Genomic DNA, 1153433 nt, shown 5'->3' on the forward strand with positions numbered 1-1153433 from the left:
AAATTCAAAAGCATGAAAACAACTTTAACAGAAAAGAAATTGGACTGAAACTAGACAAGTTGTGGGTCTTGGTGCTAAGTGAAGCAAACAACACCAACTCTTCCCCACTCAAAGCTCCATAACACATGCTGGTGAAACTCTGCCGACTTAAGTGAGTGGTATAATGGCTTCATAACCTGACCGTTGCACAGAAACCTGCTTAGTCCTATGTCTAGGAGGCAAATGCTAAAGAGTAGGGTATACTTTTTGTTGCCAGTTCAAATGTACAGCAATTGATGGTACCCCATAGGGAAATGGCAGCAAGGAACAGGAAGGAACACCAGGTTCACTCACAAGGGAATGGTCCAATAATACATGTTAAAACCTACCTTGAAATTTTTTACACTGAAAGAAATAGGACTAACAGATTTTTGAGCACATACAGGGAAAGCCAGCATGAGTGGTTACAGATTTATTTGACCTGTGGGAGTGTCACAGATGTGCTGAAGAGACAGAACTGGCAGACTCTTGAAGATTGTCGTACACTATCCCAAGAAAGCTTACTTGCAAAGTTTCAAGAACTTGCTTTAAATGATGACTCTTAGAAGTATACTAGAACCCTCTGCTTATCAGTCATATTACATTGATACACGGAGGTACTGAAACAATCAGTCTTCCCGTGCTCAATATGTGAAAGGAATGGGAAGTAACCCTAACAACTGGTATAATGGGATGTCCCTCAGCCATGCACTTCACAGTGGTTTTCAGAGTATAGATGTAGACGTGGAAAGAGTTCAGCTTGCTGGGCTTGTTTATCTTTGAAACTACTGAGTCTTTATAGCATCTGATGAAGTCTCCAGCATTAGAAGACAAAACATTAGGAATAAAATATGCCTTGAATCATGGCCTAATACCCATAAAATAAAATTCACCGAGGACTGTATTTACATCTACATCTACGTAGACACTCCACAAGCCAGCATGGTGGAGGTGACCCTGTACCACTACTAGTCATTTCCTTTCTTGTTCCACTCGCAAATAGAGCGATGGAAAAATGACTGTCCATATGCTTCCGTATGAGCCTTAATTTCTCATATCTTATTTTCATGATCCTTAAGCGCAATGTATGTTGGTGGCAGTAGACTCATTCAGCAGTCAGCTTCAAATGCTGGTTATCAAAATTATCTCAATAGCGTGTCTCAAAAAGTATGTTGCCTTCCCTCCAGGGATTCCCATTTGAGTTCCCAAAGCATCTCCGTAACACTTAGTTGTTGTTTGAACCTACTGGTAACTAATATATCAGCCCACCTCTGAATTGCTTCGTCTCCTTGCAATCCGACCTGGTATGGATCCCAAACACTCAAGCAGTACTCAAGAATAGGTCACACCAGTGTGCTATATGCAGTCTCCTTTAAAGGTGAACCACTCTTTCCTAAAATTCTTCCAATAAAGTGAAGTTGACCATTCACCTTCCCTAACACAGTTCTCACATGCTCATTCCATCCAATATCACTTTGCAACATTGCACCCAGATATTTAAATGACTTGACTGTGTCAAGCAGGACACTACTAATGCTGTATCTGAAAATTAAAGATTTGATCTTCCTTCTCATCCACTTAACTTAATTTTTCCACATTTAGGGCTAGCTGCCATTCATTACACCAACTGGAAATTTCGTCTTGTCTCTTCCTATAGTCACTCAACTGTGAAACATTAACATACACCACAACATCATCAGCAAACAACCGAGATTGCTGCTCACCCTGTCTCCTGGTGATACCCTTGTCCCTGATGAAAACTCAGTGTTGAGAACAATGTACTGGGTTCTGTTATATAAGAAGTCTTTGAGCCACACAAACATCTGTGAACTTATTCCATATGCTCGTGCCTTTATTAGCAGCCTGCAATGGGGCACCACATCAAATGCTTTCTGGAAATCTAGGAATATCCAATCTGCCTATTGCCCTTCATCCACAGTTCGCAGTGTATCACATGAAGAAAGGGCAAGCTGAGTTTAACAAGAGTGTTGCTTTCTAAAACTATGCTGACTCTTGGACATAAGCTTCTCAGTCTCAAGAAAGTTTATTATGTTCGTACTGAGAATATTTTCAAGGATTCAGCAGCAAACAGAAGTTAGAGATTTTGGTCTGTAATTTTGTGCACCTGTTCTTTTACCCTTCTTATATACCAAGGTCACCTGTGCCTTTTTCCAGTCACTTGGGACTTTGTGCTGGGCGAGAGATTCATGATAAATGCAGGCGAGGTTAGGAGCCAATGCCATAGAGTATTCTTTGTAAAATCAAACTGGGACTCCATCCAGACCTGGTGATTTATTTTCTTTAAAATCTCTCAGTTGTTTCTCTATGCCAAACCCTGGCTTATCACTACATCATCCGATGGTCAAATGATGGTATGTTTGTATGATTTTCCTGCATGAATGGTTTCTCAAACGTGAAATTTAAAGCTTCAGCTTTTGTTTTACTGCCACACCACACTGGTAAACAAGTGACTGAATGGAAGTATTAGACCTGCTTAGTGATTTTTCATAAGACCGGAATTTCCTCAGGTTCTGTGCCAGCTCTTTTGCTAAAGTGTGATGGTGCTAGTTGTTGTTTGGTTCTTGCATACTGCTTTTCATAGACGCCCAAATCTCTACTAACCTTTGCTTATGCATTCCCTTTTGAACCAAGAATGCGACAGCCTCTGCTTCCTCAGTATCCTCTGAATTTTGTTACTAAACCATGGTGAGTCTTTTCCATCCATCATCCATTTACTAGGCTCATAACTATCCAGATCACAATTTACAGTCTTCTTAAACTTTGCCCGTAATTCCTCTACGTCTATTTCACTGAACTAAGTGATCCCAATTCACTGTCTAAAAGAGATGCTAATAACTGCTTATCTGCTCTGTCTAGCAGAAACACTCTCCTAGCCTTCTTGTCTGGTTTATTGACATTTAGTCATATTTCCAATACTGACAACATGATCACTAATCCCCGTTTCTACACTGACATTGTTGATAAATTCTGGCCTAAATGTAGCTACAAATTCTAAGATATTTCCATTGCTTGTGGGCTGCTGAGCTGGCTGCTCAAAACAGTTTTCATAAAATGTGTGAAGAAGTATTTCACATGACTGCTGTCTGTACGCTCCACACTGAACCCGTAGACATCCCAGTCTATAATTGGTGGGTTAAAGTTGCCTCCAACTAGTATTGCATGGTCTTGGTATTTAAGTGCTGTTGACCGTGAACTTTCTTTGAATGACTCTAGAACTGTCACAGCAGAATCGGGTGGGTGGGAAAATCGTCCAACAATTAACTGGTTTCACCTGCACCTGTTACATGCGGACAGATAACTTCATTGTCACACTCAACTTCAACCTCACTACAGAAAATATTTTTGTCAACTGCAATGAACACTGCCCTTCCTATGGCCTATAATATGTGTTTCCAATAAATGTTCCATGACTTGCTAAATGTCTGAGTTTTCCACTTCAAGTTTAAACCAGCTCTTGGCCCCAAGAATAATTTGAGTGCAAGAACTTTAGTGGAGGGCAGCAAATTCTGGAACTTCATTACGAATACTTTGACAGTTTACTGATAAAATTATCACTGTTGAAGTGTCTTCTGAATGCCATTTGACTTCCCTTGCTGCTTATTGACCGAAGAGTGTTCATCAAAGCACCTGAAACTACCACCTCGCCTAAAAACCCACGTGTGCACTCCACAAGTACTCTGCTACCCGAGTAACTGCTTGCTTTGTGTAGTGCAACCCTGACCTATCAAGAGGAGTCCTACAAATCCCCACAAGATAACGAAGGTCTAGAAATCTGCAATCAAGACCGTCATAATTGACTAAGCCTTTGGGTGAGACACTCAAGTTGGCTCCTAACCAAAGGACGCCAACAACTCCAGGAACAATTCTGCAAATTGTGAGCTCTGCTTGCAGCCTGCACACGAGACTAGCAGTCTTCACCACCTCTGCCAGCCACCTGTACGAACTGAAGATTGCCTCAGAACCCATGCAACAGCCATAATTTGTGCCAACATGAACCACAACATGCAGACGACTGCACCCCGCATGCTCGATAGCCGCAGGCCAGGCCACTTCCACATCTTGGATGAGGTCCCCCGGCAGACACACTGAGCGCGCTTCGCTTTCTTTCCAGCCCTGAACACTATGTGCCCAATAACACACCTAACATTGGAGCTTCCAATAACTCTTTAGAAAAGCGTTTTCTATAATGAACAAACTGAAATAATAAAATACTTAGAGACTAAAGCACACACTTTTTATACTGAATATTTCACTTCAAGAAAACCTCTTTCATACTAGAATTTACTTTCAAAAGCTATTATTCTTTGTACTAACTCTGTACAGTCATTTAACAGATTCTAGTAACTGGGCTTCACTCGGATGAATTTTATGAAAGCAAACTTTTACTATCACACTTTGCAATAGTTAAGAAAATTTTATCTTTGTTAAAAAAAAATTAAATGGTGCCTTTTTATATTAACTTGGCACTTCATAAGTCTGTAAAACAGGATACTCAGATTAATCAGACAGGAAGGAACCCTATATAGGTGTATGATTAGGATGAAATAACAGGGTGAACCAACTTCTTTAAAGTTCAAGAATGATTATTAAAACACAATTTAAATTAATGGTTCACATTGTACAAAATTAAAAAATCTTATCTGGTGGCTGTAGGCTTGGGTGTTGTGAACAATTATGATGGCTACACTACCCACAGTATGGCCTGCAAGTAACTTGCTGTATGAGCTTCTCTTCTTGGCCACATTCAGTTTTACATACAGTAGCCCAACAACTCGCAGGAATGCCGTAAGGCATTTGCAGTCTTCATCAGAGGCATTTTTGTGCAAATTTGCAGGCAAAGCTTCACCTGCTCAACAAAGGTGTTGCCTCAACCACTACCCAGTGCCACTTTTATTTCAAATAAAAGCACACTGGCTTTTACATAATACCCATTTCTTACATTGTTCCTAAGTTTGTCCGTTTCTTAAACTGTCAAATTTACATCATTATGAACAAATTACACACAAAAATATTTTTAAATATAAAATGTCATCAGAAAATTATTTAATGTAATAAATGATTTACATAGTATTTTGCATACATTACTCACATAAAATGTAAAAAACTTCAAACTCAAGTATAGCACACTTTACTTTACATCTACATAAAATATAGTACCAGTGTATGAAAATTTAAAAAGCAAAAAAATTTTAAAAATTTAAATGAACCCTAAACAAATAATGTTATGTTAGTATACTAAATTTTTTGTTTCGTGAAATGCAAAATTTTACATTTCTGTACGTTTGGAGAAAGTTTCCAATCTCTGCACAACATTGAAATCTCATAAAGATCTGATTGAATATTTGCGCAGCTTCTCTCATAGTACTTCATTATAGATAACTGCATCATCTGCAGAGAGCCTGATTTTACTATTATTATTGTCTGCAAAGTCATTAATATACAACATGAACAGCCAGGTTCCCAACACACGTCCCTGGCGTTCATCCGAGGTTATTTCTACATCTGACAATGACTCTCCATCAAAGATAACATGCTGTGTATTTCTATCAAAAAGTCTTCAATTTAGTCACAAATTTCACTTGATGGCCCATATGATTGTGCTTTCGACAATAAGCATAGGTATGGTACTCAGTCAAATGCTTTTCGGAAATCAAGAAACTACATCCGCCTGTTTTCCTTGATCCAAAACTTTCAGTATCTTGGACAACTGAACCCACACTGCGAGCAGCAGCACCAGTGCATGATGGGAGTGACAACTGTGTGGGGTAAGTAGAAGGCAGGGGCGGGGAGGGGGAGGGATAGTATGGTGGGGGTGGCGGACAGTGAAGTACTGCATTTTAGACAGAGGACAGGAGAGAAGGTGGGGGGCGGGGGGGGGGGGGGGCTAAGTAGCGGAAAGGAGAGAAAAATAAAATAAATGAAAAGACTGGGTGTGGCAGTGAAATGATGGCTGTGTAGTGATGGAATGGGAACAGGGAGGTTTCTGGATGGGTGAGGACAGTGACTAACAAAGGTTGAGGCCAGGAGGGTTACGGGAACGTAGGATGTATTGCATGGAAAGTTCCCACCTGCGCAATTCAGAAAATCTGGTGTTGGTGGGAAGGATCCATATGGCACAGGCTGTGAAGCAGTCATTGAGATGAGGGGTATCATGTTTGGCAGTGCGTTCAGCTACAGGGTGGTCCACTTGTTTTTTGGCCACAGTTTGTCGGTGGCCGTTCCTGCGAACAGACAGCTTGTTGGTTGTCATGCCTACATAGAATGCAGCACAGTGGATGCGGCTTAACTTGCAGACTGGTTTCACAGGTAGCCCTGCCTTTGAAGGGATAAGTGATGTTAGTGACCGGACTGGAGTAGGTGGTGGAAGGAGGATGTATGGGACAGGTCTTGCATCCAGGTCTATTACAGGGGTATGAGCCATGAGGTAAGGGATTCAGAGCAGGGGTTGTATAAGGATGGACGAGTATATTGTGTAGGTTTGGTGGACAGCAGAATACCACGGTAGGAGGGGTGGGAAGGATAGTGGGCAGGACATTTCTCATTTCAGGGCACGACGAGAGGTAATCGAAACCCTGGCAGAGAATGTAATTCAGTTGCTCCAGTCCTGGATGGTACTGAGTTACGAGGGGAATGCTCCTCTGTGGCAGCACTGTGGGGCTTTGGGAGGTGATGGGTGACTGGAAAGATAAGGCACGGGAGATTTGTTTTTGTACAAGGATGGGAGGATAATTACGGTCAGTGAAAGCTTCAGTGAGACGCTCGGTATATTTAGAGAGGAACTGCTTGCCACTGCAGATGCAACGACCACGGGTAGCTAGGCTGTACCAAAGGGACTTCTTGGTATGAAACAAGTGGCAGCTGTCAAAGTGGAGGTATTGCTGGTGGTTATTAGGTTTGATATGGACGGAGGTACTGATGTAGCCATCTCTGGGGTGAAGGTCAACATCTAGGAAGGTGGCTTGTTGGGTTGAGTAGGACCAGTTGAAGCAAAACGGGGAGAAGCTGTTGACGTTCTGGAGGAATGTGAATAAGGTGTCCTCACCTTCAATCCAGATAGCAAAGATGTCATCAATGAATCTGAACCATGTGAGGGGTTTAGGATTCTGGGTTTTTAGGAAGGATTCCTCTAGATGGCCCATGAATAGGTTAGCATAGGATGGTGCCATGCGGGTGCCCATAGCCTTACTGCGGATTTGTTTGTAGGTAATGCCTTCAAAGGAGAAGTAATTGTGGGTGAGGATATAGTTGGTCATGGAGACTAGGAAGGAGGTTGTTGGTTTGGAATCCATAGGGCATCTGGAAAGATAGTGTTCAATAGCAGTAAGGCTGTGGGCATTAGGAATGTTAGTGTACAGGTAGGTGGCATCAATAGTGACGAGCAGGGCACCGTGTGGTAAAGGGAAGGAACTGTGGAGAGTCAGTCGAGGAAATTGTTGGTATCTTTTATGTAGGAGTATAGGTTCCGGGTAATAGGTTGAAGGTGTTGGTTTATAAGTGCAAAGATTCTCTCAGTGGGAGCACAGTAACTGGCCACAATGGGGCGGCCTGGGTGGTTGGGTTTATGGACTTTAGGAAGCATGTAGAAGGTGGGAGTGCAGGGTGTGGTTGGAGTAAGTAGGACTCTGGGGAGAGGTTCTGGGATGGGCCCAAGAATTTGAGTAGTGACTGGAGATCCTGCTAGATTGCTGGAATGGGATCACTGTGGCATGGTTTGTAGGTGGAAGTATCTGACAGCAGACAGAGTCCTTCTGCTGCGTAATCCTTGTGGTTCAAAACTATGGTGGTGGAGCCTTTTTGTCTGCAGGTAGGATTATAAGATCGGGATCAGTTTTTAGATGGTGGACTGCGGTTCTTTCTGCTGACGTAGGGTTAGTATGCATGTTGAGGGATTTGGAGAATGATGGTGAGTCAAGGTTCGAGGATAAGAAAGTCTGGAAAGTTAACAGGGGGTGGTTTGGAGGCAGTGGGGGTGAATCACGGTTGGATGGAGGAGTGAACTGAGTTAGGCAAGGTTCAATATTGGTCACTCCTCCATCCAACCGTGATCCACCCCCACTGCCTCCAAAGTTTCAAGTTCCTCATTGAGATATGACACTACTGATTTTTTTATCTAGTTTACTGAACATATATACCTTTCTGTATGTTTTAGTTGTCCTTTGTACTTTGGTAATCATTGTTGCCACAACCACATCACAGTCACTGATACCAGTTTCAATGCGGACATACTCAGAGAGGCCAGATCTATTTGTTGCCATTATATCCAATATATCTCAATCATTAGTGGGGTTCCTAACTTTGTTTTCTAGGTAGTTTCCAGGGAAAGTATTTAGTAAAGTTTCACGGAATGTATTACCACGCCCACCACTAACAAAACTGTAATTTTCCACTTAACTGTTGGATGATTAAAGTTTTCATTAATGATTACGGTATGACTGGGGAACTTATTTCTCTCCAAAGCAGACCATAAAGGCTCAATAATATTGAGATTTAGTGACTATTGTGGAAGGGGAGATACAATATTTCATCCTTGTGTTCACAAAATCAGTCCTGAATGATGAGAACTGTGTGAATAGGTGCCCTGTCGTCTTGGAATACAGCATCACCATTAGAGAACAAATATTGTACAATGGGATGAACTTCATCAACCAAAATGGTTACATAATGTGGCCTTGAAAATTAACCATTGGGCACATGGAATACCACGTTATAGCTGGCCAAATAACTGCTGAACCACCACCATGGTGGGACATAAACTTGGCCAGAAGTTGAAAACAGCATGAAATAAGACTCATCCAACAAATTGACTTTCCTCCATTGCTCCATAGTCCCAGTTGCATGACTTTAGAGCCACATCTTGGAAATCTAGCACATCCTGCAATTCCGTGCTTATGGATCTCCCTTCATGTTGTTTCGATGATGGCGGGATCTGTGTGTGACATTCAGTTCTGCAGTGACTTTTACAGCTCTGATCCTCCTGTCTTTCATCACAGTCCATTTCAGTGACTGTCTCTCATGATCACTCTACACACATGATCACTTATGTTATGACTTACCAGGTGATATTTTTCCACTGTCCCTGTGGGCAGTATAAATCTGTGATTTGGTGCTCTTGAAACAACAATGGGAGCACCCACAATACGAACACCAACAATTTGTCTCCATTCGAATTCAGCTTTGCTCCAGCTTAATGCACTTATAACTATAACTGTTCGACCATGACTGACACTTGCAACATTTTGAGGACACTGCCCAGGTGCCATTCGTGGTTTAAATACAACAGTCCATGTCAGGCTTCAATTGCCTCTACATGTTCAAGCATGAATTTCTCGTGATGTTTCCATATTTTTGTCCAGGCCGTGAAGACAAGCTTGTCTTTAGCAAATAGTTCAATTAAATCAAAATCTGAATCATTGGGCAAATACAAATGACCAGAAACCATGAACTTTCATTTCACAACATCTATACATGTGTTGTCTTGTTCTAGTTTCTTTAAAGATAAGGCAACTTTTATTTTCTTATTTTGACCTGCACATGTACCACTGTTTATTACAATGTTCTTCTCAATAATTACACACAATGTAATAAGCTTTTCAGTGCAAGAAGAAATTTCCTGAGAACCTCTTGATGCCATACATTCATCTCAATTACTTGTAATAGCTTAGTCTGTGCCAAGGTTGTCCACACCCAAATTGTAGCAGTATGTGTTACAATGATAGCAAGGACCCGAAACAGGACGTTTCGGAAATAGGAGTGCTTTCTGATGATCAGTATTAATTGCTAAACTCCGATCTTCATTATTCTCTGCTCATTCTGAATTAGCACCCTTGCTTCTTCAGCTTTGGCTTAAGTGAATATTGTGTGCAGTTCCTAATTCTGCATTTTGTTGTACTTTACTTTCCAACAGTGTCTGCTCTTGTTGCAAATTGTGCAGGTGTTTTTTTTTGGCTGACATCTAAATGAAGACTGAACTCTGTATTAAAGATGTGCCTGTAGTAATGTTCTTTTTCAGGTATGATGCATAATGTTGAACAAATCTCATTGTAAAGTTCACACATTTTCCTGATGTTTAAATCTGGGCTGAAGTATTTTCTATGAGCATTGTCATTATGTGTGAAATGTCTTTGAAATGCTGTATAAACAAAGATGTGACTTACCAAATGAAAGTGCTGGCAGGTCGACAGACACACAAACGAACACAAACATACACACAAAATTCAGGCTTTCGCAACAAACTGTTGCCTCATCAGGAAAGAGGGAAGGAGAGGGAAAGACGAAAGGATGTGGGTTTTAAGGGAGAGGGTAAGGAGTCATTCCAATCCCGGGAGCGGAAAGACTTACCTTAGGGGGAAAAAAGGACGGTTATACACTCGCACACACACACATATCCATCCACACATATACAGACACAAGCAGACATCTCACAAGCAGACATATTTAAAGACACGCGTGGAATGTTTCCCTCTATTATAACCATGTGTGTGTGTATATATATATATATATATATATATATATATATATATATATATATATATAAGTGATAATAATCTGCTTACTTTGGTCAGAGATTTTTCTTGTGGAGGGTATTTTCCCCTTCGATCTACCTCTGATAACTGATCACCAGCGCTTGATTTGTAAATAAGGGGTTCAGGTGTCATTACCTTCCAAGGGGTGTTTTTGAAATTTGTTCTTAAAACATTATGTTAACACTTTTCTGAGCATTTTAAAAGTGTGAATGAAACATTTGCTTTACCTCACTTCAATTGTAGTAAACATTCTGTCGTACTACAACTAAAAATCTGCAGTTCTGACTTTTTATTGTCAGAGGTACTGGTACAGCATACCAGTGTGTGCCATCAAGCACTGTTGACCACTGTTCATTTTCTGTAATAGTCTACAAAGTCCACCATTTGCTATAACATGTGTGTTCAGGAAATACTGTTTACATACATATCCTGTTTTCCCAGCCAATTGTAAATGGTATTTGTCTGAGGTTTATTTTTCTCTTCTACAACTGTCATGAGGCCCTCTTACCGAAAAATGAGCCTGATGAATTAAGTCATTCAAGTAAGGACTTTGTTTGCTGAAATCTGGCATATTATAACAGTTATTAAATAAGGATTGCCTTTTATCTCCTGACAGATTATGAAAATGCTTCAGTTTACACTAGCACTCCTTATTTACAAACTTACCTTCTTCTAGAATGAGATTTTCACTCTGCAGCGGAGTGTGCGCTGATATGAAACTTCCTGGCAGATTAAAACTGTGTGCCCGACCGAGACTCGAACTCGGGACCTTTGCCTTTCGCGGGCAAGTGCTCTACCATCTGAGCTACTGAAGCACGACTCACGCCCGGTCTCACAGCTTTACTTCTGCCTTCTTCTGTTTCTCCATTCTGTGATAGGTCTCACCTGAACTCCTTAAACGTTTTGCACAAGCATATTTTGTAGTGTCAAGTCATCTTAATCTCTTTCAAGTTGTTGTTGCTTCTATTTGCCATTTTTGGGGCACATCAATGATAGCCTCTTAGGTGTATGGCCTTATAGCATCAGCAGTCTGTGGAGTATCAACTGGCCTCCTATTGTCATGATGTTCTGCAGATTCAGAATGTCATATTTATTGAATAAACCTTCAACTATGATAGTAACAGAAAATAACAACTTGGCCTCGTGGTTCATAAAAAGTTCAAACTACTACACATTATTGAGTTCAGACATACTTCAGTGACCTACCAGGCGAAGGGTCTACCTGACGGGAGGTCCTTGTCACACGACCTAACAGTAATGTGTTCTCTATTTGAGTGTGTGCAGGCCTTGGGTGAACAGCTGAGCTGTCATTTGTAATTTTGATATTTTTCTGTAGCATAAAAGAGGTCATCATAAAAATCTGTAAAAATATTACAAAACAATGCTAATGGCAAAAAACTAGATGACTAACTGCTTTAAGAAGTTTTTGGTAACAGCACAAAATGCATATGTCAAGTGCAGTAAGACACGACATCATTAGCATAGGTACAGATTCTAAAACAGATTAAATAATCTTCAGACAAGAATAAAGTAATTTCTTTACACACAGTAATATAACCAAAAAATTTATTGCAGTGTAAACTCATTTAGGTACCTATTCCTTAAATTAACTTATCTACTGAGTTGCTTTATCTAGGATGATTCTCTTGGTACTTGTCACTGTCACAGCACTCTTCTTCACTGATGATGTTGTCTAAACATACTTCTTTGTGCGGTAATTCATCTCCAGATGCATGTCTTTCTCTAGACATGATTGTTGAGACTTGATTTCCACAATAAAGCTTAGTAACAAAGTGGTCTGACTTAGATCACTTTAACATCAACAGTTGAACTGAACTGGAACTACAATTTAGATCACTTGTGCTAACTGAAAATGTGATCATGTATTCATATATGGTTGTGAGGACTCAACTAATAACATCACTGCTGCAAGGGAAAAGTATCTCTCTGGTTCCCAGTAGCAGTGTATTGTGTGGAGTTTTTTTGGAATAACAGTCTGTTTTCTGACTTGGAATATTTTGGACAAATTTATGTAAGCTCCTATATGCAGTAATAAACTACCATTTATACTAGCTTTATATGTGTGGTTTATGTTCCATTACTATCACCATAACAAGGAACTACATTGGTGACCCATTATGACTGCATCTTCTCACCATACAGCTGTACTGAGAAATACACAGCAATTTTCAGACTCCAGAGTTCCGCATTTACTGTAAAAAGATTATGATACCATGCAACTGAATGCATCTCATCAGATTGTGCCTAAAATTGAGCATGTGATGCAATAGTGCCTTGCACCAACTGTGAACAATGGCGAACTTTGACTTGAAAAACAGTTTAAAACATACACTTCGTCAGGTATGCATGGTGTATCCACTTACCCATGAAGTTTTTTGCTTTTCCCACATTTCAGACTGTGCAGCATTTCGGTCCATTCCCCCCCCCCACTCCGAAAATGTTGCGTCTGCCACATCGTGTGTGTCTACACTTCCACCAGAGACAGGCATTTTGTGCATGGTTTACCTTTCGCACCCATGACTTTTCCCGTGTTTTCCATGCAACAGGCAGTGCAACACCCAGAACTGTTTTCCTCGCCTGTGTACATTGCGCCCACCATGTTGTCCGTGTCCACAGTTTCACCACTTGCATTGCAATAACTGATACAGCCATGTGAGCTATCAACTAATGATACTGCTGATGTACCTACCACACTGGGTTTTAATACACCAGTTCCACTCACACATGAGCCTGCACTGTATCTACAACCTTGGGACTACTCATCTACTTTCCATTCAACATTCAGGCTTCCACCGTTCCGTGCCGATCATCCAGCAATGTGGTTCACCACCAGTGAGTACATCATTACCAAACAACAAATAATTGATGACAGTGCTAAATTCCTCATGCTCCTAAGCCACCTTGGTGAGCAGGTTGATTTGATTAGTGACTTATTTTTCAAGCCATCTACAGTGAACAAGTTCGATATGGCCAAGTCATTGCTGCTCCAGCATTTGTCATAGACACCGGAACAACAGCTCATAAATAACTTATGAGGAAGCTGCTGGCAACTGCAATTGTTCACAGCTAGAATGATGCCTCAAAACTCTGGTAGATAAAAACCTAATGCCTGACCGAACTCAGAGAACTTTGTGGATCATTAAACTGCCATTACAGGTGCAACTCATGATGATTTCTCATGAACAGGAACCCCCTGAGGTGAATTATGGCTCACGGATAGAATACACACCACCAGCCAGCACCAACAAAGCATTGATTATCCAGAGCTAACAATGCACAGATCGCACACACATGGCCACCTCCTCACTTGACCCTCCACCCCGACACTGCCAAGGCCGACAGAGTTCACCTTCCACCTTCGATGTGTTGACACACAGCCCCATCCACAAGGCAACACAGCTTTGCCTGTCACCCCTCCCTCCACACTACTGCTGGTTTCAGGGATGCAGCTTGTAACTGTCAGCCACCACGTGTGTTCCCAAACGCAAACAGTAACCCACGATAGGCACACTGGGTCAGTCTCAACAGTCAAGAACGTGTATGATATATGAACATCACTATCACAACTTTTGGCTCTCATCTCTACATGTTTACCTACTTGGTGATAAAGGTGCCAATGTCAGCACCATGCTCCCGACTGGCATGCCCCTCTTGCTGTCATGTCACACCTATTGCCATGGACCTTCTTCATCACTGAAGTTATGGAACCTATCTTCAGTGCAGACTTCTTATGACACTACCGGCTCCTACTAGACTTGGCTCACGGTGTTTTACTTCATCAGAATGACAGTATACCTGTTATCGGCGTCATCACAAACTCTCCTCACCCTGCCAAGGGTCTGTGTTGATCTCTGCTAGCTCTCTCGTCATCAAGCCTCATGAATACCTCTCTCAGTGCCTCACCATTGTCAATGATATTTAATCACTTCAGACTCAATATTTTAATATACGCCTCTCCAACGCTCATATGCGGGAATAAAATGATGACCTTGTGAAGCTCACGTGCTTTATTTTTTCATTGATAGCCCTCAGTGTCGACTTTCTGCATTGTTATACCAACTGAAAAATGAGCGGTGGAAGTTCAACACTGACTACTGTAAATGACGTAGCTGACAGCTGCACAGTTGTGTTTCACAGTTCTTTACTTTCACTGTTAACAACCTCCCAATATTACACAGTTATATGGCCAGTTCACTGTTGGTAAATGTTAAGCCTCATTAATAGGTTGCAGGTAAATAGCATACTGCTACAATACTTTGCTGTTGAACATCTATGAGTAGTAAAAACCTCACCATGCAGTTCAGTTCTTGCAGAATAATAAGGTATGTGTGACACTATTTCTCAAGTAAATTGAACAGACACTGTCATTGTTTTAACCCATGGCCTATTTGTGTAACACTAATTCCACTGTTAAGTTGATGCATTGTTACTACTTGAAACAGTACATAATTTCACTCTGAAAATTGGCTGTGGACTGACTGTCTTGGGACCAAAAATTGGGCCTTTATATATCCTCACAATAATAGGCACTGAAACTATACATTGTTCAGTGTTTAAGTTACAGAAATTAAAACTTAACTCATTCAGTTAACTGAATGCATCCCGGCTGGGTCGAAGGTTTTCTCCGCTCAGGGACTGGGTGTTGTGTTGTCCTAATCATCATCATTTCATCCCCATCGACGCGCAAGTCGCCGAAGTGGCGTCAAATCGAAAGACTTGCACCCGGCGAGCAGTCTACCCGACGGGAGGCCCTCGTCACACGCCATTATTATTATAACTGAATACACAGAAAAATTCCTTCTTTTTAACAGTTTCTTCTACCACAAAGGTTAGGGCAGATTATTTGTTTAAATAATGAAATTAACAGATATAGTTATACAAACAATACTTTTTACAAACCTAGTAATTATTTTGGAATTAATTAACAATTGGTTTTGCTAATATGTTTTTGAATAGAGCTAAATAAATACTTTAAGAATACTAGTAGTTCTTCTTCCAAATGTTTATAATTATTACAGAATTTGTTTGTTTATAAGTCAACAATAGAATCTAAGTCACAAAACAATTACTGATTTCACCCTATAAGAAAGGTATTAACTAGGAACGGTCAAAATAAATTAGGAAATTAATTACACACAAAACTAAGCACAAAATTAGACCTGGTGCTATATTCCCTAAGACTGAGGGCCAACCTTTCTCTTTTATGGAAATGGAGATTACACTCACATATGTTAATGGTAATTTGGCAAAAATGAAAATAAAATGAATTCATGGAGGCAGATGGCAAAACAAGAGAGGAAAGTAAAGAGACCCCAGCTTGCTTTGTCACACTGCTTCCACTGACATATTGCTTCAGCCTCCCCCCCCCCCCCCCCCCCCTCTCTCTCTCTCTCTCTCTCTCTCTCTCACACACACACACACACACACACACACACACACACACACCATGTCAAAATCAACCTACAAGGCATCAATGCCACTCTCTCTCCTGACAGAGCCCCGGTGTACCTTGCAGACTGACTAAATCAGCCCACTGGATACCCAAGGTTGGTGAAGTGTCAATATCAGATTGCATGAACTGCCGGCTCAACTGACACATTATCCTCACAAACCCCATCTGTCCTTTGTGCTCAGTGCTATCTGTAATGGAACTGTAGACTAAATCATCACCACCCCAGGTCCACCTGTTCGACTCTGACTGTGCCACCTTTCCCGACACACTATGTGCAGTGAAGACTGCTCCAGGTGAACTATTAATAGCAGGAGGGATCATCTGATACTGCTTGTGCATTGCCTATTACTTGCCTTAAAGCAAGATGGTACTTGGTGTCCGCATGGTGATTACAGAGCTTTAAACTCGTGCATCGGTTATCTGTTTCCCAACTCACAAGAGTTTACACATTTTCTCATAGGTGCGTCACTCTTCAATGCGGTAGACTGCAAGAAAACATACTTAAAATTCCTGTGAGTGATGAGTACGTTTCAAAGACCACTATCATTATGCCATTTTGCCTTTTCGAATTTCTCTTCATGGCATATGGACTTAAAAATGTAGTACAAATTTGTAAGCACTTCATCAGCGGCATTGTGTCCAAACTGCGCTTCTTATATTGATGATATAACCATTCTCTCCCTCACACCAAAAGAGCTGCTATCAGAACAGTTGCTACCTTTACTACATCTGTTATCTGGATTGCACCAAGATCTTTCCGTTACTGCATTAAATGGTTGTATAAAATATACCCAGTACAAAATATGAAAATATGAGCTTTAAATAACCCAGAACATTGTCAGATGTACCATCTTGTATGTTTCCCAGTCTAATAGTGAAGCACAGCACTAGGAGACTGCTCAGTGCTGTAATCATTTACATCTGCAGCCTGGGACTTTAGTTCAGTTTTTGTGTGTATAAAAAGTCCTCATTTTCTTACCTCTTCTTCTTTTTCTTTAGTGTTTGTCACACATGGTGGCAAGGTCTACTGAGCGGCTTCATTGTCTCCATTTTGTTCGATCATGAGCCATGTCTGGATGAAGATTCACAGCCTTCAGGTCCATTGCTGTCTAGGTCGTCCTTTGGGTCTCCTTCACACGACTTCGACTGTGTGTACTGCCTTTGCAATAGTATCATCCTCTGCACACAGCACATGTGCAAACCATTGCAGATGGCTTTTTTGCATTTCCTTCTGAAGCAGTGTGACCCCAAAAAGTTTTCTGATGGTGTCCATTTGAGACATGATTGAGGTGAGTGATGCCATGTGCTCATCTAAGCATCTTAGTGTCCATGACCCCCAATCGTCGTCCTACCTCTTTTCTAGCTGGCCAACACTTGGAGCCGTAGAGAGCAACAGGATGGATGACAGTCTGGTAGATCTTTGACTTCAGATGACCCTTAATCCGACGATTGCAGGTGATGCCTTTAGTTGTTCACCATTTCATCCAGGTTGCCTGCGTCATTGTGTTGACCGTGTCTGTAAGATGGCCATCACTATAGATTGTAGAACCGAGATGTTTACATTTTTTTACTCGTGCTAGATCTTCTCCATCAATGCTGATGGTCTCGACTTCCTGCAGATCTGGTGTCATGTACTCAGTTTTCTTTTTGTTAAGCCACAGGCCATATTGCATGAGTCAGTCATTCCACTCTTGTCTGGTACAAGACATAAAACTTGTTCTCTGCAACCAACATGACATCATCAGCATAGAGAAACACAGTGGCTTGTGCAGGTCTGATGTGACAGTGTCCATCACAAGAATAAGCAGCAGTGGTGATAAGGCTGAGCCTAGGCAGACTCCTACATTGATGCGAAAGTCATTTGACACTCCTGCTGCTTGGATATGGCTCCTCAGTTCTACATGCAGAAACTGTATCTAGTTGACAAGGGACTCCAGAATGCTGTGGTCTTGAAGTCTTGAAGTGCTAACCAGTGCCCAATCGAAAGCCTTTTCAAAGTCTAGAAAAGCGAGGTGCAATGGCTTGTTCTTTTCGTGGTGTCTTTCTACTAGCAACCGCACAGCTTGGATTGTGTCAGTTTCGCCACAATTTTCCACAAATCTGGCTTGGTTCCTAGTGATTTGAGCTATTTTGCATATCCTTTTGTCAAGAATACATTCGAGGACGTTCATCACATGGCTCAGTAGTCTGATCAGGTGGTAATTACAACACAGCAGGACTGCCTTTCTTTTTAAGAATTGGTACGGTTATGCCAGTCTGTTGGTATTCTACCTTCTTTGATAATCTAGTTGTAAAGATCCGTTAGCCAACCTGCCACATTCCACTGTTGTCTAGACTGCTGGGAGGTCATTGGGGTCGGTGGCTGTCCCTCTCTTCATCTCCTTCAGAGTAGTCTCAGCTTCAGCAAGTGCTGCGCAGTGTATTGTGATTCGCAGAGACTAGATTAAGGTGTACACGTGTGAAAATGAAAGAACATGAAATACTGATTTTTCTGAATTAATGGGCCATATTTCAACACAAACAAGAATGAGGAAAAGCTCATTTAAGTAAGACAAGAATTTCGGCCACTATGCCCATGCTATTCATTAGCAGTCTACATTCCTACTTGGATATTCACACTTATGTGCTCTTTTCAAATAATCTGTTCCTGTTCTATCTTGAAATACGCTATTAGATATTTTTTAACTTTTTGTGACATTGTTCAGTACTGTAGTTAATTAACTGTTAATTCTGACCGTGAGAATATTATCTGACCAGGTAAATACAGGTTGACAAACTGCCTATTCGCTTCTGTCTCGGGTTCTTCAGCCGACGTTCATCTAATGATTTTTCTGACGTTTCGCCAGCACGAGTGGCTGGCATTGTCAAAGCTTCACCCTCCATTGCCGGTGGTGAACTGGAGCAATGGAGGGTGAAGCTTTGACAATGCCAGCCACTCGTGCTGGCGAAACGTCAGAAAAATCATTAGATGAACGTCGGCCGAAGAACCCGAGACAGAAGCCAATAGGCAGTTTGTCAACAAGTGGCCACGAAAGCCTTAACAATTTTGTAAATACAGGTTCTCACAAGAAATTGCGTGATTTTGCACATAACTAAAATATTCCTTGTGTTGTGTGCAGTATTTGTTGTGTGATGTAGGGACGAATAGCTGTTTCATGTAAGAAAATGAAGGAAAATTTTTAAGATTATAGTCGTATTTCACTTGGATGTGCCGTCAACTTGTAACAGTTTTGAAGTCTACGATGTTGGCTGAGCTAAAGAAAACAGAATTTGACCAATGTTTTATGGCTGTGAGACATAGACATTAGATGAATTCATTTTAGAAAACTAATAGGTAACCACAGAGGAATTGAAAAATCACTATTGGGCTACACAAAGAAAGACAAAAAGAAAGCAGTTGATATCGGGCAGATAACAAAGGTCAGTGGCATAATGGAAAGAGTGAATACCTTAAAACTGCAGTGGGATGGTCATATGGCTCAAAGAAAAGATGGCAGGTCGTTAAAACAAGCACTAGGTGGAGCCCAATTTACCGAAAATGACCAAGGGGAAGAGCTCTAGACAGATGCGACAGAGACTTAAGAAAGACAGCTGGACTGAATTGGCAACAAGAAGCTCAAGACAGGCAGAAATGGAAGAACCTGGAGGGAGCTTTTGCTCCACACTGACTTAAAGAGGCTGCATCACCAAGTTATCAAACTGGCTGATGATGATGATGACGATGATATTTCACTTTAGCAAAATATTAAATAGAGTGTATCTTTTCAAAGTTTTTATTATTTTTTTTCACTACTTTTTGACTAACATGTGAGAAGAATGGCCAGGGTAGGTGTAATGTAATTTGGGGGAGGGAGGGGGGAGGATGAGGGTGTTGCTTTGAGAAATTATGTGTGGACGAGTTTTTGTTCAAATCGGAATGGGATGGTTGGAGTGGTCTCTACTTTAGGTTCTGGTCCTGGAGTCTCCACGACTGTAATGACGTCCCTGGGTGAAAGGATGTCAATGATAAGATTCGTCAATAACATTGATACCTTCCGTGAAAGTAATGGAAAACTGCATGACTTGTTAGATTAGATTAGATTAGATTTACTTTCATTACAATTGATCCATAGTGAGGCGGTCCTCCAGGATGTGGAACATGTCAGAAAAACAACAATACATGACAAATATTTACAACTAAAACAAATAAGCTAATGTACCATTCCACAGGTCCCAAGTGGAATGATCGTCATTTTTTAATGAACACTATATGAAAGTAATTTTTAAATACTAATATATATATATATATATATATATATATATATATATATATATATATATATATATATAACAAAGATGATCAAAGATGATGTGTTTGTTTGTGTTAGTTTGTGTGTCTATCGACCTGCCAGCGCTTCGTTTGGTAAGTCACATCATCTTTGTTTTTAGATATATTTTTCCCACGTGGAATGTTTCCCTCTATTTTATATATATATATATATATATATATATATATATATACAAAGATGATGTGACTTACCAAACGAAAGCGCTGGCAGGTCGATAGACACACAAACATACACACAAAATTCTATGTGGGTTTTAAGGGAGAGGGTAAGGAGTCATTCCAATCTCGGGAGCGGAAAGACTTACCTTAGGGGGAAAAAAGGACGGGTATACACTCGCACACACACACATATCCATCCACAGATATACAGACACAAGCAGACATATTCAAAGACAAAGAGTTTGGGCAGAGATGTCAGTCGAGGCGGAAGTGCAGAGGCAAAGATGTTGTTGAATGACAGGTGAGGTATGAGTGGCGGCAACTTGAAATTAGCGAAGATTGAGGACTGGTGGGTAACGGGAAGAGAGGATATATTGAAGAGCAAGTTCCCATCTCTGGAGTTCAGATTGGTTAGTGTTAGTGGGAAGTATCCAGATAACCCGGACGGTGTAACACTGTGCCAAGATGTGCTGGCCGGCACCAAGACATGTTTAGCCACAGGGTGATCCTATTTACCAACAAACACTGTCTGCCTGTGTCCATTCATGCGAATGGACAGTTTGTTGCTGGTCATTCCCACATAGAATGCGTCACAGTGTAGGCAGGTCAGTTAGTAAATCACGTGGGTGCTTTCACACGTGGCTCTGACTTTGATCGTGTACACCTTCCGGGTTACAGGACTGGAGTTGGTGGTGGTGGGAGGGTGCATGGGACAGGTTTTACGCCGGGGGCAGTTACAAGGGTAGTAGCCAGAGGGTAGGGAAGGTGGTTTGGGGATTTCATAGGGATGAACTAAGATGTTACGAAGGTTAGGTGGACGGTGGAAAGACACTCTTGGTGGAGTGGGGAGGATTTCATGAAGGATGGATCTCATTTCGGGGCAGGATTTGAGGAAGTCGTATCCCTGCTGGAGAGCCACGGTCAGAGTCTGATCCAGTCCCGGAAAGTATCCTGTCACAAGTGGGGCACTTTTGTGGTTCTTATGTGGGAGGTTCTGGGTTTGAGGGGATGAGGAAGTGGCTCTGGTTATTTGCTTCGCTACCAGGTCGGGAGGGTAGTTGCGGGATGCGAAAGCTGTTGTCAGGTTGTTGGTGTAATGGTTCAGGGACTCCGGACTGGAGCAGATTCGTTTGCCACGAAGACCTAGGCTGTAGGGAAGGGACCGTTTGATGTGGAATGGGTGGCAGCTGTCATAATGAAGGTAGTGTTGCTTGTTGGTGGGTTTGATGTGGACGGACGTGTGAAGCTGGCCATTGGACAGATGGAGGTCAACGTCAAGGAAAGTGGCATGGGATCTGGAGTAGGACCAGGTGAATCTGATGGAACCAAAGGAGTTGAGGTTGGAGAGGAAATTCTGGAGTTCTTCTTCACTGTGAGTCCAGATCATGAAGATGTCATCAATAAATCTGTACCAAACTTTGTGTTGGCAGGCCTGGGTAACCAAGAAGGCTTCCTCTAAGCGACCCATGAATAGGTTGGCGTACGAGGGGGCCATCCTGGTACCCATGGCTGTTCCCTTTAATTGTTGGTATGTCTGGCCTTCAAAACTGAAGAAGTTGTGGGTCAGGATGAAGCTGGCTAAGGTGATGAGGAAAGAGTTTTTAGGTAGGGTGGCAGGTGATCGGCGTGAAAGGAAGTGCTCCATCGCAGCGAGGCCCCGGACGTGCGGAAGATTTGTGTATAAGGAAGTGGCATCAATGGTTACAAGGATGGTTTCTGGGGGTAACAGGTTGGGTAAGGATTCCAGGCGTTCGAAAAAGTGGTTGGTGTCTTTGATGAAGAATGGGAGACTGCATGTAATGGGTTGAAGGTGTTGATCTACGTAGGCAGAGATACGTTCTGTGGGGGCTTGGTAACCAGCAACAACGGGGCGGCCGGGATGACTGGGTTTGTGAATTTTAGGAAGAAGGTAGAAGATAGGGGTTCGGGGTGTCGGTGGGGTCAGGTGGTTGATGGAGTCAGGTGAAAAGTTTTGCAGGGGGCCTAAGATTCTGAGGATTCCTTGAAGCTCCGCCTGGACATCAGGAATGGGATTACCTTGGCAAACTTTGTATATGGTGTTGTCTGAAAGCTGACGCAGTCCCTCAGCCACATACTCCCGACGATGAAGTACCACGGTCGTCGAACCCTTGTCTGCCGGAAGAATGACGATGCATGGGCCAGCCTTCAGATCACGGATAGCCTGGGCTTCAGCAGTGGTGATGTTGGGAGTAGGATTAAGGTTTTTTAAGAAGGATTGAGAGGCAAGGCTGGAAGTCAGAAATTCCTGGTAGGTTAGGAGAGGGTGATTTTGAGGAAGAGGAGGTGGGTCCCGCTGTGACGGAGGATGGAACTGTTCCAGGCAGGGTTCAATTTGGATAGTGTCTTGGGGAGTTGGATCATTAGGAGTGGGATCAGGATTATTTTTCTTCGTGGGAAAGTGATATTTCCAGCAGAGACTACGAGTGTAGGACAGTAAATCATTGACAAGGGCAGTTTGGTTGAATCTGGGAGTGGGGCTGACGGTGAGGCCTTTGGATAAGACAGAGGTTTCGGACTGGGAGAGAGGTTAGGAGGAAAGGTTAACTACTGAATTGGGGTGCTGTGGTTCCAGATTGTGTTGACTAGAATTTTGAGGTGTTGGGGGGAGTGGAGCTGGAAGTGGGAGATTGAGTAGATGGGAGAGACTGGGTTTGTGTGCAATGAGAGGAGGTTGAGGTTTGTTGGAAAGGTTGTGGAGGGTGAGTGAGTTGCCTTTCCGGAGGTGGGAAACCAGGAGATTGGATAGTTTTTTGAGGTGGAGGGTGGCATGCTGTTCTAATTTGCGGCTGGCCTGTAGGAGGATGCTCTGAACAGCCGGTGTGGATGTGGGAGAGGAAAGATTGAGGACTTTGATTAGGGATAGGAGTTGACGGGTGTGTTCACTGGCTGAGTCGATGTGTAGGTGAAGGATTAGGCGGGTGAGGGCTATGGATTGTGCAGTTTGGAACTGGTATAGGGACTGATGGAAAGAAGGGTTGCAGCCAGAGATGGGAACTTTAAGTGTGAGGCCTTTGGGGGTAATGCCAAATGTCAGACAAGCCTGAGTAAATAAAATATGGGAGCGTAATCTGGCTAGGGTGAAGGCATGTTTGCAGAGGGAATGTAAATAAAATTTAATGGGGTCGTTGTAGGGATGTTGTGAGGGTGAAATGGTATTAGAAGGTGGAAAGGGTAACATGAGGCTAAAGTGAAAATAAAAATATATAGGGAGAGATAAAGATGTGAAAAAAGGCGAAAAAGTGTTGGTTTGAGATGAGCTATGTTGATCCTGTGCTGAACTAAGGTTGGTGAACAACGATGGGTACAAAGGTTAGGTAGTTGTGTTGCCTCCAAAACACGTTAAAGGGTGGAGAAATTCTGGAAAATTTCGAAAAAACTGCGTGTAAATGTATTCAAAGGACTGGTTATGTACTGGCAGATTATGAAAATGAGGCTAACAATTGTCTGACGAAGAAATAATAACGTTTAAACCTGTGGGAAGCTGTTAAAAAATGTTCGGTTATGTGGGAAAAAAACGGGAATGGAAATAAAACGGAAGTTGTTGGAAATAGCTGAAATGGTTGTTTAATGGGTGAAAGGAACTGAAGCTGTGTGTTCTGTACCAGGTCGGGAGGGTAGTTGCAGGATGCGAAAGCTGTTTTCAGGTTGGTACAGAAGAAAATAACCAGAGCCACTTCCTCATCCCCTCAAACCCAGAACCTCTCACAGAAGAACCACAAAAGTGCCCCACTTATGACAGGATACTTCCCGGGGCTGGACCAGACTCTGAATGTGGCTCTCCAGCAGGGATACGACTTCCTCAAATCCTGCCCCGAAATGAGATCCATCCTTCATGAAATCCTCCCCACTCCAACAAGAGTGTCTTTCCGCCGTCCACCTAACCTTCGTAATCTCTTGGTTCATCCCTATGAAATCCCCAAACCACCCTCCCTACCCTCTGGCTCCTACCCTTGTAACCGCCCCCAGTGTAAAACCTGTCCCATGCACCCTCTCACCACTACCTACTCCAGTCCTGTAACCCGGAAGGTGTACACGATCAAAGGCAGAGCCACGTGTGAAAGCACCCACGTGATTTACCAACTGACATGCCTACACTGTGATGCTTTCTATGTGGGAATGACCAGCAACAAACTGTCCATTCGCATGAATGAACACAGGCAGCCAGTGTCTGTTGGTAATGAGGATCACCCTGTGGCTAAACATGCCTTGGTGCACGGCCAGCACATCTTGGCACAGTGTTACACCATCCGGGTTATCTGGATACTTCCCACTAACACCAACCTATCCGAACTCCGGAGATGGGAACTTGCCCTTCAGTATATCCTCTCTTCCCGTTATCCACCAGGCCTCAACCTCCGCTAATTTCAAGTTGCCGCCACTCATACCTCACCTGTCATTCCACATCTTTGCCTCTGCACTTCCGCCTCAACTGACATCTCTGCCCAAACTCTTTGCCTTTTAATATGTCTGCTTGTGTCTGTATATGTGTGGATGGATATGTGTGTGTGTGCGCAAGTGTATACCTGTCCTTTTTTCCCCCTAAGGTAAGTCTTTCCGCTCCCGGGAATGGAATGACTCATTACCCTCTCCCTTAAAACCCACATCTTTTCGTCTTTCCCACTCCTTCCCTCTTTCCTGACGAAGCAACCGTTGATTGCGAAAGCTTGAAATTCTTTGTGTGTGTTTGTATGTTTTTTATTGTGTCTGTCTACCAGCGCTTTCCCGTTTGGTAAGTCATGGAATCTTTGTTTTTAATATATTTTTCCCATGTGGAATGTTTCTATATATATATATATATATATATATATATATATATATATATATATACAAATCGGTTGGTTTTACTGAGAAATTCATCAATGGAGTATATATATATATATATATATATATATATATATATATATATATATATATATATATATCAGTTGGTTTTACTGAGAAATTCATCAATGGAGTAGAAGGAGTTAGCCACCAACAAATCCTTTAGGCTTCTCTTAAACTGAATTTCATTGGTTGTTAAGCTTTCTATGGCTGCTGGCAAGTTATGGAAAATGTGTGTTCCTGAATAATGCACACCTTTTTGTACAAGACTAAGTGACTTTAAATCCTTGTGAATATTATTCTTATTTCTAGTATTGATTCCCATGAATTGAGCTGTTGGTTTGAAAAAGTGATACATTTTTAATGACAAATTTCATTAAGGAATAAATATATTGGGAAGCAGTAGTTAGTATCCCTAGTTCCCTAAAGAGGCTTCTGCAGGATGTTCTTGAGTTCACACCACATATAACTCTTACTGCACGTTTTTGTGCCCAGAAAACTTTAGCTTGGCTTGATGAATTACCCCAAAAAATAATCCCATATGACATTATGGAGTGAAAGTAAGCATAGTATGTCAGCTTTTTCATTTTTATATCCCCTATGTCTGACAAAATTCGCATTGCAAACAGAGATTTGTTAAGACGCTTCAGCAGTTCTGTGGTGTGCTCCTCCCAGTTGAATTTATTATCTAGTTGTAATCCCAAGAATTTAACACTGTCCACTTCTTCTATCTTCTTGTCATCGTATGTTAGACATATACTCATGGGACACCCCTTACAAGTTCTGAACTGCATGTAGTGTGTCTTTTCAAAGTTTAGTGACAAAGAGTTGGCTAGGAACCAGTGATTAATGTCCACAAATATTTTATTAGCTGATCTTTCTAAGACTACGCTTGATTTGCTATTTATTGCAATGTTTGTATCATTGGAAAACAAAATGAACTTGTCATCTGGTAGTGTTACTGATGAAAGGTCGTTGATATACACAAGAAAAAGTAAGGGCCCCAAAATGGAACCTTGTGGGACCCCACATGTAATTAGTTCCCAGTTGGATGACGCCTGATAGCTTGATACATGTCTCTTTCCTAATAACACCCTTTGTTTCCTGTCAGAGATATAAGATTTGAACCGTTTTGCAGCATTTCCTGTTACACTGTAATACTCTAATTTACTTAAAAGGATATTGTGATTTACACAGTCCAATGCCTTTGACAGATCACAAAATATACTAGTTGCCTGCAATTTTTTGTCTAATGAATTAAGCACATTTTCACTGTAAGTGTAGATAGCCTAGTCAATATCAGAACCTTTTAGAAATCCAAACTGTGACTTTGACAGTATGTTATTTGAGATAAGATGGTTATAAAGCCGACTGTACATTACTTTTTCGAAAATTTTTGAGAATGCTGGCAACAGTGAAATTGGACGGAAATTTTATGCTATTTCTTTATCTCCCTTCTTAAACAGTGGCTTAACTTCAGCATATTTCAGCCATTCAGGAAATATTCCACTGATAAATGACTGGTTACACAGATAGCTTAATATGTTACTTAGCTCAGAATCACATTCTTTAATTAACTTTGTTGATATTTCATCATACCCACTAGATGTTTTTGATTTTAAAGATTTTATGATGGACATTATTTCTGTTGGGGTAGTGGGGTCAAATCATATTATGGAAGTTGCTTGAAATTTCTGGTCTGAGGTATTCCATAGCAGCATCTACCGAACCTGACAACCCCATCTTTTCGGCGACAGTTATAAAATGTTTATTAAAAAGTTCTGGAACACTATACACATCTGTCACCAATGTATCATTTGCTCTTAATGCTATTTGTTCCTCTTCATGTCTGGTTCTACCGGTCTCCTCCTTCACTATATCCCATATTGAAAGGAATGAACTGTGCGCCGAACACGGACTGAGAGTAGAACAAATTAAACACGAAAATATTGAGGAGCAGCAGAAACGAAAATATCATTACACTTTACATAGCAGTTGTGGGCTGTGTAGAAGAAAAAGTGAAGGAACTCGGCTGCGTTGGATGCAAAATAATGTGTGACACATGAAGCAATGAAGACCTGAGAACCAGGCATGTACAGGTAAGGATAGTTTATTAATATCAAATACAGACCTTAATTTGAGGAAGAAATTCCTAAGAATACATGTATGGAGCAGAACACTGATGGAAGTGGCTCAAGAACTGTGGGAATAGCGGATAAGAAGTGAATCGAAGTATTTGAGATGCGAAGTTACAGAAGAATGTCGAAAATTAAGTGGGCCAATATAACACTAACTACACGATCCAATCACATTAATGTGACCACCATCTACATTCGACGCCAGTGTGCAATAATCATCTACAGACTGCAGGAGGCAGCACTAGAAGTAAAGGGTATATAAACCGAGTGGGGGAACGCGGGAAACAGGACTGCCGTTGCCGTGATACGGAAATGGAGCGATTCATTTGACGTCCAAAAGGGCGTGTTAGTTAGTTACGTGTTCCATTGATCAGTACCACGGAAAAACCGTTATGATGTGGAGCGTGTCAAATGCACAAGAAATGCGCACAGGAAACAAGTTTTCTTGTTTTGTTTACATTATAGTGTTATACCTAAATATTTCTGTTATCTGTTCCATTCCCTTAAATGGCACAAAATGCATATATTATATCTCCAGATTTATTTACTCATATTCAAGAATTCATCGATGGTATAGAAGGAGTTGTCAAGGAGGTATGATTTCATTTTGTTTTTGAAACTATTATTGCTGTCTGTCAGACATTTTATTTCATCTGGTAATTTATCAAAAAGTTTTATAGCAGCATATTTTACCCCTTTCTGTGCCAAAGATAGGTTAAGTAAAGGACAGTGTAGGTCTTTCTTTTGTCTGGTATTGTAATCATGAATGTCGCTGTTCATTTTAAACTGGTCCATGTTGTTGATAAAAAAAATCATTACTGAGTAAATGAACTGTGAACCAGTTGTAAGAATTCCTGACCTTTTAAACAGATGCCTACAAGATGTGCGACTATGAACCCCACACATTATTCTAATTACTTTCTTTTGAGCAGTGAATACATTTTGCCTAAGTGTCGAGTTGCTCCAGAATATTATTCCGTATGACATCAGAGAGTGGAAGTATGCAAAGTATGTTAGCTTACTAACTTCTACATCCTCAAAATTGTCAATCATTCTGACTGCAAAATTTGCTGAACCTAGTCGCTTTAGGAGATCCAAAATATGAATTTTCCAATTAAGATTCTCATCTATATGTACACCCAAAAACTTAGTATGCTGTACCCTGGATACTGACTTCTTTTGACGTGTTATGTTTATTGAAGGAATTATACTTTTTGCAGCAGAAAATTGGATGTACTGTGTTTTTTCAAAGTTCAGAGCAAGCCCATTCGCAGAAAACCAATTAATAACTTTTCCAAAGACCTTATTTGTATCATTTTCTATCGGACTTTCTTTTACTGGATTAATAATTATGCTTGTATCATCAGCAAACAGTGTCAGTTCAGAATCTTGGTGGCCGAGTGGTTCTAGACGGTGCAGTCTGGAACCGCACGACGGCTACGGTCGCAGGTTCGAATCCTGCCTCTCGGGCATGGATGTGTGTGATGTCCTTAGGTTAGTTAGGGGTTTAGGCCGAAGAAGGAAGTGTTATGGTCTGGGGAATGGTTTCGTGGCATTCCCTGGGTGATCTCTTCATTCTGGAAGACACAATGGGTCAATGCAAGTATGCGCCTATCTTTGGGGACTATGTCTACAGCTATATGCAGTCTGTTTTTCCTCAGTGCGATGCCATCTATCAGCAGGACAATGCAATGTGACACACCTCGCAGTGTACACGCGTGGCTCGCAAGAGCACTGGTATGAGTTTATTGTACTTCCCTGCCACCAAACTCGCCAGATTTAAACCCAATCGAGTATCTGTGGGTTCATCTCGCGCCATGGATCCTCATCTGAGAAACGTAGCGCAGCCGGCGACGGCACTGGAGTCGGCATGGCTCCACATCCCTGTCGGTAGCTTCCAGAACCTCACTGAGACTCTCCCTTGACGTCTCGCACCTGCAGAAGGTGCTTAGTCAAGCTTTGGATAAACCCTGACGTCCTTCTGGAAGGACGTCACTCACTGCTGAAATTATTTATTTTTGCGAATAACGCATTGTTGCAACGGACTGTGGCGCATTGTTATATGAAGTAGGCAAAGTCAGTTGCGCGCTGCGACAGTAAGTTTGACGCTGTCGTTCATAGTGAGTGAGAAACTGTGTCTTGAAAATAGGGCCGATTTTACCATGGACGAACTGACTGACCTTGTCATCGATGGGTATGTATATTTTCTTTCATATTGCGTCAATAATTCTGAAACTTGTCATATAATATCTTAAAGAATTAAACTATATTATTTATGGGGTCACATTACGATTGAAGGTTTTCATCAGTTGTAATTCAATAATGTTTTCTACCGTCCTTCCAGAAGGACGTCAGGGTAATATGTTGTCATTTTGTATTCCCAGAAAACGATGTACAATGATGGAACTTTTGGGCATGTTAGAATCAAAAGATGAGGAAATACCTAATTCTAACATTACACCCTCCTCTAAATTCAACTCATGACGTAACAGATGAAGATTCTGGTGCTGAACAAAATCCAAGTGTAGATAAATTACCAGCAAGTCAGCTCAATGCTACTGCGCTTTGTGATTTGGCCATTTCTACGAATGGTAATGCTGTGAATGCAACAAGGAAACAATCGTTTACCTCTGATGTTGTTCCAGGACCCTCCAGCAGTACAAAAACATCAACAATAACAACAACCACAAACAAACCAGCAAGGCTATCGAAGAATAAAGTTCAAGAAATATAACTGGAAAAGTGGTGAAATAGTTAATCCAACACCTGTATGGTCTCTAATGTTCACAGTTACAATGAAGAAAGAGCGAACACCGCTTGAATATTTCCAACAGTTTTTTGATAACGAAGTGCTTCAAATGATGGTCAATTACACAAATCAGTACGCAGCCAAGAGAAATAGACTAGCTGGTTGTTCAGAAGATGAGATGTTGGTGTTTATTGCAATACTTCTGCTAAGTGGATATGTAACAGTGTCACACAGGAAGATGTACTGGCAATCAGATAAAGACAGTCACGACGACCTCGTAACAAATGCCATGTCCAGAGATCGATTTGACTTTATCTTTTCCAATTCGCATGTATGCAACAATGACAATTTAGATAAATCAGACCGTTTTGGGAAAATTCGCCCGTTACTATGTATGCTGAATGATAGATTCAAACAATTTGCGCCTCACCTACGGCATCATTCTGTCGATGAATTGATGGTCCCATACTTCAGAAGTCACGGGTGCAAAAAATTCATAAAAGGGAAACCAGTCCGATGCGGATTCAAATTTTGGTGTGGAGGCACAAGTGGTGGATATATTATTTGGCTCGAACCCTACCAAACAGCTGGCACGTGTAGTAAGGATCATGAAACGAAAGGTATGGGGTAATGACTTATGTTGACCAGTTACTTCCACATGTTCCATATCGAATATACTTTGATAACCTCTTTACCAGGGTTGAACTACTACATGACCTAAAAGAGAGGGGCGTGGAAGCAACAGGAACAATAAGAGGAAACAGAGTTAAGAATTGTACTCCATCATCTGTAGATAAAATTATAAATGAAAATAGAGGATTATATGAAGTTTGTTCTGACTCAGCATCCGGGATTTCCATTGTACGTTGGAATGACAACAATGTTGTTACTGTAGCCACCAACTCTGACAGAGTGCAACCACTACGCTCTGTAGCAAGACTTTCCAGGGAACAAAAGAAAAGGATTAGCGTGCCTCAACCTAACTTATTACACTCCTACAATAATCATATGGGAGGCACAGATCGAGCTCACCAAAATGTATCCCTATATAGATGCTCTATAAGAGGGAAAAAGTGGTATTTCCCGATCATTGCACATTTTATAGACATTGCAGAGCAAAATGCCTGGGATCTTTATAAGCACAACGAAGAACTCATAGATCATCTGACATTTCGTCGTCGAATTGTCACTGCAATTCTTGAAAATAACAAAATAGTCACTACCAGCAGAGGACATCCTAGTAAAAGGGCAAAACTAGATTCTAGATTTGATGGAAGAGAACATTATGCTGCTGAATTACCAACGGACGAGATAACAAAAAAGAAGAAGCAGCTGAAATGTCGAAGTTGCCACAAAAAAACTACTACTATGTGTGTAAAATGTGACGAACCACTTCATGTTTGTTGCTTTTTGTCCTATCATGCTAGTGCATAAACTATGTGTATAGGTTATTTTCTTTGTTTTTGTATATATTAGCTGTTTTAGCCCATAATTCAAATTTATTTATGTTTATTTGAAAGTAAAAAACCTAAAAAAGTTAATTGTGCAATGTCATATACTTTAAACAACATGTTCCCTTATTGACCTGACGTCCTTCGGGAAGGACGCCCATTTTTGGAAATACTAAATAACAATAAATACTCAAAATTGTTTTTACTTTCTTCCTTACAACTTTGTGAATGAATGTAGATAAGATATAAATCAATTTTGAAAAACAAATAATACAGGACTATCTGGGTTAATGTGACTGGATGATGTAGACGAAGTGACTGGATGATGGGGAGTATGTTAAGGCACTGGAGAATGATGTATACGGTATTAGAAGAAGCCATAGAGCGCAAACATTGTACGGGATGACGGATATTGGAATACATACAACAAATAATTGAAGACGTTAGATGTAGGTGATGCCCAAAAGATCCTGAAGGTGTGTTCGCGACCCTGATGCGAAGGTTAACGGAGACTAGAGGAGCAGTAGCGCGGTAGATTTAAGTGCCGTATATTTCAGATTGCAATATCTGTGTTACATTTAACAGCATTCAAAGAAAAATAAACAATAAATCCTCAAGGCGCCGAAAGTTATGGTGTTCACGTGCTCATGTGCTGTTACACAGCAGCCGTACTACTGACAACATACTTCCCCAAAATCACACCTCTATTCTCAGATGTTCAATGCGGCACAAGACCAAGCAGCATACCGCCATCCGATGACTTTGCTGTCAGCAGCTGCAGGCCCTCACTTCAGCTGAAGTCTGCATGCGGTCACCTCAGTGCGTCCATTCTGCTGGGTCACCTACTACACTACTGGCCATTAAAATTGCTACACCACGAAGATGACGTGCTACAGACGAGAAATTTTACTGACAGGAAGAATATGCTGTGATACGTAAATGATTAGCTTTTCAGAGCATTCACACAAGGTTGGCGGCGGTGGCGACACCTACAACTTACTGACATTAAAGTTTCCAACTGATTTCTCATACACAAACAGCAGTTGACCGGCGTTGCCTGGTGAAACGTTGTTGTCATGCCTCGTGTAAGGAGGAGAAATGCGTACCATCACGTTTCCGACTTTGATAAAGGTCGGATTGTAGCCTATCGCGATTGCTGTTTATCGTATCGCGACTTTGCTGATCGCGTAGGTCGAGATCCAATGACTGTTAGCAAAATATGGAATCGATGGATTCAGGAGGGTAATACGGAACGCCGTGCTGGATCCCAACGGCCTGGTATCACTAGCAGTCGCGATGACAGGCATCTTATCCGCATGGCTGTAACGGATCGTGCAGCCGCGTCTCGATCCGTGACTCTACAGACGGGGACGTTTGCAAGACAACAACCATCTGCACGAACAGTTCGACGACATTTGCAGCAGCATGGACTATCAGCTCGGAGACCGTGGCTGCAGTTACCCTTGACGCTGCATCACAGACAGGAGCGCCTACCATGGTGTACTCAACGACGAACCCGGGTGCACGAATGGCAAAACGTCATCGGATGAATCTAGGTTCTGTTTACAGCATCATGATGGTCGCATCCGCGGTTGGCGACATCGCGGTGAACGCACATTGGAAGCGTGTATTCGTCATCGCCATACTGGCGTATCACCCGGCGTGATGGTATTGGGTGCCATTGGTTACACGTCTCGGTCACCTCTTGTTCGCATTGACGGCACTCTGAACAGTGGACGTTACATTTCAGATGTGTTACGACCCATGGCTCTACCCTTCATTCGATCCCTGCGAAACCCTACATTTCAGCAGGATAATGCAAGACCGCATGTTGCAGGTCCTGTACGGGCCTTTCTGCATACAGAAAATGTTCGACTGCTGCCCTGGCGAGGACATTCTGCAGATCTCTCACCAATTGAAAACGTCTGGTCAATGGTGGCCGAGCAACTGGCTCGTCACAATACGCCAGTGACTACTCTTGATGAACTGTGTTATCGTGTTGAAGCTGCATGGGCAGCTGTATCTGTACACGCCATCCAAGCTCTTTCTGACTCAATGCCCAGGCGTATCAAGACTGTTGTTACGGCCAGATGTTGTTGTTCTGGGTGCTGATTTCTCAGGATCTATGCACCCAAATTGCGTGAAAATGTAATCACATGTCAGTTCTAGCATAATATATTTGTCCAATGAATATCCGTTTATCATCTGCATTCGTTTTTGGAGTAGCAGTTTTAATGGCCAGTAGTGTAGGTTACTATTTACTGTGGTCCGCTACCTCCTTGGTGGGTCGTGAGATCACGCCTGAGCTGGATAGTTGCCCAGCTCCACTGTCGAAGTCACCCGGCCTCTGTGGGTCTATATTGTTGCTGTCACCTGGCGTGGGGGCGTGCCATCATTATCATTCATTTTAAACACCTTCTATCCTGGTGTCCAAGCACAGTGACGCTAGCAGCTGCAGCTTTGTGCACACGTTGCCTGCCATGCAGAGGGAACGCTGACGCTGGTACACGGTGGACCCGTGGTCACCTTTGTCAGTGAAGCCAACAGCTAAGGCTCCATCCTTGTAATTGAGATGAATAAACAACTATTATAACCAGGGATTTATTACTGACGGCTCGCCTTACTATTCCAGTCACCACCAACTTTTGTACTAAGGATGGGGCCCCTCCACGCCCACACCAACGTGGTGACCAACACAAAAGTTCTACTGTCACCTCCGTAAACATGTTAGTTTTTGAATCAGGCGTCACAGGATGCAGGCTGTGATGTTATCCATGCGTCTGGGTAGGATTACTCATTAACATGGTCCATCAGGAGATAGAAGTGGTCGAAAACGATTGAAGGGTAGCGGTTGTAAGGGCAGAGGAAAAAAAGTGCCAAGGCCAGCGCCAAGGGAAAAAAACCTCTGCGACAGTAGGACGGGTAGTAAGGGCAGTAGCGGCTTGCTAGCTGCGACAGAGCATGCAAGGTGAGGGGTGGTTAGCGTGAGGTATCGTGCGACGTTACCTATGTACTGCGTGGTCGTTAGCTGGGTCAGTCCGGTGCTGCGGCTGGGCTCGCTTGTAGTCTCCTGGGCCGGCCGCAGTGGCTTCCTCCCTGTAACATAAAAGTTCGGCGCGGCAACGCATGTGCTGCTGTTAGGCCCTCTGCTGCGCCTTGTCGTCAGTGACTTGGTGCAGCTTCATCAGGCTGGCGCAGAGCGACGGCGATCGGCTACCGTACAGCGTCCTCCTCCACTGCACGGCGCAGCCCTTCTGCATTGCAGCTGTGAGCTGCTCCGCTTGTCCAGTGATCTGCGCCGCTTCAGCGTCGGAGAGATGCACGCCGTTCGCTCGCGCTTGCGCGATGACGGCTGCCTTTCTGTCTTCTCGGTCCCTTGGGGGGGGGGGGGGGGCGCTCCCGCAGCGGGCGGCGTCGCCACCGGCTCCTCTGGGGCGGCGGTTGTCTTCTTTGCGCCTCTCACCTGCGGTGGTGCTGGAACAAAAGCTGGGATAGGCGCGCGAACGTCCTTCTGCGAGGTCGCGGGAGTGTTCACAGGTACGACTGCGCTGAGGCCTTGGGCGAAGACTGCTCGCAGTTGCCTCAAGGCCTCTTCCTTCTCTGCAGCCACGGCGGCTGCGAAGGCAGCCCTCTCCGCCGCCATGGCGGCTTTGAGGGCTGCTGTGGCCTCCTTCACGGCGGTGCCGAGTTCGAGGTCACATCTCTTCACGGGAGGGCGAGCTGCGTCCTGGCTGCCCGTTTCCGAGCGGTCGTCCCCGCCCCTGGCAGGTGGATCTGCTGCTGCGCCGTCCCTCAGCTGCACCGGGCTGTTCTGCGCCCTACGCCGTTTCCGACGTCGTCTTCTCTTCTGCTGCTGCGTCGGTGCGGCCGCGGCCGCTTCGCCGCACCCGGCACGGTTGCGGCTTGAGAAAGCTGCACAACCGCGCCAACTAGCGACGTGCGGGCCGCCACACCGGACACGAGTCGGCAGAACGTTGCTGCCGCGGTCGCAGGCGCGGCTGTCGTGCTCACCTGAGCACTTGACGCACCGCGCCGCGTTGCGGCAATACTTCGCAACATGGCCCTCGCCCTGGCACCTGAAGCACTGGGGCTGAGGATCCATGGCGGTCGGGAGAGCCTCCGTCGTAACCGGGAAGCCCAGCAGCTTCCGCAAGTCGAAGATGTCGCTCCCGCCGTCGACCGTTTGCACGGTCACGGCATAGAGCGGCGCCCTCTTCCTGTTGGTCCGGTTGTGCAACCTTGCGGCTGCATTACCAAACCCGGCTCGCAGCAGCCCTTCCCGGACCGCTGCCTCATCACAGCACCAAGGTAACCCCCTGAGGAGTGCCTTAGTCGTCTTCATCCTTCCTACGGAAGGTGCCTTCTCACGCGCTGGCGGCGCGTCGACGATGTGGTCGGCCACTGCGACCTCGATCGCCCTGTGGTCGGCCACGTTTGCGGCTCGAACGCAGATCAGCGAGTCTGTATCGACAGACTCGTAGACCACCTCGTTCCGAGCGCAATTCGTCATGGTGTCGAACAGCGCTGTCCACCCGCCTTTGCACTTGACGTACAAAGGGGGGACAGGGCGCGACTCGTCTTCTCGGGAGTTCCTTGCACGGTCGGCAGACTCGGAGAGTCGCACAACCGAAGGACCCTTCGTAGCGGCAGGTTTCCTCTGCGCACCCTTCTTTCCCATGCTGCGAGGCGCGGAACACGACAATTTGCACGCGTTGTAAAAACAGCGCACGACAATTTGCTCTCCGCGGCGCCCACAGCACAGAAAACCTCTTCACGAGCTCTCAACGGCCGAGTAAGCGAAGCGCGCAACGGCAGCGATGCGCTCGCCTCGCCAGCTCAGGCCGCTCTGGTCCACCAACTGAGCAGTCAACGTTCATATGTGGAGAAGGTGCTCCATCAAGATTACCCGCCACCTTATGTCTCACGTCCTGACCCTAACGCCAGGATGGCAGGTCTTTCTAAGCGCAAGTTGCGAATAAACTTATTAAGGTCCTGGCTGGAAGTTCAACCTTACATAAACGATATAAGCGAGATCAGGAAATGGCCAATAAAAGTGCCTACATTCTGCTCCTCCTCCTAACTGGCTGGAGGACTTAAATGTTCAGTAATTTTGTGGAGTGTTTTGGAGCTCGAGAAATAAAAGGGAGTTGACCGGTAGTCCTCATGCGGGTTGGGGTTGTTTGGGGGAGGAGACCAGACAGTGAGGTCATGGGTCTCATCGGATTAGGGAAGGATGGAGAAGGAAGTCGGTAGTGCCCTTTCAAAGGAACCATCCCAGCATTTGCCTGGAGCGATTTAGGGAAATCACGGAAAACCTAAATCAGGATGGCCGGACACGGGATTGAACCGTCGTCCTCCTGAATGAGAGTCCAATGTGCTAACCACTGCGCCACCTCGCTTGGTATTGTCCTCATGGAGTTGAGGCAGCAACTCGTAGACTCTCTCTGGTAGACTTAGAATTTTATAGTGATAACCATTTCAGAAGCCTGGTGTAAGTGATTCTTCGCGATCAACGAGGTTACTTTTCCAGTGAGGAGAGCCTACAGTGCATTCGAAGTAGTCTGTTCCTGTACGAGAACGTGGATTTCTGCTAAGACTCTTTCCAGTTTTCTCGGCGATTATTGCGAATTTGTGAACGTGGACTTCTTCGGTAGAAAGAGGACGCAGAGTAAAGTGTGGAGTCCTTACCTAGGTGAACGTGCTGTTGGATAAAAATGGCGGAGTTGGCTAGGGTCAATTCATAACAATAAATTTCATTTGTTTCTCTGCAAATTTGAGTATTGTTATACGTTTTTTTCCTTACTGAACTTAGGCTGTATACTTGTTTTGTTGACGTGGAGATTGTCGGTGGAAGCTCCTAGGATCCAGATCGATAAGATGTAATAGAACTGTTAGTGGTGAGTTGGGTTGTTTTGGGGGAAGAGAACAAACAGCGAGGTCATCGGTCTCATCAGATTAGGGAAGGATGGGGAAGGAAGTCGGCCATGCCCTTTCAAAGGAACCATCCCGGCATTTGCCTGGAGCGATTTAGGGAAATCACGGAAAACCTAAATCAGGATGGCCGGACGCGGGATTGAACCGTCGTCCTCCCGAATGCGAGTCCAGTGTCTAACCACTGCGCCACCTCGCTCGGTTGTTAGTGGTGAGAATTTTCCAACCAAGTGGTCGGATTTCAGAATCTTTTTGGCAGTGTTTTGAATGCCACAGAGTTTAATTATCGTCTTTGGAGTGGTGAGCAATTGAAGCCTGTCTCACAGGTCAAAGCGAGACCGGTAGTCCCTGAACAGACGTATTTTATGCGTGTAGTAGTGGAGGGAATTTATCCGGATTCGCTAATAAACGTTTCCGATGAAACCTGTGGACAAGTTGTGTACTTTGTCTCTCAAGCCACACATAGGTAAGAGTGCGGGATCTGGTGATTGTGTATTGTTTTGGTGTGAAGATCGTCCAAACACATCAAAAAGCCTTGACACAGATGTTTCTATTTGTACTGCCCTTTGTTTAGACAGCAAATGTGGCACCAAAAAAAGTTAATCAATATAATTCGTGGCATGCACACCTATTAGTGCGCATCACTCCCATTTCTCCCCAAGAGGCGAAACCAGAGAAAATAGTTTTTGGACGCTGGGGTTTGGAACGAACTCGGCATTCTAACTCATCTCAAAGGTGTTTCGTTGGGTTGAGGTGGCGGTTCTGGGCAGGTCAGTACATTTCAGGAAAGCTATTGTCAGAAAGCCATTGTTTCACAGATGCTGCTTTTTTGTGCATTGTCACGCTGCATGTCCGAACAGTTCCTCTGGAGTACACAGTGCACAATTCTGTGAAATGCATCCATAACCTTCCGCATTTAGCGCAATAAGGGGACCACACCCTAACCACCCCAATATCATACATAACACAACTTACTCCGTTCACTGTTGGCACTGCAGATGACAGGCAACGTTCTGCAGGCGTTAGCCAAACCTAAACCCTTCCATCGGATTGTCTCAGAGTATAGTGTCATTCATCATTCCAAATCACTCGTTTTCATCCACTGTGCAGAGGCGTCGCTCTTTGCATTATCTCAAAGGTCGCTTTGCATTGATTGTAGAAATGAGTGGCTTATGCAGAGCCGCTCGTCCTTTGTGCACCAATTTTGTTTAATTCCTACAGAAAGTCATTGTGCTAACTGCTCTTCTCGCATGCAGTTTTTGTACAACCGCCCTCCGAATGCTCGACAGTCCCTGTCTCTCAGTATACGAGGTGCTATCCAAAATTTCCGGGACTGGTGCTGCCATCTGTTGAAAACCTTACCTTTGGACTAATGGTCACCATCACCCTCGAAGTAGTTCCCATCTGCACGTACACACCGGTCCCAGCACTTCTGCCACTGGTCAAACGTGTTCTGGAAGTCCTGTTCTTTGAGGGTGTTTATCACCGCCAGCGATACTTCTTGAATCCTCTATAGAGTGTCGAACTAACGGTCTTTCAACTTCAGTTTCACTTTTGGGAATAGTGCAAAGCCGCAAGGTGCCAAATCTGGCGAGTACGGTAGGTGGGGTACAACCGCCATGTTGTTTTTTGCCGCTACAGTCGCAGGTTCGAATCCTGCCTCGGGCATGGATGTGTGTGATGTCCTTAGGTTAGTTAGGTTTAATTAGCTCTAAGTTCTAGGCGACTGATGACCTCAGAAGTTAAGTCGCATAGTGCTCAGAGCCATTTGAACCATTTTTTTGTTTTTTGCCAATGAGGTCCTGGTGAGCAAGGACGTGTGACAGAGTGCATTGTCATGATGCAGCAGCCAATTCCCTTGAAGCCAAAGTTCGAGCCATCTTCGCCACAGATTTTCACGGAGCCATTGCAAAACGTCACAGTAGTATGCAGAATTCACTGTTTGGTTGGGTGGGACGAATTCTTTGCGCACAATTCCCTTGGTATCAAATAAAACGATGATCATGCTCTTCACTTTGTTCTTCACCTGCCTCGCTTTTTTGGGTCTTGGAGAGCCCGCGCTCTTTCACTGGGACGATTGTTGCTTTGTTTATGGATCATAACCGAAAATCCAGCTCTCTTCGCCGGTGATAACCCGTGACAAGAAGTTTGGATCATTATATGCGGTCTGACACTTCAACACGCTTTGCCTTCTGGTCGGAAGTCAATATCCTTGGCACAAATTTTGCGGAGACACGATGGATGCCCAATTCATCAGTCAACATTCGTTGACATGTCCCATAACAAATACCCACTTCGACGTCAATCAGCACGAACCAATTGTTGAAGTTTGACAACAGTGTCAGGCTTTGTGAGGCTAACGGGCTTTCCAGTGTGAGCATCACCTTCGATGTCTGTACGGCCGGCCCTGAACCGAGCATGCCACTCAAACACACGCCTGCGGCTCATGCTCTGTCCCCCAAACACTTGTTGAATCATTACAACGGTCTCGGTAGCACTTTTCCCGAGATTCGCACACAATTTGATACACACACGCTGTTCTGTTCGCGGATCAATCGTAAAATCGCCACACACCAAACAGAGTATTACAGAAATCACTGTGGACACACAACACGTCCTCCCAGCTGAATGCCACTCCGCACACTGATTCATCAGATATGCAGCTCTCGCCACCTAGCGGTGCAAAGATCTACTAATGCTACTTTCCAGGTGGCAGCACCAGTCCTGAAAATTTTGGATTCCACCTCGTATGAAGTGTGACTTGTCTTGGTTTAGCTGCGGTTGTTCTTTCACGCTTCCAGTACAGAATAACATCACCAACAGTCACCTTGAGCAGTTTTAGAAGGGCTGAAATGTCCCTGATGGATTTGTTACTCAAGTTGCATTCAGTGACTTGTCACGTTCGAAGTCACTGAGCTCTCCTGACCGACTCATTCTGCTGTTAACTTTATCTCTACTGACAGTACAAGACTCCCTGCGTCCGATTCTCATGACAACTAGTGGTGACTTCTGCGTTACGTAGCGGTGTGCAGTTATTTACGGTCATTTAATTTGTGTGAGTTATTAGCTGGATTCCGAGACAAGATCGAGACGGCGACTTAATAGAAGATGAATAGATAACACTAGAAAATATGTAGGAGCTATACAAATGTGAATAATCGAAGTAGTAATTCATGAAAATGTCTAAGGAACTGTATCTAGCAGTGGATGAGAATGGCCGATATCGGCGATGATGTAAAACATGAATGGCAAGTCGTTCGACAGGGGAAAGTTAAAAGTGCCCATTAAAAGTTAGTAGAGCAGTCCGTTCACTTCTTTTCGTCACTTTTTGAACTGGACCCGTATTCGGGAGGAATATGTTTAAGATCAGGTCAGGTCATACGAATTTAGGTTTACATAAATTTGGAAGGTTCCTTTGAATAAGACATGGCCGATTTCCTTCTACAGCTTTGTTTTGTCGGAAATGTAGGAGAGATTGTTGTACCTTGAGGATAGCGCACCTAGGACACGACTCTTTTTGGTCAGGCCCTCACTCTAGCACCCAACAGTCTTGACGCAATGGTAACACCGGTTCCCATTAGATCATTGGAGTTAAGCGCTGTTGGGCGTGGGTAGCACTTCAGTGGGCGACCGACCAGACTGCCAAGAGCTGTTGGCAAGAGGGGTATCTCAGCCCTCGTGAGGTCAGTTGAGGACCTACCTGACTGAGAAGTAGCGGCTCCAGTCACAAAAACTGACAAGTGCCGGGAGAGCTATGTGCTGCCCATATGCTCCTCCATATCCGCATCCAGCGACTCCTATCGGCCGAGGGTGACACGGTGGTCGGTAAGTACCGATGGGTCTTCTGAGGCCTGTGCGGACAAAGTTCAGTTTGGAAGTCACTCTAGCGACCGAATTTAGAATGAAGGAATGCGCGCAAAAGATCGCTATGAGCAGTTTTCGCCACTTTTGTTGTTGTTAGAGATGAGGTTGAATTTCGTGCAACATTTGTAAATATTTAGAGGTCTTCTCATGTAAGTGTTGTGTAATATAGTAAAAATATTTTGCAATATGGTGTAGTACTAATTCTTCAGTTACCGATTATTATGGAAAATAAAATTCTATACACGGTGAAGCGAAATTCGCGCACTCGGACTTCGCAGCGCGATCCCTCACATGCCAGTGACAAAAATATGTCTCTCACAAAATTTCATCCGTCGAGTGCATCTGGCAGAAAAAGGAAATTAAAGAGTGGCAATTTGGCAACACTGTAACAACATGTACGGTAACTACCTCTGTCAGCATACATTAGTTGTGCTGTACAGGCGGGGCAGTGGACAGCCTTTTTTGGGTTAGCATGCAGGAGGTCGGGGGTTCGATCCTCGGTTGAGGCAGATGTTTTTTATTTGGTAAATGTAGTCCAGGTGATACGGTATCTGGCATCTTAATCGTCAACACCGATTGCAGCGGGTACTCTAGAAAACATTTGCACTTATATACTACAATCGTAGAAATGGAAGATTGGCAATCTTGGAAAGAAGCCCTGTCCACGTCGTGGGCGTGAATTTATTCGTACCAGTTCATCTACTAGATGCGAGACCAGTTTTCTTTGTACCCTCATCCAGTGGTTCCATAGATTAGTACCAACTATTGTTCTTGCCTTGTTCAGGGCCGGCTCGAGTGCCCGAGTGGTTCTAGGGGCTACAGTCTGGAACCGCGCGACCGCTACGGTCGCAGATTCGAATCCTGCCTCGGGCATGGATGTGTGTGATCTCCTTAGCTTAGTTAGGTTTAAGTAGTTCTAAGTTCTAGGGGACTGATGACCTCAGAAGTTAAGTCCCACAAGGCTCAGACCCATTTGAACCTCGTTCAGGTTCATTACATTTCTTTAGAGCCTTATGTTACTAGCAGGACTATCAACGAGCTTTGCGAATAATGTCCAAACTCGTTTACTCTTTGTATATGTTATCACCTTGGTCCCACTAAGTATGCCTTTCAACAGTGAGTCTGGTAACCGCAAGCTGTTTAGTATGCATCTCAACCCATTATTATTATTATTATTATTATTATTATTTTCGATTTTTCCCATTTAAAGAGAGCGGTTGAACTTGAATTCCTTTATGATGATTATTTATGTTTTTTCTGAGCCCAAATTTTCTTCATGTGTTCATTGTATTGTTTCTTTCGCTCCGCTGTCCATTTGCATCCTGGTCTCTTCTGTGTTGTGGTGTCAAATTTATGTTTTTTGATGATGTTCCTGGATTCAGTGCTATATTCTGCATCGTTTTAATGTTATGTGTGCTTTTCTGAGGTCCTCTTCAACTTCTGTTATCCATTTTGTTTTTCCCCTGCCTGAGTTGATGACTTTAAGAATTCGCTTTGAAATTCTGTTTTTATTCATGCTGTGGATATGTCCGTAGAACTGCAGTCTTCTTTTCCTTATTGTATCCGTAATCTTGTCTGTGTATTTATATAATTCTGATGTTGGTCTCATCTTCCAGATTCCTTGCTCTTGTATCGGGCCAAAAATTTTCCTGAGAATTTTCCTTTCTTGTTTCTCTATTTCTTTCATTTTAGTTTGCCCACCTATTTGTGTTGTTTCAGATGCATACAGTGCCTCCGGAAGTACGGCAGTAGTGTAGTGCCTCAATTATTATTATTCTATCGATGGGATTGTGGAAACATTACATCTATTACCGTTAGGGAAACAGTGTAATCCGAAACAGAACATTTCACAATTAACGGTGTCGGGATGAATCATACAGAACAATATCTGTCAGAGGGGTAACGCGCATTAGATGGAACAGCGCATAGGACTGATGTGTTTATGCTGTATGCACTGTCTACCAGACAGCAACCAGTTGTGAAGGGAGTAACGCGCCTGTGACAGACTCCAATGTACTGTAAATGTGTACACATATCGAATTTTCTTATTGTAAACCTCTACCAGTGTGGTAGATGTATGGCATACACAAACGATGAATGCTTCTGGTCCTTTGTGCATCTGATAACCGGGCTGGTGTTACCACTCGTGAATATGCTGCTGGATATCCTCGCCGGCCGAAGTGGCCGTGCGGTTAAAGGCGCTGCAGTCTGGAACCGCAAGACCGCTGCGGTCGCAGGTTCGAATCCTGCCTCGGGCATGGATGTTTGTGATGTCCTTAGATTAGTTAGGCTTAACTAGTTCTAAGTTCTAGGGGACTAAGGACCTCAGCAGTTGAGTCCCATAGTGCTCAGAGCCATTTGAACCATTTGGATATCCTCGTTGACGCCATCCAGATAAAAATGTGTTCCATCATCTGGAGCTGTGCCTTCAAGACTCAGGTTCTCTTCTTCCACCATCCAATGACAGAGGTTGTCCACGGACTTGCTGTACTACAGCTACTGAGGAAGCTGTTCTGGAGGTCATACACCAAGACCCTCAGTAAAGTACACGAAGCGTAGCAAGGAAGGTGTGTGTCACGCAACGCACGATTGTTAATGTGCTACACGAGCATTGGCAGAACCCCTATCATCATGCTTTCATGCAACACCTGAATCCGGCAGATCGTCATCAGCAGATGCAATTCTGTGAATGGTTCCAGCAACAACAGGAAGCCAACAGTGACTTCGTGAACACCGTAATATGGTCGGATGAAGCAGCATTCACTCGTGAGGGTGTCTTCAATATGCAGAATGCCCACCATTGGGTGCACATCATTCGCGACTGTGGATATCAAGTTTGTTTTGGTATCGACATCTGGGCTGGAATATTGGGCAACAGGTGTTTATGCCCCCTACATATTGCCTGACCGGTTGACTACATGAAGGTATTATGCATTCCTTTCAAACTATCTGTCTGATACGCTGGAAGATGTTCCACTTCATATTCGGCAGAGGATATGGTTCCAATATGATGGTGCACCTCCACACTCTGGAATTAATGTATGACAGTATTTGGACAGAACATTTCCAGGGAAATGGCCAGGATGTCGAGGTTCAGTTGTATGCCCACTGCGTTCACCTGACCTAAATCCACTGGATCTCTTCCTGTGGGGACAACTGGAGGAGCATGTGTACTCTACTCCGGATACGAATGTGGCAGAATTGGTAGTGCGTGTTCATCCTGCTCTTGTTACTATGGACGCAGCTTTGCTGCGAAGGGTCCAGAACTGTATGATCCGGCGGGTTGCGCAATGTTTGGATGTGCAGGGAGTTCGCGTTGAGTATCTGTTGTTCTGAGGACAACGTATTCTGTCATGAAGGTCATGCAGTCATTAATATGGACATTGTTATTGTCACTGGTTACTAATGTGCGACATCTGAGAGCTCATATTACACGTAGTGTAAATGACAAGTAGTTGTTGTGTTGTTGTACTGTGCTATCATCTTTAGCATCTCGAAATTGATATTGTTTTTGTAGTTATTCTGTCCTATGACAGGTCATTTGTTTCAATTATCTGTTTCTTATTAGTCTAACCATGTATTCTTTTTTATTTTCGGCGTTACGTAATGTTGTAAATTTAGGATACATGTGATCTAAGAAACGGTGTATATTACAGTATGAAACGTCAGAATGAAATTAGGAAATAAAAAAATGCGCCCCAATCTATGATCGAACCCTTGACCTCCTGCTTACTAATCCAAATCTTCAGCCACTGCACCAACTCCACAGCGCAACTGATACATGCTTACGGAGGTAGTGACAGTATATGTGGTTACAGTGTTGCCAGATTGCCACTTTGTAACGTCCATTTCTGCCTGATGTACTCGCCGGACATTTTGTGAGAGACATCTTTTTTATCGCTGGAGTGTGAGGAGTCGCATTGCGAAGCCCGAGTCCGCGAATGTCGCTTCACCCTGTATACTTTTTAAACTAGTTATACAAGGTAAACATTAATAAAAACGAAAACTACATGGACGGATTCCTAATGGAAATGAAGGAACAAAGATCCAATGAAGAAGTATCCGGAAATGGATGGTGCAGAACACAGTACAGAGCTGCATCACATCCACGACACAACAGACGTTCAAAGTGGCCTCCATGGGATGCGATACAGATTGATGATGACAAAGCTTGTAAAGGTTGCTTCGTCGGTAAAGAGGATTGGTGACAGAAATCCCATAACTGTGGTGGACTGGCGCAGAAACCATCGACGAAATCCTTCCTGTAGAGGGAAATCCGTTGGCATTCGTTGCAGGTGTTAGGGATAGTAGCGGTTGTCATGCAGAATACACATAATCGTGCTTTAGCTTACATCACATTGGCGGGTCACTTGCCTGGAGCTTGTACTAGGGTTCGTCTCAAAATCCTGTAGAGCATGGTCCTCCAAATCTGGTGTACGCGCAGCCCACCGCCTTCCTGCGTGTTTGCCTGTCTGAAAGGACCCATGATCACACAAATGCTCAAAAAGGACTTGAAATGTTGTGTGATGTGGTTGGTGTCTGTGAGGGTATTTGTTTTGGTACAGTCGTGCTGCTTCTCGAACGATTCCATCTTCTTGGCCGTGAAGCAACACATCTCGGCATGTTCCCGACATGACTACTGTACCATTCTGCTGCTTACGTTACGCTGCGTTAATCACACAGCCCGCAACACTCAGCGAACACACTGCCTGTGATCAGAGGAACCTTAATTCGTCGGCTCCGTCCACAGTATAACGATGCGTTTCCGGACACATATTCGTAGGACGTTTTTCCCTCCATTTCCGTCAGAATCCAGCCCTGCAGTTTGCTGTTTTTCTTTTAATGTTCACACCAAATAACGTGTGAACTTTAAAGCCATAATTCGTCGGTCGTGAACCATCTTGTACCTTCAAACATGGAATATGCAATGATCGCAAGTTAACTGAGTTTCTTTAATGTCCTAACAATTTCATCTGTGTTGAAAATAAAAACCTGTCTCAGTTTCCAGTAGTTTCTATTTAAAAATGTATTTATCTTGTAACTGGTTTTTGATAATACTTCTGCTTGATTTGACTTCACTTACTGGTCATTGGTGTATAGTAGAATAATAATGTAACAGACAGACTATTAAATACAGTATTAACAAGGTTTTCTCGATTGCAACGCTTTTAAAATTCAGTAGAATATTTGTTCCTAAATACTTGATAATGCCGTACCTTGGAACATGTTTTCCCATTTTGAGAAACCTGAGTTTTCCGAAGTAAGTTTTGTAATTTGAGAAAAAGTCAGCAGCACATAAAAGTGAATTCCAGAACAGAAATATACGAAACTTCTATTACAGGACTCGCTAGGGGCGAACGCCTGAAAAGTAACTCTGTCAGTGTTCAATACTCTCTCCTACTTCTCCGATGTGAATGTCAGCCAAACAAATCAGAAGAGCCTACACACAGGTACTTGTGCAGTGGTCCTATGGGTTATACTTTGCCCTAAGTATCGATCTATTGAAGGAAAGGAGAACGTCTGTCGCCACCGTCTGCTTCACTGATTGGGGTCAATGACTGCAAGGACGAGGGCAGCCGCGGCCAGCCTTGAGCCTTGCGGTCGCACCCGGCGCTGCGATCCCGAGCCGTCCTCGTTGTCCGCTCCTGTGGTACACGTCACAATGAACGACTCCACTCGTCGCGTCCTTCGTTCTGTTACTTCTGATTAGACAGACACCTGCGGGAAGATTTGGCGAATCGCCATTGGACCGTCCCTACAATCCTCTGCTGTTCCTTATACGGTCTGCCAGTCAGCGTGGCTCATTTGGAATAGTTGTCAACACGGGCATGGGAGAAGCGACACGAGTCGTTTCCAGTCTCAGATCTGCGATGGTCATAGTTGTCTCACGTATTACAAGTTTCTTTTGTGACATCAGTCTTGTGGCTGATCTGACGTGGCAAGCTGCAAGTTCCTCCCCTCTTACTATTTATTTCCGAGTGAATGCGCCACTCGCATGACGTAATAGCCTTACGGGCCAAATACACTACTGGCCATTAAATTTGCTACACCACGAAGATGACGTGCTACAGACGCGAAATTTAACCGACAGGAAGAAGATGCTGTGATATGCAAATGATTAGCTTTTCAGAGCCTTCACACAAGGTTGGCGCCGGTGGCGACAACTACAACGTGCTGACATGAGCAAAGTTTCCAACCGATTTCTCATACACGAACAGCAGTTGACCGGCGTTGCCTGGTGAAACGTTGTGATGCTTCGTGTAAGGAGGAGAAATGCGTACCATCATGTTTCCGACTTTGATAAAGGTCGGATTGTAGCCTATCGCGATTGCGGTTTATCGTATCGCGACATTGCTGCTCGCGTTGGTCGAGATCCATTGACTGTTAGCAGAATATGGAATCGGAGCGTTCAGGAGGGTAATACGGAACGCCGTGCTGGATCCCAACGGCCTCGTATCACTAGCAGCCGAGATGACAGGCATCTTATCCGCATAGCACTAATGGATCGTGCAGTCACGTCTCGATCCCTGAGTCAACAGATGGGGACGTTTGCAAGACAACAACCATCTGCACGAACAGTTCGACGACATTTGCCTTCAGCACGGACTATCAGCTCGGAGACAGTGGCTGCGGTTACTCTTGACGCTGCATCACAGACAGGAGCGCCTGCGATGGTGTACTCAACGACGAACCTGGGTGCAAGAATGGCAAAACGTCATTTTTTCGGATGAATCCTGGTTCTGTTTACAGCATCATGATGGTCGCACCCGTGTTTGGCGACATCGCGGTGAACGCACATTGGAAGCGTGTATTTGTCATCGCCATACTGGCGCATCACCCGGCGTGATGGTATGGGGTGCCATTGGTTACACGTCTCGGTCACCTCTTGTTCGCATTGACGGCACTTTGAACAGTGGACGTTACATTTCAGATGTGTTACGACCCATGGCTCTACCCTTCATTCGATCCCTGCGGAACCCTACATTTCAGCAGGATAATGCACGACCGCATGTTGCAGGTCCTGTACGGGCCTTTCTGGGTACAGAAAATGTTCGACTGCTGCCCTGGCCAGCACATTCTCCAGATCTTTCACCAACTGAAAACGTCTGGTCAATGGTGGCCGAGCAGTTGGCTCGTCACAATACGCCAGTAACTACTCTTGATGAACTGTGGTATCGTGTTGAAGCTGCATGGGCAGCTGTACCTGTACACGCCATCCAAGCTCTGTTTGACTCAATGCCCAGGCGTATCAAGGCCGTATTTACGGCCAGAGGTGGTTGTTCTGGGTACTGATTTCTCAGGATCTATGCAGCCAAATTGCGTGAAAATGGTTCAAATGGCTCTGAGCACTATGGGACTCAACTGCTGAGGTCATTAGTCCCCTAGAACTTAGAACTAGTTAAACCTAACTAACCTAAGGACATCACAAACATCCATGCCCGAGGCAGGATTCGAACCTGCGACTGCGTGAAAATGTAATCACATGTTAGTTCTAGTATAATATATTTGTCCAATGAATACCCGTTTATCGTCTGCATTTCTTCTTGGTGTAGCAATTTTAATAGCCAGTAGTGTACATACGGATTTGCTAAACTACGTGCACGGTTGACTATGTGCGCAGCTGGTCCTTGCCACTGAACAAGAATTTTACCTCAGTAACACCAGGTGGGCAGACTTTTACCCCCGGTCGCTCGGCATAAATCCTGATGTATGATAACACACTCCGTAGAAATGCTAGTTCACACACTGTTACTGCACTAAAATTAGATCGGACGTCAGTATGTGTTAAAGTTGTACTGGCAGTAAACTTATTTTGTGGGTTTCTGAAAGAACTATATAGTATATTAAGTTATGAATCTTATCATACAGTAATCCATTTGAGGCGCTGACAAGGGAAACTCCTTTTCACGCCTTCCTCAGATTTAACGGTAATACGGTCCAGTGGATAGCCTGTCAAAAACTGAACACAGATCAAGAATGAAAACATGAAGAAAGTGTACTGAACTGTGAAAAAAAGGCAAATTAGAAACAGCAAACGGTCCAAGCTTAAGAAATACAACGTCGAGCGCAATTGAACAGCCGTGGCGTAGTGGTTAAATGGATTGCCGGCGCGGTAGCTCAGCGTGTTCGGCCAGAGGGCCGATGGTTCTCTATAATAAAAAACTGAGTTAATGGATCGACAATCAACTTGAACGGATGTCATGTGACGTCCGCCCAGACCACTCGAACCTAACAATACCGAAATATACATTTTTTTTTAAAAATGGTCACGCTGCTGGACTGTCAATCGGATGAGCGGAGTTCAAAGCTCTGTTATGAATTTTTTTTCACAAAATTATCAACAAATTTCCAAGATTCTTCACTTGAAGAGTAACTGACATAATGGTCACACCAGTGTTCTGTCTAAGACATTTTTGATACACTCATGGTCTATATAAGATGGTGCTGTGATCTTGATCATTTGCGAACTAGGGCGATTGTTCTTCCGCTGAGCCGTAAGTAGACGAGCCGTTGCGGTGGCGAAGAGAACTTCTGGGTCCTTGGGATACACCGCTGGCCTTTCTCATTTGTCGGTGCAGCATGCAGTGGCTATACTCTCCTGTGTTTTCATTGAGGGGTGCCTACTTTGCTTTGCCATTCTGCTCTCCGGACGACACCACAAAGCACATGCAGGCTGATAGGAGTATAAGTGCAGATATTTCTATTGACAACTGAGGACAGTGAGATATTACAAGTAGTAACTTGTTTCATGTGTTTTGGGAAGACTGCTAGATGCAGATAAAGAAGAACCAACAAGCTGAAGTGGGTAGGGCAGCTGGGGGTTAGAGTACCCATTTTTTGTTTTACTAAATAAATTTCTGAAGAAGAGAAATTTGTTAACATCGAGTATTGATTTAAGTGTCAGGAAGTCGTTTCTGAAAGTATTTGTGTGGAGTATAGCCATGTATGGAAGTGAAACATGGACGATAAATAGTTTGGACAAGAAGAGATTAGAATCTTTCGAAATGTGGTGCTACAGAAGAATGCAGAAGATTAGATGGGTAGACAACATAACTAATGAGGAGGTATTGAATAGAATTGGGGAGAAGAGAAATTTGTGGCACAACTTGACTAGAAGAAGGGATCGGTTGGTAGGACATTAGGGATCACCAATTTAGTACTGGAGGGCAGCGCGGAGGGTAAAAATCGTAGAGGGAGACCAAGAGATGAATACACTAAACAGATTCAGCAGGATGTAGGCTGCAGTAGGTACTGGGAGATGATGAAGCTTGCACAGGATAGAGTAGCATGGAGAGCTGCATCAAACCAGTCTCAGGACAAGACACAACAACAACAAATATTTAAACAAAACCTACAGCAATGTTATATCGATTATGCATGCAACACCTAGTTTGACATCTTGGTAACATTGTGTAAAAGTTTCATTGCCATCCAGTTATCATTAGAGGAATAATAAAAGTTGTCCTAAAAGAAGCGACCTCTACGGTCGCAGGTTCGAATCCTGTCTCGGGTATGGATGTATGTGATGTCCTTAGGTTAGTTGGTTTAATTAGTTCTAAGTTCTAGGCGACCGATGGCCTCAGAAGTTAAGTCGCATAGTGCTCAGAGCCATTTGAACCATTTGTCCTAAAAGGTAATTTTGGATACTCTTATCCCATGCTGTGGGAGTAGTAGGGTACTGGCAGTATCAGTGCAATTTTGATATCAAATTGATACACAAATTAAATAAACGGATCAATTAATTGCCCCTCTCCCCACGCTCAGATGATATTATGTGCTTTTCTCATCCTGCATGTGGGTCGCCTCCCCTTCCCCTCCCTGCCCCTCCCCATATCGCCCCCTCCATCGTCCTTCCACACTCCTCCCCTCCATCTCCACCATCTACCCTATAGGCGCGAATTTCGAATTTTTATGGGAAATCTTCCGCTTCCCACCCCACCCCATCCACCCCCATCCCCACTTCTCCCCTCACTCTCCCCCACCTTCGCTATTGGCGGGCATTTCGAATTTTGGCGGCAATTCCGAATTTTCGCTGTACGATTCAATTGTCAATTCAAAGACATAATACACTACTGGCCATTAAAACTGCTATACCAAGAAGAAATGCAGATGATAAACGGGTATTCATTGGACAAATATATTATACTAGAACTGACATGTGATTACATTTTCACGCGATTCGGGTGCATAGATCCTGAGAAATCAGTACCCAGAGCAACGAATGCCGGACATTTGCCACGCCGGACATTTGCCACACTTGCCCCTTCGCCAGGTAGCTTGAGTAGCGATCCCTCAGGTAAGGGACGCTCTTCCCCACACTACCTCTGTCCGCTTTCAAACCGCCGTCTCCACATTTTACTCGATACAACCAGTACGTAAGGGAACGTCTTCTTCGACATCTTGGCCACATACAGAGCTTCTTTTCCGAAATCGAAATATTTATAACTTTTTGGAAACGAAAGCAATACCGACGATTATGTTAGTATGTAATTAGTTCTGCCAAGTTTTAATATAGATTCCTCTGTCTGTACGGTAGCTTCCTTTCACGCTTACTGATTGCGATAGAAACAGTCCATCGGCATGGGAGCAACAAGAAAGGAACGATGAAACGAGAATGCAAGTGTACGCTAGTCATTTCTTTTTTATCACTGCATTTGTGCCTACTTTACAACTGCATACCCACAAGACAATAGGGAAAGAATAAATGGCTTTGTGAATGTTTGAAAAGAAGAACGACATACTCCATATTAATTTACTCTCTAAAAACATTAGTTAGTAAAGTGTAGCGGGACAATGTTCAAAACATAACTGAAAACACGTTCACTAAATAGAGCTAAGAACATCTATGATTGACATGTCATCTAAAGTCGATTTACAATTTTAAAATGTTAGAAATAAGGAAATGAAGTAATACAGAATGCTACGCTTGTAACGTACGTCGTTGTTCTACATTGTTTAGCTCTGGTATTTACAGGGTCACAGAGAAAGCATCTTAGGTTCTGGAGGGAAAAGCCGTAATTGTAATTATCTGCACTACAACAGAAACAAGAAGGACAACTTAAGGAAAAATAATGTAAGCTCACAATCAACTTTGAAGCAGATAGTTCCTGTGACTTAGCGTGGGGAGAGTTTATATTCGACAACCGGAATAAAGTAATAACTGGCTCCTTTTACCGACCCCTTGTCTCAGATGAAACAGTAGCTGAACAGTTCAAAGAAAACTTGAGTCTTATCACAAATAGGTACCCTACTCATACAATTATAGTTGGCACTTACTTCAATCTACCTTTCGCATGTTGACAAAAATACATTTTCATACCCTATTGTAAATAGAAAACAACTTCCGTGATTGTTCTAAATGCTTTTTTAAAAATTATTCTTAACAGTTAGTTGACGAGGCCATTCAAATTGTAAATGGTTACGAAAACACACTTGACCTCTTAGCAGCAAATAATCCTGAGCATCGACGGCTACAGGGATTAGTGAACACGTAGTCGTAGCGAGAATCACTTCCGTAACAAAGAAATTCAACAAAACTAAACGAGAAATATATCTATTTATAAAAACAGCTAAATATTCGTGTGACGTCTTTCTAAGAGATTGTCTCCAATCCTTCCAAACTATGTAAATGAAGACCATATGTGGCTTAAGTTCAAAGAAATAGTATCAACAGCACTCGAGATATTCATACCAAATAAATTAATAAGAGACGGAACTGATCCCCCATGGTACACAAAACACGACAGAAAGCTGTTGCAGGAGCACCGCAAAAGGCACGTATAACTTAGACGAACGCAAAATCTCCAAGATTGATGAAGTTTTACTGAGGCTCGAAATTTGGTGCGGATTTCAATGCGAGATGCATTTAATAGTTTCCACAACGAAACTCTCTCTAGAAATGTGGCGGAAAATCCAAAGAGATACTGGTCCCATGTTAAGTAAACCAGCGGAAAGGCTCAGTAAGTACTTTTACTGCGCGACAGCGACTGTAATGCTACTGGTGACAGTGCCACTAAAGTGGAGTTAGTAAATGCATTTTTGAAATTCCTTCACCAAAGAAGACGAAGTAAATATTCCAGAATTCGAAATGAGAACAGCTGCAAACATAATTTAGAAGTAGATATCCCTGGTGTTGCAAAGCAACTAAAATTACAGTGTCAGTGACAGAGGAAATGATCAAATATATTTTCAAAAAGTCTCTAATGTATAAGAAAATTAAGTCTAATAAATTTGTTTCTGATGCTCTTTAGTAACAATTAACTTTCAGTAGTAAGCTCCTTGCTTTTACTGACCTGTTTAAAGGCAATCAACAATTTAGTAAGAAATTTTAATTTTTAAAGGACTATATCTAAATGTACTTAAATAGATTTACATATGCTATAAATGTTTGCAGCTAAACTTAAATAAAAAATATTTGAGGTGCCAAAATTGTCAACCTTAGGATCAGATCAGTTTTGGGATGTCAATTATAGGTGCAATTCAAAGGTTCAGTTCTCATTTTCTTTTACAAAAGCGTATACTATCAGTTTAACAAACCATGATATTTTAGGTGATAGTTGCGATTCTGAAGCTTCAGAAAAATATTTTAAAACTCACAATTATTTAATAGTATGGCCATAATATTGGAAGGTAGAAAAAAGTTATCTTAACGTGACACCAATAGGGATACTTTTGTGAGGCTTGAAACACTTTTTAATTTTTACATTAAAGGCTGGTTCGCATCACACTTTGCACAGGCTTTGGACCGTGAAAATGATAAATGACCATCTACCATTGTGGCGTGTGTAAAATCAGCCTAAACACGCTGAACTAATGGACACTCTATTTACAAATACAACTTAATATTAGCTCCGATAATGCTGCTTCAGTGTTTTAATAATTTTATCTCAGTAATCTGTGAGGACTCAGTGGCCTTCATAGTTTTTTAATACATTATTTTTAACGTATTTTAGTCCCGTTTCTGAATATGGGCAATGGCTTTCAAGCAAGGCCTAATGTTGCCAGTCTCTTCATAATTCTTTACGATTCTCTCTATCCTGTCGTCCAGCTTCAGGTACTTCTTCTTCCTCTTCTTACCTTCAAGATTCATTTCCAATTTCATGTACATGCAGTTTGTAAGCTCTGCTTCCTTTTTCAAGCGCTCCACCAAATAGTTGATTCTAGGGTGAGGGTTTCCAATAATACTGTTTATTTCATTGTGGCACCCTTCAACAGCATTCGTCGTTCGGTGCATTTTCCGTAACAGTCCCACATTTCTATTACGATATCCGCATTCTCTAGCCAGTTATCCACAAAGTAGTCAAAAAATTGAGAGAACCTTCCGTTATCAGGAGCTTCTGCATGAATCTCAATCCATCCATTGCTTACGTCCTCCGGTTTTACAACTGCCAGCGCTGCACACATGCTGACGTGAAGTCTTAAATCCTCGTTCTAGCGGTACTCCTCTGTTAGACCGAGAACTCGAATTCTTCTCCATAAACTCTTCTTCATATGGAAATAGAATCCAATTATTTCAGTTGTGGGAAAAACTTGATGAATGGCCGATATCGCAGCTGCCTCAAAGTCCACTTTCACTTGTTTAGGACACCACTGAGAGACTGCCTGTTTTATCAGACGAAACAGACGAACATATGTGTCTTTCTTCTTATTAGGGAGCAATGCAAATACAGTAGCAAGAATGTTTGTTTCTTTAATCGGGCCTCCTAAGTCTACGTGTATGGTGTAAATCTGTGCAAACTACTTGCTGCATCTCTTAAATGTTCCATCCTTAAAAAAATGGGAACATGTTTTCAAACTTTCTTTTCCTTTGCTTCCACTACAAATCATTATTCTCACCTCTAATACATCGTCTTCCAGAAGAAAACTACTGCCATCTCCCATTTTTAATATTCATGAAGATCAATTTCATAAGAGTTCTTTGTAATGAGTAGGAGGCCTGTCCTTGTTCGTTGTAATAACTTCCATACTGATGGTCACGTTAGGAACTTCGAAAGCAAATTGGGCTGGCGGGTGAGGAGGAGGAGGAGGAGGAGGGGGAGGAGGGGGGGGGGAGACAAGGGAACCAGCCCTTCGGAGCAGGTAAAATCATGGCAAATGTCGGGCGTGGCAAATGTCCGGACACCCCGTGCCACACGCCTTCCTAACTCTCAGGTGGCCTTAGATGTTCACAACCTGCGCTACGTGCGCCCCTTGATTCGGTGTCTGGCGGCCCCCTTGCCTTCCACGCCACAGGGGAGCAGCAGACAGTTGTTGGGAATCAGCAGACGATTGTAATGTACAATGCTGTTCTGAAGGGGCATCTACCACGAACAATAGGTTTGTTTTAGAAAGTTAGCGTCTTCTTCCCACAGCTCTGTTCTAACGAAAACAAGAACATATGTGTGCAAAGTAAATGCAGTTATCCCCAGTTGTCCATTTCTCAGACTAAGCTGGTGTCCAAAATTAAAGCAACAAACCGTTATTTCCCCGTCCTGTGTTTAATTCACGACGTAATCGTACACACTGTCAACAGATGTCCGTGCGATTGTGTTCTGTGCGGAAGATGGCATTCCGGTCAACAGGCAACCACGCCAACGATGGCGTCAGGACACCTCTCAGACGAGGTAGTGTTTGCCGGGTGCTCCCACATGCACAACCGCTGAGTACACAGTCACAGACGGTGCAGTATGGCACAGAGAAGACGCCTACCAGACTCCCTACGGTGGGGGGGGGGGGGGGGGACAGGAAGAATGGGAGCAGGACAGTCGCAAACTGACGTGGCCCGATGACTTAATGTGAATCGATCTGTTGTTTCGCGGACGTGGCGACAGTTTATCGAGACGACGTGTGACAGCAGAGACAGAGGACCGTTTTTGGTTGCAAGGGCACGACTGTACCGCCTTGGTATTGCACGGCAACTGGCATTCGACCTCGCAGCATCCACTGGAAGTTTGCATCGGGGCAAACGGTGTACGGAAGGCTTCGGCAGAGTGGCCTTTACTGTCGGAGACTTGCTGTATGTGTACCTATCACGCGTCTTCACAGAAGGGGAACGTCTAGAGCAGAGTCGTCAACATACCACCTGGGCGATCGAACGGTGGGCCAATGTTCTTTTCACAGGTGAGTCACGATTTGATATGGAGACTGATTCTCGACGAGTTCGCATCTGGAGTGAATGATTTCGCGATCCAAACATTGTGGTACCAGAACGATATCATGGAGGATACCTAACAGTGTTGGCAGGGATTATGTTGACCAGTCGAACACTTCTCCATGAAATTGAATGCTGAGTCAGCAAGGCTTAACTGATGTCCTGTATCGTGACGAGATCTTGGAACCTCATGTGCGGTTGTTGCGAGAACCTGTGGGCCCAGACTTCGTAGCGATGGACAATAATGCTCGACCTCATAGCCCACAGGCAGTTGATACTTCCTTGGAAACAGATGATACTGCACGCGCGGTGTGGCGTGCTAGCTCTCCCGAGGCGAATCCCAAAGAGCATGTCTGGGATGCACTATGGAGACGGGTTTCATCACCTTAGCATCCACCAACCGCTCTCCAACATTTGCGAACACCTGTGCAGGAAGAGCCTCAACATAAGACTGATGACGTAATTTACAGCATGCTGCGTTGTTGTCAGGCCTATATTATTGACAGAGTTGGTCGCACCCCATACGGAGCGTGCATGTAAATTCGAAAATTTGGAAGAAACGGATTTCCTTCAAACTTTGTACGCCTTTAGTAGGCCATTAAACCAACGTAATGTGCAAGTAGTAAGGTGCACAACTCTGGCAATTCCGAAAAATCGCAAGAGAAGTTCTCCTCGTCTATTATGTAAGTCTTGTATTTGTGCATAGGTGCAGCACGTTTGAGTTCATGGTGGTCAAGTAAAGCCGGCACGGGAGCTCAGCGTGTGCGGTCAGAGTGTTAGCTACCCCCTGTAATTAAAAGAAAAAAAAACTGAGTGAACGGATCAACGAAGAACCTGACCGGGTGTCATCGGAGGTCCGCCCTGAACAAATTCAATCAACAATATAGAACAAAATAAGATTTAAAAAAAGCGGGTTAGCTGCCCTCTGTAATAAAATAACTGAGTGAATGGATCAGCGATAAACATGAACAAAACTCATGAGACGTCCGTCCCAAACAAATACAACAACCAATAACGAACACAATGAGTTCAATAGAAAAAAATGTGGTTAGCGTTGAGCTCCATAGGAAGAACGTATAAGAGACGACAGTTCGCCTCCCGCTCAGCCCTTAATTTTTGTAGTCCAAGCGTAAATTCTGTGATATTCAAAAAAATTGCACCTACTTAATCGTCCTTGCTACATTAGCAATGTCTGCCCGCTACGTAGGTTAACTGCCAAAAGGGGTTGCCTCTTTTCAAATGGCTCTAAGCACTATGGGAGTTAACATCTGAGGTCATCAGTCCGCTAAAACTAAGAACTACTTACACCTAACCAACCTAAGGACATCACACACATCCATGCCGGAGGCAGGATTCGAACCTGAAACCGTAGCAGCAGCGCGGTTCTGTAATAAAGCGCCTAGAACCGCTCGGTCAGAACGGCCGGCGGTTGCCTCTGTATCTGCAGCTCGAAGCGTGGAGGTGCAAACTAGTACCGGGTACCTTACCAGATTGCATGTATAAGGGATTTCGCAAATCACGACAGGCATACATTTTCAGGAAAACTCTACGTTTTCCTCATTTACTCGTCGATAGCTATAAATATGTTTGTTCTAATAAATAAATTTAATTAAACACAGTAAGTAGTCAAATAACATGAAATTCAATAAAACTTCGTGCAAATACACGCGTCTTTTAAATTATATTACCTCTCAAATGTCATATAAATTAAATATTATGACCAGTGATGAAAATAATATACATTAAAATTTAACTTTGAACCGTCGCCTCAGAGACGTTAGTCTTACGAAGTTTGAACGCTAACTACTTGACCGCTATAAACTCTAACATTCAGCACTTACGCAGAGATAAATCCGTTACATAACAGACGCCTAGAACTTCTCGTGCGATTTTCTCGGAATTGCCAGAGTAGGGCGCCTTACTGCTTCCACATTTTGTTGTTTTAATTGCCTGTGTTAATCTGTGAGCCCAACGTCGTGGCCTTCCCTTGTAATATTTGCCAAGAATAATGTTATTGTGCTTAATTCGTAATTCTTGACTGACAGTCGCCAATCTAGATGTAAGATATGCACCCATTTCCAAAAGTTCTACAATTCCTTAGTTTTGAGCGAGTCTAATGATGTTGCAGCGAAGCAGGGGCAAGTATGTCCGTTCTAGCACATATCGGCGCCATAAAGGAGTGGACTTTCGCACGTTTTCCACTATCAGCGATCACGAAATTCCTTTCTATTGTTACTTAAAAGTTGTAATGAGTTTTTCATCACTTAATAGCTAAACTACTGGCAAAAAAAGTACGTAAAAACCCAGTAACTTCGGCTACCACTCCTGTAACACACGTATAGCTTCATCTCACTCCTAGTCTGTGACGCCACCAGAGCATCAGCCAATAACAGCGTTTTCGATCACATGACCATATCTTTATATTCAGTAGTTTTTAAACTTAAATTACATAAAAATAACAAATTTTGTGAGAATATTTACTGTAAATACGAGTTGAATATTATAATGAGTCAGAATAACAACATTATTTTTAACATATGAATACAGTCTATTTTGTTTTAGCGATAAATATGTATCACCATTCGTTAATTTCAAATGTTCAAATGTGTGTGAAAATCTTACGAGACTTAACTGCTAAGGTCATCAGTCCCTAAGCTTACACACTACTTAACCTAAACTATCCTAAGGACAAAAATACACACCTCCGCCGGGACCAGCCGCACTGTGTACGACTGCAGCGCCCCAGACCGCTCGGCTAATCCCGCGCGGCCGTTAATTTCCATTGAATTTATTTAATATATTCTGTAACGTGGACCATCCTTGCATACACTGTACATAGCACTGAATTTATCTTGAGGATCACATTTTACCCAGTAATGATTTTTTCCATTCCCACGCCACTGAGCCTTTCAGCAGTCTGATCCAGACGCTATTAAGAAACCGTGTATTCATTAACATGGACGGAACTGAACTAAAAGTTACTCATTGGCAATCAATAAAAAGCAAATATCGGAACGGCAGTAAGGGTAGCGATAGGCGATAACAGAGTACAGTCAACAATAATGATCTAACAATAGCTAAACGAACGGAAGTTTCCATCCAGAACTGAATGCGTCGTACTTCTCGTGCTGTATCGACTAGTTTCATTCGGTTGCTTCCATAGACTGGTTTTATTCGAAATAATGAATGAACAGCCCAATCGATAAGTATCGCTACAACAGACTGAATCGGTTGTTTTTGGGCGGTTTGGTTTCTCTCAAAGGAACGAATGAATAATTCAACCGATACGTAAAACTACAATCACAGTCTAAAACCCCTTTTGCACCATCGCTTTTCTTTTCTTAGTTCACTACTCGATAGAAGCAGACTAGTGAGTCCACTGCAGCGCCCATGGTATTTTATTCCTGTACTCACAATTAGTCTCATCTGTTACGAGTGGCCGTTTTCGTTTTATGTCAGCCCCAAAAGGCGTGTGTTGTGAGAACTGTCTGCTGTTCAAATGGTTCAAACGGCTCTAAGCACTACCGGCCTTAACATCTGAGGTCATCAGTCCCCTAGAACGAAGAATTACTTAAACCTAATTAACCTAAGGACATCACACACTTCCATGCCCGAGGCAGGATTCGAACCTGCGACCGTAGCAGCAGCACGGTGTCGGACTGAAGCACCTAGAACCGCTCGGCCACAACGGCCTGCGGTGAAAGTGAGGTTATGAGAGATTGACCCTTTTACCAAAACATCTAAATACAGTAACAAAATTTAGGAAAAAGCAAATATAATAGTTTACTGGTGACCAAAGCAGAATTCATAGAGGAAGTTCTTGTCAACGACTCTTTGGTAAATTCTTTTCACTCCTGTGAACTGAAACAATACCAAAACTGTCATCCAAACATTTCAAAATATACACATTTATTTGCTCGAGAAAATATATACATGCAAACACATGACACACTATCTACAACGCAGTTAACTACCGATAGTACATTTATGCTTTATCCTTTGTATCTCGTTTTCTTGTTATTTGCCAAATAACAATTAAAATTATTTTTCTCGTCAAATAATTCTTTTTCACTGTTGGAATGATTTTATTAAAACACGTTTCGTTTAGGACCGCGCGGTGTGGCCACCCGGTCTCTGGCGTCCTGTCGCGGTCCGCGCGGCTCCCCCGTCAGAGGTTCGAGTCGTCCCTCGTGTATGTGTGTGTGTGTGTCTGTCGTCCTTAGCGTAAGTTAGATTAAGTAGTGTGTAAGCTTAGGGACCGATGACCTCAGCAGTTTGGTCCCATAAGACCTTACCACAAAAATCTATTTAGGTTGTTATTTATGCTTAGCATAGGCTTTTTGTCTGTAAAAAATAAACACCTTTTCGATTTGAATTATTTCGTTTTTCTTGTACGAGAACACTAGCACGAGAAAATATCAGGAGCTTGTCAAACTTTACAATGTGTCACGAAAACGAAGTAAATAACACAATAAAGATTAAGCAGACGTAAAATCAATTTCTATAATACGAGTAAGCTCGGCCAGAATAGCTTTACTTCCAATGTTATCAAACATTGCCATAGTCCTATATTTCTGCGCATGCGCATTGCGCAGAATACTCGGGATTTTAGGCAAACCCCATACTCGGCACTATCTCCAACAGGTCAGAGGTTCAAATGGTTCAAATGGCTCTGAGCACTAAGGGACTTAACTTCTGAGTTCATCAGTCCCCTAGAACTTAGAACTATTTAAATCTAACTAACCTAAGGACATCACACACATCCATGCCCGAGGCAGGATTCGAACCTGCGACCGTAGCGGTCGCGCGTTTCCAGGCTGAAGCGCCTACAACCGCTCGGCCACCCCGACCGGCGCAACAGGTCAGTGACATTGCAGACACTCAGATCGTGGTTGATTGCTGATTTACATGCAGGCGCACGCAATTCGAGTAGTCGATTTTGACCAAAAGTCGTTCATGTAAAACGGGTTTAACACATAGAGTCACGACACTCCCGTTCATTTTTGTTATACACTGCGGTACGACAGCAGCATTTCAAGCGGTCAGAAAGGTACACTTCTGAATCCGATATCGGATCAGTGCGAATAATATTGTTTATATTGATTTTCAGTATAGTTTTTACAATGGTGATCGTATGTAGTGCCATTAAAATCAGCAATAGCTAATAAAAAACACGACATTTGTTTTTCCTTACTTCCCTAAGCACCGTGGCAGGTATGAAACCGTACATTATGTGACAGTTTATTTACAATTCTCTTTAAACCTACAGATATTTACCGAAAAAAGTTGTTTCCTTATAAGAACAAAAATTGGTAAATGAACAGAAAGGACTTCAAATGGTTCAAATGGCTCTGAGCACTATGGGACTTAACATCTGTGGTCATCAGTCCCATAGAACTTAGAACTACTTAAAACTAACCAACATAAGGACATCACACACATCCATGCCCGAGGCAGGATTCGAACCTGCGACCGTAGCAGTCGCGCGGTTCCGGACTGAGTGCCTAGAACCGCATGACCACCACGGTCGGCAGAAAGGACTTGATCTTTGCAGAAAGACGTCGTGAATGTCCTCAATAATGAAAAGTTTTGTTCACTACACTTCCAGTCGAATCAGTGAATATGGAAAGTTAGAAGCTTGTGGCGAATGCAGTGGTTTCACGATTTAAGATACCAAATAAGCCACCTCAACTGTAGCTTAAGGGAAAACAACACAGACGTGTTAGTAAAACTTCAAAATCAATAACAGTCCTTCGAAACACAGGAGGAACCAGGTCCACAATTATTGTTGCTACATATGAGCATCAAATGCAAAAGCAAAAGTAATTACATCTACAGAAATACTAGTGTATTAGAAAGTAAAGTGAAGTGTACGGATGTGCGAATCATTGTACTCTAGACAATATTTTTTACCAGTCAAGGAAAGTACCATATACGATACAAGCAAACAACAACAGCTAATTGTGACTCTCATGCTTTTTTTCTTTCGTTATTGTTATTTCACTCCCCATAATGGGGCGGGCTGGCAGCGGCACAATACGCCGATCTTCAGCCAAGAGAGTTATAAAAACCACAAGCACATGAGAAAAGAATACATAAACGAGAATTGTAAAAATGGGCGAATAAATAAAAACAAAAAGAGATGAGTATAAGAGATAGATTAAAAAACATAGATGAGAGCCACACACACATGCAGAGAATGAGCACTGTAGACCGAAGCGAAAACAAAGAAGCACCACAGTAGGAACACAAATGACACTGGCGACACCGTTGGTGGCGATGAAACGTAGCACTGCACACGACACTGGAGAAACACTGACGACACAACAAAAACGTTAAAAATCACTGCACCCAAGGGGGGGACCCACCACCAGGTGAAGGGTATGGGGGAGGGGGGGGGAAGAGAAGAAAGGGGAGGGGGGAGAGATGGTAGGGGGAAACCAGGAGGGATAAGGCAGGGCAGTGGAGGGGAGGGGGAAGCAGGAAAGTAGCCGGAAGCCTGGGGGATGGGGTGGGGGGAGTGGAAAGGAGAAAGAAGGTGGGAGCAGGGGAAAAGGAGATAGAATGGAAGGGGGGAGAGGGAGGGAGAGAGGGATCCCTGAGGAGGGAGAGGAAGAAGGGGGATTAGATCTTTTAGGAAGGGTAGATGCAAGGTGGGAGGACATCATCCAGGAGGGGGAGTTGGCAGATGGAATGGAGCGTGTGGAGATGGAGACCAGGCGGGACACTGTGGTACAGGCGTGGCAGCGTGCTAGGCTGGGAGAGGATGGGGGAAACCAAAGGATTTGCAGTTTGCGGGAGGTGTATAGGATTCGTATTCCTTCGAGGAACAGGAGGAGGTGGGGGAAAGGGACCAAATCACAGGGGATCCCCGTGGGGGATGGGAGACGGATGCGATGAGCGAGGCGGAGTACATGGCACAAATCTCATGCATGAAATATGTGCTTATATTTTCTTGCATTCAGCAGAGTAAGCTGCAGTTACACACATAGTTCGAAAGTATTTCTTCAAGAACAAGTTGCAACGCATGTGAGATTCGGCTGTTTTTACATTTATTTGACGATCATTCGCGTCTCTTGGTAATTTACTAATGCCTGGAACGCAAAAATATAATAACTATTTCGTAATTAAAATTCAAACATTAATATTACAGCTAGGCCGGCCGTTGTGACCGTGCGGTTCTAGGCGCTTCAGTCTGGAACCGCACTGCTGCTCCAGTCACACGTTTGAATCCAGCCTCAGGCATGGATGTGTGTCATGTCCTCAGGTTAGTTAGGTTTAAGTAGTTCTAAGTCTAGTGGACTGATGACCTCAGATGTTAAGTCCCATAGTACTTAGAGCCATTTGAACCATTTGAACTACAGCTAGATTTCTCGCCTGTAGGGGCATTAGTGTTGTCCCAACTTTCAGAAGGTGACCGTTTCTTCACCTGTGAGTGTCGCGACTGTACATTTTATACTGTGCTACAACCGAATGAGTCACTTGTTTCCCGACGGTCTAATGAACCGATTGTTTTCATTCGGTTGATCTTACTGCTACCTTTAGCTTATCCTTGTAACGTAGCTTAATAGGGAGAGTGGAGAATCGCCTTCTCGCTCTTCAGTTTACCGCTGGACTTAACAAGTGCGCGCCTCGCTCGGTGTGTGTGTGTTCGCGAGGCTCGGGACACGGCTACAGCGGACGGCGTAGAGTCCTATGAGCATGTGGGCACTGCCTCTGTCTCGCCTTGGTAGGCAGCGTGGCGTGTGCAAGTTACGGCCCCTCTGGCCTGCCTGTTGTTCCAGACGTGTCAAACGCGTTTCCGCGGCATTTCCGTGCCAGTGGGAAGGCGACGCTGCTCGCTATGCCCAAAAATTGGCTCTGAGCACTATGGGACTTAACTTCTGAGGTCATCAGTCCCCTAGAACTTAGAACTACTTAAACCTATTTAACCTAAGGACATCACACACATCCATGCCCAAGGCAGGATTCGAACCTGCGACCGAAGCGGTCGCGCTGTTCCAGACTGTAGCGCCTAGAACCGCTCGACCACTTCGGCCGGCTCGCTATGCCCATTGACCAGCACTGACGCAGCCTCCACCACATCTTGGAAGCCCGTTTTACACGAGAAACTTTCTGTTCAAAATCGTCTCCTCGCAGTGGTGCGAGTGTAAATTAGCTGCCAACTACAGCGCAAAAGGGCCGGTGACATCAAGGATCAGTAGATTGTTCCAAATGTGATGTTTTAAAATCTGCGGTATCATGCAGATTGCGCGTGGCCACAAACAGGGGACTGTGGTGTCTGCTAACATTGTAAGTTAACAACTCTCGTCGAACTCACTGCTGTTATGCAAGGCTCAATCAAATGAAAATGAGACAAACTAAAAATGTTAGTATGATGTTTATTATTTCAAAATAATCGCTGTAACTGTTAATACAATTATCCCACTGTAAGACGAGTGTGTCAATTCCTTCACGAAGAAATGTTCGCAACCATGATTTTACCCAGGCATGCACCTCTTTGTATGAAGCCAATCGACGACCGCGAATTTCTTTCTCCAGGATTCCAAAATTATGGAAATCGCGTGGGAAAAGATGGAGACTGTAGTATGGAGGACGTATAAGGGCTTCCCAGTGAAACTTCTGCAGCGTAGTCTAAACAAAAGTCATGCAAGGTCCGGGAAAGTCATGATGACATTTTTCTCTGACTGCAAGATCCCACTGCTCATTGCCTTTCTGGAACGCAGCGCCCCAATAAACGCACAGCGGTACGTGGACACTGCAAAAACCAAAACGCGCCATCACGTGCAAACGGCCGGGGATGTCTAGGACGGCATCTCCTTGTTACAGCATCATGCGCGCCACACGCTGATGTTGCCAAGGCTGTTTCGACTACACTGCGCTGGGAAGTCCTTGCACAATATCCATACAATGCCGAACTTTTCCCATGAGATTTCAATTAGGGTAGCCTGTAAATTGCGCTGTCCTGCAAGCGACGGACTGTGGTAGTATGTTCTCGTTATTGCATGGGCAGTACCAGTTTCAAAGGAGAAACTGCGGAAGGATGCTGTGGTGAAGGTTCTAGCATTGTCTGTAACTAATGCCCTGCATGGCGCAAACGTGCCGAATATTGATTGGAGACATTTTATTGTAATCTGGGATGTAGTGCCTCGTGTCGGAAGCAACGATCAAAAATGCGTTCACACAAACAAACGTGCACCGATTGCCGCATCACGAGTGCGTACACAGCGTCATATAATCAATGTACATCCTTTCGATGGGCTGATTAGCAACATCCATTGCAAGAATCACTGCCGGGTATTTAGTGCTGTCTTGCTAATGCCACATGTCTTACACCCTGGTGCAAGATCGCTAATCAGCATACCTATAGCCTTCTCTTAAAGATTCGTAAACGACCGCCCACTGAAGTTTCATGAAAGTACAGGTATTTAAAAATAGCAGTACAGGACAGTATGATAGAACATCTGTTAAGGCATGACGGAATAACTTCCGTGTTTCTAGAGCGAACTGTAGAGGGTGAAACTCTAGAGGAAGACAGAGACTGGAATACATCCAGCAAATAATTGAGGACGTAGCTTGCAAGTGCTACTCTGAGTTGAAGAGGCTGGCAAAGGAGAGCAATTCATGTTGAGCTGCATCAAATCAGTCAGAAGACTACGAAAAAAAAAAATTGAAAAGAAGAGGGAATAAACCATTAGGTAGAGCTACGAGGATAATCCCAAAAGTAAGGTCTCCTATTTTTTTATAAGTACATAGACCTGTTTATTTCTACAATTCTGAATCGCTTTCCGGCCAAATATTCTTTTAACCTAGGGAACAGGGCGCCAAGTCAGGACTATAGGGTGGGTGGGTGATTATGTTCCACTGAAACTGTTGCAGGAGAGCAACGGTTTGCCGGGCGATGTGTGGGCGAGTGTTGTCATGGAGAATGTGTACGCCCTTGTTCAACATTCCTCTTCTCTGCTTCTGAATTGCCCGTTTGAATTTTTTCAGAATCTCACAGTACCTGTCAGCGTTAATTGTGGTCCCAGCGATTCAACTCCGACGACGACGCTAAAGAAGAGGTTCATAACTTTCTGAACAGCATGGCGGCGAGGTGGTATGACATGGGCATACAAAAACTGCCACAGCATCTACAAAAATGCATCGACAGAAATGGTGATTATGTCGAAAAATAGCTAAATGTTCAAGCTGTAAACTGATGTAAACCATCTTATAAAAAAGTAGGAGACCTACTTCTGGGATTACTCTCGTATCCTATGAGCATGGCTTTCCCGAGCAGAGCAACACAGAATATTCCCCTCCATGAAGTACAGCCTAACAACTTCCCTTTTCTCAGTTCTCTCCTACAGTTTGCTCTGCTCTGGGTCCGGATCCTGCTCTTCCCCAATGTTTTTAAAAAAGAGAAGTCACCTAGTTAATGTAGGCAGATGTGAAGAACTGAGGCAACCGTTTGGTTAGATTCACCCTCTTCTTCGTCCGGAAGTGGATCTCATTCGTCCCCGAAAATCCTGCTTAGGCCATAGGTGATAATATTCTCGGTACCGCGGATGTGCTTAACCTGGAACTGGAAAGCAGAAATCCTCAATTCACACCTCGCAATACGTCTTCTTTATCTTGGCCTAGCTAAGCTGAGAGACTGGCTAGCTGTTTCTAGCAAGAACGGACAGTTTTCTAGATACACTACTGGCCATTAAAATTGCTACACTACAAAGATGACGTGCTACAAACGCGAAATTTAACCGACAGGAAGAAGATGCTGTGATATACAAATAATTAGCTTTTCAGAACATACACACAAGAAGTAAAGCTGTGAGTACCGGTCGTCAGTCGTGCTTCGGTAGCTCAGTTGGTAGAGCACTTGCCCGCGAAAGGCATAAGGTCCCGAGTTCGAGTCTCGGTCGGGCACACAGTTTTAATCTGCCAGGAAGTTTCATACACACAAGGTTGGCACCGGTGGCGATACCTACAACGTGCTGATATGAGGAAAGTTTCCCACCGATTTCTCATACACAAACAGCAGTTGACCGGCGTTGCCTGGTGAAACGTTGTTGTCATGCCTCGTGGAAGGAGGAGAAATGCGTACAATCACGTTTCCGAAATTGATGAAGGTCGGATTGTAGCCTATCGCGATTGCGGTTTATCGTATCGCGACATTGCTGCTCGCGTTGGTCGAGATCCATTGACTGTTAGCAGAATATGGAATCGGAGCGTTCAGGAGGGTAGTACGGAACGCCGTGCTGGATCCCAGCGGCCTCGTATCACTAGCAGTCGAGATGGCAGGCATCTTATCTGCATTGCTGTAACGGATCATGCAGCCACGTCTCGATCCCTGAGTCAAGACATGGGGACGTTTGCAAGACAACAACCATCTGCACGAACAGTTCGACGACGTTTGCAGCAGCATGGACTATCAGCTCGGAGACCACGACTGCGGTTACCCTTGACGCTGCATGACAGACAGGAGCGCCTGCGATGGTGTACTCAACGACGAACCTGGGTGCACGAATTGCAAAACGTCATTTTTTCGTATGAATCCAGGTTCTGTTTACAGCATCATGATGGTCACATCCGTTTTTGGCGACATCGCGGTGAACGCACATTGTAGCGTGTATTCGTCATCGCCATACTGGCGTATCACCCGACGTGATGGTATGGGGTGCCTTTGGTTACACGTCTCGGTCACCCCTTGTTCGCATTGACGGCACTTTGAACAGTGGACGTTACATTTCAGATGTGTTACGACCCGTGGCTGCACCCTTCATTCGATCCCTGCGAAACCCTTCATTTCAGCAGGATAATTCACGACCGCATGTTGCAAGTCCCGTACGGGCCTTTCTGGATTCAGAAAATGTTCGACTGCTGCCCTGGCCAGCACATTCTCCAGTTCTCTCACCAATTGAAACGCCTGGTCAATGGTGGCCGAGCAACTGGCTCGTCACAATACGCCAGTCACTACTCTTGATGAACTGTGGTATCGTGTTGAAGCTGCATGGGCAGCTGTACCTGTACACGCCATCCAAGATCTGTTTGACTCAATGCCCAGGCTTATCAAGGCCGTTATTACGGCCAGATGTGGTTGTTCTGGGTACTGATTTCTCAGGATCTATGCACCAAAATTGCGTGAAAATGTATCACACGTCAGTTCTAGTATAATATATTTGTCCAATGAATACCCGTTTATCGTCTGCATTTCTTCTTGGTGTAGCAATTTTAATGGCCAGTAATGTAGATTTTGAGCTTCTCAGCCGCGAACAAAAAGACCAGGGCCTCTACATAAAACATTTGGCTTCAAGCGAGGAGAGGGCACCCGAAGCGTACGCGACTGGCCGTCCCCCACCAACATCCTCCTGTAAAGGGACTTCCTCAACACCTGTCATCGATACGTTGAACAGTGAAGTCCCTACTAAAGTCGGGCGTTGTTAACATTGGGGCACTCATCGAGGCTACCTTCAGGACTTGCTGAGAAGGGATCTATTCAAATATCCGCCTCTTTCTCGTAAGTTCATTAAGGGGTGCCGCGAACTGAGCAAAGTTGGGAATGGTTACTCGTATTCGTTGGAGGCCGGCGTGACGGCTTCAGGGTGGCTCTGGAGCAGAGTCCTGAATCTCACATTTAATGGCTTGCCTGTGAAACCGGCATTACAAAGACGCGGAAGGACGTCCCTAACACGCTTAAGGTGTTCCTCTAAATTTTGACTAAAAATTACCAGATCATGAAGAAAATTGTAAATGCACCGAAACTTCAGTACCGCAAAACTTTGTCCAAAATTCTAGAAAGGGCCGTGGCCTTGTAGACTCTCCAAACGGAACCTTTTTGTACTTATAAAGATTCCAGTCCACGGCAAAAGCCGTGATAGTCTTTGATTATTTGGCTAATGGAATCTGGGAATATGCCTGATTAAGTTCAAGAGTAGTAAAAACTTTCACATTCTGAAACCAGCCAAAACACCTGCGCAGGTCAGGCATTGGTACTGACTGAAGAACAACCTCTTTATGCAAAGCTCAATAATCCAAAATGGAACGCACCCCGTCCTGCCCATTAGGTACAACAAAGATGAGGGAAGAGCAGGGCTACTTAGGTAACCTAATAACTTTCTCCTTCAACATGTCATCTATGGCTTACTGTATGCTCCCTAATCTGAGGTGCAGGCAATAGATGTGTGTCTTACAGGAATAATGTCTGTAAATTCCATTTCATATTTTACCCCTACAATTCACCCAGGCGACCTGGTAAGACATCGCTAAATTGACCCTACAGCTTGCGGAGCCGATGACTCTGTTCAGGAGATAAAAGTCACATTACAATTATCTCCCTTAGAAGCTTCCGTGATGACTACTGTCATTTGAGTCTTGGCCCCTCTTCCCGTCAAGTGCTTACAAAAAGCATAAGATGATGCGAACAGGTGAAGACTGTAATGCATGAAATTATCTAGGAGCAGTCATCATCCAGCAGCGTATATCAAATGATGATACCACTGAAGAGCCAAAGAAACTGGTACACCTGCCTAATATCGTGTAAGACCCCCGCGAGCCGCAACAAGACGTGACATGGACTCGACTAATGTCCGAAGTAGTGCTGGAGGGAAATGACGCCATGAATCCTGCAGGGTTGTCCATAAATCCTTAAGAGTATGAGGGGGTGGAGATCTCTTCTGAACAGCACGTTGCAAGGCATCCCAGATATGCTCAATAATGTTCATGTCTGGGGAGTTTGGTGGCCAGCGGAAGTGTTTCAACTCAGAAGAATGTTCCTGGAGACACTAAGTAGCAAATCTGGACGTGTCTCTTTGTCCTGCTGGAATTGCCCAAGTCCGCCGGAATGCACAATGGACATGAATGGATACAGGTGATCAGACAGGATGCTTACGTACGTGTCACCTGTCAGAGTCGTATCTAGACGTATCAGGGATCCCATATCACTCCAGCAGCACACGCTCCACACCATTACGGAGTCTGTAGCAGCTTGAACGGTGCCCTGCTGACATGCAGGGTCGATGGATTCATGAGGTTGTCTCCATACCTGTAAACGTACAACCGCTTACTACAATTTGAAACGAGACTCGTCCGACCAGGCAACCTGTTTCCAGTCGTCAACAGTCCAATGTCGGTGCCGACGGGCCCAAGCGAGGCGTAAAGCTTTGTGTCGTGCAGTCATCAAGGGTACACGAGTGCGCCTTCGGCTCCGTAAGCCCATATTGATGATGTTTCTTTGGATGGTTCGCACGCTGACACTTGTTGATTCCCCAGTATTGAAATCTGCACTTGTCTTATATCGGCGTTGCCGATCGCAGCGACGTATTCTGTCTGTTGACATATATCTGTATGTGAATACGCATGCGTACATCAGTTTCTTTGGTACTTCAAGTGTAATAACGAAGATGATCTGCAAGTGATAGATACCGGAACTCATTGCACAGAGCGAACAATATTTAAAAACTTTGCAATCCAAACATAACATTTGATAATGTACTCGAAGTGGTCGCAGAACTTCAGAAAGACTTTATATCACGAGTGAACATATATTTTATCGTAGTTTCGGTGCAGGAACACAGTGAAATTTGGTCACTGCCACTCGATTTTCTTTTTTACTTTTTTGTAGCATTATATCAAAGAGATTGGTAAGTTTATATTTAGGTGATACATGACGGCTTGTCTCATTTCCTAACAGTTTTCGAACAGTCTATTAGAAACTGTATTTGAAACCTGGCAGTAATAGGAAGAAAAGTATCGATTCTGACGATATCGAGATATTGGCTGCTAAAATCTTTTTAAGCTATATTGAAGACAACTTGGACTACAAGATGAAATATGGAAGTATGTTATGTTCATGAACCAGCTCGTGCGCAGAATCAATATGCGAACCGATTTACATTGTAGAGAATACATGTTTTTTAGTATTGATGTATGTTGTTGTAGGCTGTACTGAAACGTCCCCTTAAAAAAAATTATCAAAGACTATCCTGGTCAACTTCTTATGTTATTTGATTTACAAATAGCTGAGCAAAACTGAACGTACTCAGACATTTCTCTCTTTACTTATTCTGATCATCACTAAACTGACACACAATATTTTTAGCGCAACGCAATCTGACTTTCAATAATCCCTACAAAAGAATGTCAATGACTAACAAAAACCTATACCTTTCATGAATCACTTACCCCACAAAACTCTTCATTACACAGCGAGCGCCAATACTGCCAGCTAAATAAAAGATTCTAACTACTGAAGGCACTAAATACTGATAGGCATAGTTAGCAAATGAAAGATTTTGATAGAGAACAAACAATGTGTTTACCTTAACAACGTTCAAAAGTCATCATGGCTTCCATCTTTACAGATTTCCTTTTTCTGGCGGACACACGTCCAGGACATCCGCTTATAGTAACCTCTCAAAACTCAAGCATCTCTGTCTCCACATCCACCACTGCTGGCGGCTCACCTCCAACTGCCCAACGCTACGCGCTGTTCACATCCAACTGCCCAACACTACACAAGCGAATATTCCAACAATGAGTCCAACTAGCCACACAGACTGCACACAGCACAGTCAGTGATTTTCATACAGAGCGCTACGTGGCGTTACCAACATAAAAAACTAAACAGCCTACTTACAGTACGTAGTGTGTAATTTTCACCACTGCACTTGTTTCCTATATACTGGCCGGCCGGAGTGGCCGTGCGGTTCTAGGCGCTACAGTCTGGAGCCGAGTGACCGCTACGGTCGCAGGTTCGAATCCTGCCTCGGGCATGGATGTGTGTGATGTCCTTAGGTTAGTTAGGTTTAATTAGTTCTAAGTTCTAGGCGACTGATAACCTCAGAAGTTAGGTCGCATAGCGCTCAGAGCCATTTGAACCAACCTATATACTGCCTACATTTTAATTTTCATCAAACTATTAGTGCCAAGTTTTTGTTTCCCTTAACATCATTCAAAATTTCCGATACCGATTCTCCGATTTCATACGATACTGTGAAGTTTTTGATACTCGGTACCGATGTCACGGGTATCCCAACAAAAGTGTCGTTGCTCATACACAGGTGTATTTGCAACAACGGAACACAGCTGAGCCAATGACAAATGGGGAGTCACAGCGGCGGTGAACTTGAGAACCGAGACGCTAACCAGGCAGGAAGAGGTCGCATCAGAGCCTCTAACTGGCGTGGTTGGCACCCAGTTAGTTCCGCACAGCGACATCAACTCAGTATCAAGCCGATCTCTTCTTTGTTCAGCCACGACCACCAGCTCCATAGGTGAGTTTGCATTCCGTCAAATGACCAGTCAGTGCCTTACTTAGTTTATACTTCGTTCACGTGTTATTCAAGTTACCTTGACGGTCAGGACCTAGAAGTCTATGTGGTTTTATTTCTGTGATTACAAAATGAAGTTAAATGAATAACGAAAATAGTTCCTTGCCAGAAGCATGGTGCATCCTCTTGGTCCTCGATGCAGGCGATGATTTGTTTGTGAAGGGTGTCATACAGACATTCCATCCTGTCCTGATGAGCGTTGGTCCACAAGTTATGTAAGAGGCTCTTTATATATCAGATATATTATTATCGGATACATTATTATCGTATGCATCAATTACAGTAATACACATTTAGCAAAACAAAGAAATATATATAAAAATGAACATGTGAAATGATATACAGTACACAAGTTTTAAAACGGCTCACACTACACTCGGATGTTGATGGACTCGATCCAGCGGGGTGCCTCGTGGGTTGCTTGGTGGAGCTTCTCAATGCCACCAGGGAAGCGTCTGATTGGACATTCATTCACATTGTGGCTCACTGTTTGGGTGTTACCAGAGTCACACACACTGTCACTTGAAAAGTCCCACTTGTGCATGTTGTATTTGCACCTACCCTCTTCGGTCCGATATCTGTTTAACTGCACCCACACCTCCCTTGATTGGTGGAAGCCTGGAACTGGAACTGTTGGATCGTCTAAAAGTTCGTGATTTCGGCTACTTGTAGCTTGCCACTCACGTTTCCACTCTGCGTCCTGGTCGAATCCTGTGGATAACATTTGGACTCCCATTTAATACGCTGGCCTTCTAGATTTGAGGCGTTTCCTGGGCAGTGATAGCAAATCCTCATGAAGAGGGCTCGAGTTGTTTTCAGGAACTTGCTGACAGAGGTTGTAAAGAGCAGCCTTTCGACGAAGGTCTGGTGGACAGATGTTTGAAAGCACTGGTAGCCAGCAAGTAGGTGTAGACCAGGCTGTACCACTAATTACTCTCATAACTGAGTTGAGTTGGACGTCTACTTTCACTACGTGGGCGCTTCGGAGCCAGACTGGTGAACAGGATTCTGCTGCAAAGTATACCAGTGCAAGGGATGCTCCTCGGAAGACTGATGTGGTTTGCTGCTCATGTACTGCCTGCCAGCTTTCTCACAAGGTTCACTCGTGTTTGTATCTGCTTGGCCAAGTTGGAAAGGTGTTTTTTGTATGTTAAAGTTCTGTCCAGAGTGACTCCCAGATATTTTGTGCTTTCGTTGTATCTGACTGTGCCAAGAGGGCCGAACTGTGGACTGATCTTTGGTGCGATTAGAGAGGTGGAACAGGTTTACCTCGGTTTTAGAAACATTTGGTCTCAATCACCATGTCTCAGAATACTCATAAAGTTTAGTAAGGCTGTTCGTTGGGTGTTCTTCACCCTCAAAAAGGTCTTCACTCTGATACGAAATTGCCAGATAATCTGCATATTGAAATTTTCGGCAGGTCAGCTGTGCAGAGGTTGAATAACACTGGAGCTAGAACAGAGCCCTGAGGTAATCCGTTATTGAGTACATGCCATCTGCTTTTCTCTTCTCCTTGGTGTACTTTAAACCGCCTATTGCTTAACATGTTACTTAAGAGGTTGCCTAGACTTTTGCAAGGTATTGCTCTCAAAAATTTCAATAATATGCCCTTGTGCCACACCGTCTCATAAGCTGCTGACAGGTCAATGAACACTACTCCAGTTTTAAGTTTCTTTTGGTATCCAGATTTTATGTGAGTAGTAAAGGCGAGCACTTGTTCACAGCAGCTTCTATAAGGCTGCACCTGCAGCTTTTCTACATTTCATGTTTAAGGGCTGTCTCCAGTTCAGTGATTGTAAATGGAGAAGAGAATTCCGGGTTATGTTGCAGAGATTTGCCGGCCGAGGTGGCCGAGCGGTTCTAGGCGCTACAGTCTGGAACCGCGCGACCGCTACGGTCGCAGGTTCGAATCCTGCCTCGGGCATGGATGTGTGTGATGTCCTTAGGTTAGTTAGGTTTAAGTAGTTCTAAGTTCTAGGGGACTGATGACCTCAGAAGTTAAGTCCCGTAGTGCTCAGAGACATTTGAGCCATTTTGCAGAGATTTCTTCACTTCCGTAAACTCTCTCTTTACTTGCCGAAGATTTGCTTTATCTGCTGGAACCTTGGAAACACTCACTAAGCGACTGGTGATTGAGTTGCATGAGACCGTTGAGTTTTCTTTGTTGTGAGAAGGGTCTTCTTCAAGTTTGTTAATCAGCGTCCATGCTATTCTACTGGAGTGTGTGAAATCGAGGTCCCTTGTTTCTTTACGCCATTATTCTCTGTTCATTCAAGGAATTCATAGGGTTCATAGCTGTTTCTTTGTCTCCACTTTCCTTGAATTGGTTAAACAGCTGGTTGATCTCTTCATTCCAGCCATGAATGTATTCTTACCGGCATCCTTTGGGTATGCTCTTTTTGGCAGTAGATATTACGATCTTTAAAAACTTTGAGTATGATTTTGGAAGTGCAGGGACCTGTGTTATTGACTCGTCCAGCAATTTAGAAAATTTATCCCAATCTGCTTTTTGAAATTTCCAGCGGGATACAGGAACACATCGCACTGGGGGAATGTGTAGCCCGTAGGAGATGAGAATGGGGCGATGTTGGCTTCTGGGAAAGTCATGCTGGACCTTTCTGATAATAGTTCCGCTACTACTCTCCGAAGGGTCCATAGTTGATAGGCAGAGGTCAGGTGTGCTCTCTGTACCCCATCTTCCAGACCTGAATGTGCCTTTTCCCTTTGCATCATAATGGAGCTTTAAGTTGTTTGCTTGCATGCATTCTGTCAGACTTCTACCATTTTCATCCTCTTCGGCATATCCCCACTCATAACAATGACTGTTAAAATCGCCTACATATGTTGCAGGATGTTCTATCACTGGGAGTTGTTTGCGCCAAGTGCTATTCGGTGGTTTGTAGATATTTGCTATTTTTATATTTCCGATTTGAGTCACCGATACCATCACGTTTTCTTTGTCTGATTTCTCCTCGAGAATAACTGAGACATCCTTTAAGTTCTTGCGGACAAAGCTGGCAACTCCATATTGAGGGTAGTTAATTCGGGACAGTAATTTATAGCCTGAGATGCGCCCTCGCTTCCACAGAGCGTTGTCATCTTCAGTATGAGTCTCTTGCAGGGCTAAGACGTCCGCCCTATTCTCTCTCAAAATTTTAGATAGTATTTCGCCCTTATTTCTGGACCGTCCCTCAACATTCAGTCAACATATTCTGAGCACGTTTCCAGGTTGGCTCTGAACAGTAGCGTTTGTATAGGGTTTCATATTGTTGTTAATTTCGTAATTGCTGTTGGAATTTATCTTTAAATCGCCTTCTGCGAGAGCTAGCGTAATTGGAAAGGATGTCTGTCCGAGTTTCCCGAATCACTACCTGATGTGATCTGAAGGCATACCCAGTGGTTCCCCTCACGCTCACCATGACGCTAAGGATAAACATGGAGTGTCTGTCACGGAATGTATTCTCTCCCCTCAGCGTCGCCATACTCACAATGATGACTTGTATGATGGGTGGGGGGGTTCCATTCCCGGCAGGGGACTGGCTATTGTGTGTCATTCATCATCATTTTCATCATCGTTGACACGCAAGTCGCCGAAGAGGCGTCAGATAAAAGACTTGCCATACGGCGGCCGAACCCCAAAGGGGATATGCCGGCCAATAAATGCCATGCCATCATCATCCGAAAACGTTGAAGTTGTGCATCATGCAATTCAGCAGATCTCTGACCCATCTGCCAGACGACTTGTACAGTCTCTTGAGATACCAAATTCCTCCGTTCGACGCATTTTACCCCATGTAAATTTTCATCCCAACAAAACTGCTGTTAGAAGGAAGGTCAGCGTTGGCCGCAATATTGAGGGTTTATTGATAGCAAAATCGATTTTTAACCACATAGTGATCATCTTCAGTGCTGTGGTGTACAAATTAAACTCATAGGCACTGGTATCAAGTTATTATCAGTAACCAAAGCTAAGAAACGATCACAATAACTGTGAAGTTATTCAATATAACTGTGAACAGTTATTGTGATTGTTTCTTGGCTTTGGTTACTGATAATAACTTGATACCAGTGCCTACGAGTTTAATTTGTACACCATAGCACTGAAAATGATCACTATGTGGTTAAAAATCGATTTTGATATCAATAAACGATCAATAGTACGGCCAACGCTGACCTTCCTTCTAAATTCACACATATTGTCGCTGTGCACACAGCACTCCATGGAGTCGCCAATCAATAAAACTGCTGTTGCTCAGGAGTTGGTCACAAGATTTTATGAGTAGGAGACGTTTATTGGGGTAATGAAAGATGTTGGAGGAAGAACTTGGAATTGTGATTTTAGTGTCAGATCAGGCTCATTTCTGGTTAAACGGCAGTACTAACAAACAAAACAATCGTTATTGGTCTCTAAACAACCTTCAACAACTGCACCAACGCCCATTGCATTGTGATAGGGTTACAGTGTGGGCTGGCTTAGGAAATTTTGGAGTCATAGTCTATCTATCTATCTATCTTCTATCTATCTTCTCAGCGATCACAGGCCCTGTAGACCACGCGCTGCATCAACGAGCTGCTTCCACCGCCTTCTATCTCTCGCAGCCTCTCTCCACCCTGCGGAAATTCCTAATGCTGCGATGTCCTTCTCTATGTCATCTTTCCACCTTGTACGAGGTCGGCCCAATGGTCTTGTTGCCTGGAAAGTTCCTTCATGGAGTCATAATGCCGACGATAAATAGCTTAGACAAGAAGAGAATAGAACCTTTCGAGATGTGGTGCTACAGAAGAATGCTGAAGATAAGACGGGTAGATCACGTAACTACTGAGGAGGTACTGAACAAAAGTGCGGAGAAGAATTTGTGGCAAAACTTTACTAGAAGCAGGGATCGGTTGGTAGGAAACGTTCTGAGGCATCAATTTAGTATAGGAGGGAAGCGTGGAGGGTAGAAATCGTTGAGGGACACCAAGAGAAGAATACACTAAGCAGATTCAGAAGGATTTAGGTTGCAGTATTTTCATGGAGATGAAGAAGCTTGCACAGGATAGAGCAGCATGGAGAGCTGCATCAAAACAGTCTCACAACTGAAGACCACAAAAAAAAGTGCCTCATTTCTTCGAAGAAAATGGGGGCGCCGTCACTGTGAACGCCGAGCATTATGTGACAATGCTGTATGGATTTCTCATCGCAGAACTTCGTCGCCGTGGCATAAATCGGCGAAATGTTTGATTTCAGCAAGATGGTGCAACAGCTTACACTCCCAATGTTTGTAAGTCTTAAGTAAGAAAGTTGTTTCTGGGGAAAGTGATATCCAACAGGAGAAATGTTAAAACTTCCTTGCTGATTAAAACTGTGTGCCGGACCGAGACTCGAACTCGGGACCTTTGCCTTTCATGGGCAAGTGCTCTCAGATGGTAGAGCACTTGCCCGCGAAAGGCAAATGTCCCGAGTTCGAGTCTCGGTCCGGCACGCAGTTTTAATCTGCCGGAAACTTTCATATCAGCGGACACTCCATTGCAATGTGAAAATCTCATTCCAGTGTGAAATATGGCTTCCTACAGCTCTTACAAAATCTATAAAAATCACAGTCAAATAATAGAGAAAATCCGAGTACAACGACGATATTTGATAAATGAGGTGCATTCAATGAAATAATAATATTTTCAATATAAACTTCTAATATAACTTCTAAACACTTTACGTGATTTCAAGAAACGGTATCTCAGATGATATGATTGCGCACTAGCTATCATAACTGAAAGCTACATACACACTATATGATCAAAAGTATCCGGACACTTGGCTGAAAATGACTTACAGGTTCGTGGTGCGCTCCATCAGTAATGCTGGAATTCAGTATGGTGTTGGCCCACTCTTAGTAGCCGGCCGAAGTGGCCATGCGGTTAAAGGCGCTGCAATCTGGAACCGCAAGACCGCTACGGTCGCAGGTTCGAATCCTGCCTCGGGCATGGATGTGTGTGATGTCCTTAGGTTAGTTAGGTTTAACTAGTTCTAAGTTCTAGGGGACTAATGACCTCAGCAGTTGAGTCCCATAGTGCTCAGAGCCATTTGAACCATTTGAACCCACTCTTAGCCTTGATGACAGCTTCCACTCTCCAGGCATACGTTCAATCACGTACTGGAAGGTTTGTTGAGGAATGACAGCCCATTCTTCGCAGAGTGCTGCACTGAGGAGAGGTGTCGATGTCGGTCTGGGAGGCCTGGCACGAAGTCGGCGTTCCAAAACATCCCAAAGGTGTTCTGTAGGGTTCAGGTCAGGGCTCTGTGCAGGCCAGTCCATTGCAGGGATGTTATTGTCGTGTAAACACTCCGCCACAGGACGTGCATTATGAACAGGTGCTCGATCATGTTGAAAGATGCAATCGCCATCCAAAAATTGCTCTACAACTGCGGGAAGGAAGAAGGTGCTTAAAACATCAATGTAGGCCTATGATGTGATAGTGCCACGCAAAACAACAAGTGGAGCAAGCCCCCTCCATGAAAAACACGACCACACCATAACAGCGCCGCCTCCGAAATTTACCACACACGTTGGCAGATGACGTTCACCGGGAATTCGCCATAACCACACCCTGCCATCGGCTCGCCACATTGTGTACCGTGATTCGTCACTCCACACAACGTTTTTCCACTGTTCAATCGTCCAATGTTTACGCTCCTTACACCAAGCGAGGCGTCGTTTGGCATTTACTGGCGTGATGTGTGGCTTATGAGCAGCCACTAGACCATGAAATCCAAGTTTTCTCACCTTCCGTCTGACTGTCCTACTAGTTGCAGTAGATCCGGATGCAGTTTGGAATTCCTGTGTGATGGTCTGGATAAATGTCTGCCTATTACACATTACGACCGTCTTCAACCGTCGGCGATCGCTGTCAGTCAACAGACGATGTCGCCCTGTACGCTTTTGTGCTGTACGTTTCCCTTCACGGTTCCACTTCAATATCACACCGGAAACGGTGCGACTAGGGATGTTTATGAGTGTGGAAATCTCGCGTACAGACGTATGACACAAGCGACACCCAATCACCTGACCACGTTCGAAGTCCGTGAGTCCCGTGGAGCGCCCCATTCTGCTCTCTCACGATGTCTAATGACTACTGAGGTCGCTGATAGGAGTACCTGGCAGTAGGTGGCAGCACAATGCACCTAATATGAAAAACGTATGTTTTTAGGGTGTCCGGATACTTTTGATCACATACTGTGGATAACGCTCGACCGCATACGGCGAGAGTTTCTACTGCTTGTCTTCGTGCTTGCCAGTCCTACTGTCGCCAGTACGGTCGCCGGATCTGTCCCCAATTGAGAAAGTATGGAGCGTTATGGGAAGGGCCCTCCAACATCTTGGGATTTTTGCAATCCAATGCGCCAATTGGACAGAATATGGCACGATACCCCCGGGAGGACATTCGGGAACTGTACCAGTCAGTGCCAAGCCACGTAAATGTTTGCGTTAGGGCAAGAAGCGGGCCAACGCGCCGTTGAGTTTCTCAATTTGTGAAGCTGTTTCTGTTGAACAAATCAACAATCTTTTCTGGAATTGTAATCATTTGTTTGTCAGCACATGTACATCACCCGGCGTGATGGTATGGGGTGCCATTGCTTACACGTCTTGGTCACCTCTTGTTCGCATTGACGGCACTTTGAACAGTGGACGGTACATTTCATATGTGTTACGACCCGTGGCTCTGCCCTTCATTCGATCCCTGTGAAACCCTACATTTAAGCAGGATAATTCACGACCGCATGTTACAGGTTCTGTACGGGCCTTTCTGGATACAGAAAATGTTCGACTGTTGCCCTGGCCAGCACATTCACCAGATCTCTCACCAAATGAAAACGCCTGGTCAATGGTGGCCGAGCAACTGGCTCGTCACAATACACCAGTCACTACTCTCGATGAACTGTGTTATCGTATTGAAGCTGCATGGGCAGCTGTACCTGTACACGCCGTCCAAGCTCTGTCTGACTCAATGCCCAGGCGTGTCAAGGCCGTTATTACGGCCAGAGGTGGTTGTTATGGTTACTGATTTCTCAGGATCTATGCATCCAAATTGCTTGAAAATGTAATCAAATGTCAGTTCTAGTATAATATACTTGTCGAATGAATACCCGTTTTTGCCGGCCGTTGTGGCCGTGCGGTTCTACTCGCTTCAGTCTGGAACCGCGTGACCGCTACGGTCGCAGGTTCGAATCCTGCCTCGGGCATGGATGTTTTTGATGTCCTTAGGTTAGTTAGGTTTAATAAGTTCTAAGTTCTAGGCGACTGATGACCTCAGAAGTTAAGTCGCATAGTGCTCAGAGCCATTTGAATACCCGTTTATCATCTGCATTTCTTCTTGGTGTAGCAATTTTAATGGCCAATAGCGTGTGTTACGCTCGTTCGATCTAGAAAGAAAATATTGGACACAGACACAACAATAACATTGGTTGGTATGTCTATATAACCTTGTGGTATATCTCCTTGTACTTCTTCCACGCTCTTAGGCCATTAGCTTGAGGGGGCTATAGTTGTGAGTTCTCCGCTTTATCGCTAAAAACCCTAACAAAATTCGGACAGGCCAGACTGGTATATATTTGACTAGATACGGCCGTAAAAATGTCCGGCTAAAGTCGTTCGCCTGGCAACGCCACTTGCGTTGCCATACTGAGCTCCTGGCCTACCACACAGTCGAGACCAAACGCACCTTTTTTTTTCTTTATACCCTGTCCTTGTCGGTCAGTCACTTCTGAGAAACGAGACGGAAGGGAGCACATGCCAGAGTGGGTGTGCGGCGTCCAGACGAGTGGAACGGCCGCCTGCCCCCACCCCGCCGCCCCAGACGGTCACGTGACGGGCATTCCGGCTGGGCCAGCCGCCTCGCTCGCGCGCAGCCACTGGGCGCCCATTCTGCCAGCGGACAGCCAGCAGCACGCACCAGCGAGCCACCGGGCTTGGGACTAATCGGAGCGGTTTCAAGTCCTCGACAGTCGCGACCGTGAGGAATGTAGTCGCCGGTACCACGACAGCGCAGCGCCTGTACACTACGACCTCGATGACAAGGTGAGCCTAGGCTGCTGGCCGCCCCATCCACTCTGATCTTGTCTGCTCTGCTCCCAAACTCTTTGCTCTGCCCGTTTCCGGCCCTCGTAGTACAAGCACGGGAAAAAGGTACCCGACCAGGCATCCCAAGACTATACGCTGTGAACCGTGTTGCAGAGGGTACTTCATTAATTACTATGTGAGGATTCAAGTATGGAGGACGGCAAAAAGACTGCACTTATTACTGTGTGCCTTCTGTATACCTAACTGTTTGATCTCATAGGGGGCTGAAGAATTTTTGTGGTTCCTGCCTCTGAAGGGTTTCTTGAAGATTTCCAAGCGGGTCATCACGCGATATTCTACGTCTCTCCTTGAGAGTTAGATTTGTCGACATTTCTATTGCACTCTCTCGCCAGTCAAGCGAGCATTTGGTCATTTAGAGCTCCGTTCTTTGCATACTGTCCGTGTTACCTGTAAAGTCTGCTTGATATGGGTCCCATGGGATGGACAAGAGTTTTGTATGCAACCTCAATTGTAGAATACAAATTGCTGCTTAAAAGTGCTCTACCAATGAAAATTAACCGACCATTTGGTTTACCTACGTAGAAATGAGATTGCATGGCTCCAAGCACTATGGGACTTAACATCTGAGGTCATCAGTCCCCTAGACTTAGAACTACTTAAACCTAAGTAACCTAAGGACCTCACACACATCCATACCCGAGGCAGGATTCGAAACGGCGACCGTAGCAGCAGCGCGGTTCCGGACTGAAGCGCGTAGAACCGCTCGGTCACATCGCCCGGCTGAGATTGTATGGTAACTCCATTTCATGCCTCCACAAACTGTTGCTCCCAAATATTTGCATGGCACGCCCGATTCTACTTGTGACTCAATCTTGTACTTCAAGGACACCATGTTTTTACGTTTCGTGAAGTACGTAACGTACTTTCCTGCATTGAGAACAAGTTTCTGGCCTTGACATCAGGGTGATAGTTTGTCGAGATGCAACTGGATATTACTCCAGTTCTTACTGGATAGAATTTCATCACTTATATCTGCATCATCTGGGACAACCTGATATTACAGCTAATAATAAACGATAAGTTATTTGCGTACAGCATCAACAGTGAAGGTACTGTCTCATTCGCCTGGGGCACAACAGTCACTACTTAGCTGTCTGTAGACGTTTCTGCTTTCTTGTCAGGCGACCACTAAAGGAGATTAGATTCCTCCGAGTTCCTTTTCACACCGTTGAACCATAATACTTACCAGAAAGCTTGGTAGTAACTTCCCCAAACTGAGATTATATAAAGCTCAAAATTACTTTTATTCACCCATACCCTTGAAATCATTGTTAAGCGCATGACTAGAGTAAATGTTGTGCATTGTATTGTTGTAACATCTCATAAAATACCAGTTACGAATGACGTAATTTCGCTAGAAGCACTCTTCATGCAGTCTACGGCTCACAAACTTCACACTATGGATATGTACGGAGTTATAAGCTACTGTAAGGTTTTCCTGTAGAAATCGGTAATTGAACATTGCTGAGAAGCGTCTGTCTGGTCAACACGTATCATTCTTAGTGCCCATCAGCAGACTTCTTAGTTTCATTTTTTTTATTTGACGCTGCACCGAATGGGAAATATGTCGCATTCGCGCTATCTCTTTTTTTAAATTCTGGATTTATCCACTACTGCGTCAACTAGATATGAATTCTGCATATTCTGAATAAGGAAAGACTGGGACGGGACGCTCCATCGAAAACATAGTCAATGGAGAGCGACTACAACCGTGGAATGGGCAAGGACTCAAGGGGATCGGTTGTGTACTTTTTAGAGGCATCTGCCCTACATTTTCCTTAAGCGGTTTAGGAAAACCACAGATGAATCTTAGCTGGGATGGCAGGACGTGGGTTCGATTCTGACGGTGGCCGAAATCTTCATCACGTCGCTCACTCAGTACACTCGAACAGTGGCTGCTGTAGGGCGTTTTGTGGGCTTCAGATGTGCATGTCAACCTCTTCCAGATTCTTTAGCATTCACAAAAAAGCTGACTGCAGCGTTTCTTATGATTTCGTAATATGTGCTAACTATGCAGTGCTGACACGTCAACATAATACTGCTGAGGCTATGATAACATTTTCTTTTTTTTTCATACCAGTGTCTAGGTTTTGAAGACAGGTACTTGTCCGGACATACTGAGCCAGATGCGGAAGGAAATACATAGCTAAAGTCTGCCTAGCGTTATCAGTTGTTTCCCAGACCACGTGATGTCCCCTATGCAAAATACAACGAAACACGTTTGCTGTACCGATATGTGTACTTATCTGGAACAGTGGAAGGTCAGTAACTTACGGTGAAGCATTGTTCGCCAAGTGCGAATATATTATTCTTTTTTTTCTGTCTTCCGACTGCTTTAGTGCGTTCGCCACACTTTTCTTTTCTGTGCGCATCGCTTCATCTCAGAGCAGCACTTTCAGCGTCTACAATTATTTCTTCTACATGTTAAAATCTCTGTCTTCCCATACAATTTTTGCCCACTACGACGGCCTCTATTACAATGGTTTTTCGCCGTCCTATCATTTTGTCCGTTCCTCTCGTTAGTGCCCCCCACAAAATCCTTTCGTCACCGGTACTGCAGAGAATGTCATTTATAATCTTATCAATTCGCTTAATTTTTATGAGTACCACAACAAACATTCTCAGAAGCTTCTATTCCATTATTTTTCGTTTTGCCACTTTCATTCCCATACAATGCTACGCTCTAAACGTTCATTATCATAAATATTTTCCCCCGATTAAGCACTGTGTTTGATACTACCTCACTTCTTTTGACAATGGATGAACTCTTTGTCCGTGCTAGTCTGCTTCTGATGTACTCCTTGTTTCACCCTTCACCCGTTATTTTGCTTCCAAGGTAACAGAATTCGTTCACTTTGGCTACGGTGTAATCCCAAATATTAATATTAAGTTTGTTCAAAATCACTTTTTGTTGCTACTTGACACTTTAATGTTTGTTTGCCTTCTATTCAGCTGATCCCCTAATGCTCAATTTCACTGCGAATAGTAATGTTATCAGAAAATCTTGATAGAATGAGGAACACCTAAAGCTTTCCGTTCGAGCTCTGATTTCTCTTATTTTATTATGATGATCATTTTTCCCTACGTAGATGGGTGTCAACAAAATATTTTCGCATTCGGACGGGAAAGTTGGTGATTGAAATTTCGTAAATAGATCTCGCCGCAAAGAAAACCGCCTTTGTTTCAGTGACTGCCACCCCCACTGGCGTATCATATCAGTGACATTCTCACCCCTATTGCGCGATAACACGAAACGAGCTGCCCTTCTTTGCACTTTTTCGGTGTCCTCCGTCCTGGTAATGTAGGCTGTCTCTTTAGTGGGTTTGGCAACGGCCTTGCCACAGTGGATACACCGGTTCCCATCAGATCACCGAAGTTAAGCGCTGTCGGGTGTGGCCGGTACTTGGATGGGTGACCATCCGGGGCGCCATGCGCTGTTGCCGTTTTTCGGGGTGCACTCAGCCTCGTGATGCCAATTGAGGAGCTACTCGACCGAATAGTAGTGGCTCCGGTCAAAGAAAACCACCGTAACGACCTGGAGAGCGGTGTGCTGGCCACACGACCCTCCTATTCGCATCCTCATCTGAGGATGACACGGTGGTCGGTTGGTCCCGATGGGCCACTTGTGACCTGATGACGGAGTGCTTTTTTCTTTAGTGGGTTTTTTGCGTCTTCTAAGTGTTCTGCCAACAAAGCGCAGTCTTTGTTTCGCCTTCCCCACAATATTATCTATGTGGTCTTCCCAATTTAAGTTGCTCGTAATTGTAATTGCTAGGTATTTAGTCGAATTGACAGCCCTTAGATTTGTGCGATTTATCGTATACCCAAAATTTATCGGATTTCTTTTAGTGCCCATGTGGATGACCTCGCACTTTTCTTTGTTTAGTGCTAATTGCTACTTTTCACACCATACAGAAATTCTCTCTAGATCATTTTGTAATTGTAATTGATCGTCTGATGATTTTACTAGACTTTAAATTACAGCGTCGTCTGCAAACAACTTAAGGGGGCTGCTCAGATTATCACCAGATCATTTATGTCATTCAGGAACAGCAGAGGGCTTATGACACTACCTGGCGGAACGCCATATATCACTTCTGTTCTACTCGATGATTTACCGTCTATCACTACGAAATGTGACTTCTCTCAGAGGATATCACGAATTCAATCACACAACTGAGACGATACTCCATATGCACGCAATTTGATTAATAGTCGCTTGTGAGGAACGGTATCAAAAGCCTTCTGGAAATTTAGGATTATGGAATCGATCTGAGATCCCATGTCGACAGCACTCATTACTTCATGGGAATAAAGAGCTAGCTGTGTTGCACAAGAACGATATTTTCTGAATCCGTGTTGATTATGTATCGATAAGTCATTTTCTTCAAGGTGATTCATAATGTTCGAGTACAGTATATGCTCCAAAATCCTACTGCAAATTGAGGTCAGTGATATGGGTCTGTAATTCAGTGGGTTACTCCTATTTCCTTTCTTGAATATTGGTGTGACATGTGCTACTTTCCAATCTGTAGGAACAGACCTTTCGTCAAGTGAGCGGTTGTATATGATTTCTGAGAAAGGCGCTATTGTGTCCTGGTTTAAAAAGTCTTCCTAGCGATGATTATACAATTAAAACACAACTTTCTCGCAGAATCTACATTTCCCATTGCCCGATTATATGGAACCTAGCATGGAATGCATGCTCACAGAAGACCAGTTTGGCTTTAGAAGAGGGAGAGGTACGCGAGAAGCCATTATGGCCCTAAGGCTCATAATAGAAAAAAGAATGGAAAAAGGAAAGGACACCTACATAGCATTTGTTGACCTCGAAAAGGCCTTTGATAAGGTTGAATGGAAAAAACTATTCCAGATATTGACGGAAACTGGAGCTAAGTACAAGGACAGGAGAACGATATGGAACATATACAAAGAAGAGGTGGCAATAGTGAGATGTGGGGAACATCAACAACAAGCAAAAATTAAACAGGGTGTGAGACAGGGATGTGCACTCTCCCCTGTCCTCTTTAATATGTACATACAGAAAGCAATGGACGAGGTCAGAGAAAAGTTAGGACAAGCTAATGGAATCAGGATCCAGGGAAAAATAGTTGATATGCTGCGTTTTGCGGATGACATTGCTGTCCTAGCGGAAAATGAGGAAGAATTACAAGTAGTGTTGGAGGAAATGGAAAACACTCTTGCTACACGGTACAACATGAAAATTAATAAGTCAAAAACAAAAATCTTAGTTGCAAGCAAACAAAATAATCAAGCAATTACGAATATAAGGCTGAATGGAGAGAAGCTGAAAGAAATACAAGACTTTGTCTACTTGGGAAGCAGAATAACATCAGATGGTCGTAGTAGGAAAGATGTAATAAGTAGAATAAATCAGGCAAAGACTGCATTCTATAAAAGGAAAGGACTCCTCACATCAAATATGATAAGTCTGTCGTTAAGGAAGCGGTTAATAAAGACCTTTGTTGGGAGTGTGCTTCTCTACGGCAGCGAAACCTGGACACTTGGAGAGGACGAAAGAAGGATTGAAGGATTCGAAATGTGGTGTCTGCGAAGGATGTTAAAAATTCCATGGACGGCCAGGATGACAAATGAGGAAGTCCTGCAGAGAGCGGAGGAAGTTCCAGTTCTTTGGAAGACGGTCAAGAAGAGGAGAGATATATGGATGGGACACATTCTGAGACATGAAAGTCTTCTCCACACTATAACGGAAGGCCTTGTGGAGGGCAAAAGGGCAAGAGGCAGACCTAGAAGAAAGTACATAAGCCAGATAATGCAGGACCTAGGATGCGGAAGTTTCACGGAATTGAAGAGGCTGGCCGACAATCGCACTGAATGGAGAGCTGCTGCAAATCAATCTTAGGATTGGCAACTTAAGAAGAAGAAGCCAGCTTCTTGTAACGGTGTACAGAAATTCATAAACTCTGTTGGAACTGACAGATGACATCGAAAAAGTACAAAGAAGGGCAGCTCGTTTTGTATTATCGCGAAATAGGGGAGATAGTGTCACAGACATGATACGTGAACTGGAGTGGCAATCATTAAAACAAAGGCGTTTTCGTTGCGACGGGATCTTCAAATGAAATTTCAATCACCAGTTTTCTCCTCCAATTGCGAAAACATTCTGTTGGCATCCACCTACATAGGTAGAAATGATCGTCACGATAAAATAAGAGAAATCAGGGCTCGCACCGAAAAATTTAAGTGCTCTTTTTTCCCGCGTGCCGTTCGAGAGTGGAACGGTAGAGAGACAGCGTGAAGGTGGTTCATTGAACCCTCTGCCAGGCACTTTATTGTGAATTACAGAGTAATCACGTAGATGTAGATGTTTGTCGTCCACAGTACAGTGGGGCGCTTTGTAGCCTATAGCGTTGAATTGCTTTTGTGTTCGATTTGTCGCACCTTTCTTCTCGCGACACTCATATGATATCGATGTCTTCTTCGTCTCGGCGTGTATAAAGACCAGCGTCAGTAAGTTTCAGTAGATGTAGAAATTTCTTTAAACCGATCCTAATTAAATGTTACATGTGCTACGGTTGTGTACAAAGTTCACTTCATACCGTTGGCTTGGTATACCAATGAGTTATCTGTATCAAAGGCTGTATTTCTGTATAGCGGTTCCTGTACTACTAATTATTGTTCGTTCTTCGCCAATTCATCCACATAGGATTATTTTTATTTGCCTCCTTTAAGTTTAAGGGGGGTAGGACGTCCAATGGGCCGACTTGAAGATGGAGAGGCACCACAGGACATTTTAATTTACACTGTCTATACTTTTACAAATAAATTCATAAAACTTTGTCAGCATGACCAGGAAGGATTCAGGATTCACGCTCATTGCAATGGAAGATCGAAAACAAAATAAAACAATCTTTTTTTACGTGTGAAATTTCATCATTATTTCACTTACTAATGGCTGCATTTGTTGCTATAGGTACACTTTTCTTCATAAGTTAGAGAGATTCTTCGATGAATTTTGCACAGCATACAAACCTATTCTTACAGGTGTATGAAACTCTAGAATTTATTTAATTTATGAAAAAACGAATGAGCTGTTATATTTTAAACTTCATGTTTAGAAAAAACACAAATTTTCTAGTTAATTACCTCAATTTTTACCACAGTTTTTAATAGATTTGTAAAATTCTAGAGTTTCGTACACCTTCGAGTACAGCCGGCCGAAGTGGCCGTGCGGTTAAAGGCGCTGCAGTCTGGAACCGCAAGACCGCTACGGTCGCAGGTTCGAATCCTGCCTCGGGCATGGATGTTTGTGCTGTCCTTAGGTTAGTTAGGTTTAACTAGTTCTAAGTTCTAGGGGACTAATGACCTCAGCAGTTGAGTCCCATAGTGCTCAGAGCCATTTGAACCATTTTTGAACCTTCGAGTATGGTTTGTAGGCTGTGCAAAATTCATCGAAGAATCTCTCTTACTTATGAAGAAAAGAGTACCTATAACAACAAATGCTGCCATTAGTAAGTAAATTTCACACGTAAAAAAAAATTATTTTGTTATGTTTTCGAACTTCCACTGCTGTGAGTGTAAATTCTGAATCCTTCCTGGTCATGCTGACAAAGTTTTATGAATTTATTTGTAAAAGTATAGACAGTGGAAATTAAAATGTCCCGTGATGCCTCTCCTGCTCCAAGTCGGCCCGTTTGACGTCCTACCCTCCTTAAGCAGGAACGTTTGTAAACAGACCACACACGTTTTGAATGTATAAACTGGATCCTTATGACGCACATTCCAAAGCATAAAAAGAAGCCGGCGCTGGCGTTTTGCGTTTGTTCCAATTGTGTGGGACGCAGATTCGAGCCAGTTATTGCGCGAAGCGTGTGTGGCATTGCGCGCGCCGGCCGCGATAGCAGCGTTTATGCGGGTTCCACGTGAGGCAATTTCCGGGGCCCTGGCTCTGGTGCACGTGCCCGCCTTTTGGCTGCCTGCAGGCGCTCAGCTGTGGCGCAAAGCGCACGCACGCGGCGCGTGTTCACGCAGCTCGCGGAGCCTGGCACAGAACGCGTTGCCAAGGCAACAGCTGCAGGTTGCGGCGCGCCACCTGTTGCATGCGTGGGGGCGGTCAGCAAACCCGAGCTACCTGTGAGCGAAGGAAACCGATTGCGTTGCCCCGTGTAGCGCACGCGGAGTCCCTGCCCTAGCTCTCTTCTGTATTGAACTACGGCAGACAGAGCACACTGTTACTCATACTCCCATTCTGTCAGTTCTCCACGTCGACATATCTGATTCCGAACAAGCGACATTTTACAACTGTGCTGCTGGTCCCGGCGGAGGTTCGAGTCATCCCTCGGGCATGGGTGTGTGTGTGTGCGTTTGTCCTGAATTCTGAATTAGGTTAAGTAGTGTGTAAGCTTAGGGACTGACGACCTTAGCAGTTAAGTCCCATAACATTTCACACAAATTTCAAAATTTTTTGACGGTTTACACGAGCGGCAATTTGGTCGAAATAACGGTGTTCCATTCATCGATAACAGCAAGCACTGTGTAGTAGTTGGCGACCATCGAGCCCTCCGTTGCTTGGTGAATCAGATGCCGTGTCGCCCGTCTGGTACCGCAGTACTAAATTTAAAATACATCGAAATAAATTTTGTACTCACCCATGTCATGCAAGGAGATGCTGGAACTGCCAGCCAGTGTTTTCCACGCGTTCCTGACATCTACTGAAGAAATTATTCATCACGCGATATAATTATCTTTGAGAAATTGAATTAATATCTCTGTCATCGTTAACTGCGTGCATAGAAACGTTGGCTGCATGAGTCCTTGGCGAATCCTGTTGAAAAAACGAAGCATCATTCTTTTTCAATTGATTCATTAAAAAACGTTTGCAAAATGTTTTGCATATGTCTGTGACTTAACTGTGTCATTAAAAATATGTACACCACTGGCCATTAAAATTGCTACACCACGAAGATGACGTGCTTCAGACGCGAAATTTAACAGGAAGAAGATGCTGTGATATGCAAGTGATTAGCTTTTCAGAGCATACACACAAGGTTGGCGCCAGTGGCGACACCTACAAAGTGCTGACATGAGGAAAGTTTCCAACCGATTTATCATACACAAACAGCAGTTGATCGGCGTTGCCTGGTGAAACGTTGTTGTCATGCCTCGTGGAAGGAGGAGAAATGCGTACCATCACGTTTCCGACTTTGATAAATGTCGGATTGTAGCCTATCGCGATTGCGGTTTATCGTATCGCGACATTGCTTATCGCGTTCGTCGAGATTCAATGACTGTTAGCAAAATATGGAATCGGTGGGTTCAGGAGGGTAATACGGAACGCCGTGCTAGATCCCAACGGCCTCGTATCACTAGCAGTCGAGATGAAAGGCATCTTATCCGCATGGCTGTAACGGGTCGTGCAGCCACGTCTCGATCCCTGAGTCAACAGATGGGGACGTTTGCAAGACAACAACAGTTCGACGGCGTTTGTAGCAACAGGGACTATCAGCTCGGAGACCATGGCTGCGGTTACTCTTGACGCTGCATCACAGACAGGAGTGCCTACGATTGTGTACTCATCGACGAACCTGGATGCACGAATGGCAAAACGTCAATTTTTCGGATGAATCCAGGTTCTGTTTACAGCACCATGATGGTCGCATCCGTGTTTGGCGACATCACGGTGAACGCACATTGGAAGCGTGTATTCGTTATCGCCATACTGGCGTTATCACCCGGCGTGATGGTATGGGGTGCCGTTGGTTACACGTCTCGGTCACTTTGAACAGTGGACGCTACATTTCAGATGTGTTACGACCCGTGGCTCTACCCTTCATTCGATCCCTGCGAAACCCTACATTTCAGCAGGATTATGCACGACCGCATGTTGTAGGTCCTCTAGGGGCCTCTCTGGATACAGAAAATGTTCGACTGCTTCTCTGGCCAGCACATTCTCCAGATCTCTCACCAATTGAAAACATGTGGTCAATGGTGGCCGAGCAGCTGGATCGTCACAATAGGCCAGTCACTACTCTTGATCAACTGTGGTATCGTGTTGAAGCTGCATGGGCAGCTGTACCTGTACACGCCATCCAAGCTCTGTTTGACTCAATGCCCAAGCGTATCAAGGCCGTTATTACGGCCAGATGTGGTTGTTGTGGGTACTGATTTCTCAGGATCTAAGAACCCAAATGGTATGAAAATGTAATCACATGTCAGTTCTAGTATAATATATTTGTCCGATGAATACCCGTTTATCATCTGCATTTCTTCTTGGTGTAGCAATTTTAATGGTCAGTAGTGTATATTGGGCCTATAATTCGGTCACTACTAACTGCGCAACACCCCCCCCCCTCCCCCCATTTTCTGATCGTGAAGCGGTTCCTCATGAAGCAGAATAGGTCTATCGGCGTCCCATATCTAGTATTTTGGTAATTAGTGGTTCAAATGGCTCTAAGCACTATGGGACTTAACATATGACATCATCAGTCCCTCTAGACTTGGAACTACTTAAACCTAACTAACCTAAGGTCATCACACACATCCATGCCCGAGGCAGGATTCGAACCTGCTACTGTAGCAGTAGCGCGGTTCCGGACTGAAGCGCCGAGAACCGCTCGGTCATTGGGAATTAATGTACCTGTGTAAATAGAACCCATTCGCGAAACCTAACCCTGACGGGAGACCTCCATGTTTAAGTTCGTGCACTACTGTTATTTTACGGGGCCGCAGCAACTCTTTGTACAGACGTATAAAAAGTTTGCGATAGCTGCAAAAGGTGTGACTTTTTAGGGGTATTTTCCAGACGGTATGCAGTGTCATAGAGATGAGCTTCTGTGAGCACTGTACGTCGTCACTTAACGTCTCTTGTCGTGACCTTTCCCGTTTCAAGAAATTTGTTCATTAATTCGTGAAGTGCATCACGACTCGGATTTCGATCTCTTGGAAACGTCGGTTCAAAAATCTCCGGGCAGTATTAGCGTACTCTATAAGCACATACGAATCGTAAATAAATGTGTTGTGGAATGGAATAACTCGGTCTTGCCATTGTTGCGTTGCAGACTTAACTTTCACACTCGCGATGTTTGTTTCACTGTTATGGTGACGCTGAAAAGGCGCGTAGTGCGGCGTTAACAGAAAGACGCAGGACCCATTCGATGGGCCTGAACTGCTCCGGTGACCGGCAAACACAACAACGCCAGTGGAGGATACAGAAAAACCCATAGGAGGGGGCGCTAAAGGCATCTTCAGCTACCTTTACTTTCACCGTAATGGAAAATAATCAAGTCATTACTAATTAGTAAAAATATTGTTACGAGACTCGTAACAATATTTTTACTAAGAAATTACCATGAATTACTGCTATTAATACTTCACAATCAACTGATCACTGTCACTCTTGAGTAATCTTCACATTTGCACTTGCTACAACTAAGACTTTTTACTTATTTATTATGCAGTCTTAATATTACTGCTTCTGGATATAAAATAGCTTCGTATTCGGGGAATAGTCCGTATTTATAACGCTACGTATCGAAGTTTGTGCAAGAAAAAAGTAGAATATTCGCGACTTTTCTCGAAAAAATGCCTGACAGAATAACATATCTAGCCCAGACAGTATCCCCGTTTAAGATTTTATGTTGACTATGCTACAAATATAGCATTATTCCTATCCACATTTATCAGAGATCCTTGGAACAGTGGAAAGTTCCACGGGACTCGAAGAAGGCCCAGTTCATAGCAGTCTATAAAAATGGTAGAAAATCGGATGCACATAATTACCGGCCAATTTCACTGACATCGATTTGTTGTAGAATCGTGGAACATATTTTGTATTCAGACATAATGACCTTTCTAGACTCTGAGAAGCTCATCTGCAGAAACCAGCACGGTTTTAGGAAACAGCGGTCTTGCGAGACACAGCTGGCCCTCTTTGTGCATGATATACAACAGGCTCTAGATACCGGCTCCCAGGTTAATACCATATTCATCGGCTTTCGAAAGGCATTCGACTCAGTTCCGCACTGTCGCTTGCTTCGAAAAGTGCGCGCTTACGGTCTATCCGATGACATATGCGGTTGGATAGAAAGTTTTCTAACAGACAGGGACCAGTATGTCGTCCTGAACGGGGTGACTTCAACAGAAACAAACTTAACTTCAGGTGTGCCCCAGGGCAGCGTAATACGTCCGCTGCTTTTTACGATTTACATAAACAATCTGGTTGATGGTACTGACAGCGGCCTTAGACTGTTTGTCGATGATTCTGTAGTCTACAGGAAAGTAGTATCACACGGAAGTTGTGAACAAATCAGTGAGGATTTGCAGAAAATAAATGCGTGGTGTAATGACTGGCAGTTATCTCTCAATATTAGTAAGTGTAACCTACTGCGTATAACAGGGCGAAAATCCCCCTTAATGTACGAGTACAAAATAAATGCCCAGTCTTTGGAAGCGGTAACATCCGTCAAGTATCTGGGCGCAACTGTTCGAAATGATCTCAAATGGAATGATCAGATTACACAAGTAACGGGTAAGGCGAACCCTAGATTGCGGTTCATTGGTAGAATCCTGAAGTGATGCAGTCATTCAACTAAGGAAATAGCTGACAATACGTTAGTTCATCCACTCTTAGAGTATTGTTCGTCTGTATGGGACCCTTACCAGTTGGGTCTGATTCAAGAGATTCAGAAGGTCCAAAGAGGAGCGGCGAGAATCGTGACTATACATGTAGCCATCGCGAGAGCGTTACAAATCTCATAGAAAGTTTGAAGTGTGACACCCTTGCAGATAGAGTACTCGTTAAACGGAAGGGGCTGCTCACTAAATACCAAAATACGATCTTTGCCGAGGATGTAGAGCAAATATTACTACCACCAACTTTCAAATCGCGCAATGATCATCATTCAAAGATAAGGGAAATAAGAGCTTGTACTGAGGCGTTCAGACGGTCGTTTTTCCCTCGCGCGATCCGTGAGTGGAGGGGGGGGGGGGGGCGAGGGGGAATATGACTTTTGGCGCGAATAGTGCCCTCCGCCACACTCCGCTTGGTGGCTAGAGGAGTATATATGTAGATATGTAGATGTAGGTATCGAGTTCACTAGACTGGCCGCGATTTCTGTCATAGGGATGTGTTAGCTATATATGTGCCAGACGGAAACGTATAAAATACGATGATGCGGACGCGGCCGGCCGCGGTGGTCTAGCGGTTCTAGGCGCTCAGTCCGGAACCGCACGGCTGCTACGGTCGCAGGTTCGAATCCTGCCTCGGGCATGGATGTGTGTGATGTCCTTAGGTTAGTTAGGTTTAAGTAGTTCTAAGTTCTAGGGGACTGATGACCACAGATGTTAAGTCCCATAGTGCTCAGAGCCATTTGAACCATTATTTTGATGCGGACGCGCGTGCTACATAGGAAAGTACAACCACTCGATAACTCGATCCAGTAGGGTCGGGTGGCAATGGGTCGGCCCCGCAAGTAGACGGGGGGGGGGGGGGGGGGGCGAGGGCGCGACGACCATATGTATCCGCCACTGAGCAACACACATGCGGTCAACAGGTAAATGGAGTCACATACATGCATATAAATCAGCAATCAACCACGCCATGATTGGGATAGTGACATCAGTGATCAGTTGATTGTGCCGAGTGTGGAGTTCTAAAATAACGAGTATCCTGCAGAATGCTTAGGCTCAGAAATAGGCGACTATGGCGCCGTCTGCGAACAACCTATTCTCGTTGGGCTCGCGCCTGGTGCAGTATTGGATTTAGTGCTTTTGTGTCTTCTTTGTCTGTATAGATTAGATTAGATTAGATTAATACTAGTTCCATGGATCATGAATACGATATTTCGTAATGATGTGGAACGAGTCGAATTTTCCAATACATGACATAATTAGGTTAATTTAACAACATACTTAAGTTAATACAACAACTTTATTTTTTTGTGTTTTTTGTTTTTCTTTATTTTTTATTTTTATTTTTTTAATATTTTTTTCTTAATTTATATCTAAAAATTCCTCTATGGAGTAGAAGGAGTTGTCATTCAGAAATTCTTTTAATTTCTTCTTAAATACTTGTTGGTTATCTGTCAGACTTTTGATACTATTTGGTAAGTGACCAAAGACTTTAGTGCCAGTATAATTCACCCCTTTCTGTGCCAAAGTTAGATTTAATCTTGAATAGTGAAGATCATCCTTTCTCCTAGTATTGTAGTTATGCACACTGCTATTACTTTTGAATTGGGTTTGGTTGTTAATAACAAATTTCATAAGAGAGTATATATACTGAGAAGCTACTGTGAATATCCCTAGATCCTTAAATAAATGTCTGCAGGATGATCTTGGGTGGACTCCAGCTATTATTCTGATTACACGCTTTTGTGCAATAAATACTTTATTCCTCAGTGATGAATTACCCCAAAATATGATGCCATATGAAAGCAATGAGTGAAAATAGGCGTAGTAAGCTAATTTACTAAGATGTTTATCACCAAAATTTGCAATGACCCTTATTGCATAAGTAGCTGAACTCAAACGTTTCAGCAGATCATCAATGTGTTTCTTCCAATTTAATCTCTCATCAATGGACACACCTAAAAATTTGGAATATTCTACCTTAGCTATATGCTTCTGATTAAGGTCTATATTTATTAATGGCGTCATACCATTCACTGTACGGAACTGTATGTACTGTGTCTTATCAAAATTCAGTGAGAGTCCGTTTACAAGGAACCACTTAGTAATTTTCTGAAAGACAGTATTGACAATTTCATCAGTTAATTCTTGTTTGTCAGGTGTGATTACTATACTTGTATCATCAGCAAAGAGAACTAACTTTGCCTCTTCATGAATATAGAATGGCAAGTCATTAATATATAATAAGAACAACAAAGGACCCAAGACTGACCCTTGTGGAACCCCATTCTTGATAGTTCCCCAGTTTGAGGAATGTGCTGATCTTTGCATGTTACGAGAACTACTTATTTCAACTTTCTGCACTCTTCCAGTTAGGTACGAATTAAACCATTTGTGCACTGTCCCACTCATGCCACAATACTTGAGCTTGTCTAGCAGAATTTCATGATTTACACAATCAAAAGCCTTTGAGAGATCACAAAAAATCCCAATGGGTGGTGTTCGGTTATTCAGATCATTCAAAATTTTACTGGTGAAAGCATATATGGCATTTTCTGTTGAAAAACCTTTCTGAAAACCAAACTGACATTTTGTTAGTACTTCATTTTTACAGATATGTGAAGCTACTCTTGAATACATTACTTTCTCAAAAATTTTGGATAAAGCTGTTAGAAGGGAGATTGGACGGTAATTGTTGACATCAGATCTATCCCCCTTTTTATGCAAAGGTATAACAATAGCATATTTCAGTCTTTCAGGGAAAATGCCCTGTTCCAGAGAGCTATTACACAGGTGGCTGAGAATCTTACTTATCTGTTGAGAACAAGCTTTTAGTATTTTGCTGGAAATGCCATCAATTCCATGTGAGTTTTTGCTTTTAAGCAAGTTTATTATTTTCCTAATTTCAAAGGGAGAAGTGGGTGAGATTTCAATTGTATCAAATTGCATAGGTATGGCCTCTTCCATTAACAGCCTAGCATCTTCTAATGAACACCTGGATCCTACTATATCCACAACATTTAGAAAATGATTATTAAAAATATTGTATTTTGTTGTTTGCTTTGTTTTCGTGACGAGCTGTAAAGGTTGTACGAGCAAATCAAAAAGGTATTTACCTTTTACGATACCTGGACAAAGAAAAAGCCTACACTTTTCATAAATAAGATGATAAACAGATAAACATTTTAATGAAAATTTTTTCGACAGTGAAGAAGTCAGATCTATTTAACAACGAAAATAATTTTCACTGTTCGAAAGAAAACAAGAAACAAAGGATAAATTAACAAGGCGCTAATTGCTGCCTTCCGAATATTGTTAGAAGTGTTTGTAAGTATGTCTTTTTTGGAGCAGATAAGTGTCGATGTCCTGAACTGTTTGGTTGACATGATTCCTATTTTTTTCAGCTCACAGCAATGTGGAGAATGTACCCTATGACCTTTCTGAAATATCCACTATGAATTTTGGTCGTGTGCTTCCGAAATTTTTATTTGAAAGCTCTTACAGTTATTTAAATATAACAAACGTGTTAACATTCTACATCTTTCTTCTTCATATCTATATATTTGAGCCCTCTGCCGCTAGGGGTCTCTGAGTAAGCTACTTTCCTATGTTAAAAACATTGTTCGTATTGTTATTTTTTGAGCGATTCTAAATGAAAATATTATTTTCGGTCACTACTCTCAAAAATACCTGCTTTTTGGTCATTAAAGCGTAAAACATTAAATTGCAAGATTTGAATACTTGATCGAAAACACTTGTTTCTGTTTTTTTCCTCTCGGGGGCTGCGTGTAGTGTTGTCCTTACCTTCGTATCTTCATAATACATTAAGTAACAGTGGAAAGGAATCTTGTGAAGGTTGATAGTGGAAATCTTCCGAAGGTTGATGCGTTTGTGGTCTCTTCGTCCTTCAAAAACAGATTTTTGTGTTCCGTAAAGAAGAAATGTGAAAACTGTGATGTAGGTAAAATATACCTACATTTTAAAACTAATTATTGCTAGAAATATTTTTATACAATTGAGAAAATAGTACTTGTTTGTGTCAACAGACTGACTCTAATGTCATGACAAACTACTACACAGCACAAACGTGTTTAAATAAGGACTTGTACGTGAGTTTAGTAGTCGTTTTGCTACTAGCTGCGTTTTGCTTTTAAATGAACAGCATCAGCAGCAGTCACAGTAAAAACTATATAGTACGTGCGCGCCTATCCAGTTATGGTTCCGATTCAGATTTATTCGTTTCTATGCGTAAATTCATCTTGCGCTCTTGTCGCTTTTCACAAATCATTATCCACAACATTTTTCATGCTGCTCGGTAACAAAGAAACTTGTCAGGTTAAATTTTCTTCGTGGTACTCTTGATTTCTGTACTTAGTGTGTTGAGTGTTTTGAAATTAGACTGTTCGGTTTCCTTCCATAGGCTGGGCATTCGTTCCGTGGACAAGAACGTTCGCAAAGCATGCATTAAAGCACGGTGTTTCGGGAATGATTTCATTTTTACGTACTCGGTAATTGTTAGCAAGCTGTAACAAAACAAAAACGGTGAAATACGATGAAGTGCCCTTTTTCAGTACCTGTCCTTTTCCCACACTATATGTTTCCTTTTTGTTGTAAAGAGCGTCAAGAGAATACTATAGAGATCATGCTGTGGGCTACGAACAACTGCAACGTGACAATCGTCTCTGCACTGACAAATACAAGATATCACCTTGAACACAAAGTGAAAGGCAGTTCGTATTCTGCAACTAAACAACCGTGTTTTAAACATTTTGGCCATCGGGTGCATGTTATGAGCTTGGACGAATTTCAGCAGCTGCATTCAATAGACGCTGTAGAAAAGGCGTCTTTTGACACACGAATCATAGATGTATCATATAGGGAAGTACTGAATCACTGATGTGAATATTAAAACTGACAACTGGGGACACTTAGTGCTTCCCGTACGAATCAGGGGTGCGTAGGTAATTTAAGACAAACCTGAAGCACTTTCTATTAAAAACTTAACACATATGACCATTTCTCTCTTCAAACAGTGCTGTTGCTGTTGCCTCTCTTTTCGTTTCCCAGTCAGTCGCGTCCCTCTCTTCATTAATTGTCACATTCCTCTTTCTCCCTCCGTGTCCTACCCCTTCCCCACGTCCATTGCTGCAGCTGCTTACAGCTGAAATCCACCAGCTTGTAATTTATCTTTATTATTCTGCTTTTCACAAACTTATAGTAACTGTATTTCTTTTGTCGAATGTGCTGTTACTGTTTCCAGCATTTGTATCATATCTAGCCATGTTTGCAAACCTTAAATTCCATATTAGATATAAGAATTCTTTTATCGTGTTTCTTTAAAGTCAGTGCCGCCATTAGACTGTTGTTTATTTGCAGTGTTACATTTACACTTACACAATTATGATTTCGGCTTCAAAGTGCCATTATCAAGTGTTTTAAGTGTTATACAGTGTCTAAGTATATTGTATAACACTTAAAACACTTGATAATGGCACCTTGAAGCCGAAATCATAATTGTGTAAGTGTAAATGTAACACTGCAGATAAACAACTGTCTAATAGAGGTACTGACTTTAAAGAAATATATAATGACTGTGGCCCCGCATTATGAAAAAATTAAAAAACTTTTAACATGTGTATCGCAGTGAATGTAACGTAAAGTATAAAAAATGCCTCGTTAGATGTAAGAGAGGACCTAAAGGTCTTAATTTTACTATGGTAAAGAACTCAATAAGGTTTTGGGCATATCGGTACTTGTAAAGAACGAAGAAATGGTGCACGAGATACATACTGTGTATACTGGCTGTCTCCTCGACTAAAAACAAATAATTCAAGCTAGATAGACGCCTGTGATAAATGTCAGAAGAGAAGAAGTTTACGGGCGAATGGGGAGGGGGAGGTGTTGTCATTAGCACGCGTAATTTTCTGGATGATGCTTTCTCATGAGCTAACGATGTTTGTAGGGATGAGATTATGTTAGAAGGCAAAAGGCAAACAGAATTTCTTCTTTATAGTCACATCGAATATGAACTACGTCACAACGCGTGAGGTTTTTTTTCCTTTGTTGTATTTCGATTCCCTCCCAGAGGGGTGGGGGGGTGGGGGTCTGGCAGGGCAGCAGCGTAATACAGTTAAAAAACATAATGAGGAGATATAACAATAAAAACAGATGATAAAACGGTGACTGCTTAAAACGAACATGGTGAAAAGTTGGAAGAAAATATAAAAAACAAAGGGTGGTCGATGCTGATTAAAACACATAGCAATGTTTTGGGCGTATCAGTACTTGTAAAGAACGAAGAAATTAAAAAAGAAAAAAAAACACGGCGACAGTCTGTACGCATGCGATGGTTTTGCATTTGATATATTTTGTTATGTAAACACGTAATGATGAGCAAAACATGCTTGAAACGTGTTTGAGCTTGTTAAACACAAACGAAATAAATGTGACTGGCAGCAGAAAAATGCAGATAATTATTCTACACAGTCATGATTTGCAAAATTCGCCAACTTGGCCACAGTTAATAATGATTAAAAGTAATTGGAGACCAGTATGTAATGCAGAACTGACCACTAGATGTCACGTGAGGAGGGCCCACCAGTATATAAGGATGCGGGGGGGTATTATGTAGAGCAGCAATAACAGCGGGAGAGCTCTGTGACTTCGAATGCGGACTAGTCAGTGGATGTCACCTGAGTAACAAATACACCAGGGACGTTCCAAGCCTTCTAAAGCTCCCCCAAGTCGATTATTGGCTATGTGACTATGAAGTGGAAACGTGAAGGAACAACAGCAACTACACAAAGAGCAGGCACACCTCATGTACCGACGGGGAGGTACCGTGGAGCATTGCGGGATACTGGTTGTAAAAACCGCATGAAATGAGAGGAAGAAATCCCCTCATCTGTCCAGGTGCCCCCCCCCTCACCCCTCCATCTGCCCTTGCAGTGTTTTAGTGCAGTGTTTCAAGTGACTGTTAAGTGTTGTGCGTCTTTCCCGAAGTGTTGTGAACGGAAATCATACTGTCGCTGGGTGTGATTTTTATATCTCTTGCGAACAGAAACCAGACTGTCGCCGTGTTTTTTTAATTGTCTGTCTACTATTTTACGTGTCTGCTGTGCATTTTACGTCTCTGCTGTGTATTTTATTAGCGTCGCTAACCCTTTGTTTTATGTTTTAACTTCCACAATTTTCCGCCATTTTACAGTTAAAGTAACTGTTTTTATCGGCTGTTTCTATTCTTTGTTATCTTCATCCTTTTAAAAAAAAAGTCTGTAGGCTGTAGAGCAATGTACTAAGCTGCTGCCAGCCCGCCCCCTTCGGGGGGAATCGAAACTCAATAAAGAAAAAAAAAAAAAAACGGAGCGGAAGAAATCGCTCATGACTTTTTAAAGTGCTACTAGCAATTACTTTGCGCAGGGATATAAAAAGAAGGGTCAGAGTGCTAGAGCAGGTCCTCATAACACACACATTTCTGTAGTCAATGCTAAACGTCACTGGACAGTTGATGACTGGAAACGAGTGGAGTAATGAGTCACGCTATACCCTGTCGTAATCCGATGGATTGCTAGGCATGACACAAATAGTGGAAATAATAACAGTATAATGGAGAAAAGAAATACAGCTACTACTCGTTTGTGAAAAGTAGAATAATAGAGCAATGAACATGAGGGAAGGGGTAGGAGAGGGAAGGAGTGACGTATTGTCATATATAGTGTCAACAGTGAAGCACTGAGGAGGTGGTGTAGCGGTATGATGGTTAAAGTGTGGCCTCCTTATTGTGCTTAACAAAATGGTAAATGTGGAAGCATATCTACAGCATTTTTCTGCGTACAGTAGAGGAACGTTTAGGAGACAATGATTGTACGAGCATGACAGTGTACCCAGTCAGAAAGCAGCGTCAGCAGGCAACGGTTTGGGGATAATAACATTCATCAAATGGTTCAAATGGCTCTGAGCATTATGGGACTTAACATCTGAGGTCATCAGTCCCCTAGAATTTAGAACTACTTAAACCTAACTAACCTTGGGACAACACACACATCTATGCCCGAAGCAGGATTCGAACCTGCGGCCGTAGCAGCAGCGCGGTTCCGGACTGAAGCGCCTAGAACCGCTCGGCCACCGCGGCCGGCTAACATTCCTCAAATGGAGTGGCCTGTCCAGAGTCTCAATCTGAATCCAGCGGAAAACCTCTGGGATGGGTTCGACTTCGCTCTGGCTTCGGCTCTTGAGTGAGAATGGGCTACCATTCCTCCACACACATTCAGACACCTCACTGAAAATCTCTCCAGCAGAACTGAAGCTGTTACAAAGGGGAAGGATGGACACACCGCTTATTAATGTCCTCAATAGGTGTCCGGGTACTTCTGATCAGGTAATTTATTCTCACGAACATAATATAACGTTTCGTACAACGGAATTAATATCGTTCTGTGATAGGTAGGCTAAACTGACGAAACTAGTGCAGGCGTGCAGGATCTCAGATCCAAGTTAGTAAACTGTATCTTCCTGTCATAGCGCCATGCGTCATTTTGAGGTGGTCACTGGCATTCCTGACAAGCTGTAGCTCTCTCAGCCGTACATCCCCAAAATGTCTCAGTCTTGCTGCTGTGACGTCACTCCACACGCTTGCCGCATCAGCTTATCGTAGCCCGATAAGCGTGGTTCTTACTTCCTCAACAGGCAGCTGCTGCTGTGTGTGCCTGTGGGAGCTTCAGTGCAAAGTGATTGTGCAATTCTGCTCTGTTGACGGCCGTGACTGTCGCTTTATAAGGTGGAGAAAGGAGTGCCTTCCTCGCTGCCTCCAGCAGTGTAGTGGCAGAAACAGCGAGAATGCCCTGCGGGTAGACTGCGCACAGAATACCTGGCCCGTAGATGCACAGTCGGCTGTGCGCTTGTGGGGAGAGCAGCGGGTGGTGGTGGGAGTGGCAGGCAGGCACTGTAGGGGAAATGCCGAGTGCTGGAGGGGAAAGGTCGATCCAAAATGAAGTCTGCAGTCATATTATTTGTAAGTATTAAGCAGAGCCGCTCCACGTTCACGCTTCCGTGGTGACCTGTCAAAAAAATGTGACACCTCTGCTTTGATTAGTATACAAAAAGAATTGCACCGAAAGTGCAACAAAAGTGGCGACTTCTTGTCACCTGGCTTGTTAACCATTTGTAGCTTTCAGAGAAGTGTCATGAGTAGGGAATTTTAGTGAAACCTACACACTTCTGCTGTTGCCATGTTAAAACACAGTGGATTTTACAAATTGTCACCTCACTAACACGCCGGCCGGTGTGGCCGAGTGGTTCTAGGCGCTCCAGTCTGGAACCGCGCGACCGCTACGGTCGCAGTTCGAATCCTGCCTCGTGCATGGATGTGTGTGATGTCCTTAGGTTAGTTAGGTTTAAGTAGTTCTAAGTTCTAGGAGACTGATGACCTCAGATGTTAAGTCCCATAGTTCTCAGAGCCATTTGAACCTCACTAACATGTTGTGCCGACATGAATTGCGAAAGAATTGTGAAAGAGTGGTTTGTGAAAGTTAATTACATGAGGAACAGAGGAAAAGTGAGGTCAATAGCTTATGAAAAAAACATGTCCGTAGCACAAGGATTTAAGTGTAATGTCTTCACTTATGTTGTTCCGAAACGCATAGCCTTTCTCGTTTCACTAGCTATCTATCGCCCTTAAAATTTCATTCCCTTATCGAAGAAGTCTGTAGTTAGTGGAATAACACGGTAGATAATGAAATTTTGCATAATAACCATACGGCACTCTTTGCGTGCTATTATTTGCCAAAATTTCATTTCGATATCTCAAACCGTTTATGGAATATAAGGAATGTTGTGTATATTTCATTCTACTGGCGCACGCGATCGCAAATGAGTGTGCTACATCAGATCAATTTTCTAGAGATTGATGACGGACAGAGACCTCCATCCAAGTCTGAAGAAAAATTAAATATGTTAGCTACATTTCATATGGATTAACATATTAAGTAATATGTACCAAACGCGCTGGCCGTTGTGGCCGAGCGGTTCTAGACGCTTCAGGCCGGAACCGCGATGCTGCTGTGGTCGCAGGTTCGTATCCTGCCTCGGGCATGGTTGTGCGTGTTGTCCTTGGGTTAGTTAAGTTTAAGTAGTTCTAAATTCTAGGGGGCTGATGACCTCAGATGTTGAGTCCCATAGTGCTTAGAGCCATTTGAACCATTTGAGCACCAAACGCAAAATCATTGCGACGCCTAATTTTCATTGCAAAATTTTTTCGAGTTTCGTGCAGCGTCTTAAATGGTTCATATGGCCCTGAGCACTATGGGACTTAACAGTCCCGTAGAACTTAGAACTACTTAAACCTAACTAACCTAAGGACGTCACACACATCCATGCCCGAGGCAGGACTCGAACCTGCGACCGTAGCGGTCGCGCGGTTCCAGACTCAAGCGCCTAGAACCGCTCGGCCACAACGGACGGCTGCAGCGTCTTACCTCCATGCACAGTAACTATTACCACTATCGAAACGGTGGGCACATCGTCATGAAGCTGATATATTGAAGCTATGAGGAACGCGGAAATGATTTTTTTCACGGAATAGTTTCTGTAAAATCGTTTGAGAAAGACTGCAGGGCGTGCCCCTCGATTTTTTCGTCGCCGACCGGCCGGAAGGGAGTAAAGAATGTCGAGCTCCCCTTCCGAACAAACGAGGCGCTTCGGGCGTTAACCGGTCCCGCATCCTGCGCGGATTCTACAGTGGGCTGCCAGTCGGTAAAGACGAGCCGAGCGCCCTTGAGCGCGGATCGTCGCGAGTTCCCGGAAAAGCAGAGCGCGCGCGCGCACATGCCCGGCGCCTGCCTGCCGCCGTGTTTTCGCGGGTTGCACAGTCGGGCGCCGCGTGACGTAACTCCTGCGCGACAACAGCGCTACGCGTATAGCACGGGGCTGCGGCACGCTTCCGTAGAGCTGCGCTCCCTGTTCAACATCCACTAGTCCACCAGCGTTTGTAACACCACGGAGGTACCAACCGCTCTGGCCGAAATAGTGTTCCAACATCTATACCTCTAGTTCAAATTCTCTTTGTGTGCAGTATCACAGACAGATTTCGTTTTCTAGATTTCGAAATGGCGTTCGACACTGTGCCATATCGCCGACTTACCAAGCTCGATCATATTGAGCGTATTTACAGATACCTTACGCGATCGTCTCGATGTTTGTTGACCAACATAAACCAGTACATTGTACTGAACGGCAAGTGCTGAACAGAAATGAAAGCAACGTTGGGTGTGCCCAAGAGGAGCCTAGTATGACTTCTACTGTTCTCTATATACTTAAACGAAGTAATCCCCTCCAGAACTCAGGAATCTATAAAATCAGTTGTGCCACATGTAAAGCCTATTACATAGGCCAAACAGGTCGTGCTTTCTCTGCTAGATACAAGGAGCATCTTTTAGGGAAAAATCGTTCAAACATTCCAGAATGAGATTTTCACTCTGCAGCGGAGTGTGAACTGATATGAAACTTCCTGGCAGATTAAAACTGTGTGCCGGACCGAGACTCGAACTCGGGACCTTTGCCTTTCGCGAGCAAGTGCTCTACCATCTGAGCTACCCAAGCACGACTCACGCCCCGTCCTCACAGCTTTACATCTGCCAGTACCTCGTCTCCTACCTTCCAGACTTTACAGAAGCTCTCCTACGAACCCAGTTCTCCAAGGTTCGCAGGAGAGCACTTGCCCGCGAAAGGCAAAGGTCCCGAGTTCGAGTCTCGGTCCGGCAAACAGTGTTAATCTGCCAGGAAGTTTCATATCAGCGCACACTCCGCTGCAGAGTGAAAATCTCATTCTGGAAACATCCCCCAGGCTGTGGCTAAGCCATGTCTCCGCAATATCCTTTCTTTCAGGAGCTCTGCAAGGTTCGCAGGAGAGCTTCTGTAAAGTTTGGAAGGTAGGAGGCGAGGTGCTGGCAGATGTAAAGCTCTGAGGACGGGGCGTGAGTCGTGCTTGGATAGCTCAGATGGTAGAGCACTTCCCCGCGAAAGGCAAAGGTCCCGCGTTCGAATCTCGATCCGGTACACAGTTTTAATCTGCCAGGAAGTTTCGGTTCTAACATTCATAACTCAACCTTTGTCGACCACCTGTTGATCTCAGGCCACAAACCTATGGAAATTCATGACATCGGAATTTTGCACTGTGAATGAAAAGGTTTTAGACTAAAAATTTTGGAAGACTTAGAGATCTTCAAACATCTTTGTCTGAATGATGGCCTCTTATTAAATGAACAACTGCATTCGCGTAATAAAAGTTTTTTCAATGGCTTAAAGCCATTACTTAAAGATGTCTGATAGCTGAAGTTGGTTATCCGCTTCCGTGTTAGGCCCTTCAATACTGTTTTCCTCTCCCTCGCTTTTATGATTTACATGCTGTTATTTGTGAGTCACTATTATATTAATTTCCTATAGATGTTGTTAAACCTTTGTAAATTCTGCTGCTAGATGTCGCGAGCTGTATCATGTGCTCGTCTTTTGCTACTGCCCGCTCGCGCAGTCGCTGTTACTCACTCGTGTCCTATACCACTGTAGTGCCCTTAGTGGCATATGTATATCTTGTTTTAAAATTTTGACCATACCTGTTATGTATTCAGACGGAAAATGTTTTAATTGTGGTTTCAATGTTTTCACTAGAACGATGTCGCTCAAATTTCAGTTTAATCACATGTGGGTATTTTTATCCAATTTAATTTGCAAAAATTAAGTGTTTGTTTTAATGCCTACCTGCTATTAATGCACCTTCCTGTGATATTGTTAGGTAAGGTAACAGTTTCTTCTGAAGAAGGCTCCCCTAGTTGGCCGTGAAAACTAGTTAAACAATTTTAAATTCTATTTGCAGCCGGTTGGCTGGAAATTTGCGACATTGTAATTAATTACGGTTGCTGATCACAGACATGTTCCAAACGTTAATCGAAGTACCTCATCAGATGTAAAAGAGTGTTCGTTGACGGTGTTATGTACATCGTTCTGTCGAAGAACGATCCCAAGGAAATGTAGGAAGAGATGGACAGCATTTCCATTTCGTGTAATGAATGACACAATCCGTCAAATGCAAGATAAGGCCTAAAACAGGAGAAGCAACCCGACAATATCTGATTGTAAGATTAATGGTGAATTCTTGGTTGTATCACAACGTGTATTTAGGGATAATACTAGGAAGCTGTATCAACTGGGTTGACCACTCGAAATCAGTTCTAGAGAAGACTAATGGAGGACGCACCCTTGTAGATTGTGTTCTGGGAAAGTTCAGAGCATATGTAAAAGATACCGCGTGAAAGACGCTAGTACTGTAGGGCTCGTGCATTCCCGGACGTGAAACGCCTACTGTTTTGTCAGAATGAAGGACGAGGAACATGTGTGCCGTCGCTAGACGCCATAAACAGAATTAAATATTACTTCATTTATTTCTCAGCATACAACTCGTTGCCGTGTCTTCAGCGGCAGCTCATGGCTCAGCAAGACGGCGAAGAATCTGCTGAATCCAATCGCTGGCTCAAGCTGCTGTAGTTTGCTGCATCAATCCTATGGCCAGGGTGGTGATTTGTCTCTACAGTAGTCTCGTAGCAAGGCAGACGTTAATTAACATCAGGTGACACTCCGTCCTGTCTACCGTATTGGGTACCTGGACAAACGAGCAGCTCTTGTGGCTTTTCTCTTTCCCTCAGCAGATGAGGACGCGTTATACATCTGAATTGTAATCCTCGTAGAACGGAAGCGGTATGTTTCCGGACATGGCTTCCCATTCAAAATATTGTATACTCATTCTCCTCTACAACTCCTAGGTGTTTGTAACGGGAAGTTTCGAACGCCCTGTATATCGGACATGTTGTATGCAATAGCAAAGTTTCGAATAACATATTTACATGTTCACAAAATATGATCTTGCATGTCCCATGATGCACACTGACAATAGGCCCAGGAATCAGAGCTGTCATCTGTAGCAAATAGGCGTACTTTGGACTGATTCTTTTTTGGTACACTTCCTAAAGAGGAAAGATTGCGTGAAATTAGTTGTAAGGAAAGCAGCTGCCAGACCGACATTTATTGGAAGAAACACGAGAGACTGGAATTCACGCACGAGTTAAACAAGTACTTTTGCTGTTGTTTGTGGAACTAAAGACTTTCTTTTGTGGCAGCGGAAAGAGCCTCCGGATAGAACTTCAACGACGTAACGTGTGCTGAACTTGATCAAATAGAGATAACGACGCCGCAAACCAGTGTCCCGGCGTCACGAGAAGCGGTAGCACAAATGTAAACACACAAATAACTCACGTACGATTCGTGTGTTTACCTTTTAGCTTAAAGCTCATCAGTCCGTGCTCTATTGTTGCGGCGATCAGACAACGTGCTCACGAAACAGTTCAGATTTTCACAACGTATCCGATAGTCGAAAAAAACGAGTGTTTTTCGTTTATGGCGAAAGTCGCCAAACCGTTAGAACAGCAGTGCGGCTGTTTGCTGAAAAGTATCCTTATCTGGCCAAGTCCTCATCATTTGTCTTTGAACATATTATAAAAAAAATCAATAAACTCGAATTGTGAAGAATTAAAGTACCTAACGAAAAAGAGTAGCAACTGATGATGGAAATGAAGCTAACACTTTAGACCAGTAACACATAATCCACAGATCACTTCGAGGCAGCTGGAATGTGCGAGGGTGGTCATCCTAAGATATGTTCTACGAACACTGTATTCCAACATATTTAATCCTTCATATTGATCCATTAGCAGCATCATGCAAATGACTTTACAAATCGTTACAGTTTTGCGTATGGTGTCTACGAAAATTGCTAACAAGGAAGCCCTTGAGTACGAGGTCGCAAGTTCACTCTTCAATATGAAAATGTTGTGTAAATAATTATTATAGGAAAAATATGAGCTGCTAATGACAAAAAAAAATGTTCAAATGTGTGTTAAATCTTGTGGGACTTAACTGCTAAGGTCATCAGTCCCTAAGCTTATACACTACTTAACCTAAATTATCCTACGGACAAAAACACACACCCATGCCCGAAGGAGGAATCGAACCTCCACCGGGACCAGCCGCACAGCCCATGACTGCAGCGCCCTAGACCGCGCGGCTAATCCCGCGCGACAATGACTGACAATATGAATCAAGAGGGCGACAGAAAAGGAGTGTCCGGGACGTGCAGAGATCAACCTTCTATACTCTATGGGGCGTATGTATCACACTTCACAAAACTGACATCGTCAGCATTCAAGAAATGTTCAAAACAAACCATTAACTTGCGCCATGGACACGGAGTGAAAAGTGACTTCGTCAAGAAACCGTGGCCTAATTAATCTTCACAATATGCTCTACTTCACAACTGAAAATTCACTCTGTGTGAGAATACATAAACAACGTCCTTGGCTTGCCAACGTGTCTTGAGGGCTTTTCACAAATCGCTTCATCGGTTCCTATTATACTGATGCAACTCTAAACAGCCACAACCATCCACAATTCCTGACAAATATGCTATAACAGTTATTGGGAGACGTCCCACTGGATAGGTGATTCGGGAAACACAAAATGGACAGCACGCTCACCAGACTTCACCCTTCTGGACTTTTAACAACGGAGAAAATTAGTACGAGAAGTCTGCAAGCAAACCCCGACGACTCCCGAAGACATGAAATAGCGCACAACACGGGCCTGTGCTGTGATGCTTCTGAGTGAAATTCAACGTGAAATACTGTCTGCCTGGAACCACATCACAGCAGGTATCCGTGCTGAAGGCCAACATTTTGAGCATTTCATACGAAATAGCTACACCCAAGTTACGTGTTTGCTTACGTTCGGTACAGCTTGGAGATATTGGTGGAGCCTCTTGCTCTGACAACAGAACGGCGGTTTGCGGCGCTGACATCTTGTTACTGTCTGATCAAGTCCATACATGTTATGTCGTTGAAGTCCTATTCGAACGCCACAGAAGAAGCATACTGTTAGATTTAAAAAAAAAAAAAAATACAACTTTGGTTGATGTCATAAATCGGCTGCTATGAACGTTAGAAGCTGCCTCAATCAGAAAATTCCCATCGTGTACAACGTAACTTAGCAAAAATCTCTGGACTGGTCACGGTGTTCGACTGTTATACACTATGTGATCAAAAGTATCCGGACACCAGACTGAAAATGACTTACAAGTTCGTGGCGCCGTCCGTCGGTAATGCTGGAATTCAATATAGTGTTGCCCATCCCTTGCCCTCAATGACAGCTTCCACTCTCGCAGGCATACGTTCATCAGGTGCTGGAAGGTTTGTTGAGGAATGGCAGCCCATTCTTCACGGAGTGCTGCACAGAGGAGAGGTATCGATGTCGGTCGGTGAGGCCTGGCTCGAAGTCGGCATTTCAAAACATCCCAACGGTGTTCTATAGGGTTCAGGTCAGGGCTCTGTGCAGGCCAGTCCACTACAGGGATGTTCTTGTCGTGTAACCAGTCCGCCACAGACCGTGCATTATGAACGGGTGCTCGATGGTGTTGAAAGATGCAATCGCCATCCCCGAATTGCTCTTCAAGCAGTGGGAAGGAAGAAGGTGCTTAAAACATCAATGTAGGCCTCTACTGTGATAGTGCCACGCAAAACAAAGAGGGGTGCATGCCCCCTCCATGAAAAACACGACCACACCGTAACACCACCGCCTCCGAATTTTACTGTTGGCACTTCACACGCTGGCAGATGACGTTCACCGGGCGTTCGCCATAACCACACTCTGCCATCGGATCGCCACATTGGCGATTCGTCACCACACACAACGTTTTTCCACTGTTCAATCGTCCAATGTTTACGCTCTTTACACCAAGCGAGGCGTAGTTTGGCATTCACCGGCGTGATGTGTGGCTTATGAGCAGCCGCTGGACCACGAAATCCAAGTTTTCTCACCTCGCGCATGACTCTCATAGTACTTGCAGTAGATCCGGATGCAGCTTGGAATTCCTGTTGGATGGTGTGGATAGATGTCTGCCTATTACACATTACGACCGTCTTCAACCGTCGACGGTCTCTGTCACTCAACAGACGAGGTCGGCCTGTACGCTTTTGTGCTGTACGCGTCCCTTCACGTTTCCACTTCTCTGTCACGTCGGAAACTGTGGATGTTTAGGAGTGTGGAATTCTCCCGTGCAGACGTATGACATACATGACACTCAATCACCTGACCACGTTCGAAGTCCGTGAGTTCCGCGGAGCGCGCCTTTCTGCTCTCTCACGATGTCTAATGACTACTGAGGTCGCTGATACGGAGTACCTGGCAGTAGGTGGCAGCACAACACACCTAATATGAAAAACGTATGTTCTGGGCGGTGTCCGTATACTTTGATCACACAGTGTAGCTATCGAAAGGGGCGACAAAATGACAATTGTGGTGTCACTGCCAGACACCACACTTGCTAGGTGGTAGCTTAAATCGGCCGCGGTCCATTAGTACATGTCGGACCCGCGTGTCGCCACTGTGTGATCGCAGACCGAGCGCCACCACACGGCAGGTCTCGAGAGACGTACGAGAACTCGCCCCAGTTGTACGGCGACGTTGCTAGCGACTATACTGACGAAGCCTTTGCTCTCATTTGCCGAGAGACAGTTAGAATAGCCTTCAGCTAAGTTAATGGCTACGACTTAGCAAGGCGCCAATTGTCACAGTGCATGTATCTTACGAGTGTCATTTGTATAGTCAAGAGAGATGTATCACAAGGAAGCATTAAAAGTTAAGTATATTCCAAAGATACGTATTTTCTTTATAGTATTCAATACGTATCCTGTTCCAGACTTGACGCCAGTCGGCGTGTGTGTACGCGTGCCTTTCGGCTTCCTCCTCAGTGTGGCGTGACTAGCTTGTTACGCTACAACAACAATGAAGCAGGCAAATAATCCCAATAAACATAGGTGCGGAAAGCAATTTCCCGACACGAGTGAGTATATGAGCACAGAGCCCCCAAGGATTCAGACTGCAGAATATACGCCGCGCAGGATTAGCTGAGCGGTCTAAGGCGCTGCAGTCATGGATTGTGCGGCTGGTCCTGGCGGAGGTTCGAATCCTTCCTCGGGCATGGGTGTCTGTGTGTGCGTTTGTCCTCAGGATAATTTAGGATAAGTAGTGTGTAAGCTTAGGGACTGATGACCTTGGCAGTTAAGTCCCATAAGTTTTCACACACATTTGAACATTTGCAGAATATACACTTGAGGACAAAAACATTGCAACTGTTCCATAAGGCCGCTTGAGCAGGTCGGGGATATGTAGAGCACGAACCTTCCACAGCAAGTTTATCTGGCGTGACTCGCCAGCGTCATGGCCTCCCAGTTTCCCCGACTTGATCCCGTTGGATTTTCTTGTGTGGGGATATTTGAAAGCTTTAGTGTATTCCAGTCCTGTTGATAGTGCTGAAGAAATCCGGGAACGCACTGTGGATGGCTGTCAATGCAATCAGAACACGCCTGGGGTTTCTGAACCGGGTGCGATCATCGATGGGGGAATGTGTTGAAGTCTGCTTCGCATGAACGGTGACCATGTCGATCACTTGCAGTAATATAATTGTTCTCAATGGAATATCTGCAGTCTAGATCTTCGAGGATTCTGTTATAAGGTGTTCACTACTCAGTCGTAAAACGTTATACAGGGCAAACCACTGTTTTCAGGGCCTAAGTTTGTTAGAATTATTTACTCGTCTCATTTTTCTCAACTAGCCCCTTTCATTTGTATAAGGGGCGATCAAGAATATTCTGTTTGAAGGTCGTAGAGTCCAGAATCGATATGCAAGCCAGGCAAAATCACCGTGAGCATAGTTACTCCACCGATGAAACAGGCTGAAGACGCTCGTTTGGTAAAACAGAGTGTCCTGGTGTGTGAAGAAGTTCGTAAGTACCAGTTGCACACCCTCGTCCGACAGGAATCGTCGAGCGTTCCAGGCGTTTTTTAAGTGACCGAAGGCGTGACATTCGCATTGGGAGATACCAGGACTATAGGGCGAGTGCTCGAGCGTTTCCCACTTGAGTCTCCCAGTTAAGGCTGGCCTCCCAGATCGAGCGGCGTCTTGTGTCGAATCGCGACTAGGACGGAGCTCGGTGCACCATTCCACTACCGTGTTTTTCGACATATATGCTAGCACGCATACAGTCTTCGTTCTGCGGTAGATGTCTACCGGTGTTTGTCCCTCAGCAGCCAAGAAAAGGTTAACAGCACGTTGGTCCTGTTTGGACACATTAGGTAATATCGTTGTCACAGTTTACATTTCCGCATTTACCGCAGGCACCTCGGAAAGACACGAATGCCACACTGATCCCTTGCCTTCATGTCGGTCCTTATACACTACTGGCCATTGAAATTGCTACACAACGAAGATGACGTGCTACAGACGCGAAATTTAACCGACAGGACGAAGGTGCTGTGATACGCAAATGATTAGCTTTTCAGAGCATTCACACAAGGTAGGCGCCGGTGGCGACACCTACAACGTGCTGACACGAGGAAAGTTTCCAACCGATTTCTCATACACAAACAGCAGTTGACCGGCGTTGCCTGGTGAAACGTTGTTGTCATACCTCGTGTAAGGAGGAGAAATGCGTACCATCACGTTTCCGACTTTGATAAAGGTCGGATTGTAGCCTATCGCGATTGCGGTTTATCGTATCACGACATTGCTGCACGCGTTGGTCGAAATCCAATGACTGTTAGCAGAATATGGAATCGGCGGGTTCAGGAGGGTAATACGGAACGCCGTGCTGGATCCCAACGGCCTCGTATCACTAGCAGTCGAGATGACAGGCATCTTATCCGCATGGCAGTAACGGATCGTGCAGCCACGTCTCGATCCCTGAGTCAACAGATGGGGACGTTTACAAGACAACAACCATCTGCACGAACAGTTCGACGACGTTTGCAGCAACATGGACTATCAGCTCGGAGACCACGGCTGCGGCTACCCTTGATAGGAGCGCCTGCGATGGTGTACTCAACGACGAACCTGGGTGCAAGAATGGCAAAACGTCATTTTTTCGGATGAATCCAGGTTCTGTTTACAGCATCATGATGGTCGCATCCGGTTTGGCGACATCGCGGTGAACGCTCATTGGAAGCGCGTATTCGTCATCGCCATACTGGCGTATCACCCGGCGTGATGGTATGGTGCGCCATTGGGTACACGTCTCGGTCACTTCTTGTTCGCATTGACGGCACTTTGAACAGTGGACGTTACATTTCAGATGTATTACGACCCGTGGCTCTATCCTTCATTCGATCCCTGCGAAACCCTAGATTTCAGCAGGATATTGCAGGACAGCATGTTGCAGGTCCCGTACGGGCCTTTCTGGATGCAGAAAATGTTCGACTGCTGCCTGGCCAGCACATTCTCCAGATCTCTCACCAATTGAAAATGTCTGGTCAATGGTGGCCGAGCAACTGGCTCGTCACAATATGCCAGTCACTACTCTTGATGAACTGTGGTATCGTGTTGAAGCTGCATGGGCAGCTGTACCTGTACACAACATCCAAGCTCTGTTTGACTCAATGCCCAGGCGTATCAAGGCCGTTATTACGGCCAGAGGTGGTTGTTCTGTGTAGTGATTTCTCAGGATCTATGCACTCAAATTGCGTGTAAATATAATCACATGTCAGTTCTACTATAATATATTTGTCCAATAAATACCCGTTTATCATCTGCATTTCTTCTTGGTGTAGCAATTTTAATGGACAGTAGCGTATATCCGCATCGGAGTCGCGCTACGTTGCATACACGCTGCAGCAACACCCTCAATCCGAACGTTTTGATCGCCCCTTATTCATATAACAGTCGACACCTTGCATTTACTAGTCCATGACGTGGCCTGTTGACAGAAATAGGTTATGATCTCACAGAAAATTGCTCCCACCGGCCAGAACGACTGTGAGGATCCGGTCAGCTGATGTGGGCCGGAAAAAGGCCACGGCTGGCCGCCTCCGCTGAGGCCTTGTCCAGCAGCTGGAGGCGGTTTCCGTGACGCTGCGCCGGCTCTGTGGAAGGACGCTTAGAACGGCTTCTGACAATATCTCAAACACAGGCGAGTGCACTCCTATACTCTCGAGAAGTATGATTCCTCTATGAAGCAAGATTAATTCTCATATTATTTTATTGGTTTCGAGCAAAGATCATCTCATCAGCCACGATTACCTCACATGTAAGTAGGCTGTTTAGGTTTTTATGTTGGTAACGCCACGTAGTGTTCTGTATGAAAATCGCTGATTGCGCTGTGTGTAGTCTGTGGCTGGTTGGACTCATTGTTGGAATATTCGGTAGTGTAGTGTTGGGCAGTTGGATGTGAACAGCGCGTAGCTTTGGGCAGTTGGAGGTGAGCCGCCTTCAGTGGTGGATGTCGGGAGAGAGATGCGAGAGTTTTGAGGCGTTACTAAGAGCGGACGATCTGGACGTGTGTCTGTCAGTAAAAGGAAATTTGTAAGACTGGATGTCATGAACTGATATATATATTATGACTTTTGAACACTATTAAGGTGAATACATTGTTTGTTCTCCATCAAAATCTTTCATTTGCTAACTATGCCTATCGGTAGTTAGTGCCTTCAGTAGTTAGAATCTTTTACGTAGCTGGCATTATTGGCGCTCGCTGTATTGCAGTTGTTCGAGTAACAAAGATTTTTGTTAGGTAAGTGATTCATGAAAGGTATAGGTTATTATTAGTCAGGGCCATTCTTTTTTATGGATCATTGAAAGTCAGATTTCGTTGTGCTAAAAGTATTGTGTGTCAGTTTAGTGATGTTCAGAATAAGTAGAGAGAGAACTGTCTGAGTACGTTAAGTTTTGCTCAGCTGTTTGAAAATCAAATAACGTAAGAGTTTCTTCCAGCACTGTCATTCTTTACATAGAAAGGGGAAGTTTCACACATAATTATACAAACAAAACATTGGTATGTCTTGTTTCTTGTTCTTGTGCCTTTGTCCCACATTGGCACAGGCTCTGAGCACTATGGGACTTAACTTCCGAGGTCATTAGTCCCCTAGAACTTAGAACTACTTAAACCTAACTAACCTAAGGACATCACACACATCCATGCCCGAGGCAGGATACGAACCTGCGACCGTAGCGGTCGCGCGCTTCCAGACTGTAGTGCCTAGAACCGTTCAGCCACACGGGCCGGGCATTGGCACAGGATCGGAATTGTTATTTACGGATTTCATTACAAAATATAAAACGTAATTGCGTGAGATAATCAATCTAAAAGCCCATTCATAAGTCTGACTGCAACATCAGAAGAAAAACAATACAATTTTAACTTACAATCCAATACGTAATGAAACATAAGGAAAGATCCTCAGATCTTAAACTTCCCTTTTACAAAGAAGGATGAAATGTATTTAGCAAAGGAACTATTCATGGCACTAAGAGCTACTCTAAGAGAAAATAATACTCAATTTTTAAAATATTGTACAGTGTAATAGTTCTGGGATTGTCAATAAGGCAGGTATCTTAGCCTGCAAAAGGAATTAATTTTAACAGACGTTTCGTTTTATTAATATTAAAGTCACCTGCTCTTTGTCTGTTAACAGTAAATTATTTCTTTTCTTGTGAGCGCTAAGGTGAGGAATCTGTTGCTGAATCGCCCAATACCATGCGGCTTCAATGTTACGGTCAATGTCCACTAAGTTTTCCATTCACTTTTTGCTTGGTTGGCGAGTCTTTTATGAAAGTCACTGTATGGTAGCGTTATGTGGGAAGTAAATGCTGTACCATTTCCACCAGTTGGTCTGCACGTTCGTTGCCCCTAATACCGACTTGTGCCATGGCATTTACAATTTTTCCTTCGGTTACTCTTGTAACAGACTACGGCACTCGTCCAGTCACATGTCAGGACTTCGTCGACTTGTAAGTCGACTGTGTAAGGAACAAGTTGATGAACGATGTGCAACTCTGCGGTTAATATCGATGTTTCCGTTGCCAACAAGAACTGTTCCCACCTTGTTTGGCCATGAAAAAATGCGGCTGCTGCAGAGATATTTCAAAATATTCCGTGTACAATTTACGTCAGCCATACTAGTTACGATCCAATTTAGCCGCTGTAGTGGCTCTTAGATCACTCGGGTTTACGGATCTTTTAGCTCTATGACCATCATACACAGCACAGTGAATTTCTGACGAGAGATCGTTTGACTGACACCACATGTTCCCTGCGAAACTGATGCTAACATTATGCTGTTTAGTATTCCAATGAAACGTTCGTCATTGGCCTACCACCTTCATTGTGACAGTGTCTAGAAATGCACTGCGTTGTAAAAAACCACCATTTCGAGTCGGTGAAAGCTTTAGCTACAAGGAATGGCATAGCCACCCTTACCTATGTTCACCTTTCGGAAATCATAGATGCAGACTATGATGAAAGGAGCAAAGAGGACATAAAACGCAGACTAGGACAGGCAAAAGTGGCATAACTGGCCAAGAGAAGTTTACCAATACCAAACATAGGCGTTAATTTGAGGATGTACGTTTGTAGCATTGTATGGCAGTGAAACATGGACTGCAGGAAAACCGAAACGTAAGAGAATCGAAGCGTTTGAGATGTGGTGCCACAGAAGAATGTTGAAAATCAGGTGGACTGATAAGAAGGAAGAGGAGGTTCTTCGCAGAATCGGCGAAGAGAGGAATATGTGGAAAACAGTTACAAGAAGGGACAGGATGATAGAATATCTACTAAGATATCAGGGACTGACTTCCATGGCACTAGAGGGAGCTGTAGAGGGAAAAAACTATAGAGGAAGACCGAGATTGGAGTACACACAGGAAATAATCGAGGATGTAGATTGCAAGTGCTACTCTGGGATGAACTGGTTGACACTTGGCACAGGAGAGGAATGCGTGGCGGGTCACATAAAATAAATCGTTGACAATGAAGGTTTGAGTCAGGACTGGAGATGTGTTCAGATAGCTTTATTTATCTTGGCTCAGTAATAACATCAGAAAACAAAGTGGAGGCAGATATAACTAACCGAATTAAGGCTGCCGACAGGTCATATAGAGCACTATATACGGTAGCGAGGCATGGGTACTGGCGGAGGCTTTGGAGAAGAAACTAAATATATGGGAAAAGAAAATGCTGAGGAAGATTTTTGGTCCTGTAAAAGAAGGTGAGACATGGATAATTAGGACTAATGAAGAAATAAGGGCTCTGTATAAAGAACCTGATTTGGTAATCTCAATCAAAATGGGAAGGCTAAGATGGTTAGGATATGTCCAGCGTATGACAGAAGAAAATCTTCCGAAGAATACGATGATGGGACATCCTGGTGGTAGAAGAATGAGAGGACGACCGCGTGTGAGATGGCTGGAAGATGTGGAAGCCGACCTGAGAGCAGTGGGAGTGAGGAGGTGGCGCAGGCGTGCTGGAGACCGAGACGACTGGAAGTCTGTGATTGAGGAGGCCAAGGTCCTCAGAGGACCGTAGTGCCATGGAATCAATCAGTCAACGGTAGCCGCGATGCTTGCCCTGGGCGCTTCTTCGTGAGACCACAGTTTTGCAATAGGTGAAACAAATCGGGAAGGACAAAACGAAATTAGGAGAAGGGGTGGTTGACCTAGTAGTAGGAGTGTAGGTGAAGGAAGAGGAGGAAAGAGAAGAAAAAAAAGAAGGAAAGGATTGGAAATCACAAAATGAGAAGGCGGTGGAGATGTGTGGATGGAGAAAGGAGACTCCTGCTGGACCGTGTTGACTAACACTGTCATAAGATCTGCGAGGCAGCCCCACGCCTTATGCCAAGTGTACCAACGCAACGGAAAGGTAAAGAGTATTTTTGCGTCTGTTCTTTTTGTTTGTTACGGCTTTGTTTTGGTCGGAAATGAAGCAATTAAAAAGGAATTGCGTTGTTGTTCTATCCATGCAATTTGGACTGTGTGCTGTTTTCGTGTTTTGAATAGAATAGCGTGTAATGTATTGATCTCAGTAAACGAATGAACAGGCTAAGCAGCAATTAGAATTACACAAAATTCAGGAAATGTCAACCTGAGGGAAGAAGGGGAGGGGTTGGGGGGGGGGCGCATTTATGTCATTGTCCCAACGGTTAAGGTAAATCTTTGCGAAAAACATGGTACCCGATTTCGAATCTGGCTTGGTACAACTTTTCATTTGTTACTAAGTATCCATTAGGTTTACCTTAATTCCATTTAAGTCACTTTAAACGAATGCCAGGATCGTCGTTTCAACCAGGCGACGTCCGATTTCCTCCCCCATACTTGTTCATCTGAGTGTTTCGTCCATCACCAGTGATCTAGATATCGACGGGGCCTTACACCTTCCTTCATTACATCAGAAAACCACTTCGCAGGCCAGTGTTCACAGATTCATTGGGCCATCTGCGATACATAAATCTCGCCCTTGCTAAAGGAGCGCACTTATCTCTTTGAAGCACTACAAATGGTGTAGAACTGGTTTTCGGCGGTTATGTAACGCTCAGCTAGTGAAGTACGTCATGGCAGTGAAGTGGTGTGTTTGTGCGAGTCGGTTGTAACGCAGTGAGATGGATCAACGCGGATTTGTGACAGAATGGTAGAAATGAGCTACGATATCGTATTTGGACGTACTCATGACCACATCGTGAATGTCGTTGCCAAGTTCGATGATATATCAACATGGACTGTCCAACATGTCTGCAAGAATGGTGTACGACTCAGTGAAGCAAAACGGCGACAGAACAGTGGTCGTAAAAAGGCCCTAATCGTCAGGGAGCGGAGAAGAGTGTGTCTTGTCAGTGACAAAAGGTATCCAACCGGATAAAAACGGCTCCTGTTAGTGAATGCTGGTCCATCTCAACCAATTTTTGGACGAACGTTTCGAAGGGGATACCTGGCGTCATGTACCTCGCAAAAGGCGATGTACCAGCACGTAAAGCTACACGTCTTTTGTGGACAAAACAACACAGAAAGTGGACATCAGCTGACTGGAGGCGTGTTGTGTGGTCCGGCGAGTTAGGAGTTTGCGTCTTCTCAAGTGACGTAAGGCGGTGACTTCTCGGATGGCCCCTATAAGGCTTTGTGTGGAGGATGTAGCTAAGGCCAGAGGTGGTTCTGTGATGTTTCAGGAACGTTTTTCGTGTCACGACTTGATCCAGTTATTTAGGTTACTGAGAATTAGAACTTGAACCATGATATTTATCTTGATATTCTCGGTGATCTTTATGAAGTGTTTGCTATAGAGTGTAGACACCCCTTTCTCCCAAATTAATCTGAGCCGTTTTTAAAAAGCGCGCGCATAAATTCCTGATGTAATCAAGAAACAGGTGCCCTATCGCACCTTGACTGATGCGATCTTAATCCCACCAACTCCTGTGACTGTCTGCAGCAGCGGTTGAAATGTGACACTAAACAGGACCACAGTTTGGTAGTCTTACAGGATCTAACGATCATAGAGTGACTCCTGATGGAGGTGTCATAACTGATGAAACTTGTTTATTTTATTCGCCACCAAACTGAAGCCAGTATACAGGGAGTCCCAGGAGGAGAGCTCAGTATTCAGGGACATGACACGAAACATCATTTGAGGCCAACTTGACATTGGCATATGCTCTGTTCTGAATGATTTCCGATATAAAACAAATTGAATGTACATTCATATTTATAACACATTTAATGTGCATTATTATTTAGTGTACATTGTACATTTCTGTATCATTCAATACATACCAGTGACAAAATTCAAGTCGTGTGGCATAGCCGTCAGTATGAAGGTTGAGGACACCCTATGTACGAAATGGGCTCAAGCTTTCCGCATGTAACGTTCGCCATAAGGCGGGTACACACTAGACCAACGAAGGCTACCGAACAACAGTCAGCCGCTTCGTTAGCTGAAATGTGCTTAGTGTGTACGGTCGGCAAATCGGATCCAAGGAAGCAGTTGGCCTTGGTTGCGGTTTGGACTGCTGGCGGTAACATCAAAGCGTTGCATTGGGTTGCGCTTGGGAGCCCTCCCCTAGTCTGGACGTCTTCTCGAATGTCCGTTGGCTCAGCACCGATTTGTTGTGTCTGTTGAATGTGTACCGTATGTGTTTACTGTGTCCAAAAATATCGGGTTATTGAGTGGAGTACGGAGACACCATTAAAGCTGGAAGTTTTATTGTTCATGGGAATGGTTATGTGACTCTACAAACTGCGATTGTAAAAGCAGGTTGAAAAAGATTACGCGCTTGGAGGGAAATAAGTGAGCTGTTAGAAAATAAGGTGCATGTATGAAAAAGAAGCCTTTATTGGCATCTTTTTACTGCGGTTACAGCTCCCCTAAAAGAGGTGTAATCTTTGGAAGTTTTAAGGCTTACGTAGTACAGTACCAATCCGACGTCTGTAGCTCTCATTCGCAAAAAAAAAAAAAAAGTGAAATAGCCCGTATTATAAATCAGCTTTAAGATCCGACATAAATTTTGTGTCAACACACTGCTCCCCACGTTTTAAAAGAGAGTCGTCCACCAGTGCCATTTCTCCTTCTACTTCTTCTCCTAATGATCAGCTTCTTGCAGTAAAATAAATGCTGCACATGCAACGACTGCTAAATCCTGCCCTTCCATTATAAATGGACCAGTGAAACTGTTATTAAAACGCTACGGTAAAACAATAACAAAATGTGAGCAACCTCGATGCGTTATCAGAGTGACTCCTTGGCCGAATTCCTTGGTCCCAACCCCCTTGGTTTGGTGAGGACTACAGGCTGAATGCCAATGCGTTCGTGACCAACGTTCGGCCGAATCCATTGGTTGTCGTTCGTTTGTCTTCGTTGGGCCCATACATCACTGTTAAAATTCTCTATCTTTGCAGAAATATTGAAAGCTTCGAGAGGCGTAAAATATACAAAAGAAGAGCTTTTTATTTATTTTAATTTTCTCATATTTTTGTTGGGTGTAATTCCTGTTGTGTCTAAGGTGCATGCTTCAGGCTGTAATTTTTATAACGTTGCGGGTTCCTGAAGACGAAATAACTGATGAAGATTTGCCTGTTGCAATGATTTTATTTTATCCCATTCTTCTAAATCACACTGACTTTACAATTCTCATTTGTATCACACCACAAATTACATTATTGATGACGCAATCAAGAACACGTCTGACTCCATCAGAGGCATACCCACTACTACTTAACATTCTGCGGCACTCACCATATTCCAAAGAGTTTACAAAGCAAAAGAGTTTACAAACTTTCTTGACACAAGAAGAATCTTCGCAAAATTATATCATTATTTTATAAATGTGTCCAGACATAAATTCAATAATTAGCTTTAGATTGTGAAGTTAATAACATGAATTTTAAATATGCCAAATATTTTCGTAATTTCAAATATCTTTAAGAGAAGAGCAATTTTGATTGTTAGTACATATCGAGTGTAACACATTTTTTATACATTTTAGCCTGAAATATAATACATTGTATACAAAATCATATGAAGTTCATTTAGTTAAACAGCCGAGAATGTTCACCTATACAAGAATCGAGAGTATACATGGTATCGGTTATTTCTATAGAAAAAAGGTAATTTCAGAGGAGGGTGACCGTTATGGTGGGACATTGGTACGTGCAAATAGCAGCCATGTGCTAGTAATAGGACTAAACTGCACCATTCCAACAATATGTTGCTATTCCTGCACAGATTGTTGAACTGTACTTTCTGAAGAGAAATGGTAAATTCGAATAACACTTGTGTCACGCAGTGTGCTGGAAGCTCTGGTGATCGCTGCGATCAGGAATTCGACTTGTCGGGAAGGGGCGACAGTATTCTTCGACATCAGCAGGAGCACTATCATCGCAGAAGCCGTTAACATACACCATATATGCAAGTTCTTCGTTAATGCCGCTGTGTGGAATTTTAGCCAGAGCGTGTACAAACCGAAGTTTCTCTCTCTGATACACTCCCAGTCCCTCGCACTACTTCAATCACAACACACCATGACGACTGCACGTTCAGCTGGCTAGTTTAATGACAGAAAGACATCCAGAGCAAAGAGACTGAAAGTAACAAGGTAGCTTGGGCTAGAATAAAACGTCAAAGAGGTTGGGTGGGTAAGACAAATACATGCGCGCTACTCAAAACCAAATGTACATGAAACATATTCTGTATCGGAAACAATTCTGTATAGTGCATCGTACGTCCGTATGAAGTTTTTTACTTCAAATGAACTTTCCTTTAATATCCCTGAATTTTGACCATTCCTCTTCGGACACGCTAATAGGAAGAGTCGCTATTATACGGTATTAGCGTGACGTCTCCGGTGTGACTAACTTTTGGCCCTGTATGCTTGGCATGCTAGTGTTCGCTGATTCACCTGGTCTCCTGCGATAGTGCGATTCATATCATCGGCATTCTTGTGGCAGCCATGAACTCAGCGGTAGTCCGGAAGTAGTCTTGATGCACGTGTCTTCCATGTAGCGCTCGTGGGCAGCGTACCGTGGGTGTGAGTCACCTGTTGCAGGAAACGGTCAAATACTCGGTCGCGCGCTGGTATGTGGCAAATCGGCGTCCTGTGCGCACGGACTGCGGAATTACGTTCGTGGCTGCTGTACTTATTTATCGCGTTTGTTTAAGTGCGTGATACGAAGTTGTGTCACTCACAATCGGAGATACGCACCCGAGCAAAAGGGGACCGAGATATCGGGCCATATCGTCGCAGTGACGTTGCCTGCCTATTGCGTCACGCGTGCTGACGTTAACATCGTTCGTAAGTGGATTTCATGACTCACTCATCGTCAAAATTTCTGCCAAGCTGCAGATGAAACTACAGAATGCTGCAGTACACAGTGTGTCCTGGAGGAATTATCACTAATCAGGGCTGTGACAGGAACGATCATTAGAGGCAAAAAAGAGACTAGTCAATATGTGCTCTACAATGAGCTATGAGGACTTCATCTTCGATACGGTGAAACAAATCTCTTCTACTTGCTTTCAATTTTTTGAAAGATAGTAAGATGGACCAAAACAAGAAGCCCAGTGAGCATGGGTAAAACGCATACCTTAAGCGTCATGAACACTTGTTCATCTTCGCTACTACGAAACACATTTCTTCTACTGAGCAAGTGCTTACAGCTCTTATCGTATGCATTTTAGAGCCCATGTTTACTACACAATTTTTTCATGTTCAAAAATGTTCAAATGTGTGTGAAGTCTTATGGGACTTAACAGCTAAGGTCATCAGTCCCTTAGCTTACACACTACATAATATAAATTATCCTAAGGAGAAACACACACACCCATGCCCGAGGGACGACTCGAACCTCGCCGGGACCAGCCGCATAGCCCATGACTGCAGCGCCTCAGACCGCTTGGCTAATCCCGCGCGGCAATTTTTTCATGTTTTGGTCCGTACTACCTTTTCCAAAAAATATGGAAATCGAAGAGTCTTCAGTAGAAGACACTAGGGGAGATTTGTTTCATCATGTCGAAGATGAAAAAGTGCTCATAGCTTTCAGAACACATGTTTACTAGAAAATTTTTTTCTACCCTTGATACGTACTACCTCTTTCCAAAATACGGCGACCTAAAGAGGAATAACGACATGAATTTAGTTGAAATGGGGGAGGGGGAAGCTGGTCCCATGCTGAGATTCACTGGAAGGATCCTAAGGGAATGTAATTTGTCGACGACGAGAAGTGTCTTACAAAACACCCGTTCCACTGATTCTTGAGTATTGTTCGTCGTTAGCAGTCCGCCCTTAGCAGTACGATTCATAGTAGGCATTGAAAAGACCCAACGAAGAGCTGCAGGTTTCGCCACGGTGCAAAATCCTGTCGCTGTACTAAACAGATATAGAAGTTTCTAAGTTTAGTCACGATTCCATAGAAAATGGTAGAAATGTAAAGCACAACAGGTCATGCCTTCCCACCCAGAACTGCACTAATTAAGCTAACCCTTTCGTGGATTATATTAATGCTACGGCGCGTAGGATTGCCTCGTACCTGTTTTCTGTGAATCTCTCGGAGATGATGTCCCTGGAAGCAGTTCTTGTATCGCATTGGATTCTTCAGCAGATGCAAGCAGGCTACATATATTTATAAGTGGACATGGTGGATACATGATTTACTTGAAGGAAGTCACGGAATGCCGTTACAATGCGTTTATGGCAAATACCGTAAAAGAGAAACAATGTAATAGTCAGAAATGATTCATCTCAAAAAGTTAAATTTCGAGAGCACGGTAAAGCCGATTATCACATAAGAATAGGCTCCGATTACATGTTATCGCCGACTGGCGAGATTCGCACATACCTTCCTTACACAGTAAAACTTCGTACCTCTTCATACTTCTGGTAATTTAACAATGTTCTTTGTGTACTGAATTAACTAGTTTACTGCATAGCGATATTATGATATTAAAGCCGTGATCAACCGTAGACTCCTTCCGGTAAATGCTATGTCAAAACTGGACTTTCATAACTAACATTTTCGTGGTTCCCCTACGCATTAGCTGCCAAGGAGGATTCGCTCTCAAGGCTAGCGTACTTCTTCCTACTCGCATGATTTCGCTCGTGACCACTACTCATATGGGAACCAGCCTCCTTTTCACTGCCATCGTATTCTGCAGCGCAGCTTAAGGCAGCGAATTACTTCTGCTAAATGCCGAGTTCTAGCAATCGAAAAATTCAGAAAACAGAATAAATTCCAGAACAGGAGGAACAACACAACATGTTTGCTTAATAAGTACGCGAGCATTTTGCATTTGCTCATCAAAACTTAGAACAACTTTCACTGAAAGATATCAACAGTATACGCAAAGTTTGCCTCGTAGCTTCTAAGTCGCAGAAAATCATGTTACGAGTACATTTAAGAACAGTGCCGTCAGTAAGTGTAGGCGCGCGAGGACGATAACAACCGCCAAGGTTGTCAAGAGCGATATAATAATTTTGTCACAACCGCCAAATTAACTCTTATCCACAGGATTACTTTATGTAGTCCAGGGCTTGACAAATCTAAAATCTAATGCGATTGTAAGGGCTGTGAAACAGATGAAAAACGACCAGTAGTGGGAAGTCCGAATCTCCGAGTGTTGTGAAGACCATCCAGCATTTGTATATGCTCGATTAAGCTGTTGAGAATCTCCAGGGCGATCTTGTTCTGTTGAGGATACAGGCTGAGAACGCTATTATTCTACTGGGCGTTGATGAGACGTCTCTTTTGCGGATCGTGTTTCAAGCTGTCACTAGCCACATTACTTGTAGGCTGCAAGTATCCTGCTAGCTGAACTCGTGGCCAAGGGGACTCGTGGCCAAGATGACTCCACTTTGCTGGGCCATTCCCAGGCTTGCAATTTGCAGAACCAACTCTAAGCGGAATTAAGGAGCTCACTTTTGTGTTTGCCGCATAATGTCCCAGCACAAGATAGTCGATTGGCACCATGGCTGAAATGGGTGCTTAATATTACATGACGCAATGAAAACTCTAAATCAGTGGAGTGGTTTCCAATCTCTCTGAGAGCATTACCCCTGAGTGCAATCAGCTATGAATTATCACTCCCTCCCGTTCTTCCCACCTCCTTCGCCTAACCCCCCCCCCCCCCTCCACCACCCATCACCAACATATCACTAATATTAGCGCCCCTAACTAAACTTTAGAATGAAAATGAATTTTCATTGAAGGTTTTTGTTTTTAAACGACTAAGGATAAATATTTACTGTTTGGAGGTGTTTCACTCTGAGGTGACAAGAGTCATGGGATAGCGATATGCACACATACAGATGGCCGTAGTATCAAGTACACAAGGTATAGAAGGGCAGTGCATAGGCGGAGCATTCATTTGTACTCGGGTGATTATGTGTAAAGGTTTCCGACGTGATATGGTTGCACGATGGGAATTAACAGACTTTGTACACAAAATTGTAGCTGGAACTAGACGCATGGAACATTCCACTTCGGAAATCGAAAGCGAATTCAATATTCCGAAATCCTCTGTGTCAAGAGCGTGCCGAGAAAACGAAATTTCAGGCATTACGTCTCGCCGCGGACAGGCAAGACCTAACAGCCGAAAGCAGCAGTGTTTGCGTAGAGTTGTCAGTGCTAACAGACAAGCAAGACTACATGGAATAAGCCCAGAAATCTGTGTGGGACATACGACAAACGTATTCTTTAGGACAACGCGGCAAAATTTGGCAGACGACAGACGCGAGTGCCTTTGGTAGCAGCACTACATCGCCTATCATGAGCTCATGACCATGTCGGTTGGACCCTAGACCACTGGAAAATCGTGGCCTGGTCATATGAGTCCCGATTTCAGCGGGTAAGAGGTGACGGTAGGCTTTGGCGCAGACCCCACGAAGCCATGGGCCCTAGTTATCAAATTGTTCTCAATTACACATTCAAATAACCAGTCATCGCTAATCAAATATTGACTGACACCTACCGCGGCAGACAACATGTCAGTCGTCCGAGACTGTCGAACCAGCTCTGATTTGCCAGCCGAACCACGTCGCCCGCCATCCAAGTCAGGCGCAATCCGAAGATCCCCGAAGTGCTTTGTTTGCCTTTTCGTTTAGCAACTGTTTACTATTCTGCTGCTAATGAGCACTTTTGAAAAAATGTAATGATAGCCTGCTATTGACAGATGCTTTAGTTTGAAATGTAGGTTCATTCACTTTTCAGTTTATGAAACATCCCCCTGGAAAAATTAATGAATTACTGTGCTGATAAACCTCTTACGTTATTTGATCTTCAAACAGCTGAGCAGAACTGAACGTACTCAGACATTTCTCTCTTTACTTATTCCGCTCAACACTAAACTGACACACAATATTTTTAGCGCAACGCAATCTGACTTTCAATAATCCCTACAAAAGAATGTCAATGACTAACAATAACCTATACCTTTCATGAATCACTTACCCCACAAAAATCTTCATTACTCGAACTACTGCAATACAGCGAGCGCCAATACTTCCAGCTAAATAAAAGGCACTACTGAAGGCACTAACTACAGATAGGCATAGTTAGCAAATGAAAGATTTTGATAGAGAACAAACGATGTATTTACCTTAATAATATTCAAAAGTCATTATATATATATATATATATATATATATATATACTGCTCAACGGTACGCGCTGTTCTCGTCCAACTGCCCAACACTACAATAGCAAAAATTCCAACAGTGCAAACCAGCCACAGCACAGTCAGTGATTTTCATACAGAGCGCTACGTGGCGTTACCAACATAAAAACCTAAACAGCCTACTTACAAGTTTTTCTAATATTAGTTACAGAAGTTTATCACTTTGGGGCGCTACTTCCGAATCCAGCAGCCAATCGTGGAGGAGGATCACAATTTAGGTAGTCTTTCTCACAATACCCATACCGAAAAAACCATAAATCGTTGGTACCTCAGACCACATTACATCATCTTCCCACTGCTACCTTCTCAACTCCTCTAAGAAGAGCTTCTTGTAGCCGAATATGATGACTGTAAAGCCAGAAATATTACAGTTTGTTTCACAGTATCGAATATGAAGAGGTGCTCATAACTCTCAGGGTATGCATTTTAGAGCACATGTTTACTAGACTTATTTATGCGAGGAATCAATTTTTGAATTCCTGCCGTCGAGTTTCGATACACCATGTATAGTTCCTTTTGGGTTGCGCTGTCAATTAGTTCGCCTATTTGTTTCAGAGTGAGCAATGAAGCAATTTGTGGCCCACTGCAAACATTCAACTGGAAGAAGAAATTTTCATGAGATATTTATCATCTGTTAAGAGCGTCACTTTTATTTTCATACATGCACGGTGCAAAGCGCTTGTATCCATAGGGCGGATATGTGAAGAAGATAGTGTTGATACATTCATTTCACTAGCTGTACTCTTGACCCTATCGTGTCACGCATTAAAGATAGTATTTAAAAAAAAGTAATTATCGATCTTTTGTAATCAGTATTAGTCTTAACAATATTTATGATAATAATAACGTTTTTTGAAAAAATACTTAGTGAGACACAATAGAGTCGTTTTGATTTCTGCCCTACAAAAAAAGTTCATTTTACCCCTCAGGTAGTAATTACCCCCACTGCTCTAAGTAATAGAAATTCAATAACCACTGCATGTGAGGCATGTATTTGTAGATAGTTTAAGTTTCATGACAAACAACAGCTTAGGAATCGACGTTGACAGCGCTGTCTTGGAAAAAATACATGTTCCTCCTACGTGTCCAGAGTACAGTGCGACTGTACCACATTTTGCAGTTCAAGGCTGGTTGCTTCGGTGGAGCGCTGTTCGTTACAAGAACTTAGACATTCATTTACTGTATGGTGCAGCAGAACCTAGTGTCCGGAAGCCGAGTGAATGTACAGACAAAAGTTTTGCTACAGGCGTCTTCTTAATTGGCAGAAATTTATCGACGTGGAGGGGTACGTACGAGAAACTGTGTTGTTCAAACAACAGAGAGGAGGCTAAGCTTCTTGACAAACAACTTCGCACAGTAGAACTGGAGGAGGTTGTGGGAGAAAATTCGTCAATGTTCGCTGTGCAGATTCGCCAGTACACAGTTCCTGTGGTATGTAGATCATTCTACACCACCATTCAGCTGGGTGTGCTTTGTTTCTTGATAAGAAGGCAGCTACTGGTTAATCGACACTTGATTCTTCTTCTTAGCGCAGCGTTGAGACGAATGCGGTACATGTTTAAAAACCGGTGTAGCGCCTAACCTACTGAAATTATTAAATAGAGCTTTTGTTTTTATTCAAATGGCTCTGAGCACTATGGGACTTAACAGTTGTGGTCATCAGTCCCCTAGAACTTAGAACTACTTAAACCTAACTAACCTAAGGACATCACACACATCCATGCCCGAGGCAGGAGTCGAACCTGCGACCGTAGCAGTCGCGCGGTTCCGGACTGCGCGCCTAGAACCGCGAGACCACCGCGGCCGGCTTTTGTTTTTATTATTGACCTCTGAGTACGCTAGTACTAGAAGCTTGAAATGTTTCCTGCGTGATCAGCCAGTGACCTTTTCTTAACTTTTTTTTGAACTGCACTTTCTTTTGAACTGCATGTTGTGAGACAATGTCTGTATGGAATTTGCAGGTTCTGTGTTGTTGTCGGTGCTTGACTTGCACCTGACTGTGTAAATGAATGTGTGACGCTGGGCGGGAGAATATTAGATTTTATCTAATATCTTATTGTAGCAATGTTTGCATGTACGTTATTTTAACCACATTCGTCACAGAACGTGATCGCGAGGGCGTTAGGAACCGTGTTAACTGAGTGCGTAAAACGCAGCTGCTAGAGACAAGTTGAACAAAGATGGTTAAGTAGCATGTGATACACGTACGTAACGATTTAGTTTCAAGACTCATTCCTTCTCATTGATAATAGTCACATGTTTGAGGATTACAATAGCTTCTTTAGCATTTTTGACTGGAACACATTTTACGTGTTGCTATCTGGTTTCAACATGTTTCCTTTATTTTATTTTAACACGCTTCCGAAATTAAAGAAACCCCATAATTTCCTTAATTTACACACTTTTGGGTTCCCTGCACTGAAAAATGATTATGGAATATAAATATATCGTTTACACATAGTGGCACAGCTGTAGTAATAAACGAAAGAACCATAGCGCATGACATCGCTTGAAGCAGGAGAATACGTAAGCATGTATCAATGTCTGTCCATCATTCACGTTCCAGATTTCTATTAGTTTTAAGTGCCATGACCTGAAGAAAAAAAAAAAAAAAAAAGAAACAGAAAATCAGTTATTAATTGCCAACGACGTACTGTTCTTTTTTTTTATATTTGGCCTCCCATGCTGAAATGCATGTCATCGTCGTGACGAGTAATTACCTGAAGGGCAAAGAATAAAGGAAACAGGGTGACGGAGTGAGAGTGGTCTGCGGATGCGCGCACTTTATCCGTCGGAAGACTGTGACGTAAAGCTTTTCTTAGCTCTCACGGTTATTTTCTGTCGCTCATTGTGACATTTCTTAGTGGTGCACGGGCTTTTCCCCTAACGCAAGTGCCAAGTGGGAGGCTCTTTGCTTCAATGCCAGCTTGCTGAGGTACCGCCGAAGAAAACCATGGGTTGTAAAACGATAGCTTTGGAAATAGCACCTAAGGAACTACAGTGAGTGATGTTTATTTTGTACTGTTGACTGATACCTAGTATAAGATATTACGTAGTGAGGTATCTCGAACAGAATGACTTCACGCCAACCACAATAGATTCCCAAAACTTCGATCATGTGAAACCCAACCAGCAATTGTCTCATACGACATCCTGGAAGACATGGACTAAGGTAGGTGCAATGTTTCCCGATTTTGATAACGCATTTGACACGGTACCACACGCAGGATCGTGTGTGGTATTAAGTGAAATTTGTGACAGGATTGAGGAATTTTTGGTAGGGCGGGCGCACCATTTTATCTTCGATGGCGAGTCATCGAGAAATGTAGAACTTCAGGTGTGTCCCCGGGGAATTGTGTTGGGACCCTTGCTGTTTATGTTGTACATTAACGACTCTGCAGACAGTACTAACAGTAATGTCAGATTTTTCACAATAGATGCAGTTCTCTATAATGAAGTACTGTCGGGAAAAAGGTACACAAATGTCTAATCCGATCTTGATACGATTCCAAAGTGGTGCAAAGATTGGCAACTTCTAGAACTGTGCGCTTCACAAAACGGAAAAACTTAGTGTCCTATGACTTTAATGTCAGTGAGTCTGCCAGCCCATAGAAATACCTGGGTGTAACACTTTGTAGATATATGATAATGGAACGATCACATAGGCTCCATCGTGGGTAAAGCGGGGACCGAAGTCTTTCGGTCTGTTGGTAGAATAATGGGGAAGTGCAATCAGTCTACAAAGGAGATAGCTTACAAATCACTCGCGCGACCAATTCTAGAATACTGATATTGCTCAAGTGTGTGGGACCCGTACCAGATAGGACTAACACGGGACACTGAACGTATACAGAACAGAGCGGCATAAATGGTTTTTTTTTTTTTGTTTTATTTTACCCGCGGGAGAGTGTCACAGAGATGCAGAAGAGACAGAACTTCTATTCTCTTGAAGAAAATAGAATAAACTATCCAGAGAACGCCTGCCTACAAACATTCAAGGAACAGCTTGTAATGACTCAAGGAAGATACTACGTAGAATCCGCCTACGTATCGCTCTCATGGGGACCGTGAGGACAAAATTACATTAATTACAGCGCGCTCAAAAGCATTTAAACGATCATTCGTCCCGCGCTCCATGCGTGAATGGAACGGGGAGGAGGCCCTATAACTGTCAAAATGGGAAGTACCCTCTGCCATGCATTTCACAGTGATTTGCAGAGTATGGGTGTAGACGTATTCACCGAGTATGGTAAAGCTGACACTTCACTGCGGACCCTCACGAAGGTTGTCTAACCGAAGCCGCTCACCAAGCACAAATAAACGACAAGGGCTATTTTAAGACCATCTCTAGAAAGTCAGCGCTGTCCACAAGGGTCTTCTTCTTTGGTATATTTGTCTTAAGACAGGCAGTGATTGGACGCTCTGCACTCTCCTCTCTTCTATGCCTCTTCCTTAATCTGCCGCTAACGTCGTCCATTTTTAATGGCACCCATAATCGCGAGTCTTCTTCTTCCTCTCCCTGTCTACCCTGCAATCTTTCCCCGACTCTTCATTGCCGAATGGAGGCAATTTCTTTGCTGTGTGTGTCCCAGCCAAGATGCTATCCTCACTCTTATCCTTCGCACCAGTTTGGCTTGTTTCTTCTATTCTTATAAATACAGAGTGGTTATAATCAAACTTTCGCTGCTTGAGAGAGCCCTCCACGAAAACCGAGTGATCGTAGGACAATGGCGAATAAACCACTGAAAAAAACCGCACTTTAATTTGCGCGTGAGAGGGTAACGTTTGTTAACTGCGTACCTTGCAGGTAACAAATTTTGCTCACTGTGACGACCATTTGCATCCACGACAGCCAGGAACCGCCTCAGAACTGTTCGCAGCACTTTTTGAATGATGGACCACCTAATGTCCAGCTGTCGTGACACAGTTCGTGCACTGCTTCAAGATCACACATTGCGTGCAGCATTCTGTCATGGCAGTAGTAACTGCAACAGTGTATGGCGCAAGTGGCCGTCGGCGGCCACCAGAAGAATTAGAACTTCCCAGTTATGTTCTTAAACCCCGGTACGGAAAGAGGATCTCTCCGTATTCATTTAACGCGTCGTTACTCGCCAAGAGCAGTAGCATTGTTACTGTTGTTGTGAAAAAATAGCTTTGCGAGTAAAGTCCTGCTCACCTTGTCTAGACACGTGTTGATTGTCTACAACTGCAATGCACACTCATGGTTGTTTCAAACCTATGTCGCCGTACCAATACCGGCGCCTAACGGTAAGTCATTACACTAACACTAATGACAACGCAGTACCCAGTCTGAACATCGCTCCTATAAAGTTGGGTACCCATACGGTAAACAGTTTTCCATCGACAGTGGCTCAAATACTTTGGTTATAATCACCCTGTACTTATTCATTCGCAGTTCTGTTATTCAATTTCACTAGTTACAATTTTTCTTCGCAAGCACATTTGAGAACTGTTAACGTGTTTATCCTCTTCCGTTATGACTGTCTTTGATACGCCTTTATACTACACTTCAGAAAAAGAGTTGACGAATCTCTTCCTTAATTCTACAGGAATTCTTTATGGAGTCAACAAACCTTTTACGCTTTCAAATGGTTCAAATGGCTCTAAGCATTATGGGACTTAACATCTGAGGTCATCAGTCCCCTAGACTTAGAACTACCTAAGGACAACACATGCCCGAAGCAGGATTCGAACCTGCGACGTAGCAGCAGAGCGGTTCCGGACTGAAGTTTTACGTTTTCGAAAGCTCTTTTACCCTACATATTCTGCTTCTTATTTCTTCCACATGGTTTCCATTTTTATTTCTCCGAGCTTCTTAATTACCTAAAAGTTTTTACTTTTTGTATGGTCTTTCCGTCAGATGCTTGAGTAGAGAGCGGTAGAAGAAAGGATAAACTGCGGTTGTTTTGGTGAGTACATCATGGTTGTCGGTAAATTCGTATCGCGCGAACCGTGACAAGGCGCCCTAGACCGCTCGGCTACCCTGCGCGGTCCAACGCTCTTCATGAAGGCTTTATTCAGCTCAAGCTTTTACTTTGAAATGAAATTTTCCTCAAGAAATCCGTCCTAGGGGACTGCAGAACGTCATTTCCATCAGTGACGATATGAGTTGTAGACGACGTGTTTTGGCCGCGTGTGAGTCAAGTCAACACTTCAGGAGGGCAAATGGAAAACTCTGTAAGTGTGTTTTTTAATATAAAACGCGTTTTCAATGCTGTTGTGTTGTCCGTACTCTGTTGCATGACCGTAGACTTGATCCAGGCGCCAAACCGTGGAGAAATGCGTTAGTAGATAGCGCAATGTCAAGCTGTGCTTCTCTGTGGGGGTCGGAAATTTAAAAGATATGAAAATTGGTTTTTGATGACTGTTCTACTAGTTAAAGAACAACTATTGTACTTCTGCTTTTGTGTTATCAGAAATGAAACACACTGTCTCAGTATTACTGGCACTTGGAACTAAAACTTTTCTTCCTGCTACTCTGTCGAAAACTGACATACTTGAGACCGTGCCTGTGTACGTGATACACGTTGATTCTTGCAGAGAATAATAAAGGCTAATAATATTTTTTATTTACACAAATACCCCCGTTAGCTGTTCGGCACCAACAGATAAATCTTCAAACGCCTGTACACTTTTAAATTGCGTGTGCTGTTGGCTATTTTTTCCAACAAATAATGTAAACAACAATAAATGTAATATGAACGTGAGCAGCCTTTTGAATATGAAATTACCAGTTTGAAACGGTGCTTTTTCTTTTCTGCAAGAATCACCTCGTAAAAATTTTCTTATTCCCTCATAGAAACAGCCAGTTTTCTGGTATGGCACTTAGAATGTATTTATTTTCTAGTTTGCTTCATTTTTTTGCGATGATGCGGTGAGCAGCTTAATTCTGTGGTATCAGAATATCTTCTCAGTTCTTTTAGATACAAATAAGTTAGGTACAATGAGAGATGCATTGTTTTTTCATTCTCCTGAGAAATGTTAGATGTGGCACTTTGAAAGTTTTCAGTTTCCACTTTTTACTTGGATCAAATTAATAAGCTCGTCCAGCTCGCGCAAGTTAAATACGGTTGCAAGAATATTGCTGCTCTGGTCACTGACCTGTGTCAGACATCGAAAACGTAGTGAAACGAAACTAATTACAACACGAAATGCCCACTTGTGCAACGGTAGAGAAGGAAATTTTCCGCGTTCTTTTCAAATGAAAATGGTTCAAATGGCTCTGAGCACTATGGGACTCAACTGCTGAGGTCATTAGTCCCCTAGAACTTAGAACTAGTTAAACCTAACTAACCTAAGGACATCACAAACATCCATGCCCGAGGCAGGATTCGAACCTGCGACCGTAGCGGTCTTGCGGTTCCAGACTGCAGCGCCTTTAACCGCACGGCCACTTCGGCCGGCCTTTTCAAATGAATCTTTCCGGTATTTGCATTAAGCTATTTATGGCAAACATGGAAAACCTATATCAGATTGTGGGCGGGTATTTCAAACCCGGTCCTGCGAATGGGAAACTTCACTCGACAGCACAGCTCAAACCCAGACAACAGCTGAAGCCGCTTCACGGGACAGACGGTGCGGAGCTGGTTGTTTTCACAGACGGTGGACGATTAGGATCACCTGAGCTCAGCGCGCGGACCGCTGTGGCAGCGGCGGTGGCGCCAGCCGCCTGCAGTCTGCACACACACACACATACACACACACACACACACACACACACACACACACACAGACACGTGCGCCCAGGCGCTACTCTTTATCAGCTGCACGCTCGCCCCACGTGTCGGCGTCGCGCGGCCGTCTCGACATCACAAGGACTGTAGTAGCTCCCAGACGCCAAACTGCTTCCATAAAAGAGCCCCCCCCCCGCCCCCTCCCACCCACACACAATCTGCCTAAGGAAACCGACGACACGCTATCGTAGTCATCAGCCCCCCACTTCCCTTGATTTGCCATTAACTATTCCTTGATGCCTCAGGATGTTTGCTAGTTACGTATCCCCTCTTTTAGTCAAGTTGTGACATACTCTGCATCGCTTTCCTTCGCAGTTCGACACAGTGCGTCTTCATTAGTTACTCGATCTACCCATCTACTTAAATGCATTCTTCTTTAGCATCACATTTCTAAAGCTTCTGTTCCCTTCTTGTCAGAAATGTTTATCGTCTACTTGTCATTAAATGGTTCAAATGGCTCTGAGCACTATGGGACTTAACTTCTGAGGTCATCAGCCCCCTAGAACTTAGAACTACTTAAACCAGGCTAACCTAAGGACATCACACACATCCATGCCCGAAGAAGGATTCGAACCTGCGACCGTAGTAGCAGCGCGGTTCCAGACTGTAGCGCCTAGAACCGCTTGGCCACTCCGGCCGGCACGTGTTATTACCTTACAGGCCTACACTCCAGAAAAGTATCTTCAGTAAGTACTCCCTGATGGTTAAATTAATATCGAACATTAAAAAAAATGTCTTTTATTCACAAAAGTTTTTCTTACCTTTTCCAAATTGCAATGCACCGCTTTCTACTTCGATCGGCTTCACACTTTACTTCCCAAATGTTAAAACCTGTCTACTACTTTCGACGTCTGATTTCGTAACCTGATTCCTTTGCATCGTGGGACCTAATTCGACTAAGTCCATTACCCAGCGTTGTTGTTGTTGTGGTCTTCAGTCCAGAGACTGGTTTGATGCAGCTCTCCATGCTGCTCTATCCTGTGCAAGCTTCTTCATCTCCCAGCACCTACTGCAACCTATATCCTTCTGAATCTGTTTAGTGTATTCATCTCTTTGTCTCCCTCTACGCCGGCCGGTGTGACCGAGCGGTTCTATGCGTTTCAGCCTGGAACCGCGCGACCGCTACGGTCGCAGGTTCGAATCCTGCCGCGGGCATGGATGTGTGTGATGTTTTTAGGTTAGTTAGGTTTAAGTAGTTCTAATGTTCTAGGGGACTGATGACCTCAGCAGTTAAGTCCCATAGTGATCAGAGCCATTTTTGAATCTCCCTCTACGATTTTTACCCCCCGCGCTGCCCTCCAATACTAAATTGGTGATCCCTTGATGCCTCAGAATATGTCCTACCAACCGATCCCTTCTTCTAGTCAAATTGTGCCACAATTTCTCTTCTCTCCAATTCTATTCAATACCTCCTCATTAGTTATGTGACCTACCCATCTAATCTTCAGCATTCTTCTGTAGCACCACATTTCGAAAACTTCTATTCTCTTCTTGTCCAAACCATTTATCGTCCACGTTTCACTTCCAAACAAATACTTTCAGAAACGACTTCCTGACACTTAAACCTATACTCGATGTTAACAAATTTCTCTACTTCAGAAACGCTTTCCTTGCCATTGCCAGTCTACATTTTATATCCTCTCTACTTCGGCCATCATCAGTTATTTTGCTCCCCAAATAGCAAAACTCCTTTACTACTTTATACCCAGCGTGTACGAACGTAAACGAAGGCTCCATCTCCAACGCACGAGAGCACGCTATTTGTCTGTGTGTGTGTGTGTGTGTGTGTGTGTGTGGATAAACCCTACATCAGTCACTTCGGAGCTGCAGAAAAATGTAGCTATCTATTTTCGTGAAGTCGGCTACGTATCTCAGGCAGTGTTACACGCATGATCAGGTGTATAAACGTCGCGGGCCTCATACGTGACCGTCATTCGCAAGTTAAGCCTTAACTACACACGGTATTTAGACTGACGTTAGTAACTTCATAGGGTATTTTTCGACCCCAAAAACAGAAACCATCTGAAACTTATTTACTTATATGTTTCTCTAAACTGTTGTTAAACAAACAATAAAATAACGAGTTTTATTTATGAAAAATCAATCTTTATCAACCCTTCGATGCATGAGTGACAGAACATGCAATAATGCATGAGAGGGATCTATAAGACCTCTACCTTAAAACACATACAAAATATATGTATTGAAAGCACTATCAAATTTTGAAGGGGTTTGCTACACGGAATGGATAAAAAAAGTATTTATTATGATACTGTGACCATTATTTCGGTATAATACGAAATGCATTTATACAAATTATGTTTATAATTTTCTTAAGATTGAATAACCAACTCTCAGTTTTACTGATCGGCGCCAGAAAATTTTGAAACTACGTCTTTAATTACTTTTAATTAAACACCGATGTACAGAATTTTTCCTGACAAAGACAAACTTAACACATTCATTTATTACCCACAATATACAAGCTCAACGAAATCTGACTGCTATACATTGACAAAATAATTAACGCAAAAGAATGGCTCCGAATTGCAAGAAATGCTAACAATAATACAAATCCCAAAAATATGAAATTAAGGAAATATGAAACTACCTCCCATTCTGTTAATTGCCTAAACTCATTTCAATCAAGAATCCCAACAATGCGAGGCGTACCGTGGCTCTTGGAAGTGCGGGCTGCTGATTCTCCTCTCCAATTGGGAAAAGAAATTTCATTTCATCCGATTTGTCTCCATATGTAGTGGAAGTTTCAGTGAAGAGAATCACGAGACATTTATTGGTACTGCAACTAATACGCTTGTCCATAAGACAAAATTCCATCTTCTTGACTGTCTCTTTCAACTCATATACGTAATTTCTGGTCAAGTGAATGATTTTGTGATTTACGTTCATTCTGGGATAAGACTTTCTCTCACTTGTTTTTGCGTTGTCTACATTGGTGCCTTGTGCTTACGTTGTCTACATTGGTGTTGTGATGCAGATGACTTTTGGCCACATAATGTCGTAGGCTTGTCAAATTGTCTTTCATATCAAGAAGATGATGATAAAATTACGCTTTCATTTCTAGTGGAAATTCCTTCCTGTTTTGTTACACTACCTTTTACTGGACCAGAAGAAATTGGCATGATACTGTATACTTGTATTCTGCTCATTGGAGGCAGTGACTCACTCAGTTGGGTTCCATCATTACCGACAAGGAAATTAGCAGTTCTATAATCTGAATCATTTACTTTTTCACTGCTTGCTTCACTTTGGAAGCTAGAAGTTGCGAGTTCATTACTCTTTGGCCCATCAATCTCTGCATCATTGCTATCGCCCTAGTCAAAAAGAGTTTCATCTTCAAGCCATTCAATATTAATTGACTGAACAATTCGGTCACTTGTGCTGGCTTCAGATGATATTCTTTTGTCACTTGCAGCTAGTATGATATCCATGTTCAAAGTAAAGAATAAAAACAACTTACGTAGTTATTCTGTTTGCGAAACTACACTTACGCTCATGTGAAACTATTTTGGCTTTGAGAGATACACTTACTTTCAAAAAAAAGTAGTCAGTTTTAGCTTTTACAGTACTTCTAAGCCTATCGAAAAAGGGTATTACTTGGCGGAACCGATAGTTGTTATCACAAACTTGCTACTTTAATGTGCCATTCAGATAAATGACAAATATACTGTTCGAAAGACGGCTTGTTTTGTAATGGTTCTAAAAGATCCCTTTGATGCATTACGCGTGTAGAGTTACAAAATTAATAAAAGAAAATAATTAACTTATCTTGCAGCAAATAATATTTTTGTTGAAGAAAGTCAATTGTCTTTTCGACGGTTACAGGGGATATCAACTAAAATAAACTGATTTTAAGACAATTTATGGATAAAATGAGAGGTTGTTGGCTGTAAAAGACCATTGTTATGCATCGAATGATTAAAAAAGAAAACATAATATTACCAACAATTAACGCTCTTACATTAACATTGGACTCTTAAACAGAATTTTTTAAATCAACTGAAAACACAAGGAAACTCTACTTCAACAATGTCCAGAAACATGTTGTGAGATCAAATAATGATCTGTTAAGTAAGCTACAAAGAAAAAATTAAACAATGGTTTTGAACAAAAGCAGTGACAGCAGGTACACGAACAAATCAACTGAGCACTTATTTTCGTTCGTGACAATCAAGACGTACGTTCTTGTCAATGGAATGCATTTTGCACTCGTATTTTTGACATTTGAATCATGTTTTGGCAGTTTTTGCATGTTTACGGCGTGGCATCGTGACACTTTTCATTTTTTTTTTTTGGTTGACTCAGTCCCGCTTGGAATTGGGATGCAGATTCGTCTGTCTTGCTATCATTTTCACAATTTTTCCAAAAGACTTTGTCCAATACAGTCTGAAAAACACTAGACAAATTTTGAAACTCATTTTCCCCTCTTAAATGTTTGATTTGATCGATTTTCTTATTGACAAAATCTCGGTGCACCATCTTGCTATTCTCATTTACAACCTTTTTATTCTGTGAAACTAGCCATATTGTCTTAGTACTTCTTTGTTTACTTCGCGAACATTCTCTTTTTCTGCTTCTTCATCGTCATCTAATTGATATTTTCTTGATCAGATATTTCTGTATCACTGTTATTAAACTCGGCTGCATCTTGAAAACAGTATGGTGTATCCAATGAATCGGCAGTCTTCACTAGTTAACAGCTGCTCGACAATTTGATCATCTTTCGCCCCATTCCGTGTAAAACAATTGAAAATGCCAGAATTAGATTTTCACTCTGCAGCGGAGTGTGCGATGGTATGAAACTTCCTGGCAGATTATAACTGTGTGCTGGACCGAGACTCGAACTCGGGACCTTTGCCTTTCGCGGGAAAGTGCTCTACCATCTGAGCTACCCAAGCACGACTAACGACCCGTCCTCACAGCTTCACTTCTACCGTTGCAGAGTGAAGATCTCATTCTGGAAACATCCCCCAGGCTGTGGCTAAGCTATGCCTCCGCAATATGCTTTCTTTCAGGAGTGCTAGTTCTGCAAGGTTCGCAGGAGAGCTTCTGTAAAGATTGGAAGGTAGGAGACTAGGTACTGGCAGAAGTAAAGCTGTGAGGACGGGACGTGAGTCGTGCTTGGGTAGCTCAAATGGTGGAGCACTTGCCTGCGAAAGGCAAAGGTCCCGAGTTCGAGTCTCGGCCCGACACACAGTTTTAATCTGCCAGGAAGTTTCAATTGAAAATGATTTGTGATGACAGAAAAGAAAAGTAACGTTTATAGTTTCGCGGGGCGGATTTTGTACCTATCTGGTACGTAACTACTGAAATAATTATCGCCCGTTGGCACGTACCTGCAAAATTCAAAAGTACAGCCGGTATTAAGATTACATAGAAGCGGAGTGGCAACGGTGTTATAGAACGGAATTGTAAACAAAAGAGTGACGCGCGAGGTAATTGTTTACTTAGCAGATATAGTTAAGGGTTAAAGATACAATTGAAAGATAACTCTAAACATCGCAAGGAAAGGGGTAATTGCACACGGAGGAAGAAAACCCTATTGGCTCGGGTGGCTGAACTACCCCTCGGGGCCCCCCGGCCAACAGTGCTGTGTGACTCTTTCTTTCCACAAGAAAAAGAAAAATAGCGTTTGGAGCGGCAAGGTGGGGGAGGAAGACGGGCCGGTGCCTCCTGGCGAGGCCGCTGAGAGTTGTTGGCAGAGGCCGGCGCGCAGTTCCCCGGTGACCTGGTTCTGGCAGCCCGCGCGAATGCCGACGCGTCCGGCACTCTACACGGGCCAGCGCTACCGCCGTGTGCGTACCCTACTTCACGCCCAGGCCTCCTCACTTTCTCCGCCCTGACCTACCTCGCTCTACTCGCCTGCTAAGTGTCAACTACTTTTACTTAGCGTTTCATTCCGACCGTGACCTCCCGCAGATGGGACACTTCTTAGGCCTGCGTCTACGAGCATACTTCGCTTGCCACCGTTCAGCGCTCCTACGTGGTAGCAGAGGATCAAGGAGGTAAAAAGACGAGGGCTAGTAGAAATCCTTGGGTAACAGAAGAAATATTGAATTTAATTGATGAAAGGAGAAAATATAAAAATGCAGTAAATGAAGTAGACAAAAAGGAATACAAACGTCTCAAAAATGAGATTGACAGGAAGTGCAAAATGGATAAGCAGGGATGGCTAGAGGACAAATGTAAGGATGTAGAGGTGTATATCACTGGGGGAGAGATAGATACTGCCTACAGAAAAATTAAAGAGACCTTTGGAGAAAAGAGAACCACTTGTATGAATATCAAGAGCTCAGATGGAAACCCAGTTCTAAGCAAAGAAGGGAAAGCAGAAAGGTGGAAGAAGTACGTACTGGGTCTATACAAAGGCGATGTACTTGATGACAGTATTATGGAAATGGAAGAGGGTGTAGATGAAGATGAAATGGGACATATGATACTGCGTGAAGAGTTTGACAGAGCACTGAAAGACCTGAGTCGAAACAAGGCCCCATTCCATTCCATTAGAACTACTGATAGCCTTGGGAGAGCCAGTCCTGACAAAACTCTACCATCTGGTGAGCAAGATGTATGAGACAGGCGAAATTCCCTCAGACTTCAAAAAGAATATAATAATTCCAATCCCAAAGAAAGCAGGTGTTGACAGATGTGAAAATTACCGAACTATCAGTTTAATAAGTCACAGCTGCAAAAACTAACGCGAATTCTTTACAGACGAATGGAAAAACTGGTAGAAGCCGACCTCGGGGAAGATCAGTTTGGATTCCGTACAAATATTGGAACACGTGAGGCAATACTGACTCTACGACTTATCTTAGAAAATAGATTAAGGAAGGCAAACCTACGTTTCTAGCATTTATAGACTTAGAAAAAGCTTTTGACAATGTTGACTGGAATACTCTCTTTCAAATTCTAAAGGTGGGCCGGCCGCGGTGGCCGTGCGGTTCTAGGCATTACAGTCCGGAACCGCGCGACTGCTACGGTCGCAGGTTCGAATCCTGCCTCGGGCATGGATGTGTGTGATGTCCTTAGGTTTGTTAGGTTTAAGGAGTTCTAAGTTCTAGGGGACTGATGACCCCAGATGTTACGTACCATAGTGCTCAGAGCCATTTTAACCATTTTTTTCTAAAGGTGGCAGGGGTAAAATACAAGGAGCGAAAGGCTATATACAGTTTGTACAGAAACCAGATGGCAGTTATAAGAGTCGAGGGACATGAAAGGGAAGCAGCGGTTGGGAAGGGAGTAAGACAGGGTTGTAGCCTATCCCCGATGTTATTCAATCTGTATATTGAGAAGGCAGTAAAGGAAACAAAAGAAAAATTCGGACTAGGTATTAAAATCCATGGAGAAGAAATAAAAACTTTGAGGTTCGCCGATGACATTGTAATTATGTCAGAGACAGCAAAGGACTTGGAAGAGCAGTTGAATGGAATGGACAGTGTCTTGAAAGGAGGATATAAGATGAACATCAACAAAAGCAAAACGAGGATAATGGAATGTAGTCGAATTAAGTCGGGCGATGCTGAGGGAATTAAATTAGGAAATGAGACACTTAAAGTAGTAAAGGAGTTTTGCTACTTGGGGAGCAAAATAACTGATGATGGTCGAAGTAGAGAGGGTATAAAATATAGACTGGCAATGGCAAGGAAAGCGTTTCTGAAGAAGAAAAATTTGTTAACATCGAGTATAGATTTAAGTGTAAGGAAGTCGTATCTGAAAGTATTTTTATGGAGTGTAGCCTTGTATGGAAGTGAAACGTGGACAATAAATAGTTTGGACAAGAAGAGAATAGAAGCTTTCGAAATGTGCTACAGAAGAATGCTGAAGATTAGATGGGTAGATCACATAACTAATGAGGAGGTATTGAATAGAATTGTGGAGAATAGGAGTTTGGGGCACAACTTGACTAGAAGAAGGGATCGGTTGGTAGGGCATGTTCTGAGCCATCAAGGGATCTCCAATTTAATATTGGAGGGCAGCGTGGAGACCAAGAGATGAATTCACTAAGCAGATTCAGAAGGATGGAGGTTGCAGTAGGTATTGGGAGATGAAGAAGCTTGCACAGGATAGAGTAGCATGGAGAGCTGCATCAGACCAGTCTTAGGACTGAAGACCACAACAACAACAACAACAACAACAACAACAGAGGGTACTTTTACCAACACTAGCAAATTTATGCCGTATTTCATTTGTGTGTCCAGCCATTAAAAATGTGATGCGTCCTCTCTACGCGCCTTAATCGCTTAGCGTACCTTCCAGATCCCTCCACGAGATATACGACTGTTTGAGCGAAATGGTCGCACAGTCCCCTGCGAATTTGTTCGTACTCAGGCTGATCATAAGAATCAGGACACCTATTAGTGGACACAAATATGACGTATGTCCCACTTTCTCCTTAATGGCGGCTTGATCTCTGTTGGAGACAATGAGGTGTCCGAACATCTTTGGAAGAATGGCAGCCCATCCTCCCTCTAGACCCAAAACGAGAGGTGGTAGTGATGATGGACGCTGGGGTCTGAAGTGAAGTCAGCGTTCTACAGTATCCCAAAGGCACTCTGGGCAGAGCAGACCATTTATCCGTCAGTTCGTGAGGTCTGGCTCTTCTTGTTTTGGCTGTGGTAGTTCTTTCGCGTTTCCACTTGTCACTTCACCAATATTCGAACTGGGCTGTTTCAAACGTGTTGAAATGTCCCTGATGGATTTGTTATTCAGGTGACATGCACGCCAGAAGAGCCGACCGGAGTGGCCGAGCGGTTCTAGGCGCTACGGTCTGGAACCGCGCGACCTCTACGGTCGCAGGTTCGAATCCTGCCTCGGGCATGGATGTGTGTGATGTCCGTAAGTAGTTCTAAGTTCTAGGGGACTGATCACCTCAGATTTTAAGTCCCATAGTGCTCAGAGCCATTTGAACCACGCCACAAGAAACTGAGCTTTCCTCTTAAGTGAGTTTTCACATCATTTCGATAAAGATCGTTCTAATGGTCTATGGACCATGTAACTACATATCTGCAACAACAGTTTCCTTTTTAAGTGTTATCGATCCACGCGAAGAATATTAAGGGGACATTGTATACCCTATGCCGCCAACGTTAAATTATCGAGTTTTGTGACCCATTATTTTAGAAACATTTTAAGACACCAACTTACAATTTTCCATAATTATTTAACGCACCTTTCTAGATACACTGAACTAGAATTATTGATAAAATTGTATTGTGGGGCATGTTATCTTCTTTTTCTAACACTCAATTTTTTGACAGAATTTTGTAGGTAAATGAACATAAAAACAAAACAAGTCAGGATATTTTAATTATTCTAGTTCCATATGTGTTGAACCTGACACTTGGCATGCTGTGAAAATTTCATCTCTCTACCATCAGTACTTTTTTAGAAAACGGGCCATTTATTGCAAAAAATTTAGTTCAGAGGTATTGAGGTTTAAAACTTTTTTTATTACAAATTCTTATACAGACTTACCTTTCTGCGTCTTTTACTGCCCATAGTCTGTGTCTTCTTCAGTGTCACAACAGCCCAGTGCTTGCCTTCTCCTTTTCTTTCTTGCTTCTTTTGTCATTTGCTGAGCAGCTAACTCTGCTTCACGTACACGAAGCTCATGCAGTTCCCGCAGTCCTGTAGCTGTGCTCTGTCCAAATCTTACCCCTAACTTCTCCAGAACTTTATAAGTCTTTCATAGTTCCCACCATTAAAAGTAATTACAGCATCAGACACTGCTAGCTTTAGAGTCATAAGCCCAACAAAATACATTTTTAGACACCTGGCACCCCAAAACATTATTGAAGGACTCATTCACATTCTGGGTCTTCCCACGTGAACACTTCTTTAGTAGCTCAGGATTTGCCAAATCTCTGTAAATAGGTTTGATTGCGTCCATTACTGCCAAAGGAAGAGAATGTTGATGTGTAAATACATGCAGGGTGCCAGGAAATTCAGCGTGCCTCTGCTTACTACAAGTGTTTGGTGGAGGTGGAGACCAAGCATGACATGGCTTTTCATAGGTTGCTATTCGATGAAAGAAAGTTTCACATATCTGTGTACCGCAAATTTGCGTTTCTTGCAGTTACTTTTACGCTTAGTCATTTTATTTACGTATAAAACAGGAATAGAATTTGGCTTACTGCAAAAATAGCCGATAATCACGAAAACTAGTGTCAGAAACAAAGGACTGGTTTGTTTATTCGTAATGCCAACTTCTGAGACGCAGCAGTAGGCACAAAAGAAAGCAATTCACAGCTTCTAGACTGTGTAATTCCCAAGATATAACTGCTCAGCTGTGGCAGTACATGCGTAGCCGCGAAATTTGAGTCACACGTCAACATTCAAAATATTATTTGAAGGTCTCACAATTGTCTGATTTTAATGTATTACATACTAGAGATGGGCAAACTGAAACACGTAACTGTTTCGAAACTAATGAAACAGTACGATGTAATGTTTCGATACACTGTTTCGAAACAGTGAAACAGTTTGTGTTTTGTAATCTAATAAATCTACACATTTTATCATCTTGAATGTCTACTGTATAAGTATGTCCACATAAACATAAATGAGGTGCGAGAGCGCTAATCATATCGTAGAAAGTATGAAACTATCACTTAGGCGTCTTGGCAGTTTCGTATTTCCTTCAGCAAATGCGCTGCTTTCGTGTCGTGTGACTTTCATACTTTTCAATTGGCTGAGGACAGCCATATCTGAAGACAGAGAACCACCACGAACGGAACTGGGGGTGGGAGCAAACTGCAGAAACAACGGATATGCTACTGGGATTCCCACATTCCATTAGTATGGCTAATATACCCATCCTACTAATTTCCATGCACACAAAGGGAATCATTGTGGATAATAGACACAGTGACTATAGACTCACAAATAACACCAAATAATTCGAATAAATAACAAAATATAACAGAAAAAAAATTTTGTGTTTCAAGGTGTTTCGAACCGTTACTATAAATTTACGATGCTTTCCGTTCACCATTACACTATCAGTGATATGTCAAACAGATTGCTTGCAATTATACCTACATCAAATTTATGTGACTAATAACTGTCACTCTACGCCTTTTTTTATTTAAAATGTTGTAGTCTTACTTGCGTTTCTTAATAGGATTTCTGTACATGAACAGAGAAGCGTATGTTATAAAAAAAGTGTAATTTAACTGAATGATTTTCAAATATTTATTATTTTGAATGTGAATAGTATGCGTTGTTTTATTGTTTGGTTAGTGTTTATAAAGCAGATGTTACGCCATTTCGGAATAGGACAGTCAGCTAGAAACGAAGCTTTATTTTCGGATATCTTAAGCTTCATGCTATTGCTTGTCAAAAGATTTCAACACTCTTGAAAGTGTTTCATGAAGTGGTATGTTGTGTTTCAGTACCTGTGCCGAGCCCGAATCTCGTCCGACACAGAGCGGAATGAAACATCACTGTTTCGATACAATTAGTCCGTTCCAGGCACAGGTGGACTGAAACAGTCTTATTTTGAAACAACGATACAGTTTCTGTGTCTGGCTCGAGATCCGAGACAGGGGCGGAATGAAACACCACTGTTTCGAAACAGTGAACCATAGCCGTTCCGAAACAATGAAACAGTTCCAGGTATCGATACACTGTATCGAAACATAGAAACAGTGGCCAAGTCTATTACATACCAAAATGTTCAGGAAAGTCCAAAGTACATTATGAAGTAGAAAACAGAAAATGTCAAATTTCAACGAATTTCGTATACAGTGTCCCCTTAAGTGTGTCTTGAAAGCGTCGCCAAACTTTATTCATCTCTGTTGATTCTACGATCCCTGCCTATCCAGCCTTAAGGCGTCCAAGGATTCTACCTTTCTGTTGGATCTCCCTACGTTATCTGTGAATCAAGCACCTATTTGAAGTAGGCTGTACTCCTTCACTATACAGGCATCTCAGTTGTGTTTTAAGGGGGAAAATGCCATTTAGCGCGATTACTTACGTATTTTGTTGCCATTTTGTCTCTTTACCCGACTGAGTTTCGCTTTTGATAATTACTGCACTTTGACAGAAATACTCGTGAGTTACAGCGTCCAACTCCACGAACAAAGTCAACGTTATATTAAGTCCGATCTTAAAACCAGCCCAATTGCTATTTGTGTGTTGTAACCGGTTCCAAACATATGACGATCTTCAGACTAATGCAATATCCACGGTGCGGCTTCAGCGTCAGAAATGTGTGTTACGAAAAGGATAAAACGCACACGGTGACACGTTCCTGTAGCAGGTTTTCTATCTAATGACTTCCAGGAGTAATAAAAAATTAATTTTCAGTATTTCATATAACTATTGGCCCAGTTTAAAAATTGTCTTGAGCAACGTAACTCACCATGCGCAAATTAACCAGACTATTTTGATCCAGCATTTGAAAATGAGAGCACTTACGACTTCTAACAAATTTTATATGTTATGTAAAATCTTTTCAAACACATTTTATCGCTAATTTCCCCAGCCAATATGACGGAAGAAAAAATTTTACGTTGTTCATGCAATAAAAGTTCAGCGTCAGGCGTTCAGTTTTAGTTTATAACTGTTCGCAACACATTTAGCAAAACAGTGTCCACACATACCGGGGTATTACAAGAACTGTTTGGAAAGTAGTTCCGATCCGTCGCGAAATCGAAACCACTGTGAAAATCAAAACTTTTATTTGCAATAGTTAGGTAGACCTTACAGATACTTCTCTACATAGTCGCCGCTCCGACTTAGACATTTGTCGTAGCGTTGTACCAACTTTCGAGTACCAGCGTCATAGATGGCAGCTGCCAGTACTTTCCGACAATTCCTTACGCTCGTCTACAGCTCGTTGCTGTGCCAAAATGTTGTCTTCATAGCCAGCGGTTCTTGTGATCAGAGATGAAACTCAGGACGAGACAATTACGGCCTGTGTTGTAGGTGATCGAACACTTCCCATAGAAAACGCTGCAGGAGCATCTTCATTTCCCCTGCAGAGTGCGACCGAGAATTGTCATGAAGAACGAAACGAATGACAGTGATGTTATGTGGGCTGCATAACTTCAGGCGAAATCTCTCACCAGGCCCTCGTACTTAGCGGGAGACGCTATTTTCTAGGCATCGTCACGTGGTCACTGCGCGCTCAGAGTTGAAAAGAGCGACCTGCCGCGATCGACGGGCGTCCTACAGACACGACCCAATACATCTGTGCAAAACTTCAATCGAATTTTCACGGTGGCTTCTATTCCGCAACCGATCGGAACTTACTTTCCGAACAGCCCTCGTATATAAATGCATGATTCAGAATTCATGAGATATGACGTCATAAACATTGAGGTGCGTGAAACATTAGCTTTTAGTTAAAATAAACGCTAATTACCCATATTTATTCAGTGCTTGATAGTGAGAGCACTTACCGACTTCCAGCAAACAACTTTTCCTCGCTTGCACCTTCACAAAATAATGAAGCTGTTTTATATGTTATGGGAGTTCGACCCTTTGAAGAATTTGGTGTAGTTGGGTTACTGGTTTCTTCTAAATTGAGTGGCTGAAAATCACGGGAAGAGTTGTCCCATTTGGAGATGTGCCGTCTAAGACACCTGAATGTTACGGTTAGATGCGACATATACTGATGAGCCAAAACATGATGACCTCCTGCTTGATAGCGTGTTTGTCCGTCTTTGGAACGAAATACATCACTGATTCTGCGTATCAGAGATCCGACAGTTTGTTGGTAGGTTTCTCGAAGTATGTGCCATTGGGTGTCTATGCACAAGTCATGCAACTCGCGTAAATATAAGGCCGCTGATCTGCGTACTCAGTGATTGCCTCCGATAGTGACCCAGATGAGTTCCATTTGAATTACATTGGCAGATTCGGTGGCCGAGACATCGACGTGAGTTCTCTATAATGCTCCTCAAAGCACTGTAACACGCTTCTGGCTCCAATGCACGGTCAGTTGTAGTGCTGAAAGATGACATCGACACCGGCGAAATCATTGAAGATGAACGGATGCGTGTGGTTCGTAGCTGTCAGCACGTCTTTGATTACTACCACAGGTCCCATGCAAGCGCAGGAGAATCTCAATCTACCAGGGCAGTTCAATAAGTAATGCAACACATTTTTTTTTCTGAAACAGGGGTTGTTTTATTCAGCATTGAAATACACCAGGTTATTCCCCAATCTTTTAGCTACACAACACTATTTTTCAATGTAATCTCCATTCAATGCTACGGCCTTACGCCACCTTGAAATGAGGGCCTGTATGTCTGCACGGTACCATTCCACTGGTCGATGTCGGAGCCAACGTCGTACTGCATCAATAACTTCTTCATCATCCGCGTAGTGCCTCCCACGGATTGCGTCCTTCATTGGGCCAAACATATGGAAATCCGACGGTGCGAGATCGGGGCTGTAGGGTGCATGAGGAAGAACAGTCCACTGAAGTTTTGTGAGCTCCTCTCGGGTGCGAAGACTTGTGTGAGATCTTGCGTTGTCATGAAGAAGGAGAATTTCGTTCAGATTTTTGTGCCTACGAACACGCTGAAGTCGTTTCTTCAATTTCTGAAGAGTAGCACAATACACTTCAGAGTTGATCGTTTGACCATGGGGAAGGACATCGAACAGAATAACCCCTTCAGCGTCCCAGAAGACTGTAACCGTGACTTTACCGGCTGAGGGTGTGGCTTTAAACTTTTTCTTGGTAGGGGAGTGGGTGTGGCGCCACTCCATTGATTGCCGTTTTGTTTCAGGTTCGAAGTGATGAACCCATGTTTCATCGCCTGTAACAATCTTTGACAAGAAATTGTCACCCTCAGCCACATGACGAGCAAGCAATTCCGCACAGATGGTTCTCCTTTGCTCTTTATGGTGTTCGGTTAGATAACGAGGGACCCAGCGGGAACAAACCTTTGAATATCCCAACTGGTGAACAATTGTGACAGCACTACCAACAGAGATGTCAAGTTGAGCACTGAGTTGTTTGATGGTGATCTGTCGATCATCTCGAACGAGTGTGTTCGCACGCTCCGCCATTGCAGGAGTCACAGCTGTGCACGGCCGGCCCGCACGCGGGAGATCAGACAGTCTTGCTTGACCTTGCGGCGATGATGACACACGCTTTGCCCAACGACTCACCGTGCTTTTGTCCACTGCCAGATCACCGTAGACATTCTGCAAGCGCCTATGAATATCTGAGATGCCCTGGTTTTCCGCCAAAAGAAACTCGATCACTGCCCGTTGTTTGCAACGCACATCCGTTACAGACGCCATTTTAACAGCTCCGTACAGCGCTGCCACCTGTCGGAAGTCAATGAAACTATACGAGACGAAGCGGGAATGTTTGAAAATATTCCACAAGAAATTTCCGGTTTTTTCAACCAAAATTGGCCGAGAAAAAAAATGTGTTGCATTACTTATTGAACTGCCCTCGTATATCCTCTCCAGCATCAAATTGCTCCCATCAGCCTGCGTCCGTAGTGCACTGCACGTTTCGAACCGAGTTGCCGTTCACCTCGATGACGGCGTTTGTGGAGACGACCAGCGACCTGCTGTAGCAAAAATATGGTTCGCCCGAAGAGTCGACACGTTTCCATTGATCGACGGTCGAATCCCGATCGTCCCGTGCTCACTGCAATCGTAATTGATGATGTCGTCGGGTCAACATATGAACACGCAGGGGTGATTTGCTGCAGAGCTCAATGTTCAACAATGTACGATGAACTGTGTACTCCGAAACACTTATGCGTGCGCTAGCATTGTACTTTTTCGGCAGAGATGCCACAGATCACCATCCATCCTACATAACAGAGCAGACAAGCCTCCGAACCCCAAGTTCTTTGAAGAGTGGTAGGCGTCCAACCATTTAGCGCCTAGTGGTAATTTCGCAGTCCTTCTGCTTCTTTCCATAGATGCCCACGACAATAGCACGTGAACATTCGACCAGCTTCGCCGTTTTCGAGATACTCGTTCTCTGGCTCTGCGCAATATTAATCTGCTCTCTGTCTTATGTCAATGGATTTCCACATTTGCAGCCTGTATCTTCGCTAGAGTGATCTTCCGTCCGTGTCTGCTTCGCTTTCACACGAGTACTTTTGTTACCGCGTCACGTGCTCGCAACGCCACCAAGGGGCATCCAATGTCGCGGAGGGCAGAAGGCGAGAGAGTAGACACGATGTCTGAGCATATGATAGGCGCGGTTCTCACTGAGGCGATACGATACGCGCTGTGACTCGGGATACGACGCAGAAGCAACCCTCATCGGCTGAGCACATCGTAGTGGAAGCGACTTAAGTGGTTCACGGTGGCAAGCGAATGATCCAGTCCGACATGTCGAAACCTTCTATTAAATTTTTCGCAAAGGAAAAACACACCGAAATAAATACACTGTCAAAATTTTAATTGTTAAGGCGAACTGCAAGCATTAAAAAAATGTTAAAGTTACTCATGTTTGTCCCACTAAGAACCGCCATTCCTGTGTAGCGAATAAGCAGACGCAGCCATGACAAGAGAACGTAACGCGAAACCCAAACAGCATACAAGCTAATTTTAAGCACTCAAACGATACCAAAAATAAAATTTTTGAAATTTTAATGATACCAAAAATGTTTCAGATCATTAATTTTTTTCAATAGCTTGCAGATCATATCGAGAGCTAGACTGTTGCAGATATTAACTCTTACACAAGTGACTAGCATATGAAGGCAGGGTATGGCGTTACATTACAGACGATTTCCATTAATAAGGCTTTAATTTTTTGACGTTAAATATTCTGTAACTATTCCTGTTGCATAGTTCTCATGATAATTTTTGAATAATGCGTATTTTACCAACAATGAAACAGTTTTTTTTTTTTTTTTTTGCCTTTGAGTGTGTACTCAATTTAGCCATCGGCAACACATAGTGACAATGTACACATAATTGAATAAACTCATACAGAAATGCATATTTACAAGAATAAAAAGCTTAACTTTTACAGGTTTGTACATAATGTTTTAAAAATTGAATTGAATTGAAAAATAATTAAAAGTGCCTTGGCTTAAAATTCACACCAATTCTGAAATATCTCCATCAGCAAGACATTTATAATTTACGTACACCATTAAAACCTACAGATTGTGACCAGTACTCTTGATGAAGTTAACTATCACTTTATATAGACGAACGTCTTTAGTACACAAAAGAGAAGAAGCTGATTGAGGAAGATGGTAGCCCATACTCAGCAATTTCTTCAGAAAGACCAACCGTTCACGGTCAAATTTGGGGCACATAAATAAGATGTGGTTGACATCAGCTTCCGACTCAGGATCACACTCACATGCTGGTGAACTGTAAACGTTGATCCGATATACACTCCTGGAAATGGAAAAAAGAACACATTGACACCGGTGTGTCAGACCCACCATACTTGCTCCGGACACTGCGAGAGGGCTGTACAAGCAATGATCACACGCACGGCACAGCGGACACACCAGGAACCGCGGTGTTGGCCGTCGAATGGCGCTAGCTGCGCAGCATTTGTGCACCGCCGCCGTCAGTGTCAGCCAGTTTGCCGTGGCATACGGAGCTCCATCGCAGTCTTTAACACTGGTAGCATGCCGCGACAGCGTGGACGTGAACCGTATGTGCAGTTGACGGACTTTGAGCGAGGGCGTATAGTGGGCATGCGGGAGGCTGGGTGGACGTACCGCCGAATTGCTCAACATGTGGGGCGTGAGGTCTCCACAGTACATCGATGTTGTCGCCAGTGGTCGGCGGAAGGTGCACGTGCCCGTCGACCTGGGACCGGACCGCAGCGACGCACGGCTGCACGCCAAGACCGTAGGATCCTACGCAGTGCCGTAGGGGACCGCACCGCCACTTCCCAGCAAATTAGGGACACTGTTGCTCCTGGGGTATCGGCGAGGACCATTCGCAACCGTCTCCATGAAGCTGGGCTACGGTCCCGCACACCGTTAGGCCGTCTTCCGCTCACGCCCCAACATCGTGCAGCCCGCCTCCAGTGGTGTCGCGACAGGCGTGAATGGAGGGACGAATGGAGACGTGTCGTCTTCAGCGATGAGAGTCGCTTCTGCCTTGGTGCCAATGATGGTCGTATGAGCGTTTTGCGCCGTGCAGGTGAGCGCCACAATCAGGACTGCATACGACCGAGGCACACAGGGCCAACACCCGGCATCATGGTGTGGGGAGCGATCTCCTACACTGGCCGTACACCACTGGTGATCGTCGACGGGACACTGAATAGTGCACGGTACATCCAAACCGTCATCGAACCCATCGTTCTACCATTCCTAGACCGGCAAGGGAACTTGCTGTTCCAACAGGACAATGCACGTCCGCATGTATCCCGTGCCACCCAACGTGCTCTAGAAGGTGTAAGTCAACTACCCTGGCCAGCAAGATCTCCGGATCTGTCCCCCATTGAGCATGTTTGGGACTGGATGAAGCGTCGTCTCACGCGGTCTGCACGTCCAGCACGAACGCTGGTCCAGCTGAGGCGCCAAGTGGAAATGGCATGGCAAGCCGTTCCACAGGACTACATCCAGCATCTCTACGATCGTCTCCATGGGAGAATAGCAGCCTGCATTGCTGCGAAAGGTGGATATACACTGTACTAGTGCCGACATTGTGCATGCTCTGTTGCCTGTGTCTATGTGCCTGTGGTTCTGTCAGTGTGATCATGTGATGTATCTGACCCCAGGAATGTGTCAATAAAGTTTCCCCTTCCTGGGACAATGAATTCACGGAGTTCTTATTTCAATTTCCAGGAGTGTAGATGTTGTGGGAAAGAGGCATGATTGAGGCGGAGTCTTATGATGGTAGAAATCGTGGATCGGTCCAGATGTGTCCTCATGAACCATGGCTTGTTTATTTCCTGTAGTGGTCACAAAGATTTGAAGTGTTATTTAACTATGAATACAAACTTTTTTTCTCACAGCAGCCACATACAATAAAAGAAAAGTCAATGCGACCAGGCTCTTCACAGCAATCACTATATATATATATATATATATATATATATATATATATATATATATATATATAAACAGGGATGGTGACCGGGCCAAATATCTCACGAAATAAGCGTCAAACGAAAAAACTACAAAGAACGAAACTTGTCTAGCTTGAAGGGGGAAACCAGATGGCGCTATGGTTGGCCCGCTAGATGGCGCTGCTATAGGTCAAACGGATATCAACTGTGTTTTTTTTTTAAATAGAAACCCCCATTTTTTATTACATATTCGTGTAGTACGTAAAGAAATATGAATGTTTTAGTTGGACCACTTTTTTCGCTTTGGGATGGATGGCGCTGTAATAGCCACAAACATATGGCTCACAATTTTAAACGAACAGCTGGTAACAGGTAGGTTTTTTAAAATTAAAATACAGAACGTAGGTACGTTTGACATTTTATTTCGGTTGTTCCAGTGTGATACATGTACCTTTGTGAACTTATCATTTATGAGAACGCATGCTTTTACAGCGTGATTACCTGTAAATACCACATTAATGCAATAAATGCTCAAAATGATGTCCGTCAACCTCAGTGCATTTGGCAATACGTGTACAGACATTCCTCTCAACAGCAAGTAGTTCGCCTTCCATAGTGTTCGCACATGCATTGACAATGCGCTGAAGCATGTTGTCAGGCGTTGTCGGTGGATCACGATAGCAAATATCCTTCAACTTTCCCCACTGTAAGAAATCCGGGGACGTCCGATCCGGTGAACGTGCGGGCCGTGGTGTGGTGTTTCGACGACCAATACACCTGTCATGAAATATTGTATTCAGTACCGCTTCATCCGCACGCGAGCTATGTGCTGGACATCCATCATGTTGGAAGTACATCGCCATTCTGTCATGCAATGAAACATCGTGTAGTAACATCGGCAGAACATTGCGTAGGAAATCAGCATACATTGTACCATTTAGATTGCACACGATAAAATGGGGGCCAATTACCCTTCCCCCCATAATGCCGCACCATAAATTAACCCGCCAACGTCGCTGATGCTCCACTTGTCGCAGCCATCGTGGATTTTCCGTTGCCCAATAGTGCATATTATGCCGGTTTACGTTACCGCTGTTGGTGAATGACGCTTCATCGCTAAATAGAAGGTGTGAAAAAAATCTGTCATCGTCCCGCAATTTCTCTTGTGCCCAGTGGTAGAACTGTACACGACGTTCAAAGTCGTCGCCATGTAATTCCTGGTGCATTGAAATATGGTACGGGTGCAATCGATGTTGATGTAGCATTTTCAACACCGACGTTTTTGAGATTCCCGATTCTCGCGCAATTTGTCTGCTACTGATGTGCGGATTAGCCGCGAGAGCGGTTAAAACACTACTTGGACATCATCATTTGTTGCAGGTCGTGGTTGACGTTTCACATGTGGCTCGACACTTCCTTTTTCCTTAAATAACGTATCTATCCGGCGAACGGTCCGGACACTTGGATGATGTCGTCCAGGATACCGAGCAGCGTACATAGCACACGCCCGTTGGGCATTTTGACCACAATAGCCATACATCAACACGATATCGACCTTTTCCGCAATTGGCGAACGGTCCATTTTAACACGGGTAATGTATCACGAAGCAAATACCGTCGGCACTGGCGGAATGTTACGTGATACCACGTACTTATACGTTTGTGACAGTTACAGAGCCATCTATCCCAAAGCGAAAAAAGTGGTCCAACTAAAACATTCATATTTCTTTACGTACTACACGAATATGTAATGAAAAATGGGGTTCATATTTTAAAAAACGCAGTTGATATCCGTTTGACCTATGGCAGCACCATCTAGCTGGCCAACCATAGCGCCATCTGGTTTCCCCCTTCAAGCTAGACGAGTTTCATTCTTTGTAGTTTTTTCGTTTCATGCTTATTTCGTGAGGTATTTGGCCCGGTCACTATCAACGGACCACCCTGTATATATAAAAATATATATATAAAATACTGTATGGTTAGCAATTTATTTTATACGTCAACTGTTGCAACGCTTTTCAGCAGACTGTACTACATAATGGTATGTACATGGTACTACGTAGCAGAGAACCTGAAACATGTTGCACTGGTTAGTTCCGTGTTCTAGAATCTATTGATGGCAGTATGCCGAAACTCGTTAAAACAGTTGATGTACCATTCAGATTCAATTGAAGGACAGTATGAATGGCACATCAACTGTTTTAACGAGTTTCGGCATACTGCCATCAATAGATTCTAGAAGACGGAACTAACCGGTGCACCATGTTTCACGTTATCTGCTACGTAGTACCATGTACATACAATTATGTAGTACAGTCTGCTGAAAAGCGTTGCAACAGTTGATGTATAAAAATAAATTGCTAACCAGGCAGTATTTTTTTTTCATTCTGAAAGCGTGTAAACCAAATTTGTGACATTGTTTCTGAATTGGCACCGGTAATTATGCTTTTGAGCATATTCACGGCCAAGCAATAGTAATAACGACAATAATAAAACTAATGACATTAAAAATAGTGTGCTTCGGTTTGGAAGCTAATTTGAAGAGAAAAATTTGCATTTCGTTAGTGTAACAGACATCATCTGTCAGCGTAGCCCATTAATGGCGAATTTAACTGGCGTAATCACAATAGCACTAAGAAGTAATTCATAGTTTTAGTTAATACAGTATTCTTCTTTTATTATGGGATCTACTGAAATCTATAACCGAATGGCTGTACGAATGGAAGAATTGCAAGGTGCACTGAAAGGCATGCAGACGTAAAAAGTAGGCATGTGGAGTAGTAAGCAAGCGTCTGTTGTTTCTACGTCGTTCCGGATACGGTACTACTTTTACATCTTTGCTTAGTGTGTGTACTGAAAAGATATCTCTGTTGAAATCGGGTATGTACACCACCAAGAAAAACACGGGTGCATTGAACCATAGTCCTTAAATTTGCTAGCCGTGTCAGAAATATTCGCATACAGCTCCGGCGCGATCGTGTACATAATATTTTGTTGCCAATGGAACATGACGTCAGAAAGAAACCGCGCCTCCCACTGACGAATTCTGTTGGGGCATATGCTTAGTTATAGCAACAATCTGAAGGGGGAGTTTCAAAGATGGAAAATATAAAAAATACGTTGTATTTCTTTTTATTTTTAGATGCAGCGCAGCAAGTGGGTGATATATAAGCGCCGCGCTTGTGTCGGCCATAAAGATGGGGAGTCCTTGGCTGGAGGGGTGTTTGCCTAGCGGCGCTAACTGATTTATGCCTTGGGTTCCAGGTGCCTGCTGAGACTCCGCACGTAAACGTTTACCTGTTGGGAGCGCAGCTACTCAACCTGTTCGATGGGGTGAGGACACTATAGCGCCGTATATGAACCCAGCGTTCCTGGACGACACATCTTCTTGGGGCTTCCTCTCTTCTGGCCAAAATCTTCTTCTTCTTCGGGTAAGTACCAAACCGCTTCAATGCGCAAAACGTGTTTGTTGCTCTCATTGCACCGTGTGTGGTGCGGACTTCGCGATGGCGTAACGTGATCGTGTTAATTGTTTTGACCCGCCGCAAGAGGCTGGATTGGAACCGACAGAAGTGACTCGTTTGGTTTCAACTGGATACAGCTAGAGTGATTCTGCAGTTAAATGGCTATGCAGCCTCTTTTTTATGCTTTATTTGTTCTAAGACGCAGTGTTGGTTTTCATTCATCTTCAGTTGGCGTTCTGCATTAAGTTGTGTGTCGATCATTCTTAAGTTTGTGTCAGCAGCATTCCGAAAGCTGCTGTTGCCCTGTGAAAAATAACAGTTCCTTTAGCTCCCACTTTTGTCTAGGCGTGTACGAGGGTCGTTTGAAAAGTCCGTGCAAAGTCCGAGAGATAGCACCACTGGCGCGTGTCATGTTTAGTTAGTAGCATCTTTGGAAAGAACGCACATCAAGTTTCAGCCATATTGGCATATTTCTTTGTGTTTGGCATTCGTGTGAATCAAGGAAGTCGAGTGATTGTCAAAAAATGGACAAAAAAGAATTTCGTGTGGTGATTAAACATTACTTTATGAAAGGCAAAACGCCTCAGGAGGCTAAAGAGAAGCTTGATAAACATTACGGTGGCTCTGCAACTTCGATTAGAACAGTTTATACGTAGTTTCAAAATTTTCGGAGTGGGCATATGGGCACAAGTGATGCTGAACGTTTTGGACGCCCTGTGGAGGTTACGACTCCAGAAATTATTGATAAAATCCATGATATGGTGATGGATGACAGAAGAGTTAAGGTGCATGAGATTGCTAGTGCTGTGGGAATCTTGAATGAATGGGTACCTGATATTTTGCATAAACATTTGGAAATGAGAAAGCTATCCGCCAGATGGATTCCGCGATTGCTCACACTTGACCAAAACCGGAATCGTGTGAAGTGTTGTAAGGATGGTTTGCAACTGTTCAGGAAGAATCCACAGGGCTTTAAGCGTCGTTTCGTCACTGTGGATGAAACATTGATACATTACTATACTCCTGAGACCAAACAACAATCTAAACAATGGGTTACCAAGGGAGAATCTGCACGAAAAAAGGCAAAGACCATACCTTCGGCCGGATAGGTTATGGCGACCGTCTTTTGTGATTTGCAAGGGATAATCCTCATCGACTATCTGGAAAAGGGTAAAACTATTAAAGGTGCGTATTATTTATCGTTATTGGACCGTTTGAAAACCGAGCTGCATGAAAAACGCCGGAGATTGGACCGCAAAAAAGTCCTTTTCCATCACGACATTGCACCAGCACTTATCTCATCAGTTGTGGTCGCAAAAGTAATGGAAATAGTATTCCAACTCGTTTCACATCCCCCCCCCCCTCCCCCTATTCTCCAGAGTTGGCTCCCTCAGACTACTATTTGTTCCTCAGTTCGAAGAAATGGCTGGCGGGACAAAGATTTTATTCAAACGAAGAGGTTATTGCAACTACTAATAGCTATTTTGCAGACGTGGACAATTCCTGTTATTCAAATAGCGTTGGACGCAGTGTATAAGTCTAAAAGGAGACTATGTCGAAAAATAAGAAAGGTTTACCCCAAACACGTAAGTAGTTTTTATTTTTGCACGGACTTTTCAAACTCCCGTCGTAGCTACAGGGCTTGGAGAAAAACATTGGCACTCCACGAGGAATGCGTGCTTGAAGGTAAACGCAGGTCCCAGCCAAGGATGCAGGTCGCGCTGTTATCTTTGACCATGCATGGCACCTGTGCAATGTCCTCAATACGCTACGAGTGTCAGAACAGTGCGCTGTGAAGTTATGAGTGCATTATGTCGGAACTAAGTGATTCTGACGTGGGAAAATTGTTTGTGCTCAAACCATGGAAATCGAAGTGTCTGGTGTTTTAAGAGGTATCGTATCGAATGCAGGCAAAACGAAAAAACATCACCCGCTAAGTCACAATGCGTAGGAAAGCGTGTGTTGACTGATCGTAATAGACGGTTATAGAAGAGGATTTTGACGAAACACACGAGAACAACAGCTGGAAAATTCACTACAGAACTGAATGTCGCACTCGCGAACCCTGTCAGCACCAAAACAACACTAAGAGAGCTCAATAAGCAGCGAACTGGAGGGCGAGCTGAAATTCTAAAACGACTCGGTAGTGATGCAAATTCGCGTAACAAGAAAACCTCGTGCCGAAGCCATAAAACTTGTACTGTGGAGCAATGGAATAATGTCATTTGACCAGGTTAGTCTTGTTTCAAACTTCTGGCAGAGTTTTAGTCCCAAGAGTGACACGTGGCGTGCGTCGGTGATGGACTGGGCAGCCATTCAGACGCAGCCATAACGACGCATTACTGCCGAGGGTTGTATTTCCGTTTTGGCTGATGTGATTTCTCCTATGCTACAATGTTTCTTTCGCCTTGGTGATGCTATGCACCAAGAAGATAGGGCCCCTGTTCACGCAGGTCACATAGTCCAGGATTGGTTTTGTGAGCACGAGGATCAAGCGTCGCATGTCCCCTAGTCATGACAGTCAGCACATCTTAGTGTTATTGAGCCTTCGTGATCTACTTTGGAGAGAAAGGTGCTCTATTTCTACCCATATCCATAATCGTTGTCCGACCCAATAGCTGAACGGTCAGGCCGTTGGAATGCCACGCACGAGAGCCCGGGTTCGATTCCCGGCTGCGGTGGAAGATGTTCTCCCTTCAGGGACTTCGTGTTGTGCTGTCCTCATCTTCATTTCATCCCTATTGTCGACGAGCCAGTCGCCCAACGTCGCACTCCATAAGGCGTGCACTCGGCGGCCGAACTTCCCGCCTGGGAACTCCCGCCCACTGACGCCATACGATCAGTTCCATTTTTTTCATAATCGTTACCTGAACTTGCCTCTGTTTTGCAGGGTAAATATTACAAGATCGCCTTGAAAATCGCACAGGAGCAGTATATATATATTCCGAGACGACTGGAATCTGTTTTGAACGCTGACATGTTGTGTTCTTGGTGTCTCCATATTTTCGTCCACCCCCTCTACGTCTGATCGTAGGTCGCTGGAGCAATGAAGGTTGACAAGTGACTGAAAAAAAACCACACCATTCCTGTTTTCAAGAAAGTCGTCAGACTCACTGAATTATATCGTTGACATCAGTATGTAGTAAAATTATGGAACTTATTCTATGCTCACCGATTATAAAATTTGGAGAGCTGAAATTTGTGTATAGAAATTAACATGCATTGCTAAAGCAGAGTTCTTGCGAAACGCATCTAGCTCTGCTCGTCCATCAAATCCAGAGGGTCATAGGCAAAGATGCCCTTGTTCATGCTAATAGCCCTAACAAAAACTTAGACTGGTGAAAGCATCCGATAGTATAAACAAAACCTTTCCAGTAAACATGGATCCACAAACGAGCGATTTGCGATATAATTACGATTGTGTAGTTTCACTGACTGCAGTATCAAATACTGTCCAACTTAGTACAAATATATTTAAAATGTAAATTTGTCAATTAAGTCCTCATCTATTTCGCTCATAGCTCATACCCTTGGCCTACCTTACCATTTACCTCATTCGGGAATGTGCTTCATACATGATTGGCACCGCCCCATGTGCTGGTGATGTAAAACGATGTCCAAAGCGCCGATGTGGTCCGAGATGTCTAGGTCAGGCAGTACCTGTACCTCGGCTTCTAAGACCATATGACCTCAACCTCTGTGTTCTTCTGTCTGATGTCACATTACAAGTGAAGCGTACAGCCACTTCCGGATTAAGACAATGCGGGGCCCGTAGCAGTTGTTAAGACGATGTCCATGGTTTGCTGTAGGACTCGAAGTTCCTATAAAATAAAACACACTTTTCTTAATCCTTTCCAACCCAACTTGTGGGAAAAAATATTTTTTCGCGTATTTCCCAACATAATGATTGCAGTAATATATATTTATAAGAAATTTTGTTATTTTTTTGTTTTTGGAGGGAAATTTGGGATGACTCCATATGGCATCATTGGGCAGGATTTGTTTCCTTCAGTCAGGTGGTTCGGATGTCACAGTGCTTGGTAATGGAACTTGAATGAATATTTTAATTACACAATTTGATGCAGCTTATTAAAGAAAAATTTGTACATACAATAATGCAACAATTTTATGTTTTTTTTATGGCATGATTGTTACTTTACATGAAAATTTAAGAAACAGTTCCTGTCTTTGGGAAAGCAAAGAGGTTTATTACATTTGATGCATTTCGTTCGAGAATATGCTGTAATGCACAATTAACATGTCTGTCTGTTTTCTACATGCTGTGGCCAGTGTCCAATGTTGTCATACCTTACATAATCAACTGGGCTGGGAATCAATGTGGCTCGTTTCTTCACAACTGTAGGCGATGGACTGTCATCTGATGGCCGTCCTCGTCTTCTTACCAAAATGTCTCCTACTTTTAGTAGTCCAAGAGCTACATCATACCGAAAAATCAACCGAGACATGTGTTTGGTAATTCCTCTTTGTCTGCAATGTCGGCGGTATAGGAGCCACGCATTCACAACACACATGTCAAGGAGATGGAATGCGATCCTTGCCGGACGCGGTGGTCTAGCGGTTCTAGGCGCTCAGTCCGGAACCGCGCGACTGCTACGGTCGCAGGTTCGAATCCTGCCTTGGGCATGGATGTGTGTGATGTCCTTAGGTTAGTTAGGTATAAGTAGTTCTAAGTTCTAGGGGACTGATGACCACAGATGTTTAGTCCCATAGTGCTCAGAGCCATTTGAACCATTTTGAATACGATCCTTAGATAAAATCTTTTCACACCAATATTACTCCTGTACAAAGCAACCAGCATGTCGTGCAGATCAACTCCTCCCATCGAACGGTTATATTCTCTAACAATGTCTGTCCTTGGAACATCAATATATTTTCGTTCTCAAAAAAATGGTTCAAATGGCTCTGAGCACTATGGGACTTAACTGCTATGGTCATCAGTCCCCTAGAACTTAGAACTACTTAAACCTAACTAACCTAAGGACAACACTCACGTCCATGCCCGAGGCAGGATTCGAACCTGCGACCATAGCGGTCGCGCGGCTCCGGACTGTAGCGCCTAGAACCGCTCGGCCACTCCGGCCGGCTTTTCGTTCTCTCACTGACCAACGTTTCACTGGTTCTACTGGACTAACTCCTTTGTATGATGATGCAAGAACGACAGACTTGTTATCATACCACTTCAGCGCTATGATGTTCCTTTCTGTTTCAGTTCGATAATCGTATGATCCTCGTCCCTGCTTTTTCAGCTCACTGTCAGCTTTTAGATTGCAGCCTTGAAGTCTTGTGGGTCTAACAGTTCCAACAGTCATAATGCCATAGTTTTTCAGGGCAGAAATAAGATTGTAAGAGGTGAACCAATTGTCTGTAAACACTTTAAAATTTTTATATTTTGGCAGTCCTTCCACAAGCCTTATCACAATATCACCACTTATACCAAGACCAGTATCATTATGTACAGTTCCTTTCCCTCGGTATATTTCAAAATCGTACACAATTCCACTAGAACCAGCACGGGTAAAACTTTTATACCCCACTTGTGTGGTTTGCTTTTTACATACTGTTTCAGGGATGAATGACCTTTGAAAGGAATGATTAATTCATCCACTGAATGATATTCCTCAGGTTCAATAATTGAAAAACCTTGTTTGATTTTGTCAAGAAATGGTCTCACCTTGAACAGCTTGTCATAATCAGGGTCCTCTCTTTGTTTCATTTTAGTGTTGTCATTCACATGTAAATAATTTATTAGCTTATCAAACCTATTTCCAGGCATTGAGTCAGCTATTGGAGAAAATCTTGTAGCCTCTGCCCAGTACATTCTGTAACTAGGCATTTTCACAACACCTGCTAGGACGTTTATCCCTATGTACTTTCTGTTTCACGAACATTTGTATCTAAAGATGCACCTGTTTTCTGTGTGCGGTATAGATTAGATTGTTCGACAAGGTTCTGGATAATGTCATCACTACACATTGTTCTAAAATACTGCAAAGGTGTCAGTTCATCTCCTGGAGGGTAAAAAAAAACTGCATTACATGATGTATCCACTTCTTCAGTGTCCTTCATTCTCCACCGAAGATCCCGGTGTGTATCACACTGAGTTTGGTGCAAGGTTTGGCTCAGCAAGTAATCTTGAAGCTAAGGGAACATCATCTTCATCATTGGCTTGAGGGTCCAGAATTTCAGCCATATCAAGGTCCATTCCTTGAAGAAGCTGTATATCCAATGTAGTAGGGTCCTGCTACCGAGCATTTTCAATCTATTCCTCCACATAAGAAATAGCAAGGTCCAAATCAGATAAATCACCTTCGAGAAGCAGCAATATTTCTTTTCTGATAATGATTTATGATTGCGAATCATGTGATAAACAAACCAGGAATTTTTTACTAAAGCAGCAAAAAAACTGGTAAATTATATCAATAAAAATTTTAACATATTAATATTAGTTAGTATAATAAAGCTTCAAAAGAAACTTGAAAATATTAGAGTTTCACATTATGGTAAACTATAGTCGAAGTTATTGCATGTACTACATTTGGTAACATAACAAATGCCCAATGATGCCAAATGGAATCACACATGTTTGTGACTTCTAAGCAGAAAATTACCGTAACTAGCATTATTTTCAAAGTGTTTACTAGTTAATTTACACTTTCAACAATAATTTATTAGTGCAACTTTTATATTAGTTTGCTTCCTTTACCTTGATATAATATTTTGAAAGTCCAGCTTGGCGCACTGTACCGTAGACACCATACAACAATACTTTTGTCAAGGCATTGTAGCCTGGTGCTCTCTGTTTTAGCGAATTCACGGCAGCCAACCTAAGAACAATGAACTTTAGAAAGCCCTGCACACTTGTTTATAATTTTTGGACAAATAGTTTGGCCTTGGGAAAAAGTTAAATGTGATGATGCCATATGGCATCACTGGACTGGAAAGGGCTAAGTTTTAAAACGATATGTACATTTTCTTGAATGGTTATCGTCGTACAAACATTAAAGACATCATTTCTTTTCGCACAATGAGAAAATGTAAACTCTACCTTACTGCAATCATATTTTTTATGCAAATTCACTTCATTCAATTTGTGCGAAATAATAAAGTTGATACAGTGGTAGAAATGAGGCATTCAAGGAACAAAAATTTAAGAAATGGATAGTATTTAAAAGCAAATTAAGCAAATAAAAATAAAGACCACAATTATTTTGATAAGAATTTTTATAAAAATTACCGTTCTGTAAGTACTGAACATGCGACCTTTAGCTTACAAGTTTAGAGCCTTAGCTAACACGATACAGAGCCACTGGCTAAACTCATTGTTTTAATGGTTTAGTTTCTGACGAGAAATTATTTTTGGCACATTTTCATAAAGGGTCCACCACAGTAGATGGCTGCACGCTGTGGGACCTGGGACCCAATCCAAAAAATCGATCCCATCCTTTGTGTCTCAGTGGCAAATAAACTGTGCGGAAGTAAATGACTTATAACGATAACATTTTACTATCAGATGAAACACAGTTAATTAATACATCGCACATAGAACTTACTTTTTTACCTTGGTAGCATATATAAACAAAACAAGTAAGCTTACTTTATTCTTCAGTGCTTCTCGTTTTTGTCTCTGCATATTTCGCAATCTCTAGTAAAATTTATATTTCACTCTCTTATTTCTACTGTTGTCATTGCTTTCCACTATTCACAGCGACCGGCAAAGAAACAAAGACACAAAACAAACGCAGGAACCACAAAAAAATAACATGTTACACAATAATAGTTCACTAACGAGAAAGCAACGTCTAGTCTGGACAGCTGGTATCAAAAGTGCTATAAGAAAAGCGAGTGCACTGTAGGAAGAATGAGCGACTGTAATAGCAGACTTACAAAAGTAAATACGGTATCTATTAATTACTTTTTATTGGTAATCAAAAATGGTTCAAATGGCTCTGAGCACTATGGGACTCAACTGCTGAGGTCATTAGTCCCCTAGAACTTAGAACTAGTTAAACCTAACTAACCTAAGGACATCACAAACATCCATGCCCGAGGCAGGATTCGAACCTGCGACCGTAGCGGTCTTGCGGTTCCAGACTGCAGCGCCTTTAACCGCACGGCCACTTCGGCCGGCTATTGGTAATCCATAGAACCCTATAGTAATTGATAGGATTATTACGGGTAGCTCGGACAACATTGGGGAATTCCCTTGTAATTTCCGGTGTTGTCAACTTGACGACACAAGATGTACGGTGTAGCCAACGCTCACTTTTAGAAGTAAGCTAAAACTATTACCACTCATTGTAGATTTGGACGCTACCCTCTTTCCTTAGACGGTAGGTAGAATAGCACTCGACACTACCAAGGGCAAGGGGGGCCAGTAGCAGTTGCTAACTGTTGCAACGTGGCTAATCCGGCACTGTGTATTGTACAGCACTCCCGTTGAAATGGTTAAAGAACTGGAGCAATTCCTTTTTTCTTCTTTTTCTTGGTTGGTTATTAACGGATTTGGCATGGTTAATTTAAAGGGTGGCCGGCTGCCCCCCTTGTCACCACCTTGTTAACCCAACTTCCTCCCTTCTCCCTCTCTGGAACGGAACAAATATCTGTGAGGAGTATTATTCGTGGGAAAGTGAGCGAAAGTTTTCTAGAAGTTGTAACTCTGGTGGGACTAGGATACGAGACCGGTACCCACGTAGTGGGATATGGAAAACCGCCTAAAAACCGCATCCAGGCTGGTTGGCTCATCGACTCTCGCTGTTAACCCTCCGGGCGGACTCTCCGTCCCAGAAGTGGCGCTTTAACACGTACGGCTATCTGGAAGGGTTGCACAACTAGAGCAATGTTGTCAAGATCTAAGGAATTATCCAGGAATGTTTGAAATAATATTCGTAACTCACTGTGGAGACGTGTACAGTGCTGTGTCACAATACAAGGATGACACCTACTTAAAAAGAAAAAAGAAAAAAAAAGTTACGAGTGTACGGAAAACGTAACATATAACGTGCTGAAACAGTACAGCATTTGTTGCTGAGTTGGCCGTAGGTGAAATTTGAGCCCAGTTACATGGGGAGTTAATCGGAAAGTTTACATTTCAAGTAAATTTATACTAACTAGGACCATATTTCATAGTGAAGTCAGTGTCGGCTCACAACCAACCACATATATGCAATTACGTGCCAAACAGCTGGATAGCGGGCCTATGTTTGTAGGAACTTTTTTGCGGTGTTAATTACGATCTACCTGTTTACAGACATGTCAGAAACTGGTACTGTTGTTCTGTGTGTTAGCTGAAGTGTTTGATACGGCTCACTTTCATTAGGGCTCTGTCATCAGTCTGTGCCTAGGCAGGTCTTTTGCTTTTCCCTGTTCTTCTTAAGAATGTAGAAATTGTTAGTAGTATCTTTAAATAGAAGTGAAATTTATTCATGAAACATTGATCTCTAGTATCAAGTTGGTATCATAACGATATTTGTGATTCGAATGGCCACGGCGTACTGTACCTATAATTTCTTAGTATCAGTCGCCAAAGGATAAACAGAGATTCTGCGCACAAGAGACAAAGATAACGATGTGTACCGCCTGCTTTAAGTTGTTTGTTGTTGGCCTGACAAAGGACAGCGGTTGGCCGAGAATTATCTTGGGACTCTCAGCTTCCTCCGTTATCGCTTACAATCATTGTTTCTTAACTTTGTAAATCTTACTTCACTAACTAAATGAATAGTTTTATTTATGATGATTATAATAGACTGAATTAGTCATTTATCCATAATTTCAAACGAAACGCTAAGAACATTCCGAGAGTGACGTCGGATACTTGAACACGGACATCTTGACAATCTCGTGGGCTTTGCTTTATTCTGCTGGAATGTAACGCCTGTATTTTACAGCCTTTTTTACTTAGAAATAAACTCAATTTATTAAGCTACTCCATGTCGACATTGTGGTTGATGCAATAAGCCAGCCCACCCCAAATGATCCTGAACGAGAGTACACACACCGAGGAGCTATTTTCGATAAGTAATACCAGAAATATAGCGAATGTTCTGATGCGCGGAAGTAATTTTTAACGTTTGTAGGTGCCCAGTTATGAAACGGATTTTATAGTCGAGCTATTTTTTTCCGTGGGGTCGCAAAAAGCCTCGAAGGAGGACTTCATCGACATAAAAACTGTGCGCTACTTGATCAATTAGTAAGACGATATGATCTCCACAATCCATATTTATCCGGAAATGATGTCCCATAAACATCTGCCATATTGTAGTAGCAAATGTAAACATCTATCATACTATTTTAAAAAAACACATGACTCATAGGGTCATTATATGGCTATAATTTCAAATGTACAAAATGTCGACATTGGGCAGTAATACATACTACACTACCAGAAAAAAATGCATCATCCTCAAGGACATTTTATTGACAACTAAGATGTAGGTATGTCTGTTATCAAATTCAGACCAAGTGAAACACACGTCAGAGTAAAGGGTGTCTGAACAGTTGCATCAATATACAGTGTACCCCCCTCTGGAAGCAATGCAGGCGTATATTCATATAGGTGCCGAATGACGTGCTGTGATGGATTGTACCAGGCATCTTGCTCAATTTCTTGCAATTCGACAATAATTCATGCAGGCCCTGGAGAAGTAGTAAGTTCCCGCTTCACCATGTCTCACACGTGTTGAGTTAGCGAAAGATCTGGTGACCCTGCTGCCCAGAGAAGTTGCTGTACACCTTCAAGAGCACCTTGCGTCTCAACAGCCGTATGTGGGCGTGCACTGTCCAGCTGAAAAAGCATGTCACCATACTGTTTAAAAAATGGCAATAGCTCGGGAGTAACAGTTTCTGATGTGTAGCGGGCACTTGTTACTTTACCCTGCAGGAACATCAAATGTGACCACGAGCTGTAACTGATGCCGCCCCCCCTCCCCCACCCCCGTCGCCCATACCGTGAAGCCTTGAATGGGAGCTGTGTGTCGTGGATGAAGGCACTCTGGAATAGGCAGGACTACGCCATACACGTATACGCCCATCACTCGCACAGATACAGAACCTACTCTCATAACTGAAGACAGCAGAGCGCCATTCCAGTGGTCAGTGGTAGCTTGGCCAGTGGCACATGCGATCTTAATTCTGCTGCAAGCAGACGGTTCCCGATGGTCCGAGATGTGCCCGGATTTCGTCCATGGATGATACACTCCTGGAAATGGAAAAAAGAACACATTGACACCGGTGTGTCAGACCCACCATACTTGCTCCGGACACTGCGAGACGGCTGTACAAGCAATGATCACACGCACGGCACAGCGGACACACCAGGAACCGCGGTGTTGGCCGTCGAATGGCGCTAGCTGCGCAGCATTTGTGCACCGCTGCCGTCAGTGTCAGCCAGTTTGCCGTGGCATACGGAGCTCCATCGCAGTCTTTAACACTGGTAGCATGCCGCGACAGCGTGGACGTGAACCGTATGTGCAGTTGACGGACTTTGAGCGAGGGCGTATAGTGGGCATGCGGGAGGCCGGGTGGACGTACCGCCGAACTGCTCAACACGTGGGGCGTGAGGTCTCCACAGTACATCGATGTTGTCGCCAGTGGTCGGCGGAAGGTGCACGTGCCCGTCGACCTGGGACCGGACCCCAGCGACGCACGGATGCACGCCAAGACCAGAGGATCCTACGCAGTGCCGTAGGGGACCGCACCGCCACTTCCCAGCAAATTAGGGACACTGTTGCTCCTGGGGTATCGGCGAGGACCATTCGCAAGCGTCTCCATGAAGCTGGGCTACGGTCCCGCACACCGTTAGGCCGTCTTCCGCTCAAGCCCCAACATCGTGCAGCCCGCCTCCAGTGGTGTCGCGACAGGCGTGAATGGAGGGACGAATGGAGACGTGTCGTCTTCAGCGATGAGAATCGGTTCTGCCTTGGTGCCAATGATGGTCGTATGCTTGTTTGGCGCCGTGCAGGTGAGCGCCACAATCAGGACTGCATACGACCGAGGCACACAGGGCCAACACCCGGCATCATGGTGTGGGGAGCGATCTCCTACACTGGCCGTACACCACTGGTGATCGTCGAGGGGACACTGAATAGTGCACGGTACATCCAAACCGTCATCGAACCCACCATTCTACCATTCCTAGACCGGCAAGGGAACTTGCTGTTGCAACAGGACAATGCACGTCCGCATGTATCCCGTGCCACCCAACGTGCTCTAGAAGGTGTAAGTCAACTACCCTGGCCAGCAAGATCTCCGGATCTGTCCCCCATTGAGCATGTTTGGGACTGGATGAAGCGTCGTCTCACGCGGTCTGCACGTCCAGCACGAACGCTGGTCCAACTGAGGCGCCAGGTGGAAATGGCATGGCAAGCCGTTCCACATGACTACATCCAGCATCTCTACGATCGTCTCCATGGGAGAATAGGAGCCTGCATTGCTGCGAAAGGTGGATATACACTGTACTAGTGCCGACATTGTGCATGCTCTGTTGCCTGTGTCTATGTGCCTGTGGTTCTGTCAGTGTGATCATGTGATGTATCTGACCCCAGGAATGTGTCAATAAAGTTTCCCCTTCCTGGGACAATGAATTCACGGTGTTCTTATTTCAATTTCCAGGAGTGTATTTGGTCTGCCATTGCTGCTCGCACAATTCGTCGATCTTAACGCGGACGTCCAGAACCTGGTCTACAAGTGTGGGAATGTTCCACAGACCACCGTGGAAAGCAGTGACACTCCATCGATACATTGTGCCCAACATGTGCAGCAATTTGTCCATACGTCCATCCCATTTCCTGCAGGCCTACAATATGATCCTGCTCAAATGACTGAAGTTGTACGTACTCGTCAGTACGGCATGACTGTAATCTAGAATGAACGCTACACGCACTATTCATCCCTAAAATCAGTACCAGAGAAGCCTGCTGAGCGTCAGCTGATCCCCAATGACTATGACTAATGGATCACTAACTCTACAACTCCCCAGTGTGCACATATCAACCCTGATGCCACCCATCACAGTTGTTGAAGGTGTTGCATTTTTTTCCGGCAGTGTATTAAAGCAGTTCCGAATAGACAGTACTGGACATCGAATTTCATCTGGACGTATTGCAGCACAGACCCGTGTTGTACAGCATTTCACAACTTTGGGATTCGTCTATGTTCCCTTGTAGACTTCCCGGTTTAATTTTCATCATAAAACCAAGTCCGGAAGAGTTAAGTTTAGCGAGTGTCCACGCTATTTCGTTTTTCCCCTGATGACCGATCCAACCGATACGTTTCTCGCCATTTGATGTGCAGTGAGAATACAGCCCAGATAAACAATGTAGAACAGTTTTATTGAAAAGTACATAGAACAAATTATTCTTCCTTTGGAGAAAAGTTAATCACTACAAAAGACTGTGAAAGTTCGTGATTAGAACTGAATTTACACAAGTCTGAAATTAGGCTGAAGGCCGTTGTGATGAAACAGACAGAGTTAATACAGGGTGTTTATAAATGAATATCGGGCTTTTAACGCTTTATAATTTTTATTATCTTAAACTTACATTTATAAATGATATGTCAAATGAAAGAGCAACTCAAGCAGTTTTACCAAGAACCTTATAAATGTTCAGTGTAAGCACCATTTGACGCGGTTAAAGCCGAAGTGGTGTAAGTCACGTTTTTAAAATTATTGACTTAAGTGCTGCAATACAATTTTGAAATATACACTCCTGGAAATTGAAATAAGAACACCGTGAATTCATTGTCCCAGGAAGGGGAAACTTTATTGATACATTCCTGGGGTCAGATACATCACATGATCACACTGACAGAACCACAGGCACATAGACACAGGCAACAGAGCATGCACAATGTCGGCACTAGTACAGTGTATATCCACCTTTCGCAGCAATGCAGGCTGCTATTCTCCCATGGAGACGATCGTAGAGATGCTGGATGTAGTCCTGTGGAACGGCTTGCCATGCCATTTCCACCTGGCGCCTCAGTTGGACCAGCGTTCGTGCTGGACGTGCAGACCGCGTGAGACGACGCTTCATCCAGTCCCAAACATGCTCAATGGGGGACAGATCCGGAGATCTTGCTGGCCAGGGTAGTTGACTTACACCTTCTAGAGCACGTTGGGTGGCACGGGATACATGCGGACGTGCATTGTCCTGTTGGAACAGCAAGTTCCCTTGCCGGTCTAGGAATGGTAGAACGATGGGTTTGATGACGGTTTGGATGTACCGTGCACTATTCAGTGTCCCCTCGACGATCACCAGTGGTGTACGGCCAGTGTAGGAGATAGCTCCCCACACCATGATGCCGGGTGTTGGCCCTGTGTGCCTCGGTCGTATGCAGTCCTGATTGTGGCGCTCACCTGCACGGCGCCAAACACGCATACGACCATCATTGGCACCAAGGCAGAAGCGACTCTCATCGCTGAAGACGACACGTCTCCATTCGTTCCTCCATTCACGCCTGTCGCGACACCACTGGAGGCGGGCTGCACGATGTTGGGGCTTGAGCGGAAGACGGCCTAACGGTGTGCGGGACCGTAGCCCAGCTTCATGGAGACGGTTGCGAATGGTCCTCGCCGATACCCCAGGAGCAACAGTGTCCCTAATTTGCTGGGAAGTGGCGGTGCGGTCCCCTACGGCACTGCGTAGGATCCTACGGTCTTGGCGTGCATCCGTGCGTCCCTGCGGTCCGGTCCCAGGTCGACGGGCACGTGCACCTTCCGCCGACCACTGGCGACAACATCGATGCACTGTGGAGACCTCACGCCCCACGTGTTGAGCAATTCGGCGGTACGTCCACCCGGCCTCCCGCATGCCCACTATACGCCCTCGCTCAAAGTCCGTCAACTGCACATACGGTTCACGTCCACGCTGTCGCGGCATGCTACCAGTGTTAAAGACTGCGATGGAGCTCCGTATGCCACGGCAAACTGGCTGACACTGACGGCGGCGGTGCACAAATGCTGCGCAGCTAGCGCCATTCGACGGCCAACACCGCGGTTCCTGGTGTGTCCGCTGTGCCGTGCGTGTGATCATTGCTTGTACAGCCCTCTCGCAGTGTCCGGAGCAAGTATGGTGGGTCTGACACACCGGTGTCAATGTGTTCTTTTTTCCATTTCCAGGAGTGTAGATTTGTTAAATGGAAGAATGGTGTAACTCACAGTTTTGTTCTTACCCCCATAGATGGCGTTAGCAGTTTCACTTGTGAATGAAACGGCCGCTTTGTTTCCAGGCATTGCGGTGCAAGTCTGAATTACGCCATTATTCCTCTAAGTGCTTCTAAGGTGAGCTTTCGTACTGTATAGTTTACGTGTTTTGGTGAAGATGGATCCTCAATTGGATGAAGACACAAGTAGTGAACCCAGTATATCGCAAAATGCAGGATCTAGTGATGATTATGATCTTCAGAGAATGAAATGTTTTGTTCTTCAGGTAAGCTTAGCTCACGTAATCTATCATTTGGCCAATTACGTTAGTAACACATTATCATGTCTTTGAAGTTTTACAGTGACTGGCCTATAAACGTAATTTCACTGAAAATAATAGCAAACGTGGTGCGCAAGCTAAACGATGTAGCATAATTTCTGCAAAACAATTCGTAAAAATAATAACAATCTTGATACACAACCTCAAAACGTCGTAGCATAACATTCGGAAAATAATTATGCGTGTTTGTTTGGTTGCAGAGGAAGAAGTGGAAATAACACAACATGAATTACCAAATCGAAGTAGAAAGAGGCAAAAAAGGGGGAGTACGAAGCAGGAAAGAAAGAAAAAAAAAAAAAAAAGAAATTTGGGTCCGGCATATGAAACTAAGGAAGGGAAAAAGGTTCCTGAAAAGACGTTCTCAAACATAAATTGTAACTGCAGATTAAAATGTATAGATAAAATATCAGAAGTGGCACGCAGAAGTTCATTCGAAACATTTTGGAATTTAGGTTCTTTTTCCTGTCAGAATGCTTTTCTATGTGGGTTGATTAAGCAAATAAGTCCTCATCACAGGCGTCCTAGAGATGGGTCAAGATTGCCAAAGTCAACCAGCAATCAATTTTATATTCAAGTTGATGGAACTAGTGTTAAAGTATGCAAAAAATATTGCCTTCAAACATTCCAAATATCAGATGGGCGGATGACCAGAGCTGTACAAAAGTTGAAAATGGGAGAGCAACCAGGATCGGACAAACGAGGAAGTGGGATACCCGTGAACAAAATCTCTGATGAAAGAATGGATATTGTCCGAAAGCATATTTCATCATTCCCCTCATACCAGTCTCATTATACAAGAGCTCAAAATCCAAACAGAAATTATTTATCCCCTGACCTTAAAGTACGTCTTATGTATAACTTATACAGAGAATACTGCAAAGAGAAAAAAAATCTTACCTGTTAAAGAGCCCATTTATCGCAGATCTTTCAGTCATGACATCAACTTGCACTTTCATGCTCCACGTAAAAGATACGTGTGTGAAGTGTGACAAGTAAAAAATACAGATGTCCACTTTAGAAGATGCAATAGAAAGAAAGAACGTGGAAGTTCAACACGAACTTCATCTTCGAAAGGCGGAGGCTGTGTACTATGCCTTCACTTTTGACTTGCAGAAAGCTCTACCATTCCCCAAACTGACCACTTCTGTGGCCTATTATAAAAGAAACATGTACTTATACAATCTTGGCTCTCATGAGCAGTCAACTGATATTGGCTTTATGTACACATGGGATGAGAAAATGGCCTCACGTGGGTCACAAGAAATAGGTTCTTGTGTTACAAAACATATTACTACAAGAGCTTCAGCTTCAAAACATGTTGTCATATATAGTGACACTTGTACGGGGCAAAATAGGAATTTGAAATTTGCATTGTGTACCATGAAATTGTTTGACACCAGTGTTAACATCGACATTATGGACCATATATTTATGGTTAGTGGCCACTCCTATCTCCCTAATGATTCAGATCTTGGATCTATAGAATCCTATGCAAGAGGTAAAACAGTTTATGTTCCTGCTGATTGGTGCTCCATAATCGCAAAATCAAGAAGAAAGAAAGCTGTTACTGTTACGCAAATGTCACGCGAAGACTTCAAGTCTGCGAAGAATCTTGAACAAGCTATTACAAGGAGAAAACAAAATGTCGCTAAAAACCAGTGTCGTGGCTTAATATGCAGTGGATTCGTTTACTGAAGAACGAACCTTTTTTGCTCTATTACAGGGAGACTCTTAATGAGGATTTTCCATTCTCCGCTCTATGTCTAAAGCCAGCCAAACCAGGAAGGCCAGTTTCACTTGGACGTATTGCTATGGAAAACCTATACCATGGACCAAGACCTGTAACCAAGGAAAAGAAAAGGGACATGCTAGTTCTACCATACATTCCACCCATCAACCATGCTTACTTCCAGGGAATTACAACAGCTGAAGTAACAGTAGATGATGCGGGCCCGCTGGATGTTGTTGATACTGAACGTGACTGAACATTGTCATAGCTAAGAAAGGATATTTCGTTGTACTGCTCTTAGTTATTTCTGAAATATATCATTTGCCATTAAATTTATTTAAATTTACTGCAAATACAAGATTGGTTAAAGGCAAAATGGTGTAAGTCATTTGGGCCCTTCAAAAGACACATAATTTTATATTAAACCGTTTTCAATTATGAACACATTGAAACAATGACACCTTCCTGTGATGTAAAACACAAAAAAGTGGTATTGATTTCTTGTGGAATTTATTATAATGCTTCTCACAAAACCTTCTGTTTCTCAAAATGCATGAAACATGACTTACACCACTTTGGCTTTAACCCCCTCAGTCACACGGCACAAATCAAGTCAATAGCCGAGTTCTTCCCAAACCTTGATAAGTGTGTCTTCAGTGATTGTAGCAACAGCTGCTTCAATCCGGTTTCTTAATTCAGGGAGGTCTGCTGGTAGCGGAGGCACGCACACACGATCCTTGATGAAGCCCCAAAGGAAAACATCGCATGGCGTTAGGTCGGGTGAACGTGGAGGCCATGCAAAGCAAGCCCTGTCATTGGGCCCCTTGCGGCCTATCCAGCGCTCGGCTATAGACTTAATGTGTGCCGTGTGACAAATGGTGCTCACATTGAACATTTATAAGGTTCTTGGTAAAATTATCTGAGTTGCTCTTTCATTTGACATATCATTTATAACTGTAAGTCTAGTGTAATAAATATTATAAACAGTTGAAACTCCGATATTCATTTATAAAAAGCCTGTATTACCTCGGAACAAAATTGTTAAGGTATTCGTGGCTACTTGTTGACAAACTACCTGTTGGCTTCAGTCTCGGGTTCTTCGTCCGATGTTTGTTTGATGATTTTTCCGACATTTCGCCAGCACGAGTAACTGGTATTGTCAGAGCTTCATCCTCCATTGCTGATGATTGACTGCAGCTTACCGCTTTGAGTCGTTGTTTCTCGTAGTATTCGTTACTTGACTTTGTAAATCTTACAGGGTGGTGCACGTAATGTGTTACCATTTTGTTTTGAATATAAACTTTATTGTCAATACAATCTGAAAGGAACATATACTACAATGAAGAGCGGTCCATGGAGATTTGTTCTACTTCAGCACATGTTCAGTATGTCCACCATTTCGTTTCCTAACTTCCTTCAAACGAACAGTGAAGTTAGTGATTACCCTACGGCACATGTCTTCCGTAATTTCACTGCAAGCTTGAAGAATAAGTCTTCTGAGCTCCATTAAATCACGTGGACGTTTCGGGAAATTTTTTTCCTTTAGGTACCCTCAAAGAAAAAAGTCACATGGATTGAGGTCTCAACTATTGGGGAGCCAATTTTGTCCGTCATTGAAGCGACCTGGAAACCCGAGTGAAATGATCCGCATGTCGAAATGCTCGTGTAAAAACTAGAACACAGTGTTTGCAGTATGTGGCCTTGCTCCATCTTGCATGAACCACTGTGTGTTGAAGGGCAAGGCAGTAGCAAGAAGCTGTGGAATGAAGCTATTGCGAAGCATGCTCAAATAACGCTCACTGTTCACAGTTTCTTCAAAGAAGAAGGGTCGAATAAGTCCATGACTGGAAATTGCTGCCCACGCTGTAATCCTCGGAGCATAATGTTGTCGTTCATGAAGCACTTGAGGGTTTTCAGTGGCCCAAAAGCGTGCATTTTGTTTGTTAACCACACCATCTAAATCAGGGATCCCCAAACTATTTTGGACAAGTGACCCCTTTCCAAAATCCACTGTTACCTCAGACCCCCATGGCCAAATTACCTACTTTTAAGATCAACCCCCTTATTCATAATGGTCCGCTAACTTAAAACAGCTGCTACAGAGTTATTTTTCATTCTGACTTAGGTTAATAGAAGAAGACAGAGTGAGATTTAGCAATGCTTTAAATTAGCAGACTATTATGAATAAGGGGGCCTATCTTTAGTTTTTTCCTACTGATACAAAATACCTAGGTATTAAGGTACCAATTGGAAAACTTTGCACTTGGTTAAGTGAGTAAAGTTGACTTCATTTTCTCATCAAAATTTACCAAAATAAAAAGACATACAATTCAGTAAATATCAAGTTTAATTTATAATGATTATTACAAATTAAGTACTTAAAGAATCTTAAGTAGGTAGGAAATTTTATTTAAAAAAGTATTAATTCGCAAAGAGAAAATAAAACATTCAGTGTGATGGATGAACCTGGTGACTATCTACCAATGTAGCTACATCCCGTTCAATATTGGTGAGTTGCAGCCTTAAATCTCCACGTTCGTTGATTTTCAAACGGTTTCTTTGTTTCGTCAAAATGTTTGTTACCACACTAAAGCTTTTTTCAACTAGGTATGATGATGGAAAAGCGATAAGGTATTTTTTTCAGCGATGTTCCACAATGTAAGATACTGTGTTTCAATGTTGCGTTGCAACCAGAACTTCTGATAGCCTTGGTTGAACTTCTGCTTAAGCTCTTCCTCTGTGCTGATGGTAATCAACTCTTCTTGCATTATCACATTGGCTTCTTCTATGGCTGTGGTATTGTACGGTTTTATTATCCATTGAGGAATTTGTAAATTTAAAAGATCCTCAAACATCTCCGTAAAATCCTTGTGTAATGCGTCAAAGTGAGTGACATATAATAAAATGTCATCATCTTGAAGCATTTCTGGTAATTTTGACAAATGCGGAAACTGAATATTCTTTTCTGCCTAAATTTTGTTTATAAAGGATTAGTTTACCCACGAAGGCCAATATTATTGATTTTATTTTAATCAATTTAAGATCGTCACCCTGCAGTTGCAAATTAACTTTGTTGAACATTCCAAAGATGTGAGTCAAGAAATAAATATATGTTTCACAATTGTTCAGTTTTTCTTTCAAATTCGGATCTTTTTCTTGTAAAAACTCCAACACGGATTCAAAAATGGCTGAAACTCTATCTAAGCAAGAGCCTCTTGATAGCCAGGGAACTTCAGTGTGCAGAAGTAATCGAGTAAAGACTTCGTCGTTTTCCTCACATAGCTGAGCAAATAACCGAGAGTTCAAAGAATTGCTTCGAATCTTGTTGATAGCATTTATTACATATTGTAAAGACTTATGCAATCTAGTACTCAGCTTTTTTGCTACTAAATGCTGCCTGTGAATCACGCAGTGAATGACCAGTACATCAGGCAGTTGTCGCTTTAAGTGAGCTGTAAAACCACGATGACGACCAACCATAGACGGTGCACCATCAGTCGCAACAGAAACAATGTTCTTCCATGGAATAGCTTTGTCAGTAAAAAAATGTTCCACGGCCTGAAAAATCGATTCTCCTCTGGTATCAGTCTCTAAATATGTAGCAAAAAGCAGTTCTTGGCAGATATTTTCATCTTTGATAAATCGAACATATCCTAACAACAGAGCTTCATTGCCGGGTATTGTAGACTCGTCCGACTGGAGAGAGAATCTGTTGGTCTGTAAGAACTTGCATAAAATGTTTTCCACATCGCGTCCCATCTCGTCTATGCGTCTCTGAACGGTGTTATTGCTCAAAGGTATTCTCTTTAAAATATCATGTGCGGGTTTGTGCAATACATTGTTAAGGACCTCCGCAATGGCTGGTAAGATAAGCTGCTCTCCAATTGTGTGGGGTTTCCCCGACTTCGCTATTACTAAAGATATATTATAGGACTCTCGTAAACCATCATCGTCTGTAATAGATGATGACGCAAACATCGATCTTATGGATGGCCTTTTGTCGAGTTTTTCTTTAAGTGCTTGAAAAACTGACAAGGGCTTACTTTTTTTGTCAGCATGTACTCTTGATAAGTGGTCATCTATTTTTGAAGGCTTCATGGCATCGTTAGTGAATACTTTTTCGCATATGAGACACATCGGCAAGTGTTGATTTGACGGAGATGCAATAAATCCGAACTTCAAGTAGTCCAAACTGTATTGTCTGCATTTTTTTTCGTGTCCGCCATCATAAAACTCTCAGTAATCCTGCAAATAAAAAACTACCTAAATAAAAAACAATAATGAACTGTTAAATTTGCACACTATCTTATTTTTATCACACCCAGATAATGGATTCTTGTTAGGTATTACTGACTTACTCATTGATAAACTTGGATACCTATATCAGGCAAGTAACTATAGTAGGTAATTAGGTATAGAAAATTCGTATTAGGTAAGTAGGTACCTATCAGCATAAGAACGAAAACCAAAGCAAACTGAACACTTCAGAGTTTAGGTACCTACCTACTTAACAACTTAAGTGTAAGTAATTTTTACAAATACATTTATACCTACCTATTTAAAATATGTTGTATGTTGTGTTTACCACTTTTTCAGTCACTTTACTTCACTTAATTTAGCTATGTAATAACTTTGTAATCTCTTGAAATAAATGAGTACTTATATGAGTTATTATCGTTCAAGCTCCAACGAATTTCAAAACGCAAATGAACTTTTAACCTAAATGCAAGCTCGTTAAATAGTAAAATATCAGGAACATCTTTGGACTTGATCATGAATTCGTTCGTGTTAAATCGCGTAAGCGTCAAATAGAGAGCAAGTCAAAGCGCGCCTGAAAGACGTACGCTCGAACTCATTATCTTGCACAAACTTGTCCACACAGACTTGCCGAGTTTTTCATCTTGTACGAACTTGAGACTTTACATTACTACAACAATGCTATTTCCTACAAAAATATTAATTATTCTTAGTACACGTAACACAACATAAACAATACAGTACCTACCTATCTTGAGAGTTTTAAATAAGAACTTGTGTTAATTTAATAGGGGTCGAGTTTTAGACCTCGTCGACCCCCAAAATCAGTTTTCGTTTATGTCGACCCCTAGGAAACCAATATCGACCCCTTTGGGAATCCCTGATCTAAATGAAAATGCGCCTTGTCTGAAAACCAAACGTTGTCGAGAGTTTCTTCCCTATCCTCCGCCTACTGAGCAAACAGTAGTCTCTGCTGCTCGTGTTCTTCAGTGAGCTTCTGTGCACAGGTTATCTTGTATGGGTACATATGGAGGTCACTTTTAAGAATGCGTTGAACGGAGCGTCTGGATATTCCCAGTTGCACCGCTGTCTTTCTACACGATTTCCCGGGACTTCTCTGTACAGCAACTCGTACCGCTTCAGTATTTTCCGGCGAACAAACAGGCTTAGGCCGAGGTCGCCTCGCTTCCAATACTGTTCCTTCCTGTACAGATTTATCGTACAACCTGTGGATGGTCTTCTTGCAAGGGACCCATCGTGTGTTAAACTGTTGTCGAAAACGCCTCTGAGTCACAAGGCTTTTCGTTTCATGAAAAAGTAACACAATTGCCAATCTTCCATTGTCAGCCATTGCTGCTTACTAGTCTCCTAGCGGCAGTATCGCGAATTACACGTCATTTCGTAGCTCATTTGTTTTTCCAAAGTCTGCTGGTACTGCTGTAGAGATCCCAGCGGGATATCTAATGTGCGTCGTAAATTGTGAAAGAAACAATTGGTAACACATTTCGTGCGCCATCCCCTACTTCACTGACTAAATAGATAATTTTATTTTTGATGATTATAATAGACTGAGTTAGCAATTTACCACGGCCTTAGATTATATGTATGTGGCGCGTCAACAAGCAAGGGCTTTTTCATGGTCATTTTCGTTGTGTTTCTCTCCTTGCTACCTGCAACGGTTGTTCTCCGCAACACGGGAGTCCAGGATCCGTTCACCTTCAGACTTTGTTCTTTCTTGTTGAAGCCATTGTCATATTTGTGTATTTATGTATGTTCCCTGGACAAGCTGGTGTAATATCTTTTCTCTACAACAAGAACTTCCGCGTCGCGAATTTCACTAGTGATGGGTATGACACAGCGCTTATTCCGCCACGGCCGATTTCTCTACCTGCCTCAACCTGCAAAGCCACATGGTATTCTGTATATTCCCGGTATCGCAAGCGTCCCTTTTCTCCTTTGCCTATCTGAGACACTCTCTGATCTTCCTTGTCGGTTTACAAGTAGTCCTTACGCCGTGTTTGTGCAAAATGCCCGATTCTTTCCGTCACTCTGGAAATGTATGGCAGAAGGGCCGTACCCGACATTTCGTTTTTCGATGTTTACTTCGCCGTGTGTTTGATTCTATGGCATGTACATATGGAAAAGTTTATGTTGGCGTGACTGGACAATCAATAAACACTAGCGTCGCCTAACATAAGCGGCATTGCAGGTTGGGACAGGTGGTGAAATCGGTCGAGGCCGAAAACGCACTGTGTGAGACCGACCACACAGTGGAATTCGGCGAGTCAGGACGTTCTTGCTGTAGAGAAGAGCTATTGCACCAGCTTGTTCGGAAAAGCTATAGGAATACACAAACATGACAACAGCTTCAACAAGAAAGAAAGAAGTCTAAAGTGAACGGATCCTGAATTCTCGTGCTGCAGCGAGCGACCGTCGCAAGGACAATGGGACAACCGCAACGGAAATGATTTCGAAAAGGCCCCTGGACTTTGACGCTCCAGATACATTTGCGTCCACGTGCGCGACTCTAATCCACCGTCAGCACTGGACAGTGAAACTGTGACAATGCCAGCCATTCGTGCTGGCGTGAGGTCAGAAAAATTGTTCTAACAGCCGTCGGCCTGAGAACCCGAGACAGAAGCCAACAGTCGGTTTGTCATTTCCTCGGAGGCAGGACAAAGCGACGCAGTGAAGGCTGACTTTTGGTACCAAGTTCCTGGTCGTCTCCGATGCAGAGGCAAAGCACTAGTGGCGGTGAATGTAGGCAGACACTGGCGGCTCCCTCGGTCGGCGGCGGATAGTGCGGCACGGCATCGTATGCAGCGAGGGTTCCGATCGAGATTCTGATAGAAGAACTGCACTTGCAGCCGGCGCCTGGCCCAGAGCTCGACGGAAGACTAGCTTGCAATTGTTTTTCTTTATTGTTATTTCAATTCCCCACAAAGGGGACGGGCTGGCAGCCTATGGAAACCGCTCTTCAGCCAAACATTACATAAACTGTGTTTAAAAGACCGTTATAACATAAAAAATTGACAACAACAACTGATTTTTACATGAAAACAAATGACAGGAAAGAAGGTTTTTGTAAAATACAGATGTTGTTGTTGTTGTGGTCTTCAGTCCTGAGACTGGTTTGATGCAGCTCTCCATGCTACTCTATCCTGTGCAAGCTTCTTCATCTCCCAGTACCTACTGCAACCTACATCCTTCTGAATCTGCTTAGTATATTCATCTCTTGGTCTCCCCCTACGATTTTTACCCTCCACGCTGCCCTCCAGTACTAAATTGGTGATCCCTTGATGCCTCAGAACATGTCCTACCAACCGATCCCTTCTTCTAGTCAAGTTGTGCCACAAATTTCTCTTCTCCCCAATCCTATTCAATACCTCCTCATTAGTTACGTGAGCTACCCACATTATCTTCAGCATTCTTCTGTAGCACCACATTCCGAAAGCTTCTATTCTCTTCTTGTCCAAACTATTTATCGTCCATGTTTCACTTCCATACATGGCTACACTCCATACAAATACTTTCAGAAACGACTTCCTGACACTTAAATCTATACTCGATGTTAACAAATTTCTCTTCTTCAGAAACGATTTCCTTGCCATTGCCAGTCTACATTTTATATCCTCTCTACTTCGACCATCATCGGTTATTTTGCTCCCCAAATAGCAAAACTCCTTTACTACTTTAAGTGTCTCATTTCCTAATCTAATACCCTCAACATCACCCGACTTAATTCGACTACATTCCATTATCCTCGTTTTGCTTTTGTTGATGTTCACCTTATATCCTCCCTTCAAGACACCATCCATTCCGTTCAACTGCTCTTCCAAGTCCTTTGCTGTCTCTGAGAGAATTACAATGTCATCGGCAAACCTCAAAGTTTTTATTTCTTCTCCATGAATTTTAATACCTACTCCGAATTTTTCTTTTGTTTCCTTTACTGCTTGCTCAACATACAGATTGAATAACATCGGGGAGAGGCTACAACCCTGTCTTACTCCCTTCCCAACCACTGCTTCCCTTTCATGTCCCTCGACTCTTATAACTGCCATCTGGTTTCTGTACAAATTGTAAATAGCCTTTCGCTCCCTGTATTTTACCCCTGCCACCTTCAGAATTTGAAAGAGAGTATTCCAGTCAACATTGTCAAAAGCTTTCTCTAAGTCTACAAATGCTAGAAACGTAGGTTTGCCTTTCCTTAATCTTTCTTCTAAGATAAGTCGTAAGGTCAGTATTGCCTCACGTGTTCCAGTACTTCTACGGAATCCAAACTGATCTTCCCCGAGGTCGGCTTCTACTAGTTTTTCCATTCGTCTGTAAAGAATTCGTGTTAGTATTTTGCAGCTGTGGCTTATTAAACTGATTTTTCGGTAATTCTCACATCTGTCAACACCTGCTTCCTTTGGGATTGGAATTATTATATTCTTCTTGAAGTCTGAGGGTATTTCGCCTGTTTCATATATTTTGCTCACCAGATGGTGGAGTTTTGTCAGGACTGGCTCTCCCAAGGCCGTCAGTAGTTCCAATGGAATGTTGTCTACTCCGGGGACCTTGTTTCGACTCAGGTCTTTCAGTGCTCTGTCAAACTCTTCACGCAGTATCGTATCTCCCATTTCATCTTCATCTACATCCTCTTCCATTTCCATAATATTGTCCTCAAGTACATCGCCCTTGTATAGACCCTCTATATACTCCTTCCACCTTTCTGCCTTCCCTTCTTTGCTTAGAACTGGGTTGCCATCTGAGCTCTTGATATTGATACAAGTGGTTCTCTTCTCTCCAAAGGTCTCTTTAATTTTCCTGTAGGCAGTATCTATCTTACAGATAGCTGAAAAATATTGATGGATTTTAGAACTTGTTTGACGATTTTATATAATAGTTAAATATGGTCACTGATGAATATGAATGATGTCATAGTGTAATGCTAGGTGATACATGAAAATAATTATGATGAGGGTGCGATGAAGAGTGTGACTATGGAGCTCTGTAGAACCGCAGGCAGCGACTAGAAGTGGGGAAGGTGGATGAGGAGGGAAGGAGAAAGTGGTGTGAAGTGGAGATTGTGATTAGGGTAGGAAACAGAGGCATATCTCGGAACGGATTTCAGTGTTGGGAGTGGGAGTTGGTTGAAATTCCGGCGGAAGAGGATGGGTAAGTCATGATACGATAATATTGCTGCTTTTTATAGCATTTAAGCACTTATTACTTCTCGAGAAAAGCAGCGAACCGTGGATGGACTAAGTTTTACTTACTTGTTTCTGTGTATCTTGAAACTGTGTCAAAATATGTCAAACCTTGTTTGATTTGTACGTTTATTACAAGAAATAACAGGAATAGCCATTTTAACAGTCAGTTTCAAGAAGAGTGGAGGAAAGGCCAGCCAAGCAGCAGTGTTGCCAACCGGCGGCCCAGCTACCTGCCCGAGGTCTTCAGATGTCGCCTTGAGGTAGCCGCGTCCGTGACCAGCTGTCTCGTAAACAGCGCCGCCCAGTTATTTAAAGATAGCCTCTGCCACAAGCACTGTTCGGGTGGGCTACACAACGCGTAGGTTCAAATGGCTCTGAGCACTATGGGACTCAACTGCTGTGGTTATCAGTCCCCTAGAACTTAGAACTACTTAAACCTAACTAACCTAAGGACATCACACACATCCATGCCCGAGGCAGGATTCGAACCTGCGACCGTAGCAGTCGCACGGCTCCGGACTGCGCGCCTAGAACCGCGAGGCCACCGGCAACGCGTAGGTGACGGGGTAGCAGCGGAGTGCGTTTATTCCAGGTACGCTAGGCAGGCGCCGCATTCACACTGGGGTGTCACATCTACGTCTATAGTCCGCAAGCCGCCTTCCGCTCTGTGGCAGAGGGTACTTTTGCTGTCACTATCACTTCCCCCCTATATCCACCAGCGGCTACAGATCACTCAGATGCGCGTGGAAGAGGGTACTTCTCATTGTACCACTTATTACGAATTTTGACCGTTCCAATCACGCATGGAATGCGGGAAGAATTATAGCTTAAATGCCTCTGTGTGCACTTCAGTTAGTCTCATCTTGGGGCTGTCATATATTCCTGGATTCCTCACTTAATGCTGGTTGTTGAAAATTTGTAAGTAAGCATTCTCGGTATGGGTGGCTCTTATCTTCAAGTATCTGTCAGTGCAGATTTTTCAGTTATCTGCATGATGCTCTCCCACTGGCCAAAGAGACCCTTCTTTATACACCGTCCAGTGACCACCGCATACGCTCTTTGTCAACGAGCAATAACCTTTCGCAGACGGCAGGTGGCAGCACGCCAGGGTAGCCGAGCGCGCTAATGCGCTGCTTCCTGGACTCGGGTAGGCGCGCCGGCCCCGGATCGAACCGGCCCGCCGGATTAACGACGAGGGCCTGGATGTGGTTTTTAGGCGGTTTTCCACATCCCTCTAGGTGAATACCGGACTGGTCCCCACGTCCCACCTCAGTTACACAGCTCACAGACATTTAAAACACATCCGCTCTTTTCCATGATTTACACTATATGCAGATTGATGGGGTACTCTCATTCCGTCCCGGGGGGTACGGGGTGACGGCAAGAAGGGCTTCTGGCCACCCCTTCCAATTAACATGCCAAATCCGATTTAACCACGCCAACCCCGCCCAAATGCGGGACAAAGGCACAAGCGATAGATAGATAGATAGATAGACGGCAGGTGGCAGCACTAATAGCTCTGCACCTCCGATTAGAACAGTTTATAAGTCGTTTAAAAATTTTCGGAGTGCCCATATGCACAAGTGATGCTGAACGTTCTGGACGCCCTGTGGAGGTTACGACTCCAGAAATCATCGATAAAATCCATGATATGGCGATGGATGACAGAAGTGTTAAGGTGCTTGAGACTGTTAGTGCTGTGGGCATCTAGAATGAACGGGTACATAATATTTTGCATAAACATTTGGACATGAGAAAGCTATCTGTAAGATGGGTTCCGCGACTGCTCACGCTTGACCAAAAACGGAATCGTGTGACGTGTTTCAGGGATGGTTTGAGCTGTTCAGGAAGAATCCACAGGACTTTAAGCGTCGTTTCGTCACTGTGGATGAAACATGGATACATTACTATACTCCTGAGACCAAACAACAATCTAACCAATGGGTTACCAAGGGAGAATCTGCACTAAAAAAGGCGAAGACCAGTCCTTCGGCCGGAAAGGTTATGGCGACTGTCTTTCGGAATTCGCAAGGGATAATCCTCATCAACCATCTGGAAAAGGGTAAAACTATTACAGGTGCATATTATCCATCGTTATTGGGCCTTCTGAAAACCGAGCTGCAAGAACAACGCCGGCTATTGGACTGTAAAAAAAGTCCTTTTCCATCACGACAATGCACCAGCACACACCTCAGCAGTTGTGGTCACAAAATTAATGGAAATAGTATTCCAACCCGTTTCACATCAACCTTATTCTCCAGACTGCTCCCTCGGACTACTATTTGTTACCCAATTTGAAGAAATGGCTGGTGGGACAATTTTATTCAAACGAGGAGGTTATTGCAGCAACTAATAGCTATTTTGCAGACTTGGACAATTCCTATTATTCGGAAGGGATCAACAAATTAGAACAGCGTTGGACGAAGTGTGTAAGTCTAAGAGGAGACTATGTCGAAAAATAAAAAAGGTTTACCCCAAACACGTAAGTAGTTTTTATTTTTGCACGGACTTTACAAACGCCCCTCGTAAGTAATACGTTGCCTGAATCTTCCTCGCTGTACTCTGCCATCTTTCTGCAGTTAGTACTAAAAAATCCGTTAAATTTCGATTACACAATAAATCATACAAATTTGAAGTTGTCGATTCGACTAATACCTCGGGATTAAATTATGAACAACTTAAATTGGAACCATCACACAGAAAATGTTGTGCAAAGGCTGTGTTTTATTGGCAGAATACTTAGAAGATGCAACAAAGCTACTAAAGAGACTGCCGACACTACTGTTATCCGTCCTCTTTTGGTTCACTGCTGCGCCTTATAGGATCTGTATGAGATAGGATTGACGGAGGGCATCGAAAAAGTTCAAAGTCGGGGAGCATGTCCTTGCATTATCACGAAACAGGAGAGTCACGGATGTGAAGTACTGAAACAAGGGCGTTTTTCGTTATGGCGAGGTCTCTTCACGAAATTTCGATCTCCAGCTGTCTCCTCACAATACGAAAATATTTTGCGAACCTCAGCAGTTTGCTCCCATAGTACCTTAACACAAATTTCCAAATTTTTATTTTGCGGACTCCCTCCTGCGTAGCGAGAAATACCATCGCAATGAAAAAGAGAAAACATAATTCGCCTGGAAAGATTTAGGTGCTCATCTTTGTCAAGTTTAATTCATAGTGGTACTGTAGAGAAACAGTCTGGAAGTACGTTGTGCACCCTCTGCCTAACACGTGTGGGTGATTTGTGGAGAGAACATGTCGACGTATACATCGAGTATCGTCTGTTTTGTATCTCCTACCTCTGGAGTTAAATATTTATCTCCGCAACGTTTTCGCACTTCCTAAACGAATCTGTAACGAAATTCGTCACTCTTATTTAGATCTTCTCGATCGCCTTTTCTGGTAAGGATCTCAGACGGACTATTAAATATTCAAAATCGTCGGAATGAGGGTTTTGTAAGTCATCTTTTTTGTGGGTAAACTAAATTCCTTAAGATTCTTCCAGCGCATCTGAGCCCAGCATCTGGTTTTCTTTAGTTTTGTGAGGTCGTTCCTCTTGAGAATAGCGAGAAGAACTTCGTACCGAATAACAGGGTTTCAGAACGGTATATATCCTGACTCCCTCCACAAAGTTTGCTCGCGAGTCCACAGTGCATTGTAGAGGACCGAAAACAGTAAGTTGCCGAACAATCATTCAGCAGACATGTCGGGGTAAGTTGAGGAAACAATTGTACCGATTGTTCTTCGTAGAAAACTGGAGTATTAGTCGTCGCATTGTCGAACTAAAATATAGCACGAGAAGTTGTCTGAAATTAGGACAGTACCTTAGGTCATAAATTCCTCCTGATGAAATGGTTCCTGTTTACACGAGTTGCTATTCATTAAGAGTCGAGATGACACGGTGCTCACAAAGCTACTTCGAACAATCACACTTGCAGGGCCATTCAATGAGAAATTGTTTGTTGCAATAAAAACCGCGTTGTTCCTAGAAAAGTCCGTTTTCACTTTAAAGCTAGGACACTAAAGAGGAGAAAAGGTTACGTTGTTACTAAACTATCGTAAATTGTATTACTCCGTATTTTAGTTGTAATTTTTCCTCCTACCTATGTAATTATGTAGTTCTCAATTCGTTCGAGCCATCAATCATTTGCCGGCCGCTGTGGCCGAGCGGTTCTAGGCGCTTCAGTCCGGAACCGCACTGCTGCTACGGTCGCAGGTTCGAATCCTACCTCGGGCATGGATGTGTGTAATGTCCTTAGGTTAGTTAGGTTTAAGTATGTCTAAGTCTAGGGGACTGATGACCTCAGATGTTAAGTCCCATAGTGCTTAGAACCATTTTAGCAATGAATCATTCATAATAGGAAACACAGTCATAACTGAGTCACTCAAAATGATTCAGAAATTTTACTTGTTAGAATGAAATCAGGCGATGATTCTTCTTCTCTGCAGGCTCCTGCTTTGCGGCAGTCTGCTAATCTGTACAAATAAAATGCCTCGTATTTTTGGGAGCGTTGTCTAATCAGTCGGGAAACTTCAGATCAAGCGGATATTTGGCTTTGATGAAGTTTAACTTTCCGAAGAAGTAATGGAGCTCTTGGATTATTAAATGCAGGTTCGTATCCAGTCTTTCGGAAGTTCCCTTCTGATTAACAACTACGCAATATATCGATGAATATCATTAATTGTGAAATGTCAAATAATGTAAATTGTTACACACCTTTTGTATGAAGGAGCAATATATATATATATATATATATATATATATATATATATATATATATATATTACTACAAAGAATAATTATGCGCTCATGGCATAGCTATTGTATGAAACTACTTTGCGCATGGATTCTGCGAGTATGAAGATAGAAAATTAGTAAACGTCATTCAAGGGTAGAATTGTATCAGAATAATTCACCGAATATGAAGAGATATTACATAGTCAAAGGAAGGTCATAATTTATAGTTCACACATTAGTTAATTAAAGTTATAAGTTCTCTAATGTTATGCCACGTACAAAATGTCATATTTTATACCCTATACTGACAACACCAGATTGCGGGAAACGCGAATTGGTACCAATTGCAATCGTAAATTTTACGAGGGTTCCGTAATCTAGGGTGTAGTGATGGAGTTCTCAGTGCCCTTCCATGCTGTAGTGATCCGTCTATGTTGGCTGTTTACTGCTGCTACACCCTCAAGAAACGGGGTAATATTCCACAGCTGACATGACACCAGTTACGTATGTGCAACGTGCCGACGTTCATTAGGAAGACAACGGGAGCTAATCCGTCAATAGGCGCGATCTCTCGCATGTGGCTCTAATTACATTTGTGCCCTTCGCAGCGACTGAGATGTGCCTCCCACTACAGTTCTAGTTTGGCACGTGGATGGGATGGTCTACCTCTGAGTCAGTCGGCAAACTTCGTTAAGGTCAGTGCGTCAAGGGGCTTCCTATTTGACAGAATTGTCAGTGCTCTTTGTTCCATCTTCTGTTGCATCCAACAAAGTTCGGTCGGTCTCGTTAGTGTGAGAAAACTTCTTCCGCTATCTGTACCCGCGTGGCTAGCGAATTGTTAATTTTATTACAAGCAGTAAACAGTCAATTCGTCACTTCCGATTCCGGACGAAGGCCAGGTGAATACGTGCGGGGGCGCGCCCCTTTAATCAAAACAGTCCGTCAAATGGAACACGGGTTAGCAAGGGCTATCTATTTTTGGACTGCGGCGGGCAGAGGATCTTTCCTCTGGCGCCGGAACTAGAAGCCAGAAAGTTCGCAACGGCAGCTCACCGCTTGCTTCCAAGGATCGCGAAAGCTAGCTAAATATAGGATTCACATATTGCGAGGTGGGCACCGCCAGAATTGCTCACCACCATGGAAGAGGCGCCGGCGCTACTACGGCGCGGTCTGTCGGCGGATCGACGAACCAGCGGTAAGTCGCTCAACAATGGTCACCTTGTCAGTGGCCGTGGGGTATAGAAGTCAAGAGTGGCGAGGGACATTTAAGAAGATATCAGCGGCAATGAGATTCTAAGGGTACTCTTACCGTTGAAAGTACGGGTAGCATAGCAATTCTGCTATATCTCTGGTCGACTGCTGCTTCGTGTGCTCTCCAGAGATTCCATCGTCGAAAACATTTACACGAAAATTTTCTGCAGGTTCCGGCACTTTAACGCGTAACTAAAAAATTAAAAAAATCGCGGTTTTTGTAGGAGTGTTACCAATTTGATATTTGACTGAATGTGAATGTACTACTTGTAACAAAGTTTAAATGCAGCAGCGCCGCACAGAAAAATCGCCTGCACGTATCGCACACAGATGTCCCTGTTACACACCTACGTGTTCTTTATCATTTTATTTCAAATAACGAAAATACATGTATAGAATTCAGGCGAAATTAGGAATGCGTAATAAACGTTTCAGTAAGTAGCACCTTCTGCAAGAAGACACCCTTTTTTTAATCCTGCTCGTTATTTTACTTGTAACTATAATTTTTTTCCAAGTATTCTAATACCAAGTCAAAATTATTTTCTGATACGCAAAATATATTGTGAAGTGTAGTAGTGGCCAATTATTAACCACCGAGGACGACGGCAGTTTAAATCTCCATCCGGTTTTGTGAAGTGCACAATTTTATGTTTCGTAACATTTAAAACAAGTTGCAAATCACTTTGAAATCTTATTAAGACATGACTGAATGATAGTCTTATCGTCGGTGAGACGTTACTGCAATTTTCCTTCCTTTAACGTGAATTAACTACGCTGTTCAAACATATTCGACAGTTTATTCCTGCCACCCCTCCAGTTATCTTATTTTACTTAAAACAGTCATTCTAGAGCAATGTAGGGATTACTTTTCTGTATGAATAAATGGTTTTGAAATACATTTGACAGAATTTTATTCCTTGTGTACATTAACACAACGGGAAAATATGGTAACAGTTTTAGGTCCCCCCTCCCTTATAAAAATATGAGTAAGAACCAGTTTTAGACATGAATGGAAAATATTTCAGAAGCACGTATTTACTGTATTATGTATAATATGGAAGTGAAAAAAAGGGGAACACAACACAGTCATGTTAGTAGCATTAGAGATGGTTCAGACAGCCTATATGTACCAGAAAAATAACTTTAAATGAAGAATTCAGCAGAAAAAAATGTTGCCTAACTAAGTGTGGCAAACATAGGGTGCAGTGTAAAAGGCATTAAGGGGGGATGGCAAGATTTTTCACACCACAAATTCGTTGTTTCCTTTGGGCATATGCTAACTATCCACATTTAAGTGGGAAAATTTTATTACTGGTACTTTGTAGAATGTAGAGCCACAAATGGATGGTGAGGTTACGTGTATTTCAGAATATTGTACATTTCATTTGAGAACAGAACATGCCATGACATACGGTAATTGCCAATCAGTCAATAAAGACGTTTATGCTTTGTAGATAGCTTTGTTATTACACTCCCAAGTCATTCACACTGCAATAGGTACGTCATTGTTCCTATCTGCAGGCCGGCCAGTGTGGCCGAGCTGTTCTAGGTGCTTCAGTCTGGAACCACGTGACCGCTACGGTCGCAGGTTTGAATTGTGCCTCGGGAATGGATGTGTGTGATGTCCTTAGATTAGTTAGGTTTAAGTAGTTCTAAGTTCTAGGGGACTGATGACCTAAGATGTCAAGTCCCATAGTGCTCAGAGCCATTTGAACCTATCTGCATGTAATTACAGGCAAATATTACAGAGTAGTACAGATAACTGAAGAATTTGATCAAAAAATACAAGATGAGCACATAAATATAAGGAAATGAAGCAGATGCTCATTAAATCCTGATGTAGAGAGATACATTTTCATGGTTTTCACCCATTTAACCCTTCCTTATATTTTTAGTCCCATGGATTTTCTAAAATAAAGATGTGTGCTTGTTTCAACTTCATCTATGTGTATCCAGTAGATTTCGACTAACTGTTGTATCTTAAGTAAATATTTAAAAATTCTCGCTATTGTAAAGCACACCTTCAGTGGCAACATCCCTGTAACTGAAACAAAACCGTATCAGGCAATATCAGAAATGTATGGATAAATTCAACCTGCCGTTCTTGGTGACAGTGAATTTGTTTATCTGTTGGGTATGAATCAAAACAGGCCCTTTGTAAGGAGGTTGTATAACACTTACTCAGCTTTTCTCCTCTTCTGTCTTCCATCGTTTTTTGTGATTGTATCACATGTTTTGTATTTGTTTCAGATTACAAAACATCAATTGCATCATCATTACTGTCTACACAACAGCCAGCCATGCTGAAGGTGGTTGGTGCATCCTGGTTCCAAACCAGGATGAGCAAGTTGATCCTTGTGGCAGTGGTTCTCCTAGGAGTAATAATTCTGATCCTCGGAGAGATTGAAGTGTAAGAGAACATTCTATTTGTCAGAAGTAAATGACTATTACATAAACGTATGCTAGACAGAACTACTACACAGAATGTTAAATAATTCTTAGTGTTGTGCCGTAGAAATCAGAGATAGTTTCAGTATAAAATATCCTCTCCACATAGCTTGTAAAATTTTTTCTGCTTTTCAGTATTGTAGATTACATTGGTCAAAGCTAGTTCAAGACTTGTTTTGGTAAAATAACATGACACACAAATTATGCAAAAGGGACAGATGGACAACTGTTAACACTATGTATCTATGCTTACAGTGAACAATATCCGAACTGAGATATTAAATATTTCCTCATTCAGATGTGTTACAACATTCAATACTTCTCATGTAAATGTTTTGTGTAGTGCATTTCCTTCACATTTTAAACTGTCTGTTGCCAACTGTCCACATCTTCTTTCACTCTGTCCCAACGACTCTCTCCTGACATTCCTGTCTTTTTTTCTGTTTGCTATAATACTTGTCACTGAGTGTGTGTTTGTTCTCTGACAATAATGATCTTATAATGCCGCCTCTGTCACAAATAATTATTTATATGTGACTTCAAACCAAGTAAAATATTCTATGTACTGTATACAATTTTGGTTTCTTAACAATTACGTAGATAATGACAATTTCTTCTGAATCTTATCACTATTACACTACTATTTAATTTCTTCAGTAGATCCTATCAGTGAATATTAAGGTCCTTCTAGATCAGTGTTTTTTGGTTCCTGTCTGCTGATGTAATTAGTACCTAACAATAAAGAGAAAGAAATGAATAAATATAAAGGATGTTCCGATAAGAAAGCAAAATGCACAGTTTAATTTTTGAAGAAAACACACTATTTATGGTACTTTAAAAGTTGAAATATTATTAAACTCCTCACTATACAACAGGATTATTTGCGGAAAGAAATATTGGACAAGTGCTCAACATAACTTTGACAAAATCTTCTTGTAAGAGGTATGCCATTTTCTCACATTTATGCTCAATTTCTGTAGTAATGGGCTCAATTTGGTCATTTAGATCAGCAATCATTCTCAGTTCGTGCACACAAATATGTGGCTTCACGTAACCCCACAGGAAATAGTCACAAGGCATCATGTCACAAAATCTTGCTGGGCATTGATGATGTGCATGTGTAGAATGATATGGCCCAGAAATTTCTCCTGCGAAAATGCAAGTGACTTGCTTGCAGTACAAGAGGTACACCATCTTGCTGCAGCCACTTGTTTTAAATGTCCTTTTCCATTTGAGGCCAAATAAACTCATATAACATGTTGTGATAGTGTATGTCTTTCATTGTCACTGCTTTACCTGTGTCATTCTTGAAAAAGTAAGGCCGAGTTAGACCACTTGCCCAAATCTCACATCAAACAGTGGCTTGTTGTGTATGCACCAGTTGTTGAAATGTTAACAGAGGATTCTCTTTGTGAATGATTTGACAGTTATGCTCGCTGGTATAGCTATCCAGTTTGAAATGCACCACATCATTAAAGATAGAGAATCTGGAATGGAGTTACAATATGTATTAGAACAGACAGTTACTAACTGCACAGAGCAGGTGTCGAGTGGCAGATACGCGCTTTTAAAACTATAGGCATTTGAGAAATATCAGCTTTCAGACAAAGTCTTTCATCAGATGGGAGGCACACACTTTCATGCACACAAAGTTCACATAGCCATTGTTGTCTCTGGACAACCCAAGACAACAGTAGGTATTTGTGTGTGAGAGTTGTGTGTATGAACGGGTGTGCACGTTAGTCTCTCATCTGATTAAGAACTTTGTCTGAAAGCTGACATTTTCCCACTGTCTACTTTTAAATGTGCCTATCTGTTCCTCAACACCTTTATGTGCTGAGTAGCAATCTATTTTAATCCGTACAGTTACATCATTAAAGATGACATTCCTTGCATAATTGTCATCCACTTTTAGCTTTCCAACACCTAATCGAAGTATTCATTCTATTGCAAGTGGTTCACTGACAGTAGTTTTTGCATCAGTTGAACCTCATAATAATGTAGATGAAGATTCTTTGTCAGAATTTGCTGCATGGTACCCCTTAAAATGTTCAGTTCTTGTTATTCATCACTCAGAGAATTTGGGGCATACCCTCATCTGCTGAGGTAACATTTTCAGCAGACAGGCCAGTATGATGTCTCTTTGGTGCCATAACATCAGCTACAGAATCATTTTCCTCAAACTTTTTGTCTACTTGACAGATTGCCAATGAATTGGGAATGTTTCAGTGACTGAAAGTTGTCCACAATTGGTGAAGTACTTCTGAAGGACTTTTCCCATATTTGTAGTAAGTTTTGATCATGATAATGCCTTTTTTGACTGTCAGGTGATTCATTTTTACTAACCACATTGTCTCGAGAGGAGAAATAAGCAGCAGCAGCCGAATGATTGGAGTGAAAATGGCGTGCAATTTAGACTGCACATTTTTATTAAGAAACACTTTATCAGTCATTAGTGTCCAAAGTAATGAAATTGGATACCATTGTTATAATGTCAAAGATGTATAGCACCTGTCAGTAAAGTGTCATAATCACACATGCTCAGCATACTTGTCTGTTCTTTCAACGATTTTAAAAGTGCTTTTTGTGTTACACAGAAAGGCAGAGGATGGTAACTATGCAGCAACGGTCACTTGGGTGGAGAGCACAGGTTTCAACATAGAATTCTGGGGTCAGGGCAACGACCCACAGGAGATACCACAAGGTGTTGCGAGAGCGTACTACAGACCTGACCTGAACTTTGATGGGTGAGTTTATACATTGTTATCATATATGATGAGAACTGAATGCATCCTACTGGCCCTGAGCCTTTCAGAGTATAACTAATGTGAATGGCACTGTCATTGTTAGACAATCTCAGTGTGAAACTTCCTGGCAGATTAAAACTGTGTGCTGGACCAAGACTACAACTTGGGACCTTTGCCTTTCACGGGCACGTGCTCTACCAACTGAGTTACCCAAGCACGACTCATGAGTCATCCTCACAGCTTCACTTCTGCCAGTACCTCGTCTCCTACCTTCCAAACTTCACAGAAGCTCTTCTGCAAACATTGCAGAACTAGCACTCCTGGAAGAAAGGATATTGCAGAGACATGACTTAGCCACAGCGTGAGGTATGTTTCCAGAATGAGATTTTCACTCTGTAGTGGAGTGTGCACTGATATGAAACTTCCTGGCCACAACTGGCTGAAGCACCACATTTGGCATTCAATCTTACCTCTTTCGTCCAGAACGAGAGTCAAATGTGGGACCTTGCCTTTCATGAGTAAGTGCTCCACTGCGGAGTGAAAATCTCATTCTGGAAACATCCCCCAGACTGTGGCTAAGCCATATCTCCACAATAGCCTTTCTTTCAGGAATGCTGGTTCTGTGAGGTTCGCAGGTTTCTATGAGGTTTGGAAGATAGGAGACAAGGTGCTGGGAGAATTGAAGCTGTGAGGACAGGTCGTGAGTCATGCTTGGGTAGCTCAGTTGGTAGAGCACTTGCCCATGAAAGGCAAATGTCCTAAGTTCAAGTCTCGGTCCAGCACACAGTTTTAATCTACCAGAAAGTATCATATCAGCGCACGCTCAACTAAAGAGTGGAAATTCTCATTCTGGAATTTCAGTGTGCACTTCCTGACAGATTAAAACTGTGTGCCCAAATGAAACTTGGACTTGGTACCTTCCATTTGTTGTCATTGTTCTTACAAACTATACAGGTACAGGTATAACCAATGACTCATCTTCAAGGCTTCAGTTCTTCCAGTATCTCTCTTCTATAAGATGTATTCAAAAAGAAACCAAAAGGAGGCTGTAAAACGAAAATCGCTAAAGAGATTGTAATGTCACTGCTTATAGAAGAAGGTGTGGTCCCTTCAAGAATGCTGAGGCCTCAATATCACCACAAGAGTGGTATGTGTGCACATCTACATGGCAAAAGACCATGCACACCCATGTGTTGGCTATCCACTGCTCTCAGTAGTGCTGAAAACAGAGAAATGGATGCTTCAAAGGAGCAGTAAAGGGATGTAGTGTGTTTCCTTACAGTGGAAGGAGGGCAGGGGATGAAAATTCATTGAAGAATGGCACAAGACTTTGGAGAGCACACTGCATGTCTGTTGCAATTGTAATGGTGTAGCACAAGCAATTCAAGGAAGGACAGATGTTGTTGGAGAATGATGTATGATCTGGAATGACACACTGCATTACCAGTACCATTGTTAAGCAGGTGGATAGCCTTATTATTGAAGAACAGTGGATTATGGTGGCACCAATTATGCCAGAGGTCAGAGTGAGTGTCAGTACTGCAACAGACAAGTGATGGTCTCTGTATACTTGTGCCATTTTTCAATGAAATTCCATCCCTCACCTTGTTCCACTATAAGGAAATGCACTACAGCCCTTTGTTCTTCTTTTTCTGCCTCCATTTCTCTGTTTTATGCACTACAGTGGATGTTCAATGTACGTACATGCTTGCTCTGGCATCGTGTGCGTATGCACTTGTATCCCTCTAGTGGTGAGTTTTGGGATTCAGCACTCTTGAATAGACCACACTTTCTTCTGCAGGCAATGGAATTATGATCCCGTAATCAGTTTCATTTTACAGCCTCCGGATCATTTTTTAATGCAACCCATACTTCCCAAAGGTTGTGGGTTTAAGTCTTGGTCTGGTACACAGTTTCAATATGTCAAGATATTTGAAAAGAGCACACACTTCACTAAAAGAATGAAACGCTTATTTCAGAAACAGCCCTGTAACTGTGGCTAAGCCATTTTCCACAATATCCTCTCTTCTAGAAACAGTTATCCTACAAGGTATTCAGGAGAATTTCTGTGAAGTTTGGAAAGTATGAGAGAGTTACTAGCAGAATTGAAGCTATGTGGATTAATCATGAGTCATCCCAAGATACCTCAGTCAGTAAAGGGACTGGTCAGAAAAGGCAAGGTTCTAGTGAACAGTTTTAAAAGTGTTGACACTATGCTACAGAGTGAAAGATATACCTGGAGTGCTAAGTGCTATGTTTTAATAGGTAGTTTATGCACAGATAATATAAATTGTGTAATTTTAGCTGTTCATACTGGAAAACAATATTTCTCTTGTAATTAAGATTGTTAGCAATTTTTTATGTGTGGAAAAAGAATCTCAAATTCCATATGTGATAAGCTAAGACAGAAATAGCCAGTGGAGATATGCAAAAAGTATGGCTGACTAAATATTAATGCACCAAGTTGATGTTATCAATGGATGCTGTTGTGAAAACTAAAGTGATATTACAGAAATGTTTGCTGTTAAAAAGTATAAGTCAGTTTCATGCCCTCATGATCATGATAAACGAAACTTACTTTGTCAGTCTTAAGCTGGTCAGCTAGACTGAAAGAACAACTCCATTGTGCAATAAAGACAAGGAAGTATATCTATCACACACTTGTATATCAGCAACAAAGGCTCAATGTGGTACTTTTCTTGTGTCTAGGAATATTAATTCATCTCTCAGTATTCAAGAAACAAGTCTCTTCTCTCAAAATAAAAAAGCAATTTCTGTCTTAATGACACAGAGCTTTTTATTTGTAAATGCACTGTTGTGCTCATCCCAAATTTTTCTTACATTTTCATTGTTCATGTCCCATCATTCTATTATGTTAATGGTGATTACCTGTTACATTTTGTACTGCTCTCTCCATGTTTGCATATAATCTTTAGTGAGCTTGGTGTGTTGTGTTAACATTTAAAAATAGGTTTGTAAAGAAGTTAAAGGAAAATAATTATCACCAGAATGATATGGGTAGTCTGATAAGGCATTTGTGTGGAAGCTTTCTTTTCTCTTTGCCTCAGTTTATCCTCATATAAGGTTCATCCTTCTTAAGCTGGGTTCTGAACAGCCTGTTCCTCCTCCGGATCCTCCAACAGTGCTTTCATTTTCCTTCCCCTAAAGAAAGAACCTGTGGTTCAAAAGCTAGGATTACTATCTCTACATCTGTGTGTGTTTCTCAATTGTGCTAACAGTTGTGTGTACTGAAAATAAGTTATAGTCATCCAGCTGTGTCTTTCTGACTTTAACAAAATTATAGTAATTACGAATAGTGAAAATCTTTAAAAGTATCATCGGGGGACTTTGTTTCATGGTTGAATAAACAAACCTTTTATTTGTTTTGAATGATTTACTATCCTCATCTTTGTTGCTTCCATTTTTATTCAGTGTTAGAACTATGGTGTCTTTTTTCTATAATTTATAATGTCTTGGAGTACAAGGTGTCTCACATACAACCCAAGCATATGCCCACAGTCCATATGGAATGTGTACTCGAGACTGCAGCATTAGGGCTTGGTATGTCTTCCCTGAGAAGACCGTAAACTAAGAGACATTGAGATTATATTACACTTATCTTTATTTCATCAGTTCACTCTGTAGAAAAAGCAGCTTGACACCTTCTGAACATATTGTTGAATATTCATTGAATTTTGGCTACTGAAGTCATTTAAATCATACGACAAATATTATCTTATAACTTTCCAAAGTTTTTACATGCACATTATCTGTTAACATCTGCCATATATAACAAAGGTGCTGTAACTTATCAAATGAGAAAGTGCTGGTATGTTGCGATTGCTTCGTCAGGAAAGAGGGAAGGAGAGGGAAAGACGAAAGGATGTGGGTTTTAAGGGAGAGGGTAAGGAGTCATTCCAATCCCGGGAGCGGAAAGACTTACCTCAGGGGGAAAAAAGGACGGGTATACACTCACACACACACACACACACATATCCATCCGCACATACACAGACACAAGCAGACATTTGTAAAGGCAAAGAGTTTGGGCAGAGATGTCAGTCGAGGCATAAGTACAGAGGCAAAGATGTTGTTGAATGACAGGTGAGGTATGAGCGGCGGCAACTTGAAATTGGCGGAGGTTGAGGCCTGGTGGGTAACGAGAAGAGAGGATATACTGAAGGGCAAGTTCCCATCTCCGGAATTCAGACAGGTTGGTGTTAGTGGGAAGTATCCAGATAACCCGGACGGTGTAACACTGTGCCAAGATGTGCTGGCCGAGCACCAAGGCATGTTTAGCCACAGGGTGATCCTCATTACCAACAAACACTGTCTGCCTGTGTCCATTCATGCGAATGGGCAGTTTGTTGCTGGTCATTCCCACATAGAAAGCTTCATAGTGTAGGCAGGTCAGTTGGTAAATCACGTGGGTGCTTTCACACTTGGCTCTGCCTTTGATCGTGTACACCTTCCGGGTTACAGGACTGGAGTAGGTGGTGGTGGGAGGGTGCATGGGACAGGTTTTACACCAGGGGCGGTTACAAGGGTAGGAGCCAGAGGGTAGGGAAGGTGGTTTGGGGATTTCATAGGGATGAACCAAGAGGTTACGAAGGTTAGGTGGACGGCAGAAAGACACTCTTGGTGGAGTGGGGAGGATTTAATGAAGGATGGATCCCATTTCAGGGCAGGATTTGAGGAAGTCGTATCCCTGCTGGAGAGCCACATTCAGAGTCTGATACCGTCCCGGAAAGTATCCTGTCACAAGTGGGGCACTTTTGGGTTTCTTCTGTGGGAGGTTCTGGGTTTGAGGGGATGAGGAAGTGGCTCTGGTAATTTGCTTCTGTACCAGGTCGGGAGGGTAGTTGCGGGATGCGAAAGCTGTTTTCAGGTTGTTGGTGTAATGGTTCAGGGATTCCGGACTGGAGCAGATTCGTTTGCCACGAAGACCTAGGCTGTAGGGAAGGGACCGTTTGATGTGGAATGGGTGGTAGCTGTCATAATGGAGGTACTGTTGCTTGTTGCTTCACACGTCCATCCACATCAAACCCACCAACAGGACCTCCATTATGACAGCTGCCACCCATTCCACATCAAACAGTCCCTTCCCTACAGCCTAGGTCTTCGTGGCAAATGAATCTGCTCCAGTCCGGAATCCCTGAACCATTACACCAACAACCTGAAAACAGCTTTCGCATCCCGCAACTACCCTCCCGACCTGGTACAGAAGCAAATTACCAGAGCCACTTCCTCATCCCCTCAAACCCAGAACCTCCCACAGAAGAACCCCAAAAGTGGCCCACTTGTGACAGGACACTTTCCGGGACTGGATCAGACTCTGAATGTGGCTCTCCAGCAGGGATACGACTTCCTCAAATCCTGCCCTGAAATGGGATCCATCCTTCATTAAATCCTCCCCACTCCATCAAGAGTGTCTTTCCGCCGTCCACCTAACCTTCGTAACCTCTTGGTTCATCCCTATGAAATCCCCAAACCACCTTCCCTACCCTCTGGCTCCTACCCTTGTAACCGCCCCCAGTGTAAAACCTGTCCCATGCACCCTCCCGCCACCACCTACTCCAGTCCTGTATCCTGGAAGGTGTACACGATCAAAGGCAGAGCCAAGTGTGAAAGCACCCACGTGATTTACCAACTGACCTGCCTACACTATGAAGCTTTCTATGTGGGAATGACCAGCAACAAACTGTCCATTCGCATGAATGGACACAGGCAGACAGTGTTTGTTGGTAATGAGGATCACCCTGTGGCTAAACATGCCTTGGTGCATGGCCAGCACATCTTGGCACAGTGTTACACCGTCCGGGTTATCTGAATACTTCCCACTAACACCAACCTGTCAGAACTCCGGAGATGGGAACTTGCCCTTCAGTATATCCTCTCTTCTCGTTACCCACCAGGCCTCAACCTCCGCTAATTTCAAGTTGCCGCCGCTCATACCTCACCTGTCATTCAACATCTTTGCCTCTGTACTTCCGCCTCGACTGACATCTCTGCCCAAACTCTTTGCCTTTACAAATGTCTGCTTGTGTCTGTGTATGTGCGGATGGACATGTGTGTGAGTGTGAGTGTATGCCTGTCCTTTTTTCCCCCTAAGGTAAGTCTTTCCGCTCCCGGGATTGGAATGACTCCATACCCTCTCCCTTAAAACCCACATCCTTTCGTCTTTCCCTCTGCTTCCCTCTTTCATGACGAAGCAACCGTTGGTCGCAAAAGCTAGAATTTTGTGTGTATGTTTGTGTTTCTTTGTGTGTATCGACATGGCAGCACTTTCGTTTGGTAAGTCACATCATCTAGACACACACACACACACACACACACACACACACACACACACACACGTGAATTTAGATCTGGGGATTTATTCTACCATCAGAAACACCTCATACTACTGTCACAGATGCGATAGCGGTATGTACTTTTACATTGTCCTGTCTGAAATACACATCGGTATTATCATTAAGCTTTTGTCCTCTGAAAAAGGATTAGCGTTTGTTCTCTGAATAAGGGTTGCAATATAATTTTTCATATACATATCAGAAGTTGTTTCAGTGGGAAAAGATTGTTAAATAAAATGTGTTGCAGTAAATGCACATCATACTCCTGTTTTCAAATCATTCAGAGGCTCTTTATGTAACTGATTGAAAGTTCTAGAACTTCAACATCCATTTACTGCAAGTTAACATGCCATAATAAATGCAGCCATGTACCATCAGAAAAAAAAGAGTACTTCAGGACCAATCTCCCCATCACGTACAGATTGCAATAGCCAGTTGTAGTAAGTACTGACATTGAGCAACAGTATCTGACTAGGTCAGCTGATGTTCTACTGTAAGTATGTAAGGTTTTGGTTTGAATTTTTGTCCAGTTTCTTTACTGATCTATGTCAGGCCATTGGGAAAATGTAGACAGGGAAATTATGTGTGAACCCAAGTCAATATGACTCTTTTCTAGAATAGTTCAATACATGAAACAACATTGATCCTTTATGTATATTACAGTAAATGGAAACTGCGCTCACGACAAAAGGAAAACAATGTATATTCAATCACACTATTAATAACGCTTGAAAGCCTTTCCCCAGCTGCAACACTGTCCAAGAAAGAGGCCAGAGTGTCATGCAATAACCTGAGCACACCTATGGGCATATCTGTTCCTGGACAGTGCCAGAGATGGCACATGCATCGTAAATGAAATGCTCTGTACTACTTTAGTGTTTCATATTATCTTACAATTTAAATTTTCCTTCTCCATTGCACTGATTTTTAAATTTAAAACTTCTTGGACAACTAGAAGCCACTTAGGATTGATCTTTATCACTTAATTTCTCCGAGCTTTTTCCTGTATTTTTTTTAAAAAAAATTTAGATGTAAGAATGGTAATATTTCTGTGATTATCCTCCTTTAACACTATATGTTTTCATATCTGTAATCATTATTCTCATGTTTATCTGTTTACTGAACTCTTCTCTATTCACTTCATACCTTGTATCACCAGACAGCAAGTCCTCCGACGATGAAAAGTTGGTGGGAATTGGAATATCTTTTTGAAATGATGTGGTGACACTGGATGTTTCAAGATTGAAAATGAAGAACTTTGTCTCCTGTTGGAAGGTATTTTTCCCTTAATAGTTAGTTAGGAGACCATTCGCATCCTTTCTTATTCTATCTTATTCTTCTGTTCTGTGTTTTTATTTTACATTTTCCCACTTCTTATTTTATTCTAGCATTTTTCATGAGGCACTCAGACCATCCTTCAAGATTTTAGTAGCAAACTCTGTTGTTTGATCCTTGGTGCACACTTCTTATTTATCATTCTGGCCAACTCTGATCAGAATTTCAGATGTCATTAAAGCCAAAAGAAAATCAAAAGATGAATATGTATTCTAGCACCATTCATAAAAACAAATTGTCAAAATCTATATAATTAGAGTGCTTTAGTGTTAATTAAAACATATTTCATCTTTTGTTGAGTGTAGCCATATTTAGTGGACTTTATTAACATCTGGATTAAATTCCTGGCTTTTACCTTTGATTGTACAGCTCCTTTGAGAATTTTGCCTATAGTTTGTCTGATGACTGAAATAGAATTTTGTTATTTCCATTCATCTCTTGCATTCTAAGCCTACTAAACAGTATTTAAAAATCTGACATGTAGAATTTCTGCTTGCTGCTATGATTTTACTGCTATTTTCGTATGTATTTTTTTACATTATGTAGTCTTTAATTGGGTCCTAAACATTTATATGTAATAACATTTGCTCATTTTTTAAATTGTGACAATGTTAAATAAGTGATGATGTAAAAGGCAACTGAAATATCCCACTGCCATCAGAAATATTAATCTATATATACTAAGATTTACATTTAATATTCAGAATACATCAGATTTAACTTCGTAGGCTTCCAAGGTCAGTGTCATTTTGAATAAAATAATTTTGAGTATTAGGCCACATCAATATAAAGCACTAACACAAAAAAAAGTGCTGGCGTTTTGACTAACCTGCTGTTGGCCTCTTCAGGGCAGTTAGCTCACTTAGTCACCCTGAAGAGGAGCACAGCAAGTCAGTGAAAACATTGGAAATTTAGTTGTTTGGTGTTTTATGATGCAGCCTAACACCCAACATTATTTTCTTGAAAATATATTATGTAATTCAACAGAAGAAACATCGAGCAACTAAATATACGTATTTTTCTTCTAAATGGAAACTCGAGCCCTCAGCCGATCCATCTGCCCATCTTTCCTTACTCCTCACCTTTTTTGCTCCTTTTTACCCCACCTCCCTGCCCCACAACTTCCCGATGCTGCACCTGTAGACAGTCTATTCCCTGCATACTCCACCAGACAGCATTCGTCTCTCTCCCCACCCACACACTACTAACCATTCCCATTTCTCGCCCCCTCCAGATTGCTGCTTACGTCCCATGAGATAGTTGCATTCTGGCCTGAGATGCTTGAGTTGGTGATCATGTGTGCATGAGGTGTGCTTGCTTGTATGTGTGAATGGTGTGTGTCTCTCTTTTACCGATGAAGACTATGGCTAAAAGCTTTATGTAAGTGTCTTTTAATTGTGCCTGTCTGCAAATTGACATTTCTTCTCAATGAACTGTCTGCCTTTCTATAAGTTGTTAGGGAATGGATAATTATTTTACGCTTGGTTTCTTTAAAAGTCATTACAAAATAAATAAAGGTTATTGTTAAATACCAAGCTCATTTCTCACAAAAATGAGGAAATAAGAGATATGAACTCTTTCTGACCTGCGGTGGAAACTAGCGATCTTTGTAAAGTATTAAATTATAAAAATCATTGTCTTTGTTACATATTAGTATTTTAACTTTCATGACGAGTTTTGATTTGCAGCTGTTGTCAGATCCAATGAGTACAGCAGCAATGAGTAGGTGCCTACATGCCTGCTTCTCACTGCTGTACATTTTGGATCTGATGATAGCTGCAGAACAAAACCAGTCATGAATTTTAATAAACTAATATGTGACAAACATTTTCACTTTTATATTTTAATAAGGAAGGAAATTGGTCTTGTTTTGAGAAACTGTCACGCTAGTCTGGTCAACTGACTTGGAGGAATTGTGGACAAATTAAATTAGGATGGAATGTGGACTCCACTTGTGATACAGTTTTGTTGGATTCACTACTCTTTAACACTTGTGATACATGTCTTACTTGTTGTTGGTGTTGCACTTGGTTTTATGTATCTTGTAGTTTCCGACCTTGATGTTCTGAAATGATGCTGGAGAAACTGATACTATGAAAGATGATTACAAATGAAGTTGACTGGACAATAGTTAAACTTCAAAGTGGCTTTTCCACTTTATTGGCACTATATTGTTATCGATGGCCCGTTCCAGGCTACAGATCAGTTTATAGAGACAAAGAGATGCACACCTCTACCTTCTTGCTTTGGAAGAGAACCTATCCAATCTTTATTCAGGCACAATATCTGTTGACTCTCATAGTGGCATAGTGTATAGTAATAAAAATATTAAAGCAACAGCGCACACAAAATAATTTGCTGTACGGTCAACAAAATTAATTACACAGTCCAGCAAATAAAAGTGGTTGAACATTAATGCTTTGAAGATTCTTTTATTTCATAAGTTGGTTTTAGACAGTTTAAAATATTTTTGTGGAAACTAGGGAATGTCTGCTTTGTAATGAGTGGTAACAAAAGCACCTCTGCTGCCCGTTGGCTTAAAATGTTTTCCCATTAGATGATATTGTTGTAACTTTAACTATCCATAACTTTTAATTACTCAGACTTCCATTAAAACTAATTGCCTCAATAAAATCAGGAAGGTAAGTGTAAATAATTTAACTATAAATTTAAATGAAATTGCACATAAATAAGTTGACATATTCCTGTACATATTACATTTTAGGGGAAGGTGGGGTAAAGTGGCCACTCTAAGTGAAAATGACTTTTCATTACACCATGGGTATTAACTGAGGCTTGTAGCATATACATCTCGAATCTACATGCTGTGAGGTACCACACCAAATATTTACAGCTAAGCTAAGAGTATATTTTATAGGATATATAAATGCTTTTCTGAATGCTTACATATTGGCCACTTTTCCCCACCTAAGGGGTAAAGTGGCTAGACCTTTACCATCATTTCCAAATATATTGTTTAGTTTTAAGAAATGAGTAGGCTTATAGTTTTTATTTCACAATTGATTATTATTAGGAGAACAATAATACAAGTAAAAAGAAACATATTGCAATACATTGTTGGCACAAAAAGGTCAGCAGCTCCTACTGATATAAATAGAAAAATAAACGACTGATTATAGGTTACTGTTTCATTCTAATTCATTCACAATCTGTCTGCTTAGAAACAATATTAAGTCATATACAAAATTCGCTCGTAAAGTTGTTATCGTCTTCCCACCCAGTGCACAGGTCATAAGCCCAGAGTTTACAGCTGCAACATCTTATCCTCCCAGTCTTTGCCTAGTATTTCAAACTCTTTGTTGAATGTGTATGCTCTGCCAACTGGAATGCCAATCACCGCAGGTAATTCCATAACACTGCATTTATATTTCAAGATATATAATTAAGGATTTCTTGCTCCTGTTCTTCACTGAACACTGCCCTGAAGCCATCAACAATCTTTTTACTGCCAACTGCACCTCTATTTTACCATAGAACTTTTCATTTTAGCATATTACCTGGAACATTGAATTGTTTTTCTGCTGATGAAAAATACATGTTATCATTCTTTACTGCCTCAGTTACCTTTTGCATTGCAGCAGGACCCCACGTCCATTGCTCTGTTTTCTGGATGTATTTTCTTGGCATCTTGAAGCTCTTGCAAACCATTGCAGAAGAGCTGTATAATGGATATTAGTTTTGTGTATGAAACAATTTCTAATGTTTTAATTTCAATTGTTATACAGTGCCTATAATATGGAAGTAGCTAATTCTCTTTGGGACAAACAGATTGAAAATGAATTGTCAGGAATAGTGACCATCTGTCGGAAAAAGTGCCCACCTTGGCCACTTTTCCTGGCATGCAGTGTGGCCAGTTTTCCCAGTCATGTCTGTTTCATTAAAATTCAACAAAGCCCCAAGTCTTGATGGAATCCCTATCAGATCCCACTCACAATTTGTGTGTGAGTTAGCCCATCTTTTGACAATAATGTACTGTAGAACCTACAAACAAAAAACAGTATCCAGTAGCTGAAAAATATCACAAGTTACACCCATCAGCAAGAAGGGTAGCAGAAACAATACACAAAACCATCTCCTGATATTATTGACATCTATCTGCTGTAGAATCTTAGAATGTATTCTGAGCTCAAACATAATATTGTAGCTTGAACGTAATGACCTTCCCAATGCCAACCAGGATGTATTCTGGAAACATCCATCATGCAAAATCGAACTTGTGTTTTTGTCACATTACACACCAAAGCCATGGATCAAGGCAGTCAGGTTTATGCAGTATTTCTTGATTTACTAAAAAGCACTTGACTCAGTACCACATCTTCACTTCTTGGTATAAGTACAGTCATATAGGGTATCAAAAAATTTGTGAATGGACTGAGGATATCTTGGTAGGGAGGATGCGGCATGTTTGTTGTAAGGAAAATCAGACAGCTGTAGAAGTAACTTTAAGTGAGCCCCAGGAAAGTATGTTGCAACCCACGCTGTTCATGTGTATGTCAGTGACCTGGTAGAAAATGTCAATAATAACCTTAGGCTTTCGCAGATGAAGTAGTTAACTACAGTGAAGAACTACTGCCAAAGCTGCACACATATTCCGTCAACTCTTGATAAGATTCCAAAGTGGTGCAAAGATGGGAAACTTACTTCAAATTTTCAGATACATAAAATGACATGCTTTTTTTTTTTTTTTTTTTTAAAAAAAAAAAATAGTTCCTATGACTGTAATACAAATGACTCATAACTGAAATCAGTCAACTTATACATATATTTGGGTATAAAATTTGTGTTAATATGAAGTGGGAGTGATCTTGAAGGTTCAGTGTTATGTAAAGCAAATGTCAGACTTTGGTTCATCAGTAGTCTCTTGGCAAAATGGAATCAGTTGACAAAGGAGATTGCCTACAAAACGCTCGCTCAACATAGAATATTGCTCGAGTGTATGGAACCCAAACCACATTGTACTAATGAGGGACATTGAACATATACAAAGAAGGACACCATGAATGGTCAGTGGTTTCTTTGACCCAAGGGAGTGTGTCTCTGAACTGCTTAAAAACTTAAATGTGTAGACACTTGAAGATACATACCAACTATCCTGAAAAAGCCTACTTATGGGTTTCAAGGACCAGTATTAAGTGAGGAATCTGGCAATATACCACAGCCCCAATGTGGTACCATGGGAAGTACCTTCTGCCATGCAGCTCAGTGGTATGCAGAGTATGGCTGTAGATTTAAATTATTACTAAACTCTGCTTCAAGTGTTGATCCTCTGTAGTTTTTCCTGTGTTTTGCCTCCTTTTTCTAATTCTGTGAAGCATCAAAACTTTTCCAGGATTTAACTTAGCATGTAGCCCTCATAGAAAATTGAAAAGATGCATGCTAAACTGAGTAAAAGTAGTTTATATGATTCATCAATTTCTTTTACCGCATTAGATCACCTTTTGTGATTACCATTACAGGTGGGCCAAACTGGAGATTCAGACCCACAGTGGTTCGCCTGACTGGATTCAGGCTTTTGCTGCAGGCCTTCTGGAGGGCAGCCTCACATGGCAGATGATTTATTGGCACTGGATCAACACTGTGCAAAATGTGTGCCAAAACCGTCAACACCTTTGTGAAGAAATCCACTCTGTCCTGGAGGAAAACGAGCGTTGGACCCGAGAGAAAGCTGCTGAGAATAAAGCCACCAGTCCTTTCTGGTACCAGGTATGTTGTCCTTTACTCTAGGATGCAGTTGCAGACCATATAATATGCGATGAAAAAAAAAAAAAAATGAAGACAGGCAACCACTCACCTGTGGCTGACTCCCGCAGGGCTGTACATATGTGCAACACTACAGATAATTTCCCTAGCTTCTTTTCCCAGGTAAAATACAAACTCTATCACACATGCACAACCATACACACTCACACATATGGTTGTGAGGGGTTGCATTTGGGTGTCTGTTTTGCTATATCTGTGGGTAGCCAGATATGAGTGCAAACTTCAGAGCTCTGGAAGAAATGGAGAAATGGAGGATGCCACCAGGTGGGAGAGCCACCTGCAGAGGAGTGAAATGCAACACACAGACTGTGAACAAACAAGAGGCCAGGACAAGGACAAATAACCTTGACAACAGTGAGGCACTAAGCTAGGCCTTTCCCACAACAATAACGAAAAGATCAAAAGCAGCAGAGAGACAAATCCAACACATGACCGAAGAGAGTAAGTAGACTACTGGCCATTAAAATTGCTACACCAAGAAGAAATGCAGATGATAAACGGGTATCCATTGGACAAATATATTATAGTAGAACTGACATGTGTTGTATTTTCATGCAATTTGGGTGCATAGATCCCGAGAAATCAGTACCCAGAACAACCACCTCTGGCTGAAATAATGGCCTTGATATGCCTGGGCATTAAGTCAAACAGAGCTTGGAGCCCATGCAGCTTCAACACGATACCACAGTTCATCAAGAGTAGTGACTGGCGTAATGTGATAAGCCAGTTGCTCAGCCACCATTGACCAGATGTTTTCAATTGGTGATGGATATGCAGAATGTGCTGGCCATGGCAGCAGTCGAACATTTTCTGTATCCAGAAAGGCTTGTACAGGACCTGCAACATGCAGTCGTGCATTATCCTGCTGAAATGTAGGGTTTCGCAGGGAGTGAATGAAGGATAGAGCCACGGGTCGTAACACATCTGAAATGTAACGTCCACTATTCAAAGTACCATCAATGCAAAGAAGAGGTGACCGAAACGTGTAACTGATGGCACCCCATACCATCACGCCGGGTGATACGCCAGTATGGCGATGACGAATACACACTTCCAATGTGCGTTCACCGTGATGTCACCAAACATAGATGTGACCATTATGATGCTGTAAACAGAACCTGGATTCATCCGAAAAAATGATGTTTTGCCATTCGTGCACCCAGGTTCGTCCTTGAGTACACCATCGCAGGCGCTCCTGTCTGTGATGCAGCGTCAGGGGTAACCGCAGCCAAGGTCGTCAAGCTGAGAGTCCATGCTGCTGCAAATGTTGTCAAACTGTTTGTGCAGATGGTTGTTGTCTTGCAAACGTCCCCATCTGTTGACTCAGGGATAGAGACGTGGCTGCATGATCCATTACAGCCATGCTGATAAGATGCCTGTCCTCTCAGCTGCTAGTGATACGAGGCCATTGGGGTCAAGCACGGCCTTCCGTATTACTCTCCTGAACCCACTGATTCCATATTCTGCTAACAGTCATTGGATCTCAACCAAGCGAGCAGCAATGTCGCGATACGATAAACCACAATCGCGATAGGCTACAATCCAACCTTTATCAGAGTTGGAAACGTAATGGTACACATTTCTCCTCCTTACATGAGGCATCACAACAATGTTTCACCAGGCAATGCTGGTCAACTGCTGTTTGTGTATCAGAAATCGGTTGGAAAATTTCCTCATGTCAGCACGTTGTAAGTATCGCCATCGGCGCCAACCTTGTGTGAATGCTGTGAAAAGCTAATCATTTGCATATCACAGCATCTTCTTCCTGTCAGTTAAATTTCGCGTCTGTAGCACATCATCTTCGTGGTGTAGCAATTTTAATGGCCATTGTGTAGATGACAAGCAAGGTAATTATCAAGCCGTCCTAGTGCAGTGAAGATAGATCTGACCATATCAAGCACAAACACTGAACCAATGAGCTGTGCACTGGGTGGCTGTCTATACATCAGCCACGTGGAACACCATTGGCCACTGTATTCACATGGTGTGAGACAGTGGAACTCTCACCCTGCAAGCACAGCACTGTGCAACAACCAGGGTTCCCTCTAACGGTCACCCAAGTCCATCTCTCTGGTTAGCATTCAACCTCCTTGGTGTCCAATACCAGATATATGTTTACGTGTGCGGGAGTTTATGCCTAAATGGGAAAAGTATGGAAGCTTGAAGACAAGTAAGTTACTTAATTAATTCCATGTTCCAAAGCTCATGTTTACAATAAATATAGTTATATGGAACATGTCAATTGAAAAACGTTTGCAGAGATCATTAAAAAATATATATTTATATGACTACTTGGCTAGAAGCTGGCCATTTACATGTCTGCAATGGGCTACTTATATCAGCTCAAGAGTTCCCTCTATGGTATAGCAGTTCTTAAGGGAAAACAACTGAAATTTAAATTCGGAAACAATTTTGCTGTGAGTCAGATATTTTGTTTCTGTGAGCAGTTAGTAAAAGAATTTTGTAGCTGTGTGTTTCACCTCTTTCTATGCCAAAATTAGATTAATTACTGGTACATGTAAAGGCAAATCATTTTTCCTTGTAGTAATGTTTTGGTAATATTTCTATCATTCTCTACATATTTGCTTATGAAGTCATAAATACTTGATTTGTTTACATATCGATGAGCAGCTGTTTTGTTTTACATTATTTTCTATAAAGTTCTATGATGAAAATTTTAACTATAAGATTATATTAAATAATTGGATTGACATTAAGATGAATAAGTAGATTGCACTAAAACATGTTTACTCAAAGTTTTGATTTTTACATTTCTGTAATTTAGTCTATGGATTGAGGCGGTCGACTTCATTGTCTACAAGCCATTAAATTACTTTAAATTATCTTAGAAAACATTTAATATGAATCAGGATGAGGACATGAACACAAGATGCAAGTAAACATACTGATGTATTGAGTATTCATGTAGTTGGAGGCATCATACAGTGCAACTGAAAAGTCTATTGCATCCTCTGATATGGATCTGGTATTTCATAATGTAGCTCATGACTTGGTAGTTACATTTCAATGTACACATTGACCTTCACAAGTAATTCCAATTACTTTCTTTGTGCAATAGATATTTTTAGCCTAAATGAGAAGTTACCCTGCATTTTATACCACAGGACTTGAGTGAAGTTGGTGGTTTCTATGTTCTCCAAGGCAGTAATTTGTCTTATGGCAAAAGTAACTATTGCAGTTCTCTGTTGTGTTATGCGTGTATATGTGCATCAGTCAACTACTGTATGTGTATGCCTGTACTCATTTTTGTTTGTTGTTTCTATCTTGTAATTCCCACTATCACAATAAACCCTAGAATTATGGCCAACACCATAGTGTAGGTAGCTCAGAATATTGAATTTTCAGTGAAACTAGTATCTTCTGTATGAGCTAATCAGAAAGGAAGAGACCTGGAAAACTACAAAACTTGCAGGGAGAATGACAGATTATACATCTTTTGTAGTTGATAGAGGTTGTAGATATAGGCATTCATGGTGTCATTGTGAGACATTGGAATGTAGTTTGAAACCTTCACTCACATATTAGTTACTTGTAATTTCAATTTTGTAATTTCTGGAAGGTTAGTGAAATACTATATGTTTGAATAGCTATGACATTCAGTATATGTATAAATAACAGTCTTGTGGAATATACAGTGTTTATTTAAACAAATCTCTGTTGGGATGTCAGTTCTGTTCTGACTGTGCATTGGTGTCAGTAATAAACATGCTTTCAGTGATAAATGTTGAAATTCACTGATGACCCTGTCTTGGGAGTTGGGCTTGATTGTGGTTTAGGTGTGACATTGTATGGTAAGGATTTTGGGTACTTTAAAACATCTACATCACCCTGTCTACAATTATGCAATGTAAAAGCCATTAACTATATAAGAAGGAACCTGGATACAGCCAGTATATTGTTCCTAATACCTGTAAATTTAGGAGACAGATGGATTCCAAAACAGCAGCAAGACAGCTGCACACCACATTCCATCTGAGTTTTCTGTAGATGCCAGTCATGATCAGACAAATTGGCTGAAAGGGCTTCCCCGAGTCACCAAATATAGCAGGTGGGATGTCAGGATGTGTATGGCAACTATGTACTTTTACTTGGATGACACAGCCAGCAGTGGTTCAAGGACCGCAAAGAGAAGCCAAATAGCAGGTACAAATTCCAACCGAACTGAAGAAAATATGATGTGACAACCAGCAGCAAGTCTGACTGGTTGAAAAACAGGCCTAAGTCATGGAAAACTGACAATTCTGTACATACACAATGATTGTGAATCCTAACATGACAGAGGCAGACAAAATCTAAAACCTGATGAAAGGAATTGCAGAGGACATGTACCAGGCCCTTCTGGTAAGTGATGTCACGATGAGGATTAATGGTGCCACAAACTGAGGAAATGCAACAGGAGAAGAGAGAGAGAGAGAGAGAGAGAGAGAGAGAGAGAGAGATGGACAAAAGAGGTAAGACCGAATGCCAAATATGGTCCTTCTGGTGGTTGTGGAAGATCACCATGAGATCACTTCTGTCATACATGGTAAGAGAAAAGATAAAAGATCCCGCCAACAAATCCTGTAATTCTTCTTCACATTCACAGAGGATTGCAATGTCATCAATGCATCTTATCATTGATATCCTTTCATCCTGAAATTTTAATCCTTCTCTTGAATCTTTCTTTCATTTCCGTCATTGTTTCTCCAGTGTATAGATTGAATAGAAAGGGTGAACGTCTGCATCCCTGTCTTACATGCTTTTTAACCCAAGCACTTCATTCTTTGTCTTCCAGTCTTATTGTTCCCTCTTGGTTCTTGTACAGATTGTATATTACCCATCTCTCTCTACAGTTTAATTCTATTTATCTCAGAATTTATACCATTTTAGATTGCTGAATGCTTTTTCTAGATTGAAAATGCTATGAGCATGTTTTGATTTTCCTTCAACCTTGCTTCCATTATCAAGTGCAACAAGAGGTCTTTACCTTTCCTGAAGCTGAACTGGTTGCCATGTAAGTGATCCTCAATTTTCTTTTCCATTCTTCTGTATATTATTCTGTCAGCAGGTTGGATGTGTGAGCTGTTAAGTTGACTGTGAGATAGTTTCACACTTATATGTCCTTACTATTTAGAATTGTGTGGATGATATTTTTCCGCAAGTATGACGGTACATCATCAGTCTCACAGATTCTACACACCAGCTTGAATAGTCATTTGGTTGCCACTTCACCCAATAATTTTAGAAATTCTCATAGAATGTTACCTGTCCCTTCTGCCTTATTTGATGATGAGTCTTCCAACTTTTTTAAATTCTGACTCTAATACTGGATCCCCTTTGTCATCCCTATCGACTCCAATTTCTTCTTCCAACACATCTTCAGACAGTTCCTCCCTCTTATAGAGGCCTTCAATGCACTCTTTCCACCTATCTGCTCTCTCTTCTGCATTTAACAGTGGAATTAACCTTGCAATCTTAATGTTGCCACCCTTGCTTTTAATTTCACCAAAGGTTGTATTGACTTTCTGTATACTGAATCAATCCTACATGTATAATTACTTTTTTGATAACTTCACACATTCCCTGCAGCCATTTCACCTTGGTTACCCTGTTTTTGCTTTTTATTTCATTCCTAAAGGATTTTTGTTCCTGTCTTCCCCAGAACATTTTTGTAATTCCTTCTTTTGTCAATCAGTTGATCTATTTCAACTGTTACCCAAGATTTCTTGGCAGTTACCATCCTTGTATCTATGTTTGTCTTTCCCTCATCTGGTATTGGCCTTTTAATGAGATGCCCCCTCCTCTTCAACTGAGCTGCCTACTCTGTTGTTCCTTATTGCAGAATCCACATCCTTAGTGAACTTCAAATGTGTTTCATTATTCTTCAGTACTTCTGTATCCTGCTTCCTTCCACATTGATTCTTTTTGATGATTCTCTTAAATTTCAGTCTACTTTTCACCTTTGTTGAATTCTGATGTAGGTCAGCATCTATACCTGTGTATGCTATCCAATACCATATCCTGATTTTGGAATCTCTGTCTGACCGTGATGTAATTCAACTGGAGCCTTAGCATGGCTCCCGGTCTTTTCCAAGAATACCTCCTCATCTTGCAATTCTTCAACAGTATATTCATTATTACTGTCTAAAATTTATTGCAGAACTCAATTACTCTTTTTCCTCTGTCATTCCTACTTCCAAGTCTATATTCTCTTATAACCCTTTCTTCTATTCCTTCCCCTACAACCTCATTCAAACCTCCCTAGACTATTAGATTTTTGTCTCCCTTTAGATACTGAATTATGTGTTCAAGATTCTCATATACACTACTGGAAATTGAAATAAGAACACCGTGAATTCATTGTCCCAGGAAGGGGAAACTTTATTGACACATTCCTGGGGTCAGATACATCACATGATCACACTGACAGAACCACAGGCACATAGACACAGGCAACAGAGCATGCACAATGTCGGCACTAGTACAGTGTATATCCATCTTTCGCAGCAATGCAGGCTGCTATTCTCCCATGGAGACGATCGTAGAGATGCTGGATGTAGTCCTGTGGAACGGCTTGCCATGCCATTTCCACCTGGCGCCTCAGTTGGACCAGTGTTCATGCTGGACGTGCAGACCGCGTGAGACGACGCTTCATCCAGTCCCAAACATGCTCAATGGGGGACAGATCCGGAGATCTTGCTGGCCAGGGTAGTTGACTTACACCTTCTAGAGCACGTTGGGTGGCACGGGATACATGCGGACGTGCATTGTCCTGTTGGAACAGCAAGTTCCCTTGCCGGTCTAGGAATGGTAGAACGATGGGTTCAATGACAGTTTGGATGTACCGTGCACTATTCAGTGTCCCCTCGACGATCACCAGTGGTGTACGGCCAGTGTAGGAGATCGCTCCCCACACCATGATGCCGGGTGTTGGCCCTGTGTGCCTCGGTCGTATGCAGTCCTGATTGTGGCGCTCACCTGCACGGCGCCAAACACGCATACGACCATCATTGGCACCAAGGCAGAAGCGACTCTCATCGCTGAAGACTACACGTCTCCATTCGCCCCTCTATTCACGCCTGTCGCGACACCACTGGAGGCGGGCTGCACGATGTTGGGGCGTGAGCGGAAGACGGCCTAACGGTGTGCGGGACCGTAGCCCAGCTTCATGGAGACGGTTGCGAATGGTCCTTGCCGATACCCCAGGAGCAACAGTGTCCCTAATTTGCTGGGAAGTGGCGGTGCGGTCCCCTACGGCACTGCGTAGGAGATCCTACGGTCTTGGCGTGCATCCGTGCGTCGCTGCGGTCCGGTCCCAGGTCGACGGGCACGTGCACCTTCCGCCGACCACTGGCGACAACATCGATGTACTGTGGAGACCTCACGCCCCACGTGTTGAGCAATTCGGCGGTACGTCCACCCGGCCTCCCGCATGCCCACTATACGCCCTCGCTCAAAGTCCGTCAACTGCATATACGGTTCACGTCCACGCTGTCGCGGCATGCTACCAGTGTTAAAGACTGCGATGGAGCTCCGTATGCCATGGCAAACTGGCTGACACTGACGGCGGCGGTGCACAAATGCTGCGCAGCTAGCGCCATTCGACGGCCAACACCGCGGTTCCTGGTGTGTCCGCTGTGCCGTGCGTGTGATCATTGCTTGTACAGCCCTCTCGCAGTGTCCGGAGCAAGTATGGTGGGTCTGACACACCGGTGTCAATGTGTTCTTTTTTCCATTTCCAGGAGTGTACTTTCTCCACCTCTCCATATGCTGATTGTGACATTGGCATGTATATCTGAACTCTCATTGCCAACACTGTTTTTCTGTCAAATATGATGAGAACAACTCTATCACTGAATTGTACACAGTAGTTCACACTCTGCCCTGCCTCCATATACATAATGAGTCATACCCCTATTATAGCATGCTATTGACATTACCCTATATTCATTTGACCAAATATCCTTATCTCCTTTCCATTGTACTTTATTGATCCCCACTACATCTAGCTTGAGCTTTTGCATTGCCATTTCCTGATTTTCTATGTTTCCCACTACATTCAGACTTCTGACATCCCATGTACTATTGCATAGAATGTTACCCTGTTGTTGGCTGCTCTATTGGTCACCTCCCTCTTTTCAGTCCCATCCCAGATGTATGAATGGGGGACTAATCTGCTATCATTTGCCACTGGAGAGATCATTATGACACTTTTTTTCAATTACAGGCCACATGTCCTGTGAATACAAATTGTGTCTTTAATTCAGTGGTTTCCATTGTCTTCTGCATCCTCATTCTGATGATCATTGCTGATTCTTCCACCTTTTAGGGGCAGTTTTCCAACCCAGGGGCAAGAGAGTGCCCTCCACCTCTGTCTGCTCCTCTGCCCTCTTTGACAAGACTATTGGCAGAACAAGGGTGACTTCTTGTGCTGGAAGTCTTCATTCACCATTGCTGATGATTTTTATTCAAAATTTAAACAGTGGCAGGGTTTGAACAGAGGGCCGAGGACATTTTCATTAATAGTCAGGCACTACCTCTAGACCACAAGAGGTAGCAGCCTTGAATTTTGACCAGATACATCAAGAGCTAGTAAAGAATGTTGAAGAAGAGGTGTACCAGTTTACGGCTGCAGTCATCAATCAACAACCCAGCATCTTACCAACATACATACAACCAACTCCTCCACCACATCGTGGCCCACAGAAGAACAGACTTTTATAGGATAGAGGAAACACACCACTCTGTTTTCACTGTGAATGCCCTGGGCATATTATGTACTACTGCAGAGAAAGAAGATGAGCATTCAATGATTATTATGCCACAAGATATCAATCCTATTTATGCAACTCAAATGCAGGTGATAATAGTCCACTTGTTGGCCACAGCTCATTGCCATATCATGTATGAGATCACTCCCCAAAATGCTGTAGCAGTTCCCCATCACCACACAGAGGTACCAGCTGCTTGCCTAAAGCAAGGTGACCACCTTTGGATGTGTGGCTGCCATGGCTGAAAATCTCCCATGAACAACAGGTACCAAAATGATATGAAATCTCATTGATCTTATCACTAATGGCCAACCAGCTCAGATACAAATTGACTCAGGAGCTTCTTTTTCAGCGATGACAAATGCCTGTGGTCACCAGCTGAAGAATACTTTGTTCAGTTATATTAAAGTGATTGTGTGTAGGTCACAAGTGGGGAATACATCCAGCCAACAGGAACATGTATTGCAAGAATAACTATCAGTAGCAGAACACAGTTCTTTGAATTTGTAATTTTGATGGAATGTAGTCAAGACATTGTTCCCAGATGGGATGGCTTGCAGTCATTACAAGCAAACATTAATTGTGGAAGATCAGAGCTCCAGATTGTGGAAAGTGATTTGTACAGCACCCATAACAAGGACTGGTTTGGATGGTCCTTTAATATTGAAGACACAATTACTCCACTATCATCAATGAGACAAGTTCCAATAGCCAACTGATGCAAATTAAACTGTGCAGCTAATGTTAGTTGGAACAATCTATTCAGGCTCACAAAAGAAATGTACATGTCAGCAATATTAATAAGCATTGTGGGTGATTAAGGAGAACATTGGATCACTAATTGTCATGAGCAGCCCCAACTAATCTCTGAATATTAGACAGCTAAACCAGTCCAGGAAGTGACTCAGTGTCATCAACACAGAAGTTCCACTACCACTATTTATAAGGCAGGGGATGAACCTAACTGCCAATAGCTTCTGGCCTGGATGAGATACAACATCTGTGAGTAATACCTACTCTGTGTCAATTTTTGGATGCTTTCAAATCCTGAGTGAATAGAAGACAGATAAAGCAGCCAATGATAAAAACATGATATCAACATTGGCACCATCCACCAATTATTCAGCACTCATATAGTCACCAGTCGAATGACAGATAATTGCAGAGGAAGTTGAGAAGGTACTGCTAAATGACATCATTGAATCTTGAGAGAGACCTTGGTCCTCTTCAGTGGGTCTTGTGAAGAAGGACACCACATGGCATTTCTGTGCTGACTAGTGATGACTGAACAAGATCATGAAGAAAGATGTCTAATCATTACCATGCATTAATGACATCCTGGAATGCTTGAAAGGAGCAAAAGTACTTCTCAATTATGGATATACAGACAGGCTGCTGTCAAATTTAGGTTGACTAGCTGACTGGGGAAAGATTGCCTTCTGAAGTACTGATGGCCTCCATGAGTTTAAAGATACGCCGTTTGGATTATATAGCACTACAGCCATTTTTGAATGTGGGATGGACAATCTGCTTTGACACTTTAATCTGACCCACAACCATATTGTAGTGTGTTCAGACTGAAGGTCTTCTGAATCTGAAAAAGTGCCTATTCAAATCCCAAGAAATAAAAATCTTGGGGCATGTAATGATGGCAATGCAGTTCATCCCAATCAAGGGAAAATAGGAACAATTGCATTCTTGATGTGAGAAGTTTTTTGGAATGTGCTCAAACTATTGGTGATTCATAAAAGACTTCTGTGTCAAGGTACATACCTTGCAACATCTACTGCAGGGAGACACCAAATGTTTTTCCTGGAATGAGGCACAAGGAAGATCTTCCCTTGCCCTCAAGGAGATGCTAACATCTACACCAGTTCTAGCATTATGCGATGAGAATGCTGAGAGAGAACTTCACATAGATGCTAGAGGATTTAGGATAGCAGGAGTTCTAGAACAAATCCAGGACTATGCTGAAAAGATCATAGTTTATGCTTTTGGAGTACTCTCAAATTCCAAGAAGAACTACTATACAACCAAGAAAGTGTGCCTTGCAGTTGTTAGGGAACTCAAAAAGTTATGGCTGTATTTATTTGTCAACCCATTCATTGTTGTGATGGATCATGATTTTCTATGCTAGCTGATTAGCCTGAAGGGTATGTTGTATCAACTGATGAGACGTGCACTGAGGCTTCAGCAGTATGATGTCACAGAGGTCTACAAAAATGGATGAAAACACAAATACACTGACAGCCTTTCAAGGCATCCTTTGGCAGAACACAGCAGCACGAATGAAATCTGAAATTACTTCATTAAATGACACTGCTGTTGCACACAGGGAAGATCCAGCATTGCTTAAAACTGTAGAAGCCATGGAACCAGCCAAAGGAGGATTCCAGTTAATAAATGGGGCATTGTATACGAAGATTTATGATCCAGTGGGGTGGAAATGGTTGCTTGTTATCCCAGCTCACCTGCAGCCAGCAATCCTGATGTATTTCCACAACACTCCAATATCTGGTCACCTGGGATCAGTGAAAACTGGACTGAATCAGAACAGGTATCAGTGGCCACATCACTACTGATCTATTAGACACTAGGTCAGCCACTGTAATGAATGCCAATGACAGAATAATGTATTATTGCAACTACCTCTGGGACGTCATAACCCCCCCCCCCCCCCCCCCCAATGCAACAATGCTATTCGACTGAAATGGTGTTGACCTCATGGAGAGGTTCCCAAAGTCCACAAATGGGAATTGATGGATAATAGTCTGCACCGACTACCTCAACTACTATGTGCCTCACATTCACGTTGCGACATCTCCCACAGGATGACAACTGCCTAAAATGTTGGCAGATATGCTCTTGATGTACACTGGTCTCAAACAGAAAGATTGGGATACTATACTGCCTGTTGTGACATTCGCATACAACACAGCAAAGCAAGACAGTGCAGGTTTCACGCTGTTCTTTCTGCTCAATGATTCTGAGGCCAAAGTGATATGGAATACACTGTAGATGACTAAATGAAATACCTGATCTGCAGGATGGAAGAGGCAAGGTAGCTCTTTCACTACAGTCCCTGGATGCCTGGGAGGAAGGCCGAGAGCACTATATGCTATGCACCGGCCAGTGAGATACAGGCTGGGAGACTTGGTTTGAATTTTTGTGCCTGTACATAAAGTGGGACTATCAGAAATTTGCCAAAGCACTACCTTGGGCCACATCATATCCTTCATTGCTTGTTTGACATCACATATGAAGTTGAGAATTATGACCCATCATCAAGAAGGTACAAAGCACAGACACATCACCCATGTCCTCTGTATGAAACGCTATTACATTTCATAAGTGCAGATTGGTGATGGGAGGTTCCAGGAAACTGAAGACCCATTTGATGGTTGTTAAGCTTCGATGGGAGGGGTTAACTTTGGTGCTCATCACAGTGAAGATGATATAATGACACAACAAGAATGTAAGGATCAGCCTGCATGACCATACAGAAGACCATTCACAATATCTAGATCCTGGGTGCTGCAGCTGGCTCCAATGAGGACTTTGGAGATCAATTCTGTTCTGGCTGTTTTAATTATGTTCTTGTAACGTGACAAGTTCCATTAAAATTGATCAACCCAGTGCCACTGGGTAAACAGTTTATTACAGATGTGTTCTTGCACTGCCCTGGATGACTAAAATAGTGACATTCCTGTGGAACCTCACAGAAAAAAATATGAGATAGCATTTTGAGCAGTGAAATGAAGGAAAGCAGACATCAGATGACTCAAATGAGTTCTACTCTGAAGGCGACTACCACTAATTGAATGTTTTTCATATGTACACAAATTAGTAGCAGCTGTGTCATTTTCTATCTCCTTTTTGTGTCAGAAATCAATGCATCTCAATTTAAATCTATTATAAACTGCTTGTCTTTTGTCCATACCAAATGGTTTAATTAATTGTGATGAAGCATATAACTATGTAAGAACACAACTTGAGGGGAAAAAAGCATCATAATACACAACTTCTTAGTACTATGAGAAACCCCATTCCCTTTTTATTGAAGTGTCTGCCTTGGAATACACAGTGTGTTCACTGAAAGATAAGTAGGAAAAGAAACAAGGCAAAACCACAGATTCATGATAATATTGATAAAAAGAAGATTGTCAGTCACAGCCTCTTGTTAAGAAAGGATGAACCTTGTACAAAACTTCTCTTCTGCAGTAGATTTCATGTTCATGATTATCAATTTTTCTGTTTGTGGTGGATGTGGTACTTTATTTGCAGCATTTGTTGAAATTATGCACTTTTCAAAGCAATTGGAAATTTCTACTGTTTGTGGAACAGTCTGTCCTCACAAGACGTATCTAAAGTAATCACAAGTCCATGAAACCTCCAACTCAATGAGTAAATTTACAGTTAATCAAATTTATCTTACACTGCTATTACTTATCTAATGTTTCTGGAATACATGCTTATTACTCAATATTTTCAGGTACATTTGTTCTACTTGCAACTAGATGGCCTTGAAGTTGGATGGAGGCAAGGAGTAGAAAGAAGCAGGCTGGAATTGGATATTCCGCACTTGGACTTCATGTAAGATACAGAAATAATTGCTAAATATTAGTAGAAATGAAACCACATTATTTTTTTCTTCAGTTTCTGTGTTAGTAAGTTCAAGAAATATAAATGAGAAGGTATTTTATGCTCTTGTAGCTGGTCCTCTCCAGTTCAGAGAACTGAAGTTCAGTACCAAACTTTGTGTTACAGTTGGATGAATGCAGTAACTGACATTATTGATCTGGAAAGGAGACACTCCAGTACTCTTGAACCTTCATTGGGGCTCTTCACTGCTGCAAATTTCTCATCCATTCTTGTGAAACATTTGCATGATACTCAAGAAATTTTCATGGCTCACAATACTGGAGGAATGTAAGAACTTATGAGTTATTTTTATGGATTATTTTGTCATATATTTCCAATAAAATAGTCTTATTAAGAGCTATTTTACAGCATAGGAAACAATCTTCAATTATGATTTGTATTTACTACAGAGTGGATTATATGCATTTGCATGTTGCATATGTATTTGCATATTTGGTTCCTTTACACTGGTTATTGCAAATTTGAAATAAAAACTAGTGATGCTGCATATTTTTGCTTTATGTTTATAATATTTTAAAAATTTAACTTAATCTTGGTTTGATATCTCAGAGTAACCGTGATCTGCAACTGTGTGCGATCACTAACTGAGAAACTGCTGGCTAGTCAGCTGGTTACTGAACAGGACCAGGCAGGCAGAGCCAATGCACCTGCTGCCTGCAGCCCCACTTAATTCCCTCCTCTGTCGTACCATAAACATCACTAACAATTAAATTACACAAGTTGTTAGTCACACATCCACTGTTTCAATTTAGCTTTCTTCCTATTTGTACGAAGTTTAATGTTTTTATGTGTAGTGTGTAATGTGTTGTGCACCATGATGCCTGGAAAAAGAAATGTTTGTTTCGTGGATAGCTGACTATCCGGGAACATTTACACATGGCAGAAATGGTTTATATTGTGGAATTTGTGGGAAAAATGCGTCATGCAAAAAAGTTGCAAATAGACTAGCATGTCAAGACAAGTCTTTATATTAAAGGAATGCAAAACAAAGACCCATAAAAAAAAATTTGACAGCAGCAAGTAACATTGCTTTGACATGGATGTAAGTGAGGCATTCATTGCAAGTAATATTCCTGTTGACAGACTTGCAAATCATATCCTCAAAGGCTCCCTTTGCAAATATAGCTTAAATCAAAATATATCTGATGAATCAGCATTGCAAAAAAATTACAGACCAACAACTTATCCACATGTTCAGGAAAAAATTCGCAATGAACTCAAGGACAACATTATTTGGATTTCAGTTGACAAAACTGCCAACACTTGGGGCTGTTACGTTACAAATTTAATTATTGGTGCATTAAAACAAGAGCCTTTGTCTTCCTATTTAGTGGCATGCAAAGAATTTGAAAAGAAAAATCATTCTACGATTGCCAGATTCATGAATGAGGGTATTAGAAAAATATTTCCAGAATTTTCTGCAGATGAAAGGATGTTTGTGTTTCTCTCAAATGCAGATGCCTATATAATCAAAGCAAAAAAAGCCCTCCAAGTATTTTATCCCAATTGGATTCATGTGATATGCTTTCATTGCAGAGTATACTGCCTTGCTGAAAAAGCACAGTCAATATTTGGGAATATAATAAGTTGATTTCATCCGCAAAGAAAGCAATTTTTAAAATTCCTGCTCGCATCAAGTCCTACAAAGAAAAACTATGAAATGTGCCTTTACCTCTTGAACCAGTGGTAACTTGTTGGGGAATTTGTGTCAAAGCCGGGTTGTTTTCCAGTGAAAATTTCGAGGCCATCAGAGGCATAGTGAATGACTCCAATAGTGCAGAAGATTTGTAGTTTGTCAGTGCAAGGAAGTATTAAATGATTCCAGTATTTAAACAAAAAAAATATTGTGATTAGTACTCATTATTCCCATGTACTTGTGAGTATTAAAAAGCTTGAAAGTCAAGGTGTGGCACTGAATGAACCTATTCAGATAATGAATAAAATTAGTTTAGTGAACTTCTCATTGCCAGAGGTATTCCCAATAAAACGTAAAGAAAAGTTTGAAAACATTTTGAACAATAAATCCGGCTTTGGACCTGAAATGTCAGTGGATGCCCCAGGATAAGGAAACAACTAAACAGGCATGGTAAAGATGCAAGCAATTTATCACAAGTCATTTGTTACTTTACGAAAGTCCAACAGTCCTTTATTACACAGATACCAAAACACTAATAAAAATAAATGATTCAGGCAGTTACTCCAAAATTTCTTCAGTTAAACCAATTAATGATTAATTATTTAATTTAAATGAATAAAATGCACTAACTTAGGAAGGACTAACAAGCATGTAGTACAATCAAATATAATCCAAAAATGTGCTTGGTGCTGGTCAAACAGTGACAGCAACAATGCTAAAGATAACAATTCCAACATTTGGCTGGCCAAAGAGGGCACCTGACATTACTGAATATAACTTTCAAGAAATGTGATAACATAAAATTACACAACTCTGGTATCTGACAAGCTGAGGCCTGTTAAATACTGATATTTTATGCAACAATCACAGAAACAACTGCCAACACAAATATCCAATATATGATCAATCAGAGAAGTCCTTTGTGCATAATCAAGGCACTACATGGAAAAATAATAAAATACCGTTTAACAAATTGAGTATTACACCAATATTAAAAACCATTATGTTGAAACCAAATTTCAGACAGGGAAAACATGGAAGGGGCAGGTACGGCTGGCCAGGTCTGAGTAAGATGGTGTAGAATAATGGGCACTTGTAGTTAAATTAATACCTGATAGCTACAAGATAGAAATTCAACTTATGAGGGATGCCACATCAAGCCAGGAGGCCGCAATGTCTCAGAGGCTATGGTGAGATGGGAAATGGTGCACTGCTGGCGTGCACATACACAGCTGATGTGGACAGGCTATGCCTGATGAACCGTGGGTTACAAATAACACCCCTGGGCAGCATCTCCAAACAGTTCGAACAGCTCAGAAAGCCAAGAGCAAAAAGCTGACATATAATTCATACATGATAATAATAGAACATATGAAAATGCTCAAAGAAATTCAATGTGAGCATGGTCCCATGCCCAACCAAAACTTTTGTATTACAATAAGAATTACTAAGAGAATTAACTGGTTAATCTTACAATAAAATATCACAACAAGATAATGTAATAACCAAGTAATCACAGCTTACTCAAACCCATTAACTTAAGTGACTTAAAAGGTAACAGGCAAATCTTGAGGGCTAACACCCAAACAACTACAATAGTAATTATATTTAGAAGAATAAATATTAATTTTTTTGAAAGGGCCAAAATCTCACCAAAGTTATGGAACTTAATTATGCAAATGAGCCAAGGTTCACTGGGCTGCTAGTGTTTGCTTACCAAGGTCATAGGTAACATTGTAGTCATTACATCAATCATGGAAGCAACAGCTTCCAGCACAAATAAGACTCAGCTTCAACAACAATGATCAGTAATACACGTGGAGGCCTAGAACATATGACACAATTAATTTCAGATCCAAATGACAAGATAAGCAGACATTGGCCAAGTTTCAATCAAAATAAATTTTAAAGTAAGTCAAATATGGCCCTCAGATAATCTCAAACAGAGGCACCAAAAGGTAAATTTAACACTTGAGAATCATAGGCAATCCAGCATAGTGGGAGCAAGTTCAGCATGGGAGCACATGTGTGAACAGCACTCCAATAGCCACATCAGCAACTATGTCTCCTTAATCCACGTAAACTGTCTGTGTCGGCATTAGGCCCAAGCGTACAGCTCTTTTCAATCTATCCCAGGCATGTTCGATAGAGTTCATGTCTGGAGAACATGCTGGCCACTCAAGTCAAGTGATGGCATTATCCTGAAGGAAGTTATTCATAAGATGTGCATGATGGGGCCCCGAATTGTTGTCCATGAAGACGTATGCCTCACCAATATGCTGTCAACATGGTTGAACTCTTGGTCGGAGGATGGCATTAGTGTGCTGTACAGCTGATATGGTGCCTTCCATGACCACCAGCAGTGTACGTTGGCCACACATAATACCACCCCAAAACATCAGGGAACCTCCACCTTGCTGCACTTACTGGATAGTGTGTCTAAGGTGTTCAGCCTGACCGGGTTGCCTCCAAACACGTCTCCAACAATTGTCTGGTTGGAGGCAAATGCAACACTCATCGGTGAAGAGAACTTAATGACCCATTCAGCATGTTGTCGGGCCCATCTGTATCATGCTGCATGGTGTCGTGGTTGCAAAGATGGACATTGCCATGGACGTTGGGAGTGAAGTTGCGCATCATGCAGCCTATTGTGCACAGTTTGAGTCGTAACACGTCCTGTGGCTGCATGAAAAGCATTATTCAACATAGTGGCATTGCTCTCAGGGTTCCTCTGAGCTATAATTTGTAGGTAGCGGTCATCCACTGCAGTAGTAGCCCTTTGGTGGCCTGAGCGAGGCATGTCATCGACAGTTCCTGTCTCTCTGTACCTCCTCCACGTCCGAACAACATCGCTTCGGTTCACACTTCCCTTGTTGAGAGTCCATCCTGGCACAAAGTAACAATGTGAATGTGATCGAACTGTGGTCTTGTCCATCTAAGTATGGCTGAACTACAGACAACATGAGCCGTGTACCTCCTTGCTGGTGGAATGACTGGAACTGATTGGCTGTCGGACCCCCTCCGTCTAATAGGCGCTGCTCATGCATGGTTGTTTACATGTTTGGGCGGGTTGAGTGACATCTCTGAACAGTTGAAGGGACTGTGTCTGTGATAAAATATCCACAGTCTACGTCTATCTTCAGGAGTTCTGGGAACCGGGGTGATGCAAAACTTTTTTTGATGTGTGTATTTGCCTGTATACATCTCTGCAGCTGTCATTCAGCCCTGTCATCTATGTCCTACTCTACAGTTTGTGCACTACAGTTGCCTCGGTGCCAGTTTTGGATTGTGCCATTTTGCCCCGCATGGTAGAATTCAATCACAGCAGCACGTGAAAAGTTTAAAAACTTAGCTGGTTTGGAAATACTAACACCATTGGCCTGAAAGTCAATGTTCATCCCCTTTTGGATGTCAGATAAACTGCTCTATTTCCGCATTATGACAGCTAAACTGTTTCGAGCACCCTCCAACATGCTTTACATGCAATCCACTGCTAGTGCTATAACTTGCTGTCTGTTAGTGGTTATTGCACATTGATGTTGAACATAACCAGTGGTCACATTAATGTGAATACGCCATGTAATTTCACTGAAGTTTGTTTTAACTTTTCTATATGCTGAATCATTCCTTCCAACTACCATTTCTTTTTCAATTTCTTTGTATTTCTCCTGCAGTCATTTCTCTTTGGCTCCTGTGCAATTCATATTTATTCCATTCCCTTCTTTAGTCAATAAAGAAATGAATACAAATGTAATATATATGCCACTACACTGCTTAGTGCTGTTTGTGCTCATGACAACCAATTTGAACGTAGTAAATTAGTAAAATAAACTGTAATTAAGCTGTGATAGGTTTAGAATTATGTCTACTTCATGTGTAAGCATTTGATAACAGGTTAAGGAAACAGAATATTTATATTTGCTTCTCTCTTGTATCCTGTTTGCTTTCTCTTTTGATTATTTATTCTTTTTGATACACTTTTGAGCATATAACCTCTTTATTTCAATTTGGTGTCTTTGATTTTTATATTTTATACAAAACATTTCATTACTGTCACAATATTTTTTCCTGTTTTTTTTTCCATTTCTTGCAGACCTCTTCCATTTTACATTAATAATGTTTTTGTCAGTATTGATACAATGGCTCACACAATGATTTACAACAGTGTCTCTATATACCTAGTTCCATCTCCACAGTTCTGTCTTGAATAGAGTCTCAGCTGCATAAGGTTATAATATAATAATTTTTTGTTGTGAACTGTCACAGAACCTCAACCCAATACCACATTTGCATATAGCTTCAACATTATAGACACCTTGCATTGTAAAGAGTTGACAGTTTTGTCTGTTGATGTGTTTTAGGTACCAATCAATGCTACGACTTCTTAAGCGATATGAATTAAATTATCATGAGGCACCCGATGAAGTATCTGATGTAGTACCTGGCCAAGTGATAGAATTTTCATCTTATCCTGGCTCAATCCATTCTCAGGATGACTTTTATGTAATCTCTGGTATGTCACATCAGGGGAAGAATCATCAGCTGAAAATAGCAAGCATTCCAATCAACAACTATAACAGAGCTTTGTGGAGAAAATCTAAACCACAACAGCAGGTAAAGTAGTAAAAATATTTTTTTTTTCAGTATTCATATACTTTCATATAAGTAATGTTGTTGTTCCAGAAAGTAAATGATATTTTATTTTTAATTTCTGTTTTTGAAGGAGTAGATGCTGCTTAAAAAATAATGATATGACAAATCAGTGTAATCAGATGTCATGCCAAAGTTTCAATTTTTAGATTTTTACATTTCGTCCTTGAGCTTCCAGAAAAGAAACATATGGCTCAGAAAAAGGAAATGAACTCTAAAAAAACCTCCTTACAGCACACAGTTTTAACATGTTGAGAAGTTGTAACTTGTCAAGAAGTTTTAATCTGTTGAGAAGTTTTAACCCATCAAGAAGTTTTAACATAACAAGTAGTTTTAACCTGTCGAGAAGTTTTAACACATCGAGGAATTTTATCATGTAGTTTTAACCTCACAGGAAGTTTTAAAATGGTACACAGTTTGCAAAAGAACACAAGATTCATTCTGGAAACTCACTCCAGTCTTCTTATTCAATTATTAGTTATTTCAGGGTCATGATCTAAGGAGGGGAAAATAAGCTGCAGATGTGAACTGAAATTTGTGTTACGGAGGGCTTTGGACTAGGGTACTCTATGGTGCTGTGTTAGCTATATTGCTGTAGTGATGTAACAGCTAGCACATCTGCCTAGTTAGCAAGGAGACCTGGGTTCAAGTCCCGACTGCGGCGCAAAAGTAATTCATTTCATCAACTTCTATTATTGTTTTCAAATAACTTATAGGAATACAGCTGGGTGACATCGTTGACAATTGCTGATATTTTGACAGGAGCACTGTAGTTTTCAGGGTGAAACTGCAGCAATTAAGTGTTGTGCATGGGGATTTAAAACATCGCTTTTCAAAGCAATTTCAGAAAGATAACATAAACTGAAACTGAAGAAACTGCAAAAAGGTGGAAATTTAAGGAGATGGGACCTGGATAAACTGAAAGAACCAGAGGTTGTACAGAGTTTCAGGGAGAGCATAAGGGAACAATTGACAGGAATGGGGAAAGAAATACAGTAGAAGAAGAATGGCTAGCTTTGAGGAATGAAATAGTGAAGGCAGCAGAGGATCAAGTAGGTAAAACGACGAGGGCTAGTAGAAATCCTTGGGTAACAGAAGAGATACTGAATTTAATTGATGAAAGGAGAAAATACAAAAATTCAGTAAGTGAAGCAGGCAAAAAGGAATACAAATGTCTCAAAAATGAGATTGACAGGAAGTGCAAAATGGCTAAGCAGGGATGGCTACAGGACAAATGTAAGGATGTAGAGGCTTATTTCATGAGGGGTAAGATGGATACTGCCTACAGGAAAATTAAAGAGACCTTTGGAGAAAAGAGAACCACTTTCATGAATATCAAGAGCTCAGATTGAAACCCAGTTCTAAGCAAAGAAGGGAAAGCAGAAAGGTGGAATGAGTATATAGAGAGTCTATACAGGGGCGATGTTCTTGAGGACAATATTATGGAAATGGAAGATGAAATGGGAGATATGATACTGCATGCAGAGTTTGACAGAGCACTGAAAGACCGAAGTCAAAACAAGGCCCCGGGAGTAGACAACATTCCATTAGAACTACTGATAGCCTTGGGAGAGCCAATCCTGACAAAACTCTACCATCTGGTGAGCAAGATGTATGAGACAGGCGAAATTCCCTCAGACTTCAAGAAGAATATAATAATTCCAATCCCAAAGAAAGCAGGTGTTGGCAGATGTGAAAATTACCAAACTATCAGTTTAATAAGTCACAGCTGCAAAATACTAACGCGAATTCTTTACAGACGAGTGGAAAAACTGGTAGAAGCTGACCTCGGGGAAGATCAGTTTGGATTCCATAGAAATGTTGGAACACGTGATGCAATACTGACCCTACGACTTATCTTAGAAGAAAGATTAAGGAAAGAGTTTCTAGCATTTGTAGACTTAGAGAAAGCTTTTGCAATGTTGACTGGAATACTCTCTTTCAAATTCTGAAGGTGGCAGGGGTAAAATACAGGGAGCGAAAGGCTATTTACAATTTGTACAGAAACCAGATTGCACTTATAAGAGTTGAGGGACATGAAATGGAAGCAGTGGTTGGGAAGGGAGTGAGACAGGGTTGTAGCCTCTCCCCGATGCTATTCAATCTGTATATTGAGCAAGCAGTAAAGGAAACAAAAGAAAAGTTCGGAGTATGTATTAAAATCCATGGAGAAGAAATAAAAACTTTGAGGTTCGCTGATGTCATTGTAATTCTGTCAGAGACAGCAAAGGACTTGGAAGAGCAGTTGAACGGAATCGACAGTGTCTTGAAAGGAGGGTATAAGATGAACATCAACAAAAGCAAAACGAGGATAATGGAATGTAGTTGAATTAAGTCGGGTGATGCTGAGGGAATTAGATTAGGTAATGAGACACTTAAAGTAGTAAAGGAGTTTTACTATTTGGGGAGCAAAATAACTGATGATGGTCGAAGCAGAGAGGATATAAAATGTAGACTGGCAATGGCAAGGAAAGCATTTCTGAAGAAAAGAAATTTGTTAACATCGAGTATTGATTTAAGTGTCAGGAAATCGTTTCTGAAAGTATTTGTATGGAGTGTAGCCATGTATGGAAGTGACACATGGATGATAAATAGTTTAGACAAGAAGAGAATAGAAGCTTTCGAAATGTGGTGCTACAGAAGAATGTTGAAGATTAGATGGGTAGATCACATAACTAATGAGGAGGTATTGAATAGGATTGGGGAGAAGAGAAGTTTGTGGCACAACTTAACTAGAAGAAGGGATCAGTTGGTAGGACATGTTCTGAGGCATCAAGGTATCACCAATTTGGTACTGGAGAGCAGCATGGAGGGTAAAACTCGTAGAGGGAGACCAAGAGATGAATACACTAAGCAGATTCAGAAGGATGTAGGCTGCAGTAGGTACTGGGAGATGAAGAAGCTTGCACAGGATAGAGTAGCATGGAGAGCTGCATCAAACCAGTCTCAGGACTGAACACAACAACAACAACAACACAAACTCTCTCTTCATCTGCCCCCCCCCCCTTCTGTGTCTCATCCACCCCCCCTCTCTCTCCCCCCCCCTCTCTCTTCCTCTCCCCCCTCTCTCTTCCTCTCTCTTTCTCCCCCCCCCCTCTCTCCCCTCTCTCTGTAAACACTAGTGTCACCAAGCAACCAAAGATGATCAACATCAGAAGTTATCCATTTTGGGGTAATTCATCATAAAGAGAAAAAGTGTTCATTGCACAGAAGTATGTAAACAGAATAACAGCTGGAGCCCACTCAAGATCATCTTGCAGACTTTTATTTAAGGAACTAGGGATATTCACAGTGCGCTCACAATACATATATTGACATATGAAATTTGTTATCAATAACCCATCTCAATTCAAAAATAATAGCAAAGTGTATAGTTACAACACTAGAAGAAATGATGATCTTCACTATTCAGGGTTAAACCCGACTTTGTCACAGAAAGGGGTGAAATATGATCCCACAAAAATCTTTGGTCTGTCAGTTAAGCATAGAATGTCTGATAGACAGCTAATCAGCACTTAAAAACAAACTAAAATAATTTATGAATGACAACTCCTCCCACTAAATAGATGAATTTTTAGATACGACAGAGTAACTGTAAAAAAAAGGAAAAGATTTTAATTATGCCATGTAAAGAAATCTTATGTTAAACTGACACCTCCATATCATTTTAAAATGTAGTCATGATCTGTGAAACAAGTATTAATGTTATATAATGATTCATCTCAGTATAGAAGGCTTAGAGAAATTGGTCCACCACAGCTGTATACAGTAGTTGATAGGCATAATTATCCATGTGCACAGCCTCTGTCTCAACATCCCAAACTGCTATGTCTGATGTCATCACTCACTTAAGTTTGTGGCACCAGACTGTGCTGGTGCTGCAAATCACTTATTTCATAAAAAATCAAAATAACAGGCAGGTATCAGTACCTTGCTCTCAGCATTCAACTTAAAACTAAAAATATAAAATACATAACCTGCATTACTTTACATGAGAAATCTTTGTCCTGTCGTTACTGCTTCACTAGTATATGATGGACAGATGTTCCTTTTGTATGACAGAAATTACTTTAATTCAAGTATTGAAATGAAAAGTGGCTTCTGTATATTTTGTCCCAGTGAGCAATGCTATATGTAAGGCACGGTGTAGGTATGCTACATATAATGTGTTGTAGCAAATGTTTGTATGATGTTTCTAGATTGTGACTCTGTTTCAGGTTCTGTCTGGTCCAAGAGTCATGACTGCAAACAGGTTGGCACAACATGCTCGCCAGTGGGTCCACCATTTGGCAGAGTCTAACAGTGGCACAGGCAATAGGCAATGGGTAGTGCTAGACACAGGGAAAGTTGGGAAGCCACCCCGTGAATCCAACAGGGTGCCGAGGAGGCGTCGTGGCAGTCAAAAGAGCCGCCACCAGAAGCACCACCTGCATGGTCTACTGTGTGTTGTGGAGCAGCTGCCTGGTCTGACCCGGGCTTCAGATGTCTCTCACCAACTGATTGCTGAAGGGTTTTGGGCCTCACTGAGAGGTGTACCTTACCACCAGGTAAGGAGTCTATTATACGCTCCTATCCTTTGTAAGAAACCTGAGTGTTCTTTCTTCTTCTTCTTCTTTTCTTTCTTTGTTTCTTTTTTTTTTTTTTTTTTTTTTTTTTTTTTGGGGGGGGGGGCAGTGTTTGTTATTTGCCACTACTTCCTCTCCAGCATCCTTTGCCAACTTCTGCATCTGACTATAGCATTTAAATCAAAATTCCTCAGTTATTTGCAGGATTTATTCCAGACTCGGTCTTCCTTTACAATTTTTCCTCTGTATCATGGAAGTAATTCCCTGTTATCTTAATCCATGTCCAACTGCCATGTACCTTTTTCTAGTTAGTGTTTCTCTATGCGGTGTTCCTCACCATCTCTTGTAGACAACATCCTCATTTATTATACTGTCAGTATTTTCTGTAACATCGCATCTCAGGTGTTTACACTGTTCTACTGTTGACATACATTCTTAGGAATTTCTTTCTCACATTAACATGTCCCACGTTCAATCCCAGCCATTGCTTAAATTATTGAATACATTTCAGCAATGGTAGCTCATGACTTTCATTATAAGGAGTCACCATCAGTCTGCTAATGGCCTCGTCAAAAGAGAGTGAAGAGTGTATTGAGATTCTGTGTACAGCTATGCCCTTCAGGTAGGAAACTGCCTCTAAAGTGGGAGAATAAGCAATGATCAATGGCCTGAAGTTGCAGTAGGCAATGCATTAAAGATACTTGTTGTGTTGCAACAGGAAATATGGCCTGTAATTGAAAAAGTATCATCATGATCTTTTCTTTTGGTGAAAGATATCAGATTAGTCCTCCACTCTGGTCTCTAGGAGGGGACTGCCAAGGGGAGGCAACTATGAGGAAGAGACTGAAGTTCCTGTATATGGATTTAAAAAAATAAAGGACTCGTTCAACTGGAGATTTGATTCAATGGCATACAGTTTTGATGCATGTAGTATTAACAGAGTCAAAAGAGATTTTTATTTCTCTGTCTCTCTCTTACAAATTAACCAGCAGCCCCTGCAAAATGCTGTCTTATGTGAAGAACATGGAAAGGTTTATAAAGAAAGCCTTTACACTTCTTTGCCATCATACACCACCGAGCAAGCTGGCTCATTGGTTAACACACTGGACTCACATTCAGGAGGGCAAAGGTTCAATCCAGCGTCCGGCCATCGTGATTTAGGTTTTGCATGATTTCCTTAAATCGGTTCAGGCAAATGCCGGGATGGTTCCTTTGACAGGGCACAGCTGCTTTCCTTCCTCATCCTTAATCTGATTAGACCGATGACCGTGGTGTTCAAACTCTTCCCCCAAATCAATCCAATCCATCATACACCACCTCCGTTTAGTGGTCCAAGGCTTCTCTGAACAGCTTCCTGTGTGTAACATGTTGTAATCTCCTCTCTAACTTTCTCCTGCAAGGTACTGCTTTTTGATAGTGACAGTTTCTTTTTCAGTTTTGGTATCCATGCACAACTGAATCACATTTTATTTCTCCTCTCTCTCTCTTGCAAAAAAACAATTTTTAAAACTGTCATAAACTCATCATTAGTCGATTCTAGCAAAACTGAAGCACAATAAATGCTCTGCATTTTTCAGAAATCAAGCTACAAAATTAACTTCTTGATATTAAAACATCCTATTGTCTTTTATAATGAATAAAAATGAGAGAAGGCAACCACTTACCTACAGCTCATTGATTTCACACAGGGACACACACAAGTGCACAAATGGTGTACCTAACCTTAAAGCTACTGCTCTTTCACTATGGTAGTTTCACACACACACTCACACACACACACACACACACACACACACACACACACACACACACACACATCTAGCTCAAATATTAGTTAAGTGTTGGTGTCACTTTCAATCTCAACCTTACCAGATAAGTTCATATGACAATCAAGCAGCCTCACGACTGGTTTTAGAGCATACAGTAACCATATGTTGCAGTCTCACAAAGACTCATATTATGCAAATCAAAAAAGCAAAACTGACATGCTAGGACTAAAAGTACACATTATTAGTCATACCGTAAATGAAACATAATGTGGAAAGTGAACTGGGGTCTAGATGGATAAAAACCTAAAATGGAGTTGTAGTGTACTCAAAAACTTATCAAGAAACTCAGTTAAGCATGTTTTGCTCTTGGAAGTATCTCTCATGTCTTCAGAAGGAAGTTGACTTTTTTACCATATTTTCACTTCTTGTTTCCTTATGGAATTATCTTTAAGGGCATGCGAATAAAATAAAGCATGTATCCAGCAGAAAGAATGAAGTGCAATGGAGATAACTGCACATTTAGCATAGACCTGTCAATGTAGTAATCCTTTTTTGTAATATGTTCTTACTTTTTCAGGACATCTGTGATGCAAGTCATTGTGCCGACATGAAACAGATACTAGAACAGTCATCACTAGCAAGGTCTTTCAAAGAAGATCAGAAGAGAGCAACAGATGTAGCAACAATAATGTATCTGATGAGAAATTATTATTACAATGACACCTTATTATCTGAAGATGAACAGTCAATGATAGCACCAAGAGGTGACATACAACTCGATCCCAAGCTGCCACTTGGAGTGATTGATACAAAGGTTTCCATCTGGGCGCCAAATACATCTGTTCAAGTTTATGCCATTGCTGGTCCACCTTTCAGTATGAATGCAAATATAAGTGCAGAAAGTAATGATGAAAGCAATGATGTGCCTCAAGATGATGTTGATAATCACAAATATCCTGTCTTTCCTTATAAATGGTCTTCTAGTTCTTTTGTGAATTTATCTCACCTGGGGCAACCAGATGTTTGGAATTTCAACATTTTTGTCTCAGAATGGTCCTGGCACCAACATGGAAATTATACAGTTGCCCCTGAGAAGCCAGATTAAAGAGTTTCTTTCTAATATCTTTTTTTGTCTTTTTGTGATTATTCTAAAAATCTGTCTTCCATTATTACTGAATAAAACTGAATTTTTTACAACTCTGAAGAAAGTCTTTTATTTTGGATTCCATAACAAAGATTTAGTTGTTTATATAGTAACACGTACAAATAAGTACATGTAGCAAGAATGATATTTTCCCTCTGCAGTGCTGTGTGTGGTGATATGAAACTTTGACAGTTTAAAATTGTATGCTGGACCAAGACTCAAACTTGGGACCTTTGCCTTTTGCGGGCAAGTTTTCTACCATCTGAGCTACCCAAGCACAACCCACAACCCATCCTCACAACTTCAATACTGCCAGTATCTCGTCTCCTACTTCCAAACTTCACAGAAGCTCTCTTGCAGACCTTGCAGAACTAGCACTCCTGACAGGTCTGCAGGAGAGCTTCTGTGAAGTTTGGACAGATTACAAATTAACTGTCACTCCAAAACCACTACAAAGGTGGAGCTTGCCCATTATTTTCGTAATAACCATTACTGGTGTAGCCCATTGTCTGGATGATATGGGTTGCATGACACCCCCAATACTGTCAGCCTGTCTAATAGTTCTTTTACTTGATGACGAAGTGTCAGGTGCTCAGGCTGGACATGAGAAAGACGTGCATTGGGTTTGAGGGTCATATGTGGCACATAATTCGTGGCCTTGCCTGGCCCAGACAAAAAAAAAGGATGGAAAATTTCTTGCACAGGCCATCCAGTTCTTCATAGGGCTCAGATCTGACATTAAATGTACTGAATGGGTGACCATGAACCCGAACGCTGTAAAAGCCAAACAGATTTTCCATAAAGGCTCTGTCCACCACAAGAAATGTCAATGAACACAGCACTGCCTTGTACCCACTCTACTGTAAATTGCCTAAGGATAAGAATTTGTTGCTAGTTATAATTGACAAAATGGTGCAAAGTAACAGACAATGAAGGGGAACCAAGGCACAGGTAAGTGCTAGAGTTCATAAGTGATGCCGCTGCACCTGTATCCACTTGCAGTCAAAGGCTACTACCATTGATATACGCATCAATGAACAGTTTGTTAGAAACAGTTACGAGATTGTCACAAACATAGCTAAGGATATTAATGCCCATAGCTCAGTGGTTCAAGTCATAGCTAGAGTTGATGTACAGTTGCAAACTGTATGTGGTTTCTTTTTGCAGTGATAGCAAGAAGCCCAACATTGGGGCATACTGGTTGGTCATGTTGGGGAGGGAGGGGGGGGGGGGGAGACAGGAAAGCAGAGGCTCATACAGGTTTTTCCACTGTGTCTATGTCTGTGTGGAGCATGGTGGTCTGGCATGCTGTATTGTCATGACTTCACCTGCAAAGAGGTGCTGGAATGTGTGTGCCTACCATTGTGCATGCCTACCGTTGTCTAAATTAACAGTTGCCATGTGAGCCCAGGAATCTAACTGATGGCCTGTAGCCCAGGTTACTTCAGATGGTTGAGCAATTGTAAGTACTTCTCCTAAGAAGAGGTCTTCAAATTGCAGCGGCCATTGGCATGCCTTTTTGTTGGGGGCTGAGCTAACGACAGCTTCACAAACCATTGTGTCTGCATAAGATTCCTTAGATTGAGCAGTAATGAAGTGAAATTTGTGACTTAAACCTTGCAATGCTGCAGCCCACGTCTGTTAATATTGATGAGGTTATTTCCTGCTCTGATAAAATTCAACCCTCCTAAAAATCACATGTTTGCAATAATATGAAGTCAGTAAATGACACATTTAATCAAATGACAGAGACACAGGATCCTGAAGGGGGCTAATTTGCCTAACAAGTGGTACATTTGAGGAGATATCTATGACAGAAAGAGAGCTTTAAGAGAGACAGCATTTGCTATCTTGAAGTCCAGGAAGTGTTGCTATAGGCATTTCTCATATGATTTTCAGTCTCGAGCAGCTTTGTTATAGGTGGGGAAAGGTGGCATACAGGCCATCAAATTTTGAAGCCTCTTTAACAGGCTGCTGCATTTCCAACTAATTTTTGCTTTCCAGCTGCTGCCACAGTTAACTGCGTACAATAACCCCCAAGGAAGCACCTATTGACACTGCAACTTCATTGAAAAACATGTGAATAATGAACCATATTCATTGCCACTTGTTTGGTAACATGTATAAATAAGTAATCATAGAATGACCATATCACTTTAATGAGAATGCTGAGTCCTATACAAAGTCCATATACTTATGAGAATGCTGTCCCCCATACAAAGTCCATATACTTAGCTGTGGGTGACTCAAAACAAATTTGCTGGGAGTGGAGTCAAGTAAGCATACGAATGAACTATAACAGAATGAGGGAGAGAGAGCCCTCTGCTCTGGGCTAATCTGATTCATGAGATGGCTCTCTCCAGTGCCTGCACATGCAGATCTCAAAGTGATACCACTGTCGCTGGTTGATTGTGCCATCAGCTGGCAGCTGGACCCATGTCAGCAGGTGCAAGTCAATTGTATCATAACAAGATGAACTGCTGTGTCTCGTCTTGATTTGGTAACATGGGGTTACCACAGTTTATTAATGTTAATCAGTCTGTAGCCCTTCCAGTATTGAACATCACGATATCATAAATATCTTGGTGGCAAGTGTGGACTACATTCTCTCTTTCTCTTGTACATAATGGTGCCCCACAGGGTAAGACTGGTGTGGCAGATCTGGACCTGGAGTCGGCAAGACTAATGTGGCAGATCTGCAGCCTGCCCTGGACAGCACGAATGGAGCTGGTTTCAATGCTGGCGAAGGGTGACACTAGATGTGGCAACCAGTGGCAGCTCAAGAGTATACATTTTGGTTGTTCACAAATTTTTAGATTCAGATAAATATGAGAGTGTGAAATTAATACCATCTGCTGTATGAGTTATGCTTATCAGCATATTTATACAACTGTACAATAATAATTATTATTATAATAACAATAATAATATGCATAACTTGCCTGAAAAAATAAAGAACTGTTTTTATGGAATTTTGTCATTTAGTACAGCATTCAGTATAGTTACAGGTAAAAGAGATATAATATTTAAGTTTTTGCTATTCAACTTTCCAAATCTTTGTGTAAGTTGGAGTTTTGTGCTTTTCGTTTTTTTGGAGAAATGTACAATATCCCTAACACATGTATTAGTTAACGAGTTAATTTCTGGGATGAAAATGAGGCATTTTTACAGTGCACCCAAACAACAACTTATGCTTATTGTACACTTCTTTGTAAAATGTTCGCTTGAAGTCACACTTATTTGATTTTGTCACTTTCTCAGACAGCGGATCTGGTCTGGGAGGCTCTATTTCCTTTGTAGCTAACTTTTGCCGTCAGCACTTAAAACAGATTCAGCAGAATTCATGTTTGCACTGCTCACAAAAGTCGATTCCTGCACAGTAAACAACTAATTCCAAACACAATCTGCCATTCATGGAAATGATTAAATTCAAGTAGTACTGTCTACCAACATGGTCACTAGCCTGAAATGCAGATGAGGTGTTGAGAACCGTAATGGCCAAAGGCACACTGTCTTCAAACTCATATTGAAGTGGATATCCCAGAAACCAGTGAGACAGCTTTTTGTGAATGTTCATATGAATAATACGGGCCTGCAGCACAAATAAACAGGACTCACCACAAGATCAACAGATATCAGATGCATGAGTAATTCCTACAGCCTCACAATCAACAATTATGTGCTTTATGTTTCTTACTGCCTCAAATTGATTACTGTATGATAAAATCCAAAGCTTATCATATTTTATCTCATTAAGAATCCTACAAAATAGGTTTTTCTATCAGTACAACTTTAACATATACTGGTGTCAGATCTAATTTTACTATACAGTGAGTGAATAGGAATATCTGAGGAGTGTGCTACCATATAGCTGGATTTATGTCAAGCGAATGGGGATAAAGTCTGCTGCAGCGTGCTACCATCTGGTGGCATTGACGTAAACTTGTAGCTAAGAGTGGTTGTGTTTAGCTGTACACAATATGAACTGTGCACATTTTGTATCAAATCCGTATGTATTTGGCCTGCAAGGTAATTACGTCACACTAGTTGCGCATGTGCAAAAACTGCTTAAACCTGCATAAATGAAGGTGTGCTCATCACCCTTATTCCAAGTATCATGGATCTAGAGGAATAGCAATGTAGCACAGTGCGGTAGATTTTTGCTGTGTATTTCAGATTACTGCATCTATGGTATGTTTAACATAATTCAAAGAAACATAACCAATAAATCCACAATGTATCAAAAGTTGTGGTGTTCATTTCTGCTTCTTCTTCTTGTGCTGATAAAGGCTGCAACAAATCTAGCAAGGTATGATGACAGTATCTGTGAAGAAGTTTCTGCTGGGCTTTGATCATGGAGTGGTGTTTCCTAGTATGAGGATAAAAAGCTCAGTACAGAATCAATAGTGGTGGATGTCAAGATTTTTTCCATCTGTGTCTTAACATTCTCACAAAATGTTTTGCTATCCCATTAGACACAGGCTGAGATGGAGGTGTGGTAACCTGCCTAATTCCATTATGGGTGCAAAACTGCTGAAAACTCATGGAAGTAAACTGTGGACTGTTATCTGTGACATGAGTTCATGAGTCTCATCCAGTAGGAAAAATAGTTGCCTTAGTGGTCCATTGCATTTTTATTATGTATGGGAAATGAAAAAATATCTTATCAAAATCAACCACATGGCCCCTTGTAATGGGCCTGAAAATTCTGAATGCTCCCAATCCATGGCTGATAGGTTTGGGGCAATGGTGGTTGCTGTGACTGATAACCCTGACATTCTTGAACCACTCACACTATCCTCATCTACATGTGACCAATACACATAGTGACAGGCAAGATTCTTCAGTCTAGAGATTCATCTGAGTACCTGATGCAGGAGCTGCAATATATGGGAATGCAGAACCTCTAGCATCACTACCCAATGCTTATGGTCATCCTGATTCAGTAACAGGAAGGATGTAAGTGGCCTGTCATCAAATATTGTCTGGGGCAACTTATAAACTGGCGTAAATTTCATTGCTTATCCTGAATGAGTAACGGTTTCTGAGTGTGTGGTTAGGGAAGAACCTAAGACCACAGGATAAACTGCTGCACGTAATATGGGTAGCAATCATATTTATTGTCTTGCTTCTCATAAATATTTGTCTGTATTTTCTGAATGTGGCATGATTTTTCTGGGTGAATTAGGCAGAAACCTAAGAAGACAGCTTAAACTGCTACAGTCATTTTTATAATCTTGGTTTCTTTATGAAATTTCATCAGGTGTGTAGTGTGATTTCTTTTAGAATTTACTTTTGAGGTATCATTCTCTCTACTTAAGCAATATAGCTCAATTAAAGTTATTAATTATTTTTGCGAATTTTTGTTAGGCGTGTAGTGTGATTTCGTTTAGGATTTTTGTCTTTGGTATCGCTTTGTCTACTTGAGCTCAGCTGAAGTTGTTGATTCCATCTTTCATTATTTTTCATAATTTTTAGCGATATCTTGTCCCTGTCTCTGTTAAAAATTTAAAAAAATGAGCAGGTCTTTCATATATTTTTAATTTTAATCAGCATAATAAATATACATTCATACTTGGTCACTTTCAACAAAATTTGCTGTGCTATTTGTTTTTAATTAAAATAAATTCATAGCTTATGCTTATTTGCTCCATTCTCACCTGATGGAAATATCTAATGAATTCACTGTCTTCATGAAATCGGTGTGTGGATGACCTCCTTGATGGTGTACCCCAGAAAACACAGTAACAAGCCACAACAGTGAAAAGTCTACACAACTATGGTGACTGTATGCACTAATGCATCTGGAACCATACAAAGGCAAATGGAGCATATAAGCAATTTCAGTTTGAAGAGACTGAACGAACTATGTCATTTCAACATAGAATGCTGTATGAGGCTAAAGGGAGAAATCCTTGAAAAAATGAATCTGAGAAAGTGTCACACTCTTGAATGATTAAATTGTCAGCTGACTCAAAGTAGCAGGATTTACTACTGTGGGCTACACTGGTCATGACGAGCACAGTATAGCTATCCTAGAGAAGAATGAATTCCTAGGGAATTTAGACATGAAAATGATGCCAGCATAAGGTGTGGTAGATACAAAACTGGGAGGGATGACGCTCTATAATGTCTACAAAGCTCCATCACAGAAACAGCCCATAGGTGTTTTATCCATGGATCACTGTCTAGCAGTGTATGTCAGTGATTTAAGCTCTCAACATACCAGATGGGGCTATCTGAGGTCCATAGATGAAGGTATTGGATTAAATGAATGGGCAGACAAGTAGGACATACACCTACTTTTTGACCCTGGGGATACAGCGACCTTCAAATCAAAGATGTGTGACACAACATCAACAACTGACCTAACCTTTTTCACATGTGAGGCAACAGCCACACCTGTGCAAGCTACAAGAGAAGTCCTCAGGGTCCTCAAGGCAGTCACAGGAAGCCAGCACTACCTCGTAATTGTAGAGATCAGCAATAACTCCCAGTTATAAAAAGCATCCCCTATCCCACATTGGAACCTGAGGAAATCTGACAGCTACAAACATTAAACCTAGATTCACAGAACTGCTATACAAAGCAGCCCCAAATGCTATTCCTCGTAGAGTTAGGAAGGACTAAACCCCTGCTGGATGAAAAAGTGTGAAACACTAATGGAACAGTTCAAGAAGAGCAGGGAAGGCGAGCCTGCAGAACAGTTGGTTATACTATGAATGAGGAATGCAGGAGTAGCTGGAAGGAAGCAATGGAAAGTCTAGGTTTTAAGCATTCCTGTAGGAGGAGCTCAGGGCTGGTTTTAAAAATGAGGTGCTGCTATGGTGCCTGACAGGTTGTCTCTTTGTTCTGGTCCATCTGAGATTGTGACTGTCCTGAAACAGACTTCCAAAATTCAACTAAAGACAGCTAAAAAGAAATATTTCCAGACAACTGGAATAAATGGAAACAGAAGAGAGTACCCAGGCCTTGAAGCTAAATGAAGACAGGAAAAATGGCCAGACCTTATGAAATCCTACCAGAAGTCTTGAAGAAAATGGGACATTTAGGAAGAAGATGGTTGCCACACTCTGCACAGAATGCATCAGAACGGGCGCACTCCATAAGATCTGGAGAGAAGCAAAAAGTGCTGAAACCTGGAAAGACTGGAGATGATCTGTAGAATTTTACTGATATCCCTGCTATGTTCCTCCAATAAACTATTAGAATATTACTGACTAGATTAACTCCATATATCAAAGCCAACCTTCCTACACATAAGGTGGGTTTTCAAGGTGGTAGCAATTGTTGTGATCAAGTGATGTCCCTCACAACCAATATTGAGAAAGGCTTCCAAAACAGGATGAAAACCAGCCTGGTTCTCATAGATCTTACATCGGCTTATGATACAGTATGGATTGGGGGGATGCTGCTTAAAAGCACTCCGCCTTCAGGCCACAAGTGGCCCATTTTGACCATCTGACCGCCGTGTCATCCTCAGGGGAGAATGCGGATAGGGGCGTGTGGTCAGCACACCGCTCTCCCGGTCGTTATTATGGTTTTCTTTGACCGGAGCCGCAACTATTCGGTCGAGTAGCTCCTCAATTGGCGTCACGAGACTGAGTGCACCCCGAAAAACGGCAACAGAGCACGGCGGCCCGGATGGTCACCCATCCAAGTGCCGGACACGCCCGACAGCGCTTAGCTTCGGTGATCGGACGGGAACTGCAGCAAGGCCGTTGATTCTGCTTAAGCTAACTTAAATTATCAAATGCAAGCGGATTTGCACGCTATTCAAAAACAAGTTAATAGGCAGGAAAATCAAGGTCTCGCTATTTGATGTGAACAGCAAGAGCACGGTTCTGAATAATAGCCCACCACAGGCTTCGGCACTATATAGTACTCATACTTTTCAATCTATATATTGCTGACAGGCCAGACACCAAATAACGTAAGTTTGCGTAAGTGGACGATCTGGTATTCGCATATGAAAGTAAACATTCTAATGATCTTGACAAAATACTGAATGCAGACTTGGAATTACTGTATATCTACTACTCCAAGCGACAACTACATTCAAGCCCTAACAAAACGACAGAACCAGAATGCAACTTAACAATAGAGATACAAATAGAAAATTACAGCTTTCTGTTAATGCTCAACGCATCAGGCACGACAATAAGCCTAAATACTTGCGAGTGAAATTGTATCTCACTCTGACGTATAACTTACATCTGGAAAATAGAAAACAGAAGCTAAAATCCTATAATGCAATCCCGTCGAAACAGAATATGTGTTTAGGAGGCTTGTCTGCCCTGTGAAGTACGATAGATGGTGGTCTGTGGCATCTCTACCAAAAGAGCACAATGCTTGTGCACACACAAGTGTTTTGCGGCACGCAAGTCGTCGTACATTGTTCAACATAGAGCTCCGCAGCAGACCGTCCCTACATGCGCTCATATTGACCCAACGACATCATCAATTACGATTGCAGTCGGCACGGGACCATCGGGATTTGACCGTTGATCGATGGAAACGTGTCGGCTCTTCGAGTGGATCACGTTTTTGCTACACTAGGTTACTGGTCGTCTCCACAAACGCTGTCATCGAGGTGGACGGTGGCTCGTAACGTTCAGCACGCCAAGGATGCAGGCTGGTGGAAGCAGTATTATGCTGAGGGAGACATTCTCCTGCACTCACGTAGCTGTGAACCACCTGCATCCCTTCATGCTTGATGTCTTCAACGACGGCGATGTCATCTGTCAGCAGTACAGGGTGATTCAAAAAGAATACCACAACTTTAGGAATTTAAAACTCTGCAACGACAAAAGGCAGAGCTAAGCACTATCTGTCGGCGAATTAAGGGAGCTATAAAGTTTCATTTAGTTGTACATTTGTTCGCTTGAGGCGCTGTTGACTAGGCGTCAGCGTCAGTTGATGCTAAGATGGCGACCGCTCAACAGAAAGCTTTTTGTGTTATTGGGTACGGCAGAAGTGAATCGACATGGGGCACTGAGAATCCGCGGGAAACAACTCAGTATGAACGTGACTCGCCTAAGGTGAACGTTTTCTGTGCCATTTCAGCCAATAAAGTTTTTGGTCCCTTTTTCTTCGAAGGTGCTACTGTAACTGGACTACAGTATCTGGAGATGCTAGGGAATTGGCTGTTCCCTCAGCTCGAACAAGAAGCACAACAATTCATATTTCAGCAGGATGGAGCGCCACCACATTGGCACTTATCTGTCCGTAACTACCTGAACGTCAACTACCCGAGGCGATGGATCGGCCGCCAGGCAGCCCGTGACAGAGCACTTCGTCACTGGCCTCCAAGAAGCCCTGATCTTACCCCCTGCGATTTTTTCTTATGGGGGTATGTTAAGGATATGGTGTTTCGGCCACCTCTCCCAGCCACCATTGATGATTTGAAATGAGAAATAACAGCAGCTATCCAAACTGTTACGCCTGATATGCTACAGAGAGTGTGGAACAAGTTGGAGTATCGGGTTGATATTGCTCGAGTGTCTGGAGGGGGCCATATTGAACATCTCTGAACTTGTTTTTGAGTGAAAAAAAAAACTTTTTAAATACTCTTTGTAATGATGTATAACAGAAGGTTATATTATGTTTCTTTAATTAAATACACATTTTTAAAGTTGTGGTATTCTTTTTGAATCACCCTGTATAATTGTCCGTGTCTCGGAGCCAGAACCGTGCTACAGTGTTTGACGAGCATTATACTGAATTGATGTTGATTTCTCGGCGATCAAACTCGCCTGATGTGAATCCTATGGAACCCGTCTGAGTCGCTATCGGGCCCCATCACTGCTTACAAAAATCAGCAGCCTATTATTTACGTGAATTACATGACCTGTGCGTAGACACCTAATGCCACATACCTCTAGAAACCTACCAAAAAACTGTCAGATCCCTTATACGCAGAATCAGTGATGTATTTCGTTCCGAAGACGGCCAAACAAACAAGCTATTAAGCAAAGAAAAGCAGTGTTCAAATGGCTCCAAGCACTATGGGACTTAACATCTGAGGTCATCAGTCCCCAAGACTTCCAAGGGAACCTCCCCATCGCACCCCCTCAGATTTAGTTATAATTTGGCACAGTGGATAGGCCTTGAAAAACTGAACTCAGATCAGTCGAGAAAACAGGAAGAAGTTGTGTGGAACTATGAAAAAATAAGCAAAATATAAAAACTGAGTAGTCCATGGGCAACATCAAGGATGATCTGGGCACCGGACCGCCATGGTCTCGTGGTTAGCGTGAGCAGCTGCGGAGCGAGAGGGCGTTGGTTCAAGACTACCCTCGAGCGAAAAGTTTACTTACTTTATTTTTGCAAAGTTATGATCTGTCCATTCGTTCATTGACGTCTCTGTTCACTGTAATAAGTTTAGTGTCTGTGTTTTGCGACCGCACCGCAAAATCGTGCAATTAGTTGACGAAAGGACGTGTCTCTCCAATGGGAACCGAAAATATTTGATCCAGGAAAACACGTCTGATATATTCTATACGACACTGGTGACGGCATGTGCGTCACATGACAGGAATATGCTGTCGACCCACCTAACTTGCACACTTGGCGAATGGGTAAAAAGATTCTTCTACCTTGCCCGATTTAGGTTTTCTTGTGGATGTGATAATCACTCCCAAAAAAGTGATGAAAACATAAGAGTGTGTCACATAACTGCAACAAATGAATGCAAGAGTTTCACAGTCGCTCAGCGTTTTCAAATTTTTCCGTGTGTAGACTGTCACATCCTGCATATGCCCAAGAAAATCTGAATATGTGCTGGAATTTTGGAGAGCGAAATTGATTATGTGTGAGTGCCTGAACTCTGATAATTGTCTGAAAATAACAATTTAAAATTTTTACTGCAGGGGAGACTTGAACCAAGGAGCTCTTGTTCCGCAGCTGCTCACGCTAACCACGGGATCACGGCGCTCTTGAGCCCACAACGTCCTTGATGTTGCCTATGTTGTCCATGGACAACTCAGTTTGTATATTTTGCTTATTTTTTCGTAGTTCCACACAACTTCTTCCTGTTTTCTCGATTGATCTGTGTTCAGTTTTTCAAGGCCTATCCACTGTGCCAAATTATAACTAAATCTGAGGGGGGTGCGATGGGAAGGTTCCCTTGTTAGAACTACTTAAACCTAACTTACCTAAGGACATCACACACATCCATGCCCAAGGTGACTGTAGCAGCAGCACGGTTTCGAACTGAAGCGCCTAGAACCGCTCTGAAATAGCGGCCGGCTAAGCAGGTGGTCATAATGTTTTGGCTTATAAGTGTATAAGCAACGGAGGCTCCAGGATGGACACCAGGAGGAGAGATGGGAGGCGCGGGAAAAAAAATCCAATGATCTGAAATTGTTGCCTATTACCACTTAATTAAGCTGTTTATAGTGCTTTCTGTCACCAATAAAGAGGTTTAGAACATTTAGATCTGTTGGAAGAATCGATAAAGAACATCATTTTTCGGCTGAGTCATGAGGACCTGGTTATTTTCAGCACTGGTCCCTGTGCTGTTAGGGGGAGTGGGTGGCGATCGACCATTGCCCCGCCCCCCCCTCCCCCCCCCCTCTTCCTTGAATCCACCTATGTACATAAAGTTTTTTAAGGAAGCATAGAGAGGGTATGTCTATATTAGGTTCTCTGTGCTGTGCTGCTACCGCCAAAGCGGTGAAAACGCGAACTTGCTTTGACGGACGGTTCGCTGGAAAACCAACGACCAGAACATGGCGGAATGGTGTCTGCCCGCGTTAGGCTACCGTTTACACCAGATAGAATTCTCGGTCGCTTTACATGGCATGGGAGTTAAGAGGCCAACGCGTGCTGCTAATTCACCATTTCGGCATCAAACTCGACGCTGACCGACCCCAAGCGGCGGTGTTGGCGGCAGGTTTGCCTCCATCTAACACCGAAATGTTACCAGGCCATTGTGGGAATCTTCAGCGTGCAACTCCCGTTTTCTACCAAAGAGATGGCGCTGGCTCCTACAGCTTTGATAACGTTTCCGGGCATGGCTGTCTACCCGTACTTTTCTCTTAAAGATACCCTCTACAACTGCTAGTGTGTCAGCATCATTTTGTTACAGCTTATGTATTAACAGTTACAAATTAAAAATCCTAGCTCAGTGTGTGAGACGAAATAATCTCTCCAGCGATTCTGTAATGTGACTTTTGGCCCTTCAATGGAGGATTCTTGTCACCGTCATTCGTATAACTTAATGTACCTACAACAGCTCGGCGTCAGAGCTCCGTAACAGAAAATCATTAATAAGAAAATAATATCTGTTTAGCTTTCTGAAAGTGACTGCAGTATCGCAATAACTTCAGTCAAATTGATACGTTCTGCTATTCGTCATATAACGGGTCACGAATGTACAATGTGATCCCGTGAATTACAATTTGTTCCTATACCAGGCCGAAGTGATCTACTAGAATAAAAAAATCTCAAACACTTACTTATTACCTCTGCCGGACTTCAATTTCAATTCCATTAGTTAACACGTCCATACTTCTTTCTCCAGCGAAAAGAATGTGTGTAGCCTATGCATACAATTTTATGCTGTTCCATTCAAAACAACAAAATTGCATTTGTTTGTTTCTGTTGTGAATCAAACACACGAACATGCATATGATTTCATATTTATTAACAATTCATAAGAGAAAGCCTGACTGTTACTCTTAAAACAAAACTATAGTTACTTAAATCTCAAATACAGTAGCACATTTGTACCTCAGATTCAGAATGAATATGATTACTTACAGAATTTTTAAAATTACCTGTTATCTTTAAGCAGTATTCCTCTTTTTGTCCATTAATACTATTTGCCGATGTTTCGTACGTAGAGAAAGAAGAAAAACGTTAGCAATTCAAATTACAATTCAACAACACTCCAATTATTCCATATAACAGTAATACTATACTGTATATTCATGACTAAATTAAGTGTAAATATTCTTCTTATGTTTTCATTGTGAAGACAACATTACTGTTTGAACCATATTTGAAATTTCTGCTTCACAACTCTTAAAAGATACGTAACTCAACGGTGATGTTCGCTATATGACCTTTAAGTATGTTCGCCTTGCTTGCGTTAGTTCCGTCGCCTGTTCACAGATCGCGCTTCGTAAACTGGTAGCAGCCTTCTCGGCCATAAATTGTCATACGAGCAAACAAGAACAGAAATTTCACTTGTCTTTTTAACAGGTTTTTACTGCATTAAGTTGCTTTGTTGTGTGTCTGTCGGGTACAAATTTTGCCACTGATTTCAAACCAACGTCTCAATGAGACTGGGACTTGAAGCTTACATGTCTCAGAAATGAATGACAATGCAGTATTAACTTGCTATATATAGTGTCTGATGTGTGGCAGAGAGTACTTTGCGCACCACTGCTATTTTCCTGTTCCAGTCGCCGATGTTTCGCGGTAAGAACGATTACTGGTAAGCCTCCGTGTGAACTAGATTCTTTCTCATTTTTACCTTCAATTTATTTATCGCGAGATACGCATTGGAGGAGGCTATATATTAGTTGACTCATGTGAAGAGAAGCAGAAATTATCGTATGTCCCTGTTATAATCTCATCTACACAAGGTTTAAAAGCAGAAAAGAATTATTTAAATAAAGACTTTTTAATACAATACATTTTAAAAAGTACTAAAAATTATATAATAATTTCTCCTAGCCCCATTCAGATTTCTAACACCATGAAGATGGCCGTGAAAGTTTTTTCTTGTGAATTTTTAATAGCTAATGATAATTGTTGAAAAAATTTTAAACTATAAGCGTGGGGTACATGCGACAGATAACAGTAAAGAGTGTGGAGAGTAGCTGTCGTCGAGAAAAATCACAACAGTTGATATCATCTGTAGTACAATAAAATTATTAGTGATTTAGGTGAACTATTCATGCAGCAATTATCTATTGCATGCGTCCCACGTTTTTTCTTTAAAATTTCACAATTATTGTCATAGCTATCAAAAATTTAAAACAAAAAATTGGGTCAGGAATCTGTCGCTGGAATAACCGAAGTATCGTCTCGGGGCCCCCGAGGATAAGCCCAAAGAAAGAAGGGAAAATACATGGAAAATTACAGTAGAAAAATTAAGAAAAATCGATGTCAAGTGACATCTTTATTTTAAAATAAAGATGATTTTGGAAATCATTCTGACGTACAGAAATGCGAATCATTTATTCAACTTTAGATGTCAGATGAGCTGTGTTCAGTGGACCTGTGCACCGGTAGACGAAAGCAGACGTGGCACGCGGAGATAAGTTAAAGATCACAGATCTTTAACTGGTTTAAATCTATTGATACGTTCAAGAAGACACTCTTTGCATACAACATTGAAAGAAATGACTGGTAGCGGATGGAAACAAGCGACTATAAGTTTCAAATCCTCCGACTTCTAATCGAAACAGCTACAACTGTCTGCCATCGCTCCGAGAATCATCTTGTGCCACATCAGAGGCTACACAATGGCGTACAAAGTCATGAACAAGTGATATTTAGTGCTATAAATTACTTATCACCTTAATTAAACACATTAGTGTCAGGCCTACCGCGCACCGTATCATTAGAGAGTCAAAGTTGGCAGCGATAGGCGTCATCACATTAGCAGCTCGAATTCCAGCGACCACTATCTATTCTCCTCTAGCGAGACGAGAACCAAAAAAAAAAAAAAAAAAAAAAAAAAAAAAAAATGTGAGAGCGGTGTTTTGGGTTTGGGGATACTAACTGCACTGACACAGAGATGATAAAGCTGACTCACCTTATTTAATTATACGTAAGTAGAGACAACAGTTTCAAATCGCAGTCTTTTTTTTTTTTTTTTTTTTTTTTGGTCATCAGTCTACTGACTGGTTTGATGCGGCCCGCCACGAATTCCTTTCCTGCGCTAACCTCTTCATCTCAGAGTAGCACTTGCAACCTACGTCCTCAATTATTTGCTTGACGTATTCCAATCTCTGTCTTCCTCTACAGTTTTTGCCCTCTACAGCTCCCTCTAGTACCATGGAAGTCATTCCCTCATGTCTTAGCAGATGTCCTATCATCCTGTCCCTTCTCCTAATCAGTGTTTTCCACATATTCCTTTCCTCTCCGATACTGCGTAGAACCTCCTCATTCCTTACCTTATCAGTCCACCTAATTTTCAACATTCGTCTATAGCACCACATCTCAAATGCTTCGATTCTCTTCTCTTCCGGTTTTCCCACAGTCCATGTTTCACTACCATACAATGCTGTGCTCCAGATGTACATCCTCAGAAATTTCTTCCTCAAATTAAGGCCGGTATTTGATATTAGTAAACTTCTCTTGGCCAGAAATGCCTTTTTTGCCATAGCGAGTCTGCTTTTGATGTCCTCCTTGCTCCGTCCGTCACTGGTTATTTTACTGCCTTAACTTCATTGACTTCGTGACCATCAATCCTGATGTTAAGTTTCTCGCTGTTCTCATTTCTACTACTTCTCATTACCTTCGTCTTTCTAAGATTTACTCTCAAACCATACTGTGTACTCATTAGACTGTTCATTCCGTTCAGCAGATCATTTAATTCTTCTTCACTTTCACTCAGGATAGCAATGTCATCAGCAAATCGTATCATTGATATCCTTTCACCTTGTATTTTAATTCCACTCCTGAACCTTTCTTTTATTTCCATCATTGCTTCCTCGATGTACAGATTGAAGAGTAGGGGCGAAAGGCTACAGCCTTGTCTTACTCCCTTCATAATACGAGCACTTCGTTCCTGATCGTCCACTCTTATTATTCCCTCTTGGTTGTTGTACATATTGTATATGACCTGTCTCTCCCTATAGCTTACCCCTACTATTTTCAGAATCTCGAACAGCTTGGACCATTTTATATTGTCAAACGCTTTTTCCAGGTCGACAAATCCTATGAAAGTGTCTTAATTTTTCTTTAGCCTTGCTTCATTATTAACCGTAACGTCAGAATTGCCTCTCTCGTCCCTTTACTTTTCCTAAAGCCAAACTGATCGTCACCTAGCGCATTCTCAATTTTCTTTTCCATTCTTCTGTACATTATTCTTGTAAGCAGCTTCAATGTATGAGCTGTTAAGCTGATTGTGCGATAATTCTCGCACTTGTCAGCTCTTGCCGTCTTCGGAATTGTGTGGATGATGCTTTTCCGAAAGTCAGATGGTATGTCGCCAGACTCATATATTCTACACACCAACGTGAATAGTCGTTTTTTTGCCACTTCCCCCAATGATTTTAGAAATTCTGATGGAATTTTATCTATCCCTTCTGCCTTATTTGACTGTAAGTCCTCCAAAGCTCTTTTAAATTCCGATTCTAATACTGGATCCCCTACATCTTCTAAATCGACTCCTGTTTCTTCTTCTATCACATCAGACAAATCTTCACCCTCATAGAGGCTTTCAATGTATTCTTTCCACCTATCTGCTCTCTCCTCTGCATTTAACAGTGGAATTCCCGTTGCACTCTTAATGTTACTACCGTTGCTTTTAATGTCACCAAAGGTTGTTTTGACTTTCCTGTATGCTGAGTCTGTCCTTCCGACAATCATATCTTTTTCGATGTCTTCACATTTTTCCTGCAGCCATTTCTTCTTAGCTTCCCTGCACTTCCTATTTATTTCATTCCTCAGCGACTTGTACTTCTGTATTCCTGATTTTCCCGGAACATGTTTGTACTTCCTCCTTTCATAAATCAACTGAAGTATTTCTTCTATTACCCATGGTTTCTTCACAGCTACCTTCTTTGTACCTATATTTTCCTTCCCAACTTCTGTGATGCTCCTTTTTAGAGATGTCTATTCCTCTTCAACTGTACTGCCTACTGCGCTATACCTGATTGCTGTATCTATAGCGTTAGAGAACTTCAAACGTATCTCGTCATTCCTTAGTACTTCCGTATCCCACTTCTTTGCGTATTGATTCTTCGTGACTAATGTCTTGAACTTCAGCCTACTCTTCATCACTACTATATTGTGATCTGAGTCTATATCTGCTCCTGGGTACGCCTTACAATCCAGTATCTGATTTCGGAATCTCTCTCTGACCATGATGTAATGTAATTGAAATCTTCCTGTATCTCCCGGCCTTTTCCAAGTATACCTCCTCCTCTTGTGATTCTTGAACAGGGTATTCGCTATTACTAGCTGAAACTTGTTACAGAACTCAATTAGTCTTTCTCCTCTTTCATTCCTTGTCCCAAGCCCATATTCTCCTGTAACCTTTTCTTCTACTCCTTCCCCTACAACTGCATTCCAGTCGCCCATGACTATTAGATTTTCGTCCCCCTTTACATACTGCATTACCCTTTCAATATCCTCATACACTTTCTCTATCTGTTCATCTTCAGCTTGCGACGTCGGCATGTATACCTGAACTATCGTTGTCGGTGTTGGTCTGCTGTCGATTCTGATTAGAACAACCCGGTCACTGAACTGTTCACAGAAACACACCCTCTGCCCTACCTTCCTATTCATAACGAATCCTACACCTATTATACCATTTTCTGCTGCTGTTGATATTACCCGATACTCATCTGACCAGAAATCCCTGTCTTCCTTCCACTTCACTTCACTGACCCCTACTATATCTAGATTGAGCCTTCGCATTTCCCTTTTCAGATTTTCTAGTTTCCCTACCATCTTCAAGCTTCTGACATTCCACGCCCCGACTCGTAGAACGTTATCCTTTCGTTAATTATTCAATCTTTTTCTCATGGAAACCTCCCCCTTGGCAGTCCCCTCCCGGAGATCCGAATGGGGGACTATTCTGGAATCTTTTGCCAATGGAGAGATCATCATGACACTTCTTCAATTACAGGCCACATGTCCTGTGGATACATGTTATGTGTCTTTAATGCAGTGGTTTCCATTGCCTTCTGCATCCTCATGTCGTTGATCATTGCCGATTCTTCCGCCTTTAGGGGCAATTTCCCACCCCTAGGACAAGAGAGTGCCCTGAAACTCTATCCGCTCCTCTGCCCTCTTTTGACAAGGCCGTTGGCAGAATGAGGCTGACTTCTTATGCCGGAAGTCTTCGGCTGCCAATGCTGATTATTTATCAAAATTTAGCAGTGGCGGGTATTGAACCCAGGACCAAAGACGTCTTGATTATGAATCAAAGACGCTACTGCTAGACCACGGGTATCTTGGTCTATTCCAATTATAAAACGCTTACGACTTAAACCACAAATTAATTTTCTGACAAAAATAACTTCGTTGCCTGAAATTCATCTACAGGGTGAGTCACCTAACATTACCGCTGGATATATTTCGTAAACCACATCAAATACTGACGAATCGATTCCACAGACCGAATGTGAGGAGAGGGGCTAGTGTAATTGGTTAATACAAACCATACAAAAATGCACGGAAGTATGTTTTTTAACACAAACCTACGTTTTTTTAAATGGAATCCCGTTGGTTTTGTTAGCACATCTGAACATATAAACAAATACGTAATCAGTGCTGTTTGTTGCATTGTAAAATGTTAATTACATCCGGAGATATTGTAACCTAAAGTTGACGCTTGAGTACCACTCCTCCGCTGTTCGATCGTGTGTATCGGAGAGCACCGAATTACGTAGGGATCCAAAGGGAACGGTGATGGACCTTAGTTACAGAAGAGACTGGAACAGCACATTACGTCTACATGCTAACACCTTTTTATTGGTCATTTTCACTGACGCACATGTACATTACCAGGAGGGGTGAGGTACACGTACACACGTGGTTTCCGTTTTCAATTACGGAGTGGAATAGAGTGTGTCCCGACATGTCAGGCCAATAGATGTTCAATGTGATGGCCATCATTTGCTGCACACAATTGCAATCTCTGGCGTAATGAATGTCGTACACGCCGCAGTACATCTGTTGTAATGTCGCCGCAGGCTGCCACAATACGTTGTTTCATATCCTCCGGGGTTGTAGGCACATCACGGTACACATTCTCCTTTAACGTACCCCACAGAAAGAAGTCCAGAGGTGTAAGATCAGGAGAACGGACTGGCCAATTTATGCGTCCTCCACGTCCTATGAAAGGCCCGTCGAACATCCTGTCAAGGGTCAGCCTAGCGTTAATTGCGGAATGTGCAGGTGCACCATCATGCTGACGCGTTTCCAGTGGGACATTTTCGAGCAACGTTGGCAGATCATTCTGTAGAAACGCGATGTACAGGGTTATTACAAATGATTGAAGCGTTTTCACAGCTCTACAATAACTTTATTATTTGAGATATTTTCACAATGTTTTGCACACACATACAAAAAAAGTTTTTTTAGGCATTCACAAATGTTCGATATGTGCCCCTTTAGTGATTCGGCAGACATCAAGCCGATAATCAAGTTCCTCCCACATTCGGCGCAGTATGCCCCCATCAATGAGTTCGAAAGCATCGTTGATGCGAGCTCGCAGTTCTGGAACGTTTCTTGGTAGAGGAGGTTTAAACACTGAATCTTTCACATAACCCCACAGAAAGAAATCGCATGGGGTTAAGTTGGGAGAGCGTGGAGGCCATGACATGAATTGCTGATCATGATCTCCACCACGACCGATCCATCGGTTTTCCAATCTCCTGTTTAAGAAATACCGAACATCATGATGGAAGTGCGGTGGAGCACCATCCTGTTGAAAGATGAAGTCGGCGCTGTCGGTCTCCAGTTGTGGCATGAGCCAATTTTCCAGCATGTCCAGATACACGTGTCCTGTAACGTTTTTTTCGCAGAAGAAAAAGGGGCCGTAAACTTTAAACCGTGAGATTGCACAAAACACGTTAACTTTTGGTGGATTGCGAATTTGCTGCACGAATGCGTGACGATTCTCTACCGCCCAGATTCGCACATTGTGTCTGTTCACTTCACCATTAAGAAAAAAAGTTGCTTCATCACTGAAAACAAGTTTCGCACTGAACGCATCCTCTTCCATGAACTGTTGCAACCGCGCCGAAAATTCAAAGCGTTTGACTTTGCCATCGGGTGTCAGGGCTTGTAGCAATTGTAAACGGTAAGGCTTCTGCTTTAGCCTTTTCCGTAAGATTTTCCAAACTGTCGGCTGTTGTACGTTTAGCTCCCTGCTTGCTTTATTCGTCGACTTCCGCGGGCTACGCGTGAAACTTTCCCGCACGCGTTCAACCGTTTCTTCGCTCACTGCAGGCCGACCCGTTGATTTCCCCTTACAGAGGCATCCAGAAGCTTTAAACTGCGTATATCATCGCCGAATGGAGTTAGCAGTTGGTGGATCTTTGTTGAACTTCGTCCTGAAGTGTCGTTACACTGTTATGACTGACTGATGTGAGTGCATTTCAAGCACGACATACGCTTTCTCGGCTCCTGTCGCCATTTTGTGTCACTGCGCTCTAGAGGTGGCAAAAAATAACGTAACTGATAGAAATAACCAGTTACTGAAAAGTAACGGTTACTGCGATAACCGTTCCTCTGATACAGACAGTTATTTCAATAACTGTCTAATGTCAACAGTGCCTCGCGCCATCTGTTGACCGAAGATCGTACTACGCTTTCCCGTCAACTCATCGGAGATCTGGCTAGGAACTAAGGAGAGGGTAGACCATTTGGAAGGCGTTCTATAGGCCATGGGAATAACTGTGAGACTGCGCACCATCTGTTGATAAGAACTGTGTACTATATCGTGCGCCTTCGTTACTTTTAGCACAAACAATTAAATAAGGTTAATGTCCGAGCGGTGGCTGATAGGAGCTGCAGTACAGTCATCAACAAGTACGATCGTTCCCTTAAGCCACCACCTCATATGTCAGTTTAGCTTGGACGGGTTGTATAAAGAGAGGTACCATAAGGAATTCGAGCGACTATGGAAATAACTAAAATGTAAACTTTCACGGCCGGAAATATCATGTCCATTATAATTATCCGGGCTGTTATGCCGTGGTCGGTTGATGAATCACCTCAGAATTCATCAACCGACCACGGCATAACACCCGGATAATTATAATGGATATGGAAATAACTGTCAGAGATCCGTATTTTCCTCTGGCAGTTATCGTTATTGGCTCACAGTTCTCGCTCTCTGGCAGTTATCGGACTACCATTACAAGTAACCTGGAAGTTGGTAACGGAATAACTGTGTGTCTGTGTTCCTGATACAGTGACTCCAGTCTTGGACCCCGGTGATATTACAGAGACGATAGTTACTGGAGCGAACAAATATTTACGTACTTCTTCGGAAATAGCGGCTGGCCATCGCGAATGACAAATAACATGTCAGAAAGTATAACATAATACAGTGGAATATAATAATTATTACCCTCATCATTTGTCAGGAGATTGTCAAAATATGTGAATATATCACAGTAACTCCTAATATTTACAGAATTGGTACACTGACAGAATAAAACACAGTTACGTACTTTTAATAAATTTATCGTACACAGAATACCCGATCTTGACTGTTGCAACCAAGTGCTGTCAAAACTGAAATATAGCAGAATTTTTACCTAAGCTGGTCTATCAGTCTCTGTTACGATATTCATCTACAGAGTAGAAGGAGGGGTCAATGGAAGTGTCTGATTCCACCCGTCTGCTTCGACGTAAAGGTGTTGTGGTGTGTGAATGTCATTACGGCACGGTGTTTATGAGTTGGTTTTTGTGTGTGTGTGGGGGGGGGGGGGGGAGGGAGGGCTGTCGATCTAGGTTGCAGTGCCGGAATTTACTGGTGGTAATTAATTTTTTTTCCTAGCTGTGATGTTTTGTGTATTTATGAAGTATTGAATGTGATTTAATTTATGTAGGGATGATTGATTTGTGGACTTTCGGGATTGTGGTTTTATTTTTCGCAGTTGTAGGTGTTGATTTTTTGGCATCAGTAGCTGTGGTGGACCTATATAGGTCACCGGAAATGACCGATTCCCATTTTCATAGTTGTGTGTGTTGATGTTTTAGTATCGTCATCTGAGGTTGACCTATGTAGGTCAAGGGAAATCTCTGATTCCAATTTTCGTACTTTTAGTTGTGGGTATTGGTGTTTTGGAATGGTCACCTATAGTTGACCCATATTGTTCAAGGGAAGTCTCCGATTCCTGCAGATTTTTGTTGGTGTAGCAGAATGCTGTATTTTTTTTTCTTTTTGTTCTTCATTTTGTGTTTTGGGATCATGATGTGTTTTTTTTTACTAGCTTGTCCTCACCCTAAAACCCCCAACTTCCCGCAGTTGTCCCGTTGGTTTGATTGTATTTTTTGTGGGAAATGTTATTGTATTATTTATATGTATCTTCGTGTTTGTTGCCATGTGTATGTAGTGACGTCATAGACACACTTAAAATAGCTATTGATGACGGGTGGAATCAGACACTTCTGTATCAAATAGTCTTTCAAACACACTGTAAACCGTGCCTTATCTGAAACCAAGTTTTTAATGGTTGCTGAGTTGCTGGCAGTTTATTGAAAATGCATGTTTCTGAATATTGGACCCCTTTTGGACCAAGGTAAGTAATTTTAGGTCTTTATGTAGATTGCTGTTCCCATTTCTAGTATTGATATTATGTATTAAGCTATTGGTTGGAAATACTTGTAACAAATTTCATTAAGGAATAAATATATTAGGAAGCAGTGGTTAGAATACAAAGTTCCTTGAACAGGTTCCTACATGATGTTCTTGAATTGATACCACAAACGATTTTTATTACACGCTTTTACATGCGAAAAACTTTTGCTACGTTTGATAAGTTACCACAGAATATGCTCCCTTATGAAATAATAGAATGAAAAAATGTGGTATGACCTTCCCAACTGAATTTATTATCGAGTTGTAGTCCCAGAAATGTAACACTGTCAACCTTTTCGATCTGCATGTCTTCATATGTTATAAACATGCTGTCGCTGGAGAAATCGAGCAGTTTCCAAATCTGACATAAAACTTGGATTAGCGTTCTCACACTTTCCCCAATAGGACTAGCTTTTACAGCACAGGAGTAAACGAATCTGTCACATTACGTATATTTTTGTTGTATTACAAGGCTGTACACTTTATTCTATTATGTGAGCAGCACAAGAAATTAAGCTTCGAATTTAACCTACAGTACTCAGTTTACATATTAAACGCACGTTGTTAACATTTTACGTAAACAGTGCTTTGGCGAAGTTCCGCGTACTTTCTGTCGCAGCTGCGAAGATAATATTTCTAATAGCGACCGATAACCTACAAACATATAATATGAAACACTAATAATCGTTCTAACATCAACTAAAATGTACCCGGAGTTAATAAGCTAAGGTTATGACACGATTCATACGACATTCCTGCTATTTCACACTACTCGCAGTTATACTGATAACTAAACTGATGGATTCCAACTATGTCGTTATTTAACTGTCGGAGTATTCGGTATTCGCTAGCGAAAAATAACTTGGCAGTTATTAATAACGGTTAACGATAACGGTTATCAAAGAATAACTGGAACTGTGATAACGGTTACTCCAGAATAACCGTTTGGCCCACCTCTACTGCGCTCTCGAGCGCTCTGGCGGCAGAAACCTGAAGTGCGGCTTCAGCCGAACAAAACTTTATGAGTTTTTCTACGTATCTGTAGTGTGTCGTGACCATATGTCAATGAATGGAGCTACAGTGAATTTATGAAATCGCTTCACTCATTTGTAATAGCCCTGTACGTTGCAGCTGTTTGGGCCCCTGCAATGAAGTGAGGACCAATATGGTGGTCGCCAATGATTCCGCACCATACATTTACAGTCCACGGTCGCTGTCGCTCTACCTGTCTGAGCCAGCGAGGATTGTCCACGGACCAGTAATGCATGTTCCGTAGATTCACTGCCCCGTGGTTTGTGAAACCCGCTTCATCGGTAAACAGGTAGAACTGCAACGCATTCTCTGTTAATACCCATTGACAGAATTGCACTCGATAATTAAAGTCATCACCATGTAATTGCTGATGTAGCGACACATGAAACGGGTGAAAGCGGTGACGATGCAGTATGCGCATGGCACTACTTTGACTCAGTCCACCGGCTCTCGCAGTGTCCCGTGTACTCATGTGTGGGTTCATGGCAACAGCAGCTAACACACCAACTGCACCCGCATCTCCTGTGACGGGCCTGTTACGGACCCGTTTGCGTGCTACGACCATACGTGTTGCATACAGTTGGCGGCAGATGTTTTGCAATGTGCGGCACGTTGGATGCTCTCTGTCCGGGTACCGTTCTGCATACACCCTGCAGGCTTCAGCTGCATTTCGTCGACACTCGCCTTAGATGAGTATCAGCTCCGTCTTTTCAGAGTTCGAATACACCATGGTCACAGTTCCTACAACACTACACTATCACAGACGTCTGGTAACACGGTGTAATACAGTTGGTCTGCGAGCGGAGACGAATGCAGAATTAACAATAGCAGCAAGCGCTACATGCGGACACTGCGACAGCTAGACCAAACCACAACAGTGCACTACAGCCACACTCGTAAACACGGTCGTCATCGTAAACATGTCCCTGCAGATGCTGCTCGCCGACCGTGGCCCGTGTATGTTACAACACGCAACTGAACGTCGGAGGTTTCAAGCGTCAACTTTAGGTTACAATATCTCCGGATGTAATTAACATTTTACAATGCAACAAACGGCACTGATTGCGTATTTGTTTATATGTTCACATGTGCTAACAAAACTAACGTAGTTTCATTTAAAAAAACGTAGGTTTGTGTTAAAAAACATACTTCCGTGCATTTTTGTATGGTTTTTATTAAACAATTACACTAGCCCCTCTCCCCACGTTCGGTCTGTGGAATCGGTTCGTCAGTATTTGATGTGGTTTACGAAATATATCCAGCGGTAACGTTAGGTGACTCACCATGTATAATAGGATAGAAATTCTGGATAAATTCTAGTGTCTTATTCCACTCGTCTGCTCTGAGCAATGACGTAATATCTATATCAAAGACGCTACATATAGGCAGTCTATGAAAGCAACGGATCATACTCGTAAACAAACGAATGTACCATACAATAAAATTACAATCACGTTCACGCAGTTATTTACTTGGTCATGGATTGCATTGAAATGAGCTGAAGATAACGAAAATTAAGAACAACAATTAAGAACATATCATGTCTGGTGAGAAGTATTCTCGTAATTTATGCGACTAGAACAGCACAGAGTACTTTTAAATTTCATTACAGCAGAGCGCATGGTGGTTTCATACTGTTATAAAATAGCGTTAATTTTACATTAATTATTGAATGTAACGAGAGGAGCGCAGAAAAGTGGGGGTTTTGGGAGGGGAGAAACTATAACGTATCACAACAACGGGAAAATTAAATGAATGACAACAAATACGAAACAGTAGCATAAAATATGGGGAAATCGACACACTAAATTCTAAAAGAAAAGCCAGGACATGACAAACGAATATCGACAAAAATAAGTAATATTGGAATCGATAACTAGAAATAACCTATGTAGCTAAATTCCAGTTACAGTCTCCGACCGCTCCATGATTCATACGTAAATTAGTTTTTCAGTTGTATACACTGAAACGTAATACCATTTCTACCTTTGTAATTGCTTCCTAAAACTACTGCGATGTATAACAAAAATTGGAATCGGTAGCTAGAACTGACCTTCCATATACGTCAATTCTAGTTACCTATTCCAATATTAGTAACATTTTTGCAGTAGTACAGAAAGCAAATACAGAAATGCAGAAACCATATTAGCCTACATCTTAGTGGACACACGTGCGGAAACAACGATCTAATTAATGAATCACCAAGTGACAGGAATCGGTAACTAGAATTGACGTATATAGGAGATCAATTTTAGTTACCGATTTCAAATTTTCGATGGTTAATAATTTTGGACATTTTTGCAGTAAATCTGTGGCCTATGTTTTTGTAGGATTTCTACATTTCTTATTGTCTCAGAACTATTACGGAAACCAAATATCGTAGGTACAGCTTCCAAATTTTTCTCTTTTCCATAGTAATGAAGATAGTAATATCATACGTATAAATCCTGTAACACTTTAGTGCACACATTTCTTTAAACGACCTAAATAACGAATCGTGGAATGGTTGGAATCTGTAAGCAGAATTAACTCATATAGGTCAGTTTCAGTTACCGTTTCCAGTATTTGTTAGACCCTACTTTTTGTCAATTTTCGTTACTTGTGTACTCGTCCTGTTATATTTAACAATTACTATTAAAAGTTAACACTGGTTCGTTATATTACGCCTTCACCATGCTCTATACTGCACTGGATTTAATGGTTCTCTGTGCTTTTCTTACTTGCATAAATTACGATAATAACTGATTTCAGTCATGTGCACTTCTCTTTTTCTGTTGTTGTTTATTTCGTTATCTTTAATTCTTGTCGGTATAATTTGTGACTAGGTATTTAATCACTAGAATTGTATTTTTAATTTTATGGTATGCTACATTCGTTTGTTTACGAATATGATCAGTTGCTTTCCAAGATTGCCCCTATGTAGCGTCTCTACCTTAGGAATGACGTCATTGCTCAAAGCCAACGAGTGGAATCCCCCACTAGAATTGACCCGAAATTCTTATAAAAATGTGGAGACACCATGATGATACAAACTACGAGGGTCACTCCAAAAGAAATGCACACTATTTTTGTAAAAATTCAGTTTTCATTCTGCATATGTGAAAGTTTTACAGTGTGTAGATACATCCTTCCCGCTTGTTTTCAAACTTAGTTCAACCTGTTCCCTTGAGTAGCGCACTCACAGCATGTATTCAAGATGGCTGCTACACTTGACGTTCGTCAGAAGCAACGTGCTGTCATAGAATTCCTGTGCTGTGAAAACGACACAGTGGGAAACATCCACAAGAGGTTGAAAAAGGTGTGTGGAGATGCTGCTGTCGATCGCAGTACAGTTAATCGGTGGGCAAGCAGGTTACGTGATGAAAGCGGGCACGGCAATATTGAGGATTGTCCTCGCAGCGGCAGGCCTCGTACTGCACACACTCCAGACAATGTGCAGAGAGTTAAGGAATTGGTAACTGCTGACAGACGCATCACAGTGAACGAATTGTCACGTTACGTTGGGATAGGGGAAGGAAGTGTTCGCAGAATAGTGAAAGTGTTGGCGTTAAAAAAGGTTCGTGCCAGGTGGATTTCCAGCATGTTAACAATGACTCACAAAGGAACAAGAAAAACGGTATGCAGAGAACTTTTGGAACAGCACGAGAATTGTGGAGATGAATTTCTTGGAAGAATTGTGACAGGTGATGAAACATGGCTCCATCATTTTTCACCAGAGACGAAGAGGCAATCAATCAATTCAAAACCACACCTTCCGCTGGAAAAGTTATGGCTACGGTGTTTTTCGATTCTGAAGGACTCTTGCTTGTGGACATCATGCCAATTGGAACCACCATAAATTCTGATATGTGACGACACTAAAGAAACGTCAAGCTCGACTGAGTCGTGTTCGACCACATCGGCAAAAGCAGGATGTTCTGCTGTTGCACGACAATGCACGGCCACATGTCAGTCAAAAAACCATGGAAGCGATCACAAAACTCGGATGGACAACACTGAAACACCCGCCTTGCAATCTTGACCTGGCTCCATGTGACTATCTTCTCTTTGGAAAACTGAAAGACTCTCTCCGTGGAACAAGGTTTGAAGATGATGACTCCCTTGTGCACGCTGCCAAACAGTGGCTCCAACAAGTTGGTCCAGAATTTTACGGTGCGCGTATACAGGCGATATCTATGCGAGCGAATATTATAAGTACGTGGAAAATAAATTTTATAGGAGAATGTGTAACTTGTAGCATCCCGATTTACCTATAACTACAAGATTCATAAAATGTTTGTTTCTCAAACACAAACTGCCTCAGACAAACCGTGGTAAACAGTCTTAATGACTGTGAACATAACTTTAGGGTCGAATATGTCCATTAAACATATATGACTGTGAGAATTTGTATTACGCGTCAGCAGAGAACAGCAATCCGTTTGGCAGCTGTGCCTTGGGTGCCACGGATTGGTAGAACTGTAATGTTTGGTGACGGCTTACCTTCTGACAGCTATCGTTGCTCCGTGCTCTCACTGCATATCACGGGTTTCTTAAGATTTTGACGAATGGGACAGAAACATTAATGTTGTTCGCCAGTCGTGTCGTCTCAGACTGATGCCAAGCAACTGCGTAGACCGCTACAGACATCCCTACATTGTTGAGAAATGCGGCGTGTGGCGACATGTTGTTTATCCTAAGACAACACCCGAAAAATAATCACCGCTTAAATCTACAAATCGATGGAGAATAGCAGGGGTATAACTAGGCTGGGACAACTGAGGCAATGCTACCGACGACGAGGTATTTCTGGAAAGGAAAAACAGGAAAAGTGAGAAAAATTTTAAAAAACGGTAGGACAAGTGGAAAAAATTAACAAAATCGATCAGTCAAGAGAATTCTTTCGCTGTCGTAAAATAATGACAGACTATTTTGGAAGTCATTCTTACATAAAGACATACGAATCATTTATCCCCTTACCTGGTCAAAGATCGGTCTGAATCAGACCATAGACACAGTTTATCGAATATATGGAGCAAAAGGGCTAGACATGAGCAAGTGTCTGGCTAAAGACTATGACAGACCTTCCGTCATAAGTGGCGTGCACAATGGTGTGCAGAAAAAGCTCAAGTTACAGTTTGAAATTACTCTGTCAGCACGCTCCTGAGGCTAGGAGGCTAATCAAGAAGCAGCTCTGTATTTCTAAATAGTTGAAAAAAACCATACATTTTTTTGGTCACAGAATGCAACGGTGGTAAGATTTAAAAACTTGTTCTGTGGTGACTTCTAAGGTAACGCTAAAGACATCAAATCGAATGCGTTGAACCAACAGATAAAAAAGCGTCTACACACCTAAAAAGAGAACCATTGACTTTCTAAAGACTCTAACAAACATAACTCGTAAGAGTAAGAAATTTAAGGAATGAAGTGCACCAATAAGTCTTGAAAACATAATCTTGCCCTTTCCGCATTAAATATAAAACGCTAGAAAAAATTAATACAGCACTGAATGCCTTACAGGCTGAGAGTAAGGGTGTTTCAAATGTATATGACTTCCTACGCATGGCTCTGTCACAAATGAAGTTGGCTGATTTGGGTTTAACGTGCTCGTTACAGAAGTGCAAACTCGCGTAGGGGAAGGATATAAAGGAAGTCGGCCGTATCCTATTCATAGGAACCAACACGCAATATGACTGGGTGTTGTGTGATGTCCTTAGGTTTAAGTAGTTCTAAGTTCTAGGGGACTGATGACCATGGATGTTAAGTCCCATAGTGCTCAGAGCCATTTTAGCCCACACGCAATTTTCCTCAAGCGGTATGGGGAGAATTCATGAAAAACCTCAGTCTGGATGCGCAGACTGTGATCTGAATTATCGTCCTCCCGAATGCGAGTCCAGTGCCTGTCTACTCACTACGACATAACGCTCAGTTTCTCTCAGATATATCTCACATTAAAGGATAATGTGACAAACTACTTGACGATACTTTCAACACCTGTGAAAGATGAGGCATCGATTGTAAATTGCTGAACAAATGAAATAAAGCAGCAGAGGAGCACGTCGACGAGCTTTGCAAGGACGAGACGCTTTCAAAAATGCGTGACTGGGCTTAAAGTAACATTTTTTTATCTAGTGATTGACAACATTTATTCACAACTAAAGATCTGGTTTTTAGGAATGAAGTATCTTATAGACGTATATGTGGCACTACAACTTTTTTTGAATCTACTGCGTGTGATGAAAATCATAGAAATGAAGCGCTTTAGTTTTTCAATGACATTTTGCTTCTGTTTCCAGTACAGCTAGTGCAGGTAAGAACTTTATAGCGTAAGTGTAAAAAAAAAAAAAAGAAAAAAAAAACTTATGTCCAGTTACCCAGACGTACTTGTAGTTGTCCATATGTGTCTAACAAAAGCTACGGCTGTTGGAAAAATTGAGCGTTCTCTTACCAGGAGCCGGCCGAAGTGGCCGTGCGGTTAAAGACGCTGCAGTCTGGAACCGCAAGACCGCTACGGTCGCAGGTTCGAATCCTGCCTCGGGCATGGATGTTTGTGATGTCCTTAGGTTAGTTAGGTTTAACTAGCTCTAAGTTCTAGGGGACTAATGACCTCAGCAGTTGAGTCCCATAGTGCTCAGAGCCATTTGAACCATTTTTTTCTCTTACCAGGGATGCTTATGATTTGCTGTTTCTTGCGGAAGACGCCTACGTCACAGCTGCTGACTACATAGTGAGATTGCTTCGCCATCTCCTCAGCAGGGAAGAAGTACGAGGGCTATTCGCAAAGAAAGGAACGATAGGGCGCGAAATGGAAACCACAGTGAAAATCAAAACCGTTTTATTTGCAACAGTTAGCTATAACTTCCAACTACTTATGTCCTTAGTCGCCGATCCGACTTAGACGTTTGTCGTAGCGTTGAACTAACTTTCCAATACCCTCGTTATAGAAGACAGCCGCCAGTGCTTCTCGCCAATTTTCTACGCTGGCCTATAGCTCGTTGTCTGTGCCAGAAAGTTGTCTTCATAGCCAGCGGTTCAGGTGAGCAGAGATGAAACTCAGAGAGAGACGACAATTCCCGGCTGTATTGTGGGTAATCAAACATTTCCAATTGAAAACTATGCAGGAGCATCTTCATTGCCCCTGCAGTATGCGGCTGAGAATTGTCTTGAAGAAGACAGTTATGTAATGATGGCTGCATAGCTTCAGGCGAAATTTCTCACCAGGCCCTCGTACTTGGCGGGAGACACTACTGTTCTAGGTATCTTTACGTGCTCCCTGTGTGCTCAGAACTAAAAAGAACGACGTAACGCGATCGACGGGCATGCTAGAGATACTGCCCAACACACCTGTGCAAAACTTCATCGGATTTTCACTGTGGTTTCCATTTCGCGGCCGATCGTACCTTGCTTTCCGAATAACCCTCGTATGTTGTAACTGCCTTACGATCGAGTCACCAACCACACAGCAGAGTGTCACAGGTTGCCGCCACACTAAGGCGCGTACGACTCAACCGCAGCACATCTCCCTTGCAGCAGCCATGCGGTACCTCGTGGTGCCACATTCGCCGGATACAGCGCTGATGTCGCTGGCCCTAGCTCGCCTTTGCGAAACACGTGACGTTATCACGATTTGCTGGTATTCATGCGCCAGGCGGCCTTCCAGCCACTCGCCGATCAGTCGACATTGGGAGTCACAGCTACGGCTCTCTGGGCAAGGGGAGCCGACCTAGGAGGCGGTCTCACAATCAGAGTTTCATTCAGCGAAGAGTAGCACACATTAATCGGAGCCTGCAGCCTTGCATATCGTGTCCAAACCGCCGAGTCTTCACGAGGGCTTCAGGACATACTGCGCCTACGTAAGGACGTTTCTGGGCTAACGTTAGCATAACGCTGCGGCTACTACAGTCAAGAAACTGTCATTGTGTTTAATGTCAATCCGTATCAGACCAGGACAGACTACTTTGGAAGCTGTTTTCTGTTGTACTTGTGTAATAAGTTCCATTGTTCTTTTGGCTTTCTGCGGACATCTGCTCATTGTAGCAAGTACCTCTCACAACCTTATTCGACAGTGGTGACTAGGTAAAAGCATTTTTTCCATAATGGTCTCGTCTCAACAGCGGCGCTGGGGGTACATGTCATAGCGATGACTATTTTAATTCCGAGACTTCATTCCCTGTGTCTCTGAGTTCAAATAGGCAGTCCTCCTCTCTCTTTTCGTGGGTCCTCGATGTGGCATTTTACGTGGTTCTGCTCCACATTACGATATGGACCAGTTGTTGTTGGCTGTTTCCTTTGGCTTATTTGCATTTGTGTTCCACTCCATTACGTTCTGCGGCACTGTAGCTAGTTGGTTTCGCAATCTGTTGTTCCTGAGTCACATATGATCACTGAATATTTCAATCTTTCCAAATTTTAGTTAACATAATTTTTTGTGAGAGACATTGCTATTTGCGCATCGCCTATTATTTACTATTTGTTCTTATGTCAGAATGCACGGTTCTTCATTTGTGTATACACAGTTTTTGATAAACCACATTTCCTGATTATATTCCATATTAGTACTTATTTTGCCTTCTTTCTGTCTAGTGGTAACGCACATTCTTTCATTTGTTACGATGTTTTGCTGAATTAGATGCTTCCGCTGTTAACTGCGCCCGTACCACTTCTGCTTCCTTCCTTTAAACATTGGGAACTCTTTCGCTTGAGTGACGGCTTGACGCTGTGTGTTCATTTTTTGCACTTTAATGGTCTACGTGGACATGGGTTACCATGTATTTATAATTGCTACTCGCTTTGTGTAACTCCCTGTTGAAAAAATTTCAAGCGAGACGACTCGTTACTGATAGCTGCTCATAGATCGGCATTAACTCAAATGGTTCAAATGGCTCTAAGCACTATGGGATTTAACATCTGAGGTCATCAGTCCTCTAGACTTAGAACTACTTAAACCTAACTAACCTAAGGACATCACACACATCCATGTCCGAGGCTGGATTCGAACCTGCGACCGTAGCAGCAGCGCGGTTCCGGACTGAAGCGCCTAGAACCACTCGGCCACAACGACCGGCTCGGCATTAACTGATTCTGCCATTGAGCGTTCTGCGGACAGGTAAACAGTGCATCGATTTTCAGTTGAGCTATTGTAGATCTTGGGTATTACGTGACTCAGTTGACGTATAGGATGCACGCCGTCTGTCCATTTTACATCAGTATAAACCACCCTCTGCCACGTAACATCAGTATGAAGCACCCTCTGCCACCCAGCATCAGTTTGCAGCACTGTGTACCGCGTAAGGTGAGCACAGGGTACCCTCCACCATACAATATCGATATGAAGCACCCTCTGGCACGCGACAGCACCAGGCCACGCAAGTTCGCGCAATTCCAACGAGTTCTACCATTCATTGCTGAATGGTAATGAAGTAGTTTTCACAGCGGCACGGGATTCTAATCCATCATAGTTCAGCTAGTTTGCACAAAATGTATATACATTATATTCACAAACCTTCCTTGTAAATACACTACTGGCCATTAAAATTGCTACAGCAAGAAGAAATGCAGATGATAAACGGGTATTCATTGGACAAATACATTATACTAGAACTGACATGTGATTACATTTTCGCACAATTTGGGTGCATAGATCGTGAGAAATCAGTAGCCAGAACAACCACCTCTGGCCGTAATAACGGCCTTGATACGCCTGGGCATCGAGTCAAACACACCTTGGATGGCGTGTACAGCTACAGCTGCCCATGCAGCTTCAACACGATACCACAGTTCATCAAGAGTAGTGACCGGCGTATTGTGACGAGCCAGTTGCTGGGCCACCATTGACCAGACGTTTTCAATTGGTGAGAGATCTGGAGAATGTGCTGGCCAGGGCAGTAGTCGAACATTTTCTGTATCGAGAAACGCCCGTACAGGACCTGCAACATGCGGTCGAGCATTATCCTGCTGAAATGTAGGGTTTCGCAGGGATCGAATGAAGGGTAGAGCCACGGGTCGTAATATATTTGAAATGTAGCGTCCACTGTTCAAAGTGCCGTCAATGCGAACAAGAGGTGACCGAGACGTGTAACCAATGGCGTCCGATACCATCACGCCGGGTGATACGCCAGTATGGCGATGACGAATACACGCTTCCAATGCGCATTTACCGCGATGTCGCCAAACACGGATGCGACGATCATGATGCAATAAACATAACGTGGATTCATACAAAAAAATGACGTTTTGCCATTCGTGCACCCAGGTTCGTCATTGAGTACACCATCGTAGGCGCTCCTGTCTATGATGCAGCGTCAAGGGTAACCGCAGTCATGGTCTCCGAGCTGATAGCCTATGCTGCTGCAAACGATGTCGAACTGTTCGTGCAGATGGTTGTTGTCTTGCAAACGACCCCATCTGTTGACTCAGGGATCGAGACGTGGCCGCACGATCCGTTAAAGCCATGCGGATAAGATGCCTGTCATCTCGACTGCTAGTGATACGAGGCCGTTGGGATACAGCACGGCGTTCCGTATTACCCTCCTGAACCCACCGATTCCATATTCTGCTAACAGTCATTGGATCTGGACCAAGGCGAGCAGCAATGTCGCGATACGATAAACCGCAATCGCGATAGGCTACAATCCGACCTCTATCAAAGTCGGAAACGTGATGGTACGCATTTCTGCTCCTTACACGAGGCATGACAACAACGTTTCACCAGGCAACGCCGGTAAACTGCTGTTTGTGTATGAGAAATCGGTTGGAAACTTTCCTCATGTCAGCACGTTGTAGGTGTCACCACCGGCGGCAACCTTGTGTGAATGCTCTGAAAAGCTAATCATTTTCATATCACAGCATCTTCTTCCTGTAGGTTAAATTTCGCGTCTGTAGCACGTCATCTTCGTGGTGTAGCAATTTTAACGGTCAGTAGTGTAATTCTATCCATTAGCAAAAAGCATATCAAAGTCCCTAGACTAGTTCCCCAGATTAGCACTAAATGCGTCGGAGGACTTCAGTTTATAAACGTATTGTAGAAGATGCTTCCCGATAAATTTAATTCTTTCGTGTAAGATCAAAAATATAATTTAATAAAACTTTTGTAGTGACTCTGTATAAGAGCGTTTTAACTATGGCCCGCCGTTTACCTGCTTAACGAGTTAAGCACGCCGTCAGTCCCCTGGGCCCGGCAAAGTACTTCTCATTTGGACGGCATCAGTGCATGGGACCGGCAGGGTCAAGGTTAAAAAACAAATATTGTAATTTTAACAAAATATTCAAGACAAGTTGAAGTGTAAATTGGCATATATTACAAAAGGTGACCACCTGTTTAATTAATTTTCTAGCTGCACTGCGTCAGTATGTTTTTTGTTTGTCTTGTAACATTCAAAATCGAACCACGCACTTTATGCGCCTTTTCGTCCAACTGCTGTTTGCTTCTTCTTGAACCGACACCGACCGGAGTTCCTTTATATGAATGCCGCGTGAGCGCATATGCCAACTGTTTCAGAAATATTGTGATTGACATTTTCCGTCCCATCACATCCCCGAATACGTATAACCCATTCACGACAGCAGTGTTCAAAAAATGATCGAATGCTAAATTTCGATATAATTTTACTGACGTTCTCAATTTGGAAATTTGTGGTAAGGGGACCAAACTGCAGAGGTCATCGGTCCTTAAGCTTACACACTACTTAATCTAACTTAAGCTAAGGACAACACACACACCCATGCCCGAGGGAGGACTTGAACCTGCAACGGGGGAAGCCGCGTGGACTTTGACATGGCACCTCAGACGTGTCGTTCTCAGTGGACTGATAAATGCACTCATTTGATCAGAACGGCCAATAGCAGTTTTCCGTTGATGTATTCAGTAACAATAATTGGTTTTTGAAAAAGATGAAGTGGTCGCCGGCGCGCAGGACATTCGCCTCACCGGAAAGCCCAGTGAAATCGCTCCGCGCTCACCGTGTTAACATTACATGTTACCAGACATTTCCCTCCAACGCGAGCCCTTTTTCTCATGTGCAAACAGTACACCACTCTTGTCAATGTGTCAAAAAAAGAGTGTCGGTGAAAGTACAGTCTGATGAACAATTGGAGAGAAAAGAGTTCTCTGATGCAACATGACTGAAGGACAAGTACACTGAGGTGACAAAAGTCGTGGGATAGCGATATACATACATACGAGGTGCTATCCAAAATTTTTGGGACTGGTGCTGCCATCTGTTGAAAACCTTACCTTTGGACTAATGGTCACCATCACCCTCGAAGTAGTTCCCATCCGCAAGTACACACAGGTCCCAGCACTTCTGCCACTGGTCAAACGTGTTCTGGAAGTCCTGTTCTTTGAGGGTGTTTATCACCGCCAGCGATGCTTCTTGAATCATCTTCAGTTTCACTTTTGGGAATAGCGCGAAGTCGCTAGGTGCCAAATCTGGCGAGTACGGTGGGTGGGGTACAACTGCCATGTTGTTTTTTGCCAAAAGGGTCCTGGTGAACAAGGACGTGTGACAGGGCATGTTGTCGTTATGCAGCAGCCAGTTCCCTTGACGAAAAAGTTCGGGCCGTCATCGCTGCACGTTTTCACGGAGCCGCCGCAAAACGTCACAGTAGTACGCGGAATTCACTGTTTGGTTGGGTGGGACGAATTCTTTGTGCACAATTCCCTTGGTGTTAAAGAAAGCGATGATCACGCTCTTCACTTTGCTCTTCACCTGTCTCGCTTTTTTGGGTCTTGAAGAGCCGGGCTCTTCCACTGGGACGATTGTTGCTTTGTCTCCGGGTCGTAACCGTAAATCCAGCTCTCGGCCCCAGTGCTACTGGAGGTTTCAGAATCCGACGGTGGTTCTGATTTCTCGCCCAGCTCGAGAATCGACAAGGAGGATAGGTCAGAGATTCTCAGGCTTCATATCACAACCACAGCTTGTTCCCGAGGACGGCGTCACTTCGGGCGTGTCACGTGGGTCCATCCACTGATCCACTGTCACAACAGTGTCCGTAAATACTGGGACCGTGCACGTGTCCGGCAGTTGCCGTCATTCCCATAAGCTTTCGATACGCACCACAGAAGCTAAAGTGAATAACCACGACGTTCTCTCCCTGTTACAATGCTATCGGTAACATTCGAGGTGCTAGGACCTGCAACTTCCTTGCAGTTTGGTATTTTTTGAGATGGAACAGCATTATCCTCCAGCAGTTACCGTGAGGGTAGATCAAACAATTCATTCTGCAAGTCTCGGTTGTAATCACTTTCACAAAAATGTTCAGAAAAAATTCTTGCATTTTTAACATTAATTCTGTCCTTACAAACTATCAAAGGTTTATTTCACTCATCAGTAAACTTCCACTTCCATTGTTGCCCAATGACAGTACACGTCGATATGACTTAGCGGTCGAAATGCTATCACGTATTGAGGACGCTGATGGTTATCTCAAACGAATTGCCTTTTCCGACAAAGCGACCTTTTTTGTCAGTGGAGTTGTGAATCGACATAATGTGCGCATTTGGGGTTCACAACCCCCTGGCGAGGTCATGGAGTGCACCAGAGGCAGTCCAAAGGTGAATGTTTGGTGCGCGCTATTGCACGATCGAATTATCGGGCCATTCTTCTTCGCTGAGGCTACCATCACATCTGCAGTGTATCTGGACATGTTGCAACTGTATGCTGATCCTCAGCTGCTTCAGTATCACCCCGATGTCTTGTATCAGCAAGACGGTGCACCGCCTCATTGGGGTTTGGACATCCGTGCCTATCTCGATATGATCTTTCCTGGGCGATGGATTGGTCGTGATGGGCCAACGCTTTGGTCTCCACGCTCTCCTGACATAACCCCATTAGCATTTTTTTTATTGGTTTATGTCAAGGACGAGGTGTACCGAACACGTGTACCAGATCTTGAAATCCTGGGCAACGGTTAACCACAGTCGTTGAATCGATCCCTCCAGTGACGTTGGCTAATGTGTGGACGGAAATTGAATATCGCCTAGATGTGCTACGTGTTACCAAGGGTGCTCATGTGGAAGTTTACTGATGTGTGAAAAAAACTTTGATAGTTTGTAAACAATGAGACACCAGTTTCATATTTGTATCTTACTTCTAGCCTGAGTTATCAATTTATGTAATCAGGGAAAGACTTTTCGGACACCCTGTATAACGCATTGGTGAAGAAATTATTATTCCACATCTTTTCTACGTATACAAGTGTATCTACTTCAAATAAATTGCAAAACCATCAAAAGAGGCACTGCAACGTATGCTGTGAATTAGTTCGTTAACAATAATATCGGTACATATGTGGCCGACGTGCCGTCCCACAATGTAAGTGTTGGCTACAGAGCAAAACAGTTTGAAGACCACTACTTTAAAGCCTTCGCACGACTTTTTCAAGTGACAGACATAATGATTCCACATACCTTGTGCCACACTGTTTACAGTAAAAATAGTTGTTGCGTGCTAAGTCTTCTACGTCAGGAGTCCATGCTGCGTATGCTTTCTTATGTTTCTTACCAAACAGGTTTAACTCAGCCTAGTTGCAACCACTTACGTTTGGTGACTTTACTAGCAAACCACAAACATTGGAAAAGATCAAACTACTGGAGTCCGACAGTGTATGTAATTTATGCATCATTTCATACAATTTATTGTTAGCAGACATCCTGGCGTCCAGGATGAGTAATTTACTCACATTGTCGATCAAAACGACCTAACTTGGGTCTTCCAACTGTCGTTAGCCTCGTCGAAGAAAGCGAAAGGTTGTGGGAGAGGTAGGAGGGACTACGGTTGCTGACTGTTGTTGGTTTTGCAGTAATTGTAACAGCAGTTTCTGCTGTTACTGTTGGAATTCCCACTGCTTTTCTTTCTGCTTCTACAGTTGCTGTAGCTACTGCAGCTGCAGCTTCTACAACTGTAGAAACTCAGTAGCCATACTTCACAGTTCAATACCTGCATGGTGAGAATGTTCTCATCAGCGTTTCTCTATCCTGCTCGACGTACGTAGAAAACAGCTTATGATCACTTGCACTGGAGTTGACGCAGAGACCCCTGGAACAATTGGTTCCGTTAGCCGATGACAACGGAATTCACGGAGTGAGCAGCTAACCAAAAGTAAAGGTCCTGATTGCAGCGAAAGTGATCGTAAACATGCACAAACAGTTCAGGGAGCCCTCCGAATCGAAAAACGTAACAACGAACAAGGTTATTTACTGTAGTTTCTATGGTGAGCATCGAAAGCTTATGAGAATGACGACAACTGCCGGACAAATGCACGGTCCCAGTATTTACGGACACTGTTGTGGCAGTGGATGGGCCCACGTGACATGCCCGCAGTGACGCTGTCCTCGGGAACATTTTGTTTTGCGAATTTTTTGGAATAATTTCTACAAATATGTAGTATTGAGCAGTTGCTGAACGTAGCTATAGCGGACGTTAGGACTGAAGGCGTAATTTATCATTGTTTTCAAATGGTTCAAATGGCTCTGAGCACTATGGGACTTAACATCTGTGGTCATCAGTCCCCTAGAACTTAGAACTACTTAAACCTAACTAACCTAAGGACATCACACACATCCATGCCCGAGGCAGGATTCGAACCTGCGACCGTAGCAGTCACGCGGTCCCGGCATTGTTTTCCAAAAAATGTTGAACTATAGCGTAATTGGGCTGCTTGTTATAACGAAAGGACAAAATTAATGTTAAAAATGCAAGAATTTTTTCTGAACATTTTTGCAAAAGTGATTACAAACGAGACTTGCAGAATTAATTGTTTGATCCACTCTCACGGTTAACTGCTGGAGGATAATGCTCTTCCATCTCAAAAAGTACCAAATTGGCAAGGAAATACATTTGAAGTTGCAGGTCCTAGCACCTCGAATGTTACCGATAGCGTTGTAACAGAGAGTACGTTGTGGTTATTTATTTTAGTTTCTATGGAGCGAATCGAAAGCTTAATGGGAATGCTTGCTCAATATACAGATTGAATAACATCGGGGATAGGCTACAACCCTGTCTCACTCCCTTCCCAACCACTGCTTCCCTTTCATGCCCCTCGACTCTTATAACTGCCATCTGGTTTCTGTACAAATTGTAAATAGCCTTTCGCTCCCTGTATTTTACCCCTGCCACCTACAGAATTTGAAAGAGAGTATTCCAGTCAACATTGTCAAAAGCTTTCTCTAAGTCTACAAATGCTAGAAACTTAGGTTTGCCTTTCCTTAATCTAGCTTCTAAGATAAATCGTAGGGTCAGTATTGCCTCATGTGTTCCAACATTTCTACGGAATCCAAAATGATCTTCCCCGAGGTCGACTTCTACCAGTTTTTCCATTCGTCTGTAAAGAATTCGTGTTAGTATTTTGCAGCCGGGAGTTATTAAACTGATAGTTCGGTAATTTTCACATCTGTCTACATCTGCTTTCTTTGGGATTGGAATTAATATATTCTTCTTGAACTCTGAGGGTATTTCGCCTGTCTCATACATCTTGCTCATCTCCCAAGACTGTCATTAGTTCTAATGGGATGTTGTCTACTCCCGGTGTCTTGTTTCGACTTAGGTCTTTCAGTGCTCTGTCAAACTCTTCACGCAGTATCATATCTCCTATTTCATCTTCATCTACATTCTCTTCCATTCGTATAATTTTGTCCTCAAGAACATCGCCCTTGTATAGACCCTCTATATACTTCTTCCACTTTTCTGCTTTACCTTCTTTGCTTACTACTGGGTTTCCATCTGAGCTATTGATATTCATGCAAGTTGTTCTCTTTTCTCCAAAGGTCTCTTTAATTTTCCTGTAGGCAGTATCTATCTTACCCCGAGTGATATGCGCCTCTACATACTTACATTTGCCCTCCAGCCGTCCCTGCTTAGCCATTTTGCACTTCCTGTCGATCTCATTTTTGAGACGTTTGTATTCCTTTTTGCCTGCTTCATTTGCTGCATTTTTATATTTTCTCCTTTCATCAATTAAATTCAATATCTCTTCTGTTTCCTGAGGATTTCTATTAGCTCTCGTATTTTTACCTACTTAATCTTCTGCTACCTTCACTATTTCATCTCTCAAAGTTAACCATTCTTCTTCTACTGTATTTCTTTCCCCCATTCTTGTCAATTGTTCCCTAACGCTCTCCCTGAACCTCTCTACAACCTCTGGTTCTTTCAGTTTATCCAGGTCCCATCTCCTCAACTTCCCACCCAATCTGGCATACCTTTCTTATTCTACAGTACTGTATGTACTTCCATGCATAGCCTAATTCACCCTTAAGCTTCCAGGAGAAATGGGTCATCTTTCCCATACATTTTTTCCGTTACATATTCGAATGGAGGTTGCCAACCTATACGATCCTAGCAGTATCCACATGATACTTTCGCTTTGCGGATCAGCCATGTAATGCAGACAGATGTTGGCTCACATGACTGGTGGACTACTATTGTGTAGTGCTTAGTTTTCAAATCTACATCACTGTTCACCATTCCGCCGGAGGTTCGAGTCCTCCCTCGGGCATGGGTGTGCGTGTTGTTCTTAGCGTGAGATAGTTTAAGTAGTGTGTAAGTCTAGGGATCGATGACCTAAGCAGTTTGGTCCCTTAGGAATTCACACACATTTGAACATCACTGTTCACCAGTAAGTATCATTTAACCACAAGCGGATCTATGCCTGTTAATGTTTGGACAGCAGTGAACAATGACCTCGAAGTTATAGCGGAAGTTGAGAATGTATGGTTAAGTACGAAGGTGGGGCCCGTTAAGATACAGTAGGAGAAGCTGTGCGGCAGACTGACTTTTTCGAGAGGCAGTTGGCGGTTAAATACGACACATTACGTCTCGGCATTCCCATCACAGACAGCAGCAGTGTTAGTGCATCATTACTCATTGTGCTTGGTGTTGCTACGTTAAAATTAACGGCTCGAGAGTCATCACAGATCGTATTCCTAAAGTATCCAAGTGTCATACCCATTCGTGGTCTGCAGGAAGCGGTATGTACTGCAGTGAAGCGAGAGTAGATCTGTGGTATTGTTTGCTTAACACAGCGTGTGCATTGTAATGGCGAAGTGCTGTTTGTGATTTCAGTTACTCAATCATTCTAAGATCAACGAAGGTTCAATGCAATGCATTATAACAACCAAACAGCTTTTGAATGCAATAAATGCAGAAGTCAAAGCACACAAAAACAATTATTTACGAAACACTCTCGCATAGTCGCCAAACTTAAGTAAAGCCTATTTAAGTACACCGATGCTATGTGTGGTACTCCCTCCAATCATTAACAAAAATTCCTTTAAAACTACAGTTTTCTGTGCTATATACATCCGCACAGAACCCCTCCTGATTTCGAAACGTATTTTGCTTCGGAAGAAAAAAATACCCAGTAACCCAGCGGTGCAATGGAACGAGATGCGTGTAAGATATGTGCCAGTCGACTGTCAGAGCTATTTAAATACTGTGATGCCGTGTCTGGTACTCCGTTCCATAATTAACCAATGTTCCTTTAAAACTACAGTCTTCTATTGCATATACCTGTACATCCCATGCTGATTTTTGAAATTTACTTCCGCATAGCTAGCATTTAGACAGGATCAAACTTGAACAGTCAATTTCCCTAGTTATAGACCAGAGCTTTAAACCAAGTACGTTATGTACTCGCACATATCCATTGTGATTATCCGAATTCATAAGCTACAGAAGGTCATTGCAATAGTAATGGCTGATGGTCCATTTTAACGTCAACCAGCTCTGCTTTAGATGGATATTTTACGTTCACACTGCAACCATACCAGTTTCTCCTAATACACACCTTGCTCCTCACCATGGAATATGTTACAATATCTCTAGAGTGCATGGACTTCCTCCTATTAAAGTACTGATATATGACATCGTCCTTGCATCCAGCATACATTAAGAAACCAAACACCTTCCACCGGCAATTCTGAATACATCTGACTCATGGCTGCAGGTAACAGATTTTCTTTTCCTCCCTGCAATACCCCCCCAATACAGAATCTTGCCGCTACGAGGTTAGTGGGGTGTACATATCGCAAAGCACTTGTTTCCGGATCATATGGAACTCTAGAGCATAGATATTAACAGCAGTACTCTGCTGGGGGAGGAAATGATTTTTTTGACCCAGTGGAAGACTGTATACGGTGGTATTGCATGTCAATTCGACTAAAAAAGTCACGATTCTTCAACAGAGGTCAGGAGGTGTTAAGATCACAGTGCAATCATAGCTATCAAATTAAGAGCGGACCTAAGTGTGATTGATGTAGGAAAAAACAAGAAAAGAATTCATTTGAACGATAATGTTTTATTCTTTATATTGTGTATTAACAAAGTATAAAAAGTATATCACAAATTAATAGTATGTCTTACAACATGTTGCCTTCGTCAAAAATGCTCTTACTGTAGCTAAAACAGCTAAAACAACACGCGAGGAAAGGGCAGGTCCAAATCTAATACAAGCAGCAGTATATCTGCAGGGAAAGAATAGTACTCCCGTACTCCCACTCCTTCCTGGAAGCAGATGTTACACAGGTGAGCAATGTCAGAAGCTCTCAAAGCCACATAGTGTTGCTTCTTTCAGAAGATTTGATGGAGGTCTAATATTAGCTGCGACCTTTGCAGTAATTTCTGCATCTCTCTTCTGACAGATAGTATCCACAAAATTCCTATCCCTCGCAAGGAACAGAAACAAGCACTGGGTAAACCACACAGCCCATGGGTTATTCTTTACATCGCAATGTTTCAACCCTCCATTACAATGGAAACGTACGGTTTCATTTCAGTCACAGGTACAAAAGAATTCAGCTTCACTTTGTCAGGACTTTGCTTAATAGCTCAGACCAAACTTTGTAAGATGTCAGCCTTGCATTGCCTGTTCTATAATTTGGGTGGACTAACCTAATCTCCCGCACTTCACTTGTTCAGCTGCATAGCGATGCTGATTCAGGAGGTGATGTGGGAGTATCTCCGTTCTGCACAGGTTACAAGTAGCGTAAAACCAAACAGATTGACCTACCGATAAATCTACCCAACACCCTGAGACATCCACTATGCTACACAGCTACCTGCTTTCAAAGCTCCCTTTATGTATAGCCTACTCCAAAGATCCAAGATGTTGACACTGATACTACGTGATCGTGACGTCACTTCTGGTCAAGTATTCTAAATTTGCTTTTACGAAGGTAAGGTCTCCAATTTTTTTATAAATACATAGACCTCTTTATTTCTACAATGGTTTATATCAGTTTATAGCTTGAACATTTAGCTATTTTTCGATATAATCACCATTTCTGTCGATGCGTTTTTGTGGACGCTGTGGCAGTTTTTGGATGCCCATGTCATACCAGCTCGCCGCCATGCTGTTCAGAAAGTTATGAACTTCATCTTTCACCTCGTCGTCGGAGCTGAATCGCTTTCCGGCCAAATGTCCTTTTAACCTGGGGAACAGGTGATGGTCACTGGGCGCCAAGTCAGGACTATAGGGTGGGTGGGTGATTATGTTCCACTGAAACAGTTGCAGGAGAGCAACGGCTTGCCGAGCGATGTGTGGGCGAGCGTTGTCATGGAGAATGTGTACGCCCTTGCTCAACATTCCTCTTCTCCGGTTCTGAATTTCCCGTTTGAGTTTTTTCAGAGTCTCACAGTACCTGTCAGCGTTAATCGTGGTCCCAGCGATTCAGCTCCGACGACGAGGTGAAAGAAGAGGTTGATAACTTTCTGAACACCATGCGGCGAGCTGGTGTGACATGGGCATACAAAAACTGCCACAGCGTCTACAAAAATGCATCGACAGAAATGGTGATTATGTCGAAAAATAGCTAAATGTTCAAGCTGTAAACCGATGTAAACCATTGTAGAAGTAAACAGGTCTATGTACTTATAAAAAAATAGGAGACCTTACTTTTGGGATTACCCTCGTAGATGTAGTAAGGTGTAAATACTTAGAGCAACTGCGCTATTTTTCTGTACGTATGTGTGTCGATTTCTCGTGGGATGTCCCCAGACTCTCCCTGGAGCTACCGTTGGTGAGTCCATATCCAGACGCCGCCCTGGTCATATGGCAGGTGGACTCACCTTCAGAGCCTACCTTGGACCTACCGGAATCCCCTTCAGACGCTTTACCGGACGTGGATTCACCTCGAACCCTATTCCACCACCAAACCCTATCCCAGCTATAAGGTGTGGTGGATCCAGCTTCGATCCCTGTCCCGACTGCAATGAATACGTCTTCGAACCCTGTCCCAGACGTTACACGTGCTGGAGCCACCTATAAGCACTATCGTGTTCCTAGCCCAAACGTGCCCTCTAGTGCCCTCTACGGTGGGGGTCCCCACTAGAAACTGATAGAGACGCATACATGAAAATAGCGCAGTTGCCCTAAGCGTTTACAACTGTATTACATTTACAAGTAATCTTTCTTCACAAGTAACGCCCACGAACAATGATAATAAATAATAGTCGGAAAGACTGGAAAGTAGCACAGGTCACGCCAATATTCAAGAAAAGGAAATAGGAGTAACCCATTGAACTACAGACCCATATCACCGACCTCAATTTGCAGTAGGATTTTGGAGCATATACCGTACTCGAAGATTATGAATTACATTGAAGAAAATGACATTGATACATAACCAACACGGATTCAGAAAATATCGTTCTTGTGCAACACAGCTAGCTCTTTATTCCCATGAAGTAATAAGTGCTGTCGACAAGGGATCTCAGATTGCTCCATATTCCTAGATTTCCAGAAGGCTTTTGATACCGTTCCTGACAAGCGACTATTAATCAAATTGCGTGCATATGGAGTATCGTCTCAGTTCTGTAACTGCATTCGTAATTTCTTCTCAGAGAGGTCACATTTCGTAGTGATAGACGGTAAATCATCGAGTAGAACAGAAGTGATATCTGGCGTTCCGCAAGGTAGTGTCATAGGCGCTCTGCTGTTCCTGATTTGTATACATGATCTAGGTGATAATATGAGCAGCCCCCTTAGATTGTTTGCAGATGGCGCTGTAATTTACCGTCTAGTAAAGTCATCAGACGATCAATTCCAATTACAAAATGATCTAGAGAGAATTTCTGTATGGTGCGAAAAGTGGCAATTAGCACTAAACAAAGAAAAGTGCGAGGTCATGCACATGGGTACTAAAAGAACTCCGATAAATTTTGGGTATACTATAAACCGCACAAATCTAAGGGCTGTGAATTCGGCTAAATACATATGAATTACAATTACGAGCAACTTACATTGGGAAGACCACATAGGTAATGTTGTGGGGAAGGCGAAACAAACACTGCGCTTTTTTGGCAGAACACTTACAAGATGCGACAAACCCACGAAAGAGACAGCCTGCATTACACTTGTCCGTCCTCTACTGGAATATTACTGCGCGGTATGGTATCCTTACCAGGTGGGATTTACGGAGGACATCGAAAAGGTGCTGAGAGGGGCAGCTCGTTTCGTGTTATCGCGCAATAGGGGTGAGGGTCTCACTGATATGATACGCGAGTTGGGGTGGCAGTCACTGAAATAAAGGCGGTTTTCTTTGCGACGAGATCTATTTACGAAATTTCAATCACCAACTTTCTCTTCCGAATGCGTAAATATTTTGTTGACACCCACCTACGTAGGGAGAAATGATCATCATAATAAAATAAGAGAAATCAGAGCTCGAACGGAAAGATTTAGGTCTTTCTTTTTCCCACGCGCCATTCGAGAGTGGAATGGTAGAGAAGTGGTATGAAAATGGTTCGATGAACCCTCTGCCAGGCACTTAAGTGTGAATTGCAGAGTAACTATGTATATGTAGGTGTAGAATAATGATAATAATAATAATCCTGAGTGTAAATTCAAGAACGCGAATGTAATGAGAAGTACCAGAAATGAAAATAGCGAGAAACTTAACATCAAAACTGGTGATCACGAAGTAGACGAAGTTAAGGAATTCTATCTAGACAGACAAATAACTCATGACGGACGCAACAAGATGGACGTCAAAAGCACTGCCAAAAAGGGCATTCCAGGTCAAGAGAAGTGTAATAACATCAAACGCAGGTAATAATTTGAGAAAGAAATTTCTGAGAATGTAAGTTTGGAGCACAGCATTACGTGCTCTGATAAAGTGAGGAATGAGGAGCTTCTCCGCAGAATCGGCGAAGAAAGGAATATACGGGAAACACTGATAAGAAGAAGGGACAAGATGATAGGACATCTGTTAAGACAGACGGAATAATTTCCTTGCCGGCCTAAGTGGCCGAGCGGTTCTAGGCGCTTCGGTCTGGAACGGCACGACCGCTACGGTCGCAGGTTCGAATCCTGCCTCGGGCATGGATGTGTATGGTGTCCTTAGGTTAGTTAAGTTTAAGTAGTTCTAAGTTCTAGGGGACTGATGACTTCAGATGTTAAGTCCCATAGTGCGAAGTGCCATTTGAACCAAATAACTTCCTTGGTTCTAGAAGGAGCTTTAGAAGGTAAAAACTGTAGTGAAAGAAAGGGATTGGAATACATCCAGCAATTAATTGAGGACTTAGGTTGCAAGTGTTTCTCTGAGACGAAAAGGTTGACACAGATAAGGAATCGGTAAGGGTTATGGCGTGTTAAACATGGAAAATGAAGTGTTTCATTAATAGTAGTTGATACTTCCACAATAAATCGAGAAGTGGTTCAAAATGGCTCTGAGCACTTTGGGACTTAACTTCTGAGGTCATCAGTCCCCTAGAACGTAGAACTACTTAAACTTAACTAACCTAAGGACATCACACACATCCATGCCCGAGGCAGGATTCGAACCTGCGACCGTAGAAACCGAGAAATGGCTTTACCTCTATTTTCAGCTTCTCGCTAATGGCACCTTGGCAGGATGTGTGCATGTAAAGAGTGGTAAGTGGTAAGTGCAAAAAGCATTGTCAGCAGTAGTAGTAGCGTGTCCACTGGTGGTGCCAAGAAAGTAATTTTCAAGGACGATTAGTACGAATCTGAGAATGATATCGATGACCACGACTCAGATAAAGATCCTGAAGACGTTCCTGAACGCAAAACCGCTTCGAAAGTTGTTGCTGATGTTTATTTAAGTAAGTAAACGATGTTGTGTCCATTACCATGGTTTTAGTGAATGTACGTGACAGTGTGACGGCAGAGCTCTTAAGGACTATCTGTAACATTGTTAACGTACTGTAGTAATGTGTTTGCTAAAATAAATGTTATATTGTGCTGAACAGTAGCTTAATTTTTGAGGTTGTTATACTTTAATACTGCAAATACTGTTAGTGCAATTCGTAGTATAAAAAACTGAAACTATTTGGATTTTTTAAATTTGTGTTTTTCGTAGCTTTCATAGTAACGTTTCATTAACTCTAGCAGCAAGTAAACAGTGGTAAGTCAACGCCGACCCATGTGAAGTGCACTCAGCTTACAAGTAAGCAATGTTGAGTATTCACGGACGAATTTATAAGAATTAAATATTGGGTGGAATTTATCATTTTAAAAACATGGTGTTACTACAAATGTATTTGAAAACAATTACTTAAGTGAAGAAAAATAAATTAAATCGCCTGTTTTTGAAATGTCTGATTTATGAGATTTTATTGAAACCTTACTGCACCGTTTTTCAAAACAACGATCCTGTCTATTACCATAGTTTACACCAGATGTCTTCAATTACTGTGATAACAAAACTTACAGAGGATGATTCATAGCCCTTAACTCTGGATTTTATGCAACCCACAACGCCTTCAAATACCATGTGCAAGATTTTCACATTCTCAAGCTCGTTATGCACAAGCTACACTACGGGCCTTTAAAATTGCTACACCAAGAAGAAATGATAAACGGCTATTCATTGGACAAATATATTATACTAGAACTGACATGTGATTACATTTTCACGCAATTTGGGTGCATAGATCCTGAGAAATCAGTACTCAGAACAACCACCTCTGGCCGTAATGACCTTGATACGCCTGGGCATTGAGTCAAACAGAGCTGCCCATGCAGCTGCAACACGATACCGCAGTTCATCAAGAGTAGTGACTGGCGTATTGTGATCAGCCAGTTGCTCGGCCACCATTGACCAGACGTTTTCAGTTGGTGAGAGATCTGGAGAATGTGCTGGCCAGGGCAACAGTCGAACATTTTGTGTATCCAGAAAGGCCCGTACGGAACCTGCAACATGCGGTCGTGCATTATCCCGCTGAAATGTAGGGTTTCGCAGGGACCGAATGAAGGGTAGAGCCACGGGTCGTAACACATCTGAAATGTAACGTCCACTGTTCAAAGTGCCGTCAGTGCGAACAAGAGGTGACCGAGACGTGTATCCAATGGCACCCCATACCATCACACCGGGTGATACGCCAGTATGGCGATGACGAACACACGCTTCCAATGTGCGTTCACCGCGATGTTGCCAAACACGGATGCGTCCATCACGACGCTGTAAACAGAACCTGGATTGATTCGAAAAAATGACGTTTTGCCATTCGTGCACCCAGGTTCGTCGTCGAGTACACTATCGCAGGCGCTCCTGTCTGTGATGCAGTGTCAAGGGTAACCGCAGCAATGGTCTCCGAGCTGATAGTCCATGCTGCTGCAGACGTCGTCGAAGTGTTCGTGCAGATGGTTGTTGTCTTGCAAACGTCCCCATCTGTTGACTCAAGGATCGAGACGTGGCTGCACGATCCGTTACAGCCATGCGGATACCATGCCTGTCATCTCGACTGCTAGTGATACGAGACCATTGGGATCCACCACGGCGTTCCATATTACCCTCCTGAACCCACCGATTCCATATTCTGCTAACAGTCATGGGATCAAGACCAACGCAAGGTAGCGATACGATAAACCGCAATCGCGATAGGCTACAATCCGACCTTTATCAAAGTCGGAAACGTGATGGTATGCATTTCTCCTCCTTACACGAGGCATGACAACAACGTTTCACCAGGCAATGCCGGTCAACTGCTGTTTGTGTATGAGAAATCGGTTGGAAGCTTTCCTCATGTCAGCACGTTGTAGGTGTCGCCACCGGCGCCAACCTTGTGTGAATGCTCTGAAAAGCTAATCAGCATCTTCTTCCTGTTGGTTAAATTTCGCGTCTGTAGCACGTCATCTTCGTGGTGTAGCTATTTTAATGGCCTGTAGTGTATTATTCCTACAGAAAAAATGAACATGAACTTTTCGAAGAAAGTTTAATGCAGCTAAATTTTGTACTGGGATGTGTTTTCGCTAGAGACCCTAATTGCCAATTATCTGTGAATAAGTGTGTACTATGTAGAAAGATTGTACACTTACTATCAATAAAATCTTTTTGAAAAGAAAAAAGAAAAAACGAGAGAGAGGGCATTATGTACGTCCGCCACACATGTTTAGCTGCGGAGGGCTACATACAAGCCGCACATGCTCCCTGGGTCTATAATGGTACTTATCTCGGTTTCACTTACCAGCAGACACACTGAAAGATTTAAAAGTAAAATCAATGAGAATACTTGCCGACCAAATCTCTCGTCTGCTTGTCATGTGTACAAGGCGACCTGGAAAAGCGGCCATTTACTCGGAGTCTTGTTAGCGGTCACCTCCAACATACACGCCGCGCATGTCGGCCATAATGAAGTTTTTACTACGGGCGGCGAGCTGAGGAAACTAGCGTCGTTCTCCAGAGGGCAACCAACACAGCGGGAGCCGAGAGCCGTGAGCTGAAGCTCATGAATAACGGCCGCAGCCTGCTCTCCTGTTTTGTGCCCACCATCTGGCGCCTCTGCACACCGCAGGCGCCACGAATTACGACCGTTGGCACCACCTAAGTATTTCCTCGCAGCTACACATACACGTACTGCTCTGCGACGGACTCAGAGACAGCTGTACTATGATACAGACGTAGCTCATGGTTTCCACGCTGGGGAAGGCCGTGCAGCTGTTAGCAATGTGGCCAAAGACTCGAGAGCCGGGGCCTTATGTCTGTGTTCTCTTCAGTTACATCTCTAAATATGTGTTTTCAGCAGCTGTATCTGACGCACACGTCGTGGACCTTAGCAACGTATAATTTAACTTAGAGTGACAACGGTCCAGCTAGGGGAGACAGTCGCCAGTGAAGTATGGACGCAAGGAGCATTAGTCTTAAAGGATAAACCACTCGAACTGCAGTCTACAACATTAAGGATTAATTTGCTTGTTATTGTGCCGAAAGGCACCGGGAAGTTGGTCTGGTAAATGTTGTAACCGTATGGCTTGTTCATGCATTGTGCTTGGTAGAATCACTAGCAGAAAATTATTTATTAGACACATCATGTTCCTTTGTAAGGAGAAACATTTAATTCGTGTGGGAGAAATTGGATGGAAAAGTAGTGCCCATGAATAAAGATAATTTTGGTATCGATGGAGTACAGCTCACAAAAGGATTGTTGGTAGCTAATTTGGAAATCCTGGATGATGGGGGTAGGGGCTCAATCAGTGCACCAGCACAATGTGCAAACTTCCGATAAAACTGCATTGCGTAGGAAGTTGGAGAGTCTTAGAGGGGCAGATAGATTGGAAATGGAGAAATTGTTGTTTGAATTTGAGCATTTGTTTTTTCCTCGAGGGCTTTTCCCAGCAACACACATAGCCCAGCATCTTATGCCTATAAGAACTGAGTCGCTGTGTGTCATAGAACTTACCATATACCATGATATTTATATACAATATTAGAGGTATCCATTGAGGGGTAGTAGAGAGAAGCAGTAGTCCATGGAGTGTAGCCAAGATGGTTGTACCACAGAAGTCACCGGATGTTATGACTACAGACATCTTAACAGTACCACTGCAATGATACATATCCGTTTCCGAACATCACTGAAACTAATGACAATTTGGGGCAGCGCAAGTACTTCTCTACCTTAGATCTGAGAAGCTAGTATGACCAGATAGAGGTATGTCCAGAACAAAATCTCAAAACAGAGTTTTCTGTTCCCTGGAATATTTTCAATATGGTACGCTGCTGTTTGAGTTAAAGGACGTTCTTGGAACGTTTCAGCGTTTCCTGGATGGAGTGCCAAGGGGCTGAATCTCAACAGTGCATGGTACATCTAGATGATATAACTGTTTTTGCGAGGTATATGGCAGTGCATACACAACGTTTGTGAAAAGGTTTTAGAAGATTACGAGCGTTGAATTTACCATTAAGCAAGGGTAAATGTCACTTTGCATAGGAAGAAGTGACGTATTTTAAATGTGTGTGTGAATTCCTAAGGGACCAAACAGCTGACCTCATCGGTCCCTAGACTTACACACTACTTAAACTAACGTATGCTAAGAACAATACACGCACTCATTCCCGAGGGAGGACTCGAAACTCCGACGGGAGGGGCTGCGCAATCCGTGGCATGGCGCCTCAAACCGCACGGCCACTTCGCGCGGCTATGTACTTTGGGCATTTTTTAGCAGTGAAGGGGTTAAGGCAGATCCAATGTTGATACAGGCAATACAGAAATTTTCAATTCCTTGTAATGCCAAGGACTTATAGTCTATCCTATGGTTAGGGAATTATTGTAGAAAACTCGTAATAGGATTTGCAGATGTAGTGGGACACTTATGCAACTGTTAAATAAGTTGTAAAGTTCAAATGGATGAAGGAATGTGAAGACACATTCGAGCAATTCAAGAGAGCATTGACATGAAGTTCAGTATTAAGGATATGACAAAGCATACATAACACCTGCAAGAAGTTTTTAGAAGATTATGAGCGGGGATTTTTAGGTGAAGCATGGAAAAGTGTCGCATTTCAATGGAATAAGTTACTTATTTATGGCCTGTTATTAGCAGTGAAGGGGTTAAGATGGACCTGAGGTTGATGTAGCATGGGAATTTCTGATTCATAGTGATGCCCAGGATTTACAATCTTTCCTACAGTTAGGGAATTATTATAGAAAATTCATAAAGGATTCATAGATGTTGAGGGACCACTTACACAACCGTTAAAAAATGAAAAGACGAAGAAATGCCAAGACGTATTCAGGGAGTTAAATCTAACACTAATTTTTACAGGCTACGAGAAAGAGTTTGTCAGCTGACACATCCAATCAAGCTTTAGTGCGCGTTCTCAGCCAAGTAGTAAACAGAGAGGAACAACCGATAGAGCATGCCTCTAGGCAGTTGATCAGAGCACAGAGAAATTACTCCACAACAGAAAAAGAGATGCTTAGTGTGATAACATGGAATCACGTACATCCCATGCTATTTGTATGTGAAGAATTTTAAAGTGATAACTCACCATGTAACTCCTAACTGGTTCTTGGGGCTTAAGGAACTTTCTAATAGACTGACTAACTCGGCAGAGAGTATGAAGTCATACTCAATACTGGTAAGAAACATTGGAATGGAGATAGTTTAAGACGAAAGTAGCAAGGGTACAAAGAATGGGTCACCAATTTGCACAGTGAAAAGCAGCACAATGGGATAGTGCAGAATTTAAACAGTATGTGTCGCAGCTGAAATCCACTGTGTGTGACAGTTCGTTGTCTGAGACAATGAGGTTGGGGTCGTGGGTAATAGTGGAAGCGAAGCTACAAAAGATTTGTTGTTGTTGTTGTGGTCTTCAGTCCTGAGACTGGTTTGATGCAGCTCTCCATGCTACTCTATCCTGTGCAAACTTCTTCATCTCCCAGTACCTACTGCAACCTACATCCTTCTGAATCTGCTTAGTGTATTCATCTCTTGGTCTCCCCCTACGATTTTTACCCTCCACGCTGCCCTCCAATACTAAATTGGTGATCCCTTGATGCCTCAGAACATGTCCTACCAACCGATCCCTTCTTCTGGTCAAGTTGTGCCACAAACTACTCTTCTCCCCAATCCTATTCAGTACCTCCTCATTAGTTATGTGATCTACCCATCTAATCTTCAGCATTCTTCTGTAGCACCACATTTCGAAAGCTTCTATTCTCTTCTTGTCCAAACTATTTACCGTCCATGTTTCACTTCCATACATGGCTACACTCCATACAAATACTTTCAGAAATGACTTCCTGACACTTAAATCTATACTCGATGTTAATCTTCAGAAACGCTTTCCTTGCCATTGCCAGTCTACATTTTATATCCTCTATACTTCGACCATCATCAGTTATTTTGCTCCCTAAATAGCAAAACTCCTTTACTACTTTAAGTGTCTCATTTCCTAATCTAATACCCTCAACATCACCCGACTTAATTCGACTACATTCCATTATCCTCGTTTTGCTTTTGTTGATGTTCATCTTATATCCTCCCTTCAAGACACTGTCCATTCCGTTCAACTGCTCTTCCAAATCCTTTGCTGTCTCTGACAAAATTACAATGTCATCGGCAAACCTCAAAGTTTTTATTTCTTCTCCATGTATTTTAATACCCACTCCGAATTTTTCTTTTGTTTCCTTTACTGCTTGCTCAATATACAGATTGAATAACATCGGGGAGAGGCTACAACCCTGTCTCACTCCCTTCCCAACCACTGCTTCCCTTTCATGTACCTCCACTCTTATAACTGCCGTCTGGTTTCTGTACAAATTCTAAATAGCCGTTCGCTCCCTGTATTTTACCCCTGCCACCTTTAGAATGTGAAAGAGAGTATTCCAGTTAACATTGTCAAAAGCTTTCTCTAAGTCTACAAATGCTAGAAACGTAGGTTTGCCTTTCCTTAATCTTTCTTCTAAGATAAGTCGTAAGGTAAGTATTGCCTCACGTGTTCCAGTATTTCTACGGAATCCAAACTGATCTTCCCCGAAGTCGGCTTCTACTAGTTTTTCCATTCGTCTGTAAAGAATTCGCGTTAGTATTTTGCAGCCGTGGCTTATTAAACTGATAGTTTGGTAATTTTCACATCTGTCAACACCTGCTTTCTTTGGGATTGGAATTATTATATTCTTCTTGAAGTCTGAGGGTATTTCGCCTGTTTCATACATCTTGCTCACCAGATGGTAGAGTTTTGTCAGGACTGGCTCTCCCAAGGCCGCCCGTAGTTCCAATGGAATGTTGTCTACTCCGGGGGCCTTGTTTCGATTCAGGTCTTTCAGTGCTCTGTCAAACTCTTCACGCAGTATCGTATCTCCCATTTCATCTTCATCTACATCCTCTTCCATTTCCATAATATTGTCCTCAAGTACATCGCCTTTGTATAGACCCTCTATATACTCCTTCCACCTTTCTGCTTTCCCTTCTTTGCTTAGAACTGGGTTTCCATCTGAGCTCTTGATGTTCATACAAGTGGTTCTCTTTTCTCCAAAGGTCTCTTTAATTTTCCTGTAGGCAGTATCTATCTTACCCCTAGTAAGATAAGCCTCTACATCCTTACATTTGTCCTCTAGCCCTCCCTGCTTAGTCATTTTGCACTTCCTGTCGATCTCATTTTTGAGACGTTTGTATTCCTTTTTGCCTGCTTCATTTACTGCATTTTTATATTTTCTCCTTTCATCAATTAAATTCAATATTTCTTCTGTTACCCAAGGATTTCTACTAGCCCTCGTCTTTTTACCTACTTGATCGTCTGCTGCCTTCACTACTTCATCCCTCAAAGCTACCCATTCTTCTTCTACTGTATATCTTTCCCCCATTCCTGTCAATTGTTCCCTTATGCTCTCCCTGAAACTCTGTACAACCTCTGGTTCTTTCAGTTTATCCAGGTCCCATCTCCTTAAATTCACACCTTTTTGCAGTTTCTTCAGTTTTAACAGATTGTGGTCAGAGTCCACCTCTGCCCCTGGAAATGTCTTACAATTTAAAACCTGGTTCCTAAATCTCTGTCTTACCATTATATAATCTATCTGATACCTTTTAGTATCTCCAGGATTCTTCCAGGTATACAACCTTCTTTTATGATTTTTGAACCAAGTGTTAGCTATGATTAAGTTGTGCTCTGTGCAAAATTCTACCAGGCGGCTTCCTCTTTCATTTCTTAGCCCCAATCCATATTCACATACTACGTTTCCTTCTCTCCCTTTTTCTACACTCGAATTCCAGTCACCCATGACTTAAATTTTCGTCTCCCTTCAGTATCTGAATAATTTCTTTTATTTCATCATACATTTCTTCAATTTCTTCATCTGCAGAGCTAGTTGGCATATAAACTTGTACTACTGTAGTAGGTGTGGGCTTTGTATCTATCTTGGCCACAATAATGCGTTCACTGTGCTGTTTGTAGTAGCTTACCCTCATTCCTATTTTCCTATTCATTATTAAACCTACTCCTGCATTACCCCTATTTGACGTTGTGTTTATAACCCTGTAGTCACCTGACCAGAAGTCTTGTTCCTCCTGCCACCGAACTTCGCTAATTCCCACAATATCTAACTTTAACCTATCCATTTCCCTTTTCAAATTTTCTAACCTACCTGCCCGATTAAGGGACCTGACATTCCACGCTCCAATCCGTAGAACGCCAGTTTTCTTTCTCCTGATAACGACATCCTCTTGAGTAGTCCCCGCCCGGAGATCCGAATGGGAGACTATTTTACCTCCGGAATATTTTACCCAAGAGGACGCCATCATCATTTAATCATACAGTAAAGCTGCATGCCCTCGGGAAAAATTACGGCCGTAGTTTCCCCTTGCTTTCAGCCGTTCGCAGTACCAGCACAGCAAGGCCGTTTTGGTTATTGTTACAAGGCAAGATCAGTCAATCATCCAGACTGTTGCCCCTGCAACTACTGAAAAGGCTGCTGCCCCTCTTCAGGAACCACATGTTTGTCTGGCCTCTCAACAGATACCCCTCCGTTGTGGTTGTACCTACGGTACGGCTATCTGTATCGCTGAGGCACGCAAGCCTCCCCACCAACGGCAAGGTCCATGGTTCATGGGGGGGAAAAAATTTGTAAAATGCTGAAAAATGGAAATGCCGTGTGGCTAGGGCCTCCAGTTGGGTAGACCGTTAGCCTGGTGCAAGTGTTTCGAGTTGACGCCACTACGGCGACTTGCGTGTCGATGGGGATGAAATGATGATGATAAGGACAACACTGCAGCTAGTCCCTGAGCGGAGAAAATCTCCGACACAGCTGGGAATCGAACCTGGTCCGTTAGGCATGACATTGCGTCGCGCTGACGACTCAGCTACCAGGGCGGACTGTAAAGCGCTGAAAGAAGTGCATGACCATGTATTGTCAGGAATGTTGGTTGCAGAACTGTGAATAGGTGAGTAGCAAAATGCTACAAAATGGATGTCTCTATAGGCCCCCTGACTCAGCAGCTGTTGTGGCTGAGCACCTGAAGAATAATTTGGAAAATATTTCGAGTAGATTTCCCCACCATGTTATAGTTCTGAGTGGAGATTTTAATTTGCCGGATATAGACTGGGAGACTCAAACGTTCATAACTGGTGGCAGGGACAAAGAATCCAGTGAAATTTTTTTAAGTGCTTTATCTGAAAACTACCTTGATCAGTTAAACAGAGAACCGACTCGTTGGCGATAACGTATTAGACCTTCTGGTGACAAACAGACCCGAACTATTTGAAACAGTTAACGCAGAACAGGGAATCAGCGATCATAAAGCGGTTACGGAATCGATGATTTCAGCCGTAAATGGAAATATTAAAAAGGGTAGGAAGATTTTTCTGTTTAGAAAAAGTGACAAAAAGCAGATTTCAGAGTACCTGTTGGCTCAACACAAAAGTTTTGTCTCAAGTACAGATAGTGTTGAGGATCAGTGGACAAAGTTCAAAACCATCGTACTTTATGCGTTAGATGAGTATGTGCCAAGCAATATCGTAAGAGATGGAAAAGAGCCACCGTGGTACAACAACCGAGTTAGAAAACTGCTGCGGAAGCAAAGGGAACTTCACAGCAAACATAAACATAGCCAAAGCCTTGCAGACAAACAAAAATTACGCGAAGCGAAATGTAGTGTGAGGAGGGCTATGCGAGAGGCGTTCAATGAATTCGAAAGTAAAGTTCTATGTACTGACTTGGCAGAAAATCCTAAGAAATTTTTGTCTTATGTCAAAGCGGTAGGTGGATTAAAACAAAATGTCCAGACACTCTGTGACCAAAATGGTACTGAAACAGAGGATGACAGACTAAAGGCCGAAATACTTTTTCCAAAGTTGTTTCACAGAGGAAGACTGCATTGTAGTTCCTTCTCTAGATTGTCGCACAGATGACAAAATGGTAGATATCGAAATAGACGACAGAGGGATAGAGAAACAATTAAAATCGCTCAAAAGAGGAAAGGCCGCTGGACCTGATGGGATACCAGTTCGATTTTACACAGAGTACGCGAAGGAACTTGCCCCCCTTCTTGCAGCGGTGTACCGTAGGTCTCTAGAAGAGCGTAGCGTTCCAAAGGATTGGAAAAGGGCACAGGTCATCCCCGTTTTCAAGAAGGGACGTCGAACAGATGTGCAGAACTATAGACCTATATCTCTAACGTCGATCAGTTGTAGAATTTTGGAACACGTATTGTGTTCGAGTATAATGACTTTTCTGGAGACTAGAAATCTACTCTGTAGGAATCAACATGGGTTTCGAAAAAGACGGTCATGTGAAACCCAGCTCGCGCTATTCGTCCACGAGACTCAGAGGGCTATAGACACGGGTTCACAGGTAGATGCCGTGTTTCTTGACTTCCGCAAGGCGTTCGATGCAGTTCCCCACAGTCGTTTAATGAACAAAGTAAGAGCATATGAACTATCAGACCAGTTGTGTGATTGGATTGGGGGGTTCCTAGATAACAGGACGCAGCATGTCATTCTCAATGGAGAGAAGTCTCCCCAAGTAAGAGTGATTTCAGGTGTGCCGCAGGGGAGTGTCATAGGACCGTTGCTATTCACAATATACATAAATGACTTCGTGGATGACATCGGAAGTTCACTGAGGCTTTTTGCAGATGATGCTGTGGTGTATCGAGAGGTTGTAACAATGGAAAATTGTACTGAAATGCAGGAGGATCTGCAGCGAATTCACGCATGGTGCAGGGAATGGCAATTGAATCTCAATGTAGACAAGTGTAATGTGCTGCGAATACACAGAAAGATAGATCCTTTATCATTTAGCTACAAAATAGCAGGTCAGCAACTGGAAGCAGTTAATACCATAAATTATCTGGGAGTACGCATTAGGAGTGATTTAAAATGGAATGATCATATAATGTTGATCGTCGGTAAAGCAGATGCCAGACTGAGATTCATTGGAAGAATCCTAAGGAAATGCAATTCGAAAACAAAGGAAGTAGGTTACAGTACGCTTGTTCGTCCACTGCTTGAATACTGCTCAGCAGTGTGGGATCCGTACCAGATAGGGTCGATAGAAGATATAGAGAAGATTTAACGGACAGCAGCGCGCTTCGTTACAGGATCATTTAGTAATCGCGAAAGCGTTACGGAGATGATAGATAAACTCCAGTGGAAGACTCTGCAGGAGAGACGCTCAGTAGCTCGGGACGGGCTTTTGTCAAAGTTTCGAGAACATACCTTCACCGAAGAGTCAAGCAGTATATTGCTCCCTCCTACGTATATCTCGCGAAGAGACCATGAGGATAAAATCAGAGAGATTAGAGCCCACACAGAGGCATACCGACTATCCTTCTTTCCACGAACAATACGAGACTGGAATAGAAGGGAGAACCGGTAGAGGTACTCAAGGTACCATCCGCCACACACCGTCAGGTGGCTTGCGGAGTATGGATGTAGATGTAGATGTAGATACTGATGGAAGACAAGAAAAGAAGATGTGGATAAGTACGTGAGGAGTTGTGCACAATTAGCGCAATGGACAGGTATGATGCATAAGTGAATACTTTTGCAGAGATTACCAGAAGCGACAGAAACTTTCAAATGGTTTATTGGACATCCTTGGGTCATTTAACAAGATTACAGCCCGAAATCGATACGTGCTGTCTATTATTGACCATTTTTGAGGTATGTGGGAATGATTGAAATCTCTAATTAATAGGCAGCTACAGTAGTGCAAGTATTGGTCAACAGCTCAGTGCTCAAATCTGGAGTGTCGGGAACTATGGATGAAACTCCATCAGCTAGTACAAAGAAGTTTGAATATCTGGAAAATTCTGCATGAAAATGTTCTATACTAGTATCACCTTCAGTGACTGTAAGGATTAAATGATGTAGACTTTCAGCCAAGAATAATTGTCAGTCAAGATGTTACAAGAATGTGGTGTGTTTCTGCAGTTCTTAGTTTCTACTTTATTCACCGATGAGGCTGGCTTTTCTCGTTCTGGTATCTTCGATTATTGCAATAGTCACTTGTGAGCTTATGAAAATACTCATCAAGTGCGATAAGATGGACATAAAAACAGGTTGGCCTCAAAATGTCGGTTGAAATAATAATTCTTGATCATCTCACTGACATACACTTCTTTCTGCAACATGTTACTAGACAAACATATCTACAGTTGTAAATAATATATATCAGCTATCAGTCGTCCTCTTTAAATTTTATTGGCAGATCTAGATTTCAGCTAGAAACTAGCCATTCTCAATGCACTATCATTTTTGATCAATGCATGTAATGCCTGTTGGTCGGGCTTCATCCACGGTTCATTGAATACTACTGTACTACTAATGAACAGTCGCTGAGTGCAACAGCCTTCTGAATGGAAGGTAACCTGATGATATCTATAGTTTCTTAGACGTGAATTGCTTCATTTACTTGATGCTGTACCTATAGACATCATTCAATGAATATGGTTTATCCACGATGGTGCTCCACCACTCTTTACACAGATAATTCGCAGTATCTCGATAACCAGTTCCCAAAGAGGCAGAGTGGTCGAGGGGGGATTCATTGCACGGTATGTGAGGTCCCACTTGAGCTATTTAGCGTACCGTAAGATGCTACAGGCCTTATCCCTGGTGACCTAGAGGTATGGAAAGCTGTCTCCAAGATCAGGTAAATTTAAAGGAAACCAGGTCACAAAACAGATGTCAGCTTATTAAGTGAATATTGCTGGGAGTGGTTCAGTTAAGCATTAAAACATGGGCACCTCCCCCCCGCCTCCCCACATGGACATATTGTTAATGATCCATCAGGCTGTGAAAGGAAACTAATGGTCACCATAACAATCTGGTTTGTTGCAAAGAGACATCAAAAATGATTTACTCACTGAATCAAGACCACAAATATTTGATAAGTAGACAATGGGTTGCACATACAACCTATAGTCTTGGCACAGGTGGGTGGATACATAAAACAGGGATATAAAAATGTGTCGCAAAAATGGCCACTGACAGCAGAAAAGTTAATGAGTTAAAGTAAAATTTCAGACAAGCGTGAATGAACACCAATACTCTCGTCTAATTGCATGATGGTTGCATCTAGCTGGCTGTGAAAATTAGATCTATGAAACGAAACCCTGATGTAAACTAACTAACTTCGCACTAGCCTCATGTCGATGGCTGCAACGATGGCCCATGCTTGCCTGTCTGAAGATGTGCAAGGGCAGAAGATGGCTGCAGTAGTAGCTGAAAATTCTAAGTTGAGCTCGGCTTCTGTATTCTGGTCTAAGAGTCATCACGCCCCGCGGCTCTAATACCCAACATACTGCCCCAAGCTCTGGAACAAAAGTCGTCTGCAGCGGCTAGAGGAGAAGTGTCATCTTCAGTCTCCTTGAAGCACGTGTTTTCTTTCTCGACGAAATTTAGCTCGTTCTGCTAGTGTCGGAATCTTGCCGGGCAACTGCAGCGGACCTTGCGAGTTCCAAACAATGGTAATTTAACAAATAAGCATAACAATTTCCTACCCTTACGGATTTTGTCATAGTTAACCAGCAAGGTATACTTCTCCCTTGGTGCCGGCAAGAAGACAGAAGATCTCTCCCACTATATGATGTGTTGTCCGCTATTGTCCACCGAAAGATACATACACATGCACAGGAACTTGCTTCCATTACCAAAATAATTACTGTGAGCCAGCCAAATAACCCCTAACTAAAATTTGAACAAACATCCCAGTTGCCTCTACTGGGCCTAACGGCTGCTCCTGCACTATGTGGCTTCGTTTTCTCTCCTTTCAGATTCATATCTTATCTAAAAATGATTCCTTTCACTTGTCTTACGCTGCAGCTTTATAGCAAGTGCCTGCCCTCACTCACCCCTTTTCTGAGCTGTGACAGCAGACTGTCCCCTGCTCTGTATCAGCATAGAGAATGGCTTTTGACAGAAAACAACGACCATTCCGTTCCCCTTAGTGAAATTTCCGATTTGCGAGCCAGCTAAAACCCCAAGGTTGCTATTAACTTCAAGACTTTCTCACTGCACCAGAGAAAAAGAGATATAGAAATAATTACAGATAGTAGTGAATACTGCTTGCAGTCACATGGATTTAGAGGTTTTACTTGACAGACGATTAGGATCTGTATTATAAAGAAGGTTACGGAACAATTTGGGAATAAACTGTGGTGTAAGACCTGTCCAATCGTCAGGTTTGAATCTTAGATACATTTTCCTTGGCGAGATTTAAAAACCGTGTTGTTGTTGTTGTGGTCTTCAGTCTTGAGACTGGTTTGATGCAGCTCTCCATGCTACTCTATCCTGTGCAAGCTTCTTCATCTCCCAGTACCTACTGCAACCTACATCCTTCTGAATCTGCTTAGTGTATTCATCTCTTGGTCTCCCCCTACGATTTTTACCCTCCACGCTGCCCTCCAATACTAAATTGGTGATCCCTTGATGCCTCAGAACATGTCCTACCAACCGATCCCTTCTTCTGGTCAAGTTGTGCCACAAACTCCTCTTCTCCCCAATCCTATTCAGTACCTCCTCATTAGTTATGTGATCTACCCATCTAATCTTCAGCATTCTTCTGTAGCACCACATTTCGAAAGCTTCTATTCTCTTCTTGTCCAAACTATTTACCGTCCATGTTTCACTTCCATACATGGCTACACTCCATACAAATACTTTCAGAAACGATTTCCTGACACTTAAATCTATACTCGATGTTAACAAATTTCTCTTCTTCAGAAACGCTTTCCTTGCCATTGCCAGTCTACATTTTATATCCTCTCTACTTCGACCATCATCAGTTATTTTGCTCCCCAAATAGCAAAACTCCTTTACTACTTTAAGTGTCTCATTTCCTAATCTAATTCCCTCAGCATCACCCGACTTAATTCGACTACATTCCATTATCCTCGTTTTGCTTTTGTTGATGTTCATCTTATATCCTCCCTTCAAGACACCATCCATTCCGTTCAACTGCTCTTCCAAGTCCTTTGCTGTCTCTGACAGAATTACAATGTCATCGGCGAACCTCAAAGTTTTTATTTCTTCTCCATGGATTTTAATACCTACTCCGAATTTTTCTTTTGTTTCCTTTACTGCTTGCTTAAAAACCTTGGTGTATTCAAAGCCCATAGCCATTGTCATGGCTTTGACCAAATGCAGAACACGCCAGGAGTTTTACATAGTACATGGAAAAGTATGGAACATACGCTCAGGGGATGTATGGAAGCAGGAGGCAGTCACTTCGAGCAATTTTTTGTAAATGTAAATGTGTTCGGTAAATGTATCATTTTGTGCTGTGAATAATAAATGCTTTCACACATGTAAATGTATTCCGTCAATGTATCGTTTTTATGCCATACCTTCCTAACAAAGGATTTTCGGACCCATTTTAAAAATTGTTATATGCTTTAATTCGAAGAATAATCCCTAAAGTTACTGACACATGTTTTTATACACCCTTTATGTGGCAGTGTACTGGCTTGATGGCAATAGAGCGATTTGATGCTAGTAATGTGGCAAAATATCTTCTTCGGACGACGAAGTTGTTATGGCTTTATGTCAGTCAACAATAATCTAAAAGTACATTGTTACTAGCATACTAATGTCAACGAACGCTGTGCTTTTCAGGTGTTTAAAAAGTTGAATATGTATACCACTCACCTTTTATTTATTCTTAGAATTGTGACTGAAACATCAAAGTAAAATTGGGAGCTTTTTTTCGGTATATCCATTGTGGATGACGAACCGCGACTGTGATTTAAAATCGGCAATTTATGTGGTAATAAATATGCAACCAGTCGCTTTTTTTACGATTTATTCAACCATGAACATATTTTCGAACTACTGCAGGCTCATCATCAGATGGAAGTGTTACAAGAACATTATGTTGTGGACCAAGTGTAGCTAGATCAGTGTTGCTGGCGGAAATGATGGACATTTAGTAATCGCTGACAAAACGCTTACGAACCAGAAAGTTTTTTATGTTTTAGGTACTTACAGTGCACTGCCTTAAAGGCGCTGCAGTCTGGAACCGCAAGACCGCTACGGTCGCAGGTTCGAATCTTGCCTCGGGTATGGATGTTTGTGATGTCCTTAGGTTAGTTAGGTTTAACTAGTTCTAAGTTCTAGGGGACTAATGACCTCAGCAGTTGAGTCCCATAGTGCTCAGAGCCATTTGAACCATTTAGTGCACTGCCTTGTGGTATCCATATCGGACCTCTTCCTATAAAGTACATTATTAAGCTATGTACACAAATACACACAGTATTTAGCTACGCTTGCCTTTACACTAATTCACGGAAAGTAAACACTGGATGTTTTTACAAAGAATATGGATATGATAGATGCTACACTTTACCACATCATGGTCTTTGGCAAGAGATACATTGTATTCTAGTACAAATATTACTAGTATAGATTTTAAATTTCAGTAAATGTTGTTAGCTGCGGGAATGTTTTTACATTGGCAACAAAATTTTTAATATGGGTTAACAGTTATGCAGAAGTTAAACAGATAAAGTGGAATATTTAACACATAATTAAAAACTTTTTGTAAGTTACAGAATACCGTCATACAATTGTCGCCTAAATATTTACCAACACTAACTCAAGAAATGTGGACCTAAATTGCTGATCGCCGTTGGTAACTACGGAATATGCTGAACTGCAAATTAGTAGTTTAATGCGATTCTGTCTGTTTTAATTATTCGGGAGTTGACCGTCTGGTTTTAAACTTTCTTTGCTTTTTGCGTTTAATTTGATTCGGAAACAGTTGAGATTGAACTTAACATATACATAGATGGACATGAGAAAGGTCGCAATAAATTTTTCATCTATGATTATTACTTTACGTATGAAATATTCTGTTGCAGATTAATAAAAATGAATTTCTTTGAACATTCCAAAATAATGGTTCAAGTTTCACTTTTATTCAAGTACTAAAGCTGTTTGTGCAAGAATGAAAATATTATTGTCCATGGAACTTAGCATTTTCACGTTGCAGTGGATTTTTGTTTTACTGTATATACCCCTACAAGCTTTGAAGCATAAGACTATCTTTACTACACGAAAATGTTTTCTTTTTTATATTGCTAAGCTCTCATGATAATTATCCACTTTTAAATACACTTTACGATATGTTCAGAATTTATCAGTTTTTTCAATAAAAATTTACAATAGCCGCAGCTTGTATCCACCTGTGAACGCACAGGATAAAATCTACTATCTCTTTTTATTCTGCGTCTGGAATGCTGTGAAAAGAAACACTTTATTATTTTCCGTCACCTCTACATGTGACCTTTTCAGGATGTGGTCGTTATTGCGATCGTATATATAAATCTGCCGCTGCTGCAGACTGCTCGCTCGCGGCGCAGCCCCGCACCGCCAGCGATATCCAATAAAATGCTGAAATTTCTTAAATAAAGTGGGTAATGTCCGGTGCGAACTTTGCAGTAATTGTGACAAACAGATTTTACCAGATAAATATATTTCAACAGAAACAATTAAAATCTTTACACACCTTTTACAATCCCAGCTACAAATGGCGTCGATCACCGACTTATGACAAATGAAGACTACCTAAGAGCCTAATGCAACGTCACGGGTTCCTCTCCCATTCAATCCGAGCAGAAGACAAGCGATTCTATTACAATATATTTATTGCCTATTGATATCTTAACTAATTCTTGTACAGTCTTCGTGATGTTTAATTACATATCGTTTCTTCTGTGACGGTTTTCACATCCTCCGCCACAGATAGTATTTCATATTCTTTGAATAATCATTTATAATAGCAAAGTTCATAATTATCTTTTTCCTCACAAAATTAAGTGTCCTTTTGAAATTCAATTAGCAGAAATACATATAAATTATTTGTTACAGTGAGCATCATACATCGAAATGTTCTTTTAACTTTCACTTCGGATGCGTGCTGCCAGAGAACGTTACAGTAGCTTCGACGGAAAGCACGTCACTGTTTAAGATCCATCTAAATCTGGTCAGCGTTTTATAACTACAAAACGTTTCCCTTTCATTCTCTCGATACCTGTTTCAGATACATATTGATTATCTTTATCAATCGACGTTGGTGAATATGGGCGCAACCGTCATGGGAGAATATAAAATGAAACTTCTTTCGGTATAGTAATGTTTGTAGGCGAGATTCCGCTTCTGCAGCCTACACCTTTGCAACACAAAAACGTCAAATTTGGCTGTGTATGAAACTTTTCCTCTCGAAAAACACATAATAAGAGAGTGTCCTCGTAGACAATTAACTTATGGATGGCTCATATTTAATTACACAGTATCTAGGATTAGAAGGTTTATAAAATGTTCCTTTGATACATTAGTCTCGAACTTCCAGGTGTTAGATACTTCAATAAATTTTGACGTGAAGAATATCAATGTCGTAGTTCAAGCTGTTTGCGCGTTAGGATACTTTATACGGATACATGATTGTGTATATTCTAAGACACCTGTGCAGCACTGTACAGACCGTGTTATTGAGAACTCAGGAAATCACCAGAAACATACAAACAATGCTACGAAGTTAAGAAGTCTACTCTGCAGATTATTTCTTAGTTCGAGTGGAGCGTTATTTTGGCAGAACAAGTTATGCATGTAGCTACATATCGAAAGGATCTGGTATTACATTACATTCATTAAATCAGTAAAAAGATTTGCAAAACTGCTATTAAGAAAGCACATTGTGGATTTCTATCAGTTTTGTGTCTTCCACAAATAAAAAAAGCACTCCGTCTTCAGGCCTCGAGTGGCCTACCGGGACCATCCGACCGCCGTGTCATCCTCGCTGGAGGACGCGGATAGGAGGGCCGTGGGGTCAGCATACCGCTCTCCCGGTCGTAGGATGCTATCCATGACCGAAGCCTCTACTGTTCGGTCGAGTAGCTCCTCAATTAGCATCAAGAGGCTGAGTGCACTCCGAAAAATGGCAACAGCGCATGGCGTCCTGAATGGTCACCCATCCAAGTGCCGACCACGCCCGACAGCGCTTAACTTCGGTGATCTCACGGGAACCGATCGACACTGCGGCAAGGCCGTTGCCGTTCCACAAATAAATAAATGAATTTTAATTACTGTATCTGTCTGATTTTTCAGGTGCAGTTCTTCGCCACTCTTTATCTCGAGCGGTAAGGTTGCTGTCTTCAGCACTGCTGTGATCGTAAGTGTATGGATATTTTCCCACAAGGCTAACAAAATGAACAGCGAACTCTGGATCGTATCTCATTTTCCTGGGCAGGTAGGCAATCGCACAACCAGAATCTACCGTGCTACCAAGTAGCACAGACGTGGCACGTGTCAAAAATGCGGCACGCCGAATTCATCTGGCAATGATGTGGCCTATCTGACGACTCAGTTACGTCGAGTAATTCGGGTAGGCGCGGCCCATTGGACTGTGTGGGTGTTCTATCGTAAGTTTCAAGCCAGATGCAAACCTTGTACCACTGCAAGCCTCAGTTCACTTGCCGCGTCACACCGGTAGGCGCCCAGTTTACCGAGGCAAACTACGCAGCGCACAGGTAAAGTTGGTGCCATCGATCGTGACTGCTGCTTTGTCCTCACTTCCGTTTCGTCTCAGTCGCAAGAGCTGGCGCCCTATCAACGACTCGCATCGCGACCTTGCCTGGGTCTCGCCCCACACAAAGTGACGAAATTGATTCCCGAACCCGGGGCGAGGTGCCATTATGACCCATCCCCCTCCCCCTACCCAGACGTAGTACGAGCGGTTAAGTTAACGCCGACGCCAGCCCTGCCCCTGATTTGCATATTTATGAAGCGAACACTGCCGGTCCTCCACTGACGACTTTATCGGACCATCTCCGTGTTAGCGATATGTGGAAATGTAAATAGGACGCGGTGCCGTGTTCGAGGAATTCTCGGCCGCTCGTCGTCGGCGGCATAATGCGCGCCGGCCATTAGCGAGAATTATCATTTATAAGCGGCTCCTCCTGTTCTCGTCTCCGGGGCCCTAGGCGCCACGGAAGGCCATCATTAGGCCGAGAGCGAGAGAAAAACGTTATAATAATTTGACAGCAATGAATGTTGCTCGGGTTCAGGAACTCGAGACCAACACGGCTACAGTCGCATTCTCAACAAGCCATAATTCAATTTTCGGATCCTCTGACAACTACTTACCTCATTTCCGCAAAACGTAAAATTTTTTCGGATGAAGGAAATGTTTTTACATAACTACTTCTACTTTTTTTCCAATTGCTGTTGCCCCAGATATGCCAATTGCAATTTCTTCTTATGTTACAGTACTGGCCATTAAAATTGCTACACCAAGAAGAAATGCAGATGATAAATGGGTTTCATTGGACAAATATGTTATGCTAGAACTGACATGTGATTACATTTTCATGCAATTTGGGGGCACAGATCCTGAGAAATCAGTACCCAGAACAACCACCTCTGGCCGTAATAACGGCCTTGATACGTCTGGGCATTGAGTCAAACAGAGCTTGGATGGCATGTACAGGTACAGCTGCCCATGCAGCTTCAACACGATACCACAGTACATCAAGAGTAGTAACTGGCGTATTGTGACGGGCCAGTTGTTCGGCCACCATTGACCAGGCATTTTCAGTTAGTGAGAGATCTGGAGAATGTGCTGGCCGGGGCAGCAGTCGAACATTTTCTGTATTCAGAAAGGCCCGTACAGGACCTGGAACATGCGGTCGTGCATTATCCTGTTGAAGTGTAAGGTTTCGCAGGGATCGAATGAAGGGTAGAGCCACGGGTCGTAACACATCTGAAATGTAACATTCACTGTTAAAAGTGCCGTCAATGCGAACAAGAGGTGACCGAGACGTGCAACCAATGGCACCCCATACCATCTCGCCGGGTGATACGCCAGTATGGCGATGACGAATACACGCTTCCAATGTGCGTTCATCGCGATGTCGCCAAACACGGATGTGACTCATGATGCTGTAAACAGAACCTGGATTCATCCGAAAATATGACGTTTTGCCATTCGTGCACCCAGGTTCGTCGTTGAGTACACCATCGCAGGCGCTCCCGTCTGTGATGCAGCGTCAAGGGTAACCGCAGCCATGGTCTCCGAGCTGATAGTCCATGTTGCTGCAAACGTCGTCGAACTGTTCGTGCAGATGGTTGTTGTCTTGCAAACGTCCCCATCTGTTGACTGAGGGATCTAGACGTGGCTGCACGATCCGTTACAGAGATGCGGATAAGATGCCTGTCATCTCGACTGCTAGTGATACGAGGCCGCTGGGATTCCGTATTACCCTCCTGAAACCACCGATTCCATATTCTGCTAACAGTCATTGGATCTCGACGAACGCGAGCAGCAATGTCGCGATACGATAAACCGCAGTCGCGATAAGCTACAATCCGACCTTTATCAAAGTCGGAAACGTGATGGTACGCATTTCTCCTCCTTACACGAGGCATCACAACAACGTTTCACCATGCAACGCCGGTAAACTGCTGTTTGTGTATGAGAAATCGGTTGGAAACGTTCCTCATGTCAGCACGTTGTAGGTGTCACCACCGGCGGCAACCTTGTGTGAATGCTCTGAAAAGCTAATCATTTGCATATCACAGCATCTTCTTCCTGTCAGTTAAATTTCGAGTCTGTAGCACGTCATCTTCGTGGTGTAACAAATTTAATGGCCAGTAGTGTACTTTATCGTTCAGACCTGTTTTAACACATTTGTGCCATGATAAGTGATTTCTTACTTTACTGAAATATGAAAACAGCGTGTTTTAAGATAATATTACGAATGACAAAATGGTTCAAATGGGACTTAATATCTGAGGTCATCTGTCCTCTAGACGTAGAACTACTTAAACCTAAATAACCTGAGGACATCACACACATCCATGCCCGAGGCAGGATTCGAACCTGCAACCGTAGCGGCAGCGCGGTTCTGGACTGAAGGGCCTAGAACCGCTGGGCCGGCTGCGAATGCCAATTTGTCCTACAATCTGTAGTAGTGTGTGTTGGGAAATGTTTGGCTAGGCGATTAAATAATCTTGTTTTACCTTCTTGATTCTCTAATATGTGATACTTCATAAGTCTATCCTCAGTATAAAATTCAGCAAACGTTGCTTGGCTAACAATGTAATGTCTTAGGCTTAATTTTAATCCACAAATGTTATAATAAAACATTCACATTTTCAAATTTCAGTAAAATGGGAACGTATTGATGATCCGATAAGTGTGACAAAAGGTACACTGTCTGATCAAAAATATCCGGACAGGTACTTTGTAATGTCCAGTTCACCACTAGCTGCCACGAGAGGCCGACCCACCTTTATGAAAGGAGGCAAGGAGTATTGTGTGGTCATCAGAGAAGGAGTAATATCAGAAAGAGTGGCTAAGGAGAGCTCAGTGACCTAAGATGTGTATCAGTCATCGGATGTCACATGTGCAGCAAAACCATAAGCGATTTTCACACCTTCTAAAGCTGGCCAAGTTGTCTACTAGCAATGTAATTTTGGTGTAAAAGCGAAGGAACAATTACAGCTAGACAAAGACCAGGTAGACCTCGTGTAGACCGTGGAGCATTGCGGAGGTAATTGTAAAAAGACCACATGAAATCAGTGGAAGGAATCATTTGTGAGTTCCAAAGTGCTAGCAGCAGCCCAGCTAGCACAGTGATAGAGCGTAGGGCGTTAATAAGATGGTCAAGCAACTTCTAACCTATACATCTCTGTTGTCAACGCTAAACGACACTTGAGGTAGCTTAAATTCCGACGCAACTTGACGTTGGATGACTGAAAATGATCGATTTGGATCGTTGTATGCTTGTAGGTAAAACTACGGGACACAGAACACTATAAAACTGAGTACATTATGGTCAGAAACAAAGAAAAACGAAATGAGACAAAGAAAACTTTATTCTACAGCTGCTATATGCAGCGACCATAACTTAGTTGAAATGCTATACGAACTACAATCGAAAAATAAATTTGCAAATTTAAAGTAAAACCTGAGGGGTGGGCAAAAGATAAATTAAAAATATTGTGTCCCAGAGAAAACAACAGAAATTACCACTGAAAGACAATGCAGGTTAAACAACAAACACACACACACACACACACGCACAGAGAGAGAGAGAGAGAGGGAGAGAGAGAGAGAGAGAGAGAGAGAGAAAGAAAGGAAATTAAGGCAGCAGTTAAGCTCGCGACAGGTCTCTTACAAAGCAGACCCAGCAAACCATTGATAAATGATCAAACAAGCATTAGTAGAACAAAGAAGAGATCAAAAGAGATGCACAAGAAACTGATATTACACAAGTGATGATCCTCAACAAAGAGTAATTCAGAAGCAAAGGCAACATCATGAAATCATTTGAAGAGAAACTACTAAAAAGGAGGTCCACACTTTACATTTCCCAGGAATAGAGAAGAAAAGAAGTGAAAAGTTGATGAGGTTGTGGAAAGAGAGGAAAACAATGGCCAAGAAGCCTTAAGTTTCCAGAATGAGATTTTCACTCTGCAGCGGAGTGTGCGCTGATATGAAACTTCCTGGCAGATTAAAACTGTGTGCCCGACCGAGACTCGAACTCGGGACCTTTGCCTTTCGCGGGCAAGTGCTCTACCAACTGAGCTACCGAAGCACGACTCACGCCCGATACTCACAGCTTCAGAAGTTTCATATCAGCGCACACTCCGCTGCAGAGTGAAAATCTCATTCTGGAAACATCCCCCAGGCTGTGGCTAAGCCATGTCTCCGCAATATCCTTTCTTTCAGGAGTGCTAGTTCTGCAAGGTTCGTAGGAGAGCTTCTGTAAAGTTTGGAAGGTAGGAGACGAGGTACTGGCAGAAGTAAAGCTGTGAGTACCGGGCGTGAGTCGTGCTTCGGTAGCTCAAAGTCTGCCTTCGGCGGTGCTACGGCACGGACGTCTGTTTACGTCCCTGCCGGAGAAGTTCGCGCTCGCGCAGTTGTTTACCTCTTCGGCGTACTCGTGCGTTTAGAAGACTCGATATAGAATGGCACATGCATACCGAAAGTCGACTCTCAAGATTAGTTTTTCGAATGAATATGCGAGACCGAAAGCCTACGAAATAGAAAGGTTCCTACGAGACGAAGTTAAACTTGACTACAACGAACTTATCGGAATCCACCTCTCCATAGTGAGCAGTGTTGTTTACGTCAAGCTGATTAACGATGCAGTATGTGACAGAATCATCCGAGATACTAAACATGGCCTCAAATTTCGTCACTCTGATGGACATGTTGGAGAAGTAACTATTGATCATGCAGGACTGGGCTTACGAAACATACGTATTTTCGAACTTCCCTTCGAGGTTCCGTCTGACTTGGTCGTTGACGCCTTACGCCCATATGGAAGAGTGCTTAGCCACGTTGAGGAAAAATGGTCCAACTTCACGACTTACCCCGTTCTCAATGGGGTGCGTCAAATCAGAATAGAACTGACACAACATGTACCCTCGTACTTGTTCATCGGCGGATGCAGAGCTATAGTCATATACGATGGACAACCCAAAACATGCTCAGGCTGCGGGAAAGAGGGCCACGTCCGTTCCGAATGTATGCAGCGGAGGATAGTGCAAGTTCCAAACGGCGAACCCGTACCTCAGTCCACGTTGACGCCGCTGCCACTAACGTATGCGGACGCATTCCGAACGGATCCCATCCCGAAGAATGACCAGCTACAGAATCCTGACAGTTTACGGCAACCGACTGCGGCAGAGACCGCCTCCAGTGACGAAACGACGCACACCTCTGCCGCTCCGGCGCCGACGACGCACTTAACCGAGCGGGAAGGATCGGTAGGAGAAATGGAAATTGATCCTGCTGTTGTGCCGACAGCTGCTTTCGTCCCTGAGCACCGGGAATCACTTCCGCACTCGGATACGGAGGCGCACACGCGCAAACGACGATCGCCGAAGCGCCACAAGAAACGACGGCTAGCGCCGTCGGATACCTGCTTACTGCAGTCCACGTCAGACGGACTTGGGTGTGACGTCGATACAGTGCTTCCGGATCCGCAACGGGAGGTTATACCTCCCACACAGCAGTACGACGCGAATCATGCTACACAGGGGTTGAATACAGACACACCGGACGGAAAGCCGACGGAAGGAGACCCTCCACCCACCGCAGCAACGCCACCGCCTTCGGTCAGCACGGCCGGAGACACACGACGGGAGCTGGACCTCCAGCACAGGAACTGGGCCGACGAATCCGATACTGACCCCCACACCGACGACGCACCCGCCATGGCGAGTGCTGCGTCCACCGGATGTTAACCGCGCAGAAGATGCAGACTGACGCACAGACAGCATGTCACCGGGCAGAAGCACAGAAATTAACGTAAGCGTTCATGTGCGCTTTACGCACTGAGGAACAGCGGCAGGCATATCGAACAGCCTCTATTAATATTAATACGATCAGAACGCCTGTCAAATTGCAATTATTACGAGACATGTTGCATGCGTCAGACGTCGACATCGTTCTGCTGCAGGAAGTATGTGTTGAGAGCTTCCCCGACCTCTATGAGTACGATACATACATTACACCTACTACCGACGGCGGCAGCGGAACAGCGATACTTCTACGTAGCGGCATAGTAGCCGAGGACGTGGTGTACCTGCCGTCAGCGCGAGGACTGGCGCTCACAGTGCTGGGAGTACGGGTCGTTAACATTTACGCACCGTCGGGGTCAGACAGGCGGCGCGACCGATCCCGATTTTACGAAGAGGAGATTGCAACACTATTCTTAGGTCGGTATGAACATGTATTATTTGGAGGTGACTTCAACTGCGTGCTCGCACCAAAAGATCAACACCCACGTTATACTTCGTGCCCGGAGCTGCGGCAACTCATACAGGACATGAATCTCATAGATACATGGGAGAAGATACATGGCCACAGACGTGGATACACCTACGTCACGAGTCACTCTGCAAGTCGTCTCGATCGCATTTACGTAACACGTCGTCTCGAACCTGCGATCCTCGATGCGGAATTGTGGCCTGTCGCCTTTTCAGATCACATAGCATAAATATGCACGGTCTCTCTGAGCCGTCAACAAGTGTGGAGGAGTCGCAGTGTGTGGAAACTGAATACAGCACACCTTAGGGAACCTGAGTGCAGACGCTTAGTCGAAGACACTTGGCACGTATGTGAACGACGCCTCCCGACATATCCGACGACGTTGCAGTGGTGGCTGGAATGCGTTAAGCCTGCATTGCGCCGAGCGTTAATTGCATACGGAAGAGAGCAGATGATGTGGAGGCGATACACGACGGAATTTTATTTCACGATGCTCTGCGAACTTTCTGTACAAGCACCTTCACAGGAGCGTCGTGCCGGTATAAAACGAGCACAGGCCCACATAATTTCCATAACGCGCCGCCGACTGGAGGGTGTCGCAATCCGTGCAAGGACCTTTGAACGAGTCCGTGGAGAATCCCCGTCGATGTATCACGTTATCAGAGAAAAACAACGTAGCCGCAGAACCTTAATACAGACGGTCGTACTGCCAGATGGTCGCCGCATGACAACGCAAAAAGACATTGCCAACGCGTTCGTGGAACACTACGGTCATCTCTATGAAGAAGCGGAATACGATCAGGCAGCCTTTCATGAGGTCCGACGAACGCTCTCCGCGTGTCTCGACGAGTCGGCCAACCTGGAGTTAACAGGTGAAATCACAGTTGACGACGTAATGGAAGCGATTCATAAGGGAGCGTCGCACAAATCGCCGGGGCCCGACGGGTTTCCGTTAGAGTTCTATCGTACATTTAAAGATCTCATGATTCCACGATGGACTGCCATGTACTGCGAATTGATGTCTCCCAACGTGCCTCTTCCATCCTCCTTCGTCGAAGGAATGATCATCCCCATCCACAAACCATCTGGCGGCACAGGGATACAGGCCTACCGGCCACTGACCCTTCTTAATTGCGACTACAAAATCTACGCCAGGATACTTGCAGCACGCTTTAAACGCGTGATACGCCAAGTGATTTCACTCGACCAAACCCAGCTAGGAGGAGCTAGCAATATACAAACGGCACTCAGCGACTACCGCGATGTTATCGCACTGGCTTCAGCATGTCGTCTCCGGGGTGTATTGGTATCGATAGACTTCGATCGCGCATTTGACAGGCTGAGTCATGCTTATCTCACGGACGTGATGACGAAAATGAAGTTTCCGGAAAGTTTTGTCACCGTCGTCATGAGACTACTCCACGGAGCCGCATCCAAAGTGCTCATCAATGGACGCTTGGTGGGGCCCATCACCATCTCACGATCGGTCAGACAAGGGTGCCCGCTGTCAACGATATTGTATGCCATCGCTGTCGAGCCGCTGCTTTGCGGGCTCCGGAATCGACTCCAAGGAATGACGATAAGGCACAACAAGTTTATATGCCGAACATACGCAGATGACCTAGTGTTTTTAGCACGGTCAGGCGACGAGGCAAGAGCGGCCTTGCATTGGATTAATTTGTATTGTATGGCTACGGGAAGTCGCCTGAACATGGCAAAGTCGGGAGCGATGAACATCGGGAGAGGACTCCCGACAGGAAGTGTAACACCATTACAGCCGATCACCACGATGAAATGCCTAGGAATTATCTTCACTACAGACGTTCGACGCACGGCGGCACTGAGTTACAGACATCTTCTGCAAACAATTCGTGCGAGTGTCCGAAGTCACAGGTTAAGGGCACTGGATATGATACAACGGGTCACCTTTGCCAACACTTATCTAGCCTCTCGCATCCCCCACCTGGCACAAGTTCTTCCTATGCCGGTGGTGTTGGCCCGCCGAATCCTGGCGGCACTAGGATATTTTGTGAGCACAGGTCTGCTTTTTAAGGTAGGATACGAAACCCTCACCCTTCCTCGTAGTCGTGGAGGTCTTGGACTAGTCCACGTACGCGACCGAGCAGTGGCTATTTATGTAACCACAATGATAAAGATGTGGACACGACACCAGACAAGTCTGACGGGCACCTTGATAGACGAACTCGCTCCACCTTCTCGTTCGGCTCCGGTAGCGGTGGCTCACATCTCACCATCGCTTGCCCATATGCGAACCTTGTTTGTGGAACACAGTTATGTACATATGGAACTACCGACTACCAGGACGGCAACGGCACGTGATATATATCACATCTTGACTCAACGACGACCGAATAATGCCGTAGAGCGCCGCCAACCAACAGTTACGTGGTCAGCGGTATGGCGTACAGTGCACCACCCACACCTTGATACGGGAACGCGCGCACTGTGGTATCAGGTGGTAAATGGGAAATACGTGACTCGTTCCAGGTTGCATACAATTCATATGGCGGACGAGCCACTGTGTCCGCAGTGCAATGTTATAGACACTGAGGAGCATCGCCTGATATGCGGTCCTTCGGCGGACGTATGGTGTTTGGTCAAAACAATGATCGCCTTCCTCCTTCGGGTGGGGCCGCAAACAATAGAACCACGCACACTACTTCTCCCAGATAGGACATATTATCCCCGAACGAAGACAAACGCAGTGACTTGGATTCGAGGTTTGACTTTGCGTTATCTTTTCCGAGACGGCAGTAAGAATGTGCTTGACTTTTGGGCCTTACTACAGGAACATCACTCAAAGCTATTGAGACATCCGAGATATCGAACATATTACGCAAATTTTTTAGGGAGTGCCTTGCTTGATCCCCCACCCAGTTGGGGTGTCCCGGGTAGGAGAATGTAATTATTGTCTATAAGTATCAGAACAAGAAAGGTCCAGGACAGTGGAGAGGATCCACAAACACACGTGAAGACGTACCCGACACCAACGCGAGGTATGACGGGATTAGCGAGGTACGCGCCTAAAAGAGGAACGTAGAACGTTATTGTTTTGTACTGACAGAAGCAGGATATTTTATTTTATTTTTTTCACTATTATGTAAAAAAAAAAGTCCACTTATTTACGTTTCCCAGAAAAATTTTATTTTATAAAGTCATCGTCTTATATATTTAAAGAAACAAATGCTAGAAGCAGTTTATGTTTGTTATTGTAAAAAAAAAAAAAAAAAAAAAAAGGTGTTGGGCTGCCAAATGAAAGGCTACGAGTTCAAACCTTGTGCGGCGCTTAATATTTTTCTCTATTCAAAAACAATATTGGAAAAAAAAAGTTGGTAGAGCACTTGCACGCGAAAGGCAAAGGTCCCGAGTTCGAGTCTCGGTCGGGCACACAGTTTTAATCTGCCAGGAAGTTTCAAGCCTTAAGTTCTCTGCAACCCATAGTTGATAAAATTAGGAAGAAACTAGAAGAACATAGAAGAGAGTGTAAAGCTAAAAATGAACTAGAATACAGTATACTACAGAACTTGGAAGAAAAAAAGCCCAAGGAGAATGGCTGGAATTTATATGTGGTGACGTTAATGAAAACTACAAAAAAAGAATCAAAATATTGAAGATTTATATTATGTGCCAGGTCAGCTGAGGAAAACAGAAGAAAAAGAAGAAGAAAAACAGGGCAAACGGAAATGTCTGAAATTAAGAAGAAGACTTCAAAAACGCATTAAATGTTCTGAAAAAACGCGGTAGTAGTATTAGTAACATCCCAGATGAGATGGTTAAAGCATTAGCCCGTAAAACAAAGCGTCTGATACATGTCTTAACCATATATATATATATATATATATATATATATATATATATATATATATATATATTCCTGGAAATTGAAATAAGAACACCGTGAATTCATTGTCCCAGGAAGGGGAAACTTTATTGACACATTCCTGGGGTCAGATACATCACATGATCATACTGACAGAACCACAGGCACATAGACACAGGCAACAGAGCATGCACAATGTCGGCACTAGTACAGTGTATATCCACCTTTCGCAGCAATGCAGGCTGCTATTCTCCCATGGAGACGATCGTAGAGATGCTGGATGTAGTCCTGTGGAACGGCTTGCCATGCCATTTCCACCTGGCGCCTCAGTTGGACCAGCGTTCGTGCCGGACGTGCAGACCGCGTGAGACGACGCTTCATCCAGTCTCAAACATGCTCAATGGGGGACAGATCCGGAGATCTTGCTGGCCAGGGTAGTTGACTTACACCTTCTAGAGCACGTTGGGTGGCACGGGATACATGCGGACGTGCATTGTCCTGTTGGAACAGCAAGTTCCCTTGCCGGTCTAGGAATGGTAGAACGATGGGTTCGATGACGGTTTGGATGTACCGTGCACTATTCAGTGTCCCCTCGACGATCACCAGTGGTGTACGGCCAGTGTAGGAGATCGCTCCCCACACCATAATGCCGGGTGTTGGCCCTGTGTGCCTCGGTCGTATGCAGTCCTGATTGTGGCGCTCACCTGCACGGCGCCAAACACGCATACGACCATCATTGGCACCAAGGCAGAAGCGACTCTCATCGCTGAAGACGACACGTCTCCATTCGTCCCTCCATTCACGCCTGTCGCGACACCACTGGAGGCGGGCTGCACGATGTTGGGGCGTGAGCGGAAGACGGCCTAACGGTGTGCGGGACCGTAGCCCAGCTTCATGGAGACGGTTGCGAATGGTCCTCGCCGATACCCCAGGAGCAACAGTGTCCCTAATTTGCTGGGAAGTGGCGGTGCGGTCCCCTACGGCACTGCGTAGGATCCTACGGTCTTGGCGTGCATCCGTGCGTCGCTGCGGTCCGGTCCCAGGTCGACGGGCACGTGCACCTTCCGCCGACCACTGGCGACAACATCGATGTACTGTGGAGACCTCACGCCCCACGTGTTGAGCAATTCGGCGGTACGTCCACCCGGCCTCCCGCATGCCCACTATACGCCCTCGCTCAAAGTCCGTCAACTGCACATACGGTTCACGTCCACGCTGTCGCGGCATGCTACCAGTGTTAAAGACTGCGATGGAGCTCCGTATGCCACGGCAAACTGGCTGACACTGACGGCGGCGGTGCACAAATGCTGCGCAGCTAGCGCCATTCGACGGCCAACACCGCGGTTCCTGGTGTGTCCGCTGTGCCGTGCGTGTGATCATTGCTTGTACAGCCCTCTCGCAGTGTCCGGAGCAAGTATGGTGGGTCTGACACACCGGTGTCAATGTGTTCTTTTTTCCATTTCCAGGAATATATATATATATATATATATATATATCAGTTTGTTCTCGTTGTCGTCTACAGTCTGCAGATTGGTTTGATGTAGCTCTCCACGGGGATTTATCGTCTCAATTGAGCCCTTCTTTTAGTCAAGTTGTAAATTAATTTCTTTTGCTTTCAGTTCAGTTTTGATTCGTTACCTGCTCATTTGTTATTCCATCTACCCACCTAATCTTCAGATTTCTGTAGCACCTTCTATTCTCTTCCTGTATGAACAGCTTATCGCCCACATTTCAGTTCCAAACACATATCTACAGAAAAGACTTCGTAACACTGAAACTGTTTCTTTCCATGTCAAGCATTCACAGACTTCAAGAAGAATATAGTAATTCCAATCCCAAGGAAATGAGGTGTTGACAGATGTGAAAATTACCGAACTATCGGTTTAATAAGTCACGGCTGCAAAATACTAACGCGAATTCTTTACAGACGAATGGAAACGTGGTAGAAGCCGACCTCGGGGAAGATCAGTTTGGATTCCGTAGAAATGTTGGACCACTTGAGGCAATACTGACCCTACGACTTATCTTAGAAGAAATATTAGGGAAAGGCAAACCTACGTTTCTACCATTTGTAGACTTAGAGAAAGCTTTTGACAATGTTGACTGGAATACTCTCTTTCAAATTCTGAAGGTGGAAGGGGTAAAATACAGGGAGTGAAAGGCTATTTACATTTTGTACAGAAACCAGATGGCAGTTGTAAGAGTCGAGGGACATGAATGGGAAGTAGTGGTTGGGAAGGGAGTGAGACAGGGTTGTAGCATCTCCCTGATGTTATTCAATCTGTATATTGAGCAAGCAGTAAGGAAACAAAAGAAAAATTCAGAGTAGGAATTAAAACCCATGGAGAAGAAATAAAAACTTTGAGGTTCGCCGATGACATTGTAATTCTGTCAGAGACAGCAAAGGACTTGGAAGAGCAGTTGAACGGAATCGACAGTGTCTCGAAAGGAGGGTATAAGATGAACATCAACGAAAGCAAAACGAGGATAATGCAAGGTAGTCGAATTAAGTCGGGTGATGCTGAGGGAATTAGATTAGGAAATGAGACACTTGGAAAGTAGTAAAGGAGTTTTGCTATTTGGGGAGCAAAATAACTGAAGACGGTCGAAGTAGAGAGGATATAAAATGTAGACTGGCAATGGGAAGGAAAGCGTTTCTGAAGAAGAAAAGTTTGTTAACATCGAGTATAGATTTAAATGTCAGGAAGTCGTTTCTGAAAGTATTTGTATGGGGTGTAGCCATGTATGGAAGTGAAACGTGGACGACAAATATTTTGGACAAGAAGAGAATAGAAGCTTTCGAAATGTGGTGCTACAGAAGAATGCTGAAGATTAGATGGGTAGATCACATAACTAATGAGAAGGTATTGAATAGAATTGCGGAGAAGAGGAATTTGTGGCACAACTTGACAAGAAGAAGGGACCGGTTGGTAGGACATGTTCTGAGGCATCAAGGGATCACAAATTTAGCATTGGAGAGCAGCGTGGAGGGTAAAAATCGTAGAGGGAGACCAAGAGATGAATACACTAAGCAGATTCAGAAGGATGTAGGTTGCAGTAAGTACTGGGACATGAAGAAGCTTGCACAGGATAGAGTAGCATGGATAGCTGCATCAAACCAGTCTCAGGACTGAAGACCACAACAACGACAACAACAACAAGGAGTTGGGCGTTGTCGGTTATCTTACTATAGTCCCAGAGAAGAGCATTCTTCCGACGTAGGTCCGCAGGTGGTACGTGGCTCAGAATTGGCAGCCAATGTGATGGTGTTGATCTCATGGTTACGCTGACAATTCGCATCGTGCTATTTTGTGAACACTATTCATCCAGACCGGAGCGCAGTACTCCGCGGCCGAGTAGACCAGTCAGAGTGCCGACGTGTGCAGCGTGTCAGCCGAGGAGCCCCAAGTAGTGCCGCACAGCTTCTGGAGGATATTATTTCTAATTTTTAGTTTGGCTGCAGTTTATTCCAGATGTCGTTTATAAGTGAGCGCTCTGTCCAAAGTGACTCCAAGGTACTTTGGATGCTCATTAGATCGGAGACGAACGTCAAGTTGTTTGCTTGCTAATTTATTGTTGCGATGGAAACATGTACTTTCGGTTTTTGTAGGATTTGGTTGTAATCTCCATTTACGAAAGTATGTATTTAATGTCTCCAAGTCAAATGTCAAGGTTGTTTCCATGACCTCAAAGTTCTTGTGTTGTGTCGCCAGGACCCAATCGTCTGCGTACCCAAACTTCCTGGAAGATGTGGATGGATTATCGGCAATATATAAGCTGAAAAGTAGTGGAGCCAACACGGATCCCTGTGGTAGGCCTTCGACGTCCTTTGGACGTTTATCTGTTCTCCTGTTCCTACTTGGAATGTTCCGGCAGCAAGCATAGCACCTAGAAGTCTGGTAGTTCTCAGGCAAGGGACTGTTTGCATGAATTCAATAAGCCATGTCTTCAGACAGTGTCGTAGACAGCAGACAGATCTATGAAAACAGCTGATGTTTTTAGTTTCCTTCGGTACTCTGCCTCTATGTACGTAGTTAGTAACATAACCTGGTCGGTACAGCTGCACGCAGGGCGGAACCCGGCTTACTCCACGGGAAATGACTACAGAATTTTGGTGGCAATGAAGTTGTAGGGAAGCCTTTCCAGGAGTTTATAGACAGAGCTCAATAATGCGACTCGGCGGTAGCTCTATGGTTCGTTACTCGGCTTCCCTGGCTTTACGGAGAGCAACAATTTTTGATCGTTTCATTTGCTGAGGAACTATACCAAGTGTTATAATATCTGTAAAGAATTCTGCTAACCATCTTTTCGCATATTTTTCGCAGTTCAGAAGAAACTCCGGATGGACTCCATCAAGTCCAGGTGCTTTCCCCGATTTTACGTCCTTGAGAGCGCTCGTTACGTCTTTAGCCGTGAATGGACTGGAAAATTCCGTTTGGTCATCGCAGAGAGATTTTAATATTGTGAGCTCATGCTTAAATTGCCTCCAATATAGTATCATCCTCTAAAACTCGCGGAGTTTTAGAGGATGATATTATATGGGAGGCAATCTTGTTTGGATATATCGGTGTTTCTTTGTGGACGCTCTTATTGCCGTCATTTAGTTTTCTTAAAAGAGACCATGGTTTTCTACTAGACGTTTTGAAGAGTAGTTCTTGATCGGTTTCCATCCATCGTTCTCGTTGAGCCACATCAAGACTGTGTAGTTGGTCGCCAGCAATTTCCTAGTCGTTGCTGTTGAAGAATACCTGGTACTGATTTTCACATTCTTCGTTCCATCCTCGGATATATTGTTTACGATAACCTCTAGGTATTGCCTCTTTTTGCAGAGTTTATGACCGCTCCAACAAACCTCTTGTAGTTCTTTAGTTTAGGAGGTATCCATACCACGCACTTATCCAGGTTGTTAGAAAAAATTTCCCAGTTTGCTTTCTGGAAATTCCAGCGCGGGTGAGGAAAGGAAGTAACCAGGGGAATAGTTATTCCAATTTCTATTACAGCGGGTCGATGTTGGCTTGTGTGGGAAGTCTGGAAGAATATTACGGGAGATTCTCAGCAGTATGTTTTCCTTGTCTGTGGTCACGAAGCATAGGTCCGTGTTATATCCTCCTCCTCACCGTGCTGCCGAATAGAAGAAATCTATATCCTTTGCGTCAGATACGAGGTACATATTGTTTTCATCCGCCCAGCTTGTAAGTGTCTCACCATTGCCATCGTTCCCTTTGTATTTCCATTGGGTGTGATGACTGTTGTAGTCTCCTGCATAGACAGATGGATGTTGAACCAGTGGTAGGACTTATGGAGGCCATCAGACTGCAGGAGGTTTGTATGTGTTGCGTATGGTATTCCCCTTCGATTCGAATAACCACTTCGTGTATGTTATTGTTGGTAGACGTTGAATGCAACTGAACATTTTCGATATTGGATCTCACATAGGTTACCACACCATAAGCGTGGTGCTATATGGCACCAACCGAGCCGTAATCGTATATTTTACCTCTTTTCCTTAATTGTTCCTCGTTCTCCGTGTGTGTTTCCTGAATGGCAGCGACGTCAATGTCGTTATTGTTTAGAACCTTTTGCAGGACATCACTCTTTGCCTTCTTATTCCTTCTACATTTAGTTGCCAAATCCTGAGGCAAAGTCCAAGTTTTCTTGCCAGCTAGCCGTGAGAATGACCAATGGGTTTCGTCTGTGCCATTTCGATTAGGATGTGCTATTAAATAGCCAGGAAATCAATATGATTGCCTGGCCGCCAGTTAGCGCTAGTTCATTTAGTTCACGTCTATAATTAGACGCTATCCAGGGTGCACGCGTAGTATTCTATTACGAATGTGAACTAGCCTTGCACCCCACTATCGTGATAATGATTGCAAAGAAGAACAAAGCAGCCATTTTCAGTATTCTAGCTTACACTTCGACAATATTAACAGTAATAGTACACAAACACATTAAGGAAAAAATTGAAGCCAATTTATCTGAAGAACAATTTGGCTTCCGACTAGTCGGAGATACAAGAGTAAACTGTTCTATGCCTTATCAGTGTCATTGAAGAAAGCCTTAGGGACAACAGTAAATTTACATAGCTTTCGTTAACCTTCTGAAAGCATTCGACAATGATGAATAAACTAGGCTATAGAGACAGAAGAATAATAAAGGAACAATGCAAAGGACAGTGAGAAATACACAAAAAGAAGCTAGACGTCTTAAAGACGTTAGACAAGGATGCAAGCTATCCCTATGATACCCAGTATCTGCATGGAAAATGGAGTTAACGAGTACAATGAATATTGTGCAGGTATTACAATGAATGGAGAAAGAATATAATGGTTAAGTTTGCTGAGGCACAACTGTGATAGTTGTAGAGTCTTATAAGTTATGTACACAGTACTAGGGGCTGAGTATAAAACGGAAATTAACTACAAAAAGACAGAAATATTCTTGTGCTCCAAGGAAGCAGAAAATATAAACAAAATTAGAGGAAATAAAATAAACAAAAATCATCAAATATTTAGGAAGGAAGGTAACTAAAGGTAGAAGGAGCACGGAAGACATAAAACAAAGAATTAGAGAAGCAAAAGCAATGTTTATTAATAAAAGAAAAATCTTTGTTAAAAGAAGATGAATATTGAAATTAAGAGGAAGGTGGTTACGTATCCACTTCTTGGGATTTCATCATTTTTGACTAATATGAAAGGCATTAATGAATTTAACGTTTCATTACTTAGCTAATTCTGTTGCTGGCTCCGGCGTCTTCTTTTTTGTGTATGATGGTCTCGGACAATTTCTGTACGAAGAGATTGAAAGAACTGTAAATATTCGTTGGATCGCTAACTACGAAATGAAAAGTATTCACACTTTTAACTCCCATATATTGAAACATTTCAGTGGATTGGCTGACAAATTTTACAGCCATCAACTTTTAAACCTTAACGACTTGCAAATATCTTCGCACCAACGAAGATTACATTTGAGGCAAAGAAGTTTAAATGACTGACATCGCTATCAGACATTGTTTCGATTAACTGATATATATTTAAAAAAGCTTACTGAAAATAAATTTACATATTTTCATGTTGACACTTAAAAATAATCCTAATTACTTAGAACATAAACAGCAATGTATGAAATATGACATTTTTTGTAAACATAGTTTTACATGAACTTTGTCACTCACAAACCAAAATGTCGATATTCTTCGGTACTGGAGGATTCAAACTGTATGTCAAGCTAGTTGTGTTTTACAAGAACGATGTTTCCTAAATCCTTGTTGACTGTGTGTTCAAAAATGGTTCAAATTGCTCTAAGCACTATGGGACTTAAGATCTGAGGTCATCAGTCCCCTAGACCTAACTAAGGACATCACACACGACAATGCCGGAGGCAGGATTCGAACCTGCGACCGTAGCAGCAGCGCAGTTCCGGACTGAAGCGCCTAGAACAGCTCGGCTACAGCGGCCGGCCGCGAACGGTTGTATATATTGTTAAGTATGGAGCTAATGCATCAGCATACTCTGAAAGGAATCTAATTGGTATATAGTCTGGACCAGAAGACTTGCTTTTATTAAGTGATTTAAGTTGCTTCACTACTCCGAGGTTATTTACTTCTAAGTTACTCATGTTGGCAGCTGTTCTTGATTCGAATTCTGGAATATTTGCTTCGTCTTCTTTTGTGAAGGGGTTTCGGAAGGCTGTGTTTAGTAACTCTGCTTTGGCAGCACTGCCTTTGATAATATCTCCATTGCTATTGCGCAGAGAAGGCACTGATTGTGTCTTGCCGCTAGCATACTTCACATACGCCCAGAACCTCTTTGTATTTTCTACCAGGTTTCGAGACAAAGTTTCATTGTGGAAACTACTATAAGCATCTCGCATTGAAGTCCGCGCTGAATTTCGAACTTCTGTAAAAGATTGCCCAGCTTTTGCGTCTGTTTAAATTTGTTTCTGCAACAGTGTTTTGACCCGTTTTGTGTACCAAGGAGGATCAGCTCCGTCGTATGTTACTCGTATTTATTTTGTGTAAATCTCTCAATCGCTGCCGATACTATTTCTTTGAATTCAAGTCATATCTGGTCTACACTTATTCAATTAATTTGGAAGGAGTGGGCAGGTGTCAATTGAATTTTTATCTGGTTTTTTGAATTGGTATATTTTTCGTTTATTTTTGGAGCATTAGGGGGTTGCAATATTCATTCTTGCTACCAACCCTGTGTTCACTAATCCCTGTATCCTTTTTGATGCTCGTTATTAACTCAGGATTATTTGTTGCTAAGAGGTCAAGTGTGTTTTCACAATCACTTAATATTCGCGTGGGCTCATGAACTAACTGCTCGAAATAATTTTCAGAGAATGCGTTTAGCACAATTTCGGATGATATTTTATGCGTACCTCCGGAATTAAACATGTATTTTCGCCACCATATCGAGGGTAAATTAAAGTCACCACCAATTATAATCGTATGGGTCGGGTATGTGTTTGAAATCAGACTCAAGTTTTCTTTGAACTTTTCAGTAACTGTATCATCTGAATAGGGAGGTCGGTAAAAGGATCCTATTATTATTTTATTCCGGTTGCTAACAATGACTTCTGCCCATACAACTCACAGGAAGTATCTACTTCAATTTCGCGACAAGATAAATTACTCCTAACAGCAACAAACACGCCACCGCCAACCGTGTTTAGCCTATCCTTTCGGAACACCGTTAGGTTCTTCGCAAAAATTTCGGCTGAGCTTATATCCGGCTTTAGGCAGCTTTCAGTGCCTATAACGATTTGAGCATCGGTGATTTCTATTAGCGCTTGGAGCTCTGGTACTTTCCCAACACAGCTACGACAATATACAGCTATTATACCGATGGTTCTTGTATCTACGTTCTTCCTGTGTGCGGCCTGCACCCTTTGTGACTGAAGCCCTTCTTGTGTTTTCCCGAGACCCTCTAACCTAAAAAACCGCCCAGTCCACGCCACACAGCACCCGCTACCCGTGTAGCCGCCTCCTGCGTATAGTGGTCACTTGGCCTATTCAACGGAACCAGAAACCCAACCACCCTTTGGTGCGAGTAGAGGAATCTGTAGCCTACACAGTCGCAGAACCGTCTGAGCCTCTGATTCAGGCCCTCCACTCCGCTCTGTACCAGAGGTCCGCAATCCGTCCTGCCGACTATGTTGCAAATGGTGAGCCCTGCTTTCATCTCGGAAGCAAGACTGGCAGCCTTTAGCACTTCTGTTAGCCGATCGAAACCAGAGAGAATTTCTTCTGATCCAAAGAGGCACACATCGTTGGTACCGACGTGAGCAACCGCCTGAAGCTGGCTGCACCCTGTGCTCTTCATGGGGTCCGGGAGGACCCGTTCCACGTCTAGAATGACCCCACCCGGAATCCACGCGCGGTGCACATTGTTTTTCTTTCCCTTCTTGGCAGCCACGTCCCTAAGGGGCCTCATAACGCATTTAATGTTGGAGCTCCCAACTATTAATAATCTCACCCTCTGTCCGGATCTTGCAGGCTGAGTGGTTTCCTCTGAAACAGGACAGGCGACGGCATCTGGCTCAGCGACAGCGTCAGCCACAGACAGCACCTTGAACCTGTTTGTCAGACAAACCGGGGAGGCCTCACGTGCGGCCGCCTGGGAAGTCTTTCGCAGCCTGTTACGCCCCTGGGCGACCTTCCAATCAACCACAGGTGAGGGGTCAACCTCAGTGCGAGCAGTAACTGGGCTGGCCATCAGTGAGGACCGATCGGAGGACTCTGACGTGCTGGACGTTCGTTGGATCCCCACGGCCGGCCCACAACAGTGGTGCCCGTTCACTGCAGCCTGAAGTTGTGTAACCGAAGCCATCACAGCCTGAAACTGAAAGCGTAGTGTCACCAACTAGGCTCTCATCCGCACACAACTATCGCAGTGGAAATCTAAACTATGCAGATAAACGGACTATCGGCATGTGCTGTGGAAATCTATTGTAGACACTGCCGAAAACGTAGGAACTGTGTCTAATAAATTAGATTAATAAGCAGAGATTAAAAAATTTAACTATCGAAGCTCTCAGGTGAAACTAAATAATTCTCCCCTGATTAGGAACTTGCAATATGTCACAAATTGGTTTACGTTCCGACGCAAACGAAAGTGCGAGAACTGTGGCTATTAGCTATTAAATTAACACGCAGAAACTCAAACTAAATTATTAAAGCACACAGATGATATTATAAATTTCACTCCTGGTTAGGAACTCGTAAAAGTCACAAAATCGGTTACTTCCCTGTTGCTACGCCTGTCTCGGCCGGCTGCTGTTGCCTGACTGGGATGTTGTTGAGGAAGTTGTATTGAGAAATAATTGTTAAGAAAAACTCGATAGGTTGCTCCGTTTCCGAGGTAATTAGTATTGAAGTTAGCCCATCACGGCGTTACGCACTCAGATTGAAGCAGCACACCAGAGACAGTGCCGCCAACCCTGTTCTTCGTTTGGTTTCCTAAACCCGAACAAGAGAGCGATACAGAAATTGGACGTGGCAAGGTAATAAGGATCGAACCCAAGCCAGAGGCTGAGAAGTCTTGCGTGCTGTCATCTACGTAGTGAGAGCAACTGGCACTAACTGTATCTGGCGGTCGCTTGATTCTGCGAGCGCAACGACCTGATTGGTTAACTTAAATGCTAATTAACACGGAAATGGCGCAACTTATCGAATTTTTTCTTTACAGTTATTTACCAACACTGCCTCCTGACCACCGTATTTACTCCTTTAACATACAAATAATTCCCTTGATGGTGCATGGGAGTAACAAACATTCACATTACTCGTGTAAGATGGGGTAGATGTGTGACTTAATACATTACTAGCTGTCTTGGGAATTAAATCATGTGTATCTTCTCCGTTTGCTCGAATTCATTATAATGAATAACATTCATCTGCCAATAATCTCCGTTATCATTGTTAAATTGTCTCTTTATTTACTTGGGACCTGCTTATTAGTGAGTTTTATATTGTTCCGAGTCGGCCGGTGTGGCCGTGCGGTTCTAGCCGCGTCAGTCTGGAGCCGCGAGACCGTTACGGTCGCAGGTTCGAATCCTGTCTCGGGCATGGATGTGTGTGATGTCCTTAGGTTAGTTAGGTTTAAGTAGTTCTAAGTTCTAGGGGACTGATGACCTCAGCTGTTAGGTCCCATAGTGCTCAGAGCCATTTGAACCATTTCGTTCCGATTATTGTGTTAAACTGTATTACTGCGTGTATGTCTTTAGCAAAACGTATGTGGCGATGGAACAGAGTATTGTGTGCAGGAGTACGTGACTGACTCAGAAATGTTACAGTATTTGTTTGACTGAACCCGTTACTTTGTTTCACAGTCTTATACTGGTTGGTTGTCAGCACAACAAAACATTTGTGCATGTACGAGTCATGCTTTGCTTGAGAATGTGTGGCTTTCAATATGCTGTTTCGAGAGTAAATTAGTAGTGTACGGTTGATAAACATTATCTTGTGGGCTTCGTAGTGTCACGCAATTTTGTGGCGCTTGAAAAGTGCAAAGCGTAGTATTAGTCGAAACTTCCAGGAAGACTAAAACTGCGTGCCTTTCGCGGACAATGCTCTTGGGGAATAAAGTTTCTCGACTACTCACGACCAGCGCTAGTTCTGCTTGTTCCTCACTCTTGCAGCTGAGTCTCCAGATCTTGAGGGTAGATACAGCATTGCAAACAAAAAGCAAAGTTCTTTGTTCGAGTCCACAACTTCCAAATTAACGGAGACTACATGGCACATTATGAGTTTCAATCTGGCATTAGATCGAACATTCGTACCAAGATGCATAACAGCGAGATATCATACCTTGGATGAAGATCGTAATTTCGCAGCGTATAAAGATAGACGAGATAAGCAGAAGAGGTACAATATTGTAACCATAGCAAATATTCAATTTCGATATCCATTGAAAATAGTCGTAGCATACTATAACTGTCAGACAAAGAAAATGATTAATCAGAAGACATGGCCTTATGTCGATGTAGCTTTGTACATGTAAATACCATTTTTGGATATGTTTCTTGACTTCTGCAAGGCGTTTGATACAGTTCCTCACAGTCGTTTAATGAACAAAGTAAGAGCAAATGGACTATCAGACCAATTATGTGATTGGATTGAAGAGTTCCTAGATAACAGAACGCAGCATGTCATTCTCAATGGGAAGAAGTCTTCCGAAGTAAGAGTGATTTCAGGTGTTCCGCAGGGGAGTGTCGTAGGACCGTTGCTATTCACAATATACATAAATGACTTTGTGGATAACATCGGAAGTTCAGTGAGGATTTTTGCAGATGATGCAGTGTACATCGAGAGGTTGTAACAATGGAAAATTCTACTGAAATGCAGGAGGATCTACAACGAATTGACGCATGACGCAGGGAATGGCAATTGACTCTCAATGTAGACAAGTGTAATGTACTGCGAATACACAGAAAGGAAGATCCTTTATAAGTTAGCTACAATATAGCAGGTCAGCAACTGGAAGCAGTTAATTCCATAAAGTATCTAGGAGTAGGCATTAGGAGTGATTTAAAATGGAATGACCATATAAAGTTGATCGTCGGTAAAGCAGATGCCAGACTGAGATTCGTTGGAATAATCCTAAGGAAATGCAGTCGGAAAGCAAAGGAAGTAGGTTACAGTACACTTGTTCGCCCACTGCTTGAATATTGCTCACCAGTGTGGGATCCGTACCAGATAGGGTTCATAGAAGAGATAGAGAAGATCCAACGGAGAGCAGCGCGCTTGCGGAGTATGGATGCGGATGTAGATGAAAATGATTAGAGTTCCAATTCCCTGTGACAGGCAGAGCTGCCACCACGTTGAATTAGTGCTGTTCGTGTTTAGTGTTGTTATCCGCACTGGTAGTATGTGTAAGGGAGGTGGACAATCACAGATTTAGGTTGGTTGGTTTTGGGGAAGGAGACCAGACAGCGTGGTCATCGGTCTCATCGGATTAGGGAAGGATGGGGAAGGAAATCGGCCGTGCCCTTTCAGAGGAACCATCCCGGCATTTGCCTGGAGTGATTTAGGGAAATCACGGAAAACCCAAATCAGGATGGCCGGACGCGGGATTGAACCGTCGTCCCCCCGAATGCGAGTCCAGTGTCTAACCACTGCGCCACCTCGCTCGGTACAGATTTAGGTGATCACTGTGAAGGACACTACTAGTATGAGACAGTGTTTTGAGCACTTAACGGGATTTGAAAGGGACGCCACTGTGGGTCTCCGTTTGACCGGCTAGTCGAATTATGTAATATCCAGTTTGTGGAACTTTTGGATGCGAGAGTGGCTCGGTGTTGCACTGCACAGGTTTGTGAGAGCAGCCGTACTCTTCATCCAGGTTCCGGTCGATCACAACTGACCAGCAGGCGGAAGCCGTCCGGGAACAAGTAATGGACTGCCTCCAACATTCTGTGTTATCCAGCACCATTGGTGGAGACTAGCCGCAACCAGACGAGCGAGTTACCGTCACATACGTTGGCTGGCGTTAACACCACAACACAAACGGCTGTGTTTGAGCTGGTGCCATGATTGGGAAGCATAGGCTGCTGATGCGTCGCGGTTCTTCATCACAACTGGTGACCATCTTTGGCTAGTACGGCGGCGACCTGTGGTTTCTATGTACTGAAGAAGCACAACGGTGTTATTTCTGGCGCTGGGGTGCGGGTAGTCATCGGTTATGACTTCAGGTCAGGGCTAGTAGTGACTGAGGAATCTCTGCCGGTACAACGGTACACCATGGACATCTTGTGTCCTCATGTGTCCTTTCACGCGACAGTATCGTGGTGGAGTGGTTACGTGACAATAACATCCTTGTAAGGTGCTGGCCTGCACAGAGTCCTGACTTGAATCCTTTAGAACACCTTGGAATGTTTCGGAACGCCGACTTGGTGCCAGGTCTCACCGACCGACATCGATACCTCTCTCCTCAGTGCATCACTCCGTGAAGAATGGGCTGCCTTTCCCAAGAAACCTTCCAGCACCTGATTGAATGTATGCCTGCGAGAGTGGAAGCTGTTATCAAAGCTACGGCTGGGTCAACGCCATATTGAATTCCAGCATTACCGATGGAGGGTGCCACGAACTTTTAAGTCATTTTCAGCCAGGTGTCCTGAAACTTTTGATCACACAGTGTATTTATGATCAAAGTTTCATCGAGCAACGATATCTTGGCAGTGACGTGTCGTGCAGAAGTTACTTTCGTCCTTACGTTTCGCACAGAAGGGTACATCTGGGTGGCTGAATAGCTGTTTGAAGTGTCCTTCTCCTGAACTGAGTCCATTGTCCTAACACCGCGTCCCACCGCTCGGTGCCGGCAACCGTTTCACGATGGCAGATGGAAATAAACTTACGAAAAATCGTTGCAGGAAGTTACTGCTTCCAGAGCAGTAGTGTCGGCAGTAGGGGCGAATGATCGATTAGAGCGCTTGCTACCTGCTGTTGCCTTAGGTGGACTGACTGAAAAGGCGGGACGTGAGGTCAAGCTGTCAGCCCTTCTGTGTGTACGTGGAAAATAGTGTCATCTGAAGCCTTTTTCTGAAATCGCTAGTCAGTGATCATTAACGATCAACAAAGTCACTTCCCAATACCGGAAAGTGAAAAAAATTTTTCGAAAGTGCGTTCCCATACGCGGTCGTCGAATTTTACTCATTTTCACATTTTCTAGGCGGGTATTACCATTATATGAGTGTGATCAGGTAATGAAGAGACGTCAAACCAAATCGAGGAGCCAGTAGCTAGCTGTAGCTGTAGATGGTATTTAATGAAAGCGACTATCATGTCTATGGACAAATTTCTGCAAATAGTGCTTCGCATCTTGAGTGTAGCCTACTTAAAGAATAAATTTCGGTCAAGCTACCTTCTTAAGTCCCCTGGATATTAGAAAAAATGTATAAGAAACAGCACATGTCACTTTGAATGCATGGTTTCGCGGCGATATGAATTAATAAAATTTTCTCGGGCCAGCTGACAAGGGCAATGCATCCATCATTCTGAATAAAGCTGACTACGACGCCAAAATTCAGTTGATTCTTGAAGAGGATACATACCGGGAACTGCCACGGGACCCGACGTCAAGAATAATGAGGAAGACATCAGAGCTTCTAAAACAGTCAACACTGGAAGAGGGCGTTATTAAGAATCTCCTCCCTCAGTCGCCGAGACCACCTACGCTTTATGGACTACCAAAACTCCACAAACCGGATTCTCCTCTTCGTCCCATTGTGAACACCATTGGGTTACCCACTTACACTTACAGACTGGCAAAACACCTGGCCAGCCTCCTTGCACCGCATGTGGGTCGTTGTGTGCATCACATCAAGAACACCGACGACTTTATCAAAAGAATTAAACAACTGCGTCTTAGTCAAGGAGATATAATCGTTAGTTTTGGTGTGGTCTCCCTATTTACACGTGTTCCGGTCAAAGACCGGATAGATCTCCTCTCCCAGTTATTTGATAGCACAGTTGTGGGACTGTTTAAGTACACGTTGACATCGTGGTACTTCCTACATGGCGGCCAGTATTTCGACCTGTTGGACGGGGAGGCTATGGGAAGCCCATTAGCTCCATCCTTAGCCAACATTTTTATGGAAAAATATGAAGACATCGCCTTGGACACGGCTCCAGCCTGCTAAGCCAAATTGCTTTTATCGTTACGTCGATGTCGCTTTTATCATCTTACCCCATGGTCGTGAAAAACTGGGAGAATTCTTAGAACATCTGAATAGCATTCACGGCCACATCAAGTTTACGGTGGAAGTCGAGACAGATGGTGCATTGCTCTTCCTTGACGTCCTCGTTCGACGGAAAACCAATGGGCACCTCAGCCACAGTGTCTACAGGAAACCGACCGGTGTCTGCACACTCTCAGCCACCACCATCCGGCACAAAAAAGGTGGCGTTCTGAATACCCTCGTCCATCGTGCTAAAGTCGTCTCAGACGCTGAAAGTCTGCCACTAGAACTGAGCCACCTCCGAAAAGTCTTCCGGGAAAACGGGTACAGCCACGGACAGGTGTCACAGGCTATATCTGGTGTGACACGCAAGAAACACAACAGAGTAGAGAACACCACCAAAGAAGAAAGCAAGAAACTTGTGTTTTTGCCTTTCTGTGGAACAGTGTTGGGGAAGATTAGCCTGCTCCTGAAGAGATATAACATTTCATCGGTGTTCAGGCCCCCGCAACAATTCGTCAGCTCGTGAGCCCTGTGAAGGACGAACTAGGGCTTAGAACGCCTGGAGTGTACAAGATACCATGTCAGTGTGGGTGATTACGTCGGCCAAACAGTATGCACGGTGGAGCAACACCGGACGGAACACGGGACGTGCTTACGCTTACGGTATCCAGAAAAATCAGCCTTGGCAGAACACGCCTTAGAAAATGGACACCGAATTCTATTCGACGAAACATCTGTCTTTATGAAGACGAAGGGAGTTACGGATAGCGTCATAAAAGAAGCTATTGAAATAAAAACCTCATGAAAACACCATCAACAAGGGCGAAGGTTTGCAGCTCAGCACAGCCTGGGACCCGGCCATTCCTAGGTTAAAACGGGCGCGACGGACGCGGAATGAAAACATTACCATATATGCTGAGGAAGAGAGCACCAGTGACGTCACAGCCAGCAGTGCGGCTATATAACGACGCGGCCACGGCGACACAGCAGTCAGTCTTACCACTTGACAATGACCGGGGAGAACTCGGTCGAAAGCTCGTGGGATTTTAACCACCAGACGCGGCTGGAAGCCCGAGAAAATTTTATTAGCACATGCCAGAATAACTATGGTGACACCGTTGTACATATGGACTTCTGAAACTCGTCTCACGATAAGACCATTGGACAACAACAGCTGTGCATTGTCAGAAGATAGTACAATTTCCGGATTTTCTGTAGAGACACGTCTGCTGTGGTACGGATGACGTTACACTGTGTGAGTGAAATGTCGCGGCAGCTGCAAATATACTCAAAAACTGAAGTACGCGGGGCACTACGATTCATGTGTGCAAAAAATCTCACATCTACACATGGCACGGGTCTGTATGAACCGTCTGCGTGATGTTGGGATGCCCCGTGTCCAGCAAGATCCCAGATCCGTGCCCAATAGAAGATTTATGGGACTATCTCGCAGTCAGCTTGGTCTCAATAGCAGTCTCCAGGATGCCAAGGACCAGTTACAGCATTCGCAGGCCAGCTTCCCTCAGGAGGGCGAACAGTGCCTTTGTGACACTCCTGCAAACCAAATCAGCTCATGGACCCATGTCACAGAGGGTGCAGCGTACTGATAAGTGTACTTATATTACGAAGTTCGTAGTAAATTTGACTCAATATTGTAATCACTAGGATAACATCACGTACCCTCCGGCCCGAGAAGTTTCATTCCATTTCCTCCTACGCTTCTCGATGTTTCGCTTGTATTCTCAGGCTGTATGTATTAGCCTCAGTTGTAGCAGACGATGCGAAGTTTGGTCCCGTAGATTGCAGCGTCATTAGTCAGAAGAGGTCAACGAGAAATGCTGCTGAGATTTGTGGGCACTCGTTGTACGAATCCGAATCATGTGTTGTTATTAATTCTAGGAATATGCCCATTGCATTTGGAAATCGGGTCTATTGGGTAGTGAAACGCAGTCAAACAGAAATTCGAAGGATACTTGTAACTGAGACCAGTAGGAAAACTTTGAGACCAGATTGCTATTACCGCTGCGGTAAAATGAATGTGGGGACAGTTCAGCTCCAGACAAGGGAGTAGAGGACTTTTTGCCTAGCAACAATGAGAATATGAGTTTCCTTCGCCAATTATGCGAACTGATACATTACCTGACCGGTCAGCAATATCTAAAAACAGATGGATGAGAGTCGCACCTGCGGCAGTGTGGCCACTCCAGAGCCCACGTTGTAGGATTGCAGCAACGAGTAGTAGTCATCAAGTATTAAGGACGCTGGATCTCAAATCAGCTCAGGGGAACGATTCAGTCCTGGCACATTTTGGATGATAATGCAGCTGCAGTATCCAGGAAGGCCAATGACGACTTCTCGTCAGGATGCTGCCATGCTGACAATACAAAACTCTCTGCAGGCGTAGAGAGGGTTGAGCCGTGGTAAAAATTTGCTGTTTTGAAGATCGCGCCGCAGCGCGCTGTGTGAAGCAGTCGCCTCCGTTTCTGGCGGTGGCGCCGCTTTGGTAATCGCAGCTTTGGTGCCTCCCTCTGGTGGGAAAGCGGAAAGGTTGCCTGTTCACGTGCATTTAAGGGGCGCTATCAGCTCGGCAGGGGGTCAGTCGGAGTGAGGCTAGGTCAGTCTCGCGTAACCAGTTGCTGGTCTGTCTCTCGTTTGCATTTGTGCGGCAGTTAATGTCTGTCTGTCGTCGGAGTGCTAGTATGTCTGTCGTTTGGATCAAACTTTAAAGCCAGAAAATGAGAGTCTTGCCACTCCGCCAGTAACAGAACTCAGCTATTGGTCGCCCGATCGGGGCTGAGTTCCTGCAGCTGAGTGCGCGTTAGGCCGCCAGTCTGCTCGAGTTGCTCGGGCAACGGTCATTGGCGGTTGGATCGGTCGGTTGGTCGTCGCGCACTGAGACACGAGATGACTTGTCCGCCTTGAGCGTTGGCGCATGTGAGATCCCCACGTGAGTCCAGTGGGCAGCGCCGTATAGAAGGGGGTAGTGGCTTCGCGGTTCACACGAGAGCAACAGGAGCGAAACCACGACATCGGACTGGCCGGGGCGAGCTGCGACGCCGTGAGACGGGAGATCGGCGCGCCTTCCTGCGTCTGTTGAAGCGGCTGGCAGCGGACGGTTCGGGAGAGCGTTGGGGGTGCTGCGCCAGGTCTTCGCCAGAAATCGCAGTTTATTAGAAGTTAAGTGAATGGAGATATGTTGTTTCATTTACTTGTTAAATTCTACTTGTTTTCTTGGTGAGGTCACCAGACGCTTTGTTTTGGGGTCGTCCCAGCATTCTTCTCCGTTTGCCCACCCACGGGAAAGTGGTTATTTGTGAATTGGGTGGTCCGTTTTTCCCTTGTGGAATTGGGGAGGTTTAGAGAAATCTGCGGTTCGGGTTGTTTAGTAACCCCCCGCCCCCCTGTCAATCTGCCATACGTTAATAGCTGCCTCTGTCATGTTTGTCGGTGTTAACGAATTTCTTGCTTAAAGGTCAAATTCTTGAAATATGTTTTTATCTTGCCTATCATCTTGCGAGGTGGCATATGTGTAATGTAGAGCATGTTGTACATTTTATGTAAGCTGTAAGGTGTCAGGCAAATCCAACACCTTCCATGAAAACCCTGACATGATAAGCAAATCCAGTAGTATGTCACATAGCTCCGAATAAATTGTGACATTAAATTAACCAAAGTAATACGAGTAACGAGTGAGCAAATGGAACACCACAGACTAACACAAGAAGGCCTAAATGCATGTCATACCTTCCCACCGTGAGACAGACGCAGTTCCGAGGGGAGAAACGAGAACAGAAGCCGAGAGCAGAACCGTGTTAAGCTGGAAGGCCCTACGATAAGGGGCAGACACCCACGTCGCCAGCTAACATCTACGACCACCCACAGCCCATGTTAAAAGCTAGAGCCCTCCAGAAGAACAGTATAGATCTTATGATAACACAAAAAGGGCTACCTCAGCCGCAAGTTTTAGCGTGAGACTTTTTCGCGTCTCTGTTACGTTGAAAATTTTAAAAACATTGCCCCACCACAAAAAGTATAACGTTTCTCATTGGATAGACAGAATTTTTGTAGGCGGAGCTTAAGGTTAACATTGAGACCCTGATTGGTCAGATGAAAACACAGCCAGATAGTTTTTTAAAGCAGCTTTGGTAAATTGTAGTAAGGAGAAGTTAGGAGAGAGTTGCTTCCGAGACGGCGAGGTGAGCGGAGCTGTGCTGTCCGCCGCCCCCTGACGAACACTGACAAGGTAATGAATGCAGGCGATGCTGCAGAACAGCGCATAAAGCTTCACTCAGAACTGCAGAAGTCTCATCTGTTACACATCCTTTTTGCGTAATACTAGTGTCGATCGTCAATTAAAGCTCATGGTGTTCACATTTGCCACTTGAAGTAAAAATCTGAAATGCAATGATTTTTCTGTTATATAGTTATTGAGAAGCCACATCAGCCACTGTAATTTACGACAAGTTAGATAAGTAATTAAAGATAATTGAGGATCACTGTAGACCATTTTGATAGTTTTCTCTCTTGTGAAACTTAATTTAAACCTAGATTATAGATGTGATATGGCATAGGTCATCCTTCGATCCATTGTAGAACTTGGAAACCCACTCAGGGAATATTTGTTCATATTTTTGTTGAACACAGTTGGTTTTTATCATCCTGTATTAAAAAATTTCCTTTCATCAATACTGCAATTTATAAACAATGTTTTGTGAGTAGAATAAAATTTCCAATGGTAAACTTAACTGCTTTTTCGACGTTATTTTACCAGCTAACTAAAAATAGGAAAGCCTTGAACCCCTTCCACTAAATTTAGTTAGTATTAAGATTCTTTTACAGGGAGTGCAGTGGAGCTGATGCTGAAATCATTAAGTATTTGGTTATATCATCGCTAGTCTCACTGAACTCTTCTGAACTCTACGTGTCATGTGTGGTCTGGCGTCTCCTTACCAGCAACAGGTCCCAGGTTCAAACTAGTCAATTCCCTAAAAAACACGCTCAGAGCGTCGTTGCGCAAAAGTGGTAGGGAGACACGATATAGAACAAACAGACACCACGCAGAATGTTAGAAAGCCTGCATTTTATGGGTTTTATTTAAATAGTCATTTTAGGTTATAAGTTTGCCACCCTTCCACCGTAAGAGTTTTTTTTTTAAAAAAAAGAAACTAATTGCACTTTTGGTGACAAATAATTTGAGTGTTGTACTATTTCCATCCCTCTTATGGGGTGCACAGTTTACGTGTTTGTGTGAGTTATTAAAAATTTTTTTAGTTTAAAGTAATCTCATGTGTTGCAGATTCGCACCGGTGTACTCTTTTAGAGGTTGTTGTGAGTGGTCATGACTACGGCCGTGTTGAAAGGGAGCAGGCAAGCTTCTCAGCCGGAAGGCTCCTACTGTTAATATTGTTCTTTCTGCCTCTAAATAAAATTGTAACTTGATATTTCGAGAGTGCTTTCCTGCTTATAATTTTAAATCTATTTTTGAAAAAGCTTTTAGGAATAAAAGTAATTTCATTTTCCATCAGTTACTTCCTGGCAACTACTTCCACGCTCACCTAGTGTAATTAAATGTGTTAATGTTCTTGATGAATCGCTAGTAAATAAAGTAAATTCTTTAAGAAAAAAAATTGAAAGTAAATTCACGGTACAAGGGTAACTGAGGAATGAAACGATTCAAGGCTTTCCATTGCATTTGTCAAATGATTACGCAAATATGGTTACAGTGAATCATGGATCTGATTATTATAATGGAAACGGTGCTGACACGCCACACTATGCCCAAGGGACCCAGCAGACAATGGCTGTTGACCTGGCCAATTTAAGGGCATGCTCACAAGCGGAAAAAATACAGACTGTAGTTTAGATGTACCCAATAAATGAACATAACCAGAAGTTTGTCGATTTTACTCATAGAACATCCAGTACGAAGAGTTGTGTTAGTATTTGGGTAAATGTTAAAGTGTTTATAGCAGTTTTGTAGCGGTAGGAAGTAGTTTTCCCCTTTTTTGCTGTAGTATTAGATATTTTCAGACGCGTTAGCATTTTTTCATAAAATTTGTAGGTACCAGTTCTAAACAACTAATGTATACACGTTTGATTATATATGTTGTATGAGGCATGTTGGCTTCTCAGGTGACAGACTGTAATTGTGAAGTATAAATGGCTCTGAGCACTATGGGACTCAACTGCTGTGGTTATCAGTCCCCTAGAACTCAGAACTACTTAAACCTAACTAACCTAAGGACATCACACACATCCATGCCCGAGGCAGGATTCGAACCTGCGACCGTAGCAGTCCCACGGTTCCGGACTGCGCGCCTAGAACCGCGAGACCACCGCGGCCGGCTGTGAAGTATAAATAAATAAATAAATTCATACCTAACACCGATCATTGTACTGAGAGACACTTGCATTTTGTGGGGCCAGGTATATGACTACTGATATTAATACGGTCTGTTGCTATGAATAGCCGAACAATTGCATGAGATGTACAGAGATTTGGTCATCATCTGTTCGGGAACTGCTCTTCGTACTTCTTTGAATAATATCGTTGAACTCGCAACCTCACAAAGAAGGTAAAGACAGTGGACCCAGTCGTGTAAAAGCAACCGTGTTTCACTGTCGACAAACGTGTGACAAAATGTGGGAAATCGTAAACTACGCTCGTAGAGAGCCAGCCCGAGTCTTAGATGCTGTGTACGTAGCAGACGGGTTTGTGAGAAATTCCTTAACACCACTCCCATGACTGATGAGTTCTCAGCCAAAGATAAACGTACTAGTAATTGGTGATTGCTTCTGATGTCTCTTGAGTGTGTTGAAATTTAAATTAGTTTATAAAGAGGAAGATGATGACGTCTTGGGTGTGTGGTGGGTTGGGAAGTACATAAAATTTACAGTATGTATTCAGTCAGTAGAATTTGCTTCCGAATGATCACAAATAACGAAAAATATTGTAGCCAAAGAGATCTAAATTGCTTTCCACCCAAGAATCCATTTTGCTTTCACTGCTATCTTACAGCTTTCATTAGTAAAGTTTGTTTCAAATGCCGACAACAACAACAACAACAACGTCTGCGAATGTACGTTACCGACTGATTTTCGTGACCGTTATGTACAGATTCGTTTTCTTTACTCGAAGTCTCTCATATTATTCTTTATATTTGTGAACTGATTTTCAGATTAACATCGTTGAATTTCTTTTTGTTATTCTTGCAGTGGGCTACATATTTTAACTTTTGTTGTAAGGTGGGTAAATTCGTTACAAGAGCACAATTTAAAATTAGTTTAACAAGTGATAGTGGGGATAGTGTTGAACCACCGCGAGCGAAAAGTGCGACAACGATTGGGTGGACATAAGTGAAAACAGTGTTGAAGTTGAACTATTTAGCAGCAAGTCGAAAAACCAGAGAAATGTGAAATACAGATACTACAGTAACTCTTACACTAAATATGATTTCCTGTCTAATATGTGTGATCACCTCTTCTCCTCTGCATTATTTACAACCAAACTCAGTGGAATAATTCTATGAAAGCGTCAGTACTTCACAGACACTCAGTAACCAATCACGCCTATTACAAAGACAAGTCAGTCAAATTTTTCAGGCGCAAAGCAAAAAAATTTAGATACAAGTTCAAATTTAATATACAATTTTATAAATTCAACAAACGTGGCACTGGAGACGTCGTATGAGTTAGTGTTACTAGTTGCAAAAAACAAACCACCTCATACTGCAGTTGACTCTCTTATTATTCTTGGTTCCTTAATTACAGCAGATAAATGTTACAGAAAATCCGCTAAACTATGAAAAGGAACTAAAAAATGTTGTAATTTATTTCAAAGATACAAAAAGAAAATTTGTTCGACTGTCATACCAGAGGAATACTCTAAAAAACTTTTTTATCATTGAGAGACAAAGGACTAATTTCGAGATTCTTTTATTACTTCTAGTATTAACTACCTTTTTGTTCTGATATGCTGGCGTAAAGACGTACTGTATAGTTTCATGTCTATGTGTGTGTTAAGTGAAGGTGTTAAATGATGAAAAATGTGTTTTATAATTTCTGTCAACATCAAGCCTAAATCCCATACCAATGGAGTACAAATTATTCTGTTAATTCGAGAAGGCGAATTTTAGATGGAGGCGACGATCTTTACGACGGCGCTGCTCAACAATAGAGGTACGTGATTGTGCTCACTACTTTCCTTTGGTGGCCGCTAAGATTAATTTCGATGTGTTTTTGCCGACACATTCAGAACCTGCAATCTTCGTATAAAAATAGGAGTCCGATTGAAAAAGAAATATTCTTAAATTTAAATAATTGCAATTCTTTTACCCAGGCCACGGGGAATGATAGAAAGTACGTGCCTCTACCCTGATTGTACGTTCCCAATCTCCGAGTGTGTTACGACGTAATTATTTTGCACAAAAAAATTAAGATAGATCTTTCTCATCAGATCGCAACCACTCGTACGCGAATGTACGTACCCTCTGAATGTGTCTAGTCAGTCGTGCGCATTGTTCTAAAGCTTTTCTGTTAATATTCTGTGGATTAATTTTTGTTTATGCCGCAAATCGCACTTCACGCGAAGTATTTATTACGCAAGTTTCAGGCTCCATTTAATGTCAAAAAATTCCGAAGTACGGCTGACTAAGCGAACCGCTACAATGATTTCATATCTCTGCAACTACAACAACAAAAAACAATAACAAAAACAAAAATAATAACAGAGAGGGTACGTTACAACTAACAAAAACAATTCCGAACTTTGACACAACTATAGGGCGTGGAATTCATGATATCGAACAAAATATTGCTGACCAAATAGTAGAAAATATTAAAATGGACAAAGTATTTGCGACTCATGTCGATAAATTGGTGTGTGTGTCTGATGATGCTGAGCGACTAATGTAGGTATGTTTCATGTTCTGACATTAAAAAAGATGCTATTGCTGTTGACATTCGTGGACGTAAACGATTACCAGAAGATAGGAGACAGGATATTTTTAAAATTTTCCATAATGTTATAAGATTACCCTAAATTTTGTTGTAAGACTTGTGTGCAATTTGTCCACAGTTGGTGCTGCTATACTGACAGGTGAAAAAGCTGTCCTATTCCTCGTTTTCGCGAAATTAACCGTAAAGTAATATGGCAACATTGCACTGTATACAGAGAAAATTTGGTAGCGAAAAAAATAACTTCTGATTTACACGAAACATTGAACAGTGCTATAAAAGTAATTAATTTAATAAAGGGACAGGCACTGAACTTGGGTCTATTCAAAAAAATGTTTGAGGCGATGACAGTTACCCACATTCAGTTGTTTTCGGGCGCTGATTTTCACGAGCTCTGGTACTGATTTGTGTCTTTAAAGTGAAAAATGTGATAAAGTGTTTCATTAAAAAACTGAAATCCGACCTGAAGAGTCGATTTGCCAGTTAGCCTATTTGACGAATATATTCAACAAATCTGAAGAGCTTAATCTTTAAGTCCGTGATTTTACCGGTTTAATCAGAAAGTTCTATTTTGGACTGATTGCGTCAACAAAGAGAATATTGCAGTCTTTCGCCTGCGTTGGAACATAGTGGGCAAAATGAATCGCAGATCAGCTTTTGTAAATAACAAAATTCCACTCACAAAAACTCATGTTACAATTTCGAAAATACTTTCCACATATTGAGAAAACCACCCATGAACCATGGACCTTGCCGTTGGTGGGGAGGCTTGCGTGCCTCAGCGATACAGACAGCCGTACCGTAGTTGCAACCACAACGGAGGGGTACTTGTTGGGAGGCTAGACAAACGTGTGGTTCCTGAAGAGGGATATTGAAGTTCGGTGGCAGGAGGAACAAGTCATCTGGTCAGGTGAATACAGGGTTATAAATACAAAATCAAATAGGGGTGATGCAGGAACATGTTTAATAATGAATATAAAATAGGAGTGCGGGTAAGCTACTACGAATAGCAAAGTGAACACATCATTGTAGCCAAGATAGACACGAAGCCCACGCCTACCACAGCAGTGCAAGTTTATATGCCAACTAGCTCCGAAGATGAAGAGATTGAAGAAATGTATGATGAGATGGAAGAAATTATTCAGATAGTGTAGGAAGACGAAGACTTGATAGTCACGGGGGATTGGAATTCGATAGCAGGAAAAGGAAGAGAAGGAAAATTAGAAGGTGAATATGGGATGGAGGTAAAGAATGAAAGAAGAAGCCGGCTGGTAGAATTTTGCACAGAGCATAACTTAACCATAGCTGACACTTGGTTCAAGAATCATAAAAGAAGGTTATATACGTGGAAGAGGCCTGGAGGCACTGGAAGATTTCAGATAGACCATTTAATGGTAAGACAGAGATTTAGGAACCAGGTTTTAAATTGTAAGACATTTCCAGGGGCAGATGTCTACTCTGACCACAATCTATTGGTTATGAAATGTAGATTAAAACTGCAAAAAGGTGGGAATTCAAGGAGATGGGACCTGGATAAACTGAAAGAACCAGAGGCTGTAGAGAGTTTCAGAGAGAGCATTAGGGAACGATTGACAAGACCGGGGGGAAAGAAATACAGTAGAAGAAGAATGGGTAGCTTCGAGAGATGAAATAGTGAAGGCACCAGAGGAATGCTGTTGGCCCATAAAATGTTCATATAGTTCACGGCTGTTGTCTTCGATTAATGCCACAGCTCCCATGGAAACCCAGGTGAATGTCCTTAATAACACAGTTTGCCCATACCAGCCTGCATCCATGGCAAGGTCCATGTTTTGAGCAAGCTGCATGATGGCATATTTGGATACAATCATCAACATGGTGTAACAAGGAACGTGATTCATCGAATCAGGTGACATGTTTCTATTGATCTACGGTCCAATCTCGATGATCCTGTGTGCACTGTCGTTGAGTCTACATGGTTCAACGCAGTCAGGGTACTAAATAGTTAATCTTGCATCTGACATAAGCTTTCTTACAGCATTCTGTGTAGTCGTCACAGCGACAGCATCCCTCTCTCCCTGTGAAGTCATTCTGTTGCAATGACGATTTGGACAACGACAGTCTGTAGCACTTAATTTTATCTTGCAGCCACATTACATACGAAATCAACGGACTTTCCTTGTCGGCATTGTACCGCATTGTTGTGTCCTGATCTGTTTTGCTTGCCTCTTACACTACCAGGGGAAGGCTTCAAAATTTTACTGAACTACGCAAGCCTATTATTCCGTGGCGCATCAGTTTTATTTACAAATGAGGCAGGAATCACGAGAGAAGACGTTGTAAATTACTAAAATACTTGGTGTTTCAAAATAAATATCAGGCTGTTAAAGGTTTGCAGCATTTTTACAATCAACTTACGGTTATAAACAGTATATCAAATGAAAGACCAACTCAAATAGCTTTGTATGTCTATGTGCAGGTGCATGTACTGTTTTCTGTGTCTTCTGATAGAAATCGCTAATAGCAAAGATGGCAGCTAGTGAACAGGCAGCTTTTTGTGTTTTACTGTTTGCAAGGACTGACTCTGTTGTTACAGTGGAACGTGAATTCCGTATTAACTTTCATTATTATTTTCAAAGTGACAATAACATCCGCATGTGATATCGTCAGTTTGGAGACACCAGATATCTCTGGAAAGAGAAGAGTATGGGACGACCAACAGTGACTGAAGAACTTGTTGAAAGAGTGAGAGAGCCTTCCACATGTAGTCCCAAGAAATCAGTTTAGAAGATTCGTCGTGAGTTAACAATTCCAAAGACTTTTAAGGAGACGTTTGCACTTGTTACAAGATCTAAGGCCTGATTTACATGCCCATTTTCCCAACGAAATGTTGCTGCATGATGAATATTTTCTGGGTCGAGTCTTTTTCAGTGATGACATTTCACCTAACTGGAAATGTGCGTATGTATAGATCATCAATTCCCCACGATGTGGTGCAGCTGCAACGAGACTCCTCTAAATTGAATGTTTTTTGTGCCATATCCCGGCTTAAAGTTAATGGGCCTTTCCTTTTCAGTGAAGCAACTGTAACTTGTGTTTCTTATCTTGATGCGCCAGAAGTATGGCACGTTTCTCAATCTGAAGAAGCTGAACGACAGAATTTTATTTGGCAGCAAGATGGCAGGCCGTCTCATTGGCATAACTCAGAGTGCGACTTGTTAAAGGACCTTATACCTGACCACTTGGATTGGCCGCAAGGGGACAGATGACAGAGCTTGTTTCGCATGGACTCTTCGCTCACCCTATCTGACACTGTGTGATTTTTACCTTTGGGGGATCATAAAGGCTCATGTGTATGTGCCTCAGCTACCAGCTGATCTACCCGAATTACGACAATGTTGTAGGAACAATTCATCCAGACATACACATGAGTGTTTGGGAAAAACTGGCCTATCGACTCGATGTGTGCTAGTTGACGAATAGTGCTCACATTGAACACCTGTGAGAAGATCTGTTTTAGTTGCTCTTTCATTTGATCTATTATTTACAATTGAAAATCGAATGTAATAAGTGCTAGAAAGCCTTAAAACCCCGATGTCAATTTTGAAACACCTGTTGTGCTCATGAGCATAGATGCCAATGATTCACCCTGAAGAAGGGCCGAGGGACGTGTCAGATGCGTAGTAACTAGACACAGTGCAGCCTACAGTGTCTACTTCGACATAACAAACAGATGGGAATGAGAGGACAGATTGGCCCACATCTCCACAAATATCGGTTCCCGGACACATAATTATAGGAATTTTTCTTTTAGTTTTGACCCGTACTATCTCCTGTAGGAAAATGTGACACTTCCTCTAAGTGTGTACTTTTCTTGCCGTGTCATATGCCTGCAACATCGCTTATGCGAGTCACGCGATGGGCAGTGGAAATAAATGAAATGTGACTGGTAACAGGAAACTTAGTGTATCACTGGATAACTTACAGAGAATAAAAGAGTAAGAAAGAGTCTCGAAAATGTCGAGGACTCAAAGTTGAAAACAGGATACTTTTTAGCTGCTTGCGTGACAGCTGGTGCATGCAGATGGGCTTTTAAACTGACTCACCGCTGAAAACATTCTAGCCGGATGAGGCGCACGTTCACAGGACGACCGTAAATGCCGCCAACAACACGTGGAACAGGTAAGCCAAGGGAAGCTGAGTAAAGCAACACAGAATAAGAATGACCTTCCACGAAGAAAGAAATCATAGGACTGACATAAAGACATAGTATTCCCCTCATTCTCCTTTCGCATAGTCATTCCTTGCAGTACTGTGTTAACAGGCCAAGTGACTATGGTATACACCGATTTTGTATCGTGTTAAGTACGATGTTGCCAAAATTGTGTGGCCTTGTTGCTATTGCAGTACTTAAATGAATTGCATGACATATTTATTGTCAAATACTTGGACGAAAATTTTTCAATTGCTGTATTTCCCCGGAGTAAAATTTTTTGACTGTTTTACACTAATGCGAACAAATTATTGTTATAATTGTATTAAAACATTTTGTATATTTTATTGTGGAGTGAAGCAGTTTATATTTGGGTAGACATATACTGTTACTGTTCGCGCCCCCCGCCCCCCCCCCCCCCTCCCCTACCGAACAGTTACAAAATATGACCTCACATCAACCGAGGGCAGGATGCGTGCCAGTTTCAACTTGAAGCTATAACTGGCTAAATCTTTCTGTGGTAGCTCAGACGAAACACGCTGCAAAATCTCTGTGCTATTATTTCACTGAACTGCTGTTTGGTGTACATTCGAAGCAGGCGGCACCATGTTTCGTAAATGGTTCATCTGATGATAAAAAAAACTGAGTCGCTTATTACTTAAAAGGGACAACTGCTCACAAATTGAAAATGCAGATTTTGTCTATTTCGGTTTCTTGAGGCATAGATGGATCTATTGGAATTAAAATGGAATACAGTGATTGTCTTGCTGCTTGTAGAGAGCGGATGCAAACCTGCAATTACTTCTAATAGGGGATAACTCTGGGAGTTGTCACGTTTTGTAAATAAACTTTTGGCAGAGCTGGAATCACGATGATCCAATTGCTGATCTCTGTTCAAAACTTAGACTAACTATTCCACTTGTAACATTAAGATGAGGAGCTCAGAGTGATGTTCCACATGCTGAATAAAATCTTCCTCACTCGCTGTTAAAATACCTTTATAAAAAAGTCACTACCTGTTTCGCATCAACAGAGACACATCTTCAGGTGATAGGATTTTTAAAAAGTCATGGCGCACAAAGGCAGTGTAGATATCTATCTTGACGATGAGCGATGTAGTTTTACCAGACGGGTATTTTAAGTAGGCTGTTTAGGTTTTTATGTTGGTAACGCAACGTAGCGCTCTGTATGAAAATCACTGGCTGTGTTGTGTGCAGTCTGTGGCTGGTTGGACTCATTGTTGGAATATTCGCTTGTGTAGTGTTGGGCAGTTAGATGTGAACAGCGTGTAGCGTTGCGCAGTTGGAGGTGAGCCGCCAGCGGTGGTGGATGTGGGGACAGAGATGCCAGAGTTTTGGGAGCGGGCGATCTGGACGTGTGTCCGTCAGAAAAAGGAAATTTGTAAGACTGGATGTCATCAACTGATATATATATATATGACGATTTTTGAACATTATTAACGTAAATACATTGTTTGTTCTCTATCAAAATCTTTCATTTGCTAACTATGCCTATCAGTAGTTAGTGCCTTCAGTAGTTAGAATCTTTTATTTAGCTGACAGTAGTTCGAGTAACGAATATTTTTGTGAGGTAAGTGATTCATCAAAGGTATAGGTTATTGTTAGTCAGGGCCATTCTTTTGTAGGGATTATTGAGAGTCAGATTGCGTTGCGCTAAAAATATTGTGTGTCAGTTTAGTGATGATCTGAATAACTAAAGAGAAAACTGTTTGAGTACGTTGAGTTTTGCTCAGCTGTTCGAAAATCAAATAAATAGAAGTTTACCAGCACAGTCATTCATAATTTTTCAAAGGGGACGTTTCAGTATCTTCAAACTGGTGTGTTGGTGGAATGATTGTCTCAGTGCTCACAGCGATTTTACCTGAGTGACATACCAATTCTGGACTGCACGGCTTTTAAACGGAAACTTTTTGATTGCCCTTCACACCTAAACGACGTAACAAAAAGTCAGAATATCGAGAAATGAAGAGGATAGCACAAAGTAGACAAGAGTGGTAATTGCGAAAAGGCATATCCTTTAGAAGTTGATACTGCTGCTGGTGCTTTGGCAGAACAGTAGCATACTAAAATACGATTGCCTCCTGCTCTCGAGCAATAGAATACGTACTTTATTATAACCACTGTTAGTGAAGCTGTTCATTCTGAAGACCATGATATGAAGTGTAAACAGAGCCAGCCGCCAAACACATAAGAACTTATTACTCTGAGTCATTAGTAGCTGAATTTCAGAAGAACCGGTTCTGTTCCATGTGGTAGCCGTCTGTAGACTGGAAGTGACAACCGGTGGAGCTAATGGTCGAACACAAACTCGAATTTTTTACGTGGAGTGTTTTGCACTTCTTGGACGTCTGTTCCAGCATCCGGAGTCATATGCGTGGTTGTACGGTTCTCCGATTACGATCTAGCCTCGGCCCGCAGCATCGAACTACTGTAATTGAGTCTTCAGGCAACGCACAGCTCTGCTTGACAGGATAACAGCTCCATTCATCATCCTCCCCGCGTCGCGCATTTAGAAACGCCCAGACCGACAGATGAGGCCATTTTCAGAAGCTACCTCATCTCAAGGCTGCCTCTTCATTTTATTAATTACAATTTAACGAGTTAAGGAAACCAGTGGCGATGCGACCAGAAAAGCTAAGTTGGAGCTACTCTTAAAGAATAAAAGCAGTTCATCAAAATTGGTGACATTGATTAATGCACATTGTATGATTCGGCGAATACAGTACGTGAGCGTCATATGGTCACGTGGTCATATAAATATGTAATGTGTTTCAGAAAGATTCATCCAGCTTCTTCTACACCAATGAAGATCGAAACTTAGAGTGAGTTTTAACTTGCACATCGAAATCCGACGTTCACCTTGGCGCTATTGTAGGCCGCCGATTCATGTGGTTGACGGTCAGGGTTTCCTTGTACAACTAACTTGTTCACTCGCTCGTTCACTAATCTAAAGTGTGTCGAGTTGACGATGACACAGCAACAATAGACGTTTTGCGATCTGCGTTTCATCAGGTCAGTTCAGTTACTACTGTGAGACGCAATTTTCGTCGAGAATATACACATTCTACCTCACACAGCTCATAACATTCGACGAAGGCGCCAGCAGTTTCTGACTGGTTTGAGGCAGCCCGCCACCACTACCTCTCCTTTGCCAACCTGTTTATCACTTAGAGTGATACTCGCACCCACTGCCTTCAATTATCTCTGTCTTCCTCTACAGTTTTTATTCTCTACAGTTCCCTCAAGTACTATGGAAGTTTTTCCATGTTGTATTAACACATGCCCTATCACCTTGTAAGGTGACTATAATTTAGCATCTTACAAGAACTCATCCACATACTTTCCCGTGATCTACAAACACAATTAGGTATAAAATTGTTGAGGCTTTCGTGGCCACTTGTTGACAAACTGCCTATTGGCTTCTGTCTCGGGTTCTTCGGCCGACGTTCATCTAATGATTTTTCTGACGTTTCGCCAGCACGAGTGGCTGGCATTGTCAAAGCTTCACCCTCCATTGCCGGTGGTGAACTGGAGCCGAGCTCGCGGGCGCAGGCTGTATGTACCTGGCGCGCCAACGTCCGAGGGCTTCTCCGCGGTCATTTCCGGTGCGGTTCTCCTCTTGCTACCTGCGACGGTCGTTCGCTGCAGTACGGGAAGCCAGGATCCGTTGACCTTAAGGCTTTCCTCTTTCTTGTTCAAACTGTTCGCGTGTTTTTGTATTTCTACAGCTTCTCTGAACAAGCGCGTGTGATAGTGCTTCTCTACAGCCAGAACTTCCGTGTCTGCGAATTTAATTACATGGTCGGTCTCATTCAGTGCGTGCTCTGCCACGGCCGATTTCTCCACCTGCCCCAACCTGCAATGTCGCTTATGCTCTTTGATCCTGGTGTTAATGGATCGTCCAGTCATTCCGACATAAACTTTTCCGCATGTGCATGGTATGCGGTATATTCCCGACATTGCAAGTGGGTCTCTTTTCTCCTTCGCCGATCTAAGACACTCTTTGATCTTCCTTGTCGGTTTGAAAATCGTCTTTACGCCATGTTTGCGCAATATACGGCCGATTCTGTCCGTCACTCTGGGAATGTATGGCAGAAAGGCCGTACCCGACAATTCTTTTTCCGGTTCCTTACTTCGCCGAGGGTTGGGCTCTGTTACACTTCTAATATAATTTGTGGAGTAACCATTGCTCCTCAGGACAGTTTCCAGGTGTTGCATTTCTCGTTTGAGGTGTTGCGGCTCACATATTCGTCCTGCTCTCGTTACGAGCGTACTAATCATGCCTCTTTTCTGGCTCGGGTGGTGGGACACAGCGTGTATCGAAAACCGACTCACACGGACCGATACCTGCACAAACTGTCAAACCACCACCCGAGCCAGAAAAGAGGCATGATTAGTACGCTCGTAACGAGAGCAGGACGAATATGTGAGCCGCAACACCTCAAACGAGAAATGCAACACCTGGAAACTGTCCTGAGGAGCAATGGTTACTCCACAAATTATATTAGAAGTGTAACAGAGCCCAACCCTCGGCGAAGTAAGGAACCGGAAAAAGAATTGTCGGGTACGGCCTTTCTGCCATACATTCCCAGAGTGACGGACAGAATCGGCCGTATATTGCGCAAACATGGCGTAAAGACGATTTTCAAACCGACAAGGAAGATCAAAGAGTGTCTTAGATCGGCGAAGGAGAAAAGAGACCCACTTGCAATGTCGGGAATATACCGCATACCATGCACATGCGGAAAAGTTTATGTCGGAATGACTGGACGATCCATTAACACCAGGATCAAAGAGCATAAGCGACATTGCAGGTTGGGGCAGGTGGAGAAATCGGCCGTGGCAGAGCACGCACTGAATGAGACCGACCATGTAATTAAATTCGCAGACACGGAAGTTCTGGCTGTAGAGAAGCACTATCACACGCGCTTGTTCAGAGAAGCTGTAGAAATACAAAAACACGCGAACAGTTTGAACAAGAAAGAGGAAAGCCTTAAGGTCAACGGATCCTGGCTTCCCGTACTGCAGCGAACGACCGTCGCAGGTAGCAAGAGGAGAACCGCACCGGAAATGACCGCGGAGAAGCCCTCGGACGTTGGCGCGCCAGGTACATACAGCCTGCGCCCGCGAGCTCGGCTCCAGTTCACCACCGGCAATGGAGGGTGAAGCTTTGACAATGCCAGCCACTCGTGCTGGCGAAACGTCAGAAAAATCATTAGATGAACGTCGGCCGAAGAACCCGAGACAGAAGCCAATAGGCAGTTTGTCACAATTAGGTATCATGTGATAGGTTGTTCATCGTATATATGAATATATAAAGGAGACTGACATTGTCACGCACACCTTGTAAATAATTGCTAACGCTTATTGCACGGAAGCAACGGCCTTGCCGCAGTGGATACACCGGTTACCGTCAGATCACCGAAGTTAAGCGCTGTCGGGCGTGGTCGGCACTTGGATGGGTGACCATGCGGGTCGCCATGTGCTGTTGCCATTTTTCGGGGTGCACTCAGCCTCGTGACGCCAACTGAGGAGCTACTGGACTGAATAGTGGCGGCTCCGGTCAAAGAAAACCATCATAACGACCAGGAGAGCGGTGTGCTGACCACACGCCCCTCCTATCCGCATCCCCAGCTGAGGATGACACGGCGGTCGGGTGGCCCCACTTGTGGCCTGAAGACGGAGTGCTTTTTATTGCATGGAAGGTGAAGGAGTGTCTTTATTATAAAAGCGTCATAATGAATGATTGCCTATACTATTAGAGGTTGGAAAGCCAGTGGAGATGAAACGGCAGGCAGAACTCAAGCTCTGGGTGGGAGGCCCGCACAAGTGTTGGTCCTGCTTAAACACAGGAAGTAGCTAGACTGACGTCGTGGCACCTGAGCTCTGGAGCACAATAGGGTGACGGCCGGCCGCTATTGTAGTAGGGGCCACAAGGATAACCGGATAATACTTCCGAACGTTGAAAATCTTGGACGCAGGTGAGAGGAACGAAGAAGCGGCACCTCGGAAACCTCGCAGGCTGGGTTGTTTCTAAGGATTTTTATTCAGAAGCGTACCATTGTACGAGTATAGGTTTTTCCTCGCAAACTTTCCGCGTTGGACGACAAAAGACTAAAATATGGTTGGTCGGCGTTCGGAAGAATCTATAGAGAGAGAGAATATTCCGTGGTTTCGGGAATATGATTCGTTTTCGGAATTACGATGGTGGGGAGCTGAGCCTTGCTGGGAGCCCAGCGGTGGAGAGACGAAGCCTTTCCGTTTTGAGCGCCCGTGTGTGACGGTCGCTGGGTATCATCTTTGTTGATACAGACGGACTTGCTGTGTTTGCTCTCAGGGGAGTTTATAGTTAGAATAGTTAGGCACTGTACTGTTGCGAACCTATACGATTCTGGACTTGACCTCTGGGTTGGAAGTCGTCGTTGAGTACGCAGCGTTCAGAAACTGAGAGCACTTCTTCTGCCTATACTTACGTTGGGACGTTATCTAACTCCGTCCTTGTGGCTGGGAGTTCGCGTTTCTCGTCTGTAGAACACAGAGAGGAGATGACAGTATTCGAGTAGATTAGTCAGAGGACCGCCTTCTGCCGACTTAGCGTTTGAAAGAGGTTTTATTTTTGTGGCTGGAGTTCTTCCATCGACGCAGACGTGTACGAGAACCAGCACGCCGATGCACCAGTCGCTGTACATACGGTGATGTCGCAAATTGCTTCGCCTTAGTAGGGCTATAAAAGCGAAACAGCTGTGATCACGTTAGTTTATTTCCACTGAGGTTCCACACCACCGTATATCATCTTTGAAAGTAGTGTCTTCTGGTGTTTGGTACGTACATAATGTCAGTCATTTCGCGTTATTGATGATAGATCGCGCAGTGATAATAAGGGGCAGAGTTGGGCAATTGATTAGTAAATGTACTTAGGAAATGTAAACTTTTCAATATAAAGGTTTTTGATCTACAATATATATATAAGCAGGAACAACGTTTATCATTTAGTGGTATTAGTTGCCTTAATCACTCGTTTATGTTTAGGTTGCAAATTATATGTTAAAGCCCATTAAGAGATCGTAAGATCTGCTTCAGGGGGTAGTCAGAAAGGGCCAAATATTCATTGCGCACATACATTTACACCCGCCTGGAGTAGCATCTTGGAACCTTCTCCCTTCTTCCTATCACAGTTTTTCATATCCTCGTTTCTTAGCCGCTTCTACTGAAGAGAACCTCCTCATCCGTTACCTTGCCAGTTCACCGAATTTTTAACATTCTTCTAAAGCGCCCTTTTCAAACGCTTAGATTCTCTTCTACACTCCTGGAAATGGAAAAAAGAACACATTGACACCGGTGTGTCAGACCCACCATACTTGCTCCGGACACTGCGAGAGGGCTGTACAAGCAATGATCACACGCACGGCACAGCGGACACACCAGGAACCGCGGTGTTGGCCGTCGAATGGCGCTAGCTGCGCAGCATTTGTGCACCGCCGCCGTCAGTGTCAGCCAGTTTGTCGTGGCATACGGAGCTCCATCGCAGTCTTTAACACTGGTAGCATGCCGCGACAGCGTGGACGTGAACCGTATGTGCAGTTGACGGACTTTGAGCGAGGGCGTATAGTGGGCATGCGGGAGGCCGGGTGGACGTACCGCCGAATTGCTCAACACGTGGGGCGTGAGGTCTCCACAGTACATCGATGTTGTCGCCAGTGGTCGGCGGAAGGTGCACGTGCCCGTCGACCTTGGACCGGACCGCAGCGACGCACGGATGCACGCCAAGACCGTAGGATCCTACGCAGTGCCGTAGGGGACCGCACCGCCACTTCCCAGCAAATTAGGGACACTGTTGCTCCTGGGGTATCGGCGAGGACCATTCGCAACCGTCTCCATGAAGCTGGGCTACGGTCCCGCACACCGTTAGGCCGTCTTCCGCTCACGCCCCAACATCGTGCAGCCCGCCTCCAGTGGTGTCGCGACAGGCGTGAATGGAGGGACGAATGGAGACGTGTCGTCTTCAGCGATGAGAGTCGCTTCTGCCCTGGTGCCAATGATGGTCGTATGCGTGTTTGGCGCCGTGCAGGTGAGCGCCACAATCAGGACTGCATACGACCGAGGCACACAGGTCCAACACCCGGCATCATGGTGTGGGGAGCCATCTCCTACACTGGCCGTACACCACTGGTGATCGTCGAGGGGACACTGAATAGTGCACGGTACATCCAAACCGTCATCGAACCCATCGTTCTACCATTCCTAGACCGGCAAGGGAACTTGCTGTTCCAACAGGACAATGCACGTCCGCATGTATCCCGTGCCACCCAACGTGCTCTAGAAGGTGTAAGTCAACTACCCTGGCCAGCACGATCTCCGGATCTGTCCCCCATTGATCATGTTTGGGACTGGATGAAGCGTCGTCTCACGCGGTCTGCACGTCCAGCACGAACGCTGGTCCAACTGAGGCGCCAGGTGGAAATGGCATGGCAAGCCGTTCCACAGGACTACATCCAGCATCTCTACGATCGTCTCCATGGGAGAATAGCAGCCTGCATTGCTGCGAAAGGTGGATATACACTGTACTAGTGCCGACATTGTGCATGCTCTGTTGCCTGTGTCTATGTGCCTGTGGTTTTGTCAGTGTGATCATGTGATGTATCTGACCCCAGGAATGTGTCAATAAAGTTTCCCCTTCCTGGGACAATGAATTCACGGTGTTCTTATTTCAATTTCCAGGAGTGTATTTTCGGTTTTCCTGCGGTTCATGATTCACTTTCATACAATGCTGTGCTCCACACGTACAGTCTCGGACATTTCTTCCTCAACGAGAGCTATGTTTCACACAAGTAGACTTTTCTTGGACAGTAATACACGCTTTGCTAGTGCGAGTCTGCTTTTTAAGTCATATTTTCGTCGTTCGTTGTGTGTTATTCTACGTCCGAGGTAGCAGAACACCTTTACTTCAACTGCTTTGTGGTCAATAATATTGATGCTAAGTTCATCGTTAATCTTACTAATGCTGCTCCCCGTTGCTTTTATTTTTTTTCGCTTTACTCTGAATGCATAGTATGTGCACATTAGACTGTTCATACCTTTCAGCAGACTCTACAGATCTTCCTTATTTTCGCAAGGACAGCAATGTCATCAGCGTATCTTCTCATTGAAATCCTTTGACCCTGAATTTTAATCCCATTCTTGAATCTTTTTTTTTTTATTTCCAGCATTACTGACTGAATAGTAGGACCGAAAGACTGCATGCTTGTGGTACACTCTTTTTAATCCGAACACTTGGTGATTGTCTTCCATGCTTATTGTCTCCCCTTGGTTTTTGAACAAACTGTGAAATACCTCACTCCTATTTTTCTCAGAATTTCCATCATCTCGAACCATCTAACATTGTCACACGCTTTTTCTAGGTCGAAAAATCCTATGAACTTTCTTACATTTTCTTCAGTCTTGCTTCCACTATCAAGCGCAACATCAGAACTACCTTCCGGTCCCTTTATCTTCCTAAGGCCAAAACGATCGTCATTTAGTACGAGGGCAGTTCAATAAGTAATGCAACACATTTTTTTTCTGAAACAGTGGTTGTTTTATTCAGCATTTAAATACACCAGGTTATTCCCCAATCTTTTAGCTACACAACACTATTTTTCAACGTAATCTCCATTCAATGCTATGGCCTTACGCCACCTTGAAATGAGGGCCTGTATGCCTGCACGGTACCATTCCACTGGTCGATGTCGGAGCCAACGTAGTACTGCATCAATAACTTCTTCATCATCCGCGTAGTGCGTCCCACGAGATTGCGTCCTTCATTGCGCCAAACATATGGAAATCCGACGGTGCGAGATCGGGGCTGTAGTGTGCATGAGGAAGAACAGTCCACTGAAGTTTTGTGAGCTCCTCTCGGGTGCGAAGACTTGTGTGAGGTCTTGCGTTGTCATGAAGAAGGAGAAGTTCGTTCAGATTTTTGTGCCTACGAACACGCTGAAGTCGTTTCTTCAGTTTCTGAAGAGTAGCACAATACACTTCAGAGTTGATCGTTTGACCATGGGGAAGGACATCGAACAGAATAACCCCTTCAGCGTCCCAGAAGACTGTAACCATGACTTTACCGGCTGAGGGTATGGCTTTAAACTTTTTCTTGGTAGGGGAGTGGGTGTGGTGCCACTCCATTGATTGCCGTTTTGTTTCAGGTTCGAAGTGATGAACCCATGTTTCATCGCCTGTAACAATCTTTGACAAGAAATTGTCACCCTCAGCCACATAACGAGCAAGCAATTCCGCACAGATGGTTCTCCTTTGCTCTTTATGGTGTTCGGTTAGACAACGAGGGACCCAGCGGGAACAAACCTTTGAATATCCCAACTGGTGAACAATTGTGACAGCACTACCAACAGAGATGTCAAGTTGAGCACTGAGTTGTTTGATGGTGATCCGTCGATCATCTCGAACGAGTGTGTTCGCACGCTCCGCCATTGCAGGGGTCACAGCTGTGCACGGCCGGCCCGCACGCGGGAGATCAGACAGTCTTGCTTGACCTTGCGGCGATGATGACACACGCTTTGCCCAACGACTCACCGTGCTTTTGTCCACTGCCAGATCACCGTAGACATTCTGCAAGCGACTATGAATATCTGAGATGCCCTGGTTTTCCGCCAAATGAAACTCGATCACTGCCCGTTGTTTGCAACGCACATCCGTTACAGACGCCATTTTAACAGATCTGTACAGCGCTGCCACCTGTCGGAAGTCAATGAAACTATACGAGACGAAGTGGGAATGTTTGAAAATATTCCACAAGAAATTTCCGGTTTTTTCAACCAAAATTGGCCGAGAAAAAAAATGTGTTGCATTACTTATTGAACTGCCCTCGTAGATCGTGAATTTTCTTTCCATTCTTCTGGATATTATCCTTACCAGCAGCTGGGATGCATGAGCTGTTAAGCTGACTGCGATAGTTCTCACACTCATTGGTCCTTGCTATCTTCGGAATTGAGAGGATGATGTTTTCCTCAAAATGTGAGGGTATATGTCCAGTCTCATAGATTTTACACATCAATCTCAATAGCCGCTCAGTTGCGCTTCTCCCCGCGATTCTAGAAATTCCAGAGGAATGTTACCTCTCTCCTTCTGGCTTATTTGAAGTCTTCCAAAGCTCGGTTGAACACTAATACTGCGTCCCCTGTGTCTTCCATGTCCACTGCAGGTTCTTCATCTATTACGTCATCTGGCAATTCCTATCCCTTGCGGAGGTACGCAATGCACTGTATTCTTTCCACAGATCCGCTCTCTCCTCTGAATTGAGCAGAGCTGTATTCGTCTTGCCTTTTTCGATTTCTTCATAGTTTCCTGCAGCCAATTCGCCTTATTTAATTCATTTGTTGAATTCCTGTCTTTCACGGAACGTTTTTGTACTTCCTTCTTTTGTCGATGTACTGAAGTATCTTTTACAAAAAATGGTTCAAATGGCTCTAAGCACTATGGGACCTAACACCTGAGGTCATCAGTCCCCTAGACTTAGAACTACTTAAACCTAACTAACCTAAGGATATCACACACATCCATGCCCGAGGCAGGATTCGAACCTGCGACCGTAGCAGCAGCGCGGTTCCGGACTGAAGCGCCTAGAACCGCTCGGCCACAGCGACCGGCTATCTTTTACAGCACACGGTATTGTCGCAGTAGCTTTGCTTGTGCCTACATTTGTCTCTGCAGCTTCTGTGATTATCCTTTTTAGAGACGTCTATTCCCCTTAAACTGAACTAAGGAAGAAGGAACATGAGAGCTGAACGTACCTACCGTAGCGCTGTCATTAGAGACGGAGCATAACCTCAGATTACAAAAGCGTAGGGAAGGAACTATCCCAGGGTTTTCCTGGACCGATTTACGGAAATCACGAAAACCTAAATGTTGATGGCCAGACGGGGATTTGAACTGTCGTGTGCCAACTCACTCGGTCTCAACACAGCTGGTTACTGTGACATTCATTATCTCAGTGACTACAGCCTTAAAGAATTTCAAGTACATCTCACCATTCTTCAGTTCTTCATCATCCCACTTCTTTCTACATTTCTGGAGGGTTCTTTTACACTTCAGAGTACTAGTTATTACTAAATCGCGAGCTGAATCTATATCTGGTCCTGTGTACGCCTTACAGTCCAATGTCTATTTCGGAATCTTTGTCTGATCATGACGTAATCCAGCTGAAATCTTTTCATGTCTGCGGTCATTTCTATACATACACCTCCTCCTCGTGTGATATTGAACAATGTAATTGCAATTACTATCTGGGATTTATTACAGAATTTAGTCATTCTCCTCTTTCATTCCTGCTGTCAAGCTCACATTCTCCCTCAACTCACTCTTTCACTCCTTTCCCTACTACCGTATTCCAGTCACTCATGAATATTACATTGAAACGCCAAAGAAACTGGTATACGCATGCGTATTCAAATACAGAGACAGGTAAACAGGCAGAATACGGCGCTGAGGTCGGCAAGGCCTATATATGACAAGTGTCTGGCGCAGTTAGATCGGTTACTGCTGCTACAATAGCAGGCTATCAAGATTTAAGTGAGTTTGAACATGGTATTACAGTCGGCGCACGGGCGATGGTACACAGCATCTCCGAAGCAGCGATGATGTGGGGATTTTCCCGTACGACCATTTCACGAGTGTACCGCGAATATCAGGAATCCGGTAAAACATCGACTTAAGAGAATGGTTTAACGTGACAGAAGTGCAACCCTTCCGCAAACTGCTGCAGATTTCAATTCTGGGACATCAACAAGTGTCAGCGTGCGAACCATTCAACGAAACATCACGATATGGGCTTTCGCAGCCGAAAGCCCACTCGTGTACCCTTGATGACTGCACGACACAAAGCTTTACGCCTCGCTTGGGCCTCACACCACCGACATTGATCTCTTGATGACTGGAAACATGTTGACTGGCCGGACGAGTCTCGTTTCAAATTGTATCGAGCAGATGGACGTGTGCAGGTATGTAGACAACCTCGTGAATGCATGGACCTTGCATGTCATCAGGGGACTGTTCAAACTGGTGGAGGCTCTGTAAAGGTGCAGTTGGAGTGATATGGGACCCTTAATACGTTTAGATACGACTCTGATAGGTGATACGTACGTAAGCATCCTGTCTGATCACCTGCATCCATTCATGTCCATTGTGCATTCAGACGGACTTGGACAATTCCAGCAGGACAATGCGACACCTCACACATTCAGAACTGCTCCAGGAACACTCTTTTGAGCTTAAACACTTCCGCTGGCCACCAGACTCCCCAGAAATGAGCGTTATTGAGCATATCTGGGTTGCCTTGCAGCGTGCTGTACAGAAGAGATCTCTACCCCCTCGTACTCTTTCGGATTTATGGACAGCCTTGCAGGATTCGTGGTGTCTGTTCCCTCCAGCAACACTGGAGACATTAGTCGAGTCCATGCCAAGTCGTGTTGCGCTACTTCTTCGTGCTCGCGAGGGCCCTACACGATATTAGGCAGGTGTACCAGTTTTTCTGGCTCTTCAGTGTATATCATCATCTCCCTTTATATATTGAGTTATCTGTTCAGTATCGTCATACACTTTCTCTACCTCTTCATCTTCTGCTTGTAACGTCGGTTTGTGTAACTGAGCTATTGATGTTGGCATTAGTTTGCTGTCGATTCTGCTGAGAACACCGCTGCGACTGAATTGTTCACCATAACCCTCTGTCTTGCCTTCCTATTCATAACTTATCCTACTTCTATTTTATCATTTCCTGCTGCTGTTCATACTACTCTATATTCGTCTGATCAGAAATAGTTACATGCTTTCCATTTCACTTCGCTGATCCTCACTATATCTAGACAGCCTTAGCATTACTCTTTTCAGATTTTATAGCTTCCCTAATTGAAACTGCTGTGTTAAAGCAAGACAGGCAGGCGACTGGTGGACAACTGGAAAGGAACTGAAGTGCGACTTGCATATGGCTGGCGAGTGAAGGGCGACTGGTAGGTGGAATACTGGAGGAGATTCGCAGAATATCTGCGGGAGACTGGCGAGAGACTGGCGGGGGACTGACCAATAAAATAAAAAGACTACAAGTCATTTGAACAGATGAGTGGTCAGACATCTTTTCTAGATTATTAAAGCCACAAGGGGGATTGTGAAGCGGCTCAGTCTGATAAGTGCAATAACCTAGAATGCACTAGAGAAAGATTCTTGGTTACGGATAATCTCGTGATCCAACTGTCTAGCACTTCCACCCTTGTTATGTGCCTATGTGCCACACAGTCTTTATGAATTGCCAGTGGCTTGATGCCTGAAATGGTAGTATTACAGACGATTTATTTTAATTATTGACTTATTTTATGCAGCAAGTTTCAGCTCATCAGGTCCTCTGTCACATGTAACCAAGTATTTTACTTAACGTTCATCATGATGAGCAAGTTCCAAGATTAATGTGGCAGACAACTCGCAGGTGACTGGAGGGTGACTGCTAGGCAACTGGAGATATGCTTGTTGGCGGATGGCTGTTGGGTGACTGGTGGCAAACTGGCTTGGGAATATCGGGGGACTGGCCCTAAAATTGATGATACGCTGTATTTGACTAGGTTAGTGGTCAATTTCACTACATTTTGTTCCCCAGCGCAATTACAGCTTATCCCAAATTGTTACTACAAAGCATTTGGATAAGTGAGTGGATAGTCTGTAGGTGGTTTTGCACAGGTTGTTAAAGCAAGCACTGGAATTTGAAGCAACTGTATCTGATAAATGGTAACACCTATCGTGCACAATAAAAAGATCATCTTTCTTGGATGATTTGCTGGTCCATTTGTATAGTAGTTATGACCCCTGCACTGCATCACCGACGAATTGCAAGTTGATCTTGCTCTTGATGCCTGAAACGATCTGCTATGTGACAGGCTTGCAGCTGTTTGGGTACCGGCTGGCAGCTGGTGGGTGACTGGCAGGCAACTAATGAGCTACTGGAAACCCATTGGCCAGAGATGGTAAGAGACTTGTAGGCGACTGTAGGTCATAGCTACAAAATTGATACCACAAAGCACTTAGACACGTGACTGGTCAACTTCGAGGTTATAGTGTCCATGTTATAATGCTACCGATAGGACTGTGAAACAGCTTATGCTGATAAACCAAACCATATAGTCTGCACTAGAGACATATTGTCGTCTATCGATTCTGGTCCCTTGTTGTGCGAGAAAGGTGGTGCAGTGCTAACATACTGGATTGGCATTCGGGAGGATGACGGTTCAAACCCGCTTCCTGCCATCGTGATACAGATTTTCCATGATTTCCCTAAATCGCTTCAGGCAAACGCCGGGATAGTTCCTTTGAAAGGGCACTGCCGACTTCCTTCCCCATCCCCCCTTACTCCAATGGGACCGATGATCTCGCTGTTTGGTCCCTTCCCCCAAATCAACCAACCAACCTCTTGTTGTACCCCACTCAGTTCATGAATTGGCAATGGATTTTAAAACCTAAATCGATAGTACTACAAATGTTTTCCGTTATTTATTGATATAAGGTAGAAGACGAGTGAGAGAGTGGTGGAAGTTTGATGGTTGACTGGCGAGAGACTGATGGGTAACTTGCAGGAGACTGGTGGGAGTCTAGTCGGCGATTGTCAGGGAACTGGTAGGAGACTATCCTCTCAGAAACTTCTTAGAAAATTAAGGCATATATTAGATACTAGTAGACTTCCTTTGTCTCTCATAGCCTTCTACTTACGTTCTCACTGCTTTGTCCATTATGTGTTATTTCGCTTCCAACTTGTAGAGTTCCTTCGCTTCGTCTAATATGTGGTCCCCAATTTTGATAAATTTATCACTAATTTCATCTCTGCTATTCTCATTACTTCCGTCTTTCTTGGTTTCCTCTCAGACCTCACTTTGTGTCCATCATTACATTCAGCAGGTCCTACAAGTATTCCTCACTTTTACTGACGATGGTATTGTCATCAGCGATTCTCATCATTAATAACTTTTCTCCTTCAATTTTAATCCCACTTTTGAAAGTTTCTTTTGTTTCAATCATTGCTTTTTGTATATACAGACTGAATAGTAATTGACAATGACTGCATCATTGTCTTGTCATCTTCTAAATCCAAGTACCTCTTTCTTTGTCTTATTGTTCTCTCTTGGCTGTTGTAGATACTGCTTAATACCCATCTTTCCCTATACTCTACACCTTCGTTTCAGACTAGTTAAAACTCGTTGTCGCACTTTACACTCTAGACTGATTTTTTTTTATATCAGCGAATCCTAAGGAAGTGTCTTGTTTTTTTTTTTTTTTTTTTTTTTTTTTTAATGTCTGGCTTACATTATCAATCACAGCGACAGAACATCCTCTCTGATATTATTGCTTTATCTTAAGCCAAAGCCAATCTTAAGCCAAATGATCGTTTGATAGTTCCTGAATTTTCTTTTCCATTTTCAAATTGTTTCTATAGGTGAAATGGATAGAAGACAATATCCTTTAACGTCAGTCAAGACATGTTGCTCCTATAGCCCTTCGTGTTAACTGTACCACTCATCCATCACCGAGGGTTGGTTTTGTTCCTATTATCGCTCACTGCTGATTCCTCTCACATGTTTACTTTCATCGCTTTGGACGCTCTTATTATACGAAATGGAAGTCTTGTAAGTAGGCTGTTTAGGTTTTCTTATTGGTAACGCCACGTAGCGCTCTGTATGAAAATCACTGGCTGTTCTGTGTGCAGTCTGTGTCTAGTTTGCATTGTTGTCGGCTATTGTAGTGTTGGGCTGTTGGCTGTTAACAGCGCGTAGCGTTGCGCAGTTGGAGGTGAGCCGCCAGCAGTGGTGGATGTGGGGAGAGAGATGGCGGAGTTTTGAAATTTGTAAGACTGGATGTCATGAACTGCTATATATATTATGACTATTAAGGTTACTTCGTTGAACTGACAGTTCTCCACCTATACCCTCTCGTTGGAACTCGGAGAGCACTACTTGGCCTTAGCTCCGTGTCGACAGTTGAAAGATTGTATACGTACGACACGTTCTGGCCAAGTGGAAGGTAATTTTTTCGTCTTTTTTTGTGATAACGGAAAACAATGACAACCAAGTATAGTCTTACAAATGTATTGCATTCACAAATATAAGGTTTCCTATGCTTTTTACAATTACAGGACTTCCTTGTTGAATTTACAATATAGTGTATGAGAGTGTATCCATTGTATCCAAATTATTATTAAGGTAGGGGTAGCATCAAAGTTTCGATGTAAGCCACCGGTGCACAGCGTGATACCACGAAAGATTTTTCTTTCCAACAGTCAAAGTGACAGCAAATTTTTTGATTCCATCAAAAGCAGCCTGGACAACTAGCACACGGAGCTATCGGATGGAATAACTAATGGGGAACACATAGGAAGAGTAGAACTTCGTAAATGTTTCCCTTTCGAAGCTCTTTTGAAGAGCGCTGTTGTGTTCTCGTATCCGCCAAGCGAATCGCCTTGTGCACAAACTTTGGCTATTTGCATTCAATTTATTTCAACACAATCGGGCAAACTATTCAGCATACGAGCAGTATCTGCCACGGTACACATACCTACTAATCGGAAACTTTCTTAAACACGTCTTCGATGCACAGATTGAGAAGCAGAGGAGGTACAAAGTAACTCTGTCTTACACGCCTCGCAATCGGAGTACATCTCTTTTGGCCATTTTAGTGACGCACTACCCAGGTGTGGGAGTGCCACAAGGCAGTTTCTGAGAAAAATGGTCAGTGGACGAAAGAACATAGCGGACGACGGCAAACCGTACACAAAATCCGAAAAGGACAAACCGACACGAATCCAAACGTGAAGCCATGAATCGTCAACAGCGTACGAACAAAACCCGAACAGCAAACCGAGAGAAATAACAAAGAACAAGTGTATGTGTGCAGACGGTAAGATCGGTGACTGGAAAGCTTCGGATACAACAACACAGCTGACCAAGAAACGCGCGCGTATTTTCCTCCTAGGCTACTCCACCAGAGAATTTTGCCATCTGATTCGGTGGCCACGCTCCCGCGGAGTGGCCATGAATCCATACGACACTGGTGTGTTCATCTCGACATCGATGTACGAATCCAGCGACGACACTAAATCCGTCTCCCTTCTAATAACCGCATATGTTCCGCAACGACGAGACCCGTGTTTCGCCTGCTGGGGCAATGGGAAGCGTTACTTTGGTATCGCTGCCAGTGGCTCCAGTACCTCAGTTTTCAGAGCTTTAATCGCTGTGGCGTCTTGTTCACTTCCTGCCTCGTCCACTTGAGGCATCTGTTGCTACTGAGGTACTGAGACGGCAGAGCTGTTGACGTTACCATTAATGACGGCAGTGCGCAGGTCGTAATGACGCTGTGGCCACATCCAGCGTAAGAACCTAGGAGCAGCGCAACATGCTTCTACGTTCCATTGGAGCTTATAGAACATCTCCTCGAGGGGCACTACTGATACTCATGGGGGTGTGTCCCCTGGATATTAAAATTCGGGAACAGGTGGCTTGGTATTGAGTAAAAATGGGAGAAATAGAAAAAAACTGAGAGCATTTTGGGGGTGCAGGTGTGGGATAAATTTTGCAATTAAAAGAAGAAGTGAAGAGCTATGGCAAGAACTCTGGGACAGAGAGGAAACACTCAGAAGGACTTACCAACTGCTCCCGAACATCAAAGAACGTCTCCAACTCTTTTCAACCAAGTAAGGGACTGCTGCACTTCCTCACAGGTCATGGACTGTATCCGGCATATCTTCGCCGGTTCGGGAAAAGGGCAACCCCTTCGTGTGACTGCGGAGACGAATTGGGTACTCCTGACCACGTGATCTACTAGTGTCCTATCTTCGATGACGTAGCCACTGACCTAAGACACCAGCTACCAAACAATGACACCTATCACTTAACCAGAAACCTGACCACATTTGAGATCATAAACCGCCTTGCCAGCGAGGTATCGGCAAAAGTCCTGCGAGAATATCGTAGGGAAAACATATGATCACGACTAGACTCAATGCGACTTATCCCACTCCGCCAGGGCGTGGATTGGCCAATCGCCGTGACAGTAGGAATCCGCCACGTCCTGGAACAGGGGGAAGGTGAGCAAACACCCGAACTTGACAACTGCACATCGATAGTGACCTAGTAAATAGATAATTCTCACAAGGGAACCTCCCCATCGCACCCCCCTCAGATTTAGTTATAAGTTGGCACAGTGGATAGGCCTTGTAAAACTGAACACAGATCAATCGAGAAAACAGGAAGAAGTTGTGTGGAACTATGAAAAAATAAGCAAAATATACAAACTGAGTAGTCCATGTGAAACATAAGCAACATCAAGGATAAAGTGAACTCAGGAGCGCCGTGGTCCCGTGGTTAGCGTGAGCAGCTGCGGAACGAGAGGTCCATGTTTCAAGTCTTCCCTCTAGTGAGAAGATTAATTTTTTATTTTCAGTTGATGTGACAAACTCTTATGTTTTCATCACTTTTTTTGATTATCACATCCACAAGAAAACCTAAATCGGCCAAGGTAGAAGAATCTTTTTACCCATTCGCCAAGTGAACAAGTTAGGTGGGTCGACAGCATATTCCTGTCATGTGACGTACATGCCGTCACCAGTGTCGTATAGAATGTATCAGACATGTTTTGCTGTGGAGGAATCGGTTGACCTATGACCTTGCGATCAAATGTTTTCTGTTCCTGTGGTGTCACCGCCAGACACCACACTTGCTACGTGGTAGCCTTTAAATCGGCCGCGGTCCGGTAGTATACGTCGGACCCGCGTGTCGCCACTATCAGTGATTGCAGACCAAGCGCCGCCACACGGCAGGTCTAGAGAGACTTCCTAGCACTCGCCCCAGTTGTACAGCCGACTTTGCTAGCGATGGTTCACTGACAAATTACGCTCTCATTTGCCGAGACGATAGTTAGCATAGCCTTCAGCTACGTCATTTGCTACGACCTAGCAAGGCGCCATTATCATTTGCTATTTATCTTGTTATGCATGTACCATCAAGAGCGATGTTCACCAATTATGGATTAAAGTTAAGTATTCCAGAAGCTACGTACCTTTTTTGCTAGTCTCAAGACATTGTCCTGTTCCAGACCTCACGCCAGCCTGCGTGAGCTTAACGCGTGCCTTTCAGCTTCCTCTCATTGTGGGTTGGCGCTCTGGCCAATCCACAACAGTTGACGACGAGGATTTTAGGTTCGTATTGATATTGCCCTGATTTACTTGTGTCATGGCTTCGCCACAATCTCCAGATGTACTGTCCGAATTTTATCGCTTGCAGAACCAGCAGACGCAGGCCTTACTGGATGCCCTTGGACAGCTCGTCCAGGGTCAACGTGCAATGCAAAACGATGCGGCGACCGCCGCTCCACCGCTACCGCAGCCGCAGAAGGCTGTTGCACCACCTTTTCGTCCTTTTGATTCTGCACTGGAAAGCTGGACGGAGTGGTCACGCCAATTTGGATTCCATCTCGCCGCCTACAGAATTCAAGGTAACGAGCGGCAGCCTTTTTTGTTAGCATCCATAGGCGTCCAGACGTACCGTGTGTTTGTGAAATTATTTCCCCGACGCGACGTAGCAACTCTGTCCTACGACGAAATTTTGTCTGCATTAGATGCATATTTCAAAGAATCAGTCAATGTAGTTGCAAAAAGCTATACCTTCTTTCGTACAAAACGTACGGCAGGTCAAACTAATCGGGAGTGGGTTGCAACCTTGCAAGGCCTTACTAGGGATTGTGCTTTTGAGTGTCAATGTGGACTCCCTTATTCAGATACTATGGTACGTGATGCAATTGCACAGAACGTTTCTGATGTTCGTATACGGAAACAGATTTTGAAACTAGTCAATCCCTTCCTTCAACAAGTGATGGACATATTGGATCGGCAGGACACACTTGACTTTGCTCAGGAATCATTTGAAACTTCACCGGCCGTGTGTCACGTTCACCGGCCCGCCGGGCGCGCTGCACGGAACAGTAAACAGCCCTCGCGCCCGTCCGCGCAGCGGCCGCGCAAGCAAGCAAATGCAGTGCTAAAATCATGCCAGGGGTGTGCTACTAGACATTCGCGTGAGAATTGCCCGTCACGCCAAGCTATTTGCTTTTTCTGTAATAAAAAAGGACATGTTCAAAGTGTTTGCCAGAAAAAGCTCAGATCGGACACTCACAACCATTCCAGGCCCTTTGCTTCACGCCAGAATCGGAATCGAACCAAGAATATTCAGGCTCGTGAACCTTCACCCATGGAAATTCATGTAGTTCATTCCACTCCGCCCAGTGCCACTCTCTCTACCAGTGACTGTGTTCGTCCCACAAATAGTGTGCGTCGACATCGCCGGAAATCCCGTCAAGTCGCCAGTGATTCTGTACCAGTGTCAGTTCACGTTGCACGAGACAGTCGCTCTTGTCGTCAGCAGGACATTAAACTTTTTGTGGACTTGGACATTAACGGCAAAGTGATACCATTCCAGCTCGATACCGGAGCTGCAGTTTCCCTGATCAATCACGACACGTACAAACAGCTGGGCACACCTCCGTTGCGTGCCGCAAATGTTAATTTAAGTAGTTATTCGGGACAAGCTATCCCTGTGTTAGGACAGTGCAGCCTTCATGCAACATACAAAGGACAAACAAAACTTGTGTCATTGTACGTCCTTCGTTCTTCTTCTGCAGTGAACTTGTTTGGTTTCGATTTATTTCAGTTGTTTAACTTGTCTATAGTCAATCAGGTCCTATCAGTGAACCAGACTGTGCCTTCAGCCAGTGTTTCTCGTCTCTGTGAAGAATTTGCGGACATTTTTGCACCGGGCCTGGTTGCGCTAAGAACTATAAAGCACATTTGGAACTGAAAGTCAACACGCAACCGAAATTTTTCAGAGCACGCAATGTTCCCCACGCATTGCGTGATGAGGTCGCAAGAATGTTAAACGATTTGGAATCACCAGGTGTGATTGAACGTGTGCAGGCTTCTCTCTGGGCATCACCCTTAGTAATTTTGCCAAAACCTTCCGGAAAATTGAGACTTTGTGTGGACTTCAAGGCAACAGTGAATCCACAACTAGTGATTGCAACTTTTCCTTTACCCCGCCCGGAAGATCTTTTTGACAAACTGTGCCCGGGTAAATATTTTTCGAAGTTGGACCTAGCAGATGCGTACTTGCAAATACCGGTGGACGAAGAATCCCAGCGCGTTTTGGTGGTTAACACGATCTTGGTTTGTATCGATTCAAAAGACTGCCATTCGGGTGTGCATCCGCCCCTGCATTGTTTCAGCAATATCTGCAAACTGTTTGTGCGTCGGTCCCACTGCAGCAAACTATCTGGACGATATTGTGATCTCCGGAAAGACGGAAGAAGAACATTTAGCCAATCTCAGAACATTATTTCAGGTCTTGCGACAAAATGGTCTTCGCTTGCGGAAGGACAAATGTGTGTTTTTTGCTCGTGACTTACCCTATCTGGGACATGTAATCAATGCCCCAGGCATACATCCCAGTCCAGAGCACCTCCGTGCCATACAAGACTTGCCTTCGCCGCAGAATTTGAAGCAGCTACAGAGTGTGCTGGGAAAAATCAATTATTATCATCGCTATGTGCGCCACGCCTCTTCCATTTCAGCTCCGCTTCATCGCTTACGCCGTAAAGGTGTTCCGTTCGTTTGGACGACGGAATGCGAACGTGCCTTTCGCCAGTTGAAATCGGCGTTGCTTTCCAATACTTGCCGTACGCCATTCGATCCCCAGAAACCCCTTTTGTTGATGGTGGATGCATCGGATTTCAGGATCGGTGCTGTGCTTGCGCACAAAGATGGATCGCATGATCGCCCTATTGTCTTTGCGTCCAAATTGCTCTCGTCTGCGCAAAGAAATTATTCACAGATCGAGAAAGAAGCTTTGGCTCTCGTATTTGGTGTTACTAAGTTTCATGATTTCTTGTATGGTCGTCACTTTACCATCATCGCAGACCACAAACCTTTGACATCGCTTTTTCATCCGAACAAGCCTGTACCCCCACGTACAGCGCAGAACTTCATTCGCTGGTCTATTTTCCTCTCGCAGTACCGCTACGATATCTTGTATCGGTCCACTGCTAAGCACGGAAACGCCGACGCGTTGTCCCGTTTGCCTGTTGCTGAGGATAGAGCATTCGATTCTTCCGAACTTGCTTGCATGTTCATTGATGCAGAAACCGATGACGTGGTCGAATCGTTTCCGATTGATTTTCGTCGTGTAGTTACAGCCACAGCTGCTGACCCTGTCCTTGCTACCGTTTTGCGTTTTGTTGCTACGCAATGGCCCTTGTCAAAGTCACGGATCGGGGATCCGTTAGTTCGCCGATTTTTTGCTCACAAGGAGAGACTTTTTGTACGACTTGGTGTTTTACTGTTGCGTTCTGATAATGATCAGTCCAGGGTCGTGGTCCCACGTTCGTCACAGTCCTCTGTCTTACGGCTTCTCCACCAAGGACATTGGGGTATAGTGAGAACGAAACAACTTGCTCGTCAGCACTGTACTTGGTTCGGAATCGATGCTGCGATTACGAATATGTGCTGTTCTTGCATGGCGTGTGCCGAAGAACAATCCGCACCACCACGGAAATTCTTTGCATGGCCGAAAGCCACTTCCCCTTGGCAACGCTTACACATCGATTTTGCTGGTCCATTCTGGAATACTCGATGGTTGTTTCTGGTAGATTCATTCAGTAATTTTCCTTTTGTTGTCCGGATGTCTTCCACAACGTCATCTGCCACCATCCATTGAAGGTCTTCCACAGACTATTGTTTCCGACAATGGCCCACAATTCATGTCCGCAGAATTTCAGTCAATCTGCACGGCCAATGGTATTCAACATCTGACGTCCGCGCCGTTTTCGCCGCAGTCAAACGGTGCCGCTGAACGTTTGGTCAGGTCTTTCAAGTCACAGATGTTGAAGTTGAAAGAGTCTCATTCTCGGGAGGACGCGTTATTGCTCTTTTTGTCCACGTATCGCTCTCAGCCCCGAGATGGTCGCTCGCCGGCTGAGTTGTTGCACGGTCGTCCTCATCGCACCTTGATGTCATTGCTACATCCGCCGCATCCGGTTCCTGTGCAGCGGCAGTCACCTGCTTTTGTCCCAGGCGACGTTGTATACTATCGCAACTATCGAGGTTCACGGCGTTGGCTCACAGGGCGCATTCTTCGCTGCCTCGGCCGCGCTATGTATCTGGTTTTGGGGGCCTCTGGTGAGGTGCGTCGGAATCTCAATCAGCTGCGCCTCTGTTGTCGCACGGGTTCTGCCGCTCCCCGTCTGCTTTCAGCGACGGTGCCGTCCGGTCAGCGCCCTGGGGACCCATCTACTGGCTCGCCTCAGCCCCAGGTGTTACCGACGCTGCCTTCCATTTTGCCCCATGGCGACGCCTCGCCGCCGCCGCCGCCGCCTGTTCTCCCGCCGGCGACGCCCGAAGTGGACGCGTCGCTGCAACCGCCGGACGCCTCCCTGGGTCACGCGCCGCCGATCGCTTCCCGTGACCGTTGTCCTCCGACATGGAACTCTTGCCCGTTCCGGACCACATGGCGTCTTCGCCCGTCGGGTGCCCCGACCCGATGGAGGTCGACCCTTCGGTCCCTCCTGTCTCTCTACGGGCGCATACACCGCATGTTGGCGTGCACCCTGGAGTAGGTTTTCAAGCGTTTCCTAGCTCCCCTCGGGCCGAATGGCAGGGTGCGGGTGGCACAGCCTCGCCTGTTGTTAGGCTCCCCACCTCGTCGCATACGTCAACATGGGGTCCTCCCCACGGCGGGCGGAAGCCTTATAACACAACCGTACGCCGATTTGCGGGGGAGGAATGTGGTGTCACCGCCAGACACCACACTTGCTAGGTGGTAGCCTTTAAATCGGCCGCGGTCCGGTAGTATACGTCGGACCCGCGTGTCGCCACTATCAGTGATTGCAGACCGAGCGCCGCCACACGGCAGGTCTAGAGAGACTTCCTAGCACTCGCCCTAGTTGTACAGCCGACTTTGCTAGCGATGGTTCACTGACAAATTACGCTCTCATTTGCCGAGACGATAGTTAGCATAGCCTTCAGCTACGTCATTTGCTACGACCTAGCAAGGCGCCATTATCATTTGCTATTTATCTTGTGATGCATGTACCGTCAAGAGCGATGTTCACCAATTATGGATTAAAGTTAAGTATTCCAGAAGCTACGTACCTTTTTTGCTAGTCTCAAGACATTGTCCTGTTCCAGACCTCACGCCAGCCTGCGTGAGCTTAACGCGTGCCTTTCGGCTTCCCCTCATTGTGGGTTGGCGCTCTGGCCAATCCACAACAGTTCCCATTGGAGAGGCACGTCCTTTCGTCTACTAATCGCACGGTTTTGCGGTGCGGTCGCAAAACACAGACACTAAACTTATTACAGTGAACAGAGACGTCAACGAACGAACGGGCAGATCATAACTTTGCGAAAATAAAGAAAGTAAAATTTTCACTCAAGGGTAGACTTGAACCAAGAACCTCTCGTTCCGCAGCTGCTCACGCTAACCACGGGACCACGGCGCTCCTGAGTTCACATTATCCTTGATGTTGCTAATGTTTCACATGGACTACTCAGTTTGTATATTTTGCTTATTTTTTCATAGTTCCGCACAACTTCTTCCTGTTTTCTCGATTGATCTGTGTTCAGTTTTTCAAGGCCTATCCACTGTGCCAACTTATAACTAAATCTGAGAGGTGTGCGATGGGGAGGTTCCCTTGTCAGTAGGAAGTAGATTAGGACATCTCCAAACAGGACCTGGAGCGAATTTCTAAAGGCCAGCCCGGTGCCAGGGGCATGCCGACTGGGATTAGCTCGGTGGGCACGGCCAAAAAAGTAGGTTTATACAACAACTGGCTCGCCTGTAACGCTGCAGGAAGTAGCTTCTAGAATAGTTAGATTAGAGTAGAGATTAGTTCTTACCCGTTGAACAACTAGTTCATCATTTCCTGTAGTATGTAAGTAGAATAAACTACAATTAGAAAGGGCTGCTAATTATCACTGAATTGTATTGTAGATGTTAAGACCTACTAATGTATAAGGTGGTGGGTTATTATGTATGATATTATTGGATTGAACAAAGAACCTAGGAGCACCAGCAGTCTGAGGAGACGGCGTGACACGTTTGTTGCCGAGAGTGGTGGGGACGGAAGTCTAGGTATGGCGATAACTGCGGCCACAGCTATTTCTGTTGTCAGGCCAGGTGCTCCTACCCGGCCACAAAGAGGAACATTCGTTGGCCATTGCGACGCTCAATGCCCAACCCAGCTCCCACTCGAATGTGCGATCCCAAATGAAGACACCCTGCTGGTAGCAGGCGTGCAACTAGGGCACGGGATCCGTGCAGCGGGATGCACCACATCCAGGAGCACGTGTCACCTGCACCCGTACACTGATGTTTAAAGAACTGCAACTAATTCCCATGTACGAGAACATGGAATTTTTTCACGCCATGCACAATGGCCAACACTTTCTTTTCCATTTGTTAGTAGCCGGCCGTTGTGGCCGTGCGGTTCTAGGCGCCTCAGTCTGTAACCGCGTTGCTGCTAAGGTCAGGTTCGAATCCTGCCTCGGGCATGGATGTGTGTGGCGTCCTTAGGCTAGTTAGGTTTAAGTAGTTCTAAGTCTAGGGGACTGGTGACCTCAGATGTCAAGTCTCATAGTGCTCAGAGCCATTTTTACATTTGTTAGTAATTTACTGCGACTGCGAGAATGTCTTATACCCAAAAGCTATTGCTTGCTCTCTACCATGGAATGAACCTGATCGGCCAAAATGGTCACATAATCCTTGGCAATAATGCAGCCTTGCAGAGTAACGGTGTGGCCCATGGAATACCACGGTATGGTTACCCAAATCATCACCGTCGTCGGACGTAAACTCGGCCAGAAGTTCGAAACAGTGCGAAACGAAGCTCATCCGGCCAAATGACTTTCTCCACTGCTCCACTGTCCGCGCTTTATAGCTTTGGCACCACGTTTCCTGTTACGGATATTTGCATAACGAATGATTGATTCTGGAGTTCCAACGCGCCTTTCCGTTTCGTGCTAATGGAGCTTCCTTGTGTTATTTTGGGGCTGATGAGGCTCGTGCGTGCGACATTCAGTTCTGCAGTGACTTTTGCAGCTGTCACCCTTTTACTTTTCGTCAGCGTATTGAGGACATTGTATGGGTACCGTTCGTTGTCAAATACAACAGCGCAACCTGCAGGCTTGCCTTGAATCTGCATATGTGTTAAAGCATGATTTACTCGCGGTATTACCATATTTTTATTCTACCCTTGTCCGCCCCCGATAGCTGAGTGGTCAGTGGGTCATAATGTTAATCCTAAGAGCCCGGGTTCGATTCCCGGCTGGGTCGGAGATTTTCTCCGCTCAGGAACTGGGTGTAGTGTTGTCCTAATCATCATCATTTCATCCCCATCGACGCGCAAGTCGCCGAAGTGGCGTCAAATCGAAAGACTTGCACCCGGCGAACGGTCTACCCGACGGGAGGCCCTAGTCACACGACATTTACATTCTACCCTTCTTGTATTTCGCACGCGAGAGACAGCCCCGTTACCACTTACAAACTCACGATGCACATGTGGAAGTGCTGCCATGCAATGTCCGAAAAAAAAAAGTGAGTGGCCAAAAGACGATTGCGAACCGTACACAAATAGAGACGAATCTAAAGGTAAAGCCAAGTATCATCAACTGCGTATGAACATCACCAAATAGCAAAACCGAGAGAAATAACGAAGGACATGCGTGTACTTTTCACATAGGGGCTTCCGAAACCGGATTTCGTAAACTTATTTCCCAATACTGCTTCTGGTTGTTCATGTAAACACTCCAACAGCCATCCTGGAAATGCTGTTCTACTTGCCGGATTTCCTCTTCCACGATCGATTTTCAGTCTCATTTAAACCCACAACCGTTTTTGAAATGGTCAGACTGTGAGGTTACGTCTTGTTTTTAAATATTTTTGGATAATCTGGAAAGGGTGACCTTTTTCGCGGTGAAGAAGAAGTAGAAATATTAGACTTAGCATGAAAATGTCTACTTCCAGTGTTTAACTGAGGAGAAACAGGCATTGTGTTCACCAGAACAGCTGATTTTCAGACACAGTTTTTGTGAAACAACTGGCGGTCGGATAGCCGGTATGGAACCAGTGTGGCAAAACCGCGTCAGGCCTTATTAACATTATTTAACAAAAAAAGCTACCGACATTCAGTTTGCGTCTTACAGAAGTCGTGTACGATGTAATTTGTGGGTGTGCGTCAAATGAATACGAACAGTCACAACCGCAATACTCTTCTTTTTTATATAAGGTTACCGGTTTCGGTCTGTTTTTGACCGTCTTCAGACCCACACCATGATGGTGGATCGTGGTTGTGAACGAAGCAGACGCTACACCTCCTCGAACGCTAATTATTAAAAAAAAGGTTTATTGCGGTTGTAACTGTTCGTATTCATTTTAAATATAAATCAACCGATGTACTCCAGAGAGACATGTTCTTAAAAAAAAAATTGTGTGTGTGTGCTTGTTAGTAACGTCGGCGACCAGAAGCTACGGCTACATGAATGCAACTGACCAAGGAATGGGTGCACACTTTCCTCATAGCCAACGTCGCCAAATCGTCTTATCAAATGATGCTGCGTCCATGCCCTCCGTGGTGTGGCCATGAATCCGTACAACTCTCGACCACCACCGATGGGTCGTTTGTCTCGATATCGATGTACGAATCCGGCGACTATACTATAGTATTCCCTACCGCAGTAAATGGCAATCCCATTCACCTTCACTCTACAGGGGTTCTGTTTGAAATCTTCAACTTCTGTAGTCCTGTCTTCCTCAGTTGCGTGTAATATTACGGTATATTGATAATTTTTACTTATGAACCGTCTGACAGCCTGGGCAAACCCTCCAATCACACCTATGCCAGCCAGCTAGCAAGAAGGACAAATTCCAACAATCAGGAATATATAAACTTGAATGTCAAAGTTGTGATGCAGTATACATAGGCATGACATGCAGGAATTTTGAAACACGATACAAAGAACATTTCAGATGTTGGAAGTATGAAACAAACCATTCCACATTTGCAGATCATTTAAAACACCATAACCGTCATCCTACAAACATGGAACAAGAAATGAAAATAATGAGAATAAGCAACCATGATAAACATCTTAGATTAGATTAGATTGGATTAGATTTACTTTCATTCCAATTGATCCGTAGCGAGGAGGTCCTCCAGGATGTGGAACATCTTATACAAACGCAAGAAAACTTCCATATCCAGAAATCCATAGCAGAAAAAAAACATGTGATAAATGAACAAACACACATCAGCACAGGCTCCCTACTACACTTAATAAAGGAAATGATAACAAAACAAAAAAACTCTTCCCCACACCATCTGGACACACACACACACACACACACACACACACACACACACATAAGCAGAGCAAAAAAAAATACCACACCATAACACACACTCTCTCTCTCTCTCTCTCTCTCTCTCTGTCACACACACACACACACACACACACACACACACACACACACACAGCACACACAGCACAAAAAATTATATCACACCAAAACACACACACATATACACAAACGCACACACAAATGCATACACGAACAGATCACAGATACTTCAATAATTACACTCGAAAGTTTGGCAATAACATTCAATCTTTGGCAAAAACATTTGACAGTCGGCAACAGAAACCAAAACATTGCATTAAAACAAGCGGTCAGTTCATAGTGCTGTGGAATGTGGGAAAAAACCGCAAATTGGCATTCATAAGAAGAAGAATAACACCAAAATTGCAATAGGAGCGTAATATTTAAGAAATTGTCCACGCAACCTGTAAGTACAGTTCAAAACATTACTACTTAATAGGAAATACCAATCATCAGAACTGTTTATAGCCTACAGGCACAGTGACAAAAATGTAAATTAAATAGCTAACATATGTACATATTCCAGGCCACTGATGATGCCTTGCAGAAAATAAAGGCGAAACGCGTGTGGCATTAAAACTGTGTTTTATTCAGTTGCTGTCTGTTTGAAATTCTTCATAGCGTTTCCGATCAAAACGTGAAACAAATAAGGTGAAAGCAAACCATCTTGTCTTACCATTTCCTGATTTTAGTTAGCTGCATATCCCTTTTCAGTAATCACCACCGTAACACGATTTTTGTACCTATGTGCCAGGAGCAACGACCATTAAATCTTTGAATTCGTCGCTATCTGTTTTCGAAACGCGAATGACTAGTTGGTGTTGAACGCTGTTGAATATGACAAAGAGCACTTCGACGCACAACATCGAACTTCACTTTGGCTCCAGCACGAGAGAGATGTTCGTACTTCAGCTTGCGGTGACTGATATGTCCAGTTACTACAAAAGAGAAAGAGCTGATGTTTACTTGCAAGGAAGAAGCAAGTCTGCGGCTAGTCGCAGTAGAAGTTACCAGGTGGCCGCACTCGTTCACCACCATCATTCTTAGCACGTCTCAGAGTGGAACGGTTCGCTGTTTTGTGGTGTGACGAGTGCGTCGCTAGAATGGATCCAGAACAGACCGGTTCCAGGAGTACAGCAGCTGCAACCAGGAGACGTCTTTGCGAACTTCTCTCGGACGAGACAAGGTGCTAACATGAGCGCGTTTTGTTCAGATGTTGATAATGAATAATGAACATGGCATTGGTGGCCGGGAGACCCCTCGCGGGCCGCCTCGCCGGCCGCCGCTCCACAAGTTCTTTAACGCCACTACGGCGACTTGCGAGTGAATGAGGATGAAATGATGATGAAAGACACACAACACCCAATCGTCTCGAGGCAGAGAAAATCCCTGACCCCGCCGGGAATCGAACCCGGGACCCCGTGCGCGGGAAGCGAGGACGCTACCGCAAGACCACGAGGGGATGTTGATGATCTGAGTCGACTTGGTGTTGAACATCAAAACAACAGGTCTCGTTCAGAGGCATGCACCGCTACTTTTGGCTACAGCAAATTGTGTGCGTTGTGTGCGTGTTTCGTATCAGAAACCAAAGATAAACTTTATTTAACGCCATTTCTTACACTACAACCAGGTTTATTTTCATAATTTTTTTTGCTAGGAATGAGTGCATGGTGTATCTGAGGTTGCAAATGAGAATTAGGCATGTAGAATGAATTGTTGGTCAGCTATATAACACACAGAAGAAATTAATTACTGGGTAGCTATACGAGTATAAGATACCTCTCCTTCCGGCAGCTGAAACGTCACCGAGCCTGATTTGTCTTGCACACGTACCATCGTCTGACCGTCCCATAGACTCCCGTGCGGAGGATGTAGAAATAGGCATCCCTATTGTTGAGAAGTACCTGAAAGATCTGAAAGCAGGTGAGGAGCCAAGTACGGATGGAATCCCAATTCGATTCTGCATTGGCCGCTTTATGTTTCGTAGCAAAAAGTACTTACGTACTTGATCCATTCCATTAGTTAACGTAGTTTTATGTTTTCTGAGATACTTGCTTGGATAGTGACGAAATCATTATTGAAATAAACTGGAATAACTTACAGATGTCCGTGCTAGCGTATCGCCGTCATGGGTGTAGACAGCATTCACTAGTTGATCCTCAGGTTGACCAACATGAAATGTGATGGTATGTCACCTCACACACTGGAAACGACATTCGTGTAGTACCTCAGATCCAGCGGTCTGTGATGTGCTGGACCGTTCTTCGTCCCTCTCAACTCCCCCCCCCCCCCCCCTTTCCAGCCCTGGTTCAAATGGCTCTGAGCACTCAAAAAAATGTTCAACTGTGTGTGAAATCTTATCGGATTTAACTGCTAAGGTCATCAGTCCCTAAGCTTACACACTACTTAACCTAAATTATCCTAAGGACAAACACACACACCCATGCCCGAGGGAGGACTCGAACCTTCGGCGGGACCCTCTGAGCACTATGGGACTTAACTTCTAAGGTCATCAGTCCCCTAGAACTTAGAACTATTTAAATCTAACTAACCTAAGGACAGCACACGCATCCATGCCCTAGGCAGGATTCGAACCTGCGATCGTAGCGGTCGCGCGGTTCCAGACTGTAGCGCCTAGAACCGCTCGGCCACTCCGGCCGGCTTTCCACCCCTGTTCCTTCCAGATTGTAAGTGATATTTGCGCTAAGATTGGTTGAATTTGTGGTGTCACCGCCAGACACCACACTTGCTAGGTGGTAGCTTAAATCGGCCGCGGTCCATTAGTACATGTCGGACCCGCGTGTCGCCACTGTCAGGATCGCAGACCGAGCGCCACCACAAGGCAGGTCTCGAGAGACTGACTAGCACTCGCCCCAGTTGTACGGACGACATTGCTAGCGACTACACGTACGAAGCCTTTCTCTCATTTGCCGAGAGACAGACAGAATAGCCTTCAGCTAAGTCCATGGCTACGACCTAGCAAGGCGCCATTAACCATATCTGGAGAGAGTCTCACATGTATTATCAAGAGCAATGTACAACAAGAAATTAAAGTTAAGTATACGAGAAGCTCCGTTCTTTTCTTTATAGCTTTCATCACGTATCCTGTTTCAGACTTAACGCAAGACGGCGTGAGTTGACGCGTGCCCTTTCGGCTACTTCAGTGTGGCGTAGCTAGCTTGTTACGCCACAACAGAATTATCCAGTGGTTTAGGACGAGATTTGGAACGTACAGTATATACGTACGACGACTTTTTATAAATAAATAATTGTGATCAGTTTCGATTAAACGACCATCTTCAGGTCAACTTTCTCGCGATGAAATGGTAGCGTAGATAGCTGATGAAGTAATAACTTATACTAGGTCAAAAAGTAGTTCCCTTTACGCTGTGGAATGGTAAATAGCAGTATTATTTCATCAATGCTATCAAAGTTTTCACTTCATCATGAACATCTTAGTCTGAAGATAATTATTTAATCTGAACCGATCACCGAGTACAAATAGAAAGCTCCTTTCACAATAGAGGTCGAACAACTGAATACGGTGAGCCAGACTCGCCGCTTCAGGAAATCTTATCACTGATATCCTTTCGTCCTAAATGACAGTCCCACTCCTGAATCGTTCTTATATTTCCATCATTCGTTCTTCGATGTGCAGGTAGAACAGCAGGCGCTAAAGGCTGCATACCTGTCTAACGCTTTTTTCGTGCGACCACTTTCCTCTGCTGTGACCGAGAGGTTCTAGGCGCTTCAGTCCGTAACCGCGCGACTGCTACGGTCGCAGGTTCGAATCCTGCCTCGGGCATGGATGTGTGTGATGTCCTTAGGTTAGTTAGGTTTAAGTAGTTCTAAGTCTAGGGGACTGATGAGCTCATAATGTTAAATGGTTCAAATGGCTCTGAGCACTATGGGACTTAACAGCTGTGGCCATCAGTCCCCTATAACTTAGAAGTACTTAAACCTAACTAACCTAAGGACATCACACACATCCATGCCCGAGGCAGGATTCGAACCTGCGACCGTAGCAGTCGCGCGGTTCCAGACTGCGCGCCTAGAACCGCGAGACCACCGCGGCCGGCCATAATGTTAAGTCCTATAGTGCTTAGAGCCATTTGAACCATTTGAACTTTTCTCTCTTTCTGCCGTTCGTATTGTTTACTCTTGGTTGTTGTACATATTGTGTATCCGTATACATACTGTATGTCCCTATAGCTTACAGCTATTTTTCAGAGATTTTTCGAAACTTGCATCATATTACGCTGCCGATCGCTTTTTCTATGTCAACAAATTCTATGGGGCTGTCGATCTTTTTAAGTCTTGCCTCCATTATCAAGCGCAACGTCACAAGTGTCTCTTCCTTCCCCAAAGCCAAACTGTCAGCCGTCTAACAGATCCTAAATTTTGTTTTCATTATTTTGTACAATATTCTTGGACGCAAGAGCTGCAAAGATGATTGTGCGACAGTTATTTCGTTTATCTGCGTTTCAGCGTATTGTCCTTCAAATGTAGTCGTTGAGGTTCTGATTTTTAGCATGTCTCTTGTATTTAGCCACGTTTCATGGTATGATCGTTTATGAAAAACCTTATTCTTTACTTATTCGCGTATTTCTTTGTCTTCACCCTTTTGTGCTCTACATCGAACTAACCCGGCACTCATCGGGGAAGAGCAGTGACCTTTTAATATATTTCTGTTGGACTCGCCACTTTCATAAATATCATAACGACTGCAACCACACGATCTGTTTCAGATCGACTGCTTCCGACGAAAACACTTTCGTAAAGTATAACCAAAATTCTACCTAACAAAAGTTGGTTCTGACGTAGCAAAGGACTTTTGACCACTACGTGAAATTGTTTGAAATTATCCGTAACTTTCTATATCTATCATTTAAATTTCTACTTATTTTATCAACTGTATTCTTGTGGTTCTACCATTTCCCTAGCTGAATAACTCATAACGCAGAAATTTTTCCTTCGCATAAATCATTTGTCAAAATTCGGAATTCTACTGTTGGTAGAATTCCTATGCCGCAGAAAGTACTTCGCATATAGCGCGATTATGTTCTTCGCAATTGTCTACTACAACTTCGTTCATGATTTGATGTATTCCGCTGCGTTTGTATTCGATTATACCGGCGAGAAACTGTACTTCGGTCCAATGTTAACTCGCTACGCAGTTGTCGTGAAGAGAGAGAGATTTCTGTGTCGGATTTGTGGCACGATAAGTTTCGATGTTAATGCATAACACTGTAACTACAAGGGCGTGCTGAAAAGTAAATCCGCCGAATTTTTATGTGAAAACTCTTAAAGCTTTTTAAATAAAAGTAGAATTATTAACGTTCTACGTCTTTATTCTTCATGTTTACGTATTTATTTCGCAGCATACTCACCTTGGCGACGGACATTATTCGTATCAGTCCTTCCCCTCCTTTGTTAATAATATCTTTTGCTATCTACAGCACCGACCATTGGCCAGTTTTATTTTATTTGCTGTTGGTATGCCTTTTCAGCACTCAGAAAGTCTCCAGAAGTTGCAGGGCACTCAATCTGATCGTTTCACAAGTAAATTAAGTAAGTAATTGCTCGAACTTAAATTCAAATATTCGAGAGTAAGTTGCCTTGATGGTTTAAAAAGGAACTACACACACGTATAGATATTTCACACTGTTATTTACTTATATGTTTCTCAGTCATCAGTCTTCACGCAGATAATTGACAAGTCCTCTCGTTTCACACTTACTTTCTTTGCTATAGACGGCGAAATTATAACAGATCTGAGCAAAAAAAAAGTACTATTTCCCTATTCTCAGGATCAAAAACGTCCCGTTATACGTCAGAATCCAACAGTAAAACATTACAGTACAAAGCAGTGCCAAATGATGACTCACCTTACAAGTGATGTCACGTTTTTTTGCGGTATTTCAAAATCACGATCGACAACTGCTGACCATCATCTCTGCTTTCGTGAAACAATGGTCGACAGCTTTTCTCCTGACGGCAGATCAAAGCGATAGGTTTCGCTATTTTATTGCCCTTTGTATTAGCTAGTCGTAAAGCAAAGCAATAGCTGACGGGAAGACGTCTCACACACAACGGGCTGAATACGGCCCTAGGGTGAGGGACCTACGACGTGTCCTTGCCTTACGTTTTATTGTCGGCGATTGCCTCGAACCGAAACTTAAAGACGTCTGTTGACACTATTGTCTTCATGTTTAAATAGTGTAGGTTAATGCAACAAATGTAACCACAGTGTACTTCAACCGTCCTCGTTGTTAAGAAAGCTGTGCTTGTTACGTAAATTAATCGTTTGTGGGAAGGACTATACCTGAAACCGTCCATCGCGTGGTGCGTTTCCGGGTTCCGCATAATAGGTCAGGAGTCCACTACACACAGGAGGCGGCTACACTGGTAGCGGGGGCTGTGTAGAAGGGACTGGGCGGTTTTTTAGGTTAGGGGGTCTCAGAGAATCACAGAATAAAAGGTAAAACACAGAATAAAAGGTAAAACACAGTAAGGTAGTTGTAGAAACGATTGGTATTGTAGTTGTAAATTGTCGTAGCTGTGTTGGGAAAGAACCAGAGGTCCAAGTCCTAATATAAAGCACTGAAGCTCAAATAGTTGTAGGTACAGAGAGCTGGCTAAAGCCGGAAATAAGTTCAGCCAAAATTTTTTCAAACGGTCTAACAGTGTTCAGAAAGGATAGATTAAATACAGTTGATGGTGGAGTATTTATTGCTGTCAGAGGTAGTTTGCCTTGTAGCGAAATTGAAGTAGATAGTTCATGTGAAATAGTACGGGTAGAGGTTATACATGACAATCGGACTAAACTATTAATTGGATCGTTTTACCGAACCCCCCCCCCCCCCCCGACTCAGAAGACATAGTTTCTGAACAGTTCAAAGAAAACTTGAGTCTCATTTCAAATAAGTACCCCGCTCATACAATTATAGTCGGTGGTGACTTCAATCTACCCTCGATATGCTGGAAAAATTGTACGTTTAAAGCCGGCGGCAGGCATAAAACATCATCCGAAATTGTACTGAATGCTTTCTCAGAAAATTATTTTGAACAATTAGTTTATGAGTCCACTCGAAGCGTAAATGGTTGCGAAAGCATACTCGACCTTTTAGCAACAAATAATCCTGGATAAATAGTGTGTCTTGTGACGAATATAGGGATTAGTGACCACAAGGCAGTTGCTGCTAGGCTGAATAGTCACACCTACAACCATCAAAAAGAAACGCAAAGTATATCTATTTAAAACAGCTGATAAAAATGCTCTTAACGTCTTTTTAAGAGACAGTCTTCACTCCTTCCGATCTGATCATGTAAGTGTAGAAAAGTTGTGGAATGTTTTCAAAGAGATAGTATCAACAGCAATTCAGAGATATATACCACATAAATTAATAAGTGATGGCACTGATCTCCCATAGTACACAAAACGGGTCAGATCGTTGTTGCAGAAGCAACGAAAAAAGCATGCCAAATTTAAAAGAACGAAAAATCTCCAAGATTCGCAAAGTTTTACAGAAGTTCGAAATACAGGGCTATTACAAATGATTGAAGCGATTTCATAAATTCACTGTAGCTCCATTCATTGACATATGGTCACGACACACTACAGATACGTAGAAAAACTCATAAAGTTTTGTTCGGCTGAAGCCGCACTTCAGGTTTCTGTCGTCAGAGCGCTCGAGAGCGCAGTGAGACAAAATGGCGACAGGAGCCGAGAAAGCGTATGTCGTGCTTGAAATGCACTCACATCAGTCAGTCATAACAGTGCAACGACACTTCAGGACGAAGTTCAACAAAGATCCACCAACTGCTAACTCCATTCGGCGATGGTATGCGCAGTTTAAAGCTTCTGGATGCCTCTGTAAGGGGAAATCAACGGGTCGGCCTGCAGTGAGCGAAGAAACGGTTGAACGCGTGCGGGCAAGTTTCACGCGAAGCCCGCGGAAAATTGGCTCATGCCACAACTGGAGACCGACAGCGCCGACTTCATCTTTCAACAGGATGGTGCTCCACCGCACTTCCATCATGATGTTCGGCATTTCTTAAACAGGAGATTGAAAAACCGATGGATCGGTCGTGGTGGAGATCATGATCAGCAATTCATGTCATGGCCTCCACGCTCTCCCGACTTAACCCCATGCGATTTCTTTCTGTGGGGTTATGTGAAAGATTCAGTGTTTAAACCTCCTCTACCAAGAAACGTGCCAGAACTGCAAGCTCGCATCAACGATGCTTTCGAACTCATTGATGGGGACATGCTGCGCCGAGTGTGGGAGGAACTTGATTATCGGCTTGATGTCTGCCGAATCACTAAAGGGGCACATATCGAACATTTATGAATGCCTCAAAAAACTTTTTGAGTTTTTGTATGTGTGTGCAAAGCATTTTGAAAATATCTCAAATAATAAAGTTATTGTAGAACTGTGAAATCGCTTCAATCATTTGTAATAACCCTGTATAGCGCGTACTTCAATGCGAGATGCTTTTAATAATTTCCACAACGAAATTCTGTCTCGAAATCTGTCAGAAAACCCAAAGAGATTCTGGTCATACATAAAGCACATGGCCGAGCGGTTCTAGGCGCTACAGTCCGGAACCGCGCGACCGCTACGGTCGCAGGTTCGAATCCTGCCTCGGGCATGGATTTGTGTGATGTCCTTAGGTTAGTTAGGTTCAAGTAGTTCTAATTTCTAGGGGACTGATGACCTTAGAAGTTAAGTCCCATAGTGCTCAGAGCCATAAAGCACACCAGTGGCAAGACGCAATCAATACCTTCACTGCGCGATAACAACGGTGAAGTTACTGATGACAGTGCCACTAAAGCAGAGTTATTAAACACGGTTCTCCGAAACTCCTTCACCAGAGAAGACGAAGTAAATATTCCTGAATTCCAATCAAGAACAACTGCCAAGATGAGAAACATAGAAGTTGATATCCCTGGTGTAACAAAGCAGCTTAAATCACTTAATAAAGGCAAGGCCACCGGTCAAGATTGTATACCGGTCAGGTTCCTCTCAGAGTATGCTGATAAAATAGCTCTATATTTAGCAATTATATACAACCACTCGCTCACAGAAAGATCTGTACCTAAAGACTGGAAAATTGCTCAAGTCACACCAATACCCAAAAAGGAAGTAGGAGTAATCCGCTGAATTACAGGCCTATACCACTAACGTCGATTTGCAGTAGGTTTTTAGAACATATACTGTATTCGAAAATTATGTCCGCAGCTCGTGGTCATGCGGTAGCGGTCTCGCTTCCAGCGCCCGGGTTCCCGGGTTCGATTCCCGGCGGGGTCACGGATTTTCTCTGCCTCGTGATGACTTGGTGTTGTGTGGTGTCCTTAGGTTAGTTAGGTTTAAGTAGTTCTAAGTTCTAGGGGACTGATGACCATAGATGTTAAGTCCCATAGTGCTCAGAGCCATTTGAACCATTTGAACATTATGAAGTACCTCGAAGAAAACGATTTATTGACATATAGTCAGCACGGATTCAGAAAATATCGTTCTTGTGAAACACAACTAGCTCTTTATACTCATGAAGTAATAAGTGCTATCGACAGGGCATATCAAATTGATTCCATATTTTTAGATTTCCAGAAGGCTTTCGACACCGTTCCTCACAAGCGTCTTCTAACCAAACTGCGTGCCTACGGAGTATCGCCTCAGTTGCACGACTGGATTCGTGATTTCCTGTCAGAAAGGTCACAGTTCGTAGTAATAGACGAAAAGTCAGCGAGTAAAACAGAAGTAACATCCGCCGTTCCCAAAGGAAGTGTTATAGGCCCTCTATTGTTCCTGATCTATATTAACGACATAGGAGACAATCTGAGTAGCCGTCTTAGATGGTTTGCAGATGATGCTGTCATTTACCGTCTTGTAAAGTCATCAGATGATCAAAACGACTTGCAAAATGATGTAGATAAGATATCTGTATGGTGCGAAAAGTGGCAATTGACCCTGAATAAAGAAAAGTGCGAAGTTATTAACATGAGTACTAAAAGAAATCAGCTAAATTTCGATTACGCGGTAAGTCACAAATCTGAGGGCTGTAAATTCAACTAAATACTTAGGGATTACAATTACAAATAACCTAAACTGGAATGATCACTTAGATAATATTGTGGGTACAGCAAACCAAAGACTGCGATTCACTGGCAGAACACTTAGAAGGCGCAACAGGTCTGCCAAAGAGACTGCTTACACTACTCTTGTCCGCCCTATTCTGGAGTATTGCTCTGCGGTGTGGAATCCGCATCAGGTGGGACTGACCGATGACAGCGAAAATGTACAAAGAAGGGCAGCTCGTTTTGTATTATCGCGAGATAGGGGAGATAGCGTCACAGACATGACACGTGAATTGGAGTGGCAATAATTAAAACAAAGGCGTTTTTCGTTGCGACGGGATCTTCTCATGAAATTTCAATCACCAATTTTCTCCTCCGATTGCGAAAACATTCTCTTGGCACCCACCTACATAGGGAGAAATGATCATCACAATAAAATAAGAGAAATCAGGGCTCGCACAGAAAAATTAAAGTGATCGTTTTTCCCGCGTGCCGTTCGAGAGTGGAACGGTAGAGCGACAGCATGAAGGTGGTTCATTGAACCCTCTGCAGGCAGCTTATTGTGAATAGCAGAGTAATCGCGTAGACGTAGATGTAGATGTATTCGTAGTTGCGAATATGGATATCCATCCGCTGTGTGCTGGAATGACGACAATGAAAATTTGTGGTGGACCGGGACTCCGAAGTCAGATTTCCCGCTTACTGTTTGACTATTCGAGGACGACTCACTTCCATATGGCGTCAACCATGCGTCTACAACCTGTACTCGTACAAGCATTATGTATATTTCCGCACGGGAGAGACATTTTACTTGAATATGTATGAAGATGGTATATGTTCTTTCTGACATGTCGGTGACCATGCAGCTCTCTTAGAATGAAATGATAATTAAATCAAAACCCTAGGCTATCGACAGGCGTTGATATTCATCAACGGGGACAGTTGAAAATGTGTGCCCAAAACAAGACTCGAGCTCGGGATCTCCTGCTTGCATGGCAGACGCTCTATCCATCTGAGCTGCAGAGGATAGTGTGACTACAAGGATTTATCCCTTGCACGCTCCCCGTGAGACCCACATTTCCAACTTAATGTCCACACACTAAATTCGTAGTGACCCTGCCCATTACACTCATTACTCGCGCAGACAATTTTATCGAGTTCCGTAGGAGTTCGGGCAATGCGTGTGCATCCAGCACACAAGAAGAAGGTCAATGGCCGGTTAGCCTTAACTATATATGAAGATACTATCTGTTCTTTCGGACATTCTTCTGTGCTGGATGCACACGCATTGCCCGAACTCCTACGGGACTCGGTAAAATTGTCTGCGCGAGTAATGAGTGTAATGGACAGGGGCACTACGAATGTAGTGAGTGGACATTAAGCTGGGAATGTGGGTCTCACGGGGAGCGTGCTAGGGATAAATCCCTGCAGTCGCACTATCCTCTGTGCTCTCGGTGGCTCGGATGGATAGAGCGTCTGCCATGTATGCAGGAGATCCCCGATTCGAGTCTCGGTTGGGGCAAACATTTTCAACTGTCCCCGTTGATGTATACCAACGCCTGTCGACAGCCTAGGGTCTTGATTTAATTATCATTTTATTTTACTTGAAAGTCGCTTGCCCGTGTTTTCCTATAAATACCACATTGCAGTGCCCGTGCAGTATCGTATCAAACTGTCCTGGGTCATGTACGAATACCGTTCGCAGGAGCAAGCTTTTGCTTAACGAGCTGCCATATACCATTTGGAATCCCCATATTGCTCGCCGGAAATTGTTCTCGTTTGGGTCCAAACGCTCGCTGATTTTCTTCGGAAAATTAAAACACTGGGAGCTTAATCGACCTGAGAGGAACTAGATCAGTGGCGACAGAAACAGTACTTAGAACTACGAAACAAGGATCAGCGCTCCGAAACAAACATTTTCATCGCAGTTCTGTCACCCTTGTCTCTTTCTGTGTCTTAACCTCTGTAAAACTTATCGATCATGTTAAATTGATGAATCGCGGCGTTAACAGCACGAAAGCGATGCACAAAATCACTAAGTCCGTTTACTGACTGGTTTGATGCAGATCATCATTTCGTGCTCTCCTGTGTCAGTCTCTTCATCTTAGAGTAGCACTTATATGTCCACATCTACATCATTACTCTGCGATTCACACTTAAGTGCGTGGCAGAGTGTTCTTCGAACCACCTTCAAACTATTTCTCTACCGTTCCACTATCAGTGCGTGGGAAAAATGAACACTTAAATGTTTCTGTACGAGCTCTGAGTTTTCTTACTTTATTACGAGGGCAGTTCAATAAGTAATGCAACACATTTTTTTTCTGACACAGGAGTTGTTTTATTCAGCATTGAAATACACCAGGTTATTCCCCAATCTTTTAGCTACACAACACTATTTTTCAACGTAATCTCCATTCAATGCTACGGCCTTACGCCACCTTGAAATGAGGGCCTGTATGCCTGCACGGTACCATTCCACTGGTCGATGTCGGAGCCAACGTCGTACCGCATCAATAACTTCTTCATCATCCGCGTAGTGCCTCCCACGGATTGCGTCCTTCATTGGGCCAAACATATGGAAATCCGACGGTGCGAGATCGGGGCTGTAGGGTGCATGAGGAAGAACAGTCCACTGAAGTTTTGTGAGCTCCTCTCGGGTGCGAAGACTTGTGTGAGGTCTTGCGTTGTCATGAAGAAGGAGAAGTTCGTTCTGATTTTTGTGCCTACGAATACACTGAAGTCGTTTCTTCAATTTCTGAAGAGTAGGACAATACACTTCAGAGTTGATCGTTTGACCATGGGGAAGGACATCGAACAGAATAACCCCTTCAGCGTCCCAGAAGACTGTAACCGTGACTTTACCGGCTGAGGGTATGGCTTTAAACTTTTTCTTGGTAGGGGAGTGGGTGTGGCGCCACTCCATTGATTGCCGTTTTGTTTCAGGTTCGAAGTGATGAACCCATGTTTCATCGCCTGTAACAATCTTTGACAAGAAATTGTCACCCTCAGCCACATGACGAGCAAGCAATTCCGCACAGATGGTTCTCCTTTGCTCTTTATGGTGTTCGGTTAGACAACGAGGGACCCAGCGGGAACAAACCTTTGAATATCCCAACTGGTGAACAACTGTGACAGCACTACCAACAGAGATGTCAAGTTGAGCACTGAGTTGTTTGATGGTGATCCGTCGATCATCTCGAACGAGTGTGTTCGCACGCTCCGCCATTGCAGGAGTCACAGCTGTGCACGGCCGGCCCGCACGCGGGAGATCAGACAGTCCTGCTTGACCTTGCGGCGATGATGACACACACTTTGCCCAACGACTCACCGTGCTTTTGTCCACTGCCAGATCACCGTAGACGTTCTGCAAGCGCCTATGAATATCTGAGATGCCCTGGTTTTCCGCCAAAAGAAACTCGATCACTGCCCGTTGTTTGCAACGCACATCCGTTACAGACGCCATTTTAACAGCTCCGTACAGCGCTGCCACCTGTCGGAAGTCAATGAAACTATACGAGACGAAGCGGGAATGTTTGAAAATATTCCACAAGAAATTTCCGGTTTTTTCAACCAAAATTGGCCGAGAAAAAAAATGTGTTGCATTACTTATTGAACTGCCCTCGTATGATGAAAATGTTCAAATGTGTGTGAAATCTTATGGGACTTAACTGCTAAGGTCATCAGTCCCTAAGCTTACACACTACTTAACCTAAATTATCCTAAGGACAAACACACACACGCATGCCCGAGGGAGGACTCGAACCTTCGCCGGGACCAGCCGTACAGTCCATGACTGCAGCGCCTTAGACCACGCGGCTAATCCCGCGCGGCGCTTATTACGATGATCATGTCTCCTTATGTAGGATGCCGACAGTGAATATTTTCACAGGAGAAAGTTGGTGATTGAAATTTCGTGAAAAGATCTCTCCGCGAAGAATAACGCCTTTGTTTTAAATGACTGTCAAACTCGCTTATAATATCCGTGACAGTGTTTGCCCTATTTCCGATAACACAAAATGAGCTACCACTCTTCGGACTTTCTGACAACATGAAGTTTGCGCCTGGCTATGAATCTTGCTAGGACAGCTCAATGGTAAGACAGCCGCTCGCGAAGACTTGGAAATCCGTGTTCGAGTTGCGGCCAGGCACAAATTTTCATTCTCGTTATTTCATTATACAGCTGATGGTTGTCCGTATTCGCGATTGAGAATACATTTCATGTATCGGGTAAGGACCCCATACTGCACAGCAGAGGGCGAGCAAGCGTAGTGGAGGCAATCTCTTTACCTCAGCTGTTACGTCTTCTAAAAGTTCTGCCAATAGAACGTAGTCTTTGGCTTACCTTCCCTGCAACATAAGCTATGTGATCGTTCCAACTTGGTCTTCATGACTCTAATTCATAGGTATGTTGTTGAATTTGCAGCCTTTAAATTTGTGTGATTTATCGGGTAACCGAAATTTAAAGGATTTTTTATCGTACTCGTATGGATGGCTTCACACTTTTCCTCATTCAGAGACAACTGTCACTTTTTGCACCATAGAGATATGAAAAAGCTGCAGGAGTAAAACGAGACTTTCATCTCTCATTCTCACATCATATTTTCATTATTCGCTCAATATTTATTCATTAGAATTTTCTAAAATTTACTGATTCGAATATTTAGGCGCAGTGATAGAGAGAGGGCGACATCCATGGGCATCTACGTGTTTAAGTACTCTTCTATTGCTACTTTGCAAAAGCTACGTTTTGTTTTGCTGGTTCTTATTTCTTCAGATTGCTAGCACCTGATCTGGAGTGTAAGTTTTTAATTTGAGATTTCGTCAGACCTAGTTTTTGTTAGCAGACAACCTTGTATGCGGGCAACCACAGCTATGAGTAGTCGTCTTGGGTATTAATAACCGCTGTCAGGTCAGAGGTCCTGACTACATAATGTCACAATCCAAGATGGTAGAATCCATGACGTTACGGTGGTGTTCGTTTTAATGGTCAGTAAAATACCGCGGTGTGATCTGCTCTTTTATTTACATGGGCTATAGGTGGCAACTGCCACCATCAGTAGCCTTCTGGTAAGACAGGAGGCAAATGCGGCCCTGATGCATGAACCATGTTTTCGCAAAAGGGGCATATCAGACCTCAGAAGAATTGGAGGTAAGCTAATTTACGCTGGATATTAAAAAAAACAAACCCAGAACATGCATTTATGTGAAGACTGGAGCTTCATTCATGCTGATGGCGAATTTCTGTTCTAGGAACTTCATCAGGAAAAAATAGCTCGAGGAAGGAAGCGCAAGAGAATTTATATTCGCGTCAGCTTATTTTCCTTAGAGAACAGTGCTCCTCCTTCCTAGGAAGTGAGTAAAAAAATGGTTCAAATGGCTCTGAGCACTATGGGACTTAACATCTGTGGTCATCAGTCCCCTAGAACTTAGAACTACTTAAACCTAACTAACCTAAGGACATCATACACATCCATGCCCGAGGCAGGATTCGAACCTGCGACCGTAGCAGTCGCGCGGTTCCGGACTGAGCGCCTAGAACCGCTAGACCACCGCGGCCGGCAGGAAGTGAGTAGACTGGTAGACAGCAGTTTGCTGCTGAATGAACCACTGCTCGTCGGCTGTGACACCAATGCCCACAACCTGGTTTGGGAATGCCTCGAAGCCAACAGCGGAGGTTAGTATCTAATACCTGTTGGAGAGCAATGTAGAGATCTTGATTAGGCATAAGGGGCCTACCTTTAGGAACAGAGGAAGAGAAGGAGTAATTGACAAAGCTTTTGAGTCCGTCTTAATGGGTAGTTACACCGCACAGTGGTAAACGGCAATGCAGCCATCCTTATCTGACCACATGTGTATTGCTTTTGTGTTTGAAATGGGTGTTACACAATGGGCTATGGGAATTCTAGGATAACAGACTAGGTCTCACGTAGGAAAGACCTAAACTTTCAATTATCGGAAGTTAAAATTTCGATAGTAAATCCAGTACATTTAGAAGAAATGGTAGATGAAGTGCCTTACGCCATCATGATCTTGTACTTACGAAACTGTCCAATCACCAAGAAATGCACAAACAGGAATGTACCTTCCTGGAACAATAATACTGAATTGAAAAGGAAGCATTTAAGGAGACTGTTCAACTTAACAAGAAGGAAAGGACAATGTATAAAGTATCGGGAGGTCCTCGGCAAATAAATTCTTGTTATTAATCAGACAAAACAATCATCCTGGGATGTACTCAATATAGGGGTGAAAGGTAAAACTGTCAGTGAGTACAGGTTAAAAACTGGAAATAACAGGAAATACACTACTGGCCATTAAAATTGCTACACCACGAAGATGACGTCCTACAGACGCGAAATTTAACCGACAGGAAGAAGATGCTGTGATATGGAAATGATTAGCTTTTCAGAGCATACACACAAGGTTGGCGCCGGTGGCAACACCTACAACGTGCTGATATGAGGAAAGTTTCCAACCATTTCTCGTACACAAACAGCAGTTCACCAGCGTTGCCTGGTGAAACGTTGTTGTGATGCCTCGTGTAGGGAGGAGAAATGCGTACCATCACGTTTCCGACTTTGATAAAGGTCGGATTGTAGCCTATAGCGATTGCGGTTTATCGTATCGCGACATTGCTGCTCGCTTTGGTCGAGATCCAATGACTGTTAGCAGAATTTGGGAATCGGTGGGTTCGGGAGGGTAATACGGAACGCCGTGCTGGATCCCAACACATCTCCGGCGGTAATTCGGTTGAATACCGCCCTTCGATTGTGCTATTGCGGTACCAGTCGAAGCGATAGGTGTTGCAGGTTCCAGCCAGCCAGCCAGCCAGCCAGCCAGCCAGCCAGTCAGCCTGTCGGCGTGCAGCAGTCCAGCCAGCAGTGGTCACCACCAGCAGCGGTACCCGCCAGCAGCCAGCAGCAGTCCCCGCCAGCACCCAGCAGCGGTCCCCGCCAGCAGCCAGCAGCAGTCCCCGCCAGCACCCAGCAGCGGTCCCCGCCAGCACCCAGCAGCGGTCCCAGCCAGCACCCAGCAGCGGTCCCCACCAGCACCCAGCAGCGGTCCCCACCAGCACCCAGCAGCGGTCCCCGCCAGCAGCCAGCAGCGAGCGGCCAGCAGCGGTCGCAGCCACCAGTGGTCGCAGCCAGCAGCCAGCAGTGGTCCTAGCTGACCCCAGCACCACCACCAGCAGCAGCAGCACCAGCAGCAGCAGCAGCAGCGGAGGCGTCCTCACCGGCCAGCCAGCCGGGTCGCCCCCCCCCCCCCCCCCGCCAGCGGCAGCAGAGTGGGGCTTCGGCCCCAGTCTCCCTCTCCCTCGTCATTCTCTGTCCCTTTCTACTCTGTGTCTCTCGTCACCGTGCCCGTCTCTCATTTGTTTCTTGTCTTGTCCTGTTTTTTTTCCCCCTTCTCATAATGTCGACCCCCACCACCTCTTCTACAGCCACCGCCACTGCCATCATATACACCTACCCCTCCGCTGCTGCCACCACTATCACGTGGTGTGCCGCATCACTCCCCCTCTGTCCATCCCCCCTTCACTCTCCTGTCTCCCTCCCTATTTGTCGCCCCATCCCCGGCTCCTCCCTCCCGCGCCTCCTCTGATCCCTTCCCTCCACTCCCTCCCGCTGCTGCTTCCGTTTCTGCGGCCCCCACTCGGGTAGTCGCCCGGAGGGCTACGGCCCACGCTCCACTCTCCCCTTCGCCTTCATCATCATCATCGTCTTCACCGTCGTCTTCACCATCACCCTCACCATCTCCGGCGCCGCCTCCAGCACCGGGACCTGCCACTCCCCGCCACATTCCAGTCGCTCCCATCCCCCACTCCTCCTCCATTGCTGTCAAGCGCCGCAGTGGCACCCCTGCCTCCTCTACTCCCAAAAAGGCTCCGCCTCATCCCCCTTCCCCCACCCATTATGCCATGGATATCTCCCCGCCTGTCCCTGCCCCCTCCTCCTCCTCCTCTACCCCCTCCTCCTACCGCTACCTCCTCTCCCGTCCTGATCCCTCCCTTCTTGAAGCCCAGAATCTCACCCTCTTCCTTCGCCAGAATTTTCCTGGTGCCCCCATCTCCCTCCTCACTCCACGCCGTGATTCGGTGCTCATCTCCTCCCCCAGCCCTGCTCTCCACACAGACCTCCTTTCCCGCATCCCTGTCACCCACTTTGGCCCTAATGCCTCCCTCACTCCTGCTCCTTCCACGCCTCTCTCCCACCAACCCCAACCCTTGCATCGCCCGCTGACCCTTACCGCCGTGATCACTCGGCTTAGTCCGACGATCACAGAGGAGGAGGTGTTGGCGGAGCTTCAGGCACATCCCCATCTGGAAGTGCGTGCAGTTCGTCGCATCCACAATTCTGCCGGCCCCACCCGCCTTATGCGGGTCTTTTCCGAGCACGCCCCCTCCATAGACCGTCTCCTGAAGGAAGGTGCCCTCCTTTTTAAACAACATTATAAAGTTGACCCCTCCCGTTCCCTTCCTCAGTCCCTCCACTGCCAAAGGTGCTTGCAGTATAATGCACACCCGACATCTGAGTGCCGCGAGGCCCCCACCTGCCCACACTGTAGGCAAGCCCACTTTTTACGGCAGTGCCCCAATCTCCAGTCCCCCCTCCTGTAATACCTGTAACCTCCCTCATCCTACATACTACCAGAAATGTAAGGCCCGACCCCCTCCTACCACTCCTGAACTCACCGTTCCTGTCCGCCCTCTGGACGCCCCCACCCCTCCCGGCAATTCCCTTCGCCCACCCCCTACCACTGAGGACATCATCAGATTCCTCACCATCGTCCTTCAGAATGTTCATCCTTTTCAGCGGCCGCACACCCTCCCTCGCCGCCTGTTCCGTTTTGCAACTAAAAATGTATGCCACCTACTCCAACAACCAGGCCCATTTCACCTTCTTCCATCTTCACACCCTCGTTTGAATTGCTGTCATGGCGCGACAGCACCGTATCGTTTTCAACAACATCCGCTCCCTTCCCACCAACAAGAACCTCTTCCTGCACACCCTTGCCACCCACGGCGTGGATGCCTTTCTCCTCAATGAAACCTTCCTCCAACCCCACCACACCGTCCACACTTCGCCCTACCTCCTCCACCACTCCGATAATCCCCTCTCGATTGCGCGTGGTGGAGTTGCCATTGGTCACCACCGCCAGATCCCTGTTCGACTCCAACCTCTCCTTCCCGACCCCACCGAACACCTGATCCTTAGTCTCTTCTTCCCTGGCCTTACCGTTACTTGCGCCACCATCTATGTCCGCCCTAACGCCCCTATTCCCTTCGAATTTCTCTCCCACATTGACCGTACCTCCTCCTCCTACGTGATCGCCGCCGACCTCAACATCCATAGTCGTTCCGCCGCCCAGTTACGGCGGTGGCATCAGTTCCTCTCCTCCCTTCAAGGCGACCTCATCCCCTTCCCCCAGCACACCCGTCCCGAATCCAACTCCCGATGTTATCCTTTCCTCCCCCAACCTCCTTGGCCGCATAACGGTGGATGTCCTGGAGCCTATTGGTAGCGACCATCTCCCTCTCCTCCTCACCATTTCAGACGGTCGTCGCGCCCGCCCCGACCCTCGTAATGACCCTCCCCCTAAGTACGTCCATGACTATTCCCGTGCCAACTGGAATGCCTACTGGGATACACTTTCCACCCAGGTCGATAGCCACCCATTCACCTACCACCACCCTGACGATGTAACCCATGCCGCTTCCTTTCTCCAGCAGACTTTGTCTGAGGCCGTGGAGGCCCACGTCCCTACTGTCGCCATCCACCCCCACCGTCCTACCTTACCCCCACAGGCCGTCCTCCTCCGTGAATCCCGCCGTCTCTACCGTGCCTTCCTCTGCACGCGTGACCCGGACACACTACGACGCCACCGGCAACTCCAGCAACACATTCGTAATTTGCTCGCGGCTAAGAAACGCCAGGACTGGCGACAGACATGCACCCGTTTAAATGCTACCCTACCTATCAACTCATCCAAGTTCTGGTCAGCCTTCCATCGCCTTACCGGAACTAAACCCTCCCCCTACTATCCTCTTCTCCATGATGATCACCCCTTCCCTGACTCCCTTAGTAAGGCCAATCACTTTGCCTCCTACCTCTCTGATGTATTTTCCATCCCCGATGATCCCCAGTTTGATTACTCCTTCTTCCCGGATGTCCGCGATTGAACTGACACCTCTATCCCTCCCATCGCATCTGGTTTACAGTACTTGGACAACATTGCACACATGGAACTCGATGCCCCTATCACTACACAGGATCTCATTGCTACGCTCCACACAAAACGCAACACCGCTCCTGGTCACGATCGTGTCACCTACCGTCACCTTCGTGAAGCTCCTGTCTCTTTCCTCTCCACCCTGGCCAGGCTCTACAATGTAGTCCTGTCCACCGGTTACAACCCCGACCTGTGGAAAACCTCCCATATCCTGATGTTCCTTAAACCTGGCAAACCGCCGTCCACCGTCTCCTCCTACCATCCCATCAGCCTTACCTCGGTCTTCAGTAAGGTCCTGGAATCTATCCTCACCCGCCGCATCCACCAGCATCTCCACCAGCACCGCCTCCTTCCCGTTACCCAGTGTGGCTTTCGGCCGTCCTTCTCTCTCTTCCGACAATCTTCTCCTTCACCTCACTCATCTCCTTTCCGACCAGCTTAATTCCCGTCGCTCCGCAATCTTCCTCTCCCTGGACCTCGAACGAGCTTAGGACCGCATATGGCATTCTGGTCTCCTTTTCAAGCTCCAAACCTTCGCCCTTCCCATTAACTACGTCCGTCTGATCGGCTCCTTACTCTCCCACCGTCCTTCCTACGTCACCATTCATAACACCGACTCCTACACCTTTTTCCCCGCCGCCGGTGTGCCCCAAGGCTCCGTCCTCTCCCCCCTTCTGTACCTTTTGTATACGGCGGACATGCCGCCGCCGTCACCCCCCCGTCCACCTGCTCCAGTTTGCCGATGACACCGCCTTCCTTGCCCTTGCCCCCACCCTGCAGCGCTCCCAACACCTTCTCCAATCCCATCTTGACTGGTTCACTGCTTGGTGCAACCAGTGGTTGCTCAAGGTCAATCCTTCCAAAACCCAGGCGATCATTGCAGGCAAAACCATCCCTTCCTTCCGCCTCCTTGATTTCTATCTCACCATCTATGGCTGTCCTATCGCCCTCACTCCCACCCTTAAGTACCTTGGCGTCACCCTCGACTGTCGCCTCTCCTGGACTCCCCATCTCCGGACAATCCAAGCCAAGGCACGCTCCCGACTCCGTCTCCTCAAGCTCCTTTCCGGCCATACGTGGGGTCTGGACCCCTCCACCATCCTCCACACCTATAAATCCCTCATCCGCCCTATCCTTTGTTACACCCATCCGGCCTGGATCTCCGCCCCCCCCTACCATTTATAAATCCCTTCAAATCCTTGAACACCATGCTCTCCATCTCACCTATCACATCCGTCTCCCCTCCCCCACGCGGATCCTGTATGATCTCATCCCCTTCCCCCACCTCCTCCTTTTCCTTGAAAGGATACGGATCCTGTACACCTCCCGCAAACTCAATCCTCCTCATCTGCTTGTCTCACCCATCCTTTCCCATCCCCGGCCGCTGCCGCGCCTGTATTCCCACGTCCCACCCGGTCTCCAATTCTCCACCCTCCTTACCCTCTCCCAAGGTGGCTTCCGCCAGCTCCCCCTCCCTGATGGTGTCCTCCTCCCCTCCATCTACCCCTCATATCAAATTTGATCCTCCCCCCCCCACTTCCTGTGTCCTTTCCTTTAGGCACCCTCCCTCCCTTCCCTTCCCTTCCCGTCTCTTTCCTTTTCCCCGTCCCCTCCCTCCTCCCCTCTTCCCCCGGGCTTCCCCTCCCCCTTCCTCCCTTCCCCCTATCTCCCCTGCCCATGGCATCTGCTCTCCCCTCTCCCTCTCCCACCCACCCCCCTTCCTCCTCTCTTGGCAGGTCCCCGGAATCGTACACGGTTAGTGAACATTCGCGCGCCGGAGATCAACGCCTCGTGTTCTGTGCGTGCCATCGTTTTGTGCTTAAGTGGTTCAGTGTTATTCGTTTTGTGCACCTACGTTCACGTGTGACAATTTTCGTCTCTGTCTGTGTCCAAGTGTCTGAACAAATTTTATCTTGGACTCTAAGCCCGTGAACGGCTCCATGTATTTTAAAAAGTGTTTGTCTCCATTTCTATGTCCACCATGTCTTTGCTCTCACTGTTTTCATTTGTATCTTTTGTGTTTCTCTGAGGCCAAAGAGCGGCGTAGTATGCTGCTGCTGCTGGCCTGCCTGTAAACAGGTTTAAAAATATCAATAAAGAAAAAAAAGAAACTGGATCCCAACGGCCTTGTATCACTAGCAGTCGAGATGACAGGCATCTTATCCGCATCTCTGTAACGGATCGTGCAGCCACGTCTCGATCCCTGAGTCAACAGATGGGGACTTTTGCAAGACAACAATTATCTGCACGAACAGTTCGACGACGTTTGCAGCAGCATAGGCTATCAGCTCGGAGACCATGGCTGCGGTTACCCTTGACGCTGCATCACATACAGGAGCGCCTGCGATGGTGTACTCAACGACGAAGCTGGGTGCACGAATGGCAAAACGTCATTTTTTCGGATGAATCCAGGTTCTGTTTACAGCATCATGATGGTCGCATCCGAGTTTGGCGACATCGCAGTGAACGCACATTGGAAGCGTGTATTCGTCATCGCCATAGTGGCGTATCACCCGGCGTGATGGTATGGGGTGCCATTGGTTACACGTCTCGGTCACCCCTTGTTCGCGTTGACGGCACTTTCAGCAGTGGACGTTCCATTTCAGGTGTGTTACGACCCCTGGCTCTACCCTTCATTCGATCTCTGCGAAACCCTACATTTCAGCAGGATAATGCACGACCGCATGTTGCAGGTCCTGTACGGGCCTTTCTGGATACACAAAATGTTCGACTGCTGCCCTGGCCAGCACATTCTCCAGATCTTTCACCAATTGAAAACGTCCTGTCAATGGTGGCCGAGCAACTGGCTCGTCACAATACGCCAGTCACTACTCTTGATGAACTGTGGTATCGTGTTGAAGATGCATGGGCAGCTGTACCTGTACACGCCATCGAAGCACTGTTTGACTCAATGCCCAGGCGTATCAAGGCCGTTATTACGGCCAGAGGTGGTTGTTCTGGGTACTGATTTCTCAGGATCTATGCACCCAAACTGCGTGAAAATGTAATCACGTGTCAGTTGTAATATAATATGTTTGTCCAATGAATACCCGGTTATGATCTGCATTTCTTCTTGGTGTAGCAGTTTTAATGGCCAGTAGTGTATGTATGATATCCAGAATCGAACACTAATATGAAAGTAGTAAGCACAGGAGATAGGGGTAATGCCGGTAATACTAGCTTGCGGCTGCTTCAATAAACCTTTCAACGTAACAAATCGAAACAGAGAGCAGTAGGAAAACGAACTACGACACTGTTCAGCAGACATAGTCTGATTCACTGACGTGTCAAAGTCAGACGAAGGTACTGGGGCTGGAATGTATGGCGCACAGCCTAGACTAGAGAGTGATGTGTCTCTAGGGAAGCTGCCAGCAGTATTCTAGGCAAAGATATTCGCTATAAGAGCGTATGTCGAGGAGAATTTTCGCGGGTGCTGCAACGATCATAGCGTCTACATTCGTTCAGACAGCGAAAGCAGCTCTGAAATCTTTATCAGCTGCTGCAACAAGCTCAAAGGTCGTTGCAGAATGATTTGAATTTCTGCTGTGGCTAGGGGAAAGCAATGGTATAAACCTGCCGTGGGTCCCTGGTCACTAGTGCTAATGGACAAGCAGATAGATTGGCGAGGGCATGGATGAAGACTTCATTTGTTGAACCGGAACCTGTCTTAACCATCACTAAGGCGATGGTAAAATATAAACTAAATAGCTCTATAAGAATGAAACATGCGTAATGTTGGATTAAAATTTAAAAAACAAAGACGAAATCACGTTTAAAGAGAAGTTCTGCAATCTTAGACTTGAACAGGAGGCAGATTAAACTCATGGTAGGTCTAATGACGAGCCACGGCAACATTATAAACACCTGCATATGATGGGTATGTAAGTCCAGAATACGTAGTATCCGGAATAAAGACGCATCACATTTAATCTCCAAATGTGAAGCACTGGAGGCCAAAACAAACAAAATATTTCTGTCATTAATGGCTGAAGAGATTGTTTCTACCAAAGACCTAGTAAAGGGTCTCCTACTACTCTTTGAGGGTAGTTGCTAGCTTTGTTACACAATAAACTAAATTTCGGTGTGTTCAATAGGGGGGCTAAGATCCCTGTTGTTTTGCCTTCGTAGTTAGCTTTAATCAAATCTGATGGGATACTGGTTACAAATTTGCTGTAAAATGATGGTGTATGCGGTGAAGTGTCATGTTGTCTCCACTGTACGATAGCAGAAGATGACACACGTTTTGCAGTGCAAGATAAAGTTAACACCCTGGTAAGATGTCACTACAGTGTTTGGGTGGCTTTGAAAAGTTATTGAAAGCATAGTTTTGTCTCATTTAGGCCTCGGATGAAATACCAATAGCATGCTACATGCGTTTTGTATCGCTATAGAACACTTCAGATATACACTCAGCATTGTGGCAGTTAGAAATTTCAGACTCATGTTTCAGGCATAACACATCGATTACATTCTTCCTGTGGTTGAGAGTAATTATGACTGACAATTTGTTTGTGTGTTTGCCTGATTGTCCTAGTATTTTAGCCAAATATGTTTGGTACAGTTAGGCTTGGTCGGGATCGTTTTTGTATATAACCCTATTTAGGCCTAAAAATTAAATGTTAACTGCTAGTTTATCATGTTACTTTTGAGCCACATGTGCTGTTTAATAATTTATACATGAAAGTAGCTTGGGACCACTCAATTTGAGAGTCTTAAGTCCTGTTTTAGTCATTATATTTGACAGATATGTACGTGTGTAGAACAACAATGTGACTCTTGACATGACCATTGAATTTTTGTATTCGTGATGTATTTTTGCAGACATTTTGCATAAGAAAATAGCACTGTGACACTTGACAGGCATCATGTGTTTCATAGACAAATTAGATATGAAAAAATTTAATTTAAAGGTACACCAAGTGTGGTACAAAGATCGAACTATAGATGTTCACAAGTGCTGCTTAACTTCTAAGTTCTTGCCATAAACATTAGTGTGGGTGCGTATTGCTGATGACAAAATGTGGAAATACTGCAAGCTACACTTCTGTGTAATTTTTTAGTTTTTTGAGAAATACTTTTGAACTTGCTGCAAAACATTCAAATACTTTTGAATATGGGAGAGATGGCGTTTCTGAGGCTACATTGTGATTGCGTGCTTCGTTTTGTTGGCCAGTAAAGTGATGGGATGTGACTGGAGGAGAGGGGTGCGGTTTACCACCATCTTGATTTACTGCATCACAGATGAAGGGTGTCGTGGCTTCTTACTTATAGATAAGAGTGACATGGCTTTTGACATCATGCATTCATGGTTGTTTCAGTGCAGACTGTCCAACGTATTGGATTGTGACGGCAGTGGTACCGTAAGGATCACTACCATACTTAAGTGTAAATTTGGTCCAGAGTTGCTATAGCCCTCCTGTCACCGCTGTTTGCTTCCTTGATGGGTATTCTATGGAAGAATTGTCTGTACTCTGTCATGAAATATTCCTTGTAACATCTTCTTTTAGAAGTCCGTTTACTGTCTTGTTAGGAGTTTTTGTCCATGTGATTATTGGTCACTGACTTTTGAGACAGTTGCTTTGCTACGTAAACACTTTGTAGACATTCAATCTAAAATGTGAAATATGTTCTTCAGTATTTTTCGTTTTAGTTGAACTTGACTTACCTGCTAGGCCTGCCTCTCTCACAGCACTCATATACACGACAATATCTGATGGCTGCATGTTCAGCTGAGGAGATCTGCTGTTTGGGTGAATAGTCATTGAAATCTCCGCAGCTGGATGCATACCATTTGATTAGGAAAGCTATTGTTAGATGTTTCATGTTGTGGAGACCAGTTGTCGCCCTCTTACACTGTTTAATTCTTTTGAAACCATCCAACCGACAAAAGAATCTACATATCTTAAGTGTTCAAACTTTTGCAGTATGTTGTCAGCATGTTCACAGTTTTCAACCGTGTAAATGTTTAAGGAGCTGCTGGAAATTCAATAGATGGTGATGATGATGATGTTTGGTTTGTGGGGCGTTCAACTGCGCGGTTATCAGCGCCCGTACAAATTCCCAATCTTTACTCAGTGTAATCTCGCCACTTTCATGAATGATGATGAAATGAGAAGGACAACACAAACACCCAATCCCCGGGCGGAGAAAATCCCAAACCCGGCCGGAATCGAATCCGGGACGAAATTCAATAGTGCACCTTCTGTTTTGATTCTGCAGACAGTAGTGTCATGAGTATAGAGGTGAATAGTGTTTACTACATTCATTGTAAGGTACGACAGTGCCTCACTACCGAGTAAATACTCCTGCTGAATAACTTCAGCGATTTGAATGGGGTCTCATTGTAGACCTGCAGAAGTCTGGATGTATGTTCTGATGGATTGCTGTTCATGTCGGCCACAATGTATTGGTGCTGTGTTGCCGCTTTCAACAGTGGTCACACTTGTAGACCAGATTCTGGATGCCCGTGTAGAACAGATCCACGTCAAGATCGATGTATTGTGTAAGCTGCGATGGCCGCCCAAACATCATCCAGGAACAAAATCTGGGTATATGTTGCACCTACTGTATGCTTGCAGCAGGATTAAGATCACACATGTCGCTAGCCAGGCTACCAGTAACAGAACGACAGCGCCTAACATGCAGTCTCTGGTGCCGTGAAACAATTAAACTGGAGAGTGGAATGGAACTCCATTGTCTTCAGTGATTTCTGTATGCGTGTAATGGACAAATATGAGAATGGCGAGAGTAGTAGGGAAACCTTCGCACAAAGACAGGCTGCATTGTTGCCAAATTTATTCAAGACGGCGGTGATGACGTCATCCAAGATGGCGGCATGTAGACTTGGCGACAGCGCATGACATCATCAAAGATGGCGGAATTTGGAGGGAGAATAGGCCAATTGTCCTACGTCCACTAACCTGACCTCAAGAAAAAATGGCGGGAATTTTGAATTCTGGCGGGGAAATAGTTCAATTTTGCTATGTCCACTAACCTAAGCCTCCAGAAGGAAAAATGGTGGGAAGTTTGAATTCCAACAGGATAATGCATGCAAAGACCATACTTGTCTTGTTATGTACTTGTATTATTATTCATTATCATTTATTAACATTCATTATCATACATTGTCATTTAGTATCATTCCTTATCATTTATTATTATAGGCCTACCTCCACTAGAAAATTGCTCCAAATTCAAATTCCAACACGATAATGGCAGCAAAACCTTACTTTTGTTTATTATTATTCATTATTACTTATTATCATTCATTATCATTTATTATTATTTATGTTCATTTATTATCATTTATTATTATTTATATTGGCCTACCACCACTACCATAGAAAATCACACCAAATTCTCATTCCAACACGATAATATCTCGAAAACTGTACTTCTATGTATTATTATCATTTATTATTTATTCAAGATGTTAGATTTTATCGGCGAGAAAGCCATTTTCCTTACATCCATAACAAAAATCTATGACAAGTACAAACCACAACACCATAATTCATCACAAGTACGAACTTTCTCCCTTACTTATCTTTTTTCACTGATAGCCTATCATAATCGCATCAAATAATAAACTGTTCTTATAGTAACGTACGTCATGTCCTTTGATTTTGCAGGGGGGAAGGGACTGAAGACTTTATTTCAAGCAGTACGGTCATCACTTGTTCTCCAACACAGTCAGCACACACATCTTTGATATCGCAGTGCAGTCACCAAGACGTCCGCACTCCAACTGAATTAGTTCAAATCCTCGCCACCCCCTGGGCAGCGTGCGGAGACACTGCCTATGCCTGTCACGCGAGGCGGCCGGCCACTAGCGCGGGGGGCCAGCCCAGCGATCGCTAACACGTCGTAAACATGTTTTCGCTGGACACAGTGGAACTTGTCGACTTTGACGTCACAGCGGCCCCTTGTCCGCTCATCACGTGTATTCGTCGCCTCCGCACGTTTCCCGCCAAAATTGTATGCCTCGGATCTGAATCACACAACAGTCGACCATTCGCTGCCACACTTTTGGCGCCACGTTCAAACCTGTCGATGCCAACCGCTCACCGTCCACCACGTGTCCCTGTGTGAGCAAGAACGCAGTGCTACACTTTTGGTGGTAAAGTTTGCTCGACAGTGGAATCCGCCATGACTATACAACAGCACGTTTGGACCGCACTAGAACGCCCTCTAATTGACTCGCTGCCACGTGCACGTAATAAATGTACAATCGCTGCGCCGCCAACCCGCTTACGTCACACACCCTCCATACACGCGATGAACATAGCCTTCTGTAAATACCTGGAAAATGACTCTTTATTTCAGACATTACGGACAGGCAGGTGTGTTCCAACTGACTTCTCCATGCTCACACAGCGAAACTCCAGAGCGCAGCTGACGTTCGCGCGGCCTGCTGAGCCCGCTCCATCGCCAGCTCCCTGGCCGGCTGACGTCAAGCGACCAGTGGTGCCCGCACTCTCCCACGGCCAGCGCGCCACGCAGGCAGCGAGCGGCGTCTCAGGGTCCCGCCACAAACGGTCAGCCATGCTCGTATCAGAGTCCGACTACATAAACATCTTTCCACGACAGCGAGCACTTAACTCTGGACACGATGGAACCTGTCGACCGCGTGCCTGACAAAGGATACGTTTGGCGCCAGAGTTTAACCGACAGTGGATTCCACCATGACCGTATAACAGCGCGTTTGCTTGTCACGAGAACGCTCGCTAATTCAGTCTCACCACCCCGCTATATTAAATAATTGAATTTACAATTTCATATACGTATGCAAACGTGTTCAACACCCTAATTTCAACTACTTTTCGAGGACCAGACCGCCACCTCCTCCTCCTAGGAACCAGCGCCAAGTTTGAAATCTGCCAATAAACAAAGCTCACTTGCGCTTCCGCCACCAACCTAAGAAAATTGTTTCAAACTAAGCCACCAGCACTCAACCTCTTCCTACACATTTCTGGTAAATGGACTCACCCTGCACTAGGTCCATGGATGGAGGAACGAACTTACTTTATTTAGGAATGGAGTGTATGTATCACACTGACATGTCCCACATCATACAGGCCTGCAAAACACTCCTACATAACTCATTTATAATGTTCTAGACACACGCTTGCTAATTGTAAACAGTTAAAAATAACTCATAGCACAGCCTACAGACATGCGAACCGCTTGTAAATAATGCAAAACATTTACCTCCAAATAGCCAAACAACTGATAATTTTCGGAAATAATTTCAGTGCATAGGCTGATGGAAGGAGGAACGAGTGTACTTTATTTATTTGCGACATATCTTTTTGAAACTTTTACTTCTCATAGGTTTCGATATGTAAGGCTGACATAAGGCAGTGTCTGAACTCCAGTAGTGCACTACACTTGGCAACACAACCACACCCATCAAGATATTCATTCCAATCCAGACCTGTAACTCCTCTACAGATAAATTTGTCCAGTTATTTGTCTACTCACTCACATTCTGACCAGGTTGCCGTTATTGCGCAAAAACAGCTCAGACTGCGCTGTGTTGCTCGGGGAAGTAAGGAAGGGCTGCACTCTATTTATTTGGAGCCCTTTTATTTAGTCGTGGAGTATATTTGTCACAAAACACCCGCACTGATCCCACTGTGGTCATCTGACACAGGCCACAAACACGTAAACAACTCCTAATTTCACCACACAATAGCAAACAGCTCTTAAGTAATGCAGTACACAATGTCAGCAGACGAGCTCTGTACTCTTAAACTCTCCAAATAAAGCACCGCACAGTGCACAGACATGCTCGCAAAATAGTGCAACAGACGCGCCCAAACACCACCAGCTGCCAAACCGACCAAAAGTCTCTGCTTCGCCTCCTCCAAACATGACCTCAACACAGTCGCATTCGCACCTATCATCGGAGAAATTGATATCGCCTATGTGTCTTAGATTACGCTCCAAGGCAGGCCGCGCGCACGTGCGGTCGTCGGGGAAGAGGATTCCAGAGTCTCCAGCCAAGTTCAGCTTCTGAGCACTCGTGACAGACGACACATGTGAAAGTTGCATTGTTCTTCTCATGTATACCGCCGGCGTCTCAGGTCTGGACCTGCCTTCACGTCTATTCTCAGAATAGCTCATAGCTCGTTGAAACACTCGATTAACGCGGCCGGGAAAACATTTACTACTCACATGCAACCGAGATGGTGACGGAAAACAAATCTTTCTGATCTACGCTGCAGGCGTTTGTAATCATTGAGAACACTCTATTTATTTTTTTTCGAACAACTTATTTAACCATACAGTGTATCTATCACGCTATCACAAAACACCAATCCCAGATGTGCCCTGGGCCATGTTGCACAGCCCACAGACACGCACTCAATCATAATTTCTGTACACACTCTAGCAAACTGCTACTAAGTAATACATCACAGAGATGTGTAGATACGCTCAGTACTCGTAAACAGAGCCTGCAGATCCGCTCGCAAAATAACTCAGCAGACGTGCGCAGGTACCCCCACTCTGCACCCTGCCCACAGGATCGTGAAGTCACCCATCCGTCTGATTTCAGACCTCGCACAGCCCCTGCTCGGCTTCTGCAAGCATAAGTTGGCGCGGTCAACGCGCTCGTCAGCGGTCAAAGCACACACATACGTCCGTCCACGACCGCGATCCGGAGCCGCGACCACCGAACATGGGTGAAAGTCAACTTTATATCAACATAGCATAATTCCAAAGCGCAGCCTCTATACGCTAGACACATCATAGCAGCACATGTCTTTACCTCCTATGACACTGTAGCACACTGCACATTGCTCCTCACACGACATTACACGGCCGTTTAACTAAACATAACTACACATCCCCGCTCTCGCCTCATCGCATGACCAGCCATCTAAAAACCTTCTCAATATTATTCTTACTTTAAAACATATCTTTTTTTTTTAAAAAAAAAAAAAAAGATCTATTTTACACCTCCCACTGCACCTAACCTCACACCCCTCCCACCATCAACATACGCAAACGTCCTCAACCCTACCTTGACAATCATATATCACCCCACAAACCATGTCTATCAATCAATTTACCATTTTCATCCCCTCTTTTCGAATTACAAACGTAGCCTCTATCTAAACACCAATCAACTCATTTTTCAACAGTAAAATTAATTTTACACACACCCAGAAATACCAACGCAATTAAAAAGTCAAACTTTTATACAGAGCATCAAGCACATACGACAATATTCAAAGCCCGGTCCATATTTACCACCTCCACCTGCAATTAAATACACTCCTGGAAATTGAAATAAGAACACCGTGAATTCATTTCCCAGGAAGGGGAAACTTTATTGACACATTCCTGGGGTCAGATACATCACATGATCACACTGACAGAACCACAGGCACATAGACACAGGCAACAGAGCATGCACAATGTCGGCACTAGTACAGTGTATATCCACCTTTCGCAGCAATGCAGGCTGCTATTCTTCCATGGAGACGATCGTAGAGATGCTGGATGTAGTCCTGTGGAACGGCTTGCCATGCCATTTCCACCTGGCGCCTCAGTTGGACCAGCGTTCGTGCTGGACGTGCAGACCGCGTGAGACGACGCTTCATCCAGTCCCAAACATGCTCAACGGGGGACAGATCCGGAGATCTTGCTGGCCAGGGTAGTTGACTTACACCTTCTAGAGCACGTTGGGTGGCACGGGATACATGCGGACGTGCATTGTCCTGTTGGAACAGCAAGTTCCCTTGCCGGTCTAGGAATGGTAGAACGATGGGTTCGATGACGGTTTGGATGTACCGTGCACTATTCAGTGTCCCCTCGACGATCACCAGTGGTGTACGGCCAGTGTAGGAGATAGCTCCCCACACCATGATGCCGGGTGTTGGCCCTGTGTGCCTCGGTCGTATGCAGTCCTGATTGTGGCGCTCACCTGCACGGCGCCAAACACGCATACGACCATCATTGGCACCAAGGCAGAAGCGACTCTCATCGCTGAAGACGACACGTCTCCATTCGTCCCTCCATTCACGCCTGTCGCGACACCACTGGAGGCGGGCTGCACGATGTTGGGGCGTGAGCGGAAGACGGCCTAACGGTGTGCGGGACCGTAGCCCAGCTTCATGGAAACGGTTGCGAATGGTCTTCGCCGATACCCCAGGAGCAACAGTGTCCCTAATTTGCTGGGAAGTGGCGGTGCGGTCCCTTACGGCACTGCGTAGGATCCTACGGTCTTGGCGTGCATCCGTGCGTCGCTGCGGTCCGGTCCCAGGTCGAAGGGGCACGTGCACCTTCCGCCGACCACTGGCGACAACATCGATGTACTGTGGAGACCTCACGCCCCACGTGTTGAGCAATTCGGCGGTACGTCCACCCGGCCTCCCGCATGCCCACTATACGCCCTCGCTCAAAGTCCGTCAACTGCACATACGGTTCACGTCCACGCTGTCGCGGCATGCTACCAGTGTTAAAGACTGCGATGGAGCTCCGTATGCCACGGCAAACTGGCTGACACTGACGGCGGCGGTGCACAAATGCTGCGCAGCTAGCGCCATTCGACGGCCAACACCGCGGTTCCTGGTGTGATCATTGCTTGTACAGCCCTCTCGCAGTGTCCGGAGCAAGTATGGTGGGTCTGACACACCGGTGTCAATGTGTTCTTTTTTCCATTTCCAGGAGTGTATTATTAGCATTGCCCCAACATTCTGCCAGCGCTCGATTTGTACCCATGTTTCCGCTCTTAACTGTTGTCACTAGCGGTCGAATACCACTATCTATAGATTGCATAACTTTCCACATAAAAAAAATCTCGCCCCACCGTTTAGAGACTCCTATATCCGAACACATAGCATCATTCAACTATCACTTGCTCTTATCTAATAACTCATCCATCTGGTCTGGGGGCAAGGTCATCCCTCCCTTCCTTTCTTTCAACAGCAGACAGCTATTTTTTTTACAGTGGTAGTTAAACTGCACCATCAACTTAACATCACTATTTGCGAAACATATCTTCAAATACATAAACACAGCGGTCCCACTGAGGACATGACCTTCAATATTACAGTTCTTAATCCAATAACCACCGAAACAAGTGCTAAATGCTCAAACTAATCCCACAGCACCTTACAAAGCGAGTGTTCGAACGCCGCCGGCAGAATGTCAAAGCCACATAGCTGTCCATCTAAACAGCCGTCCACTCAGCCCCAGGACCAGAATGCTGAAGTGGGCTCTCCCTATACCTGCTCTCCAGCTATTGTCTAACGACATACAGTGCACAAATGGATTCCTGAACAGCGCAGATCTCTATCTCCCCTTGCATCTCCAACAGGACATGTAAACAGTGTTTCCCCCAGCCAGCGAACCCGACGTCATTCACCCTTCGCTCACAATTTCCACTCGCGTACGTAAAACCATATTCACTCCTGCCAAAACTCACTTAATAATAAAAAAGCGTTCTCCCTTTCTAAGCATAGATGAGTATGCATTTATCTTCACCCATCAGATCTCTGCTATTTAAGTTGGAGAAAGACATATCTATTACCTTCTGCAACCTGTCTATAAACAGAACGATCTCAGTTACTACAACAGGACCTTGTTTTGATGATTCGCCGGAAATGCGCGCAATGTTGTGCGCCTCAAACTAGGTACAAGTACAACAGATCCTCAACACCCTATCATCTTTATCCTCTACCATCAAACAGTGAAAAAGTCACGTAGGTCCCAATGTGATCCACCTCCGGTGCAGACAAACGGAATTCACAATACTCCCCCTGAATAACTCAGAGTGCAGCCACCCAAGAATTCCTAACAGCTCGCCAAATCCAACACCTCAAACTACAGATGCCTAAATGAACAAGATCATATTAAATATACACACACGCTGCAGAGACACCTTTAAAGTTTGATCACCCATACTCTAAGCGAATGAGAAGCTGCCTCTGGCCCTTGTTCAAACAGTGTTTTCTAACACGCTTTGGCACACTGCCGAGCATTTCGTCTTTCTGCCGTGACTTCGAGGTCATTGTCTGATTCTAAACAGACATTAACATGGACTGATGCACGGACTCTCACAGGAAACTATACCTTGCACCTTATATATCATATTCTTACAGTCGATAGCATAACACTGAATGATTTTAAATAAAGGACACCCACAACACAAGGAAAATAGAAGAGCCTGCTGGCCTTGTAGCCACTTCCCTCGAAAGTGATTGACCTCCTCTACATTTAAACTAATATGCCTTAGTGACCGAATAGTTTATAACTCTGCATTCAATTTCTAGTGATTGGTCATTTTTGCACACAAGTACAGGATCACCGTTTTCGGTGCTAGCAACCCTGGAAGTTGCAGTCCATCAACCAAAATTTCTCCCCCAACTCAAGCAAGCATTGTCAGTCAATCATTATGTCATACCCAACGCACAGATGCGATGGATAAGACACCACCGATCTACTGTAATATTATCCATCACAGCTGATATCGTGAAAAATTTTGCAGTAAGTCCAACACTGGCCAATCATGTGACAGCTTGTTTTCTTAATTTCAGTGTCATAGCTAAACCATAAATTCTCTACTTTGCAAGTATCATTGCGACCATTCATAGATGACTGCTCAGCACGTCCATTCACACTTAATTCTAGAACACATAATGACGATCAAATTATACCAGACAACGCTATACATATTTCTAAGACCTCGCGCGTAGTACTCGATCAATCTCTCTGCGTATGGCGGTCACAGAGATATCTAGTCCTCTTACGTTAAAAGACCATCCTCACCTCGGCATTGACCTACCTACCCCGCAACATCACTACCCAATTATTCCTCAACCGAGTAATCGAATACAGCTACACTCCACCTCTCTTGACTGAACAGAGCTTTCCTAGTCCTAACCCATCCAAGTGCACCACATTTCTCGAAATGTAACCAAGTCTTGGAGCTTAGCACACCATATCGATCTATTGTAACAGATCTCAAAGTGCTTTAATTTAATAGCATACAGTTAAGAAGAACAAGAACGAAGCGATATTTATACACAACGTAGTTCGATGGATTTTTAAGCAAATCATCCAATCTATCATGTGTAAAGTATTGTTCCAGAGTCCATGATCAATGCATTGAAGGTTCCGGTAGGAGAGAGAGAGAGAGAGAGAGAGAGAGAGAGAGAACATAAACACACACTCCTAAGACTAGAACGTTCAGCACTTAAAAACGGGCAATAACCATAGATCGCTTACTTTTCCGTCCAGTCAGACATACATCCTTCTCCCCGGTCACCCTACGCTGAGCTATCTCTACCCCAATCGTAAAACTTTTCCTTTCTATGATACGAACGCAATATAGCCCTGCGGACACGCCTAGTGCCCAATGATCACACCAGATCACGAGTCAGAAATAATACTATTACTCCATCAGGTCTATATAAAAAATGATAGTTATTAGCAGCCGGTACATCCTACAAGCAAACAGATACGTATAACAGCAGCATCCAACATGTGAAAATTACAAGTCATCCCGACACCGACTCTGTAAACACCCGTCTGTCGGGTAAGTGTCTACACAATGATTACAGCCCCTCACAAATACCCACAGCTAACTTAGTTATGACGCTGAAGTCTCGGTTTTACACCAAGCACGCGACAGGGTGCGGATCGCATAAAGCAAAGTGCGTTTAGAGGAATATGTCAACTTTCATCACACATGAGATGGAAGTCCTCTGATGACCGATGGGTTCACAGTTAATGATCGCAAGTAGACAGCACTTTAAACCACATACCGAACACGTAGCCGCATACGACTAGAACGCTGGCTATATCACGTGACTAAAGCATCCAAATAGAATACTCGGAAAAAAAATCTACCTTCAGCAACCTGTCCTTCTCTAGAATAAATGAGTCAACATTCGAATCGTACCTAGTTGCAGCTCTGTCTTAATCGATCATCCCGTACACCCTTTGTTATCATTTGACACAGATGTGAGTAAGTTTAGACGTGAATGATCCTCTGTCCTCCTGAAAAGCATCAAATACAGTATTCAACTCGCATGTATCACTGCTACCTCAGTAGACATACACTATAATACGAACTCAACGAGAAAAAATTGCCTTCTTATTCGGCTCGCTTCGACATCATCGTTTTCCTGCATTCCTCTTGTTGCCGCATACTTGACTCCGTGTACCAATTCCCCCTGTGAACCAAAAGGTAAGCAAGTACGTTCTCATTTTCACCGCATTTTGGTGTATATTAGGTTAGTTTATAACTATGCGCTAATCAGTTTTCGCATTTCTTTCGATTTTATGTCACATCCATCCATGCGACCGCGACATAAGTTATCGTTCTGTGTTCTAAAATTTTCTCTAAATGTAACCAAGGCGTATCCAGTCACCTCCACATTCGAACGTTAACCCTACTCTACCGCCGGTCCTGGATGCCTTGCGCAAGGCGTGCATGTACATAGAGATACAGATAACAGAGCAACCGCTCTCCGAATGTGTCATGTTTGGGGGAGGCTGAGCACAGACTTTTCAACGGTTTGGCAGCTGGTGGTGTTTGCGCGCGTCTGTTGCACTATTTTGCGAGCATGTCTGTGCACTGTGCGGTGCTTTATTTGGAGAGTTTAAGAGTACAGAGCTCGTCTGCTGACATTGTGTACTGCATTACTTAAGAGCTGTTTGCTATTGTGTGGTGAAATTAGGAGTTGTTTACGTGTTTGTGGCCTGTGTCAGATGACCACAGTGGGATCAGTGCGGGTGTTTTGTGACAAATATACTCCACGACTAAATAAAAGGGCTCCAAATAAATAGAGTGCAGCCCTTCCTTACTTCCCCGAGCAACACAGCGCAGTCTGAGCTGTTTTTGCGCAATAACGGCAACCTGGTCAGAATGTGAGTGAGTAGACAAATAACTGGACAAATTTATCTGTAGAGGAGTTACAGGTCTGGATTGGAATGAATATCTTGATGGGTGTGGTTGTGTTGCCAAGTGTAGTGCACTACTGGAGTTCAGACACTGCCTTATGTCAGCCTTACATATCGAAACCTATGAGAAGTAAAAGTTTCAAAAAGATATGTCGCAAATAAATAAAGTACACTCGTTCCTCCTTCCATCAGCCTATGCACTGAAATTATTTCCGAAAATTATCAGTTGTTTGGCTATTTGGAGGTAAATGTTTTGCATTATTTACAAGCGGTTCGCATGTCTGTAGGCTGTGCTATGAGTTATTTTTAACTGTTTACAATTAGCAAGCGTGTGTCTAGAACATTATAAATGAGTTATGTAGGAGTGTTTTGCAGGCCTGTATGATGTGGGACATGTCAGTGTGATACATACACTCCATTCCTAAATAAAGTAAGTTCGTTCCTCCATCCATGGACCTAGTGCAGGGTGAGTCCATTTACCAGAAATGTGTAGGAAGAGGTTGAGTGCTGGTGGCTTAGTTTGAAACAATTTTCTTAGGTTGGTGGCGGAAGCGCAAGTGAGCTTTGTTTATTGGCAGATTTCAAACTTGGCGCTGGTTCCTAGGAGGAGGAGGTGGCGGTCTGGTCCTCGAAAAGTAGTTGAAATTAGGGTGTTGAACACGTTTGCATACGTATATGAAATTGTAAATTCAATTATTTAATATAGCGGGGTGGTGAGACTGAATTAGCGAGCGTTCTCGTGACAAGCAAACGCGCTGTTATACGGTCATGGTGTCGGTTAAACTCTGGCGCCAAACGTATCCTTTGTCAGGCACGCGGTCGACAGGTTCCATCGTGTCCAGAGTTAAGTGCTCGCTGTCGTGGAAAGATGTTTATGTAGTCGGACTCTGATACGAGCATGGCTGACCGTTTGTGGCGGGACCCTGAGACGCCGCTCGCTGCCTGCGTGGCGCGCTGGCCGTGGGGGAGTGCGGGCACCACTGGTCGCTTGACGTCAGCCGGCCAGGGAGCTGGCGATGGAGCGGGCTCAGCAGGCCGCGCGAACGTCAGCTGCGCTCTGGAGTTTCGCTGTGTGAGCATGGAGAAGTCAGTTGGAACACACCTGCCTGTCCGTAATGTCTGAAATAAAGAGTCATTTTCCAGGTATTTACAGAAGGCTATGTTCATCGCGTGTATGGAGGGTGTGTGACGTAAGCGGGTTGGCGGCGCAGCGATTGTACATTTATTACGTGCACGTGGCAGCGAGTCAATTAGAGGGCGTTCTAGTGCGGTCCAAACGTGCTGTTGTATAGTCATGGCGGATTCCACTGTCGAGCAAACTTTGCCTCCAAAAGTGTAGCACAGCGTTCTCGCTCGCACAGGGACACGTGGTGGATGGTGAGCGGTCGGCATCGACAGGTTTGAACGTGGCGCCAAAAGTGTGGCAGCGAATGGTCGACCGTTGTGTGATTCAGCTCCGAGGCAGACAATTTTGGCGGGAAACGTGCGGAGGCGACGAATACACGTGGTGAGCGGACAAGGGGCCGCTGTGACGTCAAACTCGACAAGTTCCAGCGTGTCCAGCGAAAACATGTTTACGACGTGTTAGCGATCGCTGGGCTCGCCCCCCGCACTAGTGGCCGGCCGCCTCACGTGACAGGCATAGGCAGTGTCTCCGAGCGCTGGCCAGGGGGTGGCAAGGATTTGAACTAATTCAGTTGGAGCGCGGACGTCATGGTGACTGCACTGCGATATCAAAGATGTGTGTGCTGACTGTGTTGGAGAACAAGTGATGACCGTACTGCTTGAAATTGTAAGTAGACTGTTTAGTTTTTTTATTGGTAACGCCACGTAGCGCTCTTTATGAAAATCACTGGCTGTACTGTGTGCAGTCTGTGGCTGGTTTGCATTGTTATAATATTCGCAATTGTAGTGTTGGGCAGTTGGCTGTGAACAGCGCATAGCGTTGCGCAGTTGGAGGTGAGCCGCCAGCAGTGGTGGATGTGGGGAGAGAAATGGCGGAGTTTTGATATTTGTAAGAATGGATGTTATGAACTCTTACATATATTATGACTTTTGATGACTATTAAGGTAAATACATAGTTTGTTCTCTAACAAAGTCTTTCATTTGCTAACTATGCCTATCAGTAGTTAGTGCCTTTAGTAGTTTGAATCTTTTATTTAGCTGGCAGTAGTGGCGCTCGCTGTATTGCAGTAGTTCGAGTAACGAAGATTTTTGGTGAGGTAAGTGATTTGTGAAAGGTATAGGTTAATGTTAGTCAGGGCCATTCTTTTGTAGGAATTTTTGAAAGTCAGATTGCGTTGCGCTAAAAATATTGTGTGTCAGTTTAAGCACAGTCATGTATAATTGTTCAAAGGGGACGTTTCAAAATAAAGTCTTCAGTCCCTTCCCCCCTGCAAAATCAAAGGACATGACTTACGTTACTATGAGAGCAGTTTATTATTTCACGCGATTATGATAGGCTACCAGTGAAAAAAGATAAGTAAGGGAGAAAGTTCGTACTTGTGATCAATTATGGTGTTGGGATTTGTACTTGTGATAGATTTTTGTTATGGATGTAAGGAAAATGGCTTTCTCGCCGAGAAAATCGGACATCTTGAATAAATAGTAAATGACAATAATACATAGAAGTACAGTTTTCGAGATATTATCGTGTTGGAATTTGAATTTGGCGTGATTTTCTATGTTAGTGGAGGTAGGCCAATAATAAATAATAATAAATGATAATAAATGAACATAAATAATAATAAATAATAATGAATGAAAATAAATAATAATGAATAATAATAAACAAAAGTAAGCTTTTGCTGCCATTATCGTGTTGGTATTTGAATTTGTAGGAATTTTCTAGTGGAGGTAGGCCTATAATAAGAAATGATAAGGAATGATAATAAATGACAATGAATGATAATGAATGTTAATAAATGATAATGAATAATAATACAAGTACATAACAAGACTCGAGCGAGGTGGCGCAGTGGTTAGACACTGGACTCGCATTCGGGAGGACGACGGTTCAATCCCGCGTCCGGCCATCCTGATTTAGGTTTTCCGTGATTTCCCTAAATCACTCCAGGCAAATGCCGGGATGGTTCCTCTGAAAGGGCACGGCCGACTTCCTTCCCCATCCTTCCCTAATCCGATGAGACCGATGACCGCGCTGTCTGGTCTCCTTCCCCAAACCAACCAACCAACATAACAAGACAAGTACGGCCTTTGCATTATTCTGTTGGAATTTAAACTTCCCGCCATTTTTCCTTCTGGAGGCTTAGGTTAGTGGACATAGCAAAATTGAACTATTTCCCTGCCAAAATTCAAAATTCCCGCCATTTTTTCTTGAGCTTAGGTTAGTGGACGTAGCACAATTGCCCTATTCACCCTCCAATATCCGCCATCTTGGATGATGTCATGCACTGATGCCAAGTCTACATGCCACCATCTTGGATGGCGTCATCACCGCCGTCTTGAATAAATTTGGCAACAATGCAGCCTGTCATGTTGCGAAGGTTGCCCTACTACTGGCATGGTCTGGGTCAGATACCTATTCCAGAGTGCACTCGGCTATGGCAACAGGTACCATACCAGGCTTCATAATATAGCGGGCCATCGATTTGATGTTTCTGCAGGGTAAAGTAGCCAGTACCCGCTACACAGCACAGACTGTTATCCGTGTGCTAGAGGGACAGTTGACCTAGCAGTTTGATCCCTGGCCCCGCCCCCGCCCCCGCCCCCCTTTTTAAACCAACCAACCGTGTGCTAGTGTAATTTATTCAACAGGAAGATGATGTCGTTTCTCACCAGGACAACGCACGTCCACTTACAGCTGCCACGACGCAACATGCTGTTCCTGGTGTACCACTGCCCTGGCCAGGAAGACCACCATATCTCTCGCCAATTGAACACGTATGGAACACGATGAAGTGGAAACTTACTCGTTCTCCAGGCCCAGAGAGAGCCATTGTCGCATTTCCACAAAAGGCTTGGGACAATGTATCGCAGGATGCCATTTGGCACCTTTCTGGTCGTTTGCGTGTGAGAATACACACCCGTGTTGCCGCCAAAGGAAGTCAGACTGTGCCCTGATGCGACTGTTTGGGCACGCTTTTATTGAAGGTGACATGTGTGTCTCGTTCGGTCTGAACTTATCATAATATACACCTGCAATGATGAACTCCTGTCACTCACTTGTCCTTGAGGGAGTTACATTTTTTTAAAGAAAGTCTATTAAAATGATAAATTGATAATAATCTTAAAGTCAGTTTTTCTTTTGTTGGTCACTGTTATGAGTCAAATGGAACAGGGCCAAACGAATTTTTGTAAAATTATTTAAGTGTATGTGATTGGTTCAAAATGGCTCTGCGCACTATGCGCCTTAACTTCTGAGGCCATCAGTCGCCTAGAACTTAGAACTAATTAAACCTAACGAACCCTAAGGACATCATACACATCCATGCCCGAGACAGGATTCGAACCTGCAACCGTAGCGGTCGCTCGGTTCCAGACTGCAGCGCCTAGAACCGCACGGCCACTCCGGCCGACTTTATGTGATTACCAGCTGCCATTAGTCTGTTAGCAAACAAAACAGTAATGTATCAGTGAAGCACATTGCGTCTGAGAGTGAAGTTACTAGTGCGTAGAACCCTGGGAATAGAGACCCGCAACTTCTGTGGTTAAGATAATGTACATGGAGTGCGTCTGTGATCGTTCGTATGCTAATTAAGATGCATTGTGATGGAATGCGCATGCACGCTCCATCTCTGTACTGAATAAGCAATTCCCATTTTTTCTTTAAATGAATGCCTCGGGCACCAGTAGGAGATGTTAACTTGTCATGATTGGCAGCAAGATAAAAGCAAAGTAGAGACGATTATTGTAGATTAAAATATATAAATTTTGAATAACATATAATGTAAAATTAGAGCAGAGATATAGTTGTGCTAATTTTGTTATTTATAAGAAAATTATCTAATTTAACTGTTGTATGAGGGAAGGAACTTTTTGTATACTTTGTTTTGTATAGAATTATCAGTAGAGCACCTAAAAGAAAAGTTGGAAAAACGTTTTAATGTGCCTGAACAATAAGGATTGTGAAGTAAGAATGGTCGGGAATGTGGAACCTAACTTCGAGCAGAGTGTTATAATAAAGGTGGTTGTGCGATGTGAGCTCTGAGCCGTTTACTGTGACCTGATGGAAGTTTAAAGAGAATCTGGAATTAAGTATGGCCAAACATCAAAATCCAATTGAGAAAAGCTCAAGTTACGAATGAAAAAACCACTAATAGAAGACAATCTAAATCTGGCTTCGTGTATCACCTCCAGTCAATGCTAGACTTGTTTTTGCGCAACAGTGGAAACATGTTAAATGAACTAAAAACATGAAGGGTAATTATTCCATACAGTTCTGCTCTGTCAAAGCCATACGGGAACATTTGTACCGTGCGGTTCTAGGCGCTTCAGTCTGGAATCGCGCGACCGCTACGGTCGCAGGTTCGAATCCTGTCTCGGGCATGGATATGTGTGATGTCCTTAGGTTAGTTAGGTTTAAGTAGTTCTAAGTTCTAGGGGACTGATGACCTCAGATGTTAAGTCCCATAGTACTCAGAGCAATTTGAAACATTTGAACGTTTGTAATAAATACTATCTGTGTCGATCAGAGTTCGAGCATTAATTTACACTACGATTATACGGACCTGTATCAGCAGTATTACGCGTGATTGTGGGCTTGTTTATTACATTTTAAATAGAAGAACAATAGATTTTAAGCGAAAAAGAGAATTCTGTTTATCTCTGGAACATTACGTAAATATGTTGGTTATTGTACTTATTTAAAGTGATACAGATGTGAACTGCTCTTAAATGTTTAAAATTATTACTCTGATTTAGAAACACAATTTCCGAGCAAAAGAGATCAAAAACAATTCTGGACAATACAAATTACAAACTTATCACTTGCTTTACAAAGTGTAAAACTGCTGCTGATTCTTTTCACGCAATGGATACAGTAAACTAGGAAGTGATTGAGAAATGATAATTATTTACTATTGTCTGCCCCTGGTAACTGAGTGGTCAGCGCTACAGAATGTCGTACCTAATGGCCCGGGTTCGATTCGCGCCTGGATCGGAGATTTTCTACGCTCAGGGACTGGGTGTTGTGTTGTCCCTATCATCGTCATTTCATCCCCATCGACACGCAAGTCGCCGAAGTGGCGTCAATTCGAAAGTCTTACACCAGGCGAACGATCTACCCGACGGGTGGCCCTAGCCACACGGCATTTTATTTATTTACTATTTTGTTTTCAGTCAAATTGACAATATACGTTATTATCATAGGACCATGGATATACGGGGTGTTCGGAGATTCACGTTAAAAACTTCTAGGACTAGGACAGCGATTATAAAATATTTTGAATTGGAACTTACATCCGGAAACGTATTGTTTCCATGGTAGAACCATTTGAAAACATGTTGGTAACGCGACAACTTTTATAATGAACTGATTAGATGTGACCCATTACATCACTTTTTTTTGCAGTTCCACTGATTAACAGCCAAAGGAATTGCTCGTACACTCGTTGATGGGTTTTCTCCAACGTGATGCAGTACAGTCACTTCCAATATTGGGTGTGTGGCGTCTCCTTCAAGAGCCGCAGTCACTCCTGCTGACGGTGAAGGTATCCTTTCTCGGAGCCGTTATGTACTTGTGACGAAAAGGGTACGCAATAGGGTCAGAGCCGGCCGCGGTGGTCTCGCGGTTCTAGGCGCGCAGTCAGGAACCGTGCGACTGCTACGGTCGCAGGTTCGAATCCTGCCCCGGGCATGGATGTGTGTGATGTCCTTTGGTTAGTTAGGTTTAAGTAGTTCTAAGTTCTAGGGGACTAATGACCACAGCAGTTGAGTCCCATAGTGCTCAGAGCCATTTGAACCATTTGAATAGGGTCAGACGTTGTGGATAACGATGTTGATAAAGGCAAGGAGCAGCTGTTCCATTACAGTGAGCTTCGCCATTCAGAAGGATCATGTCGGTGTATTCCGCAAACGTGTACTCAACCATGTTGCTCCAACACCGACAGACATGTCAATGAGACTCGAACCAGTTCAGAAGGTAGGACAGACGTCAAATAACATCAGCCGATCCGACGTAACCACGCCCACCCACCATGACTACTCTGTTGCACATCTACCTAGCCAACGTGTTTTCAGACGACTGTAGGTAGCATGGAAACGGATCATTTCCGGACGTGGATTCCTATTCAAAATATTATGTACTCACTTCCCTCTACAAGTCTAGACGTTTGTAACGGGAATTTTCGAACACTCTGTAAGTATCCTTGGATTTATCATTACATCCTCGGTGGGATAGTAAGTGACCAGTATATTTGGAAGTTATATTGTGGCTTTAAGAACTTGTCCTAGTAGATAATACACTCGGATGACCGTATACTAAAAATGGTGTCTGAACATTCGATCATTGTGCTGTGGAGTGTTAAAGAAACATGGTTATATCTACACATTGCATTCAGTTACTTGTGTTAATGATTATTACTGAACTAACTCCATTTGCTTTCGAAATAATGGGTAGGAGAGTAATGCCTATAGGGTGTCCCACTCAAACCTCCCTCCTTGATTTCAAGGACCCAGTAGAGAAAAACCACAGTAGATATGACAATGAAAACTGCACCACATTGTAGAGCATCTCAAAGAATTTATATTCCCGCGTCAGAAGTGCCAAGTATCGTCGCCAGACTGCAGCATGGTCGCTTGAAGTGAAAATGGTGACTCCCCAGCAGTGCGCACAAGCAGTAGTGTGGTTTGCATGAACAAAGTCGCAGATTATTGTGAAAAGAAATTATCTTCGTATGTATAAATGTGATCCACCTGACGTGAAAACAATTGGGGAATGGTACAGGAATTTTCTGGACACAGGAAGTGTTCTGAAACATTGTGGCAGTGCACTTTAAGGAGTTTCAGAAGAAACTGTGAAAACGTTTCTCAGAAGCCCACGTAAGTCAATTCGTCAGGCATCTAGGCAACGTGATGCACTTCGATCAACATTGCATCGTGTAGTTCACTAGCGTCTTCATACGTGTGCTTACAAAGTGCAAATTCTGCAACATTTGACGCCGTGCCACAAATCACGCCGACAACAGTTTGCTGCGGATATGCTGCAGCGTATTGATATGGATGCCAGCTTCCTGGAAATATGAAACTTCCTGGCAGATAAAAACTGTGTGCCAGACCGAGACTCGAACTCGGGAGCTTTGCTTTTCGCGTGCAAGTGCTCTACCAACTGAGCTACCCAAGCACGACTCACGCCCCGTCCTCACAGCTTTACTTCAGCCAGTATCTCGTCTCCTACCTACCAAACTTTACAGAAGCTCTCCTGCGAACCTTGCAGAACTAGCACTCCTGAAAGAAAGGATATTGCGGACACATGGCTTAGCCACAGCCTCAGGTAAGTTTCCATCCTGGAAATATGTTTATTCTCAGATGAGGCAACCTTTCATCTATCAGGATGGGTTAATAGGCATAATGTTCGGATCTGGGGTTCGCAAAATCCGCACATTGTCATTGAACTTGTTTGTGATCGCCCTAAACTAATGGTCTTGTGCGGGCTAATGCACGGCAGGTCTGTTCGACCATTCTTCTTTACGGAACAAGCAGTGAGTGTGTCAGTCTATCTGGACGTGTTAGAACAGCTTGTGTACCCTCAGATACAAGACTTGCAACCCAACATCATTTTACAATATGGAGCTAGCCGCATTGGTCAACGGCTGTTCGCAAGTTCCTGCATAACAAATTTCCCAATCAGATGTGGAGGACCCATTGCCTAGCCACCACGTTCACCTGACATTACGCCGCTTGATTTCTTCATGTGGGGATTCGTGAAGGACTGCGTATATGCGACCAAACTGCACGATATTCCTACGTTTCGACATGGTATCACTGATGCGATTGCGACAATAACAGAGGAAATGTTACAAAGAACATGGCAAGAAATTGAATATAGACTCGATATTCTTCGTGCTACAAATGGTTCACATTAAGAGGTGTATTGATGACAAATAAATAAATTATTTGAGATGCTCTACAATGTGGTGCATTTTTCATTACTGTATCTACTGTGTTTTTTTTTTCCTGGGCCTTTGAATTCAGGGAGCTTTGAGTGGGACACCCTGTACAACGGTCCAAGTCCGATGCATTAAGATTTAGGTTAAACATGCATCATTGTATTTTGTAATTACACTCCTGGAAATTGAAATAAGAACACCGTGAATTCATTGTCCCAGGAAGGGGAAACTTTATTGACACATTCCTGGGGTCAGATACATCACATGATCACACTGACAGAACCACAGGCACATAGACACAGGCAACAGAGCATGCACAATGTCGGCACTAGTACAGTGTATATCCACCTTTCGCAGCAATGCAGGCTGCTATTCTCCCATGGACACGATCGTAGAGATGCTGGATGTAGTCCTGTGGAACGGCTTGCCATGCCATTTCCACCTGGCGCCTCAGTTGGACCAGCCTTCGTGCTGGACGTGCAGACCGCGTGAGACGACGCTTCATCCAGTCCCAAACATGCTCAATTGGGGACAGATCCGGAGATCTTGCTGGCCAGGGTAGTTGACTTACACCTTCTAGAGCACGTTGGGTGGCACGGGATACATGCGGACGTGCATTGTCCTGTTGGAACAGCAAGTTCCCTTGCCGGTCTAGGAATGGTAGAACGATGGGTTCGATGACGGTTTGGATGTACCGTGCACTATTCAGTGTCCCGTCGACGATCACCAGTGGTGTACGGCCAGTGTAGGAGATCGCTCCCCACACCATGATGCCGGGTGTTGGCCCTGTGTGCCTCGGTCGTATGCAGTCCTGATTGTGGCGCTCACCTGCACGGCGCCAAACACGCATACGACCATCATTGGCACCAAGGCAGAAGCGACTCTCATCGCTGAAGACGACACGTCTCCATTCGTCCCTCCATTCACGCCTGTTGCGACACCACTGGAGGCGGGCTGCACGATGTTGGGGCGTGAGCGGAAGACGGCCTAACGGTGTGCGGGACCGTAGCCCAGCTTCATGGAGACGGTTGCGAATGGTCCTCGCCGATACCCCAGGAGCAACAGTGTCCCTAATTTGCTGGGAAGTGGCGGTCGGTCCCCTACGGCACTGCGTAGGATCCTACGGTCTTGGCGTGCATCCGTGCGTCGCTGCGGTCCGGTCCCAGGTCGACGGGCACGTGCACCTTCCGCCGACCACTGGCGACAACATCGATGTACTGTGGAGACCTCACGCCCCACGTGTTGAGCAATTCGGCGGTACGTCCACCTGGCCTCCCGCATGCCCACTATACGCCCTCGCTCAAAGTCCGTCAACTGCACATACGGTTCACGTCCACGCTGTCGCGGCATGCTACCAGTGTTAAAGACTGCGATGGAGCTCCGTATGCCACGGCAAACTGGCTGACACTGACGGCGGCGGTGCACAAATGCTGCGCAGCTAGCGCCATTCGACGGCCAACACCGCGGTTCCTGGTGTGTCCGCTGTGCCGTGCGTGTGATCATTGCTTGTACAGCCCTCTCGCAGTGTCAGGAGCAAGTATGGTGGGTCTCACACACCGGTGTCAATGTGTTCTTTTTTCCATTTCCAGGAGTGTATTGTATTAGTAGCAGAACTTTACTTCGTTATGTCAAAATTATTCTTTTCATATAACTAACTTTTAAATAAACGGTATTTACCTCCGCAGCTGAGTGGTCAGCGCAATTGCCTGCTATGCGGGGGACCCAGGTTCAATTCCTGGCCTATCAGGAATGTTTCCTTGGTGGGAGGACTGCAGTAGGATTCACTCAGCCTCATGATGCCAGCTGAGAAGCTACATGAACGACAAGTAGCAGCACCAGACCTTTTAACCCAGCAACGGCTGAGAGGCCAGCCTCCTAGCCGCAGGCCCTTCTGCAGCGCAGGCCGCTGGCTGACGGCGGCACGGCGTCGGGACCGATTGGCCTGTCTGTGACCAGAACGGCATTCCTTTCTTTAGCTTTCCTTCAAACAGACAGTAGAATATTGTATGTTGTTGCATGTGTCTATACTGTGGGACAGAGGAAGGTAGGAATGGAGGTGGTGTGTGTAGTGTAGAAGTTGGTGCAGAAGTCTGGCAGAACTGGGATACCTGTCTATAAGCAAGGACCTCGACTGACAGTCATTACTGAAAGTAAACTCCCGACTGACCTTTCAGAGGATGTGGACTGCCTCACACCTAGTAGGAAATTGTTGACCGGCAGTAGTTTCTCTCTCTCTCTCACGGTACACTGGAAGAATTCACCCTGAATTTTTCCTTACGTTAGATTAACCAGCAGAATTCTTCGACCTGTCAGTCGAATCAATCGTTAAACACTTTAATTGCAGTTGCATAACGCCCTCTTTTTCCACGAAAAACATTTTTAAAAGAATGTGTTCTATTATGAAAGCAAACCATATTACTTTCGAGAGTTATACTATGTAATCAAAAGTATCCGGACACCTCGCTGAAAATGACTTACAACTTCGTGGCGCCCTCCATCAGTAATGCTGGAATTCAGTATGGTGTTGGCCCACCCTTAGCCTTGACGACAGGTTCCACTCTCGAGGGCATACGTTGAATCTGGTCCTGGAAGGTTTCTTGGGGAATGGCAGCCCATTCTTCACGGAGTGCTGCACAGAAGAGAGGTATCAAAGTTGGTTGGCCAGGCCTGGCACGAAGTCGGCGTTCCGAAACATCCCAAAGGTGTTCTGTAGGATTCAGGTCAGGACTCTGTGCAGGCCAGTCCATTGCAGGGATGTTACTGTCGTGTAACCACTCCGCCACAGGCCGTGCATTATGAACAAATGCTCCATCGTGTTGAAAGATGCAGTCGCCATCCCCAAATTGCTGTTCACCAGTGGGAAGCAAGAAGATGTTTAAAACATCATTATAGGCCAATGCTGTGGTAGTACCGCGCAATACAACAAGTTGTGCAAGCCCCTCTGCATGAAAAATACGACCACACCCTAACACTACCTCCTCCGAATTTTACTGTTGGCACTACACACGCGGGCAGATGATGTTCACTGAGCATTCACCAAATCCACACCCTGCCATCGGATCGCCACATTGCGTACCGTGATTTGTCACTCCACCCGTTTTTCCACTGTTCAATCGTCCAATGTTTACGCTCCTTACAGCAAGCGGGGCGTTGTTTGACATTTACAGGCGTGACGTGTGGCTTATTACCAGCCACTTGACCATGAAATACAAGTATAATCACCTCCCGCCTAACTGTCATAGGACTTTCAGTGGATCCTGGCGCTCCGGCCGGTGTGGCCGAGCGGTTCTAGGCGCTACAGTCTGAAACCGCGTGACCGCTACGGCCGCAGGTTCGAATCCTGCCTCGGGCGTGGATGTGTGTGATGTCCTCAGGTTAGTTAGGTTTAAGTAGTTATAAGTTCTAGGAGACTGATGACCTCAGAAGTTATGCCCCATATTGCTCAGAACCATTTGAACCATTTTTGATCCTGACGCAGGTTGGGATTCCTGTGTGATGCTCTGAATAGATGTCCGCCTGTTACACATTACGACCGTCTTCATCTGTCGGCGGTCTCTGTCAGTCAATAGACGAGGTCGGCCTGTACGCTTTTGTGCTGTACGTGTCCCAAGACATTTCCACTTCACTATCACATCAGAAACAGGGGACTTAGGGATGTTCAGGAGTTTGGAAATCTCGCGTACAGATGTATGACACAAGTAACACCCAATCACCTGACCACGTTCGAAGTCCGTGAGTTCCGTTGAGCGCCCCATTCTGCTCTCTTACGATGTTTAATGACCATTTGATGACATAGTGTATATACACACACACACACAAGTTCACGTGCGCGCGCGCGTTGTGTGTGTGTTTGTGTGTGTGTGTAAGAGAGAGAGAGATATTTGGGGGGGGGGGGATGGGGTGTACGTGTGCGAGCAAGGGAGAGTAAGTGAGTGCAAGGGTGAGTGGGAGAGTGTGTGTAGGAGTCTCAAACAGTGTGAGAGAGATTGAGTAGCTGAACACCTTTGTAGATCAGTGGTTTGTACCGTTGGGTCTGTGGTTCAGTTTGTGACTATACATGTTTGTGGGCTGTACTTGGTGCGTGGGTAGTTCAGTGATTATGTGTGTGGGACTGTATGTTTGTGGCTCGATGGCAGTTGTGTAGTAGGGTGTCCAGGTGAGTGGACTGGTTGAATTGTGTGTGGCTGAATTGATCATTGGCTGTGCAGTTAGTGTTAGATTGCAGGCTGGGTCGATGAGTACACGTGTGTTGTTGGATCTTTGCTCAGATGTGTGGACTTATGTCTGCCCTGATAGCTGAATGGTCAGCATGACGGACTGTCGTCCTAATGGGCCCGGGTTCGACTCCCTGGATCGGGAGATTTCTCCGCTCAGGGACTGGGTGTTGTGTTGTCTTCATCACAATATCATCCCCATCCGGTGCGCAGGTCGGCCAATGTGGCGTCGAATGTAATAAGACCTGCACCTAGGCGGCCGGACCTGCCCTGTAAGGGGCCTCCCGGCCAATGTCGCCAAACGCTCATTTCGATTTTGTGGACTTATGAATGGCTTATGAGTTTGTGGCAAGGTGTGAGAAATGTTCAGTTCTTTTGGTGTATGGTTGTGTGTATAGGTTTTTTGGTGGGGAGGCAAGCTTGGTGGTTGGGTAGACTAATGTGTGGTTGGATTAGTGGATGTGTCACAAGGTTTCAGTATGGTTCAATTCGTGTGTGGTTGGGTAAGTGTTTGGGAGTTCGGTAGAGTGGGTGGATGCATCATTGGTAACTGACTGTCCCTGACAGACTGAAATTATGTTCCAGACCAGCAGTTGTAAACAGACCTTGCTGTCTGCTGCCAATGTTCTTATCGACCGAATTGTCTGAGCATGGTTCATCACTCATCTTCACTGCTTCTGCTATGCCAGTACTTGTCTCCTGCTTTCCCTGCTTATTCTATTGCAGAGTGAAAGATTCAGTGTGCACTGGATAAGTATTTGGGTGATTGGTTGGTGGGTGCATACATCTTTGAGCTAGGGAATTTGTGGTATATTATGTGTTTAGGACAGTTTGTGATATTGCTCGCCCAGTTTCATTTGGCATACATCACATGTATTTTGAATGTACTATATGTATCATTCGATACATTTAATTAAAGTCATGCATCTTATGTAAAGTCGATTTTCAGATTGTATGTGTCGCTAACAGCTTTCTGACTCTGAGAGCTTGTCTGTAGTATCAATAATATTGTCAGTGAGCAGTAACTTTAGTTTGATATTAAACACTGTTGACTGAGCACTTTTTCATCAAGCAGGTGTTAATCAATGCTGTAATTGTGTAATTAACTTCCCGATTCACAGCTGTTAATATTAGTATAGGTAGTATTGTTGATTTACTATGCTAATTTGAGCTACAGTACTGCAGTGTTGTTATTAACATATGTCTGTTTATTTCTTGGCAATTTAGTACATGCTGCTCGGAGATACCTGCAGTGAAAAGTTATGGACTGCAGAGGATGTGAGGTAGAATTACGGAAATACTCCACTTTTGAAAAGTGATAGATATCGAGGAAAATACTTTGTTGTAGTTACATGGCCATTTCACTTACACATTGTTCAATTATAATAACAAATTTATTATTGCATCTTACTTTCTTGAATACAAACATCATGAAATATTTATTACAAACGCCATTTACAGAGATGTAATGTAACGAAATGACGAGATGAAAGATGTCAATTTAAATACATGAAAAGTGATAAAATGCAACACGATAGCCTTACAACTATTTTCAACACATACTGAAGACTCTTAACTCACTTAAATAATCGCTCTGTGGTCGTATAAAACTATGATAGATTGTAAGAAATTAAAAACACATGGAAGCTTATAGTCACAGACAGAGGTGGAAGAAAGTATGGAAACAACGTGCAACTTTTAGTTGCTGAGGTATTCGTGCTATTGTGGCACTCTCTAGCTGCATCATACAGTATACTAAGTGTGGTACTGTTTATTGGCGTGAAAGAGCACTTCTTGCCGGGAGTAAATTATCGGAAAATTATGTTTTGAATAAAACTAGCCTTAACAGAAACTACTTTTCTAACAATTTCTTTACTACTAGCAAACTGAAAACATATCTGACCGAAGCTGGCTGTTTCTGAAACGGCCAAATTCCTAATGAAAACTAATTAAGACCCACGAATGGGCTGCTAGCAATCAGAGCCATTTAAGTACCGGCAGGAGTCAAGGTAGTGTGCCAAGCGATGCTTCTTGCTGACGCATCCTGGCCGTGAAAAGAGGTATCACAATCATCGGAAACGAGCGCAGACCTAGTCACGCACTTGCTGTTTCACAAAACATGCCTAGATGCCTGTCGTGTCGAGTTTCTAGCAGGTACCTGCGGATATCGGCATTGGTGTCCAATGTCATGACAACGTACACTTCGGTTTCACAGTAAATATTCTCGTTCCTGAAAGTTATTCGCAAATCAAGCCCATATGATTTACCTACAGGTTTGTGCAGAAGCAAGGGTGTTTTGTAGTAAGAGTCGACCAGGTACGGTGGTTGTTATCTGAGCCGGCTAATCGGTCCATACGTTCAATGAGAAACACACACTGATTAACAAAACAAGACAACTGATGGTGCTGCCGATTTGGGCTACGAGAAGAGATACACAATTGTTCCACTATTCCAAAGAGCAATGTTTACGTAGAATTTTTCCCTGTATTGTTGTTTCTGCCCCTCTGCAGCATATGACTTCCAAAATTAATAAATTCGATGCAGTATAATTAAGAGGGTGAAACATTTATATAAGTTTCTAAACAAGTTAAAAAGGTGATTTTTCTTTCTGTATTCCGACATAATTGTCGTAAAGAAGTGTGACTATAATATTTTTATGCACTGTGACTATGGATTTACTATTGTAGTGTCAAATAAACATTTAAGGTGATTTTTCGGGATTACATATGTTGTTTTGTGTGCTTTTAAACGAAAGACAAAAAAGTAAAATGAAAAGTAGGCTCATATAGGTTAAAGATCTTAAACAAGAAACTATGTAGCAACGCACATGCACCGAAATTGTAAAGACCTGCACTGGTAGGGGTAGAACTAGGAGAAGAAAAATCAGGAGCTCTGAGATCGTGGGGTGGGTAGTATGTTGTAACCAGATGGTACCCAGATGGTTACCAGATGGTAACCAGATGGTTCTGTAGGTCTGGAAGTGGATAATGGGAAACAGAGGCAGAGTAGAGGAGTGGGCTGTGGGGCAGGCGACGGTATGAACAGGGAAAAAATAGGGAACAAGTGTGTAGGGAGGGGAAAGTCCAGTGTGAGGTACGGTAGAGAGGGATAAGTTTGAGTCAACAAAGCATAAATATCAGGGCATTTTACGTTGTCTGCGAGAAAGAGTCGGTTGAAGTATTGCTGGGAGAGGATATGGAGTGCGTGTCAGTGTGTGTGTAGGGTTGGTGGGTTATACAGCTATAGGAACAGCAGTGGGATTGTTGGAGTCGAAATGCTGTTGTATGTACAAAGGTGTTCAGTATGGGTGAGGAGAGACAGAAATTTGATGAAAGTTATATGGGAGGGATCGACATGCACGGGTGATTTGTCAGTACTGCAATAACATGAACAGAACAAAAACAAACTGGTGCTTTTCATTATTGTAATGTTGTTCTATCAAGAATCGACGGAAGATTCTGTTAACATGAGCAGAGCTATCACAATATTGTGCGTTCATAAACTTGATAGTATCCTGCTGTTTTATGTATTATGAGTTTACCCGCTAGAGATCAACAAATTATAAATTTTGTACCGAAACTGGTGAACACTATTTTCCTTTCAGGTCGTAATTATGTGACTGCTGATCAGTTTTTTCGATAAGGGAGTTTATTCTATCTGTTGGCAACAGATTCAACACTTGGCGTTGTCTTTTGTGTAAAATAGATGCTCAGTAAGTATTGTAGGAAAGTGGATCAAACGGTATAGCGTTTTTAGAGCGTGGCAACATTAAATTTCTTCTAATGTGTTTGAGTTTCAGATATTTATACCGACTGCAAAATTTGTTTGAAGTTCCGTACATGACTGCAAGTAGTGCGGAGATAGGGATGAGAAACATTAAGACTAGATAAAGTGGTAGTGTATATGTCTCACGCAGTTGCCATAGATTCACTGCCACACTACGAATCTGAAGTAAATCAGTGAAGTGATTTGTGTAAACTGAAGTGTTTCCGAACGAAAAATCATGTCTTGCCTTCACGTGAATAATTTTTGAAAAAGTAATCGCAGACTTGGATAGTACATGATACGGTGTGCCGAATATAAATGATACGGTGTGCAGAAGCTAATCAGGAAGTTCAACACGAATTTCGTCGAATCGGCTTAGCATTTCCAAAGCATTTTCAAGGAAGAAATATTTTCAGTTTTTCAAAAGTACAAAAATTGCATTGAATTAATAGAAATCTTTCGAGTACTATTCAGTGTCTTACAACTTTCATGTTCTCGATAAAAAGAAATTCAGCATTGTCTTCATGTTTTTGAAACTATCATCTTATATTGTGCATAGTGTGATACCATGATATGAGTCGAGTGTTTGTAAGCCATTGTCACAAGAAGGTGGAGATAGGCTAGTGTAACAGCATTAAGTTGTAGATGCAAAGGTAGGCCACAGAAATGTGTCGCAATGTTTCGTTGACGTGAATAGAAATTTACTCTGATGTCCATCAGCACACTACAAGTAAGAACTGTAGCACTTAACTGCTTATAACGATTATAAATCCCATTTCAAACACCTTGCATGAAATTCTGCACTGTAGGAGGCAATTTAGCACAATTATTATTATTTTTGCAGAGAAGTAGAAAGGTAGATATTGGAGCATGACAGTATTTGATTTTATCGGATCTATTTCCTAACCTAAGCATGTCGCCCAAAGCTGTTAAAAACATGCCACGTGTCACCACTATTACACGAAATCCCCAAGAGAAAATAATCTAATTCAGTGCATCCAAATGCTCGCTCATTGTTGGTAGTATTTTACTAATTAACTACTAAAATAAAAAAGTGCACTGCCTGACTATTTGATTCGTAAATAACTTTCAAACGTAATTACTATGACACCAAATATTACGCCGTCAACATCCCTCTTTTTTAGCAGTCTGTCGAACATTATTCCTCTGACGTAACATTCAGTCACAGACTTTATGGTAAATCCATGTCATTCAGGAGGAGAAATCTTTGGTTACAAAATGATTACGAGTCTTAGCTGGGTTATGCGTGACAAGGTACCCACAGTAGTCTAGCTCTATAGAACAACAATAACACATTGTTGTATAACTCTCAACAGCGAAACTATGGGTATTTACAGTATGATGTATGGAAATCGGGAAAACTAGCGAACTTCTCAACCGTATACAGCCCAAAAGTAAGCCACGTCAAAGGGTTTCCACTATCAATTCGTATTCACAGAAAAGAAAAGAAAAAAGATCAGGCGATGAACAGAAGTAATGAAGGAATGACTTAGTTGTCGCTTAAGTAATATAATACCGACGAACATTACAAAAGTACAAAAATGCAGTTTTTATAATACATATAACAAACGATTCACATGCAAAAACTTCAGCTTTGATTGTAGTTTCACAACGCAGAAGATCTATGGACGAGATTCCACCACTGGCGGAACCATTGTGCGACTTATAACAAGGCGAATAAATGCTAAGTACCAATAAAGAAATAAATAGAAACTTGTTAGTTTCATACAGCACCAAAATAAAAGAATTCTGTTTCCTCAGCGATTACGCATACAGAAAACACTGCCTGGTCGTAAATAACAGTCATTTAAATCTGAGAGATGTCAACACCGGACAGCTCAGAAATGTATTCCTGTGTGCATGACATGAATATTTAAACAGATGCTGGGCTCTACAGCTCCATAGGGACACTTAATTATTGTCCAACTAACTAAATTCACAAGCAGATGCTAAACTACCAGACATTCGTCTTTCTCGTGTGTCGCAATCGGCTCTGTTGCCAAGTTCCGAGTATGAGAGTTCCAGCACACGTGCTTACAGAAATTGCTTTTGGTAACCTGGCATCATTAATAATAAAAATATTGTATTGTTAACTACATTCATTAGAGGCTTATGTATATGCAGTTGGGATTCAGGCTGTAGTTTATAATCACTGATTTTCTATGCCAGAAGAAATGCGGGAATTTTATGATCTATCAGAGCTCAAAGACATTGTAAATGAAATTTCTGAACAGTTTCTCCTTGTATGTGTGCTTCATAAAGGTTTAAGATCAGCAGACATCTTCGGACCGCTGAACTTCTACTGCAACAAACACATCTGGAAACGCAGGTGGTAGCTTGGGGAATATCTCTCTTAGTTACATACAGTTTTCGATATAGAACTACTTCTGGTGGTAACACACTTTACAATAACTCTATTAGGAGAATTGACTGCTATATGCACAAACAGAGAATACCAACTCCTTTTTTGTCGTTCTCACTACAGGCGTAGCTGAAGTTACGGTGATGAATATAATTATCCGCAGCTATCTTTAGTCACGAAACGATCCATGGACGGCAACAGTGCTTATTCTGTCTTTAGTGTGCCGCCCACGAAGCAGGGCTGGTCGCGCAGCCCTACTTAGGTATCCGTCTTGAGTGGCGTAAATCCAATGCGGCAGTTGCCGCGGGTGGACAGTCCAACGTCGATGGCTTTTCAGTCGCACGCCTCGCGCGCAGTCGTCTGGGGAGTAGTCGGCGCGGCGGCAGTCGACGTCCACCGCCTTCTAGAGCGGCCGCCGGCGCAAGCGGCTAGGAACGTTGTCGTGCAGAGGGCGGTGGCGCGCCCTCAGTAGGAGACGTTGTTGCGCAGGTGCGCCTGCTTGCGGTACGCGTACTTCTCGCACTTGCCCCACCACGAGAAGCGCGTGCACACCTTCTTCGGCTTCAGCACGAAGCACTTGGTCTGCACGATGTTGAAGAACAGCTTACCCACGAGATTGGCAGCGCCCGTACCAGCCATCTTGAGGCAAGTGCGGAACCTGCAACACAAGAGAACGCTGTCAGGTACCATCTTTCAACACGTCACCCAAAATCATTGTCTCCCAAATCTTTATGCTAGGGTACGCCTGTAGCGGCGTCGTAACCAACGTCAGCTTCATTAACGCGTATTCGAAAAGATAGGAAACCTACAGCAAGCCCTCAGTCAAGGGTAAAAGAGGCAAAATGAGATAATAATTTCTTTGTATTTGATTTCTTTTTATTAGTTTCAGTAATATACGATCCAGTCATATTAATGTGACCGCCGCCTATGTCCGATGCCAACGTGTAGCCGGCCAGTGTGGCCGAGCTGTTCTAGGCGCTTCAGTCTGGAACCGTGCGACCGCTACGGTCGCAGGTTTGAATCCTGGTTCGGGCATGGATGTGTGTGATGTCCTTAGTTAGCTTTAGGTAGTTCTAGGGGACTGATGACCTCAGATGTTGAGTCCCATAGGGCTCAGAGCCATTTGAACCATTTGAGCCAACGTGCAATACCACTCAGCAATAGCAATGGAGTGTGTTATAGTCTGTCGGTAAACTGAAGAGCGAGCGAACGAGTCCCCACTCTGCCAACCCAGCTACGTCACAAGGCGCTTCTACAGGCTGTTTCACAACGTAGAACCGGCCCTGCCGCAGCGCGCGCTTTAAATCTGTGGCGACGCCGTGTACAGATACGTCTTGGCTGCGTTTATTTCTAGACAAATGCCTGTTCATGTGAATGTATGTTCCTCTATTGCCATTCGTAAAACGAACCCCATATAATGCAATCAGTCTGTAGAATTTAAGGCTTGTTCTCATTTTGTGTTTCTACTAAAAGGTAGAAGTTTTCTTTGAAGGACTGCATTGAAACTTAACAATTCTTGCAACACGAAGAGTGCTTAAAAATTAAGCAGAAATTTATAATTTTGTGTGTTGTATTAGTCCGATTTGCACCACTTTTTTGTCACTGCCTTTGTAAACATGCCTCAAAAGTATGTGTACAATGTTATTCATATTGGGTATTTACTCTGTTGTCAGCTGTCAGAAAGGTTACATGTATTTTGGTAGTATCAACGATTATTTGTTTTGTATAAAAATAAATTAGAGAATCTGTATTAAATTTGTTATAAGAATAGAATAAAGTGTATGAAATTTTTAGAAATGGTAAATATTGCATTTGGTGAGCCTGTTATGAGTAAACCAAGGGCAGACAAGTGGTATAAACATTTCAAAGCGGGCCTTAAAGGACAGCGATTTTACTAGCATGGATGAGATTAAAAATGCACAGTTAAGAGACCTATTAACTATCCCGAAGAAACAGCTCCTAAAGTGTTTCGGGAACTGGAAAAAGTACTGGTATAAGTGTATAGTATATATTCGGGAATATTTTGAAGAGGATAACATTGCTTTAGATTAACAAGTAAAGTTCTTACCAAAACATAAAAATGAATATGTGAACGCATCTCGAATGTCAAGCTTTTTGCTTGGAAGTCTAGAATCGGTGTACATGTTTCGAAGGAAATTTCAGCAGTGTTTCGAATAGCTATTGCACACATGTTTTAAGCCATATGTCTTAGAATCAGGTGAATAGTGATCGAGGTACAGATTTAGTGTTCCAGAAGCATCAAAGGTGTCTATACCGATGGGTTTCCTCCCAAAACTATTAGTTTTCCTTCGCGGCGATTCCAGTAAACCATGCAGCTTTTTTTCCGTTCCTTACTTATGTGTCCTATTGGGTGAGGCTGACGTTTGCATAGATTGCAGCCCTTTAATTGGGACTGGTAATATTAGCCAATAGGTCTTTTTGGGCCGCCTCTTTAATACACGCTGTAATAACATTAGAGACGATCGAACGCTTGTTACTCCGCAAATACCTTCACTTCTTCGTATTTTACACATTTTCTTGCAATGCTAGACGATTATCCATCACTTCCGGATATCGGAGTACATCAGTAAGTATACAACGTTAACTCACTGACACTGGCAACTAAGATCCCACGAACAGAAACGACGTATATCACTGCACGCCGATCTACACCGCTAGACCGATAATGGGCAACTGATTTTGGATGCCCCTGTAGGCCGGTGGCAGCGTTCTTCCGGGAAAGGCCACTTCCCCTACCAAAAGCGCTGCTCGCTCTTGAGTTTACAGACAGACTATAGGGGGACATGTGAAACAGTGCAGTAGTTGTCGTAATGCAAAAACGGAGCTACGAGGGTAATCCGAAAGTAAGGTCTCCTACTTTTTTTATAAGTACAGAACTTTGTTTATGTGGCAGTTGGTCACACTGTTATGAAGAACGCTTCACGCGCCGTGTGTAAACATGCGCACGTCGCGCTGAGGCGCTCAGTCTTGGCTTAGCAGCCGTTGAGAATGGAGCTCCCATTGGATGTTACTCCCAAGTGCGAATTGCGGGCAGTTATTCGGTTATTGAACGCAAAGGGCACTGCGCCCATTGAAATCCATCGCCAATTGACGGAAGTGTATGGTGAGTCGTGCATGGATGTCAAAAATGTTCGTAAGTGGTGTAGAGAGTTTGCAGCTGGTCGGATCGAAATTCACGACGAACAAGGGAGCGGGAGACCGTCAGTTTCTGAGGAGACAGTGTTGAAGGTTGAGCAAAGCATGCGTGAAGATCGGCGGATCACCCTGGATGATCTCTTCACGTTGGTTCCTGATGTTTCCCGGAGCACCGCTCACAGAATTTTAACGGAAACATTGAGCTACCGCAAGGTGTGCGCAAGAGGGGTGCCGCGTATGCTGACTGAGGACCACATGCGGCAACGAGTTGATGCTTCCCGCACATTTCTTCACCACCTTGCAGCCGAACAGGACAACTTTCTGGACTCAGTTGTCACGGATGACGAAACCTGGACATACCACTTTACACCTGACACCAAGCAACAATCACGCCATTCGCGGCATCCTTCTTCGTTAAAGCTGCGGAAATTCAAACAAACACAGTCTGCCGGTAAAGTCATGACTATCGTTTTTTGGGATCAGCAAGGGGTATTGTTGGTCACCACAATTAACGCTGTGAGACTCTGAAAAAACTCAAACGGGCAACTCAGAACCGGAGAAGAGGAATGTTGAGCAAGGGCGTATACACATTCTCCATGACAACGCTCGCCCACACATCGCTCAGCAAACCGTTGCTCTCCTGCAACAGTTTCAGTGGAACATAATCACCCACCCACCCCATAGTCCTGACTTGGCGCCCAGTGACTATCACCTGTTCCCTAGGTTAAAAGAACATTTGACAGGAAAGCGATTCAGCTCCGACGACGAGGTGAAAGAAGAGGTTAATAACTTTCTGAACAGCATGGCTGCGAGCTGGTACGACATGGGCATACAAAAACTCCCACAGCGTCTACAAAACTGTATCGACAGAAATGGTGATTATGTCGAAAAATAGCTAAATGTTCAAGCTGTAAACTGATGTAAACCATTGTAGAAATAAACAGATCTATATACTTATAAAAAAATAGGAGACCTTACTTTTGGGATTACCCTCGTATTTATCTGACGTCCAAAGGGGCATGATAATTGGCTTTCAGTCCAAGGGTGGAAGCATTTCCAAAGTTTGTAAACTGTTCGCATCCCAACGTGATTAAAGTATACTATCCATGGCGAAATGGCACTGTCCAAAACCAGTGTCGAGGCAACCGTGATGCAACACGAGCCATTGATTACAGGGGTGAACGACAGCGGTGATGTTTTAAGGACGAATAGACGTGCAACTGATGAGCAACCGACCGTACAGATGAACCAAGGAGCTACCAACATTGTCTTCTCGACCACAACTGGACGTCCACTGAGTGACGACAGGTGGCATTATCAGATGAATCACATTTTTACTCCATTGGACAGATGGCCGTTGGCGTGTACAGCGTGAAACATCTCAATGCAAACACCCTGAAACCAAGAGGGAGCGTTAAGGTCTGGAGAATGTTTACGTGGCATTCCCTTCGTGATCTCATCAATCTGAAAGACAGAGTGGATGAACACCAGCGTGTATCTATCCTTGGGGACCATGTCCACCCCTACTGGGCATGCACCAGCTGGACAGTCCAATGCGTCACACGACACACAGTATATGTGCGTGGTTCGAATAGCAACAGGATAAGTTTACTGTACTTCCTGGCCACCACGCTCCCCAGGTTTTATCCAACAGAGGACCTGTGAGAACACGTCGATCGGGTTGTTCGCGCCATGGATTTTCAGCTGAGAAACCTAGAGCATCTGACCACGACACGGGAACTGGCATGGCTCCACGTCTCTATCCGTACCTTCCAGAACCTCAGCACGTCCTGCAGCGGTTCACTCTGCAGAAGATGGTTATTCAGCCTTTTGATCATTAATGTGACTGGACAATGTACGTATAAGTTTATCAGAAATTACTGCGGCTGGAACTTGCCATATGATTCCTTGGACCACTTGGAAAAAATTTTCGTCATATACCTATTTTTATATAAAATTATCGTGCATTTATATCAGGACCTCAATTGCGAATTGTGATGAACCGCTGGGCACCAAGAGAGAACCGTATTTTGTTACCGAATAGTCTGTAAGATTCTTAAAATGAAAACTACAATTGTATTCGAAGTACAATTTAGAAAATAATGTTCCGATAAATTTACAGCAATTTGCCACTAGTCTGCCCAGCGCCTCAAAGGACGAAATTGTGTTACAAGCCTGTTTTATTTTTACGTCTCCAGAAATCATGTGATGTACTTTACATGAACTATATTTTTATCATTCGGTATAGGATAATATAGGTAGGTAGTTTAATGTTTAACGTCCCGTCGACAACGAGGTCATTAGAGACGGAGCGCAAGCGCGGGTTAGAGAAGGATTAGGAAGGAAATCGGCCGTGCCCTTTCAAAGGAACCATCCCGGCATTTGCCTGAAACGATTTAGGGAAATCACGGAAAATCTAAATCAGGATGGCTGGAGACGGGATTGTACCGTCGTCCTCTCGAATGCGAGGCCAGTGTGCTAAACACTGCGCCACCTCGCTCCGTAGGATAATATAGATATAGAAATATGATAATAATGGTGGTAATGTAGCAGTTAAAGATAACAGCACCAAGTGGTAAAACCTTCAATTACGACCCTCCTCTGGAGGATGCTACTATTATACTTGTTTTAAATTTCACTTAACTAAAATCTTTGTCTGCTGGACGATTACAGTTGTGAATTTCACGACATACCAAGCATCAGTCTTAACTTGTGGCACATATTCACCCAGTACAAACCAATGTTAACTGCGAGTTCACGATCAGAAATTGATTCCAGAAATAAAGTTTTGTGTTGCTAGAAAACGCAATACAATTCTATACGTATATTACGGAAACAGAAGTGTAATAATAAGTGAGTACATAATATTATTTCCGGGAAATGTTGGTTAATATTCTTCTCCAGTGAGAAGTACATATCACCACTTCCTGGCTCAAAAACTTACAACTTTCCAGCTATTGAAGAGTGTAATAATTTCGTCCTCTGTTGACTGAAATTTGAATATTCTTACTTACCTCTCATCTCTTGTTGCCTCGAGTGGTGTATCCTGCCCAGGTTTTAGGAATTATAGGTAAAGTATTCTAATGTTAGAATGATTGCAGAGAAAACTACGGAATACTTCATGCTTATACTTGCCCACGTACTTGACAGACACACACACACACACACACACACACACAATATTAATGCATCGCATCGACAAGGACCTGTGGTAAACTGTTATCTTCAAATGTTTGGCTTATTCTCTTTAGATGAGACCGTGAGGTGTACGCAATAATACTTCACTTTTACGGGAGCAGCTGTAATTCCAAGATGATATATTGCCATATTCATTTACGGCTTGTGACCAGTCACTATCAGGTATCCGATGCAATATTCTACTTCTGCTGAGTGTCTGCAGCGTTAGTACCCCTCTAGAATAGCTGTTTCCGAAGTACCAGACGATATTAAAAGTAAATGCTGCTCGTGACAATAAATCATCGGGTGACTTGGAACAGCTGTTTAAGTATACAGTGAGGCTAAAATGAAACTGACCCAATAAATGATTTCATCATTTCGTAATAAACTCTAAATACAAAGCGGTTAAATGTCGACGTCAACAGTGGCCACGTCTAACATCTGTCAGAAACAGTTCACTTCTTCATTGTCCGCCCCCGATAGCTGAGTGGTCAGCGCGACAGAATGTCAATTCTAAGGTTCCGGGTTCGATTCCCGGCTGGGTTGGAGATTTTCTCCGCTCAGGGACTGGGTGTTGTGTTGTCATCATCATTTCATCCCCATCGACGCGCAAGTCGCCAAAGTGGCGTCACATCGAAAGACTTGCACGAGGCGAACGGTATACCCGACGGGAGGCCCTAGTCACACCACATTTACAACTATTTCACCTCTTCATTAACGCATTTCGTGTCTGATTTGCAAACATTGCTCGGTTTTCTTATGAACAGACAACCTATGGTTGCACTTTATAGTAATAATGTAAAAACCAGTTGTTGGTATGTTACACTTAAGTTCATTTTATTATTATGTAGCACTATGCGGCCTACCATTCTGCCTTGGATTATTAAGCCCTGTTTTCTCAAAATCCTCTACCGGAAAATGTGTAGGAACCGCATTTGAGAAGTCACAACGAACAAAGTCTATGGCCACCTTTATATTAACAATTGGCACGAGAAAAACTTTCATATTTGACGAAATACCTCTTCTCAAGATGATACTACCGAAATGATGCTCAGTTATTCAGATAGGAAAAGTTCTGCCCACAGGTTCTGGTGGGCCCATCGGTACCGACCCATTACCGCGTCCTCCTCACCTACGGCGACAATGAATGCCGTATGGAGGGGCTTGGGATTTGCACACCGCTCTACCTGCTCTCTCAGTAAAATGACGGGCTGTGCCCCTGTCGAAATATCGGTGACTATCGAAGACGTCACCCGGCTACATTCCGGAAAGTTTTTTCGACAGTTGTCGTATTGTCGTATGCACTTTCCATATTCGACATCGAGGTGCAAATGTGGAGTTTCAATGAAGTGATTGAAACACAGAGGATTACAACACCTCGTGGCAAGGGCTTGATAATGTGACCACCGGGTTTTTTATACTTGACTATTATATAGGAGATAGCCAAAGGCCTTGCCGCAGTGGTAACGCCGGTTTCAGCCAAATCACTGAAGTTAAGCGCTGGGCTGGGCTAGCACATGGATGGGTGACCATCCGGTCTGCCGAGCGCTGTTGGCAAGCAGGGTGCACTACTTGATTGAGAAGTAGCGGCTCCGGTTTCGTAAACTGACAAAAGGCCGGAGGAGCGGTGTGCTAACCACATGCCCCTCCATATCCACATCCAGTGACGCCTGTGGGCTGAGGGTGACGCGGCTGCCGGTCGGTACCGTTGAGCCTTTATGGCTTGTTCGGGCGGAGTTTTATTACATCGAATAACACTGAAAATGGTGTAACGTATCCACATGTTGCCCCTGTCAAGTGTGCAAACTGCGACAATTTCACTGTGTTTTAATCACTTCATTGAAACTCCGCACGGGAAGTAAAATATCGCATGACTTAGCGGAAGAAGTCTCTCGTGAGTCCCGAATTGCCGCCAGCAGTCCATCTAGGATAAAAATGGTTCAAATGGCTCTGCGTACTATGGGACTTAACTTCTGAGGTCATCAGTCCCCTAGAACTTAGAACTACATAAACCTAACTAACCTAAGGACATCACACACATCCCTGCCCGAGGCAGGATTCGAACTTGCGACCGTAGCGGTCGCGCGGTTCCAGACTGTAGCGCCTAGAACCGCTCGGCCACCACGGCCGGCCCATCTAGGATAATGACAGTGTGTAGAGAGTTAAAAACAATGGGGAATAGTGGTCGAACAGCACCTCGTAAGGCACACATTTCTGTAGACAATATTAAGCGAAGCTTGAGGTGGTGTAAAAAGTGACTCCACTGCGGTTTAGCTGTCTGTAAACAAATGATCTGGTGTGGTGAACGGCGCAGTACACCGTGGCAATCTGGGGAAGGGTTTGGGTTTGGTGGGTGCCTGGAGAACGTTACCTGCCATCATGTGAAGTGCCATCAGTGAAACACGGAGGAGGTGGCATTACAGTATGGAGGCGCTCAAGAAAACACTAAGTGCGGAAGGACACGAACGCATTTTACAACATAGTGAACTACATACACTAGAGGATCAGTTCGGAAACATAGATTGTTGGTATCATTAAGCAGCATTTGTAAAGAACTGGTTCGCGGACAACACTATTCCATAAATGGTCTGCTCTGGTCGGATTTCCGACCTGAACCCAGTGGAGCGTATTTTGGATTAGTTCAAACATCAACTTCGCTCCAGCGTCCCAACATCACTGCGTTCTGTGGATTCGGCTCTTGAGGAAGAATGGGCCGTTCCTCCACAGACAAAAAAATGTTCAAATGCGTGTGAAATCTTATGGGACTTAACTGCTAAGGTCATCAGTCCCTAAGCTTATACACTACTTAAACTAAATTATCCTAAGGACAAACACACACACCCATGCCCGAGGGAGGACTCGAACCTCCGCCGGGACCAGCCGCACAGCCTATGACTGCCGCGCCTAAGACCGCTCGGCTAATCCCGCGCGGCCCCACAGACATTTAAGCACATTATTTAACGTGTCCCCAGCAGAGTTCAAGCTGTCATTAAGGCGAAGATTGGTATAACACCCCAAATATAGAGCCCTAGTGACATCCCTTTTGACAGCAAAAGATATAAAAATTAGTTATCCTGACCTTAACGGTAGCTACTGGCAACAAAATATTAACACTATTGAAAGTTTGTCCAACGGAAATACTAGGGAATTGACAACATCTATGCCACGGGAAGAACTAAATGAAGACTATCAGATGATCACTTAATCTACGAAGCATGAAGCTCTAAATAAAGAATTCAAAATATATGCTTTACGAAGGTTAAAACCCGGACGAGATAAAGTGATCAGAGATAACATTTATCCAAGAAAAGAGTTGTAGCCGCATCGAGTTGTAAGTTCGCTGCGACTACAATGAAAAACTTCAATAGAGATGTTCATTCGCTGTCTTGTAGACGTCGCGAAGAAGCACGCTGATTGACCGATAATAAATTGTTTCAGACCGATCTGGAATTTTAAAGTTTTTTCAAATATCGTTTTGACGTATTAGTCAAAGTTCTGAAGAAAGGTGATAGAACATTTACCGTTTAGCCAGACAACGGAACAGATATTATACGCGAGGGAAAAGTAACTCGTGTGATACTTAATCAATTCTGGGACTCAGTCGTCGCGATCTCTGATTGTCACGAACATTGAAGGACACAGCAGTGTACCAGACGCCGACATAAACTCTACAAATAGACTTGAGTAGGAAACATATACACGCAATCATGAAGAATTCACAGGTACGCCGTGTTGTCGGAAGCTGTAGTCAGTGTCAGAATTTCTGATGTAAATCGTAGCTTCAATTCCCTGAATGATAGATCGGTGTGCGTTCCAGTGCAGTGTTTAAATAATTCAGAAGTTCAATAAACTCAGTGACAACTTTAATAATTCGTGTCGTCTACATCATTTAATTGAAGTTTATTTTGTAACTGTGAATAATTATTCTCTTGATAGAACAGCGAAGCTAAAGGTGATTGAGTGACATTATTAAGAAAAAATGGTTCAAATGGCTCTGAGCACTATGCGACTTAACATCTGAGGTCATCAGAGTCCTAGACTTAAAACTACTTACACCTAACTAACCTAAGGATATCACACACATCCATGCCCGAGGCAGGATTCGAACCTGCGACCGTAGCAGCAGCGCGGTTCCGGACTGAAGCGCCTGGAACCTCTCGACCACAACGGCCGGCCATTATTAACAGGGAAAAGTAACTGAACAGTGTATTACGACGCTTTCTGCACGTTATTTAGATAATAAATTATCTCTAGCTTTACGACGTAGGAGATGTTCAGTTAGCGCCGTAGCGACGCATTAACGACGCTATAATACTTCACAAATCAACATCCTCGCAAGACTATAACGTGGCATCGGCTTGAATGGTGGAACTTATAATTCGTGATGCCATATTACCTACGTTTGAACATTCATTTGCAAACCGGACATAAAAACTACTGTTATCAAGTTTCACGTAAGCTTACAAGCCAGTCGCGAACACGCGAAGGATATTTGGTTTATTGTTTCAGATAAAGGGAGCTGTTGCGGTACCGAGTGGTGCAGTCGCTGTATGTAGCAGTAAAGAAGACAGACATCCTTCGAACACCATTGCTCCAATTATAAGCGAGGGCCGCTTATACATTTCGGCGTGCTGCTCCTGTGTCAACCAGACTTGAACATTCATTTCCATCGAGCCGACACACACACACTCACTACATTGGGCACCTCCCACACCCACCCTATAAAGTCCACGAACAGGTGTTGGAACACATTTGATCAGCCAGCACACATCTTGAAAGAAGACTGACTACAAAATTATGTAAATGCCACGCTTTAGGGAGGCATACCGACAGTTACTCTTCATGTTGACTTTCCTTCACTGTAAATGGAAGGGAGCTAATAATATTAGCACACTGTGGTTTCGCTGCCAAACAGTGTACAGTAGCTTGCAGGAAGGTACATTACTGGCCAATAAAATTGCTACACCACGAAGATGACGTGCTACAGACGCAAAATTTAATTGACAGGAAGAAGATGCTGTGATATGCAAATGATTAGCTTTTCAGAGCATTCACACAAGGCTGGCGCCGGTGGCGATACCCACAACGTGCTGACATGAGGAAAGTTTCCAACCGATTTCTCATACACAAACAGCAGTTGACCAGCGTTGCCTGGTGAAACGTTGTTGTGATGCCTCGTGTAAGGAGGAGAAATGCGTACCATCACGTTCCCGACTCTGATAAAGGTCGGATTGTTGGCTTATCGCGATTGCGGTTTATCGTATCGCGACATTGCTGATCGCGTTTGTCGAGCTCCAATGACTGTTAGCAGAATATGGAATCGGTGGGTTCAGGAGGGTAATACGGAACGCCGTGCTGGATCCCAACGGCCTCGTATCGCTAGCAGTCGAGATGACAGGCATCTTATCCGCATGGCTGTAACGGATCGTGCAGCCACGTCTCGATCCCTGAGTCACAGATGGGGACGTTTGCAAGACAACAACCATCTGCATGAACAGTTCGACGACGTTTGCAGCAGCATGGACTATCAGCTCGGAGACCTTGGCTACGGTTACCCTTGACGCCGCATGTCGGACAGGAGCGCCTGCGATGGTGTACTCAACGATTAATCTGGGTGCACGAATGGAGAAACGTCATTTTTTCAGATGAATCCAGACTCTGTTTACATCATCATGATGGTCGCATCCATGTTTGGTGACATCGCGGTGAACGCACATTGGAAGCGTGTATTCGTCATCGCCATACTGGCGTATCACCCGGCGTGATGCTATGGGGTGCCATTGGTTACACGTCTCGGTCACCTCTTGTTTGCATTGACGGCACTTTGAACAGTGTACGTTACATTTAAGATGTGTTACGACCCGTGGTTCTACCCTTCAGTCGATCGCTGCGAAACCCTACATTTCAGCAGGATAATGCACGACCGAATGTTGCAGGTCCTGTAGGGCATTTCTGGGTACAGAAAATGTTCGACTGCTGCCCTAGGCAGCACATACTCACAAATTGAAAACGTCTGGTCAATGGTAGTCGAGCAACTGGCTCGTCACAATACGCCAGTCACTACTCTTGATGAACTCTGGTATCGTGTTGAAGCTGCATGGGCAGCTGTACCTGTACATGCCATCCAAGCTCTGTTTGACTCAATACCCATGCGTATCAGGGCCGTTATTACGGCTAGAGGTGGTTGTTCTGGGTACTGATTTCTCTGGATCTATGCACCCAAATTGTGTGAAAATGTAATAACATGTCAGTTCTAACATAATATATTTGTCCAATGAATACTCGTTCATCATCTGCATTTCTTCTTGGTGTAGCAATTTTAATGGCCAGTAGTGTATATGCATACGTGGTGGAGAGCGAAATGGAAGATATGGGAAGGAAGAGAAGCGGAGAAAGTTAGAGAGGCAGGAGGGCTGTGAAGTGTAGGATAATAAGTACCATGAGGTAGTAAACTGCCGCACACCGGAAAAACGTTGCGAAATATGTAGCTGGGTAAACAGCGGTAAGCAGAGCGTAAGTGGATTACGGCGCGGGTGGCCAAGCAAGCACTTGGCGTAATGGGAGAGCAGCGGCCTCACCTGCGCCAGTTCCGTTCCGGCCGCCAAGCTGCCTCGCTGTAAATTATATACGCGGCACCGCAGGAATACGGGTAATACACCAGCACTGTCAAACTAACAACTGGACGCGTTACGCTGGCGGTCTGCGCGTCATAGTCCCGTGTTTACGTCAAGTGTACCAGCAGAGCCACTAACATTCTGTGCTTCGCCTCATCTGTACTCTTCAGACATTTTCGAGTGAAAATGCGGCTCCACGGGCATATACAGGGTGTGTCCAACTTAGATGGCAGTTTGTTTATGGTCGGATAATGAACAGCTTATGACAATGTAATACATGTTGCAAGTGAATCCCTATTTTAATCACAACATACTGTATATTCCTCGAACAAAAACATTGTGCTCTGTAGTTGGAAGAAAGCCCAAGTGTCAGCCGTCTTCAAGAATGGCAGTAGAGGTGATCCACAGAACAATCGTGCAGCACCATTGACATCAGTCTGTTGTAGAATATCAGGTGAAACAGAGTGGACTCCTCCATGCCTACCAACGTGGATGGGAATCAGACTTGCTCTTTTCTTACGTGACGACATGAAAGCCATCGATGAAGGCAGTTAAGTAGATGCAGTATTTCTTGACCTCCGAAACGTATTAAATTCAGTCTGACAGCACCGTGTGTTACTAAAAATACGACCGTATGAGATCGACAGGAAGTGCAAATGGCTAAGCAGGGATGGCTAGAGGACAAATGTAAGGATGTAGAGGCTTATCTCGCTAGGGCTAAGATAGATACTGCCTACAGAAAAATTAAAGAGACCTTTGGAAAAAAGAGAACCACTTGTATGAATATCAAGAGCTCAGATGGAAACCCAGTTCTAAGCAAAGAAGGGAATTCAGAAAGGTGGAAGAAGTATGTAGAGGATCTGTACAAGGGCGATGTACTTGAGGACAATATTATGGAAATGGAAGAGGATGTAGATGAAGATGAAATGGGAGATATGGTTCTGCGTGAAGAGCTTGACAGAGCACTGAAAGACCTAAGTCGGAACAAGGTCCCGGGAGTAGACAACATTCCATTAGAATTACTGACAGCCTTGGGAGAGCCAGTCCTGACAAACCACTACCATCTGGTGAGCAAGATGTATGAGACAGGCGAAACACCCTCAGACTTCAAGAAGAATATAATAATTCCAATCCCAAAGTAAGCAGGCGTTGACAGATGTGAAAATTACCGAACTATCAGTTTAATAAGTCACAGCTGCAAAATACTAAGGCGAATTCTTTATAGACGAATGGAAAAACTCGGGGAAGATCATTTTGGATTCCGTAGAAATATTGGAACACGAGAGGCAATACTGACCCTATGACTTATCTTAGAAAATAGATTAAGGAAAGGCAAACCTACGTTTCTAGCATTTGTAGCCTTAGAGAAAGCTTTTGACAATGTTGACTGGAGTACTCTCTTTCAAATTCTGAAGGTGGCAGGAGTAAAATACAGGGAGCGAAAGACTATTTACAATTTGTACAGAAACCAGATGGCAGTTATAAGAGTCGAGGGGCATGAAATGGAAGCAGTGGTTGGGAAGGGAGTGAGACAGGGTTGTAGCCTCTCCCTGATGTTATTCAATCTGTAAATTGAGCAAGCAGTAAAGGAAACAAAAGAAAAATTCGGAGTAGGTATAAAAATCGATGGAGAAGAAATAAAAACTTTGAGGTTCGCCGATGACATTGTAATTCTGTCAGAGACAGCAAAGGACTTGGAAGAGCAGTTGAACGGAATGGACAGTGTCTTGAAAGGAGGATATAAGATGAACATCAACAAAAGCAAAACGAAGATAATGGAATGTAGTCGAATTAACTCGGGTGATGCTGAGGGAATTAGGTTAGGAAATGAGACACTTAAAGTAGTAAAGGAGTTTTGCTATTTGGGGAGCAAAATAACTGATGATGGTCGAAGTAGAGAGGATATAAATGTAGACTGGCAATGGCAAGGAAAGCGTTTCTGTAGAAGAGAAATTTGTTAACATCGCGTATAGATTTAAGTGTCAGGAAGTCGTTTCTGAAAGTATTTGTATGGAGTGTAGCCATGTATGGAAGTGAAACATGGACGATAAATAGTTTGGACAAGAAGAGAATAGAAGCTTTCGAAATGTGGTGCTACAGAAGAATGCTGAAGATTAGATGGGTAGATCACATAACTAATGAGGAGGTATTGAATAGAATTGGGGAGAAGAGAAGTTTGTGGCACAACTTAACTAGAAGAAGGGATTGGTTGGTAGGACGTGTTCTGAGGCATCAAGATATCACCAATTTAGTATTGGAAAGCAGCGTGGAGGGTAAAAATCGTAGAGGGAGACCAAGAGATGGATACACTAGGCAGATTCAGTAGGATGTAGGTTGCAGTAGGTTCTGGGAGATGAAGAAGCTTGCACAGGACAGAGCTGCATCAAACCAGTCTCAGGAGTGAAGACCACAACAACAACATAGGATATCAAACGAAGGACGTGACTGGACTGACAGTTTCTTGGAAGGGAGAATGCAGTGTGAATTTTTGATGGAGAGCCACTGACAGATGTAAAAGTAGCATGAGATATTCCCAGGAAATTGTGCTGGGACTCTTGCTGTTCATACTATATATTAATGGCCTAGCAGACAATGTTAATAGTAATCTCTGACTTTTCACAGATGGCCTATAATGAAATTCTATCTGAAAGGAGATGCATAAGCATTCCGCCAGATCTTGATGACATTTAAAACTGGTACAGAGATTGAAGGCGGGCGCTAAATACTTAGAAACATAAAATCGTGCGCTTCACGAAACGAAAAAAAAGACTACGACTGTAATACCAGTGAGTCACTATTGGAATCAGTCATCTCGTGCAGATACATGGATTTACACCTTGTTGGGGTATCAAACGGAAAGATCAAACAGGCTCAATCGTAAGTAAATCACGTATCATAGTTTGTTTCATGTACTTCATTCTGAGGAACTGCAGTTAGTCTAAAATGTGATTACTCACAAAAAACTCGCATGACTCATCCTAGAATATTGCTCAAGTGAGTGAGAACCATACCAAGTACAACTAAGAAGGAATGTTGAAAATATATAAACAAGAGCAGCACGAACAGTGACATGTTTTTTGAGCCACGTAAGAGCGCCATGGAAATGCTGGAAACCTCAACTGGCAGATGTTTAAGAATCGATGCCAGCTATTTCGCGAAATCCTAGTTAAGAAGAGTTTCAAGAAGCAGTACTGAGTGGGGAATCTACAAACACACCAATGTCCCTAGGTGCCGCTTCCGTAGAGACCACGAAGACAAGATTGAACTGCATGGTGCACAGGGGTATTCACGGAGCCATTCTTCCCGCACTCCATACGTGAATCGAACGGAACACATCCTCCTACGTGGTACATAGGGAAGTATCCTCTGCCACACACTTCACAGCGGCTTGGAGAATATTTATGCAGCCGTAGAAGTAAATGTAGATGTAGATGAACAGCAACACTACATATCATAAATGAAGTGAAATTATACGGACATGTAGAATGGTTAAAGACGGACGGATGTAGGAAGAAATGCATGAGACAAGTGCAACATTGAAATGCGGGAACGAAAATGCTCCACAAAGAAGTACAAAACAAAAAACACAGTGACTAGAGATAGAAAAAGTAATTGGGTTATGGAAGCAGAAAATAAGACGAAAGGACTAGAAGATGTAAACAGCACTTAGAGAAACTTTATAGTGCACCTCGAGGAATTAGACCAATTGAAAATGAGGACGCGGTGCAAGAAAATAATAATGAGCTCCTCGTCCCAGCGGTGAAAGCCCAAGGGATATCGACCGGCCGCCGTGTCATCCTCTGGCTTACGGTGTCGTGCGGATGCTTTATGGAGGGACGTGTGCTGGGCCCACCGCTCTCCCGGCGTTTTGCAGACATTCCAGACCGTGGAACCATTACTGTTCGATTAAACAATGCCTCAGTTGCATCACGAAGCTGAGTGCACCCCGTAACAGTCCTCTCACCGGGGAAAAGTCTCTGGCATTACCGGGAATCGAATCCGGGCTCTCCACATGGTAGTCATCTACGCTGACAACTCAGATACGTAGGCGGACGCAAGTAGGTAATATGGCAGATGCAAAACTCTTTTCTGTCTTTTGGAAAAAGTTTTTATACACTTGGAACATAAAAAACGCTTTAAAACTGAAGAAATGCAGGAAGCTGATTCGAACGTCAGCTCATAGATCGAAACAAGAACTCTACAAACTCACGAAAGAAATTTTTTGTAATTGGGAAACTGTTATTCAGTTTTTGAAAGGATTATAATTAATGCCACTACGAAGAAAATAAGAGGGAACAGATGTGAAAATTACCACACAGTCTAGTGTCACAGACAAAAAACACTCACAGGAGTACTGTGTTGAAGAACAGAAGAGGAAATTAAACTTGGATTAGGAGACTGCCAGTTTGGGTTTAGGACAAGAAGGGGCATTCGAGAACCAATTTTAGCATTAGGATTGATAGTAAAGAATAGATTAGGAAAAGAAAGGCAACATACTACGTGGGCAATACAAACTGGCCCGGAAAATTTTTCGTACCAATTAAGGTGCAAATAATTCACGTAGGATATCTGAAAAGTAACGCTTCCGACTTTTTATGTGAAAATTTTTAAAGCTTTGTAAATAAAAGAAACGTTATTATTATTCTACATCATTATTCTTCATGTCTGCGTATTTATTTTTCAACATAGTGATCGTGGCAAGGGATCTGAAGTTCCATATCATGAACTCCGGTCTTGAAACTTTCCTGGCAGATTAAAATTGTGTGCCAAACCTAGACTCGAACTCGGGACCTTTGCCTTTCGCAGGCAAGTGCTCTACCAACTGAGCCACCCAATACCGAAGTAAAACTGTGAGGAGGGGGCGTGAGTCGTGCTTGGGTAGCTCAGTTGGTAGAGCACTTGCCTGCGAAAGGCAAAGGTCCCGAGTTCGAGTCTCGATCCGGCACACAGTTTTAATCTGCTAGGAAAGTTTCATATCACCGCACACTCCGCTGCAGGGTGAAAATCCCATTCTGAACTCCGGTCTTGTTATACTGATGCGCATGGTGTTTCAAGAGCCTACTTCCAATCCTAAAAGATACCCTTGAACTTTTTTTTTCCACAACGTTAGTGGTTGCAGCAGCAACGTGTGTAATTAATTTCAGACTGCAGTTTAACTAAGAAGCCGGCCGCGGTGGTCTCGCGGTTCTAGGCGCGCAGTCCGGAACCGTGCGACTGCTACTGTCGCCGGTTCGAATCCTGCCTCGGGCATGGATGTGTGTGATGTCCTTTGGTTAGTTAGGTTTAAGTAGTTCTATGTTCTAGGGGACTGATGACCACAGCAGTTGAGTCCCATAGTGCTCAGAGCCATTTGAACCATTTTTAACTAAGAAGCTCTCATCTCATGCACGGTTTACTTAAAGAGGATTGAACAAAATGTGCACGACAACTGTAAAAATTTGCTTTGCTGAACTTCGTTCGGAGCCTGCGCGCGCCGCGGTGTGGCTGTATCGTGCGGAGGGGTGGAGGTGGGAGTGGATGTGGGGTGGCGGTGCTGCCGTCGTCGCCGTCTCGGGCGAGAAGAGAAGAGAGCAGCGCAGCACGGGGAGGCCATAAATCGGATGACACGCGCCATTAGGCCCGCGTGCTATCGGCACCCTGTCTCGGCAGCCGTTAACGGCCGCGGCGGCGCGCGGTCCGGTCCGGGCAGCTGGCTCCACGGGCGGCTAACGAGATCCTGCAAGCCCCGACGTGTCCAGCGGACGGGAAGCGCGTACAGCGTAACTTCAGAAAGGTGGAAGGAAGGGAAACGGTGGTTTAACGCCCCGTCGACTGCGAGATCATTAGAAAGGGAGACTGAGGAAGGAAATGGGCCGGCCTGAGTGGTCGAGCGGTTCTAGGCGCTACAGTCTGGAACCGCGGCCGCTACGGTCGCAGGTTCGAATCCTGCCTCGGGCATGGATGTGTGTGATGTCCTTAGGTTAGGTTTAAGTAGTTCTAAGTTCTAGGGGACTGATGACCTCAGGTGTTAAGTCCCATAGTGCTCAGAGACTTTTGAAGGAAATGGGCCGTGCCCTTTCACAGAAGCCGTCCTAGCATCATGAAAACTCAAATTTGCCCGACGGGGATATAAACTGCTGTCCTCCTGAATACGTATCTAGTGACTTGACTGCACACAGACGTATCGTGTTATCATATGGCCAGATACCTGAAATGTCCTCCCGATACCACTGCATACTTCGAGAATATTTTACCCGACGAACAATTCAATCCTCTCGCCCAGATTATAAACAAAGAAGAGGGAAGTGCGTGTATGAATACATGAGCCAGATTACATAGAAAGTACCTACACAATCTGGTAATCGAAATAAAGCCCCGCGCGGAGTGGCCGCGCGGTTAGAGGCACCATGTCAGGTCAGCAACTGGAAGCAGTTAATTCCATAAATTATCTGGGAGTACGCATTACGAGTGATTTAAAATGGAATGATCATATAAAGTTGATCGTTGGTAAAGTCAATGCGCCGGCCGAAGTGGCCGTGCGGTTAAAGGCGCTGCAGTCTGGAACCGCAAGACCGTTACGGTCGCAGGTTCGAATGTTTGTGATGTCCTTAGTTCAGTTAGGTTTAACTAGTTCTAAGTTCTAGGGGACTAATGACCTCAGCAGTTGAGTCCCATAGTGCTCAGAGCCATTTGAACCATTTTTGAAAGTCGATGCCAGACCGAGATTCATTGGAAGAATCCTAAGGAAATGCAATCCGAAAACAAAGGAAGTAGGTTACAGTACGCTTGTTCGCCCACTGTTTGAATACTGCTCAGCAGTGTGGGATCCGTACCGGATAGGGTTAATAGAAGAGATAGAGAAGATCCAACGGTGAGCAGCGCGCTTCTTTACAGCATCATTTAGTAATCGCCAAAGCGTTACAGAGATGATAGATAAACTCCAGTGGAAGACACTGCAGGAGAGACGCTCAGTAGCTCGGTACGGGCTTTTCTTGAAGTTTCGAGAACATACCTTCACCGAGGAGTCAAGCAGTATATTGCTCCCTCCTACGTATATCTCGCGAAGAGACCATGAGGATAAAATCAGAGAGATTAGAGCCCACACAGAGGCACCCCGACAATCCTTCTTTCCACGAACAATACGAGACTGGAATAGAAGGGAGAACCGATAGAGGTACTCAAGGTACCGTCCGCCACACACCGTCAGGTGGCTTGCGGAGTGTGGATGTAGATGTAGATGTAGGACTGCGCAGCCCCTCCCACCGGAGGTTCGAGTCCTCCCTCGGGCATGGGTGTATGTGCGTGTGTGTGTGTATTGTCCTTAGCGTAAGTGAGTTTAAGTTCGTTAAAGTAGTGTGTAAGTCTTGGGACCGATGACCTCAGCAGTTTGCTCTCTTAGGAATTCACAATCACATTTTTGAAATAAAGCCTTTGATTTAGTCTACAAGATGTAAAACATGTGCATCTCGCAAGAGAATATGGTATATAGGGTGAGTCACTAACTATTTCCACCTAGAATAACTCCGAAAAATGTGACAGGAGCTGAAAAGTTTGTGGGACTAAAGTGCGTTGGATAACGGGGGCCATAATATGACGTTGGCTTTTTGTTGTTAGGTGGGGTCGCGCCAGAGATATTGTCAACTTCGTTTTTTTTAAAAGGGATGCTATAGTTTTTTACTTATTTTATGATAGCGGCTATCGAGACAACTCCAACGATGTGTAACAGTAAGGTCTTTGAGGGTCAACGAAGGCTACAAAGGTGTCATGAACGTCCATTTACAGAAGGTGTTCGAAGTGATGACAATTGGTATCAATGCACTGCTGCAATCTTCTTATCATGGATTGAGTGGTATTCCTTATCACTTTGGCACTAATCGGAGCACATGCTCCGACAATTCTCTCTCGTATATCGTGTAAATAGTAAACATTCGCCGAATACGGCGTATCCATCTAACGTGCCATTGACATGTAAAAACCATTCGACGGTTAAGCAATACAACACTAATAGGAACGGTAAGACTAGTATCCTCGAATCAAGCGAATGTGAATGATGTATTCCTTCAAACAACAAGTCGATATGCTTCTTATATACGTAGAATTCCAACGAAATTCAGTGAGAGTTAGAGACTTATACGCTGAAAGATATCCTCAACGTACTCGGCCTACACGTCTTACATTTAAATACGTGTATGATAAATTGAGAACAACTGGATCTTTAACGCATCGAAAACATATCCGGCAAAGGAAAGTTACTAACGAGGAAACGGAAATCGATACTCTTGCCACTGTGGTTCGAGATCCTTGTGTTAGTTCGCGTCAAATCGCAAGGGAATCTGGCATGAGCCAAAGTAGTGTTGTTCGTGTTCTGCATCGCCATAAATATCATCCTTACCATATCAGTCTCCACCAAGAATTAACTGGTAGGGATTTTATGCGTCGCTTTTAATTATGCCGACGGGCTCAATTTCAGGGGTATGACGCTTTTATTAATTTGATTTTGTTTACTGACGAGGCTAGATTCACGAAACATGGAAATGTTAATTTGTATAACATGCATTATTGGGCAACTGAAAATCCATGTTGGCTCCGGCAAGTTGCACACCAAAAACCGTGGTCAGTGAATGTATGGTGTGTGATTCTGGAGGACAGAATTATATGACCCTATTTCATCGAAGGAAATTTTAATGGTAGGAAGTATGCCACATTCCTGAAAGAAACATTAGGTTATTGGAAGAAATACCTTTAGGAAGAAGAAACAGAATGGGCTATCAACACGAAGGGTCCGTGTACATTTTTCGCTGATGGCTAGAAATGAGTTGCAGAGACAATTTCCAAATCGTTGGAGTGGACGCGGAGGAGATGTATTGTGGCCGGCTCGTTCGCCAGACCTGACACCTCTGGACTTTTCCTTGTGGGACATTGTTTACAAAGAAGTTCCAGCTACACCTAAAGATATGCGAGAGAGAATTGTCAGAGCATGTGCTATGATTAGTGCCGAAGTGATAAGAAATACCACTCAATCCATGATAAGATTGCAGCACTGCATTGATACCTGTGGTCATCACTTCGAACACCTTCTGTAAATGAACATTCATTCCACCTTTGTGGCCTTCAATTACCTTCTAAGACCTTACTGTTACACATCATTGGATTCGTCTCGATAGCCGCTATCAGAAAATAAGTACCAAACTACAGCATCCCATAAAAAAAAGGCTGACCTTCATATCTCTGACGCCACCCCACCTAGCGACAAAAAACCTTCATATTATGGCCCCCGTTGTCCCGTACAACTTTTGTCCCACAAAATTTTCAGCTCCTATCATACTTTCGGAGTTATTCATGGTGGCAATAGTTAGTGACTCACCCTCAATAAAAAAGTAATAATTTTTTCCATTTTTCTTATACAAAGTACTAGCTGTAGTGCTCTGGGCTGCCCGGGTTGTTACACATCTGCCACACAAAGTAACTGGTCCTGTGTCTTGCTGTTACTCATAGCGAATTCAAGCCGCATGGGAAACTGTAGTCGCTTTAAATGGAAGGGGACATCTGAATCACTGGGTGTCATCGGAATGCGACGAACGAATACGTCTTGACCTCTATGAAAAGATGATTAGTCGCCCCATCTGCTGTTAGTTTTTGCTATAAGCATCTCATTGCGTTTTTCGTGACTTCGTCTTCTATTCTTTCTGCTCAGTTTTCACTGTTTCAAGCAGAGATGTGTTTTAGAAAGACTCGAACTGTTCGAACAGTCTATTTCACAGTTCGGGAAATCTCGGGTTCTGTTCGATCTTTTGATCGGCCCATGTCCACGACCTACCTTAATGTTTGTATGGCACTATGGTTTTTAATAGTAAAAGTAACGGTAGAACACGGACTAAAATATCTTCTAGGGTATATGTAATATGTAACAACGGCAACAAATCAATAAATAAGAGTTTGCAATCATTTTTCCGTCAAATTCACGGATTTCGATCGTCTCCCGATCTAAAGACGTCTGATAGTACTATATCCAAGACGGTATTGCCACTGTAATTTATTCCGCTATAGGAATTCAGTTTACCATGACATATTTCGTTTGTTAGCCACATAATTTGTTATTAATTTTCTCCAATGTTTGATCTGAATGTTAAAATTTGAAGTAAATCGGCCAGGAACTTTGAAGAACTGGAGACACTTGGCAACAACGTTTCTCCTCTGTATACAGAGTGGTCCATTGATCGTGACCGGACCAAATACCTCACGAAATAAGCTTCAAACTAAAAAACTACAAAGAACGAAACTTGTCTAGCTTGAAGGGGGAAACCAGATAGAGCTATGGTTGCCCGCTAGATGGCGCTGCCATACCTCAAACAGATATCAACAGCGTTTTTAAAAATAGGAAACCACATTTTTATTACATATTCGCGTAGTACGTAAAGAAATATGAATGTTTCAGTTGGACCACTTTTTTCGCTTTGTGACAGATGGCGCTGTAATAGTCACAAACGTATAAGTACGTGGTATCACGTAACATTCCGCTAGTGCGGACGGTATTTGCTTCGTAATACATTACCTGTGTAAAAATGGACCGTTTACCACTTTCGGAAAAGGTCGATATCGTGTTGATGTATGGCTATTGTGATCAAAATACCCAACGGGCGTGTGCTATGTATGCTGCTCGGTATCCTGGACGACATCATCCAGGTGTCCGGACCGTTCGCCGGATAGTTAAGTTATTTAAGGAAACAGGAAGTGTTAAACCACATGTGAAACGTCAACCACGACCTGCAACAAATGATGATGCCCAAGTACGTGTTTTAGCTGCTGTCGCGGCTCATCCGCACATCAGTAGCACTCAAACTGCGCGAGAATCGGGAATCCCAAAAACGTCGGTGTTGAGAATGCTACATCAACATCAATTGCATCCGTACCATATTTCTATGCATGGCGACAACTTTGAACGTCGTGTACAGTTCTGCCACTGGGCACAAGATAAATTACGGGACGATGACAGATTTTTTGCACGCGTTCTGTTTAGCGACGAAGCGTCATTCACCAACAGCGATAACGTAAACCGGCATAATATGCACTATTGAGCAACGGAAAATCCACGATGGCTGCGACAAGTGGAACATCAGCGACCTTGTCGGGTTAATGTATGGTGCGGCATTATGGGAGGAAGGATAATTGGCCCCCATTTTATCGATGGCAATCTAAATGGTGCAATGTATGCTGGTTTCCTACGTAACGTTCTACCGATGTTACTACAAGATGTTTCACTGCATGACAGAATGGCGATGTACTTCCACATGATGGACGTCCGGCACATAGCTCGCGTGCGGTTAAAGCGGTATTGAATAGCATATTTCATGACAGGTGGATTGGTCGTCGAAGCACCATACGATGGACCGCACGTTCACCGGATCTGACGTCCCCGGATTTCTTTCTGTGGGGAAAGTTGAAGGATATTTGCTATCGTGATCCACCAACAACGAATGACAACATGCGTCAGCCCATTGTCAATGGATGTGCGAACATTAAGGAAGACGAACTACTGTTGAGAGGAATGTCGTTATACGTATTGCCAAATACATTGAGGTTGACGGACATAATTTTGAGCATTTATTGCATTAATGTGGTATTTACAGATGGTTCAGATGGCTCTGAGCACTATGGGACATAACAACTGAGGTCATCAGTCCCCTAGAACTTAGAACTACTTAAACCTAACTAACCTAAGGACATTACACACATCCATGCCCGAGGCAGGATTCGAACCTGCGACCGTAGCGGTCGCGCGGTTCCAGACTGACGCGCCTAGAACCTCTCGGCCACACCGGCCGGCTGGTATTTACAGGTAATCACGATGTAAGAGCATGCGTTCTCAGAAATGATAAGTTCACAAAGGTACATGTATCACATTGGAACAATCGAAATAAAATGTTCAAACGTGCCTACGTTCTGTATTTTAATTTAAAAACCTACCTGTTACCAACTGTTCGTCTAAAATTGTGAGCCATATGTTTGTGACTATTTACAGCGCCATCTTCACAAAGCGAAAAAAGTGGTCCAACTAAAGCATTCATATTTCATTACATACTACACGAATATGCAATATTAATGGGCGTTCCTATTTAAAAAAAAACGCAGCTGATATCAGTTTGACCTATGGCAGCGCCATCTAGCGGGCCAACCATAGCGCCATCTGGTTTCCCCCTTCAAGCTAGACAAGTTTCGTTCTTTGTAGTTTTTTCGTAGACGCTTATTTCGTGAGATATTTGGCCTGGTCACGATCAATGGAGCACACTGTATACTTGGAACACGCTCTCCTTTAGCATAACAATGCCAGACCACACAGGAGCACCTACATCTACATACATACTCTGCAAGCCATCGCACGGCGCATGGCGGAGGGTAGCGCGTACTACTAATAGTCATTTCCTTTCCTGTTCCACTGGGCAACTGAGCAACGGGAAGACTGTTTATAAGTCTCCGTACGAGCCCTCATTTCTCTTACCTTCATGATCCTTACGCGAAATGTACGTTCGCAACAGTAGAATCGCTCTGCAGTCAATTTCAAACGCCGGTTTTCTAAATTTCCGCAATGGCAACTCGCGAAAAGTACTTCGTCTTCACTCCAGGGATCCCATTTGAGTTAACGAAGCAATTCCGTCATACCTGCGTGCTCATCGAACATATCGCTAACAAATCTTCCTTTAATCCGACATGGTGGGGATCTACAGACTCCAACCTCCATTCAGTCTCGACTTGGCCCCATCCGATTTACATCTGTTCCCAGAACTTACTGCCTTCAAGGACTTCACTTTGATAATAATGCAGCGGTGTAAGCAAAGGTGAGGTTTGTGGTTCCATCAAAAAAGTCAAAATTGTTGAGGCTTTCGTGGCCACTTGTTGACAAACTGCCTATTGGCTTCTGTCTCGGGTTCTTCGGCCGACGTTCATCTAATGATTTTTCTGACGTTTCGCCAGCACGAGTGGCTGGCATTGTCAAAGCTTCACCCTCCATTGCCGGTGGTGAACTGGAGCCGAGCTCGCGGGCGCAGACTATATGTACCTGGCGCGCCAACGTCCGAGGGCTTCTCCGCGGTCATTTCCGGTGCGGTTCTCCTCTTGCTACCTGCGACGGTCGTTCGCTGCAGTACGGGAAGCCAGGATCCGTTGACCTTAAGGCTTTCCTCTTTCTTGTTCAAACTGTTCGCGTGTTTTTGTATTTCTACAGCTTCTCTGAACAAGCGCGTGTGATAGTGGTTCTCTACAGCCAGAACTTCCGTGTCGGCGAATTTTATTACGTGGTCGGTCTCATTCAGTGCGTGTTCTGCCACGGCCGATTTCTCCACCTGCCCCAACCTGCAATGTCGCTTATGCTCCTTGATCCTGGTGTTAATGGATCGTCCAGTCATCCCGACATAAACTTTTCCGCATGTGCATGGTATGCGGTATATTCCCGACATTGCAAGTGGGTCTCTTTTCTCCTTCGCCGATCTAAGACACTCTTTGATCTTCCTTGTCGGTTTGAAGATCGTCTTTACGCCATGTTTGCGCAATATACGGCCGATTCTGTCCGTCACTCTGGGAATGTATGGCAGAAAGGCCGTACCCGACATTTCTTTTTCTGGTTCGTTACTTCGCCGAGTGTTTGGCTCAGTTACACTTCTAATATAATTTGTTGAGTACCCATTGCTCCTCAGGACTGTTTCCAGGTGTTGCATTTCTCGTTTGAGGTGTTGCGGCTCACATATTCGTCCTGCTCTCGTTACGAGCGTACTAATCATGCCCCTTTTCTGGCTTGGGTGGTGGTCTGACAGTTTGTGCAGGTATCGGTCCGTGTGAGTCGGTTTTCGATACACGCTGTGTCCCAGGTTTTCGCCGTCCCTTGTGACCAGCACATCTAGAAATGGCAGTTTCTTGTCCTTTTCTACTTCCATGGTGAATGTTATGTTGGCATGGAGGCTGTTCAAGTGTCTTAGGAAGTCACCGAGCTGTTCTTCACCATGGCTCCACACCACGAAAGTATCATCGACGTACCTGTACCACACCTTAGGTTTGCAAGTCGCCGAGTCCAGTGCCTGTGCTTCGAATTGTTCCATGAAGAAGTTGGCCACCACTGGACTGAGAGGACTACCCATGGCGACGCCTTCCAGCTGTTCGTAGAAGTCGCCATTCCACGTGAAATAGCTCGTGGTGAGATGCATGGAAGAGCTTTCTGATGTCTAGCGGGAAAATGGAACCGATGTGCTCCAGAGCGTCACTGAGTGGCACTTTCGTAAATAACGAAACAACATCAAAGCTGACCAGGATGTCGTTTGGTGCAAGTTTCAGTTTCTTCAGCTTCTCAATGAAATGTCCTGAGTCCTTAATGTATGTGTCGGTCTTCCCCACGTGTGGTTGGAGCAGAGAGGCCAAGTGTTTTGCCAGCTTATGTGTCGGTGATCCAGGAGCGCTAACGATCGGTCTCAGTGGAACGTTGTTCTTATGGATCTTGGGTAATCCATACAGCCGAGGTGGTAGGGCTTCTGTGTTGCGCAGGTTTCTCTGTATGTCCGCCGGCAGAGAAGACGCCTTGATCAATCGATTCGTATTCCGTGTGATACGTTGCGTCGGATCTGCGCTTAGTTTTCGATACGTCGTCGGATCTAATAGGTCTCGGATCTTTTGCTCATAATCTTCGGTCTTCATTACGACGGTCGCATTCCCCTTATCGGCAGGCAGTACCAATATACTCTTGTCGGCGTTGAGATTCTTAATGGCTTGTACCTCTCCTTTCTTCAGGTTGCAAGCTGGCGGTTTTGCTCGGCGCAGTATCCTGGCTGTTCCCGTGCGTATTTCCTCTGCCCTTTCACAAGGAAGGGCACGAATGGCTGCTTCGGTGTTGGCAATGATGTCCTCCATAGGTATGGTTCTCGGGATGATAGCGAAATTCCCTCCTTTTTGAAGAACAGACACTTCCTCTTCGGTCAATTGTCGTTCAGTGAGGTTGACCACTGTGTGTGACATGTCGGGAGTCGCCTTGTCGGTCTGCTTCCGGCATCTTTCAAACTTTTTCTTCTGTCGCTCGGTGCAGCGCTCGAGTTCGTTCTGCATGCTCCTGTGAGTGATGCTGTCGATCTTGTCCCAGTCGTCTCGATGCATTCTGCTACTTAGTTGATAGAAAATGTCCAGAAGTTCCTGATCCGTTCTTGCCAAGTCTCTCCGTGTTGTATGTATTCACTCACGAAGAAAAGCTCGTTCCATTCTGTCGTAGATACGATGTGCTTGGGCGGTGGTGAATAGGCGCTTGCATCTCAAGAACTTCGGTGTAGCACATTCATCTCGGCACCGTGACAGAAAGGCGAGAGAGGACATCAGTCGCGCTTTCTTCTTCCGTCGTTGGTCAAGGCGTCGGTACAATCTGCAAATCTCCTCCCCGTAGGGGCGTATTACAAAATTGTTGAGGCTTTCGTGGCCACTTGTTGACAAACTGCCTATTGGCTTCTGTCTCGGGTTCTTCGGCCGACGTTCATCTAATGATTTTTCTGACGTTTCGCCAGCACGAGTGGCTGGCATTGTCAAAGCTTCACCCTCCATTGCCGGTGGTGAACTGGAGCCGAGCTCGCGGGCGCAGACTATATGTACCTGGCGCGCCAACGTCCGAGGGCTTCTCCGCGGTCATTTCCGGTGCGGTTCTCCTCTTGCTACCTGCGACGGTCGTTCGCTGCAGTACGGGAAGCCAGGATCCGTTGACCTTAAGGCTTTCCTCTTTCTTGTTCAAACTGTTCGCGTGTTTTTGTATTTCTACAGCTTCTCTGAACAAGCGCGTGTGATAGTGGTTCTCTACAGCCAGAACTTCCGTGTCGGCGAATTTTATTACGTGGTCGGTCTCATTCGGTGCGTGTTCTGCCACGGCCGATTTCACGGAAGTTCTGGCTCTAGAGAACCACTATCACACGCGCTTGTTCAGAGAAGCTGTAGAAATACAAAAACACGCGAACAGTTTGAACAAGAAAGAGGAAAGCCTTAAGGTCAACGGATCCTGGCTTCCCGTACTGCAGCGAACGACCGTCGCAGGTAGCAAGAGGAGAACCGCACCGGAAATGACCGCGGAGAAGCCCTCGGACGTTGGCGCGCCAGGTACATATAGTCTGCGCCCGCGAGCTCGGCTCCAGTTCACCACCGGCAATGGAGGGTGAAGCTTTGACAATGCCAGCCACTCGTGCTGGCGAAACGTCAGAAAAATCATTAGATGAACGTCGGCCGAAGAACCCGAGACAGAAGCCAATAGGCAGTTTGTCAAAAAAGTCATACATTCTGCAGTGCCAGAATCAACAAACTGGTATCTTGTTAGGAGAAGTGTGTACTCCACCAGGGTGCTATGTTGAAGAATAAATACATCGACCTGAAGAATAAAGATGTAATATAATAATGTTTGCTTTATTTAAAAATAATAAATTCTGGGGCATTATATCACAAGAAGCCCTCATAACTGCGTCGATGTTGACTTAACTTCAGATGATAACGCCCAGTCTAACAAACAGTTTTGGAAACAGAAGCCGGACGCGGTGGCCGATCGGTTCTAGGTGCTTCAGTCCGGAACAGTGCGACCGCTACGGTCGCAGGTTCGAATCGTGCCTCGGGCATGGATGTGTGTGACGTCCTTAGGTTAGTTACTGACCATTAAAATTGCTACACCAAGAAGAAATGCAGATGATAAACGGGTATTCACTGGACAAATATACTAGGAATGACATGTGATTACATTTTCACGCAATTTGGGTGCATAGATCCTGAGAAATCAGTACCCAGAACAACCACCTCTGGCCGTAATAACGGCCTTGATACACCTGGGCATTGAGTCAAACAGAGCTTGGATGTTGTGTACAGGTACAGCTGCCCATGCAGCTTCAACACGATACCACAGTTCATCACTAGTAGTGACTGGCGTATTGTGACGAGCCAGTTGCTCGGCCACCATTGACCAGACGTTTTCAATTGGTCAGAGATCTGGAGAATGTGCTGGCCAGGACAGCAGTCGAACATTTTCTGTACCCGAAAAGGCCCGTACAGGACCTGCAACATGCGGTCGTGCATTATCCTGCTGAAATGTAGGGTTTCGCAGCGATCGATTGAAGGGTAGTCACGGGTCGTAACACATCTCAAATGTAAAGTCGACTGTTCAAAGTGCCGTCAATGCGAACAAGAGGTGACCCAGACGTGTAACCAATTGCACCCCATACCATGACGCCGAGTGATACGCCAGTATGACGATGACAAATACACGCTTCAAATGTGCGTTCACCGCGACGTCGCCAAACACGGATGCGACCATCATGATGCTGTGATTCACCCGAAAAAATGACGTTTTGCCATTCGTGCACCCTGGTTCGTCGTTGAGTACACCATCGCAGGCGCTCCTGTCTGTGATGCAGCGGCAAGGGTAACCGCAGCCGTGGTCTCCGAGCTGATAGTCCATACTGCTGCAAACGTCGTCGAACTGCTCGTGCAGATGGTTGTTGTCTTGCAAACGTCCCCATCTGTTGACTCAGGGATCGAGACGTGGCTGCACGATCCGTTACAGCCATGCGGATAAGATGCCTGACATCTTGACTGCTGGTGATACGAGGCTGTTGGGATCCAGCACGGAGTTCCGTATTACCCTCGTGAACCCACCGATTCCATATTCTGCTAACAGTCATTGGATCTCGACAAACGCGAGCAGCAATGTCGCGATACGATAAACCGCAATCGCGATAAGCTAACAATCCGACCTTTATCAGAGTCGGGAACGTGATGGTACGCATTTCTCCTCCTTACACGAGGCATCACAGCAACGTTTCACCAGACAACGCCGGTCAACTGCTGTTTGTGTATGAGAAATCGGTTGGAAACTTTCCTCATGTCAGCACGTTGTAGGTGTCGCCACCGGCGCCAACCTTGTGGGAATGCTCTGAAAAGCTAATCATTTGCATATCGCAGCATCTTCTTCCTGTTGGTTAAATTTCGCGCCTGTAGAACGTCATCTTCGTGATGTAGCAATTTTAATGTACAGTAGTGTAGTTCTAAGTTCTAGAGCACTGATGACCTCAACTGCTATGTCCCATAGTGCTCAGAACCATTTGAACCATTTCGGAAACAGAAGCTTCACAACTATAGTTTGTTTCTAATTACTTCACATTTCTCCTTTTCTTTGGCGGCTAGTTTCTGGTTCGCAGTCCCAGTCTTAAGTGCTTATTCGTGTTTGTAATCAAGATGTCAAGGTGCTAATGGTTTTTGCCGTCCATCAGGTTCAAATGGTTCAAGTGGCTCTGAGCACTATGGGACTCAACATCTGAGGTCATAAGTCCCCTAGAACGTGGAACTACTTAAACCTAACTAACCTAAGGACATCACACACATCCATGCCCGAGGCAGGATTCGAACCTGCGACCGTAGCAGTCGCGCGGTTCCGGACTGACGCGCCTACAACCGCTTGGCCACCGCGGCCGGCCCGTCTATCAGGATTGACTTCTTTTTGACTGTATTCCACTGGAAAAGAACTTATGTATCTGAATTGTTACAGCAGCATTTTCCACAATCTCAGCTGAAAACGCGATTTCCTTTCAGTGCACTAGTGACAGAGCGTTACTGAAGCAATACCATAAGTCAAGCTGAGTACAGTCTATGGGGTGGCTGCTACGTCATTGTTTTTAAACTGTCTTCGCTGGCTATGACGTTGTCCATATTTTACTCCCGACTGAAACTTCCTGGCAGATTAAAAGTGTGTGCCGGACCGAGACTGGAACTCGGGACCTTTGCGTTTCGTGGGCAAATGCTCTACCATCTGAGCTACCCAAACTTCACAGAAGCTCTCCTGCGAACCTTTCTTCCAGGAGTGCTAATTCTGCAAGGTTTGCGGGAGAGCTTCTGTGAAGTTTGGAAGGTAGGACACAAGGTACCGGTGAAATGAAAGCTGTGAGGACGGATCGTCAGCCGCGCGGGATTAGCCGAGCGGTCTAGGGTACTGCAGTCATCGACTGTGCAGCTGGTCCCGGCGGAGGTTCGAGTCCTCCCTCGCGCATGGGTATGTGTGTTTGTCCTTAGGATTTATTTCGGTTAAGTAGTGTGTAAGCTTAGGGACTGATGACCTTAGCAGTTAAGTCCCACACGACTTCACACACACGGATCGTCAGCCGTGTTTGGGTACCTCAGATGGTAGAGCACTTGCACGCGAAAACCAAAGGTCCCGAGTTCGAGTCTCGGACCAGCAGACAGTTTTAATCTGCCAGGAAGTTTCATACCAGCGCACACTCCGCTGCAGAGTGAAAATTTCATTCTGGATACTCCCGACTGATTAGAATGGGAATTGTGACTCGTTACGTCTTGCTACTGTACTATGGACGACGGATTGCACTCCTACCGCTTTTGAAGTCGAGGTACATTCGCTGGAAGAAGGCGACGTGCCCAGAACGTCTAGACAGTGTTTCCACGCCCTGGTCCCGATCGTAACCACAGAGTCCAATTAAAAAGCGACGCTGCATCTCCAGACGTAATCATCCGCGCCTAGCAAGTGTCACCTCCTGGTTTACGGCCATCACTTGCTGTTTTTTCTTTTGTCTGCCTCTCCCCTCTTCTATTTTTCCTGTTTAGTCCCCTTACTTTTTCCGACACACACACACACACACACACACACACACACACACGAGAGAGGGAAAGAGAGAGACAGAGCTACACATATTCGTGCGGCGGTGTACCGACGCTAATGGCAGTAGTATCCAAACAAACGCCAGTGCCAATATGCAAACAGCTACGAATGGGCTGCGTGTTTTGTGCTCATTCCTGAGCACTCTCGACTTCTCTGCAGGCGCAGTGCTGCTCGATTAGACCAAGTCTCTCTGTAAATCGACTAATAACCAAGACACAATCACACGGATATCTTCGCTGATACGCGATTGGCTTCAAGAATATTTGACTAACAGGACTCACAAGGAAACATCACCAGCTCGACTTCATATTTTAAGGAGGAAAAAGCACACTTGGAAGGTATCGCGTAAAAGAACTCCGCGTGAAAATTTGAACCATACTTCTCATAGCACACAGTTACGACCTTCTGAAAGTGCAGCTTTTAAGCTTTTTAGTGCACCATTTAATTGTCTGTCACCCGCTCCGCCCCACTGCAGCCACTTAATTGGTTCGAATGACTCTGAGCACTATGGGACTTAACATCTCAGGTCATCAGTCCCCTAGAACTTAGAACTACTTAAACCTAACTAACCTAATGACATCACCCACATCCATACCCGAGGCAGGATTCGAACCTGCGACATTAGCGGTCACGCGGTTCCAGACTGAAGCGCCTAGAACCGCTCGGCCACAGCGGCCGGCAGCCAGTTAATAGCCGGCCGGAGTGGCCGTGCGGTTCTGGGCGCTACAGTCTGGAGCCGAGCGACCACTACGGTCGCAGGTTCGAATCCTGCCTCGGGCATGGATGTGTGATGTCCTTAGGTTAGCTCTAAGTCTATGGAACTGATGACCTCAGAAGTTAAGTCGCATAGTGCTCAGAGCCATTTGATCCATTTTGAACCAGTTAATACTCGACGGCGAGGTACTGTAGAAGGGCTGAGTACCAGATCTGTGAAATACTATGTTGACACTAGCAACATGCTTTGCTCATTGTGTCAAAGTGCGCGATTTCTAACCCGTAACTCGTTCCACAGATCTCTTTGCTTTTAACATTTTTATGTTGCGATTCTCAATGCATTGTAAATAAACCAAACGAACTGGTGTGTCATTAAAGAAGCGGCGTAGTGCTTTTTCATGATTAACATCGCTTTTGTGCGTTATTTTCTATAGATTTTAAAGCTAGCACTGTTAAACTAAAGTTCACAGACAGGAGATGCGCTATTTTTCAACGTGACTGTCGTGGTCAAGTCGTAAATCGAAAATTATTAATTTCATTTCATAATTACTCTTCCGTAATTTAGGTTTATTAATTTTGATTTCGAGGCATTTATATAGCTGCAGAATATAAAAATTAAAATATTGTTAAAATAATATTTAAGGTACACAGGATGGTCAGAAAAAGTCTGAAAAACTTGTAAGGATGTTGCAGGATAGGTTGTGCTGGGAAATATTAATCAAGAAAAAAATTAGATACGTCGCGCCCTTTCCGAGTTAATTGCCATTGAAGTTAGCCAATTAGGCCGTCGCACGCGCAAATTCAAGCGGTCCGCCAGATACAGTTGGTGTCAGTTGTTCTCGTAGTGTACACGACAGCGCACCATGACTCGGGTTCGATCCTTACTAGCGTTCCACATCCAGTTCTGTTGTTTAGCGTTAGCAAACGAAACGAAGAATGGCACCGATGAATTCGCTGTTTTGTCCCCTCCCCCAAATCAACCCACCGAAACGAAGAACACGTTTCGCGACACCGTCTCTGGCGAGCCAGTTCAATATGCGTGCGCAACGGCCTGATTGGCTAACTTCAGTGCTAATTAAGTCGGAAACGGTGGAAGGAATCAAATTTTTCTCTTAACCATTGTTTCTCAGAACAATCTACCCTGCAACACCGTTAAAGGCTTTTCCAACTGTTTTTCACCACCATGAAGAATGATGAGGAGTTTTCAGTGTATCGCAATTGCTACCTACAACTGTTTCTTACAAGGGAACATCTCCATCGCACCCCCCTCAGATTTACTTATAAGTTGGCACTTGAAATACTGAACACAGATCAATCGAGAAAAGAGGAAGAAGTTGTGTGGAACTATGAAAAAAATTTGCAAAATATACAAACTGATTAGTCTATGAGCAAGATAAGCAACATCAAGGAGGGTCTGAGCTCAGGAGCGCCGTGGTCCCGTGGTTAGCGTGAGCAGTTGGGGAACGAGAGGTCCTCGGTTCAAGTTTTCCCTCGAGTGAAAAGTTTAATTTTTTTTTTTTTGAGACAATTATCAATGTTCAGGCACTCACACATAATCAACTTCGCTCTCCAAAATTCCAGAACATGTTCAGATTTTCTTGGACATATGCAGGATTTGACGGTCTACGCACGGAAAAATTTGAAAACTTTAAGAACATATGTTTTGACAGAGCTCAGGGAAAACTGTGCGACTGTGAAACTGTTGCATTCATTTGTTGCAGTTTATGTGACAAACTCTTATGTTTTCATCACTTTTTTGGGAGTGATTATCACATCCACAAGAAAACCTAAATCGGGCAAGGTAGAAGAATCTTTTTACCCATTCGCCAAGTGTACAAGTTAGGTGGGTCGATAACATATTCCTGTCGTGTGACGCACGTGCCGTCACCAGTGTCGTATAGAATATATCAGACGTGTTTTCCTGTGGAGGAATCGGTTGACCTATGACAAATGGGTTCAAATGGCTCTGAGCACTATGGGACTCAACTGCTGTGGTCATAAGTCCCCTAGAACTAAGAACTACTTAAACTAACTAACCTAAGGACATCACACACATCCATGCCCGAGGCAGGATTCGAACCTGCGACCGTAGCGGTCTTGCGGTTCGAGACTGCAGCGCCTTTAACCGCACGGCCACTTCGGCCGGCCTGACCTATGACCCTGCAATCAAATGTTTTCGGTTCCCATTGGAGAGGCACGTCCTTTCATCTGCTAATCGCACGGTTTTGCGGTGCGGTCTCAAAACACAGACACTAAACTTACTACAGTGAACAGAGACGTCAATGAACGAACAGACAGATCATAACTTTGCGAAAATAAAGAAATTAAATTTTTAACACGAGGGAAGACTTGAACCAAGGACCTCTCGTTTCACAGCTGCTCACGCTAACCACGGAACCACGGCGCTCCTAAACTCACATTCTCCTTGATGTTGCATATCTTGCGCATGGACGACTCAGTTTGTATATTTTGCGATTTTTTTCATAGTTCCAGACAACTTCTTCGTGTTTTCTCGATTGATTTGTATTCAGTTTTTCAAGGCCTATCCACTGTGACAACTTATAACTAAATCTGAGGGGGGTGCGATGGGGAGGTTCTCTTGTTAGAGAACCAAGCCAACAATCCGTTTTGAGTGCAGACATTTATTACAAAACGAGCATCCTCTGCACCACCCCTCTCGCTAGCGACATTTTTTTTTCACCTACAGAATAAAACCCTATTTAAAGTCAAGTGTGTGGGCCATATCTATTGGCTATAAATCACTTGCTTATTGGGCTCTCAATTTCTGTCAGTTTAGAAGTAAAAAGACTTGAGGCTGCCATCACTTTGTGTCTTACCATTACCTGCAAATAATAATGTTAATAATAATAATAATAATAATAGTAACACTGTGTAAGCCCTACGGCAATATGGCAGGCATCGTACAGTTCTGTTGTATTGTGTTGTCAGTTCGTGAATCTGTTGCGAAGTGAATAATGAAGCAGTTTCTGGTCCATTGTGGCCGGCCGCGGTGGTCTCGCGGTTCTAGGCGCGCAGTCCGGAACCGTGCGACTGCTACGGTCGCAGGTTCGAATCCTGCCTCGGGCATGGATGTGTGTGATGTCCTTCGGTTAGTTAGGTTTAATTAGTTCTAAGTTCTAGGGGACTTACGAGCACAGCAGTTGAGTCCCATAGTGCTCAGAGCCATCTGAACCATTTGGTCCATTGTGGGAACTACCTACAACTCGGAGAAGGCATTTTCATGAGAAAACTGAGGTGGCAGAAATCGTAGGATAACGATATGCATGTGTACAGATGGTGGTAGCATCGCGTACACAAGGCATAAAATGGCAGTGCGCTGGTGGAGCTGTCATTCGTACTCAGGTGATTGATATGAAAATGTTTCCGACGTCATTGTGGCCGTACGATGGGAATTAACAGATTTTGAACGCGGAATGGTAGTTCTAGCTGAACGCTTGGAACGTCCCATTTCGGAAATCAGGAAATTCAATATTTCAAGATCCATAGTGTCAAGAGTGTGCCGAGAATACCAAATTTCACGCGCTACGTCTCACCACGGACAACGCAGTGGCGGACGGCCTTCACTTTAACGACAGAGAGCATTGGCGTTTGTGCAGAATTGTCTGTGCTAATAGACAAGCAGCACTGCTTGAAATAACTGCAGAAATCAATATGGGACGTACGCGTCCGCAGCGTAGCGGTAGCGTTACCGCCTACCACGCAGGGGGCCCGGGTTCGATTCCCGGCAGGGGACTGGGTGTTGGGTGTCCATCATCATTTTCATCATCATTGACTCGCAAGTCAGCGACGTGGCGTCACCTAAAAAGGTAATACGGCGGCCGAACTTCCCCGAATGGGGCCTCCCTGCCAGCAATGCCATACGATCATCTCCAATATGGGACGTTCGGCGAACGTATCCGGTAGGACAGTACGGCGAAATTTTGCGTTAATGGGCTATGTCGGCAGACAACGGATGTGAGTGCACGACATCACCTGCAGCGTCTCTCCTGGGCTCGTGACAGTATCTGTTGGACCATGGACGACTGAAAACCCGTGGCCTGGTCAAATGTGTCCCGATTTCAGTTGCTAAGAGCTTATGGTATGGATCGAGTGTGGCGTTGACTGCATGAAGCCGTGGATCCAAGTTGCAATCTGGTGGTAGCTCGATAATGGTGTGGGCTGTGTTTATGGAGTGGACTGAGTCCTCTGGTCCAACTAAACCAATCATTGACTGGAAACGGGTATATTCGGCGACTTGGAGACCATTTCCAGTCACTCATGGACTTCATGTTCCGAAACATGACACCGGGGCAAAATTGTTCGCGATTGGTTTGAAGAACATTCCCGACAATTCGAGCGAATGGTTTGGCCTATCAGGTGGTCCGACATGACACGGGGCTGGGACATCGACGTGAGGTCAGTTTGTGCACAAAATACTGCACCGGCAACACTTTCGCAATTATGAGCGCTGTAGAGGCAGCAAAGCTCAGTATTTCTGCAGGGGATTTCCAATGACTTTTTGCGTCCATGCCACGTCGAATGGCTGCACTACGCCGGAAAAATTAGTTCCGACACGATATTAGGAGGTAATCGCATGACTTTTGGCACCTCGGTGTATTTTGCATACGTGACATATACAGGGTGTTTCAAAAATGACCGGTATATTTGAAACGGCAATAAAAACTAAACGAGCAGCGATAGAAATACACCGTTTGTTGCAATATGCTTGGGACAACAGTACATTTTCAGCAGACAAACTTTCGAAATTACAGTAGTTACAATTTTCAACAACAGATGGCGCTGCGGTCTGGGAAACTCTATAGTACGATATTTTCCACATATCCACCATCCGTAGCAATAATATGGCGTAGTCTCTGAATGAAATTACCCGAAACCTTTGACAACGTGTCTGGCGGAATGGCTTCACATGCAGATGAAATGTACTGCTTCAGCTGTTCAATTGTTTCTGGGTTCTGCCGGTACACCTGTCTTTCAAGTGTCCCCACAGAAAGAAGTCACAGGGGTTCATGTCTGGCGAATAGGGAGGCCAATCCACGCCACTTCCTGTATGTTTCGGATAGCCCAAAGTAATCACACGATCATCGAAATATTCATTCAGGAAATTAAAGACGTCGGCCGTGCGATGTGGCCGGGCACCATCTTGCATAAACCACGAGGTGTTCGCAGTGTCGTCTAAGGCAGTTTGTACCGCCACAAATTCACGAAGAAAGTCCAGATAGCGTGATGCAGTAATCGTTTCGGATCTGAAAAATGGGCCAATGATTCCTTTGGAAGAAATGGCGGCCCAGACCAGTACTTTTTGAGGATGCAGGGACGATGGGACTGCAACATGGGGCTTTGCGGTTCCCCATATGCGCCAGTTCTGTTTATTGACGAAGCCGTCCAGGTAAAAATAAGCTTCGTCAGTAAACCAAATGCTGCCCACATGCATATCGCCGTCATCAATCCTGTGCACTATATCGTTAGCGAATGTCTCTCGTGCAGCAATGGTAGCGGCGCTGAGGGGTTGCCGCGTTTGAATTTTGTATGGATAGAGGTGTAAACTCTGGCGCATGAGACGATACGTGGACGTTGGCGTCATTTGGACCGCAGCTGCAACACGGCGAACGGAAACCCGAGGCCGCTGTTGGATCACCTGCTGCACTAGCTGCGCGTTGCCCTCTGTGGTTGCCGTACGCGGTCGCCCTACCTTGCCAGCACGTTCATCCGTCACGTTCCCAGTCCGTTGAAATTTTTCAAACAGATCCTTTATTGTATCGCTTTTCGGTCCTTTGGTTACATTAAACCTCCGTTGAAAACTTCGTCTTGTTGCAACAACACTGTGTTCTAGGCGGTGGAATTCCAACACCAGAAAAATCCTCTGTTCTAAGGAATAAACCATGTTGTCTACAGCACACGTGCACGTTGTGAACAGCACACGCTTACAGCAGAAAGACGACGTACAGAATGGCGCACCCATAGACTGCGTTGTCTTCTATATCTTTCACATCACTTGCAGCGCCATCTGTTGTTGAAAATTGTAACTACTGTAATTTCGAAAGTTTGTCCGCCTGAAAATGTACTGTTGTCCCAAGCATATTGCAACAAACGGTGTATTTCTATCGCTGCTCGTTTAGGTTTTATTGCCGTTTCAAATATACCGGTCATTTTTGAAACACCCTGTATGTAGGAATTTTAGTATCATGAAGGTGTCGCACAAAGTACCAAGTATGAGTGTAATGGGGTAAGATGTTATTCATTCGCTTATTTCACAAGCTGTAACCTCCTCCATAATGTGTCGTGCATGAATGCTAATACTTGAAAAAATGTAGTTATTGGTACCTTATGTGATTATCATTACAGTGATATGAAATAGTTATAATAATAAAGATATTTTACACTCATGCTCATAGATTAAGGATAATGCTGATACATGGTGAAACAACGCTCTGGTGGGCGGTTTGCGGGTTTAAATCACCTGCAGGTATGACCATTCAGTGTATCTGACCTGCGGTCGTCGCACGGTGGCGCTGGCAGCAGTCCACATACGCAGAGGTGTGTTGGTGCATGCCAGAGTACGGTACGGCGAGTAAGTGTGCTGACGTTTCCAGACGTGCTCATGGTGACTGTGTGTTGAAAATGGCTCAAAACACATTGATGACGTTATGAGGGGTAGAATAGTAGGACGACTGTGGTCTCAAGATTATGGTAACGATTCCAGCAGACAGGAAACGTGTCCAGGCGCTACAATACGGGACGTCCACAGTGTACAGCACCACAAGAAGACCGATATCTCACCATCAGTGCCCGCAGACGGCCACGGAGTACTGCAGGTAGCCTTGCTCGGGACCTTACCGCAGCCACTGGAACAGTTGTCTCCAGACACACAGTCTACAGACGACTGAACAGACATGGTTTATTCACCCGGAGACCTGCAAGGTGCATTCCACTGACCCCTGGTCACGGGAGAGCCCGTAAAGCCTGGTGTCAAGGACACAGTACATGGTCATTGGAACAGTGGTCCCAGGTTATGTTCACGGACGAATCCAGGTATAGTCTGAACAGTGATTCTCCGAGTTTTCATCTGGCGTGAACGAGGAACCAGATACCAATCCCTTAATGTCCTTCAAAGGGACCTGAATCGAGGTCGTGGTTTGGTGGTGTGGAGTGGGATTATGATTGGTCCACGTACACCACTGCATGTCTTTGACAGAGGAACTGCAACAGGTCAGGTGATCGGGACGCCATTTTGCACCATTATGTCCGTCTTTTCAGGGGTGCATTGGGTCCCACCTTGCTACTGATGGATGATAACGTACGGCCCCACCGAGCTGCCATCGCGGAGGAGTACTTTGAAACAGAAGATATCAGGCGATTGGAGTCGTCTGCCTGTTCTCCAGACCTAAACCCCATCGAGCACGTCTGGGTTGGTCTAGGTCGACGTATCGCTGCACGTCTTCAAACCCTTAGGACACTTCTGGAACTCCGACAGCACTGGTGCAAGAATGGGATGCTATACACCAGCAGCTACTCGACCACCTGATCCAGAGTATGCCAACCCGTTGTGCGGCCTGTGTACATGTGCATGGTGATCATATCCCATATCGATCTCGGGGTACATGCGCAGGAAACAGTGGCGTTTTGTTTCACATGTGTTTCGGGACGGTTTTCTCAACTTATCACCAATACCGTGAACTTACAGATCTGTGTCGTGTGTGTTCCGTAAGTGCCTAAGCTATTAGCGCCAGTTTTGTGTAGTGCCACGTTGTGTGGCACCACATTCTGCAATTATCTTTAATTTATGAGTATGAGTGTAGAAACAATTTAGGTTCGTGACCGAATCAAAATCTCTCGATTTTATCCCTCACAAAATTTTATTTTTCCCCTCAGGGGTTAAATGTCCTAGGTTGGGAGCCACTGACTTAAACAGTTTGCGCGTGAATGTTTCCAGAGGAAAACTCATAGCTGTTGGTGCTATAGCCATAGCACGCGCTCGGCCTATGTATAACTGTTAACATTCCCCCTTGCATGCTCAGTTGTGAATCACTATATTATTTCGAGCCACTTGTAGAAATGCGGCCTATGAATGCCTGTCAATATTGCCCCCTCGCATGCTCAGTTGTGAATCACTATACTATCCGATGCACGTGTAGAAATGCGGCCTACGAATAACTGTCAAAACTGCCCTTTCGCATGCTCAGTTATGAATCACTATACTATTTCGATCCACGTGTAGAAATGCGGCCTATGAATAACTGTCAGCCATGCCCCCTCGCATGCTCAGTTGTGAATCACTATAGTATTTCGATCCACGTGTAGAAATGAGGCCTATGAATAACTGTCAACATTGCCCCCTCGCACGCTCTGTTGTGAATCACTGTACTGTTTCGATCCACGTGTAGAAATGCGGCGCCGTTGTACCGCTCGCAAGACGAAACGGACGCGTCGCATAACAAAGGTCGGCAGGCGGCTGCGTCCCCGCGTGTCGGGCTCGCCGCGCACGTGCGTGGCGTCAACTTGAAGCTGCACCGCGTTTAAACACTAATTAGTGCGCGGCGGCCTGCCCACGGGGGATGTAGGGCACTCAGCCGGGTCGCGCCCCCCTGCCCGGCCGCGGGGGAAGCACACGCGGCCACTACCGCCGCGTGGCCTACGCTCGTAGTATCTCTGGGACTCCCGCCACTTGCCGCTGCACAGCATCGTCAATGGTTGCATCCTCTCCTATTATTTATGTTAAATGTACCGGGTGATCAAAAAGTCAGTATAAATTTGAAAACTTAATAAACCACGGAATAATGTAGATAGAGAGGTAAAAATTGACACACATGCTTGGAATGACATGGGGTTTTATTAGAACAAAAAAAAAACAAAGTTCACAAAATGTCCGACAGATGGCGCTGGACAGCAAAACGCCAGTGACTGCGCACGAGAATCGTGTATAAAAGGAGCTGTAATGATAGAATCAGATGCGCCAGCAGTCGCAGCATGGTGACGTTACCTGGAAACGCGCTTTTAGTGAAGCTGTATTATTAGAATGGGGAATGTGCCAATTCAGCGTTACGATCCTATCGCCATAGGAAGGGGATTCGAACGGGTAAAGGTCCGTTGACAAAATGCAGTTGTGCCGAGAATGATTTCGAAGTTCGAAGCCAAGGCTTGTTTAGACGATAGACCCCGTAGTGGCCGACCGAGCACAAGGCGTAATGCTGCTGAGACAGTTAAGGAACAAATGGAAACTGTAGTGGGTTCGTCTATGCACGGGGCAGTCAGCGCTCGTGCAGTCGCACGTCGCACCGGCATTCCATACACTACTGTTTGATTGTCACTTAGGCGTACCCTCCAATGCCATCCGTACAAAATCCATCGGCATCATGAACAGTTACCTGGCGATTTAGTGAAGCGGAGGGCATTTGCGGTGTGGGCGTTTCAAAAGATGGCGGAAGATAACGATTTGTTGAGTAACGTGTTGTGGACCGACGAAGCTCATTTCACGCTCCGAGCGTCTGTCAACGCCCACAACTGCAGAATTTGGGCTACCGAAAATCCTAGAACTGTCGTGGAATCTCCATTGCACGACGAGAAAGTCACGGTATCGGTTGGATTTACCACATCTACCGTTCGTTATCGGGCCTTTTTTCTTCGATGAAATGCGTGATTCTGGTTTTGTAACTGCTACCGTGATGCGTGAGAGGTACGCCGATATGTTACAGAATCGCTTCATCCCTAGCCTGGCTGATAAACACCTGCAGGAACGTACGAATTTTATGCAGGATGGCGCTCCACACCATATTGCTAGGCGCGTGAAAGATCTCTTGCGCGCGTTCTTTGGTGGTGATCGTGTGCTCAGCCGCCACTTTCGTCATGCTTGGCCACCCAGGTCCCCAGACCTCAGTCCGTGCCATTATTGGCTTTGGGGTTACCTGAAGTCGCAAGTGTATCGTGATCGACCGACATCTCTAGGGATGCTGAAAGACAACATCCAACACCAATGCCGCACCATAACTGCGGACATGCTGTACAGTGCTGTTCACAACATATTTCCTCGATTGCTGAGGAATGCTGGTGGACATATTGAGCATTTACTGTAAAGAACATCATCTTTGCTTTGTCTTACTTTGTTATGCTAATTATTGCTATTCTGATCAGATGAAGCGCCATCTGTCGGACATTTTTTGTACTTTTGTATTTTTTTTTGTTCTAATAAAACCCCATGTCATTCCAAGCATGTGTGTCAATTTTTACCTCTCTATCTACATTATTCCATGGTTTATTAAGTTTTCAAATTTATACTGACTTTTTGATAACCCGGTATATCAACGACGAGCTCAGCGACCGCTGCGTCTTTCGTGTAGACTCTGTGGTCTGCAAACATGTTGTTTTTTGTTTATCCTTAATCGAATTTTTATGTGGTTCACTAATTTCAAACTGTTCACACTAATTAAGGCCATGGAAGCATGATTTTTTCCGAATGTACTTCTGACCAAAAAGTTGATAGACGGAGTCCTAGGTTTCTGTTAATCATGCCTTTTACGTTTTTGTGGTGACATTTTCACAGAAACTTTCATCCCCTAACATACATTTCTTCATATCTAACCGAGAAGTGAAATACCAGTTTTCATAGATTCGGCATTAAAAGTCTTTTGGTATAACCAAATATTTTCTTAAAATTTTTCATCCCCTGTTTCATCACTTTAGGGGTTGAATTTCCAAAAAGAGTGAAACACATATTCCTTTTTAATTTCTAACAGAGAAGTAAAACACAAATTTTCAAGGATTTAGCTTTGGAAATACTTTCACGATAAAATAATTTCATAAAACTTTCCGTCCCCTATTTCACTCTCTTAGGGAGTTGAATTTCCAAAAACACTGTAACCTTTTTTTAAAATTTTAAACCGAGAAGTCAAATACCAATTTTCGTAGATGCAGCTTCTAAAATGCTATATCCGTAATTAAATAATGATTCATTTTCAAAAAAACTTCCGCCTTCGATTTTGCTGCCTTAGTTGTTCAATTTCCAAAAGTCCTGAAATCCATATTTTTAAAAAAAATTTCTGGCAGAGGAACCAAGTTGTCGTAGTTCTAGTTTCAAAACTGCCTTAATAAAGACAGTTTCAAACAGCCTCTCATCCCCTATTTTACCCCCTTACGAGTGAAATTTCGAATAACCCTTTTTAAACAATGGCTACAGTATAAGATCTACACCCTGTCCAAATTTCAAGTTTCTGTTGAGCAGTTTAGGATAGGAAATGATAAGTTAGATAATCAGTCTGGCCCTGTTTCACCTTATTAGGTGCTGAATTTCTAAGAACAATGAAATACGTATTTTTTTATTTCCAAACGAGAAGTCAAATAGAAATTTTTATATATTTATTTTTAAAAATGCTTTCATAATGAAATATTTTCTTAAAACATTTCATCCCCTATTTATCCCCTAAGGGCTGGACGATGATGAGTCACTCAGGTCGTTACTTTTTATATGCACAGATATGCCACTATAAGTGACAGATGACAATTTCTTTTAGATTTGCTGATGACAAAGCATTATTGTGAAACAAATGCAACCCAACATAAATGACGTAGCTAATAGTGTTACAAGTAACATCTGCACGTGGCTTTCAGAGAACAGGTTAATGCTTAACTGTAACGAAGCGCACTGCATGTATTTACTGACACGGAACTCTACTGAAAGAGGTATTTTACTGTCCCAAGGTGTTCCAACAGTCAGAGAAAACGACCATTTTAAACTCTTAGGACGGAAGATCGACCGATGATTTTTTTTGGAAGTATCATGTTCATGATGTTGTGCAAAAAATTACAGCTGCTATCTTCCCTACAAGTATGACCTCACTGCCTCTGTCACTAAAACGTGAAGCCTTCTTTACTTTGCTTTTTTCGACTATTTCCTCGATGCTATTGTTTTCTATAGGAGGCTGGGAGGACTATTTGCTCTGACCATATATTGACAAAACTCCTCGCATCTTGTCATTGTAACTACATATGTTCACAGTGTAATCTCCTTGATTCTGCAGTTCGGCTGAATTAAGCGCTGGTCTCTTTAATTCTGACGCTTCATTTTTCTCACGAAAATCTAATGTAATAAGCTCTTTTGAGACTATATTATCTAGTTCGCTCTTGATCACTACTTTATTCTGGCCGCTTTTAAAATTAAATCCCATTGACAAAACAGTTTCATTCAGCGTTTTTTGCTGGTCTATGCAATAACAGCTGTCAAATTTTCGTAAAGTTGATATTGCGTTGTATTGTTCATAATACCGCACACTGCTAAGATCACTTTTATCCTTACCTTCACTGGAATGTTTATTGTGTGCAGTTTGCCTCATTTTCATTGGGGAGAGGATACTTGTATTAATAATTTGAATATACAGAATTAATGTTCCACAGTGAAATATGTTTAATAGTTCGTCATAACCGGCTGTCGGCTTCCTAGGTCATCGTCAGATAACTCAATACTAAACAGATAGTCCACATAGTATCAGCGAGAGTTCACAGCTATACGAAAATTGTTTTCAAAAATATGTTACATATCACGATGATATCGATAGCAAGACACAAGCATAATGTAGTACCAAAAGAAAGTCCCTTCTTATAAATCTTATATTACAGTATGTTCAAAGATTAAAACTATAGAAATGTACGAGCATAAGCCAAAGATATTGCACAAGTGAGTAATGACATAGACTGCCACGTGATATGGACAAACTGGTGAACGTGCTGAACAGGCAGAAAAACAAGGAGGGAGGCAGAGGGGAGAAAGGAATCTATGGAATGTGGGTGTGGAACATTTATAACAAGATTTTATCTAACGGTAAGAGAAATATTGACTGGCTGCTGCTACTTTAATAAGGGTGAGTAACGGAATGTGTTTGATCAATATGGACCAGGTCAGTATTCTCTGATTGGTGTTGATTAATGATAATGGTAAGAGAAATATTAACTGGTTGCTCCTACTTTAATAAGGGTAAGTAACGGAACTGTGTTTGGTTAATAAGGACCACGTCAGGATTCTCTGATTGACGTTTATTAATGGTCAGAGTTTCGAGTAATATTAGTTTCTCCATGGAGAACATCGCATTTCATATCGTAAGAAAGACATAAATTCTAAACAGGTTACGCAAAGGAGTAATCTTTTTTTTTTTTTTCATTCTCCAACTCTTTTTCACGCCCAGTCAGTCTAGCGGTTATAGGCGTGCCTACTTGACCTACCTATAACTTCCCATACAGACTGCCGAAAATCCTAAGAATGCCACTCTGTTCTATAGGCAGAATCTTATATTTACTGTTGAAGAGAAAGTGGGCAACAGCATACCTAGTGTACTTGTATCGTACGGCCCTCTGCACATTGCCACTCTTCTGATAATTTTCACAAAATTGACTTACTAAACTTTAACGTGGGCTGTTTCAAGCGCAGGTGTAGGGCGTAGTTGAAACCGGTAGAACTTTTTGTGATGTTTTGGAGCTGTTTCTCGTACCTTAACTTGGAATCACTCCTTCAGATTACTGTGAACATGAACCAGCGTGTTTATTTCAAATTTCTCTGTGACCAAGTACGGTTCTTTCTTCTACATTTTTATGGTGAGTATGTCGCCTTCCGAGATGACAGCAGCCGTGTTCACCGGACTGCATGCATACGTCCCTGATGAGCCGAACACTGAGTCGTTTTTCTGCAACTCGACTGGCCTACTACATCATCCGACCTCAATGCAGCTGAAAATGGCGACCTGTTTGTTACATAGCAGTCAGTATCTCCGCTATTTGCTACCTGCACGGAATCTGATCGCCAGTGGCTAACTTCAGCTGCATACATACGGTCTGATATCTCCAGGGGATGAATAATTTTTTGGTCGGTCTGTTTACATTGTTCGGAAATCACGTACATGGCCCCTCCAGGAAGCTGAGAACAGATTTCTTATTTATTACAGAACTCTACCAATAGTTAACTGTGATTCTATCAAACTGTAGATTTCAGATTGCAAAGCGTGATAGGGAAATAACAATAGACTTAGCAATCGCTGCAGAACTTGGATATGTTTGTTAGTCACGCTGTCCACGGGATATTACGAGGACGTACCGAAAATTAATACACTACTGGCCATTAAAATTGCTACACCGAGAAGAAATGCAGATGATAAACGGGTATTCATGGGACAAATATATTATGTACTAGAACTGGCATGTGATTACATTTTCACGCACTTTGCGTGCATAGATCCTGAGAAATCAGTACCCAGAACAACCACCTCTGGTCGTAATAACGGCCTTGACACACCTGGGCATTGAGTCAAATAGAGCTTGGATGGCGTGTGCAGGTACACCTGCCCATGCACCTTCAACACGATACCACAGTTCATCAAGAGTAGTGACTGGCGTATTGTGACGAGCCAGTTGCTCGGCCACCATTGACCAGACGTTTTGAGTTGGTGAGAGATCTGGAGAATGCGCTGGCCAGGGCAGCAGTCGAACTTTTCCTGTATCCTGAAAGGCCCGTACAGGACCTGCAACACGCGGTCGTGCATTATCCTGCTGAAATGTAGGTTTGGCAGGGATCGAATGAAGGGTAGAACCACGGGTCGTAATACATTTGAAATGTTACGTCCACTGTTCAAAGTGCCGTCAATGCGAACAAGAGGTGACCGAGACGTGTAACCAATGGCACCCCATATCGTCACGCCGGGTGACACGGCAGTATGGCGATGACGAATACACACTTCGAATGTGCGTTCACCGCAATGTCGCCAAACACGGATGCGGCCATCATGATGCTGTAAACAGAACCTGGATACATCCGAAAAAATGAGGTTTTGCCATTCGTGCATCCAGGTTCGTCGACGAGTGCACCATCGCAGCGTCAAGGGTAACCGCATTTGGGGTCTCCGAGCTGATAGTCCATGCTGCTGCAAACGTCGTCGAACTGTTCGTGCAGATGGTTGTTGTCTTGCAAACGTCCCCATCTGTTGACTCAGGGATCGAGACGTGGCTGGACGATCCGTTACAGCCATGCGGATGAGATGCCTGTCATCTCGACTCCTAGTGATACGAGGCCGTTGGGATCCAGCACGGCGTTGCGTATTACCCTCCTGAACCCACCGATTCCGTATTCTGCTAACAGTCATTGGATCTCGACCAACGCGAGCAGCAATATCGCGATACGATAAACCGTAATCCCGATAGGGTACAATGCGACCTTTATCAAAGTCGGAAACGTGATGGTACGCATTTCTCGCCCTTACAACGTTTCACAACGCAACGCTGGTCAACTGCTGCTTGTGTATGAGAAATCGGTTGGAAACTTTCCTCATGTGAGCACGAAGTAGGTGGCGCCACCGGCGCCATCCTTGTGTGAATGCTCTGAAAAGCTAATCATTTGCATATCACAGCATCTACTTCCTGTCGGTTAAATTTCGCGTCTTTTGCACGTCATTTTGGTTATGTAGCAATTTTAATGGCCAGTAGTGTATCTTATGCGACAACTCTTAAAACCTTTCAAGTAACAAAATGTTATTGACATTTTACATCTACATTCTTCGTGTCTACATATGTGCAGCACTCTGCCGCTAGAGGGCTCCAAATTGTAGCGCGTACAGTGGAAGCAAAAAATCTGTGTTGGTGAGTGGGAAACAGTGTGATGTAATCGCGTTTGGACTGCGAAGATTTTGTCCACACACGGAGCATCCTGTCCTTCAGCGTGACAATACCAGACTACACACGAGCCCTGAGATATCTGTAGGAACACATCGCCATGGATTCACTGTCATCAATCATCCTCCATCAAGTCCCGATTTGGCCACATTCGATTTTCATCCGTTTCACTCTGGGCGGATATGAAGCTTTACAGGATATTGCTAAAATACAATCCCTAATCTATTTCCTGTCCCTTCCGTGTACAACCGTTGTATTTATTTAAATTGATGTCAAACCGGGTTTTCTCAGTTGTCCTGTTTTTGTACTTCAGATTTTGAACTTAAAGGGTCGTCATTATTGTCATAGTCCGCAGTTCGTGGTCCAGTGCCTAGCGTTGCTTCCTCTGCATTACGGGGTCCCGGGTTCGGTTCCCGGCCGGGATGGGGATTTTCTCTGCCCGGGGACTGGGTGTTTGTGTTGTCCTCATCATCATCATCATCAAAAGTGACAGTGGCTCGATTTGATTGGGTTAAAAAATTGGACTGTGTAAAAACTGGGACTTAGTACGGGCGCTGATGACCGCGCAGTTGAGCGCCCCACAAACCAAACATCATCATCATAATTATTGACATAAGAATAAAACACTTCTTCTGAATGTTTTCCAGCTTTATTTCGTGACTCGTTGGATATCCTGGATTTCAGCATTTTAGAATGACATTTCAGTCCACTGAATTAAAAAAGAGGCATGTCAATAATATTAAAAAATACCCCTTTGTACAAACTAATATGTTTACTGTTTTAGTATCAAGGTAACCTACTTCAGAACTATTGACTGAATAATAATCAATCATTTATGATAGAAAAAGGCTTTCTGCAGTTACTATAAAATTCAGTTGCTGTCGAAACACGAGTTCTCAAATTCATCTGGCCAGTTAAATAAAAATGGCAGTTTTTGTCCTTTCTGCGATGAATTTCTGCGGACACATGTGTGTGAATCTTTGGCAGCGTTATTCGGAAAATTCCGAGAACCCAAGTTCTAAAAAGCGACAAGTAACGTACTTCTTCCCTCTACAGACATCTCGCGTAACGACAATCACACTAGAACTTGGTGTCCGTATGGAAAAATAGCGACAGCATTTCTTCTCGCGTACCATCTCTAAATGGAATAGGAAAAGGGTGGCAACCGAATTTTCAATAGCTCAGAAGAACTGTATTCGCAGACTGAGCGATTCACCTCTTTTCCACGTAAAAAATGTGTGAAATTGTGCGGTCAAACAGCACGAATGGATGACTTTCGCTTGACCAAGAAAATCTGCCATATGCTCAACGCAACCCGCCAGTCAAAAATACGTTGACTGATAGAAACCCACACTGACCTCACAGCAATCGGTATTGGCTCACTGGCAACTACGGGGCTACATGAAGGCAGAAAATCCACACACATAACTTGATAGCTAAGAACCAAGCAGGAAGAAATTTGAAACTTAAAAACGCGTGGATTCAAGAAAGAAGACAGGTCTAAAGTGAAGTTTTGGGAAGATAAGAACAAGAAAGTCAGTGCTAAGTAATGGTTTCACGAGCTCGTTAGAGGGTGCAACGATATATATATATATATATATATATATATATATATATATATATATATATATATATATATATATATATATATATAATACCTTATACTTTCCTCTTATTGTCTGTTAAAAAAAGCTGAAAGCGATGAGGTGCTCTGTTCATGGGTATATCCCTCTCACCTCTTTTACTGGCTGTTTTATTACACTTGAAAGTGATAAAAGCGAACCCGCAGTCCCCTCTCTGTAAGGTCTAATGACCTCATCTGGATCTACATCTATACTCCCCGAGGAACATTAATCCGTGTGGTAGAGGGTACTTCCCCTTTCTCTATTATTGTTACGAATGGGGTGAGGGACGAACAGCAGTCGACAAGTTCCCATATGAACTGGAATATCTCTGATTTTCCGATCATGGTCATTTCGCAGGACGGATGTGGGAGTAAGTAATATGTCGTCTCATTCTTTTTGCAACGTACGATCTTGGAATTTTAACAGCAAAATTCTTCGTCGTGCACAACACACATACAACACACATATTCTATCACCTACCACTGGAATGGGGAGAAGATCTCTAGCCCCTTCTCGTGCCAACAAGTTGTTCTTCTTTAATCTTCTCTCTCTTGTCATTTCAATCCTACGTAGTGATGGTTCTAAACTGACGAGCAATACTCATTTAGGTTATAAGAGACGTGTTTTGTGTATGAATTACGCAACTTTAGGATCTTCCTTAAGAATCTCCGTTTGCCACATGCTTTTCCTACAATTACTTTTCCGTGGCTTAGTCGCTACAAACAAATCCTCCTAGATAATATATGCTTTTGAAAGTTACCATTGATCGACCACTGGTCACGCAATTGAATAATAGTGCTTCTTTCTGCAAATGGTTCAAATGGCTCTGAGCACTATGGGACGTATCATCTGAGGTCATCAGACCCCTAGAACTTAGAACTACTTAAACCTAAGTAACCTGAGGACATCACACACATCCTTGCCCAAGGCAGGATTCGAACCTGCGACTGTACAGGTCGCGCGGTACCAGACTGAGGCGCCTAGAACAGCTCGACCACCCCGGCCGGCGCCAAATTATGTGCAATTGGCGCGCTAGAGCCTCAAAATCCCGTTATGGGTGGTGAGCCCTGCCCAAAATGCTCCAAATGTTCTCTGTTAAGGAGAGACCCGGCGAACTTGCTGGCCAAGGTAGGGTTCGGCAAGCAAGAAGACTAGTCGTAGAAACTCTTGCCGTGTGCGGGCGGGAATTATCTTGCTAAAATGTAAATTCAGGATGGCTTGCCATGAAGGGCAACAAAAAGAGCCTAGAACAGCGTCGACGTACCGCTGTGATGTAAGGGTGCCGTGGATGACAACCAAAGGACTACTGCTATGAAAAGAAACGCCACCGCAGACTTCCTGGTTGTCGGATCGTATGGCGGGCGACGGTCGGGTTGGTGTCCCACTGCTGTTCGGGGCATCTACAAACAAGTCGTCGCTGGTCATTGGGGCTAAGTTCGAAGCAGGAGTCATTACTGAAGACAATTCTACTCCTGTCAATGAGGTTCCAGGCCAAAACGTGTCTGGGGACTCCCCGGACAACAGTGGGACATCAACCTGACTGTCCCCCGCCATATGGCTTGAAAACGTGATGGTTCGGGGCGCCGTTTCTTTTCATAGAAGGACCTCTTCGATTTTCACCCGCGGCACCCTTAGGGCACAATGGTACGTCGATAATATCGATCATATTCTACGCCCCGTTTTGTTACTCTTCATGGCAAGCCATGCTGTGCTTATATTTCAGCAAGATAATGGCCGTCCACACACAGCGAAATTTCTTCTTCTTGTCTTCGTGTTTGCCGAACCTTGTCTTAGCCAGCAAGTTCGCCGGATCTCTCTCCAAATGAGAACGTTTGGAGCGTTACTGGCAGCGCCCTCGAAACATTTCGGGATTCTGACGATTCAGGAGAACATGCAACAACTCTATCAGCCAGTGCCAATCCGAGTAAATACTTGCATAATAGCAGAGGTCGAAGAACGCGTTATTGCCTTGCTCAATTTGTGGAACTCTTTCTTTTGAATAAAGCTTCCAGTTTTTCTGAAATTGTAATCATTTGTTTGTCTGTGCGTGTACGCCACATCTACCTATTTACGTCCCATTCTTATAATTCCTTCGTGGTGCGTTGTTTTCCTCTTTTTATTTTTGTATTAGAGTGTGTTTTGACATATATTCTCCCGAGGCGCCAGTTGAAGTCCTTCTTTGACATGTGAAACTGACACTTGTTAGTTTTTCAGAGTATAAAATTTGGTGAATGAACTGTTACTTTTGTTTAATAAATTATATATAACAGTTAAGCTGATCTTAAGTGCAGGTTCTAATGATGGGTGTAGCGAAAGCATGGCACTAAAGTATTAAATAAAAAATACTTAAAGCGATGTAAAAGGTATTGTTCGCAAAAACAACACACGTACATGGGTGCCAAGTCCGAAGCAATCTATCAGTGAGAGTCAGTTTGATTTTACCATCGTCTGACAGATGGTAGTCTACTATGGAAGACTAGTGACGTCAACGACGTCTTTTAAATTCAATAAACTTTACCAACAGCCGTATACTTTAGCCTATTTTATTTTATTCCGAACGCAAAGTATACGGCTGTTGGTAAAGTTGATGTTGTCACCACTCCTCTACCTTGCTAACCTCCGCATCTCGTAGCGTCACGTATGGGAGTCATTAAATCATCATTAAAAGGAATTTCGTAACTGAAAACAATGAATGACCATTGTTTTCGGTCGTGGGAAACAACCTTTGGCCAAGAGATGTCTGAAGACAAACCTCGTTGGTTCTCTGTCGGTCCATTATGGCCAGGGGACATCGGCTGATAAGTACTTTTCAATTCAATAAACTTTACCAACAGCCGTATACTTCAGGTTATTTTATTTTATTTCGAATTCAAAGTATGCGGCTGTTGGTAAAGTTTATTGAATTGAAAAGTACGTACCACCCGATGTCCCCTGGCCATAATGGTTCAAATGGTTCTGAGCACTATGGGACTTAACATCTGAGGTCATCAGTCCCCTAGAACTTAGAACTACTTAAACCTAACTACGGACGACACACACATCCATGCCCGAGGCAGGATTCGAACCTGCGCCCGTAGCGGTCGCGCGGTTCCAGACTGAAGCGCCTAGAACCGCTCGGCCACTCCGGCCGGCTGGCCATAATGGACCGACAGATAACCAAAGACGTCTGTCTTCAGACATCTCTTGGCCAAAGGTCGTTTCCCACGACCGAAAACAATGGTCATCGATGGTGTCATTCATTGTTTTCAGTTACGAAGTTCCTTTTCATGATGATTTTACGACTCTCATACGTGAGGCTAAGAGATGCGGAGGTTAGCAAGGTAGAAGAGTGGAGACAACATCACAGGAGCGTGGAAGAATGTGGGGGATGATTTGAAGAGCGACTGGTGTGGGGATGTGAAAGGTGGGAGTCGCGTGCTGTCGCGAGGAGTGATTCGTCGCGCCCCTCTACACGCAGCGCCCCTGGCGGCGAGTGTGGAATTATTTGTCGGCGCCCTTAGCGGAGGGATACCGAGGTGATCCCGCAGGAATTAACGCGCTGGGAGAGCGCGGCATCCGATACGGCCGCGGGCCGCTGGGACGCGGGGCAAAAAAACACAGTCGGCGTCGTGTGTACCTCTGCTGCCACTTGTAAGAGGGTGGGCGAGCCGGGAGGGAGGGATGGGGGAGGGGAGTGGGGGGGAGGGATGCTGGGAAAAGCGGGGAACAGCCCTCTGACTCTGTCAATGGCCCTAAACCGGGGCTTCCACGTACCTGATGCACTATTTAGATTTTTTCCACTATAACTGGTAAAGAAAACGTAGTTAATACATACATGGTTGCGAATGTTACACCATTCGTTCTAGACCTAAGTACTGGAATATTAAATATCGACACAGCCACATATCATTGTGTTAAACGACGCATTTGTGGAACTTACTTCTCGTTGTCAGGTTAACAAGCAGAGAACTTTCACAATATCAAAACTTAAGTGACGTCAGGCAATAAAACTTGAACTAAAAATATCTAGCCTCGGTCTTACATTATAGTTACTTCCCTTTACGTCCCATCGAGTTTACCACATTCATCCACCCAGTGCTTTATTTCTAAAAAAAAGTTCGTGGGTACTCCGACATTGGATATAATCCAGCAAAAATTACTTATAACTGAAGCATGGGAGACCACTCGTCTGCTTTTAGCCATGACGTCATCAACATGTCGAACTACAAAAAAAAATTAAAAAAAAATAAATAAATAAAATAAAAAAAATAAAAAATAAAAAAAATAAAAAATCGGACTCTTTAGTTGACTCAAATGAAGCAGGCGATACCGAGAAACACCCAAACACACAAGAGAATGTGGTATCGAAGACTTCAGTTTACACCACCTCAAATGAAGCATGCGATTCCCATCAACCCCTGAACAATAAAAGAAAATGGTATCGTACGCTTCAATTGACCTATAATACACCTCAAATGAAACAGCAAACGGAACGGCAAACGCAAACGAATAAAGAACAACAAAACAAAGATGGCAATGAATCGCGAAGGATCATGGTAGAGGGACCATAGAGACATCTATCGGTAGCTCGGCTTTGAGCGTACGCATATCTGTTTAGCACCATCATCGCCCACTATTAGCGGGCGAGTGCACTACATGCTTGTCGACATTGGCTGCCAGCGATTCAGTTGTCGAGAACGGTTGCCGCAGCTTCGAAATGCTTGAAACAGTCAATGACATCGCTTTTCCCACCAAAAACTACACTGGTATTGCAATTACCAACACGAAAAAATGAAATAAAAATTTTACGTCTTGTAGAATCAGTAACCTCCCCATTATGCACATACTGCTCCCCGTGGAATGCATCCTTCATTGCGCCAAACAGATGGAAGTTGGAAGTTGAGGGATTCGGGCTGTAGGGAGTAATTGTGAACTCCTCTCGGGTGCGTAGACTCGTGTGAGGCCTTGCATTGTTATGGAGGAGGAGAAGATCGTCCGCATTTTTGTGGCGACGAATACGCTGAAGTCATTTCTTCAATTTCCTGAGGGTAGCACAACACACTCCGGAGTTGAAAGTTGCACCACGAGGGAGGACATCGAACAGAATAAACCCTTCTCTGCCCTAGAAGACCGTCGCCGTGACTTTACCCACTGATGGTGCGGCTTTGAACTTTTTCGTCGGAGGAGAGATGGTTTGGCGCAACTCGATGGACTGCCGTTTTGTTTCCGGTCACAAATGATAAATCCGTATTTCATGGCCTGTGACGACGTTCGATAAAAATTTGCCACGGCCAGCCTCGTAACGGTCAAAAAATTCCGCACGTTTGGTCCTTCTACGATAATGATGGAAGCAGAAGAAATGAATTAAAATTTGTGCTACAGGCGGGACTCGATCGCGGGTCTTCTTCCCTGCTAGGTAGAAATGCTAGTCATCACACCACCACAGCACTCAACATTGCTGCACGAGCTACCCAAGTTGAACTTCAATTCGTATCTTCAACTTATTTTCGGTTACGTTGTACACTACTGCCAGGGCTCTCCGGCATTGGAATAGCACCCCAGCGTTGGACGCAACGGGGAAGTCCTGTACCATAGGTGATCTTATAATTATGCACAGTTGTGTTGCAAGAAGTGGATACCTGCCACCTAACAACATCCTCTCCCTTGCTTCCCCTAGTACAAGGCTCTACACTGTCGACGACGACACAAAAACTAATAATAGTGGTTTTCAGAATGTAGATGTAGATGCCTACTGGCACATACACACATCGTCACTGCCATGACTTAACGTCAGCGGTGCGGTCGCATGACCGCATGGCAGTAAACGACAGCATGGCCAGTTGTTCACGTTCCAAAGCACTGTAAAGCATAAAGTGTGCTCTTCTGAGGGTGACAATATTACCTAAGTTGCGCTTGTGTAGGAGAAATAGGGAATAAATAGTAACGTTCGAAGCTGTCCGTAAGAATTTGAGGTACTAAGAGCGGAAGTAAGTGATCTGGCGAAGACGTCGCCGCAGGTCGCGGGCTGTGTGCGACGCGCCGTGCTTTACGGGAGACCTGCAGACAACGGCCTGGGGCGGAGCGGCTGGGGTGGCCGAGTGGCCCCACTCGCAATCACCGCGACACCAGAGTGGCGCCTGGCGACGATTTGGCGGCCGATGATTTGGGGTGACGGCTCCGGCCCATCTCTCTCCCTCCTTCACGGCCCTGCCGGCAGAGGCGTGGGCGGCGGGCGGCTAAAAGGTGTGCATGCTCTGCTGCTCCACACACTAGAATCGAAAGAGCTGACAGTATTTTCCTGCTGCTGGGGGAAAGTCTGCGAGTGTCTTCCGCCTCTGGCCCATTCGCTCCAAACGATAAGGACCGGATGATTGTAATTAAACTGACGATGTTCCGAGTGTTGCAATGCGGGCTGTATACACCGTAGGACGCACAAACATCGTAGGTATATAGATTACTCGGTGCGCTCATGGAGTATGCTGAAAAAATTGATAGTTTCATTTTCTGTCCAAGGTGAAAATATGGCCCTGTAATTAGGCAGAAAGTGGTGTGGTGGAAGAGAAGGGGAGGAACGATGAAACATATGAAAACGCTGCACGGGTATTACCATATGATCTTTCACGAGCTAAGAACGTGTGAAAGGTGGCGACCCTTTGTGCTCGCCATATTTCACCCTTTGTTAATTCTGCAGTCCCTGAAGAGGCGTTGCAACCGTCTGAGCCATGTAGCAAGCCATCATGACGATTATGGTAGGTATGTGAGGTAATAACAGAGTTTCTTTGCAGCTAGCAGTAATACGCTACTGGCCATTAAAATTGCTACACCACGAAGATGACGTGCTACAGACGCGAAATTTAACCGACAGGAAGAAGATGCTGTGATATGAAAATGATTAGCTTTGCAGAGCATTCACACAAGGTTGGCGCCGGTGGCGACACCTACAACGTGCTGACATGAGGAAAGTTTCCAACCGATTTCTCATACACAAACAGCAGTTGACCGGCGTTGCCTGGTGAAACGTTGTTGTGATGTCTCGTGTAAGGAGGAGAAATGCGTACCATCACGTTTCCGACTTTGATAAAGATCGGATTGTAGCCCATCGCGATTGGAGTTTATCGTATCGCGATATTGCTGCTCGGGTTGGTCGAGATCCACTGACTGTTAGCAGAATACGGAATCGGTGGGTTCAGGAGGGTAATACGGAACGCCATGCTGGATCCCTACGGCCTCGTATCACTAGCAGTCCAGATGACAGACATCTTATCCGCATGGCTGTAACGAATCGTGCAACCACGTCTCGATCCCTGAGTCAACAGATGGGGACGTCTGCAAGACAACAACGATTTGCACGAACAGTTCGACGACGTTTGCAGCAGCATGGGCTATCAGGTCGGAGACAATGGCTGCGGTTACCCTTGACGCTACATCACAGACAGGAGCGCCTGCGATGGTGTATTCAACGACGAACCTGGGTGCACGAAGGGCAAAGCGTCGTTTTTTCGGATGAATCCAGGTTCTGTTTACAGCATCATGATGGTCGCATCCGTGTTTGGCGACATCGCGATGAACGCACATTCGAAGTGTGTATTCGTCATCGCCATACTGGCGTATCACCCGGCGTGATGGTATGGGGTGCCATTGGTTACACGTCTCGGTCACCTCTTGTTCGCATTGACGGCACTTTGAACAGTAGACTTTACATTTCAGATGTGATACGACCCGTGGCTCTACCCTTCATTCGATCCCTGCGAAACCCTGCATTTCAGCAGGATAATGCACGACCGCATGTTGCAGGTGCTCTACGGGCCTTTCTGGATACAGAGAACGTTCGACTGCTGCCCTGGCCAGCGCATTCTCCAGTTTTCTCACCAACTGAAAACGTCTGGTAAATGGTGGCCGAGCAACTGGCTCGTCACAATACGCCAGTCACCACTCTTGATGAACTGTGGCATCGTGCTGAAGCTGCAAGGTCAGCTGTACCTGTACACGCCATACAAGCTCTGTTTGGCCCAGTGCCCAGGCGTATCAAGGCCTTTATTACGGCCAGAGGTGGTTGTTCTGGGTACTGATTCCTCAGGATCTATGCACGCAAAGTATAATGTACTTGTCCAATGAATAGCCGTTTATCACATGCATTTCTTCTTGGTGCAGCAATTTTGATGGCCAGTAGTGTAGTTGTGGCACTAGATTCTTTTCCTGTGTCGGCAAGGATGGCAGGAAGACGTGGCCAGGGCAGCAGAAGTCAAACAAATAGCCGTAGGATCTTCCAGGAAAGCATCGGGGCACCTACAAAAGCGTGACCGTTGTGCTTGTTAGTGCAGGCGGTGGCATCTCGCCATAAAGTCGGCCCACGAGGGCGGCCTTGCCAGTGGCTTGCATTCTGGAGGCGTATTGTCCACCTCGGGGTGCGACCAACAGACCTGTTCTGAGCTTTATGATCTACTCTGGGAAGGAAAGCACTGTCCACCACACGTATAGAATGCACATGCATTTCTCTGGTGCCAAGTTTAAGAGGGGGAGACCATAGATTTTGGTGGCAAAGCTTCTCATTGCTATGCAGTGTCCAAGCCATTTGCGCAATTTGCGTGGGCAGTTTGGCTGTTTGACGGGGCAATTTTTGGCGACTCTAGGCGGATTTGGTGTCGAGGAGGGACCAGAGGAAAGATTTCCATGTTTTCGGTGGTGTCCGCTGTAGGAGACAATCTGAGCAGTATGGCCAAGGTACGCCGTGTGCTCGGCAAACTGGCAGACAGCCGCCCTAGAGGACAGTCTCGCTTTATTTCAGCACGCAGCCGTGATGGTACGCCGGCCGCTGCCCTTGCAGTTGCATACCTAAGCCCAGTTTCCACGCCATCCATTGGCCAGTTCAGTGGTGAGCGCACTGGGTGCTCGGACCCATTAGCAATCTTTTTTCAGGACTTAGGCTTCACTGCAGCGAGTTCGTCTAACATGTAGCCCCGTATTTCAACCAAACGATGTCGTATTGATGTTCAGCTAGCGGTTCACAATCTCCGTCAGTACCTCTCATATTGACAGAAAGCGTTGTTGCTATTACCTTGAGGGAGGCATCGTTTTAGCTTGACACCCATCCCCTTTAATAGCTTCAACAGCTATCAACACCATCTGTCACCGTGTATTTTGTTTAGTGTTCTTTTTTTAATTTAATCTCTATGCTAATTCTGGGAATTGATGTGTTGGTTTTGAATAAACTAAGTTTAAAAAGGACAATATTTCATTTCAGTACCATACTCATTCTGATCATTTGAATTATAATAAAATTTTGTGAGCCTGGGGTACGTAATAAGGATAGGAAACCTTACACGTGTTCATTATGGTCTCCTGACTCAGCAACATGCTGCAGCCATAACACAACATGGTCGACAGTTACTCAAGCCTAGTGTAATCAGAGCGACGTGTTGGATGCATCCTTGATAGACACAATCGTCCCGATATCCCCACAGCCAGAAGTCACATGGATTTAGGTCAGGGAATCTGGAAGTCTGCACTTCTTGAAACTGTCTAGAGATGACGCAGTCGTTACCGAAGGCTTCTTGAAGCAAATCTTTCACCTGACAAGTGACATGTGGTGTCGCCAGATCTTGCATGAAAATAGTGGTGTGGATAGAGTTGCGTGCTTGCAAAGCTGGACTCGCGTGTTACACAAGTAGTCCTTAAATGGTACAGATGTCATTGTTCACCCCTAACAGACGCGCGAGATGTCATTTCCTCGAAGAAAAACAGACGGAGAGTGAAGGAGCTTGTGAAACCACCCCACACAGTGACATAAGCTGACTGAAGTGGATATTCCTGCGCAATAGGTGGTGGAGTATAAACCCATATGCGACAGTTCTATACATTCACGGCACCATCAGAATAAAATGTGCGTCTCCGTCCAAAGAATATTCTCCAGACACATGTCATCCATTCCCATGTGTACCAAAAAAAAAAAAAAAACGAAGGACAAAGACACGGCGTTGTAGCCTATCTTGGGACTTCATTTGGTGTACTTTCTGAATATTGTAGGGGTAGAGTGTAAGATGCGCCGCAAAATCTTTTGAACTATCGACGAGGGGAGAGACAAATCAGTCACACAGCTCGAGCTCTGGCTGCTGATTTCGAGGCATGTGCTGCACATTCAGTTATACCTACAGCAACTTCATAAACAATTGCCATGACAATGGGTAGCCCCCTTCTCCTTGCTGCATCACCTAATTCACGTGTTTCTTCAAGTTTCTTGATCACATATTTAAGCCCATTTATTGACACGGTGGCGTTCTTCGCACCTGTTTCTGTCGGCCATATTCCCGCAGTGCAGCCCTGCAATTCATGCGGTTCATATAAAACAATTTTAGCAACAGTGTGGGGTCTTACTTGTCAATAGTCATGGTGTTTTCCTACGGAAAACTTAAAGCTTCTTAATCATTTACACCAAGAGTCACTTCACAAAAGAAATCAACATGAGTCGTCACTTACGAGGGCAGTTCAATAAGTAATGCAACACATTTTTTTTTCTGAAACAGGGGTTGTTTTATTCATCATTGAAATACACCAGGTTATTCCCCAATCTTTTAGCTACACAACACTATTTTTCAACGTAATCTCCATTCAATGCTACGGCCTTACGCCACCTTGAAATGAGGGCCTGTATCCCTGCACGGTACCATTCCACTGGTCGATGACGGAGCCAACGTCGTACTGCATCAATAACTTCTTCATCATCCGCGTAGTGCCTCCCACGGATTGCGTCCTTCATTGGGCCAAACATATGGAAATCCGACGGTGCGAGATCGGGGCTGTAGGGTGCATGAGGAAGAACAGTCCACTAAAGTTTTGTGAGCTCCTCTCGGGTGCGAAGACTTGTGTGAGGTCTTGCGTTGTCATGAAGAAGGAGAAGTTCGTTCAGATTTTTGTGCCTACGAACACGCTGAAGTCGTTTCTTCAATTTCTGAAGAGTAGCACAATACACTTCAGAGTTGATCGTTTGACCATGGGGAAGGACATCGAACAGAATAACCCCTTCAGCGTCGCAGAAGACTGTAACCATGACTTTACCGGCTGAGGGTATGGCTTTAAACTTTTTCTTGGTAGGGGAGTGGGTGTGGCGCCACTCCATTGATTGCCGTTTTGTTTCAGGTTCGAAGTGATGAACCCATGTTTCATCGCCTGTAACAATCTTTGACAAGAAATTGTCACCATCAGCCACATGACGAGCAAGCAATTGGAGATCAGACAGTCTTGCTTGACCTTGCGGCGATGATGACACACGCTTTGCCCAACGACTCACCGTGCTTTTGTCCACTGCCAGATCACCGTAGGCATTCTGCAAGCGCCTATGAATATCTGAGATGCCCTGGTTTTCCGCCAAAAGAAACTCGATCACTGCCCGTTGTTTGCAACGCACATCCGTTACAGACGCCATTTTAACAGCTCCGTACAGCGCTGCCACCTGTCGGAAGTCAATGAAACTATACGAGACGAATCGGGAATGTTTGAAAATATTCCACAAGAAATTTCCGGTTTTTTCAACCAAAATTGGCCGAGAAAAAAAATGTGTTGCATTACTTATTGAACTGCCCTCATATATATATATATATATATATATATATATATATATATATATATATATATATATATATGGAAATCGTATGGCATCGTTGGTTGGGAGGCCCCAACCGAGGTTCGGTCGTCAAGCGCAAGTCTTATTTCATTCGACGCCACAATGGGCGACTTGCGCGCCGGTGATGACGAGGCAATGATGACGAGGACAACACAACACCCAGTCCCCGAGCGGAGAAAATCTCCAACTCGGCTGGGGATCGAACCCGGGCCCGGTTGTACGGGAGGCGAGAACATTACCACCCAGCTAAGCAGGCGGACATGTGACAAACAGCTGACTGACGTCAGAACATGAAAAATTTCACATTGTGGCTGCTTGCAGTGCCAATTTTGACCTGGTGGCAGAAAGTTGAAATATTATTTTTTTCAGCATATTCCACTAGCGCGCCGGTTAATGAACATAGCTACGACGTTTCAGCGTCCTGCAATCTATACATCCCGCACTACAGGACTCGGAATACAGTTCAATTACAACAACCAGGTATATACTCTATTTGATCAAAAGTCTCGTGAAACCGTTATCCAGCGCGAACTTGGTCACTAGCTGCATGAGATACGGATCTGCCGGTACGAAAGAAGGTGGCGAAACAGAAAAGCAGCAACTGCAGAATGTGTCTCTCCGGAGAGCTCAGTGACTTCGAACGTGTACTAGGCATTGAACGTCACCTAACAAAACTGTCAGGGACATTTCAACCCTTCTAAAGCCACCCAACTCGACAGTTGATGGTATAAATGAAAACGCGACAGAACGACCAAAACTAAGCCACGAATCCCTGCGCCCATTACAAAAGCAGTGCCTCCCACTGAGCCGTTCACGAAGCTGCCAACCAATTCTCTGGAGTTCACACTCCGTACCTTTTCCCAGAAGATACTGAAGCTCTGCCTATGAGTAAGGACTCCGAGAATGAAATTCCCTTTCTTTGCTTTTTGGCGTGAAACGTGACTCACTGTCTCCTGCGAGGAGATCTGCGGAGCGTGAACTCCCGTCCTTCGTACTAAAAGGATGCTGTCGCTCTCCACCCCCGGCTTCCAGCTCCTGGCTGTTTTCACCCATTTTTTAGTGGTAGGAGGGTACCACGCATCGGCTCTCCGGCCTCGGACGGGGACGCTGCCAGCAGGGTTGTAAAATCAATGCGTCCTCTTTGTTCTCTTTAGAGCAGTAAAACAACCCTCTCGGTCGAAAACGACGCGGCATTGTTTCTATACTTATACCATGGCCGCTTTCACAGTAATGCGCTCCCTCCTATCAGCGTTCACCTCAAAAAAATGGCTCTGAGCACTATGGGACTTACTAGCAATGGTCATCAGTCCCCTAGAACTTAGAACTACTTAAACCTAACTAACCTAAGGACATCACACAACACCCAGCCATCACGAGGCAGAGAAAATCCCTGACCCAGCCGGGAATCGAACCCCGGGAACTCGGGCGTGGGAAGCGAGAACGCTACCGCACGTCCACGAGATGCGGGCCGTTCACCTCAAATTAATTCTCAAGCACGAAACACTACAGTAGGTACGTGGTACTATCCACTTTTAACAAAGAAGTGGACAGTTATCCGATCATCCACCGTAAATCGCGACCTCATATCGAATAACATATACAAGCGAACTGGTATATTATTACATGCGTAGGGGCAAAATACTCCCGCCTTACATTCTGAACAACCAAAATTCAGACTTCTGCACCCATCGTTGGGCAAATATCTCACACTGATTGACGAACACTTGTTGTTGTTGTTGTTGTTGTGGTCTTCAGTCCTGAGACTGGTTTGATGCAGCTCTCCATGCTACTCTATCCTGTGCAAGCTTCTTCATCTCCCAGTACTTACTGCAACCTACATCCTTCTGAATCTGCTTAGTGTATTCATATCTTGGTCTCCCTCTACGAGTTTTACCCTCCACGCTGCCCTCCAGTGCTAAATTTGTGATCCCTTGATGTCTAAAAACATGTCCTACCAACCGGTCCCTTCTTCTTGTCAAGTTGTGCCACAAACTCCTCTTCTCCCCAATTCTGTTCAATACCTCCTCATTAGTTATGTGATCTACCCATCTAATCTTCAGCATTCTTCTGTAGCACCACATTTCGAAAGCTTCTATTCTCTTCTTGTCCAAACTATTTATCGTCCATGTTTCACTTCCACACATGGCTACACTCAATACAAATACTTTCAGAAACGACTTCCTGACACTTAAATCTATACTCGATGTTAACAAATTCCTCTTCTTCAGAAACGCTTTCCTTGCCATTGCCAGTCGACATTTTAGATCCTCTCTACTTCGACCATCATCAGTTATGTTGCTCCCCATATAGCAAAACTCCTTTACTACTTTAAGTGCCTCAGTTCCTAATCTAATTCCCACAGCATGACCCGACTTAATTCGACTGCATTCCATTATCCTCGTTTTGCTTTTGTTGATGTTCATCTTATATCCTCCTTTCAAGATACTGTCCATTCCGTTCAACTGCTCTTCCAAGTCCGTTGCTCTGACAGAATAACAATGTCATCGGCAAACCTCAAAGTTTTTATTTCTTCTCCATGGATTTTAATACCTACTCCAAATTTTTCTTTTGTTTCCTTTGCTGCTTCCTCAATATACAGATTGAATAACATCGGGGAGAGGCTACAACCCTGTCTCACTCCGTTCCCAACCACGGCTTCCCTTTCATGTCCCTCGACTCTTATAACTGCCATCTGGTTTCTGTACAAATTGTAAATAGCCTTTCGCTCCCTGTATTTTACCCCTGCCACCTTTAGAATTTTAAAGAGAGTATTCCAGTCAACATTGTCAAAAGCTTTCTCTAAGTCTACAAATGCTTAGAGAACGTCTAACACCTTCATCGGGTTTCGTGGTGGCAGCTTGAGCTTTTTTTCTTTTCGGGATGGTAATTGAAACGTTACGGCTCACTCTCTTACTTAGCGGTGTTTTGACAGCGGCCGTCGCCTGAGCACCCTTGTACCGGCCGAGAGCGCCGGTGTTGCTGCGGGGCGAGTCCAGAGACGCCGGCGCGGCAATCAGGCGCCCTATTCATCACGGCAGACGCGGCGGGCGCCAAGAATGTGCGCGCCGGCGCGGAGAGATAGGGCCGCGGATAGGGCGGCAATCGCCAGGTTTTGTGCCTCGCGGCCGCGGGCGCGGGCGGCCGCCTGGAAGCGGATGTGATAAAGTCCCGCTTGTCTCTGCACCCCCCGTAACGCGCCGCCGCCGGCGCCGGCGACCGAGCAAAAAAGAAAATGAGCGAGTGAATCTGCCGCGGAGCGCACCGTATTGTCTCCGACTTCTGCAGAGGGCGGGCTCACGGCGACGATGCCGCTAGCTTGGACGCATGCCTATTAAACGGAATCTGGGGAATCTCCCAAGTTTTCTTTACATTGGTTTTTTTTTTTTTTTTGTGACCTTCAGTCACCTTTGATGCAGCTGTCAACATTAGTCTCTTCACCTCTGCATAACTACTGCAACGTACATTTATTTGAAACTGCTTACTGCGATCAAGTAATCATCCCCCTCAACAATACTGGCATTTACACCTACATGGTTACTCTGCAATTCACACTTAAGTGCCTGGCAGAGGGTTCATCGACCTGTAGATAGTGCCGGAAGTTCCATGCGGATTTTCGCGGATGATGCTGTAGTATACAGAGAAGTTGCAGCATTAGAAAATTGCAGCAAAATGCAGGAAGATCTGCAGCGGATAGGCACTTGGTGCAGGGAGTGGCAACTGACCCTTAACATAGACAAATGTAATGTATTGCGAATACATAGAAAGAAGGAGCCTTTATTGTATGAGTATATGATAGCGGAACAAACACCGGAAGCAGTTACCTCTGTAAAATATCTGGCAGTATGCGTGCGGCACAATTTGAAGTGGAATGATCATATAAAATTAATTATTGGTAAGACGGGTACCAGGTTGAGATTCATTGGGAGAGTCCTTAGAAAATGTAGTCCATCAACCAAGGAGGTGGCTTACAAAACACTCGTTCGACCTATACTTGAGTATTGCTCATCAGTGTGGGATCCGTACCAGATCGGGTTGACGGATGAGATAGAGAAGATCCAAAGAAGAGCGGCGCGTTTCGTCACCGGGTTATTTGGTAAGTGTGATAGCGTTACGGAGATGTTTAGCAAACTCAAGTGGCAGACTCTGCAAGAGAGGCGCTCTGCATCGCGGTGTAGCTTGCTGTCCAGGTTTCGAGAGGGTGCGTTTCTGGATGAAGTATCGAATATATTGCTTCCCCCTACTTATACCTCCAGAGGAGATCACGAATGTAAAATTAGAGAAATTCGAGCGCGCACGGAGGATTTCAGACAGTCGTTCTTCCCGCGAACCATACGCGACTGGAACAGGAAAGGAAGGTAATAACAGTGGTACGTAAAGTGCCCTCCGCCACATACCGTTGGGTGGCTTGCGGAGTATAAATGTAGATGTAGACCCATTTTCATACTACTTCTCTACCATTCCACTCTCGAATGGCGCATGGGAAAAAGGAATAACTAAATCTTTCCGTTCGAGCTCTGATTTCTCTTATTTTATTATGACGATCATTTCTCCCTACGTAGGTGGGTGTCAACAAAATATTTTCGCATTCGGAAGAGAAAGTCGGTGATTGAAATTTCGTTAATAGATCTCGCCGTAAAGATAACGGCCTTTGTTTCAGTGACTCAAAAAAAAAAAAAAAAAAAAAAAGGAAGAAGGTTCAAATGGCTCTGAGCACTATGGGACTAAACATCTGTGGTCATCAGTTTCCTAGAACTTAGAACTTAGAACTACTTAAACCTAACTAACCTAAGGACAACCATGCCCGAGGCAGGATTCGAACCTGCGACCGTAGCGGTCACGCGGCTCCAGACTGAAGTGCCTAGAACCGCACGGCCACACCGGCCGGCTGTTTCAGTGACTGCCACCACAACTCGCGTATCATATCAGTGACACTCTCATACCTATTGCGCGGTAATACGAAACGAGCTGCCCTTCTTTGCACTTTTTTGATGTCCTCCACTCTCGCAGGCATACGTTCAATCAGGTGCTGGAAGGTTTCTTGTGGAATGGCAGCCCATTCTCATTTAGAATTACTAGCCAATTTCTACTAATACCATTTTCAAATGTAGATGTACATCGATAACATGTATACCAATTGATCAAAAGTATCCGGACTCATAGTAGTGTACATTAGCCCGCCCGGCTAGCAGCGCGGTCTAGCGCACTGCTTCCCGAGCGGGAAGACGTTCTGGTCCCCGACACGAAGTGTCGAGGTCCGGTGTGCCGGCCAGCCTGTGGATTGTTTTTAAGGCGGTTTTCCATGTGTCTCGGCGAATGTGGACTGGTTCCCCTTATTCCGTCTCAGTTACACTATGTCGGCGATTGCTGCGCAAACACTGTCTCCACCTACGCGTACACCATGATTACTCTATCACGCAAACATTTGGGGTACACTCGTCTAGTATGAGACGTTTGCCGGTGGAGGAGGGGGGGGGGGGGCGGTCCACTGGGGCCTGAACCGCACAATAACCCTGGGTTTGGTGTTGGGCGGCGGTGGGGTGGGTGGACTGCAGTGGCCTGTTGTGGGGATGTGAACCAGAGGGCTTCGGCGGACGAAGCCTTTTCGTCATTATTAGGTCCCCGGTTTAATAAACAATACACACACACAGTATACATTAATATGGAGCGTGTCTATCTTTCGGCTTTATGGCAACTTTAACTCTGTTGTGGATACTTTGGATGAGGTGTCACAATGTTAGTCGAGAAGTGGCAGCCCATTCTTCCTCAATAGCAGAAACCAGAGAACGTAATGTTCTTCGACGCTGGTGTCTGGAGCGAAATCAACGTTCAACTCATTCCAAAGGTGTCCTATTAGGTTCAGGACTAGACTCTGGGTAGGCCAGTTCATTTCAGGAGTGTATTTGTCCACAAATCATTGTCTCGCAGATACTGTTTTCTGACAGGGTGCATTATCAAGCTGATACAATCGATCTTCGTCTCCGAAGTATTCCTTACCGTACACAGTACAGAATGCTGCTCATAATTGATTGCGTTTGACGTTTCTTTAATCATATTATGGTGACCACACCCTAATCACGAAAAACACCACTGTACCGTAACAGAACACCATCTGTACTTTACTGCTGGGACAACATATAATCGCAAGTAAACGTTCTCCGCCGGCCGAGGTGGCCGAGCTGTTTTGGCGTTACAGTCTGGAACCGCGCGACCGCTACGGTCGCAGGTTCGAATCCTGCCTTGGGCATGGATGTGTGTCATATCCTTAGTTAGGTTTAAGTAGTTCTAAGTTCTAGGAGACTGATGGCCTTAGAAGTTAAGTCCCATAGTGCTCAGAGCCATTTGAACCATTTGAGCCAAACGTTCTCCAAATATTCACCACACCCAAACCGTTCCATCGGATTGCCACAGGATGTAGCGTGATTCATCACATAAAGTCACTTGTTTCCAGTCACCGACTGTCCATTGGCGTCACTATTTACACCACCTGAGGCACTGACTCCTCGACCGTTGTACCCCATTCCTTGTAGCTCAGGACGCACAGTCACTGCGGTAGCTGGGTTGTTGGTAACACTTTGTAGCTCAAGAATGATCACTTGCACAGATTTCGTGTGATTTTATACAACCACACTTCCCAATGCTCGACCGTCCCTGGCCGTCAACACATGAGACCTGCCTGATTTTTGTTTTAGATGTTGTTCCTTTGCGTTTCCACTTCACAACCACGCTACTAATACTTCATTTGGCAGCTGTAGAAGTGTTGAAATGTTCCTGATGAATTTGAGATTCGGGTGATATCCAATGAGCAGATCACGTTGAATTCACTGATCACTCCGGACCGAGCCATTCTGGTATCACTGCTTCTGTACTGACAACACAATACTCCCTGTCCGCTCCGATAGTCGCCGGCACGGTAGCTCAGCGTGCTCGGTCAGAGGGTTTGCTGCCCTCTGTAATAAAAAACATAAAAAACTTAGTTAATGGATCAACGACGAACTAAACCGGGGGTCTTGCGACGTCCGCCCCTAGCAGATGCAATGAACAAAAAAAAATTGCCGACCTACGGGTCCGGATTCGATTCCCGGCTGGGTCGGAGATTTCGGAGATTTCCTCCGCTCAGGGACTGGGTGTTGTGTTGTCTTCATCACCATTTCATCCCCATCCGGCGCGCAGGTCGCCCAGTGTGTCGTCGAATGTAATAAGATCTGCACCAAGGCGGCCGGACCTGCCCTGCAAGGGGCCTCCCGGCCAATGACGCCGAACGCTCTTTTCCATTTCCAGTACTCCCTGGGTCCTTTTATAACAAGGGGTCAGACTATCGTGACATCTAGTAGTATATGCTGCATTACATAGAGGTGTCCAGATATTTTTGATCAGATAGTATATGTTATCGTATTTCAAACGGACTTCTGTTTCCATATGGCACAAATTGGTTTTAAATATGAAGATACAGATGTCAGTGTCCTAGATCTTCATTAAAAAATGTAATAACATGGAACATCGTCCTTACGATGTTATTTATGATATGGTTACGAGTCTCGGTGCTTCAGTGCATCATCTTCAGGCCTCCTCAGCAGTGTCAGTTAAGGCCTGAGGATGGTGCAGTGATTCACCGAAACTCGTAGCCATATAACAAATAACATCGTAAGGACAGCTGTAGGTGTTCCATTTTATTACCTAAGTGAACGGGCGAAATCCCTCAGTCCTCCAATCAGAAGGATGGATATACAAAAAATCATTTGAAAATGACCACGGAGCAAAACTGACTGGTAACTCTACATCAGTATTGAAGTAAAAGTTCAACTTGCTCCAATAAACAGCCGATGGTGGAGAAAACGGGTTGGACCATCAGAAAATACACCGATCTTTACTGTTCAACTTGATGTTTTCGCGGTTTAATAAATGGTTCAAATGGCTCTGAGCACTATGGGACTTAACTTCTGACGTCATCAGACAGCTGAGGTCATCAGTCCCCTAGAACTTAGAACTACTTAAACCTAACAGGACATCACACACATCCATGCCCAAGGCAGGATTCGAACCTGCGACCGTAGTGGTCGCTCGGTTCCAGACTGTAGCGCCTAGAACCGCTCGGCCACTCCGGCCGGCGCGGCTTAATAATTTATCATTTAAAGTTACAGAATACCGCCGCATAAATTTATTTCTTCTCTTTGTAATATTTCGGATGTATATCTTCCAGCCATAGAGTCAACCGACTGAATCTGCAATTCGCTACAGTATTCCTCCCGTCGTTATAAACCACAGAAGAAACAAGAGCCAGACGCAGTGGCAGAGAGTATAAATAAATTGAATCTGTGGCTATGCGGTGGACCCATTCTGGGATGTCGATGTGCCATTATTAGCTGCACTAGGACAGAACACTACATCAATAAAGGTCTCTCAATGTGGTACGAAAATGTGGAAATATAAGCGTCGACTTCATCTTTTGAGGACTCAGTAGTGAAGGAAGCAGTTGAAATTGGTATGGGGAAGAATTTAATTAACGTATACGGCGGTTTTAACCTAATCCGGCGATTTCTTTGACAAACTTGCAAAGACGTCGCTACAGTGCAGTTAATAATGAGACATCGATATTCCAGCATAGATCGACCACGAAGCCACAGATTCAGTTTATGCATACTCTTAGCCGCCTATCGTTGTCTCTTCTGCTTGCGGCGCTTACATATCAGTGACAGGCAATTGTGTATCCCATTGAAAAGTGTACCAACGCAGGATATTACGGGCACTTTTTTCGGCAAGCGGAAATTTTATTTTTGGTGCAAAGTGCGACTAGTGTAGATGAAGAGTTACTGGACGGTGCACCTCAAAGCAGCTAGAATTTCGGAGACGTGACCTCGTGGAATGTTGTGGAACGGTTAGCAGGGTTTTCTAGGTCCCCGCCATTGTCCGGTGCCGTCATCCAGGTACGGGGCTGCTGCAGTGGCGGGACCCCATAAACCGCAATCAGAGCAGCGCCTCGTAACCTCTTTTAAGAGTCTCCTATTCTCACATCAACCCCGGAATAGCGGCAGGTGTTCACAGCCAAGGAGATAAAACGTCCCTCCAGACAGTTTCTGGATTGCTCTCTTTCACTCTTTCTTGCACTGGAGATTATAATACGGCCACTAGTTTTTTGTGCACCCGTTAAAAAGCAAAAACAGCCACGGGAAGGCACAGCGCATAGTTTCCTTTTGATGGCGAGGAAAAAGAAACAAGATACTGAATGTAATTTCCACTAAGAACGTTACGACTAATTCGACAATCTGCTTACAAGGAAGTACCGTAACTCGAAATGGTAAAATCCAAGAAATGAGGTTTTAATGTACCGGTTGTTTTAAAAATATTTTTGCAAGCATTTGGGACAGCTTCGTTACACTAAGACAAGAAAAAAGGCTCATATAAACGAATTCCGAAAGTACTTCGTTTTGGAGCTATTAATGAAACTTTACAATTTAGGTGACTAGAGCTCATCAACACACAAACTTATGATAGATCAGGGGCGATTCTAGAAGTCGGTCAAGGGGGGGGGGGCTAATGGGGGGAGGGGGAGGGGAGGGCTTTGGGGGAATGGAATATGGCTTAACAAAAGGAGAGTTGGGGTCCTATACCGACAAATTGGTAAAATTTGATGTTGCTTAAAGTAGTTTTTGGTAACTATTTTGGAGTTCAGGATAAAAAATGTGTATTGATAAATAATAAGACGCCTATTTTAAGTAAAAATGATATTTATTGGTTTAGATTGTAAGCTATTTGCCGCTCTTATTCTTTTGTTAAAATGTTTTTGGAATACATCACAACCTATATTGCTACATAATTATTAAAAAAGATTGAATCTGTTGGAGTAATATATTCGCTGATTTCTGAAGTCATTTTATCCAGTGTAATATGATACTCCATGGAGGGGGGGGGGGCTATAGGTCCCATAGTACACACCTCCCCCCTTGCCACCTCCCCTGTAATAGATGCTCTAAATGTCCTTTTATTGCTTCTAAACAAGCATGCACTCGAGGAACCATGGATCGTCGCACCCTTTCAAATATTCCCTCACGGGTTCAAATGGTTTCGCAGACTGCCCTGACACATCGATGAAGAGTTTCTGCATCCGTGTGGTATGGTGCACAGACCAGTTGTTTAAGGTGCCGCCAGAGATAATAATCAAAAGCAGTGATGTTAAGACTTGCAGGCCGTGGAACTGGTCGTCTTCTTCCTATCCATCTGCCAATATAGTACCAGCCAGTGTATCTCGAACACAGTCTAAAATGCACTGGAGCTCTATCGTGCATTAACCATATGTTTCTTCATATTTGTATTGGAACACCTTCTAGTAGGTCTTCAAGAGTAACCTGAATAAAGCCCCTGTAGGCAGCACCCGTAAGTCGTGCTGGAAGTACATATGGCCGTACCAGACAGTCACCTACGGTTTCAACCCACACATTAATCTTAAACTGATGCTGATGTCTAACCTGTACTGTAGCATGAAGATTGCGGTCGGCGCATATGTGTCGGTTGTGGAAATTTGTTACTCCTTGAAACGTTGCGTCGTATGTAAACGTAACTTAAGAGACAAACAATGTGTTGGCAATTTTTGCAACAAACCTGTGTGAGGAACCTGACCCCAAAGCCTGTAAAAGTATTTTTCAAACGCCCTGTGTAGATGTGTAAAAAGTTTTCGTGGTGGGTGATCAGTAGGCGTAAGGCCCTGCACGTGCTTAAGCTGATACGACACATGAGTTGCACATGAATTGTCCTCCATGCTGAACTCGGAGATGTACTACATGCCAGGGCCACTTGTCTTGCGCTTTTCCTCGTCAGGCGTACAAGCAACACATGGTCTTCTTTGTTCACCAGTTCGTAGTGCTGCGAATCCAATCTCGGCAACGCGACGGTACACACCACCAAGGGATGGATGACTCGACTGTCTTCGGTCTGGAGATGCCATCTGATACAGCCGTGCAGCCTCGTGTTCTTTACCATTCGCGCGGTCGTACGTAAATACTCATGTCTGTCTGCTCACGAAATGAATATGCTTCCAAGTTTGAACTGGGCACTTACAATTAAATCACTACTAGTAGTACATGTAGAAGACAGACGAATGTGCAACGCAGCTAGCTCTTTATTCGCACGAAGTAATGGCCGCTATCGACAGGGGATCTCAAGTTGATTCCGTATTTCTAGATTTCCGGAAAGCTTTTGACACCGTTCCTCACAAGCGACTTCTAATCAAGCTGCGGGCCTATGGGGTATCGTCTCAGTTGTGCGACTGGATTCGTGATTTCCTGTCAGGAAGGTCGCAGTTCGTAGTAATAGACGGCAAATCATCGAGTAAAACTGAAGTGACATCAGGTGTTCCCCAGGGAAGCGTCCTGGGACCTCTGCTGTTCCTGATCTATATAAATGACCTGGGTGACAATCTGAGCAGTTCTCTTAGGTTGTTCGCAGATGATGCTGTAATTTACCGTCTAGTAAGGTCATCCGAAGACCAGTATCAGTTGCAAAGCGATTTAGAAAAGATTGTTGTATGGTGTGGCAGGTGGCAGTTGACGCTAAATAACGAAAAGTGTGAGGTGATCCACATGAGTTCCAAAAGAAATCCGTTGGAATTCGATTACTCCATAAATAGTACAATTCTCAAGGCTGTCAATTCAACTAAGTACCTGGGTGTAAAAATTACGAACAACTTCAGTTGGAAAGACCACATAGATAATATTGTGGAGAAGGCGAGCCAAAGGTTGCGTTTCATTGGCAGGACACTTAGAAGATGCAACAAGTCCACTAAAGAGACAGCTTACACTACACTCGTTCGTCCTCTGTTACAATATTGCTGCGCGGTGTGGGATCCTTACCAGGTGGGATTGACGGAGGACATCGAAAGGGTGCAAAAAAGGGTAGTTCGTTTTGTATTATCACGTAATAGGGGAGAGAATGTGGCATATGATATGATACGCGAGTTGGGATGGAAGTCATTAAAGCAAAGACGTTTTTCGTCGCGGTCAGATCTATTTCCGAAATGTCAGTCACCAACTTTCTCTTCCGAATGCGAAAATATTTTGCTGAGCCCAACCTACATAGGTAGGAATGATCATCAAAATAAAATAAGAGAAATCAGAGCTCGAACCGAAAGGTTTAGGTGTTAGTTTTTCCCGCGCGCTGTTCGGGAGTGGAATGGTAGAGAGATAGTATGATTGTGGTTCGATGAACCCTCTGCCAAGCACTTAAATGTGAATTGCAGAGTAATCATGTAGATGTAGATGTAGATGTAAACAAGTCTCCCTGGCAACACGACGCCATCAAAGAAGGATCCTTTATTATATGATAGCGGAACAAACACTGGTAGCAGTTACTTCTGTAAAATATCCGGGAGTATGCGTGCAGAACGATTTGAAGTGGAATGATCATATAAAATTAATTGTTGGTAAGGCGGGTGCCAGGTTGAGATTCATTGGGAGAGTCCTTAGAAAATGTAGTCCATCAACAAAGGAGGTGGCTTACAAAACACTCGTTCGACCTATACTTGAGTATTGCTCATCAGTGTGGGACCCGTACCAGGTCGGCTTGACAGAGGAGATAAAGAAGATCCAAAGAAGAGCGGCGCGTTTCGTCAAAGGGTTATTTGGTAAGCGTGATAGCGTTACGGAGATGTTTAGCAAACTCAAGTGGCAGACTCTGCAAGAGATGCGCTCTGCATCGCGGTGTAGCTTGCTGTCCAGGTTTCGAGAGGGTGCGTTTCTGGATGAGGTATTGAATATATTGCTTCCCCCAGCTTATACCTCCCGAGGAGATCACGAAGGTAAAATGAGAGAGATTCGAGCGAGCACGGAGGCTTTCCGGCAGTCGTTCTTCCCGCGAACCATACGCGACTGGAACAGGAAAGGGAGGTAATGACAGTGGCACGCAAAGTGCCCTCCGCCACACACCGTTGGGTGGCTTGCGGAGTATAAATGTAGATGTAGATGTAGATCTTGGGTACAATGAATCAAAAGAACGCGTTCATAAGTGAAGTTATTAGGATTGTACCTGGAATGCAGTTGAATGTCAATTTTCATTAATAACTCGAAAACGAATGATTTTCGGACATATGTTTATACAAACTTCTTTTTTGTTTTGGTGTAAGGAACCTGCCTCCAAAGCCTGTAGAAGTATTTTTAAAACACCCTGTATAGATGAATATAAAGTTTTAGCTGTGTAGCCGGCCGGGGTGGCCGAGCGGTTCTAGGCGCTACAGTCTGGAACCGCGCGCCCGCGTGGTCGCAGGTTCGAATCCTGCTTCGGGCATGGATGTGTGTGATGTCCTTCGGTTAGTTAGGTTTAAGTAGTTCTAAGTTCTAGGGGACTGATAACCTCAGAAGTTAGGTCTTATAGTGCTCAGAACGATTTGAACCATTTTTCTTTTTTTAGCTGTGTACAATCGATGTTTGAAGGTAAACAGAAGCACAAGTTGTCGTATACCATAATATTAAGACATACTGCTTCACAAGGGTCATAAATGATTTTTTGCAAAAAGCTAAGCATTTTCTTAAAACAGTATACACCGTCTCTGAAAAAGCTCCGAGACTGCTTTTACTTCTGGCGTGTAAGCGACGTCCGAGCAGTATAGTATATACGGTGGCAGCCTGAACAAACAAGCGTAAACAAAAGGTGAGTATTTGACCAGTAAGTTGTGAGCGCGTTAAATAGCGTATGTGTGACCGGAATGTGTCAACGTTCTGGTGTAACAAATCCCAATGGAGGAACATCTCTAAACCAAGTGTTCGAGAGATTCTCCAGAATGTTATGAAGCCGACAGAAGTTTGCCCCACACACCCTGACTCACGAACAAAAACAATGAGGATCTGGCGCCTTCCGATAGGTGATTGAAATACAAAGCGGAGACAGTTCCTTTTTTTTTTTTTTTTTTGAAAAAAATCAACAGTTGACGAGACGAGGTGTTATCAATATGGACTTCCAACAAAACGACGAACCCTATGGGACAACGCTTTGACAATACACCCGAAAGCCAAGCCAATGTCATTTGCTAGTTGAACAACATCCCAAAGAAGGACTTTTCTGATAATATTATGAAAGGATAGAGGCCGGACACAGAGGCCAGACATAGTGGTCGTACGTGTGAGAGTTGTGCTTGTCTCAATATGTGCGTGTTTTTCACTTTGTAAGAAGGCATTTCGACGGAAAGCTCAAATGTCTAGCAGTCTTTTTGTTGTGCCTGTCTGCGACTCAACGTCTCTGGCGCACTGAGGGTTCCGTACAAACTTAATAATGTGTATATACAGTTCATCCATTACGGGAAATGAGGATCTCGACGATTTTTGCCTGTTATCGACTTTGATATGGGAATTCCAAGATTTTCGAGAATGTTCTAAGTTCACGTTTGATGGCGAGTAACAAATGCCAAAAGAAATATTTTTTCGTACGATATAACTACAAATTAACAATTTTCGAATTTTTTCCTTTGTTGTAGTGTGAAACTTTGCTTTTTGAGAAATTTCATGATTCTAGGTCAACGGGAAGTATCCTGTAGGTTTCAATGAGTGAATTATGACGTAAATGGTCGTATCTTTTTGATTGCATTGACTCAGAAGTTTCACTTTTTTATATCTTCAAGGGACCATGACCTTGATATGAGACATAAATTTCAACTTCATACGTCTACCTTTTCCCGAGAAAATGGTTTTTAAACGGTCGAACAAACAGCCAGACAACAAACTGCTCCTATAAGGGTTCCTTTTTTACTGATTGAGGTACAGAACCCTAAATAGACTTGAGTATATTCGACACAACAGTTTTAAGTTGTTTTCGCCTGTCTTGTCGCCTTTACTAACACCGACCGGTGTAGACTGTTGGTCTTGCATTACATTCACTACAAAGCACAAGTGCATGACCTTCCTACGGGAATGGAACGATACGTGAACACGTGATAGCGCATGGGAACACTCAACATACAGCTGGCGCTGACCTCCATCGCTGCTGCAGTCTGTATGTGGCTACAAAGCTCTGAAGTGGACAAATCACAGCAGTAGTTACCTGCTCGACCCGTCTATTTTTCATGACGGTCACTGTACACTGAGTTGACGACGAGACCCCCCCCCCCCCCCCCCACCGCCGGCCCGAGTGGACGAGCGGTTCACGGCGCTACAGTCTGGAGCCGAGCGTCCGCTACGGTCGCAGGTTCGAATCCTGCCTCGGGCATGGATGTGTGTGATGTCCTTAGGTTAGTTAGGTTTAATTAGTCCTAAGTTCTAGGCGACTGATGACCTCCGAAGTTAAGTCGCATAGTGCTCAGAGCCATTTCAACCAAGACCCCTCCCCCCCCCCCGCCCCTCCCAATATCGTGTTGGGCCTCCTTTAGCCCAGTGTAGTGCTGTAACTCGACGTGGCATGGACTCAACAAAAAAAATGTTCAAATGTGTGTGAAATCTTATGGGACTTAACTGCTAACGTCATCAGTCCCTAAGCTTACACACTGCTTAATCTAAATTATCCTAAGGGCAAACACACACACCCATGCCCATGCCCGAGGGAGGACTCGAAACTCCGCCGGGACCAGCCGCACAATCCATGACTGCAGCGCCTGAGACCGCTCGGCTAATCCCGCGCGGCTGGACTCAACAAGCCGTTGGAAGTCCTCTGCAGGAATATTGAGCACTGCTGCTTCTATAGCCGACAATAGCTGCGAAAGGGTTTCCGGTGCAGGTTTTTGTGCACAAACTACCTATCGATTATGGCCCATAAACGATGGATGGGGTTCGATGTCGGGCGACCTGGGTGGATAAATCATTCGCTCGAATTGTCCGGAACGTTCTTCAATCCAGTTGCGGACAAATGCGGCCCGGTAAAATGTTTAGGAACGCGAAGTTCATGAATGGCTGCAAATGGTCTCCAAGTAGCTGAACATAAACATTCGCAGTCATTGATCGGTTCAGTTGGATCAGGCGACCCAGCCCACTCCGTGTAAACACAGCCTTCACCATTATGGAACCACACGCAGCTTGCATGGTGCCTTGTTAACGGCTTGGGTCCGTGGCTTCGTGGGATCTGAACCACACGCGGACCCTACAATCCACTCTTACCATCTGAAATGGGACTCATCTGACCAAGCTACGGTTTTCCAGTCGTCTAGGGTCCAACCGGTATGGTCACGATGCCAGGAGAGGCTCAGCAGGCGATGTCGTGATTTTAGCAAAAGCACTCGCATCGGTCGTCTGCTGCCGTAGCTCATTAACGCCAGATTTCGCCGCGCTTTGCTAAGGGATACGCTCCTCGTACGTCCCACATTGATTTCTGCAGTTATTTCACGCAGCGTTGCTTGTCTGTTAGCGATGACAACTCTACGCAAACGCTGCTGCTCTCGGCCGTTAAGTGAAGACCGTCGACCGCTGCGTCGCACGTGGTGAGAGGTAACGCCTGAAATATGGTATGTCGGCACACTCTTGACACTGTGGACCTCGGAATATTGATTTTACTATCGAAACTGAAAGTCCCACGCATCTTGCTCCAACTACCATGCCCTGTTCAAATCTGTTAATCACCGCTATGCGGCCACAATCACGCCGGAGGCTTTTTCACATGAATCGCCTGGGAGCAAACGATAGCTCCGCCAATGCACTGTCCATCTATATCTTGTATACGCGGTACTAACGCTATCTGTGTATGTGAATATCGCTGTGCCATGAGTTTTATCAGTTCAACATTACTGGCCATTAAAATTGCTACACCACGAAGGTGACGTGCTACAGACGCGAAATTTAACCGACAGGAAGAAGATGCTGTGATATGTAAATGATTAGCTTTTCAGAGCATTCACATAAGGTTGGCGCCGTTGGCGACAGCTACAACGTGCTGACATGAGGAAAGTTTCCAACCGATTTCTCATACAAAAACAGCAGTTGACCGGCGTTGCCTGGTGAAACGTTGTTGTGATGCCTCGTGTAAGGAGGAGAAATGCGTACCATCACGTTTCCGAATTTGATAAAGGTCGGATTGTAGCCTATCGCGAGTGCGGTTTATAATATCGCGACAATGCTGCTCTCGTTGGTCGACATCCAATGACTGTTGGCAGAATATGGAATCGGTGGGTTCAGGAGTGTAATACGGAACGCCGTGCTGGATCCCGACGGCCTCGTATCACTAGCAGTCGAGATGACAGGCATCTTATCCGCATGGCTGTACCGCGTCGTGCAGCAACGTCTCGATCCCTGAGTCAACAGATGGGGACGTTTGCAAGACAACAACCATCTGCACGAACAGTTCGACTACGTTTGCAGCAGCATGGACTATCAGCTAGGAGACCGTGGCTGCAGTTACCGTTGACGCTGCATCACAGACAGGAGCGCCTGCGATGGTGTACTCGACGACGAACCTGGGTGCACGAATGGCAAAACGTCATTTTTTCGGATGAATCCAAGGTTCTGTTTACAGTATCATGATGGTCGCATCCGTGTTTGGCGACATCGCGGTGAACGCACATTGGAAGCGTGTAATCGTCATCGGCATACCGGCGTATCACCCGGCGTGGTGGTATGGGGTGCCATTGGTGACACATCTCGGTCACCTCTTGTTCGTATTGACGGCACTTTGAACAGTGGGCATTACATTTATGATGTGTTACGACCCGTGGCTCTACCCTTCATTCGATCCCTGCGAAACCATACATTTCAGCATGATAATGCACGACCGCATGTTGCAGGTCCTGTACGGGCTTTTCTGGATACAGAAAATGTTCGACTGCTGCCCTGGCCGGCACTTTCTCCAGATCTCTCACCAATTGAAAACGTATGGTCAATGGTGGCCGAGCAACTGGTTCGTCACAATACGCCAGTCGCTACTCTTGATGAACTGTGGTATCGTGTTGAAGCTGCATGGGCAGCTGTACCAGTACACGCCATCCAAGCTTTGTTTGACTCAATGCCCAGGCGTATCAAGGCCGTTATTACGGCCAGAGGTGGTTGTTCTGGGTACTGATTTCTTAGGACTTATGCAACGAAATTGCGTGAAAATGTAATCCCAATGAATACCCGTTTATCATCTGCATTTCTTCTTGGTGTAGCAATTTTAATGGCCAGTAGTGTAGATGCTGAATTCTGAACCTCGAAAAGGTGTGTTAGAAATGAGTAGAGCTGCGTCCCAGTTTCTCGAAATCCTTGCCCTCAGTGCCACTCCTTCCCTCGGGACGTTCCACGCATGTTTTCGTAGCGCGCCGGCCCCCGACCCGCGGCACTTGCTCAAAGGAGCGGCTAGGACGCGCCACACGACGCCTCGGGCTTATTGTGACTGCGCCAAGATTTACGGGCTGCTTCGGCGCGCCCCGCGTAGCCAATCGGCCTCCCACACCTGCCGGCGCGAGGAGGGGGAACCCCCGGCGAATTATTGATGCGCCGGCACTGGCGGCGGCAGCGGCAGCGGCAGCGGCCGGCCCGCCTCATCACTAATGGAGCCGCCGCGAAACAATAGAGGCCGTCCTTAGCTAATTGGCTGCCTCGTCCTGACCGGGCTGGACGGGCCCCGCAGCCGTCAACAATTGGATTTACCGCCGCCAGCTCCGCCTCGGGTCCTATCCTGTGCCCGGCCCCTAAGGCTGAAGAAGAATGGAGACGCGGCAACCAAGTTAGTACGACGGTCCCAGCAAGGCTGAACAGTTGAAAGAGCGCGTAACTGCTAGCAGGACTGGTCATAAAGTTTTAATTATCACCCCGAAAATATTAACTAAATCACTTTTTTCAATAAAAAGCTTTTGGACTTCATGCCATGTCATTAAGGAGCACTAAAAATAGCTATAAAGTCGATTTATTCAAATGTTTTGTGGCCTTCCTTGTAAGGTGGCTATAATTTTGCACCTTACAAGCACCCGTCCACATACTTTGCCGTGATCTACAAACACAATTACGTATCATGTGATAGGTTGTACATTGTGTGGTGTCACCACCAGACACCACACTTGCTAGGTGGTAGCTTAAGTCGGCCGCGGTCCATTAGTACATGTCGGACCCGCGTGTCGCCACTGTCAGGATCGCAGATCGAGCGCCACCACACGGCAGGTCTCGAGAGACTTACTAGCACTCGCCTCAGTTGTACGGACGACATTGCTAGCGACTACACGTACGAAGCCTTTCTCTCATTTGCCGAGAGACCGTTAGAATAGCCTTCAGCTAAGTCCATGGCTACGACCTAGCAAGGCGTCATTAACCATATCTGGAGAGAGTCTCACTTGTATCATCAATGAATGCTGTATACAAAGGAATTAAAAGTTAAGTATACGAGAAGCTCCGTTCTTTTCTTTATAGCTTTCATCACGTATCCTGTTCCAGATTTCACACCAGTCGGCGTGTGTGTACGCGTGCCTTTCGGCTACTTCAGTGTGGCGTAGCTAGCTTGTTACGCCACAACACATTGTATACATGGTGTTACAAAAAGGTACGGCCAAACTTTCAGGAAACATTCCTCACACACAAAGAAAGAAAATATGTTATGTGGACATGTGTCCGGAAACGCTTACTTTCCATGTTAGACCTCATTTTATTACTTCTCTTCAAATCAAATTAATCATGGAATGGAAACACACAGCAACAGAACGTACCAGCGTGACTCCAAACACTTTGTTACAGGAAACGTTCAAAATGTTCTCCGTTAGCGAGGATACATGCATTCACCCTCCTTCGCATGGAATCCCTGATACGCTGATGCAGCCCTGGAGAATGGCGTATTGTATCACAGCCGTCCACAATACGAGCACGAACAGTCTCTACATTTGGTACCGGGGTTGCGTAGACAAGAGCTTTCAAATGCACCCATAAATGAAAGTCAAGAGGATTGAGGTCAGGAGAGCGTGGAGGCCAAGGAATTGGTCCGCCTCTACCAATCCATCGGTCACCGAATCTGTTGTTGAGAAGCGTACGAACACTTCGACTGAAATGTGCAGGAGCTCCATCGTGCATGAACCACATGTTGTGTCGTACTTGTAAAGGCACATGTTCTAGCATCACAGGTACAGTATCCCGTATAAAATCATGATAACGTGCTCCATTGAGCGTGGGTGGAAGAACAAACTAAAATGAGCTCTAACATGGAAATTAAGCGTTTCTGGACACATGACCACATAACATCTTTTCTTTCTTTGTGTGTGAGGAATGTTTCCTGAAAGTTTGGCCGTACCTTTTTTTAACACCCTGTATATGAATATATAAAGGAGACTGACATTGTCACATACACCTTATAAATAATTGTTAACGCTCATTGCATGAAAGGTGACTGAGTGTCTTTATTATAAAAACGGCGTAATGAATGATTGCCTATACTAGTAGAGGTTGGAAAGCCAGTGGAGATGAAACGGCAGGCAGAACTCAAGCTCTCGGTGGAAGGCCCGCACAGGTGTTGGTTCTGCTTAAGAACAGGAAGTAGATGGACGTCGTGGTACCTGAGCTCTGGAGCAGAACAGGGTGACGGCCGGCCGCTATTGTAGTAGGGCCGGAAGGATAACTGGATAATACTTCCGAACTTTGCAAATCTTGGATGCAGGGTAGAGGAACGAAGAAGCGGCACCTCAGAAACCACGCAGGCCGTGTTATTTTCAAGGATTTTTACTCAGAAGCGTATCATTGTATGAATATAGGTTTTTTCTCGCACTCTTTCCGCGCTGGACGACAAAAGACTAAAATATGGTTGGTCGGCGTTCGAAAGAATCTGTAGAGAGGGAGAATATTCCGTGGTTTCGGGAGTATGATTCGTTTTCGGAATTACGAGGGTGGGGAGCCGAGCCTTGCTGGGAAGCCAGCGGTGGAGAGACGAGGTCTTCCATTGTGAGTGCCCATGTGTGACGGTCGCTCGGTATTAGCTTTGTTGGTGCAGACGTACTTGCTGTCTTTGCTCTCAGGAGAGTTTATAGTTAGAACAGTTAGGCACTGTACTGTTGCGAACCTATACGATTCTGGACTTCACCTCCGGGTTACAAGACGTCGTTGAGTACACAGCATTCAGTAACTGAGAGCACTTCCTCTGCCGATACTTACGGAGAGATGTTATCTGAACTCCGTCCTTGTGGCTGGAGGTTCGCGTTTCTTGTCTGTAGAACACAGAGAGGAGAAGACAGTATTAGAGTATATTAGTCAGAGGACCGTCTTCTGCCGTCCTAGTGTTTGAAAGAGTTTATTTGTGGCTGGAGTTCATCCATTGTCACAGACGAGTATGAGGACAATCACTTCAACGCACCGGACGCAGTACATACGGTGATATCGCAAATTGCATCGGCTTATTAGGGCTATAAAAGCTAAACAGCTGTGATTACGTTAGTTTATTTCCACTGAGGTTCCAGACCACCGTAGACCATCTTTCAAAGTAGTGTCTTCTAGTGTTCGGTACGTAAATGATGTCATTCATTTCACGTTATTGATATTAGATCGCTCAGTCATAATAAGTGGCAGTGTTGGGCAATTGATTAGTAATTTTACTTAGGAAATGGATACTTTGTAATATAAAGTGGTTTTTAATCTACAAGAAATATATAGGCAGGAACAACGTATATCGTTTAGTAGTATCAGTTCCCTTAATCATTCATTTATGTTTAGGTTGTAATGTACGTGCTAAGTCCATTAAGAGATCCTAAGATGTGCTTCAGGGGGGGTAGTCAGACAGGGCCAAATCTTCATTTTAGCCTTTAGTATTTTCCGTTGCGCACATTCATTTTACACCCGCCTGGAGTAGCATCTTGGATCCTCTTCGGACCGGTGTTTGGTTTTATTTCAGCGATTAAAAAACCGAGTGTAGCTTACACTTATCAGTATGACGTTGGATCCTCTCTGGTACGGTTGCATGCACTGACTCGGCTGGGAAGAGTGTCGTAAGGCCGTTGTATCCTATGCTGAGACGAGATAGCGCACAATTGTTTGAACCGGTCCTTGACGTCCTGTATACTTTCACTGGGACAAAGTTGACGTCGAATCTCGCCCAACCCATGTTCTATCGGGGACAGGTCTGGGAATCTTCCTAACTACGCGGGTATCTCAGCGCCAATCAAACTTTTTATAGAAACACGGGTCATATGTGGACAAGCAGTGTCCAGTTAAATAATGGTCTCACGATACTGCTTCATCAGAGGTACAAGATAAGGACGCAGGATCTCCGCATGTACTGTTGTGCCATCAGAGTCCCCTCAGTCACTACCAGCTGTGCCCCAAAGTCATGACTCCCTATACAATGACGCCAGCAGTAACACAGCTCTCCAACTGAACTCCTCCCGAACAGGCCATGAAGTCCCTAAGGTGCCGACCGGCCGCCGTGTCAGCCCATAGGCGTCTCTGGATGCGGATATGGAGGGGCGTGTTGTCAGCACACCCAGCACACCGCTCTCCCGGCCGTATGTCAGTTTCCCAGACCGGAGCCGCTACTTCTCAATCAAGTAGCTCCTTAGTTTGACTTACAAGGACTGAGTGCAGCCCGCTTGCCAACAGCGCTCGGCAGACCATATGGTCACCCATCCAAGTGCTAGCCCAGCCCGACAGTGCTTAACTTCGGTGATCTGACGGGAACCGGTGTTAGCACTGCGGCAAGGCCGTTGGCTAACATAGGTCTCCATCACATTGGAAAAATTGGACTTCTCGCCAAGTCGCTGCCATTCCCGTCCACGATGATCATCTGGGGTAATGGAATACCACGATTCATTGCTGAACACAATGCGACACTAGTCTTCAGTAGTCCATGCCTCCCGGTGACGGCGCCATCCCAGACGCAGCCTACGCAAGGGACAGTAAGTCCCCAATCTTACTGCTCCTGGCCTACGGCGAATGGTGTGGGATGACACAGAATGTCGCTTGGAGTCCATTACTTGCGGCTGGCAGTAAGAAAACAGTCTAGCGAAACATCTTTCTCAGTTGATCCATGAGCTCCCGAACGCAGAATGTAGCCCAGGTTGACGTATTTCTTGACTTCTGAAAGGCGCTACCTGCAGTTAACTACTGTCACTTAGTGGAGAAAATTGAACGTTACGGAATATTGGATTAGCCTTTATGATTAGATTCATGAGTTCTAGCAGGATAGGACTCAACATTTCGTTCTTAATTGGAAGAAACCGTCAGACATAAAGATAACTTCGCACGAGCGTCAAGATAGTTCTACAGTGGCGATATTATTCACGAGGGTAATACCAAAAGTAAGGTCTCCTATGTTTTTATAAGTACAGAACTCTTTTTGTGTGGCATTTGGTTCAAAATGGTTCAAATGGCTTTGAGCACTATGGGATTTAACTTCTGAGGTCATCAGTCCCCTAGAACTTAGAACTACTTAAACCTAACTAACCTAAGGACATCACACACATCAATGCCCGAGGCAGGATTCGAACCTGCGACCGTAGTAGTCGCGCGGCTCCAGACTGTAGCGCCTAGAACCGCACGGCCACTCCGGCCGGCGGCATTTGGTCACACTGTCCTGAAGAGTGCTTCACGCGCTGTGTGTAAACATGCGCACGACGCGCTGAGGCTTGGCAGCCATTGAGAATGGAGCTCCCGTTGGATGTTACCGTCAAGTGCGAATTGCGCACAGTAATTCGGTTTTTGAACGCAAAGGGCACAGCGCCAATTGAAATGCATCACCAATTGACGGAAGTGCATGGTGAGACGTGCATGGATGTCAAAAATATTCGTAAGTGATGTAGAGAGTTTGCAGCTGATCGAACCGAAATTCACGACGAACAAACGAGCGCGAGACCGTGAATTTCTGAGGAGACAGTGTTGAAGGTTGAGCAAAGAATGCGTGAAGATCGGCGGATCACCCTGCGTGATCTCTGCACGTTGTTTGAGCAAGGGCGTACACATTCTCCATGACAACGCTCGCCCACACATCGCTCGGCAAACCGTTGCTCTCGTGCAACAGTTTCAGTGGAACGTAATCACCCACCCACCCTACAGTCCTGCCTTGGCGCCCAGTGACTTATCACCTGTTCCCTAGGTTAAAAGAAAGCGATGGAGCTCCGACGACGTGGTGTAAGAAGAGATTCATAACTTTCTGAACAGCATGGCGGCGAGCTGGTATGACATGGGCATACAAAAACTGCCACAGCGTCTACAAAAATGCATCGAGAGTAATGGTGATTATGTCGAAAAATAGCTAAATGTTCAAGCTGTAACCTGATGTAAACCATTGTAGAAATAAACAGATCTATGTACTTATAAAAAAGTAGGAGACCTTACTTTTGGGATTGCCCTCGTAAATATTGTATGAAAAATGTGTCATTTATTCCTGCAGGAAGTAATACTGGTCAAACCAAAAAGAAAATGTCAAATAACTACATGTCCGGAAGTCAGTACCTGTTGACATTTGGCGCCCTTTTATTTGTGATGACCGATGTGTAATATTTACAGATGATGCAGGATACAAAAGAGATGGCATAGTAACTAAATTACCACAAAACACACGTATGGACAGATGCAAATCCTCGCACAATCGTGAAGGTGAGGCATCAGGATCGCTTCAGCATAATGTACGGGCAGTAACTGTCAGTGAAAATTTCGTAGGGCCATACACTTTAACAAAGAAACTGACTGTGTATCACCAATTTGTGTGCGAGGAAGTACCAGCGCTGTTGGAGAACGTCACCCTTGCTGAAAAACGACTGTGGTTTATGAAATTACAATAAAATGAGACAGGCGTTGATAATTATTAACGGAGACAGTTGAAAAATGTGTGCCCCGAACGGGCTCGAGTCCCGGTCGAGGCACTAGCTTAGCGCACCCTTTAATTAACGATGTATTGGTCGAGGAGCTCCGATAGCATGGACTTCCCATTCGCCAGACCTGAACCTGTCCATGGAGACATTTGAAGACATTGGTGTGTGTCCACACCACCGCCAATGCGCAGACGTTATAGGAGGTGTGACCAATGCATGTGACGCCATGCGAATGGAGCCAGGTACGTTTAAAATTGTCTACGATTCAGTGCAAAAAAAAAGACTAAAGGATATAGTAAGAACGTGGTAACTACATCCAGAACTGCCTATGGTGTCTACTTCTACGTAACAAACACGTGGGAGTGAGAGGAGAGATTGGCACTTCCGCGTGTATCATTAAAAGAATTTATTTTTGACCTCCTGCAGGAATGTGTGACACACTCTATAATGATCTGATGGACAAAGTCGTAAGTTGTGCGAAGCGGTTCGCCTATGGTGCTGTTCCACTCAAATACACAAAGACCGATTTAGAGATAGACACTTGTTGGAAGGACGTATAGTCGACCCTGATCATATATATACAGGGTGGTCCATTGATGGTGACCAGGCCAAATATCTCACAAAATAAGCGTCAAACGAAAAAACTACAAAGAACGAAACTTGTCTAGTTTGAAGGGGGAAACCAGATGGCGCTATGGTTGGCCCGCTAGATGGCGCTGCCATAGGTCAAATGGATATCAACTGCGTTTTTTTTAAATAGGAACCCCCATTTTTATTACATATTCGTGTATTACGTAAAGAAATATGAATGTTTTAGTTGGACCACTTTTTCGCTTTGTGATAGATGGCGCTGTAGTAGTCACAAACATACGGCTCACCATTTTAGACGAACAAGTGGTAACAGATACGTTTTTTAAATTAAAATACAGAACGTAGGTACGTTTGAACATTTTATTTCGGTTGTTCCAATGTGATACATGTACCTTTGTGAACTTATCATTTCTGAGAACGCATGCTGTTACAGCATGATTACCTGTAAATACCACATTAATGCAATAAATACTCAAAATGATGTCCGTCAGCCTCAATGCATTTGGCAATACGTATAACGACATTCCTCTCAACGGCGAGTAGTTCGCCTTCCGTAATGTTCGCACATGCACTGACAATGCGCTGACGCATGTTGTCAGGCGTTGTCGGTGGATCACGATAGCAAATATCCTTCAACTTTCCCCACAGAAAAAAATCCGGGGACGTCAGATCCGGTGAACGTGCGGGCCATGGTACGGTGCTTCGACGACCAATCCACCCGTCATGAAATATGCTATTCAATACCGCTTCAACCGCACGCGAGCTATGTGCCGGACATCCATCATGTTGGAAGTACATCGCCATTCTCTCATACAGAGAAATATCTTGTAGTAACATCGGTAGAACATTACGTAGATTTCCATCGATACAATGGGGGCCAATTATCCTTCCTCCCACAATGCCGCACCATACATTAACACGCCAAGGTCGCTGATGTTCCACTTGTCGCAGTCATCGTGGATTTTCCGTTACCCAATAGTGCATATTATGCTGGTTTACGTTACCGCTGTTGGTGAATGACCCTTCATCGCTAAATAAAACGCGTGCAAAAAATCCGTCATCGTCCCGTAATTTCTCTTGTTCTCAGTGGCAGAACTGTACACGACGTTCAAAGTCGTCGCCATGAAATTCCTGGTGCATAGAAATATGGTACGGGTGCAATCGATGTTGATGTAGTATTCTCAACACCGACGTTTTTGAGATTCCCGATTCTCGCGCGATTGGTGTGCTGCTGATGTGCGGATTAGCCGCGAGAGCATCTAAAACACCTACTTGGGCATCATCATTTGTTGCAGGTCGTGGTTGACGTTTCACACGTGGCTGAACACTTCCTGTTTCCTTTAATAACGTAACTATCCGGCGAACGGTCCGGACACTTGGATGATGTCGTCCAGGATACCGAGCAGCATACATAGTACACGCCCGTTGGGCATTTTGATCACAATAGCCACACATCAACACGATATCGACCTTTTCCGCAATTGGTAAATAGTCCATTTTAACACGGGTAATGTATCACGAAGCAAATACCGTCCGCACTGGTGGAATGTTACGCGATACCACGTACTTATAAGTTTGTGACTATTACAGCGCCATCTATTACAAAGTGAAAAAAGTGGTCCAACTAAAAAATTCGTATTTCTTTGCGTACTGCACGAATATGTAATAAAAATGCGGGTTCCTGTTTTTAAAAAATGCAGTTGATATCATTTTGATCTATGGCAGCGCCATCTAGCGGGCCAACTATAGCGCCATCTGGTTTCTCCCTTCAAGCTAGATGAGTTTCGTTCTTTGTAGTTTTTTGTTTGATGCTTATTTCGTGAGATATTTGGCCAGGTGACTATCAATGGACCACCCTGTATATGACATATTGTAAATAAACGGATGAATAAAAGCATTGTTGTTCGAGTACACTGTCTTAGTTTAATCACTGGGAACAGTAACAACTCTAAAATAAAAAGGAGTAACCGTTCAGAGTAATCTGAAATAGAGTGATCCCATGAAACTAGTTGTCGGGAAAGCAGATGCTAGGATGGGATTCATCAGAAGGATCCTACAGAAATATAAAAAATCCATGAAAGAATTACAGTGTTGAATTTCGTAACTCATTTTGCCACTCCAAGCGCCATATAGAAGCATCTTGCAAACTAGAAGGCAAGCTTTTCCAGTATGACCTGCTCCCTGCTGAGAACATTGCTTATACATTTGTGTCATCAGACCTCCAGATGAGTCGAGTTCGCGATGCCGACGAGCGAGGACGATGCACGCGCGGCCGGGGCAGCCGCCTCGGACGCGCTGGAGCCGGCCGCTGGTCGGTCGGTTGGGCCTGGCCCGCCGGACGCTCCAGCGGCCGCTCCACACAGGACGGATCCCAGGTTGACGACCCAGGCTACGGCACCGGTTCATGACAGGATAGAACGACGATCGACAGGCGCTATTCGACCGCAGAAAACTACACACCACACGACGAAACCGTATTCGGATGTCGGCCATACATCACATCACGACGGACGCAGCAATGAAGACGACCGCCAGGACTACGCCAGAAGACTCGATACATGTCGGGAGGAGGACAAAGAAACGCTGAAGGACATACAACGCCTTATCCGCTATTCACGGGAAACGCAAGAGCAGGATAACGACACCTGTCTGGCATCTCCATCTGTGGACTCAGATGTCGAATCACAGCACTCCCACCAAACGGTCGACGACGCGGAGATGGCGGCGGCCTTTTCAGCAGACAACGAAAACGACTCCCTACACGCAGAGGGGGACTTTACGCTCGTACACAACAAACGGCGCAGAAGCAATGCATTAGCCAAGGACTTAGCCAACCCGGCTAAGAGACGAACGGAGACCATCCCCACAACGAACCGATTCGCCCCACTGACACCTCAAGCTGCGCCTCCATCAACCACCAACAAGCCGCAGGCACAAACTTCTAATGTCGCAGAAGCCGTGGACAGAGACAAGAATGTGCTTCGCAAAGTGCCCCCAGTCACAATTTATTACACAAAGGATTACGTTCACCTCAATGAAACGCTCAACGGACTTCTAGAGGGCAACCTTAAAGCTATATACCAAAAGGACCGCATCAAATACCACTTTGAGTCCTTCGAAGACCAAAGGCGTGCAATAAAATTCTTCACGAACCACAACTTCTCCTATTTTACACATCAAGCACCAGACGACAGGGAACTGAAAGTAGTTGTCAAACGCCTTCCGGCGGAAGTTACCGAAGAACAACTTTACTATGCCCTCAAGGAAAAAGGCTTCAAAGTGCTACAAGTCTACCAATTTATGGAACGCGACGAGAAGACGAAACAATTGATACCGCAACCTGTGTACCGAGTCACCCTCCCATCCGGAAAAGACAGGGACAAGATATATGATGTCAAATACCTGCTCTACACGCGAGTGATAATCGAAACCTATAATAGTAAAGAAGGACCAGTCCAGTGCCGACATTGCCAACGTTTCGAGCATACAGCGAACTACTGCAGCATGCCAGCACGCTGCGTCCGCTGCGGTGGATCTCATAAATCATCGAATTGCACCCATCCTAGGACGGCGCCCCCAAAGTGCGCCAATTGTGAACAAGAACATCCAGCGACATTCCGTGGCTGCCCCAAATTTCAAGAACTCCTACGGAAATATACTAGAAGGACACCAAAGAAGTCGACCCCACAACGGCCTATAATTTTTAAGACCTCGGCCATGGCAGCGATTCCGGCCACCCAACAACAAGCGGCACCTCTCCCTGTGGAAACAATCGCCTCTCGACCACAACCGGCACCCAGAGTGACTCTACGACAGACAAGACAACAGCGCTCGTACTCCGAAGCAATACGTGCCCATCCGCCGACTCCAACACCAGCGGAGACGTCATCTGCCTGGTCGACCACCTTTATACCAGCGTTAACAGATATTCTTCAACTACTCACCGCCCTCCAGCAGAAGCTGACCTCTATCCTCTCGCTTGTAGAAAGCGTACTGACAGCTTTTCAAACACCCTAAATGGATAGACGGCATCACGCGAGGAATCTTAACTTCTGCATTTGGAATGCCAACGGCCTGAAAATGAAGAAAATAGAATTCTCGGACTTCTTACATCGCCACAGGATAGACGTAGCATTTGTCTCCGAAACACATCTCCGCGAGTCAACCGACCTCCGCTTGAGGAACATGCACATCTACCGGACGGACAGACGGGACCAGCGGGGTGGAGGGACCGCAGTTCTGATCAAAAAATGTATTCGTCACCACCAAGAACGTTTACCCCAACTCCAGACTTTAGAGGCCACGGCAGTAACAATCCACACGACGCTCGGAAACATTACCTGTATTGCGGCTTACCTTAGCCCAAAGAAGCCTCTCCACCCAGAAGATCTTTACTCCGTTACAGAGGGTTACGACAAGATCCTCCTTGGAGGGGATCTTAATAGTAAACACGTTGCTTGGAATTCCCGTAAGACTAACCCAAAAGGACATATGTTGTTTGCACTGGCTGAGAATTTACATGTTTCCGTCCATGGACCACGGGAACCGACGGGGATACCTTACGTCCAGACACAAGACGCTGATGTTCTAGACATCGCCATAATCAAGAACATCAACCCGAATCTCCATCTGCGGACGCTGGATGATCTTTCGTTGGACCACAAACCGGTGTTAGGACTCATAGAGAGGGTACTTTGCAACTCCCACTGCCGACGACAAGAACTTACGACTGGCAGCAGTTCCAAGCGTACCTCAACAACAATGTGCGACCAACCCAGGTTGTTACTACCAGAGAAGCGATTGATGTGGCAGTCGCAGTACTCACGAAGAAGATTACCAGTGCGAAACAACGAGCACTCACGGAGCACCTGCAACCAGACGTCAATTATGACGAGTTTCCACCACCACTGCAGGAGCTTAAGACAAGGCGCAATCGCTGTCGGAAACGATGGGTCCGTTACCGCCATCCGGACGATAGACGGGAAACTCACAGACTAACCCGAGAACTCCGGCGGAAGGTTCAGGACTGGAAGCAACACACGTGGGAACTCAAAATGCACAACTTTCTATTACGCACCAAAGATGAATGGCGAATAGTTAAAAGTCTCAGACAGCAACAGCCCCCCAAAAGGGCAATTCGTGGACCCCATGGCCTCTTGTACGACTCACTGGCGCAGGCGGAGCTGTATGCGGATACATACCAACAACAGATTACGCCCCCCACGGAGGATGGAGATGATGCACTCCACCGTGCAGAGGAGGACACAGCGGCGGAATGGGAAGCTATTCGGGACGCCCCGACTAACACTATGCCCCGGCTGACGACGCCGGAGGAAATTCGGAGGATTATCAAGTATAGCAAACACACCTCACCTGGAGCAGATAGAATCAGCAATACGGAATTGAAACACCTACCGAGAAAGCCTGTTGTGCTTCTCACCCGGATAGTGAACAGCTGCCTCAGGACTGGATACTTCCCAGAGGCATGGAAGATTGCCAGAATAGTGCCAATACCAAAACCGGGCAAGGATCTCTCACACCCTGACAGCTACAGACCCATAAGTTTACTGCCGACGCTGGGAAAGGTACTGGAACGTGTCCTACTGAAACGCATGCTGGACATCCTTGCGGCACACAACATCATCCGACCGGAGCAGTTTGGCTTCCAGGCGAAGCTATCGGCTGAGTTACAACTACTGCGCATCACGGAATCTATCCAAGACAATTTCAACAAGAAACGACATACTATTGCAGTCTTTCTCGATATAAAGAAGGCTTACGATAAAGTATGGCGACGCAACTTGATCGTCAAGCTCCGACGTACCACTCCCCTACCAGACTGCTATTTAAAACTTCTTGACAATTTTCTTCAGGATCGCAGATTATATGTTCGCATTGATGACAAGAATTCAACAACACGGCCTGTCCTTGAAGGACTTCCACAAGGATCGGTCATCTCTCCACTGCTGTTTAATTTATATATTAACGACCTCCCGACGGTGCCACATGTTACTGCCAGTTTCTATGCCGACGACACAGCGCTCCTGACTGCAGGCACCAGAATGGACCACCTCGTCACACGGATGCAGCGCCAACTAGATTTAGTGGACCACTGGACCCACATGAACAAAATAACGGTCAATGCAGAAAAAACCAAAGTTATTGTCTTCACACGTCGGAGACCCATTGTCAATGACCGCCTGCGGATATCAGACCAGCCACTCCCCTGGGCAACAACTGTAAAATACCTGGGAGTGCATCTAGACGCCAAACTGTTGTATAGTCATCACATTATGGAGAAGAAGACGTCTGGCCTCAAAATGCTGGGAGCTCTCCTCCCCTTTCTGAAGAGCTCATACCTCAGCCAACGCACGAAACTCCAGTTGTACCATGCCACAGTCGAACCATCTATTTTGTATGGATCGACCTCTTGGGGTACTACGTGTGCCACTAACTACAAGAAGTTACAGGTTGTACAAAGCAGATGCCTACGATGGATCACAGGAGCCCAATGGTGGATCCGAAATCATGACATTCATCGAGCCTTAAGCGAATCTTACCTCTCAGACAAGGTCAAGGAGAAGGCACGAACCTTATTTCGGAAGTTGGACATGATACGTGACAGCACACCACAACTCACCACAGTAGGTGCAGTAGAACCCTTACGCAACCACAAATATAAAGTACCGAAGGCGAAAGTATTTGAGCCTCCGTAAATGATATCCCTACGTAATTCTCCATAATTTAAGGACATATCGTCCTTTAGCACTTCTACACACATGTTTTCAAACACACACCAAAAGCAGCGAGTTAAAGGACCCTTCTGTGTGCCCAAACTAAAGCTGAAAGAAGAATAAATAAATAAAGAGAAAATTTTTACCCCTTCCATTCCCTACAGAAGTAAAAATCAACGAAGTTGATCAGACTTCAGCACCATCACACACACACACAAAAAAAAAAAAAAATTGTGGGCGCCTACTTGTTCCAGTGTTCAGGACAGGAAGGTATTGCTGCGGGGCCGAAGTGAGCGGACGCGCCAGTTACGTGGGAGAATCTGCAGCGAGCAGAGATGTGTCTCAGCCATGCAACACTGCGATGAGCGGATGAGTGGGGTTAGCGTGGAGACCCTGCATCTGGGGTGCACTTCGTAAAATATTACGGAATAAAAGTAGTTTTATATAACAAGTTTTATTCCGTCTCATCATTGGGGTGGAAACAACGGAAAGGCAGCTGAGTCCTCTCACACTATACGCTCTAAATGTACCAGTTCAGGAGCAGAGTGTTGCGTAAACTGTGACCGGCCGCTGTGGCCGAGCGGTTCTAGGCGCTTCAGCCGGAACCATGCTGCTGCTACGGTCGCAGGTTCGAATCCTGCCTCGGGCATGCATGTGTGTGATGTCCTTAGCTTAGTTAGGTTTAAGTAGTTCGAAGCCTAGGGGGACTGATGACCTCAGATATTAAATCCCATAGGGCTTAGAGCCATTTGAACCTTTCTGTTTCGTGAACTGTGTGTGTACACACAATAGTTGCGAAACACTTTGATCGGGAAATACTCGTTCATGTAGCATCGTCACCAGGTAGGATTAATAGAGGAGATGGAGATAATCCAAAGAAGAGCGGCACGTTTTGTCACGAGTTCGATCCTCAGCGCAAGAGCATTACGGAGATCTCGAGAAACTGCAGTGGCAGATGCTACGAGAGACTCGTTGCGTGCCATGGGAAGATTTGTTTGTGAACTTGCGAAAGCGTACAGTTAAAGAAGAATGAGGTAAATTATTACTTCCTCCAGCACTATTTTCGCGAAATGATCGTGACAGGAAAATCGGAGAAATTAGTGCTGGTCAAAGGCGTAACGACACTATTATACCAGAACTGTTCCCTGCCACCCACCGCAGTGAATTAAGACTATTTGTCTCTTAAATGCAACGATACCGATTAAGGGAGATGGATTGCGCTACAAAGCACCTGTTCAGGTTCACGATTGAAGTCTCAGACTGGAACGCTCAACCCTCGTTACGAACGAGAAGCAATGATGATTTTGGGCAACATCTTCTGTACCTTACAGTATCGGAAAAAGAATGAGTGGAAGGTGCAATGGTTAAGATGCTACTACTAGGCTCTTGTAATGAATTCAACATCTTGTTTGCATAGTCACGCCTGATTACTTTATTACCCGGGGTAACACTCCAACTGCGGTTAACGGGATAGTAAACGCCAGTTTCCACCTTTTTTGCATAGCGCTTACGTCTCAGCATTAAACATCTGTGCCCTCCTCGCGCATCGATTTCAGCACTTCGATAATCCTGTACACTACTGAGTTTTCAGTCAAACAGATGCAAAAAATTTTTAGTAGTTTTAGAACAGAGAAAGAATTGCTGAGTTGGAAATATAGAAATGTTGTCATCCACGAGATGAAACGCAATGGTTACAGAGCGGTAACAACTTCCGCGTAATAATATATGCTCCTACTGGTGATTTGAATAACTATTCTATAAACATGGTATGCAGTACGCGCTTCTAACAGTCACTGGTTTTGGGGCCGTCTTAAAAACTGCACGTTTTATTGTTAATGTAAGCGTAATTGTCAAAGGTAATGACAGTTACTACGTTCACCTTCGATGATTTCATTAGGAAAGAAATGCTAAGACTATTTATTCTTCCAGTGATTTTTCTTGAAGTCTACTGAGTACCTAAATACGCTCGGGTTAAGGGAGAAAGCGTTCTGGAGATCCAGGAGGTCCAATTAAGCACTGTGTGGTTACGTCTGAGGTGACCAATTTCAGACTATTGGATTCACGTTGATATACGAGGGGCGTTTGAAAAGTCCGTGCAAAAATAAAAACTACTTACGTGTTTGGGGAACCTTTTTTATTTTTCGATATAGTCTCCTTTTAGACTTATACACTTCGTCCAACGCTGTTCTAATTTGTTGATCCCTTCCGAATAATAGGAATTGTCCAAGACTTCAAAATAGCTATTAGTTGCTGTAATCACCTCCTCGTTGGAATAAAATCTTTGTCCCACCAGCCATTTCTTCAAATTGGGGAACAAATAGTAGTCCGAAGGAGCCAAGTCTGGAGAATAGGGGGGATGTGAAACGAGTTGGAATCCCATTTGCATTAATTTTGCGACCACAACTGCTGAGGTGTGTGCTGGTGCATTATCATAATGGAAAAGGGCTTTTTTGCGGTCCAATCGCCGGCGTATTTCTTGCAGCTCGGTTTTCAAACGGTCCAATAACGATGAATAATATTCACCTGTAATAGTTTTACCCCTTTCCAGATAGTCGATGAGGATTATCCCTTGAGAATCCCAAAAGACAGTCGCCATAATCTTTCCGTCCGAAGGACTGGTCTTCGCCTTTTCTTGATGCAAATTCTCCCTTGGAAACTCATTGTTTAGATTGTTGTTTGGTCTCAGTAGTAATGTATCCATGTTTCATCCACAGTGACGAAACGACGCTTAAAGTCCTGCGGATTCTTCCTGAACAGCTGCAAACCATCCATGCAACACTTCACACAATTCCGTTTTTGGTCAAGCGTGAACAATCGCGGAACCCATCTTGCGCATGGTTTTCTCATATCCAAATGTTTATGCAAAATATTATGTACCCGATCATTCGAGATGCCCACTGCACTAGCAATCTCACGCATCTGAACTCTTCTGTCATACACCACCATGTCATGGATTTTATCAATGATTTTTGGAGTCGTAACATCCACAGGGCGTCCAGAACGTTCAGCATTACTTGTGCCCATATGGCGACTCCAAAAATTTTGAAACCACTTATAAACTGTTCTACTTGAAGGTGCAGAGTCACCGTAACGTTTATAAAGCTTCTCTTTAGTCTGCTGAGGCGTTTTGCCTTTCATAAAGTAATGTTTAATCATCACACGCAATTATTTTTCGTCCATTTTTTGACAATAACTCGACTTCCTTGAGCCACACGAATGCCAAACACAAAGAAATAGACCAATATGGCTGAAACTTGGTGTGTGTTCTTTCCAAAGATGCTACTAACTAAACATGATCTCGATAAGGACCGGTGGTGCCATCTCTCGGACTTTGCACGGACTGTTCAAACGGCCCTCGTACTGATTACTTTTAACAAAATATGGGGCGCAGATAGGGTGACCAGATGTCCGGATTAATCCGGACGTGTCCTCCTTTTTAGCTCTTTGTCCGGGGTCCGAGCGGATTTTTACAGCGTCCGGCTTTTTCGCAAAGTTGAGCGTAATACAGTTAAAATTACTATTCGTCCCGTTGTATTGCTCTTTCCTTAAATACTTTAACTATTGGCACAGCCTTCGTGATACGCACGAAGGCGGTGTTAGTAGGTGGCACCAGGATCGTCGATGTTATCGTTGATCGACCTATAAGCGAATGCAAATATCGATTATTTAAAATTTTTGTTTCGTATCTTCGCTTTGTAATGGCTTGGCTTCCTGTAGTGCACGAGTGATTTGTGAGTGTAATTTTTTACCGAGTGAGTTACGTAAAATATTTGGCTGTGCCTAAACGGAAGTTTATATTTTCTAATGTCCTTTCCTGCAAATATCAGGCTTTCAAGAAAGGGAGAAATGAATTTGAAGCGGAATGTAAGATATGTGGAGCTGGAACGTACGTCTCAGTGGCCAATAAAGGTAAGAAATAACCCGTAGATTAACTGTCATGGTTTTATTTCATTGTTTCATTGTCATTCAATTTATTTGTATTCGGAAGGTTGAAGTGCAGTTTACATGTCGTCTGCTGCTGCTTGAATTGTAGATGTATGTAGCGGTGCGTCGAATGAAGGGAGGTGAACGGTCTTACGTTTTTCGCTTTGTAAACAATTCCGTGTTGTTGACATAACAAAACAATTGACGCCACACTGCCACCACAATCAATGTTTTTAATTTTTTTCATATTGCTCAGTTAACCACCAGCTGACCATCAGTAACAGTTAACTGCTAGTTTTACCGGTAATTCCCGGCAGTCACGTGACATGTCCAAAGCTGACGGGTGGTACCTCATCGGCAGTTGACCCGTTTGATGTGTCCTCTTTTTTCTTCCTTTGTCCTCCTTTTTGAAGCTGTTTGTCCTCCTTTTTAAACAATTGCATCTGGTCACCCTAGGCGCAGAAATACTACCGGCGTGCATGGTTCATCTGCTCCAACTAAGACTGCATTGGTAGGAAGTGGAGCGCATTGCTCCAAAACAATCTCTCAGCCTTTTATAGTGGCATTTATTAATCCTGTTCTGTCAGCTTCAGATCCACAACAATCTCTCCTATAATCTATAATTGTACGTACCATCGTACGGTCGAATGTTAGTGGTGTCCCGATGGCAAGTCCAATCCAAGATCTGTTTTGGGTGTGGTGTGACGTCAAATTCGATTTTCACTGTGTTAAGTGGTCTGCCACCCCACACCCTCAGCGGCATCGACCACTTGAGACTGGCGCCTTCAGTGAAGGGAGGCGCGCTTTTTCCCTCGATTCGTGTAACAGCGCTGCTGCCGGGTGTCCCTTGACATTTGTTTGAAGAGTCATATAATCCGAGTTTGCGTAGGCACTCAGCCTAAATATGCCTTTGCCACTTTGCATCCCCTCGCCGGCCGTTACATCCGCCCATCACGTGTCCCTCGGCCTCAAATCGTGCAAACAGGCGGGTGGGCTGCGTGAATGAAGGGTTGCAGCCCTCCGTCTCTCAAATATTTACACAAGGGGTGCCGGCCGACAACATTGTCAGGCCGATTTACACGCCGAGAGTTATTTGGCGACTGTCACTGCTGAAAATTCAGAATACGAGCAAGTGCTGTACGCTCTGTTACTAACGTCTGTACCCCCATGATGAGACGTGTCACCCAGCTTATTTTTGTGTGGCTACTTTCTCTAACGGCATCTTTTTTTTTCATATTTTTTGTCATACTTCTTCCTAGTTTGATGTGGACCGGTATGGTTTCATACCCTCTGCTAATCTCCTCATGTCAGAATAGCACCTACACCGAACGTTCTCAGTGGTTTGTTAGATATATTGCAGTCTCTGCCTTCCTCTATAATTTTTGCCCTCTACAGCTTCCTCTAGTACAGTGGTTCCCAACTTGTTTGAGATTGTCCGCTAAGGGGTAAAATGAAGCTTTCTCGTGGGTCAAAACAAAATTGTTTCAGTTATGATTTCGTGACTATGTACTTGAAATTTTTTAAATAATCACTATTATCAGTGTCGCTGTGGACTACTATATAATAGATCATCCCCGACCATTTGACATCCATTGCTGGATAGAAGCCTCCTCTACATCTGCGTCTACATACACACTCCGCAATCCACCATACGGTGCGTGGCGGAGGGTACCTCGTACCACAACTAGCATCTTCTCTCCCTGTTCCCATCCCAAACAGAACGAGGGGAAAATGACTGCCTATATGCCTCTGTACGAGCCCTAATCTCTCTTATGTTATCTTCGTGGTCTTTCCGCGAAATATAAGTTGGCGGCAGTAAAATTGTACTGCAGTCAGCCTCAAATGCTGCTTCTCTAAATTTCCTCAGTAGCGATTCACGAAAAGAACGCCTCCTTTCCTCCAGAGACTCCCACCCGAGTTCCTGAAGCATTTCCGCAACACTCGCGTGATGATGAAACCTACCAGTAACAATCCTAGCAGCCCGCCTCTGAATTGCTTCTACGTCCTCCCTCAATCCGACCAGATAGGGATCCCAAACGCTCGAGCAGTACTCAAGAGTAGGTCGTATTAGTGTTTTATAAGCGGTCTCCTTTACAGATGAACCAAAATTCTACCAATGAACCGAAGACGACTATCCGCCTTCCCCACAACTGCCATTACATACTTGTCCCACTTCATATCGCTCTGCAATGTTGCGCCCAAATATTTAATCGACGTGACTGTGTCAAGCGCTACACTACTAATGGAGTCTTCAAACATTACGGGATTCTTTCTCCTATTCATCTGCATTAATTTACATTTATCTGTATTTAGAGTTAGCTGCCATTCTTTACACCAATCACAAATCCTGTCCAAGTCATCTTGTATCCTCCTACAGTCACTCAACGACGACGACACCTTCCCGTACACCACAGCATCATCAGCAAACAGCCGCACATTGCTATCCACCCTATCCAAAAGATCATTTATGTTGACAGAAAACAACAGCGGACCTACCACACTTCCCTGGGGCACTCCAGATGATACCCTCACCTCCGATGAACACTCGCCGGCCGCGGTGGCCGAGCGGTTCTAGGCGCTTCAGTCCGGAACCGCGCGACTGATACGGTCGCAGGTTCGAATCCTGCCTCGGGCATGGATGTGTGTGATGTCCTTAGGTTAGTTAGGTTTAAGTAGTTCTAAGTTCTAGGGGACTGATGACCTCAGATGTTAAGTCCCATAGTGCTCAGAGCCATTTGAACACTCACCATCGAGGACAACGCACTGGGTTCTATTACTTAAGAAGTCTTCGAGCCACATATTTGGGAACCAAACCTATACGCTCGTTATGATTCTGCAGTGCGGCACCGAGTCAAACGCTTTCCGGAAGTCAAGGAATATGGCATCCGTCTGATACCCTTCATCCATGGTTCGCAAGATATCATGTGAAAAAAGGGCGTTTCGCAGGAGCGATGTTTTCTAAAGCCGTGCTGATGCATGGACAGCAACTTCTCTGTCTCAAGGAAATTCATTATATTCGAACCAAGAATATGGTCGAGAATCTTGCAACAAACCGATGTCAAGGATATTGGTCCGTAATTTTGAGGATCCGTCCTTCTACCCTTCTTATAACAGGCGACACCTCTAGATATTTCCATGCACTGCGATCTGTTGCTCTCGCGTACTTTCTCTTGTTACCTACCTACAGGATGGGCGAGCAGTCATGATCGGAAAGCACTCAAGTGAAGATTCTCCGGTCACGTCGATCTGGAAATGCATTCTAGATTGAGAACAATTTTTCCTGTCCGAAGTATGTCTGGTATACAGGACATAAAATCCCGTCTGAGCCCTGCGATAATGTTTATGTTAATAATTGGCAACCAGTGCTGTACAATCGGAATAAAGTCATGAGATGTTCAGTTGACTCTTTTATTGGAACATGTTACGCGTTTCGGGATTACACCCTTCTTCAGACATCACAAACTTCAACTCCTGCCTAACCAACCAGGCGTACAGCCTTGACAACTCAAAGGAAGTGTCGAATAACATATGACTGCGGCACAAGCAGTCTTGAAGCAGAGTGTCTTCTTATTTCTTTCCATTTAGGTCAGGTGATTCCGATTTAATGTAGCTTTTAGCATGATAAATAGGGTACATGTATAGCTGCCTTCAAGCGATGTACCGCAGTGCTCTAGTCCTCTGGAAAGTGATATGCCGTTGTCTTCTTGCAACCTCTGAATAGACTTATCCTCCTCGTAGGGAAACGTACAGTTTAACGTGTACCGCGACTCACTCTTCAGCTTGGCGATTTTACGTTTTAAAATATGGTAATAGGGGAAAGAAACAGTCAGTGAATGAATTACGGAATTTTAGAGTTGTAACCTTTCACTTAACCTCTGTACCACCGAGCCACACAACAGATACGTAAAAAGACGAAAACAATAGATGCGTCATTCACTTGGCAGCCATAAAAAAATAACATTCATGTCTTGGATGCATCGAAGTCATTAGAAACGGAGCAGTATTAAAGCCATCATCCTATCCTTGAAGTCATATATGTAACAACGGAATTTCTGATTCTGGAAGGCTCTGGTGATTTCAATCATACTCCTTCCGAATGCAAGTCTATTGTTTTAACCATTTTTTCCAAATGCTACATCACTACTCGTTTCGCGTCAGCTGGCAAAAGAGATGACAACGCTATATCAATACAGCAGAAAACAGGTAATTTACAGAACTGACAATGATCATCGACAATATCGATGCATTTACCTCATATACTGAGCTTTCAAACCGAATTCTACATATTTGCTGTCGCAGAAGAACTGGTCAGCATTCAGGGATATGACAGGAATAATCATTTGAAGCAAAAAAGACCAGTAAACGTGGGTTCTGAAATGCATACACTATGTGATCAAAAATATCCGGACACCCCCAGAACCATACTTTTTCATGTTAGGTGCATTGTGCTGCCACCTACTAACAGGTACTTCATATTAGCGACCTCAGTAGTCATTAGACATCGTGAGAGAGCGGAATGGGGCGCTCCGCGGAACTCACGGACTTCGAACGTGGTCAGGTGGTTGGGTGTCACTTGTGACACATGTCTGTACGCGAGATTTCCACACTCCTAAACATCCCTAAGTCCACTGTTCCCGATGTGATAGTGAAGTGGAAACGTGAAGGGACACGTACAGCACAAAAGCGTACAGGCCGACCTCGTCTGTTGGCTGACAGGCTGCCGACAGCTGAAGAATGTCGTAATGTGTAATAGGCAGACCATCACACAGGAATTCCAAACTTCATCAGGATCCACTGCAAGTTCTATGACAGTTAGGCGGGAGGTGAGAATACTTGGATTTCAAGGTCGAGCGGCTGCTCATAAGCCACATATCACGCCGGTAAATGCCAAACGACGCCTCGTTAGCTGTAAGGATTCGACTGAACAGTGGAAAAACGTTGAGTGGAGTGATGAATCACGGTACACAATGTGGCGAAACGGCCGTGCGGTTAAAGGCGCTGCAGTCTGGAACCGCAAGACCGCTACGGTCGCAGGTTCGAATCCTGCCTCGGGCATGGATGTTTGTGATGTGCTTAGGTTAGTTAGGTTTAACTAGTTCTAGGTTCTAGGGGACTAATGACCTCAGCAGTTGAGTCCCATAGTGCTCAGAGCCATTTGAACCATTTTTTGTGGCGAAACGATGTCAGGGTGTGGGTATGGCGTTTGCCCGGTGAACGTCATCAGCGTGTGTAGTGTCAACAAAAAAATTCGGAGGCAGTGGTGCTATCGTGTGATCGTGCTTTTCCTGGAGGCGGCTTGCATTCCTTGTTGTTTTGCGGGGCACTATCACAGCACAGGCCTACATTGATGTTATAAGCACCTTCTTGCTGCCCACTGTTGAAGAGCAATTCGGGGATGGCGATTGCATCTTTCAACACGATCGAGCATCTGTTCATAATGCACGGCCTGTGGCGCAGTGGTTACACGACAATAACATCCCTGTAATGGACTGGCCTGCAAAGAGTCCTGACCTTTATCCTATATAACACCTTTGGGATATTTTGGAATGCCGACTTCGTGCCAGGCATCGCCGACCGACATCGATGCCCCTCCTCAGTGCAGCATTCCGTGAAGAATGGGCTGCCATTCCCCAAGAAACCTTCCAGAACTTGACTGAAAGTATGCCTGCGGGAGTGGAAGCTGTCATCAATGCTAAGGGTGGGCCAACACCATACTGAATTCCAGCATTACCGATGGAGGGCACCACGAACTTTCAACCAGGTGTCCGGATACTTTTGATCATCTAACAGCTATTTCCTGGTGCGCCAGGATGTCTCCTACTAATCTACCCCCTTTTCAGTTCAGTATCGCAAACTATTTTCGCTCTGATACCTGTATTAAAATAGCTTTAGGGTATTTAATCAGATCTATAAATATCCTTGATTTAAAAACAAACTCTAACTTTTTTAATGAAAATTAAACAATTTTTTTTGCAAAATGTTGTAAAGCAGCAGTGATAGACCTCTCTTAGAAAAAATTTAAGCAAGTTTCCTGTTGTCACGCTAATAATAACTTCTTTGTTAATGAAATGGTTGTCTTTGATGTTTCGAAAAACTTGTCTATTAATAATATCGATATATTTTGAGGTTATCGTCGGTTAATCGATATCTCAAGCGATGTATGGAAGAGCTGGTGTATCGATAACCCGCAAAAATTTGTCGGCTCGAATCACCAGAATCAAGAGACTAAGAAAAACATATTTGTCTGATGTTTACCTTGTGAGATGAAAATCGGTTAACAAGAGAAGTAATGTTACCGAAGAACATTTACAGTTCCTTACTTTTTTCATTCGTTAACAAGGGTGTGCAGCATCGGTACCTCAGCAGCCTTTCAAGTGATTCGTCCTTTTGCTTTAAACAAAATCAATGTCTGTTTCAAACCTCCTCTGAACTACGTCTGTACGAACATCCGACTGGGACAGTGACTAAAGGCAGGAATGTGACTCGCCTCTGAAGGCATCGCCGTCTGGTCTCCGTGACGTCACAGACAGGGCAGGCGCGTGCGGTAACTGGGCTAGGCACGGCACTGACAGAGCGCCCGCCCCGCCCCAGGGGAAGAACCGCCTGCTCGCCTCGCTTGTTGATTCGATTATTTGTCGATAGCGGCGCGGACGCTAACGCGACTGCCCCTGAAGTAGCGGCTGCCCGCGCGCTGGGGAACCCCCTACTGTGCCTCGCCTCCCCACCCTAGTGCCTTACTCGCGCTTTGGCGGCGCTTGTGCCTCAATTAAAAAACGGCGCTGGGGCCTGCAACTTTGATGGGCTGGCCATTGTGGCGTTATTAGGTTAGTAGTCTGAGCTGCCTCGTGAAAAATGCACAGCCGGCTGGCTGCTCGGAACGCTGTGACGCTACAGCCGTCAAGCGTAGGCCTGCTACGTCAGTTATCGCCCGGCTGTTGTTGCTCTGCGCGAAGTACTCCATGTAAACAAAGCTTCGTCATGTGACTGAAACGCTAACCTAGCGCAGTGATTAAGGCCTCGTTCACACACGCGACAGAAGTGACGCCACTGTTCATGGCATAAAGCGGTGGCACCATATTTGCTTCTGTGAACACCTCGTTTCCTGTGGCGTCACTGCAGTGGTACCACTTTTAGCCGTGACATTAAAAACTAATTTTATTGTACGTAATGACGCACTAGCCTTTCCCCGGCATTGAGTAACATCTCTTGACTTCTTTTATCTGGAAGCACCAGTAGCCTGTAAGCTACACCTACATCTATACTCTGCAAAACACCGTGTGGCGCATGGATGAGGGTACGTCCCATTTTACCAATTATTAGGGTTTCTTCCTGTTCCATTCACGTATGGAGCGCGGGAAGAATAATTGTTTGAATGCCTCTGTGCATGCAGTAATTATTCTAATCTTATCCTCCAACCGCTATGTGAGCGATACGTAGGGGGTTGTAATATATCCATGGAGTAATGATTTAAAGCCGGTTCTGAAAACTTTGCTGTACCTATGTGACCATTCCATTTCATATCCCTACAAAGTGTTACACCTAAAAGTAGGTATCTGTGTGAGTTGGCCGATTCCAACAAAAACTCATTGATATTATAGTCTTAGGATTCTACGTTTTTTCGTTTTGTGAAGTGCAAAATTTTACATTTCTGAACATTTAGAGCAAGTTGCCAACCTCTGCACCACGCTGAAATCTTATCAAGATCTGACTAAATATTTACGCAGCTTCTCTCAGATAGTATTTCATTATAGATAACTGTATCATCTGCAAAAATTCTGATTTCACTATTAATATTGTCTGCAGGGTCATTACTATACAACATGAACAGCAAGAGTCCCAACATGCTTTCCTGGGACACACACGAAGCTACTTCTACATCTGGTGATGACTCTACATCCATGATAACACGCTGTGTCCTCCATACCAAAAAGTCCACAACCCAGTCACAAATTTCACTTGATACCCCATATGGTCGTACTTTTTTGACAATAGGCTTAGGTGCGGTTCTGAGTCAAATGCTTTTCGGAAATCAAAACATACCGCATCTATCTGGTTGCCTTGATCCAAAGCTTTCACTATGTCATGTGAGAAAAGTGCGAGTTGGGTTTCACATGGTCGATGTTTTCGAAATCAGTGCTGGTTGGCAGTGAGAAGGTCATTCTGTTCAAGATACCTCGTTATGTTTGAGATGAGAATATGTTATAAGATTCCATAACAAATCTATGTCAGAGATACTTGACGGTAGTTTTGCGGATCACTTCTACTACCCTTTTTTAGACAGGTGTGACCTGTGCCTTTTTCCAAGAACTGGGCACAGTGTTTTGTACGAGGGATTATAGTTAGAAGAGGGGCTAATGCAGCCGCAGATTCAGTACAGAATCTCACAGAAATTCCATCGGGCCTTCGCTTTGTTCAATTTTAACGATTTCAGCTGTTTCTCACACTTACTTCGCTCATCTTTTCAGCGGTACGAGGTATTGGGGCAATTCTCCTGGGTTTTCCTTTGTAAAGGAACATTTGAAACTGGAGTGAAGCATTTTGGCTTTTGCTTTGCTACCCTCAATATGAGTTCCTGTCTCATTCGCTAGGAACTGGACACTAAATTTGGTGCAACTAACAGCCTTCACATACGACCAGAATTTCGTTGTATTTTGTGAAGTGTCGTTTGACAGTAGTTTTAATGAAATAACTGCTGCTGTGGTCCGTTCGATATCAATTTGTCTTCACTCCCTTATTGAAACTTATTGTAAAAAAAGGTCAAAAAGCATCCGCAGGTACAATTTTGTAGTTTCTGGGACTATAAAAAGAGTGACCATGTTGTGTTAAATTTTCTATTCTTGTGTGTGTGGATGGGGGGGGGGGGGGCGGGGAGGAGGGAGGGCTCTCTCTCTCTCTCTCTCTCTCTCTCTCTCTCTCTCTCTCTCTCTCTCAGTCTCTCTGCGCGCTTATCACCCACTGGACTCACAAGTAAATGATGTATCCCGCAACCTGGAGATAATTTTGGATGAATGAATTAATAAAATAGATATGTAACCAAGAAATCGAACCGTGCATAGATCGTGGCTTAAGAGATCAACAAACACTTTTAGAAACTGTGGAATGTATGCGGGATATGGCTCAAGAGTGTCGTGACAGTCACGAAAGTAAAAATTGGAAGTATTCTAACTATTCTAACTCCATAAATAAACAAGTATAATAAAACTCTAAGATCTCAGAAGAACGAAACGTCTGCAGATGATTGGTTTGCCATACCAGGTTGGAGTGTTATTTCTGTTACAAGTACGTATGTTGCCCCCAGTTTATTCCTGCACTAAATCTATTTTCGGATCGAATAGGTGAATTTTCCTCTCCTAATATTCAACCCTCGACTCAGCTCTAATGACATAATCTGCATTTTAACATTAATATCCACCCAAATACGTAAGCCGATAGCATTTCCAAAACTGAGCCACTACGTATAACTTGCGGTGTACAGTGTGAGCGGCAGCTGACGTCGCGACGCCAGTACGTCACGAGCTGTGACGTCACGTTAGATGCCTATCTGTGTAATTGCTGCTTTTTAAGCACTGGACACCTACTGCAGAGCAGCCGCGTTAAAATCTCTGTACGACCTACTTTTTCACGATTTTTCCCAAAACACTTCAAGGAAATATCGGAATGATTTCTCAGACAATGGAAAAAAAAGCAAAGACACTTCATCCCTAGCACCAACCATATCTAATGAGCTCACAGTCGAACGAAGTTGAACTACCCCACTTTATTTACATTTGGGAGAAAATTACCCAGCACGCACTATTTAATAAAGGTTTACTTTTTTTTTTTTTCAAGCCGTAAGCGGTTTCAGGCATATTGCTCGCCTCCAGATGGCTATATGCCAAATTTGTATTACACGCTAAGACAAGCTAAAATGACGATAATAACATTGTCTCTCCACGTGCAGGAATCACATAATGTGTGCGAGCACTAGAGGACATGGACGCTGACATATGGAGGTTTGTGTAGGTACGGGAGGCGCGCGCGGATAGCCGAAGTGAAAACCGGCCCGGTAGTTCAGCGTGTTCGGTCAGAGGGCTGGCTGTACTCTGTAAAAAAAAAAAAAAAAAAAAAAAAACCTGAGCGAAGTATTCAACGATTAACTTGTAGGGGTGTCACGTATGTCCTCCCTGACCAGATGCCGTCAACAATAACGATAAAAAAGTGAAAAAGTGGTAAGTGGGATACGTGGGTTCTGATCTCCAGTCCGGCACAAATTTTCACGTGACGCTAACAAAAAATGGCTCTGAGCACTATGGGACTTAACATCTGAGGTTATCTGCCCCCTAGACTTAGAACTACTTAAACCTAACTAACGACATCACACACATCCATGCCCGAGGCAGGATTCGAACCTGCCACCGTAGCGATCGCGCGGTTCCAGACTGAAGCGCCTAGAACAGCTTGGCCACTGTCGCTAACAAATTGTACGACTGGCGGCCAACTGTATTCGCAGATTCCGAATACGTTTCACCTCTTTATAGATTAGTAAGTGCTGGTTTTTAATTTTCTCTTTACATATGAAATGAAACGAAATGTCGTGTGGCTAGGGCCTCCCGTCGGGTAGACCGTTCACCTGGTGCAGGTCTTTCGAGTTGACGCCACTTAGGCGACCTGCGCGTCGATGGGGATGAAATGATGATGATTAGGACAACACAACACCCAGTCCCTGAGCGGAGAAAATCTCCGACCCAGCCGGGAATCGAACCCAGGACCTTAGGATTGACATTCCGTCACGCTGACCACTCAGCTACCGGGGCCGGACTCTTTACATATGATCAGAACACAGAACACAGATTGAGAGTAAACGAAAGTAAGGCGAAAGTAATGGCTGCTTTCAAATCGACAAAATTACCGCTACGCCTGATAAGTTGTCCGGCCGTAGACGGGCTACTCCTCTGTACGAGCTGTGCGAAGCTGGGCGTGTCTCTAGTATCTACATCTACATCCATACTTCGCAAGCCACCTGACGGTGTGTGGCGGATGGTACTTTGAGTACCTCTATCGGTTCTCCCTTCTATTCCAGTCTCGTATTGTTCGTGGAAAAAAAGATTGTCGGTATGCCTCTGTGTGGGCTCTAATCTCTCTGATTTTATCCCTATGGTCTCTTCGCGAGATATACGTAGGAGGGAGCAACGTTTCCATTGTCGTCTTCTCTGTATTTTTGATGATCCACGTTTCACTTTTGTACAATACCGTGCTACAGGCGGACACTTCCCGATACTTCCTCCTGAGTTCCATATTTATTTGCTTATTTATTTTTTTTCACAATTGTTGCCTGTTATCTGAGAAGATAAAATAGGCCATATAATCTACGTTTTCGTGCATAATAACATATCCCTAGTATTTAACAAAAACGTGAATAAAAAATGATAATGCTACGAAACTCAATTCCGTATTAATACCTGATTCCAGTAGGGCTCATTCATTGAAGGAAACTTTCCTGGCTGGTGTTCATATCCTCTGATGTCTTCCTTGCTTTGGCCACCCTCCATTAGCATCGTTCCTCAACAGCAGAATTCTGTTACTTCTCCAAATAACAAAAGCTGCTATTTCTCCTATTTTATCGTCACGGCCCATACAGGAGGAAATTTAGGAGGTTAGAGAATATTCATAGATCCTACCGCTAAAAATAATTCCCTTAATTTCCTGCTTAGTTTTCCACGAGATATCCGGCACATTACTGTGAGTGGCTCTCCGTGTATGTTTTCATACACTGAATTTTGAGGTACTGAAAGAAGCTTGCGACCATTCATACTACTCTACTTTTTATTTAGTTTATGACATTACTGTCACATATCACTATGCGATATTGTTTCACTCCATACCACTGTTTCATGTTTATTATGAAATGAGTACTGGACCTGTGTGCTCACACTGGGACGGTGAACTTACGGTGTGCTCTCAGGATTCTGTTTTCGGCAGACAGCAGTTAATGAATCTCATTAGAAGACACGCACCTCTACATCTACAACTACATCTACGTGATTACTCTGCTATTCACAATAAAGTGCATGGCCGAGGGTTCAATGAACCACCTTCATGCTGTCTCTCTACCGTTCCACTCTCGAACGGAACACGGGAAAAACGAGCACTTAAATTTTTCCGTGTGAGCCCTGATTTCTCTTATTTTATCGTGATGATATTTCTCCCTATGTAGGTGAATGTCAACAGAATGTTTTCGCAATCGGAGGAGAAAACTGGTGATTGAAATTTCATGAGAAGATCCCGTCGCGACGAAAAACGCCTTTGTTTTAATGATTGCCACTCCAATTCACGTATCATGCCTGTGACACTATCTCCCCTATTTCGCGATAATACAAAACGAGCTGCCCTTCTTTGTACTTTTTCGATGTCATCCGTCAGTCCCACATGATACGGATCCCACACCGCACAGCAGTACTCCAGAATAGGGCGGACAAGCGTGGTGTAAGCAGTCTCTTTGGTAGGCCTCCCCAAAGAGATCCGCAGTTTTTGCGTAAGTGAGGCTGCTGTCTTCTTCTTGCTTTTGTGGACAGAGAGGCTGGCCTAGCCTAGCAGTGGAAAAGGATGCGCCTTGACGCCACAGTTGCCATAGAGAATAAGTGGGCCTCAAATGTTGCCTTTCCTGCACGGACATCAAAAGCACGGACGCCGCAGCACCACCCGGCTAGCGTAAAAACGACGATTTCACTCCAAAATAATTTCAGTTATTCAGTCGAACTACGCTTTGCGCGATGGGCCAATCAATCGAGTAAATACTACTCCAGGCTAGTACCAACCTCGTGTACGTTAACGTGCTTACCAAGAGTGGGAAGTTTCTGCTGCGTTTCCCTGATTTCTTATGATATAAGCGGTATTCTCGTCCGTCACATTGGCAGTAGCACTGAGTCGTCCCCTGCATACGGAGTTGTTTTCGCTAGTAGACAGGTAGAAGACCGAGAACATAGATTCTGAGCATTCGTCGCTGGGCCTTCATCGTGAGGGAGGCACCCGAGGCTGCCGTCTGGTGTTGATTCGTACTTTCTGCTTGATTTGGAGAAGTTAAGCGTTGCAAACTGCAGGAGCGCGATCTACATTCCGAGCAGCTTTCTTACTTTGTCACACAATTTCTGTTACTTAAATTACTTATAATCTGTGGCATCCGACTGCATCATTAACTTTCATTTTGCAATCTGCAGAGATTAGATCTTGTTGCGATTTCCCCATAAAGCCTTCCACTCTTTCTGGCACTTCCCTACAGATCTAGAGTCATTTTGTAACATGAGTTGAGTTTTAGACAAGTACACTACTGGCCTTTAAAACTGCTACACCACGAAGATGACGTGCAACAGACGCGAAATTTAACCGACAGGAAAAACATGCTGTGATATGCAAATGATCAGCTTTTCAGAGCATTCACACAAGGTTGGTGGCGGTGGCGACACCTGCAACGTGCTGACATCAGGAAAGATTCCAACCGATTTCTCATTAACGTTGTTGTGATGCCTCGAGTAAGGAGGAGAAATGCCTACCATCACGTTTCCGACTTTGATAAAGGTCGGATTGTAGCCATCGCGATAGCGATTTATCGTATCGCGACATTGCTGCTCGCGTTGGTCGAGATCCAATGACTGTTAGCAGAATATGGAATCGGAGCGTTCAGGAAGGTAATACGGAACGCCGTGCTGGATCCCAACGGCCTCGTATCACTAGCGGCCGAGATGACAGGCATCTTATCCGCATGGCTCTAATGGATCGTGCAGCCACGTCTCGATCCCTGAGTCAACAGATGGGGACGTTTGCAAGACAACAACTATCTGCACGAACAGTTCGACGACATTTGCAGCAGCATGGACTATCAGCTCTGAGACCGTGGCTGCGGTTACTCTTGACGCTGCATCACAGACAGGAGCGCCTGCGATGGTGTACTCAACGACAAACCTGGGTGCACGAATGGCAAAACGACATTTTTTCGGATGAATCCAGGTTCTGTTTACAGCATCATGATGGTCGCACCCGTGTTTGGCGACATCGCGGTGAACGCGCGTAGGAAGCGTGTATTCGTCATCACCATACTGGCGTATCACCCGGTGTGATGGCATGGGGTGCCATTGGTTACACGTCTCGGTCACCTCTTGTTCGCATAGACGGCACTTTGAACAGTGGACGTTACATTTCAGATGTCTTACGACCCGTGGCTCTACCGTTCATTCGATCCCTGCGAAACGCTACATTTCAGCAGGATAATGCACGACCGCATGTTGCAGATCCTGTACGGGCCTTTCTGGATACAGAAAATGTTCGACTGCTGCCCTGGCCAGCACATTCTCCAGATCTCTCACCAACTGCAAACGTCTGGTCAATGGTGGCCGAGCAACTGGCTCGTCACAATCCGCCAGTCACTACTCTTGACGAACTGTGGTATCGTGTTGAAGCTGCAAGGTCAGCTGTACCTGTACACGCCATACAAGCTCTGTTTGGCTCAGTGCCCAGGCGTATCAAGGCCGTTATTACGGCCAGAGGTGGTTGTTCTGGGTACTGATTTCTCAGTATCTATGCACCCAAATTGCGTGCAAATGTAATCAGGTGTCAGTTCTAGTATAATACGAGGGCCGTTCAGAAAGTAACCTCCGGTTGATTTAAAAAAATACACCAAGTTAAATAAAAATATTTCAATATATACATCTTACAACTACATCTTTGCACTATTTTTCTACATAGTCTCCATAGCGATTGAGGCACTTATCGTATCTCTTCACAAGCTTTGAAATTCCTTCTGCATAAAAATCACCCGCTTGTGCCTGGAGCCAGCCTGTGACCGCATCTTTGAGCTCTTCGTCGTCATCAAACCGCTGTGACCCGAGCCATTTCTTCAAATGCATGAAGAGGTGATAATCACTTGGCGCCAGGTCTGGGCTGTAAGGTGGATGGTTGATAACGTCCCACTTGAAGGACTCAAGAAGGGCCGTTGTTCTGCGAGCAGAGTGAGGATGGGCGTTATCGTGCAAAAAAACGATACCGGAAGTCAGCATACCACGGCGTTTGTTCTGTATAGCCCGTCGTAACTTTTTTATTGTTTCACAGTACACGTCTTGATTAATGGTCGTACCACGTTCCATGAATTCAACCAACAACACCCCTTTGGCATCCCAAAACACCGTTGCCATCAGTTTTCTGGCAGAAAAATCTTGCGAGGCTTTTCTTGGTTTGGTAGGCGAATTTGAATGTGCCCACATCTTTGATTGTTCTTTTGTCTCAGGGTTCACGTACTTAATCCAGGTTTCGTCACCGGTCACGATTCTGTTTAACAATGGTTCTCCTTCGTCCTCATAACGTGACAGAAAGTCTAATGCAGAGGCCGTTCTTTGAGTTTTGTGGTGGTCGGTAAGAATTTTGGGCACCCATCGTGCACAGAACTTACGGTAACCCAATCTTGCTGTCACTATCTCGTACAAGAGAGTCTTAGAAATCTGTGGAAAACCAGTAGACAACTCCGACATTGAGAAACGTCGATTTTCACGAACTTTTGCATCAACTGTCTGAACGAGTTCGTCAGTTACCAATGATGGTCTACCACTCCTCTCTTCATCATGAACGTTTTCTCGTCCACTTTTAAATAAACGTACCCATTCACGGACAACTCCTTCACTCATAACTCTTGGTCCGTACACGGCACAAAGCTCACGATGAATAGCTGCTGCAGAATATCCTTTGGCTGTAAAAAACCTTATGACAGCACGCACTTCACATTTGGCGGGGTTTGCTATTGCAGCACACATTTCAAACTGCCACAAAAACTAAACTAGCGCAGGTACGACGTTCACTCGACCACGGCTTGATGCCGACTGACCTGTTGAGTGCGTGAACGCACAGATGGCGTCGCTACTCCCCCCACAACCCGCACTGTGACCAATCGGAGGTTACTTTCTGAACCGCCCTCGTATATTTGTCCAATGAAACCCGTTTATCATGTGCATTTCTTCTTGGTGTACCAATTTTAATGGCCAGTAGTGTATGTTCTCTGTTAGTTTTATTGTGATTTATACCAATCATTAGAGCAAATAAATAACTTTTAATCTTATTGTTGAATTAGATTTCATGGTCCTTCACTGTCCTCTGATTGTCCCAGGTCTGTGCTAATAATAAAACTGTAAAACCGTCTTGTTTGTCTGTCCGTTTGAACGTGCTGATCTCCAAAACTACTGGACCAGTTTTCATTGGGTTTTCACTGCTAACTTGTGTGCTGCTTGGGGCAACATATAGACTTTATTTCATCAAAATTGCTTCCCAAAAATGTTCGTAATTTAAAGTTTTAGGAGTCCGCTTAGCTTAGTACTTCCAATGTTTACGTTAGTAACGGCGTAGTACACCAAAGGACCAATAGATGGCGCTGTTAGTTTCTTTACATCACTCACGGAAGCATTTTTCGGAAGTGTACGTCATTGCCGCAACTTAACGTTTACCAGTACAACCTAACACTGAATCTGTTTCGCTAGGATATACGGATTTAGGGATTTCGCTTTGTGTATTAAAAACTAAGCGGAATTGCTGCTTTCGATAGGTTTCATTTATATGCTAAGAGAAACAAATATAATGACGAGATGATGCTATAAGGCACATTCGGGCGCCGGAGATCATCGCCATCAGTGTCTCGTTTGTGTCGTCGTGTTTAGTGTTCAGTGTTCACCGTCACACTCCATCGTTCACCAGTGCCATCGACATCTTCAGTGTTTGTGCTTCGTGTCAACAGTTTGTAGTGTGGATTGTCATCGAGTGTGAACGGCTTCATGTTTTTTTTATGTTCATGTGTGTACTGTTTTTTCCCCGCCGTTTTGTTCCAACTCATGTGTCTTCTCTGTTTTATCATTGTACTATCTTTGGCTGAAGAGCGGGGCATTGTGCTGCTGCCAGCCTACCTGTTATACGGGTATTAAAATCACAATAAAGAAAAAGAAAAAATTCTATAAGGCTACCGTTTTTACCGATTGAAGTACGGAATCCTAAAAATCGACTGTATGCAAAGGCCCTTCTTTAACTTGCGATGCGAAACTCGGGCGTATAGCTAGTAACAAATATAAACTGTTGTACACCCAATATATTGTTATTATTGTGGCAGTGCTTTTGTTGTGTCCAGTGGCCAACACAACGATCAGTTATATTAGGAATTTACAGAATAGAACGCGCTTTGCACTCGCTCCTGTTGTATGGTCGGAGAAGTGTTTTATAACGAATACTGCACGCTCCTCAACTCGGATCTGGGACACATCAGACACAACTTTCAAGTTAAATGTAACGTTAATGAGACTTCAGTGATATTGCGGTACCAGCAGTATGAATTATGTCTCGTGCACACACAGTAGTTTTCCAGTACTCTACCAATAAACTGAAGTTTGCTGTTTGTATTGCAAGAATCACCAGAATCAGTGACGTTCGGAAATCTGTCTCCATGCTGGCGAAATTCTGGAAGCGAAAGGTCCTTCCACACAGTAGATTTGAACCAGCTACCTCCGTAACGAACGCCACTGCGATGAAACGACCTCGAAGGCGAATTAACCAATTAACTGGCAGAATGAAAACCAATAAAACAAAAGATAAATGACTATAGATGATTCCTTAACAAAACTACATCGAATACTTGTGATGCGTATACGTGGAAAATACGTGTCGACATTAATAAGAAGAAGACTGTGGAAAATTATAATGCTTATATTTGACGCTTCATGTAGCACAATAAATAACGATAATGTCAAGTATACTGGCAAACCTATAAAAAATCGTGCAAATTTAATAATCAGAGTATCAAGAACTGTTCAGCTATTAAAAGCTGTTGCAGTTTAAGCGAAGAGCAGTAAGTAAATTTATGCGGCCACTGAGAACGACGCGAAACAAACAGCAGTTAACGCATCAGAAGAAAAGAATAATTCGTGCGAAAGCGAGGAGTAGGTGTGTGTAACAAGTTCTGGCAAAGAAGCCGATATTCGCTGCCAAGGTTGCAATCTTGTTCCTTCACCAGAACCGGCGATGATATGGGCTGAAGGTTTTATTTATTGCAGAACAAGGTCAGCTTTCTCCTTGTCGGACCACATCAGTTCGCGGCCGCCCGAGTGAAGAACGATGCTTGACTGCAGCGGCACAAACAGTAGCCGGCTTTGTGGAGATTGTAATTCAAGTGAAGCGCGGCGGCGAAATAAAAAACTGCCGGCAGTACAGCGCATGCGCTGTGTATGAATGGAAACGCGCGACCTCGAGCGGAGGATAAGTTAACTACGGCGCGCCGTCGCGTTTCGCTCGGGCTACGGCTGGGGCTACGGGGCTCCTCGCACAGTAGTCTGCGTACGCCAGCCGGCCTGGATTCGCGGTGACGTCGCTGTCACGCCACGGCTGCCGGCCAATGGCGGGAGGCCGCCTGCGCACACCCCCGGCGCAAGCGCGCCACGCCCACCAAGGCTGCCCGCCCCTGACGTAGCCACAGGAGATGTTCAACTGTTCGAGGCCAGCCTACGACATACACATTGTTGTGACCGTGAAACTGTGCAGACATTCTCTATACGCAACACGATGATAATAACAAGAAAAGGATTTGCTTTTATCTCGGTTACACGGTTTCGCTTCAAGTTTTACAATTATTTAGAACAGTTCGTGGAGATGTACGTTTTACAACCAACTGTGACACTCGAAAACCACCACTGAAAATTTACTTTACATTTTTGTTGACAGGTAAATTACATACTTCGAGAAAAAACTTAAAAATACGTTACTCATCTTGCACCAAACGAGCAGCCATATGAGCAGCTGGTGAAGTGAGTTACGATTAGGCACTGTGCATTGCTATTTGAATCTAAAGGACCACCTTGAGTCCATTGTAACAAAGTAGGCGCAAGCGTCCATAAAAGCATTTCGCCTAGATGATTACCTAGAAAAGTTGAATAGTACAAACTGAAAAGCAGATTAAAATGGTTTGGTGTAAAGAGGGCTGAAGATGGAAGAATTCCAAAAGCGGATGATTGAGGCCAAATCTCAGGGTAAGAGGCAGACCCAGAACAGAATTGATTGACTCAGTCAAGACCGGTTTAAGATGAAGGAATCTGGACTGGAACAGAACATTTGTAGAAAAAGAATGGTAGATATATTGTGGGAATTGAAGGGTACCATAAATTCCCAGACCCAGCCTCATGCTGGATAAAAGAGGAAACAAAGACGTTCACCATATCTCTGGGACCAATAATGACTGCCGAATTCGAATATACTTTTCGTCTCTTTCTTCTTGTTCGTTTCTTCTATTAATTTCGAATTAAAACTAGAATTTTAAAATCATCAAGTTGAACACATGTCGTTTTATTCACAGTTTTCTCCATACCTGCTTTCGAATACCGTAGAAAATTGTTTCACCGAGCGAGGTGGCGCAGTGGTTAGACACTGGACTCGCATTCGGGAGGACGACGGTTCAATCCCGCGTCCGGCCATCCTGATTTAGGTTTTCCGTGATTTCCCTAAATCGCTCCAGGTAAATGCCGGGATGGTTCCTTTGAAAGGGCACGGCCGACTTCCTTCCCCATCCTTCCCTAATCCGATGAGACCGATGACCTCGCTGTCTGGTCTACTTCTCCAAACAACCCAACCCAACCCCAAATTGTTTCAGGCATATTAAAAAAACAGATCTTTGTTCATCTACAAATGCTGCAATCATACACATGTAACTTACAAATCTGGAACTTACTCATCAGAGAAACAGTGTAATAGGTCAGAAGAATTACAAAAAAAGGGTAGAAACAAACGGAGCAATAGCTGTAACAAATATCAGTTTTAGAACTATTAATAAAAAGATCATTGACGTGCCACAATAGTGGCGAAACACGTTTGGATGAAAAAGAAATAAAACTCTGTTACGCATTTTTTCAACTGTTATCAAATTACTGTGTTGGACATTGCTATTTTTCTGCTTCTTAATTCATAGTAAGTTCTAGAACCATCTACAGCACAAGAAGTGGAGTTTTTATGATAAATACAGGTCGTATAAGATTTGACGATCCCAGGCCCCCACCAAAAAAAACTGATACAGGTAACTTACGTTACGTGAATGGATAAAACAAATAAACTAGTTAGAGCTATAAAGGAAAAGGAAGTTTAGTGTTTGAAGGGCTTTCATTTGATATGGAGCAGTAGTAGTAGGTATTCTGACTTACGCAGGTCTTGTCATGGGTTAAGCGTCTTCCACTTTTGTCTGTGCATAGCCAGTGTTTTCATTTCTGAATATTTGTCTCCTTGGATGTTGCCCAGCATTTGATATCTTCTTTTTCCTCTTCCCCCTTTTCCCTCCACCTGTTCCATCCTTCAATAAACAGTCCCTCCTCGAACAAGGTCCAATCCAGTGTATAATGCATACCTTCCATATCAAATCCAGTCATTAGAAAGAGAAAACGGAACTGGATTTGATATGGAAGCTATGCATTGTACACTCTCAGAATGAAACAGTATAGACGTGCTCGAAAGTGGAACATTGCCACAGCGCCTGATGACGGCTAATTCGTCTAATGCGTTCTGTAATCCAATCAAATTTCATTACGTTGTCCATATTCGCTTCTGTGCAAGTAGTGATATTACTAGGATGACGATGTGTTTTAAGATGCATTTGACTACCAGGAAGATTAGTGCCAATGGTACGGTCGTAGTACACGATAATTTCTACATAATAACAATTTTGTCTCCATCTGTTCCCCGCCTACCTCCTTACTTTCTACGATTCTGTAACGTTTTGAAACAACACGTATGGCACAAATATGTGATGGATCGTACACTCACACAAGACTCGGAGCACGAAGTGTATCCGATGCCCTCCTGAAGAGAGAAATTAATGGCTGCTATGTCGAACTCAAAGTGAAACTTTCCAGCTCTCGCCTGCAAAGTTATCCAGATCAATTGCAGCGTGAAAGTGCACCAGTGGAGTTGTGATGCTGGCGTATCCAAAACGTTCCATCTCAGCTGCTTCGAGCGCCTTGTTCCAACCGTAAATTTATGCCAACGTGTAAATGGTTCAACCACAGTCTTGATTCTCAGAAACTGAGCGCCTGTATTTCTGGTGTCGTTATCTTGTAGGGTTTTAGAAGATGTTTTATGTTCGTTTTTTTTTGGTCATCAGTTTACTGACTGGTTTGATGCGGCCCGCCACGAATTCCTTTCCTGTGCTAGCCTCTTCATCTCAGAGTAGCACTTGCAACCTACGTCCTCAATTATTTGCTTGACGTATTCCAATCTCTGTCTTCCTCTACAGTTTTTGCCCTCTACAGCTCCCTCTAGTACCATGGAAGTCATTCCCTCATGTCTTAGCAGATGTCCTATCCTCCTGTCCCTTCTCCTTATCAGTGTTTTCCACATATTCCTTTCCTCTCCGATTCTGCATAGAAACTCCTCATTCCTTACCTTATCAGTCCGCCTAATTTTCAACATTCGTCTATAGCACCACATCTCAAATGCTTCGATTCTCTTCTGTTCCGGTTTTCCCACAGTCCATGTTTCACTACCATACAATGCTGTACTCCAGACGTACATCCTCAGAAGTTTCTTCCTCAAATTAAGGCCGTATTTGATATTAGTATACTCCTCTTGGCCAGAAATGCTTTTTTTGCCATAGCGAGTCTGCTTTTGACGTCCTCTTTGCTCCGTCCGTCATTGGTTATTTTACTGCCTAGGTAACAGAATTCCTTAACTTCATTGACTTCGTGACCATCAATCCTGATGTTAAGTTTCTCGCTGTTCTCATTTCTACTACTTCTCATTACCTTCGTCTTTCTCCGATTTACTCTCAAACCATACTGTGTACTCATTAGACTGTTGATTCCGTTCAGCAGATCATTTAATTCTTCTTCACTTTCACTCAGGATAGCAATGTCATCAGCGAATCGTATCATTGATATCCTTTCACCCTGTATTTTAATTCCACTCCTGAACCTTTCTTTTATTTCCATCATTGCTTCCTCGGTGTACAGATTGAAGAGTAGGGGCGAAAGGCTACAGCCTTGTCTTACACCCTTCTTAATACGAGCACTTCGTTCTTGATCGTCCACTCTTATTATGCCCTCTTGGTTGTTGTACATATTGTATATGACCCGTCTCTCCCTATAGCTTACCCCTACTTCTTTCAGAATCTCGAACAGCTTGCACCATTTTATATTGTCGAACGCTTTTTCCAGGTCGACAAATCCTATGAAAGAGTCTTAATTTTTCTTTAGCCTTGCTTCCATTATTAGCCGTAACGTCAGAATTGCCTCTCTCGTCCCTTTACTTTTCCTAAAGCCAAACTGATCGTCACCTAGCGCATTCTCAATTTTCTTTTCCATTCTTCTGTATATTATTCTTGTAAGCAGCTTCGATGCATGAGCTGTTAAGCTGATTGTGCGATAATTCTCGCACTTGTCAGCTCTTGCCGTCTTCGGAATTGTGTGGATGATGCTTTTCCGAAAGTCAGATGGTATGTCGCCAGACTCATATATTCTACACACCAACGTGAATAGTCGTTTTGTTGCCACTTCCCCCAATGATTTTAGAAATTCTGATGGAATGTTATCTATCCCTTCTGCCTTATTTGACCGTAAGTCCTCCAAAGCTCTAAAAATTCCGATTCTAAAACTGGATCCCCTATCTCTTCTAAATCGACTCCTCTTTCTTCTTTTATCACATCAGACAAATCTTCACCCTCATAGAGGCTTTCAGTGTATTCTTTCCACCTATCTACTCTCTCCTCTGCATTTAACAGTGGAATTCCCGTTGCACTCTTAATGTTACCACCGTTGCTTTTAATGTCACCACAGGTTGTTTTGACTTTCCTGTATGCTGAGTCTGTCCTTCCGACAATCATATCTTTTTCGGTGTCTTCACATTTTTCCTGCAGCCATTTCGTCTTAGCTTCCCTGCACTTCCTATTTATTTCATTCCTCAGCGACTTGTATTTCTGTATTCCTGATTTTCCCGGAACATGTTTGTACTTCCTCCTTTCATCAATCAACTGAAGTATTTCTTCTGTTACCCATGGTTTCTTCGCAGCTACCTTCTTTGTACCTATATTTTCCTTCCCAACTTCTGTGATGGCCCTTTTTAGAGATGTCCATTCGTATAGTATGACATTTCCGGAGACCTAAAATCGCGTATTTATTGTTCTTCTGAGGTTTAGTCGTTACTTTTCATAGGTACACACCACATTGTGGCTGAGCTTTGGAGGTGATGTATGTTGCCACTATAAAGTCTGTTCTATACACCTGAATACTTACACCACAGATATTATTAATCTTCTAAGTTGTTACTTACTTAGAGAAAATTAATATTTAAAAGAAGCAGAAGCGAAAACATAAACAAGAGCAATAACGATTTCCTGTAAAAACGAGCTATAAGTCAACTTACAGTAACACCGTTGACAACATTACATGTTTCGATGATAAGCAGAGCAAGTGAACAATAAATGACGTTCTTTCCTTATTTGCTTAGCATGTGTAAACCGCATGTCCACATTACCCGCCCTCGTCCCGTTTACCTTTATAATGAACTTGCTTGTTTAATACAGTCGAGTATTTTGTTACATATTGTGCATAATACGGAAAGTTTGTTTATTCAACTTTTATTTTTACTCACGATGTATTAGTGTGCTAAGTTACTGCAACTATGTTCTTATATCATAAATAGGTTGTATGTTTTGTTGGTATCACCAAAAATTGCCACTATAGGCCAAAGCTAAATATTCGTGGTTCACTCAAGAACAAAGCAATCCAGGAGGAGGAAGAAATGGTTTTACACTTTGCAGTTTAAATGTATTGTATATATAATGAATGTGTGAACTTGGAAACCATTTGTTATTTAGAATATAGGGAAACTTCTTCTCATCTTACTTAGCGGAAGTTAATGTTTAAAAGAGTCGAAAACATAAGCGCGAACAGTGGTGTTTTTCTGTAAGAAGGGGCTACAAGTAAATATTGCTTGTAACAGTTTTACATCGTCCTGTTTTTACTATATCACATACTGTAGGAGGACTCTAAAGCAATAAAAACCAAAAGCAATCGTCAGCCCCGAAGATTAATTTGAATAACACAATGCTTTAAAAAGTCCCTAGCTGGTATAAAACCACAAACATTTAAAATTATGTACGAGGCTTGCACACTTAGTCACAAAGCGATATGTGCAAGAACGAATCATTTGGCTCTATTCCATAGTAGAATGCAACCCAAAAAAAAAAAAGGGTTGAACAGGAGCACATGCATGTAATATTATCGGACCAGAAGCAGTTTTTTGTAGGAAAATTGTTTCTACGATGTCATTGTTGCTTATTCTGATTTACTTCCACAGATTTTACAATTCCATAGGTACAATCTATAAATAAATAATCATATTGAAATGAAGCCATGAGCACAGAATACTGATGTCAACGACGAGATACCAGTTGCAGGTCCGAATCTTGCCTCGGCCATGGATGTATGTGATGTCCTGAGATTATTTAGGTTTAAGTAGTTCTAAATTCTACGGGACTGATGACCTCAGAAGTCTCATATTGCCCAGAGGCATTTTTTTTCCCCCAGTTGCAGATTGCCTATATGACGGATTTCAGGGGCAACAAAAATGCTATAATAATGTACTCGTTAAGAGTTATGATCTCACGTTAAATGTTTAACAAGACAAGTATCAGCGTTAAAATCAATAATAACTGATAAGTCTTACGGCAGCTTAACTCTTGGCACGAAATTTACTCAAACTGTATTCGTCCAGTACTGGTGAATGAGAGGACTTCCAAGAAACTTCAAACATTTTCGGAACCCCTTCGCCACAATAAGGAAAGGAAAAAATGATTATCGCTTACTTCATTTCCTCTGTTGAAGCAGTAAAACTACAGCCACAAGCACGACGTTTTAATGTATTGCTTCTTTTCTACTAACTCTATCCGCAAGGCATTTTGGAGACAATATCAAAATATACCACTGAATGTAACTGCAAAAATATATTATTATACGACAATACCAGAGAAGGAAAGGTGCATTTCACCATATAGCGGAGATGCTGAGTCGCGATAGGCACAATAAAAAGGTTCACACAATCACAGCTTTCGGCCATTAATGGCCTTTGTCAGCAGTAGACACACATACACACACGCACACACACTGCAGACGTGTGTGCAAGTTGCGTTTGCGTGAGTGTGTGTGTGTGCGTGTGTGTGTGCGTGTGTGTATGTGTGTCTACTGCTGACAAAGGCCTTAATGGCCGAAAGCTGTGATTGTGTGAATCTTTTTATTGTGCCTATCGCGACTCAGGATCTCCGCTATATGGTGAAATGCACCTTTCCTTCTCTGGTATTGTTACATTCCATCCTGGATTTTCCATTGTTTGATTAAAGCCGACCTCGGGGAAGATCGGTTTGGATTCTGTAGAAATATTGGAACACGCGAGGCAATACTGACCCTACGACTTATCTTAGAAGCTAGATTAGGGAAAGGCAAACTTACGTTTCTAGCATTTGTAGACTTAGAGAAAGCTTTTGACAATGTTGAGCGGGATACTCTATTTCAAATTCAGAAGGTGGCAGGGGTAAAATACAGGGAGCGAAAGGCTATTTACAATTTGTACAGAAACCATATGCAGTTATAGGAGTCGAGGGACATGAAAGGAAGCAGAGGTTGGGAAGGGAGTGAGACAGGGTTGTAGCCTCTCCCCGATGTTATTCAATCTGTATATTGAGCAAGCAGTGAAGGAAACAAAAGAAAAATTCGGAGTAGGTATTAAAATCCATGGAGAAGAAATAAAAACTTTGAGGTTTGCCGATGACATTGTAATTCTGTCAGAGACAGCAAAGAACTTGGTAGAGCAGTTGAACGGAATGGACAGAGTCTTGAAAGGAAGGTATAAGATGAACATCAACAAAAGCAAAACGAGGATAATGGAATGTAGTCGAATTAAGTCGGGTGATGCTGAGAGAATTAGATTAGGAAATGAGACACTTAAAGTAGTAAAGGAGTTTTGCTATTTGGGGAGCAAAATCACTGATGATGGTCGAAGTAGAGAAGATATAAAATGCAGACTGGCAATGGCAAGGAAAGCGTTTCTGAAGAAGAGAAATTTGTTAACATCGTGTATAGATTTAAGTGTCAGGAAGTCCTTTCTGAAAGTATATGTATGGAGTGTAGCCATGTATGGAAGTGAAACATGAACGATAAATAGTTTGGACAAGAAGAGAATAGAAGCTTTCGAAATGTGGTGCTACAGAAGAATGCTGAAGATTAGATGGGTAGATCACATAACTAATGAGGAGGTATTGAATAGGATTGGGGAGAAGAGAAGTTTGTGGCACAACTTGACTAGAAGAAGGGATCGGTTGGTGGGACATGTTCTAAGGCATCAAGGGATCACCAATTTAGTATTGGAGGGCAGCGTGGAGGGTAAAAATCGTAGAGGGAGACTAAGAGATGAATACACTAAGCAGATTCAAAAGGATGTAGGTTGCAGTAGGTACTGGAAGATGAAGCTTGCACAGGATAGAGTAGCATGGAGAGCTGCATCAAACCAGTCTCAGGACTGAAGACCACAACAACAACAAATTATACGACACATAGTTCAAGTGATATGACGTTATAAACATTTAGATGCACGAAAAACTTGCTTTCTCAAATTAACCAGACTACACTAAAGCAGTGTTTGATAATGAGAGTACTTGGCGACTTCTAACAAAGCTTAAACATAATTTCAAACTTTTCCTAAACTTTTTGATTAGTCTATGAGTGACTAATAGGAGACTAATTAAATATAATTAGGGTTTTGCGCGTTCAACCATAGTAGTTTTACATGATTAACGTGAATTATTTAGCATATATAAAGTAATCAAACGTGTGAAGCTGTTTGTAGATGAGTTCGGTTTATTAAAGAATCGAGGAGGGTGCGGGTGGGAGGGAGGTTCTTTAGGCGCAAATGATATTCTTCAGTCGTCTTTAATGACCTCGCCTTGCTCCTTCATTACACTGACAGACACGTAGCGGTGAGTTATTTGTCCGTCATATGCAAGAGAGGCAGAGTCATTTACAGACAGTGAAAAAGTACCTCTGGATACTAAAGTAATATCTGCGGTGGACCGTTAATGCAGATGGAAGCGTGATGACACACGGTGGAGGAGTAGAGGGGGAAGAAACAGCTGCCGGCAGAGTTTCTAGACTCGCTCCTTTTTCTTTTCTTTCTTTGTTTTTATGCGACCGTCCTCCGAGGTCAGCTGAGCGCTTCACAGCTGCGGTTCTGCCGCCCGTTTATATTTAGAAAGGAGGCGAGCGAACGCATAGCGCGGGGAGTCGATGTTCCCTAACTGCTTTCTCTGTGCTACCTGACTGCCGGCTGAAAAAGCAGGCGTGTGTCCCGGCGATCTTGGACCGCGGATTCGGAGAATATGTGCACTGAACAATTCACTGTTACCATATGGCCTCCCACACATTGTCAACGAACGAATTACTACTTTTCCGATAAACAAGAACTAATTTATTAGTACATTAAGCAATACAGTTGCGTACAGTTTCTCTGGCTAAAATTCTTGTCAAAATCAGTCAAAGTTTTTCACTGATCATGCAGTTTTTCTATTAAGAAGCTCTGTCTTCTACTAAATCTGGAGTAACATCCCCTTATATCCATTGCCTTGGTTGTATCCCTTTAGGAGAGCGTGTGAACTTGAACCAATCACAGCTTCACATCCTTTTTTTTTCTTCTCTTACCAAAACTTCTCCATTACTTCACTGTGGTGATTTTCCTTCCTTTCGGCTCCCCATTGTTTCCTTCGTTATAACTGTGGTGTCACCGCCAGACACCACACTTGCTAGGTGGTAGCCTTTAAATCGGCCGCGGTCCGCTAGTATACGTCGGACCCGCGTGTCGCCACTGTCAGTGATAGCAGACCGAGCGCCACCACACGGCAGGTCTAGAGACGTACTAGCACTCGCCCCAGTTGTACAGCCGAAGTTCATAGCAATGGTGCACTGACAAATACGCTCTCATTTGCCGAGACGATAGTTAGCATAGCCTTCAGCTACATTTGCTACGACCTAGCAAGGCGCCGTATTCAATTGATATTGAGATTCTATTAATGTATCATCAAGAGCGATGTTCTACAAATGTGGATTAAAGTCAAGTATTCCAGAAGCTACGTACTTTTCTTTATAGCATTCATTACGTATCCTGTTTCAGACCTCACGCCAGCCTGCGTGAGTTTAAGCGCGTGCCTTTCGGCTTCCTCTCATTGTGTCTAGGCTGTCTTGTCTAGACACAGCAATAACTTGTTCAGGTTCCTTTCATGCAAATGGTCCTTAATTTGTCTGCGTTAACTTCATAAAAATTGTCCTTAGTAAATCTGTTTTCATCGTTCTTACATAGGTCTCCGTAGAACTGCAGACGTCTTTTTCTAAGATTATTGTCAAAATCAAAGTTTTTCACAGGTCATGCAATTTTTCTACTAGGGAACTCTGTCTACTAAATCTGGAGTAACGTCCCGTTACATCCATTTCCTTGGTTATATCCCTTTAGGAGAGCGTGTGAACTTGAACCAATCACAGCTTCACATCCTTTTTTTTTTCTTCTCTTACCAAAACTTCTTCATTACTTCACTGAGGTTTTTTTCCTTCCTTTCGGCTCCCCATTTGTTGTTGGGCTGTTCTTAGAGTTCCTTTGTAGGCCGTCTCGGAGAACGGCGATTTTTAAAAGAATTTTTTCTACCTGTTGGTCACGAATTTATGTCATCTCTATAATTACTGTGGTTTCTGTCGTATGCATGACTTCTGGTAAAACAACCGTGTTGTAGCGCCGTAGTTCTGCGCTTATGTTCATTGCCCTTTGTTTGTAGTCATTCCATGTCAGTTTGTACGTCTTGTGCAGTCTTAATATTCTTTTTGTGATGGAACACCGCGCGGGATTAGCCCAGCGGTCTAGGGCGCTGCAGTCATGGACTGTGCGGCTGGTCCCGGCGGAGGTTCGAATCCTCCCTCGGGCATGGGTGTGTGTGTTCGTCCTTAGGATAATTTAGGTTAAGTAGTGTGTAAGCTTAGGGACTGATGGCCTTAGCAGTTAAGTCCCATAAGATTTAACACACATTTGAATCTTTGTTTTGTGATGGAACTTGTGTTCGGTCCTGTGGATTGGACGGTTTGTACTAAGTACTTGAAATGATTAACCTGTGGGATTTTTCCGTACTGTGCATACAGTGGGAGTTTTCGTGTTAATTTGATGTCCATGTTCTGAGCTTATTCATAGGAAATTTGGAGTCCAGTTTTACAGAAGATTTCACGCAGTTTATGTAGTACTAGTTCGCTTCATCTTCATTGTTGGTTAATATGACCTGGTAATTTACAAATGCCAAGCATTTCACAGTGAGTCGTTTTTCATTATCTTTTCCAATTTGGCTACTTTTGACGTACTTTTCACATCCTCTGACCATTTTTCCCCAATACGACATTAAACTAAAGTGACGATAAGCTTGAATGCTCGTTGATGACACTGATATTTCCCTGTCCTTGCCGATGTGCCGGTTGGCGAATGATCTGTGTTTTACTATTGGTTAGTTTTTGTATGGTATGGAGAGAGCATTTGGGACTAACCGTAGTTCTTCGCACTGAGATACAAATTGCTTCCAGAAGACTCAAATCAGTTAACTGTATTCCTGGAGCAAGATCATATCTGACTAGATACATGACAGCGGCCACATACGAATACAAGCAGAATAACGTAGGGGTAATCCACATCCTTGCTTAACACCGGCGTTGATATGGAATGCCTAACACAGTCGTTGCCAGTGATTGCTGCTGTTACATCTGTGTAGACTGTAGAGCAATTTCAAGACGAAAACACACGGAGGTGACAAAAGTCATGTGATAGCGATAATCACATATACAGATGGCGGTAGTGAAGCTTCAGTTGGAGAAAGAAATAGTTCGTCTTCTTTTCAAAGGAACCGTCCGGCGATTTGCCTTAACTGATTTAGGGAAACGATGGAAGACCTAAACCCGGTTGACAGAACAGGGTTGTGAATCAGTCTCTCCGAATATGAACCCAGTGTCTTACGATAAATGCACGTTAAAGACAGTCGTGTCGTAACAAGTCGTTTGGATTTGCAAAGAAGGCATTGATGGATGGCGGATGTTGTTCCTATCTTGGCGCCCAACTGCGTGTGATACGTCGGCGATTGAATGTCTGTCTAATTTGCTTATCCATATACTTGTCGCCAGACTGGCTACTTCTGCATTAACGTATTGAGGACCTAGAGACAACAACGGTGCTAGTACCCGACGAACAACCGGAAACTTCTGTGATCCCTCCTATACAAATTCTTTCGGTAGAGCTACTGGGCTTCACCGATTACAAATTTCCTCCCTGAGAGATTCTTGTTCCCACACTCGTAATCTTAATGACAGTAACTGAGGGTAATTACAAACGCTTTACAAGAGAAAGCAAATACGTTGAGGCGTTCCTCTTCCACTTAACTCGAGTTAGTTAAATGCTTTAGCAGTCGAGGTTGTAAGATAACTGGCTTGCGTCTCATCTCCATGTAGTAATTAAACCAATAAAGACGTTTCTTCCTGTCCGTGAAGCAGACGCCCCTGCCGAGTAATTGCTCAGCGTAATCACTCTGTGCGCTCTGACAGGCCAACAGTAGCCGGGCAGTCTCTGCTGCGGTGGCAAGTGAATCTAAAAAATGAAGGCGGAGACAAGAGGAGAAACGACTGGGAAGATTGGTTTCTGCTCGCGTCCGTGCCTGCCATTTACGTGGCCTTCTATCTTTTTCTTCCCTCCTTCGTCTCTCCTCTCCTTTCCTCTCTGTGCCATCCTGCCGCATACCGGTGAAATGATCTGGTTGTTCCGGCTGGCACCCGCGCGGCTAACGTATGCAACGGGCGTGCGACCTATTTTACCTGGCCTCTAACGACCCGGTGTTTACACGGCTGTCTGCCCGGGGTCGGCCCTGGCGAGAAGGAATGCTCTCCACTCTGGAAGCCTCTCTCTCTCTGTCTCTCTCTCTCTCTCACCCTCCCTCCCTCTCCCTCACCCTTCCCCTCCAATCCCCGCTCCTCACAAACACGTGCCCAGCACGCCAGAACGCATCGGCGTGTGGCACAACTTTCACAGATCGTGCAATCGGGATAATAACCAACCAGACAGCGCCGTTGTTCCTTGAGATTTGAGAAATTTTCTTTTGGCCTTCCATTATTGTGACAGCTCGTCAGTTATTGTTTGTTCAGTCTGGAACTGCGCGACCGCTACGGTCGCAGGTTCGAATCCTGCCTCGGGCATGGATGTGTGTGATGTCCTTAGGTTAGTTAGATTTAAGTAGTACTAAGTTACAAGGGACCGATGACCTCAGATGTTAAGTCTCATAGTGCTCAGAGCCATTTAAACCATTTGAACAAATTAAGTCAACAAGACAATGCTATCTATACTAATATTAACAGCTGTGAATCGAGAAGCTAATTACATAATTACAACATTCCTTAACATCTGCTTGATGAAAAAGTGCTCTGTCAACAGTGTTTGGTATCAAACTAAAGTTACTGCTCACTGACAATATTATTGATACTACAGACAAGCTCTCGGTGTGAGAAAGCTGTTAACGACACATAAGTAGTTCTAAGTCTAGGGGACTGATGACCTCAGATGTTGAGTCCCATAGTGCTCAGAGCCGTTTGAACCATTTTTATCTTTCTTTGACCGACTGAACTGAAGCCTGAGACTACTTGGAATCTACCTGCATCAAATCTACCTGTATCGGGTTTTTTTCCGGGTGGTGTACGCTAAGAACTGATTGTCAGTCTCAATCAGTTCTCTTTTCAGCGAAGCTGGCAATGAAACCAAACACTACACATTTCTGTGAATAGTTGAATACTGGGTGTTTGACTATTACAGCCACAAGCGGAAGGGATGAGTGGAGGACAATGAAACAAGCAAATAATCCCAATAAGCAAGCGTCCAGAAACCAATGGTTACCCAGATGCGACGTATTGCTACTGATAGTGTTATATCCTAGCCAGTAATGCCAACCGAGCCCGCTGCCAAAAAGGTTGGCAGCATCAAAGTCCGGACGCCGTCCGCATAAGCAGCGCCAGCGATACAGGAAATCGCCGGAAGTCTGCGCGCGCCACCGCTGGCTTCTGGCTTCTTAAGCGCTGGAGTCGCGAGCGCTAGGACAGTTCTGGATTCGCCGCTCAGTTGTATACTCGCCACCGAATTGTGTACCTGCTAGTCAGTTGTGTGTTCATCGCAGCAGAGTTGTTGTTTGTCGTCAGCCGACGCTGACCAAGCCGCTCCGACTCGAACTAGACAGATTTCTGTAGACCATGTTCACCACTGTGTTCTGTATCGTCGTTAATAAAGATAAGTACCGACTTTCATTTAATCCGAGTGTTTGGGTTTTCATCTTTCTGTTCACTGTTCCAGCGGACCGGTCGGCCCGCTATTAAAAGTGTGGCGGTGACTTCGTAGGCCGTTTCTACAGCGAAGTGTTGTCGCTACGAAGGCCGTCACAAAAGATAGCAAGTATATGAAAACCTCATGACAGATCGGCGACGATCCAAACTGCAGACATACACTTGAAGACAAACACACTACATGGAAAGCGGGCTATGAACAAGGACTTCCTCGTGGAGAAAGATCCACAACATATGCTGTATAGACAGCGGAGGTCCCAAACTAAAGATTAAATGTCCTTCGCTATATTGCTACGACGGAAAAAAATTAAAACGCAGTCGACACGCCGCGCGCCGTTCACTAAAACAGTCAATAATTCAGACAGCAAACATATACGAGAAAGTAAGTGCTTAAAAATAGGGCATTTGGTCAAGAAGTGGCAAACCGTCAAAGGCTGACGACAATGAGGGTTAAGTGTGGAGGATTAGAGGACGATACGGCGGTCTGTCGGTACGGTCTGTCGGTACCGATGGGCCAGCCATAGCCTGTGGACGGATTTTTCTATTTACCACCAGACTTTAAGGTCGTCGAAAGGCACTGGTTACTGTCTGCCTCAAAGAACACATTTCCACATTTGCAGCACCTACTGTGAAGTCGTTGATTACAAGACTGAATGCACAATGTCTCTGGAATAGTACACGCAACAAAAGCAGTGGAACGAGATTTTAATGAGTGATGAGTAACGGTACATTATGTGGCATTCAGATGGTAGCGTGTGGACCCGACAATGATTTGGACAACTGTGCTTACTTAGGTGGTCTGAGGCTGCTGTTTCTAGTTTGAGCCAAGACTACTAGTTTTGTTAGGTAGCACAATTAATGCAAGTAGTTATGAAAACATTTTAGACAATACTGTGGCTATAGTTCGGATCTGGGTAGTCTTTATACCAGCTAAAAAGCGTTGTTGAAGGTCGAAATCTCCACTAAAACATTGTCCTCGGAAGTGAGCCTCTGGTGATGGAAGGCTATGAGAGGACTATACAGGGTGAAAAGTATTTAAACCGACAAGCTCTGGGAGGTTGTAGCGGACATCAAAACAAATATTTTTCCCTAATGTCATTTTTTCCTATGAGGAGTATTTAAACCGGTACAGGAAGATTTCTCTGGCGGCAAATTAATTAAACCAGCGAACACTTTTCCATTTTTTATGACCAAGAGACAACACATTAACACAACCCAATTTCAATTACATTATATTTTCAGAAATGTCTCCATTGACACGTAAACAAAGGTTACACTGTTGGATCACGTTCTGTCTGACACGGGCAAAAACATCAGGAGCGTCCTGAATTGTTCCCCACACAAAAAAGTGGGGATCGAGCAGGCCATGGTACAGGGCCACCTCTGCCAATCCCCGTTGGAACCGTCGGTCCAGGAATAGACGCACACGACGACTGAAATGTACCGGCGCCCCGTCATGTTGGAACCACATGCGTTGTCTTGTAGGGAGTGGGACGTCTTCCAGCAATTCTGGCAATGCTCTAGCGAGAAAATTGTAATAGTGCCTGCCATTTAATGGCCTAGGTAGCAGATACAGCCCAATTAAACAGTCCCCAACAACCCCGACCCACACATTAACGAAGAACCGCACTTGATGACCGCTAGTAACTTTGGCATGCGGGTTATCCTCACTCCAAACATGCGAATTGTGCATGTTGAAGATTCCATCACGCCCGCACATTGCTTCATCGGTAAACAACATAGGGGATGGAAATGGAGGATGCATTTCACACTGTTCCAGGTACCACTGCGAAAACTGTTCTCTGGGAGGATAATCAACTGGTTCCAGGTTGTGGACACTCTGTAAGTGAAATGGACGTAACAATTGCTCTCGAAGGAGTGTTCTTACACTCGTATGATTCTTCCCCATTTTACGTGCAAATTGCACGAGTGCTGATTGAAGGATCCCGCTCCATATGCTGTAAGACAGCTTCCTCAAATTGCAGCGTTCTTACTGTGCGACGGCGTCCCTGTCCAGGTAATCTGCTAAATGATCCAGTCTCACGCAGAGATTGGTACACAGCAGCAAAGGTTGTATGATGCGGGATACGGCGATTAGGATATTGTTGTTGATAAACCCGCTGTGCAGCTCGTCCGATGTGGTGCGCTACGTAGTACGCACCAACCATAACAGTGTACTCACACCAGGTGTATTGCTCCATTAGTAAACAGAGACAATGCACTACTACACTGGTGGACAGCTGTTTCCTACAACTGAAGAGCGTAATACGCCCTCTAACAACTGAAGATCGTAATACGGCCTCTAACAACTGAAAAGAGTAATACACCGAGCGAGGTGGAACAGTGGTTAGACACTGGACTCGCATTCGGGAGGAATAATCAATCCTAGCAAGGAAACACTATTTTCTGTTGATACTCATAACCACTGTTCCTGTAAACAGATATGTTTATCTTACCAGCGAGTTCTGGGGGAACTGTCCAGATCTCTTAGGTTGTCGTTACCTGACTGATCCTAACAAGGGAACCTCCCCATCGCACCCCCCTCAGATTTAGTTATAAGTTGGCACAGTGGATAGGCCTTGAAAAACTGATCAATCGAGGAAACAGGAAGAAGTTGTGTGGAACTATGAAAAAAATAAGCAAAATATACAAACTGAGTAGTCCATGTCAACATATGCAACATCAAGGATGATGCGAGAACAGGAGCGCCGTGGTCCGGTGGTTAGCGTGAGCAGCTGCGGAACGAGAGGTCCTTGGTTCAAAGCTTCCCTCGAGTGAAAAATTTAATTTGTTATTTTCAGACAATTATCAGAGTTCAGGCATTCACACATAATCAACTTCACTCTCCAAAATTCCAGGACATGTTCAGATTTGCATGGACATATGCAGGATTTGACGGTCTACACACGGAAAAATTTGAAAACGTTAAAAACATATGTTTTGACAGAGCACAGAGAAAACTGTGCGACTGTGAAACTGTTGCATTCATTTGTTGCAGTTTATGTGACACACTCTTATGTTTTCATCACTTTTTTGGGAGTGATTATCACATCTACAAGAAAACCTAAATCGGGCAAGGTAGAAGAAACTTTTTACCCATTCGGCAAGTGTGCACGTTACGTGGGTCGACAACATATTCCTGTCATGTGACGCACATGCCGTCACCAGTGTCGTATAGAATATATCACACGTGTTTTCCTGTGGAGAAATCGGTTGAGCTATGACATTGCGATCAAATGTTTTCGGTTCCCATTGGAGAGGCACGTCCTTTCGTCTACTAACACACGGTTTTGTGGTGCGGTCGCAAAACACAGACACTAAACTCATTACAATGAACGAACGGACAGATCATAACTTTGCGAAAATAAAGAAAGTAAATTTTTCACTTGAGGGAAGACATGAACCAAGGACCTCTCGCTCAGCAGCTGCTCACGCTAACCACGAGACCACGGCGCTCCTGTGCGCGCATCATCCTTGACGTTGCCTATGTTGCCCATGGACTACTCAATTTGTATATTTTGCTTATTTTTTTCATAGTTCCACACAACTTCTTCCTGTTTTCTCGATTGATCTGTGTTCAGTTTTTCAAGGCCTATCCACTGTGCCAAATTACAACTAAATCTGAGGGGAGTGCGACGGGGAGGTTCCCTTGTAAGCCTCATTAACTATCTCTGCGCTCACACCAGCAGGCAGGTTTCCTTATTTTCACTTCTTTTCGCCAAACTGGTACCTCGCTACCCGCTGTGTAGTTATAGAGGCAGATTTTCGCGGCGCGGAGCAATTCGTGACTGGCCGTTAATGCCACGTGTTTCTGCACGCCTCGACCCCTGCCGCCTCGCATCCCTAAACGAGGGTACCTGTGGCGTGTTAGCCTCGTTTAGCAGCACATGCTGGGCGTCAGCTGCGGAAGCCGCCCAAGGTCACCCACTCCTCCTTATTTAGACATCGCGGAGCAAACGATTTCGGAGTAATAGGACGCCAACCTCCAATACCTGACAAGTTTTTCCTGCTTTCACATTTAGGACTGGTATGCCATTTGGCCTTCGTACTGTCAATCTCACATATCGCGATACTTAATGCGTAGTTTTGTCCTTTGTGTCAAATTAGTACCACATCACTGCGTAATAAGATAGTATCAGATGTAGCCGTTTCCCAACTAGTGAACTATGCGATATCGTCTAAATTCTGGCCATATTTGGTCTTGTTTTCGGTTAGTACGTAATGCCTTACTGTGGATGTTTACGAACGTTTCTAACTCTCGAGCGTAAATTTGTACTACTTACAGACGAATGGTAAAACTGGTAGAAGCTGACCTCGGGGAAGATCAATTTGGATTCCGTAGAAATGTTGGAACACGTGAGGCAATACGGACCCTACGACTTATCTTAGAAAATAGATTAAGGAAAGACAAGCCTACGTTTCTAGCATTTGTAGGCTTAGAGAAAGCTTTTGAGAATGTTGACTTGAATACTCTGTTTCAAATTCTGAAGGTGGGCGGGGTAAAATACAGGGAGCGAAAGGCTATTTACAATTCGTACAGAAAGCAGATGGCAGTTGTAAGAGTCGAGGGGCATGAAAGGGAAGCTGTGGTTGGGAAGGGAGTGAGACAGGGTTGTAGCCTCTCCCCTATGTTATTCAATCTGTATATTGAGCAAGCAATAAAGAAAACAAAAGAAAAGTTCGGAGTAGGAATTAAAATCCATGGAGAAGAAATAAAAACTTTGAGGTTCGCCGATGACATTGTAATTCTGTCAGAGACAGCAAAGGACCTGGAAGAGCAGCTGAACGGAATGAACAGTGTCTTGAAAGGAGGATACAAGATGAACATCAACAAAAGCAAAATGAGGATAATGGAATGTAGTCGAATTAAATCGGTTGATGCTGCGGGAATTAGATTAGGAAATGAGACGCTTAAAGTAGTAAATGAGTTTTGCTATTTGGTGAGCAAAATAACTGATGGTGGTCGAGGTAGAGAGGATGTAAAATGTAGACTGGCAATGGCAAGGAAAGCGTTTCTGAAGAAGAGAAATTTGTTAACATCGAGTATAGATTTAAGTGTCAGGAAGTCGTTTCTGAAAGTATTTGTATGGAGTGTAGCCATGTATGGAAGTGAAACGTGGACGATAAAAGTTTAGACAAGAAGAGAATAGAAGCTTTCGAAATGTGGTGCTACAGAAGAATGCTGAAGATTAGATGGGTAGATCACATAGCTAATGGGGAGGCATTGAATGGGAGAGAAGAGACATTTGTGGCACAACTTGACTAGAAGAAGGGATCGGTTGGTAGGGAATATTCTTAGGCATCAAGGGATCACGAATTTAGTATTCGAGGGCAGCGTGGAGGGTAAAAATCGTAGAGGGAGACCAAGAGATGAATACACTAAGCAGATTCAGAAGGATGTAGGTTGCAGTAGGTACTTTGAGATGAAGAAGCTTGCACAGGATAGAGTAGCATGGAGAGCTGCATCAAACCAGTCTCTGGACTGAAGACCACAACAACAACATATATATTATTTCAGCTGTAGAGAATACTTACGACGGGGTATCCAAAAAACCGGAACTATTTTTTTAAAAGCTATATATCATCAAATTGTTTTAAAAACAACCTTTCTCCTTGAAAATACTCTCCAGTACAATTAATAAATTTGTCCTAACGGTGCTTCCCCTGTTCAAAACATGTCCGCAGCTCGTGGTCTAATGCCGGCGCGGTAGCTTAGTTCTCTGTAATATAAAAAAAATAAAAAATAAAAAAAACTGAGTGAATGGATCAATGATGAACTTGCGTTTCTGCCTCTTGATCCCAGCTTCGATTCCCGGCCGAGTCGGGGATTTTCTCCGCTCGGGGCTGGGTGTTCGTGTTGTCTGCATCATTTCATCATGATTCATAAAAATGGCGAGACTGGACTTTGTAAAGATTGGGAGTTGGTACTGGTGCTGATAACCCCGCAGTTGAACGCCCCACAAACCAAATATCATTATCATCATCATGTTCCAAACATTTTTTGTAGTCTTTAGAAATGGTTGACAGCTCCTCGCTCGTTTTTTTCTTGACTTCTTCACTGTTGTCAAATCGGTGTCCTTTCATCCCATTTTTCAAGCTTGAATATAAGAAAAAATCGCGCGGAGCCAGGTCAGGCGAATAAGGTGCATGGGGCAGGGGAACCATGCCATTTTTGCCAAAAACTATCTAACAGATATGTCTGTGTATGTAGCTGCCACAAATCAGGTCTTTTTTCGACGAACACTGTTGCGCAGTCGTCTTAAAACTTCTTAAAACGGTCTGTGAGCGTGAGAGGTGGCATGAGCCCCCTCTCATATTTCTATCTTACGATTTTCCTCTCTAATTGTATGCGGTGAAAAGTTGCTATTCCTTCACACACGGACTTCCCACGCAGCGTCTCTCGTCACCCAGGTGGTCCGGTGACAGGCGGACTCCGCTGATCTCGAGAGGGTTAAGCCGACGGGTGTGAGGCAGTCGAGTGAATGCTTTCCAGACGCCGACATTTTCAAGAGACACGCCCGCAGGGGCCTGAAGTAGCGTCTCGGCTAGAGGTTCCGTTACTTCGCAGAAACTTAGCGAAAACACTTTCTGGCGGGCTACCAGCGAGGCGTGGGAATGACTTGTGTACCCAGGCAGTTGTGGCGGGAAAATTCCCGCGCTTTCTGCAAAATAGTAACTGTGATTGGCTTGCTCAGGGCATAGCTCCGTGACGTAGCAAAATCAGCGCAGAAATTGGCGCCAAGAATCTCCATTGGTAGAATGGTAGTGCTCCGGCAATAGAGTGGAATTTTCCGCCGGTTTTCGAGTTGCTGATTGGAACGTTTAACCACGGCCACTGTCGTGGGGGCGGGAATGTTGTGTGTTCGGCCTGTACGGGTGCTCTGGGTAGTCGGCTCTCGCCTTTCGGACGGAGTAGGTTACAAGACTGAGCTCTCGCTGCTCTGGACAGCCTGCTTTGCGTTGGCTGTCTAATATACTTTTATTTAATTGTAACTGTTTGACGAAGTTGCTGAAGTTGGCAATTGAGCGTTCTGCGTACAAGCAGCCTATGTTGTCTGTCTTGAGCAGTTTTGGCTAAAGTTGACTGTATCGGAGTTACAGTGTGACTTCGCTTGTTAAAATCAATCACTGTACCGTCAGTGATTGTGTGGCGAGCCTTCTTCGTCTCCCTCAGAGGCGCATTTGTATTGCTAGGAAGTCTTTAGTATGGAACAACCAAACCAGGATAATTCGTTTCGGGCTATACTCGCGACATTATCATCACCACGACAGGACGTCGAAGCAACCAGCCATCGCCTCCGGTACGCCAGATCGTGTTCTGGCAGTTAAGAAGACAGTTTGGTAATGTATGTCCGCAGCACCGGCAGATAGGGATTTTCCTAGGTGATAATCAGAGCTCAGCAGAGCGCGCCTGTTCGTCTTTTTCTAACTTTGTTCTGTCTTGGGTAGCAGCAATTAATGTTGGGTTAGCTGTGTGTCTCTCTCTTAAGATTTGAGTGGCAAGGAATGGCTCCACATACCACTTCGTCATAAACCTCACAATCTAGTTTAGGGACAACTTCACCTTCACAGCGTTTGTTTGAGTATCCAATGTGAGCCAATTTGATGTATTATAAATGTTTCATGTGTTTTTGTTTATTATTTTGTGTTTAGTCATAATAAATCATATTGTTATTTTGGACAGAACTTTCATTCTGTTGATCGGTAGAGCAACCCTATCATTTCTCACTATGTTACTGAAATTTTCCTTTATTTAATAAATGTCTATCGAATTAAATTATTGCAGGTGCCAAACTCTTTTCTACTCCACTTGCAGGGTCTATTACAGTCAGTTCGCGTTTCTTTTTAATCCTTGTGCAACAGAAAAAGTCGGAATTAGAATAGGGGGGGGGGGGCTTAGAGCATCATTTATATATGAAGATTCTCGAAGAATTTAGTGTTAAATACACTGCTAGCCCCGGCACCTCGCAAGCGCAAGCTCTCCAGTTTTTTCAATATTTTCGTCGATTCCGGCAGTTGATGACGTCCAGACAGGTATGTCATCAATCGACATGTCGCCATTTTTAAATCAAGCAAACCACTCGTACACTTGGGTTTTTCCTATAGCTTCACCTTGGTAAGCTGTTTTCAACATTAAAACAGTTTTGGCACAATTTTTGCCGAGTAGAAAACAAAATTCCAAACGAAAGAAGAACAAACCAGCGGTAGCAAAACAGTCACTGGAGATGTACAGAACAAGCTAGGTTGCCAGGTTGACAACACAGACGGCACTGAACTGGCAATGGGTTGCGCTATACATGCCTATCGGTAGAAAATCATACTACAGAAGCTCCGCCCACGGCAACGAATTCCGTTTTTTTAGGTACCCCCTCGTATGTCACCATTTATATTTTAATGTATCTTGTATCGACAGGTAATCGACGTTGTAACAGGAAGTTTCCAGTTTTAATGTCTGCAAAAGTTTTAACGTTTGTTATCAGGTGTTATTACGAAGAATCTTCATATAAGTACATCTCCACAAGAAACTTTCAATAAACTAAATTTGATGAATAACCAAAAAACGAAAGTCACACGTAGTGTTGATGCGCCGAAAGTTCTAGTTACTTCGAGAGGAAACAGGTTACCTATTGTTCGCATACGTTGACTGCGTCAGATGTTTTCGATATGCATGAAGTTAACACCTATTAAACTCTTTGCAGCGTGTGCGGAAAATAGACAGGGAAAAGAGTTCTATGTTTTACGTATTGAGATTTTCTGGTGGAAATGGAAACTACGAGCGAAATTTTATATGGAGTGGTAAATAAACCACATTTTCTGACAATAACTATTCACTTCAAATCGGACCTGGATCTCAAATATGATATTATGCAACATTACAACTTCTCTGGATATTGACGCCATCTTAAAAAGTTAAGCGAACTTTGTACAATGTGTCACCAGCTTTGCACTTGAATGTACAGGGTGATTCAAAAAGAATACCACAACTTTAAAAATGTGTATTTAATGGAAGAAACATAATATAACATTCTGTTATACATCATTACAAAGAGTATTTAAAAAGGTTTTTTTCACTCAAAAACAAGTTCAGAGATGTTCAATATGGCCCCCTCCAGACACTCGAGCAATATCAACCCGATACTCCAACTCGTTCCACACTCTCTGTAGCATATCAGGCGTAACAGTTTGGATAGCTGCTGTTTAATACACCACCTGTCAGGAGGTTTAACACCATACTTTGTTCGAAATGCACGCTGAACAACTGTCGTCGATTCACTTCTGCCGTACTCAATAACACAAAAACCTTTCTGTTGAGCGGTCGCCATCTTAGCATCAACTGACGCTGACGCCTAGTCAACAGCGCCTCAAGCGAACAAATGTACAGCTAAATGAAACTTTATAGCTCCCTTAATTCGCCGACAGATAGTGCTTAGCTCTGCCTTTTGTCGTTGCAGAGTTTTAAATTCCTAAAGTTGTGGTATTCTTTTTGAATCACCCTGTATATTGCTTGCCAAACAGTAAATGTTTATATGCAGTGTCAACGTGATCACTGAACACAAATTTCTTATTGCTAACGCAATGCAGGGGCTTCATAGCTGGTATATTTTGAGGAAATGCATACAAACACATGTAACTCCTGGTTGCAGATTTCACAGAATCTTCCAGCTCTATTTGTGTAGGCTCCACCAGAATGTATTAACGTAGAGATTTTCATGAAGCAATCTTCAAGTGTCAGGGAAGTGAGCCACAATAGAGAATCGATTGAGGGTATGAGAACGTGAAACGAGACGTGCATAACGTACACCACACATATTTAAATTTCATATAATGGTGTATAATGGTGAGGAGTATTCTTGAACGCTTATTGTCATTCAATAAGAGAATATTACTTAGATGGTTCAAATGGCTCTGAGCACTATGAGACTTAACATCTGAGGTCATCAGTCCCCTAGAACTTAGAACTACTTAAACCTAACTAACCTAAGGACATCACACACATCCATGCCCGTGGCAGGATTCGAACCTGCGACCGTAGCGGTCACTCGATTCCAGACTGTAGCGCCTAGAACCACTCGGCCACTCCGGCCGGTTATAAATTACAGGGAAAGGAGAAAAGCTCTCGACCTAGCCAGTAAACGGCTATTGTTTGGTAGTGATATATTTTTATTTTTTAGTACTGGTCGAATTAAAATAAAATTTCATACAGAAAAAAAAGAAAAGATCCATGCATCTATGACACTGTTCAGTCTGTAATAATAAAAACGTATTATTTTTATTTGTATTTGATGTCTCGTATTTTTATATCAGTTTTTTAAATTTATTTTGAACCCACACATTTTCATATGAATAGAATTGAAACAGAAACATGTTATTTTTTTGAAAAACTATGAAAATGCGCTCCGAGCGTGGCCCGATGAGTTCTTCGCCTCAAAACTACGTGGTTTATATAGTCGCGGAATGGCAAAGTTACCCCACGGTTGACAGACTGTTGTAAACAGTGAAGGAGAATATGTTATTGATGACTGAAGTCTCTAGGAGTGTATCCGTTGTGTTTATTAAACTTATGGAAAAACGATACGAACTTGTGCGCCAACCCAATAATAACTAATAACCAGTGCTGTTTTTCTGGGGGAACGCTGGGGGATGCATACCACTAAACTTTTTCGTCGACCGAGGTAATTTTTTTACGATGTTGAGAACTTGGAAGAGTGTCAGAGATTTATTTCCCGGACGTAAATTTTTTATTTTTATTTTTTCGTGTTGGTAATTGCAATGCGAACGATACCAGTGCAGTTTTTGGGGGGAAAAGCGTGCCATTGACTGTTCAAGCATTTCAAAGCTGCGGCCAATATCATTTTTCTTTTTTCTTTTTTTTTTTTTGTAGTTCCACATGTTGATGACGTCATGGCTAAAAGCAGACGGGTGGAATCCCCTGCTTCAGTTATAAGTAATTTTCGCTGCATTATATCCAATGTCGGAGTACCCTCAAACTTTTTTTTAGAAAAAAAGCACTGCTAATAACCCATTACGTTGTATTGGTGGCCTCAATAAGGTTTGGGAAAAGACAGGCTTGATTAATAAAGTTTTCCAATTTCTGGTCAGTTTTTTGTGTTTCACTCGGAGGTATGTAAACGTGAGTAATCTGGTTATTTGTTGCACCAGCGCCTTCAACACTGGAGCGTGCCTCGTGAACAGTGCGGATGGCCGGACTGCCCGCCCGTACCTGAGGCAGTGTAAACAGGCAGGCATGCCCTCTTGGCTGCGCCGCAGGAGTTGCCCAGGCCGACAGCACGCCCCAGCCGCCTCAGCCGTGATTCCGCACTCGACTGCCGACATTGTCGCGTGGCTGCAGCCACGGGACACACGCCGGCGGGCATGTGCGCGGCTGTTTACAAGGCACCCTGTATGGCCGCCGGCCTTCCCATTGTGTGCCGCACACCTGCCGGAGGACCGCGGTCATTGTGTGCCCCTGGATAGCACGCCGCCTAATCCCGACCAGTGGACTCCTCGACAGTGGCGTTGTAAAACACACGACAAAACTCCCGACTTCTCTTCTTCCCTGGTAGCCGATCATGAACCACCAGGTTAGAGCTGCCCAAAATCGTACGTATTTATTCGCTTTATAAATTGAAACAATTTTTTTCTTGCTGCCGTGTGCATTTATATACGTCCCACGTGCGGTTCGCGAGACGGCCATGATCTCTTCAGTGCAGATGCGCGCTAGGCTCGAAATCTTACGGGAATCGGCGAAATACGAGGTTTCTCCGGAAAATACGTATAAAAGTTGAATAATAACTTTATTTTACAATTATTCAGGTATTAAAATATGGTGTCCTTCAAAGTACTCGCCCTGAGACGCGATACACTTCTGCCAACGCCGTTTCCACTGTTGATAACAATGCTGAAAGTCTTCAGTTGTGATGTTGTTCAGTTGCCGTGTCGTTTCCGCCTTGATGGCTTCCACGCCTCCCAAGTGCCGCCCCCGAAGCACCATTTTGCATTTCGGGAACATGAAGAAGTCGCACGGGGCTAAATCGGGTGAATAAGGCGGGTGGTCTGTCACGGTGATTGAGCTTGGGGCCAAAAACTCGCGCACAACGACCGACGTGTGAGCGGGCGCATTGTCGTGATGAAGGATCCACCTGCCCCCTCCGGTCGAACTCGGGCCACACGAGCTCTGAGACGTGTCAGAACTTCAACGTAAAAATTTCCGTTCACTCTCTGGCCGGGAGGGACAAATTCCTTGTGGACAATGCCCCTAGAATCAAAGTAAACAATCAACATTGTCTTCACATTAGACCTTGAGTTTCGCGACATTTTTGTTCTCGGTTCTCCTGCTAGTTTCCATTCCTTGCTCTGAGATTTGAGCTCCACATAGAATTCGTAAAACCAGGACTCGTCTCCAGTGATGACTCTGTTGAGAAAGTCCCCTCGTTCCTCTGCTTCCAACCAATCAAATGGTTAAAATGGCTCCGAGCACTATGGGACTCAACATCTGTGGTCATCAGTCCCCTAGAACTTAGAACTACTTAAACCTAACTAACCTAAGGACCTCACAGACATCCATGTCCGAGGCAGCATTCGAACCTGCGACCGTAGCGGTCACGCGGTTCCAACCAATCCTCACAGCACTCAACCCACTTTGCTTTCTGTTCTGGCGTCAAGAACTTCGGTACGGTTTTCGCACACAATTTCTCATTTCAAGTTTTTGTGTCAGGATTTCGTGAACGATTGTTTTGGGGATTGACAGCTCGTCAGCAATCATTCTCACTGTCAATGTACGGTCTTTAAGAACACAAACACGAATTAGTTCAACATTTGCATCGGAACTCGATGTCGACGGACGTCCTTCTTCTCGGCCATCCCGGAACCTTTTTAACCACTTGTTCACGGTTGGTTCCTTCAGAGAATTGTCTCCGTAAACCTGTTTCAAACACTCAAAAATCTCACGGCCATTCTTGCCTAGCTTTGCAAGAAACTTGACGCGCTGTTCCTCAATCAGAGAGAGCTCCATGCCGACGGCAGGTGAAAAAGGCTAACTGTCAACAAGCTGCCGCACACTCCCACCTTCACGCAGAGTGCTCTGACTCGAACTGAGCGTTGATGGGATTGATTACAGCAGTAGTCCCACCTGGCGGTGACTGCAACTTGTAACATAAAGACATTATTCAACTTTTATATGTATTTTCCGGACAAACCTCGTACCGCGGGTAATGAGGATCATGGGTAAGGGGCACTACATTTGTAGTATGTGAATAAGCTGAGAATCCGTGCAGTTGCAATGACACTTAGAACTACTTAAACCTAAGGACATCACACACATCCGTACCCGAGGCAGGATTCGAACCTGCGACTGTAGCAGCAGCGCGGTTCACGACTGAAGCGCCTAGAACCGCTCGGTCACAGCACCCGGCGATGATACAAGGATTATGAGCTACGTGGCGTATTTGCCAGCATACTGCTTTTATAATTTGGTGTCCTGTATTCAGTTTCCGCAGAAGTATACTGTTTTAAGTTCTGTGAAGTTTATGGCAGAGGGTACACCCCTTTGTAGCAGTCATGAGGGTTTCTTCCTGTTCTACTCAAGTATGGGGCGCGGGCATATGTTTAAATTCCTGCGGGTGCGTTGTAATTAATCTAATCTTGTCTTTGCTAGTATACTCCTAGATTCACCATTAAAGGTGGGTCTTGAAACTTTGCAAGTAGGCTTTCTCCGGATGGTGTCTGCCAGTTCAGTTTTTTCAACATATCTGTGACAGTCTTGCAAGGGGCAGACATTTAGTTTGACTCTTGGTGCTGCCCTTCTCTGTATACGTTCAATATCCCCCGTCAGTCCTGTTTGGTACGTGACGCACGAACTTGAGCAGTAATCCAGGATGTGTCGCACGAGTTATTGCTAACCAATCTGCTTTGTAGTCTAATTGCGTTTCCTCAGTATTCTACCACTAAACCGAAGTCTGATACCTATTTTAGCTACCAACGTGCCTATAAGATCACCGGCCAGAGTGGCCGAGCGGTTCTAGGTGCTACAGTCTGGAACCGCGCGACCGCTACGGTCGCAGGTTCGAATCCTGCCTCCGGCATGGGTGTGTTTGATGTCCTTAGGTTAAATAGGTTTAAGTAATTCTAAGTTCTAGGGGACTGATGACCTCAGAAGTTAAGTCCCATAGTGATCAGAGCCGTTTGAGACACTTGAACCTATGGTATCTTTCCAAAAATGGGTCAAATGGCTCTGAGCACTATGGGACATAACATCTATGGTCATCACTCCACTAGAACCTAGAACTACTTAAACATAACTAACCTAAGGACATCACACACATCCATGCCCGAGGCAGGATTCGAACATGCGACCGTAGCGGTCACGCGGTTCCAAACTGAAGCGCCTAGAACCGCTCGGTCACTGCGACGGCTGGGATCGTCCCATTTCAAGTCATATCATATCAGATACATCATCACTTGTAAACTTAAAGCTTTTCTCGTGGTATACGCTTTATTCGAACATTTTATAAATTGTTTTTGTTTAGGAGGAAATTACATATTTGAAGCCCTGTTTTCAATGTGTTAAGCACGCGTAAATCCATTGACGCATCTGGGTGTTTTTAGGGATTTTCTCCACGCAGCTTTGAGAGTCGCCAATGAAGTTAATTCACCTTTTCCTCGCATGCCATATTCGGAAATAAAATCTGTGTGTGTGTGTGTTGCGCAAAATGTTCCGTGTGATAGTTTTGCAGCACTCACAATCCACGATGGAAGCACCACTGGGTTTACGTTGGCGCTCGTGTCTTTAATCTCAGATCTGTGTAGTTATTACACAGCCTTCATCCGAGTTGAGAGTTTGGTGGATGGAAGAAGAGAGAAAGGGCACGACACGAGTCGAGGATATACGAGAGCATCGAAAGGCTAGCACCAAGAGAGAAGTAAGAGCGAGCTCGAGAACTTTCCGGTTGAGGACAAAAAGAAAAAGTAAGCCAGCATAGTGTCTACGTGACTGATTTCTTTTGCTGTGGTTGGTTTCTGATAAAGCGACGTCTCCTGCGGAAAACACTTCATCACACTGGTAGCGAATGTGCTTAATACGCGGTTCGGACTCGTCGGCAAACTGTTTACAGGAAAGGGCTGGAAAAATTCCGCAAGGACAGCCAGCTGCCAGAACCGGAAACGAGACGCCGTTAATCTGTAGAAGGAGACAGGACAGAATCTTCAGGGGGGCTTCTCACGGAGGAGACAGGGAAACCCGTCAGATCTGTTAAGCCCTCTAGGAGTGTTTAAGACAGAACTAATCTACGGTCTGCGCAGCATGATGAACAACCGCCAGCTGCTAGCCATGGGTTCACCGTTCTCTTACTGCAAGTCCGAAAGCAGCGCAATTGGCTCCATGGGCATGCTGAACATCAATCCGTCAGAGAATCGATGACGGTAAGTTTCTAATGTAACACTGCTAATTGCAAATCGCCAGCTCGGACCCATGATAGTAAAACAAATCCCAACACACCTTCTGACGCACTTAATATGGAACACCGATGGATGCGATACGGGTTGTCGCCGGCTGTTTTGAAACTTCAGCTACACTGGTTACTACAAGTTCAGTCCAACGGTGCTGTTTTTTGCTGGACTGCTCTTTGTTAACATTGTCTCTCGCAAATCAGGCGCCTCACACAGACAGTAAGTACTCTTTCATGTTAACTATGATAAGAAATCGCTACAAATATGATACTAATACATTTGCCGGCGTCCGCACCTCGTGGTCGTGCGGTAGCGTTCTTGCTTCCCGCGCCCTGGTTCCCGGGTTCGATTCCCGGCGGGGTCAGGAATTTTCTCTGCCTCGTGATGTCTTGGTTTTCTGTGATGTCCTTAGGTTAGTTAGGTTTAAGTAGTTCTAAGTTCTAGGGGACTGATGACCATAGATGTTAAGTCCCATAGTGCTCGGAGCCATTTGAACCATATGCCGGCCGGAGTGGCGAAGCGGCTCTAGGCGCTACAGTCTGGAACCGCGCGACCGCTACGGCCGCAGGTTCGAATCCTGCCTCGGGCATGGATGTGTGTGATGTCCTTAGGTTAGTTAGGTTTAAGTAGTTCTAAGTTCTAGGGGACTTATGACCATAGATGTTAAGTCCCGTAGTGCTCGGAGCCATTTGAACTAATACATATGTTTTTGGATAGGGTCCGCCTTTAGCAAAACATAATTTTCTTTTTTAGCCCAAACACGTGCATCTTAGGTGGGCTTTTATTTTTGTGGCTGTTAAAGATAAAGAACGTTCTTCACTGTTTGTATACATACAAATATTAGTTTTTAAATCGTATTACAGGTATTTGCGCCGTCCGGGGTGGCCGAGCGGTTCTAGGCGCTACAGTCTGGAACCGCGCGACCGCTACGGTCGCAGGTTCGAATCCTGCCTCGGGCATGGATGTTTGTGATGTCCTTAGGTTAGTTAGGTTTAGGTAGTTCTAAGTTCTAGGGGACTTATGACGTCAGCAGTTGAGTCCCATAGTGCTCAGAGCCATTTTTGAACAGGTATTTGAAGAAACACGTAAAATTATGAATTCATACCTTTTTTCACATGGTGTGGTTTTCCTGATGTAATATGTTTCTACAGTGACTGTTTTGTTTCACTGTTTGTCGCCTGCAACCACTTACACCTTAAAGCAGACAAATTATTTAAGCCAAAATTACGATTTGGAAATTGTTATGGCTGTGTCTGAAATTCATTTATTCTCTCTCTCTCTCTCTCTCTCTCTCTCTCTCTGTGTGTGTGTGTGTATTTACATTATGTTTAACTTACGGTCTCTTTTTCCTCATGTTCATCGCTGTCAAACACTATATATTGAGCTGTCACTGTTCAAATGGTTCAAATGGCTCTGAGCACTATGGGACTCAACTGCTGAGGTCACTAGTCCCCTAGAACTTAGAACTAGTTAAACCTAACTAACCTAAGGACATCACAAACATCCATGCCCGAGGCAGGACTCGAACCTGCGATCGTAGCGGTCTTGCGGTTCCAGACTGCAGCGCCTTTAACCGCACGGCCACTTCGGCCGGCGCTGTCACTGTCACTGTTTCACTGTTTACCACCTGTAAAAACAAACATGGCTGACAGTGGAACAGTTTGGAGGTGTAAAAACAAAATGGCTGACGGTGGAACAATTGAAGGTGTTCCTGGCGGTTGTTCTGAATCTTTCTGAGGTGTTTGTGCATTTGTGTGTGTGTGTGTGTGTGTGTGTGTGTGTGTGGGAGAGAGAGAGAGAGAGAGAGAGAGAGAGAGAGAGAGTACATTGAGGATTTTTCATTATTATTGTTATTACTTTTTGCGTGTGTGTGTGAAAAGGGAGAGAGAGAGAGAGAGAGAGAGAGAGAGTGACAGTAGATTTGAGGATTTTTTTTTGTGTGTCGGGGGGGGGGGGGAATGTGGGTAAGGGGGGGGGTTAGAGCTCTATAGGTTGGTCTTGTCCAATAATTCTTTCAGGGCAGAGAATAGAGTTCCATTGCCGGAGCTGTGTATTCATTATCACAAGTTTATCACAAGTAATAAATGAATACACAGCTCACTGCAATGGAACCTCTGTTCTCTGCCCTCAAAGAATTATTAGACAACCACACCATGTGAAAAAAGGTATGAATTCATAATTTTATGTGTTTTTTCAAATACCTGTAATTACGTTTTAAAAACTAATATTTACATGTATACAAACAGTAAAGATCTTTATCTTTAACAGCCATAAAAATAAAAACCCACTGAAGATACTGCAGCTGCAGTGAAAAATGTTTGGGTTAAAAAACAAAATTGTGTTTTGCTGAAGGCGGACCCTATCCAAAAACATATGTATTGTTAAAGCAAACACGGGAAAAAAGAGCTTCAACCACACTAATATTAGGAACACTAATATTAGGAACATAATCCATAGCGACACCTTTCGGGAGTCAAGCTCCCATCATCGGGCTGCCTTACACAAGAAATACATTTCAAAAATCCTCGAGCTTAAAATTTAAAAAATAAAAATAAAAATCTGACATGAAGTCCTCGCCTTATTTGTAAAATGGCATGACCAGATTCCTTGCTCCCCTTATCCATGTTACCACATATTCAACACGCTTCCGTAAAGCGGTAAACACCGGTCGCATCAATTGTCTCTCCGTGCACCACTAGCTCAAAAACATGTGTTCTGATATAACAGACTGAAGTGAGCTATCAGTCGTTTCATAACATTTGAAAGGTGTTAGAAAGGGAGGTCTGCTGAAGTACATTTTATGTAGGATTAACTTAGAGAGCCGGATGATGGAAGTTTAATTACCGAAACGCGTTGCTGTCGATTATTTCCCAGTACTAGCGGTTCTGTGCTAAACTATTTATAACAGCTGCCTCCTGTCCTTAAGATACACAATATCAGAAAAATTGATAAGAATTGTATCAGAAGTGTAAAAGGCGTATGATCCATTTTGGCGTTAATGTGTCGCTGACGCCGGAAGATGCAAGTGAAAGCCGTCCATTAGCAAACGTCTTAGAAATCATTTATCTTTACACGAGTTATTGGCTGCAAAGACACATTATGGACGGATTTCATCTGGTACAAACACCAGGTGCCTATGCTCTGCGGCCTCTCAGGGGCATAATCAGTCTTAAAAGACGTGTAGCGTCGGCGAACATTTTGTCTGTAAATAAAGTTATTCCCCACGTGTGATATACTAAATATGGTTTGTGTGTGTGCATGCGTCTGTGTGTATATGTATGTATGTGTATGTATGTGTGTGTGTGTGTGCGCGCACGTGACGCGCGCGCGCGCGCGCGCGCGCGCGCGTGTGTGTGTGTGTGTGTGTGTGTGTGTGTGTGTGTGTGTGTGTGTGTGTGTGTGTGCGTGTGTGCAAAATTTTTCTTCATGTTGTTGCTTAAGAAAGCATTTCAATCATTAATAATAGCTTATTACCTTTACTATATGGATCAAACGAAATATATGTGAGAAAATGAGTGATTATCAAATCTGGATGCTATTCTCGTTCATTCCACTGTAATTATAAAGAACATTTACGGTGTACAACAGTATTATATTCCCAGAGTTGTGAGATGCCATCGGTGCAGAGGATAAAAGGTTTTTGGACTTGTTTGATCCCGTCTGTTACATCCTCCTGTGTTGAGCCTTCTCTGCTCATTGTACTGTACTTGCTTCTTCTATTGGCTATTTTGCATTTTCTAATGTTTGGCAGCCCATACAATCCCTTTACTGCTCATTCCAACACCAGTTTAAGTACACGTGCATGCCATAGTAGCTGTTCCATCACCTGCTCCGTGCCTTATTTTGAACCTTTACCGTAGGCTTCTGTTCTCACCTGTGCTTCCTAAAACGCGTTCATTTCCTTAAACCACGTGAAAATCGGCTGATTTTCTCAGCGAAGACAATAGGTCGATCCTGTAATCTTTTTCAGAATGAGATATTGCTCTGTTACGAGTGTGATAGATTCTAACAACGATCACAAACTGAAATAGTACCGGGATGGTACGGGGTTTATTTGCAGAGTTTACGTTAGATCCTACGCAATGATCAGTTACTGATTGCAAGAGCCGCTATTCGAACCGCCAGTATTTGGTGAGCGCGGATGACGTAATCGCCGGAACGATTCTGTCTGGGCAATGGAAGCTTCAGAACCGTTCCGCCAGCAGCGCGAGACGGGGAAGAGAAGCAGCGGCAATTACTGACGTGGCCTTCAGCGCAGTGAGCGTCTGATGGGACACAAGCAAATAGCGCCGCACACGACTCGCGCCCTTATAATTACTTAGCGCCTCAGTCTGCGCACGTAGCCCCGATGGAGACTGCCGGGACGACTTAATGACAGAGTAGCGACTTCACAAAACCTCACTAACCTTAACTTGGCACGCCTCTTCCTACGTATGCCATCCTGGGAGAAAGGTACGTAACTCAAACTTTGTAGCATGGTAAAAATAATTAAGAGATCACGTTCTGTAGTTAAAAGCTTTTAATTCTCACCGATACTAGGGTCACTCCAAAAGAAATGCGCACTATTCTTGTAAAAATACAGTTTTCATTCTACATGTGTGAAAGTTTTACAGTGTGTAGATACATCCTTCCCGCTCGTTTTCAAACTTAGTTCATCCTGTTCCCGTGAGTGGCGGTGTCGCAGCATGTCTTCAAGATGGCTGCTACACTTGACATTCGTCAGAAGCAACGTGCTGTCATAGAATTCCTGTGCTGTGAAAACGAGACAGTGGGAAACATCCACAAGAGGTAGAAAAAGGTGTATGGAGATGCTGCTGTAGATCGCAGTACAGAACGTCTGTGGGCAAGCAGGTTACGTGATGAAAGCGGGCACGGCAATATTGAGGATTGTCCTCGCAGCGGCAGGCCTCGTGCTGCACACACTCCAGACAATGTGCAGAGAGTTAACGAAATGGTGACTACTGACACGCGCATCACAGTGAACGAATTGTCACGCTACGTTGGGATAGGGGAAGGAAATGTTTTGCAGAATACTGAAAGTGTTGGCGTTAAAAAAGGTTTGTGCCAGGTGGGTACCCAGGATGTTGACAGTGGCTCACAAAGAAACAAGAAAAACGGTATGCAGCGAACTTTTGGAACAGTACGAGAATGGTGGAGATGAATTTATTGGAAGAATTGTGACAGGTGATGAAACATGGTTCCATCATTTTTCACCAGAGACGAAGAGGCAATCAGTGGAGTGGCATCATGCAAATTCACCCAAGAAGAAAAAATTCAAAACCACACCTTTTGCTTGAAAAATTATGGCGACGGTGTTTTTCGATTCCGAAGGACTCTTGCTTGTGGACATCATGCCAAGTGGAACCACCATAAATTCTGATGCATATGTGACGACACTGAAGAAACTTCAAGCTCGACTGAGTCGTGTTCGACCACATCGGCAAAAGCAGGATGTTTCACTGTTGCACGACAATGCACGGCCACATGTCAGTCAAAAAACCATGCAAGCGATCGTAAAACTCGGATGGACAACACTGAAACACCCGCCTTACAGCCCTGACCTGGCTCCGTGTGACTATCATCTCTTTGGGAAACTGAAAAATCTCTTCGTGGAACAAGGTTTGAAGATGATGACTCCCCTGTGCACGCTGCCACACAGTGGCTCCAACAGGTTGGTCCAGAATTTTACTGTGCGAATATACAGGCGCTGGTTCCAAGATGACGTAAGGCAGTTGAGAGGGATGGAAATTATGTGGATAAATGAAAATATTGTTCCTAAAGGATGTATCTACACACTGTAAAACTTTCAAACATGCAGAATAAAAGATTGATTAAAAAAAATGTGCATTTCTTTTGGAGTGACGATCGTATATCTGCCCGGATAGACGTGCGCATTACCACAAAGCTTCCGTGATTGGGAGAGGCAGTTTTGGCGTTTTCCCACAACCGACCACGCGAATACCAGTGTTGGTACCCACGTCTCGTTTCAGTTACTTGATTCCAAACATCAGAAAACGTTCGCACACTTCCACTTGGGAAACACTAGACACAGTCCAGTCGGGAAAAGGTGGTGACAGAAAGAGCATCCAGTCAACCTCTACCGCTAACATTGTCACGTCCAATAATTGACATACCGACCTCATGACGATACGCGGATAAAGGCCAGGAAAAAGGAAAAGAACTGCCATTTACGTCATACAGAGGAGGATTAAAATGAATCGACATTTCTTCATATTAATGAGAAACTAAGACGTGTGTGAGAAAAGTAATGAGACTGATTTTTTATCTACCAAAGTTTTTATTTTTTTCAAACAACAGTATTGTCCCTTTCAAGGGACGATGTTTTCCTTGGTTTTTGGAAGTTGTAGGTCTCCATGAGAGAGGTTCATCTTCAATGTGTTCTCGATCTCCCAGAAATGATTTGTGCCAGGGTAAAACTCGTGCTGTTGATAAGGAGTGTCCCCCATAGGCCTGTATCGTCTTTTCAAAGGCCACATTCGCGGATTCCCCAACACTGAACTTTATGGCATATTGTTGCTCTAAATTTCGCTACTCCATTTTCGTAACACACGACAAAAACACAACTTCACTGATGGAGTTCGCAAAAATCACATGTGGCTGTTCAGAGCTAAAACTCGGACTGAGCATCTGGAAGGGATGAAAACTGTGGTCTACCCAAGCAGAACAACACAGCGTTGCCAGATCGCTCGCAGTGTTGCCAGTCTCGTTACTTCTCTCACACACCCCATATATCTACATTTGTGCTCCGAAAGCCACTTTACGGCCTGAGCTGGGCTGTGCTTCTGCTGCCAACTATGGCTTCCTCCTTTTCCTGTTCCATTCACGAATAGTATGTATGAAGTAGTATTGGTATGTCTCTGTAAGAGACGTGTGAAGCTTCTACCGAGGAATACCTAAGTGGACATGTAAAGCACGTAATGAAGAAGTGCTAAATAGAATAGGCGAGGAAGAGCCTTCCCAGAAGGAGCGACAGGTTACTGAAATATGTACTACGGCAGCCTAAATGGTGAATTTGTTGCTTAAATGAGTAGTAAGGGGGAGGAGGGAAAGACGAGACTATAGAAGATTTGGGTGTAGTGGTTGCATAGAGACAAGGAGATAAGAACAATATAGTGAATGATGGAGCTAGCATCAAACCAGTCGAAAAGTGATCACTTAAAAAAAAATCACCATTTCTCCGAAAGAGTAATCTCTAGAAATAGTCATGACTGGTGTTGACGTAGTTTGCCGCACGGGATTAGCCGAGCGGTCTTGGGTGCTGCAGTCATCGACTGTGCGGCTGGTCCCGGAGGAGGTTCGAGTCCTACCTCGGGCATGGGTGTGTGTGTTTGTCCGTAGGATAATTTAGGTTAAGTAGTGTGTAAGCTTAGGGACTGATGACCTTAGTAGTTAAGTCCCATAAGATTTCACACACATTTGAACATTTTTTTTTTTTTTTTTTGTTGACGTAGTTTCAAGACGAATCCCACTCGTCTTTAGTACGATTACGATTCATGTCCAGGGAGCTAGAAGACTATTCTATCCGAGTGACGTTCACGTATTACACTATGAAATGAGTCCTGTTGTGATAACTCCCACAGAAGAGGAAAGCATTGCCACTGCCATAAAAAAAAAAAATCTTCCAAAGACCTTCGACCTATAAAAGAAGCTTTTCAAATTAGTTTTAGGTCCGTAAGATCGTCGCTCCATCAGTTTTTCACCACAGTACGACATACACTGCTGAGAAAGGAGGGGCTGATTTATGGTAACTCTCTCCCCAGCTGTAACGACGACGGTTGTTGAGCTCCGCATCAAAACGTGATTCCTCAGCGAATTCTTCACAGCCCCGTCACAAAGCATGTTGCCGTTTAGGACCGCACTGTCCTCATCAAATGTCACTGAAATTAAAATGTGTGGTTATTATTAAAAACTAAATTACACAACATACTAAAAATTCTCATTTTTCCAAATTTTTGAAAGCATTATTACGTTTGTCGCTTCAATCGCTAAAACGCCTGACTCGGAAGCAAAGGTTGCTAAGGCACACCTGTCGGTGCTGTTGGACTCACAAGATAGCCGTTTCGAATACTGGTGGTGGCGGACGAGGGGAGGTGGACCGGCCGGCGTGACAGAGCGGTTCTAGGCGCTATAGACTGAAACCGCGCGGCCGCTACGGTCGCAGGTTCGAATCCTGCCTCGGGCATGTATGTGTGTGGTGTCCTTAGGTTAGTTAGGTTTAAGTAGCTCTAAGTTCTAGGGGACTGATGACTTCAGAAGTTAAGTCCTATAGTGCTCAGAGCCATTTTGATTTGGAGGGGAGGTGGTGGCGTAACGATCCTGATAACTAGTCTTTGCTCCACAGTCCCAGATTAAATTCCAAACCTCTCCACAGTGTCTCATGAAACGGGGACATGTGCCATGGTCGACGGTGACCCGTCGAACGTACGGGGACGTAAGGTTCTGATCGCTCTAAGCACTATGGGACAATATCTGAGGTCATCAGTCCCCTAGAACTTAGAACTAACCTAAGGACATCACACACATCCATGGCCGAGGCAGGATTCGAACCTGCGTGGTTCCGGACTGAAGCGCCTGGAACCGCTCGGTCACAGAGGCCGGCGGGGACGTAAGGCTCGGGGGTCCCTTTGATGCTATTCATCATCATACGATACAAATATTACACTATAAATGCATTCACTGCACTTACTTACACTCCACAAATAGACTTGCGACACATCCGTTAACATATCAGCAAGGAACTGGGCCAATATGTGCGGAGGAAGAAAACCCTTTCCGACATTTTGTGACAAGTTTTTAAATGAATTCTGGTCGAAAAGTAAGCAGGACCAGGTTAAGCAAAGCATATTGATGATGCCAAATTGTAACGAAGGTGGTATAAGAGATCGAGTGGCGTGCTATCAGGAAATGCTGAGTCGAAATAGGTATTTGGATGTGCCATACGAACCTGGTGAGGTCATTAGGATCTGTATAACGAAGTTGCCAGTGAAATTGCGCAGAGATATAGTGATAGCAGGCATAGGCTTAGACGATTCTGCGTCATTTCAGCACTTGTTACAGGAACGGGGTAATGAGAGCAACATCGTAAACGGAGACACGACTCATAGGTCATACAGAGTCGAGGATAGGAACGGCAGAAACTATCAGAATGTCAGGAGAGCATGAAATCCTGGCATTTCATTCTTGTCATAATGGATTGATGGATAGGAGAAACTAATCCAACATATCAGCCCTTAGCATGTTGCCTTAAAACACATGCCATGCAACATTTAATTTTTTAGCTAGAGAAAGGCTGCGACCGCTAATTTTTGTTAAACAGCGCACAGTTATATTTCAGAGACAAGTGTCCGAGAAAGGTTCTTCCTTCTTCTTGAAAATGACTTTTTACGTTCGTTCCCTAACGTAGAATCAATATCTTGAGAAAGAGGTGGGGACAGAAAGGCACTCAAACCGCTTTGCTGCTGAATTCCTCACATATCGCACTTCGAGGCACTGAGCGATACGCGACACGTGACTTAAGAAAGTCTGATTAGTCACGTACTGCTGTATGCTTGCGGTGTTTAACGACGACGGAACACTTACAGGAGTACGTCCAGGGATTAATAGGTCGCCTCAGTGCACTAGACGGGTTTATCGGTACTGGAGTAGGTCCCATGGGATGAAAGAGGAAGGAGTGATCTCGCTTACTAACTTGTGTCACATTTGATGCGCTGTTCATGGGAAACTGAATTAACGATTCTAGTTATTGGGCTTCACAAGAGGTAAGGGAACTGCTTGCTTCTAACAATATGCATAAATTTGCCAGTGAGTTTGCTGAACATGTAGGCAACTCAACATTACTAAGTTCGTAGCTTGCTAGTGGCGCCATAATATTATAGGAATAAGAGTGAAGTTGTACAAGAAATGCAGGACAAATGTCTATACAGTTAGAGGTAAGCTCACCAGGCAAAAAATTAGTCATCCCAGTGCTTACGCACAGAGGAACCGTTAAGCCTTAACAGTTGACGCAGCGGTCGAGTCACGTGCTCAAGCGTTGTAAGTAGGCTGTTTAAGTTTTTATGTTGGCAGCGCCACGTAGCGCTCTGTATTAAAATCGCTAACTGCGCTGTGTGAAATGGTTGGTTGGACTCGTTGTTGGAAGTTTTTCGCCAGTGTAGTATTGGGCAGTTGGTGGTGAGCCGCCAGCAGTGGTGGATGAGGGGAGAGAGATGCCAGAGTTCTGTGATGTTAATAGGAGCGGACGATCTGGACGTGTGTCCGTCAGAAAAAGAAATTTTCTTAAATTGGATGTCATATTATGACTTTTGAACACTATTAAGGTAAATACATTGTTTGTTCTCTATCAAAATCTTTCATTTGCTAACTATACGCTTATCAGTAGTTAGTGCCTTCAGTAGTTAGAATCTTTTATTTAGCTGGCAGTAGTGGCGCTCGCTGTATTGCAGTAGTTCGAGTAACGAAGATTTTTGTGAGGTAACTGATTCATGAACGGTTAGGTTATTCTTAGTCAGGTCCATTCCTTTGTAGGGATTATTAAAAGTCAGACTGCGTTGCGCTAAAATATTGTGTGTCAGTTTAGAAATGATCAGAATAAGTAAAGAGAAAACAGTCTCAGTACGTTCAGTTTTACTCTGGAGTTTGAAAATCAAGTAACGTGGAAGTTTTACCAGCACAGCCATTCTGTTCATTCAAAGGGGAAGTCTGACCGTGCGCGAACTACCTTCACGTGAGCATAAGTCAGTAGTGATCAGCGAAACATTTATGTTTCAATCGGAAATATTACGGAAACATGTTTAAATGTAAGGATGTCGGAGTGTCAACAAGGAGAAATCGTGTCTGGCCGTGCCCATGCCCACGGTGTGAGAAACTGCTGGATTTATTGGTGTTTCGCGGCGCACTGTTCAACGTGGTGTGCGTAACACAAGTGGCCACGAAACATGACTGAGAAGGACCGGAGGTGCGTTTCACAGCCTGTGAATCAAAATCGCTTCCAAACCCTACAGAAATTGCTGTATGCAATGAATGATCCCCACCCGTTGGCGAGAGAACACTGCCATGCGGACTGCAGAAAACGAACATGTGGAATCGGTCACCTTCCAAGAGGCCATAGCTCACACAAGAAACGACCACAGCGAAGTTATCAGGCTGGAAGAGTGTATGATTTTCTGAACATTCCCACTACCCACTACTTCTTGACTGGCCTGCAAAATCAGCTGACTTCAAATCTATTGAAAATCTATGGACCATGTTGGAACAGCGGGTAAGCCAATATCAGCATCTCCCCGATTTGGTGGAATTGCTCGATCAAATCCCCAGCGAGTGGCTTATCCTGGATATGACGTCCCTGCACAACCTTGAGGACTCAGTTCTTAACCAAGTGCAGGCGTTTATCAAGTCCAGGGGCGGAATTACTCAGTATTAAATGACACTTGTAATGATTTATCTAGGAATGACTAATTTTTGTTTGGTGAACGTATATAGCAGCCATATTATGAGTGTTCATCAGAGTGTGGCTTTCGTTAGGTTCTTTAAGGAAGAGTAGGAGTCCTTCGAGCACGTTCGTCATTGGAAAGGAAGATTAATATTTAACCTCCCTTCGATAAGGAGACCATTAGAGGCGAAACACAAGCTCGAATTTGGGAAGGATGGGGTAGGAAATCGACATTTCTCTGAAGAGATTTAGGAAAACTCCGACAACTTGAAAGGCCGAACGCGGATTTGGATCCTGGTCTAGTATCATAACCACTGTGCCACCTCGCTATGTAATACGAATAGGTGTGAGCTTTATCTATGCCCTTAGTATGTGTCGATACGGAGGCCGAATTGGTACGGATAGAAACGAATGTATGGGATCACGGGGGAGGAAAATGTATTGATTTGCTGTGGTCGTGGTGGTCTAGTGGGTAGAGCATTAGACTCCGGCAACTGAGGTCACATGTTCAGTTTCAGATAGGGGGCGTGGATTTTTCCTCGTTCCAGTCCCTCCCGGACGGCCCGAGTGTCCACTGAGTCTGTTAACAAATGAGTACCGGCGGTAAAAGGCGGCTGGAGCACTGATCTCGTTGCCCTCCCCCCCACCCCCGCCCCACCCTCCCGTTCCCCTTAGTGGCGCGGCGAAGAAAGGCTGTACTCAACTTACAGTCTGGCCATTACCCGATCACAGGATGTGGGTCGCAGAACTTATCGTTACCCTTTAGCTTATTGATTTGCTGGTCGACGAGAAGCAGCCTTTTAATCCAAGGCTACTATCCTATCTCTGGCGCCAGAAAAGCGGTCGTCAGCGAGACAAGTTCAGTGATATTAAATTTTTCCATCTAATAAGAAATAAGAGAGTAAAAATAGGTTACATTCCTTGTGGTGCACTATCCAAAAACGGCAACAACAACACTAAAAATAATATTTTTAGTGTTCCGTAGCCCAATAGCAGAAACGGGATCTTTTTACAGGACACTTTGTTGTCCGTCTGTCTGTTTCTCTATCGAGAGCTCTTTCTGTGAGGAACAGATAGGCGTAGCATTTTGACATTTACGTCAAATACTATAAGACCTTTAGTTCCTTGGCGGTGTAAAACTTAAAACTTGTAGCTTCCAAGTCTCTGCAACATAAAAAATATGGTCATTTATGTCACAGATTCTGGTATTCGCAGACCCACTCATCAAAACCTTTTGGAAAAAACGACATTTTGTCCATGGAGTGAGTGATTGATTACTTTGTAAATTTTTTTTGTTTATTTATAGACGGAGTCACATTTTTATGACACTGTCATAACCGGTTTCAGCCATACAATGACCATTTTCAGATTCTAAAGGTGGCGTACACTGAAAACAGGTTCATGCGTTGTTTGACAACGCATGAACCTGTGTTCAGTGTATGCCGCCTTTAGAATTTAAAGATGGTCATTGTATGGCTGAAACCGGTTATGACAGTGTCATAAAAATGTGATTGCGTCTATAAATAAACAAAAAATTTTCATCAAAACCTATCGCTCACGCCGCGTTGGAGCAAAATCATGGAATTTGGCATGAAGCAAAGCTTTACAGTACATGTAAGAGAAAAAAAAATCCGAAAATTGTTGAATTACAATTATAACACACAAAAAATACCTTTTTGCCATTAGAACTGACATTGCTTTGATCATCTGTCGAGAGCATAACAGAACGCAAACATAATTTGTGGCCATGTTTTACTAAGTCAATAAAATATATTTTATTAAGTCTCACAAACTACTGTACAGATTTCGATACGGTGTTTCTTAATAATATACTGATTTACGAGGAAACTTCGCGAATTTTTTATAAATATTTCGTGACAAATTTGCTGAATTATGAAGTATTAGTTCAACGAAAAACTAGCCAAAGTTGCAAATTTCACTTTTTTGTTCACACGACCACTAGTTTCGGACCGAGACGCATTTTCAAATCATCGTAACATAGTCAAAAATGGTATTTCCGAAAATGCAAAAACTATGTTATAATTAGTTTCGGGCTGAGATCTAATTTCAAATGGTTCAAATGGCTCTGAGCACTATGGGACTCAACTGCTGTGGTCAAAAGTCCCCTAGAACTTAGAACTACTTAAACCTAACTAACCTAAGGACAGCACACAACACCCAGCCATCACGAGGCGGAGAAAATCCCTGACCCCGCCGGGAATCGAACCCGGGAACCCGGGCGTGGGAAGCGAGAACGCTACCGCACGACCACGAGATGCGGGCTAATTGCAAATGGTCGTAACATAATCAAAAACAGCATCTTCGAACATGCAAAAACTATGTTATTCCGACCGGCATCCGATTACAGATCGTCGCAACATAATCAAAAATCGTATTTCCGAAAATGCAAAAACCATGTTATAACTAGTTTGTGGCCGGGATCCAATTTCATGTCATCGTAACATAATGAAAAATGATATTTCCGAAAATGCAGAAACCATGTTGTAACTAGTTTCGGGCGGGGATCCATTTTCAGATCATCGTAACATAATCATGGTTTTTGCATTTTCGAAAATACCGCTTTTGACTATGTTACAATGTTTTGAAAATAGGCCTCGGCCCGAAACTAGTCATCCAGTGAATAAAAAAGTGAAATTTGCAACTTTGGCCGTATTTTTGTTGTACTGATTAACAGAAGTTGCTGACCTACAATTATTCCAGCACGCTAGAAGTTTGTATGGAGAATAGTTTAACAGCCTCTGTGAAAATGACGCCATTACCACCCGGTGAACGGCAGAACTCCTTGGACCCATAGTCAAGTCCGTACGGAGTCCTCACAGTGCGAATCCCAGTAGCACTCGGCCAAGTTTTTTACTTGTATTTGCTTGTTAGACATATAAGAGAGTTATTTGGCTGAATTTATGCAATCAAGATCTCCTTGAGGCTAAAAACATTATAGTTTCATTTCAGAAAACAGGGTCCTGTACCTCACTGGTTAGTACAATTACGAAAATATGTTGATTTGGCGAGCCCTTGGTCATATTTCATTATGATAGAAACAGCTTGCAAACGTCTTTAAAGGGTCAAAGGTTAACTGGCATGAGAACGTTTGGCGCCACACCTTGTCTAAACTGGCCACGAAAGTGTCCTCGACAGCTTGTGTCAACGTATATGAACAGCAAATATTTAAACTACTTAGTGTTCAAATGGTTTAAATGGCTCTGAGCACTATGGGGCTTAACATCTGAGGTTCAAAAATGGCTCTGAGCACTATCGGACTCAACTTCTGAGGTCATCAGTCCCCTAGAACTTAGAACTACTTAAACCTAACTAACCTAAAGACACCACACACATCCATGCCCGGAGCAGGATTCGAACCTGCGACCGCAGCGGTCACGCGGTTCCAGACTGTAGCACCTAGAACCGCACGGCCACACCGGCCGGATTACAGGCTACCGGTCCATTCTGTGAAAACTCCACATGAGTAGCGTTTTACATTTCCTCTATATTTGCTGTTCAAGTTTTAGGTGATTCACCCTGTATAGCATGTAGTGTTGAGGTGTGATGGCTCCGCCAATCATCCACTGGTGGTGTATTTCGGGCTTACAAGGAGACGGCACGACCGTGGGGTCGAGGATTTGTCCGAAATTTTGTGTGGTGAAAGAGGACCCCTAACACCTCACGTGGTTAAAATATTAGGACGCACTACTCGGCAAATCCCGAGAAAAATCGATCCAAAGTTTCTTAGGTGCCTTATGAGTATAAAATGTTAGTCCATTGCCGAGCCGCCGTCTGGGCTACATTATTAGCGGTAGGACCCTTACGCCAGAGGTCTCGGGTTGGATTCCTCCTCCGGCCCTTTTTTTTTCTTCTGTTGCTTGCAAAATTGCAGCGCATTGTTACAGAAGAATTGTGAAATTAATTCCGGGAAGACTGTTTAAAAATTCATTCTATAATTCACCATCAATTGTCGTCACCAACATTCCGAGACATGATTCAATATGCCTCGTTTGCCTCAAAATTAGCAGAAACTCAAAACATTTTCGTATATGTTAATGGGGCATACTTTTGTACAGATTTATTGCAAACGCCCTGTAATTGTAAAAAATCCGCTTTTATATGTTGCGCAAGATGTCGCAAAAATTAATGCTTTGTTTGTTTTTACGATAATTGCCACTGCGGTTCTTGTTTATAATTATTATATGTATAAAAATTGAATGTTTCCCAATCTAATTTGTTAATCTGATTAAAAACCCAATGATTCTCCTTATATACTTTACAATGAAAAATGGAAAACCCACCGCCATGAATTGTGTTGTTGGACAAAAAGAAAATAATTTTTATTCAATAATGTAACTAATTTGTTAAAGATAATGTAAGTTTGGGAAACTTTCTGAATAATTGGTGGAATAACAAAAGAAAATGAAACAGAAGAAAAAAAAATGCCAGAGGAGGAATAGAACCCGCGACCACTGGCGTAAGAGTCCGAGCCCTAAACATCTAGGCCAGTCGGCGGCTTTGCAGTGGACTAAAATTTTATATTCGTAAGTCACCTAAGAAATTTTGGATCGATTTTTCCCGGGATTTTTCGGGTAGTGCGTCGTACTATTTTAACCACGTGAGGTGTTAGGGGTCCTCTTTCAACACAAAATTTCGGACACATCCCGGACCCCACGCTGGTGCCGTCTCCTTGTTAGACGCGCAAGTCCCTTACCTTGTGGCCTAGTTTCCGTGGCCCGTTGCGGGGAACGAGGGAAATGGATGTCGGGACGACCGGGCGCACTGGGTACTTAAATGGGTGTCAGTTGTGGAGTGCGTGACATTTGCTTTGCGGTCGAAACGAGGGCTGCGACAGTGAGGATGTGGGGCGGAGCTGGAGCGGCCGCCTTGCCGCAGTAGCGCCGCGCTATGTGAGGCACAAAGCCGGCCGGAGCGCAGCCGAGCAGGTATGCCGACGCCGGCCCCCGGCCCCGGGGCAGCGCAAACACGCCGGCCGCACAAGACAGCCCTTGTCCGCTAATTGGGAAGTTAACGCGCCGCCCGCCGCCCGCCGCCCGCCAGTCAATCATTTCGCGTTTACTTAGGACTGCCGCGCGGGGCTCGCTGCTCGGGTTTCACCGGGAACCTCCGCGGTACGGCAGCGTTTCCCCCGACCGACATTCTCCAGCGCTCTCGTCTCCCTCATACTGAGAGCCCTGCTTTCAACGACAAGCGACACAATTGAGAAAAAAAATTATTCCGAGGAACAAAAAAATGGTAAGTACCTGGAAGGAATGATCCGATGTAGGCGCAATTTACTAGAAATAAGCACTGTTACGTTGGTGGCATTATATGGTGTTACAAAAAGGTACGGCCAAACTTTCAGGAAACATTCCTCACACACAAATAAAGAAAAGATGTTATGTGGAGATGTGTCCGGAAACGCTTAATTTCCATGTTAGAGCTCATTTTAGTTTCGTCAGTATGTACTGTAGTTCTTCGATTCACCGCCAGTTGGCCCAATTGAAGGAAGGTAGTGTTGACTTCGATGCTTGTGTTGACATGCGACTCATTGCTCTACAGCACATCAGTACGTAGCATCAACAGGTTAGTGTTCATCACGAACGTGGTTTTACAGTCAGTGCAATGTTTACAAATGCGGAGTTGGCAGATGCCCATTTGATGTATGGATTAGCACGGGGCATTCCCGGCGGGGTCAGGGATTTTCTCTGCCTCGTGATGGCTGGGTGTTGTGTGATGTCCTTAGGTTAGTTAGGTTTAAGTAGTTCTAAGTTCTAGGGGACTCATGACCATAGGTGTTAAGTCCCATAGTGCTCAGAGCCATTTGAACCATTTGAAGCACGGGGCAATAGCGGTGGCGCGGTACGTTTGTATCGAGACAGATTTCCCGAACGAAGGTGTCCCGACAGGTTCAAATGGCTCTGAGCACTATGGGACTTAACTTCTCAGGTCATCAGTCCCCTAGAACTTAGAACTACTTAAACCTAACTAACCTAAGGACATCACACACATCCATGGCCGAGGCAGGATTCGAACCTGCGACCGTAGCGGTCGCGCGGTTCCAGACTGTAGCGCCTAGAACCGCTCGGCCACCCCGGCCGGCAATTGTCCCCCCAGGAAGACGTTCGAAGCAATTGATCGGCGTCTTAGGGAGCACGGAATATTCCAGCCTATGACTCGCGACTGTGGAAGACCTAGAACGACGAGGACACCTGCAATGGACGAGGCAATTCTTCGTGCAGTTGACGATAACCCTAATGTCAGCGTCAGAGAAGTTGCTGCTGTACAAGGTAACGTTGACCACGTCACTGTACGGAGAGTGCTACGGGAGAACCAGTTGTTTCCGTACCACGTACAGCGTGTGCAGGCACTATCAGCAACTGATTGGCCTCCACGAGTACACTTCTGCGAATGGTTCATCCAACAATGTGTCAATCCTCATTTCAGTGCAAATGTTCTCTTTACGGATGAGGCTTCATTCCAACGTGATCAAATTGTAAATTTTGACAATCAACATGTGTGGGCTGACGAGAATCCGCACGCAACTGTGCAATCACGTCATCAACACAGATTTTCTGTGAACGTTTGGGCAGGCATTGTTGGTGACGTCTTGATTGGGCCCCATGTTCTTCCACCTACGCTCAATGGAGCACGTTATCATGATTTCGTACGGGATACTCTACCTGTGCTGCTAGAACATGTGTCTTTAGAAGTACGACAGAACATGTGGTTCATACACGATGAAGCTCCTGTACATTTCAGTCGAAGTGTTCGTACGCTTCTCAACAATGGATTCGGTGACCGATGGATTGGTAGAGGCGGACCAATTCCATGACCTCCACGCTCTCCTGACCTCAATCCTCTTGACTTTCATTTATGGGGGCATTTGAAAGCTCTTGTCTACGCAACCCCGGTACCAAATGTAGAGACTCTTCGTGCTCGTATTGTGGACGGCTGTGATACAATACGCCATTCTCCAGGGCTGCATTAGCGCATCAGGGATTCCATGCGACGGAGGGTGGATGCATGTATCCTCGCTAACGGAGGACATTTTGAACATTCCCTGTAACAAAGTGTTTGAAGTCACGCTGGTACGTTCTGTTGCTGTGTATTTCCATTCCATGATTAATGTGATTTGAAGAGAAGTAATAAAATGAGCTCTAACATGGAAAGTAAGCGTTTCCGGACACATGTCCATATAACATATTTTCTTTCTTTTTGTGTGAGGAATGTTTCCTGAAAGTTTAGCCGTACCTTTTTGTAACACCCTGTATATATATAATTTATCAGGATGAATTTTTCTTTTGTTAGAGCATGATTCTTTCTCTCAGGGATATTATCTTTTCTTAGCACTTTTACTTACGTGCATAAGTAAATGTGAAACGGGTTCTTGAAGGGCCGCTGTTATTCATGTACCAACTTTAGTTTTTGAACGTGATGACTAAAATATAGTTGCCGTTAAGTGAATTGAATGTAATTTTGTTAATTCTATTTATTGATTGCAAAGCAAGGCTCGACAGAATTTCGATTGTTGCCGTGCAGCGGCCAAGATAAAACTTACTGAACTCATGGACTCTGTATAATTTAAAAAAATGAACTTTAACGTAAATTAATTATCTGTTGCAATTTAGAAAGGTTCTTACAACGAAATCTCTCGCACTTACAGTTACTGTTAACGCTTTGAAAAATAAATTAATACTTCGGCGCGTAATGGCCGACCAGATGCTGCATCAGAAGATGAGCTTCCCGCAGCGCAAGTTACTGAAAAACTGCTTATTAAAAATAATTAGCTGCTGCGAGCATTTGAGGTGACAACTATTACAAAGAAATTCATTTTGGGATAACAATAATTAGTTTATTTTAGCAGAATATAGAATAATTTACATAAAATACTTGTAGCCGCTCAATGGCTGCCTTCCGTATCGCGAAACAAAACAGTGTGTGTACCATAAAGTAGGTCCTTCCTCCTCGGCCGTACAATCGCGTCTCTTTTCGATTCTTTTTTATTTTCATAGACATCTTTTAAATAAAGATGCTAATTTTAAATTATCGCTGCATATCAGTTGTTTCAAGAACATTAACTGTATCTTTTACACTAATTATGTTCATAAAATACGTTAACTACGGTTTATAACCGATAAAAATGTCAATGTTTATGTGACTTACCGTCACAGCACATTAGTCGGACAACACATTAGTCACGCCGCAGTAGACGTGTCAGTGGTGTATAATACCTCCGCCTAGCCTTAATGACAGAGTCAATTCGGTGTCACCTGCACATACAGCGAGTCCAAAAAGTATTCGTCTAGCTGCATATCTTTTAGGAAGCAAAGTCTGTTTAACATGAAAAGAAATGTATACAAAATCTAAAGAGCCAGTCTTGTAAAAAGTACCTCCGCAAGTAATTTTTGTTGAAAAGCAAGGAAAGAAATACATCCAAATCGACATCAAGATTAACAAGATAGAAAATGTAATACGAGAGCTAGTTCATAAAGTATTCGTCCACCATCTGAACATGCCGAAATTCTGGGCGCAGTGATTAAACTACAACGCTGACCCACGCCACACCCTAGTCAACCGTGCGCGGCCCCACTCTATCGCCTGCTGTAGTTCTGAACGGAGCCGATACAGTGCAATTAGCGCCACGGGCCGTAAACGTAGTGAGACTATGCTGATCGCAAGGAAACTTATTCTGCGCTTACATAATGAGTGCAAATCTTCTTACGAGATTGCTAAAGTAGTCGGTAGACCTAGATCGACGGTTCAGTCGATGATACGAGGGTCACTCCACAAGAAATGCACACTATTTTTTTTTTAATCCATCTTCTATTCTACATGTTTGAAAGTTTTACAGTGTGTAGATACATCCCTTAGGAACAATATTTTCATTTCTCCATATAATTTCCATCCCTCTCAACTGCCTTACGCCATCTTGGAACCAGCGCCTGTATACCTGCACGGTAAAATTCTGGACCAACCTGTTGGAGCCACTGTTTGGCAGCGTGCACAAGAAAGTCATCATCTTCAAACCTTGTTCTACGATGAGAGTCTTTCAGTTTCCCAAAGATATGATAGTCACATGGAACCAGGTCAGGACTGCAAGGCGGGTGTTTCAGTGTTGTCCATCCGAGTTTTGTGATCGCTCCCATGGTTTTTTGACTGACATGTGGCCGTGCATTGTCGTGCAACAGCAAAACATCATGCTTTTGCCGATGTGGTCCAACACTACTCAGTCGAGCTTCAAGTTTCTTCATTGTCGTCACATATGCATCAGAATTTATGGTGGTTCCACTTGGCATGATGTCCACAAGCAAGAATCCTTCGGGCCGAGCGGTTAAAGGCGCTACAGTCTATAACCGCACGACCGCTACGGTCGCAGGTTCGAATCCTGCCTCGGGCATGGATGTGTGTGATGTCCTTAGGTTAGTTAGGTTTAAGTAGTTCTAAGTTCTAGGGGACTTATGACCACAGCAGTTGAGTCCCATAGTGCTCAGAGCCATTTGAACCATTTTTGAAGAGTCCTTCGGATTCGAAAAACACTGTAGCCATAACTTTTCCGCCGGCCGAAGTGGCCGAGCGGTTGTAGGCGCTACAGTCTGGAACTGCGCCACTGCTACGGTCGCAAGTTTGAATCTTGCCTCGGGCATCGATGTGTGTGATGTCCTTAGGTTAGTTAGGTTTAAGTAATTCTAAGTTCTAGGGGACTGATGAGCTCAGAAGTTAAGTCCCATAGTGCTCAGAGCCATTTGAACCATAACTTTTCCAGCAGAAGGTGTGGTTTTGAATTTTTTCTTCTTGGGTGAATTTGCATGATGCCACTCCATTGATTGCCTCTTCGTCTTAGTGAAAAATGATGGAGCCATGTTCCATCACCTGTCACAATTCTACCATGAAATTCATCTCCACCATTCTCGTACTGTTCCAAAAGTTCGGTGCATAACGTTTTTCTTGTTTCTTTGTCAGCTACTGTCAACATCCTCGGTACCCACCTGGCACAAACCTTTTTTAACGCCAACACTTTCAGTATTCTGCAAACACTTCCTTCCCCTATCCCAACGTAGCGTGACAATTCGTTCACTGTGATGCGTCTGTCAGCAGTCACAAATTCGTTAAGTCTGTGCACATTGCGTGGAGTATGTGCAGTACGAGGCCTGCCGCTGCGAGGACAATCCTCAATATTGCCGTGCCCGCGTTCATCACGTAACCTGCTTGCCCACCGACTAACTGTACTGCGATCGACAGCAGCATCTCCGTACACTTTATTCTACCTCTTGTGAATGTTTCCCAGTGTCTCGTTTTCACAACACAGGAATTCTATGACAGCACGTTGCTTCTGACGAACGTCAAATGTAGCAGCCATCTTGAAAACATGCTGTGACGGCGCCACTCACGGGAACAGGTTGAACTAAGTTTGAGAACAAGCGGGAAGGATGTATCTACACACTGTAAAACTTTCACACATGAAGAATGAAAACTGTATTTTTACAAAAATAGTGTGCATTTCTTTTGGAGTGACCCTCGTAGATCAATTTTGCGAAACAAAATCATTAAGAAACCAACGAGGTACCGGACGCCCTCACACTTTGACTGATGCAGACGTGAGATTTATCATGAGGGAAATGAAGAAGAAACCTAAAATCAGCGCTCGTAAGTTGGCTGGGGAGTTAAGAGTCTAGGGAAAAGAAGGTATGTGCTAACACAATCAGAAATACCTTCAAAACGTATGGGTATCACGGCCGGGTAGCGTGCAAGAAATTTTGGGTCAGTGAACAGAATCGAAAGCAACGTTTTCATTTTGCGATGGAACATAGATTCAAAAAGGAAGACTTCTGGAATAGAATAATATTTTCTGATGAGAGTAAATATAACGTATTCGGGTCGGATGGCAGGCGAGTGGTGTAGCGTAAGAAGAATGCGTAGATGTTGCCACGCAATCTTGTGCCAACGGTTAAACACAGTGGTGGCTCCCTGATGGTGAAGGGATGTATGAGTGCTGCAGGTGTTGGAAAATTACATTTCATAGAAGGTACAATAGATGTATATCAACATTTTAAAGGATAAGCCCGAGCGGTCTAAGGCGCTGCTGTCATGGACTGTGCGGCTGGTCCCGCGCGGAGGTTCGAGTCCTCCCTCGGGCTTGGGTGTGTGTGTTTGTCCTCAGGATAATTTAGGTTAAGTAGTGTGTAAGCTTGAGAGGTGGCATGAGCACCCTCTCATATTTCTATCTTACGATTCTCCTCTCTAGTTGCATGCGGTGGAGGGTTGCTTTTCCTTAACACGCGTACTTCCCATGCAGCGTCTCTCGTCACCCGGGTGGGCCGGTGACAGGCGGGCTCTGTGGAACTGGAGAGAGTTAAGCCGACGTGTGTGAGGCAGTCGAGTGAATGCTTTTCAGACGCCGACATTGTCAAGAGACACGCCCGCTGGGGTGTGAAGTAGCGGCTGGGCTAGAGGTTCCGTTACTTCAGAGAAACTTTGCGAAAACACTTTCTGGCGGGCTACCAGCGAGGCGTGGGAATGACTTGTGTACCCACGCAGTTGTGGCGGGAAAATTCCCGCACTTTCTGCAAAATCAGCACAGAAATTGGCGCCAAGAATCTCCATTGGTGGAATGGTAGTGCTCCGGCAATGGAGTGGAATTTCCGCCGGTTTTCGTGTTGCTGATTGGAACGTAACCATGACCACTGTCGTGGGGGCGGGAAGGTTGTGTGTTCGGCCTGTACGGGTGCTCTGGGTAGTCGGCAGTCGCTTTTCGGTCGAGGACGTCGGAGCAACCAGCCCTCGCCTGCGGTACGCCAGATCGTGTTCTGGGAGATAAGAAGACTGTTGGTAATGTACGTCCGCAGCACCGGCAGATAGGGATTTTCCTAGGTGATAATCAGAGCTCAGCAGAGCGCGCCTGTTCATCCTTTTCTAACTTTGTTCAGTTTCGAGTAGCAGCAATTACTATTGGGTTAGCTGTGTGTCTCTCTTGAGATTTGAGTGGAAAGGAATTGGCTCCACATACCACTTCGTCTTAAACCTCACGATCTAAGTTAGGGACAACTTCACCTTTACTGTGTTTGTACGAATCTCCAATTTTAGCCAATTTGATGTTTTATATTTCCTGTGTCTCTTTTACTATTCTGCGTTTAATCTTAATAAATCATATTGTTATTTTGGACAGAACTTTCTTTCTGTTAATCAATAGAGCAACCCTATCATTCCTCACTATGCTAATGAAACCTTTGTTTATTTAACTTATTTATCAAATTAAATTATTGCAGGTGCCAAACTCTCTTCTACTCCACTAGCAGGGTTGATTAGAGTCAGTTCGCGTATTTGTTTTATCCTTGTGCAACAGCAAAAGTCGGAGTTAGAATAGGGGGGGCTTAGAGCATGATTTACACATGTGGATTCTAGTAGAATTTAGTGATAAATACACTACTAGCCCCGGCACCTCGCATAATATGGCGACCCTTGGCCTCGGATCTTTCCTGTGAATCTCTGATAAACAAACAGGATTCTTAGTAGGAACATTCAATTTTTTTTCTCTCTATTTTTTTTAATGATTAATACCCAAGTTTTTTTTGGTAGTTCCGCGTTTAGTTTTAAGTAGCGGCGCATGACTACAGTTTTTGTTTTCAGTGTATATTTTTTTGTTCATTGTTTTTTTTGTGTTTCGCTGATGTGGTGTCTGTACCGCATCGCACTTTGTCGGATTTGTGTGCGGTTTCTGTACCACATCAAATTGTGTTTGTGATTACAGCGTTGGAACAGCGTTGTTGAAATTTTATGTTTATGTGTAAAAAAATATATGGAGTAGATTAATTTTATTGTGCATTTTAGATGAATTTGTTTTTATGAATGATAACGAGAAGTAAGGCACGACTATTATCGGGCGAAGCTAAAACAAAAGAGGATAGCATAATGGATAAGGGGCAGTTTACTGACGGGAATAGGTTCGGAGATGAGATGGGCACATTTTTAGCAGGACAGGACGCCAGGGGCATTGATGAGGAAGGTGATTTGGACGCGATCTCAGAGCAGCGTTGCGGCCGTGATTATGATAGTGAAGTAGAGGATGAAACAGAGACAGGCACACAGGTCGAGACGGTAGCAGAAGTTTATAGTCAAACGAACGAGTGCAGACAGAGGCCAGCTCGGTCACGTCAGAGCTCTAGCGCCCAGGTGTCCAGAGTTACATCGCCCATGTTTGAAGAGGATCAAGAAGATGACGTAAACCCAATACTGAGCTTCCTACGATCAATGAAAGAAGAAGCTGACGAACAGCGTAAGAAGCAGGAAGAAGCTGACGAACAGCGTAAGAGGGAGAAGGAAGAAGAGGAGAAACAACGTAAGAAGGAGAAGGAAGAAGCTGACGAACAGCGTAAGAGGGACACTGAGGCAATAATCTCGCATATAGGGGCAATTCGTGGGGAATTATTAACAATAAAGAAAGAATGTGGAGAAGCAAAACAAATGTCAATGGTAGCACAAAAAGTAGCAGGCCTAGCCAAAACTGCAGCAACAGGGGCAATGAAAATCGCAAGAGTAACTCTTAAACTCGCAGGGCGCTTGCGACGTGCGACACAAGTCCACTCGAAATCCCTAGCGGCCTTAAAGACTCAAGGTAATATTGCGGTTACGAACATCACGAAACGAATGAAAGAAGTAGAGAGTCGGATAGCAAAACTAGAGCGAAATGGGCACACGAGCACTGCGCGTTCGGATACCAATGATGGAGCACACAGGATTGTGTCTCCGAGGAAAAGCCCGCCGTGCTCTAGCTCAGTGACAGCGTGCGGAACAAACAATGCACACGCAGAAACAGCGAGTAATAGCCCCAATAATTGCAGCCCACTTAGAAGAGTGAATGCTGAATGCCACTTCCACTGTGATACAGACGTAGCACATCACAGTTATCAGCAAGATAGATCAGGACACTCCGCAGACGTGCAAGTATCGGAAACGTCTGACAACACCAGTGCGAGGATCGGACAGAATTTTGATCACAATCACTTCCTGTCGATACTCAAATTCCAGAAGTTCAAAGATAATGGAGGGTCGATGCATCCGAAGAGCTGGGTGATGCAATTTACTAATTCATTACCGTCGTCATGGCCAACCCAGGCCAAATTAGAATTCATGTGTGGACACATCGAAGGCCAAGCCGCGGAAAAGATGCGGGGCGTGGCAGCGACGTGTCGGACTTATCAGGAATTTGTTGGTGCATTCCTGCGGACCTACTGGTCAAAGGAAACGCAAGACAGGATTAAAGAGGAAATAATATTTTGTCCTGAACTGGAAGTGTCCGGGCATAAGAGCGCAACCAAATTTTTTGATGATTTACTCAAGAAGAATCAGTTTTTAGATAGTCCATACAGCAACGGAGAAATTATTAAATTTTGCTTTTCGAAATTGCCAGTTAGGTATCAACAGACACTTGTCGGGAAGTGTGGATCTGACATAGATGCATTCAAGAGTCTACTGCGCGAACTCGAAGTAGTCTTCGATAAACAAGACGCAAAGGACAGGAAGAAGGCGCAAAATAACAAATACCACGGGCCAGCAAGGGAAGACGACAACAGATCGCATAATCGCACTGGTCAGTTAGGAAACCAGGGTTACCGAGATCAAGGTTACGCTATTCAAGGTTATGGAAACCAGAGACACGGAAACCAGAACGTCAGGGAACAGGGTCAATCCAGACAAGCAATCTGGGACAGGAGGAATGACGAACGGCAAAGCGACCGTAATTGGAGGGAGCAAAATCAAGGACAACAGGAGAACCAGGAGATTGAAATTAGACCTCCAAATCCTAATGCACGTCAGAGGAGGGGGAGTCTAAGAAGGGCTTGACGCTAGTCCATAGGACTCCACCACTTCTCTCACATAAAGGAGTTCGTAGAATAGTAGTAGTGTAAGAAATGTACATAGTAGAATAGGCAAAGATATGAACCTTTTTTCGGGGAACAATAATCGTTACATTAATAGATTAAGATTGCTAAAGTATTAACACGCTGCGTTGTCTTGCATAAGAATTTACTGCTGCTATCCTCTTTTTGTTTATGTTTGCGATCTCCAATGTCGATGGAGTAGGAGACACTACCTTTTCATGAGCAATGTTTTTGTTCTTTCCTATCTGGTGTCCATGTTAAGGGATAAGGATGAGTGACGAGACGTCGCACAAACGGGCGCATACAAGAACGTGCTCTTAGAAGCGTTCTGAGAGGTCGTGATACGCTCCATAGCGGCCACAACCAGTTCGTGAGACGTTCATACCAATGCTTGCAGGCACGCGTCAGTGCACTGCACGATTGTGGTATATTGCGCGATTTCGAGGGTGAAGATGGGCAGTATAGTTTTTGCAGAGCTGCGCCGGTATCGTTGTCTTGCAAGTCGGGGTGAACCTGGGAGCATTTGACTCTAATGGTGCCCTAGACGAGAGAAATGAGGGCATAAAAGCCTACCATGCTAATGTGCTGGTTGGGGATTTAGCGTGCTGCTCGTTTTTGTCACAGATGAATCACCAAGGAATTGTACTTGGATATTCGTGACATACTGTGTAGCTGGCGTGTGTTGGGTGTCTGAATCCTCAACAGGAACCAGTCCTGGCTTGGTCATATTACATTGCTTCTGGAAAGGTGTACTTCGATCGCGAAAACCGCTTCACATAGAGAAGGAAGTTGCAACTATAAATTTATTGTCGTGTATAGCCATGGCTAACCCAGTCTCTGGAGTTTCAGTGAGGCGTAATGAAAACTCGGAGGTCATGTCGTACGGCGCGCACATCACTGTCGTCAATAGCGGCGAGCAGCAAGACATCTCAGCGTAACAGGAACTATGTAAGGGTATTGTATAAGGTAAATAAAAAAAAAAATAAATAAATAAATAAATAAATAAATAAAATAAAATAAATAAATAAATAAATAAAAGGGAAAGTACGATACTAGGATAAGTTAAACTGTAGGATTTAACAATAACTAGATTAATATTGTGGGGGTTTTCTACCACAAGTGTGGCGCGCGCCTGTTGAGTTGCTATTTTTCAGGTCACCAAACCACAGACCCGAGATGGAGGGACGACGGGCGAGCGAAAGTAGCGTAGTTGCATGTTCTTTATAGCACAGTAAAACTTAGACCTGCATAACAACATAATTTAATTAAAAGACGTAGAATGTAGATCGTTGGGATATGGTAGTTAATTCTTGAAGCATGTCTACTGTCGATCTATATAATTAATAGTAATATTAGTGCGGGCCCGCACATTTAGTTGTTCATCCATTACAAAGCATCAGTTATCACACACCATGTACTTACTGAGATCGGTCTCTACACGTATATCAAAATAAATTATTTCCATGTCTAGATTAGATGTTATAATGATTGCCATAGATTAATAACTATAAAAGTAAAATAAGAGTGTCTGAAATGACAGACCATCAATGTTTCATTAGGTAAATTTATTATAACATAGAAGGTCATGGGAAAAAGTTAGGCATAAGACTTTTGTAAGAATTGTACAGATGACGAGGAACGTGGCAATGCAGAGGCCAGCCAGCGCAAAAACAAGAGGTCTTCGGCTACCTGCTAGAGGGCGAGCGTCCCATCCTACACGCTGACAGTCACCCGGCTGCCTACCTGAGGGATTACACGGGACCCTTGCCCCGCCACAAGCGAAAGTGGGGCTGGCCGTTGACCCTGACACGCGACAGCCTGCTAGCTCTCCGGACGCGGCAGCCGCTTGGAGGGATTCCCTGCGGCAGACCACGTTGTCGTGAGTACACGAAGAAGATCACATATCGTGTCAGAACCTGCGCCTCATGTGCCTCAGGACAGAAAGGGACGCTCTATACTCACCTGTTTGGGTTTTTACAACTCACTAGCATTGGCCGATCTGCATACACAAAGCAGTATCGTGCCACACTAACAAATGTATGGTCTCATGTCTTACTTCTCCTCTCTATTAGAGAGCAGTTTTTAACAATAGTCGCTCCTAGTTCGATCCTGTATGGATGACCTCACACACTTGTGGAGTCACTCCCTCGTCGAACTGCAATATTGGGAAACGTAAAGTTCTGTCCAGCGAGAGAAGAGACCTAGACTAGTGATGTATCCCAACAAGGAGATCTCAGAGACAATTAATCGACGTGAGGAGAACCTATCACTGTGTCTTCCTACCGTACTGCCGTGATCATATGCGTGGGTCTGACTACAATCTCAACAGTGTACTGCAGACACTCCAGAACTCCCTATTGCTGTTGCCACAACGTAGCAACTACAACCGACGTTTAGCCTTATGTGATGTCAGTACAGTGGAATCAGTGAAGTGCCACGGATATTTCTAACAATGTGATTTAGTGCCTCATTCTCAGCACAGTCGTGAACTTTGTGCAATGTGCACGCACAATTTGATGCCCCATGAACCTTGTTTTTTTTGTTTTTCTTAAATTTCTTTCTCTTATGTTGTTTCTGTAATGTATGTTATACCTTGTATGCGTTTGTGTTTTACACTGTAATTCTTATTACAGATTACTGTATTGTTCTCCACATCATGTTTTTTTTTGTATTTTGTGTTTATTGTTGTGTGTATGCTAACAGTGTGCCTGAAGTCCCCATAAACTGAAGCAGATACCACCACTGTCATTGTGAATGGACCATCAGTTCAGGGAACATTTTGTAAAGGTTATTCTTGCTGCAGGGAGACAGAATGAATCGGAGGTTGTAACTAGATTCTGAAAACTCACAAAGAGATTGTTAACTTAAATATTATCATGTGTGAGTGAGGTCAGGTTAGTTTAATGATTAAAATTGTTGTAACATCTTGGGCATTTAATTGCGGAGCACTCCAATTCTGATTGTAAAGAATAAACTGCTACATATTTGGCTCAGATGCCCGGGCCATGTTTAGAGCGTGAATGTCTGCGTGAATCGGTGTTTGGAAGGGGCTCCCTGGGTATGGATGTGTGATGTGAGTGTTAGTGTTCCATATTAAGAAGGTGAAGTTGGCTACATCATAAATAATCCTCCCTCTATGAGTTGCATTTTTCAGTTGCAATGATCTTTTTTATAGAGTGCGGTATGTGGAGTCACTTTGTAAGATTGTTCTTGGGCGATTGACTCACTACCTTGCTCCTAAGTGAGCCAACCGCTCACCAATTACAATCTAAAATGGCGTAGGGGCAATGAGAGGTGGCATGAGCACCCTCTCATATTTCTATCTTACGATTCTCCTCTCTAGTTGCATGCGGTGGAGGGTTGCTTTTCCTTAACACGCGTACTTCCCACGCAGCGTCTCTCGTCACCCGGGTGGGCCGGTGACAGGCGGGCTCTGTGGAACTGGAGAGAGTTAAGCCGACGTGTGTGAGGCAGTCGAGTGAATGCTTTTCAGACGCCGACATTGTCAAGAGACACGCCCGCTGGGGTGTGAAGTAGCGGCTGGGCTAGAGGTTCCGTTACTTCAGAGAAACTTTGCGAAAACACTTTCTGGCGGGCTACCAGCGAGGCGTGGGAATGACTTGTGTACCCACGCAGTTGTGGCGGGAAAATTCCCGCACTTTCTGCAAAATCAGCACAGAAATTGGCGCCAAGAATCTCCATTGGTGGAATGGTAGTGCTCCGGCAATGGAGTGGAATTTCCGCCGGTTTTCGTGTTGCTGATTGGAACGTAACCATGACCACTGTCGTGGGGGCGGGAAGGTTGTGTGTTCGGCCTGTACGGGTGCTCTGGGTAGTCGGCAGTCGCTTTTCGGTCGAGGACGTCGGAGCAACCAGCCCTCGCCTGCGGTACGCCAGATCGTGTTCTGGGAGATAAGAAGACTGTTGGTAATGTACGTCCGCAGCACCGGCAGATAGGGATTTTCCTAGGTGATAATCAGAGCTCAGCAGAGCGCGCCTGTTCATCCTTTTCTAACTTTGTTCAGTTTCGAGTAGCAGCAATTACTATTGGGTTAGCTGTGTGTCTCTCTTGAGATTTGAGTGGAAAGGAATTGGCTCCACATACCACTTCGTCTTAAACCTCACGATCTAAGTTAGGGACAACTTCACCTTTACTGTGTTTGTACGAATCTCCAATTTTAGCCAATTTGATGTTTTATATTTCCTGTGTCTCTTTTACTATTCTGCGTTTAATCTTAATAAATCATATTGTTATTTTGGACAGAACTTTCTTTCTGTTAATCAATAGAGCAACCCTATCATTCCTCACTATGCTAATGAAACCTTTGTTTATTTAACTTATTTATCAAATTAAATTATTGCAGGTGCCAAACTCTCTTCTACTCCACTAGCAGGGTTGATTAGAGTCAGTTCGCGTATTTGTTTTATCCTTGTGCAACAGCAAAAGTCGGAGTTAGAATAGGGGGGGCTTAGAGCATGATTTACACATGTGGATTCTAGTAGAATTTAGTGATAAATACACTACTAGCCCCGGCACCTCGCAAGCTTAGGGACTGATGGCCTTAGTAGTTAAATCCCATAAGGTTTCACACACACACAGAGGACAAGCTGAATCCTTGCGTCGACGCCTTGCTGTTTGAAGCACAGCCGAACCCAAGGGTGATGTAACAGGGTGCCACGCTTTTGCTCCTTTACAGAGGAACGCTAGGGGTACCTTTGAGCCAAGTTTCAAATAATGGGAGACAATTACGAGGTTTCGAAAAAGTAACCCGTTAATTGTGTTGCACGGTGTATATTAATTTTCGGTGTCTTGGTACTAAAAAAGCATAAAGGATGTACTTTTTTTCATTACAGACATAGAACCTCACATCCACGGCTATTAGATATTATGCCAATCGACATGAATATATTGATCTTCCCATATTGCGAGCGGATCATTGATGACATTCTGGCAAAAGGAATAACATAACTTAAATTGTGTTCGATGTTGCTTAATAATACTCAGTGGGATGGATGTGTATTTCAAATAAGAAATAGACTCACACAATAAAATGATTTGTTCCATTGTTGGCTCTGAGCACTATGGGATTTAACATCTGAGGTCATCAGTCCCCTAGAACAGAACTACTTAAACCTAACTAACCTAAGGACATCACACACATCCATGCCCGAGGCAGGATTGGAACCTGCAACCGTAGCGGTCGCGCGGCTCCAGACTGAAGCGCCTAGAACCGCTCGGCCACGCCGGCCGGCTTGTTCCATGGTAGTAGGCGGTTATTCATCTCGCTTCTGCAGCAAGTGTGTCATTTCACCCATCCCTTGACAACTGTTTCGTCAAACATAAAGTCGTGGACATCTTCTGAAAACGACCTTAATAGCAGCCTTCATCGAGTATTTCTCAACATCCTTCCAACGCTCTGTCTAAAACGCCAAACGACGGCTGTCAACAGTCGAGCACCCGACGGGGGCTCTCCCACAGCGGAACTAAAACATGTTATGATTCCTCTTTGGCCTGCTTGCCTCCTCTACTGTGTGTGAGCATGTGGCGTGTGTGTGGGGGGAAGGGGGGGGGTCAGTGTGAGTGTGTGTGTGTGTGTGTGTGTGTGTGTGTGTTTGCGGAACCAGTACGGGGCGTAAACTGTTTGGGTGGAGCCCTCGAGGCCGCATGTAAGCTGTCTGTCCCGTCGCCTCGTTGCTTACGCCGCCGGCGCCAGATAGGTGGCTGGCCGCGTCTCGCCCTGATACGTAACGGTGGGTTGCGAACGGAAGGCGTCTCTCAGGCCCTGCGCCACTTTGATGTACTGCCGCCGGCGCCGGCCGCTTCGCTCTGCGGCTGCGTCCTCAAATAGAGGCTGCGTCTCTGCTTGGAGTGCCTATGAATCACATCGGATCATGGCAGGCTAAAATATGTAAATTCAGCGTTAATTTCTCATAGATTATGTGTCACATATACGCGATTTCGCTGTTCCGGTTATAACAGAATAAGATTGATCGTGAAGGTTTTGTCGAAAATATTTTCGCCCACAACTTCATGACTGACATTGTATTTTGACTATAGCCATTATACTATTATTTAGGCTGCACTATATCTGGCCGGCATCGGTATGTCTGTTTGTCCTTACGATAATTTGGGTTAAATAGTGTGTAAGCTTAGGGACTGATGACCTTAGCAGTTAAGTCCCAGAAGATTTCACACACATTTGAACATTTGAACATATGTCCCACTAAGTAAATACGCAGATTCGAGCGTTGGGATGTCTGTGTCTGGCATCTGTCTAGAAGCAGGATGTAGCGAAATGCTTTCGGAAATCAGAGAAAAACAGTACGGATCATGAGATGGATACATATAAGGCGTGTGTTTATAGTGTGTCTGATTCACGAAAATCAGATCAAATCACCATCTTTTCCATTCCAAGAATGTCTGAAGTAACTAACTGAGTTTACAATAAAACAAATACATTGTTTTAAAAGATTAATACACACCTCAGAAACTCTGCTGGTTTGTACATAATTTGTAGGTGGTGGGATGTATATCGATGAGCCAAAAATTTGTGAACACCTACTTAATAACTTGTTTGTCCATCTTTGGAACAAAATACATCACTGATTCTCCTTATCAGGGATCCGACAGTTCGTTGGTATGTTGTAGGGCTAAGTGGCATTAGATGTCTACACACAGGTCATGTAATTTGCGCAAATAACAGGCCGCTGAACTGCGCACCGTGATGGCGCCTGATAAGCGACCCAGATGGGTTCCACAGGATTTACATCAGGCGAATTTGGTCGCTGAAACTTCAACTTGATTTCACTAACATGCTCCTCAAGCAAGGTTCTGACTCAGACAGAGAATTATACTGCTGAAAGATGGCATCACCATCGGGTAAGACATCAAGGCCGGCCGGTGTGGCCGAGCGGCTCTAGGCGCTTCAGTCCGGAACCGCGCTGCTGCTGCGGTTGCAGATTCGAATCCTGCCCCGGGCATGGATGTGTGTGATGTCCTTAGGTAAGTTAGGTTTAAGTAGTTCTAAGTCTAGGGGACTGATGACCTCAGATGTTAAGTCCCACAGTGCTTGGAGCCATTTGAAGCACTGTATCTCTTTTCTTAGTCTACGACCATATTTTTGTATTATGCAATTTTAATATTTATATATTTTGTTTTTTACTCTTATTCGGTACATCTGTCGTCTTTCCACTCACTATCATTTTGTGACGGGGAAGTATTTGGGGAACAGAATGTCTTGATATTTTTCTTCCGTTAATTGGTGTCTGATTGGCGTGATGTCACATCTACCAGCTCACAGTTCCAGTGTTTTTGGACGGCAAAGGATTTCCTTCTGTCGCCCATTGATTTGGCGTTTTGTATCAATTTTTTGTAACATGACTTGTTATTGTCTTTAGTCCGAAGACTGCTTTCAGGCAGCTCTTCACGTTGCTCTATTCTGTGCAAGCCTATCGACCTGTTAATAACTACTGCAACCAACATCGTTTTGAACTTGCTTACTGTTTCATCTCTTGGTCACTTTTTATCATATTTACCTCCCACACTTCTCTCCATTACTAAAGTGGTGATTCGCTGTTCTCTCATAATGCGTCCTTTCAACCGATACCTACGTTTAGTCAAACTACGAAATAAATTTCTTTTCTTCTCAGTTCTATTCAGTCCCTCCTCCTTTCCTTTTGATGATGTTCATCTTGTATCCTCCTTTAAAAATACTTCCAAGTTTTTGCCGTCTCCGACAGAATTAGAGTTCCATCGGCAAACCTCAAGATTGTTTTTCTTCTCCCTGAACTTTGGGCCGGCCGAAGTGGCCGTGCGGTTCTAGGCGCTGCAGTCTGGAACCGCGAGACCGCTACGGTCGCAGGTTCGAATCCTGCCTCGGGCATGGATGTGTGTGATGTTCTTAGGTTAGTTAGGTTTAACTAGTTCTAAGTTCTAGGGGACTAATGACCTCAGAAGTTGAGTCCCATAGTGCTCGGAGCCATTTGAACCAACCTGAACTTTGGTTCTCTTCCCAAATTTCTTCTTGGTTTCCTTCTCAGCTTGCTCAGTGTAAAGACTGAATAACATCCGGTTTAGGCTTCAACCTGTCTCATTCTCTTCTCAACCACTGTTTCTCTTTCATGCCTCTTGACACTTACAACTGCCATCCGATTTATGTACGAGTAGGAAATTTGGGGTAAGGTTTTATGGACAAAACTGCTGAGGTCATCGGTCCCTAAGCCTACACACTACTTAATCTAACTTAAAGTAACTTACGCTATGGACAACATACACACCCATGCCCGAGGGACGACTCGAACCTCGGACGGGGGCAGCCGCACGGATCGTGACAAGGCGCCTAAGACCGCGCGGCTACCTGGTGCGTCCAAGTTGTAAATAACCTTCCACTTCCTGCATTTTACTCCTGCTACCTTCTGAATTTCAAAGAGTGTATTCCAGTTTACACTGACAAAAACTTCTTCTAAAACTACAAAGGTTACAAATTTAGGTTTGGCTTACCTTCACTTGTCTTCTAAGATAAGTCATATGGACAGTATGACCTCGGGTATTCGTACCTTTCTCCGGAATCCAAACTGATCTTTCCAGAGGTGGCATTATACCATTTTTGCATTCTTCTGTAAATAGTTCGTTAGTAATTTGCAAACTGATAGTTCGCTAATATGGCTTATATTGTGTAATTCTTATGCAGCTTGAAAGTTGCCTGGTTAGTGACACTTTCAATATTCAATACTTTATTTCCAATAATTCGCTGCCGGTCTTTCCTAATACTTTCCAAAGGCGTTCTGTAACGAGCATTGATATATTCAGGGTAGTTATCTTTCTTGTTTTTCTCAGGTTTTTCGGCTGGTCACCTTTGATCGCTTCTACGCCAGTCATAGTGCTGGCGATTAAGAGGGCGTGCTTGCCGGTAACCTCGAAAATGTACTTCTCAACCTCAAGAAATGACCTATTATGCCACTGCTGAGTAGGATTTTCTTGTGCCTAATTACAAAAATTCTGTTTATTAACGTATCTGTTAAAACGGAAACTGGCTTCATTCGACACCTCAGTTTGTTAACAATCTCATTGTCGTCGTTTATATTTTCGAGTATTTGTTTACAGAATTGTCGCCGCGTTAGATGATCGTTAAGTTCAAGTTCCTGGACGATCTGTTGCTTGTACGGGTGATAATGTAAGTCTTGTACCGTATTCTTCGAACACTTGTGCTATGCAACTGTAAGCAAAACGTATGACTACGGTCTGAACGATATATCCTTCTTATAACGGCAGCTCTAACAGCTTCGATATTAAAATGCTTTTTTATTCCAGTCTTCATTTGTGATCAGAGACTGGAATAAAAAAGCATTTTACAGTATTGGGTCACTGTTTGTACACGCAATTATGTCGCAGTTGGTGAAAGCTTCGATATTGTCTGGTATACGAACTGGTTGAACACGGGCTGGAGGTCTTTCATGGCTGAACCTGTTTCCACAAAATTATGATCCACATATAACATAATTGTGGCGTCTGAACACTTTGACTATAAATATTTTTCAGAGTAAAAGACATTCATGTATATTTATTTTAATTAATGTCGTAGTCAGAAGTAACAAATGTAAAAAAAAAAAAAAATGCTGCTGTTTCGTTTTCCACCGTGAGGAGGGTAGGACATACAAGGTTATTCGTATGGAACTCCGTCGTTTTACAAGATGACTGTGAGAAAACCACAGTGCAACAGAAAACGGACACACAGCTGTAGACTGAAAATTCTCTGAGATTGTAACTCACCTTACTGTTGCTTTATATGAGCGCCGTTTCTGTCGTGGCAAACGTAATAAGCGAGTGTAAGTGATTGACACGAACTGTTTTGGAGGGCGCGAGAGCAGCTGGCTTTGCTAAACTGTTCATTGGTTGCCTATCTGCAGGCGCGAACTAATTCGATGCGATAGTACAGAGTAGAGGGTTAACAATCAAACTAAGAGCAGAAGATAGCACGATCTACTGGTGCAGTCTGTAAATATAAGAATTCTGCTTACTATTAGCAGGCTTTGCTTAACAGTGGGACATTGCAATATGACGCGGCAAACTCCCACAGCCTCTCGTGAAACACATACGTCTCAATGGTACAAAAGTGGTTCAATAGAACTGGAGACGAGTCATCTACACGCGCAGCCTCCACGCTGTCCAAGGTGTTCTTGTTGTAAAAGGCTATTGAACGTCACTCGAAGTATCCATGTTAATGGAAAAAATGAAATGAGCGGTTGGCGTCACTGCCCGGAAGGCCCCTTACAGGGCAAGTCCGGCCGCCTTGGTGCAGGTCTTATTACATTCGACACCACATTGGGCGACCTGCGCGCCGGATGGGGATGAAATGATGATGAAGACACACAACACCCAGTCCCTGAGCGGAGAAAATCCCCGACCCAGCGGGGCATCGAACCCGGGCCCGTAGGTCGGCAAGGCGTCACACTGACCACTCAGCTATCGGGGCGGACATCCATGTTAATTGAATGGCAAAAGGGCTCGACCTGGTTTCTATATGGTATTCAGAATTAACGGTCGCCCGGAGCTACCAACATATGCCGGCCGTGGTGGCCGAGCGGTTCTAGGCGCATCAGTCTGGAACCGCGCGACCGCTACGGTCGCAGGTTCGAATCCTGCCTCGGGCATGGATGTGTGTGATGTCCTTAGGTTAGTTAGATTTAAGTAGTTCTAAGTTTAGGGGACTGATGACCTCAGATTTAAGTCCCATAGTGCTCAGAGCCATTTGAACCATTTTCTTTTTTTAGCTACTAACGTAAATAGCTGCATACACACTCCGCATGCCACGGTACGGTGCGTGGCGGGGAATAACCGTACTACTAATTGTCATTTCTCATTCCACTCGAAACTAGAGCAAGGGAAAACGACTATCCATATGCCTCCGTATGAGCCCTAATTTCTTCGTGGTTCTTACACGAAATGAATGTTGGAGACAGTAGAGTCGTTCTGCAGTCGGCATCAAATGCAGGTTCCCTGAATTTTGTCTATAATATTCCTCGAAAGGTATGTTGCCTTCCCTCCATGATTCCCATTTCAGTTCCTGAAGCATGTCGATAATGCTTGCGTGTTGCCCGATCCTACCGGTAACAAACCGAGCATCGCGCCTTTGAAACACTCCGACGTCTTCCTTTTATCCGACCTGCTGCGGCTCCCAAACACTCGAGTAGTATTCGTGCCTAGGTCGCGCTTTCCCATAAACCGAAGTCGGCCATTCGCCTTCCTCACCACCATCCTCACAGTCTCGTTCCATTTCATATCGCTGTGCAACGTTACGCCCAGAAATTCGAACTACTGTGTCAAGCAAGACACTACTAATACTGTTGCGATTTTGCTTTTCCTACTCACCTGCATTACGTTGGTAGAAATTGATCTAAAATTGGTTGAAAATTTCCCATTTCTCCGAATCAACTTGTAGAATGCCATTTGACGTGACTCCATTTTTCGCAAGATATCTTGTGTGAAAAGGGCGAGCAGCGTTTCACATGAGTGATACTTTCCAAATCCAACGGGAGTTAAGACTAGGAACGCCATTGATTCGCTCATGTCCATAGTACAGGGTGTCCACAATGACACTCCAACATTTTAATATCCTTTATCTTTCTCATTTCAGATGGTGGACCTGTGAATCCTGAAGGGGCAGACAGAGCAACTCAACAAGTTTGTTGTGTGCAAATTTCATACGCCGAGTGGCCGTAGTGGAGCTGCAATCAATTGTTTTAGGAAAATGGAGGATATGAAGGAGCGTGCACAAGTGGTCTGGTGGTATGCAGAGTCAAAATTGGTGACCCAAGTCGAGTTTACAACAAAGCGCCCCAGTCGTTCAAGACTATAAAGAAGTGGTGTGATCAGTTTTTGGCTACTGGGAGTGTTGCGAAAGGGCCCGGTGGTGGTAAGCCTGGGATCAGCGAACATCATGTGGAACAAGTGCGGCGGTCATGCGAACAAAGTCTTCAGAAGTCAGTACGACAGGCAGCACGAGAAGTTTGTATGAAACGTTCAACAGTGCACAAAGTGCTTCATCAGCGATTACGTTTGAACGCATATAAAGTGCAGGTTGTACGAGAAATCGAGCCTGATGACAGACCAAAGCGAGAAGAATTTGCATGTGTCATGTTAGATCGCATTGCCGCGGACGAGTCATTTTAATCACGCGTGATGTTTACTGACGAGGCAACCTTTCACGTGTCAGGGGCTGTCAATCGTCACAACGTGCGCTTCTGGGGGTCCGAAAATCCACATTCACCTAGGGAACACATGCGCGACAGTCCGAAAGTTAATGTGTGGTGTGGTTTGATGATAAATCGCATTGTTGGGCCGTTTTTCTTTCAGGAGCCGACTGTGGATGGGGCCATCTACCTGGACATGTTGGAACAATTTGCCGTGCCACAGGTAACAGACCTGCAGCCAAATGCGATGTTTCAACAGGACGGTGCATCACCCCATTGGAGCCTTGATGTCCGAAAATTTTTAAGTGACATATTCCCGCAACGATGGATTGGCCGTGGAGATCCAATTCCTTGGCTGCCACGTTCGCCCGACATAACCCCTTTCGATTTTTTCTTGTGGGGTTATGTGAAAGACCGGGTATACGCTACACCAGTAAAGGACCTGCAAGACTGAAACAGCGCATAAAAATTCTCATCAACTCTGTCACAGAACAGATGCTCCGCAACAGATGGCACGAAATCGATTATAGACTTGATATTCTTCGCGCTACCCGTGGCGCAAATGTTCAAGTGTACTGAACCGTCCACCTGTGTATGAAAACTTGATGAGCTTGAGAGGTGGCATGAGCCCCCTCTCATATTTCTATCTTACGACTCTCCTCTCTATTTGCATGCGGTGGAGGGCTGCTATTCCTTCACACGCGGACTTCCCACGCAGCGTCTCTCGTCACCCGGGTGGTCCGGTGACAGGCGGGTTAAGCCGACGTGTGTGAGGCAGTCGAGTGAATGCTTTGCAGACGCCGACATTGTCAAGAGACACGCCCGCTGGGGTGTGAAGTAGCGGCTGGGCTAGAGGTTCCGTTACTTCGGAGAAACTTAGCGAAAACACTTTCTGGCGGGCTACCAGCGAGGCGTGGGAATGACTTGTGTACCCAGGCAGTTGTGGCGGGAAAATTCCCGCACTTTCTGCAAAATAGTAACGGTGATTGGTTTGCTCAGGGCATAGCGCCGTGACGTAGCAAAATCAGCACAGAAATTGGCGCCAAGAATCTCCATTGGTGGAATGGTAGTGCTCCGGCAATGGAGTGGAATTTCCGCCGGTTTTCGGGTTGCTGATTGGTACGTAACCACGGCCACTGTCGTGGGGGCGGGAATGTTGTGTGTTCGGCCTGTACGGGTGCTCAGGGGTAGTCGGCAGTCGCCTTTCGGTCGAGGACGTCGAAGCAACCAGCCCTCGCCTGCGGTACGCCAGATCGTGTTCTGGCAGTCAAGAAGACAGTTTTGGTAATGTATGTCCGCAGCACCGGCAGATAGGGATTTTCCTAGGTGATAATCAGAGCTCAGCAGAGCGCGCCTGTTCGTCTTTTCCTAACTTTGTTCTGTCTTGAGTAGCAGCAATTACTGTTGGGTTAGCGGTGTGTCTCTCTTGAGATTTGAGTGTCAAGGAATTGGCTCCACATACCACTTCGTCTTAAACCTCACGATCTAGTTTAGGGACAACTTCACCTTTACAGTGTTTGTATGAGTCTCCAATTCGAGCCAATTTAATGTATCATAAATTAGAATTCATGTGTTTTTGTTTATTAATTTGTGTTTAGTTTGAATAAATCATATTGTTATTTTGGACAGCACTTTCATTCTGTTAATCGATAGAGCAACCCTATCATTCCTCACTATGCTAATGAAACCTTTGTTTATTTAACTTATTTATCAAATTAAATTATTGCAGGTGCCAAACTCTCTTCTACTCCACTGGCAGGGTTGATTAGAGTCAGTTCGCGTATTTTTTTATCCTTGTGCAACAGCAAAAGTCGGAGTTAGAATAGGAGGGGCTTAGAGCATGATTTACATATGTGGATTCTAGTAGAATTTAGTGATAAATACACTGCTAGCCCCGGCACCTCGCATAAAATGGCGACCCTTGGCCTCGGATCTTTCCTGTGAATCTCTGATAAGCAAACAGGATTCTTAGTAGGAACATTCAATTTTTTTTCTCTACTTTTTTTTAATAATTAATACCCTAGTTCTTTTTTCTGGTTGTTCCGCGTTTAGTTTTAAGTAGCGGCGCATGATTACAGTTTTTGTTTTCAGTGTATATATTCTTTTGTTCATTGTTTTATATGTTTCTTTGATGTGGTGTCCGTACCACATCGCACTTTGTCGGATTTGTGTGCGGTTTCTGTACCACATCAAATTGTGTTTGTAATTACAGCGTTGGAACAGCGTTGTTGAAATTTTATGTCTATGTGTAAAAACACAGGGAGTAGATTATTTTTTACTGTGTATTTTAGATAAATTTTGTTTCTCATGAATGATCACGAGAAGTAATTTACGACTATTAGTGAGCGAAGCTAAAACAAAAGTGGATACTATAATGGATAAGGGACACGTTACTGACGGGGATAGGTTTGGAGGTGAGATGGGCACATTTTTAGCAGGACAGGACGACAGGGTCATTGATGAGGACGGTGATTTGGACGCGATCTTAGAGCAACGTCGCGACCGTGATTATGATAGCGAGGTAGAGGATGAAACAGAGACAGGCACACAGGTCGAGACGGCAGCAGAAGTTTATAAGCAAACGAACGAGAGTAGACAGGGGCCAGCTCGGTCACGTCAGAGCTCTAGCGCCCAGGTGTCCAGAGTTACATCGCCCATGTGTGACGAGGATCAAAAAGATGACATTAACCCAATACTGAGCTTCCTACGATCAATGAAAGAAGAAGATGAGAAACAGCGTAAGAAGGACACTCAGACTATAATTTCGCATATAGGGGAAATTCGTGGGGAATTACTAACAATAAAGAAAGAATGTGGAGAAGCAAAACAAATGTCAATGGTAGCACAAAAAGTAGCAGGCCTAGCCAAAACTGCAGCAACAGGGGCAATGAAAGTCGCGGAAGCAACTTCTAAACTCGCAGGGCGCTTGCGACGTACAACACAATCCCACTCAAAATCCCTAGCATTCTTAAAAACCCAAGGTAATATTGCGGTTACGAACATCACGAAACGAATGAATGAAGTAGAGAGTCGGATAGCAAAACTAGAGCGAAACGGGCACACGAGCACTGCGCGTTCGGATACCAATGACGGAGTACACAGAATTGTGTCTCCGAGGAAAAGCCCGCCGTGCTCTAGCCCAGTGACAGAGTGCGGCACTAACAATGCACACGCAGAAACACCTAGTATTAGCTCCAATAATTGTAGCCCACTTAGGAGAGTGAATTCTGAGTGCCACTGCCACTGTGATACAGAGGTAGCACATCACAGTTATCAGCAAGATAGAACAGGACACTCAGCAGACGTGCAAGTATCGGAAACGAGTGACAACACCAGTGCGAGGATCGGACAGGATTTTGATCACAATCACTTCCTGTCGATACTAAAATTCCAAAAGTTCAGAGATAATGGAGGGTCGATGCATCCCAAGAGCTGGGTGATGCAGTTTACAAATTCATTACCGTCATCATGGCCAACCCTGGCAAAATTAGAATTCATGTGTGGACACATCGAAGGCCAAGCTGCGGAAAAGATGCGGGGTGTGGCAGCGACGTGTCAGACTTATCAGGAATTTGTTGATGCGTTCCTGGGGATCTACTGGTCAAAGGAAACGCAAGACAGGATTAAAGACGAAATAATATTTAGTCCTGAACTGGAAGTGTCCGGGCATAAGAGCGCTACCAAATTTTTTGATGATTTACTCAAGAAGAATCAGTTTTTAGATAGTCCATATAGCAAGGGAGAAATCATCAAATTTTGTTTTTCCAAATTGCCTGTTAGGTATCAACAGACACTTGTCGGCAAGTGTGGATCTGACATCGAAGCATTCAAGAGTCTATTGCGCGAACTCGAAGTAGTCTTCGATAAACAAGACGCAAAGGACAGGAAGAAGGCGCAAAATAACAAATACCACGGGCCAGCAAGGGCAGACGACAACAGATCGCATAATCGCGCTCGTCAGTTAGGAAACCAGGGTTACGGAAATCAAGGTTACGCAATTCAAGATTATGGAAACCAGAGACACGGAAACGAGAACGTTAGGGAACAGGGTCAATCTAGACAAGGAATCTGGGACAGGAGGAATGACGAACGGCAAAGCGACCGTAATTGGAGAGAGCGAAATCAAGGACAACAGGAGAACCAGGAGATTGAAATTAGACCTCCGAATCCTAATGCACGTCAGAGGAGGGGGAGTCTAAGAAGGGATTGACGCTAGTCCATATGATTCCACCACATCTCTCACACAAAGAAGTTCGTGGAATAATAGTAGTTTAAGTGGTGTACATAGTAGAATAGGCAAATATATGAACCTTTCTTCGGGGAACAATAATTGTTGCATTAATAGATTAAGATTGTTAAATTATTAACACGCTGCATTGTCTCACATAAGAATGTACTGCTGCTATCCTTTTTTTTTTTTTGTTTATGTTCGCGACTTCCAATGTCGATGGAGTAGGAGACACTACCTTTCCATGAGCAATGTTTTAGTCCTTTCCTATCTGGTGTCCATGTTAAGGGATAAGGATGAGTGACGAGACGTCGCACAAACGGGCGCATACAAGAACGTGCTCTTAGAAGCGTTCTGAGAAGTCGTGATACGCTCAATAGCGGCCACATCAAGTTCGTGAAACGTTCATACCAATGCTTGCAGGCACGCGTGAGTGCACGGCAAGATTGTGGTATATTGCGTGATTTCGAGGATGAATATGGGCAGTATAGTTTTTTGCAGAGCTGCGCCAGCATCGTTGTCTTGCAAGTCAGGGTGATCCTGTGAGCGTTTGACTCCAATGGTGCCCTAGACGAGAGAAATGCGAGCATAAAGCCTACCATGCCAATGTGCTGGTTGGGGATTTAGCGTGCTGCTCGTGACTGTCACAGATGAATAACCAGGGACTTTATACTTGGATATTCGTGACATACTGTGTAGCTGGCGTGTGTTGGGCGACTGAATCCTCAACAGGAACCACCCCTGGCTTGGTCATATTACATTGCTTCTGGAAAGGTGTGCTTTGATCCCGAAAACCGCATCAGATAGAGAAGGAAGTTGCAACTATAAATTTATTGTCGTGTATAGCCATGGCTAACCCAGTCTCTGGAGTTTCAGTGAGGCGGAATGAAAACTCAGAGGTCATGTCGTACGGCGCGCACATCACTGTCGGCAATAGCGGCGAGCAGCGAGACATCTCAACGTAACAGGAATTATGTAAGAGTATTGTATATAAAAAAAAGGTAATAATAATAATAATAGAGAGAGTACCATATTCTAGGATAAATTAAACTTTAGGATTTTACAATAACTAGATCCTTAATGTTGTGGCGGTTTTCTACCACCAGTGTTTGGCGCGCGCCTGTTTGGATGTTATTTTTCAGGTCATCAAATCACAGACCCGAGATGGAGGGACGACCGGCGAGCGAACGTAGAATAGTTGCAATAACATAATTTATTCAGTAGATCGTTGGCATATGGTAGTTAATTCTTGAGCATGTCTACTGTCTATCTATATAATTAATAGTAATATTAGTGCGGGCCCGCACATTTAGTTGTTCATCCATTACAAAGCATCAGTTATCACACACCATGTACATACTGAGATCGGTCTCTACACATATATCAAAATAAATTATTTCCATGTCTAGATTAGATGTTATAATGATTGCCATAGATTAATAACTATAAAAGTAAAATAAGAGTGTCTGAAATGACAGACCATCAATGTTTCATTATGTAAATTTATTATAACATAGAAGGTCATGGGAAAAAGTTAGGCATAAGATTTTTGTAAGAATTGTGCAGATGACGAGGATCGTGGCAATGCGGAGGCCGGCCGGAGCGGGAACAAGAGGTCTACGGCTACCTGCAAGAAAAGAGCGTCAGCACCCCAACTGACGTGAAGGGCGAGCGCATCCGGTCCACAGGCTGACAGTCACCCGGCCGCCTACCTGAGGGATTACGCGGGACCCTCGCCAGGCCACAAGCGAAAGTGAGGCTGGCCGTTGACACTGACACGCGACCCACACGCGACAGCCTGCTAGCTCTCCGGACGCGGCAGCCGTTTGGAGGGATTCCCTGCGGCAGACCACGTTGTCGTGAGTACACGAAGAAGATCACATATCGTGTCAGAACCTGCGCCTCATGTGCCTCAGGACAGAAAGGGACGCTATATACTCACCTGTTTGGGTTTTTACAACTCACTAGCATTGGCCGATCTGCATACACAAAGCAGTATCGTGCCACACTAACAAATGTATGGTCTCATTACTTACTTCTCCTCTCTATTAGAGAGCAGTTTTTAACAATAGTCGCTCCTAGTTCGATCCTGTATGGATGACCTCACACACTTGTGGAGTCACTCCACGTGCCATCATCCCTCGTCGAACTGCAATATTGGGAAACGTAAAGTACTGTCCAGCGAGAGAAGAGACCTAGACTAGTGATGTATCCCAACGAGTAGACCTCAGAGACAATTAATCGACGTGAGGAGAGCCTATCACTGTGTCTTCCTACCGTACTGCCGTGATCATATGCGTGGTTCTGACTACAATCTCAACAGCGTACTGCAGACACTAGAGAACGTAGCAACAACACCCGACGTTTAGCCTTATGTGATGTCAGTACTGTGGAATTAGTGAAGTGCCACGGATATTTCTAACAATGTGATCTAGTGCCTCATTCTCAGCACAGTCGTGAACTTTGTGCAATGTGCACGCACAATTTGATGCCCCATGAACCTTGTTTTTTTTCTTAAATTTCTTTCTCTTATGTTGTTTTTGTAATGTATGTTATACCTTGTATGCGTTTGTGTTTTACACTGTAATTCTTATTACAGATTACTGTATTGTTCTCCACATCATGCTTTTTTTTGTATTTTGTGTTTATTGTTGTGTGTATGCAAACAGTGTGCCTGAAGTCCCCATAAACTGAAGCAGATACCACCACTGTGATTGTGAATGGACCATCAGTTCAGGGAACATTTTGTAAAGGTTATTCTTGCTGCAGGGAGACAGAATGAATCGGAGGTTGTAACTAGATTCTGAAAGCTCACAAAGAGATTGTTAACTTATATAGTATCATGTGTGAGTGAGTTCAGGTTAGTTTAATGATTAAAATTGTTGTAACATCTTGGGCATTTAATTGCGGAGCACTCCAACTCTGATTGTAAAGAATAAACTGCTCCATATTTGGCTCAGATGTCCGGGCCATATTTAGAGCGTGAATGTCTGCGTGAATCGGTGTTTGGAAGGGGCTCCCTGGGTATGGATGTGTGATGTGAGTGTTAGTGTTCCATATTAAGAAGGTGAAGTTGGCTACATCATAAATAATCCTCCCTCTATGAGCTGCATTTTTCAGTTGCAGTGATTTTCTTTATAGAGTGCGGCATGTGGAGCCAGTTGCGAGATTGTTCTTGGGCGATTGACTCACTACCTTACTCCTAAGTGAGCCAACCGCTCACCAATTACAATCTAAAATGGCGTAGGGGCTATGAGAGGTGGCATGAGCCCCCTCTCATATTTCTATCTTACGACTCTCCTCTCTATTTGCATGCGGTGGAGGGCTGCTATTCCTTCACACGCGGACTTCCCACGCAGCGTCTCTCGTCACCCGGGTGGTCCGGTGACAGGCGGGTTAAGCCGACGTGTGTGAGGCAGTCGAGTGAATGCTTTGCAGACGCCGACATTGTCAAGAGACACGCCCGCTGGGGTGTGAAGTAGCGGCTGGGCTAGAGGTTCCGTTACTTCGGAGAAACTTAGTGAAAACACTTTCTGGCGGGCTACCAGTGAGGCGTGGGAATGACTTGTGTACCCAGGCAGTTGTGGCGGGAAAATTCCCGCACTTTCTGCAAAATAGTAACGGTGATTGGTTTGCTCAGGGCATAGCGCCGTGACGTAGCAAAATCAGCACAGAAATTGGCGCCAAGAATCTCCATTGGTGGAATGGTAGTGCTCCGGCAATGGAGTGGAATTTCCGCCGGTTTTCGGGTTGCTGATTGGTACGTAACCACGGCCACTGTCGTGGGGGCGGGAATGTTGTGTGTTCGGCCTGTACGGGTGCTCAGGGGTAGTCGGCAGTCGCCTTTCGGTCGAGGACGTCGAAGCAACCAGCCCTCGCCTGCGGTACGCCAGATCGTGTTCTGGCAGTCAAGAAGACAGTTTTGGTAATGTATGTCCGCAGCACCGGCAGATAGGGATTTTCCTAGGTGATAATCAGAGCTCAGCAGAGCGCGCCTGTTCGTCTTTTCCTAACTTTGTTCTGTCTTGAGTAGCAGCAATTACTGTTGGGTTAGCGGTGTGTCTCTCTTGAGATTTGAGTGTCAAGGAATTGGCTCCACATACCACTTCGTCTTAAACCTCACGATCTAGTTTAGGGACAACTTCACCTTTACAGTGTTTGTATGAGTCTCCAATTCGAGCCAATTTAATGTATCATAAATTAGAATTCATGTGTTTTTGTTTATTAATTTGTGTTTAGTTTGAATAAATCATATTGTTATTTTGGACAGCACTTTCATTCTGTTAATCGATAGAGCAACCCTATCATTCCTCACTATGCTAATGAAACCTTTGTTTATTTAACTTATTTATCAAATTAAATTATTGCAGGTGCCAAACTCTCTTCTACTCCACTGGCAGGGTTGATTAGAGTCAGTTCGCGTATTTTTTTATCCTTGTGCAACAGCAAAAGTCGGAGTTAGAATAGGGGGGGCTTAGAGCATGATTTACATATGTGGATTCTAGTAGAATTTAGTGATAAATACACTGCTAGCCCCGGCACCTCGCAAGCTGCTGTATGATTTCCCTGTATTTGTTCGTCAATAAATCGTGTTTCCTCTCAGATTTTATGAGTTCAAATGCTAAGAGTCTCAACAATCGTGCAGGAGATGGACTTTAAGCACAACCTTCTCGAAATGAAGGCTGTAACTTCAAATTTTCTTGGATTAATTTTCCTGTCGATCCTCTGGAAAGCACGCGGTGACTGTAGCAGCGAGGCGTAGAGCGGGTAGGAAGCGGCAGGAGGCGTAGCATTTGACACAGATCCAGTGGAATGTCTCTGCGTGGGCGGTGGCGGTGCCGAAGCGTGCGCTAGAGTCAACAGCACGGCTGGAGGCACAGTAGCGCCATTGTGGAGCGGACCCCACGCAGCCGCGCTCGTGTGCTTCTGCCCGGGCGCCGCGCCGGCACGCTATCGGTGACATGGCGCGCTGTTTGAGCTGCCCCGCCGCGACAAGTGGCTCCCAGCCCTCGCTGACCTCATAACCCCTTTGAGCCGCGGTATCTCCCTCAGGTAACAAGCCGACCCGATAGCGCCGCTTCTCCTGGCCCACTCCTTAAGCCGCCGGCACACGGACCCTGCTGTCGAACGTTAACGTTGAGCGTGCCGAGTTCAACGTGCTGCTGAACGCTCAGGAACGATGCGACCTGTGCACACGGTACATGGGCCCCAACGTCGTATACGCGATCGCAACGCACTCCAGCGGCAGTTGAGGGATGTTTCTAGTTCGTAAATCACACTGTTTTACTCAACGGGGCAGCGTAAAATTCCCACGTTAGCTCTATCAAAACGCACATTTCCTCCATCGTCCACGAAAAGGAAAGTACCGTGTCCAATCAATAAGGACACAGGCTTATAAAACTTCCATTACAAACAGTGCGGTACAAATTTGGAATACTTCTCCGCATGAGAATAATAAATAATGTTTATTATTTCATCATTCCCACATTTTAGTAAAACCCCAAGGTCAGTCTTACTTGATCACTGTTCCTACCCACTAGCAGAATCTTTGCAACATGTGAATTACGAAGCGTAAAAGAAAAAGGAGCAAAATATCGGTATACAGTACAAGTAGCGCAACCTGTCTAGTAGATTAAGCCAATCGAACAGTCATCCCTCAAACAAAAGGTGAACTTATATTTACATAACATCAAATATTATAGTGTATAATTATATTAAACTAATAATAAAGTATCAGAACCTAATAAAAACGCGAATGTTGGGGAAAAAAAATCTGGTAGTGTCTACACGCGAACCACCGCCCCCACAGTCACTCATTACATGTCGGTGATCCTACTCATTACGCTAAACCAACAACAATCCCTTGCTACTAATGATAGTATCTTACTAACCTCAATCGTAGATAATTACTAATTGAAATTTAATTTTAACAAATTGTACCAAGAACAATGCGTTTTGGGTGGATCTTCAGTGTGCCGGTGCCTTCAAATACCTTACTCTCATAATACGCAAGTTACAATAATTCTTTTGCCAAGAATATGATGTTTCTCATTATTTTATTGGAACGAATCACACAACTACGAGTTTTCCAGTGATTCTCAACTTGCTGGTGCTCAGAAACGGCATATATATACATATAGGCTTGAAATGAATACCAATATGGCGCCTCAACTCTGTACTGAAGGGAGACGGCGTGCGTTTGACGTAGGTGGAGTTTGGCCATCTCATTGGTCAACGCTTAGACGCACGCTCAGAATATATGACAAGCCTGATATTGCTCTGCACGTTCGGAAAGACTGCCGAACGTGCTATTCCACGCTATGACGTCAGAAACTCGGCCCGCTCAACGCTCAACGTTCGGATGCACGGTCCGTGTGCCGATGGCTTTAGCGTGAACGTCTCCTTCCACAAGATGGAAAAAAGCAAGGAGGTAGCGAGTTCAGCATTCCGGGGGGCTACCTGGTTATTAGAAACGGGAACTGTTTCTAATAGGTACAGAGGGATAGTACTTGCTGTGGGCTGAAAAAGAACCGCTAAAGTGATCTACGTATCTCCTCTCTCCTCTCCTCCCGCACAGGCCAGGATGGCCCGAAGGTACCGACGGCCGCCGTGTCATCCTCACCCACAGGCGTCACTGCATGCGGATTTGGAGGCGCATGTGATCAGCACACCGCTCTCCCGGCCGTATATCCGTTTCTGAGACCGGAGCCGCTACTTTTCAATCAAGTAGCTCCTCAATTTGCCTCACAAGGGCTGAGTGCACCCCGCTTGCCAACAGCGCTCGGCAGACAGGATGGTCACCCATCCACGTGCGAGCCCAGCCCGACAGCGCTTAACTTCGGTGATCTGACGGGAAGTGGTGTTACCACTGCGGCAAGGCCGTTGACGATCTACGTATAAGCCAGGAAATATTCGTATCTAACGGCTCCTTGAGTTGTAATACAGGGATAGGTATCGAGTAGTAAACTCAACGTTGCGGAGATGAAGGTACAGTGTAAGACGCTAAATGGGTATGCTTCTGTCAGTCTAACACATTTTTGCCACAGTATATTTTTCGTTTCTAGGTGCGTTCATATTTGTGAATAACAAATCTCTTTTTAACTGAAGTTGCGTGCCTCTCAGTCCCCGCCCCCTCCCCTCCACCCTCTCTGGCGCTCTCGATGGGACCGAGAGAGGTGGCGCAGTGGTTACCACACTGGACTCGCATTCGGGAGGACGAAGGTTCAAACCCACGTCCGGCCATCCTGATTTAGGTTTCCCGTGATTTCTCTAAATCGGTTCAGGCAAATGCCGGGATAGTTCCTTTGAAAGCGCACGGCCGACTTCCTTCCCCAATCTTCCCTAATCCAACGGGACCGATGACCTCGCTGTTTGGTCCACCTTCCCTCCCCCCCCCCCCCCACAAAAAAAATCAACCTATCAACCAACCAACTGGGTAGACCTAGCTACAGTTCTTGAACGCCTCAACGATGCACATAATCGAAATGTAGGTGCAACACATCAGAATGGTGTCCGTGAAAGGTCGGAAAGCAGGTGTGTGAAGAGGGGCAACCGCATTTTCAGAAGATACTGCGCAACGGTGTAGATCAGTGGTCGTCAAACTTTTTTGCGCAGGAGCCGTACTGAAACGGCGGGACGCCACCTCGGACCGCATAAGTACTGCTCTTACACTACTGGCCATTAAAATTGCTGCACCACGAAGATGACGTGCTACAGACGCGAAATTTAACCGACAGGAAGAAGATGCTGTGATATGCAAATGATTAGCTTTTCAAAGCATTCACACAAGGTTGGTGACACCTACAACGTGCTGATACGTGGAAAGTTTCCAACCGATTTCTCATACACAAACAGCGGTTGACCGGCGTTGCCTGGTGAAACGTTGTTGTGATGCCTCGTGTAAGGAGGAGAAATGCCTACCATCACGTTTCCGACTTTGATAAAGGTCGGATTGTAGCCTATCGCGATTGCGGTTTGTCGTATCGCGACATTGCTGCTCGCGTTGGTCGAGATCCAATGACTGTTAGCAGAATATGGAATCGGTGGGTTCAGGAGGGTAATACGGAACGCCGTGCTGAATCCCAACGGCCTCGTATCACTAGCAGTCGAGATGAAAGGCATCTTATCCGCGTGGCTGTAACCAATCGTGCAGCCACGTCTCGGTCCCTGAGTCAACAGATCGGGACGTTTGCAAGACAACAACCATCTGCACGAACAGTTCGACGACGTTTGCAGCAGCATGGACTATCAGCTCGGAGACCATGGCTGCGGTTACCCTTGACGCTGCATCACAGACAGGAGCGCCTGCGATGGTGTACTCAACGACGAACCTGGGTGCACGAATGGCAAAATGGCATTTTTTTGGATGAATCCAGCTCGGTCACCTCTTGTTCGCATTGACGGCACTTTGAACAGTGGACGTTACATTTCAGATGTTTTATGACCCGTGGCTCTACCTTTCATTCGATCCCTGCGAAACCTTACATTTCAGCAGGATAATCCACGACCGCATGTTGCAGGTCCTGTACGGGCCTTTCTGGATACAGAAAATGTTCGACTGCTACCCTGGCCAGATCTCTCACCAACTGAAAACGTCTGGTCAACGGTGGCCGAGCAACTGGCTCGTCACAATACGCCAGTCACTACTGTTGATGAACTGTGGTATCGTGTTGAAGCTGCATGGGCAGCTGTACCTGTACACGCCATCCAAGCTAAGTTTAACTCAATGCGCAGGCGTATCAAGGCCGTTATTACGACCAGAGGTGGTTGTTCTGGGTACCGATTTCTCGGGATGTATGCACCCAAATTGCGTGAAAATGTAATCCCATGTCAGTTCTAGTATAATATATTTGTCCAATGAATACCCGTTTATCATCTGCATTTCTTCTTGGTGTAGCAATTTTAATGGCCAGTAGTGTAGTAGGTACAGAGGGATAGTATTTGCTGTGGGCTGAAGAAGAACTGCTAAAGTGATCTACGTATAAGGTCAGGAAGTATTTGTATCTAACAGCTCCTTAAGTTGTAATACAGGGACAAGTATCGAGTAGTAAACTCAACGTTGTCGAGATGAGGGTATTGTGTGACACTAAATGGGTATGCTTCTGTCAGTCTAAAAATTTTTCCTACAGTATATTTTTCGTTAGTAGGTTCGTTCATATTTGTGAATAACACATTTGTTTTTAACTCAAGTTGCGTGCCTCCCGGTCACCCGCCCCCTCCCCTCCACCCTCTCTGCCGCTTACAACGTGATGGGACCGAGCGAGGTGGCGCAGTGGTTTCCACACTGGACTCGCATTCGGGAGGACGACGGTTGATGCCCACGTCCGGCGATCCTGATTTAGGTTTTCCGTGAATTCTCTAAGTCACTGGAGCCACCTCGGTGTCGCTGTGGCTCCCTTCTGACATCTTGCTTAACTGACCACTTCTAGCTGCTCCACTGCGGACTTTTAATCTTCCCAGCACCCTACCCTTGGTGCTGGGTGACGATTCCTCAACGGCAGATTTAGTTTTATGTTTTATTCATAAGGGCGGGCGTTTGGCCTCCTTTCTGGGACCTCCATCCTCTCTCCCTTTTAAATCTGTCACCCTTTGTTTACATTCGTTCGTCTTTGTGTTCGTCTTTTCCCTACATGTGTTCATCTTGCATTGCCTTTTGAGGTGAACATTTTAAAGTATTGCAGAGTGGCTGGCTCGTCTTCTTTTTATTTTGTAACCAACCAGCCCAGACCATCTGCACTATGGTCTTAATGCCTCTTCTACTTTACGTTATGGTGTATGTCTTCCCCGGTTTTTGTTCATGCCATTCGTTTTCCTTTTAAGTCTGCTTCCATATTCCTTTTCCCCCTTTTACCTTCCCAACCATACCTTGGGACTTGTTTTACCCTGAGCCTTGTTTGCGTCAGGAACAAGGGACTGATGACCTTCTAGTTTGATTCCTTTATCCCTCAAACCATCCAGCCAACCAATCTAAATCGCTTCAGGCAAATGCCGGTACAGTTCCTTTGAAAGTGCACGGCTGACTTCCTTCCCCATTCTTCCCTAATCCAACGGGACCGATGACCTCGCTGTTTGGTCCCCTGCCCCCCCCCCCCAAATTAAGCTATCAACCAACCAACCAACTTGGTAGACATAGCTACAGTGGCTTGAACGCCTCAACGCTGCAGATACCTCGTTATGTAGGCGCAACAGGGAGTGATGTCTGTGAAAGGTCAGAAAGCAGGTTCGTGAAGAGGGGCAGCGGCATTTTCAGAAGATGCTGCGCAACGGTGTAGATCAGTGGTCGTCAAACTTTTTTTCTCAAGACCCAGTACTGAAAGGGTGCGAAGCCACCTCGGACCGCATAAGCATTGATCTTATTATTATTTGGTAAGCCACACAAACTAGCATGTCCTGCGCTACCTGTATACTAGGGCAATAAGCTGGCCCCCGGCTCCCGAGAACTGATCGTTAAATATCGGCATCATTCGGAACACTTCGTGTCGACTGTTAGCTGTTTCAGTTTGCTATCACGCTCAACGACCCCACAGTTGTAACACTGCAATTGCCTCGCGAAGTGTTGTTGTGTTACATGTGTGAGAGAATGATTGAGATTTAAATGCAAAATGCAATACGAGGCCCTAAATTTGACAATGAAAACATGATCCAAGTGGGCTGTACTTTTTTTATTATCCGTGCAACTGACCAACTCCAACCGTGGTTCATCTTCAGGTACATATCTTAAGGTTCCAGCTTCTTCTTACCCACGGTTACCGAGCGAGATGGCGCACTGGTTAGACATTGGACTCGTATTCGGGAGGAGTACGGTTCAATCCCGCCTCCAGCCATCCTGATTTAGGTTTTCCGTGACTTCCCTAAATCGCTCCAGGAAAATGCTGGGATGGTTCCTTTCAAAGGACACGGCCGACTTCCTTCCCCGTACTTCCCTAACCCGATGAGACCGATGACCTCGCTGTCTGGTCTCCTCCTCCAAACAATCCAATCCAGTCCAATCACTCACGGTTGAAATCGGCCAATTGCACGGACAATCAAAAGAGTACGTTCTGCTTGGACTATGTTTTCGTTCTCGAAACGCGTTCAGGTTGTTAATCCACACAAAAATAAAATTTTAAAATGTTGCTAAATATTGGCTGTAAGCAATATGGGAGGTCATCAGTCCCCTAGACTTAGAACTACCTACACCTAACCAACCTAAGGACATCACACAAATCCATGCCCGAGGCAGGATTCGAAGCTGCGATCGTAGCAGCAGCGCGGTTCCGGATTGAAGCGCATAGAACCGCTCGGCCACAGCGGCCGGCTGCTAAATATTCTCTATGTAATTTTTCTTCTACTCACTGCACTGTATTACGAAAGTCTACATTTAATTTCAGATTTCATATTACAAATATGTGCCCCATCAGGAGATGACAGTGTCTGTAATGTACATTCATGAATCCATGTTACTTCCATGTCTAAATTTACGCCGATCTCCCTCGGGCATGGGTGTGTGTGTGTGTTGTCTTTAGCGTAAGTTAGTTTAAGTAGTGTGTAAGTCTAGGGACCGATGACCTTAGCAGGTTGGTCCCATAGAGATTCACGCACATTTGAACATTTTACGCCGAAGCAGCTGATATGTACGACATGTACACGCCCATAAGTTGTCAACACTGGAAGACAAACAATAACACCGCCCCGTCTCACATCTCCTGACCCCACAGTGACCGCGCTGCTTATTGCTCCACCTCTGAGATGAGCTGCCAGCGTCACTTAGCTCAAGGCCGAAGTCACTAACTTCAGTAAGCAGATTTTAAAATATTACTGTCCCTCTAAGTACTTTTGTTTGTTACTGAGAGGGAAATGACACTCTTAAGACGCTTACTGACGTTTTCGGATTCACTTGTTAAGTGCCGGATGAATGTCAATATAAAATACGCCTGAGAACCGCGGGCCGCATGAATAACTGATTCCGGCCGCTGTGTTTGACGACCTATGGTGTACATGATTGACAGGTAAGATTGACCAACATGGCCTTGATTTGCGAAGAGCTGTAAGCGATGGGAAACTACAAACCATATATTGCTCGAGGACATGCGGCTCTGCCGTCAACCTTGACGATTATGGCATCCTCACGAGTAGAACAATTCTGAGGGAAAGTAGTCCTCCATTCGGATTCCTGGCGGAGACTGCTCAGAACAGTGTTGTCTTCAGAGAAAACAAACTGGCATCCTACGGGTTTCATTGTGGAATGTTACATTCCTTAACCGGCTAGGTAGGTTAGAGAATTTAAAAACTGAACTGGTTTGGATGAAGTTGTTTGCGCCGCGAAACGCTAGCGTTGAGAGCTTCCGAATTAAGAGCACAACTACAACCACAAGTTGTTTGCGTTATATGGACAAGGTATGGATAATTTGTTTTCCTTATCTATGATATTCGTACACGGTCTACACAAATTAATCCATGATGAAAACGGAAGTCAAATTAACCTCACACACAATTATACAGGGTGTTCCAAAAGGTACGGCCAGACTTTCAGGAAACATTCCTCACATACAAATAAAGAAAAGATGTTATGTGGACATGTGTCCGGAAACGCTTAATTTCCATGTTAGAGCTCATTTTAGTTTCGTCAGTTGGCCCAATTGAAGGAAGGTAATGTTGACTTTGGTGCTTGTGTTGACATGCGACTCATTGCTCTACAGTACTAGCATCAAGCACATCAGTACGTAGCATCTACAGGTTAGTGTTCATCACGAACGTGGTTTTGCACTCAGTGCAATGTTTACAAATGCGGAGTTGGCAGATGCCCATTTGATGTATGGATTAGCACTGGGCAATAACCGTGGCGCGGTACGTTTGTATCGAGACAGATTTCCCGAACGAAGGTGTCCCGACAGGAAGACGTTCGAGGCAATTGATCGGCGTCTTAGGGAGCACGGAACATTTCAGCCTATGACTCGCGACTGGGGAAGACTTAGAACGACGAGGACACCTGCCTTGGACGAGGCAATTCTTCGTGCAGTTGACGATAACCCTAGTGTCAGCGTCAGAGAAATTGCTGCTGTACAAGGTAACGTTGACCACGTCACTGTATGGAGAGTGCTACGGGAGAACCAGTTGTTTCCGTACCATGTACAGCGCGTGCAGGTACTATCAGCAGCTGATTGGCCTCCACGGATACACTTCTGCGAATGGTTCATCCAACAATATGTCAATCCTCATTTCAGTGCAAATGTTCTCTTTACGGATGAGGCTTCATTCCAACGTGATCAAATTGTAAATTTTCAGAATCAACATGTGTGGGTTGACGAGAATCCGCACGCAGTTGTGCAATCACCTCATCAACACAGATTTTCTGTGAACGTTTGGGCAGGCATTGTTGATGATGTCTTGATTGGGCCCCATGTTCTTCCACCTACGCTCAATGGAGTACGTTATCATAATTTCATACGGGATACTCTACCTGTGCTGCTAGAACATGTGCCTTTACAAGTACGACACAACATGTGGCTCATGCACGATGGAGCTCCTGCACATTTCAATCGAAGTGTTCGTACGCTTCTCAACAACAGATTCGGTGACCGATGGATTGGTAGAGGCGGACCAATTCCATCGCCTCCACGCTCTCCTGACCTCAACCCTCTTGACTTTCATTTATGGGGGCATTTGAAAGCTCTTGTCTACGCAACCCCGGTACCAAATGTAGAGACTGTTCGTGCTCGTATTGTGGACGGCTGTGATACAATACGCCATTCTCCAGGGCTGCATCAGCGCATCAGGGATTCCATGCGACGGAGGGTGGATGCATGTATCCTCGCTAACGGAGGACATTTTGAACATTTCCTGTAACAAAGTGTTTGAAGTCACGCTGGTACGTTCTGTTGCTGTGTGTTTCCATTCTATGATTAATGTGATTTGAAGAGAAGTAATAAAATGAGCTCTAGCATAGAAAGTAAGCGTTTCCGGACACATGTCCACATGACATATTTTCTTTCTTTGTGTGTGAGGAATGTTTCCTGAAAGTTTGGCCGTACCTTTTTGTAACACCCTGTATAACATCATAAAGTGATTTACATATTACTTTCAGAGAAGACTTCCAAATATTTTAATTTATGAGATGTTAAATGTTTTGTCTTGTTTCGAAACGTTTTTGTCGTTATTTCCTCTTCTCTCTACTTCGGTTGTGGTCAGCTATTTTGTTGCCCAAATAGAAATCTTATCTACTACTTTCAGTGTCTCATTTTCTAATCCAGTTCCCTTAGCATCGTCTGATTTGAATCGACTCTGTTCTCTTACCCATGTTTCATGTTTTACTGATATTTATCTTATAACATCTTTTCATGACATCAATTCCGTTCAACAACTCTTGCAAATCCATCGATCGCTTCTCTCATTGACTTACAATATTATCGGCAATCTACAAAGTTTTATTTTCTCGGTGAACTTTAATTCCCTTTCCTAATTTCTTATGTTTACTCTGTGTACAGATTGAATAACATCGGAGACAAGCTATAACACTATCTCACTCTCTCCTTAACTACTGCCTGCTTCGCATGTCCTTCGATTCTTGTAACTACTGTGTGGTTTCTGCACAAGTTGTAGATAACATTTCGCTCCCTTTCTTTTTATCCCTACTACGTTCAAAATTTCAAAGAGTGTATTCCTTGTCAAAAGTCTTCCCAGTCTTTGGTAAATAACGCTTGTAGGTATTTTACAATCATGACTTACTAAACTAATGCTTCTGTAATACTCAAATTTTGGAAATTTGTGGTAAGTTCTACGGGACCAAACAGCTGAGGTCATCGGTCCCTAACTTACACACTCCGTAATCTAACGTGACCTAACTTACGCTGAGGACAACACACACACCCATGCCCGAGGGAAGACTCGAACCTCCGACGGGGGAATACTCAAATCTGTCAGCATCTGCCTTCTTATGAAATGGAATTATTACAACTATTTTCTTAGTCTACAGTCTACAGCCTGAGCATAGTTTAGAAAACGCATGTTAACTTTACTGTATTGAATTTTATGCATTTATTCTGACCGGTTTCGGTGTTCAATCATCATCCAGGGAAAACAATACGACTTTTACATTACGTATATAATGCTACAGGAGAATGATATTCTACAGGGAATATTATGATACACATCAACAGTTATCGGTGTGTGACAATATTACACTGATACCGCGCGACCGCTACGGTCGCAGGTTCGAATCCTGCCTCGGGCATGGATGTGTGTGATGTCCTTAGGTTAGTTGGGTTTAAGTAGTTCGAAGTTCTAGGGGACTGATGACCTCAGAAGTTAAGCCCATAGTCTTCAGAGCCATTTTCTAGGGGACTGATGACCTCAGAAGTTAAGTCCCATAGTGCTCAGAGCCATTTGAACCAATATTACACTGATAAATGTTGATGTGTATCATAATATGCCCTGAATTCGTCCGTGGATGTAAACGTATTTTTTTTTGAAGGATTGGTGTAAATAACATGCATTTACTGGAACTATTACATTCATCTTTAAGTGTGAGGGTGTATCGCTTGTCTCGTATATTATCCACTACAGACGAAATGATTTAGTTTTCTGAAGGATCTCATTAATTCTGAGGGAATGTCATCTACACCATTTCTTGTTTCGTCTTACGTATTCGTCTGTAGCATGGTATATGAGATGTAAAAGTATTTTTTTTTTTTGAAGGATTGGTGTAAATAACATGCATTTTCTGGAATTATTACATTCATCTTTAAGTGTCAGGGTGTATCGCTTGTCTCATATATTATGCATTTCAAACGGAATGATTTTGTTTTCTGAAGGATCTCATTAATTCAAAGGGAATGTCATCTACTCCACGTCCTTGTTTCGTCTTACGTATTTCAGAAGTAATATTATAAGGCAGCAGAAGCGTGTGGGTTTCTGGGCGACCAGAACCCGTCGGCAGGTGAGAATCCTCCCCTTCCTGTTGCCGTCATTAGCCTGCACTGATCACAGGCCCTTTCTCGTCACCGCCAGTCCTCCCCCCGGTCCTCTCACCCCCCCCTTCCCCTCCCCCCGGCACTTCGGCCGCCGCCCTTCTGCCGGTCACCTGCTGAGGATGTCTATCTTTGTTCCGCCTAATTGGTGGCTGCCGTCCCGACCCACATAACACCCCTCTCAACCCTCCGGATGACTCCACACTACGCATTGATACACATACCACGAGTCCCGCTATTGTGGGGCGGCCACACAAAGGAGATGGAACAATCCGCTTCGGAAATTTCTATTTTCACGAAGGGCCCCATTGCGGAGGCGTTCGAGTCCGTAGCGGAACAGTGTGAAGTGTCAGTTTCAGTTTTGTGTGTTTCCTAGGCATCAACAGGGATTATTCTGCAAATGGTGCAAATGGCTCTGAGCACTATGGGACTCAACTGCTGAGGTCATTAGTCCCCTAGAACTTAGAACTAGTTAAACCTAACTAACCTAAGGACATCACAAACATCCATGCCCGAGGCAGGATTCGAACCTGCGACCGTAGCGGTCTCGCGGTTCCAGACTGCAGCGCCTTTAACCGCACGGCCACTTCGGCCGGCAATTATTTTGCTGTAAGAGTGTTGCTGTAAGGAATCTCTTGTCTCTGGTGACTCGTTACACAGTAACTGCTTTTTCTTTGATTACCTATGCTCATTTTTCTTTGTACCTGTTTTGTAATGAAAATATGTGGAAGAAAGTGCCAATATCGACGGTATGCTCTGTGTGTCGTGCTTGGAAAAAAACTTATTGTCACCTGTTTATTGCATTGTATTTACACAATACCATATAAGTAACATTCATACAACTGGCCATCACATTTTCCTAATTTATTTGTAATTAATGCTCACTGAATATGATATTCTTTGTGTGGTGTGCGTACTGTAAGACCTTCGGTACACACACCATCAGATTATTTGACTTGTCGCTCTAACGAAGAAGGCGAGTGTCAGCAATATGTCTAGTGGTCTTATCGTGGCGTGTTTATCTTCTGCCGTTAGGTCAGACGATAGAAATGCCTCTTGCACGCTTACAGTAGCAGATTGACGGTGACCAACTTTAAACTGACCTTGATTAATTTTCACACACATTTATTAAAATAAAAAATCATAGATATTACGTAACTTGATTCTGGATGCTGTTTACAATTGACAATCTGAAGTTCCTTTGGTCTTGGTACGTTAATCTTATTCTCACATATCTCTGATACTTGACAAAGTGTCTAGTCATTTATCTTCATGGCTATGTACAGGAATATGGTAATCTTATTAGGCGCAGACTGAAACTTGACTATAGACTAATGCAGACTAATGCAGACTGACTAATTGGAGGTCTGTACACTCGTTATAACACCTCGAGCGTTCAGGTATCACTGCGAGAGTGTGATCCCCAAGGAGAAAAGGTTCTACGTTAGCAGCAATCTCATTGGCTGCGTTACATATTAATATGCGGATCGGCGGAAGCAGAATTTGGTCCGTCTCTAAGACAGCGCCATCTCGTAGTGCGGAGACGGACGAGCGCTGCGCCTGTGCTGTTGTGCTTAGCGGAGCGCGCTCTAGTGGGAAAGTCGTGTATGCGCTGACTACGTGGAACTATGTACACAACACTTTGTAATATAAATACTTGTAATGCTACCTTGATTCCTTGGGGAAAAAAAAAAACTTTACTGCTACTATACTTGATTCAAAATTTCAAGCACCATAGATTTTGATATAATTGTTACTGTCATATTATTCATTTTATCTCACCTCTATGTTCCTCCTTGTATATAGCACAGTATTTACATAATACCATATATGTAGCATTCACACAAGCTGGTTACTTCATCTCTCAACTTCATCTGTAATATTATATGCTCATAATGTAAGGTTTATCTTTGTGTTGTAATTTTCATTATGTTATGTTATTTTTTAAAAACAGTCATACTGTGAAATCAAACCAATCTGTATATTGTGATGTCTCCGAGAGAGAACGTCCCTGACACTGTTGTATTTGTAAATCTGCAATCTTTGTGATAACTTCACATGTGGCAAATTCTTTTTGGTGTGTATGTGTGTGGTGCTTTGCACAATATGGTGATGTACAAATTACATAAGTGCTGCATATATTTTGGAATATTCGAAAAATACAATCCTGCAACTTCGCAACTATATCACCCGGAATTTTCGACGTAGGTACCATAACCACTTAACCTCACATATTTAATTACTCTGTATTTCATCGTTTGGAGGTTAGGGCGGTTCTAACACTGTTTTCCACCGTAGGGCACCAACACACCAAAAATATTTCACCACAGTGGAAGAATAAAAATCGAAAACTGACGATAATGTAAAGTGTATCTTGCAAATCAACCGAACAGCCGTCTGATGATGAACTTGCCAGTTCGAGACCGGTAACGGCGCCATTTACCTAAATAAATAGCAGTATTAATAGTGGCTGGTTGCTGTCTTCTCCTTTGTAAGAATTAACCTACAAACTTATTCGATTCAATAACGGTATCAAAAATTCCTAGTCCGGTGGTTAAACTGTGAATTTATTCCAGCATACTACCCACTTATACTTCGAGGAGAAGTGGACTGAAGTTCTCTAAGTAATAAAACCAAATAGTAGCTTGCTGCTATCACAGAATAAGAAGTAAAACTGAATTTTACTGATACCAGACGAGTGACTGCAACGCTCATTGCTTCCATAAAATAATAAGTAAATTCCCATTGGACATCGAAGAGTGAAGATTATGTACGGGGTAGCATGTCTGTCGAACACCACCAACGTGGAATGGTGGGCCAAGTTCTGTGTTGGTTGCTGCTGCGTTATGATGAGGCATGTTCCCATATCTCAAAATCGTAACGCAGAAGTTGAGCCAACTCAATTAGGAGACACGTGAGCACCTACCCTATAGTGCTGATCTCTTCCCATACAATTATGAAGCATTCGGTCCTTAAAAAAGCCTTGAAGGGTCCACGATTCCTGTCGGACGAGGACGTGTAGCAGGCAGTTACAGAACTCTTCCCGCGGAAATGTCCCACTCGTCCTAAACCTCCAGAAATGTCTCACTTTAGCTGGTGAGTCCCTATATGGTGGTATAAGGGGCGTAGAGTATAAATGGCCACGCTTTCCACTCCGAATTTTGCGATAATTCAGCCAGTCCGTTCTTGAACTGACGTAGTGAGCCGCTGCGTAGGAGTTCTTCCTACCTTTCTTGTGGGAATACTCTTGTAGTTATATATACTCTTGCAGAGGCGCAGCATCGCCGTCGGGTTCTGAAAGTGCAATACTAGTGTGCAGCTTTTAAGTAAGGAATTGGGAAGAAGTTTTTTTTTGCAAATAATTTTTAAACTGGAAGCCATTGTGGCGAGTTCATTAAGAAACACCATAAAATGAACTTGTTCACATTGATTATAAGCTAGCTGTTAACAATACGTATGTTTTTGGATAGGTTCCGTCTTTAGCAAAACACAATTTTGTTTGTTAATCCAAACATGTTTCACTGCAGTTGCAGCATCTTCGGTGGGCTTTTATTTTATGGCTATTAAAGATAAAGAATGTTCTGTATTGTTTTTATACGTGTAACTATTAGTATTTAAATCGTAATTACGATTTAAAAAATTATAGTTACATGTGTACATACAGTAAAGAACATTCTTTATGTAAACGTAGGCTTCCGCGGCCGTTGTCACAGTAAATAAAATTCTTTATCTTTAACAGCCATAAAATGAAAGCCCACTGAAGATGCTGCAACTGCAGTGAAACATGTTTGGGTTAAAAAACAAAATTGTGTTTTGCTAAAGGCGGAACCTATCCAAAAACAAACGTATTGTTAAAGCAAACACGGAAAAAAGAGCTTCAACCCCAAGATAACTATTAACAGTATGAGAGCATGCATGGTCTACCGCATGACGAGATATAAAAGCATCATATCGACGATTGCCAGCTATGACGCACAGTCTGTAACTTGAGCATGCAACGGTATAATTCGTATAAGATCGTACGTCTTCGTCTATGCCAAAGTTATTCGTTTATTTATTAATATTAATGTTTTCTGGCATTGTAAAATTGCTGAAAGATAGATTTGTGACCCATAGACTCGTCCTAACGTCTTAGTGGCAAAAGGCAATATTTGTTAGCAAATATTTATTAATAACAACTGCGTGATTCGCGCTAGAATAAATGTACTTCCCCTAAATATCTATTTGCTGACGTCACGAGCGATTTCTGCATCGGAACTTCATCCCACTAGCTCTGAAAGCGCCAGATGGCCAAACACCTTTGCTAGCCACCGTGGGAACCAACCGCTCGCTCCTTACTCTGTATGTACTGCACCGCTGATACGAGGGTTATTCGGAAAGTAAGGAACGATCGGTCACAAAATGGAAAATACAGTGAAAATCTGATGAAGCTTTGCACAGATACTTTTGGGCACTGTGTCTAGTACGCCCATCGATCGCATCATGTCGCTCTTTTCAGTTCTGAGCTCACAGTGAGAACGTAAAGATGGCTAGAAATTAGCCTCTCCCGCTAAGTATGAGGGCCTGGCGAAAGATTTCGACTGAAGATATGCAATCCACATAACATTACTGTCATGCGGTTCACTGTACACGACAATTCTCGGCCGCACTCTGCAAGAGAAACGAAGATGCTCCTGCAGCGTTTTCGATGGGAAGTGTTTGATCACCCACAATACAGCCCGTAATTGGCTACCCCTGAGGTTCACCTCTGCTCAAATGAACCGCTGGCTATGAAGATATTTTGACACAGACAACGAGCTGCAGTTCAGAGTAGAAAATGGTGGAAAAGCACTGGCGGCTGTCTAACGAGGGAATTGAAAAGTTCGTACAACGCTACGACAGATGTCTACGTCTGAGCGGCGACTGTGTAGAGAAGTAGCTGGAAGGTGTAGCTAACCGTTGCAAATAAAACAGCTTTGATTTTCACTGTCGTTTCCATTTCGCGATCTATCGTTGAGTACATTCCGAATGGCTCTCATACATTCACTTCAGATATGTGAAATAGCAAAACCGCAAATAAAGTAAAATGCGCTCTTATCTGCAAATAAGGGGTACCTTACAAGCAGAACACGGTGTTTTACCAAATGGGTATCTTCAGCCTTGTGCATTGATTGGGTGATTGAATCAATATTTGAGGCAGTTTTGTCTGATTGAACGAATTTTTCGATCACCCCTTGTAGCAATAGTAGTACAGGGTGTCCGAAATGTCTTTCCCTGATTACATAAATTGATAACTCAGGCTAGAAGTAAGATACAAATATGAAACTTGTGTCGAATTGTTTACCACTATCAAAGTTTTTTTTTCTGTTTTAGGTTCGCAGTACGTAGGTAGTGGATGAGGTGCAGTGCCCAAGAAGCCATGTTAACCAATCAGGAGGAGGCACAGTGTGTCCTGTGGTACCATGAGACACGATCACCAACCACAGTGCAGAGACACTTCCAGACAACATTTGGAAGGAATCCACCTGATGTCAAGGGTATTAAAGCCTGGTATGAGACGTTCAAGAACGCAGGATAGGTTGCTGACCTTCCGAGGTCTGGTCGACCAAGACCCTCAGTAGACAGGGTGGAAGCTGTAAGGAAGTCTTTTCTGCGAAGTCCGAAGAAATCGGTGCGCAGGGCCTCACGTGAGTTACAGATGCCAAAAAGCTCACTCCATGACATTTTACACAAACGTTTGTTGTTTCGTGCATACAAAGTGCAAATCGTTCAGGCCTTGTTGCCCAATGACAGTACACGTCGATATGACTCAGCGGTCGAAATGCTATCACGTATTGAGGACGATGATGGTTATCTCAGATGAATTGCCTTTTCCGACGAAGCGACCTTTTGTGTCACTGAAGTAGTGAATCGCCATAATGTGCGCATTTGGGGTTCACAACCCCCTGGCGAGGTCATGGAGTGCACCAGAGGCAGTCCAAAGGTGAATGTTTGGTGCGCGCTATTGCACGATCGAATTATCGGGCCATTCTTCTTCGCTGAGGCTACCATCACATCTGCAGTGTATCTGGACATGTTGCAACTGTATGCTGTTCCTCAGCTGCTTCAGTATCACTCCGATGTCTTGTTTCAGCAAGACGGTGCACCACCTCATTGGGGTTTGGACGTCCGTGCCTATTTCGATATGACCTTTCCTGGGCGATGGAGTGGTCGTAATGGGCCAACGGTTTGCCTCCACGCTCTCCTGACATAACCCCATTAGAATTCTTTTTATGGATTTATGTCAAGGACGAGGTCTACCGAACACGTGTATCAGATCTTGAAACCCTGCGGCAACGGATAACCACAGTCATTGAATCGATCCCTCCTGTGATGTTGACTAATGTGTGGGCGGAAATTGAATATCGCCTAGATGTGCTACGTGCTACCAAGGGTGCTCATATGGAAGTTTACCGATGTGTGATAAAAACTTTGATGATTTTTAAACAATTAGACACCAGTTTCATATTTATATATTACTTCTAGCCTGAGTTATCAGTTTATGAAATCAGGGAAAGACTTTTCGGACACCCTGTAGTAGTAGTAGCAGCAGTAATATCGAAATGGCGATTGTGATGGTGACCACCCCTGTTCCACCTTAGGCGTGAGTTAAATGTGGTTCAAATGGTTTGAAAGGGTACAGTACCGCCCGACATTGAAAATAGGTACGGCATACTTCATTATTTTTGTCAGAACAACACATTTTTTTTGTAAAATAACTCAATTTCAATTAATACAGTGAAGCCGGATACCAGTGTGGGAAAGAATGACAATTTATTTATTTAATTGATCACATGTGCACGCCCACAAAAGTAAATCCCTACATCCAGTTTGGTGAGATCTGTGAAATGAATGAATGTATGGTCGTCTGCTAACCGCAGATAGTGAATGTGAATATATGATCATCTTTGAGACGATCCTTTGGCCACCTTTGGTGGGACCAAAGAGATGAAATTTACCTGAGCTTTGAGCACCTGAAATGTGGCTGACCAATACGGTAGCAAGGTGCTCCCCCACTTCAGCAAAGGTGCGAGAGGACCTGGAGAACGGCCATGTTTCAACACTCTGCCGCTGGATCTTGTGCTGTGTTGTCTTAGGTGTGCTCCGTAAAGACAAAAGAGTGGAGACATGGTATGCATGTAGAATATTTAAGAGTAGTTTGTAATAATAATTTCTCTATTTCAGGAACTTTTGTGGGGAGAATTAAATGTCAGGCAGGTAATTTTAATGGGATTGTAGTAATCTTCGGAAGTGACCAACGGTCACAATGAAACCACGTGTAGCAATAAGTTGAAATACTTCCGTGTGCTTAAGTTAAGCTGAATTACTAGCGTGTGTACCATAAGTTGAAATATTTAAGAAATGGCGTGTGCAGGACTTGAAATTAGAGACGAGTACTTCCATGTGGTGAGTACTGTGTGAGTCTCAATCTGTGTATGAGACAAAGGATAAAGAGAAGTACTCGTCCATGGTATCAGTTGAGGACTCGCGTGTGTGATGAACATGTTCTTAATGTTACTTTGCGTGATATGATTCCGTGTGACGCTAGATTCAAACTCTGAGAGAGAAGCAAGGTGAGTCGGCCGTCTATCCAGCAACGCCACTTGGCTTGCATTGCACAGGAAGACGTGCAAATATCTCCAGAGTTCATAGTAGGAAAGTAGAATTACAAAGTGGGGCAGTGTCGTGTGAAACTGGGATAAATATTAATTGAAGTGGGAAAGCTGAACGTGATAATGTTGTGACTATTCCCTGTGTAGTGTTTCATATTGTAGTGTGGTGTATGTCATGTAATTTGGGTATGTGCGGTTTGCATGGGAGAGTAGCGAGGTAGTTTCAAAAGATTAGTGGGTTATGCGTGTTCCTTTTGTACTGCTCGGTCTGGAGGAAAGTTTCGTGATGATGATTGTGAGAGTCGAAGTGTGAGAAATAATGAAAGATCCACCATCCTATCCAGAAAGTGCACTGTAGCGTTAAATATTTACGAGACCATAATATAGAGATTCACCAATGTAAAGCCATGCCCACTGGGCGGAATTTCTCATGTGTTATTGTTGTAGGTTATAGAATTTGTGTGTTTAGGTTAGAGAATTTATCGGAATAAATAAGATAGTGAAATGAAAAAGATTGGTGGACTTTTCCTTCGAATTGTATGTTGTCATAATGTCCCGAATTTATAATGTGTGCGCCATTCATATTCAGTGCGGTGGCCACGTGTTGACAAAAGCCGTTAAATAAAAAAAGAAAGAAAATGTGGTATTGCCAGTGCGTAGTGTACAGTCAGAGTTCTGTAAATTACTGATAGTCAGGTGTGCGTTTCCGTTGCGTATTATTCATACAGGAGGTTGATTAGTGACTTAATTGTGAGTACGAGAGTTCATGTTACTCCATAAATTAAGAATGAATCCACTCGCTTGGCAGACCACTCATCTTACAGGCCTGACTGCTTGATGCCACAGTATGAGCAAGGCATGTGGGTGCCTCTCAGGTTCAAATGGCTCTGAGCACTATGGGACTCAACTGCTGTGGTCATCAGTCCCCTAGAACTTAGAACTACTTAAACCTAACTAACCTAAGGACATCACACACATCCATGCCCGAGGCAGGATTCGAACCTGCGACCGTAGCAGTCGCACGGTTCCGGACTGCGCGCCTAGAACCGCGAGACCACCGCTGCCGGCAGTTAAATGTGCCCGAGCATATAAGAAAGCTGGGCAGCACTCATGTAGACCACCTGAAGCACTGGAACCACCACCTTAACTTTTCTCTATTTTTTATTAATACGGTCTCGAAACTTTTTAACTTACAGAGTAGCCTGTCGTGCAAACATACTGACGCCATCTCGGATGGCTCAAACGTCACGAAGCCCATGGTTGTGCTCCGTTCTTCGATGACGACGGAGATGTCAGCTGAGAAGAGAGGATGTATGTGGCGTTGACTTACCTCTCGTCGCAGGTGCAGTGCATGAGCGTGTTGATGCGCCAGTTGAAGAGGCCGTACTTGGTCTGGAAGGCGGCGATGTAGAAGGGGCACGTGGTGTCGTGCAGGCGGCAGCAGCGGTCGGCGCCGTTGAAGCCGCCCAGCTGCGTGTAGCGCTCGGCGGAGCGGCCCTTGCCGCACCACTTGGTGCCGGGAACGCGCAGCGCGTCCACCAGGTCCCGCTTGCGCCTGCGGCACGCTCAAACGCTTACCTCCAGCCCACGGCTGCTGCCGCTGCCACGGACCGCCCCAGGGTGGACGCCATGTTGCCTTCCCTGCACCCGCGACTCTCAACCCTCGCTGGAACGACGCTGCTAATACCACATCTCTGTCCTTTCATCTCAGTACTTTGATTCCTGCCCCTACGAGACAAATCTGACCGACTGGCAGTCAGTCAGGAAGGAACCAAACTGAGTGGTCAGACGGTTGTCCCATTTGAAGATGCGCCGTGTACAACTCCCGAACGTTGTGGGTAGATACACCCTGTGGCGCGGTTGTAAACACATCTGAAGCACCGTGTGTTCAGGTTTGTAGGGAACGTACTGGCTGTCTACTTTGAGCGACGGAGTGATAAATGGTGCGGAAAACACATATTACAGCGCAAGAATTTGGTTTTCTGAGGTTAGCAGTGTCTGGGGGGGATGTTCAGTATCGTAGAGACGCCCGCCCAGTTGGCCGTGCTATCTAACGCACGGCGTTCCGGGCTGGAAGGAGCGCCTGGTGCCCGGCACGAATCCGCCCGGCGGACTTGTGTCGAGGTCCGGTGAGCCGGCCAGTCTGTGGATGGTTTTTAGGCGGTTTTCCATCTGCCTCGGCGAATGCGGGCTGGTTTCCCTTATTCCGCCTCAGCTACTTTATGTCGGTGATTGCTGCGCAAACAAGTTCTCCACGTACGCCTACACCAGCATTACTCAACCACGCGAACATAGGGGTTACACTCGTCTGGTGTGAGACGTTCCCTGGGGGGTCCACCGGGGGCCGAACCGCACAATAACCCTGGGTTTCGTGCGGGGCAGCGGAGGGGTGAAGTGGACTGCCCCATAGTCGTCGTGGGGTTGCGGACCACTGCGGCTGCGGCGGGGACGGAGCCTCTCAGTCGTTTCTAGGTCCCCGGTTAACATACAATACAATACAATCGTATAGAGAGTGTTTCCACTTGCGTAAACTGTCGCACAGGACGACCACAAATGGTCGAGGAACGAACGTCACGTCATCTCCACAAGTAAGGCTGTGAGTCAGATAGGCACTAATTTGAATGTAGGACGTCAGGAAACCATTTATATGTGGACTGTAAGGAGACAAATGGACCATAAAGGCTTCTATAACCGACGAGCGACTTCTGTCCCTTTGGTTTCCGACGACTTTTGGCCTCTTACTGTATTAGGTCGTATACTATGTCGAACAGTACTACCGCGTCGCCTCATATACGCTGAAAACTAAAAAACATCCGAATTAATGGTCCGATGTAAACACGATTTGTAGACTAAATATCATTAACGAGCTCCTCGTCGAGGCCGTGAAGGCGAGGGGAATGTCTTTTGCCCGGCGTATCGTCCTCTGTCTTACAGTGTCATGGGGATGCCGTATGGAGGACATGTGGTCAGTTCATCGCTCTCCCGTACGTTTTGCGAACTTTCTAGACCCTTGACACGCTACTACTCTGTCAAACAACTCCTCAATTGACATCATGAAGCCGAGTGCACCCCATGTCAGTCCTCCCGCCATAGAAAAATCTTGGCAGGATCAGAAATCAGACCTGGGTTCTCCATACGGCAGCCATCGACATTGACCATTCAGCCACAGAAGCGGACTACATACCAATAGCCGTTACGTAAATAATTAAAATTCCAGCGAGAGCCCTAAACTGACATCAGAATGCATTAGCATTGACGTATTGTGACCATCTTATCGTCCCTTGATAGGGTATACAGGGTGTCTCGATCCTTTTGGTTGAAATTGAAACAGGTGCTAGTACGTCCACAACCGATTACATTGACGTAGGGAACCAATGGTCGGAAATGCATATTCATTGTGTAATGGACATACACACCGTACACCGCATAACAACAATGTTGTTCATCGTAATGGTTCAAAGTGACAACCGCCAGTCTCAGTGCATGTGTGGCAATGGCGCATGAAGTTCTGCCGGAATTTCTCAAAGTTCCCTGGTTTCTGTTGTACCAGGAGACAGGCAGCTTGGACCCTAGAAAGCAGGTCTTCATCCGCTTCTACGGGGGTTTCCATACACCAAATGTTGACGAAACCCCAGAGGAAAAAAATCCAGAGATGTGAGATCCAGCGATCGTGCTGGCCATGGTACGGGACCTCCAGTGGTGTACGTTGTGTATGTCCGTAACACAATAAATTTCAGTATGTCATGAACAATATCGTATACCGCCCATAGGATATACTGAACTGCTGCGATAAGGTTCGCAGTTGCGCACTCCGGTCGTTTCAAATTGCTGCCTCAATGGCCCCAACATTCTGCGAGGTTGGAGCCATTACCGGCCGCCTGAAGCGCGTCGAATCACTTAGGTTCACACGAGCCTCTTGGAACAATACACACCACTGCTACGGTCCATGCAGTCGCCTCCACACGTGTTACGCCTGTACCTGAATTTCCGGTTTATACACAATGGACCACGAAAACTGAATTATACTTCGCTGCTCTTCACAAGTTGACGGCAGTAGCATGCGAGCCATGTTTGTTTCGTAGTACATACTTCTCTCGCTAGAGCTGCACGTAAAAATAAAATAGCCTCTGTAGCGCGAAATTCAAACTATATCGTCCTGAAATTTCAGCATTCCAAGTGTAATACCAGGGGAGAACGAAATTACTGTGCGTTACTTTCCGATCCTCCCTCGTACTTTGTCAGATAAGGAAATAGTAGAGAGGATCGTGGAAGTTGGATTTAGATCCCTTGTCTTTTAAATGGGGTCCAGAATCCTCACCGTGGCACATCGCTAGAGCTCCACGTAAAAATAAAATACCCTCTGTAGCGCGAACTTCAAACTATATCGTCGTGAAATTTCGACATTCCAAGTGTAATACCAGGGAAGAACAAAATTACTGAACGTAGCTTTCCGATCTTCTCTCGTACTTTGTCAGATAAGGAAATAATAGAGAGGATCGTGGAAGTTGGATTTGGATTTGGATCCCTTGTCTTTTAAATGGAGTCCAGAATCCTCACCGTGGCACATCGTTGAGGATCGTCAGTCGACGAGAGGCGTGTCAGTGGAGCCCTTCCGGGTATCACGAGGGAGAACTGTCAGGTGAGCCGCAGCGAGGTGAGAGGAAACACTTGCGCGCTTATCGGCCACAATTAATTCCCGGCGTCTCGGACACGCCGGCCTACGCCCAGGCGCTAAATCAGAGGCCGACTTATCGCCGTCTGAGGCGGAGCGGCGCATCCCGCCTTATCCCGGACCGGTCCCCGCACAGATCTGTTCCTCCCGGAACGATCGCCGTAAAAGAGATTAACGCCAGTCAAAAGATGGACGCCATAACGCCGGGGAGGTGCCCGCCGGGGTAATGACTTGGCGAAACTTATCGTGCTCACCGCGCCCCACAGCCGGGACCGCCGACGTTAATTGAGTCTGCCCGTCCGTAATAAGGAGCCGGAGGCGGGCATTTGGGGATAATTTATACACGATACCACTCTGGCCGGCTGGAACGAAATTCCGGCTCTTTTACTGCCAGCGTCCACAGGCCGCGCGGTTGGTAGGAGGCGACCGAGCTACGGCGCGGCAGTACAACGGCGTCTTTTACAAGGCGAATCGCGTAAGACGATATACCTTTTTTCTTTCGTGAATGGTTCAAGATACCAAACGACGTTTTCGGCAAATGATAGTGGGCAAAGGCGCGTAATTCTGCGGTAAGTTTCTACATCTACATATATATACTCCGCTAGCCACCAAGCGGTGTGTGACGGAGGGCACAATTCGCGCCACGCGCCAAAGTCATATTCCCCCCCCCCCCCCCCGCCCCTCTGTTCCACTCGCGGATCGCGCGAGGGAAAAACGACTGTCTGAACGCCGCAATACGAGCTCTAATTTCCCTTATCTTTGAATGGTGATCATTGCTCGATTTGAAAGTTGGTGGTAATAATATATGCTCTACATCCTCGGTGAAGATCGGATTTCGGAATTTAGTGAGCAGCCCCTTCTGTTTAGCGCGCCTTCTATCTCCAAGTGTGTCCCACTTCAGACTTTCTATGAGATTTGTAACGCTCTCGCGATGGTTCAAATGGCTCTGAGCACTATGGGACTTAACAGCTGTGGTCATCAGTCCCCTAGAACTTAGAACTACTTAAACCTAACTAACCTAAGGACATCACACACATCCATGCCCGAGGCAGGATTCGAACCTGCGACCGTAGCAGTCGCGCGGTTCCGGACTGGGCGCCTAGAACCGCTGGACCACCGCGGCCGCTCTCGCGATGGCTAAATGTACCAGTCACGAATCTTTCCGCTCTTCTTTGGAACTTCTAAATCTCTTGAATCAGACTCAACTGGTAAGGGTCTCACACAGACGAACAGTAAGACTGGACGAACTAACGTATTGTAAGTTATTTCCCTTGTTGAAGGACTGGATCGCTTCAGGATTCTACCAATAAACTGCAATCTAGAGTTCGCCTCACCCGTTACTTGTGTATTCTGATCATTCCATTTGAGATCATTTCGAATAGTCACACGCAGATACTTGACGGACGTTACCGCTTCCAAAGACTGGGCATTTATTTTGTACTCGTACATTAATGGGGATCTTCGCCTTGTTATACGCAGTAGGTTACACTTACTAATAATGAGAGATAACTGCCAGTCATTACACCACGCATTTATTTTCTACAAATCCTCATTGGCTTGTTCACAACTTTCGTGTGATACTACTTTCCTGCATCATCGACAAACAGTCTAAGGCCGCTGTCAATACCATCAACCAGATCGTTTATGTAAATCGTAAAAAAGCAGAGGACCTATTACGCTGCCCTGGAGCACACCTGAAGTTACGCTTGTTTCTGTTGAACTCACCCCGTTCAGGACGTCATAATGCTCCCTGTCTGTTAGAAAACTTTCTGTCCAACCGCATATGTCATCGGATAGACCGTAACCGCGCAACTTTTTGGAGCAAGCGACAGTGCGTAACCGAGTCGAATGCCTTTCGAAAGTCGAGAAATACGGCATCAACCCGGGAGCCGGTATCTAGTGCCTGTTGTATATCACGCACAATGAGGGCCAGCTGTGTCTCGCATGACTGCTGTTTCCTAAAACCGTGCTGGTTTCTGCAGATGAGCTTCTCAGAGTCTAGAAAGGTCATCATGTTGGAATTGATTATTGCGGTGCAAACACCATCGAGCGTGACTCTCACGTTTCATTTAGATAACAAACCCAATAAATCATAATTATATTACTACTGTGTTACAGAATAACCAGGGACAAGAAAGAAGTACGCGTAATTAGGTTTAATTTTATACATTTTATTCAATTCTGTTAGTGTTTCTTCCTTGTCTGTAATGGTGAGAAAGCTAGGCCCTCTGTCTGCCTACAGGGACTAACGGCAGATGTACGTTATGTGGGCATTCGTGGAGACAACCTGCATCCCTTAGTGGTATTTGAACAGGCATACGCGACATTTCACCGCTCTTTGTTTGCACGCATGTGGCTTGACGAAATTCATGTTAATTCACTACCATGACTTGACTACCTCACATCAACCCATTTTTGCAAAGTTAATAAAAAGAAAACAAAAGGGTAAAGTTTGCGATAGCTCTGGAGGACCGCGTGATGCTGACCGACCGCCGTGTCATCCATTGCCATGTGGCAAATTGCGGATGCGGTATTCTAGGAGTGTGGGCTCAGCACACCGCTCCCCCGGCCGTTGTTTGCCTCCCAAACCTTGGAGCCGTTAATTCTCATTCAATATGTTCTTCAGTTGTCCCCACTTGGTTGAGATGACCAAGTTCCAGCCCTCCCGCCGAAGAATAATCTCTGGCAGTACCTGGAATATAACCCAGGCCAGGACACCGCTGTTCTGTCGTCCAGAGTTGGGCGCCAATGACAATCACAAAGTTTTGTGCCAAGATGATAGCAAAGAGACCCGAATCCATTTTGCTCAGACAGCATTACAGTCAAAGAAGAAACACCAAAAGAACCGGAAAAATTTAGCGTAATATTATAACTTCGTTCTAGTTTATTGTATGATCGGGACGTATTTCGATTCACCACTTAATATAAGTGATAATTATTGTAAACAGCTTCTGTTATTACATGCAAAAGAAATATATAATGCATGTCATTTATGTTTTTTCATAGAAGTAATCTTTCTCTTTCTCTGTCTTTTTCAATCTCTCAAAGAACTTCACAAATTGTTCGTACGACTGGGCATCAACACATGCTTTAAAGTACATATTTTTCTCCTAAAAGGTGTCTCGATCTGAAAGTTCCAGTATGCAAGAGGCAAAAGAGTTGAAACATCAATTTTCCTCTAATATCACTATCATCCTCACATCTGAAAACATAACTTACAAAATTGTCATGTAATTCTTGAGAAATTGTTAGTTTCACGTACAAGTGAGTCTACTGTTACGGAGAACTTCTGTATTTCGCGTTCTGTTATCCTTATACATTTCTTTAAATCATCGGATATACTACTTATGTAAAATGATGGTGGCCTGCATGGTACTTAGCAACGAAGAAAAAGGTAAATATTATGGTCTATAGAAATGAAAGAATCACAAAGGACACCAGAAGGTTGGACTCGCTCGGTACTGGACGGGTCTTTCAACTGCGTCCAACGAATGGAAGTGCAGTATCTTAACACTGCGCTTTCTCGACGGGTTGCTATAATTTAAAGGTTTCTTCATGATTTCTTTCTCACATTTAGATAATGACAGGACCTAATGCACAAAAATATTTTATTCAAACTATCGTCATTATTATTCAGTTTATTTCTCTATTTGATCAGTGCCCAGTATCCAGCACATAGTATTCCCTCTACAGAGGCTCATTCGGCCGTACGAAGGTGTCCCATGGCTACTGTAGCACAAGAGCAAACTGAGAATGAAAGAGAAAGAAGAGACTTAAGAAGGATAAAAGAGGGGGAAAGTGCTGCGAGTGTATTCTGGAGACCGCGTACAGAATAATTGTGCGACCCATTTTTCAGTACTTCTCCAGTGTTTGGGATACCCACCAGATTGTATTTTAAAGAGACCTCGAAGAAGTTCAGAGGCGAGCTTTAGATTTGCTATCTCTCGGTTGCATCAGTACGAGAGTTTTGTGGAAATGTTCACTGAGATTCATCCTTGATGGGAAGAAACGATCTATTTGAGAATGCTATTTGAGAATGCTATTTGAGAATGCAAGCGAGGAAGTTTGGAGAAGCAGGCTGCAGAACGATTCTACCGCGTCCAGTGTTTACCCCGCATAAGGATAATAAGGAGAAAATACATTGAGTGGCCAAAAGTAATGAGAAGCCGTCGGCTGCTGAAGTGTATATGGTGCGTCTGCATATAGTCCAGACAGAAATGGGGTCACGACATCCCACATTCAAGTCGGAATCAATCTTACGTTACTTTGTCGATGGTTCTGCTGAGATGACGTGACGTCCGATCGTTGTGTGGCAGTTTATGCGTGTGGAAACATTGTTTCGTTATGCTGAAGGTCCACTATAGATGCTGTTTACCTTGGAAAAGTCGAACCGTTACTTAAACTCGGACGTGCTTACACCCACGAGTCTTGCACCTATTATCATCCTACGTTCGAAGGTGATTGACTGGTGATGTGCTGCCATTTTCACTATACACTAGGTTTTAAGAGACTGCTTGGGTATGGAGTCTATACTCGCGCCATGTGTTGCTGCAGTCGGGTGTCACACACGGTTCATTTTCGAATGTTACAACCATTGCCATGAGTTTTGGACACTCAAGCGAGGTAAGGTCTCACACATACAGGCAATAATCTTTCCCTTGCTCGTTTTATGAGTGGGACTGGAAGGGAAATTGGTACAAAGGTATCTCCAGTCTATAAAACACGTTGGATTGCGGACTGTGGATAAATATGTTGAAGGAAGGACTCTGTCTAGGCTGCCACAGATTGGAAGTATAAACTCTCCATCGAAGACCACGCCTCAAAGTTGGACAAACAACGCTGTAGAAACGACGCAGGTGAGCTTCAACTGTGTCTAAGTGAATACCGGCGAAGAAGGTCAACATTACCCAGTTGTAGTGGTCAGACGACCTGCGAGGACCGTGACGCTCTATTGGTTTCCGTTCACTGGTCCTTTCTGAAGCAAGTCCTCCCTACTTTACCTGCAGTAAAAGTGTTGGCACGGCCAACAGGAGAGAGCCGGAGGCCCGAGCAAGGACGTCGAATAGTGCAAGCAGAACACAGTCGGTGTGAGGCGTCGTGTTATGTTTACCTATGGTCGCAGTGGCAGTGGCTGATGGTGAAGGGCCGGTAGTTGAAGAAGTGGTACTTGGTGGTGAAGGCGTTGATGTTGGCGCGGCAGCGGTCGTGCTGTCGGCAGCAGCGGTCCTCCCGGCTGAGCGGCCCCAGGCGGCCGTACGTCGCCACGTCCCCGTTTGGCCCGCACCACAGCGTGCCAGGCGCCATCAGCATCGAGCGTAGCGAGCGCTTCGTCCTGCCCACACACCACCGCTCGTCACTCACCGGCCTGACCGCACCTCCACCTGTCATTCACTGGCCACCACCTCCCAAAGTAATACCAGCTTTCCTCCAGTCTTGCTTGGTTAGATGATGCTACACTGGTTTCAATAACAGCTGTCCTTTGAGCGGAGCAACCCAGTATAAATTTTTCGCACGTCCCCTCCCTGATTTTGTGTTTCATACAACGACAGTAAAACGAAACACGACAAAACCTGTAAACCCATCCTATCTCTTAAGTATTACCCCTCCACGGCAGTCTGTAATATCGTTGCACCAAATTTGCTCACAAAAATCTATGGAGATATTAAAGTGATACACGAAAGAACACTGTTTACAAAATAATTTTCCCTGCTTCAGTCATCTTTTACTACACTACTGGCCATTAAAATTGCTACACCAAGAAGAAATGCAAATGATAAACGGGTATTCATTGGACAAATATATTATACTAGAAATGACATGTGATTACATTTTCACGCAATTTGAGTGTATAGATCCTGAGAAATCAGTATCCACAACAACCTATGGCTGTAATAACGGCCTTGATACGCCTGGGCATTGAGTCAAACAGAGCTTGGATGGCGTGTACAGGTACAGCAGCCCATGCAGTTTCAACACGATACCACAGTTCATCAAGAGTAGTGACTGACGTATTGTGACGAGCCCGTTGCTCGGCCACCATTGACCAGACGTTTCCAGTTGGTGACAGATCTGGAGAATGTGCTGGCCAGGGCAGCAGTCGAACATTTTCTGTATGCGGAAAGGCCCGTACAGGACCTGCAACATGCGGTCGTGCATTATCCAGCTGAAATGTAGGGTTTCGCAGGGATCGAATGAGGGTAGAGCCACGGGTCAAAACACATCTGAAATGTAACGTCCACTGTTCAGTGCGAACAAGAGGTCACCGAGACGTGTAACCAATGGCACCCCATACCATCACGCCGGGTGATACGCCATTATGGCGATGACGAATACACGCTTCCAATGTGCGTTCACCGCGATGTCGCCATACACGGATGCGACCATCATGATGCTGTAAATAGAACCTGGATTCATCCGAAAAAATGACATTTGGCCATTCGTGCACCCAGGTTCGTCGTTGAGTACACCATCCCAGGCGCTCCTGGCTGTGATGCAGCGTCAAGGGTAACCGCAGCCATGGTCTCCGAGCTGATAGTCCACGCTGCTGCAAACGTCGTCGAACTGTTCGTGCAGATGGTTGTTGTCTTGCAAACGTGCCCATCTGTTGACTCAGGGATCGAGACGTGGCTGCACGATCCGTTACAGCCATGCCTGTTATCTCGACTGCTAGTGATACGAGGCCGTTCGGATCCAGCACGGTGTTCCGTATTACCCTCCTGAACCCACCGATTCCGTATTCTGCTAACAGTCATTGTATCTCGACCAACGCGAGCAGCAATGTCGCGACACGATAAACCGTAATCGCGATAGGCTACAATCCGACCTTTATTAAAGTCGGAAACGTGATGGTAAGCATTTCTCCTCCTTTCACGAGGCATCAGATCAACGTTTCACCATACAACGCCGGTCAACTGCTGTCTGTGTATGAGAAATCGGTTGGAAACTTTCCTCATGTCAACACGTTGTAGGTGTCGCCAACGGCGCAAACATTGTGTGAATGCTGTGAAAAGCTAATCATTTGCATATCACAGCATCTTCTTCCTGTCGGTTAAATTTCGCGTCTGTAGCACGTCATCGTCGTGGTGTAGCAATTTTAATGGCCAGTAGTGTAATATGTATCATTACGACACAGGAACATGCTGCCATTAACAGGGGTATTACAAATACATAATAGATTTAACGTAGGGTATCTGTCGAGGTGGATCCGAAACGCTTTCAAATACTAAGTGCAACATTTTCATATTCTTTCTCTCGATACGTGCAAACTATTAGCCCTAAAGAAAAAAAAATTAACAGGACCTTACTGTAGGAAATTTAATGTAGTTAAATTTTGTACTATGGTACGGTCTCACTGAAGGCCGCAGCTTTCGTATTATTTTAGAGAAACGCACAAAAGTGACCTTCAAACGCGTTTTTCTTGAATAACTCGAAAACCGTGTCCTCTAGCGAAAATGTCTCACAGTACAAAAAAAAAAAAAAAAAAAAAAATGGCTCTGAGCACTTTGGGACTCAACTGCTGTGGTCATTAGTCCCCTAGAACTTAGAACTACTTAAACCTATCACAGTACAAAATTTAATTACATTTATTTTTCTTCAAAGAGGTTGTAAGGGGTTCACTACCCAGCTGGAGCAAAATGTAATTTCGATGTGTTGCTCACAAGCTGCCTACGACAGAAAATATCCTTGCTGCGATAGAGTCGCAGGTCGGAGCAGTCTCGGTAGCAGTTGCAGTCTCTCGCTGCTACAGGGCAGTTGTAGTCTGTCGTTGGTACAGTGCAATTCGTAGCCATGTATTGTAGGGTAAATTTTATATTTTATTGGCATGCGCGTAATTAAGTGACTTGTCTGAAATGTTAATATGAATTTGTTTCAATCTTTTTTGTGATTCTTCAGCACCAGTTGACCCAGATTTGTAATATTCAATTTTTCATACACTGGATTGGAGATCTTTATTAATAATGTAAAAGATTTTCAGAATATAAATTTTACCAGTCAACAAAAAAAGAAGGAATAATTTTGCCTCAAGTCATTGCCAGTCCCGATCCAGTCATTTATTTAAATTTAAATATTTCAGAAATTTTCTCAGATCATAGTCATGTGGTCTTTAGTAATCAGACGACCAGCTGTGCAGCTGTGTCAATAAGCAAAGTCAGTTTTTCTAATAATTCAGATCTCAGACAAATGTAGATAGGCCAGCATTCCACTAAGCTGTGCCATTCACGAGCAGATATATAGACAGCGTTATCCGGCGACACCATCAAGAGGTAAGAATTTTTCAGTTTATTCAGGTTGATTTCACAGGCCATAGAGTAACGCTGCTTACGTCGAAATTTATACAGTAAGCGACTGCAACTGCTGCCGAGACTGCTCTGACCTGCGACTCTATTGCAGCAAAGATATTTTCTGTCGTAGGCAGCGCGTGAGCAACACATCGAAAGTACATTTTGCTCCAGCAGGGTAGTGAACCCTTTACAAGGTCTTGGTGTTTTTTTTTTTTTTTTTTTTTTTGAACGAGAGAAAATGAAAATCTCGCACGTGGTTTTTCAAGGCGTTGTAGGCAGCATAGAACCCGTAGGTGTGAGCAGCTGAATCACCATATATATCTTGATGCTACTTTACGTCATTTCCGTGTTATGTCGCCACACGCTACCTGTATGCAACGGAAGGGAGTGAGTCGTTTTATTCTCAGTTTTTCCACTGACGCTTCTGTTCCTCTGACTTTCCTTTATCCTTTTCCTATTATTTAATCGAGTATGTGAATTAAGATAAATGAATGTGTTTCGTGAAGGCAGGCAGTAGCTGTAGTCCGCTACCGTAGTTTTGCAACCAGTATCAGCGTAGGTGGAAACGCAGACAGAACTAACTATACCGTCAGGGTAGGTGGGTGGTCAGGTAAACTCAGTTAAGTTGGCATGGCGAATACCGTGGTTCTCGTTCGTGCCTGTCCACGTTTGAAAACTGAGAGCTATTACGATACATCTGGTCTAGGGCATTCTTTCGTTGAGACTTGGGAAAAACTTGGGTTGACATATTTAAATATACTTAGTGTGCGATATTTGCTCTTAATAATCTCATTCAGCGTTTTCTACACTATCAGGAATTCCTGTAAGCTACTGTAGCACTAGTTTTATGGGCGTTTTGATTATTAGTACGTTTTTTGGTAGTAAGTATTCTGTGTGGAAGTTTATTTGAAACACTAAGAGTAAAGCACAAAGGAATTTGTTCTCGTGTACAGCTCCTAAAGTGGGACTCATTTCAATGTGTAAAGTAAATTAGAAAAGAATGGTTGAGGAAAATTATGGGAAGTAGAAGTTTGGTGGTTTTGTTCATGAATGGTTTTAGGAATTGAGTCCATTCTTTCATTAATCTGCAGCAATGACACGCATCTTCAACACTTATGTATTACCTACAGAATTTTCCAAATGAAAGTTGATTTTCTTTGGAATAAGTGGGTTCTTTCTTTATGTGAATGATGGTATGATCAGCCAAGTATTCAGAGTCCATCAAAATTCATTACTGTTTACGACTGAACAAATCTAATCTTGTGTAACATTAGTACCTACAAGTGTGGATTATCTTCCTTGGTTTTTGTAATGTCTAATAAAACATATTATTTCTGGCTTGCTGCATGCTCATAGTTGAACCAGGGCTTTTCTTGAGTATTTAGCTTGGTAGCGGTTGTTTACAGTGGAGAATCACGTTCATTGCTGTTTCTTCGACAAATGCATGGGCGTGTGATTGCGTTATCTTCTGTCCTAAGCCCCATGATTCTTTTGTTTGCTCATCCATGTCTTCCCCATCCACAATGCTCGTAGAAGGCTAACCACTCCCTGTGATACAAGGTAAATTGATTTTATTTATTTATTTATTTTTGAGAGTGGGGACCGCTCATTTACATTGCGTTGCTGAGTAATTTCTTTGTACACGATTCATTCAGATCAGCCATACTTCGACAAAAAAATTTGATTAGAATATTTAAGAGAACCAGGCCTATTGTGCTATTACCCCATCCAATTCTTTATGCGTTAATAAAGTAATAAGATGGATTTTCATGGATAAAGGCAGACGTCGTTTTTTGATTTTTATGTTACATGATTGGACCTAGATAAATTTTTCTATTGCACTTTACGAGAAATTTCGTGAGGTTCCAATGTGGATAGCTTTACATCGCCTCCCTCACGTATACGTAGTACAGGAACCATATACAGGGCGAGTCACTAACTATTGCCACTACGAAAGTATGATACGAGCTGAAAATGTTGTGGGACTAAAGTTGAATGGGACAACGTGGGCCATAATACCACGTAGGTTTTTTATTGCTAGGTGGGGTCGCGTCAGAGATATGAAGATCAACTTTGTTTTTTTTTAAATGGTATGCTATAGTTTGGTACTTATTTTCTGATAACGGCTATCGAGACGAATCCAATGATGTGTAACAGTAAGGTCTACGAAGGTCACAAGGTTCAAATGGCTCTGGGACTTAACTTCTGAGGTCATCAGTCCCCTAGAACTACTTAAACCTAACTAACCTAAGGACCTCACACACATCCAAGCCCGAAGCGGTCGCGCGGTTCCAGACTGTAGCGCCTAGAACCGCTCGGCCACCACGGCCGGCGAAGGTCACAAGGGTGGCATTAACGTCCATTTACAGGTGTTCGAAGTGACGACCATTGGTATCAATGCAGTGCTGCAATCTACTTATCATGGATTGAATGGTGTTCCTTATCACATCGGCACTTGTCGAAGCACATGCTCACAATTCTCTCTCACCGCGCGGGATTAGCCGAGCGGTCTTAGGCGCTGCAGTCATGGACTGTGCGGCTGGTCCCGGCGGAGGTTCGAGTCCTCCCTCGGGCGTGTGTGTGTGTGTGTGTTTGTCCTTAGGATAATTTAGGTTAAGTAGTGTGTAAGCTTAGGGACTGATGACCTTAGCAGTTAAGTCTCATAAGATTTCACTCACATTTTTTGAATTCTCTCTCGCATATCTTCAGGTGTAGTTGGAACGTCTTTATAAACAATGTCTTTTACGAATCCCCATTATAAAAAATCCAGAGGCGTCTAGTCTGGCGAACGAGCCGGCCACGACACATCTCCTCCGCGTCCAATTCAACGATTTGGGAATTGTGTCTGCGACTCATTTCTACCCATCAGCGAAAAATGTGCCGGACACTCATTGTGTTGATACCACATTCTGTTGTTTGTTCCTAAAGGTATTTCTTCCAGTAACGGACCTAACATTTCTTGCAGGAATGTGGCGTACTTCCTACCATTAAGATTTCCTTCGATGAAATAGGGGCCTGTATTTCTCTTCTTCAGAACCCCATACCATAAATTCACCGACCACGGTTTTTGTTGTGCAACTTGCCGCAGCCAAAATGGATTTTCAGCTGCCCAATAATGCATGTTACGAAACTAACGTTTCGATGTTTCGTGAATGTAGCATCGTCAGTAAATAAAATCAAATTAGTAAATGTTTAATACCTCTGAATCTGGAACCCATCGGCAGAATTCAATGCGACGCATATAATCCATACCAGTTAATTCTCGGTGGAGACTGATATGGTAAGGATGATATTTATGGCGATGCAGAACACGAACAACACTACTCTGGCTCCTGCGATTTGACGCGAACTAACAAAAGGATCTCGAAGCACAATGACAAGAGTACCCATTTCCATTTCCTCGTTAATAACTTTCCTTTGCCGGATATGTTTCCAATGCGTTAAAGATTTCAGTTGTTCTCAGTTTATCACACACATATTTAAATGTACGACGTGTAGGGTTAAGTACGTTGAGGATATCTTTCAGCGTGTAAGTCTCTAGCTCTCACTAAATTTCGTTGGAATTCCCCGTAAATGAGAAGCATATCGACTTGTTCTTCGAAGGAACACATCATTCACATTCGCTTGATTTACATGTCAATGGCACGTTAGAGGGATACGCCGTATTCGACGAATATTTACTATTTGCACGATATACGAGATAGAATTTTCAGAACATGTGCTTCGATAAGTGCCGAAGTGATAAGGAATACCACTCATTCCATGATAAGAAGATTTCCGCACTGCAGACGCCAGTGGTCATCACTTCGAACACCTTCTGTAAATGGACGTTCATGACACCTTTTTGACCTTCAAAGACCTTACTGTTACACATCATTGAATTCGTCTCGATAGCCGCTATCAGAGAATAAGTACCAAAGTACCAAACTGTAGCATCCCATTAAAAAAAAAAAAAAGCAAAGTTGATCTTCCTATCTCTGAAGCGACCCCACCTAGCAACAGAAAACCAGCGTCATATTATGGCCCCCGTTGTCCCATGCAACATTTGTCCTACAGACTTTTCAGCTGCTATCACACTTTCGGAGTTACTCTAGGTGGAAATAGTTCGTGACTCACCCTGTATACAGGTCAGGAAGTCAGAATTCAGCTTTTGCTTTCCCCTCCACATCAGGGATTACATCTTACTGTATTGCACCTGATGATGGCAGCAAGGTGTGTAAACACGTCCTACTAATAAATATTAGTAAAAAATGACCGAAGCAATAAAAAGTATTTCACAGATTTATAATACAGTCATGGACCTCAACCAACACAGTACGGATGAATTTAAGACAGCAGTGTCAGACTGATGGTGAAATGTGGTACTGGGAGGGGCAACGTTCCAATGATCTGCAATTCCATTTCTAAACCGATCACTACATCATATTCGGAGAAATATCCATACTGAGTGTTCGATAAACATATAAAAATCTCGAGAGGGTGTTCTTGCAAGCAAGAGGTGCAGAGGGGATGTATTTCTAAATTATTTCAAAATCTCTAAGTTCAAGTTTCTTTCAACCTCACCATTTCTATGTTACGTAAAAATGTATGTATGAATGAAACTCATTACGATGAACTGAATGTAGTCAATAGGTATGAAACCAATGAAGATACGCTGACAGGAAATGGTAACAGTGAAAATGGTTGAGAAATGTTCAACCTAATTTGCAACGAGTACGTCGTGTCAACTGAATATTTGTGCCGTGACAGATTTTCTTCTTTCCTGTGCAAATCCTAAGGATGGTCCGGATGTAACGCACCGTCGACGGCGAGGTCTTTAGAGTTGGAGCACAGACTCAGACTACAAAAGTATCATGCCGACATTGGACTTAAACTATTTATGAAAACCAAGGGAAACACCAGGAGTACTTTAAGACAAACTTAGTACGCATATGATTTAAAAAAATAGTTCTTTGGGTCAAAGATATCACATCTCTGGAATTAGTGGATCCATTGAAGAATGTATTTCTTGTTGCTCTAATTAGCAATATTGTATGTAGTAAATTTTTGTGATAAACCAATATTACGATGAATATGTAGTAGATTTTAATTTGTAATTTGTGTACTACTTTTATATATTCAGTACCATATAAAAATTAAGTTTGTACTTACACTGTAGAAAGGTTTCATTCCGTTTCATTCTTTTTCTATTTTAGTGTGGGGTGAACAGAAAACGGCGGGTAACCTGCTAGTTCCCTAATGAAATTCATTTCATGGTCCATACGTTTCATGGCGCTTTTGCCAAAGCGAGGTCACAGCTGTTGAAAGATTCATTATCTTGATAAACGGGTTTTGTGCTTTATGTCAATTCAGATCTTCTGTTCCTCTTGGATACAGGACACCATCCTCAAGTTCGTTCCATTATCTACCTGACACCCTGTTTATGAAGAAACAGGACAGTCCTGAATAACGTTAAGTCACTACCAGAAGAAGCAAGTGTAATGTCCGCCTTTCGTTGTCTGCACTCCAGTAGTTAATGGGGACCTTCCTTTTTCATCCCCAGACACTTCTAAAGCTGTTTTGTGATCAGTGTTTCGGCAACATCGCCTTCGTCTGAACTGCACCATCACAGATAATCAACTATACTGAACTCTAATATTTTGTCGGGCGGAAATAAACGCCAAAGAGGTGCAGGAGGCCAATCACAGTAATATTGTCATCAGCTTCACTTCACTGCTGGGCGAAAAAGTAATACGCCACTGTACGTGATCGGCGTCCATCGCACGTCGTTACTCTAGGGTTCTGACTTCCTACCTATAAGGTAAACACATACGTCAACATATGATAATTTGCACCGCCACAACAATTTACTTTCAATTTATCAAACTACTTTTTACTGCACGCTTGGATACAATAAGGCCTCAGAAGATAGGCGAACGCCTGAAATGTATCAAAATCATTTCATTAAGTGGTTTTAGTGGCAACGTAGAGAACCTTAATGCAGCGTATCCGTAGTACTCCAAGATATTTAGGTTCCTATCTCAATTTTTTTCTAGGTATTTGCGAAAAATATATATCGCCTGAAAACAATCGATCTTTCGATATTATTTGTAGTTGTAAAAAACGCACTTAGTTGCTCAAATATCTCTACAACCAGATATAAGCTGTCTAAAATCTTCCGTAGCTACATTGTGTTTCATAAGAATTATGTATGTTCTAAAAATAACTGCACGTTTTCGTTGCAGGAGGATTCATTTGACACTATCTTCAAATTCTTCTAATAAATTTCTGTTTTCCGTTTGATTTTGATGAACATGAGACGAAAGAGTCGATAATGAGGAATCCGTAAGTAGAATAAAATGGTACAGCACAAAAGTAATTATACTGACTGAAATAATAAGCAGAACATAAAATAAATCAGTTTCATTGTTACTTGTCAACATGGTTGATTTGTGTCAGCTTGGTTGCTTCCTTAAGTAAAATGATTATAATTAATTAACACTTGATCCTTTTAACAGATACATCTTAAAAATCTTCTCTGAATGTGGTTATTGGAGCAGACCAAGTAAAGCACACGTGACACCTTCTACTCTACATTCAGTTAATATTAAAGAATGTTGTGTTAGGACAGATTTCCGAAGAACTATTATGGGGATGTGTTCATCTGTCATTCAAGTATTTACACTTTAACAACACAAAACACAAAAGCAGTTTTCTCACGGACAGATGGATCAAGCGCGACGCAGACACACAGGGATGTTCTCCTTGGGATACAAAATGTCGGCTTCGACAGATGACGCGATGAACATGGCTACCTTATTAGTGGAGTGATCGTTCACCTCGGGTTCAAAAATACGTCTGAGCATCAGCGTATCGCTTCATCTACAAGGGAAGCCTACACAAACGTTGTACAGCCATTGTGCACCCATAGAAAACGAAGGGTTTCGGACGAGATGCATATCTCAATGATTACTGTGAAATAAATAGCAGTAATACGCAAAACTCGGTGTCAACAAGTTCTTGCGACGTAGCAGAAGTGCACTATCTAGTAGACTTATCGGAAACTTGTGTACAGTATAATGAAAACGAAATCAATAAGAGAGAACATACATACAAAACAAAAAACTGAATCGCCATTTAATTCCCACCCAGTCCAAGAGCAGAATACGAGAGTTTCAAAATTAATAAAGCCTCAGCTACCATGACACAGCCTAGCAACAGCCTTTGTATGCAGGGCATATGAAAAATAAGAGCGATCAGAAAGAGTCTCGAATGAAAAACAGCCCACAGTTGCATTAAATTATGTTTATTTTAAACCTTGACCATGGTTTCAGCTATAATAATATAGCCTTCTTCAGAAGTCATACACACTAACAAATGAAAAATGTCTTAGCTCAGCGGTTGCGTCAAGACCAATAAAATAACTTCAACAGACGTAAGCCTGCTTCGAACATAATCAAAATTACGTATGGCACCGTATGTCCTCCGCCACCGCCTCTGAGTTTAACAGAGATGTGTGAACAGGCCGTCCTCTTAGAACATAACATCGCTGTTGGGGAGTGAACATTGTACCGTGGGATGGATCTGATCAGCGAAAATACTTACATAATCATTGCCAGTAATGCGACCTTGCAGAATAAGCTGGAGACCACGGAATACCATGAAATGGCTAAGCGAATCATCACCGAACCCCGGCCATCTTTCACTCCTGACACGTAAACACGTCCAAAAGTTGGAAACGGTGTGTAGTAAGACTCATCCGAACGAATTACTTTCTTCCATTAAGTCCTCGTTTTCCTGTTACGGGCATTTACATCACTAAGATGTGGTTTCGGAATTGCAACTCCCCCTGCAGTTCTTACCTTAGGAAGCTCCCTTTGTGCTGTTACGGTGATGACAGGGGTCGCGAGTGCGACATTCAGTTCTGCAGCGACCTTGGCAGCTGTCGTTCCCTTGTTTTTCGCCGCAGAGCTCGTCACTAACCGTCATCGCTACCACTCAACAGACTTGCGTCCGCGTTGTGACTTAGCGGATGATGTCTTCCCGCTTTCCCATGGTGCTGTTTAGATCTTCGATACGATGTCTCTTGAAACACCAAACACTCGTCTACCTTGGTTATGGAAACACCGACCCTTCGAGTACCGGCAACTTGCCCACTTTCGAATTCACTGATCTCCGCCATAAAGCATTCACAATTGCACAGGACATTGTTCTGACCACGGCTGACACTTGCAACGTATTGAAGACATCGCACATGCAGCGTTCATGGTCGAAAACGCCAACACCACCTGCAACCTTGACTAGCAACTGCCTCTCTCGCGGGGTTTCCGTATTTTTGTCCAACGCACATAGCAGCATCTGATCGTTAGCCTCAATGAGAATTCGACATTCGAGAAATTAGTAGCGCGCACGAAGTCCTACGTCTCTTTTTCCTACAGCTCACATTAAAGTGCATTTAGAAACACGACAGCCGAAATGCACGTGGCGTAAGTGTCAGAAGGGTGTCATCTATTATGAGCTGCTAAAAGCTGGTGAAATCGTTAACACTGATCGCTACCAACAGCAAATGATCGATTTAATTCGAGCATTATTTGAAAAACGATCGGAATGTGGAAAAAGGCAACACAGTCATATTGCTCCATGATAAGGCCCCACCATACACAGGAAAACCGGTCAGGGAAACGTTTGAGGCATTCAGTTGGGAAATACTAGGGCATGTGACTTATTCTCCACACTTGGCTTCGGCCGATTATCATCTGTTTGCATCACTGGGATATGCTCTCGCTGAACAACGCTTTAGCTCGTATGAAAATGTGCGAAAATGGCTCGTTGGATAGTTCGCTTCAAAAAAAGAACTTTATTTATTTATTTATTTATTTTTTTTTTTTGCATGGCATTCATAGCCTGCCGGAGAGATAAATGGTTCAAATGACTCTGAGCACTATGGGACTTAACATCTGTGGTCATCAGTCCCTAGAACTTAGAACTACTTAAACGTAACTAACCTAAACACATCACACACATCCATGCCCGAGGCAGGATTCGAACCTGCGACCGTAGCAGTCGCGCGGTTCCGGACTGAGCGCCTAGAACCGCTAGACCACCGCGGCCGGCCCGGAGAGATAGGACAAATGTATAAACAGCAATGGAGATTATTTTGAATGAAATATTGTTTGTCAGTTTCAAACAACAGACGTGTAATTATTGCAACCAAATTCCCGTTTCGCACTTCTACGTCTGGTATGTTATTGAGAAACAGCTAAAATTTTCTAGATCTTTTCCCGAAAGCAAAAATAAGTCTCGGTTTCGCAACCGAGATTGTTTTTGTTCAGAAAAGTTTTAAACCGGTTGCTGTAACAGATGGAAAGGGGACATTTTTGTTTTTAGGTCCACATGAATTCACATCGCCAGTATAAAGATGCAAGATAAATATAGAGAAGATCGTGTTTACTGCAATAGTTACGTATTAATATGAAAAAAGTGAAGTTCACTATTGTCTGAAATATGTGACTACAACATTTAAAAGTCCGTAGAAGTACATGTGACTCAAGGAATATCTGCTAGTGGGATTCGATCCCCAGTCATTTCTGGAACTTTTTTCTGTCACTATCCGCTTCTGTCACCTCTAGCAATGATCTTTTGAATGTGAAAAATGCCAAATCGTTCCGTGGTTCGCACCAGCGTGAAAGTCTTTATTCCCCTACAACTGACTGTTTAGATCAGTTCGAAATTATAAGGAAGGCGAGGGCGTAACCACCTCCACCAAAAGAACCATACCTAGTCAAACACCGTAGCGTCCAAAGCAACCTTCAAGTTGAAGACAGCTTTGCTGTTATTTCAGATGTTCTTTACTCACGAATCGCAACTGATCCTGCTGCTAAATGTATCAATGTGCAGGGGATTCGCGGGGATGTTCAAAGAGAGCAGCACTGTCGACAGTTTCTAGTAATTCCCCTATAACCTCGAGGGAAGATGGATGCTATGCTCAGGGAAAATGTTGCGAGCAACTCGCCATGTTAATTTCATCATCCGTCAAAGTCAACGCCTTACACTGGTCAGCGAGGACATTACGACCACCTACCTAATAGCCGGTATGTCCACCTTTGGCACGGATAACAGCGGCGACGCGTAATGGCATGGAAGCAATGCAGCCTTGGTACGCCGCTGGAGGGAATTGGCACCACAACTGCACCCACAAGTCAAGTAATTACCGTAAATTCCGAGAAGGGGGACGATGAGCTCTGACGACTCATTCAGTCACATCCCGTATGTGTTCGATCGGGTTCAGATGTGCCAAGTTGGTGGTGAGGGGGGGGGGGGGGTCCGCACATCAATTGAAACTCGCCACTACGTTCCTCGAACCACTCCATTACACTCCCGGTCTTGTGACACGTCGCATTATCTTCTTGAAAAATACCACTGTCTTCAGAAAACATGATCGTCATGAAGGGGTGTACGTGGTCTGCAACCAGTGTACGATACTTCTTGACCGTCATGGTGCCTTCCACGAGCCCCACTGGACCCATGGAGGCCCACTTGTATGTTTCCTTGAGTATAATGGAGCCGCCGCTAGGTTGTCTCCGTCCCACAGTATAGGTGTGAAGCAGCTGTTTCCTGGAAGACGACGGATTCGCCCCCTACCATCGGCTTGTTGAAGAAGGCATCATGATTCATCAGACCATACAACACTCTGCCACTGCGCCAACGTCCAGTGCCGATTTGTACGAGCCCATTTCAGTAGTAGTTGCCGATGGCATGTTGTTAATTGGCACATTCATGGGTCGTCGGCTGCGGAAGCCCATCGTTAGGAGTGTTGGTTGCACTGTGTGTTCAGACACACTTGTACGCCGCTCATTATTAAAGTCTGATGTTACTTCCGCCACAGTTCGTCCCCGGTGTTGACTTACTAGTCTGCCCAGCCTACGACGTCTGACATCTATAATGAGGAGTGACCGCCTAACCCCTCGACCGGTGGATGTGGTTTCACCTTGGTTTCGCCACGTGTTGAAGACATTTACAACGGCACTCCTCGAACACCCGACAAGCGGTGCAGTTTCCGAAATGCATGGCCGAGACTTCAGGCTATCACAATCTGATCTCTAACAAATTCAGATTGAGCGCTTCCCCATTCTACACATGGACACCACGGTCACTGATACTACATGCACCGCGCATGTGTCAGTCTAGCAATCACTCCTCCCCAAGGTGACGCTGCTATCGCCTGGACGGATTTATATCGATAGTAGCTCGGTGGTCATAATATTCTGGCTGATCAGTATACATCATATAGTTAGTTCCATTTATTTACACTGTAACAGCATCACCACCAATGGAAGCATTGTACATCACAGGCACGATGTACAAACGCAGCGACGTTAGATCGTCGTTGAGGTATTTACAGTTCAAGACAAAGCCAACAGACACCAGGCACCAAAGCAGTGTTCGTCGCACAAAAGTGTGGAGCGCAACGTGATGACTTCACACGTGTACTCCCCAACGCTAGGCGACAAGAAATGTAAGCAACGTCTTACAAAGCAATCTACTGTTTTCATGGAGCATTTCTAACTCGTAGAATTCTTGGCTGTCCGCCGGCTTCACGTCGTAGGTTCTCCACGATACCTGGCAAACAGACTTGTTGCCAGCTTCAGTTGTCGGTGTCGGTGTCCTATATACGTTTGCCCTTACTTGCTCCATCACTCGGCCCCTGTCGTCGTGCGGTCGGGTGAGAACCTCACTGTCAGGGAATCTTGGAGCGTCACAGCGTTTAATGTGTATATAACCTTCCCTCTCTCCCCCCCCCCCCCCCCTCCCACACACAAGACCTTGACCATACTAGCTTCAGTAAAGAATGATCTAGGCCTACGCAAACCAGGAGTGTACCATTTCAGCAAAGCATACATTGGGGAAACTGTACGCACGTTAGAAGAGAGGTACTGTGAACACTGACGCCACACTGAATGATGCCAGTCCATCAAACCAGCAGTGGTGGACCATAGCATAGAAACTGACCATACTGTACATTACAGCAAAACCAAGATACTTAGGCAGTACTCCTCCATCCTGGATTGCGTGATTAAAGAGGCCATTGCAATCGGGGTCCAAGACGATCACATTAAGACGATAAAGCACTCCGTCTTCAGGCCACACGTGGCCTACCGGGACCATCCGACTGCCGTGTCATCCTCAGTGGAGGATGCGGATAGGAGGGGCGTGGGGTCAGCACACCGCTCTCCCGGTCTTAAGATGGTATTCCTGACCGAAGCCGCTACTATTCGGTCGAGTAGCTCCGCGATTGGCATCACGAGGCTGAGTGCACCCCGAAAAATGGCAACAGCGCGTGGCAGCCTGAATGGTCACCCATCCAAGTGCCGACGACGCCCGACAGCGCTTAACTTCGCTGATCTCACGGGAACCGGTGTAACCTCTGCGGCAAGCTGTTGCCACATTAAGACGATAGCGGCCTGCAATTCAGTCAGGGTTTCCATGCAATGGCGCCCACACCCCACGATGATAACACGGAAACTAGGGACCACAGTTCGCAGCCTGCGTCGCCAGCCTCAGCACCGCCACCAACCACCGTGCTAGCTGCACGGGCAGTGACAGAAGGGGCGGGTAATGCGGTTAACGGCCAACGTATATAGGGCGCCACAAGAGCAGAGCAGCGCTGATCAGGAACCACCTGAAGATGGCAACGAGTTTCTTTGTCGAAATACCGTGGAGAACATACGGCGTGACCCAGTGGCGGACAGCTGAGAATTCTGTAAGTCCTCTTGCAGAGTTCCGAAACAGGGTACTAGACGACAGGTTAAGAAGAATTGTTAGTGTTATTTCTAGTCTAAGGTGAAAACAAGAATCACCAAAAACCAAGGGGCAGGGGGCCTGGGAGGAAGGACCAGAACCTGAGCAAGTGAATGCGAAGCGGGCACTGGCGAGCCGTTACACATAGCGGACGTGGTATGGAAATCCCTTCCTTATCCCAGGAGAAGGCAACAGGGCGAACACAGCGGACCACAGCGGCTGTCCTCGGCGTCCATTCCTGAGGCGGTCGTGCCAGCAGAGCTGCATGCGTCACACACACACACACACACACACACACACACACACACAATGTCTACACACTTTCACAAATCATTAAGAACAAAGCAATGCAATTATCACACACCAAAGCGACATGCTGCTACCTGCTATGAGGGCCATACCTAAAGCCACGAGCAAGCCATTGTTATCAATATTAATTTTAATGGAGGTAAACCGTGTACATCATCGTAATCTACAGTATAAACATTATGTTACTTTTCAGTACAGTGTCCATTTCTTCGTACACATTTTCCCCATCATTCTACAATTCTGAAAATTCCCTTGCGCTGGAAGCCCTTTCCAGCTGGCGAAACACAGGTATGCACCACCTTACTGGATGCCCCCCCCCCCCTTCAGCGTCTTGTAACACTGGTCTGACAGGTATTCTTTCATAGAACCGAAAGTACACTACAGGCCATAACAATTGCTACACCACGAAGATGACGTTCTACAGACGCGAAATATAACCGACAGGAAGAAGATGCTGTGATATGCAAATGATTAGCTTTTCAGAGCTTTCACACAAGGTTGGCGCCGGTGCCGGTGCCGGCACATACAACGTGCTGACATGAGGAAAGTTTCCAACCGATTTCTCATGCACAGAAGCAGTTGACCGGCGTTGCCTGGTGAAACGTTGTTGTGATGCCTCGTGTAAGGAGGAGAAATGCGTACCATCACGTTTCCGACTTTGATAAAGGTCGGATTGTAGCCTATCGCGATTGCGGCTTATCATATCGCGACATTGCTGCTCGCGTTGGTCGGGTTCCAATGACTGTTAGCAGAATATGGAATCGGTGGGTTCAGGAGGGTAATACGGAACGCCGTGCTGAATCCCAACGGCCTCTTATCACTAGCAGTCGAGATGACAGGCATCTTATACGCAGGGCTGTAACGGATTGTGCAGCCTCGTCTCGATCCCTGAGTCAACAGATGGGGACGTTTGCAAGACAACAACCATCTGCACGAACAGTTCGACGACGTTTGCAGCAGCACAGACAATCAGCTCGGAGACCATGGCTGCGGTTACCCTTGACGCTGTATCACAGACAGGAGCGCCTGCAATGGTGTACTCAACGTCGAACCTGGGTGCACGAATGGCAAAACGTCATTTTTTCGAATGAATCCAGGTTCTGTTTACAGCACCATGTTGGTCGCATCCGTATTTGGCGACATCGTGTTGAACGCACATTGGAAGGGTCTATTCGTCATCGCCATACTGGCGTATCACCCGGCGTGATGGTATGGGGTGCCATTGGTTACACGTCTCGCTCCCCTCTTGTTCGCATTGACGGCACTTTGAGCAGTGGACGTTACATTTCAGATGTGTTACTACCCGTGGCTCTACCCTTCATTCGATCCCTGCGAAACGCTACATTTCAGCAGGATAATGCACGACCGCATGTTGCAGGTCCTGTACGGGCCTTTCTGCATACAGAAAATGTTCGACTGCTGCCCTGGCCAGCACATTATCCAGATCTCTCACCAACTGAAAACGTCTGGTCAATGGTGGCCGAGCAACTGGCTCGTCACAATACGTCAGTCACTACTCTTGATGAACTGTGGTATCATGCTGAAGTTGCATGGGCAGCTGTACGTATACTCGCCATCCAAGCTCTGTTTGACTCAATGCCCAGGCGTATCAAGGCCGTTATTATGGCCAGAGGTGGTTGTTCTGGGTACTGATTTCTCTGGATCTATGCACCCAAATTGCGTGAAAATCTAATCACATGTCGGTTCTATTATAATATATTTGTCCAATGAATACCCGTTTATCAACTGCATTTTTTCTTGGTGTAGCAATTTTAATAGCCAGTAGTGTATAGTGTTAGGAAGGTGGCAAGAATGTGGAAGACTTAAACGTCCTAATTTCGACCACATTGGCAATGAGCAGTGTGAAGTTGCCCATTATCATTCTGCAGGACGATTCTCTTCCCAGCGCTTTAATCGTGGACGATGGAGATTCAAAAGTGTCCGGATGTAGCGGATAGCATTTGTGGTCTGCGGAGGTTCAACAAAATTGGCCAGAATGCAACACTCTGCATCGGAGTAGATGTTGTCCACAACTTTCCTTGGTTTCCAGTTTTTATGATGAATCCAGATAGTATTATTCCATACTCTGATGTTTTGTTTCAGGCTGATGATGACTGTTCCAACTTACGTCAACAACTCAAATACTCATCATACAATCGCTCCCACATTTCGAAATCTCTTTGGGTGACGGTTCGTCCATGAATGTTGTGGTCTTTGGTCAATAAATGTGGGACTCAGAATGTAAAATCTTTTGGATAACCCAGTCTTCGAATCATTTCCTACGCTGCACTACGTCCTGTTGGAAGTTTTGGTGCGATTTAATCCACAGTAACATGTCTGTCTTATGTAATGAACCCGTCTGCTCTTTCCTTGTTGGAGGCACTTCCAGGGCGATAAATGCAAAGCGTCATGTCGCACGCTCGTGTTCCCATATGTAAAGTGTTTCCTCCATCTTCAGAAACTACTGGAGCCTATGGACACATCTACATCTGGACGCAAGTCCGCCGCCGGTAGCTGAGTCAGTCCTAAGGGCCGGGGTCGGAGATTTTCTCCGCTTGGGACTGGGTGTTGTGTTGTCCTAATCGTCATCATCCCATCCCCATCGACGCGCAAGTCGCCGAAGTGGCGTCAAATCGAAAGACTTGCACCCGGCGAACGGTCTACCCGACGGGAGGCGCTAGTCACACGAAATTTACATCTGGACGCAGAAATCGGAGACGAATTTGAGAACTTTTTTCCTTTAACATGGAATTTAGTGAGAGCACGCCTCCGAAACAAAACGTTACCTTCGTGGGTATGGCTTCTGATAAAATGACGGAGTTTCTGACATCAAAATTTATAAACATACTTAATAAAGCCTGTAGATTACGATAATGAAGAGCTCTCCATTACATTTTTGGAATTGCAGCTGTAACACTGACTTGTTCGCGACTTTGCATATGACTCTTATGCTTGGCCAATTTGCATGGACACGACAGCTATTTCTTTATTTCCAGCATCGAAACAAATACATTCACAGAGCGTAAGTTATACAGGTAACTGAAATCCGTTTATTCTCGCCTTGTGATGAGCACTCTAATTGTAAGAATTGTACTTGAGAGACTTGGTCCTGGGTTCAGTTCCGCCATTGCTCCCCATCTAATTTTCCAGTTTGCAAGAATGGCGACGTTACTGCCTCCAAAACTGTCTAGCTCATTAGAACAGCGTGTATTTAAACCACTATTTGCTCATTTCAGTTAGTAGCCACCTGAAGCGGATGGGTAATGAATATAAGCCACATAACATCCACATAACAATCAGGACAATCTGATTTAATTTTCACATTAAGGTATTTCGCGAACACATTACTTTTTAGAGAGTACTTAATCGATAAAATACATTCCAGGGTTTGAAGAAGTTTTTTGTGGTGGAGGGGACTGGCGTGTTGACAATGTAGCACCTTAGCAAGTGCCTGGTTACGCAACAGATCAATCATGTTTGATTACAGTCATTTGAAAACCGACATTATTTCCACCGACCCTGTATATTTGTAGAGAACAATGATATTGTTAACCACTACTGACCAATTATGGCTAGTATTAACTTTCAAGTAGACAAAACCATGCACATATCATGCATCCAAACAACAAGCTGGCGGAAATAATGTCTTATTTTAATAAAGTTCAAATGGCTGTGAAACCAGACGAAAATACTAATATGCGATGGTCGTTTAAAGACTCCCTTTGTCTACTGCAATTTAAATTTTATTTTATCAGTTACCAAATGTTCGTGGAAAAACTGCGGATACAAACAGTGGTTTCGTTTTTAACACACACACACACACACACAAAACGCCGATGCCAGGTACGATTACTTGCTCATTTGGTTAATCTTGCACAGGACCTATTGTAGTAAATGTTTCTCATTACTTAGTTTGTATTATCTTCAAGTATCTTAGATGTTATATTAAATTTTCAAGAGTTGCGTGATTTAATAAGTAAAGGCCTTTGTAGCACCCTGTTTCGCAGAACTTCCCATAAGTGAAACATCGCTGACAAAAATTCACTTTTGTTCACTTTTCGGCACATCGAAAAACGATGCCAGCGTTTCCTGGATAAATATTTTTTATCCCCTTATATGCAAGTCTAGCTAACATCTTCGCTTTCCGCCTGCGTCAATCACAGAGCGCTGAACGGATTTCAGTTACACACCATTAATGCATAAGAAGAGTATCTATTTGAGATAAGGGACCGTGGTCTGGAATCGAAGGAGTGGAATGTTGTAATAAAAAGTCTTTCTTCTACCTCTGACAGCGGATCTCTTCTACTACAAGCTATTTGCTTTCTATATTTTGGGAGGAAGTAGTATGGCCCACAACAAGAGTAGATGGTCAAATGCATACCTTAAAGGCTAAGAGCACTTTTTCATCACTGCTCCTGTGAAACACGTCTCTTGTACGGAGCAAGCGCTCATAGCACTTAAAATATGCATTTTAGGGGCTATAATAGATAGTTTTTCCCTTGTTCCGATACTGCCTCCTCCCAAAATATGGAAAAGTAAAGAGCTTGCAACAGAAGACGTCCTCAGTCAGAAATAGCAGAAAGATTTATTGTTACAACCTTGGACTAGGTCGTTTCGGGACCACGGTGCCTTGCCTCAGATCGATACATTTACCCTTCTCCATCATACCAGAAAGTTTGTAACATCATCACGGCATCACCTTTGTACATCATTGCGATGCGCATCCATCTTATTCATAATAATGGTCAAATGGCGACCTTCAGGTTACGTGCATCGAAATTTCAGATAAAGGAGGGTGCAACTGTGTTCATAAAGTGTTGGGTAAAGAAGATACTCACTTTCTACTGATACAGCAATTCACTACACAAGCTTTCTATTTTTTACAACTGCAGCTCTTACTTATGTACAAATTTAGATTTATTTAAACAGAAAATGCAGTTTGGTGAGATTTTTAAATACACAGATTAAAAATACTCCGATTGGACAAACACATGCATTTCTCATTTCACAATAGTAAAGTGAAAAATTTATTGGAAAATAAGAATAAACAGGGGTGCAATCAAAAGATAAGACACCATGCAACAGAGAACAAAAACAAAATCATCAAACAATGTATAGCTATATTTTATATCCTTTACATAGAGAAACTTACATGCTATAATCGCAAAACATTCTGCTTATTCGTATACTAAGACGCCTTTCCTAAGCGTCTGCTCTGACACCTCCGTTCTAGTTACTTTTTCATTAACATATTTCCCTGTAATGTTTTTTCATGGATATCCCTTCGGAGGCCCTGAGTTGAAGCATTTTTTCAACACTTCTGCTTTACACTGTTTTGTTAATAATTTTTCACTTGCAACATCGTGGGTCGCCAATTTACCTCTTTCGGATAACTTTAAAAATTTTCCCTCTCTTCTTTAGGTATTAGAGCACTCTTTTTTGGTTGGTCAGCCAAGCAGTTTCTTCGAAACTCACTTTTCTAACAACTACCGCAGATTAATGTTTAAAATGACTAGTTCCACTCTTTCTGTATTTTGTGATTGAAAAAAGTAACTTTAACGTCTACATCACTATTTTTAAACCGCTCTGAGACTTAGTTTTGTTTTCAGATTAGTTAAAGAAAAGATGACAGATTAAAAGTTAAGTTAACACGAGGGAAACATGCTGAGAGTTAAGAAACCGTTTTCCCACAATTGTCCTGTCCTTCTGTAAAATTTCAGATACCATCTCAAATCTTCACGAGGTGAGGGGGCACAAGCCTGACTGCAATTGCAGCGAAAAATCCAGTGTCACTTATTTCGATTTTAGCTGCGTCTTCATCCAAGTGCATTAGGGCATGCAGCCTTCTAAAAGTTAATTGAGAGTACTAGTACGTATTTTCCTTCACTGATGTCCATTGAGGAACCTTCAGGGTGTGGTTAAACAACGGCAATTCCGCCAGTCGTCACGTACCATCTTCTTGTTCTATATTTTGCACTTCTGCGTTTGGTATTACTAATGCATACGATACCGGCAATGTGCCGCAGGTACACATCTCTTGAGAAATATTTCGAACACTTGCTTCTTCTATCAGTACAGGCTCTTTATTATATGTTCCTGAGATGATTGTTATTGTAATCCGCTGTCGGATATCCGGCACTATAACAGATAAATGCGCTGTACTTCGTCAAGCGCCTGAACCGCGAAACTAGTAAGGCGTCTCCATGTCAGTTCCATGCCACACCATCTAGATTAGCTGCAACACAGTTACATGTCCTCAATGTCTGCTTCATCCCTTCCAGGTGACCTTTGTACAACCGAATTCAGTCACTGCACTCTATTTCATCCTGTCCTCCGGTTCTTTGTCAACTACAGAGTCACTTTTCCCTTCCTGTTATTCACTTGCACCTTCATACTATCTTATTGAGAATCCAGGTATCTCTTAGTGTTATAATCACATTCGTGTTTCTCGTAAGATTCGTCAGAAGCCTTCTGGGTGATAGTTTCAATTTTGTTTTTTGGAATGTGTAATAGGAGGCGACCTAATTAAACACTGCGCATGAAGGTTTTCGTACGATTGACAATGACAAAGAAGAACGTTGTCGTGATGTGAATTATAAAAAAATGAAGTTGTTGAACTATGGCTCTGTATTCAAAGATGATAGCAAAAAAATGGTTCAAATGGCTCTGAGCACTATGGGACTCAACTGCTGAGGTCATTAGTCCCCTAGAACTTAGAACTAGTTAAACCTAACTAACCTAAGGACATCACAAACATCCATGCCCGAGGCAGGATTCGAACCTGCGACCGTAGCGGTCTTGCGGTTCCAGACTGCAGCGCCTTTAACCGCACGGCCACTTCGGCCGGCAAAGATGATAGCAGGATCTCGGTATTGACTTCAGGTGATTTAAAGATATCACGAAGAACAAAGTCTGAGATTGGAAATGCATCATCCCTAATAGCAAAGAAATACGTTAAACATAGTTTTATCGCTCGGTACCAGAAAGGAAGAGTGGAAAAAATCGACTGTGTCTTTTGCAAAGAAATAATTTCTACAATTGCCATAACCTATTTAGGAAAACCACGACAAAACTAAATCCAGATGTTCTAAATGAGATCTGAACCGCCGACCTCCAGAATGCAAGTTGAGTGTCTTAGCCACTGCCCTCGTATCTCTCGGTAGCAGATAGCAGAGAGTAAGACTCTTAGCATGACAGGGATATGTTATGGTTGTCACTCCACCCCAGTATTATTTCCTTAAAAAAAAAAAAAAAAAAAAAAAAAACCCGAACCTTTTGCAAGCAGGTATTTGGGTTGGCATTGATTGATAGAATTGTTGGATGCCCTGCTGAGAGATATCGTACCGAATTCCGTCCAACTGGCGCGGTATATCCAAATCCTCAGCTGGTTGGAGGACTCTGGTCATAGCGCTCCAAACGTTGTCACTTTCGGAGGGATCGGGGACCTTTCTGGCCAAGATAGGGTTTGGCAAGCAAGAAAGCAAGCAGTAGAAACTCTCACCGTGTGCGCACGAGTATTATCTTGCTGAAATGTAAGCCCAGGGGGGCTTGTTGTGGAGGGCAACAAAACGGGACGTGTAATATCGCTGTGTCGTAGGGGTGTCGCGGTTAACAACCAAAGGGGTCCTACTATGAAATGAAATGTCACCCCAGACCATCAGTCTGGACTGTCGGGCAGTATGATGAACGACAGTTAGGTCGATGTCCGGTCATTGTCCGGGTATCTCAAGTCACATCTTCACTGGTCATCGGGGCTCATTTCGAAGCGGAACATCAGTGAAGACAATTCTAAAATGGTTCAAATGGCTCTGAGCACAATGGGACTTAACATCTGAGGTGGTCTAGCGGTTCTGGCGCTGCAGTCCGGAACCGCGGGACTGCTACGGTCGCAGGTTCGAATCCTGCCTCGGGCATGGGTGTGTGTGATGTCCTTAGGTTAGTTAGGTTTAAGTAGTTCTAAGTTCTAGGGGACTTATGACCTAAGATGTTGAGTCCCATAGTGCTCAGAGCCATTTGAACCATTTTGAACATCTGAGGTCATCAGTCCCCTAGAACTTAGAACTACTTAAACCTAACTAACCTAAGGACATTACACACATCGATCCCGAGGAAGGACTCGAACCTGTGACCGTACAGCAGCGCGGTTCCGGATTGAAGCACCTAGAACCGCTCGGCCACAACGGCCGGCAGACAATTCTACTCCAGTCAATGATATTCCAGACCAAAGACGTCTCTGGAGACACCGCAGACAGAGACGGGATATCGACCAAATTGTCGCTCACGTTTGCAGCATTATGAAGCACTGCCTTCCAACCAGCTCGGGATTTTGATGATCTAACGCAGCAGATGGACAGAATCTGGCGCGATACCCTTCAGAAGGACATCTAACAATGTATTAATCAATGCCAAGCCGAATAACTGCTTGCATAAACGCCAGAGGTGGACCAATGGTTATTGACTTGTTCAATTTGTGGAGCTCCTTCTCTTGAATAAATTATCCAATGTTTCTGAAATTGTATTCATTTGTTTGTTTGTGCATGTGTGTCACATCTGCTTATTTCCATATTATTCGGATAATTCCTTCGTAATGCATATGTTTTTTTTTATCATAGGTCGTATATAAACCGCAAACTGCTTAGGTAGCCGAGATCGCTAACACACGGCTGTGCGTTGACGCTCGGCTCGGATGTAGCCGGTCTGAATTCCGGTACTGGAAGTTATTTTAACGACCAGTATTTAGTCAGCAATCAGAGGAAAGGTGGTAGCGTAAAGTTCCTGATCGCAAGATCGGATTAAATTTCAAACCTCTGTAAGTAGGCTGTTTAGGTTTTTATTTTGGTAACGCCACGTAGCTCTCTGTATGAAAATCGCTGACTGCGCTGTGTGCAGTCTGTGGCTGGTTGCACTCATTGTTGGAATATTCGCTAGTGTAGTGTTGGCAGTTGGATGTGAACAGCGCGTAGCGTTGGGACGTTGGAGGTGAGCCGCTAGAAGTAGTGCATGTGGGGAGAGAGAAGCCAGAGTTTTGAGAGGTTACTATGAGCGGACGATCTGGGCGTGTGTCCGTCAGAAAAAAGAAATTTGTAAAACTGGATGTCACGAACTGATATATATTATGACTTTTGAACACTAATAAGGTAAATACATTGTTTGTTCTCTATCAAAATCTTTCATTTGCTGACTATGCCTATCAGTAGTTAGTGCCTTTAGTAGTTAGAATCTTCTATTTAACACGTAGTATTGGCGCTCGCTGTATTGCAGGTTCGAGTAACGAAGATTTCTGTGAGGTAAGTGATTCATGAAAGGTATAGGTTATTGTTAGTTAGGGCCATTCTTTTGTAGGGATTATTGAAAGTCGGATTGCGTTGCGCTAAAAATACTGTGTGTAAGTTTAGTTATGATCAGAATAAGTAAAGAGAGAACTGTCGCCCGCATCTCGTGGTCGTGCGGTAGCGTTCTCGCTTCCCACGCTCGGGTTCCCGGGTTCGATTCCCGGCGGGGTCAGGGATTTTCTCTGCCTCGTGATGGCTGGGTGTTGTGTGCTGTCCTTAGGTTAGTTAGGTTTAAGTAGTTCTAAGTTCTAGGGGGCTGATGACCATAGATGTTTAGTCCCATAGTGCTCAGAGCCATTTTTTTTAGAGAACTGTCAGTGTACGTTCAGTTTTGCTCAGCTGTTTGAAAATCATATAACGTAAGAGTTTTTCCAGCACTGTCATTATTTTAATTTTGGGAGGGGTAGTTTCACCTCTAAGTAGTGTCTTACGGATCGAGGGCGTCACACTGTCGGTGGTGATGTTTGTGTCAGCTGCCCTCTTGGCGCTGTTCGGGAAAAATAGAATATCTGCCGGCACCGGCTTTCATTTTCTCGTTTCGCTCGTCTATCACCACCAACAACATTACACACACACATTACAGTTACCTGCTCGAGACTTACACTTAAGATGCAGCATCCACACATATCCGAAAAAAGTGCCATTTTGAGCAACGGAAAGAATACTTTTGCAGTTAGGTGGTTCCTTTTTCTTACGTGAGTGCAAGGAGAGATGGGTGACACAGGATGCATCATTTCGCGATCATCATAAATAAATATTGGCGAACTGAATTTCAAACCAGTCTGATTTGACTGGACTCATTCAATTACTCGTATAATTAAAACAAAATATTGCTTTCAATGAGAACCAAGATTGTGCTTTCTGAAGATTCTGGGCTTCGCAAGGAACACTCGATGTGCAGTCTTTTTTTAGGCCGACTCCAATTACACTTTTTTGTTATGGTCATGGTTTGACGCAGTTCTTCATTTCTGTCGCTTGCCGGGAATGATTTTCACTTCAGGACAACTACTACGACCGAAATCATGAACGACCTGTCTTCCATACTCATATCTAGCCCTCCTGGTAGTCTTTCCATCTACCATTCCTTCAACTACATTTTTCAACAACGACATATGCTCAAACATGCTACTCAAACATGCAGCTACTCTCGTTCTTCGTTCCATTTCGTTCTTTATTTAGCACTTTTTTTGTAGACAGTTCAACATATATTCATTCCTTACAGCTTTTTATTTCATTCTTTCCATATAATCGAATTTCGCTCCAAACACGCATCTTTTCCTGCTTTCTAAGCTTGTATTCGTCGCCGCACGTAGCTGTTTCTTTTTCGTCATTCGAACTCTGTTAAAGGCATCCGTTATGAATTTCACTTTGGTGATTAATAAACTCTACTATCATCGCTAATTCCTTAATTATTATGCCGCATTTAGGATTTGGAATGACGAATGGTAACCTCATATTCACCGTTCTGTGCTGAGCTAGGGAGAGTGAGATCGCGTTGAGGTTCCGTCTGGCGCCAACGCACTTCCATTTGACGACGACGTACCCTTCTGCTCAGTTACGTTACATCTAATATGAATCGAATTATGCATGGTGTCAGGAATACAGGTACAGATATTGTGATCATACACTACTGGCCATTAGAATTGCTACACCAAGAAGAAATGCAGATGATAAACGGGAATTCATTGGATAAATATATTATACCCGAACTGACATGTGATTCATTTTCACGCAATTTGGGTGCATAGATCCTGAGAAATCAGTACCCAGAACAACCACATCTGGCCGTAATAACGGCCTTGATACGCCTGGGCATTGTGTCAAACAGAGCTTGGATGGCCATCCAGCTTCAAGACGATACCACAGTTCCTCAAGAGTAGTGACTGGCGTATTGTGACGAGCCAGTTGCTCGGCCACCACTGACCAGACGTTTTCAATTGGAGAGAGATCTGGAGAATGTGCTGGCCAGGGCAGCAGTCGAACGTTTTCTGTATGCAGAAAGGCACGTACAGGACATGCAACATGCGGTCGTGGATTATCCTTCTGAAATGTACGGTTTCGCAGGGATCGAATGGAGGGTACAGCCACGGGTCGTAACACATCTGAAATGTAACGTCCAGTGTTCAAAGTGCCGTCAATGCGAACAAGAGGTGACCGAGACGTGCAACCAATGGCACCCCATACCATCACGCCGGGTGATACGCCAGTATGGCGATGACGAAAACACGTTTCCAATGTGCGTTCGCCGCGATGTCGCCAAACACGGATGCGACCATCATGATGCTGTAAATAGAACCTGGATTCATCCGAAAAAATGACGTTTTGCCAATCGTGCACCCAGGTTCGTCGTGGAGTACACCATTGCAGGCGCTCCTGTCTGTGTTGCAGCGTCAAGGGTAACCGCAGCCATGGTCTCCGAGCTGATAGTCCATGCTGCTGCAAACGTCGTCGAACTGTTCGTGCAGATGGTTGTTGTCTTGCAAACGTCCCCATCTGTTGACTCAGGGATCGAGACGTGGCTGCACGATCCGTTACAGCGATGCGGATAAGATGCCTGTCATCTCGACTGCTAGTGATACGAGGCCGTTGGGATCCAGCACGGCATTCCGTATTACCCTCCTGAACCCACCGATTCCATATTCTGCTAACAGTCATTGGATCTCGACCAACGCGAGCAGCAGCGTCGCAATACGATAAACCGCAATCGCGATAGGCTACAATCCGACTTTTATCAAAGTCGGATACGTGATGGTAGGAATTTCTCCTCCTTACACGAGGCATCACAACAACGTTTCACCAGGCAACGCCGGTCAACTGCTGTCTGTGCATGAGAAATCGGTTGGAAACTTTCCTCATGTGAGCACGTTGTAGGTGTCGCCACCGGCGGCAACCTTGTGTGAATGCTCTGCAAAGCTAATCATTTGCATATCACAGCATCTTCTTCCTGTCGGTTAAATTTCTCGTCTGTAGCATGTCATCTTCGCGGTGTAGCAATTTTAATGACCAGTAGTGTAGGTTACTTAACATGTACCTACTTCAGTTATTCGGTTGTTTTTTCTCTGTGTTTAAGTGTCTTTCCGGAAACATATCACATAATTTACCACCTGAAGTTTTCTGTACGGCCGTAACTGCTCCACGAAGTGTACTACTGTTGTTAATATAGACTATCGATTTTGCGTCTACCTCACTTGCTGCCCTGACGGAGATACACATTAGTAGCTTACATATTGGATGCGTACTTGGAGGTACTCCACTTCCAGTGACGCGTGTGGGCCGAGGATGACACGACGGCCGGTCGTTACCGTTGGGCCTTCACGGCCTGTTCGGGCAGAGTTTAGTTTTACTTGGAGGTACTATTTGTTGTTGTTGTGGTCTTCAGTCCTGAGACTGGTTTGATGCAGCTCTCCATGCTACTCTATCCTGTGCAAGCTTCTTCATCTCCCAGTACCTACTGCAACCTACATCCTTCTTTATCTGCTTAGTGTATTGATCTCTTGGTCTCAATCTACTATTTTTACCCTCCACGCTGCCCTCCAATGCTAAATTTGTGATCCCCTGATGCCTCAGAACATGTCCTACCATCCGGTCCCTTCTTCTTGTCAAGGAGTGCCACAAACTCCTCCCGAATTCTATTCAGTACCTCCTCATTAGTTATGTGATCTACCCATCTAATCTTCAGCATACTTCTGTAGCACCACATTTCGAAAGCTTCTATTCTCTTCATGTCCAAACTATTTATCGTCCATGTTTCACTTCCATACATGGCTACACTCCATACAAATACTTTCAGAAACGACTTCCTATCACTTAAATCTATACTCGATGTTAACAAATTTCTCTTCTTCAGAAACGCTTTCCTCGCCATTGCCAGTCTACATTTTATATCCTCTCTACTTCGACTATCATCAGTTATTTTGCTCCCCAAATAAAAAAAAAAAAAACTCCTTTACTACTTTAAGTGTGTCATTTCCTAATTTAATACCCTCAGCAACAGCCGACTTAATTCGACTACATTCCATTATCCTCGTTTTGCTTTTGTTGATGTTCATCTTATATCCTCCTTTCAAGACACTGTCCATTCCGTTCAACTGCTCTTCCAAGTCCTTTGCTGTCTCTGACAGAATTACAATGTCATCGGCGAACCTTAAAGTTTTTATTTCTTCTCCATGGATTTTAATACGTACACCGAATTTTTCTTTTGTTTCCTTTACTGTTTGCTCAATATACAGATTGAATAACATCGAGGAGAGGCTACAACCCTTTCTCACTCCCTTGCGAACCACTGCTTCCCTTTCATGTCCCTCGACTCTTATAACTGCCATCTGGTTTCTGTACAAATTGTAAATAGCCTTTCGCTCCCTGTATTTTAGCCGTGTCACCTTCAGCATTTGAAAGAGAGTATTCCAATCAACACTGTCGAAAGGTTTCTCTAAGTCTACAAATGCTAGAAACGTAGGTTTGCCTTTCCTTAATCTTTCTTCTAAGCTGAGTCTTAAGGTCAGTATTGCCTCACGTGTTCCAATATTTCTACGGAATCCATATTGATCTTCCCCGAGGTCGGTTTCTACCAGTTTTTCCATTCGTCTGTAAAGAATTAGTACTTTGCAGGTGTGACTTATTAAACTGATAGTTCGGTAATTTTCACATCTGTCAACACCTGCTGTCTTTGGGATTGAAATTCCTAAAAACATACTGCTGTAATTATTAATCCGCAAATGAAGGAAATACTGATGTAGTATTGCTCAGCACAACGTTCTCAGTCATCAATAGAAATACTTCCACTTATATTCCTAACACACTGTATTTATTCAAAAGGTTGGAGGATGGGTTGATTGGCTTAGAAGATTGTCCAAACATATGTCTAGGTCCACCAAACAGTCCTCTCCATCAGAAGTTACTAAAGAACTATGGTTAGAGGGCTTGACAGGATGTGTGTTAGGTTTGGTCTTCCCATTCAATGGTTTCGCTTTCCTTGGGGAGCGTGGTAATGTAGATGTTTTGTGACTAGACTTCTTTTTGGAGTCACCTGGTTTTTGTGTGTTTGTTAGTTAGGAGTGCTCAACATCAAAGTTATCAGTGCCCACCTGCTTTTCTTTGGCAGTCAGCACTGGCGGGTCTGGCAAGTTAATAACTGCAGCAGTGCCTTGGCAGACACAGCTAAAAGCTCACGCGGATGTTCTAGAACCTACGTGGTGAGTTTGCAATGAGGCATGTGACTTGGCTAACGTATTTTTTGCTGTTTGTGCTGAGGCATCAGACTTGGCAACTGATTGCTCCATGATGATAGAGAACAACATTGTGAAAACTGCAGGTTGCAGAGCCTTCAAAATCTCTCTCCCTCTTTTCCATGTATGGTCACCATCTGGTGACACAAAGCTCCTGAGTCCCCTGCTGCTGTACACACAGACCACATGGCTTTAACCAGAGTGGATGTGCACTGGAGCAATTACTACAATAGGTGGTCAGGTGCACGGCGAGCCTGGATCGTAAACATCTGAACCACATCTTCCACAGGTTGGCTTCCCTTTGCAACCGTGTGCCCAAATCTATGGCACTGACAGTGACACATAGTATTGGGGACATGTTGACAGACTCTAAGATATAAGGAACTACGAGGGTTCTTTTTTAAGTAAGGGCCGTTCGTGCGTATAGTCCCGTAGTTCGCGCGGACGCCGCAACAAGCCACCGCGCCACTTGCCGGCATCCTTCCAGTTCACACTGACGCAAGTTGCAGCTCTGTAGCTGACGTGTACGCATCCCTGTGCTACTTTATAATGTTTACGATTATTGAATCGCCCGCCGCGTGTGAGATACGGTCAGTGATACGTTTTTTGACCGCGAGAAGCCTATCAGCTGTAGAAATTCATCGTCAGTTAACAGAAGTTTATGGCTTGAATGCAATGAGTGAAGGTAAAGTACGTCAATGGGTTAGAGAGTTTAAAAATGGCCGTCAAAACGTCCATGACGAAGAACGCTCGGGCCGGCCCTCTGTGATCACTGGTGGCTGCAGTCGAAACAAAGATTCGTGGGGACAGAAGATTCACAATTTCCACTCTTTCTTTGGAATTTCCACAAGTTTCAAGATCGGGTTTGTACAAAATTGTGTCTGAAAACCTAAACTTTAAGGAACTGTGTTCTCGGTGGGTACCCAGACTCCTCACAGAGGACCACAAAGGGAAGAGATTTGCCACTTCATTGGACTTTTTGATTCGTTACGAGGAAGAAGGGGATGACATGTTGAGTCAAATTGTCACTGGAGATGAAACATAGGTATCCCATATCACTCCCGAAAGCAAGCGACAATCGATGGAATGGCGACACACAACCTCACCCGTCAAGGTCAAAGCCAAACAGACGCTGTCAAAGCGCAAGATTATGGCAACTGTGTTCTGGGAACGGCGCGGTGTTTTGCTAGTGGACTTTATGCCACGAGGAACGACAATCAACTCAGATGCCTACTGTGCAACTCTAAAGAAGCTCCGCAGAGCAATTCAAAACATAAGGCGCGGCATGCTGACAACAGGAGTTTTGCTCCTGCACGATAACGCTAGGCCTCACACCTTTCAAAAGACTCGGGATTTGATTGATTCTTTTGGCTGGGAAGTTTTGGACCATGCACCATACAGCCCCGACCTTGCTCCTAGCGATTTTCACCTTTTCCGGTACCTGAAACACCATCTTGGCGGGCAGCGCTTCAATGACGACGATGAAGTGAAAGCGGCCGTGAACTCTTGGCTGTCGGAGCAGGCGGCCGAATTCTTTGAAGACGGAATTAAAAACTTAGTTGTACGGTGTGACAAGTGCTTAAATAAACAAGGCAACTATGTAGAAAAATAGGTAAAAGTGTGTAGAATCAGAAAATAAAATTTTTTTTATAAAAGTATTTGTATCTTTTTTTAAAAATACAAACGGCCCTTACTTAAAAAACAACCCTCGTATCTTTCACATATTCAAACCCTGTCGATCTCTTTCTACTTGAAATAGCCTCGAGGGAAGTGAACAGAAGCAGATCGCTTAGTGGCGCCTCTAGTGGGGAGGGTGTGTGTGTGCCGAGCTACCTGTTGAGCTGCAGGTCGGCGCGCGCCCTCTGCCGGGGCCCGCCTCGGCGGTGCCACCTGGCCAGGCGCCGCAGCTCGCGGTGTTTGTCCCGGCACTGGGCGCGCAGCCGCCCCATGTCCAGCCACGATGACACGTCAGCAGGCAGCGGAGAGCCCTCTGGCAGAACCTGCAACACCCCGCACACATAAACACGTCACCTACAAGGTGCCACTGGAAGAAACTACAGTCGTCGTCTGTTTAAACAGCTGGAGCCGTGGCCGGCTCCCGTTGATGCCGTTTATTCTTGGGCATTTTGTCACGATCGAGTGGCGTCTTATTTCTCCCTGAGTTACTGCCATAACTAGTTGCTGACTTGCCTCCGTCAGTGGCAGCAGCAGCGCTTATCGATTGTATGTCTACATCTACATGATTACTCTGCAATTCACATTTAAGTGCTTGGCAGAGAGTTCATCGAACCACAATCATACTATCTCTCTACCATTCCACTCCCAAACAGCGCGCGGGAAAAAGGACCACCTAAACCTTTCTGCTCGAGCTATGATTTCTCTTATTTTATTTTGATGATCATTCCTACCTATGTAGGTTGGGCTCAACAAAATATTTTCGCATTCGGAAGAGAAAGCTGGTGACTGAAATTTCGTAAATAGATCTCGCCGCGACGAAAAACGTCTTTGCTTTAATGACTTACATCCCAACTCGCGTATCATATCTGCCACACTCTCTCCCCTATTACGTGATAATACAAAACGAGCTGCCCTTTTTTGCACCCTTTCGATGTCCTCCGTCAATCCCACCTGGTAAGGAACCCACACCGCGTAGCAATATTCTAACAGAGGACGAACGAGTGTAGTGTAAGCTGTCTCTTTAGTGGACTTGTTGTGTGGTGTCACCGCCAGACACCACACTTGCTAGGTGGTAGCCTTTAAATCGGCCGCGGTCCATTAGTATACGTCGGACCCGCGTGTAGCCACTATCAGTGATTGCAGACCGAGCGCCGCCACACGGCAGGTCTAGAGAGACTTCCTAGCATTCGCCCCAGTTGTACAACCGACTTTGCTAGCGATTGTTCACTGACAAAGTACGCTCTCATTTGCCGAGACGATAGTTTAACATAGCCTTCAGCTACGTCATTTGCTACGGCCTAGCAAGGCGCCATTATCAGTTACTATTGATATTATGAATCATGTACCGCCAAGACCGACGTTCACCATTAACGGATTAAAGTTAAGTATTCCACCAGCTACGTCCGTTTTTCTGAATTCTAATTTCCTTCTCCTGTTCCAGACCTCATGCCAGCCTGCGTTAGCTAAAACGCGTGCCTTTCGGCCTCCTCAAGTAACACGGTGTTGGCTCTCCTGCCAACCAAAACATGTTGCATCTTCTAAGTGTCCTGCCAATGAAACGCAACTTTTGGCTCGCCTTCCCCACAATATTATCTATGTGGTCTTTCCAACTGAAGTTGTTCGTAATTTTAACACCACGGTACTTAGTTGACGGCCTTGAGAATTGTACTATTTATCGAGTAATCGAATTCCAACGGATTTCTTTTGGAACTCATGTGGATCACCTCACACTTCTCGTTATTTAGCGTCAACTGCCACCTGCCACACCATACAACAATCTTTTCTAAATCGCTTTACAACTGATAGTGGTCTTCGGATGACCTTACTAGAAGGTACATTGCAGCATCATCTGCGAGTAGCCTAAGAGAACTGCTCAGATTGTATTGTATTGTATGTTAACCGGGGCCGGCCGGGATGGCCGAGCGGTTCTAGGCGCTACAGTATGGAACCGCGCGACCGCTACGGTCGCAGGTTCGAATCCTGCCTCGGGCATGGATGTGTGTGATGTCCTTAGGTTAATTAGGTTTAAGTAGTTCTAAGTTCTAGGGGACTGATGACCTCAGAAGTTAAGTCCCATAGTGCTCAGAGCCATTTGAACCATTTTTTTGCTAAGGCCGGTATTACACTATCAAATTTCTTTGTCAAAGATATTTGATAGTGTAATAGGGATCTTTGACAAGTGTCGTCCAATATTTGATCAAATCTAGGCCGAGGCCGTATATTTGATCAAAGAAATCGCTTGTCTTCTGTTCACTGCAATGCGATATGTTACCACGCGGAGCGCTAGCATCGCTGCAGCGTTCTGTCGTCTGTAGTGTTTTTATAACCATTGCCGGTAAATACAATTGGTGTGTGCCTACAACTACAGAATTAATAGAGATGTCTGAAGCTGATGAGGCGCTTTACAACGTGAGGCACCCTGAATACAAAAATAGATTAAGAAGATTGGAGACCTAACCTAACCTAACATAACCCTCTCCTGTAGCAAGGAATCGGAGTGTTATAGTGAGCCTGTCTTCTGAAGATGTAGCAGTTCTTAAGTGAAAATTGTGCTTTGTGATATGAGGATACACTTCATTGAGCACATACAGAAATGTATGCTCATCCATTCTTAAGTAATTGATGTACGACTTGACGTCTTCCACTGTAAGCTCACGTAACAAGTTTTGTTGAATGCTTTTATCGTGTCGTCATAAAACCCACGGCTTCACCCAGATTAGATTAGTTTTTCGTTCCATAGATCCGTGATGAGGAGATCCTCGTGGATGTGGAACATGTCGATTTTTTTAAAGCTGAAATAAAAATACTAATAGTATGAATAAATACAATACATCATTTGTTTCTATTAAAAATTTCGCCAATGGAGTAGAAGGAGTTGGCCAGTAGTAAGTCTTTCAGGCTCCTTTTAAACTGATCTTTATTTCTAACTAAATTTTTTATGTTTCCTGGCAAATTATTGAAGATGAGTGTTCCTGAGTAGTGGACCCCTTTTTGAACTAAAGTAAGTGCTTTTAAGTCCTTGTGCAGATCATTTTTGTTCCTGGTATTGTATGTATGAACTGAGTTGTTTGTTGGAAAAAGAGATATATTATTTACGACAAATTTTATTAAGAAGTAAATATACTGAGAGGCAGTAGTTAGTATACCCAGTTCTTTGAAGAGGTTTCTGCAGGAGGTCCGTGAATTTACTCCACAAATAATACGTATTACACGCTTTTGGAGCTTGAAAACTTTTGTTTGACTTCAAGATTTACCCCAAAATATTATCCCATATGACATTATGGAATGAAAGTATGCAAGCTTTTTCATTTTTATGTTGCCTATGTCTGCTAACACTCGAATTGCAAATACAGATTTGTTAAGGCGTTTCTGCAGTTCTGTGGTGTGCTCCTCCCAACTGAATTTATTATCAAGTTGTAATCCCAGGACTTTTAAGACTGTCAACCTCGTATGTATGGTTCCAGTTTTTCCCCTCACTTCTTTTCCGCATGTGCACACAATGCAATTGGAGTACGTAGAACTGCTGCGGTTAATAACAAGTTGTTGTCAGCCATCTTGAACTTTGACGAAAAATTTGATGATAGTGTAATACCTCTTGTAGCGCTATGTCAAAGATCTTTGTCAAATATATTGGACGGAATATTGGATCACATCTTTGATCAAATCTTTGACAAAGAAATTTGATAGTGTAATACCGTCCTAACCGGGGACCTACAAACGACGGAGAGGCTCCGTCGCCGCCGCAGCCGCAGTGGTCCACAACCCCACGACGACTACCGCAGTCCATTTCACCCCTCCGGCGCCCCACACCAAACCCAGGGTTATTGTGCTGTTCGGCCCCCGGTAGACCCCCCAGGGAACGTCTCACACCAGACGACTGTAACCCCTATGTACGCGTACATGGAGAACTTGTTTGCGCAGCAATCGCCGGCGTAGTGTAACTGAGGCGGAATAAGGGGAACCAGCCCGCATTCGCCGAGGCAGATGGAAAACCGCCTAAAAACCATCCACAGACTGGCCGGTTCACCGGACCTCGACACAAATCCGCCGGGCAGATTCGTGCCAGGGACCAGGCGCTCCTTCCCGCCTGGAAAGCCGTGCGTTTGTCCGCACGGCCAACCGGGCGGGCTGCGCTTATCGATACTGGTACTGCTGCACCACCTTTGGTGTGACCGCTATATTTCCGTGTGGTGGTGTGTGTGGCAGTCAGTCGGTTGGGATACAGCAGCGAGGAAGTCTCTGTGGCGCGAGGTCAGGCCGGGACTGCTGGCGGCTTGCACGTGCTGTCAGATTGTGAGGCGCTAGCTCAGAGAGCTATGAAGTTCGTTGCCCACCGAACCTGGACACTGAAGTTGAGTGATCGGTTAACCTGTTATGAAACCTCAACTGCTGTGACATCTCTTCGTTCATTGCCGGTTGTTGCTTCCTGTGCCATTCCGGCTAGCAGCAACGTATGGTGTGTTGGAGTCAGCGAAATTTTGCAACCGTCTTCCTGTATGGTCTTTAACTATTAAATTGGTTGTTACTTATCAGTCCGAGCAGTCTAAGGCGCTGCAGTCATGGACTGTGCGGCTGGTCCCAGCAAAGATTCGAGTCCTCCCTCGGGCATGGGTGTGTGTGTTTGTCCTTAGGATAATTGAGGATAAGTAGTGTGTAAGCTTAGGGACTGGCGACCTTAGCAGTTAAGCCCCATAAGATTTCACACACATCTGAACATTTTTTATTTATCAGTGAAATGCACCAGTGGTATTTTCTGCCTTGTTGCCATTAACGCCCCAGTTACCTGCCCTGGTCGTTAGCGTAGTTTTCTGGCAGTGTGTTTTTCCTTGCCGTGTTGATGATGTCCGGCACAGCGTGTAGGTCGACAGCCTTTTAGTTGTTTGATGATATTTTTTTCTTAGAGTGGTTATTGTGCCTCGGCTATTTTTAGTCGCCAATTTTGAAGACGTAGTGCTGTTGGTATCTTTGTACTCAGCTGATACTTTCCGTTGTCGTGCCATTGATCGGGCAGAAGGGAATTGATTAGGTTGTTGGTCAGTCCTTCAGCCGGCCCTGGGTTGGGTTGCCATCAGATTATTTAACCTTACTCTTGGCTGCCTGTCTCGCCTCACCTTACATTAGAGCTACCTCCTCAGACCAACCCTTGGAACACTTCTGAGCACCACTGTTCTGTTGGATAGTGATTTCCATTTTAGTCTGAAGTACTGTGCGAGGCCTTCAGCTGTCTATTAATTTAGTTTGTTTTAATTTTAAAATAAAGCCTTCAGCAGACTTGAATTAAAATTTGAAGATTGATTTGTTTAGAAACTAAGTTTGTTCTATCTCAAATTCTTGTTATCCAGGCTTTAAGCCCTGTGTTGTTCACTGTCCAGTGTGTGGCCTTCAGCCGATCTTTTACGTGACATGTTTTTAACATAAGGCCTTCAGCCATCTTAAATTAAAATCTGAAGATCATGTGTTTAAAACTAATTATTTTTTAAATTTGCTCTATATGAAATTCTTGCTATCCAGGCCCTTAGCCCTGAGTTGTTCAGTGTCTTGTGTGTGGCCTCCAGCCGAGTATTTACGTGAAATATTTTTAAGTGAGGTCTTCAGCCACGTGTATTCTTCAAAGCAATTTTTAATAACTGGTGTTCAGGCCTTCAGCCGTTCTTGTTTTTTGGTGTGGCTTTGGGTCTTCAGCCCAGGAGGTATCTCAAGTTTTCTTAACTAGGCCTTCAGCCATATTGTTTTGTTTGCTGCTTTTAAGGCAATGTGTAATTAAGTGGTTCTTAGGAAAATAAAAGTTTGTGTGTTTTGTGCGACTGACAGTAACCTATTACGGCCCCCTCTACAACCATAACCTGATCCGCCTTATCTTGCGAAGCCAGATTTCACAGCTGTCAGTTATTTTACTAAAGGTTGCCATGTTGTCCCGATGACCTGCCTAGCGTCCCTCCTCCTGTAGTAAATTCAGTGATACAAACGTTTTACAGACCTCGCAGAACTGCGCAGTAAAGATGTACACTATCTGACCAAAACCCAGCTGACAACCCCCTCCCCCCCCCCCTCCCCACCCATGTGATGCACATTTGATCAGTAGAAATCACGAGAGCAGCCCGTCTAACAGAGGGCGGGGAATATTGTGTTACCACCAGAGAAATTATAACAGCAGAATGGGCCAGACAAGAGAGGTCAGTGACCCAAAAACATGGACCAGTCATTATATGTCACCCATGAGCCGTGGCGGCTAGCACTGGGGTGTTCCACTTGCATCGCTGATATCGATATTCAGCTGTTCTGCTATCTTTGACTGCTCCCCCGGAGGTTTTCCGGTTGAACGTTTGACGAGTCTTCGGGCGGCGTTCAACGAGCCAACTTGTGTTGAAAACAAGCCCGCGTCCCTAACCGTGGTGCACGGGCCTCGCCGTGCTCGCTGCCCTCGTCTTTCGGCGCGCGCCTGATTCTCGGTGCCGATCATTGGGCGCCTTGACGTGCAAAATTGTGGTGGGTTCGTCGTCTCACGCTGAACAGCTTCCCAGCTCGTCATTTGCAAGCTCCAAGTTGCCTATGACTTTTATTCTGCGTTCAAGTAAGAACATTGTTGAAACTTATGGTGCAATGGGTAGCTGTCGGAGATGGTTCTGAACTTGGTTCCACAGTGGCTATTTTTAAGGAGACTTATGTTCCACGTTCTGTTTCTGTTTATCCAAGGTGTGTTTTAAGTGGTTTTCATGCAAATTTTAACTTGTTTTAGCGCATATTGCCAGCTTTGCGGCTGGCTGCCGTTGTGTACGTGCCCGTCAGTCGTAGAATTGATGGTTTAATCATTTGTCACGGCAGCATTTGCTATGTTTATTTAATGATAAAAGTGCCTTAAGGCAACTGGAAGGGATCTTTAAAATTTCCCGCTAATTTACTGGGAGACGGGTAATGTCAGAGTATTGCTCCGTAAGAATTTGAGGGTGTGCTTATTATTTATTCCAGCGTGGCTGTGATTTGACCTTGTATTCATTGCAATCTATTTGTGCTGCAGGCCATTTGTTAAGACTGCTTGTTCCCTGGCGTCGGCGCGGTTATGGATTGTCAGCACCGCTCATTGTGGGGCCGGTCGGATTATATATAAATATACACCGCCTGCTATGTGACACTATGCACAAGCCGTGGGCAGTGAACACTTGTATTGCCTGCCGGCCGTAGCGTTATTGCTTCCAAACACTGCTATGGGCCTTGACGATGTTCTCTAAAGTTAGGTGCAATTTGGGAATCATTGAGAGTCATTATGTCTGTTAGTTAAGTGAGGCCACCCTGTTATAATACTAGCGTTGCTGTAAGTTATTTTACTGGTTGATTTATTACTAGCCATTCTTATTTAGCACCTATTTTAATCATTTGTGCATCTTTAATGAACATGCAAATTGTTATTATTTCTGCGTGCAAGTTTTGCGACCGTGGTTGGCCCACCTTGTATTTTTAGTACAAGCATGTTTCACTGTGGACCTCTATGTGGGCAGTTCAGTTTTATTGAGCTTTGAGATCTCTTGTTGTTTATGAAGTTGTGGTACTGTGTGGCTGTGTAACTTTTGTTGGAAGTGTATAATGTTATTAGTCTTTTGAGATATGGTTAAACAAGAACGATTGTTTGTGATTGATTATTCACCGTACCTACTATCAATGATTTTGGTTGCGGACGCAAAATAATATGATTCTTACTCGTGTTTATGTAATTCAATTAAAGTGAAGATTTGTATACCGCGTCAGTAAGAGGGCAAATGTCCGAACTGAAGTTTATAATAAAATTTGTTTTGAGTCAAATTAAAATTGTACAATAATCACAAGCTTGTCCATCACCAGTGATCACGGGCTTCGTATCTCCTTTAAATAACTGTAGTGAGATTGTAATTTTGATCTTCTAAAGAATTGAGTAGAACCAGGGTTCAACCCACATAACAGTTCCATCAGGGAAGTCTCATCTCTCCTAAAGACGCCCAGGTCGACAGTTGGTGATCAGGTGGTGAAGTGGAAACACGGAGGTACAACCACAGCTAAACCTCATGTACTGACAGACAGGAAGCGTCGAGGTTCGCGGAAGGTGGTTGTGAGAAGTTACACGAAATCAGCGGAAGGAATCAGTCGTGATTTCCGAAGAGCTACCAGCAGTCCAGCTAGACAGTCACTGTGCGTAGGGAGTTAAAAAGAATGGGCTACAACGATCGAACAGTTTCTTATAAGCCACAACTTTCTGCAATCAATGCGAACTGAGGCCTGCGGTGGTGTAAAGAGCGAGGCCACTGGGCAATAGGTCACTGGAAACGAATGATTTGGTGTGGTGAGTCACGCTGGAGCTTGAGGCACCGATGGAATGGCTTGTGTTTAGCGTGTAGTGCCAACAGTGAAGTACAGAGGACCTGGTGGTTAGGGTGTGGTATCCTAATCACTGAGCCGCGGGGCGCCTGGCGCCAGTGTTCTCGCACTTACAAGGGGAGGCCGCCAATTGTGAAATTCAGATTCGATTCATACTGCGCATAATAAAAGCTCATTGCCAGAGGTGTAATGTGGCAAAGCACCAAGATGCACTTCTCAGCCGTTGTCGAGAAAATCGACAGTTAAAAGAAACCGTTGCGGTGAAATACTCTCTACGATTAATAATTTTCTATAGCGTCGTGGCGCAGCGGTAAGCACTCGGGTTCGTAATCCGAAGGTCGCCGGATCGAATCTCGCGACATACATTTTTTTTATTATTAGTTTTTTTATGAATTGCTTATGCATGTTGGTGAAGGCGGATCGCTCTCCAATTGTACCGCCTCCATTTTTCCGTTTTTTTAACAGGGTGTACCAAAGCTCTCCCGTCCGCACTGATTTTCGACGATGTTATAAGTTGCGCTAGGGACCGCATTTACCTTCTTTCGAAGTTAGCAGGCAACTACGCTGTTATACGTCGGCTCGTTTCGGCTCATTCAACATCTGTCCTTCAAGTGTAACGAGCGAGTAACAGAGTTTATATTTCATACCTGCCGCAGCAAATTTGTGTTCGTGGGGTCTCTATTCTAATTCGAACGTTTTACTTACGCTGTACGTATTCGTTTCGGAATACCGTTTCTACGTCTTCCGTTAACTATACGTGGTTAACATTGTGAAGACAATTAATAACATTTGTGAAATGCAACTTTGTTTGCGGAAAACATAATGATGTTCGAAGTCGCCAGTTTTTCCACGACAAACAACATTCAACAACTTATTATATGCATAATTGTTGCAACTGATTGCTGGGAATTCTATATATATATATATATATATATATATATATATATATATATATATATATATATATATTTGAATTACTAAAAAAAAGGTTGCATGGCGCGAGATTCGATTCGGCGACCTTCGGATTACGAACCCGAGCGCTTACCGCTGCTCCACGACGCTGTAGAAAATTATTAATCGTAAAGAGTATTTCACCGCAACGGTTTCTTTTAACTGTCGATTTTCTCGACATCGGCTGAGAAGTGCATCTTGGTACTTTGCCACATTACACCTCTGGCCATGAGCTTTTATTATGCGCAGTATGAATCGAATCTGAATTTCACAATTGGCGGCCTCCTCTTGTTAGAATGGCATCGCTGCCATCGATTATAGGGTCACCATCTTTGCCTTCAGCGATTCAGACCGGTGGTCGGGTGGTTAAAGGCGAGAATAGAGACAGCGGAGTGGATATTCGGAGGGTCGGAGGTGGCTTGTTGACGTTTATCGCGAGGCCTGTGGTACGACGCCTGTACGCTATGGGCAGGGTCAGCGAGAGATCCCGGCAGTGACTTGATGGGACCTCGGGTTTGGTATCGCGGTGGTGCACTGTTGTGTTCTGGGGCTTTTCTGCTGCGAGGGCATGTATAGGTTCTTGTTACTGGCCATTGAAATTGAGATGTGCCTATGGAGTGACGGAGGAAATGTGTGATGCTCGCCGCTGTTGCATGTGAAAACGCTTCGTCTGCCTTGTGTATGTGCAGGAAATTATGTGAAGTAAATAGCTGATACCACGGCGACGTCTTGCTATCACGCGTTGTTGAATATATTTCGGAATTACTGAATGCTGAAGATATCCCACGTGTAAAGCAAATGAAGCCATTTGCGCCATACTAAGGTACTGTTTTATTTTGCTTAAATCTGTGTCAGTTATATGTGCATTTATATGCCGTTCTTTAGTTGCAGAAGTTATAGAAGTGTGTAAACAGAGAGCTATGTGGAAAGGCATGTAAAGTTGAAACCCTTCCAATAAGTGAATACACTCTGTATTACTAAAGGTGCCTTTCCATACCAGCACCCACCTTGGGTAATAAGTGTTATTCGGAGGTTGTGATGGTACTGTAAGTAATAATTATACACTAATTGTTTATTCTGATTATACTAAATTGGAGATGTAAGATCGGTTGTGTGCCGCTGTAAATTACTATTGTCTCCTCTGTGTGGCAGCCTAGCACTGTCAGTGGCTTCAATCATTATTCCTGTCATATTTCGAGTTTTATATTCGCGCGTTTGCTTAAGCTTATACTGTTAAGTTTTGTAAAACCTATAAACAGGCAAGGCAAACTGAGTATTCTATGAGCTCAAGGCGATATTCTATTATGTGGTACCTTAGTTTTTATAGGTTAGAAGTATTTTACGGGTTATTAATATTCTGCTGTTTGTTTTGTCTAAAGAGGAGCTACTTCTGTGAAGTAGTCGTTTATATTTTATTAGTGTGTTACGCGTTGTGCCTTTTCATGTTAATTGTTTTTAAGAAGCTACAAATGACTCTGTGCATGTTGCAGGTAGCTGAAAACGACGTGTTCACGGGGGTCGCGTTCTGACGGGGTTGACAGTGGCCCCTTTTACTACGGCACATCCGGCTATCCTCCTTCAGTACATTTCTCTCGCTTATATCGTTACTACGTTTGTCGAGTGGAATTAGGGCTTACTGTAATCACCTTATATGTTGAAATTAAGTATCTCCCTTGCCAGGGCGCGAACCTTCGTGGATATAGTCGTATTCACATCTGTAAAGATTGATAGTGTTATTCACTGGTGCTCGTCACATGTATGATTATTTATCTTGTTGTATTTAATGTCAGTAAAATGTAAATGTTAGCGAGGTCCGAACTGGGATGTTGTGTTCTCCTCTTGTGGAAACAAATTTAAGTGATTTTATTCCTTTTTTAAGTAGCTCTTAGCTGCGTACATTTTGCCTCCATGTTTGGTGTTTTTATGTCTTCCACGTTAATTAAAATTACAATAAAGGTAAATTTGCCAACGGATGGTTTCGTGTATTTATTAGTTGCTAAGTGGATCCTAAGTTAAGTGCAGGAACCCTACCAATCACGGTTAAGAAAGTACTAAATCCGGAAAGATATGAACGTATTTCAGAGCACTGTCTGTTGGATGCAGTGGAGGAACAATCTGGATTCGGAGCCTTTATGAGGATGACAATGGTCCCTGTTATATAGCAGCATACGTGAGGCAATCGTTTCTGGACAACAACGTCCCTGAAGCGGTCTGGCGAGCCTAGACTCCAGCGCTGAACCGAAGGAACACATTTGATATGAGTCAGAACGTCGACTTCGCTACAGAACCCAGTCCAATATGGTTACGTTCTCTGGTCTCGGCTCTTGACAAAGAAGCGGTGCCGTTCCTCCACAGACGGTCAGGCACCTCACGGAAAGTCTCCACAGCAGAGCTGAAGCCGTCATAAAGGCGAGCTGTGGACGTATCCCATACGAACGTCCATGAAGAGAAGTGGGTAGTCTTTCATTCTCATCCCGTCCAGTAAGTCGCATCTGACCCGAGTTTCTGGGCGACTTTTCCGAACTCTACCACTTTTCCTAAACCTCTCTACTTCTTCCCGTCAACCCACTTCCTTCCCCTTCAGCTCTTCTGCCAGAAGAATGTTCCACTGGCTCCGAAAGGTTGCATACTGTTACGGTGTAAAGTGAAGTGCCGGCACGCCAGTCGGGAACGAGAGCGGAGAGGGCTGTGAAGAAGACGTCAGACAATTGCATGCTGACTGATCGCTCTCCAGGACGACAACGCAACAGCAGCGGTCTTATGCGAAGAGAACGTTAGTTCCGCGCCCGACCAGCCGCGCCCCAGTACTACAGCAACTTCAAGAAAAGGCGTTTCGCTAGTACTATGTAGTACTGTCTATACTGAAGAAGCTTGTTTATTTCATAGGTCGCCCTTTGCTTTGCTTGTCAGAGTTAAGTATTGTCATTATTCATTTCGTAACAAAACTCATTAATACGATTTGTTTGAATTGTTTGTCCAGCGATCTGACAAAGCAGGTTTCGTAGACGCCCCATATTCGACGAGTAGGCAGGATTCAACAATTGGCGACGAGTTATCAGAAGAACCCGGTGCCTGGATGCCACGGATTTTCTTTTGTGTTTTGATGTTTCAGTTTCAGACCCAGCAAATATGTACACTGCTACACACGGTACAGCAGCTCCTGACAACTCGAGCCACCAATACAGAACAACAAGCAATACTGGCAGCTCCACATGCTACACCGTCTTTTCACCAGTTTTATGAACAAGACGAGGAATGGCTATGAGCACTATCGGACTTAACTTCTGAGGTCATCAGTCCCCTAGAACTTAGAACTAATTAAACCTAACTAACCTAAAGAGATCACACACATCCATGCCCGAGGCAGGATTGGAACCTGCGATCGTAGCGGTCGCGCGGTTCCAGACTGAAGCGCCTAGAACCGCTCGTCCACAACGGCCAGCTTAACTTGCCATTGTAGCGGCAGTAACCGATCTAACAACTGCGACATAACGCTTGTCTTATATAGGCGTTGCCGACCGCGGCACCGTATTCTGGCTGTTTACATATCTCAATATATCAATGCGCATGCCTACGCCAGTTTCTTTGGCGCTTCAGTGTACTACTGTAAGAAGAACTGGAGGCTGACCTGGAAGGTGACGTTGGCGACTGCGGCGTCTGCTGTCTCGTGGCGGTGTTCGCGCCGGCCCCCGCCGGCGGCGCGCTGCACGTCGGAGTGGAAGGAGCGCAGGAAGGCGTCCGCGGCGCGCCGCCCGGCCACGAACTCGCAGTCGCGCAGCTCGCCCTCGGCGCCGTAGATGAGCTGCAGGAAGCCCGAGCCGTCCGTCACCTGCCGCAGCGTCACGCCGGCCCTGCAACCACGCCAGCCTCAGCTCGCCGCTGCCACACGCCACACACACACACTGCACGCTTCCGACGTGATACACAAAAATACACTCCTGGAAATTGAAATAAGAACACCGTGAATTCATTGTCCCAGGAAGGGGAAACTTTATTGACACATTCCTGGGGTCAGATACATCACATGATCACACTGACAGAACCACAGGCACATAGACACAGGCAACAGAGCATGCACAATGTCGGCACTAGTACAGTGTATATCCACCTTTCGCAGCAATGCAGGCTGCTATTCTCCCATGGAGACGATCGTAGAGATGCTGGATGTAGTCCTGTGGAACGGCTTGCCATGCCATTTCCACCTGGCGCCTCAGTTGGACCAGCGTTCGTGCTGGACGTGCAGACCGCGTGAGACGACGCTTCATCCAGTCCCAAACATGCTCAATGGGGGACAGATCCGGAGATCTTGCTGGCCAGGGTAGTTGGCTTACACCTTCTAGAGCACGTTGGGTGGCACGGGATACATGCGGACGTGCATTGTCCTGTTGGAACAGCAAGTTCCCTTGCCGGTCTAGGAATGGTAGAACGATGGGTTCGATGACGGTCTGGATGTACCGTGCACTATTCAGTGTCCCCTCGACGATCACCAGTGGTGTACGGCCAGTGTAGGAGATCGCTCCCCACACCATGATGCCGGGTGTTGGCCCTGTGTGCCTCGGTCGTATGCAGTCCTGATTGTGGCGCTCACCTGCACGGCGCCAAACACGCATACGACCATCATTGGCACCAAGGCAGAAGCGACTCTCATCGCTGAAGACGACACGTCTCCATTCGTCCCTCCATTCACGCCTGTCGCGACACCACTGGAGGCGGGCTGCACGATGTTGGGGCGTGAGCGGAAGACGGCCTAACGGTGTGCGGGACCGTAGCCCAGCTTCATGGAGACGGTTGCGAATGGTCCTCGCCGATACCCCAGGAGCAACAGTGTCCCTAATTTGCTGGGAAGTGGCGGTGCGGTCCCCTACGGCACTGCGTAGGATCCTACGGTCTTGGCGTGCATCCGTGCGTCGCTGCGGTCCGGTCCCAGGTCGACGGGCACGTGCACCTTCCGCCGACCACTGGCGACAACATCGATGTACTGTGGAGACCTCACGCCCCACGTGTTGAGCAATTCGGCGGTACGTCCACCCGGCCTCCCGCATGCCCACTATACGCCCTCGCTCAAAGTCCGTCAACTGTACATACGGTTCACGTCCACGCTGTCGCGGCATGCTACCAGTGTTAAAGACTGCGATGGAGCTCCGTATGCCACGGCAAACTGGCTCACACTGACGGCGGCGGTACACAAATGCTGCGCAGCTAGCGCCATTCGACGGCCAACACCGCGGTTCCTGGTGTGTCCGCTGTGCCGTGCGTGTGATCATTGCTTGTACAGCCCTCTCGCAGTGTCCGGAGCAAGTATGGTGGGTCTGACACACCGGTGTCAATGTGTTCTTTTTTCCATTTCCAGGAGTGTATTTTCACATTACTGACTGGACTAAACTTTTTGAAATATTGAAGCTAGGAGGCATCAAACTCAGAGAGCCAAATGTCACAATACTGGCCATTAAAATTGCTACAACACGAAGATATGCTACAGACGCGAAATTTAACCGACAGGGAGAAGATGCTGTGATATGCAAATGATTAGCTTTTCAGAGCATTCACACAAGGTTGGCGCCGGTGGCGACACCTACAACGTGCTCACATGAGGAAAATTTCCAACCGATTTCTCATACACAAACAGCAGTTGACCGGCGTTGCCTGGTGAAACGTCGTTGTGATGCCTCGTGTAAGGAGGGGAAATGCGTACCATCACGTTTCAGACTTTGATAAAGGTCGGATTGTAGCCTATCGCGATTGCGCTTTATCGTATCGCGACTTTACTGCTCGCATTGGTCGAGATCCAATGACTGTTAGCAGAATATGGAATCGGTGGGTTCAGGAAGGTGATACGGAACGCTGTGCTGAATCCCAACGGCCTCGTATCACTAGCAGTCGAGATGACAGGCATCTTATCCGCGTCGCTGTAACGGATCGTGCAGCCACGTCTCGGTCCCTGAGTCAACAGATGGGGACGTCTGCAACACAACAACTATCTGCACGAACAGTTCGACGATGTTTTGCAGCAGCATGAACTATCAGCTCGGAGACCATGGCTGCGGTTACCCTTGACGCTGCATCACAGACAGGAGCGCCTACGATGGAGTACTCAACGACGAACCTGGGTGCACGAACGGCAAAACGTCATTTTTTCGGATGAATCCTGGTTCTGTTTACAGCTTCATGATGGTCGCATCTGTGTTGGCGACATCGCGGTGAGCGCATATTCGAAGCCTGTCTTCGTCATCGCCATACTGACGTGTGTGTGTGTGGTGACGTATCGCCCGGCGTGATGGTATGGGGTGTCATTGGTTGCACGTCTCAGTCACCTCTTGTTTGCTCTGACGGCACTTTGAACAGTGGACGTTACATTTCAGATGTGTTACGACCCGTGGCTCTACCCTTCATTCCATCCCTGCGGAACCCTACATTTCAGTAGGATAATGCACGACCGCATGTTGCAGGACCTGTACGGGCGTTCTGGATACAGAAAATGTTCGTCTCCTGCCCTGGCCAGCACATTCTCCTGATCTCTCACCAATTGAAAAAGTCTGGTCAATGGTGGCCGAGCAACTGGCTCGTCACAATACGCCAGTCACTATTCTTGATGAACTGCGGTATCGTGTTGAAGCTGCATGGTCAGCTGTACCTGTACACGCCATCCAAACTCTGCCTGACTCAATGCCCAGGCGTATCAAGGCCGTTATTACGGCCAGAGATGGTTTGTTCTGGGTACTGATTTCTCAGTATCTATTCACCCAAATTGAGTGAAAATGTAATCACATGTCAGTTGTAGTATAATATATTTGTTCAATGAATACCCGTTTATGATCTGGACATCTATATTTTCCTTGTAGCAACATTATATTCTCTTCTGGCCACTCGATTGCTCACTCAACTCACGTTTTCGAGAGAAGCCATACAGCAAATTTTTTCAATATACTTTTTTTGATAATGCAACTTTCTCTATATAATCACTGTCAACCACTATCAATTTGGTCCATCTCTTTCCAAACTTACTAATTGCGTTATGGAAGAGGGAGACGTTGCGCACAGTTGCTCTTGCTCCACCACATTCTCTTCCGACGAAAACTTGAATTCCAGCAGGCGCACCTTCATCGGAACAAAACGGTGCAAATCACATGGAGCTAGGTCAGCACTTTACGGGGGGTGCTCTAGCAGCTGAAATCCATGCAGTGAATTGTTACCCGCCTGTATAAGGACTGGCGTCATTCTGACCTTTAGGTGCGTAATGAGCTTTCATATCCCAAAACGCTGTTATCATCAACTGACAGAGGGCTTTTCAACTCTTTTACTGCAGTTGGATGTTTCAACACCATACTCTGTCACTTGCTCTGTGATTCCTACTGATGGATCCACTTCTCAATGAGCGTTACTGTGTGACTGAGACAGTCCTCTCCCTCGTCTTCAACGTGTTTTCGATATTTCTAAAGTTTCCTGTTTGTCTTTCTCAGTTGACGTAGTATCCAAAGAGAACAGACTTTGCGTTAGTTTAGAGATAAATGGACGAGTACAAATGCAGAAACATGGGTTATTTTCAAATAATTTATATCATTGTCAGTCCTGACACAACTATCAACACGAATCTTTTGTTCAGCAGTTCCAATGTTTCTGAACGTTATTGAAATAGATGGCGTACTCCAACGCTATTCATAGCAGACAGATAAACTTCAGCATTTAAAGTGATTTATCCAGTCGTAAATTTTTCGTTCACTAAGACGGCTATCAGCATTCTGCAGCTAAATGCTGCTAATAGTCTCATCAAATTTAGTTCCTCCGAGGTAAGAAACCAGTTACTCCCTTCATTTCTTCATTGGTGCATACAGTTATAACAAAAAACTATGAAATCATTACGAATAGTGCCGCTGACTGACGGACAAAACACACTGTGGGACTGAAACACGTCAACACATAGTCAGTCCTATCAAGCTGTTGTTGTTGTGGTCTTCAGTCCAGAGACTGGTTTGATGCAGCTCTCCAAGCTACTCTATCCTGTGCAAGCTTCTTGACGTACCTACTACTGCAACCTACATCCTTCTGAATCTGCTTAGTGTTTTCATCTCTTGGTCTCCCTCTACGATTTTTACCTTCCACACTGCCCTCCAGTACTAAATTGGTGATCCCCTCATGCCTCAGAACATGTCCTACCATCCGGTCCCTTCTTCTAGTCACGTTGGTTCACAAATTCCTCTTCTCCTCAATTCTATTACCTCCTCATTAATTACGTGACCTACCCGTCTAAACTTCAGCATTTTACTGTAGCACCACTTTTCGAAAGCTTCTATTCTCTTCTTGTCCAAACTATTTATCGTCCATGTTTCACTTCCATGCATGACTACACTCCATATAAATACTTTGAGAAGAGACTTCCTGACGCTTAAATCTATTCTCGATGTTAACAGATTTCTCTTCTTCAGTAACGCTTTCCTTGCCATTGCCAGTCTACATTTTATATCCTCTCTACTTCGACCGTCATCAGTTATTTTGCTCCCCAAATAGCGAAACTCCTTTATTACTTTAAGTGTCTCATTTCCTAATCTAATTCCCTCAGCATCACCTGATTTATTTCGACTGCATTACATTATCCTCGTTTTGCTTTTGTTGATGTTCATATTATATTCTCCTTTCAAGACATTGTCCATTCCGTTCAACTGCTGTTCCAAGTCCTTTGCTGTCTCTGACAGAATTACAATGTCATCGGCGAACCTCAAAGTTTTTATTTCTTCTCCATGGATTTTAATTCCTACTCCGAATTTTTCTTTTGCTTCCTTTCAAATGGTTCAAATGGCTCTGAGCACTATGGGACTCAACATCTGTGGTCATAAGTCCCCTAGAACTTAGAACTACTTAAACCTAACTAACCTAAGGACATCACACACATCCATGCCCGAGGCAGGATTCTAACCTGCGACCGTAGCAGTCCCGCGGTTCCTGACTGAGCGCCTAGAACCGCTAGACCACCGCGGCCGGCTTGCTTCCTTTACTGCTTCCTCAATATACAGATTGAATAAATCGGGCATAGGCTACAACCCTGTCTCACTCCCTTCGCAACCACTGCTGCCCTTTCATGCCCCTCGACTCTTATAACTGCCATCTGCTTTCTGTACAAATTGTAAATAGCCTTTAGCTCCCTGTATTTTACCCCTGCCACCTTCAGAATTTGAGAGTATTCCAGTCAACATTGTCAAAAGCTTTCTCTAAGTCTACTAATCCTAGAAACGTAGGTTTGCCTTTCCTTAATCTATCTTCTAAGATAAGTCAAAGGGTCACAATTGCCTCACGTGTTTCAACATTTCTACGGAATCCAGACTGATCTTCCCCGAGGTCGGCTTCTACCAGTTTTTCCATTCGTCTGTAAAGAATTCGTATTATTATTTTGCAGCCGTGACTTATTAAACTGATAGTTCGGTAATTTTCACACCTGTCAACACCTACTTTTTTAGGCATTGGAATTATTATATTCTTCTTGAAGTCTGAAGGTATCTCACCTGTCTCATTCATCTTGCTCACCAGATGGTAGAGTTTTGTCAGGACTGGCTCTCCCAAGGCTATCGGCAGTTCTAATAGAATGTTGTCTACTCCCGTGGTCTTCTTTCGACTTAGGTCTTTCAGTGCTCTGTCAAACTCTTCACGCAGTATCATATCTCCTATTTCATATTCATGTACGTCCTTTTCCATTTCCATAATACTGCCCTAAAGTACATAGCGCTTGTATGGACCCTTTGTATACTCCTTCCACCTTTCCACTTTCCCTTCTTTGCTTAGAACTGGTTTTCTATTTGAACTCTTGATATTCATGCAAGTGGTTCTCTTTTCTCCAATGGTCCCTTTAATTTTCCTGTAGGCAGTATCTATCTTACCCCTAATGATATATGGCTCTACATCCTTACATTTGTCCTCTAGCCATCCCTGCTTAGCCATTTTGCACTTCCTGTCGATCTCAATTTTGAGATGCTTGTATTCCTTTTTGCCTGCTTCATTTACTGCATTTTTATAATTTCTCCTTTCGTCAATTACATTCAATATCTGTTCTGTTAACCAAGGATTTCTATTAGCCCTCGTCTTTTTACCTACTTGATCGTCCGCTACCTTCACTATTTCATCTCTTAAAACTATCCATTCTTCTTCTGCTGTATTTCTTTCCCCCGTTCTTGTCAATCGTTCCCTATTGCTCTCTCTGACACTCTCTACAACCTCTGGTTCTTTCAGTTTATCCAGGTCCCATCTCCTTAAATTCCCACCTTTTTGCAGTTTCTTCAGTTTTCAAGCTATGGAACAGAAAAAATTGACTTGACCTCAGATAAAGATAGACCACGTACAAAAGACAGCGAATCTTCTGTCATGCTGTATACGAACAGGCGGGCGCCACAAAGAGGAGCGCGTGAACTTGCTATGACGATTCGCTGAAAAACCGACAGCCAGCCGAAGTTGAACAACCACTTGTGAATGCGATTCGAACACGACCGAATGCTGTTACCTCGCGTACACCTACTGCTTACAGCACAGAGAACGCTCGTTGGCAGGTGCTCGTTCGCTGCAGGGTGAACCAGGCCTTATTACTCTCTGGCATCAACTGTATCACGTTACTGTTTATAGGTTGAGAACCTGTTGAGAAGCTCGGACAATCAAAACTTGAGATTACTGGGGCTGTTCAAACAGCAACGTGCCGCAGCGGACACCACAGCTATCGTTTCTGTTGTCAGAATGCCATATGGATACTGTTACTAGATGCATACCGACGCTCTGCTCAGCGTCTAAAGATAAATTTGTTTGTTGAAAGTCCACGCCCTGTATACGGAAGATAGTCCGGGAAAAGTTAGTGAGCTCAAAGTTGATGCTTGTCACAGATCGTTACGTGTTTCATAGTATTGTTTACGATGGAGGACAACTACAAACAGATGTCAGATACCAGGCTGGCCGTGGAAATGCTAACGTGTGTCACATGTCAACGTCTGAAACAACATCCGCTCTGCTACTTGTGTACCCTTATTCGTGTGTCAATCGCACTAAACGTATATCATCATCATGTTGGCATCATCATTGCTGTGATTTGTATCCCAAGTTCTCTAGTACTAACGCACTACCAAAAACGTTGACAAGGCCACCAGTGTTTGTGTTAACATCATTATCGATGTGTCGTATCAACGTAAGCTCAAGGAAAGGTCTTACAAGTTATCACAGTGACGACTGGTTAACTTTGCGACACCTATCACACGTTGCTACGTAGCGTCATTTCGACAGTGTGACTAACTGTGGAAAAGACAAAGCAGTAATGGTAAATATGCGTGTTGACTCGTAGATCATGAAGAAACTTAGCAAACATTCATTCTGTGATTCCCACTGATCAACTTCAGTAGGAAAACGAAGCAATGTTTACACAAAACACAAACAGCCGTGATGTTAAGCACAGTGGTGGTCAGAACTGAAATATAACCAAAGAATTTCAAATAACAGTGCTGATTTGCAGCAGCGATACTTTAACGCTTTCGTGAAGCTGAATTTATCCATACTGCAATGGAAGTATTTGAACACTGCTATGAAATTAAATTTATCCATACTGCAATGAAACTGAAATCTACGAGAGTGACGTTTGAGAAGTTTCACACGTCCATGCTTCAGTCACTGCCCTTATAATTATTTTACAAAACCAGTTTGCTCGAAGCGTCTCGCTATCATGTTACAATTTTCAGGGTGTCCAGACATTATTATTACCAAAATTTATACAAAAAATAGGACATGTGTTGTACGAGTGTATGTTCCACTTCCGGCACACTGTGCACACAAACAAAACATCGATTAATATTATGTGCAGAGATGCTTACTCTAGAGAACTTGGTAATAGCCAAACAGTGAAAGAAAGAAGTGAGCAGTGCTGGCTGAATGATGAAATCAGACTGCTCTATGCAAAGATGTCCTGTCACACAAGAAAATGACCAATATCAGTTTAAAATTAACAAATTATTTTATAGTACACCTGTATCCTTTCATGCTTGATGTCTTACCCGATGGTGATGCCATATTTCATCCGTATAATTGTCTGTCTGAGCCAGAACCTTGCTTGAGGAACATTATAGTGAATTCAGGTTGATGTTTCAGCGACCCATCTGGGTCGCTATCGGGCGCCATCATCGCGTACGCAGTTCAGCGGCCCGTTATTTGCGCGAATTACATGACTTGTGTGTAGACATTTAATTCCACATACCCCCACAACCTACCAACGAACTATCTGATCTCTGATAAGCAGAATCAGTGATGTTCAAACGTGTGTGAAATCTTATGGGACTTAACTGCTAAGGTCAACAGTCCCTAAGCTTACATACTACTTAACCTAAATTATACTAAGGACAAACACACACACACCCATGTCCGAGGGAGGAATCGATTCTCCGCCGGGACCAGCCGCACAGTCCATGACTGCAGCGACCAAGACCGCTCGGCTAATCCCGCGCGGCAATCAGTGATGTATTTTGTTCCAAAGACGGACAAACAAGTTATTAAGTAGGTGGTCACAAATTTTTGGCTCATCGATATACATCCCACCACCTACAAATTATGTACAAACCAGCAGAGTTTCTGAGGTGTGTAGTAATCTTTTAAAACACATTATTTGTTTTCTTATAAACTCGGTTAGTTGGTTCAGTCATTCTTGGAATGGAAAAGATGGTGACTTGATCTGATTTTCGTGAAACAGACACACTATAAACACACGCCTTATATGTATCCATCACATGATCCGTAGTGTTTTTCTCTGATTTCCGAAAGCATTTCGCTACATCCTTGCTTCTAGACAGATACGAGATACAGACATCCCAACGCTCGAAACTGCGTATTTACTTAGTGGGACATATGCATCTCATCAACCACGAAACGGTTAACTATTGCATGCAGAATGGTATAAGATGTCCTTAGACGTTCTAAACTTAAGAAATGAGTTATGTTTAACAGCATTGTCGCCTCCCTCCCCTTTTATTGCTGCATTATTTTTCATGTGATGAGTGCTACACCTCAGGTCACTATAGGGCCAATAAATCCAGTGACATACTGAAAACTGTTTTAGTTGTGAGTCCTGCCATGTTACATCCTGCATATACTCGTGATATTTCAGGTACATACCCAATAAGAAAGCGACACACTCTAACAGAAGAACGTAGGCAGCTGAGCGCCATCGGTATTCAGATCATACTGTCTGATTCTACTTTAAATTATGCAACTCAAAATGTTGTGTCCTGCCAGCTACGACGAAGCTATAACATTCGCGTGGGATCACATCAGAAATTGTTGTTACAGGATAACTTTCCTTTCTTGCTAAAACAATTTGAATTTAATATAAAATTTAAATTTCAATCTGAAAAGGATTTGAAAGGTTTTCCAATGGCCTCTGTTTCGAGATCAACTGATTTGAAGCAGTACTCCGTTTACTATTTCGTGGTATTAATTTCGTTGCACACTGCAGAACGCATGAAAAAGTACACATTCAGTTCATAAGAGAGAAACAAGAAATAACTTACTTTGAAAATATTACAGCACGTCATTTGTCACGTCACCAGCTATGATACGTGTCAGCATGAGTCTCAGCATTCTTGCACAATATGGATGGAACTAAACATGACTGTTTTGTCTCTGATCTTATCTACGACCCTGACACTGTAACCTAACGCGTTAAAACCAGAGTCGTAGTAGAGTTAACTCCAAGCAGTGAAGTTCACGAAAACAGCACGTTTGCCACTGCTGTTGAGGAAACAATTGGTGTCAGAGAACGAAGTTTTCTCTGTGCAGCGGAGTGGGGACTAATATGAAACTTCTTGGCTGATTAAAACTGTGTTCTGACCCGGGAGTCGAACCTGGGACCTTTTTCTTGGCTACCAGAGCACGCCTCACAGCTTTTCTTCCGCCAGTGCCTCATCTCTAATAAAATATAAAATTTTTTGGAGATTTTACTGGAGATGAGCTACTGGCGGAAGAAAAGCTGTGAGAACGGGTCGTCAGGCGTGCTCTGGTAGCTAACTCGTTAAAGTACTTTACCGTAGGTCCCGGGTTCGAGTCCCTGTCCAGAACACAGTTTTAATCTGCCAGGAAGTTTCATTTGATGCCACATTGTTAATTTTGAAGTCCCGACAATCTATTACATTGCCACAATGCGGGGCTACACATACGTGTTGACTAGACGCCAAATATACCATTTGAAAGGTGATAATACAGGGTGATTCAAAAAGAATACCACAACTTTAGGAATTTAAAACTCTGCAACGACAAAAGGCAGAGCTAAGCACTATCTGTCGGCGAATTAAGGGAGCTATAAAGTTTCATTTAGTTGTACATTCGTTCGCTTGAGGCGCTGTTGACTAGGCGTCAGCGTCAGTTGATGCTAAGATGGCGACCGCTCAACAGAAAGCTTTTTGTGTTATTGAGTACGGCAGAAGTGAATCGACGACAGTTGTTCAGCGTGCATTTCGAACGAAGTATGGTGTTAAACCTCCTGATAGGTGATGTATTAAACGTTGGTATAAACAGTTTACAGAGAATGGGTGTTTGTGCAAAGGGAAAAGTTCTGGACGGCCGAGAACGAGTGATGAAAATGTAGCACGCATCCAGCAAGCATTTGTTCGCAGCCCAGGAAAATCGACTCGCAGAGCTAACAGAGAGCTGCAAATTCCACAATCAACTGTATGGAGAGTCCTACGAAAAAGGTTAGTTATGAAACCTTATCGTCTGAAATTGGTTCAAGCACTGTCTGCAGCTGATAAGATTAAAAGAATCGATTTCTGTGATTTTATCCTTGCTCAAATGGAAACAGATGAATCTTTCGTTTCAAAGATTGTGATTAGTGATGAAGCAACTTTCCACACTAACGGGAAAGTCAACCGTCACAATGTCTGTATATGGGGCACTGAGAATCCACGGGAAACAACTCAGTATGAACGTGACTCGCCTAAGGTGAACGTTTTCTGTGCCATTTCAGCCAATAAAGTTTTTGGTCCCTTTTTCTTCGAAGGTGCTACTGTAACTGGACTACAGTATCTGGAGATGTTAGAGAATTGGCTGTTCCCTCAGCTCGAACAAGAAGCACAACAATTCATATTTCAGCAGGATGGAGCGCCACCACATTGGCACTTATCTGTCCGTAACTACCTGAACGTCAACTACCCGAGGCGATGGATCGGCCGCCAGGCAGCCCGTGACAGAGCACTTCATCACTGGCCTCCAAGAAGCCCTGATCTTACCCCCTGCGATTTTTTCTTATGGGGGTATGTTAAGGATATGGTGTTTCGGCCACCACTCCCAGCCACCATTGATGATTTGAAACGAGAAATAACAGCAGCTATCCAAACTGTTACGCCTGATATGCTACAGAGAGTGTGGAACGAGTTGGAGTATCGGGTTGATATTGCTCGAGTGTCTGGAGGGGGCCATATTGAACATCTCTGAACTTGTTTTTGAGTGAAAAAAACCCTTTTTAAATACTCTTTGTAATGATGTATAACAGAAGGTTATATTATGTTTCTTTCATTAAATACACATTTTTAAAGTTGTGGTATTCTTTTTGAATCACCCTGTATACTCAGGTGATAAAAAGGCTTCACAGCTGAAAAAAGTGCGGTAGGTGAGAATCTAGAATAAAAAGATATTTTAATCCAACTAACAGCCACGCTGCTAGATGTTGCATTCAGGTTCTATAGATGTTAGCAGGTGAGTGACACTGACATACGTATTGATTTCTTATTTCTTCCCATGTTAACATCTCTCAGACGAGAATGCCTCCACCGGATGACTCAACGATGCTTTGTTAACAAAGGGCATGCATCGTTTTACGTTTTCGACGTACCCATTAACTGCCCTCGGCAAAATGTACGAGTATTTATCATCCTAGGCAACGGTCTACTATGCTTGGAGCGTACAGCGGCCATGTTCTTGCACCGACGTTAGTCTTTGTGTCCTATGTTGTGGGTCAAGCTGAAATACTGGATCACAGGTAACAACAGTGAAAGGAGACGATTTTAGGTGAAACTGTAGGAAGGTGGTGGTGGAGGTGATTGCCCCTCCCACCCTCCACAATCTGCCTGGACTGCCGTTTAGTTGCACTGAGACGTTGGTCCGGTGAATAACGGCTCTACGCGATGAAAACATTTTTTCAAACTGGCGACAGATTGGTAAAAACGAAACGTGATTTTCCACATCATTTTAACATATCGTGTAACCCGCCTATTCTGTCAGTTCAAGCTAGGATAAACATCCTTGAGCGAACCAGATCGACGTCTAAAAACAAGACGGTGGTGTAAGAACTCTTTCGAAAGAATGTAAACGCCGCAGCTGCTCAACAAGGAATGGTTAGAAACTAATAGCGATCAGCCAGACAACTTGCCCTACGCCTTGGATTAAGTGACACATCCATGGGAAGGATTCACCGTGAAAACCTTATTTTTCACCTCTGCAAACTTTAGATTCTACAGTCTCTTAATCCAAACGACTGCCAGCACTGAACTCGATTCTGCGAGAATACGCCCATAATTCTTGAAGAGAATGACGCCCAACTGAACAAACTGTGGATGGGTGACTAGGCGCATTCCCACCTCCCTGCCTTTGCCAGTAAACAAAGCTTGAGATATGGGGTGGAAGAAACCTCTTATACATTACGAGAAGCCTCTTCATGCTCAGACAGCGGACGGTGGGCAGTGGTTGGCACACTGGACTCGCATTCGAGAGGACGAAGGTTCAAATCCCCATCCGACCATCCATATTTATGTTTTCCGCTATTTCCATAAACCACTAAAGGCAAATAACGATATGGTTCCTGAGAAACGGTGCGACCGATTTGCTTCCCCGTCCTTCCCTAACACGAGGTTGTGGTCCTTCTCTAATGACCTCGTCGTCATTAAGTGTTAATATTCCTTCCTTCCTTCTTCATTCTCAGAATGTCATTCTGTGGATAGTAGTTTTGGCGAATGGCATGGTCGATCTATTTAGTATTATCAAATCAACCGTTTTTCCCGATTCCACCCAGTTTTTTGAAGTGTTGGCAGAAGTGCCAACACCGTGTTGCTAGAGGAGGCCGAAATACACGCGTTTAATTACACGCAGACGGGCATGAGGTCTGGAACAGGACAATGTCTTGAGAATTGCAAATAAAGTACGAAGATCTTTGAATACTTAACTTTAATCCATATTTGGTGTACATCGCTCTTGACTGTACATGCTTCAATATAAATATCAATTGAATACGGCGCCTTTCTAGGTCGTAGCAAATGACGTAGCTGAAGGCTATGCTATCGTCTCGGCAAATAAGAGCGTAATTTGTCAGTGAACCACTGCTATGAACGTCGGCTGTACAACTGGGGCGAGTGCTAGTAAGTCTCTCTAGACCTGCCGTGTGGCGGCGCTCGGTCTGCGATCACTGACAGTGGCGACACGCGGGTCCGACGTATACTAACGGACCGCGGCCGATTTAAAGGCTACCACCTACCAAGTGTGGTGTCTGGCGGTGACACCACATTTTTAATGCCCTATTTCAACACCTGGTTGAAAATTTATAAAACAGTATAGAAGCCAATTTTTGAACTTACGTGTCTAGTTGTTGTTCTGTGATATCAAGTGTCTCATCTGGCGGGCTCAAATTAAAACTGGACTTAATGTGGAGAGATATAAGTAGGTTGCCAACACTTCGTGCGTTCGTCAACTGACATGACACGGCGATTAGATCTTCATCTTAGATCCTCTTGCGTAGCGTACGGCGCAATGAGTCGGACTTGGTCGTGGCAGTGTCATTGACATTAGCTGTAGTGATTATGAAGAACGTTTCAGTTATGCCCAATGAGAATTGTAAATATAAGTCTAGGGAAAATTATATGAATGAATTTCCATTTCTACACTGTATATGAGACAGAATGTTTTGTGTGCAGGTAGGTCTCAAATATAAATATATTTAAGTGCAAGAACGTAATGCGCGCAGAACCTGCAGCTCTGCAGATGTCATCTCTAAATACGACAATGACCAGTTTGTTAATGTGTTCAGACAAGATATGAATGCTTTTTAATCTGTTTGTAGTGATTACGCTACCAAATAGATGAGACAGTACGTGAATTAACTGTGTTCGACTGGTTAACTTTTAGCAAAGAACTTGATTACGAAAGTGTGGAGAATGCTGTATCCTATCTGAGAAATGTTCTAGAGGATGATAGTGAATTGTTTGATGAACTAAATCACCTACATATGTTTCTAAGTGAATAGCTCAAATCGGAAACTAGATCAACATTTTTAGATAAAACTATCAGATAAAAGATGTGATTTCATGAACAACCGTTCGTGCCTTTTTAGAAGGAACCGTCCCAGCATTTGCCTTTAGTGATTTAGGGAAATCTGGGGAATCTAAATCTGAATGGTCAGATGGGTATTTGAACCGTTGTCCTCCCGAACGCGAATAGAATGGTGCTAACCATTACGTTATCCCGCTCGGTGAGACCCGCAGAACTATTACGTCTCCTGATTCGACAGGAGCGCTCGCTCTTTGACACAATGGCTGTGTCTAAGAGAATGTTCGCACAGTCTGCTGACTAGAGTCTTCTAATTTGTGGCTGCAGTTTGGTTAGATCCTACACAGAATTCCTTCTTCATACGACATGTCGACTTATGTTTACCAGGAGTGTATTGAGAGGCGAAGTTCAGAACGTATTTCTTCGCTATAATTATTCCTAATGCTGTTTTATTATTTTAGAAAAGGTAGAAGGACTAGAATTTACTGTCTTATCGATAGAGTCTACTTATGGGTAGTGGAGGCTATTTTTGTTTCTAGTGTTACATTTGTGGAAGACTGCTATTATTTTCAAACTGTACCCAAGTCTTCATAATAAATTTCATAAGGAACTAAATGTATTGTAAGGCGTTGTTGGTATGTCTAATTTTTTAAACAGTTGCTTCCATGAAGTATGGTTATGAACACCAGATATTATCCTTACAGCACGTCTCCTTGCAATGAATCCCTTTTGTCTATGTGAGAAATTGCCCCAGCAAATTGATGTTCAACTCTTTGAGTAGCCTTGGTTTCTGTCTGAAACGAACATTCTATTGATTTTTTTTTTGGAAGTACCAGTGTTTTTAGCATGGAACCACCGATGCTACTGCAAGACAGAGACCTCTTGTGATTCACTGAAGTACTTATACGGATGTACTGCGTTGTACCACTCACTTTTATAGTTCGAAGCAACAGTCGACGCGGAGGTTGCGCTATGTGACTGTAGGAGATTCTGACACGTGATTTTCCCAGTTAAGGAGATCATTGACAGTGAGAAAGTAAGTATATCTGAGTTACTGTAACGTAAACCACCACTGCTTTTATGAGTTTTCATAGTCATCGTCTTCGTTTCCCCTCAATCCAACATCTGATCGGGTTGGGGTATCAATGGTACTTCACCGCTTTACTCGGTCTTTCCACCATTCTTCTTCCACAATTTGGTTCCATAGCAGGTTTCTCCTCCTTAAACTCATCTTTATTGTATCAATCCATCTTGTTCTCGGTCTTCCTTTTGGCCTCTTGCCTTCAATCTTGAACTTCATCATTCTTCTTGGTATTCTTCCCTGTCCCATCCTCTTCACATGCCCAAACCATTTTAATCTATTCTTTTCAATTTTCTCAGTCAACTTCTCCACTCTAATTTCCTTCCTAACATCTTCATTTTTCACTCTGTCTCTCCTCGTCTTCCCTAGCATACTTCTAAGGAACTCTCTTTTAGTCATAGTCCAAGTCTCTGAGCAGTAAATTAGTATGGGTGTGAAGTAAGTCTTGTATAGGAGCTAGCTTGTACCTCATTCGCACTTCCCTTCCCCACGCCAAGCCCCACACACACTGGGGAAAGGCACTACTCTGTTGTATTCTTTTGCTAATTTCTGTCTCCAAACGAGCCTTCCCCATTAATACACTTCCCAAATATTTAAAGTTGTCCACTATTTCAAAACCCCATTCCTTAATGTGAATTTGTCCCTTGCCCTCTCTATCCCCTCTGGTTACCACCATGGTCTTGCTTTTCTCCACACTAAATTTCATTCCATTTTCCTCGACCTTATCATTTAGGATATCTATTTGTGTTTGTTTTATGAGTTTTATCGAAATGAAACCTCTGGAAGAATATGTGGTTTTGCTATAAAATTTGTTAAATTTTAGGCTCGTTTTGTTCGTTATTTAGGACTCTAATTTTGTTTCAAGCGTTATTAGTTCATAGAAGCCTCGAGATGTGGGTTTTTGTCTACGAAAAAGTCGCATTTGCTTTCCAGTATATCACATGAGATCAGGGGTGGTTGAAAATTAAGTGACCCATGAAGGACTTCCTTAAAACAAGTGAGTGTTTACTTTTTGTCAGCTCCTTCCTAAATTCTTTGCTAACTAAAATAATGATGTTTCATGATGTGAAAAAATTTTAAAATTGTATTTGTTCTCATATTGTTGGAGGGTTAAGGGGAGTGTGCTTAATGACGAAGTTCAGGTACTTCTTTTCTGCTGTGAGTCCCGTCACCATTATGTTATTTCGGTAAAGGAACTTTAGAGAGTTAAGCGTCGAATGGCTCAGTTGGAAAAGTACACTACTGGCCATTAAAATTGCTACACCAAGAAGAAATGCAGATGATAAACAGGTATTCATTGGACAAACATATTATACTAGAACTGACATGTGATTACATTTTCACGCAATTTGGGTGCATAGAGCCTGATTTCTCAGGCTGCCCATGCTGCTTCAAATGGTTGAAATCCTGAGAAATCAGTACCCAGAACAACCACCTCTGGCCGTAATAACGGCCTTGATACGCCTGGGCATTGAGTGTACAGGTACAGCTGCCCATGCAGCTTCAACACGATACCACAGTTCATCAAGAGTAGTGACTGGCGTATTGTGACGAGCCAAGTTGCTCGGCCACCATTGACCAGACGTTTTCAGTTGGTTAGAGACCTGGAGAATGTGCTGGCCAGGGCTGCAATCGAACATTTTCCGTATCCAGAAAGGCCCGTACAGGATCTGCAGCAACATGCGGTCGTGCATTATCGTACTCAAATGTAGGGTTTCGCAGGGATCGAATGAGGAGTAGAGCCACGGGTCGTAACACATCTCAAATGTAACGTCCACTGTTCAAAGTGCCGTCAGTGGGAACAAGAGGTGACCGAGACGTGTAGCCAATGGCACCCCATACCATCACTCCGGGTGATACGCCAGTATGGCGATGACAAATACACGCTTGCAATGTGCGTTCACCGCGATGTCGCCAAACACGGATGCGACCATCACGATGCTGTAAACAGAACCTGGATTCATTCGAAAAATGACGTTTTACCATTCGCGCACCCAGGTTCCTCGTTGAGTGCACCATCGCAGGCGCTCCTGTCTGTGATGTAGCGTCAAGGGTAACTGCAGCCACGGTCTCCGAGCTGATAGTCCATGCTGCTGCAAACGTAGTCGAACTGTTCGTGCAGATGGTTGTTGTCTTGCAAACGTTCCCATCTGTTGACTCAGGGATCGAGACGTGGCTGCACGATCCGTTACAGCGATGCGGTTAAGATGCCTGTCATCTCGACTGCTAGTGATACGAGGCCGTTGGGATCCAGCACGGCGTTCCATATAACCCTCCTGAACCCACCGATTCCATATTCTGCTAATAGTCATTGGATCTCGACCAACACGAGGAGCAACGTCGCGATACGATAAACCGCAATCGCGATAGGCTACAATCCGACATTTATCAAAGTCTGAAACGTGATGGTACGCATTCCTCCTCCTTACACGAGGCATCACATCAACGTTTCACCAGGCAACGCCGGTCAACTGCTGTTTGTGCATGAGAAATCGGTTGGCAATTTTCCTCATGTCAGCACGTTGTAGGTGTCGCCACCGGCGCTAACCTTGTGTGAATGCTCTGCAAAGCTAATCATTTGAATATCACAGCATCTTCTTCCTGTCGGTTAAATTTCGCGTCTGTAGCACGTCATCTTCGTGGTGTAGCCATTTTAATGGCCAATAGTGTAGAATGGAGGGCATTGGCTGCGGCTTTACGAAAGATGCAATGCCTCTATACTCGTGTGTTAAGCAAACCATATAATCTCGTGCATTGTCCTAGAAAAGCCGTAGGGAGCATAATTCTAGGTCCGCAGGCGGACATTTGGAGAAAGAATTTGCTAGTGGACATTACGGAAAAGGGTTTCAAAACCAGCTACCAGTGCGACGGCGGTGCATTTTGATCGAGACTGGCCGTGTCTTCCGGGAGGGACGCACGCACGTGTCACAGGCAGAGACATACCAGCAGGAGCGACGGCCGGGGAGTCTAGTAGACAATGGCTGGTGGCTAGCGCCGGTTTATTTTGCTGGCGGAGGAGGCTATAAATACGACCATCGCTGCAGGCTGGAACCGTGCTGTGTCTAAGTGTGTGTGTGTGTGTGTGTGTGTGAGCGCACACGCGCCTCGGCTGGTAATGGGCTGCATTCCGCTCTGCCCAGCCTGAAGGGCGACCGTCTACCTCTCTCTCTTTCTTTCTTTCTCTCTCTCTCTCTCTCTCTCTCTCCCACTCGTCACGGAAGTCGGAACGCTGCCTGTGTTCATGTAATCGTCTGGACCACTGCTCTTCCTTGATCACCTACCCAGCATGTTTGACTGTGAATGCAAAATGCAACTGTTGACAGCTGAGGGCTCCATAATAAATAAATAAAAGTTCTTGCTACACCATCGTTTTCCTTTCCAATTGACTGCATACCAACCCTCTGACTATGAAAACCAATCGTCGTTAATGTTATAATGTTCCATTATATTCCAATGTGTACATAAGCTGATTAGTTATGCTTTATATTTTTAACACCAGTTTTTGAAATAAATATTATCTGGAACGCTTATTCGTCTTCGGTGAAGCACTTCACAGATGTAAGTAGAAACTGAAATCACCGTATTTGTCTATATGGACGGTGCAGAAGAGAACTAGCTGTAAATTGGGCTTACAAACGAATCATGTATTGATTTTTTACCTCATAATTTATAAGACTATGTAGTGAACTTCCCATTTCCTGTAAAATAACAGGTGATAAATGCTAGCTAAACAAAAAGCAGCAGCAAAAATTAGAGCCTCAAACATCACTGATAAGAATGTACACGCCGCCGCTGTGACCGAGCGGTTCTAGGCGCTTCAGTCCGGAACCGCGCTGGTGCTGTGGTCGCAGATTCGAATCCTGCCTCAGGCAGGGATGTGTGTGATGTCCTTAGGTTAGTTAGGTTTAAGTAGTTCTAAGTCTAGGGGACTGATGACCTCGCGATAAAAATCTACCCTGTGTCAAAATCGCTTATGTTACTGGACTTCCGTTTTTGCAGCCCTTTTAGTCGCTGGAAAGATTCCCCGTTCTTCTCTGATCCACTTATATACTTTCCCGCCACCACGTTAAGTGCCCGCAACGCCAGTCTCGCGGTCAGCAGTGGTCACGGTTTTGGCTCATTAGTGTATTTTCACAATGGACCGTATTGTTGAGGGTGACTCCACATGACCATCGCCATATCCACTTCTCCACTGAACTCTGTTTTTGTTCTTAGTTTTCTTTGCAACCGATATCGCCCTAACAAAGATCATTGTTGGTCTAGTGGCTACTTAGTATGATTTGTCATGATTTCGAGTAGGCATTTTTCTGCCACAAAGAACTCCAGAGAACATACGCCACTTGTCCTAAGATGTGCTAATAACTACAAATAATTAGCACCACCATTTGCTATTACTTATGCTAGATACTGCAATCTGCTAACTGTTGGAAGGCTTTTCCCATAGAATTGATCGTCATGATGGGTTTTGCTGGATCTAGTGGTGGTGACGCTGCACTTTATTAATTTTACCTTACCTCAACAGGCGGGGCAATTGCTGAAGAACAGAACAAAAACTGTGAGACCAAAAAAAGCCCCTATTTGACTTATTCCATTTCAGTAGGTTCTCCAGACTTAATGGCTCTTTCGCTAATTATCACCCCGAAGAAGTAGAAATCGTTATCTGTGAGATCTCCTGGGCTGAAGCAGATTCGAGGTAACTTTCGGTAAAGCTCCTTCTCGTCTTCCCAGAGCCCTGGGTCTGTGTATCGCCAGCCTCTTGTCTTCTGGCAGCCGACAGCGTGAGGAGGTGTAGTCGCCACTCTTCCCAGAGTCGGGTTTCTGGTTCCCAGGGCTTCGCCAGTCGTACCCGGCGACACCCTGCTACCAGAGGGACAGTTTTGTGGAGCCGGCCTGTGTTGTTGCGCTGCGAGAGGTGGACACTGATGGAGGAGGCTGCCCGTCACGACCACAGGACATGCTACTGCCTCCCACCAGCTCGTAAAACTGGCCCGCGGTGAACCATCAATCTGGAACCGTGTCTGCCCCAAGCGGAACGCTGGCAGGCCGCGAACAAAACGAGGATGAGCATCTGGGCCTAATGCAGAACGTAAGGGTTTTTGTAGGGCTGGTTAGCGGGTTCTGTAAACTGGCGAATAAGTCGGGATGCAGTCCCTTACGTTATATTCGACACTGTATTAGGAGGCGACAAGCATGTTACGCGGACCACACCGTCGTTCAGATCGAAAAAAATCGATTTTCGGTTTTCAAGATGTTTCGATAGATTAAGGTTTTATTTAAGTACCCTGAAAAGGATTTTTCTGAAAAAATTTTTTTTCGAGCATTTAAAGAGCATTTTCCGACCACGTGTGTTTATGTGCCACGCCCACTTTCCTGTCACCCACTTTTCTGCATGTATTTTAGATCTTTATATCCCCTACATTGCACGTTAGGGATTTTTTTTTACTCCCGGGTGTGTTGGCTATCCTTTGAATCCAAAGGTCCGTATTCTTTTGTTTCTGCTGTTTGTAAACAACACGCTTTCAAACACGCGGTTAATTTTGTTCAAGTGTGATTGCGAGTAGTTGTTATACTTACCTTTGCAGTGCTTGTTTACAAATGTATTCACCTCTTTCACGTATTTATATAGAAACTCCTGCAAGTTAAGCCTATACCTAACCTCCTCTACTGATGATAAGTCATGTCATGGATTCTGTCCATCAGGAGAAAATTCGTGGTGCAAATACAATAGTGCTCAGGCAACTGGAGAATCTTATTCTCACCAGCATTCTCTTCCTGCTGCTGCTATTACAGCAATTAAACCTATTTTCAGAGACTTGGCTCATCCTGACCTTCTAAGGAAATGTCTGCATGGGCAGACACAGAACCCAAATGAATGTTTCAACAGCATAATTTGGAACCGCCTTCCTAAAACTGTATTTGTAGGCATGCACACAATGAGACTAGGAGTTCATGATGCTGTTATTACATTCAGTTGTGGTAATATTGGAAAGCGTTGGGTACTGAAAAACTGAGAATTAATCCTGGTGAAAATATGAGCACTGGGCTGCAACTTTGCGATAAAATGAGGATAGCCGATGCAGAGAGCTCTGCATCTAATATGGCCAAGAAAGCAAGACAAACATCCAGGAAGGTGAAAAAGAACCTGGAAGATTTACTAGAGGTTAAAGAAGGGCCATCATATGCAGCAGGACAGTTTTAATTAAAAGTAACAAATTCCAAAAGTTTTTTCCTTAAAATCAATTTCCCGCAAACTAAAATTTTCAGTACATATGCCACAGTATATGAGAAACTGTCATAGATAAATCAATGAAATTTTTAGAGACTCAGCATAACATAAAAAGCCACCTCTGATACTACATCCATTAATATTCCCCCATTAGGAGGTTCACAAAATATATTTTCTGCAGAAAAAACTTAATATTTTTTGATAATAAATTTTTAAAAAGTATATCTTAAAAACTATGAAATGGATAAAGTAGATTTTAGTACAGTTGACTCTATTAGCATCATGTAATATAGAGTAAAAATATTAAGGTCCTGCATCAAATATTTTTTTCAGAAATGGGTCAAATACTTACCTAAATTAACATGGGTTAGATAGGCAGGGTGTGGCCCCCTTAAACGGTGCCCGGAGGAAATGGAAGGGCCGGTCGTGCGAGCGGAATGTAGCTGGTCAGCTAACGGAGTTAACTGGTGACTAATTCAGTAGTTATATGCTTTTACGAGGCGATCAGGAAACGTATAAGGCTGTCATCTGACAAAAGACAGAAGGGACGAGACACAGAAGGCAGTAAATACCGGCGTTCATGCTGATACCTGCGGCCTTGATTTCCAGAAGGCGGTCGAAGCAGTTCAAGACTGCCACGTAATGATGAAAATACACAGATTGCTATTTTAGACGGAGATAAATCTTCAACGTAACAGAAACTACAGCGGTACCTCAAGCAAATGTTATACTTTCCGCAATACACATGACGTCTGAGATGCAAAGGAAATGGATGAATAGAGCACAATTAAATAAAATACAATGCTAATAAATACAGCTCCATAAACGAACGGTTTTCCCTGTATGACGTACGCACAAGCACAGACATGTCGATGTTACAACACTCTTAACGTCTAACGCAACGTTTTGGATGCTGTTTCTTACGGTGAAAAGGTCTGTATGTCATACGTGCATGATGGTAAAACGGCACATTTTTATAAGGCTGTTTTCTAGAGTTCGTAACACGAATCTTAGACAACGTCACTTTCCAGTACCATGGTATCCTAGGCCCACCGACGTGAAGCCCATACATTTTTTTGTGTGGAGATATTTAAAAGCTTTGGTGTCTTCCCCAGCCCTGTTGATAGTGTCGATGAACTCCAGGAACGCATTGTGGATAGTTATCAATGCACCCGGATCACGCCTGGGATTTTTGAACGGGTCCCGACATCGGGGAGCAAGCGTATAACCTAACCTAACCTAACCTAACCAAGGCTTATGTAAAGGCTTTTTTTTTTTTTTGTTATCGCTACCAGTCACAAACTTTGTCAACTATTGTATTATTTATTTAGCGACATGTTTCGAGAGTTAAACCTCATCTTCAGACTAAATTGCATTGCAAAAACAACTTTACAATTGGGTCATACTAATACTACATAGTCTTTTCGTAAATGCTGTGGTCTTCCACAGGATGATCACAGCATTTACGAAAAGACTACGTAATATCAGTATGACACAATTGTAAAGTTGTTTTTTGTAATGCCATTTAGCCTGAAGATGAGGTATTCCCTCGAAACATGTCGCGAAATAAATAAGTAATATAATAGTTGACAAAGTTTGTGACTGGCAGCGATAATATAAAAAAACCTTTACATATTTCTTGAGACAGTCACGGTCGAAAAATAGTCAAAATGGCTTCAAATTCCAGTAATGAAGGCTGCCTTCACATGAACGGTGGCCATGTGGAACACTTGCGATATGTGTTTGTCCTCATTTGAATGTCTTCAGTTTGACTCTTCTGGAGCCCTGTTGTTAGGTTGATGCATACCTTCCTAGCGTTATTGTTTTGCTTATTGTTATTCCGGCAGCTATGGGTTTATTTATTGACAGTCACTTTTTATTTGTAGTTCACTGTTGCTATTTGAGTTTACACATTGTCGTCATTTGGAAATAGGGAGTGGAGATGTGGACGCTATAAAATGGAGTGTCAAGTGGTATAATTGGAACATTTCCGACATATTCTACTGTTGGAGTTCATTAGAGGGACGACAGTAGCCGAAGCAGCCTAAAATATTTGCGCCGTATATGGAGATAGTGTCACTGGACAGAGCACCGCAAGAAAATGGTTTTCATCACGTTGTAAGGAGGACAATTTTGACATTAGTGACTCTCCACGTTCAAGAAGATCTTCAGGATTTGATGAAGATCGTTTAAACGCCTAAATCCATAACGATCCACGCCAGCATACTCGCGAACTGGCAAATGTGATGGACTGAGATCACTCCACCATCGCGCGACATTTGTATGCAATGGGGAATGTTCGGGATCGGATGCATGGGTGCCTCTTGCTGTAAGGCAAGATCGCAAGAATCCAGTGGGTGACCATGGGTGCATCTCAGTTTGCTTGTTATCAATTGGCTCGTGAACAACAACTCAGACTTTCACCTAACCCCTCTCTATCGAGGAACCTTGAAGGAATTTCCTTTCTGATGAAAATGCGCTCAGAACATCGCCTCAAAACCACTTAATTGCTACAGTCATGAAATGGAAAAGTTATCACAGCATTGGAAGACCGTTGTAAATAGTGAAGGAGAACGTAACTGATGAGTAAAGTCTCCTCTATGTGTGTCTACAGCGTTTATTAAACTTATGGAAAAAATCGAGGGACATGAAACGGAAGCAGTGGTTGGGAGGGGAGTGAGACAGGGTTATAGCCTCTCCCCGATGTTATTCAATCTGTATATTGAGCAAGCAGTAAAGGAAACAAAAGAAAATTTCGGAGTAGGTATTAAAATTCATGGAGAAGAAATAAAAACTTTGAGGTTCACCGATTACATTGTAATTCTGTCAGAGACAGCAAAGGACTTGGAAGAGCAGTTGAGCGGAAGGGGCAGTGTTTTGAAAGGAGGATGTAATATGAACATCAACAAAAGCAAAACTAGGATAATGGAGTGTAGTCGCATTAAGTCGGGTGATGCTGCGGGAATTAGATTAGGAAATGAGACACATAAAGTAGTAAAGGAGTTTTGCTAGTTAGGGAGCAAAATAACTGATGATGGTCGAAGTAGAGAGGATATAAAATGTAGACTGGCAATGGGAAGGAAGGCGTTTCTGAAGAAGAGAAATTTGTTAACATCGAGTATAGATTTGTCAGGAAGTCGTTTCTGAAAGTATTTGTATGGATTGTAGCCATGTATGGAAGTGAAACATGGACGATAAATAGTTTGGACAAGAAGAGAATAGAAGCTTTCGAAATGTGGTGCTACAGACGAATGCTGAAGATTAGATAGGTAGATCACATAACTAATGAGGAGGTATTGAATAGAATTGGGGAGAAGAGGAGTTTGTGGCACATCTTGACTAGAAGAAGGGATCGGTTGGTAGGACATGTTCTGAGGCATTAAGGGATCGTCAATTTAGTACTGGAGGGCAGCGTGGAGGGAAAAAATCGTAGAGGGAGACCAAGAGATGAATACACTAAACAGATTCAGAAGGATGTAGGTTGCAGTAGGCACTGGGAGATGAAGAAGCTTGCACAGGACAGAGTAGCATGGAGAGCTGCATCAAACTCGAAGTTTTTATTTCTTCTCCATGGATTTTAATACCTACCCCGAATTGTTCTTTTGTTTCCTTTACTTATTCTCGCTACCGGATCATAATCGAGAATTGCTGTACGTAATTTTTCGTTTGTTTGTTCGTTTCGTTCCTTGTATGATGTACCGCATTTCCTACTGCATTTTATTATTTGGCTTTCCAAACTCTGTTGCTTCACTAATACGGTGTTTGCTTGTTACTTTCTGGATCTCGTTCAGGCAAACGAATCTGGTATGAAAAATGTTCTATCTGCTGCGCTGACTCAGGAGACTGATGTACGACTATGTTGCAGTTTGACTGTTTAATTACGCGGTACGTCAACTGCAATTACAGGAAAAAGGAAAACGCTTGGGTGACACACGAACTATGCACAGTATTAAAAAATGTATAAAGACAGCGTTTTTCTCGATGTGACTTATTGAAATCGCACTTTTCGGCGTAGGAGCAGTGTACACAGTTACCGCACACATTTTACTGTAAGGATGCACTTTATCTTGCGCTGTCAGGCCCCTTCTAGACAACGAGGAAAATTGCCAGTGGCATTAGAAGTTTTTACAAAAATGGTTCAAATGGCTCTGAGCACTATGGGACTCAACTGCTGAGGTCATTAGTCCCCTAGAACTTAGAACTAGTTAAACCTAACTAACCTAAGGACGTCACAAACATCCATGCCCGAGGCAGGATTCGAACCTGCGACCGTAGCGGTCTCGCGGTTCCAGACTGCAGCGCCTTTAACCGCACGGCCACTTCGGCCGGCGAAGTTTTTACATTTGCTTTACTCGTAGCTGACACTAGTTTGTTGTGTCCCAGCAGTCGTCCTACTATCTAAGTGTGGTGTTTTTGGGCGGATATGCAGTATTTGGATCAAATTACTCAGTTCATGACAATAGCATTTATAAATACTTTGTACAGAAAAACTTTCTCAGTGTAAACTGTTCGAATGTCAATAAATAAAACCTGTCCAGTTGACAGTACTGTCTTTGACGGATGATATACTACAAACTTTAACTTGGAATTTTTACCATTAGGAATAACTTGTGCTTCGATAAAGTTTAGATTCTGTGAATCACGATACTCTCACGCAATTTTTAAAATATTAAGTATAAAATAATTATTATAAGAGCAGGCAGCAAAAACAGGATTAGAAATTTCATGTGAAAAAACAAAATTTATGGCTGACATCAAAGATGCACCTTCTGATCTCAAAATTAGTAGTAGCTACATCTCTCGAGTAAAAGAATTTAAATATTTAGGTGAATAGATTGCAGAAAATTGTAATGAAAATAACTCTGTCAGATCAAACAAAAAGTCTCTCGTGGAACTGCAAAATACGACACTACACAACAGTAGTTAAACCCGAAGCTCTCTACATATCTGAGTCACTAAATCTTCAACACGGAACACTAAAAGGGGAATTAGAAGTGAAAGAACGTAAAATAATGAGGAAAATCCTAGGACCAAGAACTAAAGATGATGTACATTATCCAAAGAGCAATGCAGAAATATATAAAAAATCTTCAAAATAACAGACACAATGTGCATGAGAAGAATCCAATTCATGGGGCATTTAGAAAGAATGGACTCAAACAAGTTAACGCACAAAATCCAAACTGGTACAAACAGACGGAAAAAGACCTGAGAGAATTAGGATCTCCAAATCTACATGGCAGAAATGAAATCATAAAAATCACAAACACACAGGGTTTTGAGGATGAAGAGAGGAAAACTAAGCGACATACGTGGTCTACGCAACGAAAGCTAGCCCACTCGTTGAAAGAATACTGGGCGAAAAGGAAGGCCAACAAATGTTGATTAGGCGTGGTCCTAAGTGATCCATCCTCTAAGAAGAAGAAGAAAACAGCAGACTCACAGTTTTTATTTTATCTCCACGACGGACTGCATTGTGTATTAGTTCCATGTCCGTGAGATAGCAGCAGGCACTTGGAACTCCAAGCTATCAGCCGGGCGTATCGCAGCTTCTCCATTGAATGTTGTTTACCTTGCTTCCTAAGATAGTACAAATTTTATCGTCTTTGTTGATGGTACAAGTATGAAAATAATAGTAGCAGTGCTCTTACCAGAAAGGCAACAAAAGAAATAATTGAAAAGATCAGCATGTAGTTCAAGCCAAATGGACTGTCATTAAATTTTTACAAATTGAAATGGTGCTGTCAATCCCTTTTCGGAAGTTGTCTCACTTAGAATTTCCGAGCGTGTTTTTAACACATGAGTCACAATGAATCTCACTCTTCTACTGCAGTTCCGTACCTCCAGAGGAAGGATGTGCGAGAAAAAGTGTTTATTTCTTACTTAATGGTAAATATTTGACCCACTTCCCTTGCTGTTTATTCTTTTGAGTGATTGAATGAATGGATGAATCCATTTTAAAAGTTCCGCAGTGAACCAGAGAGCGAACCACTGTACGCCTGAGATTTATCAACCTAATAGTACTCGGGAATTTCCGGATGACAGTGAAGGCAGGGCTTGGCAAACCAGGGACATACCGTTTCCCTTTATGAGCTTCTGAGCAGTGGTTGGTCGAAATTCGCGAACAGTCAGACACTTTGCTTCTGAGATACATGCTGAAGTATAAGAAGGACACTTCCGAGTCTACTTGTGTGGCTTGAAGTTAGATAACGGTTTGGTTCACTTTAAGATGTAACGTGTTTAAATGTGTTTCTATCAGAAGTGCCATACTGTAGATTACCTTGGTTGTTTTCATTCAAATTTTAAATGCAGAGTGCGGTTTATTGCGGAAAGTTTGTCCGTGATGAGATGTGATCACTTGTGCCTATAGATCTGTGAATCTAGTCTCTCGAGAGTTGCTGCATTGCAAATTTTAACAAAAATTAACACTTTCCGAGATTTTCTTTCCGAATTCGTGCGATTTTAATATTATTCTCTAGTATTTTGATTTTGGCCGTTTTTCATTGGTTATGCCCCGTGTCACGACAGCCTAAATTCATTCCGTACTAATGAAAGGATAAGATTAGCGCCTTCACTGATCGAGATCAGTTATTTCACGCCCCTTCTCTTTTAAGTATTCGATATGAATTAAGTAATTTTCTTTCAACACTGAATATAGCTGTGCTGAGAACACAAAACCAAGTCTCCGTAATTTCGTATCCAGTGAATAACGCTATGTTTCATATTTTGAGACATGAAATTATGGGCAGTACGAGGACCAGAAGTATTCTTTATAATTTTTCATTTATAGACTTTAACACCTTTTTTTTGCCACTAAGGTAACTGTCTGGTAACATACCTGTGTGCTCCCTGTTTATCCTCCAGTGGAATTACTTACGACAGTTTAGCACCTATAGTATCCTAGCATGTCTGTTTCTCAAGGTTTGTTTGAATTATTCCTACAGTCTTTGTTCCCATACAATCCTCTAGGTCTACCACTTACATGAGGCTGACCATTTCTGTAATGGCACCCCACGTTCGTAATAGTGTTTTATTAGTTGTTTTCAGGGATCACATAATTAAGATTTCATTATTACCCTTGATAACAGCGTGTTTATATGTTGGGGACGTGACTATCCTTCCTTCACGAGTGTTCATGGCAACCATGTGTTTCAAGTATAAATAAATTGCCGTTCTCTGTAACTACCGACCCTGTTTTTAATGATATCATGTTTGAGTCCAAAATTGATCATTTCTCTCATGTTTAATCTGTTCCAAGGTCGTGATGCATGTTTTAGATGGGAAATTTGTTGTATGCAGGTTGTTTTTCCATGCGTTATTACGGGCGAGTGAACTTGTGTGCGTATCTTAAAGTTGTCGGTTGTGCGTACAGTTAATATTAATGGTTTCATTGGTCCGATTCAGATGTAGAGATTTAGATATTTCTCACGAGCCCAGTAGGACTTGAACGTAACGTAAATATCAGTGATGAAACCCTATCCACGTTCAAGGTTCCCTTATTATCGTATATTAAGATATGATGTCCTCTTGGGAAGGGTGTGTTAAAGTCGTTGTATCCTCTCCTGAGGCAAGTTGGCCCACAACAATTCCAACTGGTCCTTGAAATCTTGGCTGCTGCACTGGGATGGAGTAGACATCCGTGCTGGTCCCAAACATGTTCTGCCAGGGACGGAACAGATCTGGGGATATTGCTGGCTACGGGAGTATCTCAGCTTCACACAGACAGTTCATGGAGACAGTTCATGTGTGGACGAGTACTGCTCTGCTGAAAAACAGCGCCACAGTACTGTCGCATGAGGGGTACCATATGAGGGGGCAGGATGTTAGTGACGTACCGTTGTGCTATCAGAGATCACTCTACCACTACCAGCCGTGACCTGAAATCACACCCGATGGCTGAGCATACAATGATGCCAAGAGTAAGACTACTGTGCCTCTCCAAAACATTGAAAGAATGGAGCCTCTGCCGAGGTCGCTGCCATACCCGCCGACTTTGGTCAAGTGGGGTAGCGCAGAGCCGCGATTCGATGCCAAACATAAAACGACGCCATTCATCAGTAGCCTTTCCTGTCACTGAACCACTCAAAGTGCAGTCGTTTGTGTTATGGTGTTAACCGCAACCTATGCATTGGACGTTAACTTCCTTGTGCGGCAGTTGGTAGTCTCCGACCAATGTTGATGGATGACACAGAATGTTCCAGGAGGCCATTACTTGATCTCGAATGGCAGATGCACTTGTAAAGGGATTACGATGTGCCTGGTGCACAATACGGTGATCCTCTATTATAGTGGTTAGACTTGGTCTAGCTGAAACTTGATGACGTGTATACTTGCCCTCACGTTCGCATGGAGTCCAACATCGGGCCACTTTCGCATCCAAAGGCCCCAGCAACCTAGATATTGCACGGTTCGACCAGTGGGCTAAATGGAGACCGACAATTGAGGCCTTTTTTAAACTTTGTGAGGTGCTGATTACCGGTATCACGTTAGTAATGCTTTTTCACACAAGTACGTGGCACCAATATGCCCTTCGCAGCGACCATGCCACACCTGACGCTATTCACGACCCTTATACACTCTATCGCCTCTGCAACCAACGCTGATCACAAGCAACGTTAATGAACTCTAGCGGCTCTTCTAGCTATCGCAGATAACTGCAACTAATCATTTACACACCTGCAAATGGTATGTACGCGCATGATGTTACGTTGACATCCGACAATGTATTCTGCGTGCTTCACTTTTTCTGCCACGCAATGTATTTCGTGAAGTTATTTCATTGCCTTTGACTGAAATATACTGAAGATCCAAAGAAACAGATACACCTGCCTAACATGGTCTAGGGCCTCCGCGAGCACGCAGAAGTGCCGCAGCACGACTTGCATGGACTCGAATAATGTGTAAAGTAGTGCTGTAAAGAACTGACACCATGAATCCTGCAGGGCTGTCCATAAATCCGTAAGAGTACGACGGGGTGGAGATCTCTTCTGAACAGCACGTTGCAAGGCATTCCAGATATGCTCAATAATGTTCATGTCTGGGCAGTTTGGTGGCCAGCGGAGGTGTTTAAACTCATAAGAGTGTTCTTGGAGCCACACTGTAGCAATTCTGGACGTGAGGGGTGTCGCATTGTCCTGCTAGAATTGCCCAAGTTCGTCGGAATTCACAACGGTCATGAACGGATGCAGGTGATCAGACACGATGCTTACGTAACTCTCACATCCCAGAGTCGTATCTAGACGTATCAGGGGTCCCATATCACTCCAGCTGCGCACGCCCCAGGCCACTGCAAAGCCACCACCAGCTTGAACAGTCCCCTGCAGACACTGAGGGTCCATGGAGTCATGAGTTTGTCTCCATACCTGTACACGTACATTCGCTCAATACAATTTGAAACGAGACGTCCGACCAGGCAACCTATTTCCAGTCGTCAACAGTCCAATGTCGATGCCGACGGGCCCTGGCGAGGCGTAAAGCTTTGTGTCGTACAGTCATCAAGGATACACGACAGGCCCTACGGCTCCGAAAGCCCATATCTGTGATGTTTCGTAGAGTGGTTCGCACGCTGACACTTCTTGATTGTCCAGAATTGAAATCTTCACCAATTTGCGGAAAGGTGGCACTTGTGTCATGTCGAACGATTCTCTTCAGTCGTTGTTCGTCCCGTTCTTGCAGGATCTTTCTCCGGCCGCAGCGATGTCGGAGATTTGATGTTTTACCAGATTCGTACGGGAAAATCCACATTTCATCGCTACTTCGGAGATGCCGTGTTCCATCGCTCTTGCGCGGACTATAACACCGCGTTCAAACTCAGGTAAATCTTGATAGCCCGCCACTGTAACAGCAGTAACCGATCTAACAACTGCGCACGACACTTGTTGTCTTATATAGGCGTTGCCGACCCCAGCGCCGTATTCTACGTCTTTACCTATCTCTATATTTGAATGAACATACATATACCAGTTTCTTTGGCGCTTCAATGTATAATGCTCATCGTTGCCTTCTTTCCACATCCAAGAGAACAATCTCGGTATCTACTATGGAATACAAATCAGGAATTGCTACGTAATATGAGGATTTCAACCGGACATGTCTGCAAGAGGAAGAATTAGGGCTTAGACAATGCGTTTACGTCTACGTCTACGTCTACGTGATTACTCTGCTATTCACGATGAAGTGCCTGGCAGAGGGTTCAATGAACCACCTTCAAGCTGTCTCTCTACCGTTCCACTCTCGAACGGCACGCGGGAAAAACGAGCACTTAAATTTTTCCGTAAGAGCCCTGATTTCTCTTATTTTATCGTGATTATCATTTCTCCCTATGTAGATGGGTGCCAACAGAATGTTTTCGCAATCGGAGGAGAAAACTGGTGATTGAAATTTCATGAGAAGATCCCGTCGCAACGAAAAACGCCTTTGTTTTAATGATTGCCACTCCAATTCACGTATCATTTCTGTGACACTATCTCCCCTATTTCGGGATAATACAAAACGAGCTGCCCTTCTTTGAACTTTTTCGATGTCATCCGTCAGTCCCACCTGACGCTGATCCCACACCGCACAGCAGTACTCCAGAATAGGGCGTACAAGCGGTGTAAGCAGTCTCTTTGGTAGACCTGTTGCACCTTCTAAGTGTTCTGCCAATGAATCGCAGTCTTTGGTTTGCTCTACCCACAATATTATCTATGTGATCGTTCCAATTTATGTTATTTGTATTTGTAATCCCTAAGTATTTAGTTGAATTTACAGCCCTCAGATTTGTGTGACTTATTGCGTAATTGAAATTTAGCTGATTTCTTTTAGTACTCTTGTGAATAACTTCACACTTTTCCTTATTCAGGGTCAATTGCCACTTTTCGCACCATACAGATGTCTAAATCATTTTGCAAGTCGTTTTGATCATCTGATGACTCTAGAAGACTGTAAATGACAGCATCATCTGCAAACAATCTAAGACGGCTACTCAGATTGTCTGCTATGTCGTTAATATAGATCAGGAACAATAGAGGGCCTATAACACTTCCTTGGGGAACGCCGCATATTACTTCCGTTTTACTCGATGACTTTCCGTCCATTACTACGAACTGTGACCTTCCTGACAGGAAATCACGAATCCAGTCGCACAACTGAGGCGATACTCCGTAGACACGCAGTTTGATTAGAAGATGCTTGTGAGGAACGGTGTCGAAAGCCTTTTGGAAATCTAAAAATATGGAATCAATTTGACATCTCCCGTCGATAGCACTTATTACTTCATGAGAATAAATAGCTAGTTGCGTTTCACAAGAGCAATATTTTCTGAATCCGTGCTGACTATATGTGGTAATCGAGTACAGAGTGTAGCTGTGAACTGTTCGTAACCCAGTCACTCTGTGTTACTTGTGTCGGAGCACGTAGAAGGAAGTGAGAAGGAATGTTAACTCTTAAAGAGCCGTCGACGGTGGAGTCATCAGAGACGGAGCACAAATTCCGGATCGGGAAGGAAATTCGCTGCGTTCTTTCGGAGGCACAGCGTCTCGGCCTTCAGGGGATGGCGGGAAGCTTAAACCTGGATACTCACAGGGTATTCGAAGCGCCGTCTCCCGAATGGGAACCCAATGCCTTTCTACTGCGCCATCTCGCTCCGTGTGATGGGTACAGGTGAGGTGCTGCACGAGGCGAGGAATACAGGTGTGGACGACCGCGAGCCCCAGACACTGGCCACCGTCTCCCATTGTGTCACGACCCTCCCTCGGGGCCCTCCCCATCTCGCGTCTCATTTGCGCCGAACAAAGGCTCACACGAAATTACATTAATAGTAATTATTTTCTTCGATTGTTAGTTTTCAGCATTAAGGACCCCTGAGCGTGGGGGCGGCGCGAGCACATCGCATCCCTCGCTGCGGTCATTACTCTTAATTAGACTGCATTCACCGGACCACACCGACATAAATTGAATAGCCCCGAGAAGCTCATTTAATTATAAGTGGTCTGATAAATGTTTCCTGGCCAGCCTTGAGGGCAAGGGCCACGCGGATGCGAAGACTTTATTTAAAGGGCGTCAGTAATTTATGGCACTCTCCGAACACGACTTGTAACAATGGTCAGGGGTACTGCCTATATAGGCTCCACTCGATACGTAGAGGCAGTTGTGTATCCCCAGGAGCACTCTGTCATCCGAGAGGAGGAACCTGCGATAAACCGTTAACAAAGATGTTACGCACGCCTTTACGATAATCACCTTTCTGTTTCTGGTTCCAAGTCAGCTGTTTGATTCTGATAAAGTAGCTATTTTACATAAATTAATCAGTACTACATACTTCTCTTACGCCTCTTATGCTACTGATTTCTCGAACAAAACCCTGTGCTCAGTATTTGAAAGGCAGCATACTTTACAAGCTGTAGGATGACTGATATACGCTACTGGCCATTAAAATGGCTACACCAAGAAGAAATGCAGATGATAAACGGGAATTCATTGGACAAATATATTTTACTAGAACTGACAAGTGATTACATTTTCACGCAATTTGGGAGCATAGAGCCTGAGAAATCAGTACCCAGAAAAACCACCTCTGGCCGTAATAACGGCCTTGATACGCATCGGCATTGAGTTACACAGAGCTTGGATGGCGTGTACAGGTACAGCTGCCCATGCTGCTTCAAATGGTTCAAATGGCTCTGAGCACTGTGGGACTTAACATCTGAGGTCATCAGTCCCCTAAAACTTAGAACTACTTAAGCATAACTAACCTAAGGACATCACACACATCCATGCCCGAGGCATGATTCGAACCTGCGACCGTAGCAGTCGCGCGGTTCCGGACTGAAGCGCCTAGAACCGCTCGGAAACGTGGCCGGCATGCAGCTTCAACACGATACCACAGTTCATCAAGAGTAGTGACTGGCGTATTGTGACGAGCCAGTTGCTCGGCCACCATTGACCAGACGTTTTCAATTGGTGAGAGATCTGAAGAATGTGCTGCCCACGGCAGCAGTCGAACATTTTCTGTATCCAGAAAGGCCCGTACAGAACCTGCAAAATGCGGTCGTGCATTATCCTACTGAAATGTAGGGTTTCGCAGGGATCAAATGAAGGGTAGAGCCACGGGTCAAAACACTTCTGAAATGTAACGTCCACTGCTCAAACTGCCGTCAGTGCGAACAAGAGGTGACCGAGACGTGTAACCATTGGCACCCCATACTATCACACTGGGTGATACGCCAGTATGGCGACGACGAATAAACGCTTCCAATGTGCGTTCACCGCGATGTCGCAAACACGGATGCGACCATCATGATGCTGTAAACAGAACCTGAATTCATCCGAAAAAATGAAGATTGCCACTCGTGCACCCAGGTTCGTCATTGAGTACACCATCCCAAGCGCTCCTCTCTGTGATGCAGCGTCAAGGGTAACCGTAGCAATGGTCTCCGAGGTGATAGTTCATGCTGCTGCAAACGTCGTCGAACTGTTCGTGCAGATGGTTGTTGTCTTGCAAACGTCCCCATCTGGTGGCTCAGGAATCGAGACGTGGCTGCACGATCCGTTACAGCCATGCGGATAAGATGCCTGTCATCTCGACTGCTACTGATACGAGGCCGTTGGGATGTAGCAAGACGTTCCGTATTGCCCTCCTGAACCCACCGATTCCATATTCTGCTAAGAGTCGTTGGATCTCGACCAACGCGAGCAGCAATGTCGCGATACGATAAACCGCAATCGCGATAGGCTACAATCCGACCTTATCAAAGTCGGAAACGTGATGGTACGCATTTCTCCTCCTTACACGAGGCATCACAACAACGTTTCACCAGGCAACGCCGGTCAACTGTGTGTGTGTATGAGAAATCGGTTGGAAACTTTCCGCATGTCAGCACGTTGTAGATGTCGCCACGGGCGCCAACCTTGTGTGAATGCTCTGAAAAGCTAATCATTTGCATATCACAGCATCTTCTTCCTGTCGGTTAAATTTCGCGTCTGTAGCACGTCATCCTCGTGGTGTAGCAATTTTAATGGCCAGTAGTGTACAAAACTACTGCAAAATGTTCTTGACATCCCTTCGCTGCACAATATTAGAACATATTCTAATCAAAAATGTAAATTACATCTACGTGGTTTCTCTACAAATCACACTAAGTGCCTGACACAGTGACCTCCTCTATGCCAACCACCACGAACTGCGAAGTCACCAGACATGAGATACTCAACAAACGATCTTCTCACAAGACATCCTGAAGACTATGGATTAAGTCGAGTGGTAGATACAGTATTTTCAGATTCCCGAAAAGCATTATACTCGATACCACGCGAACAGTAATTAATGACAATACTACATTGTGTACTATCAAATGAGATTTGTGACTGAATGATGATTTCTTGGTAGGAGGGGCGTAGTATATCACGATGGATGGCAAATCATGGACAGATGTAGAAACAACATCAGGTGTGTCCGCCCCAACAGCTGAACGGTCAGCGCGTTGGAGTGCCTCGCACGGCTTCCCGGGTTGGATTCCCGGCTGGGGTGGGAGATTTTCTCCCCTAATTGACTGGGTGTTCTGCTGTCCACATCACCATTTCATCCCCATTGTCGACGCGCAAGTCACCCAATGTGTCCTCGCACTCAATACGACTTGCGCTTAGCGGCCGAAAAAAATGGCTCTGAGCACTATGCGACTTAAATTCTGAGGTCATCAGTCGCCTAGAACTTAGAACTAATTAAACCTAACTAACCTAAGGACATCACACACATCCATGCCCGAGGCAGGATTCGAACCTGCGACCGTACCGGTCGCGCGGTTCCAGACTGTAGCGCCTAGAACCGCTCGGCCACCCAAGCCGGCGAGCCACTAAGGGCTGCTCGTTACTTGCGTGGTGCAGGTTGCAAAATTTTGAAATGCGAAACATCCCCCACCCCGCTTGTTATTGCAAATTCGGGTTGCACAGCAAAAAATACGTATAGTTTACTCAAACCATTGCTTCCCATTTCTCATAAATGGCGTTAAAATATTAATTGTGAATTTTATTGCAATTAAGAAACGGCGCATTTGATTCTACATTTAATTTACGATGTAAATGTGCGCCTTTGTGTTCTGACGGTGGATATTGATTTCAAACGTTACTTGAGTGTTGCAAATGTCATTGTACAGTACAAATAATATGGATACAAATTGTCATTTCCCGCAAGTAAGCTACTTACATGGAAACGTATTTTTCGCATCCCTACGGGATTGTTAGTGGTGAACTTCCAAACCATCGAAATGCCTGATTTCGGTGGCCGCCCTCGAACTCCGCAACCAGTGTGGCTGATTTGGTGTGTGTTTCCATCCAACCGCCGTAACTACAACGCTGGCCGCTAACATAACCGTTGTAATGAAGTAAAATGTCCAAGAAGTAACTGTGACAGGTCCACCCGCCATGGATACTCACCGAAATGGAGCACCCCAATCGTGAAAGGCAAGTGGACTCACTGGAATCGAGCACCCCAATCGCTAGATGCAGGGAGATTGAGCGAAATCAGGCACCAATGGTGAGAGACAAGGGGACTCACCTAAATGAAGCATCCCTATGGGAACAGAAAACTACTACTACAACCACGTCGTTTTGCCTGGACGTCAAACGTAGCTTCTAACCAGACGCTGAAACTTCTTGATGCAATAATTTACCAACAGCCGTATGTACTGTAGAAATTTATTTTATTTTATGCACTTCTATGTGCTACCAGTTTCGGCATTACATTGATGCCATCTTCAGGCCCCACTCGTCATAGTCGTACAATCGCTATACACGGAAGGAGCCATATAACTAGATCCGTGAATTAAAAAAAATATTCAAATGTGTGAGAAATATTATGGGACTTAACTGCTAAGGTAATCAGTCCCTAAGCTTACACACTACTTAACCTAAATTACCCCAAGGACAAACACACACACCCATGCCCGAGGGAGGTCTCGAACCTTCGCCGGATCCGTGAATCAAATCGTCCTCCAACAGCTCTTGGTGGCCTGGCTACACACCTCACGGAAATGCTAGTAGCACATACTCCTCTGTTGAAAAATTTGCCACGGCCAGAAATCGAACCTGCCCCTCCTCCCCCTCGCTGTAGGCAATCATTCTACCACAGAACCACGCAGGCCTTGGAGAGGACAACCTCGATTTACGTTAATATTCACGCTAGGAAAACTTCGAAGTCTGTTTTATAGAGAGTTTCCCTGAGTTGCATCGAACTATTTTGAGGTAATTGATATATAAATTCTGAACTTCACCTACGATAAATGTATATACAGGGTGTTACAAAAGGGTACGCCAAACTTTCAGGAAACATTCCTCACACACAAAGAAAGAAAATATGTTATGTGGACATGTGTCCGGAAACGCTTACTTTCCAAGTTAGAGCTCATTTTATTACTTCTCTTCAAATCACATTAATCATGGAATGGAAACACACAGCAACAGAACGTACCAGCGTGACTTCAAACACTTTGTTACAGGAAATGTTCAAAATGTCCTCCGTTAGCGAGGATACATGCATCCACCCTCCGTCGCATGGACTCCATGATGCGCTGATGCAACCCTGGAGAATGGCGTATTGTATCACAGCCGTCCACAATACGAGCACGAAGAGTCTCTACATTTGGTACCGGGGTTGCGTAGACAAGAGCTTTCAAATGCCCCCATAAATGAAACTCAAGAGGGTTGAGGTCAGGAGAGCGTGAAGGCCATGGAATTGGTCCGCCTCTACCAATCCATCGGTCACCGAATCTGTTGTTGAGAAGCGTACGAACACTTCGACTGAAATGTGCAGGAGCTCAAAAAATGGTTCAAATGGCTCTTAGCACTATGGGACATAACTTCTAAGGTCATCAGTCCCCTAGAACTTAGAACTACTTAAACCTAACTAACCTAAGGACATCACACACATCCATGCCCGAGGCAGGATTCGAACCTGCGATCGTAGCGGTCGCGCGGTTCCAGACTGTAGTGCCTAGAACCACTCGGCCACCACGGCCGGCTGTGCAGGAGCTCCATCGTGCATGAACCACATGTTGTGTCATACTTGTAAAGGCACATGTTCTAGCAGCACAGGTAGAGTATCCCGTATGAAATCATGATAACGTGCTCCACGTGGAAGAACATGGGGCCCAATCAAGACATCACCAACAACGCCTGCCCAAACGTTCACAGAAAATCTGTGTTGATGACGTGATTGCACAACTGCGTGCGGATTCTCGTCAGCCCACACATGTTGATGGTTAAAATTTACAATTTGATCACGTTGGAACGAAGCCCCATCCGTAAAGAGAACATTTGCACTGAAATGAGGATTGACACATTGTTGGATGAACCATTCGCAGAAGTTTACCGTGGAGGCCAATCAGCTGCTGATAGTGCCTGCACACGCTGTACATGGTACGGAAACAATTGGTTCTCCTGTACCACTCTCCATACAGTGACGTGGCCAACGTTACCTTGTACAGCAGCAACTTCTCTGACGCTGACATTAGGGTTATCGTCAACTGCACGAAGAATTGCCTCGGCCACTGCAGGTGTCCTCGTCGTTCTAGGTCTTCCCCAGTCGCGAGCCACAGGCTGGAATGTTCCGTGCTCCCTAAGACGCCGATCAATTGCTTCGAACGTCTTCCTGTCGGGACACCTTCGTTCTGGAAATCTGTCTCGATACAAACGTACCGCGCAACGGCTATTGCCCCGTGCTAATCCATACATCAAATGGGCATCTGCTAACTCCGCATTTGTAAACATTGGACTGACTGCAAAACCATGTTCATGATGAACACTAACCTGTTGATGCTACGTACAGATGTGCTTGATGCTAGTACTGTAGAGCAATGAGTCGCATGTCAACACAAGCACCGAAGTCAACGTTACCTTCCTTCAATTGGGCCAACTGGTGGTGAATCGACGAAGTAAAGTACATACTGACGAAACTAAAATGAGCTCTAACATGGAAACTAAGCGTTTCCGGACACATGTCCACTTAACATCTTTTCTTTATTTGTGTGTGAGGAATGTTTCCTGAAAGTTTGGCCGTACCTTTTTGTAACACCATATATATATATATATATATATATATATATATATATATATATATATATATATATATATATATACAGGGTGAGTCACGTAACATTACCGCTGGATATATTTCGTAAACCACATCAAATACTGACGAATCGATTCCACAGTCCGAACGTGAGTAGAGGGGCTAGTATAATTGGTTAATTCAAACTGAACGGTCTCTGTTGGATTCCTTTCGTGTTAATTTATTAAATATTTTGTCATTTACGGCATAAATTCCTCTTCTAAATTTACTGTGGTGTTTCTATCTGGGAGGAGACTGAGCAGTGGAACGTGTTACTTTTACACATAAACAAGAACGATCTGTCACACTACTACACTTTAAAACACAGTTTATATGTAATTCATGTCACACAGTCTCATACGGAACCTATATCCGCTTTCTTTTATATACTGTATATGAAAAGATACTGTCATCCCCCTTCCCTTCTGTGTGAGAGGATGAATGAGCAAATGTATTTCTAGTTGCATGCTTGAGGGTAGCAGACAAGCCTGTCTACTAGAGAACAGTAGGACCAACGTCGGAACAGGTAGCTACGCTTTCTAAAAGCAGAGAGGTTTCTATTCTTAGTATGGTCCTGTCCGTCCCTTGTCATGTTGGTATAGGAAGCTGCCCCTCTGGCCACTTCCGTTTGTGTGAGCCACCCTCAGGAAGGGACCACGGCAGTTGGTCCGCGGCGAGCGTTTGAAGTGGTAAGATCTCCGGCTAAGCGCGTGTCTGCTAAGTCCGTAGGACAATGGAATTCTTAAGTTCAGCCTAACTGAAAATTTAATCACCTTTATTTCAGGTTTAGCTCTAAAATATCTAATGTTATCTTAAATTGCAACGCAGTGTAATTCGAGTGTGAAGTTCAGAATATCTTCCGGTAGTTGCTTTGTCACTACTTTGTGAGTAAAGTGGAACCACGTGTTGATCAGTAACTCTAACTAGCATCATCAATCTTCAACGCGAATGTGCGTGAGATTATAACTGTAGTGTCGGCAGACTTGCCAACACTACGTACACTAATTGAAAGAGGCGGCCTAGATGCACGCGCTAACTCACGAAGGATGGAGTGAGGTCTGAAACAGGAGACTTAATGAATGCTATAAAGAAAAGTACGTATCTTCTGGACTACTTAACTTTTAATCCTTCCTTTGTATACATCGTTCTTGATGAGACATCTGGAGATTGTGGCGATACAAGTGCGACTCTTTAGATACAAGCTATCTAAGGCTAATGGCGCCTTGCTAGGTCGTAGACTTGGACTTAGCTGAAGGCTATTCTAACTGTCTCTCGGCAAATGAGAGCAAAGGCTTCGTCAGTATAGTCGCTAGCAACGTCGTCGTACAACTGGGCGAGTTCTCGTACGTCTCTCGAGACCTGCCGTGTGGTGGCGCTCGGTCTGCGATCACACAGTGGCGACACGCGGGTCCGACATGTACTAATGGACCGCGGCCAATTTAAGCTACCACCTAGCAAGTGTGGTGTCTGGCAGTGACACCACAATAACGTCTCGTCTTGACAATATTTTTCAATATAGCAACTTTTCTTTATGTTCAACCCACGTGGGGTGTACTTTGTGAGACCAGTACCACGTGCTTATACAATTGTTTGACCCATCAGGTTAATAGTAAGGCGATAGTAACCAGTTCGAGGTTTTTCTTTTGTAAATTGCTTTTCGATCTAATTTATTTTAATTATCAAAATTATTGTGGAGTTACACTCTTTGTGTAAACCAAGTTGACCACGTGAAGCATGTGGTGTAATCATCAAAGCAGCCCTCAGCTATTCTTTTCGGGAAGATTTCACAGAGAGTTAGTATGAATTTAGTATACCAGTGTGTGGTTATTACATGACGGACAGGATTGCGCTACGAACGTAACTTCTTTGGGTGAAAATTGAATCGGTTGGTTGTGGTTAATTTCCTCTTGCATATGTTTCAACGTTCTTCGTGTGTTATTTTATGAATGCGGTGTTGTATGCAGTCTCCAAATCTTGGCTCCATATTTGATGTGTTCCGTAAGATTACAATCTCACATTTTCACAATCCTAAATAAGGCACCAGTTTAGTTATGAATCAAGTTTAATATGCTGAAATTTCAATGATCAATATTAAAATAAATTTCCAAATATAAACTGATTTATTTCTTTTTATTTAAATTCTCTTTTATATATATATATCACCGGTTGTCGTATAACTATTAAAAGATTATAATTAATGTTAGTCTGGTTGGGAATTTGGTAAGCTAGACTGGATACCTGGTGAAACAGTTGCGCAGTAATGCAAGGTTAACTTCCCCGCATAGCTCACACCTTTTAAACCGCTTTTATTGTCTATCAGCACCGTAATCAGAACAAATTAATGCAACAACGTTACAAAACCATAAAAAATTGCACGGAAGTATGTTTTTTAACACAAACCTACGGTTTTTTAAATGGAACCTCGTTAGTTTTGTTAGCACATCTGAACATATAAACAAATACGTAATCAGTGCCGTTTGTTGCATTGTAAAATCTTAATTACATCCGGAGATATTGTAACCTAAAGTTGACGCTTGAGTACCACTCCTCCGCTGTTCGATCGTGTGTATCGGAGAGCACCGAATTACGTAGGGATCCAAAGAGAACGGTGATGGACCTTAGGTACAGAAGAGACTGGAACAGCACATTACGTCCACATGCTAACACCTTTTTATTGGTCTTTTTCACTGACGCACGTGTACATTACCATGAGGGGTGAGGTACACGTACACACGTGGTTTCCGTTTTCAATTACGGAGTGGAATAGAGTGTGTCCCGACATGTCAGGCCAATAGATGTTCAATGTGGTGGCCATCATTTGCTGCACACAACTGCAATCTCTGGCGTAATGAATGTCGTACACGCCGCAGTACATCTGGTGTAATGTCGCCACAGGCTGCCACAATACGTTGTTTCATCTCCTCTGGGGTGTAGGCACATCATGATACGCATTCTCCTTTAACGTACCCCACAGAAAGAAGCCCAGAGGTGTAAGATCAGGAGAACGGGCTGGCCAATTTATGCGTCCTCCACGTCCTATGAAACGCCCGTCGAACATCCTGTCAAGGGTCAGCCTAGTGTTAATTGCGGAATGTGCAGGTGCACCATCATGTTGATATCACATACGTCGACGCGTTTCCAGTGGGACATTTTCGAGCAACGTTGGCAGATCATTCTGTAGAAACGCGATGTATGTTGCAGCTCTTTGGGCCCCTGCAATGAAGTGAGGACCAATGAGGTGGTCGCCAATGATTCCGCACCATACTTTTACAGTCCACGGTCGCTCTACCTGTCTGAGCCAGCGACGATTGTCCACGGACCAGTAATGCATGTTCCGTAGATTCACTGCCCCCTGGTTTGTGAAACCCGCTTCATCGGTAAACAGGTAGAACTGCAACGCATTCTCTGTTAATGCCCATTGACAGAATTGCACTCGATGATGAAAGCCATCACCATGTAATTGCTGATGTAGCGACACATGAAACGGGTGAAAGCGGTGACGATGCAGTATGCGCATGACACTACTTTGACTCAGTCCACCGGCTCTCGCAATGTCCCGTGTACTCATGTGTGGGTTCATGGCAACAGCAGCTAACACACCAACTGCACCCGCTTCTCCTGTGACGGGCCTGTTACGGACCCGTTTGCGTGCTACGACCATACCTGTTGCATGCAGTTGGCGGTAGATGTTTTGCAATGTGCGGCACGTTGGATGCTCTCTGTCCGGGTACCGTTCTGCATACACCCTGCAGGCTTCAGCTGCATTTCGTCGACACTCGCCATAGGTGAGTATCATCTCCGCCTTTTCAGAGTTCGAATACATCATGGTCACAGTTCCTACAACACTACACTATCACAGACGTCTGGTAACACTGTGTAGCCGGCCGCGGTGGTCTAGCGGTTCTAGGCGCTCAGTCCGGAACCGCGCGACTGCTACGGTCGCAGGTTCGCATCCTGCCTCGGGCATGGATGTTTGTGATGTCCTTAGGTTAGTTAGGTTTAACTAGTTCTAAGTTCTAGGGGACTAATGACCTCAGCAGTTGAGTCCCATAGTGCTCAGAGCCATTTGAACCATGGATGTATGTGATGTCCTTAGGTTAGTTAGGTTTAACTAGTTCTAAGTTCTAGGGGACTAATGACCTCAGCAGTTGAGTCCCATAGTGCTCAGAGCCATTTTTTTAACACGGTGTACTACAGTTGGTCTGCGTGCGGAGACGAATGCAGAATAACAATAGCAGCAAGCGCTACATGCGGACACTGCGACAGCTAGACCAAACCACAACAGTGCACTACAGCCACAGTCGTAAAGACGGTCGTCATCGTAAACATGTCCCTGCAGATGCAGCTCGCCGACCGTGACCCGTGTTTGTTACAACACGCAACTGAACGTCGGAGGTTTCAAGCGTCAACTTTAGGTTACAATATCTCCGGATGTAATTAACATTTTACAATGCAACAAACGGCACTGATTACGTATTTGTTTATATGTTCAGATGTGCTAACAAAACTAACGTGGTTCCATTTTAAAAAACGTAGGTTTGTGTTAAAAAATACTTCCGTGCATTTTTGTATGGTTTGTATTAAACAATTACACTAGCTCCTCTCCTCACGTTCGGTCTGTGGAATCGGTTCGTCAGTATTTGATGTGGTTTACGAAATATATCCAGCGGTAACGTTAGGTGACTCACCCTGTATATACGAAAATCCGAATGTAAGACGAAGAAGTTTTTACAGAAGAGGAAGCGTCCTCTCGCTTCAAACCAGAGTGAGAACCGCTAAAAAAATAAATAATTCTAGAAGCATTCAGGAAAAATCAGATTTTTTTCTCCTCCATTTAACAGTGGAACAGAAAATCGTAACTTATCAGTATAAGAATGTACCGCCTGCAGTGCAATGTATAGCGTAGAAATTGAAATGACCTCACAACAGGTGTCTGGAGTGTGGAAATGAGCTATGAGAAGAGCGGAGGAAAAATTCCAGAGGCGTGGGAGGACAGCAGCAGTCGCTGTGGTCTCGCGGGTAGCGAGACAGCCGCCTGAGCTGTCGTGCTGGGAGGGGTGTTAGGCAGCCCTTTGTGCTGGCCGCCTTTGGAGTACGGGGGAGCGCCGCGGCAGCCTGACAGGGGGCGGCACGCACTGCCCTCCTCCACGGGGTGAGGTCGCAGAGTCCTGATCTCACAGCCGGGCGACCTGATGGCCTACTTTTGATGTATAGCCTCATGCACGACTTTTACGTGGTTTTCCACACTAATTTAGGTGAATACTGAGCTGGTTTCACTTAGCGATATTGTTACATTAATGAATGCATGGACTCCATCACTCATTGTCAAATGGCTCTGAGCACTATGAGAGTTAACTTTTGAGGTCATCAGTCCCCTAAAACTTAGAACTACTTAAACCTAACTAACCTAAGGACATCATTCACATCCATGCCCGAGACAGGATTCGAACCTGCGACCGAAGCACTCATTGTCAGGGTGAGTCGTTTGACGCTCAGTGGAACGTTTGGCGCGTTCAGACTCTGATAATGTATGAGCCCGTCTGCTGTCGATACTCAAAGATACCAGTGCCACGTCTCTTGGTAACTCTTTTCCTGGCGCCCCACTAGGTGGTGCCGGGGTCATATGATGAGGCTATACGTTGAGGCGAAAAAAACTTACGGGATAGCGATATGCACATATAGAGATAGTGGTAGTATTGCGTATACAGTAGTGAGGTGATCCATGTGAAAAGGTTTCCAACGTGATTATGGCCGTGTGACGGGAATTAACAGAATTTGGACGTATGGGACATTCCATTCCAGAAATCGTTTGGGAATTCAATATTTCGAGATCCACAGTGTCAACAGTGTACCGAGAATATCAAGTCTGATGCATTAGCACTCCCCATGAACAACGCTCTGAATTGATCCTTGTTTAACTGATCTTGGCTGCACTCGTCAACATTTATTTTTGGAACGGGCGCTGATAACCTCGTTGTTGTGCGCCCTAAAACACTAATCATCATCATCATCATCATCATCGACGGCCTTCACTTAAAGACTGACAGCAGCGGCGTTTCGTAGATTTGTCAGTGCTGACAAACAAGAAACACTGCGTGAAATAATCGCGGCAATCAACGTGGGAACTACTACTACGTATTCGCTATGGCAGTGCGACGAAATTTGGTGTTAATGGGCTATGGCAGCAGACGAGTGCGTTTGCTAACAGCATGACATCGCTTGCAGCACCTCTTCTGGGCTCACGACCATATCGATTGGATCCTGGACGACTGGGGAACCATGGCCTGGTCAGATTAGCCCCGATTTCAGTTGGTAACAGCTGAGTGTAGGGTACGAGTGTGGCGCAGACACCACGAAGCCATTGACCTATGTGTCAACAAGGCACTGTGCAAGCTGATGGTGGCTCCATAATGGTATGGGCTGGATTTACATGGAATGGACTGTTCTTTGGTCCATATGAACCGATAGTTGACTGGGTATGGTTATTCCGCTACTTGGAGACCATTTGCGACCATTCGTGGACTTCATGTTTCCAAACAAGGACGAACTTTTTTTATGGTTGGCGATGTGCCATGTCACCGAGCCATAATTGTTCACGACTGGTTTGAAGAACATTCTGGACAATTTGAGAGAATCATTTGTCCAATCAGATCGTCCGACATGAATCCTATCGAACGTTATATGGGACGTAATCGAGAAGTCAGTTCGTGCACAAAATCCTGCACGGGCAACAGTTCCGCAGTTGTAGAGGTAGCACGCCTCGATATATGTCGGGGGAAGGGGGTCTTAGAATGACTCTGTAAGTCCACGTCAGGTAGAGATGCTGCACTAATCCGGGAAAAAGGAGGTCCGTCGCCATAGTGCCGGCCGCGGTGGTCTAGCGGTTCTGGCGCTGCAGTCCGGAACCGCGGGACTGCTGCGGTCGCAGGTTCGAATCCTGCCTCGGGCATGGGTGTGTGTGATGTCCTTAGGTTAGTTAGGTTTAAGTAGTTCTAAGTTCTAGGGGACTTATGACCTAAGATGTTGAGTCCCATAGTGCTCAGAGCCATTTGAACCGTCGCCATATTAGGAGGCATCCCATGATTTTTGTCACCTCAGTGTAAAGCGCGCAACACATGCAGCGGCTCATCGTCTTGTCACCTCTGGCGAATGTAAGTGTGTGAGTCTTGAGTACAGCGGAGGAGCTGTTCGCATGTGATGTTGATGCCGCGTGGACGGCAGCTCGACAGCAGCTTTTATAGCAGATGCTCTCAGGGTAATGTGATGTGAAGCTGAATTCGAGTTATACTCCGAGTTCGAGCTGAGCATTGGCTGTGCGTGTCAGCCTGGCTAATTCTCGAGTATTTGGCTGGCTCTGAGCACTATGGGATTCAACTGCAGAGGTCGTCAGTCCCCTAGAACTTAGAACTGCTTAAACCTAACTAACCTAAGGACATCACACACATCCATGCCCGAGGCAGGATTCGAACCTGCGACCGCAGCGGTCGCGCTGTTCCAGACTGCAGCCCCAGAACCGCTCGGCCACTCCAGCCGGCTGTCGAGTATTTGTTCAGTTGAATCGGCTGCCTGTTTGGGTTAGACAACAGTCGCTCGTACGGCTTGTGATATCCAGTAATTTGGCCGAATGTCCTGTGGAAGTTATGAGGACGGGGCGTGGGTCGTGCTTGGGTAGCTTAGTTGGTTGGAATAGTTGCCCACTATCCGGCACTGAGATTTAATCTACCGGGAAGCTACGTATCAGCACACACTCTGCCGCACAATACAAATTTCATTCTGGAATATATTACATGCTTAAATAAAAAAATAGTTGAATCATAATCGACTGAACATTTTTCGGCAGAACTTCGCCACCTAACCGTACTATCACACGCAATAACAAAATAATCGTAACTGTGACGTATATAGTCATAAAAACAGCGTTTGTTTAATAGATGTGGACCTCGTGGTTGCAGCATGCTGCAAAAGAACATTGTGCTAAAGTAAACCTACCTGTTAAACGTGAATAAAAGCAATAAATTGTTTATAAAAATCATAAGAAATTCACAGAACTCACCTACACCCATATTACCTCATCTTCTGCTTTTTCTTTCGCCGTTGACCCGCATCTACGCGGGGTCAACGTGGCTGTTTTCGGATTTCGCATTGTTAATTTCAGACGTGGCAGGGATGCCCGACCTGCAGGCACGCCGTTACCACCAGGGGAGAAATATGTGTACCCCAAATGTCTGCGTGTAATGTTATGCATCTGAAAGTGTGCGAACGTTTTTCAAATATTTGACAATCGTAGAACTGAAGCGGAACTGGGGTACCAGCCCGACATTCACGTAGCCGGATGTGGGAAACCGCCTAAAAGCCGCATGTAGGCCCGCCGGCACAACGACCCACGTTCTTAATCCGCCTGGCGGATTCGATCCTGTACGGTAGCATCTGCCCGAACCCCGGGAGCGACGTGGTAACATCGCTGTGCCGATAGAGACGATAGGTCACATTAAAAGTTTGGAGTTTGGATACATGGCAAGGCGAGTGGGATGTGAGTGATAAGGGACGTAGACTGCACGACTTCCCCCCTGACATAAGCGAGCGGTTGAGAATGAGACATATCGATCCCAGCCACAATAGGGTACATTTCATAACCGGACACGGACCTTATCCCACGCACTTAAACCGCGTGAGTCTGAGGCATACACCTACATGCACATGCGGCGAAGAAGGTCCCCAGAATACACTGTCTTTTTCTGCGGGCGATACGCGAACAATAAACATACATTACACTTAGACTACACAGATACAGACATAGATATATACACAGCAATAAGAGACGAAGAACAATGGACACAATTAAACGCACTGACAGGCCGGCCAGTGTGGCCACGCGGTTAAAGGCGCTACAGTCTGGAACCGCGCGACCGCTACGGTCGCAGGTTCGAATCCTGCCTCGGGCATGGATGTGTGTGATGTCCTTAGGTTAGTTAGGTTTAAGTAGTTCTAAGTTCTAGGGGACTGATGACCATAGATGTTAAGTCCCATAGTGCTCAGAGCCAAACGCACTGACAAACAGTATTTCAAAAACAACACATGAACAGTACATGCGGACACGACATTACAGACAATCCTATGTGCAGCGTAACAACAATCTCCAGATGATGAACAGCGATACCCACAGTGACAGCGAAAATAGTGACAATGAGGAGGAACAGGAGGAGGAAGCTGAGATGTGACAGTAAATAAGCATAAGGTGCTGGCGATCTAGCCAAGAAATCACCAAATGCTCTACATGGATGGGCACCTAAAGTAGTTAATACATAGGATTAGTAATAAATAGGATAAGCAACGTTATTTCTCTACTAATAACCATTTGTGTGTGTGTGTGTGTGTGTGTGTGTGTGTGTGTGTGTGACTGGCGGTCAACGGCTCGAAGAAACCATCCCGAGGTATTCACCGTCAGTCACATTCGCTGATGGTACTAACAAATCTCTCCTCCATCCTATCACCTTTTTACACTCTTCCTAAAAAACAACAAAATTTTATTTATATTTGAACCTTAGATAATTGTTATTTTGAAAAGTATCATTCTTTGTAAATGTTGTAGATAAAACAAAAGAAAAGAGAACTGTAAAAAGATGAAAAACGAAAATTGTACGACCTGTTTTAAACATCAGGTAACAGGTCTATAATTTGGCAATAAATAAATAAATAACACGCGCGGACATCCGGCTGGATCGGATCCGTATTTAATGGATATAGTTAAAAACATTGACCATATTAGCGCGAAGTATTTTCTGCCATGTAATGAGCAGTGGCTTGCAGAGCAGAAATAGACATAGAATATTTATATTTCATGTAACTGTCTGTCGTCAGCTCGTGGCCAAGTGCCTAGCGTCATGGGTGCCGTGTTCGATTCCAGGCCAAGTAGTAGTTTTTCTTCGCTCGGGGCTAGCGTGTTTGCATAGTCCTAATCATTTCCTGTCGTCTTGATCACAAAGACGCCCAAGTCGCCTGAGTGGCTTCAAGTAGAAAGACTTGCACCAGACGACCGAACAGTCCCAGATGTGGTCTTCCAGTACCATACGATCAATTTCATCTAAATGTCTTACAAGGGGAGGCCGCCAATTGTGAAACTCAGATTCGATTCATACTGCGCATAATAAAAGCTCTTGGCCAGAGGTGTAATGTGGAAAGCACCAAGATGCACTTCTCAGCCGTTGTCGAGAAAATGGACAGTTAAAAGAAACCGTTGCGATGAAATACTCTCTACGATTAATAAATTTGCAGAGCGTCGTGGCGCAGCGGTAAGCGCTCTGGTTCGTAATGCGAAGGTTGCCGGACCGAATCTCGCGCCATGCAACCTTTTTTTTTTTTTTTAGAGTATTTGCTTTTTGTAATTAATATATATATATATATATATATATATATATATATATAATTCCCGGCAATCAGTTGCAACAATTATGCATATAATAAGTTGTTGAAAGTCGTTTGTCGTTGAAAAACTGGCGGCTTCGAACATCATTATGTTTTCCGCAAACAAAGTTGTATTTCACAAATGTTATTAATTGTCTTCATAATGTTTACCACGTATAGTTAACGGAAGACGTAGAAACGATATTCCGAAACGAATACGTGTAGTGTAAGTCAAACGTTCGAATTAGAATAGAGACCCCACGAACACAAATTTGCTGTGGCAAGTATGAAATATAAACTCCGTTACTCGCTCGTTACACTTGAAGGACAGATGTTGAATGGGCCGAAACGAGCCGCCGCATAACAGCGTAGTTGCCTGCTAACTTCGAAAGAAGGTAGATGCGGTCCCTAGCGCAACTTACAACATCGTCGAAAATCAGTGCGTACGTGAAAGCTTTGGTACACCCTGTTAAACAAACGGAAAAATGGAGGCGGTACAATTGAAGAGCGATCCGGTCCCTTCGCATGAAAGTGATGTGATCGAAGAGGATTCTATACACAGTGAAGTGGCGAAACAACAATTGACGGATGCGTTGGTGTATCGTTTATCAGATGTGCTCGATGTCGTGCTGTATTCTGCTTTCCATGTTCCTATGATAAGTATCACTCTGGTTCGTGCGATACTCCAGCTACTTCTGGTCACTAATTGTTAATTATGTGCGAGTGTATACCGAACTTTTCAATAAATTGTATCCACTTGAATATTATTTGTGATATTGTGTTTTATTTACTAACGCGAATTCTTTACAGACGAATGGGAAAACTGGTAGAAGCGGACCTCGGGGAAGATCAGTTTGGATTCCGTAGAAATGTTGGAACACGTGAGGCAATACTAACCTTGCGACTTATCTTAGAAGAAAGATTAAGAAAAGACAAACGTACGTTTCTAACATCTGTAGACTTAGAGAAAGCTTTTGACAACGTTAACTGGAATACTTTCTTTCAAATTCTGAAGGTGGCAGGGGTAAAATACAGGGAGCGAAAGGCTATTTACATTTTGTACAGAAACCAGATGGCAGTTATAAGAGTCGAGGGGCAGGAAAGGGAAGTAGTGGTTGGGAAAGGAGTGAGACAGGGTTGTAGCCTCTCCCCGATGTTATTCAATCTGTATATTGAGCAAGCAGTAAAGGAAACAAAAGAAAAATTCGGAGTAGGTATTAAAATTCATGGAGAAGAAGTAAAAACTTTGAGGTTCGCCGATGACATTGTAATTCTGTCAGAGACAGCAAAGGACTTGGAAGAGCAGTTGAACGGAATGGACAGTGTCTTGAAAGGAGGATATAAGATGAATATCAACAAAAGCAAAACGAGGATAATGGAATGTAGTCAAATTAAATCGGGTGATGCTGAGGGTATTAGATTAGGAAATGAGACAATTAAAGTAGTAAAGGAGTTTTGCTATTTAGGGAGCAAAATAACTGATGATGGTCGAAGTAGAGAGGATATAAAATGTAGACTGGCAATGGCAAGGAAAGCGTTTCTGAAGAAGAGAAATTTGTTAATATCGAGTATAGATTTAAGTGTCAGGAAGTCGTTTCTGAAAGTATTTGTATGGAGTGTAGCCATGTATGGAAGTGAAACATGGACGATAACCAGTTTGGACAAGAAGAGAATAGAAGCTTTCGAAATGTGGTGCTACAGAAGAATGCAGAAGATAAGGTGGGTAGATCACGTAACTAATGAGGAGGTATTGAATAGGATTGGGGAGAAGAGAAGTTTGTGGCACAACTTGACTATAAGAAGGGATCGGTTGGTAGGACATGTTTTGAGGCATGAAGGGATCACAAATTTAGCATTGGAGGGCAGCGTGGAGGGTAAAAATCGTAGAGGGAGACCAAGAGATCAATACACTAAGCAGATTCAGAAGGATGTAGGTTGCAGTAGGTACTGGGAGATGAAGCAGCTTGCACGGGATAGAGTGGCGTGGAGAGCTGCATCAAACCAGTCTCAGGACTGAAGACCACAACAACAACAACAACCTCTGGCCATGAGCTTTTATTATGCGCAGTATGAATCGAACCTGAATTTCACAATTGGCAGCCTCCCCTTGTTAGACGTGAACGTCAGAATAGGACTCGAGTCAGATGCAGGCTATTATTCTAGGGAGTCCACACGTGCTTGAGAAATATGAAGTCCACGCTGGCGCGCCTAACTGTGAAGACGCATTAATTTCGCTGCACCGCGGCGCTGCGTCTGGAGCGAGGGCGTACGTGTCGCGCGCGGTGCAGCGCACGTGCACGCCGGGCTGGAGGAGGGGCAGCGAGGCGCCTGCAGGGCCCTCGACTCGCGAGTCGATAACTCGATCAGAGGCGCTGCGCTGCGCTTCCGGTGCGGACACTTGCTGCGCTGCGCTGCGTGCTGCCGGGACGCTTTGCCGCCGCCGCCGTCGTCGCCTCGCCTCACGCTTTATTTTTTGGTGTAAAGGACCAAACCATCTGGACTACAAGAAGAATGTAATGGTGGCCGGTTACGACACAGGTAAAGATAATCTGCTCACCTAAAAGGATACAGGACAAGAAAAAAAGTGTTTTACTCATCAACCTGATGGTTTAACTCAAATGGCTCTATGCACTATGGGACTTGACATCTGACAAGGGAACCTCCCCATCGCACCCCCCTCAGATTTAGTTATAAGTTGGCACAGTGGATAGGCCTTGAAAAACTGAACACAGATCAATCGAGAAAACAGGAACAAGTTGTGTGGAACCATGAAAAAATAAGCAAAATATACAAACTGAGTAGTCCATGTGCAAGATAGGCAATATTTAGGAGAACCTGAGGTCAGGAGCGCCGTGGTCCTGTGGTTAGCGTGAGCAGCTGCGGAACGAGAGGTCCATGGTTCAAGTCTTCTTTCGAGTGAAAAGTTTTATTTTTTATTTTCAATCATCAGAGTTCAGGCACTCACACATAATCAACTTCGCTCACCAAAATTCCAGGACATGTTCAGATTTGCTTGGACATATGCAGGATTTGACGGTCTACACACGGAAAAATTTGAAAACGTTAAAAACATATGTTTTGACAAGGCACAGAGAAAACTGTGCGACTGTGAAACTGTTGCATTGATTTGTTGCAGTTTATGTGACACACTCTTATGTTTTCATCACTTTTTTGGGAGTGATTATCACATCCACAAGAAAACCTAAATCGGGCAAGGTAGAAGAATCTTTTTACCTATTCGCCAAGTGTGCAAGTTAGGTGGGTCGACAACATATTCCTGTCATGTGACGCACATGCCGTCACCAGTGTCGTATAGAATATATCAGACGTGTTTTCCTGGATCAAATGTTTTCGGTTCCCATTGGAGAAGCCCGTCCTTTCGTCTACTAATCGCACGGTTTTGCGGTGCGGTCGCAAAACACAGACACTAAACTTATTACAGTGAAGAGAGACGTCAATGAACGAACGGACAGATCATAACTTTGCAAAAATGAAGTAAGTAAACTTTTCGCTCGAGGGAAGACTTAAACCAAGGACCTCTGGCTCCGCAGCCGCTCACGCTAACCACGGGACCACGGCACTCCTGTCTTCACATCATCCTTGATGTTGCCTATGTTGCCCATGGACTACTCAGTTTGTATATTTTGCTTATTTTTTCATAGTTGCACACAACTTCTTCCTGTTCTCTCGATTGATATGTGTTCAGTTTTTCAAGGCCTATCCACTCTGCCAAATTATAACTAAATCTGAGGGGGGTGCGATGGGAAGGTTCCCTTGTGAGGTCATCAGTCCCCTAGACTTAGAACTGCTTAAGCCTATCTAACCTAAGGACATCACACACATCCATGCCCGAGGTAGGATTCGAAACTGCGACCGTAGCGGTCGAGCGGGAAAAGACATTATTCATAGTGTTAAGAAGTAGAAATGTATCAAACATGATGTACTAGTTATAACGTAAAGCAGTTTTCCAAAAGATATTGTTGTTAACTGCTTGGTATATAGTCCACTATTTTCGTCCCAGAGGTCGTAAAGGCACCTTAAGTTGGCACTATCTTACTGGACCTCCAGAGTGCCTTGAGTGTGGTTCCACTCTGTCGTGTCAATAGGCAGAATACCTACATACGGAAGTTACAGATATGTGACTGGGAAAAGGAAGGTAGGAAGATTGGATTTGACGTCCCGTGGACATCGAGGTCATTAGAGACGGAGCATAAGCTCGCATTGGCGCAAGGATGAGGAAGGAAATCGGCCGTGAACTTTCAAAGGGACCATCCCGGTATTTGCGTGGAGTGATTTAGAGAAATCACGGGAAACCTAAATCATGATGGCCTGATGCGGATTTGAACTGTCCTCCCGCATGTGAGTCCATTGTGCTAACCACTGCGCCATCTCACTCAGTCATATGTGACTGGATTGAACACTTCCTTACAAGCAGAACTCATTATATCCCCATCATACATCTCGTATAATGACAATGACAGTCACTGACCAACAGATTTTTCTTCCCATGTATCATCTGAGAATACTATGTGTGGAAGAGGGGGGGGGGGCAAAGGGTGGGGGAGGGAAGAGAGGAAAGACAGCCTCCGCCACAGACCTTTCGATGGTGGCGGAGTACAGATGTACTCTAGCTGTAGATGTTCTGCCCAGAGTTAAAGTCGTCTCATACTCAGGGAATGAGTGTAGGCGAACAGATGCAAGAACCCTCCATCGGCTTATTGCCAGCGGTAATTCACACTTCTTTAAGGTTTAAGAAGGCAGGTCCTTCATTTTCAGTAGCTTAGAAAGGGAGAGTGAATCCAAATATGGCAGTCCTCCTTTTCAAGATGGCTCCTGTGAATGACATTCCAAAACTGAAAACAAAAAGGTAATGCACAATAAGGTAGAGAACAACCGGCGATCAAAGGTGAATGAAACAGCTAGTGCTGCGTATACAGGGTGTAAATTTTAAGTTGACAAACCAGAATAACTCCAAAAATAAGCTTCACACGAAAAAATGTGTAGAATCCAAAGTTGATTATTTTCAAGGGGGACATCTACTGGTGCTAAAATTAGCCCGCCACCCAACCCCCTGGGGGTGGGGTGGGAGGTAACTTTAAGATTTCAAATGGGAACCCCCATTTTGTATTGTAGAACCAAATTTTGCATAAAAAACCTACCTACATTTTGTCTTGTTTTGGTTCCTGGTAGTTGGCGCTGTAATTCAAGAAAATCCATGTTCTCATTAGGTTCGTGAGTCAGTTAGTTTTTTAGTTAATGAGTTCACTCGTTAGTAAGTAGGATGTTTCGTTAGTTAGTTAGCTAGTCAGATGATTTGTTTGATAATTAAAAGTTGTGTGGCCTCTTGACCACGAAACAAAGAAAAGTTATCCGAAACTGCGGAAAAAATTAATATTTGGGTCAACATTTTTAAAACTCTAATTCCTCTCTCTCAAACCCCACCCTATGGGGAGAGAGGAAGAGTTTTAGTTTTAGAGAACCAAAATTTACGAAGTAAATTAGTATTTTTTATTTATCTGTAACCATTTTCCACGCAAAAATGAGAACATGGATTTTCTTGAATTACAGCACCGACTACCAAGGATCAAAACAAATGTTCAAGACAAGATGTACGTAGTTTTTATGTAGGATCTGATTCTGCAATAAAAAACGGGGGTCCCCATTTGAAATTTGAAAGCTTCCTCCCGCCCAATCCCCAGAGGGTTGGGGTGGCGGGCTAATTTTAGCACCAGCAGATGTCCCCCTCGAAAATAATCAACTTTGGATTTCACACATTTTTTCGTCTGAAGCTTATTTTTCGAGTTATTCTGGTTTGTCAACTTAAAATTTACACCCTGTATACGCAGCACTAGCTGTTTCATTCACCTTTGATCGCCGGATGTTCTCTACCTTTGTCTTGTATGTTAACTGCGGACCTAGAAACGACGGAGAGGCTCCGTCCCCGCCGCAGCCGCAGTGGTCCACAACCCCACGACGACTACCGCAACCACCCCTCCGCCCCCCTCACCGAACCCAGGGTTATTGTGCGGTTCGGCCCCCGGAGGACCCCCTCCCCCTCCCCAGGGAACGTCTCACACAAGACAAGCGTAACCCCTATGCTTGCGTAGTAGAGTAATGGTGGTGTACGCGAGCGTGGAGAAATTGTTTGCGCAGCAGTCGCCGACATAGTGTAACTGAGACGAAATAAGGGGAACCAGCCCGCATTCGCCGAGGCAGATGGAAAACCGCCTAAAAACCATCCACAGAGTGGCCGGTTCACCGGGCCTTGACACAAATCTGCCGGGCGGATTCGTGCCGGGGACCAGGCGCTCCTTCCAGCGCGGAAAGCCGTGCGTTAGGCCGCACGGCCAATCGGGCGAGCTGTTCTCTACCTTACTGTGCATTATCTTTTTGTTTTCAATTTTGGAATGTCACAGGAGCCATCTTAAAAAGAAGGACTGCCATATTTGGATTCAGTCGCCCTTTCCCAGTCATTGAAAGTGAAGGACTAGCCTTCTTAAACCTTAAATAAGTGTGAATTTCCGCTGGCAATAAGTCGTCCAAAACAAGGAATGTTATGTACAAAACACAGTTACTGTTAAAGCCAATAAAAATGCTCTGTCTAGTCACATTAATGTGACCACCTGTCAGAAGCCTGGATAACAAATTTTTGCATCGGGGGCAGCTGCGACACGTGCAGTAAGAGAGCGCTGCAGTCACGGACTGTGCGGCTGGTTCCGGCGGAGGTTCGAGTCCTCCCTCGGGCATGGGTGTGTGTGCTTGTCCTTAGGATAATTTAGGTTAAGTAGTGTGTAAGTTTAGGGACCGACGACCTTATCAGTTAAGTCCCATAAGATTTCACAAACATTTGAACATTTTGCAGTAAGAGAGTCAGTCAGGTTCTGGAAGGTATCGACAGGGACGTGGAACTATGACGACTCAAACGCCGTGGCCAGCTGTGCGTCTCATCTCGGTCGATAATTCATGACGCGAACAGCCCGGTCAACGTGGTTCCACAGGTTCTCCATTGGAGTTTGGTAGCCAGATAGGACGGTAAACTCATCCTGGTTCTCTTTGAACAACACAGACACATTGTGAACTATGTGGCACTCTGCACTGTCTGCTGGAATATGCCTCCGTACTGAGGGGGATGAGTAAATGCATTTAGGGGTGAATGCGGTCACCAAGGATAGATGCATATTGTGTTGATCCAAAGTGCCTTCCTTCACTCAGGGAATGTCGCGAAAACATTCGACAGATCTTGATTATCCCTCGATTGTTGGAGGGCGTTTGTTTCCAGACGTTTCACGCCGTACGCCCCAACGGCCATTCGTCTAAAGGACCATAAAACGTGATTGACCTGAAAAGTCCACCTGTCGCCACTCAGTGGATGTCCACTTGCGGTGTTGGCCTGCAAATCCGTCTTTCGTCACCGATGAGCAGCAGTCAGCATGGGAGCACGAACCGAGGCCCATATTGCGGAGGGCCATACACGGAAACATTTGCTGAACGGTTGTTGTGGAGACGGTGTTGGTGGCCCCTTGGCTCATGTAAACGGTCAGTTGCTCAAAAGTTGCTGATCTATTCGCCCATAAATATCTCCGCAGCCCTGCCATCTATGGCCTGGCGCCGCTTTTGGGTAGTACCATTTTGCCATACGAGGTGTACTTTAACCTAGTAGCACGCGAAAAGCTTACAAACTTATGCGTTTCGGAAATGCTTCACCCCTGGCCCGAAAGCAAATAATCATGCCTATTTGGACGTCGGATAAATCACTCGATTTCCGCATTACGACAACTGATGCACTGTTTTTCGCGTGCCCCCGACACGCTTTATAAACCATCCACTGCTAGTGCTGCCATCTGTCGTCTGTGAGTGATTATTGCACGTTGACGACGAACTTGGGCGCTGGCCGCATTAATGTGACTGGGCCGTGTATACATCTACATCTACATGGTTACTGTGCAATTCAGACTTAGGTGCCGGGCAGATGGTTCATCGAACCATTTTCATACTACTACTATACCATTCAGCTCTCGAATGGCGCGTGGGAAAAAGGAATACCTAAATCTTTCCGTTCGAGTTCTGATTTCTCTTATTTTATTATGATGATCAATTCTCCCTACGTAGGTGGGTGTCAACAAAAGGTTTTCGCATTAGGAAGAGAAAGTTGGTGATTGAAATTTCGTAAATAGATCTTGCCGCAAAGAAGACCGCCTTCGTTTCAGTGACTGCCACCCCAACTCACGTATCCTATTAGTGACACTCTCACCCCTACTGCGCGATAACACGAAACGAGTTGCCCTTCTTTGTACTTTTTCGATGTCCTCCGTCACTCCTACCTGGTAAGGATCTCACACCACGAAGCAATATTCCAGCAGAGGACGGACAAGTGTAATGTAGGCTGTCTGTTTAGTGCGTTTGTCGTATCTTCTAAGTGATCTTCGAACAAAGCGCAGTCTTTGTTTCGCCTTCTCCGCAATATTATCTATGTGGTCTTTCCAATTTAAGTTGCTCGTGATGGTAATTCCTAGGTATTTAGTCGAATTGACAACCCTTAGACTTGTGCGATTTATCGTATACCCTAAATTTATCGGATTTCTTTTAGTACCCTTGTGGATGACCTCGCACTTTTCTTTGTTTAGTGCCAATTGCCCCGTTTCGCACCATACAGAAATTCTCTCTAGATCATTTTGTAATTGGAATTGATCGTTTGATGATTTTACTAGACGGTAAATTGCAGCCTCATCTGCAAAAATGCCGACCGTTGTAGCCGAGCCGTTTTAGGCGCTTCAGTCTGGAACCGCGCGACCGCTACGGTCGGAGGTTCGAATCCTGCCTCGGGCATGGATATGTGTGATGACCTTAGGTTAGGTTTAAGTTGTTCTAAGTTCTAGAGGACTGATGACCTCAGATGTTAAGTCCTATAGTGCTCAGAGCCATTAGAACCATTTTTTCTGCAAAAAATCTAAGGGGGCTGCTCAGATATCACGTAGATCATTTATGTAAATCAGGAACAGCAGAGGGCCTATGTCACTACCTTGCGGAACGCCAGACATCACTTCTGTTCTACTCGATGATTTACCGTGTATCACTACGAACTGTGACGTCTCTGAGAGGAAATAACGAATCCAGCCACATAACTGAGACGATACTCCATACGCACGCAATTTGATTAATAGTCTCTTGTGAGGAACGGTATGAAAAGCCTCCTGGAAATCTAGGAATATGGAATCGGTCTGAGATCCCTTGTTGACAGCACTCATTAATGCATGAGAATATTTTCTGAATCCGTGTTTGTTATGTATCAATAAGTTATTTTCTTCAAGGTGATTCATGATGTTCGATTACAGAATATGCTCCAAATTGCTACTGCCAATTGAGGTCAGTGATATGGGTCTGTAATTCAGTGGGTTACTCCTATTTCCTTTCATGAATATTGGTGTGACCTGTATTACTTTCCAGTCTTTAGGAAAAGACCTTTCATCAGGTGAACGGTTGTATATGAACAGCTCAGTTTGACAATCGACTTCAGTAATTTTGCAACCTCTCTTGACATAACAAAAATAAATTCGATTGATGTCTACAGTATCCCTGTGCCAGACAGAGACTTCCCACATATCACCTGTAGTCGCTGTGCAGGTCCACGTCACTATCCTCTGTCGGAACGAGAACGTTTCCCTCTCGCCCTGGTGGAAGCCCGTAGCCATTATGGCCTGCCACGTGTCCGGGACGGGCGTACTGCTGCTGACGGTATCATCCGGCAGGCGCCACGGCCTACGATGTGGGCCAGTCAGTAAACACTGCATCTCGCGCCGAGCGCCGTTTCACAACATCTCGGCGACCACCTTTGCGAGGAAGAGTCAGCGCGGAGATCTGTTCGCCCAGATGGAAATGCAGGGGAACTGTGGACGCTTCTCAGTGTCACAGTTGCAAAGAATCCCTTCTCCTGCAAATGTAAGATGAAGCCTCCTCCGCTCCTCCCTACTAAACGTTCCATCCTGCCACTGCTCCTTTAGTTTCTACTACCGACTCACTGCTGCTTCTCACGGGTAGCACTAAAGCCGTCGGCATACGGGACGAGACAGTTAACGTTGACGTGGCGCTCTACGAGTTTTGCGACGCCACTTCCTGCAATTTAACCTTGAGGAGCCAATTCGTCACGTGAAAGAAAAATTAAGTTCTGCGATGTTTCGGCAACGTGCCACGAAAAGTAGTAAATAGAAAGGAACAATACTCCCTACGTCAGAAGCAGAAAGCAAGACGCCATACTGTATTTGACGTGTTCAATAGAAGCCCATATTCGGTCGGTTTTATGTTATATGTTACACGCTATGAAAATATGCTGTTTCTAAGCAACAGCACACGGAATATCTCGAGAAGTAATCGTTAGTCGTACGATTTGTCGTAAACAATGACGGGAAAGGTCATATTTCCGGTTAAAGAATTTTTGTATTTGGTCATTTTCGCGTTATAAATGGTTCAAATGGCTCCGAGCACTATGGGACATAACTTCTGAGGTCATCAGTCCCGTAGACGTTAGAACTACTTAAACCTAAGTAATCTAAGGACATCACACACATCCATGCTCGAGGCAGGATTCGAACCTGCGACTGTAGCGGTCGCGCGGTTCCAGACTGTAGCGCCTAGAACCGCTCGACCACTCCGGCCGGCTTTGCGTTATAGCTCGCGTATTATGAGAGTAAGCCGTTTTTAGATAACGACCAACAGAAGATTCATGATACAGTGTCGTTATTGTTAGAATTAGTTATAACTAAATGTCAATAACATTTCGTCGATTTAAGCTGTTAGAAGACAGTAAGATAATTCAAGGGCGTTAGGAGCAGCATCTAACCATAGTGTAGTTGGTTATACGGAACCAGAATAAGTCGGTGCGAGGCTCACGTCCTGTTCTGCACAAATTTTTTTCACTTCCGCATGTTGTAAATAAATAATTTCTGTAATATTTGGTATTATGTAAATATAAGTGCGCTTTGTCAGGTGTGAATTGGTTCGATCTGATCAACTTTTATAAGCTCATCATAACGCAGAGCCTTTCACGGCCGGCGTCTACAATAATCAAAACTTCCGGGCTAAGAAGTCGTGATCGAACAGTAGAAATTCTTCCTCCTGTCTCTCGTTGCCAACTGCGGGCAGCGTCTTCTAAGGTGGCCCAACGACTGGCTTTATAAGCTGGCGTCCTTACTGAGTGGACATGTATCTTTCATTTTTGTTGTACTATACATTCACGATATTCATGTATATCAGAGTTAGAAGCCGCGAAGGGTAGCCGCGGGGTCTGAGGCGCTTTGTCACGGTCCGTGCGGCTCCCCTCGTCGGAGGTTCTAGTCCTCCCTCGGGCTTGGGTGTGTGTGTTGTCCTTAGCGTAGATTAGATTAAGTAGTGTGTAAGCTTAGCGACCGATGACCCCAGCAGTTTGGTTCCATAAGACCTTACCACAAATTTCCAAATCCCCAATTTTTCAAAGATAGAACAACATGACTATTATTTGATCAAGAAGGGAAGTATGAGTTTTAATAGAACTAGCGTATGAATTCTATGTGCCTTCATTTTTGTATGGTTTGCGAACCAAGTAAAGGCGACAACTGCCTGTGGAGAGCGCTGAGCGCAAATCACGTTGACGAGCTCGTGCCGCATGCTGACGGCGCTGTCTCGTGACGTTGAATATCCATTCTGCGTACTCATCAACGTTAGATGCCTCGTCCCGTGTGGCGATGACTTATATAACTACGGCGAGACGACCTGTTAGGGGTAGTAGCAATATATTATATACACAAACCTCACTTGCGAATCAGTGTATTAGTGAAAACCGTGTCAGGGTCGCTACAGTGAATCTTGAGTTTAGCCCAAGCATACGGACAGAAGAATGCGACAGGGGACGTTCAGTATGACTAGATACATAGCCTGCGTTCTGAAACAATCCTGACTGCTACTGTGTGCTACAGACACCAGTTTCCTTATTGTACATTGCACCCATTATTCATACCAACGCGTCCTGCAGTTCCTCCTCAGTATTTCCGTCTCCTGGAGTAACTAGGATGCCTCTGCTGACAAGGCAGATGAGCATGTTCGGCCAGGCCTCTCTCTGACAAATAGAAAGAAACTGAGTGCTCCACTCATCGATGGAATTTGAACTACACTCCTGGAAATGGAAAAAAGAACACATTGACACCGGTGTGTCAGACCCACCATGCTTGCTCCGGACACTGCGAGAGGGCTGTACAAGCAATGATCACACGCACGGCACAGCGGACACACCAGGAACCGCGGTGTTGGCCGTCGAATGGCGCTAGCTGCGCAGCATTTGTGCACCGCCGCCGTCAGTGTCAGCCAGTTTGCCGTGGCATACGGAGCTCCATCGCAGTTTTTAACACTGGTAGCATGCCGCGACAGCGTGGACGTGAACCGTATGTGCAGTTGACGGACTTTGAGCGAGGGCGTATAGTGGGCATGCGGGAGGCCGGGTGGACGTACCGCCGAATTGCTCAACACGTGGGGCGTGAGGTCTCCACAGTACATCGATGTTGTCGCCAGTGGTCGGCGGATGGTGCACGTGCCCGTCGACCTGGGACCGGACCGCAGCGACGCACGGATGCACGCCAAGACCGTAGGATCCTACGCAGTGCCGTAGGGGACCGCACCGCCACTTCCCAGCAAATTAGGGACACTGTTGCTCCTGGGGTATCGGCGAGGACCATTCGCAACCGTCTCCATGGAGCTGGGCTACAGTCCCGCACACCGTTAGGCCGTCTTCCGCTCACGCCCCAACATCGTGCAGCCCGCCTCCAGTGGTGTCGCGACAGGCGTGAATGGAGGGACGAATGGAGACGTGTCGTCTTCAGCGATGAGAGTCGCTTCTGCCTTGGTGCCAATGATGGTCGTATGCGTGTTTGGCGCCGTGCAGGTGAGCGCCACAATCAGGACTGCATACGACCGAGGCACACAGGGCCAACACCCGGCATCATGGTGTGGGGAGCGATCTCCTACACTGGCCGTACACCACTGGTGATCGTCGAGGGGACACTGAATAGTGCACGGTACATCCAAACCGTCATCGAACCCATCGTTCTACCATTCCTAGACCGGCAAGGGAACTTGCTGTTCCAACAGGACAATGCACGTCCGCATGTATCCCGTGCCACCCAACGTGCTCTAGAAGGTGTAAGTCAACTACCCTGGCCAGCAAGATCTCCGGATCTGTCCCCCATTGAGCATGTTTGGGACTGGATGAAGCGTCGTCTCACGCGGTCTGCACGTCCAGCACGAACGCTGGTCCAACTGAGGCGCCAGGTGGAAATGGCATGGCAAGCCGTTCCACAGGACTACATCCAGCATCTCTACGATCGTCTCCATGGGAGAATAGCAGCCTGCATTGCTGCGAAAGGTGGATATACACTGTACTAGTGCCGACATTGTGCATGCTCTGTTGCCTGTGTCTATGTGCCTGTGGTTCTGTCAGTGTGATCATGTGATGTATCTGAAAAAGGAATGTGTCAATAAAGTTTCCCCTTCCTGGGACAATGAATTCACGGTGTTCTTATTTCAATATCCAGGAGTGTATGTTATAAGACATCTGCACACAACCGCTGACGAAAAAAACGCCCAAGGAACAGACTGATAGAAAGAAGACAAAAAACTAACAAAAAATGATAAGGTGCGTGTATGGAAACGGTGAGGTCGGGGGTTCGAATCCTGGCCAAACACCGGAAGTTTCTGGTCTGCCTTTACACTGGGCTTCATCTCTCAGTGATGTCAAGATGTGTCAGAAACAACACGTGGTTCGGATTCTACGGTAAACTGTAGGTCTCATTTCCCGAATAGCACTGCTGGGCAGGGTGTAGATAGGTTGCGCGTCCGATTGAAAGCCAAATTTTTGACTCCTCCAGAAAAAAGCGCCATACTATTTTACTTCATCTTTTTACTGCATGTAAACCAAGAAAACTAACGCATTGCTTGCTTAATATGAATTGAAATGGCAGATAAAATATAACGCTCACAGAGTTGTGAAGTGCAAAAGCAACCGCAACGCTTTATGGGTGATGCGGAGGTGACAAATATCTTCTGTGACGTCTAATGGTATTGCCAGGTTTCTCGACACTTTTCCACTCCATCCATCGTCTGTTTGCACTGCTGTATATTCCGTTAAGTGCTGTGATTATGTCGGAAGAAACCAGGGCGCTGTCCTGAATCGCTCCCGCGCACGAAACATCGCCTTCACGCTCAGAACTCAAGAATGCCGCCCGAGAACTACTAATTGTTTTTCTTTCTTCTGCATGAAACTCGCGAACAATGCAGGCCTCCCAGCACGACACTTGTTCAGTTGACTTTTCTTCATGGTTGCTACCTCCTGTGCGTCTTACTGTTATGTAGCCGAGTACTATTGTAAATGGGCACATATTCTACACGCTTCTGCAATTCGCTGTGGTACTCGTACTTCAATGTCGAGATACTCATTTTTCCGTAGCATGCTTCCTTAGGTAAATAGGGCAATTTTGAGAATTCAATGCTACGAACTAATAGCAATACAGATAGAAATACAGCAATATTATAAAACTGATGTGTGTATATATACCTGTAGGTACAGGGTGTCCAGAAAAGGGCTCCCTGATTTCAAAATTAAATATCTCGAAAACAAAGATCGATAGAGGAATGCAGTAAAAGGTATGTTTATTGTGAAAGCTGTAAGAAGTTTATACAGCAGTTTGAAATAATAGTTACAAAAGCTGCTAACAGATGGCGCTGTACGCTGTACAGCTCATATCAGCATACATAAGTAAAATAATCGTATGAAAACAATCTTTGCAAACAATCACATCACAATGTTCACCATTGGCACTACAGAGGTGGCGCAAACGAAGAATGAAATTCGCCATCACATTTCGTAGTGTCTCAACCGAAATGGATTCACATGCCACAGAGATCGCCGATTCAAGCTCGTCCAGCGTGGCGGGATGCTTCGGGTGGACCATGTCTTTCACTGTGCCCCACAAAAATAAGTCACAGGGAGTCAAATCCGGCGAATATGGAGGCCAATCCATGCCTGCACCAGTAAATTTGGGATATTCCAAAGCAATGACTCGATTTCCGAAGTATTCCTCAAGAAAGCGAAACACTTGTTCGGTCCGATGTGGTCGGGCTCCATCTTGCATAAACCATTCAGTACCTGGTCGATCCTCTAACGCTTGCTGTGTGGCGACAAATTGTTTCAAAATTGGAACGTAACGTGCACCAGTGACCGTTTCTCGAATGAAAAAAGGGCCAATAATGCCTCTGCTGCATACTGCAGCCCACACAGTAACTTTAGGTGAATACAGGGGTTTCGCTTCACACCAATATGGCTTTTCCGAACCCCAAAATCGCCAGTTCTGCTTATTCACGTATCCATTCAGGTGGAAGTGTGCTTCATCTGTAAACCAGATGCAGCCAACATTAAATCCTTCACTATCAATCATTGTGAGCATCTGATTAGCAAAGGCAACCCTTTCTTGCACAGTTCGAACGGGTATGGCCTGGTGCGTCTGAATTTTGAATGGAAACATGTGTAGTCTCTTTCTCAGTATTTTCTGCGTGCTGGAACGCTTCAAACCAGTCTCAGATGCAATTCTACGGACGGATGACATTGGATTTCGCTGAATAATTCCAGAAACTGTGGCGATATTTTCTGGCGTAACTGCGGTTTGCTTGCGGCTAACATGCCTCATCAGTTACGCTGCCTGTTCGTTGAAATTTTGCGAAGAGCGTACGAATGGTTTTCGCATCGGGTCCTTTTGGAACATTCAATCGTGCTTGAAAACTTCGCCTTGTTGCCGTAGGAGTCTCTTCTAACCTGTGGTACTCTAGCACCAGAAAAACGCGTTGTTCAATGGAGTACATGGTTTTAATCTCTTCCTTCGGTACGCTAACCTCCTTTCCCGTTTCAATAGTGGAACTGATCGCACTGGGCTTCGGATCACTATTTATACTAGGCATTACGTATGGCGATTACAGCGCCATCTGTTAGCAGCTTTTGTAACTATTATTTCAAACTGCTGTATAAACTTCTTACAGCTTTCACAATAAACATACCGTTTACTGCATTCCTCTATCGATCTTTGTTTTCGACATATTTAATTTTGAAATCAGGGAGTCCTTTTCTGGACACCCTGTATGTTCCACGTATCCTCTTGAAACACTGGGCCGATTTCGATCAGTCTTGGTACACATATCCCTTCCTATCTGGAAAGAATATCTGTGGAACTAAGAACCACCAACTTATCAAAGGGGTGGGATGAATATGAAGCGTAGCTCACGACGCGCGAGTACCTAGACGTTATTCGTCCAGTGTTTGAGAGTGAGAGCACTTAGTGTCTCGCGAAAAACTCTGCGCCAAATTTCAAACCTTAAGCAACTTGTTCTCGGGGAGAACCCCCACAAAATGATGCAAGGAAATAAATTGACCTCTATCTACATTTTCGGTGACCATCCGGTCTGCCGAGCGCTGTCGGCAAACGGGCTGCACTCAGTCCTTGTGAGATAAACTGAGGAGCTACTTGATTGAGAAGTAGCGGCTCCTGTCTCGTAAACTGAGATACTGCCGGGAGAGTGGTGTGCTGACCACACGACCCTCCATATCCGCACCCAGTGACGCCTGTGGCCTGAGGATGACACGGCGGCCGGTCGGTTCCGTTGAGTCTTCATGGCCGGTTCGATCGGAGTTTGATTCAGTTTTATCTACATTTTCGCTCTTCATGCGGTAAAACTGCCACATGACGTTTTAATTTATTTCTTCCTTACTACTATCTGTGCACGCAACATATATCGCAGGCAGTATCCACTTATGCCGCTGAATGTGTCTACAAAATTATATGATTGCACGACACATAGTTCAGAAGATATGACGTCATGACTGAGCTGCGGGTAAACGATACTGCGGGATGAACTTTGTTAAATCTATGTGAAATATTTGTGACATGTGCGTATGAGAGCAAAGGTACGGGTAAAAAGTTCCCCCTAAACCCATGGATTGATTGATTTCAACCAGATTTTGTACACATACTACTGTTGGGGTACGGAGTCTAACATGGAAAGAGAAAGAGGTAGAAACGGATGGAGAGGCAGAGGGTGGAGAATGATTAGGAGATGGGATCAGGTAGTGGTGACAAGAAGATCAACACAGAGTAGGGGAGCGAGAAATGGACAGAAAGGGAAGAGCAGGAGCCAAAGAGAGGAGGGTGAATGAGATGAACAAAGGGGTATGTAGTAAATGGACGGAGAGAGGGGGTAGAGGTGATGCACAGAGAGAGGGGAGTGGAGGACATTGACAGATATAGGGAGGAGGAGGAGGAGCTGTTTGACAGAGAGAGGAGATGGCGGAGATGGATGGAGATGGGGAAGGTAGAAATGACCTAATAGATGACTGAAATCAATACATACCCAGGGAACGCCGGATAATCGGCTAGTTAAATGTGACAAGGTTATGATTCATCAGGTTTTTTCGTCATAAATGAAGGTATAATTTCGGCATCCTGGCGATTTAATTATTATTAAAAATAATTTGAGGTCTTCACTTGTTGTTTTCACCATGTATGTATGTTCTCTGTTTGAGCCTAATCATTGCAGCAACTACCAACGACTATACGAGTCGGAGTTTTATGCACAACATTGGAATCGTCTACCTGAGTCAGGAAATATACCGACTGAAAACATGGATGCATTGTCATAGTGGCGAAAACGTTAATGAAAACTATGTAAAAGGTAATTAATTCCTATAGACAGTATGTTAGTCATTGCCAGATGTGAAAGAAGCGACGAGTGTCAGAAAAAATGCTAGGACAGTAACAGAATTGAACCCAGTATATTTGGATGTGGGGTCTGATACCTATATAGCCACAGAGTCATATCGTAATTGCAAGAGCAGTTGAATATTACGTAGCTGAAAGCGTCATGCAGACGAGATGGCTGCGTTGACTGGTATTGCTGTATCATCGCATGGAGCCGGTGGAAAGCACTGCACGTCATTTGATGGCGACTTTGCTGGGAAACATGTGTGTCACGGTTCGCGTAAGACCATCTTACACGTTTGTCTCCGAGGTAAATTTACTGGCAAATGGTCCGAAAGGACGACAGCCAGTTGACGGCAACCACTGCATGTAACAAAAGGGTCAATGAGAAATGCGACTCCAGTAAGGGCAACAAAGGCACCACCGGGGTAGCAGTGATCGCTAATGCACACTAGTGTGGTGTGTTATAATGGAAGTAGCTGGTTCAAATCTCTGTTTCTGAAGAATATAGTTGTCGCCGCTGCCCGGTCAGCAACGCGGTAAGGAATGGTAGAATACAGTCGACGAACACCAGAATGTGTGCCAGTATCCTGGATTAGATTCTTATCTATTTTATTGCTTGCTTTGGACCCAGATTCTCTATTTATACAGAGATGTCAGAAGCAGTCTGAAAAGCTTACAAGGGTTTCTTTAAAGTCAGTACCGCCATTAGGCTGTTTTTCATTTGCAGTGTTACATTTACAAGATCATGATTTCGGCTTCAAAATGCCATTACCAAGTGTTTTAAGTGTTATACAGTGCCTAAGATGGCATATTGTCGTATTTAAAATACACTATTACACACATTGTCTAAGGGTCGATATTTCTGGTAAATATTTACTATTAAAAACAGTCTTGATCACGATTTATTTATCAAGGTGACCGGTTTCGACCACTACTGTGGTCATCTTCAGACCTACAAGTTGTATACAAAGCTTTAGTTAGAGGTTACATATTTCAGATAAAATAAATAAATTATTTAAGAACACAAGCGTGACAATAGCATTTAAAACTAATAACCCCCTACAGATGAAACTGAAACACACAATTGGAGACTCAAATATATACCAAAAGTCAGGTGTTTACAAAATAATATGTAATGACTGTGAGAAACAGTATATTGGCCAAACTGGCCGTAACTTTCTAACACGTTTGAAAGAACATACTACTGGTACTGCACGTACCAAATCAATATTTGGTCAACATCTTGATGGATACAATCATTCTGAAGGTTGCATTACTAACAATTTGAAAATATTACATACTGTGCCAAAAGGACCACTGCTAAATACTTTAGAAGAAATTGAAATATTTTCACTTCACAAAAGTAATCCATTATCTGTTTTAAACGAACAACTTCAGTTCAAAGACAAACATTTCTTTGAGCTTTTCGATGATCTGCTTTAGAATGTTTCATCTCCTGTCCTTTGTTTTTTAAAATTATTAAGACTTTTAGGAAATATTTTATCTTTACATTGTAATTTTATTTCGCCAAACATCATTTTACGACTGACTATCTGTTTTAGAATTTTTGCTTATATGCTTTTAGACTGCATATTGCTAATTGACATCCTTTTATTTTGATACTATGGCTCATAATTATAATTTTAAATTCCTCCCATTTTCATTATTTTTATTTGTTTGTAAGACTGGCATATAACTTAAGGAATTGTCACATGTAATTTACGTACCAACTTCATACACAATATTTCATATATGCGGACAACTACTTCGTATCGTATTCGTGCAGCATGTAGCATACATGTCAGCTACAGATTATTGCAGCTTACTCATTGAAAATCGTTTCAATAAAGACATGTTGCTGCTCAATAATACATCGTCTGACGTGACAGTCTTCGCCATTCCACTTTCGCAACAACTTCATTGGAAAGAAGCCTGCTGCCACATCTTTGCACTGGCGTTTGTCCACACCATGGCAACCACTAGTTCGACTATCGACTTTACAACAACTTCAGTGGAAAGAAGCCTGCTGCCTCATCTTTGCAACGGCGTCCATGGCAACCAGTGGTTCCAAATGGTTCACTAACAGGCCTTGAGAGGGCAACCCATTTACTGCCAAACCGAAGTTCATATTTCCTACATATTTAAATATTTTTAACGCTTCTTAACTGACAATAGCTGTTTAATAAGCTAAGTTTAGTGTGTATTTATTTTTAATTCTTGACAATGTTCTTTTAACTAAGAAATTTTAAATTGTAATTCGACGTATAATTCATTGGTTAGTAATGACATCATGCAGTCAGAAGTGGGTGGAGCCTCTATTATATATAGTAAGACGTGCACTGTAGTGATTCTCCAACAGAAAGAGGTTCCTACTCAATGGTAATTCATCGTTTTGTAGCTTTATAACTTTATGTATTTTCTTTAATGTATGTAACCCTCTAATTAAAGCTTTGTATACAATTTGTAGGTCTGAAGATGACCACAGTAGTGGTCGAAACCGGTCACCTTGATAACTAAATCGTGATCAAGACTGTTTTTAATAGTAAATATTTGTAAGACATTGGTCACTGCCTTTCCCATAATGTATTCAAAAGTAATTTCTGGTAAAGCCTACTGCCTTGTTTTATCACTTGGTACTCAGTGACTGACTTTAAAGAAATATATTATGACTGTGGCCCCATATTATGAAAAAAGCTTACAAGGGTGTTGCACGTAGGCCAAGCTAAGAAATTACTGTTAGGAAAAAAATCGATACGTTAGTCAATCAGGACGTTGCGCGCGCAAATTCAAGCGGCCCGTCAGATACAATTAGCGTCAGTTGGTCTCATGGCGTAGACGATAGCGCTCGTATTCGATACTTACCACCGAGCCACGTCCAATTTTTGTATCCCTCTGTTGTTCGGATTTAGGAAACCAAATGAAGAACGCGTTTGGCGACACCGTTTCTTGCTAACCAATTGAATTTGCGCGCGCAACGACCTGATTGTATAACTACAGTGCTAATTAACTCGTAAATGGCGCAACGTATCGAACGTTTTTTATTAACAGTTATTTCTCAGCACAGCCTATCCTGCAACATCCATACACATTTTTCAGATTGTTTCACATTCTTTGAAGTCTTTACACATTGTAATTGATAAAAATGTTGTGTCTCAGTATTATAATAATATGGTTAAGTAATGGGATAAGAGAATTGTATGTATAATGTAAGTTCTAAACATCTTCTCTGTCTGTAATCCCAAGACGACGACACTGCTGATGGTGATCTATCCATCGAACGGGAACACTCAGTTCGTCATCGAAGTTCCAGCACTGGGGACCCAATGTATTCTCCTTCAGCATTAAGCCTCATTCCGGAGTACTACGCTTAAAATCTTTTCTGCTCATTCAGATTTAGAATTTCCGTGGCTTCCTTACACAACTCAAGGCAAATCCCGTATCCTTTGAAAAAGACACGATCTATTTCCTTCTTAATCTTTCCCTAAGCAGACGTTATTCTCCGTCCCTGCTGATATCACCGTCAGTGGAACAATAAACCCTAACTTTTCATCCTTCACCAATGACATAAGCACAACAAATCGCATTCAACTTGTATTCTGAGTTCGAATGTGAACCATATCATTCATCTTAGGTTCTCAGTGGTTCTCATTTTGTTGGACAAATGTGCAAGATCCCTAATACATGTATTAGTTAACGAATTAACTTCCGCGGTGAAAATCAGACATTCTTACGTTGCACTCACACAACAAATTACGCTTATTATATAATTCTTTGTTAAATGTTCGATTGTAGTCACGCTTATTTGATTTCATCACTTTCTCAGACGAGAGATCTGGTCTGAGTGGACCTAATTCCTTTACGGCTAACTTCTCCTGCTAATCTGCAAGCACTTAAAACGGATTCAACAGAGTTCACGTTGACACCGCACGGGAATGCCTTTTCCTGTACAGTAAACAACCACCTCCGCCGGCCGGTGTGGCCGAGCGGTTCTAGGCGCTTCAGATCTGTAACCGCGCGACCGCTACGGTCGCAGGTTCGAATCCTGCCTCGGACATGGATGTGTGTGATGTCCTTAGGTTAGTTAGGTTTAAGTAGTTCTAAGTTCTAGGTGACTGATGACCTCAGCAGTTAAGTCCGATAGTGCTCAGAGACATTTGAAGTATTTGAACCAACTACAAATACAAACTGCCGTTTGCGGAAATGATTAATTTCAATTAGTTCTACCTACCAACGAGTAGAATACAAATAAGGCTCTGAGTGCTATAAGCGCCAAAAACACACCGTCTTCTACCGCACATTTAAGTGAATATCAGAGAGACCAGTGAGACAGCTTTTCGTGAAGGTTCGTATGCACACACATATCAAAAAAATTTTTGCATTACCTCGGTTCCCGGAGCTCCTGTAGATAGACGTTGACTGTGGATACTGTATCACAGACACAGTCCCTTTGACTGTTCAGAGATGTCACTAAACCCGCCCAAAGATGTAAACAACCATGCATGAGCAGCGCCTGTTAGACGGAGGGGGTCCGACAGCCGATCATTTCCAGTCATTGTACCACAAAAGAGGTACACGGTTCGAATTGTCTGTACTTCAACCATGCCTAGACGGGCATAACCGCGGTTCGATCGCGTCCGCATTGTCAGTTTGTGCCAAGAAGGACTCTCAACAAGGGAAGTGTCCAGGTGTCTCGGAGTGAACGAAAGCGATGTTTTTCGCACATGGAGGGGATACAGCGAGACAGGAACTGTCGATGACATGGCTCGCTCAGGCCGCCCAAGGGCTACTTCTGCAGTGGATAACCGCTATCTACGCATTATGGCTCGGCGGAACCCTGACAGCAACGCCACCACGTTGAATAATGCTTTTCGTACAACCACAGGATGTCGTGTTACGACTCAAACTGTACGCAATAGGCTGTATGATGCGCAACTTCACTCCTGACGTCCATCTTTGCAACCACGACACCATGCAGCGCGGTACAGATGGGCCCGACAGCACGCCGAATGGACCGCTCAGGATTGGCATCACGTTCTCTTCACCGATGAGTGTCGCATATGCCTTCAACCAGACAATCGTCGGAGACGTGTTTGGAGGCAACCCGGTCAGGCTGAAAGCCTTAGACACACTGTCCAGCGAGTGCAGTAAGGTGGAGGTTCCCTGCTGTTTCGGGATGGCATTATGTGGGGCCGACGTACGCCGCTGGTGGTCATGGAAGGCGCCGTAACGGCTGTACGACACGTGAATGTCATCCTCCGACCTATAGTGCAACCATATCGGCAGCATATTGACGAGGCATTTGTCTTGATGGACGACAATTCTCGCCCCCATCGTGCACATCTTGTGAATGACTTCCTTAAGGATAACGACACTGCTTGACTTGTGTCCAGCATGTTCTCCAGATATGAACCCTATCGAACATGCGTGGGATAGGTTGAAAATGGCTGTTTATGGACGACGTGACCCACCAACCACTCTGAGGGATCTACGCCGAATCGCCGTTGAGGAGTAGGACAATCTGGACCAACAGTGCCTTGATGAACTTGTGACTAGTATGCCACGACGAATATAGGGATGCATCAATGCAAGAGGACGTGCTACTTGGTGTTAGAGGTACTGGTGTGTACAGCAATCTGGACCACCGCCACTGAAGGTCTCGCTGTATGCTGGTACAAAATGCAGTGTGTCGTTTTCATGAACAATAGAAAGGGCGGAAAGGATGCTTATGTTGACCTCTTCTTCAATTTTCTGAACAGGTTCCGCAACTCTCGAAACCAATACGATGCAAAACTTTTTTTGATGTATGTACAATGTGGGTCTACAGCACAGATATACCTGACCCATTGTACTGCCATCTAGTGGCACTGACGTAAACTTGTAGTTGAGTGGTAAGGACTAGCTGTGCAAGTCGTGAACTGTGCACGTTGTTTATCAAACCTGCATGTATTTGGACCATAAGGCAATTACGTTACATCAGTAAGGTGTGCTCTCAACATGCCAAGCTTCACCGAATCTAGAGAAGTAATGTAGCACAGCGCGGTAGATTTATGCCGTGTATTTCAAATTACTGCACCTAAATTACATTTAACAGCATTCAAAGAAAAGTAACCAATAAATCCAGATGGTGTCAAAAGATAGGGTGTTCACGTGATCTTGTGCTCTTACACAACAGCCGCCATTGAATTTAAATATTTTCGTAAATGTTGCATTTTGTACTGCAAGGGAACAGTTTGTTAATCTGTGCATCAGATTATGCTTTCATAGTCAAGGACCGTAGAAAATTATCAAGCAGTCATGTTGCAAAGAGCTTTGTCAAAATTAAGTAAATCTCTTATTCATTTCTGTAATAAAATGATCTGTGATGTGGTTAGAGTTTGATGAGCCTTCTCCGAGAGAAATCAAAGAAACCGCAGTTACGGCAGAAAGAAAGTTGTTTCGTCTGCTCACAGCATACAGCACACGCACAACAAGTACACTACTGGCCATTAAAATTGCTACACCAACAAGAAATGCAGATGATAAACGGGTATTCATTGGACAAATATATTATACTAGAACTGACATGTGATTACATTTTCACGCAATTTGGGTGCATAGATCCTGAGAAATGAGTACCCAGAACAACCACGTCTGGCCGTAATAATGGCCTTGATACGGCTGTGCATTGAGTCAAACACAGCTTGGATTGCGTGTACAGCTACAGCTGCCCATGCAGCTTCAACACGATACCACAGTTCATCAAGAGTAGTGACTGGCGTATTGTGACGAGCCAGTTGCTCGGCCACCATTGACCAGACGTTTTCAATTGGGCAGAGATCTGGAGAATGTACTGGGCAGGGCAGCAGACGAACATTTTCTGTATCCAGAAAGGCCCGTACAGGACCTGCAACATGCGGTCTGCATTATCCTGCTGAAATGTAGGGTTTCGCAGGGATCTAATGAAGGGTAGAGCCACGGGTCGTAACACTTCTGATATGTAGCGTCCACTGCTCAAAGTGCCGTCAATGCGAACAAGAGGTGACCGACACGTGTAACCAATGGCACCCCATACCATCACGCCGGGTGAGACGCCAGTAAGGCGATGACGAATACACGCCTCCAATGTGCGCTCACCGCGATGTCGCCAAACACGGATGCGACCAACATGGTGCTGAAAACAGAACCTGGATTCATTCGAAAAAATGACGATTTGCCATTCGTGCACCCAGGTTCGTCGTTGAGTACACCATCGCAGACGCTCCTGTCTGTGATGCAGCGTCAGGGGTAACCACAGGCACGGTCTCCGAGCTGATAGTCCATGCTGCTGCAAACGTCGTCGAACTGTTCGTGCAGATGGTTGTCGTCATGCAAACGTCCCCATCTGTTGACTGAGGGATCGAGACGTGGCTGCACGATCCGTTACAGCCAGGCGGATAAGATGCCTGTCATCTCGACTGCTAGTGATACGAGGCCGTTGGGATCCAGCACGGCGTTCCGTGTTACCCTCCTGAACCCACCGATTCCATTTTCTGCTAACAGTCATTGGATCTCGACGAATGCGAGCAGCAACGTCGCGATACGATAAACCGCAATCGCGATAGGCCACAATCCGGCCTTTATCAAAGTCGGAAACGTGGCGGTACGCATTTCTCCTCCTTAGACGAGGCATCACAACAACATTTCACCAGGCAACGCCGGTCAACTGCTGTTTGTGTATGAGAAATCGGTTGTAAACTTATTATTTTGCTATCCTTCCTGGTGTTCAGCTTAAGTGGCCAGTACTGTAGATGGGACTGATTTCACCCCAGGTATCCCGAGGCGCTGTTTTCGGGTTGGGGGGTTGGCTGCAGTGCCGGCTGCGGGCTTTTTACGCCTCGGCGTGACATTAGAACGCGGGACGAGCCACGGCCGGGCCATCAGTTTTTGGCGGGCGCTGTGTCGCTGCCGCTGGCGCCGGCGCTATTACGGCGGTAATGCCTCGTGTCGCGTGACTGGCGCGATTTGGGCGCGGCCGGGCAGTCGCCGGCTCCCTCCTGATGGTGATGACCCGCTTCCCAAATAAACCACGCCGTACCTCAAATTGTACTGTGGGAACGCCGCGCCGCTACCCGCTGCGTATGTCAGCCTTGTTTTCCCTGCCGCGTCGTTTCCTTACATGTGACTCAAAGATTAGCATCAGATTTTCAGCTGTGCCGTGTTTCCCAGCTTTGCTCGCTCCTAATTGCGGTTGATCTTCAGAAGAGCGAAAAATAAACTTGTCATCTGCGGCTAAAGGGTATTTAAATTATTATTTTCAGTAATTCTCGGGCTCATAGTACAAGTAGTATAAGTCCTCGCTGAAGCAAACTGAATAAATGACAGCCAAAGTTAAATGACTATTTACAGATTATGTGAGTTTCTACCGAAACATCAGATGGTTTTCCATAATGGGCAGTTAGTCTGGATATACGAGGGTTTGAACTTAAATAGTGCCAACTATTTATTCTCAGACGATACAAAAGAGTTACATGCTTGCACCTGTTACTGTCCTTCAGAGTAGTCACCAGCGTTGTGTAGAACCCGTTGCCAGCGATGTAGAAGGAGTAGTATACCGTTACCAGAGCCTGTTCTGTTGATGTGCGAATGGAGCGGTCTAAAGTTATGGTGATTCTCGTGTACGACTGTGATGGTGTTATCCTAACGCATTATGTTCCTCCACGGCGAAAGAAGTGGCGACATTTTCTGCGCAACCCACCCATCATTTTGCGCGACAATGCGTGGACGCATACAGCGCAAGCTGTGGCTGCTCTATTCGGTCGACGGGACTGGGAAGTACTGTACCATCCACCATACTCCCCGGACTTGTCCTTGTGACTTTTTGATTCCGAAAATGAAGGAACCACTTCGTAGCATTCGCTTCAGAACTGTTCCAGAGATTCGATAGGCAGTCGACCGGTCCATTCGCACTATCAACAGAACAGGCTCTGATAACGGTATACTACGCCTTCCACATCGCTGCGACGGGTTCTACACAACGTTGGTGACTACTGTGAAGGACAGTAACCGGTACAAACATAGAACTCTTTTGTATCGGTTGTGAATAAATAGTTGCCACTATCTAAGTTGGCCGGCCGCGGTGGTCTCGCGGTTCTAGGCGCTCAGTCCGGAACCGGTCGCTACGGTCGCAGGTTCGAATCCTGCCTCGGGCATGGATGTGTTTGATGTCCTTAGGTTAGTTAGGTTTAAGTAGTTCTAAGTTCTTGGGGACTGATGACCACAGATGTTGAGTCCCATAGTGCTCAGAGCCATTTGAACCATTTGAACTATTTAAGTTCCAACCCTCGTAGTTGTAGGTGTGAGATGTAGTGCCTCTGCGTTGTTTCTAATAATGTATTGAAAATACTTATACTCCTTGCGTCTTAAAATATTTAGAGTAAAAAAAAGTACAAGTCGAAAATATTTTGTTTACTGTGCTATAGATGGAAGACTTTTCGGTGACACACATGATAATCGTATTTCGATACGAGCTCATTTTAAAACGAAGATATGTGAGTACTTACTATAACAAGATGGAAAACAATAGGTAACTAGCAAATAAATTAAAATACCAAAACGAATATATATCGGTGTGGCTCCAACACACACGAGAGATCCTGCGTAGTCACTTTCTGCAATCCCCTCACAGTCATTGTCTATTGAATCACATTAATTCCCTTCTGCGGTGTCTCTTAAAGAATATCCTTCCTATGCAACACTCGTGATGCTGTTCTATTGTGTTGACCATTTCCAGTCTTCCTTGTTCCGTTCTTTGACCACGCCCTCTTCTTTCTCTAAATCGTATATTGTAATAAAGCTCATGAGAAAATGAAGGGATGTAGTTCTTCATCTCCTGGAAGTTTCCCCATTTCTCAAATTTTGTTTAAAACTCATCTTGATGCAGCGGCTGCAGAAGAGCTGTTGATGGGGACGATATACACTCCTGGAAATGGAAAAAAGAACACATTGACACCGGTGTGTCAGACCCACCATACTTGCTCCGGACACTGCGAGAGGGCTGTACAAGCAATGATCACACGCTCGGCACAACGGACACACCAGGACCCGCGGTGTTGGCCGTCGAATGGCGCTAGCTACGCAGCATTTGTGCACCGCCGCCGTCAGTGTCAGCCAGTTTGCCGTGGCATACGGAGCTCCATCGCAGTCTTTAACACTGGTAGCATGCCGCGACAGCGTGGACGTGAACCGTATGTGCAGCTGACGGACTTTGAGCGAGGGCGTATAGTGGGCACGCGGGAGGCCGGGTGGACGTACCGCCGAATTGCTCAACACGTGGAGCGTGAGGTCTCCACAGTACATCGATGTTGTCGCCAGTGGTCGGCGGAAGGTGCACGTGCCCGTCGACCTGGGACCGGACCGCAGCGACGCACGGATGCACGCCAAGACCGTAGGATCCTACGCAGTGCCATAGGGGACCGCACCGCCACTTCCCAGCAAATTAGGGACACTGTTGCTCCTGGGGTATCGGCGAGGACCATTCGCAACCGTCTCCATGAAGCTGGGCTACGGTCCCGCACACTGTTAGGCCGTCTTCCGCTCACGCCCCAACATCGTGCAGTCCGCCTCCAGTGGTGTCGCGACAGGCGTGAATGGAGGGACGAATGGAGACGTGTCGTCTTCAGCGATGAGAGTCCCTTCTGTCTTGGTGCCAATGATGGTCGTATGCGTGTTTGGCGCCGTGCAGGTGAGCGCCACAATCAGGACTGCATACGACCGAGGCACACAGGGCCAACACCCGGCATCATGGTGTGGGGAGCGATCTCCTACACTGGCCGTACACCACTGGTGATCGTCGAGGGGACACTGAATAGTGCACGGTACATCCAAACCGTCATCGAACCCATCGTTCTACCATTCCTAGACCGGCAAGGGAACTTGCTGTTCCAACAGGACAATGCACGTCCGCATGTATCCCGTGCCACCCAACGTGCTCTAGAAGGTGTAAGTCAACTACCCTGGCCAGCAAGATCTCCGGATCTGTCCCCCATTGAGCATGTTTGGGACTGGATGAAGCGTCGTCTCACGCGGTCTGCACGTCCAGCACGAACGCTGGTCCAACTGAGGCGCCAGGTGGAAATGGCATGGCAAGCCGTTCCACAGGACTACATCCAGCATCTCTACGATCGTCTCCATGGGAGAATAGCAGCCTGCATTGCTGCGAAAGGTGGATATAAACTGTACTAGTGCCGACATTGTGCATGCTCTGTTGCCTGTGTCTATGTGCCTGTGGTTCTGTCAGTGTGATCATGTGATGTATCTGACCCCAGGAATGTGTCAATAAAGTTTCCCCTTCCTGGGACAATGAATTCACGGTGTTCTTATTTCAATTTCCAGGAGTGTATTAATAAAAATGGTTCAAATGGCTCTGAGCACTCTGGGACTTAACTGCTGTGGTCATCAGTCCCCTAGAACTTAGAACTACTTAAACCTAACTAACCTAAGGACATCACACACATCCATGCCCGAGGCAGGATTCGAACCTGCGACCGTAGCGGTCTCGCGGTTCCAGACTGCAGCGCCTTTAACCGCACGGCCACTTCGGCCGGCTGCCAACATGAGTAACGTAGATGTAAATATCCTCGGAGTAGTGAAGCAACTTAAATCATTTAATAAAAGCAAGTCTTGTGGTCCAGACTGTATACCAATTACGTTCGTTTCAGTGTATGCTGTGCGTTAGCTTCATACTTAACAATCAAATACAACAGTTCGTTCGACGAAATTGCACAGGTCACACCAATATTCAAGAAATATTAATTACATTCCCATGTCATTACCGTCGATATGCAGCAGGATTTTGGAACATATATTGTGTTCGAACATTATGAATTACCTCGAAGAAAACGGTCTATTGACACACAATCAATATGGGTTTAGGAAACATCGTTCTTGTGAAACACAACTAGCTCTCTATTCGCATGAAGTGTTGAGTGCTATTGACAAGGGATTTCAGATCGATTCTGTATTTCTGGTTTTCCGGAAGGCTTTGGAAACTGTACCACACAATCGGCTTGTAATGAAATTGCGTGCTTATGGAATACAGTCTCAGTTATGTGACTAGATTTGTGATTTCCTATCAGAGAGGTCACAGTTCGTAGTAACTGATGGAAAGTCATCGACTAAAACAGAAGTGATTTCAGGCGTTCTCCAACGTAGTGTTATAGGCCCTTTGCTGTTATCTACGAGGGGCGTTCAGAAAGTAAGCTCCGATCGGTCGCGAAATGGAAACGACTATGAAAATCCGATAAAGCTTTGCACAGATGTGTTGGGTAGTGTCTCTAGTATAACCCCAGTTAGCATCACGTCGCTCTTCTCATTTCTGAGCTCGCAGTGAGTGCGTAAAGATGTCTAGAAAATAGTGTCTGCCGCCAAGTACGAGGGCCTGGTGAGAAATTTCGCCTGAAGCTATGCAGCTAACATTACATAACTGTCGTGCTGTTTCTTCTTCAAGACAATTCTCAGCCGCATTCTGCAGGGGCAATGAAGATGCTCCTGCATCGTTTTCAAATGGAAATGTTAGATTACCCACAATACAGTCCGCAATTGTCTCCCCCTGAGTTTCATCTCTGGTCACATGAACCGCTGTCTTTGAAGACAACATTTTGACACAGACAACGAGGTGTAGGCCAGCGTGGAGAATTGGCGGAAAGCACTGGCGGCTGCCTTCTATGATGAGGCTATTGAAAAGTTGGTACAACGCTATGACAAAAGTCTAAGTCAGAACGGCGGCTACGTAGAGAAGTAGCTGAAAGGTGTAGCTAATTGTTACAAGTAAAGCATTTCTGATGTTCACTGTGGTTTCAATTTGGCAATCAATCGGAGCTTACTTTCTGAACAGGCCTCGTATATAACGATTTGGGAGACAATCTGAGCAGCCGTCTTAGGTTGTTAGCAGATGACACCGTCGTTTATCGACTAATAAAGTCATCAGAAGATCAAAACAAATTGCAAAACAATTTAGAAAAGGTATCAGAATGATGCGAAAAGTCTGGAACCGCGCGACCGCTACAGTCGCAGACTGGAATCCTGCCTCGGGCATGGATGTGTGTGATGTCCTTAGGTTAGTTAGGTTTAAGTATTTCTAAGTTCCAGGGGACTGATGACCCCAGAAATTAAGTCCCATGGTGCTCAGAGCCATTTGAACCCTTTTTTTGGTGCGAAAATTGGCAGTTGACCCTAAATAACGAAAATTGGCAGTTGACCATAAATAACGAAAAGTATGAAGCCATTCACATAAGTGCTAGAAGTAATTCGTTAAACTTCGGTTACACGATATATCAGTCTAATCTAAAGGCAGTAAATTCAACTAAATACCTAGGAATTACAATTACGAACAACTTAAATTGGAACGAACACATAGAAAATGTTGTGGGAAAGGCTAACCAAAGACTGCTTTTTATTGGAAGGACACTTAGGAAATGTAACAGATCTACTAAGGAGACAGCCTACACTACGCTTGTCCGTCCTCTTTTAGAATGCCGCTGCGCGGTGTGGGATCCTTACCAGACAGGATTGACGGAGTACGTCGAAAACGTTCAAAGAAGGGCAGCACGTTTTGTATTATCGAGAAGTATTGGAGAGAGCGTCGCTGAAATTATACAGGATTTTGGCTGGAAATCATTAAAAGAAAGGCGTTTCTCGTTGCGACCGAATCTTCTCACGAACTTCCAATCACCAACTTTCTCCCCCGAAAGCGAAAATATTTTGTTGATACCGACCTATGTAGGGAGAAACGATCACCATGATAAAATAAGGGAAATCAGAGCTCGCTGCTTCTTTATTCAAGCAGTTACTCATCTGGCCTTACGAAGTTGAATGGACCCCTTTACAGACCTCCATAGTTCATAAATTCTGGGGAGATACCTGGAATCGAACCTGGGACCTTCCACATCGAAGGCAGCTTCATTAACAGTGCTGCTACGGAAGGGTCACGTAGCAGTTAGTTAGTAGTATACTCTTGCGACTTTTCAGTTTTGAGATATCGAAAATTGATGAGAATGAGAAACGGTACATAACCCCATGAACCAATGATCTTGCCGTTGGTGGGGTGGTTTGTGTGCCTCAGCAATACAGTTAGCCGTAAGTGTAAGTATATTCACAAGGAAGTGTATCTGTTGAGAGGCCAGACAAACGTGTGGTTCCTGAAGAGTGGAGCAGCCTTTTAAGTAGTTGCAGGGGGGACAGTCTGGATGATTGACTGATCTGGCCTTGTAGCATCAATCAAAACGGCCTTGCTGTGCTGGTACTGGGAACGGCTGAAAGCGAGGAGAAACTACAGCCGTAATTTTTCCCGAGGGCATGCAGCTTTACTGTATGGTTAAATGATGATGGCATCCTCTTGGGTAAAATATTCTGGAGGTAAAATAGTGCCCCATTCGGATCTCCGGGAGGGGACTACTCATTAGAATGTCGTCATCAGAAGAAACAAAACTGGCACTCTTCGAATCGGAGCATGGAATTTTAGATCCCTTAATAGGGCAGGCAGGTTAGAAAATTTAAAAAATGAAATGGATAGGTTGAAGTTAGGTATAGTGGGAATTAGTGAAGTTCGCTGGCAGGAGGAACAGGACTTCTGGTCAGATTAATACCGGGTTATAAATACAAAATCAGATAGGAGTAATGCAGGATTAGGTTTAATGGGGATGCTGGTAAGCTACTATGAACTGCGTAATGAACGCACTATCGAAGCCAAGAAGACACGGAATCCACACCTACCACAGTAGTACAAGCTTACATGGCAACTAGCTCCGCAGATGATGAGGAGATTGGATAAGTGTATGATGACATAAAAGAAATTATTCAGGTAGTTAAAGGAGACGAAAATTTAATACTGGTGGGAGACTGGAATTCGATAGTTGGAAAAGAAAGAGAAAGTAAAACAGTAGGTGAATATGAACTGGGACAAAGGAATGAAACAGGCAGTCAACTGGTAGAGTTTTGCAAATGGTTCAAATGGCTCTGAGCACTGTGGGACTTAACTTCTGAGGTCATCAGTCCCCTAGAACTTAGAACTACTTAAACCTAACTAACCTAAGGACATCACACACATCCATGGACGAGGCAGATTCGAACCTGTGACCGTAGCGATCGCGCGGTTCCAGACCGTAGCGCCTAGAACCGCTCGGCCACTCCGGCCGGCTCACTTTGAAAACGTTAAAATTTTTTGAGGTTTTTTAAAATTTCTTGCTTTAGTCATATTTTGTACCAGAACAAGGTATAGACTGGTAATAATAACTTTTCATTCATACAATCTGAGCTCACAACTCAAGAGGCTGTGTTTGGACGCAACAACAATATTCTTTCGTCTCACTTTTAGTTACACTACGCAAGCCACCCAACAGTGTGTGGCGGAGGGCGCTTTACGTGACACTGTCATTACCTCCCTTTCCTGTTCCAGTCGCGTATGGTTCGCGGCAAGAACGACTGCCGGAAAGCCTCCGTGCGCACTCGAATCTCTCTAATTTTACATTCGTGATCTCCTCGGCAGGTATAAGTAGGGGGAAGCAATATATTCGATACCTCATCCAGAGACGCACCCTCTCGAAACCTGGACAGCAAGCTACACCGCGATGCAGAGCGCCTCTCTTGCAGAGTCTGCCACTCGAGTTTGCTAAACATCTCCGTAACGCTGTCACGCTTACCAAATAACGCGCCCCTCTTCTTTGGATCTTCTCTATCTCCTCTGTCAACCCGACCTGGTACGGATCCCACACTGATGAGCAATACTCAAGTATAGGTCGAACGAGTGTTTTGTAAGCCACCTCCTTTGTTGATCGACTACATTTTCAAAGGACTCTCCCAATGAATCTCAACCTGGCACCCGCCTTACCAACAATTAATTTTATATGATCGTTCCACTGAAATCGTTCCTTACCCATCCTCCCAGATATTTTACAGAAGTAACTTCTACCAGTGTTTGTTCCGCTATCATATAATCATACAATAAAGGATCCTTTACTACGCTGAAACTGGTTTTCAGTGTTAACATTCGGTAGTTGGGTGTTGAACCATTTTTACCGTCCCACATCCCTAGGTACTGAGCCGCGGTCACTGTTTGCGGAACTAGCTCGCACGGGCGCTCGACTGCGGGCAGACACTGAGCGCCGGAACGCGGCGCTCCAGTGGCAGTGGGCGGTGTTTTTGCATGTGACGGTACCTTGTAGGACGGACCGGGCTGGGACCTGGGGACTCGCCATGATTCATCTGTCCCGGCTCTAAGCCGATCACCGCGCGCTGCGCCTGCCGCTGCCGCTGCCGCCTTCATTTACATTGCAGATTGGCGGCGCGCGCTCAATGTTTGATGGCCGCCGAAACCCTTCGTTACACCCGCCTAACGCCCCTAATGGAAGATCAAGTGGCCCGCTCTGAATCACTTGTACTTTCTCTCCCTCTCTCTCTCTCTCTCTCTCTCTCTCTCTCTCCCACTCGAGCGACACGGCGGCAGCCGCCGCTAACGAAAATATTTTCGCTCGCCTGGGAGCCGGCGGCGGCCGCGTCAAAACAGCCAGCCACTCCCTGTCTCACTGATCGCTCCCCATATGCGCAGCCGGTACCATTTCCTCTACCAGAAGTCACAGCTAAAGTTTCCTTCTAGCTAACTACTGGTTCAGTTTGAATACTTGTAGGAATTTCAGTGTCCTTTAATGAAATTTGAAATGTTAAGATACGTAATGCAGAAATTGAGACATCCTCGTAAAATCTATTAAATTTGACATTGAGAAATTGGAGAACACTATGTACACTACTGGCAGTTAAAATTGCTAGACCAAGAAGAAATGCAGATGAAAAACCGGTATTCATTGGACAAATGTATTATACTAGAACTGACATCTGATTACATTTGCACGCAGTTTGGGTGCATAGATCCTGAGAAATCAGTACCCAGAACAACCACCTCTGGCCGTAGTAACGGCCTTGATACGCCTGGGCATTGAGTGAAACAGAGCTTGCATGGCGTGTACAGCTACAGCTGCCCATGCAGCTTCAACACGATACCACAGTTCATCAAGAGTAGTGACTGACGTACTGTGACGAGCCAGTTGCTCGGCCACCATTGTCCAGACGTTTTCAACTGGTGAGAGATCTGGAGAACGTGCTGGCCAGGGCAACAGTCGTACATTTTCTGTATCCAGAAAGGCCCGTACAGGACCTTCAACATGCGGTCGTGCATTATCCTGCTGAAATGTAGGGTTTCGCAGGGATCGAATGAAGGGTAGATCCACGGGTCAAAACACATCTGAAATGTAACGTCCACTGTTCAAAGTGCCGTCAATGCGAACAAGAGGTGACCGAGACGTGTGAATGGCACCCCATACCATCACGCCGGGTGATACGCCAGTATGGCGATGACGAATACACGCTTCCAATGTGCGTTCACCGCGATGTCGTCAAACACGGATGCGACCATCACGATGCTGTAAGCAGAACCTGGATTCATCCGAAACAATGACGTTTTGCCATTCGTGCACCAAGGTTCGTCGTTGAGTACACCATCGCAGGCACTCCTGTCTGTGATGCAGCGTCAAGGGTAACCGCAGCCACGGTCTCCGAGCTGATAGTCCATGCTGCTACAAACGTCGACGAACTGTTCTTGCAGATGGTTGTTGTCTTGCAAACGTCCCCATCTGTTGACTCAGGGATCGAGACGTGGCTGCACGATCCGTTACAACCATGCGGATAAGATGACTGTCATCTCGACTGCTAGTGATACGAGGCCGTTGGGATCCAGCACGGCGTTCCGTATTACACTCCTGAACCCACCGATTCCATATTTTGCTAACAGACATTGGATCTCGACGAACGCGAGCAGCAATGTCGCGATACGATAAACCGTAATCGCGATAGTGTACAATCCAACCTTTATCAAAGTCTGAAACGTGATCGGACGCATTTCTCCTCCTTACACGAGGCATCACAACAACATTTCACCAGGCAACGCTGGTCAACTGGTGTTTGTGTATGAGAAATTGGTTGGAAACTTTCCTCATGTCAGCACGTTGTAGCTGTCGCCACCGGCGCCAACCTTGTGTGAATGCTCTGAGAATCTAATCATTTGCATATCACAGCATCTTCTTCCTGTCGGTTAAATGTCGAGTCTGTGGCAAGTCATCTTCGTGGTGTAGCAAGTTTAATGACCAGTAGTGTATTTAAAAAATGATCTTCATTCACAGTTACTTTTGCTCAGATTTACGATAGTTTGCTTGTACGACTCTTACGAGTCACAGTACAGAAAATAATACAAAATTACTATTAAATTGTAAGTAGGCTGTTTAGGTTTTTATGTTGGTAACGCCACGTAGCGCTCTGTATGAAAATCGCTGACTGCGCTGTGTGCAGTCTGTCTCTGGTTGGCATTGTTGGTATATTCACTATTGTAGTGTTGGGCAGTTGGGTGTGAATAGCGCGTAGCGTTGTGCAGTTGGAAGTAAAGCGCCAGCAGTGGTGGATGTGCGGAGAGAGATGGCAAGAGTTTTGAGAGGGGACGATCTGGACGTGTGTCCGTCAGGAAGAGGAAATTTGTAAGACTGGATATCATGAACTGATATTTATATTATGACTTTTGAACAATATTAAGGTAAATACATTGTTTGTTCTCTATCAGAATCCTTCACTTGCTAACTATTCCTACCAGTAGTTAGTGCTTTCAGTAGTTAGAATCTTTCATTTAGCTGGCAGTATTGGCGCTCGCTGTATTTCAGTAGTTTGAGTAACTAAGATTTTTGTGAGGGAAGTGATTCGTGATAGGTAAAGGTTATTGTTAGTCAGGGCCATTCTTTTGTAGGGATTATTGAAAGTTGTGCCAAAAAAAATATTGTGTGTCAGTTTAGTGATGATCAGAATAGGAAAAGAGAGAAATGTCTGAGTACGTTCAGTTTTACTCAGCTGTTTGTAAAAAAATAACGTAAGAGGTTTAGCAGCACAGTAATTTATAATTTTTCTAAGGCGAAGTTTCAAAATACAAAAGGTCATAAAAATATTAAAAAGTTCAAGATGTTGTTGTTGTTGTGGTCTTCATTCCTGAGACTGGTTTGATGCAGCTCTTCATGCTACTCTATCCTGTGCAAGCTTCTTTATCTCCCAGTACCTACTGCAACCTACATCCTTCTGAATCTGCTTAGTGTACTCATCTCTTGGTCTCTCTCTCCGATTTTTACTCTCCACGCTGCCCTCTAATGCTAAATTGGTGATCCCTTAATGCCTCAGAACATGTCCCACCAATCGATCCCTTCTTCTAGTCAAGTTATGCCACAAACTTCTCTTCTCCCCAATCCTATTCAATACCTCCTCATTAGTTATGTGATCTACCCATCTAATCTTCAGCATTCTTCTGTAGCACCACATTTCGAAAGCTTCTATTCTCTTCTTGTCCAAACTATTTATCGTCCATGTTTCACTTCCATACATGGCTACACTCCATACAAATACTTTCAGAAACGACTTCTTGACACTTAAATCTATACTCGATGTTAACAAATTTCTCTTCTTCAGAAACGCCTTCCTTCCCATTGCCAGTCTACATTTTATATCCTCTCTACTTCGACCATCATCAGTTATTTTGCTCCCCAAATAGCAAAACTCCTTTACTACTTTAAGTGTCTCATTTCCTAATCTAATTCCCTCAGCATCACCCGACTTAATTCGACTACATTCCATTATCCTCGTTTTGCTTTTGTTGATGTTCATCTTATATCCTCCTTTCAAGACACTGTCCATTCCGTTCAACTGCTCTTCCAAGTCCTTTGCTGTCTCTGACAGAATTACAATGTCATCGGCGAACCTCAAAGTTTTTATTTCTTCTCCATGGATTTTAATACCTACTCCGAATTTTTCTTTTGTTTCCTTCACTGCTTGCTCAATATACAGATTAAATAACATCGGGGAGAGGCTACAACCCTGTCTCACTCCCTTCCCAACCACTGCTACCCTGTCATTCCCCTCAACTCTTATAATTGCCATTTGGTTTCTGTACAAATTGTAAATAGCCTTTTGTTCCCTGTATTTTACCCCTGCCACCTTCAGAATCTGAAAGAGAGTATTCCAGTCAACATTGTCACAAGCTTTCTCTAAGCCTACAAATGCTAGAAACGTAGGTTTGCTTTTTCTTAATCTAGCTTCCAAGATAAGTCGTAGGGTCAGTATTGCCTCACGTGTTCCAATATTTCTACGGAATCTACACTGATCTTCCCCGAGGTCGGCTTCTACTAGTTTTTCCATTCGTCTGTAAAGAATTCGCGTTAGTATTTTGCAGCCGTGACTTATTAAACTGATAGTTCGGTAATTTTCACATCTGTCAACATCTGCTTTCTTTGGGATTGGAATTATTATATTCTTCTTGAAGTCTGAGGGTATTTCGCCTGTCTCATACATCTTGCTCACCAGATGGTAGAGTTTTGTCAGGACTGGCTCTCCCAAGGCCGTCAGTAGTTCTAATGAAATGTAGTCTACTCCCGGGGCCTTGTTTCGACTCAGGTCTTTCAGTGCTCTGTCAAACTCTTCACGCAGTATCATATCTCCCATTTCATCTTCATCTACATCTTCTTCCATTTCCATAATATTGTCCTCAAATACATCGCCCTTGTATAGACCCTCTATATACTCCTTCCACCTTTCTGCTTTCCCAACTTTGCTTAGAACTGGGTTTCCATCTGAGCTCTTAGATATAGGAAACAATACCCAGTACCTTCTTACGAAAGTAAGATGTCAAATAGTCGTGTATAGCCCATCGTGGCACCACGTGGCATTTTCTTTTATGTATGGACGACTATTTGACGTGTTACTTTCGAGATAAGAGACTGCTTGTTTTTTTTTTATGCTTATCTTGGACATTTTAACATTTTTATCCTTTTTTAAGTTAAACTTAAGATGGATTTTTAGTCCTTATGGTGAATCATAAGAATCGAAAACGTTTAACTGTCATAAGTTTCAGCTAATTGGATCAAGAAAATGGTTCAAATGGCTCTGAGCACTATAGGACTTAACATCTGAGGTCATCAGTCCCCTAGAACTTATAGCCACTTAAACCTAACTAACGTAAGGACATCACACATATCCATGCCCGAGGCAGGATTCGAACCTGCGACCGTAGCGGTCGCGCGCTTGGATCAAGACAATTGTGAATAATAAACGAATCCCCCGATATGTGGTCGCTGTAGTGTGTGGATGACGAATCTAAAAAGAGCTCAGTGTTAAAATAAAGTTTTCAATTATTTACTGTAATACACTCCCCCCTCTCTCTCCCCCCCTCCCTTGGGTCTCTCTCTCTCTCTCTCCCACCCTCTCTCACCCCCCCCCCCGACCCCCCCCCCCCCATACACAGACAAACTCTTACCAACTAAATAATAATACGTACGATTACACAGAACTGGTGGGACAGCGATACGCACTTACACAGACATAGAAAGTATCGCGTACACAAGGTATAAAAGGGCAGTGCATTGGCTGAGCCGTCATGTGTAGTCAGGTGATTCAAGTGAAAAGATTTCCGACGTGATTATGGCCGCGTGACGCGCGTCAAGAGTATTCCGAGAGTACCAAGTTTCAGGCATTACCACTCCCCATGGACAACGCAAGCGGTCGACCGCCTTCGCATAACGACCAAGAGCAGCGGCGTTGAGTTGTCAGTCCCGCGTGAAATAGCCGCAGAAATCAATGTGGGACGTATGACGAACGTATCCGTTAGAATATTTCGGCGAAATGTCGCGTTAATGTGCTATGGCAGCAGACGATCGGCGCGAGTCCCTTTGCTAACAACACGACATCACCTTCAGCGCCCCTCCTAGGCTCCTGAACAAATCGGTTGGACCCTAAACCGAAGCCTAGTCAGATAAGTCCCGATTTCAGTCGGTAAGAGCTGATTGTATGGTTCGAGTGTGGCGCAGACCTCCCGAAGCTGTAGATCCAAATGGTCAACAAGGCACTGTGCAAGCTGGTGGAGACAGCTTGACACAAGAATTGGACCATCTTAAGGTTGTGTTCAAGCAGAATGGCTATACCGATAAACAGATCCGTCGTGTTTTCCAGTTTGGACCTTCGCCTGAACAACCAGAAGATACCTGCAAATTGGTGGCTTTTCTGCCTTTTGCTGGGAGCATTTCCTCGAAGATAGGAAGAATTCTGAAAAGATATCATATCAAAAGTATTTTTCGTCCGCCAGCCAAGATTAGAGCGCTTCTTGGCTCTGTTAAGGATGACTTGGGTTTGAGGAAGCCCGGTGTGTACAAGATCCCTTGCCACTTTGGGAAGGCTTATATTGGTCAGACAATCCGGACCATTCAGGACCGATGTGTTGAGCACCAGCGGCACACGGTTGCTTCAACCTGAGAAATCTGCAGTGGCGGTGCACTGTCTCACCGAGGGACACAGAATGCTGTATGACGAGACACAAATGGTTGCCCCTGCATCTCGCTATTGGGACTGTGTTTTAAAAGAATCCATAGAGATTCGTTTATCTCACGATCTTATTAATAGAGACAAGGGTTATCTTTTAAGTAAGACTTGGGACCCGGTGTTATCGGACATTAAAAAACAACGGTCTGTGTTTCGATCGTCAGAATAAACATTTTTAAAATTTTTTAATTTTTGATAGCGATATCTCGATTTCGTCTGTTTCCACCACTGGCGGCGCGGTATGTTTATTTGCGCTAGAGGTTACGACACCTTCTCGCGCACGCGTCATGGGCCTTCTGCGGCCTATATAGGGGCCGTCGCTTGCGCTGAGAAGTCAGTTCCGGCGATATCGTGCACCAGCACTATCACCTGAAGATGGCGGCCAGTTGGACCGCGGACATATTGTGTCATGAAGACGTTATGATTCGGCTGCACACCCGAGAAGAATATTATCAATTATTACGCCGGGAAAGCCTTCGTAGTCACAAAGACATTCGTGTTCGTCGATTTGCATCGGACGAAGAGGCGAGCGCCTGGGTACAATCATTGTTTCACAGTCAATCGCAAACATTTTCCAAGAAGGCACTGAGCAAAGGAATTTGTGGCACAACTTGACGAGTGAAGGGATCGGTTATTAGGACACGTTCTGAGGCATCAAGGGATCACCAGTTTAGTACTGGAGGGAAGCGTGGAGGGTAAAAATCGTAGGCGGAGACCAAGAGATGAATACACTAACCAGATTCAAGAGAATGCAAGCTGCAGTAGTTAGTCGGAGATGAAGCGGCTTGCACAGAGGTGCCTCAAACTTGCGTCTTTGGACTGAAGACCACAACAACAACAACAACGAGTTTATTTACTCTGAACGGCCGCCTACAGATGAGATGAGGCTTGGAACCCGCAGCTAGTTGTATTTCAAAGTACACTGCTTAAAAAGAAAGCTTTATTTGTAACTATTATTATAGCTAAATAGAATTTCAAAAGCTTTTTGACTGCTATATTATTTAATATATGAAACAATAAGTTTAAAGATGCACTTTAGAGAATGGTGACTTGCAAATTTAGGAAAGCGCTTCTGAGACTTGTGCAAGTTCATTGCTCACAGAAAAAGCTAACCTGCAGCTTAGATGATAATTAGAGCTTCTCTGAAGACACATGTCCACGAAGAGTTACAGACTTTTTTTTAAAGACTTTTCGATGTTTCACAAAAATTCTCATCTGCATCATCACTGCCTAGGTGACAACTGCTAAACAGTTAGCAGATAATCTAGGGACTCGCTCGAACAAGCAAATGTAAAACGTCGGAGAGAGTTGTCTCCGTCTCCCCTCCTCTCCAAAGTTTAAAATAAGAGCAGTCTGCATGCAGAGTCTTTGGCTTACCATTCATTAACATTATCAGAGGATTCTGCAATCCTCTTATAGACCAGACAAGGTTAAAACTTAGGGATATGCATAAACCGTGTTTTTCCTCGACTGAAAGTTCGGCAGGATTTTATGTTAATACGTACAACTTGAAAGATGGCAGAGGAAATTTAATCTCGAGGCAACTCGACTTCCTCTACTGCACCAGTTGTTTTTGTCTCAGTCTATGAGTGAATAATGCATTATTGTAGGACTCAAGGACCCAGGGCTGATGCTCAATTAATAAGTCAATTTGGTTCTCTAGTAGCGCATCATTAACCATCAACGCTTAGTGGATCACTTTCTTTTATCTCGGAAATTATTCATGGCTATACATTTTCTAACCGTAACTGCATTCCTATGACTCAGGTCATTTCTCTGTGCTGAGTTGAAAAAAATAATGCTTGTGATAGTTATTGAATAGAGATCGTCACTAAAGATTGAAGGGAAGTACTGTCAATTTGTAGAAACTACTCTCTGTTTAGAACTTCTTCTGTACTGAAGTTGTTTCTTTTATACCAAGTAGACTAATGCGACAGATTCCATCAAAGGGCAGTAACAGTTTTAAAACGTCTCTTACAGTGTTACAGATTGTTTAATTTAGAGTAAGAACTTTATTTAAGTTATTGTGTAGTTTGTTTGCGAGAAACTGTTATTTTGATTAGTGACGTTTAATTTATCGTTCAGTACAGAGGACTGATTGGAAGTAAAAGATTATTCTTAAAGTAATGATGAATTAATTAATATATATATTAAATCATTAACTCCCTCATGAATATTTGTCAAAAGAGACTTTAGTAGCAGAAACAACCTTTACGCACAAAATGCAAGTTACGTATTATGATGAAAGTAGCTGTTTTCATTTTTAAACGTCCTCATTTTGTTAAAAAGAGTTCAGACAGATAAGTAGAGTGATCCCAACTCCAAAGAATCTGCATTCTGGAAGAGGCACAATTTAAATGAGTGTTCTGTTAACGTATTTTTGTGTTTGAACCTAGTCTTCTCCCAGCAGTAGTTTTAGTCATAGCGAATATTAACTGATGAATGACGACGTAAGTATTTTGTTTTTTGTTTAGGAAAACGAAATAGGACTGCTCTCGACAAAATAGGCACTTGTTGCTGATGATTCGTACGAAACTGCCGTCTTTCTTCTACCTCCATCAGTCAGGTGATTTTTCACACTAATTTTCAGTTACTGCAAGAGTAAGGCTTGTTTGTTGTTGAATAAAATAATTTCGCGTATTAGGTCACGCCATTATAAAAAGTTAAAGTAACTAAATTGAAAGTCTTCGTACATCCATATTTAAATTGGATGATGGTGGGACATCAGCTGGTATAATTTTTATTAAAAATGAAACTCCTCCAGCTGTACTCAAGATTTCATATTTATCTGGCTACTAGTTTCGACATTGCGTCAACGCCATCTTCAGGCCCGTACACTTTGATGATATCAATTGTGTGTGGCTGAGTTCTAGAAGTCCGCGGTGAGGCCAATACGTGCTCCACATGGATGGCCGGCGAATTACTGGTCGAAGCGTCAGAAATTTAGCTCCTTTAGTGATTTATAATGACGCAGCCTATTCCCCTAAATTATTTTATTGAAAATGACACCGGTTGTGGAATCCTACGATCTTGTTTGCTTGCTTACGAAAGAACCAAATAAGAAGTACACAGTCTTTCTAGAAATTAATGAGCTAATATCCAACAAACAAGTAATTCTAAAACGGCGTAAATGTGGATTTTCAATCCTGGACCATCGAGGACAACATAGGTGTTGTCATCTACTGCACAGTTGGGTCATCCCTGCGTTTGTGAAATTTGCCAGCTTTATTTCGACATGCGGATACAAGCGTATCAGATCTGATCAAGAACGCCACGTGATGCAGATCTGTATAAGACTAACTGGTGAAAACCAATACAAAATTAACTCACCGGACGCCATATTTGTCATCCCTTTGCTAGAGCACACTGATCGCTTTGCAGCGCTGCAGACGGTAACGGGTCACGTGACCATCAACTGATGACGCAATCATGACAGTGAAGTGGTGTGCATGTACCAGCCGGCTGTGTGGAATCAGCGAAGAGTGTTGGGTCGCCGTGGGGACGAGACAGGATTACAGAAAGGAGCTAGCCTTCATAGACGTACTGATGGCGACATTGCGAATGAAGTGCCCGATTTTTTTTTTTAAAGCGGAATGTTCAATGTCTGTACAAGTCATGGTATACCACGAGCAGTCGTCTAACATGGCGTAAGAACAATGGTCGCAAGTATAACCTCCAACGACAGGTGTCGAAGACGAGTGTCACGCCTTCTTAGTTATACTAGATTTCAAATCCGGCACGAGTTTCTGCTATCAGTGAATGTAGGTACGTCTCTACCAGCTTCCGCGCTAACACTGCGAAGGGAACTGCTCAAAAATGGTTCAAATGTCTCTGATCTGAGGTCATCAGTCCCCTAGACTTATAAGTACTTAAATCTAACTACCCTAAGGACATTACACACATCCATGCCCGAGGCAGGATTCGAACCTGCGACCGCAGCAGCAGCACGGTTCCGGACTGAAGCGCCTAGAACCGCTCGGCCACAACGGCCGGTGGCCAATATCCACACAATTTGGACCCCTACTGGATCTAGCGATCAAAGAGTGGCCTCATCTACCTCTACATCTATATGATTATTCTGGAAAGTACAACACATCTCTTTTCCTTTGTTACCCTGAAAAATAGAAAAAAATTAGAATGTGTCTGCCAAGTTCAATTTAAACGACTAGTATTATTTTTTAAAAAGTAAGCTTCACCCAATTTGCATAACATAGCGCCATATTAAAAAATGTTGCTATTAATAAATAAAATATTGCTTGTTGAGAGAAATCCATACTTTTCACGTTAATTACGTAAAAATGGCACCATGTTCAATTATATTGTCAATACTATAGCATCTTCATGTCTACAAGTACCTGACCTTCACTTGAATTGGTGCCAAGTGCCCGGTAAAGGGTTCATTAAATCACCTTTATGCTACTTCTCTACCGTTACGTTCTCGAAAGGTCCGCGGGAAGAACGAACACCTTTCTGTGCGACCTCTGATTTCTCTTATTTCATTATGATGATAATTTCTCCCAATGTAGGCGGGCTTACTTCTCTACCGTTACGTTCTCGAAAGGTGCGCGGGAAGAACGAACACCTTTCTGTGCGACCTCTGATTTCTCTTATTTCATTATGATGATAATTTCTCCCAATGTAGGCGGGCGTCAATAAAATATTTTGCACGCTGAGGAGAAAGTCGCTGATTGGAATTTCATGAGCAGGTCCTGCCGCAGCGAAACACGCCTTTGTTTTTATAATAGTCACCCCAATTCGTGTATCATATGCGTGGCGCTGTCTCCCCTGTTTCGCGATAATACAAAACGAGCTGCCCTTCCTTGAACTTTTTCGATGTCCTCCGCCAATCCTGCCTGATGCGAATCCGACACCACACAGAAATACTCCAGAAGAGAGGGGACAAGCGTAGTGTAATCAATGCCTGTTACATTTTCAAAGTGTTCTGCCTATAAATCGCAGTCTCTGGTTTGCTTTCCCTACATCATTATCTATGTGATCGCTCTAGTTTAAGTTATTCGAAACTGTAATCCTTAAGTATTTATTTGAGTTTACAGCCTTCACGTTTGTGTGATTTACCGTGTAGCTGAAATTTAGAAGATTATTTTTAGTGTTCATGGGGATGACTTCGCACTTTTCTTTATTTAGAGTCAATTGACACTTTTCGCACCATAGAGATCTTGTATAAATCACTTCGCAATTTGTTTTGATAATCTGATGACTTGACATGACACTAAATGACAGCATCATCTGTAAACAATCTAGGGCTGCTCAGATGTCCCCTAAATGATTTATGTACATCAAGAACAACAGAGGGCCTATGAAATTTCCTTGGGGAACGCCAGATATTACTTCCGTTTTACTCGATGACTTCCCGTGAGTTGCTACGACCTGTGAGGTTTTTGACAGGAAATCACGCATCCAGTCACACGGTTGAGACGATACTCCATAGACACACAATTTAATTAGAAGTCGCTTGCTAGGAACGCTGTCAAAAGCCCTCTGGAAATCTAAATATATGGAATCAGTGTGATGTCCCCCGGACAAACTTGTGCACTCCTTTTTGCTTCGCAGTAGTTCAAGGTTTCCTCGCGTAGTACAGTGGCTTCCAGAAACAGCACACGTCGACCTACCCCCACCCCCGCTCCCCTCCCTCCCGCAGACTCCGTACTGACTACGTCTGCGATCCTCCACGCGCGGCAGGCGTGCTCTTGATTTCGGCAGGTCGTGCACTGTGGCCCCAGCTATCTGCTATCTGGCGTTCACCCGCACGGCCTTGGCTATTTCGCTGGAGTTTTCGCAACTCGATCCGCCCGTTGTTTACCACAAGTCATTCCTTCTGCCGCTGCCAGGAAAGCCACATCATTCTGGCGCGAAGTATCCGGAGGATGAGGCGAAATGGGGTCACGATGGATAGGGATATCTGTGGCGATATCCTGCAAAACAGCTGATGTGGTTTGTCCATGTGAATAGGATGAATGAAGATAGGTACCAAATACGATAGGCATCATACAGCGGGAGAAAAGGGGTCACACAAAACGCAACTGGCATAAAGATGTAGAGGAGGCAGTGCAAGCAACGAATATGAACACTGAGGTAAATCAAGTCGCAACAAGATGACGACTGGCGGCGGAAAAGCGGGTCCTGGCGGTATGCAAGATGAAAAAGCCTAGACTAGCCTACGTTATTTTAAAATTATCATCGAAAAATTCAATAATAATCCTTTTAAAAAGAGCTACGTTTAATTAATCTTCGTTCCGACGTAAAACAGGCAATTTGTGGATATCACCGACATATCTAAAGGAAATTAGTGCAAATAAACGACGAAGTCAGGGAAATAATTGATGAGATTTTGTATTTAGAGTAGTTCAACCCAGTGTTTGTACTGTCAGCAAGAAATAAACCGAATCGAGACATGATAATTAAAAATCCCCGTGTGACGTAGATACTACGGCACCAAGGTACGGTGATGTCGTTGGTGTCGCCATGTCATACCGTCGTCTCCTTCTCGTTTGTGAGGCTCTCCATCTGTATCCCACTCCTTTGTGACGAGATGCGTTATTTTGTGGATAAAATCTCCCATCGGTAAAAGTTTGTATTCTCCTCTGTCATCGTATCCGGGCTTTCTGCGCAAGATCATCGCTTATTTAACTGCCTGGTATGGTGCCGTGCTATTTTACCCAAAAAATTGCGAATTGTCTGTGTAATCTGCCGACACTTACAGACCTCTGTCAGGTAGGCTTTATGACGATATGAGTGTTCCACCCTTGTGTTTTTAAGCAACGAAATTGCAAGTGGAAGAGAGAAACATGACATGTTTGTCTGTTAAGCGTGTAGTCCTCTCTGAAAAATTCAAAACATGGATTTTTTTGTTGTTGCTTAAAACGTTCCCTAGGGCGTCTCCTTCAGTGTAGTGATGATTGCAAGTTAGTCAGAAAGTCGGTTATCGAGTTACAAAGCGATTTCTGAAAAAATGTCTCCGAAATAGTTCAGAGCGGGAAAAAATAGTGACATCGCGGCCAGTGCGACAGTATGTAATTTCAATGACGACCGAACAAGCGTTACGGAAGTTATGAACGTGCTCGAATTTAAGGTCCAACCGACCTGTTACAACTTCTGCACAAAAATGACGGAAAGGCTGTCCAGGTATCATAGCAAAGAATGATAGAAGCTGCCACCACGGCCATGAAGAAGATTGAGGAGGACCTCCTTTTGAATTACCGTACCTACATCTACGTACTTAGGTTGGAATTTAAATAGTGGCAACACTGCTGTGGAGACACTAAGCAATCTAATCTACTATTGGTGCTGATGGCACACTTTATTGACATACCTACATTACCTCCGAGCAAATAGACTCGCCCGTTCCACGTCACCGGCGTGCGCACAATCGAGGCAAACACAGCCACTTGCGAGCGAGCGGTCTAACGTAACGGTGTCACTATGTTTTAGAAATAGGAACTACGGAGTTGGATCAAGATTGAATGTGCCAGAGGTCGTACAGCACGACAGTGTCATCGAGGTCTTCAAAAGGCGTGCGGGGAATCGGCATTGTCATACAGAACAGTGGCACGTTGGGTAAAAGCCTTCAACGAAGGTCGACAAACTGTGGCAGACATGCATCGGGCAGGTCGTCCTAGCGTCTCTGAAGAAGAAAATGGGTCAAATGGCTCTGAGCACTACGGGACTCAACATCTTAGGTCATAAGTCCCCTAGAACTTAGAACTACTTAAACCCAACTAATCTAAGGACATCATACACACCCATGCCCGAGGCAGGATTCGAACCTGTGACCGTAGCAGTCCCGCGGTTCCGGACTGCAGCGCCAGAACCGCTAGACCACCGCGGCCGCCCTCTGAAGAAGACGTGCTTGCTGTTGCCGCGTTAGTGGACAATGATCGACGCCATACGATTCGTGAGTTCGTCCACGAAACCGAATTAGCGCATATGACTGTGCTTCGCATCCTGAAGGAACGCCTGGGCATGCGAAAAATTGCATCACGGTGGGTTCCGCATGACTTGACGGAAATGCAGAAATGGATGCGTTACGACGCTATTCAGACGCACTTGGAGCGAGCGCTATGGGCGGGAAGGAGAGGCTTTCTTACACCGTATCGTAACACTGGATGAGACATGGGCCACATGGTACGAGCCAAAACTGAAACGGCAGTCCAACGAATGGCGTCGTTATGGGTCGCCGCGAAAGCCGAAAGTGCGTCAAAGCCCCAGTATGATGAAAGTTATGGTGATTCTCGTGTACGACTGAGATGGTGTTAACCTAACGCATTACGTTTCTCCGCGGCAGACCGTCATTGCACAGTACTACTGTTCGTTTTTGAAGCATCACTTGCGACCAGATTTGCGAAAGAAGCGGTGACACGTTCTGCGCAACCCACCCACCATTTTGCACGATAATGTGCGGACGCATACAGCGCAAGCTGTGACTGTTCTGTTCGGTCGATGGGACTGCGAAGTACTGTACCATCCACCATACTCCCCGAACTTAAGTCCTTGTGACTCTGATTTGATTACGAAGATGAAGGCACGACTTCGCGGCATTCGCTTCAGAACTGTTCCAGAGATTCGACAGGCAGTAGACTGCTCCATTCGCACCATCAAAATAACAGGCTCTGTTAACGGTATACTACGCCTTCCACATGGCTGGCAACGGGTTCTACACAACGCTGGTGATTACTTTGAAGAACAGTAACAGGTGCAAACATGTAACTCTTTTGTATCGGTTGTGAATAAGTAGTTGCCACTATTTAAGTTCCAACCCTCGCACATACTCCGCCAACTTCAGTACGGTACGTGGTGGAGGGTACGTTGTACCGCTACTAGTCACTTTCTTTCCTGTTCGACTTGCAAATAGAGAGAGGGAAAAATGAGTATCTAAAAGCCTGCTTACGAGCCCTAAAATCTCGCATCTTCTGTTAATGGTCCTTAGGCAAAATGCACTTTGGTACCTCCGTTAGAATCGCTCTGCAACTGGCTTCAATTGCCGGTTCTCTAAATTCACACGATAGTGCCTTGAGGAAAGAGCCGCGTCTTCCCTCCAGGGATTCCGAATGGTTCAAATGGCTCTGATCACTATGGGACTTAACATCTGAGATCATCAGTCCCATAGAACTTAGAACTACTTAAACCTAACTAACCTAAGGACGACACACATCCATGCCCGAGGCAGGATTCGAACCTGCGACCGTAGCGGTCGCGCGGTTCCAGACTGAAGCGCCTAGAACCGCTCGGCCACTCCGGCCGGCAGGGATTCCGATTTGAGCTCACGAAGCATCTCCGTAACACTTGCGTGACGATCGAACCTACCGGTAACATATCTAGCAGTACGCCTCTGAATTGCTTCGATGTCTCCTTTTAATCCGACCTGGCGGGGATCCAAAACACTACAGTACTGAAGAACGTGTCGCACTAGCTTTCTATACTGCGTCTCCTATGTTGATCAGCTAACTCTGTTACTACTGCTACCAACCTGACGTGCTCATTCCATATCATATCGCTCTCCAACGTTACGTGGCTGTGTGGAGCTGCACCCTACAAACACCTCAGAAGTTAAGTTCCATAGTGCTCAGAGCCATTTGAACCATTTTGAACAAACACTGTATTCGAACGTTACGAGACTGTTTTTCCAGCACAACCGCTCCTTCAACTACAAAAAATGTGACCAAATCTTTAAACGCGTTTCCCTCGGAACCGTATTTTTCAAATGGGCAGGGAACATGACTTGAGAACGGTATGTACGATTCAGATCGGAAGTTGATGCTGGCATTCTAAACTGAATTCTGTATTAACATACGTAGCCATTTTGCGGTAACTTCAGAAGTCTGTTTGCCGTGCACGCTTTTGTCTCAGTTTTGTGGTCAACGATAATGGCGTTTGTTTCAACACGTCAGCATTTTGTTGGAACTTAATATTTTTCAATTATTCTATGTATGCTGATTAAAAATATAGTGGAAATTACTTATAAAAAATTATTTTGTTACAGGTCCAGTAGGAGCAATTCCCGGCGATGACCAATGTTCCGGTTGCAAGGCGTCCTTCCTCCTAGTGCAGCGGTTACTGGGAGCGGCCGATGTGGACATAAAAATGACTGCTGAAAGACAGAAGTGTAAGGAATAAAACTGCATCATCAGATTTAGCATTACTTTTTATTTTAATTGAAAAAATCACGAAAGTCAGCTACACTCCTGGAATTGGAAAAAAGAACACATTGACACCGGTGTGTCAGACCCACCATGCTTGCTCCGGACACTGCGAGAGGGCTGTACAAGCAATGATCACACGCACGGCACAGCGGACACACCAGGAACCGCGGTGTTGGCCGTCGAATGGCGCTAGCTGCGCAGCATTTGTGCACCGCCGCCGTCAGTGTCAGCCAGTTTGCCGTGGCATACGGAGCTCCATCGCAGTCTTTAACACTGGTAGCATGCCGCGACAGCGTGGACGTGAACCGTATGTGCAGTTGACGGACTTTGAGCGAGGGCGTATACTGGGCATGCGGGAGGCCGGGTGGACGTACCGCCGAATTGCTCAACACGTGGGGCGTGAGGTCTCCACAGTACATCAATGTTGTCGCCAGTGGTCGGCGGAAGGTGCACGTGCCCGTCGACCTGGGACCGGACCGCAGCGACGCACGGATGCACGCCAAGACCGTAGGATCCTACGCAGTGCCGTAGGGGACCGCACCGCCACTTCCCAGCAAATTAGGGACACTGTTGCTCCTGGGGTATCGGCGAGGACCATTCGCAACCGTCTCCATGAAGATGCGCTACGGTCCCGCACACCGTTAGGCCGTCTTCCGCTCACGCCCCAACATCGTGCAGCCCGCCTCCAGTGGTGTCGCGACAGGCGTGAATGGAGGGACGAATGGAGACGTGTCGTCTTCAGCGATGAGAGTCGCTTCTGCCTTGGTGCCAATGATGGTCGTATGCGTGTTTGGCGCCGTGCAGGTGGGCGCCACAATCAGGACTGCATACGACCGAGGCACACAGGGCCAACACCCGGCATCATGGTGTGGAGAGCGATCTCCTACACTGGCCGTACACCACTGGTGATCGTCGAGGGGACACTGAATAGTGCACGGTACATCCAAACCGTCATCGAACCCATCGTTCTACCATTCCTAGACCGGCAAGGGAACTTGCTGTTCCAACAGGACAATGCACGTCCGCATGTATCCCGTGCCACCCAACGTGCTCTAGAAGGTGTAAGTCAACTACCCTGGCCAGCAAGATCTCCGGATCTGTCCCCCATTGAGCATGTTTGGGACTGGATGAAGCGTCGTCTCACGCGGTCTGCACGTCCAGCACGAACGCTGGTCCAACTGAGGCGCCAGGTGGAAATGGCATGGCAAGCCGTTCCACAGGACTACATCCAGCATCTCTACGATCGTCTCCATGGGAGAATAGCAGCCTGCATTGCCGACATTGTGCATGCTCTGTTGCCTGTGTCTATGTGCCTGTGGTTCTGTCAGTGTGATCATGTGATGTATCTGAACCAGGAATGTGTCAATAAAGTTTCCCCTTCCTGGGACAATGAATTCACGGTGTTCTTATTTCAATTTCCAGGAGTGTATTTTTCGTGCGTTCAGAGAGAGTTGCCTAATTAATACGTGGACATACTTTGTTAACTTCCAAAATAGTACTAATTCCTGCAGTCATAATAGTCGTGTCATGATTCAATCTGTATTTGACTTCTTACCGTCACTTTCGGTCCCTGAATACACATCGTCGTTCTTTGACCCGTCCGTATATATTGTTCTAGCTTGTGAAAATGGCAGTCCATCTGCCCCATCTGCCTGCTATACATCTGCAGAAGCAAACAGATGTCCTTGCACAAGATATGATGTGTACACTTTGAAATTACAGCAGCAATCAGAAAGATAAAAACTGCAAATTCAAAACAACAGCTCTTGTGCAGGGATATCTGTTTGGTTCTGTAGATCTTTATCAGTTCAGATTGCGCAAAAATTATATGGACTGGTGTGTTGATGAGCTGAGACAAGTGATTATTATTTGATCTTTTATACTGTGATGATGGTGTAAACCGTTGGTTGTAATAAAAGTACGTAACAGCTGTTGGCAATTACCTTCAAAAATGTTTAGGTTTCTTATTGCAGGAACAGAATAAAAAGGAGACACTTTTACAAAGAGAGATCCTAATGCGAAAAAAGGTAGCTGCATTTCGTTTGTTTGCTTTCGACTACAGTAATAAAATTCTTTGACAGTTTCCTAATAATACTAATACTTCACACTAGTAAACTGGGCCTTTGAATGAAAATTATCTAGACTGTATGAAGTCTTTACGCCTTCGCCAGAGCTTTCCTCGAGGTCCAAGCAAGCCGCAGTGGCGAACTATGTTGACCCCACAGTGGTCGTATTCGCTAGCTAGACGCCTGATAAGACGTTTTTATGGCGCACAGATAATCTGAGAGACCAAAGGCGCGCCGTTGTATGTACGGTCGAGAGCTTTGCGCCGGATAGCATTGGGAACTACCCACTGGATGCGTGGCAGTCCTCCCTGGCGTGGATCCATAACCTGAAGGACTGGTGTTCAAAACCTCGTCAGATTCCTTTTGTTACACTCTTTGCGGTATCCTTAAATGATTTCAAACGAGAGACTAATACTTCCTTCCTCAAGCGTGAACAACTGAGTTAATATCCTATCTCTGTTGACTTAGATGTAGATCGGAAACTAAAACTGTCTTCCGTTCCACGATGGATAGTTTTGGACATGGCACACCGAACATTTAGTCGCTTATCTTGCAGTTGCGCGATACGATTAGTTTATTGAAAAGACGTTATAAGATGAAGATAAATAAACTTAAAACAAGGTAATCAAGAATAATCGAATTATATCGGATGATGCTCAGGGGATTAGATTTGGAAATGAGAAAGTGCGAGATGTGCACGACTTTTGGCAAAGTAACTGGCTATGGAAGAAGTAATATTTGTGATAATGTGCCGGCCGGTGTGGCCGTGCGGTTCTAAGCACTTCAGTTTGGAACCGCGTCACCGCTACGGTCGCAGGTTCGAATCCTGCCTCGGGCATGGATGTGTGTGATGTCCTTAGGTTAGTTAGGTTTAAGTAGTTCTAAGTTCTAGGGGACTGATAACCTCAGAAGTTAAGTCCCATAGTGCTCAGAGCCATTTGAACCATTTTTTGTGATAATGTCTCATGGGACCAAACTGCTGAAGTCATCGGTCCCTAAGGTTACACACTACTTAATCTAACTTAAACTAACTTACGCTAAGGACAACACACAAACGCATACCCGAGGGAGGACTCGAACCTCCGACGGTGGAAGCCACGCGGACCGTGACAAGACGCCTTAGACCACGCGGTTATATCGCGCGGCTGTAAGAAGTAAATAGCTGGCAACAGCAAGACACGTCTTCCTCAAAATGAGAAATATGTTAACTCTGGATATAAATTTAGTTATTAGTAGTTCTGTTTTGAACGTCTTTGTTTGGAGTGTAGCGGTAAACAGCACAGACAATACAAGTAATTGATGAAGACTACGTGAACCGAATAGGTGTGAAGGCGGGGAGAGGGGGGGGGGGGGAAAGATCACTAGAGCATAACTTGATTAAAAGAAGGAGTAGGTTGACAGGCCACTTCCTAACGCACCAAGGAATGGTTAATATACACACATCAAAAAGAGTTTTGCATCATCCCGGTTCCCAAAACTCTTGAAGATAGACGTTGACTCTGGATATTGTATGACAGACACAGTCCATTTGACTGTTCAGAGATGTCACTAAACCCGCCCAAAGATGCAAACAACCATGCGTGAGCAGCGCCTACTACACGGAGGGGGTCTGACAGCCAATCAGTTCCAGTCATTCCTCCAGCAAGGAGGTACACGGATCGTGTTCAAATGTGTGTGAAATCTTATGGGACTTAACTGCTAAGGTCATCAGTCCCTAAGCTTACACACTTCTTAACCTAAATTATCCTAAGTCCTGCCCAAGGCAGGACTCGAACCTCCGCCGGGACCAGCCGCACAGTCCATGACTGCAGCGCCCTAGACCGCTTGGCTAACCCCGCGAGGCACGGATCGTCTTGTCTGTAGTTCAACCATGCCTAGACGGTCAATACCGCTGTTTGATCGCGTCAGTGTGCCAAGAAGGGCTCTCAACAAGGGAAGTGTCCAGGCGTCTCGGAGTCAACCAAAGCGATGTTGTTCGGACATGGAGGAGATCAGAGAGACAGGAACTGTCGATGACATGCCTCGCTCAGGCCGCCCAATGGCTACTACTGCAGTGGATGACCCCACCTAGGATTATGGCTCGGAGGAACCCTGACAGCAACGCCACCATGTTGAATAATGCTTTTCGTGCAGTCACAAGATATCGTGTTACGACTCACAAGGAGAGGCCACGACTTTGGGATCACAGATTTACTTCAAATTTTGTACACGTTTAATAGCCCATTAAAACAACACTATGTGCAAGTAGTAAAGAACAGTACTCTGACAGTTCTGAGAAAATCGCAAGAGAAGTTTTACGCATCTATTATGTAACTCATGTACCTGTGCGAAGGTGGCACCCGGAAGAAGTCGTTGTGGTCGATATGTTAGCGTTCACATAATGCAAGAAGGTCGTAGGAAATGTGACGGTTTGAATCCCACTAATAGTTACTTATTAATCTATTTTTTTCATCACTAGTCCCATAATTTAATTAATATGACGTTTGAGAGGTGATATAATGAAAAAAACCACGTGCATTTTAATGAAGTTGTAGTGAATTTCATGTTATTTGACTATTTACTATTTGTAATTAAATTTTCAAGGACGAGTGACACGCTTGGAAATCCCAAGTCAAACCTCGATAAATAATTATGCGAATGACGTTATTCACTATCAGTAATTTAGTAAATCACAATGTGGCAGACCACAACAGCAATGTACAATTACAGGTTGCATGTGTTCTGGACAACACACGTTGCAGGATGGCATTTATCATACAGACATGGAAAACAGAAACCTCAAAAAATGTTCAGATGTGTGTGAAATATAATGGTACTTAACTGCTAAGGTCATCAGTCCCTAAGCTTACACACTAGTTAACCCAAACTATCCTAAGGACAAACACAAACACCCATGCCCAAGGGAGGACTCGAACCTCCGCCGGGACCAGCCGCACAGTCCATGACTGCAGCGACATTAACTGAAACTTGATGCAAATACTTCATTTAAATGCACGTGTTTTTTTATTATATCAACTCTAAAATGTCATATAAACTAAATTATGACCAGTGATAAAAAAATTAGATTAATGAGTAAGTAGTAAGGGGATTCGAGACTCAAACCGTCGCCTTTCCTACGAGCTTCTTGCATTGCTCGAAGGATAACCGCTCGACCACAATGACTTCTGCCAGGTGTTTCGTTAGCACAAGTACATCAATTAAATATTTGACGCGTAAAACTTCTCTTGGGGTTTTGTCGGAATTGCCAGAGTATTGCACCTTGTTACTTGCACATTATATCGTTTTAATCGACTACGAAAGGTGTACAAAGTTTGAAGTAAATCTGTGATCCCAAAGCCGTGGCCTGTCCTTGTCAGTCTGTGCGCAAAATAGGCTGCATGATGCACAACTTCACTCCCGACGTCCATTGTGAGGTCCACCTTTGCAACCACGACACCATGCAGCGCGGTACAGATGGGCCCAACAACATGCCGAATGGATCGTTCAGGATTGGCATCACGTTCTCTTCACCGATGAGTGCCGCATACGCCTTCGACCAGACAAAAGTCGGGGACGTTTTTGAAGGCAACCGGGTCAGGTTGAACGCCTTAGACACATTGTCCCGTGAGAGCAGCAAGGTGGAGGTTCCATGCTGTTTTGGGGTGGCACTATGTGGGGCCGACGTGCGTCGTAACGGCTGTACGATACGTGACTGCCACCTCCGACCGATAGTGCAACCAAATCGGCAGCATATTGGCGAGGCATTCGTCTTCATAGACGACAATTCGCGCCCCCATGGCGCACATCTTGTGAATGACTTCCTTCAGGATAACGACATCGCTCGACTAGAGTGACCAGCATGTTCTATAGACACGAACCCTATTGAACATGCCTGGGATAGATTGAAAAGGGCTGTTTATGGACGACGTAGCCCACCATCCACCGTGAGGGATCTACACCGAATCGCCGTTGAAGAGTGGGACAATCTGGACCAACCGTGCCTTGATGAACTTGTGGATAGTATGTCACGACGAATACAGGCATGCACCAATGCAAGAGGACGTGCTACTGGATATCAGAGGTTCCAGTGTGTACAGCAATCTGGACCACCGCCTCTGAAGGTCTCGCTGTATGGTGGTACAACATGCAATGTGTGTTTTTCATGAGCAGTAAAAAGGGCGGAAATTATGTTTATGTTGATCTCTATTCCAATTTTGTGTACAGGTTCCGGACCTCTTGGAACCGAGGTGATGCAAAACTTTTTTTGATGTATGTACTATCGAAGAGAAATGTTGGGGGATTAAAAATTACAGGGGGATTCCAACCCCGGAATAAAATAAACAGAATTAAGTGGCTACAGTAGTTACGCAGATATGAAAATCTTGCACGCGGTAGACTGGGTGGAGAGTTATATCCAAGCAATCTTGTTAATTATGAGACGGAAGGTGTACAATGAGCCCAGTGCTGGTACACAGCATACTCTTCTCGAATTACACCGAGTGTGTCAGCTTCATGCTCCAATCCTGTGGACAGATCGCCTTCAGCGGCGTCTTATGTTCTAAGTCTGCAATAAACTGCAGGAAAGCTGACGATTTAACACAGGGCGTTGGAGCAAAGTCTGGTGACCGGGATCACTCTCGCTCTTACCTTCTCTAACGGAACTAATGTGGTGGACATTACTTCCATCATGAGAGTTGTCATTTATTCTTTACTGTTCTTTCATTTCTTTCGCTCCATATGGGAGTCTCTCAGCAGTGAAACAGTCCCGCTCTTCAGCCACGTGGGTTTAAAATTCATAAAATCGAAACAATTTAATTTAAATGGTGAGCTACTTAGATTGTTTCTAAATATATTTAAGAAAATATAATCTCCACAGACAGCATTAAAAATGAAGTGTTGATTTTTTTCGTTTTCAGCTTAATGAATGCACACATCTTATAAAAAACCGATGTGTGTGTATGTGTGTGTGTGTGTGTGTGTGTGTGTGTGTGTGCGTGTGTTCCACATCTCCTAAACAAATGCACCGATTTCAACCAAAGATGGAGGAACATATATATCTCACTACCGGAGCGACAATCGCTGTGTGGGTAACAACCACCCACATATTAAAGAGATGGGGGTGGGGGTGAAAAAGCAGCGTGCGAATTCCAAGAATTCGTTCATCCAGTATTTGAGAAAGAGAGCACTTAGGGACTTGCAGCAAACTTTATACATAACTTCAAAACTTTACGAATTTTTTCTCGCTGACGGCTGCTACAAATTAATGAATGGAAAAATGTTTATCATTGTACGACACACAGTTCAGGAGATATAGCGTAATAAGGAATGAGATGAGCGAAAAACAGTCGCATTATACATTATGTCTACATTTACTAGTTCTTTTGCGACTACCTCCATTCACAACATATTTTGCAGACGGTATCCACACACGCCAGTGAATGCAACTACAGAATATCATTGTACAACACATAGTTCAGGATATATGACGTCATAAACATTAAGCAGAATGGTAGACGCTGCATCATATAATCGTGGACGCACGGTTATAAATAAATACCTGGCCAACATCGGCTTGCTCCGTTAGTTATAACATAAAGTAATAAAAATAGGCCACTGGAAGACGATGATCTGAAAGTTGGAGGATCTACACTGGGAGAAGATGGTTAGTGGAGGGTAAGTTAGAAGTTCTGTATGATTGTAGGGTGTAGGTACGGAGAAAGTGGTACCGTGGGCTTCAACTGGGGAGGTAATAAATGGAAAATGGGAAGTATGGATGGTAGGAAACCGAAATATAGTAGGAAGTGAGCTAGGCCATGTATAAACAGGAAAGAAATGGGGAAAAATCCAGATAGACGGTTTTTCGGGGGCGGGGTTGAGACTTGATGTGGGATAAGATAGGGAGGGATGAGTTAGGACGGAGGGAGAAATATTGGGACGGATTTTATTGTGTGTAGTAAGTTGAAGTCTTCTTGGAAGAGGATACGGAGTGTGTATAAGCGTAGTGTTAGTAGGATGGTAGAGACGCGGCTGTATCCCAGGGTTGTCAGGATCGGAACCAGTGTAGAACATCAAAGCGCTAGGGCGCCGTTGCAGTCACGGTCACAGTTTCTAGAGCTGCGCAGTTTCCAGCGACCCGCACATATCAGCGGGAGCCTGTAACGGCAGAGTGCACGTGCAAAACAGCGCCGCGGTGTTTACTGGCGCCAGCTGGCTGTTGACCGCTCCAGCGGCACTGCGGAGGCGCTGTCTCTCCAGGAAGCGATGGCCTCCCAGATTATCTCCAGCCGACTCGTTTACGAGCCGCGACCTACACGGCCGGCCTCTGCAGTACACAGTTTTCATTGGGTGGCTCTTTTTTCTAGACATGTTGCGTTCTCAGGAGATGCTAGCCATCCGCTTATTCCGCCATCTGTCTCCGTGTTTTCTCCAAACTACTTCTGAGTAAAGGATTCCTTATGTCCCATAATTTCTTCTATCTAGAAACTGCCGGCCCCTGTGGCCGAGCGGTTCTAGGCGCTTCAGTCCGGAACCGCGCTGCTGCTACGGTCGCAGGTTCGAATCCTGCCTCGGGCATGGATGTGTGTGATGTCCTTAGGTTGGTTAGGTTTAAGTACTTCTAAGTCTAGGGGACTGATGACCTCAGATGTTAAGTCCGATAGTGCTTAGAGCCATTTGAACCATTTTTTCTATCTACATCCCGCCTCCTCAAGCACCTAAAACACCTTCGGATGTCCTACATTTCTCGTAAACTCGAGTCGCGACACTATATTGCACCTCCATTCTTGAAGAGCCTAGTGTGCTATATGTACAAATCCCATCTTCCCTTCATTTCCATACACTCCATATCTTTTCTCAACGTAAACTTAATCACCTCTCCGTTTCAGACCACGATATCATCCCCGAAATATACCCTTCTATCAGGCTTAACTGCTTTAGACCGTACCAAATGAAGACTGCAATCCAATATTTACTTTCCGGCTGCAATGCCACCCGCCTGCTGACAATCACATCCCATCCCTCAGTTCTTTCTCACATACACACCCAACATCTTTCCCATAACCGAGCGAGGTGGCGCAGTGGTTAACACACTGGGCTCGCATTAGGGAAGATGATAGTTCTTATCCCCGTTCGGCCATCCTACCTAAGATTTTGCGTAGATTCCCTAAATCGCTGAAAGTAAATGGCGAGATGTTTCCCTTTGTAAAGCAAACGGTCGATTTTCTTTCCCAGTCTTGGCTTCCACTCAATCTCTATTGATATCGTTGTCGAAGTGAAGTTAGGCCCTAAACTTACTGCTTCCTTTTCCTATAACATTGTCTTGCATCGCACATTGTTATCCGATCCTCCCATCTAATATTACCAGGACTCTCCAGCATCATCGTCTTCAGACAACAGAAGACCTCACATCATCCACATTAAATCATTCATTTAAATTGATAAAAATGATGTTTGTTTTAGAGTCCTTTTACCCAAGAGTGAAGAGCGGTAGAATGACCACCTACTACTTATACATTTGGGGCATCAAAATGATAAATAAATAAAAAAATCTCTTTTCTTGTAGTTTAGTGGCTATGACTCAACCTATAGTGGAAATATCGCTCTGAATATGTAGTAACTATCCTCCATCCTCGTCTCATACCGTCAAGTGCTTCCACGATCAGAGATTTATTACCATCCGCTCGGGCAGTACAGTAATGCTTGTGGTAACTGCGACACCCACAAGAAATGACCGAAATAAATGCGAGATCAGAGGATGCGTAGAAATTTCTAGCTACAATAAATGACCAAGACTACGAGCGAAGCGTACGTTGTCGTCAGACCAGGCAGAGATCTGAAAGAAGGTCCTAGAGTGTTCCATCGGTGCCAGATGGTGCAACATTAGCAAGCGAGTGAGACACAACGGGCCAGAATAGTCATTCTCCGAAAAGTGGGTTTGGCGTACGGAGACATTTTGGGTTGTACAGAGAAATGGTTCCGATGCTGTACTTTTTATTTCATGTCGTTGCATCTTTACTGATTTCACGATTTCACCCCCACAGATCCAGACATTTCATTTCAAAGCATCCCATACGTTTCACAAGTGAGGATGTCGTGACACAGCACATTCCTTGGTCAACGTCCCATCGAGCTTATCGTGCAATTGTTTCGCAGTATAAACTGAAAAGCAAGAGGAGAAAATATGACCTCAAGAAACACTACAATGATAAATGAGCTGCTGCTAGAGTTTTTCGTTCAGCTGCCGGTATGCTATTTGCTCATTAATTCTTGTAGAGGGTAATGCAGAGTACTTTGAAAGCGTCAACTTACTCTTGCAGCACTGAACCGCTTTTTCCCCTCATTCTCTCGCATCAGCACGTTAACCGCTTGGCGTCATGTCTTGTTGTCTTCCGGCTTGCTCGTCTTAGGGAAGGAGCGAGGGAGAACGGCACGTAGAGCTTCGGTAAGCGTGACAAAATTCCGACAGGTATGTAGTGTACTGGATCCGAGGCATGTTCCCTTTTTAAAAGCAGTTGATTTATCCACTACTGGCTTGCTAGGCCTATCGCAGCTTCACCAGAGCCCCGTTAGCCGTCACGTTTCAGGGTTCCCATAGGGCCTTCCCAGCTACCGTAGCGGTCCTGGGGCACACGAAGTCCCCGCTGTACATCGCCCCTATAGGCAGTCCCCTACTTTGTGCCGTTGCCCATCTCCCACGACTTGGACGAGGGGTTGGACTTATGGAGAAGAATTCCAAAGAGGATGTTTGATCTGCAACTGGAGGGGAAGAGGCCCAGAGGAAGACCAAGAGATAGATGGGTGAAGGGAGTGAAGGAATGTGTGATGAGAAGAGGTGAGAACTGGACGAAGGTGGAAGAGGGGGAATGGTGGAAAGACAGAACACGATGGAGAGGCTTGTGTTCCCGACAGACCCAGCCAGTGGCTGGAAACTGTCCAAGATGATGATGATGTAGTGTACTGGAATTCAAAGTTCAAAAGATTGATTTTTCGTTAAGAAAATCGAACAACATTGAATATGTCGAACTGCGGTTTATTAATCCTTCTGAAATAAAACTGCAGTCACTCTGCATCCTCTCATCTTAAATAGTGTGATTTCGTATACAACTGTAATTGTGCTGAATGTTTCATGCAACCTAGCAACGGAATCAATAAGCTACTCCGTATTGCCGATTATTTCAAAATTCAACATTTTTATACTTAGCACGGGTGAGTCTTTAAATCTCCGCTAGTTATTTACGCACCACACTGTTGTCTATCGCGCGGCTATTCAAATCTGCGTGTTTTAAATTAATTCGGCAAAGTCAATCGCACACAATGCGTATGAGCGCGTCTTATACCAAAGTGTTATTTGTGTCCTCTGTGACTTTAAACTACTCTCGTCGACGTTATCACGCGACAGAACTGGATTAATGTATCAATTACACAGTGTAGCACTTTTCCCTAGAAATAAAGCGGACAAATCACCAAGACGAATTGTTGATTCACGCACACGTCTTCGTCCAACAAAATAGAAAAAGCAAAAGCGCTCTCAACTCTGTCCACGGAATAAACGCGGCTCTTACATCTCATCTTCCTCTGACGTCACAATCCAAAACACTTCAATAAAGGTACCTACGCAGCTCAATGCCAGACAAATGTCAAAACAAATGTTCTACTGTAAATAGAATCATATCCCGTAATTAAATCACCACGTTGCAAAAATTTAATTCCGAGATCGTCCACTTTGCAGGCAAGAGCCCATCTCATGTTTTGGTACTTATCTCGAGTGCAATTAAACTCTTTCTCGAAATTCATGTTAACTGGAGAAACTCAAACTTTTATTGATTCGGGACGGCACACTCAGTCACGTTATAGTATCCTGACTTCTTCGTGGCTGCTGGACGCCGCCGCACGCAATTCTGTTAAGGGTCGTGTTTGCACAACACATCTGTAATGTTCACGCCAAGTGTTATTGTGATAATACTGAAAAAATTTAAATTGGCTTGAAAATATCCCCTCTTGTCACCACTGCGTGTCCTAAAGAAAGAGTCATATGTCATTATACGTTGCTGAGAGACCTCAGATGGTAGGTTCAGCCGCCTAATGGGGAAGAGTTATCTTCCTCCACGCGATGTGTGAGTATTGAGCCTTAAGAGTTTTTATTGAGTGTAGGTATCTTTGATGGATGTGTGTACAGTGAAAACATAGCCTCACCTGCTTAAGTGAGTTTGTCCGTCTTTGGAGCGAAATTCATCATTGATTTTGCATATCAGGTAACCGAAAGTTCGTTGGTAGGTTTGTGGAGGTATGTGGCGTTAGATATTTACGCATAGTTCATGTAATTCACGTAAATAATAATATATTAAAACTGAGATCTGGTTAGGGATTATAAGCGGTGCGTTGACATTCTTTACCAGAATATATAGCTATGTTGGTTTTGAATTCTACTGAAAGTAATTAGTAGGTTGTACTTGGGTTATCAAGTACGCTGTCGTTATTTGAACTCAGGTTTAACTAGGAACATTGTTGATGTAGAATACTGAGAGCTGTTTACGCGAGTGACAGTTTACTCACTCAGTGGCAGTGGGATTGCTCTTAGACTTCCGTGAGTTTTTCGTATACTATCATAGTTAAGAATTTTGCCCTTCGACTTCTTCTGTTTAGACAGATTTCAGTGAAACAAGTCAGGGTTTAGTAACAGTTAGCAAAATCGTATCCGTTAGGAGAGTTATGTTCAAGTCCCGTTTTGTGTGGCTTCTCCGTGAATCAATAACTACATCTCGAAGTACTCAGGTTTCCTCAGGATAGTCAGTTGATCGAATATCTGCACCCGAGGAACATAAGAGCTAGACAGAGCAACTGCCACAATTTATGCATTCTCTTCGTCAGTAGGTTGCCTCTGCAGATACTGTTCCAGAACTGTGGATTCATAGCTTTATCCACGTTGTGAAGGCTGCCTGTTCTTTTCCATGTATCTCTTAATACTGATTTTAATTCAATTACAGCATCTCTGCTACTCGTCTGTAGCCCTTCCCAGTTCCCTCTATCCCTAAATCTAAATAATTCAAACACGCCACTAGGGAAAAACCTCCTATAGCTTGCCAGTTCAGATGCTAAACAGTCAAGGAGACAGACAGTTTTCATGTAAGCCCTAATTTATCTGTAAAACTGCAGGAAGGAGAGACAGAGTTCCAGTTACGTTTGCGGTCAATCGTACACAACTAATTGATTTAACTAAACAGTGATACAGTTTCCTCCAGAGCTTCACAGGCCTGGATTTTTACATCCCAGCAAGACGTGATACAGTCTCTGCCTCTTGAATAGCAGCAAGCAAACCATCGGGGCCGGCCGTTGTGGCCGAGCGGTTCTCGGCCCTTCAGTCCGGAACCGCGCTGCTGCTACGGTCGCTGGTTCGAATCCTGCCTCGGGCATGGATGTGTGTGGTGTCCTTAGGTTAGTTCGGTTTAAGTAGTTCTAAGTCTAGGGGACTGCTCACCTCAGATGTTAAGTCCCACGGTGCTCAGAGCCATTTGAACCATCGGACTTACGGACCCCATCGGAAAGACTGAGGCACTGTGGAGAGGTTTGGAATTTAATGCAGAATATTGGCGAAAAGTATAATGAGATGGAGATTTATGTGTTCTGATCACAATGTATCCATATCTTACCACGCGGAGGTGGATCAGTTATCCAAGGAGTAATCAGTCAACTTAACGCAAAATATTAGAATGTAGTTTACAGTATTTGGAATAACAGGGAAACTCAACTGAACTGTAAACATTTCAAAAATCTATGAGTCGTTACATTATATCTACATCCACTTCTAAAAACTAACGCTGCTTTAGCGTCCTTATTCTTACAGCTTGCGCGTCACGCAGTGTTCAATCAGTTTATGATACATATAGGAATAATAGTTCACGAAACTCGTTTAGGCGTAAGCTGAGTGAATGAATTAGGTAGCTGCATTGCATCAGCAGGTTTGACGAATCGTAATGCAGGAATCATTTCGTAAGTACACCCGTCGTCTTGTTCACCTACAAATCTCCCATTCAAATGCCGTGCACGGAAAAACCGCTGCGTCTGCGTTCATTGTCTCGCGGCCTAGTAATCGCGGAGTCACCGTCTCCCATCGTGTCGTATTGTGCTGATCGCTTGACGTCTGCAGGGGACTGTATGCTGAATGACAAGCTCGTGGTTCGAGAACAACGCTTGCGACACACTAATGCCTAGAAGCTGAGTTTAGAATCGTCCGCTTAGCGCTGTTCCGTTGCTTTATATTTGCCGTAAATCTTTGTATCTATTACCCATCGGGGTTGCGACGCTATTTCGACTCGCCTGTTATTCTACTGAATAGCTGCCCAAAGGCATTCGATATAACTCCTCAGTGGTGTAGCGAAATACTGGGCCGGCTTTGACTTCTTAACAGGTAGAAGCTAACATATCATAGTTAATGGGGTGAAATCGTCAGATGAAAAAATAGGGAGCGTTATAGGTCGATATGATCGACGCTCGTTCTAGAGACTGGTAACTACTCTCATCATACACTGCTTTAACATACTGCATGCAAACAGGAGGAAATACTCATTATTATTCGATTACGTATCACAACAACTAGTCATCGGAAGAAGTAACAACCAACGAGTATCTAAGACTGAGCGTCTAGAACGAATGAAGTGAAACGACCACTTAACTAGTTGCAAGAGACACAGAGGCTAAGTTGAGGCTTATTGTAAGAATCGAAAGGAAAATAATCACCCACAAAGGAGGTAGTCTACAAAATCTCGTTCGGCCGACCTTTCAGTGTTGATCGTCAACGTGGGAACGTCAGTAGGCGGAATTAATACAGGAAATAGAGAGAAAATACAAACGAGAGACTACATAGCGTCACGGGCTCGTTTAATAAGCTGCGAAAGCGTCAGAGAAATGTTCTTAGTAATGTAATAGCGGAGGCCTCAAGAAAGGAATTGAGCACTTATATCCGACGTATCGATATTTAAAAAATATTCTTATCGGTCCTCGATATATCGGAAAATGTTATCAATATAACGCCTTAAAATATATTGACGTTTCGACAAAAAAAGTCGGTTGCACATTGTATACTGCCAGTTTTAGACCTGTATACACTACTGGACAGGAAGAAGATGCTGTGATATGCAAATGATAAGCTTTTCAGAGCATTCACACAAGGTTGCCGCCGGTGGCGACACCTACAACGTGCTCACATGAGGAAAGTTTCCAACCGATTTCTCATACACAGACAGCAGTTGACCGGCGTTGCCTGGTGAAACGTTGTTGTGATGCCTCGTGTAAGGAGGAGAAATGCGTACCATCACGTTTCCGACTTTGATAAATGTCGGATTGTAGCCTATCGCGATTGCGGTTTATTGTATCGCGACATTGCTGCTCGCGTTGGTCGAGATCCAATGACTGTTAGCAGAATATGGAATCGGTAGGTTCAGGAGGGTAATACGGGACGCCGTGCTGGATCCCAACGTCCTCGTATCACTAGCAGTCGAGATGACAGACATCTTATCCGCATGACTGTAACGGATCGTGCAGCCACGTCTCGATCCCTGAGTCAACACATGGGGACGTTTGCAAGACAACCATCTGCATGAACAGTTCGACGACGTTTGCAGCAGCATGGCCTATCAGCTCGGAGACCATGGCTGCGGTTACCCTTGACGCTGCATCACAGACAGGAGCGCCTACGATGGTGTACTGAATGACGAACCCGGGTGCACGAATGGCAAAACGTCATTTTTTCGGATGAATCCAGGTTCTGTTTACAGCATCATGATGGTCGCATCCGTATTTGGCGACATCGCGGTGAACGCACGTTGGAAGCGTGTATTCGTCATCGCCATACTGGCGTAACACCAGGCGTGATGGTATGGGGAGCCATTGGTTACACGTCTCGGTCACCTCTTGTTCACATTGACGGCACTTTGAACAGTGGCCGTTACATTTCAGATGTGTTACGACCCGTGGCTCTACCCTTCATTCGATCCCTGCGAAACCCTACATTTCAGTAGGATAATGCACGACCGCATGTTACAGGTCTTGTACGTGCCTTTCTGGATACAGAAAATGTTCGACTGCTGCCCTGGCCAGTACATTCTCCAGATCTCTCACCAATTGAAAACGTCTGTTCAATGTTGGCCGAGCAACTGGTTCGTCACAATACGCCAGTCACTACTCTTGATGAACTGTGGTATCGTGTTGAAGCTGAATGGGCAGCTGTACCTGTACACGCCATCCAAGCTCTGTTTGACTCAATGCCCAGGCGTATCAAGGCCGTTATTACGGCCAGAGGTGGTTGTTCTGGGTACTGATTTCTCAGGATCTATGCACCCAAATTGCGTCAAAATGTAATCACATGTCAGTTCTAGTATAGTATATTTCTCCAATGAATACCCGTTTATCATCTGCATTTCTTCTTGGTGTAGCAATTATAATGGCCAGTAGTGTATTTAAGTATTGACTTTTTACTAGATATTCTGTACATCAACAAACTAGCATCCTGCTTTTCCCCTTTGAGCAAGAATTAAAAAGAAAACGATGAACGTTCACGATTGGCGATAACCACTTTGCTAACAATGGTAACAGCATGTAAGTGGCATAATAAAAGATGTGCGATGGGTTCGTCATTCGGTTTCGTCACATATCCGATTTGTCTGGAACACTTCATCTCAACTTCCCTGTTTTTTCGTTTCTAAAAATTCCAGAGAACTCTCAATTGTGTTAAAATTGTATGGTGAAGTTAAAAGTTGCAGTTTCTGTCGGTAGCGCCGAGCACCGATTATGTCAGCATTTCCCTCACTCATATCCTCCCACCGCAAAGACCAATCTGCCGGTCGAAGTGGCCGTGCGGTTAAAGGCGCTGCAGTCTGGAACCGCAAGACCGGTACTGTCGCAGGTTCAAATCCTGCCTCGGGCATGGATGTTTGTGATGTCCTTAGGTTAGTTAGGTTTAACTAGTTCTAAGTTTAGGGGACTAATGACCTCAGCAGTTGAGTCCCATAGTGCTCAGAGCCATTAAAAAAAAAAAAAAAAAAAAAAAAAAGACCAATCTTCTCATTTGAATTTTTGTTCATCAGTTTCACCAACTGTTTATGAAGAATGGCAATGTGAAAAAATAGCACACTAATTGTGTTAAAATGTTTTTTTATGGCAGCTGGTGCACTATTTCTTCACATCGGATACCTTGTTACTCCATTCACACCGCCATCCTCCAGTGCAATCGGATTTTTCATGAGCTATCTATACCTGCTTCCCACAGTCAAGGAGAAAGACTGGACATGATGAAAGCTCAAAAAGTAGTAAGACTCCTTTACATAGTGAAAGTAAAATTATGTTTTACTACAACTTCAGAAGAACAATTTCAAATATTTACCAAAAATTTCGAATAAATTATAATATAGTCTAAAAGTATCGGCACTCGATAATGCCAATTTATATCGATATATCAATACATATACTGAAGGCATAGCTGACATATATCGATATTGTTTGTAAATGACATTGATACATCGATATCTTATCAACAGCCCTTATGGGGAACTGCCAGCAGTTTTCCCTATCGCGCAACCATTGCATAATGCGAGCAGAAAGTGGAGAAATGATAGAAGTTTCAGACGCACATTCCTCCACTTACAGTACGGTAGCCTGAGGAGTAATAATGTCGGTGTAGATGTAAATGTATGTGCTACGTCGCTAGAAACTAGAGGAAACTGTAGACTCTTCAACAAAATTTAGAGAAAAAAGGAAGTGGGAAGAAACTTTTCGCGAAAGTGTAAACTATTCTGAATAGCATTTGAATTAATGCTACGGATTAACGATAGCACTGATGGGTCATTTTGGTGGAGGTACGATGTATTTGATGCGTCAGATGACGAACAATTGATTCGTAAAAAAGGTACTTTGAAGAAAGGAGGGAGACAAAACAACAATGGTCTTAGCCCACTGCTTCCCGCAGCGAAACTAAGTTTCTTGCATGGTACTTAGTTATTTAATCTGTGCAATGCGTTCGCTATTATGTTTTGTATAGAGTGTCTATGAAAAATACTTTGACAAACGTCGAACGAGGCTTCATCATAGTCAAACAGGTGAAATAGTCACGTTCACATATGTCCTTAAATGCTTCCTTTTTGAATAGTAGTTGCCGTTATGATCTTCAGTCCGAAGGCAACATGTATTTTAATATTATGTTTTTCTTTGTTTTCATTTGAGAGACCCATCCGAGAGTTTGTCCTGGTGTTTTTGATACGTAATGTGTAGCTTAAGACTGGAGAAGAGTTTCGCCTCATGCAAGACACCGCCTGATAGTTTTGTTATTACCCAGACGTTTTTCGGCATTTTATATACTATCTTTCGTGGGATTTTGTTCATATTATTTCTGAAAAATTATTGGCACATGTTAACTTCTTGTATAGGATATGATGCGGCTTACTTGTCTAGGTTTCACAAGAAACTAACTCGTAACAATAATTTTTCAGAAAGAAGGTAAACAACATTCCCACCGAAGACAGCACATGAAGTATTGAAACATCTCTGAGTAATAACAAAACCATAAAACGATGTCTTGCATAAGGCGGAATTCATCTCCACTTTTTTTCTTAGTAAGCATCTGTACGCCAAGCCCTGTTTGGATTTTGTATGTCTTGGCTTCCAATTTGCCCCATAAATAAATCTGATGTGTACTTAGTTCAAGGCTCTAGAAAGACAGTGCACGATATACAAACCAATAACCCAGAATGTTTTTTGTTTTGTTTTCTTGTGTGAAATCTTATGGGACTTAACTGCTAAGGTCATCAGTCCCTAAGCTTACACACTACTTAACCTAAATTATCCTAAGGACAAATACACACACCCATGCCCGAGGGAGGACTCGAACCTCCGCCGGGACCAGCCGCCAGAATGTTTAACCTACTATAGTACTGTGACCCATATCTATTTTGGGAAGTATGTATTTGCAGTCAATAATCCTGGAAATAATTTCTCTTGCAAATATGAAGGTGTTCAAATCGAAAAAAGATCAATAAATCTCCGCTTCTACATCCTGCATCACACCATGACAACGTGACTTACTTGATGTTCTGAAGTAAGCGTTTTCGTATGACGTGGATCGAGAGTCTGAATTCCCAGAAACAAAGCTGTTGACCTCAGCGCTGAACAGAATATTAAAAAAAAAACGTGTCCACATGTTACAGAGTATTAAAAACATGACACATTCACTTTTGCAGTAGGCTGCCATTGCTTAGAATTGAGAACGAATTTAGCCAACACATAACTACTGATGTTTTGTGGTACGGTAAGAGATCTGTTGCGTTCATATCAATATTCTTTGAATTTGATGATCAGCTTACCGACACAACTGACTGATTCGTCTGCGATCCAGGTGTAATCTACTGGCTTGATTGTCCTCTCTCTGGTAATTGCAGATCTCCACCAGAAAAGTAAACTGCAGTGGCTCCTCCTCAATCAGCGACATCGCTTACCTGGACAACAAAGAAGAACTTTATGAGTATTTCATTAGGTAAAGGAAACATTAAAAAATAAAAATGTTCAATATTGGTTGAAGGATGACATTATTCTCGCCAATACTATATTTGTTGAGAGATGTTTATTTAAACCACTATTTCGAATGTACAACCATTTTCAAGTGGACTTGATTGTACAAGACCATGAATATAAGCCGTATGTTATATGACAACCAAACATTACCACCAAAAGTAAACAAATGGCTCTGAGCACTATGGGACTCAACTGCTGAGGTCATTAGTCCCCTAGAACTTAGAACTAGTTAAACCTAACTAACCTAAGGACATCACAAACATCCATGCCCGAGGCAGGATTCGAACCTGCGACCGTAGCGGTCTTGCGGTTCCAGACTGCAGCGCCTTTAACCGCACGGCCACTTCGGCCGGCTCAAAAGTAAACAACCAGGGCATCTAATAGTGAAATGTATCACACAGTCGATATATACCACGAATATGAACTCATTCGTGCATTCATCGTAACGCCTGAGAACACGAACTGTACTTGGTTCCGTTGGGTTCATACTAACTTGCGAACGCCGTTTCTCGTGTAGACAATCTAGAATAACTGCTTCGTAGAGCTCTGGCCGTGTCAGATTTATCAGTCTCCAGCTTTTTACGACTCCCTCCGACAACACAATAAATATCGTGGTCCATTGATAGTGACCGGGCCAAATATCTCACGAAATAAGCATCACACGAAAAAACTACAAAGAACGAAACTCGTCTAGCTTGAAGGGGGAAACCAAATGACGCTATGGTTGGCCCGCTAGATGGCGCTGCCATAGGTCGAACGGATATGTACTGCGTTTTTTTTTCAAATGGGAACCCCCATTTTTTATTACATCTTCGTGTAGTACGTAAAGAAATACGAATGTTTTAGTTGGACCACTTTTTTCGCTTTGTGGTAGATGGCGCTGTAATAGTCACAAACGTATAAGTACGTGGTATCACGTAACATTTCGCCAGTGGGGACGGTATTTGCTTCGTGATACATTACCCATATTAAAATGGACCGTTTACCAATTGCGGAAAAGGTCGATATCGTGTTGATGTATGACTATTGTGATAAAAATGCCCAACGGGCGTGTGCTATGTATGGTGCTCGGTATCCTGGACAACGTCATCCAAGTGTCCGGACCGTTCGCCGAATAGTTACGTTATTTAAGGAAACAGGAAGTGTTCAGCCACATGTGAAACGTCAACCACGACCTGCAACAAGTGATGACCCCCAAGTAGGTGTTTTAGCTGCTGTCGCGGCTAATCCGCACATCAGTAGCAGACAAATTGCGCGAGAATCGGGAATCTCAAAAATGTCGGTGTTGAGAATGCTACATCAACATCGATTGCACCCGTACCATATTTCTATGCACCAGGATTTGCACGGCGACGACTTTGAACGTCGTGTACAGTTCTGCCACTGGGCACAAGAGAAATTTCGGGACGATGACAGATTTTTTGCACGCGTTCTATTTAGCGACGAAGCGTCATTCACCAACAGCGGTAACGCAAACCGGCGTAATATGCACTATTGGGCAACGGAAAATCCACGATGGCTGCGACAAGTGGAACTTCAGCGACCTTGGCGGGTTAATGTATGGTGCGGCATTATGGAAGGAAGGATAATTGGCCCCCATTTTATCGATGGCAATCTAAATGGTGCAATGTATGCTGATCGCCTACGAAATGTTCTACCGATGATACTACAAGATGTTTCACTTCATGACAGAATGGCGATGTACTTGCAACATGATGGATGTCCGGCACATAGCTCGCGTGCGGTTGAAGCGGTATTGGATAGCATATTTAATGACAGGTGGATTGGTCGTAGAAACACCATACCATGGCCCGCACGTTCACCGGATCTGACGTCACCGGATTTCTTTCTGTGTGGAATGTTGAAGGACATTTGCTATCGTGATCCACCGACAACGCCTCACAACATGCGTCCGCGCATTGTCAATGCATGTGCAAACATTACGGAAGGCGAACTACTCGCTGTTGAGAGGAATGTCGTTACACGTATTGCCAAATGCATTGAGGTTGACGGACATGATTTTGAGCATTTATTGCATTAATGTGGTATTTACAGGTAATCACACTGTAACAGCATGTGTTGTCAGAAATGATAAATTCACAAAGGTACATGTATCACAATGGAAAAACCGAAATAAAATGTTCAAACGTACCTACGTTCTGTATTATAATTTAAAAAACCTACCTGTTACCAAACGTTCGTCTAAAATTGTGAGCCATATGTTTGTGACTATTACAGCGCCATCTATCACAAAGTGAAAAAAGTGGTCCAACTAAAACATTCGTATTTCTTTACGTACTACACGAATATGTAATAAAAAATGGGGGTTCCTATTTAAAAAAAAAACGCAGTTGATATCCGTTTGACCTATGGCAGCACCGTCTAGCGGCCCAATCATAGCGCCATCTGTTTTCCCCCTTCAAGCTAGATGAGTTTCGTTGTTTGCAGTTTTTTCGTTTGACGCATATTTCGTGAGGTATTTGGCCCGGTCACGATCAAAGGACCACCGCGTATATAAGCTTATGTCTGATGGAAGTGAAATATTATCCCATGCATTTACCTATAGGGATTCTGCCATCAAACAAGCCACTGAAATAACAATGTGGAACGACAGCTTTAACCGTGACAGCGGCCACATCCTTAACGTTATAGGGAAACAGGCGCTTGATGCTGAAAGGCAACAGAGAAATTAGTGAGTCATCCATCACTGAAATAGGCATCGCTACCAACGTTTTTGAGTCACAGATATCTAAGTAATCTCTCGTAGCACATGGAAGTTCCATGACTCAGTGACGTCTTCGAGACATAATTCAACAAACGTAACTAACTAACGGCCTACTCAAATATCTCCTGATAATAGCGTCGAAGAATGTCGTCGAAAGCTCGAGAGTGATCAACAAACGCGGCGAGAAATCCATGAAGCACATATTCGTGCTAACATGTTTCCTGATTGACAAATAGCACGATTAGACAACCCGGTCTTTTGCGCGACATGTTTGGATTTCATATGCATTACATTATTGTTTTGTACAGTTATGTCCTCTTGAATATTGCTCTTTATTTGCAAATTGCCAAAAGTGTTTTAAATAATCACTGCTACTTGGCATGGCGTTCGCCTCTTGCGATGCTTTGTATATGTGAAACATGAGCAATTGCACGTGGCTCGCATTTCGCGTTAAGCTGTAGGTTCCGCTACAGCCAACTCCCTTAGCCGGTTCTCCAGTCAGAAGCAAGCGAGAGCATAGGTACGAACTGCAGTAACACAATGTCTAATAAATCAATATACTTTTTAATATCACCAAATTTTAAAGGCAAAGGAACATGAACGTTTAAGGAAAAAAATGACTGAGGAGATTGTGAATGATATCTTAATCGACAGGGAAACGGAAGAACGAGGCAGTTTTTCTCGACGGATTCGTTGCACCAAATGTTCTTGGCGCTCTTACTTCTCGATGGATCAGAGCTTTCGACAGCACCCAACACGGTCATCGTCAGGAAAGCCTCTGACTGTCAAAACTACGGGGAAACAAGATTAACGATTGCCGGCCGGAGTGGCCGAGCGGTTCTAGGCGCTACAGTATGGAGCCGCGCGACCGGTACGGTCGCAGGTTCGAATCCTGCCTCGGGCATGGTTGTGTGTGATGTCACTAGGTGAGCTAGGTTAAAGTAGTTCTAGGTTCTAGGGGACTGATGACCTCAGATGTTAAGTCCCATAGTGCTCAGAGCCATTTGAATTTGAAGATTCACGATTACCAGAGACTACATTTATGAGCACATAGTAATCTGTTCGTCATTATCGCAAATCTTGCACAAAAATGTGGAGTTCCGTCATTTATTATAGTCATGTGATGTCAAAAATGTAACAATGTGGGTAGTAAAATGACTGAGTGTATCTCTCATTTTTGAAACTAATGTGTTTTAGAACGAGATTCGCGTTACGTTATCAGACAAGATTTTACGTAATGCAGAAGGTGATGTGACCCAAACACTATTGTTTGTGCTCTGTGCCTGTGACTTATCAGCGACATTACAATGTTTAGAGGAAGCGTCATCAAATGGAAGACACGACGGAACGCATTCTAATCCCGAAAAGAGTGTAGATATGTACGCTCTGAGGCATAATACTATGTTTTACCATGAAATAACTTGGTGCCGCCTTCCATTTCTTCCTCTCGTTTGCTTATCTCAATCTTTTTATAGAAATACATTATTTCTCTGTACTGATTTTCCAAGGTAATCACTTTGGTTTACAGAAAAGCCAAAAAACACGTACGCAATGATAAATCAGGCTGTTAAATATCAAATGTGATTAAACGTACCCAAACTGGACAAGCTTCCGCTTTAAAACAGACAGCAGACGGTGTGTACAGATGATTCAAATGAGTTGCAACGAACTTGGTGACCATGTGGTAGTTTTGTGGTATATTAGTGGAGCAACAAGGAATTCAGTTTCTATGTTTTATACTTTGTGTTTCCAAGTTCTTGATTTTTCCCTAATTTTTCGGTTGCAGTGTATTACAGTGACTACGCGGGAAACGTGCGTGATTACGCCGCATACGAAACTGTAGCATGTGTCGCGTTACCCACTGGGACTCTAATCAGTTAAACGAAGTACAGGTTGATTGGTTAACTGATTCGGGGGCGGGGACCAAAGAGCGAGGTCGTTGGTCCCCTCGGATTAGGGAAGGATGGGGAAGGAAGTCGGTCGTGCCCTTTCAAAGGAACAGTCCCGGCATTTGCCTGAAGCGATTTTAGAGGAATCACGGTAAACCTAAATCAGGATGGCAGGACGTAGATCCGAACCGTCGTCTTCCCGAATGCGAGTCCAGTGTGCTAACCACTGCGCCGCCTCGCTCGGTCAAACAAAGTACACTCACTGTGTGGGTATAAAAGGAAGGAAGAGTAGAGTTTAATGTTCCGTCGACGACGAAATCGTCGGTCACTGGGTACGAGCTCGTTTGTGCGATGAAAGATAAAAGGAAACAACACAGAAAATAAAAAGGACGCCCTCTCCCTCCTCACCTTTTGAATGCGAATACATTAAATTGCAGATTATGAAGGAGTCGGTAGATTTATTTTCCGAAGAAGTCATCCAAGTAAACTGCTAGAGACACGAGGCACGAATTAAAAAACCGCCTTCAGTCACAATTTTTCTAGTTTCATTCAGTACACGATGCATTTCGGACCCAGCGGTTCCATCTTCAGGTGTAATTCGTCTTAATAAATGGTTCATTTGCTCTCTTAAATGAGATGAAATGCATATTCCTGTCACGAAAAGATTTGATGTTAGGTTACGAACTTCGTAAGTTCGACGCGGAAAATGTGTGTGAAATAGTGGAAAAGATGAATATTGTAAACGTACCAAATAATCCAAGAAAAGCGTTTTTTTAACATTTTAGTACCAGTATAAGTTTTTTCCTCCATCGTTTTCAAGCATGTCACTTCATTCAAGAGGCACATTCGCAAGCACATGTTTGTAAACACTTCACAGATGTTTTTGTACATTGTGTGGTCAAAGATGAATTTTTCATAGATATAATTATTAAACAATTGACATATACAGGAAACAATTGACATATGCAGGAAATAACTTTAGAGCAGATCTTTAAAATTACTGAAATAGCTATGGCTCGCAAAATCTGTTTGTTCATTTAACATCGATCCTGGTTTTTTGATTTTGTGGAGGTGTGTCTCCAGTTGTTTTAACAGATTTAGGGTCCTACCATTGACTTCATTACGTAATACTACCAAATTGTTTTCTAGATTGTTGATGACATGTTTCGTTTCCAACATGTGTTTTGCAATGACTGATTTTTCAAAGTGGTTGAGCCTGAAAGCATTTAAATGTTCTTGAAAACGGGTTTTGAAGTTTCGCCGACCGAAGTGGCTATGCGGTTCTAGGCGCTGCAGTCTGGAGCCTCGAGACCGCTACGGTCGCAGGTTCGAATCCTGCCTCGGGCATGGATGTGCGTGATGTCCTTAGGTTAGTTAGGTTTAACTAGTTCTAAGTTCTAGGGGACTAATGACCTCAGAAGTTGAGTCCCATAGTGCTCAGAGCCATTTGAACAATTTTTTTTTTTTTTTTTGAAGTTTCTGCCTGCTTTCCCTACATAGTAGGCAGGAAAACTGGGGCACGATACTTTGTACACTCCACTGTTGTTGTATGTATGTATATTTGATTTTATGTTATGGGTGAGTAAATTTCCTAATTTATTATTAGTTGAGAATGAAACTTATACATGGTTTTTTTTTGAAAAGGTTAGCTATTTTCTGTGATATGGGGCCCATACCATCACAAAAAATAGCTAACCTTTTCAAAAAAACAAAAATAATTAACTAAACGAAATAATTATTTGCCTTGTTTCACAAAACTTTATTGTTTTTGTACGACCTGCGTTTCTGGTATAAGCCCATTTTCCATTAGGCAATTGATTCCAAAGATTGTAACTTCTTAACCTATCACTTCTCAAGTTTAATTATTACAGTTACCTTTATTGATTATTTTCATACAGTTGCATTTGTATTGTCTAACCTTATGACATCCGTTAGGATAACTTTTAATCTAATTCTAGACCAAGACGTCTACTAACGACGAGTATGGCGGTGACCTGGGGGAGGGGTCAGATTCTTCCAGTGTTCTGGAGACAGAGCAGTTTCACACTGGCGTCATGGTGCGGGGGATGATCAGGACGATTTCAGGTCACATTAGGTAGTGAATGAAAGGAAGAAACGGAAATATGTGTTTAACGTCCTGTCTACAACGAGGTCATTAGGCACGAAGCACAAGCTCGGATTAAGGCAGGGTGGGGAAGGAAGTCAGCCGTGCCCTTTCAGAGGAAACATCACGGCATTTTGTTTTAGCGATTTAGCGAAAGTACAGAGAACGTAAATCTGATGGACTGAGAGGGATTTGAGACGTCGTCCTTCCGAATACGAGTCTAGTATGGTAACTGTTACGCCACCTCGCTAGGTGGTAGTGATTAGGGGAACTGTGACGGCATAATGGTGTGTCTCGGACACCCAGTATCCTCATGTGCTGCCTGAGGACAATGGTCGTCCACTAATGGCTCATGTCTTTACGAACTATCTGTGCGATGTTGTGGTATTCCCGTGCCCAGTAAGATGCCCATGCCTGTCCCTTATCGAACATGTGTGGAACCAGCTCCGACGTCGTCTCAGCGTCATTACCGTCTGGTACCGCGCGCCACGGACTTTGAATCCGCGCCAGATGGCATGGACGTCGAAGACCCCTACAGGTCTCTAAGCCGTGGCGGCGCGCGCCTCCTGGCCCGCATTTAGTGTGAGGGCGCCACAGTGGAACACGTGGTCTCAGCGGCCAACAGCGGTGCCTCCGATCATGTATTTAAGCGACTGTCTCTCACTCAGCCAGCCCGCCCCTCCTATGTTACCATCCATAATGCCACTTCCCACACCTTCTACCCCTCTGCAGGTGTGCCCCAGGGCTCTGTCCTCTCCCGTCCCCTCTACCTCCTGTACACGGCAGATATGCCCCCCCCCCCCCCCGGCCAGTACACCTATTGCAATATGCCGATGACACCGCATTCCTTGCCCTCGCTCCTACCCTGCAACAGTCCCAACGCCTTCTCCAGAATCACCTTGACCTTTTTGCCACATTGTGTAACCAGTGGCTCCTGAAAATCAATCCTTCCAAGACCCAGGCAATCATCGTAGGTCGTACCACTCGCTCCTTCTGGCTCCTGGATTTCTCCCTTACCGTCTATGCCCGTCCTGTCCGCCTCACCCCCACCCTCACCTACCTTGGCCTCACCATTGACCGTCACCTCACCTGGATCCCTCATCTCCACTCCATCCAATCCAAAGTCCACAACCGCCTCCGACTCCTCAAACTCCTCTCTGGCCGGACATGGGGGTTGCACTCCTCTACCATCCTCCACACCTACAAATCCTCAATCCGTCCCATCCTCTGTTGTACCAGTCCCACCTGGATATCTGACCCCCGCCCAAATTCTATAAGTCCCTCCAGATCCTTGAGTGTCATGCACTCCACCTCACCTTCCGTATATGCCTCCCGTCCCCCACATGGATCCTCTATGACCTCATTCCTTTCCCCCATCTGCTCCTATTCCTCGAACATATCCACCTACTCTACACCTCCCGCCGCCTTGATCCCCGCACCCCCTGGTTGCTCCTCTCCTCTCCCATCCCCGCCCCCTGCCACGTCTTCACTGTTGTGTCCCCCCTACCCTCCATCTCTACACCCTTCATCTCCTTTCCCAAGGTGTCTTCCATCAACTCCCCCTCCCGGATGATGCCCTCTCTCCCTCCATTTATCCCTCCTTTCAACTCTGATCCTCACCCCCCTCCTTTCCTCCGTCCTTTACTTGCGCTCCCTCTCCCCCCTTCCATCCTCTTTTTCCCCACCTACCCTCTCTCTGCCCCCCCCTTCTCTCCCCCGAGTCCTTTTGCATTTCCCTCCTCTGCCTTTCCCCATTCCCTCCCGCATCTGCCCTGCCCCTCCCCCCCTTATGAGTCCTCTCCCGCCTTTGGTTCCCCCTCTTTCGTTTTTCCTCTTCTCCCTCCTTGTTTTACCCCTCATCTATCCAGGTCCACCCCTCTCCCATCTGCCCTAGGCTATGGTGTGTCCTCTTTGTGCCAACATTTTAGTGCCGTGTTTACAGTGAGTGTTCAGTGTTGTGTGTCTTTTCCGAAGTGTTGCGAACGGCCATCATACTGTCGCTGGGTGTGCTTTTATAATTTATATCTCTTGCGAACAGAAACCAGACTGTCGCCATGTTTTTTAATTGTGTGTCTACTATGTTACCTGTCTGCATCCTGTGTATTTTATTCGCTTTGCCAACCCTTTGCTTTATGTTTTAACTTTCCACATCTTTCCGCCGTTTTACAATTTAAGTCCCCGTTTTAGCGCCTGCTTTTATTGTTTCTTAACTTCCTCTTACGTTTTAAAAAGTCTGTAGGCTGAGAGCAGCGTAATAAGCTGCTGCCAGCCCGCTCCCCTTCGGGGGGAATCGAAATACTATAAACGAAAAAAAATGGGGACTCAGCCAGCCAGTCTAATCTTGCGTGTCTCTAAACCTATCGCCTCGCTTTAGACAGCGTATTTACTTTCTTGTTCTGTGTACGAGTGGACGTGGTTGTCTAGTTAGGTTCTCTTGTGACTCTGCTGTTTCGAACTTGTTGTTCGTAAGGTCCTATGTCGGTCGTGTCTGTCCTCTCTCGCTTCGTGGGTCCCCCCGCGCTCTTCGTCACGTCAACCCAGCGAACTTTCCGGTCGCAGTTACAACACCTAAGATACCAAGAACCACGAACAGGACCAGTTTGCCTGATGAGATGAGACAACAGCTTTGTGACATATTCCTCAACACAATCAGCGCATGCATCCAGGCCGTAGCTGCTGCAACTCGCTACTGACAGTTGGACCCACACTGCCATGTCATTTGTAAATTTGACTCGATGCTGTAATCAGTGAAATAACATTGCATACCCTCCTAGCTTCTGAAGTTTCATTTAGTTTTTGATTCGATGCAGTAATCATTGAAATAGCGTTGTATACCCTCCCAGCTTCTGAAGTTTCATTTCGATTCCTCTTCCTCGTTGGGAGATGCACTATTTTTTGTCAGAAAATGTATAACATTTGGTTCTTGTGGCATGACATGTCTTGAAACTGGCGAACTCATATATATAAACTGAAGCGCCAAAGAAACTGGTATATGCATGCCTACTGAAATACAGAGATATGTAAACAGGCAGAATACGGCGCTGAGTTCGGAAACGCCTATATAAGACAACAATATCTGGCGCAGTCGTTAAGATCGGTTACTGCTGCTACAATGGCAAGTTATCAAGATTGAAGTGAGTTTGAACACGGTGTTACAGTCGACGCACGAGCGATGGGACACAGCATCTCCGAGGTAGCGATGAAGTGGTGATTGTCCAGTAGACCATTTCACGTGTGTACCGTGAATACCAGGAATCCGGTAAAACATCAAATCTCCGACATCTCTGTGGCCGGAAAAAGATCCTGCAAGAACGGGACCAACGACGACTGAAGAGAATCGTTCAACGTGATAGAAGTGCAACCGTTCCGCAAATTTCCGCAGATTTCAAAGCTAGGCCATCAGTGTCAGCGTGCGAACCATTCAACGAAACATCATCTAAATGGGATTTCGGAGCCGAAGACCCACTCCTATTTCCTTGATGAATGCACGACACAAAACTTAACACCTCGCCTGGGCCGTCAACACTGACATTGGACTGTTGATCACTGGAAACAGGTTGCCTGGTCGGATGAGTCTCTTTTCAAATTGTATCGAGCCTATGGACGTGTACGGGTATGGAGACAACCTCATGAATCCATGTGCCCTGCATGTCGGTAGAGAACTGTTCAAGTTGGTGGAGTCTCTGTAATGGTGTGGGACATGTGTAGTTGGAGTGATATGGGCCTCCTGGTATGTCTAGATATGACCCTGACAGGTGACACGTACGTAAATATCCTGTCTGATCACCTGCATCCATTCATGCCCATTGTGCATTCCGACGCACTAGGGCAGTTCCACGGTGGATATTACAGCCTTTACTTACAAGGGAACCTCCCCATCGCACCCCCCTCAGATTTAGTTATAAGTTGGCACAGTGGATAGGCCTTGAAAAACTGAACACAGATCAATCGAAAAAACAGGAAGAAGTTGTGTGGAACTATGAAAAAAATAAACAAAATATACAAACTGAGTAGTCCATGCGTAAGATATGCAACATCTAGGGGAACTGAAGCTGATGTGCGCCGTGGTCTCGTGGTTAGAGTGAGCAACTGCGGAACGCGAGGTCGTTGGTTCAAATCTTCCCTCGAGTGAAGATTTTAATTTTTTATTTTCAGTTTATGTGACAAACTCTTATGTTTTCATCACTTTTTTGGGAGTGATTATCACATCCACAAGAAAACTTAAATCGGGCAAGGTAGAAGAATCTTTTTACCATTCGCCAAGTGTACAAGTTAGGTGGGTCGACAACATATTCCTGTCATGAGACGCACATGCCGTCACCAGTGTCGTATAGAATATATCAGATGTGTTTTCCTGTGTAGGAATCAGTTGACCTATGACCTTGCCATCAAATTTTTTCGGTTCTCACTGGAGAAGCACATCCTTTCGTCTACTAATCGCACGCTTTTGCGGGGCGGTCGCAAAACACAGACACTAAACTTATTACAGTGAACATAGACGTCAATCAACGAACGGACAGATCATAACTGTGCGAAAATAAAGAAAGTAAACTTTTCACTCGAGGGAAGACTTGAACCCACGACCTCTCGTTCCGCAGCTGCTTACGCTAACCACGAGACCACGGCGCTCCTGAGCGCACGCTACCCTAGATGTTACTTATGCTGCGCATGGACTGCTCCGTTTGTATATTTTGCTTATTTTTTTTCATAGTTCCACACAACTTCTTCCTGTTTTCTCGATTGATCTGTGTTCAGTTTTTCAAGGCCTATCCACTGTGCCAGCTAATAACTAAATCTGAGGGGGGTGCGATGGGAAGGTCCCCTTGTTAGCACTACCTGCCTTTCATTCAGCAAACGACTCAGTTGTTGTTCACTGTCGGCGTAATATGTCAAGTAAATGTCCGTAGTTGCGCGTATTTCGGCTGTACAGATAGTCCGGCCCCATAGCTGAGAATCTACGATTAGTTCCTGATACTGCCAGGAACATTTCCTTGTTGAAACATTCAGCCTCTTAAGGCCAATTCAGTAACTATTTGAGTGAAAAGCAACATGGTCAAGATCTGCAAAGCTGACAATGGCTGGGAGAGTGGAGCTGACCCCGTTTACGCTCATACCGCGTCACATGACGCCACATCGCATAGGATAACACAGTCGCCAGTCAGCATCGCACGACTATTTTTCTTCCAAATTCATTGGTTCGAGGTTCACTCCCCAGTCGGTCATAGTCCGTCACATACCTGTACTCTTTCACTCTTGACAAAGGTAAGCTGACGTGAAAAATAAAGAACTGGAGCGTTGTTTGCAGTACATCTTAAATTTTAGGTCACCCTGTAAGTGACAGAGCACGCAGTTCAAAGATCGGCTGAACACAAGGTTTGGTGATACCTAAGACTTAAATTGTCGTTTGCTACTGTATAGAAATAGTAGAGTATAACAAAGTCACTCATCTCCATTATGATTATCCGGGCTGTTATGCCGTGGTCGGTTGATGAATTTTGTCTCAATTCTCAACGTTTCGTTCCCGTCTGCGGGAGACATCTTCAAGGGGGTCTGTAGCTCGATGGAAACTCCAACACACCCGCTGGGCCCGCGTCTCGTGGTCGTGCGGTAGCGTTCTCGCTTCCCACGCCCGGGTTCCCGGGTTCGATTCCCGGCGGGATCAGGCATTTTCTCTGCCTCGTGATGGCTGGGTGTTGTGTGATGTCCTTAGGTTAGTTAGGTTTAAGTAGTTCTAAGTTCTAGGGGACTGATGACCATAGATGTTAAGTCCCATAGTGCTCAGAGCCATTTGAACCATTTGAACACCCGCTGGTTCGCGACCAAACTGCTGAGATCATCGGTCCCTAGGTTTACACACTAATTAAACTAACTTAAACTAACTTATGCTAAGGACAACACACACACATCCATGCCCCAGGGATCACGTCCATTGTAACATGAGTGTCAAACACCGCTAGGTGATATTGTTTCAATTTCGAGAATGTTTTATTGAGTGTACTGAACATGAGTACCTGGGAGGAAAGGTTTGCGTTTTCTCTCACTAGGAAGGTGTGCTCCCGATGTAGTCTCGGTTCCTGTTTGTCGTCAAGAGGCAGTCAGCGAGCCTCGCTAGGAGTAGCGAGCGTCCCTGGGAAGTTGGGTTGCTGCCGGCCTGGGTGGCCGAGCGGTTCCGGGCGCTACAGTCTGGAGCCGGGCGACCGCTGCGGTCGCAGGTTCGAATCCTGCCTCTGGCATGAATGTGTGTGATGTCCTTAGGTTAGTTACGTTTAAGTAGTTCTAAGTTCTAGGCGACTGAAGTTAATTCGCATAGTGCTCAGAGCCATTTGAACCATTTTTGAAGTTGGGCTCCAGTCTGCTCGATGTTTTTTTTTTTTTTTTTTTTTTTTTTTTTTTTTTTTTTTTTGCAGATCGAGCGCCTGCCTTCGCTCAGGGCAGAGGATACTGAGCTAGCTTAGCCGTCCGCAAAGAATAATACAGCACAATTTTTTTTCCTTTTCTGTATGTGCATCAAAGTACTGGGTGCCATGGTGCTGCGTGCGACAGTCGGTTGCTTTTGCCGCAATATTTTAGTGTATCTAATCAAACGAGTCGTCCCAGCCACCACGCTTGGTTCGAGAAGGCTGGCCAATCAAGGGGTGAGGAGAACCAGCATCTCGTTTGCTAATGTACGTTTTGTATGACAAGACCGAGATACTTCTGCTGTATTCTTCTGAATTTTCCTAAATTTTTTGATATTCTTGTTCGTCACATTGGGAACAAAATTGAGTCATTCACGGACGGTTATGAATTAAAATTCTGTGCGAATACTCTACTACTGGCCGGCCGGAGTGGCCGTGCGGTTCTAGGCGCTGCAGTCTGGAGCCGAGCGCCGCTACGGTCGCAGGTCGAATCCTGCCTCGGGCATGGATGTGTGCGATGTCCTTAGGTTAGTTAGGTTTAAGTACCGGGTGATCAAAAAGTCAGTATAAATTTGAAAACTTAATAAACCAGGGAATAATGTAGAAATAGAGGTAAAAATTGACACACATGCTTGAAGTGACATGGGGTTTTATTAGAACCAAAAAAATACCCCATATTGCTAGACGCGTGAAAAATCTCTTGCGCTCGTCGTTTGGTGATGATCGTGTGCTCAGCCGCCACTTTCGTCATGCTTGGCCTCCCAGGTCCCCAGACCTGTCCGTGCGATTATTGGCTTTGGGGTTACCTGAAGTCGCAAGTGTATCGTGATCGACCGACATCTCTAGGGATGCTGAAAGACAACAAAAAATGGTTCAAATGGCTCTGAACACTATGGGACTTAACTTCTGAGGTCATCAGTCCCCTAGAACTTAGAACTACTTAAACCTAGCTAACCTAAGGACATCACACACATCCATGCCCGAGGCAGGATTCGAACCTGCGACCGCAGCGGTCACGCGGTTCCAGACTGTAGCGGCTAGAACCGCTCGGCCACTTAAAGACGACATCCGACACCAATGCCTCACCATAACTCCGGACATGCTTTACAGTGCTGTTCAGAATATTATTCCTCGTCTACAGCTATTGTTGAGGAATGATGATAGACGTATTTAGCATTTCCTGTAAAGATCTTTGCTTTGTCTTCCTTTGTTATGCTAATTATTGCGATCAGATGAACCGCCATCCGTCGGACATTTGTATTTTTTTGGTTCTAGTAAAACTCCACGTCATTCCAAGCATGTGTGTCAATTTGTACCTCTCTATATACATTATTCCGTGATTTATTCAGTTTTCAAATTTATACTGACATTTTTATCACCGGTAGTTCTAAGTCTAGGGGACTGATGACCCAGCCGGCAGCGGTGGTCTCGCGGTTCTAGGCGCGCAGTCAGGAACCGTGCGACTGCTACGGTCGCAGGTTCGAATCCTGCCTCGGGCATGGATGTGTGTGATGTCCTTAGGTTAGTTAGGTTTAAGTAGTTCTAAGTTCTAGGGTACTGATGACCACAGCAGTTGAGTCCCATAGTGCTCAGAGCCATTTGAACCATTTTTTTGTTAAGTCCCATAGTGCTTAGAGCCATTTGAACCATTTGGTAGCTCCCCACATGGTTACAGTCTCTTCTTAACTTCAATTGGGCCTTTAGAGAACTTAATTCTCTGTTAATTTTCTGTGAATTAGGTAAGTCATTAAGAACAGATAGCCGGCCGAAGTGGCCGTGCGGTTCTAGGCGCTTCAGTCTGGAACCGAGCGACCGGTACGGTCGCAGGTTCGAATCCTGCCTCGGGCATGGATGGGTGTGATGTCCTTAGGCTAGTTAGGTTTAATTAGTTCTAAGTTCTAGGGGACTGATGACCTCAGCAGTTAAGTCGCATAGTGCTCACAGCCATTTGAACCATTTTGAAGACCAGATAAATATCTGTACTTTGAGTCTTGAATTGAATTTCGAGATCCCTTTTAGTACTGCAAATATTCCATGGTAATGCGACCCACAAATTGTAATGTAACATAGCGAATCCTAAGCTGTTGATCTCAGTATGACGTTTTCGTTGTGCACAGCGACCCGACTTTTTTTCGTTGCATCTGCTCGGGGCGGACGTCGTAAGACATCCGTTTAAGTTCGTTGTTGATCCATTAACTCAGTTTTTTTATTACAGAGGGAGCCAACCCTCTGACCGAACACGCTGAGCTACCGTGCCGGCCGACTCAACGATCAGTTACTTAGAAATTCAGAGAAAGGAATGAGCGGTGCACTCGCTCGTCTTGTGTATTACTGCAGATGTGTTCATTGACCAGACAGAGCGCTTTCGATTTATCCTTCGTCTATAACTTGCGTTTGTGTTTCTTCGTGATATTACGGCTAATGAGCTGTAAAGAAAGAAATCAAGACTTTGACGATTAGCTGAATGAAAATCGATAGCGTTTGACACGTGGCGTGCCTCTGTCAGGTGAGTGCGAAAGCTGATACGCTTGCAGGTAACTGTCGAGTGGCGTCTGGCGTCTGGGGTTTCGCCGACGTCACTGACTGCACTCCAGCCCCTCGCGAAGGCGCCGGCCCGCCACGGAACAGCTGATGCGGCGCGCCGATTGGCCCGGTGCAGCCTCAGGTGAGCGTCCGCTGTGACGCAATATTCAGCCGCCTGCAGCTACCAAGGCCAGCCGCGCCTCGCCGTGGCGTGATGTGGTGATACCACGGCGGTCGGAATAGACGCGCGCCCGCTCGGTGACATAACTGCTCGCTATTCGCGGCCAGACTCCCGTTTCATCTGGCAGTGGAGATCACGCAGGTGCGAACCACCTCCCGTCTACCCTCGAAAATGTAACACTATAAAACGTGCGGGATTAGCCGAGCGGCTGTAATAAAAAAACCGAGTCAAGGAATTGATGATCAACTTGAACGGATGTCTTGTGACGTCCGCCCAGACAAACGCAACGAACTGTATCGAAAGAAAAAAAGAAGAAGAAGAAGAAGAAGCGGTATAAGGCGCTGCAGTCATGGACTGTGCGGCTGGTCCCGGCGGAGATTCGAGTCCTCCCTCGGGCATGGGTGTCTGTCCTTAGGATAATTTAGGTTAAGTAGTGTGTAAGGTTAGGGACTGATGACCTTAGCAGATATGTCGCATAAGATTTCACACACATTTGACAATTTTTTTTTGTAACACTATAGCCTATACCAGAACTCCACCGGCGAACTTTCAGAGATGGCAGTACGTACGAGTACCAAAACAAGAAAATAGATCTAGTGAACATGCGCTCTAAAGTGCCTAACATTAAGACGTATGAGCACTCTATGAAACACATCTCTTCTACTGAGCAACTACTCATAGCTCTTCCCTCAGTATGCATTCTAGAGCCCGTGCTTACTGGACATGTTTTACTTGTCTTGGTCCAGAGTACTCGTACCACCTGCCAAGATATGGAAAGCAAAGAGCTTGCAGTATAAGAGATGTGTTTCACAGTATCGAGGATGAAGAAGTGCTCGTAGATCTTACGGTATTTTAGAGCTCTAGTATACTGGACATTATTTTCCTTTCCTTTTTTTTTTGTCCGTACTACCACAATTGAAAATGTGTCAGTGGAATTCTGGTTCACTCTATATACACTACTGGCCATTAAAATTGCTACACCACGAAGATGACGTGCTACAGACGCAAAATTTAACCGACAGGAATAAGATGCTGTGACATGCAAATGATTAGCTTTTCAGAGCATTCACACAAGGTTGGCGCCGGTGGCGACACCTACAACGTGCTCACATGAGGAAAGTTTCCAACCGATTTCTCATACACAAACAGCAGTTGACCGGCGTTGCCTGGTGAAACGTTGTTGTGATGCCGCGTTTAAGGAGGAGAAATGCGTACCATCACGTTTCCGACTTTGATAAAGGTTGGATTGGAGCCTAGAGAGATTGCGTTTTATCGTATCGCGACAATGCTGCTCGCGTTGTTCGAGATCGAATGACTGTTAGCAGAATATGGAATCGGTGGGTTCAGGACGGTAATACGGAACGCCGTGCTGGATCCCAACTGCCTCGTATCACTAGCAGTCGAGATGACAGGCATCTCATCCGCATGGCTGTAACGGATCGTGCAGCCACGTCTCGATCTCTGAGTCAACAGATGGGGACGTTTGCAAGACAACAACCATCTGCACGAACAGTTCGACGTTTGCAGCAGCATGGACTATCAGCTCGGAGACCATGGTTGCGGTTACCCTTGACGCTGCATCACAGACAGGAGCGCCTACGATGGTGTACTCAACGATGAACCTGGGTGCACGAATGGCAAAACGTCATTTTTTTCGGATGGATCCAGGTTCTGTTTACAGCATCATGATGGTCGCATCCGTGTTTGGTGACATCGCGGTGAACGCACATTGGAAACGTGTATTCGTCATCGCCATACTGGCGTATCACCCGGCGTGATGATCACCCCTTCTTTGCTTCGACGGCACTTTGAACAGTGGACGCTACATTTCAGATGGGTTACGACCCGTGGCTCCACTCTTCATTCGATCCCTGCGAAACCCCACATTTCAGCAGGATAATGTACGACCGCATGTTGCAGGTCCTGTATGGGCCTTTCTGGACACAGAAAATGTTCGACTGCTGCCCTGGCCTGCACATTCTCCAAATCTCTCACCAATTGAAAACTTCTGGTCAATGGTGACCGAGCAACTGGCTCGTCACAATGCGCCAGTCACTACTCTTGATGAACTGTGGTATCGTGTTGAAGCTGCATGGGCAGTTGTACCGAGCTCTGTTTGACTCTATGGCCGGAGGTGGTTGTTGTGGGTACTGATTACTCAGGATCTATCCACCCAAATTGCGTGAATATGTCCTCACACGTCAGTTCTAGTATAATATATTTGTCCAATGAATACCCGTTTATCATCTCCATTTCTTCTTGGTGTAAATTTTAATGGCCAGTAGTGTACAATTGCCTAGCTATTCCTCCGTCTTAAGACTGCAAGGAAGAAAGGAATATTCGGTTTAACGTGTCGTCAACAGCGAAATCATCAGAGACGGAGCACAAGCTCTTATTGTGTCAACGATGGGGAAGGAAATCGGTTGTGCCTTTTCAAAGAAACCATTGCGGCATTTGCCTGGAGCCATTTAGGGAAATCACGGAAAGTCTAAATCTGGATGCCGAAGGAGGGGTTTGAACAGTCGTCCTCCCGAATGCGTGGACAGCGCACCAATCAATGCGCCACCTCGCTTGGTCTTTGACTTTGGAAACCAGGTACATACACTCTCGCCTTACAGCATACGTTTCTGATACAAAAACAGGATACACCTAGTCTCTTTTTGAAGTCATCATTCTTTTGACTTTGTGATGGTGTCCTCCATCTTTCCTATCCTGTATAAGATTTTTCATCTCTGTATAAGTATGGTACCCAACATAATCTAGAGTATGTTTTTTAAATATATCTTATTATTTGTCAGATTCTGCCTTCAGTGCGCCATTCACTGTCAGGTTAATTTTTCCAGGATGCTGTAGTTTACATGTAGCTATCTTGTTCCTCCTCCTGCTAAAGATCTTCCTCGCATATCCCCATTAGTACTGATCCATTTCACTTAATTTATAGCAGTTTCGATAGCACCGCATTTCAGAAAATTCCACTTACTACTTCTGTGGCCGTTCGTTGTGGCTGAGGGGTTCTAGGCGTTTCAGTCTGGAACCGCGCGACCGCTACGGTCGCAGGTTCGAATCCTGCCTCGGGCATGGATGTGTGTGATGTCCTTAGGTTAGTTAGGTTTAAATAGTTCTAAGTTCTAGGGGACTGATGACCTCACATGTTAAGTCCCATAGTGTTCAGGGCCATTTGAACCATTTGAATTTCTGTGGACATCTAGCACCGCTAGGAAAATTCAGTGTGTGTACTACCTGAGTTTGTTCTTCTCAACAATTGCCCCTCGGACACGAGTTCGCTTGTATTTCTTGACTTGGCAATTATTATTTATTTTTTAAATTTGTGCCCGGACGTTATTCCCACCTCACTGTCGGCGGTTATTGTTTGGTGGGAAAACAGCATGGGCTATCAGTGAATTGTGGAAACAATGTCTGTGTATCGGTTTTTGACGATTTTTCATCCTCGGTTAGACAAATGCCATGATGATCCCTAATCTCCTCCTCAGAACTGACTAAAATCCTCATTCACACTGGCCAAAGAAATACAATGCTGGGAACAAATAGAGATTTTGCAGGCGCGAAGAGGAACAAACGGAGCAAAATCTGTCGATGAAGAAGAGAAAAGGGTTAATGGTAAATGATAAGTCAGACTGAATTAACTGAACTAAACTATTATTGGGAATTTGTCAAAAGTAATGAGACAATTAACAGCGAGATAATCGAGAAGAACCGAAATATAAAGGAAACCAAATAGAATAAACAGTCGGTAAGATGACTGATGCCACTGTAACCACAACCCATGAGACCATATTAAAAATGTTTCAATATTTCTTGAGAAATCTCTGTATTTCTCCCAAGGAAAAAAAAAAAACACTCACATAATAGACTGTTAGAACGAATGGGTTCCGGAAGTCCTAACAGAAGAAGTAGGGAACGCAATTCGCCCAAGGGAAAGCAGAAAAAAATCTGGGAATCATTGGATAAGATGAAGATTATGAAATCAGGGGAAGACGTGGTGAAAACAAACCTTCTAGAGAGTCTTTGCCGAAGAGGATGTATCAGGTAATTGGGACAATGCTGTAATCGTTGTAAACGTCGTGTAAGGGATCAGGGCTGGTAAGAACCACCGGCGTACCAGTCTTTTGTCAGGAATATACAAGATATTTACAAAACTTCTAACTAATCCTCCATAAAAAATCTGTAGATGTTAACCAGAGTAAATGAGAAGCCGGCTTCAGAAGTGGGTGTAGCACAGTGGACCACCGAAACCTTGAGACCGAAGTTACAGAAACGATTATCAGCTGCTCTATAGGGTGTTTATAGAAAAAGAGAAAGCGTTTTATTCTATCACAATTAAAACTGGTAGCACTGGGGAATCAAGGAGCAGAATCTTCCTGCATAAGTTTATTGAAGAATGTGTACAACAAGACTCCCGTTTCCATTCGAGTACATCAAGAACGGGAAACGTTCGGAAGTGAGATAGGATTACAGGAAGGGGACACCACTTCACCAAAACTGTTTTTTGCAACGTTGGAAAATGTGTTGAAAACCATTAAATTATCTGGTTCAAAAAAATGGCTCTGAGCACTATGGGACTCAACTGCTGAGGTCATTAGTCCCCTAGAACTTAGAACTAGTTAAACCTAACTAACCTAAGGACATCATCCCAAACATCCATGCCCGAGGCAGGATTCGAACCTGCAACCGTAGCGGTCTTGCGGTTCCAGACTGCAGCGCCTTTAACCGCACGGCCACTTCGGCCGGCGAAATTTATCTGGATCACGTTCAATCTGAGGATGAAATTGTTTTGTGTGCTTTGGATACAGACGAGCTCCATGAAACGATGGAGGACCTGAAAAATTAGTAGTGAAGATTAACTGCGATTAAACGAAAATAATATGCATTCACTATGCTGGAAGGAAAATAATAAGGATGATTGACGATGTTGTAAAAACAGTTGACGAGTTTATGAACTTATACGACTGAAAGAAACAAGCAGATGGATTGAAGATGATTGTATTGGATTTACGACAGTGAACCTACCACTTGGCCCTAAATGGTTCTACACAGAACGTGGGGTCCGGGAGCGTACCTTCTGTGTAAAGTAGGATCGATGGAGATCTGTGACATCTCTGCGGAAAGAACACAGTGCTGGTGTTTCGCAGCACACCGTTCATCGTACACTGTTAAGCATGGATCCGCAGCAGACCACCCCTACCTATTCACATGTTGACCCAAGGACATCGGCAATTACGATTGCAGTGGACACGGGACCATCAGGATTCGACCGTCGAACAATGGAAACGTGCCAGATCTTTGGTTGAATCACATTTTTGCTACGTTAGGTCAATGGTCGTCTCCATAAACGCCGTCATCGAGGTGAACGGCGGATGGAAATACGCAACGCGCGACGGACACAGGCTGGTGGGAGCAGCATTATGATATAGGAGACATTGTCCTGCGCTTGCAAGGGACCTGTGGTAGTTATCGAAGACACGCTGACAGCTGCGAACCACCTGCATCCCTTCATTCTTGCTGTCTCCCCCGACATCGATCTTATCTGCCTACAGTATAACTGTCCGTGTCTCCGAGCAAGAACCGTGCTAAAGTGGTTTGAGAAGCTTATATTGAATTCATGTTGATGTCTCAGGGACCAAATTCGCTTGATGTAAATCCTATGGAACCTATATGTGTTGCTCTCAGGCGCCATCAACGTGTTATCAAATGAGCGGCCCATTATTTACGAAAGTTACATGACCTTGGTCTCGATTATCAAACCTACCAACAGACTGTCGGATCCCTGATACGCAGATTCAGTGATGTATTTCGCTCCAAAGACGGAGAAACAAGCTATAAAGCTCTTAAGAAGCCCGTATACTACGCACGGCACATTATGCTGTGTCCGTTGCTGGTGGTCCAATGGGGCCGGCACGGTAGCTCAGCTTGTTCCGTCAGAAGGCTGCTCGCCCTCTGTAATAAAAAACTGAGTAAAGGAATCAACGATCAACTTGAACGGATGTCTTGTGACGTCCGCCCAGACCAAACGCAACGAACAATACCGAACAAAATGAAAAAAAGGCTAGCGTTGCTGCCTCTGGATCACGGTGTTCTGGGTTCGATTCCCGGCCGGGTTGGGGATCTTCTATGCCCGGGACTGGGTGTTTTTGTTGTAATAATAGTTTCATCATCACCATCATCATTCGTGACACTGGCTATATTGAACTGTGTACAACGTGGACTGTGTAAAAATTGTGACTTTGTACGGGCGTTGATACCCGTGCGGTTAAGCTCCCCACATACCAAACATCATCACATTATGCTCTGTGATGGAATATAATTTGTATGTCGCCGTCACTCCGGCAACGGCCTTGCCGCAGTGAATACAGCGGTTCCCGTGAGATCACCGAAGTGAAGCGCTGTGGGGCGTGGTCGGCACTTGGATGGGTGACCATCCAGGCCGCCATGCACTGTTGCCATTTTTCGGGGTGCACTCAGCCTCGTGTTGCCAATTGAGGAGCTACTCGACCGAATAGTAGCGGCTTCGGTCAAGAATACCATCATAACGACTGGGAGAGCGGTGTGCTGACCCCACGCTCCTCCTATCCGCATCCTCCATGAGGGAGGAAGGTTTATCTGTTTAGCAAGAGTAATAGAAGGCAGATTTCAGACTACCTAACAGATCAAAACGAAAATTTCTGTTCCGACACTGACAATGTTGAGTGTTTATCCAAAAAGTTCAAGGCAATCGTAAAATGCGTTTTAGACAGGTACGTGCCGAGTAAAACTGTGAGGGACGGGAAAAACCCACCGTGGTACAACAACAAAGTTATGAAACTACTGCGAAAGCAAAGAGAGCTTCACTCCAAGTTTAAACGCAGCCAAAACCTCTCAGACAAACAGAAGCTAAACGATGTTAAAGTTAGCGTAAGGAGGGCTATGCGTGAAGCGTTCAGTGAATTCGAAAGTAAAAATCTATGTACCGACTTGACAGAAAATCCTAGGAAGTTCTGGTCTTACGTTAAATCAGTAAGTGGCTCGAAACAGCATATCCAGACACTCCGGGATGATGATGGCATTGAAACAGAGGATGACACGCGTAAAGCTGAAATACTAAACACCTTTTTCCAAAGCTGTTTCACAGAGGAAGACCGCACTGCAGTTCCTTCTCTAAATCCTCGCACAAACGAAAAAATGGCTGACATCGAAATAAGTGTCCAAGGAATAGAAAAGTAATTGGAATCACTCAACAGAGGAAAGTCCACTGGACCTGACGGGATACCAATTCGATTCTACACAGAGTACGCGAAAGAACTTGCCCCCCTTCTAACAGCCGTGTACCGCAAGTCTCTAGAGGAAGGGAGGGTTCCAAATGATTGGAAAAGAGCACAGGTAGTCCCAGTCTTCAAGAAGGGTCGTCGAGCAGATGCGCAAAACTATAGACCTATATCTCTGACGTCGATCTGTTGTAGAATTTTAGAACATGTTATTTGCTCGAGTATCATGTCGTTTTTGGAAACGCAGAATCTACTATGTAGGAATCAACATGGATTCCGGAAACAGCGATCGTGTGAGACCCAACTCGCTTTATTTGTTCATGAGACCCAGAAAATATTAGATACAAGCTCCCAGGTAGATGCTATTTTTCTTGACTTTCGGAAGGCGTTCGATACAGTTCCGCACTGTCGCCTGATAAACAAAGTAAGAGCCTACGGAATATCAGACCAGCTGTGTGGCTGGATTGAAGAGTTTTTAGCAAACAGAACACAGCATGTTGTTCTCAATGGAGAGACGTCTACAGACGTTAAAGTAACCTCTGGCGTGCCACAGGGGAGTGTTATGGGACCATTGCTTTTCACAATATATATAAATGACCTAGTAGATAGTGTCGGAAGTTCCATGCGGCTTTTCGCGGATGATGCTGTAGTACACAGAGAAGTTGCAGCATTAGAAAATAGTAGCGAAATGCAGGAAGATCTGCAGCGGATAGGCACTTGGTGCAGGGAGTGGCAACTGTCCCTTAACATAGACAAATGTAATGTATTGCGAATACATAGAAAGAAGGATCCTTTATTGTATGATTATATGATAGTGGAACAAACACTGGTAGCAGTTACTTCTGTAAAATATCTGGGAGTATGCGTGCGGAACGATTTGAAGTGGAATGATCATATAAAATTAATTGTTGATAAGGCGGGTACCAGGTTGAGATTCATTGGGAGAGTGCTTAGAAAATGTAGTCCATCAACAAAGGAGGTGGCTTACAAAACACTCGTTCGACCTATACTTGAGTATTGCTCATCAGTGTGGGATCCGTACCAGATCGGGTTGACGGAGGAGATAGAGAAGATCCAAAGAAGAGCGGCGCGTTTCGTCACAGGGTTATTTGGTAACCGTGATAGCGTTACGGAGATGTTTAATAAACTCAAGTGGCAGACTCTGCAAGAGAGGCGCTCTGCATCGCGGTGTAGCTTGCTCGCCAGGTTTCGAGAGGGTGCGTTTCTGGATGAGGTATCGAATATATTGCTTCCCCCTACTTATACCTCCCGAGGAGATCACGAATGTAAAATTAGAGAGATTAGAACGCGCACGGAGGCCTTCAGACAGTCGTTCTTCCCGCGAACCATACGCGACTGGAACAGGAAAGGGAGGTAATGACAGTGGCACGTAAAGTGCCCTCCGCCACACACCGTTGGATGGCTTGCGGAGTATAAATGTAGATGTAGATGTAGAGGATGACACGGCGGTCGGATGGCCCGGTAGGCCACTCGTGGCCTGAAGACGGAGTGCCGTCACTCCCCACCACAATCTCCCGTTCCAGTTGGCACGCGGGAAGAACGACTGACAGCAAGCCTGCGTGAGAATGGTTCAAATGGCTCTGAGCACTATGGGACTTAACATCTGAGGTCATGAGTCCCCTAGAACTTAGAACTACTTAAACCTAACTAACCTAAAGACGTCACACACATCCATGCCCGAGGCAGGATTTGAACCTGCGACGTAGCGGTCGCGCGGTTCCAGACTACGTGAGAGCTCGAATCTCTCTGATTTTATACCTTCGCTGTCTTTTCACGAGATATACATAGGAGGAGTTAACAACGTGTCGCTCGACTCTTCGTTCGGAAGATCAACAGCAAACTACAGCGTAATTCACGGCGCGTCCTTTGTAGCGCCTGCCACTGTAATTGGATGAGCATGTGATGTTTTCACACTGACTAAATGAACACGTGACGAAACGCGCTGCTCATCTTTGGATCTTCTCTGTTTCCTTTATCAGTCCTTTCTGGTACGAACGAGTAATATACAAGTATTAATAAAATGAGAGTTTCATAAGTTAACTGCTTCGTCGATAGATATTTCCTGGTGATTCTTCCAGTGAACTTCAGCCTAGAATCTATCTTGCGATAAGTTGTATGTGGCCGATCTACTCTAAATAGGGATATTTAATAGATATCGCTGATTCTAGTTATCCTTCGGCAGTCGTTAATCAGACGGTAACTAGTCTTTCCACCTATTTATACACAGGGCTGATTTCACTCATTCTCGCACAATTCGAGCAACGACGCCCGATTAAAATCGTCCTGTTTCCAGAAAGAAGTGGCGATACTGAGAGCTACGCCGATCAGGCAGTGCTCAAAAGCCGAGAGACTCGTCGGCGCAGAGTCCAAGGACGCGCGCATTCCCCTCGGTAGCGACCAGTACGTCTGGGGTCAGGTGATCTCGCGACGCCAGCAAGTGTTCTCAGCTGTTTATCTCAGCTCTCTGTATCTAAGCACTCTGGGGAACTGACGTGTATATTTCCGACGGGCTGCTGTAGACGAACAAAGGGGTACAAATGATGTTGCAGATGGCCGCTGTATCGTTTTCCTGCGAGGGGCAGTTTGGGGGGTCTAGTTTGACAGCAGTTGCAGGCGTAACCGATACCGAGCTGGCTAGAAGGGTAGACCCTTTTGTGTGTTTTCTAGTATATGATAAATAGGGGTAATGTTAAAATTGTAATTACCCAATTATAAAGCGTCGGTTGTGATTTTAGTGTTCGGTAGCATGAAGTTATCTTAATTTGTATTTCTGGCTGAAAACAGGCAAAAATGTGACAGTAATCCCTTAATCGCTGATTCCTATAGTTCTTTTAACACTTTCACTGGTGATGGTGTCACACACCATAAGTGACTCCTTTGTCCTTGTTCAACATTTAGTCCTGCTACATGTCCATCTACTATGTACATTATGTTTCTGTACATATTGCAACCATCAGGTAACAGACATTCTGTTTCATTAAGTAGCCGACACAGTTTCTGTTTACAACTAGTGATCACTGACTTGCCATCAGTGAACTATACAACGCTGATTATAGTTGATCACGAACAACATCCACATCGAGGTAGCGCTTTACTTTTTCGTTGCCTTTCTACATACAAATTAAACATCAGGGGTGACAATGAACAACACTGCCTTACAATTTTCCTGAATTTGGCCCCTTGCACTAATGCAGGTATGATAAGCAATTATGTGGCGGTGTCCACGTGCTTACTTTCATGACACCTCTTTCCCGTTTGTACCCCAGCAACAGGAGTGTACTGCTAGCAATCAACCAAAGATCCAAGGGTTTTTGCATCCGAGACTATATCAGTCATGTTCGATTGTTTTCTATGTCACCACCTCCCAAGGCTGAGGCAGATAGTCGTATTTAACCCACTATGCTGACAGACTGCGAGCGATATACAAGGTGGTCAGAAACAGTCTGAAAAGCTTGTCATCTTGTTGCAGGGTAGGTTGTGCTGATAAAAAATGGTTAAGAAAAAAATTCGATACGTTGCGACGTTTCTGAGTTAATTACTGTTGAATATAGCCACTGAGGCCGTTTCGCGTGCAAATTCAAGCGGCCTGCCACAGACGATGTCGCCAAACATACGCTTCGTTTGCTTTCCTAAAACTGAACAAAAGAGCGATACAAAGGTTGAACATGAGACGGTAGTAAGGATCAAACCCCAGAGAATTACATCATATGTGTACACGTTTTGTGATCATACCAGCGTAGATCACTGATAAAATACAGGTAAACGCCCTGTTATGTTGCAGGCTGGTTGTAACATTACGCTTCCTGGCGAATGGGGAATCTGTCTTTTAGCCACAGAATAGGACAGCCCACCATTTCAAAAGTTGCAATTTGCAGCACTTGAAAGGACAAATACTTAAAGGTGTACCTGTGTTATTATACCAAGTTTTGAATATACGGTATACAAGTGCTACTAAGAGTTTTTCAGTTCTCGTCTATCGCACTGGGCGAAACTGCACAGACTTTGTCGCCAGTCACTGCCAGTTTCTCTTTTCTGGCCTGCTGAAATAAAGAGATGCAATCAAAACAAACATGAACTTTCGTAAGGTAAGGCATTACGATAAGAATTGAAAATCACCGTGTGGCGTTATATGCCTATTACTCAGAAAGAAACGATTGCCGACGTATAGTATTATGATACACCGAGTCACACGTACACCTTTCCTCTGTGTATGCCTGAATTAAGACGCTCAACGCCTGTTTGCTCCATTTCATTTCTAGAATACGAAGTAATCAATAGAAATAATGCTCCCTCAAACAGCTAGTATAAAGAAAGTTAACTGGCAAAAAAAATGTTTTTTCTGTGCATTTATGGAAACATACTTACTGAAAAAATGCGGAAAATCCCCAACACTCCCACAATGTGATGCACCTGTTATTCATACCACAGCAGAGAAGCGTTGCAAGTAGGCTATTTAGGTTTTTATGTTGGTAACGCCATGTAGCGCTCTTTGTGAAAATCACTGACTGCTGTGTGCAGTCTGTGGCTGGTTTGCATTGTTGGAATTTGCTATTGTAGTGTTGAGCAGTTGGCTGTTAACAGCGCGTAGCGTTGCGCAGTTGGAAGTGTGCCGCCAGCAGTGGTGGATGTGGGGAGAGAGATGGCGGAGTTTTGAGAGCGGATGATCTGGACTGTGTCCATCAGAGACAGTAAATTTGTAAGACTGGATGTCATGAACTGATATATATATATTATGACTTTTGAACACTATTAAGGTAAATAAATTGTTTGTTCTCTATCAAAATCTTTCATTTGCTAACTATGCCTATCGGTAGTTAGTGCCTTCAGTAGTTAGAATCTTTTATTCAGCTGGCAGTATTGGCGCACGCTGTTTTGCAGTAGTTTGAGTAACGAAGATTTTTGTGAGGTAAGTGATTCATGAAAGGTATAGGTTATTGTTAGTCAGGGCAATTCTTTTGTAGGGATTTTTGAAAGTCAGATTGCGTTGCGCTAAAAATATTGTGTGTCAGTTTAGTGTTGATCAGAATAGGTAAAGAGCGAAATGTCTGAGTACGTTCAGTTCTGGTCAGCTGTTTGAAAATCAAATAATGTAAGAGGTTTATCAGCACAGTCATTCATAAATTTTTCTAAGGGGACGTTTCAGCGTCTGCAGGAAACGCAGAACGTATTCTCTCTTCTCACAGTACGCTAGTCTTGTTGTGCCCCACAGTCTGGGAGAACATGTGTAACTTACTTTGTGGAGCCCTTAAGTACAAATCAGTTCTTTTCCATTCTCTGTCCGGACTCCTCGTGGAGCAGTGGGTGTCTAATTCGCCCTTCTCCCAAGTAGTCTTTCAGATAGTAAGTCATATTCTTATCAAGTTTTGTTAAAATTTCGCCAGGCATTCCACAGTTATTAATTTCTTCTGGATGAATAATACAATCTCAGTACATGCTACGAGGCATCGTTCACACCACGATGTTTGATTAAAATAAATGCATTATTTAGCACGACTGGCTGACTTTGGACTTTAGCTCTTTCTCAAGAGCATCAGTTGTTGCAGACACTTCATCCTCGTAGTATTACATTTTTGTTTGTGTCCTCTGACCACCATGCACGTGACTTTTGATATGTAATTTTTTTCCCAAATTGTAAGTCATATTGTACCAAGTATGGTTGAAATAGTACAAGGAATTCCAGAACTGCACTGGAATGGGAAAAACCGACCGGTTAAAACCGATATTTTAGTTCTGAATAACGGGTATTTTTCGGTATTTATTTGGTGTCGGTTAAAATAGGTGTTTTCTTTATTTTTTTTCTGGTAACAGAGTAAATAAACTGAAATATCAATTAGCCATAGCAGCAGCGCTAAAATTTTTCATTTTCCAATAAACATTTTCGTAAAATTTGTATTGGTTTGCCGGGCGGTTCTCGGCGCTACAGTCTGGAACCGCGCGACCGCTACGGTCGCAGGTTCGAATCCTGCCTCGGGCATGAATGTGTGTGGTGTCCTTAGGTTAGTTAGGTTTAAGTAGTTCTAAGTTCTAGGGGACTGATGACCTCAGAAGTCCCATAGTGCTCAGAGCCATTTGAACCATTTTGTACTGATTTGAAATATTGCGTTGTAATAGAAAGTAGTAAATGCGATCGGCGGTATTTTAATAGTGATTCCGATAGAAATGAGCAACAAAATATGGCATAAGAACTGGTACAGCTTCGCTGAGACAATAATGTCCTTGTTGCTGTGCATCGTGGCTGAAGGTACCCTTATCCTTGCAGTGGTTTATAGGGCTGCAGACATCCCTTGTATTGCTATCTGGAAAATTTTTACGAAATGGCACAGCTAAGAAGTACAATGCTTCATTTGTTTTAAAAGATTAAATATTTGTCTGCCGGAGGAAGAAAATTATGGTAGCAGTAGTAAATTAAAAAATCAACAGTTCATCCGTAGAACCCCTTCCAAACAGGCCATGAAGGCCCAACGGTACCGACCAGCCGCCGTGTCATCCTCAGACCGCAGGCGTCACTGTATGCAGATATGGAGGGGCATGTGGTCAGCATACCGCTCTCCCGGTCGTATGTCAGTTTACGAGACCGGACCTGCTACTGCTCAATCAAGTAGCTCCTCAGTTTGCCTCACAAGGGCTGAGTGCACCCCGCTTGGCAACAGCGCTTGGCAGATCGGATGGTCACCCATCCAAGTGCTAGCCCAGCCTGACAGCGCTTAACTTCGGTGCTCTGACGTAAACCGGTGTTACCACAACAATTCATTCGTAGTACACAATAAAAACAGAAGGCAGCTGATTTGCTGCCTGTGTCTAGCTAACATACCGTTATTTGCTTGTAGCCCTTGAAAACTGAAAAATTAACACGAAAAACAATCTTCTTCAAATTCAGTATTCACCCTTTAGCAGTGACTATTACTAATGCCCAAATAGTGATGATCCCCGATTTTTCAGCAGAGGATCCAAAAATTAGAATCAACAGGAGAATGCTGGAGTTCTTAGTAGTATTCAACCACTTACTAATTTTTGAGAAAAGCAGTGAACGATTGACGAACAAAGTCTCCTCTTATTTGCCTATTTAATGTAATATTTTGATTCTATGTATCTTGTAGCGGAGAGAGTAAAAATTTTTCAGTCTTTGTTCGATATCTACGTTTATTACACTACTGGCCATTAAAATTGATACACCACGAAGATGACGTGCTACAGACGCGAAATTTAACCGACAGGAAGAAGATGCTGTGATATGCAAATGATTAGCTTTTCAGAGCATTCGCACAAGGCTGGCGCCGGTGGCGACACCTACAACGACCGTGCGACTGCTACGGTCGCAGGTTCGAATCCTGCCTCGGGCATGGATGTGTGTGATGTCCTTAGGTTAGTTAGGTTTAAGTAGTTCTAAGTTCTAGGGGACTAATGACCACAGCAGTTGAGTCCCATAGTGCTCAGAGCCATTTTTTGAACACCTACAACGTGTTGACATGAGGAAAGTTTCCAACCGATTTCTCATACACAAACAGCAGTTGACCGGCGTTGCCTGGTGAAACGTTGTTGTGATGCCTCGTGTAAGGAGGAGAAATGCGTACCATCACGTTCCCGACTTTGCTAAAGGTCGGATTGTAGCCTATCGCGATTGCGGTTTATCGTCTCGCGATATTGCCGCTCGCGTTGTTCGAGATCGAATGACTGTTAGCAGAATATGGAATCGGTGGGTTCAGGAGGGCAATACGGAACGCAGTGCTGGATCCAGACGGCCTCGTATCACTAGCAGTCGAGTTGACAGGCATCTTATCCGCATGGCTGTAACGGATCGTGCAGCCACGTTTCGATACCTGAGTCAACAGATGGGGACGTCTGCAAGACAACAACCATCTGCACGAACAGTTCGACGCCGTTTGCAGCAGCATGGACTATCAGTTCGGAGACCATGGCTGCGGTTACCCTTGACGCTGCATCACAGACAGGAGCGCCTGCGATGGTGTACTCAACGACGAACCTGGGTGCACGAATGGCAAAACGTCATTTTTTTTGGATGAATCCAGGTTCTGTTTACAGCATCATGATGGTCGCATCCGTGTTTGGCGACATCGCGGTGAACGCACATTGGAAGCGTGTATTTGTCATCGCCATACTGGCGTATCACCCGGCGTGATGGTATGGGGTGCCATTGGTTACACATCTCGGTCACCTCTTGTTCGCATTGACGGCACTTTGAACAGTGGACGTTACATTTCAGATGTGTTACGACCCGTGGCTCTACGCTTCATTCGATCTCTGCAAAACTCTACATTTCAGCAGGATAATGCACGACCGCACGTGGCAGGTCCTTTACGTGCCTTTCTGGATACAGAAAATGTTCGACTACTGCCGTGGCCAGCACATTCTCCAGATCTCTCACCAATTGAAAACGTCTGGTAAATGGTGGCCGAGCAACTGGCTCGTCACAATACGCCAGTCACTACTCTTGATGAACTGTGGTATCGTGTTGAAGCTGCATGGGCATCCAAGCTCTGTTTGACTCAATGCCCAGGCGTGTTAGGCCGTTATTACGGCGAGAGGTGGTTGTTCTGCATACTGATTTCTCAGGTTCTATGCACCCAAATTGCGTGAAAATGTAATCACATGTCAGTTCAAGTGTAATATATTTGTCCGACGAATACCCGTTTATCATTCTTCTTGGTGTAGCAATTTTAATGGCCAGTAGTGTACAATTAGTAATAGGAATAAAAAACTGAAAATCGGTTATCAGAAACTGCTTCTTTTGAGCGGTTTTAATGGTCAGTTTAAAGCAATGTGACCGAAAACTAGTTGCTTCAGCGACAACTGACATCCCTGTGCTGGAACGCACACATGCACGTTAAGTATTCACAATCGATGCAGTTGGAGAACACTGTCTGCAAGCTGTACCGCACGTTGACATAGAAAGGGAAGTGAGTGAGCGCAGTAGGAGGCCAGGCTGTGTGTAGGAAGACTCGGGGCATTACGTAAGCTGACCGCGAGTCCGACTGCACGTGGGCAAACCGAGCGCAACGTGCGCGTTGCGCGGGCTTCATGCCGACACTCAGCGGCCGCTTCTGGCCGTCTCTTCTGGGGAAACACGCCGCTAGCAGCAGGTGTCTGCCAGCGGCGCTCAAAGGAGGCGCTTACTCTACACAGACGGCGCTAAGTTACGCTTCTCGCAGCTACGCACCACAACTACGAGCTATCCCCATCCACCCCCATTTCTTTAAAGAATCGAAGCACTCATGTATAAAACAAATTATTGTACTTTCAACATTGCAGCACAGTCAGCAATCGTGATAATCTAATACATAAGAAACTATCAGCCTCGATTGCGGTAATGAAACCAAACTTTACCTAGGTTTCAGCCCAAATAATTGAGCCTTCTTTAGAAGATACACCTGAATCTATAATTTGTCTAAGAGGGCATGGTCTAGAAATGAAACTAAAACAGCCTGAACAGGCTAGACCATGCCCTCCAAGACAAATTGTAGATTCAGGTATATTTTCTGAAGAAGCTCAATTATTTGGGCTGAAACTTAGGTAAAGGTTGGTTTCATTGCCGCAATCGAGACTGATAGTTTCTTATATATTACCTCTAATATATGTTTAAGGTTTATTGGAAGCGGCCAGGTGCTTTCATTATCAAACACTTGATATTGACGTAATATTTTTTGAACTACACTGATGGGCCAAAACATGGTTCCCGCCTGCTTAATATCTTATTTGTCGATCTTTGGAACGAAATATCACTGATTCTGCGCATCAAGGATCTGTCAGTTTGTTAGTAGCTTTGTGGAGGTACGTGCCATTAGATTTGCGTACGTGGTGATGGCGCCCGATAGCGACCCATGGGATCCACAGGGTTTACATTGTAATATATTGATTATTGCTTGCTATTGTGGTGTTATCTTGAAGCTGTGAGAAAGGAGGACAGGCGCTCAGAGGTGCGGAAGCAGAGACGATGCTGAAGGCAGACGAAACTAGGAAAGATGTTGTGACATGAAGTAAACCGTAAGGGGAAAGCCTTGCGAAAATGCAGACGCCGCCAGACGCGGTCCCAGGGCGCTAGTTACTCTTCAAGGAATTAACATGTAACTTCATATGTCGTCTAGATGCTGTGGTAGGTTGCCACCGTAGAATTTTGTAACCAACAGGCACGTATTAGCTTATAAAGCCAGCTTGATACCAGCCCTGAGAACAGCAACGTCAGTAGGCTCTCAAGGGTGAGAAAGAGGGCAAAAACGCCAAAAAACTGTTGACCTAGCAGACCCTACTCCGGGGAGTCCGAGGGGCTGGGCTAAATGACGTATAACAATAATATTGCAAGCCTTATTTGGCAATGAAGTTACATTTAGCTTTCAGCTGAACAATGTTGATACCAAATACGGACTTAGTGCAACTGCATTAACGTCCCCGCCTTAGGAGCAGTAGAGGGGACCTAACTAAACCGTGATTGGCTGGTGCCTACAAGAGACCTGCGGGATTGGCTGGTGGCTTTAAGTGGGAAAAACAGTGTCCCCACGCGACTCTTTAAAACTCCTAGGTTCCACATTTTGGCGGAGTTATCAGTCAGACGATCTGGGCGCCGGGCTCGGTCCAGCTCCGCGTAAGCCTGCTCTCTCATTTGGAGTGCCTCAGTGAACAGTGTCACACTCAGTATGTTTTGTTTTGCAATTAAGTTGTTGCTTCAGATGCCGCTAGTGTTTGCTACTGTGGTTAGCGTCCACTCCTGGGACTACTGCGCTGGGTTCTGTTGTAACAGTGTTATTCATGCTTTTTCTAACCCCATAACTAGCCTCCAGTGTATATTAGTTAGTCCTGTCTGGAATAAACAATTTCAAAACCCTGTTTGTCCAAGAGTCTCCACAACGAGTTCCCTACCGAGTCTCCCCATCTGCGTTTCTGGTAAATGCCTGTGCCAGTGTTGGCTCAGATAGAAGAAAACAATCAAATGCCTTCTCTGTGAATTATCCTTCTGCGCAGACTGACCAATAACCCCTTTTCTCCCTCTCCCACCTATATCGGGACACGACAACATCAAACGAATTTGACCGCCGAGACATCCACGTGATTTCACTATAATGTCTTTCAGACCATTATAGCACAGTTCTTGCTCCGAGACATTGACAGTTATACTGCAGAAAGATGACATCGCCGTCGTGGAAGACATCAAGCAAGAAGGAATGCAGGTGGTTCGCAGATGTCAGCGTGTCTTCGATATTTGCCACGATAATGCGGCTTTCACCAGCCTGCCTCCGTCGCGCGCTGCACGTATCGAGCCTCCGTTCACATAGATGACGGGGTTTGTGGAGACGACAATTCACCTAGTGTAGCAAAAATGTGATTCACCGCCCGCATCTCGTGGTCGTGCGGTAGCGTTCTCGCTTCCCACGCCCGGGTTCCCGGGTTCGATTCCCGGCGGGGTCAGGGATTTTCTCTGCCTCGTGATGGCTGGGTGTTGTGTGCTGTCCTTAGGTTAGTTAGGTTTAAGTAGTTCTAAGTTCTAGGGGACTTATGACCACAGCAGTTGAGTCCCATAGTGCTCAGAGCCATTTGAACCATTTGTGATTCACCCAAAGAGCCAACATGTTTCCATTGCCGGACGGTCGAATTCCGATGGTCACGTGCCCACTGCAGTCGTAATTATCGATGTCGGTAGTTCAACATGTAAATACGTACGGCCGGCCGGTGTGGCCGAGCTGTTCTAGGAGGTTCAGTCCGGAACCGCGCTGCTGCTACGGTTGCAGGTTCGAATCCTGCCTCAGGCATGGATGTGTGTGATGTCCTTAGGTTACGTTAGGTTTAAGTAGTTCTAAGTCTAGCGGACTGATGACCTCAGATGTTAAGTCCCATAGTGCTCAGAGCCATTTGAATACATTGCGGTGGTCTGCTGCGGAGCTCCATGTTGAACAATGTACGATGAACTGTGTGCCCCGAAACACTTGTGCTTGCACCAGCATTGGGCTCTTTCAGCGGAGATGCCACAGATCGCCAACTATCCTACTGTACAGAGCAGACAAGCCTCCGAACTCTACGTGCAGTGAAGAGTCGAGGACGTCCAACTACTTAGCACCTAATGATGGTTTCATTGTCCTACCTCTTTTCGCAGCGGAAAGAGAGCATAACGGAAACACGAGGGTCGTGAGGTCGATTCCCTACGAGGAAATATTTTATAGATTCAATTTTTACGCTACTTGCAATGCAAGTAAACTGAAATACTCAGTATATTGTATTTCTTCATATTTTCATAAAATACTTGAAGAGGAAACGAGAGTGGAATTTCGGGACAACAAACAAATTTCCAAGAAGTGACTGTACTTACAACGTTCACGAGAACTCTAGAAATAACTTTCCAAGAAAGGACCGGAATTAAAGCCTACAGGACTTCGTATACCGTTAGTTTCATTTTGACCTTCAAGCAGCGTTACGCGTGGTTTTCTGTGAACTGTGCAACGACAGAGCACCTTTGATGAATGTAAACGAATTTTGTTTTTTACATAAACTTTAAAACAACCAAGTAATTGTAAAAATGCAGCGTTTATAACGTGTACAAGATGGCGAGTAAATTACTGCTTCCCTTGTTTTACTGTGAGAGTAACACCAGAACGTGTAAATTATCTGCTGTCGAATAATAAAAGGATCTAATTTTTTACTCGAACTTGCCGTGTATCCCTTACAATCCTTTCCTGGAAATTTATTCGCTGAGTCCTCGTGGGTGCTGTAACTACAATCGTTTCATAGAAATTTATTTGTTGCGTCAGATTTTCCTTTTCCCACCTTTTATGAAAATATTAATAAATACAATATATTGAGAGTCATTTCGGTTTATTTGCTGAGTAAGTTACGTAAAAAGCCTTAAAAAATATTTCGGCATACCCACTCGAGATCACGACCCTCAGCTTGCCGTTCTGTACTCATTCCACAGCACTAACCGCTGCCTGGAATTCACGATAATATAAATGTCTCAAGTCCCACCAGACCCAAGCCACAAATGGTACACTACTGGCCATTAAAATTGCTACACCGCGAAGATGACGTGCTACAGGCGCAAAATTTAACCGACAGGCAAATAATGCTGAGATATGCAAATAATTAGCTTTTCAGAGAATTCACACAAGGTTGGCGCCGGTGGCGAGACCTACAACGTGCTGACATGAGGGAAGTTTCCAAACGATTTCTCATACACAAACAGCAGTTGACCGGCGTTGCCTCGTGAAACGTTGTTGCGATGCCTCTTGTAACGAGGAGAAATGCGTACCATCACGTTTCCGACTTTGATAAAGGTCGGATTGTAGCCTATCGCGATTGCGGTTTATCGTATTGCGACATTGCTGCTCACGTTGGTCGAGATCCAATGACTGTTAGCAGAATACGGAATCGGTGGGTTCAGGAGGGTAATACGGAACGCAGTGCTGGATCCCGACGGCCTCGTATCACTGAGTTGACAGGCATCTTATCCGCATGGCTGTAACGGATCGTGCAGCCACGAATCGATCCCTGAGTCAACAGATGGGGGCGTTTGCAAGACAACAACCATCTGCACGAACAGTTCGACGAGGGTTGCGGCAGCATGGACTATCAGCTCGGAGACCATGGTTGCGGTTACCCTTGACGCTGCATCAGAGACAGGAGCGCCTGCGATGGTGTACTCGACGTCGAACCTGGGTGCACGATTGGCACAACGTCATTTTTTCGGATGAATCCAGGTTCTGTTTACAGCATCATGATAGTCGCATCCGTGTTTGGCGACATCGCGGTGAACGCACATTGGAAGCGTGTATTCGTCATCGCCATACTGGCGTCTCACCCGGCGTGATGGTATGGGGTGCCATTGGTTACACGTCTCGGTCACCTCTTGTTCGCATTGACGGCACTTTGAGCAGTTGACGTTACATTTCAGTTGTGTTACGACCCGTGGCTGTACCCTCCATTCGATCCCTGCGAAAGCCTATATTTCAGCAAGATAATGCACGACCGCATATTGCAGGTCCTGTACGGGCCTTTCTGGATACAGAAAATGTTCGACTGCTGCCCTGACCATCACATTCACCAGATCTCTCACCAATTGAAAACGTGTGGTAAATGGTGGCAGAGCAACTGGCTCGTCACAATACGCCAGTCACTACTCTTGATGAACTGTGGTATCGTGTTGAAGCCGCATGGGCAGGTGTACCTGTACGCGCCATCCAAGCTCTGTTTGACTCTCTGCGCAGGCTGTGAAGGCTGTTATTACGATGAGAGGTGGTTGTTCTGGGTACTGATTTCTCAGGATCTATGCACCCAAACTGCACGAAAATGTAATCACATGTCAGTTCTAGTATAATATATTTGTCCAATGAATACCCGTTTATCATCTGCGTTTCTTCTTGGTGTAGCAATCTTAATGGACAGTAGTGTATTCCATACGCTCTGCAATGGAGCACCGTGTCAAATGCTAGCTCATTTGTGGCTCTCCCCGTGTATGTGTAGCAGCGAACGAGTTATGGACAGCATTGCACAGTAGCGGCGAGGGCCGCGGCGACGCGCCAGGGTATCTTATCCGTCGATATTTCGGCAGGGCAGACGGAGGGAAGCTTTCGCTTCGGTGTGTGCCGTGTTGTGTTTTGTTTGTGCTGCGGCAGGGGCGTTGCCGAAACGGCGCGCTCGCATTAGCATCGAGCCGGCTGCCCGGGCTGTGCGGCGCAGCCGGCGAGACGGGCGGCCGTCACGCACGCCACCCGCGCGACAGCGGCTCAGCACAGCACAGCGCCGGGGGCGGGACCTACCGCAACAGCAGCCGCGGACGCACGCGGGGGCGCTCGTCACCACACCGGGGCCTCTCTTCGGGGCAGCGTGGCCGCCGCGGCCATTCACATCTGCACCTCTGCTCCACAAGCCACAGCGCTGTCGCTGACGAGGGGGACCGAGCGAGGTGGCGCAGTGGTTAGACACTGGACTCGCATTCGGGAAGACGACGGTTCAATACCGCGTCCGGCCATCCTGATTTACGTTTGCCGTGATTTCCCTAAATCGCTCCAGGCAAATTCCGGGATGGTTCCTTTCAAAGGGCACGGCCGACTTCCTTCCCCGTCCTTCCCTAATCCGATGAGACCGATGACCTCGCCGTCTGGTCTCCTTCCCCAAACAACCCAACCCTCTGACGCGTGGTACATTGCGTACAACTCGCACCATGTAACTTGATCCCTGCGCGGAAAAAAACACACTTTAGTTTTCGCGAGGAGAACATGGCAAGCGCCATAACGCGATTTCCCAGAAACTTCGCTGAATGCAAAAGGAGACAAAATAAGCGAATATGTGTTTAGCTTTATCCGTAGGTACTGGACAGGTCCTCACAAAAAGACCGTCCATGTTTTCGATGTAATTTATATGTCTTTTAGCGCGCCCCAAGCTCATACCAACTGATAGCCGATGGGACCAGCGTTGCTGCCTTTCACTATAGCGTCATGTATTCTAAAATCTATTACTGCTTTTATTTTACCTTATTTCTTTCATTTAAGTACTCATGTCCGTGGAAGATCACAACACGAATGCTTGTAATCAAATGATCAAGGGGGGGGGAGGGGGGGGAGTTACAACAAGGACGTTAGATTAATTGTGAAACTACAACTGGGATTCACAATAGCTGTTCAAATGGTTCAAATGGCTCTGAATACTATAGGACTAAACTTCTGAGGTCATCAGTACCCTAAGAACCACTTAAACCTAACTAACCTAAGAACACCACACACATCCATGCCCGAGGCAGGATTAGAACCTGCGACCGCAGCGGCCGCGCGTTTCCACACTGAAGCGCCTAGAACCGCTCGGCCACTTTGGCCGGCCACAATAGCTGTCATACATTTATTACATGATACACACTAAAGTGCTAAAGAAACTGGTATACGCATGCGTATTCAAATACATAGATATGTAAACAGACACAACACGATGATGCGGTCGGCAACGCCTGTACAGGGTGGTCCATTGATCGTCACCGGGCCAAATATCTCACGAAATAAGCGTCAAACGAAAAAACTACAAACAACGAAACTTGTCTAGCTCGAAGGGCAAACCAGATGGCGCTATGGTTGAACTGCTATATGGCGCTGCCATAGGTCAAACGGATATCAACTGCGTTTTTTTAAAATAGGAACCCCCATTTTTTATTACACATTCGTGTAGTACGTAAAGAAATTCGAATGTTTTAGTTGGACCACTTTTTTCACTTTGTGATAGATGGCGCTGTAATAGTCGCAAACACATGGCTCATAATTTTAGACGAACAGTTGGTAACAGGTAGGATTTTTAAATTAAAATACAGAACGGAGGTACGTTTGAACATTTTATTTCGGTTGTTCCAATGTGATACACGTACCTTTGTGAACTTATCATTTCTGACAACACATGCTGTTACAGCGTGATTACCTGTAAATTGCACATTAATGCAATAAATGTTCAAAATGATGTCCGTCAACCTCAATGCATTTGGCAATACGTGTAACGACATTCCTCTCAACAGCGAGTGGTTCGCCTTCCATAATGTTCGCACATGCATTGACAATGCACGGACGCATGTTGTCAGGCGTTGTCGGTGGATCACGATAGCAAATATCCTTCAACTTTCCACACAGAAAGTAGTCCGGAGACGTCAGATCCGGTGAACGTGCGGGCCATAGTATGGTGCTTCGACGATCAATCCCCATGTCATGAAATACCGCTTCAACCGCACGCGAGCTATGTGCAGGACATCCATAATGTTCGCAGTACATCGCCATTCTGTCATGAAGTGAAACATCTTATAGTAACATCGGGAGAACATTACACGTAGGAAATCAGCATGCATTGCACCATTTAGATTGCCATCGATAAAATGGGGGCCAATTGTCCTTCCTCCCATAATGTCGCACCATACATTAACCCGCCAAGGTCACTGATATTCCACTTGTCACAGCCATCGTGGATTTTCCGTTGCCCAATAGTGCATATTGTGCCGGTTTACGTTACAGCTGTTGGTGAATGACGCTTCGTCGCTAAATAGAACGCGTGCAAAAAATCTGTCATCGTCCCGTAATTTCTCTTGTGTCCAGTGGCAGAACTGTACACGACGTTCAAAGTCGTCGCCGTGCAAATCCTGGTGCATAGAAATATGGTACGGGTGCAATCGATGTTGATGTAGCATTCTCAACACCGACATTTTTGAGATTCTCGATTCTCGCGCAATTTGTCTGCTACTGATGTGCGGATTAGCCGCGACAGCAGCTAAAACACCTACTTGTGCATCATCCTTTGTTGCAGGTCGTGGTTGACGTTTCACATGTGGCTGAACACTTCCTGTTTCCTTAAATAACGTAACTATCCGGCGAACGGTCCGGACACTTGGATGATGTCGTCCAGGATACCGAGCAGCATACATAGCACACGCCCGTTGGGTATTTTGAACACAATAGCCATACATCAACACGATATCGACCTTTTCCGAATTGATAAACGGTCCATTTTAACACGGGTAATGTATCACGAAGCAAATACCGTTCGAATTGGCGGAATATTACGTGATACCACGTTACTTATACGTTTGTGACTATTACAGCGCCATCTGTCATAAAGCGAAAAAATTGGTCCGAGTAAAACCTTCATATTTCTTTACGTACTACACGAATATGTAATAAAAAATGGGGGTTCCTATTTAAAGAAACGCAGTTGATATCCGTTTGACCTAAGGCAGCGCCATCTAGCGGGCCAACAATAGCGCCATCTGGTTTCCCCCTTCAAGGTTGCCGAGTTTTGTTCTTTGTAGTTTTTTCGTTTGATTCTTATTTCGTGAGACATTTGGCCCGGTCACTATCAATCGACCACCCTGTATATGACAAAAAGCATCTGGCGCAGGTGTTAGATCGGTTACCGCTGCTACAATGGCAAGTTATCATGATTTAAGTGAGTTTGAACGGGGTTTTATAGTCGACGCACGAGCGATGGGACACAGCGCCTCCGAGGTGGCTATGTAGTTGGGTTTTCCCGTAGGATCATTTCACGAGTGTACCGTCAATAGCAGGAATCCGGTAAAACATCAAATCTCCGACATCGCTGCGGCTGGAATAAGATCCTGCAAGAACGGGACCGACGGCGACTGAAGAGAATCGTTCAACGTGACAGAAGTCCAACCCTTCCATAAATTCCTGCAGATTTCAAAGCAGGGCTTCCAACAAGTGTTAACTTAACTACGAGGGCAGTTCAATAAGTAATGCAACACATTTTTTTCTGAAACAGGGGTTGTTTTATTCAGCATTGAAATACACCAGGTTATTCCCCAATCTTTTAGCTACACAACACTATTTTTCAACGTAATCTCCATTGAATGATAAGGCCTTACGCCACCTTGAAATGAGGGCCTGTATGCCTGCACGGTACCATTCCACTGGTCGATGTCGGAGCCAACGTCGTACTGCATCAATAACTTCTTCATCATCCTCGTAGTGCCTCCCACGGATTGCGTCCTTCATTGGGCCAAACATATGGAAATCCGACGGTGCGAGATCGGGGCTGTAGGGTGCATGAGGAAGAACAGTCCACTGAAGTTTTGTGAGCTCATCTCGGGTGCGAAGACTTGTGTGAGGTCTTGCGTTGTCATGAAGAAGGAGAAGTTCGTTCAGATTTTTGTGCCTACGAACACGCTGAAGTCGTTTCTTCGATTTCTGAAGAGTAGCACAATACACTTCAGAGTTGATCGTTTGACCATGGGGAAGGACATCGAACAGAATAACCCCTTCAGCGTCCCAGAAGACTGTAACCATGACTTTACCGGCTGAGGGTATGGCTTTAAACTTTTTCTTGGTAGGGGAGTGGGTGTGGCGCCACTCCATTGATTGCCGTTTTGTTTCAGGTTCGAAGTGATGAACCCATGTTTCATCGCCTGTAACAATCTTTGACAAGAAATTGTCACCCTCAGCCACATGACGAGCAAGCAATTCCGCACAGATGGTTCTCCTTTGCTCTTTATGGTGTTCGGTTAGACGAGGGACCCAGCGGGAACAAACCTTTGAATATCCCAACTGGTGAACAATTGTGACATCACTACCAACAGAGATGTCAAGTTGAGCACTGAGTTGTTTGATGGTGATCCGTCGATCATCTCGAACGAGTGTGTTCGCACGCTCCGCCATTGCAGGAGTCACAGCTGTGCACGGCCGGCCCGCACGCGGGAGATCAGACAGTCTTGCTTGACCTTGCGGCGATGATGACACACGCTTTGCCCAACGACTCACCGTGCTTTTGTCCACTGCCAGATCACCGTAGACATTCTGCAAGCGCCTATGAATATCTAAGATGCCCTGGTTTTCCGCCAAAAGAAACTCGATCACTGCCCGTTGTTTGCAACGCACATCCGTTACAGACGCCATTTTAACAGCTCCGTACAGCGCTGCCACCTGTCGGAAGTCAATGAAACTATACGAGACGAAGCGGGAATGTTTGAAAATATTCCACAAGAAATTTCCGGTTTTTTCAACCAAAATTGGCCGAGAAAAAAAATGTGTTGCATTACTTATTGAACTGCCCTCGTATTTAACGAAACGTCATCGATATGGGCTTTCGGAGCCGGAGGCCCACTTGTGTACCCTTGATGACTGCACGACACAGAGCTTTACACCTTGCCTGGGCCCTTCAGCACCGACATAGGACTATTGATGACTGGGAAAATGTTGCCTGGTCAGACGAGTCTCGTTTCAAATTGTATCGAGCGGATGGACGTGTACGGATGTGGAGACAACCTCATGAATCCATGGACCCTGCATGTCTGCAGGGAGGGGATTTTCAAGCTGATGGAGGCTCTGTAATGGTGTGCGGCGTGTGCGACTAGGAGTGATATAGGACCTCTGATACCTTTAGTTACGACTCTGACAGGTGAGACGTCCGTAAGCATTCTGTCTGAACACCTGCATTCATTCATGTCCATTGCGCATTCCGACGGACTTGGCCAATTCCAGCAGGATAATGCGACACGCCACACATCCAGAATTGCTATAGAGTGGTTCTAGGGACACTCTTCTGAGTTTAAGCAATTCCGCTGGCCACGGAACTCCCCAGACATTAACATTATTGAGCATATCTGGGATGCCTTGCAACGTCCTGTTCAGAAGAGACCTCCACGCCCTCGTACTCTTACGGATTTATTTACAGCCCTGCAGGATTCATGGTGTCAGTTCCCTCCAGCACTACTTCAGACATTAGTCGAGTTCATGCCACGTCGTGTTGCGGCACTTCTGCGTGCTCGCGGGGGCCCTACACGATATTACGCAGGTGTACTTTTCTTTGGGTCTTCAGCGTATGTGCGTATGGCATTTTCAGGGGTTACAATCTTTTTAAATTATCATTTTCTTATATTTCATTCTTAATTCTTATATTTTATTCTTAAATTTACTCTTCAGGAAGATTTGGTACATCCCTTAGATGATACCGATCGCAGAAACGTTCTAAATATAGAAATTCCGAACAACATGAGCATCGCCGAAGGCACGTTTGCTACAATGACAGTTCTTCGTAAGAATCTCGCTCGGGAAAGAAAAGTCGTTAACATTGCTGAAGATTTCACGCGTTGGCAATTTAATTGCAGCTCATCCATCACGCAATGTCCGCCCACAGTGGAGCCACCACCAGTTTATTTCCATTCTCCCTCTCACTCTTCTCCTGTTTCATTCGCGGATGCTATTCGGGAAGGCGTCTAGGAAGCGAAAATATGCAAAACAGGTCAATACTCGTACTCAGTCACTTTCTCGCTAAAACAATTCTCTGTATTGTGTTAAAGCTCAACTAGATCACTAGTAACTGTTATTCTCGTTTTAGTATTCATAATTTTTTCACTGACTTCATGGAGAACTGTTTGTGATTTAGCTACTTTCGTTTTCTGATAAGATTATTCTTTGGGCGCCTGACATCTTGCTCGTGCGCTAAACTAATCTCGGGTTACTGGAAGCTCATCCAAAATACTAATGAACGTCGGTAATGGCGATATCACTTGTCTCTTGGCTGACGCGTTATAAATCATGCAGAATTTCGCCAGAGATCTGCCACTAATTTCATTCACAAAAATATTCAAATAAAGAAAAATTGACTCTCTGACAACCATAAGGCAGGTAAAATCACTCCTCTAATTAACAATGGCCGAATAGTGTACTACAATGAATCAACTTTTTCAGCGGATCGGAAACGATTTATTAAGCGTCCAATGAGCATCTATATTCGTTTCTATCACACTGTAGATTTCATACGGCAGCGAGGTATACGTTCTCCTTGATTTCACCAAATAAGTTCGGTCTGCTTCACGAACAGCTCCTTAAAAAGTGCCATACTGGCTCGTTCCCTATTCCTAGACGACTTAGCTAGAGCTACGTCTCTCACAGTATCAGTGTGCAGCACTATGGTAAACTTCTGCAGTCTATCACATCATTTGAAATACGATTAAAACAACCTGGAATACATTTCATTAGGATTTTTCCGCTCGATCTCAGTCTGAGGTCTGCTTTTCCTAATAATTGTTTTATGTGGTCGTTTCATTTCAGATTCCTTCCGACGAAATACTCCGAGGTTTTTTACAGCTGTTTCCGTCTCTAATTATCTGTCCCCAACAGTTGAATCGAACAATAATGCGTCTTTTCGTCTATTTGTGTGAATTACTTCACATCTGTTTACGTCTCGCGTTTTTCCGCAGGTCCCTGTGCGAACTGTCAATCCTTTGCATACACGCTTTACGAGAGTCACTCAATAAATAGTAACCCTCATTTTTTCTCACAATATTTTAAGAATTAGAACATGCTAAGAGATAGAATTTTTTCTACAAAATCTCCATCATGTTCTACGGTGTTTCAACAGAATTGTATAATATGATATATTCCCTGTTGATGAAAGCTCCTGTCCTGTGTTAAAATCAATGCTTTTACTGCATGAATTACTCTCTCATTTTTTTCGAAGTGCGTTTCACGTGGAGAAACCTTAAGTGGCTCAAACAGCTAGAATCCGAGGGCGCAAGGTCTGGGTTATAGGGTGGATGAGACAATGACATCCATCCCAATTTGTATTCATCGGTTCTGAGACTTGGCCGCGGGGATGTATTGTTGTGTTGGAGCAAGGCATCTCTTGGACATTTGTCAGATCGAACTCGTTGGAAAAGGTTCTTTAATTGGGATTCAACATATGCCTATGTATGAATGGTTTTGATAACACATGCACGAAAACGATACCATAATTAACCTAAAAGACCGTCATCTTTGCCAGCAGAGGATGGTGTCTGAAAAGTGACTATCTTCTGGTTTCTGGCTCAAAGTGATGCACGCAGGTTTCATCACCTGTGACAGTGACAGAAACGCCTCTCCATTGGCCTCAAACTTCTCCACCATTCGGCTGAAGCGGATTCTCTGTGAATCTTGTGGTCTGTCGTGAGCGTTCGTGGAACTCATCTTGAGCGCGCTCTTTATATCCAATAGTATCAGCCATTCCACATGATGTTCCAATATTCACCGATAGCTGTCTATGGAGTTGTGACACGCTGCTCTGTACGAATAATGGCATCCGCACGGTTCTCCATGTCGTAAGCAGTGTCTGTGGCAGGACATCCCGAAAGTGGGCGATCGGCTTCTGCACTAACAGACGCGCTAACGCTCTAAAATTATCGCCCAACATCACTACTATCAGCTGTAACATCACTATATACTAAACACATACATTTTCCCCACCGGTCGGAATTGTTCGGAACTTTACATACGTGCAGGAGAAACGTCAGATTTGAAGCAACTAACAAGAACATTTTCATAAAATGGTTCAAATGGCTCTAAGCACTATGGGACTTAACATCTGAGGTCATCAGTCACCTAGACTTTTTTTTTTTTTTTTTTTTTGGTCATCAGTCTACTGACTGGTTTGATGCGGCCCGCCACGAATTCCTCTCCTGTGCCAACCTCTTCATCTCAGAGTAGCACTTGCAACCTACAGCCTCAATTATTTGCTTGACGTATTCCAATCTCTGTCTTCCTCTACAGTTTTTGCCCTCTACAGCTCCCTCTAGTACCATGGAAGTCATTCCCTCGTGTCTTAGCAGATGTCCTATCATCCTGTCCCTTCTCCTTATCAGTGTTTTCCACATATTCCTTTCCTCTCCGATTCTGCGTAGAACCTCCTCCATTCCTTACCTTATCAGTCCACCTAATTTTCAACATTCGTCTATAACACCACATCTCAAATGCTTCGATTCTCTTCTGTTCCGGTTTTCCCACAGTCCATGTTTCACTACCATACAATGCTGTACTCCAGACGTACATCCTCAGAAATTTCTTCCTCAAATTAAGGCCGGTATTTGATATTAGTATACTCCTCTTGGCCAGAAATGCCTTTTTTGCCATAGTGAGTCTTCTTTTGATGTCCTCTTTGCTCCGTCCGTCATTGGTTATTTTACTGCCTAGGTAGCAGAATTCCTTAACTTCATTGACTTCGTGACCATCAATCCTGATGTTAAGTTTCTCGCTGTTCTCATTTCTACTACTTCTCATTACCTTCGTCTTTCTCCGATTTACTCTCAAACCATACTGTGTACTCATTAGACTGTTCATTCCGTTCAGCAGATCATTTAATTCTTCTTCACTTTCACTCAGGATAGCAATGTCATCAGCGAATCGTATCATTGATATCCTTTCACCTTGTATTTTAATTCCACTCCTGAACCTTTCTTTTATTTTCATTGTTGCTTCCTCGATGTACAGATTGAAGAGTAGGGGCGAAAGGCTACAGCCTTGTCTTACACCCTTCTTAATACGAGCACTTCGTTCTTGATCGTCAACTCTTATTATTCCCTCTTGGTTGTTGTACATATTGTATATGACCCGTCTCTCCCTATAGCTTACCCCTCTCGAACAGCTTGCACCATGTTATATTGTCGAACGCTTTTTCCAGTCGACAAATCCTATGAAAGTGTCTTGATTTTTCTTTAGCCTTGCTTCCATTATTAGCCGTAACGTCAGAATTGCCTCTCTCGTCCCTTTACTTTTCCTAAAGCCAAACTGATCGTCACCTAGCGCATTCTCAATTTTCTTTTCCATTCTTCTGTATATTATTCTTGTAAGCAGCTTCGATGCATGAGCTGTTAACCTGATTGTGCGATAATTGTCGCACTTGTCAGCTCTTGCCGTCTTCGGAACTGTGTGGATGATGCTTTTCCGAAAGTCAGATGGTATATCGCCAGACTCATATATTCTACACACCAACGTGAATAGTCGTTTTGTTGCTACTTTCCCCAATGATTTTAGAAATTCTGATGGAATGTTATCTATCCCTTCTGCCTTATTTGACCGTAAGTCCTCCAAAGCTCTTTTAAATTCCGATTCTAATACTGGATCCCCTATCTCTTCTAAATCGACTCCTGTTTCTTCTTCTATCACATCAGACAAATCTTCACCCTAATAGAGGCTTTCAATGTATTCTTTCCACCTATCTGCTCTCTCCTCTGCATTTAGCAGTGGAATTCCCGTTGCACTCTTAATGTTACCACCGTTGCTTTTAATGTCACCAAAGGTTGTTTTGACTTTCCTGTATGCTGAGTCTGTCCTTCCGACAATCATATCTTTTTCGATGTCTTCACATTTTTCCTGCAGCCATTTCGTCTTAGCTTCCCTGCACTTCCTATTTATTTCATTCCTCAGCGACTTGTATTTCTGTATTCCCGATTTTCCCGGAACATGTTTGTACTTCCTCCTTTCATCAATCAACTGAAGTATTTCTTCTGTTACCCATGGTTTCTTCGCAGCTACCATCTTTGTACCTATGTTTTCCTTCCCAACTTCTGTGATGGCCCTTTTTAGAGATGTCCATTCCTCTTCAACTGTACTGCCTATTGCGCTATTCCTTATTGCTGTATCTATAGCGTTAGAGAACTTCAAACGTATCTCGTCATTCCTTAGTACTTCCGTATCCCACTTCTTTGCGTATTGATTCTTCCTGACTAATGTCTTGAACTTCAGCCTACTCTTCATCGCTACTATATTGTGATCTGAGTCTATATCTGCTCCTGGGTACGCCTTACAATCCAGTATCTGATTTCGGAATCTCTGTCTGACCATGATGTAATCTAATTGAAATCTTCCCGTATCTCCCGGCCTTTTCCAAGTATACCTCCTCCTCTTGTGATTCTTGAACAGGGTATTCGCTATTACTAGCTGAAACTTGTTACAGAACTCAATTAGTCTTTCTCCTCTTTCATTCCTTGTCCCAAGTCCATATTCTCCTGTAAACTTTTCTTCTACTCCTTCCCCTGCAACTGCATTCCAGTCGCCCATGACTATTAGATTTTCGTCCCCCTTTACATACTGCATTACCCTTTCAATATCCTCATACACTTTCTCTATCTGTTCATCTTCAGCTTGCGCCGTCGGCATGTATACCTGAACTATCGTTGTCGGTGTTGGTCTGCTGTCGATTCTGATTAGAACAACCCGGTCAATGAACTGTTCACAGTAACACACCCTCTGCCCTACCTTCCTATTCATAACGAATCCTACACCTGTTATACCATTTTCTGCTGCTGTTGATATTACCCGATACTCATCTGACCAGAAATCCTTGTCTTCCTTCCACTTCACTTCACTGACCCCTACTATATCTAGATTGATCCTTTGCATTTCCCTTTTCAGATTTTCTAGTTTCCCTACCACGTTCAAGCTTCTGACATTCCACGCCCCGACTCGTAGAACGTTATCCTTTGGTTGATTATTCAATCTTTTTCTCATGGTAACCTCCCCCTTGGCAGTCCCCTCCCGGAGATCCGAATGGGGGACTATTCCGGAATCTTTTGCCAATGGAGAGATCATCATGACACTTCTTCAAATACAGGCCACATGTCCTGTGGATACACGTTACGTGTCTTTAATGCAGTGGTTTCCATTGCCTTCTGCATTGCTGATTCTTCCGCCTTTACGGGCAATTTCCCACCCCCAGGACAAGAGAGTGCCCTGAACCTCTATCCGCTCCTCCGCCCTCTTTGACAAGGCCGTTGGCAGAATGAGGCTGACTTCTTATGCCGGAAGTCTTCGGCCGCCAATGCTGATTATTTATCAAAATTTAGGCAGTGGCGGGGATCGAACCCGGGACCGAAGACGTTTTGATTATGAATCAAAGACGCTACCCCTAGACTTAGAACTACTTAAACCTAACTAACCTAAGGACATCACACACATCCATGCCCGAGGTAGGATTCGAACCTGTGACCGCAGCAGCAGCGACGTTCCGGACTGAAGCACCTAGAACATTTTTAAACTGAGGTCTTATTTCTTGAATGACACTCGTATATACACAACAGCGTCGACCGCCAACAGATCTTACGGAGCCTCCGACATTCTCCACCAGAACATTTTCCCAAGTGTCATATCGCTATGTTACTTGGCATCATGCTAAAGTTTCTTTGATTCTTAAGTTTTCCATACCAGTCCATTAAGATGTAAGGCCATCCCTTACATTGTCGACCATTAAATAATAATGAAGAATTATTACAGTACTTGTAACAGAAGGCAGAGCTACCCCAGGGGAAATAGTCATGAGAAACAAACTTGCTAACGGAATACCTGCAAATTGCCAACTATCAGTCGTAGATATTACACTGTCCAGTCACTTCAATATGACCACTTGTCAGAAGCCAGAATAACCATCTTTTGCAGCGTGCGCCGACGTGAGACGTGCAGGAAGAGAGTCAGAAGCCGGCCGCTGTGGCCGAGCGGTTCTAGGCACTTCAGTCCGGAACCGCCCTGCTGCTACGCTCGCAGGTTCGTATACTGCCTCGGGCATGGATGTGTGTGATGTCGTTAGGTTTAAGTAGTGCCAAGTCTAGGGGACTGATGACCTCAGATGTTAAGTCCCATAGTGCTTAGAGCCATTTGAACCATTTCGAGAGTCAGAGAGGTCCTGAAGGTACCGACAGGGATGTGGAGCCATGCTGATTTCAGTGCCGCAGCCATCTGTGTTAGATACCTCGTTAGAGTATCTATAATGCGAACTGTCCTATCGAGGTGGTATCTCAGATTGTCGATTGCGTCTAAATCCAGGTGGTCTGGTGGCACATAGCACGGTAAACTCACACACGTACTTTGCGGACCACGCACGGATGCTGCAAGCTGTGTGGCACATTTCATTATCCTAATGGTGGATGCCACTGTGCTGAGGAAAAATAAGCTGCATGTAGGGATACACATGGTCCCCAACGGTAGATGCATACTCGTGTCGATAAATGGTGCCTTTCAGAATGACGATATAGCCCAGGTAATGCCACGAAAACATTCCCCAGACCATAACGCTCCTTCCTCTGGCCTGGAACCTACCAACGACTGTTGCAGAGTGCTTGGTTCGAGACGCTTCACGCGGTACACGCCAACGGCCATCTGGCCGATGGAGCATAAAACGTGATTCGCCTGAAAAGGCCACCTGTCGCCACTCAGTGGACGTCCAATGGCGGTTTACAAATTCCAGTATTAGTCATGAATGAACAGCAGTCAGCGTGGGTCCAGCCGGCCGGAGTGGTCGAGCGGTTCTAGGCGCTTCAGTGTGGAACCGCTCGACGCTACGGTCGCAGGTTCGAATCCTGCCTCGGGCATGAGTGTGTGTGATGTCCTTAGGTAGGTTTAAGTAGTTATAAGTTCTAGAAGACTGATGACCTCAGAAGTTTAGTCCCATATTGCTCAGAGCCATTTTAACCAATATCAGCGAGGGTCCATAAACCAAGCGCTAGCAGCGGACGCCCATACGCAGCAAAGTTCACTGAATGGTCGTTAAGGAGACATTGTTAGCAGCCCTTTGATTCTTCTGGGCGGTCACTTGCTCAACACTTATACGTCTGTTCGCCCCTGACGTCTATGGCCCGTGGTGCGCCACAGTTCCTCGGCGCCGGTTTTGGATGGCGCCATTTTGTCATGGACGGTATACTTTAACCATGGGGGTATGCAAACAGTTCACAAACTTAGCCCTTTCGGAAATACTTCCAACCTTGGCCGAACTCCGCTGATCACGCCCGTTTGGACGTTAGATAAATCACTTCGTTTCCGCATTACGACAACTACTGTACTTCCAGAATGAGAGTTTTCACTTTGCAGCGGAGTGTGCGCTGGTATGAAACTACCTGGCAGATGAAAACCATGTGCCGTACCGAGATTCGAACTCGGGATCTCTACCTTACGCGGGCTAGCGCTCACCGATTGAACTGCACAAGCACCACTCACGATCCATCTTCACAGCTTCAGCTCTGCCAGTACCTCCTCTCCTACCGTCCGAACATCATAGGAGTTCTTCTGCGAAGCTTACAGAAACAGCACTCCTGGAAGAAAGGATATTGCGGAGGCACGGCTTAGCCACAGCCAGATCTGCAAGGTTCGCAAAAGCGCTCCTGTGAAGTCTGGAAGGTAGGAGACGAGGTATTGGCAGAAATGAAGCTGTGAAGTTGGGTCGTGAGTCGTGCTTGGGTAGCTCAGTCGGTGAGCGCTTGCCCGTGAAAGGCAGAGGTCCCGAGTTCGAGTTTCGGTCCGGCATACAGTTTTAATGTGCCAGGAAGTTTCATATCAGCGCACTCTCCGCTGCAGGGTGAAAATCTCATTCTGGAAACATCCCCCAGGCTGTGGCTAAGCCATGTCTCTGCAATGTCCTTTCTTCCAGGAGTGCTAGTTCTGCTAGGTTCGCAAGAGAACTTCTGTGAAGTTTGGAAGGTAGGAGACGAGGTACTGACAGAATTGAAGCTGTGAGGACGGGACGTGAGTCGTGCTTGGGTAGCTCGGTTGCCGGCACGGTAGCTGAGCGTGTTCGGTCAGAGGGTTAGCTCTGTAATAAAAAAAAAAAAAAAAAAACTAAGTGAACGGATCAACGAAGAAACTGAACGGGTGTTATCGGACGTCCGATCAGAACAAATTCAACGAACAATATAAGACAAAATGAGATCAACAAAAAAGAAAAAAAGTCAGCAGAGCGATTGCCCACCAAAGGCAAAGGTCCCCAGCTGGAGTCTCGGTCCAGCACACTGTTTTAATCTGGCAGGAAGTATCATATCAGTGCACACTTCGCTGCAGAGTGAAAATCTTATTCTGGATACATTCTCCAGGCTGTGGCTAAGCCATGTCTCCGCAATATCCTTTCTTCTAGGAGTGTTAGCTCTGCGAGGTTCGCAGAAGAGCATCTGTGAAGTTTGGAAGGTAGGAGACGAGGTACTGGCAGAACTGAAGCTGTGAAGATGGGTCGTGAGTCGTGCTTGGGTAGCTCAGTCGGTGAGCGCTTGCCCGCGAAAAGCAGAGGTCCCGAGTTCGATTCTCGGTCCGGCACACAGTTTTACTCTGCCAGGAAGTTTCAACGACTGCACTGTTTCTGCATCGCCCTCCCACACGCTTTATATATCCTGCACCGCCAGTGTTGCTACCTGCCGTCTGTGAGTGGTTACTGCAGATTGACGTTGAGAATAGGCGGCGATCACTTCAATGTGACTGGACCGTGAATGTTATCAGTGGTTGACTGCTAACTGGTAAGTTCGTGCTGTCGTTACCGTGAAAACGAGGCTACACGTAGTATATGCATTTACTTAATGCAATTTATCGTACTAAATTTTGGGATTCTGCCAGTAATTGTGCACCGAAAATGCTCATCACGTTTAATAGATTACGGTATATCAGTATTAACAGTTAATCAGTAAGTCAATTTCAAAATACTGGCTCCAAAATATGAGTCCTGACATGCGACGGTGAGGAAAGTGCTGTTCCGATTCCTTTTATAGAAGATAGATTTTTATGAACTTCTTTACGTTCTTTTAATCCGTACTGGTTTACTCCAGGCTACTGTATCATCAAAGTTACTGGAAAGTCTTACGGTGTCAATGGTGAACGATCGAATATCCTCTCCTGTATCTCCGAAGCATTACTTTAAGTTACGTCTGTTTGCGTGACCATCTTCCGCAGCAGCTGTTAAAATCAGTTATTAGAGGTTTTCCGTCTTGAGCTTACTGCAATTTAATTAAAGAGAGTTACGCCAGATGCGTTTCGCTTTTATGTATAAAGCATCTTCCGTGGTTATTCTGCAGACTGGATACATATATTCGTACATTTTGGTTGTTTTAGATTAAAAACAGCGTTTTGTTTATAAAGTTGGAGGGCAAGTTACTTACGGTGTTTCTTTACATATTCTCCGAGCCACTGTTTCTTCCCTTCTTGTTGGCAACGGCTGGTGAAAGACTGCCTTTGACATATGCACTTGGCAGTTTTTGTCATTCTGTACTATTTCTTGCACTGCATTTGGGTTATTTACACTTCACTTTTGTAATAACCAAAATGCAGCACAAGGAATGGTGCAGAATGGCAAAAACTGTCAAGTGCATATGTGAAAGGCAGTCTTTCACCATCCGTTGCCAACATGAAGGGAAGAAGCAGTGGTTTGGAGAATATTTAAAGAAACACCGTAATTAACTTGCCCTCCAACTTTATAAACAAAACGCTGTTTTTAATCTAAAACAACCAAAATGTACTAACACATATATCCAATTTGCAGAATAACTACGCAACATGCTTTATAAATAAAAGAGAAACGCGTCTAGCGTAATTTTCATTCATTAAACTGAAGTAAGCTCAAGACGGAAAATCGTTAATAACTGATTACTTTAAGAAGTCTTGGCCATTTGCTCGTCATCTATCGAGTCTCCAAAAGAAGGAACTCACTTCTGCTTAGTCATGAATGACAGAAAAAAATCTTTACATATTACTGGTATTAAACGCAACGCATATTTATCTTTCGATGGCATCAATATCAAAATGGCTCTGAGCACTATGGGACTTAACTTCTGAGGTCATCAGTTCCCTAGAACTTAGAACTACTTAAACGTAACTGACCTAAGGACATCACACACATCCAAGCCCGAGGCAGGATTCGAACCTATGACCGTAGCGGTCGCGCGGCTCCAGACTGTAGCGCCTAGAACCGCTCGGCCACCCCGCCCATCACTATCAGTTTTTAATGTTATACGCATTTAACGAAGCGCAAGTTAGCAGATTATAAAAGGAATCTCGTTTGTCGTTAGTGCTGCTGTAATATGGAATTCAATGTCCCCATTACCACCATCGCCGTCATCATCATCATCATCATCATCATCACCATATCATTATACTGAAATCAGTCCAGTCTACTCTCACTTCGATCTGCACACTCCTCTTTTCGTGACAGATGCGCTCAGTCTGTGTTGCATTTGTGTTACCTTTAAACGGAACGCTGTTTTCAGATGTAATATTCTGTTAACAATACTATGGCTGTGACGTGTAAGCCCTTATAGAAGCTACGAACGCTATCCAGTCATTTGACCAAGACTACTTTAATACAACAAGAGAATTACTGTTAAGACGAAGTAGCTCTCATGAGTTGCTATGGCTTTTCCGAACTTGATTAACATTCGAGGCTAGTTACGAGACCGGGGAATAACGTGGCCTTATCCGTGGGAGGCTGAACAACAGGGAAAGTAGTGCCTTGATTGTTTTCGTTAAGAAAACAGTTCAGAAACGTATCAGCATGAGATTTGTTTTACAGTTTGAAGCACACTTATTTCGTTACACAATGGGCGGCTATCAGTCAAAGGTGAATAGTTATTACGTGACGCAACTGTGTAAGTGCACTGCATGACCGAGTCAGACAGTTTAATGTGATAAGCGAAATGCAGTTGGCGCCAGCGTCGTCGCTTCGCACGGATGCGAGATAACCGCTGATAAGACAAAATTCCACAGCGTATGCATTGCTGAGAGATAAAACGAATAACAACTCGCACTACCTAACACTACAATCACAATGGACTCCTTGACCGTGTCCTTCGCTCGGAGTCAAGGAATCTAAACTGATAAGTTGACAGAGAAAAAGTAGAACTAGTTCAAGAGTCGGTTAGTTACCTTTGAAGATGTGTGTTTGCGTATTACTCGAATGAGTTCGGAATAAACGAAGTCTGGGGTTTGTTTCCCCGCACCTTTAAACGATTTTAAACTCCTTTTAAATATTATTTCCTAGTATATACTTCACAAACAAATAAAAAAGTCTACAGCTTCATTTTTTTTTTCTTTATTGATTTTCAATTCCCCCCGAAGAGGGCGGGCTGGCAGCAGCTTAGTACGCTGCTCTACAGCCTACAGACTTTTTTAAAAACGGAAGAAGAAAAGAAACAAGAAAAAACAGGCGATAAAACGGTGACTTAAAGTGTAAAATGGCGGAAAAATGCGGAAAGTTAAAACAGAAAGCAAAGGGGTTGGCAATGTTAATGAAATACACAGGAATCAGACAAGTAACATAGTAGACACACAATTAAAAAACATGGCGACAGTCTGGTTTCTGTTCTCAAGAGATAAAAAATCACACCCAGCGACAGTATGATGGCCGTTCGCAACACTTCCCAAAAGACACAACACAGAACACTCACTGTAAAACACTGCACGAAAATGGCGGCACAAAGATGACACTCCCGAGCCAAAGGCAGATGGGGGGGGGGGGGGACCTGGAGGAGGGGAAAAACAAGGAGGGAGGAGAGGAAAAAACGAAAGGGGGGGGGGAACCAAGGAGGGAGAGGACTCATAAGGGGGAGACTGACAGGGTAGAAGCGAGAGGGAATGAGAAGAGGCAGAGGAGGGAAATGCAAAAAGACTCAGGGGAGAGAAGGGGACAGAGAGAGGGGAGGTGGGGAAAAAAGAGGATGGAAAGGGGGGAGAGGGAGCCCGGGAAAAGAACAGAGGAAAGGAGGGGGAGCGAGGATCAGAGTTGATGGGAGGGATACATGGACGGAGAGAGGGCATCATCCGGGAGGGCGAGTTGACGGAAACCACCTTGGGAAAACAGCTTCATTTTTCGTAGTTTGCAGATAAACTATAATGAACAAGGTAGTATATCTCACGGGCCGTAAGTGTGACGGCGTAGTTGTGAAATAAGTCACACTACTACTCTTTGATATTTCAACGTTAGCGATGGCCTGCATATTTACCAGGTCATGCTAAAGAGTAATGTCTCTGAATGTTTTATATGAAAACTCTTACCGCTTTTTAAATAAAACAAATTTGTTAACATGCTACATCAGTATTCTTCATATCTACAGCCCTTGGCCGCTAGAGGACTCCAATTCGTAGCGTGTAAGATGGCAGTGGGTAACGTAACCCATACAGACACAGACCCTGACTCATTTATTTTGAGATGATTCCTCGTCCTAAGAACCAAATGCATTATGGACATACAGGGTCTAAATTTTAAGCTGACAAACCAGAGCAACTCGAAAAATAAGCTTCACACGAAAAAATGTGTAGAATCCAAAGTCGATTATTTTCGAGGCGGACATCTGCTGGTGCTAAATTCAGCCCAACACCCCAGCCCCTTGGGGGTGGGGCGGGAGGCAACTTTAAAATTTCAAATGGGAACCCCCATTTTTTATTGCAGTCAGGTTCTACACAAAAAACTACGTACATCTTGTCTTAAACATTTGTCTCGATTCTCGGTAGTTGGCGCTGTAATTCAAGAAAATCCATGTTCTCATTCTTTCGTGGAAAATAGTTACGGATAGATAAAAAATACTTATTTACTTCGTAAATTTTTATTCACTAAAAGTAAAACTCTCCCTCTCTCCCCATAGCATGGGATTTGAGAGAGAGGAATTAGAGTCTTACAAATTTTTGAAAATTTAAAGTTGCCCCCGCCCCACCCCCAGGGTGCTGGGGTGGCAGGCTGATTTTAGCACCAGCAGATGTCCCCCTCGAAAATAATCAACTTTGGATTCTACCCACTTTTTCGTTTGAAGCTTATTTTTCGAGTTATTCTGGTTTGTCAGCTTAAAATTTACACCCTGTATCATAAGATGTACTGCTTTCCTTGTCGTACACTTCACAAATCTGAAATGTCCGATTTGCAATAATTTCTCGACTGTTAAGTCTCCAGGCCTGCTACAGTCTATACTTTACCACCACATACTACGGCCACAGTAACTCAACCATTACAATGGCCACTAGCATCTGCGTTAGTAAGCGTAACATTCAGTACACATCAACAAAACACTGAAGGACCATGCAAAATTCTTTGTACTACTAGCTATATTATCAACGGCTTTATACACTAACTAAGTGCGGGAGAAACAGCTTTCTGTAACACCTTTCAAATGGTTCAAATGGCTCTGAGCACTATGGGACTTAACTGCTGAGGTCATTAGTCCCCTAGAACTTAGAACTAGTTAAACCTAAGGACATCACAAACATCCATGCCCGAGGCAGGATTCGAACCTGCGACCGTAGCGGTCTTGCGGTTCCAGACTGCAGCGCCTTTAACCGCACGGCCACTTCGGCCGGCTGTAACACCTTTATTGGGCTTCAAAGTAATCACCATTAGCAGCAACATAGTTCTGATATCAGTTGTAAAGCCGTTGGAAACTGTCAGCAAACGTTTCCTGTGAATCACTCGAAGCACCGTGGACGCGCGTCATTGGAAATCTGCAGCACTACAGGAGATATGACGTGGTGCTGTCACTACGGTATGCGGACCAAGTGACAGTCAATGTCATGGTCTTCATCGGCTTCCCCGTCCCCCGAAAATAGTAGGTTCACAAGCATCAAGATTAAGACTGTGTTGATCGCCTTTCTAGACAGCAAGAGCTACATCAAACATGAATTTCTACCAGAGCGATGCGGGAAAGACGATAAACACCGTGCCATTGACTATCGCATAGTCTCCTGACGTGTTGGTAGCACCAGGTTTCATCACCATCACCATCGCCAAAAAAACTGGTATAGGAATGAGTATTCAAATACAGAGATATGTAAACAGGCAGAATACGGCGCTGCGGTCGGCAACGCCTATATAAAACAAGTGTCTGTCGCAGTTGTTAGATCGGTTACTGCTGCTACAGTGGAAGGTTATCAAGATTTAAGTGAGTTTGAACGTCACGTTATAGTCGGCGCACGAGCAATGGGACACAGTGTCTCCGAGGTAGTGATGAAATGGGGATTTTCCCGCACGACCATTTCATGACTGTACCGTGAATATCAGGAATCCGGTAAAACATCAAATCTCCGACATCGCTGCGGCTGGAGAAAGATCCTGTAAGAACGGGACCAACGGCAACTGAAGAGAATCGTTCAGCGTGACAGGAGTGCAACCCTTCCGCAAATTGCCGTAGACTTCAATGTTGGGCCATCAACAAGTGTCAGCGTGCGAACCATTCAACGAAACATCATCGATATGGGCTTTCGGAGCCGAAGGCCCATTCATATACCCTTGATGACTACTCGACACACAGCTTTATGCTTCGCCTGGGTCCGTCAACACTGACATTAGACTGTTGATGACTGGAAACATGTTGCCTGGTCGGACGAGTCTCGTTTTGAATTGTATTGAGCGGATGGACGCTTACGGACATGGAGACAATCTCATGAATTGTTGAACCATCCATGTCAGCAGTGTCTTTCAAGGTGATGGAGACTCTGTAATGGCATGGCGCTACAGTCTGGAACTGCGCGACCGCTACGGTCGCAGGTTCGAGTCCTGCCTCGGGCATGGATGTGTATGATGTCCTTAGGTTAGTTAGGTTCTAAGTTACAGGGGACTGCTGACCTGAGAAGTTAAGTGCCTTAGTGCTCAGAGCCATTTGAACCATTTGTAATGGCGTGGGGCGTGTGCAGTTGCAGTGATAGGGGACCCTGATCAACTACACCTATTCATGTCCACTGCGCATTCCGACGGACTTGGGCAATTTCCGCAGGACAATGCGACACCCCACACGTCCAGAACTGCTACAGTCTGGAACCGCGCGACTGCTACGGTCGCAGATTCGAATCCTGCCTCGGGCATGGATGTGTGTGATGTCCTTAGGTTAGTTAGGTTTAATTAGTTCCAAGTTCTAGGCGACTGATGACCTCAGAAGTTAAGTCGCATAGTGCTCAGTGCCATTTGAACCATTTGAACCAGAGCGGCTCCAGGAACACTCTTCTGAGTTTAATCACTTCCGCTGGCCAGTCCCCAGACATGAACATTATTGAGCATATCAGGGATGCCTCGCAACGTGCTGTTCAGAAGAGATCTCCACCCCCTCGTACTCTTACGGATTTTTGGGCAGCTCTGTAGGATTCATGGTGTCAGTTCCCTCCAGCACTACTGCAGACATTAGTCGAGTCCATTCCACGTCGTGTTGCGGCACTTCTCCGTGTTCGCGGGGGCTCGACACGATATTAGGTAAGCGTACCAATTTCTTTCGTTCTTCCGTGTAGAACAACGCATGAAGGCAGTGCTTCCAGCGACTCACAAGAAGCCTTTGCTGACAGTTTCCAGCAGGTGTACAACCGATTTGATAAATGAGGTGTAGCCAATGGTGATTACTTTGAAGGCCATTAAAGGTATTTTGTTTGTAACTCTTGTTTCTTTTAATTTCTGATACCATTAGCCGACTTCTCAGACATCATCATCATCAGTATTCTGCCCTTACGCAGATTTTCATATGGTAAATCTCCAAGCTCTCCTGTCTTGTGCCATCCTCTTCTAGACCGCGTAATTTCATCTTGTGTCTCCTCCTTCCTCTCAATCTTCTCCCACAAGCTGGATCTTCCAAACTCTCAGTTAGCTAAGATTCCCATCATAACGAATGTCCCATCCAGTACTTCTTCCTTTCCAGTATAATATGCAGCAGTCTTCTCTTCTCACCAACACTTTCCAAAACTCTTTCGTTACTCACTCTGTTCCCTTCACCCAACTATCTACTCGTCTCAGTATCCATGTTCCTACCCATTCCAAACAAAACATTTGCCAATCTTTTCCACAGACTTTTGTCTAGTTCGCCACATACGAGTAATAATCTCCTCTTTCTACTGAATGGCTCCTTCGCTGTAGCAATGCGAGTTCTCACCTCGTGACAGCATCTGATGTCTTCAGTGATCGTTTTTCCTAGATATTTAAATTCTCTTAGTTGGCTAATAATTACCTGCCCTATATCTTAAAACTTACCAGTCTACTTCGTTTGCCGATCATATTCTTAGTTTCTGCTGTATTGATTTTTATCTCATAATCCATACATGCTTTTCAGACGCAACTTGTAAAAAAGAAAGTAATGTAAAGTAGAAGAATATGGCTTGAAATCACAGTGAAAGCAGACTCGTCATCTCGAATGTCCGCCTGTGTGATGTACACTAAATTAATGCGCACACAATAGAAAAAAGCAGTGAGTCCTAATTATGATGTGACGCCCAATTACACTACTGGCCATTAAAATTGCTACACCAAGAAGAAATGCAGATGATAAACGGGTATTCATTGAACAAATATATTATACTAGAACTGACATGTGATTACATTTTCACGCAATTTGGGTGCGTAGATCTGGAGAAATCAGTACCCATAACAACCACCTATGGTCGGATAACGGCCCTGATACGCCTGGGCACTGAGTCAAACAGAGCTTAGATGGCGTGTACAGGTACAGAAACACGATACCACGGTTGATCAAGAGTAATGACTGGCGTATTGTGACGAGCCAGTTGCTCGGCCACCATTGACCAGACGTTTTCAATTGGTGAGTGATCTGAAGAATGTGCTGCCCACGGCAGCAGTCGAACATTTTCTGTATGTAGAAAGGCCCGTACAGAACCTGCAACATGCGGTCGTGCATTATCCTGCTGAAATGTAGGGTTTCGCAAGGATCGAATAAAGGCTAGAGCGACGGGTCGTAACACATCTGAAATGTAACGTCCACTGTTCAGAGTGCCGTCAATGCGAACAAGAGGTAACCGAGACGTGTAACCAATGGCACCCCATACCATCGCGCCGGGTGATACGCCAGTATGGCGATGACGAATACACGCTTCCAATGTACGTTCAACGCGATGTCGCCAAACACGGATGCGACCATCATGACGCTGTAAACAGAACCTGGATTCATCCGATAAAATGACGTTTTGCCATTCGTGCACCCAGGTTTGTCGTTGAGTACACCATCGCAGGCGCTCCTGCCTGTGATGCAGCGTCAAGGGTAACCGCAGCCACGGTCCCCGAGCTGATAGTCCATGCTGCTGCAAACGTCGTCGAACTGTTCGTGCAGATGGTTGTTGTCTCGCAGACGTCTCCATCTGTTGACTCAGGGATCGAGACGTGGCTGCACGATCCGTTACAGTCATCCGGATTGCTAGTGATACGAGGCCGTTGGGATCCAGCACGGCGTTCCGTATTACCCTCCTGAACCCACCGAGCCGGCCGGTGTGGCCGTGCGGTTCTAGGCGCTTCAGTCTGGAACCGCGTGACCGCTACGGTCGCAGGTTCGAATCCTGCCTCGGGCATGGATGTGTGTTATGTCCTTAGGTTAGTTAAGTTTAAGTAGTTCTAAGTTCTAGGGGACTGATGACCACAGATGTTAAGTCCCATAGTGCTCAGAGCCATTTGAAGCATTTTTTGAACCCACCCATTCCATATTCTGCTAACAGTCATCTCGACCAACGCGAGCAGCAATGTCGCGATACGATAAACCGCAATCGCGATAGGCTACAATCCGACCTTTATCAAAGTCGGAAACGTGATGGTACGCATTTCTTCTCCTTACACGAGGCATCACAACTACGTTTCACCAGGCAACGCCCATCAACTGCTGTTTGTGTCTGAGAAATCGGTTGGAAACTTTCCTGATGTCAGCAGGTTGTAGGTGTCGCCACCGGCGCCAACCTTGTGTGAATGCTCTGAAAAGCTAATCATTTGCATATCACAACATTTTCTTCCTGTCGGTTAAATTTCGCATCTGTAGCACGTCACCTTCGTGGTGTAGCAATTTTAATGGCCAGTAGTGTATTTCATATAACACAAGCCCGACCCTTATTGCTGATCCGTTCGCTAGCCTGCGTCGAATAATATAGTCGGTTAACGGCTGCACTATACGATGCGACGATTCCGGAGGTTTCCTTCTCGCGCCGCGGTCTCGTGTGACGCGCGTGGGCGTGTGCCCAGAGGGGCCACAGACACACCCACACCCACCCACACACAGAGAGACAGAGGCGGCGGCTGCTGGCGTGGAGCACCCGCCGTGTCCACTACACGTCGGCGGCAGGGCTGCTTTTGAAGCGGATGTTTCGCGACTCGTCGGGCGCGCTTGGGCCGCGATTGTCCGCCAGAACGGCCGCTACTGTGCGGGCGTTCTATCTGCCGCGCGGCTGGCCGGCTTGTTAGAAAACTGGCACGTGTTCGCTTTTGTCTCCAAGAGGCCGTTCCAGAGCACCCCATAATTGTGTAACACACTTCACGAGTAATTGTCACGCGGAGGGGGGTACAGTACACGCGTTTTCATCTGTTCCGTGCAGTTGCAGAACACGAGGAAAAAATATTAGCTGCCCTACATCTTTTAATAAACAGAACGTCGTCTCTAAATAAGAAAATAGTCTCCTACTTTACATGTCGGTAATACAGCCAGTAATATTGTATGTCTGCTGTGTAGGGGGACATGGTACGTCTACGGATATCTACAAACTTCAGCTTGTCAAAAATAAGACATTTCGAATGATATTAAATGCTCCGTGGTTGGTTAGAAACAAAAATATCGACAATTGTATAAAAATTAAAACTGTTTAAGAAGAGATCCATTCCATACCAGCAAGCTAATACATCAAACTTCCTTCGCCAATCAACAACTAATTCATCAATTATCCACATTTGATATCCGTTACCAACACAAACATAAACGTTCAAATTTTGATGCTGCTATCACCCCAATAATACAAAATGATGCTAACAAATAACGTGAAACGCCGAAAACAATGCAATATTTATCGACATCTCCATAGCTATTCCGAAATTCACAGCGAAGTGCCTAGCAGAGGGTTCATCGAACCACTTCCACACTGTTTCTCTACTGTTCCATTCCCGAAAGGCGCAGCAAAAACGAACACTTACATGTTTCTGTGCGAGCTCTGATTTCACTTATTTTATTACCATCATTATTTCTTCCTATGTACGTCGGCGTCATCAAAATTTTTTCGCATTTGGGGAAGAAAGTTGGCGATTGAAATTTCGTGGAAAGATCTCGCCGAAACGAAGAACGCCCTGATTTTAGTAATCGCCACCCTAACTCGCGTATCATATCAGTGACACTGTCATCCCCATTTCATGAGAATACAAAACGAGAACTTTCCTGAACTTTTTAGATGTAATTCGTCACTCCTGTCTTGTAATAATTCAATACTGCACAGCAATACTCTAGCAGAGGAAGAATAAGGGTAGTGTGGGTAGTCTGTTTAGTCGATTTGTTGCGCATTCAAAGTGTTCTGCCAATAAAACGCAGCCTTTGGTTCGGCTTCCCCACAACATGATCTATGTGTTGTTCGTACTAGTAATCCCCAGGTATGTAGTTGAATTGACAGCCTTCAGATTTGTATAATTTACTGTGCAACCGAAGTTTAACAGATTCATTTTATTACACGTGTGGATGACCTCGCACTTTTCATCATTTAGGGTCACAATAGTCACTTCTCGCACCATAAAGATTTTTGTCTTAGTAATTTTGATCTTCCGATGACTTTACTAGACGGTAAATGACAGTATCATCTACAAACAATCTAACATGGCTGATCAGATTGTCTGCTAAATCACTGATGAATTAGCAACAGCAGGAAGCCTGTAACACTCCCTTGTGGAACGCCAGACCCTCCGTCAGTTTCTACTGTGTCAGTTCTGACAGGAAATCACGAACTCGGCCGCGCAACTGACAACACACTGCATACGTACGCAATTTGATTAGTAATCGCTTGTGAGAAGCCCTATCAAAAACCTACCGAAATATCGAAATATGGAGTCAATTGAATCTTTGAAGGTCGTATTCATGCATGTTGCAGCCCAAATCATTGTAAAAACGTTTTGTAATATTATACATCGTAATACTGTAAACTGCAATACTATAAAATGCGCTATTGTAAATAGTAAATAATTTTTTGTTGTTTTATATAACAACGCCGTCTTTTATCCTCTACTTACGTTAAAAGATCCTTGCAAACAGACCATTATTTACAATTTAACTATGAACACACTATTGTTAACCAACATGGATCCGCGTTTATATGAGGGTTTGCTGGAAAGTAATATCTCCGAATTTTTTATGTCAAAATTCCTAAGGCTTTTTAAATAAAACAAACGTTATTAACGTTCTATAGCCACGTGCGGTAGCTGCGCGGTCTGGGGTGCCTTGTCACGGTCCGCGCGGCTCCCCCCGTCGGAGGTTCGAGTCCTGCCTCGGGCATGGCTGTGTGTGTTGTCCTTAGCGTAATTTAGTTTAAGTTAGATTAAGTAGTGTGGAAGCATGGGGACCAATGACCTCAGCAGTCTGGTCCCATAAGACCTTTCCACAAATTTCCAGTTTCCAACATTATGTATCTTTATTCTTCGTGTCTACATATTTGCAGCTCTCTGCTGCTAGAAGGCTCCGAACTGTACCGTATAACATGACAGTGTGCAACGTAACTATGTCGGTGCGTGAGAAACGGAGTATTGTAATCGAGTTTCGAATTCGAAGAGTTCGTTCACGTACGGAGCATCCTCTCCTTTAGCATGACTATTCCAGACCACACACGACTGCTGCGAATCTGTAACTATCCGACGTCCTGGGTTCATTGTCATCGACTGTCGTCCTTCATACAGATCCGACGTGGCCTCATGCGATTTTCACATCGTTCCAGAACTTAAACGCCTTCGACGACTTGTTGTCAGTGATGAACCGGTGCAAGCAGAAGGGGGCGAGGGTTGCGCGTCCGTCAGCAAAGCCAAACATTCTACAGTGACTACATCAATATCAACAAACTAGTCTCCCGCTGGGAGAAATGTGTCCGTCGACAGAATGATTACGTTGAGAAGTAAATATGGACACATGACGAATAAAGATGTAGAATGTTAGTAACGTCTGTTTTATTTAAAAAGCTAATTCGAAAACAGTTTTCAGCATGACCTTGTATATGCATCTGTAAAATGTTCAAATGTGCGTGAAATCTTATGGGACTTAACTGCTAAGGTCATCAGTCCCTAAGCTTACACACTACTTAACCTAAATTATCCTAAGAACAAAGACACACACCCATGCCCGAGGGAGGACTCGAATCTCCGCTGGGACCAGCCGCACAGTCCGTGACTGCAGCGCCTAAGACCGCTCGGCTAATTCCGCGCGGCTATGCATCTGTACAATGTCGCGTTGTGAAACTAGGTTTTAATGACCCCTACGGTCTACATTTTGCGCCACTGTTGTGAAGTTATGTTGTTACACAGAAGTATATTTAGTTTGCCGGCCTGAGTGGTCGAGCGGTTCTAGGCGCTAGAGTCTGGAACCGTGCGAACGCTACGGGCATGGATGTGTGTGATGTCCTTAGGTTAGTTAGGTTTAAGTAGTTCTAAGTCTAGGGGTACCCGTGGTCTAGGGGTGCCGGCACGGTGGCTCAGCGTGTTCGGTCAGAGGGTTAGCAGCCCTCTGTAATAAAAAAACTGAGCTAATCGATCAACAACGAACTTAAAAAACGAATGACTAACGACGTCCGCCCCGAGCAGACGCAACGATCAAAAGCGAACAAAATGAGATAAAAAAAAAGGTGTAGCGTCTTTGATTCATAATCAAACCGTCTTCGGTCCCGGGTTCGATCCCCGCCACTGCCTAAATTTTGATAAATAATCAGCATTGGCGGCCGAAGACTTCCGGCATAAGAAGTCAGCCTCATTCTGCCAACGGCCTTGTCAAAGAGGGCGGAGGAGCGGATAGAGGTTCAGGGCACTCTCTTGTCCTAGGGGTGGGAAATTGCCCCTAAAGGCGATAGAATCAGCAATGATCAACGACATGAGGATGCAGAAGGCAATGGAAACCACTGCATTAAAGACACGTAACGTGTAGCCACAGGACATGTGGCCTGTATTTGAAGAAGTGTCATGATGATCTCTCCATTGGCAAAAGATTCCGGTATAGTCCCCCATTCGGATCTCCGGGAGGGGACTGCCAAGGGGGAGGTTACCATGAGAAAAAGATTGAATAATCAACCAAAGGATCACGTTCTAAAGTCGGGGCGTGGAATGTCAGAAGCTTGAACGTGGTAGGGAAACTAGAAAATCTGAAAAGGGAAATGCAAAGGCTCAATCTAGATATAGTAGGGGTCAGTGAAGTGAAGTGCAAGGAAGACAAGAATTTCTCGTCAGATGAGTATCGGGTAATACCAACAGCAGCAGAAAATGGTATAACAGGTGTAGGATTCGTTATGAATAGGAAGGTAGGGCAGAGGGTGTGTTACTGTGAACAGTTCAGTGACCGGGTTGTTCTAATCAGAATCGACAGCAGACCAACACCGACAACGATGGTTCAGGTATACATGCCGACGTCGCAAGCTGAAGATGAACAGATAGAGAAAGTGTATGAGGATATTGAAAGGGTAATGCAGTATGTAAAGGGGGACGAAAATCTAATAGTCATGGGCGACTGGAATGCAGTTGTAGGGGAAGGAGTAGAAGAAAAGGTTACAGGAGAATATGGGCTTGGGACAAGGAATGAAAGAAGAGAAAGACTAATTGAGTTCCGTAACAAGTTTCAGCTAGTAATAGCGAATACCCTGTTCAAGAATCACAAGAGGAGGAGGTATACTTGGAAAAGGCCGGGAGATACGGGAAGATTTCAATTAGATTACATCATGGTCAGACAGAGATTCCGAAATCAGATACTGGATTGTAAGGCGTACCCAGGAGCAGATATAGACTCAGATCACAATATAGTAGCGATGAAGAGTAGGCTGAAGTTCAAGACATTAGTCAGGAAGTATCAATACGCAAAGCAGTGGGATACGGAAGTACTACGGAATGACAAGATACGTTTGAAGTTCTCTAACGCTATAGATACAGCAATAAGGAATAGCGCAGTAGGCAGTACAGTTGAAGAGGAATGGACATCTCTAAAAAGGGCCATCACAGAAATTGGGATGGAAAACATAGGTACAAAGAAGGTAGCTGCGAAGAAACCATGGGTAACAGAAGAAATACTTCAGTAGATTGATGAAAGGAGGAAGTACAAACATGTTCCGGGAAAATCAGGAACACAGAAATACAAGTCGCTGAGGAATGAAATAAATAGGAAGTGCAGGGAAGCTAAGACGAAATGGCTGCAGGAAAAATGTGAAGACATCGAAAAAGATATGATTGTCGGAAGGACAGACTCAGCATACAGGAAAGTCAAAACAACCTTTGGTGACATTAAAAGCAACGGTGGTAACATTAAGAGAGCAACGGGAATTCCACTGCTAAATGCAGAGGAGGGAGCAGATAGGTGGAAAGAATACATTGAAAGCCTCTATTAGGGTGAAGATTTGTCTGATGTGTTAGAAGTAGAAACAAGAGTCGATTTAGAAGAGATAGGGGATCCAGTATTTGAATCGGAATTTAAAAGAGCTTTGGAGGACTTACGGTCAAATAAGGCAGAAGGGATAGATAACATTCCATCAGAATTTCTAAAATCATTGGGGGAAGTTGCAACAAAACGACTATTCACGTTGGTGTGTAGAATATATGAGTCTGGCGATATACCATCTGACTTTCGGAAAAGCATCATCCACACAATTCCGAAGACGGCAAGAGCTGACAAGTGCGAGAATTATCGCACAATCAGCTTAACAGTTCATGCATCGAAGCTGCTTACAAGAATAATATACAGAAGAATGGAAAAGAAAATTGAGAATGCGCTAGGTGACGATCAGTTTGGCTTTAGGAAAAGTAAAGGGACGAGAGAGGCAATTCTGACGTTACGGCTAATAATGGAAGCAAGGGGGACTGATGACCTCAGAAGTTAAGTCCCATAGTGCTCAGAGCCATATTTAGTTTGGTGTAAGGACCAAATAAAATAAAACCTAAAAATAAAATAAAGGAAAAATGTTGTGTGTCTGACGTGGAACAATGTTCGCTTGTTTCCTACGATGTTTAAATTTGCTTTCATACAGGCAGTGAACTCTTGGATCCGACGCTACTTGCAAATGTAGCAGTTCTCGAGTTCCAGCCATTCACTGTGGTAGAGTTAACAAAAAATCAAGTAAAGATAAAATGAAAACGAGAAATATGTTAACACTGAACGTAAATTTAATTGTTAAGAAGTCATTTTTGGAATTAATTGTTCAGCGTCGAGTGAAGTGGGGCTATGTTAAGACACCGGACTCGATTCGACACGACGGTTGATTTAATCCCTGTCCGTGGATCCAGATTGCGATTTTCCGTGCTTTGCCTAAATTGCCTAAAACAAATGCTAGGATGGTTTATTTGAAAAGGATACGGTCGATTTTCCTTCCCACCCTCCCACAATCCGAGGTTGTACTCCGACTCTGAAGACCTCGATGTCGACGGGAAGGTAAATCCTACTCTACCTTCTTTCTTCCTTAGTAGTGGATGTGTTGCGTACAAGGAAACAAAACGTGTTTGATAAACAGTACGATCGAGAAGGAATCTGAGGCTACGTAAAAATTTAAAGGTAAAGTAAAACCTAAGAAAAGGTACTGATATGAATTGCGCGAAAAGAGCATCATAGGAAAATTTGTGTAAAAGAAAAGTTAATACCACACATTATGAGGCTTCCGTGGTTAATTTAACAGTGGAGGGAAGTGTGGCGGGAGAGTGGGATGGGTTTAAAAATTGTTGAGGGGGACTAAAGGCTTTAATACAGTAAGCAGGTTCAAGAAAATGTAGATTACATTAAACACTTGTACAGGACAGACTAGGGTGGAGAATGGTGAGCAGAATCAAACCAGACATCGGCAACGAGATCTCGCGGCTTTTGTTCATTTCTGTTTGACAAAATTAAATTTCTCCCGGAGACGAGTGAAGAAAGATTCCGAAAACAGGAAAAAAAAATTTCTGAGCTGTTCTGGAGCCTAGACTGAAAGACACCCGTTGTACATCTGGCACAAAAGTTATGTGTGTGAAACGATGCGACACATCATCAGGATCAGAAAGTGTTATCGTTCTACAAAACATAACGTACACTATGTGATCAAAAGTATCCGGACACCTGGTTGAAAATGACTGAAAAGTTCGTGGCTCCCTCCATCGGTAATGCTGGAATTCAATATGGTGTTGACCCAACCTTAACCTTGATGACAGCTTCCACTCTCGCTGGCGTACGTTCAATCAGGTGCTGGATGGTTCCTTGGGGAATGGCAGCCCATTCTTCACGGAGTGCTGAGTGAGGAGAGGTATCGATGTCGGTCGCTCAGGCCTGGCACGAAGTCGACGTCCCGTAAAATCCCAAAGGTGTTCTATAGGTTTCAGGTCAGGACTCTGTGCAGGACAGTCCATTACAGGGATGTTATTGTCGTGTAACCACTACGCCACAGGCCGTGCATTATGAACGGGTGCTCGATCGTGTTGAAAGATGCAATCACCATCCCCGAATTGCTCTTCAACACTGGGAAGTAAAAAGGTGCTTAAAACATCAATGTTGGCCTGTGCTGTGATAGTGCCACGTAAAACAACAAGGGGTGCAAGCCCACTCCATGAAAAACACGACTACACCATAACACTACCGCCTCCGAATTTTACTGTTGGCACTACACACGCTGGCAGATGACGTTCACCGGGCATTCGCGATACCCACGCTCTGCCATCGGATCGCCACATTGTGTACTGTGATTCGTGACACTACACAAAGTTTTTCCACTGTTCAATCGTCCAATGTTTACGGCCCTTACACCAAGCAAGGTGTCGTTTGGCATTTACCTGCGTGATGTGTGGTTTGTGAGCAGCCGCTCCACCATGAAACCCAAGTTTTCTCACCTCCCGCCTAACTGTCATAGTACTTGCAGTGGATCCTGATGCAGTTTGTAATTCCTGTGTGATGATCTGGATAGATGTCTGCCTATTACACATTACGACCCTCTTCGAGAACTGTCGGCGGTCTCTGTTAGCCAAAAGACGAGTTCGCTCTGTACGCTTTTGTGGTGTACGTGTCCCTTCACGTTTTCACTTCAATGTCACATCGGAAACAGTGGACCTAGGGATGTTTAGGAGTGTGGAAATCTGGCGTACAGACGTATGACACAAGTTTCACCAAATCAACCGACCACGTTCGAAGTCCGCGAGTCCCGCGGAGCGCCCCATTCTGCTCTCTCACGATGTCTAATGACTACTGGCACAATGCACCAAGAATGAAAAAAGTATGTTTTTTGGGGTTTCCGGATACTTTTGATCACATAGTGTATCTTCGGCAGGGTACAGATATTAACTCATATTTATCAGTTACTACTTGCGGAAAATATTTGTTCACACTCGATATCTGCATCAGCTGTGTGATAGCGTTCAGTCATAAACCTCTTTCTAGAACACTGCCGACTTGCAAAATCTATGAAGAGCTAACATAGAAAAGGATGCATGTTAATCTGATGTTTAATAATACGCTAACAGGAATTTCAAGTTCGTAATGCATTTCTATGAGTACGGATAAAATGGCTGCTTAGTTTTGTCTGACAGTGGTACCACAACAAGTTCCGAAATTTCTGTGCTGATTAACGTATTTAAGTACTTTTCTTGCCGCTGATGCTGATAACACGTGAATAATTTATAAGTCAAATTTCACTCAGTTTTATCATGTTTTGTTTAAGGATGTAATGGTGTACCTGTCCACATGCATTATAAATGGCTCCGAGTGGGTTCTTTTCCATCTTCCAAATAAATAGCCAGACCTGCAAAAGGAGGATTTTTTTTAAAGGAACTATGTTCTTCTTCTTGAATGAATTCACCTGGGTCGGAGTCAACCTGCACATGAAGTTCGATTGAATAAACAATAACGAGGACCCATTCCCGTCTATTATTTTGTTTTAGGAGTAATAAAGTGCAAAACTTCAAAACTCGAACATAGATTACTGGCATTAATTCTTCACAGAGTTCTTGCCCAGTCAGATTTGTCAAAATCTACTGCCTCTGTCGTCATCATCAGTAGATTAGATTTCAGTGGGCCTTAAGGTACTTTAGTTGGCCGAATTATGTCATGGAGATGTCATGTAGTCACGGAACTTATGCTATCAGTGATTGTGTCAGTATGACTGAAGAACGTTGGTAGCGATGCTGATTTTGCAGTCCGTGAAGATTTTATTCGATCAAATCTCCGCGAAAAACTACGATCTCATAGGATACTGGCACTCGAAGAAGTGCAAACAACGAAAAACAATTATGACTAAATTCAGGTTTTTTATTATTATTACAAACAGCAGGAAGGGAATTCACATATATGAAATGCCTTGAAGAAATACAGTAATACTGTTTCAAATTATGTAATTCACAGTCAGGTTACTGAGCTATCACATTATGGACGTGTGCGTCTGTGTGTGGGGGCGGGGGCAGAAGGTGTGCCCGAAAACAATTAGCTAAACTGTACAGAATAACGAAAGCTGTGCATCGAATGGATGTAGTCGCATAGCGGAATGTGAAGATCGTTGTGGAGAAAGTGGCCAGAGGCACTCCTCTGCTTCCATGTTTACCACTTGCTGCGCACAGCTGCTCCGTCATTCCAGTTATACGGAAGAGACAGCACGGTGCCTTGTGTCGATAGTCGAGGCATTTGTATGCCTCAGCGATAAAGGTGATGTAACAGGCCCCCTGTTGTACCACGCGGGGTATTTCCGCTCTCCGTACAACGGCTGCCGACCGAAAATGTTTTCGCCTTGTAGCACGCACTTCGCATCTTGCATGAGAAGAACCTAGTCCGAATCAACACATGTTACTGATTCTCTGGTATCCTTTTTTTTATTTATTTGGTCTTTTACAGCATTTAATTATTTAAATACTGTCTGCACTGGAACGAAAAGATGTGGCTGGAGCCTTTTCAGCACATCCATAATCAAGAAACACTTTATGCTCCGTGGAAAATTTTCAAGGTAACGTATTTTTTTTATTTCTGAACATGTAGTACCGTTACAAATGACTAAACATTGCTAACTGGAACATGAAACTTCTCCAAATGGTCTAATCATCCATACTAGTACATCGCACACTGCAAGAAAAGTGACATAAGTCGAGAAACGGCACCTTTAGTTCATATCACTGAAAAATACGTACACGGAAAATATAATAGATTTTACTGCCAACAACACTTACTTGAAATTTAAGAGGGAGCTTATACTGTTGGAATGTAAGTTTTATAGAATTAATTCTTTAAGTCGAGTTTTCTCGAATCGTGCGTTTTTTATTTGTGTCAGTTTTTTTTCCAGTGTGCGATATGTTCTTTCCCTACGTTTCAATTTTTTTAAAGATATTTACGCCAGATATATTTAGCAACGGTCTTACGGCCTCGTCGTAGCATGAACGTGTGCTCAAAGACCAGAGGGCGATAGTACCCTCTCGTTACCATGAAAATCGAGTAATTACAAAAAAATACGTTTCACATGCAAATTTATTGGCTACTTCATTTTATTGTTTTAGCTGTTTTGTCGGCTATTTTTGTTGCAGCTGGGTTCCTCCTCAAGAAGAATGTTTAACTGGATATGTGTGAATTTTGATTACAACGACAGGGATAATATAAGGTTAAACGTCGTGCTTTCTGATGGCAATTTATCACGAGAAGATTTCAGAAGACAAGCATGAATGTGAAAGTTCTGCGAAAGAAAAATGAAATGTGAGAAATAACTACCCGGAGAATTTTAATCATCATAAATTTCAGGAGGAAAATGAAAGACTTAACTGTTATATTATAGCAGGATGGAAACAAGAGTAAAAATTCCTATGTGCGGAAAACAATGTGTAATGTAATACATAGGATTTATACATCAAACACGTTCAGTAGAGGGGTAGAGCAAACAAAAGTAAAAGACGTATCAGAAATTAAGGAAGAACTGAACAAAAAAGCTGTGTTGCTTGGAATTATCTGAAGTTAACGCGTAAATCATAGACCTGAAGTAATACATGTAATACCAGGATGGATATTTTATTATTTTTGCGGTGAGGTAGCTATTTAAGAGATGAGAAGTTTGAATATCTCAGTTCAGTTCATAAGAAGGCTAAGAAGAAGAAAAACAAAAATTTTAAGTATATGTGTGACATGGACACATGGAAGACTATGTGGGAGAACAATATAATGGCTTGACAGAAAATGGAACGATACGGAAAGTAAAGTGCTTTCGAGCAGCTCAAAATATCAAAGGGCTCTGAGCACTATGGGACTTAACATCTTAGGTCATCAGTCCCCTAGAACTTAGAACTACTTAAACCTAACTAACCTAAGGACATCACACACATCCATGCCCGAGGCAGGATTCGAACCTGCGACCGTAGCAGTCCCGCGGTTCCGGACTGTAGCGCCTAGAACCGCAAGGCCACCGCGGCCGGCCTTTCGAGCAGCGATATGACGTGTAGCTAACACAGATTTCCTACAGAGTGTCATGGATAAAAGGAAATTAAGGGACTTATTTAAGATTTTTTTGTTGGCAGTGAAATTGGTATGGACATTCGCTACCTGACAGGGCCTCATGAAAAACGAGTGGTCGTCGGAAAATGAAATTTTGCGCAAACATTTGTAAGGACTTGCGGAAGAGAAATAAAGAATTGACTATTGACAGAAATCATTTTAATTTCTACATGAGAAGGCTCAAACTTGGTAATCTTGGTGGTTATACAGTTTGGAACTATTGGCCAACGATTCTGTTTTCGCCAAATGTGTTACGGAGTAACAGAGTGACCTCACGAGTAATGTGCAATGGAACTCCATCGTGCATCAAAACAGTTGAGCTCAGAGAACCTGTCTCCCATAGAGTGGAATCATATGCTGGCGTAGCAGATCACAGTAACGTGTGCCTTTCACGTTGAATGTCCTTGGTCCTTGTGGTCCGATTTAAGAAGGCCAAATGTCGTCAAATTCAACCGTTGCAAGAAACGTAAGGGCAAAGTATCCTCAAGTATATGAGTCACGTGACATAAGTCAGTGAAGTTTGTATGAATGTCATTTCACAGTTGTTTGCAGTACTTTTCCAATTGTGGATCACAGAACGTTCAGCTGTCGCGCACAGTTTGTGCATTGCTTAAAGATCTCTTTCTCTCAAGAGATACTGCAAGAACTGCAAGCTGGGTCTCACCAGGAACAACCTGTTAAGAACACTGGGACAGTAAACCTGAAACCATCCGAACCTCTGCTTTTGCTTAGCCTGTTCTGCAGCAGACTGCACTCGTCTTGTTTGGTATAATTCATCACGTACCAAACTGGTAGACCTAGCTCTCAATGACACCTGCAGAATTATGACAGGTTGTTTGAAATCTACTCCTGTCGAATGGATTTACCACCTTGCAAGAACAGCACCACCTCCCATTCCAAGAGAAACTGCGGTCGAATAAGGAACGAAAGTAAGTGGAACAAGAACAAACCTATCCCCTGCATGACCATAAGCCCCTTTCGCAGCGGTTAAAGTCAAGGAAGTGTTTCCTTACAACATCAAAGGTACTTACTACCAATGCTGGAAATGCCAGGGTGCAACTTTGGAGGGATACGACCTCCATTCCCTCTGGTTGGAAAAGAGTTTCAGGAACTCTGTCTCCAGGACATGACGAGGAATGGGTGACCTGGAAATCTTTGAATAGGCTGAGATCACGAGGGGGTGGGTCAAGATTTAATTTGGCGAGATGGGCTACAGTACAGAAAACAATATTAACTGTAATTTTTGAGAACATTTCTGTTGGAGAACAGCGGTTATTGAGCGTGACTGTAGAGAAGTCCAGACTGTCCAACACATGCCTCAGTGTCGCCGTGTTCATCCTCCTGTATTGCAGAACATCTCCATCAAGCGACAGAAAACGGACTGGAAGTGGCCAAAGTTTGGTCAAAGATTTCATGACATGTTAACTGTGCACTTATGTATGTTTCTGAGCCGGCCGAAGTGGTCGAGCGGTTTTAGGCGCTACAGTCTGGAACCGCGCGACTGCTACGGTCACAGGTTCGAATCCTGCCTCGGGCATGGATGTGTGTGCTGTCCTTAGGTTAGGTAAGTTGAAGTAGTTTTAAGTTCTAGGGGACTGATGACCTCAGCAGTCAAGTCCCATAGTGCTCAGAGCCATTTGAACCGTTTTTATGTTTCTGACACGCGAATAAATAAAGCCATGGAAGTAGTAAGTTCTTCAACAATTTGTGGCACAATTGGCCGTCAGCCTCTCCCAGAAGCAAAAGTTCACTGGCCGAGCGTTCCAAACTGCATAACCACCAAGATCAACAGATTTGAACCCTCTCACTTGAAAACTGAAGTTTGTTTCTTACAATTGTTTATTCATTATTTATGTTCCGCATGTCCTTACAAATGTTTTCACAAAGTTTCATTGTCCTAAGATCAGTCACTTTTCATGGGTCCCCTCTTAAATAACGAAAGTTTAATTATAACCACCCTGTGCTTTTCCCAAGATAACTCATTTTCCGCAGAAAATAAAAAGAGATCCTCTAATGTGAGTATAACAGCACCGAAAAATGTTAGGGTAATGGTGGGAAAGAGGAAATATTGTTTTGCTCAATGCAGGATTATTTATCTACATCTACATCTACATTTATACTCCGCAAGCCACCCGACGGTGTGTGGCGGAGGGCACTTTACGTGCCACTGTCACTACCTCCCTTTCCTGTTCCAGTCGCGTATGGTTCGCGAGAAGAACGACTGTCTGAAAGCCTCCGTGCGCGCCCTAATCTCTCTAATTTTACATTCGTGATCTCCTCTGGAGCTATAAGTAGGGGGAAGCAATATATTCGATACCTCATCCAGAAACGCACCCTCTCGAAACCTGGCGAGCAAGCTACACCGCGATGCAGAGCGCCTCTCTTGCAGAGTCTGCCACTTGAGTTTATTAAATATCTCCGTAACGCTATCACGGTTACCAAATAACCCTGTGACGAAACGCGCCGCTCTTCTTTGGATCTTCTCTACCTCCTCCGTCAACCCGATCTGGTACGGATCCCACACTGACGAGCAATACTCAAGTATAGGTCGAACGAGTGTTTTGTAAGCCACCTCCTTTGTTGATGGACTACATTTTCTAAGCACTCTCCCAATGAATCTCAACCTGGTTCCCGCCTTACCAACAATTAATTTTATATGATCATTCCACTTCAAATCGTTCCGCACGCATACTCCCAGATATTTTACAGAAGTAACTGCTACCAGTCTTTGTTCCGCTATCATATAATCATACAATAAAGGATCTATCTTTCTATGTATTCGCAATACATTACATTTGTCTATGTTAAGGGACAGTTGCCACTCCCTGCACCAAGTGCCTATCCGCTGCAGATCTTCCTGCATTTCGCTACAATTTTCTAATGCTGCAACTTCTCTGTATACTACAGCATCATCCGCTAAAAGCCGCATGGAACTTCCGACACTATCTACTAGGTCATTTATATATATTGTGAAAAGCAATGGTCCAATAACACTCCCCTGTGGCTCGCCAGAGGTTACTTTAACGTCTGTAGACGTCTCTCCATTGATAACAACATGCTGTGTTCTGTTTGCTAAAAACTCTTCAATCCAGCCACACAGCTGGTCTGATTTTCTGTAGGCTCTTACTTTGTTTATCAGGCGACAGTGCGGAACTGTATCGAACGCCTTCCGGAAGTCAAGAAAAATAGCATCTACCTGGGAGCCTGTATCTAATATTTTCTGGGTCTCATGAACAAATAAAGCGAGTTGGGTCTCACACGATCGCTGTTTCCGGAATCCATGTTGATTCCTACATAGTAGATTCTGGGTTTCCAAAAATGACATGATACTCGAGCAAAAAACATGTTCTAATGTTCTAAAATTCTACAACAGATCGACGTCAGAGATATAGGTCTATAGTTTTGCGCATCTGCTCGACGACCCTTCTTGAAGACTGGGACTACCTGTGCTCTTTTCCAATCATTTGGAACCCTCCGTTCCTCTATAGACTTGCGGTACACGGCTGTTAGAAGGGGGGCAAGTTCTTTCGCGTACTCTGTGTAGAATCGAATTGGTATCCCGTCAGGTCCAGTGGACTTTCCTCTGTTGAGTGATTCCAGTTGCTTTTCTATTCCTTGGACACTTATTTCGATGTCAGCCATTTTTTCGTTCGTGCGAGGATTTAGAGAAGGAACTGCAGTGTGGTCTTCCTCTGTGAAACAGCTTTGGAAAAAGGTGTTTAGTATTTCAGCTTTACGCGTGTCATCCTCTGTTTCAATGCCATCATCATCCCGGAGTGTCTGGATATGCTGTTTCGGGCCACTTACTGATTTAACGTAAGACCAGAACTTCCTAGGATTTTCTGTCAAGTCGGTACATAGAATTTTATTTTCGAATTCACTGAACGCTTCACGCATAGCCCTCCTTACGCTAACTTTGACATCGTTTAGCTTCTGTTTGTCTGAGAGGTTTTGGCTGCGTTTAAACTTGGAGTGAAGCTCTCTTTGCTTTCGCAGTAGTTTCCTAACTTTGTTGTTGTACCACGGTGGGTTTTTCCCGTCCCTCACAGTTTTACTCGGCACGTACCTGTCTAAAACGCATTTTACGATTGCCCTGAACTTTTTCCATAAACACTTAACATTGTCAGTGTCGGAACAGAAATTTTCGTTTTGATCTGTTAGGTAGTCTGAAATCTGCCTTCTATTACTCTTGCTAAACAGATAAACCTTCCTTCCTTTTTTTATATTCCTATTAACTTCCATATTCAGGGATGTTGCAACGGCCTTATGATCACTGATTCCCTGTTCTGCATTTACAGAGTCGAAAAGTTCGGGTCTGTTTGTTATCAGTAGGTCCAAGATGTTATCTCCACGAGTTGGTTCTCTGTTTAATTGCTCGAGGTAATTTTCGGATAGTGCACTCAGTATAATGTCACTCGATGCTCTGTCCCTACCACCCGTCCTAAACATCTGAGTGTCCCAGTCTATATCTGGTAAATTGAAATCTCCACCTAAGACTATAACATGCTGAGAAAATTTATGTGAAATGTATTCCAAATTTTCTCTCAGTTGTTCTGCCACTAATGCTGCTGAGTCGGGAGGTCGGTAAAAGGAGCCAATTATTAACCTAGCTCGGTTGTTGAGCGTAACCTCCACCCATAATAATTCACAGTAACTATCCACTTCTACTTCACTACAGGATAAACTACTACTAACAGCGACGAACACTCCACCACCGGTTGCATGCAATCTATCCTTTCTAAACACCGTCTGTACCTTTGTAAAAATTTCGGCAGAATTTATCTCTGGCTTCAGCCAGCTTTCTGTACCTGTAACGATTTCAGCTTCGGTGCTTTCTATCAGCGCTTGAAGTTCCGGTACTTTACCAACGCAGCTTCGACAGTTAACAATTACAATACCGATTGCTGCTTGGTCCCCGCATGTCCTGACTTTGCCCCGCACCCGTTGAGGCTGTTGCCCTTTCTGTACTTGCCCAAGGCCATCTAACCTAAAAAAAAACCGCACAGTCCACGCCACACAACCCCTCCTACCCGTGTAGCCGCTTGTTGCTTGTAGTGGACTCCTGACCTATCCTTTATACTGTGTTCAACAAATTTACCCAATCCAATATTTGTTAATTCGTGAAAAGACTCATGACATAGTAGGTCTACCCTATAGCAAACTGTTTTAAATATCGATGATTGTATCAATAAAATGAATCAACAGAGAAATAGTTTTAATTTGTAGAAATATTCTAAAAGCACTGTTAATAGTGAAGGTAACTTCTCTCTTCCTTTAACAGTATCAAGCACAGTCAGACGGTACCGCAGTTTAGTTGAATAGTATGGACAGTTTATGACCGGAGTGTAAACCAAAGAAAGACAGAAGTACTGAGGATTAAAAGCAGTGAGAATAACGACAAAATTGGTATCAAAAGTGAGAAAGGTCGCTGCTACGTTCAAACCAAACTCAAGCGTGACGGCCGAATCTAGGAGGACATTACAAGTAGACTAGCACAGAAAAAGAGGGCCTTCCTAGCCAAAAGAAGTCAGCTGCTTCCAGTTGCTTGGTTTAAGGAAAGAATTTCTGAGGAATGTACATCTAGAGAACAGAACTGCGTGGAAGTGAGTCATGGACTGTGGAAAAATAAGAGAAGATGAGAATCGAAACGCTAAAAATGTGGTGGTGAAAATTAAGTGGTCTGATAAGAAAGGAATAGGGTCGTTGCAGAATTGGCAAAGAGGACTACATACAAAATTCTAATTAGGAGAATGGACAGGGTATGGGTTAAGACCTTAGGGAATAACTTCCATGGTTCGAGAGAGAGCTATAGACAGCAAATACTGTAAGAGTACTAGCGATCGGAGTTGAAGACACCGAGTGCAAATGCTACTCTTAGGTGAAGTGTCTGGCACAAAACAGGCGGGCCGCACCAAACTGGTCCGATGAAAAAAAGAATAAAAGGAAACCTCCGAACATCCCCCATTTCTCTTGCTGTATTCTCATGCTCTTTACGTGAGAATTTCGATGGAGACGTTAGAATTGGTGGAAAGGCTGTCCGCATTAATATCGGTTCTCTAAATTTAGCACAGAGGTTTTCAAGATAAATAAAACTTCACTTTTATCCTTTATTCCAAGATTTCCCCGGTTTCCTTATTAGCTGTCCTGTAGCTTCCCAGAATTATGCTAACATTTCTGTGTCTTCTACGGGTTTCCTCCACTATTAATTGCTCGTGCGCTTTGTATTTTTAATCGCTTGGTAATGCTAAACACGATGACACGTATATGCTCGTTCCATTTTATGAAAAGTTTTTACGTCCTTGGGTAACACGGTAGGTTACAGAATTAGAGTTTCTTGTTGAGGACGTAACTGATCGTGATTTAGGGTATGAAACTTCGTGGATCAGCATGAACTGGTTCAAGGAAACGGAGTAAAAGACTAATATAAATGGTCGAGGTAGAAAAGTATACCTGACTCGTCTTAAATAGGAGTCCAGTATTTCATTCCTGTACTACACATCCACGTTATATTACTGTGACTCGTTACGACTGTCATTTATGTGTTCACTGTTAAAGGACGGCGCATTCTATAGACTATCGAAAGCAATTATCCTTCAGAAAGATCCTCTCTTATTTGATGGAGCTATAACTGAAATCATGGCACCTTCCAAGAAATAAAATAATGTTCCTACTGCAGAAGCAGAACTCAAGACGAAGATGCTTGTGTGTGTGTGTGTGTGTGTGTGTGGTGGGAGGGGTGGGGGAGGGGGAGAGCAGCTAGGCAATTACGATCTTTTAGTACTTTTTCCCGTTTCTTGGGTAGCGAGGTCGTTAGGCACAGGGTATTAGCTCTGTAGGAGGAGAACGCGGAAAAGACAGAGGAGGTGTAGTTTGCTCCAATCAGTTTAGAGAAACCACGAAAAACCTGAGTAAGAACTGTTAGACTATTCCTTTACCTCCGAGTCACGTAATAAGCCTACTATATCTTAATGACTTCGCCTTAGCTCTCAGAAAAAAAAAACACATAAAAGCGTGCAGTTCGATTGAATTTAGTTCATGAGTTTCACATTCACTACGCTAAGTGGCTTTCCGAAGCACTAGCAAAAATCTGGCTGCCTGTTGTTTATAGATGATTCTTACGTTCGTAACCGAGCGAAATTTTAGCCCCAGCCCATAATCCAAAATAGACATGAAGTATACTACAGTTTACATAATGAACGGGTTACACGTTTCTGAAACATTGGATTAATGAATCGCCGGCCACTGTGGCCGAGCGGCTCTAGGCGCTTCAGTCTGGAACCGCGTGACTGCTACGGTCGCAGGTTCGAATCCTGCCTCGGGCCTGGAAGTGTGTGATGTTTTTAGGTTAGTTAGGTTTAAGTAGTTCTAAGTTCTAGGGGACTGATGACCTCAGATGTTATGTCCCATAGTGTTCAGAGCCATTTTGATTAATGGAACGTCAGCAGTTGACAAAAGTGTTGCCGAACGTCTGCAAGAAACCAAATCGGATTTCGGTATACATTTCTTTTTCTTTTCTTTTTTTTTAATCCCACAAAAATTAAAGCCAGCTTTTAGAATGGCACGCGGGAACAGCACTTTCTCAGAGTAATGCTTCTGTAATTTCGGAACGTTTGTCTTTCTCTTGCGTATTAACAGTCGGCAAATACGTTGCGCCTTTATTTTGAGCAATAATGACGAACGTGAATACCGCGTTCAGTATGAAATAGTGGTGCAGTCTTTCAACCACAGGCGTCACCAACATAAATTTTTGCGAAACATAATTATTAGGCGAAAAAACTTCAACGCAGGTCCCTCGTCTGCTAGGAAGAATGACCGTAGTACGGATAGCCCGCCGTCATATAACACTGAAGGATGGCAACAGTCAAAGTCATCCATATTTCTCTGCTAATAAGTAAAGATGTTCGCAATAAGTTCAGAAAATACAAGAAAACAGGGATTACGCCTGTAGTTGGGTTGTTTCGTATAGCGTGATCTCATACCGTTTTCTTTCCATGTTCATGGAAGCGACAATAATGAATCAGAATGAATTCCCTCGCTCTGTAAAGCGCATACGCTGTGTTCATGGTGACGAGTTAAAACTGTGAGCAGTGACGGCACTCGAAACCTCATCCCTGCCACTGCGGTGCGTTGCGCTAACAATTGCGTAATCGGAGCACACCTCATGTATCAACTTAAAGCCTCGACTGCTCAGTTTATAGCACAATGTCAAACACAGTCAATAATAAGTCAGTTAACAACTAATATCGCTGTAAGGAAAGTTGCCAAAATCATAGATTCTACGATAGCATATGACAGACTTACTTTCCATCAACACTGAGTTGCACGTGATTTTTTACAGAGTTTCATGTCATGTATCACTCACTGAACGTCCCTCTTATCATTGCTCGATTAACATACAAGGTTATTATAAATAACGGAAGCGATTTCATAAAAGCACTGTAACTACATTAGTTGACATACTGTCACAAAACTTAAGACTCATACGGAAACACAAAAAAAGTTTTGTATTGTTGCAGCCGCACTTCAGATTTCTGCCACGAGGGCGCAGCAGTGTGCAGTTAGGCAAGATGGCAACAGGGGCCGAGAACGTATGTTGCGCTTGAACTGCATTCACTTAAGTCTGCTGAAGAAGAGCAACAGCACTTCAGAACGAAGTTAACAGAGATTGAAAAGCGGCGAACTACATTGGGCGATCGTATGCGCAGTTTAAAGCCTCAGGACGTCTCTGCAAAGGAAAATAAACGGTTAGGCGTGTTGTGAGTGAAGAAATGGTTGACCGCGTGAGGGCGAATTTCGCACATAGCGCACGTAAGTCGACAAACAGAGCAAGCCGGTAGCTGAACATACCACAAGCAACCACTTGGAAGATTTTAAGGGAACGACTGAAGATGGAGCCTTATCGCTTGCAACTGCTGTATAACCTGACCTCCGATATCAAAACCAGACGCTATGTATTGAAAGTCTCTTCGGGTTTGCTGCCGGATCCTAAAATCAACTTGACTCGATATTTCGGCGATCCAACTGTTCGCCATCTTCAGGAAAATGCTGCCTCTGCTCATGAGTCCCGCTGAGAACGGAACTCATCAGCAGAGGCAGCATTTTCCTGAAGATGGTGAACAGTTGGATCGCCGAAATATCGAGTCAAGTTGATTTTAGGATCCGGCAGCAAACCCGAAGAGACTTTCAAGACTTATTACGCCGGGAAAGACTACGTAATCACAGATGCTTTGTATTTTCGGCACAGATGCAGCGATTTATGGAAGTGGGTATGTTTTGTGAGAAACTCGTCATCAGTGAAGAAGCAATATTTTTTTGTGAATGGCAAAGTGAACAGGCACGATGTGCGACTCTGGGGAGAAAAGAATAGCCACGCTGCCGTGCAGCAGATTCGAGATTCACCGAAAGTTAATGTGTTTTGTGCAGTCTCACGGTTTAAAGTCTTTTTTTCCTCTGCGAAAAGACCATTACAGGACACGTGTGTCTGGACGTGCTGGAAAACTGGCTCATGCCACAACTGGAGACCGACAGTGTGGACTTCAGCTATGAACAGAATGGTGCTCCGCCCGATTTCCACCATGATGTTCGTGAACTCTTAAACAGGAAATCGGCTGGCCATTGTGGCCGAGCGGTTCTAGGCGCTTCAGTCTGGAACCGCGTGACCGCTACGGTCGCAGGTTCGAATCCTGCCTCGGGCATGGATGTGTGTGATATCCTTAGGTTAGTTAGGTTTAATTAGTTCTAAGTTCTAGGGGACTGATAACCTCAGATGTTAAGTCCCATAGTGCTCAGAGCCATTTGAAACGTTTTTAAACAGGAAATCGAGAAATCGATGGATGATCGTTGCGTGGTTGAAGATGGACAATTCATGCCACGGCCTCCACGTTCTCGTGACCTAACCCCATGCGGTTTTTTTGTGTGGAGTTATGTGAAAGATTCAGTGTTTACGCTTTCCCTGCCAGAACTGCGAGCTACTATCAGCAGTGCTTTTGAGCATATTGATAGGAACATGCTACACGAACGTGGAAAGAACTTGATTAATGACTTCATGTCAGTAGCGGGGGGCCGGCCGGAGTGGCCGAGCGGTTCTAGGCGCTACAGTCTGGAACCGCGCGACCGCTACGGTCGCAGGTTCGAATCCTGCCTCGGGCATGGATGTGTGTGATGTCCTTAGGTTAGTTAGGTTTAAGTAGTTCTAAGTTCTAGGGGACTGATGACCTCAGATGTTGAGTCCCATAGTGCTCGGAGCCATTTGAACCATTTTGAATCAGTAGCGGGGGACATTTCGCTTACTTGTGATATGTCAAAGCCCTGTAATAATATGTCAAATAATATAGCTACAGCAAATTTGTGAAACCGTTTCTGTCCTTTATAATGGCCCTGTGCCAGCGCGTGGAATGCTCAGTTTCCGATATTATTATCGTCTGGGGACACTGGTTGGTCACTTAAACTGTGTATAAGGAGTGGAGTGATATGAATGGGGCAACACAGAATACTATGCGAGAAGCCAAGTCCGCAGGCAGTTTTTCTGCAAGTCTGGTGCTCTTCTCCGTAATTCGGTGTTGCTGACGCGGTAGCTCAGTGCGTTCGGTCGGGGGCTGGCCCATCCGCTGTAATAAAAATCCTGAGTGAAGTTTCCACGTTAGGCTTTGAGACGATGTCATGCGACGTTAGCACAGAACCGATCTCCACTTAGAAGAAAGACGACCAAGAAACAGAAAGAAAAAGTGGTCAGCGTTTGTGACTACTATACGGAGGACCCAATTTCGATTCCCGGTACTGATAGATATTTTTTCTAGGCTAGAATGGAACGGGTGCACTTACCGTCATGATGCCATTTTAGAAGCTACTTGAGTGAGAAGTAGCGGCTCCAAGTAATTGGAAGTTGATAACGGCCGGGAGAGCGGTCTGATAACCCCGTGCCCTTGCATACCGCATCCGTATTACGCCTTTGCCAGAGGATGACACTATACTGAATGGGCCGACATGGCCAGCAGACGGAGCTTTAGCTTATAATTTTAATTGATACACTCGTTCCGTGGGTGTAACTAGGTGTGTTGTAATTGTGTGCTGCCGCGCGGTTTGAGGCGTCATGTCACGGACTGCGCGGCCCCTCCTGCCGGAGGTTCGAGTCCTCCCTCGGGTACGGGTGTGTGTGTTGTTCTTAGCATAAATTAGTTCAAGTTAGTTTTAAGTAGTGTGTAAGTCTAGGAACCGATGGCCTAAGCGGTTTGGTCCCTTGGAATTCACACACATTTGAACATTTGAATTGTGTACCATAATGCGATATAGCGTTCCCAGACATGAAAGAGTATGCCTTGTTGCTATTTTAGGCTACGGAAAAAGATACATGTAAGTCGAGGTCTGTAGAACTTGCGTCGTGGTTAATACACTAGGGCGTATTCCCGAAGACGGGGATTCGAGTCCCGTGAGTCATCTCCAAATAGATTTTCTACTGTTTTATTGAATCGGTTGGTAGGTCGCTCAAAACGGGACTGTCAGTTCGAACCTCATCGAATACATTTAGTATTCCGATTATAATGACGTCGCTGATGATGGTAAGTTAAAGCCTAACGATAATCATATTGCCTGTTGGCTTTCGTCTCGTCATCTTCGGCCGGCGTTTGTTTAACTCTAGTTGTGACCTTTCGCCAATACGAGTGGCCGGCATTATCGAGGATTCAGCTTCCATTGCTAGTGGTCGAAGAGGGTGAATCTTTGACAATGGCGGCCACTCGTGCTGACGAAACTACACAAATACCGTCAAACAAACTTCGGCGAAAGATCCAGAGACGAAATCCAACAGGAAACAGGTGACCAAGTGGTTACGAAAGCCTCATAAATTTTGTACTAACGATAATCCTATAAACACCAAACTAGAGAACTGTGGAGAAGATTCTGCACTCTCTGATAGAAAGAAGCTGCTTTCATGTCCATGTTTGGAATGTATGGTTCACCTCAGTCATGTCAAATGAACTATAGTGTAATTCACATAGTAACAATACGATGTCCGCAGCTCGTGGTCGTGCGGAAGCGTTCTCGCTTCCCACGCCCGGGTTCCCGGGTTCGATTCCCGGCGGAGTCAGGGATTTTCTCTGCCTCGTGATGACTGGGTGTTGTGTGATGTCCTTAGGTTAGTTAGGTTTAAGTAGTTCTAAGTTCTAGGGGACTGATGACCATAGATGTTAAGTCCCATAGTGCTCAGAGCCATCTGAACCATCTGAACAATACGATGTTAGCTTCGAGGATAGCATTGTTTGTGACGTACTGATTTTTAGTACGTGTTTTGTTTGCTGAGTGTGTTATAAATAAACATTAAAGGACATACTTTTGTCACATATTCAACCTAGCCAAATACTTACTACCCTAGTATGTAACGAAATCTAAAATCCTGTTCAATCTTTGCTTCACTACTCTGTCAATATTATGTTGTTGATAAAAGCATTAAACGTGTGTACACTAGGCCTAAATTGAGAGCGATACTTTAGGATACGCGTAGTCTCTTCTGCGCAAGGTAACGTATTTGAAAGATTGTGAGAAGTAAATAGAAGAGTGTCCAAGAACTGTTGATATAGCCCGAAATTACGTATTATATATAGTAAAATGTGATAAACTGATGACAATATGTAATGCTCTACTTTTATAGTTTGTAAGAAATAAAGTAAAAATTCACAACACCTCTACTGACACGTGACTACTTAACACTCCTAGAGCAGTAGCAAATAAATTTGGCCACAGAGTATACGCCGCACCCTGCCACGGGAAGGAAGAAATTTTAAGATTTGATTTCCAGTCCACTATGAGATCATTACAGAGAACATAAACTTGGGTTGGAGAAGGATGTAGAAGGACATCGGTCGTCTCCCCATCAAAGAAACGATTCCGACATTTGTCAAAAATGGTTCAAATGGCTCTGAGCACTATGGGACTCAACATCTTAGGTCATCAGTCCCCTAGAACTTAGAACTACTTAAACCTAACTAACCTAAGGACATCACACACACCCATGCCCGAGGCAGGATTCGAACCTGCGACCGTAGCAGTCCCGCGGTTCCGGACTGCAGCGCCAGAACCGCACGGCCACCGTGGCCGGCGACGACATTTGTCCTAAGCGATTTAGGGTAACGCTCATATGGGTCGCCAGAAGAGTTTATGACCCATCGTCTTATCAGTGTGCTACCTCGCTTCTTTATGTGCTGTATACGTCACAGTGCAAAGCGGACTACCCGCGTCACAAAAGGAAGTACGAAAGCGTTTCCTAGTGATAGGTGGACGTCACTTTGTGCAGTAACCATCTGTGTACCAAGGGTCAATTTAATTTTTACGCTGTCTGAATGTAGTGACCTATTTTCGAATATGGAGATTGGTGGGGCAGTAGATCAGATACATCCCATAGTTTACAAGCACAGAGCTGTGTACCTAAATACTTGAGACACTGAACGCTCGCTCGTACTTGAAGGGAGCTACCGAGAAATTTGCGCTGTGTTTGAGACACCGGCCTCGTATTTGGGAGGTACGAGTTCAAATCCCCGTCCGCTCGTGCTGAACTGAGATTCCATGATCCCCTAAAACTTTGAGGTGGGATATATGGCAGGAAGATTCTTTCAATAAAGCCCTGATTCCTTCCTTCCACTGAGAACCAAAGTCCTGTCTTTATCGATGGCCTCGATATAGTAAACTGCAATACTTCTGCATTATTCTTTCCATCACTGGGACCTGTTTTAGCATATGTGTGCTATTTTCTGTGGGTAACTGCTTACTGGTTTATTAAAGTACGTGATTAATGTCTTAACCTAGGGGTGGAATCTTCTAGAAACACTGTATGAGTCGATAGTATATTGTGATACTTGAGGCACTACATCTCCTAGATGCGTTCAACATTTTTTCTTCAGAAATGTATACACTTTTTTCCTTGACTGTGCCATTGGTAGGCTATCAGTAAACACTAAGAAACGCACGAAGAACTTCAACGTAATTGTCAAGGAGCGCTGTTTTGGTCATTGTTGCCATTGAGTGGGCGTGCTGATATCGGTTGTAAACGTGAAGACTGATCTTATCGCAGTGATGGAGCGTTTGGGTGATCGCAATTGCGGACTACAGCGAAAATTGGTGAACTCGTAAATCGGTCATGAACGGTAGGTTACCTTACACACGTTCAACACCTCTAGAGCACCGACCTAGATTGCTAAAAGGTTCGTATTTGAAAGGTGCTGATTCAGATGCCCGGTTGCCCACTCGGTTGCAGTTTCTTGTGGCTTACCCCAGTAATACCCCAAGAATGTTGCGAGATCACTCCGAGAAGACCACTGTTGTTTTCATACTACAACAGACGTAATTCGGATGGCAGCATAGTTTATAGCTTATACACTAATAGCACACATTTTCTTTAATTAGCTCACAGTAGCGAATTTTTCACATACAAACTCAATAACGTAATAAAAAAATAAAATCGTTTGTAAATTTTGTAGCATAGCTCGGGTGGAATATACTGCTTTGTAAAATGAAATATAGACTACCCAGAAACCGGCACGTTTAATCCCAAAATTTCGCTTATTCACAAACTGAAGCACTCATGTCTTGACAGCCTCAGTGTATACAATACCGTAGTAAGGACAGGTTGAACAAAATGAAACCGACTGACAGCTGAAATATGTACCCTCTAAGAAGCTGTATACCTAACCTCACAATTTCACGACTTTTTATGTACTCACACAAGCATAATACGTAATGGTTCAGAAGCAACAGTCTTTGTAAATCAAATAGCCTATTGTATTGATCCAAATCACGCAGATTTGGGAAATGAAATGCGCACTTTCCAGAAACCGTCGTGTCTAATTTCATAACTTTGCGTGTACGTACATGCTCACACAAATCTAATACACAAGACTTAAAGAGAAACTGTTTTTAAATCGAATAGCGCAACCTGGATGAACTGGTCCAAAATGGTGTACCAAACTGACACTTAAAATATACGCAGTCTGTGCTACTGAGCGTCACACGTTCACATACTGAATCACAAAAGCCTAGAGAGCATTGCTTGACAAGTAACTTTATTTGTGAATCGAATATCACAGTGTGGATGTGTTGACCAAAAAAACACCGATTTTATAGACGAAATATATACTGACAGGAAGCTCATCGTCTAATGCCATAGTTTCACGAGTTCATGCATATTCACACAGACCTAATATGTGATCCTTCAGGAGCAAGTGTGTTTGTATACTGAATGTATTGATTCAAAATTGACCGTTTTGGGAGACTGAGTACACAAATTCCAGTAAACTGCACGTTTTATACCACAATTTATGGCGTTCATAAATACTCACGCAAACCTAGGCACTAATGCTTAAGAAATAGCTGCGTTTGTAAATCGCATACAGTAGCCTGGATGAATTGATCCAAAATGCACCTGTTTGGGAGATGAAATACATAGTGTACAGGAAGCTCAATGTTTAACGAAATAATTTCGTTTGTTCATACATACTCGCAGAGGCCTAATATGTGATATTTCAGAAGCAGCTCTGAAAATCGAGAAGTATTATTTGGATGTATTGATCCAAATTACATCAGTTTGGGAGTAAACACACAGGTTCACGTTTTATGTCACAATTTCGCGAGGTGGTATGTAGTCACACAAACGTAGAAAGTAACGCCAAGAAACAGTGGTGTTTATTGATCCACTAGAGCAACTTGGATGAATTGATCCAAAATACACCCGTTTGGCAGCTGAAATACACAGTGTACAGGAAGCTCAATGTTTAACGACATAATTTCGCCTGTTCATACATACTCCCACATGCCTAGTATGTGACACTTCAGAAGCAGCTCTGTTTGAAAATCGAGTAGTATAATTTGGATGCATTGATCCAAATTACATCAGTTTGGGAGTAAACGTACAGATTCACATTTTATTTCGCGAGGTGGTATGTACTTCACAAAAACGTAGAAAGTAACGCTCAAGAAACAGTTGCATTTGTAGATCCACTAGAGCAACTTGGATGAATTGATCCAAAATACACCCGTTTGTGAGCTGAAATACACAGTGTACAGGAAGCTCAATGTTTAACGATATAATTTCGCGTGTTCATACATACTTGAACAGGCCTAATATGTGATACTTCAGAAGCAACTCTGTTTGAAAATCGAGTACTATAATTTGGATGTATTGATCCAAATTACATCAGTTTGGGAGTAAACGCACAGATTCACGTATTATGACACAATTTCGCGAGTTGGTATGTACTCACACAAATGTAGAAAGTAACACTCAAGAAACAGTTGCGTTTGTAGATCCACCAGAGCAACTCAGGTGAACTGATCCAAAATACACCCATATGGGTTGCTGAACTCACACCGTCCAGGAAACTCCTCGTTTGATTCCGTGTTTTGGCGTGTCGCATCACAGTGATCACTTCAGTAATAGGTCCCTCGGACTTGCTCGGTTGTAGGATAAGAACAGAGCACTCGGGTACGGCACCTTCTGGAACTCCACTGGCACTGCAGACTCGCGAGGCACTCACCTGGTGCCGTCTTCGTCCGGAGCCCCGACGACGCTGGTCTCCTTGGCGGTGAGGCCGTTGTAGTGGATGCGTCGCTCCTGCTCGCCGTCGACGAGCGCGTCAGTAGCGACGAAGTTCCTGACGAGCGTCGCATTGGCGTCAGCGTCGGCGGAGAGCGCGCCGGCTGGCAGCAGCGCCAGCAGAGGGAGGAACCAGAGGGCGAGCGTCGCTGCGGCGGAGCGTCGCTGGCGGAGCGCGTGTGCGGGCATCGTGAGGCGGCAGCGGCGGAGGCGGAGGCGGGACTGGGCGGCCGCGCGCGCCGCCAGCGCTTATAAGCGGCCGCCGCCCGCTGCCCGCTGCTGCTGCTGCTACCACCTGCCGCTCCGACGCCGCCGCTGCGCCCATTCAGTCGGCCGCCGGACACCGGCCGAGGCGGACGCCGCGGGAGTCGCGTGTTCTCCCACGTCTGCAGGCACACTCCGCGGGCCATTTTGCAGTGCACGGCAGAGGGCACTTTGTGCAATTCCTAGTCGTCACCTTCTAACAACCCTACCACAACAAAGGTCAAAAATTAACTATGATTGTAGTGAAACTTCCTGGCAGATTGTGTGCCGGACAGAGACTCGAACTCGGGACCTTTGCCTTTCGCGGGCAAGTACTCTACCAACAGAGCTACCCAAGCACGACTCACGCCCCGTCCTCACAGCTTTACTTCTGCCAGGACCTCGCCTCCTACCTTCCAAACTTTACAGAAGCTCTCCTGTGAACCATGCAGAACTAGCACTCCTGAAAGAAAGGTTACTGCGGAGACATGGCTTAGCCACAGCCTGGGGGATGTTTCTACAATGAAATTTTCACTCTACAGCGGAGTGCTGTTTGAATAATAATGTCGACAGAAACCGGCAACACAAACTAGGCATAAAAATTGGTACAGCACTGATCAGACAATAGTGTCCCTGTTGCTGTGTGTCGTGGCTTAAGGTACCTACGCGTGTACGTGCACTGTGCGACATTTTTCCGCACCTGGTTTACATGCTAGTTTCTCGCTGTAGTCGCCGCACATCCGTTGTATTGCAGAACGGTACCAGCGCCTTTAAATTTGTCTACCATTTGCCGGCCGCTGTGGCCGAGCGGTTATAGGGGGCTTCAGTCTGGAACCGCGCTGCTGCTAAGGTCGCAGATTCGAATCCTGCCTCGGGCATGGATGTGTGTGATGTCCTGAGGTTGGTTAGGTTTACGTAGTTCTAAGTCTATGAGACTGATGACCTAAGATGTTAAGTCCCATAGTGCTCAGAGCCATTTTTTGTCTACCATTTCTATGAAATACGAAATAGGAAGCAAATTATGGTAATAATAATAAAGTAAAAACTTAACAAGTCTTTCATAGTATACATAAACATAGAAGGTAGCTGATCTGCTACCTGTATCTGCATAATACGCCTTAATCTAAAAGCAGTCCTTGAAAACGGAAAAATTAACACGAAAAACAGAGGCCTTCAACATCAGTTTTCACCCTTCAGCACTGACTGTTCGTAATGCCCAAATGGAGGTATAATATCCGATTACAATATGACTTTTGATTCAAATCAAATGGCTCTGAGCAGTATGGGACTTAACATCTGACGTCATCAGTCCCCTAGAACTTAGAACTACTTAAACCTACCTAACCTAAGGATATCACACACATCCAAGCCCGAGGCAGGATTGGAATCTGCGACCGTAGCGATCACGCGGTTCCAGACTGAAGTACCTAGAACCCCTCGGCCACATCGGCCGGCTACAATACGATTTTTTTGACCAGAGTTTCAAAAAGTTAGAATCAATAGGAGAATGCGGGTGGTTTTTAATATTATTAAACTTATCACTTTTCGAGAAAAGCGGCGAACAGTGGATGGACTATTTATTTAATTTAATATTTTGATTCTATGTATCTTGAAACTGAGAGAGTCAAAATTTTTCAATGTTTGTTAGATTTCTAAATGTATTACAGGAAATAATAGAGACGAAAAACTGAAAATCGATTATTTCAGAAAACGGTTATTTAGAGCGATTACAACGGCCAGGTTGGGCCCGGGTTCGATTTCCGGCTGGGTCAGAAATTTTCTCCGTTCAGGACTGGGTGTTGTGTTGTCCTAATCATCATCATTTCATCCTCATCGACGCGCTAGTCGTCGAAGTGGCGTCAAATCGAAAGACTAGCACCCGGCGAATGGTCAACCCGACGGAAGGCCCTAGTCACACGACATTTACATTTTACGGTCAGGTTAAACTGGTGTGAAAAAAAAAAAAAAACACTATTGTTTCAGTGAGAACTGCCACTCCTAATGCGAATATCTAGTAATGTCGTCACAATATAGAGACATAAAAAACACGCAACTTGCATGAATTACACCGCTACGTGGATTTATTGCAATATCTTATGATAACTGCCGCATGCAGTGCAATCGACAGAAGGGTAGAGAGCTTGATACACAGTTCACAGAACATTTAAGTTAAACCAGTTCAAAATTTGCCCTGTGTTCACATGTAGGTGAACAATGGCTATCACAAATTTGTCCAAGTACTACACAGGGAGCCGGCCGGTGTGGCAGAGCGGTTCTAGGCGCTACAGTCTGGAACCGCGCGACCGCTACGGTCGCAGGTTCGAATCCTGCCTCGGGCATGGATGTTTGTGATGTCCTTAGTTAGGTTTAAGTAGTTCTAGGGGACTGATGACCTGAGATGTTAAGTCCCATAGTGCTCAGAGCTATTTGAACCATTTTTTAAGAATGCGTTTGTCTGGTGGCGACCAGTGCTGTTTTGGAGAGTCAAGAATAAGGAAAAAACTGGGTGAGGCCATTTCAATTTCTTGTGGCGCTGAAGCTTAGGTCATTTTGGTATCGCTTGATGGCGATCGCACTACGGTTAGGAATGAGTCCGTGTGTTTGCGTGTGGAAAATTGAAAGTTGTAGATTGGTCATAGTTGACTGAATAAAGCTGATGATAGGGTATTGTATTACCTTTTCACTCCGTCATGCTGTAAGTTCAAAACTGTCATCCACTCCTGAATTATTAAGCAGTTTTTGCTTTGTTCAAAATCGTTAATTGGGAAGTGGGAACGTCATGTTCCGATGGTGTACCGCGAGGGCGACTTTCGCAACTGTTGCTTTGAGTGCGCAAGTGGGATTGTTAATCAATAACTTGTGTTCATTACGTATGTAATCGGCTAGCAATCTATTTCCTTAGAATAATGTTTCTAGTTCTGAAAATTTCTTATTTATGCCATTATTTTCCGACGTCATTTGTAAATACGTTGTATTTGTATTGAACCTACCAAAATGTTTTTATAGTTATTTTACAATTTTATAACGGAATTTATGTCATGACACTTGTATACATGTAATACTGTGTACCCAGTGGTGGCTCCCACACTTCTCGTTGCAAGTATTATGTGTTTGCTGCCCCTCCCTACACTTTACAATTGTTGACATTTTTTTATTCTGAATAAATAGTGTGTATTAGCCCATCTGTTTACTTGATAAGCGTTATGCAATCATGCACACCTCTTCCCATCTTAATTCTGCTATCGGTTACCATACATGTTTCCTCAAAGAATGCGATGTGTTACCTTCGATCTACTCAGTATTAGAGGCATGTATATTATTGTGAGAACATTGTTTTGGAAACCCTGCATATCAAATAATTTTTTAGACCTAGTGAATGTTGAGTAATTAACTGTTCTTCCTTTGGGAGTACAATATTATTTTTACACAGTTTTTGTTTTGGTCTTATGCTTTCTTTATGTGGCTTCTTTTCTCTTCATTTAATTTCCCATGTTATTTCTTTTTGTATCGAACCCTTCCCATGGTTTCTTAATGTATTTTATATTATGATACTATCGTTCACTGTAAGTCATGAAATACGTGATGTCCTCATTACTGGTTGGTACAATTTACAGCGCACGTTGTTACTTAAAGAATTCTGTGGGTTATCTTCTCATACAAAAAGTCTGGTCTGAATTCCTTGTGTCTAGAAGTAGCTTTGAGCCATTGATGATTTATAATATAAGGCAGTCGTTATACCTGGCACTCCAGCAGTTGATGCAATATTCTATTTGTATTATTTGTGAAATTTTGTACGTACCTCATATACACTCCTGGAAATTGAAATAAGAACACCGTGAATTCATTGTCCCAGGAAGGGGAAACTTTATTGACACATTCCTGGGGTCAGATACATCACATGATCACACTGACAGAACCACAGGCACATAGACACAGGCAACAGAGCATGCACAATGTCGGCACTAGTACAGTGTATATCCACCTTTCGCAGCAATGCAGGCTGCTATTCTCCCATGGAGACGATCGTAGAGATGCTGGATGTAGTCCTGTGGAACGGCTTGCCATGCCATTTCCACCTGGCGCCTCAGTTGGACCAGCGTTCGTGCTGGACGTGCAGACCGCGTGAGACGACGCTTCATCCAGTCCCAAACATGCTCAATGGGGGACAGATCCGGAGATCTTGCTGGCCAGGGTAGTTGACTTACACCTTCTAGAGCACGTTGGGTGGCACGGGATACATGCGGACGTGCATTGTCCTGTTGGAACAGCAAGTTCCCTTGCCGGTCTAGGAATGGTAGAACGATGGGTTCGATGACGGTTTGGATGTACCGTGCACTATTCAGTGTCCCCTCGACGATCACCAGTGGTGTACGGCCAGTGTAGGAGATCGCTCCCCACACCATGATGCCGGGTGTTGGCCCTGTGTGCCTCGGTCGTATGCAGTCCTGATCGTGGCGCTCACCTGCACGGCGCCAAACACGCATACGACCATCATTGGCACCAAGGCAGAAGCGACTCTCATCGCTGAAGACGACACGTCTCCATTCGTCCCTCCATTCACGCCTGTCGCGACACCACTGGAGGCGGGCTGCACGATGTTGGGGCGTGAGCGGAAGACGGCCTAACGGTGTGCGGGACCGTAGCCCAGCTTCATGGAGACGGTTGCGAATGGTCCTCGCCGATACCCCAGGAGCAACAGTGTCCCTAATTTGCTGGGAAGTGGCGGTGCGGTCCCCTACGGCACTGCGTAGGATCCTACGGTCTTGGCGTGCATCCGTGTGTCGCTGCGGTCCGGTCCCAGGTCGACGGGCACGTGCACCTTCCGCCGACCACTGGCGACAACATCGATGTACTGTGGAGACCTCACGCCCCACGTGTTGAGCAATTCGGCGGTACGTCCACCCGGCCTCCCGCATGCCCACTATACGCCCTCGCTCAAAGTCCGTCAACTGCACATACGGTTCACGTCCTCGCTGTCGCGGCATGCTACCAGTGTTAAAGACTGCGATGGAGCTCCGTATGCCACGGCAAACTGGCTGACACTGACGGCGGCGGTGCACAAATGCTGCGCAGCTAGCGCCATTCGACGGCCAACACCGCGGTTCCTGGTGTGTCCGCTGTGCCGTGCGTGTGATCATTGCTTGTACAGCCCTCTCGCAGTGTCCGGAGCAAGTATGGTGGGTCTGACACACCGATGTCAATGTGTTCTTTTTTCCGTTTCCAGGAGTGTATATTTTTGTTAATATGATGTTTAAAATAATGATGTCTGCCCGGTGATATGCCAAGTACTATACATAATATTTTGTCCATTTGTATGCCTTCAATGTATTCCTCGGTCGCTGACTGTATTTATACATGACACCAACAAAGTCTGGCACGCCAGCAATATATGTGACATGCCTGTGATAAGTGGTATCGAAAGTCTTAAAGCCTTTGGATGAATATGAATCTGTGACAACAAATTACCAACTGCTATTAGTTACCATGTGGTTGTAAGAAGTTTGTGCAGTTATGTTTTATCTTAATGTGAGGTGTGTAAAGTGTTGTTTATGCATGGAGATGTATGTAGACAATGTAGTGCCTTTCCTCGTTGGTTTGACTGGTGCTTGACAATGATAAGTAGGCGAAATTAGCTAATTACACGATTAAATAAAAATCGCATTACAGCCTACTACGCACCACGTTAACGTTTATTAAAAATCTATTTCCTTCTGAATTTTTCGGTATATTTATTATTAATGTATAATGTCGCACCACGTTGCACAGTCTCCATCTTCTTGTATGTTATGGGGTTACCCACGACCCACGAATAAAGTGAACATTGGCAATCATATACTGAGCTGCAGTCATAAGATATTGGTAATAAGTAGTTTTTCTTCTCTGACTGCCATGTTGCAGGTGCCGAGAAGCTAGGTCGAAGGATGCTATTTCGCCGATTGCTGTTTGTTAAATATGGTGCGTAATGATCTCGCACATTACTATGGCTAAGGTTTAGGATTATATATATGTTCATGGTTTAATTATACCTTGTATTTAAAGTTAGTGTTTTCAAAACTGAGGAGTCATTCTCAGCGTCACCTCCGGACACTATAAACTGAAAACTAACACTTGGTCAATTTGATTTACTGCCTTTAAGAATCAGCACTCACTGTGCATTCTCCATATAAGCTGAAGAGCCAAAGAAACTTGTACACCTGCCTAACTTCGCGTAGCGCCCCCGCGAGCACGCAGAAGTGCCGCAACACGACGTGGCATGGACTCGACTAATGTCTGAAGTAATGCTGGAGGGAACTGAACCCATGAATCCTGCAGGGGTGCCCATAAATCCGTAAGAGTACGACGGGGTGGAGGTCTGTTCCGAACAGCACGTTGCAAGGCATCTCAGATATGTTCAATAATGTTCATGTCTGGGGAGTTTGGTGGCCAACAGAAGTGTTCAAACTCAGAAGAGTGTTTCCGGAGCCACTATGTAGCAATTATGGACGTGTGGGGTGTCGCATTGTTCTGCTGGAATCGTCCAAGTCCGTCAGAATGCACAACGGACATGAAAGGATGCAAGTGATCAGACAGGATGCTTACGTACGTGTCACCTGTCAGGCTCGTATGTGTACGTATCAGTAGTCCGATACCACTCCAACTGCACACGCCCCACAACTGTGCAGAGCCTCTACCAGCTTGAACAGTCCCCTGCTGACATGAAGGCTCCATGTATTCATGAAGTCGTCTACATATCCGTACACGTCCATCTGCTCGATACAATTTGAAACGACACTTGTCCGATCAGGCAACATACTTCCAGTCATCAACAGTCCAAGTCGTTGTTGACGGGCCCAGACGAAGCGTAAAGTTTTGTGTTGTGCCGTCATCAAGGGTGGTCCCTCGGCTCCGAAAACCGATATCGATGTTTCGTTGAATGGTTCGCACGCTGACTCTTGTTGATGGCCCAGCACTGAAATCTGCAGCAATTTGCGGAAGGGTTGCACTTATGTCACGTTGAACGATTCTCTTCAGTCGTTCTTGCAGGATCTCTTCTTGGCCGCAGTGATGTCAGAGATCTGGTGTTTTACCGGATTCCTGATATTCACGGTACACACGGCAAATGATCGTACGGGTAAATGCCCACTTCATCGTTACCTCGGAGATAATATGTTCCATCGGTCGTGAGCTGACTAAAACAACTCGTTCAAACTCACTTAAATCTTGATAACCTGCCATTGTAGCAGCAGCAAACCGGTCTAACAATTGCGCCAGACACTTGTTGTCTTATATTGGCGTTGCCGACTGCAGCTCCATATTCTGCCTGAACATGTCTCTGTATTTGAATACGCATACTTGTACCAGTTTCTTTGGCAGTTCAGTGTATTGTAAAATGGATGTTTCATGTGTGTTCCATGTCCCCTCCTAAAGCACTGAATTCATTTCAACCGAACTTTGTACCCGTGTTATTGTTTGGAAGGAAGAACTGTTGTGGTAAGAAGCTCCTATCTCCCAAAGAGGAGGGTGTGAATGTCTATATTATATTATAAAATGTATGTATGTGTGTATATTCCACATTTTCTCCTAAACCACGGGATCGATTCCAACCAAACTTGGTGCACATACCACTTACTATCTGGCAAAAAGTACTATGAGGGTAAGAACTACTTACTTCACGAAAAGGTACGGGTGGGTGTGATATAGAAATGTAACTAACTGCACGCTAATACAGAGAATTATTCATCCTGAATTTGCGAATGAGAGCAAGTAGTTACTTGCGACGAAGTTTACATATAGTTTCAAAGCTTAACGAACATTTTTCTCGCCAACACACCCACGAATCGATGCTACTACATTTTCGCTGCCATGATGTTGTAATGTATTACTTCTTCACTACTAACTCTAGCCGCAGCACATCTGCAGACAGTATCCATATATATTGCTGAGAGTACGTGCAATATTTTGTAATTATACGACATATAGTTCAGGAGATATGACGTCGCAAAATGCGTGAAAAACTCGTTTACGAGACTACACTCAGCCAGTGTTTGATAATGAGAGCACTTACGGATTTCCAACCAATTTTGAACATAATTTCAAACATTACTTGTTTAAGGTCAAACATTTAACACAAACTCGTTTGTAACCAGAACTCTGGAAGTTGTTTTGTACAAGAGAGTTTGATTCTTTAAAGAATTTGCTGCTCACTTACTGTGTATAAAGAAGTACTGTGCGGTTAAGAAGTGGTAGGAATGCAAATGGAATGACAGTGAAGGATAATTCAAGAACACCTGGATCAATTTCGACCCGGTCTGTTATGTACATGACTTATTATTTGTGTAGAAATACTGTGGGAATAAGTTTCTACTGCCACTAGGGGTGAGGGTGTAGATGTGAAATGATGACGTAAAAATGTCGGAAAACGACCTTTTCAAGTTTTCCCTTTATTTAGTGTACTTGGAGTACTTTTAAAAGTATGAAATGCAATTCTTCTCTTATTTGTGCTGTTCAGTGTGTCGACCAGGTCGCCACAATTAGTGCTCCAGCGAACCATTAATTTTGTCAATGTGCTTCGGGACCTAAGGTGAAACCACACAGCTGAACTGCACAGATAAATTGAACATCGTCTCTGGAATGGTGTGGTGCAAATCATCAGAGAATACTGTGGTGTCACTGCCAGACACCACACTTGCTAGGTGGTAGCTTAAATCGGCCGCGGTCCATTAGTACATGACGGACCCGCGTGTCGCCACTGTGTGATCGCAGACCGAGCGCCATCACACGGCAGGTCTCGAGAGACGTACGAGAACTCGCCCCAGTTGTACGACGACGTTGCTAGCGACTATACTGACGAAGCCTTTGCTCTCATTTGCCGAGAGACAGTTAGAATAGCCTTCAGCTAAGTTAATGACTACAACCTAGCAAGGCGCCAATTGTATCAGTGCATGTATCTTACGAGTCTCATTTGTATAGTCAAGAGAGATGTACCAAAGGAAGCATTAAAAGTTAAGTATATTCCAAAGATACGTATTTTCTTTATAGTATTCAATACGTATCCTGTTCCAGACTTGACGCCAGTCGGCGTGTGTGTACGCGTGCCTTTCGGCTCCCTTCTCAGTGTGGCGTAGCGAGCTTGTTGCGCCACAACAAATACGACATGTATGTGTACAATAAATGTAATACACGCGTTGTGTTCAACGTTCTCGTAAGCTCTTGGATCGATTTCAGCCGAACTTCGTGAGCCGTAGTTGTGTCCGGCTCTTCGAAAAGCGCGCAAGGCGGAGTGCTTTCGCTTCGCATCCAGTGTTTGCGGTGGCGCTTTCGGTTTGGCGCGCTGTTTGCATCGCTACCGCCCTCTGGCGGGAGGTGGGGCAAGTGTACGGTCACGTGACGATCTAGGCAGTACGTACTGGGCGGTGACCGAGAGAGGTGGTGGCGCGAGCGGGGCCCTGCTGTTGGGGGTCGTCAACTGCTCGTCACGTGCTTTGGCCGACCTCTTGGCTGTCAGGGGCTAAGTCTGCCTGACCCGCATGTGCGTCGCGTATGAAGCTTAGAAGCCGTGGTGCAGGAGATCAGCGCGTGGGACCGTATGTCTTCTTCTCGGCCGTTGAAACCACTGGCAGCGGTTGGCTCTGACGAGCATTTGGAAGTGCGACGTGTTCCCGGCACTGTGATGGAGTGTGACAAGTTGAGTACTGTTTTTATGTAACAGAGTTAGGTTTTCAAGTTCTAGTGAAGTGTGTGAGTTTCTTCACCAGTGGTCTTCCCACCACAGTTTTCGTTTGCCCGTCCGCGAGAAATGTGGTAATTGCTTCTTCGTCGGGCCGTTTTATTCACACCTCGATTGGGTGATTTAGGATCAGTGTCGCGTGTCTCTGTGGTTCGGAGTCTGTGCAGGCACCGCCCTTGCTACATCTTCTGGTTTTGGGTAACTCGGGGAGGTGGTGGCTTGTAATGCAAGTTTTGGGGCTGATCTGCTGTGGCCCTGTAACCCACCAGTAACTATTCCGACTATTGTGATCTGGGCCCCTTTAGACGTGTCACTCCCTCACAGAGCTAAGGAAAATTTTTTTGGGAACTGCCTTTAATGTGAAGGTTTGTGTGCTGGCTTATTCACATTTATCTTGTAACAACTGACAGGTGTAATATAAGTTATTGAACTGGCGAGAGACAACTATTTTACGCTATTTTGTCGAAAGTCGACATGTTAAGAAACGTGGCTGTTGTACTTAAGGTTTATAATTTATATAAAAAACAGCTACCAGCCACATGTATGGTTTAAAAAGGTTTATTATCTTCAGACCATGACCGGTTTCGGATTTTTCCTTACAAATCCATCTTCAGATGGCAGATTACAAGCATTCTTAGTTGGACCTAGTTTCGTTTATGTTATTCGTTTGCTGCACTGGGAAAGAAAAGAAATATTTTTGTTGTCATATCGGTAATGGTATTTTTACGAAAGATTTACTTCTTTTACAAAATCTAATTGCTCATGAGATGGTTTTTATAAACATTAGTAAACTTGCAGGTTAGTGTACTTACGAGCTGTGTAATTCTGCCTGACGAAAACCTAACCTAACCTAACCTAACCTTTCGTCAGGCAGAACTACACAGCTCGTAAGTACACTAACCCGCAAGTTTACTAATGTTTATAAAAACCATCTCATGAGCTATTAGATTTTGTAAAAGAAGTAAATCTTTCGTAAAAATACCATTACCGATATGACAACAAAAATATTTCTTTTCTTTCCCAGTGCAGCAAACGAATAACATAAACAAAACTAGGTCCAACTAAGAATGCTTGTAATCTGCCATCTGAAGATGGATTTGTAAGGAAAAATCCGAAACCGGTCATGGTCTGAAGATAATAAACCTTTTTAAACCATACATGTGGCTGGTAGCTGTTTTTTATATAAATTATAAACCACAACTATTTTAGCTTTGGTAAAAACTACCTACTTAAAGTTTTTTTTAAGGAATTGTTCTCCTATAGATGTATCCTTTACATAGAGAAAATTTGCCAGCTATTTAAGAGCTTTTTTTAAGTGTTGTGTTATATATATATATATAAAGTCAAAATCTTACTTTTGGGAAGTCGTTAACGTCATACCTGGCAATCTCCTTTTCACAAAAAAATTTGTCAGCTATTTGAATTTGTTCTTTTTTTTTTTTTTAAATGCCTGACTTAAAAATTTATTATTGAGAAAGCCTTTTAAAATAAAAAGATAACCTTAGCAGTGTGTGTTACTTCACCAGCACCTCCTGGCCTCTACTTCCACGATAACGTTTTTGGAATAACATGTGTACTTGAGTTGTTGTTTGTGAACCGCCCTAATTGACGGTTCACTTGGTACACAAAAATGGTTCAAATGACTCTGAGCACTATGGGACTCAACTGCTGAGATCATAAGTCCCGTAGAACTTAGAACTACTTAAACCTAACTAACCTAAGGACAACACACACATCCATGCCCGAGGCAGGATTCGAACCTGCGACCGTAGCGGTCGCGCGGTTCCAGACTGTAGCGCCAGAACCGCTCGGCCACCAGCGGCCGGCACTTGGTACACATATTACATATTACTTACTGTCTGGAAAGAAATGCTATGCAGGTAAAACCACCAGCCTGCCTTTGGGACGAGGGGTGATGATAATAGGGCGATGGTCAAAGAAAGGGGAAGGAGGGGGTGGACGGGCAGAGAGTGGAGCGGTGATGAGGAGATGGACAGGCAGAGAGGGCGGGAGAGTGGGTGGACACGGAGAGTGGCGTGGAGGGCGTGGACTAATAGAAGACTGGAATAAATACTGTTCGGGTAAATCCGGGTTTCTCAGCCAGTATTCAAATATTAGCTGACCAGTCCCATTTCTTAGTGACGCGGGGTTAACGAAGTACTTGTGTCTGTGACTAGTTTCATTAAACTTTACCAGACAGTGTTTCCAAATTATTTTCTGAGTGGTTAGAGAACTCCTTCCTTGGGAGCAAAGACGATTTGCCTGGTAAATCAGCCACAGTGATATCAGAGAATCTTGGTCCTCGCAGATCAGAGATAGAAAAGGTTAAAATGATTTTAGTAAACTGCAGGCGCATCCAAGGAAAGGCTCCAGAATTAGTATCGCTTTCTGAAGGTTATAATGCACAGATAGTACTGGGAACAGAAAGCTGGTTGAACGAACCCAGATGTCAATGACAGCGAAATCCTAAGTTTCGATTGGAATGTTTATCGTAAGGATAGGTTAGTTGCCAGTGGTGGCAGCGTGTTTATTGCAGTAAAAAAAATCGATAAAATCTAGCGAGGTTATCATGGATTCCGAATGTGAATGAATCTGGGTGAAATTGAGTATCAAAGAACAGTAAAAAATGGTGATCGGATGCTTTTATATACCACCTGGGTCAGGATCTGTAGTTGTAGAGCGCTTCAGACAGAACTTGCAGAATATCAATAGTAATTTTCCTGATCATGCCGTTGTAGTAGGGGAGGACTTCAACTTGCCAGGTATAGATTGGGAGTGTTATGCCATCAAAACTGGTACCAGAGACAGGGAATCATGTGGCACTGTTCTGGATGTCTTTTCCGAAAATTACCTCGAGCAGACAGTTAGAGAACCAACTGGAGAAGCTAACGTCTTAGACTTCCTGGCAACAAACAGATCTGAACTTATCGAATCAGTTAACGTAGAGGAACGTACCGGTGATCATGAGGCTGTGACAGCGTCTATGACGACGGCTCCTACAAGGAATGTTAAGAATGGTAGGAAGATATATTTGCTCGTCAAGGGTGACAGAATACAAATTTCAGAATATCTCAGCAGTAAGCAATAAATATTCGGTGATGAGGACGAAGACGTGGAGAACAAATGGAAGAAAATTCAAAGGCATCGTTCAAAATGCCCTACACAAATATGTTCCGAGTAAGGTTTTAAGAGATGGGAAAGCTCCATCATGGTTTAATAGCCGTGTTAGAAAAGCGCTACGTAAACAAAGAGCACTTCATCTCAGATTCAAGAGAAGTAAAAACCTAGCTGACAAACAGTAGCTGAACTAAGCGAAAGGAGAGCGTAAGGAGAGCAATGAGAGAAGTGTTCAATGATTTTGAAAGTAAGACGTTGTCAACCAACCTGAGTAAAAACCCTAAGAGATTTTAGTCGCATGTAAAATCAGTCAGTGGGTCAAAATCATCTATTCATTCTCTCAGCGACCACACCGGCACCGAAACGGAAATAAGAGAGAGAAGGCCGAAATACTGAATTCCGTCTTCCGAAGTTGTTTCACCGCGGAAGATCGTAACACTGTCCGTCCTTTCAATTGTCGCACGAACATCGAAATAGCGGATATTGGGATAACCGATGGTGGAATTGAAAAGGAGCTACAATCGCTTAGTAGTGGAAAGGCTTCAGGACCAGATGAGATACCTATAAGATTCTATAAAGATTATGCGAAATAACTTGCTGCCTTCCAGCAGTAATTTATCGTAGATCGCTTGAGCAACGAAACGTACCTAACGACTGGAAAAAAGCGCAGGTCATTCCCGTTTTTAAGATAGGCCGTAAGACAGATCCACACAATTATAGACCAATATCGTTGGGTCAATTTGTTGTAGAATTGTGGAACATGTTTTATGCTGAAGAATTGTGACGTTTTTGAAAAAGGAACATCTCCTCTATAAAAATCCACATGGATTTCGCAAACTGAGATCCTGCGAAACTCAGCTCACTTTGTTCCTCCATGAGATCCACATCGCAGTGGACAACGGCGCTCAGGTTGATATCGTGGTCTTTGACTTCAGTAAGGCATTTGACACCGTCTCGCATTACCGTTTAATGAAAAAAATACGACCTTACGGAGTATCTCAGCAGGCCTGCGATTGGATTCAAGACTTTCTTGCCGATAGAGCTCAACACGTCGCTCTTAACGGAACTAAATCGACAGATATAAAGTACCGCAGGGAAGTGTGACAGAACCGTTGCAGTTCACAATATATGTAAATGATCCAGTAGAAAGCGTAGGATGCTCTTTAAGGCTATTCGCAGTCGATGCAGTTGTCTGTACCAAAGTTGCAACGACAGAAGATAGAATTTGCAGAACGACCTGCAGAGAATTGATGAATGGTGCACAATCTGGCAGTTGACTTTGAACGTAAATAAATGTAACATATTGCGCATACATAGGAAAAGAAAGGCGAAATACCCTCAGACTTCAAGAAGAATATAATAATTCCGATCCCAAAGAAAGCAGGTGTTGACAGATGTGAGAATTACCGAACAATCAGTTTAATAAGCCACAGCTGCAAAATACTAACACGAATTCTTTACAGACGAATGGAAAAACTAGTAGAAGCCGACCTCGGGGAAGATCAGTTTGGATTCCGTAGAAATACTGGAACAAGTGAGGCAATACTGACCTTACGACTTATCTTAGAAGAAAGATTAAGGAAGGGCAAACCTATGTTTCTAGCATTTGTAGACTTAGAGAAAGCTTTTGACAATGTTGACTGAAATACTCTCTTTCAAATTCTAAAGGTGGCAGGGAGCGAAAGGATATTTTCAATTTGTACAGAAACCAGATGGCAGTTATAAGAGTCGAAGGACATGAAAGGGAAGCAGTGGTTGGGAAGGGAGTAAGACAGGGTTGTAGCCTCTCCCCGATGTTATTCAATCTGTATATTGAGCAAGCAGTAAAGGAAACAAAAGAAAAATTCGGAGTAGGTATTAAAATCCATGGAGAAGAAATAAAAACTTTGAGGTTCGCCGATGACATTGTAATTCTGTCAGAGACAGCAAAGGACTTGGAAGAGCAGTTGAACGGAATGGATGGTGTCTTGAAGGGAGGATATAAGATGAACATCAACAAAAGCAAAACGAGGATAATGGAATGTAGTCGAATTAAGTCGGGTGATGTTGAGGGTATTAGATTAGGAAATGAGACACTTAAAGTAGTAAAGGAGTTTTGCTATTTTGGGAGCAAAATAACTGATGATGGTCGAAGTAGAGAGGATATAAAATGTAGACTGGCAATGGCAGGGAAAGCGTTTCTGAAGAAGAGAAATTTGTTAACATCGAGTATAGATTTAAGTGTCAGGAAGTCATTTCTGAAAGTATTTGTATGGAGTGTAGCCATGTATGGAAGTGAAACATGGACGATAACTAATATGGACAAGAAGAGAATAGAAGCTTTCGAAATGTGGTGCTACAGAAGAATGCTGAAGATTAGATGGGTAGATCACATAACTAATGAGGAGGTACTGAATAGGATTGGGGAGAAAAGGAGTTTGTGGCACAACTTGACCAGAAGAAGGGATCGGTTGGTAGGACATGTTCTGAGGCATCAAGGGATCAGCAATTTAGTATTGGAGGGCAGCGTGGCGGGTAAAAATCGTAGGGGGAGACCAAGAGATGCATACACTAAGCAGATTCAGAAGGATGTAGGTTGCAGTAGGTACTGGGAGATGAAGAAGCTTGCACAGGATAGAGTAGCATGGAGAGCTGCATCAAACCAGTCTAAGGACTGAAGACCACAACAACAACAACAACAGGAAAAGAAACCCACTACTGTTCAGTTGCACTACTGATGACAAACATTTGGAGACAGCGCCTGTCGTAAAATATCTAGGCGTAACTATCCACTGCGACCTGAAGTGGAATGTCCTTATAAAACAGATAGTGGGAAAAGCAGACACCAGACACAGATTCATCGGAAGAATCTTAAGGAAATGTAACTCATCCACGAAAGAAGTGGCTTATAAGGCCCTTGTTCGCCCGATTCTTGAGTATTGTTCATCTATCTGGGATCCCTATCAGGTAGGACTGATAGAGGAGATAGAGAAGATCCAACGAAGAGCGGCGCGTTTCGTCACGGGATCGTTTAGCTGGCGAGAGAGCGTCGCAGAGATGTTAAACAAACTCCACTGGCAGACGTTACAAGAGAGGCGTTGTGCATCACGGAGAGATTTACTATTGAAATTTCGGGACAGCACTTTGCAGGAGGAGTCGGACTACCTATTACTTCCCCCTACATACATCGCGCGTATTGACCATGATGAGAAAATTCGAGAAATTAGAGCCAATACAGAGGCTTACCGACAATCATTCTTCCCATGCACTATTCGCGAGTGGAACAGGGTTGGAGGGATCAGATAGTGGTACCGAAAGTACCCTCCGCCACACACCATTAGGTGGCTTGAGGAGTATGATATGGATGTAAATAAGAACTTTACTTTTTGCATAGCTTGTAGGTTTCGGGCCTCAGGTATCACTACTTACGGGAGCAGTCATTATTTTTTTGTCACAAGTCTTTCAACATCACCAGAGATTATTTGACAAGGGTGCTAGAATATATCATTTATTTGAACACTCTAAACAACAGCTTGCACGACTTCTTGCGAAAATGCTTTGTGGTATTAGGTAATATGTGTGTACCTGAGCAATTAATGACCTTAATGATCCTCGTCTTTCAGAAGTTGTATGTCCGTAGCGTGTAAAGGAATATCTAATAATGTTTAAATAAGCAACCAAATGGTTCAAATGGCTCTAAGCAATATGAGAATTAACATGGAGGTCATCAGTCCCCTAGACTAGAACCACTTAAACCTAAATAACCTAAGGACATCATGCACATCCATGCCCGAGGCAGGATTCGAACCTGCGACCGTAGCAGTCATCATGCACATCTATGCCCGAGGCGGGATTCGAACCTGCGACCGTAGCAATAGCGCGGTTCCTGACTGAAGTGCCTAGAACCGCTGGGTCACACCAAATAAGCAACCATTTAGTGTTGAGCCTTACTCTTAAAAGTTATAGATCCTGTGTTTCAGTAACAGTTTAAAAATTTGTATTTCATATCTTGTCTTCTTTGTTTTTCGGCTCTTTTCTCCGCAGTTGCCGGGATACAAGTTGTCTAGGTTAAACACCGTATTTTGAAACTGTTATGAAAGTCGTATTAAGAAGAAACGAGCTTCGTTTTATCCTGAAGCATCGTCAATGGTTACTGTAACAATATAGTACTCTTCTCTTACAATTTTGTTTTCTAGGATCATGAACAGTTCGCATCCTACAACAATCAGCATTAATTCTTATGGTTGCTCACGTTTTTTTGCGTCATTCTTCCTCTTCTTCCACGTATATGTGTTAGATTTTAGTACACACCACTTTCACTAACACTTAACACATTCATGTTTTTGTGTTGTGAAGTACTACTGTCATCTCGCCATTTCAAATGGCTCTGAGCACTATGGGACTCAACTGCTGAGGTCATTAGTCCCCTAGAACTAAGAACTAGTTAAACCTAACTAACCTAAGGACATCACAAACATCCATGCCCGAAGCAGGATTCGAACCTGCGACCGTAGCGGTCTTGCGGTTCCAGGCTGCAGCGCCTTTAACCGCACGGCCACTTCGGCCCATCGCCATTTCGTGTGTTTTGCTTTGCTCTTGTGGGATGCGTTCGTCTTTTTTTTAGTTGTGATGGAAGCGTCTGTTATCACTCTGTGTGTGTGTGCTTAATTTAAACTCCGTAAATAAGTAACTGAAATCAGGAAATGAAAGGACGTTGGTATATTATCCATCATAAACATTGGTGAGAAGATTTTACAGTAGGGTGCATTTCATCTTGATTTGACTTAAGGTCATAAGCACTGCAGAGATCTCTGTAGCAGAAATACCTCATTTTAAACCACCGGAGACGTCCCTGCTGCATCACACCACTTTTATTTGAAGAGGCTGCACAGTCTTTGCTGGGTCCACCGCCTGGAGAACAAAGGTCCTGGAAGATGAGATAGCGCCTGTTTCTGTGGGATGCGCTTTCTTGTGATGCGGATCGCGGCGTATGTTCGTGAATGGAATTCAGATGGCAGAACGCGGAGGCAAGCCAAACATCGATGTAGGTAAACAATGAAAAATCGTATACAGACTGTCTATCGAGTGTGCGGTAGGAGCCAGCTCTCAGTATTTGAAATTCCCAGCGCAGTCACGTCCTCTGATCTTTATCTAGCAGTATAACAGATCTTACAAGGTTTAGGCTTTTAGAAGTATTACAAAATATATTGTGACCGGCTTATGTTCGGGACTGTTGCCATTTCGTAGACGACACAGGTGTCTACAAGGTGTTGCTATGCAGTTGTTACGAAATGCTGAGAGGTTACAGTTCATGCTAATAGATGGAAATCATGAAGTGAAACTGAAGTTATGTTTCGGGTTCCCCAAGTATGTGTTATAGGCTCTCCGTTGTTCTCATTGTATATAAAGGACTTAACGGACAATTTGTACAGTCTTCTTAGACTTTTGCAAACGATGTTGCCCGTTATTCTCCAGGGAAGTCATTAGAAGATCGAAATGAATTACAAAATGATTTAGACAAGATATATGGATGGCATGAAAAATGGAAATTGACCGCAAACAATGAAAAGTATGAAATTTCTCTATTTTAGCACTAAAAATGACGCTAATTTTCGGCTACGTACTAAACGACAGAAATTTACAACTTGTCTATTTAGCTTAATACTTACGAATTAGGATTGTGAACAGTTAAATTGGATCCATCACAAAGAAAGTGTTGTGTGGAAGGTGAACTAAAGAATGTAGTTTATTGGCATAAGACTTAGAAGGTGCAACAAATCTACTAAAGAGACTGTCTGCACTTGGCTTGTCCGTCCTCTTCTGGAGTACTGCTACGAGTTATCGGAGTATTACCAAATGAGATTGACGGAAGACATTGAAAAATTTCAAAGAAGGGCAGCTCGTTATGTAGTATCGCAAAATAAGGGAGAAAGCGTTACGGAAATAATAAGGTAATTTGGGTGGCAATTACTGACACAAAGATTTTCTGCGTTGCGGCGAGGTCTTTGCGCTAAGTTTAAATCAACAGTTGTCTCCCAGTATGCCAAAACATTCTGTTGCATGTCGCGCACGTAGAGAGAAATGACGGTAGTGATAAAATAAGAGAAACCAAAGCGCGCACAGAAAGATTCTTCTTCCACGTGCTTTTCTAGAGTGGAACAGTAGAAAGTAGAATGGAAATGGTTTTGTTAGCGTTGTTCTAAACATTGCGTGTCAATTGCAAAATAATCATGTAGATGAAGACGCAGATGTAGACCTGCAGATGGTCGGCGGCTGGTGCAGAGGTTGGAAGCTGAAGTTAACGCTATGTGCTTAAACAGCGGAAAGATGCGATATTATTTTATTTCTCGATCGCGTTCGGTCACGGGAATCAATCACAACCGTAAAGTATCGAGCATTACTCTTAACAGTTTCAATAGCAATTTTAAACAACTGTATTCCTAGTATAACACAAATTTGGCAAAACGACTAGGACGTTAAAAATGTAGAAATTCGAGTTTATGTATAGAGGCACCGACAGTCTTTCTTCACTCACAGCATCTGGGCATAGAACAGGAGGGAGGAAACGTTGTCGTACATGTTATCTCCAACACATATCGCACTGTCCTTAGCGAAGCAGAAGTGAAATTATATCTCAGTTTAAAACCACGTTCGCTTTTATTCGACTGTGTCTGTATCTTAAAAGCTATAGATATTAGTTTTGTAGATCGCTACCGGTCACAGTTCTCTGTTAATTTGCTTAACTTACTCTAAGGTACTACATCATCAGGAAAAAACTGTTGTGTTGTCAATAGAGAAGCGGTAACACAAGAATGGATTGGCCAGGAGACTCAGTGACTTCGAACGTTGACTAGTCATTGGATGTCACCAGATTAACACATCAATCAAGGAGATTTCAACCCTTCTAAATCTGACCACGAGATCTGTTGATGATGTGATGTGAAGTGGAATTATGAAGGAGCAACCAAAGCTAAACCACGTCAAGGCAGTCCTCAAGTACTGACGCACAGGGACCACCAAGCATTGAGGAGAGTGCTTGTAAGAAACCGCGTGCAATTAGGGGAAGCAATCACTAGTGAATTTTAAAATGCCACCAGTAATCTCGCTAGCACAATGACTGTGCATAGGGAGTTAAAATAATTTGGTTCGAAGGTCGAGCAGGTCCTCTTAAGCCAAACATTTCTGTAGTCATTGCTAAGCGATGCTTGAGGTGGTGTAAAGAGCGACGCGACTGAACAGTGGCTGACTGGAAACGAGTAATTTGAGGTGATGAATCACGCCTTACTCTATGGAAATCCGACAGAAGGGTCTGGGTTTATTAATACATGGAGAACGTGTACTGTCATAATGTGTAATACTAACAGTCAAATACGGAGAAGGTGGTGTTACAGTATGAAGGTGTTTTTTGTGGTTGGTATGTGGCCACATTAGTGCGCTTAAGAAAAAATGCGGAAGGTTGTGAAAACATTTCACGTTGTGTACTGCGTAAAGTAGAGGAACAGTTTGGGAACGATGATCATTTTTCATCAGCATGACAATGCAACCCGCCATAAGGCAGCATCTGTGAGGCAACGATTTGTGGATAGTAACATACAACATTATTGAAATGGACCGGTGTGCCCAGAATCCCAGTCTGAACCCAACAGAGCACCATTGGGTGATTTACGTCAACTTCGCTCCAGACCCCACCATCCAGCCCCACTACTATCTCTGGTTTCGGTTCTTGCGGAAGGCTGGGATGCCACACCAGCGCAGACATTCAGACACCTCACCGAAAATGTTCCTCACAGGCTTCAGGACGTTATATAAGCGAAGGGTGGACACACCCCCTATCAGTCTCACTAATATGCGACCGGATAATTTTGATCAGATAGTATGTATCTTAATGTACATAATTTGTTTTGGTGTGTGATGCAGACTGACCACTGCCCCCGAGAAAGAACTGTATAACACTTCTATGAGAGCATTTGGTAAAAAAAAACTCAGTCTGTTCAACGGAAATGGCTGTTCTCTTGTGGTGTGCACTTTCTCCTTCTGTTTTCACTGTCACTATCTGCGTTTTTGCTGTCCACAGCTTGTAAGCTCCTGAAGTACACTACCACACATAGTTTATGATAATTAGATTCATTGTGCACTAGAATCAAGATCACTTTCGATATGCTTGTTGATTTGTCTCGACTTTCGATGTATCGATACTGGTTTTATCTCTCAAATTATAATGGCTCCACACTTCATCTTAGTAGACCAATTTTGTAATTACGAGGCGTATTCCGAAAGTAAGGTCCCATCAGTGGCGAAATGGAAACCACAGTGAAAATGTGATAAAGCTTTGCATAGGTGTGTTTGACAGTGTCTACATTATGCCTGTTGGTCGCGTCACATCTGTCTTTTCAGTTATGAGCGCTCAGAGAGCACATAAAGATGCATAGAAAACAGTGTCTCCCGCCAAGTATGAGTGCCTGTGAGGGATTTCGCCTGATTTGACGCAGCCCACAAAACACAACTGTCATGCATTTCCTCCTTCATGACAGTTCTGGGCCGCACTCTGCAGGGGCAATAAGGAAGGCCCTGCAGCGTTTTCGAGGGGAAGTGTTTGATCGCCCTCCATAGAGCTTGGACTTCTCTCTCTCTGATTTTCATCTATGCTTACATGAACCGCTGGCTATGAAGTCTACGTTTTGGCACAGACAACTAACTACAGATCAGCGTAGAGAATTGGCGAGAAGTGCAGGTGGTTGCCTTCTATGATGAGGATATTGTAAAGTGATACAACGCTACGACGAATGTCTCAGACGGAGAGGCAACTATGTAGAGAAATTGCTGGAAGCTATAGCTAACTGTTGCATATAAAATATTTTTGATTTTCACTGTGGTTTCCATTTCACGAACGATCGGACCTTACTTTCGAAATACGCCCCGTATAATAGAGGATTTAAACTATTTATTATCTCAAACTTATTACAAACATATAGCAAAATTTATTAATGTCAGAGAATACGCTGTTTAGCACATATGGAGAACATGGCAGATGACATTATGCTGAGAAGAATATTGAGAGGAAGATTATCAAATCCAAAACGTTTCGGAAAATATTTGTTCTCCTGTTTATTTATTTATTTTTTTTTTACTTTTGGTGTTCGAAAACTCGTTGTCTTAAACTGTTTTAAATGCTAATGTGGATTTTTTACAATTGATTGTCACATTTACTTTTAAACGTGCTCTATGAAGCGTCTCCATACTATGTTGAAATTTATCTGCGCCAGAAGCAAATAATACCAACAGCAAAGCGGAAGTGGTTCATGTATGTTCTATTACACTTTTTTTCCTATTTCATTCGTATCTTGCAAGTAGTCCTTTACTTTGTACACACTAATTGCCTGTTTGTTCCTATTTGCACCTGAATAGGACAGCGGGGTACATATGAGCCCTGGGGAAAGGGGGAAAGGCAAGCCAAATATCTGATGATATGGTAATGCCACAAATGATAATCAGCAGGTAATCAATGCTGGTACTGGTCCAGGATCAGTTAAACGCAGCTTCTCATCTTAAGTTATCAGGTTACACTTCTGGTGCCAGGTAACGCACTTGGGTGACACATATTCAGGGTCACCTCCCACTTCCCTTCACTCAGACAATGCCTGGAAACTACTCAGGGTCATGCAGGAGAACCTCCCACCCCACACCTTGGCAAGTCGACTATTAGCACTCAAGATCATGACATAACTCGATGCTGGTTACGTGATTTAAAATTGGCGAAAACTCCTGGACCAATGGGAGTATATTAAAATGCTGGGAAACCCAATAGACCTAAAAGATTAGAGGCTGCCCTCCTCTCTCTTATCACCATACTTTACAACTAGTACATCTGTATAGGGCTTTTCATTCACGTCTGTGCACTATGGGGAGAGGTTCAGGTTTGTTATAAACAATAATTTTGTAGAGAAAGGGTTTCAAAATAATAATGATATAACAAATTCATTGATTCACACAGTGTTTTTTTACAGAGCTTTTTCCTTATATATAATAATTTTAGTTTTTTATGGTGTATTTAAGCATGTACATATACATAGGGATTATTTACAAATTATTTTTTTGTGAAGACTTACGACTATCAAGTTTTCCATTATCTGTCTATTTACATTTTCTTTGTGATTGGTTTCATCATCATTTAATGTATACAGTAATTTCATTTCTTTCAATATATACAGCATTAACATTTCGAATCATTTCCTTCTATTTACATTTCAATCATTTCTTTTCTATATACAGAATTTACATGGGAAACAGGACTAGCAGCACCAGGTGAAGAAACCCCCCCCCCCCCCCCCCACACACACACTCACACACACATACAATTTAGGCGCTCGCATGATGAGTGTTTCCGTAACCAGGCGAGTCGAAGTGTTTGCAGCGGCAGAAGGCACCCTATCGAAGATTTATAACGTGTACAGGGAAAATAGAAAAATGTCATCCTCTACGCAACGCTTACGAAAGTATGTTCAATGATCGCGACAAATCATCACTGACGAGGACTGTGACGAATAATAAGAGGACGACAGCTGCAAAAGTCACTGTAGAACTGAATGTCGTATGTCCGAACCCTGTCAACACCAAAACAACGCGAAAGGGACTCCCTAAGCTGGGAATTACAGGGCGAGCTGGAATTTCAAAACCACGCAGCAGTGATACAAATGCCAGTAAGAGGAAATCGTAGTCCGAAGCCATAAAACCTGTACGAGGGAGCAATGGTTCAAAATGGTCCAAATGGCTCTGAGCACTATGGGACTTAACAGCTATGGTCATCAGTCCCCTAGAACTTAGAACTACTTAAACCTAACTAACGGAAGGACATCACACAACACCCAGTCATCACGAGGCAGAGAAAATCCCTAACCCCGCCGGGAATCGAACCCGGGAACCCGGGCGTGGGAAGCGAGAACGCTACCGCACGACTACGAGGGAGTAATGAAATGAAGTCATTTGCTTGGATGTGTCTTGTTTCATTTCAGACTTCTGGCCGAGATTATGTCCCAAGAGTGAAACATTGCAGGAAATCCATAATGAGTTGGGCAGTACTGTGATATTCCATGGGCCCCATGGATACTCTGCAACATCGCATGACTGAAAAGGGTTATGTGATCATTTTGGCTCATCAGGTCCATTCCATGGAACAAAATTTGGTTCTTAATAGTGGTACAGACCCTGTTTACACGGCTCGTGTCGTTCAGGTCTGATTTCGATAGCACCAGGATGAATTGCCGCATCTCCCCATAGCCTTCGTAGTCTACTTTGGAGAAATTTTTCTTTATTTACACGTCAGGTTCCGTAGGACCAAATTGATGAGCAAATCTCCAAGGTCATGGAACATGTAATTACATGAAATTAAAACATAAAAGTAATAACCAATAAAAATAAAATGTTTATAAACCCGAAATAAGTCAAGCCATAAGTTTAAGAAAACGCAGTCAACAATACAACAAGAATCAGCTTAATTTTTCAGGTTGGTTCAAATGGCTCTGAGAACTATGGGACTTAACATCTGAGGTCATCAGTCCCCTAGAACTTAGAACTACTTAAACCTAACTAACCTAGGGACATCACACACATCCATGCCCGAGGCAGGATTCGAACTTGCGACCGTAGCGGTCACGCGGTTCCAGACTGAAGAGCCTAGAGCCGCTCGGCCACCAGCGGCCGGCCTAATTTTTCAGGGAACTCCTTGATGAAATAGAAGGCGTGACCCATGGGGAAACTCTTCAGGTTCTATTTGAAAGCGGGTGGATTACTGCTAAATTTCTGAGTTCTTGTGGTAGCTTATCGAAACTGGATGCAGCAGTATACTGCACACCTTTCTGCACAAGAGTTAAGGAAGTCCGATACAAATTCATGTTTGATTTCTTCCGAGTATTAACTGAGTGAAAGCTGCTTCTTCTTGGGAATAAGCTACTGTGTTAACAAGAAATGAAGGTAATATATATAGGACAACACCAAAATACCCAGACTAGTGAATAGGGGTCGACAAGAGGTTCGTGAACTTACACCACTTATTGCCTGAATCGCCCGTTTCTGAGCCAAAAGTATTCTTTTAGAATGGGAAGAGTTGCCCCAAAATAAAATGCCATACGGCATAAGCGAATGAAAATAAGCAAAGTAGACTGACGTTCGTGTCGAACGATCACTTACTTCAGATACCGTTCGAATAGTAAAAATGGCAGCATTAAGTCTTTGAACAAGATCCTAAACGTGGGCTTTCCACAACAGTTTACTATCTATCTGAACACCTAGAAATTTGAACTGTTCACTTTCACTAATCATATGCCCATTCTGTGAAATTAAAACGTCAGGTTTTGTTGAATTGTGTGTTAGAAATTGTAAAAACCGACCTTTCTTTGATTTATCTTTAGTTTATTTTCTACAAGCCATGAACTTAGGTCATGAACTGCACTATTTGAAACCGAGCCTATGTTGTACACAACATCCTTTACTACCAAGCTACTGTCATCAGCAAAGGGAAATATTTTAGAGTTACCTGTGACACTAGAGGGCATATTATTTATATAAATAAGGAACAGGAGTGGCACATCACAGATCCCTGGGGCAACCCCCCCCCCCCCCCCCCCACTTGACTGTATTCCACTCAGACACCACATCACGGCCATTCACAACACTGCGAAAAATGACCTGTTGCTGTCTGTTGCTAAAGTAAGAAGTGAGCCATTTGCGAGCTGCTTCCCGTATTCCGTTATGGTCCAACTTCTGGAGCAATATTTTGTGATCAACACAATCAAACGGCTTAGTTAAATAAAAAAAAATGCTTAGCGTTCGAACCCTTTTGTTTAACCCATCCAGTACCTCACAGAGAAAAGAGAATATAGCATTAAACGTTAAACGACTTCTAAAGCCGAACTGTACATTTGATAGCTAATCACGTGATATAAAATGATCAATTATCCTTACATACACAGCCTTTTCGATAATTTTAGCAAACAGTGATGGCATAAAAGTAGGTCGAAAATTGTCTACATTATCTCTTTCTCCTTTTTTTATAAAGCGGCTTTACTGCTGAGTACTTTAATCATTCAGGAAACTGACCATTCCTAAAGGAAAAATTACAAATATGACTAAAAACAGAGCTAAAATGTGCAGAACAGTACTTTAATATTCTGCTAGGCACTCCATCATAATCATGAGAGTCCTCAGTCTTCAGTGATGTAATTATTGACTCAGTTTCCTCCTTGTCTGAATCACAGAGGAGTATTTGAGACATCAATCCCGGGAAGACATTTGCCAAGAGAGTTATATGATTCCCCATAGAAACTAAATTTTTATTTAATTTACCAGCAAAGCGCAGAAAATGTTTGTTAAATACTGTACATATATCTGATTTATCAGTAACAGAAATATTTTTACTGCGAACTGACTTTATATCGTCGACTTTGTGCTGCTTACCAGACACTTCCTTCACAACTTACGATGTGGTTTTAATTTTATCCTGTGAATTGGCTATTCTGTTTGCATACCACATGCTCTTTGTCTTCTTAATAACATTTTTAAGCACCTTACAGTACCGTTTATAACGGGTTACTGTAGCTTGATAGTGACTACTTCTAACATTTTGATATTATACCGCTTTGTTCCACATGATATCCTTATCCCACTACTCAGCCACCTAGGCTGCCTGTTACTGCCAGTATCCCGTTTAGAGCGTTATAATGGAAAGCAACTCCCAAAGGGCATGAGAAATGTGTTAAGGTTCAAAATGGCTCTGAGCACTATGGGACTTAACTGCTGAGGTCATCAGTCCCCTAAAACGTAGAACTACTTCAACCTAACTAACCTAAGGACAACACACACATCCATGCCCGAGGTAGGATTCGAACCTGCGACCGTAGCGGTCGCGCGGCTCCAGACTGTAGCGCCTAGAACCGCTCGGCCACTCCGGCGGGCCAAATGTGTTAAGGAAAGCAATATATTTGTCATCTATGTTATCGGCACTATAAACATCCTGCTACTTTCGTTCCTTCACGAGGTCTATAAAACTACATTGCTTTTGGATTAACTTTCCTACATAACTTGTAATTATATGTGACATTTGTTTGAGTACAAAAGCGTTTTAGTGTTAAAATTTGTGCATCATGGTCTGAAAGGCCATTCACCCTTTTACTAACCGAATGCTCATCTAGTAATGAAGAATGAATAAAAATATTGTCTATGGCTGTGCTACTGTTCCCCTGCACCCTAGTTGGAAAAAACACAGTCTGCATCAGATCATATAAATGTAGCAGATCTACCAACATCCTTTTTCTTGCGCCATTATATCAAAATTAATACTGAAGTAACCGCATGTAACTAATTTCTGGTACTTCCTATAAAGTAAATGAAGAACCCTCTCTGGTTTGAGTAGATATGTTTTGAAGTCAGAGTTAGGGACCTATAAACAACAACAATTAGAAGTTTAGTTTCACTAAATTCAACTGCCCCTGCACAACATTCAAATATCTGTTCAGTGCAGTACCGAGATACGTCTATGGACTCAAATGGAGTACTGTTTTTTACGTACATGGCCACTCCCCCACACCACAAGGAACTTCTTGAAAAACAGGCAGCTAATCTGTATCCTGGTAAAGGAAGTCTCTGAATTGTCGAATTATTTAAGTGGTGCTCTGATATACCAATAATTTCAGAGTCAACACCTATAATTAGTTCACTAACTTTATGTCTAAAAACTGTTTTATTTTGATGAAATGTGCTAATTCCTTCCCTACTTGAAAACATGACGTCCTGTGAAGGTGAGCCCTTAGTTACAGGGACTTCCTTTAAGCAGTTATAGCTATCAGCTGACTTCAATCTATAAAACGTGCACCTCTAACACCAACTACTACAGGAATATTGTCATGAGTGATCCCACCACCAACCACTACACTGTCACTATCACCTATGAGCTTTGCCAGCCTCCCTTTCCCATACCTATTGAAGTGCAGCCATGCCTAGTAAACTTGATCTACTGACAGACTCAACTGGCAACACTGCAATATGACTCGTGCGCTCTGCTATCAATGCCTCCTCCAGCCCCATGTTAACGCGCCTAACAGCCGCATTAAGATGAGGCCGATCATGACGCTGAAATAGTTGCGTGAAATGCACATTAGTGCGACCAGTTTGAGTAGCTATCTTTACCAGGTCACCACCTACATCATATTCCCCGTCCCTATCAAGACCATTCCCTTCTCCACCCACTATCACTACCTGATCCTCCTTCGTAAAATTCCTACATAACTCCCCTATGCTGTCAGTCACCTGAGCCAACCCTGCACTAGGCTTCACAATGCTGGTGACCTGGTACTCACTCCCCAACACTTCCTGCAACTGCTGGCCCACACCTCTACCATGAGAACTACCTAGCAGCAGAATCTTCTTCTTTCTGTTAGACTTTGCAACTAACCTAAGCATCGTAAATGCTGAGCACTGCTGCATGTTTCCTACACCTACGTCTACAAGAGGCTTCTCTCCACTAAACTCTGACAGTTGGTCAAATCTATTGCTGTCTGAATACCTCCTGCTCCTAGCTGCCTTCGTACCAACTGCCAGTTCCCATTCCCCAGCACCCTTCACTCTCCTCAACCTATCTAGTTCCTCCTTTGCGTGCTGTAACTGCACCTGAAGGGCGCAGATCTTTCACTCCTGCTCCTCTATCAACTTATTTCTACAGATTCTGCATTCCAGGAGAGGATCTCGCTAGAATGCCCACAGATTTCCCCACTGCATCCCCCTAAATGAATATACTTTGAACAAATCCCACACCATAACCCACTACTCACAAACCTACGACAGAGCCCACACTTCTCACTCGTGCTCACTCGTGGTAAAATTTTACAGTTGCTGAAAAAGAACTATACGTCTACATTACCAAAGTTCAGTCACACCAGTAGAACTACGTATTTATAGAACTAACAATAGCAGTCTCGACATTGTCTCTCTACTAAGGCAGCAACTACTTTTATTACTACTACTACAGCACAACTAATAACAATACCATCAAAACTTCACATAATTATTAGCTAAAACCAAAACTGCAAGCGGCCACTGGAACATGGAACGATGTTAAAACAGTGAATGAAAATTTTACTGAAATTTTTCAGTAGAAACAGCAAGAAACGTCAGCTGAAAACTAAACCACGAGTCCTTGATTGCTATTCATCTCCATCATTGTTACCTGAACTTGCCACTATTTTGCAAGGAGAATGGTGTAAGATTCTCTCGAAAACTGTACAGCAGCTGCATTTATCGTTCTGAGACAACTGGAAGCTGTTTTGAATGCCAATGAGTTTCCTACACCGTATACGCAGTAAACACAATACAATGTGTTGTGTTTGTGGAGTTTACATCTGTTTATGCAAACTCTGTATGTGCTTCACTTCCAGAAGGCGTTCAGTACAATCCTGCACTGTCGAGCTTACTAAGCATCGGACCAGATTTGCGATAAGATAGAGGATTTCCTTGCTGATAGAACTCAACACGTCGCTCATAAAGGAAAAAAAATCGACATATGTAATGGTGATTTCAGAAATGTTATAGAACTCCAAGTTTTCACAGTTTATATTAATGATATACTGGATAGCGCTGGAACTTCCGTGTGGCTATTCACAGACGATGCTGTTGTCTATAGGGAGGTAGGGACGCCAGAAGACTGTAGCAAGGAACAGAAAGGCGTGCAGAGGGTCAACGATTTTTTTGGCACTGCCATCTGACTCTGAACCTAAGTAAATATAACTTATTTTATAGAAATAGACAATCAGATGCACCACCGTTCCACCGCTCTTTTGGGGACAAATCGCTAGAAAAATATCTAAGTGCAACCATCCCGGTCGACCTCTGTAGTTGAGTGGCCAGTGTAGACGTCCCAGGTCCGATGCCCGATACGGGAAGGACTGGAACGGGGTACACTCAGACTTGTGAGGCCAATTTAGGACCTATCTCATCGAGCAGTAGCGGATCCAAAGTCTGTAAAGTCTACCAAACGGCCGGGAGAGCACTGAGCTGACGACAAACCATCCACACCATATCTGCTGACGCCGCAAGGCAAACGATGACACGGCAGCCAGTAGACACACCTTGGGTCTTCACAGACTGAACGAGGAGCTCGTAACCATCTGGGGCGACCTAAAGTGGAATCCTCTAGAGATGGGTCGTTCGCGAACTAAAGGGTCCAAAGGAACGGTTCACCAAGATGAACGGAACTAGCGAAGAACGAATTTTAAGGAAGGGTCTTTCATAGTTCACTTCGGTCTCGGATTTCTACTTACAGTGGTCGGTCTCGTTAAGTGGGCCAGTCTCGTTCCAGGCTCGATCCAGTTCCCGTTTGTTCGGTCTCGGTCTCGGTCTCGGTCGGCCGGACTCGTCCTCCTTTGTGTGGCCACTCGTCGCAGGTCCACTGCCGACTGCTCATAGTTCAGTAACGAGTTGTTCGTTTCGTACGCTGCGCACGCCAATTCTAGATCTGTTTCAGAGTTTTTGAACTCTGAACTTCGGGTTCTTTTCGTATTTTATTCAGCGTCCACGACCGGTAATCAAAATGTATTTTATAATTACGTAAATTGTATAAAAATTACGTGGTATGTAAGACATACGTATGTTCAGGTAACAAAACGGCGTATCAACTTGCTTCACTATTTTGATAAACAGCAGAAGAAATACCTTTAAAAAGGGAAGATTTTTTTTGTTATTACACATGCGAAGGACGTCGGCACGGTACTCTCGAGTGGCCATTTTCCATCTTTTTTTGATCCAAGGTAAAACAGCATGTTCATTGTTATGGAAGGCAGACCGACTTACCACCGAATGAAGCCTGCGCTCCATAATCGAGTGTCTGGTGTCACATTCTGTAAAGAGAATATGATAACTTCTACAATATTATTTCAGTGGAACAGGGTGGCGCACGAAAAATCGGCCCCGAGTACTAGATTGCTCATTGTCGGCCACCAATCGTCATCTATTGTTTCGAAGTTGTTGTTTGCATTAGCTTATTTGTTATTTCTTCACTGCCTAATTGCTACAGTCCGGAACCGAGCGACCGCTACGGTCGCAGGTTCGAATCCTGCCTCAGGCATGGATGTGTGTGATGTCCTTAGGTTAGTTAGGTTTAATTAGTTCCAAGTTGTAGGCGACTGATGACCTCAGAAGTTAAGTCGCATAGTGTTCAGAGCCATTTGAACCATTTGAACTGCCTAATTATTATATGTTTATCTATTCTGCTCGTAGCGGTCAACAAATGGTGCGTAATTGTACATGGGACCCGTTTTTCGTTCGCCACCTTATTTTATTTCACTGAGATCAGCGACATAACGCTACAGTTGGCTAAACGAGCGGTTCTGCAGACTCACAAAAATTAGAATTCTGTTATGAATAAAAACTCTGTACTCCAGGGGGGAGGCAAGTGCCACCCCTTGGCGATTTCCATCTTCAGTCACCTATGCTACTAATTTTCAGTTTTTCATAAGAACCATATATCAAGCACAAATGAATGGTGAACGAGTAAAAATGAACGGTTCCCAAAAAAGAGCGATCACCAGTGGACTAGTTCCCAACGATGAACGAGTTTGCCCATCTCTAGAATGCTCACATAAAATAAATTGTAGGAAACGCAAATGCCAGCTGAGTTTATTGTGAGCGTCTTAAAAGAGGTATAGAGGGTGATACAAAACGATACCGTCAAAGATTGTGGAGAGAGCCCTGAGGAACCAATCAACGTCGAGAACCCGTATCAAAGAGCACCAGCGCCTGTCGCTAGGCCACCCCTTCGGCAGCAAACGTGACTTTGTACGGTGACGGACCATAGGCGGAACGTCTTGAGGTGTTGTTTGCTTTTCAGTGTTCGCGACTGATGCTACAATCGCCAGTGGAGAAGGTGGAGCTAGTGGCTGCGTAGACGTCTCCTATGCAGGCAATGCTCGTAGATGACGATTTCAGACACAGCTTCCATTAGCAGTCTATTTTTCTCCGGGAACCCTGAAAAACCTCAAATGTTTTTCACTTTTTCACTCTAGAAACTCGCGTCCAAAACCGTCATCCACCAAAGCAACAGAGCATTGCATTCTTAGGAGACGAGCTCTGTCTACGCAGTACATTCTCCACTCGCGATCGTGGCTGTCATTCGCGAACATCGAATAACAAACAACATAGCAAGACGTTCTGCTTGTCGTTTCTCAGCGAACAAAGTCACGTTTGATGCCGAAGGAACGGCCGAGTGGCAGGCGCGAGCGACTATACTTCGGCGTTCTGTAGCGCCAGTGGATGATGTTTCCGGGCACTGGTTCCCATCCTCAAATTGTTCCTTGCTTAAGACACCCACTACAACCCCTCGAAATTTGTCGGTATCGTTTTGTAACATCTTGTTTATCATACACGAAAGAAGTGGCTTAGAGAATACTCGCTGGACTAGCCGAGCGGTCTAAGGCGCTGCAGTCATGGACTGTGCGGCTGGTCCCGACGGAGGTTCGAGTCCTCCCTCGGGCATGAGTGTGTGTGTTTGCCCTTAGGATAATTTAGGTTAAATAGTGTCTAAGCTTAGGGACTGATGACCTTAGCATTTAAGTCCCATAAGATTTCACACACATTTGAACAAGAGAATACTCGTTCGTCCAGTGGTTGAGTACTGTACAGGCGTCTGGGACCCTTACCAAGTAGGATTAACGGAAGATATAGGGAATATCCAAAGAAGAATGCCACATTTTATCATGAGATCGTGTAGTAATTGCGAGAGCCCCATGGAGAAGATGAGCAAACTGCAGTGACAGACGCTACGAGAGAGGCGTTATGCATCTCAGAGAGGTTTATTATTGAAACTTCGAGATCGTGTCGTCCAAGAAGAGTCAGGCAACATATGAATTCCTCCAAATACATTTCGATTAATGACCACTACGAGGAAGTCAGAGAAATTAGGCATCATATAGAACTTAGCAACTATCATTCTTCCGAAGCGCCTTTCGTGAATGGAACAGAATAGTGGGGAAAAGACAGTCGTACCAGAAGTACTCTCTGCCATGCACTTTAAGATGGTTTGCTGAGTACAAAGTGTTATAAGAAGAGATCTCATATACAGTTATGCTGATTACTGTTGATGCGCCTTACTACATCTTTCCAGTTCCCTCTCCTAGCTTGCTCTGTTGCTCTGTCTTTAGACTACCTGATCTACTGTTCAGTCTCGCTTTCCTTCAGACGACAGCCACTGCACCATCGCCCTTTGCTTACGTGACAAGCCCCACTCGTCCTCGGACTCGTATTGTATTCCGTTAAGTATAGTTTAATAACGGCAGAAGCAGCGTTTGGGCCTGTAGAGACAGACCAGCGACACATCAGCTCGCCTGTGTCTACCTTCACGTTACGGTAAGACGCCCCCTTGTGTACACGCACGCTTCAGGTCCAGACCGTGAGGAGAGGTTGACGGAGGCAGTCGGACGGTAGCTGACGCTTCCCTGGCACGCCTCAGCCTCACGCCCAGATGCACCAGTTTTGCACATAGATGAGGTGCAGATGTCATACACACACAGAAGCAGCACACACAGCAAAGCTACAATTTTTCTTGTGGCTGAAAGAAAAATGAAAAAAAAAACATTATATACCGAAAGACGAAGAAATATAGTGTAATTTTTTCTGCTAAGCAATTCTCATCTGGTGTAACTTGATTGAAAAGCTGTTAAGCTCACAACAAACTGGACATTTCATCTGAATGAACCTTCAAATAAAGCGGAGACTACATAATGTTTCGTGTAACTCCTTTCCTCCCAATCCCCTGTTCCATTCACACATGGCAGAAGAAAAATAGTCAGACATCTCCGTGTCGCCACAGATTTCTATAATTTTAGCGTCATGGTCATGATGCGAGATGTGAGTTGGAGAAGGCAGTATTCTTCCTGACTGATTATGAGTGCGGAATCTTGGAATGTTGAGAGCAAACCTCTTGAAAGGTGGCTTTAATTTCTCACCTTACAAGAACCCATCCACATACTTGGCCGTGATCTACAAACACAATTAGGTATCATGTGATAGGTTGTATATCGCATATACACTACTGGCCATTAAAATTGCTACACCACGAAGATGACGTGCTACAGACGTGAAATTTAACCGACAGGAAGAAGATGCTGTGATATACAAATGATTAGCTTTTCAGAGCATTCACACAAGGTTGGCGCCGGTGGCGACACCTACAACGACGTGTAAGGAGGAGAAATGCGTACCATCACGTTTCCGACTTTGATAAAGGTCGGATTGTAGCCTATCGCGATTGCCGTTTATCGTATCGCGACATTGCTGCTCGCGGTGGTCGGGATCCAAGACTGTTTATGGAATCGGTGGGTTCAGGAGGGTAATACGGACACCGTGCTGGATCCCAACGGCATCGTATCACTGGCAGTCGAGATGACAGGCATCTTATCCGCTTGGCTGTAACGGATCGTGGAGCCACGTCTCGATCCATGAGCCAACAGAAGGGGACGTTTGCAAGACAACAACCATCTGCACGAACAGTTCAACGACGTTTGCAGCAGCACGGACTATCAGCTCGGAGACCATGGCTGCGTTTACCCTTCACTCTGCATCACAGACAGGAGCGCCTGCGGTGGTGTACTCAACGACGAACCTGGGTCCACGAATGGCAAAACGTCATGTTTTCGGATGAATCCAGGTTCTGTTTACAGCATCATGATCGTCGCATCCGTGTTTGGCGACATCGCGATGAACGCACATTGGAAGCGTGTATTCGTCATCGCCATACTGGCCTATCACCCGGCGCGATGGTATGGGGTGCCATTGGTTACACGTCTCGGTCACCTCTTGTTCGCATTGACGGCACTTTGAATAGTGGACGTTACATTTCAGATGTGTTACGACCCGTGGCTCTACCCTTCATTCGCTTCCTGGGAAACCCTACATTTCAGCAGGATAATGCACGACCTCATGTTGCAGGTCCTGTACGGGCCTTTCTGGATACAGAAAATGTTCGACTGCTGCCCTGGCCAGCTCATTCTCCAGAACTCTCACCAATAGAAAACGTCTGGTCAATGGTGGCCGAGCAACTGGCTTGTCACAATACGCCAGTCACTGCTCTTGATGAACTGTGGTACCGTGTTGAAGCTGTATGGGCAGCTGTACCTGTACACGCCATCCAAGCTCTGTTTGACTCAATGCCCAGGCGTATCAAGACCGTTATTACGGCCAGAGGTGGTTGTTCTGGGTACTGATTTCTCAGGATCTATGCACCCAAATTGCGTGAAAATGTAATCACATGTCAGTTCTAGTGTAATGTATTTGTCCAACGGATACCCGTTTATCATCTGCATTTCTTCTTGGTGTAGCAATTTTAATGGCCAGTAGTGTATGAATATATAAAGGAGATTGACATTGTCACTTCCGTCTTGTAAATAACTGTCAATGCTTATTGCATGAAAGGTGAGGGACTGCCTTTATTATTATACTATAAAGGTTGGAACGAAAGTGGAGATGAAACGGCAGGCAAAACTCAAGCTCTTAGTGGAATACCCGCACGGGTGTTGGTTCTACAGTAGGGTGACGGCCGGGCGTTACTGTAGTAGGGCCGGAAGTATAACCGGATAATACTTCCGAGTTCTGCAAATTTTGATCGGGGGTGAGAGGAACGAAGAAGCGTCACCTTGGAAACCACGCAGGCTGGGTTATTTCCAAGGAACTTTACTCAGAAGCCTACCATTGTACGAGTATAGGTTTTTCCTCGCAAACTTTCCGCGCTGGATGACAAAAGACAAAAGACTCTGTAGAGAGGGAGAATATTACGTGGTTTTGGGAATATGATTATTTTTTGGAATTACGATGGTGGGGAGCCGAGCCTTGCTGGGAAGCCAGCGGTGGAGAGACGAGGTCTTCCGTTGTGAGCGCCCGTGTGTGACCGTAGCTCAATATGAGCTTTGTTGGTACAGACGGACTTGCTGTCTTTGCTCTCAGGAGAGTTTATAGTTAGATCAGCTAGGCACTGTACTGTTGCGAACATATACGATTCTGGACTTCACATCCGGGTTGGAAGTAGTCGTTGAGTACGCAGCATTCAGTAATTGAGAGCATTTCCTCTGCCTATACTTACGTTGAGACGTTATCTGAACTCCGTCCTTGTGGCTGGGAGTTCGCGTTTCTCTTCTGTGGAACACAGAGAGGAGAAGACAGTATTAGAGTATATTAGTCAGAGGACCGCCCTTTTCTCTGCCTCGTGATGACTGGGTGTTGTGTGATGTCCTTAGTTAGGTTTAAGCAGTTCTAAGTTCTAGGGGACTGATGACCATAGATGTTAAGTCCCATAGTGCTCAGAGCCATTTGAACCATTTTTTTAGAGAACCGCCTTCAGCCGTCCTTGTGCTTGGAAGAGTTTATTTGTGACTGGAGTTCTTCCATCGACACAGACTAGTACGAGAACCAGCACGCCGACGCACCAGACGCAGTACATTCGGTGATATCGCTAACTGCTTCGGTTTATTAGGGCTATACAACTAAACAGCTGTGATCACGTTAGTTTATTTCTACTGAGGTTCCACACCAACGTAGATCATCTTTGAAAGTAGTGTCTTGTAGTGTTTGGTATGCAGATGATGTCAGTCGTTTGGCGTAATTGATATTAGTCCGCGCAGTCATAATAAGGGGCAGAGTTGGGCAATTGATTATTAATTTTACTTAGGAAACTTAAAATTTGTGATATAAAGGTTTTTTAATCTAAAATAGAAAATTATAAGCAGGAACAACGTTTATCATTTAGTAGAATTAGTAGCCTAAATAATTTATTTATGTTTAGATTGCAATTTATAGATTTACGATATCCTAAGATTTACTTCAGGGGTTAGTCAGACAGCGCCAAATCATCATTCTAGCATTTATTATGTTCCGTTGTGCACATTCAGTTTTACACCCGCCTTAGTAGCATCTTGGATATGACGATCCTGCCAGGTTCTTACTTAGACTCTTCTGATAGTAGTCATATAGTGGTTTGAAACTTCAGAAATTTTCAAAAAAAATTTTTTCCCATTTAATGTTTAGGTGTTATTGATAGCGATCACCAGCTCGCGTGTATAGTTTGCAGTGGTGAAGTCACACGATAACATTAAAAATATGTGCTGCATATTGTCTCTCTTGTAAGATCTCCTACTGGAGTTTTGTTGAGCATTTCTGTGACAGCCTCATGTTGGCTAATCGAACCAGTGACGAATCTTGCGTCTCTTCTTTGAATTACATATTCCCGACATGCACCCGGTTCGAACAGCGGCCAACACAAAACTGGTCAGAACAATGTTGCAGGAACAACGAAACTAACATGCCAAATTTAAACAGACGCAAAATCCCCAAGATTGGCGATCTTTTGCAGAAGCTCGAAATTTAGCGCGGACCTCAATGCGAGATGCTTATAACAGTTTCCACAAAGAAACTTTGTCACAAAACCTGGCAGTAAATCCAAAGAGATTCTGGTTGCATGTGTAGTATACCAGTGGCAAGACACACAGTCAATGCCTTCTCTGCGCGATAGCAATAGAGGTATTATCGAAGGTAGTACTGCCAAAGCAGAAAATATTCCAAAATTCGAATCGAGAACAGCTGCCAACATGAGTAACGTAGAAGTAAATATCCTCGGAGTAGTGAAGCAACTTAAATCACTTAATAAAAGATAGTCTTCCGGTGCAGACTGTATACCAATTAGGCTCCTTTCAGAGTATGCTGATGCATTAGCTCCATACTTAATCATATACTACCGTTCGCTCGGAGAAAGATCCGTACCCAAAGACTGGAAAGTTGGCCAGGTCACACCAATATTGAAGAAAGGTAGTAGGAGTTATCCACTCCCATATCATTAACGTCGATATGCAACAGGATTCTGGACCATTTATTGTGTTCAAACATTATGAATTACCTCGAAGAAAACGGTCTATTGACACACAGTCAACACGGATTCAGGAAATACAACTATCTCTCTATTCGCATAATTGTTGACTGCTGTTGACAAAGGATTTATGATCGATTCCGTATTTCTGAATTTCCCGAAGGCTTTTGACACGGTACCACAAAAGTGGCTCGAAGTGACATTGCGTACTTATTGAATATCGTCTCAGTTATGTTACTGGATCTGTGATTTCCTGTCAGACAGGTCACAGTTCGTAGTAATTGACGGAAAGTGATCGAGTAAAACAGAAGTGATTTCTTGCGTTCCACAAGGTAGTGTTATAGGCCATTTGCTGTTCCTTATCTATATAAACGATTTGGCAGACAATGTGAACAGCCGTCTTCGGTTGTTTGCAGATGACGCTGTCGTTTATCGAGTAATAAAGTCATCAGAAGATCAAAATAAAATGCAAAACGATTTAGAAAAGATATCTGAATGGTGCGAAAAGTGGCAGTTGACCCTAAATAACGAAAAATGTGAGGTCATCCACATGAGTGCTAAAGGAATTCGTTAAATTTCAGTTACACGATAAATGAGTCAAATCTAAAGGCTGTAAATTCAACTAAATACCTAGGAATTACAATTACGAACAACTTAAATTGGCAGGAACACATACAAAATGTTGTGGGGAAGGCTAACCAAAGACTGCGTTTTATTGGCAGGACACTTAGAAAATGTAACAGATGTACTAAGAAGACTGCCTACAGTACGGTCGTCCGTTTTAGAATATTGCTGCGTGGTGTGGGATCCCTACCAGATAGGACTGACGGAGTACATCGAAAAAGTTCAAAGAAGGGTGGCACGTTATGTATTGTCGCGAAATATGGGTGAGAGTATCACTGAAATAATACAGGATTTAGGCTGGACATCGTTAAAAGAAAGGCGGTTTTCGTTGCGACGGAATCTTCTCACGAAATTCCAGTCACCAACTTTCTCCTCCGAATGCGAAAATATTTTGTTGACACTGACCTACATCGGGAGAACGATCACCATGATAAAATAAGCGAAATCAGTCCTCTTGCGGAAAGATATAGGCGTTCATTCTTTCCGCGCGCTAATACGAGATTGGAATAATAGAGAATTGTGAAGATGGTTCGATGAACCCTCCGCCAGGCACTTAAATGTGATTTGCAGAGTATGTTTGTAGACGTAGATGTAGAAAAAAAGATTTGTTCTGAAGTTGCATTTTTATTTTGTGAAATGACAAAGTAAAATTACGATTGTAGGTCAAAACAATTTTTTTCCTTGTTTGAATTTATTTTACTACTTCTGGTAATGCAGTTTGGTAACGGTGCCACGGACTGGGGAACCTTAAGCCACTTCGGACAGAAACCGCATAGGTTCTAGAAAGTTGTTACCGATTCTACTGACCGTTCATCTCGAAATGATATCGGAGCTTCTCTGGCTGTTTAAGTGCAGTACTCGTACATTACATTTATTAGTGTTTAGAATAGGGCTGATCATCTAGAGGCAAAGTGCGTGCTCGGTCGGACCACAGAATATTACTCTCCACCTTCAATGTAGCCTTCACCTCTTAATGGTGTGATGATCCACCAGGAGCCACACATGGTTTGGCTTTCACAATCATCAAAAAATGGTTCAAATGGCTATAAGCACTATGGGACTTAATTTCTGAGGTCACCAGTCTCCTAGACTTGGAACTACCTAAACCTAATTAACCTAAGGCAACACACATATACATGCCCGAGGCAGGATTCGAATGTGCGACCGTAGCAGCAGCGCGGTTCCGGACTGAAGCGCCTAGAACCGGCTTCACAATCACCTGTATGTTGCCGTTCTCCAGTACGATTCCTGGGGTAGGTTACGGACACCCAAGTAACAGAAGAGCTATCTACTTGAAAGACTTGGAACTGGCCGTTAAACCACACCTAATTACTATTGTTATTATTTGTGGTTAGAATTGGGTGCCAATTTTGGCATTGCAAATCTGTCTCCATTTCGTAACAAGTTTCTATCTCAGTGGCATCGCTGTTTACAAATGCGTTGTCTGCAGTCTCATAGAGCTACAGACATTATACATCCTTATCGCTTTACCTTTATTTTTGATAATAGCGTTCCATTAAGGACGACATACTGATTTGCACAGAAGAAAAACAGGGCAGAATGTTTTCAGCCGTCCTCACCACTCCGCGCATGCTTGTTTCACGATGCGTATGCAAATGCTGTGGGCCCACACGTTGCACGGACACTGGACACCTCCGCGTTGCGTGGCTGGCTGGACTCAATTGCTAGCGACGTGTGCGGCGGAGCATCCAGTAACACTCCAGTCCAGCACGACGCCACCCAGGTTGCCCTAGGGCCCTGAGCGTCCAACGCCTTCATCACGGAGGATAGCGGCGGTTGTGCTGACACAGTTGGAAGCCCTTTATTAGAGCAAACAATTCGAAGGACCGTCTGCATACTGGGGCCATGGGCAAATATAATTTGTAAAATGTAATGCTGAATGACAATCTAAATTTACAGATAGCTAAAGAAGGTTTCAGTATTTCAGTTGCATAAGGAATGAACTACAGACCAGTGGAAACATGTAGTTCTTGTTGGTGAGGCATCGCCAGATGCCAAAGTAGCGTTTGGGATACCCTGAAGCTATGTCGTAGTACCGTACAGTTCACGATAAACAGACTGAGGGGCCTATTGTTTTCACCTTGAAATAATTTTGTCTCATTAGCTATATTTGTAATCTCTTTTCCCCTAAAAGAATAGTGATACGGGGTTCGTTGAACAAAGATGAAAGTTATTCATCGGGGTACAAGCATCAAAGTTCTATAAATGAAGCTCTGATATTTTTGCATAATAACTGCAAATCAATATTAGCTTGTAAACGTGAGACACTTCTGCAATATATAACGCGCATGGAGAAGCCTCTAAAGTTGCGCCGTCCTGTCCCATACAAAGAAAGATTGTTTGATTTTGTAATAATCGTGTACCTAATCACGGATTAAGATAGGTTACGTAACTACGATTCCAATGACAGTAACCACTGGCCTGTTGCCTAGTTACCTGACAAGTCGACAAACTTATAAGCAAATTCGATCATTAGTATCAAATTTCATCAGACATCTGGACCCATATTTGAGTTGCATAGGTAAAGGACCATCATTGGTGGAGGTGGATCAATTTTAATATCTGCCAATCAGTTAAATTAAAATAGCCACAAGACAGCTTAAACCAGATAGATTTGGCTGCGGATACGCTGTCAGATTTGTAGACACGGCCGTCGAATGTGTAGGCGGTTTTCCTCCGTTATCATTTCTCCTAGCACCACGACTGGTGTCCCAAACTGTACGCCTGGAGGTATCACCGTGCCGCCAGACAAAAGCCGCAATAACCGTCTCAAATGCCACCCCTGGAAAAGTTGGCAACAGTAACAATAAGGGGCGATCAAAGACTTCCTGTTTGAGTGCATTGCTAGAGCGTATATTCAACGTAGCGTGGCTCCAATGCAGGTTTATAAGCACCGGCATATAGACAAGGAATTAGTGTGGCATTCGTGTCATTCCGACTTACGTGCGGTACATGCGAAAACAAGCTAATATTGATTTGCAGTTGATGATATGAGCAAATAAGTTCAAATGGGACCAAAGTTCTTTTCTTGGCCACCGGAGGATAAAAACTAGGAAAATTCCATCGGAAAATGAAGAATGTATATAAGGCAGCCAGTCTATCATAAACCATCTTTGTGGTATGGTGTGACAAGTTGTGTGCGGGTCGCGATTCGACACAAGATACCGGTTGACCTGGGATGCCAGCCAATTCGAGTGGGAGACACTTCCTATAGTACTGGTCTCTCCCCATGCGACTATCAAGGACTTGAAGGGTCGACGATTCCTGTAGGGCGAGGAGTGCACCACACAGTGATGAACTCCTCCATGTAGCAGAACATTGTGTTTTCCCAAATGGGTGTCTTCTGATTGGAGCGTCAGTAGAATCTCTGCTTCAATGCTCACCGATTCTGGACTGTACGGCCATGGAACGGAAACTTTTTCATCGCCCTTTATATAGTCTTTCAGCGTAGATACATTACTATGCTATGTTCGAATCCATAAAACCATAGAGAGAGTACCAATCCGTTGCAGATCTTGGAAGATATCACTTCGTTACAGATATTAGTGCGGAAATTGCTACGATATTTATTTAACAGGAAATGGCTTCCATCACCCTGGAAGTAGTCTTCCGTAAATACAGATAAGTAGCAGCTTGGTCACCTCACGATAATGTGCTGGTGGCTACTTTTTCTAGCGTTTACTACCTGACTAGCTGAGTACCCAGTGTTGCACAGGTGAGTATTTACTCTAATCTTCTATTAATTCATCTCCACGTCCCTCCACTCTGTCCATCTCCTCCTCTCCATTATTTCCTATTCTCCTCTTCACCCCCTCCGTTTTCTCTTTCTCCCACTCTCAGGAGTCCATCTCCTCTTCCCCCTTTCTTTGTCCATCTCGCATTCTCCTCTCTCCTCTTGACCCTGTCTCTCTCCACCTGCTGCTGCCCTTTCTGTCTGTTTGTTTTGGGGTGGCATTACGTGGGGCCGACGTACTGATGGTCATGGAAGGCGCCGTAACAGCTGTACGATACGTTACTCCCATCCTCCGACCGATAGTGAACCCATATCTGCAGCATATTGGCGAGGTATTCGTCTGCGTGGACGACACTTCGCACCCCCATCGTGGACATATTGTGAATGACTTCCTTCAGGATAACGACGTCGCTCGATTAAAGTGGCCAGCATGTTCTCCAGACATGAACCCTATTGAACATGCCTGGGATAAATTGAAAAGGGCTGTTTATGGACGACGGAACCCGCCAACCACTCTGAAGGATCTACGCCGAACTGCCGTTGAGGAGCGGAACAACTTGGACCAACAGTGCCTTGATGAACTTGTGGATAGCATGAGACGACAAACACAGGCATGCATCAGTGCAAGAGGGCATGCTACTCTCCTCTGTCCATCTGCTCCTCTCCTCTCTCTCCATACCCTCCTCCTTCTCTATCTTCTCCTCACCCCCTTTAAGCTCATTTCCTCCTACCCCTCTCTCTCTTAATCTCCTTTTCTCTCCTCTCTCTGTCCATCTCCTCCTCCTCCATTTCCCCTTCCCCATCTCTCTGTCCATCTGTTCCCGTCCCTTCTCTCTTCAGATTATCATCCCAATAGGGGTTACTGGATCTTACCCCCACAATATTTCTTTCCAAAACATAAGTGATATGTGTACCAAGTGAGCCGTAGCCAGCTCGCGTTGATGCCGTTTGTTCTTTGGCATTTTGTCTCAATTGAGTAGCGTTTTATTTCTCCCTGAGTTACTACCACAATGAGTTGCTGACTTGCCTCCATCAGTGACAGCAGCAGCGCTTATCGATACTAGGACTGCTGTACCATCTTTGGTGTGACCGCTATTTTCCGTGTGGTGGTGCGTGTGGCAGTCTGTCGGTTGGGACACAGCACCGAGGAAGTCTCTGCGGCGCGAGGTTAGGCCGGGATTGCTGGCGGCATTCACGGATTGTGAGGTGCTAGCTGCGGGAGCTACAAAGTTCGTTGCCCACTGAACCTGGACATTGAAGTTGAGTGATCAGTTAACTTGTTATGAAACCTCAACTGCTGTGACATCTCTCCGTTCTTTGCTGGTGGTTGCTTCCTGGGCCATTCCGGCTAGTAGAAATGTTTGATGTGTTGGAGTTGGCGAAATTTTGCAGCCATCTTGCTGTATGGTATTTAACTATTAAATTGGTTGTTACTTATCAGTGAAGTGCACCAGCGGTATTTCCTGCCTTGTGGCCGTTAACGCCCCAGTTACCTGTCCTGATCGTTAGTGTAGTTTACCGGCAGTGTGTTTTTCCTCGCCGTGTTGACGCTGTCCAGTATGGCATGTAGTTCGGCAGCCTTTTAGTTGTTTGTTCACATTTTATTCTTAAGTGTGGTTATTATGCTTTGGCTGTTTTTAGACGCCAAATTTGAAGTCGTAGTGCTGCTGGTATCTCCATCCTTGGCTGATATTTTCCGTTGTCGTACCGTTGGTCGGGCGGAAGGGAATTGATTAGGTTGTTGGTCGGTCCTTCAGCCATCCCTGGATCGGGTTGCCATCCGATTATTTAACCTTACTCTTAGCTGCCTGTCTCCCCTCTCCTTATACACTCCTGGAAATTGAAATAAGAACACCGTGAATTCATTGTCCCAGGAAGGGGAAACTTTATTGACACATTCCTGGGGTCAGATACATCACATGATCACACTGACAGAACCACAGGCACATAGACACAGGCAACAGAGCATGCACAATGTCGGCACTAGTACAGTGTACATCCACCTTTCGCAGCAATGCAGGCTGCTATTCTCCCATGGAGACGATCGTAGAGATGCTGGATGTAGTCCTGTGGAACGGCTTGCCATGCCATTTCCACCTGGCGCCTCAGTTGGACCAGCGTTCGTGCTGGACGTGCAGACCGCGTGAGACGACGATTCATCCAGTCCCAAACATGCTCAATGGGGGACAGATCCGGAGATCTTGCTGGCCAGGGTAGTTGACTTACACCTTCTAGAGCACGTTGGGTGGCACGGGATACATGCGGACGTGCATTGTCCTGTTGGAACAGCAAGTTCCCTTGCCGGTCTAGGAATGGTAGAACGATGGGTTCGATGACGGTTTGGATGTACCGTGCACTATTCAGTGTCCCCTCGACGATCACCAGTGGTGTACGGCCAGTGTAGGAGATCGCTCCCCACACCATGATGCCGGTGTTGGCCCTGTGTGCCTCGGTCGTATGCAGTCCTGATTGTGGCGCTCACCTGCACGGCGCCAAACACGCATACGACCATCATTGGCACCAAGGCAGAAGCGACTCTCATCGCTGAAGACGACACGTCTCCATTCGTCCCTCCATTCACGCCTATCGCGACACCACTGGAGGCGGGCTGCACGATGTTGGGGCGTGAGCGGAAGACGGCCTAACGGTGTGCGGGACCGTAGCCCAGCTTCATGGAGACGGTTGCGAATGGTCCTCGCCGATACCCCAGGAGCAACAGTGTCCCTAATTTGCTGGGAAGTGGCGGTGCGGTCCCCTACGGCACTGCGTAGGATCCTACGGTCTTGGCGTGCATCCGGGCGTCGCTGCGGTCCGGTCCCAGGTCGACGGGCACGTGCACCTTCCGCCGACCACTGGCGACAACATCGATGTACTGTGGAGACCTCACGCCCCACGTGTTGAGCAATTCGGCGGTACGTCCACCCGGCCTCCCGCATGCCCACTATACGCCCTCGCTCAAAGTCGGTCAACTGCACATACGGTTCACGTCCACGCTGTCGCGGCATGCTACCAGTGTTAAAGACTGCGATGGAGCTCCGTATGCCACGGCAAACTGGCTGACACTGACGGCGGCGGTGCACAAATGCTGCGCAGCTAGCGCCATTCGACGGCCAACACCGCGGTTCCTGGTGTGTCCGCTGTGCCGTGCGTGTGATCATTGCTTGTACAGCCCTCTCGCAGTGTCCGGAGCAAGTATGGTGGGTCTGACACACCGGTGTCAATGTGTGCTTTTTTCCATTTCCAGGAGTGTATTATAGCTACCTCCTCAGGCCGACCCTTGGAGTACTTCTGAGCACCACTGTTCTGTTGGTTTCAGATTGTGATTTTCATTTTAGTCTCATGTACTGCAAAACTTTCAGCTGTCTATTAATTTGGTTTGTTTAAATTTTAAAATAAGGCCTTCAGCCGACTTAAATTAAAATTCGAAGGTTGAATTGTTTAAATACTAAAATTTGAAAGTCTCTTCTATCTGAAATTCTTGTTATCCAGGCCTTAAGCCCTGAGTTGTTCAATGTCTTGTGTGTGGCCTTCAGCCGAGTATTTACGTGAAATATTTTTTTAAGTAAGGCTTTCAGCCACGTGTATTCTTTAAAGTAATTTTTATAACTTGTGTTGAGGCCTTCAGACGTTCTTGTTTTTGGTGCGCTTTTCGTCCTTCAGCCCAGAAGGTATTGCAAGTTTTTTTTTTAACTAGGCCTTCAGCCGTATTGTTTTAATTTGATCCTTGTAAGGGAATGTGTAATTAAGTGATTCTTAGGAAAAGTTTGTGTGTTTTGTGCAACTAACAGTAAGTGTTTATGGGCCCCTCCACAACCATAACCTAATCCGCTCTATCCTGCGAAACCAGATTACACTAAGGTTGGTTGGAATCGTCCTGTAGTTTAGGAGGAGTAATTCACATAAAGGTTTATCCACGTACGAACGTGTGGCATATATTTAACGTATTTCACACAACTTTTCATACATTTTTCACCTGTGTCTCTAGCGAATTTCACTTTGTAGTTTCGTGTTCACGCAGCTCAATGTGTAGGAGATCGAGGTCGTATCTCATGAATTCGTGTCGTACAATGATATATTATTGCAGGCAGATTCAGTGATACATGTGAATACTGTCCACAAAATCTGTCGCGAATACAGTTAGTAGTAAAGGAATTGTAACTGAAACGTCATGCATGCTGCAACATTTTTTTACGCATCTCAGTGTTTATCTCCGGATGCGGCGGATCTACTGCGTAAACATCAGAAATGTAGCAAGCGGTAAACTTTTTCTCTCAACATTTCGTGCGGGTAACAGCAAGAAAAAATCCCGAAAATGTTTGAAATTATGTGTACTATGTTCTCTAGGAGAATATAACCTGGCTGTTTGCGAGTCGTGAGTTACTCTCTCTTTTTTCAACTCCACACCCACCTCTCTGACTGATAGGTGCTGCTAAACCCCACAGGGGTTCTTTCCAGACAGTAAGTGGTATGTAAACCAACTGTGGTTGAAATCGATGCCGTGGTTTAGGAAGAGATGTGGAGCATGAATATATACATAAACATACACTTTTATAATATGTATGGATACGGATTATATGGCTTGCTCTGTTAGCAGCTGGCGTTGCACATTCAACGATGCTGATGTGGTGAGAATTGTCTTACTTACAGTAAGAAGTATAAAATTAAAGTCTAAGGGCGGAAAGGCATGAGGGATGGATTGTATATTCCAAAAGTGACTCTTATTCAGGAATAACACGGTACTTTGTGTCAGATGATGCATGAAAGGGAGTCAAGAACAGAAGACGTCATCCTACTGAAAATACGACTGACAAAGTATTTGAAATCAACAGATGGTTCACGACGAGAGGATTATGCCTGCCGACCGGAGTGGCCGTGCGGTTCTCTCCCGAAGAGAAGCTTTTCCTCCTCTTGGTCTCCCTTTGCTTATCTGAAGCAGCAAGTTTCCTCCGCGCTCTATTTGTCATGCTGTGCACATTCTTCTTCACTCATTTTTTCTGTTGTTTTTCTGATTTTAAATTCTTCTCTTCAGTCAGCTGTTGCTTAAAGGGACTGCTTGTTAGGATGGCAGCTGAGCCCCTTTTTCTCTTCTGCGAACAAAATTGGTGATGGGCTGATATCTTCGGGAGTAGCCTCAAAAAAAGAACTAGGCTGCGATTCTTTTGCTGTGTTTCTGAATTGTAAAACATAGGTCCATCTTCAGAAATAAGAGGTCTGTCAGTAGGCAAAGAGGCAGCAGAATCTGTATCTTCAAAAACTCAGGGTTAAAAGGACAAATGCCACACATTTAAGTCCATTAACGGCTGTTTCAGGTATTTCCAGCCTTATATATGCTTCTCCAAAGAGTCTTCTCACTTAGTATTGCGCCACTGCTCGTCTAGGATTGTTGAGGAGAAACTTCTTCATAGTAAACACATAAAATGTGTTAAGTGGAAACATGAGTGACACATTCAATGGCTGCAATTTATGGCTGCAGTGAGGCGGAATTGTATCTCATGTCACTTTGCTTTCCTTTTCACGCATGATGATGTCCAGATTCCTCGTGTGTGTCATGCGAACATCCAATATGAGACGAGCAGGGTCCTTGTCTGATGGATCAGATCGGCTAAGGAAATGGTCAAACCATGAAGAAGAAGTTTCCAATTGCATCATACCTGAAGAATTACAAGAAAATAATGTTGCCAACTCGGCTTTCATCCGGATGCGAGGGAAAATAATCACCGGTGGGATGAAATGCCGCTCAGCTGATATACAAATGACTGCTGTGGACAGAACTCCACGTTCCTCAGATGTAACGGTTCCTACTTGCTTCTTTCCTTGCAACGCGATGACCTTACCCGATTTTGTTTGGACAGTAGTTACACCAGTCTCATCGGCGTTAAAGATTCGTTGGGGTTGTTAAAGACCTGAGTTCTAGTGACAGATGTCGCTTTGGGGCGATTTCAGTATCAATTCTGGGTGACGATCCTTGAATCCCTAGAACCAATCAGATTCTTTGTTTAAACGATGTTTAATTTTGTTTTTCTTAGCCGCATAAAAGCAAGACTTCTGTCATCTCTAACCGCAAAGCCAAAGATCACTCTTTCCATTTTCAAAATCATGCCTTTTTAACCCTTCTCCTGTTCAGTGGTGAAAATAGCTCGTTTTGTCTTCGGCTGCGTCTTGATTTAAGTTGTTGACTAGTCTCTTCAATGTCACTCTGAGAGTACTAAATATTTTACTTACTTTCTTGTAGCCCATTTCACCACTTCTCACTGATTCAATAGCATACCATATTTCTGTTGGGCTTTAGCACTGTTGTGAAGTCTTACGATGTCGATTTCTAGCTATTTAAGAGTTACCTGCAAGAGAAAACTCCAGGCGTAAGTTTGAATATGTTTGGTGCAAAGCGGCGCTCTTGAAGAAAAGCCGGACCATCTTGCCCGGGACGATCTCAGGCTAGAGAAAAATAGCTAAAAATGTCTGACACGTCTTAAAATCTGGAAACATAGAGGTGACTAAGTTTAAGATGCAGCTAACCAAAATACCAACTATAAATAATAGTTGTCCCAAGCAGATATTCACAGAATCGATTTTCTCAGTTAGCTTCAAAACAAAACAACAAATCACCTCACCAGATATTCAAATGGCGCTTGGAACATAAGCAGGACATAGTATAAAATTCCATCAAGAGATAGCACCACCGACTGGCGAGACATTACAGGGGTAACACACTGCCCTGGGGATCACTATATACGGGTCTCCCCTATTTGTGGAAATTCAGTGTACACTATTAGTATTTTAAGAGGTATTTAGTATCTATAAGATACTAGTAGCACCAGTGCTTTCTTGCGGGAGCGAATCGTGTCAAGAAATTCGCATACAAACAACGGAAGTGAGGTTTCTGACAGCAGTGAAGGAATGCATAAGACGCGGCAGATTTAGAAATTCGGAAATTAGGGAAGAGCTTAATATATCGAAATCCTCAACGAAAAAGAAGAAAATATAAGAAATTGGAATGAATATCTCGAAAGAATCAGTAGAGAAAGATCTTGTGTTAGTGCTAGAGCATCAGAGACCTTTTCAGAAAATGTGGTGCTTTCACAACTATTTCACGTTGTATGCAATGCCTGATATAAAAAAAGTGAAGCACCTAGAAGAGATGGGCAGATTTCAACGTAACTTCGTACATATATACACCATTGGGGGTGTGTAAATGATTAGAGGTGCAGTTCCCTCCGACAGGTAGAACGTTCACCAGGATGCATTACCACTGTTCGTGTTTAGTATTGTTCTAGGACTGGTAGAGTTTAAAAGGATGGTGATCGCCCCAGATGTTGAGTAACTGCTATGAAGGACATAGATATTGCGCATACCCATGAGAGGTAGTGTTATTAGCAAAAAATGGTTCAAATGGCTCTAAGCACTATGGGACTTAACATCTGAGGTCATCAGTCCCCTAGACTTAGAACTACTTAAACCTAACTAACCTAATGACATCACACACATCCATACGCGAGGCAAGATTCGAACCTGCGACCGAAGCAGCAGCGCGGTTCCGGACTGAAGCGCCTAGATCCGCTCGGCCACAGCGACGGGCTGTTATTAGCACCTGATAGCGTTTGAAAGGAGTCTCATTGTAGGTCTCTATTTGGCTGTCTAGTCGAACTGTGCAATATCCAAATATGTCAGGCATTCGGATGTGATAGAGGTCCGATGTTGAACAGCAAGGGAACAGCATTTTCACCAAAGTTCTGGTCGACCGCCTCTGAGCACCACAAGGCAGAATCTCCTTAATCTGTACTAATCACATCGTAAGCGTTTCACATTTGCGCCTGGCATCCGAGAGCAAGTAAGGGACTCACGTTATTTTTGCACCACTGGCCGGAGACTAGCAGCATCCGAACAAGAGAATTACTGTCCCTTGCGTCGACTGCCGTTGACAGCACAACACAAACGGCTGCGTTTGGAGAGATGGTGTCACTGAGGAGCATGGAGTGCTGTTTTGAATGGTGTCACACGTTGTTCGGCGATGAATCGAGGATCTGAGTTCCTTGGATGACCATCGTTGGCGAATATGGCGGTGTCCTGGAAGGAGGTCGTAGTCTTTCAATGTTTTGGAAAGGCACAGCGGTGTTTTTCCTGGCATCGTCGAGTGGAGAACTATTGGGTACAGCTTCAGATCCCGGCCGGTGGTGACCGATGGAATTCTGGCAGCACAACGGTACGTCACGGACATTCTGCGTCCTCATGCGTTGTCTCTTACGCAACAGCGTAGTCGTACAATTTTTCAACAGAACAATGCTCGTGCGAACATGGAAGTTCACTCTATAAAATGTCTGTATCAGCAGATGTCCCCAACAGAACATATGTAGGACCAGGTCGGGCGACAGCTCCGTCCCATTGCTCGTATACAGCATTTTCGGTGATCAGGTACAACATTTTGCAGGCCTGCTTGCGTCAGAAGAGCATACAACGGCTTTATGAGATCATGCCCAATGGAATCAGTGCATGACTCTAGGCCAGAAAGGGAGCAGTTTCACACCGATAAGTGGATCCATACAGCCAAGTTCTTTGAATGTATATTTGACTAGATAATGTAATTACTGAAATAACATCACAAAATACCCTCTCAACCTGTCAAGCTTCATTTCGCTTCCTCCTCTCCCTCTGGCTGTTTCACCTTTTATGTCAAGCGGTTTGTGTCCACTAATGTCACTTGTTGTTAGCAATATTTCTGTTTTCTCAAAAATAGTTCAAAGAGTGAATAAAATGCTAGGTCCAAACATAACTTCTACAAAGAGTCACGTGCCTTAACATGAGTACAGAAAGGACTCAGACAAGTGAGTTTATACATATATAAAATCTGTCCGAACACATTAAATACCTTACGAGTAATCTCGTGGAGCTTATGACTGAATCAAAGAAGTTTGTATCGGGCAATTCCTTCACTTCGTTAAGACCATTTTTAAGGCGTTGGAACTTCCCCGCGTAAATACTGACCAATGCTGCCTCTATTGCCGTCTGTTATTTCGAAAGTGCTGCTGGTGCAGGATCTTGTGCACGAACTGGCCTCTCGATTATCTCTCATAAATGTTAGATGGGATTCATGCCGGGCGATCTGGGTGGCCAAATCACTCGCTCGAATTGTCCAGAATGTTCGACCCTGTGACATGACGTTGTTTGGGAACATAACGTCCATGAATGGCTACAGATAATCTACAAATAGCCGAACGTAATCAGTTCCAATGATCGGTTGACTTGGATCACAGGACCTAGTCCATTCCACTTAAACAGAGCCCACACAATTGTGGAGCCACCACCAGCTTGCACAGTGCCTTGATGACAACTTGGATCCATGGCTTCGTGGGGTCTATGCCACACTCTAACCCTACATCAGCTCTTTTCAACTGAAATCAGGACTCATCTGACCAGGTCACTGTTCTCCAATCGTCTAGAGCCCAACCGACATGGTCACGAGCCCAGGAGAGGCGCTGCAGGTGATGTCGTGCTGCTAGCAGAGCACTCGAGTCTGCCATCTGCTGGCATAACCAATAATGCCACATTTCGCCGTTCTGTCCAAAAGGATACATTAGTCGTACGTCCCACGTTGATTTCTACGGAAAATGGAAATGCCGTGTGGCTAGGGCCTCCTGGCGGGTAGACCGTTGGCCTGGTGCAAGTCTTATGAGTTGACGCCACTTCGGCGACTTGCGTGTCGTTGGGGATGAAATGATGATAATAAGGACAACACAACACCCAGTCCCTGAGCGGAGAAAATCCCCGACCCGGCCGGGAATCGAACCCGGGCCGTTAGGTATGACATTCCGTCGCGCTGATCACTCAGCTACCAGGGGCGGAAATTTCTATGGTTATTTCACGCTATGTTCTTTGTTGTTAGCACTGACAACTCTATGCAAACGCTGCTGCTCTCAGTCGTTAACTGAAGGCCGTTAGTCACTGCGTTGTCTGTGCTGAGAGGTAATGCCTGAAATGTGATATGCTGTGCACATTGTTGACACCGTCGATCTCGGAATAATGAATTACATAACGATTTCCGAAATGGAATGTCCCATGCTCTAGTCCAACTACTACTCCGCGTTGGAAGTCTGTTAATTGCCGTCGTGCGGGCATAATCACGTCTGAAATCTTTTCACATGAATAACCTAAGTACAGATGACAGTTCTGCCATGGCACTACCCTTCTGTACCTCGTGTACGCAATACTGCCGTCATCTATACGTGAGTGTATTGCTATCCCATGACTTTTGTCTCTTCGATGTAATGTATCAATCTGGAAGTGTGAAGAAGAGGAGGGAGTACATGGCCCGCTTTACTGCAGAACATTCGTATACCTGGTATGTGATGTGCAAGTGCGTAAACTCGCATTTGTTTACTGACCAACGGAGAACAGCTCAGTTATTCTTCTCGCAAGGATTTGGCACCTGGCTGTGTTTCATCTGTGACCAGAAGTCGCGAGTGTCAAATATTGCCCTTGAGCTGTGCGTGGCTCACGATTGTGACCTGTCCTTCATGCAATTCTGAAACGGCGAGAATATTTTCTTAAATTTTCTGTTGATGTCTTCTGGCACCACTATCGTTGCTCACCTTCGCTGTGTGGTGTCACCGCCAGACACCACACTTGCTAGGTGGTAGCCTGTAAATCGGCCGCGGTCCGCTAGTATACGTCGGACCTGCGTGTCGCCACTGTCAGTGATCGCAGACCGAGCGCCGCCACACGGCAGGTCTAGAGACATTTCCTAGCACTCGCCCCAGTTGTACAGCCTACGTAGCTAGCAACAGACACTGACGAAGACTCTCTCATTTGCTGAGAAGATAGTTCGCATAGCCTTCAGCTAAGTCAATTGCTACCTGTATTAACGTGCCTCAGCAATGCCTGGGCGACGTGGTTACCGTCGTCGCTGGCGGCGCAGCGTTCCTGTTTATCGTTCTTTGAAGGCGATAGACATTGATCTTGCTGGACAGTTTAATAAACAACAACTAATTGGAGGTCCAAACGTATTTCGTGGACTACGTTTGAACTTTACATGTGATGTACAAGCCGTGTTTGGAGGTAGTACATGGCTCACACTTGCAGTTGTGTGGGGCAATCATTGTGATTATGGTGGCCTTGAAGCATTTCCAGATGCAAATATTCTTACATGGAAGACGTGGAGTATAGCAGAGACAACAGGACTTTTGGCTAAACAGCCATATGGTACACTTGTTCCGAGTATGCCATTTGTGTTGAGTACTAGAAGGAAGAAGAAATTGAATGCAGATGAATACCTGTTTATCTGGGCTAAAGTCGGTAATGGAAATTGTAATATAAAGATTAATGGTGACTGTATGTTATATTACAGACAATAAAGTTTGTCCTACCCGAGAACCATCCTTATCTATCCCGTGAGATTTTTTTTTTAAATTAAAAACAATATTCACTAAAAATATTGTGGCTGAGCGCCTCTTCCTTGCTCGCTAGGCGGGTGACCTTGAGCGGGACTTAGTCGCTGCGCTGGCTGCTGCGCGGCTTGTGATTGGCTAGCAGGCTGTGGCGCGCCACAGTTCGAATTGCGCGCCACAGCCTGCTAGCCAATCAGAAGCCGCGCAGCGGCCAGCGCAGCGACTAAATCCCGCTCAAGGTCACCCGCCTAGCGAGCAACGAAGAGGCGCTCAGCCACAATATTTTTAGTGAATATTGTTTTTAATTTAAAAAAAAAATCTCACGGGATAGATAAGGATGGTTCTCGGGTAGGACAAACTTTATTGTCTGTAATATAACATACAGTCACCATTAATCTTTATTTTACAATTTCCATTACCGACTTTAGCCCAGATAAACAGGTATTCATCTGCATTCAATTTCTTCTTCCTTCTAGTACTCAACACAAATGGCATACTCGGAACAAGTGTACCATATGGCTGTTTAGCCAAAAGTCCTGTTGTCTCTGCTATACTCCACGTCTTCCATGTAAGAATATTTGCATCTGGAAATGCTTCAAGGCCACCATAATCACAATGATTGCCCCACACAACTGCAAGTGTGAGTCATGTACTACCTCCAAACACGGCTTGTACATCACATTGCTATAATACTTCTGTATCATCAAGAGCGATGTTCTACAATTATGAATTAAAGTTAAGTATTCCAGAAGCTACGTACTTTTCTTTATAGCATTCATTACGTATCCTGTTTCAGACCTCACGCCGGTCTGCGTGTATTTAGACGCGTGCATTTCGGCCTCCTGTAGCGACACGGTGTTGGCACTTCTGCTGACACTTCACGCTGTCCATGAGTGGAAGCACCAGCGTTATCGATAGTAAGTTCGTGTTACCATCTCTGGAACGACCGATAGTATTTCCGGGTCGCCGTGTGTCTGGAAGTCGGTTGGAGACGGACCAGGAGTGCAGTCGGGCACGGGGCAGCGTCGGGGACGGAGCGCCAGTGAGGTGGTGGCAGACAGTACTTGCCGACCGCTGGCGACACTCATGCACTGTCTGACGGAAGGAGATTGGAGCGGGAACGACTGTTGGTTGGTCGTACGGTCGGGCGTCTCATCTCGTTTTGACCGAGGCAGTCGGTCACTTGGGGCAGAGCAGTGAGAAAGTCTCCGTGGTGCTTACTCAGGCCAGAGCCGCTGGCGGCGTGCACGCACGGTTGGAGTTGTGAGGCGCATCTTGCGACGGTTACAAAGTTCGTCGCCCACCGATCCTGGACACTAAAGTTGAGTGCTCACTTAACCTACTATCAAGCCTCAACTGCTATCCCATTTCTTCGTTCGATCCTGGTTGTCGCTTTATGGAAGATTCCCGCAAGCAGCAACATGTGTGCATTGAAGTCAGCTAGAATTGCAGCCATCTTCCTGTGTGGTGTTTAACTTAATCCATTCCTTCATTAATGAAGTGTAGCAACGGTATCTTCTGCCATGTGGCCGTTGACGTTCCGTTTACGTGCCCAGGGCATTGACGTAGTTTTTAGCAGTGTATTTTCCTTGTCATGTTGTTGCTGTGCAGCACGACGTGTAGTTCACCAACTGAGGTATTGTTGGTAGTTTTGGGAGTTTATTCTGACTTGGCTTGGTTGGGCACCAGTATCCAGAATGATGTGCTATTGACTTCTTGTTGTTTTGCTGGTCGGGTGGAGCAGAACTGATCTTGTTGGTTGGTTCGTTGGCTACCTTTCGGTTGGGTTGCCTTCCGATTACGAGGTTGTCGGTCTGGCTGCCTGTCTCACCTAAACGTACGTTAGTGTCACCTTCCCAGGTCGACCCTTGGAACATTCTGAGCGCCCATCCCCCCCCCCCCCCCGATGTGTTTTACATAGTGATTTCCTTTTCAGTCTTAAATGCTCTCTGTGGCCTTCAGCCGGGTTTAAGCTTCTAACTGAAATTGGTTGGCTGTTCTTCTTAGGCGTTAAGCCATAAAAAAGAAAAAAAATGTTTCTTGTTTGGTATGTGGCCTTCAGCCGAGTTTCAACCCTTCAAAATTAACATTGAAAATTCCTTGTGGCTAGGCCATAAGCTGTAAAATTGTTTCAATATGGTATGTGGCCTTTGCCGAGTTTTCAGCCTTTTCAAATCAAAAGATCAAAAATTTTGTCTAGGCCTTAAGTCGTAAGAAATATTTTCTAGTTTGTATGTGGCCTTCAGTCGAGTTTTCCAGCTTACATTAAAAATTGGAAATTTCTTCGTCTCGGCTTTAAGCTGTGAGATTGTTTGGGTTTCGTATGTGGCCTTCAGCCGAGTTTTATGTGAAGCATTTTAGGATAAAGCCTTTAGCCTATTTTAGTTGAAATTTAGACGCCCTTCCCTTTAGGCCTTAAGCCATAAAATTGTTTACTGCATGGTATGTGGCCTTTGCCTCGGCCTTAAGCCGTAACACTGTTCTTGATTAATAGGAGGCCTTCAGCCGAGATCTATGGGAAAAATTTAAGCTAAGGCTTTCAGCCTATTTATATTGAAGATAATTTTTTTTCCTAAAGAAGTGAAACCTCCAGGAGAACTCCTGTATCTCAATTCCTTGTTTAGGCCTTAGGCCTTGGATTTTCAATGTGGCCTTCAGCCGATCTAAATTAAATCAAAGGGGATCTATCGTTAAAACCTTGAGAGTTTTGATTCTTGCTTGTGTGATTGTGTGTTTTAACAAATAAATTTTATATGTTGAGTGCAACTGACAGTAAGTTATTTTGGCCCTTTTCCACAAATATAATTGCATCCGCTTTGTCTTGCTAACCCGGGGATTTCAGCCCTGTTAGGAAGCCAACTGTTTGGATGTCTGACCTCATAGATACAACAAGCCGTAAGAGTATTTCCACGAACTTTCCTACAGCATCAGTGGTTTTATCAACAGTTTCTGCAAACACGTAAATGCCCTTCAAGAATCGAGCTTTAGCAAACTGCGATAAGAAGAGCAAAAAACATGAGGCGATTCACTGGACGTGTGTTTACTTCCTGTGCGGCGCAGAAGTGATATGACATCATACAACTGATTTAGCCATATTGCTAGCGGGGAAGATATCAATTAGGAAGGCGGAAGATGAAACAACCTTATCAAAATGGCTCTGAGCACTATGGGACTTAACATCTATGGTCATCAGTCCCCTAGAACTTAGAACTACTTAAACCTAACTAACCTAAGGACAGCACACAACACCCAGCCATCACGAGGCAGAGAAAATCCCTGACCCCGCCGGGAATCGAACCCGGGAACCCGGGCGTGGGAAGCGAGAACGCTACCGCACGACCACGAGATGCGGGCAAACAACCTTATCTATGAACAATGAATCCATCTGGAAGAACCCAACCTGCAAATTGATGGTGATAACCAGTTACCTTGAAACTGAACATAAGGCGGACAGCGAATTACCAGCAGAAATGTGCTACCCGCGATGCCAAATCAAGTGTAATAGGATTAAGAGGATAAACAACTCACCCAAAATTCCCTTCCTTAGACAGAGAATGACAACTTATATCTGAAAAACAGGCTGCAAGTAATGAAAAGACGTTTTGAGACTTCCAGTAACGTCTTGCAGATTGCCTTCAGATTTCAATCATCACTGAGCAGCAGTAGTTGCTTCAGTCCGAAGACTGGTTTGATTCAGCTCTGCACGCTAGTCTACCCTGTGCAGGCCTCTCCACCTCCGAATAACTGCTGCAACCTGTATCCATTTGAAACTGCTTACAGTTTTCACCTTTCGGCCTCCATCTATATTTTCTTCCTCCCACACTTCCCTCCACAGCCAGTTTCATTATATCTTGATGCCTCAGGAACTGTTCTATCAACCTATCCTTTCTTTTACTCAAGTTGGGCCACAAATTTCTCTTCTCCTCAGTTCTATTCAGTGACTACTGAATAGTTACTCCATTTACCCATCTAACCTTCAGCATTCTTCTGCAGCACCACATTTAAAAATCTTCTATTCTGTTCTTGTCTGAATTGCATATCCTCCACCTTTCATTTTCAGATAAGGCTACACTCCAGACAAATACCTGTACCTTCAGAAAAGACTTCCTAGCATTCAAAGTTATATGAGATGTTAACAAACTTCCCTTTTTCAGAAATTGTTTTTTTTTTTTTTTTTTTTTTTTTTTTTGCTATAGCCAGTCTGTCCCTTCACATCGACCACCCTTAGTAATGTTCGGGTCCAAATAGCAAAACTCGCCTACTACTTTTAGCACCTGTATTCCTAATCTAATTCCCTCAGAGTCGCCTGATTTCTTTCAACAGCTCACCTTTATCCGTGTCTTACTTTTGATGAAGTTCATTCTTTAACTTTTCTTTTTAAGATACTACACATTTCGTTCAACTGCTCTTCCAAGTTCTTGTTTTCGCTGAGATAATTACAATATCACAGATAAACCTTACAGTTTATGTTTCTTCTCTGTGAACTTGAATTACAGATCTAAATTTCTTCTTGCTTTCCTTTATTGCTTGCTCAACGTCAGAATGATTATCGGGGATAGGCTACAAACCTGTCTCACTCCCTTTTCAACCACTGGTACTGTTTCACATCCTTCGACTCTTATAATTACTGTTTGGTTTGTGTACAGTTGGTGAATAACTTCTGTTTCCTGAAAGAGATTTTTCCAGTCAACATTGTCAAACGCTTTCTATGAATCTACAAGGCCATACATTTAGTTTGCCTTTCCTTAACATATCGTAGGGTTAATACGTTCCCCCATTTCTCCGGAACCCAAAATGTTCTTCTGATGGTCGGTTCCTACCAGTTTTTCTGCTCTTCTGTCAATGTTTCGTGTCAGTATTATGCAACCGTGATGTATTAAACTGATGGTTCGGAAATATTCACATCTGTCCGTGCCAGCATTCTTTGCAACTGAAATTATTACATTCTTCTTTAAGTCTCTTGGTATTCCGCCTATATTATATATCTTGCACACCAGATGGTGTAGTACTGTCATAGCTGTTTGTTTCAAGGATCTCAGTAATTCTGAGGGAATGTCACCTACCGCAGAGGCCGTGTTTTGACCTAGGTCTTCGAGTGCTCTGTCAAATTGTTCTCGCAGCATCATATCTCCCATCTCATGTTCATATATTTCCTATTCCTTTTGTATAATATTGTCTTCAAGTTCATTTCCCTTGTACAGCCCTTTCATATATTCGTTCCACCTTTTCAGCTTTCCATTTTTTTACTTAGTTCTCGCGTGACATCTAAGCCGTTCGTATTCACACACCTCCTTCTATTTTCTCCAAAAGGCTCTTCAGCTTTTGTAAAGGCGGCATCTATCTATGTTCCTCTCCTTTATGTAGCTTCCTAAATAAAGTTGATCACTTTCGGCTATCTTAAATACTAACCCTCCCAAAACCCTATAACTGTAACTAACTGGGTTCCCAGCATCCCCACGAGCCAAGGATAATTCGCTAAATGTGTCTCCTCAGGCCCTTGTCACTGTTCATTTCCCAAAGAACCTCGGAAAATGAACATTAGTAGATCGAAATAAATAATCAGTTGTACGCAGCTCGTGGTCGTGCAGTAGCGTTCTCGCTTCCCACGCCCGGGTTCCCGAGTTCGATTCCCGGCGGGGTCAGAGATTTTCTCTGCCTCGTGATGACTGGGTGTTGTGCGATGTCCTTAGGTTAGTTAGGTTTAAGTAGTTCTAAGTTCTAGGGGACTGATGACCATAGATGTTAAGTCCCATAGTGCTCAGAGGCAAATAATCAGTTGTTATGTTCATTTACATCTGCCACACACAAATAGTACAGATCACATTGTAATACTGCAACGGAAAATACCCGAAAACACATTAAAGAAAGACAATACTAACTACTAGTAAACACACGTCAGCATAAATTAAGAGTGAAGCTCTTTTACTAAGTTTAAATTCAAACTTATAGTATTACATTAATGCCTAACAATTCTTGGGCATTTTATCTTAGCTCGGGCAGTGGGTAAATCTCAATCATATCTTTAGTAACTCAAAGGTTCTCCTGGAAACTAGCCACAGAAAACTACGGGTTCTTCAGCTCTTTACCGAACGGAGTATCTTCATCCCACATGTAATCGAGTTCCTCTCAGCACTGTACCTGGAGTTCTGCAACGGCGCCTTTCGCTACCCTCCACTCCAGGTAGAACTTCCAGCCTCTTCCTTCGTGCAGCGTACGCAACACTGCATTAATCTCTCCTCTCACCACCTCCACATTCGCAAGTCCACCCTTGTGTGGCCAACGCCAGCCCAGTATCAACTGTTTCCCCTCTCTTCCCGCCTCCCTTAGCCCGATACACATTCTTGGCCTCTTACTTCCATTGATTGGTTGTCTCACAAATACTCGTAGAGATGTGCTCGTGCGGCTCACTCGTTTTCCTTCCACCCATGGCCTTGTCTGCTCCTCCCAGGTGAGTTCCCCTGTGTAACTGTCGTCTGGATACCACAAAAATATCTTCAGAAACGCACCGATGTGCCGAAAATATTTTGTGTTAAGGGGTCATTTGCACAAAGCAGCCACAACAAAATGTAACGCAAATTTCCTTCGTAAACTGCAGAATTAGGCGTGATCAGAATTACACTTACAATCGGAAATATACATCCTTAAGTTGAATAAATGTTATTGGAAGTGTCACTGTAAGCTTAAAAGCATTCCAATTCCACTCTGGACCACAGTTACAGGCGCAATAAGTATACGCTTTCGTTACTTTATTCAAGCACAGATAACTTTTGCTGTTATGAAAGATGGGTGAGATTAATGTAAAAGTAAAGCATAACAACTATGTTACGGTACCTAATTAAGAAATACAAGGCCATACTTACAGTACGTGGTCAGTTTCACAAATATTTAAATGTCCTGTACAATATCTGTCTGTTACTGGTAAACATATTAATCGATAACGCCAAAACTAATATTACACTTTTGATTAGTGTCACTGCACATACATCACACACATACAGTTATTTTACTGAGATTGGGACCATAACTACACTCCTGGAAATTGAAATAAGAACACCGTGAATTGATTGTCCCAGGAAGGAGAAACTTTATTGACACATTCCTGGGGTCAGATACATCACATGATCACACTGACAGAACCACAGGCACATAGACACAGGCAACAGAGCATGCACAATGTCGGCACTAGTACAGTGTATATCCACCTTTCACAGCAATGCAGGCTGCTATTCTCCCACGGAGACGATCGTAGAGATGCTGGATGTAGTCCTGTGGAACGGCTTGCCATGCCATTTCCACCTGGCGCCTCAGTTGGACCAGCATACGTGCTGGACGTGCAGACCGCGTGAGACGACGCTTCATCCAGTCCCAAACATGCTCAATGGGGGACAGATCCGGAGATCTTGCTGGCCAGGGTAGTTGACTTACACCTTCTAGAGCACGTTGGGTGGCACGGGATACATGCGGACGTGCATTGTCCTGTTGGAACAGCAAGTTCCCTTGCCGGTCTAGGAATGGTAGAACGATGGGTTCGATGACGGTTTGGATGTACCGTGCACTATTCAGTGTCCCCTCGACGATCACCAGTGGTGTACGGCCAGTGTAGGAGATCGCTCCCCACACCATGATGCCGGGTGTTGGCCCTGTGTGCCTCGGTCGTATGCAGTCCTGATTGTGGCGCTCACCTGCACGGCGCCAAACACGCATACGACCATCATTGGCACCAAGGCAGAAGCGACTCTCATCGCTGAAGACGACACGTCTCCATTCGTCCCTCCATTCACGCCTGTCGCGACACCACTGGAGGCGGGCTGCACGATGTTGGGGCGTGAGCGGAAGACGGCCTAACGGTGTGCGGGACCGTAGCCCAGCTTCATGGAGACGGTTGCGAATGGTCCTCGCCGATACCCCAGGAGCAACAGTGTCCCTAATTTGCTGGGAAGTGGCGGTGCGGTCCCCTACGGCACTGCGTAGGATCCTACGGTCTTGGCGTGCATCCGTGCGTCGCTGCGGTCCGGTCCCAGGTCGACGGGCACGTGCACCTTCCGCCGACCACTGGCGACAACATCGATGTACTGTGGAGACCTCACGCCCCACGTGTTGAGGAATTCGGCGGTACGTCCACCTGGCCTCCCACATGCCCACTATACGCCCTCGCTCAAAGTCCGTCAACTGCACATACGGTTCACGTCCACGCTGTCGCGGCATGCTACCAGTGTTAAAGACTGCGATGGAGCTCCGTATGCCACGGCAAACTGGCTGACACTGACGGCGGCGGTGCACAAATGCTGCGCAGCTAGCGCCATTCGACGGCCAACACCGCGGTTCGTGGTGTGTCCGCTGTGCCGTGCGTGTGATCATTGCTTGTACAGCCCTCTCGCAGTGTCCGGAGCAAGTATGGTGGGTCTGACACACCGGTGTCAATGTGTTCTTTTTTCCATTTCCAGGAGTGTATATGTGTGCCTTTCCATTGTTTGAGAAGCAGTCATAGACACTGAGAATATTACTTCCATTAACATGCATTATACTGTCAAAGCGTATTGTAAATGACAGAAAATTTATTTGAATATTAATTGATTTTTTATATTTACAAATAGGTATTATGTTCACTCATTCATAGTCATTCGCCGGCCGGTGTGGCCGAACGGTTCTAGGAGCTTCAGTCTGGAACCGCGCGATTGCCCGCATCTCGTGGTCGTGCGGTAGCGTTCTCGCTTCCCACGCCCGGGTTCCCGGGTTCGATTCCCGGCGGGGTCAGGGATTTTCTCTGCCTCGTGATCGCTGGGTGTTGTGTGCTGTCCTTAGGTTAGTTAGGTTTAAGTTGTTCTAAGTTCTAGGGGACTTATAACCACAGCAGTTGAGTCCCATAGGGCTCAGAGCCATTTGAACCATTTTGAGCCATACTCATTCTAAAGCTCTAAACCATCAAGGGATGGCTTTAGGGATATGGAACAAGTTAGGCTATTTCCGTAAATCAGGTAGGCTTATGCTAACAACAAACTACAATTAGTCATACTGACAACTATGAGAATTACATGTGGATAACTCTATACAAAAAAGCTTAGTTCTGCTTGCTTTGCTCTCAGAAGCTCCTCTCATTTTATTGACACGGAGATGGGATTGCTACCGTGCTTTTACCCAATACTGTCCTAAGGTACAATATTCTGGGGAAGCAGCTAAGGTCATAAACGTTTATTCTACAGAAGTCTGCAGTAATAATATTTTGTAAACTTGATAACTAAACATTTTGCAAAAATCCTTTCCAGAACTTTTAGATTCTTATACTTGCAAGCCAATATATTTCTCCCTAATGGTCTTTGCGATTAACAATAAGAATGAATTTAGTCTGAACTAAAATACACATTACTAGACGCAAAAATAATGTCTTTATAGACTCCCGGGAATCCATCTTGTTCCATAACAATTACAGGTGTCGCGAAGGCCTTGTAACAGACGTTGCCGTGAACAGGTTAACCCCACAGCGTCTGGTATTCCACCGGCACATGAGCCTGCAGGTAAGCCTACCTACCGACTTGTCAGGGACGTGGCATGATAATGCGCCTCTTCCGCCGGAGAGCATTATCCATCTAGATATTCTTCTCGTAGCCGTATAGCAGATTGCCATTACCCCTGAGAATGGCCGATTTGGAGCTTACTGATATCTTTAGATAAAAGCTTCACTAACTGAATCGTCAGACATTCTGCATGCATTGTTTGTCACAATGACTACTTTCACAATCACACTTTCTCCCGCGTATTTTGGAGTGCAAACTTACTGCGTATATGTTCTGTACCAAGCGATCCATTATGGATGTTATCGCGTACTTTGATTAGCTAACGAGGTACATCTGGAATAAGACACTTTAGCGAGTGGTGACAGTAGCCAGTGGGAAGTGAGCGAGGCCGCGTCTTTCTCTGTGTGCAGGCCGTTTGAACCACATAGAGTATTCTAGTGTTTCCAGAATGATATTTTCACTCTGCAGTGGAGTGTGCGCTGATATGAAACTTCCTGGCAGATTAAAACTGTGTGTCCGACCGAGACTCGAACTCGGGACCTTTGCCTTTCGCTGGAAAGTGCTCTACCATCTGAGCTACCGAAGCACGACTCACGCCCCGTCCTCACAGCTTTACTTCTGCCAGTATCTCGTCTCCTACCTTCCAAACTTTACAGAAGCTCTCCTGCGAACCATGCAGAACTAGCACTCCTGAAAGAAAGGATATTGCGGAGACATGGCTTAGCCACAGCCTGAGGGATGTTTCTAGAATGAAATTTTCACTCTACAGCGGAGGTTCGCAGGAGAGCTTCTCTAAAGTTTGGAAGGTAGGAGACGAGATACTGGCAGAAGTAAAGCTGTGAGGACCGGGCGTAAGACGTGCTTCGGTAGCTCAGATGGTTTCGGTCAGAGGGTTAGCTGCCCTCTGTAATAAAAGAACTGAGTTAATGGAACAACCACGAACTGAATCGGGTGTCTTCCGACGTCCGCCCCGAGCAGATACAACGAACGAAAACGAACAAAATGAGATTACAAAGCCCGCGAAAGGCAAAGGTCCCGAGTTCGAGTCTCGGTCGGGCACACAGTTTTAATATGCCAGGAAGTTTCTTATTCTAGTGTAACCTGGCGTAAATTTCAGGTGCTGCGGTTCTGCTATGGATGAGTGATGTATTAACTTGCTTTGGTCCTTCTCAGGCCACCAGTTACAAGTGTATGGTGAGTTTCCTGCTCACAAGGCGCAGCTCGGAGTAATATTGTTTACAGCACTTTGAGACACTTAACGTGCAATAACTTATGTTCAAACTTAACATTCATTCTTCAGTGAGGTGGATTGTTTCAAGGCACATGGTACAGAATCGAGTTTTCATTAGTCCATGCGAATAATAGGCTGATCACACTCTCGTTTAGGCTCCCATCTTGGAGACACTTTTCGTTAACCCAACACAGCAAGGAGAATGTCATGGTTCTGACTACGCCATGCCTGACAACGCCATGAGCCTGTCTGCTAACACTTTGTCCGGTTCTCTAGCAATGTTGTTTTCATTCGTGGATGTGGAGGGGCGCCCACTTCGACCTTCATCCTCCTCACTGTGCCTTCCTTCTCTGAACATGCAACACCAGCGATGAACCATCTGACGGGACACGACCTCTTCAACATACGCGGTCTGTAGGCGTTTACGGATGACGGGCACACTAGTACCGCGTCCCCATTCATACCCAATGAAAGCACGCACTTCCATCGGTGACTACGTTATCAGCACACTTCCGTCTGTTGTCGTGAATGTACTCCCCTAACCTCGGGCACGCCAGCCTAGTGCTACTCTCTCTTCTCCGGCGCTGTGCGCATGCGTCACTCCAGTTCTGCTGACGCCCCTTCGGTCGTTGAACCAGCAACGGGTGTGGATTCACATGATGTTTGTTTGTGTCACCTGGTGTACCATCCTCTCTTTCAAAAGCAGTGACGAAACTTATTTTCGGAGCGTCCCTCGCAACAGATCTACCATTTTCTTTTTCATTGTTCTGTTTCTTGTTCTCGTCAGAAACTTTGATGACACGTGCACCTAATACTCCCTGTTGTCTGAAAAAGGCATCTATTCCGAAGCACAATGAAAATCCGGATAAGTGCGGATACAGTACATGCAGGAACACAGTGCAGAAGATCAGCTCAAAGTTCGGCGCTAGCGGCCGTGCGAAGCGGAGGTCCGATACTTCCGCCTGTGCGGCGTGTGCGAGTGTTTGTTTACTTGTGGACTTTGTCTGCGCGCGGGCTAGTAACGACGATCAGGGCGAACAAGTACAGAAAAACTACATTACGATTCAATTTCTGCAAAGACTACGAACGACCAAAGGCCTTAGCAGTGGAACGATTCATTCGAGAGGACGTCAAGATACCGCCAAACGATATTGTCGGAATTCACCTGTCCATCGTTAGTCCCACGGTGTATGTTAAGATGGTAAATGACGCGGCGTGTGAGAGAATTCTACAGGCGAAAAAAGCTGGTCTCCGATTTTGCCATAGTGACGGGAATGTCGGAACGGTAACTGTAGAACATGCTGGTCTGGGTGTGCGGACAATACGTGTTTTTGAGCTGCCATTTGAGCTCCCGGCTGACGAAGTTATCGAGGCTTTTAAGCCATACGGCACGGTACATGGTCACACAGCAGAACGCTGGACACAATTCGCCACGTACCCCGTTCTTAACGGAGTGCGACAGATCACTATTGATCTTCAGAAGCATGTACCGGCCTATCTGACGATTGGTGGTTGTCGGGCGGTGGTGATTTACGATGGTCAACCACGTACATGTTCTGGCCGTGGCCAGGAGGGACACCTCAGGTCGAACTGTATGCAACGGCGGATTACGCAACTGCCTTCAGATGTCCGGGAGCCGTCGCCGGCGATGACAGTACTACCGATCACCTATGCCAAAGCTCTCACTGCGTCCGCTGATGACCGAAAGGACACAGCCCCGGTGGAAGATCAAGATGGCACTCTCCGAAACCTTGTAGCAGACGTCGGGATGACAGAGGCTGCTGCTCCATCAAGCATACAATCTACGGCGACAACATCAGATGAGACCGAACTCCCACCAAGCACACCGATAGTACACGAAGAAGTTCCAGCCACTACGGATGCTGTTCCGTCTGGAACGCACTCTGTGACGACAACATCAGTTTCGACCGAACTCCCGCCAAGTACAACGATGGGACTCGAAACATTTCCAGTTCCTACGGATGCTTTTCTGTCGGGCAGCCGTGATTCCCTACAATCTGAGGACACGGACGGAAGATCACGCAAACAACGTTCCCCGAAAAGGAGGAAACGGCGTCGTCGCACGACATCTCCTAGGGATGACTCCCCTTGCCCCGACGACGATGTGCCTGTGGACCAAGACGACACAACAGCCTCTACGAAACAGGATGAGGCAATGGAAACTGTTCGATCAGACCCGCAGCGGTCTGTCATATTGACGGCACCGGGACGTGGTGATGCTGAAGAGGACTCACAACCAGTTGGCTCTCCAGACGCAGATGCTGTGGCTATGGACACGAATATATCACTGCCTGCAAAGATGTGGTATGACGATATTGAGGAGGCGCCGGACGTCATACAGAGACAGCCGGCACTCACGAAAATGGCCTAATAATTGCTGAAGGTGAAGGGAGAGGGGCGAGAGAACGTCTTCTAACTCAGCCCCCAGCGCCGATGCAGGGAGATGTTGTTGCGCCTCGACAGAGTGGGATTCAACGCCATGCGAACGGTATTGCGACATTAAATATAAATGAAGTGCGTTCACCGGCCAAAATACACCTACTGAAGGAAACGATTTGGGCGTCTGATGTGGATATTGCTTTGCTGCAGGAAGTCCACATAGCTGCCTCGGAATCAATCATGGTGATAGGATAGGGCCCAGCTACGTAAATGACTGACATGAAGTTCATTTACTCTATAAAAATCACTGCACTAAAAACTGTGTTATTCAGTTAAGAAAAACTAGTAAGCTGGCTAGCTGGTCGGATCTTACTTTGATGAGTTGCTGCTAGCGCGGTGAAAGACGTTATTCGTATGGTGGCACTCGCTTCTTTGTCGTCGCTCCATATAACAAGTTTTGGCCCTTGGTATTCTTCTGCAATATTAATTATTCTTGATGAGAATGCACTGTGCTGCTTTGCAACCTTATAACATGCGTGGCCATATATTAACAATGTTGCAGTTCATTTCTTGCATTCCCGTGCACCGCGTCTCCACTCGATCACTTGTCACTAAAACTTTTCTCCTCCAACTACCTCTGCCCTACTCCGCGCTTATGCGCCCAGCGACAATACTCCTTACTTCAAACGTGTTCTTTGGCTCTATGCAAAAACAAACTTCTCTGAGTAGGACAGCGTCTTTATTACATCATAATTACAATATTTTTTAATTTGTTCGTTTCAATTAATTTTTTGATATTTAGTTGTACGCCAACATTAATGAAAAAAGTGAGACGTACCTATGACATCATATCAGAATTTCTAAAATTACTGGGAGATATGGCAACAAAATGACTATTCACGTTGGTGTGCAGAATGGATGAATCTGGTGATATACCATGTGACTTTCGTAAAAATGTCACCCACACAATTTGGAAGACTGCAAGGGATGACAAGCGCGAGAATTACCGCACAATCGGCTTACCAGCTCATGCATCCAGGTTCCTGACAAGAACAGTACTCAGAAGAATGGATGTATTACATGACGATCAGTTTGGCTTTAGAAAAGGTAAGAGCCCTGGAGAGGCAGTTCTGACGTTGCGGTTGATAATGGAATCAAGACAAAAGGAAAATTAACACACGTTCATAGGATTTGTCGACCTGGAAAAAGCTTTCTACAATGTCAAATTGTGGAAGATGTTCGAAATTTCTGAGCGAAATAGGGCCAATTATAGGGAGAAACGGGGAATATACAGCATGTAAAAGAGCCAAGAGGGAATAATAAGCCGGCCGGTGTGGCCGTGCGGTTAAAGGCGCTTCAGTCTGGAACAGCGTGACCGCTACGGTCGCAGGTTCGAATCCTGCCTCGGGCATGGATGTGTTTGATGTCCTTAGGTTAGTTAGGTTTAATTAGTTCTAAGTTCTAGGCGACTGATGACCTCAGCAGTTGAGTCGCATAGTGCTCAGAGCCATTTGGGAATAATAAGAGTGGAAGATCAAGAACGAAGTGCCCGGATTAAGAAGGGTGTAAGACAGGGATGTAGTGTTTCGCCCCTACTGCGCATCGAGGAAGCAGTTCGTGATTAAAAGTTCAACAGTGGAATTAAAATTCATGGTGAAAGAGTATGAATGATAAGATTCGCTGATGACATTGCTATCGTCAGTGAAAGTGAAGAAGAGCTGCAGGAGGCGTTGAATGGAGTGAACAATCGAATGAGTACAGAACACGGGTTGAGAATAATCCGAAGAGAGTAATGAGATGTGGCAGAAGTGAGAACAATGAGAAACTTAACATGAGAATTGGTGATTACAAAGTCAAGGAAGTCAAGTAATTCCGCTACCTTGGAAGGAAAATAACGCAGGACCGACGGAGCAAGGAGGACATAAGAAGTAGACTAGCACTGGCAAAAAGGGCATTCCTGGCCAAGAGAAGACTACTAATACCAAACATTGGGCTTAATGTTAGGAAGAAATTTCTGAGCAGGTACCTTTGGATCGCAGCATTGTATGGTAGTGAAACATGGATCGTGGGAAAACCCGAACAGAAGATAATCGAAGCATTTGAGATGTGGTGGTACAGACGATTGCTGAAAATTAGTTGCAGTGATAAGGTAAGGAATGAAGAGGTTCTGCGCAGAATCGAAGAGGAATTGAATATATGGAAAACAATGATATGATGAAGGGACAGGATGGTAGGACATCTGTTAAGACATCGGGGAATAGCTCGATGGTACTAGAAGGAACTGTAGAGGGTAAAAAACAGTAGAGGAAGACAGAGATTGGGCTACATCCAGCAAATAATTGAGGTAGTAGGTTGGAAGTGCTAATGACCCGCCAGGTTAGCTGAGGGTGCTAATGCGCTGCTTCCTGGGCTCGGGTAGGCGCGCCGGCCCCGGATCGAATCAGCCCGCCGGATTAACGACGAGGGCCGGTGTGCCGGCCAGCCTGGATGTGGTTTTTAGGCGGTTTTATACATCCCTCTAGGTGAATACTGGGCTGGTCCCCACGTCCCGCCTCAGTTACACGACTCACAGACATCTGAAACACATCTGCACTTTTCCATGATTTACACTAGATGCAGACAGATGGGGTACTCTGATTCTGTCCTGGGGGGTACAGGGTGGCGGCAGGAAGGGCATCCTGCCACCCCTTCCAATTCACATGCCAAATCCGATTTAACCACGCCATCCCCGCACACAATGGCGGGACAAAGGTGCAAGCGGTACATAGATAGGTTGCAAGTGCTAATCTGAGATGAAGTGCTTTGCACAGGAAAGGAATTCGTGACGGGCAGTATGAAAACGGATTATGGTTGCAGAATATGTAACTAATCTGTTTCTACGGGTTTTTACGTTAAGAGTGGGAATGGAAATGCTTATTGATTGTGAAACTAACGTGAGAAGATTAGGGTTTCCAGCGACTCTAACCATACAACTAATCAAAGGTTTGGCCGAGTCGGAAAATAGATTAATTTGATAACAGACCAAAAACTCATAAAAATACGTACGTCGTGATATCGCTCATAGGGGATGCGATGTAATTAATAGTATTTCCCGTGCACTGTCCACGAGAATCAACAATTTTAAATAAAATAGTACATGCATGAACACTGTGCAGAAGATCAACTCCCAGCAACACACCTGAAAATAAGACTTAATCTAAAGCATTTGTTTTAAAATAAAAGGGGAAACTAATCACTGGACCTGTGCATAAGGAAACGCGTTGGATGTGCTAACAGGAAAGCTACGAGGTGAGTGGCTTAGGTGCAAAAACGTAACCTCGGAATGCAAGAGAAAGTTGTGTATAAAATCAGTTATTCCTAAGATACGGATGTGAGGCATGTACACAATTCCTGATAACATTAATTCCTAAAACATTACAGAAAAACAACGATACATACACCGTTACAATCTACACCTAAAATCATTGGTGTGAATCATTCATACAACTGCTGTTGCCTGATAACTGATCGCAATAACTCGTGAAACGGTACACGTTTCGCAGTACACCCGCGTGCCCACGTGGTTTGTGGAGACGCAATTTCTAGGTATCGTGGCCAAGTTGCAACAATATCACATCACACAATCATGAACAGTTAACATTCTTTAAAACAAACATGAAACCGGACAGTTAGTGATGACGGTAGCCCAACAAACTCTAATGTTCAACCACGTGGTCGGCTCCCCACGGACGAAAGATACATAAAGCAAGGAAAATTTACGAGAATGCAAAGCTATAAATGTTTGGAAAGATGAAAGCTTATACAGGCACAGCTGAAGGCAAACAGACATTCATACAGAAGCGAGTGCTCACTTCTTATCGACATCTTTGTGTGGCGCTCTTCCGGTGGATCCAAATCTTCTATAGAAATTTACTAAAAGAAAAATCTGCGAAAGTTTTGCATTTCTTGCTGCGACAAGGCAAAGCAATCTTTCAGAGCTGAAAAGCGAGACCAAAAGCTAACACTTCTCCCCTCGCCAAGTAACAACGCGCCACGCGGTCAGTCTAACTCACCCTTCTTTGGCTGGAGCACAGCTGTGGACGCTTCCCGTACCGGCGGCAGATTGCCTCCCTTTTTCATCTCCAGCCTCCTCCACGAAGTAGCACAAACCTCTTTGCCTACTTGACCACTACGAGAGTTGGCTATTCTGTACAACTGCTGCTGAATCTGTATCACTATCGCAGACTTTCTGCAGCAGACTACGCCACCGTCTAGCAGCGTGACACACAACCACATTCATTCAATCACACCACTATGAGAGTTATGAGGAAAGACAAACAAGGAAAAGAAAGAGAAATGCTAGTGAAAATGGGCTACCGGACTAATGAAAGGTGGCTACAGGACCTTTTCACCAGTTATGCGAAAAGTTTATTAGGATCTGTTTTGACGTGTTACAAGCTGTTAAGTTGACTGTCCGGTAGTCCTCGCTGTTGTTCGCCCATTACCTACTGTTGACGAGGCCTCTCCCTGAGGTATCGCTGCGGCTCTGTGACGCCCGCTGGTGCGCTCGCCCCTGTTCGGAGCCCCGTGGCACTGCGGCGGTATTAGCGAGAGACGGTAAGTGGCCCGCGCTGAGCTGGGGTGCGGAGCCGCGCGTCGCGAGCAGGCAGCGGGCTTGGCGCGCTCCCAGCCACCGCTGCTCGCTTCGGTCGTCCGTTCTTGCAGATGACTCACGAATGGCTCTTTAAAGAAGTTCCTCCTGATTTACGCGATACGCCGCATTCACGCGGCCGCCGGCGGCGGAGAAAAGAGGGAGCAAAAAGTAGCTGGCGGCCGCTCTCGCGGTCTCCCTATTGTTCCGGCAGCGGGGTGCGTGTGTGTCCAGCCATGCGGCAGGGCCGCACGTCTCCGTCGCACAGACTGCCGGCGCGGTCATTCAAACACTGGAGCAAAAAAATCGCGACTCCGAGAACGAGCTGTGCGACAAACGAAAGTTCGTAGGCGTGTTTCTACATCTGGAAGACAACATACACGGTGGTCCATTGATAGTGATCGGGCCAAATATCTCACGAAATAAGCATCAAAAGAGAAAACTACAAAGAACGAAACTCGTCTCGCTTGAAGGGGGAAAGCAGACGGCGCTATGGTTGACCCGCTAGATGCCGCTGCCATAGCTCAAACGGATATCAACTGCCTTTTTTAAACAGGAACCCCCATTTTTATTACATATTCGTGTAGTACGTAAAGAAATATGAATGTTTTAGTTGGACCACTTTTTTCGCTTTGTGATAGATGGCGCTGTAATAGTCACAAACGAATAAGTACGTAACATTCCGCCAGTGCGGACGGTATTTTTTGTGTTAGGAGAAGAGCCAACACCGCGTTACGAGTGGGGGCCGAAATGCACGCGTTTTAGCTCACGCAGGCTGGCGTGAGGAGGGAAGAACTATACTGACGTGAGGTCTGGAACATGACAAGGAACGAGAATTCAGAAAGCGGACGTAATTAGTTTGATACTCAACTTTAATCCATTAATGATGAACTTCGCTCTTGACGGTACATGATTCACAATATTATCTGTTCAGAATACATTCTTGAAGTAATTATAGTAACTGAATATGGCGCCTTGCTAGGTCGTATCAAATGACGTAGCTGAAGGCTATGCTAAACTGTCGTCTCTGCAAACGAGAGCGTATGTAGACAGTGAACCATCGCTAGCAAAGTCGGCTGTACAACTGGGCGAGTGCTAGGGAGTCTCTCTAGACTAGACCTGCCGTGTGGCGGCGCTCGGTCTGCAATCACTGATAGTGGCGACACGCGGGTCCGACGTATACTAACGGACCGCGGCCGATTTAAAGGCTACCACGTAGCAAGTGTGGTGTCTGGCGGTGACACCACAGTATTTGTTTACTGATACTTTACCCGTGTTAAAATGGACCGTTTACCGATTGCGGAAAAGGTCGATATCGTGTTGATGTATGGCTATTGTCATCAAAATGCCCAACGGGCGTGTGCTATGTATGCTGCTCGGTATCCTGGACGACATCATCCAAGTGTCCGGACCGTTCGCCGCATAGTTACGTTATTTAAGGAAACAGGAAGTTTTCAGCCATATGTGAAACGTCAACCACGACCTGCAACAAATGATGAAGCCCAAGTAGGTGTTTTAGCTGCTGTCGCGGCTAATCCGCACATCAGTAGCAGACAAATTGCGCGAGAATCGGGAATCTCAAAAACGTCGGTGTTCGAGAATGCTAAATCAACATCGATTGCACCTGTATCATATTTCTATGCACCAGGAATCGTATGGCGACGACTTTGAACGTCTTGTACAGTTCTGTCACTGGGCACATGAGAAATTACGGGACGATGACAAATTTTTTGCACTCGTTCTATTTAGCGACGAAGCGTCATTCACCAACAGCGGTAACGTAAACCGGCATAATAAGCACTACTGGGCAACGGAAAATCCACGATGGCTGCGACAAGTGGAACATAAGCGACCTTCGCGTGTTAATGTATGGTGCGGCATTGTGGGAGGAAGGATAATTGGCCCCCATTTTATCGATGGCAATCTAAATGGTGCAGTGTATGCTGATTTCCCACGTAATGTTCTACCGATGTTACTACAAGATATTTCACTGCATGACAGAATGGCAATGTACTATCAACATGATGGATGTCCGGCACATAGCTCACGTGCGGTTGAAGCGGTATTGAATAGCATATTTCATGACAAGTGGATTGGTCGTCGAAGCATCATACCATGGCCCGCACGTTCACCGGATCTGACGTCCCTGGAGTTCTTTCTGTGGGGAAAGTTGAAGGTTATTTGCTATCGTGATCCACCGACAACGCCTGACAACATGAGGCAGTGCATTGTCAATGGCTTCAAATGGTTCAAATGGCTCTGAGCACTATGAGACAGCTACGGTCGCAGGTTCGAATCCTGCCTCGGGCATGGATGTTTGTGATGTCCTTAGGTTAGTTAGGTTTAACTAGTTCTAAGTTCTAGGGGACTAATGACCTCAGAAGTTGAGTCCCATAGTGCTCAGAGCCATTTGAACCATTTTTGAACTATGAGACTTAACATCTACGGTCATCAGTCACCTAGAACGTAGAACTACTTAAACCTAACTAACTAAGGACATCACACAACACCCAGTCATCACGAGGCAGAGAAAATCCCTGACCCCGCCGGGAATCGAACCCGGGAACCCGGGCGCGGGAAGCGAGGACGCTACCGCACGACCACGAGCTGTGGACCATTGTCAGTCCATGTGCGAACATTACGGAAGGCGAACTACTCGCTGTTGAGAGGTGTGTCGTTACACGTATTACCAAATGCATTGAGGTTGACGGACATCATTTTGAGCATTTATTGCATTAATGTGGTATTTAGAGGTATCACGCTGTAACAGCATGCGTTCTCAGAAATGATAAGTTGACAAAGGTACATGTATCACATTGGAACAACCGAAATAAAATGTTCAAACGTACCTACGTTCTGCATTTTAATTTAAAAAACCTACCTGTTACCAACTGTTGGTCTAAAATTGTGAGCCATATGTTTGTGACTATTACAGCGCCATCTATCACAAAGTGAAAAAAGTGGTCCAACTAAAACATTCATATTTCTTTACGTACTACACGAATATGTAATAAAAATGGGGGTTCCTATTTAAAAAAAAAACGCAGTTGATATCCGTTTGACCTATGGCAGCGCCATCTAACGGGCCAACCATAGCACCATCTGGTTTCCCCCTTCAAGCTAGACAAGTTTCGGCATTTGTAGTTTTTTCGTTTGCCGCTTATTTCGTTAGATATTTGGCCCGGTCACGATCAATGGACCACCCTGTATATATATATTCTGACCATACTTCATGGAAACAGGGATTACTTTCCGGATAGACCTCACCTCCTAGATGCTTTATTACTCAGTACTTCTTCCTTTAATTTCGCTTTCAAACCATTCTGATACTGAATTAGTAGGCTAAGCATGAAATATTTCGCTCTGAGAGAGATCACTTTAAGCTTAGTAGCCTTCGAATGACCACTACCATTATTTTCTCGTTTTCTTACTCTGAGTATTGTCCTGGTCACCTTGCCAAACACAAAACGTAGTGCGGCTCAGCATGACAGAAGAAGATTCGAGTAGCCTCCAGATCTCACTCAGGAGTCAGACCAGTAGCTGCTGCAGCGCCGGCTGTGTGTTATTACTGTCTGACAATGAGCACGGCTCTACAGACAAAAGCCGACCCAGGTCACGCGAGCGGCGCCGCGGCCAGGCCAGGCAGATGGCTATCTGCGCTGCCGCGGCGCACAGTGAATTCCAAGAATTCACCGCCGCCGGCAAAAACGGAGCAAAAGCCCTCACGAGAGCGCAGTCTGAATGCTAACAAACCCCACTTTTCTTTTGCGCCGCCGCACTAAAGTGAAAGCGATCGAAGGATTCCTTCTGTTTCACAGTTTCGATATCCGAAATATACTTAGTATCAACAAAACAATAAAGAAAAAGGAAATCACTAAACTTAAGTTTAACTTAGGTCACTTGAGCAAAAGTAAAATCGTGTCACTGTGCGACTGATGGAGCACGTCAACCTTATCACGTTTAACTGACAGCAGCAGCGAGTCGTGTAAATACATCTTCTCATTGGGGTCAAATGACAGCCTACAAATGACTGCCGTCTAGCCACAGGGATCGATATTGGGTCAACTACTACTATTATTATTATGTGTAGATGACCTCTTATTTGAATGCTGTTATTGTGATCTTCAGTCCAGAGACTGGTTCGATGCAGCTCTCCATGCTACTATATCCTGTGCAAGCTTCTTCATCTTCCAGTACCTACTGCAACCTACATCCTTTTGAATCTGCTTAGTGCATTCATCTCTTAGTCTCCCTCTACGATTTTTACCCTTCACGCTGCCCTCCAATACTAAATTGGTCATCCCTTGATGCCTCAGAACATGTCCCACCAACCGATCCTTTCTTCTAGTCAAGTTGTGCCACAAACTTTTCTCCCCAATCCTATTCAATACCTCCTCATTAGTTATGTGATCTACCCATCTAATCTTCTGCATTCTTCTGTAGCACCACATTTCGAAAGCTTCTATTCTCTTCTTGTCCAAACTATTTATTGTCCATGTTTCACTTCCATACATGGCTACACTCCATACAAATACTTTCAGAAACGACTTCCTGACACTTAAATCTATACTCGATGTTAACAAATTTCTCTTCTTCAGAAACGCTTTCCTTGCCATTCCCAGTCTACATTTGATATCCTCTCTACTTCGACCATCATCAGTTATTTTGCTCCCCAAATAGCAAAACTCATTTGCTATTTCAAGTGTCTCATTTCCTAATCTGATTTCCCTAGCACCACCCGACTTAATTCGACTACATTCCATTATCCTCGTTTTGCTTTTGTTGACGTTCATCTTATATCCTCCTTTCAAGACACTGTCCACTCCGTTCAACTGCTCTTCCAGGTCCCTTGCTGGCTCTGACAAAATTACAATGTCATCGGCGAACCTCAAAGTTTTCATTTCTTCTACATGGATTTTAATTCCTACTCCAAATTTTTCTTTTGTTTCCTTTACTGCTTGCTCATTATACAGATTGAATAACACGGGGATAGGCTACAACCCTGTCTCACTCCCTTCCCAACCACTGTTTCCCTTTCATGCCCCTCGACTGTTATAACTGCCATCTTGTTTCTGTACAAATTGGTTCAAATGGTTCAAATGGCTCTGAGCACTATGGGACTCAACTGCTGAGGTCATTAGTCCCCTAGAACTTAGAACTAGTTAAACCTAACTAACCTAAGGACATCACAAACATCCATGCCCGAGGCAGGATTCGAACCTGCGACCGTAGCGGTCTTGCGGTTCCAGACTGCAGCGCCTTTAACCGCACGGCCACTTCGGCCGGCTGTACAAATTGTAAATAACCTTTCGCTCCCTGTATTTGACCGCTGCCACCTTCGGAATTTGAAAGACAGTATTCCAGTCAACAAAGTCAAAAGCTTTCTCTAAGTCTACAAATGCTAGAAACCTATGTTTGCCTTTCCTTAATCTATCTTCTACGATAAGTCGTAGGGTCAGTATCGCCTCACGTATTCAAACATTTCTACAGATTCCAAACTGATATTCCCCGAGGTCGGCTTCTACCAGTTTTTCTAATCGTGTGTAAAGAATTATTTGAATATAAATACATAAACTGGAAATAATTCTTTTTGTTCAGGATACAAGCATCACAATTAACTCTACCAGTGATGTAAATAAACAAAAGTTTTGAGAAAAGCAATTATTAGAAAAGACGGAACTCGTTAAAAGCCCGAGTGCTGCTTAGGGAATAAAAATAGAATCCGTATGGAAGACCATAATGTAAAACAGCCGATTCTTACTGTTAGGGTGCGTATATTGACGAGAATCTGAATCGTAAAACAGATATAAATTTTCCACATTTAAGTTAAATTTTGTTTATTTCTGAATTTCGCGATAGAAATACTGAAAGGCAGTATTACTTTGCATACCGCCATTCATACTGGCGAAATACTAAACTTCCTCAAAATATTGTAGGTGAACGCAGAAATTAAATATGTTTTGCAAAACGATGTTTTGTAACAAGTAAATGTCCTTGCCGTCCTTAAGTCTCTTGCAGAATACTGTTTAAGCAAACACTTGTACGTTACGATTAAACTACTCCATTATGAAGCTTTTCGACAGCAGACGTTCACAAATTAAAACCGACAGTGGAATTCATAACTACATTGGTCGCTAGTGACAACAAAACCTGACGGTATACAGAAAGGTTAAACTACACAACCACAAATTATACCAATTCCTTAGTGGATTAAAGATGTTGACATAGAACAAGCTGATGAAAATTTGAGATTTGTTTTCTTTAAAAGCCGGCCGGTGTGGCCGTGCGGTTAAAGGCACTTCAGTCTGGAACCGCGTGACCGCTACGGTCGCAGGTTCGAATCCTGCCTCGGGCATGCGTGTGTGTGATGTCCTTAGGTTAGTTAGGTTTAATTAGTTCTATGTTCTAGGCGACTAATGACCTCAGAAGTTAAGTCACATAGTGCTCAGAGCCATTTGAACCATTTTCTTTAAAATATCTTAAACTGCGTAGTGAACATTTGGAATAGGTATGTGTGTGCGTGTTTTTAAATTAATGAATTGCAACGTTGTTTAGGGAAACATAAAATAAACTATACTCCTACATTCGCTGAGAAAACTGTATCATTTTTGTATACCCACGTTCGTCTCAAAGGCCCTAATTTGTGATGTATTGTCCTTATATTACCAGTTCTAAACCTGAGAGGATGGGACACCTATTCTCATGCTATGCTATTCCATTACTGTTTCTGTGAATTGTGTTAGCAGCCTTCGAAAACGACTGTCCTCCATTTATGACTTTTTCCAGTAATGAGATCAATGGTGCTGATGTATTCTTGCCGAAACGCCCTGAATTTTCTTCTGCAGTACGGCTTGGCGTGGGTCTGATTAACTGCAATAGTAGGCTACAGCATATTCTACAGTGGATACGAAATCAGAAGCTTTTAGAAAAGTCTATGTAAAGCACAATATTCATTTAATTTTCACATAAAAAGAAATTTTTTCGAGAATATCCTGAAACCTAAACTAATGCACGTGTTGTATGTCAATGGACAACTCACTACGTTGAACATATGTGGGAAGGCGGCCAACATATATTTCTTTCACTATGGTAGTTTTAAGATTTAACAGCTTCTTGTCAGAAACCACTGCATGGTGAGCCTTCTTAAAAACCGCTACTGAACTGATACATTCCGTCTGTCCGTGTGGCAGCGCAGGATTTGATGCAAAATTGTGAATACTGACTGAGTAGGCCCATGGGTGACATAATAGTCTTCCGGGTAGCTCGAAGTCTAGATTAGGACGGAAGGTAGTTGGTATAACTAATGAATGTGAAATCATGAAAATCACTATAACTCTTGCTATGGCGTATATTTTATCTATTTTGGATTTCGATGGGTGGTTTACAGCCGCCATACTAAAGATGTAATGACTCAGAAAAGTATACTGGTTCAAATGGCTGTAAGCACTATGGGACTTAACATCTGAGGTCATCAGTCCCCTAGACTTAGAACTACTAAAACCTAACTAACCTAAGGACGTCACACACATCCATGCCCGAGGCAGGATTCGAACCTGCGACCGTAGCGGTCGCGCGGTTCCAGACTGAAGCACGGAGAGCCGCTCGGCCACAGCGGCTGGCATGTATACTGGTTCCCTCAATATTTCATCGAGATAGTAGTATTGTCACACAATCACATTTGTGAAGACCGTGGCGATGCGTATACGGTACAATGACGAGGCTACGAAACACTCCACGGTTAGCCGTTAAAATTTGTCTTGTTAATGATGATATGTCTCAATTTCGTTTTTCGTTCGTGGGATAGGTTCTCAGGAATCTACATTTATGATCCTGTTATGCTCTATTTTTGCATGGACAGCTCTGCATCCTCACAGCACACTAAAGACGGTGCGCATAAACTTAAAACTGATCTCGAAAAGATGTAGCTAAGAAACTGATTTTTGGTTTGTTTATAGGTACATATCTGTAGTCCTGGTACATACTGAAATCACCGTGCATCAATACTGTAACACGCCGCTAAGAAAAAAAAATAAATAAAATGGTGCAGCCTATTGATACAGTTGAGTGGCGTGCGCTGACTGATTTTAGACATCTCAAGAGGAACAACACTGCAAAAATTCATGTTGAGCAGTGGCAGTGTGCGACAGCAGTGCATCATTATACACCTCAAGAAGGTCAAGTCTGATTACTTTCCCTCCGGGTTCTTCATCTGAGCTACCGCTTTACACCCAATGACCTCGTTGCAGATGATGTGATAAATGTGATAAACATCAAACATTCTTTAGAAGGAAATTAGAATTATATTAATACCTGGGTTGATATGTATCGACAGGAACAGGTGAAAACGTGTGCCCCGACCGGGACCCGAACTCAGGATCTCCTGCTTTCATGGCAGACGCGCTATCCATCTGAGCCACCGAGGGCACAGAGGATAGTGCGACTGCAGGGACTATCTCTCGCACGCCCCCCGCGAGACCCGCATTCTCACCTTGTATGTCCGCACACTACATTCGTAGTGTCCCTACCCAACACACTCATTACTCGTGGAAGACATTCTTACCAAGTCCCGTAGCAGTTCGGGGAATATGTTTGCATCCGCACAGAAGACATACAAGGTGAGAATGTGGGTCTCACGGGAGGCGTGCGCGAGATAGTCCCCGCAGTCGCGCTATCCTCTGTGTCCTCGGTGGCTGAGATGAATAGAGCGTCTGCCATGTAAGCAGGAGATCTCGGGTTCGAGTCCCGGTCGGGGCACACACTTTCACGTGCCCCGTTGATACATATCAACCCCGTCAGCAGCTGTAGGTATTAATGTAACTGTAATTTCGTTCTGGCCAGCTGCAGGTCATCAATGTGTCTGTTCTTTCCGAAAGAACAGCCACCATATCCATATAAGTATATCAAATATTCTTCGTTCACTCCTCATTTTCCCAGAACTTCTAGTCTGGAACATACGGCGGAGTCTCTGTAAGAATGAGAGAACCTGAAAGAAGACAACTAGTTGTAAACTGTCCAGTCACGATAATGAGACAACCGATCAAAAGTCTGAATAACCATCTTTTGTAGCGCGGAGCGTTGCGAGACTTGCGGGAGAGTTGGTGAGGTTCTTGGAAAGTACAGACACGGATCTACAGCCATGCGAACTCCAGTGTCGCGCCCAGCTGCGCTACGTTTCTCGGTCGAGAATCAATGGCGCGAACAGCCCGGTCGAAGGGCTCAATGGATTCTCGACTAGCCTTAAATCCAGTCAGTTTGGTGGCCTTGGGAAGTATGACAAACTCACCCTGATGCTATTTGAACCGTGCAAGTACACTGTGAGTTGTGTGACATGTTACATTGTCCTGCTGGTAGGGGACATCGTGCCTAGGGAAAGAAAAGAAAAAAAAAACTGCATGTAGGGATGCGCATGGTCCTCGAGGATATCCATACTTGTGTTGATCCATTACCGCCTCCAGCGTGACGAGATCACCCAGGGAATTCCACAAAAACATTTCCCGCATCATAACGCTCCCTCTCCCGGCCTGGTTCCATCTGACAATTATTGCAGTGTCTTTGCCTCCAGACATTTTACGCTATATACGCCAATGACCATCTGCCATTTGAATAGGTCTCCTGTCGCCTCCCATTGGATGTCCAGTTGTAAGGTGGCAGAATAAATGAGACCTTTATACATCGCAAGGAGAAGGTGAATATGACACCTAATGTAATTCGGCAGCTATAACCAAATTTGCCTGCCAGTATGTAATGCAAAAAGGGATGACAGGCAATCCATGGTAATTAACACACCATTCCTATATAATGCATATCTTTGAGTGGAAGGTGGAACAATCAGCATGAGTCATTTTAGTTTGAAATCCAGAGAGACAAGGGCAGAAGGAAGGCGCGCTGCAGGCGTTGCGATGGAAACCACTTAAAGGGGTGTCAGATGGAAAGTCAGTGACCTGACCAGGCGATTCCGGCGGGAGAAACGGGTGTAGCACCACATCTGCAGGGGGACAGATAAAAAGTTTTAGAAAGCTGCGTTTCGGAATTCCAAAGGGATATGAACAAAACCAGTGACACATTTCGATCACGTGTCCAGCGAGTGCGACACACGTGAAGGTCAATGTACTTTAGACGTCTAGAACGGGCAGAAAACGTCCAATTGGCGGAAACTGACTGTTGTTGTTGTGGTCTTCAGTCCTGAGAATGGTTTGATGCAGCTGTCTGTGCTACTCTATCCTGTGCAAGCTTCTTCATCTCCCAGTACCTACTGCAACCTACATCCTTCTGAATCTGCATAGTGTATTCATCTCTTGGTCTCCCTTTACGACTTTTACCCTCCACGCTGTCCTCCAATACTAAATTGGTGATCCCTTGATGCCTCAGAACATGTCCTACCAACTGATCCCTTCTTCTAGTCAAGTTGTCCTACAAACTCCTCTTCTCCCCAATTCTATTCAATACCTCCTCATTAGTTATGTGATCTACCCATCTAATTTTCAGCATTCTTCTGTAGCACCACATTTCGAAAGCTTCTATTCTCTTCTTGTCCAAACTATTTATCGTCCATGTTTCACTTCCATACATGGCTAAACTCCATACAAATATTTTCAGAAACGACTTCCTGACACTTAAACCTATACTCGATGTTAACCAATTTCTATCTGTCACAAAAGCTTTACTTGCCATTGCCAGTCTACATTTTATATCCTCTCTACTTCGACCATCAGCAGTTATTTTGCTTCCCCAAGTAGCAAAACTCCTTTACTACTTTAAGTGTCGCATTTTCTAATCTACTTCCCTCAGCATCACCCGACTTAATTCGACTACATTCCATTATCCCCGTTTTGCTTTTGTTGATGTTCATCTTATATCCTCCTTTAAAGACACTGTCCATTCCGTTCAACTGCTCTTCCAAGTCCTTTGCTGTCTCTGAGAGAATTACAATGTCATCGGCGAACCTCAAAGTTCTTATTTCTTTTCCATGGATTTTAATACCTACTCCGAATTTTTCTTTTGTTTCCTTTACTACTTGCTCAATATACAGATAGAATAACATCGGGGAGAGGCTACAACCCTGTCTCACTCCCTTTCCAACCACTGCTTCCTTTCCATGTCTCTCGACTCTTATTAGTGCGTTCTGGTTTCTGTACAAACTGTAAATAGCCTTTCGATCCCTGTGTTTTACCCCTGCGACCCTTAGAATTTGTAACAGAGTATTCCAGTCAACATTGTCAAAAGCTTGGAAACTGACTAGGAAGAAGAAAATTCTGAGGTTTCGACGCAGTTTAATAGAAGGGACATTGCGATTGGTAGAGAGAGTTTCCACAAAATAAGAGGAACGCTCCTATTGATCGAAAAAGGCCGTGACGTGAAAAACGAATGAACACAGGTGGGGGAGGCAGTTCGGCCATGAGTAAGACAAGAGAGAAATTTTCTGGGGGCTCTTTTCTGAACTGGCGTCAAGTGTAGAACGGAGCGCTTAATGCTCTGTTTGACGCAGAGAAGAAATTTGTGTGGACACTGCGTTCACAGCAGCTGAAATCCAGCTAGAAATTAGCTGTAGCAACGTTTAGCTCCAACTGTGGAGGAACGAACCAGCCAATTAGTTAACTGTTCCTGCGAGAACTGAGAGGGCACTATAATATGCGCGCTGCTCCACTCATGCGCATGTATATCACCATATACTAAGACTAGGGCTGAGTACATGTTTTCTCGCATAACGAGAAACACAGGGAAAGTTTCTGATGGAAACTTCAACAAAGGTTTAATTAGTTTTATAGGAATTTCAGCAGAAGAGTGTAGCCTAGCAGACGGCAGCTCGTCGCAGCTTAAGGTAAATACCGCGTGCAGAGGCGTAAACTTAATGGTTCACCAGCTCGCGTCGACTGTAAACTCGAGCGGCCTTTAGTAATCTTTCTCTCATTTTGTCACATAACTAACCATCCACCGTAGACTTGATTGTCATCCTAAATAGTATCGAACTTTGAACCGGAATCGGACGGTTTTCGTAGTTCTCAGCAACATTATAATGTATATGTAGGAACAATTTTGTAAACGAAGTTCTAATTAAATTTCAATATTGTTGTGTTTAGGATTGATATTCTTTCTGAGAGATAATATTTAATATTGTTGTATTTAGGATTATTTCACTTTTTGATGTTGGAGTGATGCGTTATACTGAGAACTGTTTTAATGTTGTCAAATTGAAAACTGTGTAAAAGCGTGTTTTTTTTGTGCTAAAAATTGTGACATTAAACATGTCATTTCAACTTACACAGTTGTTCTCAATCATAGAATAAGTAACCGCGTTACACAGTTGCAAATTCCGGCCTTCGTCGCCGATGAATGACAGCATGAGTACATGAACCAAGCACCTATTGTGGAGGTCCATCTGCAGCAACGTTCGCTGAGCAGTCGTTGAGGAGACACTGTCGTTAGCGTCTTGGTTCATCTGGGCGGTCAGTTGCTTAACAGCTGGACGTCTGTTCTCCTGTACACATCTCCGCAGCCGTCGTTCGCCCCTGCCATCCATGGCTCGTGGTGTACCACAGTTGGCCACCAAACAGTTTTTGATAGGCCATTTTGCCATGCACGGTATGCATTAACCACGGCAGCGCGTGAACAGTTTAGAGACTTAGCCGTTTCGGAAATGCTTCATCCTTTGACTCGAAAGCCAATGATCATGTCCTCTTGAACGTCAGATAAAGCGATCCACTTCCGCATTACAACGACTCCACTGTTTTCCGCGTCCCCCCGCCACGCTTTATATACACTGCACTCTGCACTGCTAGTAATGCCGCCTGCCGTCTGTGAGTGGTACTGCATGTTGACGTCGAACATCGGCGGTGTTCACTTTAATTTTACAGGACCATGTGCAGTGTATAAGAGTGACTTGAGCTGTCAGGCGTCTGTGTTGTTACAGTAATGACCACATTCTAATTGACAGTAGCCATGTCTGAGAAAGCCAAGGATTCGGCTTACGACATCGGATTTACATTCACATAACCGGCAGGACGTTGTGTGTTGAGTTCTGGGAGCTTCCTCTGCGTCAGTTCTATACGATGAGGAACGAGAGGAGAGTAATATTGGAGAAGAATGTTGTTTGTCATCAACACCTTTCAGCATTTATACGGAGACACTGGTAGCTAAAACTTAATAAAAAGCAAGAGATATAATAATAGAAGGAGAAAGCATAAAGACAGTTGATCAAATCGGAACCCATATGTGACAAGAACATTGGCGCACTGTTTGACCGTCCAGGTGGCGTGTCGGCGACTTCATTCTAGACATTCTCTTCTGTAAAGGCGCATCTAGAATAAAGCCCCTCTGCCGAAGCCTTCTGCATACCGTTTGCCTCGATACAACACGTGCAGTGGATGCTGCCAGATCAGATGCCTGTTGTGCTGTGCTAGGCGGTACCGTCGTGACCTTACAGACAAATAACGGTCCTCTCTTTCTGATGTCACACGTGGTGGGCCCAACTCTGGTCTTCGGGATACAATTTCGGTCTCTGTAAACTGTCGCCAAACCAGAGAAACAACAGAAAGGTTCACATTAAGCCACTGGGCCACTCAGCTTGCGACTGTCCAGCTTCCATTCTTCCTTTGGCCTACTACCCGCAGAGAGTCTGGTAGGCGTTTCCTCTGCGCCTCATCGCACCGTCTATGACTGAATACACGGCGACTGAGGATGCAGAACTACCCGGAAAATACTTCTCCCCTTTGATAGGTGACTTGGCGCCATTGTTGACTGGTTGCCATCTTCCGTGCAAAACACGATCGTACGGACATCTGTCGATAGTTTATATAATTGTATTGTGAATCAGACGCAGGACAGGGAAACAGTCGTTTGTTGCTTTAATTTTGTACACCAATGTATTACACGGCCCTGAAATATCGACAATCAAAAGAAAGTTGAGAAATACTTGGTTGGATAGTTTCGAAATGTGATTGTGAAGAAAAATGCTTAAAGTGAAACAGACTGCGAGAATAAGTAATGAAGAATAGGCTAGGAAATAAGGATAGCAGAAATGATAACAACGAGGAGAACATGCATACTACATGGCATTAGAAATGGAAGAAGTCAGCAGCAGATTAAGGAAGAGGCACAAACCAGAGAAAAGTGTCGCAAGACAGACATGAAGTCATTACCTTCCCCATCCTTTTCCAGCTGATGTGATTCAGCCAGTATACAGTATAAGGGTGTCCCCTGAGGAATGGTCAGTACTCAGGCATACACAGGAACGCTCGAAGCATGTGTAAACATAACAATGTATACAGAAAAAAAAATAACTATGTACATTAAATGCGTTCTGACTCGGAAAGCTTTAGGAATAGGGCATATGTTCATATGCAGCTTTTTGCTTCAAATGATCGTTCCTGTCATATCCCTTAATATTGACCATTCCTCCAGGGACAGTCAGAAGATACGTAGATGGACATATTTTTCCAACCATAGTTCCATACCAAGATCTCGAAGAATGTAAGAACATGTCATAAAATAAAAAATATATATTAGATACTAACAAAAGAGCAGATATACTGAATATTACTTTCAAACACCACGAGAAGAATGGTTCTCAAGAATACAGAATAAGTAACTAAAACTGCAATATACAAATATTAATCTGAAAATTTGTACTAAATATGCACACAAATATGGAAGTTTATGTACACTGAAAAAAATTACAGTGTCTATCACAGCTGCTCCACTTAACTGCTTAATCTCACTAATATATTTTACCTGTTTGTAATTTAAAATAATTAAAGACAAGATTATTTTGTTCAGCCACACATTTAGAACATTACATTAAAGTTTATTGTTCAATTTATTTTCTTCTATGAACAATTGTTGTGATTTGTACGTAGTTCATCAGTTAATGTGTCATATATTTTATCTTAGTTAAGCAATCTTACATCTCATTAACACTGAAATACTCCCTCTTGTTTTATTCCTAAATCTAGGATTAACATTTTTCATTTCTGGACATGGAGATATTCTGTAGAAGCACTTTTAGAACATGACACCAAACTTTATTGTTCAGCTTATTTTCTTCTATGGACAACTGCTGTCACTTGTATGCAGTTCATTAGTTAATGTATAACATTTTTATCTTAGTTAAATAATCTTACGTCGCATTTACACTGAAATAATCCCTCCTGTTTTATTCATAAATCTAACATTAACGTTTTTCATCTCTGGAAATGGAGATACTCTGTAGAAGCGTTAGTTTAAAATCTTTGATCCAACAAAAGTTGACTGCACCACATACTTATCCTTGTACCTGATGATGGTATAACAGCCGAAAATCTGTTTGTGAAATAAATAATAAATACTGTGGAATATTACACCAATGTCCATAAAACACTGAAGTGCATAAGACTGTTTCTACGCTACTACAGCCACGCATCATCACAGAGAAAAGAGCTTACAACAATAACGGACACAGATCGCTTTGCTATACTGAATATGTGGAGAATTTTATACAACACTAAGATTATTTGATGTTATGATTAATACGTATATAAATTGGTCATACGAAGATAGTCGGCAGCGAAGTAAGAGTTGGTCACTAATAAATCCTTAAATCCTTAAACTGTGCTATATTAGTAACTAAATTTTTTACAGCTATTGGCAAGTTTTGGAAACGTGCTGCTGCATAATGGGTGCCTTTCTGAACCAGCTTACGTGACTTTCAATCTTTATGTACATTATTCTTATTTCTGACATTAATTCCATGAACTGAGCTATTATTTTCATTATGAAATAAATGTACTGGGAACCAATGGTCAGTGATCCCAGTACCTTGAACTGACCCCAGCACGACGTTCTAGCATCCATGCATAAGTTAATTTGTATTACATACTTTGGACTCAGAATACTTTGTCTGGACTAGTTACTGAAAAGATAATCGTGTGAGATATTACAGAATGGAAGAAAGTCGATTATATCAGCTTTTTTATATTTGTATCACTTGTACTTAAGTATATTTGTATCACTTGTATTTACGCTCAGTAACTGCTTAGGGGCCAGTGTGTGCAGGCAAGAGATCTACTACGCAGGATGTAGGAACACCTTGCGGAAGGCGTGCAGCAGTGCGCTAATAAGGCTTACCAGAACATTTAGGATCTCTCCAGAAGGGTCACTGCTTGCGATTTTAAGCGTATTCCAATAGATTTACTGCCAGTGGTTTTGCTACCTCATACTGACTCAAGAGGTATGGGCCAGACGTAGACCATCAGTTTGTAAGAAAGACCAGCTAAGTTGCTAGCAGGTGGATACCTGCAAAAAGTGACTGCGACTTGTCAGACGAGAGTCAACAGATTTATGAATTTTTCCACACAACCAGGAAAGGTTATAGCTACACCATTTCTCACACAGTCGAGGCATGTAAAAAACAAATACAGTACATAGTAATCACCGTTACAAGCAAATGAAAGAAAGAATTATAAAGCTACACTACTCCTGACGAAAACCTTACAACTTCAACAGTACACGTTGTCGCAAGCAGAAGATTTTCTGTGCAAAATGCAAAGCATAGTTAACAATCCAGTAGGTGTTCCATGGTCTGTGATTATCCGCAGTCACAGCTTGTATTTACATGCAAATACCAGCCCTGCTGGTTACTCGAGGATCTTCCAACTCCTGGACAAAGACTACTGAGAGACCCACGCGCTATCCAGTTCCGTTCATAACCAGGTGGGAGGGTTTCACAAGGGAGAGGCCAGATAGAGTTATTCTCAAGTTTAGTTATCCACTATAGTTTTCTTGCTGTAGTTGCTATTGTTAGCAAGACTGAAGTGGTCTTGAGGAAACTCTTCTGGATCTACACCTTGGGGCTGCTGGGACGTGTCCATGTAATGGGTGCTTTTTCTGATGATTTGTTCTCTCCGTGTTAGCAACTACTTCACGACGAATATCTGGTGCCGCCATACCGGCGAGTTTCGTTTAGCACCTTATCCACCATGTTTGCGAGCTGGATATTGTGCAGCACGGTAACATTTTGCTAGTGCTGTCCGTCTCATTGTTTATAGTCGAGAGACCCACGTGCTATCAGTGATTTTTCGAAGGATATTTTTTTCTGGTTTCTGCCTTGATTCTCATGATCTTGCAATGTAATGTCTTCCAGAGAGGTTCCCAGACATTTTTGATGGGTTGCATTTATTAACTGTATCCTTTGCCATGTGATGTCAACTTTACGACGTGCCTGATTGTGCTTAAGATGAAGCGCAAACAGTTGTCTTTTAGCTGGGTTTGCACGATGTTGACTGTTAGAGTAATAGGCATTCAGCTCCCGAAATGCGTCTGTCGGGTGGGCTTTAACATCTTCAAAAGACTTCCCTTGAGTGGCTAGTGCCAGACCATCGGCATAAAGGAAACTCCTTGTGTTTGGCGGAAGTGACTTCCCATTCGTACAGATGTTAAAAGTCACTGATTAAAGAACACTTCCTTGCGATAAACTATTTAACTGACATCTCCATGACTGTACTGACCCTGTAAGTTCACCGTAAAATGTCCTATTTTGGAGTAAACTTCGACTAAGTCTGATGAAGCTTCGCTTTAGCTCTGTGTCTCACCTGTTGACTGAGCACGACCCTTATGCACAGTACTTGTCTACAATATGACGCCGATAGTAAGGTTTATGCAAGTGCTTAATGGTCCGTATCCTAGGAAACATTGTATTTCCGTGAACACTGTATAACCAGAATAGACAAGAGATCATATAGGAAAACGGATTAAACGCAATTGTTGCAGAACAAGAGTTGTGGAAGACTCCGGACAGCATAAGAGATATTTCTTTTCAATCGAAAGCGAACACTGCTATAAGCGTCAGGGAAATCCGGAAACAGTCTTAGCGCACGCAGCACACACCGTGTAACTGTCTGTGTAAGCATGAACGATGCGAGTGGCGAAGGAATCAGTTCAGTACATTCAACGAATCACATTTACCTGTGTCACATACAACGTCATGACTGTCTCCTAAGCGAACTGTTGATCTGAACAGTCACACGCATATCTGAACATTTATCAAAGTATTGATCAGTGGCTAAGCAGTAGTGTTTTTAATGTAGTAGTGCTTGTAATGTATTAGAGCGGTTTCGTTTACACTGCCAGACAAAAAAGTACAGCACCCATAAGGGAAAGAGGAAACGAAATGAAATTTCACAGGTTGAGAGGGTGTGCGATGTGTGACTCGCACATACAAAGATCTTGGTATTACGAGCCGACTTATCAGTAAGAGGCTGCACACACTCTGACCTGGGTGCATGCACTATTTCGGTTGTATTCTCTCTCGAAGCATGACGGCCCACAACTGTTTTAATTGCGACCTGGATACCAGCCCTGAGATGAAGTTAACGCACGAGCTGGTCCCACACTTGTTCTATCGGGGACGGGTCTGTGAATCTGGTGGGTCACCAGAGTACCTCAGCATTACGTAAAATCTTCATAGAGATGCATGCCATGATTTGACAAGATTTGTAGGATGAAGAATGGCTCCATGATACTGTCACATGGCAGATTAGACTTGAGGGTGAAGGATTTCTGTGATTCACCGTCTTCTGTCAGAGTACCCTCAATCAGTACCAGCTGTGACCTGAAGTAATGCCGAATTGCTCCCCACGCCATGGCGACAGGAGTAACATCGCTGTGCCTCTCCAAAACATTGGAGGAATGGGGCGGCCATTCTCGCCGACGATGGTCATCCGAGATTAAAAAAGCACAGAACTACCATTCGTTGCTGTACACAATGCGACGCCACTGACCAGCAGGCCATGCTTCCAGGTCTCGGTATCACTCCAAACAGAGCCATATGTGTAGCGATATTAACAGCAGCCTATGCATGGAACGGTAAGTCTCCAGTGCGGCTGCTGCTAGTCTCCGACCAGTGGGGCAGGATGACACACAACGTCACAGGGAGTTCATCACTGATTCTCGGACGGAGGTGCGTATGTGAAAGCTGTGGTCGGTGCACAGTACGGCGACTCTCCTTCTGAATACCCCGCAGGGGCATTGCAAGCTCGACCAACTGACAAATCTGAGACCAACAATGAGGCCCCTTTCAAACTATGTAATGTCCTGATAACGCTGTCTCACACGTGTACGTGACATATTCTTGTTCTCCACAGTGATCACTCAATATCCGACGCTGTTCACGCCTCTAATGAACCCTTTCCAGCCTGCTAACAACACTAAACACGAACAACAGTAACGCTGCCTGGTGACCGTTCTGTCATAGATGATTTCAGCGGTATTCATTTACATACCCGCCCATGGAGTGGAAGTGTGCGAAGTTACCTTGACATTCAGCCGTGTCTTCCGGGTGCTCCACTTCTTTGTCAGGCAGTTTGTAAGCGGCTTAGAGTATGCTGTATTTAGAATCGGCCTGCCGTGGTGGCCGAGCGTTTCTAGGCGCTACTGTCTGGACCGCGCGACCGCTACGGTCGCATGTTCGAATCCTGCCTGTGGCATGGATGTGTGTGACGTTCTTAGGTTAGTTAGCTTTAGGGAAGTTCTAAGTTCTAGGGGACTGATGACCTCAGAAGTTAAGTCCCATAGTGCTCAGAGCCAGCCATTTAGAATCGTAGCTCGGCAAAAGTCGAGTCACGCGTGCCATTGTTCAATTGGCCCATGCTCCCAATCCACCAAATAACACAGTGCTATTAAATTGCGAGTTTAAAGGCACTAGGCTTGACATCCTTGAGGAGTTCCAAATCTTTTAACACCTGTTGCTTGATAAAGAAAACCTACTTAATGACAAGCTACAATTGAGAAATAAGAACTGTTTTGAAGGTTTTCAACCTTTGCTACACCGGCCCTGCAGTTACAGTCCCTTTGTAGTCGCCGACGCCTGTCTACACTTTCTTTAGTCGAATAGTAATGTATTCAAAATTGAAGAATAATTTTGCGAGTAATAGCTAGTCTTCCTTACGGGCTCCGAATCCGTTTATGGGTTTCTCGTTCTCCTCAGAAGTAAGTTCTGTTACAGATTACGCCATTGACAGTTTTAATCGTGCGCATGACCATAAGCGATGCTCGGTACATACACTCCTGGAAATGGAAAAAAGAACACATTGACACCGGTGTGTCAGATCCACCATACTTGCTCCGGACACTGCGAGAGGGCTGTACAAGCAATGATCACACGCACGGCACAGCGGACACACCAGGAACCGCGGTGTTGGCCGTCGAATGGCGCTAGCTGCGCAGCATTTGTGCACCGCCGCCGTCAGTGTCAGCCAGTTTGCCGTGGCATACGGAGCTCCATCGCAGTCTTTAACACTGGTAGCATGCCGCGACAGCGTGGACGTGAACCGTATGTGCAGTTGATGGACTTTGAGCGAGGGCGTATAGTGGGCATGCGGGAGGCCGGGTGGACGTACCGCCGAATTGCTCAACACGTGGGGCGTGAGGTCTCCACAGTACATCGATGTTGTCGCCAGTGGTCGGCGGAAGGTGCACGTGCCCGTCGACCTGGGACCGGACCGCAGCGACGCACGGATGCACGCCAAGACCGTAGGATCCTACGCAGTGCCGTAGGGGACCGCACCGCCACTTCCCAGCAAATTAGGGACACTGTTGCTCCTGGGGTATCGGCGAGGACCATTCGCAACCGTCTCCATGAAGCTGGGCTACGGTCCCGCACACCGTTAGGCCGTCTTCCGCTCACGCCCCAACATCGTGCAGCCCGCCTCCAGTGGTGTCGCGACAGGCGTGAATGGAGGGACGAATGGAGACGTGTCGTCTTCAGCGATGAGAGTCGCTTCTGCCTTGGTGCCAATGATGGTCGTATGCGTGTTTGGCGCCGTGCAGGTGAGCGCCACAATCAGGACTGCATACGACCGAGGCACACAGGGCCAACACCCGGCATCATGGTGTGGGGAGCGATCTCCTACACTGGCCGTACACCACTGGTGATCGTCGAGGGGACACTGAATAGTGCACGGTACATCCAAACCGTCATCGAACCCATCGTTCTACCATTCCTAGACCGGCAAGGGAACTTGTTGTTCCAACAGGACAATGCACGTCCGCATGTATCTCGTGCCACCCAACGTGCTCTAGAAGGTGTAAGTCACCTACCCTGGCCAGCAAGATCTCCGGATCTGTCCCCCATTGAGCATGTTTGGGACTGGATGAAGCGTCGTCTCACGTGGTCTGCACGTCCAGCACGAACGCTGGTCCAACTGAGGCGCCAGGTGGAAATGGCATGGCAAGCCGTTCCACAGGACTACATCCAGCATCTCTACGATCGTCTCCATGGGAGAATAGCAGCCTGCATTGCTGCGAAAGGTGGATATACACTGTACTAGTGGCGACATTGTGCATGCTCTGTTGCCTGTGTCTATGTGCCTGTGGTTCTGTCAGTGTGATCATGTGATGTGTCTGACCCCATGAATGTGTCAATAAAGTTTCCCCTTCCTGGGACAATGAATTCACGGTGTTCTTATTTCAATTTCCAGGAGTGTAGTTGCCCGCTGCGATTAGTTCCGGCGCAGCTCTCGCGGCCTTCCGACCTCGTCCGCGCAGTGGGGCCTGCTGTTTTTCTCAAGCTAGGTAACTGGGTACTACGGTGCTATAATTTTATACTTGTCATGGCCAAACTTTGGCATGCAATAGTTTGGTGTCAATAGTTTCTCAAGAAGGCCGAATTGTTTTGGCTGAAACCTAGGTAAAGATTGGTTTTTATTTGCAACTGAGGCTGATGTGTTATATGTTTAATTATCACAGTTGCTGACGGGGCTGCACGATGTTAAAAATTCTTGATTAAAAATTAATCATGTTATGTACTGTAAATTTTTGAAAGACGTTGTGTAGACTGCAACCTGTTTTAGATAATAAAGCAACATACTTAATAAATACAGCAATAAAAAACTAATTATGATTTAGGTCTGAAGGAATCTGCGATTCATCAGATCTGTGGTATGCTCCTCCAAACTGCGTTTATTATGAAGTTTTAATTCCAGCATCTAATATTGTCGACCACTTATATCTCCAGCTCATTGTATTTTTGCCTGTGCTGAGACCGTTATTGTTGCAGAAAAGGAAAGAGTGGAGTACGGCGGTGAAGACCAGTTGATGCTCCAAGCACTGCACATTTGTTTATTCGAGTTAAGTGTTACAGTTGAATCATTTTCTCCATGGCAGCAGTAAGGAAGGCGGCGAACACAGCAAGCAGAATGCACTGACTTGTGCACCTTAATAGAATCTGGAGGCCACTGTCTCCACTGAAGAGCTCATGTGACATAGCGATGTTGTGTACGGTAGCTTGTACAGTGCCATCGACCACCAAATAGTAGACTGTTTGTTACTAGCGCACTCTCATGAACATCGAAGAGGTGTGCCTGAGAAAACTCCGGCAGCTCTGCACCTAATATAACTGGTAGTGCAAAATTACGCCACGACTTTTCAACAAAAGTAGGCTGTGGGCGCCTGTTGTCTGCTCCCATATGTGGCTCGGAGACAGCAGCCTTTAGCGAACCTCACGGATACAGTGACAGATTATATGTGCACCAAACACCATCAGTTCGGCTCTCAGCAACACAGAGGTAGAAGTCCCGATGACTTGACATCAGTGGATGAGCTGTTAGGAGATTACAGTGAAGCCGGCCGCGGTGGTCTCGCGGTTCTAGGCGCGCAGTCCGGAACCGTGCGACTGCTACGGTCGCAGGTTCGAATCCTGCCTCGGGCATGGATGTGTGTGATGTCCTTAGGTTAGTTAGGTTTAAGTAGTTCTAAGTTCTAGGGGACTGATGACCACAGCCGTTGAGTCCCATAGTGCTCAGAGCCATTTTGATTACAGTGAGCAGGTTCGGCAGACCAGGGAGTCAGCAGTCTCGAAGGCGAAAGTCGTCTGGTGACTGATAGGCAGCACATCACAGCGTCGGCACCATAGCTGGCGCACTGCAACTGAATAGCATATGGGCTCGGAAGCCTGAGTATTTATTACTATCTGCCTCAGGCAATACCGTTATATCGGGGCGAGGATGACCGCATTTGTCCTCGTTTTCTGGACTCCTGGATGTTCTTTGCCGCGACAGGCTGATAGATGTTCTTAAGGAACATCTACTTGTTCTTTTGCTGGATTAACGATTCATACTTCTCGCTCTAACGAGATGAACCAGTAGCTTCTGCGGTGTGCCATATTATTTGCAGTATCCGCTCTGTACCTTTTTTGTCAATCCGATTGCTATATGGCAATACCATACTTCAAGCCCATATGTTTTACAGCTTTGAGAAAATTAAATAAAGCAACGTGTTAACTAAGACAACATGTGTACTTTATGGACAGGCAGCAGAAATTTCTAACCAACATGATGATTTTGATAGAAATGGAGGACAAACAAAATAAAACATGGGTGCCGACTTTGCAGAAAGCGAGGTATTAAAATGTTTGTTTACTTCTAACTGGAACTGATGTACCTGTCAGAAACGTTCATGTACATTTGGCGTTACATAATGTCTTGTGGTGTCCTCTACACTGCTATTTCTCTCCCTGTAAATTCGGGATCCGGTGAACGCCTTACGCTGCTGCCATTGTCTCGTCTCTGAAGTATCTGGGAGGTATGAACGAACCGTTAGTGAATAGTTTCGTCCATTAAGCGCAGCCGCCTAGCCCAGAGGCCTCTGTGGAACATAGGCTGTGAATATGTTCTTTGTACTACAACGTTGTGTAGCACTCTGTCGGGACATTTGGTCCTTCAGTGTAGGTAGATACTATCATTTCGTAAATCATCAGCCAGAAAAAATTATTACATCATTTTACCGGTTTCCAGTTCACTTAAAATTTGTTATTGCAGCAGTGCGTATGGAGTACAAGAGATGGTTACACTTTCAGATCAATAGGACAAACGGTTCGGAGGTGTGAGGTATCGACCCATGCTGAAACTGCCATTTCAGTACGTGGTGTAAACTCAACGTCTGACAATGCAGGCGCTTACTCTGGCCTCCAACCGATCGTACAGATGACGGATACTCTCCTGGGATACGTTACGCCACCCCTGCTCGATCTGTTCAGTTAGTTCTGTAAGACTTGTTGGCAACTAATCGCACAAGTCACTTCTCACCCCATCATATCCCACAAGTGCTCGATTGGAGACGAAGTCCTGAAATCGTACTGGCCAGGGAAGTTATCGTACTTCTTGCAGAGCACGTTGAGTTTTACGGGCGACGTTTGGGCGAGCATTATCCTGTTGGAACAACATCTCAACTTCCTGTTTTAAGCAGCGCGAGATGGCCGTGCGGTCTTAGGCGTCTTGTCACGGTTTGCGCGATTCCCCACGTCGGCAGTTCTATTTTCTGCAAGAACTCACCTCTCGATTACGTCCCATAAATGTTCGATGGGATTCACGTCATGCGATCTGGGTGGCCAAATAATTCGTTGGAATTGTCCAGAATGTTCTCGAAACCAATCGCGAATAACTGTGGCCCTGTGGCATGACATCATTTTTTGGGACCATGAATTCAATGAACGGCGGCAAAATAGCCATTACCAGTCAATGATCGGTTCATTTGGACCAGAAGATAGAGGCATTCCCCCGGGTTCGATTCCCGGCGGGGTCAGGGATTTTCTCTGCTTCGTGACGGCTGGGTGTTGTGTGCTGTCCTTAGGTTAGTTAGGCTCAAATGGCTCTGAGCACTATGGGACTCAACTGCTGAGGTCATTAGTCCCCTAGAACTTAGAACTAGTTAAACCTAACTAACCTAAGGACATCACAAACATCCATGCCCGAGGCAGGATTCGAACCTGCGACCGTAGGGTTAGTTAGGTTTACATAGTTCTAAGTCTAGGGGACTGATGACCATAGATGTTAAGTCCCATAGTGCTCAGAGCCATTGATAGAGGCATTCAATGTAAACACAGCCCACACCATTATGGAGCCACCACCAGCTTGCACAGTGCCTTGTTGACAACTTGGGTCCCTGGCTTCGTGAGGTCTGCGCCACACTCGAACCCTACCATCAGATTTGACCAACTGACACTGGGACTCATCTGACCAGGCCGCGATTTTACAGTCGTCTAGGATCCAAGCGATATGGTCACGAGTCCAGGAGAGCCGCAGCAGACGATGCTGTGCTGTTAGCGAAGGCACTAGCGTCGCTGATTTGCTGCCACAGCCCAGTGATGCCATTTTCCGCACCACTGTCCTAACGGGTTATTTAACGAAGGGTTGCGTGTCTGTTAGCACTGACATCTCTACGCAAATACCGCTGCTCTCGGTCGTTATGTGAAAGCCGTCGGCCACTGCATTGTCTGTGGTGAGAAGTTACGCCTGAAATCGGATAGTCTCGTTACAGGCTCGACACTGTGGATCTCGGAATATTGAACCCATGTGTTTGGCTCCAACTACCATTCCGCGTTTAGAGTCTGTTAATTCTCGTCACGCGGCCATAATCATATCGGAAACCTCTCCGCATGAATCACATCGCGCGAAGTGGCCGCGTGTTTTGAGGCACCATGCCACGAAATGCGCGGCCCCTCCCGCCGGAGGTTCGTGTCCTCCCTCGGGCATGGGTGTGTTGTCCTTAGCGTAAGTTAATGTCAGATAAGCAGTGCGTAAGCCTAGGGACCGATGACTTCAGCTGTTTGGTCCAATAGTCCTCAACACAAATTTCCAATTCTGCTGTTTTAAGAACGGCAAAAGGACGGGTACAATAACATTCTGCTTATACCTAGCACTGACCATAAGGCCTAGATTGGGGCAGTGTATTTTCGACGAACGCACTCTACGAGACAGCGCCCACCAGAACTACGTAGTACCCGCAAACGACTATCACTTCCGTGCAGCAGAAACTCCTTTCATCGCTGAAGACCACGGCGCACCATTCTGTTTTCCAAATGATCCTCTAAATGGTTCAAATGGCTCTGAGCACTATGGGACTCAACATCTGAGGTCATTGTCGTTGTTTTGTCTTCAGTGCTCAGACTGGTTTGATGCTGCTCTCCATGCTACTCTATCCTGTGCAAGCTTCTTCATCTCCCAGTACCTACTGCAACCTACATCCTTCTGAATATGCTTAGTGTATTCATCTCTTGGTCTCCCTCTACGATTTTTACCCTCCACGCTTCCCTCCAATGCTAAATTTGTGATCCCTTGATGCCTCAGAATATGTCCTACCAACCGGTCCCTTCTTCTTGTCAAGTTGTGCCTCAAACTTCTCTTCTCCCTAATTCTATTCAATGCCTCCTCATTAGTTATGTAATCTACCCATCTAATCTTCAGCATTATTCTGTAGCACCACATTTCGAAAGCTTCTATTCTCTTCTTGTCCAAATTGTTTATCGTCCACGTTTCACTTCCGTACATGGCTACACTCCATAGAAATACTTTCAAAAACGACTTCCTGACACTTAAATCTATACTCGATGTTAACAAGTTTCTCTTCTTCAGAAACGATTTCCTTGCCATTGCCAGTCTACATTTTATATCCTCTCTACTTCGAACATCGTCAGTTATTTTGCTCTCCAAATAGCAAAACTCCTTTACTACTTTAACTGTCTCATCTCCTAATCTAATTCCCTCAACATCACCCGACTTAATTCGACTACATTCCATTATCCTCGTTTTGCTTTTGTTGATTTCATCTTATACCCTCCTTTGAAGACACTGTCCATTCCGTTCAACTGCTCTTCCAAGTCCTTTGCTGTCTCTGACAGAATTACAATGTCATCGGCTAACCTCAAATTTTTTATTTCTTCTCCATGGATTTTAATACCTACTCCGAACTTTTCTTTCGTTTCCTTCACTGCTTGCTCAATGTACAGATTGAATAACATCAGGGAGAGACTACAACCCTGTCTCACTCCCTTCCCAACCACTGCTTCCCTTTCATGCGCCTCGACTCTTATAACTGCCATCTGGTTTCTGTACAAATTGTAAATGGCCTTTCACTCCCTGTATTTTACCCCTGCCACCTTTAGAATGTGAAAGAGAGGTCATCAGTCCCCTAGAACTTAGAACTACTTAAACCTAACTAACCTAAGGACATCACACACATCCATGCCCGAGGCAGGATTCGAACCTGCGACCGTAGCGGTCGCGCGGTTCCAGACTGAAGCGCCTGGAACCGCTCGTCCACACCGGCCGGCAGTGGTCCTCTGACGGCACCAGACGAGCTGCGCACGTCGTTACTGTCATATGAGTGGAACACGGGTTCCCGTACTCCCACTGCTAATAACCGATTCGCAACAGTTCGTGTTGACACGTCTGGGTTGACAAGCCCTCTTATCTGTGTTTTATTAGCTGAACGATCTACCTCTGCTGCCCCTACAATACGGCGATCCTGGCGGGCGTCTATGTTGCGTGGTTGTTCAGGAGCTCGTCTAAGAGTTTGAGAATTTTCACGTGACCACTGATACCAGCATCTGCATAACTGACGCAGCACGTCCAATTTGTGTGACAGTTCTCCGAAAGGACCATTCCGCCTCTTGGGAGGCCACAATTTGCTCCTTTCAAACTCATAAAATTGGCTCGCTTGATTTTTCGCTCATTTAATGTCATGCTTCATGAAGAAGGAAGGACACTGGAATTTTATGTATCGTACCCGGCTAAGATTACCAGAGGCGGAGCTTTACTAAGCCTACTGGAAGTGAAGAAAGCGACCATGACCCTCTAAGCAATCGTCCCAGGTTTTGCATGGAGTGGCCTGGGTGACCGCATAAGATCTATATGTGGATGGCCGACCCGAGACTTTAACATGGGTCTCTCGAACGCGAGTTGAGGACGTTAGCCACTACACCACTTCGGGAAAGTCCCCATGGAGAAACTGCCGACTCACTACTCATTGAGATACATAAACGATCTGGTTGATGGTATTGACAGCGGCATTAGACTCTTGTAATCTACAGGAAGGTAGTATCACACGAAAGTTGTAAACAAATCAATGAGGATTTGCAGAAAACAAATGCGTGGTGTAATAACTGGCAGTTGGTTGGTTGGTTGGTTTGGGGAAGGAGACCAGACTGCGTGGTCATCGGTCTCATCGGATTAGGGAAGGATGGGGAAGGAAGTCGGCCGTGCCCTTTCAGAGGAACCATCCCGGCATTTGCCTGGACTGATTTAGGGAAATCACGGAAAACCTAAATCAGGATGGCCGGACGCGGGATTGAACCGTCGTCCTCCCGAATGCGAGTCCAGTGTCTAACCACTGCGCCACCTCGCTCGGTAACTGGCAGTTATCTCTTAATATTAGTAAGTGTAACCTACTGCGTATATCAAGGCGAAAATCGCCATTAATGTACGAGTACAAAATAAATGCCGACCTGTGTGGCCATGCGGTTCTAGGCGCTTCGATCCGAAACCGCGCGACCGCTACGGTCGCAGGTTCGAATCCTGCCTCGGGCATGGGTGTGTGTGATGTCCTTAGGTTAGTTAGGTTTAAGTAGTTCTAAGTTCTAGGGGACTGATGACCTCAGATGTTAAGTACCATAATGCTCAGAGCCATTTTACAAAATAAATGCCCAGTCTCTGGAAGCGGTAACATCCGTCAAGTATCTGGGGGTGACTATTCTAAATGATCTCAAATGGAATGATCAGATTACACAAGTAACGGATAAGGCAAACTCTAGATTGAGGTTTATTGGCAGAATCCTGAAGCGATGCAGTCCTTCAAACAAGGAAATAGCTTACAATTTTTCAGTTCGTCCACTCTTAGAGTATTGTTCGTCTGTATGGGACCGTTACCAGTTGGGTCTGATTCAAGAGATTGAGAAGGTCCAAAGGAGAGAGGTACGATTCGTACATTTAGCCATCGCGACAGCGTTACAAATCTCACAGAAAGTCTGAAGTGGGACACACTTGCAGATAGACGGCGCGCTAAACGGAAGGGGCTGATCACTAAATTGCGAAATCCGATCTTCACCGAGGATGCAGAGCATATATTATTTCTCGCAACTTTCAAATCGCGCAATGATCACCATTCAAAGATAAGGGAAATTAGAGCTCGTACTGAGGCGTTCAGACAGTCGTTTTTCCCTCGCGCGATCCACGAGTGGAACAGAGGTGGGGAAATATGACTTCGGCGCGAATTGTGCCCTCCGCCACACACAGCTTGGTGGCTAGCGGGATATATATGTAGATGTAGAGATACCTGATGGCCTTTTTCGATGAACTATCTACGTGAACAAGTCTTTTTAACTTTACTTTTTTCCAAAAATAGGTGTAGGAGCAGACTGAATGAAGACAGTGATTTCAGGGTAAAATTAACCGATTTTAATCCATATATTGGTTCTGTCGTGGGTGACAAACAATGTCGGAAATCCCATTGATTTTTTTCTTAACACTGACCAGTTGAGATTTTCATCTATTTGTGACAGCTAAGTGAATATAATAAAAATCCATTCTCAGTAAAAAAATATTTTTTAATGCTTCTTGCACAGTGTGTTTCACTAATTAAGCCAACTGCCAACCGCACGCGGGAGTCCTGTACTAGTGGATCAGACGCGTGGAGTACAGCGCCGGTCGCAAACTGTACATGCTTCAGGTTATGGGTCCCTTCTACTTTAGAGTATCGTGGGCTGCGACATGATTTTTATAATGGAGTTTAATTCTAGGAATCTGGGGAAAATGAAATGTACTCCATTATCATACAGTAACTGTCTTCTCCTGATAGTGCAACTAATGTTACAAACTCGGTCGTGCTTTTTGAACAAAGTAACCATACAGCTGCAGCGATGTTTTTTACTCAACATGATCCGTGACCAATTTTTGGATTTTCCACTGTCGGCTATTTTGTATTACTCCAGTCTTCTAGCATGAAGTCATCGTCTTCTCTTGGGATTCCCAGTACATCAAAGAGAGATCTTCTGCCACTTCGTTTATAGACATTCAGGCTTATTTGATCACACTTGAATCGTCTAACTACTGTAGGGTCTGTATGATAGTACCAAAGGGCATGCGTGTAAACCGAGAGGCCGCGGGAACGAATCCCGATAGGAACACGTAAATTTTCAGTGGACCTTAACTTTCACCTCTCAACGATATGAGTAGTCGCCGGGAAAGACATGTAGTTAGGGTACCACATTAAACTGTTGGTCTGCTTTCCTCAGTTGGGTAACTAGGGCAGATTAGGGACACGCAAGTCGCCTAAGTGACGTCTAATTGAAAAGCTTTGCACCTGGCCATTGAGTCAAACGAAATTATTGTTGTTGTTGTTGTGGTCTTCAGTCCGAAGACTGGGCAGATGTAGCTCTCCTTGCTACACTATCTCATGCAACCCTCATTGTCCCCGAATAACTGCAACCTACATCCATCTGAAACTGCTTACTGTATTCTTCTCGTGGTCTGCCTCTACTATTTTTCCCCCTCCCCCCCCCCGCCCCTCATTTCCTTCCAGTACTAAATTGGTGATCTCTTGATACTTCAGGATATTTTTTATCAACCTATTCCTTCTTCTGGTCAGGTTGTCCCACAAATTTCTTTTCTCCTCAATTCTGCTCAGTGCCTCTGCATTACTTACGTGATAAACCCATTTAAGTTTCAGCATTCTTCTGTAGCACCATGTTTTAAAAGCATCTATTCTTTTCTTGTCTAAACTGTTTATCGTCAATGTTGCACTTCCATGCACGGCTACACTACATAAAATACGTTCAGAAAATAGTTCCTAAACACTTAACTCTATATTCGATGTTAACAAATATCTCTTCTTCAGAAACGCTTTTCTTGCCGTTCCCGGTCTACATTTTATACCCTTTTTATTTCAGCCATCATTAGTTCTTTTATTTCCGAAATAACAGAAGTCATCTGCTCCTTTAAAACCCTCGTTTTCTAATCTAATTCCCTTAGCATTATCTACTTTAATTCGACTGCATTCAATTATCCTTGTTCTGCTTCTGTTGATGTTCATCTTATTATCCTCCGTCCGCCTGCTTAGCCGAGTAAAAAAGATAAAAACATTTAAAAAAAGAAAAGTGATTACGTGTTTGCCAACTCTGCAGTGGCCCCGGATTCGATTCCCGGCCTGGTTGGAGATTTTCTCCACTAGGGGACTCGGTGTTGTGTTGCCCTCAGCAATGTGGCATCATCTGAAATAAGACTTTCAGCCTGGGGCCGAACTGCCCTGAATGGGGCCTCCCGGCCAAAAATGGCATACATTTCATTATTTTAATATCTCTCTTTAAGACGTTGTCCATTTTGTTTAACTGCTCTTCCAAGTCCTTTGCTGTCCTTGACAGAGTTACAATGTCTTGGGCAAACGACCAAGTTTTTATTTCTTCTCCCTGGACTTTAATTCCTACTCCAAATATTTCTTTGGCTGCCTTTACTACTTGTTCAGAGTACCGATTGAATAACATTGGAGATAGGCTACAACGCTATTCGCTCCCTTCTCAACCACTGCTTCCTTTTCATATCCTCGACTAAGTTATAACCGCTGCCTGCTTTCTGTGCAAGTTGTAAAAAGCCTTTCAGTCCCTGTATTCTACCCCTGTTACCTTCAGAGTTTGAAAGAAAGTATTCCAGACAACGTTATCAAAAGCTTTCTCCAAAGCCTAGTTTACACGACGACACTAGGTTGCAGGCAACTGCGCTACGGGCCTCTGCGCATGCGCGCCGCGTTTGGTGAAACTAAACACTTTCGGCGGGTTCCAACTTTGGCGACACTAGTTGCATGAGGTTTTGAGGTTATGTGTGTTCGTAGAGTGCAGACAATTTGAAATATGAAGTGGGGGACGGAGAATAATGTTCGCTTTTAGGATATCAATGCTTTGCATGGGTGTTTGTGGCATTTCAGTGATGCTGATTACAAAAATTAGCAACACATTGCTGCCGCTGAGACCGTCATTTGCGATCGGAACATAGATGGTTTGACAGTATCTGAGCTGCAGGGCAAAATTTATTGAGTTAGGAGCACATATACAGCTGAATTAAGAAAAATACAAGCAAGTGTAATTCTAGCTGTGGCAATGCTCTCGTCTACAAGACTAAAATCCCATCGTTCGAGTTGGCCAACTCTTTGTTAAGGAATATTGTTGACAGGAAGGAAGCCTATACAAATTCAAGAAGCTGCATTCTTTATTCAATATTCATCTATTTAAAGCGTTGCTGCAGTGCTCCCCATTCATGTATGTTAGAATTTGAAATATTGCCACTGTACAGATCTATCTTCAAGAGAATAATTTGCAAACCATTATCTTCTTATTGCGGCCTGCTTCGAGTAATTAGTATTTCTAATGTTCGTAATTATTACTGTTAATGTTAATAATATTGGTGTTAATGAAATAGCGTCATCACCAATTAAAACCGTATCTTATAGCATGCTGAGTGTTCTCGATTGTAATTTCAGTTCTCGCGACAGTGCTTCATGCATTACAATATCTTTATTCCTTATTGCATAATTAACTCTATTTAGAAGAAACTTGAACAGTTCTGGTAACATTCTAAGATAATTAAAAGAACTTCTTGGATTTTCCGTTGTAAATTACTTTCTTCAAGGATGCTGAGCAACCAAGCTGACGTCTTTTCTTCATCCAGTCACGAAGCGAATCACGTTTCTTATTTTTTTCTTATGCAGCGATTCCACGCAACAAGCTTTAACTCCATCACAACTCGTGCGACGTGCAGCTCCCAAAACTTTCATTTCAGACACCACTCAGGGACCCACAAAACGACGAAACTGAAGTGTATACTGGAGTCGCCGTGTCTAGTCATATATGAAACCGCTTGCGTGCAACTCATTCCACGCGACGAGTGGCGCAACCCAATGTCGTCGTGTAAATTAGGCTTAAGTCTACAAATGCTATAAACGTGAGTTTGCCTACGTTCTAAGATAAGCAGTGGAGTCAGTATTTCCTCACTTGTTCCTACATTTCTCCGCAATACAAACTCATCGTCCGCGAGGTCGGCACGAAATCATTATTATTGTTATTATATGACTGCTGTAAAATATGTTGCCGTATTTTTGTCGTATATTTCAGTCAGCTTAAGAACGGCTGTTGCGGAGTTGTTCCCCTTCAAAATGCAGGAAACGAATTATCGCGCGATACTCGTTTCTATCAATGGGCTGCGGAATTATATAGGTCCTCTAGCGGATATACTATGGTTCTGTGGCGCGAGGTTTAATTGGATAACTTTATAGGGTGTAGAAAAATATCCGCTACCAGTCACAATAAAAGGTTATTTATTTATATGTGACGGTAGTATATGTTCCCGAAAGAACAGTTACCGTAGATGACCATGCAGCTTTGCTAGAAATGAAATAGACACCATAGCTGCAAACAGGCGTTGATGTACTTCATTGGGGACATGTTGAAAACGTGAGCCCCGACCGGGACTTGAACCCGGGATCTCCTGCTTACATAGCAGACGCTCCATCCACCTTTTTTTTTTTTTTTTTTTGTAGTGGACCGGTGGGGGCTCGGGGGGGCAAAGTGGGCAGGAGTCGAAACCCGAGGCCTGGCCACAGCGTCCTCCTCACCACCACCGAGCCTGTGGTGCTTAGGGAAATGGGAGACACAGGAATCGACAGTAGTGGAAGGCGGTGTTATTTATTTATTTCCATGTGTTTGTGTAATATTCACTAATATCATGAAATTATGTGAACACATCGGCGAAAGAGAAAAGAAATATATATTCTGGTTAAAGAAAAGGAAAGGAAACAGGAAAAGCAAAAAGAAATAAAATCCGCGCAATCTGCGACGTGCTCTCCCGTCCGCGGAGGTCAAAAGTAGAAGAGATCGAAGGCGGTTGAAACTCAGACACCGCCGGGGGAAGAGGGGTAGGTGCCCTCTGAGCCAGGCAACCCCCCCCCCCCCCCCACTCAGTGGAGGTCTAACAAAGACCGCTCGAAGATAGTTAGCAAATAATGTTCGATAACGTGGCGTGTTTTCGAGAGCTGCATGGGCTGTTCGTAAACAGGTCCAGAAGTCGAGACGGGATTTAGGTCCCTCATGGAAGAGATAAGCGACCGCCCACCCTTTGACCCACGTAATAGCATGACAGTTGGCGGCGGGAAAATGTCTGTCCTCCGGGTACAGAAACATTAGAGGTTCGATTGTGTCTGGTGGCAACCGGAGATAGCAGGCAAAGATTTGCTGCACGAAGCGCCATACATCTCGCGATGAGGCGCATGTCAGACGGTGTTCATCAGTGTCCAGTTGCTGGCAAAGGAGACAAAGAGGGGATTCTGACAAGGCAATGTTGTGCAGGCGCTGCATCGTGGAAAATTTCCTGTTGACTACGTGATACCACAGTGCCCGGACGTTCGTAGGGAGGAAGGGCTGGTGGACGGTAGTCCACGCTATGGGCCACTGGATGGATGTTTGGTCTCCATCACATTCCGGGGAACACAGCGCAGCAACAGGCTGTAAAAATCCTTAGTCCTGGGTGGGCGTGTATCTGGGAGACTGGTATGTATGTAACTGTAGTCGACGAAAAAGGTCGAAATATGGGACAAATGAGGCACGATATGGCCGACAGACACTGGTGGTGAGGTGGAAGCAGGTAGGAGGACCTCAAGCAAGCTGCGTGTTAGAGATGTACCTTGACCCATCCACTGTTTTCTCATGGTACTCATGTACAAGGCTGCAGCTCGCATACGGACATTGACAAGCCCGACGCCACCATACCGTAAGGGCAGGGTAAGTGTCTCATAACGGACTTTAAACATTGAACCAGCCATGAGATAATAGCCAAAAGCCACCTGAAGGTTGCGTCCAATTGCAGTTGGCAGATGGAGAACTTGCGCGATGTGAACCAATTTTGATGCCACATAAAGATTAAGAAACTCAACCCGTTGAAGTGTGTCCTGGCGGCGTAAGAGGTTCTGGTGGATGTCGTTGCGGATGACGTGTAACAGGTGACGGAAATTCGTTGCCGCTGTGCGTGTGACCGTGGGGGTAAAGGTAATGCCCAGGTACCGGAAAGTCCGCACAAGCGGCAGGGGTGCCACTCCACTCCATTGCAGAAGATTTGGCGACATTCATGGCACTGCCAGCGGCAGCCCCATAACGGGTAATCAATTCGAGGACTTCCCGAATCTCAGAGCCGGAGCGAATGAGGAGGAGGTCATCAGCATATGCCCGACAGCGAAAAGTGTGTTGGCGTAGGGTGAGGCCAGAGAGCTTGGTCGTCAAGCCCCCAATAATGGGCTCAAGGGCAATGGCAAACAGGAGGGTAGAGATGGGGCACCCCTGCCGTATCGAACGGCAGATAGGTACCGGCCCTGCTAAACATCCATTGACTTGGACACGTGAACTGGCACTGTCGTAAAGACGCCGCATGACGTCAAGAAACGGAGGGGGGATGGCCATTCGGGCTGCCACTGAAAACAGGAAACGATGACGCACTTTATCGAAGGCGCTGTCGACGCCGGATGACGTCGAGAAACGGAGGGCGGATGCCCATTCGGGCTGCCACCGAAAACAGGAAACAATGACGCACTTTATCGAAGGCGCTGTCGAAGTCTATAGCGACGACCGCTACACGGAGTCTGCAGGCCGCCGCTATCGCAATTAAGTCGCGGCATTCCCCTGTGGCAGTCTGTATGTTAACCTGTCCTCCAGGCGTCGTTTGCTCTGGCGAGAGGATATGAGGGAGTATTGTTCGGAGCCGCATTGCCAGTAAGCGCGCGAAAATCTTGTAATCGGCATTGAGTAGGGTGAGCGGTCTGTAACTCGTGACCATTGAACCACGGGCTGGTTTGTGGACTGGTATAATGATGCCCTCAGCAAAGGCGGGTGGGATTGCTTGGTCAGATGTCATCAGTTCTTGATACATAGTCGTCTACCGTGGGGCCATGAGGTCCCGAAAGGTACGGTAAAACTCAATCGGTAAGCCGTCAATGCCGGGCGATCTGTTGACAGCACCCTTGGCGATTGCGTTGTTGACTTCGTCTAGCGTGACCGCCACTGTCAAAGCATCCGCCTCCGTGTGAGGAAGGGTGCGCGTGACGTAATGCAAAATGGAGTCGTCTGCTGCAGTTTCAGCGTCTTCTTCACTATAAGTACGACGGTAGTGCTCGACGAATGCGCGGATGATGTCATTCTGAGTGGTCACCTGAGTGCCATGAGGCGTGGTCAGAGTGCTGATGATCTGCCGACGACGCCGTCGTTTGTCGGACACTATATGCTGCATGGATGGAATTTCTAAATCCGCGTGATCATGGCGTCGAGTCCGTATCACGACCCCTTGCAGTTTCCGGCGTGCCAGCGCAATTATCTTCGCCTTAGTTCTTTGCCGTTCCAACTGTTTGTCAGGGGTTGGCGGTTGAGCGTCCAGATCTCGGAGAATCGCATAATAGAAGTCAACAGTGGTGCGATGCCAGTCGGCCACGTCCTTCCCGTATGTCATCAGTGTCCTCCGGATCGCCGGCTTGGCGCAGTACAACCACCATGCCAATGTCGAGTGGTAGCGAGGAAGGCGTCGTTCGTAGGCTCTCCACGTTTCAGTGACTTGTTGGCGACACGCCAGGTCATGCAAGTGTGAGGTATTGAGTTTCCATGGCGCACGGCTGCGCCATACTGATTGCGGCGGAAGGAGGACGGTACAGATGTAAGCGCAATGGTCGGAAAAGGCCAGCGTTCGGCGCTCCGTATCGCAGATCTAAGAGTTTGTGAGAAATATATCCTGTCTAGTCGGCTTGCGGAATGACTGGTAAGAAAGGTGTGGCCAGAACGGCCGCCGTGTTGAACTTCCCAGGTATCGTGAAGCAGGAGGTCTCGCACCACTATACGTAGTTCCTGGCATGTAGTGTAGTGGGGAATCTGATCTTTAGGATGCAGAACGCAGTTAAAATCACCTCCTAGTAGGCAATGGTCATAACGCCCTAAAAACAGGGGAGCGATTTCCTCGGAATAAAACTGGGCTCTTTCATGCCGTCGGTCGGTGCCTGAGGGAGCGTAGACATGAATGATGCGTGTCCCCATGGCAGTGAGCGCCATGCCCCGAGCTGATGGAAGGAAGGCGACATCGGTCACAGAAATCCCATGGCGGACGTAGATGGCCACTCCGCGGCCCATAGGATCACTCGCAGAGTCATGGGCGGTATAGCCATTGTTATCCGGGAGACTAGCCAAGTGAACTTCCTGCAGAAGGGCGAAATCAATATCCGAAGCCCAGAACACCTCCTGCATAAGGCGGATTTTCACCCTGGAACAGATGTTGTTGGTGTTGATAGTTGCTATCCGGTAGGCCTGGTGTCGGATTGCTGGAGGCTGGTCCACTCCGCTGTCCGCGCAAGGGCGTGGGCGTCGCAGCGGAACGTTATCCCGCTGGCCCGCAGGGGAGTCTGGGGAGAGTATGATTAGTGGTGCGGCCGTGACGGCGCAGGGTCCCGTAACGGGTCCTGCTCCTTGACCTCCTCCTCGTGCCACGCCGTGGAAGCGGAAACTGGTGTATCGCCCATTTTGTCTGCAGAAGATGTTGTAATGGTGCGTGGTGTAGTGTCGCCTGTGATACGTTCATGATTTAGTTGAGCGTCAGCACGGGGCGCAGGCACACCGATAGATGTCTCCGCGCTCATTACGTCTTCGTCAGCAGTAGCGGGTTCTGAGGCCTCGTGCTGGCCGACGATTACGTCCTCCTCGACTTTTAACGTCTCCTCTTGGCCGGAAACTGTGCGACGTCTTCGATTGCGACGTTTCGGAGAACGTTGTTTCCTTTTGCGACCCTCCGTGTCCGACGACGGAAGGGAGTCGCGTCGTTCCGGCAGAAAGGCCGCTGTAGGAACGATGAGCGAGTCGATCTCCATCGTGTTTCGAAGGTCAGGGTCAGCGTCCGATTGCGTCGGCATCGTCGGAGCGGCGTCGATGGCCGGCCGAGGCGGCGGGCCGTCCGAGGCGCTCTCCGTCGGTGTCTGGTCGGTCTCGTTGGTGGCGTCGTTTGTGGTGATTGGGCGACGTTGCAAAGCGGTAGGAGACGCTAGAGCAGCGGCGTAGGTCACCGGTAGCACTGTAGGTTGCGACGTGGGTGGTTCTTCGGCAGCTGGAAGTTGCGTAATACGCCGTTGTAGGCATTCAGATCTAAGGTGGCCTTCTTTGCCGCACCCGGAACAGGTCCGAGGTTGGCCGTCGTATATAATTATTGCACGGCATCCGCCGATCTGTAAGTAGGACGGGACGTGGCTCCGGAGATCAATGGTGACCTGTCGGACCCCGTTTAGGACAGGATACGTCCGAAACTGTGTCCACTTCTCCGCAGTGTGGCCATGGACTGTGCCGTATGGGCGTAATGCCGCGACGACTTCCTCAGCAGGAAGTTCGAATGGCAATTCGAAAATGCGTATCGTTCGCATACCTAAGCCTGCGTGGTCGACGGTTACCTCCCCCACGTTGCCATCAGCGTGACAGAAGCGGAGCCCCTGTTTGGTCTCACGTAGTATGCGTTCGCACGCCGCGTCGTTAATGATTTTCACATAGACCGTGCTGCTCACGATTGACAAATGTATGCCGACAATATCGGTCGCCGGGATCTTCACCTCCTCTCGCAGAAAACGCTCCACCTCGAGTGCTTTGGGTCGGGCATAATCGTTGCAAAAAGTAAATCGGAGTGTTGATTTACGGTAACGGTTCGCCATGGATCGTACAAGGTAAGCCGGCACTTAAGCAACGGCCGTCAGAAAGTAAACAAGGCGAGCTCGCGCTCCGCACGAAGTCAACACGTACGCGCCCGCTCTGTTGCCCTGCCGAAGGCAGACAGGCGGAATTATATAGGCCCTCTAGCGGATATACTATGGTACTGTGGCGCGAGGCTTAATTGGATAACTTTATAGGGTGTAGAAAAATATCCGCTACCAGTCACAATGTGACGGTAGTATATGTTCCCGAAAGAACAGTTACCGTAGATGACCATGCAGCTTTGCTAGAAATGAAATGGACACCATAGCTGCAAACAGGCGTTGATGTACTTCATTGGGGACATATTGAAAACGTGTTCCCCGCCCGGGACTTGAACCCGGGATCTCCTGCTTACATGGCAGACGCTCCATCCACCTGAGCCACCGAGGGCACAGAGGACAGTGCGCCTGCAGGGCGCCAATGAAGTACATCGACGCCTGTTTGCAGCTAGGGTGTCCATTTAATTATCATTTCATTTCTAGCAAAGCTGCATGGTCATCTACGGTAACTGTTCTTTCGGGAACAGATACTACCATCACACATGGTTAAAATACGGCTTCCCGGCCATTGACCTTCTTGTACGAACGCAGACGCTATGCCCGAACTCGTACGCGACTTGGTAGATTAATCTGCCGCGAGTAATGAGTATGATGGGCAAACATCTATTAGGCGCACTACGAATGAAGTGGTGTTTACACGTTGGGAATGTGGGTCTCACGGGGAGCGTGCAAGGGATAAGTCCCTGCAGGCGCACTGTCCTCTGTGCTCTCGGTGGCTCAGATGGATAGAGCTCCTGCAATGTAAGCAGGAGATCCCGGGTTCGAGTCCCGGTCGGGGCATGCATTGCCCCCAATGTCCCCAATGAAGTACATCAACTCCTGTTTGCAACTAGGGTCTCCATTTAATTATCGTTTCGGTTATTTATTTGTCACAAGACCGGTTTCGGGCTTGCGCCCATCCTCAGGTGTTTATACATTCATGTACATCTTTATACTGCTGGAGATCACTGTATAAATACAAGAAAATTATTTGCTGGTGACGACACAAGTGGGACAATTGTAAGTGGCAAAGCAGCATTTGACGAAAATATATCTGTACTTACATAAAGATTGTGACTGGTAGCGGATATTTTTCTACATCCTATAAAGGAACACTCACGGAGTTGGACTGCATCCACTATGGATAAAATTCAGCGGCTAACTTCATATGTTAGACTTGACGATATAAAAACTTCAGGAGTACCGCAGGCAGACAGAGGACGTTGCAGTTGCGGAAAGGTGTGAGTTGGATGTGTGGGCCTTTTGCGGCCTCGCGCCGTGTGTCGGGTATCGCGGCCGCGACACCGTCTCGGCACGTGCGGCCCGCGGTCACGCGCTGCGGCGCGCGTCTGGCTTCCGCGGAGTCTCCGCACGTGAGGAACCCAGAAATAAAAGGGACGCGTCGTGATTTGTAAGGCGCAGCACCCTAATAACTATGCCGTGTCTCTTTCTGAAGCTGGCTAGTAAATCAGGTTCTGTAAACGTTTGTACTGTTAACCAACCCATCGTTGCACAGGCATTTACACTGTGGTTATAAAAGTCATAGATATGCTCATATATAGATTACGGTAGTATTGATACTTCCTGGCAGATTAAAACTGTGTGCCGGACCGAGACTCGAACTCGGGGCCTTTGCCTTTCGCGGGCAAGTGCTCTACCACAGGTTCGCAGGAGAGCTTCTGTAAAGTTTGGAAGGTAGAAGACGAGGTACTGGCAGAAGTAAGGCTGTGAGAACGGGGCGTGAGTCGTGCTTGGGTAGCTCAGTTGGTAGAGCACTTGCCCGCGAAAGGCAAAGGTCCCGAGTTCGAGTGTCGGTCCGGCACACAGTTTTAATCTGCCAGGAAGTTTCGTACCAGCGCACACTCCGCTGCAGAGTGAAAATCTCATTGCGGTAGTATTATTCAGATTACGGTAGTATCGCCGACGCAAGGTATAAAAGGGCAGTGCATTGGCGGACTTGTCATTTTTACTCAGATCTACATCTACATCTACATGACTACTCTGCAATTCATATTTAAGTGCCTCGCAGAGGGTTCATCGAACCATATTCATACTACTTCTTTACCATTCCACTCTCGAATGGCGCGTGGGAAAAAGGAACACCTAAATCTTTCCGTTCGAGCTCTGTATTCTCTTATTTTATTATGATGATCATTTCTCCCTACGTAGGTGGGTGTCAACAAAATATTTTCGCATTCGGAAGAAAAAGTTGGTGATTGAAATTTCGTAAATAGATCTCGCCGCAAAGAAAACAGCCTTTGTTTAGTGACTGTGACTGTGACCCCAAGTCGCGTATTATATCAGTGACACTCTCACCCCTATTGCGCGATACCACGAAACCTGCTGCCCTTCTTTGCACTTTTTCGATGTCCTCCGTCAATCCTACCCGGTAAGGATCCCATACCGCGCGGTAATATTCCAGCAGAGGACGGACAAGTGTAATGTAGGCTGTCTCTTTAGTGGTTTTGTCGCATCTCGTAAGTGTTGTGCCAACAAAGCGCAGTCTTTGCTTCGCGTTCCGCACAATATTATCTATGTGGTCTTTCCAATTTTAGTTGCTCGTAATTGTAATTCGCAGGTATTTAGTCGAATTGACAGCCCTTAGATTTGTGCGATTCATCGTATACGCAAAATTTATCGGATTTCTTTCAGTACCCATGTGGATGACCTCGCACTTTTCTTGTTTAGTGCCAATTGCCACGTTTCGCACCATACAGAAATTCTCTCTAGATCATTTTGTAATTGGAATTGATAGTTTGATGATTTTACTGGACGGTAAATTACAGCGTCATCTTAGAACAATCTAAGGGGCCTGCTCAGATTATCACCTGTATCATTTATGTAAATCAGGAACAGCAGAGAGCCTATGACACTACCTTGCAGAACGCCAGATATCAGTTCTGTTCTATTCGATGATTTTCCGTCTATAAATACGAACTGTGACCTCTCTGAGAGGAAATCTCGAATCGAGTCACACAACTGAGACAATACTCTATATGCACGCAATTTGATTAATAGTCGGTTGTGAGGAACGGTATCAAAAGCCTCCTGGAAATCTAGGAATACGGAATCGATCTGAGATCCCTTGTCGACAGCACTCATTATTTCATGGGAATAAAGAGCTAGCTGTGTTGCACGAGAACGATATTTTCTGAATCCGTGTTAGTTATGTATCAATAAGTCATTTTCTTCAAGGTGATTCATAATGTTCGACTACAGTATATGCTCCAAAATCCTACTGCAAATTGAGGTCAGTGATATGGGTCCGTAATTAAATGGGTTACTCCTATAAAGTCATCAGATGATCAAAACGACTTGCAAAATGATTTAGATAAGATATCTGATTGTTGCGAAAAGTGGCAATTGACCCTGAATAAAGAAAAGTGTTAATTTATTCATATGAGTACTAAAAGAAATCAGCTAAATCTTGATTACGCGATAAGTCACAGAAATCTGAAGGCTGTAAATTCAGCTAAATAGTTAGGGATTACAATCACTAATAACCTAAATTGGAACGATCACATAGATAATATTGTGGGTAGAGCAAACAAAAGACTGCGATTCATTGGCAGAACACTTAGGACGTGCAACAAGTCTACTAAGGAGACTGCTTACAATACGTTTGTCTGTCCTATTCTGCAGTATTGCTGTGCGGTGTGGGATCCGGATCAGGTGGGACTGACGGATGACATCGAAAAAGTACAAAGAAGGGCAGCTCTTTTTGTATTATCGCGAAACAGGGGAGATAGTGTCACAGACATTGTACGTGAATTGGGGTGGCGATCATTAAAACAAAGGCGTGTTTCGTTGCGACGGGGTCTTGTCATGAAAATTCAATCACCAGTTTTCTCCTCCGATTGCGAAAATACTCTGTTGGTACCCACCTGCATAGGGAGAAATGATCATCACGATCAAATAAGAAAAATCAGGGCTCGCACAGAAAAATTTAAGTGCTCGTTTTTCCCGCGTGCCGTTCGAGAGTGGAACGGTAGAGAGACAACTCCAAGGTGGTTCATCGAACCCTCTGTCAGGAACTTTATTATTAATAGAAGAGTAATCACTTAGATGTAGATGTAGATTTCCTTTCTTGAATATTGGTGATTCATGTGAGAAGGTGTCCGACGTGATCACGGCCGCACGACGGGAATTTACAGACTTTCAACGCGGAATGTTAGCTGCAGCTAGACTGCCGGGACATACCATTCCGAAGATCGTTACGTATTTCAATATTCCGAGATCCGCAGTGTCAAGCCTGTCCGAGAATATCAAATTTCAGGCATTGCCTCTCACCACGGAAAAGACAGTTTCCGACGGCCTTCGCTTAACGAATGAGAGCAGAGGCGATTGCGTAGAGTTGTCGGTGCTAACAGACAAGTTACACTGCTTGAAATAACCGCAGAAGACAGTGTGAAACGTACGACCGACGTATCCATTAGAGCAGTGCGGCGAAATTTGGCTTTAATGGGCTATGGCAGCAGACGGCCGACGCGAGTACCATTGCTGGCAGCACCACTTCGCCTGGACCACCTCTGCCGGCCTCTGTCGACGAGCGGTTCTAGGCGCTTCAGTCGCTGTTTGGAATCCTGCTTCGGGCATGGATGTGTGTGATGTCTTTAGATTAGTGGGGTTCAAGTAGTTGTAACTTCTAGGGGACTGATGACCTCAGATGTTACGTTCCATAGTGCTCAGAACCATTTGGACCACCTCTCCTAGGCACGTGACCATATCGGTTGGATTCTAGACGACTTTGAAACTATGGGCTGGTCAGATGAGTCCCGATTCCAGTTGGTAATAGCGAATGGTAGAGTTCGAGTGTGGCACAAACCACACGAAAACATAGTCCCAGGCTGTCAACAAGGCATTGTGCAAGGTGGTCGCAGCTCCATAATAGTGTGGAATGTGTTTACATTGGATGGGTTGGGTCCTCTTCAAACTCAACCGATCTTTGACTGGAAATGGTTATGTTCTGCTACTTGAAGACCATTTGCAGTCATTTATGGACTTCATATTCCGAAACAACGATGCAATTTTTATGCATGACAATGCACCATGTTATCGTTCCACAATTTTAGGCGATTGGTTTGAAAAACATTCTGGAAAATTCGAGCGAATGATTTTGCCACCCAGATCACCAGATAAGACTCCCATTGAACATTTATTCAACATAATCGAGATTTTAGATAAATAGATACTGCCTACAGGAAATATAAAGATACCTTTGGAGATAAGAGAACCACTTGTATGAATATCAAGAGCTCAGATGGAAACCCAGTTCTAAGCAAAGAAGGGAAAGCAGAAAGGTGGAAGGAGTATATAGAGGGTCTATACAAGGGCGATGTACTTGACGACAATATTATGGAAATGGAAGAGGATGTAGATGAAGATAAAGTGGGAGATACGATACTGTGTGAAGAGTTTGACAGAGCACTGAAAGACCTGAGTCGAAACAAGGCCCCGGGAGTGGACAACATTCCATCAGAACTACTGACGGCCTTACGAGAGCCAGTCATGACAAAACTCTACCATCTGGTGAGCAAGATGTATGAGAAAGGTGAAATACGCTCAGACTTCAAGAAGAATATAATACTTCCAATCCCAAAGAAAGCCGGTGTTGACAGATGTGAAAATTACCGAACTATCAGCTTAATAAGTCACAGCTGCAAAATACTAACGCGAATTCTTTACAGACGCATGGAAAATCTGGTAGAAGCCGACCTCGGGGAAGATAAGTTTGGATTCCGTAGAAATATTGGAACACGTGAGGCGATACTGACTCTACGACTTACCTTAGAAAAAAGATTAAGGAAAGGCAAACCTACATTTCTAGCTTTTGTAGACTTAGAGAAAGCTTTTGACAATCTTGATTGGAACACTTTCAAATTCTAAAGGTTGCAGGGGTAAAATACAGGGAGCGAAAGGCGATTTACAATTTGTACAGAAACCAGACGGCAGTTATAAGAGTCGACGGGCATGAAAGGGAAGCAGTGGTTGGGAAGGGAGTTGAGAAAGGGTTGTAGCCTTTCCCCGATGTTATTCAATCTGTATATTGAGCAAGCAGTAAAGGAAAAAAAAATTCGGATTAGGTATTAAAATCCATGGAGAAGAAATAAAAACTTTGAGAAAAGAAACTTCCTGTCAGATTAAAACTGTGTGCTCGACCGAGACTCGAACTCGGGACCTTTGCCTTTCGCGGGCAAGTGCTCTACCAACTGAGCTACCGAAGCACGACTCACGCCCGGTCTCACAGCTTTACTTCTGCCAGTATCTCGTCTCCTACCTTCCAAACTTTACAGAAGCACACTACGCTGCAGAGTGAAAATCTCATTCTAAAAACTTTGAGGTTTGCCGATGACATTGTAATTCTGTCAGAGACAGCAAAGGACTAGGAAGAGCAGTTGAACGGAATGGATAGTGTCTTAAAAGGAGGGTATAAGATGAACATCAACAAAAGTAAAACGAGGATAATGGAATGTAGTCGCATTAAGTCGGGTGATGCTAAGGGAATTAGATTAGGAAATGAGACGCTTAAAGTAGTAACGGAGGTTTGCTGTTTTGGGAGCAAAATAACTGATGGTGGTCGAGGTAGAGAGGATATAAAATGTAGACTGGGAATGGCAAGGAAAGCGTTTCTGAAGAAGGGAAATTTGTTAACATCGAGTATAGATTTAAGTGTCAGGAAGTCGTTTCTGAAAGTATTTTTATGGAGTGTAGCCATGTATGGAAGTGAAACATGGACGATAAATAGTTTGGACAAGAAGAGAATAGAAGCTTTCGAAATGTGGTGCTACAGAAGAGTGCTGAAGATTAGATAGGTAGATCACATGACTAATGAGGAGGTACTGAATAGAATTGGGGAGAAGTGGAGTTTGTGGCACAACTTGACAAGAAGAAGAAGGGATCGTTTGGTACGACATGTTCTGAGGCATCAAGGGATCACAAATTTAGTATTGGAGGGCAGCGTGGAGGGTAAAAATCGTAGAGGGAGACCAAGAGATGAATACACTAAGCATATTCAGAAGGATGTAGGTTGCAGTAATTACTGGGAGACGAAGAAGCTTTCACAGGATAGAGTAGCATGGAGAGCTGCATCAAACCAGTCTCAGGACTGAAGACCACAACAACGACAACAATCGAGAGATCAGTTGGTGCACAAAATCCTGCACCGGCAACACTTTTCCAGTTTTGGGCGGCTCAGTATTTCTGCAGGAGACTTCGAACGGCTTGTTAAGTCCATACCACATCGAGCCGCTGCACTACGCCTGGCAAAAAGAACTCCGGCACAATATTAGCAGATATCCCGTGACTCTTGTCATCTCAGCGTATTCATAGCTGCACCCAGGACTTAGTAGGCGTGGAATTTATTTTTAACTTATGAAGCTTCTTTGTACACGAAGTTTAAAACAGTATTCGTTGGGACATGGACGAAGAACTTTTTTGTCTCATTAACACGGGAGAAATCGACGCTGAGGTGGCAATACGAAAAACAACTGCCTCAGAGGTTCGTACCCACAACACGCAGCGTCTGGCTTTGTGCTTTGTTTATTGTCACGACATAACATAAGCTCACTGGGAGTTGTACACGTTTAAAGCGATATCGTAAATTGTTAGGAATAAGCGGGATTTGTGGTATAAAAAAACGCTCGCCTGCTCCACTTCCTGATCCAAATGCCCGTTTCATTGATGTTACGCTGGAGAGAGCTAACTTTAAGCCTCTGTGCGTGAAAAGGTTTTAGGAGCGAGATAATACATGACACTCTCAATCAGAATTACCTCGCGCCTCTCTTTCGAAAGTAGTATCCAAAGAGTGAGTTAAGGCCTGATGTTCTCGAGTCGCAGCAAATCTAGCCTCATGATCTTCATTTGATTCTTGAGATCGCACAATCGTCAGTTTTAGTGTGCAGTGAAAGACTCAGCTGTTCTCTAGGCATTTTTATTTGTAAACAAGACGTAATCAGAATGTAATAAGTATGGACCCGAGTCGCAAAGCAAACATTCGTTCTTGTTAGCCAAGAATTTAAATATAAATAAAACCTATCGAAGGAAGTATAGCAATTTCGTTAAGTTTTTATTACACTGAGCGAAAACAGTAAATCCTCATATCCTGGCCAAGTAAATGCGTTGTTAGTTTGTATTCGTAAACATAAGATTTCGGCGCTTAGTTCTACCATTGGTGTAAACTTCTGAAAATACATTTGTCACCGAGTTAAAAAATCTGACGCCGCCATCCATTGGTTCTTTTGTGTACTAGGAAACTAAAAGTGCTGTCTGTTGGTTCTTTGGTGTGCTACGCAATGATGGTTAAACATCTGAAATAATAATCTGAGCAGACTATTTTAGATACAGTATAACTTTAAATTACGATATTTTTTTAATGTTCCGATTTTGATTAAATAAAGCCTATATGTTGCCCCAAGATGCGCTCAAGTTACCGTGAAATCCCCACGAAAATTCATCTAGTTGTTTGTGATATTACCGTATCCAAACGGATAAAGAGACAGATACGACGGTTTTAGATGAAGTTTTGATGAGATAAAGCCGCAAGCTAAGCCCAAGTTACCTGTGAAAACCCCATGAATATTCGTCTAGTAGCTTGGGACATTAGCGTGTTCAAACAAACAGAAGTACCAGTTCGTAGTCATCATTAGTGGATTTGCTCATTGCTCAGTGTCATGATCTCAGTTCTTCATTCATTTTTTACCTAAATGAATATTCGTCTAGAGGTGTCCTTCCACAGCGAGCTTCAACTCTTCTCAATATAAAGCGAAGAGATAGGCACGTACTCTTCTTCACTTGATCTCACCATCAGCTTCATGCTCCTTCCACTTAGTCTTTGATTTTGCTTTGCAAAAAAAAAAAAAAAAGGTTCAAATGGCTCTGAGCACTATGGGACTTTACACCTGAAGTCATCAGTCCCCTAGAACTTACAACTACTTAAACCTGACTAACCTAACGACATCACACACATCCATGCTTGAGGCAGGATTCGAACCTGTGACCGCAGCGGTTGCGCGGTTCCAGACTGAAGCGCCCAAAACCGCTCGGCCACTGCGGCCGGCTTGCTTTGCAATTACATATTTTCTAAACTATCCTCTTCCCAAAATGTGCCCAATGAACTGTAACTGTCTTTGAATGGCATGGGAACATAAAATTCGTGTAATGCTAAGTTCTTCTAAATGGAAGCATTGGTTCTTCTTTCTGTCCATGGCACACGTAACATCTTCCATTAAAATAAAATCTCGAAGGCATCAGTTCGGAATTTGTCACAAGCTTACACGGTACAGATCTCACAGCCATACAAGAACATCGTCGTTCTTTTGGATATGCAGCGGGTCCATCGGCTCTTTGTGAGGTTAACGGATGTGGTTGTGTCAAGGAGTTTTCGTTGTTTCATTTCTTTATCATAGCATCCACAATATGAGGATGCCTAAACCCTCACGAATCAACTATATGTAAAGCACTTTTGGTCTCGTGCGGGCCACGGGTGTACTGATGTAACGTTACAGTACTACCATGAAAGTAATGGAATGTGGCAGTTGGAGCAGACTTATAAATAAACCCGACTAACAAATTATTCATTGTCACGATTTAGTTAACAAAGTTGTATAGTCCCTAACGTATAACTAATCTTGGCAGATGCAGAAATTAACAGCTGCGCCTTTAGACCTACAGCTTTGTCACAGTTGCAAAAATTTCGTACCTAATCATATTGCAACCGACACCTAACACAGTCTTCACTCTGAGGCGAGAGAACATTGCCACTAGGCTAGCGAACAACTGCGACCCTCAGCACTCCCTCATTTTCCTGGTCATCTCTAAGACGGATGCTTCGCAACATAAGAGACAACATAAGTTGTAGTTTCTGCTTGGAATGAGCTTCTTGGACTCGGAAACATAAATTTAATAGCTAGTTATCGCTCCTTAACTGAGAATAAATCAGGTTATTTAACCACAATGACGAGAAAATATCAACTGAGTATAGCAGGATAATTCTCAGCCACTGCAAGAAAGAAAATGTTTCTCACATTGTTGCCAAACATATTCCACGATATTGCCACGCCTCAAGCTAGCGGACAGAAGAATAGAATGAAGGCTTTCACGACCGGATGTATCAGCTGCTGAGAATTCTTCCGAGTTGTATGGCCGTGGTCCATGGAACTTTTATATCCCTGACGTTTCGTCCAAAGCTACGTTGGACATCTTCGGAGGTGCTCCTGGTTGTGTTGAGTCTTGCCGACTGACGAGTCGGACGTCGAAGATCGGTTCTGTAGTGCCACTGTCCGTATATCACTGGGTTTCATAGCTTCTTCTTTTATGTTAAAATTATCTCCATGTTTATATATTTCGGTGGATTCTCTATATATCCTTGACAAGGTTTATCTCTTCTATCACGTGAAACCCAGACCACGCCCACTTTCCACGGTATTTAGGCCGTTCTTCGGCGTCCGACTCGTCAGTCGGCAAGACTCAGCACAACCAGGAGCACCTCCGAAGATGTCCAAGGTAGCTTTGGACGAAACGTCAGGGATAGAAGAGTTCCATGGGCCACGGCCGTACAACCCGGATGAATTCTTGGCAACTGGACAGAAGAATAGTTCCAGGGTGACCTGCTTCTTGAGTACCTCTTACATGCATTTCATAACACCGGTCGTTTTCTTTTTTTATCACTGGGAAGTGTGACCATACATATTATAAAAATGGATGTAAGTCTGTGTGTGTGTGTCTGTTCCCCATCTTCTCCTAAACCAGTGGACTGTTTTCAACTAAACTAGGCACACGAACACTTACTGTCAGGCAACAGTCACTGTGGTGGTAAGAACCACCTGCCTATCAAAACAGTGGAGGTGAAGAAATGTGGCCCCCGATATGTGATTACCCAGCCGTTCTTTATCCAGTATTTGAGGGCGAGAGCACTTAGCGACTTGCAAAAACCTATAAAATAATTTCAAACCTTTACGAAATTTTTTCTCGCTAACAACCCCAAGAAAATGATGAAAGGAAAAATGTTTATCGTTTACTACATTTCCACTGTTCATGCTGTACTAAATGTTTTCACGACACATTTTGGGGCAGTATGCATATATATCAATGAATGTAAATGCAAATTTATGTCACTGTACGACACGCAGCTCAGGAGATATGACGTCATAAATCGTGAGATCCGTGAAAAACTGCTTCCTCGTTTATGACGTTTAAATTTATTACTTCGTTGCCACTAGCTCCATCCGCAACACTTTTGCAGGCAGTGTTCACGTGTAACACTCAACATACCCGCAAAATTATATCATTGTACAACTCGTAGTTAAGGAGTAATACTTTATAAACATTAAGCACAAGGGCAGACGCTGTGTAGCACCGAAGTGGACGCACAGCTATAAAGAGATACCTCAACAATTGTTAAACTTACTAAGATGTAGCAGAACCTGGGCAATATCCGACACAATAAAGACGTACTTGTTGGAATCATTGGCGTTCCCTACGTTCTGCGAGACATGGACCGTGAAAGCTAGTGAGAAGAAAACTTTTATCTGTTCTGGATCTGGAACACTGCGACTGTCTTGTTAAAGGTTTCAGCAATTACTGCAACCAATCGCCGTTTTTCCCACAACAGCAAAACTTACATCGCTCGACATTGTAAACCTGTACACCAACATACCAATAACAGAAACACTCCAAATAATCAAAGACAACTTATTGCATCATAAAAAAGCCAAGCAACATAGAAATCTATGAACTGATGGATTTGCTTGAATTAATGTTGACTCACAATTACTTTTCCTTTAATAACAAAATCTATATTCAGAAAGACGGTTTAGCAATGGGCAGTAGTTTAGCTGGCCTACTAACTGACATCTATATTAATGATCTGGAAAACAAATTCTTTAAAAATAATCCAATGAAAAAAGACAAAGTCATTTATTTCAAACGCTATCTTGATGACAGATGGATACTATACAATGGTACAACAACTGAAATAGAAATCTTAGCCACTAGACTAAATAATATACATCCGAAAATACAGTTTACTGTTGAACACCAAACACAACAGGGAATTAATTTTCTTCACTTAGCCAGCCGAGGTGGCCGAGCGGTTCTAGGCGCTACAGTCTGGAACCGTGCGACCGCTAAGGTCGCAGGTTCGAATCCTGCCTCGGGCATGGATGTGTGTGATGTCCTTACATTAGTTAGGTTTAAGTAGTTCTAAGCTCTAGGGGACTGATGACCGCAGAAGTTAAGTCCCATAGTGCTCAGAGCCATTTGAACCATTTTTTTTCTTCATTTAAACATAACATGTCACAACTCCAAACACAAATTCAAAATTTACAGGAAGACCACCAAAACAGATGTTGTTATAAATAATACATCATGCCACAACTTGCAAAACTATTTAAACCACACAAAGTCAAAATCAGTTTCCACACAAACAACAAAATACAAAGCAAAATATTTCACAACATTAAAACAACCAGGTCACTATATCACAAATTAGGTATTTACAAATTAACTTGTGACAGCTGTTCTTGCTACTACATAGGACAGACAGGAAGAAATTTTGAAATCCGATACAAAGAGCACACTGAAGCAGTCCGTTTAAAAAATTTAAATTAAACCACTTTTGAAGCCCATCCAGCCCAAAATAGTCATTCAATCACAGATATAAAAACCAAACTCCACATCCTACACACTGTACATAAAGGAGTAAAAATGGACCTCTTGGAACAATTAGAAATTTTCATACATAACAATAAAACACGCCACACCATCTTAAATGATCAAATTGATTTAACAAACAATCCATTCTTTCAAAATATTAAAGAGTCCTTAAATTTGAAAAACTAATAAATTAAATACTGTACTCGTCAATACCCATACCTATTCACCAATTCACCACCTCGCTCATACCACACCTAAACACCATCCTCTCTACCTCTTTTTTACACACACACACAATTCCCCCCCCCCTCTCTCTCTCCCTTCCCCCCTCCCATCCCTCCATCTCTCCCTCCGCCCCCTCCAACTTCACCCCCTCCCTCCCCTCCACATATTTATACTATCATGTTTATTGAGCGATGAGAAACATGCCAAACATAACTTCACTACCAGAAATATTGTCCTAAACACTTTGGTGTAGAGTTTGTAAATAGCACAAAAATTTTGCAAAAACATAATAATAATTTTTATAAAGAAAGTAATGTAATAAATATATATTTTATTACGAATGCCACACTAAACGAAAAATGAGCAAAGAAGATTCTCTGCCTCCACAAAACTCTTTGGAGACAACGACAGCCACACTCTTCGGTTTGTTTATATTTTGTAAAGTATGGTGGAGTCGCCAGCGACGGGAAAGTGCCTGTTTCACTCGATATTTAACGATACTGGTTAGTACACATTATGTTTTCCAGAGCAGTGCGTGCCACAAGAATAAAAACAGTGAATAATACCATCAAATTAATCTTACAATCGTAATATCCGTTCCACATACAGTGTTCACTTTTTTCGTCTCTGTGTATGCCACAGATGCACGACCCCACAATACTCCGAACTAAATTGTCATCTGATGATGAATCGCCAGGCGATTCGAAACCGTCATGAATAAATAAAAATTGATGAAAAAACGGCGATTGGTTGCAGCAATTCCTGAAACCTAGTGAGAAGAGTTGAAGCTACGCATTTGAGTCGTGGTATTGGTGGAAGATATTACAATGGACAGGAAGAACAACAAATTCTTCTGTTTAGCAAAACTTAGCTTCACAAGAAGTACAACGGTCACACTGAAATTCAAGACCCAGTTGTTGTTGTTGCTGTCAGTGTGGCCTTCAGTCCAAAGGCTGGTTTTATATAGATTTCTACACTTGTCAATTCCGTGCAAGCCTCTGCATCTCTGAACTGCAGCCTGCAGCTGTCCGACGCTGGTTACTGTATTCAAGCGTTGGGCTCTCTATAACCTAGCTTCTGCACTTCCCTCCATTACCACATTAACAGTATGTCATATCAACGGATCCGTCCTTTCAGTCACGTCTCGCCATAAACTTATTTTCTCTGAAATTCTATTCAGTACCTCTTCATTAGTTATCCCCATTTGACCATTCTTCTGTAGTACCACATTTCTGTATTTTCATATACATCCATACACGCAAACCACCGTACGGTGCGTGGCGGAGGGTTCCCTGTACAACTAAATGTCATTTATTTTTCCCTTTCCACTTACAAACAGAGCGAGGGAAAAATAACTGCCCAAGTGCTTCCATATGATTCCTAATTTTTCGTCTCTTGTCTTAGTGTTATTTAAGCAAAACGCATGTTGGCGGCATTACAATCGTTCTACAGTCAGCTTCAAATGCCGGTTCTCTAATTGTTCTCAGTAGTGTTTCTCGAAAAGAACGTTGTCTTCCCTCCATGGAGTCTCATATGAGTTTTCGAAGCACCTCCGTCATACTTCCTATAATCCGACCTGGTGCGGATCCCAAACATACGAACTGTATTCAACAATAAGTCGCACCAGCGTCCTATATGCGGTATTCTTTAAAGATGAACCACGCTTTCCTAGAATTCTCCAGTAAACCGAAAGCGACCATTCTCCTTCCCTAGTACAGTCTTCACGTGCTCCTTCCATTTCATATCGCTTTGCAGCGTTACGTCAGGATATTTAAACGACGTGCCTGTGTCAAGCAGGACGCTACTAATGCTGTATCCGAACATTGTGTGTTTGTTTGTTCTACTCATCCTCATTAACTTATATTTAGAGAAAACTTTAATTCCTCACACCAACTAGAAAATTTGTCTGAGTTACATTATATCCTCCCACAGTTACTCCACTTCGACACCTTCGCGTACACCATAGCATCATCAGAAACAACGGCAGGTTGCTGCCCATCCTGTCCATGAGATCATTGAGTTAGAAAATAAAGCTTCTGTTCTCTTCCCATCTGTATAGGACAGTATTGTTTCCACTGTAGTCTGCACTGTGATAGAAGCTTAAAATATTTTCTTATTCCGTTTTTAAATGTTAGCATTGTCGTTTGTGTGCTGCAGTGTCCTTCTGAAAATACAAAAATTACTCCAGAAACGTCAGGTGTTCAAAATACATGAAAAATTTTTCGAAAGTACAACATCGGCATTTACCTAGGAACGAATATTCTATTTACATTTAAACGTATTGCCACAGAGTGCCATTATGCCACAGTGCGACATGTTGCTACTCTACTACACACCAATAGCCAGTTAGTGAAATCAAATTAAGTAGAAATATTATAAAACAGTTAAAGATAATTACATTATGAAATAGAAGGTACTGGAAACTAACACAGATTTCAATTTTCAAGACAGGGAACACCATATGTTCCTACGTACGCCATCCTCAAGGCGCAACATGTTCTTCACTCTTTATCGTCCAACTTTCACTTCTGCACAAGAATACACTCCAGAAAATATTCAAAAAAAGGCTTGAAATTCGTGAAAGGATCCTGCCGCAACGAAAATCGCCTTTGTTTAAATGACTGCTACCCCGATTCGCATATCATAACTGTGGCACTCCATCCCCTATTTCTCTATAATACAATAGAGGCGCTCTCCTTTGAACTTTTTTGACGTCCAACGTCAACCTTCTATGACGCAGATCCCACCCCGCACAACAATACTCCAAAAGAGGGCTGACTAGCGTAGTGTAAGCATTTTCTCCAGTAGACCTCTTGCATTTCCTAGATGTTCTGCCAAAACATCCCAACCTTTGTTTAGCTTTCCCCAAAAAATTATCTAAGTAATCGTTCCAGTGTAAGTCATTTGTAGCTGTAATCCTTAAGTATTTAGTTCAATATCCAGGACGCAAATTTGTGAGATTTATCATGTAACCGAAATGTACGGGATTTCTCTTAGTACACATGTGGATCACTTCACATTTTTCATTATTTAGAGTCAACTACCTCTTGTCACACCATGCAGATGTCTTGACTAAATACACTCCTGGAAATTGAAATAAGAACACCGTGAATTCATTGTCCCAGGAAGGGGAAACTTTATTGACACATTCCTGGGGTCAGATACATCACATGATCACACTGACAGAACCACAGGCACATAGACACAGCCAACAGAGCATGCACAATGTCGGCACTAGTACAGTGTATATCCACCTTTCGCAGCAATGCAGGCTGCTATTCTCCCATGGAGACGATCGTAGAGATGCTGGATGTAGTCCTGTGCAACGGCTTGCCATGCCATTTCCACCTGGCGCCTCAGTTGGACCAGCGTTCGTGCTGGACGTGCAGACCGCGTGAGACGACGCGTCATCCAGTCCCAAACATGCTCAATGGGGGACAGATCCGGAGATCTTGCTGGCCAGGGTAGTTGACTTACACCTTCTAGAGCACGTTGGGTGGCACGGGATACATGCGGACGTGCATTGTCCTGTTGGAACAGCAAGTTCCCTTGCCGGTCTAGGAATGGTAGAACGATGGGTTCGATGACGGTTTGGATGTACCGTGCACTATTCAGTGTCCCCTCGACGATCACCAGTGGTGTACGGCCAGTGTAGGAGATCGCTCGCCACACCATGATGCCGGGTGTTGGCCCTGTGTGCCTCGGTCGTATGCAGACCTGATTGTGGCGCTCACCTGCACGGCGCCAAACACGCATACGACCATCATTGGCACCAAGGCAGAAGCGACTCTCATCGCTGAAGACGACACGTCTCCATTCGTCCCTCCATTCACGCCTGTCGCGACACCACTGGAGGCGGGCTGCACGATGTTGGGGCGTGAGCGGAAGACGGCCTAACGGTGTGCGGGACCGTAGCCCAGCTTCATGGAGACGGTTGCGAATGGTCCTCGCCGATACCCCAGGAGCAACAGTGTCCCTAATTTGCTGGGAAGTGGCGGTGCAGTCCCCTACGGCACTGCGTAGGATCCTACGGTCTTGGCGTGCATCCGTGCGTCGCTGCGGTCCGGTCCCAGGTCGACGGGAACGTGAACCTTCCGCCGACCACTGGCGACAACATCGATGTACTGTGGAGACCTCAGGCCCCACGTGTTGAGCAATTCGGCGGTACGTCCACCCGGCCTCCCGCATGCCCACTATACGCCCTCGCTCAAAGTCCGTCAACTGCACATACGGTTCACGTCCACGCTGTCGCGGCATGCTACCAGTGTTAAAGACTGCGATGGAGCTCCGTATGCCACGGCAAACTGGCTGACACTGACGGCGGCGGTGCACAAATGCTGCGCAGCTAGCGCCATTCGACGGCCAACACCGCGGGCGTGGTGTGTCCGCTGTGCCGTGCGTGTGGATCATTGCTTGTACAGCCCTCTCGCAGTGTCCAGAGCAAGTATGGTGGGTCTGACACACCGGTGTCAATGTGTTCTTTTTTCCATTTCCAGGAGTGTAATTGTGCTATTGGGTTTGATAATATGATGACTTCCCAAGACGGTAAATGACAGCATCATCTACAAACAATCTAACAGGGCTACTCAGATTGTCTCCGAATCCTGAGGAAGAGCGGAGAGTCTATAACACTTCCTTGGGGAACACCAGATATTACTTCTGTTTTAGTCGACGACATTCCGTCAGTTACTACGAACTATGACTTTTCTGACAGGAAGTTACGAATCCATTTGGACAACTGAGACGATACTCCATGGGCATGCAAACTGATTAGAAGTCGCTTGTGAGGAACGGTGACAAAATTCTTCTGGAAATCTAAAGAGGTGGAATCAATTTGACATCGCTTGTCGATAGTACTCATCACTTAGTGACAATGAAGAGTACGTTGTGTTTCACAAGAACGATATTTTTGGAATCCGAATTGCTTATTTGTCAATAAATAGTTTCCTTCGAGGTAGTTCATAATGATCGAACACAGTGTATGTTCCACAATCTCTACATCAGCGCATTACTCATATTTCCTTTCTTGAATGTTAGTGTGACCTGTGAAACCTCCAAGTCTTTCGACGAGCGAGTGGTTGTGTGATTACGTAGTATGGATTTACTGTATCAGCATACTCTGAAAGGGACGTGGTTAGTCTAAAGTCTAGGCCTGAGGCTTTGCCGTTATTAAATCATTTCAGTTGCTTCGCTACAGCGAGTATACACTGCCCTCCGTAAGTTTGGGAACACCATGCTGCGTATTACAACGGAGCAAGATGGAAGTGATCTATGTGAGTTATTGGTTAGAATACGGAATAGCAAGCTCAAATAACGGTTAATAATGACACATACAGTATTGTACACTTAATTATTGTACATATACATACATATTGGAACATACTAGTATTGCTCCGTTTTATGTAAGCCAACGTTACCTGTCCAAGCAGTTCTACTAAACACGCCAGGTGGCGCGAGTAGACCGCATGGTTTTGTAGAGGTACGTTGTTTACGTATCTGTTCACTTGTATTTGCGTTTCCGTTAAGGTATAACACGCCGCGAAGGTAATTGAAAATGGCCCCAAAGTGCCAGATTCCTGATGAATCACGGGTAATGATAATCACTTTGCACCAAGAAGGCAATAGTGTTCAACAAATAACAAAGAAACTGATGATTTCCATCAGCGGAGTTGTCAAAACCATACACCGGCATCGAGAAACAGGCTCCTATGGAGATCGTCCTCGCTCAGGAGCACCCAGGAAAATATCAGAACGCCAGGAAAAGTATTTGGTAGTGACGAGTAAACGTAACAGATTAAAAACTGTCCGTGAATTGACTGCTGAACTAGACGCAACGAGGGATACACCGATGAGTGAGTCAACAGTGAGACGACGCCTGGCAGACAACAACTTCCGAGGTTACTTAGCAACAAGGAAACCACTGTTGCGCCCTGTTAACAAGAAGAAAAGGCTTCAGTGGGCTAAGACACACCAACTTTGGACAGCGGGGGATTGGGAAAGAGTCTTATTCACTGATGAATCCAAGTTAGAAATATTTGGAAATAAAGGCCGTCAATTTTTACGCCGTTTACCCCATGAACGCTTGAATTCTCAGTTCGTAATTCCAACTGTAAAGCATGGAGTGAGTCCTGTGATGGTATGGGGATCCTTTGGAGGGAATAAAGTCGGAGATTTGGTGGAAACAGAAAAATGAACCAAAAGAATTATCGTGCCATTCTCCAGCGACATGCTAAGACATCTGGTTTGCGTCTGATTGCGAAAGGGTTTGTCTTGCAGCAAGACAGGGACCCGAAACATACGTCTCGCTTGTGTCAGAACTATGTGAAGTCTCTAGAGGTTCGTAAATATTTAAAACATGGATGGCCGCTGCAATCCCCTGACTGTAGCCCAATCGAGCTGCTACGAGATAAATTGGACAGGAGGATCCGAAAACGGGAAATCATGAATGTGTCACAACTGTGCGAGGTCCTGCAGCAAGAATGGAGATTAACTCCAACTGAAACGTTGGCAAAACTGACGCAGCGCATGCCGAGAGTGTGCAAGGCAGTGATGAAAGCAAAAGGTGGCCATTTTGAGGAATCGAAAATTTAATTGTTGCATCTTGCTGTGTATTATTTGAGCTTAATAAACATTTGGAAAACAACAAAATGCATTATTATACTTGTTTCCTTTACATTGTCTGTAATTACTAGGTGTTTCCAAACTTATGGAGGGTAGCGTATCTATTTCTAAGTTATTCATACTGGTAGTTGTTCTTCATTAGTATTCTGGAATATTTACTTCGTCTCTTTTGGTGAACTTTACTGGACGTTTCTCTTTCTATAAACACCTTTCTACATTTTATATGCTCGTCACTTCTACCGTCGGCAGTAATGTTGCTGCCCAAATATCAAAACTAAGTTACCAGTTGTGTCCCATACCCTACACCAATTCCATCAGCATCACTTGGTTTAATTCGATTACAGTCCATAACCCTTGTTTTACTTTGATTGAAGTTCGTCTTAATAATCTTTTTTCCAAGACACTATCGATTTCGTTGAACTGATCTTTCAAGTCGCCTCTGACAGAAATACAATGATATTGGCAAACCTTGAAGTTTCTGTTTCTTTTCCCTGATCTTTAATTGCCTTACCTACTTTTTCTTTGCTTCCGTTTATTGCTCGACGTAGTCGTTGAATAACATGAGAAATAGGCTGCAACCTTGTCTCACTTCTTGCTTAGTTAGCACTTCACTTTGAAGTCCTCCACACATCCAGCGGTCTGAATTCTGTAAAAAGTTTTAGATTACATTTCGCTCCTTATATTTTGTCCCTGTTACCGTAGCACCTGAAAAAGAAGAGTTTTCATTCAGTTCCCAAATATTAGACTGGGATAAAAACGTAAAAGGGAACCAACAGGTGATAAGATAGATGCTTTGTGTTTTCCAAGTTATTTATGACTTACGAAACCAGTATGTTATTATGATTGTGTTGCCTACAACATTAAGACAATGACGAACGGCGTTTTTCATCGTACTACAACAACTAATGAAGACTCATCTACAAGTCCTTGTAGACTGCAATAGTGGTATTAAACCAATAACAAAAAGTACTGTAGTTACAGCCTCTTATACCTACTGAGAGGTAGTTATCAAAGGACCATGACTGAGCTGTCTGAGAAGATTGGATATGAAGGACGATGGCGCACTTTCTTCGCAATAACTGCTATGGTGAACCAGGGACACTTCAGCCTTGGACCTGTAAGGCAGTCGCCCGTTACTTCTGGACTTCCAAAGTTCACAACGTGACTTGCTTCTTTCGAAATGCGAATAACGAACACCTTCGACTACAATGCTTGCATTAGCAAAGTTAAATTCATTTACGTAAGAGCTACACAGTGGTATGTGCTATGATATTGCCTCGTCTAAGGCTGGTACTAACACCTACATTGCCAGAGACCTCAACTTGCACCATTAAGAGACATCACATGTGCATGGCAAACGAAGCTGGTAGCAAGTATTTTCTTTTTGCGATACTTTTCTGTGGCGATCAGATGTCATGTGTTCTGGAGACAGGAAGGCAGAAATTAGTGGTCTGTTTAGCATCAAACTCTTCATTTTACAAATACAGAGGGGTCCAAAAAATGTATCCACTGTTTAAAAGTCCATAACTTGCAAAGCAATTGACGGAGTTGTCTCATTTTTAGTGAAAGTGTAGCTTAAAGTCCAACTTAAAGATATCACTGTAGGTGTTCGAAATTGTCACCATTAACATCCACACACAAACGATGCCGCCGAACTGCAGCACGAACTACTGACTGCAACGTGTTCAGTTGGATATTTGCATATGAATGTACGATGGATTCTCGAAGTTCATCCAATGTGCGTGGCTTTTGTCGATAAACGACGTCCTTTAGTGTTCCCGACAGGTAAAAGTCCAGAGGAGTTAGGTCTGGGGAACGTGGTGGATACTCCACAGTACAAAGGTACAGACGGTGTTTAGAAAGGATAGATTGAATGCAACCGGTGGTGGAGTGTTCGTCGCTGTTAGTAGTAGTTTATCCTGTAGTGAAGTAGAAGTGGATAGTTCCTGTGAATTACTATGGGTGGAGGTTACACTCAACAACCGAGCTAGGTTAATAATTGGCTCCTTTTACCGACCTCCCGACTCAGCAGCATTAGTGGCAGAACAACTGAGAGAAAATTTGGAATACATTTCACATAAATTTTCTCAGCATGTTATAGCCTTAGGTGGAGATTTCAGTTTACCAGATATAGACTAAGACACTCAGATGTTTAGGACGGGTGGTAGGGACAGAGCATCGAGTGACATTATACTGAGTGCACTATTCGAAAATTACCTCGAGCAATTAAACAGAGAACCGACTGGTGGAGATAAAAATCTTGGACCTATTGATAACAAACAGACCCGAACTTTTCGGCTCTGTATGTGCAGAACAGGGAATCAGTGATCGTAAGGCCGTTGCAGCATCCCTGAATATGGAAGTTAATAGGAATATAAAAAAAGGGAGGAAGGTTTATCTGTTTAGCAAGAGTAATAGAAGGCAGATTTCAGACTACCTAACAGATCAAAACGAAAATTTCTGTTCCGACACTGACAATGTTGAGTGTTTATGGAAAAAGTTCAAGGCAATCGTAAAATGCGTTTTAGACAGGTACGTGCCGAGTAAAACTGTGAGGGACGGGAAAAACCCACCATGGTACAACAACAAAGTTAGGAAACTACTGCGAAAGCAAAGAGAGCTTCACTCCAAGTTTAAACGCAGCCAAAACCTCTCAGACAAACAGAAGCTAAACGATGTCAAAGTTAGCGTAAGGAGGGCTATGCGTGAAGCGTTCAGTGAATTCGAAAGTAAAATTCTATGTACCGACTTGACAAAATCCTCGGAAGTTCTGGTCTTACGTTAAATCAGTAAGTGGCTCGAAACAGCATATCCAGACACTCCGGGATGATGATGGCACTGAAACAGAGGATGACACGCGAAAAGCTGAAATACTAAACACCTTTTTCCAAAGCTGTTTCACAGCAGGCAGTTCCTTCTCTAAATCCTCGCACAAACGAAAAAATGGCTGACATCGAAATAAGTGTCCAAGGAATAGAAAAGCAACTGGAATCACTCAACAGAGGAAAGTCCACTGGACCTGACGGGATACCAATTCGATTCTACACAGAGTACGCGAAAGAACTTGCCCCCCTTCTAACAGCCGTGTACCGCAAGTCTCTAGAGGAACGGAAGGTTCCATATGATTGGAAAAGAGCATAGGTAGTCCCAGTCTTCAAGAAGGGTCGTCGAGCATATGCGCAAAACTATAGACCTATAAATCTGACGTCGATCTGTTGTAGAATTTTAGAACATGTTTTTGCTCGAGTATCATGTCGTTTTTGGAAACCAAGAATCTACTATGTAGGAATCAATATGGATTCCGGAAACAGCGATCGTATGAGACCCAACTCGCTTTATTTGTTCATGAGACCCAGAAAATATTAGATACAGGCTCCCAGGTAGATGCTATTTTTCTTGACTTCCGGAAGGCGTTCGATACAGTTCCGCACTGTCGCCTGATAAACAAAGTAAGAGCCTACGGAATATCAGACCAGCTGTGCGGCTGGATTGAAGAGTTTTTAGCAAACAGAACACAGCATGTTGTTATCAATGGAGAGACGTCTACAGACGTTAAAGTAACCTCTGGCGTGCCACAGGGGAGTGTTATGGGACCATTGCTTTTCACAATATATATAAATGACCTAGTAGATAGTGTCGGAAGTTCCATGCGGCTTTTCGCGGATGATGCTGTAGTATACAGAGAAGTTGCAGCATTAGAAAATTGTAGTGAAATGCAGGAAGATCTGCAGCGGATAGGCACTTGGTGTAGGGAGTGGCAACTGACCCTTAACATAGACAAATGTAATGTATTGCGAATACATAGAAAGAAGGATCCTTTATTGTATGATTATATGATAGCGGAACAAACACTGGTAGCAGTTACTTCTGTAAAATATCTGGGAGTATGCGTGCGGAACGATTTGAAGTGGAATGATCATATAAAATTAATTGTTGGTAAGGCGGGTACCAGGTTGAGATTCATTGGGAGAGTCCTTAGAAAATTTAGTCCATCAACAAAGGAGGTGGCTTACAAAACACTCGTTGCACCTATACATTAGTATTGCTCATCAGTGTGGGATCCGTACCAGATCGGGTTGACGGAGGAGATAGAGAAGATCCAAAGAAGAGGGCCGCGTTATTTGGTAAGCGTGACAGCGTTACGGAGATGTTTAGCAAACTCGAGTGGCAGACTCTGCAAGAGAGGCACTCTGCATCGCGGTGTAGCTTGCTCGCCAGGTTTCGAGAGGGTGCGTTTCTGGATGAGGTATCGAATATATTGCTTCTCCCTACTTATACCTCCCGAGGAGATCACGAATGTAAAATTAGAGAGATTAGAGCGCGCACGGAGGCTTTCAGACAGTCGTTCTTCCCGCGAACCATACGCGACTGGAACAGGAAAGGGAGGTAATGACAGTGGCACGTAAAGTGCCCTCCGCCACACACCGTTGGGTGGCTTGCGGAGTATAAATGTAGATTTAGATGTACCTCTACAGCCTATCCATCTTCCTGGTAGGTTTTCGTCGAGATACGCCCTAACACGATTTTGGTAGTGGGCTGGGGCACCCTCTTGTTGAAAGTAAACTGTTCCATCTCCATACAAGTCTCGGATGGCAGGTAAAATGGATGTCTGAAGCTTCTGAAGGTACACCTCACCGGTAACTGTGCTGTCAAAGAAGAATGGCCCAATCAAGCCCCGGTATGACAACCCACACCACACATTAACGCCTGGCAAATTCACGGCTTTGTCTACATGGACGTTCAGATTTTCGGCTGCCCAGTAGATGCAATTGTGGCGATTTACTGTACCACTGAGTTTGAACTGTGTCTCATCAGACCAGACAATCATCTCTGCAAACTCTTCATCGTTGCGCACCATGTCAGTAAACCACTCGCAGTACTCCATTCTACGATCTGGGTCGTCCTCGTTCATTGCGTGTAGCAATCGTGGGAAGTAGCACTTCCCCTCTGCTGTCTTCAAAATTCTCCGAACACTTGAGCGACTCACTCCAGTTTCACAGGCACACTGTCTCACAGACTTCTGTGATGAGCGAGTGAATTGTTGTAACACACGACGGGAGTTAGCTGGACTTGTTACTGTTACAGGTCGTCCAGATCGTTGTTTGTGTACGTCTTTAACAAAGCCTTCGGCTTCAAATTTGTCTCGGATGCGACGAATCGTTAAACGTGTCGGTGGCTCTGTTTGATGCTCATTTAGACATTGCCGTAGGACCTCATTAATGTTTCCGTACTTAAAATACCACTTCAAAATTGACTTCCTTTCATCAAATATAAGCCTTGCGCCAGCCATGTTTACTCGAGTAACTAGGTGCAACTAAGAACAAAACACTGACTGTCTGGCGACTGTCATCTGACAAAACAAAACAACGCAATACAACGCTTGTGTGGCGATTGCCGGAACTAAAAACAATTACACTACCAAAGATGAGACAACTATGTCAGTTAGTTTGCTAGTTATGGACTTTTAAACAGTGGATACATTTTTTGGACCCCTCTGTATAAGTAGATCTACGAGGAAAATGCAGTATACAGGCAGTTACGAGAAAAATACACTTAATAATAATAGTATTAAAATAACCGACGCACCACGAAGGAATTATCCGACTGTGACGGGAATTGGTGGATGTGACACATGTACAGACAAAGAAATTATTATAATTTCAGAGAAACTGGATTATTTATTCAAGTGAAAGAACTTCAAAAATCGAGCAAGTCAATGATGCGTTGGTTTACCTCTGGCCCTTGTTATTAGGCGTGGGATTCATGGATAGAGATGTTCGATGTCCTCCTGAGGAATATAGTGCCAAATTCTGTCCCGCTGGCATGTTAGATCGGCAAAATCCCGAAATGGTTGGAGGGCGCTGCTCATAGCACTACAAGCGTTCTCAGTAGAGGAGAGACCCAGCGTTCTTGCTGGCCAAGGTAGTGACTGGTAAGCACGAAGACAAGCAGTAGAAATTCTCGCCTTGTGCGGGCAGCAATTATCTTGCTGGAACGTAGCCCAGAATGGATTGCCATGAAAGGCAACATAACTGGGAGTAGAACATCGTCGACGTATCGTTGTGCTGTAAGGATGTCACAGATGACAACCAAAGGGGTCGTCCTAAGAAAGGAAATGACACTCCAGGAGATCGGTCCTGGTTGTCGGGCCATCTGTCGGGTGACAGTCAGGCTGCTGTCCTGTAGCTATCTGGGGCGCCTCCATCGGGGCTCAGTTCGAAGCGGGACTCATCACTGAAGACAATTCTACTCCAGTCAGTTGAGATTACAGGCCGCAGACTGTCGGGAAACGCCCTGGACAGCAGTGGGCTACGAACCTCACTGTCTCTCGCCATACGACACAACAGCCAGGACTGATTATGGTACAATTTCTTTTCATAGCAGGACCCCTTTGGTTTGCATCAACGGTACACTTACAGCACAGCGATACGTCGTTGATATTCTACGCCACGTTTTGTTGCCCTTCATGGCAAGCCATTCTGGGCTTACATTTCAGCAAGATGACGCCCGCCCGCACAGAGCGAGGGTTTCTACTGCTTTGTCTTCGCACATGTCAAAACCTACCTTGGCCAGAAGGTCGCCGAATCTTTCCTCAATTGGTACTGTTTAGACATTGTGGGCAAGGCCTCCCAACCATATCGGAATTTTGACGACCTTAAGCACCCACTTCACAGAATTTGGCACACTATCCCTCATGACGACATCCAGCAACTCTGTCCAACAATGCCAAGTCAAATAACGACTTGCGTAATGGCCAGAGGTGGGCCAACACACCATTGGCTTGCTCAGTTTTTGAAGTTCTTTCGCTTGAATAAATCATCCAATATTTCTGAAATAACACTGAATAGCCAAGGAAGCTGGTACATCTCCCTAATATCGTGAGCACGCGGAAGTGCCGCAATGTGAGGTGGTATGGACTCGACTAATGTCTGAAGTAGTGTTGGAGGGAACATTGCATTATATCTACAACAATTGCCGAAGGGAGCATTTCGTCAGAAAGGACCCCAAGGAATTTCGCAGAGTGAGAAAGAAGTGGCAGAAGAAATATTAGCGTGTCTCAAGTTGAGTCAGTGGAATGTGTGCTGTCGTATGCGCTAGACTGTGCAGAGAAAAATACGTAAGAAGTACAATGATGACTGTACGTGCTGAACAAGTGAAAGTGATACTGAAAAAGGTGTCGAGCCATGTACACTATGTGATCAAAAGTATCCGGACACCCCCAAAAACATAGTTATTCATATTAGGTGCGTTGTGCTGTCAGCTAGTGCCAGGTACTCGATATCAGCGACCTCAGTAGTCATTAGAAATGGTGAGAGCAGAATGGGGCGCTCTGCAGAACTCACGGCCTTCGAACGTGGTCAGGTGATTGGGTGTCACTTGTGTCATACGTCTGTACGAGAGATTTCCAAACTGCTAAACATCCCTAGGTCCACTGTTTCCGATGTGATAGTGAAGTGGAAACGTGAAGGGACACGTACATCACAAAAGCGTACAGGCCGACCTCGTTCTGTTGACTGACAGAAACCGCCGACAGTTGAAGAGGGTCGTAATGGGTAATGGACAAACATCTATCTAGACCATCACACAGGAATTCAAAACTGCATGAGGATGCACTGCAAGTACTATGACAGTTAGGCGGGAGGTGAGAAAACTTGGATTTCATGGTCGAGCGACTGCTCATAAGCCACACATCACGACGGAACATGTCAAACGACGCCTCGCTTGGTGTAAGGAGCGTAACATTGGACGATTGAACAGTGGAAAAATGTTGTGTGGAACGACGAATAACGGTACAGAATGTGGCGATCCGATGGCAGGGTGTAGGTATGGCGAATGCCTGGTGAACGTCATCTGCCAGGGTGTGTAGTGCCAAAAGAAAAATATGGAGGCGGTGGTGTTATGATGTGGTCGTATTTTTCATGGAGGGGGCTTGCACCCGTTGTTGTTTTGCGTATCAGTATCACATCACTGACCTACATTGATGTTCTAAGCACCTTCTTGCTTCCCACTGTTGAAGAGCAATTCCGGAATGGCGATTGCATCTTTCAACACGATCGAGCACCTGTTCATAATACACGGCCTTTGGCGGGGTGGTTCCACGACAATAACATCCCTGTAATGGACTGGCCTGCACGGAGTCTTGACCTGAATCCTATAGAGCGCCTTTGGGAAGTTTTGGAACGCCGACCTCGTGGCAGGCCTCACGGACCGACGTCGAGACCTCACGGCCTTTGGCGGAGTGGTTCCACGACAATAACATCCCTGTAATGGACTGGCCTGCACGGAGTCTTGACCTGAATCCTATAGAGCGCCTTTGGGAAGTTTTGGAACGCCGACCTCGTGGCAGGCCTCACGGACCGACGTCGAGACCTCACGGCCTTTGGCGGAGTGGTTCCAGACAATAACATCCCTGTAATGGACTGGCCTGCACAGAGTCTTGACCTGAATCCTATAGAGCACCTTTGGGAAGTTTTGGAACGCCGACCCCGTGCCAGGCCTCACCGACCGACGTCGAGACCTCACGGCCTTTGGCGGAGTGGTTCCACGACAATAACATCCCTGTAATGGACTGGCCTGCACGGAGTCTTGACCTGAATCCTATAGAGCATCTTTGGGAAGTTTTGTAACGCCGACCTCGTGCCAGGCCTCACGGACCGACGTCGACACCTCTCCTCAGTGCAGCACCCCATGAAGAATAAGCTGCCGTTCCCCAAGAAACGTTTCAGCACCTGACTGAACGCCTGCGAGAACGGAAGCTGTCATCAGTGCTGAGGGTGGGCCAACACGATACTGAATTCCAGCATTACAGATGGAGGGCGCCACAAACTTGAAAGTCATTTTCAGCTAGGTGTTCGGATACTTTTGATCACATAGTTCATCATTGGTGTCGGACAGGTAGCCACAAATCCCGACTCCAGTGAAACGTAGTAAAGGGCAATAGTTGTCCAAGGAGTATGTACTTAACATAATTCCGAACATGGAATGTCATCCGCAACATAGTAAGAAAACAATTATGAACTGATTTCAAATAAGTCCGCATCAATATGACGGTGTAGTGCATAAGAAAAACTACGGATATTCAAGGGATGACAAGACACACTAAGTTACAAAAAAGTGCTGTTTGCGCGTTTCAAAGATGCTCGATGCAATTTACAGGAAGTTTGCCTTCAGTTTTGATAGTGAGAACCTTTGTGCTCAATGTACCGCACAATTTTCATTCGTGTTCACGATGAAAGTCAATGGTTTCTTTTGAGCAATGTCCATTTTGTGAAGTGTTATACATATATCCCCTATCTCTGCACTTCAAGGGTACTCATTTTCTGTAGCCCTACTGATGCACTTGGTCAGTCATTAGCATATAATATTTTTCTTGTTATAGTTGTTAACACAACATTGTCAAATGAACCTTAGTAAAGATTGAACTTGCGACTCGCTTTCTAGGGAGTCCTTGTTAGACAAAATTATTACACTCATGCTCATAAATTAAGGATAATGCTGATACATGGTGAAACAACGCTCTGGTGGGCGGTTTGCGGGTTTAAATCATCTCGGGGTATGACCATGCGGTTCATTTGACCTGCGGTCGTCGCACGGTGGCGCTGGCAGCAGTCCACATAGGCAGAGGTGTGTTGGTGCATGTCAGAGTACGGTGCAGCGAGCAAGTGTGCAGACGTTTTCAGACGTGCTAATGGTGACTGTGTGTTGAAAATGGCTCAAAGAACACATATTGATGACGTTATGAGGGGTAGAATACTAGGACGACTGGAGGCTGGTCGAACACAGCAGGTCGCAGCACGGGCCTTCCGTGTGCCACAAAGTGTGATCCCAAGATTATGGCAACGATTCCAGCAGACAGGAAACGTGTCCAGGCGCTACAGTACGGGACGTTCACAGTGTACAACACAAGAAGACCGATATCTCACCATCAGTGCCCGCAGACGGCCACAGAGTGCTGCAGGTAGCCTTGCTCGGGACCTTACCGCAGCCCCTGGAATAGTTGTCTCCAGACACACAGTCTACAGACGACTGAACAGACACTGTTTATTCGCTCGGGGACCTGCAACGTGCGTTCCACTGACCCCTGGTCACAGGAGAGCCCGCAAAGCCTGGTGTCGAGAACACAGTACATGGTCATTGGAACAGTGGTGCAAGGTTATGTTCACGGACGAGTCCAGGTATAGTCTGAACAGTTTTCATCTGGCGTGAAACAGGAACCAGGTACCAACCCCTTAATGTCCTTGAAAGGGATCTGTATGGAGGTCGTGGTTTGATGGTGTGGGGTGGGATTATGATTCGTACACGTACACCCGTGCATGTCTTTGACAACGGAACTGTAACAGGTCAGGTGTATCGGGACGTCATTTTGCACCAGTATGTCCGCCTTTTCAGGGGTGCAGTGGGTCCCACGTTCCTCCTGATGGATGATAACGCGCGGCCCCACCAAAATGCCATCGTCGACGAGTACCTTGAAACAGAAGATATCAGGTGAATGGAGTGGCCTGCCTGACCTCCAGACCTAAACCCCATCGAGCACATCTGGGATGCTCTCGGTCGACGTATCGCTGAACGTCTTCAAACCCCTACGGCATTTTCGGAGCTCCGACAGGCACTGGTGCAAGATTGGGAGGCTATACCCCAGCAGCTGCTCGGCCTATGTACGTGTGCATGGTGATCATATCCTATATTGATGTCGGGGTACATGCGCAGGGAACAACAGCGTTTTGTACCATATGTATTTCGAGACGGCTTTCTCAACTTATCACCAATACCGTGGACTTACAGATCTGTGTACTGCGTGTTCCCTAAGTGCCTATGGTATTAGCGCCAGTTTTGCGTACTGCCACGTTGTGTGGCACCACATTCTGCAATTATACTTAATTTATTAGCATGAGTGTAGTTACTGAGATGAATGGCAGTCAGCTGTAAATTTAGAAAAACGTAAGTTAACAGAGACTAGTAGGAAAAACAAGCTAGTCATATTCGAATACAGCAGTGTGTACTTAATACAGTCACGTCGATTAAATATCTAGGCTTAACGTTACAATGCGATATGAAATGAAATGAGCATGGAAGAGCTGTAGTAGAGAAGGCGATGGTCGACTTTGATTTGAAATTTTAGGGAAGCTTAGTTCGTCTGCAAAGGAGACCGAATATAGGACGCTAGCCTGACCCACTGTCTAGTAGCGCTCCAGTGTTTGGGATCCAGGTCGTACTGAAGGAAGCACTCCGTCTTCAGGCCACAAGTGGCCCATCGGGAGCATCATCCTCAGGACGCGGATAGGAGGGGCGTGTAGTCAGCACACCGCTCTCCCGGGCGTTATGGTGGTTTTTTTTTTTTTTGACCGGAGCCGCTACAATTCAGTCGAGTAGCTCCTCAATCGGCATCACGAGGCTGAGTGCACCCCGAAAAATGGCAACAGCGCATGGCGGCCCTGATGGTCACCCATCCAAGTGACAGCCACGCCATCCTGGCGTATCACCTGGCGTGATGGTATGGGGTGCCATTGGCTACACGCCTCGGTGACCTCTTGTTCACATTGACGGCACTTTGAACATCATTAGATCCCTGCGAAACCCTACATTTCATCAGGATAATGCACGACCGAATGTTGCAAATCCTGTACGGGCCTTTCTGGATACAGAAAATGTTCGACTGCTGCCCTGGCCAGCACATTCTCCAGATCTCTCACCAATTGAAAACGTCTTGTCAGTGGTGGCCGAGCAACTGGCTCGTAACAATACGCCAGTCACTACTCTTGATGAACTGTGGTATCGTGTTGAAGCTTCATGGGCAGCTGTATCTGTACACGCCATCCAAGCTCAGTTTGACTCAATGCCCCGGCGTATCAAGGCCGTTATTACGGCCAGAGGTGGTTGTTCTGGGTACTGATTTCTCAGGATCTATGCAACCAAATTGCGTGAAAATGTAATCACATGTCGGTTATAGTATAATATATTTGTCCAGTGAATACCCGTTTATCATCTGCATTTCTTCTTGGTGGAGCAATTTTAATGGCCAGTAGTGTATGTAGATGTAGAGAGAGACGCAGAACGAAAGTTTTTGCCTCTAGATTAGCTGATAATTGTGGCAACAGTAACAGCATCCGGTCACAAATTCAAAATAAAGTAAACCTGATAAGTCATGAAAACAGCAAACTCATATTTTTTAGCTTAAGGGGCATGTCTTTTTGATCCTCATGATACTAACATGGCACTAACATGAATTATGTCTTCAGATGAAACGACTCGTTCTTATATTTAACAGCCTGACCATTATTTGATTCTACCACGTGAATCAATTATAAGAAAGGTAGATTCTGCATGGTGTTCCAAACCTTAAGGGTCGAAATTATGCAGACTCTCCTGAACTGAATGCAAGAGTTACAGGAAGTACGAGGTCCTGAATTAGCAAGGTATACACGACATGCGTCTGTAAACTACTTGTGTTTCGTAACAACCAACTTTGGATCAAATCAACTTTGGTGGTGGTGCCTTGAAAAATTGTACACAAGTCTGTGACGTCTGCAAAGTGGAGTTGTCACTGTTTATAGCTCACTACCGGTTCTCAGCTGTGGGAGACTCAGATGTTGAGTTCCGAGCTAATCAGTGTGTAGGTATTCCAACGACTAAGATCGTGGTGCCCGCTTGACAAGATATCTCCTGCCTTAAGGCGAGGCATTGGCCAGATAGGGCAGTAGAGATGGTCAGCGACTCATAAACACAATTAAATCTCTCTTCGAAAGTCGTGAGCTGGGAGTGTGGTAGGACAGCGGAAGACGGAAGCACAGCTCCAGGCGTCGTCTGGTAAGAGAGAGAGCTGTAAAAATTAAGGAGCCCTTCCAGACGGCATCTGTGTTTGTAGATCTCAGATAGCGACTACACACGAATGCTGTTGAGAATATGAAACGTTATCGCAGCTCGGGGACGTAGTAGGCAGTGCAATGGAAAAACAGGTAGCTTAATTGCTATAAAACGGCCAACGAAAAGAGAGTAAGATAACGGGAGGCGAAAACCAATATATCTTTTCAAAAAGTGTTCCTTGTTCTTGCGTGGTAGAAGGAAGATCAGTTTGGATTCCGTAGAAATTTTGGTACACGTTACTCAATACTGACTCTACGACGTTTCTTAGATGTAGATTAAGGAAAGGCAAACCTACGTTTCTAGCATTTGTAGACTTAGAGAAAGCTTTTGACAATGTTGACTGGAATACTCTCTTTCAAATTCTGAAGGAGGCAGGGATCAAATACAGAAAGCGAAATACGGAAAACAGATGGCAGTTATTAGAGTTGAGGGGCATGAAAGGGAATCAGTGGTCGGGAAGGAAGTGAGACAGGGTTGTAGCCTATCCTCGATGTTATCCAATCTCTATATTGAGCAAGAAGTAAAGGAAACAAAAGAAAAAATTGGAGCAGGAATTAAAATCCATAGAGAAAAAATAAAACCTTAAGGTTTGCCGATGACATTGTAATTCTGTCAGGGAGAGCAAAGGACCTGGAAGAGCAGCTGAACGGAATCGACAGTGTCTTGCAAGGAGGATATAAGATGAACATCAACGAAAGCAAAACGAGGTTAATGGCATGTAGTCGAATTTAATCAGGTGATGTTGGGTGAATTAGACTAGGAAAAAAGACATTTAAAGTAGTAGTTGAGTTTTGCTATTTGGTAAGCAAAATTACTGATGTTGGTCGAAGTAGAGAGGATATAAAATGTAGACGCAATGGCAAGGAAAGCGTTTCTGAAGAAGAGAAATTTGTTAACATCGAGTGTAGACTCAAGTATCAGGAAGTCTTTTCTGAAATATTTGTATAGAGTGTAGCCATGTATGGAAGTGGAACATGGATGATAAATAGTTTGGACAAGAAGAGAATAGAAGCCTTCGAAATGTAATACTACAGAAGAATGCTAAAGATTAGATGGGTATATCACAAAACTAACGATGGATACTGAATGGAACTGGAGAGAAGAGGAGTTTGCGACGTCATTGACTGGGAGGCCACTTGCGGGGCAGGTCTGGCCGCCTTGGTGCAGGTCTTACTACATTCGACGCCACATTGGGCGACCCGCGCGCCGGATGGGGATGAAATGATGGTGAAGACAGCACAACACCCAGTCCCTGAGCGCAGAAAATCTCCGACCCAGCCGGGAGTCGAACCCGGACCCGTAGGACGGCAATCCGTCACGCTGACCACTCAGCTATCGGGGCTGTCATGGGGACATGGTTGAACCTTGAGACAGATTGTTTTTGTTGCGTACCCTATCCGGAATCTGACTGCTACTGTGGACCAAGTCGTATTCTTCGAACAAATTAAGACGTAGCAGATGATTATTCAGTTTTAAAACAAAGAGTTGGTGTTACGTCAAAGATATGGACTGCTGTCCACGGACCATGCCATATCTATTGACAAAACGGAATATAGAAAATGTTTGAACAACCTGATAAACTACATGCTGTGACGTTGTATTCTCTTTGGGCACAGTAACTACCACCGAGTTTACACTTCTATGTGAAAATCATTTTAAGCGTTCATAATTCTTCTTCTGCTCCCCGTCCACGAAACAAAGAGCTTGCCGGATTACGTGGCTTGAGCGCCTGTGCGGTTCAGGCACAACAAAACCAGAAACGCACCTGCGTAGAGGCCGTGCTAAAATGTGATTCCTGAAAGGAGGCGGCATCCTTTTCCATAGTTCCAGTGGCAACAATCTTGATGACTGGCTGAAATGTTCTTGTAACATTAGACAACTCTGTCATACTATTTTTGGTTCTACAGACGACTAAAAACAAATCTCATAATACAAGGTGAACACCTTTGCTTCCGCCGTTTGCCGATAGGTGGCGACAACGGTAAGCAGCGGTTGAAAGAAACAGATCGCAGACGTCAGGCAGTTAGCTTGGACCTCCGTCAACATAACCTGATTCAAATACACTCCTGGAAATGGAAAAAAGAACACATTGACATCGGTGTGTCAGACCCACCATACTTGCTCCGGACACTGCGAGAGGGCTGTACAAGCAATGATCACACGCACGGCACAGCGGACACACCAGGAACCGCGGTGTTGGCCGTCGAATGGCGCTAGCTGCGCAGCATTTGTGCACCGCCGCCGTCAGTGTCAGCCAGTTTGCCGTGGCATACGGAGCTCCATCGCAGTCTTTAACACTGGTAGCATGCCGCGACAGCGTGGACGTGAACCGTATGTGTAGTTGACGGACTTTGAGCGAGGGCGTATAGTGGGCATGCGGGAGGCCGGGTGGACGTACCGCCGAATTGCTCAACACGTGGGGCGTGAGGTCTCCACAGTACATCGATGTTGTCGCCAGTGGTCGGCGGAAGGTGCACGTGCCCGTCGACCTGGGACCGGACCGCAGCGACGCACGGATGCACGCCAAGACCGTAGGATCCTACGCAGTGCCGTAGAGGACCGCACCGCCACTTCCCCGCAAATTAGGGACACTGTTGCTCCTGGGGTATCGGCGAGGACCATTCGCAACCGTCTCCATGAAGCTGGGCTACGGTCCCGCACACCGTTAGGCCGTCTTCCGCTCACGCCCCAACATCGTGCAGCCCGCCTCCAGTGGTGTCGCGACAGGCGCGAATGGAGGGACGAATGGAGACGTGTCGTCTTCAGCGATGAGAGTCGCTTCTGCCTTGGTGCCAATGATGGTCGTATGCGTGTTTGGCGCCGTGCAGGTGAGCGCCACAATCAGGACTGCATACGACCGAGGCACACGGGGCCAACACCCGGCATCATGGTGTGGGGAGCGATCTCCTACACTGGCCGTACACCACTGGTGATCGTCGAGGGGACACTGAATAGTGCACGGTACATCCAAACCGTCATCGAACCCATCGTTCTACCATTCCTAGACCGGCAAGGGAACTTGCTGTTCCAACAGGACAATGCACGTCCGCATGTATCCCGTGCCTCCCAACGTGCTCTAGAAGGTGTAAGTCAACTACCCTGGCCAGCAAGATCTCCGGATCTGTCCCCCATTGAGCATGTTTGGGACTGGATGAAGCGTCGTCTCACGCGGTCTGCACGTCCAGCACGAACGCTGGTCCAACTGAGGCGCCAGGTGGAAATGGCATGGCAAGCCGTTCCACAGGACTACATCCAGTATCTCTACGATCGTCTCCATGGGAGAATAGCAGCCTGCGTTGCTGCGAAAGGTGGATATACACTGTACTAGTGCCGACATTGTGCATGCTCTGTTGCCTGTGTCTATGTGCCTGTGGTTCTGTCAGTGTGATCATGTGATGTATCTGACCCCAGGAATGTGTCAATAAAGTTTCCCCTTCCTGGGACAATGAATTCACGGTGTTCTTATTTCAATTTCCAGGAGTGTATTAGTCGATTTTTGTTTGCATCATAAAGTTGTTCTTGATTGAATATGTCAGTTAACGAGCCTAATTCTCGTCATTTGCGGGAGGTGTTACTGTTTTGCTTCAATATGAAGAAAACAGCGGCTGAGCCTCATCGAATGCTCTCAAGTACGTATGGTAAGGACGCTATTAGTGGAAGAACGTGTCGTGAGTAGTTTCATCGCTTCAAGAACGGTGATTTTAACGTCGTAGACCGGCATAGTGGTGGAAGAGAGAATGTTTTCGAAGATGCAGAATTTGAGCCATTTCTGAGTGAAGACTCGCGTCAAACTCAAGAAGAATTGGCACGATTAGTGGGAGTGACACAGCAAGCTATTTCAAAACGTCTCAAGGCTATGGGCATGATTCAGAAAGAAGGAACTTGGGTCCCGTGTGAGCTGAAACCAAGAGACGTTGAACGGCGTTTGTGTGTTTGTGAACAGTTGCTTCAGAGGCAAAAACGGAAGGGATTTCTGCTTCGCATTGTGACCACGGACGAAAAATGGGTTCATTACGATAACCCTAAACGCAAAAAATCATGAGGATATCCCGGCCATGCTTCCACATCGACGGCCAAACCGAATATTCACGGCTCCAAGATCATGCTCTGCATTTGGAGGGACCAGCTCGGCGTCGTGTACTATGAGGCGTGAAAACCAAGTGAAACGATCACAGGTGCTCGTTATCGAACGCAATTAATGCGTTTGAGCACAGCATTAAAAGACAAACGACCGCAATACAGCGAGAGGCACGATGAAGTGATTTTGCAGCACGACAGCGCTCGACCCCACTTTGCAAAACAGGTCAAAACGTACTTCGAAAAGTTAAAATGGGAAGCCCTACCCAACCCGCCGTATTCTCCAGACATTGTTCCCTCTAACTATTACCTGTTTAAACCAATGGCGCATGGCCTGGCTGACCAACACTTCCGATGTCATGAAGAAGTCACAAATTGGATCGATTTGTGGATCGCTTCAAAAGATGAACAATTTTTTAGACGCAGGATTCGTACACTGCCCGAAAGATGGGAGACAGTAGTGGCCCGCGGTGGAAAAAAAATTTGAATGATACATGTGTAACCAATTTGTTTCATTAGAGCCTCAAAGGTTGGGGAAAAAACAGCGGGAGCAAAGTTGTACACCTTGTAATTCCCGATTCGGATGTACGAGTTGGAACTACTGAGGAAGATGACACTGAAAAAAAAAGAAAAAAAGAAAAGAAATTTAAAGTTAAGAAAAATCTGGCGTACTGCGCGTCGCAGCGTGAAATGGTGTAAGTAGGTTAGACAAGTTGAAAAGAGGAATTTATAGGATGAAGTAAAATTTAGTTGGAATCAGTGACGTGCGGTGGCAGGAGGAAGAGAATTTCTGATCGGATAAGTGAAGTGCTATGAACACGAGATCGGACTGGTCTATCTTGAGATAGACACGAAGCCACGACCAACATGAGTGGTACACGTCTGCTAGTTCCGCAAATTATGAAATGACGTAAAAGAAAACCAGTAGATCATGTTAAGATAAGACTGTGATTTCTAAACGAGATTTTAAACTGTAAGACACTTCCAGGAGCAGCCGTAGATAATGACAATATTTTGTTAGTTCTGAAAGGCAGATTTAATCTGAAGAACTTGCGTAAGACGTATGAAATTAAGACAATGAGACCTGTATAAACTGAACCGGAGTCAAAGGGAGCATCTAATAAGTCATGATTAGAAAATACTACCAAGGAATATCGACAGCGGAAAGTATCGACTGTTGGAAGCCAGTCTGGAAGACGATCGGTTCAGGTTCCGGAGAAATGTAGCTACACACGAGGCAATGCTGATCCTATAATTATCTTCAAAAATAGACTGAGGAAAGACAAACTCTCATTTTTAATTTTCGTAGATCTAGAAAAAGCTTTGACAGTGCTAAGTGGAAAACACTTTTTGGAATTCTCAAGTTATCAGGGGTAAAGTACAGTGACCCGAAAGTTATTACATCTGGTGCAGCAACCAGACTGCAGTTATAATAATCGAAAGACGTGGAAGGGAGGTAGCTGTAGAGAAAGGAAGGGTAAAGGCCTGTAGCTTATCCTCCATATATTTCAATTGCTGCATGAAAGAAACAGTAGAGGAAAGCAGAAAAATGTGGAGAACAAATTACATTCAGGAAGAAGAAATAAAAACTCTCGGTCAGAGACAGCATATCACTCGGAAGATATCTGAACGGAATGGACAGTGTTTTGATAAGCTATAAGATGATCGTCAGCAAAAGAAAAATAAACGTGATAGATTACAGTCAAATTCAGTCATGTGAGGCTAAAGATAAAAAGCAGTAACGAGTTTCGCTGACGACGGGAGAAATAAAGAAGATATAAAATACTGACGGGTAATAGTAAGAAAAGGTGTTCTGAAAAAGAGAAATTTGTTAACGACGAATTTAAATTTACGTGTTAGAAAATTGTTTCTTTAGGTATTTGTCGGTAGTGCAACTTTATATGGAAATAGTGAAACGTATAGGAGTTAAGAGAAGAGAAGCTTCTGAAATGTAATGTTAAATGGCTTCGAATGGCTCTGAGCACTATGGGACTTAACATCTGTGGTCATCAGTCCCCTAGAACTTAGAACTACTTAAACCTAAATAACCTAAGGACATCACACACATCCATGCCCGAGGCAGGATTCGAACCTGCGACCGTAGCAGTCCCGCGGTTCCGGACTGCGCGCCTAGAACCACTAGACCACCGCGGCCGGCATGTAATGTTAAAGTAAGCTGCTTAAAATTATATGAATTTTTCGAATATGTAATGAAAAGGTACTGGATCCAGTCCTGGAGAAAAGAGCTCTATAAGACAGTTTGACTAAAAGAATGGGTAGATTGACAGAACAGATCAACAAATAGTGCATATGTTAATTGGGATTGCGGGAGGGTGGAGGTAATAATTGCAGATTACCATAAGCACTTTTAGGTGTATCTGTGTTACAGTACTCACGCAAACATGAAAAGACTCGCACAGGACAAGCTATCGTGAAGGGATGAATCAAACCAGGCTTCGGACTGAAGACCGCAACGACAACATAATCATCACGGCGTATTCAATAAATCCGTTTCAGTTTACGCCATCATACGTTGCGTGAGGAAGACAGAACATCTCTTCCTGTCTCTCCGCAGCGTACGACGCAGCCGGGAGACAGGGGCTCTCAAGGAAATCGATGCAGTTTCCTGGATAAAATTAATTTCCTTTTCTTCCACAATATTCTGAATAACCGCTGGTTTTGCGCCGGTCGCTATGGCCGAGCAGTTCTAAGCCCTTCATCCCGGAACCACGCGGCTGCTACGGTCGCAGGTTTGAATCCTGCCTCGGGGTTAGTTAGGTTTACGTTGTTCTAAGTCTAGGGGACTGATGACATCAGATGTTAAGTCCCATAGTGCTTAGAGCCATTTTTTTTTTTGCATGTTTTGCCCCACCACATGAAGACTAAAATGGACAGACTGATGAATACGTGTCTGCCTGAAAGTCCAATTTTGTACCCTACCGTGTTCAACATACACACACTTGACCTCGCAGAATCTGTTGTCCCAAACTTATTTACAGCTGTGACATTTGGCTAGTAGCTGGACGGATCGCTCTCTTGGAGACAGAATAAATTATCACTAAGTATCTACCTCTACTGAATAAGTCCACCGAAATATCACCCGCTGAAGACAGAAGTTTCAGTATTCCATCTCATCAGCAAATATACATACTACCGTGTTAGGTAATACACAGTCACATTAATGTGAGCACCAACTGTGTTCGACGTCAACGTGCAATAACTGCTTACAGAGTAGCTGGCAGCACTAGCAGTGGAGGATAATAGAGCGATAGGATGCGGAAAATAGCGCAGTCATTGCCGTAGCTCAGAAACGATGCAATTTATCTGGCGTCCAAATGGTCATCATCATTGGCTTTCGAGCCAGCGCGGAAGTATTACCGAAACGACTGAGTCTGTGCACTGAGGTGACAAAAGTCATCGGATATCTCCTAACATCGTGTCGGACCTCCTTTTGCCCGGCATAGTGCAACAACTCCACGTGGCATGGACTCAGGAAGTGACTGGGAGGAGCCACTCAACCTCTATAGTCGCCCATAATTGCGAAAGTGTTGGCCGTAGAGGATTTTGCGCACGAACTGACCTTCCGATTATGTCTCATTAATTTTTGGAAGTATTCATGCCGGCCGATCTGGGTAGCCAAATCAGTCGCCTGAACAGTCCAGAATGTTCTTCAAACCAATCGCGTACAACTGTTACCCGGTGAGATGGCTCATTGTCATCCATAAAAATTCCGTAGTTGTTTGGGAACAACTCCATCAATGATTGCATCTGGTCTCCAAGTAGCCTAACATTTCCAGTCAACTATGGGTTCAGTTTGACCATAGGATCCAGTCCATTCCAGATAAACACAGCCCACACCATTATGGAGCAACCGCCAGCTTGCACAGTGTCTTGTTGACAATTGGGGTCTGCACCACACTCGAATCCTACCATCTCGTTCTTACCAACTGAAACCGGGGCTAATCAAAGCAGGCCATGGGTTTCCAAATGTCTAGGGTCAAACCGATATGGTCACGAGCCCAGGAGAAGAGACGTCGTGCTGTTAGCAAAGGCATTCGCGTCAGTCGCCTGCTGCCAAAGCACATTGTCGCCAAACTTCGCCGCACTGTCCAAACGGATGTGTTCATCGTTCGTCCCACATTACTTGCCTGTTAGCACTGCCATCGGCCACTGCTTTGTCTGTGATGGGAGCTGCTGCCCGAAATTTGGTAATTGTCGGTATACTGTGGATGTAGAAATGTTGAATTCCCTAACGATTTCCGAAATGAAAAGTCCCATGCATCTAACTCAAACTACCATTCCACAATCAAAGTCTGTTAATTCCCGCCTTGCGGCCATAATCACGTCGAAATTCTTTTCACATGAATCACCTAACAACAAATGACAGCATGTGTACTCGGTGCCATCGCCATCTCTATACGTGCATTACGCCATTACATGACTTTTGTCATCTTGTAAGGTGGCCATAATTTCGCACCTTACAAGCACTCATCTATATACTTTGCCGTGATTTACAACTGCAATCAGGTATCATCTGATAGGTCGTATATCGTATATATGAATATTTAAAGAAGACTGACATTGTCACATACACCTTGTAATTAGTTGTGAAAGGGTACAGTACCGCCCGACATTGAAAATAGGTACAACATACTTCATTATTCTTGTGAGAACAACACATTTTTTTTGGTAAAAATAACTCAATTTCAATTAATACAGCGAAGCCGGATACCAGTGTGGGAAAGAATGACAATTTATTTATTTAATTGATCACATGTGCACTCCCACAAAATAAATCCCTACATCCAGTTTGGTGAGATCTGTGAAATGAATGAATGTATGGTCGTCTGCTAACCGCAAATAGTGAATGTGAATATATGATCATCTTTGAGACGATCCTTTTGCCACCTTTGGTGGGACCAAAGAGATGAAATTTACCTGAGCTTTGAGCGCCTGAAATGTGGCTGACCAATACGGTAGCATGGTCTTCCCCCACTTCGGCAGAGGTGCGAGAGGACCTGGAGAACGGCCATGTTTCAGCACTCTGCCGCTGGATCTTGTGCTGTTAAGACCTGTTTTAGTTGTGCTCTGTGATGACGAAAGAGTGGACACATTGTAAGCATGTGGAATATTTAAGAGTAGTTTGAAATAATAATTTCTCTATTTCAGGAACTTTTGTGGGGAGAATTAAATGTCAGGCTGGTAATATTAATGGGATCGTAGTAATCTTCGGAAGTGACCAACGGTCACAATGAAACCACGTGTAGCAATAAGTTGAAATACTTCCGTGTGCTTAAGTTAAGCTGAATTACTAGCGTGTGTACTATAAGTTGAAATATTTAAGAAATAGCGTGTGCAGGACTTGAAATTAGAGGCGAGTACTTCCACGTGGTGAGTACTGTGTGAGTCTCAATCTGTGTATGAGACAAAGGATAAAGAGAAGTACTCGTCCATGGTATCAGTTGAGGACTCGTGTGTGTGATGAATATGTTCTTAATATTACTTTGCGAGATATGTTTCCGTGTGACGCTTGGTTCAAACTATAACACTCTGAGAGAGAAACAAGGTGAGTCAGCCGTCTATCCAGCAACGCCACTTGGCTTGCATTGCACAGGAAGACGTGCATATATCTCCAGAGTTCATAGTAGGAAAGTAGAATTACGAAGTGGGGCAGTGTCGTGTGAAACTGGGATAAATATTAATTGAAGTGGGAAAGCTGAAAGTGATAATGTTGTGACTATTCCCTGTGTAGTATTTCATGTTGTAGTGTGGTGTATGTCATGTAATTTAAGTATGTGTGGTTTGCATGGGAGAGTAGCAAGGTAGTTTCAGAGGTAGTGGGTTATGCGTGTTCCTTTCGTACTGCTCGGTCTGGAGGAAAGTTTCGTGATGATGATTGTGAGAGTCGAAGTGTGAGAAATAATAAAAGATCCACCATCCTATCCAGAAAGTGCACTGTAGCGTTAAATAATTACGAGACCATAAGATAGAGATTCACCAATGTAAAGCCATGCCCACTGGGCGGAATTTCTCATGTGTTATTGTTGTAGGTTATAGAATTTGTGTGTTTAGGTTATAGAATTTATCGGAATAAATAAGATAGTGAAAAGAAAAAGATTGGTGGCCTTTTCCTTCGAATTGTATGTTGTCATGATATCCAGAATTTATAATGTGTGCGCCACTCACATTCAGTACGATGACCACGTGTTGATAAAAGCCGTTAAAAAAAAAAAAAGGCTAAATGTGGTATTGCCAGTGCGTAGTGAACAGTCAGAGTTCTGTAAATTACTGATAGATGTGCGTTTCCGTTGCGTACTATTCATACAGGAGGATAATTTATAACTTAATTGTGAGTACGAGAGTTCATGTTGCTCGATAAATAAGAATGAATCCACTCGCTTGGCAGACCACTCATCTTGCAGGCCTGACTGCTTGATGCCACAGTATGAGCAAGGCATGTGGGTGCCTCTCAGTTGTTAACGCTTATTGCATGAAAGGTGATGGAGTTTCTTTATTATCAAAACGGCGTAATGAATGATTCCCTATACTAATAGAGGTTGGAACGCCACTGGAATTGAAATGGCAGCCGTAACTCAAGCTCTGGGTGGAAAAGCCAGCACAGGTGTGTTGGTCCTGCTTCATATAGGAGGTGCCAAGACGGACGGTCTGGGAACCTGAGCGCGGAAGCACAATGCAGTGGCGGCCGGCCGGTTTGTAGTAGGGCCAGGAGGATAAGCGGATAATACTTCGGAAACTCTGAAAATCTTGGACGCAGCAGAGAGGAATGAGGCAGCGTTACCTCGGAAGGCGCAGGCTGGGTTATTTCCGAGGATTTTTTTACTCTGAGAAGCGTGCCATTGTATGAGTATAGGTATTTCCTTGCAAACTTTCCGCGATGGACGACAACAGACTAAAATATGTTTGGTCCGCGTTCGGGAGAATCTTTAGAGAGCGAGAATATTCCGTGGTTTCGAGAATATGATTCGTCGTCCGCGTTATGAGAGAGGGGAGCCGAGCTTTTCTGGGAAGCCAGCAGTGGAGAGGTCTTCCGTTTTGAGCACCCGGGTTTGTTGGTTCCTCAGTATCAGCTTCGTTGGTACAGACAGACTTGCTGTCTTTGCTCTCAGGGGATTTTATAGTTAGAACGGTTAGGCATTGTACTGTGGCGAACCTATACGATTCTGGACTTCACCTCCGGGTTGGGAGTCGTAGTTGAGTACACAGTGTTCAGTGATTGACAGCACTTCTTCTCCCTTTACTCACGTGGAGACGTTATCTGAACTCCGTCCTTGTGGCTGGGAGTTCGCGTTTCTCTTCTGTAGAACATAGAGAGGAGAAGACAGTATTAGATTATACCAGTCAGAGGACCGTCTTGTATCGTCCTAGTGTTTGAATGAGGTTTTTTATCTATTTTGTGGCTGGAGTTCTTCCGTCGTCGAAGACGTGTACGAGAACCATCACTCCGACGCACTGGACGCAGTACATACGGCGATACTGCTAATTGTTTCGGCTTATTAGAGCTATAAAGTTAAACAGTTGTGATCACGTATACTTTATTTCCACTGAGGTTGTTCACCAATGTAGATAATCTTTGAAAGTAGTCTCTTCTAGTGTTTGGTACATAGATGATGTCAGTCGTCTCACGTTATTTATATTAGATCGCGTAGCCGAGAAAAGGAGCAGATATGGGAAACTGATAAATATTATTGGTTGTTGTTGTTGTGGTCTTCAGTCCAGAGACTGGTTTGATGCAGCTCTCCATGCTACTCTATCCTGTGCAAGCTTCTTCATCTCCCAGTACCTACCGCAAGCTACATCCTTCTACCCTGTTTAGTGTATTCATCTGTTGGTCTCCCTCTACGATTTTTATCCTCCGCGCTGCCCTGCAATACTAAATTGGTGATCCCTTGATGCCTCAGTATATGTCCTACCAACCGATCCCTTCTTCTAGTCAAGTTGTGCCACAAATTTCTCTTCTCCCAATTCTGTTCAATACCTCCTCATTAGTTATGTGATCTACCCATCTAACCTTCAGCATTTTTCTGTACCACCACAATTCGAAAGCCTCTATTCTCTTTTCGTCTTAACTATTTATCGTCCACGTTTCACTTCCATACATGGCTACATTCTAAAAAAATATTTTCAGAAAAGACTTCCTGACACTTAAATCTATACTCGATGTTAACAAATGTCTCTTCTTCAGAATGCTTTCATTCCCATTGCCAGTCTACATTTTATATCCTCTCTACTTCGACCATCATGAGTTATTTTCCTCCCCAAATAGCGAAATCCATTTACTACTTTAAGCGTCTCATTTCCTAATCTAATACCCTCAGCATCACCCGATTTAATTCGACTACATTCTATTATCCTCGTTTTGCTTTTGTTGATGTTCATCTTATATCCTCCTTTCAAGACACTGTCCATTCCGTTCGATTACTCTTCCAGGTCTTTTGCTGTCTCTGACAGAATTACAATGTCATCGGCGGAACTCAAACTTTTAATTTCTTCTCCATGGATTTTAATTCCTACTCCAAATTTTTCTTTTGTTTCCTTTACTGCTTGTTCAATATATAGATTGAATAACATCGGGGATAGGCTACAACCATGTCTCACTCCCTTCCCAACACTGCTTCCCTTTCATGTCCCTCGACTCTTACAACTGCCATCTGGTTTCTGTACAAATTGTAAATAGCCTTTCGCTCCCTGTATTTTACCCCTGCCACCTTCAGAATTTGAAACAGAGTATTCCAGTCAACATTGTCAAAAGCCTTCTTTGGTAAGGAAATTAATTTGTATCTATTTACGTTCAGTGGAAATTGGTATATACACAGTTGTAATAAAAAAGGGTTTCAATCTAAAATAAATGTATAAGCAAAAACAGCATTTATCATTTTGTAGTTGCTAGTTCCCTTAATCATCCATTTACGTTTATGTTGTAATTTACATGTTAAAGAGCAAGAACGAGGAGATATCATCGTTAAGACATCCTAAGATCTGCTTCAATGGCTAGTCATACAGGGCCAAATCTTCATTTTAGCGTTCCGTTGCGCACATTCATTTTACATCCGCCTGGAGTAGCATCTTTGCACCTCAGTGTAAGCTCTCCATGCACCTTCGTGGTTACAGTATACTGCGTATGCAAAAATGGCGCTATCCAATACTGTAGCCGAGGCAACTGTGGTACACCATGGGCCATAGATGACAGTGGAGAACGACTGCTGTGGAGATGTGTACGGGCCAGTGGACGTGCAGCTGGTGAGCAGTTGACTGCCCAGGGGACACGAAGAGTGCCTCCTCAACGACCGTACAGCGAACGTTGCTGCGTATGGACCTTCGTAGCAGGTGCCTGGTTCCTGCTCCAATGCTGACTACTCTTCATTGGCGATAAAGACCGGAATTTATACGCCAATACTGCAACTATATAGTAGTGATGAAGAGTAGGCTGAAGTTCAAGACATTAGTCAGGAAGAATCAATACGCAAAGAAGTGGGATACGGAAGTACTAAGGAATGACGAGTTCCTTTTGAAGTTCTCTAACGCTGTAGATACAGCAATAAGGAATAGCGCAGTAGGCAGTACAGTTGAAGAGGAATGGACATCTCTAAAAAGGGCCACCACAGAAGTTGGGAAGGAAAACATAGGTACAAAGAAGGTAGCTGCGAAGAAACCATGGGTAACAAAAGAAATACTTCAGCTGATTGATGAAAGGAGGACGTACAAACATGTTCCGGGAAAATCAGGAATACAGAAATACAAGTCGCTGAGGAATGAAATAAATAGGAAGTGCAGGGAAGCTAAGACGAAATGGCTGCAGGAAAAATGTGAAGACATAGAAAAATATATGATTGTCGGAAGGACAGACTCAGCATACAGGAAAGTCAAAACAACCTTTGGTGACATTAAAAGCAACGGTGGTAACATTAAGAGTGCAACGGGAATTCCACTGTTAAATGCAGAGGAGAGAGCAGATAGGTGGAAAGAATACATTGAAAGCCTCTATTAGGGTGAAGATTTGTCTGATGTGATAGAAGAAGAAACAGGAGTCGATTTAGAAGAGATAGGGGATCCAGTATTAGAATCGGAATTTAAAAGAGCTTTGGAGGACTTCGGTCAAATAAGGCAGAAGGGATAGATAACATTCCATCAGAATTTGTAAAATCATTGGGGGAAGTGGCAACAAAACGACTATTCACGTTGGTGTGTAGAATATATGAGTCTGGCGACATACCATCTGACTTTCGGAAAAGCATCATCCACACAGTTCCGAAGACGGCAAGAGCTGACAAGTGCGAGAATTATCGCACAATCAGCTTAACAGCTCATGCATCGAAGCTGCTTACAAGAATAATATACAGAAGAATGGAAAAGAAAATTGAGAATGCGCTAGGTGACGATCAGTTTGGCTTTAGGAAAAGTAAAGGGACGAGAGAGGCAATTCTGACGTTACGCCTAATAATGGAAGCAAGGCTAAAGAAAGTCAAGACACTTTCATAGGATTTGTCCACCTGGAAAAAGCGTTCGACAATATAAAATGGTGCAAGCTGTTCGAGATTCTGAGAAAAGTAGGGGTAAGCTATAGGGAGAGACGGGTCATATACAATATGTACAACAACCAAGAGGGAATAAAAAGAGTGGACGATCAAGAACGAAGTGCTCGTATTAAGAAGGGTGTAAGACAAGGCTGTAGCCTTTCGTCCCTGCTCTTCAATCTGTACATCGAGGAAGCAATGATGGAAATAAAAGAAAGGTTCAGGAGTGGAATTAAAATACAAGGTGAAAGGATATCAATGATACGATTCGCTGATGACATTGCTATCCTGAGTGAAAGTGAAGAAGAATTAAATGATCTGCTGAACGGAATGAACAGAGTAATGAGTACACAGTATGGTTTGAGAGTAAATCGGAGAAAGACGAAGGTAATGAGAAGTAGTAGAAATGAGAACAGCGAGAAACTTAACATCAGGATTGATGGTCACGAAGTCAATGAAGTTAAGGAATTCTGCTACCTAGGCAGTAAAATAACCAATGACGGACGGAGCAAGGAGGACATCAAAAGCAGACTCGCTATGGCAAAAAAGGCATTTCTGGCCAAGAGAAGTCTACTAATATCAAATACCGGCCTTAATTTGAGGAAGAAATTTCTAAGGATGTATGTCTGGAGTAGAGCATTGTATGGTAGTGAAACATGGACTGTGGGAAAACCGGAAGAGAAGAGAATCGAAGCATTTGAGATGTGGTGCTATAGACGAATGTTGAAAATTAGGTGGACTGATAAGTTAAGGAATGAGGAGGTTCTACGCAGAATCGGAGAGGAAGGAAATATGTGGAAAACACTGATAATGGGAAGGGACAGGATGATAAGACATCTGCTAAGACATGAGGGAATGACTTCCATCGTACTAGAGCAGGGGCGGGCAAACGTTGCACGCGGCTCATGAGCGCACAGCGCTGCACGTGTGCTGCTCGCGTGCAGGCGTCGACCGGGGCTGTGGCGACAGCCGGCAGGTTGCGGCAGTGTAGTGCCAGACTAAGCCGCGGACGTTGATGCGAAGCGAGCACTATGTAGTGAACGTTGTATTTCAAGAAACGGAGAAGTGGAGATTTGCTATCTTTTAAAAAGTAATGGGAGAATCATTTTTTCTTTGTGCAAAAATGGGAAAATTCGAAATGTTTAATATGTGGCAGCATTCTCGCTGGTCAACGGAAGTTCAGTATTGAAGGCCATTATAATAAATTTCACAAGGACGAGTACAATTTATTGTCGGATTCTGAGCGGATGGGGAATTGCCTGAGCTTAAGAAGAGCGATCTGACGATACCAGATGAATCTGTCGTAGTTGGCCGGCCGGAGTGGCCGAGCGGTTCTAGGCACTACAGTCTGGAACCGCGCGACCGCTATGGTCGCATGTTCGAATCCTGCCTCGGGCATGGATGTATGTGATGTCCTTAGGTTAGTTAGGTTTAAGTAGTTCTAAGTTCTAGGGGACTGATGACCACAGCAGTTAAGTCCCATAGTGCTCAGAGCCATTTGAATTTGTCGTAGTTGCTGTTGTCACGAGAGATCTGCGACTTTCTCTCGTCATGTCTCTCATCTAACTGATTGAAAATTTTATGGAGCACTGTTTTCAAGCTTTCAAAACGACAATAATAATAGCCCAGCGGTATGTGCAAGTTATAATACTGCGCTTAATATAGCGAGAGCTGGAAAACCATTTGCTGAATTAATAAGTCTCGGTTAAGAGCAAACATCAGTGATGAAAATTTACGTAACTGTTTGTGTTTGTCTGTATGTAGAAATTTTGTTCCAGATATTAAACGTATTGTAAACTCCACCTGCGATAATTAAATGAAACGTATCGTAGGTAATAGGTACTCTTTCAAACCATGATTTCCTTCAAGCACTCCTACTAACCTTATTCATTCACTCAATAAAGCAAGCTAGGAAACAAAACGCATTACAGAGGAAGGAGCGGACAGAAGGTATGGTGGGGATAGGAGATAAGCGGGTGGTCAGCTTGCCCCTGTGTGCACGCGGAACACCTGTTAACTGCACGCGTGCAAGTGCACCGCACATGTGCAGGATTCCTGCCCGCCCCTGTACTAGAGGGAGCTGTAGAGGGCAAAAACTGTAGAGGAAGACAGAGATTGGAATACGTCAAGCAAATAATTGAGGACGTAGGTTGCAAGTGCTACTCTGAGATGAAGAGGTTAGCACAGGAAAGGAATTCGTGGCGGGCCGCATCAAACCAGTCAGTAGACTGATGACTAAAAAAAAAACTGCAACTAGGCGTCCACTGAGTAGCAACAGGTGGCCCTTTCAGCTGAATCACGTTTGTGCTCCATTGGACAGAAAGCAAACATACTGCAACAGTCGCTGGAAGGGTCTAAGCCCGAGGAGGGAGCGTTATAGACTGGGGAATGCTTACGTGGGATTCATTGGTAATCTCGTCATTCCGGAAGGCACAATGGATTAACATAAGTATCCATCTATCCTCGGGACCATGTCGAGCAGTTTGTATTTCCACGACACGATGGCGTCAACTAGCAGGACAATTCAATGTGTCACACAGGTCACAGTGTACGTGCGTGGTTCTAAGAGCACCAAGGCGAGTTTACCCTACTCGACTGGCTACCAAAGCCCCCAGATTTAAACCCAATCCAGAATCTGTGGGACCACATCGACCTGGCAGTTCGTCCCATGGATCCTCAGCCGAGAAACCTCGCGCGGCTGGCCGCAGCACTGGAGTTGACATGGCTTCCCATGCCTCTCGCTACTTTCTAGAACCTCACTGACTCTGCGCCTGCACGTCACGCAGTGGTCTGCACTGCAGAAGTCGGTAAATCAGATTTTGACAGATTGTCGCATTTTTTTTATTCGTGTCAGAAGCACCATTCATACAGGAATATAAAAAAAAAGAATAGCACACAGAAATAAATTAATTACAGGCATATGAAAATATATATAAATATATATACAAATATGTGTGCACAGAAACAAAATTTTATAGGCATTTGGCCCATAAGCGGGCTACGTCGACAGCATTTGGGGTTGCCAACATCAGATCCTCTAAAGTGCAGTGTGAAGGACATTCAGGGCAGTTATACATGTGCTGGGTCGTCTGCACCTCTCCACAGTCTCAGAGATTAGATGTAGTAGAATATCCCCACTTCAGAAGGTTATCTCTTGACCGTGCAGTGTTGGTGCGTAGCCTGTTCAGTGATCTCCAGACCACCCAGTCCTCATCGTAACCTGGTGCCAATTCTTCCTTTGGTTCCATCCAGTGCCCTTCTCCCGACCGCTTCCATCTCTCCACCCTAGATCCAGGTTGGTCGCTAAAATCTTCGGTTGTTCTGAGAAAACTGCGTCTAGATTTCAAGTGTTTGGTGGCTGGCTGAGTTTTGTGGAGGGGGTGGCTCTCTGCCATCTCAGCCCTCGCTCTTTCACTATAGGCTGCCGCTTCTCTTCGCACTGCAGGAGGTGCAATCCCAGCAAGATGGTAGAGCTTGTCTGTTGGCGTCGGTTTCAGACATCCAGTGACGAGCCTGCAGGTCTCGTTCAGAGCAATGTCGACCTGTTTAGCGTGGGTAGAGTTGTACCAGACACTACTTGCATATTCGCCTGCTGGGAAGCAAACTGCTAGTGTTGTGGTCCTCACTACCTCTGGCTTTGCGCCCCAGGAGGAGTTCGTTATTTTCCGAAGAATATTATTTCTGCCGCTCACCTTCATTTTGGTGTTAATACAGTGCTGTTTATACGTCAGAGCCCTGTCTAGGGTTACTCCTAGGTATCTGGGGTTAACGCAATGTTCGAGGAATGTGTCCTTCCAGAAGACACGCAGCTTACGGGATGCCTGCTTGTTACGGAGATGGAAGGCGCAAACTTGTGTTTTGCTAGGGTTCGGCTTGAGTTGATTGTCGGCGTAGTACTGACAGAGCAATTGTCGCATTAATGTGATTGGACAGTGTATGTTACAGGGCAACAGTACTCCAAATTATCTGAGGGTCGATTTGGATTGATGTATTACTCACCGATGCAAATTTAAAGGCAACATACTTCTTTCGTAAATAATACTGCCTTTTCCTGCTGCTATTTACTTTATTTATCCCATACGCGTTTCGCCTTCTCCTGTTCTAAGGCATCATCGGTGGAATCTATAACGATACAGTTTTGTTAGTTTTAGATTATTAAACAGTTCACTTCGCGATTTTTTTTGTAAAAAAAGTAATTACTTACGATTTGCTGATCTGCGTTTCCTCACATCTCGTCTGGAGGTCGCACTACCACTTTCATCACTGCCATATAATCACACCTTTGTGTTCTTGCCCTCGACACACTGTTCACCATGTTTCTCACTCTTTTTTGTGGTGGGCTATTGTTCTTTTGTCACTCGATACAACTATTTCGTCGTACGCTGTTTTTCACAACGTAAATATTGCGACTCCATTACGTGTTTCATCTTCTTTGGTATGTTTACCTATTTATTGCCAACCTAACGGAGAATATGTTCGATGCCTTAGGAGAAGGCGAAACGCGGATGGAATAAATAAAGCAAGTAGCAGCAAGAAAAGGCAGTTTTATTTACAAAACAAGTTCAAATGGTTCAAATGGCTCTGAGCACTATGGGACTTAACTGCTGAGGTCATCAGTCCCCTAGAACTTAGAAGTACTTAAACCTAACTAACCTAAGGACATCACACACATCATGTCCGAAGCAGGATTCGAACCTGCGACCGCAGCGGTCGCGCGTTTCCAGACTGTAGCGCCTTGAACCGCTCGGCCACAACGGACGTCCCAAAACAAGTATTTATATGCTTGCTCCCGAAGATGACCACACAAACTTGTTAAAGGCAACATTTTTTCCGAAACTGACTGGAAGTTCGGAGGGGACCGACGAAAATACTTTGAGGAGGACAGCAGTGACCTTGCCATATTCAACAGGTATGTACTATTCTGCCATATGGCCTCGCAGACTCCTCATCCATGTAGTGGTCGTTCAGTTCGGCCAACTGATTCGTATTCTACCTGGCACCCTTCTGCCCGCGTCTTTTCTCAGGCCAACGGTACTAAGTAACTTAGCTCCAAGCCCCATAAAAAGACTTAAGCTCTCACATAGTTATCGACTAAAATGCAGAAGAACCAGTCTCTCTGGACTGATAACAGAATCCAGCAAAGTTCTAAAATCTAACTGATATCTTGTGAAACAGCCTAGAAAACTGCGACGAGCCTGTTACATGGCAGGCTAGAAATCGGTATGGATGTTTTTATCACAATAAGGGTTGTCTGGATTCGTAAACAGGACTTTCCATTTTCCGGTTTCTGCAGCGAACGCAGCTGCATGGCATGTGGGACAGAGAGAATAGCTGCTACGCGTCACAAAGGGCGATGGCGAGAATCTCCAAGCCGTGACTGGAGCGAAGTGTAGCACTCATGTTGTACTGCAATGCACCCGCTGCTTTCGTTTAATCTCTAAAACATCTGCGTCGAGGTGGCTACCAAGCAATTTAGAGGCTAGAAAACCATAGCACAAGATATTAAATATTTCGTTTGATTTATATTATTGGTTGTTAATATTTCTGTATACATTTGTTACTGTAACAGAAATGAATTAGCGATCCATGGTATGAATCTGACCGTCTACAAAGGGACTTCAGATAGTAAGATACAAAAATGTCCTCCCGCGTTAAGACCGCTACGCAACACGATTAGCGCACTGTCAGAAGAGAGTACATGTTCCTTGTGTGCTGCATAGACAGTTCTGCGCGGTGCGGATAACAAGCGCGTTGAAATATGCGAATGAAATAGCGCGAGAACTGGAAACGCACTACAAAGTTGAAGTACTTGCGACACTGCGATTCTTACTGTAAAAACGTCTTAACTGTACACAGATTCCCTGTGAAATTCTGGCGGTGGATTAACTACAATGTCGCGTCCAGTCATAGTGAAATGGTACCAGCAGTTCGACCAAGGCAGCATAGAGGTAGGACATCGTGGTCCACCATACAGTCCAGATCTTGTACCACGCTAGTACCACCTTTTCGGCAAACGGAAAGATCATCTCGGGAGAAAGACATTTTCCAATTTTCCAACGCGGTTTTCGAATGCTTCCTTGACCAAGGAGCGAATTTCTATCTTCAACGAAATGAATTGTTGTTAGAACGTTCCGAACGAAGTTTTGACTCTACAGCGGAGTGTACAGTGATATGAAACTTCCTGGCATATTACAACAGTGTATCGGACCGACTTTCGAACTCGGGACTTCTGCTCCTCACGGGCAGGGGCTCTACCGACTGAGCTGCCCAAGCTCGCTGTCCTCACAGCTTTACTTCCGCCAGTGCCCCATCCCCTACCTTCCAAATTTCACAGAATTTCTCCAGCGAAACTTGGAGAACTAGCACTCCTGGAAGGAAGGGTGTTGCGGAGTCATGGCATAGCCACAGCCTGCGGGATGATTCCAGAATGAAATTTTCACTTTGCAGTGGAGCGTACCCTGATATGGAACTTCTTGACAGACTGTAGGATGTGAGGTCCGCCAGTTACGCAAAACACCATTTTTTCCAAGTTTCCAAACATGTTTCAGCACTATTGCGTCATTATCAGTGGGTTTCCGCATCATTTAATCTTTACACTTGGTGTGCATAATTTTTCAGGACCACTTAAATAAAAGGGAAACCCACTGATGATGGCACAGTGGTGCTGAAACATGTTTGGGTACTGAGATACAACGATGTTTTGCATAACTGGCGGACCTCAGATCCTACAGTTCTAACTGCCAACACGGTAAACACAAGGAGCTGCAAATCTAGTTGATGAATATCCTGACAGATTATAACGGGGTGCTGGACCAAGACTCGAACTTCTGACTTCTTCCTTTCACCGGCAGGTGTTCTACAGACTAAGTTACCCAAACACGCCTCACAGCTTCATTTGCATCAGTATTCTTCTCCTACCTTCCAAACTTCACAGAAGCTATTCTGCGAAACTTGCAGGACTAGCACTCCTGGAAGAATGGATATTGCAGAGACGCCTGGAGTCTGTTTCCTGAATGAAATTTTCCCTCTGCAGCAGAGAGTCCGCTGATATGAAACTTCCTGGCAGGTGAAAAACGTTTAACAGACCAATACTCGAATTCAGGATCTTTGCCTTTCCCAGGCAGATGCTCTGCTGACTGAACTATTCACAGAACCTTTGCGAAATTTGCAGAACTAGCACTCATGGAAGAAAGGATACTGCAGAGATATGGCTTAGCCACAGCCTGGGGGCTGTTTCCAGAATGAACTCTTCTCTTTGCAGTGGATTGTGTGCTGGTATGAAACTTCCTGGCGAATAAAACTGTGTGGCGGACCAAGAACTCAGGAGCTTTGCGTTTCAAGGGCAGGTGCACTACCGACTGAGCTACACAAGTTCTCGGTCCTGAGTTCGATTCTCCATCTGGCATAATACAGTTTTAATTTGCCAGGAAGTTTCATTTCATCGCACACTCTGCTGCAGAGTGAAAATTTCATTCTGGCATATGCAAGTCTCCGCCGTATCGTTTATTCCACGAGAGCTAATCCTGCAGCTTTTGAAGCTTGGAAGGTAGGTGATGAGGAACTCTCGGTAGTAAAACAGTGAGGGTAGGTCCTCAGGCGTGTTTGCGTAACTGTAGAGCGATTGCTTGGGAAAGGCAATGGTCCCAAGTTCGAGCCTTGATCCAACTCACAGTTTCAGTCTTCCTGGAAGCTTCGTTCTGAACGTGGTTTACAGAGTGGGTGACTATGCTGAAAAATAGTGCATGGTTCTGTGAACTGTACTACAGCGTACAGTAAATGTTGTTAGACCTGCAAGGATAATGTGTAGATTACTTTTTGCATTCTACTCCTACAATCATACCGCTCCCCCTCTGCCCCTCTCTGCAAGGGGACGAAACGATTGGAAATTTTTGAAAATCTGCCTCATGCAAACAGTATCATTTCATTTTATCCATCCAGATATATTTCGACACCTATGTGTCATTGTTTCTACATCTACATCCTTACTCCACAAGCCACCTGACGGTGTGTGGCGGAGGGTACCTTGAGTACCTCTATCAGTTCTCCCTTCTATTCCAGTCTCGTATTGTTAGTGGGAAGAAAGATTGGCAGTATGCCTCTGTGTGGCTCTAATCTCTCTGATTTTATCCTCATGGTCTCTTCGCGAGATATACGTAGGAGGGAGCAATATACTGCTTGACTCCTCGATGAAGGTATGTTCTCGAAACTTCAACAAAAGCCTGTATCGAGCTACTGAGCGTCTCTCTTGCAAAGTCTTCCATTGGAGTTTATCTATCATCTCTGTAACGCTTTCGCAATTACTAAATGACCCTGTAACGAAGCGCGCTGCTCTCCTTTGGATCTTCTCTATCTCTTCTATCTACTCCATCTGGTATGGATCCCACACCGGTGAGTAATATTCAAGCAGTGGGCGAACAAGCGTACTGTAACCTACTTCCTTTGTTTTCGGACTGCGTTTCCTTAGGATCTCAGTCTAGTATCTGCTTTACCGACTATTAATTTTATATGGTCATTCCATTTTAGATCACTCCTAATGCCTAATCCCAGATAATTTATGGAATTAACTGCTTCCAGTTGCTGACCTGCTATATTGTAGCTAGATGATAAAGGATATTTCCTTCTATGTATTCGCAGCACATTGCACTTGTCTACATTGAGATTCAATTGCCATTCCCTGCACCATACGCCAATTCGTTGCAGATCCTCCTACATTTCAGTACAATTTTCCATTGTTGGCTCAAATGGTTCAAATGGCTCTGAGCACTATGGGACTCAACTGCCGAGGTTATTAGTCCCCTAGAACTTAGAACTAGTTAAACCTAACTAACCTAAGGACATCACAAACATCCATGCCCGAGGCAGGACTCGAACCTGCGACCGTAGCGGTCTTGCGGTTCCTGACTGCAGCGCCTTTAACCGCACGGCCACTTCGGCCGGCTTTTCCATTGTTACAGAATCTCGATATACTAAGGCATCATCCGCAAAAAGCCTCAGTGAACTTCTGATGTTATCCACAAGGTCATTTATATATATTGTGAATAGCAACGGTTCTACGACACTCCCCTGCGGCACACCTGAAATCACTCTTACTTCGGAAGACTTCTCTCCATTGAGAATGTCATGCTGCGTTCCGTTATCTAGGAACTCTTCAATCCAATCACACAATTGGTCTGATAGTCCATATGCTCTTATTTTGTTCATTAAACTACTGTGGGGAACTGTATCAAGCGCCTTGCGGAAGTCAAGAAACACGGCATCTACCTGGGAACCCGTGTCTGTGGCCCTCTGAGTCTCGTGGAGGAATGGCGCAAGCTGCGTTTCGCACGATCGTCTTTTCGACACCCATACTGATTCCTACAGAATGGGTCACATATTATTTCTGTAAAATACAATATGAAATGTATAATGATTTACCCACTGTAGCCCAAAAGGCAAATGTTATAATTTTTGGGCTTACAATAGATAAATGATTATACATTTTATATTACATTTTACAGAAATAAAATTTCACGCGCAGAAAATGGTGTCAAAATATGTCTGAGTGAATAAAAAGAAATAAGTAGTGTTTGAATAAGGCGGATTTTCAAAACAACCCAAATTTTAAATCGCAAACACGGAAAAAGTCTAGAGGAACTTCAAACCTTAGTAAGATGATTAGGACTATATATGTATTTCTACGAGAATCTTCTTCGACCATGACGTAATAGCCCGGAATATTTTAGTAAGTGTGAAGTCTGTTTTACTAGTCTCCCTCTAACTGACGTGTGCTGGAAAGGAACGAAACACGTAATAGATCGAGCAGCGGCAAAAGACGGCGAAAGTGCGCTACTGACGCAAACGCAGGGAGGGTGGGCAGAACAATGCGGGCCCACAGAGCTTCCTGCAGGTGGGGGAGTCGGCTTTTATGGAGGAAGGCGCGAACAATGGCGGGGCACGCGACCACCTGCAAAGCCAGCCGTGTCGGGGGACCGTCTCCGCCGTCTCGCTTTGGCACACTTTAATGCTCGGCAGCGTGTTTCCCAACTTGAAACTGCAACCGATGTTTAGGAGTCACGGGGATCATGGAGGAGAACACTGAATAGCCTAATTGGTTGTGCCTTGTAGATCTGGCGTCATGCATTGATTATATCGCCATAGGACAAATGAAAGGGGGGAGAAGATGTGTATGGTTTGTTAGGTCATCATAATAATACCGACCACGTGCCACGGCCATTTTCCACTGTGTCCTCATTGACAGAATGTAAACACATTTTAGGACCAGATACACTGTAAAAGTTGTACACTACTGGCCATTGAAATTACTACACCACGAAGATGACATAGTAAAGACGCGAAATTTAACCGACAGGAAGAAGATGCTGTGATATGCAAATGATTAGCTTTTGAGAGCATTCACACAAGGTTGGCGCCGGTGGCGACACCTACAACGTGCTGACATGAGGAACGTTTCCAACCGATTTCTCATACACAAACTGCAGTTGACCGGCGTTGCCTGGTGAAACGTTGTTGTGATGCCTCGTGTAAGGAGGAGAAATGCGTACCATCACGTTTCCTACTTTGATAAAGGTCGGATTGTAGCCTATCGCGATTGCGGTTTATCGTATTGCGACATTGCTGCTCGCGTTGGTCGATATCCAATGACTCTTAGCAGAATATGGAATCGGTGGGTTCAGGAGGGTAATACAGAACGCCGTTCTGGATCCCAACGGCCTCGTATCACTAGCAGTCGAGATGACAGGCACCTTATCCGCATGGCTGTAACGGATCGTGCAGCCACGTCTCGATCCCTGAGTCAACAGATGGGGACGTTTGCAAGACAAGAACCATCTACATGTACAGTTCGACGACGTTTGCAGCAGCATGGCCTATCAGCTCGGAGACCATGGCTGCGGTTATACTTGACGCTGCATCACAGACAGGAGCGCCTGCGATGGTGTACTCAACGACGAACCTGGGTACACAAATGGCGAAACGTCATTTTTTCGGATGTATCCAGGTTCTGTTTACAGCATCATGATGGTCGCATGCGTGTTTGGCGACATCGCGGTGAGCACACATTGGAAGCGTGTATTCGTCATCACCATACTGGCGTATCACCCGGCGTGATGGTATGGGATGCCATTGGTTACACGTCTCGGTCACCTTTTGTCCGCATTGACGGCACTTTGAACAGTGGACGTTACATTTCAGATGTGTTACGACCCGTGGCTCTACCCTTCATTCGATCCCTGTGAAACCCTATATTTCAGCAGGCTAATGAACGACGACATGTTGCAGGTCCTGTACGGACCTTTCTGGATACAGAAAATGTTCGACTGCTGTCCTGGCCAGCACATTCTCAAGATCTCTCACCAATTGTAAACGTCTGGTCAATGGTGGCCGAGCGACTGGTTCGTCACAACATGCCAGTCACTACTCTCGATGAACTGTGGTATCGTGTTGAAGCTGCATGGGCAGCTGTACCTGTACACGCCATCCAAGCTCTGTTTGACTCAATGCCCAGGCGCATCAAGGCCGTTATTACGGCCAGAGGTGGTTGTTCTGGGTACTGATTCCTCAGGATCTACGCACCTAAATTGCGTGAAAATGTAATCATATGTCAGTTCTAGTATAATATATTTGTCGAATGAATACCCGTTGATCATCTGCATTTCTTCTTGGTGTAGGAATTTTAACGACCAGTAGTGTAGCTTAACCAGCTACCAACACAATGATAAAAATCGTAGATTATTTTTAGTGTATTGCTTCTTAAAACATGGAGAACAAGCATTCCATAAATTTGATGAAGGCGTTAGTTGGATATTATTAAAATAAAGTAATGCCTGTAATTAAAGTGCAGCTGTTCATCCAGTATGGGCTGTAATAGTAGTGAAACTTCGTAAATAATCTAATGGGACAAGGCAAAAACGATTTATGCTGAAAAAAAATTAGTTCCAATTGTGGTCAGCAGGTGAAAATTTGCAGCTAAATACTGTAGACGGCCTGACATCCACGCTGTCATTTGACGTCACTGAACAGTGTGTATATCGAGAAGACAGACAGTGTACTGTTAGTGACACTGTTTTATGTGAAGGGCAGCAATTAAAGTGTCACACTGAGAGAATATCGCCGACTGAAAGGTCTGAGAGGAGACCGGATGTCATTAAACGGTTTAAAGAAGATGATAAGGAAATTCAAAAACAAGGATGACCTTGGTGTAGCACCTGGAAGAGGAAGGCATCCAATCCCGGTGGAAGTTATTGTCAAGGCTGCTGTTGCTCTACATCTACATGAATACTCTGCAAATCACATTCAAGTGCCTGGCAAAGGGTTCATCGAACCACCTTCACAATTCTCTATCATTCCAATGTCGTATAGCGCGGGGAAAGAATGAACACCTATATCTTTCCGTACCAGCTCTGATTTCCCTTATTTTATCGTGGTGATAGATCGTCCCTATGTAGGTCGGTGTCAACAAAATATTTTCGCATTCGGAGGAGAAAGTTGGTGATTGGAATTTCGTGAGAAGATTCCGTCGCAACGAAAAACACCTTTCTTTTAATGACGTCCAGCCCAAATCCTGTATCATATCAGTGATACTCTCTCCCATAAAAAACGTGCTGCCCTTCCTTGAACTTTTTCGATGTACTCTGTCAGTCCTATCTGATAAGGATCCCACGCCGCGCAAGTAGTATTCTAAAAGAGGACGGACAAGCGTAGTGTAGGCTGTCTCCTTAGTAGGTCTGTTACATTTTCTAAGAATCCTGTAAATAAAACGCAGTCTTTTGTTAGCCTTCCCCACAACATTTTCTGTGTGTTCCACCCAATTTAAGTTGTTCGTAATTGTAATACCTAGGTATTTAGTTGAATTTACGGCTTTTAGATTAGACTGATTTATCGTGTAACCAAAGTTTAACGAGTTCCTTTTAGCACTCATGTGGATGACTTCACACTTTTCGTTATTCCGAGTCAACTGCCACTTTTCCCACCATTCCGATATTTCTTCTAAATCGTTTTGCAGTTTGTTTTGATCTTCTGACGATTTTACTAGTCGATAAACGACAGCGTCATCTGCAAAAAACTGAAGACGGTTTTCTCAGATTGTCTCCCACATCGTTTATATACATAAGGAAGAGCAAAGGGCCTATAACAATACCTTGGGGAACGCCAGAAATCACTTGCTTTACTCGATGACTTTCCGTCAGTTACTACGAACTGTGACCTCTCTGACAGGAAATCACAAATCCAGTCACATAACTGAGACGATATTCCATAAGCACGTAATTTCACTACTAGCCGCTTGTGTGGTACAGCGTCAAAAGCCATCCGGGAATCCAGAAATACGGAATCGATCTGAAATCCCTTGTCAATAGCACTCAACACTTCATGTGAATAAAGAGCTAGTTGTGTTTCACAGGAACGATGTTTTCTAAACCCATGTTGACTGTGTGTCAATAGACCGTTTTCTTCGAGGTAATTCATAATGTTCGAACACAATATATGTTCTAAAATCCTGCAGCATATCGACGTTAACGATATGGGCCTGTTAATTTAGCAGATTACTCCTACTGTCTTTCTTGAATATTGGTGTGACCTGTGCAACTTTCCAGTCTTCGGGTACGAATCTTTCGTCGAGCGAAAGGTTGTATATGATTGTTTAGTATCGTGCTAATGCATCAGCATAGTCCGAAAAGAACCTAATTGGTATACAGTGTGGACCAGAAGACTTGCTTTTATTGAGTGATTTAAGTTGCTTCACTACTCGGAGGATATTTACTTCTACGTTACTCATGCTGGCAGCTCTGACCAACTACGCAACACTTGATCAGTATGTGCTACTACTGGCGCAGTGTTACCATAATGACCCAACCCATGGTCAACTGTTCGTAAAATTTAAGATCTCTTTCACGCTGGTAATCGTACAATATCCAGACAACAGCAACTGAAACCTCATGATCCGGAGTAACGTTCTGAATCAGCTCTTCGGCTGCCGGCACGGATTGAAGTTGATGACATGTGGCTGGGCAATATTTTTTCGAGTTATGAGGCACATTTTACACTACACTGTGCACTGAATACACAGATCTGCTGGAATTAGGGTACTCTAAAAACCACGTGTTGCGCAAGAAGAGCCATTGCACTCGCAGTATGTGTATGTGTGAAACGTATTCTCAAGCACCTTTATTCTCGCTGCGTCCTTCTTTGAAGCAGAATACGCCCAGAGAGCCTGTCAGGTGTAACGTGGCGTCTGCACGCTATCGAGACCTCCATGAACGGAACGTGATTCGTGGTTTGGAAGAGCACAACTGTGTGGAAACCACTGTTTACATGCAAGATAGGGCAACACCTCATGTCACGAGCTCAGTCAAAGATCTCCTTAATACAACCTTCCACGAAAGTGTTATCTGCAGAGATTTTCCAGGTGCATAGCACTGACGGTCACTCCAGCTGAATCATTGTGACTTATGGCTCTGGGACATGCAAAAGAACGCTTTTACCAGCGACACGTTCGGTCTCTGCCTGATCTGAAGGCCAGTATACATGAACACGTGGCTCATATTCCACCGGAACTACTGTGAGCAACTGTTGATCACGTCGTTTTACTGATGTAGCATCCCGACAACTTCTCCGATGCTCATATTGAACAAATTGTGCAACTTTCGGTTAATAAGAAAATCGACATTATGCCTTTCTCACTTGTTTGACCGCTGCTGCCCATGTCTCGTTCCTAATCTATTTTATATATATTCATCTTTCCATACGTCTTTCTTGCATTCATAGCGCCAAATTTACACCTGGCGGCAAAAATTGGAACTTTTTTTCTTTTTCTTTTTACGTAGATCAGTTCTACATTAACGCATTAGAATGTCTATCACGTTTCGCTACCATACGAATAATTACAGCCCACACTAGACCTCTGTCAGCAACTGCATTTTATATAGAACCACCTGGTACTTAACGTGTGTGTTCTTTATTTCGTAGACAGTGGCGATTCAAATCTTCTGCAGCCTCCGACTTTCTACGTTTACTTTTGTGGGAAATAAGTCTGACATTCCAATGAAACTGACGAACACATGACGTTTAATTTTAACTGAAGTTTAATGAGAACTATAAGAGCCAAACAAATAAAAGTGAGACAGATCGAAGAAGTAAGTAAACTGTTTATTATTTTAGAAGCAATCGCCGTGACTATTAATACATTTATCCCACTGTAAGACAAAGTGGTCAGTACCTTCAAGGAAAACTGTTTGCTGGTGGCTACGGAACCTCCGAAGCAAAAACACGGCCACGAATGTCTTTCCTCACCCATCCTCCACACAGTTCGGATCTCCCCCCTCCTCCCTGTGATTTCCATGCTGAAGAGCTCTAAAGAAAGATATATTTGCGGCCGTCGATTTGTTTCGGACTAACAGGTGCGCGCTTGGGTACAATCATGGTTCCGGAGACAACCGCAAACAGTTTTGCATGAAGGCATCGACTGTCTTTTCTCACAATGGGTTAAATGTATTAACAGTTATGGTGATTACTTTTGAAATAATAAACAGTTCACTTACTATTTTTCCATCCGTGCTGGCCGGGGTGGCCGAGCGGTTCTAGGCGCTAAAGTCTGGAACCGCTTTACCGCTACGGTCGCAGGTTCGAATCCTGCCTCGGGCATGGATGTGTGTGATGTCCTTAGGTTAGTTAGGTTTAAGTAATTATAAGTTCTAGGCGACTGATAACCTCAGAAGTTAAGTCCCATAGTGCTCAGAGCCATTTGAACCATTCCATCCGTCTCGTTTTTACGTATTTGACCCTCCCTTATACATTTAACAATGTTGAGTTATGAAAATTTAATCAAACATGTAATTAGTTCTTCTGTTACGTTGCTAATACTTATGGTATAATGCAACATTGAATATAGGCCTATTTATGATGACGGGTCCCCGGCACCGGAAAGAAAACCACAAAAAAATTCATGTGCAGAAATTGGCAATATCGATCAGATAAGTGAAATCCTTACCTGCTTTGTAATAACCAGAGCCGAGAATGAAAATCATTTTGACATAAAGAAATACGAATCGTTTAGTCAGCTCTAGCCAGCAGATGACGCTGTGTATCAACGCACTCATAAACGAAAGCAGATTTCGGAAGCGGGTTTAAAGATCTCACAAACATTGTATTTAATTGAATTTTAATGGTTTAAATTTATTGTTATGCTCAGTGACGATACTACTTGCACAAAATATTGGAAACGAAGATTCTCAGCGATCGGAAACGAGTGAATACCATTCAGAAATCATGCGTCGTGTTTCGACTTCTAACGAAACAGCTACTCCCGTCAGATATCGCTCGAAGAGTCTTTAATAGAGTGAACGGTTAATACTCGTTGTGTCAAATCAAGGGGTACTCTACGGCGTAAGTGGTCGTATACAGAGGATATTTCCTGCTATAAATTATTAATCACCGACATGAAAGCCAGTACTGAACAATGGCGACTCTAGTGCCAGGCCTATAGCACACAGCATCATTGATCACCGATGTTGCCATCCAGATGAGTCAACATCTTAGCAGCTCACATTCCAGCGACCTCTTCCTAATCGGTTCTACCGGGCTTGAGAACGCTAACACAAAGACGATAAACTTGACTTGCCTTATTTAGTCATATGTAAGTGCAAACAACAACTTCAAATCGCATTTCGTTCCGTTTAAAATCCAGATGATTTGAAATGCAAATTCTCTGACAAAAATCCAACTTAGTTCTTGAAATTCAGCTATAAAGCGTTAAAAATTCTTATAAAAACGTATTACCTCATATTATATGTGCATGGGATTATGTTGGTACAATCGACTTATTGAACAATGTTTATATGAGCGAATGCTGGAAGCACTTCGTAGGAGAAAGAGTATTATGTAGCGTTTAGATTTATTTAGAATTACAAAATTGATAAAATTCATTGTCCTCCAACATATTCTGCCTCAAACAAAAAGTGGTAAAGAGTATGGTTGTCTGGTTTGCAAAATCAAATTACTGTGAACATAACTACAGGGTCGAAGATCTCCATTGAGCCTACATGCCTATGAGAATTTGTGTTGTGAGTCCGCAGAGAGGTGATACCGATTTTACAGCTGTGTTTTGGTTGCCGTGGGTTGGCGGAAATACAGTGTTTGTTGGTTGCTTACCTTCTGACTGCTATCGTCGCTCCGCGCTTTTGCCGCATTTCTTAAGATGCTGCGGACTGGGTACAGAAACATTCATGTAGCTCGCCCGTCGTCTCGCCTCAAACTGATGCTGAGCAACGGCGTCGGTCGCTGCAGAGACAACTGTATTGTTGAGAACTGCGGCGTTTGAAGTATGAGGATGCGCGGACATCAATGATTGTATAATTAAGAATAACTGTGAGTCGGTAATAACAGACGCACAACTAGAATGGGATGACCGAGGCGATTCTCCGCTCTGGAAAGGAAAAAAAAAAAAGCAGGAAAAATTAAAATCCGTAGATAAAGTGGAAAGATAGTAAAATCGATAGGTCAAGAGAAGTTTCTGGCTCTGTTAAAATAATTAAAGACAGCTTTGGAAATATTTCCGAAGTGAAGATACGCGAATCATTTGCCTCCTTCATCAAGTGAAAGATCAATCTACATTACGATACGAATACATTTAACTGAATCAAAGGAACGAAAGGGACAATGTTTTCGCTAAGGATTTGACGAAGCATCTTTCGTGAGTGGCTTATGTAATTAAGTGCATAAAAAGAACCAGATTACAGTTTAAATTCTCTCCGTATCGGATCTGTAGAGGATAGCAGGCTAATCAAGAAACAGACCTGCATTTCGAAACAGTTGAAAAATCTACAAACTTTTTACTGGCAGAGGGTTCATCGAACCACCTTCACAATTCTTTATTATTCCAATCTCGTATAGCGCGCGGAAAGGGTGAAGACCTTATCCTTCTGTATGAGCTCTGATTTCCCTTATTTTATCATGGTGATCGTTCCTCCCTATGTAGGTCGGTGTCAACAAAATATTTTCGCATTCGGAGGAGAAAGTTGGTAACTGGAATTTCGTGAGAAGATTCCGTCGCAGCCGGCCGGAATGGTCGTGCGGTTCTGGGCGCTACAGTCTGGAACCGAGCGACCGCTACGGTCGCTGGTTCGCATCCTGCCTCGGGCATGGATGTGTGTGATGTCCTTAGGTTAGTTAGGTTTAATTAGTTCTAAGTTCTAGGCGACTGATGACCTCAGAAGTTAAGTCGCATAGTGCTCAGAGCCATTTGAAGCATTTAAACCATTCCGTCGCAACGAAAAACGCCTTTCTTTTAACGATTTCCAGCACAAATCCTGTATAATTTCTGTGACACTCTCCCCAATATTTCCAGATAATATAAAACGTGCTGCCTTTCTTTGAACTTTTTCGATGTACTCCGTCAGTCCTATCTGGTAAGGATCTCACACCGCGCAGCAGTATTCTAAAAGATGACGCACAAGCGTAGTGCAGGCAGTCTCCTTAGAAGGTCTGTTACATTTTCTAAGTGTCCTGCCAATAAAACGCAGTCTTTGGTTCGCCTTCCCCACAACATTTTCTATGTGTTCCTTCCAATTTAAGTTGTTCGTAATTGTAATACCTAGGTATTTAGTTGAATTTACGGCTTTTAGATTAGACAGATTTATCGTGTAACCAAAGTTTAACGAGTTCCTTTTAGCACTCATGTGGATGACTTAACACTTTTCGTTATTCCGAGTCAACTGCCACTTTTCCCACCATTCCGATATTTCTTCTAAATCGTTTTGCAGTTTGTTTTGATCTTCTGGCGATTTTATTAGTCGATAAACGACAGCGCTCATCTGCAAACAACCGAAGACGGTTTTCTCAGATTGTCTCCCACATCGTTTATATAGATAAGGAAGAACAACGGACCTATAACACTGCCTTGGGGAACGCCAGAAATCACTTCTGTTTTACTCGATGACTTTCCGTCAGTTACTACGAACTGTGACCTCTCTGACAGGAAATCACAAATCCACATAACTGAGACTAAATTCCATAAGCACGCAATTTCAGCACGAGCCGCTTGTGTGGTACAGTGTCAAAAGCCTTCTGGAAATCCAGAAATACGGAATCGATCTGAAATCCCTTGTCAATAGCACTCAACACTTCATGTGAATAAAGAGCTAGTTGTGTTTCACAGGAACGATGTTTTTTAAAACCATGTTGACTGTGTGTTGATAGACCGATTTCTTCGAGGTAATTCATTATGTTCGAACACAATATATGTTTTAAAATCGTGTTACATATCGACCTTATCGATATGAGCCTGTAATTTAGTGTATAATTCATACTATCTTTCTTGAATATTGATGTGACCTGTGCAACTTTCCAGTGTAAGATTCACACTTTGACCCTGTCCTGGAGGATAGTTACAGTAAGACGATCTTTCTGTTGGGTATACAAATGGTCGCTATATCAAGAGCTATAGAAAACACTTGATTCCACCCTTCTATCATAGGTAGAACCCAAGGTAATATTTGTCGAAAATTCGCAACAAACACAGAAATATGCAATGACTATAAATTAATTAATATTAGTCGTATGTCGAAGGTGGTCAGAAACAGCTTGAACAGTTTGTGAGGGTGTTGCAGGATAGGCTGAGCTGAGCAATAACTGTTTTAAAAAAATCGATACGTTACGGCGGTTTCGAGTTTATTACCGTACAGGTGAGTCAATAAGGCCGTTGCGCACTCTAATTCAAGCAGCCTGCAGATTCGGCGTCGCCAAAAGTGTTCTTCATTTGATTTTCTCATACTGAGTAAGAAAGCGTTACAAAAATTGTACATGAGACGGTAGTATAGACTGAACCCGAGCCAAAGGCTGAGAAGTCTCGTGCGCTGTCATCAACGCTACAGGGACGACTGACACCTATTGTGTCTGGCAGGGTGCTTCACCTTGCGCGCTCAGCTGTCTGATTGGCTAATTTCAATGGTAAGTACCTAGGAAACGGCACAATGTATCGATTTTTTTTCGTAATATTAATTTCTCAGAAATACCTACCCTGCAACACCCTTACAAGCTTATCACACTGTTCAACCTGTATTCTGGGACCAAACATTACAACCTATAATAACGGTTTTTTCGTAATATGATATAACAATGATAATATTTGTTTTTTAGAATAAAGAAACCCACTGAAAATGGTGGTTCTTTTCTGAAACTAGGTTGAGGAATGAAGTAAACAAAAAGTGTTTTCATCAAGGCGGACCGAAAACCCCATATTATTCTACATCGACTGTTACTATCGCTTCCTAAATTTTCTCGTTATAATGTTGACTTCCATGTTAACAGACGACGTTTGTTTTGCTAGTTTCAACATCTTGGTGTCCGCAAAGGGCTGAGAGATTCTGGTGCTCTCGGAGACTTTTTCTCGGCGGATACGTGAGACCCGCGCATGCGCAGCAGGTCTCTCCAGCAGCAGCGCGGCCCCCCTGTCAGCTGGGCCGGTCCTCGAATGCAGTGCGCTACAAGTGCAGCACGCATTGTGGGGATTCCCGAGGGGGAGCGCCCTACAAATAGGATCAAGGGTTGCAACTTGACACCCGGCCGCCGATTGCCCGAAAAAAAGAAGGAGGGAGCACAGCCGCACTCCCTTTCCCCCGCGCGTCGATGTCGGCGGCCAGAGATATATACCTCCTCGCTGCGGCCGCGTGACAGCGCTCATTTGTTTCCGTGCATCTGCCGCCCGCAGAACGAGTGTCTCTGACTTGCCAAGGTCGCGAGGGACGAGGGGGCGAGCCGCTTCGTATGATTCACTCACTGTTTACGCAGACAATAGGAAGCGTTAGCCCTCGCCGTCTCTCTTATAACAAGTATTCTTGTCCTGGGCAGCAGTGCGTATGTCCGATGAATAAATCGCATGACAACAGTTAGTTGATAACTACCTCTGCACATCATTTACCGATTTCGCTAAGCTGATCTTACTTCATATTGCTGGAGCAATTGGCGACGAAAGATGTTAAATATCGTGCTACGTAGATTAAAAAACTACCTGTTAGAGATTCTTAAAGGATGAACAGTCAGACATAAATACCTTTAAGAAACTTAATTTTACTCCCATGATGGTTATGGGTCATTAGACCCATCTTCAGATGGCTACAGTTGTTTTAGTACAGTATCAGAATTTGCAGCTACTCAAGTACTGGATAAGAATATTTAAATAGCTAGCATCATTTGTATGGCTGTCTTGTACGAGGCGTGTTTTTTAAGTAAGTACGTTTTGAAATTAAAAAAGACGTGCTAAGATACCTCAATAATTTTATTTTTACATGAAAGCCTGTACCTTAATGTACACACTGACGCCATTACAGTCTGGTTTCCCTTGTTTACGTTGTGTACTGAGTGTTTAAGGTGCCTCCGATAATCGTGAGTCCCGCAGACTGTGAAGTACGGGATGTTATAAGATTTCTTAGTGCTAAAGGCCTAAAAGCGATCGATATGCACCGTGAGATCTGTGCAGTTTACGGAGAAAACATTATGAGTGATGGAATGGTAAGAAAGTGGGTGAGAGCATTTAAAGATGGCCGCACGGGGTCGTTAATGAAAGTTTGGTGCAGGAAGTGGACAATAAGGTGAGAGAAAACAAACGCTTAAGATTTCCTCCTTGCGGGATGACTTTCCTAATGTTTCTCATAGTCCTTTGTATGGCATTGTGACCGAGTACTTGAATTACCGAAAATTGTGCGCACGTTGGGTAGTGCCGAAAATTTTGACTGATGTGCACAAAAACAACCGTTTAGACAGTGCATTGGCTTTCCTTGAGCGGTACCACAGCGACGGTGATGATTTCTTAAGCCAAGTTGTTATGGCCGATGAAACAGTGGTGGCCTACGTCACACCAGAATCAAAGCAACAGTCCATGGACGTTGAGCAAGGCCATCGTTTTGCTGCAAGACGATGCCCGTCCGCATGTGGCGAATCAGACCAAAGAGCTCATCACAACTTTTCGATGGGAAACTCTAGATCATCCTCCATACAGCCCCGATCTTGCGCCCAGTGACTACCATCTGTTCCTGCACTTGAAGAAACACCTGGGCGGTCAGCGTCTTCAAGACGATGACGAAGTCACAACAGTGGTCACGCAGCGGTTAACAAGTCAGGCGGCAGACTTCTATGAGGAGGGTATTCAAAAACTGATACGTTATGACAAGTGCCTCAATATTGACGGTAATTATGTAGAAAATTACATTAAGGTACAGGCTTTCTTAGCACGTTTTTTTTTTAATTTCAAAACGGTACTTAAAAAACACGCCTCGTATAACAAAGAAAAATATGGTAATGTGTCTGTAAGACAGTTTGCAATGTAGCCTTTTAATAACCTAATGGTGACCCAAAAGGCCGTTAATATTTGAAAATGCACTAATTCACGGAGTAACGCAGATAGACAGGTAAAAATTGAGACAAAAGCCTGAAACGACGTGAGGTTTTCTTGAAATCAAAAACGAGAGCCAAATCTGGTCAACAGAAGCCGCGGGACAGCAACACGTCAGTGAGGCTGCATGAGAATCGTGTATAAAATGAGAGGGGGTCAGATCAACCGTAGCCTGCCTGGTAAAGCCCTACTGGAGGTACGACTTTTATGCAGGACGTGGCTCCACCCCATATTGCTACATGTGTGAAAGAAAGATCTCTTGCGCAGATCGTTTAGTGAGGATCGAGTGCTGATCCAGCCCGTCCGTCACGGCTAGCCTCCCAGGTCCGCACACCTCAATCCATTTGACTATTCCTTGTGGGGTTACCTGAAGTCGTAAGTCTACCGCGATCGATCGTTATCATTAGGGATGCTAAAAAGCAACATCTGACGTAATTTCTCTCTACATCTACTGACATGCTGTGCACTGCTGTTCACAACATTTTCCTTTGACTACAGGTATTTTTAATGAATGATGGCCTACATGGTGAGCGTACGTTGTAAAGGACATCGTCTTTGCTAGAAATCAATTGTTACGCTATTTACTGATTTTTTATCATATGAAAAGATATCAGTGTGTAATATTGTGCACTTTTTTGGTTTCAATAAAAGCCCGTGTTATATCAAGCATGTTTGTCAATTGTTACCGCTCTATCTACATTATTCCGTGAAGTACTGAATTTTCAACTTTTAATGGACTTTTAGGTCACCTTGTACTTGGTCTGACAAAAAATCAAACCACGTAGAAGGGAAGGAGGCACGAAAATGAAAGAGCACTGGTTCCCAACCAGTTTGAGACCCAATTACAAACATTATAATGAAAAGCAGTTTTCTTTAAACTGTTTTAGTATTAAAATGATGAAACATAAACGGTATTTAATTTTTGTAGGTGTTACAGTAAACCAAGAACTAATGAGTCAACGCGACAGTTGGTAGTTCTTACTTCTAACCTTCTTTTTTTTTTTTTGGATAATGAAGTAATTTCCCCCCCCCCCCCAGAATAGGAAGATAATGACGCGTACCTACATTCAGGTTCAAATGACTCCAAGCACTATGGGACTTAACATCTGAGGTCATCAGTCCCCTAGACGTAGTACCACTTAAACCTAACTAACCTAAGGACATCACACACATCCATGCCCGAGGCAGGATTCGAACCTGCGACCGTAACAGCAGCGCGGTTCCAGACTGAAGCACCTAGAACCGCTCGGCCACAACGGCCGGCACTACATTGTGGATAGACACTTATAGACACGTGTTACCAAACATGTCTGATCTATACCATTCTTCCAAGCGTCTTTTGATCCTTCTATACACTACTTAAAATCAGCCAAGTTAAAAAAATGTGCACTATACTTGCTCTGTAAATCATTTGATTGCTGAACTTTTTAGTTCTGAAATGGTAGAAATTTGAAAGGCTGTCAGTGCTTTGTATCTGATTATTGCCACTAATAATAATAAGAAGAAGAATGCCTAATCCTTACAACAGTCTATTAGTCATTGTAGAGTTATTCTCTTGGGCTATCTCTGCGGAGTGAATGGTGTAATAATTTCTGGTCTATTGCAGAAAATACGAACAACTTGGCGAAAGAATTTTCATGAGATATTAAAGTGTAAGTTATGTATACAGTTTGTCTCAATTTTACTGTGATAGGTGCATGGTACAAAGAATGTTTGCAGTGCACGGGCTGTGTGAGGAAGATGTTCATACATTCGTTTCCACCACATTGTGTCACGCGTTTATGTTAGCATATGAAATTAAAAAATGTAATTAGTAGTAACTTGTGTAATCAGTATTACAGTCTTACGAATTAGTGATAGCTTCGAGACTGAAACACAGTTGAATAGTATATTTGTAAATGAGCTTGAGCCAACCCAAAAACATTTGTCGGAAATTGAAAAAAAAAAACTGTTTAAATTGTGACATAACTTTCAAAGGAAATATTTATTGGCTTTGTTATGTTATATATTACAAATTCGAGTTCTAGCCAAGAGCTTGAATTTGTAATGGTATTTTGGTACTGTAGTTAATCATTAAAAGCCAGAAACTGAAGATTTTTAAAGAAATACATATAAAAGATACTGAAATCGCATGCTACTTTTCATTCGCATTTAACTTTATCTTGACTGCATACAATATGTCACCTACAATTCTACTATTTTACAATACTAATACATCATTCCACGATCAGTGTTTTACTGCCCATTAACTCATCGTAATGACTGTCATTTCTTACAGGTCAGTTCAAAATTTCTTCATACGAAGGTACGTATTCGTGACGCAGACAAGGTTGGAGACTTCTCGTGGCTTTCATTATATTTCGACTAACTTGGAGACTTCCCAGATAGATAAGGTAGCTTTTATGGTACAGTCAATGGACTACATTGGAGGCACAGGAGAGAAATGTGAGAAGTCAGTTCATTTACGACTGTAGATCTTATAATACAACCCTTTCTCGTATTATCTGTCCGCCCCCGGTAGCTGAATGGTCAGCGTGACGGATTGTCAATCCTTTGGGCCCGGGTTTGCTTCCCGGCTGGGTCGGGGAATTTTCTCCGCCCAGGGACTGGGTGTTGTGCTGTCCTCATCATCATCCTATCACCCTCATCGACTGCAGGTCGCCGAAGTGGTGTCAACTTGAAAGATCGGCACCCGGCGAACGGCCTGCCCGACGGGGGGCCCTAGCCTTACGATTAAATAAAAAATCTTATTATCAAAAACAAAATGCGAAGAAGTGCAGACAGAGAATGTCACCTTCCCTTATCTTCCAGTTCTTTGAGTTTCTTCAGAAATTATTATCTTCCTGAAGTACGGCTGCTACCAAGATTTGAGGTCTAGTATTTCACTAGCAATAAGCTACCTACCAAGAAATGTACCTGGTTTCGAACTTGTAAAAATCATCTCTGTGACATCATGCAGAGTAAAATGTCTGTCCTGCTTAGTTAGTTTCCTTCTTATAATGCCGAAATCCCTATTGCAGGGTAAAAAATTGTGTTCTCTCACTCGAAAACATGTTGACTTTTGCTGAATCTACCAGAATCGGTTGCATACAACAGAAGTCTACTGAGTAATTCTTATTCTGATCTGAGCAGTTGTCTGAGAACAGACGAAGTGCAGTGTATTAATGTCGCATATTATAGTTGTTGTTTTCGTGGTCTTCAGTCCTGAGACTGGTTTGATGGAGCTCTCCATGCTGCTCTATCCTGTGCAAGCTTCTTCATCTCCCAGTACCTACTGCAATCCTTCTGAATCTTCTTAGTGTGTTCATTTCTTGGTCTCCCTCTACGACTTTTACCCTCCACGCTGCCCCCCAACACTAAATTGATGATTCTTTGATGCCTCAGAACATTTCCTACCAACCGACCCCTTCTTCTAGTCAAGTTGTGCGACAAATTTCTCTTCTCCCCAATTCTATTCAATACCTCCACATTTGTCATTTGATCTACCCAACTAATCTTCAGTATTCTACTGTAGCACCACATTTCGAAAGCTTCTATTCTCTTCTTGTCCAAACTATTTATCATCCATGTTTCACTTCCATACATGGCTACACTCTAAACAAATATTTCAGAAAAGACTTCCTGACACTTGAGTCTGCACTCGATGTTAACAAATTTCTCTTCTTCAGAAACGCTTTCATTGCCATTGCGTCAACATTTTATATCCTCCCTACTTCGACCATCATCAGTTATTTTGCTCCCCAAAGAGCAAAACTCCTTTACTACTTTAAGTGTCTCATTTCCTAATCTAATACCCTCAGCATCACCCGATTTAATTCGACTACGTTCCATTATCCTCGTTTTGCTTTTGTTGATGTTCATCTTGTATCCTCGTTTCAAGACACTGTCCATTCCGTTCAACTGCTCTTCCAAGTCCTTTGTTGTCTCTGACAGAATTACAGTGTCATCGGCGATCCTCAAAGTTTTTATTTCTTCTCCAGGGATTTTAATAGCTACTCCGAATTTTTGTTTTGTTTACTTTACTGCTTGCTCAATATACAGATTGAATAACATCGGGGACAGGTTACAACCCTGTATCACTCCCTTCCCAACCACTGCTTTCCTTTCATGTCCCTCGACTCTTATAACTGCCATCTGGTTTCTGTACAAATTGTAAATAACCTTTCGCTCTCTGTACTTTACCCCTGCCACCTTCAGAATTTGAAAGAGAATATTCCAGTCAACATTGTCAAAAGCTTTCTTTAAAGACTTAGAAACGTAGGTTTGCCTTTCGTTAATCTATATTATAAGTCGTAGAGTCAGTATTGCCTGACGTGTTCTAATATTTCTACGGAATCTAAACTGATCTTCCCCGAGGTCGGCTTCTAACAGTTTTTCCATTCGTCTGTAAAGAATTCGCGTCAGTATTTTGGAGCCATGATTTACTAAATTCACCTCCACATATTATAGTATCATTTACAAATGAGCACACTTCAGGAGTTTTCTTCCCTTCAGCCTCTTGGTAGGCATACACTGATCAGCCAAAACATTGACCTACTATCGATATAAACCGCTTCAGGCGATAGGAGCGTCACCTTGCGAGGAATGACTGCTAGTCGGACGCACGCGCGGTGCATTTAGTATGAGTGAGCGCGCTTTCCGTGAGTAGAAAGGGGGAGGCGTGCTATTTATCTCGGTTTGAGCGAGGACAGATTGTAATAGCCCGAATGCCTGACACGATCATTTCGGAAAGTGCACAACTTGTTGGGTGTTTGAGGAACGCTGTGGTGAGTGTCTTCAACACGTGGTGAAAGCACGTCCAGACGTCGTCAGGTTTGGCGTCCATTCCTCATTACAGATGTCGGACGTCGTAGGCTGGGCAGACTGGTGAAACAGGACAGTTGGTGAACTGTGGCGGAACTGGCAACAGATTTTAATGCCGGGCAGAGTTGAAGTTGGTCTGAACACGCAGTGCACCGAACACTCCCAACGATGGGCTGCCGTAGCCAACAACCCTTGCATGTGCCAATGTTAACACCACGACATCAGCAAGCATGTGCCAATGTTAACACCACGACATCAGCAAGCATGTGCCAATGTTAACACCACGACATCAGCAAGCATGTGCCAATGTTAACACCACGACATCAGCAAGCATGTGCCAATGTTAACACCACGACATCAGCAAGCATGTGCCAATGTTAACACCACGACATCAGCAAGCATGTGCCAATGTTAACACCACGACATCAGCAACTACGACTGAAATGGGCACGTGACCATCGGCACTGGACGTTGGCGGAGTCGCACAACGTTGCACAGTCTGATTAATCCTGATATCTTCTTCACCATGCCTTTGGGTGGGCGTGAATCCGTCGTCTTCCAGGCGAACAGCTCTTCGACACCTGTACTGCGGGATAGAGACAACATGGCGGCGGCTCCATTTTGCTATGGCTAACATTTACATGGGCATCGAGGGGTCCAGTGGAGCTCGTGCAAGGCATCGTGACGGCCAAAGAGTATCGTACGCTGTTTGCAGACCACGAACACCCTTGCGTGACGATCACGTTTCCCGACGCCAGTGGCATTTTTCAACAAGATAATGCGCCGTATGACAAGGCCTGGAGTGTGAGTGAGTGTTTCGAGGAACCCAGTGGTGATTTCCAGAAGATGTATGCGCCCCGCAACTCGCCAGATCTGAACCCGGTCGAGCACATCTGGGATGTGACTGAACGTGGCGTCAGAGCACATCACTCCATTCCCCGGAATTTACGAGATTAGGTGGCTTGTGTGTGCAGACGTGGCGTCAACTCCCCCCCAGCCATCTACCAAGGCCTCATTGCTTCCATGCCGTGACGCGTCGCAGCTGTTATCCGTGCAAAAGACACCAGCTATTAGGTAGGTATTCATAAGTAGTCACAATGGCTTATCAGTGTATACTATACTTGATTCAGTCTTTACACTGCAGCGGTCGCAGGTTCGAATCCTGCCTCGGGCATGGATGTGTGTGATGTCCTTAGATTAGTTAGGTTTAAGTAGTTCTAAGCCTAGGGAACTGATGACCTCAAATTTAAATCCCATAGCGCTTAGAGCCATTTGAACCATTTCTTTACACTGTATATGCAAAATACGTTGCCGGAGAGGGGGGGGGGGCAGATATGCGAGTAGAAACAGCTGCTATCTAAACTTTATCTCCAAAGTAGCACGAGTTACGACTTATGCCTCTTTACTTTTAAATGGGCAAGAGTCGTTGACTGATACAGTCAAAATACGAGGAGCGTTTGAAAAGTCCGTGCAAAGTTCGAGAGATGGTACCACCGGCGCGTATCGAGGTCATTTTTAGTTAGTAGCAACTTTGGAAAGAACGCACACCAAGTTTTAGCCATATTGGTCTATTTCTTTGTGTTTGGAACTTGTGTGAATCCAGGAAGTCGAGTGATTGTCAAAATATGGACGAAGAAGAATTTCGTGTGGTGATTAAACATTACTTTATAAAAGGCAAAACGCCTCAGGAGACTAAAGAGAAGCTTGATAAACATTACGGTGACTCTGCATCTTCGATTACAACAGTTTATAAGTGGTTTCAAAATTTTCAAAGTGGCCATATGGGCATAAGTGATGCTGAACGTTCTGGACGCCCTGTGGGGGTTACGACTCCAGAAATCATTGATAAAATCCACGATATGGTGATGGATGACAGAAGAGTTAAGGTGCATGAGACTGCTAGTGCTGTGGGCATCTCGAATCAACGAGTACATAATATTTTACATAAACATTTGGACATGAGAAAGCTTCGATTGCTCACGCTTGATCAAAAACGGAATCGTGTGAAGTGTTGCAAGGATGGTTTGCAGCTGTTCAGGAAGAATCCACAGGACGTTAGCGTCGTTTCATCACTGTGGATGAAACATGGACACATTACGATACTCGTGAGACCAAATAACAATCTAAACAATGGGTTACCAAGGGAGAATATACACAAAAAAAAAAAAAAAAAAAAAAAAAAAAAAAAAAAAAAAAAAAAAACAAGCGAAGACCAGTCCTTCCGCCGGAAAGGTTATGGCGACTGTCTTTTTTGGGATCTACATCTACATCTACATGGATACTCTGCAAATCACATTTAAGTGCCTGGCAGAGGGTTCATAGAACCACAATTCTCTATTATTTCCAAATCCAGTATCATTTCAGTGATACTCTCTCCCACATTTCGCGATAATACGAAACGTGCTCCCTTTCTTTGAACTTTTTCGATGTATTCAGTCAGTCTTATCTGGTAAGGATCCCACACCGCGCAACAGTATTCTGAAAGAGAACGGACAAGCGTAGTGTAGGCAGTCTCCTTAGTAGGTCTGTTACATACTCTAAGTGTCCTGCTAATGAAACGCATTGGTTAGCCTTCCCCACAACATTTTCTATGTTTTCCTTCCAATTTAAATTGTTCGTAATTGTAATATCTAGGTATTTAGTAGAATTTACGGCAAGGATAATCCTCGTTGACTATCTGGAAAAGGGTAAAACTATTAAAGATGCATATTATTCATCGTTACTGGACTATTTCAAAAACGAGCTGCAAGAAATACGCCGGCGATTGGACTGCATTTCCATCACGACAATGCACCAGCACACACCTCAGCAGTTGTGGTCGCAAAATATAGAATTCCAACTCGTTTCACATCCCCCCCCCCCCCTATTCTCCAGACTTGGTTCCCTCGGACTACTACTTGTTCCCCAATTTGAAGAAATGGCTGGCGGGACAGAGATTTTATTCAAAAGAGGAGGTGATTGCAGCAATTAATAGCAGTTTGGCAGACTTGGACAATTCCTGTTATTCGGAAGGGATCAACAAATTAGAACAGTATTGGACGAATTGTGTAACTCTAAAAAGTAAGTAGTTTTTATTTTTGCACGGACTTTCCTAACGCCCCTCGTACGATTACTCTAGAATGCACAAAAACTGATGGACTGACACCGCTTTAATGCCAGTTTATGCAGTTACATACATACTATATGAAGCAAAAGCAAACTCAAAATCGCCACATTGGGGACTGATGCCGTTTTAGAAATATATCATTCAATTTAAGTCACCCTTTGTTTTTAACCCTCAGAGAATTTCATTTTACCCCCCATGTTGGGGACTAGAAAGACAGGTGGCAACGAAGGACGTCGAGAAACCAGACTATTGGCTGACCACAGCAGACTGGTGCTAAACCGAGCAAAGTTTGAGTACGTGGCACGTGAACTCTGTGGGGGCGGCAGACTCGGTTGTGTGTTGACCGAGGAAGCGGCGGGTGGGTAGCCAGTGTCTTCCGCAGCGGCGCCCCGCGCAGCAGCGAAGAAGCCCCGCGATAATTGCCGTCCACGGCAGGAAATTGGCGCAAATTGGCACTTCGCGGCGCGCTTCCGCCGCTATTCCTAGACTTTATTGCTCGCCCGCTCTTCTCCGCCCAACCACTCTGCGGCCACGCCGCCCCGGTGGCGCCACGTAAACTTCCAGCGACGCATTTTAACCGGGGGTAGGTGGCGCCTCCAGTTCCAGCCGACAGAAGACGCAGAAGGCAGCGTGCAAAGAGCGTGCGGTGTGCGTGCGAGTGCGCAGGGTCTCGTGGGCATACCCAGTTGACATAAAACTTTTCTGGATGTACGTCTACATTCCGCAAATCACCCTACGGTGCTTGGCGGGGAGTACTTTGTGCACCAACGTTGGTTAGCCCCTCTCCCAATCCACTCGGGAAGAACGATTGGTGGTTAACCTGTGTCAACTCGAATATCTCCAATTTACCTTCGTGACCCTTCTGCGAGACGTACATAGGAAGAAGCAATATAAATTGAGGTGACGGAATGGTATGGTATAGCGATATGCATATACACTCAAGGTAATAAATTAAGTATAATTACAAAATGTGGTGCCACACAACGTGGAACCACGCAAAACTGGCGCTAATAGCATAGGCTCACAGGGAACACACACGACACAGATAAGTCCATCAAATTGGTGATAAGTTGACAAAACCGTCCCGAAACACATGTGCTACAAAACACCAGTTTTCTGCGCATGTACCCTGACCTCAATATGGGATATGATCACCATGCACACGTAAACAGGCCGCACAACTGGTTGGCATACTCTGGATCAGGTGGTCGAGCAGCTGCTGGGGTATTGCCTCCCATTCTTGCACCAGTACCTGTCGGAGATCCGGAAGTGTCGTAGGGGTTTGAAGACGTGCAGTGACACGTCGACCGAGAGCATTCCAGACGTGCTTGATGGGGTTTGGGTCTGGAGAACAGGCACGCCACTGTATTCGCCTGATATCTTCTGTTTCAAGGTACTCCTCCACGATGGCAGCTCGGTGGAGCCGTATGTTATCATCCATCAGGAGGAACGTGGGACCCACTGCACCCCTGAAAAGGCGGACATACTGGTGCAAAATGACGTGCCGATACACCTGACCGGTTACAGTTCCTCTGTCAAAAACACGCAAGGGTGTACGTGCACCAATCATACTCCCACCCCACACCATCAAACCACGACCTCCATACAGGTCCCTTTCAAGGACATTAAGGAGTTAGTATCTGGTTCCTGGTTCACGCCAGATGATGACCCGGCGAGAATCACTGTTCAGACTATATCTGGACTCGTCCGTGAACATAACTTGGCACCACTGTTCCAATGACAATGTACTGTGTTCTTGACACCAGGCTTTATGGGTTCTCCTATGAGCAGGGATCAGTGGAATGCACCTTGTAGGTCTCTGGGTGAATAAACCCTGTCTGTTAAGTCGCCTCTAGACTGTGTGTCTGTAGACAACTGTTCCAGTGGCTGCGGTAAGGTCTCGAGCAAGGCTACATGCAGTACTCCGTGGCCGTCTGCGGGCACTGATGGTGACATATCGGTATTCTTGTGGTGTTGTACACTGTGGACGTCTCGTACCTGGAGGCGTTTCCTGTCTGCTGGAATCGTTGGCATAATCTTGAGATCACACTTTGTGGCACACGTAGGGCCCTTGCTACGACCTGCTGTGTTTGACCAGCCTCCAGTCGCCCTAGTATTCTACCCCTCATAACGTCATCAATATGTGTTCTTTGAGCCATTTTCAACACACAGTCACGATTAGCATGTCTGAAAACTTTTGCACACTTACTCGCTGCACCGTACTCTGACATGCACCAACACACCTCTGTGTATGTGGACTGCTGCCAGCGTCACCGTGAGACGACTGCAGGTCAAATGCACCGCATGGTCATACCCCGATGTGATTTAAACCCGCAGAGCGTTGTTCACCATGTTTATGCATTATCCTTAATTTATGAGCATCAGTGTACATAGTTTGCGGTAGTATCGCATACACATGGTGTATTAAGGCAATGCGTTGGAGGAGCTGCTATTTGTACTCAGCCGATTCATGTGAAATGGTTTCCGAAGCTATTAAGGTTCAAATGGCTCTGAGCACTATGGGACTTAACTACTGAGGTCATCAGTCCCCTAGAACTTAGAACTACTTAAACCTAACTAACCTAAGGACATCACACACATCCATGCCCGAGGCAGGATTCGAACCTGCGACCGTAGCGGTCACGCGGTTCCAAACTGAAGCGCTTAGAACCGCACGGCCACACCGTCCGGCAGCTATTAAGGCTCCGCGATAGGAATCAATAGACACTGAACGCGAAATGGTAGTTGAAGCTAGATGCATGGACTTTCCATTCCGGAAGTCATCAGGGACTTCAATATTCCGAGATCCACTGTGTCAAGAGTGTGCCGAGAACACCAAACTTCAGGCAACAACTCACACCAAGGATAACGCAGTGGCCGACGGCCTCCAGTTAACAACAGTGTGGAGCGGCGTTGAGTAGAGTTGTTAATGCTAACAGACAAGCAACACTGCGTGAAATGTTAACTGCGGAAATCATTGTGGGACGTACGACTAACGTATCCGTCAGAACAATGCGCTGAAATTTGGCGTTAATCGGCTACGGCAGCAGTCGACCAACATGAATTCCTTTGAAACTTCCTGGCAGATTAAAACTGTGTGCCAGACCGAGACTCGAACTCGGGACCTTTGCCTTTCGCGGGCAAGTGCTCTAACAACTGAGCTACCGAAGCACGACTCACGCCCGGTACTCACAGCTTTACTTCTGCCAGTACCTCGTCTCCTACCTTCCAAACTTTACAGAAGCTCTCCTGCGAACCATCAGCTGCAGAGGGAAAATCTCATTCTGGAAACATCCCCCAGGCTGTGGCTAAGCCATGTCTCCGCAATATACTTTCTTTCAGGAGTGCTAGTTTTGCGTGGTTCGCAGGAGAGCTTCTGTAAAGTTTGCAAGGTAGGAGACGAGGTACTGGCAGAAGTAAAGCTGTGAGTACCGGGCGTGAGTCGTGCTTCGGTTGCTCAGTTGGTAGAGCACTTGCCCACGAAAGGCAAATGTCCGGAGTTCGAGTCTCGGTCGGGCACACAGTTTTAATCTGCTAGGAAGTTTGCTATCAGCGCACACTAGCTGCAGAGTGAAAATCTCATTCTGGATGAATTCCTTTGCTAACAGCACGACACCGCCTGCAGCGCCTCTCCTGAGCTCGTCACCACATGGTTGGATCCTAGACGGCTAGAAAACCGTAGCCCGGTCAGATGAGAGCCGATTTCAGTTTCTAAGATCTTATGGTAGGGTTCGAGTGTGGCACAGACCCTCCGAAGCCATGGACCCAAGTTGTCAACAAAACACTGTGCAAGTTGATAGAGGTTCCATAATGGTGTGGACTGTACAGGAAATGGACTAGGTCCTCTGTTCCAACTGAATCGATGATTGACTGGAAATGTTTATGTTTGCTTCTTGGAGACCATTTTCAACCAGCCGGCCGGTGTGGCCAAGCGGTTCTAGGCGCTACATTCTGGAACCGGGCAACCGCTACGGTCGCAGGTTCGAATCCTGCCTCGGGCACGGATGTGTGTGATGTCCTTAGGTTAGTTAGGTTTAATTAGTTCTAAGTTCTAGGCGACTGATGACCTCAGCTGTTGAGTCCCATAGTGCTCAGGGCCATTTGAACCATTTTCAACCATTCACGAAGTTTCTGTTCCCAAAATAAAATAAAAAAACCCAACGATTCCAGGCCGTAATTTTAATAGAAAATTGGCAATGTGAATACCCTGGTCATACTGATTTTACACACATATCAAAAAATGTTTTGCATCACCTCTGTTCCGAGAGTTCCTGAACCTGTACAGAAAATCGGAATAGAGATCAACATAAACATCATTTCCGCACTTTTTATTGGTCATGAAAACTATGTATTGCTTGTTGCACCACCATACAGCGCGACCTTCGGATGTGGTGGTCCAGATTGCTGTAAACACCGATACCTCTAATACCCAGTAGAACATCCTCTTGCATTGTCTGTATTCGTCGTGGCATACTATGCACAAGTTCATCAAGACACCGTTGTTCCAGATTGTTCCACTCCTCCACGGCGACTCGGCGTAGATCCCTCAGAGTTGTCCATAAACAGTCCTTTTCAATCCATCCCAGGCAAGTTCGTACGGTTTATGTCTGAAGAACATTCTGGCCACTCTATTCGAGCGATGTCGCTATACTGAAGGAAATCATTCCCGACGTGTGCACGATAGGGACGCGAATTGTCGTCCATGAAGACGAATGCCTCGCCAATATGCTGCCGATATGGTTGCACTATCGGTCGGAGGATGGCATTCACATATCGTACAGCCGTTACGGTGCCTTCCACGACCACCAGCTGCGTACGTCGGCCCCACATAAAGCCACATCAAAACAGCAGGGAACCTCCACCTTGCTGCACTCACTGGACGGTGTGTCTAAGACGTTCAGCGTGACCGGATTTCCTCCAAACACGTCTCTGACGATTGTCTCGTTGAAGGCATATGCGACATTCATCGGTGAAGAGAACGTGATGACAGTCCTGAACGATCTATTCCCCATGTTGTTGGGCCCATCTGTACCGCGCTAAATGGTGTCGTGGTTGCAAAGATAGACCTCGCCATGGACGTCGGGAGTGAAGTTGCGCATCATGTTGCCTATTGCGCACACTTTGAGTCGTAACACGACGCTCTCCTCCGAGCCGTAATCCGTAGGTAGCGGTCATTCACTGCACTGGTAGCCCTTGGATGGCCTGAGCGAGGCATGTCATCGGCAGTTCCTGCCTCTCTGTATCTCCTCCGTGTCCGAACAACGTCGCTTCGGTTCACTCCGGGACACTTCTCTTGTTGAGAGCCCTTCCTGGCATAAAGTAACAATGCGAACGCGATCGAACTGCGGCATTGACCGTCTAAGTATGGCTGAACCACAGACAACACGAGCCGTGTACCTCCTTCCTGGTGGAATGACTGGAACTGATCAGCTGTCGGGTCCCCTCCGTCTAACAGGCTCTGCTCATGCATGGTTATTTACAACTTTGGCCGGGTTTAGTGACATCTTTGAGAAATCAAAGGGACTGTGTCTGTGATACAATATCCATAATCAACGTCTATCTCCAGGAGTTCTGGAAACCGGGGTGATGCAAAATATATACATATAAAGAGTAGTTATCATACCTGTAATGGTCTGCTTTACCCTTGATCATCATCACCATTGGCTTACCGGGGTGGCGACAGGAAGGACATCCGACCACCCCTTAAATTAACCTTGCAAAATCCGACCACAACCATGCCGACCCTGCGACACTGTTGGACAAAGGCACAAGAAAAAGAAGAAGAGAAGGAGTTTCTCTGTCTATTCTATAGAAGTAGTGTCAACTGGGCTAAAATTGTCAGCCTCCCGATAGGTGACGTCTGGCTTCTGGAACTACTGGACGGGTTTGAGCCCTGCTGCATTTCTTGTATTGTCGTTAAGTTCAATCGGACTTTCGGTGACGTTTGAATAGTATCAACCAAATTAATATTTGAGTATATATAAATTCGTTGACCAGTCTGGTGCGACGATAGAAAACAGCAGAAGGAAAGTTATAGTTATTGTTGTTATTGTGGTCTTCAGTCCAGAGACTGATTTGATGCAGCTCTCCATATTCCTCAATCCTGTGCAAGCTTCTTCATCTCCCAGTACGTACTGCAGCCTACATCCTTCTGAATCTGCTTAGTGTATTCATCTCTTGGTCTCCCTCTAGGATTTTTACCCTCCCCGATGCCCTCCAATACTAAATTGATGATCCCTTGATGTCTCAGAACATGTCCTACCAACCGATCCCTTCTTCTAGTCAAACTGTGCCACAAATTCCTCTTCTCCCCAATTCCATTCAAAACCTCCTCATTAGTTATGTGATCTACCCATCTAATCCTCAGCATTCTCCTGTAGCACCACATTTCGAAAGCTTCTATTCTCTTCTTGTCCAAACTATTCTCGTCCATGTTTCACTTCCATACATGGCTACACTACATAAAAATACTTTCAGAAACGACTTCATGACACTTAAATCTATACTCGAGGTTAACAAATTTCTATTCTTCAGAAATGCTTTCCTTGCCATTGCCAGTCTACATTTTATATCCTCTCTATTTCGACCATCATCATTTATTTGCTCCCCAAACAGCAAAACTCCTTTACTACTTTCTCATTTCCTAATCTAATTCCCTCAGCATCACCCGACTTAATTCGACTACATTCCATTATCCTCGTTTTGCTTTTGTTGATGTTCATCTTATATCTCCCTTTCAAGACATTGTCCGTTCCGTTCAACTGCTCTTCCAAGTCCTTTGCTGTCTCTGACAGAATTACAATGTTATCGGCGAACCTCAAAGTTTTTATTTCTTCTCCAGGGATTTTAATACCTACTCCGAATTTTTCTTTTGATTCCTTTACTGCTTGCTCAGTATACAGATTGAATAACATCGGGGACAGGCTACAACCCTGTCTCACTCCCTTCCCAACCACTGATTCCCTTTCATGTCCCTCGACTCTTATAACTGCCATCTGGTTTCTGTACAAATTGTAAATAGCCTTTCGCTCCCTGTATTTTACCCCTGCCACCTTCAGAATTTGAAAGAGAATATTCCAGTCAACATTGTCAAAAGCTTTCTCTAAGTCTACAAATGCTAGAAACGTAGGTTTGCCTTTCGTTGATCTATATTATAAGTCGTTGAGTCAGTATTGCCTCACGTGTTCTAATATTTCTACGGAATCTAAACTGATCTTCCCCGAGGTCGGCTTCTACCAGTTTTTCCATTCGTCTGTAAAGAATTCGTGTTAGTATTTTGCAGCCATGACTTATTAAACTGATAGTTCGGTAATTTTCACATCTGTCAACATCTGCTTTCTTTGGGATTGGAATTATTATATTCTTCTTGAAGTCTGAGTGTCTTTCGCCTGTCTCATACATCTTGCTCACCAGATGGTAGAGTTTTGTCAGGACTGGCTCTCACAAGGCTGTCAATAGTTCTAATGAAATGTAGTCTACTCCCGGGGCCTTGTTTCGACTCAGGTCTTTCAGTGCTCTGTCAAACTCTTCACGTAGTATCATATCTCCCATTTGATCTTCATCTACATCCTCTTCCATTTCCATATATTGTCCTCAAGTACGTCGCCCTTGTATAGACCCTCTATATACACCTTCCACCTTTCTGCTTTCCCTTCTTTGCTTAGAACTGGGTTTCCATCTGAGCTCTTGATATTCATACATGTGGTTCTCTTTTCTCCAAAGGCCTCTTTAATTTTCCTGTAGACAGTATCTATCTTACCCCTAGTGAGATAAGCCTCTACATCCTTACATTTGTCCTCTAGCCATCCCTGCTTAGCCATTTTGCACTTTCTGTCGATCTCATTTTTGAGACGTTTGTATTCCGTGTTGCCTGCTTCATTTATTGCATTTTTATATTTTCTTCTTTCATCAATGAAATTCAATATTTCTTCTGTTACCCAAGGATTTTTACTAGCCCTCGTCTTTGTACCTACTTGATCCTCTACTGCCTTCACTACTTCATCCCTCAAAGCTACCCATTCTTCTTCTACTGTATTTCCCCCATTCCTGTCAATTATTCCCTTATGCTCTCCCTGAAACTCTGTACAACCTCTGGTTTAGTCAGTTTATCCAGGTCCCATCTCCTGAAATTCCCACCTTTTTGCAGTTTCTTCAGTTTTAATCTACAGTTCATAACCAATAGATTGTGGTCAGAGTCCACATCTGCCCCTGGAAATGTCCTACAATTTAAAACCTAGTTCCTAAATCTCTGTCTTACTATTATATAATCTATCTGATACCTTCTATTATCTCCAGGCTTCTCCCATGTATACAACCTTCTTTCATGATTCTTGAACCAAGTGTTAGCTATGATTATGCTCTTTAATTTCTTATCCCCAATCCATATTCACCTACTACGCTTCCTTCTCTTCCTTTTCCTGCTATCGAATTCCAGTCACCCATGACCATTAAATTTTCGTCTCCCTTCACTATCTGAATAATTTCCTTTATCTCATCATACATTTCATCAATTTCTTCGTTATCTGCGGAGGTAGTTGGCGTATAAACATGTACTATTGTAGTAGGCGTGGGCTTCGTGTCTTTCTTGGCCACAATAATGCGTTCACTATGCTGTTTGTAGTAGCTTACCCGCACTCCTATTTTTTATTCATTATTAAACCTACTCCTGCATAACCCCTATTTGATTCTGTATTTATAACGCTGCATTCACCTGACCAAAAGTCTTGTTCCTCCTGCCACCGAACTTCACTATTTACCAATATATCTAACTTTAACCTATCCATTTCCTTTTCTAAATTTTCTAAAGTACCTGCCCGATTAAGGGATCTGACATTCCACGCCCCGATCCGTAGAACGCCAGTTTTCTTTCTCCTGATAACGACGTCCTCTTGAGTAGTTCCCGCCTGGAGAACCGAATGGGGGACTATTTTACCTGAGGAATATTTTACCCAAGAGGACGCCATCATCATTTAACCATACAGTAAAGCTGCATGCACTCCGGAATAAGTACGGCAGTAGTTTCCCCTTGCTTCCATCCATTCGCAGTATCAGCACAGCAAGGCCGTTTTGGTTAGTGTTACAAGGCCAGATCAGTCAATCATCCAGACTGTTGCCCCTGCTTAATAGGCTGCTGCCCCTCTTTAGGAACCACACGTTTGTCTGGTCTCTCAACAGATACCCCTCCGTTGTGGTTGCACCTACGGTACGGCCATCTGTATTGCTGAGGCACGCAAGCCTCCCCACTAAAGGCAAGGTCCATGGTTCATGGGGTGGGGGGTGGGGAGCAAAAGGAAAGCTGAAGTTTAAAATTTCGCGTTTAGGAAATTGTTCAACCAGCAGGATCGTACAACATACCGTCATTTGACTGTCGTACGTTTTCCCGTATGGAAGACATATAATAAGCATCCCTGGCGTAGAGAAACAATTGCAAGGTCCGAATGGAGTCCTACTTCGGTTAGACAGAGAGTAATCTACGGCATTGTTCCCCTTAACATCGGTTTGCTACAGAATTCTTGAACGTATTCTGAGTTCAAAAAATGGCTCTGAGCACTATGGGACTCAACTGCTGAGGTCATAAGTCCCCTAGAACTTAGAACTACTTAAACCTAACTAACCTAAGGACAACACACACATCCATGCCCGAGGCAGGATTCGAACCTGCGACCGTAGCGGTCGCGCGGTTCCAGACTGTAGCGCCAGAACCGCTCGGCCACCAGCGGCCGGCTTCTGAGTTCGAATGTAATAAATTTCCTAGAGGCAGGAAAGCTTGTGTCCACAAATCAGGACGTATTTAAAAAGCATCGGTCGTGCGAAACTCAGCTTTTCCTTTTCTCACACGGTATCCCGCGACCCATTGGAAATGAAAGGAGTGTATGGCGTCAGTGGCCGGGAGTTCCCAGGCGCGAAGTTCGGCCGCCGAGTCCAAGTCTTATGGAGTGCGACGCCAGATTGGGTGACTTGCGCCGCGACAATGGGGATGAATTGATGATGAAGGCAGCACAACACCCAGTCCCTGAGGGGAGAAAATCTCCCAACCCAGCCGGGAATCGAACCCGGGCACTTGTGCGTGGTATTCTAACGCCCTGACCGTTCAGCTATTGGGGCGGACCGCGAACCATGATGGAGGACAACAGGCGGATTCCATTTTACTACGTTTCCGGAAAGCGTTTTAAATGCTGCTTCACTCCAGCGATCCGCGCATACGCATTCCGTTGCCATGTAGGTGTGTGGTTCGAAGACTTCTAAACCCAATTCTGCCTGGCTTGACATACATGTCACGTATAATTTTACCATTGTTTTCTCTTGTTGGCAATAATGCCTGGGTTTGAAATGCCTATCGTTGTATTTCTCTCAGTTACAAAAGTTCTCTTGTTTGTACGAGTGCGACAATAAAGTAACGAGAATGATGTGAAAAAAAGGTTGCTTACCGTTTTAGTCAAGTTTAGTATTGTCTCCTTCAAAGTAGTTCCCTTCTGATTGCACACACTTTTTCCAGCGCTTCTGCCATTGATGGTAACATTTCTGGATCTCGTCTTCTGTAATATCCTCCAAGACCCTCGTCACAGCTTCTTGGACATCTTGTCTTGTTTGAAAATGGTGTCCCTTGACCGCCGTTTTGACTCTTGGAAATAGGAAAAGTTGCACGGAGCGATATCTGGTGCATAAGGTGGCTGTGCTAGTACTGAAATTTGTTTCGAGGATAAAAATTGCTGTACTGTATAACGATATGTTTACGTGATGTATATACATAAACATACAGTTATAAATGTCCCCGTTCGTAGTCTCTAATTATAACAATATGTTACTTTTGTGCTGTAACATATAGCTATAATCAGCGGTGGAAACATATTTGCGAACGCCGACCGTCTGCGGCTGTTTCTTGTTGGATCGTCTGATCAGTCGGAAGTTGCATTGCAGAGGAGAGTAAATGCCTATTCAAAATATAATTATTTTGGATAGCTCAACATGAATTTCCTAAGGGACCGTAGTTTATCATGCATTTACCAGTAGAATATGGCGCGGAGAAAATATTTCGCCGCATGCAACCTCCGTCCGAACTCGACGAAAGAATTCGTGACTATGAACTCTCTATTTGGCAGAAACATATAGAAAATTAAATAATTTCATGAAGAAGTGAGACATAGATTCTATAGTAAATGAATAGTCCATACACCAGTTCCATTTAACTCTGAATTTATGGCAATTAATAGACGAACTTACACTGCAATGAAGGATTTAACATGGATGCCGTTTTGACTGGCACTTCTCTTAATGAAAACAATTCCTTTGACGTTTTCACATACACGTCGCACAATAAATCTACTGCTAGGCACTTTTAGTATTACACATTTACTTTACACTAGAACAATATTAATTTTGACAATAATAATACGGCGGCAAGACATGCGCGTCCGACACAAATTACAGGAGACAACAAAAGAATGAGTAACTGTTCATCGAGAATATCTCGTACAACAAAACAAAATGTGTAAAAATGTTCTTCTTCTGTCCGTTTTTCGCGCCGCGGTTTTCAAAGTCAATAACTCACAGCATCTCTGACGGCGCTTCGACAATAACAAGTTACATCACAGGTCGTTCACCTTTTACATTTTCGCAACATTATTTGCTAACTGTAGCTGTTGCCGAGCGACTGCTCGATTAATGAATGATTTAAGATGATAAGGCAATCACATAATGTTACATTGCCTTCCATGGGAATCTTGGAAATCAAGGAGATTACCAAGATTCACATGTCGCCGTTAACATTATGGGATTGAGTACTTTACAGATTTACATTGATCAAACACAGTATTCCTGTCATTTGATTATTAGGATTACACAAATATTGTGATCTCTCATTCATAGACAAAGTCAGTTCTTAAGGTAAAGATACACAAAAAAATTTAAAAACTAAGACAGTAAATCTACGAAGTTTACAATTATACTCATTACAGTTTTTTTTTTTTTTTACAGAGTTCATAACGACCATCTTTGTGGCCTCAAGTTATTGTCCAGAGCTCATAGGCTCTTTGCTCCTGAAAGAAAACACATAGGATTCATCTTTTTATACACACATAATTCTCACACATGGAATTTCTCACACGTGTCCATTTTTATACACATATAGTTCTCACACATGGAATTTCTCACACGTGTCCATTTTCCATTGCTCATTAGTTGTTATAATGTTTACGCTTTCATTGTTTGTGTATTGACAGGAAAGTTAAAATTTGATTCTTCTCCAGGTGAAGCATATGCCTTGAGAAGTTGGATCGCTACTTTGCGGTCTCCGAGTAGAAAACTTTTCATCAGCTCTGGCGGGCGAGTCTCACTCGCACGTTACGTACACACGTTACATGTAACAAAAAATATAAATACCCATTAGTCTAAGAACTAAGCTTAAATCTAATTTTAGGACTTGGGATTCATAGGAATTTGACTTTGTCACAATTCGCGTGTGGTTTGGCTGTTCGAATTTCATCCACGGGATATAACATTAGCATAGTTGTGAACTCATATAAGAGTCTTTTATTTTGGGAGCGGCTTTCATGGAAAGTCCGTTTCGTCGAACTGCAGCGGGAGTGCTGTGCAAGTACATCACTTTAAATTTAACGCGTTTGTTGCGTCGATGGACGTTGACACAGGCTGATTGTTAGAGCTGAATCGCAACTCGAGGCGCTCACCAGCCTCCACGCGGTACTTCAGCTTTTCCGCGCACGCTTCAGTGAACACGTTGCGTCGATGGTGTTGTGGTAGTTTGTGGTTTGCTGAGCTGGTGCGGAGGGACGAGGATTACCAGGGACAGAGACTCCGTTGAAACCATCCCTGTCTCCTCATTTTCCAGCCGATTTTGAAGATTTTAAGGTAGGCTAGCGCTCGCACTTTGCAAAGCAGCTAACACACTTGATTTCCGATGCACTGCACGTAATCACATCACCGCCTTCGGTTACACAACCGGACTATCATTGTCCGTCGGCCTATCTGCACGTTTAACACTTTTAATCTTCATCGTGAATGAAATTATCACTTACTTACAACAACGATGCATTGCTTCGTCTCTGTGGCAGACTTCCACACCATTTTAAGCCTTCACTTATACACTACTATGTACACAATTTTTTACAGTTTATAATCAAATAGTTTGTCTCACTTTGAAGCTTCCTAATTGAGAGCTTCGATTATCATGTCCATTTCAATTTCTGTTACTTTGTTGGTAACTATCTTTAACATTTCGCTTTACATTGTTCATCATCTTTCTCTAATACTAATTATGCTTTTAGTTCACAGTCACAATACATTAGTTTCTCCGATCTGTTAGCAATTATTATTATTTTAATTCATTTCAACCGTTCTTTCTATTTATTAGATTCATTAAAGTTATCACTGTCATTTCAACAAAAATTCTCTTTTTACTAGATGTGAGGATCAATCAGTCACATTTGATCGCCCTCTCACATGAGAACAGAACACCATTCAAGAAAATATTCAAATTCCTTATCGCGATCTCGGTTTGCGTCTCGGATTGACTTTAAAAGGAAAAATAAAGACATTTCAAAACTAGCTTTTCCCGATTTCGTTCACGCGTTTCCTTTTGAAAATCGTATGCCAAACCAGCCTTCCACGTCAACCGCATTTCTCAATATGTGACGTCAAGTCTACGGGACGGGTTTAGGCGGGTTAGGATATTTACACAAATTCAGAAGAAAGACATAGATATAATAGTACATAGGAGAAGAAATCTAGCAAACAACTCCTTGTTCCTTATGACTTAGAAATTAATTTTCCTTTGCGCCGTACGTCTGCGTACGCGCTCCAATTACAAACTAGCTACTTTGTTTTGCCGGCGGTTTCATCGTCATTTTATTCTCGCCTTGACGCCTGCTTGCGCTACACTGCATTGGCCTCTATATATGACCTTAAGTCATAATTGCTTTGTCCTTGCCACTTACGCTCTTATACTTGGTATTTATTTCACTTATGGCTTTGAATGTATCTGTCCTGCGTATTGCAATTACAATTAATGCTACTTTGTTTATCTAGCTGAAGGATAGCGCTTTCGTGGTGATGGTGGTACTTACAAGTAACTCACATGCTTCGTGAACATTACGTTATTTTATTGCAGAGATGAACCTGTTCCAGATTTTTGTGTACATTAGAACTTAATCTAGACATAGCTGACTTACAAACTAGTTACTTGTTTTCCTTTTTTGTGGGATCAGGAACCAATAATTGTCAAGCGACCCTTGTCCTTGACGGAAATAAATTTAGTTTCTGGATCATTGCTCCTTGAACTTAAAAAAAAAAATTCTTACATACTATGTTTTATTTTCACTTCTTTAGCATTTCATATCGCAGAAGCTGGCTTGTTAGGCACATCCTTCGCTTTATATTTCATTTTTCTCTCTTAAATATTATCTCCTTAAAACTAAATCTTAAAACTAGAGTTCTTGGAGTTGATCACTTTCTTTGTTAAACAAGAATTTGTTTTTTATTATTTATCAGCTTGTCTGTACTTAAATTATGGCTCAAGATAACATATTTTAAATTCTCTGCTGTATAGCAAGATAGACTCACTGTCGTGTAATTTATTCTAAGCATTTTTTTTTTTTTTTTTTTTTTTTAACGAAGTCAGATCAGTTGTCACTTAGTCACTAGCGGCTAACCTTCTCTTGCCATTATAAAGCTTTCCTTTTGACTTATTCTGTAGCATGATACTTTTTAAGATCAGAGTGATGGTATAACCCTTTTATTTTTCCATTTGCTGGATCAGAAATCAGATAACAACCTGTATGCGGTATACGAAGGATCTCGTAAGGTCCCTCAAAAAGACTTTGCCATTTTCGATTTTTGCGTAAGAGCAACGATGGTTTAAAGTGTGTTTTTAGCAAGACCTTTTCGCCTACTTTAGAATTTAACACCTTATCTCAGTACAAGTACGTCATAGTTAGTCTCTCCGTCGAAGTGGTAGCCCCATTCTGTCTCACAGCATCACTTAGGGAGCTTTCAGATGCTGAACTTAGTTTTCCTGTTTGTGTGGTTTTGATTGGCCTTCATCGTTAGAAAGTTCGACCAATCTGACATTGTGAGAACACTGAGGAACAAAATTACTGTTATGCACAAACCTCGTGTCAAAATGTTGCTGCGTTTGTTCTGGTGTCCAATACGTGTTACTGTCTTCCGCGTTTGCGAAAAATACAGGGGGATTGTAATGCCTTCGCGGGGTCTGATGATTTTTATTACTATTATGATTTCCGGGATTGTTGCTGTGAAATCCACCTTCACACTGCGGTTTGCCGTTAAACTGTGTGTTTCTGTACATTCCCTGCGCTTGATTTTTACTAGGCGCGGAGTTGTATTGGTAGGAGTGGGCGTTATCAGCTGTTTGTTGCTGCCCGTAATCTGAGTGTTGGCTGCGCGAGTACGGTACATTCCATTGCGATCCGCTCTGCTGTTGCCAACCTTTTTGACTGAAACCGTTTCCAAACTTCTGCTTGTACGGTTGATTGCCGTACTGGTTACCAGTCGTGTTATACACGGGATTGAATCGGTTGTGTTGATTATGTCTATTCCTTTTGTGCGGATACCCACTGCCTTTATTTCCGTTTTGCCAATCGTTACTATTTTTTGAATCGTTCCCTGGCTTTTCATAGCCGTTACTGTCGTAATGTTGTGGCCAAGAATTGTGCGGAGTATTCCGCGGTTTGTTAGCTCTCATGTCCTCATAGATCAGGTCTAGGGAATCTAATATCGACAGAAAGGTATCTGGATCATCATCTGGTATGGCTATCAGCTTTTCACGAATCGAAATGGGTAATTTAGACTTGAGAATCATAATTACATCTTTACTATTGATAGGGTTATCCCAATACCTAATTTTGCCAAGATATTTTTCGAAGTACTTTCTCAGGCTGCTATTCCTGGGGTCAAATTGTTCTGCATTATAGACTTCTTTACGAAGGCGCTTCTGAACACCTTCGCTCCAAAATTTGCTGAGGAAACAGTGCTCAAACTCCTCATATGTTCGACACTTATCAACCATTTCTGTTCCCCATATTGCCGATTCGCCACCTATATATCCGGTAACAAATTGGATACGCTGTCTATCAGTCCACGAATTTGGAAAAATGCCGGAGAATCCACGAAGAAAAACAATTGGGTGGATATTTCGTTTTTCCGGGTTAAAGGTTTGAAAAACTCGATGCTTTATCATGCTTTCTTCCTTCATCATTTTTACTAATGAGTCAGATTCTTGGTTTCGTTGACTAACTGGAATATGTGGTGGTGAAGTGTGTTCATTAGATACAACAGGTATTCGGAATTGCCGAAATAATTCATCTTCTTCCTCTGAGGCTAAAGAGTTAGGATAATTCGGTCTCTGTATTCGGGAACTACTACTCACTTGTGCCTTCAGGTTATTTAGCTGTTCCGTTACCTCTTGCTTCCAATTTGGTAATTCTTGCTGAAGGGTACGCCTAATGCTACCGAGTTCAGACATTACGGTATCTCCGGAGCTTCCAGGAGCTGACAAGATACCAAGAGTGGTTGCTTTCACAGTCTCTACTAGGTCTTTGTTAATTTTATCTTCGACAAATTTGTCCTTTCCAGCAATCCAGTTCTCATACTTTTCTCTAAATTCTCTCTCATGACTATCTAGCCTCTCCTTTACTTTCGTTTCCGTTTCCAGAGTCAAATTTGACATTCCGTCAGTTAGTTTTTCTACCTGCGTAGTTACTCTGTCTAATCTGTGATTAACCGTGGTTACGGTGGAATCAAGATTCTTGGTTGCGTTTCGGATGTCAGCTGTCTCGCTTTGCATGGTAGCTAAAGTGTCATTCAGTTCGATAATTATTCCACTTCGCATTTGAGAAACAGCATCCTTAACTTGCTTTGCTACTTCTTTGGCTACGTCTTCTCTAACAGTTTTTATTTCTTCGCTTACTGTAGACAGTTTATCTTCAATCGAGGCTAACATTTGGCGATTTTCCTCTTTCAATTGGCGATTTTCGTCTTTCAAATCATTTTTAATGGAATTCACCATTTGGCGATTTTCCTCTTTCAATTGGCGATTTTCGTCTTTCAAATCATTTTTAATGGAATTCACCATTTGGCGATTTTCCTCTTTCAATTGGCGATTTCCGTCCTGCATCATTTGACTTATTTGACTCAGTAGCTGTTTGAATACATCGTCTGTCACTACCCCTGAATTGCTTTCACCTGCCTCCCTTGTAACCGGTATATGGCTACGACTACTAGTGGCAGAAACTATGCTGGCATTGTCTAGTTCAGTACCAGTAACATTATGGTGTGAGGCACCAAAGTTCGTAAGATTTCCCACTTCACTTTCTACAATTGTTTCAATTGGTGTCTCAGCCCTACTAATTATCGTGCGGGACCGTAAGCGACGCGACACTTCACTCGTTTCATTCTGTTCATCTGAATCTAGTGATGACATTTTATCGTCTGCCATAGCTCACTTATTTACAAACAGTAAGTCAATGAAGTTCGTTTGAGCTACGGCCGTCAGCTGTCGACAGAGATGTAATTTATCGGTTGCGAGTCAGTTGTCACTGCTACGTCACAAGATCGGAATGTCGGGAGATGCACGTCACGAGAACAAGAGACTATTCTGGACCGTAAAGAAAGTATGGCTGCACACTGTTCAAAATAAATGAAAACTAAGGCTGGTCAGCTCCGTGAACAGGCAGCGGACATTTAAAAACAAATGATATGCAATACACAACAATGGAATTTAAACAGTACTTGAAGAAATTACTAATCTACTAAATGTAATCTACTGAATTCAAAGCAAATTTTTACTGCAACTACTAAAGATCGTCACAAATTGATTAATGTCGGCTGAAATTAATGAAGCTTGGCTACGGCTAACGAAATTTTAACTTACGTTACTGATGACTGCTTTGGGCGTTGCAACTAGATTTTCGCACAAATTCGGTTCCAAAAAAAAATAATCTCTCTTCCGTAATTTACTCTGAATATCTCCTTTCTTTCGCTCAATGGAAATTTTATTGGATGGCGTTTGATGTCATGTAACAAATAAAAAGCAAAAGATTAGCTACAATTATTTATGAATATTTCCACAATGCCTATCTTACAAAATTTTTATTCCTTTAAGTTTTTTTTTTTTTTTTTTTTTTTTAATTCATGTCCCTGTTCGGGCGCCAATTATAACGATATGTTTACGTGATGTATATACATAAACATACAGTTATAAATGTCCCCGTTCGTAGTCTCTAATTATAACAATATGTTACTTTTGTGCTGTAACATATAGCTATAATCAGCGGTGGAAACATATTTGCGAACGCCGACCGTCTGCGGCTGTTTCTTGTTGGATCGTCTGATCAGTCGGAAGTTGCATTGCAGAGGAGAGTAAATGCCTATTCAAAATATAATTATTTTGGATAGCTCAACATGAATTTCCTAAGGGACCGTAGTTTATCATGCATTTACCAGTAGAATATGGCGCGGAGAAAATATTTCGCCGCATGCAACCTCCGTCCGAACTCGACGAAAGAATTCGTGACTATGAACTCTCTATTTGGCAGAAACATATAGAAAATTAAATAATTTCATGAAGAAGTGAGACATAGATTCTATAGTAAATGAATAGTCCATACACCAGTTCCATTTAACTCTGAATTTATGGCAATTAATAGACGAACTTACACTGCAATGAAGGATTTAACATGGATGCCGTTTTGACTGGCACTTCTCTTAATGAAAACAATTCCTTTGACGTTTTCACATACACGTCGCACAATAAATCTACTGCTAGGCACTTTTAGTATTACACATTTACTTTACACTAGAACAATATTAATTTTGACAATAATAATACGGCGGCAAGACATGCGCGTCCGACACAAATTACAGGAGACAACAAAAGAATGAGTAACTGTTCATCGAGAATATCTCGTACAACAAAACAAAATGTGTAAAAATGTTCTTCTTCTGTCCGTTTTTCGCGCCGCGGTTTTCAAAGTCAATAACTCACAGCATCTCTGACGGCGCTTCGACAATAACAAGTTACATCACAGGTCGTTCACCTTTTACATTTTCGCAACATTATTTGCTAACTGTAGCTGTTGCCGAGCGACTGCTCGATTAATGAATGATTTAAGATGATAAGGCAATCACATAATGTTACAACTGACAGAGCAGTATGGGATGGCGCATTATCGTGATGAGAATCCGATTGTCAAAAATGGTTCAAATGGCTCTGAGCACTATGGGACTTACCATCTGAGGTCATCAGTCCCCTAGAACTTAGAACTGCGTAAACTTAACTAACCTAAGGACATCACACACATCCATGCCCGAGGCAGGATTCGAACCAGCGACCGTAGCGGTCGCGCGGTTCCAGAGTGGAGCGCCTAGAACCGCTCGGCCACAGTGGCTGGCGCCAATTATCAGCAATGTGGGCACGGACATGAAGAACTCTTTTTACGAAGTCTTTCTAAAACTTCTTTGTAGTAATATTGGTTAACTCTTTGTCCAGGAGGCACTCACTCTTTATGAACTATTCCCTTCGAATCAAAGAAGAACACAAGCATGCATTTCACTTTTGACTTTGGTTGTGAGCTTTTTTTGGTCTGTGTCACCCCTTTAAGCACCATTGCGAACTTTGGCGTTATGTCTCTGGATCGTACTGAAAAAACCAACTGTCATCACCAATGATAGCACGGCTCAACAACTCAGGATTGATTTCTGTTTGCTCTAACAGATCGGCTGCCACATTTTTCCGTGTTTCTCGCTGTTGTGGTGTGAGATTTTTTGGGAACATTTTTGCACAAATCTTTCTCATACCAAGATCTTCAGTTATTATTAGAAGAACCATTTCTCGATTGATGTTCAGTTCTTCTGCAATCATTTTCACCTATAATCTTCGGTCAGATCGTAAGAGTTCACGCACCCTCCATGAGGTTGATGGTCGTCCACTGCAGTCTTCATCTTCAACATACTGTCTGTCTTCACTAAACATTTTATGCCAACGATAAACTTGAGCTCTTGACATAACCTCCTCTCCAAAAGCCTTCTGAAGCTTACCATAAGTTGTCCTCGCGTTTTCACCCAATTTAACGTAAAAAGAAATGGCATATTGTTGCGCAATATTATGCGGTTCCATTTCCGTGACGAGAGACACAAACACCTGGCGACTGAGCAGTTGCATCGATGTGCCGCTTGGACTAGAAGCAACTTATAGACCAAGGTCAAAGATATTGTGGCTACACAATCCTGCAGGGTTGCCACATCTTGCAAAGAAAGTCAGTCTCATTACTTTATTGTCGCACTTCGTATTTAGGTGGGTTTCTACCAGTAGAAAGCAGGAAGAGGACAATGTCTGGTTGTTCATTTACTGAAGGATTTTTCTGAGTAAGATTGTGTCTCGGAATAAGAAATAAGTACTCAAAAATGGTTCAAATGGCTCTGAGCACTATGAGACTTAACATCTATGGTCATCAGTCCCCTAGAACTTAGAACTACTTAAACCTAACTAACCTAAGGACATCACACACACCCATGCCCGAGGCAGGATTCGAACCTGCGACCGTAGCAGTCGCGCGGCTCCGGACTGAGCGCCTAGAACCGCTAGACCAACGCGGCCGGCCAAATAAGTACTATTTTGTGAAACAATATACCACAAAATTTATACACATTTCATTTAATTGTAATGTTAAAGATACTGAAATTCAGATTATAGGTTTTCCACAATATGCAATTCAGTATTACGATTCCAAATCCCGGTTTTAATTATGTGTTGCACATATGTTACGCGATGAAGAACAGTCAATATAATGTTTCATTCTTTTCCAGAGGCCAGAAATGAAATCCTGGATGTTCTTGAGGAGGAGGAACAAGATGCAACGAATATACTTATTGAGCCTCCTGAAGCTGATGTAGAGTCGGATGAAGATTCTGGTGAAGAGAATGTGGGAGGAAAGACAGATAATCTTGGACCAAGGCAGCTTCATGCTTGTGCATAAGCGGTATTGACCAACAAAAACAGGTTAAATGTTCAAACGTGTGTGACATCTTATGGGACTTAACTGATAAGGTCTTCAGTCCCTAAGCTTACACACTACTCAACCTAAATTATCCTAAGGACAAACACACACCCATGCCCGAGGGAGGATTCCAACCTCCGCCGGAAACAGCCACACAGTCTACGACTGTAGCGCCTTAGACCGCTCGGAAAACAGGTTAGATGGTGAACTTGAGACTGACTGCTCTCATGATGATAAACCAGGAAATGTCATTTCATGTGAAACAGAAAAGTATCAGGCCTAAAAACCTATATAAGAGATTGGAGGAGGGAGGATATGCAAAGCGATAATGCTTTATTTCCTGACAGAGATCACAGTAAATATAGGAGCTTGTCTCTAGTTCAGCGCTTCGAACTGTTTTGGAATGATGAAATAGTTAAATTTCTCAATACTGAATCTACAAAGTACGATTTGTTCAAGAACTGCCCAGATCCCAAAATAACGCACGAAGAAATAAACGGTTTTGTAGGAATTCTCTCTGGCTATAATCCCTAGCAGAAGATGTTACTGGGATTCAGGGTTGGACACGAGAAATGAAATGGTACACAACATGAGCAGAAGAGACTGATCTGAAACAATTATGAACTTCATCCACTCAAGTAATAGCACACTAATCAATGCAAACGATTAAATGTGGAAAATTCGACCATTAAAAGATACGTTAAGAAAAATGTTTTCTCTCCACTTTTAGCCTGAGCAAGATTTGGATTATGATGAGAGCGTGATGAAGTACTTTGGTAGGCATGGATGGAAACAATTTCTGAAAGGTAAACCCATTATATTTGGGTTCAAAGCATGGTGCCTAAACACAAACATGGGTTATCTATTGTATTTTGGAATATACCAAGGACCTGATCCACAAACGAACGAAAGCATACGGAAAATGTGCTACACTGCTGGTTCAAATGACTGATTGACTCCTGCCAAAGGTAAAAATCTGCTCTGCGGGTTCTATTTTGATAATCTGTTTACATCACCAACAATGTTGGTTAACCTAAAAGAGGAAATTTTCGTGAGAATCGTCTGCCTAAAGAAAGTAAACTTATACCCTCTAAGATAATGTCCAAAAGGAATAAGAGAGGAGATTTAATTACATGGGCAGCAAGGAAAGTGGAATGATGATTACCGGATGGTTAGATAATCCTGTTGTAATAATTGCTCCGACCAGCCGTAGATCAATCCAGTCAGCTCTGTGAGACGGTATTAAAAACGGGAGAACAAAACAATTGTTGTACAGCGACCACACTTTATTGGGGAATACAACAAAAACATGGGGCAACTGATCGAATGGACGAAAATAGAGCGTTATATAGAGTGAGAAACAGGGGAAAGAAATGCTGGCGGCCAATTTTTACCTGGCTGCTGGATGTGTCTGTACATAATGCGTGCTTCTCTACAGAAATTCAGGTATGAAACATTCTGAAATGTTACCTGACTTCCAATGCAACAATCTTTAGAGGTCCAGGTCGCCCTGCAGGTAATCCATATCAAGGTAGAGGACTGCATGACATCAGATACGATGAAAAGAACCATCTGGTAGATATGGTGCCACAGAAAAAAAAAGAAGACGCTGCGCTGGAGGAAACTGCAAAGGGACTCCTAGAACAAAGCGTTGCAAATGTGATGTTGGTTTGTGCATAGAGTTTTTCGTACCGTATCACAGAAAATGAATGCTGTTGCCTAAACATAACGTAAATGACGTACACTGCTTTATTTTATTTACTGTCGTGTATTTCACATTGAATGTATGATCTGCCTGGCGTGACATACAGGTTACACCCTTTCTTGCCTAAATTATTAATTAATTTTTTGTTTAGCTTGATGTAGTACGTTTCATTAAGGACAATGGACAAATAAGTATATGATTCAATCAACACGGAAGTCACGGAAGTATTACGCAGGTCCTTCGTGATATCAAATGGGAATCCCTGGAGGGAAGACGACTCTCGTTTTGCGGAAGACTATTGACAAAATTTAGAGACCGGCGTTTGAAGCTGACTGCAGAACGATTCTATAGCCGCCAATGTACATTTCGCGTAAGGAACACGAAGATAAGATAAGGGAAATTAGCGCTCATACGGAAGCATATACACTCCTGGAAATTGAAATAAGAACACCGTGAATGCATTGTCCCAGGAAGGGGAAACTTTATTGACACATTCCTGGGGTCAGATACATCACATGATCACACTGACAGAACCACAGGCACATAGACACAGGCAACAGAGCATGCACAATGTCGGCACTAGTACAGTGTATATCCACCTTTCGCAGCAATGCAGGCTGCTATTCTCCCATGGAGACGATCGTAGAGATGCTGGATGTAGTCCTGTGGAACGGCTTGCTATGCCATTTCCACCTGGCGCCTCAGTTGGACCAGCGTTCGTGCTGGACGTGCAGACCGCGTGAGACGACGCTTCATCCAGTCCCAAACATGCTCAATGGGGGACAGATCCGGAGACCTTGCTGGCCAGGGTAGTTGACTTTCGCCTTCTAGAGCACGTTGGGTGGCACGGGATACATGCGGACGTGCATTGTCCTGTTGGAACAGCAAGTTCTCTTGCCGGTCTAGGAATGGTAGAACGATGGGTTCGATGACGGTTTGGATGTACCGTGCACTATTCAGTGTCCCCTCGACGATCACCAGTGGTGTACGGCCAGTGTAGGAGATCGCTCCCCACACCATGATGCCGGGTGTTGGCCCTGTGTGCCTCGGTCGTATGCAGTCCTGATTGTGGCGCTCACCTGCACGGCGCCAAACACGCATACGACCATCATTGGCACCAAGGCAGAAGCGACTCTCATCGCTGAAGACGACACGTCTCCATTCGTCCCTCCATTCACGCCTGTCGCGACACCACTGGAGGCGGGCTGCACGATGTTGGGGCGTGAGCGGAAGACGGCCTAACGGTGTGCGGGACCGTAGCCCAGCTTCATGGAGACGGTTGCGAATGGTCCTCGCCGATACCCCAGGAGCAACAGTGTCCCTAATTTGCTGGGAAGTGGCGGTGCGGTCCCCTACGGCACTGCGTAGGATCCTACGGTCTTGGCGTGCATCCGTGCGTCGCTGCGGTCCGGTCCCAGGTCGACGGGCACGTGCACCTTCCGCCGACCACTGGCGACAACATCGATGTACTGTGGAGACCTCACGCCCCACGTGTTGAGCAATTCGGCGGTACGTCCACCCGGCCTCCCGCATGCCCACTATACGCCCTCGCTCAAAGTCCGTCAACTGCACATACGGTTCACGTCCACGCTGTCGCGGCATGCTACCAGTGTTAAAGACTGCGATGGAGCTCCGTATGCCACGGCAAACTGGCTGACACTGACGGCGGCGGTGCACAAATGCTGCGCAGCTAGCGCCATTCGACGGCCAACACCGCGGTTCCTGGTGTGTCCGCTGTGCCGTGCGTGTGATCATTGCTTGTACAGCCCTCTCGCAGTGTCCGGAGCAAGTATGGTGGGTCTGACACACCGGTGTCAATGTGTTCTTTTTTCCATTTCCAGGAGTGTAGATAGTTGTTTTCCCTAACTCCATGTGTGAGCGAAACACCTAAGGCAACGACATGTAGTGGTACAAGGCACCCAACGCCATGCACCATACGGTGTACGGTCAGTTACGGCGTATGCACGTAGATATAGTAGATGTAGATCTGTAAGCACACATTTAATTACGTAATATTTCCACTATTTGCTATCAGCAATGGGTATCTGTCTATTTCTTTAGTTCCACCACTTAGTTCTTGAAGTGAATGGGTATTAATATTTTTGTTGGAATCTAAGAAGGCCTCTTACAGGGGTGCTGATACATTAATAACTAACTGTACATACAATGTAAAGAAATAAACAGTTTACAATTTGTTACCAATATCATACAACATTATAAGAGCTTATAGGAAAATTCGAATTTAAATCTAGACGTTTATAAGACTTTAAAACACTGTAGTTATTCTGTGACAATGGTAATTATATACATATTTTTTTATTTCTTTGTTAGCTTTTAGGACTCAGCGATTACAATTATCTATATACGAATTATAAAACTTAGTATCTGATTTCTAAAATTTCTTAACATTTTTATTGATGGTTTATGTAGGTGGGGCAGAACAAGATTTACTTAATAGCGTGGAAAGAAGTAAAGAGTTAGAACAAAGGTTAAAGAATTAGACATTTATGGAGATCCACGTTACGTCAGTTAACAAGAAAAGTGTGGCGATAAAGAAGTCGGAGACCTCACAAGGGAGTATTAGCGCGATGGCGCTAATTTACGCAGTTTAAGAGGGCGTGGTTGTTGTCTTCGCTGCATCCTCGAGGTGGTTTTAAGGCGGTGGGGATGTTTCTTGAAACAGTCGTGATTGAAGCCCAGGCGTTGATGGAAGTCGTCATGCCAGCGACATGCTGATAGAGTAGCGAACACTCAGTTGCCTCAGAAAGATCTGGAACTCATTTTTTGCTCCAGAAAAAAGTGGTCCTGTTGCTATAACAAACATGCATCTACGTAGAACTTAGTTTTTCGGTACTAATAGTACTATTTTTTGGTAGCATTTAAAACAAGTTGTTTCGTGTGCACGAGATCTTCGTTGGTTTATTTTTTGGGCACTGTTTTGCGGCCGTTGCTAGTGGTTTTGTGCATCAGTTTTTGCCGAAACGAGGATTAAAGTCTTCTGAACTCTCTCTCTCTCTCTTTCTACCACCCCCCCCTTTCCCATATGAGTGCAGTGTGTGTGTGTGTGTGTCAGGGGGAAGGGATGTATATTTAAAACTAATGTGAAGGCAAGTTCTTAATATAAACTTGTATCCTATTTTGAGGGAGTTGCTCAGATGGTTCAGACGGCTCTAAGCACTGTGGGACTTAACATCTGAGGTCATCATCCTTTAGACTTAGAACTACTTAAACCTAACTCACCTAAGGACATCACACACATCTATGCCCGAGGCAGGATTTGAACCTGCGACCGTAGCAGCGGCGCGGTTCCGGACTGAAGCACCTAGAACCGCTGGGCCACAGCTGCCGGCGATGGAGTTGCAAGACGCATTGAACCTGATGTGTATTTGTGCCCAAACTATTTCCATATTTTTACAGGACTCCTCTCATTCTTTGTTGACACTTGTCTGATTGAATTTTTAAATTTTTGAAGGAAATTGGTGGCTGGGATTGTACAACAGCAAATTTTTTCATGATGTTTGTCATCCTAATCCAGATCATATATCATACGTTCCCTTTAAAGTTGCAATGTGCATTTGTCTGTTGACGACTGTGGAATTATGTTAGAAGTCCCTGTATGTCAAACTCAGCGCGGTGATTACTTCCTCCTCTGTTTAAAGAGTATTATTAACATTATCACGACAAATCTGGAGAGCTCTGACGCCTTCCACGACACGGATTACTGCGGCGCGATAAAACACTGCAGGCTTGGGTCAACGAAAACAGTGCCGGCCATGACATCATTCATATAAACACGCACTAAATAATACTTCTAGCAAATTCTAGCTTCCCACAGCTTCTCTCCTCCAGTAGAATGCGTCACTTCATACACTGCAGTTCAGAAGATAGTTTCAACTTGCTTGTGTAGTACAATCTGTGAAATCGTATTGTGTTCATCACAGGCTACTTAAAAAATATACAAGTGGTTGTCAATATTGTGAAACACCTTGTCGGATGTGATTTATAAGACGATAGATCTACTTGCTGAAAAGTTTCAGCCGGCCGCTGTGGCCGAGCGGTTCTAGGCGCTTCAGTCTGGAACCGCGCGTCCGCTACGGTCGCAGGTTCGAATCCTGCCTCGGGCATGGATGTGTGTGATGTCCTTAGGTTAGTTAGGTTTAAGTAGTCCTAAGTTCTAGGGAACTGATGACCTCAAATGTTAGCCGGCCGCGGTGGTCTCGCGGTTCTAGGCGCGCAGTCCGGAACCGTGCGACTGCTACGGTCGCAGGTTCGAATCCTGCCTCGGGCATGGATGTGTGTGATGTCCTTAGGTTAGTTAGGTTTAAGTAGTTCTAAGTTCTAGGGGACTGATAACCACAGCAGTTGAGTGCCATAGTGCTCAGAGCCATTAGAACCATTTGAACCTCAGATGTTAAGTCCCATAGTGCTCAGAGCCATTGGAACCATTTGAAAAATTTCATGTTATGGTGAAATAGAGTTATGAGGGCTGTTACAGTAGGAATCGGTAAGATTAAGTAGAAAGCTTAGGGAAAATTCAAGTAAGTGCGGATTCCATTCGTTACGTATTCCGAGATGTAGCTATCTGCAAATATTGATGTGAGTGGTGTTCTACTGGAATGTCAGTTTCTCTCGACGGCTCGTTTCCAAAAAGCTATAGCCACGTTCAGCAAAATTAGCAGCTCATGTGGATAGATTCTGCACACTGCACCATAGCTGATGACGATATTTACATGAGCTGTAAAGGCAATTTGACAGCTACGGTGGGAAGCAGTGCGATCTACTAATTTACTATCACCACCAGATCCGTACCATTTTCAGGCAGCTGCATCTCATAAATCGTTGAAGGAAGGAACGTGGTGTCGGTGAAGAGGTCATTAAGCCGTCAGCACATGGACCGTGCTATCGAACGTTAACGTTGAGCGTGCCAAGTTCAACGTGCTGCTGAACGCTCAGGAACGATGCGACTTGTGCACACGGTACGTGGGGCCCCAACGTAGTATACGCGATCGCAACGCACTCCAGCGACAGTTAAGGGATGTTTCTAGTTCGTAAGTCCGTAGCTCGTGGTCGTGCGGTAGCGTTCTCGCTTCCCGCGCCCGGGTTCCCGGGTTCGATTCCCGGCGGGGTCAGGGATTTTCTCTGCCTCGTGATGACTGGGTGTTGTGTGATGTCCTTAGGTTAGTTAGGTTTAAGTAGTTCTAAGTTCTAGGGGACTGATGACCATAGATGTTAAGTCCCATAGGGCTCAGAGCCATTTGAACCATTGAACCTAGTTCGTAAATCACACTGTTTACTCAACGGGCGCGCGTAAAATTTCCAAGTTAGCTCTGTTAAAACGCACATTTCCTTCACCGACCACGAAAAGGAAAGTACCATGTCCTATCAATAAAGACACAGGCTTATAAAATTTCCATTACAAACAGTGCGGTACAAATTTGGAATACTTCTCCGCATAAGATAAACATTATTTCGTCACTTCCACATTTTAGTAAAACCCCAAGGTCAGTCTTACTTGATCACTGTTCCTACCCAGTAGCAGAACCATTGTAACATGTGAATTAGGAAGCGTAAAACAAAAAGAGCAAAATATCTTTACACCTGTAGCGCAAGCTGTCCTGTAGATTAAGCCAATCGAACAAAGTAAAAAAAAAAAAAAAAAAAAAAAGGTGAACTTATATTTCTATAACATCAAATATTATAGCATATATATTAAACTAATAATAAACTATCAAAACCTAATAAATACGCAAATGTTAGGAAAAAAAGTTATTGGAAGTGTTAGGACGCGAACCACCGCCCAAATGAAGGCTCCTTGTTAGACAAGGACGCTACTCATTATGCTAAAGCAACATTAGGCTCATTGGATGTAAAGATATTTGTTACACTTTGCTAAAAACGTTAATCGTAGATAATTATGTTAGTAATTGAAATTTAATTATAACAAATTGTACCAAGAACAGTGCGTTTTGCGTGGATCTTCAGTTTGTCGCTGCCTTCAAATAGCCTACTCTCATAATACGCAGTTTACAATAATTCTTTTGCCACGAATATGATGTTTCTCATTATTTTATTGGAACGAATCACACAACTACGAGTTTTCCAGTGATTCTCAACTTGCTGGTGCTCAGAAACGGCATATATATACATATAGGCTTGAAATGAATACCAATATGGCGCCTCAACTCTGTGCTGAAGGGAGACGGCGTGCGTTTGACGTAGGTGGCGTTTGGCCATCTCATTGGTCAACGCTTAGACGCACGCTCAGAATATCTGACAAGCCTGATATTGCTCTGCACGTTCGGAAAGACTCCCGACCGTGCTATTCCACGCTATGACGTCAGAAACTCGGCACGCTCAACGCTCAACGTTCGGATGCACGGTCCGTGTGCCGACGGCTTTACAGACTTAGCGCAAGCTAGGATTACTGAAGTATGACAAAGGAAGTTGGTTGTGTCCTCTGAAGAGGGGCCACATCGGCATTTGTCTCAAGCGATTTGAGGGAGTAGTTCTCTTTGAAAATTTCTAAAAATTGATATTTTTGCTTAAAATTTCCTGTGAGATGTCTACTTTACTGTTGTGTCCATCTCATGTTCGCCAGAAATATTAGGTCTACTACTTTGGGTCCGCCGTTTTGCAATAGACAGCAGTAGCGGCAAATGGAGTTTCGGATGGTTTTGTCATAGGTGTAATACAATATGCTTAGGCATCTCTAAACATAATGCCATAAAAATATTAGTCGATTTGTGATTGCGTCATAAGGTTATTCTTGATGAAGTACAACTTACGTACCCATGTCTCGCCATTTGCGGGAAGTTTTAATTTTCTGCTTTAACATGAAGAAATCTGCGGCTGTGGCTCTTAAAATGCTGGGTAAGACCAATGGTGAGGGAACTATTAGTGGAAGAACGTGCAGAGAATGTTTTTAGCGCCTTAAGAACGGTGATTTCGATGTCTAAGACCGGCATGGTGGTGGAAGACAGAACTTTTTCGTAGCTACTGAAACAGACGAAGACAGTCACAGGACACCATTATCAAAAGCGGTTGATGCGTTCGAGCCCAGCACTGAAACACAAACGGCCACAATACAGCGATAGATATGTAAAGGCAATTTTGCAGCATGTCAGTGCTCGACCACATGTCGCAAAACCCGTCAAAATATACATGGAAACGTTGAAATGAGAAGTCCTGTCCCTCCCGCCGTATTCTCCATACGTTGCTGTCTCTGACTACCACCTTTTTCGATCAGTGGCATACAGTCTGGCTGACCAGCACTTCCGATCATATGAACAAGTGCAAAATCGAATCGATTCATGGACCCTCACAAAAGACACTCAGTTCTTCTGCCACGGGATTCGTATGCCATCCGAAAGATGGGAGAATGTAGTGGCCAGCGATGGGCAATACTATGAATCATAATTTTTTCACAATAAAGCCCCGAACTTCGAGAAAAAGCAAAGTTGAAGATCTAGTACCATTATCGAGTTATGTGGTGGTTTGTGAAAAAAAGTAACTTCGGAAACAATTCACAGTGAGGGGGGGAAAAAATAGTCGATTTTGCGGCCAACGTGGCATGATGTGGCAGAGCAGTGAATGACAGAAGCCGCCAAAGAGGTCTGCAGGACCACCAGGACCACTACGAAGATGCATAAGGGCCTCATTTTGAATCTTGAAGGATTGTTGTATAGTCAAAGGAATTGATTCGAAGTTTATTTAACTTAATTACAAAAAAAGTAACCCCAAACTTTTAAAACGCTTTTTTCTCAAAACCGTATTTGTAAAAAGGCAAGAAACGTTAACCTGAGAACGGCGTATACGATTTTAAGTGGAAATTGATTCCAGAATTGTAAATTGAATTCTCTATCAGCGTACGTAGTCGTTTTGCGTTATTTTCGTTTGTTTTATGTTCCATGGATTATTTCCAAGATAAATCGTAATGATGTGGGCCGAATCATTTTAGAGTCATATCACAAATAAATTTGTAAATATTTATAACATCCTGAACAGTTATAAGTGTGTTATGAGTAATTCTTACCCACAACCTTTTACACATTACAACAACGGTAATTCTTCTACGAAATGTGGGGAGTTGTCGAGGAGGAACGTCTGTTTTCGGTGCACAGTTTTGTCTCGAATTTTCGAGCGAAGAAAATGACATTTGTAGCATCACATCGCCATTTTGTTAGAACCTAATATTTTTCAATTATCCTATGTTTTCTGATAGAAAATATACAGAAAATGACTTACACAAAATTCTTTTGTAACAGATCCAATAGGATACTGGCCTAGCATTCGGGAGGACGACGGTTCAAACACGCGTCCGGTCATCATGATTTAGGTTTTCCATGACTTCCCTAAATCGCTTCAGACAAATGCCGGGGTGGTTGCTTTGAAAGGACACGGCCGATTTCCTTCCCCATCCATCCCTAATCCGAGCTTGTGCTTCGTTCCTAATGACTTCCATGTCGACGGGACGTTAAACATTAATCTCCTTCGCCTCCTCTTCCTCCAGGTCCAAGAGGAGGGCTTTGTGAATTCCCGCCTATGACCAATGTTCCGACTTCAAGGGGTTCATCCATCTCGTGCAGCGGTTACAGGGAGCGTCTGATGTGGTCACAAAAATGATATATTAAAGACAAGGGTGTAAGAAATAAAACTATATCATCAGACTTAGCATTTGTCTTTGTTTTACAAGAAAAAAATATCGCGAAAATCAACCTATGTTTCATTCGTTTAAACAGGGCTAACCGCTTAAGGGGGTCACAGCCGGCCTAAAGCTGGAAGGCCATTTGACTGCCATCTTCCCAACTACGAGGCCACCGACTTACTCCTACGCCACCCCGTTGAAAATAGAGCACATATGTACATGAGGTCCCCTTTCAGGATGTTCCATATCTTCTCCTATTCACTTATATTCATTTATCCACAGCAAAGTGAACTAAAATGTTCAGATACCTATTAGGGATCGTGTCTTGGATCTTATATTAACTGTGTTCCGTTATTAAGTGTCAAAATTTTCGTGTTTGGCGATTCCGATTACTGAAGTATCGAGCAGAAAACATCCTGTGTTTGTAGGCAGACTAGTACGCACAACACTCTCCCCTGTACCAAAAAGCTGTTAGTTTTTCAGTATTTGTATATGATCTAATGGATAGCGTTGAAAGCTTCGCGAATCTGTCATACATTTCCCAGTTTTCAATAACGATTTGATGTCTTACGCGTTGAAAGAATGCAATTCATTTTTTTAACTTCTCATAAGACCCTAGCAGATCACAAAAGACCGCAGTTTGTTAGCCAATTGGTGTATCTATTTTTCTTTCTCTCTTTCCCTTATTTCTATAATGAAAAACATCCTTTATTTTCAGGATTAATATTTGACACCACAACCGAGAGAGCACTCTTCTGAAACGTCCTAGCAAATAAAAACTGTGGAGAAAGTTTCTAGCTGAAGTAAAGCTGTGAGGTCGTATGGTGAGTTATACCTCGATAGCTCAATCGATGGGATATATTTCCCAAAACAAGAATAATGTAACTTTGGGGCTCTATTATAACTTTGTTAACTATCAGACCATTGAAAGAGGAATAAACACCTTGTATCGAAACTGAATTCTATAGAGAATGTACTAGAAGTGAATGCAAACAGCGAATTTGGCGATTTGTTAAAGTTATTGGAAATTTGTGGTAATTGCCTATGGGACCAAACTGTGAGGTCATCGGTCCCTAGCCTTACACACTACTTAATCTAACTTAAACTAACCTATGCTGAGGACAACACACACACCAATGCACGAGGGAGGAGTCGAACCTCAGACGCGGGGAGTCGTCCGAACCATGGCAAGACGCCCCAGACCGCACGGCTATCCCGCGCGGCTGTTAAATTTATTATTTCAAAAGAAAGGAATGGGATAAATTTAAATGAATTTGAAGCTAAGTAACAATCTGCAATCAGATCTACTGAACAATGATGAACACCGTGTGTCCACTTGTTTTATATGTATCCTGGTCGGCAAACGTCATCCGTGTAAGACAGTTGCCAAAATTCATGTATTATTTTCTCTAGAAAAATTGATTATCACATGAGTCTCCTATGGAAAAATTCCCAGTAACACTCCAACACATCAGCAATCAAGGACGCGTTTTCTCTTATTTTGGACTGGAATTATACTTTCCTTTTGAACCATCTGTCCGTGTATCGTACGGTGAAACCTCCATGTAAATTTTAAGGTGCTAAATAGAAACAATCACCAAAAAGCTCACTAAAGAAGAAACCTAAGTTTTTTATAAAACGTTTATACTGAAGACAGAAGTGCAAAATGCTTTTCACTGTAAAATTTTTTGAATTGTCCTCTTACTAAGATACGATTGCTTGAATTCCTTACATACTGAATAAAATGCAGTAAAAATAAGCGGCATCAACATTGCCCGTGACTGACTTGGTTCCAGATTCGGCTCCTAGTCCCGTAGGCAGTTTTAACTTGACAGCAAGCTTAATTTTTGTTTTATTTTTGTATGTCAGATTGCTACGGTCGCAGGTTCGAATCCTGCCTCGGGCATGGATGTGTGTGATGTCCTTAGGTTAGTTAGGTTTAAGTAGTTCTAAGTTCTAGGGGACTGATGACGTCCGACGTTAAGTCCCATAGTGCTCAGAGAAATTTTTTTGTATGTCAGATTTACAGAGTAAACAAATACTGTAGCCTAAAATTCGTCGTTGTTTATTTTATACCTCACATGCCCATTCAAATTTTAACACAGACGAAAAACAAAGTAAGTTACAAGTTGCAATAATATGCAGTTTTTTCATTGTGTTATAATGCTGCTCAAGTAGTAGGAAAAAAAAAAGAACGAAAATCATAGTTTAACGTCTCGACGACAGCGCGATCATTAGAGAGTGAACACAAGCTCGGATTACTAATGGGTGAGGAAAGAAATCACAGAAAACGTAAATCAGGATGGTTGGACGTAGATTTGAGCCTTCGTCCCCACGAATGCGGGTCCATTGTGCTAACCGCTGTGTCTCTTCAAAAAAAAAAAAAAAAAATAAAAAAAAATAAATAAATAAATAAATAAATAAATAAATAAAAATAAAAAAAATGGTTCAAATGGCTCTGAGCACTATGGGACTTAACTTCTGTGGTCATCAGTCCCCTAGAACTTAGAACTACAGAAACCTAACTAACCTAGGGACATCACACACATCCATGCCCGAGGCAGGATTCGAACCTGCGACCGTAGCGGTCACGTGGTTCCAGTCTGAAGCGCCTAGAACCGCACGGCCACACCGGCCGGCTGTGCCTCTTCGCTAGGTCAAATAATATAAGATATATTTTAATAATAAACATTGATTTCTCTACGGTGTATCCAGCTAAGCACACCCGATGATGATTCTCTAATGAGGAATTTAGATACCGAAGTGCGACATACTGTTAAAGTTGCTACGCTAAATGGAAAGTCACTGCAGTTCCGATTGAGAGACTGACGTTGATACCAACATTTCAGTAACATAGAAAACTCCAGTTTAATTATGAGTTAGTCATGATTCATGTAATAGAAAGTAGTTCAACGACAGTTTCATAGCAAAAAGTTTGTGACTAGCGTCTTACTCAGCTTCATGTTCTTGGTAGCATAAAATAGGTCACAGATATCAAAAACGAATTAAAGTGTGCTAACATTTGAACTACACCTCAATGCTGGTTGCGATGAATTCTACATTTACATAAATACTACACAAGCCACCTGACGGTGTGTGGGTGAGGGTACTTCTGACACCACTAAGTGATCCCTCCTTCCCTGTTCTAGTCACTAATGGCGCGTAGGCAGTATGGTCGTCGTGGTTTTTTCGTGAGACGTGTGTAGGAGGAAGTAGTATGTTGCCCGACTCTTCCCGGAAACTACTCTCTCGAAATTTCAAGTCCGGAGCTCGTGGTCGTGCGGTAGCGTTCTCGCTTCCCGCGCCCGGGTTCCCGGGTTCGATTCCCGGCGGGGTCAGGGATTTTCTCTGCCTCGTGATGACTGGGTGTTGTGTGATGTCCTTAGGTTAGTTAGGTTTAAGTAGTTCTAAGTTCTAGGGGACTGATGACCATAAATGTTAAGTCCCATAGTGCTCAGAGCCATTTGAACCATTTTTTTTTTTTTTTTTTTTGAAATTTCAATAGTAAACATCTTCGTGACGAACAACGCATCTCTTGTAGCGTCTGCCACAGAAGTTTGTTGAACATCTCTGTAACAATCTCGCGCCGCCTAAACGATCCCGTGACGAAACGCGCCGTTCTTCATTGGATTTTTCTATCGTTTCTATCAGTCTGCCTAATGAGGGTCCCAGAGTGATGAGCAATACTCAAGAATCGATCAACAAGAGCCTATAAGCTACTTTCGTGGATGACTAACATTTCCTTAAGATTCTTTCTATGAATCTCAGTGTGACGTCTGATTTTCCTGGTATTTGTCGTATGTGTTCATTCCGCTTAAGGTCGTTCCGGATAGTTACTCCTACGCATTTTGCGGTATATACTGCTTCCAGTAGTTTGCCGTCAATAGTGTAGTTATACAAAAGTGGATTTCTTTTCAATGTTTTTTCACTAATTGCATTGTGGGACGATGTGAAGTGCCATTCTCAAGACAAGGAGCACGGCATCAACCTGAGCGCTGTTGGATGTCATGGAGGAACAGACCTGAGTTTCGCAAGATCTCTGTTCGCGGAATCCATGCTGATTTCTATAGAGGAAATTGTCGTTCTCCGGAGACGTCATAATTCTTGAACATAAAACGTGTTTCGTGGTTCTATAACAGGCTGACGTCAATGATATAGGTCTGTAATTATGCGGACCTGTCCTACGACTCTTCTTGAAAACGGGCTAGGTATCCTTCGATGCTCCAACGAACTACGATAAACTACAGCTAGAAGGGGAGCAAGTTCTTTCTCATAATCTTTGTAGAATCTCACAGGTATCTTATCTTATCCTGATGCCTTTCCAATACTAAGAGACTGTAGCTGCTTTTCTATTGCGCGATTGCTTACCTCTGTATTCGGCATTTCGATGTTCGTACGAAGATGGAAAAGGGGGACCGTATTACAATTTTCAGTCATGAAACAATTTTGGAAGACCGAATTCAGAATTTCAGCCTTCCGCTTCTGTGCCCGTATAGTCACTGAATGACTGAATAGATGAATTCGAACCGATTATTGATTTTACGTAAGACCAAAACCTCCTATAGTTCTTAGTCAGATCGTCTGACAAAATTTTACTTTCCACACGCTCATTTTCGCTTCGATTAGCTTTTGTACGTTTGTTTGGCTTTGAAATCTCTTTTTTGAATCTATGATGAAGTTCCCTTTCTTTATGTAGGAGTTTTATAACGCGGCTATTAAATCATGGTGCGTCTAGCCCATCCCTTAAGACCTTCCTGGGAACATACTTGTTTAAGGCATATTGAATGATGTTTTTGAAGTTTTTCCAGTTGCGTTCCACATCTTCGCCCTCAGCAGTTGAATATTTGTTGTTAACCACTCAGATGCTCTGCAGTTTGTATCCTGTTACTCTTGCTAAACAAAACTAATTTCCTACCTCTCTTAACATTGCTTGTAATGACTGTAGTCATAGTTGCAGTCACAGCCGTATCATCACTGATACCTTCCAGTACGTTAACTGATTCGATGTTCATGGGTCTCTGCTACGACGTTTCACTCAAAGATTTCTCACGTCATTCTAAAACAGGCGCGGTACAGCGGCAGCAGACGTAAGTTCCGTTGCACAGTCTCGCTGTTCACTTCTTCTGCCCAGGTCTTTACTTAACATAGCGGTCATGCCCATTAATTTTAATACTATCTGTAAGTCTTTAAGTCTTAAGCTTCGTCGTATCAGCATTTTTCCAATCAGTCGCCCCATTAAGCGTTAGATTAAATCTCTCTTTCAACGAAGATAATTTTAAAAATCACCGCTAAGTGCTGATCAGATGCGAGATTAGGTTCGTCATTTAACAGTAAAATATTCCGTGTGCCATCATTACACAGACTTGAAAATATCCATATAATTTGGTCAGCACGTTTCCTCCTCGTCTCTTTAACTACTTTCCTAGATGCCATCACCCCAGCGATCAGTTGTTCCTTGGTGAACTCTGATAGGTGTATAACAAAGATACCAAACAGCAAAGGTGTCTGCTTACTTCCTATTCTTTGGAGGCTTACTCATTCCGCAACAGTTAAAAAGTGAAACTAAGTCTTTTATTATTTTTATTTTTACTAAACACTGACTAACAGAATTTTCCCTGACAAAGACAACTCAAATTTAACCTATTCATTTATTACCCACAATATACAAGCCCAACGCAATCAGATTGCATGACTAAAAATAATTGACACAAGAGAATGGTCCTGAATTGCAAGAAAACCTAACAATAATACAAATCCAAAAAACATTAAATTAAAGAAATATGAAACTACTTCCCACTCTGTTAATTGCCTAAACTCACTTCAATCCCGAATCCCGATAGTGGACAGCCCATTGTTTGTAAGTCACTTACTTCACAGAAAATCATCATTACACGAACTTCAGCAGTTGCAGCAAGTAGCAATGACACCCAGCTAAATAAAAGGATTCTAACTACTATAGCCTCTAACTGCTAGGAGGCATATGGTTAGCAAAAGCAAGATATTGTTGTAGAGCAAACAATGTATTTAGAAAATTTTACCTCATTCATGTGAGATGCAGTTCCAAAAATTATATACACTACTGGCCATTGAAATTGCTACACCACGAAGATGACGTGCTACAGACGCGAAATTTAACCGACAGGAAGAAGATGCTGTGATAAGCAAATGATTAGCTTTTCAGAGCATTCACACAATGTTGGTGCCGGTGACGTCACCTACAACGTGCTGACACGAGGAAAGTTTCCAGCCGATTTCTCATACACAAACAGCAGTTGACCGGCGTTGCCTGGGAAAACGTTGTTGTGATGCCTCGTGTAAGGAAGAGAAATGCGTACCATCACGTTTCCAACTTTGATAAAGGTCAGATTGTAGCCTATCGCCATTGCGGTTTATCGTATCGCGACATTGCTGCTCGAGTTGGACGAGATCCAATGACGGTTAGCAGAATGTGGAATCGGTGGGTTCAGGAGGGTGATACGAAACGCCGTGCTGGATTCCAACGGCCTCGTATCACTAGCAGTCGAGATAACAGGCATCTTATCCGCATGGCTGTAACGGATCGTGCAGCCACGTCTCGATCCATGGGTCAACAGATGGGGACGTTTGCAAGACAACAACCATCTGCACGAACAGTTCGACGACGTTTGCAGCAGCATGGACTATCAGCTCGGAGACCATGGCTGCGGTTACCGTTGACGCTGCATCACAGACAGGAGAGCGTGCGATGGTGTACTCAACGACGAACCTGGGTGCACGAATGTCAAAACTCATTTTTTGGGATGAATCCAGGTTCTGTTTACAGCATCACGATGGTCGCATCCGTGTTTGGCGACATCGCGGTGAACGCACATTGAAAGCGTGTATTCGTCATCGCCATACTGGCGTATCACCGGGCGTCATGGTACGGGGTGCCATTGGTTACACGTCTCGGTCACCTCTTGTTCACATTGACGGCACTTCGAACAGTGGACGTTACGTTTCAGATGTGTTACGATCCGTGGCTCTACCCTTCATTCGATCCCTGCGAAACCTTACATTTCAGCAGGATAATACACGACCCCATGTCGCAGTTCCTGTACGGGTCTTTCTGGATACAGAAAATGTTCGACTGCTGCCGTGGCCAGCACATTTTCCAGATCTCTGACCAATTGGAAACGTCTGGTCAATGGTGGCCGAGCAGCTGGCTCATCACAATACATACGCCAGTCACTACTCTTGATGAACTATGGTATCGTGTTGAAGCTGCATGGGCAGCTGTACCTGTACACGCCATCCAAGCACTGTTTGACTGAATGCCCAGGCGTATCAAGGCCGTTATTACGGCCGGAGGTGGTCGTTCTGGGTACTGATTTCTCAGGATCTATGCACGCAAATTGCGTGAAAATTTAATCACATGTCAGTTCTAGTATACTATATTTGTCCAATGAATACCCGTTTATTATCTGCATTTCTTCTTGGTGTAGCAATTTTAATGGCCAGTAGTGTAGTTGTCAATAATTCCACTACCCAAGCATTATCAACCATACATCCATTATCATACATTTCCTTGCGTCTCACTTTACAGTACATGTCCTACCAACACAGAGTCTCCACCAAGAATATCATGTCCATGCACTTCCCTATCCACTCGCTAACTGCCATTCCGTCCAGCCACAGAATCTCTTGCTGAGGGCGCAGAGCGCTGCCAACATACAAATAGGCTACTTACAAAAGAGACATCAATGATCTTAAAATAAAAGCAAACAGAGCCAAACGCATTAATGAGATGTTGAAAACTACAGCTTAGTCATGAAGAAATGTTTTCTAATTTATTTTGATTTTCCCATTTCTCTCCATATATTGGTTGCATTGGCATCTTCTTCTGACATCACGATAAAAGAGGAGAGTCTATTTTGTAAGTACCAGGAACAATTTTTACAAAAATATGCTTGTCTTTCATTACTTGATCGTATGACATTTCTGTGACAGCCTACTCTTATTATCATAGTTGGTTTCCGTGTCAAGTAATAACTTTGAACGGAGTCTAATGATCTGCACTTTCCAACACACTATGTCATTATGCGATATAATTACTTCATTTCAAAAGTCGTGTTGAAGGTTTTAATGTTTGTAGATATGATGTTGCAATTTTGTCATATGATGACGTGGTTCGAGACCATGGCTGTTATTTGAAAAGAAATGTTGATGGTGTTGAGGCAGCAACCAGCCACAAATTTATTTTCAGTTTCTTTATTCAAAGGGTACCGTTACCGGTTTCTAATCGCTATGATTCATCTTCAGACGGTTTTCATGCTTTCGTTACGTGTGGTGCATTTTTTTCAGATTAATTGTTGTGAGATGTCGATCTGGAGTGTTTGTTTTCATTACATTCGTCCAACAAATGTGAATACATTTCCACTGCATTCTTATCGTTGCACACGTAAATTTTTCTCACTGAACATTTTAGATTTGTCACAGGCGAGATTTCTAACGCGCACCACATGTTTTGATACATACAAAGTCAATGATGTTTCTGGCTCTGATGTATCAATAATCATGGAACTCGTTAGTTCTATGTAGGGAAACAGTTTCACAGCTTTCTACGATTTACTACTCATTTTGAACTTCTAAACTCTCTGTTATATGTCAGCAAATTACAAGAGATTCGTAATTCAATGCTTCTATAATGTGATGTGTCATACCTCTTAGAGGCTTCAGGAAACATAAAGATTGGCAAATGTTATTGGTCCAATGTAATGAGCAACTTGCTGTGTTGGCAGAAGAGCCAACACCGTATTGCTAGAGGAGGCCGAAATGCACGCGTTTAATTACACGCAGACTGGCGTGAGGTCTGGAACAGGTCAGAGAAATGAGAACTTAGAAAAACGGACGCAGTTGCTGTAATACTTAACTTTAATCCATAATTGGAGTACATCGCTCTTGACGGTACATTAATATGCTCAATATAAACTGGTAATGGCGCCTTGCTAGGTCGTAGCAAATGACGTAGCTGAAGGCTATGCTAACTATCGTCTCGGCAAATGAGAGGGTATTTGTCAGTGTAGCATCGCTAGCAAAGTCGGCTGTACAACTGGGGCGAGTGCCAGGACGTCTCTGTAGACCTGCCGTGTGGTGGCGCTCGGTCTGCAATCACTGACAGTGGCGACACGCGGGTCCGACGTATACTACCGGACCGCGGCCGATTTAAAGGCTACCACCTAGCAAGTGCGGTGTCTGGCAGTGACACCACACAACTTATGCTCCCTTTGTTAAAAATATATTGGAAATCAGTATAAACGTTACTATTCGCATTTAGACGATACATTACCTAACCTAGTGCGAAGACTTGTGGCCGCTTCGTGAATTACAGTCGCAGTGTAAGTCGCGAGTGGTGTGTTAGTCCGTGATAAAAACCTCCAAGCAGCTAGTACTACGTTTATTATGTGTATGTTTCGTGTTCGGGTTTGTTTGTTTGTGTGTGTGTGTGTGTGTCTTTATTGTGCATATGTCTCCTACATTGCACTATAGATGGGTGGATGCACTACCATTTGGGTAATGATTATGGTATTTACACTTACACCTTTTGTCTTAGTACTTAACGACGCTAAAGTGTTCTATATGGGCAAGTACTAGCACAAAAGCTAACGCCTAGTTTACAAAGCTCGGTTCCGCCACGCTCACGTGGTGCCGTCGTGACCAATATGTCAAGCAGCATGAGGTAATGGTGTTAATTACAATGAAATTACAACAAGGCAGGAAGAAAAGAAAAGACAGATGACGGGCATTTAATGACATTAGCAGACAATGTTGACGAAGTACGGTGTGGTTCTGCATTGAGACATTTTTGCCTTACATATTTTAGCGCCAGTGAATAGATCCATCACTCGAAATCACGAACAGGTCGGCAAGATTAATTTTACTGCTTTATACAAGGGGAAGTGTTTGCTTCAAAGATTTATCTCTTAAAGAGTGGTCGAAACCCTGTACGCGGTAGTACATCAAAACTCGCACGAAGACGATACAAAGAAGACGACAGCGTTTTCTTACACGATATATCTGGCCTACGATATTCAGTGCTCCTTTCAATTAGCAACAATCTCGACAAACAAACTTATTTACTGCCTCTTCTTTCTTGTTGAAAGAAAAATATCAATTTGGTCACATGACAACGGCAGTGAATTTTGTCAGTTCTCGAAACTGTGAATCTCTGCAAGAACTGTTGAGAGGCACCCACATGCCTTGCTCATACTGTGGCATCAAGCAGTCAGGCCTGCAAGATGAGTGGTCTGCCAAGCGAGTGGACTCATTCTTATTTATCGAGTAACATGAACTCTAGTACTCACAATTAAGTTAAAAGTTATTCTCCTGTTTGGATATTAGGCAACGGAAACGCACATCTGACTATTAGTAATTTACAGAACTCTGACAGTTCACTACACACTGGCAATACCACATTTTCTTTCTTATTTAACGGCTTTGATCAACACGTGGACATCGCACTGAATATGAATGGCGCACACATTATAAATTCTGGGTATCATGACAACGTACTATTCGAAGGAAAAGGCCACCAATCTTTTTCTTTTCACTATCTTATTTATTCCGATAAATTCTATAACCTAAACACACAAATTCTATAACCTACAACAATGACACATGAGAAATTCCGCCCAGTGGGCATGGATTTACATTGGTGATTCTCTATCTTATGGTCTCGTAATTATTTAACGCTACAGTGCTCTTTCTGGATAGGATGGTGGATCTTTTGCTATATCTCACACTTCGATTCTCGCACCCATCATCACGAAAATTGCCTCCAGATCGAGTGGTACAAAAAGGAACATGCATAACCCACTGCCTCTGAAACTATCTCTTTACTCTCCCATGCCAACCACACATACTTAAATTTCATGAAATACATCACACTGGCAACATACAATACAATGAATAGTCACAACGTTATAATCACATCACTTTCAGCTTTCCCACTTCAATTAATATTTATCCCAGTTTCACACGACACTGCCCCACTTCGTAACTTTTCTTTCCTACTATGAACTCTGGAGGATATATGCACGTCTTCCTGTGCAATGCAAGCCAAGTGGCGTTGCTGGATAGACGGCTGACTCACCTTGCTTCTCTCTCAGAGTATTATAGTTTGAATCAAGCGTCACACGGAAACATAACACGCAAAGTAATATTAAGAACATATTCATCACACACGCGAGTCCTCAACTGATACCATGGACGAGTACTTCTCTTTATCTTTTGTCTCATACACAGATTGAGACTCACACAGTACTCACCACGTGGAAGTACTCGCCTCTAATTTCAAGTTCAGCACACGCTATTTCTTAAATATTTCAACTTATAGTACACACGCTAGTAATTCAGCTTAACTTAAGCACTAGCAAGTATTTCAACTTATTGCTACACGTGGTTTCATTGTGACCGTTGGTCACTTCCGAAGATTACTACGATCCCCTTAATATTACCTGCCTGACATTTGATTCTCCCCACAAAAGTTCCTGAAATAGAGAAATTATTATTCCAAACTACTCTTAAGTATTTCACATGCATACCATGTCTCCACTCTTTTGTCTTTACGGAGCACAACTAAGACAGGTCTTAACAGCACAAGATCCAGCAGCAGAGTGCTGAAACATGGCCGTCAGGTCATCTCGCACCTCCGTCGAGGTGGGGGAAGACCATGCTACCCATTGGTCAGCCACATTTCAGGCGCTCAAAGCTCCGGTAAATTTCATCTCTTTGGTTCCACCAAAGGTGACCAAAAGATCGTCTCAAAGATGATCACATATTCACATTCACTATCTGCGGTTAGCAGACGACTATACATTCATTCATTTCACAGATCTCACCAAACTGGATGTAGGGATTTATTTTGTGGGAGTGCACATGTGATTAATTAAATAAATAAATTGTCATTCTTTCCCACACTGGCATCCTCTTCTCTGTATTAATTGAAATGGAGTTATTATTAGAAAAAATATGTTGTACTGACAAGAATAACGAAGAATGTTGTACCTATTTTCAATGTCGGGCGGTACTGTACCCTTTCACCACCGGCTACCCTTGCAGAAAAAAGTGGCACGGTACTATCCTTGCAATGCGAGGGTAGTTCCGAAATTTTTTTTAAGAAAACTGTATTCGAACAAACGTAGCAAGTCATCATAATAACCAGGAGGTGACCGTAGCCCCTGGTGACCTCAAATAGACGACCAAATGCTGTTACTTTACCAAATTATTGACCCAGTTATTGCATTATTGTACTCTCCATAATCCGGAGTAACGTACACATACAAATTTACAACAATCCACATGACAAATAAAACATTACATCATACAAATAAAAAATAGTGTTGAGATAAAAATTTGCTTAGTTACTGGGATCTTCGTTATTTTTATGAGTAATCCCAACTTCACTAATTCTATAACAAATTAAAAAAAATACTAATTGTACTCATGAAATTTTAAATAGCTCATCGTCCAAACACAGAGCAAGTAATCTGACATTCGTAAATTTCGGGGTAAAAATCTTTACACAGCAAAGTCTAAATACAAAACAAAATCAACAAAAGAAAAACATTGCGTACACTATTTACATGTAGAATGTCAGGCTGCATACCATTACTCTAAAATATACATCAAACCTACAGAGAAAACAATGAAATATACCACAAGTTACGTACTGGTTACGTAATATAGTTCATCTAAGACATCATGTCATACCTCATTAACTATCATCACTTAAGTAATTGCCACCACTACTCGACTGTGAGTTTAACCTTATCCTTGTCCACCAGTACAAATACCTGCTGCTGAGCTAGTCAGTCCATCAACTTTGATCAATACACGCAGTAAATAGTTAGCAATAAGTGCTTGAATCCACCAGTAGCTCTCGTATCTTACTCTACTGCTCATGTCTCTGTTGTTACAGACGACATGAACTTGCATTTCGACTAGCCTTCGTTACACTTTAATGTGAAATATCACCACTGAGATAATGCAAATAAGCGGCTTCAGTCAACACACCAACGAGATCATTACTGTCCACGACATCAAAATGCATCAGTTAATTCCGATATTTGTTGTGCAATGCAAACTCTTGTCCCCTGTGACAACCTTACTGTTCAATGCAACAAGAGCCGCTACGTTAGTATTACGCCACTGGCTAATAATTAAAGCATCATTGTACCAAATATTCTAATAAACACGCTACGTGAACTTGATAAACCAGAACAAACAAAAAAAACACTAACTATTATAAACACAAATGTTAATGAGATACAATTACACTTGCTGTCCCTTCAGGAATGAAACATATAAAAACATTTACACAATTACAAGTACAAATACATTATTCCCTATCTTGCGAGTCACACGGAATCATTTCATTCTCTGATTTTCTTGGGGATGACAACAGCTGAAATTATGCCTGAGGGTAAAGCGTCGTGAACAGATTACCAGAAGATGGGTTGAAATATCGAGTTACCACACGTTATTTGCTACTGACAACACATTACAGACAACAACCATTTGCATGAGCTAGAGCTAGAGTAGAATAAGAAATTGACAACACTCTATCCTCCGTCGTGTTCAGTGATGTGTATCGGTAGATGGACGCCCTTAGACCACCTGATGAAATGTCACAGAAAGCTGACATTCTTCTTGCATCGTGATATGGAAAGCTATTAGATAAGCACAAATTTGGTAATTATTAGAAGCAGCCCGTATGCTAGCCAGTATGAGGCAAGAATGGTAAACCCTCTTCTCATACCCTTTTTAACCGTAGTACCACATGGCACATTCTAGTAGGATAATAGAAGATCTCACAATGAACTTCACACAACAAACGTCTTGAGGAATGTACGAGTCCTTGACAGGTCTGCACTATCCCCTGGCTTTTCACCGCGTAGCTTAGATGGAATGTGATCGGAAGACGTGTAATTTCGTACCAACCTCCAATCAGTAATCTTCATTAGCTACACAGTATGCGCTTCAGGCATTGCAAGAAATTTCTTGAGGTGACATTCTGAAACTGCATCCGTGCCACAACGAATACAAGAATGTATTCTTGCACGTGGCTGTTCAAAAATGGCTCTAAGCACTACGGGACTTAACATCTGAGGTCATCAGTCCCCTAGACTTAGAACTACTTAAAACTAACTAACCTAAGGACATCACACACATCCATGCCCGAGACAGGATTCGTACCTGCGACCGTAGCAGCAGCGCGGTTCCGGACTGAAGCGCCTAGAACCGCCCGGCCGCGCGTGTGTGTCACATATCATTCTGATGCTGATGATGGGCGTCAGTTCCGAGTGGAAGGAAAGTTTAATGATTTAATACCCATTACTTGATGAACTTCACCATAAAGTTCGGCACGTATTGGACTGGTGATGCATGGAGTAACACTTCCTATTTCGTCGGGCTATACGGGACAGTCAAATGAGACAGATGGGAAAAAATAAGTAAACTATTTACTATACGAAAAATAACCGCCAAAATTGTTAACATATTTATCCTACTGTGAGAAGAGACGGCCAATGCCTGAACGGACAGGCCCAGATGTTGTGAAGGTTGTTTCGAGTGCGCTGCACAAGTTTCTCGCGGAAGTCCTTACACATGTCCCCATTGAGTCCCGATCACTCCCTGTGCGTTTCCCAAATTGTTGGAGTCTGATGAAAGACAGTAATGACCGTCGATTTGCTTTGGATGAAGATGTGCATGCCTGGCCACAATCATGACTTCGTAGGCAACCGCAAACACATTTCTTTGAAGGCGTTGACCATCTTGCCCTGCAGCGGGACAAATTTATTAAGGGTTATGGCGATTACTTTTCAGGTAAGAAACAGTTTAAGTGTTTTTTTCTGTCTGTCTCATTTTCATTTGACTGCTTCTTACAGCAACAGAAATAGCGTTAAAAGCTTATATGTTTTTCTTATTAAATTTAAACCCGTGCGCCTTTTAGTAATCAGTAAATGATAGAATAAAAAGACCTCGGATTTCCAACCTCGTTAAGCAATTAAAATTACATGAGCATTCGGCTAAGCACTCCTTGACCATTGCCAAGTGATACGACTTCCAACGGGCTGCTGGTACAATCATAATACACACTAGATGCCGACTGTGACGTCACTGGTGCCCGCAGCATCGCCATATGTGGGCGTATGTTGACTCGACGTGCGATTCGCCTGCTTCAACCTCGCGATCGCTGGATCCCACGCCGTGCTAAGATGCAGGTCACCGTCTCTGTTTACGGTGTTGTATATGATATTTATTTCAATGGCTTCTTTAATTACGCAGTCCAAGAAACCTTTTCTGTGATCCACGACGGGTATTTCGTCGAATTTTAACCGGTGTCCGTTTTCTAAAGCATGCTCAACTAAACAGATTACTCGGGGTAGCATAGGCGATAAAACCTTTCATGCTCCTTCCTGCGTTGTTCCATAGTGCGTATTGTTTGTACGACATAAGACTGGCCACGTTCGCAAGGTACCTTGCACACTCCAGGTATTTTGAAATATGGTATGTCTTCAACTGGACTCAGTAATTGACTGATTTTAGCCGGAAGCCAGAAGACTGATCTGGTCTTATGTCGTTTCAACAGGCGGCTCATCTTTCCCGACACGGAGGCACTCTTCGTCGGTGGTCTTGTTGTGGTCTCGTTTGAAATCACTTCATTTACTTGTTGGACGTTATAGCCGTTGTTCTGAAGACCTTGCGTAGGTGGTTCTGCTCGTGGGGCATTTTATAAGCGTCTGATATTATTCTAGCACGATGCACCAATGTTTCAAAAACACTGCGCTTCTGTGCCGGATGAGACACCAGTGACGTCAACGCCGACATCTAGTGTATATAAGGATTGTACCAGCTGTCCACTGGCAGTCACACCACTTGACAATGGCGAAGGAGTGCTTAGCCGAAAGCTCGTGTAATTTTAATCACTTGCCGCTATTCCAAACCCGAGAATTTTTTATTCAATGTTATCGCTTCGAGACTCTACATTCTTACATTAAAAAAAGGGTAGCTTGAAATCCATACTCACAAATCATGAGTACGTAGCATTTAAACTGCCTCTTTCCAGTTAATTGCAATAAATTCGTAAGTATGATCTTCAGAACAGATAAGCTATTAATTAACTAATTCAACAGAGCAGGAAACATCTTTGAGAGCTGAACATTCACGACACTACACGTCTATAACAAGTGATTTCTCGTCTGTTCTCTTGATCATGTGACACGGTCCGACGGCAAGGGAAAGAAGTGGATTGCGCACATGAATAGCCTTTTGTAAGGACGGTCTTCCCTTGCCGGCCGTTGCGGCCGAGCGGTTCTAGGTCCTTTAGTCTGAAACCGCGCGACCACTACGGTCCCAGGTTCTAAACCTGCCTCGGGCATGGATGTGTGTGATGTCCGTAGGTTGATTAGGTTTAAGTAGTTCTAAGTTCTAGTGGACTGATGACCTCAGATGTTAAGTCCCATAGCGCTCAGAGCCATTTGAACCTTTTTTTTTTTTTTTTTTTTTTTTGACCGTCTTCCCGAGTACCGCAATTGCACGGACAGAAAAAAAGGAAGGAGTTGTGCGACATAAACAAAAGTTGGTAGGCGTGTTTCTACATCTGAAAGATGATGTCTACTCATATTGCGCGCCGGGCGGAGTGGCCGTACGGTTCTAGGCGCTACAGTCTGGAGCCGAGTGACCGCTACGGTCGCAGGTTCGAATCCTGCATCGGGCATGGATGTGTGTGATGTCCTTAGGTTAGGATTAATTAGTTCTAAGTTCTAGGCGACTGATGACCTCAGAAGTTAAGTCGCTTAGTGCTCTGAGCCATTTGAATCATATTTCGCGCCACTTCGAGGATGCAAATCAAGTTTGCTTTAAATACATGCTGTAATGGTCGTGAGCGTTAGTTACCTTTGAGAATGGACATGCTGACCTGATGTCAGTCAAGAATACCTTCAAGGCAGCAAAGAAGCTGTTGCCAACACCTCACTCAGTTTGAACGAGGTCGTGTAACAGGGTTACGAGATGCTGGATGTTCCTTCTGTTCAAATGGTTCAAATGGCTCTGAGCACTATGGGACTCAACATCTTAGGTCATAAGTCCCCTAGAACTTAGAACTACTTAAACCTAACTAACCTAAGGACATCACACACACCCATGCCCGAGGCAGGATTCGAACCTGCGACCGTAGCAGTCCCGCGGTTCCGGACTGCAGCGCCAGAACCGCTAGACCACCGCGGCCGGCTGTTCCTTCTGTAATACTGCAGAAAGGCTTGGAAGGAATGTAGCCAGTGTACATGATTGATGGCAGCGATGGTCACGAAAATGTACAGTCGCAAGAAGATCGGGCTCTGGATACGTGGCACCACCGAGAGAGAGGAGCACCGCTTTCGACGTATGACTCTGCCGCATCGTACTGCATCTGAAGCAGCAATTTCAGCAACAGTTGGCACTACGGTGACCTATCGAACTGTTACTGCACTGACAGCTCCGAGCCGAACGCCCTGTGACGTGCATTCGACTGGCCCCAAACGACCACCATTTGCGACTTCACTCCCTAGTGTCAAGCGAAAGCTCGTTCGAGGGCAGAGTGGAGGTCGATTGTGTCTCCTGATGAAGGCTGGTTTTGTCTCGGTACCAGTGATGACCGTGTGTTGGTTAGGGGGCCAGTGGAGGGCCTCCAACCAACCTGTCTGCATGCTAGACTCTGGAGCTGTACCTGTATTTATGGTCCGGCGTGCGATTTATTATGACAGCAGGAACACTGTCGTGGTTATCCCACGAATCTTGACTACACAATTGTATGTCAGTCTGGTATTTTGACCTGTTGTTCTGACACTGACGAACAGCTATCCAGGGGGTGTTTTCCAATAGGAAAACGGTTGTCCTCATACCTTGTGATCCAATATGCTCTTCAGAGTGTCGACATGTCGCCTTGGCCTGCTCGATCACCATATCCGTCTCCAATGGTACGCTTGCGGGCATCATCAGACGACAACACGTATGTCATCCACAACCACCTTCATCGTCCCCGTATTGATCGGCCAAGTGCAACAGGCATGGAACTCCATCCCACAAACTGACATCCGACACCGTACACACAATGCCTGCACGTTTGCGTGCTTGAAGTCAACATTCTGGCTGTTACACCTGTTATTATTGTACGAGTATTTCGGATTTGTAATGGCGTATCTCGCGCTTACATTAACCTGTGATCTTGCTATGTTAATCACTTAAATATGTTACTTAGACAAATGCATTCCGGAATTTCATTACTCTACATTAATTATTGTTCAATGCTGCGACATTATGTTCTATCAGTGTATATCAGGTTTCTACCACATTGAATAGAAACAAGGTCTCGAGTTTTGTATTGATCAGTGATGAATAAAGTATTTGTACGACGGAAACTAAACTTATTCGTGGATGTAGTCTCAATTAGTTTATTCGGGTTTAGAACTGCTGGAGGAACTGGCGTTGTGCATTGTCTTGATTAAGAGGAATGCATGTATTACAGAAGGAAAAGGTTCTTTCAGCGCTTATTTTTCAGTTGCAGTTGGGTGTGTGAATTTGTGCACCATAGGCTTTGGCGAGATAAAGTTGCGAGGTGCCGGGGCTAGCAGTGTATTTAACACTAAATTCTTCTCGAATCTTCGTATGGAAATGATGCTCTAAGCTCCCCCTTTTCTAACTCCTACTTTTGCTGTTGCACATGGATTAAGAAGAAACGTGAACTGACTATAATCGACCCTGCAAGTGGAGTAGAAAAGAGTTTGGCACCTGCAATAATTTAATTTGATAGACATTAATTAAATAAAGGAAAGTTTCAGTAGCGTAGTGAGAAATGAAAGAGTTGCTCTACCGATTAACAGAATGAAAGTTCTGTCCAAAATAACAGTTTGATTTATTATGACTAAACTCAAAATCATAAACAAAACACATGAAACATTTACAATACATCAAATTGGATCAAATTGGATACTCAAATAAATGCTGTGAAGGTGAAGTTGTCCATAAACTAGATTGTGACATTTATGATGAAGTGGTATGTGGAGCCAATTCCTTGCAACTCAAATATTAAGAGTAACACCCAGCCAACTCAACATTAATTGCTGCTATGGTAGTGATAACTCAGAAAATGAACACCCAAGACAGAACAAAGAAAAGACGAACAGGCGGGCTCTGCTGAGCTCTGATTATCACAGTGCAAATTCCCTAGTCTGCCGGTGCTGCGGACATACATTACCAAGCTGTCTTCTTAACTGCAAGGACACGATCTGGCGTACCAGAAGCGATGGCTGGTTGCTTCGGCGTCCCGGCGTGGTGATGACAATGTCGCGAGTATAGCCTGAAACAAATTGTCCTGGTCTGGTTTCTCCAGACAAAAGACTTCCTATCAATACAAATGCGCCTCTGAGGGAGACGAAGAAGGCTCGCCACACAATCACTGACGGTACAGTGATTGATTTCAACAAGCGAAGTCACACAGTAACTCCGATACAGTCAACTTTAGCCCAAACTTCCCAAGACAGACAACATAGGCCGCTTGGACGCAGAACGCTCAATTGCCAACTGTACTCGGAAAGTTACGTTGAAGTTGGAACTTCAGCAACTTTGTTAAACAGTTACAATCAAATAAAAGTATATTAGACAGCCCACGGAAGGCAGGCTGTCCAGAGCATCGAGAGCTCAGTCTTGTAACCTATTCCGACCGAAAGGCGAGAGCCGACTCCCACCAGAGCACCCGTACAAACCGAACACAGAACATTCCCGCCCCCACGACAGTGGCCGTGGTTAAACGTTCCAATCAGCAACTCGAAAACCGGCGGAAAATTCCACTATATTGCTGAAGCACTACCATTCCACCAATGGAGATTCTTGGCGCCAATTTCTGCGCCGATTTTGCTACGTCACGGAGCTATGCCCTGAGCAAGCCAATCACAGTTACGATTTTGCAGAAAACGCGGGAATTTGCCCGCCAAGACTGCCTGGAGACACAAGTCATTCCCATGCCTCGCTGGTAGCCCGCCAGAAAGTGTTTTCGCTAAGTTTCTGCGAAGTAACGGAATCTCTAGCCCAGCCGCTCCTTCAGGCCCCTGCGGGCGTGTATCCGCTGCTATTATGACAATGTCGGCGTCTGGAAAGCATTCACTCGACTCCCTCACACCCGTCGGCTTAACCCTTTGAAGATCAGCAGAGCCCGCCTGTCACCGGACCATCCGGGTGACGGAAGACGCTGCGTGGGAAGTCCACGTGTGAAGGAATAGCAACTTTTCACCGCATGCAATTAGAGAGGAAAATCGTAAGATAGAAATATGAGAGGGGGCTCATGCCACGTATCATAGCCCCTACGCCATTTTAGATTGTAATTGGTGAGCGGTTGGCTCACTTAGGAGCAAGGTAGTGAGTCAATCGCCCAAGAACAATTTTGCAAACTGACTCCACATGCCGCACTCTATAAAAAAAATCACTGCAACTGAAAGATGCAGCTCATAGAGGGAGGATTATTTATGATGTAGTCTTCACCTTCTTAATGTGGAACTCTAACACTCACATCACACATCCATACCCAGGGAGCCACTTCCAAACACCGATTCACACAGACATTCACGCTGTAAATATGGCCCGGGCACGTAAGCCAAATATGGAGCAGTTTATTCTTTACAGTCAGAGTTGGGGTGCTCTGCGATTAAATGCCCAAGATATTACAACAATTTCAATCATCAAACTAACCTGAACTCAATCGCACATGATAATATTTAAGTTAACAATCTCTTTGTGAGCTTTCAGAATCTATTTACAACCTCCGATTCATTCTGTCTCCCTGCAGCAAGAAGAACCTTTACAAAATGTTCCCTGAACTGATGGTCCATTCACAATGACAGTGGTGGTATCTGCTTCGGTTTATGGGGACTTCAGGCACACTGTTTGCATACACACAACAAAAAAATTCAGAATACAAAAAAAAACATGGTGTAGAGAACAATACCGCAATTTGTAATTTGTGCGCCCTATTCTATCACTTACATAAGAATTACAGTGCAAATTCACAAACACATACAAGGTATAACAAACATTACAAAAACAACACTAGAGAAAGAGATTTCAGAAAAAAAACAAGGTTCATGGGGTGTCCAGTTGTGCTTGCACATTGCACAGTGTTCACGACTGTGCTGAGAATGAGGCACTAAATCACATTGTTGGAGATATTCGAAGCACTTCACAAATTCGTTAGTTTCTCTGAGGGGGTTGGTATGTTGAGTCATATGCATTGATGCACGTGGTTCCGTGTCTTGAGCATCGGAGGAGGGCTTTTGGGATGGGGCCACAGTACTGACATCACATAGGGCTAAACGTCTGCTGTTGTTGCTACGTTGTTGCAACAGCAATAGGGTGTGCTGGAGCATCTGCAGTACACTGTTGAGATTGCAGCAAGACCCACGCATATGATCACGGCAGTACGGTAGGAAGACATAGTGATAGGCTCTCCTCACGTCGATTAATTGTCTCTGAGGTCTATTAGTTGGGATACATCAGTAGTCCAGGTCTCTTGTCTCCCTGGACAGTACTTAACGTTTCCCAATATTGCAGTTCGACGAGGGATGATGGCACGTGGAGTGACTCCACAAGTGTGTGAGGTCATCCAGACAGGATCGAACTAGGAGCGACGATTGCTACAACTGCTCTCTAATTAGAGGAGAAGTTAGAAATGAGACAATTCATTTGTTAGAGTTTGTGGCACGATACTGTTTTGTGTATGCAGATCGGCCAATGCTAGTGAGTTGTAAAAACTAAAATAGGTGATTATATAGCGTCCCTTTCTGTCCTGAGGCACATGAGGTGCAGTTTCTGACACATTATGTGATCTTCGTGTACTCACGACAACGTGGTCTGCCGCAGGGAATCCCTCCAAACGGCTGTCGCGTCCGGAGAGCTAGCTGGCTGTTGCGTGCTGGTCGCGTGTCAGTGTCAACGGCCAGCCACACTTTCGCTTGTGGCCCGGCGAGGGCTGTCTGCCGCCTAATCCCTCAGGTATGCCGGCCGCGGTGGTCTAGCGGTTCTGGCGCTGCAGTCCGGAACCGCGGGAATGCTACGGTCGCAGGTTCGAATCCTGCCTCGGGCATGGGTGTGTGTGATGTCCTTAGATTAGTTAGGTTTAAGTAGTTCTAAGTTCTAGGGGACTTATGACCTAAGATGTTGAGTCCCATAGTGCTCAGAGCCAGAGCCCTCAGGTATACGGCCCGGTGACTGACAGCTTGTAGGACCGGACGCTGCCGCACCCTTCTCGTCAGGTGGCGCGCTGACGCTCCCTTTCTTGCAGATAGCCGATGACCTCTTGTTTTTTGCTCCGGCCGGCCTCTGCATTGCCACGATTCCCGTCATCTGCACAGTTCTGAAAAAATCTTATGCTTAACTTTTTCCCATGACCTTCTATGTTACAATAAATTTACATAACGATACATTGATGGTCTGTCATTTCAGACACTCTTATTTTAATTTTATAGTTATCAATCTATGGCTATCATTATATCAAAATCTTGGTATATCTAGTCTAGACATGGAAATAATCTATCTTGATATTTGTGTAGAGACTGATCTCACTACTGTACATGGTGTGTGACGCTATATTGGATGAACAACTAAATGTGCGGGCCCGCACTAATATTACTATTAATTATATAGATCGACAGTAGACATGCTCAAGAATTAACTACCATTTGCCAACGATCTACATTCTATGTCTTTTGAATAAATTATATTATGCCGGTCGAAGTTTTACTGTGCTATAAAGAACATGCAACTGTTCTACTTTCGCTCGCCCGTCGTCCCTCCATCTCGGGTCTGTGGTTTGGTGACCTGAAAAATAGCATCCCAACAGGCGCGCGCCAAACACTTGTGGTAGAAAACCCCCACAATATTAAGGATCTAGTTATTGTTAAATCCTAAAGTTTAACTTATCCTAGTATATGGCACTCTCTCTCTCTCTCTCTCTCTCTCCTTTTTTTATTTTTTTTACAACACTTACGTAATTCCTGTTACGCTGAGATGTCTCGTTGCTCGTCGCTATTGACGACGACAGTGATGTGCGCGCCGTACGACACGGCCTCCGAGTTGTCACTAAGTCTCACTGAAACTCCAGAGACTGGGTTAGCCATGGCTATACAAGACAATAAATTTATAGTTGCAACTTCTTTTTCTATGTGATGCAGTTTTCGCGATCAAAGCGCCCCTTTCCAGAGGCAATGTAATATGACCAAGCAAGGACTGGTTCCTGTTGAGAATTCCGTCGCACACCACACACCAGCTACACAGTATGTCACGAATCTCCAAGTATAATTTCTTGTTTATTCATCTGTGTCAGTCACGAGCAGCACGCTAAATCCCCAACCAGCACATTGGCATGGTAGGCTTTAACCGCGCATTTCTACCGTCTAGGGCACCATTGGAGTCAAACGCTCACAGGTTCACCCCGACTTGCAAGACAACGATGCTGGCGCATCTCTGTAAAAACTATACTGCCCATATTCATTTTCGAAATCACGTAGTATACCACAATCTTGCAGTGCGTGCCTGCAAGCATTGGTATGAACGTCTCACGAACTGGTTGTGGCCGCTATAGAGCGTAATACGGCTTCTCAGAACGCTTCTAAGAGCACGTTCTTGTATGCGCCCGTTTGTGCGACATCTCCTCACTCATCATTATCCCTCAACATGGACACCAGACAGGAAAGGACAAAAACATTGCTCATGGAAAGGTAGTATCTCCTACTCCACCGACATTGGAAGTCGCGAACATAAACAAAACAAAAAGTTAGCAGCAGTAAATTCTTACGCGAGAAAACGCAGCGTGTTAATACTATAACAATCTTAATCTATTACTGCAACGATTATTGTTCCCCGACGAAAGGTTCATATATCTGCCTATTCTACTACGTACACCACTTAAACTACTATTATTCCACGAACTTCTTTGTGTGAGAGATGTGGTGGAGTCCTATGGACTAGCCCCAGTCCCTTGTCAGACTCCCCCTCCTCTGACGTGCATTAGGATTTGCAGGTCTAATTTCAATCTCCTGGCTCCACTGTTGTCCTTGGTTTCGCTCTCTCCAATTACGGTCGCTTTGCCGTTCGCTATTCCTCCTGTCCCAAATTCCTTGTCTAGATTGACCCTGTTCCCTGACGTTCTGGTTTCCAAAACCTTGGCTAGCGTAACCTTGATTTCCGTAACCCTGGTTTCCTAACCGAGCAGTGCGATTATGCGATCTGTTGTCGTCTTCCCTTGCTGGCCTGTGGTATTTGTTATTTTGTGCCTTCTTCCTGTCCTTTGCGTCTTGTTTATCAAAGACTACTTCGAGTCCGCGCAATAGACTCTTGAATGCTTCTATGTCAGATCCACACTTCCTGACAAGTGTCTGTTGATACCTAACTGGCAATTTGGAAAAGCAAAATTTAATGATTTCTCCGTTGCTATATGGACTATCTAAAATCTGATTCTTCTTGAGTAAATCATCAAAAAATTTGGTTGCGCTCCTATGCCCGGACACTTCCAGTTCAGGACAAAAGATTATTTCCTCTTTAATCCTGTCTTGCGTTTCCTTTGACCAGTAGGTCCGCAGGAATGCACCAACAAATTCCTGATAAGTCCGACACGTCGCTGCCACACCCCGCATCTTTTCCGCGGCTTGGCCTTCGATGTGTCCACACATTAATTCTAATTTTGCCTGGGTTGGCCATGACGACGGTAATGAATTTCTAAACTGCATCACCCAGTTCTTCGGATGCATCGACCCTCCATTATCTTTGAACTTCTGGAATTTTAGTATCGACAGGAAGTGATTCTGATCAAAATCCTGTCCGATCCTCGCACTGGGGTCGTCACTCGTTTCCGATACTTGCACGTGTGCTGAGTGTCCTGATCTATCTTGCTGATAACTGTGATGTGCTACCTCTGTATCACAGTGGAAGTGGCACTCAGCATTCACTCTTCTAAGTGGCCTGCAATTATTGGAGCTATTACTCGCTGTTTCTGCGTATGCGTTGTTAGTTCCGCACTCTGTCACTGGGCTAGAGCACGGCGAGCTTTTCCTTGGAAAATATGAGAGGGGGCTTCTGCCACCCCTCAAAGTTTCGTTGAAGGGTAAATATTCCAATATACTAAATTTGTCACAGTGGTATAAATCATTGAAATAATAAAAAGCTTACGTGTCCGGGGCCAACGGCCTTGCCGCAGTGGTAACACCGGTTCCCGTCAGATCACAGAAGTTAAGCGCAGTCGGGCTGGGCTAGCACTTATATAGATGGGTGACCATCCGGTCTGCCGAGCGCTGTTGGCAAGCGGGGTGCACTCAGCCCTTGTGAGGCAAACTGTGGAGCTACTTGATTGAGAAGTAGCGGCTCCGGTCTCGGAAACTGTCATACGGCCGGAAGAGCGGTGTGCTGACCACATGCCCCTCCATATCCGCATCCACTGACGTCAATAGTGTGAGGATGACACGGTGGCCGGTCGGTGCCGTTGGGCCTTCATGGCGTGTTCGGTAGGAGTTTAGTTCACTTTTACGCGTCCGGGTCCATATGCTGTTGTCCAGAGCTGTTTTCACTGTAAAAAGAATAAGAAGGATGGAAAAATGTGGGAAATGAATGAAATCTGACTTCTGGTCGGAGTGATTTTGAGGGAGCTCGAGCATTAGTTCGGACTAAGCCGCGTGAAAGAGGAAATCAGCGGTCGTGTGGTTCACGGAGCTCTCTCAGCACTCATCCAAAGTGACTTATGAAAATAACGGAACACAGATCCTCGCTTCTTTAGTCTCTTAATGACTACGCCACTTCACTTGATGGTAAGAGCATGATCGTTTCGGCACATAGTAAAGTGAAAGGTCCGTGAACCATTCCACAGAGCACTTGTTCAACATTTTCTTGTCTTTAAACAATTTCAAGACCTTAAAACTTAAACTCCCGGAATTTTATGTTAAATAAACTACGTGACAAAGTGCCCGCCTGGGTAGCCGCGCGGTCTATCGCGCTGCTTCCCGAGTGGGAAGGCGTGCTGGTCCCCCACACAAATCCGCTTGGCGGCTTAGTGTCAAGGTCCGGTGTGCTGGCCAGCCTGTGGATGGCTTTTAGGCGGGTTTCCATCTGCCTTGGCGAATGCGGGATGGTTCCCCTTATTCCGCCTCAGTTACACTATGTCGGCGACTGCTGCACAAATGTCCGGAACCGCGCTGCTGCCACGGTAGCAGGTTCGAATCCTGCCTCGGCATGGCTGTGTGTCATGTCCTTAGGTTAGTTAGGTTTAATTAGTTCTAAGGGACTGATGACCTCAGATGTTAAGCCCCATAGTGCTTAGAGTCATTTGAACCATTTGCTGCGCAAACATTGTCTCCACGTAAGCTTACACCATAATTACTCTACTACAGAAACATTTGGGGTACACTCGTCTGAGAAGAGACATCCCTTGAGACGTTCCGGGGGGGGGGGGGGGGGGGGAGGGGAGGGGTGCACTGCGGGGCGAACCGCACAATAATCCTGGGTTCGGTGTGTGGCGGCGGTGGGGTGGGTGGATTGATGTGGCTACAGCGGGACGAAGCCTCTCCATCGTTTCTAGGTCCGCGCTTCAATACACAATACATAATACACACACATGACAAAGAGAGTGGTGGACTCAGAAGGGAAGGAGAGGAAACGGAAGTACGGTATGTGATGTTACTGCACTCCTTCTGGCCTTGCTGTAAGCAATGATTCGGTTGGAAAGGGTGTCGTAATGCTGTTGTATCCTCTCCTGAGGCAAGCTGGCCCACAACTGTTGTAACGTCCTTGGTGTCCTGGATACTACCACTGGTCCCGCACATGTTATATTAGGGATAAATATGAGTATCTTGCTGGTCACAGGAGTACCTTGACATCACGCAGACAGCTCATAGAGGCACGTGCCATGTGCGAAAAAGCATTTTCCTGCTGAAAAATGGTGCCACGATACTGTCTGACCTCCACGTGCCTCATAGTTATCATACATTGTCTGTTGCTGTTCACTCCCCTTCCAAGATGCTACTCCAGGCGGGTGCATAATGAATGTGCCCAACAGGAAATAATAAACGCTAAAATGAAGATTTGGCCCTGTCTGAATCCCCTTAAGGCAGATCTTAAGATCTCCTAATGGACTTTAACATGTAAATTACAA

General features: G+C 44.1%; 2 protein-coding genes and 3 pseudogenes across 4 annotated transcripts; 3 read left to right on the plus strand and 2 right to left on the minus strand.

The window, feature by feature from the left end:
- The first annotated feature begins 81825 nt into the window (after positions 1–81825).
- Positions 81826–237544, plus strand: LOC126199334 (putative phospholipase B-like lamina ancestor). Of its 2 annotated transcripts, XM_049936195.1 has the most exons (10): positions 81826–81992; positions 158753–158919; positions 193870–194029; positions 196665–196814; positions 209980–210226; positions 223547–223647; positions 223822–223983; positions 229714–229966; positions 234220–234549; positions 236914–237544. In XM_049936195.1, exons 3-10 carry the CDS (start codon positions 193920–193922, stop codon positions 237439–237441), a joined length of 1881 nt encoding a protein of 626 aa, XP_049792152.1. In that variant the 5' UTR covers positions 81826–81992; positions 158753–158919; positions 193870–193919; the 3' UTR covers positions 237442–237544. The 2 variants fall into 2 exon arrangements, with proteins under 2 accessions (XP_049792152.1, XP_049792145.1); XM_049936188.1 differs by lacking the exons at positions 81826–81992; positions 158753–158919 and adding an exon at positions 191491–191563.
- LOC126209019 (5S ribosomal RNA) lies at positions 85381–85498 on the plus strand (annotated as a pseudogene).
- Positions 237545–349033: 111489 nt separating the features above from the next.
- On the plus strand, positions 349034–349151 carry LOC126211355 (5S ribosomal RNA; annotated as a pseudogene).
- Positions 349152–425048: 75897 nt separating this feature from the next.
- LOC126199346 (uncharacterized) lies at positions 425049–907784 on the minus strand. Of its 2 annotated transcripts, XM_049936208.1 has the most exons (5): positions 907534–907784; positions 697232–697454; positions 684466–684632; positions 651818–652039; positions 425049–430466 (listed from the first exon to the last, which is right to left on the minus strand). In XM_049936208.1, the coding sequence occupies exons 1-5, from the start codon at positions 907779–907781 to the stop codon at positions 430274–430276; spliced, it is 1053 nt and encodes a 350-aa protein (XP_049792165.1). In that variant the 5' UTR covers positions 907782–907784; the 3' UTR covers positions 425049–430273. The 2 variants fall into 2 exon arrangements, with proteins under 2 accessions (XP_049792165.1, XP_049792173.1); XM_049936216.1 differs by lacking the exon at positions 651818–652039 and having other exon boundaries at positions 425050–430466.
- LOC126206806 (5S ribosomal RNA) lies at positions 514402–514519 on the minus strand (annotated as a pseudogene).
- Positions 907785–1153433: the final 245649 nt, after the last annotated feature.

This window comes from Schistocerca nitens, chromosome 1 (assembly GCF_023898315.1).
Source record: "Schistocerca nitens isolate TAMUIC-IGC-003100 chromosome 1, iqSchNite1.1, whole genome shotgun sequence".
NCBI lineage: Eukaryota > Metazoa > Arthropoda > Insecta > Orthoptera > Acrididae > Schistocerca > Schistocerca nitens.

Bases quoted from the DNA above. Each gene is read 5' to 3' on its own strand.
- LOC126199334 (XM_049936188.1), top strand. From the start codon at position 191,506: ATGGAAGAGGCGCCGGCGCTACTACGGCGCGGTCTGTCGGCGGATCGA. The intron at 196,815-209,979 runs GTGAGTTTATAC...TTACCATTACAG, and splicing joins CCTGACCTGAACTTTGATGG to GTGGGCCAAACTGGAGATTC. The intron at 210,227-223,546 runs GTATGTTGTCCT...CAATATTTTCAG, and splicing joins CCAGTCCTTTCTGGTACCAG to GTACATTTGTTCTACTTGCA.
- LOC126199346 (XM_049936208.1), bottom strand. From the start codon at position 907,781: ATGCCCGCACACGCGCTCCGCCAGCGACGCTCCGCCGCAGCGACGCTC. The intron at 697,455-907,533 runs GTGAGTGCCTCG...GCGTGGTTGCAG, and splicing joins CCGGACGAAGACGGCACCAG to GGCCGGCGTGACGCTGCGGC. The intron at 652,040-684,465 runs GTAGCTCGGCAC...GTGTGTGGGCAG, and splicing joins GCCGACCTGCAGCTCAACAG to GACGAAGCGCTCGCTACGCT.